Source organism: Ambystoma mexicanum, chromosome 10 (assembly GCF_040938575.1).
Source record: "Ambystoma mexicanum isolate Mex_15411 chromosome 10, UKY_AmexF1_1, whole genome shotgun sequence".
Lineage (NCBI taxonomy): Eukaryota > Metazoa > Chordata > Amphibia > Caudata > Ambystomatidae > Ambystoma > Ambystoma mexicanum.
The window spans coordinates 1,449,472,280-1,450,625,712 of NC_090932.1; the positions used below are offsets into that span (position 1 = coordinate 1,449,472,280).

At 47.6% G+C, this 1,153,433-nt stretch overlaps 1 protein-coding gene across 1 annotated transcript; it reads right to left on the reverse strand.

The window, feature by feature from the left end:
* Nucleotides 1-120,007: 120,007 nt before the first annotated feature.
* On the reverse strand, nucleotides 120,008-862,184 carry ALDH2 (aldehyde dehydrogenase 2 family member). The gene is made up of 13 exons (XM_069619512.1): nucleotides 861,845-862,184; nucleotides 718,486-718,590; nucleotides 708,526-708,666; nucleotides 648,378-648,457; nucleotides 468,758-468,869; nucleotides 411,807-411,935; nucleotides 411,150-411,263; nucleotides 321,365-321,467; nucleotides 301,721-301,905; nucleotides 300,394-300,558; nucleotides 188,104-188,261; nucleotides 160,902-161,016; nucleotides 120,008-120,589 (listed from the first exon to the last, which is right to left on the reverse strand). The coding sequence occupies exons 1-13, from the start codon at nucleotides 861,968-861,970 to the stop codon at nucleotides 120,557-120,559; spliced, it is 1,566 nt and encodes a 521-aa protein (XP_069475613.1). The 5' UTR covers nucleotides 861,971-862,184; the 3' UTR covers nucleotides 120,008-120,556.
* Between the last annotated feature and the right edge of the window lie 291,249 nt (nucleotides 862,185-1,153,433).

Consider the following 1,153,433-nt stretch of genomic DNA (forward strand, 5'->3'; position numbering starts at 1 on the left):
TGCGAAGTACCCTCGACATGAGGGGAATGGGTGGGAAGGCATAGAGGAACTTCCCCGACCAATTCACTGAGAACGCGTCTCCCAGTGATTGGTGCTCCGGGTATCTTGAAGCAAATCTCTTGCATTTTTTGTTGTTCCTGGTGGCAAAAAGGTCGATCTGCGGATGGTCCCATAAGGCAAATATCGGTTGGGTTTCTTTTTCGTCCAGCTCCCACTCGTGGGACGCTGTGTATTCTCTGCTTAGCCTGTCCGCTAGGACATTGTCCACTCCTGGAAGATGCTCTGCCCTGATCTGCACCCCTTAGTGCAAGGCCCATGCCCAAAGCTGTTGGGCTTCTTGCGACAGGATCTGTGACCTCGTGCCTCCCTGCTTGTTTGTATAGTGCATGGAGGTCGTGTTGTCTGTCTGGACTGTAAGAACTTGACCAGCTATCACCGGTAGGAAGGCTTTCAGCGCCAACCTTACGGCCCTGAGCTCTAACACGTTGATGTGGAGCTGGGACTCTTGTGTCGACCAAGAGCCCTTGGTTTGGAGGTCCGCAAGATGAGCGCCCCAACCTGATAAGGAAGCGTCCGTCCTCAGCAGAAGGGTCGATGTCGGTGCTTGAAACGGCATCCCCTGCAGAAGATTCCTCGGAACATTCCACCATCGAAGGGCCTTGTGCAACGTCGATGGAATCTGGACAATGTCTTCCCAGCCTCCGAAAGCTTGTTTCCATTGGTGGTCCAGAGCTTCCTGCACAGGTCTCATGCGAAGCCTGCAGTTCGGTATGAGGAATATGCATGATGACATCATGCCCAATAGGGATTTGTAAGAGCGTACGGATGTTGTCTCTTTCTGTAGGAAGTTCGAAGTTGAGCGTAGAATCGCTGCTATTCTTTCTGCGGATGGCCTCACTCTGGGAATGCTGGTATCGAGTTCGGCTCTCAGGAAGAGAGCTACCTTGCTGGGAACGGGGCAGGACTTTGTCTGGTTTATGGAGAAACCTAACTCTTTTAGGAGCTTGACAGTCCTCGACACTGCCGAGCGAGCCTTTGCAGCGGAACTTGCCTTTACCAGCCAATCGTCCAGGTATGGAAAAACGTCCGTTCCTGCCCTCCTGAGACTTGCCGCTACCGGCGCCAAGCATTTTGTGAAAACTCTCGGAGCCGATTTTAGCCCGAACGGGAGCATTTGAAACTGAAAGTGAAGCTCTCCCACCGTGAACCTGAGGAACTGCCTGTGCGCTGGATGGATCGGTATATGGAAGTATGCGTCCTCCAAGTCTAAAGTGGCTAAGAAGTCGTGCTTGTTTAACCAAGGTAGCACCCCTTGTAAAGCTACCATCTTGAATGTTATGCGCTTGATAAATTTGTTGAGTGCCCTCAGTTCCAAGATGGGTCTCCATTGACCGTTTTTCTTTCTGACGAGGAAGAATCGGGAGTAGAAACCTTTTCCCCTCTGAGAATAAGGAACTGGTTCTACTGCTGCCTTCTGGAGCAGTTTTTGCACTTCGGACATGACCTGTCTTAGCATATGCACTCTGCGAGATGTTGGAGGCAGGGAAGGAGGTTGGTCCAGAAATTCTAAGGTGTGACCCTTTCGGATCACCTGCAACACCCATTTGTCCGATGTAATTGATTGCCAGCGCTGGAATAACTGGCTCACCCTTCCCCCCACCGGGGTGTGGTGGAGGGGAAAGAAATTGGTCGTCAGTTTTGCTTGTCTTGTGACTTCCCTTGGGCGGAGCCACGTCTGCCTCTATGGGCGTATCTGTTGGATGACTGATATTTATTGTCTTGGTACGTGCCGCCTTGTGCTTTTTGACCATACGAGGAACGACCGTATCCTCTGAACTTGGAAGATGAGCCTCTAAAGGGACGAAAAGACCGATGGTCCTTACTTTTGTCCTTTAAAGAACTGATGGCTCTGGCTGTGTCCGTGTCTGTCTTGATTCCCTTCAAATGATCGTCTATCTTCTTTCCAAAGAGATCTTGTCCATCAAACGGCATGTCTAATATCTGCGCCTGGACTTCAGGTCTAAAGTTAGTAGCCTTCATCCAGGCCTGCCTTCTGAGCACTGTGCCGTGCGCCATCTGCCTGAAGCCTGATTCGGCCACATCAACCGCTGTGTCGATCATGTGATCCGATGTTGCTTCACCATCCGCGATTATCGATTTTGCCTCCTCCTGGTGGTAATTGTTTCGCCAATTTAGACATGCAGAGCCAAAGCTCGCGATCAAACCTTGCGGTCATGGCCAGCGCATTGCCCGCTCTGATTGTAAGCGATGCAGAAGATGATACTTTCCTGCCCATGGCTTCCAGTTTACGTCCGTCCTTATCCGGTGGTGCCGACAACGGTGAGGAGGGGTTGGCGAGTTTCTTTCTGGCCGCCACTGTGATAACCGAGTCTGGTTTCGTATGACCTCTCAAACAAAGAGGTGCCGAATCCGGAGCTTTATATTTCTTTTCTGGCCTGGACACCAGCGCCGGAGTCGATAAGGGTGTGGATAGGATCTTGGATCCGGAATCCCAGATGGTATCGAGGAGAGGAATTGTGGTCACTGTCCTCCTTCGTTTGTCCCTGTGCTCATAGAGCACCGATTTCCTTTACTCAGAAGAAACCTGAATTTTAAACAATTCTGCGGCTTTACCTATAGTGGTGTGGAAAGAGACGAGATCATCCGGCGGTGAGGCCTTGCCCGGCGAGTCTCTCCTCCTGGGCTTCTCGACTACGTAGTCATCCCACTCACTGGATGCATCTGGCTCCTGTGTTATTTCTCCTTCTTCTGGTTCCGAGAATTCTCTAAAAGGATCCTCCTGCCAGTCTGATACCGAGATGGTGGACGGTACCATAGTAGGGTCCACATCCGGAGATCGCGGTCTGTGCGATGACTGTGGCGCCGGGACTCTTGTAGGTGAAGCACTGTGGGTGCTGCTCCTTGGTCTTCGAGCAGGTTCCGGTGATCTCATCCGTTTTTGCGGTCTACTCCTGTGAGGAGAACAACCAGATGTGCCTGGAATCGGAGATGACTCTAGGAATAATTCCTGATTCTATGGGATCAATCGGAATTTGCTTCTCCTTTTGCCGCCTGTAAAATTCTTCTACAATCCTCTGCACGGATAACATGAGTATCGGGTCATGAGGGTATTCGGATTCTCCCGTGGACGGTTGCCAAGGAGGGCTGTATTGTTTCGGTAAGGGACCGGTGGACTCTTCCATCACTTCCGCATCAGAGAATTCTTCCTGAAGAATTACATCCGGAAGTTCTGCCATGTGACCCAAAGGTGAAAATTGCTGTACCAGTGGTTCAGTCTCAGTATTCTTCTCAATGACATTGCTTTCAATGACAGGAGTTTCAAATGTGGAAGGCAGCAATTCCTCCGTAACTGCCGAAATTTGTGGTGCCGCTGAAGGTGTTATGGACGATGCTATCTTCGTCGACAAGCATCCCGTATGAGATTTCGTCGACGACTGAGATTTTCCCGTCGACGAGGGCTTCGCCGTCGACGACTGAGGGTTTTCCGTCGACGAGGGCTTCGCCGTCGACGAGAGCTTCGTTGACGAATGTGGACTGCGTTCCGTGGACGACTGCGTCATGGAAGAATGCTTCGTGGACGAGTGGTGTTTCTTGCTCGTCGACGATTGCTTCGCGGTCGACGTGTCAGATGATGATGATCTTATTGTCGACGATGTCTTAAGCGTGGTCCTCGTCGTTGCTGGTTTCGTCGACGGTATGACCGATGACGGGCCTTTACCTTTCCCTTCATTCGTGGGCGGTTTCCCCGCCGACGACTGCCCCCCCCCCCGTTTTTTGCAAACTCCTCCTTACCTCTGGAGGCAGATTTTGCTGACTTTTTCTGGCTTGGTAAGTCAACTGGAGGCAGAAAGGGTATCAATTCCAGCTTCCTCTTTTTGGACTTAGGAGAGGAACTCCTTTCCACTGAAGAGGCCCTTCTCTTTGAAGTTTGTCTCTCAGATGGAGTGCTGGATTGGACAGGAGCTGTTCTAACAGACTCTTCGTCCGAAGATTGATCCCTGGATTCCAGGTAAGAAAGGAGTCTTCTATGCCTGTCATGAAGGGTCTTGGTGGAAAAGGTTCTACAAATCTCGCATTTTTTAATGTCATGTGGGTACAGACAATAAATGCAATGCTCGTGGGGGTCTTTGTTGTAAACCAATTTCTTTTTGCACCTCGTGCAGTCCCTGAACAGGGAAGGCTTCCTGACAGCCTGAGGTGCCTCCATTTCTGAAGAGAAGTTCAGTCGACGATTTTGAGAGGAAAAACAACAAGTTTTGTCTCCCAGGTTAATTGGAAACAAAGCCCCTGAGAAGGGGAACAAAATGGAATATATTTACCAAATATATTCCACACAAAAGTAGAAAGAATTTGAAAAAGCTCAGAGAGCTTGAGGATTCCCTGTGTCTGTTAGACTGCGGTGAAAAATCTAAAGATGGCTGCCGGGGGCGGAGCTTAAGCCCTGCCACCTCATTGGCTGGGGCCATAAAGGACCAAAGTGAGGTGGAGGGACTACACAATGAAATGGCTCATAGGCCATAATGGGCTATGTACATGCACTGCTAGGTAGCAATGTGTGTATATTTAAAAAAAAAAAAAAAAAAAAAAAATATTATTAAATTTATCACCGAGGATTCCCAGTCTGACGACGGGGAATATTCAAGCATCTGAATCTATGAAAGATCCAATGCTGGAGAAAAAATTAAATTGAAAGTTTACAAAGTTATATTTGTTGAAACTGCTGGAGAGTAGAGAATAAAGAAGATGAAAGCTAAATGCTCGCCTCCGTCTTGACATAGAATTACTGGGAGATCCCTCAATGGTGTTGGCCGACCGGTTTCAGTGGTACATGTTGGTGTGACCACTTTCTTTAGGACCTCATATGCTTAAAAGAAGCACCAGTACATCTGGTTATGGATTGCTTGATACTCTGACAAGGATTGTCTGTGTAACTGTGGTGAAACAGGAGGGGAGGGAGGACACCAAATGTTTTATTTACCATTGGCCTCCATATCAAATCTTATCTATAGATATAAGTATCGGCCTCAAGACTGAATGCCCTTACTGTAAGCAACTCATGGTTGCAACGGTATAGACAGACAAGTGATCACAGTTCAAGTGTGTTTATTAAACTGTATAGGTAGGTTGGAAAAACGCCTAATCTAAACCTAAATGTAAGGTGGGAGCAAGCTTCGATCATCAAACAATAAGGCCGTCCTAGTGGTGTCTTTGTCCAATAAAAGGGCACATACTAGTGTAAACCAGCATTTCATGTGGGGTTGTGTGTAAATGGGCCCTGGTTTCATGTTCTGCTTTAAAAAGGGCCTATTTCGCTTTCCATAGCCGGTTCCAGCACAAGACGTCTCAGGAGACTTGGTATGTTTCGCCAACAGGGGGAGCAAACGTGTGGCTGAGGTGTTTTCACCTTTATTCCTGTCAGGAGGCCCTCGCAGTTCAGCAACTGTTGGGCAGTGCAGAGTTTGATAAAGGGTGCCCCGGTGTGGCGCAAAGAGAGAAGGTCCTGGGGAACCAGAGAGGGCAGTCGTGCTCTTGGTTGCTTGAAAGGACATCCCCTGAGGCCGTTCTTGCTTCGGGCTGGTCTGTTTCTCTCCCCAACCCTGGGTCGAGTGTGTGTGGCCGTCGAGAGCAGAGGGAGTAAGGTTGGGCCGTGTGCACCCCACTACTGGCGCTGCTCTGTTAAGGCAGAGCCGGTGCGCTCTCACGCTAAGCCACGCTCTGACTGGCTTTGAGGTAGGAGGGAGAAAGTGAGGGGAAGGAACGTACATTCTCGAATTTTATGGCAGTATGCTTCGCCTATATCGCACAGACATCCTTGATAAAGTGTACATTTTTTGTCAAAGTGAGGGGAAGGAACGTACTTTCTCGAACTGTATGGCGGTATGGTTTGCACCTGCGTCGCACAGATGTGCTTGGTGTACAATTTCTGTCCATGTGAGGAGAGGACCGACCCGACTGGGTTCATTCGTCCCTCCATACGAGCTGAGGGAGAAGTTTACTGAGTCCCACTGAACAGGGCTCCCGTTGGGGTAGTTCAGGTTGGTGAAGAGACCTATGGGATAGGTTTGTTCTTATAAATAAAAAGGATTACATGAGAAAATAATAAGAAAATAGAAAACAAGCAAGGGAAAGTGAGGGGAGCGGTCACAGACACGTTTCCAAGGTTTCCCACAGGCACGCATCTGGAAGTTGTGGTGGTTTTATCACTACACTGTAGTGTTTATTTGCCCCTTTCAAGGGTAAAGGTTGGGGTGCAGATGGTCACAGAGGCCGGGGGAGCCGCTAGCCTAAGCGATCACTCTGGGCTCTCACACCTCCACGCCTGACTACGATTGAACTGTGACATTGACCTTTTTATATAGGGGTCAGCCCTCAGGCGTATTCAAGGGGTATCGAAGGTCTCAACTGTGGGCTTTGTGACCTGCACTGTGTATGAAATTTGGGGCACGTCCCATGTTAGAGTGTTGGGCCTGTGAGAATCTTTGTGTGGTAAGTGTGTCATGTGGTGGACTGCAGCTACCTGGTGATTAGGAGTACAGGGGAGAGATTCAGAGTAAACAAAGCATATACAACAGGAGGGGCCTATACTCTGCCATAACCTATATTAAGAATATTTAATTATTTATTTACCAGAGATGAATTAAGTCACTCCCAGGTGACCCAATTTATGAGATTCAACTATTTATGTACCAAATGTGAACCGACTGGCTTACCAGTGATCCAATTGCTAATATTTGATTATTTACCAGAGGTGAATTGACTCAGTTTAGGTGACCTAATTTATGAGATTCAACTATTTATGTACCATATGTGAACCGACTGGCTTACCAGTGATCCAATTGCTAATATTTGATTATTTACCAGAGGTGAATTGACTCACTCTCAGGTGACCCAATTTATGAGATTCAACTATTTATGTACCAAATGTGAACTGACTGGCGTACCAGAGATCCAATTGCTAATATTTAATAATTTATGTACCAGAGGGGAATTGACTCATTCCCAGGTGACCCAATTTATGATATTCAACTATTTATGTACCAAATGTGAATTGACAAGTGATGCTGTTGGTAACCTTTTAATCGTTTATTTACCAAAAGTGAATTGACCTGCTCACTGATGGCCGTTGATGTTATGTAATTATTTTTATAAATAGTAGAGTAGAGGTGGGCACCATAATATTGTTATTTCTTTAAAAAAATATTTGAATTTCCAATTTCAAATCTTCAATTTTGATTTATAATGGAGGTTTCAACCTGGGGCTGCCAGTCATATATGGTCCTATGGCACAAGGACCCGACAATGCACTACATTGCCTACATATAACAGTACTCTATTTGACACAAAAATTGAACCGTACAAATTGATACGCAAGATGAAAGTCTTTTTCAGTGAACTCTAACTTGAGCAAACTCAGGGTAGAGATGACTCAGGCTTTAAAGAATTTAGAGACAAGAGTAACTTCATTTTACCGATCACGATACCCTCGGTGGATATTTTCCAAAAACAAGTAACGAGAGACCTTGAAAAAATTACATTTAAACACCCTACGAATCGGAATATGAAACCACATGAATTAAAACTGATCAAGGATCTGTATTGTGACGAATCTATCACCATAAAGCCAGCCGACAAAGGAGGTGGCCTAGTGCTTCTTAACACCACAGGATATGAACTAGAATGTGAGAGACAACTGGGTGACACTAACACTTATGCTTTACTTGGGACAGATCCCACAGGAGAAATTAAACACAACCTTACAGAACTCCTAAATAAAGCAGAAGAGCTTAAATGGATCAACCATAATACAAAGAAATTCCTGACTAACACACATCCCAGAATACCACACTTTTACACACTCCCTAAAGTGCACAAAGATCCAGAGAAACCCCCAGGAAGACCAATAGTAGCAGGGATGAATAGCATTTTGGAACCACTTGGAAAATATATAGACTTCTTCCTACAACCTCTGATTAAAAAAACAAGTACTTACATAAAAGATTCAACGCATTTTCTATAATATCTGAATGCTATACCGTTTGATCCCAACAATATATGCTTCACGATAGACGTCAAGAGTCTACACACCTCCATACCTCATAACCTAGGAAGAGAGGCAGTTGAATGGATAGTATTACAGGAAGAAGATACATCAGCACAGAAAGAGTTCATCATGGCACTTTTGGAATTCATAGGCAACAACTCATATTTCCACTACAAGGATAAATACTATTTACAAGTGGCCGGTACTGCAATGGGGGCTACGATGGCCCCTCTTTATGCAAATGCTTTTATGCATAAATTTGAGACAGAACATGTGCTTTTTAACCACTGTTGACAAGGAGATCTAGTCATCTGGATCAGGTATATTGATGAAATTTTTGGAGTATGGAAGAACACAGAGACCCAAATTACTTGAATTCTTCAATTACCTTAACAATATAGACCCAAGGATACAATTTACACATGAATACTCCCGTAACACCATACATTTTTTGGATGTAAAAATAAACATCACAGAGAAAGAGTACCAAACAACCATATTCCGTAAGAGCACGGACCGTAACAATTTACGGCATAAACTTAGCTTCCACCAACCTAGCCTTATTAGAAATTTGCCATACAGTCAGATGCTATGGGTAAAAAGGATAGTAAGTGATTCAACAGATTATCAAAATGAAGTCACAGAAATGGGAAAAGAATTCCTCGATCGAGGATACTCGAGAGAAGAAGTTGCGGCAGCAGAATCACGGGCAGCAACTCAAAATAGAGAAGACTTACTAAAGTCCAAAACCAAGAGAGACATCACACCACCATTAGCCTGTGTCTAAATATTCAAGGCAAAGCAGTCGTATAAAAGCAATCATCAAGCAGAATTGGAACACAGTGACATGTGACCAAAGAGATGAACATTTATTCAGAGAGATCCCTACCTTCGCCTATCAACGGAGCCAGAATCTAAAAGACAGACTGGTAAATACAAAACCTCCACAGAAAAGGAAAACCACTGACCGCATTGGGACATTTCCTTGCTTAAATTGTAGCAATTGTGGTTACATCATCAAAGGAGAATCAGTGAATCACCCCTACACAGGAGAAAAGATCAGACTAAAATGCTTCGCCACCTGTGACACAAATAACAATGTATGCTATTAAATGCCCATGCGGCCTGTATTATGTAGGCCAATCACAAAGAGTGGCCAAGATAAGGTGGAATGAGCACAGATCTTGCATACAGAATCAAAAGGCTAATTCAGCGGTAGCCAGACATTGGCAAGAGAAAAACATAATTTGGCCCAAATTGAATTTGTAATCCTTGAGACCTTACAAAGAGATCAACATGAGAACTTACAAAAACGGCTAGATCAAAGACAAACATTCTGGATTGATCAACTCAGCTCTTTAACACCGAAAGGGTTAAATGAAGAGATAAATGATATGCGCTATCTCTAACCACGAGAGGACTGACATGTAACACAATCGTAGTTATTGGATGACAATATCACATTTAACTTTGTGTTTATGTTTTCACTATTTGACTTGAACAGGCAGTATTTAAGCATTGATTTTGCTATTGAATTCGTTTTTCTTAAACATAGTAGTTAGTCACTGTAACTCTTTTCATTGCCTGACACATCATTAAGTGTTCATGATTAAGAAATAGGACGGTTTATGCTAATTAATATGTGCTATCTCTAATCGGGAGAGGACTGAAATGTAACGACATACCATAGTTATTAGATGATAATCTTACAATGAACTTTGTGTTTATGTTTTCCCTATTTTACTCGAACAGGCAGTATTTAAGTATTGTTTTTGCTATAGAATCTGTTTCTTAAACATAGTATTCCTTATTAGTCACTGTACTCTTTATTGCCTGACACATCACCAAGTGTTCATGATCAAGAAATAGGGTGGTTTATGCTAATTAATATGAGTGCATTTGCATATAAAATTCACTCATACACCATAGCTAGATGGGGTCCGATTAACTTGCAACTGTATAGACGTTATAGAGGGCTTGACACTTGAAAGCTAACTAACTTTCAGCCGATTTGTTTTACAATAATAGCTGGTTGAGATTTCGTAGATTTTACACATGCCGACACAGCGCCTCATTGTAGGACATGCACACAACCCAGTACGCTCCTCGAGGCGTCTACTCGTTGCCATGGAGGCATCCCCGCCCCTCCGTGTTCACACAGGGGGTGGGGCGCGAGGTGTACGTGCTCCGGCAACTCAGCGGGAGAGCGACGCCTCGTACCGTCTCCATGGCAACTAATAAATACACAGAGAGCCGGCGCGCACTCGCGTCTACGTGGCTCTGCCCGGCATTAGCTGGATCTGAAAAAGCTTCCAAGGTCAGTGCGGCTTTTTCAACCAAAGCGCTTTCACCATACAAAAAATAGACACAGGGGTTCATTATCTCTATTTCCCTATAGAAGCGGCTTCCAGTACGTGTGCTGTTCACGTTGGATGACATAGCATTTGAATAGAAGGAGTTAGGATCACACAAGTTATTTATATATTTTGATGGGCAGCACGGGAATGCTATTAAAATTGACTTGCATTCTCTTTCTTTTCCCGTAATCTGCACATTGGAATGACAACCTTAATTGAACTCATTGAATTGGCATAAATTGGTATGTTACTTTTTGAACTTTATCATTTTAAACGCCACAATTATGGCGTGAAATGTTTTGACTGAATGTTGTCTTTAAGGTTTACAAATTACAGCACAAGTGTACAGCCCTGAAGATGTTTTTTTACCGAAATGCATTGGCACATGGATACTTAACGGCCCACTGTCATTATTGTTTTGCCTCTTCATCAAAAGTACACTTTTTAAGAATTGTGAATTAAACAATTCTCGATATATACGTTAAGAGTTCCTTTCATTTCTCTATTAGGACTTGTTTCTATGAGCCCTGAAGGGAACCTTGAGAACAAACTTTAACAAAAACGAATTTTGAGTTACCTAATAAACAGAATAATTAGTTTTTGGACTTACTATTAACTTTGCAGTCCCATTGGGGACTAACTGAGAGTGCCAGTTTTAATAGGGTGATGTAATTATTTTATACTAAGGTTTTAATTGCACCTTTTGTGTCTTATAAAGAAGAAGGCTGTCAAGCTGGTCAAAGGAGCTACGTCTGACTGTTTATTAACCATGGTGCACACTAGTCAAAGTTAGCCACCAGGGCTAACTAGCCTATAGAAGAAGGGCCTTCACTCCCACAGAGCCTACGGTTCACTCTGAGGGCTGACAATGGTCATCATAGGAGAGCCCACTCATTGCCCCCTGGGTTGTCATTTCACGTGTGCGTTAAGGTGTAAGTATCCCATGCTCAGGACTCCTACAGGTTGCTGCACACCTGTCTTTCCAGATTCCTTAGGGGGATACACCTTACACAAAAGGAAGTGTGGGATAATGTTCCTCAGAAAGAAGGAAGTGTTCACAAATAAGTCAGGATGCGGTAGTTGGGGTCTCCATTCCCGATGTTTTAAGCACAGGATAAGGTAGAATTGTGAAGCACTGCACATGCTCAAGCTTTCCCAGCACGAGCCAACAGTTCTGCTCTCAGCAATCAAGGCCTTCGGTGGTTGCTACAAAAAATCTCTTGCCTCCGAGGATCTGATGGGTTTCAAAATAATTCACAAATGTTCCTTTCGGTACACACAATTGGCAATGACTTTTCCACCCCTGGATCTTCCGGGCTCAGACCCTTCTAGAATGTTAGCTTCCTTTCATCGGACTCACTATGGCTTTCAATGCAATTTTGTCTGCGACATTCACAAATCTTAATGTCTTTTTAAACAGTTCACTGTGGACATCCCTTGGCTGGGTTCACTCTTGTCAACACACTGTATATTGGGACTTTAGACTTCGCCTTTGTTTATCGGCATCCCCCCTTCGGGTACACTCTTGCCCACTTTGTCATAATTTTTATGATACAGGATTCACTTCCTTTAGTTTCACAGTCATCTGTCGGTCAAAGACTTTCGACTGTACAGAAGATTTTACTGGACCCCTCTATGACCACTTTGTCCCCCTTTCTCGCCTTTCCCAAGGTCTTCTGGTAATGGTAGTTTCAACAATCGGATAATCGCCCAGTTTCCTGAGTAAGCACCCACGTGATGCCGGACTCCTCGGTTGCTGGTTTCCCCCCTTTTTAGTATCAATAGTTATTTATGCTTTCACAGTTCAATTAGCAGTTTGCTACTTTTTGTTCAACACAGTTCGGTTTCTTATGGGCTCTCCCCTCGACTCAACGGCTGTGATGAACCGCTTGGCTTTTCTTCTCTTTGGAGTCAAGGTTGGTACCACAGGTACAAGTGTCTCTCCCCGGCTTGGTTATCAGCAGAGGAGGGTCCCGTGCACCGTTGAGATCTACTGCAATACATGCGGGACTTGTTCACAGTCTTACGATTCCTTCAGCAGAGGTTTCACGGGGCTTGGTCGGAAAGGGCAAGGCCGCTTCTCTCCTTGTCACCATCTCGGTTTGTGCCGTCTTTCTCCTCCCCTTCAACTGCCATTCTGAGTTAGATCTCTCTCGACGGTCTGCCTTGCTCGTATTGTGCTCTTGTCCTCAACCTTTTATCCCTGTGGGGAAGGGAAAGGAGAGGCAGGTTTGTGTGATTCTGGTCAATTGCCTGACTTTGCCCGACCCTTGTGTTGGGACATATCAGGTAAATGGCTCGGGTGTTAGTACGTTGTCCTTCGTGATATGCAAATGTATTGGAGTCGGAAAAGGGGGGAGGGTAGAGTGTTTGCATGTCCTACATGGTAGGTTGGGGAGAAGGTATCAACAGAAGGGTGATACCGCGTCTCACCCGTTGGTGTCCCACCTCCACTCCCCAAGGACCCCCCCCCCCCGCATCCAGGTCATCCTCCTTCACCGATTCAACCCCAGGAACTGGACCCAATAGCGATGGCCATATCCTGGCCACCTGGATGACAAATCCCCGGGAACTAGTCAAGGAGACACCTTCAGGTTTCTCACATTCTACGGGTATGGGCCACAGGTAGTGCCCAATCCAACTGCAGGGTGGCCACGGTGGTCTTCTTATCAAGACTCTGTAGACACAATCAGACAAATGATACTGTGTCAGGTTTTGTGTGGGTTAAAAATAATATTAGAGAGAGATATTTTGTACAGTGTCCCTTACTTGTAGCAGGGCAAGGAGCCCCAGCAGAGCAAATATATCTGGGGCCCGCTGTGGATCGTGACCTGCATATCCTAGCTTACCTCAGATTAGGGTTCTCAGCGAGAAATCGGGTAAGAAACACTACATGGCTTGATAGTGTGCGGCGTTGCCAGATCTCACCGTTATGACAATTTGTTGCCTAGCAGTTAGAGACACTAGTCTCCTATGCTCATATGTACTGCATCTTGGATAATATTTCTAGTAAGGTGTGTGCCATACAGTAGGTCACTATTTGGTCACCAGTGCTGATCTATAGATAGTTAGACATTTAAAAGGTAATTTCTCTTTTTCGGTCGGTGGCTGCTGTGATTCAGGGGAATATGTTGTCTCTGGGAAACTAGTCATGAATTATGTACTCCTCCTGGTCTGGGGGTACACTATGCACTGGCCACATGAAGCATGTCCAGTGGGACTTGAATGATTCCATAGGGTATTGGGGATTGTGTCCTCTTATTTCCTTGTATGTATGTACGAGTGAATCTCTGAGGTTTCGCCTCAATTTCATAGCAAATCTAGGAGGTCCGATGTTGGATGAGCCACATTCAGGATAGGCCAGAGTTTAGTCACTTCTTCTTAAATCGATTGACCAACAGGGAATAGCTGAAGACTGCCGTGATGGTGCTTGCATTGTCTGTTTTTCTCCCATGCAGTTCAAGAGTGATATCTCCTGGGATGTGCCTGGCACTCTTCTGGGCATGTCGAACTTTCTGCTTCAGGTATCTCCGGTTTCTCAACTTGTTGGCCAGCTTGTGGATTGTTGGTCGTAGTCCCACAGTGCAGTGCAGTTCCTCCAGTACCAAAGGAATTGTCTATAAGGTAGGTTTTCTCATAAACCTCTGGGGTGGTAGCTCTGAAATAGTAGTGAATTTCTGTCGGCCAGTCTAAGATACACTGTGCTCTTGATTGACCCATTTTGTGCACTACCCGTCTCTGAATTTGAAAAAGCCATTCCGTGTGTTGAGCCATGTCATGAACTCAATGAGGTTTCAGTTCGTGTCTCTGAATATCATGAAGATATCGTCTAAATATCTAGTCCATAAAAAGGGTTGTTGATGTCATAAATAGTTGTTTTTTTGAAGTCTGCTGCATAAGTTAGTAAGGTAGGGGCAACAGTTGCCCCCATTGCAATTCCTGATATTTGCTCCTAAAACGTTTTTTATAAAGTAGTTCTTACACAGGACAATTTCCGCTAGTTGCATGATGAAGGTTACATGTCTATTGGAGGTTGTTTTTCCTCTTAGAAATTTGTCAATTACATTAAGTGTCGCTTCCTGTGGAATTGTCGTATAGAGTGATTAAGGTAACCAGGATTTGATTGTTGGGATCAAAAGGGAGCTCCTTAATCAAGCACAGGATAGCTGTGGTGTCCTTCAAGTATAACCTCATTTGATTACTTCAGGTTTTAGAAAATAGTCTACAAATTGTGAAAGGGGTTCCAAAATGGATCCTATGCCTGAGATGATCAGTCTCCCAGGTGGTGGATACAGTCCCTTGTGGATGTATAGCACCTATGGCCATTCAAAACTGTCCGGACCATGTTCCGGTAGTCTACCATGTTCATAATCACTGTTGTTCCCCCTTTGTCCGTATGTTTTATGATACGGTCATCGGAGGTCAATGATTTCAATGCCGACTTGTCTTTGCCAGAGAAGTTGTTAAATCCCTGTATTTGACAATTTTCTAGTTCCTCTAGTTTTTTGGTAAGCGCTTTTTCAAAGGTTATAGACTTAGTTTTGATTCCTCCTGGAGGCGGATAAAAGGTAGATTGTTTTCTTAAGATCTGATGCGCTCTATTTTTCTTCAAAGGATTTGTCCCCAAAGAATTGCTTCAATCTAATCTTCTGCAGTAGTTGAATGCCGGACTCCTGGGTTGAAGGGCATACAGAACTGGTTGGAGACGGAGTCCTTTGTGTATTGCGCTGAGTCTGTGAGTCCGGTACAAGCCTCTCCTGAAGCCACCCTGCCAGTTTCCAAAAAAGGATACCGGCGGAATACTCCCTGGAGACACCGCCAAGGATTGCAGGAAAAATCACAAGAGGGAAGAAAAAAACCTTCAGTTCAAATGTTATTGGTTTGTTTTCTTTGGTTGAGATGAGCAGGGCAGAATCCAGGATCCGATTGGACCATTCAGGAATAATGGATCTAGGTACAGGCAGAAATGAAGCACCAGAACAGAGGGACAAGAGCAAGTCGGAATTCAGCAGAGCAGAGGTAAGGAGGCAGCAGAATGAACCGGCGCAAGGTAGGCACAGAGGGAGCCAGGCAAGAAGTCCAGGGTAGGAGACGGGAAGGTGAGGGGGAAAACAGGCAGGCAAGACTAACAACAAGAACGAGAAAATACCACTGGAGCGCTGAGCTAGATAATTTCCTAGCATTCAGATGCAACGGTGGATTTCACGTGGTGAGAATTTGGCAAACTCAAACAGGAAGCAGGAGTGGAAGTAACACTGACTTTGGGGACGCCAAACCGGTGCATGGCACTTCACACCACCATGTTGGAAGTAGTCACTGAATACCGCAATCGGGAGAGAGGCGCCAGGAAGACCAAACGGTCCACGGACTCCGGATCTTGACACTGGAAAGGGTTGTGTACTGCAAATGGAACAAAGAAAAGGTATTTTTGTAATAGGGATTTCTGGTCTTGGTTTAGTATGATATTCGAAAGGGTCACAATTAAAGAGGATTGGGCAGTCAGATGGGTATCAGTGTCTGCTGTGGCTAGGTTATTCCTCCTCTGGACTATACGTTTTGTGGTCGATTTCACCAATGTCCTCTGCTGCGGGTTACCAGGGGTGACTGGTCTTGTCAACGCTCTTGCCATCTGGCTCTTCCTTTGACTCTCCCTTGGCCACGCTATGAAAAAGTTATCTGATTTCTGTTTTCATTTGTGCTACTTCTATCTTGGAACTGTACATTTCTTCTCTGGTTGGTGTAAAGGTGCTGGTACCATGTTGGAGGTAGTTGGTCCACTGTCATCAGAGCTTGCACTAGAGGAGTTCCAATTCTCGGGTTTTGGACGTGGTCTGTTCACTCGTCTCTTCTGGAGGTAACCTGTGTTGTTCCCATCCATGGTTGTTTGTTCCTCATAATATGTATTAGTAGTGTAAGGATGCACTTTTGTCACGATCCATGCCCCTGACCCCCCTCTGGTATAACAGCCTGCTGGCAGCAGTGTGGCTAAAGCCCTTCAAACGGGCCCCAATGGCCTTAAAACTCCATCAGAAACATACATGGAGTCAGTCCTGGCACCTTTGGCGCCAGGCTCATTATCAGGAATAAAGCAATACCAGTTTTGGACCTTAATCCAACATGGAGGCCTATTACACAGCTCAGTTTTTTTAGAACCAAGCCATGCGGTCTAGTGTTTTGGGTGTGGCTGGGCCTGGAACTACTTGGCCTGGAACTACTTTACCTGGGCTATTTAAACTACACCCAAACAGCAGAACACGCTTTGCGTTATTCTGCACTCCTGCAGCATAACGCTCACCATGTCCAGCTCCTGCTCATCTGTTTCTCTGACGGCCCGATCCTGAAGCCCTAGATCCGGATTCCATTAATATCCTGGAAGAACAAGAACAGCATTAGCGAGCAAGAACACTTACCTGTGAAGTAACCGGTCTTGAGTCCATCCTGCGCTTCGCTTATCTTATCTTGCCCATCTCTGGAGTTCGCCGTAACCTGCAAAGGTAAAGGAACAAGGACAGCATTAATAACAATTCTTACTTGGGCAAGCAGTGAGTCCTGGCAGCACCCGGCACTTCTCTTACCATGCCCATCTCCGGGTTTCACCGCAAACTGCAAGGGAGAAGGAACAAGGTCAGCATTAACAAAGCACTTACCTGGGCAAGCAGCGCTTCGATCGCTCATCACTCCGGAACATCTCTGCAACATGTACAAAGAGAAGAGAACACAGGTTAGTAATTAACACCAATAAACAGCGCAGTGCTCCGCGCATCAATAACTCACCATGGTCTTCGCCATCGGCGCGGTAACTCCGAGATGGCAACCATCCCTGCGAAAACAAAAAGAGACATTGTTAGGGAATAGCGTAGTGGATCAAGACGCCGAGAAGACAGAGAAAACGGAGGGAAAGAGAGAGACAGAATAAAGACGGAGAAGACATTATAACTCACCTGGAAGACAGCAAGCAGAGTCCGAATCACAGCCAGTCTGGACCCGACATAAGGGTACACGGACCAGTGAAGCAACTAGGTCCATGGAATGCCCGAACCAACCACGCGCCCCTGCACAGAGACCAATGTCTGGCACATAACCAAGCAAAGGAGGGTCCGGGATAGCGCTTAGACCTCCATCCAGTATCGTGTGGCGCCCCCGTGGATACCAGGTGAGCGTAACACTTTTTTCTGGTTAAAGGCATCGATCTCCTTTTTGAGTTTAATTATGGAGGCCTTCGAATCCCCCAGGCTTTTCTTATAGTTGGAAATAATTGCTTGAGTCTGTAGCAAGTCTTGTTTGGCTTCACTATCTCGTAGTAGTTTCTCTGAGACAGTTTTGGTGGTATGGATTACCAGGACGAGCCATTCTTTAGTACACTTGTTGGCTATATAGCTCCAGTCCTTGCGGAACTGGAGCTGGTCTAGGAATATGCGTGGCTCTATCCTGATCATTAGTCCCATAGGGGCTGAATGTACCCTGATGTACTTTGTCATCATGTCGTCATGCAGTTCCGTTCTAATCAGTGGTTTCTTCAACACTTCCAGTTGGTTCCATTCGTCTGTTGTGCCCCCTCCTCCTCGTGAGGCATCTGGGCCTTGAATGGCTGGGATTGTTGGGATCCCTTCAACTAGTTCTTCTGCATAAGCTAAATAGTTAGCTTCAGTCATTTTGTCAAGTGCTCAATTCCCAAAGTAAATCTATACGGTGTTGCTATGAGTAAGTAAAGAGTGGACATTGGGGTCTACTCAATGCATCCAATGCAAGAATGTCCACTGCTATAGCCGTTAGGAGGACAATAAACACACAGGGGGACTAGGGATGAGCAACATACACTGTAAAAAATCTCAAATACGTTTTCACATAATCATAGTGCAGGTTAAGTCAGCTGGTTATGATTTACCATATATTTGCATTCAAACTAAATGACCCTCCAACCACACTAACTGTACACTCAGTGTGGTGGATGCCCCTAGTTGCGGCTGGTGAGCCGACTATCTAGGGTGACGGGACAGAGAGGTTGACCCTATTGCTCAAAAAATGATTTTAAAAAGGAACAAAGACACTTCACGCTGTATCCAGTGTACTGAGTTGAAGCAGAAATGTAGGTAACTGTAATTGTCCTTTCTTGAACGACAAAATCTTAAAAGCATTCACTCATAAGAAGGTGCAATGAAACCATGCACATATTGTTGTGTCCCATAATTACGGAGAGATCCCTCAATGGTGTTGGCCGACCGGCTTCAGTGGTACAGGTTGGTGTGACCACTTTCTTCAGGACCTCAGATGCTTAAAAAAGAAAGCCCCAGTGCATCCGTTCATGTATTGCTTGCAACTGACAAAGAGTGTCTATGTCCCTGTGGGGAAACAGGAGGGGAGGATGACACCAAAGGTTTTATTTACTATCGGCTTCCAAATCATATCTATAGATATAAGTATCAGCCCCAAGACGGAATGTCCTGACCCAGGTATGGGTCACAGGGAGGGCCCAATCCAACTGCAGAGTGGCCTCGGTCTTCTTATCAAGACTCCTAAACACAATCAGACAAATTATACTGTGTCGGGTTATGTATGGTTGGTGGTTTAAGAATAATATATTACACTATATTACACGGTCTGAGGTAGCAGCCGTGTAGTTATGGTTAAGTTGCTAAACTAATAGGAAAAGCACTTTTTCGGCGGCTTATAACTTCGCTCTCCCTGGACGAATCCTTACCAAACTTTGCAAAAAAAGTATATGGGCCGCTCCGAATTTATGCGCCAACTTTGGTGAGGTTTCCATAGACTGAATGGGGAAACATTTTGCACATGCCTACAGGCCGAACGGCTGGACGGATTTGCCCGAAATTTGAGGCAGGAGCGGGGGCTTGGGTCAGAAAGCGTGCTTTTGTTCGTTTGGTGGAAATCTGACCAGTACTTTTGATGCAAAGGACTGAAAAGTATGTCCTAAAAAATGTGTGATAACTGGGTCCCCTCTCACAGACCCCTTTCCCTGTTCGCTCCGTGGACCGAAGTCTTATTGGCCTGCGGTATGCTGTGCTGTCAGCGAATAGTGGACGCGGCCAGTGGTTGGCTGTAGGGAAGCGTGCTGTGCCTCAAAGGTTTTGGGAAACACCGCCATGGTGTATCAGAGGATAGTGTTGCAGCATGTGTGGCAAGGCTCTAAGCTATTGTGTGCATGGCTGGGCCTCTTGTATGTAGGAGTGTGCACACTAAAATTTGTCATATTTGGCTTCGGTCCGGCGTCCCATTTCCCTGTTCGCAGCGCAGTCAAAACTTTGATTGCACTGCAGTGTGCGGTGACGGGATGTGTGAAAAGTGTTCCATGACAACGGTATGTTGCATCAGAGGACAATGCGGCGACAAAAAGATCAGAAAAACATATGTACGGCATCTGGTGGTGGGACAAAGGTATGGAAAGGTTTTCGGGAGTGAGTAGAGCTTCACGTGATACATATCATTATACAAGACGACGGTGGTCTGCCAGCGCTATCCGTGCATGCTCTGCCAATGCGCGGATACCTCAACAGGTAACTATCTTGTGTGGTAATTGTAGGCAGCCTTCGTTATTGCATGCGAGCTATAGCAGCAATGTGTTTCTGTCATAAGTGGTGGCAGGGACATTTGCAGAAGGGGAGTGCATTCCACAAGGATTTAAACATAGCGTGTACTATGGTGTGCTGTCTGAGGTAAATCCATAACCCCTTGGATGCATGGTTGCAACCCTATCACAGAAAATGATGTCCAGTGGTTGAAAGTAGGTGCCACATTGTTGCTTACTGTGTCAGTTTGGCTGCAGTGCACACAAAGTTGGTGGCATGGGTGTGGTGATTGATAGAATAACCTACAGTTGTTGGTTTATGGGTGGATATGGTGCAGTGACCAGTCGTGCAGTATGTCCATTGGGTGCATTAACGGAATAGTGTACATATGGAAGAGGTCCCGGTGCAAATGTTTCTTCTATCTGTTTGCGTAGTGCCCATTGCGCAGATTAGTAAGTATTGCAGTGTAGTACGCATCATTGGTTCTATGCACGTAGTGGTATGTTGGGAGCAGGCTCAATGTTGTGAAGATTGTCTTGTTTGGTTGGCATGCTTATAATGTTTTGTGATTGGAAGTGGGTAGTGGTGCCAAACACAGCGACATGTTGCAGCATTACAGTAAGTGGAACATGTGTCCTTGCGTCCCTGCTTTATGGTGTTGCGGTTGTGTGGAAGTGCTGGTGCGTATGTTGCCTTTGTGATTAATGGCACATGCGTACCTGGCCACCTGCATGGCTCTGTTATGTTGTGGCGAGTGAGGCCTTCATCATATCCTCCACAATATGATGCAACAATGCAGTTGTTACTGTGCATGCATTTGGAGTTGATGAGTAGCACACAATGGTTGCGGAGGACTTTGTTTACTTGGTGGAACACAAGTGAGCTCCTGTGCGTACATTACCATATGGTGCACAACATTGGCCCTGTTGCACAATAGGGAACCACAAGTAACCATGTGTGTTTGCTATGGTTTGGCCCTTATAAGACCCTTTCTTGAGGAAGTGTTTTACCACATTGCGTCATGAAAGGAAGTGATCAGCATCAGAAAGTTGCAATATGGACAATGTACATAGCCACTCGCATATCGTTCAGCACAGGCAACACAACGTCTTTGAGCCATGTATGTAAAGATATGGCCAGGGTGAAAGTTGGCAGGCGCACTTGCAGATGGGGCCTGGCTTACACCTGACATCATCAGAAGTCAAACATGGCTTGTACTAGGGTGTGCTGTGTGTGGTGAGGCCCCAGCGGTCAGTGATGGTAGAGCAATGGCAGAAGGGGAGTACAACGGAGACCACATGAAACTTGCAAAGTACACTGGAACTGCTGGTGCATATGTTGCCTTTGTGATTTCTGGCACATGCGTACCTGGTCGCCTGCATGGCTCTGTTATGTTTTGGTGAGTGTGATTTAGGCCTAGACTGTTGGCTGCATGGACGAAGGACGCAGGCCGTAGGCCATGCACCCAACAGCCTAGGTCTTCATCACAGCCTCCACAATATAATGCAGCAATGCAGTTGTTACAGTGCACGCATTTGGAGTAGGTGAGTAGCACACAATGGTTGTGGAGGACATTGTGCACTTGGTGGAACAGCAGAAGTGAGCTTCTATCCATACATTACCATATGCTGTACATCATTGCCCCTGTTGCCCAACAGGGAGCCACGTGTCACCATGTGCGTTTGCTATGGTTAGGCCCTTATAAGACCCTTGCCTGAGGAAGTGTTTTACCACATTGCGCCATGAATGGAAGTCATCAGCATCAGAAAGTTGCAATATGGACAATGTACACAGCCACTCACATACCATTCTGCACAGGCAACGCAATGTAATTGTGCCATGTATGTAAAGATGTGGCCAGGGTGAAAGTTGGCAGGCGCATTTGCAGATGGGGCCTACATTACACATGACAGAAGTAAAACATGGCTTGTACTAGGGTATGCTGTATGTTGTGAGGCCCCAGCGTTCAGTGATAGTAGAGTAATGGCAGAAGGGGAGTACAATGGAGACCACATGAAACTTGCAACCTACACTGGAAGTGCTGGTGCGTATGTTACCTTTGTGATTTCTGGCACATGGGTACTTGGTTGCCTGCATGGCTCTGTTATGTTTTGGTGAGTGTGGCCTAGGCCTAGACTGTTGGGTGCATGGCCCCAACAGCCAAGGCCTTCATCACAGCCTCCACAATATAATGCAGTTGTTACTGTGCATGCATTTGGAGTTCATGAGTACCACATAATGATTGTGGAGGACATTGGGGAACAGCAGAAGTGAGCTGCTATGCGTACATTACCATATGCTGTACATCATTGCCCCTGTTGCATAATAGGGAACCACATGTCACCATGTGCGTTTGCTATGGTTAGGCCCTTATAAGACCCTTGCCTGAGGAAGTGTTTTACCACATTGCGCCATGAATGGAAGTCATCAGCATCAGAAAGTTGCAATATGGACAATGTACACAGCCACCCACATACCATTTTGCACAGGCAACGCAATGTACTTGAACCATGAATGTAAAGATGTGGCCAGGGTGAAAGTTGGCAGGCACATTTGCAGATGAGGCTTGCATTACACATGACATGAGAAGTAAAACATGGGTTGTACTAGGGTGTGTGGGGAGGCCCAGAGGTCTGTGATTGTAGAGCAATGGCAGAAGGGGAGTACAATGGAGAATACATGAAACTTGCAACTTACACTGCAGTACAGTGTGTTGCATGTGCTAAGCCTGTAGGAACTTTGATGAATGGGTAGCAACCTTGCACTGCCAACTATGTGCCGTGGGGCGAAGTAGGTTTTACAATGTTGACTTTGGTGTGTGGTTTGTAATCATTGCATAAAATGTTGCTTTTATGTTTGTGGGGATTGGTTGCAATTCTTATACTGTGTAGTATATGCCTGGACCTGATGGAGTGATGATGACTCTAATGTGTCCTGTGGGAGAAGTGGTGAAGTAGAGGATGCATAGAAGTGGCTAGGGGTGACCTGCATGTACTTGGCCCCTTGTTCACCTGCATAACTCTTATGTTGAGCTGGGTGTGGCCAGGGCCTACAATGTTGGGTGTATGGCAAAAGCCAGTAGCCCTGTCGCCAAAGAGGCTAGGCCTGCTCCATAACATGCCACGGTAACACAGACATGCAGTTTTAAGTATGCATGTCTCAGATGGTGGTGACGTTGAACTAATAGTTGTGCAGGACCTTGTAGACGTGGTTGAACAGCACAAATGACCCGATAGGCACCCGGTACCATATGGACCCATTATGCCAGCACCTTGGACATTAGGGAGCCATGTGGTGCTATTTGTGGTTGCCATGAGTTGCCCTTTGCACCACCCATCATAGGTTACGTTTGTGGATTGTGGTATGTGGGAAATGTTCCCTTTCATGAGGCCATTGTGTTGTGCTGGGTCTAGGTAAGGCCTACAGTACTGGGTGCATGGCCAAGTGCACCCAAGAGCCTATCCCTTGACAACAGCATGCACACCATCCTGCAGCCATGCAGAGTTGCCTCTGTTTCTTTCCGAGGATGCTAACCTTTGAATAATGGGTGCAGAGAGCATTTTACACTTGGTGGAACAACTAAAGTGAGGTGCTATTCGTTTGCGAGCACATGTTGTAGGTATTTGGATGTTTTGCACATTAGGGTGTAATTTTCCAACAGCCAGAGGTCGGGAGGTGTTTTATAAACAGAAGCATGTGTGCCTTTATGTGCAGTGCTGGGATGTTCAGCACTGACTATGACAGCACTAAGGAGCAAGATTTGCAGTGGGTTCAAGGAAATTTCATTTTTTTTACCTTCATTGGCAATGCCGTTTTGTTTGCCACTCTGCACCCAGCATAGCATACAATCCTGTAGAACTGTAAGAGAAGCGTTGACGTTCAGTCCGTACATATGTGAGGAGGAGAAGGGAACAGAAACGCATTGAAAGACAAAAAAACAAAGAAATGTGTAAGCAAGCATGCACATAAAAAAAGGACAAAAAACCCCACAAAAAACCTTTTCTGAGATAGTACTACAGACCCAAGTCTCTATCCTGTTTTACATTCACCCCCCCAACACACTCCCCCTCCTTAGCACGACAACTCAGTGGTTTACGCTGTACTTTCACGCTTACACGTGCCACATCCAGCCATTTTCTGGATGGGAGCCATGGAAAGGAAACAGTGGAGCGAAAGACACTGTTTATAAGGTTGGTTGGTCAGGTGTGTACTCAAACAGTGTGCCAGAAGGTCTCTTTGCAGAAAGAAGTGAGGTAGTGCAGAAAACAAAAAACAACTTTGCAGTGTACACAGTAAGTGGCAGGCATCCTACTGTTGTGCATGCATTGTGTGTATGATAATATATGATGTGCGATTGTATGCTACTGCATTCATAATGCGCCTACACACGTCTAGCAAAGCACAACGAGGCAAAGGAGGGCAAACAGTGGGGATACAGAGACAAAGAACCTACTAGGCCAGGTGTGACTTAGATTGCCCAAGTGAATGGCTGGAGGGAGGGGAAGGTACAGTACATGGGAAGAAGAACAAATGACAATAAGTAAAAATACAGGCTAATTGCGCCAAGTGCACGGATAAGTGTATACACGAGGTGGTGGATGCACTGTTAGGCAAACAGGAAACAGTCCTCAAGTGCGGGGTTTGTTAGAAAGCCAGTGTAGAGGTTCGCCTGGCAGGGGGAGGTGACATGGGTCCGACATCAGAGTCGTCTGGTAAGTAGTGCAGATTCAGTTTACGTCATGCAGTTAGCCCGGGAGATGAGCAGAAACAGCAGACGCTAAGAGAAAGACTTTGAAGTGCTTCCGGAACTGGCGATGGATCCCCTCAAGTGTCAGGGAGGCAGGGAGCCTGTTGCAGAGGGAGCCCCCAGGCGAAAAAGCACATCTACCAACAGGTTTTTTTGCAGAAGCGCATGACTCTGAGGGAGTTGGAGACGGATGAGGGAAGAGCTTGCACACGCAGCTGTATAGGGAGTTAGATTTGAAGGTATTGTGGTCCTAGGGGCCAGAAGGCTTTCTGCATAATGCAGAGTCTTCTCACTTTATTCCTCCCAGCCATTGGGAGCTATTGGCGACATTTCAGTGCAGGTGAGATACCATCCCAAGTCGCGCAATCCTCTTCTGGATGCGCTCCAGAGGGCAGAGAGTAGAAGGGGGCAGATTTAAAAAGAGCCTGCTTTAAAAGTGCAGCCTGCACGCAAGTACAGCTGGGCAGACAATGATATTTTTGAGAGTTGCTTTCCCTTGGTACGATACATTCAATGCTGCTATCGATTTATGTAGGAGGTGGGTTAGTGGGGAAATCATTTCGTAGCATTGTCAGAAGCAAAGCAGGGAGTTCATGTGTCAATATTACACTGTATGATATGGGTCAATGAGAACGTTGCAGGCATATATCACTAACATGCCACTTCGTGGTAGGGGATGGGAAAAAAACAGTATGCTTTTAAAGAACGTAATGGCCGCTCAGTGGCAGATACCATGCACAGAGGCACATATAACACAGTAATACGCATAGTGCAGAAAGAGTTTGCGTACATTAAATTTGTGGAGGTAGGTGCGCAAGTGGATGAATGTGGATGCACACATTTTGCAATCTATTACTGAAATTTGTACTGGACATGCTGGTAAGTGACAGTACACTAGCAGACTGATTTTCTAACTGTACCTATGAAGTGTTGTGTTGTTGTGCAGCACAGACAGTGTTAGATGGTAACGTCTTGGATGTCATTTGTGGAATCGTGTGTGCCCATTTACCCGTACCCAATGAGGTGGTGCGGGACAAAAGGTAGTGGAAAGGGAAGGACTGCTCCTGCTTTACTGGGGTGAGGCCCTCACGGGACTTTGGGCAGCCCACGTGCCACAATCTGGGCTTTTTACGTTGCTGTCCAATGCACATGGGACTTTCGGGATTATCCAGTCAGGTACTGTGGTTCACAGGAAGAGGCGCTCAAACTGCTGTACATTATACTCTCTGTAGTTAGGGTGGCTGATATGGTGAAACCCATTGTGTTGCTTATAGGTTATGCCGTTCTACTAGATCTACACAAGTATGCCCTGGAAAGAAACTGATGGAAATTCCGGGTTGGAAGGAGTAGTCGCATTGTGGAACGATGTCTAGGAGTGCAGTGTCGCCAACATGGATGCACTTTTCAAAGACCTGGCCACTTTCGGTAGAGGCGATGTTATCGTCATCCACTACAGTGGCATGCATATGGGTTACATGTCTTGTTTAGGCTTGTTCCGTCGACTAAAGAGGTTGCTAAAGCTAATGCAAAGGTGTCGTTCTCATCGATAACGCCATGAAGAGTGTGGCCGACTGCTCATGGATGTTGTTACGAGCCGGACGCAGGAAGGTGTCTCATCAACAGAAGCATGAATACTTTTTTTGTCCGCTGCTGGGATGTTAATCTGCAGCAATGACCTCATTAGTTGTGGAAATGCAGAATTTTTCCAACCAGGTGGCATTTCTTTGTCGTCCATTGGTAATGCATTTTTGTTTGGCAGTCTAAAAGATGCGGTGACGAGTTTACTGTAACAATGTCCGCACAAGAAAACACAAAATCAAATAAAAAATGAAAAAAAGGTGTTCCTCTAGAAGAATCTAAAAAAAACAAGGCTCTTTTAAGAGCCGCCCCTTATAACAAACTTCCCATACCCTGGTTGCACGTTACGTCCCCACGCTTGCACGCAGCACAAAAGTCACATCTGGGGATTCTCAGGATGGCAATTGGACTGTGGAGCCACAGGGATTGCGCAACAACATTTCTGGGCATGGTGTGTACGCAGAGGACTGTTGTACAGAACTGATACTGTTACATGGAGAGCTCTTCAATATCATTGGTGGAAGCGTGTGGAACTTTTTAACAGTACGCAATGATAGCGTGCTGCAAAGAAGAAACTGGAAAGGGAAGAAGGAATGTTTCTGCTTCATTGGGACACGGCCCTCGCCGTCCTTCGGGGAAACGCATGCAGGCTTACTGCCCTTTGCCGCTAGCTACCCATGCGATTGGGACAATGGGGAATATCGCAGCTGCGGTTGCGTGTGTCACAGCAAGGTCTGTTCATAATTTTGTCCCTTACTGTGCGTACTCAGCTGACTAACATGGTTGCCATTAGTTGCAGATGCACTGTAGCACCATTACTTACAGGGCAAACCTATGTGGCCTGCTACTTTGTTCAGCAAAGCTGCAAACCGATTGCACAGCACCTCTGGGGTGTGCCCTTTTGTAGGGATGTTGTAGACAACTTTCACCCGGAAAGCAGGACTACATTGTTCCAAACATACATACATGTGCAACGGCACATTGTGGTGTGTCTGTAAGTCTGTATTTTCATAAAAACACTCAATAGTTTGCTCAACCCTGCACTTTCCCACTGTTTGAGGGTCTGGCTCCTGTCCCCGAAATAAGGGTTCATGCTCAGAGTGGGTGCGGTCGCATGGTGACGTTGCCACTGTTCTCCTTTGGGACGGATGTCCGCTGAACGTGTTTTGGGCAGAATACGTTGTGCGCACGTGCATGGATGTCCCATGCACACCGTTGCCTTTCCTCTACTGACTAAAAGTGTGCCAACAATTTAGGGAGACGCTGGGTATTTATAGGGTACAGCAGGTGGGATGTTTATCTGCATAGCTACCTGTAGGACGTTGGTGGACGCCCCAACCTAATTAACCTTCCTTCGCATATGCTGCAAAGTGGCAATGTCCGCATGACACAGAGGAACAGATACACGTGTGTATTTGCACTACGCATAAACGTCCGGGACTACACACATTGATTGGTGGCGCACAATATGCGGACGTGCAGAGAATACTAGCGGCGTACGGATACCTCCAATTTCATTGTGGATAGGCCGGACAGCACTGATTGCAACGAGGACTGTGTGCCGCTAAGTCAGAACTCCATTTCAGGTAAAAAAAAAGATTACTACTCAGTCAGCAACATTCTCATTATCGTTTCCTTGTACACATGCATACACCCCATTTGGAAAGGAAGGGGTAGCAGAAGTACTTATTGTGGGGAAATGGGGATTTGCACAATTTGGTTGTGAGGGGAGGAAGATATTGATGTATTACCGTAACGTCTCCTATTAAACGGTTTTTGAGGGAATGGCAGGCTCCGATATGGGGAAGGAGTACACATGCAGGTGTGCCAGTGCTGTGTTATTTTGCTAAATGATATCCTTGTACGCAACCTTTAAAGCAGCACAATTGTTCAGCAATTTCTCCACTTTGACTTCCACGCTGTCCATTTCCCTATGCACAGAGTTTCTTTCCTTTCCTATGCCCGTATGCTGTTGTGGAAGGGTTGCCGCTTGTACTGCCTTGCTTTCCTTTCCAATATGTTGTCTTATCGAAACGAAAAATGTGTTTGATGTACATGCAGCAATATATATTACATATTGTCCAGTTCACAGCACTGTGTGTACCAATGGGGTTAATATAGAAAGTATTTGCGTCATGAGGGAAATGTTCTTCCTGCCACTGTAAGGTGTTTGCCATTGCTGCATTACACCAAAGACACATTATGATTCCGTACTATTGCATATTGCAGCACCTGTGCAATTATTTTACAAAGTTTAGGGTCCTTACTACATTGTACTGACGTTCAGGTCTTTGCATTTTCCAGTAGTTAACTCTGGCAGTTTATTCTTTGTTCCGCTTTAAAGTAGCAGTGTGGTAAGATTGCTAAAGGCAGACGTCCCTTCTGTTGTTGATGCATTCCGTTATGGTGTACTCGATATGCCTTTGTCCTGTTTGCTTCATAAGTGCAGAATTTGCAAATCTACTCTATATTCCATGCCAATTGTTGCACATGGTGCCGTTTGTCTATGTTATTTGTGTTTGGTGATCGGTACCACTATGTAAGAGAGCACCTGCCTTCCTCAACCGGTTGGATGCCACACAATCTCTGCAAACAGACGCACAGTCTGCGACTCAGTTGCACTGTGTTGCACAGTTCCTCTTTACAAACTAATGGTATCCTGCTAAAAACCAATGCAATTCACTGACAATAAACGTTGTTCAGGGACGCTATGGTTGCAGGTAAAACCGAAAAACCTCAGAAATTCGGCAGTTATGGTAAGCTAAGCAACCATAACTCACACCACCACTGTGCACCGCTAAGACTAACACCCATAACATCAAAGATGACATCACAAATGTCATTGATGACATCACTGATGACATCACATGTACATTTACATTTCATGAAGAACGTCCACAAGGGATTGGAAATGTAATGTTGCCAGGAAACTTTCAGAGGATTGGGAGAACTCTCATGAGATACATAATTAATTACACAATGCATTGCTATAAACACCATTGCAGTCCAAAGTTCTTTCAAGTATAGGAAACAAGTCATGCAGAAACGTACTCATTGTCTGCAGCATGCACCATAGAGGTGCAATAATGAAATTTTTGCCATGTTGGATAGTAAAATGATGAATGCTTTAGTGTCAGAGTTTTGCGTACTGTGAAACATGTAATAAGTAGCTAATAATGCCTCACTTACTACATATTTGTACATAAAGAGACCACAACACACACAAATAAGCCCATATACAGGGAAAGTAAAGGAGGCAAAAAAGCTGCAGTATTACCATAAACTACTTAGGCAATAAGGAATGTTGTGATGTTATATGAAATGTTGATTCCTGAGTGCGAGAATGTATGGGTGAGGGTTCTAGCCAAGGCAGTTGGAAGCCCTCTTGCCTGGGTGAAGGGAGACAGTGCTTTGTCCTATTCATGTAACTTACTTATAATCTATGTAACTGCTTGTGAAGGTATCTTGAGAAGCTGGTAAACCTTACAAGTTAACCTAAGAAGGCTGAAGGTCACTTTGTAACAATGGCGACAAGCTGGTCTTCACAAGAAGAACCTATGCGTCAAACAGAAGGAAAGCTGGTGAACCTGCTGCGGGGGGTGCAGGAAGAAGGAGAAGGACAACACTGCACCCAAAACAAGTAAGGCTAGGGTGGCAAAGGGGGAGGAAGAGAGCCCCAGAATGGGAAGGATAGGCTGTCCATGAGCTGGAGGGAGAGCGGAGTCCAGGGGCTGAAAAGGGAAGAGTCCCATAAGCTGGAGGAGGGAAGAACCTGGAAAAAGGGAAGCTATGCCCAGAAACTAAGGAGGGGAAGCAGTCCTATAAGCTGTTGAAGGTGAAGCTGTGGATTCAGCATATTTGAGCTGGAAGCCACATGATGGTGGAAAACAATATCTTTTGTTGTAATTTAATGGGTATATCTCTTGTGAATGAGTCAAGAGCAACAGTAAGGAGTTCTGTGTAGAACAGACTGACAGCGCAGTAAGGAGTTCTGTGTAGAACAGACTGACAGCGCTTCCAGAGGATCATAACGTTGCCCGGATATATATAGTAGGTTGGGGCTGGTGGTACTCAATGCTATGGTACATAGCATGGCACTGGTTGACGGTTGGGGAAAGCATAGTCCGTGATGGCCCAAGGTCCATTCACAAATGGTGATGTCAGTATGCTATCAAGGGAGATAGTGAAGGCGTGGAATGCCCGCGGATTTCCAGATCCTCTTAGCTGCCATAAGTGAATGCGGTGGGTGCTGCGTTGCTTCAGTAAAGAAAACAGGTACTTTAGAGTAAGGAACCCAAGGATGTCTTCCAACGTGATCAGGAAGTGAAGTCACGTCAGCTTGGGGTGAGTTTGGCTTCAGAATTTGGAGACGCTGGAATAAGCACCTATGTGCAAAGTTTCCTCATAACGGTTGGTTTTCTTCTACGATCAAAGTCATGGAGAGATGTGGAAGGTGTAATGGCGCAGTACGGGTGAGATCATGCTGATGAGATCAGGACGATGTTGGATGACGGATAGAGGACATGCAGATTATTAGCAAATGTTTACCGGATGGGTGACAGCTGCTTCAGCCCGCTTATGGTATCTGGTCGGATGGCAGGCAGGGAGGGAGGGGCGCAGCACATCTGCAACGTGGAACTCTGTGCTCTCCGCATGTTGCAGTCTATGCTTTGTATGTTAGTAATGGCAATGGCTATTTTGTCTTGTGACAAAGGTCATGGTTTACTAAAGTTGGACTATTTTATATACGGTAAGTGAAGAGCGTGATGTGAACGCTAGATGGCAATGGATGGCATATATGGATGCCAATGTGGGAGCGACAGTATGGTGACATGTAGTGTGCAATAAATTATAAGTTACTCACCATAGTGACTAACGTACTCTTAGTCCATAGTCCCCTTTCCTCCATACTGTATTGGCGTCCTTTCAAGGGACGGGAGACAACCTTTTTCACCAGAAAAAACCACCATCCCCTTTAAATGTAGAGGTGCGCGGGGGCGCGGCCCAGGGCGCATGAGCTGCCCTGATTCCGCCCAGGCAGTGCAGCATTCTCTGTGCTTCGTCCTTGGGATCGGGAAAAAACGTAGGAAGGACTATTTCCTCATTCAAGTGGAAAGCAGACGGAACCGTGGGCAGAAATGCCGGGTGTGTTTGCAGGACTACCTTGTCCTTGTGAAAGGTAGTATATGGTTCCGAGGCGACCAGCGCCTGGATTTCGCCGACTCTACGAGCCGAGGTGAGGCCGACTAGTAAGGCCGTCTTGATGGTGACCGGCCTGATGTCCACGGACGCCATTGGCTCGAATGGTTTGTGCGCGAAGGCGTTCAAGACTATGTTGAGGTCCGACACCGGGTGCGGTCTCTTGACGGCCGAGTAGAGCCTTGCGAGTCCCGTCAGATTTTTCTTGACTATAGAGTTGGAGGAGGAGAAAATTCCTTGCTCCGCGTTCTTGTACGTTCCGATGCCTGCAAGGTATGTTGGGCCAGTGTCCACCTGCATGCCAGAGTCCCCTGAAAAGGAGAGCACGAGTGCACACTAGAGGGTCGATTCCTTTGGAGTCTGCCCAGTGGCAGAATCTGGTCCATTTGCTCTTGTACTGGGCCCTGATAGCTTTTCTCCTGGCACCCTGTATGATCTACAGATTGGCCAGTGAGAGACTAAGGTGCCGAAGCGTTACCTGCTCAGGTACCACGCTGTGAGGGCTAGTTTCTCTGGCGCAGGGTGGATGACCTGCCCCCCTGCTGTGCCAGCGGATGTGTTGGGCCCGTTGGGAGGTGAATCGGGGGCACTTCCGAGAGGCTGAGGAGCTCCGAAACCATGGCCTGGCCGATCACCATGGAGCTAATAGAATGATGAGGAGTTGGCGAAACTCCTTGATTTTGCAAATAGGCTTTCATGCCGGTCCACTGGAGGTGAAATGTGTCGCCCAGAGAGCGGGGGCCCTGACCGTGCCAGGATGCGAACTGGAGACCCTTCTTGTTGCGCCAGGTGGCAAAGAGATCCACATGGGGGTGACCCCACCTTTTGAAAATCTCCTGAACAAAGAGGTTGTTTAGCTGCCACTCATAATTGTCTGCTCCCAGTCTGCTGAGCCTGCTGTCCGCTTCCAGGTTAGATTCCCTGGGAGGTGGACTGCCATGAGGTAAATGCCGTTTTCCAGGGCCCACATGCTGATCGCCAGTCTGCACAGGGGAGGGGGATCTGGTGCCTCCCTGCTTGTTGACGTAGTACATGCGGGTCGAGTTGTCCGTCTGGATGAGGACAACCTTGCCCCTGAGAAGGGGTAGCAATGCCTGAGCGATGGCGTTCAGCTCTAGCCAATTGATGTGGTATTCCTGCTCCCGTAGAGCCCAGGTGCTGTGGACAAAGATCATCCAGGCTGGCTCCCCAGCCCTTCGAGCGAGGAATCCGTGGTGATGGTGGCCTGTGGAGAGGGCGGCCGGAAGGGCTTGCCCGACCGTAGGTTGCAGTCTGTGGACCACCAAGTTAGGTCCGAGTGGAGAGATGGAGAAACGTTGATCATCTTTGTTTGAGAGCCCCACTCCTGGTTCCATAAGGCTGAGAAAGTGGGTGGTGGCCCTCTTGATGGCCTAGATTTTGTCCTCCGAAGGGAAGACCTTATCGGAGCACGTGTTCCAGATAAGGCCCAAGAATGTCCGATTTTACGTGGGCTGCAGCTGTGACTTCTTGAGATTGAGCGAGAAGCCCAGATCGTGCAGTGTGTTCATAAGGGCATGGGAAGAGTAGTAAACCGCTTCCGGAGATGTAGCCCTGACGAGCCAGTCATCGAGGTATGGGTAGATGTGGAGGCCCTGCGCTCTGAGGAGGGCTGCCACCGCATTCAGGAATATGGTAAAGACCCTGGGGGCTGGGATGAGTTGAGGCCAAAAGGGAGGACATTGTATTGAAAATGGTAGCCCATGATCCTGAACCATAGGAAAGAACGATGGGGCTGCCAAATCAGGACGTGTAGGTACGTGTCCTTCAGGTCCAGGGAGCACATCCAGTCTCCCCTGTCCAATGTCTTTGCTATAAAAACTGGCGTAACCATCTTGAATTTTTGCCCTGCGCAAATGAAGGGTAGACTGTAGGCCACATACCTGGTTGAGACCAGTCCCACCTTTACACTCGTTCTTCGCCGAATTCGTGGAATGGCGTCCGATGGGTGCCCCATTCTGGCGCGGCAGCCATTTTGTCGAGCTGCCTGCCACGTGCCTGCGACGTGTTGCCCAGCCCGCTGGGCCCGGCCTCATCCAAGACTCTTGCGTGTGGATCACGAGGCCTACTCTTGTGGCCCGGTAGGTGTGGCACCCTTGACCCGGGGGTTGGTAGAGCTGTGTTTAGGCACCCCCTCTGACATATTGCCGGTATTAGGGTGTAGCCCCTCGGACATATTACCGGTGTTAGGGCATAGCCCCTCTGCCATTGTGTCGGTAAAAGTGCATAGCCCCTCGGGTGTAGACCCGGTACAAGAACCTTCCGGTCCCTCGACACTGCGTCCGGGAGAATCCGAGGACCCCTCAACCCGAAGGCCGGTAGCTGTAGCAGCCTCCATGCACATGCATGTAGAAGGACCTGGCTGGTCCCTCCCGCGCGGGGGAGTCCCTGGGAAGGAGTCTCCCTTGCGGGGTGTGCTGGAAAATTTCAACCCTACCTTGGGCCTGGTTCGATGCTTCACAAAGTACTTGAGATCCTCTGGAGACGACCTCTGAAAGAGCTCCCTCCATCTGGCTAGTCTGTTCTTCAGCGTCTTCGAGGACAGCGAGTCACACGCCGAACATGATTGCCAACCGTGGTCTGGGCCAAGGCAACGTAGGCAGAGGGCGTGGGGGTCTGAAGTTGGGAAGAGCCCGTTGCAGGATGGACACCTGCTGAACCCTGTAGAAGTCAGCATGCGCCAGGGAGGAGCGTGCCGCCTGCGGACCGAGTACCAGATTGATAGAAAAGACAAAAAAGACAAAAGTACCCGCGCGTGGAATTACATGCCGAAGCCAAACCCAAACCCAGGAGCGTTGGTGAATTTGGCTCGGTTCTGTAGTCGCGGAAAAGGGGACTAAGGTGTGGGGCCGGAGGGTGGCGTCAGGGCAGCGCATGCTCCCTGGGCCGCGCCCCCGCGTGCCTCTAAATTTAAAGGGGAAGAAGGTTTTTTTCTGGTGAAAAAGGTTCCGTCTCCCGTCTCTTGGAAGGGACGCCCATACAGTATGGAGGAAAGGGGACGGGACGTAAGAGTAATATATAATAATACATATATAAATATAAGATTATGAACAGGGAAGAGTATTGACTTTTGCCAAACGGTTTGACAATCTACGCAAAAACCTTCCCAAACCTACTGTAAGTGCAACTGAAGATTCTCCTACCGATGTTTCCTCCTCGGACGTTGATACCATTGAAAGTGAGGGTGAACAACATCCTTCTAGGAAGCTTAATTTTTTAGAGGAGATGAGACTGTTGGGAATGGAGGGCAGGTTAAACAGTGGAAAGAAATCCAGAGGTCGAGGAAGAGGAAAACCTCCGGGCCCAAGAGACCGAAAAAAACTAGGAGGGGAAGGCGTGGCCTCCACATCCAAAGTGGACAAGCCAGAGCGACTAACACGCTCTGGAACCAAGAAATAACACTTGCAGAAAATAACACGTTAGATATGTCCATTGTAAACCTGTCCACACACTCCCTTACTGCAGATGAAACCAACATACTACAAAAAGGTCTCAACTTTTGTCCCTCATCACGCTACAATTATGCTGAAACCAGGATTGGTTTTGACAAATACATGCGTAAAGTTAGACTAAAGAAATTCTTCGCTATGTATCCACCGAACCCCAACCTCATATCAATCTCCAGGGCGGCACTGATGTTTCTATCCAAGATGCGCTCATCCTCAGAGATTTAGAACATCTATACTCGGACAGCAATCCGGACACTGATGTTTGGGACCATGAATCTGCCTCCATGTACGTTGATACTTCCTGGCCAGGGAAGACCTTGCTTAAAGTGCAGTCACGTTTTAATCCAGTATTTAATCCTGGAGGACATGTTGAGGCTTTTCAGGACTTGGTCATTGATGACCTAAAGAAGATTAGGAAACAACAAGAGACTTACAAATCTAATCTCACAGCACCACAACAAGCCACCATGGAGTGCTTGAGTATGATGATGGATCTTATTATTAAACCATCGGATAAAGGCACAAACATTGTCCTCATGAATCGTGTAGACTATGTCAAAGAGGCACATAGACGATTGTTAAATAAGGATTGTTACGCTATTTTGCCTGGTGATCCATCAGAAAATATGAGTAACACACTAGGTCATCTTTTACAAACTTGGAGGGAGAAGGATTTATTAGACGAGGACATTTGTCTATACTTACATCCCAAATTCCCAGTGATACCGACAATTTACTTTTTGCCAAAAATCCACAAGAGTCTTATCAGGCCTCCTGGTAGACCTATTGTCACACTATGTGGGGCCTTATTAGAACACACCTCTAGGTTTATAGACGAGACTCTGGCATTATTTGTTACCTCTCTGCCCTCCTACGTGAGGGACACCAAAGACTTCTTGAGTCGTATAGATGGCATTCCATGGGAATCTACCTTCCTTCTTACAACACTGGACGTGGTTTCTTTATACACGTCTATAAGACATAGTGAGGGCCTGAAGGCGTGATGATTCTTGAGATGATTAATTTATGCCTAACCAAGAATTGTTTCCTCTTTGACAAACAGTTCTATATGCAACTTCAGGGGACTGCGATGGATTCCACCTTTGCGCCCTCTTATGCCAACTTGCTGATGGGTTGGTGGGAGAAATTCGTAGTTTGGAATCCTAGAAACAGTGAATTCACATCTAAAATTGCCCTTTGGCTTAGATATATTGATGATCTGTTTATAGTCTGGGAGGGTACTAGTGTTGACTGGCTAAAATTTGTCGATGTTCTCAACATTAATGATTTGAATTTACAGTTCACCGAGAGCCACAGCAAGACTGCTATCACGTTTCTTGATATTCTTGTTACTGTGGCCCAGGGTGAACTCATCACTAGCCTATACAGAAAGCCCACCAGCTCTAATATTCCACTACATGCTTTGAGCAATCACCCCACCGCCCTCAAATGGAGTGTCCCCTATGGCGAGTTCATTCGTATACGCAGAAATTGTACAAAGATTGAAACCTTCGATTACGAATGCGCTCTCATAGCTAATAATTTCAAACAACGTGGTTATCCTAAAAAAATTCTGGAGAGATCCTTCCTGAAAGCGAGAATAGCTCACAGCTATTGTTGCAGGAAACTACTGAACATATTACCACCGATTTGAATCAGACACGTCTTATTTTAACATTTGGAGCCAAATCACATAGTATACGTAAAGTCATGCAACGCCATTGGCACATTTTGAAAACTGATGAACATTTAAACACCATTTTGGGCGATCATATTAATATTACTTTTTGACGGTCGATCTCAGTCAAAGACACCTTAGTTCCTAGTTTTATGAAGCCCATTGAGAATGTTACAACCAATGCCTGGTTTAACACTAAACCTTGCGGCTTTTACAAGTGCTCCAAATGTAAAGCATGCACATACGCTGCTAATAAGACCCATTACTCACATCCCATTTTGGGTACAAACACTAAGATCGCATCCAGAATTACTTGCGATACGGATCATGTGGTATATATGTTCTTGATTGTCCTTGCAATAAGTGGTATGTGGGCAGTACTAAAGGCAAATTGAAACTTAGGATACTTCAGCACATTCGGGCCATCAGAAATACTGACTCCAATTATCCGATGGCTTTGCACTTTCAGTCCCAACATGATAATAAACTTGAGGGCTTTTCTTTCTTTGGGATTCTTACGGTGCCTAAGTCGCCAAGAGGAGGCAATCGAGAATTACTGCTAAGGCAAATGGAGACTAAATCTATTTTGGACCTTGAGACCAAGAAACCCAGGGGTCACAACCTGGATGAAGAATGATATACTTTTCTGGGAATCTAAGAGCACACATTGTGATGTATTTTTATTATTTTTTGCATGTATTCCTGCTCTTTTACTGGTTTCCTTGACACAACATTCTCCTTTTGCCCTATGATAATACGATTATTTCATTATTCTACTTTGCCTCGGACACTCCCCTGATACTTTATCTGATACCTTTGTGATACTTTTATGACATTTGTTTGTTGGTGATTTCTTCATTAATTATGAGTGGCCTGCTCTATATTTACATTTCTATCTGGTTTTAACATGCATTTTAGTAGGGAGTATATCTATCTTTTTAGATTGATAACTATGTGTTATATTGACTTTTACACAGTGTTTTTTGGACTCTTTTTAGACACAGTCTACTCATAGTGCATCTGCCTCGTATTGTGAGATCATTTGTTTAGGGTACAATGGATAAAATAGGTACACTGCATTCTCATGAGCAAACGGGCCTATATGATATGTATGCCCTTTTTAGGTGATTTTTAAGCAAGATCAGGAAAGTTATGTGCCCCTTAAATTGGAGCATTTTTATAGTCTGTGCACTTTACTGAGGATCTATATATGTTTTTATCATTCTTTAGCTGTCCATGGCTGCACGTTCTTCTGCCATCTTCCTTGTTTTACATGGGAGGTTAGGCTGGTTTTTTAAAAACTGACTACACGAACCATGCACCCATGGACGTAGAGCACTATGCTCATCATTTTTGCTATATTGAATGAAACCTTGATCCCCATGTATTTCCCTTTCTTTCCTCCTTTTCTCCCTTACCTGTACCCTGTCTACCTCTACCCTCCAGATTACTGCTGCTATGTACTTTGCACTTTATTTTCAGCACTTTGCAGCTCGCACTACTGTGCATGCACTAAGCACTTTATCCTTGGTTTAATATTGCTACACATCAGCGGCAATATTTAAATTTGTAAATCACCATTTATAGCGCAGCATTTTATGTAATGGTTTTATTTCAGACTATTATGGTTAGTATGAGGGAACACTTGGTCACTACAAAATGGCCGTTTGTTTTCTCTCTACTTTTGAGCTATGTGGTGTATGAGACACTCTATACATTGTAACCAGAGAGTTTGTATTGTGTTTATAAGAGTCCTTTTTCTGTGTTTACCCTACTATCGTGAACAAGCGGTCAGTTGATCGCGAAACGCGTCAATGTAAACCTTTTCTCCCTTGCCATGCACCTTTCATGAATAAAGAACATTTGGTGCTATCTGACTCTTGCCGTGCAGCCCCTTATTGCCAAGCCCTGGATTTACTGGACCTGGCTGCTCTTGGGAGTGCATTCCGCTGATTTGGCCCTCTTTTGGGCTTAATTTTCGTTTGAAAATATATATATATATATATATATGAACAGACTGCCTCCCTGATGATTGCAAGCGGCAAGAAAGCGCTAGGAGGAGAAGATCTACTGGACTGTGGAAAGGTACACCTAGCTGGGAACCAGAGTGCGCCCCTCACCCCCTTTCTGTCAAATGTTTTTGGGATTCCCGGGCTCCAGAAGTGGCAGCACCGGGGTGACATATGCCCCTACTAAGGAGAGCCACACTGTTGGTTTCCCCCCTCGCCCCCAATTGGGGATTTACACTGTGTAATTGGAGGGCGAGTTGGTTCCTGGCTATTTGAATTGACTACAGCAACCAGATCTCCTGAGGCCATCATTGGTATTAACTATTAACACCTGAACAGACTGCTTCCCTGATGATTGCAAGAGGCAAGAAAGCGCTAGGAGGAGAAGATCTACTGGATTGTGGAAAGGTACACCTAGCTAGGAACCAGAGTGCGCCCACACCTCCTTTCTGTCAAATATATATATATATTAACGCTCCTAATACCGTACTGCCCCCTCACCTCAACCGCTCCCACCCTGCCTCACCAGAAGCTCCCGCCAGCTCACTAAGGAAAGGCTACTGCCCTTCCTCAAAGGTCCAGCCTTCAGACCACCTTTTGCCTCAGACCCTGAAACACTCGCAACAACCTATGATGCTGCCATCGAAGCAGCCATCAACTCCATTGCCCCTCTCAAACCTCGCAAATCCAAACCCACTACCCACTCCTGGTTCACCCCTGACCTCCTCACACTCTGCAATGAGAAAAAAGCGGCACTCACACAGTGGCAACGTCCCACTCTGACAAAGATAAGATGATCTTTAAAGCCCTATCCACCAAATACACAAAGGCAATCACCCAAGCAAAAGCCAAATCTTTTGAATCCAGAATCTCGGAAGCCCAATCTAGCACAAAAGAAATCTTCGCAATCTTTAGGTAGTTCGAGACACCCACCCACCTCCCCTAGGACTTCACCAAAGACAAAGACTGGTGTGATGAAATACAAACGGCCATGCAAACCAAATTAAGCCTCCTCAAAAACAAAATACTAGCCACTATACAAGCCCTACCCAATAAGCATATCCCTGTCCCACCATCTGTCCCAGACCCCCCCCTACCCTTCTCCTTCAAACCCATTCAGGAAAAAGACATCAACATAATGAAGAACATCAAACCCTCTAACTGCAAAGGTGATGCATGCTCAGCCTCCATTATCAAAGACTGCACAGAAGCGCTAGCTCCCTTCCTAACAGCATTTGTTAATGCCTCCTTTACCACAGGAAAAGTCCCTGCCTCCCTCAAGGAAGCTTGGGTACGCCGTCTTCTAAAAAAGCCAACTCTCGATCCCACCTCCCCTAACTACAGACCCATCACCACTGTACCTTTCCTCCTCAAAATATTAGACAAAGCAGCCTACCTGCAGGTTCAGCACTTCATTGAAGAGAACAAACTCCTTGGACTCCGCCAATCCGGTTTCCACCCCAGACACGGGACCGAAACTGCCCTACTTGACCTGAAAAACCAGATGGACGATGCTAGAGACATGGGTAAACCAGCACTTCTCCGACTCCTTTACCTATCCGCGGGCTTCCACCTCGTTGATCATGGCGTCCTATGCCACCACCTTTCCTCCATGGCCAAATTCCGCCCAGAGGCCACAGCATGGATCACCTCCTTCCTACAAGACAGAACCATGCAAGTATTCTCTGACCTAGCCGCCCCATCACCAACCATCATACTCTGTGGTGTGCCCCAAGGTTCCTGCCTCTCCCCCACCCTATACAACATCTTTACACAATCCCTCTTCCTCATCCTTGACGCTATGGGGATCTCCTACACTAACTACGCCGACGACACTCAGATCCTCCTTACCCTCACAGGTAACTATGGAATGGACTCCCTGACCCTGAACAACCTCTACACCACCATCCAAGCCTGGATGGCAGACAACAGACTATGCCTCAACTCTGACAAGACAGAACTCCTCCTGGTAGGTTCTCCCGACACACTAAAAAATCTAGATGCCCAATTCAGTCACTTCACCATTGACTCCATCAAAATTCCTGTCTCAGATTCTGTCAAAACTCTGGGAGTCTACCTGGATTCCAGCCTATCCATGGATAGACAAGTCAACGCAAAAGCCTCTGCAGCTGCATATCATGCCAAACTTATCACCGCTGTCAGACCCTTTCTCTCCAAAGAGAACTGCACCAATATAGCCAGAGCCATCACCGGCTCTAGGCTAGACTACTGCAACGTACTCTTTCTAGGAACATCCAATAAAAACTTAGAGAGACTACAAGTAATACAGAACAACGCTCTCCGGGCAGCCCAAGGCATTGCTAAAAGAGAACACATTTCTGAGGCCAGAAAACTAGCCCACTGGCTCCCAATAAAGGAAAGGATTGTATACAAAGCCCTGACACTGACCCACAAGTGCATTCACCTCACTGCTCCTGCCTACCTCTCACAAAGGATACACCCTGTCTCCACTACCAGGCCAACCAGATAACCATACACCAACATGCTCTCTGTGCCACTAGTAAAAAAAAGAGTCAGAGCGGGCGGATCCAGCTTCCCTTATCTCGCACCCACTCACTGGAACGCCCTACCTCCCACTATCCGAGGTGAGGCCTCCCTCAGCACCTTCCACAAAACTCTGAAAACTACCCTCCTCACATCCAATGCCGTCATATCCAATGCTGTCATGTAGTCCCCTTGTTTCAATAGGGGATTACTTCCTGTAGCGTTGTCATGCAGAACTTTTGTGGCTTGACATATGTGTTTTCAGGACGCAGGTCCGGGACAGGATGCATTGTAAGGTCTTTCTTTGGCACAAGGAAGTATGTTGAATAGATACCCTTGTTTACCTGGTTTGCCGGGACGGTTTCTATAGTGTCCTTTTCCAGCAGTGCTTTCACCACTTCTAGCAGAATGCGTTCTTCCCGCGTTGTCTTCCTTTCTTGGCCGGTGGTTGGATGGTCTCTGTATAAATTCTATAGAATAGCCCCCCGCCATGGTGGATAGTAACTACTTGTCCGAGATAATCCCATCACATCCATGGGTAAATTGTGAAATGTGACCTGCTACTGGAGAGGCATGGGAGGGGAACTGGAGCGGGTCATCATTGTTTTGGGGGGGGGGTGAGGGGTTGTGGAGCCTAGCCTCTGGCTGCTGAGGCACGGCCTCTACTCCTAGACCTTCTGTGGCCCCTTTGAAAATTCTGAGGGGAGGACTTCCCTTGCGAGGAACCCCAAGATGACATTTGTCCACCCCAACTATAGCTAGAGGAGTGTTGAGAATGTTGTCCTTGAAACCGGCGTGTGTTGAACGTGCCTCTTTGAAGAAAGGGCTTGTTAGTTAGTTGTCAAAGGGACTTTAGTGTGTAATACTCTTCTTTAGCACTTTTAAGTGCCTCCTCGACCGCTTTCCCAAATAAGGTATTTGGTTCAATTGGCATATGGAGTAGGGTGGCTTGAGTTTCCAGCTTAAAGCCAGATTGTCTTAACCAGGCATGAAGTTTAATAAGCGTGCCTCTCAGCCACTATGTTCAAGAGCTGTGATTTCAATGGTTCTGGAAAAGTTTCAATTTGTTGTAGCATTTCGTCTCATTTATGACAGTTACAACTATCCAAGAGAGTGGTGTTATTTGTGATTCTTGCTTGGTATGCACCTGAGGAAGCCACTTTCCTTCCCAGTGTACACATTATTTACTTTCCTTATCAGGGGGGGCCTCAGCAGAGGTTAAAGGCATGCCCACATTCTTTCTTGTGGTGGTAACAACGAGAGATCAGGCTTTAGTTGACCCTGATGTACAAGGGGTCGGAGGAGGCTGGCCTGAACATTTTTGGAAAACGGGGGTTAACTGCCCTCGTAAGGTTGGGGGGAGGGGGAGTAGAGAAGGCTGAATGCGCCTCTGAATGGACTGCAGGAGGGTTATGAACTGTGCTGCAGACATTTTATCCCCAATGAATGTCTTCTACAAAGTCTTTATCTACCCGTGCCTCTTGTTCATCCCTTTTAAAATGTTTGGCAGCTTTAAGGAAGAGCTCATTGTATTGTAGCTGATTAGCCACAGGGGAGTCAGCCACTGGCTGGTCACTATGGTCCGTGGATTGTATGATGTAGTAATCACCATAATACTGGTGAGGATCATATTGGTCCCCTTGTGAACCAGGATCTTGAGAGCCTGAAGTATCAATATAGTAAAGATCCTGAGAATGGTCCTGCGAGGTTGTGGGCGGGACAGTGTCTAATCGTGTTTTTTCGACAGCAGGTTGATCTTTAGCTGTCTCTCCTTGTGAGGACCCTCCAAGGCTGGAAAGTTGATCAGGGCGGCGGTCCCTGGAGAGAGAAGGGTCCTTAGATTTTGAAGTAGAGGATTCAGAGGATAGGGGCATCGAAGATGGAGTTTTTCGATAATTTAGAATTAAGGAGTGTGTCCAGGACATGTTTTTTAATAAGCTCTCATTTTGGAGCTAGTGGAAGTGGCCGTTGGACGTCTTTGGACGCACGTTCTCCGGCACCCGAAAGTTAGTCAGATTTATTTGCAGTTTTGGAAACGGGCTTCAATGTCTGTTTTGGGAGCCTGTCATGCGGCAAACACAAGTGCGATGGCCCTTAGGACAGGACAACTTTGAGGAGCTTCCCTTCAACACCGCGTGTGCCTCAATGGTCAAAGAATCCGTCTTCGAAAGCAGTCAGCAAAGATCTTGCCGTGGTACAGCCGTCAAAAGGAAAGAAAAGAATTCTAAATTTAAACTTCAATAATCAAAGGCGTTAGCCAAAAGAAGGAACTCGGCAACTTGCGTCTGACTATGATGGCAGAAAAAAACAATCTGAGGGACCTTGACACATGAAGGACCATGGGTACAGTGGACGTCACACTAGGGATAATATTACTGACACACCCAGTCGATGTCCCTTTTCGAGTTTCGAAAACAAATAGTGTAATACTCTGCGACTACCACTAGATGTCGGCCTATGCATAGCATGTGATCCAAGCAGGTACACAAGACTCAGAAAAAAATATATATATGCATATATAAATAAAGTACACCAATTCAGCTAAAACTAGCGTTGTACCTCAGAGTGGCTGGTGCTGGGAATACGAATTCAGCCAAATTTGTTAAATATAGCAGTTGTAACACTGCAAAAAACCACATGGATAGCATGTATAAGAGAATCCCAGCACACAAGACCTTGCTACTTTAAAATAACATCTTTATTATAACGCTTTACAGCACATTAATATAACGGAGGCGAAAGGATTCACCCCTCTGACAGCCAATAGGTTGTACAAAAGCACTCACCACATGGGTGGAATGAAGTCACGCATTCTGCCTGAATGCTCAGGCTTCCTCAGACCGATACAATCCAAATGTGCCCGTAACACTTGAATTCATGAGATTTGCGATTTTGCACATTTTCAAATGCTGCTGCTATCAACAGTACTGTATCGGTCATATTTATGACATAGGAATTGCAATTTGCACATGAATAGAGGTTGTTTTCAATAAGGGTAATGTTTTGATGTGATAATTTTTGCTATTTCTACACTTTGTATGAATTAGTTTGACAGGATTGAAATTGCCAATTTGCACATTGTAAGATGCAACTGCTGGTTCTAATCTGCAATGTACCTTAAGTGATACAGACAGATCTGTTTGATTTCATTGTATTATGAAATTAGGGCATTTGCCTGCTTATGAGATGACTGCCGTTTGCGTTCTCTTGGCTTTTAAGCGTTCAGTCTGTGAGGGGGCATATGCCCGATTGCGGCTATTTTAGCTGCGATCAGTCATTGAATTAGAAATAAGCACACGTGTGCATTTTGGTGTACACCGATTTTGGTAGTATGGAAAGATTTTAGCATGGACGGCACGAAACTTCCCGATTTAGTTGCTTACATCGTGGAGGCAACAGACATTATTCTGTTGTCTGTATGAAGTGATAGTGTGAAATTTATTGTTACATTCAGTACCACATTCATAGGTAAATTACCTTTTCAATATGGATGCCACTTTAGATGTCGTGTTTGTAACTACTTCTGATGCGGTCACATGACTATTAGACACGTGATGTAACGCGAATTGGGACGTTCTACAGCCGCTCTTCTTTTTACTCTATGGTGTTACGGGCACATTTGGATTGTATCGGTCTGAGGAAACATGAGCATTCAGGCGGAACGCGTGACTTCATTCCACCCATGGGGTGAGTGCTTTTGTACAACCTATTGGCTGTCACAGAGGTGAATCCTTTTGCCTCGGTTATATTAATGTGCTGTAAAGCGCTATAATAAAGATGTTATTTTAAAATAGCAAGGTCTTGTGTGCTGGGATTCTCTTATACATACTATCCATGTGGTTTTTTGCAGTGTTTCAACCGCTAAGGGGCATGTGTGTTTTTATATATTACATGGCCACAGTAGTGGCCATGTAGTTATGGTTAAGTTGCTGTTTCCATAGGAAGAGCACTTTTTGGGCGGCTTATAACTTCGCTCCCCCTGGACGAATCGTCACCAAACTTTATATGGCTCACTCTGAATTTTTTTTATAGAGTTTGGTGAGGATTCGTCCAGGGGGGGCAAAGTTATAAGGGGGGTCCCAAAACTTTTTTTTCCCCCATAGACTGAATGGGGAAAAAACTTTGGTCACGCCTACAGCCCAAACCGCTGGACGGATTTTCACCAAATATGGACCAGGATTAGCGGCTTGGTCCCGAAAGCGTGCTTTTTCAAATTTGGTGAAAATCCATCCAGTAGTTTTTTTTTTTTAAATGACCAAAAAGTAGGTCACAAAAAATTTGTGATATCTGTGTTCGGTCCGCGGACACACTTCCCTGTTCGCACCGTGGACAGTGTCCTGATTGGCCAATCGGCTTACGTCATGTCCGCGGACATGTGACGTGTTCGCTGATTGGACGGCGTAGAGCGTGAAGCGCGTCGGATTTTCGGTAGCGCCCACCATATTGGATTTGCGGACGTCCGCTGTGAAACATGGTTGAAAAACTGTATTTAGTAGAGTGTGTTGGTGTGTAAGAGTGTTTGGGGAGGGTGGGAGAGTATGAGATGGGTTAAATGTTGTATTTATTTATGTGCTAGGCCCTCTTGTTGTGTTCGATTTGTCTGCGGACAACACGGCTTTTCTCAAATGTTCTAAATAAATTAAATGGGGGTGTTCTGAGGACGCAATGTGTGTCCGTGTTGTTCGCAAGCAAGCTGAAACTGTTCTAACACCACTTGCGGTGTCCTGAAATGTCCTTAAATAAACGAGTTGGGGCTGTCCTGAGGACGCTGTCCGTATTGTTCGCTGGTAAGTTGAAAGTGTTCTAAGAACACTCACGGTGTCCTAAAATGTTGTTAAATAAAATGGGGGTGTCCTGAGAACGCAGTGTCCTGAAATGTTCGTAAATAAATAAAATGATGGTGTCCTGAGAATGGTATGCCCGTCAGTTTTGTTCGCAGATAAGTTGAAACTGTTCTAAGAATATGTCATGTGTTCTGGGATGTTCGTCAATAAACAAAATGGGGGTGTCCCGAGGACGCTGTCCGTATTGTTCGCTGGGAAGTTGAAAGTGTTCTAAGAACACTCGCGGTGTCCTGAAATGTTCGTAAATAAACGAAAAGGGTGTGTCCTGAGGACGCTGTCCGTGTTGTTCGCAAGCAAGCTGAAACTGTTCTAAGAACACTTGCGGTGTCCTGAAATGTCTGTAAATAAAGAAAATGGGGGTGTCCTGAGGACGCTGTCCGTATTGTTCGCTGGCAAGTTGAAAGTGTTCTATGCAAGACTCTATGCCCTGGCCACAACCACCGCAGCATATCACACTCATAGTGGCTTATAACTTTGGGATCCAAAAAACAAATTTATAAGGAACATAGTTATAAGCCATTATGGGTGTATTATTCTGCGATGGTTGTACTTATTAAAATATACTTACTGTTTGGTTTAGTAACTGGAGGACATGTATTTCTTGTTCATTTCTGTGATAAAAGAAAAGATCATGTTAGTATTGGTATTTTGTAATGACTTAAAACATTGAATAATCAACATTTTTTTTTTTTACACTCATATTTAGTAGATTACAAACCAGTGTACTGTGCAATTTGCACAGTTTCTGTGTTTGTTGCTAAAATCATTGGGTCTGTGGGAGAAAAAAAATCCATGTTGGATTTTTAAAAAAAAACTATTTTGTTATGCTACAGTCTATTTGTTTGTTTTCAGTGTTCACTTGTTTCTGGCTAATGCTCTATATATTGGCTTGTTGCAGATTTTTGGAGCAATTAGATATAATTTATTTGTTTGGATATTGTAAAATTTTGGAGCAGTTAGATACCAGTTGGCGTATTCTAACTGTCTATTTTTTTAATGTAATTTAGTGGGATTGATTTATCTGTTTGGATATTGTAAAATTTTGGGTTAGATACCAGTTGGTGTATTCTATCTATTTTTTGCTCTAATTTAGTGGTATTCATTTATCTGATTTGTTGTTGTAGAATCTTTGGGCAGTTAGATACCTGTTGGAATATTGTAACAGTTTATATTTTTTACTACAAGTTTAGTTAAGGTTTAAGTAAGTTTAGTTAATAAATTTTGGTTTTAAGAAAATTAAATAAGCGTTTGAAAGATTTGCTGGTAATCTCTGCTTTAGAGTAATGATACTATCATTACATTCAAACCATCCACATTTCTTTTTTATATATGCAGTGTAGTGACCTGAATTGGTTGTGGCTCCTGCGTGGTAGATTATACCTATTATTGTGAAGGTTTTCTTACTAAGTGATACTTGACCATGTTTGAATCCAGTCAGCTTGCAGTTGTGTTTGATACCATCTGCATTATAACGTAGAAGCATTAGTATTACGTATTTAATATGTGTTTGTATTAGTAAGGTGGAGCGATTATCCGAATTGCAGGTAGTACATAATCTACCATGGTTTGCATTTTGTACAAGTTGCTGAAATGGAATGGATTCACAATTAGGTATTGATATATATATATATACGAAGCGTTCATTGGGGATTTGTTCTTGTGTCACATTGTTGGAGAGTGCATGTATGTTTCCACATGTATGAAATCTGAAAGTCTGTACTGTGTAAGTAAATGTCAACAATTGGTGGTAATTGAAATAGAAAAATCATTGCTACATTTGCGTAGCAACTTACTCCAACTATATTCGAGATTCGAGAGTTTAAATGGACCAGGTAGTTCTGTATCAGATTGTTTTTTTTTTTTAGTCTGTCTTCCTTCTTTGACGAAGTACCCGGTTTACTTTCCCTAACTGGTTCTTTTATGCTTGTGGTACTTGAGGAAGTTTTAGTTTCTTTTACTCTCTTTGGAGGATTTGCAGTGACATCCTGTTGCATTTCTGTTTGATTTAGTTTTCTTTTAAAATGTTTTACTTTTTGTGGAACAGAATATGTGTTTAGATGGGGGGTGTATTGTGAGCGAACTCTATTGTATTCTAAAATGCAAGGAATATCAGCGTTTACTTTACTTGCATCAAAGTTGATTAGAAATAGACCGTCAAGTGTACGTAAGTGTGATAGTGCTACGTAGCTCATGCCTTCTTTAAAGACTGTTACCAATGTCTATCATTGCTTTGTCTAGGGTAAGACCTTGTGATTTATGAATGGTGACTGCGTATGCAAGAGTTAGAGAAAATTGTTTTCTGCGTACATACATGTCTCTGAAGAGAAGGAATCGAGCTGTTGAGCGTCCTATCCTTTTTACTTCTGAAAGTTTGTCAAAGAGAATATTGACAAACTGAATTTTGTTGTCACGTGGGTATGTTTGAAAGCCAACAACTGTACCTAGTGCTCCATTAACTAGTCCTTAGTCCATGCCAAGGTTACGTTTAAGCATTACAATTTAAGGATAATTTTAATATCTTTTCCAACCCAGCTGTGTTGGAGATGGAATTTTCTAAACTATTTAGTCTTGTTGTGGCTTGCTCACACATGGGTAGTGTCATACCATGTACATCTAGTTTGTCTGTGGCGCTAATTTCCATTATTGGTTGTATTTCTTTATTTAACATTATTTCATTGAAATTGAAACAGCTTGCAAGAGTTGGCATTAAGGCCATACAATTGACATTTTTGTGGGCTAATTGTTCGATTACATCTGTAGCACATGCATTATCCCCATAAAGTGCATGAATGTGCTGGGTTTTCAATATTGCTTGTGCTTCTTTAGATAGTATACCAACTCTAATACTTTTTAAGATGTTGGCATAAGTGAGATCTGCAGATTGCTGCATGTTTTCTGTCAATTCTCTGTATTGAAAAGGTTGCCAAAAGTTGACATTTCCAATGCTGCCAACAGTTTTACGGCAGAGTTTGTGTCCCAATGTTTTAAAAATAGGCTCACCTTTTACTGGTGTCAATTGAAGATCTCCGAAAACAATAATGTGTTTTCATGCAAAGAGCTCTTCGTAGTTTGTTTTGAGTACTTCTTGTAATCTGAGGTGAATCAAAGCCAACATTAGGTTGGACACCATGCTCACTTCATCCATTAGTAGCATTTTCATTTGTTTTGATACTCTGCATAGTTCCATTGCAGCTTCTGTAGAAAGTTTGCAATAGTCTAATTTGCTTTGGTGTTCTACTGGCAGGAGTAGTAATCGGTGTAAAGTGACACCACCTATGTTGTAGGCAGCTAAACCTGTGGGGGAAGTGACAACAGCTGACAGTTTGTTGTTTGTCAATTGTTGAAGGAACTTACTGATTTTGATTAAGAATGTTTTGCCAGAACCAGCTTCACCACTGACGTACAGTAGTATAGGTTTGTAATTTTGGCAGGTGCATGCTTTGTTTTCATGTTGCACACCATGTGCAATTTCATTTGTTACTTCTTGAAAAATGCTACATTGTTTAGTTTTGATTGTAGTATAGTTAAGTCTTCTTTATCTTCATACTGACACGTGGTGTTTTCTACTTCTGTCATAGCTAATTCTGCCTCATTTGTTATTAGTGGTTCTCCCAGTGGTTCTTGGCTTCCTGTTACAGAAGGTTGACTACTGTCAGGAGTGTCCTTATCTAGTTGGGCCTGGAGTTCTTCTTCGTGTTGCTGTTCATTGTGCAACATTGTTTTGTAATGTGTAAAGTTTACATCAGTTATAGTGCTTTAATTTGCTTTGAAAGCGTCTTCATATGAGTCATAGTTATCTAGTATTTCTTCTTCTTTTCTCCAAGGTTTAAAGAGTTGTAGCAGGGACATGTAATATAGTTCTTTATGTTGAGGAGTCTTTAATGACAATTTGATAAGATTAATTAAATTTGGTTTGGTGAGTTTTACTAAGCTTCCTTCACAGTTTGTCACTCTGTATTTACCTTTTTTTTCCTCGGGTTTTATATTATTTTTGTATGTGAAGTTTTGGGCTACATGGTATAGACACATGGTTTCTAAAGTATTACTTCTGTTTGGGTAGTATGTGTCCAATAAATTGTTTTTTAAAATGTCTTGGCTGTTGGGATCATGTTTGGCTATTGTTTCTATATCTTCGTATGATTTTAGAACTCTTTTTCTAGATTTAGCAGGACCAAGACTTAGCCATACTATATTTTCAGATTTTCCATACAATGCAGTGCCAGTTAAACGATCTGCTGCTTCATAGGATCCACATTCTCTATGGGAGAGCATTTTTATGCCCAAGCTGTATAATTTCTGAGACACTGTTTTGTCTGATGACAGGTCATTCCAGATTAACATATCGTGCAACTGCAGTGGAATTGTCTGCAATGTACTGCACATCTATGTTTGCATTCCATAAGTGGGCAATGATTGCATTGTAATCATTGATATATTTTTCTTCTTCTGTTCTTTTTTTTAACCAACTTTATTTTCATTTTTTAACTTAAGACAATAGTTGAGCTTTCGTCACAACATATATTAAGAACATTGTTATCAACATGAACCTTTTATTCAACTCCCTTGAACTTTCTTGCAGAGTCTAGTATTGTCTTCATACCCCCCCCTCCGCCCTCTCATCCCCACCTCCCCTTCCTTTTATTAATTGAACCAATCAAAACCATGGTTGTAACCAGAACAGTTCCAAGAGGTAGCCCCTCGCCATATCTTCTGTTGCCTTTATCTGATATGGATGTTTCTAAGAGCCCGGGGTTTAAAGTATTGATTCTCCCGCTCCCCCACATAGTCCTGGAGTGGGTCCCATATGGCTAAGAATTTCAGATATGACCCTGATTTTGTGGCGCAAATGTTTTCCATTGCCATAACTCCCCACACTTTCACCCACCGCCATGGAGTTGTAGGGCCCTCCACTGTCTTCCATCGTTGGGCCACTGTCATCCTTGCTGCAGCCAGAAGGTGGGTTATGAGGGCTGCTCTGTTCCCTGAGGCTGCATAGTTCCCTTCTGCCACTGCCCCCAGCAGAATGACTTTCGGGGACCATGGTAGGTCTGCGCCAGTTATGTCCCTGATCAGGCTCAGTATTTCTTTCCAGTATATTTTTATCCTTGGGCACGACCACCACATATGGAACATGTCTCCTCTTTCTCCACACTGACGCCAGCATTCTGGGGGGTACGTGGGGATCATTCTGTGTATTCTACTTGGGGGTAATTACCAGCGGTAACATAGTTTGTATGCCGATTCTTTGATTACCGTGGATTTGGATAATTTGTGCGCCCTCCTCCAGATTTGACTCCATTCTTCCTGCGTAATCTCCTCTCCTATGTCCCGCTCCCAATCTTTCATGTACTGGAGGGAGTCGTCTGTTTGGGCCTTATCCAGTTGCTTGTATAGTCTAGTGATCCCTTTTTCATGTGTCCCCTCCCGGATTGTTAGTTCTAGGCCCACTGGGGGTCGTAACCCTGCTCTTTTAACCTCTGGGTGTGAGATCCAGTGGCGTAATTGAATATATTTAAATTTGTGGTTTTCAACGAGGCCAAATCTATGTTTACATCCTTCGAAGGTGAGTGGGGCGTCGTCCTGATACATATCTTGTAGGGACAATGTGTCTGCTTCGTTCCAGCCTTCCCAGAATCTTTTGTGAAGGCCAGGTGAGAAATCTGGATTATGCGTGATAGGGGATAGTGGGCCCAGACCTAATTTGACCCCCCTGTTACGGATAGCCTTATCCCAGCTGTGTAGGGTCGTTTTAGTGGCTGCTAATAGGATACCTCCCGTATCTCTTGCTTTTGTTTTAAGGAATGGTAGCTTACCCAAAGGGATATCTGTCGCAGTCTGTTCTATTTTCCCCCAGCCTGGCAGAGGGTCTTTACCCACCCATTTCAATGCTGGTGCTAATTGGGCTGCTAACACGTATCTCCCCATATCCGGGACTCCGAGCCCCCCAAGTAGTGTGGGCCGCATCAGGATCCTTTTTTGGATCCTCGGCTTCTTATTTCCCCAGATGAATTTAAACACTGCCTTTTGGAGTTCGAGGATCTGTTTTGGGGGGATGACCACTGGGGTTGAGCTTACTACATACAGTACTTAGGTAGCAGGGTCATCTTTATCGCCCCTATTCTAGCAAACCAGGACAATTCCTGGGCATCCCATCTCTGCAGGTCTTCCTGCAGGCGCTTCCATAGGGGTGTAATGTTTGCCTTGAGCAGATTCTTGAGGGTTCTAGTGATATGGATTCCTAGGTATTCGAGGGACTGTTTTCCCATTTCAGGGGATAATGTTCCTTCAGGAAAGCTATGTCCCCACTACCTTCGGTTATATTCAGCGCTTTGGATTTTGAATAATTTATTGTGAACCCTGATGTCTTTTCGAACTTCTGAAGTTCTCTGATCATTCTGGGTAATGTGTGTCTTGAGTCTTCCATATAGAGCATGATATCATCTGCGTAGAGGGCTATCTTGTTTTGAATCTCCCCGGTGCGCACCCCTCTAATTCCCGGGTCTTCCCTTATTCTGCAGGCAAATGGTTCCATTGCAAATATGAGCGGGGATAGAGGGCACCCCTGCCGAGTATCCCTCCGGATATTGATTCTTTCTGAGGTGTAGCCATTCACCATTAGTTGCGTAGATGGGTGCTGGTAGAACCATTTTGGTGAATATCGGTCCACAGCCAAAACCCTCCAATATCAGTTTTAGGTACCTCCAATCTATGCTATCGAATGCTCGTGTGGCATCTATGCTATCGAATGCCCCCTGGCCCCCCAGTCTATTATGTCAATTACGCGCCGGACATTATCCTGAGTATGTCTCCCCCTTACGAAGCCTGCCTGGTCTGCGTGTATTATCTCGGGCAGTACTGCTGCCAATCGATTCGCCAGTATTATCGCATACAGTTTTGCATCTGTGTTGAGAGCTATGGGGCGGCAACTGGTGCATTCTACTGGGTCTCTCCCAGGTTTTAGGGGTAATATTGTGGTCGAGTGTCCCATATCCTTTGAAACTGCTCCCCTATCCCTGATTAGATTGAAAAGGCGAGTGAGGGGAGTTGCTAATTGTGTCTGGAATATTTTGTAAAACCCATTGCCTAGTCCGTCGGGGCCTGGTGCCTTTCCCCTGGGTAGTGCTGCTATCGCATCACACACTTCCTGTATTGTGATGGGTTCCCCCAATTTTCCTTTTTGTTGTTCCGATATCTGTGGCAGTTTTACGGCTGACAAATAGGACTCCTGTTCTGCTGCATTCAGGTTTTCGCTAATCAGCAGTTTTTTATGAAAGTGGACCATCGTTTCTAGTTTATCCTCTTCTCCCATCTGCAGTTCGCCTCTACTATTTCTTAGCCTGGTGATATAATTTCGCGCCTTCTGTTTGCGTAGTTTAGCTGCCAAGAATTTGCTTGCTTTCCCCCCGTGTATGTAATATGATTGTTTCGTGTTTAGCAGTGTTTGCGCCGTTCTATCTGCGGTATGGTTTTCTAGTTTGGCTCTAACCTTTTTAAAGTCTCGCCAGGCTCTGGGCGTCTGACGGGTCTTATGGAGCTTTTCAGCGTTTCTAACCTCTTCTTCTAATTTGCGCGTTATAAGGGCTCGCTCCCTATAGTATTGCGTTGCTTGTGCTATGAATTCCCCCCTAATTACTGCTTTCCCCGCATCCCACACCACCCTCCAGTCCACCTCTCCATTGTCATTTTCCAGGAAATAGTTCCCTATGGCTTCTTCCATATGTGCCCTAAGTGCAATATCCCTTAGGATTGTTTCATTTAGCCTCCATTGTGGTCGGGGTCTATGTATTGTCCTTTGCAGTTCTATGCAGGTCACGATTGGGACGTGGTCGGAGAGGTATTGGACTCCGATTTCTATTTTTTTGACATAGGGGATCAATGTAGAGGACACCAGGATCATGTCTATTCTAGAGTAACCCCTGTGCACTGCTGAGTAGTGTGTATATTCTCGGGTGTCTGGGTGGAAAAATCGCCACGTTTCGATCACATCCAAATCTCTGAAAAGCTTTCCAAGGGCCTGTCTGTTTCACTGATCTGCTGTGGTTTGGGGGGGGGGGGGGGCAGGGGGAGTGTTTTGTCCAATTGTGGGTCCATTACACAATTAAAATCCCCTCCTATTATCACTCAGCCTTCGCACCATCCTCCCACCTTCTGGAGTAATTTAGGGATGTACTGGTCCTGTTTTTCATTGGGGGCGTAGAGTGCTAGTAGTGTATACAATTGACCATTAACAGTACCCTTCACCCCCAGGTATCTACCTTCCCGATCCTTCAAGGTTTGTTGTTTGCGAAAGTCTAAGTCTCTGCTACATAGGATTGCCACCCCTTTTGTTTTTGTTTGGCTTGAGGCGAAAAACTGAAGAGGGTATGTTCTGCTCCGCATCCTTTTTTCATCTTTCTGGAGCAGATGCGTCTCCTGTAGGATCGCTATCTTTGATTGCATGGCTTCCAATCTAACTAAAATCGAACGCCTTTTAGCAGGGGAGTTTAACCCCTGGACGTTAATCGAGACAATGTTCACTTCTTCCATTACTCCCTAGTTGGAGATTGTCTGCCTGTGGGTCCCTATGTTCTCGTTCGCTATAGCTTACTCTGCCTGTTCTTGCTTCCGTTTCATACACTTGTGGAGCTGGCTCCTTTTCCTTCCCGGACTTTTGGTTCCCTGCTTTCCTGTCTTTCGTTCCAGTTCCCTCCCTTACCCACCCCCCCAACCCCTCCCAATCCTGCGGGTGTGAGGCCTGGGCTCCCAAGGGGCCCCCGGCTGGTCACCGCGGGCTTAGGGCCTCAGACCCTTCCCCAGTTCACAATAGTCAGGAAGTGTATTACCTGACCCTGTTTCCAAGAGTTATGACCTCCTACCTCCATGCAGGCAGTTCCATTCAGCTGTGCTGTTTTCTCACATTTGGTTAACACTTTACTAGCCATCCGCGTGATGGGCCGATTCTGGATCTTTTGGGCCTCTCCGTTCCCAGTCATGAGCCGCCTGTGAGCTTCCAGGTCTTCCTCTCCTCCCTCGTCTTTGCTTTCGCTCCGTTGACCATTCCCATGGTTTGCTAGATGGGCCGTTCATGTTTGGGCGTGGGCGCACAGATGCCTCTGGCTGCTCATCCTCCAGGTGCAGCAACGCCAGGCCCTCTGCGCAATTCCCGATTCTCCTCTGTTTTCCTTCCCATGTAAACGACAGGCCAAACGGGTACGTCCATCTATAACGGATTTGCTGTGTTTGAAGGGCCTTCGTAACTGGTTGCATAAGCCTTCTTTTGTGGAGAGTAATCAGGGCCAGGTCCTGGTACAACTGTATACGGGACCCATTAATCGTAAGGTCTCCGTTTGTTCTTGCCGATCGTAGCTCCTCCTCTTTCAGACCATACGATGTCATTGCTATCAAGACATCTCTGGGTCTCGACCCTGGTTCATTGCGTATTGGGCCCACGCGGTGTATCCTGTCGAAGCCGATCGTCTCCGGTTGGACATCTGCTAGCAGGCTGCTGAAGCAGAGTTGCATGGTATCTTTTCAGATCCTTGTCCTGTACCGATTCCGTCAGGCCCTTGACCCTAATATTGGATCTCCTTGAACGATTTTCCAAATCCTCCGCCTGGAGTTCTAAGTTGTTTGTTGCGGTCGCCAACTGGTCCAGTAGCAGGATATTTTGGTTTGTTTCTTCCATGACATTCAAGAGGCCCCTTTCGACTATGTCCACTCTTTCACCCATCTCCTCCATTTCTTTATTGACCTCCTGGAGGGATGATTTCAGGTCCTCCCTTAATTGTTCAATTTGATTCTGGAAAGCTTTGGTCATTCTGGCCTCCATGCCTTTCAAGCAATTTAAGAGTTCATCCTTGTCCGTTGCCATTATGCTAGTTGGGAGGTCCTTTACTGCAGGAGTTGGCCCCGGGGGAGGGGATGGTGATTCTGCGTGTTTTTGTCGCCTCTGCCGCCAGCACTTCTCAATTTGCCCTTCCTGAGGTCTCACTGGAGTTTTTGCTCTGGATGTGCCCGTTTTGGATCTGACGCCCGGCATCTGAGTTGCTCTGCATGGATGTTGCTCCTTCGTCGCCGGGTGCCCAGTACCTCGCTCCTATAACTGTATATTGCTGGAATGGGCTGTGTCCTCCCACGTATCCAGAACACAGGGCTCACCCTCCGCTGTTGTGTACCTTGCCTCGGCGAGTTTTATTTCTTGTGTTGCCCTTGCCGTGTCGATGCAGTAGGGGGTTAACCAGGCTTATTATCGTGGATGATCCCACTATCCCAAATCCATCTGCTTTTGTTGTTGCCTTGTGCCAAGCTGTTTTTCGGGGATCGGGCGGCAAACCCTCCTAGCCAGATCCTGTGGTGTACGTTGTTAGGTGTACTGCTCCGTTGTGCCAATGGGGACAGGTGGTTCGGGATAGCAATAATAACGTCGTTTCAGGCGAGTCCCCACCTGCCGCTCACTCCTGGTTGTTTTAGGCGGGCACACGCCCTGGGGGTGAACCCAGGGGCCACCACCTACTTTTCGGGGTAATATACCACTGCCCCTCTGTCTGTCCGTACTGTTTATGTAGGCCCTGTGTCCTCCTGGGCCTTTTGGGGGGGGGGGGGCGGCGCCCCCTCCCAGTCAGGCTCCGTGGTGGAGTTGCGTCCCGTACAGCTCACAGGTGCTGATGACTGTTCGCCGGGCCCCCTCTGACGTGTGCGATGAGCTGGCTGAGGGGGGAGACGGGCCCAGCTTCCCCCGCTCGTCCCTCGGGCTCCGGTGGGTCATGGCTCCACTGGCGGCGTCACGGCCGTGTAGCACTCCAGCACTTCTCCCTATACAGGCCGCGGCACACAATCTCAGCCCTACAGGGGTCCCCGAGCGTCGCTCGTTCGAGCGGGGGAGGCCCTGGGGGGCACCAGCCGATCCCGCTGATTCTGTCCGCCCGGTGGGGGTCAGGGGGGGCTCAAACTCCTTTGCTGTCCTGGCTTTGGCAGAGCTCGGCATACAGGCTGCGCCACTTTTACTGTGCTGGTGAGAGGGCGCAATCGTGCAGACTTTGTTTTCCGCTGCTACCAAGCTGTTTCACCTGGGTCTGTCAGCCCGAGCGGGGCCCCGCGTCCTGCACCACTTTATTGCTGCATCCGTTGGATTGGCTGTGTGGGCCCTTGATGTCTTTCCTCAGGGCTTTGGGGAAAATATGATTTGCGGGCCTCCCGGTCACTGAGTCGCCATGGGGGATCTTACGCTGCCGCCGGAGACGTTAGGCCTCAGGGCCCCTCCAACCCTGCGGGTCAGTGATAGCAGCTTCCACCAGGTATATTACGCACGCCGGAGCGCGGTTGCCAAGCTGTTGGGAACGTGTCCACCATCCACTCCGGGACACCGGTCCGCTGTGGCAGGGCTGTCCAGAGGTGGACCGTAGACACCTGCTCCAAGGGATCGCAGTGCAGGGGGCAGCTGCCGATGTTTCCCCTCACCTCTCCTTCTGCGTCAGCACCGGACTCGGCTGTGGGCCTTGCTCGCAAAGCAGCAACTTTCAACCGATGATTTTGTGCGCATAACTTGTCCGATTTTCTTCAGATTTTTTCCCCTGTGGGGGGGGGGGGGGGTGAGCCTTCATGAAGCGTCGAACTGACTTTCCTCTTGTGGGGGGGTTCAAAAGCGGGGGCTTGTTCCGTTTTTTGGACCTCAATGCAGGAGCTCACTCGGAGGTGTACATCCGCGCGCCCCCTTGCGCCTCTTGTCATTCCAGTGTTGGATGGGCGGAGTACTGTATATGGTTTGGGGCCGTGATGCACCCTCAGTTGTTGCTTGTTTTGGAAATTATGATGGGTTTGATAGGCTGGGGCCAATCCGAGGACCTGTGCAGCTTGACTGGTTATTGGCGGGGTCTGGGTCTCCTCCGGTTATTCTCGCTATGCATTCGCCCCAGGGAACTGCCTTAGGTGCTGCTTCTTAACATCTGTTTGCCTGGGATTTGGATCTCCCTGCTTCGGGACTCAGATACTGTTGTCACAGGTTGTTTTGCTGTCAGACTTGACTTGTGAGTCACTGCACCAGGGTTGTTTCGTTGATGTGACCCCCTCAGTTAGACAGTTAGGCAGACCAATTTGGTTGATTTCGTTGATCACTGGGTCTCAGTTGGGAACGTACTGGGGGCAGAGACCTTTTTTAGTGCGTTATCAGCATGGTTGTGCTCATCATGCCCAGTATTGTGGAGTTTCCAGGTGACTCAGCCCCAGTTTGCAGGTTCGCGCCCACAGCTTAATGTTTCAGGTCCCAGGGGGATTTTACAGGTTGGCTGGGTTGCTACAGCTTCAAGGCACAGTTTGTCTTGATGCCCTCAATGTGCCCGGAATGTTTTTTTTTTTTTTAAGCCTGCCAGGTGTTTGAGTGGTGCGGGCCGGCGTGGAGCGCAGAATATCCTGAGGGGCGGCCGGTCATAGCCTGGCCCCACCGGGGAGACAGAGGTCAGGCAGGCCGCGGCATTATGCCGCCTCCACACATGTTCGGTAGGTCACTGCAATTGTGTGGTGGTGGGCTGATGCCGCTCTCGGTGCGCAGGAGCTCCCCTATCCGCCAGCAGGGGCAGGTACCTTCTCTGAATGGGATCCGTCGGTCTCACCACTTCTTCACATGCTCGGCAGGATGCTGTCTGGTCGGCTCCCGTCCCTTCGCCTGTTCGCACTCCCAGGCCCCCCACACCATCTATTGTCAGGGGCTCGGGGCGGGCTCCAAGAAGCAGGCTGGTTCAGGCGCATGGAGCACACACAGGATTCTTAGCTGCACGCTGCAACTCGGTTCCACTGCTGGTGTCGGGAATCCAGGATTATTCCTTGATTTCCTTCTTTGGTGGCCTGTCAGCTATTGCACACTTCACGCGCGGCTGAGTTCGCTCATGGTGTTCAGAGACCACACATGCTGGCCGGGGCGATCGCGTATCTTGTCAGGCAGGGTTTCACCGCCAGACCCACCTTCTCCTACTCCGCCCTGCGGGTCGCTGTCGGATGGGTCTCTCAGGCTCAATCGTTGCACCCTGCGGTATTAACTCTCCCCGGCTACCAAAATCACCTGCAGTCAACAGCCCGATATGGTGTCCGAGGAGCGGGCAGATTTTGGCGCGCAGACAGATCTTCCAGCCTACTCGGCTCCGCCACAGGAGTTAGGAAGCTCGGTTTCCTTCCGAATTTTCACCAAAGATGTCTGATCAGGTACCGCTCATCACCATGTATTTGGATTTAGCAATTACAGGCCCTACTCTGTAGGATATTGATAACATGATTCTGTGGGTTACGGAGCTCTCAGATCAGGCGGCCATCTTCGTTGGCGCACCCTTCGGTTCTTTTTATGTAATATGTATTTTTAGGTGACTTACCTTTAACACTATGTCTAACTGAAGACATGAGGTTGTTCACTTGACCTGTAATTGTAACCGGTCTAGGGAAACCAAAGCGGCATTTGGTGTAGTATTTCCCTTTGTTTTTGTATTTACGACGACAATATTTGTCACATTTGTGTCTTTGAAATTGTAAAATTTGTGGATTAAGATCACTATTTGTGGCTTCTGATTGAATTTCACAAGTGACATTTTTCAATAAACTGTAAAACAGTGGCATCACTGTCTTGACCAAATTTAGGAGCATCTTTAATCCATAAAAGCATGTGGATATGTGGTGCTCCTCTGGCTTCGTATTCTTTTCTCCAAAAGAAGTGTTGCATTTCCAAGGGGAGGAACAGTTTTATTACAAATAATTTGTAGCATAGCAATGAAGCGATGGTGAAAATATCTTGAAACATTAACAGGATCCAGAGAATAAAGTTCTCCAGGTGTTAGTTTATCTATGTTTGTTTGTTTTTGTTTGAGATGCGTAGGAAATCATGTAAATCTTCCCATGCATATTCTGCACAACTTAATGTAACAAACCAAGTGGGTGGGCCAAGGTTTCTGATCATACAACGTACATCTCCATGACGGCGAAACCAGTACTCTTTAGTACCACACATTTACTAATAGATTTGTAATATTTGATTGTAAAACCTCATCTTTTTGTTGCACTTTTTGTAATAATTGTGTAGCTGACATATTTTGAAAGTGGGATCCTGATTTTAATATGTGTGCAACTCCGTAACATAAAGTTGCTAGTTCACTTTCAAAGAGTAGGTGGAATATGTATTCCACATTTTGTCTAAATCTGGGATCTTCAGAATACATCCGTAATGAGCGGTATTCTGATGCTGATATTTGAATAGGTCTATCGTCGTACCTTCCTCCTTTACCAGTAGGAAAGAGTAGAGGAAAAGCATGTGCTTCTATACTTTTTTCCCATATGCTGATTGGTGATCCTTTTGTTTGACACATTTGGTACGTTTCTAGTGCATCTTCTATGGTGTCATTAGAGTGCAATGGATGAATTGTATAATGGTCTAAAGTATTTGATATTGTAGCAGGATTTAGGAGCTCAAATTGACCAGCTTCTTGTGTCTCTTGAATTATTTCAGTTGTATCCTTCAAGTTTTCTTCAATATTAATTTCTTTGTAGTATTCATTATTCTCTTCAAGATATTGCAAGGTTTGTCTAACTTTATGTAAATCTACCAGCTGTTGCCATATTCTTTTGTCTTTTGTAGGTACTCCATTTACTAAGATAATTAAAGATTGCTCCATTGGACGATGCACTCCTAGAGTGTGCACATTTTCTTTTAGATCTAACGGTAAATACACTACTTTTCCACGAATACCTTTCACTAATTAAGAGGGAGGTAATTTTGCTGTTTTTGGTTGAAGGTGTATTATTGCTTGAAATGGGTGCACTGTTTGAATTATGATGCTCTCATATAAATTAAGTTGTTGTAGGGGTTTTGGTAGTGGATATAATTCCAAATTATTTGTGATAGCACGTGAAGGAGTTTGGTTGTGGTCAAGTTTTGTAGTGCAGTAACTGCACTGCAAAGTATTAAGGGGTCAGTTATTTCGTATTTGTTTTCTGCTATAAGGTAGAGAGCTAATTCAAACCATTTAGAATCTTCATTGTCTTCTATTTTGTATGATAGGTCTTCAGTTTTTGTGTTACTTTTATAAAAAGTTCCGCGGCAACATACACACACATGGTTTGGTACTTCAGCTGATGTACTTTTAAATTTTAGTATTTCTTTTTTGTATGTGTGTAGTAAAAGGTTGCCATGCATAGAATAGTTGCTAATTTGGTTTAAAGCTATTTCATTCTATAAGTGGCTTTCACTTCCAAAATATTTTTTCTGGATATAGTCGATTTCTTCAAGTAGGTCTTTTGCATGTACCATGTTGAAGAATGTTATTTAAATTTGCTAGTGCTAAAGCAGGACCTTTAGCATAGTACAGTTTATAGACTAGATTGCTTATAGTTGAATGATGTGTTGATATCCTTTTGATATCATGGAAGGTGGTTTTGCAAGTAGGTCCTGTAATGTAGGCCAATGAATGTCCTTGTAGTCAGTCCTGTGTACTTGCATACTGCACAGGTATCCATATTTTGCAGTAGTTTAATTTTGATTTTGTCTTTGCCTTTCACATATTGATTGAGGAATTGGCGTAAAGACTTGAAAATTCTTTTGGGAATGTTACACATTGACGTGCATGGCCATTTGTATACTAGACGTTCTGATTCAGTTGAATGGAGAGGTAATTCTAAGTTTTCAGGGCATATTTTTGTAAGCAGTATTTCTTGTTCCATTATGGTATTAACATTTTCATAACCTCGACCACTGCTATGTATGGCAATTGTATTTGTTTGCTTTTGTTTGTATGCTTCTTCATTAAAGTATGGTTCTGTGCTTGTAGTGTGACTCCATTCACCTCCGCAGATATTTAAGAAGTTCTTTCTGTTGACATTTTGTTTATTGAGAAGTCTTTTTTGTAATTTAGTCATTAGTTTTGTTAGTGGTTTCATTTTGTTTAACACTAAAATAAATAACTTTCTTTTGAGACGAATTGCACTATCAACACTTCTAATATTAATATCCTACGATAGGTTTTAAGGGTTGAACCTGGTTTCTCTCCTGTTTTTATAAGATTCTGAAGGACTCTGACAGAACATTTTGGCTAAAATACTTTTTTTGGTATGCTTACTTTGCACTATAACAAGATTTATAGAAGCAGTTTTATCTGTAGTGATAGCTGATTTTCTGGTTTGTTTTACATTTTGATAGAGGAGGCAAAGTTTCTGTACTTGAAACTTCTTTTGTTTCACTAAATGACTATTAGCTGTTTTGTTTCAACTTTTTTTTTTTACAAATTCTGCTAGAGATGGATGCTTATGTTGGACACTAATTTTCATTTGCTCTACTACTGCGTTGCTTTCTACAGACTTGATTTTTGGTAGGCATTCTTTAGGGTCTGTTGAAAAAAATAAAGATGGTATGGGTTGGGGTGTTCTGCAATGTATGTGTGCATGAGTGTTTGAGTAAAACGATAAAGATGTATGTAATGGTGTATGATTGTGCATTGGGTAACTACAACTAGTAGGGATGGGTATTCTTGAATTAATGTGCTACTAAACGGGTTCAGATGAACAGAAAAAAGTAAGCTAGTGGTGTGGAGATAGTAAATCTAATGCTATACAATTAAAACAGTTTGTTCTATAACATCAAAATTCTGGCGGCTGAGTTGGGTCATTTGTGTGTCGAAAAATAGTCCACAGACTTCTAAAAAATACACAGGGCCCTGCTTCATTTATTTTCACTTCTATTTTTTTTAACTGTGAAAGGTGGCTCTGAAAAGAGCCTTATTTTTTTGATTTTTGTTTTTTTTTTTTGGTTTTTTATACAAGACACACTAGGAGAGGAGGGGAAAGGAGGATAAGGGGGGGGGGACACCAACCACGGGGATAAGAAAGGGCGAGCTCAGAGAGGAAGATGTAGAGTGGATTTTATTTGGGTAGTGAGCAGATCATCTCGTGCTCTGAGACTATAGTCTCAAAAGCACTTTGAAGTCGCTCCCCCCTGCAGAGTACTGCGTCGCAGTACATACACACAACTGTGACACTCAAAAGGTAAGGGTCATCGGCATTGTGTATGGCCTGTGAGGCAGCTTGAGGAATACGCTGTCCCACAGGAGTGTTCCTTGGGGTGACAGGATCAGAAACGGAGGATGAAGTAGAGGAAGTCAACCTGCTACGCTCTTCGCAAGGTACAACCTTGCGAATGGCCCCAGTGTGGAATGACTTTAGGTGTCGCTTCATGGTAGTGGTCCCAAAGCTGTACCAACCAAGCCTCCTGCGACTGAGTACCATTTTGCACTCGTTGCAGGTGACTTGGTTCGCACGAGCCTTAGGACCATTCCCATGAATGGTAAATAACCGTCACACCCAAGACTCACGCCGAGTGCGGGTAATAGGGAGTTCAACTATCTCATCCTCGTCATCCTCTTCTTCCTCCTCCTCTGCATCCTCACTCCTGTTCCCCTCTTCAGGCCCTTGGGGAGGTGGTGGTGGAGGGGGTGGTGCTGAGGCAGATGTAGCACCAGGTGGCAGCAGTGCAGCCATGGATGCCATCAGGTTCTCGATGGAAATCTGCAGTTGGCAGTAAAATTTGCTGTGCTCTGTAGGATAGCCAGAAACACAATGAGAATAAGCTCTAGGGCATGGTCTTTTATAGGGGTGCTTGTACGTGGTTCGCAGACATGCGCGCTGTCCGCGGACAGATCTAACACAAAAAAAAGGTTCAAAAAGTTTCAAAAAGCATGTAGAAACTCAGGATTAGTATGTGGGACTTGTGCTTTGGTGAGTTTTCATTGAAAAATATTGTGGATTACTTGAAAATGTACTTTTAAATTGTTTGGGGACACGAACAGTGTCCACATTCAGAACACGCAATCAGCCTGGGCGCGGTCACATGACAGCTTCGGGAACATGTCTGCGAAGGGAGCGGCTGTCCGCAGGACACCAAATGCACGGACAGTGCTTTGTGCATGTGCATTGATGTTCTACGGAGACTGCTCGGGTACGGAAGTAATTAAAAGTGCGTCACACGTCAAACAGTTACGGACAGACGTTTGTTCTTAGAACAGACACAACTTGCTTGCGAACAATACAGACAGACATAGCGCCCTTAGGACACCCCTATTTTGTTTATTTACGAACATTTCAGGACACCGCGTGTGTTCTTAGAACAGTTTCAACTTGCATGCAAACATTACGGAGAGGTATAGTGTTCTAAGGACACCCCTATTTTGTTTATTTACGAACATTTCCGGACACCGCGTGTGTTCTTAGAACAGTTTCAACTTGCTTGCAAACTATACGGACAGGTATAGTGTTCTTCAGGACACCTCCATTTTCGTTTCTTTACGGACATTCCGGACACCCGCGCTGTCTGCGGACACCTAAATTGCTTTTTAAAGAAAAAAATATGAAATGAATTAGAACACAATATAAAAATGCAATGATTAATTTATGACAGAGAAGGTGAGGTAGAAACTGAAACAAAAACAGGAGAATTAGGGGTTTCAACAGGATTTGTATGAGGTGAAGAAGGGATGGAAGTATCATCAAAATGTTTTGGTTCATGGAGAGGGTTTGGGGATAATTGACTGGGATATGGTGAGGGGGGGACAGGTACATGTGGGACAATGGTACGTGGTTTTTTGTTTAAAATGATCTTCCACAAAGTTTTTTAAATTATTAAAATTAGCCAACAGTAGATCCATTTTTGTATGCTGTGAAGAGTCTTATCCATAACAGCTTCTTCTGTAGTACTATTTTGGTATGCTCTGTACAAAAACATTTTTTATATGTTAAATGTATATAAAATAATAAATAAATAGTTTATATTGTAAAGTGTCTACCATTAGATTCACTATCTTCTGACATTTCCTCATGTGGGAAATGCTCCTCTAGCCACTCCAGAGTACTAGACATTTCTGTGAGAAAAAAAACAATTTGTTTTTTTATCTAATACAGAACGTTTATAAATATATGAGTAAAATGCAGTACAATTACTATTTCAGGTAAGGTATGTTCTGAGTGGTCTGTAGATCTGCTGTTCTTGGTTGTGGAGTTTCTGTGAGGTAATCATGTTGGAAGCCTATCTTTCTTGGTATATTCCATTTTAGAACATATTGTATTTAAATGAATGATTAGTGTGTTACATATATGGGTTACACTTCTTATGTATTACTACATATAATGTGTATGTGTGCTGGTTTGTGAATTTGTAAAATGTTCATATGTTATGATATAACAAGTAAACATACCCCTCCAGAGCTTTTGGGTAGTGGTGCTGTTGTCCGAACATGTCCGCGGACATTAAAAGAGTTCACAGACATCAAACTCAGTAGAGGGGGTTCAGTATGTTCAATTTTACAAGTACATAAAATCAGAGTTATTATTATTAAATTGTGCTACTAAAAAGCTATGAAATTCAGTGAAAAAACTTTGTTAAAGGGACGTTATGGTTCCAAGTAAAACCGAAAACCCCCTGAAATTCGCCAGTTATGGTAAGCTAAGCAACCATAACTTGCGCCACCACCGTGCACTGCTAAAACTAACACCCACGACATCAAAGATGACATCACAAATGTCATTGATGACATCACTGATGACATCACATGTCTGGCTCCGTCATTTTTCCTTTACTGACATATCTAGGCCACATGGTTTTCTTCAGTAACAGTCAGGAACTAAAAATTGTAAACATACTATATTTGTAGACCTATCCTTCAAGTAGGTTCTTACAGTAATTCCCTTAGAGTCCAGTCACATCATATGAAACATATACATAGGGGAAGAGACAAGCTTGAAAGACAGCAATCCTTTCTGTGCATAAAGATAATCAATAGAGTTATCAGCACTTTCTGATAGTTCTGTTTTTTATGGCTGTACTTTCCCTGTATATGCTCATATTTGTATACATTGTACTCACACTACTTTCCTTAGGGTCCAATCACATCATGTGATACATATACATAGGGTAAATAGCAGCTTTGAAAAAGAGCAATCATTTATTTGCATGAAAATAATCAGTTAGGTTATGAATTGTTTCTGCTAGTACTTCTGCTTTTTTGCTAACTTCACTTTCCCTGTATAGACCCATATTTGTATGTGTTCTTGTCTCTTTGTGTTTTGTCTGTAGTAATGCAAGTAATACATGGGTTTTATTAGCTACTTATTACATATTTCACAGTACACAAAAAGCTATTAATAAAACAATCATTTCATTATTCAACATATCAACATAATGCATATTATACCTTCATCATGTATGCTGCACACAATGCTATGTTTCTGCATGAGTAGCTTAGTATACTAGATAGAACCCCATAATAGAATGCTATTTATATCAATGCATCGTTCAATGCACTAATTAGGTTATGATATTTATTGCAATGATCCTTGACACTTTTCTCAACATTATAATGAGAATCCCTTGTACACATTTCATGAAAAGTAAAAACACATGTGATGTCATCAGTGATGTCATCAAATGATATTTGTGATGTCATCTTTGATGTCGTGGGTGTTCGTCTTAGCAGTGCACGGTGGTGGCGCGAGTTATGGTTGCTTAGCTTACCATAACTGGCGAATTTCAGCTTAAGGACAGAGAGCTCAGATGGTCCACAGTAGAGAAAGAATGTTTCTCTGTTGTGTGGGCTCTAAGGAAGCAGAGACCCTACCTCTATGGGACCCACTTCACTGTGCAAACGGACCATAAGCCCTTAAAGTAGCTAATGAACATGAAGGGAGAGAATCCAAAGTTGCTTAGGTGGTCCATAAGTCTGCAAGGCTTTGACTTCACTATTGAGCATAGGCCAGGTGTCCAACATAGCAATGCTGATGGGTTGTCCAGTATGTTTAACCGACCTGAAGAAGAAACTCATCCAGGGGTGGATTAGTTCCCCCTGTCCTTAGTCTGGGAGGGGTGAGTGTTAGGAAAGATTTCATAGTTGTATGCAATTTTCCCTCCATGTGTCAACCCCCAAACGTTTTGCTGCTGTTTAGACACCATTGACTGACTTTGCCAGAAAAGCACAAACTTCAGCTGCACTCCTCTGGGCTTTCGCTCACTTTTTATGGGGGAAACTGACATGCCCTTAAGACAGTCGGTACCGGGAAACTGTTTCCCTTAGTCCTTTTCTCATGTTGCAACTTTTGTGCAACATGTAACAAGTGTGCAATGTATCTTACCATACAGCACACTTGGGTCTATAGTCATTGCCAAAGGCCCTAGATTCTCTCGCTGGACTTTTTATGAACTGTGCAGATGTGTCATGGACAGGACTGGTGGCAGGTATCGTTTTGCATTATTTGTAACCCTTTCCTGCCATGTTAACCGCGTTAAACGCGTTTGGCACGAATAGGTGGCCTGGCTCCAGAATGGCCATGCCACGAGGTTCTTTGTCCTGTCCTTTGGCCATCTTGCCCCTTCACCTTCCCCAGGTCGAGTCGACCCAGGCCAGTCCTTATTTGGTCATGCACTTTCCCGCGAATCCTAATGCTTTCGCAGGCTGCTGCATGCCTTGTGTATGTGCCTCCAGGATGTGGGCTGGAATGTCTGGTCCCAATACACATCCTGGCAGCCAGAGAGTCTGGAGTGTCCTGAATGCCTGATACCTCCGTGGTCTGTGATTGGTCCACATATGGAGTGTGTGGTTGTGAGCAGATCTCTCTGTTTCGGCGCGAAGGGAACTTTGGATAAGAGGAGGCTGGAAACACCACAACCATGTTGATTTCCTGAGTTCTCACTGAACAAAGGATAGGATCCAAGTATCCTGCAACTACTAAGCTGAGTCGAGGAACCGCTGTTGACCCGCTGGAAGGTTTGGCACCCTGAGCCCGCTGTCGTCCCGTGGGACCCTTCTGCATCTGGTCGTCCTAGAAGATCTGCGAAGACGCTTCGACCCATTGGAATAGTGGGACCAACTATTCTCGGCACCTTCACCAACACCTGCAAGTAAGCTTTTTCGGAAGTGTCCCTGGGCCAACCAGTGGGCTGACCAGTTTACGGAAGACCTTTGCTCCGTCTCCGCTGTCGTTTCAAGGAGGCCCTCGAAACTTGGTATACAGCTAGCTCTGTGTCCACGGCACCGTCACATTGAATTTCGTACACTTGGCATTCCCAGGTCTGAAGTGAGAAGAGTGTGCCAGGACCGGAGTAAACGCGGTTATCGTGTTGCGCTGCGGCAACGTCCTTTGCAAGTCCACTACATTTGTGACCCTCTTGCCCCTGAAGCCTGCTGCAGTGAAACTGGGCGATTCATCCACCCGGAGTGGAGAAATCGCCACTGTCCCGTTTGGGAATCATTGCTGGATCTCAGGAACTAAAAGGTGCCGAGACGTCCTTTTTGCCGCATTCGAACCTGCAACCGAATTGGACTAACTTGCCGAAGTTTGGGTCTCCTTGCATCAGGGACCGGTGAGTAATCAATACCCCAACCGGTGGCCCCTAGCGCAAGAGCCCATTTGTATGCATGAGTGGCCCCTGGGGGCCCCTCTCCTGTCCACCTCTATTGCGCAATAGCAACTCCATCCCAAACTTCAACCTGCCTCTGCCTTCAAGTGGAGGACCTTCTTGAATGGTGGGAACTTATTCTTCACGCCTCATCCACCTTCCCGAGCTGATGGAGACCCCTGAAGAGTCCCTGTTTTGCCCATTGGAACAACTGCGTGAGTTTGCATTAAATGTACTATTGAGCACAAGGCTCCCCTCTTCTTAGGGCTTGGACTGCCTCTTGGGTGAATAACTGATGTTGAACTGGGCCTAAAGATTAACTGCACTGCCTGTTTCCTTCCCATCTAGGTTGTCGACATATTTCGTGCAGTCACCCCTTTAGACCCCCCTGTTCTTGTATATATATTGTATTGAGTGTGATGTATTGGTTTACTTAATGTTACTGTAATTCTTTGCTATGGTCTATGTTACAAATGCCTTGTAATAAATGTGTCTATATTTTTAATAGAACACCTGTCTGGAATAATTTGTAAGTGTCCTTGCTCTGTGTGCTCATTGAGTTCCTTCAATCACCCTCACCCTTCCTGAGACTTAGTCTCGACCACCTGCCATAGCTACCCTGATTGGTCTGTCTCGTCCAGAGGTTACCCTGTTCCAAGAAACTAGGATGGCCTTCTGAACCTCTGCCCCTCCTGGACAGAGTTCAGAAATCCTTAACATATATTGTCACCCCTCCATAGGCATTTGCTCTTACTCCTGGTCAGAGTTTCTCTGTTGAGCCTGCAGGGTTTCCCATACCTTACAGTCAACGGTATAGTGCGAACCGGAATCTATAAGCATGGGAGCACTTACAACATGGACCATAATTTCGGCGTGGGTTTACCTTTCCTCCCAGTTACAGTGACCACCCACCTTATGGAAAACCTCACTCCCTCACACTCTGGGAGTTACTCTTCATCCCAGTCAACAACTCCTGCCTCCATGAATATTTCCTTAACATTCTTTGTGAAAAGGTTTCACAGCAGTGGGCAAAGTGACCACTCTTATACTTTCTGTATTCAGTACAGAGCCATGTGAAATTTTCGGAACTGCCAAAATAAAAAGTGCTCCCACAACAAACACCTTTTTGTGAGTCCTCCCTTCCTGCCCCAAGGGCAGCAGACTCTCTGCCTTTCCATTCTCATTCCCCAAATGTCATTGCCTTAGGGGAGGATTTGCTTCTTTTATTAGGATTATCCTCCCCTTTGACAGCCATACATTCCCTCTAGCTTCCCTTACTATCTTCCCGCTCCAGTTCTCTCCTACACTTCATCCAAGCTGGGGTCACCCTTTCCCAAAATGTCCTCCCGTGTTGTGTCCTATTTCCATGGACATGTTTTGTTTATAGTTGTTGTAAGTCCCTCTTCCCTGTTCATAAAAGGTTGTGGCGTAGCCACGGGAAAAGGGAAGAGGCGGGGTTACCGCCTCGGACGGCAGTTCAGTCGCAGTGAATAAAGAAAGTGCATTGCAGCACCCCGGCTCCCGCGTATTATTGATTGCCATAATTTTCCACGCCTGATTTAATCATCCTAGCCTCCGAACGAATTCGGAAGCTAACACTGGCGACGAGGATCATTAACCCACGCCCACCAGCAGGCAGCCCCAGCGTCGCGTGTAGGCCGCGTTGCATCGCCACTGCCTCCGGCGTTTGCTGCACGTCGTCGGCCCGCCCACGCTCGCCCGCGGGGCATTCCAGCATCGCGAGGGGGCTGAGAAGCAGCGCCGCAACCGCCGGCTCTGTACACATCAGCTGGCAGACACAGTGTCACGTGTGGCCCATCGACTATAGCTGCTGCCTGGACACGGCAGCCCCTTTCAACTGGCCTAATTCACCAAGAAGGGAACTCTGCAGCCCAGCAGCTGCTGCCTGGACACGGCAGCCCCTTTCAACTTGCCTAATTCACCAAGAAGGGAACTCTGCAGCCCAGCATCCAAGGGCCTCCTCCTGCTCATGACGCCTCCATGCAGCCCAAGTCACCGCTAGCCCCTACGTTCAGTGGGCGAGGCCGGGCTAGTGCAAGAAGTGGCGTAGGACCTTCAGCACACGCCACACCCGTGAGTACAGTGTCACAGCAGAGCAGCCCAGTTACATCATCCACCAACATGTCAACTGACAATATTGACAGTGGCCTACAGAGCCCCCAAGCCAGCTCCACTCCGAGGGCAGCCAATAATGGAGAGGACACTTCCTCTGAATCTTTGCAGCTACAAGCAGTCCCTCACTTTGACATGACGGACACCAACAGCCTGGCACCCAGATGGGCTCGTTGGTTAAAGGAACTCCACATCTATATCGACGCCTCGGGCGTGCGAGAGGAACGCCGTTTGAGGGGCATTCTGCTTCACTCACTGGGCCCGGTCGTGAGAGACATCGTGTTCAAAATGCCCGAGGACAACACTAACTCTTTTCAAGGCATAATTGACTCATTAAATGCATATTTCGCACCTTTACGGAACGTCGACTACGAGAGACACGTGTTCCACACCACGACGCAAGACAAAGATGAAACCATGGACAACTTCATCATGAGACTGAGGAAAAGAGCCAAGTACTGTGATTTTGACAAATATTCTACAGAGGAGGCCCTGAAATCTCAAGCCATAGCAGGGTGCGGCTCTCCTGACTTCCGCAAAAAATTGCTACAAAAGAGCAGAACACTAGAGGAGATCCTCCAAATTGCAAGAGCTGATGCTGCACTAACCCTGCAAACGGAATCTCTAGGCAACATTTCCATCACACATAATGCCAAATCAGCCTCTCTCTGCCCCATCCGTACGCCTGTCAGCCCGTCGGAACAAAAGAAATGCTATCGATGTGGTTTCCGCTTTCCCCATACAGGTCCGTGCCCTGCGATTGGACATCAGTGTGACAAATGCGGGGGGGACAACCATTTCCAGTCCGTCTGCAGGAACATCAAATTCCTTCAAACCGCGGGAAGCAACAGAGAAGGCGGACGCTCGAGAAGGGAAAGCCCGCGCAGAATCTCACATCGAGGCTCCACACATGGAAGGAGGCGCTCTCACAGTTCATCCAAAGAACAAGCGCCCTCGTCAAGGAGGAGAGAAGAAAGGAGAGCGAGAGAGACGTCTACCCACCGAGAGAGCAGACGCCACTCTCCACACCGCAGACCAAGACATAGGATCAGATACATGGATGACTCGCCTCAGGACAGACAGATAATAAGGTCATCCTCATCCAGTGGAGAAAGAAAGCGAGCATACGTATATGCCATTGGAAATGCCACAGCGACTGAATACAGTCCGACCCTACTACTCCAACTGAATGGCCAAAATCTAGAATTCCTGATAGACACAGGCGCCACTGTGAACGTCATCAATGACATAATATACAAATCGTTGGAAATCAAGAAAGACTTGAAGATAGCCGACACGCTAATATACCCCTACGGATCCAACAGGCCGCTAGACTGTATCGGGATGTTCAACGCACGCTGCTGCTACAAGGAGCAGAGCCAGAAAGTAAAGATATATGTAATTAAAGGTGAAGTCCCGGGAGGAAGCATCCTGAGTTTCCGCACAGCGATACAAATGGGCCTCATCAGCATCATGTATCAGATCATGTCTGCATACACCTCCGGCACCAAAGACATGATACAAAAGATATTCCCGTCACTCTTTAAAGGACTAGGGTGCTTAAAGGACAAACAAATCAAACTGCACATTAATCAGCAAGTAAAACCCATCGCTCAACACTACCGGGGCATTCCCCTCAACATACAACGCCAAGTTGAAGATGAGATTCACTCACTCCTCCAACAAGGCATAATTGAACCAGCGTCGGGCCCGACCCCATGGGTTTCACCCATAGTACCAGTGCCCAAGAAAGATGGCACCTCCAAAATACGCATCTGCGTAGACATGCGTGCCCCAAACGTAGCCATTGAAAGAGAACGACACCTGGCTCCACGCATGACTGACATGATACACCTTCTACATGGGGCCACCGTCTTTTCGAAGCTTGATCTAAACAAGGGTTACCACCAACTCGAACTTCACCCGTCTTCTCGATACATAACTACCTTCTCAACTCATCTAGGACTCTTCAGATACAAGAGACTAAGCTTTGGCGTATCATCTGCAGCAGAGATCTTTCAGAATGAGATACATCAGATAATCAAGCACATCCCGCACTGTTTGAATTACAGCAATGACATTCTCATCTTCGGCACCTCCCAAGAAAGCCACGATGACACGCTACGAAGGGTCTGCATGGCGCTAGAAAACGCCAACCTCACGCTCAACCCGGAAAAGTGCGAGATCAACAAGACCACCCTGAAATTCTTTGGCCACATCTTTTCAAACAAAGGCATGCGCCCAGACCCTGAGAAAGTGCAAGCCCTGGTGGATGCCCCCACTCCCATCTCTTCATCCGGCATACGATCATTCCTGGGCATGGCCAGCTATTGCACGAGGTACATTCAAGACTTTGCGTCTGTGAGCACCCCGCTAAGAGCCCTCACCGGGAAGGACCAGGTATTTGAGTGGACAACAGAATGCGAAGCGGCATTTCAGGAAATCAAAAGGCGCATATCCTCAGCGTCATGCATGGCCTACTATGACCCTAATTATGACACGGAACTCACTGTGGACGTCAGTCCTGTAGGTTTAGGGGCCATTCTAGCCCAATCCAGACCGGGAGCGCCACCCAATGCACCCAAGCGCATAGTAGCCTACGCCAGTCGGAGTCTATCAAAGGCAGAGTGCGCATACTCGCAACCCGAAAAGGAGAGTCTTGCCGTTGTATGGGCGTGTGAGCACTACCACCTCTTCCTATATGGCCGCCCATTCACGGTCGTGACCGATCACCAAGCGCTAACAACGATATATGGCAAACCCACGGCCAAAATGCCACCCCGAATCGCCAGATGGGGTCTACGCTTACAGGAATATTCCTTCAAGATCATACATCGCCCGGGAAAAGAGAACAACCCAGCTGACTTTCTCTCCAGATACCCACTACCGGCTCAAGTAGAACGACAATCCATGAAAGCAAACCAATACCTTAACTTTCTAGTCAATAATGCACTCCCCAAACACGTCTCCGTTGCTCAACTCGTGGAAGCCACATCTACTGACAAGATGCTGCCCCTCATAAAAGAGTGTCTGCGAACAGACCGGTGGCATGTCAAAGAACTGACCGAAGCAGAACAGGCTCAACTCCGCGTTTTCAAACTGATACGACACACATTATCCGTGTCCCCGGAAGGTCTGCTGCTCAAAGAGAACCGAATTGTAATACCCTCCAGCCTGCAGAAACAAATACTGGACATAGCCCACGCCGGTCTCCGCGGAATAGTGTCCACCAAGAGACAATTGAGAACAAAGGTCTGGTTCCCCAAACTGGACGAACAGGTAGAACAGATCCTAGGCAAGTGCCTTACCTGCCAAGCGGTGGGTCCCCGAACATTCCCGGCACCCCTACAACCGTCAGAGATGCCTCCGCAAGTGTGGGACCGAGTGGCTGTAGACATGTTTGGACCCCTGGCAAACGGGAAATACGTGCTGGTAATTGTAGACGAAATGTCACGATTCCCGGAGGTGCATCTCATTCACTCAACAAGTGCTCAAGCGGTCATACCCGCCCTGGACAAGACGTTTGCTGACTACGGTATTCCATCGATAGTCAAGTCAGACAATGGCCCCCCATTCAGCGGGCATGATTTCGCAATGTTCGCGGAACACCTTGGTTTCCAACACAGAACAATCACCCCGCTGTGGCCGCAAGCGAACGGAATGGCTGAAAAATTCATGAGCTCTCTCAAGAGAACCCTCCAAGTATGTTCCATCACAAATCGGTCATTCATGCAGGCCATTTGCACCCTCCTACGTGAGTACCGGAACACTCCACATAGCACCACAGGGGTGTGTCCGTCCACGTTAATGTTCGGGCGCATCATACGAACCCAACTGCCCCACAATCCTCATGCCCGTCCGTCACCAACGGCCATTGGTGACGCCATCACAAGAGACACGCGGAGCAAAGAGCTAACAAAGACCTACACTGATCGAAAGAGACAGGCCAAGCCTTGTCACATTCAAGTGGGCGACGTAGTGTTGGTGAGGCAAGAACAAAGCACCAAGGACACTCCGGCATTCAGGCCTGAACCATTAGAAGTGACGCATGTAAATGGCTCCATGATAACAGCAGCCAGCCCCACAGGGACCATTACGAGAAACTCGTCATTCTTCAAGAACTTTAAGGGACACTCTGAACCGATCACTGACCACTCGATGACTGACCAGGAATCCTCAGAAGTGGAGTCGGAGTATCAGATCGAAGTGCGAGATGCGGACGACAGCGACACACCAGTGCGGTGGGAGAAGACACCACGGAAAAGCCCATCCAAAAGGACTATCCGCCGACCCTCTCGGTGGATAGAAGAAATGTAAGAATGTGAGCTCCTCATTTAAGTAGGGGGGAGATGTTGTGTCCTATTTCCATGGACATGTTTTGTTTATAGTTGTTGTAAGTCCTTCTTCCCTGTTCATAAAAGGTTGTGGCGTAGCCACGGGAAAAGGGAAGAGGCGGGGTTACCGCCTCGGACGGCAGTTCAGTCGCAGTGAATAAAGAAAGTGCATTGCAGCACCCCGGCTCCCGCCTATTATTGATTGCCATAATTTTCCACGCCTGATTTAATCATCCTAGCCTCCGAACGAATTCGGAAGCTAACATCCCGTATCTTATGTTCTTAGTCTTGTGTCATTTTGTGTCAGGGTATCTATCTCCTTGGGGTGATTTGAAGCAGAGTTTTTATCCAACTCTGCACGTCCCGCGCACTCGGAAAACTACACTCCCCAGAGGGAGTTGCTCTTTCCACAAAGCTTTACCCTTGAAACCCGGCGCGAACGCCCCAGACGGGTCTAGCCAGCCAGTGCCCAGGAGAGCATTTCCGGTCCCTTTCCCTCATGGGCCTGACTGAAGTCCTTGCTGCTATTAATGCAGAGTGTAACAAATCCCTTTCCCGCTCAGCCCCAACTCTTCTTTAGGATTAAAGGTAGGCTTTCTTCAGCATACTAGCATGCCGCGTAGCAATTCTTCTGTACTTACATGTGCATCGCCACTTCCCCAATGGATGGTTGGGGAAGCCCACAATGCCATTGAGCAGATAGGGACCTCTATTGTTGAAGAGGACACGGCCGAGGCTTGTTCTGACATTGTTCAAGCCTTACCTTTATTGAAAGTTTGTAGGATCCAGTTCCCAGCTACTACATCGAAGGTGCATGAATACACTTCTACAGGTTTATGCAAAAAGCAGGTTATAATAGCCGGCAGGTATTACACACGCAGGTAGCAAAGCCAACTATTGCGTTAAGTTGTATTCTACTAAATACCCTGTCTCTAGTCAAGCACGCCATAGAGATTTCCAACTATATAAAACAGCATAACCTGGATTTATGTGCCTTAACAGAGACCTAGGGATCAAGCGCTGCGGGTCCAACTCTTAAGTTAGCGATCCCCACAGATTATGTTATGATCCGTACGGACAGAGTTGAGGATGGCCTTTATTTTGAAAGAGTCACTTTCAGTATGTGAATCCCCAGGAAATATTTTAGAGGGACTAGACTCCCTGTACATAAAAATAGGGATGAATGCGGAATCTATCACAAATATTCTTCTCATATATCACCCTCCCCTCATTGAAGGTACATTTGGCAGAGGCTGTTAGTAGCTTTGTGTTACCCCTCATGAAACCCGTTTCTCGCTTTATTATTCTTGGTGATATCAATCACTGGTTGGTTGACGGCGACAATCAACTCGCAAGAGAGCTACAACAGTCCTTATCCGACCTAGGTTTTGAACAGCAAGTGGTGACACCTACGCATGTGCTGGGCCATATATTGGACTGGCTGGTGGTCCTTAATATCACTTATGCTTATCACGCCTTGCCCGTGGTCAGACCATTTCTTTGTGCATTTCACTCTTTGTCCCTTTCCCTGTTAAATCTAGGAATTTGCAGAAAGGCTCTAGGTCACATAACTTAAAACACTTCACATCAAATAACATTGAACCTTTGTTAGACAGATCTCAATCTCTCATTGGAAACTTCCCTTCAGGTTATGTCTGCCCGCCTAGCTTCAAATATGTCCAATATTTCAAACATCTTTGCCCTACTGATGTAAAAAAACCAAAACAAGGATGAAATCTGAAGCAAACCCTGGTTCTCGACAGAGCTTCGAAAACAAAACACTTTGACTATGAAGGCGTTTTACGTACTGGAAATTATCCCCAAGCCCAGCTTCCTTAATAGTCTATAAAAACCTATTAAAGGCATACAAATCTGCTATTCTGGACGCAAAAAAAGAATTTCCACAATATTAGAATCGCCAATGCCCAGTCGGATTCGAAGGACATTTTCAAAATCCTGAAAGACAGGAGGTAGTTCCTCCTCCCATGGACCAACTAGTGATAAGGGACAATAACTGTTGTCAACTTATACAAGATGGCCTGCAAAATAAACTGCTTGGAATTAGAACAGAAATGTTAGGGAAAAAAAAGGTGTTTCCTTTATCAGATATTAAAGAGCCCCAGAAATCCTTCCAATATAACCTGCCGGGAGAATAATTTAATTTTCAACCCATCTGAGAGGCGGCTCTGAAGAAAGGGATTGAACAGCTTAAAGCTACTCGCTGTAGGGGGGTGCTTGTTCCTCACTGATCATAAAAACATGTCTGTCCTCCCTAGTAAAAGCAATTTGTAAACACCTCTCTGAAGGAGGGCAAGGTCCCAGATGACCTTAAACTATGGTCCCCCCATTTTGAAGAAACAGGGGCTCCCTAGGGAAAACTCCTTGAACTATCGCCCCATATACAACACCCCATTTTTGCTTAAAATATTGGACAGGGTTGCATATGGTCAGACGGCCGTGCATTTAGACCAGTAGCCCATTTTGAATTCCCATCAATCTAGCTTCAAGAAAAGATTTGGGACAGAGACACCCTCCTTGAGTTGAAGTCAAGATTGTTGGATCTGGTTGATAATGGCACACTCTCTCTTAATATCTTTGGACCAATCAGCAGCATTCGACCTGAAGGAACACTCTATTCTGACTTCCAGATTGGACAAGGTTGCTAACTTCTCCCCCCTGGGCGTCTCCTGGTTTGCCTCTTTTTTGGAGAATAGATGTAGTAGAGTCTGCTTGGAGGTTGCCGAGGCCTCGACTATTCTTGTTCTCTTTGGTGCACCACAGGGGGGCAGTACATCTCCATGTCTGTACAACTTATTCATGGCTCCTTCCTTTTCTATGTTAGAATCAGAGGGAGTCATGTTTCCGAATTACGCTGACGACACACAATTTGTCATCCCTATTTGGGCTGTCATGCGCAGGATGAATTGGAAATAAATGTAGTATTTAATCTCAGAGAAGTGGATGCTTGAAAATAACCCCACTCTAAACAAGGGGAAGACAGAACTCATGATAGTAGGTAGCTCAGCTTCCCTTCGTAAGCTGGACCAGGCTTATAGCTCCTTCATGCTAGGGAACATCATCATCACTCCACTCCCCAAAACAAATATCTTGGGTGTGATCCTCGACCAGACACTCTATGAAAACCCACGTTACTAGTGTGGTTTCTTCCTCGCTCTATTACATTAAGGAACAAGTTACTTAACTGTAACTGTTGTTCTCCAGCATTGGTCTGGCATGGATTCACATGCTCATGAATATTCCCCGTCAGGTCGGGAATCCTCGGTAAAGAAAAAATCAGTATCAGTTTTGTTTCTGATCTGTCTTTCTCAGTAGTAACCAATCACTGGTCTCCGGGTCATACTGCCCCCAACCAATGACTGCCCTCTCTGTAAGCCCCACCTCTGGCAGCCATATTCAGATTTGGTAGCACGCAAAGTGGCAGTATGACCAAGTGAAGAGCCGCAGAGGGGTAGGAGGGAAGGTTCGCATGTGAATCCATGCCAGACCCATACTGGAGAACAACAGTTACAGGTAAGTAACTTGTTCCTTCTCCAGCATGGGGTCTGGCATGGATTCACATGCTCATGAATATAAGAATACATAGCAGTACACACATGCACAACCAACAGGAGGTGGCAAAAACTCCACATTAAGCAATTCTTACCTCCTCACCAGGCTCACCTTAGGCGAACAGGTTGCGCAGCACCGCTTAGCCGACCCTGGACTCCTCCCTGGAATCCCAGTCGATGCAGTAGAATCTCCCGAAGGTGTGCGTCGACCTCCACGTAGCAGCCTTGCAGATGTCCAGCAGGGACACACCAGACAGGAACGCCGTGGTAGCAGCGATAGCTCTGGTCGGACGGCCAGGCAACGGCCGGTTTGCCAACCGATGACAGTGCATGATGCAGCCGGAGAGCCATCTGGAAATGGAAGCCTTCGAGATGCTTCCCTTGGTTCACAGGTCCAAAGTTCTCACAGCTATTTGTGGTCTTCCGAAAACTCTTTGTGCGGTCCACGTAGAACTTCAGCACTCTAGCCACATCCAGCGAGTGCAAAGTCCTCTCGGCCGGTGACGAAGGCGACGGGAAGAAAACAGGTAACACCAAGGGTTCGTTGAGGTGGAAGTCCGACGGCACCTTGGGCATAAAAGAGGGGTGCGTCCTCAGCACCACCCTTGTGTCGTGAAAAGTCAAGTATGGAGGCTTGCAGGATAGGGCCTGGATCTCTCCCACTCGTCGTGCGGAGGTGATGGCCACAAGTAACGCAGTCTTCCATGACAGGAACTTCAACGGTGCCGAATGCAGGGGCTCGAATGGCACCCCCATGAGCCTGGTCAGCACCACGTTGAGCTCCCACGCCGGGGCCTTCACCGGCGGGAACGATCAGAACAGTCCCTTCATAAATTCCTTCACCAGGCGATGGGGCCACAAGGACGCCCGTCGTGTGGTTCTGGTGTATCGGGAGATCGCAGCCAGATGCATCTTGATGGAGGCGTGAGCCAGTCCAGCCTTGGCCAGCGACAGTAGTTACGGCAGCACTTGAGGGGCCGTAATCCGTAGAGGGTTAATCTTCTGTGCACGGCACCAGACAGAGAACCTCTTCTAGTTATGTCCGTAGCACTTGAGAGTGGAGGACGCCCTGGCCTGTGTAAGGGCCTCTCTGCAGTCAGCCGGGATATCATTCCCTCCAAACTCTAGCGCTGAAGACGCCAGGCCTGAAAGTTCAGCGACTCCGGGTCGTGATGAAGTATGGCGCCTCCTTCTCTGGAGAGAAGATCCGCGTCTGTCGGCAGCTTGACTGGTGGGGACGCTGACAAGTCCAGAAGGTCCGGGAACCAGATCTGCCTCGGCCACGCCGGTGCGACTAGGATCTTCCTGCACCGGGACCTCTTGAGCTGGTTGACGAGTCGGAGCAGTAACGGCAACAGAGGGAACGCATATAGGAACAGGCCGTCCCAGGGGAACGAGAAAGCATCGCCCATGCTCCTCGGCTGGGGAAACCTGCTGGCGAACCTCTGGCACTTAGAGTTCGTCGCCGTCACGAACAGGTCGATCTGCGGTTTTCCCCATCGTCGGAAGAGTCGATCCACTTGATCCTGACGTAGTTCCCACTTGTGGCACGAGCGCAGCTCCCTGCTGAGTGAGTTGCCGATGGTGTTCTTTATCCCTGCCAGATGAAAGGGCACCAGAAATATCCCTTGGGTGACGGCCCAATGCCACAGATCCTGGGCTTCCTTGGAGAGGGCTGGGGATCTGGTTCCTCCCTGCTTCCGGATGTAGAAAATTGTGGTGGTGTTGTTGGTGAAGATTCTCACCACCTTGCCCTTGAGGGACGGGAGAAAGGACCTGAGGGCCCAGAACACTGCACGGAGCTCCAGGATGTTGATGTGGAGCGTCTTCTCCTCCGGGAGTCAAAGGCCTCTCGCGTGAAGTTCTCCGGTGTGCGCTCCCCACCCTTCCAGGGAGGCATCTGTCGTCACCGTTATCTGGTGGGATGGGGTCTGAAAGTCTGTGTCTACCGTCAGATGAGCGCGGGTGCCCCACCACCCGATCGCTCGTTGGAAGGTCTCATTGAGTGGGATCCTGTCCTCGAAGCTGCCCGTCGCTTGGATCCAGCGGGCGTCGAGGAACTCTTGCAAAGGGCGCATCCGAAGCCTGCACAGGCGCACGAGATAAATGCAGGAGGACATCATCCCGAGGAGGGACTTGATGGGCCTCACCCTGGCCACGTCCGTGGCCAGCAGATGCTGCACCTTGCCCAGGATGGCCTTCGTCCTTTCCTCCGACGGCGAGGCCAGACGCGCCACTGTGTCACGCTTGGCTCCCAGAAACAGTGCGACTTGCGACGGGACCAGGTGGGATTTGGGAAAGTTGGAGAATCCCAGGTCCGTGAGCAGCTGGACGGTCTTCGCTGTGTGATCTACGGCAAGCTGTCTTGTCCTTGCTCGGATGAACCAGTCGTCCAGGTAGGGGTAGACGTGAATCCCCTGCAGGCGCAGCCGCACCGCCACTGGTGCGAGGCACTTGGTGAACACCCTGGGTGCCGATTTCAATCCGAACGGGAGGGCGTTGAACTGGTAGTGCCGTCCTTGGACCACGAACCTGAGGAACGTTCGGTGTCCTTTTAGAACGGGGATGTGGAAGTACGCATCCTCCAAATCCAACGACAACAGGAAATCGTCCTTCTCCAGCTGTCCCAGCACGTGTTGCAGGGTGACCATCCTGAACTTCTGTGCCTTGATGTACTTGTTCAGTCGTCGCAGGTCCAGGATGGGGCGCCATCCTCCTGTCTTCTTTTTCATGAGGATGTACCTCGAGTATACTCCGGAGCCCCGGAGGCACCTTTTTTGAGCATCACCCTTACCTCCAATAGCAGTTGAGGGACGTGATTTTCCTTCCTGGCCACGGGTGGAATGCGGGGAGACTTTTTTAGAAATTCGAGGGCGTGCCCCTGGGCCAGGGCATCCAGCACCCAACGGTCGGTGGAGATGGACTCCCACACGCTGAGGAACTTTGCCAGCCGGCCTCCCAACGGGGTGCTTCGGTGGGGGCCTGACACCGCTGTCGGTTCAATCTTGCTTGGAGGACGCCTTGCCGCCTTGGCCTCCCTGGCGACGACGGTGGGGTCAACCCGACTTGCCTCGTCCTGCGACGAGGAGCGGGCCGCTTGGTGGTACGTAGAGGAGCCACCGCCGAATCCCTTGGAGGCATCCTGCTTGCCTCCGGTGCTCCGAAAGGACGGCCTTCATTGCCGGAGAACGCCTACGGCTTTAGCTGTCTCCGTGTCTGCCTTGATGGCTTGGAGGGACTCATCCACCGTTTTCCCCAAACAGATTGTTCCCGTCGAACGGCATATCCAAAACCTTGGCTTGTACGTCCTGGCGGAAATCCGTCGCCTTGAGCCACCCTTGTCGTCTAAGGCAAACGCCGTTGCCTAGCTGTCGGAAACCGGTGTCGGCAATGTCTGTTGCCACCGTAATGGCGTGGTCCGACGCCACTTCGCCTTCTTGCAAGATCTCCAGGGCCTCGGCCCACTCGTCATCCGGTAGGATGTCCAACAGGGGGGCGATCTTGTACCATAACTCCCTGTCGTAGCGGGCCACGATCGCGAGGGCGTTGGCCGCCTTAATCGTTGTTGCCGCCGAGATAACTCATCGTCCCATTGCATCCAGCTTCTTTGCTTCGCCGTCCGGTGGGAAGTTGACGTTGAGGCCGATGGGCCCCCCCCCACTTTTTTCCTGGCCGCCACTGAGACGACCGAGTCAGGCGTCGGTTGTGCCCTAAGGCACAAAGGGGCCGCGTCGGGGACCAGGTACTTCTTCTCGTACCGATCCCTCTTGGCAGGCGTCGTAGACGGGTTCTTGAGGAGGGTGAGACCCTGTCCCAGATGTCATCCAGCAGAGGTACGGCGAGGACCGTCTTCCTCTTGGCCTTGCGCCATTGGTAAAGGAAACCTTCCTTCTCTTCGGGACAGAGCTGAAAAAGCTTGGATGCCCTGGCGATCATTGCATGGAAAGATCCGATCTCGTCGGGCGGGGAGGCCCGGGCTGGGGGCGATTGGAGCTCCGTCCCATCGTCACCGCTGTCGTCATCGTCGGTACCCGTCGTGGCCGTGTCCGTTCCCGTGTCATCCCCAGGGACGGGGACGTGGGTAAAGGCTGAGCAGGCCGCAAGGGCTGAAAAGGCAGGGCTGGATGGATCCGTCTTCTCTTGTTCGGGGGGCTTCCCGCCGGGCCTGGCTCCTCCGTCGAGCCTGGTCCCGGATCCACCGTCGGTGGTAAGGGCAATATCGTCCTCATCTCCGAACATAAGGATTGTATCGCCAACAAAATGGCCGCCGCCGGTGCTGCTGTCACTCTCGTTGTCACCTTCGTCGGGATCCCTCCCGTGGGGATGGGCCTCTTTGACGCCCTCCAAGACTTCTACCAGCTCCTCCTCGGATGCTGTGTCCGTGTCCACAATGGCCACCACCCCCCCTCTTTTTCCACCGGGGTCTTTTTGATGGGTTTGAAAGAGGCTTCCCTCCGCGGATGCAGGGAGACTCTGGGCCCCGAGGTCGCCTCCACTGGTGTAGCCTCCACAGACTGCGCCAGGGCCGCCGCGACTTCCTCGTTAGAGGCCTTGGCCGGGTGAATCAAGGCTTTTACCACCTTGTGTGGGCCTGTGGCCTTCACCTTGGGGGGGAGGGTCACCGCCTCACTCCCCCTCGGCCGGATCCTTCGAGCTTGACCAGGGCCTCTCCAGAAGCTTCGCCGGGTACTCGGCCTTCCTCTTCCCTGAGCCAGAGCGTTGGCTCATGGTTGATGGCGCTGGAGAGGCTGCGCCCTGCCTGGCAGCCGAGGAGCCCGACCGTTCGGCGCTCCCGGTGCCCGCGGACTTGCGGTGCTTTGCCTTCTGTTGGGCCCCCGTCGCCGGGGCGCCCTCACAGGACTTAGAAGACCGCTCAGACTTCTTCTCACCTGACGGGCTCTTTCCTTCCAGCCAGTTGGAGAGACGAAGGGGTCAGTCCCTGATGGTCCGTTCCGACATGTTCCTGCAAAACGCAGTCCTTCTCCACGTGCGTTTTGTCCTCATGAAGGCAGTAGACACATTTCGAGTGCTCGTCCTCGAACACATTCTGCAGCTGGCATCCAGGGCAAACCCTGAACAGCTTTCCGGACGTCGAGCTTTCTTTCTCTTGGGCCATGTTCGGGTAGGCCGCAGAAACTTCTGGAATCCTCCAAGAAGCGTAACTCGATGAAATCCTCACCCTTGAGGGGCGTAGAAAAATCCGACACGGATCTCCGTCAATCGGATGTAGAGACGGTGGAGCTTGAGGCTCTATTTGACCAAAAAATGAGAAATTTTCTTTGAAAAAGCGCGAAAACGCAGCAAAAGCTTGAGAGCTAAACATGAGGACTCCCAACACTTGAGCGTGCTGTAAAAATCTGAAGATGGCTGCCAGAGGCAGGGCTTAATGAGAGGGCAGTCATTGTTTGGGGGCAGTATGACCCAGAGACCAGTGATTGGTTACTACTGAGAAAGATCAGAAACAAAACTGATACTGATTTTTTCTTTACCGAGGATTCCCGGCCTGACAACGGGGAATATTCATGAGCATCCAGCAATCCATGCCAGACCCCATGCTGGAGAAACTGCTCTCACATATAAGGCCCTTTATTACTCAGGCAAGCGCTGAAACGATTGCCAGAGCTATAATAGGGGCTAAAATAGATTATTGTTGTAACCTTTTGTCTGGTCTATGCAAGCGGGAGGATGTATACATACACCAGATAGTTCAAAATTGGGCATTCAGAGTCGTGATTGGCCTGTCCCACCAAAATCATGTCTCAAATGCTTGGCATAGTCTTATAGGCTACCCATAGAGGCTCGGGTAAAGTTCAGGGTACTGGTCGTTACCTTTAAGTATAGAATTGGCCAGATGCTTCCCTACCTGCAGATGTTTATCATTGACAAAGTTAATGGTAGGGCTTTGAGGTCTTGCACTCAGAACAATGTGTTCCTTCCCCGGTGCAAAACATCGAACGCAGAGAACAGTGCATTTGTCTTGATAGCGCCTAAGCTCTGGAATCAGTTACTGGCGACAATGAGAGGCCAAAGCTCCTTGCAGGTTTTTAAGAGAAATTTGAAAACCTTGCTATAAATCCTGTCTAGGACTCAACGCCCTGTTCTGCTATAGATTTTAGGCCTTTAAGTCTATCCATATGTGTTTCTCTGTGTCGTCTGTTTAATTGTCTGCACCTTTATGCCTCAGGGTCCATAGTGTGCATTACAAATAAAGTCATGTAATGTTAGACTCGCAACAAACTGATTCCTCACATGTTCTTTTCACGATTCCCCAAAATGACACTTATTAGCAAGCCCACTCAGACATGTGACAATGCCAAAACAGTGTTCTAGAATGAGGCTGGACTTCTTTTCATAGTGCACATTTTTTGGGGAGGGAGGTGAAGTGGGGATAGCCTCATAGGAATTGAGTGGTGGGCTCACATCTTCCCTCTGTCCGCCATTGCTTCATGCTGTGGTCAATTCTGGCAGAAAGTATTCTCCTTCCCTCGAACCCTAGACAATGCATCAAAATGATTCTTCCAGCGTAGGTCTGTGAATGGCCAAAGCATGGTCTTGGGAATCCTACTTTCAACATTATAGGTGGCTTCTCCGGACTTAGCAGAAATTGCAACGGACGGCCGGGCATTATCTTGTTATTTCGCCTTTAAATGCTCCTCCGGATATCTTTCAGTCGATTTCCTTTGTGACACAGTATTAGTGTCCAAGGAGAAAACCTTTTACTTCTTCATTGCAAGATCTCTGCATTAGCGAGAATTTGCTAGACAATTTTTTCGTTCCCACTGATAAGGGAACCACAAATGACTGGTGCAACCCTCTCCGCTAGTCCATCGCTTACCACCACACCTAGGTCACATAGCCCGCTTAATGGCACCCTGCCTTTTGTATGGGGCAAATCCTTATTGCAGGCAGGGCTGGCCTTAGCGGCAGCATGCCTTAGGCAGCGAAACAAAAATGTGGTGATCGCCCAGGCGGCCATGCCCTAAGGCCGGCCCTGACTGCAGGTCATGCTCACCAGCCATATGGATTTACTTCTGTCATCAGATCATACTGGTGCTACCCAAAAGAAGATGCAGTCCCAATGTGTCACCACTTGATGACTATTTCACCACTGTGTGCGCATGCATAGCAATGTTCTGCTTTCCTTAGCACACGCTGAAGCTCACAGGTGTAGACCCTACCGCCGTTTACCTTCACTCCGTCACAGACACCGCTCCGAAGCAGCAATCACACCCTCATACTGACCTGGAAATGAGGACAACAGAGTGCTACACTTCTGGTCCAAAGGCTCTTGTTTTCCTCCATCCACTTCCAGCTGCCTTTCCTCTCCTTCTATAATCTCCCAGTCTTCCAGCAGTAAACATATTCTGCATTCCACCCTAGATACCACCCCCCAGCAACAGCCTGGTCCATACTTGTCTCATTCTAACATTAGTACCCAGCACGGGTCAGATTACAACAATCAAGCTGATTGGCCTTCGCCGGGTCATTACCCTGCAGACAGGGACTTACCCGACTTCGAGGGATGCACTTTCCCATTCTCAGTCTGGCCACCATGGAAACAGAAGTGACTACATGTAGTCCCTTCGCACCAATCCATGGTAGCCATTTTCCTTGTTTATTTTTTTCCTTCACTAATCAATGGCCACCATGGAAAGGGAGAAAGGACTATTCTCCCAGGTGGACATTTCTTTTGCTTTTTTCCCCTCGAATTGAGAAATGGCCAGGATGCCGTCTCCCAAATCGAGAAAAAAAAAATTATGGGTACCCTGGTACTTTTGCTTTAGTAACATCTTAACGGAGCCCTCTGTTGTCATCTGCATGCGCCTGCGCTTTGGAGGTATAGAAGATAAGTACTGCCACACCATGTGTCCTGTGCTCTTCATTTTCTGTTGCTGAAAAAGAAAAAGCCTTTGCTCCAGGTCCCTCTATGTGGCGTCATGTCACTTCGCCTCAATGCCCTGCAGGTAAATGGGAGGGGAACAACATTGTGCCCCAGGTACGTTGCAGTCTGGGCTTCTGTAACTGAAACACCGCCTGTCCTGCATCCAGTGCTCTTGAACTCCTAATAATCACCCTGCTGTGCTCCAGGCCCCTCCCACTGCACAGGTCTGATTCGCTGCTGCCTCACTCGACCACTGCAAGTTACTGAAGAGGTTTGGTGGCAATGCATTCTGCGCATATTAAGAAAACTATTTTCACGTAGATAAAATTACACCCTTAGCTGACATCCATGCCAGGGTTGGTTGTAAGACCAAAGAAAAAAGGGAACTCCACAGTGTACCATAACTTATCTAAAGGACTAAAGCGAGCAGTTTCTGCTTCATAACTGTCAGCTTGTAACAAGGAACCTTAGAAAGCCAGCATCCCTTCTTAGTCTTCTTGTTATCCCAACTACAGATTGCTTTAATCCCATTAACAAACCAGGGAATAAACAGCACAAACTATACTGGATAAAAGATTTCAAACCAACCATATATCTATATGATGGTGAACCCACTGGACGAAAAAGTAGCAGTTCGTCTTGTGCCATCTTCCTAGCATTAAAAGGCTGATTTATGAATCGTGGAAGTGGCACCGATTAATTTGGCAGTAACATCACCAGTCTTACACGTTTGCAGGGCCTCACGAGAGGATGGCAAAAACAGTTTTCCCATCAAAGGGAGGGACAATGGCTGTCATGAAAACCAAAGTGCAAAGGGGATATTTTAAGGTAAGTGGGACTGTGCATATATGCAGAGCTGTAAAGTGTGAGAGGAAGGAATACGTTATTTACCTGTTAACTCCTCTTCTCAAGCATTGGTAGATTTCACAGATTAACATGCTGTGAATATTCCCTGTTATCAGGCTGGGAATCCTCGGTAACAGAGCAGTTTACATTTAAACTTACAACTTCAGTCACTTTAGTGCTCCATTATCGTAATTTCGGGTCACAATGCCCAAAGCCAATAGCAAAGGCTCCCCTAGCTCCACTCCTGCAGGCAATCTTCAGATGTTGGTACTATGCATGTAAAGTGGAAGTATGAGCCAAGAAGAGCCAGCGGGGAAGGAGGGAGGGATGCATGTGAATCTATGAAAGATACCAATGCTGGAGAACAGTAAGATACCAATGCTGGAGAACAGTTGTTCAATTGGTTGGGATCAGTGTCTGTCCCAGTATCAGACAGCCTCTGTGGTACTGACAGATGTTCACCCCTCTGGGGAGGATGGTTTGGGGGTGCTGGGCGAACAGGGCGAGGGATGTCTTCTGCCTACCTGGAGGGCCCAGGGACATCTGCTTGAGGTCACCTAAGAGGCATCAGTGCCAGGGCTGGTGCAGGCAGCCGTTGTAGCAAGGTTGCCACGAGAGTGGTTAAAGTAGATAATATGTCCAGTAGCATGTTTCTCTGTGGAGGCAGCAATGGAGCTGGCTGCATTAAAGGCAAACTGTTCTGTGCCTGAGATGAATGCTGAGGAGGCAAAGGTGGAAGACCAATGTCTTGTGCCTGAGCTGAATGCAGAGGTGCTAACTGTGGTAGTCTGATCAGGTTGGCATTAGCTTTAGACCAGGATCCGTGGCTTATACAGGTGGAGAGGAATAGGAGACTGGGCTGGTGAAATGGCTCCTTTAGCTAGGGGTTTCGGCCCATGCCCCATCCTGTGCATAGACTGGCACACCTACTGCATTGAGGTTATGTTGTTAGAGGAAATGGGAAGACAGGCTATGGAATGTCTTTCAACAGCGCATGCTGGGTGAGTTTCTATTGAGAGATACAGAACTACAAAGTTAGCCTGTTAAAAAGCAAAGACCTTGTCGGGGGGAAATTCTGCCGGGGTCGGCCGGGCCGTCCGTAGACCTCCGGGCAGGGAGGCCCCAACTCCTCCCGTATATCCCAAAAGAGATAGAGTATGAGACACACGCAAGAAGCAAGGTGACTCTGATGTTTATTAGACAAAACGGCAGGGATGGGTCAAGGATCGCACGCGTCCGTCCTGACACACACACTCGTGGGGCTCGCAGGCCCTTTTTACCTTAGTATGACGCGCTACTTGCGTCACCTTAGAAAGTTTAGCAAAAAACCTATTTCCACTCTGGATTGGTTACTCGAGTGGTAGGGTTAGTATAGCATACATATAGAGCGCATTATTAGTGGTTAAGGGTTAGTCAGGTGGTATACTTGGGTTGTCCCTTCAAATTGATACATGAAAATTGTTACATGGAAACCTCTGAGGATTGGTCAATGTTAATGGTGTCAGTGATAAGAGCCCCATGTTCTGATTGGTCCACACACGAGCCTCCCAGTCAGGGACCATCGCTGTTCCCAGCTCGCGGTGCACCTGTCATTTGCAACAATGTTTCACTATGGGTAGGTGTAAACAATGTGAGGATTTATTCATATGTTGGGAGGTCGACTACTCCCACTGCTGCAGATGTCCAATGAGTCTTTTAATTGCATCTGCCTGTGTCTTGAAACGTGGGATTCAGGCGTCTCCTTCCTCCTGGGCTTGGCATCCTGTCAGGTTTGGCTTTGTCACGTGAGGTGGGACCGTGTTTGAGGCAAAATTCAGCACAATTAATATTGTTTTTCCTACTGTGTGTGCCTGGTTTATCTTGCAGGTGCGACCTTGGCGTCGGCTTGCGGCGTGCGAGATTGCAACATCGTGCCCTTGGCGGTGTGCTTTCGCCGGGCTCATTCTGCAGGGTCAGCAACCGAGCTCTTGCTCATTCAATGTTCATGGAAGCTTTTGCTTGCGGCCTACTTGGGCCTGATGCATAGGTGGAACCGTTTGATGCAGAGCGCTTTAGATTACAGTATCATATTGCTCTATCCTCAGTATCGTATCTCCATTATATTCTTCATTATGGTACATGGTTCTTAGAAGAAGCGTGAGCAAGCCTTTTTAGATAAGTTCATTATGCGTCTTGCGTTTCTGCATTTTGAGAGCCCATGTGGAAAATAATAAAGATGCACGTCCGTGGGTATGTCTGTCGCCTACGTCATAGCACTGAGTATGTTCTTCGTGTGGATTGGTGTGGGAGTGTCCGGTGTGCATGTTTGCACAGGTGTGCTGACCGTTGGCTAGGTCGTCATGGCATCTCTAACGACATGTAGGTTTAGTCAAGTTGATCCATGCCGCAGGTGTCGGCATGGACAGGGCGGGCTGCTGGGCAGGTAGGTGGGCACATCCGTATGTTCCTGTACCAGGGTATTTGGTCTGGTAGATAGGCAAACTCCTCTCGTGGCGGGTGTCTAGGCCGTGATCCTCTAGGCCAAGCGCGAGAGGGGAAGGGCGGGAGCCTGTTCTTCCATTCTCCCACTTCAGTCCCCCCTCTGGTCGACTTGTCGACCACAAACGTATCCTTTTCTTTATCTCCTCTTACTCTCCATATTTTAGTTATTCCTCCCAAATGTCCATAGTGGTTAACATGGTCTTCAAATGACCAATACATATATGCACAGGTTCCTCCAGGAGTGCAGTATACCCATTTCCCTATGTAGCTCCTTGGGTTTCTTGGGTTTTCGAGCTTCACAGATGGTGGGTCCAGGTGGTTGGTGATCTGGTTGCGCAACTTCTCTCTTTCCTGTATTATTATGCCCGTGTGTTGACCGTCATCTGCTGGCATCAAGGGGTGCATACCAACCATTTCGATCATCTCGTCAGTGGTTCGTGCCTTCCGGGCCCTCCAAAATCTTACCAAGATCAGTGCAGCTCCAGCCAAAATAATGCATCCAACTATAATCTTCAGTCCATCTGACAGCCAAGATGGCATCCATGACCATAATATTGAAAACCAGCTCTCATCCTTTTTCACACCTTTACTTTCATCCATCATTTTTGAGTGCATCTGGGTCAATTGTAAAACTGCTTCTGTCAGTGTACCATTGTCAGCATCGTTGGCAGGGATGAATGTGCAGCATGATTGTCCTATCTTAGCGCAAACTCCTCCTTCCATTTCTGTGAGGAGGTCCAGTACATATCTGTTCTGAAGTGCTACCATCCTCACAGCTCGCAGTTCCTCTTTTATTGCATTGAATCCATTTACCGTAGAATTAATAGTCATCATTAGTTCCCATCGAGTTATCTGGAGCCATTTTGCGTTTGCGTAAGCCTGTAGTCCTGGATGTATTATTGAGGAGAAGAACATTGCTGCTCTGCTGAATAGTCTGTGCTCTGGTGGAATTGAAGTTAGTGCTGTTTCCGACCTTCCCCATAGGTAATTTCCTGTCAGAGGTTCTCCTTGTCTTTTCTTTCTATTCAGGACAGTATTATTGCCGTCGGTTTTGCTCTCTGGCCCCTTCTGAGGTTGTACAGATCTCTTCTTCCTTTTGTTCCCTTCATCCATTTTGGGGAAGTTCGCCATATTGACATGTTTCTGGGGTACCACTAGTGATGGTACATTAACGTGCACCATTGTGCATATACCATTCCACAGAGGGGGCAGTGTGTGGTATGCCTTTTTTCCACAGGCCCAGTAATGGTCCATTACTACTGCTGTTCCTGCTCCCCCCTCAGGTAACTCCATCACGCTTTCACAGTTGGTGTTGTATCCTACGTCCACCTCCCCTTTATGTTGGTAGCATACCTTAGGCGCAGTTAGCGGCAGTATTGTTATTGGGTCTTCATCCTTCTCCATCCATGTGAGCATGGGTACGTACTTGACCCAAGTCATCCAACATCTATGGTTGTGTCCATCAATAGTTGAAATATTTTCTTTTGTTACCATGTTGCTGCCAACCACTCCTGTGTCCCATCTGTTGTTCATGTACACCTTCCCTGTTATCACCAGTGGTCTTTCCCAACATCCGTTTTTACCAGGGACTTCAGTGGCGTACCAATCACATGGTAGGTACTGTAGTGTTACTTTCTTTGTTTCTCCTTTTTCAGGACCACTTGTTATGTATCTGAATCCTTCAGCATGTAAACTGCTCTTGTGATAACTCAAATAAGTCTTGAGGAAGTTGTTTTCATATGATATGTATCTCGTGTTTTCCACACCAGTTGCACCACTGTCCCTTGAAATCTTCCTTTCGTCTGGAACAGTGCCAGGTATATTATACATCGTGCTATTTTTTCATCTATCTCTGTGGCAACAAATGTTCGAGAAGCGCTCATGGCGTATGGGATTAATGAGCAAACGTAGCAGCTGTCTTCTGTTGTCTGTTTACCTATGTGGGTCATGTGTTGGTACCATATGTTGTTTGAGATGTGTGCTGAATCTTGAATGTAGTTGTCAATACCTTTATTATCTGAGTATGTGCTGCGTTTAACTCTATTTTCATTGTGTGGGATTTTACTAGTATCACCTGACGTAACACCTGTTGCAGCTGGGGGTGGGGGTGTATTAGGTTTGGGTACAGCAATAATATCGATAGCATAGCTGTACTGCCATACAGAGGCAGCCAAGAACCCGGTGATCATTAAAATCCCTATCAATTTTATTACAGATACTAATTTCACCGGCATTTTGCCCTTACCTTGCTGCAGTCCGGCAGCTTATTCTTGCGACGTTACAGTTGCCCGCCTGAAAATTCTTAATATGCTTGTTATTAGTGTTAGTTGTCGTTTTTAAGCTCTCCCTATCAAGTAGTCATTCAGTGCCCAGGCGAAGAGCTGTTCCCACGCCAATCTAAGCGATCTCTCTCTTAGGGCAGGCAAGTATGGTTGGAGGTGGGGCATTGAATGTTCTATGGCCAAGAGGAATGCTGTGTAGTAGACACGTACACTCCTTCTTTTCAGGTACGTTGGCCTTTTTATTTCATATACAAATTGGTGTGACAATTCTTCCAGGTAATTATCGTCTGAGGGTACCATCTACTCCTGGGCAGTGAATTGGTTAGTTATCTACTTTCTTAGTAGTACAATAATACGCTGCACCTGCATGTGCGAGAGAAAAGAAAGAGAACATTCAGGTGTTTACATGTGTATATGTGCAAGACAATGTCCTTCAGTTCAGTTATTACTACAGTGGGTAGGGGGTCAATGGGCAGAGGGTTTGGGGCTCAACTGGCGGAAGTCTCTTTACTCTTTGATCGTGTAACCATGGGGTGGGCGGTATGGGGATCACCCTTTTCTTTTCTAGTAGTTGTCTCTGGGGAATCTGAGGGGTGGCAGGGTATGGGGACACTTAGGCCGTTAGTTGTGGTAGAAGTTTCTTCCTCCGTTGGTGACGCTGTTGTTGTTCTTCCAGTGGCCCTGTCGGTGGCGCTGGGGCGGGTCTGGAGTTTGTAGATCTTTACGTCGTGTAGGTGGTTCCAGGCACGTTTGTCATGTAGCTTTACTGCTCTCGTTGATACCTCCTCTACCAGATGGGGGCCAGTGAAGCGTGGGCTGTTCCACTTTCTGTTGAAATTGCGAAGTAGTACGTGGTCACCTTTAGCAACTTTGCACAGTCTTTCCTTTTCCAATTCTTTATCCGCGTCTCCTTGTTGATCGCTGTTAGACCCGCCCCGCGTGCGCTCGAGCTGTTGACACAAACACTACACTAGTAATCAAAGAAGACACATATTGGTACATTTCATCACCAAGGACATTTGCAGTACTCTCGTGGTCGGTAAATGCTCTTGATGTTGGCGTTAGGGGAAGGCGCATTTGACGTCCGGTAACCACCTCGTGAGGGGTGAGGTGGTGGTCGGAACCTGGTCTATTCCTTAGCTCAAATAGGGCTAGTGGAAGGCAATACAACCAACTCCTCTTTGTTGTTTGCTGTATTTTTGCAATTGCCTCCTTTAATAGGCCATTCACATATACCGTTGGCCTGTGGGTGGTATGCACATGCAAATTTATGCTTGATGTTCAGTAAGGATGTGATGTGCTGGAACATTTCGTTTGCGAAATGCGGGCCATTATCTGACCGCAGTACCTCGCACACTCCCCACCTGGGGAAGACCTCCCTCACTAGGAATTTAGCTGCTCTGAATGCATCTGGGTGTGAACAGGGCCCTGCTTCAATCTACCTCGAGAATGGGCATACTACTACAATCATATACCTATTTCCTTGACATACGTTGATCATATCAACATAGTCAATATGGAGATGTCGGAAGGGTCCCTCTGGCCGGGGTATAGTACCTCTTATCACCTTCAGAGTGTGACCGGCCGTAAACTGTTGACATGTGAGACAATTGCTGATAAAATTTGACACGTGAGAATTTAACTCGGGGCAGAACCAGTCTTTCCTAATTCGTGCTGCAATTACTTCCTTTGTGGGCTAGGTGATGTAGTTGGCTCAGGGCGGTGTTCAATAGCGCCAGTGGTATTACAATCTTTCCAGTGTCACCCTGGCACCATAGTGCGTCAGTTGGTGACATTGTGCATCCTCTTTTTACCCATATTTCTTTTTCTGCCATTGGTGCAGCCGCTTGTAGCTCCATTATCTGTGTGGCTGGGAGATGGGTGTACCCTTCTCTTATCAACATCTCCTTAGCCATTCCCCTCCCTCTCCCTCTCTTTGACTCTGGGGGGTTCCATATCTCACCAAAATATGCAGCATACTTCGCATGTGCGTCTGCTGCTGCATTCCCTTTTGAAATGTGGTCTTCACCATTGGTGTGTGCGGTGCATTTGACCAAAGCTAATTCTTGGGGGTCATTTATTGCTTCAATTAGTTCAGCCAATAGGAGGGCATGTTGCACTGGAGTGGCATCAGCTCTCCTAAACCCTCTTCTTCTCCATTTCGACAGCCCTGAGTGGACAGTGGACGTAACATATGCGCTGTCGGAATATATGGTCACTCGTTTGTCAAAGCTTTCCTTCAACGCCAAGATTAGTGCAATTAATTCTGCTGCTTGAGCGGAATAATGCTGTGGTAGTTGTACACATTTCATTGCCACACACACCGGTACCTCCATCATTTTTACCACTGCTGCCCCAGTCCTCCTTATACCATCCCTTTGGTCGATAGTTGATGACCCATCAATGAACAGGAGCTCACCTCCCTCTAGTGCGATTTCTTCAACCTTTCTAGTACATGAGTACATTTCAGTTATTTGCATACAATCGTGGGCATAATCTCCTTCCTCAATTACTTCTGCTAGGAACCTTGCGGGGTTGACCGTGCTACATCTAACAATTGATAGTTCAGCTCTGGATAAGATGATCTCATAACCTGATGCCCTTTGCGTGGTTAGGGTGGACTTAGGTTTATTCAATATTGCAAATAGTGCATGTTCCACAAACAGTGTAGTTGGGCACCCCATGGTGATTGCTGATGCTTTCTCTACCGCAAAAGCAGCTGCGGCGAGACCTTGTTCGCAAGGGAAATGACCTAACATCACAGGATCTAAGTGGCCGCTGTAAAATGCTACTGTTTGTAGCCCATGCTTGTTTTTTGAGCCAACACTGCTTTCATTACTGCTGAGTCGCAATGTGAAAATATAAAGAATTGTCGCTCATAGTCTGGGGTTGCCAGTACCGGAGCAGTTGATATTGCATCTTTCAGTTCATCAAAAGCCTCTTTCATTTCCATTGTCCACCCCAACTTTTTCTCCCCTTTATTAGCTTCCTTTAACGCCTCAAGCAGGGGTCCTATGTATGAGCTGTAATCAAATACCCATGCTCTACAAAAGTTGCACAGACCCAGGAACTGCTGCAGTTCCCTCACTGTTTGTGGCACTGGCGTTTTTTAAATGGCTTGTGCTCTTTGTGGTGCAATCTTTCTTCCATGTTGGGATATGAGCTGACCAATGTAAAGTACCTGTTCTTGACAGTACTGTAACTTTTCCATGTCTACCTTGTAACCTTTTTCAGCCAATATTGTCAGCATCTTTAATGAGTCCTCTCTGCATGTTCTTTCGTTTGTACTGCAAATTATTATGTCGTCGACATACTGCAACACTGTGCTTTCCACTTCAATGTTACCCAAATCCATCTGTATTACTCTGTTGAAGATTGAGGGTGATTCGCAGTACCCTTGTGGCAATCTGGTGTGTTTCCACTTTGTGTTTCTGTAAGTGAAGCTTGTCAGATCTTGTGAGTCTGGGTGCAATGGTATTGAGAAAAAAGCATTTTTAAGGTTGATCACTGTAAATCGTGATGCTTCTGCTGGAATGCCACACAATATTGTGGCCGGGTTTGCGGCTATGGGGTATTCTGCTTCTACTATGTTGTTCAAGGGCCTGAGATCCTGTATGAAGCGCCAAGACCCCCCTCTAGCCTTGCGCACTGGGTATACAGCCGTGTTACATGGTGATTCTGAGGGGACCAATATGCCATTATCTATAAGGGCCGTTATGGTTTCATATATGCCCTCATCTGCCTCTTTTGATAGTGGGTACTGTTTCACTCTGGGGAGTATTGCACCTTTTTTCAATTTTATCCTTACTCCCCCTATACTTTTTATGCACCCCACGTCATAGGGGCTGGTAGTCCATAATGATGTGGGTACTTTTGTCATATCCTCCTCAAAGAAGGGAACTGGGGTGGATGTGGGTGCCTCAAGTGCCATTTCAATTTTCTGTGCCACTTGTTTGTACGTCACTCTTAGCCATATTTCCACACTCATCATAAACACCATTTCACCTTCCTCCTTTCCTTCTGAGAACAGCTCCTCATCTGACACCTGGGTGAGTCTACATCCTTCTGCTAGTGCTATCACTGCCCTCCATGCTCTTCCTTCTCTGTCTTGGGCATGTACAGCAATGTAATCAGCTGTTGCTAGAATGCTCTCAATGTCCACTGGAACCACCTTTCCTTCTGGTTCATTGACTGGTGTTTCTGATCTGAACAAATAGGCTGCTGGCCTCCTCCAGATCTTTCCCTCTATCCCTGGCATCCATGCAAATGCCATGTCTGTCCCGTACTGGAAGAGTTCGCCATCTACTGGCTCAGCCCTAATCGCTGTCTGTCCGCAGTATGCTTGCATAATCTGTCGTGCGGTGAGCATGTTAATTCCTGGAGTAGAGCAAATTATGCCGTCCTCCGTAAAGGAGATCGTCATATTCAACCTGTTCATGATGTCTCTCCCCAGTATATTTACTGGTGAGGCACTATAATATAAAAGTGGTACTGACATGTCATAATCTCCTATAGATAAGGGAATGTTATCAGTAAAAGGAACCAACCCTCTAGCCCCAGAGAATCCTTGGGTGTTCATGGCTTCGCCCGACATCTTAAATTTACCTTCCCTTATGCAAGACCGGGTCGCCCCGGTGTCAACAAGGAATGATAATTTTTTGTCACCTATCGTTACCTCTATGCGTGGTTCCTCCGCACTATTAGGTGTTACCGACAGGATGGGACACACCAAGGCCATCTGTGGGCTGTCCTATTGAGGGTACAACGATTGACCATTTCCTGTGTAAGGGTTGTGTCCCAGGACCGTCTCCCTACCCAGTTGTGTTTGTTGTGCTTGGGGTTGTTGTGTTATCGCTACCTGTTGTTGTGGCAGTGAATATGTCTGTGGCTGTTGTTGTGTTATTAGTTGTTGCTGTTCATTTCCCTGTTGCAACGTCTGCTGTTGTTGTATGCCCTGCTGTTCCTGTGTGGGCCTTGGTTGTCCCCGTTCGCTCCATGATGGTGTTCCTGGTCTTACTCTACACGTGCGTGACATGTGCCCTACTAATCCACAACTCCAACACACCGGTGGTTCCCTACTCTGCCATGGAAAGCTTCCTGTGTTGTCCTGGTATACTGGTTGCCCGGTGGGGTAGGAATTTCTAAGTCCTCCCACCTGCTGTTGTGTGTTATATCCGTATCCTCTCCCTCTCATAATTCCTCCTCTTCCCCTGTTGTAATTATAATACCCAGCTCCTGGCATTGAGTATCCTCCTCCCATGTTGGTCGTGTGTGGATAAGTGGCGGCACCTGTTGTGTTATAGTCTGTGAGGATGGTATTTGGGAGGGATCTTGTGCAGCCACTACTTGTGTGGGGCTTTGGGTCATTGTTGTAGGTGTAGTTATTAGTGCCCCTTCCATTGTGTATTTAGTAAGTTTTTTCTGTACTAGTTTAGCCTCTTCCGTTTTCCTGTCCTCTTCCTTTTGTTTCATTTTTCCTTGCCATGTCCTGCAATGATGCACTATTGTCAGTTGTATTTCTGGCCATGCTTTTGCTTCCATTCCCACTACTTTCTTCAGTTGTTTCTGAACTCCTTCTGGGAGCCCTTGTACTAGTATATGATAAAATATTGCTGGTGTTTTGTCCCATTGTTCTCTAGTTTCCATGCGCCACTTCTCTTGGATTTCCTGGATATAATCAACAGGATCTTCGTTCTCACGCATCTTGCGTGAGGTAATTGCTCCTATGTCTGATGTGTCTGGCTACTGTACCCTCAGTGCCTGCCATAGTGCATGTCTGCAGTTTGCGAATGGTGCCCCATCGTGCGATGTGTTTGCTATTGTTACCCCAGGGAATCCCGCTCTCTTCCAAATGTTATCCGCTGCATCCCCTAATATCGATATTAGAAGGCCCTTTACATCTCCCACTGCCAGTTTCTGTCCTGCGGTGTGTTTTTCCATTTCATATATCCATTTACCCGCACCTCCACTTAATGATGGGAGCCTGCACTTTATATTCTCTTTGTCTGTATGCTTCCAAGGGACGTACTGTGCTCTAAACCCTCCCCTCTCCAGAAGTGGCATTAAGTTGTGTCTCGTTTTACCCCTTGGGTTCCATAAAATCGAGTCCTCACACCCCTCCTCTTCTTCCCCTTCTCCTACATCGTCAATTTCGTCCGTATTTCCCCTGCTCGTAACTCTTTCTTCTCCATCTTTTCCCCTTCTTCCATCATTTCCTGTATTTAATGTGGGCGTGTGTATTCGTCCTTCCTGCCTGCGTCTAGGGAGGTCTCTAAGTCGACCTGCATAAGGTGTCAGTTCGTTTGTGAAGGGCGCAAGTTTGATTGTACGTAATGAGCGTGAGGTGGTTGAGCATGTAGGGTGGGATGGGAGAGGGTGTGATGGCGACGGTGTGGCTTCATGTGTCGGTCTTTTCGCTATTCCTTGCTCTTCCTCCTCACTTCTCTCCAGTTCATCCTTTCTCCTACAGATCCATGGTGAGTCTGTATTGGTCCGGGTGGTGTATAGCTTATCTAGGCTTTCCCTTTCACTGTTTCTTCCTTCCTTCTCCATTCCTTCTTCTTCCTCACTACAAAAGTCATCCATAAATGGCAGCCCCCACTCTGTCTTTTTCCCCTTGATTGTTACTGTTTTTAAGTCTATTAGGTCCGGTTCTCTCTTTTCTCCTTTACCAACCGCTCCCCTTTGCGCTGATGTTGTTGCTACTTCTGTGTCTCTATATACATACCCCCTTACTTCACTCTCCCTTCTCCTATCTTCTCTTTCCCCTTCATTTCTCTCCTCCATCTCTACCAATTTCCTCCCTTTTCCTTTTTAATTCCTCCATTACTTCACTACTCACCTTTCCCAATATCCTTTCATCCTTTCTTCCTTTTCCATCTCACCCTCTCCCTTTCTAATATACTCTCTATCACCCTCCCTTCTTCGTATTTCTTAGTTGTTTCTGATAGTAATCTCCTCTTCCACATTGCCATTTCTTTTTCTTTCTCTTCTTCTTCCCTTTTCCTCTCTCATAGCACTGCTCTTGATACCCTTTCTGCTGCTGCTTTTACCCTTTCAGCTTCTCTCCTTTGCTCCTCAGTTCTTTCCCTTATTTTTTCCAATTCGTTCTTACCTTCTTTCCTTTCCCTCGCTCTCTCTCTTTCCTCCCTCTCGAGCTGTTTGATCAGTTCATTCTGCTCATCCCTTAACTCTGCTAGTCGTTCCTCCAAAATCTCTTCCTTTTGTCGTAACAGCTCTTCCCCTCTCATTCCACTCTCCCTGGTATTATCCTCGTCTATTTTCCTTACTACCTCCTTCTCTTCTCCTGTTAATGAACCTCGTAATTTTAATAGTATCTGCGCAGCTACCCACTGATCATGTCCTATTTCCACAGTTTGTTCTTCTCCAGTCCTCCCCTCCCCTGCTGGCATCTTCCTATGAGCCACATATGGTGGCGGGCTGTATGCCGGGTTCGAGTACCCCTCGGCCGCCCTTAACTGTCCTCTTTCTATTTCTCCTAATTCTCTTAAAGGGTACAACCCCCCTCCCTCTGCTTTCACTACCTTTGCTAGGGGTATATCGTTGCTCCGTTCCTTTTTTATTTCATTTTCTTTTGAGTTATGATTCTTTTCTCCTCCCTCTTGTCCGTTCCACGTGTTCTTTGGGTCTTCACTCCCTTTTTCCCATTCTCTCCTTCCTCAATCTCTTTTTCTTCCGGTATTTCCCCCATAGTGAACATTCCATTTGGTCCTGGTCGGGACCCCTGGAACATCCTCCATAAGTTAAACACCTCCACGTGGTGTGTCAACTTCTTCCCTTTGTATGTATTATGCAGATGGTTTAATAGTGAATGTTGGGTATATGGATCGAAGCTACCATTAGGCGGCCATGGTGTTATCATTTTGTTGTCTGTCCCCTGTGTCCTTTCTATGCTATACTTGATCAGTTTCTCCCTGTGGGGTGACAGTGTTGTACATATGTGTTGTAGTGGGGTAGTGAGGGTGCTCCCCCACCCTCCCGATCCTGTCCCGTATGACATAGTAGCGCTTCACTTGTTATCCTTCCCCTATTTGGTAGCTATTATCTTACTAACACTTACAATACACAGCCTTATACCTTTACCTGGCCCCGTAAGTTTGGGGACTTGCGATAGTCAACTAAGGAAAATTGTTAAAATATAGTATTTACATTTGTATATTTTCTTCTTTCTTTCTTCCTTTACACAACACCCTTGCGGCCCCCTGCGGCCGAGGCGCACGTAGCCCCCTGCAGCTGCGTACCCCTTGTGACGTTCTTATACAGTCGTCCTATTTTCATTTGCTCCTCCTCCTTCTTCTACACTTGCCGTGGCCGGCGTTCTCCGTGCGCAGCCACGTCCCCCGTTTCGCCTTTCACCGATCAACCCATTACCGTTTATCTCCGTTTCCACTCCCTTACCACAGTTCTCTTCCCCACCACTCTCAGAAAGAAAGATGCCTTGTGCTCGGGATATCCTTTGAAAGCCCTACTGGTGACGTCACCGATCTCTTCGAACTACTGGTAAGTTCTTCATATATTCTTTAAGTCCAAAATACACTTGCAATCTACCCCCGTTAATCCTCACAGCTGTCTTCCTGTCACTCCTGGAACAAGGTAATCAATAATATAATCGGACTGCGCACGCTGCGTCCCCTCGCGTGTGATACGCCCCTCGACAGGAGGGCTTAACCAGCCAATTATCTTCCGTATTGGGCAACTAACTAGCTACCGCCTACAGGGAAACGTCATCTACCTATCGAGTTTCTTGCTCGAACAATAGGGATCCTCATCTACTCATTGATCAATAAATGCCAAATCGTAGGAAACCACACACACACCCTTACACGTAGTCGCGACCTAGGCCAATCAGTGTCTACGAGCGGCAGCACGTGATGTTTTCGTGCTCCACCTCCCTCTCTCGCGCAACGTAGCCGACTGCTCTCGCACTCGTTCGGCTACCATTCATTTCATTGCCTACACTAAATTGTCAAACCTTCGCCGCGCACCTGTACAACACCTCCCACCTCCCGTATTTAATTCCTCCCCCCCCTCCCTCACAATTTCACATTGCTTGTTGTGGGTGGCATGCTCACCAAGTTCTCTTGATGCGGGGCCCCTCGACTGCGTGCACCGCTCCAAGCGGCTCGCCACCTCCCCTCGTCTGGACACTCGCCAACCGCGGGCGGGATACTTCTCAACCGGCTCCCGAAGGCCAATATCCGGATTGCGCTGTCCGGTCTTCTCGCAGTTCCGCGATGGTCCTGTAGTCCTCAGAAGGGGGCAACGGCAGAGGGGGCCGCGCCGCCGGGCCTCCTCGCAACGGGAGTACCTGGAAAAAATAAAAATAAAAAAGCAGATCTTAAACAGATCTCAGCAGTGCCTCCAACTTGTCGGGGGGAAATTCTGCCGGGGTCGGCCGGGCCGTCCGTAGACCTCCGGGCAGGGAGGCCCCAACTCCTCCCGTATATCCCAAAAGAGATAGAGTATGAGACACACGCAAGAAGCAAGGTGACTCTGATGTTTATTAGACAAAACGGCAGGGATGGGTCAAGGATCGCACGCGTCCGTCCTGACACACACACTCGTGGGGCTCGCAGGCCCTTTTTACCTTAGTATGACGCGCTACTTGCGTCACCTTAGAAAGTTTAGCAAAAAACCTATTTCCACTCTGGATTGGTTACTCGAGTGGTAGGGTTAGTATAGCATACATATAGAGCGCATTATTAGTGGTTAAGGGTTAGTCAGGTGGTATACTTGGGTTGTCCCTTCAAATTGATACATGAAAATTGTTACATGGAAACCTCTGAGGATTGGTCAATGTTAATGGCGTCAGTGATAAGAGCCCCATGTTCTGATTGGTCCACACACGAGCCTCCCAGTCAGGGACCATCGCTGTTCCCAGTTCGCGGTGCACCTGTCATTTGCAACAATGTTTCACTATGGGTAGGTGTAAACAATCTGAGGATTTATTCATATGTTGGGAGGTCGACTACTCCCACTGCTGCAGATGTCCAATGAGTCTTTTAATTGTATCTGCCTGTGTCTTGAAACGTGGGATTCAGGCGTCTCCTTCCTCCTGGGCTTGGCATCCTGTCAGGTTTGGCTTTGTCACGTGAGGTGGGACAGTGTTTGAGGCAAAATTCAGCACAATTAATATTGTTTTTCCTACTGTGTGCCTGGTTTATCTTGCAGGTGCGACCTTGGCGTCGGCTTGCGGCGTGCGAGATTGCAACATCGTGCCCTTGGCGGTGTGCTTTCGCCGGGCTCATTCTGCAGGGTCAGCAACCGAGCTCTTGCTCATTCAATGTTCATGGAAGCTTTTGCTTGCGCCCTACTTGGGCCTGGTGCATAGGTGGAACCGTTTGATGCAGAGCGCTTTAGATTACAGTATCATATTGCTCTATCCTCAGCATCGTATCTCCATTATATTCTTCATTATGGTACATGGTTCTTAGAAGAAGCGGGAGCAAGCCTTTTTAGATAAGTTCATTATGCGTCTTGCGTTTCTGCATTTTGAGAGCCTATGTGGAAAATAATAAAGATGCACGTCCGTGGGTATGTCTGTCGCCTACGTCATAGCACTGAGTATGTTCTTCGTGTGGATTGGTGTGGGAGTGTCCGGTGTGCATGTTTGCACAGGTGTGCTGACCGTTGGCTAGGTCGTCATGGCATCTCTAACGACGTGTAGGTTTAGTCGAGTTGATCCATGCCGCAGGTGTCGGCATGGACAGGGCGGGCTGCTGGGCAGGTAGGCGGGCACATCCGTATGTTCCTGTACCAGGGTATTTGGTCGTCTGGTAGATAGGCAAACTCCTCTCGTGGCGGGTGTCTAGGCCGTGATCCTCTAGGCCAAGCGCGAGAGGGGAAGGGCGGGAGCCTGTTCTTCCATTCTCCCACTTCAACCTGATTCCAAGATGGCCGCTCACTGGGGGAAGACGTGCTTGTCATGGCTCATCCCAGGCCCCCTCCTAAAGGTGTATCAAGTGCCATTTTCAGCCCCCCCCCCCGCGCGACCCCAAAAAAGGAGAAACTCGACACATCGGGACTGTGGAAAGCCCCCAACAAGGCGGAAACGGCAGATGCTGCCCTGAACAGCGGATCCAAGCCACTGCAGCAAAGGAGACTGCCAGAGTACTGGAGAGGGCGCAGTGTGCAGCGGCTAATCAGGGCATACGACTCAGCCGAGCCCCGCTGGAAGGGGAGGCAGAGTGCCTCATATCACTGGGGAGCCAACAAGGAGGTCTGCAACAGAGTTTTGAGCCAGCTCGGAGGAGTCGTCTACCTCCGGGCGGAAGAGCCGCAGTGGGGACACTACCATGGGAAGGGCCGGTGACCGGCATCAACAGCGTGGTGCAGGGGGAGCCCCTCCGGCGGCTCAGAAAGGTCGGTGGGGGCCAGGGACTCAATGGGATATCTGAGGCAGCGGGCCCCAGTGGATCACCAGTAGTCTGGATTGGGCGCAGTGTCCACCCTCATCCACAAACGCACCGTCCAAGGCAACGCAGGGGAAGCCAGGAGGAGGACAGTGAAGGGCCCTGGTGTGGCTTAGAGGGGTGCCTGTGTAGAAGTGGCATAAGCTGAAGTTAGAGAAGCAAGGGGGTCCCCTGGCTATCACTATTTTAATAAGAGAAGGTGTACAGAAGGTGGGGCCCTTGCCAGGGTCTGCGGAGCGCTTAGGGACCAACAGCAAGGCGGAAGGCCCTTACCACAGTGAGAACTCTGAAAAGCAGTGGCAGAGACGTACCCAGCGCTCCTTGGTGAGGAGGTTCCATCCAAGGGACGACAAGTGGCACTGTGTAGCAGTGTTGAGAACAGCTCTGCGGGGTGAAGTGTGCAAGAGGTCAAGACAGTGCTGGAGTCCAGGCCCCACCAACAAGAGAACTCCATAAGCCCAATGGGTAGACACTAATCGTCTGCAGGCACTACTAACGCAGACGCAACGTGGACTAGGGCCATCTGTGAGCTGCAAGTCGATGGAGGCAGGGGCTGGCTCACTTCGGCCCCCGGAGGGCTGGACGCATACGCATAGATCTTAAGTTACAGCGAGCTGTTTATCATCAGGAAAGCAATAAGGGCACATTGGCACACCCCATGGCGAACGCTTGTGGGGCAGAGGGCACGATTAGTAGGTGCTGGCAGGCAGAGGCACAGAAAGTTCCAAAAATCACCACAAACAGTAGTTCGCGACGAGGAGACCCCATTGCTCCAGGAAACCATGGCAAAAACTCATGCAGTGCCGAGCGGACCACCAGAAGCGTTTCACAAACCTTTTCAAGAGCAGATCTATCTGAAAACTGACTAGGTGCTGTGCAGGAAATCAAAGGAGAACTATTGAAACTAGTAGAGCGAGCAGACACAAACGAGCAAGCCTTGTGAGAATTGGCTGAAGACTCTCGGAAAAAAGATGAATCTCTGGAGCATTCAGCACGGATGTCGTACAATCTAGAGTTTCAGTGAAATGATCTTGAGAATAGGATTAGGTGCTTGAACATTCGCTTTGAGAACATTCCAGAAGAGGCTGTGGACTAAGCTTAAGAAATCAATCCAGACCCTTTCTGCTGACCTTCCCCTAGAGGTCCCCTGGACGAGATCCATCTAGACAGGAGTCTTTGAGCGGGGCTGACAAGAAAAGAACTGAGGGCCTGACTGAGGGATGTCCTGGCTGCATTTATTTCCTACGGGCAGAAGGAAGGTGGTCTGAGGACAGCACCTGCAGGCACCTCATGGACCATCAATGGCTCAAAAGTACAACTCTTCCAAGATTTGGCATACTCCACTCCACTCAAAAGGAGGCTGGTGGGGCTAGTTGCCAGAATTCTTAACCAGGAGAAGGTCCGATACAAGTGGACTTTTCCGTTCGGCCTGCTATTCTTCTGGAAAGGTAGCCAGGCAAAGTGACAACTTGCGAAGAGGGCCTCAATGTGGTGGCATCCGAGAACAGTGACATGACAGTGGCCCAGAATGATGGGGGCCAAACCATCCAGAAGGGGCGGCAATGGGAGTGGTCCACAGTGATGTGAGAAAACAGAAGATCCCGGGCTCTGCGAGGCTCGGAAAAACAGACACCACATATGGAGGGGTGATGAAGGGGGGTGGGGTCTGGCTCACAGGTGAGGGCAGCGTTATAAGAAATGGGGGCGAGTAATGGCAGTGGGTCGAGGTGGGAGATACGGGACAGTTGGACTGACTGGAATCTTAGGGAGAGGGTTAGTTCCACCTCTCCGCAGTTGGTTGGATCCAGGTAGTTTACCGGTACATGGTTGGGGGATCTCTCCAAAGAGGTCTCTAGGACCCATGGACCTTCCTGGGTTGTTGCAAGGGGTGGGGGCGAGGGAGGAGCTGCTGGGCATGCGAGTTGAAGTGGGTGCGAGAGGCAGGCAAGACGAAAAGAGAGCGACAAAGACACAAATTCGGGTCACTCGCATCTATAGAGGCGAAGGCTTTACTAACACAGGGGGGGGGGGCCCTACAGGGGGCAGGGATAAGAACCATAGGCGAGGGGGGAGGGGTGGAAACTGGCAGGACAGGGACTAACCATGGGTTTTAAAACCACCACTTACAATATCAGAGGGTTAAACTCACTGGTAAAGCCATGTCAGCTGGATTCTTTTTCCAGGCGTGAGAAACCGGACTCTCTCGTGCTCCGAGAAACCCACATATGCAAGAAGGATGCATTGCAAATTTGACTGCAGGGGTACCCACAGATCTTTCAGGCTTATTCGAAAGATAAAGTAGGGGCCCTGATCTCGTTTAAAAACAATCCGGACATGGTGGTTCTAGGCTCAACAAAGGATAAGCTAGGAAGATGACTTTTTGTTAAGCTTTGCATTAAGGCAGACGTATTTACTGAAGGGACAGTGTACATACCTAAATCCGGGTGTCCTCCCGAATGGCGGGGAGCGTCCGAGATGTATCCATGGTCTCGATCGCGCTTTCCGAACACGCACCCCTGGGTGCGATTTTGGACATGAACTATCGGCAGAGGTGGCTCTGGCAGTGGGCCTTACCGGAATGGATCCTAGCGATACATAAAGTATAGTAAAGGATTCAGACCTACGTTAGAGAGAATGAGATGTCCGATACCTCCGGTATATGGTGGGATGCCTTTAAGGCGGTAATTAAGGGGGAAATTATCACACTTAAGGCCTTGAGGGAAAAACAGAGTAGGAAGTTAGAGGAGGACTTGGAGGCACAATTTAAGGATATCATGCCGAAGTTGGGCAATTATCCGACAAGGCACACGATGAAAACCCATAGAGCAATTTGAAGGCAGCTCGAAATACTAAGGGACAGAAAGCATTATTACATGCAGGGGGGGAACAGAGTGGGGAAGCTCCTGGCGTGACAAATGAGACGGAGCGGGGCCGCCCATACGATCTGAAGACTCAGAGAGGAAGCGGCAGAAACAGATGGAATCATAGGGTGTTTGAAACGCTTTTACGGGGTGCTGTATTCTACCGACAAGCATCTGGGAGAGCCGCAGAACACTTATTTGGAAGCTGTAACACTCCCGACGCTGTCGAGCGAAGATAGGGAAGACTTAAAAGAGGATATCACAGAAGAGGACGTTAGAGTGGCTATTGGGAAACTCCCCACACAAGGTCCCGGGTCCCGATGGCTTCATGGCCAATGTCTATAAAAAATACTGGACGGCCCTCATCCAGCACTTAATGGGATTATATAACTCATTTGAAAGAACAGGGGACATTACAGCCTGAATGGAGCAGGCAAAATTGGTGGTTTTTCCAAAACCAGGCAAAGACCCGACACGGTGCAGGTCACATCGCCCAATAGTGCAAATTAATATTGATGCGAAAATGTATACCAAGATTTTGGCTCCTAGATTGGAAGAACCATGACTAGGCAGGAGTCATTAAACAACATTAAACATTTGATAATACAAGAATGGTGTGTCATCTAGTAGACAAGGTTGAGACAAGCGAGGTCCCATATGTTCTCACCCTAGATGCTGAAAAGGCGGGTGGAGTGGTTGTTTCTTTTGACTATGGTATACATGGGGTTTAGGGAGCGCTACCTCCAGAGAAGGAACAAGTTACTTACCTGTAACTGTTGTTCTCCAGCATGGGTCTGGCATGGATTCACATGCTCATGAATATTCCCCGTCAGGCTGGGAATCCTCGGTAAAGAAAAATCAGTATCAGTTTCGTTTCTGATCTGTCTTTCGTAGTAGTAACCAATCACTGATCTCTGCGTCATACTGACCACAGCCAATGACTGCCATCTCCATAAGCCCCGCCTCTGGCAGCCATCCTCAGATTTGGTAGCACGTGAAGTGGCAGTATGACCAAGTGAAGAGCCGCAGAGGGGTAGGCGGGAGGCTTCGTATGTGAATCCATGCCAGACCCATGCTGGAGAACAACGGTTACAGGTAAGTAACTTGTTCCTTCTCCAGCATGGGGTCTGGCATGGATTCACATGCTCATGAATAAAAGAATACATAGCAGTACACACATGCACAACCACGGGAGGTGGCAACAGGCTCAACATTAAGCATCTCTTACCTCCTCACCAGGCTCACCTTAAGCGAACAGGTTGCTCCTCCCTGGAATCCCGGTCGACACAGTAGAATTTCGTGAAGGTGTGCGTCGACCTCCACGTAGCAGCCCTGCAGATATCCAGCAGGGGCACACCAGATAGGAACGCCGTGGTAGCTGCAATCGCTCTGGTGGAATGGGCTCTCGGACGGCCGGCCAGCCGTCGGTTTGCCAACCGATGACAGTACATGATACAGCCGGAGAGCCATCTGGAAATGGAAGCCTTTGAGAGAGCCTTCCCCTGATTGACAGGGCCAAAGTTCACAAAAAGTTGTGACGTCTTCCGAAAACTCTTCGTGCGGTCCACGTAGAACTTCAGCGCTCTAGCCACATCCAGCGGGTGCAAAGTCCTTTCAGCCGGAGACAAAGGCGACGGGAAGAAAACAGGCAACACCAAGGGTTCTTTGAGGTGGAAGTCCGATGGCACCTTGGGCATGAAGGAGGGGTGCGTCCTGAGCACTACCCTTGTGTCGTGAAAAGTCAAGTACGGGGGCTTGCAGGAAAGGGCCTGGATCTCTCCCACCCGTCGTGTGGAGGTGATGGCCACAAGAAACGCTGTTTTCCATGACAAGAACTTCAGCGGAGCTGAGTGCAGAGGCTCGAACGGAGGTCCCATGAGCTTGGTCAGCACCACCTTGAGCTCCCACGCCGGGGCCGGAGCCTTCACCGGCGGGAAAGATCTGAACAGTCCCTTCATGAATTCTTTAACCAGACGATGAGACTGGTTCTGGTGTATCAGGAGATCGCAGCAAGATTAATCTTGATGGAAGGAGCGCCAGTCCGGCCTTGGCCAGCGTCAGTAGGTACGGCAGTACTTGAGGAGCCGTAATCCGTAGAGGGTTAATCTTCTGTGCGTGGCACCAGACAGAGAACCTCTTCCATTTGTGTCCGTAGCATTTAAGAGTTGAGGACGCCCTGGCCTTTGCAAGAACCTCTCTACAGTCGGCCGGTATGTCGTAACCTCCAAACTCTAACGCTGCAGGAGCCAGGCCTGCCAATTCAGCGACTTGGGGTCGTGATGGAGGATGGCGCCTCCTTCCCTGGAGAGAAGATCCGCGTCCACTGGCAGCTTGATTGACAGGGACGCTGATAAATACAGAAGGTCCGGGAACCATATCTGCCTCGGCCACGCAGGTGCGACGAGGATCATCCTGCACCGTGACCTCTTGAGCTAGTTGATGAGCCGGATCAGCAACGGCAATGGAGGGAAAATGTATAGAAACAGGCCCTCCCAGGGGAACGAGAAAGCATTGCCCATGCTCCTCGGCTGGGGAAACCTGCTGGCGAACCTCCGGCACTTGGAGTTCGTCGCCGTCGCGAACAGATCGATCTGGGGTGTGCCCCACCGTCGGAAGAGGCGGTCCACTAGATCCTGTTGTAGTTCCCACTCGTGGCACGAGCGCAGCTCTCTGCTGAGCCAGTCGGCGATGGTGTTTTTTATTCCTGCCAGATGAAACGGCACCAGAAACATCCCTTGGGCGACGGCCCAATGCCACAGATCCTGCGCCTCCTTGGACAGGGCTGGGGATCTGGTACCGCCCTGCTTCCTGATGTAGAACATGGTGGTGGTGTTGTCGGTGAAGATCCTCACCACCTTGCCCTTGAGTGACGGAAGAAAGGACCTGAGGGCCCAAAACACTGCACGGGGCTCCAGGACGTTGATATGGAGGGACTTCTCCGTCGGAAGCCAAAGGCCTCTCGCGTGCAGATTTCCGGTGTGCGCTCCCCACCCTTCTAGGGAGGCATCCGTGGTCACTGTCTTCTGGTGGCCCGGGGTCTGGAAGTCCATGCCCACCGTCAGATGCTCTCGGGTGCCCCACCACCGGATCGCTCGTCGGAAACTGTCGAGTGTGATCCTGTCCTCGAAGCTGCCCGTCGTCTGGATCCAGCGAGCGTCCAGGAACTCCTGTAACGGGCGCATCCGAAGCCTGCACAGGCGGATGAGATAAATGCAAGAAGACATCATTCCGAGGAGGGATTTGATGGACCTCACCCTGGCCGCGTCCGCAACCAGCATCCGCTGCACCTTGCCCAGGATGGCCCTCGTCCTTTCCTCCGACGGCGAGGCCAGAAGCACCACTGTGTTGAGTTTCGCTCCCAGAAACAGTGCGTCTTGCGCGGGCACCAGGTGGGACTTGGCGTAGTTTATGGAGAATCCCAGGTCCGTGAGTAGTTGGACGGTCCTCGCCGTGTGCTCCGCGGCGAGCTCCCTTGGCTTTGCTCGGATGAGCCAGTCGTCCAGGTAGGGGTAGACGTGGATCCCCTCCAGGCGCAGCCGCGCCGCCTCCGGTGCGAGGCACTTGGTGAACACCCTGGGTGCCGACCTCAATCCGAAGGGAAGGGCTCTGAACTTGTAGTAACGCCCTTGGACCACAAATCTGAGAAACCTTCGGTGTCCCTTTAGGATGGGGATATGGAAGTAAGCATCCTCCAGATCCAACGACGACAGGAAGTCGCCCTCCTCCAGCTGACCCAGGACGTGCTGGAGGGTGACCATCCGGAACTTCGGTGCCTTGATGAATTTGTTCAGTCGTCGTAGGTCCAGGATGGGACGCCATCCTCCTGTCTTCTTCACGAGGAAGTATCTTGAGTAAACTCCGGAGCCCCGAAGCCTCTTTGGGACGAGCTCAATGGCGCCTTTCTTGAGCATCGCCTTTACCTCCAAGAGAAGTTGAGGGACGTGATGTTCCTTACTGGCCACGGGGGGAACGCGCGGGCACTTTAGAAACTCGAGCACGTGACCCTGGGCCAGGGCGTCCAGCACCCAAAGGTCGGTGGAGATGGACTTCCACACGCTGACGAAGTTCGCCAGCCGGCCTCCCACCGGGGTGCTTCGGTGGGGGCCCGACCCCACGGCCGGTTCAGTCCTTCTTCGACGAGGCTTTGCCGCCTTGTCCTCCCTGGCGACGACGGCAGGGTCCGCCCGACTTGCCTCGTCCCCTGTAGGCTTCCTGTGACGACGAACGGGCCGCTTGACGGTAGGTGGAATATCCGCCGCCGGAACCTTTGGAGGCACCCTGCTTGCCTCCGGTGCTCCGAAAGGGCGGCCGTTGTTGCTGGAGAACACCAAGAGCCCGGGCCGTCTCGGTGTCCGTCTTGATGGCTTGCAGGGAATCGTCCATTGTTTTCCCAAACAGGTTGCTCCCATCGAACGGCATGTCCAAAACTCTGGTCTGCACGTCCTGCCGGAAGTCCGTTGCCTTGAGCCATCCACGCCATCTAAGGCACACGCCGTTGCCCAACTGGCGAAACCCTGTGTCAGCGATGTCCGTCGCTATCGTAATGGCGTGGTCCGACGCCACTTCTCCTTCCTGCAAGATCTCTAGGGCCTCCGCCCTCTTGTCGTTTGGTAGGAAGTCCAGCAGGGGGGCGATCTTCTACCACAACTCCCTGTCGTAGCGGGCTACGATAGCCAAGGCGTTGGCAGCCTTAATCGTCGTTGCTGCCGATGAGATGACTCTGCGTCCCTTCGTGTCCAATTTCTTTCCCTCGCCGTCCAGGGGGAGGTTGACGTAGAGGCCGATGCGCCCCCCCCCCGCTTTCTTCCTGGCCGCCGCAGAGACAACCGAGTCCGGGGTCGGCTGTGCCCGAAGGCACAAGGGGGCCGCGTCCGGGACCCGGTACTACTTCTTGTACCGATCCCTTCTCGCAGGCGTTGTGGATGGGTTCTTGAGGAGGGCGAGACCCTCATCCCAGATATCGTCCAGTAGAGGTACAGCGAGGACCGTCTTCCTCTTGGTCTCGCGCCGTTGATAAAGGAAACCTTCCTTCTTCTCTTCCGGGCAGAGCTGGAAAAGCTTGGATGCCCTGGCGAACATGGAATGAAACGATCCAATCTCGTCGGGCGGGGAAGCCCGGGGAGGAGGCGACGATGGAAGATCCTCGTCGTAAACTTCGTCGTCTGTACCCGTCGCGGCCGTGTCCGTCCCCGTATCATCCCCACGGGTCGTGGACGGGGAGGAGGGCTGAGCAGGGCGCGATGGTTGAAAAGGAGGTGGAGGATGATGACTCCTTCTCTTAGGAGGAGGGCTCCCAGAAGGGCCTGGCTCCGGGTCCCCCGTCGGGAGCGGTTCCTCTGTTGGTGGTAACGGCAATCTCGTCCTTATCTCCGAGCATAAGGACTGTATAGCCAACAAAATGGCCGCCGAGTTGTCTTGCAGCACTGGTTGAGGGGATTCCGACGGGCGGTCAGGAACCTCGTCGGCACCCTCGACGTTCTCGTCGTCTCCTTTGTCGGGGTCCCTCCCGACGGGCTGGTCTTCTTCCACACCAATGCCGTGGCTTAAGACTTCGATCAGCTCCTCTTCAGAGGTTGAGGCCGAATCCACGATGGCCTCCTGCCCCCCCTTTTTCTTCTCCGTCGGAGGTTTCACGGGGGTCCTGTCGATGGGCTTGAAAGAGGACCCCCTCCGCGGTGGCAGGGAGACTCTGGGCCCCGAGGTCGCCTCCACTGGTGTAGCCTCCACAGGCTGAGCCAGGGCCGCCGCAACTGTCTCGATAGAGGCCTTGGCAGGGTGGATCAAGGCTTTCACCACCTTAGGTGCGCTCATCGCCTTCTCCTTGGGGGGGGGGGGAGGGTCACTGCCTCGCTCCCCCTCCGATGGGGCCTTCGAGCACGACCGGGGCCTCTCCAGAAGCTTCGCCGGGTGCTCGGACTTCCTCTTACCCGAGCCAGAGCGTTGGCTCGTGGTTGATGGCGCCGGGGAGGTTGCGCCCTGCCTGGCAGCCGAAGAGCCCGACCATTCAGCGCTCCCGGTGCCAGCGGACTCGCGGCGTTTGGCCTTCTGTTGGGCCCCCGTCACCAGGGCGCCCTCAAAGGTCTTAGAAGACCGCTCGGACTTCTTTTTCTCGCCTGACAGGCTCTTCCCTTCCAGCCAGTTGGCGAGACGCAGATGGCGGTCCTTCATGGTCCGCTCCGACATGTTCCCGCAAAACGCACAGTCCTTCTCCACGTGCGTCTTGTCCTCATACAGGCAGAGGCAAAGGGAGTGTTCTCGTCCTCCTTGAAGACATTCTGAAGCTGGCATCCAGGGCAGACCCTGAACAGCTTTCCGCACGGCGAGCTTCCCTTCTCCTGGGCCATGTCCGAGATGGGCCTGAGAAACTTCTGGAGTCCTCCAAAAGTGTGGCTCGACGAAATCTTCACCCTTGAGGGGCGTAGACCAATCCGACACGGGTCCCCGTTGATCGGATAAAGAAACGGTGGAGCTTGTGGCTCTTCTGACCGAAAAAAGAGAATTTTCCTATGAAAAAGCACGAAAAAGGCACTAAAGCTCGAGAGCAATAGCACGAGGATCCCAACACTTGAACTTGCGGTAAAAATCTAAGGATGGCTGCCAGAGGCGGGGCTTAGGGAGATGGCAGTCATTGGCTGTGGTCAGTATGACGCAGAGATCAGTGATTGGTTACTACTACGAAAGAGATCAGAAACGAAACTGATACTGATTTTTCTTTACCGAGGATTCCCAGCCCGACGACGGGGAATATTCATGAGCATGTGAATCCATGCCAGACTCCATGCTGGAGAATACAAGCTAACTATCAAACCCCCACTCTGCGCCTATCCATTAGCAGAGAGCTCTCCAGCACATCCGCTTGCAGAGGGGGGCCAAACAGGGGTGTCCATTGTCTTCCCTGCTCTAAGAAATCTTTTTGGAACCCCTTCTGCAACGTCTACGAGAAGCACCGGGAGTGAAAGGTATCCACATTGGGGGGCACAAACATAAAATAATGGCATTTGCTGATGATATGGTGTTGGCTCTCTTGGACCTTGCAGCATCCCTTAGGGCGATGGCCTCGGAGTTAGCATTGTTTGGTGATGTGTCGGGTCTAAAAATAAATACACACAAATCAGAGATACTAAGCCTCACACTACCAAGAGAAACAGTACCGGAGATAATGGGGGTGCAGCCAGTTTCAGTAGGCGGACGAGAGCATCAAATATTTAAGGATTCACATTACGAATTTAATGACAATATACGATGCAAACTACCCCCAATTGCTTAGCACCCTTAAGGCAGACTTGCGACGTTTGAGTCCTCGTTTGAGGAATGTTTATTTTTTTCAAGTCACTCAGTCTGCTCCTATCCGCGTTTATATGGCATAATAAAAGACTGTGGGTGGCCCTGCAAACCTTAATGGTCCCAAGGAACCGGGGGGGACTGGCCATTTCAGACATTACTATCGGGCGGCCCAATTGAGAGTGCTGAAACAATGGCTATCAAGGGGCGATAGTAAATACTGGGTTTCCATGAAAAGAACAGTGGTGGGGGCTCCCATTGATGAAGTATTGTGGCTCGCCAAGAGGGAATGGCCTCCTAGTATGCAGTCATCGCAGATCACGGCACTTGTGGGAGAGGTCTGGGATGAAGTGGCAAAACAGGGGCATATCGCAATGATTCTGGGCCCATTCACACCACTATTTGGGAACCGCCAGTTCACGCCAAGGATGGAGGCAAGAGCCTTTGGGAAATGGAAAAAGGCGAGATGCTTAAGGCTCAAAGATTTGATGCATGGCCAGGAAGTAAGCTCTGTTATTAACAGCTGCGTCACTGGGCTATACACCCCCGCCAATAGACTGGCAGCAGGAAGACAACTCACTGCATTTGAAAAATACATCACATCTCAATCAGGGGATACACGTCTTATTTACGCATTCTATGCACTAATATCTGAAGGGGCCATTCGGGAGAAGTGGACATGCATGGGCATGTGGGAGAGAACCATAGACAAATATCAGGAGGAATGGGAGGTTTTGTGGGGAAATATCCAGAAGCTCACTCGGTCCATCCAATTAAGGGAGATGTGGTATAAAACCCTTACCCAATGGCATTATACCCGGAGAAGCTTAGATCCATGTACCCAGAGGTATCCCCTGATTGCTGGAGAGGATGTAAGGGGAGGGGGGACTGGGTCACTTGGTGGTCTTGCCCAGCTCGGAAACCATTTTGGGGACAGGTGTGCAGGACAAAAAAGGAAGTGGTAGGGGTGGATCCACCCATGGGGATAGGGGAAGGTATTTTGGGCCTTCGGACAAAGGTAACTGCAAAACAAGGAAGGACACACTTTAAGGCATTTATGGTTTTGGTATTGGCAGCATTATTAGCGATTGCTAAACAAGATCTGGCATATATTGGCTATGGAAAGGGTCACGTATAATATACAGGGAGACAACCAAATGTTAAGGGAAGACTGGGGTTTACTGTTGGAATACCTAAAGGATGGTTACCAAATTCAATTGTGTCCGCAAAAACATACGGATTTGGACATTACCTGAGGGCATCAAGTAACTGCCAAAACTAAGGACCCAACTATACAACTTGTATATTGAAAGGGGAGCAGCTCAAGGGATTGAGGGTTGTAGGGGGGGGATAAGGGAGACCAGAAGAGGGGTGGAGGGAGGGGTTGGGGTAATGTTTGTTCTATGTTGCAAAATGGCAATACAAAAAAAAGTAAAGGCCTGTTTCGTTCCCTACCATGCACAGCTTTTGAGGATATGCCCTTTCCATTCCATTGGTTAAACAGTAATTTTTTTTAATGTAGGCTTGCTGAAAGCCTTGCCACCTCTACGCTCTGTGCTATGTTGGTTAAAACCCCAGGATAATCGGTGCATACCATTTGCTACCTTGCTCAATATTCCCACCCCTTCATTTGAACACCTTCTCAATCATTCATCCCCAAACAGGGCTCAGAATTTGCCACTAGCTAGTGAATTGACGCTTGGCGAGTAAGAAATGGTGTCCTGTGATTATGTGTAAAAGAAGGGTGGCAACATACTTTTTATTGCTGGCTAGCAGCTTTACATTTTTATCCCAGGACCAAAATGCTGCACTGAACATCAGTCAGCTCCATGACTAACACCCATACCTTCCTAATGCTTAAGCATTGCACAATTGTAAATCGATCACCCTCATTCATACATATTCAACACTAAAAGATTCCCTCAGTCACTACTCAACTCGCCACCTCTTCAGCAAGTCCTCATTCATGATCACTTACCACATACCCTACACTCACCACACAGCCGTTCACTCACACACTAACCATCATTCAATTCCCCCATCCCATTCACCAGCACTTGGCTCTCCAACCCATTCACTGTAACCATCCTTTAGCCTCCCTGAAACTCAACATCACTTAGCCTAAGACTCTTAGACAGCTACTCAGGTCGGCACATTACCTCCTCTTTCGTCCAGACGCCCCATGGTTCATAGCCAGCTCTGTCACAAGCTTTGACACTCCTCCCTGATGGCTACAAGATCCTCTCCGCACCCAGGTCCAACCGTACCTCAGGGGGTGTAGCCCTGATCTTCCCTGAGTGGATCCCTGTCTGTCATTCCTACGCAGGCCTACTCCTCTTTCAAATGCCTCGTCTGCAGTCTCCCTCTGCTAGTCATTCCCTTACTGTGGCTACCATCTATCAGCCACCTGGTCAGATCTCCTCCTTCCTCTGAGTGGGCGGACCTCTCCTCTTCCCTCCTGGTCTCGACCACTCAACTCCTCCTTCTCTGAGACTTCAATATCCACCTTTATGCTCCATGTTCTTCCTCTGGACTCTTACGCAAACTTTGAAACTCTCACCCTCTATTCTCCCCTCTGGCCAGACTCACTCTACAGGGCACACTCTGGATGTTCTGATCTCCTCAGGCCTCCCCCTTTCTATCTCTCTCACCACTCCTCTCCTGGAGTGATCACTTTCTTCTTTCTTCCCAGCTCACTCTCTCGACCCCTCAGACCAAGCCAACTTCATCACTGCCACTCACCTTCTCGGTCATCCGACCCATGAAGCGCGTGTCAGTTGAGGCTTTCGCCACCACTTTCTCATCCTCCCTCCCCCTTTGGCTGACTCACACCCTGATACAGCCCTTTCCATGTTTCACTCTGCTATATCTGACACACTCGATGTTCTTGCCCCTGTCATGAGGATCCGCCTGAAGCCCAAAGTCAAGTGCAACTCCTCATATGACTCAGACCTTGTCACCCTTAAACGCAAGTGCAGGGTAGCTGAGAGGAAATGGCATGCCTCGTACATCCTCTGACAAACTGACCTGGCCCCTGCTCCAAAGGCAATACCGGCTCTCTGTCCTCACCAAGAAGAGAGCTCACATCCAAGCCCCATCTCTGCGGTATCTAACAACTCGGCTGAACTCTTTAAAATCTGCAAGGAACTGGCCAATCCTGGTTCAGTCTCTACCTCTCCTTTCCCTTCCCAGGCCCACTGCACTGGCTTCTAATTTCATCTGAAACTTAGGACCTCCTGTCCTCTCTCTCCTCCCACCCCTCTACTCCCGGCTCCTCCTCTGGCCACCTCACCCCCCCCTCCTTCTCTGCCTTTGCACTGTTCTCCCCAGATGAGGTCTCTAGACAAGTCTGATCTATGAAAGCCTCATCTAAACAGGTCCACCCGTGTTCCTCCAAAACGATCAAGGACCACATTGACTCCCTGGCATCTGCCCTTGCCGACTTCTGCAACCACTCTTTTGCCACTGGAGTCTTCCCTTCCACCCTGAAGCACTCCCTTATGCACCATCTTCTTAAGAAACCCTCTGCCGACCGCCCAGCCCGGCCAACTATCACCCAATCTCCATCACTTCTTTCCTGGGCAAACTCTTGGAAAAGCTGGCCATCTCCCAGCTCAATCCTCACACTGAACCTGTTGGTTGTCTCCATGATCATCAGTCTGGCTTCAGAGCCGCCAGAAGCATGGAAACTGCTCTCCTGAACATCCGTGAAGACCTGCTCTTTAACCTTGGTTCCAACACCCCCTGTGTCCTCATCTTACTTGATCTCTCTACTGCCTTTGACACGGTCAACCATGCCATCCTGCTCAACCGTCTCCGTGATAACTTGGGGCTCACAGGCCAGGCCCTAGCATGGCCGACCTTTTTCTCTGATCGACCCTCCCAGGTTCAACTTTGGTCCTTCCTCTCCTCTATCTTTATCTCTACCGGTGGTGTTCCCGAGGGGTCTAACCTTAAACCAATACCTGGCACTTCTTGCCAACCGAATTGCCGTGCTCTGCCCCAACTTCCAGTGCTATGCGGATGACACTCAGCTCATTTTCAGGCTACCCTCAGCCACCTCTTCGCTCTCTCATCTCAGACTGCCTGTCCGCCATCCAGGAGTGGTGTGCTGCCAACGATCTCTGCCTTAATGCCAGTAAGACCAAGATTCTCCTTATCGGCGCACCTGCTCCCTCCTGTCCTGTCACTCTCTGGCCGGCTTCTCCTGGCCCTCTTCCTGCTCCCACCTGTGAGGCTAAAAACCTCAGGTCATCGACTCCACACTCTCCTTCTCTCCTCACATCACTGATGTCTCTAAGAAGTCACACTACCAGCTGCACTTCCTCAGAGGTATTCTTCCTTTCCTCTCCTTCCCCCAGAAGCTCACCGTCTCCAGAGCTCTGGTTCTCTCTAGGCTGGACTATTCTAACAGCCTCTTTCTAAATCGGCCTGCTTCTACTCTCCGCCTTCTGCAACTCACCGAGAACAGGACTGCAAGACTTGTCCTTGACCTCAAGCCCAGGGATGATCTCTCCAGGACTGAAATCTCCACACTGGCTCCAAGTGGCTGCGAGGATTAAGTTCAAAACCCTCTGCATTGTCCACAAGGACTTCTGGGGCCTCAATACCTTCAACTCTCTCTTCCTAAATAGCTTCCTTCAAGCTTTTCGCGTGTCCGCCTCCAACACCCTCAGGGTCAGTCGCTTCTCCAAGCAACGAGTTGGTGGTAGATCTTTGTTCGGCTGGGGCCTCCCTCTGGAACAGCCTCCCTGAAACTTGAGGAGAATCATCTCTGGTTGCGGAAGCACCTCAATACCTTTCTCTTTGCTTCCTCTTTTTCTCCTCCTCTCCCCTGCTGAATTGCTGGCTGAAACTGGACTGGTTACCTGGCCACCCTCTGATCTCGGGCCCAGGTCCCATCCCCTGCCAGTAGCACCCCTGCACTGCCTTCCGGGAAACCCCCATACTTGGGGACTGTCTTCTGTATCCTTTCACTCCCACTTCCAGCACTTGATACCCAATATCAGCACTTACCCTTGCACTTGCCACCAGCTGGCCGTACTTTTACCTATTGTTATTTATTCTATTATCCAAGGTACTGCACTGTCCCCTTCCCCCACACTTTTCCCTTCCCCCTTCCCATGCACTTGCGCAATCTGAACACCACCTGGCCTAGTAGGATCATTGTCTTTATCTTCCCTCTGTTCCCCCTCCTTTGTCTCATCGTGCCTTGAAACACTTGTCTATAGGTGTATTATAAATGCCATATATCATGCCAGCATCACTGTTGTATACATCCATTCGGAAAATATATTTTGTAAATTCATCCAAATAACTAGCATAAAATATGATGTTACTGATCATCCTAACACCTTACATTATCGACATGCACCGATTCAGTGTAAGAAAATAGACTGACAAAGATAAAAGAAGGGATATAGTAAGCACTGGGCTTGAAGAGAAAATAGAAAGTGGTCAAATATAAGGGATGCTTTGACACTATTGCTGGATGTATAAGCACCTAACAAATGCACAATAAATAAAAATTAAAAATAAGAACTTAACCAACAGGAAATTGAAAAACCAGTTTAAGACAAAAGATGCAGATCTGCCTATTCAATAATATTTTTTCAAAAGTCACAAATCAAGATACGGCTGGTTGCTTAAATCAGCTAAACCACGATTCTTTCCCCCCAAAAATATCTAGAGACTATAAATCTGGTCACGATTTTAATAAGTGGGGGCAGTTCCACATTTGGAGGGAACAGACAAAATATACCAAAGTGGACGTAATGGGGCCTGGCTTACTTTAAATGTGTAGGCTGCTGCGCCGTGAATATGAGTTTATGTATCACTGAACAAAGTTTGGAGGCGAAAATGCTTCAAGCGCTACAGCCACATCTGCCAGACATTACATTTCCCGAATGAACATTTTATGCCAATATTAAGGCAAACAGTGGGCCCTTAATAAAAGCCTGAAAGTCCTCAAAGGGAAAGCAATGCTTATAGGACTGTGCACCATAAAGTTCCGTAAAAGTGCTCAAATTCAGAAAGAAACACAAATCAAGACGGCAAGCACCTGCCCAAAAACACTTTCGAGGTAGCGCAGATGTTGGGCATGAATAGGCGCATCACATGGAGTTGGGTAATGAGATCAGATGCAATAAACTACCCTTTTATCCTCAAAAGGCACAGCCTCTGATATGCAGCAACGGATGTCCTGAGTAACCATTTGGCTCTGCTGTTCTGTGTTGGCATATTAATTCTAAATCTAGGCGATGAGCACCTTCTGACACATCCGTGATTCTGACATGACATTAATCCCCAGAATTTAAGCAGATGTGACACAAATGCCCTTTAAAGCAATCTATCCACAATGAACATGCAGGAGAACAAAATAAAGTGTAAAATTAACAAGAGCTCATTTGAATAGCCTTTTGGAAATTCCTAAAAGCCCAACTGGATCTTACATTTGGTTAGACATCTCACCCAGCATCAACTTGGTTTCTTATGACCAATTGCACTAAATGTACGACAGACACAAATATGGCAATCAAGCACGTGACACAGACATTTCTCAGAAAAAAGGTTTATTTTGCTATACAATTATGAAAACATACGCTAGTATTGCAGATTGCTTATCATACTTCTGCGAGACGCAAGTGGATGAACACTGGTTTTATTCTAGTTAGCGAGAATTGGATGCGTGCACCTAGTGCCTGAAAACTATGGTCTGCGCAACTAGAAATGGAATATGTTTTGAGCTAGATGAGCGCATCACATTAATAATGACGGTTTGAAGGATTAAGCACGACCAAGCACAAAGCACATCTATAATATACTCCTCCCAAAACTGCATTGGAAATCTCTTGACCAAGCAGTCAACATGTACTCCATGATCATTGTAAACCACATATAAAGATGTTAACCAACGAAGGGCTCTTCATAAAAAAAATAAAAATAAAAATCTAAAACAAAATACTGAAGACCTCAAATAAAATATTATTGCTCCTCAAAGTGTTTTTTGGGTGTGTTCACATATTAAACATTTCTCCATCTTGTTTTAGATCCAGGGCTTCCTGCATCTTCTTATTGAGGATAGGGCATCAGCCAGACTCCCCTTTAGGAATTCTTCTGGAAAACCTTGGTGGTGACCTAGGAAGTGGATAGAAAGTGGAAACAATCATGCATTGCTCTCATTCTCGGTGACAGTTTGAAAGACAAACGACCCCACTGAGAAGGCTAACCTCATTACCACCCGAAAGATAAGACTGAAACAAGTACTAACAAGCGTGCACATTTATAGACTTGACATTTCAGGAGGGGGACCCGGCATTCCGTCTGTATGAACTCTAAGCTGGTTTCATTACAGCATTCATGATCGGATCTGGCCTGTAGGGAATTGCAGATAGTTATACGGTAGGTGTTTGAGGAAGGGTAGCACAAAAACTACTGGCCAGTCCACGCTGATCACCAGTCAAGGACACTCAAAAAGCCAGTCCAGGATGCAAAAAAGAACAGCCAAATGGTCTCTTCAGGTAACATCACATTCACTTCTACATGCTGCTGTTCATTATAGTAGCTGAAAAATCTCACGGCTGTGGGCTCTGAAGCCTCTGCTCGGTGTGGAATGGTCATCACCTATATAATGCCACTGTCAACCTCTTTAATGTTTGTATTTGGAGCTGGCCACATCAAATTTTGTCAAAGCTCTGGCGGAAGTGAAAAACAGTGACTGTTTCCCGGGTTGTCATCGCCAAACCCTGAATTTGAAAGGATGGATATGCCAAAATTCATCTATTTAAAAGACTAAAGAAATTAAGTATGGTGACCGGAAATGCAATTTTTTACTTTTGGATTTGGTGATCATTTGGTGCTTAACCGCCAATTATAATACATTATTGCATTGGAGCAAGCTAGGAGGGAAATGGCATGCGAGTGGGGGACACAGTTTGAGGGCGTTTGGTTATTCACCCCTGCTCATTTCCACCCATTACCTGCCCCTCCCTACCTGTTGGGAATGCAGCAAAAAGAAAACCTTTCTTTCCATAGACATCTATGGAACCTCCCCGCCCCCAACCTTTGCTGTCATTCCAACCTGCCCTAACTTTTGAATGCAAGTAAAGCATTTTAGCTGGGGTGATTATGAAAACATCTCAAAACTGCCTAAAATAAATCATTCAGGAATCTCCGAGCTAGCTCTATCGAGCAATAACATTAACCATTGGCCTGCTAGTATTATTTCCAAGCAGTTTGCTGAAAATTGCTGTATTAATATCAACTGCAAATGTGCTACTGGTATAATAAAACCAAGTGTGCCTTCAACCTCTTGATTCATATGGGTTCCTTGCACTGAAGTGCTGTCAAAAACAAGCATTGCCAAAGTCAACAGTTTTGGCTTGTGTACAGGTATTGGATAGGCTTTGCGAGGCACATATTTGCAAAGGTAATCGCTCCTTTTTTCCAGCTGTTTCCATCTTACAGCAATGTAACATATCAGTGCATGGGAAATGCCGAACCATGGTGACACCAAAGCCAAAACTGTTCACATTATGATGGCGGAAGCAGCTTTTAGAGAGCTATACATTAGTTTGGGGATCAGACGTGCCACATGAGAAGGCTATGTGAATAAAATGCGCTGGAAGATGAGGCAGTAGAGACTTTTCCATAAAGCGGTAATATATTGTAACCTTTAAGTCAAATACAAATATATAGGCATACCGTAATTCAAGCTTCTGGCAGGCAATCACCCATTTGCTTATTAAACCATACTCATTTATGGAAACCCATTTCAAGACAAATTTTGGTTAGCCTTTATAGCCTGGGTGGAGGCAATCAATAGATGGCTGTGCCTCAATCACCTTAAGCTTAATGGTGACGAGAGGTGCCCCTTTGCCACCCATAAAACATAACCTATGGCCTTCAAATGCTTGACTAGTTCGCACAGAATCCCGTTCTAACCCCAGTCTTGGTAATTAAGATCTTGAGTATTAACACAGATGCGGAACCATCATCATTGGCGCCCTTCATCATCAGCCATTGCTCAAGCAGTGTTCTCAAATGACGTGCCACCAGAGAAAATGAAAATATTTTTCTGAAAATGCCCAAATCACGACTAGTCTCATCATGACTCGATTATTGTAATGTTATTTACTTGAAATTACATGGCACTAACATTTACAAACTCTATGGTGTAAAATGTAGCTGCTAGGCCAACTGGACCATATCATTTCAGGTTCTAAACTACTTCATTGGCTGCCTCCGAAGAAAAGGGTAAGCAGAAGGTAGCGTCTTAACTATAATGCATTCTATGGGACACAACTACAAAAATTACCGGTTTGTTCATGTGTAAGGAAAGAAAAGGTCTCTTTTTATCAATGTTCCCCTCCATATTCGATGGACACCCCTCCCCCAAACCTTGTGCTTTTGTTTTTCATCATGCCTTGACTTTTTATAGTAAAGCCTTCAGCTTCACGCCACTGGGCTTTTGCTCACATGTTATGGGGAAACTGACTAGTTCTTCAGGCTGTTAGTACTGGGAAACTAGGTTTCCCTTAGGGCCTCATTACAAGCATTGCGGTCTGGAAATAAGGGTACAGGTAGCAGTGTACTGCCACCCTTTCCGGACCGCCAGAAAAGTATGCCTGCAAGGGCCATTGCTCCCGGCAGGTCTGACCTGCCGGGGGCACTGGCCCGGCAGTCATGGTTTTCACTGAAGTACCAGCGATGTTAGTAACAGTGCCGGTGCTTCCGTGTCCCCATTGCCATGGAGTCCTATGGGACTCCACAGGGATGGGGACTTACATATCCACTGCCTAACACCACGGGGCGCTGGGACTTGTAATGTCCCAGTGGCACTCGGATATCAGGCGGTGGAATGGTGTTACGATTTCAGCAGCAATCCGCCGGTAGCACCGGCAGATTACCGCCAAACTCGTAATGAGGCCATTAGTCTTTTGACCGTTACTTTTTTTGGGGTAACTATCATTGCACAATGCATCTTCCAATGCAGTGCAATGAGGGTTCTTTTGTATGGCCCAGGACTACACTCAAAAGGAGGTTTTGGTTACCTAAGGTGTGCCTAAAAACAAACTGGCGGGAGCAGTTACTTTTCTGTACTTTTTACTGTACTTTATGTAAGCCTTATCACACTTGGCTACTAACAGTGGCTAGTGTCAACATGGCTGTGCCACAAGGTTTTTTGTTTGTTGCTTGAGCATCTTGCCCCTTGGCCTTCCTGCCCTGCCAGGTCAGAAATTTACTTTTATAGTCATGTCCTTGCCCAGGAAAGGCTAAAGTGCAATTTTGGTTAAAAGTAAAAAAAGAAACCTTTAGCACCATCTACAAACAAAATCATTACCAAGTACATTTTTAAATTGAAGTCCTAATTATTTTACAATTCATTATTACTCTCAATATTGCATACATTAATTAAATGTTAATTTCATAATCACTAATTTAATTCAATTCTAATAACCAATTACATTTTACATAAAATCTTCTGTATTATAAAATATTAATTGAAAGCATAATTATTAAAATCTTTCAAGTAATTTCATTATATCCTTCCACACATAATATGCTGCCGTTGTTATAACCAATGACTCCTTTGAGTGAACAAATCTTCGACAATCCAATTTATATTTCTCTATTAAAATTTCACAATTTGTTAAAAGGGGGACGCCTTGTCTCAATATTTTTCTTACAGTGCCTGCACATTGGATCCCCTTTTTTTAAAACTTTCGGCCAAGCCCCTAAATGATCTAATGTAGGCAAGATGTTATGACGCAGATTAGTATAAACCTTCTCACCTCTATTACATATTTTGGACAAATAAGTTGGTGGTTTACCTGGTTGGAAGCCTTGTTTGTTTGCTGTATTCTTGAAGTCTTTTTGGATGACAAAATGTCTACATTTCTAGATATGTCCCAAATAAACCTTTTCTTTTTCAAATTCTTATGAAATACAGGAATACCAGATCTATATTTTCTAAATGTCTTGTGGCTGAATTTTCCCAAATCCAAAAAAAGGTAATTTCTTTCCTTGTTGCTGTTCTTATTTACGAAAATATGTAAGCGTGTTAGTCTTGACCTCGGCCTTCTTAAGTATGACATAGAATCCTTTCTCTGTACTTTCTATAGAGCAAACAAAGATGATACTCCCAATTCACATCAGAGTGCCTCCACAGGCACTGCCGGGGGGACACCCAAGATGGAACATAGGAGTTTAGCCTCAGGACTATCCAGCCAGGTTACCATTTTAGAGGGAAGAACCTGTAAGCCATACATAATGCAGGGAATAATACCAGTTCTGTAAATTGTTTAGTAAGCATTCAACATTAGAGACTCCAAAGTGCTGTTTATTTCCTCATTACTTCACGCATACTTTCCCACATAGGAAAAATCTGGGGTAGAAGTTACCAGGATGCCAAGATAGATATACAAATCCACTACTTCAAGCTTTTCGCCATCTTCCAATCAAATTTCATATTACTGTATTTCCACCTATAGATTACCATAACCTTTGTTTTATCGACATTTATTTTCATATTGTTATTTGCTGCATAATTTACCAGGGCATCTAAAGATCGTTGAAGGCCTACATGTGTCAGATCGAGAAGGATAGGGTCATCCGCATAGGCTAGCCATTGTACTATCGTTTCTCCCACTTCTGGGGGAACATCTCACTGTACTCCATCCATCTCTGCCATGTATATAGATTGTAATGTGTGGGTGACAAAACAACCCTGCTTCCATCCCATATTGTTTTTTATGGGTTCTGTAAGGCGTCCAAACACACCAAGGCAGAATTATTCATGTACAGCAGTCTATATTACAATTCTCCGGTTTGAACCAAAGTAAATGCTAAGTAACTGTCGAAGGCTCGAGAATAATCTACATACAAAGGTATAATTTCCTTCCTCTGCGCCGGTAGATGTTTGCAGTTATATAATTCAGGGCCCAGCGATTTTTCAGAATGAGGCCTGCAAAAATGTTATTGCTAGAATACAGCATAGCTAAAATTCTGTAGGAAACGGAGTTTAGTCCATTTCCTTTTTTAAAAATGTGAATAATAATGGATTTACACCAGCTATAAGGAATCTTTCCAGAGTGGAGAATTTTTGCAAATCAGGCAGTGAAAACCTTTTCCCAGTGCTCACGCTATCCGGGCCGGGAGCTTTAGATCACTTAAGTTTCTTAATGAGGCGATAGGCTAATGTGTATCAACATGGCCGCCATGGAATAGGAAGGCGGGGCTCTGTATGGAGCAGCTAACAGGCAAGTGAAATTGGGAGGGATTACAAAAAAGCAGGGTCTGTTGGGGGTTGGGGGGGGACATGGTGGGCAGGTAAGCTGGCCATCAGGTGCCATAAAACGCAGGCTTTCACTGGTAGTGTAAGACCGCGTTCCCAGCAACTCGATTGGCTGGATGTCCCACCCAGGTTGCGAATTGACAATAATTGCCAACGGGCACGCTCGAGGCTCTTATACAGTGGATGACGTCGGTCTCGCGAGGAGCGCCCTCTGGTGGAGAGAAGAAAAAAAAAATTCCAAAGCAGCAAGCTGAAGGTAAGGATAGATCTAAGATGAGGAATACGTGGGAGGACACAATCCATTCGAAAGGTATTTTCTATAGGTGTGTCAACATTTACGGCAATCATTTGACTTCAACATAATGAATAGAAATTTCCAGTTTGCACGTGAAAGGTTGCTTTTATGATTTCTCAACCAATTTTTATAATTGGTTGTTCACTTACTATTCTATCATGTTTTCCTTTGACTGTTAATACAATGTCTGGTTTTATCATTCAGACTTCTCTTAGTTATTAATATGTCAAAGATGCCCAGTTTTTGTTCTCAACAATTCAATTTGGTACCACCTATGACATCTGGCAATCACTGAATCCGCAAAAGCGTCTAAATTCCACTCATTGTCCTCCAATTGTGTTTCAACGGAGGCCTTAATTTCTATTCTAAATGCATTAAATGTACTCCATATCAATCTAATTCCTTGGGTATTTACTTCAGCTTTTTCGTTAGTTCTATTGAATTTTTCGCCTTGAACAAAAAACATACTTCACTTGAGCATTGCGTGGTCGCTTGATCCCGTTTGGGACATCTTAAAATTGGAAGTTAATTTTCTCTGTAGCACTAGCAAAAATGTAATCTGTGAGGGAGGCATGGTATTACAAGTAGACACTTACACAAGAGCTGCAAGTTTCAAAACCTTTATTAAATGGTTTAAAAAGGGGTTGGAAAACTCCTATCTTGCCCTATAACTAAGATGGGAGTATTCTCGACCACCAAACAAAAGAACATACAGTGCTAGTAAGTCCTTAGTCAAAATAAAAGGGCCTATAGTAATAAACCGAATGCCTGCCCTCTTTCTAATACAATAAACTGTGTAAAGGGTATATGTAACGCAAAAAGTAAAATCAGTGTTGAAAAGGAAAGTCACTATGGCTGCGTAAACTCCCTTCCCCACGTTTGTAGCACGGGGTGAGGTGGCACACTTGGACCTTTCAAGATTACTCTGGATTTGGACACAGGATGCAGTTTGTTTCGTGTACCAGGGCCCATTTGAGCCTTCCACAAAAAACGTCACTAGTTTATCTGCCGGATTTCCGGCTTTCTCTCTCCAGCCCAGGTCACCTTTTAGCCTGCAATACAGTTCAACAAAAGTTTGTTTCTTTCTGGTTACCACAATTCAATACAGACTTCCCTCTGCTGGGCTCAAACCTTTAAATCTTAATGTACAGGGGTTCCCTTCCCCAAGTTTCAATCCCACTTTCATAAGCTACCCTCTGTCGGACTCGAGCCTCTTTTCACTTGCCTTCCGCTGTCGAAGACTTTCGAAACTGCAAGGCTTTTGCTCTTACCTCGGCATGACCACTTTGACCTTAAAACATCACTTTTTCTCTTCCACACCCATGCCTCTTAGAAAATGTAGTTTGAGCACAGTATTTATTTCAAAATTCAATGATATCTCTCACATCCAGGTTTCCCTCTGCTGGGATAAAACCTAACAGTTCAAATCTTGCATCTGAGTTGCTTTCTCTTCCCGCCTCTTCTACGGCATCAGACATTTCAGAGATTTTTTATGGGGCAATCTTCTGTTTCCAGACCACTTTGTTACTTTGTATCTTTACAGTTCTTTACAATGTTTTGCGTTCTCTCATGTCTTATCGGCACACACGCAACCTTCATTCGTCGGGTACTGTTGGTCAAGTTTCATTTAACACACCGGACTCTCACCAGGCTGTGTTAATTTTAGTCTTTCGCTGCTTTGATCCTGAAGTCAAGGCTGGTGCCACAACTGCCACTGCACCTCCCCAACTCTGCCCTTCACCCGGGAGGGTGGCTGGTATCCCTGAGACATAAAAGAGGTTTGTCTCTTCTCTCTGGCTGGGCCTCCTTGCGCAACCTTCAAGGCCTTTCAGTGGCAACAATCTCTCACCGGAGTGCCCAAGGTTTCTCGGTACCTCAGTTCCGTCCCTAGGTCTGCTGCTCTATATGTTCCTGGTCGATACAGATTTCTTTGACAAGGCCCTACAGGGTAATCAAAAATGAACATTCAATCTCAGGACCGGCAGGTTCCCGATTTCAAAATTCTGTATATTGAATTGTTGCACTAACCTCTGTAATTCTTAAACAGAGACCAAATTCGAACCTGTAGGGGTTAATGAATACTGTCAGGCCGAGAGGGCACTTAGATACTTTCTAACATTAACTCAAAGCCAAGGGCAGAGGAAAACTCACCCAGTCTTCAGAGAGCTCATGGGAAGCTGGGCGCAGAGGTAATGCGGTCCAGTGGTACTCTATAGCAAAGATAGAGAGGCAGAAAAAAGTCAAGAAGTGACTAAATTGAGTAGTGTTATGCATCGGTGGTTAGGCAAGAAAACCCCACCTAAGCCCGATACTCAAATCTGGAGCTCAAACAGAGCGGGAACAGCAAGGTCTATAGATGGTGTAGTGCTAACAATTTCATATCGCAATTCGTGAATCTACACATTGTTGCCCAGAACGAGCCGGCACGATGTGTCGCTCCAGAGACCATCTCATGAATAATGCAGCAGCACGGAAAGCCAAAGAAAGTAAGAAAGACAAAACCATAGAAATGGAGCACTGAAAAGGATCAACATTGTGACAGCTGCACCAGTCGCAGAAATTACGCCAACGGTACAGGGATTTTGTTGCTGGCCGCCTGGCCGAAAGCAACACCCCCATCACGTCATCCGGGAGGTCCCAATCCTTATACCTCAACCTGTCAGATACCAAGCGTGAAGGTTGAGAGTTTTGACCACTGGAATGTTGAACTTGACAGTACCTCCCCCACCCCCTCCCCGCTCAGAGCGTCTGCCGCCACATTTTCGTCTTCAGCCAGATGGAATTGCAGAGCGAAATTCCCTGCTGGATGGCCCAGAACCAGAGCTGCATTGCCCCTCTCGACACAAAGGGAGTAACCCTATTCCCCCCCACCCCCACCACCCCTTTTTTGTTGAGCTAATGCATGGCTACTGTGTTGTCAGTCATCATCAGGAAACTCTTCCACCGTACAGAGGGCAGAAAAGCCTTCAGGGCTAGCCCGATAGCCCTCAGTTCTAACAGATTGATGTGGAGTCTCAACTCCGGAGACCAATGGCCGCTGGCAGTGAAGTCGCTGGCATGAGCGCCCCATCCTGTGAGGGAAGCGTCTGTCACTACTGCCACCTTCGGCCACGGTTGCCAAAACAGTAGCTCCCCCCCCCCCGCATCAGGTTCCCTTCATTGGCCCACCACAGAAGATCCTGGGAGACAGAGTGGAATCTGAACGGGATCCGTCATCTTGCCGGAGAACTGCAACCACTGCATCTTGAGAACCCATTGCAGGGATCTCATGCGCAGCCTGGCCTCTGGCACCGGGAAAATGCAAGATGCCATGAGGCCGAAAAATCTTAAGAATTCGAAAGCCGTGAGACTCCGGGCATGTTGAAACTTGTCCATCATCTGCACAATGTGATGAGCCCTCACTATGGGAGGCGAGGACATTAAAGAACGTGCCCAACACAGCCCCGATGTACTGGAGCGGTTGGTAAGGTGTCGATGCGACTTCTTGAAATTCAGGGAGAAGCACAGCCTGTGGAGGGTGCGGCAGGTGAGACTGAGGTGAACCAATGCTTGCTCAGGAGAGCGCTCCCGGATCAACCAGTCCAGCTAGGGGTAGACGTGAATACCCCCCTCTCTTGAGATACGCTGCCACCACCACTATTAGCTTAGTGAAGACCCTCGGGGCGGAGGTAAATCTGAATGGCAGGACCCGAAACTGAATGTGCGACTCACCAGCCGCAAACCTCAGGTACTTTGTGTCATGGATGAAAGTACACAGTTGGCACATGAAAGTAAGCATCCTGTAGGTCCAGAGACACCAACCGATCCTGATGTTGAAGGGCCTGGAGGACATGAGAAAGAGTAACCATCTTGAACTTGTCCTTCCTGAGAAGTTTGTTCAACCAACGCCAAAGTCCATGATGGGTCTCACTTCCCCGTCTTTTTTCAGGATAAAAAAATAAGGGGAATACCATCCTTTGTTCCTCTCTGCTACAGGCACCAGTTCTATGCCGCCTCTCTCCAGCAGGGATTGAATTTCCTACGCAAGGAGCGTATCCGGACTCTTCAAAGAGATTCCCCGGTGGATTGTCCTGAGGCCTCTGCCGGAAAGGAAGACAATAGCCGTGGTTATGATCGCCAGAACCCACACATCTGAAGTAATGGCGCGCCACTCTGCAAGATGCTGCGCCAGCCTTCCCCAACCGGCGAACCATAGCCTCTAGGCCCTTCAACTTCAGGACTGGTTGGTGTCTCTCGACCTCAAGGACGCTTATTTTCATGTGCCGATACATCCAAAGCACAAGAAGTACCTAAGGTTCGCGGTTGGCGACTCGCACTTTCAGTTTCGGGTCCTGCTGTTCGGATTGACCTCTGCCCCGAGGGTCTTCACCAAGCTCATGGTTGTGGTGGCAGTGCACCTCAGGAAAGGGGGGATTCACGTCTACCCCCTACCTGGACGATTGGTTGATCAGGGGGCGCTCTCCCGAGCAAGTCCTGGATCATCTGTCAGTCACCTGACACTCCCTCCACAAGCTGGGATTCTCCCTCAACTTAAAGTCGTCCCATTTGACACCAACTCAGAGGCTCCAGTACATCGGAGCAGTGCTCGATACGTCCCTGGGGCAGTGTTTTACTCCCCAGGTGAGGGCATATCACATTCAGCAGATGGTGCACAGGTTTCAGCTTGCCCAGAGTCTCCCAGCGTTCGAGTTCTTGAGGTTGCTCAGCCTCATGGCATCCTGCATTCATCTGGTGCCAGAAGCCAGGTTGTGGATGAGATCTTTGCAATGGGCACTCAAGCGCCAGTGGTCTCAGTCCTCTGGCAGGATGTCAGACCCCGTTCAGGTGCCGTCCTCGGTCGCCCAGGACCTTCTGTGGTGGGCCGTCGAAGCCAATCTGATGAAGGGGGCTCTGTTTTGGCTACCCTGGCTGGAGGGGACGATTGTGACGGACGCATCCCTCACGGGATGGGGAGCTCATATCAACGAGTTGAAAGTCAGCGGTCGGTCTCCCTTAGAGTCCAGACTCCATATCAATCTGTTGGAGCTGACGGCCGTCAGGCTAGCCCTGAAGGGTTTTCTGCCGACTGTGCAAAGGAAGACTGTCCTGATCCTGACGGACAACACAGTGGCCATGCACTACCTCAACAAAAAGGGGGCGGGCAGAGTCACTTCCTCTGTGCAGGGAGGCGATGCAGCTCTGGTTCTGGGCAATCCAGCAGGAAGTTTCGATCTCGGCAGTTCATCTGGCCAGAGACGAAAACGAGACAGCGGACGCTCGAGCAGGTAGAGTGCGATCTCTCACGAGTGGGAGTTGGCTCAGGAGATTCTCCTGGAGCTCTTCGCCCTTTGGGGGACCCCTCAAGTGGATCTCTTCGCCTCCAGTGTCAACCAGAAGTGCGAGAGGTTCTGCTTGCGGGAATTTCCTCCAAAAGGAGCCTTAGGAGACGCGTTCGTGGTGGAGTGGTCATTCCCACTGCTGTACATGTTTCCTCCAGTCCCAGTCATCCCGCAAGTACTGCGGAGGTTACGGAGGTTCGGTTCCCGGATGATCCTCATTGCTCCGGCGTGGGCCCAGAGGACATGGTACCCGGACCTTCTCGACTTGTCCATCTGCCCTCCATGTCGTCTTCCCAAACGAGACGATCTGCTCTCATGGGAGGGGAGGGGGTAGGGGGGGTCAGGTTCATCATCCAGAGGTCAGATCCCTGAACCTTCACGCTTGGTTTCTAAAAGGTTGAGGTATAAGGATTGGGACCTCCCTGAAGACGTGATGGAGGTGTTGCTCTCGGCCAGCCGGCCCGCAACAAAGTCTCTGTACCGTTGCCCTAACTTCTGCGACTGGTGCAGGGTTCAGAATATGGATCCTTTTGCTTGTGACATTCCCATGGTTCTGTCTTTTCTGCTTTCTTTGGCCCACAGGGGCTTGCAAGTGGGTACCGTAAAAGGTTACCTGGCGGCGCAGTCCATATTTAAGCGCTCGTCTGAAGAGTGTTCCCATTTTAGAATTCCTTTAATTTCTCAGTTTCTGAAAGGGCTCACTAATGTGTTCCCTCCGTCACCTTTCCAGGTGCCCGGTTATGATTTGAACCTGGTTCTTAAGTTTCTGATGGGTGCTCCGTTTGAGCCTTTGCATTCATGCCCTTTGAGACTGCTAACTCTTAAAACTGTATTTTTGGTTGCGGTCACTTCGGCTCGCAGAGTGAGTTACAGGCACTTTCAGTTAAGCCACCCTTCACTGCGTTTCATAAGGACAGAGCTGTCCTTAGAGTTCGTCCTTCCTTTCTTCCGAAGGTGGTGTCGGAATTTCATTTAGGCCAGAAGGTTGTTCCTCTGGCGTTTTATCCTCCTGCACATCCTGGTAAGGAAGAGGAGAGGCTCCATATGCTGGATCCTAGGAGAGCTTTAAGCTTTTATATTTCACGCATGTCCCGGGTCAGAGTGGACGATCAACTCTTCTTTGGTTACGCTGGAAAGCGTTTGGGACAAGCTGTGACGAAACAGACTTTGTCTCGCTGGATTATTTTGGCTATCTGAGTGTTACCGCTTGGCGGGTAAGGACCCACCGGTCGGCTTGCGGGCCCATTCTACCAGGGGTATGGCTGCCTCTACCGCCCTACAGAGGGGTGTTCCTATTCGGAACATCTGTGATGCAGCCACCTGGGCTTCGGTACATACTTTTGTACGTCACCACTCCCTAGATTCCATCCGTGGGCAGGATCTGGCCTTTGGCAAGGCGGTCCTTTTCTCTGCAATTTGATTGGGCATTCTAAATTTCTGTTTTCTGAATTCTTTTTCCCACCTCCTTGCATTGGTACTGCTTTGGGAGCCTGTCATAGATATGGAATACGTCGGAGGACCCAATCCCCTCGAAGAACAAGTTACTCTCTTACCTGGTAACGTTCTTTCGATGGCATGGTCTGACGTATTCCATATCGCTCCCTCCCTGCCTTCCCCGCTACAGAAATTCTTATGTGATTGCAGCTTACATTTCCGCAAGGCTTTGTGCGTCAGACTGGCAGAAGACTGGTGCCGACACGTTCTGGGGAAAAAACTACAACTGAGGCTATGGGTGTCGTGCGTCCTACTTAGAACATCCAGTGACGTGGGGCGTCGGAGGAGGTCGTCGAGGGCAGCGTATCGACGCAGGATGCAGACGCAGAAGATTTTCCGAAGCAGCACAGCTGTGGTGATTACATGTCAGATATGCAATACGTCGTCGGACCATCCCATCGAAAGAACATTACCAGGTAAGAGTAGCTTGTTATTTCCTGCGCAAGGAGCAGATCCGGAAGCTTCAAAGAGTTTCCCTGGTGGATTGTCGAGGCCGCTGAAGGAAGGGAAGGCAGTAGCCGTGGGCAATGGTATCCAGCACCCACGCATCTGAAGTAATGGTTCGCCATTCTTCCAGATGCTGAGATAGTCTGCCCCCAACCGGCAAACCATGGGACATGGCCTCATGACTGCTTGGAAGAGGCTGCAGCAGTGCCTGAAGGCAAAGAGGCAAAGAGGCAGCTGCCTGAGCGGCTCTGGCACCACGATTTCCCCGACCACCACAGGTACTTTTTTCCAGTAGGACTAGTAGTAACGAAAAGAAACTCCCCTCCATTGCTGTCCCCTATGACGAAAAGGCGGAGGTTGACGCACAGCTGGGCGTCAAGATTTAGCTGCAGCTTTTGAGGTCTGCAACCTCTCCAGGCTCTCGTCAGCCTTGCTGCTGAACAAATGTGCGCTATCGAAGGGCATTTGAGCAAAACCAGACTTCCGCAACCACGCAAATCTGCGTACACCGGTGCTCGCAGCCATGGATCAGCTAACACCGTTGGCCATATACAAACCAGATTGAAGGGATTCGCACATGGCATCCTTGCTGTCCTGCATGAGAGCAAGGAACCCATCCCTTTCTCCCCTCCCACCCCCCGGGAATATGCTCAGCCGCTAAAGAAACAGTTCCACAGAGTGTGTGGCACAAGTGGAGTTGGCCGATTTCAATGCCATGCTCCCAGCAGAAAATACCTTCCAGGCCCAACCATCGATGCGCTTGTCATCCCTATCCGGAGGGATGGTAGGGTACGCCGCCTGCCTCGAGGTGGCCGTAGCCGACTGAACCACCAAGCACTTGGGAGTGGGGCGAGTAGATAAATAGCTGGGGGTAGCAGCTGCCATCCTTTTCTGTAGGGTGATATGAAATGGTAAAACCGGGTCAGAGGATGGACCTTGATCTAAGAAGTCCGTTAGATCATCCTGCACAAAGTCTTCAGGAGTACTGGACAGCCCAGATACTCCAAGGCCCTTGCCATGAGCCTCCTGTATGAAGAGACTGCATGAGCCCCAGGCTCAGGTCTACCAAATTCCACTTCCGTGGAAGTGTCCAACCCACTGGCATCATGGAGGGTTGCCTCAACTCCTTCAACTGACTGTCTCCAGATAAAAAGTGGAGCTTCATCAAGTTCACCAGGGTCTTCAAACTCAGACCTTTCCTCCTCTTCATAAATGTTAGCCAGAGGGAGTTGAAACCCAGGTCTGGTGATAGAAGCGGGCGTGGAATCCAAAATAGGCCTCACAGACTTCACCGTAGCCTTCCTAGGAGGATCCACCACATCAGGGTACCCCAAAAGGAAGATTGCGGGCAAAAATACCAGACGGTATCGAGAGTGCCGAAGGCTTGGACGTCGAAACAGTCGACAACCTCGATGTCGGGAACACCACAGGCTTCAGCGTCGACACAGGTGCCGATGGCACCATGGGCTGATACGATGGCAAAGCGTTGATGTCCGAGTCGGTTGCTGCGGTCTCGCTGGGGACGAGGACCGAGACCTAGAAGCACATCTCTTGCAACCTTTCGAATCCTTGTCTGTACGGGACCTCGAAGGCTCCAGATGCGAGTCGCGACGTGGACCTGAACCCGAAGGTTTACGAGCCACAGAACGAGACTGATCCTGGCTGGCCTCGTTAGAAGGCATGACCGGACCCATGCCCTGCGATTGAAAAATCGCTAACATTTGTTCTTTAAACGCAGCCCATTTCTCCAGATTGGAGGACTTCGTCAGGCACGCTACCTTCCTCGAGGCACCATCCTCTGAGGACGGGGAAGGCGACCAGTGACGGCACTTCCTAGAGTGCTGGGACGAGGAAGACGAATGGCGGGAACCACTCCGGGACCGAGATCCGAGACTCCTTCCGAAACGAAGAGTCGTCAGTCAGTGGCAACCCCCTTGGACTTCGATTTGGATTTACGTGACTGGCTTAGAGCCCCTACCTACCTGGAGCTTCCCCTAACGCTCATGCATGGCCTTGGCACTCAGCGACTGGCATTTCGAGCAGTCGTTGGTGTCATGCGACTTGCCCAGGTAACACAAACAAATGCGATGCGGGTCAGTGATTGACGTTTTCGACTTGCAGTCCCGGCAGGTATTTAAGCAAGATCGCAGAGTCGGAGGGGTCAAAGAAAAAGACATTGTAAGGATAATACACACAAGGCGCGCCGAGTCTCACGAAGCAACACGTTTGCGGAAAAAACGGAACTGAGGCTACAAGCGCCAAGCATCCCATTTATAGCATCCAGTGACGTCGCCCTCGACGGATGCCTTCGAGGGACATGGACCCGACGTCATCGACGTAGGACGCCCTCTGCTGAAAAAGTTGCAAATTACCATGTGGATCAGGGGGGTAGGCGGAAAGGAGTAGGCTTTCATGCCGGTCCACTGGAGGTGAAATGCGTCGCCCAGAGAGCCGGGGACCTGACCCTGCCAGGATGCAAACTGGGGACACCTCTTGTTGTGCCAGGTGGCAAAGAGATCCACCTAGGGATGACCCCACCTGTTGAAGATCTCCTGAACAACGGGGTCGTTTAGCTGCCACTCGTAATGGTCTGCTCCCCGCCTGCTAAGCCTGTCCGCTTCAGGTTGGATTGCCCTGGGAGGTGTACTGCCGAAAGGTAAATGTCGTTTTCCAGGGCCCATTCACACATGCTGATCGTCAGACTGCATAGAGGAGGGGATCTTGTGCCTCCCTGCTTGTTGACTTAGTACATGCTGGTCGAGTTGTCTGTCTGGTTGAGGACAATCTTTCCCTTGAGAAGTTGTAGGAATGCTCTGAGCGCTAGCCAGATGGTGTTCAGCTCCAGCCAATTGATGTGGTATGCCTGCTCCTGTCGAGTCCAGGTGCTGTGGACCGAGAGATCGTCCATGGTGGCTCTCCAGCCCTTGTGTAAGGATTCTGTGGTGATGGTGGCCTGAGGAGAGGGCGGCCGAAAGGGCATGCCCGTCCGTAGGTTGCAGTCCATGGACCACCAAGTTAGGTCCGGGTGGAGAGATGGAGGAACGTTGATCATCTCGGATAGTGAGCCCCATGCCTGATTCCATGAGGCTGAGAAGTGCAGCTGAATCCTTCTCATCCTCAGTCTCGTGTGCGGCACGGCTAATAGGACCGCTGCCAGTAGACCCAGGAGATGTTGGTACCACCATGCCGATGTCCCCTCTCTTCCGAGGAAGTGGGCAGTTGCCCTCTTGATGGCCAAGATTTTGTCTCTGAGTGTGTCCCAAATGAGTCCCAGGAAAGTCAGAGTCTGTGTAGGGAGCAGCTGTGACTTCTTGAGGTTGCGCGAGAAGCCCAGGTCGTGCAGTGTATTCATAAGGGCATAGGAAGAGTGGTGAACCGCTTCCGGAGATGTAGCCCTGACGAACCAGTCATCGAGGTATGGGTAGATGTGGGGGCCGAGTTGAGGCCAAATGGAAGGACTTTGTATTGGAAATGGTAGCCCATGATCCTGAACCATAGGAAAGAACGATGGGGCTGCCAAATCGGGATGTGTAGGTACGCGTCCTTCAGGTCCAGGGAACACATCTAGTCTCCCTTGTCCAGTGTCTCCACTATAAAAGCTGGCGTAACCATCTTGAATTTTTGCAGGGGTAAGGGGAGGTTGAGAGTGGAAAGGTCCAGCACAACTCTCAGGCCCACATGGTTCTTCTTCTGAATGGCAAAAATCCTGGAGTAGAAGCCAAAACCGTTGGGAGGCCGGGACTTCCTCCACTGTCTGGCTCTCTACGAGCGACCGGATCTCCGCCAAAAGAGTTGCTGTCCCAACCTGTGGGAGGGGATGAGGGAGGCGAGGCTGGGATAGGAAGGTGGTACCCCGTGGATACTACGGAGAGGATACAGGTGTCCGCGAAATTCTGGCGCCAGAATTGAGCATGGAGAGAAAGCCTGCCCCCCACCGGAGACACGTGGACCCGAAGGGGCGTGTCATGCCTTCTTTCCCTCGAAGGCTAAGGCTGAGGAGGGGGACGGGGGAAAAGCCCTTACACCCCCACCCCCTTTTTGTTGGTTGCGCCGGTTCTTTGACGGTGAGCGGACCGGCTGCCTGGATCGGCGTTCCTGGAAGCTGCGGAACCCTCCATATGTACAACCCTTTTCTGAGCGCTGCTGAGATTGGGTGTACGATTTGGGCATGGTCTTTGTAACAATGGATAAAGACTTTGCCGTTTGTGAGCTGTTCTTTTTGTGAAGCTCTTCGTTCGTAGAGGAGTGGAAGAGGTCCCCCCACCCCCCCACCGAACGGTAGATCTAGAATACGCTCCTGGACATCAGGGTTGAATTTCGTTGCCCGGAGCCAGGCTGTTCTCATGTACGTGGCAATGCAGATGGCACGGCCTGAGGTATCGATATGAGCCACTGTGGTGACATGCGCCACACGCTTGGCTTCCGCTAGCACTGCCTTAAAGTGTGATTGGCATTGGGTGGGGAGTTCCGGGAGGAAGTCGGCAATTTCACGCCATAACCGTTAGTTGGCGGCAGCTAGCATGACGTCTGCGTTGGCCTGACGCAGATGCAAGGAGGCGTTGGAGTAGATCTTCTTGCCATACGCCTCCAAGATCTTCTCCTTGCCTAGCAGCGCCGCAGAGGAGGCGGCTGAGGACGACTGAGGCTTGGAGTATAATGATGCTGCAGCGATCACCGAGGAGCGTGGCTGAGGATGGGTCGAGAGCAAGAGTATCCCCCTCCATCTGCCTGTACTTGTCGTCCAGGCGTCTGTTGACCGGCTGGACTGAGTGGGGCTTGAGCCAACCCTTCTTAGCCAGGGAGACTACATCAGTTTGCAGTGGAATCCCCGTGTTGGCAGAGGGGAGTCTTGTGAGGACTTTAGCCAGAACCCCCTCTGCCGGCTGTTCGACCTCAGGTTGGGGAGGCCCAGGTACACTGCCATGCCAGCAAGACGTTCATGGAAGGCCCTGGCTGAGGATCATGTGTCCGGATCCTCCTCCTTGTCCGTATACTGTGGATCTGGACGATCTTGTGGAGGAGGTGGGGTAGATGGCGTCGGAGGCTGGGGTACAGGGACTGCAGCCAGAGGCTGAGGAGGAGGCGGAGGTGGCGGTGGAGCAGGAGGCGGCGGCTACACCGGGGCTTGGGGGCCTGAAGAAGGCGTCTGTGGTGCCTCCAACATGGCGGTGAGGACTTCCTTGACTGCGTCTTTGATGAGAACCCCCATCTGGGGAGACCTCATGAGGGCGAAAAACATCTCGAAGAGCACCTCCTCACTGGCCAAAGAGGTGGCAGGGGTGCCAACAGGGTAGCGGGGGGCTGCTGGAGCCACTGCGTACCCTGTCCATATGGACGCAAAGGAAAGTTGCCCTGCACAAATGAAGGGTAGACTGTAGGCCACGTACCTGGTTGAGGACAGTCACACCTTAACACTCATTCTTCCCGGAATTCGTGGAATGGCATCGGATGGGTGCCCCTTTCTGGCACGGTGGCCATTTTGTCAAGCTGCCCGCCACGTGCCTGCAACGTGTTGCTCAGCCTGCTGGGCCCGACCCTGCTCCTCGGGCCTCGGCCCAGTAGGTGTAAGATCCTCGACCCGGTAGAGTTGCATTTAGGAACCCCCTCAGACGTATTGCCGGTATTAGGGAGTAGCCCCTCAGCCATTGTGCCGGAAAAAGGGCGTAGCCCCTCGGGTGTAGACCCGGTACAAGAACCTTCTGGTCCCTCAACACTGCGCCTAGGAGGATCTGAGGACCCCTCGACCCGAAGCCCGGTAGCTGTAACAGCCCCGGGGCACATGCTGGTAGAAGGACCTGGCCGGTCCCTCCCGTGCGGGAGAGTCCCTGGGAAGGAGTCTCCCTTGTGGGGTGCGCTGGAAAATATGGACCCCTACCTTGGGCCTGGTTCGATGCTTCACGAAGTTCTTGAGATCCTCTGGAGGCGACCTCTGGAAGAGCTCCCTCCACCTGGCTAGTTTTTTCTTCAGCACCTTCGAGGACAGAGTCACACGCCGAACATGATTGCTAACCGTTGTCTGGGCCAAGGCAACGTAGGCAGAGGGCGTGGGGGTCTGAAGTTGGGAAGAGCCCGTTGCAGGATGGACACCTGCTGAACCCTGTAGAAGTCGACATGCACTGGGGAGGAGCGTGACGCCTCAGGACCGAGTACTTGAACGATAGATAATACAAGAAAAAAAAAGAGAAGTATTCCCGCATGGAATTACATGGCCGAAGCCAAACCCAGGTGCACTGGTGAATTCGGCCCGTTCCTGTCGACGCGGAAAAGGGGACTGGGGTGTGGCAGCGGAGTAAAGGCAGCGCATGCTCCTGGGCCGCGCCTCTAAATTTAAAGGTGAAGAAAGTTTTTTTCTGGTGAAAAAGGTTATGTCTTCCGTCCCTTGGAAGGGACATCCATACAGTATGGAGGAAAGGGGACGGGACGCAAGAGTACAGGCTAATAAGCTATATCGCTGCGATGTAGGCATTTTAGAGGCTTTGGCTTTACTTAATTTCGGGCAAAGTATTTCCACAGGTTTTATTTCTTCATAATGTTTGCAACTTATGAATCGCATTAAAACCTTTATTATGTATATTAAAATATATAAGTACCCAATTCTCTGCACTATCAGTTTTCCGTAATTCCACTCGATTGATATCCATGGAGTTTACACATTTTAAAGCTGGTAGCTCCTTTAAAAAAGTTTAACAAGAAGGTTCTGCTCATAAATGACCTTTCTCCGGTGGGTTTGAGTTCCACCAGCTTCACTCATTTCCCCAACTACTGGTCTAAATGCCTCAATTGCTGCTGGTTAATGCCTTCATTTTTCTATTTTATGAAGGTTATACCTTATTTGATGGACCCTTGATTCCTCTTTGATTTCTCCATTGTCCATTAATACGGACCCATTTATCAACAGGCCCTTAGTTGTAGGAGTTAGTGAATTTTGCATATTAAAGTCATCTTTCTCTAGTGCCGACTCTTTCTTCTAGCTGCTCACTGACTTTACCATTATAGATTTTACAATAGAGGAGTTTGCCCTTTTCTCCCCATTCAGTGCTCGCTTTTGTTTTCTTCGTACTTTGCTGTATTTGCGTTTGCCTTTTTGCATTGTCCAAACCCCCTCTTGTGCATTTAACATTGGCTTGGTTGCGATCTTATTATCTGTTGGACTGGCTTACTCCTCTCTGTTGTGACTTGCTCTGGCAGTGTATCTTCTCCATATACATATTCTACTTGTGAATTAGGAGTCGATAACAGAGATTGACTATCCAATGGTGGGAATCTCTTCTCTCACATGCAGCTTTTCACTGTTGACCAAAATAAGGTCTACAACTCAAGCCAGTATATGCTTGAGGCCTCGTTCCTTAGGCCATTGCAGTCATCAGGGCAAATACTACTTCAATCGTTGCAGCAATGGCATCTAAATGTGCCCCTGCCTCAGTCAGTGGAAGCAGCAATGTCAATGGAAATGGAAATGGAAAATGCAGTGTTTGTTTCTATAGTCTTCAAAGAAAAAAAAAAAAAAACTTATCTTAAACTGGGTTTCAGAAGTAATTACTGGGGCAGTTGGTTTATTATTTTTGTTATTGTTTAGGAACGAAGGATTCTCAGATTGTTTCTCCCCCATAGTCAGACCAGTCTTCACCTTGTTCAGTTTCCTTCTCCTGAGTGTTTGTAACTGTTCTACAGGTTTCATGTTTATTATGAAGATAGAAGTGTATACACAAAAGGCACTCACCAGTAGGGCATCTGCTCTGTGTCACATTCCAATTCCTCTGCCTCCTTGCTGCAACTGCCACAACCGTTATTGCCGTCCTTTGCAGCGCTTTGTGCCAGAAACTTGTAAATGTAGCCTTGCCAAGGTCCTCTTAGTCTTCTCAAGGGTGCCGCGGGTGTAGACGGCGAGGTAGGACCTCCTGTAGTTTTCTGCTCGGAGATGCCACAGTCAAAATTGCTAAGAGCCGTGAGATGCAGGTACAGAGTTTATCGACAGGTTATTCACACGGCAGAGTCTCCTGACACAACGGTCCTTGCCGTACCTTTTAGCTTTTCATTTCATTTGGCTTGCGGTTCGCAGGCGAGCACATTTCATGTGAGTGGGGGTCCCAGAAAGTGGGCTGAGATTGTCTGGTCCCAATCCACATACTGGCGCGCAAGTCTGTTGTGCATGCTTGCCTGAAACCCACAGGTCGCTGATTGGACCACTGCTGGTGTGCATGTGTAGGGCAGATGTTGCCATTGGAGGGCCAAGTCGGATCACTCACCTGACTTTGAGATAAGGTGGTGTCCTGCAGCCCTTCCAGCAGATCTGTAGAGGAGCCAAGTATCCTGTCACAGCTATGAAGACCATGGAAGACCTGCGGACTATCTTGAAGAGATCCAGCAACATAATCTTGCTGGAGTCCCAGTGGACCCTTGTCAGTGCTTCAACCTTCTGGACCGGTACGAACAACTGGTCCTGGCGTTTTCTGGTACCCAAGCAAGTTGAAGTCATCGCAAGTATCCCTGGACCACCCAGTGGACAGACCAGCTCCAGAGTGGGCTACAGCGACATACGTTTCAGCCTGTAACTTCAGGGGTCTTCAGCTCATCCAACAATAGCTCCTCCTGCGAAATTTCAACTCCCTGCTGAGACAGGAGGCTTTCTTTGACACCAACAACCTTGACGCATGGTGTTGCAGTGCAACAGTGACCGTTTCTGTAACCTGCTTGACTGCACCTGGTTGAGTGCCCCGAGGAGTGCTGCAGCAGTGGTTCTTGTATTGTTTGTCGAGAACAGGTTGCACCAAGCTTCCATCACCGACCAGAGCTCTTGCACCCGCAGCTTCTGGGCACCAGCAACCAAAACAAAAAGGCAGGAAAACCTACATCAGGCAACCCTCTGACGACTCGCCAAGTCTGAAGAGAAATCTCCACCCTTGCAAAGTTTGCCTAAGTTGTTTGGCACAACTTGAGCTAAGAGACGTCAAACTGGAGAACCATTTTATTCACTAGAATACTACAATTTAAGCTTTTGGTCCATCTTCACTTCCCTAGGACCCCTCTACTAATGTGTTCCCAAATCCTCAACTACTGGAAAACTGAGAATTTTTGGGCACAACTTAGAGTTGGACTTCTAAAGTTACGAATGCAATTCCTTTAGACAGTTGGTGCTAACCTAATCACTTGCTTTTCTTTACAGGTATTGGGGGTGTGGGATTGTTTTATTTTGCACCAACTACAGTGACTGTATGACAAAAAGCATTTATGATGGTTGTATCTGCTTAGATTCACATTCTGTGCATAGTCTGACATCCAGTGGTCACTGCGGAGTATTGCATCTTGAAAGGGGACGTTGACATAGGCGTGTCTGGTCTGTAACACTATCCCTATAGTGACGTGTAGTGTACCCAAAATCCCTCACGCGTCGAGGTGCCCGTTTCTATTTTTTCTGCCATGAGGGAGCCTTATGATAAACATGAGTGAGTACAGAAAGAGAAAGTAATAAAACGTCTATGTTCCTTCCACCTGAGCAGGGAGGAAGGGTGGGCGCATGTGAATCTAAGCAGAAACCACCATCAGAAATGTTTTTACTGTAAGTAATGCATGTCTTCTGATGTTTGTTAATCTGCTTAGAATCACATGCTGTGCATAGACTAGCGAGCAGTACCCGGAGTTGGAGGTGGGTTGTGAGAAGGAACAGTAGAAAAAAGGTGTCTTAGTACTGCTTGTCCCACCTGGGAATCAGATCTAGAGTGAGCATCTAGACAATAGTGTTTTGTAAAGGTGTGCACAGAACTCCAGGTTGCCGCTTTGCAAATGGACTCTAGGGGAACATTTGCAATGAACGCTATGGATGCCCCAGTGCCTCGAGTAGAGTGCCCACTAGGCTTGAAGGGAAGTTTTCTCTTAGCAAGAGTGTAACAGAGAGTGATGCACTGGACAATCCATCTAGAGACAGTGGATTTGGAGACTGCATCCCCTTCACTTCCTGCTGCCACTGAGACAAAGAACTGATTAGTCTTTCTTAGTGGACGAGTTCTTTCTATATAAAAAACATGACTGCCCTATGTACATCGAGTGTGTGTAGGCTCTTCTCCCCCAAGTTTGAAGTATTTTGAAAGAACGTTGGTAGTTCTATAGACTGGTTGATATGAAACTTTGAAATGAATTTCGTTGCAAACCTAGGGTGTGTGCGTAGAACCACCTTATCTTTGTGAACTGTTACAAAAGGATCTAAGATAGAGAGCGCTTGTAGGTCATTCACTCTCCTAATGGAGGTGATAGCTATCAAGAAAGCAGTCTTCAGAGTGAGATCCTTAAGGGTTGCTTTATGCATGGGCTCTAAGGGGGAGCCCATTAGCCTGGTTAACACAACGTTCAGGTCCCATCTGGGAGCTGGGTTAGAAATAGGAGGGTGAATTCTTTTCACTCCCTTCATGAAGGCTTTAATAACTGGAACCTTCCACCACGACACCTTATGTTAAGACGTAGTGTAGGGGGAGAGTGCAGCTATGTGAACTTTAATAGAATTAAAGACTAAACCTGAGTCCAGCAAGTAAGTCAGGTATAAAACAATGTGTGTGGGAGAGCAGTCAACTGGGTTGATGCTCCTTGAGTTACACCAGATGACGAACAGTTTCCACTTACTAGATTAGCAGTAACAAGTGTTTGGTTTCCTAGCCTCCCTGAGAATGTCCATGCATCTCTGAGGGAGCTGCAAATGTCCAAATTCTATGACCTCAGGAGCCAGGCTGCCAAGTTCAGGGTCTGTGGGCATGGATGCAGTATTCGGCCCCTGTCCTGTGACAACATGTTGTATGGGCAGGGTAGTTTCACTGGAGGAGACAGTGAGATCTCCATCAGATGAGTGAACCAGGGTTGGCGGGCCCACATAGGGGCCACCAGTATCATGGTAACTGGTTCCTGGTGCACTATCTTGTTGAGAAGGGGAGTCGGTGGGGAAAAGCGTAGACAAATTTCCCTGACCAGGTTATCCAGAGGCCGTTCCCCTTGGAGCGGTTCTGGGGGTACTTGGAGGCGTAATCTTGGCATTAGGTGTTCTCCAGAGTTGCGAACAGGTTGATCTCTGGGAAGCCCCATTCTGCGAAAAACGTTGGAGATGATGTCTTCGTGTAATCACCATTCGTACTGTGCGGGCAGAGAGAAGTCTCTGCTGAGTCCGTCTGCCAGAAGATTGAGTTCCCCTGGTACATTTTGAGATAACAGGAACATGTTCTGTTTGAGAGCCCACTCCCAGATCCCAGATGTTCTGGGACAGCCTGGAGAGTGAGTGTCCCCTTGCTTGTTCAGGTAGTACATGGCCCTGGTGCTGTCTGTGAGGATCAGGACAGTCTTCCCTTGTAGGTGTCTCTGGAAAGCCTTCAGTGCTTTGAAGATGAGTCTGTGGTTAGAGTGGCATCCACTGCGGGGGTGGCAAAGGATTTCCCCAACACAAGGTTTTCCTTAGACCACTAGATCGTCCCATTGTCTGCTGGCCTGACAGCACTGGCTGTTGAGCCACTCTTGCATTGGGTGCAGGCACGCGTGAGGCTCCAAATACATACATGACGCCATCATTCCTAGAAATCGCATGGCTTTGCGTACCGTCACCTCTCGACATATTGAGGGATCTGAAACAGCATGTTTTGGACCCTCTCGTTGGAGGGGAAGACTAGGCCGTCCTTTGTTCGAATTAGAGCCCCTAGGAATTGCTTGACTTGGCTGTGGTCTAGACTGGACGACTTCTCGTTGGAGACGCCCAGGTGGAACAAGAGGTATATAGTCTTTTGGGTATTTGAGAAGCATGTTTCGTAAGAATCCCTCGTTATGAGCCAGTCCTCGAGGTAAGGATAGACCGAAATGGACAACCTGCGCAGGTGTGCCGCTGCCACTGCCAGTACCTTCGTAAATACCCTTGGCGCTGAGGCTATGCCGAAGGGTAGCACTTTGAACTGAATGTTTGCCTTCTATCATGAACCTGAGGTTTTTCCTGTGCGCTGGCAACGTTGAAATTTGAAAGTATGCATCTTTCACGTCTAGTGTTGCCATGTAATCCTCCTGTGTGAGCAGGGGGATTACTTCCTGCAAAGTCACCATCCGAAACTACAAATTTGTGCGCTGGGCGCAGATCTAATACAGGGCGCATGGTTAGATCCTTTTTAGGTACAAGGCAGTACACTGAATGAATACCCTCCTTTACCTGTGATAGAGGAACGACCGCTATGGCTCCTTTTTGCAGCAGCGATTCCACTTCCTGAAGGATGAGAAGGTGTTCTGGTGTGCCATTGTTGACAGTACCCAACGGTCTGTGGCAATTCCCTCCCATGCTTACAAAAATGATGTTAACCGGCCCCCGACCGGAGATGCATGTGAGGGGACCCGAATCTTCGGGTCATTTGGTGGTAGCCGGGGAGCCTTTAGTAGTAGGGCCCGACCTCTTCCCTTGCCACGACGTTTTGAAAAGACACCTGGCCTAGTAGGATTGTTATCCGTCTTCCTTCTGTTCCCCCTCCCTTGTCTCATCGCGCCTTGAAACACTTGTGTATAGGCATGTCATAAATGCCATATAATATCATATGTATAAGAAACCATTAACAGGAAGTTAAATTGTGAACATCTTTCTGCCCCAAGCCTGGAAGAACACAATCGAAAACAGTGGACCAGTGGAATGGGATGACGCAACAAATTATTAACTCAAGTACAAATTTTAATAATTCACTACTATAAATTTCACATCATTAGTGCATATATGTTGTAGAATCATAAAATACAATTCATCACTTCCACACTCCTATCTCAAGCATTCATTCTTAATCCCATACTTTCAACACCAACTCATCATCAGTAAAACCACATTAGCATAACCAGATAATGTAAATTATTGTAGTTCCTCTAATCTTCCTATATTTATGACCCAATCTATAGTATCAGGTGTCAGAAACTCTGGCATTACAGTTATTCCAGAGATGCACTGTAGATCGTCGACACGTGTTTCGGTCACAAAGACCTTCTTCAGGACGTAGGGCACCCAATAGTACTACTGCCCTTCTTGGACACGTATGAGTCAGTGTTCATTCTAAAAAACATATACAATCATAAAAACACAGTCATCCCTTTCTATTTCAACAATGACAATATATTGTCAAAAAGTGTCTTGTAACTAGAAACACATCGGCCTACTCACCCCCAGGAATTTATTCAAAGGTATGCAAGTTGGCGCAAGGAAAAAATCCTCCACAGGATTCAGTAACACTTTAGATATCCTGCAGATCAGCAAAAACAAAACGTGCCATTTTAGTTTGATTCTAATCGCCACCACTGTTGCACATTTTTCTTGCTTAGCCCAACTACAATAAAAATAAAAAACAAAAAGATGTGTTTACACATACCACTTCGATCCAGTGTAGATTTATTTAAGGCGTAACTCTGCACGTATTCGGTGCAGTCCCCAACTTTCTTTTCATTGGTAAATCAAGTCCACTGTGATTACTTCCACAGACCCAAATGCGGTCAGTACCACTATATCAAAATATCAAAAGAGAGGACGAACATAGTTGATCACTTGTACCTCCATACCGTGGAGACTCACTAAATACCACCCTATATCACAAACTGGGATATAAAATAAAATACAATACACCCGGCATAATGCCCATGGTGGGGGAATCACCGTGACCCATGGAGGTCCCTTATCCCCTGACTCAACTACCTATCATACGGTCCCACCTCCGTGCTTTCCCGTGTGTCCTCTCATTACATTTCCTCCTTAAGTTTACCGACGCAAGCCAACATCAATACTCATAGCTCACTAATGCGCGGTGTGGTACAGATTCCAAATTACAAGAATGTGATCCCGCAAAACACACATATCGCGTACACCCGTGCGCTTATCACTACAGCCACTCGAGATCACAGTGTACTCGTACTCACCAGCATCAGCTTGTCGGTATAACCTCGAGCAACACGTCTCCTCGCAGTTTGCCAAACACCGTGTCCGGTATGATACCTCCATTTAAACACACGGACGTCACTGCACGGGCCACCGACATAGAAGAGGGACCAACAAACCTCCTCGCAGGGCTGCCAACACAAAAACGGGACTGACAACCAGCCGTTCAACAGTGATCAACACTTACTTCCCTATACCTCTAAATGCATAGGATACTAACCATATTTCCCATATGTTTGTGAACCACTGTCGCAAGCAGCACGCAATTTTTTCTTTTTTATTATTATTTTTTATTTTTCATTTATTCTTTAGTTCGGGGCCAAGTTTTAAAAACAAAAAAATAAACCGTGTGAACCATGTCTGTTTAATTATGACCCTATCTAAAGTACTAGGGATTTTTTATCATAAAACTTGGCCCCGAACTAAAGAATAAATGAAAAATAAAAAATAATAATAAAAAAGAAAAAATTGCGTGCTGCTTGCGACAGTGGTTCACAAACATATGGGAAATATGGTTAGTATCCTATGCATTTAGAGGTATAGGGAAGTAAGTGTCGATCACTGTTGAACGGCTGGTTGTCAGTCCCGTTTTTGTGTTGGCAGCCCTGCGAGGAGGTTTGTTGGTCCCTCTTCTATGTCGGTGGCCCGTGCAGTGACGTCCGTGTGTTTAAATGGAGGTATCATACCGGACACGGTGTTTGGCAAACTGCGAGGAGACGTGTTGCTCGAGGTTATACCGACAAGCTGATGCTGGTGAGTACGAGTACACTGTGATCTCGAGTGGCTGTAGTGATAAGCGCACGGGTGTACGCGATATGTGTGTTTTGCGGGATCACATTCTTGTAATTTGGAATTTGGAATCTGTACCACACCGCGCATTAGTGAGCTATGAGTATTGATGTTGGCTTGCGTCGGTAAACTTAAGGAGGAAATGTAATGAGAGGACACACGGGAAAGCACGGAGGTGGGACCGTATGATAGGTAGTTGAGTCGGGATAAGGGACCTCCATGGGTCACGGTGATTCCCCCACCATGGGCATTATGCCGGGTGTATTGTATTTTATTTTATATCCCAGTTTGTGATATAGGGTGGTATTTAGTGAGTCTCCACGGTATGGAGGTACAAGTGATCAACTATGTTCGTCCTCTCTTTTGATATTTTGATATAGTGGTACTGACCGCATTTGGGTCTGTGGAAGTAATCACAGTGGACTTGATTTACCAATGAAAAGAAAGTTGGGGACTGCACCGAATACGTGCAGAGTTACGCCTTAAATAAATCTACACTGGATCGAAGTGGTATGTGTAAACACATCTTTTTGTTTTTTATTTTTATTGTAGTTGGGCTAAGCAAGAAAAATGTGCAACAGTGGTGGCGATTAGAATCAAACTAAAATGGCACGTTTTGTTTTTGCTGATCTGCAGGATATCTAAAGTGTTACTGAATCCTGTGGAGGATTTTTTCCTTGCGCCAACTTGCATACCTTTGAATAAATTCCTGGGGGTGAGTAGGCCGATGTGTTTCTAGTTACAAGACACTTTTTGACAATATATTGTCATTGTTGAAATAGAAAGGGATGACGGTGTTTTTATGATTGTATATGTTTTTTAGAATGAACACTGACTCATACGTGTCCAAGAAGGGCAGTAGTACTATTGGGTGCCCTACGTCCTGAAGAAGGTCTTTGTGACCGAAACACGTGTCGACGATCTACAGTGCATCTCTGGAATAACTGTAATGCCAGAGTTTCTGACACCTGATACTATAGATTGGGTCATAAATATAGGAAGATTAGAGGAACTACAATAATTTACATTATCTGGTTATGCTAATGTGGTTTTACTGATGATGAGTTGGTGTTGAAAGTATGGGATTAAGAATGAATGCTTGAGATAGGAGTGTGGAAGTGATAAATTGTATTTTATGATTCTACAACATATATGCACTAATGATGTGAAATTTATAGTAGTGAATTATTAAAATTTGTACTTGAGTTAATAATTTGTTGCGTCATCCCATTCCACTGGTCCACTGTTTTCGATTGTGTTGTACTTTGCCTGAAGGACCAGGGATTAAATTGCAGGCATACCCCTTTCATTATTACTACTACCAAGCCTGGAAGAGCCAGAGTTTATAGTTTCAGTGCAAGAGTCCCAGTGTGCCTCCAATTGCTACTCTTTGAAGTTACTGAAGTTGCCATTTGTGGTTCTGGACAAACTGGGCATTATTAGTTGGTGCAATTTCAGAACACTGAATACTTACCTACAGAGGAATTACAGGTCCGTAGTACAGATTTTTGTTGCAAACACAATTTGAGTATGGAACAAGTTACTTACCTGTAACTGTTATTCTCCAGCATGGGTCTGGCATGGATTCACATGCTCATGAATATTCCCCGTCAGGCTGGGAATCCTCGGTAAAGAAAAAAATCAGTATCAGTTTCGTTTCTGATCTGTCTTTCTTAGTAGTAACCAATCACTGGTCTCTGGGTCATACTACCCCCAGCCAATGACTGCCCTCTCCCTAAGCCCCGCCCCTGGCAGCCATCTTCAGATTTGGTAGCACGTAAAGTGGCAGTATGACCAAGTGAAGAGCCGCAGTGGGGTAGGAGGGAGGGTTTGCATGTGAATCCATGCCAGACCCATGCTGGAGAACAACAGTTAAAGATAAGTAACTTGTTCCTTCTCCAGCATGGGGTCTGGCATAGATTCACATGCTCATGAATAAGAGAATACATAGCAGTACATACATGCACAACCACGGGAGGTGGCAAGGCTCAACATTAAGCATCTCTTACCTCCTCACCAGGCTCACATTAAGCGAACAGGTTGCGCAGCACTGCCTGGCCGACTCTGGACTCCTCCCTGGAATCCCTGTCGACGCAGTAGAATCTCGTGAAGGTGTGCTTCGACCTCCATTTAGCAGCTCTGCAGATGTCCAGCAGGGGCCCACCAGACAAGAACGCTCTGGTCGAATGGGCTTTCTGACGGGCAGTCAACGGTTGGTTTGCCAACCGATGACAGTGCATGATGCAGCCAGAGAGCCATCTGGAAATGGAAGCCTTCGAGAGAGCCTTCCCTTGGTTCACAGGTCCAAAGTTCACAAACGGCTGTGATGTCTTCCGAAAACTCTTCGTGCGGTCCACATAGAACTTCAGCACTCTAGCTACATTCAGCGAGTGCAAAGTCCTCTTGGCGACGGGAAAAAGACTGGTAACACCAAGGGCTCGTTGAGATGGAAGTCTGACGGCACCTTGGGCATGAAGGAGGGGTGTGTCCTCAGCACCACCCTTGTCTCGTGGAAAGTCAAGACGGAAAGGAAAGGGCCTGCATCCCTCCCACGCGTCGTGCAGAGGTGATGGCCACAAGGAACGCTGTCTTCTACGACAGGAACTTCAACGGAGCCGAATGCAAGGGCTCGAATGGCGGGCCCATGAGCCTGGTCAGCACCACGTTGAGCTCCTACGCCGGGGCTGGAGCCTTCACCGGCGGGAACGATCGGAACAGTCCTTTCATAAACTCCTTCACCAGGCGATGCGACCACAGGGACGATCGTCCTGCAGCTCTGGTGTATCAGGAAATCGCTGCCAGATATATCTTGATGGAAGCGTGAGCTAGTCCAGCTTTGGCCAGCGATAGCAAGTACGGTAGCACTTGAGGGGCTGTAATCTGCAGAGGGTTAATCTTCTGTGCACGGCACCAGACAGAGAACCTCTTCCACTTGTGTCCGTAGCACTTGAGAGTTGAGGACGCCCTGGCCTTTGCAAGAACCTCTCTGCAGTCAGCCAGGATATCATACCCTCCAAACTCTAGTGCTGCAGGAGCCAGGCCTGCAAGTTCAGCGACTCCGGGTCGTGATGAAGAATGGCGCCTCCTTCTCTGGAGAGAAGATCTGCATCTGTCGACAGTTTGACTGGTGGGGACGCTGACTAGTCCAGAAGGTCCGGGAACCATATCGGTCTCGGCCACCTCGGTTCGACGAGGATCATCCTGCACCGGGAACTCGAGTTGGTTGATGAGCCTGAGCAGCAACGGCGGGAACGCATACAGGAACAGGCCGTCCCAGGGGAACGAGAAAGCATTGCCCATGCTCCTCGGCTGGGGGAACCTGCTGGCGAACCTCTGGCACTTGGAGTTCGTCGCCGTCACAAACAAGTCAATTTGGGCTTTGCCCCATCGCCGGAAGAGTTGATCCACTTGATCCTGGCATAGTTCCCACTCGTGGCACGAGCGCAGCTCCCTGCTGAGTGAGTCGGCGATGGTGTTATTTTTATCCCTGCTAGATGAAAAGGTACCAGAAACATCCCCTGGGCAACGGCCCAGTGCCACAGATCCTGGGCATCCTTGGACAGGGCTAGGGATCCGATTCCACCCTGCTTCCGGATGTAGAACATCGTGGTGGTGTTGTCGGTGAAGAAACTCACCACCTTGCCCTTGTGGGACGGGAGAAATGACTTGAGGGCCCAGAACACTGCTCGGAGCTCCAGTATGTTGATGTGGAGCGGCCTCTCCTCCGGGAGCCACAGGCCTCTCACGTGAAGGTCTCCGGTGTGCGCTCCCCACCCCTCCAGGGAGGCATCCGTCATCACCGTCACCTGGTATGCTGGGGTCTGAAAGTCTGTGCCCGCTGCGAGATGCGCGCGGGTGCCCCACCATTGAATTGCTTGGCGGAATACTTCGTCGATGGAGATCTTGTCCTCGAAGCTGCCCGTCGCTTGCATCCAACGGGCGTCGAGGAACTCCTGCAGAGGACGCATCGGAAGCCTGCACAGGGGCACCAGATAGATGCAAGAGGCCATCATCCCGAGAAGGGACTTGATGGACCTCACTCTGGCCACGTCCGTGGCCAGCAGACGCTGTACCTTGCCCAGGATGGCCTGCGTTCTTTCCTCCGACTGCGAGGCCAATTGCGCTACTGTATCGAGCTTGGTTCCCAGAAACAACACGACCTATGACGGAACCAGGTGGGATTTGGGGAAGTTGATGGAGAATCCCAGGTCCGTGAGCAGCCGGACGGCCTTTGCTGTGTGTTTGTCGGCGAGTTCCCTTGTCCCTGCTCGGATGAGCCAGTCGTCCAGGTAGGGGTAGACGTGGATCCCTGCAGGCGCAGCCGCGCCGCCACTGGTGCCAGGCACTTGGTGAACACCCTGGGCGCCAACTTCAATCCGAATGGGAGGGCCTTGAACTGGTAGTGCCGCCCTTGGACTTTTAGGATGGGGATGTGAAAGTACGCATCCTCCAAATCCAACGACTATAGGAAGTCGCCTTCCTCCAGCTGGCCCAGCACGTGCTGGAGGGTGCCCATCCAGAACTTCTGTGCCTTGATGTATTTGTTTAGCCGATGCAAGTCCAGGATGGGACGCCAACCTCCTGTCTTCTTTCTGACGAGGAAGTATCTTGAGTATACTCCGGAGCCCCAGAGCCTCTTTGGGACGAGCTCGATGGCTCCTTTCTTGAGCATCGCCCTTACCTCTAACAGCAGTTGAGGGACGTGGTTTTCCTTTCTGGCCACGGGAGGAATTCGGGGACACTTTAGAAATTCCAGAGTGTGCCTGTGGGCCAGGGCATCCAGCACCCAACGGTCGGTGGAGATGGACTACCACACGCTGACGAACTTTGTCAGCCGGCCTCCCACCGGGGTGCTTCGGTGGGGGCCCGACGCAGCGGCCGGTTCAGTCTTACTTGGAAGCAGCCTTGCCCTCCCTGGCGACGACGGCCAGATCCACCTGACTTGCCTCTTCCCCTGTAGGCTTCTTGCGACGAGGAGCAGGCCGCCTGACGGTTTGTCGAGGAGCTGCCGCTGAATCCTTTGGAGGCACCTTGCTTGCCTCCGGAGCTCCGTAAGGGGGCCACCAAGGGAAGAGGGCAGGAGCCCTTTCCCCATCGCTGCAACGCCATAACAGCTGGTAAGCTGCAACGAAGGCCTGCCTGGCCTTGTCCAACTTCCTGCCTGACCCCCGCATGCCGGGCGCATCGCGGCGCCACATCGAGGCTAAGCCTCGCTTATCCCGCCCATTACATCCGCCGGCAGGCGGATGCGCCGGCGGCCCTACGAAGGCCATACAAAGGCCTGTTGAGAGCCTGTTGGGCCTCACTACATCGCCCCATCCAAGGGAAGAGGGCAGGAGCCCTTTCCCCATCGCTGCAACGCCATAACAGCTGGTAAGCTGCAACGAAGGCCTGCCTGGCCTTGTCCAACTTCCTGCCTGACCCCCGCATGCCGGGCGCATCGCGGCGCCACATCGAGGCTAAGCCTCGCTTATCCCGCCCATTACATCCGCCGGCAGGCGGATGCGCCGGCGGCCCTACGAAGGCCATACAAAGGCCTGTTGAGAGCCTGTTTGGAGCATCAGGGGCCAGGGGCCACGGACCTTTAAGCTTTTGTGAGTAGTGGGAATACCCTCAGTCTATACTATTGTGCTTTCTGGTATGCCCTCTGCTACTCCGCACTCATAAACATTTGAACTCGGTTTCCTTAACCGTTTGCTACATACGCTCATGCTTCCAACTCCGCCGCCTCTATGCATTACTGCTGCCACCTCTTTAATAGTACAGGCATCCTTAGCCCTTAGTGCTCCATGCCTCATGACTGCTATTGGCCGTGCCCTATGGTCGCTAACGTACCACTGCAACTGTGCTGTGCCCTATGGTCGCCCAGACCCCACTTGCATTGTGTTGTGCCCTATGGTCGCCCAGACCTCATTCGCATTGTGTTGTGCCCTATGGTCGCCTAGACCCCACTTGCATTGTGTTGTGCCCTATGGTCGCCTAGACCCCACTTGCATTGTGTTGTGCCCTATGGTCGCTTAGATCATACTTGCATTGTGTTGTGCCCTATGGTCGCCCAGACCTCATTCGCATTGTGTTGTGCCCTATGGTCGCCTAGACCCCACTTGCATTGTGTTGTGCCCTATGGTCGCTTAGATCATACTTGCATTGTGTTGTGCCCTATGGTCGCCTAGACCCCACTTGCATTGTGTTGTGCCCTATGGTCGCCTAGACCCCACTTGCATTGTGTTGTGCCCTATGGTCGCCCAGACCTCATTCGCATTGTGCTGTGCCCTATGGTCGCCTAGACCCCACTTGCATTGTGTTGTGCCCTATGGTCGCCCAGACCCCACTTGCATTGTGTTGTGCCCTATGGTCGCTTAGACCGTACTTGCATTGTGTTGTGCCCTATGGTCGCCTAGACCCCACTTGCATTGTGTTGTTCCCTATGGTCGCCTAGACCCCACTTGCATTGTGTTGTGCCCTATGGTCGCCCAGACCCCACTTGCATTGTGTTGTGCCCTATGGTCGCTTAGACCATACTTGCATTGTGTGGTGCCCTATGGTCGCCCAGACCCCACTTGCATTGTGTTGTGCCCTATGGTCGCCTAGACCTCATTCGCATTGTGTTGTGCCCTACCTATAATGCCTATGCCCCCTTCACGCCACTCCCCTGTACATTACCTTAGCCCCAGCATGCTACTCTGCCTGACTGCGATCATGTTCCCTTTCTGTGTCATGCAAAGTAACATACCCTGCACTGGCAACAGTTACCTAGCCTATAATAATGGTTTAGTCAGACCCGCCTGCCCAAGACACCACCCGATCACCTGCCCTACACCATTCCTGCCCACCACACCAGCCTTCCCCCCGGATACCAACTCCGCCCTTCCCACCCATAGACATGCACACGTTCCGCATGTCGCAGCTAACACACACCTAGCTGTCTATAAGCAGAACCCCATCAACACGAGAGCATCTTGCCCTACCATTGACTACAACACCTCTACATTAGCTAACCCAACCAACTCCCGTAACACTACCATCATCCCCTCCGATCGGAATTCTAGACTTGGCGCCAGAACCCACCACAGACCTAGCAAAGGCCCTACCAAATTACTCAATAAGATCAACCCTCACACTGTAACACCCATCAACACTATCCATCCCAGTCTTAAAGGAGCTCTCCTAAATGTCAGATCATTAGTCGCCCATGCCACAGAAGTCGCTGACATTATTCTAACAAACAACCTGGACTTCCTTGCGGTAACCGAAAAATGGCTGCACGATGCTGCAGGTCCATCTCTTACCCTAGCCATACCTGATAACTACACCATCCTTAGAGCAGATAGACCGAACGCTCGAGGTGGCGGTGTAGCTATCATCTTTAAGTCCACGCTTGACATCAGACTATCCTCTGCTCCCCCACTCAAATCCTGTGAACACATTACAGTCAAAATTCAAACCTCCCCTAAAAGTACTATTACGCTGCACTTAATTTACCGACCCCCGGGCCCTCCTGACTCATTTGAGGAAGACATCACTTCACTAGTTGCTGAAAGCTCCAAACCATCAGCACAATTGATTATACTCGGAGACTTTAACCTTGGGTTTAACGACCCCCTAGACACCCCAGCCACTGCCCTGGCCATGGCATTAGAGGAGCATGGCCTCCAACAACTTTGCTCCAAACCCACCCACTCGAAAGGCAGAATCCTTGACTGGATAACTACCCTTAACTGCAACATTACTACGAAAGATCCCACACAACTTATCTGGACTGACCACCACCTCCTCCCGTTTGACATTCTTACCAGCAACTCAGCACATAAAAGGCCTATCATTGCACCTGCCTGCCCTACTAGGAAAAAGAGCAATATCACAGCGGAAGCCCTAATACCTCTGGTGATCCCTACTTTAAACACACTACCCGCTACAACGGACTTGAACCAACTGGTCAACGCCTACAATGAGTCCATGGCCAAAGCCATTGACATCATTGCCCCACTGAAACTGCGCAAAGGAATACCCAAAGCGCACCTGAACACATGGTTCACCCCGGAGCTCAAAACCCTGCGTCAACAAAAAAACAAACTTGAAGCACTCTGGAAATCAGTGCCTTCTATAAATAACATAACCAATCTCACCAACATCTCCACCCTCTACAAAAATGAGATTATACGGGCCAAGAAAGAATCTCTCAATACTAGGATCTCCCAGGCAAGCTCCAGTACTAAGGAGCTCTTTAACATACTAAAGGAATTAGAAAACCCCATTACCCCCACTGACTCTTGCACTAAGGATAAACCCTGGTGCACAGGGATCCAGAATGCCCTAGCTAACAAAATCTCAGGGCTCCAAACTAAAATCAACAACAAACGACAACAACTCACTCTCGATCCCACCTCCTTCCCCACGCCCCCTCCACCTACTGCCACTAGTTCAGGCTTCACCTTCAAAAAGGTATCCATATTGGAGGTTCAGAAAATTATAGCATCCCTTAAACCATCGAATTGCAAGGGGGACAGCTGCCCCGCACAGATCATAAAAGATGCAGCTAGGGATCTCTCCCCATTTATCACCAAATTAATAAACCTGTCCTTCGCCAACAACATGGTCCCCAGCAATCTGAAACAGTCCTGGGTCCTACCGCTACTAAAAAAAACTACTCTCAACCCTGACATCCCCACGAATTACAGACCCATTACCACCGTCCCATTCCTACTAAAAATCTTGGATAGAGTGGCTTATTTACAAATCCAGGACTACCTTGAGGCCAATCACCTACTAGGAACTCGCCAATCTGGCTTTCGACCACAACACGGGACAGAAACGGCCCTTGTTGATCTCAAATGCCAGATAGACGAACTCAAAGACAAAAACAAGGCTGCCATCCTTCTACTCCTTGACCTCTCCGCTGCCTTTGACCTGGTCGACCATAAAATCCTGTGCAACCATTTGTCTCTGGCAGCACACTTCTCCCACTCTGCAGTCACATGGATCCAATCTTTCCTGGACAACAGAACCATGCGGGTCTTCTCCCCCCTAGCAGCGGCTGACCCCATCCCCATCACCTGCGGTGTCCCACAAGGATCCTGTGTCTCACCTACCCTTTACAATATTTTCACCAAGCCCTTATTCGACAAGCTGGACAATCTGGGTGTCACCTATACTAACTACGCAGATGACACCCAGATACTCCTCACCCTATCAGGCAACTACAACAAGGACGCCAAATGGATCAATGAAGTCTTTTCCATCATTCAGGCATGGATGGCCACACATGGCCTATGCCTGAATGATGACAAGACTGAATTGCTTCTTGTCGGCTCACCGAACACTATCAGTAAACTCTGTCCCGGCTACACTAGCTTCACTATTGACGGTAACACCATACCCATTGCCAAGAGCGTAAAAACCCTCGGTTTCTACCTAGACACGAACATCAACCTAGCTAAACAAATCAATATGACCGCCTCAGCCACTGCCTACACTGGTAAACTAATCAGAGCCTGCAGACCACTGATCTCCCCTAGCAACTGTCTCATCCTAGCCAGAGCACTCATTCAATCTAAACTGGATTACTGTAATAGCCTCTATGTAGGTGCCAACAAAACAGTAATCAATAAATTGCAAGTTTTACAAAATAACGCACTCCGTGCCGCCCTCAATATTCCTAGAAGGGAACACATCTCCGCCACCAGAACTGCCTGCAAATGGTTGTCCATCCAACAGAAAATTGACTTGAAAACCATATGCCTTACTTACAAAGCCCTCAATCATCTTGCCCCACCCTACCTCTCGAACAAATTTACACTAAGACAGAACACTAGAACCACCAGATCGTCCAACTCATTACAACTAACAGTTCCCAAATACTCCCTCAAAAGAGCTGGAGGATCCAGTTTCCCAACTTTGGCATCACAACTCTGGAATTCCATCCCACTGGATATTAAATCTACACCTACTTTCCAACCTTTCAGAACCAAGGTCATTTCCTGGTTAACCAACAAATAACTGTCCTACCACATATGTATGCACTCCGAATGTCCAATTTTATGTATATTGTTTGAATACTATTATCTATGCCCTATCAATACTGTACTATTGTCTTTTACCTGTAACCTGATGTTCAAAGCGCATATATACCCCCGGGTCAAGAGCGCTATATAAATAAATAAACAAACAAACAAACAAACCATTGCTGCAGAACTCCCAAGGGCCGAGCCGTCTCTGTGTCAGTCTTGATGGCCTGCAGTGACTCATCCACTGTCTTTCCGAACAGATTGTTCCTGTCAAAGGGCATGTCCAACACCTTGGCTTGCACATCTTAGCGGAAATCCGTCGCCTTGAGCCACCCCCGCTGTCGAAGGCAAACGCTGTTGCCCAACTCTCAGAAACCAGTGTCGGCAATGTCCGTGGCCACTGTTATGGCGTGGTCCAATGCCACCTCACCCTCCTGTAGGATCGCCAGGGCTTCTGCCCTCTTGTCGTCCAGGAGGAAGTCCAACAGGGGAGCGATCTTGTACCACAACTGCCTGTCGTAGCGGGCCACAATCGCTGGGGCGTTGGCCGCCTTAATCGTTGTCGCTGCCGACATGACTAGTCCCATGGCATCTAGTTTCTTTCCTTCGCCGTCCGGTGGGGAAGTTGAAGCCGAAGCTTCCCCCTCGCTCTCTTCATGGCCGCTGCCGAGACGACCGAATCCGGGGTCGGTTGTGCCCTAAGGCACAAAGGGGCACCGTCGGGGACCCGGTACTACTTCTCGTACTGGTCCCTTTTGGCAGGCGTCGTGGACGGGTTCTTCAGGAGGGCAAGACCCTTGTCCCAGATGTCATCCAGCAACGGCACCGCAAGGACCGTCTTCCTCTTGGCCTCGCGCCGTTGGTAGAGAAAGCCTTCCTTCTTTTCTTCGGGGCAGAGCTGAAAAAGCTCGGATGCCCTGGCAATCATGATGTGGAAGGAGCCAATTTCGTCGGGAGGAGACGCCCGAGGGATCGGAGACAGGAGGCCAGTCCCGTCGCCGCCGCCGTCATCCGTCCCCGCCGTGTCTGTTCCCGTGTCATCCCTCGGGACCAGTGGGGGCGACAAAGGCTGAGAAGGCCGTGAGGGTTGAAGGGGAGCCGGATGAATTCTCCTCTTGTTCGGAGGGCTTCCCGACGGACCCGGTTCAGCTGGGTCATCCGTTGGGGGTAGGGGCAGTCTCGTCCTCATCTCCGTGCATAAGGCTTGGATTGCCGTCAAAATGGCTGCCGAGTTGTCTTGTGGCTCAGGTTGTGACGGGCGTGCCGGGAGCAACGGTTGTTCCTCCTCCACGGGAACCTCGTCGTCGCCACCCTCGCTCTCGTCGTCCCCCTCGTCAGGATCCCTCCCGTGGGGCCGGGCCTCTTCCAAATTCTCAGTCAGTTCCTCCTCAGAGGTTGTGTCCGTCATGGCTACCGCCCCCCCCCCCTTTTCACGGGGGTCTTCTCGACGGGCTTAAAAGAGGATTACCTCCGCAGAGGCAGGGAAACTCTGGGCCCCGAGGTCGCCTCCACTGGGATAGCCTCCACAGGCTTCACCAGTGCCGCAGCGACTCCCTCAAATCAAGGCCTTGGCCGGGATCAAGGCCTTCGCCACCTTGGGCACGCTTGAGGCCTTCACCTTAGGGGGAGGGTCACCACCTCGCTCCCCTTCGGCCTGATCCTTCGAGATCGACCGGGGCCTCTCCAGAAGCCTAGCCGGGTTGTCGGATTTTCTGTTCCCCGAGCCAGAGCGTTGGCTTGCGGTTGATGGCGTCGGTGAAGGTGCGCCCTGCCTGGCAGCCGAGGAGCCCGACCGTCCGGCGCTCCCGGTGTCCGCGAACTCGCAGTGCTTTGCCTTCTGTTGGGCTCCCGCCGCCAGGGCGCCCTCACAGGACTTAGAAGACCGCTCTGACTTCTCACCTGTTGGGCTCTTGCCTTCCAGCCAGTTGAGAGACTGGTCCGACGATCCAACTGGATCAAGTCCGATCCGACATGTTCATGTAAAACGCACAGCCCTTCACCACGTGCATTTTGTCCTCGTGGAGGCAGTAAAGGCATTTTGAATGCTCGTCCTCGAACACATTTTGTAGGTTGCATCCAGGGCAGATCCTGAACAGTTTGCCGGGAGTCGAGCATCCCGTCTCCTGGGCCATGTTCTTCTCGTCCGCGAGGTAGGCCTCAGAAACTTCCGGAATCCTCCAAGAAGCGTAGCTCGACGAAAATGTCACCCTTAAGGGGTGTAGATAAATTCGAAACGGGTCCCCGTTGATCGAAAGTAGAAACGGTGGAGCTTGAGGCTCGATTAAACCGAAAAAAATTGGATAAATCTCTTTGAAAAAGCGCAAGACGCAGTAAAAGCTCGAGAGCTACAGCAGGAGGACTCCCAACACTTGAACGTGCAGTAAAAAATCTAAGGATGGCTGCCAGGGGCGGGGCTTAGGGAGAGGGCAGTCATTGGCTGGGGGCAGTATGACCCAGAGACCAGTGACTGGTTACTACTAAGAAAGACAGATCAGAAACGAAACTGATACTGATTTTTTCTTTACCGAGGATTCCCAGCCTGACGGGGAATATTCATGAGCATGAGAATCGATGCCACCCCATGCTGGAGAAATATAATATCGTACACAAATTGGGTAGTTCATTTTCTAACAAGTATCCACAAAAGGATTAAGGTCCCAACACCCGAAGGCAGGGGTGCCCACCAGCCAGTTATATAGTCTGTGGTGGACATGCACGCATGTCTTGTTAGCTATTCAGCACGTATCTATGCATTTCCCAACTCAACATCATTCTAGTCACAGTTAAACGGAAGACTGATTCAAATACTGCTACGAGGATGGTAAAGTAAGTTAAGTGTGAACTAGGATATTTGTCAAAAGCAGGAACATTAGTAGAATGGGAAAAGGTGCTTACGGTTTTAACTTCAGTATAGGCCTCCAGGCCATACTCTCCAAGCTCTCGTCCAGATCCAGAAGACTTATACCCACCAAAGGGCGCTTGAGCACCAAGAACGTCGTAACAGTTTATCCTGCACAAATACAAAAAACATAAAACAAAGTTAAACAATATTCCTTTAAGAGAATAGGGAATTTGGGCAGGGTGATGGGTTAGCTCTGCAGGGGTAACTGCCTGCAGTAACCATGTGAAGGTATCTGTGGCATGTCCAGAAAAGAAGTGATGGCACATATGGTTGAAAAAGAACAGAAGACTATTGAGATCACACATTCTTAAGAAAATAGTATATTATGTTTGGCAAGGACCAGTAGCAGTCCTACAACAGATGCATTTAGCAACATGTGTTCCTTCCACAGGTCAAGACTTTGGTTATTTAGCTCAAGATAAAATCTATGATGCCTGCTCCATTACTGTTAATTCACAGCACATGCACACTTATATTTATCACATTATCTTGTGATCAGAGCTACTAAATGCCCCAAGTGTTGGATCAGTACCACCATAATCAGGATAATTAGGACCTGGAAAAGATGTCCATTCGCAATAAAGAAAAAGCAAGGGAATAGAAATGTAGATACAAAATAGCTGCATGGGGATATCACAGGGTCTGTGGTCAAGAGCAACTAGCATATAGTTTGTTTATATAAGTATAATGGACTTTAAAACCCAGCAAGCTGGTCTACTACTGTCCCCATGGGTAAATGTCAATTTCATGGGATGCAACCCGGTAAATGCATCCAGTCTTGACCTGCAAAAAAAAGTGTGCACTATGATTGTGGCACAAATGGTCAGTTTAAAAAAAAAAAAAAGCCAAATCAAAAGTAAGGGCGGGAGACGTTCAAGCAGACATGGTTGCAATCCATTTTTTTTACAAGGTAATGCAGTGTGAGGTACGAACATTAATGAAGCTTGAAATATAATAAGAATCCCATCAAAAAGCTCACTGTATGTGTCCAATATCAGATAGATGCCTTGGAATAGACCCCAGAGCAATTATCTCCTCATTCCGGCCCTCCCTCCACCCCCTCCCAACCAACCATTGGAAATAAGGAACAAGTTACTTACCTGTAACTGTTGTTCTCCAGCATGGGTCTGGCATGGATTCACATGCTCATGAATATTCCCCGTCGTCAGGCTGGGAATCCTCGGTAAAGAAAAAACCAGTATCAGTTTCGTTTCTGATCTGTCTTTCGTAGTAATAACCAATCACTGGTCTCTGCGTCATACTGACCACAGCCAATGACTGCCCTCTACCTAAGCACCGCCTCTGGCAGCCATCTTCAGATTTGGAAGCACGTGAAGTGGCAGTATGACCAAGTGAAGAGCCGCAGAGGGGTAGGCGGGAGGGTTCGCATGTGAATCCATGCCAGACCCATGCTGGAGAACAACAGTTACAGGTAAGTAACTTGTTCCTTCTCCAGCATGGGGTCTGGCATGGATTCACATGCTCATGAATAAAGAATACATAGCAGTACACACATGCACAACCACGGGAGGTGGCAAAGGCTCAACATTAAGCATCACATCAACTCAACATTAAGCATCTTACCTCCTCACCAGGCTCACCTCAGGCGAACAGGTTGCGCAGCACTGCTTGGCCGACCCTGGACTCCTCCCTGGAATCCCGGTCGACGCAGTAGAATTTTGTGAAGGTGTGCGTCGACCTCCACGTAGCAGCCCTGCATATGTCCAGCAGGGGCACACCAGATAGGAACGCCGTGGTAGCTGCGATCGCTCTGGTGGAATGGGCTCTCGGACGGCCAGGCAGCGGTCGGTTTGCCAACCGGTGACAGCACATGATACAGCCGGAGAGCCATCTGGAGATGGAAGCCTTCGAGAGAGCCTTGCCCTGATTGACAGGTCCAAAGTTCACAAAGAGTTGTGACGTCTTCCGAAAACCCTTTGTGCGGTCCACGTAGAACTTCAGCGCTCTAGCTACATCCAGCGAGTGCAAAGTCCTCTCAGCCGGCGACGAAGGCGACGGGAAGAACACAGGTAACACCAAGGGTTCGTTGAGATGGAAGTCCGACGGTACCTTGGGCATGAAGGAGGGGTGCGTCCTGAGCACTACCCTCGTGTCGTGGAAAGTCAAGTACGGGGCCTTGCAGGAAAGGGCCTGGATCTCTCCCACTCGTCGTGCGGAGGTGATGGCCACAAGAAAAGCTGTTTTCCACGATAGAAACTTCAACGGGGCCGAGTGCAGAGGCTCGAACGGAGGTCCCATGAGCTTGGTCAGCACCACGTTGAGCTCCCACGCCGGGGCCGGAGCCTTCACCGGCGGGAACGATCTGAACAGTCCCTTCATGAACTCCTTCACCAGACGATGAGACCACAAGGACGTCCGCCCCGTGGTTCTGGTGTATCGGGAGATCGCAGCAAGATGAATCTTGATGGACGCGTGTGCCAGACCAGCTTTGGCCAGCGTCAGCAGGTACGGCAGTACTTGGGGAGCCGTAATCCGTAGAGGGTTAATCTTCTGTGCGCGGCACCAGACAGAGAACCTCTTCCATTTGTGTCCGTAGCATTTAAGAGTCGAGGACGCCCTGGCCTTTGCAAGAACCTCTCTGCAATCGGCCGGTCTGTCGTATCCTCCAAACTCTAGCGCTGCAGGAGCCAGGCCTGCAAGTTCAGCGACTTCGGGTCGTGGTGGAGGATGGCGCCTCCTTCCCTGGAGAGTAGATCCGCGTCCGCCGGCAGCTTGATCGGCGGGGACGCTGACAAGTCCAGCAAGTCCGGGAACCATATCTGCCTCGGCCACGCAGGTGCGACGAGGATCATCCTGCACCGTGACCTCTTGAGCTGGTTGACGAGCCGGATTAGCAGAGGCAAGGGAGGGAACGCGTAGAGGAACAGGCCCTCCCAGGGGAACGAGAAAGCATCGCCCATGCTCCTCGTCTGGGGAAACCTGCTGGCGAACCTCCGGCACTTGGTGTTCGTCGCCGTCGCGAACAGGTCGATCTGGGGTGTGCCCCACCGTCGGAAGAGGCGATCCACCAGATCCTGCCGTAGTTCCCACTCGTGGCACGAGCGCAGCTCCCTGCTGAGTGAGTCGGCGATGGTGTTTTTTATCCCTGCCAGATGAAACGGCACCAGAAAAATCCCTTGGGCGACGGCCCAATGCCACAGGTCCTGCGCCTCCTTGGACAGCGCTGGGGACCTGGTTCCGCCCTGTTTCCTGATGTAAAACATGGTGGTGGTGTTGTCGGTGAAGATCCTCACCACCTTGCCCTTGAGGGACGGAAGGACCTGAGGGCCCAAAACACTGCACGGAGCTCCAGGACGTTGATATGCAGGGACTTCTCCGTCGGGAGCCAGAGTCCCCTTGCGTGCAGATTTTCGGTGTGCGCTCCCCACCCTTCCAGGGAGGCATCCGTGGTCACAGTCTCCTGGTGGGCTGGGGTCTGGAAGTCGATGCCCGCCGTCAGATGCGCGCGGGTGCCCCACCACCGTATCGCTCGTCGGAAGCTCTCGTCGAGCTTGATCCTTTCCTCGAAGCTGCCCGTCGTCTGGATCCAGCGCGCATCCAGGAATTCTTGCAACGGGCGCATCCGGAGCCTGCACATGGGAATGAGGTAGATGCAGGAAGACATCATCCCGAGGAGGGACTTGATGGACCTCACTTTGGCCGCGTCGGCCACCAACATCCGTTGCACCTTGCCCAAGATGGTCCTGGTCCTCTCCTCCGACGGGGAGGCCAGAAGGGACACTGTGTCGAGCCTCGCTCCCAGAAACAGTGCGACTTGCGCGGGCACCAGGTGGGATTTGGCGTAGTTCACGGAGAATCCCAGGTCCGTGAGGAGTTGGACGGTCCTTGCCGTGTGGACCACGGCGAGCTCCCTCGTCTTGGCGCGGATGAGCCAGTCGTCCAGGTAGGGGTAGACGTGAATCCCCTCGCGGCGCAGCTGCGCCGCCACCGGTGCGAGGCACTTGGTGAATACCCTGGGTGCCGACCGTAGTCCGAAGGGAAGGGCTTTGAACTGGTAATGACGCCCTTGGACCACGAACCTGAGGAATTTTCAGTGCCCCTTTAGGATGGGAATGTGGAAGTAGGCATCCTCCAAATCCAACGACGATAGGAAGTCTCCTTCCTCCAGCTGACCCAGGACGTGCTGGAGGGTGACCATCCGGAACTTCTGCGCCTTGATGAACTTGTTCAGACGTCGCAGGTCTAGGATGGGGCGCCATCCTCCCGTCTTCTTCTTCACGAGGAAGTATCTCGAGTAGACTCCGGAGCCCCGAAGCCTCTTTGGGACGAGTTTGATGGCGCCCTTCCTGAGCATCGCCTTTACCTCCAGGAGAAGTTGAGGGACGTGAAGTTCTTTCCTGGCCACGGGGGGGGACGCGCGGGCACCTTCTTTGAAACTCGAGCGCGTGGCCCCGGGCCAGGGCGTCCAGCACCCAACGGTCGGTGGAGATGGACTCCCACACGCTGACGAAGCCCGCCAGCCGGCCTCCCACCGGGGTGCTTCGGTGGGGGCCCGACCCCACGGCCGGTTCAATCCTGCTTGGACGCGGCCTTGCCGCCTTGACCTCCTTGGCGACGACGGCGGGGTCCGCTAGACTTGCCTCGTCCTCTGTAGGCCTCTTGCGACGACGAGCGGGCCGCTTGACGGTAGGAAGCGAAACCGCCGCCGGAACCTTTGGAGGCGCCCTTGCCTCCGCTGCTCCGAAAGGGCGTCCGTCGTTGCTGCAGAACTCCAAGGGCCCGGGCCGTCTCAGTATCCGCCTTGATGGCCTGAAGGGAATCGTCCACTGTCTTCCCAAACAGGTTGTTCCCGTCGAAGGGCATGTCCAGGACTCTGGTCTGGACGTCCTGCCGGAAGTCCGTAGCTTTGAGCCATCCACGACGTCGAAGGCAAACGCCGTTGCCCAGCTGGCGGAACCCAGCGTCGGCGATGTCCGTCGCCACGGTGATGGCGTGGTCCGAGGCCACCTCACCTTCCTGCAGGATCTCCAGGGCCTCCGCCCTCTTGTCGTCCGGCAGAAAATCCAGCAGGGGAGCTATCTTGTACCAGAGCTCCCTGTCGTAGCGAGCCACGATAGCCAAGGCGTTGGCCGCTTTAATCGTCGTCGCTGCCGACGAGATGACTCTACGTCCCATAGCATCCAATTTCTTTCCCTCGCCGTCCGGCGGGGAAGTCGATGTGGAGGCCGCACCCCCCCCCCCGCTTTCTTCCTGGCTGCCGCGGAGACGACGGAATCCGGGGTAGGCTGCGCCCGGAGGCACAGGGGGGCCGTGTCCGGGACCCGGTACTTTTTCTCGTACCGGTCTCTTCTAGCTGGCGTCGTGGAAGGGTTCTTGAGGAGGGAAAGGCCCTCATCCCAAATGTCGTCCAACAGAGGCACTGCGAGGACCGTCTTCCTCTTGGCCTCGCGCCGCTTATAAAGGAAGCCTTCCTTTTTCTTCTCCTCAGGGCAGAGTTGGAAAAGCTCGGAAGCCCTGGAGATCATGGAGTGGAAAGATCCGATCTCGTCGGGCGGAGAAGCCCTGGCAGGAGGCGACGACGGAATATCCTCGTCGTATGCCTCGTCGTCCGTACCCGTCGCTGCCGTGTCAGTCCCCGTATCATCCCCTCTGGTGGACGGGGAGGAGGGCTGGACGGGGCGCGACGGTTGAAAAGGAGGTGGTGGATGGATCCTTCTTTTCTTGGTAGGGGGAACACCAGAAGGTCCCGGTTCTGGATCCCCCGACGGGAGAGGTTCCTCCGTCGGTAACGGTAGCCTCGTCCTTATCTCGGAGCATAAGGACTGTATGGCCAACAAAATGGCCGCCGAGTTGTCTTGCGGCGCTGGCAGAGGGGAATCCGACGGGCGAGCAGGGGCCCCGTCGGTATCCTCGACGATGTCGTCGTCTTCACCTGCGTCGGGGTCCATTCCGACGGGCTGGCCTTCTTCCACGCCTAGGCCGTGGCTTAAGACCTCGATCAGCTCCTCTTCTGAGGTTGAGGCCGAATCTACGACGACGCCCTGCCCCCCCTTCTTCTTCCCCACGGAGGGTTTCACGGGGGTCCTATCGATGGGCACAAAAGAAGACTCCCTCCGAGGAGGCAGGGAGATTCTGGGCCCCGAGGTCGCCACCACTGGTGCAGCCTCCACAGGCTGAGCCAGGGCCGCCGCGACCGTTTCGATAGAGGGCTTGGTCGGATGGATCAAGGCCTTCGCCACCTTAGGTGCGCTCACCGCCTTATCCTTGAGGGAGGGGGCACTGCCACGCTCCTCCTCTGCCTTAGAGCTCGACCGGGGCCTCTCCAGGAGCTTCGCCGGGTGCTCGGCCTTCCTCTTACCCGACCCAGAGCGTTGGCTCGTGGTTGATGGTGCCGGGGAGGGTGCGCCCTGCCTGGCGCCCGTAGAGCCCGACTGTTCGGCGCTCCCGGTGCCAGCGGACTCGCGGTGCTTAGCCTTATGTTGGGCCCCCGTCGCCGGGGCGCCCTCAAAGGTCTTAGAAGACCGCTCGGATTTCTTCTTCTTCTCGCCAGACGGGCTCTTACCCTCCAGCCAGTTGGCGAGACGTTGATGGCGGTCCTTCATGGTCCGTTCCGACATGTTGCCGCAAAACGCACAGTCCTTCTCCACGTGCGTCTTGTCCTCATGAAGGCAGTAAAGGCAGAAAGAGTGTTCGTCCTCCTTAAAGACGTTCTGCAGCTGGCATCCAGGGCAGACCCTGAACAGCTTTCCGGGCGTCGAGCTTCCCTTCTCCTGGGCCATCTCCGAGACCGGGCCTGAGAAGCTTCTGGAGTCCTCCGAAGTGTAGCTCGACGAATCTTCACCCTTGAGGGGCGCAGACGAATCCGACACGGGTCCCCGTTGATAGGATGTAGGATCGGTGGAGCTTGAGGCTCTTTTGACCGAAAGAATAGAAGTTTTTTGTGAAAAAGCGCGAAAAATAGCACTAACGCTCGAGAGCAATAGCACGAGGATCCCAACACATGAACGTGCAGTAAAAATCTGAAGATGGCTGCCAGAGGCGGTGCTTAGGTAGAGGGCAGTCATTGGCTGTGGTCAGTATGACGCAGAGACCAGTGATTGGTTATTACTACGAAAGACAGATCAGAAACGAAACTGATACTGGTTTTTTCTTTACCGAGGATTCCCAGCCTGACGACGGGGAATATTCATGAGCATGTGAATCCATGCCAGACCCCATGCTGGAGAAACAAATCAACTTCTGACCTCTTTTGCGAGGAATTCTTGAGGGCAGTAGGCATCAATGAGACTGCACACATCTGTTAAAAACATTGGTAGGGTGAGGTCCAAGACACATTGAAAGTGGCACTCGGGCACCCCTGTTGGCACGCTAAAATTACAAGTTCCTGCTAAGTCTTTATGTAGGTAGAAGAAAGTAACAGTTCGGCGTTGGGTGTGGGATGGTCAGGGATGGAGGGGACGACAATTATTCACATACTTTGTAGCGCCAGGTGGGGCATCTTGAAAAAGCAGCCTCTGCCAAGTTCATACTGATAGAGCTATACAAAGTGTGCACAAGCATACTATTTAGTACAGCAAGTAGAGCTGGGCGAGCTTGGCAGGGCTCGGGCCAGCCGGGGTCAAAATGTGGGTTCTGGCCTATGCCTCAGTTTGAGTCAGTGCCTGCCCAAAGTAGGGCCTACCATGAGCCCTGACAGCTGCTACCCTTAAACCCCCCAAAATCACTGAATGATTTCTTTAAAAACAATAAAAATAAAGGTGTGAAAAAATAAAACTCTTCCTGGTATGGGAATACAGAACACTTTGAAAGTCCTCATATTAACATTAGACACTGCTTTGGGCTCTTTTTTGCTCAAAGTTGTTGCAAGCGGATACAAACCCCAACAAGTGGGTCAATAAACGTGGGCTCTCTGCAGGTCAAACGCCACACAGGGGTCTGGGCTGCTGGCAGCCCCTTAACAAGTGAAAGGAATTATTGCAGGCTGTTAATAGCACACCCTGCTCCTGCATATTTTTCATCATATGACATGGATGGTACCTTTATATCTGAAGGAGCCCCTCACAGCTCATTGCCTAGCAAATAGGTGGGCACTTAGACGCCATTTAAGGCAACACAAATGTACCTCAACAAGCAAAAAAGGGGTTGCTTCAAAAGAGATTGGCACATTTTCTTAACATGTATAACAAAGCTGGAAGTTGAGCAATCTTCATCCAAGTGACATTACTACAGTGGTCTAAAAAGAACAGACTTTTCAGGCTTTCTTTATTTTACATTCTGAGACGTCTAGTGACAATAATTCTGGAAAATAAAGCTACAATATTCTTTTGGCTTAACACCTTTTTCTAAGGATTTAAATATTGTAAGGTGCCTGTAATACGAGAAAGAAAACACCACAATTCCAAGGATTCTAAGCAAAAACCAGACTTGTTTGCCTTCCCATGCATAGTCCAGGGAAACATTGGAGCTCTGCTCTATAAGACAGTAGGCCCTGAAATCCCACATTTTAATTTGTGCCAAGTGGAGCATGGCAGAAGTGTTAAAGTGCTTAAACTGTAGAGTGGGTTAAAATCCCAGCTTCACCATTTTAAATGTTGTGGTCCTGAGCAAAAAAATGTAATCTCTCAGAGGACTGACCTCAGCAGATCAAACCTTTTCCCCCCCTATTATTGCCGGTGAACATTGTCCTGCTTATGCTAGGTTATCAAGACTCGTCTGGCACCCAGTCTACCATTTACACGTTTTCTGGGGATTTTAGGATCTGCAAGAGGTGGAGTAGGGTACTAATGTAGGAGCAAGGAAAGGTTCCTTTGTTGCAATGTGTGCATGATTTCAAAAGATAGGGTTCTCTGTAGTGTGTGAGCTTTCTATATTTTGTAAGTTGTTTGGAGCAGAGGTTAATGTAAATTGTTTAGGTGATCGTGGTGTTTACAACGTGTGGCAAGTTGTGTTGGTTTATCTGTGGCAGGTTAGTTTACTACTTAGGCAAATTCAGTGTAGACATCTTCAGGCGGTGTGCGTGAAGATGTGTTGCTGGTAAGGATGGGATGTAGAATGATTTTCAGGCGATTTATATCTTGCTCAAAAGGCAGCCTATTAACCAAGAGAAACCTTTTGCACTTTGGATCACAGTTATTCATATTGGTTTGCTTTAATCAATTAGTTGAGGGGAATCTGTTATAATAACCTAGTCCATGGAATTGTGAATAAAGGAAAGGCATGCATACTGAGGCTGTATTTATAATGAAGCATACAATCATGTACTACCAGATGTAATGTCTGAATTTGTGGCAGAGAGCCTGTGTGATGTCATTAATCCAGGCTGGCCACCGTTACGAATACTATTTTCGTTGTTGAGCTGTAACTGCTTTTAGGGTGGTTCTATGAAAAGTATGTGAAGTAGGTTTTTTGTTAAACATGATCAAACAAATAGATATATTACCGTTTGAGATATAGCCTTGTAAAGGATTGCTACTTCATTGCAAACCTTTGACTATATGCGAACTAAATTAGAAAGTTTGAAGTAATTTACAACTTTCTCGTTGAAATATCATTTATTAAAACTGCAATGCCCATTTACATTTGAAACCGCACTTCAGTTCTGTGCACCTTAGTGACTGAGCTCGGCATTCGCAATACACAGCACACTGTACCAGCTGCATGATTGATTGTGGTACACATGGAAGCGTACACGTAGTAGGAGAACATTATCTGCCTTCTCCCACCCAAATTGTGATGACTCTGGCAGATTTGGGTGTTGATCAGCGTGTCACCACTCCATCACCTGCTAAAGAGTCCTGAAGATGTACAATATTAGAGAGGATCTTGTTGGCGGCAGATTTCGACTTTGCATCTTTTTGTCAACATCCACCAACACAGTAGAACAAGGTCGGAAATCTTTGTTCCTGGTGGGTAGACTTGACAAATGACTTGCTCTATCAGTCGTTCATCTTCCTTCTTAAACTCCTCTAGACATCCATGTCGTCCTAAAGCAGCAAAGATTTATTTTTCTGAAGTCTTGAAACTGTTCCAGAAAGATAGTTTTCCTTTTTTCGTAAAGTATCTGACATCACACCCTGAAAGAGCATGAAGGCCTAGTAATTGTGATGAATCCTACGGAGTCATCACTAAAACCCAGCCTACGCTCCTCCCATGTGGCTAGGGGAGGGCAGCCGCTACCTGATCCTAACCCTGGGGGTGGGAGGATCACATGAAAGGAGAGGACTATCAAGGAGAAGTTGGGACTCCTTCAGGAGGGACGCAAGATTCAAATTCTGAAGGAGTAATATCATTCCCAAATACCTAATGGCATGCTGTCACTGCACAAGTAACTCCCATGTAACAACCCAAAGAACATACTATGAAAAGTCATCTAAACAGCATAAGATTTGTACCTTGGGAATTCAGGTATTAAACCACTATGGACTTGGGGATCCATAATGCATGTGGTACTGGGACGAGGAAGAAGGGCTCAGAGTTAGTAAGGGTCAAAGGTGTTTTTGACCAGAACGTGCAGACTAGTTGTTGTAGAGCTAGACACCTGAGCAGGACATTTAAACTCAGGAATGGGTTGTAGCTGGGGAAGAGAGGCTGAAGGAGGAACAGAAGCAGGAAGTGGAGGCGTGTGACACTGCAGAGTGCACACAGCATGAAGCGGCGTCGGGAAGAGTAGCCCAGCTGAAAGGGAGACGTGCTCCCAACCCGACGTGTGCTGCTTCAGTGTGTGTGAGCACGCTGAGAACCAATGGAGTTGGCAGAGCTCTGGAGAAGAGCAGTTCAGCCCAATGAAGGTATGCAGGATCTGGCAAGGGAGCAGGCAGGACGCAGGAGGTCCGCCACAGCAGCAGACAGTGAAACAGATGCCAAAGACGACCGGTGAGCTGGCCTGAAGCCAAAGATTTGATAGTAAGCAGTACATTTGAATACTGAACAAATAAAGTACAGAGGCAACAAGTGTGCAATTCCCCCTTTATGGGACACCAACTGGAGGATACATGTAACCGGCATTGCCAACAGCTAAGAGGCTTTAAAGTAGTAATGGTGTGATTCCCTTTCTATGGGACACCAACTGGAGGATACATATAACCCATATTGCTAACATCCAAGAGGTTGTAAAGGAGTAGTCAAGAGGTACCTTGGGTGCAATTCTCCTTTCTTCAGTTTTCAGGTTGGGGCAACCTGCAACCCACATAGTCAAGAGACTATAGAAGGAGAACTCCAAACTAAGACCAATTGTAGTGGTAAGAGTTTTCTTCTTGGCAGGCGAGTGGACCAGGAATAAAGATAATTTGAAGCAGTGTGATGGTGGCAGAGAGGTGTGGTGGAAAGAACTTATTCTGACAGACTGTTGCCTCACCAAAGGTAGTTTTTGTGCTATCCTGACAAGAGTATTTCATTGGAAGAAATAAGTGTGATATGCTGGTAGTTGCTTTACACATGCAAAGGTAAACAACTGCCTTGGTTTATGAACTTATTTGTGATAAAGACAGCTGCCTTACCAAGAAGGATACTGTGGAAGACACCAATTGCTTTCATTTTTGAACAAGTGTTTGTGAAAGAGACATTTACTTTACCAAGTGGAAGGACGCAGTGGAGGGAAAAAACATTTTGTGTTGAACTGAACAGAACTGAACCTCATTGAATCTGAACTTTTCCAAGGGTATTGCTGAATTGATCCAAGGGAAGGTAATCCAAACCTGGTCACAATGAATACTTTGAGTTTGAACTTTTACACAGTTTTGTTGAACTGAAGACAACCAAATATTACTTGTATACTTTTGTTGTTTGTATTGGTGTGAGTGAGACTTTTTGGACACTACGTGATCTTTCTTTAGTTTTCTAGGTAGGGACATCCTTGTTAGGATAGGGAAATATAGCCATTTAACCCTTTTTCATTTAATAAATGGCAAACATTGCGAAAACTGTACCTTTGTCTCACATTTTTTACTTCTCGCATAATGCCTGCACTTTTGTAGGCCCTAAGCAGGAGCACACATGCTTGAGATCTATAAATCATCAATTTGTTCCAACTCCTGTGTCAAACATGCTGTCAGATGGGGGGGGGGGGGGGAGAGGGGGAGAGTGACCACCACAGTGAAAGAACAAAAGCATAGGTTATCAAGCGTGGAGGGTAGTAGCATGACGACATGGTGCATAAAGGGATTGAAGAATTATTTTTGGATTGGCCTCCTCATGTGTGCTTTCAATGTCTCCAACGTCATTTCCATCTTAAGAATTGGCTTTATTTCTCCACTGTCTACCAGGCTCGGTTTTATTCTGTGTGCATGCAGATTTTCTTTATTTGAGAGGTAAGTTGTTAACTCATCTTTAGAATGCAACAGGAGGGTTCTCATGGAAAAAAGTAACATTTTTGTAGCATCCATGATTTTGTACTCAACAGGTGTTGCTTTTCCTTTGCATGGAGTTCTTGAGTGAATTTTCTAGGTAGGTATCAAATACTAAATGAGCGTCCTTATACATGTGCAGATAAAGTTCTATTTTGTTGTTGAATTCAATTGCAAGGTCATGCACTGTCTTCACATATGACTGTTTCTGCAGTGCTTGCAATTCTGCCATTCCGTCAAGGACGTCTTCTGAATAGGTACAGATAATCTGTTCTCAGAAACAAATGGAGACCTCAGTCATGTTAGAAACCTCTGTTGTTCCTCTTCCAGTACCTTCAGCAGCTTGTTTTGGTTTGCAGCTAAAATCATTGTACCATCTAAGCTTAACATTGGAAGAGGTACAGCAGAGAAATTAAAGTTACTCACCATAGTGACTAGAGTACTCATAGTCCCCTTTCCTTGTATCCTTGTGGGTGTCCCCCAACATGGGGACGGTACCAGAACCTTTGGCAGAGAATAAATTAGCTTCCCCCTTCAATTTAGTGTAGCGCGCAGGGGCACAGCCTCGGGTGTGGGAACGCCCCGCCAAGGCCCTGCCTTCCAGTATCTCACCTCAGTCCCCTTTGAGCACATCGGCCCATGGCATATTAGCAGGGGAAAGTGGGTGGGACATATGTAGGAAAGGGGTCTATGGACTATGAGTACTCTAGTCAATATGGTGAGTAACTTTAATTACTTCTATGTCCTGTCCCCTTTCCTCCATACTTGTGGGTGATTCCACTGAACAAGAACATAGGGTGGAGCTGTGATAACCTGCCTCATATCTAGGATGAAACAAAAGGGTGCATCACGTCTGGAGGAGGGGTGAAACGGTATAACGGTATACCATTATAGATACCATGAACAGCTTAATTGAACCAGAATAACCGTCACTTTGTTTATACCGGTATACCGGTTTAGGGCCTGTAGCTATTAAGCAAGTTTATCAATCTGATTTGGAAAGCCTGCAGTAAGCAAGTGCTGCGCATTCTGGATCTTGCACTGTGGGATGTAGCGTTTGGCAGACAAGAGCCTAGGGAAAGTGAGGCCACATTAGTAAATGCGGCTTTGATGCTGTGATCGATCTCTTTCTGATCAGTAGAGTCGGGTTATAGATCAGCTGATTTGTAGTTTTCCCACCAATTCGAAAGATGGGGATCTAAACATCCCAGAATTCAAAGGGGGGAATGAATTGGACGCTCTTCTGATGCATGTCCACAAAAAACCTTAGCTTTGTAGACTGTATGAACACTGGGCCTATCAGTGCTTTGTGCTAGTATATAAACTGCCCCCCCCAACCCTCTGTCCTCCGTGTAGATTTACACATTGGCACTAGAGTTGTTGCTTTGCTTGATCCTTCACCTGCCTTCTGCATATGGCACTGGACTCAGGCAGGCAGGCCAGATTCTACATTCAATTTGAAGTATCCAGAGTAATGGAGGTGAGATATTGCTCAGGTCAATCCTCGATTTGTGACACCACCCATGAAAGCAATCCTCTGTCTCAACTCACATGACAAGGATCCTAACACGCTCAGACCTGGGGAAAATGGTAATGATGGGGCTGTGGTGATGTGGTCGTCTAGGCCATATTTGTGCCAATATGCATTTTAACTGTCATTTTCAAAATGTTTGTTGCCATTATCTTTAAGAAGGTAAATGAACATGTATTGCAAGAATCAAGGAAGAAATCAACAGTGCCCACTGAACGCTGTCCTGTTACTATTACATGGTCAGTGGTGACTCCAACATCAGACCTTTATAATACACCAGGCAGAGGATAAACAAGCTATCGTGATTTGATCAATATGCAACCTTTTGGTGAGTGTGTGTGTTGGCTATGACATTTTGACAAAAGAAACACAATGACATGGGCCTTCAGACCTCACGAGTGATTTTTGTCCCTTTATTGGGATAAAGGGATATCAAAACAAATTTATGACTGATCGCAGCGAGGGGTCGTGATGCCCATGCCATGTGGTTCCAAAATATTACAGGTCGAGGCCGATTTTCCAAGCGATGACCTGTGACTGAGCAGCAAGGTCATTTCTCAAAATGTGCATTTCAACACTTTCACTATTCACTCTTTCATTCAAGGCGATCAACGAGTGAGCGCCATGAAAGACCAGATCTGCAGCCGTCTTAGATTCCTGGAGGCTCAGCTAAAAATGTGCAGAGACAAGTTTCAAAATGCTGACAATTTATGACCTTTAAGAAAATATTTAAGATTATTTAACTCCACCTGCTATACCACGATAACCATGATAAAGCATCATTTGGCAAGAAGGTTATCATACCGCCATAAAACCAATACTGTGACACCCCTAGTCTGGGGCTGGTGTCCAATGAATAGTGCTTACAGAAGGCCGGAGTGGCCCAAGTAGCCGACTTGCTGAGGACTTCCCAAGAAGCGTGCCTCTGAAACACGACAGCCGTAGCCTTGGCTCTGACCGCATGATTATGAATCCCCAAGGAACAGGTTTGCCCATGGCCGTATATGCCCCTGAAATTTCATGGACCATCCAACGGGCGATGGAAGTCTTCGAGGCCTGAGAGCCAGAAGAGGGACCGACAAGTCACAAAACGGTGCATCAGACTTCCTGAAGGATTTTGTCTGAGAGAGATATAACTGGAGGACCCTCTTGATTCAGATGAAATGGAGAGGCCACCTTGGACAAGAAGTCTGGGTGAGTGCACAAGATGACCTTGCTGTTGCGAAACGTGGTGAAGGGCTTGCACGCAGACAACGCCTGCAGCTCACTAAACCTGTGCGCAGAGGTGAGAGCCACCAATTAAACAGTCATCAGTGTCACCAAGAAGATGTCCACAGAAGCAATCGGCTCGAAAGGTTTGCGTTGCAAAGCCGCAAGAACCACATTGAGGTCCCCGCCCGGGTGTGGTCTATACAAAGGAAGGAAAAGCCTAGACAACCCCTTAAGGTGGGTCTTAACCACTGGGTTTGGCTGCCGAAAAAAAACACAGGCTCGGGGGATTTCTAGTACGCCCCAATGGCCGCAAAATAAGTGCAGCAAGAACCCACTTGAACTCCATAATGAGCCAGGTGTGCAGAAAAAGCCAGTACGTCACCCAGAGGACAGGTGACAAGGTTCAGCCCCTTGTCGCGAGTCCAATGGGAGAACCTAGTCCACTTGACCGGGTCGAGGGCTTGCTAGCCTGCTGAATGATGTCCCAGTAGTCCTCTAAAAATGGAGCGTGCTGAAGCCTCAACTTATAAGGAACCAAGTCGCCAGGGCCAGTTGTCGGGTCTTCCACTTCCCCGACGTGATGGGTCAGGAAGCCCCTGCTGGGGATTGGAAGATGGACGGGTCCCTAGGAGCACAACTTCAGCAGATCCGAAATGCAGTGTGCGGCAACCAGGATGAGGCTGCAATCCACAGACACCCCAAACTTGCTGAGGGTCCGTTGGAGCAGAGGGGTGCGAGGGAACAACAGCTGCGTCAACAGATCTGGAAGGCATCTCCCAGTGATTTAATCAATGTGTAATTTTCTCTCCTTTTGTGGAACACCCCAACACAAACATTTTGCTTGGCCATCGTATCCTGACTTTTGCTAGTGGAACACAGCCTTCAGCTGCACTCCCCTGGATTTTTGCTCACTTGTTATGGGGAAATGGACACGTCCTTCAGACTTTCCGTACCAGGAAACTAGGTTTCCCTTAGTCTTTGGCTATGTTGCCATTTCTTGGTAACTTTTTAACAGTGCACAATGTACCTTCCAGCACTGTGCGCTGGTATCCCTTCTGTTTATGGCCCTCGCCACCCTAGAAGGATTTTTGATGACTATACGAGTGTGCGCGGAACAAACTGGTGGCAGCAGTTACTTTTTTTTTTTTTTTAATAAGTGTTTTACTTCTATTTACAGGATCACATCGCGTTTACAGCGTTTGGGGCTCAGCCATTTTGAGACCTGGCCACAAGCTTGAACCAAAGTCTTTTGTTCTGTCCCATGGCCATTTTGTCCCTTGCCATTTTGTCCCTTGCCTTCCACAAGGTCAAGTGACCTGGGTTTTCCTTATTTGGGCTTGCAGCCTCCCGTGAAAACCAAGCTTTTTCGCGGGCTTCTGTATGTCACGTGTGTGTGCCCAGGAAGCAGGTTTGGACGTCTGTTCCCAATCCGCGCTACTAGTGCCAGGATGTCTGGAGTGCTTGAATGACTGGGACCACTGTGGGCCGTGATTGGTACACGACTGGGATTCCTGCATGAGAGCAGATCTTCGATTGGAAGTCCTCGATTTTGACGCGAAGCTAATCTTGGATAAGAGAAGGGGTTCTGCATCCATTCCTTGTCAATCACCTAAGTTCTCCCAGAACTACAGAAGGAGCCAAGTATCCTGCAACGAAGAAACAGATTTGTGGAACTGCCGGAGATGCTTTGGAAGTTTTGCCACTCCCGTCGGACCCCCGTTTTTTTCATTGATCAAGAAGGCATGCAATGGCGATTCGACCCTTTGGAGTAGTGTGAACTATTCTCGGCGCCCCCTGCATGCCCACCGAACAAGCCCCTTCGGAAGTGTTCCTAGGCTATCCAGTGAACTGTCTAGCTTTACCTCAGGGTATCCTGCAGAATCGTCGCTGTCTCGAGTTGAAACCCGAGACTTGGGACATAGCTCACTTGTGGTCCTCTGCCCTCTCCCAATTCCGTAGGCCTAGCTCCTCTGGGTCCCAAATTAGGAGAGAGTGCAACGCGGCACACATCTGTGAGTCGCACGTCACTACCTGTTGGTGACAGTCGCTGTAGTTGTCTAGCTGACCTGCTCTCCTATGCCCTGAAGCCTGCTGCACCAGAATCATCTTTGCATCTCCTTCGGAAGCTGAGAAAAGCCAACTGTTCTGTCACGCACAATCATTCTAGCCCGCAGCCGCTCAGAGCCAGAGCACCGCAAAACTGCAGGACTCCAACCTACAAGCGACCTTGACTAAAAAGGCAAAGTTTGGTCCGGACTGTGCCAAGGGTCAGTGAGTACTTGCATCACTTAACGGAGGCCCCCTGGTACAACCAATCTCTTTTACGCATGAATATCCCTAAAAAGGTATTAGCTTTTGGCTGGGTTAGCCTGCGCCACCTCGCTATTCTCACCTTTTGAAAACTGCTCTACCTCCAAGGGCAGACCCTACCCGAATAGTGGGAACCAATTCTTCATCGCCTCAAGCCCCTTCCCGAATTGCTACAGCTCTCCCAAGACGACCCGCTTTTTGTCCTGCCTGCGCAGACATGCGTTTTTATATGCACAACTGCACTGTTGAGCACAAGGCTCCCCACTTCTTAGGGCTGGGCTCGAAAGTTAGGGAACGACTCAGAAGAATGGACTAATGCTCCTAGTGGGTCACTCCTTCATTCCCCACCCTGACACCCCCCTCTTCACCTTTTTCTCTCTCCATCTAGTACCCCCATCATACTTCTCTTTATCTTCCCCGTCTCTCCTAAGATTTCCTCTCTTCCTAACACTCACTTTACTCCCTCATCTCTCTCCGTTTTCCTCACCCCCTTTTCTCCTCATATGCAAATTAATCTACATACTGTTTTTCTGGTTTGATTCATGTTCCATGTTTGATGTATTCTTGTTGAACTGTAAAGCACTTTGGATTAAAGCGCTATATACAAACAAATAAAATCCAACAATTCGCCCTTCTCTTTACAGGTTGTGGCTGCGTTTTATTCCTTTGTCGCATTAGGAAACATTGCATATATATTATCTAGGATAGTATTTGTGTGGTAACTTTTTTATATAACTGAAGTTTACTTGTGTCAATTGGTCCCACCAATAATAAATGTATAGATATTTTTCATACACACTTGTTGAGGAGTAATTTGTGGTTTGTTACTGTGTGTGCTCATTGTGGGCTTCCTATCACTCTCACCCTTCCTGAGACTTAGTCTTGACCACCTGTCAAGCTACCTAGATTGTTCTGGCTTGTCCAGAAGGTTCCCCTGTTAAATTAAACTAGGGTGACCTCCTAAACCTCTGCTCACCAGGTCAGAGTTTAGAAATCTAACAAATTGGTGTACAGCGGTGGGATAAGATCAGAGGTACCCGGTGTTGCACACTGGTAAGGTACCCGGGTTACACTTACACAGGAGACACAGTGTCCTTAGGTTAAAGTTAACTGTAAGCCACCTGCCTTTATAGTATGGACGCAATTACGAACATTGCTCGGTTCCATGTGTTAATATCCCTGCAAAAATATTGCGATACAAAAGTATCACCATGTTTTTGCGGCGATGGACCCATGGACCCTGCGGGTGACCCCCCCGCAACATTTTAAAATGTGCAGGGGACACCCGCGCTCCCACAAATTATCCCCCCCAAAAATAGACTATGGCGAGACAAATGGCCATATGTAAGGCGATATTTTTGGTGGAGATATTTTGTAGGGATACCCATTGCTCTGTGTGCCTCAAAATCTGAGACTAAAAAGGTGTACCGAAAGGGACCTGGCAGCCACTGGTACCAAATCCGAAACGATCCAGAGGATCATAGATTTGCAGGAAGTTAGAATTGAGGCTTTGCACTCCTATGAAGGAGCAGAAGGTAGTGGGGCAATCCCAAGTACCAGTAATGTAGTAACTAGTGCCATTATAGAAAGGGACGACGATGATGATGTGTTTTATACTTCACTGACCGGTTCTGAGGCTATGCTGGAATTCAAGAAGCAAGAGCTGCCGTTTAAGCAGAGGGATTTTGAATTCTGCATGGCTAAGCTAGAACTGGAGAGGTCACAGATGCAGAAGGACAGGGATCACCAGTAGGAGCTGGTTAGGCAGAAACCTCTGCAGTTCCCTTAGGGACCACTGCAAAAGATTTAGGCCTACAGGTGGTTGGCAGTAAACCCAATTGGTAGCAGTCTGTACCACCCAGACTTACCTGGTAGCTGTGGCTGAGCAGTCAGACTTCTCTCAAGATGAGTTAGGCAGTATATACAATAGGTACACTCCGCAGCTTCCACTAGATGTCGGCCTATGCACAGCATGTGATCTAAGCAGATTCCACAAGCCTCAGAAATCTATATATCTCTATCTATAGATATATATATATATATATATATATATATATATATATACACAACCCTAATTACTTATTAGACAAGTCTTAATGAGAAACACCACTTATTTTCAGACAGAGGTGAGCGTTTTACATAAAATGGCACTCTAATAAGTTATTAAAAAGGGAGGGAAAAAGACAGTTATGAAAGCACACACATTTCAATACTTTTCAAAGAACCACAGTGAGGCAGGTTAGGCAAAGTCTACTGGAGAGCAAGGAAGTTCAAATGCCAGGCCCACTCTTGGAGAGAGCAAGCGAAATGTGTCCAGGATCACACAGTGGGGTTATCCCCAAAGAGTCTTTGTAGAAAGTTCACAAAAAGATTGAGATCAAGTCAGGAAAAGTTAGTTAACAGGTCCCAGGTTAGCCCAGGTTAGCAAGTTGAGGATTTACTGTCACCCCGAACGATCTGTCGCAAGGGATGCCAGGCGGGACACAGTACCTGAAAGTGGGAAGAACGCTCCAGCGGGGGCAGTTGTTCCTGGCAGCGGGTGCAAGTCGGTGTTTCGTCCAGAGGAAGAGGAGGGTTCGACGTGGAGGAAAGCTGAAGGTCGTTGCGCAGCCAGGGTAGAAACCAGCCGCAGAGTTTCCCGGTTACAAGGTAGCACCCTTTTCTTTGCGCTAGTGGTAAACCGTGGTATTCTGGTTGCCGGGGTGCTTGGCACGAGCAAGGCGGCCACGAGATGTTCCAGGAAGGCGAAACGACAGGCAAACTGATTATCCCCACCAGTCAAAGGAAGACGACTCTCCGGGCTGGAGATCTCCTCGGTCGTCAGGAAAAGTGGTGAGACGGTTCAGCAGGGCTCCACTGGTGGTGTCGTCGTTGCAGGTCGGCTCAGCTTCTCCCTCCTCGAATTCTTTAGGTCCTGTGGCGACTTCTGAAGTTCCAGTCCCCAAAGTCCTGCTTTTATGCAGCATACCCCCATTCACTCAGCCTAGCTGGCAATCAAACATGCTAAGTGGTGGGCCAATCACACAAGAGTGCGACTTGAGTTACCAAGGTAACTCAGTCCAGGGTGCCTAAACCCCCTCCCACACCCCCTGTGGTACCCAGAGTGGCACCACTTTTGGAGGCTTCTGTGGAGAAGCCCACCAAAAAGTGGAAGAAAGGGCTCGACTTGGGTTGGAGTCACAGAAGAGAACACAGACGCCATTTTAGAATCGAGTCCTGGCAAAAAATACCAACCGGCAAATTAATATTAATTAAATAAACCGCCGGTATGTTCGAGGCTATGAGAATTAAATAATTAAAGTTGGTAGCCTCGAACAATGGGAAAATCCCATAGGGAAATATATAGTCGAATATAAAAAGTAGTATCCACTGCCACCAGCCAAAACTCGATCAGGGGGGACGGAGACGTGCCCCCTCGACTAACAGACCCCGGGGCAATCAAATTGCCCCGACCAGTACATCCACAATGATGGTTTGTACTGGTTTCTGTTAATAATTTGGGACTAGTAAAGCCTAGTAAAGCCAATGGTGACTTTACATGCCCTGGGAGACAGTAGTCAGTCCCAGGGTATGGAGTCTATGGTGGGGTGTCACTATGACACCCCTGTGTTACTGCACGGAGGGTGCTGTGTAACACACATACTAAAAACACATGACATCCTATGGAGTAAGGACCCCATAGCCCATAAAACACATTAACAGTTAAAGGAACACCATAAAGCATGTCCAAGAGTGGGAGAAAAAGAGTCTCACTCTTGGCAGGAGAAAAAAAAACTCCAGAAATACAGCAAAGCTGCTGGGGGACACACTAGGTTAGGAAATTCAGCCTAAAGAGAGAATTCTCCCTAACAGTAATACTTGGGTTTCTTTTGTAGCCGATTCCTTTAAAAACTTGACTGGTTGGGTGGAAAGTTAGAAGGTCACCACCTTTGAGGGGTATGATGTATTTGGTCATGCGTGAACATATTTTTGCTTCTTGTTCCTGAGCTTAAGCAGCACTTGACTGACTCCAAGGAGATAGATCCTAAGAAGTTAGCCATTGCAGCAGAATTTTTGCCCGTGTCCAATAAGGACAAGCCTGCCTCTAGTAAGCAGGAGGAGAGGAAAAAGCACAAAGATAAGGAGGGAGGGGGGGATCTGAAAAATAATATCTTCCTCTCAAAAGGGCCACACAAGGTTTAACAAGAGTAAGACCCATGAGAACAGTCAGAGTTACAATAAGCCTCCCCATGTACACAGACCAAGTCGATTTTGTGGAGCAAGTGGCCATGTGAAGGGGACCCCAGTTATAAGGTCAAAACATTGGGGTGCATTCTGAGTCTGGCTTTCCCCCTCCTATGAGGAAAAAAATCATAGGGACATCCTTCTCTTAAGATTCCTTCCTCCATGGGAACAAATCGGAAGTAGTCTTAGTTTCCCTGGGTTCCTGGGAGTCAAGAGTTTCAGAAGCTTATGCTAGGATACAAGACAACACCAAGCACTACTTTAAAGACAGTGTACCGATCAATGGAGTAGACACTCCTGCCCGTCAGGATAGTGGAGCCAGCAGACTGGTGGTGGATGCAACACTGTTCAACTAGGAGGAGCTTGCCAGAGCTCCCCTGATGCCCACCAAGTTAGCTGATGCCCCACTCCCCCCTTAAAGTTCCCAGGAATGCCTGTAAGTCTAACTATAAATGGTACAGTAGTGAGGATTCCTGCAAGCATACAGAGGAAAGTCCCCGGAAAGGTCCTGCTGGGAAATTACCTCAGAGACGTAGGTCGTGTGGGGGAATACAGTAGAGAGATCCTGCATAAGGTCACAAACAAGAGCTGCCCTGGCCAAATCCAAGGCTGAGCTAAAGCCAAAAGGGGAAACCCACGGCAAAGGGAGTCAGAAAACCAAAAAGGAGGGAAAGAACATTCCCTCAAACTCACCTACCACTGAGGTCGAGGCAGTTAGCTGAACACCTGAACCGGACGAGGAAGAGGTGCTGCCTGAAATACTCAAACCACATGACCATCCTAAACGCCAAAGTTTATTGGTTGAAGGTGGTCCTAATGGGGAAGAGTTCAGTAAGGTCCAATGCGAGTGCAAATCCTTAGAAGGCCTAAGGAGACAGGCCTGCTCCCAGCTTGATGGTGAACCACCTGGGAAACATAGGATTTATTGGGATGGTGGGCTCTTGTACAGTGAGCCCACAGAGTCTACTGAAGGTAACCATAGGAGGTTGGTGGTCCCCCTTCAAGTCAGACCCTTTCTCCTACAATTGGCACATGAAGTCCCACTTGCTGGTCACTTTGGGATCCACAGAACCAAGCAAAGGTTATCCATGTATTTCTACCGGCCCAAGATGGGGGTACAGGGAGAAGGCCATTTGTTTCACTTGCCAGATCTCTGGTAAAAGTGGCTCAACAATTCAAACTCTATTGGTGCCACTCCCTGTTGTGGGAGTGCCCTGTGAGAGGGTAGGGACTGACATTGTTGGTACCCTTGATCCTCAGACATCCTCTGGCAATAGGTTTATCTCGGTGCTGGTCGACCATGTCACAAGATATCCTGAAGTCATCCCATTGAAGACGGTGACTGCCAAGTCAGTTGCTAAAGCTTTGCTTGGCATATTTACACTAGGGTTTGTTTCCCAGAATAAGTTGTCTGACAGAGGTAGCAACTTGATGTCTAAGTATATGCAAGCCACGTGGAAGGAGTGTGGGGTCACTTATAAGTTTCCATCCGTTTATCATCCACAAACAAATGACTTAGTTGAGAGGTTTAATGGAACTCTCAAGAGCATGATTGGGGCTCTAGAAGACCCCCAAATGTTACCATGCTTACTCTTTGCCTACAGAGGGGGTTGGCCTCAGCCCCTTTGAGCTTCTTTTTGGTCATCCTGTCAGGGGACCACTGGCCATAGTCAAGGAAGGGTGGGAGCTCCCCACTTCTCCTGCAACTACCAATGTAGTGGTCTATGTGCTGGGGGGCTAAGGAGGAGAATGGTCCGCCTGATAGCTCGGGCCAGTGACAAGTTGAAGGCTGGTCAAGCATTGGTCACACAAGGCTTCCCTTGTAGTGGAGCAACTGGGTACGGTCACCTATTTTGTGGACATCGGAAGGCCCGGACAGGCCCCAAAGTGTTTCACATAAATAGGCTGAAGGCATTCATCCCTAGGGTTGAAAAAGCTGCACTGCTACTGGTATCAGATATGGAAGAGGGGGAATCAGAACCTCTCCCTGACTTATTACAGAATGGTCCTTCAGATAGCTCCTTTGAGGGTTTCAAAGTAACCCCTCACCTGACTTCTGACTAACAAGAGGAAGTAAGAACTTTGCTGAGGCAGTTCTCCTCCTTGTTCTCACTAACTCTAGGTTTGACACCTTGGTGCAAACAAGATATAGACACTAGGGGTAGTGTACCTACCAACAGTAGGGGCTACAGCTTGTCGGATAAGATGAGATCCTACATAGAGGTCAACAAGATGTTGGATCTTGGGGTGATGGAGTCTTCCAGTAGTCCATGGTCCAGTCCTGTAGTTCTAGTGCCTAAAGCTGGCACTTCTGAACTTGGTTATGTGTGGATTATAGGGATATAAATGCTGTCACCAAGACAGATGCTCACCCCCTACCTAGAATTGATGAGCAAGTGGATACCAAGGGTGCCTCCAAGTACCTCAGCACATTTGACCTCACTGCAGGGTATTGGCAAATAGCCCTAGCAGAGCATGCCAAGGAGAATACAGCATTTTCAACTCCAGAAGGTCTTTACCAGTTCAGGGTAATACCCTTTGGGTTGAAAAATGCACCTGCCACTTTTCAGAGGCTTGTTAACCATGTTCTAAACTGGATGGACAAATTTTGCTTAGCATATCTGGATGGTGTAGCAGTCTTCAGTTCATTCCTGGGAGGAATGTGTGGAGCACCTTAGAATTGTGTTACAGGCTCACTTAACCATAAAGGCCAGCAAGTGCCAGATTGGTCAAGGATCTGTGGTCTACTTTGGGCATAAAGTAGGTGGGAGGATTCAGCCTCTACCCAGTAAAGTACACGTAGTACAAGACTGGCCTACCCCCCACTACCCAAACTCAGATGAGAGCCTCTTAGGTCTCACTGGGTACTACCAAACCTATGGTAGACTATGGCACCATAGCTGCCCCTCGGACTGCTCAATTCCAAAGAAGCCTAAGAAGGTGTCTTGGTCTGAGGCCTGTGAGAAGGCCATAAATGGCTTAAAGGACTCCCTGTGCCAGGCCCCTGTCCTCAGGGCTCTGGGCTACAAACATTTTATTGTGCAGAGAGATGCCCCTGACACTGGTATAGGTGTTGTACTATCACAGATAGATGAGAAAGGCAAGGAACACCCGATTGGATTAATCAGTCGCCAGTTTAAGGACAGAGAGCTCAGGTGGTCCACTGTGGAGAAAGAAAGTTGCTCTGTCGTGTGGGCCCCAAGAAAGCTGAGGCCCTACATCTATGGGACCCACTTCTCTGTGCAAACTGACCATAAGGTGTTTGACTTCACCATTGAACACAAGCCAGGTGTCCAACATAGCGATGCTGATGGGTCGTCCAGAATGTTTAACCGACCTGCACATGAGGCCCATGCAGAGGTGGCTTAGTTCCCCCCTCTCCTTTGTCTGGGAGGGGCAAGTGTTAGGAAACAATTCATCAATGTAATTTTCCGTCCATTTGTGGACCCCCCCTTTTGTTTGGGTATCCTAACCTGACGTTTGCCAGTGGAACACAGCCTTGAGCTGCGCTACCCTGGGCTTTTGCTCACTTGTAATGGGGAAACTGACACACACTTCAGACTGTCAGTACAGGGAAACTAAGTTTCCCTTAGTCTTCGACCATGTTGCCATTTCTTGGTAACTTTTTAACAGGGCACAATGTACCTTCCAACACCTTGGCTGGGGTCCTTTTTGTTTATGGCCCTAGACACCCTCGAAGGATTTTTTGGTGATTGTGCGAGTGTGCCTGGGACGAACTGGAGGCAGCAGTGTTTTACTTGTTTTTACAGTTTCGCATCACATTTACCACGTTTGGTTCAAGACTGTGGCTAAGCCCAAAAATGGCCGAGCCATAAAGTATTTTGTTCTGTCCCATGGCCATTTTGTCCCTTGCCTTCCCCCAGGTTGGGCGACCCAGGTTTTCCTTATTTGGGCATGCAGCCTCCCGCGAAAACCAATCTCTTTCGCAAACTTCTGTATGTCATGTGTGTGTACCCAGGAAGCGGGTTGGGACGGTCTGGTCCCAATCCACACTACTGGTGCCAGGATGTCTGGAGTGCCTAAATGACTGGGACCACTGTGGGCCGCGATTGGTCCACGACTGGGATGCCTACATGAGAGCAGATCTTCGATTGGAAGTCTCGATTTGGGAACAAAGCTTATCTTGGGTAAGATGTGGCTCTCCGTCCATTCCAGGTCGAACATCGAGTTCTCCCCAACTACAGAAGGAGCCAAGTATCCTGCAATGAAGAAACAGACTTGTGAAAAACACCGTAGATGCTTTAGAAGGTTTGCCACCCATCGCCCTCTGCTGTCCTGTCAGACTCCGGTTTTCTTCATCGAGCAAGAAGGCCTGCAAGGGTGCTTGGCCCCTCTGGAGTAGTGGGAACAACTACTCTCAGCGCCCCCTGCCTAGCCACCGAACTAGCCCCTTCGAAGTGTACCTGGGCCATCCAGTGAACTGTCCAGCTCTACCTCAGGGTATCCTGTAGAATCACTGTTGTCTCTAGTTGAAACCCGCGACTTGGGACATCGCTTGCTTGTGGTCCCGTTCCCTCTCCAGACAAATTTCATAGGCCTAGCTCCTCTGGGTCCCGAATTAGGAGAGTGCGTAATGCTGCACACATCTGCGATTCCCGTGTCACTACCTGTTGGTGACTGTCGCTGTAGGTGTCTTGCTGACCTGCGCTCATGTGCCCTGAAGCCTGCTGCACCAGAATTTTCTCTTCATCACCTTTGGAAGCTAAGAAAAGCAACTGCCCCGTCACAGACAATCGTTCTATCCCGCAGCCGCTGAGAGCCAAAGCACTGCAAAACTGCAGGACTATAACCTACTAGCGACCAAGACTATACTAGCAAAGTTTTGTCCGGACTGTGCCGAGGGTCAGTGAGTACTTGCATCACTTAACGGTGGCCCAATGGCACACCCGATCACTTTTATGCACAAATATCCCTAAAAAGGTATTCGCTTTTAGCTGGGTTAGCCTGCGCTCCCTAGCTATTCTCACCTTTTGAAAACTGCTCTGCCGCCAAGGGCAGACTCTACTGGAATAGTGGGAATTAATTCCTCATCGCCTCAAGCCCCTTCCGGACTTGCTCTCCCAAGAAGACCCGCTTTTTGTTCTGCCCGAGTCAATTTTCTGGTGGGTCACAACTACATTTCCCCACAGACTTCCATTTGGGTGCCTGCTGTGCTGCATGTTCTAGGGCTGCTAGTTCTCAAATCTGCCTGTAGGGTATTCTGCCCACAGAGCTGCACCTGGGGGTGGGGTGTGTTTTGAAGGAGGGTTGGGGGTGGGGGAGGGTTAAACTGAGAGCTACCTTTCTTTACACACACAGATTGGCCTAGTGAGGGTCTCGTTGACTTCTATGGGGAACATTTTACTCCCCTGAATCCAGTTTGTGTCCAATGTGTTTTAGGCCAAAGACTAGAATTTTAGCTTGCACCTGTGATTTTATATGCATTTTTAAAGTCTTGTTTCCCATTTCAGTCAATGTGAATGCAGATTTCAATGCAACTATTACTAGTAACACTACATTTACTTTAGTGTAATGATCTGGTGCAGTCTTTTGTTAGCCTCTATATGTAGTGATCTGGAATGCAATTTTCTGTGTACAACTTGTGCCTTTTCTTACCATACAGTTCCAGCTCTCACTCCATTTGCAATATAGTTGGCTTTATCAAGGTCTTTCGTGAAGACAGCAGCCGCCAGGCCATATATGCTGTTGTTTGCCCTTTTGATAACTTCCTCAATGGATTTAAACTTCAAGATTGACATCACAGGTCCAAATATCTATTGGATAATAAAATGTACATGTAAAGGTTTGATTCTATAAATGACATTGGTGCTTTCACAATTATCGTTTTGTACTAGTTTTATTAGGCATTTAAACATTTTATTGGCATCAGATCACATCTCTATGAACAATATGGGGGTCACAAATACAAGTTTCAAGCTACTTAGCCAGCCATAAAAAGTCACTCGCAACCCCAATGCAATACATACATCCAGCACACCATTTCATACTCACCAAGAGTCAATTATCACTATCCGATGGCTAGTAGCAAGTGCACATTTTACACCCTGAACAATGAATACACTTTTCTATATGATAAAAATGCAGTAGCTTTACCAGAAACAGATTAACAAACCAATTCTCAAAAACAAAAAATGTTTAGCTGCATGAAAGAAAGTAGTTAACACAATGGGAATGTTGAAAAGATAAAAACATCAGTAGCAAAACCATCTTTAGTAATGCCACCCTTGCCATGACTGAAATCGGGAGCTTCACCTAGCATGCGACTCTTGCACATCTGTAGAAGTAAAGAGGCATGGTAATGTTGGAAAAGCTCAGTGGACTGGAGTTCTCTGCTTATTCCCAGCTACCCGACTACAGTTTGATACCATCGGAATTCCAGAGCATTGCCCGCATCTCTCGACAGCAGTCGATGGGAAGAGCTCACACTTCGACCAGTTTATCTTTAGGCCTGATCTTGGTCCAAAAACTATTTACCTGCTCAACTATCAGACCCAAATTAGTTCTGGGTCTTTCACATAAAGCAGTTTAAGGACGAGAGGAACGTTTGTGAATATAGCGTAAAGCCCCGGTTCAATGTTTTCTCAAAAGGAGCATGCCAAGGGTTCCATTAGGAGTGTAAAAGGATGGATGGGGCACAGAGGGCACCCCTGCCTTGTATATCAGGCAAGAGGGAATTGGCTTGTCAGCATTAAGTTGGTAAACAATGTTGCCTTGGACTCCTGGTATAGCATCATTATCCAGGACAAATAGGATCTCAAAATCCCATCCTTTTGAGGACTTGATGCATATAGGGCCTCTTGATTGATTTGAATGCCTTCTCTGCATATAGGAGAATCGCTGTCTCTTGGACTACTGGATGTAAAAGCTCCATAAGTTTAAATAAGGGGTGGATATTAAGTTGCGTAGGTTTTCCAAGGATGCATCCAAACTGGTCTGGTGTCAGTACTCACCAAGGATTAAGGTGATGTAACTACCATTCTATTCAGTACTCATGCGCACACCCAAGCCTAAAAGGCAGGGTCTCCTCAATGAGGGTGACCTTCCTTTTGATACACCTCTCTGTTAATTCAAATACACACAAACAAAGGTGTTGTTCAAATGAAAGGGCAAAAGATGCCACCAGGTATCCGCCAGGCTACAGAAATGAGGATAGGTCTTAATACTGACACGCTGCTGTACATCTGAAAAGCAAGGAATAAGGTCAGCACTAACCTGGTGAAGCTTGGGGTTCAGCCGGTTATTCAAGGGGTCATCTGGTGTCAAAAAGACTTGGTTCTCTTTCTAGATAGAAAGAGCACAGATGCATGAACTAACTGCACTGATTTACGAAGGTTGAGTATAGTTCCTAAGGAGTGTATGCCTTACATAGGTAAAGTGTGAAGTCCTGTAACTGTTTAGTGACCAGAGTAGCAGTCCCAGGGCAATCCCTAGGAAAGACTAGCACAGAGAAGAGGGAAGAAGGGAAATTAGTAGGGACGTACCCCTGGGCGGCACAAGGACGTACCAACAACGGGATGGTGCACAGAATTAGTCAAAACAGAAGAGCGTCCTTAGTCCAGTGCACAACACAGCCCTCCAGGGTTCAGCAATCAACTATTGTCCACAATACCACAGACTCAAAGAGCAAGAAACCACAGTAAACATGGAACAATCTAGAGAGCATTCCAATAAACATCAACCATGTGTTACTAGGTAATCAGCAAAAACAGAAGGACCAAATCGGAATCCAAAGCAGTTGGTATTGCATAAACAGGGTCAAAGGAAGTTCAAGACAAGAGGCACAAACCACGATGCATGGGTACTACTTCAATCAGAAGCACTAGCGTCATTGTGAGGCTGTTCTTTATGGTCCTGGGGAAGAGGATGCAGCGTGCTGACGTTGCGCCTTGTGTCGGGTAACCATGGTGATACTATTACCCCTGACGCGAGAGCGCGGCAGCAGCGATACAGCACCTACGTGCATGGTGTCTGCTTAAGCGCCTTGGTAACTGCCAAAGCCATAGGAAAGGAGATACGCTGTTTGCATATTGGACGCATGTTATGGCGCAGGTTCATGACAGTTTCCTCCACCAAACAAGACAACCCTCAGGAAGCATGGAACCAAGCCAACAACAACAGGGCATGAACATTTACAGGCGGCTCCCATGTTTCATCATCAGGGACATAACCTTTCCAGTCTATAAAGTAATAACGAATACAGTCACATACTTTCAGGTCTAATATAGCATTGACTTCATATTCCTCGTTCCTTTGCACCTTAACAGGAGATGGAAGAGGCTGCAACCGGGTAGTAGGGCAGCAAGATTTGAGAAAGGGGAGACATGATAAACAGATTTATACGCCAACTTGAGGGGAGTTCCAGGCGTACTGTGATCGGATTCATGACACGAGTTATAATATAGCGAGGCAGGAGCTTCCTTTTGCCAGCTATCTTAAGGTTTTTGGTTGATAATCATGCTTTCATTCCCGCGAGCAGGGGTATGATGGGAATTCGACAAACTTTTTGTCCGACTCTGTGCTTGATCGAGATGGTCTGACTTTATTGTGCAACAAAGTTAGATCGCACACCCAAGTATGAGCTGCCAGATTTTCAGCTGGCAGAGATGGATCCAAGGGGATGGATCTAGGATGTTGGCCATAGAAAGCATAAAAAGGAGAAGAACTGGTAGAAGAGTGTAATTAATTTTTATAGGCAAATTTGGTGGTAAACAGGTCTGACAACCAGTTGTCCTGGTGTTGTAGACAAAGGCAGCAAAGATACTGCTCCAGACTGGCATTCAATCTCTCACTCGGCCTGTCGGTTTGGAGATGGTAGGCACTAGAATACCGGTCTTCAATATTGAAAGACAAAGCCTTCAAGAAATGAGACGTAAACCGAGTACTTCTATTGGAAACAATAATTGAAGGCAGTCCAAAGAAACGAAAATGGCTAGAAAGAGATCAGCCCAAACAGGCAGAAGGAACACCGTGACGGGACGAAGAGGGCCATTATGATGAAGTAATCATTGACTACCCATATGGTGTCAAGGTTCTGTATCGGCGGTAGCTCTACCATGAAGTGCATGTATAACATGTGCCAAGGCTTATGAGGGACTGGAAGAGGATGTAACAAACCCACGTGTTTACAATTGCTAGTTTTACACTGTGCACAGATAGCGCATGCAGCACTATACTCCACCACATCACCTGACAGAGGGCCAGCCGCACCATCTACGTAAGAGTTCCATAGTTATCCTTCTCCCAGGATGGGTGGCAATGAGGGAGTCATGACACCATTGTAAGGCACTCGGACGTGTTTCTTCCGTGGGTATGTAGATCTTCTCCTTAATGTAGGGTAAGCCATTAATCAAGTCAGTGTTCAAGTCCAAGTCCAATAACTCAGCAGGATTCTGAGAAACCCATCCTTGTATTGACTCTCCAAGAGTTGCTTGTGCGATACAACCACAGGCTACTTGATGGGGTAGTAGAAGTGGTTGCTCCTCCTTCCCAAAAGGCGAAGGCTCGCCCAATCGAGAAAGCATCCGCCTTGAAATGCAGCAGAGCGGGTCGGTAAGTGATGGCAAAGTCCAACAAAGAAAAGAAGAATGCCAACGTGCTTGTCGGGCCGTCACGCATTTGACAGCCAAAAGATTGCGATGGTCAGTGTATCCAGTGATTGAATGATGGACACTCAACAGGGGATTCCTCCATTCAGTGAATGCATCCTTAATGGCCAAGAGTTTACATTTTGTGATTGTTTAATTCCTCTCGGAGGGAGTGAGTTTGATGGCATAGAATGCAACAGGAGTTTTGCCAGTACCGGGGGAACCTTTGCCACAAGATTGCCCCAACTGCCACACCTCTACTATAAACAGCCGTTGAGGGTCTGGGTGTTGCAGTACTGGTGCAGATGTAAAAGCGAGTTTAAGTGTTTTGAATGCCTTCTGTGTGGCAGCATTCCACTTAAACAGCAGTTTGGTACTGGCGAGTTCCGTCAAAGGCGGGGCGATAGAAGAGAACGAATGCACAAATCTTTTATAGAAATTGGTGAAACCAAGGAATGACTGCAAAGATTTTACTGAATTTGGAACAGGCCAGTTCAATACAGCCTTTATCTTCGACAGATTCATTTTGACTCCTTTGTCAGTTAGGTCATATCCCAAAAACTCTACCTCAGTCGTGTTGAAAACACATTTCTTGGCTTTCGCGAAAAAGGTGCTGTTCTCTCAGTCTCTGTAAAACAGAGCGGACATGTACCAAATGCTGGTCATAGGAAGGCGAGTAAATCTAAATAGACAGCGACATACTGGTCCAACATGTCCTGGAAGACATCATTCATAAAATACTGAAATGTTGATGTGGCGTTACACAGTCCAAAAGGCATTACAAGATACTCCAACAGCCCGCAACGGGTTTTAAATGCGGTTTTCACTCATCTCAGTCTCAAACAGGCTGTACGCCCCCATAGATCCAGCTTTGTGAATATCACAGAAGAACCTAACTGGTCTAACAGGACGGAGATGAGCGACAACGGGTACCGGTTACTGATGGTAATGGCGTTGAGCCCTGTAATCTATACATGCTCTCAAGTCGCCTGTGATTACGAAGGACTTATGAATCAGGTTACTTAGGCCTTCTCTAAATATTCCTTTAATACCTAGTCGTCCTTGATGGTCAGTAAATATATTCGAACACTGGGGATCTTAGACCCAGGAATTATTAGGGCAGATAGGGAGGTGGTAGTTCCGCCTTCCCTTCAACAAAAACAACTGCGTATGATTGATAAACATACACCAACATCTGGTTTTGAGATAACGCCCCCAATAAAAGGCGCAGTCTCAAGAATGGCTTTACAAGGGGTGGGTCTCATTTCAGTATCAGGATCCATGCAATGTACATCGCAGTACTCGGACGGAAAAGATACCTCATGTTTTCCCAATCTATCTGTGGGTTGTGTGTCTGTAACCAAGGTAAACCAAGAATTACTTGGTATTGTGGTGATGAAATCTAATCAAAAGAGATGGGTTCATGATGTCCCGTATCAGTGGGTATTCGTATATAGTTGTCCGTTACCCGTCCTGAAACGTGAGCCGTTCCGTCTACCGCGTTTACAACTTCAGGTTGTTTTTTGAAACGTCTTGCTTGTCTGGCATACTGGATATCCACGCAATTTCCTGTAGCACCCAAGTCTATCACGGCATGGGCTTGTAAGGATACTTCATTAGGCAAAAAGAACAAAACGGACAGATATTCCGGAGAGACGTGGGTACGGTTTGGAAGTCCAAGGGGCCACCACTCGGCTGAGGGACTCCTCCTTTTAAGTTTCCTTGTTTTTGGATGGGCCTTTTTGGGCAATTGTTCCAAAAATATCTACGGAACCACAATACATGCAGATGATAGAGGGCTATGGACAGCCCCTATTTGCATAGGGTTGGTGTCTGTGGTGTTCACTAGAACTTAATCAGACTTTGTGCTTGAGGGAGTTAGTGGCCTCCTTTCACCCTTTCTCTGCCTTTCAAGCATCAGTCTGCAGAACCAGGTCCAAGAGTTCAGGAAAAACCCACAGTTAATAACTTGCAAGAATATCTTACATATCTGACATGCCCTTACAGAAGACAGCTGTTTTTTTTTGTCCTCTGGCCGACTGGTTTCAGCTGCTAACTGATTAAATCTGGCAGGATATGAAAGCAATCGTGTATCACCTTGCTTAGGTTAAAACATTCGAAATCTATAGCTTGTGTCTTATAACAAGTATCAAAAGACAGGATTCATTGCTGTGATTAAGGCGTCACAATCAGAGTACATAACTGTTAGTTTCTAGTAGTGGATTAGCTCAGGCGGCAGCAGCATCTCCAAGGTATGAAAGCACAAAAGCCGCCTTTGTGGTGGAGTCAGGAAATGATGCAGGACAACACAGAAAATGCAATTTGCATTGGTTTATATAAGTTTCATATGCCTTTGGGTCACCATTGAATCTCTCTGGTGGTGCTAACGGAAACAGAGTAGACATCAATACCGGTACTGGATTTTGTCTGGGCATGGGAAATGCTGGGCCTGCTGTGGTGGCTCCAGCCTGTCCATCTACCTGTGGCTGAGGTTGCGCTAAATACAGTAAAGACTCCATCCAGAGATGTATTGCTTCATGAGCGGCAGTCATGTTGTTACGCAGGACGGATGCTAGCTGCATAAGGGCGGCAAGTGTATCAGCCGCATCCATCTTTGGCTTCAGATTCTGTCAGTACTCACCAAGGATGAAGGTGATGGAACTACCGTTCATTTCGGTACTCTTGCAAACCCAAGCCTAAAAGGCATGGTCTCGTCAATGAGGGCGACCTTCCTTTTGATACACTCCTCTATGCATTCAAATGAACACAAACAAAGGTGTAGTTCAAGTGAAAGAGCAACAAATACCACCAGTTATGCGCCAGGCTGTGGAAATAAGGATAGGTTCTAATACCGACACTTTATATGTGAAATGCAAGGAATAAGGTCAGCACTAACATGGTGAATGAAGTTTGGGGCTCAGCCGGTTATTCAAGGAGCCATCTGGTGGCAAAAAGGCTCTGTTCTCTCTAGACAGAAAGAGCGCAGAATCTAACTAACTGGACTGACTCACGAAGGTTGAGTATAGTTCCTAAAGAGTGTATGCCTTACCTAGATAAGACAGAGTGAAGTCCTATGACTGAGTGACCAGAGTAGCAGTTACAGGGCAACCCACAGAAAAGATGAGCACTGAAAACAGGGGAGGATAATTAGTAGGAACCTACCCCCTTAACCACCGTGAGAGCACGGCAGCTGCAATATGACGCCTACGTGCATGGCGTCGGCTTAAGTGCTATGGCAACCGCCAAACCATAGGAAAGGAGATGCCGAGATATGTGGTTTGCGTATATGGGACTTATGTTATGGTTGAAATTGATGACATCTGGCAGAAGGAGGATGTTTACCAACACTTTGGCTAGGATTTTATTGTCGAGATTAACCAACGATACGGGATGGTAGGTCTAGCACCTAGTCGCCTCACTACCAGGTTTTAGGAAGACAGTTATAGGAGTCTTGTGTCGTGGGTGGGAGCTATCTCCTCCAAAAGGGAAGTGTTGTAAAGTGATTTGTAGGCATGGGGCGAGAGCATCTGTGAAATCCTTCTAAAATGTGTCCAAAAAGCCACCTGGGTTCTTACTAGATACCAGTTCTGGATTTCTGCAAGTTCTACAGGAGAACCCACCGGGTCACGATGCACTGGCTTCTAGCCAGCCCATGGCGGCATGCTCAAAATATCCATCTATCTCTTAGTCGGTGGCTCTAAGTTGGGAAATGTACAGAGTTGAGTAGCCTGTGTGACCTCCCTATAACCTCAAGCTAGATCGCCATTGCCCATATCAATTTCCCACACTACCTGTTAGTTTCCTGACGAATCTCCCACATGACCAGCTTCTCCGGTTTGACAATTTCCCCATACCGTCTGGCCATCTCCCGAGGGGTGAGATTTTACCTCATGCCAAAACTGCTCATACTTCTTGTGGATGAGAGACATGGTGGCACTGTCTTGTGTGATTGCATTCCAGGACCCAGTTCCCTTTCCAGCCGTTGAAAAGTGGCCCCTATTGCTTTTAGCACTCCAGCCTCTTTGCCAATACATAGTCACTGCATATAGACCTTGAAGGACACCCATGACATTCAAAGGTCCTCCATCGAATCAACATTGGTGTCGAAGAAGAATTTGATCTCCTTCGATAGGTTTTCCCTGAATACCATATCTGTCTGTGCATGTGCTTTGATTTTCCAGGGCTGTGTAAGTGGGGTGTGTTATGGAAAGTCTAAAAGGACAGTTGTACCGGGGAGTGTTCAGGGTAGAATCTGTCACCCAGCGGTCGCCCCAAACAGTGTCCACGAAAAGTATGCATAGGAGATGTGGAAGCAGGAGTAGAAGGTGTACGCATTGGTTTTGGGGAAGAGTACACAACAGACGTTTACCAGAGAAAGTGGCTAATCCCTCCCCCAGGGCTCCAGTCCGGCTTGACTGTGAATTAAGCAATGTGTCCATGAGAAATGACGCCCCCACAAATTCTAGCTATTTGGAGAATATCTGTTTGAAGAATTTGCGATTGTCGCAGTTAGGGCTTATATTTTGAGCATTGTTATACGTAGACCTTTCATGGTGCCGCTGACTATCACCCAGCACCCATCGCATCAGTGATTGATTTTTGGTGGCAGAACCCCAAATCTCTATGCATTAGCATTAGAACACCCCAGGAGTGGGCTGTGAAACTGGAGTACCATTTATTGTTTCCCCACTTCCTAGCAAAATGTTGATGGCCTGTGCCTGATCTATGGGTCTCTTGCAACAGTTCACTTTTAGCCAGTGTTGTGAAGATACTCTAGGACCCTTCAGCCTTTGACATCGTTATTAAGTCCCCAGACATTCAAATAACCACCTCAACTATCTGCTGACTCCGTTACCTGTGTCCGAGGGTGGGTCATGGACTTTCCACCACTTCAGGATTGGGCGTCCCCTTAGAGTCCATATGTTAAACCCTTATTTGTGCATTTTACATGACTTGTCATCCCACTTCTGGTGGTGTTAACCTCCGCTGTCCCCTTCCGCACTGGCATTGCCTCAACTTCCAGTAAAAATTCCTGCCAACGCCCCCAAGCAACTAAACAACCAAAAAAAAAAAAAAAAGGTTTGTTAGCACGCATGAGGGCAGCTTACATGTGTACATCCACCACAAGACAGAGGATCTAGGCGAGATTTCCACTCCTGTATCAGTTTGGGTTTCTCTATTCTTGATGTTACCATTCATTTGAAGGGCGTTCCCTGTGACCCCAAAGCGCTCTTGGGTAGCGTTGTTCTGATGAAGTCATCTGCATCAGCTGGGGATAAAGACATGGGATCTTCCTCTGTAGATTATCTTAAATTTCACTGGGAACACCATAGTGTAGCGGATTCCCCGGTCACGAAGAGTTTGGTGCACTTGGTCAAATGTGCGTCTAGTTGCCTGTACTTATGGGGTATAGTCTGAGAAGTTCATTATCTTGGCCCGATACTGGAGCGCCCTTTTTGCCTGCATCACCTTTAGAATAAGATCTTGGTCATGATAGTGGAATAGACAAGCAATAATCATTTGCAGCAGTAGACCTGGAGCCGGCCGCAAACCCAGAGATCGGTCTGCCCGTTTGATGTGGAAATGCTGTTACAGGACCAGGTTGCCCACCAAGTTGGGCAGCATTTCCACTAACAAAGTCTTAAGCAGTAGTCTCAGAGATCCCAGAATTCGGATATTATTGCGGCGTGGGCGATTTTCCATATCCTCCTGTTTAAGCTTGACCTGATGTAGCTTGTCGATCATCAACAGGACAGCATGTTGTGCCGAATGTAGACCATCCTCCACTGTGCAGATGCTTTGCTGATTGCAAAGTTGACCCAGTTTAGGGTGTGAGGCTTCTGCCTTGGTGTCTAGCGCATTCCAGTTTTTGGTCCATGGTTGACAGCGCAGCCTGAAGTTGTTGCAGGATCTGCATAATTTGATTGTCAGACTTGGCACTCCCATTCAAGTCCACAGCCTTGTCCGGCGCAGAGGCAGATTGAGCTGGGGGCGGCACATTGTGCTTCCTGGTGAACCCTTCAAGTTTGGACAATATCTTGCTCCCACCGGTCAGGTTCTAAACGGAGCTGCAGGCCCTGTCTCCACAGCAACCCACATGGAGTGCCTGCCCCAGGCTGGTTTCCAGCTGCACAACTGCTCTCCTGTGCTCACGTCCCCCATCTGGCACCAAGCTGCACTCCTCTGATGTGTGCAATGCCCCTCCTGCTGTGTTGGCCGGGCTCCAATCCCCAGCGTTGCATCAGGGGAACTGGGCAGCCAGACCCCATCTGAGTCGACCATGCCAGGCCTGCTCTTCCCCCACACCCACACCTGGTACTTTCACCTATGCTATGTGGTCTGTGAGGGGTCAGAAATGTGAGGCGGATAACTTGGTGAAGGTTTTGCAAAAGGTTGGATAAACGCCTCACTATCCCTACAGTGAAGAGGATTTTCTTGTCTAAAATAAACTAAAGGACACACCAACAACAAGTTTGGCCCTCAAACTTATGTACACAAAGCAAGAAGGAAATATATGGCAGTTCAACAACAACAAATATAACAAAATAATTTACAACATCATAGCTGCTTCTTCCAATAGAATAACTCCTTTTCCCCAGATTCAAGCAGGCTTTTCTTTAAATGCTCACAAAGAATAAAGACATTCTGTATTATAACAAAATGGTCCACTTCAGTTCTTAGGCAACACAAAGCTCCAATTTGGATTCCAAAGGTAATTCACAATTATTAACAAAGTTGTTCTCCTTCCGCTTGCATTCCATGCCATGAGACAGCTTCTTGTCATTAACAATGGATACTTCAAAGATCTTGAAACAGTTTGTCATCAACAAAGAATATTTCAGAACTTCATTAGTTTCAAAACAAATGACTGTCAGTATACTTTGGCACCACTTCAGCTTCAGTACTACTTCACCAAAACACTTTAGTGATTCTCCAATCGTTTACCCCAACACAGTCCTTCATGAGTTGTCACCTGGTTTACTCCCATGCCAGGTTTACTACTACTACAACAACACTCACGAGCCAAGACAAACGTCTGCAGTTCTGTGTTCGGGTATACTCCCCTGCCCGACAGAACCAATTGGTACAACATTCCATGACCTAGTGCACTCCCTTGCCAGGCCAAGCCATCAACTCTTAATACTTCTGTGGTATGGTCAACCCCAAAGTTTTTTAACAAGGTCTTCTGCTTCATTCGGTTTGAGTAAGTCTTCAAGGCAAACGAGAATTACACTGGTGCTATTTACTACACCCAGGTTTTTGCCACATGCAAGATAGGCAATGCTTCCTTCCTACTCAACCTCTTATCAGAAGGGCAGCCCTCATGCCAATCTTGTTCCACCTTTACATTGCTAGCCAAATGCTGAAAATAGCTCCCTTCACACCTCTTTGGCTTTGGTATTTGTGATGCTGAAAATGCATTGGAGGGACGTGGCCTCCTTGTCCTGTACTCCTTTTTTATTGGTTGTTCTACGTTTTCCGCACAGGAGTCCATGTGGGACTCCTGGCAGTGCATCTCTTCCTCATTTTGGTCGTGGTGAACAGACCCTTGGGATACCCTTATGGCACCCATGAGTGGGGGTAAAACCCTGTACCCCTAGTGTATGTTTTTGGGAACCTGTCTGGCCAACAGAGCAGGGTATGGGCTGGTGGCAGCTCATTGCTGAATTCGACAGGTGCTCTGAGTATCCTTAACTTTGGGATACACAGGCCCTGCCATTGGAATCAGTTGATTCCCGATAGGAGACAAGATGAACCCTGTGGCTTCTTGCTTTCTATCATCCGTTACATTGTTTTCCCAAAGTCCTGGGAAGCCCTGCCTCTGTCCCTTCATCTGACTGGCTGTTGGGTGGAAATTCCATATATGGTATTGTGGGGAAGTTCAGGCCAGACAGGCTGGAGCCTTCCCAATGAGTATGTTGTGGGTACACCCTTGGGGTGGGACCTGGGTGAATGGAGTGTGTGACCAATATACATTTCCTGTTATGGGTGTCTGGTGTGCAACACAATGAATGAGACAGCCCTGCCCGAAACTGGTATGAATGCAGTGTGGTGTGCTGAAAGGCTGGGCGCTTGCACCAATCCACATTCCTTGTTAATTGTCTGGATGGAGAATGGCCTGAATGCACTGTGAGCCTGATTGGCTGCCTGCCTGCCGAATGCCCTTCTGAATGATTGGCTGCCTGAGACGGTCTCAGCAGTGTGACTGAGAGACAGACGAGTGTATGTGGGGTCCTCTCACTTACTAGAATTGTTCAGAAGCTGAACTCGAAACTTGATGCTTACCTGGAAGGCCAGCTAGAAGAAGGGTTTGCTGCTGCTTTCCTTCGACGCAATCTGAAAGCGGTCGTGTCACCAAGAACTGATCCAAGAGAGGACCTGGCTAGGAGACCTCTTCCCGAGCTACGAGGGACCATCGTGCACCAGATTATCTTCACCAGGGCTCCCTGGAAGTCAGTCCTCGAAAGGCTGCTGACCGGAGACTGGGACTGCCGAGGAATCCTGAAGTAAAGGGCCAGGACATCAAGGCCATTGACGACCATCACCATTGACTGAGGTTCGGGGGACAGCTGTAACCTCGTTGACCAGAGCCACAACGCTCCATTGCCTAAGACACCTTGAAATCAAGGACTTCCTTGCTCATCACCGCCAACCACTTTGTCCCGCCGGAGAAAGTCAAGGTCGCTGTCGAACAGTGGTATCCACCAGTGGGTTTTTCCCGCCACTCTAAGTCCACAAAGTCGCTGACGAAGATCCGAAAGCCAGCTGTGGACGAGTCCCGATCGTCAACGTCAACGCAGACAACCAGACGCCCTTGCCAGGCCTACGGTCTACACTGACTCAGCTTTGCGGAAGCGTACTCTTGCCATCGAGGAGCACCGCACGCCTCTTCTTCGAAGGATGTCCACGACTGATCGTCGACGAGCACCGCAAACGCCAAAGCTGCTGCCTCAACGACATTGCTCACCTTTTCGTCGAGGAATCGCGACGATAGCCGTGGCTCCTGCCTTAAAGGGAATTCACTCAAGAGCGATCCATCGACGACCCATTGAAGACCTCTGCTAAACCAGGTACTTTGGGGGAATAGAACCTTTTTAGAAGGAACCGATACTATCTTTTTTTTTAACCAACTTTATTTTCATTTTTAACTTAAGACAATGGTTGGGATTTTGTCACAACATGTGTTAAGAACATTGTTATCAACATGAACCTTTTATTCAACACCCTTGAACTTTCTTGTAGAGTCTAGTATTGTCTTCATACTTTTCCCCACCCCTACCCCCCTCTTACCCCCACCCGCCCCCCCTTCTTTTTATTAATTGAACCAATCAAAACCATGGTTGTAACCAGAACAATTCCAAGAGGCAACCCCTCGCCATATCTTCTGCTGCCTTTATCTGATATGGATGTTTCTAAGAGCCTGGGGTTTAAAATATTGATTCTCCCGCTCCCCCACATAGTCCTGAAGTGGGCCCCATATGGCCAAGAATTTCAGATATGACCCTGATTTTGTGGCGCAGATGTTTTCCATTGCCATAACTCCCCACACTTTCACCCACCACCATGGAGTTGTAGGGCCCTCCACTGTCTTCCATCGTTGGGCCACTGTCATCCTTGCTGCAGTCAGAAGGTGGGTTATGAGGGCCGCTCTGTTTCCTGAGGCTGCATAGTTCCCTTCTGCCACTGCCCCCAGCAGAATGACTTTCGGGGACCATGGTAGGTCTGCGCCAGTTATGTCCCTGATCAGGCTCAGTATTTCTTTCCAGAATATTTTTATCCTTGGGCATGACCACCACATATGGAACATGTCTCCTATCTCCACACTGACGCCAGCATTTTGGGTGGTACATGGGGATCATTCTGTGTATTCTACTCGGGGGTAAATTCCAGCGGTAACAGTTTGTATGCCGATTCTTTAATTGCTGTGGATTTGGATAATTTGTGCGCCCTCCTCCAGATTTGACGCCATTCTTCCTGCGTAATCTCCTCTCCTATGTCCCGCTCCCAATCTTTCATGTACTGGAGGGAGTCGTCTGTTTGCGCCTTATCCAGTAGCTTGTATAGTCTAGTGATCCCTTTTTCATGTGTCCCCTCCTGTATTGTTAGTTCTAGGCCTACCGGGGGTCGCAACCCTGCTCTTTTAACCTCTGGGTGTGAGATCCAGTGACGCAATTGAATATATTTGAATCTGCGGTTTTCGACAAGGCCGAATCTATGTTTACATCCTTCGAAGGTGAGTGGGGCGTCGTCCTGATACATATCTTGTAGGGACAATGTGTCTGCTTCGTTCCAGCCTTCCCAGAATCTTTTGTGAAGGCCAGGTGAGAAATCTGGATTATGCGCGATAGGGGATAGTGGGCCCAGACCTAGTTTAACCGCCCCCCTGTAGGGTCGTTTTAGTGGCTGCTAATAGGATACCTCCTGTATCTCTTGCTTTTGTTTTTAGGAATGGTAGCTTACTCAAAGGGATATCTGTCGCAGTCTGTTCTATTTTCCCCCCAACCTGGAAGAGGGTCTTTACCCGCCCATTTCAATGCTGGTGCTAATTGAGCTGCGAACACGTATCTCCCCATATCCGGGACTCTCAGCCGGCCGCCCCGGCCCCCCCCCCCCCAATTGTGTCTGGAATTATTTTGTAAAACCCATTCCCTAGTCCGTCGGGGCCTCATGCCTTTCCCCTGGGTAGTGCTGCTATCGCATCACACACTTCCTGTATTGTGATAGGGTCCCCCAATTTTTCTTTTTGTTGTTCCGATGTGTGGCAATTTTACGGCTGACAAATATGATTCTTGTTCTGCTGCATTCAGGTTCTCGCTTATCAGCAGTTTATGAAAGTGGACCATCGTTTCTAGTTTATTCTCTTCTCCCGTCTGCAGTTCCCCTCTACTATTTCTTAGCCGGGTGATATAATTACGCGCCTTCTGTTTGCGTAGTTTGGCTGCCAAGAATTTGCTTCCTCCCCCCCCCCCGTGTATGTAATATGATTGTTTCGTGTTTAGCAGTATCTGCGCTGTTCTATCTGCGATATGGTTTTCTAGTTTGGCTCTGGCCTTTTTAAGGTCTCGCCAGGCTCTGGGCGTCTGACGGGTCTTATGGAGCTTTTCACCATTTCTAACCTCTTCTTCCAATTTGCGCGTTATAAGGGCTCACTCCCTATAGTATTGTGTTGCTTGTGCTATGAATTCACCCCTAATTACTGCTTTCCCCGCATCCCACACCACCCTCCAGTCCACCTCTCCATTGTCATTTTCAAGGAAATAGTTCCCTATGGCTTCTTCCATATGTGCCCCAAGTACAATATCTCTCAGGATTGTTTCATTTAGTCTCCATTGTGGTCGGGGTCTATGTATTGTCCCTTGCAGTTCTATGCAGGTCACGACTGGGGCGTGGTCGGAGAGGTATTGGACTCCGATTTCTATTTTTTTTGACATAGGGGATCAATGTAGAGGACACCAGAATCAGGTCTATTCTAGAGTAACCCCTGTGCACTGCTGAGTAGTGTGTGTATTCTCGGGTGTCCGGGTGGAAAAATCGCCACGTTTCTATCACATCCAAATCTCTGAAAAGCTTTCCAAGGGCCGGTCTCTTTCGCTGATCTGCTGCGGTTGGGGGGGGGGGGGGGGGGAGTGTTTTATCGAATTGCGGGTCCATTACACAATTAAAATCCCCTCCTATTATCACTCGGCCTTCGCACCATCCTCCCACCTTCTGGAGTAATTTAGGGATGTACTGGTCCTGTTTTTCATTGGGGCGTAGAGTGCTAGTATTGTATACAATGTACCATTAACAGTACCCTTTACCCCCAGGTTTCTGCCTTCCTGATCCTTCAGTGTTTGTTGTTTGCGAAAGTCTAAGTCTCTGCTACATAGGATTGCCACCCCCTTTTGTTTTTTTTTTTGTTTGGCTTGAGGCGAAAAACTGAAGAGGGTATGTTCTGCTCCGCATCCTTTTTTCATCTTTCTGGAGGAGATGGGTCTCCTGTAGGATCGCTATCTTTGATTGCATGGCTTCCAATCTACCTAAAATCGAACGCCTTAGCGGGGGAGTTTAAACCCTGGACATTAATTGAGACAATGTTCACTTCTTCCATTACTCCCTAGGTGGAGATTGTCTGCCTGTGGGTCCCTATGTTCTCGTTCGCTATAGCTTATTCTGCCTGTTCTTGCTTCCGTTTCATGCAATCGTGGAGCTGGCTCCTTTTTCTTCCCGGACTTTTGGTTCCCTGCTTTCCTGTCCTTCGTGCCAGTTCCATCCCTTACCCACCTCCCTCCCCCTTCCCAATCCTGGGGATGCATGAGGCCTGGGCTCCAAAGGGCCCCCCCCGCTGGTCGCCACGGGCTTAGGGCCTCCGACCCTTCCCCAGTTCACAATAGTCAGGAATTGTATTACCTAACCCTGCTTCCAAGAGTTATGACCTCTTACCTTCATGCGGGCGGTTCCATTCAGCTGTGCTGTTTTCTCATATTTGATTAGCACTTTACTCGTTATCCGTGTAATGGGCCGAGTCTGGATCTGTTGGGTCTCTCCGTTCCCGGTAATGAGCCGGCTGTGAGCTTCCCGGTCTTCCTCTCCTCCCTCGTCTTTGCTTTCACTCCGATGACCATTCCCATGGTTTGCTAGACGGCCCGTTCATGTTTGGGTGTGGGCGCACAGGCGCCTCTGGTTGCTCATCCTCCAGGTGCAGCAATGCCAGGCCCTCTGCGCAATTCCCGATTCTCCTTTGTTTTCCTTCCCATGTAAACGACAGGCCAAACGGGTACGTCCATCTAGATCGGATTTTATGTGTTTGAAGGGCCTTTGTAACCGTTTGCATGAACCTTCTTTTGTGGAGAGTAATCAGGGCCAGGTCCTGGTACAACTGTATACGGGACCCATTAATTGTAAGGTCTCCGTTTGTTCTTGCCGCGCGTAGCACCTCCTCTTTCAGAGCATACGATGTCATTGCTATCAGGACATCTCTGGGTCTCGAACCCGGTTCGTTGCGTATTGGGGCCCACGCGGTGTATCCTGTCGAAGCCGATCGTCTCCGGTTGGACATCTGCTAGCAGGCTGCTGAAGCAGAGTTGCATGGTATCGTTTAGATCCTTGTCCTGCACCGATTCCGCCAGGCCCTTTACCCTAATATTGGATCTCCTTGAGTGATTTTCCAGATCCTCCGCCTGGAGTTCTAAGTTGTTTGTTGCGGTCGCCAACTGGTCCAGTAGCAGGCTATTTTGGTTTGTTTCTTCCGTGACATTCGAGAGGCCCCTTTCGACTATGTCCACTCTTTCATCCATCTCCGCCATTTCTTTATTGACCTCCTGGAGGGATGATTTCAGGTCTTCCCTTAATTGTTCCATTTGACTCTAGAAAGCTTTGGTCATTCTGGCCTCCATGCCTTTCAAGCAGTTTAAGAGTTCGTCCTTGTCTGTTGCCATTATGCTAGTTGGGAGGTCCTTTACTGCAGGGGTCGGCCCCAGAGGAGGGGATGGTGATTCTGCATGTGTTTGTCACCTCTGCCGCCAGCACTTCTCAATTTGCCCTTCCTGGGGTCTCACTGGGGTTTTTGCTCTGGATGTGCCCGTTTTGGATCCGACGCCCGGCATCTGAGTTGCTCTGCATGGATGTTGCTCCTGCGTTGCCGGGTGCCCAGTACCTCGCTCCTATAACTGTATATTGCTGGAATGTGCTGTGTCTTCCCACGTATCTAGAACACGGGGCTTGCCCTCCGCCTTTGTGTACCTTGCCTCGGCGAGTTTTATTTCTTGTGTTGCCCTTGCCGTGTCGTTGCAATAGGGGGTTAACCAGGCCCATTATCGTGGATGATCCCACTATCACAAGTCCATCTGCATTTGTTGTTGCCTTGTGCCAAGCCGTTTTCGGGGATCGTGCGGCAGACACCTCAGGCAATATCCTGTGGTGTACGTTGTTAGTTGTACTGCTCCGTTATGCCAATGGGGACGGGTGGTTCGGGATAGCAATAATATCGTCGTTTCATGCGAGTCCCCACCTGCCGCTCACTCCTGGTTGTTTTTAGGCGGGCACACGCCCTGGGAGTGAACCCAGGGGCCACCACCTACTTTTTGGGGTAATATGCCACTGCCCCTCTGTCTGTCCGTACTGTTTATGCAGGCCCTGTGTAGTAGTAGTTCTCTTCTGGGTGCTTATTGCTAGGCGGAATCCTGATGGCACACACTGTTGGCAGACAGGCTAGTAGAGATGGGGCAGATTATCGCAGGTGCAAGGTGTGCAGTGCTAAGTTTCTTTTGCCTGCCGTGACTCTGGCCTTCCTCCTAGACCCCCAACGGCTTGGGAGTACTCAGGGGAGCGTGGTATGGGCGTAGTATATCCGCTGAGCAAAACGCGTCGCCTGATGGGCTGATTAGCTTCTTAACCCCCACCAATTGAGCATTAACAGTTCCTCCTCCCCCCTGGGGAGTGTCTAATCCTGCCGTACTTCCAACTAACCAGCCCAGCTGGTAGAGGCCCCCGTAGGAGTGGGTAAGAAAGAGGGCGGGTGAGCACCTCTCACCTTGTGAGATAGGCTGGTTGCGGTGAGTGGATCTCCAGCATGCGATCAACTGCTCCTCAGCAGCGTTGCTCCATTGCCCTCCACGAGGGCTAGCGTGGAGGGGCGTGCGGGTTCCATCTCTGAATATCCTGGCTTACACTGATATCTCGCAAGAGACTCCCTCCAACTCGTAGGGTTCCACGCTCCCCAGATCGCTACGACTTCTCCGTGTGCCCTATGATGACCTCTTGGTGTCAAGCTTTGTTAGCCTGCCACTTCGTAGTCCGGCTATACAGATCTGTGAGGGACGGGTCTGTGGGGTATTGCGGGCACGTTCTGGGGGAGCAACAGTCCCTGGTCCCAATCTAACAGGGTGCTTCTTTAGTCTCCCCCCCCCCAAGTTGAGTGCCAGTGGTGTAGTACTCGTGGGTCAGTACCCTGGGGGCAAGCAAGTAACCTCCTTGACAGTCCACACAGGAGCCCAGGTGGTCTGTTTGTTGGTGCCACAGAAACTGGAGTCAAGGTTCTCTGCCTTGGTCTAGACCACTCTGCACGTCCTCCCTGTGCCTCCCCAATGTGGTAAGGGAGGAGATTATATCAAGGGGGCCGTGTGTAACACCCCCCCCAGGCACTAGGCACCACTTCCAGTAAAGTTCCAGTGAGTATAGAGGTTAGGGTGGAGGGGGCTGCTGAGCTGGGGGCACGCCGCATGCTCACCTGGATTCAGTTGTGCAGGAGGGCTGCCCAGGCAGCCCCCCCGGCGATGTGGCAGGGAGGTGCAGTCCGGGCTACTTGCTTTTTTTTTTGGGGGGATCCTGTTGCGAGCCTGTGGTGCAGGGTTGGGGGCCTGTGGTCGCTTCCTCTGTGGAGCGGGTTGTTTGGCTGCTCAACACTTGGTAGTGAAGGGGAGAGCCCGGGCGCGCTCCAGCGTCGGCCCAAGCCTGCTGTAGGGACCATTGGGGGGGAGAGCGGTCACCCTGAGGGCTCTGATGCCACCTCCGCCTCACCGCCGCCACCCCTCACCAGATCTTCCAGGGTGGGCCCCACCGCCGCCGTGTATGCCGGACAGAGGGGAAAAAACGAGGGGCCCGGGCGCGCTCCAGCGTCGGCACGGGCTGGCAGGTAGGACCTCGGGTGAAGGCGGGGGAGCGAGGGAAGCCCCTCCGGCGGCTACAACTCCGAACAGGTTCCTGGACCGGCGGCGGGCTGCACCGCATCCCCGCCAAAGTCAGCACCGCCTCACAGTACTTTTCACCCCCTGCAGAGAAGGGCCCTGACCGCAGGGCCTTCTGGGATCGGAGGCCCACGGCGAGAAGGGGCTCCAATCCACTGCAGGGCGCCGGGGGTCTTCTCCAGTGGCCAAGGAGGCAGCGTAGAAGCGCCGGCCTCCTCCCCCAGTGGGGCAGCTGGCTGCGCCGCGGTCCTCAGGCTGCAAGCGTTTCAGGGCCGTTTGGGGGAGGGGAAGCTCTGTGGTCCACGCGCTGGTATCTTCCCGTTGGGGACACCCCCGGGGGTCGCTCGAAAGCCTGTAGGCACCCCAGCAGGTCCCCCCACCAAGTATTGTGGGCTGGGGCGGGTCCCGTTCCTTTAGGTGGGTATACGATGATTTCCCGGGCCTCTGAGGAGCATATAAATCAGGCTGCCATCTTGCCTGCGCCCCCTCAGAACCAATACTATCTTAAACAATATATGGACTGAACTGGGCTTGTTGATGCACTTTATTTACAGGTTGCCCAGGTGGGTATTGGGTCCTCACACAACTCTCTAGTGGTAGGGACCCAGTATTCTGCCATTTGTTTAACCCAACTTGTCTTCCTTCCTAGGTCTACTGTGGATTCACTTTACTATTTCATTTGTATGCCATTGAGACTGTCAGCAGTTGGTGCATTTTAAAGGAGTCAAGATTTACCTGTGGTACCACAGACACTGTACATATTTATCATGTTAATATTGCCAAAGCACAAAGTGTGTTATTGATTGTGTATAAATGCTGTACCTTATTTATATAAGGAACACGTTACTTACCTGTAACTGTTCTCCAGCATGGGTCTGGCATGGATTCACATGCTCATGAATATTCTGTCAGGCTGGGAATCCTCGGTAAAGAAAAAAATCAGTTTCAGTTTTGTTTCTCAACTGTCTTTCTCCTAACAACCAATCACTGGATGCTGGGTCATACTGCCCCCAGCCCATGACTGCCCTCTACCTAAACCCCTCCACTGGCAGCCATCTTCAGATTTGGTAGCACGTAAAGTGGCAGGAGGACCAAGAGGAGATCCGCAGAGGGGTAGGCGGGAGGGTTTGCATGTGAATCCATGCCAGACCCATGCTGGAGAACAACAGTTACTGGTATGCAACTTGTTCCTTCTCCAGCATGGGGTCTGGCATGGATTCACATGCTCATGAATAAAGAATACATAGCAGTACATACATATGCACAACCATGGGAGGTGGCAAAGCTCAACATTAAGCATCTCTTAACTCCTCACCAGGCTCACCTTCAAGCGAACAGGTTGCGGAGCACTGCTTGGCTGACTCCAGACTCCTCCCTGGAATCCCGGTCGAAGCAGTAGAATTTCATGAAGGTGTGTGTCGACCTCCATGTAGCAGCCCTGCAGATGTCCAGCAGGGGAACACCAGACAGGAACGACATAGTTGCAGTGATTGCTTTGGTCGAATGGGCTCTCTGACAGCCAGGCAACGGTCGGTTTGCCAACCGGTGACAATGGGTGATACAGCCGGAGAGCCACCTGGAAATGGAAGCCTTGGTGAGGGCATTCTCTTGGTTCACAGGGCCAAAGTTAACAAACAGCTGTGATGTCTTCCGAAAACTCTTCGTGCAGTCCACGTAGAACTTCAGTGATCTAGCCACATCCAGCGAGTGCAAAGTCCTCTCAACCGGCAGCTAAGCCGATGGGAAGAAAACAGGGTACGTTGAGATGGAAGACCGACGGCATCTTGGGCATGAAGGAGGGGTGTGTCCATAGCAAGTCATAGTGTCATTAAGGTGGTTTACAAGAGAGGGCCTGGATCTCTCCCACTCGTCGTGCGGAGGTAATGGCCACCAGAAACACTGTCTTCCACGATAAAAACCTCAGCGGTGCTGAATGCATAGGCTTGAATGGGGGGCCCCATGAGCCTAGTGAGCACCACATTGAGCTCCCACGCCAGGGCCGGAGCATTCACCGGTGGGAACAAACGGAAGAGTCGTTTAATAAATTCCTTGACCAGGCGTGTGACCACAACGACAACCTCCCCGTAGTTCTGGTGTAGCGCGAGATCGCCGCCAGATGAACCTTGATGGAAGCATTGGACAACCCTGTAAAAAAAAAAAATAAACCCTGCCTTGGGCAGCGACCGCAAATACGACAGCACCTGCGGGGCTGTAATCCGTAGAAGGTCAAGTTGCTGTGCACAGCACCAGACGGCGAACCGCTTCCACTTATGGCTGTAGCATTTCAGTGTAGACGAAGCCCTGGCCTTGGCAAGCACCTCCTTGCAGTCCACCGGGAGATCGTATCCACCAAACTCTAGTGCTGCAGGAGCCAAGCCTGCAAGTTCAGCGACCCTAGGTCGTGGTGCAGAATCGCACCTCCTTCCCTGGCGAGAAGATCTGCGTCTGCCGGAAGCTTGATTGGAGGGGACGCCAACATGTCCAAAAGGTCTGGGTACCATATCTGCCGTGGCCACGCCGGTGCAATGAGGATCATCCTGCACCGGGACCGTCTGAGTTGATTGATGTCATAAAAGCCACGGCAACGGGGGAAACACATAGAGGAACAGGCCGTCCCAGGGGAAGGAGAATGCATCCCCCATGCTCCTCGGCTGGGGAAACCTGCTGGCGAACCTCCGGCACTTGGCGTTCGTCGCAAACAGATCGATCTGGGGATTGCCCCATTGTCGAAACAGTAGGTCCACCTGATCCTGCCGAACTCCCACTCATGGCAAGAGCGCAGCTCCCTGCTGAGTGAGTCGGCGACAGTGTTCTTCACTCTTGCCAGATGAAAGGGTACCAGGAACATCCTCTGGGCGATGGCCCGGTGCCATAGATTCTGTGCTTCCTTGGAGAGGGCCGGGAATCTGGTGCCCACCCCCCCCGCTTCTGAATGTAGAACATCATGGTGGTGTTGTCGTGAAGACTCGCACCACCTTGCCCTTGAGAGACAGAAGGAATGATTTGAGGACCCAAAACACGGCCCGGAGCTTCAGGACATTGATGTGCAACGACTTCTCCTCCAGCAGCCAAAGGCCTCTTGCGTGGAAATTTCCAGTGAGCGCGCCCCATCCCTCCAGGAAGGAGTCTGTCGTCACAGTCTCCTGATGTGCTGGTGTCTGGAAGTCCATGCCTGCCGCTATATGAGCGCCAACTCCCCACCACCGAATTGCTCGATGGAATGTCTTGCTGAGGGCACTCTTGTCCTCGAAGCTTCCCGATACTTGGCTTCAATGGGCGTCGAACTCTTGCCGCATCCGCAGCCTGCACAGCTGAACGAGGTAGATGCATGACATCATGCTGAGCAGGGACTTGATGGACCTCACCCTGGCAACTTCCATGGTCAACAGCCGTTGTACCTTGCCCAGGATGGCCTTTATCCTGTCCTCCGACAGCAAAGCCAGGCGCGACACTGTGTTGAGCCTGGATCCCAGAAACTGAGCGTCCTGCAATGGCACCAAGCAGGACTTTGCATGGTTTATAGAGAACCCCAGTTCCGTGAGCAGGAGGACGGTTCTCGCTGTGTGCTCGACGGCGAGTTCCCTTGACTTCGCCTGTATGGGCCAATCATCCTGGTAGGGGTAGACGTGGACTCCCTGCAGGCGCAGCAACCGGCGCCAGGCACTTGAAGACCCTTAGCACCCACTTCAAACCGAAGGGAAGGTTCTTGAATTGATAGTGCTGCCTCTGGACCACGAAGCGTAGAAACCTTTGATGCCCCTTGGGGATGGGGATGTGAAAATAAGCATCCTCCAGGTCCAGCGACGACAGGAAATCCCCTTCCTCTAGTTGTCCCAGCATGTGACCAATCCGAAACTTCTGGGACTTGATATATTTGTTGAGGTGGCTGAGTTCCAGGATGGGCCGCCAACTGCCGGTCTTCTTTCTGATGAGGAAGTACCGCAGGAACACTCCAGAGCCCCAGAGCCTCTTCGGGGTGAGCTCTATCGTGCCCTTTTTCAGCATCGCTCGTACCTCTAGAAGCAGTTGTGGGACATTGGTTTTCTTGCCTGGCCACTGGTGGAATGCAGGGACACTTCCTTTGGAACTCCAGGGTGTGTCCGTGGGCCAGGGCGTCCAGCACCCAACGGTCGGTGGAGATTGACTTCCACATGCCAACGAAGTTCTCCAGCCGGCCTCCCACCACGGTGCTCGCGTGGGGGCCAGACGTCATGGCCGGCCTGCTTCGCCGAGGATGTCCCACCTTGGTGACTATGATTTCCTCCGGCTTGGCTGCTGCCCCTGTAGGCTTCCTGGGCCAAAGAACGGGGTGGTTGACGGTACGAAGAGAAGTTGCCACCAAATCCTTTGGAGGCACCATGGGACTTGCCTCCGGAAGCCCGAAAGGACGGCTGTTGGTGTGTGCCCAAGGCCACGAGCCGTCTCGATGGCTTGCAGAGATTCGTCCACCGTCTTGCCAAACAAGTTGTCCCTGTCGAAGGGCATGTCCAATACCCTTGTCTGGCCATCCTAATGAAAATTGGTGGCATTCAGCCAACGCAGGTAAACGCTGTTGCCCATCTGCCGTAAGCTGGTGTCGGCGATGTCCGTGGCCACTGTGATGGCATGGTCCGATGCCACCTCACCTTCTTGTAGGATTTCAAGGGCCTCCACCCTCTTGTTGTCTGGAAGGAAGCCCAGGAGAGGGGCGATTTTAAACGAAAGCTCCCAATCGTAGCGGGCACCGATGGCGAGAGCGTTGGCCGCCTTAATCGTCGTCGCTGCTGACGAGATGACCCCGTCGTCCCATGGCGTCCATCTTCTTTCCCTCGCCGTCCGATAGGGAAGTGGAAGTCGATGCCGCCAACCTTGCAGATTTCTTCCTGGCCGCCGAAACCACAGAGTATGGGGACGGCTGAGATCTGAGACACTTTGTTGCAGAGTCTGGCACCCTGTATTTCTTCTCGTACCGGTCTCTCTTCGCCGGGGCTGAGGAGAGGTTCTTCAGGAGGGACCAAATGTCATCCAACAGCGGGATCGAGAGCATTGTCTTCCTCTTGGCACTGATAAAAGAATCCCTCCTTTTCCTTGGGGTTCAGTTGAAATATCGCTTGAGGCCCTAGAGATCATGGCATGGAACTAACCGATTTCATCAGGTGGAGAAGCCCCAGCGACGGGAGGTCTGTTCCGTCACCATCGTCCGTACCCGTCGTCGCCTTCTCTGTCTCGACCCTCGGCAGAGTGGATGGAGGTGAAGGATGGCAGGGTGGAGTCGGGTGGACTCTTCTCCTTTTAGGTGGCGGGTCCCTGATGCTCTAGGCGCCGCCGGATCACCCATCGCAGGCACGGGCATCCTTGTCTGTATCTCTGAGCACAGGGTGTGCAGAGCTTGTAGGATGTCTGCCGACATGTCTGTCGGCGGCGGCGGTTGCGACAGCAGTGGTGTGGTGTCCTCCGGTTCCTCACGGCCCTGCCGTCCGTCGCCGGTTCCCTTGTCGCTCTCCACGTCTGCCTCGTCGGGGTCCTTCCGTAGGACCTGGCCTCTACAAACTTCTTGTCAAGCACGGTCTTCAGGCCAGAGAGCTCCTCCTCGGAGGAGATATCAAGAGTCTGGCAGGACTACCGTGCCCCCCCCCCTTTCTTCCCGACCAGGGGCGACGGCCTCGGGGAGATCAGCATGGTCTTCACGGGAATCTTCTCAATGAGCAGGAGAGATGATTCCCTCCGAGCTGGCAGGGAAACTCTCGTCTTGGGGGGGGGGGGGGGGAGGGTCGTCTCCACTGGGACTGCATCTGCGTCCACTGGGACAACACTCCCTCAATAGATGCCTTTGCTTGGTGAACCTGGGCCTTCATGACCTTGGATGCGCCTGAGGCCTTCACCGTGAGGCGAGGGTCAACACCCTGCTCCCCCTTGGCTTTCTCCTTCAGAGTCGACCGGGCCTTCTCCAGAAGCTTACCCGGGTGGTCTGCCTTCCTTTTCTTCACTGAGCCGGAGCGTTGGCTCGTGGTTGACAGCATCAGCGATGCTGCGCCTGGCCTGGCCGCTGCAGAGCCCGTACCAACTACGCTCATGGTGCCCAAAGACTCGCAGTGCTTTGCCTTATATTGGGACCCCATTGCTGGAGCGCCCTCAAAGGTCTTAGAAGATCGCTCAGATTTCCTCTTGGGAGCAGCATGCTGCTGAGGCTCACCCGAGTCTTAGTCTGAAGCCACTCAGTGAGCAGCTTGCGATGGTCCTTCATGGTGCGTGGCACCATGTCCTTACAGAATGCACAGGCCTCCTCCATGTGCGAGTGGTATGAATGTAGGCAATAAAGGCACAGGAAGTGCCCATCGTCCAGGAAGACGTTCCGCAGCCCGCATCCTGGGCAGATCCTGAATAGAGGCGTCCAGTCTCCTTTATCCTCAGCCATGTCCACACAGTGTAGGCCTCAAGAATATTTTAGAATCCTCCAAGAAGGGAACTTGACGAAATATCGCCCTTCAGGGGCGTAGAAGGTTCCGAAAACAGGTCCCAGTTAGTCAGCTGATGGGTCGTTGGAGCTTGAGGCTCGATTGACCTAAAAATAGAGCAAAACTCTTTAGAAAAATCGCAAACCGCAGTAAAAGTTTGAGAACTATAGCACGAGGACTCCCGACACTTGAACGTGCTGTAAAAATCTGAAGATGGCTGACAGAGGAGGGGCTTAGGTAGAGGGCAGTTATTGGCTGGGGCAGTATGACCCAGAGACCAGTGATGGTTGTTAGTAGAAAGACAGTTCAGAAACTAAACAGATTTTTTCTTTACCGAGGATTCCCAGCCTGACCACGGGGAATATTCATGAGCATGTGAATCCATGCCAGACCCCAAACTGGAGAAAGAACTGTGCTATCACATAACAGTCTGTGGACCTTCCCTTATGGGGGCTTGGGGACTACACTGTACTTAAGAACCAAGCTGCATCACCTCCCGAGAGCTTAAGTCTTGATTGCTTGTCCATAGCTACCCTATGGAGAATCTTGGCTGGGGTGCTCTGTGCTTTTACTCCGCTATATAGAGGGCAGGAGTACAGAAACCACCTCCCGTCTTTACAGTATTCTCTACACCTGGGCAATATTCTTTACACAGTATGTTATACTTAGTTGTCTTCGTTTGGTTTAGGAAACCCAGGTGGTTTATCAATTGCCTTAGTGTGTGCCCCTTTTTATCTCTTTGGCAAAAGTGGTTGGGGTTCCCTTCTTTTAAATGTTTTTTTTTTATTTTTGCATTTGAAGTTTACAAAAAAAGCACACAAAAAAAGTAAAAAAATAAATCAGGATAAATCAGCGGAGACTATAAACTACAACAAAAACAAAAAAAAAAAGATAGCTGCAGAGACTATTTAGTTATCACCATAATTCATAAAACCACGCATCAAATTTACAATTCATTCAAAAAGGTATTAAGAAATGTATTCAAAGCTAATATTAAAGAAACATAAATCCCCCATATTAATCTACACCAAAACAAATTCATAGATGCTTCAGAGCCGTTAGCACTTGCATGCTTAAAACAGGAAAACCGAGTATTAGCAAAGTGTAGACACGTAATGACCAAATGTTTCAGTGTTACTGCTGTATCCATAATACCACAGAAGAATAAGTTATTCTCTTACCTGGTAACGTTCTTTTGATGGGATGGTCCGACGACATATTCCATATCTATGACAGTAATCACCGCAGCACAGCTGCGGTGATTACTGTCATAGATATGGAATATGTCGGAGGACCCAATGCCCTCGAATCTTCCGTTTAGGGAAGAGTTTGAGTTCAATGAATAATCTTTCCAATACTTAAACCTCTCACCTGTATGGAACCGATTCAACCTCAAACGCATATAAATCGCACGTATTTTATCACATGGAAAGTGTTGCAAGTAGATTGTGATGCATTCTCTCGAGTTTATAAATGTGAGTAATCTACATAGGTGACAATTTCCAATAGTCTCCATGGTCTCCACCCAGTCTGCCCTAAAGACACTTTTTGACAACTCCCGGACGTTGCATGAGATCAAAGTCACCCAAATTGCACCGAGTACACCTTTCATCCTCAGACTGAAGGAATGAAGAGAAGAAACAAACTCAACATGGCTTTATTCAAAGCCTTGTATAGCGAATTCTCAGGGTGATCAAAAATGTTCTTAACTGTAGACAGTTGTTTGCACGTATATCGAGCCTTCAGAGAGATGAGGCAAAGTTCATGTTTAATAACAGCATTGGGAATTGCCAAAGATAGTCCAAGTACCACCTTACACAGCTTGCGTTGGATGGTATTAAGCAAGTTGCCCAGATCATGTACAGACATATCAAGGCCGTATAGGATCACATTTTCTATCTCAGCTAGATAAAATCAACGTATCGGTAACGTAGAAAATGTACACCTTCTATTCTGCAAAAATTTAAATTGCGAGACCGATATATTCGCCCTAGCATAAAGACTAGTTTTCCAAGATTCTGCTGTGGCCTTGTTGGTGAGGTTATATCCCAGATATGTCACTGGCAAAACCTGTTCAACTCTCAGGTCCCATGGCCCAAGATCTTATTTTAGGATTAGTACCCCTGGAAAACAGCAGCATCTTTGATTTGGAATCATTCAGTAAGAGATTATTAGCCAATGCATAATCAAAGAATAATTTCATCCTGCATCAGAGGCCTCTAGGAATTCTGTCGAACAGTATAAAATCGGCGGCAAAAGCCAACCAGTTGAGTTTAACATTACTCAGCCGGGCTGACGAAATCGAAGGCCCCTGCCAGAGTCCCTCAACATCACACAAATACAAGTTGAAAAGTATTGGTGCCAAGGTGCATCCCTGTGTTACCCCTACGTGTGAGTGTATTGCTCTCGAAAGTGACCCTTCTTTAGTCAAGTGTATACAAAGATTTGTGTTAATATGGAGGAGAGCCAGAAGCTGGACCGAATTTCTTGGAACTTTCTGGACATGTCTAAGGAAGCCATGAATATTTCCCCCACTTGGGAGTGTTGCATGTGACGTCTTAGATATGCCAAGGCAGTGGCATTAAGGGTGGTACCCAAGTCCTGCCTAAATCCTACCTGGAATTGACTCAGGAGTTTAGATCTCTTAACTACCTGGTTAAGGTCCCTCAAGAGAAGTATAGCGAAGATCTTGCTGGTAGCGTCAATTAAAGCAATCAGCCTATAATTATTGGGGTCTTGTACCTCTCCCTTTTTAAAAATGGGAATAATAGATTGGGCCCAGAAAGCTGGAATAACATGAGTAAAAAAAAAAAGTGGTCAAACATAGGTTTCAATAACTCAGACCAAAGCTGCAGCACTTTCAGGACAAACGGCGGAATGCCGTCAGGACCCAGGGCACGAGACGGCTTAAGTTTACTAATAGCCCAGATGCTATCTACTCTATCCCAAGGGCAAGTACCCTCAACAACGGGTCCCAACTCAGCGGCATCCGTGTCTTGAAAGCTTTCTGGCAGAGAGTATTTCTTCACATAATATTCAACCCATGTTTGTTCCTGGATATGGATATCCATGCCCTTATCTTTTAGACCCTTTTAGACCCAAGGTCCGATTAACAATAGACCAGAATGTAGTTTCCTTATCAATGCAGAGGTAATCAAGCGCGAGATGTCACCAGATTTCTGTGTGATTGATGGATTTTTGCTTTATCAGCTGAATAGTCTGACACACCAAAACACTGCTTTTCTAGATCAGTCAATTTCTTGCGTTTAAGACTCTTTGACTGGGAAATTCTATTATCCCAAGAATAACTCATTTTCTCACGAGGAGCAGAAGAACATTCTTGACCTACTCCTTTGACACAAGCCATAATGGTCTGGTAGGGTAAATTGGTATAGACTTCACCCACACCCCAGTAAAAGGGGTTAGAAAGCAAATTGAACAAGGACTCAGACAAAAGCGGTCCCAATTGTGCGACCATCCTTCTGTTCCGTTTAAGTGCCCGCCCTCCCTTAGTCTCACTAACCCCACCAAATCAGGTCTACATTAGAAATAGGGAAATGAGAGTAAATGATCCCCTAGAGCACTATTAATGCGATTCAAATGAGCACAACTAAACCTCAAGTCATTTGAGATATAAAAATAGTTAATCCTAGACGTTCTGTATTTCCATGTAAACTGGGGAAAAGTGAAAAGAACAATCCAGTAGACACAAGTCCCATTGGTGGAGAAAAAGGTCCAAATGCATACCCTGATGTACATTATAATGTAAATTAGTGGGGGTAGCCTTGGCATCAATCCAAAATTAACCCTGCACACAATAGGAATTAAATCAACCCCTAGAATTATTCTATTTACGTATCCCTTCGTGAACCAAGCTTGGAAAGTCTCAGTCAAACAGTCCTGTATTGTCTCAAGCAAAACGCTCAAGGGATTCCAATACAAATTAACCAGAAGTAGGGGCTGCTGTCCTGGGCCCAAGTCTAGCTTGATCACCAACAGCCATTCATTGCAAAAGATCACTACCCATTTAATCCCAAGATTCCATGCAATAGCTACTGTAAGGCCCACCTCTAGGTCGTCCCAATGCCCCTCTTACCGCTGGACTCGTAATTGTATGGAAGCCCTCAAGTTCAAAAGGAGTCAGAAGCATAGTTTTCTGAAAGATAGATCCGAGGCAGTGCTCCCACAATGGGTCTGGCCATAACTTTGGATAAATTCTCACTGCCACACGCATTCCATGAAATCACCTCAACCTTAATTTTGTCATGGATGCCCCGATCCTTGTCTGATCTCAAATGTTTTCAGGGCCGGTTGTATCCATGACCAGCCCTGTCCATTACCAAAAACATCTGCAATTAGTCACATCACCTCCCCCGGAGCCCTCGTTACAATGTCAGTGGGCATGCTAGATACCTCTTTAGGGCACAATTCTACTGCTTTAAAGGCCAAGAAAGTTTTTGCATCTACAATACTTTTCAATCCAACTAATTCGTACCCCAAAAACAATAGATTCTCCCTCTGGCCCCACACTATATTCGCCACAATTTCCAAATGAAAGTAACTGACCATACGCTGGTTATCTAAGATGGGCAGTGAAATGGCGTCAGTATCATATGTTGTAATAGACCTCAGGGGAGGGATCTTTTTGAAGATTGCTAGTACACTGGATCTATTAAAAGGAATAGTTCGTTCAGAAATATTATTGGCCAATAAGATGGGCAATAATAAAACAAATATCTAAAATATATATTTTTTTAAGTCCCTATGGAAAGTTTCGAGCAAATGAAGCTCACACTTTAAAATTGCAAGCACTAGGGGGCATCCATTTTGTGAAATGGATGCCGCCTGTGCTTGCCTTTGCGGCACTAATGAAGCAAAAGCCAGCCAGCTGTAGTAAACAAAAGCTACCACTGGGTGAGAAAATAAAAACCGAAGCGTTTTTGAAACACAGCCGCGTTGTGTTTCTGCCTGCCTATCACTTTGGGTCTCCGGTGCTCCCATGGGGGACCATTGGAGACCCAAAGTAAAAGCCAAGGCAGGCAGAAACACAACACGGTTGTGTTTCCATGCCGCAGTGTTTCTGCCTACAGCGGCTTTCACTTTGGAGCTCCCTGTGGGGAGCCCGAGAGCTCCAAAGTGAAAGCCGCTGCAGGCAGAAAAACAACGCGGGTGTTTAGAAATGCTGCGGTGTTTCTGCTTACAGCAGCTCTAAAGTGAAAGCTGCTGCAGGCAGAAACACAAAGCGGGTGTTTAGAAATCTTGCAGTGTTTCTGCTTACAGCAGCTCTAAAGTGAAAGCTGCTGCAGGCAGAAACACAAAGCGGGTGTTTAGAAATCTTGCGGTGTTTCTGCTTACATCAGCTCCAAAGTGAAAGCTGCTGTAGGCAGAAACACAATGTGGGTGTTTAGAAATGCTGCAGTGCTTCTCACTGTGGCAGCTTTCGCGTGGAGTCTCCTGGACTCCCCCCAACCCTGGGGGAGTGCAGGAGACTCCAAGCGAAAGCTGCCGCAGTGAGAAATACGTGTTTGGATTTGTAAATGCTGCAGTATTTACAAATACAAAAACGTTATTCTGAATGCGGCAGCTTTTGCTGGGAGCCTCCTGGACTCCCTCAGGGTTGGGGGGAGTCCAGGACACTCCATGCGAAAAGCTGCCACTGTCAGAATAACAACATTGTTATATTTGTGATTGCAGTGGTTTTCCAACCACAGCAATCACAAACACAACAATGTTATATTTTGAATTGGTGTGCCTTGGCTTTTTGCCTTCATTTTACATTTTCTGTGCTTCCCTGGGCTTGGGGAGCACAGAAAACGTAAAATGAAAGTGAAGGCAGCCTCCTCAGCTCTGCTCAGGCTGCAGTAAGCAGAAGCTCCCATTAGGGTGCTTTTGCTGCTTGTTTAGTGCCGCAAATGCAAAGCCGAGGAGGCTGCCTGCAATCACAAAATGGATGCCCCCTAGTGATTGTAATTTTAAAGTTTGAGCTTCATTTGCTCGAAACTTTCCATAGGGACTTAAAACTTTTTTTAAAATTTTAGATATTTGTTTTATTATTGCCCATCTTTAGGCCAATAATATTTTCTGACCGAACCATTCCTTTAAGCCTTGTTTGTTTGTTTGATGCATTATTAATAACCCACCCTACTATTTTAGAGGCACTTGCGATAGGTTCCCCTTTGGTTTGGTGGTAGAGGTTGTATGGGTACTGCAGAATCAACCTGTCAAGCCGTTTTGCTGTATGCGACTCCTGGTTGACCGACATCTCCACAGAATTTGGGGGGCCATCAACAATAACTAGTGTAATTGGCAATGGAGCAGATATAATTTCCCCCCCCGATTAGAAAGGGACCCACATCCACCACCATTAGCAGTCAAATTCACTGTAATCTGTGAGCCTGTTGAAACACAAGCATGAGTAGGCTTGTGATCTTACCAAAGGAGGTGATCTTAGTTTGCTTAGTCTGCATTAGGCGTGGCTTCACTCCCAACTACAGAGCCTGTAGACAATGCTATTTGTTTATCATGAACATCAATTTGGTAGTTCGGTCTCGCTACACAATCTTCTTGGGTGGAGGTAGTAAGGATACACTCCCTTTTACCTGATCCTCTTGAAGATCCAAATCAGTCAATTTGTCTCTCCCTGATACTTGATGAATAACTTAAATATGATTTACGCCCTTTCAGCCTAGCATAGGGCACATTTTTACTTTAAAAAAAAAAAAATAGGATTCTGCTTACTCTTACGTTTTTTACCCCTAGATGGATGTCTTCACAATTAGATGTTGAGGGAGTTGCATCTGCCAAAGAAACATCCAAGCAGTTTCGGGTCTGCAACTTTTCCAGATGCACCACAGCCTCCACTAGTGCCGAGCGACTGTCCGTTGTGTATCCACAGGATGCAAATCATGCAAAGTGTCAACACTAGAAACCTCACCTAATTGAATGGGGGAAGCCATTACATTAAAAGCCAGGGCCTCAATTGGCTCCTCAGGAGTATCACGCTGGATGATCTCCCGCGTAGATAGCGTTTTTAAAATTAGAGACCTTACTATAAAGGTTTACAAGTCTTTCGGTGTTCTCATTCAGAATTTCCTTATCTTGCCTGGTTTGCACACTTTTGGGTGCCAGACCCCCAACTAATCCCTCCAAGAATGCCATGCGATTCGTAAGTTCATTAAAGGCTGTCTTTCGACCAGTTATCACCCCACCCAAATTGTCCTGCGTGTCAGACTGTTTTTAGTTCAAGATTAAGACTAATGTGTAGGTTAGATAGTAAAGGGGATAGTATATCTTGGGTTAGGACCCCCAAAGAGCAACTGTAAGAGGTAGGGTCTGAGTTTAACTGGAGATTGGGTCCCTCCCTAGAAGTACGAATCACACTCCTGGTAGGTACATTTAGGGCTCTATGCTCATTGGTAGACTGAAACTGAACATGGGAAACATTTAAGCAGCCCTCCCTCAGCTCACATGTGCTCTGAGAGATGGTGGTCGCTGGCTGTTTCACCATAGTTTCCAGCGCCACCTTACATGGTTCAGCCAGTCCGAGATCGTGAGCTATGGGTACCAGACAAGCATGCAGTCTGTTACCTTCACCCATGTAGTCCCCCAAGTTAGGCAATCCTGTGCTGGTTGTGTCAGTCCTAGGTCCCTTGGCCTGCCCTCCCAAAGCATTACCAATATTGGACCCTACAGGAGCACAAGCACTAGACAACATACGTTCTCTTGTTGTACCTGAATCATCCAAAAGGAGGCTATGTCTAACTCTATAATGTTCCTCAAGAGCTCCCTAGTTGCAACTAGATGAAACGAGTGCTCCATAATATAACACTCTTGCTCCAACTCCTGGGTCACTCCCTCCTCAACCACCCTCCCCACCCCTCACTACTAGGGGGGGGGGACAACAATAGGCCCCCCAGTATCAGGCTGTTTTTGATGTCCAGACTTTACCAAAGATTCTTCACATGATTTGCCAAATACAAAAACCTTGGGGAAGCAGGATGTGGAAGCATGGGGCGATCCTGAAGATTCACCAGGTAACTTACAAGACTCCTCCCCCCGAAGTGAAAGCAAACAGTGGTTAGGGCCTAAAGATCCAATTTCTTTATTAGGCTGGCCTGGAATTTGAAATCTTATCACCTTCCTGGTAGAGCCAGGTGGAGCAGATGAGCATTCCTGCAAACACTCTCCGTCAGACAAATCTTTTACAGCCCCATTAGTGCAAGTGATCTCCAAAATTGGCAGATAGATTGTGGGCGGGAATGCAGAACACTGGGTACCTCATTGTGTCTGTTGGTAGTTGACATATGGGTTGAAGTCAACCCCCCCCGACCCCCTTAACGGGACACCCTGCCCAGACCAAATCAGCCCCTTAGAGTCAGCATTTGACATGCATTACTCACCGTAAAAGCATTTCTGATGATTGTATGTGCTTGAATTCACATGCGCCCACCCTTCCTCCCCGCTCGGGTGGAAGGAACATAGACGTCTTACTACTTTCTCTCTTCTGTACTCACGTTAGCCTAGGGCTCCCTCATGGCAGTAATGCATATCTTCTGATGCTTGTTAATCTGCTTAGAATAACAGGCTGTGCATAGACTAGCGAGCAGTACCCGGAGTTGGAGGTGGATTGTGAGAAGGAACAGTAGCGAAAATATGTCTTAGTTCTGCTTGTCCCACCTGAGAATCAGATCTAGAATGAGTGCCTAGGCAATCGTGTTTTGTAAAGGTGTGTACAGAACTCCAGGTTGCCGCTTTGCAAATGGACTCTAGGGAAACATTTGCAATTAATGCTATGGAACCCCCAGTGCCTCGAGTAGAATGTGCTCTAGGCTTGAATGGCAGTTCTCTCTTAGCAAGAGTGTAACAAAGGGTGATGCATTTGACTATCCACCTTGAGATAGCCGACTCAGCCAGGATCCCCTTCTCTGCCAGCTGCCACTGGAACGAAAAATTGGTTTGTTTTCCTCAGTGGTTTTGTTCTTTCCAGGTAAAACACGACTGCCCTGCGCACATCTAACATGCATAGGCTCCTTTCGGCTAGGTTAGTGGGGTTCTGTAAGAGAGTGGGCAGTTCTATTGTTTGGTTCACGTGGAACTTGGAAATATATTTGGGCGCAAATAGAGGGTGAGTGCGCAGAACCACCTTATCTCTGAACAGTAACGCAAGGGTCTAGCACTGAAAGCGCCTGTAGTTCACCAACGCTTCTAATAGAAGCGATAGCCAGTAGGAAGGCTGTTTTATAGGTAACGTCTTTTAGACTTGCCTTATGCATAGGCTCAAAGGGGGACCCCAGGAGTCTAGTCAGAACCACATAACCCTTCCAGTCTACGAGATAGTATAGTTTGGATCGGACCATCTTGGAGTCTAAGATAGCACTGACTTCAAATTCAGGTTCTCCTTCCACAATAATTGGACCTGGTGGAGTATCGATCCGTGTACCTGGTTGCATTGGCTTTAGAAGAGAAACATGGAACACGGCTGGATCCACATATGGGAGGGCAATTCTAGTTTCATAGCAGCTGGGTTGATTACCACCGTGATGGTGAAAGGTCTTAGGTATCTGGGACGAAATGCCCATGGCCCCTTCAGGGGAAGATATTTATTTAGATGACAACCACACTGTCCCCAACTTGATAGTCAGGGGCCTTCCTTCTGTGTTGATCCGCAAAATGTTTTTGTCTTTCCTTAGTCCTTGTTAACTGTTCTGTCGCTTCTTTAAAGACCCGATTGATAGTCTTATGTAGAGTGGTCATTACAGGCATTGCCAATAATGCAGGTGGGTCAAAATCAGATGTCCTTGGTTGTCGGCCGTACATAATATAGAACAGGCTCTGACATGTACTGGTGTGAGTAGAGTGGTTATATGCGTATTCTGCAATCCAGAGTATGTCTTTCCAGGTGTTTTGTTTGTTGCAAAATACACTGCATGTATTGCTCCGAAGTTTGGTTGGTTCATTCCGTCTGGCCATCCGTTTGAGGATGATGGCTCGTGGACAGACGAAGAGCAATTTTGGAGATCTTAAAGTATCTCCTCCAAAAGGCGGAAATGAACAGAGTTCCTCGGTCCAAAATCAGCACGGATGGAAACCCATGTAGCTGGACGACATGTTCCAGTAATACGGTAGCCAGAGCGGATGCAGTGGGAAGACCTTTCAGAGGAATAAAATGGGCCATTTACGAAAATAGGTCTATGATAACTAAAATGGTGTTGTAAGCGTTGCAGGAAGGAAAGTCTGCAATAAAGTCCATTGATGGAGTGTGCCATGGTACTGGCCGTACCGCCAGAGGATGTAGGAGGCCTGCAGGTCGTCGTTTTTGGGCTTTGTTTTGTGCACAAATACCACAGGTTGCAATGAAATGGGATACGTCCTTCCGCCAGGTTGGCCACCAGTAGTTTCTTATTTTGGCCATGGTCTTGGCTATTCCAGGATGGCCTTCCACTAATGCGTTGTGATAACTTGTCTTGATTTGATTCTGTCCTTCCTTATCCAGGTCGTATAGTCGTCCTTGATAGTACGGTTTTGTCCACGATAGTATGCTAGTCTCCCTTGTTTAACCATTTTTGCTGTGTTCATGGAGCCAAAAGGTGTTGCAGGTCGGATTTCAAATTATCCAGCATGGTGGTTGCGGCAATTGCACTCAGTATTCGCTCTTCTGGTATGATGACCACTGGGTTGGGCGTGGCAAACGCATTTTCGTCCTCACTCATTCGAGAAAGAGCATCTGCTTTTCCATTACAAACCCCAGGTCTGTAGGTGAGAGCGAAATCATATTCAGCAACAAAAAAATAATAAATGAAAAAAAGAGCCCAGCGTAGTTGGCGTGAGGATTGAGTCTTGGCAGTTTTCAGGTATTGCAGGTTGCGGTGGTCTGATTACGGTGACAGTGCGTCTTGCTCCTAGAAGGTAATGTCGCCATGCTTTAAATGCCGCCTTGATTGCCAGTAGTTCTTTACCTGAGATTACGTAGTTTAGTTCGGGCGGAGAACTTGCGTGACCAGAAGGCTCTGGGATGTAATTGCCCAGTGTCAGGATCCCGTTGTGACAGAACCGCTCCCATTGCTACGTTGGAGGCACTGGTTTCAACCACATACTGTAGTTCTGGTCGGGGGTGTCACAGAATTGGCGCTGTAGTGAATGCTGCTTTCAGGTTTTGGAAAGCTTCTTCAGCCTCTGTAGACCAGTTGAACGGTTTATTCTTCAGCAGTGAGGAGATGGGGTGGATGATTTGAGAGAACCCTGGATGAAACGGCAAACAAAAATTGGCGAACCCGAGTACACGCTGGACCCCTTTCGTGGAAGTTGGCGAAGGCCAGTTGAGGATGGCATCCACCTTGTGAGGGTACATAGGTACACCGCAAGAGGAAAGCACAAAATCAAGGCATTCTACTTCAGTTACATGGAAAAATCATTTTTCCAACTTGGCGTATAGCCGATGTTGCCGAAGTTTCTGCAGGACTGCTCGGACGTGCGTAACATGGCCTTTTTTTGTTGCAGAGTAAATAGGATGCCATCAATGTAGACTAGTGCACAGACGTCCAATAGCTCACGGAGCACGTCATTCATAAAAAATTGAAATGGCGCAGGGGCACTACAGAGCCCAAAGGGCATTACCTGGTATTCATACAGGCCATATTTTGTACAGAAAGCGGTCTTCCATTCATCCCCTTTTTAGCTCGTACTAAATGATAGGCCCCTCGTAGGTCCAGCTTTGTGTAGATTTGGGCGTCTTTAACTTGATCCAGAAGTTCCGGAATGAGTGGCAAAGGATACCGGTTCTTCACCGTGATTTGGTTGAGTGAGTGATAATCAACACAAGTTCTCAAGTCTCACTTTTTCCTTCGGTACAAAGAAGAGGGGAGAGGATGCAGGAGACTTGGATGGGCGTATAAAGCAGTTTGCCAAGTATTGGTCACGGTAGGTTCGTAGATGTTGATTCTCTTGTTCCGTTAAGGCATATATCAGACTACAGGGGACTTGTGCTCCGGGTACTAGGTCTATCTGGCAGTCGTATGGCCTGTGTTGGGGTAGAGTGTTCGCCTGTTCCTTCTGGAAGACATCCAGGTAGTACATGTATTCAGGTGGTAGGGAGCCGGTTAAGCCCTGTATGGTCCTTTCCTTCGATCCTGGTTTCATTAAACCTTGCAGAGGGGATTCCTTGCTGTAACAGGTGCTGGCACAATCTTGTGGGAAGGTTAGAACTCGTGCACGCCAGTCAATCTTAGGATTGTGGGTCTCTAACCAGGGCATCCCCAATATCATTTGGAATTGAGGGGCGCTGATGAGGTCAAAGGTAAGATCCTCCCGGTGGCCGTCTTGACACAGAAGCGTGATTTTCTCGGTGTAGTGTGTCACTGGACCTGAGGATAACTGGGACCCATCCACTGCTGTGACATGTTCCGACATCTGCTTCTGTCGAAGAGGAAGACCAATCTGGTTGGCTAGATCTTGGTCGAAATAGTTGCCCACAGCTCCACTGTATGTACGCCGCTAAGGCATGCATCTTTGACGGTTGCTTGTCATTAACCAAAAGCACAGGTCTAAGTGCGAGGTCTGTAAAGGTTCTTTTGTACCGCTCGACAAGTGGACCCCTACGCTTGTCGGGCGTTTTGAGTTTTCCGAGTGTTGCACTTCTTCAGCTTTATCGGTCGCCCAGACTGTTTTTCTGGGTGTTTTCACCGGGCAATCCCGGAGAAAATGTCCAGCCTTGCCACAGTATAGACACAGTCGTTGCTGCCTCCTTTTCGGCCTTGGTGAGAGGACTCTGCAGCCCTCCGATCTGCATGGGTTCCGGCTGATCATGTGATTTAGTTTGTGTTTGTGGGCCGTATGTAGACCGACCGCTTTCCGATCTTGTAGTTTCTGGTCTAACTGCACTGTTAGGTCGATGTATTCTGCACATCTCTCTGGAGGGGGGGGGGAATACAACTTGGGCTAACATCTTTTAGTTCTCCTCGCAAGCCCCAGTAGAATAGCATCGTCCTCTTCTCCTCCGGCCAATTTGCTTCAGCTATAAGGCAGTTGAAAGAGGCAATGTATGTCAATAGGTCTTGATTACCCTACTGGAGTGACAATAGCGGATAGGAGGCATTGATTGCGAAGGGCCGAGTTTCTTCACTGGTCCTTGGATAAGTAGCAATATTTTAGTTTTGGTCTTCTATATTGTCCGGCTACTGATTAGCTTTCTCGTAGCAATGTTCATTTTGTTGTATGTTGTTCGCCTTCATCTTACCCCATTCTTTAGTCTCTTTCTTGCAGGGCGGCGATGCGGACCCGTGGAGCTGCCGAGGTCGAGGCGACTGCCGGAGCAGCGAAGGAGAACGGGACCCGCAACCACTTGCGGATGGTAAGTTGTCTCGCTGGGCAGCGCGCGTGCTAAAAATGCAACGCGGTCTTCTCAGAAATGTCCTAACCTTGTCTTTGTTCTTTTTGCAGCGGTCGAAGATGCCAGGAAAAGGATCACTGCCAGAAATGAGTGATGCAGATTCCAAAGGTAACTAGCAGCAAGAGGACTGTAGTAGAGATAAATCAGGAGCAGGATCGCCGGATCAAAAGGTGAGTGTCGGAAGGTTCACGCGGCGGTGAGCGTCTTTGTGCATCAGAGTGCAAAGTAACGCGAGGCATGAGCCTCGTGATCAGAGCAGCTTATATAGCTGGACTTCTGGGCCCCGCCCAACAGCCTGGCCTACCTGCCACACCTAGTAGCCTGCACGTGGGGCTGGCCCAAGGATAACCAGCCCCAAATGTAAATAAAGTACTCCCTCTTCTGCATAAGAACCCGGCGCCAGGATGGAGTCCAGCCTGGCCCCCTGAGTAGATTTGCTCTGAAAGGGCTTACATGACCCGATTTAGGTTAATAACTCACGGCACCCATTAACTGTGGGTGCGGCACCTGTGTCCTTGGGCCAGTCGTCGTGACAAAACCAGGCCTGAATCCAGTAAGTGGGTCAGGTACAATACAATGTGAGTAGCAGAGCAGTCAATGGGACTAACGCCCTTGGCATTACACCGGATAACAAAGTTTCCATTTACTGCAATAGCAGTATCAGGTGTTGGGTTTTCTCGCTTCCCTGAGTATGTCCATCCATCTTTGAGGGAGTTGAAGGTGTCTGAACACTATGACCTCAGGAGCCAGGCTGCAAAATTCACAGTTTCCCGGCATGGGTGCAGTGTTTCTCCCCTGTCCTGACAATATATTATAAGGGCAGGGCCGTTTCATAGGAGGGGACAGGGACATCTCATCAGATGAGAACCAGGGTTGGCGGGCCCACATGGGGGCCCCCCAATATCATAGTGACTGTCTCCTGGTGCATCTTGTGCACAATCTTGTTGAATAGGGAAGTCAGGGGTGGGGGGGGGGGGGGCATAAACAAATGTCCCTGCCCATGCTATCCAGAGTCCGCTCCCCTTGGAGCGGTTCTGTGGGTACCTAGAGGTGTAATCTTGTCATTGAGCGTTCCCCAGAGTTACGAACAAGTCCATCTCTGGGAAGCCCCGTTCTGCGAAAATGTTCGAGACGATGTCTTCGTGTAGTCGTCATTCGTACTCTATGGGCAGTGGGAAATCTCTGCTGAGCACGTCTGCCAGAAGATTGAGATCCTCTGGAATGTGTTGAGACAACAAACATCCCGTGTTTGAGAGCCCATATCCAAATGTTTTGGGACAGCTTGGATAGCCCTGGAGAGGGTGCCCCCTTGTTTGTTCAGGTAGTACATGGCTGTGGTGCTGTCTGTCAAGATCAGGACTGTTTTCCCCTATAACGGTGTTTGAAAAGCTTTCAGTGCTTTGAATACCGCTAATAGTTCCAACAGATTTATGTGGTTAGATGCTACTTATGGACCACATGCCGTGCGCAGACTACTGAAGTAGGTAAGTCCCTCCCCCCGCCCCTGTGAGATAAGTCCGTCGTGAGAGTGGCTTCTACTGCAGGGGTGTTAAAGGTTTTCCCCTTCAAGAGGTTTTTCCTTGACTACCACTGGAGAGAGAACAAAGGTTGGCGAGACAACTACCAGATCTTCCCATTGTCCACTGTCCTGACACCACTGGCTGTTGAGCCACTCTTGCATGGACTGATTGCGCAGACGCGCGTGAGGAACTAAGTAAATGCAGGACGCCATCATTCCTAACAGACGCATGGCCTTGCGTACCGAAACTTCCCGACTGGCTACAAACTGAGGGATCTGAAACAGCATGTTTTGAACCCTCTCGTGGGAGGGGAAGACGAGACCGTCTTTTGTCTGAATTAGAGCCCCTAGAAACTGTGACTTGACTGGGGTCTAGGCTGGATTTCTTCTCGGTGATGGAGAATCCCAGACTGAATAACAGGTCTATAGTCTTCTGAGTGTTCAATAGGCATGTCTCGTAGGACTCCCCTGTTATGAGCCAGTCATCGAGGTAAGGGTAAACCGGGATGGATAGTCTGTGCAGGTGTGCTGCCACTACTGTCAGTATCTTTGTAAACACCCTTGGCGCCGAGGGAGTACCTAGAACTGATAGTGGTTGTCCTCTGTCATGGACCTTCGGTATTTTCTGTGTGCTGGCAACATCGAAATATGAAAGTATGTATCTTTCATATCCAGTGTTGCCATGTAATCCCCCCCATTTCAACAGTGGGATTACTTCCTGTAAAGTGACCATAGGTTCGACAAACTTGTTCGCTGGGCGCAAGTATAGCACAGGGCGCATGGCGAGATCCTTTTTGGGTACAAGTACACTGAATAAATACCCTCATTTACCTGTACAGTGGGGACAACATCTATGGCATCCTTTTCTAGAAGGATCTGCACCTCTTGTAGTAAGATTTGGAGATGGTCCGGTGTCAGGCGTCTTGAGCTTGGTGGTCTGAATTGGGGTTGTCTGGTAAATTCCATACAGTACTCGTTGGCGACCGTCTTGAGTACCCATTGGTCGGTGTTATCCCCTCCCATGCAGTAAGGAAAGATGTTTTACACCCCCTGACCAGGGTGGCATGGGAGGGGACTTGGATCCGCAGGTCATTTCGGACCAGAGGCCGCAGCGCCTCTGGGGTTGGAAACTCATCCTCTACCTTTCCACCACCGCTGTCCTCTGGGTGGATAAGTGGTGGAGGTATTAGACCCTTGTCCCGAATTCCAGTTGTTTCCTGCATTATACTGGTTCTGGGAAAAACGAGATTGTCCACCAAAGGACTGGCGGGAGCCGCTTTCTCTCTGGGGAGAGGGTTTCTGGGTAATTTGTTGAAGGGACGAGTGTTTCATGTTCTTTCTTGGCTGTTTCAAGAGCATCGTCCACTGCCTTGCCAAACAGGTTGGTCTCCTCAACGGGTTTCAGTGCTGCTTGGGTCTCTGGCTTGAAACTGGAGTTCCTCAGCCATGCACGTCTCTTGAGCAAGGTACCTTGTGCCAGGGTTCTTCCCGCTGTCTCGGCAGTGTCCAGAGTGTTTTTGAGCACATCATGGTTCACGTGCTTGCCTTCGGAAATGATGGTGAGCAACTTGATCCATGTAGGTTCTGGCACTTCTTGAAGGCCTTCTTGCAGAATGTTCCACTGGACGTCTACATAGCTGGCCAACAGGGTGGTGTTATTGGCTATACGGGTGGAAAACGCAGCAGTAGTTACCCTTTTTCCCAGTTCATAAAGTCTCTTGGACTCCTTATCGGCTGGTGCCTCTTCTGTAGACAGGGGAACACCAGCCTGTTTTCTAGTAGTGGTAACCTCTAAAGAATCTGGAGTGGTATGATCCTTGATGTAGACAGGGTTGGTCGGAGAAGGCTGAAACAGCTTCTCCACCCTAGGGTTCACCGTCCTGGTCTGGGCTGGCGTCAACAAGGAAGGTGCCAATCTCCTCTTGATTGCGTTCAAGAAAGGTATGGCCTTGCTTCGTTGTGGTCGAGGGGAAGACAGTTGTTGCACCGAGCATGCTAGTCTTTCCATGGATATTTGGCCCTGCATGAGGGACAAAAGCTAAATGGCATCTTTTCCATAGCGAAAGACAATTACAGCGATGACAAACCCCAGGTAGCAGAGAGGGTGAAAGACGAAAGGCATACTTGTAAAGAATATGTCCACCCCGACCCCACTCTCCCTACTGTGTAGGCCAGCCAGAAGGCCCAGCCACGTGGACGGCAGCGCTGCCGGGATCAACAGGCGTCAAAAGTCTGCAGCAGTCTTCAGCGTCGTTTCACAGGATTCAACTGTCGAATGACTTAACAGGAATAACGACAAAGTCAATAATAATGACAATAACACTATCTCTATGTAAGAGCTCTGCATTACGGCGACCAGTAATCTGGGTGGAAAACACACAATCTGAGGGACCTCAGAGCGTGAGGGATTTTGGGTTCACTACACCTCACGGTAGGGATAGTGTTACAGGCACACCTATGACGACATCTCCTTTCGATCCTCAAAAGACAAGATGCAATACTCTGCGGTTACCACTGGATGTCGGACCATATGCACAGCATGTGATTCTATTCTAAGCAGATTAACAAGCATCAGAATCTAAATTATAAATGGACACCCAGGGAACGGTAAAAAATATCCAACAACAAGCCATGTAAAAACAAACGGTAAATAGAGAACCTCAAAGAGGACTTGCTTGTCTTAGACACTAGAGTGTTAGTATATTGAAAGAGGAAAGAACACACCCCAAAAACTTGCAAACCCCCAGCAGTTCCAAGGCAAAAAAAAGCCTGCAGTCACAAACCAGAGTCAGATTACAAGAAACAAAACCTTATGCTCAGTCCCAGCAGCTCAAAGGCAGAAAGCCTGCAGTCGCTGCCCAGATAGATCTCAGATGAGGCAGGGAAAAGATACACAATCACATGTAATATGATCTATTGGTGTTCAAAAACAAACAACTGTAATCCAAAACGAGACAATTGAACCCAATTAAACCCAAACAAACTGCCCATATCCGTAAAAAAAAATAAAACGGAGTTGAGTTGAAGTGAAGGAACCATTGGACTAGTCCAATTGGAATAGAAAACCTTCCTTCAGTCTTCGACAATGTCTAGGTGTCTAAGCACTTGGTCGTCTCAAAGGCAAAAAGCCTGCAGTCTCCGCCCTTGTAGAAATCGGATTACGCTGGGTACATGTGGCAGGACAAATACGGCATAGTCAATGTACTTTTCGGCGGCAAGTGAATCTGCAGTGCGGTTTCTTCCTATATTTCCTAGGAAGAAATCAAGCGGCATCGGGTTTTAAGCGAAGAAGTCGCTCTGATGCACGAGTTGCAAATAATCTGCCCCGTCCGTTGAGCATGCGAGCTAATACCAGAAAGCCAGCATTACATGAAACGGCAACCAAAGTACCAGTTTACGTGAAGCAGTCACAGGCAGCAAAATTACTTGCACTGTCAGTCTCAAAGTCGAAGTTTATGCCGCCGTAGAATAAGGCAAGAGGCATCCAGCATGTATAGAATTGCACAGACAGCTTTCAATATCCAACTCCACCAACTCTGCTCCGTGGTCCTGGGCAGTTAAGTTGTGAAGCTCCATCAGTAAACATAAAAAATACACGCTCTGACTGCACAGACTGATTTCAATATCCAACTCACCCTTCTCAATATATTGCCCCTTTCTGGGGTTGGCCGTTATTGCCCACTATATAACAAGCACCACCTTCAAGTGCGGTCTTTAAAGTCTTTTTGCCAACTGTTTTGGTTTATATCAGTTTGACAAAATTATCAATTTGTTTTGCATCAGTTTGATATTCAAAAGGGAGCCTGGATTCAAGCAACTGGTATTCACAGAGCATTCTGGTGTCACAAATAAAGAGTGAACTCACTTGGTTTGGCGTGCACATCCGTATACCACCCTGCTTCCAGCTCATCTGCTTCAGTTCTCCTGTGTGGCCCGGTAGTCTCTCCTGCACGGCTTCTCGTGCCTGCAACCGTCAAAGCCCTCGTGGCTCCCCCAGCGATCCAGTGGTTGCCTGATACCGCTGAATGCTCGACAATGGTAAAAGTAACAGAAAGATGCGTCTTCCACTGCGCGACCTCTGCACCTGAAATCCCAAACCCACACAACACTCTGGACCAGCATTAATTTTTCTCTCCACTCTGATCCCAGGATCCTGGCCCTTACGCGATTCCTTCCTCTGCTGCTTCGTGGGGATTTCAAAACTTCTCCACACACTACTACCCTCGTGTAGCTGTATCAGCTTCCTCGCCTTCTTCCGGCTGGATCTCATGGCCTGCAACCAAGGGGCCCTTTTATACCTCTCAGCCACCCTCAGATGTGAGTCATCAACCTTAATTGGCTGCACGCTAAACCATTGTGCCTCTGCGGCCCTCATTTTATTTTACCAGTGCTCTGCGAATTCATTCTGGGACTTGAAGTCCACAACACAAGAGTGAGTTTTCTCAATAATGGTTCCCCCACAAAGTTTTTTTTCTTCTTAAACATTTTCTTTTAAGGAGCCTCATAAGGACTAAAAGATAGATTTGGTTTTACAGAACATTGAGGATTACCCTGATTTAATTTGGTATTTTTTAAAGACCTGTCTGCATGCTTTGCCTGGGACCTATAGGATTTCTTATTTTTAATACATGACCTTTTAGAATTGCCTTCACTCATACTGTTATAGTTAACTTTAGGAAGTGTAAAGGCATCATAATGAGATAATGCACTGAAAGGTGGGAGTTCCCTACATAAATAGAACTAAGCATAGTCTGTATCAAGAAGTCCAAAGCAAACGTCAGTGTCCAAAACCTATACTTGCCCCCACATTTATTTGTACACAATGTGTAGGGATGTCAGCCTCAAAATGATAAGTGTTCAAATAAAAGCTCAGAGCATCGCCCAGCGCTAGGTCAAAAGGTTTCCCTTAGCCAAGGTTGAAATAGTACACAGCACAAAAAGTGGTTCCCTTCCCTAAGATCTCAAGTCTTTCAACAGTTCTAACAACTCAATTCCTTGGGATCCTACCCAGCTCGTCTCTCTCGTTTATCTTCACCAATTTCATAGAGTTCAACTCCTTACTTTCAAATCACACAAGGTTTCCTTTTAGAATCAATCACAAGCTTCTTTGTGGTGCTTTATGTGGCTCTTCCAAAAAGGGTTGTACTCAATCTAGGCGCAGTTGTTGGACCACACGGTCTAACCATTACATGTCACACAACTGACATACCTTACTTGCTCCTTCATAGGCACGTTGCACGTTCTCATGTCTACTGCTATGTTTTGACTTCTCATTCCCCATTACCATTGCTTGTTTACCACCATTCGTTTGTTGCACTTTCACATACTCTCATGGCTCTTGCCAAGGTTTCTTTCAAGCTCTGCAGTTCGCAATGATATCCTTATGGCTCCTGCCAATGTTTGCAGTGTTCCTTTAACTTGTGTGATTCCACAAAACAACTTTCATTTATAAGGGTAATCAACCGTGCTCGCTTTCATTTAAATTAGTATTCAAAGTACAAAGCACTTGCTTTCAGGTAAATCAGTATTCAACATACTAATTTTTATCAAAATGCTTGCTTTCGTTTAAATCAGTATTCAATAACTTTCTCATCAGTCTTACGTCCCTTTGTCCTTCTCTAGGCTGACTCGCCGGTAGGTGCTTATGGCGTTCCAGTGAGGCTTACGGCTGTCATAAACGGTCTCTCGTGTGCAGCTCCTTGCTTCTTCTCCACCACAGCTCTCTGGCTTTGCTCCCACCAACAATGCGTCTCTCGCAGCTCAAGACTCATTCGGCAGCTTCTCCTGCTCACGCCAGTTCCTCTTTGGTACTCTGCCACTGGCCTCCGGCTTCAGTTAGCCGCACTTCAAGCTGTAAACAATTTGCACCGTCTCTGGTTCCTCGAGCACTCCAGCTGCCATGCCGCCTTCTTGGAAAGGTTTGCTCTTGCACACCAGTTTGGATCCCTGTTTCCACAGCTACCTCCATCTTCTTCAATCTTTCTGCTTTTAAACCTCACACCAGGCTTGTTGGTCAAAAAAAAGATTAGACCGCTCATTGCTGGTTTGGGAGTTCTGTATTGCTCTTGGTTTCCTCCTCCTCACCTCAGTACCTAACTAGTGTTCGTATGTATCAAAGAGAAGTTGTGTGTTCCTAGTTGGTCTCTTCCTCGCCCCACTATAGAACTGGTGTTTTAAGGGAATGATTTACAGGAAAATTAGGGACGGGATTGACAACAGCCTATAAAGGCTTGGGTGACACTTGACTCCTAGTGAAAGGGAAATGGGGGATACTAAGGGTGCCTCATCCCCACTCGCCAAGTCTCCTCCACCCGGAGGATCCGCCCTCGCATATGCACCCCCAGGGTCAGGATACGATAGCAACTGCCGTTCTCTGGCCACCTGGGGAAGGATGTATTGGGCAAAGTAAGGAGGCCCTCAGATACCTAACAAAACACAGAAATACACTTGCACACCAGATTGTCAGTAAAATTTAACAAGAATTATTTTTTGACTCATATTCGATGGAATACTTAAACAAAATTTTGAGGTGCAGGGGAGAAAGACTCAGCCTTGGTATCTAGGCTGGAATATACTAGAGAACAAAGAAATCCAAATTTTGGAAAGCTACGTCCCCTGCACACTTTCCATAAGGCAGTAAGCCTAAAAGATATAATGACAGGTCTGTCTGGTTTAGGAAAGACTTTAAAACACAGTGTTTCAACTTTAAAGTGACAGTGTTCTGTAATCCAATACATTCAAAAAAATGACATCTTTTCCCCTAAACTAACTGAATTATTGTATGTCTTCTCCTTTTTATTATTTTCAGGTTGGCCCAACGCGTTTCGAGATTCATATTCTCTTCATCAGGGGCATATATTTTCAAAACCTCTTTCACATTGATCTACAAGAAATTAATCAGCCATTTATTGATGTTTTGAAGGTCAGAAAAGAATCAAATAAAGTTAAATCACTTTTTTATAACCAAAAATCAAAAAGAATTTATATAGAAGGGCATACTATTGCAAGTACCTCTACCCGACTTTGCTAGGGTACAATTGTTAAAAAAGGGTAACAATGCATGTTGTACATTAGTAACTTGTTATTATGTCACACTGCATGATGTATGACCAAGAATGAAAGCTTTAGAGATTTCAACACATTAAAAACCTTTGATTTGATGGATATAATGTCTTGAGACAACAATGCCTAAATTTGAAATAAGGAAAAGGAGGGGAGAAGAACTTACCCTTCTTCCAGTTCGATAGTGGAATGGTATTCAAAGTGAGGGCAGCGGTTTCTGGTGGTGGTGTGGGTAGGTAGCTCCGTTCTCCTATGGGAGAATAGGAGCATAAGTACCTGTAACGTGTGTAGGCTAAGAGGTAGCCCAATAGTGTAAAGGGAAACTTACTTGCAAAGAAATAACAGAAGATACAACAGTCCACGGCAGGGATGCGGTCAGAAAGCACTGCTCTCCGACCGCATCCGCCGCGGCTTGTTTATTTATGCTGAAAGATGGAGCTGTGACGTCACCCGCGCATACGCGAGCGGCATCACAAAACCATGACGTCAATCGCGCACGCGTGAGCGGCGCAATGTGGGAATATGTCAAGATAAATGCACGTAATCAATAAAGGAAGCGGAAGAGAATGTGAAACAAGCAGAAGCAGCCCACCTAAACCAAGACAGTGCTGACACAAACAGAGCACTAACCCTGGCACCGAAAAAAATTACAAAACGTTGCACTGGACAATGCAAAACAAGCACACAATGCTATTAAAGCCAGAACCTATGAGACAGGCGATAAGGCAGGAAAAATGCTTGCTTGGCTTGAGCGAAGGGACGAGGGCCACAACCAAGTAAGAACCTTGCCTGACAGATGCGCAAATAGCACAAGAATTTGCTAAGTACTACGAGAAATTGTACGAGAAGCCGTCATCCCCCCTGAGACCACGGTGTTGGAAGGTATCTCTCCCTCACCGTTAAATGCCGAACAAAATGCTGTCCTAGAAAAGGAAATCACCGAGGATGAAATCACAACTGCCATGATGCAGCTCCAATCTGGGAAAACACCAGGGCCAAACGGCTTCCCTGTTGAAGCCTGGAAGAAGATAGAAGGTAATGAACTGTCTCCCCACCTGCTTAAAATGTTCCAACAAGCCCGGACCATCGGCACCCTTCCGGCGGACCTGCGGAAAGCCACAATAATTGTAATTCCCAAAGCCAACAAACCCCGGAACTTTGTAGCTCATATAGGCCAATTTCCCTTATTAACACTGAGGCAAAAATTCTGGCCAAACTATTAGCGACGCGCTTACAACAGGTCATACCGACTCTGATCCACCCAGACCAGTGCGGCTTTATGCCGGGCAGGTCTACAAGAATGAATATTCAACGCTTGCACCTGGCCATCGAACGCGCCCAGACCCTGAATGCTCCCCTGGGAATTCTGGCAATAGACTTTGAAAAAGCGTTCGACTCTGTCCTGTGGGAGGGACTCTGGGAGATCATGCGCAAAATGGGGTTTCGTGAACAGTTTCTATCCTGGGTTCAATTGTTGTACAACGCACCGATGGCCAAGGTTAGAGTGAATGGTTGGACGTCTCGAACATTTCCCTTGGGAAAGGGGACGCGACAGGGCTGCCCCCTGTCGGCTCTCCTTTTTGCATTGGCTATGGAACCACTTGCCCAGCTGTTGAGAGATGCACCCACATGGAGAGGGATCCCAGGGGGAATAGACTGGGAAGACAAAGTGTCATTGTACGCAGACGACCTGCTGATATACATGCGCGACCCCAGGTCAGCCTGCGCGGAAGTAACACAACTGCTTCAGAAATATGAGGCCTTCAGTGGCTTGAGAGTAAACTGGTCCAAATCGACGATATTTGCATTAAACCAGCTGGGCACAAAACCCCTAGAGCCCTGCCCCTATAAAATAGCCCCCGACTGCTTTCAATATCTGGGTATCCAGATCACAAGGAACCTGCATGACTACACAGCTAATAACCTCCAACCCATTACAGATCGATTCAGAAGAGATGTGCAACATTGGAAATCCCTGCCACTGACACTACTAAGCCGCGCAGCACTGTTTAAGATGTTGACACTTCCTCGATACCTGTACATACTTCAGAATGCCCCACTGTATATACCGGTGAAGGTGTTCCAAAAAATAGATGGCATACTCCGGAAACTTCTGTGGGGAGGGGGACGATCGAGGATAGCCCTCCGAACGCTCCAAAGATCGATATGGGAAGGCGGTATCGGCCTCCCGAGGCTACAATCCTACTACTGGGCTGGTCAAATGTCAGTAATAAATGATGCGCTCCATGCAGAACCTACATTGCCACATGTACGGGCGTCAGCACCCCTGAAGATATATGCTGTAACATCCAGAGCAGACCCCAGCACAATGGTAACACAGACAACTCGCATCTGGAGGGAAGCGCATGCTTTCATGGGTTGGGAAGACAAGGTCACACCAGTATAACCCCTATGGAACAATAGGAACCTTCCCGAGGTGTCCAAACTCCCAAAATGGCCCACTTGGGTAAGATGTGACATAAGAAAAGTGAGCGATGTCATAGAAAACGACAATATCAAGTCCTATGAGGAGCTGACTCTGTCCTTTGACCTACCGGAGTCGGAACGATACCACTATACACAGCTTCGACATGCACTACAACAACATCTCACCGCCCTCTCGAGCATGCCAGACAGTACCCCACTGGAACGTAATGTCATCACAGATCATATCCAGGTGAAGGTTACCACAGTGATGTACAATGTTATAACTTCCTTTGCCACACCGGAGTTGACACAGCTGAAAACAAAATGGGAGAGAGAGAGGTCGGGGAGATCCTTCCAGAGGACTGGGTCCAAATCCTGATGTACCCCCGTGAAACCGCCATCTCGACTAGACTAAGGCTCGTCCAGCTTAAAATGCTGCATAGAATCTACTACCCGAGAGTGGCTCTATACCGCTGGGGCACAATAACAGAACCCAACTGTTTGCGCTGTCGGGCAGAGGAAGGAACCTTCTTCCATATATTGTGGGAGTGTCCACCTATAAGACATTTCTGGCAACAATGCTGTGATATCCTTAAGGAAGTCTTGCGGCAGACAATTCCCAGGGACCCTAAACTACACCCTTCCGTTTTGGGTTAGACAACCTGTACAGGTGTTTCTGATCTGTTTTTATGTAAAGTTTTGACATACAAATTTTCTGGTCGTTAATTGGGTGGTTATTATTGGGACACAACAATGCCCCCTAGTATACTATGTTTTGTTACATCCAAATAACAAAATCCTTATTTGTTTTTTCCTTAATGCATCTTTTAAGAATGGCTCTTTAGCCGGCTACACAACTATTTTGAAGTAATAGGCTGTTGGTACACGACTTGCAACATACCTTTGGACTACTTTGTCTTTTTCACCGTAGGCACACGGTCGCCAGTGAGCCTTTAGATTAACTCACACTTATAAACCTTTACAGCGCGCATTGCGTGCACGCACAACAGTGACGTTCCGTCACTCTTTTCTTTTACCACACATCCTTCCATCCTGTATCATTTAGCATTACCCTTCTGGAACTTTTCGTTTTTACCATTCTACTCTTTGCGCAGTGGCGGGAGACGTGGTTTGCTATGACGTTGCCCGCACACGCGCATTTATCTTGACATATTCCCACATTACGCCGCTCGCGCATGCGCAGGAGACATCACAGCTCCATCTTTCACCATAAATAAACAAGCCGCGGCGGATGCGGTCGGAGAGCAGTGCTTCCTGAACGCATCCCTGCCGTGGACTGTTGTATCTTCTGTTATTTCTTTGCAAGTAAGTTTCCCTTTACACTATTGGGCTACCTCTTAGCCTACACACGTTACAGGTACTTATGCTCTTATTCTCCCATAGGAGAACGGAGCTACCTACCCACACCACCACCAGAAACCGCTGCCCTCACTTTGAATCCCATTCCACTATCGAACTGGAAGAAGGGTGAGTTCTTCTCCCCTCCTTTTCCTTATTTCAAATTTAAGCATTGTTGTGTCTCAAGACATATCCATCAAATCAAAGGTTTTTAATGTGTTGAAATCTCTAAAGCTTTCATTCTTGGTCATACAGCATGCAGTGTGACATAATAACAAGTTACCAATGTACAACATGCATTAAGTTACCCCCTTTTTTTCTTTTTTTTTTTAACAATTGTACCCTAGCAAAGTCAGGTTCATAGAGGTACTTGCAATAGGATGCCCTTCTATATAAATTCTTTTAGATTTTTGGTTATAAAAAAGTGATTTCACTTTGTTATTTGATTCTTTTCTGACCTTCAAAACATCAATAAATGTCCGATTAATTTCTTGTAGATCAATGTGAAAGAATTTTTGAAAATATATGCCCCTGATGAAGAGAATATGAATCTCGAAACGCGTTGGGCCAACCTGAAAATAATAAAAAGGAGAAGACATCTTTTCCCCTAAACTAACTGAATTATTGTATGTCATTTTTTGAATGCATTGGATTACAGAACACTGTCACTTTAAAGTTGAAACACTGAATGTGTTTTAAAAAAAAGTCTTTCCTAAACCAGACAGACCTGCCATTATATCTTTTAGGCTTACTGCCTTATGGAAAGTGTGCAGGGGACGTAGCTTTCCAAAATTTGGATTTCTTTGTTCTCTGGCCCTCATATACCTCACAGAAGTAACATTTCTCTTTACCAAACATGCTATTATATTTGCTGGCATTAATGAGATTCGCAAAGAGGTAGACAAGTACTGTGTCTCATCCCATGAAGTAGTCCTGTTTCCTGGGGCCCCCCCCCTTCTCCTCCCAGGTAATCCTCCAGGCCAACAATGCCCCCAGGTTAAGGAAGCGACTGCCTTTCTCTGGCCACCTGAGAGGAGACTTTAGGCAGTTTTCGTGAGGACTCCATAGGATTCATCACAGGGCCCCTGCGGGGAGATCAATCCTCCGAGAGCAGACCTCCACTGCCACCTCCCCGCTCAGGTGCTCACCTGGGGCATACGCCTTTGCAGCAATCTCAGCAGAGAGGCCTAGAGACTGTAGCACTTTGGGGTCACCGATCCGCAAGCCTGCACACCTAGATTATACTGGGCCCCTGTCTCTCTGCACCCACCTTTGTTGTGTGCAAGGCCCCACAGCTACAGGGCGACAGTTGCAGTTTCCATGTGTGCAGGTCAACCCAGTTCGGTCCAGCAGTTCGCCAACAGTCACCAGTCTCCTGCGTTGCAAAATCACATTGTTTCTCTTCGTTCTGGAATATGTATGCATGATAATATATGACCTTTCGCCGGGAGATCTAGGTTAATCAGCCATCTTGGTCGGGAGCTCTAGCGCCACCGCCACCTCAGTCATTTTCAACACTTCAGTAGCAGGGAACAATTCTGGACATTTGAAAAGACGGGCATTTTATCTTTTGCTTTAGTATCTTCGTGTAGGAAAAATGTCCTTTTTGATGCTTTCACCACATAGACCTCTATGGGACACCATTTATTTTTGCTTAGTTTTGACTGACCTGACTTTCTGGAGCCAAGTACAGTCTTCTGCTTTACTTTCCTTGCTTTCAGCTCATTTGTAGGGGGTAACTGCAGTCCATAAGACTTTCAGTGCTGAAAGACTAGGTCTCTTTATGGATTTCTAAGATTTGTACAACTGCACACTTCTCCCTACAGTGAAGTGCAGTTAGGACACTTGTTATCTTTATAACTTTAGGGTTACAAATGAAATATATCCAGCATGGGGTGGTGGCAGAGGATATTTTCCTATTGTGTTTTATACATTTTGTACTCCTGCACTTTTGAATTTACTGCAAATGGCTAGCACTCCTTTGGCCATATTTTCCTTGGGCCTCCTTCCTGCACCCTCAGGGTCGGAATTGCAATCTACGGAATTCCCTTTCCTGGAAAAAGCTGCTGCTTTGTGGGTAAAGTGTCAGTCTGTGTGTACGACAGGAGATGGGGCCTGGGACTGTCTGGTCCCAGTTCACAGCCTGGTGTCTGAATGCGTGTTGGTGGGCAGATTGTGTGGCCATACACAATTTGATAGCCACTTCCTGTTCAAATGGTACATATCCTTATTGGTGGTCCTGGACAAGCTTCCAGGCCCAAATCTTGGATAAAAGGAGGACGCCCACAACCATTCCACAGATCATCCTTGGACCCAAGACCTCTATGAAGAAGTGCAACTGCTGACAACCAGAGGACGACCTTTGCAGCTGACCAGCATCAACTTCGGTGATGTCCCGGGGGAGCCCTGCTCTGCCTGATCTCAAGAAGACCGGTGTTGGTGCTTAGACCCCTGGACCAGTGGTAACAACTAGTCTCAACCCCTGCTATCGGATCTGTTACTGCTGTGCGTTCAGAAGTGTCCCGGGACCAACCGTTAGACTGAACTGCATCTTTGGAACTTGGAGGATCTTTAGCTTGTACTACATCACGCCTGATCCAGCATTTTGAGCTTTCTAACAGATGGAAGCCGTGCTGACCCTGCTTCTGTGTTGGTCCATTGAAGATCGCCTGTCACTGCCTGATCATGGCGACTGCCTTTGCAATTAGTTTTCTTCGCTCCCTGGCGGTATTCCGAGACCACCTGCTATGCAGAAGTCTTCTTCATTACATCCCAAGCATGTTCAACTGGAAGGTTCCTGGAACAAAGGTTCAAACACTATGAGCGACAAACAAATTCCTGAGTCAGAAACTGACCTCTGCACCTCCAACCACATGGGCCCCTCCCCCCCTTGTCTGGATCACGCAGAGGAATGTGTCCAAAGGTATTCCAAAACATCAGCAGTAGTCTCTGGAGAAATCAGTTTAAGGGGGCTAAGTTAACACACCGAATCCCTACCCCGCCCCCTCCATCGGCTATAGGGTTATCTAGGCATAAAGTCCTTTCCCCATCTCCCACTTTGCTGACCTAGATCAGTGGTGATCTGGTCAAGGATCTGCTCATGGTCTATCCTAGAGTAGCCGAATTGAGAGAGTTACTTACCTGAACATTTGGGTACCGAGTCGGCACCACTGGCATTGTCCAATCAAATAGTAAACCTACCTGAAAAGTATACATTTGGAACTGATGAGGACACTAGGCCACAATCCATCTTAAGGCTGGACTTTAAGTGTGAGGGAACTGTTTTAGTTTTGCATCTACTGCCTTTTAAATATCCGACTACTTAACTGTATTGCACTGGTTTTGAATCTTATGCTTTAACTACTCATAAGAGTAAATGTATATACAGATTTTATTATGAGTTTCAATACTTGCTTACAGGATTCACTGCTTAGTGTGCATTTTAAAGGCCTAATAGATCATTGTATATTTTTGTACTTACCGGCCTAACTAGAATTATTGGTGTTGCTCCGTGTGGAATTGTTGTAGCCCTAGACCACTCTCACAACCCCCTTCTAAGTTTAAGCCTTACTGCTCTGTTACCTACCTTGATTGAGTTTGGCTAGACTTTAGCGTCATTCCCGATCACCATAATAGGTTGGCCTCCCAAAATACACACACGGTTGATTCTGGAAATCAATCTCAAGACCGTGCATGGGTATCAAGAGTTGGGCAGGAGGGTGATTTGGTTTTAAAAGCCGATTGCCTATTCATTTGTGTCCTCATTGGCTTCAAATTATACTTACAAAAGGCTCTGCACTAGCAGGCAAAACTCACTCCCATCATAGGAAGATAAACCAGCAGTCAGCCATTTTCCAGACAAATGGAACCCCATTATGTTTCCTGATTAAAGGAGGGAGGATGGGACAGATGAGATCAATGTGCACCCAAGTAGCCCCCAAGTTAATAAAGAAAAAACAAAGCACCAGTCTTGTATGACTAGGCTATGTCTTTCCCTGGAACCTATTTGAGACCTTAACAGTGAAAGTAATCTCTTAATTGAAATAGGAGCATCTGCGTCAAGCTCAGGATGGGGAGACCAACAACTGCTTGGTGGTGGGAGGAGCCTGACTGCTTAGAGAGAACAGATGAATGCAGTCCCACTGAAAATATTTTTCCCATGTGCAAGTAAAGTTATTGTTTTAAGCGCAAATGTACCAGCAATTTTTGCTACACCCACATACTTAAACACCTTTATAATACATTTAATAAAAATTAAAAAAAATCCCTAACACTTTAGTAAAGAAGACCACTGAAAGCTAGGGAGAGATCTTGCTGTATTGCACCTGGTAAGCAATGCAAGTACATACAAAGCCTGTCAGTAAAGGATGCTACAAATTGACGGAAGTCAACCCTCCTGTCCTCAGTGCATTTGTGAGTCAAGGTTTTTGGCCCTCCATAGCTGCTGAGTTAACCAAATTCTCTAAAACTTTGAACATCCACAAGTTCATCAAACTTTGAAAATAGATGCATGTAAACCATCTTATTACGGTCAATCCATACTACTAACAGTAGGAGAAACCATTGCATCGAAATCCTGAACATATTTGACAAACATTACATACCTGTTACTTCTTTTTGTTGCTTACATCTGCTTGGCTTCACATGTTTTGCATAGGCCGACATAGTGGTTGGTGCGGAGTAATGCATGACTTGTTTTCGAATTTCGAAAACGGGACATCGACCGGGTGTGTCTAATACTATCCCTAGTGTGACGTCTACTATACTCATGGTGCTTCACACATCGAGGTCCTCAGATTGTTTTGTTTCTGACATGAGGGAACATGAAGTGTGTATGAGAGTACATGAAGATTAAGATAAAGGCAGTTATTTTATTTTTACATTTATAAAATGAACAAGAAGCCAATAGGCATCAGGGCGCTGTTACAGCGGAAGGCGGCTTAGTTACATGACATACTGTACAGCATATATTGCAGGCAAAATAACCATTTGTGGTTAGACAAAATAGCCACGTTTTGAGACCTTTGCGGAAGGCAGGGTGTGAGTGTTCAGGCCAGAGTTCCAATGCCTAGCCGTAATGTGCGTGAAGCTTGCCCCTGCAAGCCCTGGCTCGTTTTACTCTAGGGACCGTCAGTTGGTTAGAGTACGGTGTTCTGGTGGGTCTTGAGGTGCTTCTTCTGTTAATTCTCATGGAGAGGTAGGGTGGTGCTGAGTGGTTGATGCACTTGTGGGTGATGGCTCTGGTTTTAAAGATGACACGTTCTTAAATGGAGAGCCAGTGGGCCTATTTTGAATAATTTTAAGTTTCCTTAAATTCATCTTTGAGGTATCCGCAAAGAGGACGTTCCAGTAGTCCAGTCTAGAGCCAATTATAGCTTGGGCGATAGAGAGGCAGCTCATGGTCCTGAGATAGGGTCTGACCAGTTTGGTAAAGTATGCTGCAGAGGAGGCGATGGTAGAGGTTTGTCCAGCCATTGAGAGGGTGGCGTCTACGTAGACTTCTAGGTTTTTTACCAAATGAGATTTGGATTTTGTTGACAGTGAAGGCTGAGTATTTGATGTTGAGATTGTTCAAGGTTTCTTTGGGTCCTACCAGTAGGAGTTCCGTTTTGTCTCCGTTGAGACAGCCAATTTTCTGCCATCCATGTCTGGATGGGGGAGTAGGCTGAGTTGAAGGACTTACAAAAAGGAGTAGTACTGCTACTCAAAGTCTCTAGCCAATTTTTGTCAGTAAATGAAACAAAACAATTAAGTTACATTGGGGAGTCTTTACCAGTAATACTAATGGGTTATATCTCAGTTTATGGGCCCGTGAAATTGTCCAGAAAGAAAAAAACACTCACTCAAAACTCCGGGGCTGGGAGTATAAATTGTGTGTATTGGGACAAAACAAAAACCAAAAATGTACTTGTGAGCACTTACATATTTAACAAACTTTCAAATTATAAACAAAAGCATATAGTGAAGTCACACAAACTAACAGTGCGAACAGTTCCTTACGTTGCAAATACCAGCAGTCTTAGGTTTGCCTATTCTATTCTAATAGATTCTGCTGGAACTAAGGAATTTCTTTTTTTTTTATTTTCTTGTATAATTATATGCCAACGTGGCAGGGGGTGGGAGAACATAGCAGGGGTAGATATTTAAAATCATAGTCAAATATGTTAACTACACAAACCGTATTCATCAAGAAACCCCCAAATGGTATGTTCATTCTTCCCCCTTGCATGAATTTGACGTTTTCGGCGGCAGAGGAATATCCGACTTCGAGCTGCATCAGAGGGATATGTATTTTTACGTGATGGCCACCTTCATCAGGGCAATTAGACGGCCCCTGTAGTAACAAGACCAAGAGAAAAAAGAAACACGAGAAATAATAAATCTAGAGTCCTCTTGGTAGTGTTGTGTTTCCTTACTGGACATTTCTGGGCAAATTAGTAACAATTGCTTTATGTATAGGAAAATTAATACCAGAAAAACTAAGTAAAAATCCTAGGCTTTTGTCAAGACTGGGTAGAAAAATGTATTATAACGTCTCTGGTGTGCTATGATGGGTGTATTGAATAACTTTCTCACCACAGAAACCTTGTAAAAGAAACTCTCAGTGGGGCAGGCTCTCCAATCGGGAATCTGCAGTCAACAGGACTGGTTCCAAAATCAGAGATTATTCCTTCACCAAAATGATTTTTTTTTATAGACACTTGCTGATGTACGTTTAGACTACAAACATGTCCGTACTTCTGGGAATCACCTTTTCTGTTAGCCCTTTGTACGCAACTGCCCGCCCCTCTGGCTTCGCTACATGTCTGAGCTTCCGCATTACATTACAGGTTTCCCATTGGCTGGCTAGCACACACCTTTCCTACATGCCCGGGCAGTTTCAGAGCGTTCATAACTCACGGCACTGCCGACGCTTTTCCTCATGGCTCCCCAGCGCTGACAAACACTGCGGGCACAATTGGCACTATGCTGTATTAGAAAACCACCAGCACGGCCCGTAGGCAGCATCGATGGAGGCCAGTTTCTGGGACAAACACCCCTGCGTTTTCACAGGTACAAGGAGGGGCTAAAACTATGCAGTAGCATTAAAATCATCCCCCTTTTCTCGTGTTTCAGTGAATGCACTGGAAACAACCGGTTCCTTTGCTTTCTTATTTAGTTCTCCTCTCTCCCCATTTTTCCATAGGGGGCTACAGATGCTGAGTCTCTTGGACACTATTTTCCAGTCCTCCCATACAGATATCCAGATTTCAGTTGAGGACCGTCCCGATTTCCACCATTGAGGGACTTCAGGAATATCCATGAGAGGACCCACTGCAGGCCAGGTATCCTCTTAAGTTCCTAATTCCATTCTTTCATCCTCATTTTATTGCATTGAAATTGCTCCGGTCCCATTTTCAGAAAATATGGCTTCTTTTTCTTTTTTTAGTCCTGGAGGTGGCAACGCCACAAGACATGGGACCTCAGCTCCCCCTCCCTGATATAGAGCCATTTCTTCTTTTTTCAGATTCACAGTACTCGGAATCTATCCATGAACCCGCGCTTCGATACCCAGACCAGCACATTCATTCAATCTCTGATTCTGGAACCAGTCCAGTTGACTGCGGATTCCCGACCGGAGAGCCTGCCCCACTGAGAGTTTCTTTTACAAGGTTTCTGTGTTGAGAAAGTTATTCAATACACCCACCATAGCACACCAGAGACGTTATCACCATTTTTCTACCCAGTCTTGACAAAAGCCTAGGATTTTTCCTTAGTTTTTCTGGTATTAATTTCCCTATACATAAAGCAATTGTTACTAATTTGCCCAGAAATGTCCAGTAAGGAAACAACACTACCAAGAGGACTCTAGATTTATTATTTCTCTGGTTTCTTTTTTCTCTTAGTCTTGTTACTACAGGGGCCGTCTAATCTCCCTGATGAAGGTGGCCATCACGTAAAAATACATATCCCTCTGATGCAGCTCTAAGTCGGATGGATATTCCTTTGCCGCAGAAACGTCAAATTCATGCAAGGGGGAAGAATGAACATACCATTTGGGGGTTTCTTGATGAATAGTGTTTAAGTGTAGTTAACATATTTGACTATGATTTTAAATATCTACCCCCTGCCACGTTGGCATATGATTATACAAGGAAGAAAAGAAAAAATTCCTTATTTCCAGCAGAATCTATTAGAATAGAATAGGCAAACCTAAAACTGCTGGTATTTGCAACGTAAGGAACTGTTCACACTGTGTTAGTTTGTGTGACTTCACTATATGCTTTTGTTTATAATTTGAAAGTTTGTTATATATGTAAGTGTTCATTCATTTTGTGTGACTTTATTACATATTTTTGTTTATAATTTGAAAGTTCGTTAAATATGTAAGTGCGGATGACCACCAGGGGGCGTCGAGATGTGCTGAAGCATCTCTGTCGAGCTCTTCCCCAGGGCACCGAAAAAGAGTCTGAGCCCCTCTTATTTCCCCTGGAGAGGAGATTTGACCCCCCCAGGCTTTGTGCGGACCCCCCAGGCACTCCGTGAGTACAATCCTGGTTGCTGGTGGAGCCGGGACAGCGGAGAGCGAGGCTCGCCTCACGTGCCGGGGACACGGAGTGTGGCCCGCTTCCCGACGGCAGTTCCGCGGTGACGGAGGAGTCGTCCCGGTGGGGGAGGGCTTGAGGGCCTTCCCGCGTTCGCGATCTTCCGCGGCGGCCGCTCCCCCCCCCTCGGAGCCGGGTGCCGAACGCTGGTGCTGCGGGCCCATTCATTCCTCTGGGTCTGCTTCGGACCTCAGGTTGCGTCGCTCTGAGGGAACCAGCCCTCGTAGTCTGTCGGCAGCGGTGGGAGGAGCAGTTGCCTGACCACTCGCTGGCTCGGCGGCGTGGCCGCCTTGTCTGGGTCTGGGGCGAGTGGCAACGGTGGGCAGTCCTTGGCGGATGGTGCTGTGCTGGTGAGCCCCGGCCGACGCTGGAACCCGGCTGGAGGGCGCTTATGGTCCGCTGGCGAGAAGGTTTGGCGGTGCCTCAGGTGTCGGTGATCCCTCTCCTCCGGGGGGTGGCCCCTTTCCCCGCTCTCTTGAAGGTTGGCTGAGGTGGAAGAGGGGGGCCGGTCCTTGTGACGGGGCCCTACGGCAGGGCGTGGAGGGGTCTGGATGGATTTGGCCTCCCCGCGCCTCTGGGGAGTGAGTGCTGTCTGCGAGGGAGCGGGCTGCTGAGCCCTGCAAAGAGTTTTGCCGTTTTACCCCCCTTGGAGCAGTCACCTGGTGGGAGAGCTGGTGCGGTGCCTTGGCCCAATCGTCTGCGGCGTGGCTTGAGGATCTATTCGGGGTGTGAGCAGGGGGCTTGTGGGGCCTGTCAGGCCCTCCTGCTGTGCGGGAGCGGTGCCGTGCTGCCGGAGGGCTCATCCCGGGCCACGGCACTGAACGGAGAAGTGGCTAGCCGGGCCTACGCATCTTGGAGCCGGTTTGGAGAGCGTGGTGGCCGCTCTATGTGGAGGACTGAGGGGGGTGACCGGTCCTACCTTCAAGAACTTGGTTGGGCTGGTGCTGTGGGGACGCTCTGAACCGGAGGAGCTACGTTTTCTGAACCCTGGGTGCTTTGGTGGAGCTGCTGAGGGTGTGCAGTGGTGAGACCGGTGTGGCCGGTCCGCGGGCCTCAGCCTTGTGTCTCTCAGGGGACTGCTGTTCTCTGGTGGGAGTGCCTTCCTGCTCCCTCCTGCATGGACTGGGTGCTGGCCTTGCAAAGATTCCGGAGAGTCGAGGTGGAGGAGGGGAGGGAGGCTGTCATGGAGGCAGGGGCTCAGGCGGAGGCGTCGGAGGCCTTGTCGATGAGCCGCAACATGGCGGTCCTGCTGGAGGAGATAAGAGGGTTTCGAGTGGATGTCAACAGGCGTCTGGACTCCTTGGATAAGAAGGTGGACGATGTGGAAGATCGGGTTCAGGCGCTGGAGGCCAATAAGTCCTCGGCGGATCTTTTTGAGATACAATTTGACATGAGGTTGGCGGAGCTTGAGAGGCGGGAGGAGAGGGTCACTCAAGTTGGATGACTTAGAAAATAGAGAGCGTCGCTCCTCCAACCTATGTTTTTTTGGTATGCCTGAGCGGGAGGGGGAGTCCCAGGCAGACATTGTGAAGGGAGTGAAGGCAATTGTGAGCAGTCTTTTCGATGGTGAGAATACCAGCGAGCCCACCATTGATAGAGCCCATAGGGCTGGGGGGCGTGTGGGTGAACCCCGTACGGTCCTTGTGAAATTCCATTATTATGCTGAAAAAGTCAAGATCCTGGATTTAGCGCGTAAAAAGGGTTCTATAGACTGGAATGGGGCCCAAATCAAGGTGAATCAAGACCTCTCGGCGCTTACCCTGGCTCGACGGCGCCTCTGCGGTCCACTGACGAAGTGGCTGCAGACTAAGGGGTTTCGTTACAGATGGGGTCATCCCTTCTCCCTTGCCTTCGAGCTGGATGGTGATAAGGAACAAGTTACTTACCTGTAACTGTTGTTCTCCAGCATGGGTCTGGCATGGATTCACATGCTCATGAATATTCCCCGTCGTCAGGCTGGGAATCCTCGGTAAAGAAAAAACCAGTATCAGTTTCGTTTCTGATCTGTCTTTCGTAGTAGTAACCAATCACTGGTCTCTGCGTCATACTGACCACAGCCAATGACTGCCCTCTACCTAAGCCCCACCTCTGGCAGCCATCTTCAGATTTGGAAGCACGTGAAGTGGCAGTATGACCAAGTGAAGAGCCGCAGAGGGGTAAGTAACTTGTTCCTTCTCCAGCATGGGGTCTGGCATGGATTCACATGCTCATGAATAAAGAATACATAGCAGTACCCACATGCACAACCACGGGAGGTGGCAAAGGCTCAACATTAAGCATCACATCAAACTCAACATTAAGCAATCTTACCTCCTCACCAGGCTCACCTCAGGCGAACAGGTTGCGCAGCACTGCTTGGCCGACCCTGGACTCCTCCCTGGAATCCCGATCGACGCAGTAGAATTTCGTGAAGGTGTGCGTCGACCTCCACGTAGCAGCCCTGCAAATGTCCAGCAGGGGCACACCAGATAGGAACGCCGTGGTAGCTGCGATCGCTCTGGTGGAATGTGCTCTCGGACGGCCAGGCAGCGGTCGGTTTGCCAACCGGTGACAGTACATGATACAGCCGGAGAGCCATCTGGAAATGGAAGCCTTCGAGAGAGCCTTCCCCTGATTGACAGGTCCAAAGTTCACAAAGAGTTGTGACGTCTTCCGAAAACACTTCGTGCGATCCACGTAGAACTTCAGCACTCTAGCCACATCCAGCGAGTGCAAAGTCCGCTCAGCCGGCGACAAAAGGCGACGGGAAAAACACAGGCAACACCAATGGTTCGTTGAGATGGAAGTCCGACGGCACCTTGGGCATGAAGGAGGGGTGCGTCCTGAGCACCACCCTCATGTCGTGAAAAGTCAAGTACGGGGCCTTGCAGGAAAGGGCCTGGATCTCTCCCACCCGTCGTGCGGAGGTGATGGCCACAAGAAACGCTGTTTTCCACGACAGGAACTTCAACGGGGTCGAGTGCAGAGGCTCGAACGGAGGTCCCATGAGCTTGGTCAGCACCACGTTGAGCTCCCACGCCGGGGCCGGAGCCTTCACCGGCGGGAACGATCTGAACAGTCCCTTCATGAACTCCTTCACCAGACGATGAGACCACAAGGACGTCCGCCCCGTGGTTTTAGTGTATCGGGAGATCGCAGCAAGATGAATCTTGATGGACGCGTGTGCCAGTCCAGCTTTGGCCAGCGTCAACAGGTACAGCAGTACTTGGGGAGCCGTAATCCTTAGAGGGTTAATCTTCTGTGCGTGGCACCAGACAGAGAACCTCTTCCATTTGTGTCTGTAGCATTTAAGATTCGAGGAGGCCCTGGCCTTTGCAAGAACCTCTCTGCAGTCGGCCGGTATGTCGTATCCTCCAAACTCTAGCGCTGCAGGAGCCAGGCCTGCAGGTTCAGCGACTTCGGGTCGTGGTGGAGGATGGCGCCTCCTTCCCTGGAGAGCAGATCCGCGTCCACTGGCAGCTTGATTGACGGGGACGCTGACAAGTCCAGAAGGTCCGGGAACCATATCTGCCTCGGCCACGCAGGTGCGACGAGGATCATCCTGCACCGTGACCTCTTGAGCTGGTTGATGAGCCGGATCAGTAGTGGCAATGGAGGGAACGCGTATAGGAACAGGCCCGCCCAGGGGAACGAGAAAGCATCGCCCATGCTCCTCGGCTGGGGAAACCTGCTGGCGAACCTCCGGCACTTGGAGTTCGTCGCCATCGCGAACAGGTCGATCTGGGGTGTGCCCCACCGTCGGAAGAGGGGATCCACTAGATCCTGCCGTAGTTCCCACTCGTGGCACGAGCGCAGCTCCCTGCTGAGTGAGTCGGCGATGGTGTTTTTTATCCCTGCCAGATGAAACGGCACCAGAAACATCCTTTGGGCGACGGCCTAATGCCACAGGTCCTGCGCCTCCTTGGACAGTGCTGGGGACCTGGTTCCGCCCGGTTTCCTGATGTAAAACATGGTGGTGGTGTTGTCGGTGAAGATCCTCACCACCTTGCCCTTGAGGGACGGAAGGAAGGACCCGAGGGCCCAGAACACTGCACGGAGCTCCAGGACGTTTGCTATGGAGGGACTTCTCCGTCGGGAGCCAAAGGCCTCTCGCGTGCAGATTTTCGGTGTGCGCTCCCCACCCTTCCAGGGAGGCATCCGTGGTCACTGTCTCCTGGTGGTCTGGGGTCTGGAAGTCCATGCCCGCCGTCAGATGCGCGCGGGTGCCCCACCACCGGACCGCTCGACGGAAACTCTCGTCGAGTGTGATCCTCTCCTCGAAGCCGCCCGTCGTTTGGATCCAGCGCGCCTCCAGGAACTCCTGCAACGGGCGCATCCGGAGCCTGCACATGGGAATGAGGTAGATGCAAGAAGACATCATTCCGAGGAGGGACTTGATGGACCTCACCTTGGCCGCGTCGGAAACCAACATCCGCTGTACCTTGCCCAGGATGGACCTGGTCCTTTCCTCCGACGGGGAGGCCAGAAGGGACACTGTCGAGCTCCGCTCCCAGAAACAGTGCGTTTTGCGCGGGTACCAGGTGGGACTTGGCGTAGTTCACGGAGAATCCCAGGTCCGTGAGAAGTTGGACGGTCCTTGCCGTGTGCTCCACGGCGAGCTCCCTCGTCTTGGCTCGGATGAGCCAGTCGTCCAGGTAGGGGTAGACGTGGATCCCCTCTCGGCGCAGCTGCACCGCCACTGGTGCAAGGCACTTGGTGAATACCCTGGGTGCCGACCGTAGACCGAAGGGAAGGGCTCTGAACTGGTAGTGACGCCCTTGGACCACGAACCTCAGGAAGTCGCCCTCCTCCAGCTGACCCAGGACGTGCTGGAGGGTAACCATCCGGAACTTCTGAGCCTTGATGAACTTGTTCAGCCGTCGTAGGTCTAGGATGGGGCGCCATCCTCCCGTCTTCTTCACGAGGAAGTATCTTGAGTAAACTCCGGAGCCCCGAAGCCTCCTTGGGACGAGTTCGATGGCGCCCTTCCTTAGCATCGCCCTTACCTCCCGGAGAAGCTGAGGGACGTGAAGCTCTTTCCTGGCCACAGGGGGGACGCGCGGGCACCTTCTTTGAAACTCGAGCGCGTGGCCCTGGGCTAGGGCGTCCAGCACCCAACGGTCGGTGGAGATGGACTCCTACACGCTGACGAAGCTCGCCAGCCGGCCTCCCACCGGGGTGCTTCGGTGGGGGCCCGACCCCACGGCCGGTTCAATCCTGCTTAGACGAGGCTTTGCCGCCTTGACCTCCTTGGCGACGACGGCGGGGTCCGCCTGACTTGCCTCGTCCCCTGTAAGCTTCTTGAGACGACGAACGGGCCGCTTGACGGTAGGTGGAAAATCCGCCGCAGGAACCTTTGGAGGCGCCCTTGCCTCCGCCGCTCCGAAAGGGCGGCCGCCGTTGCTGGAGAACCCCGAGAGCCCGGGCTGTCTCCGTGTCCGCTTTAATGGCTTGAAGGGAATCGTCCACTGTTTTCCCAAACAGGTTGTTTCCATCGAACGGCATGTCCAGGACTCTGGTCTGTACGTCTTGACGGAAGTCAGTAGCCTTGAGCCATCCACGCCGCCTAAGGCACACGCCGTTGCCCAGCTGGCGAAATCCGTTGCAATAGTGATGGCATGGTCCGACGCCACCTCACCTTCCTGTAAGATCTCCAGGGCATCCGCCCTCTTGTCGTCCGGTAGGAAGTCCAGCAGGGGAGCCAGCTTGTACCACAGCTCCCTGTCGTACCGGGCTACGATAGCCAAGGCGTTAGCCGCCTTAATCGTCGTCGCTGCAGACGAGATGACCCTGCGCCCCATCGTGTCCAATTTCTTTCCCTCGCCGTCCGGCGGGGAAGTCGACGTGGAGGCCGCGACCCCCCCCCCCGCTTTCTTCCTGGCCGCCGCGGAGACGACGGAGTCCGGGGTAGGCTGCGCCCGGAGGCACAAGGGGGCCGCGTCCGGGACCCAGTACTTCTTCTCGTACCGGTCTCTTCTAGCCGGCGTTGTGGATGGGTTCTTGAGGAGGGCGAGGCCCTCATCCCAAATATCGTCCAGTAGAGGTACTGCGAGGACCGTCTTCCTCCTGGCCTCGCGCCGCTGATAAAGGAAACCTTCCTTTTTCTTCTCCTCAGGGCAGAGCTGGAAGAGCTCGGATGCCCTGGCGATCATGGAGTGAAAAGATCCAATCTCGTCGGGCGGGGAAGCCCGGGTGGGAGGAGACGACGGCAGGTCCTCGTCGTACACCTAGTCGTCCGTACCCGTTGCGGCCCTATCAGTCCCCGTATCATCCCCTCGAGTCGTGGACGGGGAGGAGGGCTGAATGGGGCGCGACGGCTGGAAAGGAGGTGGAGGGTGAATCCTTCTTTTCTTAGGAGGGGGGCTGCCCGAAGGGCCTGGTTCCGGGTCCCCCGACGGGAGTGGTTCCTCCACTGGTAACGGCAGTCTCGTCCTTATCTCTGAGCATAAGGACTGTATAGCCAACAAAATGGCCGCCGAGTTGTCTTGCGGCACTGGCAGAGGGGAATCCGACAGGCGGTCAGGGGCCCCGTCGGTACCCTCGACGATGTCGTCGTCACCTGCGTCGGGATCCCTCCCGACGGGCTGGTCTTCTTCCACGCCAACGCCGTGGCTTAAGACCTCGATCAGTTCTTCCTCAGAGGTTGAGGCCGAATCCACGGCGACCTCCTGCCCCCCCTTTTTCTTCTCCGTCGGAGGTTTCACGGGGGTCCTGTCGATGGGCATAAAAGAGGACTCCCTCCGCGGTGGCAGGGAGACTGAGCCCCGAGGTCGCCACCACCGGCGTAGCCTCCACAGGCTGAGCCAGGGCCGCTGCGACTGTCTCGATAGAGGCCTTGGCCGGATGGATTAAGGCTTTCACCACCCTTGGTGCGCTCACCGCCTTCTCCTTGAGGGGGGGGACACTGCCTCGCTCCCCCTCCGCCTTCGAGCTCGACCGGGGTCTCTCCAGGAGCTTCGCCGGGTGCTCGGCCTTCCTCTTACCCGACCCAGAGCGTTGGCTCATGGTTGATGGTGCCGGGGAGGGTGCGCCCTGCCTGGTGTCCGTAGAGCCCGACCGTTCGGCGCTCCCGGTGCCAGCGGACTTGCGGTGCTTGGCCTTATGTTGGACCCCCGTCGCCGGGGCGTCCTCAAAGGTCTTAGAAGACCGCTCGGATTTCTTCTTCTTCTTCTCGCCGGACGGGCTCTTCCCTTCCAGCCAGTTGGCGAGACGTTGATGGCGGTCCTTCATGGTCCGCTCCGACATGTTGCGCAAAACGCACATTCCTTCTCCACGTGCGTCTTGTCTTCATGTAGGCAGTAAAGACAAAAGGAGTGTTCGTCTTCCTTAAAAACATTCTGCAGCTGGCATCCAGGGCAGACCCTGAACAGCTTTCCGGGCGTCGAGCTTCCCTTCTCCTGGGCCATGACCGAGATGGGCCTGAGAAACTTCTGGAGTCCTCCAAAAGTGTAGCTCGACGAATCTTCACCCTTGAGGGGCGTAGACCAATCCGACACAGGTCCCCGTTGATCGGATGGAGAGTCGGTGGAGCTTGAGGCTCTTTTGACCGAAAAAAACGAAGTTTTTGAGAAAAAACGTGAAAAAAATAGCACTAACGCTCGAGAGCAATAGCACGAGGATCCTAACACATGAACGTGCGGTAAAAATCTGAAGATGGCTGCCAGAGGTGGGGCTTAGGTAGAGGGCAGTCATTGGCTGTGGTCAGTATGACGCAGAGACCAGTGATTGGTTACTACTACGAAAGACAGATCAGAAACGAAACTGATACTGGTTTTTTCTTTACCGAGGATTCCCAGCCTGACGACGGGGAATATTCATGAGCATGTGAATCCATGCCAGACCCCATGCTGGAGAAGTACTCCCTTTCTTCAGAGGCAGACATTCAATGTGTCACCCGTGAACTGTTGGGGGACCCCCCGTCGAGGGTGTAGGGTGGGGGGGAATGATCTGGGTGGGAACCGGCCCATCAGGATTTGCGGGTCGGCGGCGAGTGCGGGGGCACAGGAAATTCAGAAAAGTGGCACCCCCCTCTCTGGAGCAGCCTCCTCCATGATTTAACTAGGTCTTTTGGGTTTTGGCTCCCGGAGGTGGTCCTGGGGGGCAATGTGGTCGGCTTCACCAGGGGTGTGTCGGTTCCTTAAGTTGGTTGTTTAATTCTTTGTTCCCTGGGTTGGTTGAGGCTTATGGGAGGGGGGGTAGCTTTAGGGGGTGGTGCTTTGGGGGGGGGTTATTTTTTGAAAGGGGGCTCATAATGTCAGTTGCTTTAAGGTGTGGGTGGTGCCCTGGTGGGGGGCGATTTCTGGTGGCCTGGTGTTGTGGCTGGGAGATGCCGCAGTCCGCCCAGGCGCTCAGGGATGGGGGGGGGGGGGGGGGGTTTCAGGGTGTTGGGGGTGGGGTTAGGGTGGGCAGGGGAGGTTTGCAATTTGTTATTGTGGTTCTGGGAATGTTTTTAAGGTTGTCTTGGTCTCAGAGGGGTAGGGATTCTGGGGATACCTTTTTGATTTCTTCAGGTGCAGGTGAGCGAGGAGGGCGGGTCTTCCAGAGCGGTTGTTACCCAATTGGGATTGTATTATATGGCCAGGTTAATGGATGACTCTCTGCAAAAGTTGCTGGTGGGGTCCCTGAATGTGCAGGGGTTGAACTCCCCAACAAAATGGTCCTTGGTGGTGAGGGAACTTTCTAGGCTTAAGTTGCATGTTCTGTTTGTGCAGGAAACCCACTGGGTTAAGGGAAAGGAACCAGCGTTGCGTTCTAAAGCATTTCAGTCATTGTTCCAGTCTCCTTACAGGGCTAAGAAAAGGGGTGTTGCAGTCTTGATCTCCCCCATGGCTCTCTTTATCCCTAAGGCCCATCAATCTGATCCGGAGGGTCGTTACATAATGGTTAAGGGATCGGTGAAGGGTCGTTTGTTGACCCTGGTGGGGGTTTATGCTCCGAACGAGGCACAAGATCTTTTCTGAGAGAGAGTGGGGGAGAGAATTCGGGGCTTTGCGGAAGGGGCGTTGATAGTCGGGGGGGGGGGGGGTGGGGGGGACTTCAACATGGTTCCCTATCCGGATAAGGACAGGAAGTCCTTTTCCCCCGTGTCCTGACCAGAGGGTTCAGAGAGAGTTGGCGGCTTCGTTTAGGCGAACTAATGACATGCTGGGTTTGGCAGACGTGCATGTTGTAAAGGAAGGTTGCGACCCCCTGTTCACTTTTTATTCACAAGGCGTTCAAGGATTGATCTTGTCCTGGTGGACTCTATATTGAGGGATAGTGTCTTAGGATTTGGTGTGGAGGCAGTTCCGTGGTCGGATAACGACTTGGTTTGGGTCACGGTGGGGGTTCCCGGGGCGATTCCGGCTAGGGCGCGGTGGGTGTGTAACGATAGTCTTTTGCTGGATAAGGATCTTAAAGAAGCTTTACTTGGTTCTATTGGGGAATACTTCCTTCTTAACGACACAGGGGAAGTGAGTGTCCAGGAGTTGAGGAAGCAAATTGCGGGCATCCAGCCGGGAGGAAAGTTGAGATCGCAGATGGCTCCGGGCAAATGGGACGAGCTTCAGAATCTTACAGCTCAATTGTCGGCCTTACTTGTGGGGCAGACGGAGAGAAAGTTGGCCTTTTTGAAACAGCGGTATATGGAGCGGGGGGAGAAGGCGGACCGGATTCTGGCGTGGCGTTTGCGGGAGCTTCGGAATAGTAGAAGGGTGAATCGGATTAGGGGTCGTACGGGGGAAGGAGTTGTGCAAGAGGACAGGATCGCAGCAGAGTTTGGGCGGTATTATGAGGACCTGTACGCATCGGAATACTCTGGGGATGGGAGCGACGTGGACTTATTTTTGGAGTTGTTGCAGATCCCTCGACTTTGTGCGGAGGGGCTTGCCAGGTTGGAATTGCCTATCTCCTCCCAGGAGGTGATGGACACCATTGCCTCCCTGAAGAGCGGTACGGCTCTGGGGGATGATGGCTTTACGGTCCATTTTTACAAGATCTTTCGCTCCGCAGTGGCCCCCTTTCAGGCTAAAGTATTCAATGCTGCCCTGGACTCGGGCTCTCTGCCCGCCTCTATGATGTCAGCTCTCATAGTGGTGTTGCCGAAGGAGGGGAAAGATCCCGAGCACTGTCAATCCTATAGGCCCATCTCGCTGCTTAATGTGGATGTTAAGATTTTGGCTAAGCTCTTGGCGAACAGACTCGCTAGTTATCTTCCCTCTCTGGTTCATGGTTATCAGGTCGGCTTCGTCCCTGGGCGGCAGGTGTCGGACAATGTGAGGAAAACCTTGGGGTTAATGTATGAGTCGTCGAAGCAGGATCTGGAGGCCTATCTTTTGTCGATAGACTCTGAAAAGGCCTTCGATCGGGTCGAGTGGCTATACATGGGGAGTGTGTTGAGGAAAATGGGCTTTGGGGACAATTTTTGTAAGTGGGTGGCTGCACTATACAATGGTCCCTCGGCAAGGGTTTTGGTCAATGGTTGTACGTCACTGGTTTTCTCGCTCTCTCGGGGTACGCGTCAGGGGTGTCCCCACTCTCCCTTGTTGTATGTATGTAAAGTGAATCTGTCCAAGTCTTGTATAATGCCGATGGGAGGGCTGGATCTGAAGCTTGAGGGAAGAAAGGAAGTATATGGGGTGCGGGTGGAGCGGGATTCCATCAAATACTTGGGTGTCACCATCCCCAGAGACCTTGGTGGGGTATTTGAGCTTAACTTCCCTCCCATCCTTACCAAGATCCAGAGTGACCTACGGAGATGGGCTCCCCTGACTCTTTCCTGGTTTGGTCGGATGGTAGTGATTAAAATGAATTTTCTCCCGCGGCTTCTCTACCTCTTTTTGTCGCTCCCATGCATAGTGCCGGACTCGTTCTTTGCCTCCTTGCACTCTCACGTTCTTCGTTTTATATGGAATGGGAGGCGGCCTAGGGTTGGGTTTCCTACCCTGATGCTCCCAAAGTCCCTGGGTGGTTTCCGCTTGCCAGACTTTAGAGGGTATTATAAGGCAGCTCACAGTTACGGGTTTTGCTGGAACACTTGAGGGATGATCTGCGCACATATTGGACGTATGTGGAAGATGTTCAGGTCCATCCTAGAAAGGTTAGGGACTTCCTGTGGGCTCCCAAGAATTCTATTCCAGGGCTTGTTAAGTCCCAGCCTACACTCGCAGTGCTGTGGATGGTTTGGAAGCCTTCTAAGGACAACAGGCTTCTCTCCACCTGGCCCTCTCCTTTGTCGTCTTTGTGGGGTCCTCCGGTTGATCTGGACAGGAAGGGGTTCCGAGAAACAGTCCTGGTCTGACCAGGGGTTGGAAAGGGCGGCGCAATTGTTCAGGGATGGGTCCTTCCTGGAATATGATCAATTGGTGAACCTGTTCGAGGCTAAGCCCCCAACGGTTTTTGAGTATTTGAGGCTGAAGGGAATCCTAACTCAGACGCGTTGGTGTGCCGACCTGTCGCGCCCCCTTACCCTGTTTGAGAGGCTTTTTGTGGAAGCCACAACTAGGAAGGGATCCCTTTCCAAGATATATAAAGTGCTCATCTCTTCCAATCTGGTGGGTAGGCAGCCTTTCAAACGTATTTGGGAGGAGCGGATGGGCTTCTCTTTGGACGATCAATTGTGGCAGTCTGTATTCAAGGCAGTGTCTTCGGGCGAGCTAGATACAGCGGCGGCGGAGCATAATTTTAAGGTGTTACACTCCTGGCATTCTTCTCCAACGGCCCTCTCTAAGATGTTTAGGGAAGTTTTCCCTTGGTGCCCTAGGCAGTGTGCCAATAAAGGTACCTGGTTTCACATGTGGTGGGAATGCCCGGTTATTTGCCGCTATTGGACAGAGGTCCTTAGTTGGATAAAAGACATTCTGGGGACTTGCCCTTCCATGCATCCTTTGGAGGTTCTTCTGGGCACTCCTTTGCCTGATAAAGAGGTGGGTTCCTTCTCGAAGGCGATGGGGGCCATGCTGAGGGCGGAACGATTGGCTCTGGCTCAGAAGTGGAAAAGCCCTATAGCGCCTTCTAAGTCGGAGTGGTTCACTAAGCTTATTTCCATTTCCATACGAGAAACTTGCTGCCATGGTCAATGATTCTATGCCCTCCTTTCTGCAGGAATGGACTGTGGTTATTCTGAATGCAGATTGTGAAGCCTTGAAATTGTGATTTGCTTTGTGATTATTTGTATGGCCACTGAGGAGGGGAAATTGTGGCACTTTTGGAGAACCCCGGTCTTAGAAAATGTGGGGCCCCTGTTACCAGCTGGACCTTCTGTACTACTGTGTTTTTGTGTTTCGACCGCGCTCATTGCTCTTTGCACTGCTGTTTTTTGGAGGCCTGGACATCCTGGGGTGTGGGGGGGGGGGGGGGGATTGTGGGCGGGGGGGTGGTGTGGGTGGGAGACGGGGGGGGGGGGGGGGGAATAGTTTCTTTTAGGTGAAATTCGTTTTGTTCCTGTTTTTGCTCTCCATGGGAGAATTAGTTCATCTCTTGTTGAAAATTTTCAATAAAAATAAAGTGGAAAAAATAAAATAATATGTAAGTGCTCACATGTAAATTTTTGTTTTTTGTTTTTTCCCAATACAGACAATTTATACTCCCAGCCCCGGAGTTTTGAGTGCATGTTTTTTCTTTCTGGACAATTTCACGGGCCCATAAACTTTGAGATATAGCCCATTAGTATTACTGGTAAAGGCTCCCCAATATAACTTAATTGTTTTGTTTCATTTACTGACAAAAATTGGCTGGAGACTTTTTGAGTCCTTCCTATATGCCCGAATCTGCTACCTCTCACCACGGGCATACCGTATCCTTAGGTGTGGATTTTGAGTTGAGGGACTTGGCATCTGTCTCAATCGCCGGAGAGGGGGAGGAGGACATGGGGTATGCTATGCCTAGGCAATCCAGGTTGTCAAACAGAGGGCTGGTAAAGATGTTATAGAGCGTGGGGGAGATGCAGGAGCCTTGTGGAATGCTGCAGTGAATGGTAGCTGGGGAGGCACAGGCCTGGGTCGGAGAACACTCTCATAGCTCTGCCTTCAAGGAAGGAAGAGATCCAGGCTGTCGCTATGGGAGAGAAGTGAGCCGAGTATGTAAGATGGTGACAGTATTTTGTGTTCCACAAAGTCAAAAGCTGCCGATGGGTCAAGGAGAAGGAGCAGGGCAGGTTTGTATGTGTCCTTGATGTCGTCCAGCTGTTTTTTTTTTTTTTTTTTTTTTTTTTTTAAGATCAAGCAAGGCAGATTCCGTGCCTTGGTCCGGGCCGAAGCCAGACCGTCTTAGGCCTAGGATTCGGTTAGATTCTAGGAATTGTTGTACCTGTGGGTAGGCTGCTTTGTCTAAGATTTTCTATCAGGAAAGGGACTGTGTTTATGTGTCTAATTATTAGGGGCTGGTGGGTGAAGAGAGTTTATTTTTTTAGAAGGGGGCGTACCCAAGCTTCCTTGAGGCTGGAGGGAACGATCACTGTGGAGAAAGAGGCATTAATGAATGCTGTAAGGAATGGCGCATGAGTGGCTGCACAGTCTCTAATGATTATGGCAGGGCATATGTCGTCTTTACAGTACAAGGGTTTGATACTTTTCATTAGAGTGAGCACTTCCGGTTCAGTGATATCCTTGAAGGAGAAGAGTGGTGTGTTGTGAGTGTTGTGATTGGAAGTGTTTGTGGAGGGCTGATGGGGTCAAGGTTAGTATGGAATATTAGTAAGATGAATTAGTACTTTATAGGTTGTCTATGTACCTTCAACTCCAACTCAGGGGGTGGGGGGAGGGCACATTTGAATATAAGCAGATACAAGCATCAGAAAGAGGATTACAAGTATGTAATATTCATCTTCTGAGGCTTGTGAATCTGCTTAGAATCACATGCATTGCATAGACTAGCGAGCAGTACCAGGAGAAGGAGGACGGTTGTTAGAATGTACAGAGATAAAAAGATTATCTTAACACTGCCTGTCTAACCTGAGAATCACTAAGTAATATGGAGTGAATGTGTGAACTGAACTCCATTTTGCTGCTTTATCAACAGCCACCATTTGCGATGAATGCTAGGGTTACAGCGGTACCCTGAGTTGAGAGTGCTCTGTGTGTAAACGGTAGTGTTTTATTAGATGTGTAGCATTGAGTACAGTTTACAATCCTCTTTGAAATTGCTGCTTTGGAAACTGGGTCCCCTTCTGTAACCACAGCTAGTGAAACAAAGAATTGATCCGTCTTACTTAATGGTTTGGTTTTGTCTAAATACTACATTTGCACCTCGGGAAGGGCACTCAGCCAATCAGGTGGCTAGAACAGCTGGTGAGAATACACAATCCCTGCCCACTGTCCAAGCCAACCGAGGCCCTTTCACAGGTGGTGCTTTTTAAAATAATGTTTTTTCAAAGCAGCTAGGAAACAGGGAGTCCTTTCCCTGTTGCCTCCCCACCCCTCCACTTACCTGTGGAGCCAAAGCACTACACTCCGGTCCCGGAGCTCCTCCCGTCTGGCCGCCATAGACATGGAAAAGGGATTTGGTGCCTTTTCCATATGGCGGAGGGCATCTTTATTTTTTCCTTTTTCATCTGGAGATCCATGCTGGTAGCGCAGCTGATCTCCCGATGAAAAATTGTGAAAGCCATTCGCACCCCCACGAATCCCGGGGTGTGAATGGCTTTCATGCCAAGCCAGGAGGCTAGACATGGCCTTTAACGGCCCACAGACCAAGCTGCCTTAGCGCGGGCTGGCAGGCTGTGAAAGGCCATGTCCGCCCTCCTGGAAGGGTATAAAAAGCCATATCACTGCTCTCCTGACATCTAGTGTATGGAGGGCTCTTTCTACAGAATTCTGTGGGGTTTCAAAGAAAGCTGGAAGTTCTGTTGAATGATTGACACGAAATTTTGAAATTAATTTTGGTTAGAAGCGTGGATATGTTCTTCAGACAACTTTTTCTCTATGTGAGGTGACAAACGGATCTGCAATAGATAGTGCTTGAAGTTCACCAACTCGTCTTATACAGGTGATGGTTATAAGAAAAGCAGTTTTGTAGGTAGGTTCTGTAAGGCTTGCTTTATCCATGGGCTCAAAATGAAGACATTTAAATCCCACCCAGGTGGGGGGGAGTTGAAATTGCGGGATAAATCCTTTTAACCCCTCCCATGAAGGCTTTAACTACTGGAACCTTCCACCAAGAAACTTTGCTTTCTGAGGTAGTGTAAGCTGAAAGGGCTGCAAGATGGACTTTAAGCAAATTGAACACTAGACACAAGCCCAAAAGTGTAGCAGGTAGTGCACAAGGTTAGAAGGTGAACAGTCAATAGGATTTATAGTCTTTCTACACCATATTACAAAACGCTTCAATTTATAGAAGTAACAGTGCCTTATGTTTGCCATGTATCGCTCAGGTAAATTGAGGTGCCCAAATTCTAACCTCAGGAGCCAAGCTGCTGATATGATATGGCATTTATAACGCGCCTATACACAAGTGTTTCAAGGCGCGACGAGGCAAGGGAGGGGAAAACAATGGAAGACAGACAACGATCCTACTAGGCCAGGTGTCATTCAGATCGTGCAAGTGCGAGGGGAGGGAGAAATGGAAGAGTGCAAGGGGAAGGGAAAGGGGAAAGTGCAGTGCAGTACATGGGAAAGAAGAATAAATACGATAAATAAAACCGCATGATGGTGGCAAGTGCAAGGTAAGAGCAGACATAAGTGCTGGTAAGGGGACTGGGAGGGATTTCAGAACCAGTCCCCAAGTGCAGGGGGTTGCCAGGGAGGCAGGGCAGGTGAGCAAAAGGCGGGACCTGGCCCCAAGATCAGAAAAGGTGGCCTGGTAACCGGTGCAGAATCGGCAGGGAATTTCAGCAGGGGAGAGAGGCAGAGAAAGCAGAAGCAAAGAGGAAGGTTTTGAGGTGTTTCCGGAAGCGGAGACGGTTCTCCTCGAGTTTCAGGAGGCAGGAAGGCTGTTCCAGAGGGAGGCCCCAGCCGAGGAGAGAGATCGACCACCAACTCGTTGCTTGGAGAAGCGGCTAAGCCTGAGGGAGTTGGAGGCAGATGAGCAAAGAGCCCGAGAAGGAAGGTATTTAGGAAGAGAATTGAAGGTAATGAGGTCCCATGCCCCAGAAGGCCTTGTGGATAATGCAGAGGATTTTGAAATTAATCCTTGCAGCCACTGGGAGCCAGTGCAGAGATTTCAGTCCTGTAGAGATACAATCCGTGGGCTTGAGGCCAAGGACAAGTCTTGCAGTCCTGTTTTGGATAAGTTGCAGAGGGCGGAGAGTAGAGGCAGGCAGATTTAGATAGAGGCTGTTGCAATAGTCCAGCTTAGAGAGAACCAGGGCTCTGGAGACGGTGAGCTTCTGGGGGAAGGAGAGGAAAGGAAGAATACCTCTGAGGAGGTGCAGCTGGTAGTGTGACTTCTTAGAGACGTTGGAGATGTGAGGAGAGAAGGAGAGTGTGGAGTCTAAGATGACCCCGAGGTTTTTAGCCTTGCAGGTGGGAGCAGGAAGAGGGCCAAGAAAGGCCGGCCAGAGAGCTGAAGGGAAGGAGGGAGAGGGTGTGCCGATGAGTAGAATCTCGGTCTTAATGGCATTAAGGCAGAGGTCGTTGGCGGCACACCACTCCTGTATAGCAGACAGTCAGAGATGAGGGAAGGAGAGGCGGCGGCCGAGGGTAGCCTGAAAGTGAGCTGGGTATCATCCGCATAGCACTGAAAATTGGGGCAGAGGGTGGCGATGCGGTGGGCAAGGAGTGCCAGGTATTGGTTGAACGGCCAAGGAGAGGGGTTAGAGCCCTGGTGGACGCCACAGGTAGAGAAAAAGATATTGGAGCGGAAGGACCAAAGTTGGACCTGGGAGGGTCAGTCGGAGAGGAAAGAAGTCAGCCACGACAGAGCCTGTCTAGTGATACCCAGGTTATCACTGAGACGGTTGAGCAGGATGGCGTGGTTGACAGTGTCAAAGGCAGAATAGAGATCAAGCAGGAAAAGGACACGGGGTGTTGGAGTCAAGGTTGGAGAGAAGGTCTTCACGGATGTTCAGGAGAGCAGTTTCCGTGCTTCTGGCAGCCCTGAAGCACGACTGATGGTCATGGAGACAACCAACAGATTCGGTGTGGAGATTAAGATCGGAGATGGCCAGTTTCTCCAGGAGCTTGCCGTGGAAGGGAGTGATGGGCGATAGTTAGCCGGACAGGAGGGGTCAGCAGAGGGTCTCTTAAGAAGAGGGTGCACAATGGAGTGGTTCAGGGGGGGATGGGAAGACTCCAGTGGCGAAGGAGTGGTTGCAGAAGAAAGCCAGGGCAGGAGCCAGGGAGTCAATGTGGTCCTTGATAGTTTTGGAGGAACAGGGGTGAACCTGTTTTGACGAGACTTTCATAGATCGGACTTGTCGAGAAACCTTGTCTGCGGAAAAAAGGGGAAAGGAAGAGAGGGAGGAGGGGGGGTTGTTAGCCAAAGGGCCAGAGGAAGAGCACGGGATAGAGGGAGGGAGTTGATAGGCGGAGAGTGAGGACAGGATGTCCTGAGTTTTGGAAATTAAGTGAGAAGCCAATGCCATGCAGGGGGCCTGGGGAGGGGACAGGAGAGGTAGAGACTGCAGCAGGATTGGGCAGTTCCTTGCAGATTTTAAAGAGTTCAGCCGAGTTGTTAGATGCCGCAGAGATCCGGGCTTGGACAGGGGCTCTCTTCTTGGTGAGAGCGGAGAGCTGGTATTGCCGTTGCAGCAGGCCAGTTTGTCAGAGGATGCACATGAAGCACGCCATTTCCTCTCGGCCACCCTGCACTTGCTTTTAAGGGTGACGAGATCGGAGTCACACCACGAGTTACACTTGGCTTTGGGCTTCAGGCGGTATCTCATGACAGGGGCAAGGATATCGAGAGTATCAGATATAGCAGAGTGGAGCATGGAGAGGGCTGTGTCAGGGTGAGAGTCAGCCAAAGGGGGACGAGGGGGTGAGAAGGTGGCGGCAAAAGCCTCAACTGACACGCGCTCCATGGGTCGGATGACCACAAAGGTGGGTGGCAGTGATGAAGGTGGCTTGGCCTGAGGGGTAGGGAGGGTGAGGTGGGAGGATAGGAGAAAGTGATCACTCCAGTTGAGTGAGGATGTGGGTGGAAGGTGGCACCCTGATGTTGGTGCATGTATAGGCTTGGTAGTTTGATTGGTAGGCAGACTGACATTTTGAGAAGGTGCGAGAACCAGGTCTGGCGTGCCCACATTGGAGCCATTATGATCATAGTGAAATAATACTGATGCATGTTGTGGATAATTTTGTGTAGCATTGGCTTTGGAGGAAAAGCGTATGCAAACTTCCCTGACCAATACAACCACAGTGCGTTCCCCTGGGACACTGTTTGGGGAAATCTGCATGTGTAAGCATGGCATTTTGCGTTCTCTTATGTTGCAAAGAGATCTATGTGTGGATGCCTTCATTGTTTGAAGATGTGGTTTACAATGTCTGTGCAATTCCCACTTGTGCTAAGCAAAAACAGAGCTTTCCACAGAACATATCTGCCAGACAGTTGAGTTCCCCTGGAACGTGTTGGGACAGAGCCCACGTCCATATTGTCCGTCGGTGCTAGTTTGGACAGACTGAACATGGCAGTCGTGCTGTCTGTGAGGACTGGAACGGTCTTGCCCAATAAGTGGTGTTGAAAAGCTTGTAAGGCTTTGAACACTGCTAGTAGTTCTAGGATATTGGTGTGTTTCTTGGAGAGAGACTGTGCCCACATGCCATGTGCTGTTAGAGAGAATGTGCTCCGCATCCTGAAATCGATGAGTGTTAGAGTGGCTTCCACTGCAGGTTTGTTAAATGCATTTCCCTTCCATTAGGAAGCCCTTTGTCCACCACCTCAGTGACTTCGCTACAGCGTGCAAAATGACCACTATATCGTCCCAGTGACAATCTGCTTGAGACCATTGGTTCGTCAGCCACTGTTGTATTCGACCCATGCGCAACCTTGCGTGTGGCACCACAAAAATGCAGAAAGCCATTATATTCTGGAAAGGCGCATAACCTTTCGAACAGTTATAAGACGACTGGCTGTGCAGAACAGAACTTGAAGCAGCATTTTTTTTGTACCCTCTCGTTGGAGGAAGGGGGATTGTGGGGGGACACTAAAGCATCTTCAGTTCGAATCATTGCACCCACAAATCTGATTGGGAACTGGACTTGATTTTTTCTTGTTGGAAAAGCCTAACTGAACCAGGAGGTGGATTTTCTTTCTTAGGTGTGCTGCCGACACATCTGTGGTTCATCTCCTGTTATGAGCCAATCATTTAGATAAGGGCTCACTGGGATGTATTGCCTGCATATGTCGGCTGCCACCTCTAGCAGTACTTTTGTGAATACCCAAGGGGCTGAAGCAGTGACGAAGGGTAGCACCTTAAACTGGAAGGGAGCGGATCTTACTTTGAACATCAAGTACTTTCGGTGAGCTGGCAACATTGAAATATGAAAGTATGAATCTTTCATGTCCAGCATCGCCATGTAGTCCCCCTTCTTGTAGAGTTGTCATCCTGACATTTTGAAGCTTGACATAGGTGTTGGCAGGTCTAAGGTTTAATACTGGACGTTTTGGCTCACCTTTCTTTGGAACAAGGAAGTACACAGAATACCTTTGTTTACCTCTTCCAATGGGACGAGTTATATTGCTCCTTTCTCAAGGAGTGACTGGATTTCTGCATCAAGTATGAGCTGATAAGCATTCTTCTGGACCTGGGCGGATGATCGTGCAGTATTTCCAGGAACTCTATGCAGTAGCCCTGCAACATGGTTGACAGCACCCTAGGGTTTGAAATTGAGGGGAGCTATTTAGTTCCTGGTTCTAGCACAGTAGAGCCTGGTTAGTTTGAAACCAAATCTACCAGGAGCTACATTTGGCTCCTAGGGCCAACTGGTGCCTTCCAAACATGTAAATGTGACATTAACTAAGTATTTTAGAATGTGGCTCCTTGAAACACCATTTGTTGTATAGGCGCTTTACAAATACATGTTAACAAAGAAGAATTAGAACACAGCTAATACACATTTAAACCCAATGGTTCATACAAAATGGACAAAAAGTTAAAGGAGCATCTCTGGTAGCTCCTGGTTCCCTTGCAATAGTTCCTGCCCACAGGTGGATGCCCGACACCCAGGAGCTGGTTTTAGCTCCTTCTCATCGAATCTCAATTTTGAACCCTGGCACCCATTTGTCAGTTATTCCCTCATGTGTGCGTGAATTGTGAAACGTGATGCCTACGGCGGAAGGAAGGCGAGGGAAGCCGTATGCGCTTGATATTGTTCTGCGGGGGCGGCTGAAGCATTAGCGGCTAGACCTCTGCCCCGACCACATCCTCTTCTAAAAGTCCTTTGAAAAGAGGATTGCAAACAGGAGGGCGGAGTTTGGCTGGAATACCAAGGTGAGGAAGATGCACCTAGTTTAAAGGTGGGCAGAGATGCTCTAGCATATCTGGAGTACGAAAAGTGTGACGGGCACTAAATAATGCCTGTTGCATGAAGGGTTTATAGCCAAAAGGTCTTTAGAGTCTTGTGTTCCTTTTTGCAGTTTCCAGTGCATTGTCCACCGCTTCACCAAACACCAAATTCTCAACTAGCATGTTAATTAAAGTCACCGGTGTTTCTGGCTTGAAACCGAGTTGCAGAGCCAGGAGTGGCGCTTAGTTTCCTCAGCAACTAACCTGCCTGCTGTGTCTGCCTGCTGTGTCTGCCTGCTGTGTGAAGGCACACAGACAACAGATTCAAAGTTCAAACAAAAATGATCAATTACAATCAAATGTCAGGATGGTAGAAGGCCTACTTTGCCCTATTATAAGGTGGGATTTCTCTACCTGAATGAAACTAAGGAACGTCTGAGTCAAAGAGTTCAACTTAAAAGTCTGTGTCCAAAACTTATTCTTGCACTCACAACTAAATCTAAACAATGTGTAGGGAGTTCAGCAACCAAAGAAATGGTGATCAAAACAAAGTTCTATGCTTCTTCCAGCGTTTTGCTTTCTTTTCAGCTCCCCTTCCCGAAATTCAAGAAAGTTCCACAAAAACCTCTCTCAAAGTTCAAAGCAATACAGTTCCACACAATCCTCAGGGTTCCCGTCCCCAAGTTCAATGCAACACAGTTAAAAAAAGAAAAAAGGTCTCGAGGCTCTGTCCTCAAAACAGCATCTATAATTCCTTGAGTCTCAGGGATCCCTGCCCTTTCTTGGTGTATTTCACACCGTCTTTGGTTTTCAATTTAGGGTTCCCTGGTCTTGGTGCAGCTGTCAGACTGCACAGATCAGCCCCCACAGTATATGCAGCTTCACACTCTTGGTTTCTCCTGGACAGCCTCTTGGCTTTGCCATGAAGGGGTTGCATGCGTTATACCAGTCTTTGGCTTTGCCACACTCTCCATTCATATAGTTCACTTTGCGGTGGTCTTCTCCAATCTCCCATCCCTGTTGCACTCTTTCAAACGTGTGCCTTTTTTTGGCAGGTTCCCTTTTGACTTTCAGCAGTGAACAGTTTTGCCTGCAAAGTGTCACTCAACTCGGTATTCAATGCGTGCTATTTAGTTTTCCTGTGGATTTTTTATCGAGTTTCTCATGTTCCCTTCAATTCGCTAAAAACCACTTTCAATGAACAGGGATACAAAGACCCGGTCTCCCAGTTCCGACAATTCTCAAATGCAATTTGCCTTTTAATTGCGGTATGAAGTGGCTGGGTTGCAGAGCAAGCATCGAAGCAAACTGTTGCCTCTTCTGGCTTCCCACTGGGGCTTCAGACTGCCCCTTTTCACATTTCACTGCTTCTGCTGTCCAACCTCTGCCACACGGGAGTACAAGCTGTTTGGCCATTCACGGAAGAGGATTTACACGTACAAGATCCCTCCTTCCTGGCATGCTCTGCTCCCAGCAGCTTACTTGGTCTGCCACAGCCCTCATGGCTACCACGCCTTTTCTGCTTCAGATTGTTCACACCTGCTGCTGAAAGGAACAGTCTTCGCTCAGCCCTCACACAGGGCTCCTGGTTTCCGCCTTGTTGCTCCTTTAGTCTCCTTTTGTACACCTGCAACCACTTAACAGGTCGCAGGTGGAAGCTACCAATTGAACTTGCCTGACCATAGTTAAAGGGATATGCCTGAACTTCACAGTACTTTACAGGCATATTCCTTGTTCCAGTACTGGAGTGGTGAAAAGAGATAGTGTTAATTACTCCTAGTTGCCTCTTCTGCATCCCAGTACTGTCATAGGTAAAGTGTGGGAAAAGTGAGGGGAGATATTGTACAATAGTCTATAAAGGCTGGGGGAGGATTAGGTTGGTCTTCAATAGGAAAAGGGGGAATACCATGTTTCGCTTGTGGGTACCACTCTCAATCCCCAAGGACACCCCCCCCCGCCCCCACCCAGGTGATGCTCCTTTGCTTCTCCACCCCCAAGGTCAGGATCCGAAAGCGATGGCCTTTCTTTGAGAAGAATATCCAGGGGGCATAGGAGTGAGGATACCCTCAGGTTTCTCAAACCACCCGTTTTCTCTCCAACAGTCATTAGAATATGTGTTTTAAGAGGTTCTGGGACCAAGTCTAATTGTTCTTCAATTAAGGCCCATTGGGTCCTATTCCAGCTTGCCATTAAAGATGTATTATTAGCAATTCTGATCTGAAAAGCTGAAGCAAGCTACCCCTTTGCCTAAACCATAAATCGTTCACTCTCCTTATCTGGAGGAGACTCTGCGGTAGCTAGAGGAGAGCCTGCCCTCCTACGGGTTGTAGTGACCACCAGGAACTCTGACTTTAAATGGCACCTGATATATAAAGGTCAGTTGGAGCGGTTTTAAAATCGCTCTTCTATTCAAGGGTTAAGAGGCTTTGTGAGAGAGGGTGTGGAGAGACTGCAGGAAGCTTTTAATGGACTGCAACAATGGAATGGGATACATTACTCACCGTAATCGTATTTCTGATGCTTGTATCTGCTTAGATTCACATGCTGTGCATAGGCCGACATCTAGTGGAAGCTGCGGAGTATTACAGTTTGTTTTTCGAAACTCGAAAATGGGCGTCGACACAGGGCGTGCCAGTAATACTATCCCTAGTGTGACGTCCACTGTACCCAAGATTCCTCACGCGTCTAGGATCCTCAGATTGTATTTTTTCTGACATGAGGTAGCATGAGGAGTAGCGTGAGTACAGATAATCCAAGCAGATAGACAGAAGGTAAGACTACAAGCAATCATGCGCCTTCTCTCGGAGGGGAGGAAGGGTGGGTCGCATGTGAATCTAAGCAGATACAAGCATCAGAAATACGATTACAGTGAGTAATGTATCCCTTCTGAGGCTTGTGGAATCTGCTTAGATCACATGTTGTGCATAGATTAGCGAGCAGTACCAGAAGAAGGAGGTGGGATGTGATAAGGGTCATGAGCAAACAGGTGTCTTAGAACCGCTTGTCCCACTTGTGTATCTGCCTTGGAATGGGTGTCAATGCAGTAATGCTGAGTAAAAGTGTGAATAGAGCTCCAAGTAGCTGCTTTGCAAATGGTGTCAAGGGGTACATTTGCAATGAAAGCCAGAGTGGCCCCAATGCCTCTAGTAGAGTGGGCCCTTTGCATAAAAGGCAGAGTCTTTTCAGAGAGTGAGTAACACAGCTGGATACAGTTAATAATCCACTTCGAGATGGCACCTTTAGAGACGCGATCCCCCTCTCTGCCTGTAGCTACGGAGACAAACAGTTGATCTGTTTTCCTTAGCGGTCTGGTTTTATTTACATAGTAGAGGACCGCCCTACGCACATCTAGGGTGTGTAGTTTCACCTCAGCCGAGCTTTGCGGGTTCTGGAAGAAAGCCGGAAGCTCGATGGACTGGTTTACATGGAATTTTGATATAAATTTAGGCGAGAACCTAGGGTGTGTGCGTAAAACCAGTTTGTCTTTATGGATAGTAAAGAAGGGATCCTGCACTGACAGAGCCTGAATTTCACTGACCCTTCTTATAGAAGTAATAGCTACTAAGAAGGCCGTTTTATAAGTCAGGTGTTTGAGACTGCTTTTATGCATGGGTTCGAAAGGGGGGCCCATGAGCTTGGCTAGCACCACATTAAGGTCCCACCCTGGTGGTGGGTTTGAAATAGGAGGGTGAAGTCTCTTTACTCCTTCCATGAAGGCTTTAACTACTGGTACTTTCCACCACAAAACCTTGCTATGGGAAGTGGTGTAAGCCGAGAGGGCTGCCAGGTGTACAAAACCAATCCTGCATCTAGCAGGTGGAGCATGTATGTAACAATAGTGGAAGGAGCGCAATCAACTGGGTTGATTTGTCTACTCTGGCACCAGATAACGAACCTCTTCCACTTATCAAAGTAACAGTGCCTTGTCTACTCTGGCACCAGATAACGAACTTCTTCCACTTGTCAAAGTAACAGTGCCTTGTGTTTGGTTTCCTAGATTCCTTTAGGATGTCCATACACCTCTGTGGCAAATTGAGATGTCCAAACTCTATGACCTCAGGAGCCATGCTGCCAGGTTCATTGAGTTGGGTTGCTGGTGCACTGTTTGACCTTGGTGCTGGAACAGTAGATTGTACCAGGCTGGAAGTTTGATGGGCTCGCACACCGCCATCCTGTGTAGGTGTGGGAACCACGGTTGTCTTGCCCACATGGGAGCAACTAGGACGAGCGTCATCGACTCCCTGTTCATCTTGTTCACCACCTTCCTGATGAGGAGTTGGTGGAAAAGCGTACGCAAACATCCCTGACCAGTTCATCCACAGGGCGTTCCCCTGGGAGTCTGGTTAGGGGAACCTGGATGCAAATCCAGGGCATTGTCTGTTTTCGCTTGTGGCAAATAAACCCCACTGAGAGAAGAGATCTTCTACGACCTCTCTGTGAAGAACCCATTCGTGTTCCTCTGGGAAGGAGTCTCTGCTCAGAGCATCCGCTAGGGAATTGAGCTCCCCTGGAACATGTTGTGATGACAGGAAGATGTTCCGTCTGAGTGCCCATATCCAGATTTTCTGGGCAAGCTTAGACAGATTTGGCGAGCGAGTCCCTCCTTGCTTGTTCAGGTAGAACATGGCTGTAGTGCTGTCCGTCCGGATTTGCACTGACAGGTTTAGTAGGTGGGGCTTGAACGCCTGAAGCGCTCTGAATACTGCCAGAAGCTCTAGCAGGTTGATGTGGTTCTTGGCCACTGAGTGAGACCAGAGACCCTGAGCTGTGTGGTGGAGATGGTGAGCTCCCCACCCCGTCAGACATGCATCGGTAGTGACTACTGCCTGTACTTCGGGATCGTAAAAGGGTTTCCCCTGTGCGAGATTCTCTCTTGTCCACCAGTAAAGGCTTAGTACCAGTGTTGGCGAAACGACCACTAGATCGTCCCACTGACCACTTGCCTGAGACCACTGTTTCGCCAACCATTCTTGCATGGGACGCAGGCGCGCGTGGGGGACCAGGTAAATGCATGACGCCATCATGCCCAGTAAACGCATTGCTTTGCGTACCGTTTTTTGTTGACCGGACTGATGATGCGGAATTTGCAGTAGTATATTCCGAATTCTTTCTTCTGAAGGAAAGGTTAACCCCTCCTGGGTATCCAGGATTGCTCCTAGGAATTGTTTTGAGGTGCTTGGCACCAGGCTTGACTTCTTCTCGTTGATTGAGAAGCCTAACTCGTGGAGGAGGTCGATAGTCCTTTGAATGTTTGTCCTGCAAATTCCTGGGGTTTCCCCCGTTATGAGCCAGTCATCCAGATAAGGGTACACTGGGATTGCCTACCTGCGTAGGTGTGCAGCCGCCACCGCCAGTACCTTGGTGAATACCCTTGGTGCAGAAGCTATCCCAAAGGGCAGTACCTTGAATTGGTAGTGCCGACTGTCCACCTTGAAGCGCAAGTACTTTCTGTGCGCTGGGAACATGGAAATATGAAAATAAGCATTTTTCATATCCAAGGTTGCCATGTAATCCCCTTTTTTAGGAGGGGGATTACCTCTTGTAGCGTGGTCATACGAAATTTTTGGGGCTTGACATACTTGTTGGCAGGCCGTAAGTCCAATACTGGGCGCATTGTCAAGTTTTTCTTTGGCACAAGGAAGTAAGTTGAATAAATACCCTTGTTTACCCGGTGTCCCGGGACGAGTTCTATCGCGTCCTTTTGTAGAAGAATGGCGATCTCCGAGGAGAATCTTCTGATGTTCTAAGGAGTGTACTCTTTGTCGTGGAGGATGGTTCCGGGGACGCTGCAGTAGCTCTATATAATATCCCGTGGATACTGTTGACAGCACCCATCTGTCTGATGTGATCCCTTCCCAAGCCTGGGTGAAGTTTGAAATGCGTCCCCCTACTGGGGTTGCGTGAGAAGGGACCCTGAACTGAGCGTCACTGCTTTGGTGGAGGCGTGCCGCCTCCCTTGCTGGAGCTGCCTCTGCCTTTACCACAACCTCTCCTATTACCTCTGCCGTAACCCTGGGTAGACTGTTGGTTGTTGTTCCACTGTGTACCCTGCCCCTGGGAATAGTTAGATCCTCTCTGGGAATTTTGGCCGCGTGGGCGACGAAAATTACTATTCCCTCTCTGGTTAGGGGGTTTATTGGTTAACTGACCAAGGGATTTGAGTGTCTCGTATTCGTCCTTGGCATTTTTCAGTGCGTCTTCGACCGCCTTACCAAACAACAGATCGGCTTCCACCGGTTTGTCTAACAATGATGCCTGTGTTTCTGCCTTAAAACCAGACTGCCGTAACCATGCATGTCTCTTGATAACAGTACCTTCTGCTATCAATCTGCCTGCGTTGTCCGCGGCGTCGAAGGTTGCTTTCAAAATGCAACCAGACACGGCTCTACCCTCTGCGGAAATCCGAGCTAATTGGCCCTTTAACGGTTCAGGAGCAGAGGCTATGAGAGCCGCGACTTCTTCCCACTGAAGGCGCCCTCCGCTGCCATGGCCGCCTGCCTGGCGTGGTGGGCCCAACGCTTCGTCGAATGGTCCTTAAGTGTCTTAGGTTTAAACCCACTACACGCTTTGCAGTTCGCTTCGGGGTGGTCCCTCGGCAAGCAGAGATTGCACGTGGCGTGCCTGTCGACCCAAGGGTATTTGCGATTGCACTTGGGGCAGAATTGAAAAGGGGTACCCTCCATACGCACCTTGAGGCAGCGGGCTGTTAAGTGTAGGAAATGTATAAGGTGTACCTATATACCAAGAGTGTAGAGTATGTACCACCCCCCACTCTCCCTACTTGCAGGGCCGAGGCCAGCGGCCTACCAGGCCCGGGCCGAGGCCAGCGGCCTTCCGAGGCCCAAATCCGTTGTGCAGCAGCCGACGGTCGATTTCTTCTCCAGCCGGCGTCGAGTGTCGAAGTTCGACATTGGGGTGGGAAAGGATGTCAATAGATTATTATTTTAAATTCTAGCAAAAGTATGGCTAAGGCCAGGGGACTCCGCAAAATGCTTCCGACCAGTATGGCGGAAAAAAACAATCTGAGGATCCTAGACGCGTGAGGAATCTTGGGTACAGTGGACGTCACACTAGGGATAGTATTACTGGCACGCTCTGTGTCGACGCCCATTTTCGAGTTTCGAAAAACAAACTAATACTCCGCAGCTTCCACTAGATGTCGGCCTATGCACAGCATGTGATCTAAGCAGATTCCACAAGCCTCAGAAATATATATTATATGTTACCCACTGTAGTGACCAACGTACTCCTAGTCCATAGTCCCCTTTCCTCCATAATATATAGGGGCGTCCCTCGCTAGGGATGGGAAATGGAACCTTTTTCAGCATAAAAAATGGTCTTCCCTTTAAATTTAGATGTGCGCAGGGGTGCAGCCCGGAGAGCATGCACTCCCCTGACTCCGCCCACCGGCGCCACTCAGTCCCCTTTGATACGTCGGCTATTACAATTGCCAAATGACACAGGTTTATAACAGGGCAGGATGGTGGGACGTATGGAGGAAAGGTAACTATGGCCTAGGAGTACGTTAGTCACTACGGTGAGAACATAAATACTCCTACGTCCCGTCGCCATTCCTCCATACTGTATGGACGATTACAAATGAACGCAGCCCTGGGAGGAGAGTTGCCCCTCTTAAGAAAACAATTTCATCAAAACTGCCGGGCCAAATGCTGTGTCAGATCTAGTGCTGGCGTCCAAGCAGTAGTGTTTGCAAAAGGCTGATTATGAAGCCCAAGTAGCCGCCTAGCTGATAGTCTGCCATGGAATGTGTCTTTGGAAGGCCACGGCCGTGGCCTTGGCTCTGATGTCGTGGGTGTGCACATTTGCTGGCAAAGATCTGTGCTGCCCCTCATATGCCTCCTTGATGGCCATGACCATCCAGCTAGCTATTGAAGCCTTGGAGGTGTGACAACCTGGTTTTGACCCCAGCAAAAGTGATTAACAAGGCATCCAATTTACGGAAGCTCTTCGTCCTGTCCATTTAAAATCTTAGCACACGTCTGACATCCAGACAGTGCAATACTCTGTGCCTCATCTTTTGGACCTCATCATTAAGGTGAAACAATGACATGACCTTAGGGAGAAATGAAGGGTGTGTCCTAACCACCACCTTGTCCCAGTGAAATGTGGTATATGGCTCTGAAGCAACCAGCGCCTTTATCTCATTGATCCTGCACGCTGATGTAAGGCCAACCAGTAGGGCAGGCTTTATAGTAACCAGCCTGATATCTGCGGACACCACAGGCTCCAAAGGCTTGTGGGCCAGGGCGCCCAGCAGCACGTTAAGTTCCCAGAACGGATGTGGCGCTTGACCAGGGGATACAATCTTGTCAGGCCTACCAAGTGCTTTTTGACCACCGTATTGGAGGAGATGATGTTATCTCCGGAGTTCTTGTAGGACCCTATGGCTGCCAGATAGGTACGACAGGTGTCTAACTGCACACCAGAGTGAGCCAGATGCGCAAAGAAGGAGAACATGTCATCCAGTGAGCATGCCAGAGGATCCATCTTGTTTGCCTTGGCCCAGTGACAGGACCTGGTCCATTTGCTTCTATACTGCCTCCTTGTGGAGTCGCTTCTTGCCCCCTGAATGATAGCCAGGTTGTCCTGTGACAGGTGCAGATGTTTCAGGGTGACCTGTTCAGGAACCATTTTGCCAGGGCTAACTTCTGCGGAGCGGGTTGAACCGCTGTGCCCCCCCGGCTGGAATAGTAGTGGGGCTGGACCCAATGGGAGGGGGCCAGAGGCTGATCAGACAGTCGGAGGAGTTCTGAGAACCAAGGTCTGCCTGGCCACTACAGTGCTATCAAGAGGAGTCAACGTCTGCTTGACTACTTTACCTTGCAGATGACCCTGTGAATCAACGGAGTTGGGGGTGGGGGGGAGGCGCTAGCGTATGCACCCTTGTCATTCCACTAAACATACAACACATCTACAGAGAGCCCATGCCCTGCCTCATCCTGGACGCAAACTGGTGTCATCTCTTGTTGCTCTTGGTGGCAAATAGATCCCCACCTGAATCTCTCAGTCAGGCCATCCTCATTAAAACTGCCACTCGCAACTGTTGACACCCTCCCCACACCCCAGCCTGCTGAGTCTGTCTGCCTCAAGCTGGATTCCCCCTAGAGGTGAACTGCCGATAAGACTGTTCGCCAGTGTCCACCCCCATATGTCGATCGACAGCCTGCAAAGCAGAGGAGACCTGGTACCTCCCTACTTGTTGACGTAATACAGGCATGTGGAGCTGTCTGAATGCAAACTGACTTGCTGCGGACCACGGGGAGGAACGAGAGCAAGCCAGATGGCCATCATCTCGAGCCAGTTGATGAGTTCCAGTTCTTTCTGCTGGGACCAGACTCCATGGACACTGCTCGTCAAGGGTAGCACCCGCCCCATCCCTCTAGGGAGGAGGCTGTGGCAAAGGTGACCTCCTGGCGCGGCCACCTGAACGACTTGCTCACTAACAGGTTGGCGTGTCTGCCGTCCACCACAAGGGGGCCCAGTGAAGGTGTTGTGGTACGCTGACTGGAGTTGCTTGGGAACACATCTCCCGATTCCACAAGGCTGATAAATGCAGCTGCAGCCACCTCATCTTGAGCCTTGTGTTTGGCACCGCCAAGAGTCAAGCCGCCATTATTCCGAGCAGATGCTGGTACCACCATGCCGAAGTTATTGGTCTGCTGCCCCATGGTCTTCTTGATGGCTGCGATCTTGTCCACCGAGGGGGGGAAGGGGGGGGGGCTGGGGGCGGTGGTGTAAGAGATCTTTTCCACCCTTGTATCCCAGATTAGTCCCAGGAATGGTGAGGACTGCTTGGGAACTAACTGCGACTTCCTGAGGTTGATGGAGCACCCCAAATCATATAGCATGTGCCTAAGTGTGGCAGCGGGGTGAGCATGAGGGAACGACAGAAACCATGGGTCCGTAAACCTTGCCTGCCAGGAATGAATGTGAAGGGCAAGCCTGCCCCCAGCAGAGAACTGTGGCTCGGATGGTACTGTCACGGTTTCTTTCCTTTTGAGGCCCAGTTCAGCGGCCACACAAATAGCCCTACCTGCAGTGTTTATGTGTGCCACTGTCGACACCATGATATCTTGCCCCGCTATCTTCGCCTCTGCCATACCCACCTTGAATCTTGCCCGATGTGCCGGAAGCTCAGGGAGGAAGCCCGCCATTTGATTAACCGCATGGCGTCTGCATTGGCCTGTCTCAGGTGGAGCATACCAATTGAATAGATCTTCTTCCCAAATGCTTCCAGGAGCTTTTCTTCCTTTCCTAGGAAGGCTGATGTAGGGCAGATGTGGAGGCTTGAGGCTTAGAATACATAGAGGCTGCCGCAATATTCAGGAATGCAGGTGCACCGACAAAACGAGAGCATCCCCTCAGCCTGCCTATACTTGGCAACAGCTTCAACATCCTTCTGCAAAGGGATACCAGTTCTTGTGGTTGAGCGGATGGTTAGCACCTCTGCCAATAGGTATTCAACCTGCAGCTGTGGGATCCCCAGATATTCTGCGGCGCCATCCAGTCTCTCATGGAAGGCCCTAGCTGAGGAGGACGTGTCCTCGTCCTCAGTCGTCCATGTCCCCTGATGTGTTCTGCAGTCAGGTGCTGCTGGTAGAGTCCTGGGGGTGCTACAGGGAGCTGAGTGGTGCTGACAAGCAGTGCCGCTGGTTGCGGCAGGTTCTGCACCGGGAGCTGAGCCACCGTGACTATATGCAGCTGGGGTGGTGGGGGAACCTGGGACTGCACCGGTACTGGGGCCATGACAGGAGGTTGATGCGGTGCAGGGGGAAGCATGTCTTGAATTACACCCCCCCCCCCCCACCGATTATGGTGGACATTTGTGGCAATCTCATGAGGAACTTTTTCCAAGCACTTGTCCTCAAAAACTGGGGAGTAGCCTACTGGCGTGGGAGCGAGTCCTTGGACCTGTTGCTGTGCTCTTGCCGCACCTTTCCTGGCATAGCTAGGGTCTGTGGATTTAAAGGGGAAGACAATTTTTTCTGGTGAAAAAAGGTTCTGTTTCACATCCATAGTGAGGGACGCTCCTTTACAGTATGGAGTAAAGGGGTAGGAGAGAGTATGGCCCACAGACTATTTTTCATAAAAAATATCCACAAAATCAATATCTTCTTCCAATTTGTGGGATTCTATTTTAAAGGGATCTGCAGCTTTCCTTAATAGATCATGAAAAAAGTAGCGGATTGTCAATGGGCAAATTAGCTACAGGCTCATCTGGGACATCAGGTGATTGGATGAAGTAATCTGGATCGTCCTAATCCGTACCTGGATCATTAGTAAAAGCGTAGTCTCCCCGATACTCATCTTTACTAGTGACAGCTTGAGGAACAGTGTCTGACCGCTTCTCTATTATAGGCGCTTTTGCAGGAGGTCCCCCCTCACCCTGAAAATGATTGATAGGGTGTTTTTCAAGAAAATTAACAAATGCACCCCTTATGCATAGTGGCCTCAACCCGTTGTTTAGTCCTAGAGCCTGTAGATCGGTGGTCTTCAAACTTGTTATGCCAAGCCCCCCCTGAGCAAATAAATAATTGCCCAGGAACCCCTGCCCTACCCCTCTGCGCCAGTGTTAGTCAGAGACTGGTTCAGTCCCTTTAGACGGCAGTGTCAGCATTTGTGTGGGAGTTTGTAAAGTAGACACCTGCTTGGATGGTAATTTCAGCACATGTGTTTGTAAAGACTAATGCCAATATTTAAGTGCGATAGTTGACACTGCTCGGTGGCTGACGTTTTATGCGCAGAGTCAGTTACCATAGCAGTGCCTTTCTGTACCGCAGACCCACTTTTCAGTGTGTTTAACAAGGTGTGGCTGGGGGGCATTCATTTGTTTACCGTGTGCCCATGTGTGTGCCCATGTTTTTTTGTGCTCTTGTCGTCAGAGGTCACTTCCACAGCAGTGTTTGACACCTGCCCTATGGAGTCTGGGACGAGCATGTGGGTCCACTGACTTCCGCATTGTGTCCTCTGCATCACGGGCGCCAAAACTGCCTTGTTCTTCCTCGGACTCCTCCGTGCCAGTGGGGGTAGTCCGAGGAGGCCTCAGCCTACATGGCGTGGGCTGCTCAACGTTTTGATCCTTAAGGGTCTTTGGATGGAAAAGTTAGCACACCTTACAGTGACTTTTCAAACTATCTCCTGGGAGACAATGGATTCACATAGGGTGAGTGTCTTTCCACAGAAACGTTGCTACACTTTGAGCAAAATGTAAATAGAGTTTTTTCAATGACAAATTGTAAAGACTGAAAGGGGGTAGCTGTACTTCTGCCCTCTATATGCAAGGGTAAAGGTAAAGAACATCCCAGCCAATGATCTCAATGGATAGAAATTGACAAGCAAATCAAGGCTTAAGCTTCAGGAGGAGATGCAGGCTGGTTCTTAAGTACAATGAGTCCCCAAGGCCCACAAAGGAATGTCGACACACTGTTAGGTGATAAGTTTCTTTATATAAAATAAGGTTCAGAGATTATATATATATATATTTAAATAACACTTTGGCAATACTTATTCAAAGAATGGCAAATATGTACACTATGTGGTACCACACAATACTTCAATTTATTAAGAAATGCACTAACTGCAGACAGTTTTAAATGGGCATGTGAATTCTCAAGTGAGGTGTAACAGAATACAATAGGGAAGAAAGGCAGGTTAAGTTATAAACAGTGGATGCGTTCTTTAAACTAGATAAGTAATTCTGAGTGATGAACCCCAACCCTCCCCCCAACCTTAACCTGGGCAGCCTGTAATGGAAACGTTAGGGAGTAACTTGTCTTTTACAGCCCAGTCCAACAATGTTCAACACCAAAGCACTCAAGAGGTCATCTGAGACCCCTGGACTATTCCTGAGGCTAGAAGATGCTCTTCCTCGTCACAGTACCTTAGGGTGCCTTGGGAGGCAAAGTGGCAGAGTTTCTCGGTTTTACTCGACGATTCCCTCGGAGGATGGGACCCCCTTTGGAAGAAGGAGCCACTGGGATGCTGAGTCAAAGATGAAAAATGGAACCACAATCTTTCTGAAGTGCAGCAATTTGGCTCTTTCCGGTGCACTGCTTTGGTCGACAAATTCTCTGACTGAAGAAATCTGGGAAAATGAAACTTGTTGTAGGCTCCTTAAAGATTTGGCAGATGAGAGTAAGACCCCTGGGACACTCCTATGACTTCTGGCGGCAACGGGCGCATAGGTCACTTTTGGTGTTGGGTTTCGGAATTACACTGTTAAACTTTCAGTTCTTTGGTGCTGCAGCCGCAGCACAGCCCTCAGGACAGCTTCTGGCAACGTGGACTCGACCATTGGAGTGGGCCTCACATCTTCAAAAAGTTTGGACCCTGGGGATGTTTTTGTTAGCCTCTGGTGGCGGGAAACCCACCTACGGCCCTTACTCGAGAAAAAGTTGTCAATGATGATGGCAAGAATGTCCTTTGAAATGTTCTTAGGCAGGTGGGAACGTTCGCAAGCCCGGGTGTCCAGCAGCACTATGCCAGGGTACCCCCTATCCTAGGCAGTATACAGCAACGGCTTCCAGCGGTCACAAAACGCACCTCTGGACCCTGGGTGACACCAATGGACTTCGACTCAAGATGTCTGGGCACTTCAGAACTCACAAAGACCCCTTTTCCAGACGGCAGGCACACAGGACTGACTTCCAGGGCACTTCGGATGAAGAGTAGCAGGTTGTACAATGGTTCCTCGTAGCTCGCAGAGAGATTTCCTTCGCAGGTCCTTTCTGGATCAGTCCTTGGAAGAACACGGCAGCTTTCAGATCTTGTGAAGAAATTGCAGCAGAAGACTTCTCCAGTTGGGCTTCAAAGAACAGCTTCAGTTTCCACTTCAGCTTCTGAAAAAATTGGTAAGTGGTGTCCCCAGATATACACACTGTTCCCATTCACTGTGGCTGAACAAGGCTCAGTTAACCAATCACACAGAAGGGCATTCATGCAGGCAGGCAACCAATCAGGCTCACAGGCATTGAAGCCATTCGCTCCACCCATAAAAAAGAATGGATTGGGGTAAGCACCAAGCCTTTCAGCACTCTACACTGCATTTATGCCAGTTTCAGGCAGGGCAGTCTCAGGCATTTACACACGCACAGGAGTTCACTTCAGACTCCATTCACACTGGTCTCACCCCTAGGCTGTACCCTCAGCACACAGCACCTGGGAAGGCTCCAGTCAGTCTGACAGGAGGCAACCTCAGAGGCATATGACATGCATTACCTAACGTAAAAGCATTTCTGATGCTTGTATCTGCTTAGATTCACATGCTGTGCATAGTCCAACATCCAGTGCTAAACGCAGAGTATTGCATCTTGCCTTTCGAGAATCGAAAGGTGGAAGTCGACATGGGCGTGCCTGTAACACTATCCCTAATGTGACGTGTAGTGTACCCAAGATTCTTCACGCGTCAAGGTCCCTCTAATTGTATTTTTGCTGCCAAGAGGCAGCCTTATGACTATCATGATTGAGTACAGAAAAGAGAGAAAGTAGTAAGACGTCTATGGTCCTTCCGTCCGAGCGGGGAGGAAGGATGGGCGCATGTGAATCGAAGCAGATACAACCATCAGAAATGCTTTTATGGTAAGTAATGCATGTCTTCTGATGTTTGTTAATCTGTTTAGAATCACATGCTGTGCACAGACTAGCGAGCAGTACCCAGAGTTGGAGGTGGGTTGTGAGAAGGAACAGTAGTGAAAAGATGTCTTAATACTGCCTGGCCCACCTGAGAATCAGATCTAGAATGAGTGTCTAGGCTATAGTGTTTTGTAAAGGTGTGTACAGAACCCCAGGTTGCCACTTTGCAAATGGACTCAAGGGGAACATTTACAATGAATGCTATGGATGCCCCAGTGACTCGAGTGGAATGTGCTCTAGGCTTGAAGGGCAGTTCTCTCTTAGCAAGATTGTAGCAGAGTGTAATGCATTTGAAAATCCATCTAGAAATAGTGGATTTGAAGAATGCGTCTCCTTCTGTTCCTGTGGCCACTGAAATGAAAAACAGATTAGTTTTCCTTCATGGTCGAGTTCTTTCCATATAGAACATGACAGCTCTGCAAACATCCAGTGTGTGCAGGGTTCTTTCTCCCAGGCTTGAAGGATTTTAAAAGAACGTTGGTAGCTCTATTGACTGGTTCACATGGAACTTGGAAATTAATTTAGGCGCAAATCTAGGGTGAGTGCACAAAACCACTTTATCTTTGTGAACTGTTACAAAGGGATCTAGAATAGAGAGTGCCTGTAGTTCACTTACCCTCCTGATGGAGGTAATAGCTATTAAAAAAGCAGTCTTGAGGGTGAGGTCTTTAAGACTTGCTTTGTCCATGGGCTCGAAAGGAGCTCCCATAAGCCTAGTTAACACCACGTTTAGGTCCCATCCGGGAGCCGGGTTAGAAATGGGAGGGTAAATTCTTTTCACTCCTTCCATGAAAGCCTTAATAACTGGTATTTTCCAACATGACACCTTCTGTTGTGATGTGGTGTATGCTGAAAGTGTAGCCTTTATTGAGTTGAAGACTAGGCCTGACTCAAGTAAGAGTTAGGTATAAAACAATGTGAGTGGCAGAGAAGTTGATCAGATTAATGCTCTTTGAGTTAAACCAGAGGACAAACCGTTTCCATTTACTAGAATAACAATATCTAGTGTTTGGTTTTCTTGCTTCCCTGAGAATGTCCATACATCTTTGAGGGAGCTGCAGGTGGCCAAACTATGACCTCAGGAGCCTGGTCGCTAAGTTCAGCATCTTGGGGCATGGGTGAAGTGTCTCCCTTCTGTCTTGTGACACCATGTTGTACGGGCAAGGCAGTTTGACTGGAGGAGATAGGGACTTCTCCATTAGATGAGCGAACCAGGGTTGGCGGACCCACATGGGGGCCACCAATATCATCGCGACTGGTTCCTGGTGCATCTTGTGCACGATCTTGTTGAGAAGGGGAGTCCAGGGAAAAGCGGAGACAAATTTCCCTGACCACGTTACCCAGAGTCTGCTCCCTTTGGAGTGGTTCTGGGGATACCTGGAGGCGTAATCTTGGCATTGAGCATCGTCCAGAGTTGCGAACAAATCGATCTCTGGAAAGCCCCATTGTGCAAAACGTTTGAGACGATATCTCTGTGTAATCGCCATTCATACTCCCTGGGCAACGGAAAGTCTCTGTTGAGTACGTCTGCCAGAAGATTGAGTTCCCCTGGAACATGTGATAACAAGAACAGTTTGCGTTTGAGAGCCCACTTCCAAATGTTCTGGGACAGTTTGGACAGCCCTGGAGAATGAGCGCCCCCTTGTTTGTTCAGATAGTACATTGCCGGGGTGCCGTCTGAGGATCAGGATCGTCTTTCCCTGCAGTTGTGTTTGGAAAGCTTTCAGTGCTTTGAACAATGCCAGCAGTTCCAGAAGGTTTATGTGGTTGGACACTATGTCTAACGACCAAACTCTGTTTGCTGAAGCAGGTGGGCTCCCCACCCTGTGAGGGCGGTGAAGGATTTCCCTTTCAAGAGGTTTTCCCCTCGATCACCACCGCAGCGAGAGAACGAGGGCCGGCGAGACCACTACTAAATCCTCTCACTGTTCGTTGGCCTGACACCACTGGCTGCTTAGCCACTCATGCATTGGGCGCAGGCATGCATGAGGAACCAAGTAGATACATGACACCATCATTCCTAGCAGACGCATAGCTTTGCGTACTGTTACCTCTCAACTGGCTACATAGTGAGGGATTTGAAATAACATGTTTTGAACCCTCTCGGAGGGGAAGACGAGGCCGTCCTTTGTTCGAATTAGAGCCCCTAGGAATTGTTCGACTTGACTGCGGTCTAAGCTGGATTTTTTCTCGTCGATAAAGAATCCCAGACGGAATAAAAGATCTATCGTCTTTTGGATATTTGACAGACACGTTTCGTAAGAGTCCTCCGTTATGAGCCAGTCGTCGAGGTAAGGATATACTGGAATGGATTGCCTGCGCAGGTGTGCTACAGCTAGTACCTTTGTAAATACCCTTGGTGCAGATGCTATGCCGAAGGGTAGTACCTTGAACTGATAGTGCAGGGTGACCATGCAGAACTTTGTGGGCGCAGCTCTAGAACAGGGCGCATGGTTCGATCCTTTTTGGGGTACAAGGAAGTACACTGAATAAATACCTTATTTTACCTGTGATAGAGGTACGATTTCTATGGCTCCTTTTTGTAACAGTATCTCGACTTCTTGAAGAAGTATGCAAAGATGTTCTGGTGTTAGTCGTTGTTGTGGAGGTCTGAATTTTGGGGACCGGTTGAACTCTATACAGTACCTGTGGGCTATGGTTTTTAGCACCCACTGGCCTGTAGTTATTCCCTCCCATGCCTAAAGGAACGATATAAGCCGGTCCCCGACCGGGGAGGAATGGGTGGGGACCTGAATCCTCGGGTCATTTGGAACCCCTTCCTTTACCACAGCGCGAGTGTTAGTTCCCTGTGGAGAGTTCCAGTTGGATCCTGAAGAATATTGTTGATGAGGGAAGCGTTGGCCACGAAAAAACCTTCCGTTTCAGAATCCTCGTCTTATGGAAGGTCTCTGTGTAATTTGGTACAGACTTTTTAGGGTGTCATGCTTCTTTTTTGCGGTCTCTAGGGCCTCGTCGACCGCCTTCCCAAACAAGTTGGATTCCTCCACAGGTTTGTTTATAAGTGACGCTTGCGACTCAGGTTTAAATCCAGAGTTCCACAGCCGTGCATGTCTTTTCAGGAGTATGCCCTGAGCCAGGGCTCGACTGGCCGTCTCGGCAGAATCTAAAGTGTTCTTTAAAATGCTCTGGTTAACTTGCCTACCCCTCAGAGACTGTGGTGAGGAGATGGGTTTGTAGAGGTTCTGGAGCCTCTTGTAGGCCTTCTTGTATTAAAGCCCATTGCGCAACTGGCCAATAAAGTTGCGTTATTGGCAATACGCATAGAGTACGCTGCTGCTGTGCTAACCCTCTTCCCAAGGGCGTGAAGACTTTTCCCTTCTTTGTCAGGGGGGTGCCTCGCTGGTTGAAAATGGGACCCCTGATCTTTTTCTTGTGGTAGTCACTACCAAAGAACCGGGGGTGGAATGACCTCGAATATATAGAGGATCTGAGAAAAAGGGCAAAAGAGTTTTTCAATTCTTGGGTTTACACTTCTTGTGAAAGCAGGTGTTGCTAAGGAGGGAGCCGGGAGTTTTTTTTAATCGACTTGGGAGAGGGATAGCCTGGCTGGCTGGCGGCTTCTCTGAGTATAGCTTCAACGAAGTCGGCTTCAAGGGCTGCCTCTTCAGTGGCAATTTCAAAGTGTTCAGCTGCCTTACGTAACATTACGATAAACATCAACTGATCATCAATTCGAGAGGGATTCCTTATAGGGGTGGCTTGAGGGGAGTCCAAAGCCAGAACATCTGGATCAGGATCTTGTGGACTGCCATGGATGAGGGTCACCCAGATCTGGGTCCTCCGCCCAGCCCTCAATGAGATCATGTTGCTCTTCCTTAGAGAATTGATCCTCATCTCCAGTAACTGGTGGAATGCCTTCTTCAGTAAGGATATATATATACATGATACATTACTCACAGTAATCCTATTTCTGATGCTTGTATCTGCTTAGATTCACATGCTGTGCATAGGCCGACATCTAGTGGAAGCTGCAGAGTATTACAGTTTGTTTTTCGAAACTCGAAAATGGGCGTCGACACAGGGCGTGCCAGTAATACTATCCCTAGTGTTACGTCCACTGTACCCAAGATCCCTCACGCGTCTAGGATCCTCAGATTGTATTTTTTCTGACATGAGCTAGCATGAGGAGTAGCGCGAGTACAGATAATCCAAGCAGATAGAAAGGTAAGACTACAAGCAACCATGCGCCTTCTCTCAGAGGGGAGGAAGGGTGGGTCGCATGTGAATCTAAGCAGATACAAGCATCAGAAATACGATTATGGTGAGTAATGTATCCCTTCTGAGGCTTGTGGAATCTGCTTAGATCACATGCTGTGCATAGATTAGCGAGCAGTACCTGAAGGAGGTGGGATGTGAGAAGGGTCATGAGAAAATAAGTGTCTTAGAACCGCTTGTCCCACTTGTGTATCTGCCTTGGAATGGGTGTCAATGCAGTAATGCTGAGTAAAAGTGTGAATAGAGCTCCAAGTAGCTGCTTTGCAAATGGTGTCAAGGGGTACATTTGCAATGAAAGCCAGAGTGGCCCCAATGCCTCTAGTAGAGTGGGCTCTTCAGAGAGTGAGTAACAGCTGGATACAGTTAATAATCCACTTCGAGATGGCACCTTTAGAGACACGATCCCCCTCTCTGCTTGTATCTACGGAGACAAACAGTTGTTCTGTTTTCCTTAGCGGTCTGGTTTTATTTACGTAGTAGAGGACCGCCCTACGCACATCTAGGGTGTGTAGTTTCACCTCAGCCGAGCTTTGAGGGTCCTGGAAGAAAGCCGGAAGCTCGATGGACTGGTTTACGTGGAATTTAGATATAAACTTAGGTGAGAACCCAGGGTGTGTGCGTAAAACCAGTTTGTCTTTATGGACAGTGAAGAAGGGATCCTGCACTGACAGAGCCTGAATTTCACTGACCCTTCTTATAGAAGTAATAGCTACTAAGAAGGCCGTTTTATAAGTCGGGTGTTTGAGACTGCTTTTATGCATGGGCTCGAAAGGGGGGCCCATGAGCGTAGATAACACCACATTAAGGTCCCACCCTGGTGGTGGGTTTGAAATAGGAGGGTGAAGTCTCTTTACTCCTTCCATGAAGGCTTTAACTACTGGTACTTTCCACCACAAGACCTTGTTATGGGAAGTGGTGTATGCCGACAGGGCTGCCAGGTGTACTTTCAGTGAGTTAAAAACCAATCCTGCATCCAGCAGGTGGAGCATGTATGTAACAATAGTGGACGGAGTGCAATCAACTGGGTTGATTTGTCTACTCTGGCACCAGATAACAAATCTCTTCCACTTGTCAAAGTAACAGTGCCTTGTGTTAGGTTTCCTAGATTCCTTTAGGATGTCCATACACCTCTGTGGTAAATTGAGGTGTCCAAACTCTATGACCTCAGGAGCCATGCTGCCAGGTTCATTGAGTTAGGTTGTTGATGCACTGTTTGACCTTGGTGCTGGGACAGTAGGTTGTACCATGCTGGAAGTTTGATGGGCTCGCACACCGCCATCCTGCATAGGTGTGGGAACCACGGTTGTCTTGCCCACATCGGAGCAACTAGGACAAGCGTCATCGACTCTGTTCATCTTGTTGACCACCTTCCTGATGAGGAGTTGGTGGAAAAGCGTATGCAAACATCCCTGGCCAGTTCATCCACAGGGCGTTCCCCTGGGAGTCTGGTTGGGGGAACCTGGATGCAAATCCTGGGCATTGTCTGTTTTCGCTTGTGGCGAATAAGTCTATAGTGGGGAAACTGAGAGAAGATATCTTCTACGACCTCTCTGTGTAGAACCCATTCGTGTTCTTCTGGGAGGGAGTCTCTGCTCAGAGCATCCGCTAGGGAATTGAGATCCCCTGGAACATGTTGTGATGACAGGAAGATGTTCCGTCTGAGTGCCCATATCCAGATTTCCTGGGCAAGCTTGGACAGATTTGGCGAACAAGTCCCTCCTTGCTTGTTCAGGTAGAACATGCTGTTGTGCTGTCCGTCCGGATTTGCACTGACAGGTTTAGTAGGTGGGGCTCGAATGCTTGAAGCGCTCTGAATACTGCCAGAAGCTCTAGCAGGTTGATGTGGTTCTTGGCCACTGAGGTAGACCAGAGAACTGAGCTGTGTGGTGGAGAAGGTGAGCTCCCCACCCCGTCACACATGCATCGGTAGTGACTACTGCCTGTACTTCGGGATCGTAAAAGGGTTTTCCCTGTGCAAGATTCTCTCTTGTCCACCAGTGAAGGCTTTGTACTAGTGTTGGCGAAACGACCACTAGATCGTCCCACTGACCAATTGCCTGAGACCACTGTTTCGCCAACCATTCCTGCATGGGACGCATGCGCAGGCGCGCGTGGGGGACCAGGTAAATGCATGACGCCATCATGCCCAGCAAACGCATTGCTTTGCGTACCGTTATTTGGTGACCGGACTGATATTGCGGAATTTGCAGTAGTATATTCCGAATTCTTTCCTCTGAAGGATAAGTCAACCCCTCTTGAGTATCTAGGATTGCTCCTAGGAACTGTTTTGAGGTGCTTGGCACCAGGCTTGACTTTTTCTCGTTGATTGAGAAGCCTAATTCGTGGAGGAGGTCGATAGTCCTTTGAATGTTTGTTCTGCAAATTACTGTGGTTTCCCCCGTTATGAGCCAGTCGTCCAGATAAGGGTACACTGGGATTGCCTCCCTGCGTAGGTGTGCAGCCGCCACCGCCAGTACCTTGGTGAATACCCTTGGTGCCGAAGCTATCCCGAAGGGGCGTACCTTGAACTGGTAGTGCCGACTGTCCACCTTGAAGCGCAAGTACCTTCTGTGCGCTGGGAACATGGAAATATGAAAATAGGCATCTTTCATATCCAAGGTTGCCATGTAATCCTTTTTTTTTAGGAGGGGGATTACCTCTTGTAGCGTAGTCATATGAAACTTTTGGGGCTTGACATACTTGTTGGCAGGCCGTAAATCCAATACTGGGCGCATTGTCAAATCTTTTTTTAGCACAAGGAAGTAAGTTGAATAAATACCCTTGTTTACCTGGTGTCCCGGGACGAGTTCTATCGCGTCCTTTGCTAGCAGATTGGCGATCTCCTCGAGGAGAATCTTCTGATGTTCTAAAGAGTGTACTCTTTGTCGTGGAGGATGGTTCCGGGGACGCTGCAGTAGTTCTATACAGTACCCTGCGGATACTGTTGACAGCACCCATCTGTCTGATGTTATCCCTTACCAAGCCTGGGTGAAGTTGGAAATGCGTCCCCCTACTGGGGTTGCGTGAGAAGGGACCCTGAACTGAGCGTCACAGCTTTGGTGGAGGCGTGCCGCCTCCTTTACTGGGGCTGCCTCTGCCTTTACCACGTCCTCTCCTATTACCCCTGCTGTAACCCTGGGTAGACTGTTGGCTGTTGTTGTTCCACTGTGTACCCTGCCCCTGGGAATAGTTTGATCCTCTCTGGGAATTTTGGCCGCGTGGGCGACGAAAATTACTATTCCCTCTCTGGTTAGGGGGTTTATTGGTTAACTGGCCAAGGGACTTTATTGTCTCGTATTCGTCCTTGGCATTCTTCAGCCCGTCCTCGACCGCCTTACCAAACAACAGATCAGCTTCCACCGGTTTGTCCAACAATGATGCCTGGGTTTCTGCCTTAAAACCAGACTGCCGTAACCACGCATGTCTCTTGATAACAGTACCTTCTGCTATCAATCTGCCTGCGTTGTCCGCGGCGTCAAAAGTTGCTTTTAAAAATGCAACCAGACACGGCTCTACCCTCTGCGGAAATTCGTGCTAACTGGCCCTTTAAGGGTTCTGGTGCAGGGGCTATGAGTGCCGCGATTTCTTCCCACTGATGGCAGTTGTAGCTGGCCAACAGGGTGGTGGAGTTTGCAATCCTTGCCTGATCGGCAGGAAAGTAGCCTCAACGTCCGCCTAAACCATATAGTTTTTTGCTCTCCTTGTCTGGAGGAGCTTCGGACGATGACAAGGGTGTTCCAGCCCTCTTACGAGTGTTAGTGACAACTAGGGAGTCTGGCTTCAGATGTCCTCTTATATAGAGAGGGTCAGACTGGGCTGCCCTGAAAAGTTTTTCAACTCTGGGATTGACTGCTCTGGTGAGGTTCGGGTTCACCAGGGACGGGTCTATTCTCCGCTGAATAGACTTAAGGATAGGGATGGTCTGGGCAACAGGCCTCCTTTCTCCCACTAACTCCTCGGCGAAGTCCCTCTCTTCCCGGACACCGTGGGTGTCAATATGGAAATGTTCTGCTGCTCGTGCGAGAACCTCGTTCAGGAGGGGTTGGTTATCAACAGGGGAGTCGGTAACCGGGGCTTCCTTCTCTACCGGGGAATCTACTCTGTAGGTTTCAGGGTCTTCCTCTTCCTCTTCTTGGTCCTCATCATCCCCATAGTAGCCCGTCCCGGTTTGCTCTTCTACCATGCCAAAATCTTGGTCCTCACCAAAGGAAGTCTCTCCTTGATAAAGTGAGTATGGCCGTGAGTATGGTTGTACCTCGAAGGGGTCTGTAGACCTCATCGGTGTCTCAAACCGGGGCTTCTTACTCAGGGGGGATAGGATCATTAGAGCCTGAGGGTGTAGCCCCTTGTGGATTATATGAAAGGAAATGGTCTGGATTTTTATCGTAAAAGTCTGCGAAAGAAGACATCCTTGACATGACCCTATCTATGTCATCACTCGACCATTTTTTGGAACTGGGAATGACTTTCAGAAAGTCTAGGAAATTTATCTTGAGTAGATTTACTGGTTTTAGAAATATCAGCAGACCTGGTCTTGTCTGTCTGCTTAGGAGGAGTGGAGTGTATCACAGGTGTGGAAGAGTGCAGAGGCTGCTTCTGCTGTTTTCCCCCCTCCCCGGAGTGGAAAAGTGTTTTCCCTGTCCCTTTGTGGCTCCGGAGGTTTTCGACGCCTGGCGTCGAGGATCGGGGGTAGAGTCTCTGTCCTTCGAACGTGGGCCCTCGCGGATCTCGTCTGCGGGCTCCGACTCCTGGAGAGCGGCCCGGGGGTGGAAGTCGTCTTCGTCCTCCGACGATCGAACTTCTGTTAGTCTAGGGAGCGAGGCACTCTTGGCAAGAGTGGATGCTTGCCTGGAGTCATGCGGCGATCTCGATCGAGAATGCCCAGAGGACACCGATTCCGACCGTTCTGTTTGTGCCTCTTTCCGAGAACTCGACGTTGTCGAGTCTCGGTTGGACTTCATGTGTTTTGTGTGAGTGGTGTGTGAAGCGCTTGTGTCGCCGGGGGTCTTCCCCATAGCCGCCCTGTCGGACGACCTTCCGAGGTCAGGGACCTGCGCTCGGCTGTCTTTCGAAGCCGTAATGCCCTCGCCGTCCGAAAGCACGGCGTCACTGCCATCGCTGAAGGCGCCCTCCGCTGCCAGGGCCGCCTGCCTGGCGTGGTGGGCCCAACGCTTCGTCGAACGGTCCTTAAGTGTCTTAGGTTTAAACCTACTACACGCTCTGCAGTTCGCTTCGGGGTGGTCCCTCGGCAAGCAGAGATTGCACGTGGCGTGCCGGTCGACCCAAGGGTATTTGTTTGTTTGTTTGTTTGTTTATTTATTTATATTGCGCACCAGACCCTTAGGTTACCGGGCGCAGCAACAAGTATATGCGAAGCTTACAATGTTACAATGTTATATAAATGAATTTACAATATTACACCATATTGCACAAATTACAAGAATGTACAGATAAAGATTTGCCGTATTTACATGAATGTACAGTTAGCAACATACAAGATTTGCGGTAATAAGCATAAAGGTTGATGTCACGTCAGGGTGCATTGGGTCGGACTACACTTGTGAGTGTTCGGGTGTTAAGTCGTTGTTGGCGATAATGTGTTTGATAAGGTTCCTTCTGAAATGGGGGAAGGGTTGGTCAGCTCTTAGGTTAGGTGGCAGGGCGTTCCACAGGTTAGCAGCTTTCACAGGGAAGCAGGCGCCACCAATTTTGGCGAGTCTGAATCTAGGTACTGCCAAACAATTGGAATTGGCGATTCTCATGGGTCTATTAGAAGTTTTTCTTTTTATTTTGTCCATTAAGTAGCTGGGAGCTGCATTATTTAAGGCCTTATGGGTTAATGAGATCATTTTTAGCTGGATTTTATTCTCCGTAGAGAGCCATTTATGTTGCCGCCTAGTCGAGGAGATATGCTCCCTCTTTTTTATTCCTAATGCAGCTCTGAGAGCATTATTTTGTAGAATTTGAAGTCTTAGGGTAGTGGCTTTATTGGCGCTACTGTATAGGGCATTACAGTAGTCTAGTCGGGAAAGAATTAAGGCTCTAGCCAGGATTAGGCAGCTGGTATTGGACAGGAAGGGCTTGCCTGCTCTGATCAATTTACAAGTGTAGGCAGTAGTGGAGGCTAGGGAGTTTACCTGTTTAGTGAAGGACAGGGTAGAGTCGAGATAGAAACCAAGTGTTTTTACTTCCCTCGAGACTTTAATGGCATTTCCGTCTATGCTGAAGGCTGAGTAATCCGGGCCCAATTTGTTAATATTAGCTTGTGTGCCCAGAATGATCAACTCTGTCTTATCATCATTCAGGCAAAGACCGTGAGTGGCCATCCATGCCTGAATGATGAGATACACTCTATTCACCAACTCCCCATCCCTGCTGTGATCCCCAGAAAGTGGGAAGAGAATCTGTGTATCATCTGCATAGTTAGTGTAGGTGATACCGAGATTGTCCAGATCGTCGAACAGAGGTTTGGTGAATATATTGTAGAGGGTCGGAGAGACGCAGGATCCCTGAGGGACTCCACAAGTAATAGGTATAGGGTCAGCTGCTGCCGAAGGGGAAAAGACTCTCATAGTTCTCTCACTTAGAAAGGATTCTATCCAACTGATGGCTTGGGTGGAGAAGTGAGCGGCAACGTCCAGGTGTTTGCAGAGGACTTTGTGGTCCACAAGATCAAACGCAGCTGAGAGATCTAGTAGGAGGAGGAGGGCCGTCTTGCCCTGATCTCTCAGTTCGTCTATTTGGGCCTTTAAGTCAATCAGGGCTGTTTCCGTTCCGTGTAGTGGGCGGAAGCCAGATTGTCTAGTTCCTAGTAGTTTGTGCAGTTCAAGGTAGTTTTGAATCTGTATATAGGCCACTTTGTCCAGGATCTTTAGCAGAAACGGAACTGTAGTGATTGGGCGGTAATTGGTGGGGATAAGAGGATCTAGAGTTTGCTTTTTAAGCAACGGGAGCACCCAGGATTGTTTTAGATTAGCTGGGATGATGCCTGTAGAGAAGGATGCATTGACCAGTTTGGAGATAAATGGTGATAGGTCTCTGGCAGCGTCTTTTATTAGCTGTGCTGGGCAGATGTCACCTTTGCAGTTGGATGGTTTGAGGGTGAGGATAATTTTTTCAATCTCAAGTGTGGAAGTTTTGGTGAAGGAAAATTTGGTATGTTGAGGCATGTGGATCGCCTTAGGTGGTGACAGTGTAGGGAGTTTAAGCGAGTCTTTTTTCAGTTGAATTTTGTTTTGGAGGGTAGTGATTTTATTAGATAGAGCATATTGGATGTCAGAACACCAGGTCTGATCTTTAGTGCAAGTGTCTGGTATGGCAATAGGTGACTCAAGTTCCTTTAGGATGGAGAAGAGTTCCTTCGTGCTTGATTTAGAATTGGCGATACGATCGTTGTATGAGTTTTTCTTAGCCAGACAGACTGCGTTTTTGTATTGACGGGAGATAGATATTAGGTTAGCCTTGTTCTCAGCAGTTGCACATATTTTCCAGTTGGATTCATATTTTCTCTTGGTGAGGCGTAAGGCCTTGAGTTCGGGCGTGAACCATTTATTTAGATGGGCTTTGGGTTTACTTGTGCGCATTTTAAGTGGGGCAATTTTGTCCAAGGTATCAGTCATAATTTTGTTATACTCGTGAACTAAAGTGCCGGGGTCTAAATTGTCAGGCAAGGCGTTTAAGGTTGGAAGAATAGCAGGTATAACATTATCTATTGTCATAATCTTTTTGTTTCTTGTGGGGCATGAAGGTGCCATGGGGACGACTGTAGCGGATGGTTGGGAGGTTAGGAGGTCAAAGGACACTAATGAGTGGTCAGACCATGATAAAGCCGAGATAGAGGAGATGACTGTAGTACAGTTAGAGTCAGCGATCCAGTCTAATATTCTACCTTTCGTATGGGTAGGGTTGTTGACTTTTTGGGAGAAGCCTAGGGAATTAATAGCTTGGGCGATGGTCGCGGCATGCACATCTGTTTTGTCGTTAAATCCTAAGTTAAAATCCCCTAATACCAGCAATTGAGAGGTGGTTTTAGCATTGAGGGTTAGTAACTTGTGTAGATCCTCTTCGAAGGTCCCAAGCGGGCCTGGAGGTCTATAGATTAGGTGAATAGTTAGGGATTGATTATTATTTATAAGGAGTTTAGCAGTGAGGGCTTCACAGGATTGTAGCGTTAGTGCAGGGGCTAGTCTTAGTGAGAGGCTTGATTTAGAGATAATGGCAATTCCGCCTCCGCGGGTGCCCTCTCGGTCTTGTCTGCATATAGTGTAGCCGTCAGGTATGGCTAACATAAGTGATGGGCCTGCTGCCTGGTGTAGCCAGGTTTCAGTTATAGCAATGAAGTCCAGGTTATTCTCAGTGATTAGATCAGCTATCTCAAGGGCATGTGCAACTAGTGACCTGGCATTGAGAAGTGCTCCTTTATAGGAATGGTCCTTAGTTTCCTCTTTGGTAAGTGTAGGATTAGGAGTGTTTTTAGCACTGGATTTAGTCTTGGGCACAGGTATTTGGGTGAGCGTTGAAGCTCGGGTGCGGTTGGAGGCGTAGCCTGTATTGCCAATTTGGTGTTTCATATCAGAATTTGTAAGAAGGAGGAGTCGTCTGGGTGTATCATGGAGTTTGTTAAGTCTAGCGCGTAGTTTGCTATTTCTATCGCGGGTGGACCTAGGCTTGGAAGTGTAAGCTAGAGGTTCTGGCAGAGCTTGGTGTTTGGAGTCAGTATATGCATACGTGTTAGTCATAATATCTGGTGATATATGTAATAGAGGTGCATGTGAGTGTAGTGGGGTCTCTGTGTAGCTGCCCAGCTTGCTGGTAGCAGGAAGTGTAGCAATAGCCATGATGCAGTAGAAGCTTAGTAGGCTGGACATTGTGCGTAGCTAGTACTTGGTTTGGTGGGTAGGTGGTTTACAACACAATGGTCTCTGGGCGACCATAAGGCACTACACAGTATCACAGTGGTCGCTGGGTGACCATAAGGCACTACACAGTAATAAAATGGTCTCTGGGCGACCATAAGGCGCTACATAATATCACAAAGGTCTCTGGGCGACCATAAGGCACTACACAGTATCACAGTGGTCTCTGGGTGACCATAAGGCACTACACAGTAATACAATGGTCTCTGGGCGACCATAAGGCACTACACAAAATTACGATGGTCTCTGGGTGACCATAAGGCACTACACAGTATTACAGGGGTCTCTAGGCAACCATAAGGCACTACACAGTATCACAGTGGTCGCTGGGTGACCATAAGGCACTACACAGTAATACAATGGTCTCTGGGCGACCATAAGGCACTACACAAAATTACGATGGTCTCTGGGTGACCATAAGGCAATACACAGTATTACAGTGGTCTCTAGGCGACCATAAGGCACTACACAGTATTACAGTGGTCTCTAGGCGACCATAAGGCACTACACAAAATTACAGTGGTCTCTAGGCGACCATAAGGCACTACACAAAATTACAGTGGTCTCTAGGCGACCATAAGGCACTACACAGTGGATTGTGCATTAAATGTTTTGTTGCAGTTCAGGAGCACAACGGTGCATGTGAGACCTTGGGCGTAGCAATGTAGGGAGGTGCTAGGTCAGGGCTCTAGCTCGATGGTCGGGAGTGGATATTGGAAGAGGGGGGCAGTATGCTTACCCTGTAGGTGGACGGCAGGGGTCCTGGCTCTAGGCTCGACGGTGCACTCCGCCTGGAGCAGCACGGGCAGAGTTTGTGGCCCCTGGCTCCAGATGCTCCAAACAGGCTCTCAACAGGCCTTAGGGTGGCCTTTGCGCTGGCCGCCGGCGTGATCCGCCTGCCGGCGGTTACAGCTGATTCTAACGAGGCTCAGCCTCGGTTTCAGCCCGCGCTGCGCCCGGCATGCGTGAGTCAGGCGGCGTGTGGGGACAGGGTCAGGCAGGCCCTGTCCGTGTTCCTCGTGGTCTCGTGGTTTCTCTGCTGGGCTGGGGTGCTGGGGGGGCTCCTGCCCTCGCCCCACGGTGATGAAGAGTGAATGAGGGGGTGAGCAGGCTCTCAACAGGCCTTAGGGTGGCCTTTGCGCTGGCCGCCGGCGTGATCCGCCTGCCGGCGGTTACAGCTGATTCTAACGAGGCTCAGCCTCGGTTTCAGCCCGCGCTGCGCCCGGCATGCGTGAGTCAGGCGGCGTGTGGGGACAGGGTCAGGCAGGCCCTGTCCGTGTTCCTCGTGGTCTCGTGGTTTCTCTGCTGGGCTGGGGTGCTGGGGGGGCTCCTGCCCTCGCCCCACGGTGATGAAGAGTGAATGAGGGGGTGAGCAGGCTCTCAACAGGCCTTAGGGTGGCCTTTGCGCTGGCCGCCGGCGTGATCCGCCTGCCGGCGGTTACAGCTGATTCTAACGAGGCTCAGCCTCGGTTTCAGCCCGCGCTGCGCCCGGCATGCGTGAGTCAGGCGGCGTGTGGGGACAGGGTCAGGCAGGCCCTGTCCGTGTTCCTCGTGGTCTCGTGGTTTCTCTGCTGGGCTGGGGTGCTGGGGGGGCTCCTGCCCTCGCCCCACGGTGATGAAGAGTGAATATTTGTGATTGCACTTGGGGCAGAATTGAAAAGGGGTACCCTCCATACGCACCTTGAGGCAGCGGGCTGGTAAGTGTAGGAAATGTATAAGGTGTACCTATATACCAAGAGTGTAGAGTATGTCCAACCCCCCACACTCCCTACTTGCAGGGCCGAGACCAGAGGCCTTCCAAGGCCCGGGCCGAAGCCAGAGGCCTTCCGAGGCCCAAATCCGTTGTGCAGCAGCCGACGGTCAATTTCTTCTCCAAGCCGGCGTCGAGTGTCGAAGTTCGACGTTGGGATGGGGAAAGGATGTAAATTAATCAATATTTTAGCAAAAGTATGGCTAAGGCCAGGGGACTCCGCAAAATGCTTCCAACCAGTATGGCGGAAAAAAACAATCTGAGGATCCTAGACGCGTGAGGGATCTTGGGTACAGTGGACGTCACACTAGGGATAGTATACTGGCACGCCCTGTGTCGACGCCCATTTTCGAAAAACAAACTAATACTCCGCAGCTTCCACTAGATGTCGGCCTCCAGTTCAGAGGTCTGATGGTCACTCTCGCCGCCGTCACATTCAGTGGTTGCGGCAGTGGGTGAAATTTCGGCTTTGGACATACCGTAGGCCGCTCACTGTTTTACCCTAGGCTCCTTTAAGGTCTTGGGGAGGGTGGGCAGGAGCTTACAAGCCACACTCCCTCCTCTTTGTGATCGAGGGGCAAGCATCGGTTACACCGTCTGTGCTTATCCTTCCATGGGAATTTTCTCTAACAAATAGGGCAAAATCTAAAGGAGTCCTCGCCATAGCTGTGGATACACAGAGTGACTAAGACCAAACGGGAAAGAGGAAGGAAAGGGAAAGGCATTTTCCATTTGAAAAGAAAATTTCCACCCTGAACAAACACTCCCTACTGACAGGATCACCGTCCGTCGAAGTTCTCGCAGGTCTTCGGCAGAGATTGGAACAGCCGTCAAGATAAGGGACGGAAAGGGGGATCTTAACTATTTTATAGAATTATTCGACCAAAGGTCGAGTGGACAATAGCAATGTTCTTTACGAACTCTGCATGAAGGCGACCACTAAACTGGGCGGAACAAACTGAGGGACCTCGACGCGTAGGGATCTTGGGTACACTACACATTAGGGATAGTGTTACAGGCACGCCAATGTCGACGTCCCCCTTTTGATTCTCGAAAGACAAGATGCAATACTCTGCAGTTACCATTGGATGTCGGACTATGGATGTCTGACTATGCACAGCATGTGATTCTAAGCAGATTAACAAACATCAGAAATGGTATTTACACCCAACAATCAGTCAGGAGGAAGGGACAGAGTCAGGGCTTCTCAGAACTTTGGGAAACAAGGTAAAAGGCAATAGAAACCAAGAGGCCACAGGCGCCATCTTGCCTTCCATTGATCCTATGGCAGGAAGGGTGTTCCCCCACCGATGGGTGCCATAAGGGTATCCAATGGGTGTTGTTCACTGAAAGGAAAACATGAGGAGCTGCAATGCCAGAGGTCCAGGCTGGACCTCAGTGGCAGAAAACACACAGAAGTGTTAGAACAAGGAATAGGAGGCCCTGTCCCACCTAAAGCGTTTCCAGCATCACACAAATTATAAAAGGCAGCTAGACAATGGGTACAAAAATAAAGGAGCCTTTCTCTAAATGTAAAGTAATATGTCTCCCCCCCCCCGCTCTCCTTACTGTGAAGGCCACCAGGGTTCCTTCAACAAACCGCCAAAAGCAGTGTAGTCGAGCATCATATAGTCGGTTTGCAGCAGCAATATTATGAAATGTTTATATCACGCTAGCCAAAACCTACGAACTCTGAAATGCGACCAACTCTGATGGCGGAAAAAACATTGAGGACTGATGCATGAAGGACAGTACACATCATACTAGGAATAGTATTAAACACACGTCCCGTCAACGTACCTTTACAACATTTGAAAACAAGTCATGCAATACTCTGCACACGTACCACTAGATGTTGGCCCATCCACTAGCTTCAGAAAGGTTACAATATCTAAACTACTGCACAAAAAAAACAAAAAAACCCCACACAATTTACGGTTGGAAGTATTAATGCAAAAGCAAACTCTGCCCTTACCTCTTCTGAAGCGATGGTCATGTCATCCTTCACATCTCCAAACACTGTGGGCTGGATAAAATATCCCCTGTCAGCAGCCACGCCTCCACCATGCAACAACTGGGCACCTTCCTTCTTCCCAGCACTGATGTAACCCAGGATCTTCTTAAATTGCTCTTCGTCTACCTGCAAAGGACAAAAAAAAGAAGGAATTGCTGAGAGGTATGGCAGAAGCCAGTTCAGCACCACCCGAACCCTTACTGTACATCCACCTAAGAAAAGGACAAACAAGAGCGAGCACAAACTAGTAAAAAGGCCACAGTCCCAGGAAGGACAGCATTTATGAGAACATTAACAGCTTCAAGCAACAAAGACATCAAAAGATAAAGAGGAGTTGATGGCAACTATAGTCATAAAATAATTAAATGAAAACTACATTTGTTTTTGGTTGGTGTCCTATGATATTTGGTCTGGTCTTCCATCAGTACGCAAGGGCCAATGGACTAATACATTTTAGATCGCCTCTGTCTATTCCATACACCAGAGATGAGAAAAGTAAGGGGAAAGGTTTTGCCACTGGAAAAGAGTTATAAATAATTGTGTTTACCAAGCTCGACCAAAGAGATTTGTTTCCATTCATTTCTTCAAATGACTGATATCTAAATAAAGTAAATGATCATAAGCAGACAGTCAGTCGGCATCATTCAAACGTTTAAACCAATGAAGTGCTGCACAGGCATCTAAATCGCTGGACCCTAGGTGTCTTTGTTAAAAGTTAGGTAAGTGAGATCTCAATTTGCTGAATGTACATTATAATTGCCTCAGATGGTCTTGTAGATCATTCCACTGCCTGAAGCAATGAATCCTCATAGGATTGTGTCCATTTGTATTGTATTACACGGAAGATGCTGTCCACAATGGATCCAATTGGTTAGGCAAACAAATATCAACATGACTTGGGTAGAGCACCTTACGTACTAATAACCCCTTCAAGGGTATCCAGGTTTTGACTGAACCCCATATCAACTTTTTCAGCACAGGAGTAAGAATCTATTTTGGGACGCTGGCCAATAAGCATGACTGAGCTGTGGCACAGGCAGTTTTATTTTGCATTTTATAATGCTCCTGCTAATTAAAACAGTATCATCTGCTGGTGAAAAACTGGTTCCTTCCACAACTTTACCCAGTAGTTGCATCTCTCAAATACAATGTGTGGCGCTCCCATCTAATCTAGCGGGTACAGGGCATTTAGAACTAGAGGGAAAAACCAATCTTGACAAATGGAAGAAAAGGAACATCCTCCTCATCGATTAAGAACAATGAAGGGCATGTGCCCCTTGACACAAACCTGAGGCCCTTGCTCCGTTTTGAAGTCAAATGGATTTCCAACCACTCTTTGTTTGGCTCGTTCAATGCTTCTGTCCACAAACTCCCGATAGATGTCTTCCTGGACGAAGGTTCGAGAACCAGCACAACAGCACTGCCCCTGGTTGAAAAACAGGGCAAAGTGGGATTGCTCCACAGCCAGCTCCACTTAAAAGCAATGGATATAAAACAAAAATTAAATGCAATTCCAATTGCAGAAATTTTAAAGTAATCAATGTTAGTACTTTGATTTTGTGCCCACCATTAAATGTGGCTATTCAAATAAGTTGAACATGGATGGTCTAATTGAGATTGCTTTCTTTAGCAGCGAGGTGCAGACATGGTCAGCACACCACTGCAAAGAAGGCTGGTAACCAAGACACCCGATTTAGTGCACAAAGTGCTAACTGAAGGTGTACCCCAAAAGGTGCACAGGTAACTTATTAATAATATGGACAATTTATTTATTGCATTTGATTACACGCCCAAACCCTTCGGTGTCACGGTGTAGGTTACATATATTGTAGCATCTTAAGAAGTTACATATATCTCGTGAATCTTAGGCAGTTACATACTTCTTAGGCGTCTTGAGCAACTCAAACCAATCTTAGGCGTATTAGGCAGTTACATAAGTATGAAGAGGACAGGTGGGTTCCACAAATAAACGAGAGGAACATGCAGATTTGGCAGTATACAGATTTAGGAAACAAACTGTTGCACTTGCGTTGTTAGTATTCGTTAAACAACCATGTTTTTAATTGTTTCTTGAAAGTTGGGAAGGAAGTTTTGTTGCTAACGTGGGTAGGAAGTGAGTTCCAAATGCGAGGAGCAGCTATGGGGAAGCTGGCGTTACCTGCTCTGGATGTTGAGGTGCGTATTGGCGCTGGAGCCGAGTTTTCTGGTTGCAATTTTGCGAGAAATGCTTCGACTGAGATAGATAGGGTGTTGCCAGAGATGCATTTGTGGGTGATGTTGAGAGTTTTGTGGAGAATTCTCGCTTGTATTGGAAGCCAGTGCGCATCTCTTCTGACTTGAGAAATATGCTCTTCTGTTAATGCCCCAAGCTGCTATAAGGGCTTTGTTTTGGAGGAATTGCAGTTTGTTTAAATTCCTTTTTGAGGTACCTAGCAGTAGAACATTGCAGTAGTCCATCTTTGTTAGGATAAGGGCTCTGGCAAGTGTCAGGCAGTTTTCAGCAGAGAGGAGAGGCCTGCTTAGTGTGATGAGTTTGGCTTTATATTGCATGGAGGAGGCGAGAGCGCTGATTATTGGTGGTTATTCATGGTGTGACTGGAGTCGAGGTGAACTCCTTGGGTTTTTACTTTGAGATATAGTGATGGGGGTGCCATCTATCACTATGGCTGTGTAGTCGGGGTGGTGTTTGCAGAGTCTGGCTGGGGAGCCGACTATCAGGATCGCTGTCTTTTCTCCTTTGAGGCAGAAAATATTGTTAGCCATCATCCAATTTTGGGCGAGGGAGTAGATTTGGTTAATGCAAGCCAGGTCTTGTTCGAGGTTACCTCTGATGGGTATACGTATTTGTGTGTCACCGGCGGAGTTTGTATAAATTACTCCCATAGCATCTACTGCTGCGAAGAGTAATTTTGTGTAGGCATTGTAAAGCGTAGGGCAGAGACAGGATCCTTGCGGTACTCCCAGAGGTACGGGGATGGATCAGCTGCTTCTTCCCCTAGGGATGCTCTTGAGGTGCGGTCAGAGGAAAGATTTTATCCAAGTAGTGGCTTTCTTAGAAAAGTGAAAGTTGGTGGCTAGGGTTTGGCATAATTTGTCATAGTCGACTAAATCAAAGGCCGCAGAGAGGTCTAGCATTACTAAGATACAGTTTGCCAGCGTCCCTGATAGAGTCCATCTGTTTTTTTTAATCTAGAAGGGCGGTCTCAGTACTGTGGTTAGGACGGAATCCTGAACGTCTATCCTCTAGCAAGTGGTTCTGTTCTAGGTGGGTTTGTACTTGGGTATATGCTATTTTGTCAATGATTTTGAGGAGAAATGGCACTGTTGTGATTGGCCTGTAATTCGTGGGGATTGCTGGGTCTAATGTGGGTTTGAGTAGGGGCGTGACCCATGCTACTTTAATGGATGCTGGTATTTCACTAGAATTGAAGGACTCATTAACAAATTCGGTAATGATGGGTGCTAGTGTGGTGGCGCAATCTTTGACTACTTTAGCAGGAAAACTATCGCCTTTACCGTTAGAAGGCTTAAGAGGTGCTATTGTTTTAAGGACCCGATCATTGGTAACTTGAACAAAGTGGAATTCAGGTACATCAGACCTTATGATGGTATCTGAAGGGTGAGATGGATTGGCTGTGAGCTCTAGGAGCTTTTCTTGAGAGGCTATTTTGCTTTTGAGTGTATTCACTTTAGAGGCCAGAGCATCCTGAATGATGGTGCACCAAGCTTTGCTAGTATTAATTGGGCTGGTGGGTAGGATGGGGGATTCTAGTTCTCTGAAAATAGTGAATAGTTATTTTGTGTGGGAGGCCACGTTAGAGATATGTTCATTAAACGATTCAGGTTTATGAGAGAGTACACAAGTTTATAAGCTTTGGATAGTTGTTGCAGTTTGATTGGAGTTCTGGGGAATGTTTTTTTTCTTGATAAATGTTCCAAGGCTCTTTTTTCCCCTTCTGAGTTCTATGAGTTCATCATTGAACCAAGGGTAACTGTGTTGGGCTTAGGCAATTTGGTTTTGAGAGGGGCTACTTCATCTATCGCATTTTTCAGACATTGGTGGTAGTGATCCGAGATGCTCTCTTTATTAATATAGTCTTGCGGTTTGGCATTTAGCAGGTAGTGGAGTAGTAGATTTAGGTTCTCGGGCGAGTTTGCATGAATTTCTGATCTGAATGGGTGCTGGGCTACATGTTTTAGCTATTGGGTCTGTGTCTAGGTTTATGTAAAATTTGATTAAGCAGTGGTCTGTCCATTGCATCTTGAGGATGTCTACTATGGTTACTGCGGTATTCAAAGTGAGTATCCAATCAAGAATTCTGCCTTAGGAGTAGGTGGGGTATTCACAATTTGAATTGCATCTCTTGGAAAGCATTGTGGCAGGCTCTTGCTTGGCTATCCATGGGGTCATTATAACCTAGATTAAGGTCTCCTAGGAGGATGTACTTGGTTATGAAAAAGGGTGTAATTAAAAGAGGCAAGTCTATGGATTGTTTGAGGCACTTGGTGCTCTGTATACCATTAGGAAGTTTAATTGGTACCTTGGGGCTGATGGCTAGCTTAAGAGCGAGGACTTCATAGCCAGTGAGTGATTCCATTTTACATTCCCTGAATTGTAGTGAGGGTTTGTGGATAATGGCCACTCCACCACCTATGGCATCTGAACGATCTGTTCCAAGGAGGGTGTACTCGGAGCGGGTGGCTAGTGTGATCTGTGGGCCGGAGGCTGTATGTAGCCATGTTTCAATGAGCACTAATAGGTCAAGCTTGAATTCTAATATACAATTGTGTATATCGATTGCATGGGCCCCGAGGGACCTGACATTTAGTAGGGCTCCTGACCGAGGTTGAGTGCTTTTGGGCGAGCTCGAGGGCAGGGTTAGATTGGTCTGAGGGCGGGTCGCTGTGGTGTTAAGTAAATTTTATGGGGTCTCAGAGGTGGCAGTCACTGAGGGCTGATGTTGGGGTTCTCCTGAGTCACATGAGGTTTAGGCATTGTAGTGAGGTTGGCACAAGGAGGGGTGTGCTGGTTTATAATGCGAGGGTGTTGGTGATAGGTGTGTGCTGAGAGTGTCATTTCTTTTAGGTGTGGTAATGGGTCTCGTTTGGGATATATTGTGTGTAGCTCTGGAAGAAAGGCATGTACGGCATGTTCTGCCTGTAAGCAGCAGGGTTTGGATGTGGGCTTGTAGGCTGGCCGGGAAGGCTGGAGTGCTGGGAAGGAATGGTGTGGGGCAGGGCATGGGATGGTGTCTGGGGCAGTATAGCTGGGCCAGGCCTGCCTTGAGGAAGATAAATGCGCCTTTAGAACAAACTGTATTGTTGATGGGCATAACTGCTGGGTGACCAGGAGTAGTAACGCAGGGTCTGGTGTTGATGGCGCCGACGATTTTGTGAAATGAGGCACTATGTAATAGGAGTAGGTAACTGAGGATAGAGACGATTGTATAGCCTGAGGTTGGGACTCTAGGGTGACGGTGCCCAGACCTATTGCTAATTGGCTCCTTAGCCAGGGGGGTTGTACACCAACGCAGGGCAAGGCGTGTTTGCATTAGGGAGGGCGCTCTTGCGGGGTGCATGGTGTGCTGTAGAGACACAATGATAGCCCAGAGTAGTTGCTGGGGCAGCAGAGGGCTACCAGTATAGGCGTTAGGCCAGAGAGTAAATTAAACCGTGGGCCAATGAGCACTTTTGCATGCGAGTAGACTAATTAAAGTTTGAGCAGCTAAGCATACATATTAGGTTATTCAAAATTAAGCGTTATTACTACAAAAGGGAGAAGTGGATGCTAAGCGCATGCATATGCAACTAGTTTTGTGATCGGTGCGGGTTGGGCAGTAAAGACGATAGTCATGTAGGGAGGTAAATATAACATCCTAGTGGCGTGTTAGGCAACTTAAGTGGGTCTGCATTGAATAATAATTCATAACAACGATGTCAGACCGTATGCAGTGGCCAGGGAAATGGTAATGGTGGGTGGATCATGGGCCTGGCAGTATTAATTACTACAGCTAAGGCAACAAGCTGAGCTGGGGGACAAAGTTCAGAAGGGCAAGGTTATGCGGCGTAGCTAGCAGATAACAATATCAACAGTGATGGACGAAGGTTGACAAAATGGGTCGGTGTTTTAGCAAACAAAGTATCTCCAGGCATTATTTGCAAGAAGCGAGTCGTGCTGGAGGTCATGATCAGCCTATGATCCCCGGGAGTAGCTTGTGTTATAGCCCTTTCACTTCTTGCAGTTCCTATACCACTGAGTTGGTGGTATCTCTCTCTCCTCGGCTGGCGCTTCCCTCTGGAACAGCCTCCCTGCCTCCCTTAAACTTGAGAACCATCTCCAGTTCCTGAAAGACCTCAAAACCCATCTCTTTGCTTCCGTCTTCTCTCCTCTGCTGACCTCCTGGCTGAAACCGGTATTCACTGGCTACCTGGACACCCTTCTGATCCCTGGCCCAGGACCCTCTACCGCCAGCGTCACGCACCTGCACTGCCCACCTGGCAACCCCTGCACTCGGGGACTGTTTCTGTATCCCTACAGTCCCCGCCACCAGGCCTCAATAGCTGATGTCCTCAATTACCCTTGCACTTGCCGGCCGCTATTTATTTTTATTACCATCTACTCCCATGTACTGAACCCCCCCCGTTCCCATGCACTTGCGTGATCTGAATGACACCTGGCCTAGTAGGATCGTTTTTGTCCCGTTCCCCTCTCTTGCCTCGCCTTGAAACACTTGTGTATAGGCACGTTATAAATGCCATATCTTATCATACGTACACAGGTATGAACCAGTTACTGTTCTTTGCAAAATAATAAAATGTCCCGTCTCAATCTTTTCAGTGCACAACTAAGGATTAACTTTCACCACTTACTCAGAGCTTATTCCACTGGTTAGTGTCAAGACTCCAGCTTCACCATAGCCAGAATGTAATTTGCCTGGAATTAAATTGGGGGAGTGTGCCCAAGCGGGAACTGCAAGGAGAGAGCCACACCAGCAATGCTAGGCAAACACCCAATGTAAGGTAAAGTGGTCTTGCATAGCAGCCATCTGCTAATAATGTTGGGCTTGCTGCAATATGTACAAGGTTTTGTAAAGGTAGGCCAGTTGAGATGGATGCAGCCCAAACTTTACACAAGTCGGGGTCAAGTACGTGGGTGCATAATTCAAGTGCTTTGCATGGGTAGGCCAAGCTGGTGATCGTTTTTAGTTTTCTAACCTGTTAATTAAGAGGGGTGTTCATTGTGCAGATTTTTCATTGACCAGGAATCTCTAACTGTTCACTGGTAGGCCTGAGGCTGCATTTCAGAGTCTGGCCTGTACAAGGTGGATGTTTTTCAATGTTGGGTAAAAAAAGGAAATCCACAAAGGAGTTTTATGGGATTGTGGGGTGAAGGTGCTACCGTGGGCATGTGTTCGACCCGTGGATTTAGGAGGTGAGGCAGAGTATAGGTTTTACACAGCAAGTCCGTTTTATAGTTTTTGCATGAGTGGGGATGGAGGAAGAGCACCAGTTACATTGGTTTATGAAAAATGGTGTCAGTTATGCCTCATGTGGTTTGGAAGGCTTCATTTAGGCTTTCATTGGAGTAGGTCCTGCAGAAAGTGCAGCAATGGCAAGCTCATTACTAAAATGGAATAAAAAATTGATTTTTCTATTTCAGTTGCTGCATAACAACCAAGAATTGTTTTTCTTCCGGGCTAGGGTATTAAATTCTGGACAAGTTAAATGTTTAACCAATATGCTGCGCTGCCCCATTGAGCAGGAAACAAGTGAGAGGGTTTATCACTAGTGCTCTTGAATGTTGTCAAAGTACCACTTGCCAAGGGCTTTGAATTTCTCAACCGGATGCAAACAACTAGGGACGAGGGCATACATAGAGCACAGATGACATCCAAACAAATCAAAGCAGGAATGCCATCTATATCTCAGATAAAACATTTCTGGACCTCTGCGGGCACACAACGCAAGGCCTGCCTGACCTGGTCTCCACGGAGTGCCTGACCCAGTAATGCCGGGCGCATCGCGGCGCCACAACGAGGCCGCACTTTCCTTTTTTTGATCCGGCATCCGCCGGCAGGCGGAAACGCCGGCCACAACGAAGGCCATACAAAGGCCTGTTTTGGGTCCAAGACCCCCATTCCACCATCCTGCAGCAAGGGTAGAGGGCAGGAGCCCCCACACACCCCCCCACCCCCCCGAGAAGCCAGATTCCAGCTCCAGGAGTGCGGGCACACGGAGCAAGGCCGGCCTGACCTGGTCTCTACGGAGTGCTTGACCCAGTAATGCCGGGCGCATCGCGGCGCCACAACGAGGCCGCACTTTCCTTTTTTTGATCCGGCATCGGCTGGCAGGCGGAAATGCCGGCCACAACGAAGGCCATACAAAGGCCTGTTCTTCGCCTGCTCCGAGCGTCCTGAGCCTGGGCCAGAGACGCTGCCCCTCACCAGTGCCATCCTGAAAACCATCTGAACAATCTTACCACAACCATATAACTGCCCAGGGCATCCGTTACATCCTGCATCTACCGATGAGGCGCCACTGATGATCCATCACAACCATGCACCTGTATATCCATTTGGCCATGTGAGTAAACTGTCAAACCTAGGCGTCACTTAATGCACGATGCACTATTCTGGACCTAGATGCTGCCACACTGCATCATGTGCTGCACTTGATTTGTGTTGTGCCCTATGGTCGCTAATAGACCTCATTTGATCTGTGTTGTGCCTTACCTGTAGTCACTACTGCACTCTTGCTAAAAACCCATGAACTTCACTGCCCCCATCATCAGAGCCAAGCCACTTACAATGGCCACACTTAGAGGCGCCACTCTAACTATGGCTACCCTCCTTCCGTTGCTCCACGTCCACACAACCACACCTCTTTACCCAGACCTACTATCTCCAATAGAATGGATAAACAGATTCGCCCGCCCACCTTCACCATGCATACCCTGTCCCACACCCCTTAGAAATACAAGACTAGGTTCTCGCCTTGTTGTACCCACTACCACATGCCTGAACGCAGCCCCACTGACCATGACTAGAAACGATAGACTCAGCTATCGTACTAATCTTGTCACAAAATTCACTAGAATGCTCACCAATCAGACTACGAACCCCAAGCAGCCTACCTCACTTTCTGAACTCCCACCCAGTCATAACCCTACTATACCGCACTCGCCACCACACACGAAAGCTAACCCTCCACTGACTTCTATCAAGGGAGCCCTCATTAACGCTCGCTCATTGGTTGCCCACGCGACTGATGTCGCCGACATTATCTCCACTAACCACCTAGACTTTATCGCCATCACGGAGACATGGCTCCACCCAGCAGCCGGTCCCACAATAGCTCTAGCCACTAATGACAACTACAACATCATCCGAGCTGATAGGAAAAGTGGAATAGGCGGAGGAATAGCAATTATTGCAAAATCCACCCTTAACATCAGAGAAGTAACTAGCACAACCCTACCTTCAGCCGAACTTCTATCTGTCAAACTCCCATTATCTGACACACAAACCATCCTGCTCCATATTATATACAGACCCCCAGGACCCCCCTCTACCTTTGAAGAGGATCTCTCTCCTACTCACTAGCAATTTGAAACCGAAATCCCAAATCATTCTGGGAGATTTCAACCTGGGACTCAATGACCCCAATGACAACCAACCCACTTCCCTAAATGACACGATTACTCATCTAGGCTTCACCCAACACATTAATCAACCTACACACACAAAAGGAAGATCCTTGGATTGGCTTGCAGATGCCAATTGCAACCTTTCACTGACATCACTCCCTGTGCTTGGACTGACCATCATCTCATTACCTTCTCCTTACCCAGATCCCTACCATCTACCACACGACTCACAAAGTTACCCCAAATAATCTCCAGAAACAAACGCAACATCACTATAGAGAACCTCAAACCCCTTCTCGTGCCTATCAGTATAGCTAATCTACCCACGCAAACAAAACAACCCAGCAGCCATAGTAGACCTATATAACAATACTTTAGAACTAGCCCTCAACCAGATAGCTCCTCTCAAACAACGAAAAGCCAAACCTATTGCCCATTCCAAGAAATGGTTCTCAGCAGAATTAAAAGCTCTCTGCAATATTAAAAGAACTGCAGAAACCAGCTGGAGAAAAGCCCCTTCTCTCTCCACTAAAGACAAATTTGCTTCAGCTGCCTCCACCTACAAATCCGCCATCCTAAATGCTAAGAAAGAGACCTATAATTTGAGAATACAAAATGCCAAATCTGGCACCAAAGAACTCTTCTCTATACTAAGAGAACTTGAATCACCACTGCCCCCTACAGAGGACTGCATCAAAGACGAGGCCTGGTGTAACAAGACAAGAGCCTTGCCTCTAAGCAGAACCCCAGCAGCAAAATTAACCACACTACCCCCCATCTGCCCATCTTTCCACTTCTCACCAGTCACAGAAGAGGAAGTAATCAAGATAATCGCCAGCCTCAAACCATCCAACTGCAAAGGTGACATTTGCCCAGCATCCGTCATCAAAGATGGTGCTAACGAGTTAGCCCCTCTCATCACCTCTCTGATCAACTCCCCCTTCAAAAACTCAGTGGTCCCCAACAACCTTAAAGAAGCGTGGGTCCTACCCTTGCTCAAAAAACCTAACCTAGATCCCAACATCCCCCACAAATTACAGGCCCATCACCACAGTCCCATTTCTTCTCAAAATCTTGGACAGGGTAGCCTATCTCCAAATACAACAACATTTGGAAGAAAACAACCTCCTAGGCCTGCGACAATCCGGCGTCAGACCAAGGCACGGGACTGAAACTGCCCTCATGGATCTAAAAATCCAAATGGATGACGCCAAAGACAAGGGCAAACTGGCCACCTTGCTCTTGTTGGATCTCTCTGCTGCCTTTGATCTGGTTGACCATCAGATTCTCACTCAACACCTCTCCTCGGCTGCTGCATTCTCTCAGAATGCCACTAAGTGGATCCAGTCATTTCTGTCTGACAGGACGACTAGAGTCTTCGCCCCCACTGCGGCTGCGGACCCTATCCCAATCACATGTGGAGTGCCACAAGGTTCCTGCATTTCCCCCATACTTTACAACATCTTCACAAAGCTCCTATTTGACCGTGTTGACGATCTGGGTGTCAGCTACACTAATTATGCTGATGACACCCAGGTCCTCATCACTCTCACTGGTAGATATGAGGAAGATGCTGCAAAGCTTAATGATATCTACTTAGAAATCCAAGCCTGGATGGCCACACACAGTCTTTGCCTTAACGACGGTAAGACAGAATTGCTTATCGTAGGCTCCCAGGCTCGCCTCAACAAACTGGACCAAAGGTACCATTCCTTTACCATTGATGGCAACATCATAAAAGTATCCAAAGAGGTTAAAACACTAGGTGTATACCTCGACTCTACCCGATCACTAAAGAAACAAATAAACTCTACCATCTCAGCTACCTCATACACCAATAAATTGATCAATGCCTGTAGGCCTTTTCTCTCCACCTCTAGCTGCCTCACCCTATCTAGAGTGCTGATATTGTCTAAATTAGACTATTGCAACACACTCTACTTAGGCACCACCACTAAAAACGTGAATAGACTCCAGATCCTGCAAAAAAATGCACTAAGATGTGCCCTCAACCTCCCGCGCAAGGTGCACATATCCACGGCTAGAAAAGAAGTCCACTGGCTCCCGATCCGTGACGGAATTAAGCTAAGAACACTGGTCATCACCCACAAGTGCCTATCACACACTGCCCCACGGTACCTTTCTGACAAATTATCTAGACACTGCCCCATTAGACCCACCAGAACACCTTACCTACACCAACTAAAGATCCCTAATTATAACCTAAAAACAGCAGGGGGCTCCAGTTTTCCAGTGCTCGCAGCACATGTTGGAACACCCTCCCCACTACAATTAGATCGGAAGCCACATTCTGGCCATTCAGAGCCATGGTAAAATCATGGCTACTAGCAGCCTAAGGAACAAGTTACTTACCTGTAACTGTTGTTCTCCAGCATGGGTCTGGCATGGATTCACATGCTCATGAATATTCCCCGTCGTCAGGCTGGGAATCCTCGGTAAAGAAAAAACCAGTATCAGTTTCGTTTCTGATCTGTCTTTCGTAGTAATAACCAATCACTGGTCTCTGCGTCATACTGACCACAGCCAATGACTGCCCTCTACCTAAGCACCGCCTCTGGCAGCCATCTTCAGATTTGGAAGCACGTGAAGTGGCAGTATGACCAAGTGAAGAGCCGCAGAGGGGTAGGCGGGAGGGTTCGCATGTGAATCCATGCCAGACCCATGCTGGAGAACAACAGTTACAGGTAAGTAACTTGTTCCTTCTCCAGCATGGGGTCTGGCATGGATTCACATGCTCATGAATAAAGAATACATAGCAGTACACACATGCACAACCACGGGAGGTGGCAAAGGCTCAACATTAAGCATCACATCAACTCAACATTAAGCATCTTAACTCCTCACCAGGCTCACCTCAGGCGAACAGGTTGCGCAGCACTGCTTGGCCGACCCTGGACTCCTCCCTGGAATCCCGGTCGACGCAGTAGAATTTCGTGAAGGTGTGCGTCGACCTCCACGTAGCAGCCCTGCATATGTCCAGCAGGGGCACACCAGATAGGAACGCCGTGGTAGCTGCGATCGCTCTGGTGGAATGGGCTCTCGGACGGCCAGGCAGCGGTCGGTTTGCCAACCGGTGACAGTACATGATACAGCCGGAGAGCCATCTGGAGATGGAAGCCTTCGAGAGAGCCTTCCCCTGACTGACAGGTCCAAAGTTCACAAAGAGTTGTGACGTCTTCCGAAAACCTTTCGTGCGGTCCACGTAGAACTTCAGCGCTCTAGCTACATCCAGCGAGTGCAAAGTCCTCTCAGCCGGCGACGAAGGCGACGGGAAGAACACAGGTAACACCAAGGGTTCGTTGAGATGAAAGTCCGACGGTACCTTGGGCATGAAGGAGGGGTGCGTCCTGAGCACTACCCTCGTGTCGTGGAAAGTCAAGTACGGGGCCTTGCAGGAAAGGGCCTGGATCTCTCCCACTCGTCGTGCGGAGGTGATGGCCAGGAGAAAAGCTGTTTTCCACGATAGAAACTTCAACGGGGCCGAGTGCAGAGGCTCGAACGGAGGTCCCATGAGTTTGGTCAGTACCACGTTGAGCTCCCACGCCGGGGCCGGAGCCTTCACCGGCGGGAGCGATCTGAACAGTCCCTTCATGAACTCTTTCACCAGACGATGAGACCACAAGGACGTCCGGCCCGTGGTTCTGGTGTATCGGGAGATCGCAGCAAGATGAATCTTGATGGACGCGTGTGCCAGACCAGCTTTGGCCAGCGTCAGCAGGTACGGCAGCACTTGGGGAGCCGTAATCCGTAGAGGGTTAATCTTCTGTGCGTAGCACCAGACAGAGAACCTCTTCCATTTGTGTCCGTAGCATTTAAGAGTCGAGGACGCCCTGGCCTTTGCAAGAACCTCTCTGCAATCGGCCGGTATGTCGTATCCTCCAAACTCTAGCGCTGCAGGAGCCAGGCCTGCAAGTTCAGCGACTTCGGGTCGTGGTGGAGGATGGCGCCTCCTTCCCTGGAGAGTAGATCCGCGTCCGCCGGCAGCTTGATTGGCGGGGACGCCGACAAGTCCAGAAGGTCCGGGAACCATATCTGCCTCGGCCACGCAGGTGCGACGAGGATCATCCTGCACCGTGACCTCTTGAGCTGGTTGACGAGCCGGATTAGCAGAGGCAAGGGAGGGAACGCGTAGAGGAACAGGCCCTCCCAGGGGAACGAGAAAGCATCGCCCATGCTCCTCGTCTGGGGAAACCTGCTGGCGAACCTCCGGCACTTGGTGTTCGTCGCCGTCGCGAACAGGTCGATCTGGGGTGTGCCCCACCGTCGGAAGAGGCGATCCACCAGATCCTGCCGTAGTTCCCACTCGTGGCACGAGCGCAGCTCCCTGCTGAGTGAGTCGGCGATGGTGTTTTTTATCCCTGCCAGATGAAACGGCACCAGAAGAATCCCTTGGGCGACGGCCCAATGCCACAGGTCCTGCGCCTCCTTGGACAGCGCTGGGGACCTGGTTCCGCCCTGTTTCCTGATGTAAAACATGGTGGTGGTGTTGTCGGTGAAGATCCTCACCACCTTGCCCTTGAGGGACGGAAGGAAGGACCTGAGGGCCCAAAACACTGCACGGAGCTCCAGGACGTTGATATGCAGGGACTTCTCCGTCGGGAGCCAGAGTCCCCTTGCGTGCAGATTTTCGGTGTGCGCTCCCCACCCTTCTAGGGAGGCATCCGTGGTCACAGTCACCTGGTGGGCTGGGGTCTGGAAGTCCATGCCCGCCGTCAGATGCGCGCGGGTGCCCCACCACCGTATCGCTCGTCGGAAACTCTCGTCGAGCTTGATCCTTTCCTCGAAGCTGCCCGTCGTCTGGATCCAGCGCGCATCCAGGAACTCTTGCAACGGGCGCATCCGGAGCCTGCACATGGGAATGAGGTAGATGCAGGAAGACATCATCCCGAGGAGGGACTTGATGGACCTCACCTTGGCCGCGTCGGCCACCAACATCCGTTGCACCTTGCCCAAGATGGTCCTGGTCCTCTCCTCCGACGGGGAGGCCAGAAGGGACACTGTGTCGAGCCTCGCTCCCAGAAACAGTGCGACTTGCGCGGGCACCAGGTGGGATTTGGCGTAGTTCACGGAGAATCCCAGGTCCGTGAGGAGTTGGACGGTCCTTGCCGTGTGGACCACGGCGAGCTCCCTCGTCTTGGCGCGGATGAGCCAGTCGTCCAGGTAGGGGTAGACGTGAATCCCCTCGCGGCGCAGCTGCGCCGCCACCGGTGCGAGGCACTTGGTGAAAACCCTGGGTGCCGACCGCAGTCCGAAGGGAAGGGCTTTGAACTGGTAATGACGCCCTTGGACCACGAATCTGAGGAATTTTCGGTGCCCCTTTAGGATGGGAATGTGGAAGTAGGCATCCTCCAAATCCAACGACGATAGGAAGTCTCCTTCCTCCAGCTGACCCAGGACGTGCTGGAGGGTGACCATCCGGAACTTCTGCGCCTTGATGAACTTGTTCAGGCGTCGCAGGTCCAGGATGGGGCGCCATCCTCCCGTCTTCTTCTTCACGAGGAGGTAACGCGAGTAGACTCCGGAGCCCCGAAGCCTCTTTGGGACGAGTTCGATGGCGCCCTTTCTGAGCATCGCCTTTACCTCCAGGAGAAGTTGAGGGACGTGAAGTTCTTTCCTGGCCACGGGGGGGACGCGCGGGCACCTTCTTTGAAACTCGAGCGCGTGGCCCCGGGCCAGGGCGTCCAGCACCCAACGGTCGGTGGAGATGGACTCCCACACGCTGACGAAGCCCGCCAGCCGGCCTCCCACCGGGGTGCTTCGGTGGGGGCCCGACCCCACGGCCGGTTCAATCCTGCTTGGACGCGGCCTTGCCGCCTTGGCCTCCTTGGCGACGACGGCGGGGGCCGCCAGACTTGCCTCGTCCTCTGTAGGCCTCTTGCGACGACGAGCGGGCCGCTTGACGGTAGGAAGCGAAACCGCCGCCGGAACCTTTGGAGGCGCCCTTGCCTCCGCCGCTCCGAAAGGGCGTCCGCCGTTGCTGCAGTACTCCAAGGGCCCGGGCCGTCTCAGTATCCGCCTTGATGGCCTGAAGGGAATCGTCCACTGTCTTCCCAAACAGGTTGTTCCCGTCGAAGGGCATGTCCAGGACCCTGGTCTGGACGTCCTGCCGAAAGTCCGTAGCCTTGAGCCATCCGCGACGTCGAAGGCAAACGCCGTTGCCCATCTGGCGGAACCCAGTGTCGGCGATGTCCGTCGCCACGGTGATGGCGTGGTCCGAGGCCACCTCACCTTCCTGCAGGATCTCAAGGGCCTCCGCCCTCTTGTCGTCCGGCAGAAAATCCAGCAGGGGAGCTATCTTGTACCAGAGTTCCCTGTCGTAGCGGGCCACGATAGCCAAGGCGTTGGCCGCTTTAATCGTCGTCGCCGCCGACGAGATGACTCTGCGTCCCATGGCATCCAATTTCTTTCCCTCGCCGTCCGGCGGGGAAGTCGACGTGGAGGCCGCACCCCCCCCCGCTTTCTTCCTGGCTGCCGCGGAGACGACGGAGTCCGGGGTAGGCTGCGCCCGGAGGCATAGGGGGGCCGAGTCCGGGACCCGGTACTTTTTCTCGTACCGGTCTCTTTTCGCTGGCGTCGTGGAAGGGTTCTTGAGGAGGGAAAGGCCCTCATCCCAAATGTCGTCCAACAGAGGCACTGCGAGGACCGTCTTCCTCTTGGTCTCGCGCCGTTGGTAAAGGAAGCCTTCCTTTTTCTTCTCCTCAGGGCAGAGTTGGAAAAGCTCGGATGCCCTGGCGATCATTGAGTGGAACGATCCAATCTCGTCGGGCGGAGAAGCCCTGGTGGGAGGAGACGACGGAAAATCCTCGTCGTATGCCTCGTCGTCCGTACCCGTCGCTGCCGTGTCAGTCCCCGTATCATCCCCTCGGGTGGACGGGGAGGAGGGCTGGACGGGGCGCGACGGTTGAAAAGGAGGCGGTGGATGGATCCTTCTTTTCTTGGTAGGGGGAACACCAGAAGGTCCCGGTTCTGGATCCCCCGACGGGAGAGGTTCCTCCGTCGGTAACGGTAGTCTCGTCCTTATCTCGGAGCATAAGGACTGTATAGCCAACAAAATGGCCGCTGAGTTGTCTTGCGGCGCTGGCAGAGGGGAATCCGACGGGCGAGCAGGGGCCCCGTCGGTATCCTCGACGATGTCGTCGTCGTCACCCGCGTCGGGGCCCATTCCGACGGGCTGGTCTTGTTCCACGCCTAGGCCGTGGCTTAAGACCTCGATCAGTTCCTCTTCTGAGGTTGAGGCCGAATCTACGACGACGCCCTGCCCCCCCTTCTTCCCCACGGAGGGTTTCACGGGGGTCCTATCGATGGGCACGAAAGAAGACTCCCTCCGAGGAGGCAGGGAGATTCTGGGCCCCGAGGCCGCCACCACTGGTGCAGCCTCCACAGGCTGGGCCAGGGCCGCCGCGACCGTTTCGATAGAGGGCTTGGTCGAATGGATCAAGGCCTTCACCACCTTAGGTGCGCTCACCGCCTTATCCTTGAGGGAGGGGGCACTGCCACGCTCCTCCTCTGCCTTAGAGCTCGACCGGGGTCTCTCCAGGAGCTTCGCCGGGTGCTCGGCCTTCCTCTTACCCGACCCAGAGCGTTGGCTCGTGGTTGATGGTGTCGGGGAGGGTGCGCCCTGCCTGGCGCCCGTAGAGCCCGACCGTTCGGCGCTCCCGGTGCCAGCGGACTCGCGGTGCTTGGCCTTATGTTGGGCCCCCGTCGCCGGGGCGCCCTCAAAGGTCTTAGAAGACCGCTCAGATTTCTTCTTCTTCTCGCCAGACGGGCTCTTACCCTCCAGCCAGCTGGCGAGACGTTGATGGCGGTCCTTCATGGTCCGTTCCGACATGTTGCCGCAAAACGCACAGTCCTTCTCCACGTGCGTCTTGTCCCCATGAAGGCAGTAAAGGCAGAAAGAGTGTTCGTCCTCCTTGAAGACGTTCTGCAGCTGGCATCCAGGGCAGGCCCTGAACAGCTTTCCGGGCGTCGAGCTTCCCTTCTCCTGGGCCATCTCCGAGACCGGGCCTGAGAAGCTTCTGGAGTCCTCCGAAGTGTAGCTCGACGAAATCTTCACCCTTGAGGGGCACAGATGAATCCGACACGGGTCCCCGTTGATCGGATGTAGGATCGGTGGAGCTTGAGGCTCTTTTGACCGAAAGAATCGAAGTTTTTGTGAAAAAGCGCGAAAAAATAGCACTAACGCTCGAGAGCAATAGCACGAGGATCCCAACACATGAACGTGCGGTAAAAATCTGAAGATGGCTGCCAGAGGCGGTGCTTAGGTAGAGGGCAGTCATTGGCTGTGGTCAGTATGACGCAGAGACCAGTGATTGGTTATTACTACGAAAGACAGATCAGAAACGAAACTGATACTGGTTTTTTCTTTACCGAGGATTCCCAGCCTGACGACGGGGAATATTCATGAGCATGTGAATCCATGCCAGACCCCATGCTGGAGAAACATCCAGACTCTCACCGTCATGACCTGCTAGCCGCCGCTCTCCACCTGTAGTAATGTTCACTCTACCTACAGCATAGTCAGGACCAACCTGTAACCCGGTCCGCATTAGCCACTGTAACTTTTTTTTTCTCTTTGCATATTCCCTGTACATACTGTTCTCGGTATATTTTACTCTTGTATGTAAATATTCAGAGCTTGGACCAATGTACGCTCTGTCTGTTGTACTATGATGTGTGTGCAACGATATGTAACCCTGCTGTACACATGATTATGCGCCCAGTTACCTGAGGGTTCAGATGCGCTTTATAAATAAACAAACTAAACTAAACATTAGGAGAATTGAGTCGTGAAACACAAGGGCATGTTGTGGTAACCTTAGAATTGAGCTCTGGAAGGCATCCAGCCTGGAGAGAAAATCTGCAGCGCAAATGAAGCTCTTTTTGAAGAAAGAAAACTAAATCTAGATCTAGCAAAGAAGCTTGCTAACTATTTGACCACCTTTTCAATGTTAATGAAAATGTCAAAGGTCGCAAATTGCTTGTAAACTGAGGTGTACAGAATAGTGCGTACCTGTGTTACCAGTACATCTCATTTCTCCACAGACAATGGGGGAGACATTTCATACTTGTTCCCAAGACATACAAAACCACGCAACACCAGAATAGTCCATGAAGATATGGGCTGATTGCCTTTGTTGCTCACTTACATCAAGTCTTTGCTGCTGACAAAAGGGACAATGAGAACATTTCCAAGGTACAGGTTTAAGAGTGCACTAAACAAGTCGCAAACTTTACCACATGCTCATTGAGGGTTGGGACCAATTGAGCAGCACCTTATTCAGTGCCTCAAAGCCCAATCGGACTACGAGAATGTATTGGTGCACAGTCTTGAAGGCTCAAGACACAAGGTCAAGCATTGCAGGCCCATCTCCAGGAATGGAGGTCGGGGCAATACGTTCTTAGCCAGTTTGTGAACTGCTCAACTAGGAGACGTGAGACAAAGTCCCCCACCAACCTACGTGACCATGATTTGTGATCCAGGATAAGTCATTATCGGTGTGCCAATGTTCCTTTATCAGCCATGAATTGGTGAGAAACAGGCTAATGTAGAGTATTAAAGACAACAAAAGTGGTAATTTACATATCCTACAAGATGCGTTTCTAAATGACATCCGGGGTATAAACGGAGCCGTTACACATCTCACAAACCCAGTAACAACCTATTACGCAAGTAAGCACCAAACAGAACGTCTTCCCAGCCCACAGAAAGTGATGGAGCTCAAAGAATAAGAAGCGACAGTAGGACAGAAGCACCAAAGGAGATTAGCTCATGCTTCAAAGCACTGGTGCAATGGCTGATGCATATCATCCAGACCAAGATCAGCAGTAACCAGACAGACTAGTGACCCACAGAGCCTGAATGCAATCTGCATATGATCTGCATACATTTCAAAGGTGAAGTATGTAGCATGCTGAGATAGTTTACCTATTTAAAATATGTATTTTCAGATAGTTTTCCCTGTGGTCCTCTTCTATAGTTTATGGTTTCTACTATTTCTACTTTTATGTGATTGTAATGTTTCAAATGCATCTTTTATTGTTATTTTTTGTTTGCTATTTGTATGTATGTGACAAGTTCAAATTTGAAAACGAGTCGCATTACAGGGATACAAAAATATGTATTAAAAGACGTGGGGAATCCTTGAGTAACCACAGCTTTGCTTGGTAGGTTTGAAAACAAAGGAGGCAGACCCGAACTGATGCTTCTGTTGGAAAGGTAGGAGATCCACTTTAACGCAGAACCAGAGACACCAAACAAAGTTTCAAGAAGGCAAAGGAGGGTCAAATGCTTGCAAGTCTAGGAGTACCATTATGGAAGGGGAGATGACATGTAATAGTTTCGGAATCTCAAACACGATGAAAATAAGGCATATCCTGCCCCTCAGACTGGTAACCAATTGGTGGTCATAAAGGAGGCAGGTTTCACTGTGAGAAGCTGCAGAGACGCAAATTATGGGGTATCGGCAAAAGCGTGGTCATTTGTTAGGATCGTCATGGACTTTTTGAGAGAGGCAAGAAGAGTTTAATTAAAATGGTGTGGGAGAATTTATCTGTCAGAGCTATTGGCTACAGTGGTCAGAGCAGGTCAAAAGGTGAGGATGTTGTCCTAGGTGGTATTGGCAGGATAGGGGCCCATCTACACCAATCAAATGGGAGGATTTCAGTTTGAGAGATGAGGGCAAACACAGGAGACAGCATCTCTTCTAATGTCATGTATGTTTGAAGCAGGTGACCTGCTAGAGATGGAAATTAATTGACAGAGCAGGAAATAAGGAAGGTTGAGAGAGAGAGTTGAAGGGCAGGATACATTTTTCAGACAACAGACCCACTCCAGTGGGTAACCGTCCAGTGTAGATTTGAAAATTCTCTGCACAGGGGGTTGGAGGTCATGATGAATATCTCCCTCCCCCCCCCTCTCTCCCCCCCTCTCTCCCCCCACTGAATGGCAGCATACAAACCTTTTTGATGAATGCATATGCATGCCTTTTGTCACCAGGGTTTGTGGTTTGGCATCAGTGGTGTTAAAGGGCTCCATTTTTCCTCTTTATAAAGGGGTCAGGGGCCAAAAAATAGATCAGTAGGAATTTGACATGAGTAAGTTGTAGCACAAGTAATACCAATTAGAAAAAAATAAGAATTACCAAAATGCAAACTTTTCACTGGCAAACTAGGCACTGGAAAATGAAGTGGAGTAACTATGCTACCCCATCTCCACTCCACATCAGTGAGTATAGACAAACGTAATGGAGGAAGAAAATCGCTTACTGTCTGCATCAGATAGGATTATGTTCGGGCTCTTTCCACCGAGCTCCAGAGTCACTTTCTTCAGATTGCTGCTTCCTGCAGCCTGCTGGATCAGCATACCAACCTGCACAAAAACAAAGAAAGAAGCACTACTTAGCATTACCTGAATTATATAAGAAATTATGTATTTGTAATAGTTCGACAAAACTAGAGGGAAACCATTTATGTACAATGCGCAGCTGCATGATCATGTTTGTCATCACTTGGTTTCTGCAAACGGAATGACTTGGTGGAAAGAACATCTTCAGGAAAGGGTGCAACAGTAAACCACCGGCCATAAATAAAGAGCACCCAACCCACCATTTGTAATAAAATAGTGGTTCATGGAGCAAGCACACGAAAACTTCAGCAGTGCACATGTATGGCACTTGCACCAATCAGCACAAAATGATGACAATCCAGTAGTGTAAACCTTTGCCACCCTAGGCAAAGAAAAATAAGGCTCTCCACATATGTTCTTCACCCACCCACTTTACAGTACTACCCGCCATTCACATATCCTTCTGTCTTAAGCCCCTTGAGATTCCAACTGCCAGTGATTCAAATACAGCAGAAGCAAAAGCAATTGGACAATGACTTAAAAAAGAACTCTTCATTTTAATAACCGTTCCAAAACAATATAGTTTCTGTCCTTGAAAGATAGTAGTGGATACACAAATAAGATTTATTATCATAGGTCACACAGCTTGATAGCCTCAAGTAGGATGGAAAGAAGCACATCAGGCCATAGAAAAGTGGATATTTATTTTTATTTATTTATTTGGATTTGTAAAGCGCATTAACACCCCGAAGGGCATCAAGGCACAGTTGCATGAAATTGTCTTAGCAGGAAGGTGTTTTAGTTACATTGAACGTTAATTGCTCCTGGTTACATTTAGCTTGCATACAGAACAATTCCTCTCACAAGAGATTGAGATTACAATAGGAGGAAAGAAACGTAAATGGATACGACTTTCAGTATATTGTTAAGATACATTCTACATCACCTGGAGGCAAGAGAGGAACGTTGTGTTTGCTTGGGTAGAAAGGCCTAGAATTAGTTTAGTTAAACAGCATCGTTTTTAGTGCTTTCCTGAAGGCAGTGTGTGACTCCATACACCTCATGTGAGGTGGAAGAGCGTTCCAGTGCGATGCTGCCAGTACTGGGAAGCTGGACCCCACCAGCCCGCATTCTCTGATTTGGGCATAGAGATCCTGTTAGGTAGGCAGATCTTGTAGGTCTGGTTGAGGTGGGTTTGACAACTCTCGTATACAGGTGCTAGTTTGTGGACACATTTGTGTGTCAGAGCGAGGGTTTTAAAGATAATATTTTCTTTAATGGGGAGTCAGTGCACCTGCTTTCTAGTTTCAGATATGCCCAGCTCCCACATGCCCTGCAACAGAAAATATGGCCATCTACCCCATGCATAGCAACAATAGTGCCACATGCCCAGAAACAGATCAAGACAGCACCCACATGCCAAAACACCACTAGATGTGGCCATTGACCACAGCTACATAGCTGTGAATGCTTCCACATACATAAAAGTGTAATAGAATAAGGGAGAGAAAGAAGGGGGAGGGGAGAAGGAAGGGCAACAAGAGTACAGCAGAAAGCTAGTGAGAATGTGGAGACAGAGTGAGAAAAAAGGGAGGGTGAAATGGGAGAGAAGAACAGGAGCATGCACGTGAAACAAAGGAGAGGGTTATTTAAATCAGGTTAGGAAAAGGATCGAACAGGAAAGTGATGTATAAAGGATGAAGAGTTTGTAAAATAGATTGCACGTTGTCTTTCATACCACATTTCTGCGATGCAATATGCAGGTTTTCCCCTAAAAAAGTACTTGAGCATCAATCTGGTGTAAAGACTGTAGGGAGCCACATGTACTTCTGTCCTCTATATGGTAGGGTAAAGGCAAAGGACAGCCAAGATTTGAAATGGGTCGAAACAGATGAGCAATCAAGGCTTAAGCTTTCAGGAGGTGATGCAGGCTGGTTCATAAATACAGTGAGTACCCAGGCCCCACAAAAGGAATGTCCACACACTATGTTAGGTGATAACACAGCTTTGTTATATAAAATAAGATATCCATATATCTATATGATACATTACTCACCGTAATTGTATTTCTGATGCTTATATCTGCTTATAGTCACATGCTGTGCATAGGCCGACATAGTGGAAGCTGCAGAGTATTACAGTTTGTTTTTCGAAACTCGAAAATCGGTGTCAACCTAGGGCGTGCCAGTAATACTATCCCTAGTGTGACGTCCACTGTACCCAAGATCCCTCACGAGTGTAGGACCCTCAGATTGTATTTTTTCTGACATGCGGTAGCATGAGGAGTAGCGCGAGTGCAGATTATCCAAGCAGATAGATAGATAAGACTACAAGCATCCATGCGCCTTTTCTCAGAGGGGAGGGAGGGCGCTCGCATGTGAATCTAAGCAGATACAAGCATCAGAAATACGGTTACAGTGAGTAATGTATCCCTTCTGAGGCTTGTGGAATCTGCTTAGATCACATGCTGTGCATAGATTAGCAAGCAGTGTTAGAAGGAGGTGGGATGCGAGAAGAGTCATGAGCAAATAAATGTCTTAGAACCGCTTGTCCCGCTTGAGTATCTGTCTTGGAATGAGTGTCAAGGCAGTAGTGCTGAGTAAAGGTGTGAATAGAGCTCCATGTAGCCGCTTTGCACATGGTGTCAAGGGGTACATTTGCAATGAAAGCCAGAGTGGCCCCAGTGCCTCTTGTAAAGTGGGCCCTTGGCATAAATGGCAGAGTTTCATCTGAAAGGGAGTAACAGCTGGATACATTTGACTATCCATTTTGAGATGGCACCTTTAGAGACGCAATCTCCTTCTCTGCTTGTAGCTACGGAGACAAACAGTTGATCTGTCTTTCTTAGCGGTCTGGTCTTGTCTACGTAGTAGTACCACTCTTCGCACATCTAGTGCGTGTAGTTTCACCTCAGCAGTGCACTTGGGTTCTTGGAAGAAAGCCGGTAGCTCAATGGACAGGTTAACATGGAATTTTGAAATGAACTTCGGTGAGAACCTAGGGTGAGTTCGTAGAACAAGTTTATCCTTGTGAAGAGTAAAGAAAGGATCCTGCACCGACAGCCTGAATTTCGCGGACCCTTGTTATGGATGTAATGGCTACTAAGAAGGCAGTTTTATAAGTCAGGTGTTTGAGACTATCTTTATGCATGGGTTCAAAGGGGGGGCCCCATGAGTTTAGCAAGCACCACATTAAGGTCCCATCCTGGTGGTGGGTTTGAAAATGGAGGGTGGAGTCTCTTTACCCCTTCCATAAAGGCTTTAACCACTGGTACTTTCCACCACAACACCTTGTTATGTGAGGTGGTGTAGGCTGGCAGCGCTGCCAGGTGTACCTTGAGTGAATTAAATACCAACCCTGTGTCTAGCAGGTGGAGCATGTAGGTGACAATATTGGAAAGGGTGCAATCAACAGGGATGATTTCTTTATTCTGGCACCAAATAACGAATCTCTTCCATTTATCAAAGTAACAGTGTCTTGTGTTTGGTTTCCTTGATTCTTTTAGGATATCCATACATCTCTGTTTTAGGTTGAGATGGCCAAACTGACTTCAGGAGCCATGCTGCCAAGTTCATAGAGCTGGGTTGAGGATACACTGTTTGTCCTTCGTGCTGGGATAGTAGGTTGTGCCAGCACAGTAGTCATAGGTTTGCACATTGCCATCTTGCGCAGTTGCGGAAACCACAGTCATCTCGCCCACATAGGAGCAACTAGGATGAGCGTCATCGATTCACTGTGCATCTTGTTGACCACCTTCCTCAACAGAGGGGTTGGTGGAAAAGCGTAGGCAAACATCCCCGACCAGTTCATCCATAGAGCGTTCCCCATGGAGTCTGGCTGGGGGAACCTGGATGCAAATCCTGGGCATTGACTGTTTTCGCTTGTGGCGAATAGGTCTATAGTGGGGAAACCCCACCGTGAGAAGAGGTCTCCTACGACTTCTTCGTCTAGACACCATTCGTGTTCTTCCAGGAGGGGGTCCCTGCACAAAGCGTCTGCTAGTGAATTGAGATCCCCTGGAACATGTTGAGATGACAGGTAAATGTTCTGTCTGAATGCCCCTATCCAAATTCTCTGGGCAAGCCTGGACAGATTTGGCGAACGAGTGCCCCCCTGTTTGTTTATGTAAAACATTGCAGTCGTGCTGTTAGGATCTGCACTGACAGGTTCGACAGGTGGGGTTCGAACGCCCGAAGCGCTCTGAAGGCTGCCAGAAGCTCTAGCAGATTGATGCGATTCTTGTCCACTGCGTGAGACCAGAGACCCTTAGCTGTGTCGTGAAGGCGGTGTGCTCCCCACCCTGACGGGGACGTGTCCGTAGTGACCACCTCCTGTATCTCTGGATCGTAAAAGCGTTTCCCCTTTGTCAGGTACTCTCTTGTCCACCAGTGAAGACTTTGTACCAGTGTTGGCAAAACGACCACTAGATCGTCCCACTGACCACTTGCCCGAGACCACTGTTTCGCCAACCATTCCTGCATGGGTTGGATGTGCAGGCCCGCGTGGGGAACCAGGTAAATACAACTCATCGCTTTGCGCACCCTTATCTGGCAACCGGACTGATATTGAGGAATTTGCAGTAGTATGTTCCAAATTCTTTCCTCTGATCGAAAGGCCAACCCCTCTTGAGTGTTTAAGATAGCTCCTAGGAACTGTTTGGAGGTGCTTGGCACAGGCTTGATTTTTTCTCGTTGACTGAGAAACCCAATTCGAAGAGGTTGATCGTTCTTTGGATCTGCAAATTACTGGGGTCTCCCCCGTGATGAGCCAATCATCCAGGTAAGGGTACACTGGGATTGCCTCCCTGCGTAGGTGTGCCGCCGCCACCGCCAGTACCTTGGTGAATACCCTTGGAGCCGAGGCTATACCGAAGGGCAGCACCTTGAACTGGTAGTGCCGACTGTCCACCTTGAAGCGCAAGAATCTTCTGTGTGCTGGGAACATGGAAATATGAAAATAGGCATCTTTCATGTCCAATGTTGCCATGTAATCTCTTTTTAGGAGGGGGATTACCTCTGGAGTCTAGTCATGTGAAATTTTTGGGGCTTAACATACTTGTTTGCAGGGCGTAAGTCCAAGACTGGGCGCATTGTCAGATCTTTTTTTGGCACAAGGAAGTTAGTTGAATAAATACCCTTGTTTACCTGGTTGCCCGGGACGAGTTTGATCGCGCCCTTTGCAAGAAGATTTGACTATTTCCTTGAGGAGGATCTTTTGGTGGTCCAGGGAGTGTATTTTTTGTCTTGGAGGGTGGTTATGGGGAAGCTCCAACAGTTCGATGCAGTATCCCGCGGACACTGGACAGCACCCATCTGTCCGAAGTGATGCCTTCCCATGCCTGGGTGAAGGTGGAAATGCGCCCCCCTACTGGGGATGCATGGGAAGGGACCCTGAGCAGAGCGTCACTGTTTGCTGGGAGGCGTACCGCCTCTACCTGGGCTGCTTCTCCCGCTACCACGGCCCTGCTTGTTACCTCTAGTGTAACTTTGGGTAGTCTGTTGGTTCCCACCCCACGATGTACCCTGCTCCTTTGAGTAATTAGAACCCCTCTGGGAATTCTGGCCGCGTGAGCAACGAAAATTATTATTCCCTCTTTGGTTTGTGGGCTTGTTAGTTAATTGTCCCAGGGACCTTAGGGTATCGTATTCTTCTTTGGCAGTTTTGAGTGCCTCCTCTACTGCTTTCCCAAACAAGACATTCGGTTCCTCTGGCATGTCGATAAGAGTAGCCTGGGTCTCGGGTTTGAATCCCGACTGTCTCAGCCAAGCGTGTCTCTTGATGACAGTGCTCTCTGCAATGAGCCGGCCTGCATTGTCTGCTGCGTCAAAAGTCGCTTTCAGAATGCACCCGGACACCGGTCTACCCTCCGACGCAATCTGGGCTAACTGGGCCTTTAGTGGTTCTGGTGCGGAGGCAATGAGGGCAGCTACTTGCTCCCATTGGTGACAATTATAACTTGCCAACAGAGTTGCGGTATTCGCGATTCTTGCCTGGTAAGCGGAACTGGAAGCCACTTTCCTTCCTAGACCATATATCCTCTTGCTCTCGTTGTCTGCGGGAGCTTCAGATGATGCTAGAGGTGTCCCCGCTGTTTTCTCGGTGGTAGTAACTACCAATGAGTCGGGCTTAAGCTGACCCCTTATGTAAAGTGGGTCGGAAGGGGCGGCCCTGAATAATTTTTCAATTCTGGGGTTGACTGCCCGGGTGAGATTAGGGGACAGGAGGGAGGGGTTAATTCAGAGTTGGATAGACTTCAGAATTGGTATGGCTTGGGCAATGGACTTCTTGTCCCCCATGATTTCCTCTGCAAAGTCCCTTTCCTCTTGAGCCCCTTGAGTGTCAATCTGAAAGTGCTGTGCAGCTCTAGCTAAGACCTCATTTAGTAGTGGCTGATTATCCACAGGCAAGTCATTTACCGGTGGCTCTTTAGGGATAGGCGAGTCTGGATTATATGGCCCTGCCTTGTCTTCCTCCTCCTCATCCTGGTCCTTGTCGTATCCGTAATAAATCGACCCCTGCTTGGTCGTCCAGTATCTGTATGTCTGGATCTTCAGCATACTGATGGTAAGGTAGGATAGAGAGTGGGTCTGAAATCGGGCCCTGGGCTGGAGTTCCATTATGAGGTCTCTTATTAGGAGGCTGAGGGTCCTTGGATCGTGAAGGAGTAGAGGTGTCAGGGGTATTCTGATAGCTCAGAAAATAATCAGGGTTCTCATAGAAATTAGCTAGAGAAGACATTCTTGTCATCGCCCTGTCAATGTCATCAGAGCTCCATTCCCTGGAACTGGGGATGACCACTTCTTGTTGAGGTTCCTCTTCATGTCATGTGGAATGGGAGGGGTAAATTTAGGTCTAGTGACAGGGTCAGGGGTCTTAGATTTATCCTTATCTGAAGATCTATGCTTGTCCTTCTGGAACTGGAGTACAGATGTTTTATCTGATGACTTTCTGCTGTTTGTCCCCTTTTCCATGAGTAGAGGAATGTTTGGCCTTCTCAGAATCTTTCGACGCCTGGCGCCGAGATTCGGTGTGTTGGGAAGGTTCTGAAGCTTTCAAGGGCGAGCATCGAGACTCAGAGGCAGACATGGAAGAAACTGCCGTAGCCGACTGTGCATGCTGCTTGGGAATAGAGGTTGGTTTCATCTTCAGATGCCCATACCTCTAACTTTGGGGAGCGAGGCACCCTTGGCAATCATGGACGGTTGCAGTATGTCATGAGGCGATCTCGACCTGGAAGGCCCAGAGGACACCGTTTCTGTGGACCGCTCTTTGTGCCTCTTTCTTCCAATTACTCGACACACGTGTCGAGTCTCGACTGGGGTTAGTGTGCTTAGGTGCAGTAGTGTGTGTAGACGCTCATGTCACCGGGTGTGGTCCCCATAACTTGCCCGCCGGACAATCCTCTGAGGCCAGGGACTCACGCTTCGTTGTCCATCGACGCACCTGTGCCCTCACCGTCCGATACGGCGGCGTTGCTGCCATCACTGAAGGAACCCACCGCCTCCATGGCCTCGAGCTGCATGGCATAGTGGGCCCAACGTTTAGTGGAGGGGTCCTTTAGTGTTTTAGCCTTAAAGAGCTTACACGCTCTGCAGTTAGCTTCGGGGTGATCCCTAGGCAGACAGAGATTACAAGTGTTATGCTTATCCACCCAAGGAAACTTGCGGTTGCACTTGGGGCAGAATTTAAATGGAGTACTCTCCATATGTTATTCTATGGCAGCGGGCGAGTGTATGTAGGAAATAAACGTGTGAGTATGTCCACCCCCCCCACTCTCCCTACTTGCAGGGCCGAGGCCAGAGGCCTTCCGGGGCCCGGGCCGAGGCCAGAGGCCTTCCGGGGCCCAAAGTCTGTCATGCAGTCTCGACAGCTGTTCCTTCTTCGGACCGGCGTCAATCTTTGGGATCTCGACGTGGGATTTAAAGAACGGGGAATATTAGATGAATTATGATAAAAAAGGCTGAAAGCAAGGGAACTCCAACTATGCTTCAGATAAGTATGGCGGAAAAAAACAATCTGAGGGTCCTACACGTGTGAGGGATCATGGATAGAGTGAACGTCACACTAGGGATAGTATTACTGGCACGCCCTAGGTCGACGCCCATTTTCGAGTTTCGAAAAACTGCAATACTCTGCAGCTTCCACTAGATGTCGACCTATGCACATCATGTGATCTAAGCAGATTCCACAAGCCTCAGAAATAAATATATATATTTAAATAACACTTTGTACTTTGGCAATAGTTATTCAAAGAATGGCAAATATATACACTATGTGGTACCACACAATACTTAAAATTCAATAATAGATGCACCAACTACAGACAGTTTTAATTAGGCATGTGAATTCTTAAGTTGATTGTAACAGTATAGAATAGGGAAGAAAGGCAGGTTAGTTGTGAACAGTGGCAGAATGCTTTCTTTAGACAAGACATGTAATTTTGAGTCAGGATCCCCCCCACCCACCTGAGAAACCTGTAATGGAAATGTTGGGGAGTAACTTATCTTGTCTTTTACAGCCCAGTCCAATAATGTTCCATAACCTTGTACTTTCTTTTAAAAGGCTTTACAACCCCAAAGTACCTGAGAGGCAACAGGAGAAAACGATACAAGACAATTCTGGGACCCCTGGACAACTACTGAGGTTAAAAGATGCTCTTCCTCGTCACAGTACCTTTGGTGCCTTGGCAGGCGAAGTGGCAGAATTTCTATGTTTCACTCAACAATTCTCTCCGAGGATGGACCCCCCCCCTTGGAAGAAGGAGCCACTGGGATGCTGAGTTTCGTATTTACGCTGTTCGACTTTCGGTGCTTCGGCACTGCAGCCACAGCACGGTCTATGGATGGCTTCTGGCGTCCTGGACTCGATCACTCGAGTGGGCCTCAGACCCTCACCAAGTCTGGACCCTCGGGACATCTTTGTTACCGTCTGGTGGCGGGAAACCCACCGGCAGAACTTCCTCTGCACCCCAGCGACTCTGGACGCTCTCCAGCGGGTAAAAGTGGTCAATGGTGATGGCAAGGATGTCCTTTGAAAAGTTCTTAGGCACTTGGGAACATTTGCAGTTCTGGGTGTCCAGCAGCACTATGCCAGGGTACCCCTCTTCTGGGCAGTAGAGAGCAACGGCTTCCAGCGGTCACGAAACGTACCTCTGGACCCTGGGTGACACAAATTGACCTTTCACTCGAGATGTCTGGGCACGCCTATTCATGACTCACGAAGACACCCCCCTTCTCAAGATGGCAGGCACACAGGACTGGCTTCTAGGGCACTTTGGATGAATAATAGCAGGTTGCACGATGGTCCCTCATAGCTTGGGGAGAGGTCTCCTTCGCAGGTCCTCTTTGGATCAGTCCTTGGATGAACACAGCAGCTTTTGTATTACACAAAGAAAATGGAGCAGCAGCCGCCTCCAGGTGGGCTTCAATGAATAGTTTCAGCTTCTGAACAAATTGGTAAGTGAAGGTCCCAAGATATACACATCTGTTCCCTATTCACTTTGGCTGAGCCAGGCTCAGTCAACCAATCACGCAGAAGTGCATTCATGCAGACAGGTAGCCAATCAGGCTCAGATGCATTCACTTCACCCAGACACCCATAACAAAAAATGCGGTTTGGGGTCAGCACCCAGCCTTTCAGCACTGTACACTGCATTTGTGGCAGTTTCATTCAGGGCAGTCTCAGGCATTGTGTCACACACACCACACCCAGAAACGCATAACAGAACGTGAGTTTACTTCAGACTCACCTCATACAGGTCCCACCCCTAGGGTGTACCCACAACACACAGCCTCAGGGAAGACTCCAGTCAGTCTGATGGGAGGCAGCCTCAGAGCCATATATGGTATTTCCATCAAACAGGCAGTCAGGAGGAAGGGATAGAGTCAAGGCTTCCAAGGACTTTGGGAAATAAAGTAAAAGGCAATAGAAACCTGGAGGTCACAGGGGCCATCTTGCTTTCCATCAGGAATCCATTGATTCCTATGGCAGGGCCTTGGTGTCCCAGAAATGGAGGACACTCAGAGCCACTGTCAAGTCAGCATGTAATTGCCTCCATCCCATATGCTGCTCTGTGGGCAAAACACAAGGGGTATAAGGGTGTATCTCCACCCATGGGTGCCATAAGGGTATTTCATGGGTGTTTTTCACTAAAAGGAAAACATGAAGAGCTACACTGCCAGAGGTCCAGGCTGGACCTCAGTGGTAGAAAACAGAGAAAACACACAGAGTACTCGTAGGACAAGGACCTTCCTGGCTTTAGGTGGCCCTGTCCCTCCTAAAGCATTTTCAGCATCACAGTTGTAAAAATTACTGTTTCACCGAAGGGTGTGTTCTGTTAACCTATGGCAGGTTATGATAGGTTATTTATAACACGCTTAATACCCAGAGGTTTCTAAGCGCGGACCCGGGGATCGAACCTGTGTTGCTCCGTGTCGTCTTGCTTCCAAGGCGAGCACGTTACGCCCTAAGCTATCCTCCCGAGACAAATCCTCTGCAATCCTTATATTTAGCAAAAATGGAATTAATCTATAGCACTCACCGGTGTGGCTTCTGTCAGCACTAGTTGAGGTTTGCAGGGGGAGGCAAGCGGGGTGGGGGGGAGAGGAGGGGGTGGAGTTCCCATACTAATTTGTTTCCATTTCCAGCACTGCCAAAGGGTAGATTAATCAAGGGTGCGCTATTGAGCTCCCTCTCATAAGCGGCTGGAATGTCACATTAAGGTTCCGATAGAAATGAATTTGCAAATGCTCTCACCATGCAGGAATGTGACACACTGGTAGAGTAAAGCCCTGGGGGTGGCCACTATCACAATCAGTGCTTTAAAATGGGCTAGCACTAGCCAATTCACACAACTACTCCCGGCACTTCTCTTTACTAAAAGAAGAGTGGTCCACAGAGTGAGGAAATTATTCATGCACATCTGTCCCAGTGGTGGAAGGTCGCAATTGAGGTGGATGACACAGCCAGGAAAATGGCTTATGAAGATCTACATTTTAAAATGTATGTAGCTCATCCAGTGCACGTCAGCCTTCAGCTACTCTTCACACCATTTCTAAAAGGTGTGCCCACACTTCAAGACACTTATTTTATTTTTTATTGTATATGATTTTATTCAAACATTTAAAAAAATAGAAACAACTTCAAATTCATGCTCAATAAAACATCTAACACTAACAAACAATTTTATTACCATCACATTTCCTATTAACATATCCAGTTCCTGCATTAAAATCTTACTATCTTTCAATTCCCGAATCAACAGTCACATTTTGGAAGAAGGGAATTGATATTAAGGCCGAGCCTTAATTTCCAAATCCACACTCTTTCAGAAGGTGTATAACTGAATATCAAAATAGTTTCATGACCAGATATAACTCTATACTAACAAGACAGAAATTAAGCATGGCATGCTCTCAACAGTGCATTTCGAGTTACATATTAGACTTTAGATGAATGCACTCGCCCGTGCCGACAAGTGAAAATTTACCAGTGCTTTCTGCAAAACAGTGCAGGTCACAATTAGCTCACTTCATTTTTGGCCTACTGTTTCCACTCATAGACCAGACAGTTTGTTTGCAGTAAATGGCAAAGCCAATGTTCAAACATCCCTGTACTCACCATGTAAATTCTACATTCCCTTCATAAAAATCGCCTTGACTATGCAGGCAGATTTTGCAAGCCCTGCTAGACTTCAGTGGCCAGTGGTGAGGGCCACCCTGCCTCAGCCTACCACTTTAAGGTCGAATTTTGCTTCCCATTTCTATGTCTAGAACCTTGCAAGGGCCTAGGCCAGATCTGATAGGTTCAATATTGTGCGTTTGGCACTGGCCAACTAAACAGATCTTCCAATATGTGTGCCTTTGATCTGCATGAAAAGCACAGCACGGCAGGCACTGTTGTGTGGTAGGATGCGAATAGCCGCTTTCAGATGTTCACAGGGTGTTTCATTTGGTGCACGGGGAGGTGGGGCCAGAAGTGAATTATAGGAGAAGAGCCGGGCTTCCCCTTTATCAGGTGAACTGGGAAAACACTGAACTGAAAATGGGAGGAACGCAGAAAGGATTGGGGAGTGAGGAATGGGCAACAGGCTAATTCAACTTGCCATCTGAATGTTTGGCAAGGACTCGGAGGAAAATATTTTTCATAAAAAATAAAGGGAAAATAAGTCATATGCAATTAATAGGTGTCACTGTTTGAATAACCTTTGTGAGAATGTGTGGGGGGTTGGCAGGCACACAGATCTTACAAGATAGACTGATCTATGTTCAGGATTAAAATCCAAACATAGACCAGAGCTCCTATGAAATAGGGGATCCTACTTAAAGTTCCCATTGAAATTGTAGTGGTTGGAAATGCCAAGACGTGGAATTATTATGTATGCATTAATTGTAGCTGGAGTGGGATGTTGGTAGAATACATTTTACGAGAGGATGTGCTCGTCTTGAATATTTTTAATGGATTCTGTGTTATAATGCAGGATTGTACAGTAGCTGAAGGTTGTAACATGTAAATTCAGTACCTGGATTATAATTATTTTTTGGCATTTGTGTGTCGTTAACACATTTATAAAAAAACATAAAATCACATACAATAAAAACCACAAAAGAAAACCAAATGTAACCATAATCAAAAGAAGTCATTAAAACAATCATTCCATAGCAAAAACAATTATTCATCCCAATTCCAATAAACAGTTTCACCGACCAACATATGAATATGCTTCAAGAATCTTACTAAGGCAAATATCAAGGCAGATATTAAATAGAATGCCACAGAAAGCACAAAACCTCAGTATTTTGGAAGAGCTACGAGAGTTTATCGAAGAGACAAGATTACGTTAAATATCTGTACCAAGGAGAAAAGACCAGGGGAAGAAAGACATGCTCTTGGCCCATTTCTTTGCTATAAATAGTTGTAGGGTCAGGTGAGTTATTTTGGATGGTACACATTTTTACTTTGGACTACCTGGCAACTGTTGAGTACCTATAGTTCCTTTAGATAGGCAGCAGGGCATTCCCTATTGGAATACGGAAACATAGGTTTTATTTCTATAATTTCATTAATGATAATTCAGAATGTCCTCAATGTGTCCGACTCCTTCTGACCCACCACGGCCCCCATTTCAAACACTTATCGCAATAGGGCTACGTCTTCACCACCACACTTCTGCCTTCCTAGCATGCGCTCCCGACTCTGCCCACTAGCACCACTCCTCAGTCCCTTTAGACGCATTGACAGACAATATTAACATTGACTAATGACACCAGTTTCATTAGGGGTGGGGATGCTGGGACATATGGAGGAAAGGGGACTAGGAGTACATTAGTCACTACGTTGAATAGCTAACAATTACTCCTATGTCCCGTCCCCTTTTTCCTCCATACTGTATGGGCAAGTGCAACTAAATGTAGCCCCAGGGTGGAGCGGTGCTCTTAGGAAAACAAGTTCCTTAACCAAATGTGGTGTCTGACCTGGAGCCGGCATCCAAGCAGTAGTGCTTGCAGATGGCCGAGGGCACAGCCCATTTAGCTGCCTTTCCGATAACCTGCCACAGGACACGTCTTTGGAACGCAAGAGCCGTGGCTTTGCCTCTGATTGCGTGGGCATGCATATTTGCTGGAAGCGGCTGTTGCTGCCCCTCTTACGCTTCCTTGATAGTCGTGACCATCCACCTTGTTATGGAAGCCTTGGAGGCTTGACAGCTAGGCTTTGACCTACCGAAGGAGACAAATAGAGCGTCCGATTTGCAGAAGCTCTTGGTCCTGTCCAGGTAGTATCTCAGCGCACATCTAGCCAGTGCAACACCCTCTGATTGTCATCCTTGGGGTCTGCGAAGAAAGCTGGTAACACCATCTCTTTGTTTAGGTGAAACGAGGAGACCACCTTAGGTAGGACTGTAGGGTGAGTTCCAAGCACCACCCTGTCCTTGTGGAAAGTAATATAAGACTCTGAAGCCAACAGCGCCTGGATTTCATTGATCCGGTGTGCTGAGGTAAGGCCCAAAAGGAGGGCTGTCAAAATGGAGACTAGTCTGATGTCCGCGGACGCCATAAGCTCGCTTGGTTTATGCGCCAGGGTGCCCAAGACCACATTGAGGTCCCACACTGGGTGTGGCTTCTTGATAGGCGGTGAGCCTGGTACGGCATGCCAAATGTCTTAACCACTTGTACTGGCTCCTTGTAGCATCGCTCCTAGTCCCCTGTATAATGTCCAAGTTGGCTTGTGACAGATGCAGATGCCTCAGTGTGACCTTTTCAGGAACCACGCTGCAAGAGCCAACTTCTGGCAGGGCTAGGTGGATGACAGTGCCCACCGGCTGTGAAGTGTGCTGGGCCCAGCGGAAAGTGCACCGGGGCCTGATCGGACAGGTTGAGTAGTTCCAAGAACCATGTCCTTGCTGGCCACCACAGAGCTATCAGGATGATAGAGGTGCTGGGCCTTCCTTATCTTGCAGATTATCCTGTGGACCAGGGGAGCGGGAGGGAAGGCATAGCGCTCATGTTCCAATCCATCTGCATTGCGTCACCCAGAGAGCCCCAGCCCTGTCTGTGCCAGGACACAAACTGGGGGCACCTCCTGTTGGACCACGTGGTGAAGAGATCCACTCAAGGATGACCCCCCCCCCCCACCTGTTGAAGATCTCCTGAAGCACCTGTTCATTCAACTGCCATTCGTAGTTGCCCACAACCAGCCGGATGAGCCTGTCCACCTCCAGGTTGGCCTCCCCCGGGAAGTGGATTACCATCAGGCGCATGTTGTTCTCCAGAGCCCACCCCCAAATCTTGACTGCCAGGGTGCAGAGGGGGGGATGTTGATGTAATACATGCTGGTGGAGCTGTCCGTTCAAATGCGAATGGCCCTGCCGCTGATCATCGGGAGGAAGGCTTTGAGAGCGAGCCAGATGGCCCTCAACTCGACCCAGTTGATGTGGGCCTCCTGCTCCAGGTGGGACCGTACCCCATGGATACTGTGGCTGTCCAAAGTAGCTCCCCATCTCTCTAGGGAGGAATGCGTGGTGATAGTGACCCGAGGTGCTGGTTGACGGAAGGGCCAGTCTATCCATAGGTTGCTGTCCGTGCTCCACCAGACTAGGTCCTGGCAGAGATGTGGGATGGAGATCTGCTCCACTTGGGGACCCTTCTTCTGACTCCTGGAGGCTGTGAAGTGCAGCTTCAGCCTCCTCATCTTTCACCTTGTATGTGGAGCTGCCAGAAGAAATGCCGCCATGACGCCCAGGAGGTGGTGGTGGTGGTGCCACCATGCCTAAGTCACAGCTCTGCTGAGAAAATGCCCTGTGGCCTTCTTGATGGCTGCGATCTTGTGCGCTGAGGGGAAAATCCTCTCGGAGCTCGTATGCCAGATAAGGCACAGGACGGTTGGGCTCTGCGTGGGCGCCAGCTGCGACTTGTTGAGATTGATGGAAAATCCCAGCTCTTTTGGTATACTCATAAGGCCGGATGCAGTGTATTGTACTGCTTCCGGAGACCTTACCCTGACTAGCCAGTCGTCTAGATATGGGTAGATGTGGTGACCCTGCGCCCTGAGTAGGGCTGCCACCGCATTCATCAGTCTTGTAAAAACCCTGGGAGCCGATTTGAGGCCAAAGGGTAGAACCTTGTTTTGGAAATGAAAACCCACGATCCTTAACGTCAGAAAGGACCGATGGGGCTGCCAGATCAGGATGTGAAGGTAAGCATCCTTCAGATCCACTGAGCACATCCAGTCTCCCGCACCGAGTGTCTCCGGCATTATGACTGGAGTAACCATCTTGAACTTGGAGGGGAGGTAAAGGTTCAAGGTGTAAAGGTCCAACACAACTCTCAGGCCCGCCTGGTTCTTTGTGTATGGCAAAAATCCATGACTAGAAGCCCAGGCCTCGTTGTGCATCTGGGACTTGCTCCACTGACTGCCTTGCTAAGAGCGAGCAAATTTCTGCCAACAGAGTTGCTGTACCAATCTGTGGGAGCAGAGGGGAGAGGAGAAGTAGGGTTAGGTAGCTGGAAGCCAGTGGGTACTACAGATAGGATCCATGGGTCCATGAACCTTGTCGGAAGCAGTGAACATGAAGGGCGAGCCTGCCCTCCACTGGAGACTCGTGGATCTGGATGGGTGGGTCATGCTTTCTTACCCTCCGAGGCTGGGGCTGAGGAGGGGGACTGAAAAAAAAAAAAGAAAAGCGCTTGTGCGCCGCCTTATGCTGCTTGCACCTATGCGGACTTGGGGATCTGTCCCGTTGTCTGGACCGTCTCTCCTGGAAGCCCCTGAAGCCCCAGATGGGCCAACCTTTGAGCACTAGGGCGCCTGGCTATATGCGTTGGGGGTGGACATAGTGAAGATCGATAAGGATTTCGCAGTCTGTGAGCTATTCTTATAGAGTTCTTCGTCTATGATGGAATGGAACAGATCGCTCGCCCCCCCCACCTCAAAAGGAAGGTCCAGAAAACGCTCCTGGACGTCAGGGTTGAACTTAGTGGCCCTGAGCCAGGCCATCATCCTCATGTCGGTCGCAATACAGATGGCCCCAACCTGATGCATCAATGTGAGCCACCGTGGACTCCATTATGGCTCTGCACAGGGAGTACAGGTAGAAAGTCAGTGATCTCTCGCCAGAGCCTCTGGTTGAACGCTGCAAGCATGGCATCCGCATTGGACTGGCGTAAATGGAGATTAGCGTTGGCATGACATGCATTACTTATCGTAAAAGCATTTCTGATGTTTGTATCTGCTTAGATTCACATGCTGCGCGTATAGTCCGACATCCAGTGGCCACCGGGGAGTAATGCATCTTGTCTTTCGAGAGTCGAAAGGGGACGTCGGCATAGGCGTGTCTGTAACACTATCCCTATAGTGACGTGCAGTGTAGCCAAAATCCCTCACGCGTCGAAGTCCCTCTGATTGTATTTTTACTGCCATGAGGGAGCCTTATGACTAACGTGAGTGAGTACAGAAAAGAGAGAAAAGTAATAGGACGTCTATGTTCCTTCCATCCAAGCGGGGAGGAAGGGTGGGTGCATGTGAATCTAATCAGATACAGCCATCACAAATGCTTTTACGGTAAGTAATGCATGTCTTTTGATGCTCGTTAATCTGCTTAGAATCACATGCTGTGCATAGACTAGCGAGCAGTACCCGGAGTTGGAGGTGGGTTGTGAGAAGGCACAGTAGAGAAAATATGTTTTAGTACTGCTGGTCCCACCTGGGAATCAGATCAGAGTGAGCATCTAGACAATAGTGTTTTTTAAAGGTGTGTACAGAACTCCAGGTTGCCGCTTTGCAAATGGACTCAATGGGAACATTTGCAATGAATGCTATGGATGCCCCAGTGCCTCGAGTAGAATGTGCTCTAGGCTTGAAGGGCAGTTCTCTCTTAGCAAGATAGATAGTGGATTTGGAAACTGCATCATCTCTTCTTCCTGCCGCCATTGAGACAAAGAACTGATTAGTCTTTCTTATTGGGCGAGTTCTTTCCATATAAAAACATGACCGCCCTGCGCTCATCAAGTGTGTGCAGGATCTTCTGTCCCAAGTCTGATGGGTTCTGAAACAACGTTGGCAGTTCTATGGACTGGTTGACATGACACTTTGAAATTAATTTAGGTGCAAACCTAGGGTGTGTGCGTAGAACCACCTTACGTTTGTGAACTGCTACAAAGGGGTCTAAGATAGAGAGCGCTTGTAGTTCACTCACTCTCCTTATGAAGGTGATAGCTATTAAGAAAGCAGTCTTAAGAGTGAGATCCTTAAGGCTCGCTCTATGCATGGGCTCGAAGGGGGGCCTCCCATTAGTATGGTTAACACGACGTTCAGGTCCCATCCTGGAGCTGGGTTAGATATAGGAAGGTGAATTATTTTCACTCCCTCCATGAAGGCTTTAATAACGGGAACCTTCCACCATGAAACCACATGTTGTGATGTAGTGTAGGCGGATAGTGCAGCTAAGTGAACTTTAATGGAATTAAAGACTAAACCTGAGTCAAGTAAGTGAGTCAGGTATAAAACAATGTGTGGAAGAGCAGGCAACCTGGTTGATGCGCTTTGTGTTTCACCAGATGACAAACCGTTTCCACGTACTGGAGTAGCAGTAACAAGTGCTCTGTTTCCTTGCCTCCCTGAGAATGTCCATGCATCTCTGAGGTAGCTGCAGATGTCCAAATTCTATGACCTCAGGAGCCAGGCCGCCAAGTTCAGGGTCTGCGGGCATCGGTGCAGCATCAGGCCCCTGTCCTGCGACAACATGTTGTAAGGGCATGGAAGTTTCACTGGAGGAGATAGAGACATCTCCATTAGGTGAGCGAACCAGGGTTGGCAGGTCCACATGGGGGCCACCAGTATCATTGTAACTGGTTCCTGGTGCATCTTGTAGTCTATCTTGTCGAGAAGGATTTGGGGGGTGGGGGGCAGCGTAGACAAATTTCCCTGACTATGTTACCCAGAGTCCGTTTCCCTTGGAGCGGTTCTGGGGGTACCTGGAGGCGTAATCTTGGCATTGGGTGCTCCAGAGTTGCGAACAAGTCGATCTCTGGGAAACGCCATTCTGTGAAAACGTTGGAGACTGTCTCCATGTAATCGCCATTCGTACTCTGTGGGTAGAGGGAAGTGTCTGCTGAGTCCGTCTGCCAGAAGATTAAGTTCCCCTGGAACATGTTGTGATAACAGGAACATGTGTTTGAGAGCCCACTTCCAGATGTTTTGGGACAGCTTGGACAGACCTGGAAAGTGAGTGCCCCCCTGCTTGTTCAGGTAGTACATGGCCGTGGTGCTGTTTGTGAGGATTAGCATGGTCTTTCCTTGTAGATGTGTTTGGAAGGCCTTTAGTGCTTTGAACACCGCTAACAATTCCAGCAGGTTTATATGGTTGGATGCCATACTTGAAGTCCAAACTCCGTGCGCGGTCTGAAGGGACAGGTGAGCCCCCCCCTCATCCTGTGAGGGATGAGTCTGTGGTCAGAGTGGCCTCCACTGCGGGGGTGGTGAAGGATTTCCCTTTCACGAGGTTCTCCCTTGACCACCACCAGAGCGAGAGAACCAGGGCTTGCGAGACAACCACTAGATTGTCCCATTGTCCGCTGGCCTGACACCAATGGCCTGACACCAATGGCTGTTGAGCCACTCTTGCATTGGGCGCAGGCGCGCGTGAGGAACCAAGTAAATACAGGACGCCATCATACCTAGCAACCGTATGGCCTTGCGTACCGTCACCTCTCGACCGGCTACATACTGAGGGATCTGAAACAGCATGTTCTGAACCCTCTCATTGGAGGGGAAGACGAGGCCGTCCCTTGTTCGAATTAGAGCCTCTAGGAATTGCTTGACCTGGCTGGGGACTAGACTGGACTTTTTCTCGTTGATGGAGAAGCCCAGGTGGAACAAGAGGTCTATAGTCTTTTGGGTATTTGAGAAGCAGGTTTCATAAGAATCCCCTGTTATGAGCCAGTCGTCGAGGTAAGGCTAAACCGGAATGGACAACCTGCACAGATGTGCTGCCGCCACTGCCAGTACCTTCGTGAATACCCTTGGCGCTGAGGCTGCCGAAGGGTAGTACTTTTAACTGATAGTGTTTGCCTTCTATCATGAACCTCAGGTATTTCCTGTGCGCTGGCAACATTGAAATATGAAACTATGCATCTTTCATGTCTAGTGTTGCCATGTAATCCTCCTGTGTGAGGATTACTTCCTGCAAAGTCACCATACAAAATTTGAGGTTTTACAAATTTGTTCGCTGGGCGCAGATCTAAAACAGGGTGCATGGTTAGATCCTTTTTGGGTACAAGGAAGTACACTGAATAAATACCCTCCTTTACCTGTGACAGAGGCACAACCTCTATGGCTCCTTTTTCCAACAGCGATTCTACTTCCTGAAGAATGAGAAGATGATCTAATGTGAGACTTCTTCCCTTTGGAGGTCTGAATGTCGGGGACCGGCTGAACTCGATGCCGTAACCGTGGGCTTTTGTTGACAGTACCCAACCGCCTGGTGGTAATCCTCTCCCATGCCTGGAGAAAAGAGGTTAACCGACCCCCGACTGGGGAGGCATGGGAGGGGATCCGAATCTTCGGGTCATTTAGCGACGGCGGCCAGGGAGCCTCTAGGAGTAGTGCCCCCAACCCCTTCCTTTGCCACGACGGTGGCCTCTTGGGGGATACGATGTGTTGTAACCACTGGTTTCTTGAGGGGAGGAACAGTTGCTGCCTGAGGCATACTGCTGCTGAGGGAAACGTCCACGAAAAGGGCGCCTATTGCCAGATCCGCGCCTGTTGGAGGGTTTTGTGCTCTGGTCAAAGGTTTTCAAGGTGTCATGCTCCTTTTTCACCGTTTCCAGGGGGGTCATCAACCGCCTTTCCAAACAAGTTGGAATCCTCTAGGGGCTTGTTAATGAGGGACGCCCGAGTCTCTGGCTTGAATCCCGAATTCCTAAGCCATGCATGCCTTTTGAGGATTACGCCCTGGACTAAGGAACGGCCAGCCGTTTCTGCAGCATCTAAAGTATTTTTAATGATGCTCTGGTTCACTCGAGTGCCCTCAGTAACCGTGGCCAAGAGACGGGAGCGAAGAGGCTCCAGAACCTCCTGTAGGCCTTCGCGCAACGAGGCCCACTGAGCATCCGCATAACTAGCCAACAGGGTGGTATTGTTGGCAATACGTGTAGTGAAAGCCGCCAAAGCCGTAAACCTCTTTCCACATGCATAGAGCCTCTTCCCTTCCTTATCAGGGGGTGCTTCGCCGGTGGACAGAGGAACCCCCAACCTCTTCCACGTGGTGGTCACCACCAGAGAGTCTGTGATGGAATGACCGCTAATATATAGAGGATCTGAGGGGGGGGGGGGGGGGGGGGGAGGAAGGAGGGCTAAAGAGCTTCTGAATCCGTGGGTTGACACCCCTGACTAAGGCTGGTGCAGCCAAAGAGGGAGTGAGGTGCCTTTTGATGGAGGGGAGGAGAGGAATGGCTTTGCCCGCCAGTGGCTTTTCCTTGATTTGCTCTACAAAATCAACCTCGGGGGCAGTTTCCCCCGTAACGATCTAAATGTGTGCTGCCGCTTTGCGTAGCATGGCATTAAACATGGGCTGATCGTCCACAGTGGAAGGCTCCCTAACAGGTGTAGTCTGTGGAGAGGCCAAATCTAAAGCATCAGGGTCAGGTGATGACCCAGGGGACTGCCATGGCTGTGGGTCACACATGTGAGGGTCTGCCCCAAAGCCCCCTATAGGATCTTGCAGGTCCTCAGGATCCATGAATCGATCATCGTCCCGAGTGTCCACATGAAGGTCATCTTCAGTGAGGTCATATGTGTACAGTCAGTTCCTCTTCCTGGGGGTCAAAAAGTCTTGGAACCTTGTCTTGCAGGCTTTCATCCCTTGGTCTTTTAGGTGTAGTCTGCTCAGAAAGGGAAACAAACATATCCAACCTGTTCATACAGGTCTCAAATCTCTCCCTGGTCCAATGGGAAGACCCAGAAATGGTCTAGGGGCAGAAAGGCTTGTTCCTCCGCCTCCAGGAGTCGAGATTTCTCACACAAAGTGGAGGAAATCCCCCGTTGCCCTCCGAGAAGCCACCCCATGGGCCAGACGGTGGAGGAGTGCCTCTGAGTCTCCTTTGACCTAGGGGAGGGTTCCGGCGCTCCTGTCGCACCTTTGCTAGGTCTCGGCGTCTCCTTGACTTTTTCCGCAGGCCTTGGCGATTCTTTCGCCAGCCGTTTCTGAGCGTCGTTGGAGATGATCCTCGCGATTCTCTGGCGACCATCTTCCAGGCGGGAGCTGATCGTGTGGAGCTGTTTTCGGCGGAGCCGGAACCTTGCCGTCAACGGACACCTTCTTGCGATGTGCCTCGACGGGTGATACTTTAGGGGTAGCACCCTTTGTATTCAATGGGTCGGTCGCTTGGAGCGCTGCCAACCCTTATGGTCGGTGGGGACCGCCAGCTGTGTCGGCATACCCATTGGCACAGAGGCCTTCTTCGACTTAGTCGCCGAATGGCCGTGGGGTTGTGTGCTTTGTGATGTGTAATTGTCCGTCAGTGTCGCCGGGGTGTACATCCCCCAACGCAGGGCCAGAGCCGTGCCTGGTGGGGCCGGGGACAGACGCCACGGAGCGAGAACGCTCCGTTGAGAGGTCAACAACCTCCGCTACGGAGGTCAAGTCATCACTATCACCCTTTTCACATTCAGCGGCCGCCACCGCGGGCAAGGAATCAGCCTTCAACATCCCGTAGGCTGCCCACATTTTCACCCTTCGTTCCTTCAGAGTTTTAGGACGAAGGAGCTTGCAGACCGTGCAACCAGCTTCATCATGCTCGAGGGGCAAGCAGTGGTTGCACCGCCTGTGCACGTCCTTCCACAGGAATTTGCCTTTACATATGGGGCAAAATCTAAATGAGTCCTCTCCTTAGCTGAGGACTAACAAGTGACAACGACCCGAAAGGAAAGGGGGGAGAAAGGGAAAGGCATTCTAGTTTGAGACAGAAATGTCCACCTGACCCCCCCACTCTCCCTATTGTGTAGGCCGGCGAAGGCCAGGCCACGTGGTCGGGAGCGCTGGTAAGATCACCGTTCGTCGAAGTTCACCGTCCGAAGGTCTGGTCTCAGCGGAGATGTGGAGCGGCTGTCGAAACGAGGGCTGGAGGTGATCTTAATTACCAATTAAACAAAATCGACCAAGGGTCGAGGGGGCAATGGCAATGTCTCTTCACGAGGCGACCAGTATTCTGGGTGGAAAAAACAACCTGAGGGACCTCGACGCGTGAGGGATTTTGGTTACACTGCACGTCACTATAAGGGATAGTGTTGGACACGCCTATGCCAAAGTCACCTTTTGACTCTCGAAAGACGAGATGCAATACTCCGGTGACCACTGTATGTCGGACTATATGCACAGCATGTGATTCTAAGCAGATTAACAAACATCAGAAAGATCTTTCCGAATGCCTCCAGAATCTTCTTGCCCAGGAGTGCAGAGGGTGATGTAGCCAAGGACAATTGCGGCTTAGAGTATAGAGATGAAGCAATCACTGAGGCGTGTGGTTGGGGGTGTGCCAACAGTAAAAGGGGGTAGAATGAGGCTTGAGCCAACCTTTCTTTTTAGCAAGGGCTACCACATCCTTTTGCATTGGGATTCCCGTTCTAGCCATGGGGCTTAGAGTGAGGACTTCTGCCAATACATGGGGCTTAGAGTGAGGACTTCTGCCAATACCTCTGCCTCTGGTTGTTCCATCTGTAGCTGTGGGAGGCCCAAATATTCAGCCAGACTAGCCAACTGTTCGTGAAAGTTTTAGGCTGATGAGGGGGTGTCGGGGCCTTCCTCCTCATCTGTGTCAACCCTTGTGTCATGCTGGTTAGGAGCAGCCAGAGGAGTGCTGGCCGCAGGAAGCTGTGGCGTCCGGATGATCAGCGTCAGAAGCTGCTACGGCAGTATAGATGGGGCTGCTGTGACCGAGACGGGCATGGGAGCCAGTGTAGTATGGACTGGCACGGGTAGCGGAGGCTGCATTGGGCCCAGAGGACTGTCCCCAAGGGTTGCATGACCGTGGGAGCAAGCAGCTGTACCGGGCAGAGCATGTCCCCGATGAAGTCTTCGAGGATGTTGCCAATCTGACGGGACCTCATAAGCGTGAAAAATTTCCCAAAAAACCTGTCTTCATAGGCTGGTGGGGTGTCTGACAGAACCGGTGTAGGGCCCATTGGCTGCTGAGGCCAGGGCGTGCCCTGTCTCATTGTACGGGCCATGGTATACCTGCCCTGCGAAGTAGAAGGGTACGCTGTGGGCCAAGTGCCAGGCGTTGACCAGTCCCACCTGGAGACTTGTTCCCCAAATGGTCGTGTGAGCCATTTTGTCTGGCCCGGTGCCCATCTGGTCTAGCTACATGCCACGTGCCTGCCTCCTGGTACTCGCTGCACAAGGCCCAGATTCCTCCTCCAGTACGTGGAGCGATGGATGTTGGGGCCCACCCTGCACCTCAAGATGGGGTCGGGTAGGCAGAGTGCCCTCCGCTGTAGCACCGGTAGTCAGACAACAGTCCTGTGTTAGGGCGTAGCCCCTCGGGTCGAGGCCCGGTAACAGAACCTTGCAGTCCCTCAACAAAGTCACCATTAGGATCTCACGACTCCCTCTGTCTGGAGGCCGGTAGCTGAAGCGGCCGCGGTACTCATGCTGGTACTAGGACCTGCTAGGTCCCCCCCGCTCGTGCACTTGCTGGGGAAGGAGTCACCTTTGCAGGGTGCGGAGGAGAACAAGGCACCTACCTGGGGCCTGGTCTTCTGCTTGACAAAATTCTTTAGGTCCTCTGGAGGTGACCTACCATAGAGCTCTCTCCACCTAGCTAACCTATTCTTGAGTGCACGCGGTACAGCCTTCCCAGCCGTGGTTCGTGCCAAGGCGGCAGAGGGTGTGTGGGTCGGATGTCGGCAAGAGACCCTCGCAGGCTGGAAACCTGCTGAAGCCCGATGACGTGGACATGTGCCGGGGAGGAGCGTGGCGCCAGAGGACAGAGTGGTACCAGATTGAAAAAAGGAGAAAGACGAAGGTACTTCTCTGGGTAAGTGCACGTAGAAATACTAGGCCGGAGGCCTAATCCAGGAGCACTTGTGAAAGCAGTCTGTTCCTGTCGACGCGGAAAAGAGGACTGAAGAGTGGCACCGGTGGGTGGAGTCAGTGGAGCGCATGCTCCCGGGGGCGTGACCCTGCACGCATCTAAATTTAAAGTGGAAGATGATTTTCCTGGTGAAAAAGTTTCCGTCCCCATGGCGAGGGACGCCCATACAGTATGGAGGAAAGGGGATGGAGTGTAGGAGTATGCCCAGTTCTTAGGGCTGCAGGAGCCAGGCCCTGAGGTTCAGCGATGCTGGGTCATTGTGCAGAAACGGTCCTCCCTCCCTGGCAGAAGGTCCAGAAGTAGTGGCAGCTTGATGGATGGAACTGCTGACAGACGTAGCAGGTCTGGATACCAGATTTGCCGGGGCAATGCCAGAGCCACCAGCATCATCCTGCAGTGAAACCGAGTGTTGATCACTCGTAGCAGTCGCAGGAACGGAGGAAAAGCGTATAGGAACAGTCCTTCCCACAGGAACCAGAATTTGTTTTGTATAAACAACTTGTATGTACTGTTTTACTTTCTTTAGGCTATTCCATTGTCTACCACTAGGGGACGTGTTCTTTTCAACTTGGACTGCGGCATTGACATCAAAAAGGGCCTTTTGTCCTTCCCTTGCCTCCCAATACAACCACTTGCTAATGGTGGATGGTACCGTGCGTTTCCTTTCGCTTAGACTGCTGGGATTTCTTTCCCCTTTAAAAACCTGAGCACAGCCAATATGTCGTTCTGCAGGGATTGGTATCTTTGCACGCCCGTATTTTCACTTTGCAAGCGGACTCCTTCTAGGGATGCTGGCCCCCTTTTGACCTGCTCAAGACGTCCGACTGATTTATTTTACGAGTGCGAGCAAGGGCGAGTGTGCCTCTCTTTCTCTTTCTAATGCGGCACAGGAAATCGCTTTGAAAGCACTTTTTGCTGTGATGTGAACCCCGTACATAGAGTGATAACTGCTTTTCCTAATCTGGTTGCTTATTATATTTCTTCTAGTGCACTGCAGCCATTCTGCTGTAGTGCTGCTTCTTACAGGCATTCGAAAGCATATTGCACATGCCCCCATCACAACGCCCAGCTAACTTTGTCAATATTCTGCAGCTGCAGTCATTCGTTTACAGGGCTCCTGGTGAGTTTTATCTTTGTTTCTTCTCCCCCCTATAACACTTGTGTGTCTAGCTATTTCAGATCCAGGATAATTTGGGGACACACTTTTTCACATTTTGTGTCTAGTGCTGAATTTTGACTTCACTCTGTGTCCTTGGGAGGGTGTTCCTTTCCCTTTACTAACATCCCAACTAGTTTTTGTTCATTGTTTTGCAAGATGAGGTTTAACATTTTGGCACATGCCCTAAATGGGATGCATAGGCACATGTGAACAGATGGTTTTTTAGCGGCTCTACATGAGTAGTGTTTTTTTGATTGATTCAATCTATAGCTATTTTTTTCAGATAGTGGGAATTATGAAAAATGCATTAACTTCTTGAAGTTGGAATTTATTCTAGCCTTCTCCTGTATCACTACCACTCTGATGCTAGGCAATAGAAGTATTTATTTTTTCTTCGCTTATACAGATTGAATCTGTTTCTGCTGTAGTGAATATCTAGACTCACACGTTTGACGGAATAACAAAAAATCCTCCTGAAGAAAGTTCGAATGAAAATAAATGAACTGAAACATGTCGAGGCATTAAACCAGCTATTAGAACATCTTGTTTGTGTATCTGGGTCTCCATTGACCATAAAGTTTTTCCTCTCCTGTACATGTCATATGAAGTTGTACCACAGGAGTTGCGCTCTAGTCTAGCCAAAGACTGATGTTTAACTGTCACAATTGATTTGTTACCATTGAGTTTGTGTCACTTGCACTTTATATATGCATTTTTTAAAACTTTAACATCTGTGTTTTTATGTTTTTTAATGATGATTAATTAAATGTGTATTTTGTGATAACATGTTGGTGTAGCGGATTACATTTTTCTCTACCTTTGCTATTTGTATTTTTGCATCCCCCATGCTCCTTAGCTGTGGGAACCTGCTGGCGAAACTCTTACACTTGAAATTTGCTGCCATCGTAAAGGTCGTCGATCTGGGGTTGACCCCATTCGTGGAATAGAAGATCCACCTGGTCCTGCGTGAAGCTCCTACTCGTGGCAAGTAGTTCCCTGGAGAGTCTGCAATGGTATTCTTGGTGCATCCCAGGTGAAAGGGGACGAGAAACATGGCCTGACGAATGGCTTAGTGCCACAGATCCTAGGCCTCTCTGGAGAGCGTGTACCGCCCTGCTTCCAGTTAAGAACATGGTGGCGATGGTGTCTGGATATCCTCACCACCTTGCCCCTCATCGATGACAGCAAAGACTTGAAGGCCCAGAACAGCCTGAAGCTCCAGGACTTTTATCTGAAGGGTCTTTCCTACTGGCATGCAACTGTGCGGTATTACATGGAAGCATCTGTGGCGACTGTCTCCCGGTAAGGAGGGACTTGGAATGAGGCCCCTTGCATGAGATGAGTGCATGCCCCACCACTGCATTGCCTGTCGGAACTCCTTGTTGTGGGGTGGGGGGAATTTTGTCTGCAGCCATTTCACATCCAGAAACTCCTGGAGATGCCTCATCTGTAGTCTGCAAAGGCGGACCAGGTTGATGCAGGAAGACATCATGCCCAACAGCAACTTGACAGCTCCACTGTAGCCGACTGCGCCGACAGGCGCTGCACCTTTCCTAGGATAGCTACCACCCTCTCTTCAGAGCGAGCCGTCAGGCAAGCCACTGTGTTGAGTCATGCCCCCAGAAACAGAGCGTTCTGCGATGGCTCCAAGCAGGACTTTAGATTTATGGAGAATCCCAGCTCCTGTTAGCAGAAGCATGGTCCTTGTGTGCTGGATCGCCAGAGCATGGAGCGTGATCGAACTAGCTAATCGACGTGGATACCCTTGAAATGAAGAGGCACCGCCACCGGAGCTAAGCACTTCGTGAAGACCTTTGGGGCCAAATTCAAGTCAAAGGGAAGTGCCTTGAACTAATAGTGCCACCCCTGGACCACAAACCACAGGAACTTGCAGGGCTTCCGATGGATGGGGATGCAGAAGTAGGCACAGGTCCAGAGACGCCAGGAAGTAGTCTCATCCAGTTGGCTGAGCACATGCAGTAATGTATTAAGCATGAACCTCTGGTACTTCAGGTACTTGTTGAGGTGTTGCAAGGCCTCTCATGCAGCAGCTGCTCCACGTGCTGTTCTTAACAAGCTACAGGGGGAATATGAGGACACCTGCGTAGAAACTCCAAGGTGTGCCCCTGTCCGAGAGCAACAGGCACCCATGTCGGTGGTGATGGTCTTCCACATGCTGACAGCCTACCATTGGGGTGCAGTAGTGGGGGCCCCAAGTCCATGGCCGATTCAGGCCTTCTTGGGTGCCAGGGCCATGCCCTGCAGGCAGCGCCAGTGCTGTCCTCCACTGCCGTATGCCTGCGAGTGGCCGATAATGGGTGGTGTAGCCTTTGGAAGAACGGCCATGTTTTTCCCTTGAGGAATGAAAGGACGACAACCAAGGTTGCTGCAGGGGGCCCAGCAAATGTGCTCTCTCAGTGTCAGTCTTCAGGACTTGCAAAGAGACTTGTCGACCGCCTTGGCAAACAGGTTTTCTCCATCAAATGGCATGTCGAACACCTTAGACTGAACGTCTGGCCTGAAGTTGGTGGCTTTCAGCCATCCCTGCCAACGAAGAGACAAATTTCCCATCTGACTGAAACCGGTGTCCGCAATGTCCGCTGTCACTGTGATGGCGTGGTCCAAGGTCACCTCCCCCTCCGGGAACAGCTCAAGAGCTTCTGACTTCTTGTCAGGTAGGAAGTGAAGACTAGGGCCCAGTTTATGCCAGAGCACCCGGTTGTAGTGGGACAACATTTCCAGTGCATTAGCAGCCGTATAGATAATCCTCTTCCCCTTAGTATTCATGTTCTTCCCCTCTTGCTCCGGGGGTACCATCAACGGGGATGACTGTTTCGCAGTGTTTCCTGGCAGCGGTTGAGTCAGGTGAAGGCTGGGACCTCAGGCACGTGTGGGACTCCATTTCTTCTCAAACCTGTCCTGCCTGGGTGGGACGGTGCTTGGATTCAACAGTACTAGGCCTTCATCCCAGATATTTTCTAACAGAGGAATGGACATGATGGTCCTCCACCTGGACTTGCGACGTTGATAAAGGATCCCTTCCTTTTTCGTCTCCTCATGCACCAGTTGAAGAAATTGGAGGCCCTGGACATAATTGAATGAAAGGAACCAACCTCATCCGGTGGAGAGGCCCTGTGCGGGTCATCCACGCCTGCTGGCTCCACATCCGCTGGAATGAAGTCATCTGCCTCAACGGTGTCCGTCGCCATATCTGTGTGTATTTGGCCGGATTCCACCGTGGGGGTCAAATTCTGAGGTGGAGGAGGCAGCGGCGGTGGTGGTGGTGGTGGTGGTGGTGGTAGTGTCGGTTGGCGCCCTTGACCAGTAGAGTTCTTTGACTTTGCGCTTGCGCCTAGAAGAACTTATGGAAAGCGGTCTTGGCAGACTCACAGACTGAGCAGGGCCCGGTGTGGGCAGCAGCCTTTGCTGAATTTCTGATACCAGAGTGTGCAGCGTGGTCAAAATGTCGAACAAAATGTCCCTCGGCTGAGGTGTAGAAGAAATGAGAGGGGGAGGCTCTGGGCTGGTATGCTTCTTCTGGAAAGGTACGCGATATTCAACCCACACTAACCCACCTTCCCACAATGGTCCCTGGCCCCCTTGTGGTCTGAATAGTAGCCCTCTGACAGTTTGTCAACTGCAGTATAAACATGTCCTGGCACACACTGTTCAGCTCCTAGTTCTGTACCCCTCCTAGCGGTCTTCAGAGCCCAACCCCCTGCCCTTTCATGAGGCTTGGGGGGGGGGTAGAGGGGAAAGGGGAAGAGGCTGCCGTCGCCTTTCCGCGGGGTGTCGCCGCAGTCGTGGTAGTTACCTAGCGCCATTTCAGTAAGGACACCCGTGGAGTAGCCGTCGCTGTGACTGTGGGCAACACCTTTGTGGTCTGCCCTCCGTTCAAAGAAGTAGTGGTTGTCGACAGGGTCGCCAAAGGGGTGGCAACAGCAGTCGATGTGGCTGACCCATTTGAAGACGGTGTTGTCTTGGCTAGTTGAGACGTTGATGGAGGCAGAGAAGGCCCCACCTTGGACTACTCGGTTGTCTTGTCCACCAATGGCGCGCAGAGTTTCGAAGGGGTCAAAAACGTTTTCTTTGAGTGTGTCTCGCCAGCAGGCTCACCGTGGATGTGGTCGGTGATGGCAACCTTGTCCTTCTCGAGCCAGGACCAGCAGCAGCAAACCCAGTGGGATCCGTGGCATGCCGCCTTGCCTTCTTTTGGACCACTGCGGACAAAAGGTCCTCAAAGGACCTCGACCACTTATCCGAGGAAGTTCAATCGTGAGACTGGCCGGCCCTGCGGGAAGCCTGATCATGACCAGAGGCTGAGGCAGGCCTTGCCCAATTTTTTAACCATGCTGCCAGCCTGCTGTAGCGGCCCTTCTATGTCTTTTTTGAAAAACCACGACAGACCTTGCATCCCTCCTCATCATGGTCTGGATGCAGGCAGTAAAGCAGTTTGTGGTGTCAATCCTCCACAAAAACGTTCCTTAGTCCACATTTTGCAGAAAGATTGAAGAGGCATCTCTTCTACTCAGTCATGGCGAAAATGCACGAAGTAGGCCCAAGCATGGGCCTTCCCGATGAACGATCCTCAATCTTCACCGACAGCGGATCCCTGCTGAACTATAAATTCATAAATTGGCCAAAAACTTTAAATTACTACCAAAATACGAAATATTAGGAATAAAGCTCGGAGAACACTAAGAGGACTCCCCACACTGAAACGTGCGGGAAAAGTCTAAAGATGGCCACCATGGATGGAGCTTAGGCAGAGTACTGTTGTTGGAGGACCCAGAGGACAGTGATTGGTTTAGAGGAGTAATACATTTTTAAAGTGAAACTTTTTTTCTTTTACAGAGGATTCCCAGCCCGACAACAGGGAATATTCATGAGCATGTGAAACCATGCCAGACCCCATGCTGAAGAAGAAGTCTAGAAAGGGTATGAGAGAACGAGACTCATGTGTGCTGCTACCTATCGAATTTGTTGTGAACAGTAGCTGCATTCTGTTAGAGACGTGCTTTGTGTTTTAGTCTGGTGTATGTGGGTGAATGCCTGTGGCTGTGCCTGTGCCTGATGTTCCATAAGCATGGATTGCAACAGGTTTAAATATGATGGCTATAATACTCAACAAATGACTTTGTTTCGTCCCAAAATACATCTAAGTGTGACACATTGCCCACACCACAATTCATCCAAGTGTAACGCATTGCTCACCTCTAAATCCATCCAAATTCACTTTAGCAGCACTATGAAAACACCATGGCAGTGCAGGTATACAATGCTGGTGTTTTGCGCTAGAATGGGGCTGTCCATGCCCTATGCAAATCATTGGCATCCAAGTACTCAGTTAAGGGCTTAAAATGAAGTACAGAAACCCAGGTCCTTACAACAGAGCATTAGGTAGTGGGATTATTTATTTTCCAAACATTTAATTTTGAGGGGTGTTGGGTCATTTCGATGGAATAAACTCCCTTTTTTAAAAACACAACACTTCAACAAATGTTAACATAAAACTGACACTAACACGTAGGTTAGTACCCAAGGCTTAAATTTATGAATTTACATAACGCGGTTTTGAATTTGAAAAAGGTGTACGGAAAGACCATGATCCTAATCTGGCACACATTTATAAAAGCTTACTGGCCACACCCAATAGAAAATTGCATGAATACGTATTTCCATGAATTTATCTGGTCTGTACCATCTATGTCCAAGTCTGCCCCCCGAAAAATGTAAAGTCTGGCCTTTACTGCTAGGCCACTGCAGACAACCGGCAAGTCCAGGTACATTAGCCGCAATTGTGAAAAACAGGTAGGGCAAGGCTACATTTTTTGAGACATGATTAGACTGATTTGCATATGGTGGGACCGACTGAGCAATGGAGCAGACAATGGGGCATTTTTTTTATCCCAGACAGTGACGGGGGCAACATTTGGTGCCAGCAGGGCAGGTCCTGAGTGTGCATCAGGATATTAAATGATTCAAGGTCAGTCATGGCTGGTGAATATTTTCAGTGAGTGGGCCCAAATATACATTGCCAAAGTGCTGCTAGCGACCAAGCCCAAAATAATGTAAATGTGGTAGGGAGGGATTTCTCCACCCACCCCTTCAAGAACTGTTTTAGAGTGTTGAAATGGTACATTATCCCAAAAGATATTTTAAAAGAATGGAGTAAAACCCATACAATGTACAACTGGTTCTCTAGGGTAATATGAAAATTAAGTAAATACCTAGTCACCAACAGCACAAAGAAGAACCTTTTACATTTTCAGGAAGATAAAGCCAAAATCTATACTAGTCATGGAAGACTTAGTGACCGTTGCTGGCATAGATTATGGCTGTAGGCGTATGCATGCAATAATTCGTGGCCAACTGTAGCCTGTAAACCACTTTCATGAAGATGGGACCAGAGTCTGCACCCTAAGCCAGTAATGGCTTCTGTAAATTACGTTCGTAACTCAGCTGAGGCAACAATTTGCCAGTACGAGTATTTGCCAGTCTGACTTTAAGTCGGAGAAAAAACATGCAACTCACATCTGTTCTGGCTGCTGCTACAGTGCTCACTTCAGGCAAAGAGCGATCGAGCAGTAACAAATCCTAGCAGTGCTGGTGTTCACCGGGCACTCTCCTGGCAACTGGCTTGCTCAGCAACCCGTGAAGCCCAGTGGGGCCACACACGGATATATGCATACTTTATTTTTAAAGAAAAATGTAACTAAGTCCATCCGCCCTGTGGGAGCACACTGGACAGTGCGTCAGACCAGGGGTGACCACACTGTTCTCAGATGTTAGAGCGGATGTGTGCTGTGCTAGAGTACTAGACAAACGATCAGAAGACTAGTCTCATTCAACCCACAACTAAAAAGGTCCTCCTTTGAAAGTTGCATTTTTGTACAACTATAGTTGCAGAGAATCTTGAAAACATTTTAATATTTCATTTAATGGGGTATTCAAAAAGGTAAAGTACTGAGTGTGACAGGGTCAGTAACCCGAGTTCCCTCTCAACCATGGTAGGACTCCCACCCCTGCCTGAATCTAGAGCCATTCCTACCCACATTTGGGAAGATGGCAGTTGGGAAGGCCCCGATTCCTGTCCTCCCTCCAAGTACCTATAAGTCTATGGGCAGTACCATTGACAACACCATACGTCTTGTAAACGATGCTGGCCAGTGTTTTTTTATTGTTTCAGAGAACATGCAATCAGCCGCCCTGGTGGATCACCTGTGACAAGGCAACCCATTGGAGTCTTCAGCATGAACCTCAGGTCAGCATACCCCCTACTGGTACCAGAGAGAAAACAGTGTGATACGGCAGCAACACTATTGAGTGAAGCAATGGATAATTACATGCCACCTGCCGACAGACTAATGTACTTCAACAACGTACTTGCAGTGCGTGTCGGAGCGGCTCGCCTGGATTAGGGAGGGACTTGCCATCTCTAGATGATAAAGGACAGCCCCCTAGAACCGTTCACACGATAGTAACAAAAACCCATGAATAGTCTTTGAAAGTTGGTGTGTTACTGAGGCCATCTTTGAAATTAGGGACTGAGAACATCTCATAGTACACAATGCTCCTGTAATATTGGGGGTGTGGGAGAGCAAATTGCCTTGCTGCATCCCTCAACCTAAAATAAGAATGTCCTTAATGATCACAGCCTATACAAAACCGTTCTAGAGTGGAGTCAATGAGGATGATCTAAAAAGGTCTATAATTGCCTTTCTTTGTTATTTCCCCTATGAAGCGTTTACATTGGTGCTTTGACAATTAATAAACTTTAAACTGTTGTTCGATAAAGGAGAATTGGTCTGAATTTCAGGAAGGCTGAATAGATCTCATTTCCAAATTACCCTTTTAGATTCTACTCTGCCTGGCATAGGCTCACCTCTTCCCTCCCATTTCTCCCACCCTTTCCAATCCCATGAGCCCCCCCCTAGACCTCTTTATAAACCCTGTTTCCTACCACCATTCACATCTGATCCTGTACTCCGTTTCTAATATTGTATTTAAAAAGTTAATGCAAGACACATTCAGGCTTCAACACAAAGCACACTCCAACAGATCGCAGATGTATACAGAAGTACTAGCTCCCCAGGTACCTTCCAGGATTTAACTCCATTTAAAAAACTTATCACCATCCAATATGTTCCTTCAAAGCAGCTCATTTATATTTGGGTAGCCATCGATGCGTGAAATCTTATTGCAACTGTTACAAAAGTTCTCTTCTTAGAAACTTTCCCTCCATTTCTATGGAGCGGAAAAAATTATAAATTATTCACCCTAGTGACTAACTTACTCTTAGTCCATAGTCCCCTTTCCTCCATACTGCATGGCGTCCCTCACGAGGGACGGGAGACGGAACCTTTTTCACCAGAAAAATCTTCTTCCCCTTTAAATTTAGAGGTGCGGCCCTTGGAGTATGTGCTGCCTTGACTCCGCCTTCCTGCGCCACACTTCAGTCCCCAAAGACGCATCGACAATAGATTTACCATTGCCTAATGACACCAGATTATTAGGGGGGTGGATGGTGGAACGCATGGAGGAAAGGGGACTATGGACTAAGTACGTTAGTCACTACGGTGAGTAACATATTATCCTTACATCCCGTACCCTTTCCTCCATACTGCATGGGTGATTACAACTGAATGCAGCCCCAGGGTGGAGAGGAGACCCTCCTTAAGCAAACAGGTCCCAGAGAACTGCCTGTCCAAAAGCTGCATCTGACCTGGAGATTGCATCTAAACAGTAATGCTTTCAGAAAGCCGATGGAATGTCCCATGTGGCCGCCCTGCTTATGACCTGCCAGGGGACATGGTGGTGAAAGGCGATGGCCGTTGCCTTGGCCCTGACTGGGCATGCATGTTCGCCGGAGGGGTCTATGCCGACCCTCGTACACTTCCTTGATGTCGGAGACCATCCAGTGGGAAATGGAGGCTTTGGAGGCCAGATAGCCTGGCCTGGCACTTCCGAAGGTCATGAACAGGGCATCCAACTTGCGGAAGCCCCTGGTCCTGTCCAAGTAGAATTTCAGGGCACGCCTGACATCTAGGCAGTGCAGAACTCTGAGGCTCGTCCTTCGGGTTGCAAAGAATGTAGGAAGGATGAGCTCCTAATTTAAGTGAAAGGCTGAAGACACTTTAGGTAGAAATGCTGGATGTGTCCGCAGGACCACCTTATCCTTGTGAATGGTAGTGTACGGCTCTGATGCGACAAGAGCCTGGATCTCGCTGACCCTGCGCGCTGAAGTGAAGCAGACCCCCTCCTTCGAGTTCCTGTAAGACCCAATGGCTGAGAGGTATGTGCGGCAGGTGTCCACCTGCACACTGGTGTTGGCGAGGTGCGCTGAGAATGACAGAACGTCGCCCAATGAACAGGCCAGGGGGTCGATCTCCTTGGAGCGCACCCAGTGGCAGAACCGGATTCATTTACTTGTATATTGGGCTCCGGTAGCCTTGCTCCTAGCCCCCTGTATGATATCCAGATTGGTTTGGGATAGGTTGAGGTGTCTGAGCATCACCTGCTCAGGAACCACGCTGTGACGGACAGCTTCTGAGGGGCGGGGTGGACTACCTTGCCCCCTTGCTGTGTCAAAAGATGTGCTGGGCCCGTCGGGAGGTGGATTGGAGGGACCTCCGAGAGGCTGAGCAGCTCCGAGAACCATGGCCTGGCTGGCCACCATGTAGCTATCACAATGAGGTTGCATGGCGAGACTCCTTGATCTTGCAAAGCACTCTGAATCAGTGGAGTGGGTGGGAAGGCGTATGCCGACATGCTGTTGCACTGAACCCATAAGGCGTTGCCCAGGGAGCCCCGGCCCTGCCAGAAGGCAAACTGGGGGCACTTCCTGTTGTGCCTGGTGGCAAAGAGATCCACCTGGGGGGGGGTCCCCCCATCTGTGGAAGATTCAGTGCAACAAGGTCGTTTAGCTGCCGCTCGTAGTTGTCCACTCCCAACCTGCTGAGCCTGTCGACTTCCAGGTTTGATTCCCCTATTCCCACATGTTGATTGCCAGTCTGCACAGAGCGGGGGGGGGGGGATCTGGCCCCCCCCCCTGCTTGTTGATGTAGTACATACTGGTCGAGTTGTCCGTCTGGATGAGTGAGGACCCTTACCATGAGCCGTGGGAGGAAGGCTCTCATCGCTTACCAGATGGCGTTCAGTTCCAGCCAATTGATGTGGTACTCTTGTTCTTGACGGGTCCATGTGCCGTGGACCAATAGATCCTCCAGGGTGGCTCCCCATCCTTTGAGGGAGGAGTCCGTGGTAATGATCACCTGTGGGGGTGGGGAGCCTGAAGGGCTTGCCCGTCCGCAGGTTTTAGTCCTCGGACCACCATGTGAGGTCCGGGTGGAGAGAAGTGGGGATCTTGAGGATTTTGGCCTGCAATCCCTTCTACTGGTTCCACAAGACTGAGAAGTGGAGTTGGATCCTCCTCATCCTGAGTCTGGTGTAAGGTATGGCCAACAGTACCGCTGCAAAAAGCCCCAGGATATGTTGATACCACCAAGCCGAAGTGGAGCTTCGGCTGAGAAAGTGGGACGTGGCCTTCCTGATGGCCGAGATCTTGTCCTCCGAGGGGAAGACCCTCTCGGAGTGCGTGTCCCAGATGAGGCCCAGGAAGGTTAAAGACTGCGTGGGTTGCAGCTGTGACTTCCTGAGATTGAGAGAAAAGCCCAGGTCGTGTAGCATGTTCATTAGTGCCTGGGAGGAGTGGTGAACTGCTTCCGGAGATGTAGCCCTGACGAGCCAGTCTTTTAGGTATGGGTATATGGGGAGGCCCTGAGCCCGTAGGAGGGCTGCTACCGCTTTCATGAGTCTGGTAAAGACCCTGGGTGCCAAATTGAGGCCAAAAGGGAGGACCTTGTACTGAAAATGGCAGCCCATGATCCTGAACCGGAGGAAAGAATGATGGGGTTGCCAGACCAGGACGTGCAGATAAGCGTCCTTCAGATCCAGGGAGCACATCCAGTATCCCCTGCACAATATCTCTGCAATGAAGGCTGGCATAACCATCTTGAATCTCTGTAGAGGTAAGGAGCAGTTGAGGGTGGAAAGGTCCAGTACAACTCTCAGGCCAGCCTGGTTCTTCTGAATGGTGAAAATCCTGGAGTAAAAGCCCGAACCTCTTTGGGAGGCTGGGACTTCCTCCACAGCCTGGCAAAGGATGAGCGACCGAATCTCCGCCAAAAGAGTTGCTATCCCTACTTGATGGAGAGGAAGAGAGGAGGGAGCAGAGGCGGTAATAGGTAGACTGTACCCCGAGGAGACTGACAGGATCCAGGGGTCCGCAAGGTTCTGTCGCCAATAGTGTGTGTGAAGAGCAAGCCTGCCCCTCACTGGTGACTCGTGGACCTGGAGGGGTGTGTCGAAACTTTTTTCCCGCGGCGGAGGGGGGGGGGGGACTGGAAAAAGCCCTTGCCCCCCCTTTTTTTATGCTTGTGCAGACTAGGGATCAGCGAGCGTTCTGGCTGCCAGGACCTCCGTTCCTGGAAGCTGCACAAGCCTCCGATAAGCTACCCTTATCCGAGCGTTGCTGAGATTGGGAGTACGCTTTGGGCGTGGCCTTTGTCAGAATGGACACTTAGCCGTCTGAGCTATTCTTCTTGTCCGGCTCTTAGTCTGTGCTGGAGTGGAAGAGGTCATTGCCCTCAAAGGGCAGATCTAGAATATGTTCCTGAACATCCGGGTTGAACTTGGTTGCCCGGAGCCAGGCCATCCTTCTCATGTCCGTGGCAATACAGATGGCACGTCCAAAGGTATTGATGTGTGCTAGAGTGGACTCCATGATATCCTGCGCCACGAGCTTGGCCTCGGCTATCCCCGACTTGAAACGTGAGGGCTGTGGGAGGGGATTTCCGGGAGGAAGTCAGCAATTTCCCGCCATAATCTCTGGTTAGCGGCCGACAGCATGGCAAATGCGTTGGCCTGTCGCAGGTGCAAGGAAGCGTTGGCAGTGCTCCAGATAAGATTTTGAGGTGGGAGTATTTTACGCATGATTTTTCAAATTAGAGCGTAAATGCAATTTCAAGAGAGTAAAAAATAGTTTTCTCCTCTGCAAGAGAGTAAAACTTATCCAACACATACGTTATGGGTATGAACACATTTTAAAAGGGTGCATGCTTTATTGTGTTGCTCGCTTAGCTGTCACAGATTTGGTCTTTCAGTTGGAAATTCACCACCATGCATAAGAAGGCTATGCTGCTGACAAAAGAAATGCTACATTGCCATCTAGTGGTGGAAAGTATGTTTTTTTAATGAATAAATCAAAGCGTACACGGTACGCAGTACAAAATTAAATGGTCCGTATTTGCCATATTTACATGCGTAAAAGGGCAAGATACGCACGTTAACTGGTAGGCTGAGCGTTGGAACACAGCTTCTTACTGAATGCCTCCAAGGTTTTCTCCTCCTTGCTTAACAGCACCGTCGATGATGACGAAGCTTTAGTACAGTGATGCCGCAGCGACCACCAAGGAGTGTGGCTGAGGATGGGAGGAGAGCAAGAGTGTATCCCCCTCCATCTGCCTGTACTTGGCGTCCATGCAGTGTGGTTTGAGCCAACCCTTCTTGACGAGGGAGACTACATCAGTTTGCAGTGGAATTCCCGTTCTGGCAGAAGGGCGCCTTGTCAGGACCGCAGCGAGGATGCCTTCTGCCGGATGTTGAACCTGGGGCTGTGGGAGGCCCAGGTTTTCCACCAGGACCGCGATACGTTCGTGGAAGGCCCTGGCCAATTATGGCGTGTCAGGATCCTCCACCTCATCAGTATCCTGAGGGTCTGGGGGATCCTGTGGAGCAGGAGTATCTGGAGCTGGAGGCAGGGGCACAGGGACCACCACCATAGGCTGAGGAGGCTGGTATGGAACCGCCTGTGGAGTAGGCTGAGGAGCCGGCTGCACCGGAGGCATCTGTGGTGCCGCTAACATAGCAGGGAGGACTTCCCAGACTGCGTCCTGGATGATAGCCCCCATATCTGGAGACTTCATGAGGCTGAGGAACCTCTCCAAGATCCAATCCTCACTGGCCGAAGAGGAGGAGGGCACTGAAGGGGTTACTAGAGGCAACTGAGGCCGCTGCGTCCGCTGCTGACCCTGTACATATGGACGCAAGGGAAAGCAGCCCTGCGCATAAGGGTAGGCCATAGGCCACGTACCTGGTTGATGCCAGTCCCACCTCTATACTCGTTCTTCGCTGAAGTCTTGCAGAGGTGTCGAACGGGTATCCTTTTCTGGCCAGTCAGCCATTTTGTTGAGCTGCCGACCATGTGACTGCGACGTGTTGCTCGGCTCATTGATGCAGTCCTCTGCCAAGTCTCATGTGTGAGGCGTGCGACTTGCCCTGCTCCTCGGGCAAGTGCCCGATAGGTGTGTCCACCTCGACCTGGGGGTCGTTCGAGCTGCGTTCAGGTGCCCCCTCGGACGTACTGCCGGTAACCGGGCATAGCCCCTCAGCCATGATGTCGGTACAAGGGCAGAGCCCCTCGGGTGCAAGCTCAGTAAAAGAACCTGGCATCCTCTCAACCCTGGCTCCGGGAGGATCCGAGGATCCCTCAGCCCGAAGGCCGAGCTGAGACAGCCTCGGTGCTCGAGTTGGTAAAAGGACCTGACCGGTCCCTCCCACGGAGGGGAGTCCCTGGGACGGAGTCTCCCTTGCAAGGTGCAGATGAAAATATAGGCCCTACCCCTGGCCTGGAACGTCTCACGAAACTCTTGAGGTCCTCAGAATGAGACCGTTGGAAAAGCTTCCTCCACCTGGCTAGTCTGTTCTTCAGCGCTTTCGTGGACAGCGAGCCGCACGCCAAACAGGCTTACCAACTGCAGTCTGGGCCAAGGCAACGTAGACAGAGGGCGTGGGGGTCTGAATATGGAAAAGGCCTGTTGCAGGATGCGCACCTGCTGAACCCTGTCAGAGTCAACATGCGCCGGGGAGGAACTGTGGCGTCTGAGGACCCAGTACCTGTTGAACAAAAAGACAAATGAAGATAGAGGAATAATCCGCGAGTGGAACAACATGGCTGAAGCCAAACCCAGGAGCGCTGGTGAATTCGGCCCTTCCCGTCGGTGTGGAAAAGGGGACTGGGGTGTGGCACCAGAGGGCGGAGTCAAGGCGGCGCATGCTCCCAGGGCCGCGCCTCTGCGCACCTCTAAAGAGGGGAAGATGATTTTTCTGGTGAAAAAGGTTCCGTCTCCCGTCTCTCAAGAGGGACGCCCATGCAGTATGGAGGAAAGGGGACGGGACGCGAGAGTAACATTTTGCTTTTGTACTTGGTGCTGACTTTTCCAGGAAAGTGAAGCCTTCACTCCAATGCACGTTTGCTCTTTGTTATGGGGAAACTCATCTGTGCTTCAGACTGTCATTACTTTTCTTTTTAGATGTTAACTATTTTTTTTTTGGATAACGTTTTATCATTGCAATGGGGTTTTATTTTTATGACCCTAGACTACACTCACTGATTTTTTTTTTTTATTACCTTGTGTGCCTAAGGACAAATTGGTGGCAGCAGTTACTTTTTGATGATTTTTACTATACTTTGTTAGCCTTACTGCATTTGGCTACTAACAGTGCCTAATGGCTCAACATGGCCGTGCCACAAGTTTCTTCCTTGGCCGTCTTGCCCTGTTAACGTATCCCTGACTTGCCAGGTCAGGAAATTCCTTTTATGGTCATGCACGGACCAGGAAAACCATGCCTTTCGCAGGGTAGTGTGTTTGTGTGTATGATCCCAGGAAGTTGGTTGGGACTGTCTGGGTAACTGGATGTCTAGAGAGTACGTATGAGCTTTACCATTAGTGGTCCTGGTTGGACCACTGCTGGGGTATGTGCGAGGGGCATATCTTCCATTGCGTGGGCTGAATTTCTGTATAAGAGGAGTCCTGCAGCCATTCCCAAGATGTCCTGCAAGGAGCCAAGTTTCCTGACCAGCTGTTATGATGTTGACAGTCTTAAGAAGGCCTGGGCATCAACTTTTGCTGCAGTCCTGGTGCAGCCGCATCTGGCTGGTGATCTTTAGAACTCATTGGTGGAGCTTTGACCCTTGGAGTGGTGGAACCAACCATTCCAGACATCTGGTGTCGTCGTAGGTGTCCCTGGACCATCTTGTGGGCTGACCAACTCCAGTTTGGGCTAAGGCGGCGTAGATCTATGCTTTCGTTCAAAACTTTGGAGACCCTTATGGTGTTCTACAAGAGTCCATCCTGCAGGATTTCGGCATTCCAGCATCAATGGGACCTGAGATAGTAGGCAGACTGACCACGACAGTTGTATCCCCCTCCCGTCGCTGTGCATTGGTGACTATCGTTGAAACCAGCCTTCCCGCAACTGGTCAAGTGCCTAGAGGAGTGTTGCATCAGTGTAGTCTGCATTCATCAACTGGAACAGGTTGCATCAGCTCCTGGGCCAACTTGGAACTTCGTCTTGCACTTGCTGGGCTCCTTGGACCGGAATCAACACAACCCTTCAATGACCTGCCAAGTCGGAGGGGTGAAACCGGAGTACAGGGGTTGGGTTACAGCAATACTTACCTGCACCCTCCAACTCCACCTGTAAATGTTTTAAATACTTTAAATGTTTTACAATTGTTTGGCGTTGGTAAAACTTGTTGCCGAAAGATCGGAACAGTCTTATTCGCTAGAATATGTCTGACTTTTGGAACAGTTTCCCAATCCACAGGAGCCTCCTCCTACTAACCATTTCCCCAGCTCCCAAAACTACTCAACACTTTGTGAACTTTTTGTACACAAGGCCTCTTCAGTCAATTTAGGGATAGATTTTCTAAAGCTAGGGTTGTATTCTTGTGGATTGCCATTGCAAATGATAGCCACTGCCTTCCCTTTCATTATTGCGGGGTGGGGAATGTGATTTTATTGCACTGGCCGCAGGGGCTGTATATATGTATTTTATAAGTGTTGCGACAGAGCATTACTCGCCTATGGACATTTTTTTATAGAGTGTGCTTGGTCACAAATATAGTATCTGTCCAAGTCTAATCCTTGATTACTTGCTGTGTGGACTCACTGTGGACACTATACCAGGCTCACCCTTCCTGAGGTTTCGACTTGACCACTCTATATGCTACGTTGATTGGTTTGGCTACAGCTTCCAGAGTTTTCACAGGTCACCAACTGGGTTGGCCTCCTACATATCTGTCCACCAGGCCAGAGTGTAGAAATCCAGTCTAACAAGCTTTAGACATGCACCAGAACATGCTGCTGTAAACGGCAACCCCTGTGTGTTGTGTACATATTTGCACCTTTGATATCTGTTCACACCCAATATCAAACTATTAACATTGAACACAGTTGCTTTATAATGCCCCAAATGAAAAGGCAGAAAGGATAGTCTGAACCTTTGAAGTCTTCGAATATTCAGCAGCAGTTACGTGTCAGAGGTGACACACATGTCCTTCTATAAATTCAGGTGGCCAGTAAGTGAGACAAAACCTGGTTACAACTGCCTGTGGGACCAGCTAAATGCGGTGAGCCAAAAGGGTTAGAACAGCTAGTATAAGTCAAGCCCTTCAAGCCTACCGATTAGGAGCAGAATAGGGCTTGAAAAGACTAGCTGTTTGCAGAACAGTAAGTGGTTGTCCAGAGTGCTCAGAAATGCGATCCACAAGGATGTACCTGCAGGGTTCAGTACCTTTCCTCCAAATAGGAAGAAGAGAACTGGAGAAGGAACATGCCCGTCTTATCACCCTGTATGGGGCAGAGTGTGAGGCTTTTGTTGGATATTGACAAAATCAACGCCCATTAGGCCAGGTGGATAGCAGGCCTTTAAGAAAACCGTAGTCCAGGCATGAGAATACTAGAGCCCTGGAGACCGTCATGTTGAGGTCCAGCAGGTGGCACATCAGGATGTGGTAACGGAATGGACACTTCTTTGAGATACTCTAAACATTAAAATGGGTGCGGGGGAAGAAGACCACCTCATCAAATGCAGACTAAGAAATCCTGGGTTATGGGGGCTCAGAGATTATTTTTCTGGGATGTGCTGAAGCACAGACCATGGTCAAGCAGCCATTCGTTAATGTTGGACACACATGCAGATATTATTATTATTATCTTTATTGGTTTTGTTTTTTTTACAAACCTTTACAAATTTGTTCTTAAGAATCAATCAATTACAAACTTCTAAAACAACATTTTTAAATCAATACAAACAATTATATGTACATTTGAAACCTAAAATATATCTTAAAATCTATTCCAAGATTAAAACTGTTTATACAATTCATAATTTATTTCTTATACTTTTAAAACTTCATAAAATAAACATTTACAATGATATCCAGCAATTATCAGTAATTTGTGACGTTATTATAATAGACTGGAGCAAATTCAAACCTCAAGATACATCACATACAATCCTCAAGAATTCATTAATGCGTATTTTCAATATCGTTGAATTTCCATGCATCATCTCATACCATAAATTTTCCCTGTTTACATTTGAGGTATCATTAACAAACTTCGAAAAATATTCTATTCATTGTTTCAATAATCTAGGACAGATCAATAACAAATGTATTAAGGTTTCTTTTGTTCCTGATATGTTACAATGTCTACATGCTTTAAGAGTCACATCATTTTTCGCTCTGATACTCTGTATTTCGTAGGTGTTCAGAACATTGAAACGGAATCTCATTGTTGAGTTGCGGAAAGAGCTAGAGGGAGATTTCATTATGTATTTCTCCGGAACTGCATACCATTTCCAGAAGGAAATCACTTGATAATACAGGGCGGAATTTAATATAACCACGTTATTCTCTAGCCAATCATAGGCTTTTATTAATTCTTTTACCTTCCGCGGATTTGTTAGTAAAGTCTTGTTTGTAAGGCCTAAATCCAGTAATTTCTTATCACATCTGTTTTAGTTCTTTCATGAACTCTCTCTAAATCATTTCCTAGACATTGATACATTGTGTTCTTTTTTATCAATGAGACATTTACGCATTAATAGAAGCTTTTTCCGGTATACAATACTTTTCAGTGATGTTAAACCTAATTCATATTTTATTGTTTCTATGGGTAAACATTTTGGTAGATGTCTTAGGACTTTACGCCATTGCAAGCTTCAATCATTTTCAAATATGGTAACAGATTATTTGAACAGAGTTCGAGGCCATAGGTCAATCTTGGTATGGCTTTGGTTCGATAAAAGATGATACATGCACTTAATGTAAACTTGCCATATTATTTTTCAATTACCATCATTTGGTTAGCGATACACAAGGCCTTCCTTTTAAGTTCCTTTATCATGTAACTAAGTGCGTATGTATTGGTATAGGTATATCCTAAATATCTAAGTACGGAATGAATTTTTATTTTTACACCATCACAAAACATTACCAAAGAATCTTGTTTTAATGGTTTTAAACCCGTGTGGAAAATCGCAGTTTTGTTTGGATTTACCAACAGTTTTCTCTCATTTATAAAATTTACAAATGAGTTAATCATTCTCTGTAGACCTACTTTCGTCCCGTCAAATAGAAGAAAGTCGTCTGCATATGCTATCCACTTCATAATAGACTTAACTATCTTTGGTGAAACTAAGCCACTTACATCCAAAGTTTTTCCTAGCTGAGATACGTAGAGATTAAAAAGAGTGGCTGCTAACCTACATCCCTGCCTCAAACCATTATTTGCTTTAATTTGTTCTGAAAGTGAGCCCCCGTTACTTAAGCGCACTCATTACAGTGTCTGAATATAGCTTTATTATGAGTTCTAATGGACCTTTATCCATTCCCAGGTTGTCTAAGGTTCTCCATAACATACCTCTATCTACTTTATCAAAAGCCATGGAGAGGTCCATTGAAGCTATATAGTGTGTGGTTGCCTTTCACTTTAGCCTTCACCTGTAGACTTGCAACTATCAAGCCTCCTATTTCTGTTCCCATGGCTTGCCTAAATCCCATTTGTCTCGGGTCCAGTATATCATTATTATCAATCCAAATATTTATTTCTTCTAATACTATTGCAGTAAATATTTATGATTCCACATCTGATATCATTAGGGGTCGATAATTTAAAGGACTTAAGCGGTTACCTTTTTTAAATATTAAAATTACGTATGCCATCTTCCAAGGAGTCGGAATTTGTTTAGTTGTTATAATCTCTTTAAATAAGCAGTGCAAAATGTTAGCCCATAGCTCGATGGTATGCTTTAATGTGATATTGGATAAGTTATTTGGACCTGGTGTAGTTGAGGATTTGACCTTTTTGATATACATCCAAATCTTCTTTATGGAAATATCCAGCAACCAAGCCTGATCACAATTATAGTTATTCAACATTTGCACCTCTGAGCTCTTATATAATTCTTCGAAATAGTTCACCCATATGTCTCCCGCTATAGGGTTCAAAGAAAGTTGCAGTTGCGTAGTTTCAGTGCCATTGATCAAAGACCATGTTTTACGTGTATTACTATCCTTCATGGCTGCAAGCATAGCTTCACCGTCTCTTTGTGCCATATGGGCACGATGTGATATGATCCAATTTTTATATATTTGTTTACAGTGCTTAATTTTTTTGTGTGATTAAACTAAATTGCCCTTCGACTTGTTCAGACTACGCACCTCTTTACGCAGTAGCGCCTTGCTTTTTTTAACATCAATGTCAAATACATGAATGTTTTTAGTTACAGGTACATGGTCGTATGTTTTCTTTACATTACATTTGTCTAGCGTTTCTTGCATGTAATCTTTAAAGACCCAGCCAGTGTATGTAGACATTTTCCATTCAATTGGAAAGGACATATAGTCCTGTAACAAAGAGTTTACCTTTTCACAGTTATACGGTGTCCATTTCACTCTATTGCCTGCTGCATTTATTTCTGTACGTATATCACATAACTCTTCCATCGCTTTTTGTTTGTTCCAAGGAAACTGTATTGATATCATTGCATGATCACTTTCCTTACAGCTTTGCACTTTCATATTGCAGCTATCTAAGAAAAAATGGTTGCTGACTATTATGTAATCTAAGATAGAGCTCAATCCTCTGGCTTGCCAAGTGGGACTTGTGTTGTACAAAGGTTGTAAACCCCAACTCGATGTAAATTCCATCCATAGACTACCTCTGTATCATTTTCTAAATGCTGCTGCAGAATTAGGATTTATGGATGTTAGTGTCCATGAGATATCTGAATGCCCTAAATCACAATCTGCATTTAAGTCTCCTGCCAATACAAGTGCGCCCATAGGGTATTGCTCTAACCAGGCCGTAATTCTGTTATTCAATAACTCCAATACACCAACCAGCTGATCGTTTGAGTGAAGGGCTGCATTTCAGTATATGTTTATTATCATGATGTATATTATCATTTGTGTAGTTCGTATTTTGAATGTACCAATTATTACACATTCCAATAGTTGCTAATTAGTTAACTTGGTAATATTTACATCCGATTTGTATGCCATAAACATCCCTCCACTAGGTCGACCAATTGTTCCTTTAATCGCTTTCAGGTTTATGATTCCATAACAATCCCATAGCAGGTTGTTAGTTGCCCATGTTTCCTGTATTAACACAAAGTCATTCTTCAAGTAAACTCACAATTTTTTTGTTCGCCACAATATGCGAGTATCCCCTTGTGTTCCAGGAAACGAGACTAAATGGGATCACTTTGTCAGTGATATTTTTGCAGATTTCAGATTCTCTATGGAGTCTCGCAATGACATATCAAGTGACCTCCATTCCTGCATATCAATCAGCTGGGACCTGACGTCTATTACTGATCTATCTTGCAGCTTAGTGGTTGTTACCTGGGATGGAAGTCTATCAGTGCTATGTCCCGTTACTTCTTGAATGTTATATTCTTGTTTTCTTAAACCATCTTCCCTTTGCGTAAATTCTTGATATTTTTGTACATCAAAGCCTCTCTTCTGTAGGGCACCCGCCTCCTTCAGTATCAGAGCCTTTACCAGTGGAGATGTTAGGATTAGTCTAACATAGTCATACCTCTCATTGTGTATGAAGTCCACAAGTTGAATTTCTGTTATTTAGCTTAATTTGGGTATTTCCCCAAATAAGGATAGAAGGTAGTGTCTATTGAGAAATCGCGGACCACCCTCATCAAACACGTGATAAATTATAAGGCTTGGCCAGCTTTTCCAAATGAACCTTCTTAAATTTTGCATAACTGATCTCTTGGCCTCTTTATTCCATTGATTCGATTCATACAAAGCACCTAATAAAAACCCATCCTTTTTTTGATCCAAGTACTGGTGGGTTGTATGATTCATCTGTAGATCATTACCTTGCATTACATCATCAGCTTTTGGTAGTTGGCGTTTGGTTTCATTGAGTTTCTGATATATTAATTCTTCTACGAGCGTGCTCAAGTCTGCTCTATTTACCTGGGGGGGCCTTGTTTGTATCATAGGTGGCGTCCTCTAGATCAGTAATTGTTTTTTTCTGTATTTCTGTCAAACTCACTTGTTCTCAGGCAGTTATGTTATGCTCATCTATTACTCCGCCTTCAAGTTGTAGATTACTTCCATTATTCATACTTTGATCATTTCCATTTGGCAATGTATTTAAGACATGCAGCGAGCTATTTGGATCTTTATACTTAGGTTTCAGTAGATTTTAAATTAGCAGGCTTATTGCTTCACTACCCAATTGTGTGTCTTTCAGCACTTGCCCATTGGACTCATTTAAGGATTCCTTTGATTGTTTAATCACCTGTGACTCTTTAGGGTGAACTAATGAGTCTAATGCCTCTTTAGTTCCTTGCAGTGTACTCTTTACAGTAGTAGTAGTAGAACTTAGCTGTGACTTACTGATTGCAGGCTCAAGGTGGACCATTGAAACAGGTGTATTTGGCCTTGAAGGAGCATCTGGATTTTTAAAAATGTCGAAAATATCTTGAACTCCTCTTTCTAAGGCTCGAAGATTGCTGTCAATTCTTTCAGATGTTACTTTATTTTTCAGAACCTCTGAGAGCATGGAAGAGCCTTCACTGTAACTAGATCTATCAATACAACCATTGCCAGCATTACTGTCAATCTCTATTTCGTTGACTATCTCATTGTTTGTATCATCACTAGATTTATTTTGTTCTTGATCTTTCTTACTTTTGTCGACAACCTGACAGTCAGGCCATGCCTTACGTATATCTACATTTCTCAGAAATTTTCTTGAGGATGTATTACTCGCTTTAGCCATTTTTGCCTGTTTCTTCCTTTGTTTTTTCACTTTCCTTTTAGAGATTTTTTCAACAAACAGGGAATCCTCATCATCACTTATTACAGTCACTGCGGCAATTTTATTATTATCCGCTTCAATATTTGCCATAGTTTCTACCAGAATTGGATACGTATTTGTCTCTGGCATATTGCAGTTTTGTACATTTACCAAAGGTATCTTGATAGGCAACACATTAGATTTTGCAACCTCACTATTCAATTCATTATCATGTATTGGCTCTCCGTCTATAACATCAATCCTAGTGTATGCTCCTTTATGAGCAGGCACAGAACTTTGCATATTTGGTATTGTCTCGTTCTGTGTCCTGTTCATCAGGTCTTTAATAAAATCTGGTAATGCTATAAATGCTATCACCATTTCTTTTAATAGATTCGACTGAGATATCAGTTCTGATAGTATTAGTAATTGTGTCTCATTACTTGTGGTCTCTGATATGTGTATTCTATCAGCATGATGCTCCAATTCATCCGGCATGTTCTTATCCAAGTGCTGTGACAACACCAGCAGCGAACTATCAACAGTATGAAAGACTTGGGGAGTGTCAGCATTCTCACTGCTCACACTAATCACTTTTTCCATGTTATTTTCTAGGTCAACAATCTGATTTAACTCATTTAGGTCCCCGTCTTTTGCAAACAATGATTGTGAACTTTCAATCAGCTCCGCATTAGACCCAGCCTCTTGGGCTATCTCTTCCATTCTCTGCTCTAATGAACAATGATTAGCACATTCAATAAGGTCCTCGGTTAAATATGGGGAGCCTGGATGACACGCAGCAGCGCGAGCTACGCTCATCCTAGTAGCCATTTGTTTAGTAAACGGCACTATAGCCAACTGATGCTTGCTTATAACAGATTTCTTTTACACTAATTTTTCCTCTAGCCACTTCTTAAATTCAACTAAACGGTGACTATATTCGTTCGCAAGCGCCTATCACAGTGCTTACAGACAGTAGGGAATCAAACGTATAGAAATAAAACTTCCTACCTATCCCACTAGACCCACAGGCGAAACAGGCCACTGGCTGAGGCGCGCAGCCTCGTATTTTTATGGATACTCCCCCTTACTGGGCGTGACCTATGGTAACAAGATAATATTATGTTATTATTACATCTATATCAGGTTTGTATATATCCCGTATCATATATATATATATATATATATATATATATATATATATATATATATATATATATATATATATATATATATATATATATATATATATATATATACACACACATACACACACACACACATACATAAAATCACCAAGTCTCTCAAGTGATCCAGGAAATGCAGGACGAGTTGAAGTTGCCGCGCTGTAAGACGCTGGGAACAGACGCAGAGTCCACAGGCGAAACAGGCCTCTTGAGAGGCCACTTGCTGAGGCTCGCGCAGATATAGATGCTGCATTATGTGAAGGAGTCTTCAGCATGACTGCTTGGGTGTCAGTCATAGGTTTGAAATGATGCAGAGTAGGAAATTACAAGGTTAGTCAATGGTTTGGCTAAGCTTTGAAGAGCCAAAGAGACAGGGCAGATCCTTAGGACACACAATCGCTCAATGGTGGACTGGAAAGAAAGGGGCCTGATGCCACCGGTAGATCCCCATTTGAGGAAGGAGTGACCCATTGAAGTGTCAGATCTTAGATGTCCAAGAGGCTCTTTAAGAGATTTAGTGGAGTGGTGTTTCAATGTCAACGGCAGCTGATTGCTGGGGTGGTATTGAAGTTAATTCCTCAAAGAAGGGATGATATTTCTGTCCCTCTATTATGCTGTAAACCCACAATTGTCTGGAGGCGGCGTGCCCCACAAGCACCACAAGTTGTCCCTCTAAAAAAGGGAGCACCAGCCTGGGTGGAGAGAAGAGTGACAAGGGTCACGTGGGCCAAAGGACACTAGGTGCCATATCTGCCCCCAGGGCTACCATCTGGGGCACAGGTGCGTTACAGGACCAAGGACAGGCAGGCCTCACAAGAAAACTGGATGGGAACTGCTGTTCGTGGGGTGCCAAGCACCACCACAACACCAGCACAGGAACCACCCTTGGGAAAGGTGCATCTGAGTGCTGAAGCAGCACTTGCGCTCGAGACAGTCTCAGCAGCGGTCGCATGTCTCCAGCACTCCTCTGGGGTACTTACGGGCAGCCTATGCACGCAGCTGCACCCATTCCCTCTTACTTCTCCAAGGCCTGCGGCCCCTCAGTAACGTACTGTGGCTCAGAGTCACTGCATTGAAACACTGTTGAGTTTCTATACAGTGCTATTAGGCGCACTGTATCTTAGCACCTAGCACAGTGGTGGGCGTAAAGAGAACAAAAGCATAGGCGTTGCGAAAGCATTTGGACTATGCCACAGTAGGCACTGACATTCTCTTTCTCCTTCTCAGAGCATGCTCGCAAAACCCCCCAAAAAACAACAAAAAACACAGATTTCGCAATGAGAGGGACTTCAGCACAAAACCACCGAAAAGCAAAACGGAGCGAAGTACAAAATGAGTCGCATGATTGTGCTACAACGTAAAAACATGCATGAAGTAGCGAATGAGTTGTTTAGAACCAGACTTGTCAATGTCATTGCACACTATGTTACTGTGCCCAAAATGTGGTATTGCCTAAAATATGCATAGAATGTTGGTTGGTTTTGGGCCGGACTATCTGTGTATTTGGTCATGCATGCTGAATACCCAAAGCCACCAAAGTGTGATTGAGGAGTTCTGGTGACATTTGTGCGCATGAGTAAAAACTGCTGCAGTTGAGACCTGCCAAAAGTCACAAACGAGTCGAGGAGCATTCTGCCCCCATTGTCACTACCTATCCACAACCTCTTCCCAACCCTTTTTCTGGTTACTCTGCAACTGTGAATAAATGTTTGAATCTATTTGCAAACAATCACTATCTAGGCGAGTTTTATTGCCAAGTTAAATACCCCTGTTGCTTGACTAAAAATTAACTGTCGTGTTTGCCCAGCAGTATGAGTACATCTGTAAATTACAATCTTTAGATTTCATGCTAAGAGATTTGTTTGAAAGCTTTTTAAATTTTTACATTTTCAAAACTGTCCAGTGTCCAAATTTTGATTATCATATATTGTCCTATGCCGATACCATACACATTTTATAGCAAGGTACCTTGTTCATATTTTACAAGCTCTGTACCCAGTGTCCAAATTGTGACTGTCATATTGCCTTGTGCTTTTTCATACAGTTCTTTGTGTAATCCCAAAAATGTTTTCCTAAAGTTCCTTATTCTAACACATCAAACTTTAATGCTTTTCAGAGGGTCTAGTGGAAGGACCTGGTCTATAACTTCAGACATCCAACCCAGTAGGTCCTGCCAGGAAGATTGGCCTCACGGGCAATGACACCACATGTGTGCTCGAGAACCTATCAAGCCACATCCCCTAGAACATAATAGAGAAGACCCAGCAAACATTCTGGATATTCTCAGGGGGTCGCTATTCCACCATTGCAGGACCTTGAAGTTGTGTTCCATGGCTGCCGTGAACAGATTCCCATGAAACATAATTTTATACATCTTCCCCCAGACCTCTTCCGAGGTTACCGCTCCCTCCTCGTTCCATTATTTTTTAAGGGTTTGCCCATCCTACTATGGTTGGTGAGGCTCCCCTTCAGTCTTAGGTATTTGAATATGGATATCTTACCACCATCAAGCACTTCTGCTGCCGCTCCATAGTCCAGGAATGCCTCATCCTTAACCAGCTGTCCAGCCTTCTCCAGACCCCACTCAGACCATGCTTGCATGTTGCAAAATCCCTTGCTTCCCAACCAGATAACTGGGCCCCACACCAAGGTCATCGGAGGGCAAAGAGGACAGACTCAGTGCTTCTCCCGTCTCTCCACAGAGACCATAGCACCCCACAGCCTGTTCGGTATATACCTTTAGGGTGCCCCAAGTCCCTCACTTTGGCCGGGCGATTAGCCATGTCTTCTAGGTATGCCCAATATTTCCCTAGGTCGTCCCTCACATGTTCTAGGATCACTTGTAGTTGGGCAGCTTTGTAGTAAAGAGCAAAGCCTGGAAAGCCAAAGCCTCCCTCTTCACTTGGAAGAGGGAGGGTGGGTCTTTTAATCCTCAGGGTCTTATTCTGCCAGACAAACCTCTGCACGCTACAGTGTAGGTCCCTAAAATAGCCTTCCGGAATCTTCATGGGTAGGGCTGTGAATAGTTACAGGAGGCGCGGGAGAAAGTTAATTTTTACCGCTGTCATACGCCCATACCAAGACATTTGGGAGCCCCAACGGTTCAGGTCAGTTTTTATGGCCGCCAGAAGAGGTTCAAAGTTGACTGACAGTGCTGATAGGTTTCTGGCGAGCCGGACCCCAGGTATGAAATCTGATTGTTCTATTCTTACCCCTAGCATGTGGTTCCTTTGGTCTAGGTCTGTGGCGCAGATCAGCATTATTACAGATTCGGATTTGTTCATTCACGGCCTAGAGAAGGCCCCAAATTTTTCAATGACAGCGAATAGTGCGAGGAGGGAGGCCCACTAGGTACCCCAGTACATCGTTGGCGAATAGGGAAAGTTTGAACTCAACTTCTCTTCGAATACCCTGTATTCCCTGGTGTTTTCTTACTGCTATCGCCAGGGGCTCCACAGTGAGCGCAAATAGTAAAGGGGATAAGGGGCACCCCTTTCTCATGCCTCTGGTTAGCTGAAAATGTGCCTATAGGTCCCCATTAACGTGCATCCGGGCGCTCAGCATCCTGTATAGTGCTCTAACCCATTTCAGGATGTACACCCCTATTCCCATTTTTTCCAGGAGGAAAGTCATCCATTTCCACTCCATCCTATCAAAGGCTTTCTCAGAGTCTAGTGAGAGGAGGCATGCATCGAGGTTGACCTCCAAATCATAATGCATTAGATTGAGTGTCTTCCGAATATTGTCTTGAGCCTTGGCGCCCTCTGAGGAAGCAGACTTGGTCACCGCGGACTAGAGATGGCATAACTCATTCAAGTCTCTTTCCTAGCACCTGCACCAGGACTTTTACATCTGTGTTGAGTAGGGGGATTGGTCGGTAGGACGAACACTGCGTCGGGTCCTTACCCTCTTTTGGGATCACCACTATGATGGCCCCCATCATTGACTCTGGCAAATTCCCCCCTCCAGAACTGCGTTTGACTCTCGTCGGGTACGGGCCAGAGTGAACAGATCTATCTTGAAGAATTTAACAGAGATCCCGTCTTCGCCTGGTGTTGTGCCCCCTTTCATTGATTTGATCACCTGGACAAACTCTTCCTTCGTTATTGGAGCGTCCAACTCGAAGTTGGTTTCCCTCGGTATGTATTGGATGGGTAGTTGTGCCAAGAATTCAACTATGTGCGATTCATCACTGTCAAATTCCTACTTATATGTCCGTTCGTAATACTGTCTAAAAGCCACCTCTATGCAAACACTTGTGTACGAGCGCGATACAAATAAAATATCAATGCTAGTGGAATCATGGTGTGTGTGGTCCCGTCGGTTTTCACAGCCCTAACCATCTTACTTTTCTGGGTGCCCCTCAATTTCCAGGCTAGTATCTTATCCGCCTTGTCGTAATTTCTGTTTAACAGCAGTTTCTTCTGCGACTTGCTCAGAAGGTCTTTTAGCTGCGCTGTAGAAGTCTCCAGTGATCTCGTCTGATCCAGGGAGTTGGAAACTCCCGGGACCCGTCCCAGTTGGAGCTTTGCAATTCCCCCCCCCCCCCAAAAGAGGTCCTCCTGTCTCTTCCTCTCACTTTTCTTTTGGGATCCTATCCGAATGAAGACTCTGCGGATTGTGGCTTTGAATGCGTCCCACAAGGTGTGGACCAACCTCCCAGTTATCATTGGGCTCAAAATTTTCTGTTATGTCTGCAAGCAATGCGTAGGCAATCTCCCTATCTTTCAGAAGAGAATCATTACATGTCCACCTTCTTGGGCGTGGATACCCCTAGCCCTCTCCCATAGTTATGCTCATTAGGTCGGGATCGGACCCCGGTTCTGGGTCCACCTGGGAGTTGCTCATTCTTTTCCTGTCTGTAGAGGGGTCCAATACCATATTAAAGTCCCCCCTACCACAAGGGAGCCCCCTACAAAGAGTTGCAGCTTGTCCCCAACTTTTCCCCAAAAGGATATCTGGCCCTTGTTCGGGCAGTAGATCACTCCCAGTGTCCATGGGTTCCCCCTAATACCTCCTTCAACAGATGGTGGCCTTCTGGATCCCTCATGGTAGCTTCCACCTCGAAAGCCAGACTGTTTGACATGCTAATGTCCACCCCTCTCTTTTTTGATGTGAACGAGGCCCGGTGGACTTCCCCTCTCCTAACCCTGCAGAGTGCTGGTTCCTTTTCACTCAACTAAGCATTTGCTGGAGAAAGAGCAGGTGAAGCTTAGCTCGGGTGAATTCTCGGACCAGGAGCGATCGTTTGACAGTGGACTGCGCTAGCGTTTAGAGAGGCCACCACCAGGGCTGGCAATGTGCTAGCCATTAGGGCTTAGGAAACAAAATTCTTTTGTATACATGTTGAGACTTGGGATGTCCACTACTGCTTGCAGGCCTGAATATGAACTTTGCCAAAAGCATAAAACCACCAAAACTATAAACCCCAACACCCCTGGACCACATAACTGAACCCTACCTCCCATTCCTTGGGACCATCCACCCCCTTCTTCCCCACCCCCCCCCATGTTAAGCTAGAGCCCAGGCTCACTAACCCCCTAACCACCCTACTGCCCCCCCCCCATTGGTTTCCCCTGCCCCCGGCGTCCAGTCAGGTTCCTTACCAGTTTCTGATACCTGACCAAATCACCACGTCACCCGGTCACCCCAGGCCAATCCTCAGAAGTGCTCCATTTGTTCAGCACCCCCCACCCCACCCCCACAGGTCAATGTTTATCAACCTCCTCACCCCCTTCACTCAAATCATCTCTCCCATTGGCAGAAGGGTCACACCCCTCTCTGTGGCGCTCCCTAAGGTTTGTCACAACCGGTATACTCTTACGTTTGGTCTTCCCTGTGTCAGAATCAAATGCCACAGCGGAGCCGCGGGCTGTTCAATTTCTTACATTTCCTCGAGCTGTGGACCCTTCTCTTGTCCCTAGAGGACCCTCTCTCGGCTCCCCCTTTAGCAGCTTCCCAGGGGGGGTAAAGGGGGGGCGTCTTTGTCCACTCAGCCTTTCCATATGTTCCTGGATTGTCCTTGAATATCTTCTTCGGATCTTCGGAAATCAAATTGGCTTGCTGGCCCGTGTATTCAAAAGTCAGTGAGAAAGGGACGCCCCATCAATCCCGTATCCCTTTCTCCTTTAGCCATTATGTCACCGGGCCACACAACCGCCTTCTCGGCATGGTGAATGAGGAGAGGTCCTGGAAGATTGAAATCACTGCGTTGTAGGTGATGGGGGACTTCCTGGCTTCCTCCAAGACCTTCACATTTTCTGCATAGTAATGGAAGCAAACAAGGCCGGAGTGCAGTCCTCCAGCTCTACCACCGTTCTTTCTATGGTGGGTTCATCACTGAACAGTAAGCAGACTCTTTGAAGGCTCAGCAGATGTCTCCATCAGTATCTGGAAGACCGAAAAACCTGATGTTCTTCCGCTCCCTGTTCTCAAAATCGTCCATTTTGAGGGCTTCTCATCCCTTCTCTTGAAGGACGACAGACTGGTGTCAAACTATGCTTCCAGTATATCCACTGAGGATTGACTCCAAGTCTTGGATTCTGTCCTCCAACTTGTCCACTCGCTGGTCCATCTTATCCAGTCAATGCCCTATGTCGGCCGACATTTCTCAAATTTCTTGTATCAACACTGCAATGTCTTTTCGTAGACACAAGTCGTCTGCCCGTTTCACCATCTCCAGAGTGGTCGCATCTACTGGTTGCGCCGGGTGTTCCCGATAGTGAAATTTATATAGAGCCTCCCGCTAGCTCATCCAGGCCGGCCAGATGTGTAGTGGAAGCCAATCCCCACCGTGCAGGGGGCTGTGTGTGGGCCCTCCTGGGCTCTCGGGTTGCTAGAGTTTTATGGCAGCCTAGGTTCGTGCGACAGGGGGCTGCTCATCTGGCTAGTGCAGTTGTACAATTGGACTACTTCACCCACCCGTTGATGCCGCGGGGTGTGCTCACATGGTCACTGGTGGGTCGCCACTGTTGGAGGCCTCAGGCAGGGGTGACGGGGTCTTTTCCTAGGGTCAGGTGCAAATGAAGCGACTGACAGCCCTCTCCTTGCTTCCCCCTCAGTCTCGGTGGTCAAGTACTGCTTGTGTTTTTCCCCCAGGCCCACTTCCTTCTGTGGTCCCTCTTCCCCACCATGGGATCACGTCCCCTCTTCTGCCTATAGGGAGCCAAGGTGTGTGGTCCCAACTCAGTGGACATTTCTGGGCTCTGTCCAGGCTCCATTCTGATGGCTTGCCAGAGTTGGCTGGTTAGTCTGTGAAAGGGTGGGTTTTCCCAGGACGTCTCTGCGGGCCACCCTTGTTGCGGGTCTGTTCTGGGATGTCCTTTCCTTGCCCTGGGTGGGGCAGGGTCCAAAAGCATTCCCTCACCTTACTTCAGGCCGGGGGACCTGGGTTCCCTTCCGTAACCCTCCGGCGTTGCGCAGAGAGTGCATCGTACGCCGCTCCCCTGAGTGTCTCCCCCACCCAGTCCACCGCCTCAGAATCTCAGGTAGGGCGGTGTGGTCAGGCATGTGGGCTCCCCAGGGTTGAGACCAGGGGACCTCCAACGGGCCTCGTCAGGATGGGGCGAGGGCTGGTCAATCACTGCCAACTGGAGCCGAGATACTGCTCTGAGAAGCTGGCGTCTCCGGGCTTGCAGACTGTCTGGTATAACTTCAGCATTCCAGAGTTTACAGATGTGAAACTTCACACAAGTGTGCTTCAGGTGTTGTGGCACCGGATGGGGTCATCAGTCTGGGTGGCGGCATATAGGGAGGGCACAGGACCCTTATATTCCCGACGGTGACAGAGCAGCACAGAGAAGTTAGCTCATCTCTGCGCTCCCTTGTTGTCAACAATCATCAAGAACATTTTAATGAGCAAACTCTGCTAATCAATTTTTTTAAAACGAATTTATGCCTTGCGCAGATAGAATATACAATTGGTGATAAATTGAGACTGAGCTTTATTTCCGTACCAAACGACGACTTTAAGAACTCCCAATTCTTGAGAGAACCAAGGGGTGGACGTTTGGAATGAGTGTGACTAATTACCACATGGGCAAAAAGAATCTGCTGCATCTACCATAGCTTTAGCGAGACCACCGGCTGGGTCACAATTCTCCATTGTTACAAAACTGTCAGTACTCGTCAAGAGATGGCTTGTCAAAGAATTGGGACAAACCCTACTCCAGCGGTGATGGGAGGCGGCGAAACTTGGGATGGAAGGAAAAGCTGACGGTAAAGAGTTAATCAAAGTGATCAGATCAAATAACTGTTAAGTGTTTAAAAAAGGTACCCATCCAACCAACAGACCCTAGCCCTCTTTCGCCATGGGCTTCGCAGTCCCCTCTGTGTGTAAACTAGTACGGGTGCCAAGACTCCTGAGGGGTGGAAGGAATCCATGCTACTCCTGCGCTAGATGGCCGAAGCAGCCTTCAAACCCTTTCTCCAACTGATGGTTGTGTAGAAAGGTAGTGGCTTCACGGTAGCAGATCAGCTGTTGTATGACTATTTGTTCCACAATTTTGCGCCCAGGAATGGAATGTTGGTGATAGGGTGATCACTGACCTGAAAGGTTCGAGTCTGCTTCTTCAGAAAGGGGTAACACATTTTCTTTAGAGCCTTTACTGAAGGAACTGTTAACTAACTTATCCAAGCTGAGAGCTACAGATTCTATTTTCTTTGATGGTAAGGTTTTTTAGCCAGAGGCACATGGGTGACTAAAGGTGGAATCAGGATTTAAAAGGCATCTGTAATCAGTTGAGCAAAGGCGGGTGGCTGTTACTCACCACACTGGCCGGGGCGTTGGAGACAGTGCCTCAAGACGACAGGAGGAAGGAAGAAGGACAACAATTCCGTGGGTCTCCAACCAAGAGCTGGGTTCTTCCAGAACCTGTGCTTCCTCAACTTGAGGGAAACTCTTTACTATGATACGCCCCTCTGCTGGAGGGTATGGGCAGACAGAGGAGTAGATCAAATTAAAGAGCGGGGAACACATGCACGGCAAATCCAATGCTGCAGGGAAAAAATAAATCACAGGTGCGAACCGAAGAATTGGAGGACAAATTACCTCTAATACCTCTCTAACCATACCTTAAGAGGAGGGCTGTAAGGCCCGGGTTGACTATGGTCCTCTGGAAAGAGAAACTAAATTACCACTTGCTATCAGGCAAGAAGAGTATGTAAGAAAAAAGGTCAATACAGGTTAGCAGGGGTAGTAGTATTCCCTGAACAAAATAAAGAGTCCAAAAACAACAGGACAAAATAACAGGAGGTTAGTACAGGTAACTAACCCTGAGCGGCACGAGAGTCGCACAAGTTCCGGGTTGGTGCACTGTCTGCAAAGTGGCGTGGTATTCTTATATCTAAGTAATGGATGGTATTAGGGGCGTGGCTAACCACCATGTAGGAAAGTCGCACTCACGGCCAGCTCCACTCGATGTGACCAGAATAAGCTGCTAAAAAGCTGTTTAAAGACGTCAGAAGTATTCAAGAGTTGCTGCAAGCACCGTGGAGGATCTCTGGTGGCTCCATCCAAAGTTTTGAGAACCAGCGTGCCCTAACCAGCACGGAACACAGCGGACCGTGGTGCCTTGGAGCCGAGTGGAAAATGGCGGCCAACAGTCGGTGGACTCGAGTGACCCAAGCCAAAAGCAGCCTGGAAGAACCTAAGAGTGGAGCGAGAGGCCCCGCACACAGCACAGAAGTGTGGAGAAATGCAGCTGCTGTCGCGAAGGGGAAGCATCGGAAGGAGAGCTTGGAGGCTCTGGTTGCCCTGCGCCCTTGGAACGTCGCCGAGGGGCAATCCTCAGGTGAGGCCGGCCAGGCTGCAAGAGGAACAGAGGCACCGCTAAAATAGAGGCCCCTGGGGCGGCGCAGAAACATCGGTGCTGCCGGGAGGAGAGAGAACACCGCCCCCGGAGGAGCGGGGGGGGCCCAGAAGCTGAGTGGCCTGCAGCGGAGTGCGGAGCATGGGCCCGGAGGACGTGGAAAGCGCCGCAGGCGGAGAATCTCACAAGGTGGGGAGATAAAAAGGGGAGGGGAGGCCCAACTGGACTACTGCACCTTGCACCCCGAGAACTGGGCGGCCTTCCCCCCCCCCACTGGGTCTCGCCCTCATAGGAGAACACATTGCGACGCGGGAGCATTGCATGCGCCCTACGCCCACATACACTGCAGTTGGGAGACTGGAGACCGGGGAGGCCGGAGCAGAACAGGCAGAGCAAAGATTAGCGCCGGGCTGTTGTAGACAGTCTCACGACGCTGCGCGAGCAGGGAGACCAGCACAGATCGGGCCCAGCCTGGGGAGGGGTGGGGTCAGAAGAGCGCAGCCCCACTCAACAGCCATAAGCACCACGGACACCCAGGAGTGCGCGCATTAACAAGCGCTCCAACAAAGCAGGGAGCCCGGACATTGGTGGGACCCTCTACCCTGCTATCGCACGATAGAGGGGTGGAGAGAAAGGAAAATAGGAAGGAAACCACGCAGGAACGAGCGGCCCACAAAGGCTCCACAGGTCACAGACGATGCCAAACTCACCCCAGAGGGAGCACATGTGAAAAAACCCGGCGCCACGAAATAGTGACCCACGGAGTGGTGCCCCTACCAAAAGACACCAGCAACGTGTGCAAAATAAACACGCTTCCTCTTGGCTGCGTGGCTTCTGCAAGGGGAACAGCGCCCCGCCTGAGAATTGGCCCAACCCCTCAGCCCTCGGTGTAATGTTCTCCAAGAGGGTGAGATCCAAACAAAAATAAACCAACATGGAGACATACGCTGCAGGAGGACCACCAAAACCAGCACCCAGGGCACCACACCAACGACGCCCGGATCCTCAGACGTGGCGGCAGAACCAGGCAATTCACAGATCCTGGAAGCCATCATGACGCTTCAAACGAAAATGGAGAGCAAAACTGATGCAGTAGCCATAGATCTGGGCCTACTGCAACAGGATGTCCACGCCATTGCGGGCAGGACCGAAGAGCTCGAAACCCAAGTTCGAGAAAACACCGAAGCCAAAACGCAGCTTCTGAAAGATGTGGATGTGCTAGTGCAAAAATTAAAACACTGGAAGACAGGGCTGAAGAAGGGGTAGGCACGCCGCAACATCAGAATTCTAGGCCTGCCAGAAGGTACCGACCTTACAAACTATGTTGAGAACCTCTTAATACAGGAGATAGGAGCCGAGAAACTTTCACAGGGCTTCACCATCGAAAGAGCTAATCGATCCCTCACCAAAAGGCTGCCTCCGGGGTTCCGCCCAGGTCACTGATAGATAAAGTGCTCAATTATGAAGACAGAGACAATCCTAGCATTTTCAAGATCGGGAGACCAAATCCAAAGGGACTCCGAGAAGATAGCCATATACCCCGATTACACATTTCAGGTCCAAATGAAGACAGCACAATTCATCTACACAAAAGTGAGATTGAAAAAAGCAGGCCTACGGTATATGCTCTTGTACCCAGCAAGATTGAAAGTGCTAGACAACAAAAAAAACATTCTGTTTGAAACGCCGGCCGAAGATGGAGAATGGATGGATGGAGAACAGATTCAGGACCTTGAAGTAAAAGGGCGCAAACCACGCTGAGCCACAAGAGGAGCAGCCGTAAGAAAAGACCAGCTCTCAAAACAGAGCACATAAAAAGCTGACTGAATACCTAAATAAGCGCAGCGAGATTGATTCACCACAGGAGCCGTACCAGAGATGGACTACATCCACCGAAGAACAGACTAAGCAGATTCCTTCTGCCCCCAGAAGTTTTCTTTTTTCTTGAAGTTGGGGAATTTTTCCCCAGGTACAGACAAGACCACTTAGATCATTAAGAATCGCCAATGCCAGAAGAGAAGCCCCCGGAGGTGCCACCCTTGCGTTTATTTGGACACCCAAATCTCATGGCTGACAAGGTCAGAAGTGTCATGGAACGTCAGGGGAATTAATAGCTTTGTCAAACAACGCTGCATCCACGCCCTAGTCAAAAGGATTTTTATAAAGCGTACGAGGACGTTTTGGCACATCTTCTTGCCCGAGTGTTCAATGAAGCGTAATAAGTAGGCACCCTTCCAGACACCATTTGAGAGGCCATAATCATCCCTCTATTGAAACCTGGCAAGGATGGGGAAGAGTGTGGCTCATACAGGCCCCTGTTGAACTCAGATAACAAAAGTCTAACGGCACTATTGGGAAGAAGACTGCGTAGGGTATTCCCTCTTCTGATCCATCAGGAGCAGACGGGCTATGTGCCCGGGCGATCCATCACTGAGAACCTACGTAGATTGCACCATGTTATTAATACACTTATTCATTATATATGTGTATATATAACACCAATAGCAGACCCGAGAAATGCGCAGTGGCGTCTTTAGATGCCACCAAGGCTTTTGCGTCGCTCAGGTGGGATTGGCTATATGCCACCATGACTAAAATGGGGATAGGCCCGGCCTTCCTAAAGTAGACCAAACTCATATACACAGACCCCACGGGCAGAGTGCGCATAAACAATACATTCTCCGACAAATGGCACCTCCACAGGGGCACACGGCAGGGCTGTCCACTCTCCCCCATGCTGTATATCTTAGCAATCGAAACTGTAGGGGCATATCTGCGCCAGGAGTACGGTGATGGGGGCATAGTGATTGATGGGGTGACGCACCTGGTGTCGATGTATGCTGACGACACACTCCTGTACCTAAACAACCCCATATTCCGTATATCCTGGAGACACTCGAGGGGTTTCATAGATACACGGGGATCCAAATAAACTATGAAAAATCATGCCTCTACCCACTGGCCGCCCTGAGTAGGGACGATACCGACAGACTCCCTTCAATGGCCTTCCAGTGGATGACTACATCTTTCAAATATTTAGGGATTACTATTCTTCGGGACCCCAAAACTGAACACTCTTTAAACACAGTAAAAGCCAAGGAAAACCTAGAAAAATCAATGGCCTTTTGGGGAAAATTGCCGCTCTCTATGGCGGGAAGAGCCGGACTTCTAAAAATGGTGGCTCTCCCCCGACTCTTGCATCATTTTACCAATGTCCCATTCAACATCCCCCAATGCTTCTTCGCAGACCTAAACAAACTCTGCAGGCTATTCCTTTGGCAGGGAGGCAGACAGTCGCGCTGGAAGTGCTACAAAGGCCCTACAAAAGGGGAGGTCTGAAAATCCTCAATTTTGAACTGTACTACTTAGCAGGCCAATTAAAACATGTTATACAAACGATGGCAGATGAGACCACATTCGATACCAAACATCTGCAACCGGCTGTCTCCCAGACGCTACTCAAGAGACTTATTCTGGGTCACAGCAGATGTGATCCGGAACAGCCCTTACCTGGTGAAGCTGGGGTTAATGATCTGGAAACAGACCTGCAAGGTAGCGAAGATGGGAGACACATACTACCCGCAGATCCCTATAGCGGCCATCATGGCTGGAAGGCCCTGGGGACAGAAAGAAATAAGGCAAAGGTGGGTGCCCAGCGGAGTGGCCACCCTAGGGGACCTGGTGGACGACCAATGGCTCCTAACATTCGACGAGCTGCAGGCAACCTCAGGGCTGCCAACGGGACAGTTCCAACTCCATGGAGCGGTGGTGCGTAGGCTCATGGACTGGTGGCCGGAAGCAGAGAACTTGTAAACCGGGCACAAGACCATCGAAAATATGCTGACTGCAGCCGAAGGAGGACACGAAACCTCAAGGCTTCATGACACATTACTGAACAGCACAACCAATCTAGGTCTCAAGAGCAGAGCTAAATGGGAACATGAAATGGGCTTGGAATTTGAGTTATCTGATGAAGAGCACCACATGAAAACTAAAACGTGGTTCCCCGGTGCGCTAAGGAGATATGTACAGTGCGTATACAGTGAACAGATGAAAGGCACACAAACGCACAAAAATGAAGGCTTTCTGGAGGCATTGCAATGCTGAGAAAAATGCCAAGCAGATCCCTTTGTGCGCTGAACAAAAGCAGGATGCACGGTCAGATGAATCCCGGGGACAGGTTGGGGTCGATAACTGGAGGATCAGAGTTAATGCAAGACGACAGGCAGAGGAAGTCCAAGAACAGTCCGGGTCGATAACTAGAGTCTGAGGAGCCAAGACATTTAGAAAGGAGTCCGTTGTGCAAGCTGTAGTCGATAATCAGGAAACAAGATCAAGGAAGGGAATTGCAAGAGTAATGCCACAAATAGAAGCAGCGTTATGAAAGGGAACCCCTGATTTAAGCGATTTGTAGATCCTCCAAGCTTGCAGGGAAAGTCAGCTGACTAGTCACGTGACGCAGTCTTCGGGTCTGCACAGCGGAGAGAGCCGCTGCAGCTTGTCGCCATGGCAAGCGCCAATGCTGCAAAAAGGGGCGTGGCCATGTGTCGAAATAACATGAATGGATTCCGCTTAGCATGACTAACATTAGGGGGCCATTGCCTGCTGCTGGATGGAACGCGGCAATATTCGATTGAAAAGGCTTCACTTTCTCAAAAAAGAATGACCGGCTGTCAAGCAAGGTCACAAGACGCTGAAGTGGTGAAGAAGGGGCAAAGAAGCTTCTGATGGAAAAGAATCCACACCTTGCAGATCTTAACACTTCAGCTGAAGTGTTTACCAGTTTCATTTGTCAGGGGTTTCTTACTCTAGAAGATGGGGGCCAGGAGGTTGTGATCTTATTCTCTTTGTTGAGGCAAAACCTCTCTACTGGGGAACTTGGCACAACGGCTGTTCTTGAGGCTTCAGCAAAGCAAGAAGTGGTCACATACTTCCTGCCCACACTTGAGACTCAAGCCTGCTGGGCCTAGAGACCCAAGCTACACCACACGGATGACAACCAATGAGGCCGAAACAGTTGTGGGGTTTCTTGTAGTCATGTGCAGAATGGATGTGACCAAGCATTTTGGGCTGCACGTCCCCTTTTGGGGTGGTAATCATGCCTGATTTGCATATAGACTTTCCCCTTTCTGTAATGGCTTGGCAGGTTTAGTAAAGATGGCCTAGAGGGTTGCCCAGGGCAATGCCCTTGGTTAGGATTAGGTCTAAACCTTTTAGACATCATCTCTTGCTTTGTTTGCACATGCTACATTGTTCAAACTTGCAAAAAATGCAGTGGTCAAAGCATAGGTGGGCACAGGAGGTTTACGATACAGACTTGGGAAGCCTGTTGGTCGGAAGGTGGCAACTGTCCAACCAAGCCACTATAAAAGTGGAAGTGTGGATGCTCAGTTTATTTTACAGTTTCATTAGGTCATTGATAGGTCATTTAAAAAGACTGGGGAACAGAGCACAAAACAGATTTAAACCACAAAAATAATGAGGTCCTTCATCTTGTAACCATGGATCTTGCTGAACTTTTTGGACAATCCCTCAATTTTTATAGTCTATGGTTTTGTAAACTTTCCTCACACCAAATAGGTTTTGACCACACATCCTTTCTTAATCCATATATACCCCACATTTACATACTGTCACTTTTAACATGGTTTATTCATACCGCAGAATCATACAGAGATCAACAGTAATTCAATTACATTTCATCATAATCATACAATTCCTTTAACACCTTGTGTAAAGTCTCTGCAGGGCTTTTAAACTTTCAAATTCCCAACCCAGTCGTCATCACTCCCCCTCCCTCCACTCAAAGTGCAACAGTTCTTAGTTCTTCCTATAGCCAAAGCTTGCAGGTTTCGTAGTTATTCCGATTTGTCCTCATTCAGGCCTTTAGAAAATGTTAGCTTTCTCAAGTATCCTGGGTCTATAATAGTGAGGTTCTCTGTCTTTTACCATTTCCCGAAAAGGCTCCCACACTGCCAGGAATTTTAAATATCTACCAGACTGTAGCGCGCAGATCTTTTCCATTGCCATAATTCCCCATATTTTTATCCACCACCAAGCAATTATTGGTCCCTGCACCGTTTTCTATCCCTGAGCCAGCGTTAATTCTGCGGCTGATAATCGATTTGTGATGAGCGCTGCCTTGTTTCCTGATGTTGCATATGCATTTTCAGCTACCGTTCCCAGCAAGATGACTTTGGGATCGTACGACATGGTCAGTCCCATCGCCTGTTTTATACGCCCCAGCACCTCTTTCTAGAATATCACCGCTTTGGGACAAGTCCACCACATATGGTATAAGTCTCCCCTTCCCCCACATTCTCTCCAGCAGTGCGGCAGATATTTAGGGTTTATCTTGTGTAGTCTATAGGGGGACATGTACCATCGGTAGCAAACTTTGGAGGCTGATTCCTTGATTGCTGTGCATTTTAAGTTTTATGCGCTCTTCTCCATATCTGCCCCCATTCCTCTGTCGCAATTCTTTCCCCTGGATCTTTATCCCAGCTAGTCTTATACTGTAAGCTATCTCCCGTTGGGCTTTGTCTAATAATTTGTAGATTCTAGAGATTACTTTCCTAGTTGATCCTTCCTGCATGGTTAGTTCAAGGCCTATCTGGGCTCTATTAGCTGCTCTTCTAACTATCGGGTGTGTGATCCAATGTCTAATCTGGGTATATCTATCTTTCTTCTTCTCCAATGCCGAATTTACTTTTGCATTCCTCAAAGGATAATGTCTCCCCCCCGCACTCCCTGGAACATGTCCGCTAAGGTTAGGCTGTCTGCAGCTGCCCATCCTATTCAGAATTTTGCTTGTCGTCCTGGAGTGAACTCAGGATTGTGTGCTATTGGGGAGTGTGGATCCAGTCCGCAGTGAATGTTTTTCTTCTTTATCACTTTGTCCCAGTCATTAAGAGCCACTTTAGTGGCTTTGAGTAGTTTTCCCCCTCCCTGGCGTTTGTGGGGTGCGACGGTACGCAGTAGTTTCAAGGGGAGCGTTGTGACCACCTGTTCTAATTGAACCCAGCCCAGACTCCTGACCTGTTCTGCCCATCGTAGCATAGGTGCTATGTGTGCCGCCCAAATATATCTTTCCATGTCTGGTATTCCCAGGCCCCCAAAAAGGGGGGATTGCATCGTAATCTTCCTCTGAACCCTGGGCTTTTTGCCCTGCCACACACAGGCAGATACTGCTGATTGCAAAGCTTTAGACGCACGCATCTCTAATGGGAGTGAGCTGGCTGCGTAGAGCATACGGGGAGTAGTGTCATCTTTACCGCTGCAATTCTGGCAAACCAAGAGAGTTCCTGGCTATCCCATTTGCGCAGGTCCTCTTGCACCCGTTTCCACAGGGGTTTAAAGTTTACCTCGTAAAGGTCACTGATCTTTCACATTAGGCGAACTCCTAAATATTCTAGTGATTCGTTTTCCCAGAGTAGCAGGAGTGACGACTTGATTTTGACAATAACTTACTGCTCCTCTGTTATGCTCAAAGCTTTTGATTTCTCATAATTTATGTGGAACCCGAAACATCAGCGAACTCTTGCAGTTTTTGTATAGCTCTGGGCAGCACGTCTCAGGTATTTGACATGAATAGCATGAGATCATCTGCATACAATGCAATTGTATGGCTGGCGTCTCCGCATTTTACCCCTGCAATGTTTGGGTCTCGTCTGATTTGCGCTGCAAGTGGCTCTATTGCCATTGCAAATATTAAGGGGGAGAGGGGACACCCCTGCTGCGTGCCCCTCTGAATGCTGATCTGGCCCGAAGTGTGCCCGTTAACCAGAAAGTTCATAGATGGACTTTGATAATTTGCCAAGATCATCTTAGTGAAGGTCGGCCCACATCTAAACCTTTTCAATACCATTCTCAGATATTCCCAATCCAAGCTGTAAAACGCTCTCCTGGCGTCTAACGCCGACACCGAAAAACGCTGACCTGTTCTGGTGCCCAGTTCATTGACGTTTAAGGCTTTTCTCACATTATCCAGGGTAGATCTGCCTGTAATGAACCCCGTCTGGTCTACGTGTATAATTCGAGGGAGAACCTTCCCCAGCTTGTTCGCCACTATCTTGGCATAAAGCTTAGCGTCCGTATTTAGAAGCGCTATGGTCTGATAATTAGCACATTCCGTAGGGACCCACCCCGGTTTTGGTATAAGTAGGGTCGTGGATCTACTCATATCTGGAATGACTGAACCCTCTCCCCTGATGACATTAAAGAATTTTACCAACGGCGCCAGTAGATGTGTTCGGAAAATTTTGTAAAAGCCACTACTGAACCCATCAGGCCCTGGGGTTTTGTCGGTAGACTAGTTATTGCATCGCTGACTTCCTGTGCCGTTCTCACTTTCCAATACTTCATTTTCCTCTTCTGTAATTTGGGTGAGGGATGTCCCACACAGATCCATTTGTTGGCGGTGGGGATCTAATTCTTCTCGTCTTAATAGTTTTTCATGAAATTCAACCATTATATCCACCTTATCCTTTTCCCCTGAGCGCAATTTGCCCGGATTGTCTTTGAGCTGTGTTATTTAGTTGCGGGATTTCTGTTTCTGCAGTTTAGCCACTAGGAATGTGTTGGCTTTACATAATAAGATTGTTTAGTACGTAGAAGTGTTTGTGCTATCCTATCGGCCATGTGGGCTTCCAGCTGTGCTCTAATTTTTTTTTAAGAGCTCCAAGTGTCTTTTGTGTTTGCCTAAGCTTGTGTTGGGTTTCAGGTTCTTTTAGGTCTTTCTCAAGTTTTTGCGTTATTAGTGCCCTCTCCCTCTTGTATAGTGCCGCCTGTGAGATGAATTCCCCCCATATGACCGCTTTCCTTGCATCCCAGAGAGTTCTAAAGTCAACCTCTCCATTGACATTTTTCCGGAAGTAATTAAATATTGTCTCTTCTATACACACTCTGAGCGCGGTCTTTCAGAATCCGCTCATTGAGGGTCCACCGTTTTGGCCTGTTCTCTTTTACCTCATCTATATCGATGTGAATGACGACTGGTGCATGATCCGTAAGGTATTGGACCCCTATATTCACCTTTGTTACCTGAGGGATCAATGTTGCAGATACCATGATCATGTCAATCCTAGAGTACCCTCTATGGACTGGCGAGAAGTGTGTGTATTCCCTGTCCTGTTTGTGAAAAACCTCCAGGTTTCAATCACATCCAGGTCCTGAAAGAGTTCACCCAGTGCTTGCTCATTTCTCCCGTCTGCCATGGTTGCCAGTAGTGTTTTGTCCATGGAGGGGTCCATAACGCAGTTAAAGTCAACCCCCATTATTGTTTGGCCTTCATACCATCCTCCCAATTTATGCAAGAGCTCCCCGATGTATATATCCTGCTTTTCGTTACGGACATACAGTGAAATAATGGTATATTTCTTCCCTCTGATCCAGCCCTTAAGGCCTAAGCATCTCCCCTCCGGGTCACTAAGGAGTTGCGCCGGAATCTCAGTTCTCTATTTATCAAGATTGCTTCCGGGGGGAAGAAAACGAAGGGAGTGGCAAAGTATTGCTGTGGGAACATTCTGTGCGACATTCTGTAGGATCCCCACTGACACCCAGAGTTCTATTAGCCTCTCTAAGATTGCGTGATGTTTCATCGGGGAGTTCAGTCCCTGCACATTTAGCGTTACAATCACTGCCTCATCCATTTGACCTGTCCTGTGGAGCGTGCAGGTCCTGTTTCCTACCTCCAAGCCTCTTTAACGCTTTCTTTGGTGGGGTGGTGCTTCCCATGCTCCAATCATTAACTCGTAACTGTATTCTACGTTCTACCGTTCCCCAACTTCTCCCTTTGCCTCCCTCCCTCCGACCTTCCTGCCTCCCTCCTCCCCCCGATTTCTCTCCCTGCTCCCATCCCTATGTGGCCAGGATCCCACCGGACTCACGCCGATTTCCCAATCAGGGCGTTGGGCCACCTCCTTTCCACATATTCCCCTCTGCCTGAACTTTGTCATATCCATACCACAATTCCAAGATGCGTTTCCCCCCGCCTCCGTCCCGCTGTGCAGTTAACTTTTGCAATCTTGTTACCTCCCCCTCCCCCATCGCCAGCTTGTCGTTGTACCCATCCCTGCTTTGCTCCTTTCAGTTTGTCTTCGTAGAGGGACCCGACGGGCCCACGCCCGATCCTTCCTTCCTTCCTGCTTTCTCGGTCGTCAATTCCCACTGATTGGCTGCGGGCTTCCCAGGAGTTCGGCGCAGAGTAGCATCTGTCTGGTTTAAGTCTTTGTGAATGTTCAATAAAGACAGGCCCTCCTCGCATGTGCTGATCCAGCGAGCCTTACCTTCCCATGTAAAGAGTAGGCTGAAAGGGTGAGTCCATTGGTATCTTATACGTTTGTTCATCAAGGCTTTTGTCACTGGGCGCATTAGCCTCCTCTTATGCAGGGTCGAGAGGGTCAGGTCTTGATAAAGTTGGACCTGGCTTCTGTTGATTTAGTTCCGTTTGAGATCTGGCCCGTCTCAGGATTTCTTCTTTTTGAGCAAATGAGGTACAGGCCACGAGTACATCTCTGTCTGGCTCCCGGCTCATTTCTTTTCGGGCCTACTTGATGTATTCTATCAAAACGTATCTCTTCAGGTTGGACATCATTAATTCGACTGCTCAAGCATTGCTGCATGGTGGCCTGCAGGTCCGCATCCAACACTGTCTCTGCCAAGCCCTTGACAATGATATTTGATCTATGAGACCTATTTTCTAAGTCTCCAGACTGTAGTTCCAAATTAATCGTTGCTCTGGCCATCTGCTCCAACAGAATGCTATTTTGCTTGGCGTCTTCAGCCACACAGGAGAGGCCATTTTCCACCACATCGACTCTCTCCAATCTCGTTCACCTCTTGCGTGATATCTTGTAGCGCCATTTTCAGCTCTTCTTTCAGTTGTCCCATTTGGAGTTGGAACATATTTGTCATTCTCGCCTCCATTCCTTTCAGGCATGTCAGTAATTCTTTATCTGACCACAAAAGTGATGGGTGGAAGGTTTCGAATGAATCTAAACCACTGGCAATTGCTCTGGGCAACCTTCCACACCACCGTTTTTTAGCCCGTCTGCGCCATTGCAAAAGGGGACCAGCCATGTGCAAATCAGTCAGCAGCTGCTGCCACGTTAGGTAGCAGCCCAGCCCGAACTGCTAGGCCAGGTCCCCTCTGCACAGAAAACCAAGCAACCCCAGACATGTTTCGGCCTTGTTGGACCTCCTCAGTGAGGTGCAGCCTGGTTCCCTGTGGCGCAGCGAGCAAGGGAACCACGTCTGGGCATACTCTCTCTCACAAGGAGAAACAAACTGACCACAAAAGTGATGGGTGGAAGGTTTCGAAGAATCTAAACCACTGGCAATTGCTCTGGAGTCTGAAGTCATGACCTCTGGGGTCTCGATAGATCCCAGTCCTGTGCTGTCCTGTCGGTGAGTCGTTATCTCGTCTCCCTCTGGCTGTTTGACTCTCCAACACTTCTCAATTTGGCTCTCCAAGCGTCTGCGAGCCCCCTTGGCTTTCCCTGAGGTTCTTCCGGATTTTACCCCTGGCATCAGAGTTCTCCGGTCTGGAATTGCTAATGAGGCTGCTCCGGTTCTGGACTCTGCGCCCCGGCAGCCTTGTAGAAATGCCAAGGTGGGGGGAGTTGTGGCCCCCTGTGCTGGGATCGGGTGCTTGCTGGGGTGGGTTTCCCCCCGGACAGCGACAGTCCGCTTTTCGTGTCTTTCTCCTCTCCATCTCCTCCGTCCGTTTACCGCCTCACCACAATTGTGGTCCGTTGGGATGTCCCCCAATACCAGTCTTCGTGGGAGTTCGGCGTGGGAGGGCCGTGTTATTGTCTTGCCTATCCTGGTCTTGGCCCGGGTCCCCCAGCTGGGCCCCCAGCTGGGCCTCACAGTGCTCTTATTCAGGGAGAGTCATCCTTTTCTCTGTTGTCCACTATGTGTGGATGAGCTGATGTATCGCTTCTGCCTCAGGGCGTTGGAGTCTGCCTTTGCCTCAGTATTCTGACTTTTGTATGGGGGTGGCCCCTGGGATTGCCCCAGCGCTTATATGCCCCTCTAGTCAGGCTTCACCAAGTTAGTTTCCCTGGGGAGTTTCCAGATGTAATTCCTCAGTGGACCCCCAGTGTCAGGGCCCTCCCTCAGGGTTCCAGGAACTGTGATGTGTCTGCCTTACACTTGCTGCACAGTCGTCCGCCTGCCGGGGAGCAGCCTCCAGCTGAGATGCTCGTTCAGAGTCTTATCTCGAAATCCAGCAGAGGCACTGTGGGGCCAGGCATGCAGTTCTTTTTTCCTGCACCCAATACGTAGGTCTGCCTACAATTACGGGCCGCTCTGCCTACCAGGGGAACCATGTGTTGCTTCCCCAGCCCAGCCCCACCTTGCATGCGCGGGGCTGGAGATCCGCTCCCCCGCCCGCTTCCAATGCGCTGCACTCTCTCCAGGTGTCGGGTGGCTGAAGTCCCTCGGCGTTCTATTCCTCTCTGGCTCTGGGGCTTCACTCTCTCTTCACTCTCTCTTCGGGGCTCAGCAGATTTATCTTCCACCAGAATCCGGATCACAGCGCATTCAACGCCTTTCGTATACTTTTGCTCCGGCAGAGGCGAGTGGAGCGCATCTTGGAATGCATACTATCACTTTTAAACTTCACATTCAAAACGTACACCCGACATTAATGTGCAAAATAAGTGTTCAAAATTTCAAATTTTTGTGAAAACAGGTGAAGTTATACTTTTGTAGCAGGCCCATGGGATGTTGAACTGTTGCTGGTAAAGTTATGCTTGTATTATGTTCACAACTGTAAGAAATGTACACCAAAGCCTTCACAAATTACTGAGTAGTACATCTTTTCATCATCATCCTTCAGGCACAGATCGGTTTACAAATTAATTATAATTTACACAAATTACTTTTTCCCCAGAATTAAGATTATGCTCCTTGAAAATGCTCCCCCCGCCCCACCCATCCCCACCACCTGAGTAAGTTCACAGAACTCCCCATTCAAAGCTGTGTGTAATGCAAAGCACTAGGGTTGTCCAGCCATTACGAGATCTGCCTGCAGGAGGAGGAAAAGGAAGAGGAATCTGGCTGGCTCACTGTCCCCAAAGAACTAATCTACCCTCATGGGTATTCCAATGTCCTTTCCGACAGATAAATCCCCATCTACCAGAATGCAGTATCAGAGCACAAGTTGATCCCCAGACTGAAACATGGAACAAACAATGACCTGCAGTGTGTGGGCTTGCGGCTCTCGCAAAACAGTTTGCGTTGACTTGGCCTCATCAAGAAACAGGGGAGACTGCTTGTCGAGCTAGCATTTCAGTCCCCCATCTCTGCACCCAGTAAAGGAGATCGTGGAACAGAGCAGTTCATCCCAATGAAAGAATTTCCAAGACGGCGCCACATGCCACAGACCTGTATGAAAGCGTACAGTTCTTAATGACATCTAATTAGGACCATTACTTTGCAAGCTAATCCTTGAACTTGACTAAGAAGACTATATAAAAGAAAATAGACCCTTAAGGCTACAGAGTAATAGCAAATCCTTTGTAGGGATAGAAGAATGGAAGGAGGCTGGCTTTGGAACAGGCCGCACAGCAGGAACCAAAAACAGGCCAGGGACAAGTAACTCTGGCTTGTGCCTGGATGAAACCTATGTGTTTCCAAATACTTTGACACATGGGAAGACCCCCTAAAGGAGAAGCTTGTAAGAACCCTGCCTGGCAGGATGTAGCACCAAAGAAAACGAGAGAGGAAAGCAACCCCCTGGAGGAAGGCACAGCATGCTGTGGAAGCTTGGAGAGAGCAGATAAAGGCTGGCCCTAGTTGAAAGCCTTTCAGAGGGAGGATAAGCAATCCAATTGGAGAACAATGGAAAAATCTCTGGGGAACTGGAAACTCAAGAGTCTGGACTTCCCACCAGCAACCTCAAGGGGAAGAGAAGCGTAAGGAGCAGACACACTGCAAACGAGTTACAATATAGTCTGCCTGACAAGCACCCACAGTGTGGGGTGCTAGAGAGAGAAGTGGGGAAACACCCTTTCACAAACAGGAAGAAGCAGAGGAGGGGTGTGGTGAACCAGAGAATGGTGAAAGACTGAAGACAGAACCAAAATGTAATAGTATCCTACAAGCGAGGGGGCAGGGGTTTCCTGAAGGAAAGTTCCATTTGTGTTGATAGATTATGGCCAGGCTTGTAAAAGGTAGAATTTGTGAACGTTTGTTGGCCATTCTTTAAAAACAAGTGTTGTAGCTTAGGGGAACCTGTAGGCTCATGATTTGAGAACATGCATTACATTTTCTTTTGGCACTTTCTACAATGGAGTGTCCAACGAGGGGCAAGGGCTTTCAGAAAAGGATTAAGAATTATAGATTTACACGCTGCCTGCATATCAAGTTATCAAATTGCCTATCACTTTATTGTCTAAACCTGAAACAAATTTGACTGAGTGCCCTTAATTATTTCTAGTTTCAACCCTAGTTCATATAGGTTATAAACCACCCCTTACCGTTAAAGAACCGGATAGAAGTTTCTAAAGTAACCCTGAAATGTGGGTGGTCATGTGAATCACTGAAAAGACTATAGCCCCCATTACTTTAAGGATCACAGTGGGTCCTATTCCCTCAGCCCAATAGATTTTCTGAGGGCAATATCCATCCCTACATTTCACAGCTGCCAATAAAGGCAGGGCATGCAATTCATATAACAATGGGCTCAAAAGTATCCCTTTTTCCAAAGTGATCCTACATCAAAAGGAAAGGTTTAATAAAAATAAAAAAAGGTTTAAAGTTAAACTATTCTCCAGCATGGGTCTGGCCGAGGTTATCGTCACGTTGAAAACAGACTTCCACGACAGAAACCTGAGCGGGACCTGATGCATCGGCTCAAAGGGCACCCCCATGAGCTTACTTAAGACCACATTGAGCTCTGAAGCCAGGGCAAGAGCCTTCAGTGGTGGATAATGTCTGAAGAGTCCCTTAAACTCTGTGCAACCACAGAGCAGGCTTACCCAGTACCCTGGTGTAACGGGATATGGCGGCCAGGTGCACCTTGATGGAGGCATGAGCCAGTGCAACCGTGACCAAGGAAAGGGGGCATGGTAGGTGCGGGGCTTTGACACGCAGAGGGGCAATCTTCTGAGCTTGGCACCTCACAGATTAACACTTCCACTAACGGTTGTAGCAAGTCAACATTGAAGAGGCCTTTGCCTTCGCGAGGAGGTCCTTACACTCTGCAGGTAAAGCATAATTTCCAAACTCTAGGGCTGCAGAAGTCAGGCCATGATGTTCAGCTCCCTCCTATCTGGAGGGAAGGTCCGGAAGTAGTGCAACTTGACGCGACGGAACCGCCAACAGACGTAGCAGGTCTGGAAACCAGATTTGTCATGGCCACGCAGTGACATCTTGTCATCTTGCAGTGACATTGTCTGAGTGTGTTGATCACTCATAGCAAGAGTTGGAACGGAGGCAAAGCGTATGTGACAGTCCTTCCCAAGGGAACAAGAATGCATCCCCCGATGCTCCCTGGCTGTGGGAACCTGCTGACCAACTTCTGACACTTGGAATTTGTTGCGGTCAAAAATAACAATCTGGGGTTCACCCCATTTGAGGAAAAGAAGATCCACCTGGTCCTAGCAAAGCTCCCACTCATGGAAAGAACACAGGTCCCCGCTGAGCGAATCTGCAAGGGCGTTCTTGGTGCCCACCAGGTAAAAGGGGACGAGAAACATGTCCTCACGAATAGCCCAGTGCCACAGATCCTGGACCTCTGGAGAGTGCCAGAGAGCGCCTACAGCCCCGCTTCTGGATGTAGAATATTGTGGTGGCGTTGCCCGTGAAGATACTCACCATCTTGCACCATATCGACAGCAGGGAAGGCTTTAGGTCCCAGAAGACAGCCCGAAGCTCCAGGACGTTGATGTGAAGGGTCTTTTCTTCCAATAGCCAGAGGCCTCTGGCGTGCAACTGTCCGGTATGCACTCCCCATCCTTCCAGGGAAGCATCTGTGGTGACTATCCCCTCGTACAGAGGGGCTTGGAATGGAGCTCCCTGCGTGAGATGAGAGCGTACACCCCACCACAGTATCGCCCGTCGGACCTCCTCATTGAGGGGGGATTTTGTCTGTCCAGGACCCCGAGACTTGCAGCCATTTCGCATCCAGAAAGTCCTGGAGAGGCCTCTTCTATAGTGTGCAAAGGCAGACGAGGTTGATGCTGGAAGACATCAAGCCCAGCAGTGACTTGACGGCCCGCACCATAGCCGATTGTGCCGACAGGTGCTTCACCTACCCTAGGATGGCTACCACGCTCTCTTCTGAGGGAGCTGCCAGTCAAGCCACTGTGCCGAGTCATGCCCCCAGAAACAGAGCGTTCTGCAATGGCTCCAAGCAGGACATTGGATAACTTCTGGAGAATCCAAGATCCGTCAGCAGAGGCACATTCCTTGAGGTGTGCTGGCTCACCAGAGAACTGGAGCAGGATTGAACCAGCTAATCGCCCAAGTACAGGTATACGTGGATGCCCTCGAGACAAAGATGTGCCGCCAGCGGCGCCAAACACTTCGAGAAGACCCTTGGGGCCGATCTCAGGCAGAAGGGAAGTGCCTTGAACTCATAGTGCCGCCTCTGGACCACGAACCACAGGAACTTGCGGTGCTTCGGATGGATAGGGATGTGGAAGTAGGAGTCCTTCAGGTACAGCGACACCAGGAAGTCGCCTTCCTCTAGTTGCCGAGGACATGAAGCAACGTGCCCATCATGAACTTCTGGGACTTAAGATATTTGTTGACAGGTTGCAGGTCCAGGATCAGCCTCTTGTCTTCTTTCGGACCAGAAAGTATCTGGAATACACTCCAGAGCCCCAGAGGTGCTGGGGGACTGGTTCCATTGCCCCCTTTTTTTTATCATGGCTTGGACCTGCAGCAGCTGTGCCCTGTACTGCGCTGGACTAGCTACAGGGGAGATATAGGGAGACCTGCGTTGAAACGTCAAGGTGTTCCCCTGTCCAAGAGCCTCCAGCAATCATCTGTTGGTGATGATCTTGCACACGATGACTAACCTTGTCAGCAGGTCTCCCACCGGGGTGCAAAAGTGGGGGCTCAGAATCAAATCAGGCCTGCTTCGGCGCCGGGTCCTACCCTGTGGGTGGTGCCGGCGCTGTCCTCTGATGCCGTATGCCTGCGAGCAGCCTCTATATGCTCCCAGCATTGTGGAACTGGAAGGCGGTGTAGCCCTTGGAAGGACGAAAGGGTGACAGACGTTGCTGCAGGGTGCCAAGTGAACGTGCCGTCTGTCTTGATGAGCTGAAGAGACTCGTCGATTGCCTTGCCAAAAAGGTTCTACCCGTCAAATGGTAAGGTCAACACCTTAGACTGAAAGTCCTGCCTTCAACCATCCCTGCTGATGGAGACGCTCAGTTTCCCATCTGACGAAACCCAGTGTCCGCGATGTCCACCGCCACTGTGATGGCGTGGTCCGAGGCCGCCTCCCCAACCTGTAATAACTCGAGAGCTTCTGCCTTCTTATCAGGTAGGAAGTGAAGGATCTGGTCCAGCTCATACCAGAAGTCCGGTTGTAGCGTAACAAAATGGCCAGAGCATTAGCAGCTTTAATGGTGCTGGCAGCCATATAAATAATTATTTTCCCCATAGCGTTCAGTTTCTTCCACTCCTGCTCCGGTGGCACCAAGGATGAGGATGACTGATTTGCAGAGCGTTTTCTAGCTAAGACTGAGTCCGGTACTCTATTTCTTCTCAAGCCTGTCCCATTTGGTGGTGCTTTGATTCTTCAACAGCACTAGACCATCATCCCAGATATCATCCAACAAAGTAACGGACATGATGGTCCCCCGCCTGGATTCACACTGTTGATAAAGGAACCCTTCCTTTTTCGTCTCCTCAGGCACCAGTAGATTGTCCTAGAGGGACTTCCTGGAAACTGCCTTGGATGACTCCCAGACGGAGCAGAGCCCATTATAAGCGTCAGTCTTTGCTAAATTTCTGTTACCAGCGTGTGTAGCGTGGTTAGAATGTCCAACTAAACATCCCTGGGTTGCGGTGTAGAAAGAATGGGATGTGTAGGTCCCGTGATGGTACACCTCTTCTGCAAAGGTATGCAATAGGGTTCACCCCGCAGAGACCCACTTTCCAACAAGGGTCACTGGCCCCCTTCATGGTCCGAATAGTAGCCTTTGGGTAGGTTGTCCTCATTGGAGCTAGTAAAAATGTGCCCTCGCACACTTAGTTCTGCTTTGGTTCCATACCCCTCCTAGGGGTCGTCCGAGCCCTACTCCCCAATCCCCCCACAGTCTTCTGGGGGAAGTGCATGCTATCCCATTTCCAGAGGGCTTCGCCGCAAACGTGGCATTAACCTGCCACCGTGCCGGCAAGGACACCCAGAGTAGCCACCGCTGAGACTGGGCACCACCTTTGTGGTTTTGCCCTCCCGTTAAAGAAGTAGTAATCATTGAGGTCGTCGATGGGGCAACAGCAGTCGTCGAGGTAGCCGTTGATGACACACTGGATGATTGTGTTGTCTTGGCTGATTGAGATGTCGATGGCAGCAGAGAAGGGCCCACCTTGCATTTCTCCTTGGTTGCCTTATCCGCCGATGGCACGCAGAGTTTTGAAGGGGTCAATGACTTTCTCTTCGAGTGCGTGACTCTTGCTGGTAGGCTCACCATGGATCTAGCCAGTGATTGGGACCTCGTCCCCCGCAGCCGGGACCCACAACAGCAAACCCAGTGGGATCTGTGTCCTGTGGCCTTGCCTTCTTTTGGACCCCTGCAGGCAGGGTGTCCTCAAAGGACCTCTACCTCTTTTCAGGGGAGTTGATTGTGGGACCAGTTGGCCCTGGGGGAAGCCTGGTCTTGCCGAGAGGCAGAGTCAGTGGCATTAAAAGACTTCAACCACGCCGCCAGCATGCTGTAGCAGTACTTCTTGGTAATTTTTGAGAAAACATGGCAGACCCTGCATCCCTCCTCATTATAGTCCGGATGCAGGCAGTAAACACATTTGTGGTGTCGATCCTCCTCAGAAACGTTTTAGTCTACATTTCACGTAGAGTAAAGAGGCATCTCTTCTCCTCGGTCATGGTGAAAAGGAGCGAAGTAGGCCCAAGACCGGCTTATCCATTGAAGATCCTCGAAGTGGTCTGAACGATAATACTCAAAAATCGTTCAAAAACTTATATTAGGAAAAAAGCTCAGTGAGCATAAAGTCTAAGGACACGTACATTGTACAGCGGGGTAGGCTGGGAGGAACGTTACCACGGGTAAGTAACTCTTTCTTTGAATGGACTGTGGCCTCCCAAGTAGTACTCATTTTATGATAGACTCCCAAAGCAGTAATAATTTGGAGGTGGGAGTACCAATTAAATTTAGATCTAATCATGGACTGAATGAAGTACTTTTGCAAATTGTCCTCCCTGAATGGAAGATGAATCCAGGCAGTAATGTCTTACGTAGGTATGGATAGACAACCAAGTGGCAGCTGAACAAATATAATTGGTTGGGACACCTCTTTGAAGAGCAGCAGAGCTTGCCATGCCCCTTGTGGATTGTGTCCTTAGGCCTTCCGGCAGGTCCTTGCCCACTAATCTGTAGCATTCATCAATAGCCAGGATGATCCATCTGGATATAGTTTGTTTAGTAACCGCAAGACCCAATTTGGGACCAGTATAGTCAATGATTATTTCGTCATCTTGGCGAAATTTTGCCATTCTGAATATATAAAAACTGAGAGCCATTTTTGGGTAGAGTCTATGCAACCTTTCCTGGGTGAGAAGGTGGATAGAAAGTTGGTAAGGTCATTCTTTGTGACAAGTGGAAGTCGGAGACCACCTTTGGTAAAAAAGAAGGCTTTACCTTGAGAATGACCTTGGTCCTCATTACGACACTGGTGGACAGCGGTGCCTGTAATACAGGCACAGCTGCCGCCAGAGTCGGTTTTTTCCCAGCACCCTGGAATGGGCAATTACCGGGGTCTTACAACCGCGGCAGACCCGTGAATTAGCCATTCTAGGGCACCGGAAAAAAATGTTCCCCATTTGAGCCCAATAGGGCTCAATGGGAATGGGGACCGGCACCATTCGTGAATGGTGCCGGTGCATGCAGCATGCTGTGCTCGCGGGGTGATGCTCTGCCCGCCAAACAAAACTCGTAGTTTGCCGGTCCAGGAACTACGGTACAATAGTTCCCATACCGGCAAACTTGTAATGAGGCTCCTCGTCTTTATGGAATACTGTATGTGGAGATTTGAAGGAAAGGGCCTGCAACTCGTTGCGGGCTGACGTTCTTGCAATAAGCAAAACGGTTTTTAATGTCAAGAGTCTTAAAGGGCATGAGTGTAAAGGCTCAAAGGGAATGCATGTACTAGATTGAGATTCCATACAGGGATATTGCATGGAACTGGTGGATATACATTAGTAAGGTCTTTCAAGAATTGAACAATCAGAGGAATCTTAAAATATGAATCCAACGAGCGCTTGAAAATGGAGCCCCAGATTTGCCAAATGTAACAAAATGGAAAGAACCATAGGTGAGTCACATAGAAAGGGATCCACATTCTGATCCCTGCACCAGTTGCTGAACGTGTTCCAACGATAATGATACAAAGATTGTATTGCTGGCCTTCTGGCCGAAAGCAAGATCTCCATTTCATCATCTGGGAGATCCCAATCCTATCTCAGCCTTTCATAAACCATGCGCGAAGGCTGAGTATCTTCACCTCTGGATGGAGAACCTGACCTTCCTCTAGCGAGAGAAGACCCTCTCTTTGTGGAAGACGTATTACAGGACAGACGGACATGTCCAGAAGGTCCAGGTACCACGTCCTCCTGGCCAAATTTCGGGTCCTAATTGCCCCGAACTTTCTCAACCTCCTAGTCACGTGAGGATTAACGGGGATTGGAGGAAACTCGTAAAGGAGTGGAATCTCACAGTCCACCACAAACACGTCCCCTAGGACTCCTCTTGGAGGAAAATCCCTGTAGCAAAACAGTTTGCACTTCCGGTTGACACTGGTCGCAAACAGATCCACTTGAGGGGTTCCCCAAATGGTGAAGATCTCTTGATGGACTTCCTGAGTTAATTCCCACTCGTGGGAGACTGTGCTCTGCCTGATCAGAGCGTCCGCTGCAGTATTCTGCTCCCCGGCTAGGTGAACTGCCAATAGAGATATTCTTGTATTGCCCAGAACCAGAGCTGCATTGCCTCTTGTTGAGGTAGTGCATGGCCACCGTGTTGACCGTCATTATCAGGACATTCTTTCCCTGTACAGATGGCAGGAAGGCCTTTAGCACTAGTCCGATTGCCCTCAGCGCCAAAAGGTTGATGTGTAGTTTGGACTCCGATGGAGACCAACAACAACTGATTGTCAGATAGTTTGTGTGGGCTCACCACACTGAGTGAGGCGTCCATCTCTACAGTTATTCTCCGTCCATGGCTGCCAAAAAGAGTCTCACTCGAGAATGTTGTCTTTGCATGACCACCACAGAATGTGCTAAGCAACTTTGTTCGGAACATGCAGGTGGTCTGACATTCTGCCTGAGAACTGAGACCACCGAGTCCTGAGCCCATTGGAGGGATCTCCTTCTCAGGCGAGGCTCTGGCACCAGGAAAATGCAGGATGCCATGAGACAGAGCAACCTCAGAAAATAAAAGGCAGGAAGTTGCTGGGCACTCTGGAATTTGATAACCATCAGTAGAATGGGTTGAACTCTCCCTGCAGGTGGCAAGGCTTTCACTGAGGAGGTATCCAGGATTGCCCCAATAAATTGGAGTATATGGGATGGTATCAAGTGAATCCCCCCCACTCCTGAGACTCGCCGCCACCACCATCAACTTGGTGAAAACCCTTGGCTGTAAGTCAGCCCAAATGGCAGAACTCAAAACTGATGAGAACCACAAACCTCAGGTACTTTCTGTGCTCGAGATGGATAGGCACACGAAAGTAAGCATACTGAAGGTCCAATACCACCATCCGGAGTTGGAGAGCCTGCCTGAAGGATCTGAGATAGGGTAACCATCTTGAACATGTCCTTCCTGAGGAACTTGTTCAAGCTTCTTAAGTCCAAGATGGGTCTAAATCCTCTGTCCTTTTTGGGAATCAGAAAAAGTATGGGGAATACAAACCCTTGTTCCTTTCCACTACAAGTACATGTTCTATTACACCTTTCTCTAACATGGTCAATATATGACCCTGTTAGAGATACAACCATCAGAAATGCTTTTACGGTAAGTAATGCATTGTCTTCTGATGTTTGTTAATCTGCTTAGAATCAAATGCTGTGCATAGACTAGCGAGCAGTACCCGGAGTTGGAGGTGGGTTGTGAGAAGGAACAGTAGAGAAAAGAGGTCTTAATACTGCTTGTCCCACCTGAGAATCAGATCTAGAGTGAGCATCTAGACAGTAGTGTTTTGTAAAGGTATGTACAGAACTCCAGGTTGCCGCTTTGCAAATGGACTCAAGGGGAACGTTTGCAATGAATGCTATGGATGCCCCAGTGCCTCGAGTAGTGTGCTCTTGGCTTGAAGGATAGTTCTCTCTTAGCAAGAGAGAAACAGAGTGATGCATTGAACAATCCATCTAGATATAGTGGACTTTGAGACTGCATCCCCTTCTCTTCCTGCTGCCACAGAGACAAATAACTGATTAGTCTTTCTCAGTGGCCTAGTTCTTTCCATATAAAACATGACAGCTCTGCGCACATCTAGTGTAGGCAGGCTCTTTTCTCCCAAATTGGAAGGGTTTTGAAAAAACGTTGGTAGTTCTATTGACTGGTTGACATGGAATTTCAATATGAATTTCAGTGCAAACATGGGGTGTGTGCGTAGAACCACCTTATCTTTGAGAACTGTTACGAAGGGGTCTAGAATAGAAAGAGCCTGTAGTTCACTTACTCTCCTAATGGAGGTGATAAGTATTAGGAAAGCAGTCTTACGGGTGAGGTCCTTAAGAGTTGCCTTGTGCATGGGTTCAAAGGGTGAGCCCATGAGCCTGGTAAGTACCACATTAAGGTTCCAGCCGGGAGCTAGGTTTGCTATCGGAGGGTGTATTCTCTTTACCCCCTCCATGAAGGCTTTGATAACTGGGACTTTCCACCATGACACCTTAAGTTGAGAGGTGGTGTATGCAGAAAGTGCCGCTAGATGGACTTTAATAGAATTGAACACTAGACCCGAGTCCAGTAAATGGGTCAGGCAAAGGACAATTTGTGTGGGAGAGCAGTGGACTGGGTTGATGCCCTTACCTCTACACCAGATGACAAATCTCTTCCACTTGCTAGAATAGCAGTGGCGAGTGTTGGGTTTTCTAGTTTCTTTGGGAATGTCCATGCATCTCTGAGGGAGTTGTAAATGGCCAAATTCTATGACCTAAGGAGCCAGGCTGCTAAATTCATGTTCTGTGGGCATGGGTGTAGTGTCTTGCCCTTGTCCTGTGACAGCAAGTTGTACGGGCAGGGCAGTTTCACTGGTGGGGACAGGGACATCTCCATCAGGTGCGCAAACCATGGTTGGCGGGCCCACATCGGGGCCATCAGTATCATGGTGACTGGTTTCTGGTGCATCTTGTGCACTATCTTGTTCAGCAGGGGAGTCGGGGGGAAAAGCATAAACAAATTTCCCTGACCATGGTATCCAGAGACCGTTCCCCTTGGAGCGGTTCTGTGGGTATCTGGAGGCGTAATCTAGGCATTGTGAGTTCTCCAGAGTTGCGTACAGGTCTATTTCTGGGAAGCCCCATTGGTTGAAGACGTCGAAGACGATGTCTTCGTGTAACTGCCATTCGTACTCTGAGGGCAGAGGGAAGTCTCTGCTGAGTTTGTCTGCTAGCAGATTGAGTTCCCCTGGTACATGTTGTGACAATAGGAACATGTGTCCGAGAGCCCACTTCCAGATGTTCTGGGACAGCTTGGACAGTCCTGGAGAGGGAGTGCCCCCTTGCTTGTTGAGGTAGTACATGGCTGTGGTGCTGTCCGTGAGGACCATCAATGTCTTCCCTTGTAGGTGTGTCTGGAAGGCTTTTAGTGCCTTGAACACTGCAAGTAGCTCTAATAAGTTTATGTGCTTGGAAGCTACGCTCGGAGTTCAGACTCCGCGAGCAGTCTGATGGGATAGGTGAGCCCCCCCATCCTGTGAGGGATGAGTCTGTGGTTAGAGTGGCTTCCACTGCGGGGGTGGCGAATGGTTTCCCTATTACCAGGTTTTCCTTCGACCACCACCGTAGCGAGAGAACCAAGGCCTGCGAGACCACCACTAGATCGTCCCATTGTCCGCTGGCCTGACACCACTGGCTGTTGAGCCACTCTTGCATTGGGCGCATGCGCAGGCGCGCGTGAGGTACCAAATAAATATATGACGCCATCATTCCTAGCAAGCGCATTGCTTTGCGTACTGTCACCTCTCAACCGGCCACATATTGAGGGATCTGAAACAGAATATTTTTGACCCTCTCGTTGGAGGGGAAGACGAGGGCGTCCTTTGTTCGGATTAGAGCCCCTAGGAATTGTTTGATTTGGCTGGGGTTTAAGCTGGACTTCTTCTCGTTGATGGAGAAGCCCAGTTAGAACAAAAGGTCTACTGCCTTCTGGGTGTTTGAGAAGCATGTCTCGTAGGACTCCCCTGTTATGAGCCAATCGTCGAGGTAAGGGTATACCGGTATGGACAACCTGCGCAGGTGGGCCGCTGCCACTGCCAGTACCTTCGTGAATACCCTCGGTGCAGACGCTATGCCGAAGGGTAGCACTCTCAACTGGTAGTGTTTGCCCTTTATCATGAACCTGAGGTATTTTCTGTGCGCTGGCAACATCAAAATATGAAAGTATGCATCTTTCATGTCTAGTGTTGTCATATAGTCCCCCTGAGATAGCAGGGGAATTACTTCCTGTAATGTTACCATACGAAATTTTTGTGGTTTTACAAATTTGTTCGCCGGGTGCAGATCTAGTACAGGGCGCATGGTTAAGTCCTTTTTGGGTACAAGGAAGTACACTGAATAAATACCTTCCATTACCTGAGATAGGGGCACAACCTCTACTGCTCCTTTCTGAAGCAGCTGTTCTACTTCTTGCAGGAGGACGACGAGGTGTTCTGGTGACAGGCATCGTCCCCTTGGAGGTCTGTAGGTGGGGGACCGATTGAACTCTATACAGTACCCGTGGGCTACGGTTGACAATACCCACCGGTCTGATGTTATTCCCTCCCATGCTGAATGGAAAGATGTTATCCGGCCCCCAACCGGAGACACATGGGAGGGGACCCGAACCTTCGGGTCATTTGGTGTTACTTGCCGGGGTGCCTCTGGGGCTGGAGCCCCGGCCTCTGCCCTTGCCACGGCGTTGTCCTCTTTGGTTATACTGGTTACTGGTACCCCGATTAGAGGGCCAGTTGCCCGCAGTGTAATGCTGTTGCTGCTGCTGTTGGCGTTGGCCACGAAAAAAGCGCTTGTTCCCAAATCCCCACCTGTTTGGAGGCTTTGAGATTTGGTCTAAGGTCTTTATGGTGTCTAATTCTTTCTTCGCATTTTCCAGTGCATCGTCCACTGCCCTTCCAAAGAGATTTGACTCTTCTATTGGCTTATTAATGAGTGACGCCTGCGTTTCTGCCTTGAAACCGGAATTGCGAAACCAGACGTGACGCTTCAGCAGAATTCCCTGCACCAAAGAACGGCCAGCAGTTTTTGCCAGATCAAGAGTGTTCTTAATGATGCTCTGGTTGACCAGAGCTCTTCTGTAACTGTAGCCAATAAACGAGTTCTTAGAGGTTCAGGGGCTTCTTCGATGTCCTGCTTAAGCTTTCCCCATTGAGCATCAGCATAGCTTGCCAACAATGCCAATTATTATTGGCAATCCTAATTGAAAACGCTGCCGAGGCGGAAATTCTTTTGCTCAAGGCATAAAGCTTTTTCCCTTCTTTATATGGGGGTGCCCCGCTGGTTGACAGTGGAACCCCAGCCCTCTTCCTTGTGTTAGTCACCACTAAGGAGTCCGGGACTGAGTGACCCCTGATATATAATGGGTCTGACTGAGAGGGTGAGAACAATTAATCGATTCTTGGGTGGACATTGATGGGGTGAGTCGTCTCTTAACCGAGGCGAGGATAGGAATAGTTTGACTAGTGGGAGGTTTTTCTTTAATAATCCTTTTGACGAAATCAGTATCTGGGGTGACCTCCCCAGTTTTAACTTCAAAATGCGCTGCTGCCTTCCTCAGTAGCGCATTGAAGGTGGGCTGATCGTCTACTGGAGATGGGTTCCTGACCGGTGTGGTCTGAGGAGAAGAAATGTCTATAATGTCGGGGTCTGTAGACCCTGATGGCGACTGCCAGGGCTGTAAGCCACCTTCACCTGGTCCTCCTCGTAGCCCTCCTCACCTATGTTAGTGTCATCATGAAAACCTTCTCCCGCTTGTTGGTCTTCATTATTCACAAACTCATCCTCTTCCTGGAAGTGAGAGTCCTCTTCAGTGAGGTCATAAGAGTTCATGTTTTCCTGTAGGGGGTTAAAGAGCTTCGAGTATTTAGCCCATGGCCCCTCCTGGAGTACCTCCCTTGGCCTCTTGGGTGTCCTATTTTCTGGGATGGCCATGAACCTGTCTAGCTTGTCCATACATGACTGGAACCTCTCTGCAGTCCAGTAAGGTAGGCCAGAGCGGTCTGGGAGTGAAAAGGGAGTTGCCTCTCCCTGTAGTTGCTTAGTTCTGTCCCATAGCGTCGAAGATAGTCCCTTCGCCTTCTGAGAAACCCTCTCGCTGGCTAGGGTCTTCTGTCGACGGTCGGAGCTGTCCGAGCCTACCCTCCGGCGTCCTCAGCGTTTCTTTGGCCTTGTGAGCGGTTTTCAACGTGTCACCCGTCGTCCGTCTCTGGCCGTCTTTAGAAGCTATACGAGCGAGGCTATCAGCGATCAGCTTCTCCTTCGAGGGATCGCTCGCCGTCGCGCTAGGCAGTACAGAGTCTTTACTGGCAACGTCGCCTGAGGATTTGGGGTTAGCGCCCTTATTTACAGAAAGCCCAGTCGCCGGTCGCGGAAGGGGTGGCGGGGAGGGCTTGCGACCCTTACGGTCGGCGGAAGACGCCGGTGGGCCCGACGCCTCCGTTGACGCTATGGCGGCCTTCGTCTTCGACGAATGCGTGCCGTGGGGTATGTGCTTATGTGTTTTCCTGTGTTCGTCCTTGTCGCCGGGGTGTTCATCCCCATAAGCGGGGCGAGAGCCGGCTTGTCGGGGCCGGGGACGGGCGAGGAGCAGGAGCGCTCCTTCGAGAGGTCTACCACCTCCATTGCGGAGGCCGTGTAATCACTGTCCTCGTCACATTCGGCGGCGGCGGCAGCTGGCGAGGAGTCAGACCTAGACATCGCATAGGCTGCCCACCTTTTGACCCTGCGGTCCTTTAAAGTTTTGGGTTTAAGTAATTTACAGGCCGCACAGCCGTCCTCTTTGTGAGAGAGGGGCAAGCAACGGTTACACCGTTTGTGCTTGTCCTGCCAGGTAAACTTGCCCTTGCAACGCGGGCAAAACCTAAAGGGCGTCCTCTCCATAGCTGAGGGCATGAAATGTGATTAGGACCTCGAAAGAGGGAGGGGAAAGAGAAAGGCATTCTCAGAGTGTTAACAAAGAAATGACCAACAACCCCACTCTCCCTACTGTGTTAGGCCGGCGAGGCCCGGCCACGTGTTCGGCAGCGCCGAAGGATCTCTTCCGCTCGTCCCTCCGTCGAAGATCTTGCTCGGCGGAGAACAGCTTGGCAGCTACGTCGAGGGAAGGATCTATGTGTTATAGTTAATAGTAATAAACGACCAAGGGTCGAGGAAATGATTTCGCAATGTCTCTCGAGGAGCTCCGCATAAAGGCGACCAATAACTGGGCGGAAAAAAACAATCAGAGGGACCTCGACGCGTTAGGGATTGTGGGTACACTGCACGTCACTATAGGGCTAGTGTTACAGACACGCCTTGTCGACGTCCCCTTTTTCGACTACGAAAAACAAAATGCAATACTCTGCGGTGACCACTGGATGTCGGACTATGCACAGCATGCGATTCTAAGCAGATTAACAAACATCAGAAATCCCTGATTCAAGATGTCTGTCATGTCCTCCTGCTCAAAAGAAAGAGTAGGCTTACTCCAGCCTAAAAACTCAACCTTTCCCATACGTTTTCTGTATGAGGAGTCAGCATGCTCAGTTGGGTCTGGTTTGCCAAACTAACTCTGGCGAGTTATCCAACCCACTTGAAGGTTATCATATAAATCTCTTAGCCTGGGCTCATCAAATATTAGTTTGTCTGGCACATTAGGGGTGAACAACTGTAGTCCGAAAGTGTATTCTCATCAGAAGGCGGAGCCGCCTCATATATGGCTGACAAAATATTACAATATTAAAAGGTGTGTAAACCTTTTACTGTACCACTACTGGCTTTGACAATGTTGACGTAGACATCGACAATGGCTTCGAAATCTGTGCCGATTTAGTCGGCGTAGACTTATCGGCGTGAATGGCTCCAACAGAGTCGAAGTTGTAGATTTAAAGTGCTTCTTCGACAGAACTCTAGATCAGCTAGGTTCCTGACTGGGCAAAGCCCCCAATGATTTTCCGTCGGATCAAGAACTTTCTAGATGCAAAACCGGCTTCAAGCTCGGTTTCGAAGATTTTGTCTTCGACTTCCCTTTGTCATCCTTATGCGGAGCGACTGGGGCATGGCTTTTCTGCTTGTCCTTTGAGGGGGTCGAGGCCGCATTCTCGAATTTTGGAAGCATCTCTACAAAATGCATCCCATTTAGCAGGGGAATCTATTTCGTAGGACACCCGATTACCGCCGTAGAGGAATACCTGGAGGCCGAAGGTGACATGATTCCTCTTCTTGCCCATTCTTCAAATGCGCAATCGACTTCTCGATCGAGACAGTTTGGATTTTTTGCATCAGGAATAATTCCTCGACTCATCAGGTTTTTTTTTTACATCTTCGAAGGTGACTTCGAAGGTAACCTTCCCACTGCCAATTTACCTTTACGCTCCCCGAGAGCCTTCTCGTTCATCGCCTCACATGAGCCACAGTCTGGTACGGTGCCCGGAACCCAGACACCACAGACCTACATGGTGGGGGTCGGTGATCGACATCTTCGACTCGCAGTCTTGGGCATCAATGATGAAGACATTTTCCAAACGGAAATCACTATTTTCACTGAAGAACCGAAGTGTGCTGTATTTCTCTAGAAGCATTAGCTCTGAAAAACTGAACTATAGCCAATGGGCGCTGCGTGCACTACTTATACTGATGACGTAGACTGTCGAATGGAGGCCCTCGAGGGACATCGACAACACTGCACACAGCACCCTCTGTCGAAAAGAAATTCCTTAGTAGCTGAAGCTGGAGAGATAATTATCATAAAATGAGGAATATGTGGGAGGACAATCCATTGGAAATACAGTTTTAAACTGAAACTTTTACCAAGGATTCCCAGCATGACGACAGGGAATATTCCTGAGCATGTGAATCCATGCCAGACACAATGCTTGAGAATTAGCCTAGAGAGGGTATGCAAGAACAGGAGCTGCATTCTGATAGCAGAGATGTGCTTTCGGTTTTAGTCTGGTGTATGTGTGTGAATGCGTGCGGCTGTGCCTGCGGCTAAAGTTCCATAAGCATGGAGTTTAACAGGTTTAAATATAATGGCTATAATACACAAATGACTTTGTTCCGCCCAAATTCCATCTAAGTGACTCTTCCAGCTCGTGTCAAAACATTCGCTGGATGACACGCTGTGTGAAAACTGCAGCCAACACAACATGCACATGAGCATCTTGTCTCCCCACACCACTTTTGAACAAACTCTCCATGCAACAGCCTACTCCACGACTGATGTGTCTTCAAATGCTCCCTACAGTATTCTTACACAATACACTATCACAATCTCTAAAGCATATGAAACAAAGTGCAGAGAGTTCCTCTTATTCCATTTTGAATTTGCAGTACAATTTTACTCAATTGCAAGGTCAATCAATGGATTCAGGATAGCTGTGTGGGGCAGTTTCCTCATCACAACAATTACAAACATAAGGAACAGACAAAGAAATGTGTTTGCAGCTTTGGCAAAAAATAGCCTGGCGAAAGAGTGCAGTGTTGCAAGGTAGCAATCGCTTGGGAAGGAAAGCCTTGCTGAGGAGGTTTTCCTGTGCCAAGACTTTAGCAGTGATGGGTCTTCTATTACCATTTACTTTTACTGTTGCAGTACAGCCACGTTCCAAGAGTAGCCTGGTAAAAACAGCAATTCAGAGTGCTTCCTGCAACAATCAATCATACGCCACCCCGCTTGTACACTAATAACTGTCCTATTTCATAGTCAATATTACTATGCAGCTTAAATTAATCACAAATGAGCATTAGGAACTATTGTGCTACCAATTGAAATATTAATAGGACACCTCATCACCCCTTTGCAGTTCTGGGATTCTTCTACAAATCAAGCACTCAATTCCAATGTGTTAAAGTGAAGCAGCAATTTGTTTAAGTAAAGCAAGACAACTCCCAGAATGTGTTAGAAGTCCAATGATGGAAAAAAGAAGCATTAATTCGATGTCATATGGTCACCTTAAGGTTGCAGTATTAGTAGAAATTGCATTCCACATGGTCAATTTCTCAAGATTCTCCGATAAGAGTTGCACAAAAGCTCTTCAAGTATTTGAAAAATCACATTTACAAATGAACTCGGTTTTCCCACAGGTTAAAAGCAGCAATTCATCATACTTTAAAACAGGTGTATATTGTCCTGAAGTGATGAAATGTATCATGGATCCATATTCAACAGGTGAACATACCTCTGTGGAGCCGGTGAAGGCAACCTTATCCACAAGCATATGACTTGAAATGGCAGCGCCTGCAGTGGGCCCCATGCCGGGAATGATGTTCACAACACCTGGAGGGAACCCTGCCTGGAATGAAAGAAGTATGTAAAGATCAGGGTTTTAAATGTTCAAATATACAAGTGTTCAGCTCCCCTTAAACAACATCCTCCTGCTGATGTTCCCATGATCTGGCCACCAAACGAAAACTATGTCACAAAATTAGAAGGCCCTAGTAGATCTGTACTTTAATGTCTTGGCCAAGGAGACATCAACAGAAGCAATTTTTTAAAAATGTTTTAGATAAACTAAAGACACACTCATCCAAAATTAATATTTGCCAGAAGGACGCTTTGTGAAATTCATTGGCCCTTAACAATATGCTGCTGTCCACACAGAGCACCGTACACATAACTGATAAGGGAGGCTTAAGAGAGCACATACTCTTATCAGAATAGACTATATTCTTTATTTTCCGAGGAGGAATTCCACATGACCCATGTTTGTACCTCTAGACTGGGAGAGGTCACATATCACATTGTACCGCAATCACTTTCAGGAGGATGCACAGGATGCCATGCTACTCTTACTTGCCAATTAACGCATTACGCACAGAGAACACTGGGTTCCTACCTCTTTTATAAGGCTGGCCACATGTAGCGCACTCAGGGGTGTTTGTTCTGCCACCTTCATAACAACCACATTGCCAGTGGCTAAAGCGGGTCCAAGTTTCCAAGCTTGCATTAATAATGGGAAGTTCCACTGCAAAAAGAATGAGAACACTTTTTTAAACCACATAAGAGTAGCAGTATGGATCAACTTTTATACCTCGCACAAGCCAAGGTATCCTTGATTGTTTTCTTTGAGCTACACAAGACTTAATTCCATTTTCTGTTACCACTTCTACCATAAAAAACTTCCATGAAGAAAACATTGATATCAAGTTTTAGCTTAAATATTGCTGCCGGAGACTTAACTTTCTAGTAATATACACATTGATTTAATTTATGTATAGTATGATATTGGTAATAGCAAACATTTCATACTTTGAATGATAGGACATTAAAATTAATTTCAAGTCACCACAAGTATAAAAATAATCATTTCAAAACAATGATCACAAGCATAAAAACTATTTCAAAACACAATTTTCACCTACAAATAAAAAGGCAAGAAATTCATAGCAGCAATACACAATGAAGTAGATGTGTTAGATGAACATTGCCATATGTAGATGAAAACTTTGTCTTCACTTTTGGTATTTCGATGGTCAAACTTGTGGCATCTAGTAATCCCATGTTCCAAAGTCTCAACCTTGTTGCCGCACAATCGACAGTCTTTCTGCTTTGAGCACCTTTCTTCTTGACCCAAAGATATCCAGTGTCGGAAATAAATTCAGCTTCATTTTAATGATTATATTCCAATAGGATCTCGATGGGTGCATCATTAAAAAAGATTGCATACCATTCAGAGCTGTCAAAATACACTGAAAATGGGCTGAGATTTTATATGCCATTAAATTATCCTTGTTCAAGATACAGTCAGTAAGGAACACATTTTTCTTAACTTTTAGGGGGGAGCAAAGCAATTCATTAGCTGATGAACCCACTTCATTCAGAGCCCTTGAACACTTGGGGGGCGCTGGGTGTATAAGGCAGCAAGAGGCTGAGTTCAGAGTATTCGCCAAGATGCCAAAAAAAAAAAAAAAATTCTCTGGAGGAACAATAAAACAATGCAACTAACTCAAACGAGCCCAACCTATCCTTGAGGCCAAGGAGGACGTGCCCAGGATGTGGCGAATTGCTGAAGAGGGACACCATTTGGGAAGCCCAGAAACCTTCCCCATAGGTTTCCCCTCGACCAGAGCCCAGTTTCCCACAACCAAATATGCCTCGGCTCCAATGATCAGTTTCAGGACTAGTTTCTGATGGTAATAAGAGTAAAGTTGAGATAAGGAGAATATTCCAAATTTACAATCTGGGCAGTGCATTTGGGTAATTCCAGAGAGAACAAAAGACTCTGCCGGTTTAGAATTTGACTGAAGGCCAGGATTAGAGGCTAGTGTTATACCAAGTTATTTAAACTTGTATACCCTTTCCTGTTTTTTTCCCTGAAATATACCATTGGAGGCTTTGCATAGTCGACTTCAATTTTTGACATTGCTTTTTGACATTGCTTTTCATTAACCACCAGAATCTTTGACTTCTCGGTATTCAAGGTCAAGTCTAGCTTCTGGCAGTAATCTTTATCAGCACTAAGTGCACTCTGTAGGCCCATCAGGGTATAGTCAATAGGAACAATGTCGTCTGCAAACAAAAGATATTTAAAAGACACAGATCCCAATTTATGTGGGTTAACTCTGCCATCTTTAAGTGCCAGGTTAAAATCAGAAATGTACAGACTAAAGGGAAAAAGTGCTCCACAATTAACAGGAACCCACTCAGAGTAGGATCCTGCCTGATCCAGACGTACCCTCAACCTATTTTTAGAATGGATAGCCATCAGTAAATTAAGCAGGCCCCTCGGGCATCCCCGATCAGAATTTATTTTTTCTTCCATAGAATATTTCTACAGGACGCAAACAAAAGCCTTAAAGCTGTCCTATTTGAATCTTGAGCCTGCTTAAAATGCAGGTGCAGAATAAGTCCATTAGAGGCAGTGTTGACACCTATTTTAAAACCAGATTGAAAAGAATCAATGATGTTCACTGCTTTTGTCCAAGTCTTGAGTTCAAAAAGCCACAGAAAATGTTATAAGAACTGTCAAAGTGAAATCGCCTTATAATTGTTAGGATCTAACCGATTTACTTTTAAAAAAATCAGGACAATTGTAGCTTCCTTCCATTTCATGGAATAAAGTGCAAGTGCATCACCTTTAAAACAAGTCATAAAATATTTGCCCATAGATCTGGATTCAATTTAAAAGTAGCATTAGCCAAGCCATCCGGCCCAGGAGCTTGACGATTTAGCAGAGCATATAGCAATCCTAACTGATAGGTGATCAATAGACAAGCCGTCCAAACTTATGAAATCATCCCTGCCAGAACACACACTGAAAACATTCATTTGCAGGAATAGGCTGAAGCTGCAAGGAGGTCGAAATCAAAGGATTCTTCATCAATGACCACCAAAAATCTGTCACAAACCTTCGTACCATAATACCAATCATTTTCTCAGCATTACCTGTCACTTTGATTATTTTATGTGCCTTACACCAATTTCTATATTGTTGCTAGAGTTTCCTAATAGGGATACTTTGTGCGCCATCCTTTAATAGTCTAACAGCTTTTCGCAAAACATTCTTATTCCAAGTCTATCAAACGTGTGAGTATAAGGCTTACTCAAGAGTATTACATTGGTTGATGAGTGTTGAAAACCCTTTCAAAATTATTTGCCAAAAGACAGCATAATCATCAGGATGCAGTGACACAAACCCATCTCGAATAGGTTTGTTTTCCATGGCATTATTAAATCTTATTGCTAAGGATGTCTTCCAGAGAAGAGCATGATTCCGCTCCACCACCTCTACACGAAGAGGAGGGGGCAGGGGGGCAAGATCTAACAGACCTAAATCCTAATGCATGGTCAAAATAAAGGTCTGTGGTCAACCTGCATTGAAACACGAGTAAAAAGATCTTGGGAAATAAAAATATAATCCAAGGTGGAAAAACTAACACCATAGACCACGTTGGGGTTGGCGGGAGGTGACCAAGTATTCTTACTGTTGACCAACGTAAGACTCCAATCACTCAAAGCCTCCCTAACCTTTAAGTCACTAGACTTAGCTTCAGATAGGTGCTTGTTCCTACTATTGGAGCTTTCTATGTTAGAGTCAAGACAGTCACTGTTAAAATGACCCATAATAATATGCGCAGTGTCAGACATGACATTTACAAGCAGCAAGCATAGATCATAGATAAAAAGCATCTACATCATGTCCCGAAGGATTAAAATACACATTAACAATCACAAGGTATCTATAACTTTGATGTATATGGTCTCTCCACTTGAATTTCACCAGCAAAATATTCTGATCGTCATCTAACAAGGTATCAAAAGTTACATCTTTGTGGATCTTAATTTCACATAGTAGGCCCCCGCTGGCCAATCCTTTTACCCCCTAATCGCAGGGACGTAGTAAACTTCAAAACCATCCAGAAAAGGTTTTCAATGATCCTTGTTTCCTGGAGACAAATTGCATCAAATGTTGACGATAGGTAATTTTTATTTAGCAACTGCTGAAAACCTCTGGAGTTCCATGAAAAAACCTTTAAGGGTCTAGACGTATCATTTCAATATTGTACCAAGTTTTTATTTTTATTTTAAAGGGTACCTTACCATGGAGGCCCAGTCATAAGATACCACCCTTTAGGTTGCTCCAACGCACTTACCCATCAAAGTCAGTTGGTGGTCCTGGGACTTTTTACCATCAACTATTATTAAGGGTTCCCTAATAATCGAAAGTTGTGTTTAAGGAGATACTACTGGTCTAGCCTCGCCCTGCCCCACCTCTGCAGCCTCTTGCAAGTCATAGCCCAGCATCTTAAATTGTAAGATCACGTTTAACACAATTTTATGCATCATCCTAGATGAAAACCCAACTTTAACCCTATCAATACTTCCATTATCCACAAATTCAATATATAAAATATCAGAGGACGTGATCAATGAGAGGTTAGGTAATTCTTTGACGAGAGCCAGGATATATTGTCGGATCAAAGGAAAAAGACTTGCAGACTACATTTACACTCCAATATCAGACCCAGGACATTATTTCTCGGGTCCAACTTGGTATTTACTAGGGGCGATAGCTGGGTTGATTCAATGATATCCGTCGTTTGGGCAGCACAAGAGGCACCTTTTTCTCTGCCTGCATTTGTTTCCTAGACAGGTTTTGACTCAAGGTTTTGGCAGAGTTATTTTATTAAGCATCTGATGTCTTTCTTCGAAAGTTTGAAAAATTGGAAAAACGTCTATGTTTCGGGATCGTTACGGTGCTCTTTGAGGCCACCAATGAACTAACCAAGTTGAAGGGCACCGCCATTGGTAGTCGACAAGATGTCATGTCACCCTCGAAGACCCTCCCAGTCACACCCTCGCTCTTGTTACCACTCTTGGTTTTTACCTATGCTATTCCTAACCTTGCAAATGCTGGTTTCCAACTCCGTATTCAATACACTCATCTAGATCAGAGCTAGAGTGTTGTCAAAATACTAATATTAAAAGGAGCTTTCAGGTCGTATGTCAAGTTTGGTTAAATAATTAGTTATACTACCTTGGTTATTTACCAACATCTGACGTTTGCTACTAGTTTCTTTTTTTACCAGTCTTCAGGGGATTACTATTCAGACCAGGTGCCTGAATTCCAACTCTGATTTGCTAATCTTCAAGTGCAACTTTATCCAATTGTGGCTCAATCGCACTTTCATTGGCCAGTTGTTTTCCGAAAATGAATATGAGGGCATCACTGTTTTAATATACGTAAAAATGTACATGAACCCTTAGAGCAATACTTACTTGAGTTCTTTTGATTTTTTTGGTTTATTTTTCTTTTGCCGTTTTCAAGTCTTTGCTTCTTGAAAGACTTTAACTGGAAGATTCATACCCGAGCCAGAAGGACCCGGTAACCCAGTTAGTCCTTCTTCGGAAATTGAAACCTTCTCAATCTCCTTGCCAATATTAAAGGAATGGGGTTTTTCTTGATCTTGCCTTCACCCATTCCATTCAGCTTAGAATCACATTTAAGCACATGGATAGCTTCCGGCAAGTAGTAACCCTATTAGGAGAGACCACTTTGCTCGTAAGCATACCAGGTGCAGGCACATTTAAAGGCCTTGCAGTTGCCATAATAAAGCCTTCTATAAAAAGGACATTTTTCCCTGACACTTCCTACAATACGTGCCGTATTTCCCACATTTCATAATGCAACATAAGTTCCCTTGTCCATAGAGTCTAAGCCTAGATAGAACTGGGAAAGAAAAATATGAATGGGGCGCCTTATCAGTGGGGACATTTGCTTGGTCAAGTTGGTGAAAACCAAATTGGGTTCAAAGTTACTGGATAATGAGCCAAGGTTTTGTAAGTAGCAGGCTTAGTGTTCAGACATGTCAAAAGAACCCTCCAACAGAACCCCCATAGGAGACTATTAGTTTGCTGGGGTCTTCGGCGTGGGGCACAAAACTAGCACTTTCCCTCCGGTCATTAGCTGGCAGGCAGAAAGCTGCTGAATCTAAAGATCCACACACGTTTTGCCAGTTCCAGTGACACAACCGCAGCCAAAAGTGAAGTGTCAGATTACGTTCTTGTGTTGGGAGAGGACAAACTCCTCCACATCTATGTGCTCTAAGGAACGTGAGTCCTCAGTAAGGACAGCCAACAGTAACAAATTGCCCGATACTGGGTCAGATTTTGTTGACAAGCTAAAGCCACAGTCAAGCCTCAGTCCCTACTACCATGCGTGGGGAAATGGGCTGTAATTTGGGGGCATCCCAAGTTTTAATCGTCACCAAATAACATTCAAATTTAGTTCAGAGTCTGCAGCAGATGGCACCGACATAGCCCTATTTGGATTAACGGAAACATAGACATAGTAGCCAAACATTTTTTCACCAACAACTGGCTACAGTTTAGCATCCCCAAACAAAATGTATAAGCCATTTTACAGGAGGGAATGAGGTAGGTCTGAAAATTAGTGGCTCCAAAACAGTCGACTCTGAGAGCAGTCATCGACCGTTGCACAGTGGAGGAAAAAGAAAAGAAGGGCAAGTTTCACCTATGCTGTCTCTCTAAATATTCGAACAGTCCAATTTGCCACCAACACATGCAGTTAAAACTCAAAGCCGCCACCTTAGTTCTTTATTTATTGAATTGCTTTATAGTGTACAAATAAAACTTTTAGCAAAACCAAACCCAAAATGCTATTCATGGTTCTCCTGCATGATCCTCAAGAAGAAATCCTCAGCGCATTGAATCCTTAATTTAATTAATTTAATAGTCCAAAGTTAATCAGCATTGGTTCTTCAGTGACAACGCTTTTTCCAGTACCTGTCTGTAGAAATTGGTCATAGCCGCCACCTTAGTATTACACACCGGGATTACACGTCACATTGTCACATTGCAAAGATTCTCTTGGAGCTTCGGAAGCGGCCTCTCGGTGGAGACGTGCAGATCGTCAGTACGTCTTGCGTATCACGTGAGGTGCGGCTTGAGGCTGGAGACTGGGTCCTTTACTCTGACAACTCTCGGACGTGGATGTTGGCGAGCCGAGCCGTGCTGAGTGACTCTGTGGCGAGATAGCCAGAGTGTGCTGTGGAAAACATAGGGGTGCTTGTGTGCAGGGATTCTGCGCCCATCCCTTTTTTTTTTTGTTTTTTTTTTTTTTTTTTTTTTGTGGGCCCCGTTTCCACCAAGTGCTGTGGCTCGGCGAGAAGTGAGTGAGGCTGGCCGCCTTGAGTCGGAGGAAGAAGAGGCGGTCCCCCGATACCGGATTTGCTGCTTGGAGTGATCACGAGCGGCTTAGTGCCTGTGGGAGGCTCCCAGGTTGGTCGTCGATTCTGTAAGTAAAAGCCTCCAGCGCCAAAGCCTCGGTGCCGCGTAACGCAACATTGCTGTCGCTATTGGTGAATTGACCGCTTAATAGCGACTGTGCATCGCGAGCAGCGAAGGTGCGCTGTGATTGCTGGTGAATCTGGCTATCAATTAGTGGAGGCGCTTTGAATCGACTTCTGGTGCATTACCATCAAGCTCTTGGGAGAATGTTTGGGTGAACCCAGTGTTGGTGGTGTTAATGTGAGAATTGGATACTTCTCTAACTGTGGCTTGCTGCCTCCATTGATCTCAGCGACTGTGGTGACCAGCCTGATTGTAAAAAATTCGAGCACATTGGGCGCACCAGTGACTATTGTCATCTTAATCTTTTGTGACCTTCTTCCTATATACTTTAAACTTAGTTTGACGTTGGATTCGGGAGTTTTCCATTAACCCCGTAGTTAAATTAATTTAGACTGTTGGCTCTTGAACAGAGCGGATGGCTCCCCCTAAAAAATCTGCTACATCCAAATATAATTTAAGGAAGAAACAACAGGAACCAGCTATGATGCCCATAATGGAAGAATCCAAAAGTAAGAGGAATAAAAGCAAGAAGGCTATCCCCATAGATCAAGGAAAGATTACAGGCTTTTTTCCTTTAAACATACCAGCTGAAATTAATTCAACTGCCCTTGAGACACCTTTGGAACCAGCGATCAATACTTCTCATTTGGGCAGCTCGATTAATTATGAAGACATTGACAATAATTCCCTATTGGATTTATGTTTAAACATACAGAGGGGTATGACTCCTCAGACAGTAGGCCCCACGGAGAATACTGATCTTTCTGTGACAGAGAGCCAGGCCAAAGTCAGTGATAAAATATTCCACCAAGTTGGGTCACTGGAGAGACTATCTACATCACCCAATCTACTCATCGATACATCCTCGGATAGGGAAGCACAGAAAGCTAGTAGGAATTACCCGGACTCGCCAGAAATTGCCGAAATACAAGCCTCTGTGGCATCCCTGCAGTTTGCACTAAAAATACTATTGCAGATGTCGGGCCGCATATTGTCAAATACAAATACACTGATGAGTGCCAATGAGCAGAGACGGAATTTGACTGAAGAGGCGGATGGCAACTTATCTGAAGCCATCTTAATAGCAAATGAATTGCATGAACACCAACTCCCTGATCCCAATACCGTCATATCAGCAAACATACCATCCACTTGCAAGCAGCATAAGGTGGCTAAGCAAGTAACTGGTGGGGTTAGATCAAGTAGCCATGGGTCTCCCACATCAGTGACGGATAAGCCTACCCATCGCTCCAAAAAAGCAAAAAAAGAGCCGCTCGGGCGAAGAAACGAAGGGCTGCAGGAAATGGTTGTTTAACAAGTTGGCTGATTGCAGAGAATGTAGAAGCCCCTGTTGGGGCAATGGAACTTGAAAATTCTATTACGGAGACCATACCTGATGATGATGTGATCACAGAGAAGGCGCCTAAATTAGCGAGTGACCATGGTAGTCCCCATAATTCAGTTTTTTTTTATACAGATATTATAAAAGAGAACGATGTAGCATGGGGAAATCGTACTTGCATTATCAAAAATCTATATCAAACTGACGAAGGTGCCTGGCTCTCACGCTCCGAATTTTTGAAGAGATTGCAAAACTCTCAATTGAGGAACAGCGAACAATCAGAAGACTTTCAATTTCTTGAGCCCTTGTCAGGATCATATCCTAAGGTTTCAGCCCTGCACTGTAAATTCATATCTACTGCTCAATTATTAAGGACATATAAAAAAGAACTGAAAACAGTAGATATTGAGGTTGATGCTGAACTGAAATATAATGAGTCCCGTTGCCCAAAGACTGCAAATGTAACAGACAGCCTAGCAAATGCCTGTCCCAATCTGCAAATTGGAAAAAAGATGGACAAGATCGAGATCCAATCTGTTTTGAAATGGCTGACGGAGGCCTTGTCGAAGGTTGAACACGACCATTGAAAATTATCGTTGGCATCATGGAATTGCAGGGGTTTTTCCCATCTCTTAAATGAAACGGGTTCAATTGCTCAACTATCTCGTTACAACTGTATTTGTCTACAAGAAACATTTGCAATGAACCCCTTATTTCTGGATGGTTACAAGGGATACCAGGTTTTTGCTAAACGAGGTGATAGGGGACGGCCCTTTGGGGGGCTATGGATCGGTGTAGCTAATTGGCTTGGGTCGACGAGGATTGACGGGAGGCAAGATGATCAAATGGTGGCCGTTGAGATAGTATATAAAGACAGGAAGCCTATTGAAAAGTATCTGGTTGTGTGCTTATATAATCCACCGGGGGCAGCGTGTCGAGAGTCCCTACAGGAAGCGTTACATGAGCTATTGGCCAGTTGGGCAACTATTGAAGGGAATGTAGATATCTGTGTAGTTGGAGATTTCAACACCCATATGGTAGGGGGAGAATGGAAAACGGCCAACCCAAAGCTGTTTGAAAAATGTGTTATGGAACATAACAAAATAGAGGGGGAGGGCCTAGAATGGGAGCACTTTTTTTATAACTGGGATTTTGTGATGGTAAACGGCCGCACTAAAAGTGATCATCCTGGCAGACATACATGGAGTAATGGTTCCGTGAGCAGTACTCTAGATTATATTTTTGTTTCACCTAGTATGATCCTACTAGTGGATGATATGATAGTAATACCAAACAGTTGGAGTAACCACGCTATTATGGCAACCTAAAAGTTAATCACGCCGGGACATGCATTCGATGGTCAGATAAGAATGTGCTATGTGCTGTTGAAGCCATACATAAAAACAGCTACCCCAATCTGGAAGAATTTAAGATGATGTCCATTGATGGAGTCGAGAATTGGATTTACCGATTCTCTGACAAGTATGCTATTACTCCGGCTAGTACTATGATTAGCGAACAAGAAAAATTGCCCATTTACGATAGATTCATCCGCGATGCTAAAAGAACATTGAGGGCTGAATTAAGAAGAGCTAAGATCTCTAGCACAACTTGGGACAATTATAAAACTATTTCTAAGAAATTAAAGAACAGATACAGGACCATTATCAAGGCAAAAAGAAGTTCCGATAGAAATAAATCCTGGCAAAGGTTAGTGCAGACTATCTGCTCTCGTAAAACTCGAAGCATTTGGGCACTTCTTAACGAAGCCAGAGGGAATAAAATTCGGCAAACAGTTAACCCTATTTCCAGTGATGAATGGACCAGGTTCCTGAAAATTCGTAATCTAGTGCTTAGTAACGAGGAGACTATTCCACTGGGCAATATTCCAACTGAGCCCACGATAGATATCTCCTACGATTCCATCTTTTCTACAATTAAATCACTGAAATCTTCCAGGGCACCCGGACCAAACGGGCTGGCCAATGTCGTAATTAAGAGCAATCCGGACTTCTGGGCCACCCTATTGAACATATTGTTTTCGAAGATTTTGAGGGAAGGGAAAGTCCCGCGCTCTTGGCAATCAGCCATTTTAATACCTATATATAAAAAAGGTAATCGAATGGACCCTAACAATTATAGATTACTTTCTATGCTGGATAGTACAAGTAAAATTTTCGCCTCTCTCTTATTGAAAAAACTTCAGCTTTGGGTTGATCGGGCCAATATCCTATGTAAGTTCCAATGTGGCTTTAGGCAAGATTATTCTACTTCCCATAATCTTTTGGTTATGGATTATATGCGTACTAGAGCCTTACAAAGTGGACAACCACCCCTATATGCACTATACATAGACTTTAAAGCAGCTTTTGATTCTATTCCCCGAGAAAAACTTTGGCTGAAGCTACAAAAACTCGGTTGCCCAGATGACCTATTATACTACCTTCGATTGTTACACCAGAATACCAAGGCGAAATTAAAATTAGACCACGGAGGCCATATGTCGAATGAAGTTGAACAGAATAGAGGGGTTAAACAGGGATGTGTGACTGCCCCCCATAGTATTTAACTTATACGTACATGACATCCCTGCTATTATAGCCCTGGTAAAGAACTGCCCTCCCAGTATTGGCAAAACCCCCTGCTCTGTGCTGGCATATGCTGACGACCTGGTGATCTTTGACCACACAATTAGTGGCTTACGTCGATCAGCCACAGCCCTCTGGGATTACTCTGAACAAAATGGGCTCACTATCAATGTCGAGAAAACACATGTGATGAGATACAAAAGTAAGAGATCTGCTCGTGTCTCTCTCCGCATCGATAGTGTTGTAATCACCTATGTCCCGGAATACAAATATCTAGGGATAGAATTCGAACCCAGAGGTGACTATTATATTTGCAAATGCAATCGAAAAATAAGAGCAGCACAAATTACGGCTCTATTTAAAAGTTTTACAACTAAACAGGGCAGTTTTACCTTATGGGGCACACGGCATCTCTATATACAAGTTTTAGTGCCCATGATGATATACGGCCTGGAATCCCTGACTAAGATGGACTTAAATTGGTTACAAATCATTGAGGGAACATTTTGGAGAAAGATATTGGGACTTCCGGCATGTATCCCTATGTCTCTGTTAAGACTAGAGCTGGGGCTAATATCATTAAAAGCACAGATACTAAGGAAGAGAGCCGGGATTTACCTAAAAATGATGAACGATACGGGCAATGCTCTATTAACGACATTTGCCCTGCGTAATAATGAAGATCGTACCATTAGTGAATTCAAAAATCAAATGGACCAATTGCTTAGTGAAATCTGTTGGAAACAACGTGAAGGGATTTATACGGAGGCTATGCAGTCTTGTATGGGGAGACGGGTAGAGCTCTGGGACTGGCTTGAGAACTATGAACATCTTCGCAAATTAAAAAGGTATAAATTTGTGCAAAACAGATTATTTACGTTTAAGAAACCACAGAAATATTTGATGATCTGTCCGTCCCATAGGCTCAGGAGGTTTATATTATTATTGAGAATAGAATACCTCCCTACAATGATGACTACGGGTGTAATAGATAAGACACCCAGAGAACAACGCCACTGCCGTCTTTGTAAGAACCAGGAATTCCCCGAGACAGCCAAGCACGTCCTCACTGAATGCCAGGTTATGAATGATGATATAAAATTGCACTTGGGAAAGTTTGTGCATAATCAGGAAACCATAGGGAAGATGCTGTTTTGGAACTACTGTGTTAACACCAATAGTATGCGTTTGCTAACTGCATTATATTCTATCTGGCTAAGAGTGGAAGTCAAATTGGGCATATCTATATGAGGAAAGCTAGTCTTCGGCTAGACCCGGGCTCCATAGGAAATTGAGTCAGTGTCAAGGAGGCCAGACCGCGCAATTTAAAGTGTTATGCTTATTGGATTAGAAAGAATAGTATGTGTATCTTACACTGTTAATAACATAAGAGATAATGAACGATATATTTGAATATAACTATACTGTATTGACTTATATGTAGGGTTTTTAAATTCTTTTTATACTGTTTTGGACAATGTTCTTCTTTTTAATTGCATTGTACTGTATATTTTAGATTGTATGCTATCAAAATGTATATGTGTAAAGTTTATTATTTAAACTAAAACACATTAAAGATATTATTATTATTATTACACACCGGGAAGGACAGCACTGGTCTTACTGCAGTCTTTTACTCTTCGCCACTTCTCCTAGAACGCTCCGGGTAACGGCGACAAAGCTAAATCCACCATGCAGCAAGCACTCACTGCAAGACTGCTACTAGTCACTACACTACGCCGATCCGCCGGCAATTGGTATTTCAAATGCGAAAAGCTCCTCCTCCACACAAAATGGCCAGCAAAGACAGACTGGTAGGTAGGGCTGACTGCAATACTGCTACTCGATGCTACTCAGCGGGCAATGCGTATTTTGAATGCAATAAGCTCCTCCTCCAATATATACATTATGTTCTTGAAATGTACACCCATTTGCAAACCTACCTGAATGCAGTGTGGAGGCCAAGGAATGAATGGCACACAGGAAAAGGGCAAATCTTCCAAAGGATATACAGTTACATGGTCCTTATGTGTAAGATTTCGGTCAGGCCAAAAAGAGTCAAAATGACCTTGAAGGCAGATGTTCAATAGAATAAACAGTGGAGCGGCTCCCACGAAAACAGAAGCAGGATCACCAGGAAGAAACACCAGAAGTCAGACAGACTTGGGGTCACTGTAGGTGTGAACTCAGTCTGCTGCAGGTGCTGTCCCCTAAGAGTTTAACAGTTTTGAATTATTTTGCATTTCTAAATTGTTATAAAGCACTAAAATGTGCATATTACAAAAGTGACACATTACTTGGTCTAGCTCACTCAATCCCTCCATAGTGCTACCAAACACAGGAAAGTCAGATCTCTTTAAAGAGGATCTGAAGAATCATTGTGAGTGGTTAGAAAAACTGCAGGAGTCATGGGGCCCTGAGGCACAAACGCGAGTAAACAGCAGACTCCCCAAAAACAGAATCCAGGCAGAGTTGGAAGCATCAGGAATTAACCTCGGTTTAAGAAAGCATTTCCCTAATGGAGTTTTAGGCTCTTCTGAACTTGGTTATTGGGCTCCAGTCTTACTTCAAAGGGTAGGTTGTTCAGAGGTTGGCCCTGAAACTTCTGAACATTTACCAAACATGTCAATTTTGTAGGCCCCAGAGATCAGACTACTGAAAGTGGTACCATCTAAGTCTTCTAGATGGGGACATGTTTGACTAGGTGATTCAATAGGTATTTGGGACCTAAATCCCACACTGCACTCCTAGTGAGAAAGATGACCTTTGAAGTCTATTCTGTATAATGAGGCCAGTGAAGGGTCTTCAGCGCTCCAGAGACTTATGTTTTGAAGCAGAGGAATAGCTACGTGGATCTACTTTGGATGCCGCTGCTGGCCCCTAAACGCATAGCAAGATTAGTCTTCACTAGACACTGGCAGTGCTGGCCTTTGTTCATCCCAGATTAGACTGCACATAGGCATGCTGCCAGGTCAACAAAGTTTAGCTGGGATGGGGTGGGTGCAGATGGATTCCGAGCTGTGCGCCATATGTTCAAAGCAATGGTCAACTGATCTAGTGTGTCCATAAGAAGGCACCTGTATGCAGGTATAGGGAGTGGGAGGAGTGCAGCAATCTGCCTGTCAGAATGTGAGGTGCCGGAGTGGAATGCATGGATGGAATGTTAGTGTAGAATGCTAGTTAAGCTCTGGAGGAGTGTTCTTAGAATGACCACATGAGCTGCTTATGTCCAGTGGTTTGTGTAAAGATCTATCCAACTAGTGTGCCTAAGTGACTTACCTGTCGAACTGGAAATAAAGTACTTGTGTACAGCAGTAGTACGGCATAGTATTTCCATCAGGAACCAGGCTACCACATTTTGTCAACAAGGTAGTCTTTCGTGGATCAAGACTAACAAGGCAGCTGTTGGGGGAGTAGCGAACATTGTACAACCAGATTTCGGCCACACCCAACGTGGCACTTAACTGAACCCAAACCATCTCCAGTACAATTGTAATTCTCCTTCCTTACTTTGCCAAACTCTTATCTACACCATACATTTGCTCCCACGCCATGTTCCTTCCATCATCTTGCTTGTTACACACTGCACCCACTTGTTGATTTCAATACACCAACTGATGCTCGCTCTCCCGCGGACCCATCTTCCGAGGATGCTCCATGCTCCGCTTCTCTGCACCTGTGTTATGTGCCATCTCTTCCTAAAAGGTCTCAACGCTGTTCTCGTTGCTAAGCAACCCAGACCCGCTGTGTTGAAATGTGTGACACAGCAACATGGCTGTTATGTTGATGTAATATACAATGTGGTATTGTAGCTTCATGTTGTTCTTGAATCCCGATAGGATTGAGGAAAGAGGATGTTTGCGATCGGATGAGAGGGTGCACCCACCCGGGGGACTCTCGATAATAAATTCTCCAAATATGTATTAAATCTTGTTACGTGTCATTTTGCAAAGAGATAACAATTGGCTATGAGGATCCTAACGAGAGCCCCCAGCCCGAGATTTTAGTGGACAGAGCAGACGCGTGTTCTAGCTCCAGGGTGCTATATCAGAGGAAGAAACTCAAACCGAACAGTGACATGACGGTCAAGGTACTGTTGCGAGTGAATGAAGTTATCAATTTAATACCAGCAGAGGATTTAAACAGAAAGCAGAACTGCCTGGAGCTGCAATTAACTTACTGCAGCATTTTATAAAAGCTGAGTGACGCAGGCAGGCAACGATCCACTCTGACTAGAGTAAGGGACCCAAATAAACGCCCCCGACATGGTAGCCATTTTTGTTTACCAGAAGGGTGCCATAGCAACTGAACTACGGCAGCTCGCATCATAAAGGGAAAAGAAACCAAAGGATTTCGGAAGGGCAAAGTTGAACGTTGTCACATCGTGACATTGAAGTAATAAATAAACCGCAACGAACAAGCTTTCATGTTATGGCAATAAGCAATATATTATGGCTCAGACTTTATTATAGAATTAATTGGACAGTAATACGGTATCCAATTTATCAAAGGTCTTCAGTTAGATATTGAAACACAAGAAACAGTGCAAGTCAACCAAGCAGTACCCAAGATTATTATTATACAGCAAGTTTAAAAAAATTAAAAAACATTTTTTTTAAAAGAATTACACTACAAGCAAGAAACAGGAAATAAGTAATTTCATGACTGCAACCCAATAGACCACGCAGTTACATAAAACCAAAATAAAAGCCTAAATATTTAAGGGCCACGACGAAGGGTGTCCAATAACTTACCTCCCAACATGCAACACACCCCAACACCAGCTCAATGTCTGCCAAACCCAGGATATCCCACTAGTCCGTGGGAACAATGGGTAGATGTTTTTCAAGTGTATTTGAGGGCAATAGGTGGTACAAAATTTAGGGAGGGCTTGACAGAAGCCACACTGCTAAATTGGATTGGTGCAGAAGCACTTAGGATTTTCCTCACACTGCCTGATCAGAGTGATTCTGATTGGGGTTCAGGAGACTCAGCCGGGGTAAGTGGCAAAAGGCAGTATGAAAGTGCCATTAATAAATTATCCAGACATTTCAGAAACGAAACAAACATCTTTCTTGAAAGGTATATTTTTTTCTCTAGGCGTCAAAACAAGGGTGAATTAGTAGACACATACATGGCAGTATTAAGAGGCTTGACATCAACATGCAAGTTTACAGGAGTGGCTGAAGAATATTTGAGAGACCAACTTGTGTTGCATGTTGCAGATCCTCACATACAGCAGGAGGCTATGGCAAGCAAAGGATCCAACTTTAGAGCAAGCAATGGAGATAGCAAGAACAATGGAGTTAGGTGAAAAATGCATGAGAGTGGTGCAAGGTAGGCAGGAGAGTAAGGAGATCAAACCTATCCAAGATGAAAAAGAAGAAAATAATGAAGAAGCATTGATAGCACTAGTAAAGAAGATATCGACGAGCAATCCCAGATTAAAGCCCAGGAGGGAAGGAGAACCTTTTAACAAAACTCGAGGACGCCGTTACAAGTGTGGTCGAAGCAGCCATGTAAATGTGGATACAGAATGTCCAGCATAATCTGCCGAATGTTTTCGATGTGGCAGCCTTGGCCATTTTGGAAAGGTCTGTAGGAACGTCAGAGGAAGGATAGGTTCATATGCAGGCAGCAGATTACAAGGAGAGGACAATCGCTTTACAGGCACAAGTAGTACAAGCATCAAATCATTGGAAGAAATTGGAGGTCCAAGTAGCCTGTTGTCGATTGTGAATCATAAAGAAGTTGTTCAGATTTTAACTCTCACATCGGAAGGAAAAAAAGGACCATGGGTACACATGCGCATCAATAAGGTCCCATTGCAGGGAATGGTAGACACAGGCTCACCATATACCATTGTGGATGTGGAGACCTATGTTCGAGAACTAAAAGGCAAGTGCGAAGAACTACAGAATACAAGAGAGCCACGGGATATGGAAAAAGTCCAATTAACATCATTGGATACAGTTGGGTCCATTTATGTTTTAAAGGAAGAGACATTGCAAATTATATGTCGCAGAAAATGGCTCACCAGTTGTGGGATGGTGGGAAGCAGCAGCACTACAGCTAAGAATACATCCTGGAGAGAGTGTTCCCATTCGGAGTAGATCAACAGAAAGCTGCGACACAAGTGAAAACTTAGCCAAGAGTTTTCCACAAGTGTTCAATGATAATATTGGAGTATTAAAGGGTTTCAAGCACAGGATTGTATAAAAGAAAGGTGCCGAACCAGTTGCGCACATGGTCAGGAACATCCCAATAGGCACAAGAGAGGCCTCGCAGAAAGAACTGATGAAGTTGTGAGAGCAAGGTATTATTGAACCGATTGAAAGTACAGAATGGCTTTCTGTTATTGTAATTGTGCGAAAACCGGACGATTCAATTAGAATGTGCGTGGGTTTGAGAGACTTTAATGCGAACATATGGATTGACAGGCATCCACTACCAAACAAACATTGGGGAGATGTTAACAACTATGAAGCCAGCAAGATATTTTACCACCGTCGATCTATCTTCGGCATATATCGTCAGGTACTTTTGGATGAAGAATCAAAACATCTCGCGTCATTTGTTAAGTCTTTGGGAGCCTTAAGATACATGAGAATGCCGTTTGGTTTGGCATCAGCTGCTGCCGTGTTCCAAAGATTGATTTATCAGCTGTTTGGAGGTCTCAAGGGTGTTTATTATTTTCAAGATGACATCTTAATTGCAGTACAGACAGAGGAAGAGCATAATGCCAAACTCTTGGGCTGTTACAGGTCATACAAGAAAGAGGCCTTAATTTAAAGATAGAGAAATGTCAGATCAAAATGGAGGAGGTAAAATATTTAAGCCATATTATAAATTCAGAGGGGATAAATCCAAGGAAGAGCTTGGTGGACACCATACGGAATATTTTGGTACCAACCAACAAGGAACAGTTACAAAGCTTTCTTGGCCCAACTAAGTACTATTCGAAGTTTATATCATTTTACAGATAAAACGATAAACATGAGACCTGATGAAAAATAATCAGAGATTTTCATGGTCCGATGAGTACAAAGCTGAATTTGAATGCATAAAAAAGTTGTACAAACAGAGCACCAACATTAAAAATCTTTGATTGCAACTCTCGAAATAGAATTTCAGTGGATGCCAGCAATGTTGGTCTAGGGCAAGTTCTGGAAAAAATCCAGGGAGGCAGAGCAGTACCCATTGCGTTTGCTTCAAAAATATTAAGGGGTGCAGACCGAAAGTATTCCACCATTGAAAGAAGCACTTGGAATAAGATGGATCTTAGAACATTTTAGGAGCCTGATTTGGGGTTTGCCAACTGAATTAAGGACAGATCACAAGCCCTTGATCCACGTGTTGGATTCCAAGAGTCCGTAATTAGCCTCACCCAGGATACAGAGAGGGAGATGGACTTTGGACATTATGCAATATAATGTGTGATATATATACCGCAGGCAGATCCAATGTGGTAGCTGATTGCTTATCAAGATTGCCCTGGAATGATCATGAACTAATAGATGTCTACTGTGATGGGAGGGATAAAGAATGCATCATTGCACATATTAAATCAAGCATATTAAAGGAAGAATTGATTAAAGCAGCGGCAGATGATGGTGAACCAAGTATTTTGAGACAAGCGATACAAGATGCATGGAGAAAGGGAGAAAGGTTGAACAGAGTCTGAAAGATTATATTCAGATAAATGAAATTTCGGTGGATGCCACATGTGTGTACAGGGGTGATCGCATCATTCCATCAGTGTCATTGAGGAAAAGGATAACAGATTTGGCGCATGAAGGGCATTTAGGCAGAAACCTCACTATTTTTTTTTTTAATTTTTTTATTATTGGTTGGTTGATAATCAACCTTTCAATTTAATATATAACGTAATTAATCACAAAAAAAATAAAACATTTTTTTTAAACAAAATAGAATCAAACTCAAAATCAATATACAGCACAAACCCTACAACCCCACTACTTCAACATTCAATTATTTCTCATCAACAGCAAAAAGTAATAAAATCACAATTCATATATATACATCATCTGAGTTTTCATCTAAAAAATCAATCCAAAATAGGTTCAAATTTCACATCGTTAAAACCACTAATAATCCACCAATAAAGGGGTGTTAGTTACATAACACATGTCATCTATTTAGGGAAAGTTTAAGCTATACATTCAATTATCTCAAGATTTAGGGCTAACAGAAATTGGACTGTGGCTATACGAACAGCTTGAAGAGGTGAAGAGAATATTCTAAACCAAAGTACATCTTTAGTTAGACAGTTATAATTTTCATACAATTTTTTAAAAAATTTACAGCGTAAATCCTTTAGTGAGGAGCAACCTACTATCAAATGTTTTAAAGTTTCCTCGCACTCTGGTAATTGACAAAACCGACAATTATTTTCTTGTTTTGTTATTTGACCTCTTCGAGCTAAAATTTCTCTAGTGGGCCATAAATTAAGTCTAAATCGAAGATAGTTGTTTCTAAAATGGTGGGAGGGAAATTTAAGTAAATAAGAGGCTGCAGCTCTCATTCTTTTCGTACCAAAAGGCAGACCACAGTAATCTTTATACTGCGAGCAAAGCTCTAAAGTGCAGATCCAGTCATGCCGATAGTTTTCTCTGGGCACGATTGGGATTAGTTAAAAGCAGTTCAATAGTTATATCGGCCTCTACTAAAAGATTGGTAACAAAATTTCTCCACTTGTTGGGAAAAAAATGTGTAGATTTCAACATATATATGGCCAGTATATAAGATAGATCTGAACAATTTGTGCACAGCAGAAGTTTCCTCATTAGTGAACACAGTTTCCATGCATAAAATACAAACAATGAAAGAGCACCCAACTCCGATCGTATCAAAGGCCCTGGAGTTGAATTCGGTAACTTAAACACTGACCGCCAAAATTTTGCCTCCAATCGAACCCAAAACACACGGTCTCTTGGTAATTTAGTTTCTGAGCCGTATGTTATTATTGGTAAAACTTTTTGCGCATAATATAACAATACCTGAGAACATGTAAATTTACCAAATTTTTGTAAAAGGACTTTAGCTTGGCATGTTAATGTTTGCAATTTTTGTTTTATATCCTGTACATAGGGGATATCACACTTCTGATTGTTAATAATCACTCCTAAATATTTGTATTGTGGGGTGATGGAAATAAGCTCTTCCTGAAAAGTCCAAACGGACGATTTTAGGGGACGACATTTTTTTTTATTATTATAGCATTGCATGATCTGTGTTTTGCTTAAATTAATAGCCATATGATTTCTTTGAACATACAATGAAAGCCCTTGTATCAGCCGCTGTAAACCAGCCGGCGTTTTAGAGATTAAAATAAGATCATCCGCATATAATAACCATGCAATTTGATGAGACCCAAGTTTTGGGGCATCTGAGTTGATATCAATAAAATTCTTAGCCATGTCCAATATAAACAGGTTAAAAATAGTAGCCGCCAGAATACAGCCCTGTTTCAGACCTCTTGCTGTCGGAATTTTAGTAGTTAGATGCCCAGCTAAAGTGGTTCTTATCTGAATTGCAGTATTTGTATGAAGCAGTGCAATCAATTTAATTAGTGAACCAGGACAGCCCATTTTAATCAATTTGCTAATTAGCAGATGTCTATCGATTGAATCAAAGGCCTCTTTAAAATCTACGAAAGCTAGAAACAAGGGCTGGTTGAGATATTCACACTTAGCTTTAATCGCATTGATTGCTGTAATATTTATTGCCGTGCCTTTTCCTGCAACAAATCCGGTTTGAAATACATCAGCATTACCAGATGTTTCAATCCATGCTCGCAAGTCTCTAAGAATCAACCGGGCAAAAATCTTGCCCGGTGTATCAAGAAGGGCAATCGGTCTATAATTTGAAGGGTCTTGTCTATTACCCTTCTTGAACACCGGGACAATAATAGAGAGAGACCATGACTTAGGCAATTGTTGAGTACGCATGATTGTGGTGTAAAGTTGATACAGAATCCTTGCCCATAGGTTCGAATCTTGTTTCATCATATAGTTGGATATCCCATCTGGACCAGGGGCACGCGAGCTACTAGATTTGGTAATAAAAAAATAAGATGTCTGCCACTGAGAATTGCAAAGTAAAAACTCCTGGATCACACTGACTAAGTGGTGAAGTTGTAGTCTCAGGACAGGCATACAAATTTGCGTAATGTTCAACCCATTGGGCCTCTGCCACATCATTGATTTGTAATGAAATCTGCGTATTAGGGTTGGTCGTATTAATTAGAGCCCATATTTGCGCAGAGTTTTTTGATCCCATCTTTTGGAGCATCTGTTCTCCATCAGTTTGGTAAAGAATAGCTCGATGGGCCTTCATCCAATTTTTATGTTTTGTTTTCAATGATTTAAGGACTTGCCATTTTATTTGGGAAGGCAAAGACAAAACTACCTTTTTTTCTCTTCTAAACCAGGACTTTTGTAGCTGTACTTCCTTGTTAAAAGAATGCAAGGGAAAGTACTTTGTCTTCACCTTATTTGTTGTAGCAAATGTATGCAATAAGTCACTATACTCAAGTGACTTGTTAGATCCTAATGTCTTTTCATACACAATTGTTTGTTCGAAGACCCTGGCAAATTTTGCCAAATTGTATTCAGTCCAGTGTAGTCTATTCATACCTTTATTTACTAATAGAGGATGGTATGTATTATATATCTCCACTTTTCCCTGTGGAGCCGTGCAGTGCCATTTCACATTCAATATGTTGTGATCACTGTCCTCAGTAGAGATCACACAAAACAACTTAATATCAAAGAATAGTTCACGATTAACATAAATAAAGTCAATAATTGCACCGGAGTGACCTCTTTTCCACGTATACTGTGGCGGGCTATCGGCCGGACATGAACCATTTAACATAACCAAGTTTTTCGACTCAATAAAGGTGTTCCATAAGACCAGTCTGCTATCACTGCGATTATGGGGAGCATCCAGACAGTGCAAATTTAAGTCGCCTGCCAGAATAACATGCGGGTATATAGGGAGTTTAATAATCTCTGACCATAACTCTTCCAGATCTTTAATAAATGTTTTGGTGGACATTGCAACTGGATTCCAATATATATTTACAATCGCGTATTTTTGTTCTCTTATTGTGATAATTATCAATTGAGTATATCGATTTGGCGCAGACTGGTGTTCTAGAACAACTTCTGAGGACTTTAGGGCCACAAGGAGACCGGACATGGGCCGACCTTTCATAGATCGTATTGCTGGATTAAAAACTATTTCAAAGTTATCCCACACTGGCCGCTCCGTAAGCCAAGTTTCTTGAAATAAAATAATATCATGCTGCGATAACTCATTGGAACCATTCCTCAATAAATGCCCATGTCCTCGAGTATTCCAGCTTATCATAGACAAAAATGGTGGGGGATGTTGCATGGTAAGTTATGACTGCTTTGATACAGATTGAAACATTGGATAGTAATTTTGATTGCTCGACTGAGCGCATAAGCCCTGTCTCTGATTAGAAATGTAAGTCTGCAATGATGAATTTTGCACCGCAGGAATAGGAACTTGATTTGTCACATCAGTGAGAAGCTCAAACCCTAATTCATATATTTCTCGTTTAGCAAGCCACAAAATGTTTAACACAACTCGTGAGAACACCCAAAACCGCGCAACAGAGAGATCATTATCGCAGATAAATTCCACCAGATCAATATCGGAGGATTGCAGATCGTCTAACGCAAGGATTTCAGCTAGGATTGCAAGTATACTGGAACGATTTAAGTCATACTTCGCATAAGGTGGATCTCTGCATCGAATAATCAATGGATATAACGGTTGTTTGGATGATATTTTCGAATTTTTTGATGGTAAAGTCTGAAACTTGTCAGAGTGCGGCCAGCTTATACCCAGTGAGTGGTTTTGTCGTTGAGGATGTATATCAACCCTTGCAACAGGGCCAGCCGGATAACGGCTCAGATCTTTTGATTGTGAATGCATGATGTGCTGGTCAACCTCTAACTTCGTAAGTAATGTAGCATTTTTGTTTAAGTTAGTCATATATTCTTCCACTGCGGTTTTAATAACTTGTTGTATTGGTAATTCGGATACATCAAAGGAGGGTTGTTTGAAAGTAGATGTATCAGCTGAATTAGTAGTAATTTTGAGGGGAGCAAACATTTTCTTTAAAGGAGAGGGCCCAGGGATCAAGGGCGTAATGAGTGATTGTGCCACATGATTCTTTTCTGTATGAACTGTTATGTGGGGTCTCTCTTGAATGTTAGGGTCTTTCAGCATCTCTACTTGGGCATTTGAGGGTCGTTGTTTGGTCATGTAGTGATCAATCTCCTTTCTAATTTCGTTCCGTCTGGCTTCAACATTCTTATCTATGATCGACTCAGGAGAAGGAAGTGATGGAGCTACAAGGGTAGCACCCTCTTTTACTTGTACCACTGGACATTGGGGTACTAAGGGAGGTGAAGCTTGTGTGTTTATCGCCTTATCATGTTCGGCAGCCTCGACCAGAGCGTCTAATGGGTCATAGGCTACTATCTGGGCCGGGCCTGCCGTGAGCTGTGTACTAGTTTTCTTACCATTAGCCAAGGCGCTATATTTTTTTTGTACTGCTTCCGCGGCCATGATGGTATGTTTCCTAGGCAAGGATAGAGCTTTAATGAAGGCTTTAGTTGCTGAGGTTGTCATTTTAGTTATGTCTTTAACATTTTTTGTTTTTTTACAACTCTGGTTCTTTTTTGGTTTAGATGTAATTTCGGGTGGCTTAGGTTCATTAAGTGTGAATATGTTAAACATTTGTTTGTCTCCAGGAACTATCGGGTCTAAAAGTGGTTTGTCTTTAGGTTTTTCAATTTTTTGGGGCAATGAGAAATCGTCGTGAATTATATTGGGAAAGGCAGGTAAGGGCGTTAACTTCATAGGTTGTGTTTGTGTAATGGGATCTGTAGGAGATTTATCAGAAATCAATGATTTCTCAGAATTTAATTTGAGTTTTTTTCGGGTATTCATTTCAATACTATGTTTAAGCGTTGCCTGCCAATGTGATAATTTCTCAATCTGTTTATCGTGTACCTGCAGTTTTCGGTCGAGTGTTTCAAACAACTTAAAAAGAGAGGAAATGGCCAAATTCATGGCATGTAACGTGGTCTCAATCAAAATAGACGGGGAAATAACTGGAAGCAAAATAGGGTCATCAGATGGTCTGACTGAAACGTCAGGAATACGTCTGGGCGTGGGAACAGCAAATGAAGCAACTAAACTATGTGCTGTGTCTGAATATATGAAAGAGACTTCAGGTAGCTCTAATGAATTCCGACAATCATCTCCTTCCAAAAGGGAAGAATTTGAACTCAGTTCAATTACTGCAGGTTGAGAATCCGATAAACCAACGGAGCTTTTAATCAGGGGGAGGGGCGGGGGAACATGACAATCGTGTGGTAATGTACTCCCATCCCGGTCCCCCCCGGCAGAACCTAAATAGTTCAGACATGGTGTTTGAGGCTCTTGGTTTCTATTGGAATTGATGATGGACCTTGGGGATCCAAGTGCTTCACATATTACAGGCATAGAATGAAGCTCTTTTAAAAGGGGGATAACGCCCTCTTTAATTAGAGTGTTATCAGAAACTCCCAAGGAATTGTTTACATTAGAGCCTTGGGCGTTCGTAGTAAACTTAAAACAGGGATCAATTGATTTCCCAGTGAAGTCACAGGATAAGGGTTTTGTCTCAAAGAAGTAGCGTTTTATATCAGCTGGAGATGTGTGCCTATTAAGGTTAGAGGCACTAGCAGGGTGATGCCTCCGGGGCGTACTACCCATTAATTTTCGTTTATGGGTTTCTACATTTTCCTGAACCAATATTGGGCCATTCATCTTTGTACTTCTTAAAGTACGCATATCACCTTATAATAGTACTATCACCAAATAAAATATACAGTTAGGTTAAAATTATGATTAAACAAGTAGTTGTAAAAACAGGGTAAGTAGGTACTGCTTAAAAGAGGTGATCCAATAATAAGATAAAAACTTTAAAAATAGAGAGTTGAGCTGGAATCTTAAAAATACTCCAAACAGTACCTTAGTTATTTGCTTGGTCAGAATTTGCATATATATCTTCGCCATCTAGGGAACGCCCGATGGCTTAAGGAGCAGCCTTAGTCCGTCTCTCCTCCCCAAAGACCGGCTTCATTAATAGTTAAATGTAAATTTCTAGGTAGAAGTTATATGAATCGTGAAGACAATACTTTCCGCTAACGGTGAAATATATCACGGCCAACCATGCCGAACAGCCAAACAGCACCAGCCCTTCTGCCACCACGGCTTCCGCCGCAAGGGTGGCTTCGCGGCAGATTTGTAGCTCTTCTGGCAGTCACGTGAGCCAGTCACGTGATCCTCGGCGGCTCCGCCTCCTTGTGGACAGCAAGAGCCCTGTGCTCGCAGTGCTGTTCGGAGGGGGATCGGCTGGATATTCAATAAACAAATAAAGATACGTGGACCAACGTCCTGCAGCTCCAACACACAGGCAATTAAATGCCTTCAGTCAACCTCACTATAAGGAGAGTGAGGGAAAACTACTGGTGGCCAGGAATGTGGAGAGAAATTGAATAATTAGTGAAAGACTGTACGGCATGTGCAGTTAGCGACAAAAGGTAAAAGTGTGATTGTCACACCACTACAGCCGATTGAAATTCCACATTTGGTATGGTCAAAATTGGCCATTGCGATCACAGGGCCTTTTGAAACTTTAGACGCCCAGAATATTTACATTCTAGTATTGTTAGACTACTGTCATGGAAGGAACTTTTACAGCAAAGAACATGGCGAGGTTCATGGAGGATGTGTTTAATAGAGAGGGAGACCCGCAGGAGATTGTGTCGGACAATGGTGTCCAGTTTATGTCTGAGGAAGTTCAAGCTTTTATGAGGGACAGAGCAATTGATCATAAAGTAACTTTGTTGTATCATTCCATGGTCAATGGTTTGGTTGATAGAATGAATGGTTTCATAAAAAGTATCATACAGTTTTCAATTGCCAATTCATTACCTTGGAAAGATACGTTAAAAGAAGCATTAAATGCTTACAGAATGACTCCACATTCAGTCACAGAGGAAGAGCCTTTCACAATGAGGGAGAGAACGGCATCTAATAGACAGACCAGCTTGGTTAGTCTCAAAGAGTCACACTGATTGACATGGAAGACGTGGTAAGGAGAGTGACAGAAAGACAGGCAAAATATAAAGAATAGTATGATACCAGTAAACATGTGATGAAAGTAACAAAGAAGGTGATTGGCTCCGCGTGAGGGAACCCAGGAAAATGTTGAAAGGATTATCCAGATTCAGAGAACCACAAAGAGTTGTAAAAACCTCAGGAAAATCAGTGGTGATGGAAGATGGAAAGCAATGGTCGTGCGATGATGTGGTGTTGTCAGAGAAGAGCAAAGATACGAGTGTGCTGCAGCCACCACCGGGTGATTACCAAGATCAGGAAAACATACAGGTGGTCATCAAGACGTTGAAGGACGCCAGTGATGGAAATCGCAGGTCATCAAAGAGCAGAAGTATTCTGCAGAATTTCAAGAAAGACTATGTATATTAGAATTAAACCTTTGTCCACCATCCTGAAGCTTTGACTCAAGAAACCTCAGACTCAGCAGCAGAGATCGAGCTTGACAATATTATATCTATTGATATATTTAAAATGTATACCCCTCCCTATTCTTTCCAAATTTCCCCCTTTCGTTTTCCTCCCTGATGGCTCTGTCTTTTCATCTCATCCCCCACTCCTTATCCTGTGTTATGTTGGGGGGAGATGCGATGTTGATCTACTAGACTACGTGGTATTGTAGCTTTATGTTGTTCTCGAATCCTGGTGGGTTCGAGAAGGATTGTGGGAAATGGACTTTGGCGAGTGGAGAGTTTGCACCCACCCGGGGGCTCTCGATACTAGAAATATATATTAAATCTTGTTACGTTCCATTCTGCAAAGACATTACGCTGCAAGTTGTTTACTTTGAAAGGGCCTCAGTGCTTCTCCAACTGAGATTATCCTAAATTCCATTCACTCTCGTGCCCGTCTTAGCAACCCTACTGCGATCAGCCAAACTCAGCGGATCCTTGTGCTATGCTCAGCAAATGTGCGGCCCTTTACTTCACTGAGCACTGCCAACGCCCCAAACCTTTCCTTACTTTATTTCGGTTTGGCACACTGTCGTTCCCAGTGGGCCCTTCGCGGCTATGCTTCCTCCTGTGTGGTATTTCCATCAGGAACCAGGCTTCCACAAAGAGCCCTGTGAAATTACACAAGGTAACCCAAAAGGGTGATGTGACTCCCATCTCACAAATCAGACTGACTTCGCATGTTCTCAGGAATAAAATAATCCATGCCAAGGAAGGTTCTTCTTGCAGATGCCCATGTACCATTTCAGTTCCTTATTATAGTGGCTGTAAAGTCACACAGAAAGCAATTTTACAAGAAAGAAATTTGAAAAGCTTTAAAGAGGTGCTGCAGTGGCAGCTGGAATTCTGCTACGTGCTGGCTCAAGCTGCTATCATTGGGAGGTCATAACTGCAGCATAACTGGCTACAGAGCAGTATTGATGTCATTTTTTATTACAGGTCACAACTGATGTCACAACTAGTCTAATATACAGACGTTTATACGTGTATTGCAGGCTGCCATGTTATTTTATACCGCTTTAACCAAAGCACTACACAGATAAAATGGTCACCCAAATGAAAATGGTACTCCTTTTGGGGCCGCAGGACGAAAGCCTGAGTTGGTCTTGCCAGGATTTGAAAATGCGAACTCCAAATCACACAATGCGCAGCAGCAAAGGCTTAACCCACCAACTTATCTTACTGGCTTTTGTCACTATACTGCCGTTTCAATTATTTCACTCTTAAAAATGTTATAAAGAAAGCAGAGATTCTTTAATTTCCATGTTCTTTTGCATCTTGCTTTTTGTCGTTATTCGGGAATGAACATTAAACATTGGTGTCACCCCAATTGTTAGTGTGCCAATAGCATCATAATTTCTTATGCACAAGTCCAATACTGCACACATTGGTTTGTCTCCTAAAAGTGAAACAGGGCTTTATTTTATTAGTCATTTTGTCCTGTTTGGATACATTGTTTCTGAATAAAAACAGCCGCATAATCAATCCAGCTCAGAGGATGACAAGTTGGTTTAACGTCAGACATGGGTGAATAAAATCATTAACTGTATTAATCCAAAGTGTCTATTGTCTTCTTTGAATTAGTGTGCCATTTTGTCACATGACAAAGATCAATCAAGCTATTCCAGTCAGTCAGTGATCTGCTGCAGTCAGTATCAGAGATCAAATCACCCAGATTTTCAAGTAGACCAGCAGCAAGGTTTACAAAGACTGATCATGGGCACAGGTAAGCTTAAAGGCCAGAAAGTTGCATCTGCACGGGGGAAACACTGAAGGAGATTGGGGCGGGTGATTAAAAAAAGTAATATAATCATACCAATTCTCACAGGTGTGATAACAGAACACGCACACAGCAAATATGTTTAAACGCCTATATTCCTTCCAGCACATCACAAAAGATAAAACAACTTGGTATTTGATCTCTACTCCACAAGTCAAGCTCTCAAAGTGGCCAATCCGCACCACGGCATGCATCATCACTGACTCTAGGACATTTGACCACATCTTTCTCACCTTGTTCCAAAAGGACTGGCTCCCTCATCTCGATTAGCATCTGGTTTAAAGCGGTGTGCCTCACCTACAAGGTAACCACCACCAGTCTGATGGATCTGAAGGGCAAACTAAAAAATAAAATCAGGCAGCACAAGGACAACTTAAAGTAAAGCCCATAACCAGAATGGAGACTAGATCATCTCACAAGGTGAAAACTAGAAAACTCCTTTTCCTGCAATGCTCTGGTCCTCTCCAACTCCATTTCTGAGAATTTCATACTACTCCAATTCTCCTTCAGGTTAGTAAAACGGAAGATCTGGCTCTTACAACACCAATGTAATCTAGATTCTGCCAATCCTGTGCACCCTCCACCCCCATCTGTTTATTGTACTGTGATAATTATTACTAAGGCTTACTTGATGTTTTGTTAAATGATCTACCAATGTTTTGCTTAATGGCTTTTATAGCGTTCTGTTGCTCCAGACCTAGGTCTAACCAATTAAAATACAGGATACTTTACAGGGACTTTGCAGGATGGGGTTGCAGGGTGGTATACGTGAGGGTTATCAAACCAACGGGAGAATCTTGTCAAAACAGTGAAGGAAAGGAAGAAGAAAGTACACAGCGTCCAAAGGGTTAAGGAATAATGTACTTACCTGAAATTCTCCAGCATTGCTATCTTTCATAGATTCACATGCTGTTTGAATATTCCCAGTCATGCTGGGAATCCTCAGTATAGTAACGCAGTTCAATAGAGCACTAAAGAGACAGCATTTTTTAAATTTTAAAAGTCATTTTGGGTCATATTGCCCACAGCCAATTGACAAGTATCCCCTAACTCCACTCTCAGAGGATATCTTGATGGATTAGTTTGCCCGTGTCCCGTATTTCGGTTTCTGTTGGGTCATCCACCCATGTTAGGTGTTTGTTGGTTAATGCACATTCGCTGGATGCACATGCTGCTGTAATTTATGACCTGCTCTCTGAACATAATCATGATTTTGTGTTTGTTAGAGAGACTTGGCTGAATGAAGCTTCGGACCCCAGTTTGGTTCTTGCCTTCCACTCGGATTATAGCATATTGAGGATGGATAGGCCTCCTCCCCAATCCGGTGGACTCGGGATCGGACTCTGTTTTCTTGTGCATCTCCATCTTTTACCCACAATCTTAATATTGAGGCACTTCTTTTGCGTGTCATTTCTCCTTCTTGAGTAATTGATTTATGTTTAGTGTACCATCCCCCGTTTATGATTCCTCTCTTGTCCTGGCAGTTTGTAGGTAATTACTGACTTAATTTTGTATTTCTCTGACCTTATTCTCGGTAATTTTAACCTGCATCCAAATGATCCATTAGATCTGCAGGCAGCCCACATGACCTCAACTCTATTTGATCTTGAACTTCCGCAGCTGATGGTTCTTCTAACCCACGATCAGGGCAACACTGTGGACTTTATATGTGCATCTTCAGTTGGGTCACTATTCCCCCCCCCCCCAGTTTGGTCTGAACATGTTAACATTTCTTTTTGCTATTAATACCCCCTTCTCTGTTTCTTCAGTTCCTCCTTGCCCACCTTATCAGAACTGGCGGCCTCTCTCAGACATTGCAGCCAATATCTCTGCGGTGTGTCCCTCTTCCAACATTGTGGATTTATCTTCTCTCTCTATAGCCATTTCCTCAACGGCTGACTCGCTGGCTCCTCCAATATAAAAAATAAAAAAGGAAACCTCGTAGGCTTCCACCCAAGCCTGGGTTTTCTGCTGAGTTGGCTAGACTTTGCCTCCTTCGCAGGTATGTAAAGCGCAAATGGTGTATTTTTTACTGCCCATCTGGCTTGCGAAAAGCCAGCACTATCTTTGATGCCAGACACTCCCATTTCTCAGTGCAGCTTCAATCCGCTGTTATACAGCCTAGGGAATTGTTTAAGCTTGTTCACTCTCAGTCCTCTGCCTCTTCTGCTAACATTGTTCCTTCCCAATTTATTTTTGGATAAGATTGTTACTTTTTGCCAGAAATGTGTCAAATCCTGGATCTCAGCTTTCTCCATCTGTTTGACTATTAGCTCTTCCCATTCCTGGGCGGTATTCCCACTTTTTGATGCTTCCGATGGGGCCCGAAATGGTCCGCTTCTCCTTCAGATTCCATTCAGTTGTCCATTTTCAAAGAGATAATGCCTCTTGTTGCTCCTCTGGTGTCATCTGAGAATAACTCATCTTTTTCCTTCTCTTGATTCTTCTCCCAAATTTCCAGCCTATTTCCCTTCTTCCTTTTTTTTTTAATGAAGTTACTTGAATCCTTGGTTATGCCTCTTCTTCACTCTTTCCTGAAAGACACTGGCTCTCTCAATCCCTTCAAATCTGGTTTCTTGCTTGATCACGGTAGTGAGTCAGTGTTGGTGTCAGCTGTGGACGACTTGGATCGTTTGGTGGATCACAGTGGTGTTTGAGTGCTGATTTTGTTAGACCGGTCGTCTGACACCATAGACCATTCCATCTAGTTTGACAGGTTGTCCTAGACGGGAATCACCAGCTTGGTCCTCACCTGGTTACATTCTTTTCTACTTGATCAATCTCAATCTCTTCTGCCTTCTCCTTTTGTTTCTCCCCCAGTATCTCATGTGGTGTTGCACAAGGTTCTGCGCTTTCTCGTCTTTTCAATATTTATATCCAGCCTTTAGTTAAGCTTATTCACTCTTTTGGTTTTCGTTATTATTCTTATGCGGATGACATCCAGATCCTGGTTTGTTTAGACCTTATGCAGCAGGCTACTGCTGCACGCGGTCACGCTGGTCTTCACTCGGTTAATGCCTGGATGAGCGACAATTGGTATCGCTTTAATGGAGATAAAACTGAGGTCCTTATAGTTGGTCCTGGTAGTTGGTCCTTTATTGAGCGCCTCCCTCTGGACATCGGATTTTAGGCCTTGTACTCCTGGCACTCTTCCTAAGCCAATAGATGTTAAAAATCTTGGATTTAAGCCGCCCTCTTTGTCTTTGGAGCCACAGGTGCTCCGACAGTTTTTTTTCCAAGTTAACATTTTTGCATAAAATATATTTTTTTGCCTGGGAATCTTTGCCCTTTGGTGGTATCTTCTATTGTTTCGGGAGCCCTTGATTATTGTAACTATTTTTATTTGGGCCAACTTACATATCTTTTACACCGTCTCCAAATCCTGCAGAACACTGCAGCTACAGCTGCCACTGGTGCGCCTTTTTGGGTCTCCATTTCTCCCATTCTTGTTTCTCTTCATTGGCTCCCTGTTTCGAAGCACATTAAATGCAAAGCGCTATGTACTGTGCCTTCTATGGCACTGGTCCGGAGTACTGTGAAGTTTAGTCCCCATGTTCCATCTCGCCACTTGCATTCTGCCTCCTCACTCTGTATTCAGGGTCCATGTTTTCAGTGCTCTATGATAGGGGGCGGGCGCTTGGGTAAGGAGGTAAGGGGGGGGGGAAGAGAGTCGCACCTTTTTGGTTGCAGCTGCTCAGCTCAGGAATTCTATTCCTTTTGCTCTCCACGCCACTCAGGACCATCTTTTTATCCGTCACGCTCTGCAGACTCTTATTTTAGGTTCTGCTGCTTTTTGTTTTTCTCTCCAGTCAGCCCCATGATGCCCTTGCTGGTGAAGCTGTACTTTACAAAAATGCTTAACATAACACAACATATTTTCAGATTTTGGCAAGTGCATGTGAACGTGAACGTGGCAGTATGAGCCAAGAAGAGTCATAATAGGGACAGGCCGGAGGGTCACATGTAAATCTATGACAAATACCAATGTTGGAGAACAGGCTTTACAGGAAAGTAATTTTCCTGCTGCAGCATTGAATCTTTCATGGATGTACATGCTGTTTAACTAGATTACAAAGAAGAACACACACGGGTGAAGGTAAAGCTCACCTGAAGGAAACACTCACCTCAGAAAAACTCACCTCATCCAAACAGGTTTGTCTAGCACTGCCTGGCTGACCCTTGACACCTCTGTGGAATCCCTGTCGACACAGTAAACAGATCTCTACCTGGCAGCCCTGCAAATATCCAGCAGAGGAACAATGGAGAAGAAAGTCATTGCCGCCACAGCGCTGGTGGAATGGGATCTGTGCCCGCCTGGAAGAGGCCTGCTGCCCTGTTGATGGAAGGAAATGCAGCAGCCAGCGAGCAATAGAGGCTTTGGAAAGAGCATTGCCCATGCCCACCTGCCAAAAGCCACAAACGGTTGTGAAGATTTGCAGAGAGCTTATATGTTGGAAACTTAGGGCTTACTGCGCCCAGGAGTGCAACAACCGTTCCACAGGAGAGGACCGAGAGCCAAAGAAAACTGGTAGCACCACAGGCTCGTTTAGGTGGAATGTAGATGGAACCTTGGACATAAAAGGTTGGGTTAGCACGAAGGATCACTTTGGATTTGAGGAAAGTCAAATCTTGGGCGACTTGGATGAGAGAGTCTCGATATCCTCCCACATGTCTTGTGGAGGTGATGGCAACCAACAGAGCAGTCTTACAGGACAAAAACTTTAGAAAGTCCTTGTGTAGAGGCTCGAAAGCAGATGCCATGAGCTTCGAGAAGCCAACGTTCAACTCCCACACTAGAGCAGGTGCTACGACAGGAGGGAATGAGTGGAACAGACTTTGAAGGAATTCTTCAATGAGCCCTCGAGACCAGAGGAAAGGCATCCCAGGTGGAACACATGAACCTGGAAATAGGAGCTAGGTGAACCTTGATGCAAGAGTGAGCCAGTCCGGCTTGCACCAAGTATAACAGGTAAGGCAGGATGTCTAGAGGCTGCATACGGAAGGGGTCAAGGCCCTGCCCCGAACACGAAGTGGAGAAATGCTTCTAATTACTCAACTAGCAGGAAACTGGAGGAAGCCCTGGCTTGCACCAGAGTATCACGACAGTCCCGAGGCAACGGTACAATCCCAAAATTTATGACAGTAGGAGCCAGGCCGTCAGCCTGAGGAAGGCTGGGTCATGGTCCAGCTCCGCTATCCTTCACCTCTGGACAGAAGATTGACAAGCACCCAAAGCCAGATGGGGGGTGCCTCGGACAGGGTGAGAAGCTCCAAGAAAAGCATTGCCTCAGCCAAGCTGGAGCCACCAATATCCGTTTGCACTGAAGCCATCTGAACACGTCGATTACTCAGGGAACAAGATGAAGCAGAGGAACACATACAGGAACATGCCGTTCTATGGAATGTCCATACCCGATAAGGCGTGAGCGGCTTTAGATACATAAATTGAATAAAGTGGCCGCTAACTTGCAGCCTTGTCTTAGACCATTAGCGATAGAAATTTCTGAGGAAAGTCGCCCTGCTGAGTTAAGCCTTACCTTGATCTTAGTGTCAGAATATAAATCGATAATCATCTCTAATAGATGTCTGGCGTTTAACTTTGCTTGGAAGCATATAGCCTCGAGGATCTTTCTACAGGGCAAATCGTTTTTGGAAAGGCTGCACTGCGAGCATCTGCTCTTGCTGCCACAGCCACAGCCCCTTACAGAGCGTCGTGAGCGGGGAGGAGCTACACACTGTCACGGGACGGATCACGTGACTTGAAAGGAAGTATTTCTTCCGGCCACGAACACCCTCGCGGCGTAAGCCCTGTAGGCAGAAGGGCTGGAGCCGCTGTTATGCTGTTTGGCTGTGACCTGTGAGTAACCTGATTCGAGGCCTGCAGCTGCTAATTGTACTCGCAGGTATCTTACTAGTTCTCAGGGTTTGGGGTGGAGAGTCGGACTCTGGCAGCTCCACAAGCTGTCGGGCGTTCCCTTCCCTGAAAACAGAACAGTTGCCTTCTGATGAATGTGATCACTTCTAAAAAAATGATTTATTTAATTGTGTATTGATCAAGAATACTATCAATTCAAGTTTTTAATATATTTGTTTTTAGTCTGTGCAGCAACCTGCGTGCGGCGCAAAAGTCCCCCTCTTTGTTTGTTTTCTATCTTTTAAAAAAAAAAAAAAACCATTATCAAATTTACCCTTTTTAAGTGGAATCAAATTTAAGTGTCTTCTGGTTGGCGCATTAAATGCGCCGACGCTTTTATTATCTGAGATCAAGCAAGCTGGCGACAGTTCCATCCTCCCCACCTCTTGCCCCTCAGAAAAGGAAAGTAATGGGTAGCACGCCGCGTCCGCATACGGCTTCAGCTTCCCGAGTCCCTAAAATTGCAAGATTTAAAGCAACGGTAGCATCGCGCGATATACAAGAGATGATCTCCACTATGGGTAAAGACAAAAGGGCATGTAATAATGACCTGCCCTGTAATTCTGCTGCTACTGATATTCCATCTGTCATAATTCCGCCCAAATCCATGTGTTCCATCTCAGATATAACAATGCTGAAGGATAGCGAAATTCCAATACAACCGGTTCTTTTGCCGGATTCCAATATTGATCTGAGAAAATTACCATGTGATAAAGATATACAGGCTATAAAAGAAGTGGTTGCACCGCTGCCGCGGACAGATAATCTTATGTCTACTAGCAAGCCTTCTGTCATATCTGGGTCAAATTGCTTAGTAACTCCTGCTGCTTCGTGTGTTGCATCTGTGTTTGGTACATCTTTTAATCCTACGGCTATAGCTTTGGTTGATGAGTCTATAAAGGATCAAGGTGAACTTGATCACTGTTCTAACTCATCTTTTATTGATAATGATGTGGCGCCTGAGACAAACTATGAGCTACCTGAAATTTCTCACATCTATTCTGATGATGAGAAACCTATGTCAGTATCCTCGTATATAGCGCCTACTCCCAGACGGTCTTATATTACACCGAAACCCATCCCTCTTCCTTCCATGCCCCTTCTTCCTTTGCCACTTCCACCTGCTGCATGTCTGTCTTCCACAATACTAGTCGAAACCACTCTGCATGCTATGAATTTGGCTATATCATCGCTGTTTAAATTATTCGAGACCTTGGATGAAAAACTTAAAATCCAGGATAAACAACTTGCTAAATTACTTAGATGGCAATCGCAGTTACGTTTACAACAGTTGAAACCATTAAATGGAATTACTCTCATTTCTCCTAAAAAAACAAAGTTATCTCCTGTTACATTACTACAGCAGAAAACAACCAAGGACTCTCCTTTTAATCAATTGGAGAAACCTAAATTGATCATAGAAAATGTGACTGAACCTACATTGTTTGCTCTGCCTTTATTTCCACAAATTATTCGAGAACTTCATTCCCCTGTTCAGAATTGCGCTCCTGTAGGCCCATTAGCTAATACTATGTTGCCTTCAGCATCAGTGAATGAATTGCAATCTTCTAAAGAACTATTTGCAATTTTTTCGGGTGCTGCTCCTTCTAAACAGATTCATACAAGCCCCTTAAAAAAGAAAACCAAAAATCGGCCAAAGCAGCATATTCCCTCCTCTATTGCTAAATCATTTTTGAAAGGACTAAAGCTACCTGCCAAAAATAAAATAACCATGGCTGCTAAAGTAGTACGGGATAAATATGCAAAAATCGCTGCCGAGAAAAGCCTAAAAGGGCTTGTAAATGAAAAACTTTGTCGAACACTCGCCCTTAAATAATATTGTGGCTCTGATTGACAATGAATCTGTTTTATTGGATAATCACCCGAAATCAATCACGGTTCCAAGAGTGAAAGATCTATCGGATGCTGAATTATGTTTAAAACGTGCAGAACTGCGCAAAGAAATAGACCTTTATCTAGACGTTAAAAGTATGAAACTTCCTCTGGCTGAAACTAACGTCACTGTTGGATCTAAACTTAAAGATAGTTCTCTTTCTCAAATTGAAGCAAATAATTTATCTCAACCTAGATTACCCTCTAGCCTAAATCCTACACCGCAGCTGCCATCCCTCCCTTCTTTGGCGGTTGCGAATAAAATGGATCAACGTAACTTATCCTCCGTGCCTCCAACTGTAGATTGTGTCATAGCGTCAGCTATTGAACAATACATGTTAAAATATCTTCAGACTTATGGTAATAGTGCTGTTACGTGCAATGAAGGTTGGCAGAAACTACCTTCATCTATTGCTACTTCTAACCTAAAACAAACTATATCTGCTCCCCCGTCTGGACTCACTGAACAGGTGAGCTCTCATGCTATACCCATTATGAATTTGGAGAGTACTCAAAACAGACAGAAAAAACCTGATGTAAAAAAAAATCTCCATTCACTAATTATTAAATGTAGGCCCTTGCCGTTTCATTCTTATGATTTGAATCGAGCTAGCCTTTTAGCTATTTTTGGTGACATATATGCTTTGGAGGATATTAATTCGGGTGACATTGAACAAGTTGAATTTCTAAATAATAATGACCTGTCTTCAGTGCGGCTTTGGCTCCGCTCAAGAGTGGTTTTAAATACTCTTTGGGCCGCCCGCTCAGCCTTGTGGGATTTGGGTTTCGATCTGACAATTGACCATCAAAGAAGCTTTGCTACTTCAGTCTCATGTAAAGATGAGCAAGTAACATTGGGCGACTCTATTAAAGCGGATCCTAGCGGTCAACAATGCAAACAACAATGTAAATGTCGGTGCTCTGCCTCCTAAGCTTAACGCTCTCCTTGGTAAGCAACTCATTATTAAGCTGGAATACTAGAGGCTTCAAACATCTTTTCTCTGATGCTGCTATTAAACTAAGAGTATGATTTTTTACTGCTACAGGAAACATGGCTATCAAATTGCCCGTCTTGGGATGGTTATTACCCCATTTTAAATCCTGCTATTTCTGCTATTAAGGGTCGCCCAATGTCTGGTCTACTGATGTTGAAAACAACTCCAACCATGAGTGTTATTTCACATGAAACCCTGACCCCGTATAATCAGTTAGTCCAATTATCTATTGACGATTGTCAGTATTTCCTTATTAATACATATTGGAACCCAGTTGCTCTCTCTACTGATTCCTATTTGCGCTCTTTTGAGCGTTTATGGGAAAATATATATCAATATAAGAAACAATCGCATATAATCTTAGCGGGAGATTTAAATCTCCATTGTTTAAATAATAGTAAAGCATTATCTGACGATCGACTGCGAAGTTGGAATGCGTTTATACAGTCGAAAGATATGTTTATGGTGAATGGTTCATTTCCTGAGGATTCTCCTCCTCACCCGACATGGAAAAGGGGTAGATCTGTGGCTACCATTGACTTCATTTATGTTAGCCGTTCATTGTTCCATCTTTTGAAGGGGTTTCAGGTTTTGCCATCTTCGGCTAGTGATCATAATATGTTGCATCTCCAATGGTCACTGAACTCTGGTAACCAAGGAATTACTCCGCTTGTGTCTTCTATAACAATGGAGGGTACTTTTGCTGTAAATACTGGTCGAAACCGTTTACGATGGTCCAGTACCAAACTATTGCATTTTACGGATCGCCTTAGAATATCATGTAAAAGCTTGCTAAATGATTGGAATTCCGATTTTGATTACACAAAACTAATGTATCAATTTGCTGGTCTTAATAAGATAACAAGATCCTCAGCTGTCTCACATTCTTACAATCAAAATATGCAGAAAGTGAAAGCTTTATTTCGAAAAAATAAGAAATCGGTCCAATCTCTACAAGTTGATCAGCGCTGGGCTGCTCTTAAAGCAATTAAGACTAAACATAGGAATTGGAGAAGATCTTATCGTTCGCTATTATATCAAAAAGATGGTGAGGCAATGTTGGTTAAAGTCTTAGCAAAAAACTCTGCAGGATGTTGGTCATTAATAACAGACACATATAACACCACCCAATGTCAAATGCAGATTAATGATGTTGCTTCCTCCGCATGGCTCTCTCATTTTTCTGGTCTTTATGCTCTTCACCCTCCTACCAACGGCATACCTTCTGTAAAACTTAAAGGACCTTTCTCAATAGCTTTCACAATAGACGATATTCTTTATTTTATTCACAAAGCTAGTAGATCCCGTGCTCCAGGCCCTGATGGGCTTTCTAATGCCATGCTGAAAGAATTTCTGGATTTATGGGCTCCTATCCTGTTTGAAATCTTCTCTCAAGTTGTAATTACTCAAACGATCCCTAAATCGTGGTGTACCTCATTGATTGTACCCATTTATAAAAAAGGCGATAGACAAAATCCTGCAAATTATAGGCCAATCGCCTTATTAGACGTTCCAGGGAAAATCTTTGCTTCATTAATTTTAAGAGATCTCCAACAATGGATTAACTCATCGAACATGAGAGATAGGTTTCAGACAGGATTTGTGGCTGGTAAGGGAACGGCTATAAATATCGTCTCCTTGACTGCAATCAAGGCTCTCTGCTGTCAGCAAAGGCAACCGTTATTCGTTGCCTTTGTAGACTTCAAGGAAGCATTTGATTCTATAGACCGCAATCTAATGCTGCATAAACTGCTGTTATTGGGTTGCCCTTATTCACTGGTTAAGCTGATTTCTATCTTTCATGAAAACACATCAGTTCATATCCGCCTTACTCGCGATGGGATGTTAACTCCTCCCATCTTAACATATCGAGGAGTGAAGCAAGGATGCATCCTGGCGGCTACCATATTTAACCTATTTATTCTTGATATGGGTGAAAAATTCCAGAATGTTAACTCTGACGCCCCCAAACTAGACCAAAAACAGATACCATGGATCCTTTATGCAGACGATCTTGTTTTATTGTCAAAAACTCCAGCAGGTTTGCAACGTTTGATTAACGGGTTATCGGAGTATACCGTAGAAAATGCTATGACCATAAACTTAACGAAAACACAAATTATGATGTGCCAAAATCGTAAAATGACAAAATACTCTCAATTCAAGTGGTATATAAAAAAGGAGCAAATTCTCTCAACCTCAATATATAGATACTTAGGTATTATGATTAGCCAGGGTAACAATGATAAAGTGTTCCAAAAAGAACTTGAACTGAAACTGCAAACCCTAATCTCCCAATCTAAGGTTATATTATATAAGTTTGGAAAGTTTACATGCAATCATATAATATCATTTTATTCCATGAAAGTCAAACCCATTATTTCATATGGGTCTGAAGCTGAGTCGATGTTGCCCCGCTTAGTATGGGATCGATTGGAGGGTAAATACTGGCGCTCAATTTTTAACTTGCCTACTTGTGTCCCCATTGCAATGATTCGTTTTGAATTAGGGCTGCTATCGCTATACAGTACTATTGCATGGAAATTGATAGCTCTATTGAGGAAATGTATTCTGTCACTACAATGTGTAGACATATCTTGTATCTTAGGCAAATATTTACTATATTCAGATGATCAATATCCCAAACGCTGTTTAAACACAGCTATAAATATTCTTTCTGATGCGGACATCTCCTTAGATACTTTAATCCACAATCCAACTCAAGCCAAAATTAAACTGTATCAGCAAGATTGGATATATACTTTGGAAAAATGCTCCTACTCTAAAGACTGGAACATCGCCCAGTTTGGTCACAAAAAATTCAGAGTTACAGAATCTTACATCCTAAAATATCCGTCTCCAAAATTTAGAGATGATTATATTCATTTTCGTTTAAATTTGTGGCATACAAAAGATATACTATTTAGGCGAAAACTAATAGACGTCAGTGAGAATATCTGTCGATTTTGTAAGGAACCTGATGCCATAGAAACCTTGAAACATGTCATCGCTTACTGTCCTGCATTATATGCTATACGTCGTAAATATTATTTTCATTGTTTTAAAGCGCAAATGATAACCGATATGGAAGAATTATGGCTGCTGATCTTTGGTGCAAAGAGAATGTCAATTAGATTAGCAACAACAGGTTTTTTAAATGAATTATACCCAAAGTAATTGTGAATGATCTTATGAGGGGAAGGTGATAAAAAAAAAAATAAAATGCTGCTATTAAGTTGTACATACATTGGTTTTATCAATTGTGAGATGTTATAGACTGATGAATTGATTTGTAATATGTTTATATGTTTTTATTCATTTTTTTATTGTAATTATTGAAAGGTTGTTTTATACAGCCGAACAATAAATAAAAAAAATGTCTGGGTATCAAAAGATCAGTTAGGATTGACCATAAAATGTGTATCTACAAGATCAAATGCTTTAGAAAGGTCCATGGAGGCCACAAAGATCACATAACCCAAGTTCTTAGCTGTTTTGGATTGGAGGCTTTTTAAAATAAGGCCTCCGCAGTCCGTCCCTACGTTCTTTCTGAATCTAATTTGTTTTACATCTATTATGTTATTGGTGGTCACCCATGCGTCTAGTTCTTCTAGTATAATGGACGTGAAAATTTTGTTCTCAGGATCGGAAATTGCAATTGGTCTATAGCTTTCAGGAGCAGATCTAGGCCCGTGTTTAAAGATTGGAATTAATATTGCTAATCTCCATGAATATGGTATAAGGGTAGTTGCTAGGATATTTTTAAACAACATGTGCAGAATATCCCCCCATAGCTGTGGATTAGTTTTTAGGGTTTGGTTAGATAGGTTGTTGGGACCTGGTGCTGCCGATTTCTTAGATTTACTAATAATATTAGTGATATTTTTAGGAGAGATATCCAGTGTCCATGTGGATTTTTTTATGTGATGATGGCTGCAGCTGTCAGTATCATCACCGTACATTTTTGCAAAGTGAATTTTCCATTTGCGTTCGCTGATCGAAGTCAACAAAATCTTTTTTTGTGAAATCTGAGTCGCGTTAATTATCTGCCAAAAGGTAGAGATATCTTTACCCTTAAGTATTGCAAGCATGTTTTCGCCGTCCGTTTGATCTCTAGCCACTCTATTAGCAATTAACCAGTTCTTGTATTGCTGCTTAATGCTTCTTAATTTCTTTTCTCTTTCCACTCCCTTATCTGTTGTTTATAATGCCTCGTAAGTCTCTTCTTAGCTGTTTTTTACGGTTTAGAATATCAATGTTAAAAGAGTGTACATGATTAGGGGGAATCTTAGTCATTTTTTTTTACCACATGCAGAAACCATCACTTCACTAATATAGTTCGAGAAAAATGCAGGTGTCAAATAGTATTGATATTCATCATGAGTCATATTCTCTTGATTTTTTTTGTAGAAGTGATGTAAATCTTAGTATTGGAGTATGACCAGCGTATACGGGTGTCACTAGGATTAGCAATCAAACCCGGCTTGTAAAAATCATCGTCTTCATGTTCATTCGTGTGCGTTATGTAGGTCGACAGGAGATTATGATCGCTGGATTTCATTTCAATTACCATTAGATTCGATATATATGCATCTAAACCGTAAGAAACAAACACATAATCTAGAATTGAACTGCAACCTCTCGCGTGCCAAGTATGGGTTTGGTTAGATAATAGTACTAGACCCAACACTTCTGCGAAGTTCAGCCAAATAGCTCCACGCAATTTAGCATTATCATTCAGGACTTTGGATTGATTACTAGTCGCTTTTAGAGTACACATTAAAGAGTCAATTTCCATGATATTTATGTTGCAGTCTGCATTTAAATCCCCAGCCATCATAACCAACCCATTGAACTTCACATCGCGCCAGGCATCAAGTTTTGTCGATACTTCAGCTAGTTCTTTGATTAGGTGTGACACATTATATTTCAACGGATTCCAATATATGTTAATAAGACATATGTCAACCTGGGTGCTTCCTACTTTGATTGTACATGTAACTACAAGAAAAAATGTCAGTTCAGACCATATCTCGGCGTTTCTGGCTTCAAGTGTATATTTACATGCGATTAGCAAGCCTCCCATAGGCCTCCCTTTGGGTCCTTTTTTCGCAGTTATTTGCCAGATTTCATGATCTTCCCAGGTAAACTCCGTTATGGCCCATGTTTCTTGCAAAAAGAATCAGCTCTTATGATGCTAAAAGATCTGTTACTGCCGAATCATTTAGTAAATGCGCGTGGCCTCTAGAGTTCCAAGAAGCAATAGAGGTTCGAGTGGATGTGCTAAAGAGGTTTTGCCAACGCTTGTAGAGAAGTGATAGCGTCTCTAAGTGCTAAAGTGAGACCTCTCCACTCTTGCTTTTCAGTACCAAAGCCTTCTGTGTCTTCTACGTGTGTTTTGGGATATAAATTACTAGTATTACTCCCTACATACTTAGATACTATGGGTATTCCTTGTTTGTGAGAGTATGGATAGATATTAAAACCTTTACATTGCAGGGTTTCAGCTTCTTTCAACAATGTATCTCTGACCAGCAGTGACGGAATTACTAACCGCACATAGTCCAATCTTTGTTTGTGTAAAAAATCTATCAGGACTATGTCCTGTGAGGAAACCAGTGTCAAGGAGGGGATCGTGGCAAATAGAGAGAGAATGTAAGGATGATTCAGAGAAATTTGTTTACCTTCAGGAAACAGTAGTCATTATTAGGCTAGGTATCTCACACAAGGCTGGATTCTTTAACTCTTGGCTGTTTTTTACCCAGTCAACATTTTCCTCTGCTTTTGTGTTTGCATTCTAGCCTCACCATGTACTTTGTTTCCAAGAGAGAAGTGTTTGTTATTATTAAGTTGGTCATCTAGAATTTTTTTACAATCATTGCAATTTCTGCTTGTTTGTCCACACATTCGTGCTCCATTTCTTTACAGTTCACATGAGTGCCCTGTGCCGCTTTATCGGACAGGATATTAAAACCATTTTCAGCATTTGGCACATGATCATAACACAAGCCTTCAGTCTTTTCTGCTTCACAAATAGGACCATCAGATAAGGGTGGGTGAACTTTATTACCCAGTTCATTAGAGGTATGGGAGATATCAGAATTTTTATTATTATCTTTCGATACAAATTGCATAACCTCTTCCTGAAGAGTGATACCGGGTGGCAAGAGTTGTTTTAATTGCAAGGTAGTTGGATCACCTGGTGTTTTTACCGGGATCAGTTTGGAATTAGAGTTATTTACCTTCTGTTTCTTAGATGTTATTTCCCCAATTTTCATTTTATTTTCGTTACATATGCCTGCAGCATTTGCTTTGAAAATTTCAAATATGTCGACTAGACCAGTTTTTAATGAAGATAATTGTGAAGCAATATCCACAATTTCTAGTTTATTTTTCATGGTCTCTGAGATTGATTTTTCGGCTGCACTGTAGCCGTCTTGAATTGTCGATTTTACTAAAACTCTTCCATTCTCGCATCTAGACTCTTCATTGGGTCTACCTTTCACCATCTCAATATTTGTCTCATTGGTATCCACCCAGTCTTGACATTCTTCATCTATTATGTTTTTAAAGTTGACATCTCTTAAATATTTCCGCGATGTTTTGTTTTGATTTTTCTTTTGATTTTTCAGTTGCATTTGTTGTTTTTTTTTCTCCTTTTTAGATATTTTTACCTTAGGTGGTAGAGTTATAGGTCTGGGCAATAAGTTTGACTCGTTGTCCAGAGTGGTTTTCGCCACTGATTCAGGTTTAGACATTACTTTCAGTCTGTGAATCTTCTATGGTGATTGACTCTATAAATGGTGCTTTTGCTGAGTCGACAGTGATGTCTATTTCAATAGTTTCGACTCTAGACTTGTCGTTAACATCATTGTTTGGTGTTAATGATATTTTGTAGGTATCCTTATGTATTAACGAGTTAAGGTTCAAGGGGACCTGGAACATAGACATATTTATTTGGGTCAATATTTCGGTATGTTTTCTTAGTTCGCTCAACATTAATCTATTGAAAATTCCCATTAGTGTACATAAGTCAGTGTTTTTAGAATTATCCATTGTGATTCCCCTCAGCAGTCGGATGTTCCCCTTTCTCAGTACCATCAATATTTTCTTGAATTTCAAATATATCCACATTCGCAGTTTTAAAAATATTAGGGGTGTCGTCCATTGACTGGTTAGCCAAGTCAGGTTCCAACTGAGTTGTTGATATTTCACCCCAAAAGGCTTTCAAGCTGTCCTTCTGTGGGTGAATTACCACGTCTTCGGCGAAAAGGGATTGTGAGGTTTCAATAGTTTGGCAGACGTTATTTTCAGGTTCTTTGTTTGCCTTGAGCTGATTTGAGCATGCCTGTGCACATAGCAGTAGCTCGTCCTCGCATGGAGGAGGAAGAGGAAGAGCGGCCGCACGCGCAAGGCTGGCCCTCCGGGTTGAGACTGCAGTAAAAAATTCAGCTTGCGGGTCTTTCAACATATTGACAGACTTCATTTATTTGCATTTCATCTTAATATCGCTAATATTCCTAATCAACTTTTGTATCCCAGTTTAAGTTATGTAGGATGTCAAGGTGTCTCAGTAAAAATTCTTACATCCCTGTGGTATGGATTTTTAGAAGACCAATGCGCTATCAGTGCGGGTGTGTCAGTTACCGCACAACATATAAGTCGCCCGTGTCACGCACCGTGCACTGTTCACAGTTAAGCAGTTAACAGTAAACAGTGCTTGCTGGTGCTTACTCGGTGCGCGCGCTGTCCGTGATATTTAAAGTCCGTGTGAACTACAAAGTCTTAGCATGGGAGAGGGTAGGCTTGTGTCTCAAACATTCACCTTCAGGCAACTAGTGTTGCAGTGAAAGACGTCCTCCTGCTCGATTTCGAGATCGCAGGCTTACAGGTTGCAGCAGCATACGGGGACGTTTCCAAACGGCTCCAGACCACTTGTCAGCATCTATGCACAGTAAACAGTGCTTGCTGGTGCTTACTCGATGCGCTGCAGTATGGGTAATTATAGAGAGAGGGCAGGAGGGGGCGGATCCAATGATGCTTACTTCAGGCAACTAGTGTTGCAGTGAAAGACGTCCTCCTGCTCGATTTCGAGAGCGCAGGCTTACAGGTTGCAGCAGCATACGGGGACGTTTCCAAACGGCTCCAGACCACTTGTCAGCATCTGTGCACAGTAAACAGTGCTTGCTGGTGCTTACTCGGTACGCTTGCGGTGCAAGTATTAAACAATAGGCCTGTGTATGAACATGAAACTCCTTTGATGCGATTAATGACTCCTACTTTACAGGTTCAACCCAATTCAGTCAGAGAAACACTATTGTACTGGGAAATTACTCCAGGTTCTTTAGCTCCCTATCAAGCAACTCCAGAGTCAGCAGGGGTAGACTTGCATTCCCATGAAGAAATCATATTAGATCCAAGAGGAATAGTTGTAATTGAAACAGGAATTGGAGTACAGATTCCCCCAGAGCATATGGGATGGATTGCCCCTAGATCTGGCCTAGCATTGAAAGGAGTTCAAGTGTTGGGAGGGGTAATTGATGCTGATTACCAGGGTGAGATTAAAGTCATCCTAATGAATAGTGGTGTTCAATTGTTATCAATCCACAAGGGTGATCGAGTAGCCCAATTGATAGTCATTCCCATTAAGTTGTCCATGATTAAGAAGGGGGAGCCTCCTACAGTGTTAACTACCCGCGGGGATCGCGGTTTTGGCTCTTCAGACAGTATGGTACCGGGTGCAAAGGTGTGGGTGGAAAAGCCAAGTGGCCCACCAGTGCCCGCAGATGTCATTGCATCAGGCATAGATCAAGTAGTTTTAGTTATGCAGCTTGGTAGAAAGAAATGGCAATATGTACCCGCAGACAAATGTTACCTGAGAGAGTGATGTGCAACACTGATATCTCTTTTCTGGGTTTGCTTTGTAGATCCTGTGTCTGGTTGGTCTAACTGGGGCACTAAATGGACTCCATTTGGGAGAGTTACACAGTCTGCTACTACCAACGAAAAATGTCACATCTGTGCCAGTGATCAAGGGGATTCTGATAGTGATGAATAATGTTGTCCCCAAGCAGCCTTATGCCAGTGCCGAAAAGCCAACCAGACCGAAGACATGGATTCGTGAAATGCGACAAACGCATCAGGAGCCAGTGAAAACAACCTTGATACCAGTCGTGCAAGACACGTTCGTAGGAAGGCGGAAACACTCTCCTATGATTACGCAAGAGGAGAATATGTGGATATATCTGGCACAGCAAGTACTGAACATATCACACTTTTGTCTTACTGATGAATCCAATGCTGAAGCTTTATTGACTATGTGTTTAGTAGCGGTGCCGACACCTGTTCCGGTTTTAAAGCATATCTTCGGCGTCACACACAATGATTCTTTAGTTCAAGACTCCGATTTTAGACAATCTTTTTCAGTTTATGAATACTTGTCGGTTCTGCCAAGAGACTGACCGTAAATGGAGAAATTTGACACGCGTTATTACCTACAATATAACCCAAGGTGATGTAGGTTACGTTATGACCTGCGATGCACAAGAAATTGGCAAATGCCGACAAATAGAGTTGACCAATCAGCGCAATCATACTATGTTAGAGAGGCGACTGTGTTCGCGAGTGTCACGCAAATGCACCAGTGTAAATAACACTATGTCCTGCAATCATACAGTGATCAACTGCTAGTCATTTGAATCATGTGAAACTTCCAACAGGATGGCTCTTTTCATGTGGTAACATTACATATACTTGTATTCCAGCTAACATTTCTGGAGGTCCATGTGCTTTAACTCGATTAGGACTAATGATGTTTCCTTTACACCCAGCGATAACTCGAGGTAAAAGGTCAACTTTTGAATCTGTAGGTCTATCTCCTGACTGTGATTCACATGTACATTTGTTATCAGAAGCTGAGATTCTAGCATTAACCCTTTCATTAGTGGGAGTCTGGGGTTTAGCTGCTGGAGGTTACAAACCTTTGATGAAATTAGCATGTTTAGTAGTTAAAAGCCTTAATCATACTTCGCAGGCTTTAGAAGAATTACTCCTTGATAGTCAAGTTATTAGAAAAGCAACTTTGCAGAACAGAGCTGCTGTGGATTATCTATTGCTAAAACATAATTTAGGGTGTAACGCATTCGAAGGTATGTTTTATTTCAATTTAAGTGACCATTCACGATCTATTGAAAGTCATATTCCAGGTTTGAGGGATCTCATTTCTCAAGTGTCTCAAGATCGAAATTGGTGGGATTGGTTATTTTCATGGATACCTGATATTGGGGTACATTATATTATCGATCATAATTGCTTGATGTTGTTGCATTCAATGTATTCCCAATTTAGTTTTAACATTTCGTAGGTTTCAGAGACCGGTTCCTGTGCCACCAGGCTATGGAAGGTAAATATCCAAGGGTGGAATTGTTATGCTTGATCTAAAATGGCGCTGTGAGCAAGGCATTCTGGGAGCGCTCTGAGCCATGATGGATATTTACTTCATGCCGCAGTGAAAAGCTGCACACATTTTGCTGAGTGTTAGATTCACGGTGTTGAGAAAAACATGCTTTCCAAACCTGGTATACGGTCAAGTACATTTCTGCTGGGAAAGCTAACTTTGTTATGGTTTGCTACTGTTTTCTGTGGAGCATGTTTTTAGAGAAGGGAGGCCCTGCGCTTCTTGGGGGGAGCTCTCGATTGACCCAGCTGGCAACCGACGGCTGTTCCTCAACTGCGCAAGTGCAATTTCCAGAAGGTTCGAGAATTGACTCCCCTTTGTGGAGTGTGTATATATGCGGAAGCCCGGAGGTGGTCAGGTGAGACTTCAGCCGGAGAAGGACGCTTACGTCCGGCCCTCCTGTGAGCTGTGGTGCTCTCGGCCTGGCTGTTCCCGGGGTCTTCCAGCCGCTTCTGGACGAGATGAGGAATCCTGTTACGCTCAAGGTGATGTATTTCCTTTTGACTTCTTTACTTCTTCTGTGATCTATGTCCATATTATTTTTTGTGAGTTATTTCTATGTACTTCTAAGATTTGAATAAATAGCCGTATAAGAGCTGATTATCTTCTAAGAGTGCGTGGCTGTGAGTTATTGTGTCTGTCTACGTTCAAAGTATTTGCTCTATAATTGCATTGATGCTTTATGGTTGTTCCGTGCACTTTTGGGGAAGAGCAATACAATAGTCCATTTGTCTGACCAACGTCCCCGACTCTGGGACCATCGGTCTGCCAGAAATTCTTGAATTGGTCTCATGAAGAGACGACAGTTGTTTACTAAGGGGATACACAACGCCATGGCCCCTAGTAGTGACATATTTCCTTACCGACATCCGGGTGTTGACTTTACACTCCTTTGCCTGGGGCCTAACTGCGTCTCGAACTCCCCACCCAAAAACACCAAGTTCTTTGAGGGAGTTAAGGAGGACTTCTCGAAGTTGATCGCAAAGCCTAACTGTTGCAGAAGTTGCATAGTGGCCTTTAGACTTGCTTGCGCTATTATTGGAGACGACCCCCTTACCAACCAATCGTCCAGATAAGGGTAAACATGATGACCTTGTCTTCTTAAACGAGCTGCTACTGGAGCCAAACACTTTGTGAACGTCCTGGGAGATGACTTTAGTCCGAATGGAAGTACTTTGAATTGATAGTGGGTTCGTCCGATTACGAACATCAGAAATGTTCTGTGTCGTCGACGCATTGGTATATGAAAGTATGCGCCCTGCAGGTCTAACAACGCCAGAAAATCCCCCGGCTGGATAGATCGGATAACTTCCTGAAGTTTAAGCATCTTGAACTTCAGATTTTTTTTTTAGTGTTTTGTTGATATCTCGGAGATCTAGAATGGGGCACCACTTGCCGTTGGGTTTTTTGGCCACAAAGTACCGGGAGTAAACTCCCTGACCCCTCTCGGCCACCGGGATCAATTCTATAGCCCCTTTTTGTAGCATAAGCACCACTTCTTGTTGTAATATTTGAAGATGGGGTTGCGGCGAAAAAATGTGGAATGTGCGGTGGCATGCTTTTGAACTGCAAAGAGTGGCCTAGATACACTGTGTCTAATACCCACCGGTCTGATGTTATTTTCTCCCACTCGTCGACACGGCGAGACACTCTGCCTCCCAGGACGTCCTGAAGCTTGTCATTGTTGGGTCTTTGCTGGTCTTTCGTGGACGATTAATAACCTCCTCTTCTTCTTGAAGCTTAATAGTCTTGTCCTCTTCGAGCCGTTTGGGGAGCTCGCCTATAGCCTTGAGAAGAGTATGATGGCCTATTCAAGCTCTGGTCCCTGGATGACACAAAATCGGGAATTTCCTGATGCCCCTCTAAAAGGGACGAAAAGAACGAAAACTTCTGCCACTCTGAAGGGCTCCAAGAGAGCGTGCTGTGTCCGAGTCTTCTTTCATGCTTTTTTGTAACGCTCACCCGATTCCCACGGAGGCGCCGGTCTTGGCAGGATGGTGTCTGGGACTCGAAAAGTGAAGTGCAGGACTCGATTGGCTTCCGGGGCTGATCCTCTTCTTACTGTGTGTCTAACTCGAAGAGAGAGATATCTGCAGGTGAAAGAATATGGGGTTAATGATCTGGGGTTGTCGGATATCTCTCTCCCTTTCCCTTCCTCGCTTTTCCATGGAGCCCCAAGGTCAACATGCTCACCTTAGATAGGTGAATGTTGGACTCTCCATCTGCGTCTGGTGCAGGGTGCCGTTGCCAGTTCCTTCACTGGATGAAACGTAGGCCTCTTGACATCAGAGGATTTCTACCGTCGTTAACTGCACGAGCGGTGAGTTTCCGGACACCTTTTAAGTCCTTACAGTCTTTAGGTGCGTGGGCACGTTAATGTGGAACAGGGTTCTGTATAATGCTTTTTTCTATTTGTCTTGCAGGGCTCTTGAGGTAGAAGATGGTGTGAAGAAAGCCGAAGTTCGAGCCAGAGTCTTGAATTGACGCGCTTGGAAATGCGTAAGTAAAGGCCGGAGTATTTGCAGGCGCCCTATGGTGGCGGGCGCGTTGGCGCGTAAGTAAAATACCTGTCTAATGTCTCTTCTTTTGTCTTTCAGGTGCAGGATTGCAGCGCTGAAGAAAACCGGAATTCCCGGAGTGCAGGCGGAGGAGCAGCGTGAAGAGATGGTAGCTGCCGATGGATCCAGGTAAGGAAAACGCTGCGCAAGAAGGTTGCCGTGCTAACCTGTTGCTTCTTGTCTTTACAGGTGCTACTGAAGGCTGGATACAGGAATGGTAAGTGTTTGTTCTTGCAGGTTCAGGATCGGAAAGAAGAAAACTGGAACAGACACGGTGAGCGTTCTGCTGCAGATGCAGAATAACGCGAAGCACGTTTCATCAATCGGGTGTGGTTTAAATAGCCTTGGAGTGATGAGGCGTCTTCCTCCACGGCCTCGCCCTAGTAAGAAAAGAGTTCCTGTTCCAGAAGAGTTCCAGTGTTGTATCCAGGGAGTGGAGCTTGCCCCACCCAGGTAAGAAAGTAGTCCCGGCTCACAGAGGATTTCTATGTGGCTGGTGAGTAAGCAGCATGGTCTGCTGCAGGTAAGTCCACCCAAGCATCTTTATACAAATTATGAGCCCGGCGCTTCCAGTGCCGGGACCAGTGACTCTGATGAGCCTGGTGCCACCGGCGCCAGGACAAGGTCCAAAAGGTCCCAGTGGGGACCGGCTGGTGCCTAGGATGAAGGTTAGGGGCCTGCTTCCAAGGACGTTGGGCTGGTCCTAGCTCCTTGGAAGCAGTGATCATGACATTTTTAAGGCCTCGTCCATTTTCTCCCCAAATAATTGTTCCCCTTCAAACGGCATATCAAGCACTTTATATTGTACTTCTGGTCGAAACTCCGTACATTTGAGCCAAGCTTGCCTCCTCAAAACCACTCCATTGTTTATTTGTTTAAAACCTGATTCCGCTTGGTCTACGGTGATGTTAATTGAGTGGTTTGACGCCTCTTCCCCCTTACGCACCAGCAATATAGCAGATTTTTTGTGCTAGTCCGGTAGATGTTCCAGTATGGGGGCTAAACGATGCCACATCTCTGTTGTATCTCGCCATAATAGCCAGAGAGTTGGCTGCCTTTACCGTCGTTGCTCCTATCGACAATACCTTCTTGCCAAAGGCATCTTGCCTCCTGGCCTAGTTGTCCGGGGGGGTGGGGAGGGGTTGTACATTTATGTTGTGATCTCACCTTTCTTGCAGCAGCTGCCGATACCACCGATTCCGGAGAAGGTTGAGAAGACAAACATTTTGGAGTAGACTCCTGAGCTTCAAATTTCTTTTCCAGTCAACCTTTAACCGCAGGCTCTGAGAAAGGACGGCGCATGGTTCGTAACCCTTCTTGCCAGACGTGGTCTAAAATGGGGACCGAAAACACTGACTTCCTCCTCTTCCCCATATGATCAAACAAGAAGCAGTCTTTCTTTTCCTCCTCCTGGGCCATTCCAAACTCAGTACATGCCTTATTCATCATTGTATGGAAGGAACCAATGTCATCCGTAATATTCAGACGGTCAGCGGGTGCTGGCCTGAATAGTATCTATATTCTGGGATTAACCACCCTTGTGAGATTGGGCACAATTAGAGAGGGCTGTATATGTCTTTCACAGACTGTACCAGCGGGATAAACTGAGTGGCAGACTTTCTGTCTCCCAGAATCTCCTCAACAAAGTCCTTGTCTACTTGTGCCTCTTCGGTGTTAATATAGTGTTGGGCAGCCTTCAGCAGTAGTTAATTATATTGTAGTTGGTTGTCAACGGGAGAATCTGCTACAGGCATGTCTTGGTGGTCAGGCGACTGGATCGCATAAATATCGTCATAGTCGTCGTAGTATGGATCACGACTATAAAGGTACCCCTCAGAGCCAAGGTCTTGTGACCCTACGAGATCCACATCATACATATCCTCAGAGGGGTCTTGGTAGGTCGAAGCCTGGGGGCTTAGCGCTGAGGTGCTAGGCTGTGGCTCAAGGCAAGGTTATTTGGCAGGGGGTTGGTGCGATGGTTGCGCCGGACTTCTTGGAGCTTCTATCTCAGCCTCCGCCTCACATGTCGGGTCTCTTGAAGGGGATGATGGGTCTGAAAAAGACTCTCATCGTTCCGACTCAGACTCTGGCAGTTCTCTTTCCTCCGGGTGTGAGCGTGGAGGATCTTCATTAACTGGAAGGGCTGTTGGTACCCTGGTCATTGACCGGGGGGCTGGACCTGGCTCGTCGTCGGCTGGCGTAGTCTGTACCACTGCCGGAGCACGAACATGAGGCAACTTCGCGTCCAACCGACTCAATAGTCTCTGCAATGTGGACAATACCTCCAAGGACAACACCGCCTGGGGATTCAGTAAAGGCGTTTAACTGGGATACTTCGCCCACTCGAGACCGTCAATGAGTTGACCTCCTGTAATCCAAGCTCCATTGGACCAACCACCGGTTCACGGTCATCTTCTACGGATGATATGGAAAAGGCCGCCCACTGTTGTAACAGGGTCTCTGGTAAGATCGGATCGTACACCTCCAGGTGCCAGCCCTCCGGAGGGGCCACTGTCGACGATGCCAACTTCTCAACAGTCGTCGTCTGGATCGACAGAGCTACTGCAAGAATATCCTGCGTTGTTGGCAATGAGGGTGTCGACGATCGAACTCCCGTCAACAACGGTGGTTGTGGCGCAGAATCCTGAGGCTTTCCCGCCTTTTTTGAGCTTGACTTATGCTTCGACAAATCGACTCGAGGATGACCTATGATGGTCACCTGAGGAGGTCTAACAGATCTCTCCCTTTTTGACGAGGAGGAAGAAGACAAAGCTTTTCCTTTTGATGATTCCCTCGTAGAATGTTTCTCAGGAGAATTTTTCTCTGTCGAACGTGGCTTCTTCGCCAGCAGCTCTGCAGATACAGAGCGGTGGGGGACCACCGGAGATTTAACTCTCGGAGCCAAACTATGTGTAGAGCCTACCTCCGAGGGAGGGTACGTTCCCACACCTTCATTCAGCCACGTCACCAGACGTCTATTTCGGTCTTTCAGGGTCTTCTGTGAGAAGCCTTTACAAATTTCACAACTTTCCGCCGAATGATGAGGATGGAGACAATACAGGCAGTCCATATGCCCATCTCCTTCATAAACCTTTTTTAATCCGCATGTAGCACACAGACAGAATAACGCCTTCCCAGACATTGGGAAAGAACAACGAAAAAAAAAAATCAACCTTGTAGCAGATGACATGAGGTGATCCCATTACTTTGGAAGACGGTTGAAATCTGAAGGGAGCCGCGGGGGCGGGGATATTTATACTGCTATGTCCTATTGGGGCAGGCGTAAGCGGGCCAGAACGACGTAGATAGAACACAAAAGTGTCAAAATGTTTTCCTATGGAAAACATCTTTATAAATGTACCGAGGGTTCCCAGCCTGACGACGGGGAATATTCTAAGCATGTGAATCCATGAAAGATCCAATGCAGGAGAAGTGTAGGTTCTTAAGTAAACAAAACCCAGTGTGGAGATAGTATGAATGACCCTAAGTTAGTCACATAAAATATAAAACAAAGATTAAATGGGATAGAGGATAGGTTGCATAAACCCTACTTTTAGACAGTTGTGTGCAACTAAATCGAGGAAAAACAATTAAACAATGATAATCACAAAGTTATACTCTTAACATTTTGTCAGAAGCAGAAAGGATTGTAATTTCCATTTTGCAGTGTAATATTCAACACCAATTTTTCAGTCTTGTAATAAAGTGAAAAATCAATCAAAATCAAATTGAAAATGGTAGCCCATGATTCTGAACCGTAGGAAAGAATGATGGGGACGCCAAATCGGGACGTGTAGGTACGCGTCCTTCAGATCCAGGGAGCACATCCAGTCTCCCTTGCCCAATGTCTGCTATAAAAGCTGGCGTAACCATCTTTAATTTTTTCAGGGGTAAGGTGAGGTTGAGGGTGGAAAGGTCCAGCACAACTCAGGCCCGCCTGGTTCTTTTTCTGAATGGCGAAAATCCTGGAGTAAAAGCCAAAGCCTCGGTGGGAGGCTGGGACTTCCTCCACTGCCTGGCTCTCTACGAGCGACCGGATCTCCGCCAAAAGAGTTGCTGTCCCAACCTGTGGGAGTGGCGGGGAGGAAGGAGGAGAGGCTGAGATAGGGAGGCAGTACCTGGTGGATACTACGGAGAGGATCCAGGTGGTCTACGAAATTCTGGTGCCATAAATGTGCATGGAGAGCAAGCCTGCCCCCCACCGGAGACACGTGGGCGTGTCATGCCTTCTTTCCCATGGAGGCTGTCACGGAGAAGGAGGTGGAGGAGGAGGACTGGAAAAAGCCCTTAACCCCCCCCCCCACCCCTTTTTGTTGCTGCCGGTTCTGGCTGCCTGTCGGAGCGCTGCTGAGAATGGGTGTATGATTTGGGCGCGGTCTTTGTAAGGATGGATAAAGACTTGGCCATTTGTGAGCGGTTTTCTTTTTGTCCAGCTCTTTTTCCGTGGAGGAGAAGAAAAGCCCCCCCCCCACACCCCCGAACGGTAGATCTAATATGCGTTCCTGGACATCAGGGTTGAATTTTGTTGCCAGGAGCCAGGCCGTCCTCATGTCCAACACAGATGGCACGGCCAGAGGTGTCAATATGGGCCACGGTGGATCCCATGAGGTCCTGCACCACCAACTTGGCCTTGGCTAGTCCCACCTTAGATCATGATTGGCTCTGAGCGGGGAGTTCCGGGAGGAAGTACACAATTTTGGCGTTGGCCTGACGAAAATGCAGGGACGCGTTGGAATAGAGCTTCTAGCCATACGCCTCCAAGATCTTCTCCTCCTTGCCTAGCACACTGCAGAAGAGGCTGAGGACGACCGAGGCTTGGAGTAGAAGGATGCCTCAGCGATCACTGAGGAGTGTGGCTAAGGATGGACCGAGAGCAAGAGTGTATCCCCCTCCACCTGCCTGTACTTGACATCCAGGCGTCGATTGACCAGCTGGGCAGAGTGGGGTTTGAGCCAGCTGTTCTTGGCCAGGGAGTCTACATCGGTTTGCAGAGGAATCCCCGATTCGGCAGAGGGGCGTCGCATGAGGACTTCCGCCAGGACCCCCTCTGCCGGTTGCTCAACCTCGGGCTGGGGTAGGCCCAGATAATCCGCCAGCCCAGCAAGACGTTCGTGGAAGGCCCTGGCTGAGGAGGGCCTGTCCGGATCCTCCTAGTCCGTATCCTGCGTATCAGGGGGATTCTGTGGAGGAGGAGTAGATGGCGCCGGAGGCTGGGGTACAGGGACGGCGGTCGGAGAAGGAGAAGGAGGCTGGTACAGAACCCGCTGAGCCGGGGCTTGCAGCGCCAGCGTAGGCAGTGCCGCTAGCATTGCGGGGAGGACTTCCTGACTGCGTCTTTGAGGATAACCCCCATCCGAGGTGACTTCATGAGGCTGAGGAACCTCTCGAAGAAAGCCTCTTCACTGGCCGAGGAGGTGGCAGGGAAGTACTGACGGGGTAGCGGGGAGCTGCTGGAGCCGCCGCTTCCCCTGCCCATATGGACGCAAGGAAAGCTGCCCTGCACAAAAAGGGGGTTAGACCGTAGGCCACATACCTGGTCCAGGCCAGTCCCACCTTGACACTCGCTCTTCGCCGAATTCCTGGAATGGCGGACGGGTGCCTCTGTCTAGTGCGGCGGCAATTTTGTCGAGCTGCCTGCCACATGTTGCTCGGCCTCCTCCAAGACTCTTGCGTGTGAATCTACCCTGCTCCTTGGGTTCGGCCCGGTAGGTGCGACACCCTCGACCTGGGGGTCTGTAGAGCTGCATTTGGGTGCCCCTCGGACGTATTGACGGTAGTAGGGAGTAGCCCCTTGGCCATGATGCCGGTACAAGGGCGGAGCCCCTTGGGTGAAGGCTCAGTAAAAGCCTTCCGGTCCCTCAACACTCACTGGGAGGATCGGAGGATCCCTCGGCCCGAAGGCCGTTAGCTGTAGCAGCCTCGGTGCACATGCTGGTAGAAGAGCGGGAGAGTCCCTGGGAAGGAGTCTTCCTTGCGGAGTGCGATGGAGAATATCGCCCCTACCTTGGGCTTGGTTGGATGTTTGACGAATTTCTTGGAGGTCCTCTGGGGGCGACTTCTGGAAGAGCTCCATCCACCTGGCTAGTCTGTTCCTCAGCGCTTTCAAGGACAGCGAGCCGCACGCTGAACAAGCTTGCCAACCATGGTCTGGGCCAAGGCAACGTAGGCAGAGGGCGTGGGGGTCTGAAGTTGGGAAGAGCCCGTTGCAGGATGGACACCGGCTGAATCCTGATCAAGTCAACATGCGCCGCAGAGGAGCGTGACGCCTGAGGACCGAGTACCTAAATGATAAAAAACAAAAAACACAAAGAAGTATCCACGCGTGGAATTACATGGCCGAAGCCAAACCCAGGAGTGCTGGTGAATTCGGCCTGTTCCCGTCGACGCGTAAAAGGGGACTGAGGTGTGGCGCCGGAGGGCAGAGGCAGGGCAGCGCATGTTCCCTGGGCAGCAACCCTGCGCGCCGCTAAATTTAAAGGGGAAGAAGATTTCTTCTGGTGAAAAAGGTTCCGTCTCCCATCCCTTGGAAGGGATGCCCATGCAGTATAGAGGAAAGGGGACGGACATAGGAGTATAATGTTTATGCATTCATTTGTATGCCCTCTAAAATCACTTATTTTACCACATGACAAAAACTGAAATTCTACATTTCAGTAGAAAAAAAAAAATCTAGTTTACTATTTGCCAACAGATCGTTCATTCAGGTGCAGTGCAATGACTCAGTCATATAAATGTACAATACGCTAGACAACAGTTTAGTCTTACCGGAATGATCTGTCCGCATACTCCCACTGGTTCATGTCTTGTGTAGCAAAAGTAGTCTCCGTCTATCGGAATTGTTTTCCCATGGCACTTGTCTGCCCAGCCAGCATAGTACCTAAACAAAATGCAAACCTCTTTAGTCTTCGAGAACACAATGGAGAAAATCCAACAGCACACTTGTGCTCAGCAATAGCATCCTTTGGCCACAGGCAACCAGACCAACAAGTTTGAAGTAGCCTAGTTCCGAATTTGTACATTTTTCTAAATGCTTCAACTTTATTACATTGCTTAAGTATTTTAAACTATACTTGCAGCCTAGGACTGCACAATGAAATTGAAAAAAAGAGTCCAAAACAAAACACCAACAACTCTGGTAACATGTAGTGTGTTATTTTCTATTTAAATATACAAACTGATCCAAAGTCCGACAGCCCCCAAACAAGACAAAGCCACCTGTTGTCATTTTATTTTTCATAGATGAAGAGGAGAATGGAAAGGGAGTTAAGCAGTTCCTTTCTAGGAACTTGCAGGTCATGAACAGTGATAAGGCACTACTATTACAATAGTATGGTTACACAGGGCTGTGTGAACACGAAAGGCACCAACTGGGGTTGGGTTGGCATAAAATTTAAAGAATTCTGCAACCCTCACATGGCTCCCGGCTAGTGTTCTGCAAATTAATGTTCAGGGGTATGTGGCTTGTGGGAGGAAGAAAGCCATAAGTCAAAACAAGCAAAATCTAAATATGCTCCAGGTGGTATCACAACCCCCAACATCTTAATTCAGTTTGAAATCAGAGTCTAGGTGACTTTCCCCAATATAAACCCCCAGACTTCACCTTTGAGTTGACTAGGGACTAAAGCAGAAATCAACTAGCCAAAGAAGTGAAAGAAAGGAAATCGACCCTTTGAATATTTGCTGAGATTTTAGCAAGCCATTTGGATAAACCTTCGAGTCTTTGTCCACCATGATAAAATAAGGCTTCAGAGCTGGCAGAGAAACGTCATAAGAAAAAGGAAAGCCTTTCCCATTATAGATACTGCCATTCCGTTTAGCATGAAAATGGGGAATAAGATGGCAAATGAGGTGTAGGAAGGTGGTCTTAGAAGGCGCTTGCCTCTGCTGCTCCAGGATATGAGACTCAGATAGGCCCTTGCCTGCCCCCACCCCATGTGCATAAAACTGATCCTCCCTATAACATGAATTTCTGATTGTGTGCAGCTTTGAGGTCCTGGGTCTTTGAATAATGGCAGTCGTCGGTCTGGAGTGGAAAACCAAGATGGCATTTCCACCCACACCAGGGAAATGTGTGATTGGAGCAAGAGGGGTGCAGCCTTAGCCTTGCTCAGGCACTCTGCTGGTCTGATGAACGACCCATGCGGTGCGGAGGTGCTGTTAAGGCAGAACTACATTTTTGGTTTTATTTTTTGGGGTCCCCCTACTCCTTTTGGTCTGCCCCCTTTATTATTGGGGGTTTCTGGTTTATTGTAGTAGTCAGGAGGCGTACAAGGGGAAGCACCCATGTTTGCCCCATGTTGATTTTACCACCCTACATTGGTTTTATGGGGTAGGCTGGTTGCAGCTAATGAACAAATTACTTACTTCCCGGTAATGTTCTTTATTTTATTTATTGTGCATTTGTAAGGCGCTTACACATCAAGAAATTGTGTTTCAAAGCGCCCACAGGGCAAATGGGAGGGAACATGGGAACAAAGGCAAATAGAATAAGCTGATGAACAGGAAAGGGGCAGTCCTACTAGGCCTTGTGAGCATTCACAACGTGCAAGTGCAGGAAGAGAGAGAACGGACAGGGATAGGGATAGAGTTAAGTGCTAGGAGCTGCACAGAGGGAAGTTCCAATGAGTCAGTTGTGTGCAACAGTAAGTGCCTGGCAGAGATTGCTCGGTGCAGAGTGATCACCTTTCAATAACACAAGCCGTGTAGGTGCCAGCAGGCAAGTGGAGATTGGGCGGAAAGGCAGGGATCCAGAAGGACAAGTTCCGAGACTACTAATCTCAGTAACTGTGGGGTATTAGCACGGGAGTGAGTGGGGGAAAGGGGAGGTGAAGAGGAAAGTCTTGAAGAGCTTCAGGAATTTGAGGAAATCTGGCTCAAGACCGAGAGAAAGGAGCCAGCCAAGGAGAGAGATCTGCCACCAGCTCGATGCTTCGAAAAGTGCCTGACATGGAGAGAGATGGAGCCCGAGGAGCGTAATGATCTGGAAGCAAAGTATTTGGTGTGAGCAACTTGTAGGTAGATTGGTCCTTGGCCCCAGATAGCCTTATGGATGATGAAAAGGGATTTGAATTTGCAGCAAACAGGAGCCAGTGGAGGGATTTTAGGGCTGGAGAGATACAGTCTGTGGGTTTGAGGCCAAGGATAAGTCTTGCAGCCCTATTCAGAACAAGTTGGAGGGGGCGGAGAGAGGAAGAGAGTAGATTGAAGAAGAAGCTGTTGCAGTAGTGCAGCCTAGAAAGTACCAGAGCTCTAGAGATATTGAGCTTTTGGGGAAAGGTGAGGTAAGGAAGGATACCTCGGAGGAGGTGGAGTTGAAAAATGGGCCTTCTTGGCAAGGTCCAAGATGTGAGGGAGGAAAGAGTAATAGAAGATGACTCCAAGGTTTCTTGCTTCAGATGCATGAGAGAGACCATGGAGGGCGGCCAGAGTAAAGGGAGGAAAGAGGGAGTGGAATCTCAGTCTTGCTGGCATTGAGGTAGAGATCATTGGAGGCACACCAGGACTGGATAGGCAGTCGGGAATGGTAAAGGAAGTAGGGAGAGTATCAGTTTGAAGAAGAGTTGGGTGTCATCTGCATAACACTGGAAGTGAGGGGAGAGACCGGAGATAAGGAGCGCATCTGATGGATGTTCCACCCACGGATTCGTAATCTACGATATCTATCTCCCAGCGCCAGCTGCTCTTCAGCAACTTTTTCTGCCCCAGGGTCAAGTAAATACAGAGGCGCTCTGCCCCGTGACCTCAGTTCTACCCTTTGCCCCTAGTACTCTGATAAGGTTAGCAATTTGCTCTTCAATCAAGACTCCCAAAGCACTACAACTCAACCTCTCTGCAGCATTTGACCTTGCAGATCAGGATGTCATATGCCACCACCTCTCCACCACAGCCAGATTCTCCCCAGACGCCACAACCTGGATCACCTCCTTCCTGCAAGACAGAACGATGCAAGTATTCTCCGACTTAGCATGAATGTGGGTGAGGCGGAGGCCATGTGGAGTACCACAAGGCTCCTGCCTCTCTCCTAACCTTTACAACATCTTTACTCGCCCACTCTCTCTCATCCTTGACGCTTTGGGTATCTCGTACAAAAACTATGCGGACGATACCCAAATCCTCCTCCCCCTCACTGGCAACTACGCCGCCGACTCCACCATGCTTAACGACATCTACAACACTATCCAGGCTTGGATGGCAGCTAACGGACAATGCCTCAACTCTGACAAGACTGAACTCCTCCTGGTAGGCTCCCCTGACACACTAAAAAACCTTGACACACAGTTCAGCTACTTCACTATCGACTCCATTAAAATCCCAGTATAAGACACAGTCAAAACCCTCAGAGTCTACCTGGACTCTAACCTGTCCATGAACAGACATGCCAGTGTTATCGCCTCCTCGGCAGCCTACCATGCCAAATTAATTAACGCAGCTAGGCCATTTCTCTCCAAAGCCAGAGCCATCACACACTCAAGGCTAGACTACTGCAATGTACTCTTCCTAGGAACCTCCACTAAAAACCTGGATAGACTAAGTCATCCAGAACAACACTCTCTACGCAGCTCAAGACATCTCCAAAAGAGCACGACTGCCACCAGGAAAGCAGTCCACTGGCTTCCAATAAAAGAAAGGATCTTATTCAAAACCCTGACCCTGACCCACAAGTGCATCCACCTCACTGCTCAAGAATACCCCTCACAAAGGATCCACCCCTCCACTTCCACAAGGCGAACCAGAACACTCTACACCAACATGCTTTGTGTGCCCATGGTAAGAAGAACCAGAGCAGGTGGCTCCAGCTTCCCCTACCTCGCACCCTCACATTGGAATGCCCTACCTCCTACCCTCCGAGGTGAGACATCCCTCATGGAATTTCGCAAAGCCATGAAAACTGCGCTCTTCACCTCTGGGGGAGGGAGCCCCAAGAGCCCCAGGGACATCCTTGCCAGCTCGATCATAGCATTCCAAGATGCAGAATGATCCATCGAGACAGGGTCTGTTTCTTAACAGCTCTACATGCCCGGGCACCCGTGTAACCAACCAAATGCTGGCCATCAGTCCTGTTCTCCCACGTCCATAGTGTAGAACTTAAAGGTCTCCATCAGATCTAACCAATGGAACCATTCCTCTGCCTTGGAAGGGTGAAGGAGAGGAAAGAAGACTGGTAGATGGATCTTTTGAGCATGATGGAAATCAGACCACCTTTGGAAGGAAGGAGGGTCTAACTCAACGTCACATTCTCCTTGGACAAAACCAAGTAGGGAGGATTAACAGAGCCTGGAGCTCATTCACCCATCTAGTGGAAGTAATGGTAACAAAGAAAATCACCTTGATGGTGAGCAGTCTTAAAGAACAAGAATGCATGAGCTCAATTGGAGCTCCCATTCAAAATGCCAACACTAAATTTAAGTCCCATGCAGGAGCAAACTGGTGGGAGGGGGGAGAGTGGGTGGAGGGGACATATTGGAAAGACCACTCGTGAACTGAATAAATGTGAGGGATCTGCTCTGGGGTCCTCTTGAAGACAGAAATGACCTCAAGATAGCCCTTTATTGTACCAATTGGTAGGCCCATCCGGGCCAAAGACAGGAGACATTTCAACATAAGAAATGGAGCAAGTAAAAGGGTCCAGATCCCTCTTCCAGAAACAAACAAAAACGGCTGCCCAGGGCATAAATTAGATTTGCAAAGTTGATTAGTCAAGACTGCTAACTACAAACATATTGATTAGTAATTCAAAGTATATGATTAGCAAATGTGTATATCCTTACTTTCAATCGGGGCCAGTGCTAGACATGTGCCCCCTCTACGGCCGCAGAGGGCCTAGGAACATCTCAGCTGGTTTGGTCACTGGTGCTATGAGGATGCCTTGAATTGGACATGTGACCAAACACGGCTACCCTTGCAAATTCAACAGGGCTTCCCACTAGTGCCTCGCAAATAGTTAACACTCCGATATCCTTACAGCATTTAAAAAGGCAAGCTCATTATTAGCGGTGGTTCATTGATGAACCATTATTTCTGACAAGTGTTCACTTCACTTTCCCTTCACGTGGTATGTAATAGCGAGTATGATTCTGTCAAACAAGGACTACAAGAAGTTAACATTATCATACAATACCTCTTAATGTTTGTCTAAGTCTTAAACATACATTTCTCAAACTCCTAGGATGTTTTGTTAGCTTTGCATTATTTTGCGTTTCTGTAGTTTTCCTTTCAAGAATGGGTAAATAAAGCTACGACCATAATATTTGTTCTTAACATTTCTATGTGGATCTATATATTTTTCAGCTTGGGTGATGATTTTTTGCAAGTTTCAAAACATTACTACAAAACAGTATTCTTTAAGACCAAAGAGCTATTTCTACCACAGGGCTTGCAAAATCTACTAGTCCAATCGCATTGGCAAGGACATTTTTTGAAGGGCGAGTACCATTTGCAGGGAACATAATCTTGCTGGCGAGTATGGAGTAACTGTTTGCAGTAAATGGCAAATAAAGGTTTCACTGTGCATGACTAGCCTTTGGGTGGCCGCATTGCACCGAATGTGAAGTGTGCTTTTGGTGACAAGCAACGTTTCATAGAAACCACAGCTAAATATTTTGTCACCTGATACCATGGGCCAATTGAATTTCTCTTAGATCGAGTATGTCTCTTAAGGAACTTGTCCTGTAGGTCTAGTGGGATTTTTAAGAATTTGCAAGGCCAGTACCAATGAAAGCTGGGAAGATATTTGGTTAAGGGCCTTACGTTGCAGACTGGTCCCAAATCTCAGGTTCACAAATGACTTAAGCGTGTGATCCTTGGAAATAATTCTCTCGCACTGTGCGTTATCTGCCAAAATTATAAGTGCACACAAGCCATTCAGTTGACATGTGTACGCTACCCAAAAATGCTCACTCAAGGTACTGCTTCATATATAATAATAACGGCGCTTGTTAGTCTGCACATCAAAGTTATTGGTCTGTTGGCTTACTTCTAGAAACGTTTTGTTATGTAACTTACCATCACCCCATTGAGTATCTAAAACTACATACAATGTCAGTTTCTGTGGCATCACTTCCAGCAATGTCAATGCATATGGAAATTAGGGGAGGCTTTGTGTATTTTATCGCGCAGCCAAGCAAATTATAAATCTGGCAACTTTCAATGGAAAGCAAAGTTAACGTTTAGCATGAAAGTTGGATGTCAGCATGCACATCAAGTTGACATCATATGGCATGTGCATTAATTAAAAAAAAAAGAGTAGCATACGCTTCGCACACTTGGTGCGGACTAAAGAAACTGCCAATAGATGGGTTAACCATAATCCTAGCTTTTTGTGGTGTCCAAATGGTAACATGTACAATACCTGCAGCAAACCCCACCATTGCACTGCAGATTTGCACAAGCACACAGGCCCCAGTCTTACATGTGCACACTTAGCCTTTCACATGTAGCATAGCTTTTCATGCACACAAACCTAAGACTTTCACATGCATGCACACCACAAATTCACATGTGCGCCCTCAAGTCTTTCACGTACATGCACTCCACAGCCTTTCAGGCGCATGCATACAATAGCCTTTTGCATGCACACATGAAAGCTCATGATATTTAATGCCACTGCCGTCTGAATTAAATATAGAGCTCAGCAAAGGTGGGCGACGAAGAGGTCATTAGAAGACAATTGAGGAAGCAAGAGGTGCGCGAAAGGAATAGATGAAAGAATAGCCTCTGAGAAGAGATGAGGAGATGGACAAGAGAAAGTTATAGGATCTGGTGGATAAATGAGAAAAAAGTGAGAAAACAAAAGGGTAGTCAATTAAGGGTGCACAAGTGAGCAAACGAGTAATGAAACAGAAAAATGTTGGGAACAGAGTAGTAAGGAATGACAGATGAAAGAAGGGCTAACTCATTTAGTACCCTCCTGACTCCATCCCAATACTTACAGCCAAGAACGAGACAAGCTTCCACACAGAAGTCGCTCTTATCTGCAGTTTCAATCTGCCAAAGTGTTAGGCAGAAAACTGTGCAGTTCCCTTAGTGACCACTGCAAAAGATTTAAGACTACAGGTGGTTGGCAGTAAACCCAATTGGTAGCAGTCTGTACCACCCACATTTACCTGGTAGCTGTGGCTGAGCAGTCAGACTTCTCTCAAGATGAGTTAGGCAGTATATAGAGTATACACAATAGGTACAGAGATACAGTAGCACAAGCAAACACTGACCAGAGCTTTGGTGTAAAAGTATATAATTATTTATTTAAAGCCACACTTGTAAATTACACTAGCACACAAAGAGGTAAGTAAATTCAACACACAGTCACTATTATATATACAACCATAATTACTTATTAGACAAGTCTTAGTGAGAAACGCCACTTATTTTCAGACAGAGGTGAGCGCTTAACATAAGATGGCACTCTAATAAGTTATTTAAAAAGGGAGGGAAAAAGCAAAGTTATGGAAGCAGACAATTTCAATACCTTTCAAAGAACCACAGTGAGGCAGGTTAGGCAAAGTCTACTGGAGAGCAAGGAAGTTCAAATGCCAGGCCCACTCTTAGAGAGAGCAAGCGAAATGTGTCCAGGATCACACAGTGGGGTTATGCCCAAAGAGTCTTTGTAGATAGTTCACAAAAGATTGATATCAAATCAGGAAAGTTAGTTAACAGGCCCCAGGCTAACCCAGGTTAGAAAGTCGAGGATTTACTGTCACCCCGAACGATCTGTCGCAAGGGAAGCCAGGCGGGACACAGTACCTGAAAATGGGAAGAACGCTCCAGCGGGGGCAGTTGTTCCTGGCAGCGGGTGCAAGTCGGTGTTTCGTCCTGAGGAAGAGGAGGTCTCGACGTGGAGGAAAGCTGAAGGTCGTTGCACTTCCAGGGAAGAAACCGGCAGCAGAGTTTCCCGGTTACAAGGTACCACCCTTTTCTTTGCGGTAGTGGTAAACCATGGTATTCCGGTTGCCGGGGTGCTTGGCATGGGCAAGACGGCCACAAGATGGTCCAGGAAGGCGAAAAGACGGGCAAACTGGTTATCCCCACCAGTCAAAGGAAGAAGACTCTCTGGGCGGGAGATCCCCTCCGTCGTCGGGAAAAGTGGCGAGACGGTTCAGCAGGGCTCCACCGGTGGTGTCGTCGTTGCAGGTCGGCTCGGCTTCTCCCTCCTCGGATTCTTTAGGTCCTGTGGCGAGATCTGAAGTTCCAGTCCCCAAAGCCCTGCTTTTTTGCAGAAAACCTCCATTCATTCAGCCTAGCTGTCACTCAAACATGCTAAGTGGTGAGCCGGGCGGCTCACCACTTGGGCCAATCACACAAGAGTGCGACTTGAGTTGCCGAGGCAACTCAGTCCAGGGTGCCTAAACCCCCTCCCACACCCCCTGTGGTACCCAGACAGAGTGGCACCACTTTTGGAGGCTTCTGTGGAGAAGCCAGCCAAAAGTGGAACAAAGGGCTCGACTTGGGTTGGAGTCAGAGGCGAACACAAACGCCATTTTGGAACCAAGTTTCGGCAAAAAATACCAACTGGTGAATTTATATTTATTTAATAAACCGGAGGTATGTTCGAGGCTATATTAAAAAGTGGTAGCCTCGAACAATGGGAAAATCCCATAGGAATATATTTGCGGTCGAATATAAAAAGTAGTATCCACTGCCACCAGCCAAAACTCGGTCGGGGGGGACTGGATAGTGCCCCCTTGAACAACAGACCCCGGGGCAATCGAATTGCCCCGACCAGTATGTGCACAATATGATGGTTTGTACTGGTTCTGTTCCCGATTTAAGACTAGTAAAGCCAATGGTGACTTTACATGCCCTGGGAGACAGTAGTCCGTCCCAGGGTATGGAGTCTATGGTGGGGGGTCGCTACGACACCCCTGGGTTACGGCACGGAGGGTGCTGTGTAACCCACATACCAAAAACACATGAAGCCCTATGGAGTAAAGGACCCCATAGCCCATAAAACACATACAAAATCAAATGAACACCTCAAATCATGTCTAAGAGTGGGAGGAAAAGAGTCTCACTCTTAGCAGGAGAAGAAATAAACCCCAAAAATCCAGCAAAGCTGCTGGGGGACTCACTAAGTTTGGGAAATTAGCCTTTACAGAGAATTCTCCCCAACACAAAATGCTCATTAAAAGTAAACGCATTCAGCGTGCATTCTGGATCTCCGCTTTCCTTTGTATAGGCGCCGTGCTGTCTTGGAGCACAGAATAATAAATGTGCTCATCATCTCTGAAATCACATCGCAGTTAGTGTAACATAATATATAAAATCAAAAGCAATTAATCATTGCATCGTGAATTGCGATGCCTGCCATACTGGTTATTTTATGCCTAGTCTTCCACCTGCAGGCATAAATGGACTTGGTGGCGGCAGATAGGAGTACGTCCATAAGGTCCTCCAACAAGTCCCACTGCCCATACCTCAGCCTTTCAGCAGCCAGGCATGAAGGTTCAGGCTGCAGAGGTTTGGGGGTAGGATTCTCCCCTCCAAATAGCAGAGGAGGTCCATCCTCTGTCGAAGACGCCAGGGAGGGCAGATGGCGATGTGCAGCAACTCCAGGTACACGTTATACGGACCCACTCCAGAGAGAACAAGACTGTGGCCTTTAACAGACGCAGTCTCCGAAAAACCAACAGGGTGACGGGATCGGCAGTAACACAGAGCAGGTCAAAGTCCCATTTGACAGTCAATGTGTCCCGCCCATAGCTTTGAAGCACTTCACTTCTGTATAATCGCTTTATAAATAAACAATGACCAAGACAAGGAAATTACCTAGAAAAGAACTACCTGCACTTTACTGGAAACAAAGAGTCCCACCTGAGGTGTACTCCACTCCAAAGGGTGAAAATCGCCTTTAGAACGTCCTGGCAGAACTCCCACTTGTGGGAGGTGTAATACGGTCTGCTCAGTGCGTCCGCTAGAGTGGTCTCCTTTCTAGTCAGAGACATGATGTTCTCCAGAGCCCAGGGCCACAACCGCATTGCTTTTCTGCACAGCAGCAAGGAGCCTATGCCACCGCTCTTGAGGTAATGCATGGCTACAGTATTGTCCCCCAAGACAGTACTGTCTTGCCCCTTACAGAGGGGAGGAAAGAGACCAGGGCCAGCCTGACTGCCAACAGCTGCAGCAAAATGATGTGCTCCTGGCATCTGATGGGGAGAAAAGTCTGCTCACAGTCAAGATATTGCAGGTGAGCGCCCCAGCATGCATCCGTGACTAGGGTAATTTGTGGCCAGGGTCACTGTAGTTCTCCGTAAACTCTGCGACCCGAAGAATGTCTGAAGTCTGTCCCTGAAGCCAGTGATGGCTCAGGAGCCACGTTAGTGACCTCATGCGCAGACAGACCTCTGGTACCACCATGACGACATAAGAACCAGCAAGCGCAGGAAAGCAGAGCCTGGTACTGTCGCCCAAGGTTGGAAAAACTCGACCATTGAGGTTAGTCACTCTGTCCTCGGGTGGGAAACCTCCAACCTGGGCAAGGGTCCAAGACCACTGATAAATCGATGGGACAGGGACGGCGATACTTGAGACTTCTTGAGATTCAGGGAGAAGCCCAAGCCTGCGCAACAGGCTGCACATGCGGTACAGTATGTGCCGATGCTAGATCTGGTGAACAGGCTCTGATGAGCCTGTCGCCCAGGCAGGGAAAGACATGAACGCCTTCCCTCATGAGGCGAGACGCCACTACTGCTAGCAGCTTGGTGGAAACCCTAGGTGCCAAAGAAAGCCATACAAACGACTTTGAACTGGAAATGACAGTTCCCCACTTTGAATCTCAGGTACTTCCTGTGCGTCTTGTGGATAGCCACAAAGTAAGCATCCTGGAGATCCATAGAAACTAGCCCGTCACATCGAGGGTCTGGAGGATTTGAGTGACCATCTTGAACTTGTCCCTGCGCATGCACAAGTTCAGGAGCCGCAGATCAAGGGTGGGTCTCAGTCCTTCATCCTTCTTTGACACCAGAAATGTGGAGTAACAACCCCTTCCATGTTCCGAGCATGTTACCATCTCTATGGACCCTTTTGCCAGAAGCTGCTGGATCTCCTACAGCATAAAAGGTTCTGTTGGAAAGGGGTGTTTTGGAGGGCAAGAAGCAAAGGGGAGGGGATGACTGGCAGAAGGGAGTAGTTTTTTACCTGTAACTCTATTTCTCCAGCGTTGGTATCTTTCATGGATTCACATGCTTGGAATATTCCCTGTCGTCAGGCCGGGAACCCTTGGTATTTTTTTTTTTTTTTTAAAGCGTTTTCCATTGGAAAACTCATTTTGTGTCTTACCAATGCCCTTTTGGGACCATACGCATGACGCAACAGCACGTAAGGTATAAATAGCCCCACCCCCCTTCAGATTTTAACCTCCAAAGTAGAGGCAATATCAGGTTTGCATTCAGGGGAGGCCGGCGGGCGCATGTGAATCCATGAAAGATACAACGCTGGAGGAATGGAGCTACAGCTAAGAAGCTACTCCCTTCTCCAGCATTGGATCTTTCATGGATTCACATGCTTAGAATAGATTACATAGCAGTATCCTTCTACATGGAGGCGTGTAATGCAAACCAATACAATAGGAGTGCAAACATACAATCAGCAAGAAAAGCAACAACCATGGTACATTGAAACGGGTACCCCACTCTGTGGGGGCTTAACTTACTGAAACAGGTGGTGCAGGACTGCACGTCCCATCTGCACATCTGCTCCACGCAATAATGCCAAGTAAATGTATGCGGCACCGACCAGGAGGCCGCCTGACAGATGTCCACCAGCAGATCCCCAACCATAATGCCGCTGGTGACGGGGTGGATCTTGTCGAGTGTGCCTTTGGACGCCTTTCCAGAGGCTGCCCCGCCTTAGAGTGACAGAAGGCAATAGCTGACGAAACCAAGTGGAATAGCCCTTGTTTGGAGAGTGGTCATCCCTTTACTGAGGGTCCATAAGCCACAGACAGTTGTCTCGTACGCCTGAATTCTTGAGTACAACTCAGATAAAACTTAAATGCTCTTTTGACTTCCAATGTATGGAGAGCCTCATCTGCCAATGAGGAAGCCGCAGCGAAGAATACTGGTGGCACAATAGAAGAGTTTATGGAACGTAGTTGGCACTTTCTGAATAAAATGAGGGTTAGCCGCTAACACCACCATGTCCTTGAAGAAACGTAAGTATGGGGTTCAATCAGAGCTTGCAGCTCCTACATTCTTCTTGCTGATGTAATGGCCACTAAAAAGGTCATTTTCCATGACAAATTTCAGGGGCGACAACATAGGCTCGAACGGAGCCTTCATTAGTCCTGATGGGACCAGATTGAAACTCCAACCAGGAGGAACTTCTAGGCCGGAGGAAAAGTCAGAAATAGAGCTCTCAGAAAATGTTTGACTAGTCGATCACTGAACAACGGAGTCAAGTGCCTCTTTTGAGTAAACCTAGAAATGGCCGCCAGGTGAACTTTTATGGAAGAGAAAGACAAACCTCTTCTCGTCAAGTGTAGTAAATAAGGCAGAATTTGCTCTGATGAAATGTTTAAAGGGTCCACCCCCGGCTCATCTTTACACCACACACAGAACCTTTACCACTTGTATGCGTATGAGACATTCGTGGACGGAGCCCTCGCCTTCTCTAAAATGCGGCAACAATCTCTAGAATGTTCAACGAACCAAACTGAGAAGTCAGGAGCCAAGCAGTCAGGCTGAGGGAGCCTGGGTCGTGATGCCAAACTGCCCCTTTGTCTTGAAACGGAAGGTCTGGCGTCACTTGAAATCTCACTGGTTCTGCCATGGATAGATGGAGCAGGTCCGAAAAAACCACGGCTGCCTGGCCCAGTGAGGGGCAATCAGAATCACACGGCTTGGATATTTCTAAATCCACTGGAGGGTCTGTCGAATGAGCGGATTCGGCTGTGGCCATTAGATGGCGAACTACTTGCACTTTTTGTTCTCCCGGGTTGCAAAGAGATCCAGCGGAGGACGATCCCATTTCCTGAAGATGCTCAACACTTGCTGATCCTTCAGCTGCCACTCGTGGAGTTGGTTCATCTCCCTGCTGAGAGAGTCTGCCTGTACATTCATCACCCCTGGTAGGTGAAACGTCACGATGCTGATGTCTTGTTTCGAGGGCCCAATGCCATAGTTCCTGAGCCTCGCTCGAGAGCGTTCTGGAATGATTGCCCCCTTGTTTTCTGAGTTAGAACATCGTGGTCGTATTGTCCGTTAACACTCTCACAACTGATCCTTGTATGCGCAGCAAAAACTATTTCAGAGCCCAACGAACCACTCTTAGTTCCAGTACATTGATGTGAAGGCTCGATTATCCTGGGGACCACCAACCTTGAACTTGTAAGGACCCCAGATGAGCTCCCCATCCTGTTTGAGAGGCACCCATCACAATTGTAGATTGAAATTCCAGATCTAGCAGAGGCATTTCTCTTGTCAGATTGAGAGTTGCCACCACCAAAGCGCTTCTAGTAGATCGCCGTTGATCATCACTTTGTCGGACCACAATCCGCAACTTTGAGACCACTGGTCTGCCAGAAATTCTTGTATTGGCCTCATGAAGAGACGACAGTTCTTCACTAACAGAATACATGACGCCACGGCTCCTAGAAGCAACATGTAGCTTCTGACTGACACTCTGGTTCCAGCTCTCCACTCCTCCGCTTTCTGCTTGAGTTTTTGAACTCCCTCTATAGAAGGTTTCACCAGTCCGGACTGAGGCTGGAATTCCGCGGCCAGAAACACCAAGCTCCTGGAGGGAGACAAAGAATTTCGCGAAGTTGACTGGTAACGTCGAGGCTTGCCTGCGCTACTGCTGGCGACAAGCCCCGTATTAGCCAATCGTCCAGGTAAGGGTAGACGTAATGACCTTCTCGTCGTAGCCATGCCGCCACTGGAGCCAAACACTTCGTAAACGTCCTGGGAGACGATTTTACATTGAATGGGAGCACTTTGAATTGGTAATGACTCTGACCCACCACGAACCTCAGGAATTTTCTGTGTCGCTGATGCATGGGTATGTGGAAATATGCGTCTTACAAGTCCAACGACGCCAGAAAATTCCCCGGTTGTATCGACCGGATGACCACCTGAAGTGTAAGCATCTTGAACTTCAGGCATTGCAGAGTCTTGTGAGAGCTCGAAGGTCGAGAATGGGTCGCCACTTGCTGTTGGGTTTTTTGATCACGAAGTAATGAGTAGACCCCCAGGCCTCTCTCGGCCACCGGAACCAATTCTATAGCCCCTTTTTGCAGCATAAGCACAACCTCCTGCTTTAAAATGTGAAGATGGGGTTGCGCTGAATACATGGGAGGAATGGGAGATGGCGTGATCTTGAATTGTAAAGAGTGGCCTAATCTCACCGTGTCCAACACCCAACGGTCCGATGTAATTCTTTCCCATTCTCGACGGGCCACTCTGCCTCCCAGGACGTCTTGAAGATTGTCACTGCTGAGAGTTCAATTGCTTACTCTTGGTAGACGAAGGCTGTCCTCTCCTTCTAGAAGTTAGAAAATCCCAGCTTCTCCGTGTCACCTAGACAAATCGCCTGTATCCTTGGGAGAAGTATGGCGATCTAATGAAATTCCGGTCTCTGGATGTGGCAAATCAAGAATTCCCCGAGGCGAAGGGGGCGAAACGCTCGTCCACTTTGTAATGCCCCCAGTGATCTTGCCGTATCTGAATCCTCCTTCATGCCCTTGAGGGCTTCGTTTATTCTTTTCCCCAAATAACTGCTCACCTTCACAGGGCATGTCTAGCACTTTATAATGGACTTCCAGCATAAAGTCTGTACACTTCAACCAGGCCTGTCTCCTTAGTACCACCCGATTATTTATCTGCTTGAACCCTGACTCCGCCAAATCTACAGTGATGTTGATACTGTGATTTGATGCCTCCTCACCTTCACGCACCAGTCGCATGGCTGTCTTTCGGTGTTCTTCGGGCAGGTGTTCCAAGATGGGCTCCTGGTCGTAGCGTGCCAACACATTTCCCGGTCGTAGCGTGCCATAATAGCTAACGAGTTGACCGTTGTCGCTCCCACTGTTAAACCTTTCTTTCCAAAGGCATCCTGACTTCTAGCTTCACTGTCCGGAGGTGTTGTGCACTTGTGTTGTGATCTAGCTTTTCGGCTACCTGCCGCTGCCACCACTGATTCAGGAGAGGGCTGTGCAGTCGAACACTTAGGTGTAGAGTCCGGAGCCTTAAATTTTTTTTTTCTAACCTGCCCTTGATTGCAGGCTCTGAAAATGGATGGCGCATGGTACGTAAGCCTTCCTGCCAAATGTGGTCCATAATTGGAACCGAGAGGATTGACTTCCTTCTCTTCCCCATATGGTCAAATAAGCATTCCTTCCGTTCTTCCGTGGGGTCACACCAAACTCAATACAGGCTTTCGCCATCATCGCATGAAAGGCCCAAATGTCATCTAGAGGCGACGGTTGCGCCAGACTCCTAGGAGTTTCTATTTCTCCATCGGATTCCCATGTAGGGTATCTTGACGGCGACGATGAAATGTCCGAGATGGAGTGTCTGGGACCTTGATCCGACTCAGTCCTGTAGTTCACCCTCTTCCGGGTGTGAACAACAGGGGGAAGGGGTTCTTCACTGACCGGATGGGAGACCGGTAACTCAGCCGTTGATGTTGAACGGGGCCTGCCGCATCAAGGACGGGTGTCACCGGAGGCGTACCCATGGGAGGCAGCCTTGCATCCAACTGGCTTAAGAGGGACTGCAGCGTAGATAAAACTTGTAAAGACAACATCGACTGCGGATTTAGCAGAGAAGACGTAGGTGTAACATTATGAATCCCCGACGTCTTCGACAGGCTAACGCCCTGTAAGCCGAGATCTGTTGGACGAACAGGTTCCCGCTCCTTCTCCATCAACGACACCGAGAGAGCCAACTCCCGCTGCAATAAGGTGTCCGGTAGAACTGTGTCACACACCGCAGGTTGCCAAGCCTCTGGAAGATTCACCGTCGACTACGAAAACCTCTGAGTTTCTACTTCTCCCTCGTCGATCGCCGCCACTGGGGTCGACGACACCACTGCAGGGATTGACAGTGCGGACGGCGCTGGTAGTTGTGGCGCAGACATTTTAGGCAATCCCACCTTTACCGAGTCTCTAAGCCAGTGTTTTGAAGATTCTCTACTCGAAGACCACCTATGATGGTTTCTGTTAGGGAGAATTCTCTTATAAGGCTAATTTCCCCAACCTAGTGAGTCCCCCAGCAGCTTTGCTGTTTTTTTTTCCCTTTTTCTCCTGCTAAGAGTGAGACTCTTTGTTCCCACTCTTAGGCCTGATTTGAGGTAGGTCTTTGACTTGGTATGGGCTATGGGGCCTTTTACTCCATAGGGTATCATCTGTTTTGGTATATGTGTGTTACACCGCACCCTCAGTGCAGTAACACAGGGGTGTCATAGTGACCCCCAAACAGACTCCATACCCTGGGACTGACTACTGCCTCCCAGGGCATATAAAGTCACCATTGGCTTTATTAGTCCAAAATTGTGAACAGAACCAGTACAAACCATCATAATGTGGAAGTACTGGAAGGGGTTAATTAGATTGCCCCGGGGTCTGTTTCCAAGGGGGCACTGTCCAGTCCCCCCTTGTCGAGTTTCTGGCTGGTGGCAGTGGTTACCACGCAAAATATTCCACCAGAATATTTCCTATGGGATTTTCCCATTGATTTTAAACACACCACTTTTTTGGTGCATTGTAAAGATACCACTGGTTTATTTAATTAATATAAAATCACTGGTTGGGTCTTTTCGCCAGAACTCTTGTACAAAATGGCGTATGTGTCCGTCTCTGTAACTCCAACCAAGGTCGGGCCCTTTGTTCCACTTTTTGGCTGGCTTCTCCACAGAAGCCCTCCAACTGGTGCCACTCTGTCTGGGATTCACAGGATGTGTGGGAGGGGGAATTGGCACCCTGGACTGCGTTGCCTTAGCAACCCAAGTCGCACTCTGTCCTGATTGGCCCAGTGGTGAGCCGCCCGGCTCACCACTTAGCGTGTATGAGTGACAGCTAGGCTTTTGAATGGGGGTTTTTCTGCATAAAAGCAGGGCTTTTGGGACTGGAACTTCAGAAGTCGCCACTGGACCTGAGAAATCTAAAGAGGGGAGAAGCTGAGCCATCTGCAACGACACCACCGGTGGAGCCCTGCTGCAACAACCTGACCACTTCCCAGACGACAAGAGAAGATCTTCTGCTGCAAGAATGTTCTCCCTCTGAGCTGGTGGGAACAACCAGTTCGACATTCGCCTTCCAGGACGTCCCTTGGTCGAATCACCAGTGCCAAGCAGCCGGATAGCCAACCTTCAGTTCAATGGGACCGCAAATAAAAGGAACGCACCTTTTAACCGATCGAGCAACTCCGCGGCTGGTTTCATCCCTGGGCAGTGCAACGACTCCAAGTTTCCTCCTCAACGAGATCTTCTCCTTCCCTGGTCGAAACCACGAACTGCACCTGCTGCCAGGAACAACTACCATCGCTAGAGCTTCCTCACTTTTAAAAAGGTACTGTGTTCCACCTGGCCTCCCTTTCCACGGATTGCTAAAGTTGACCCTTAAATCCTTGGCTTTCCAAATGGGTTGGCCCCAGACCGAACTTCACCTTTTGCATCAAACCAACCTCTTTTGAACATTTAGCAAAGACTTGAATGCATTTTTAAACTGTGATCTTGGGCACATTTCGTCTTGCTCCATTTAAAGTGGCCCTGGCCTATGAACTTTGGATCTACAGTAGACTCTGCCTTCACTAGCTTGCTGTGGTTTTAGGTCATGAAAATAAAACGGGTCCCAACACTTTTCTGTCTTTTTCTCTCCCTCTAACTAAATTGTTGGAGTGCCATCTGAGTTAAGCGCTCGTATCCGTTTTACAAATAGTGGTGTTTTGACCTAGACTTGTCTAACAATTAAGGGAGGTGTGTATACTTTTTCTGATTGTGTTTGAACTTGCTTTGATCTACAGTGCTTAGTGTATTCCCTAAAGTGCGTTTTAAAATAAATAATTATATACTTTGACACCAAGCTCTGCTCAGTGTTTGTTTGCTCCACAGTATTATTGGCCCTATTGTGTATGCCCTGAATACTGCCCTACTCATCTTGCGAGAGGTCTGACTGCTCAGCCACAGCTACCAGGTAAATCTTGGTGGTGCAGACTGCCACCAATTGGGTTTACTGCTTAATCCTGTAGTCTTAATCTTTTTGCAGTGTTCCCCAAGGGAACCGCACAGGATTCTGCCTAACAGTTTCCTGAGGAGGAGCGCCTTAAAGGGTCTTTCCCATCCTTTTATGAAGTAGAGGAAGACTAAGAGTGTTCTGCCTTACGGGCCTGGTCCAAATGACCATGTTTTGACGATGGAGTTCTTTTTGCTAGATGTTTCCCCAAAGAGGAATGACTCTTTTCCGTATGACGTGGCTTCTTTGCCGGAGGCTCAGCTGACACCGACCTGCGAGGAACTACAGGGGACTTAGGTCTGTTCGATGCCAGACTGCGCACCGATCCTACCTCAGATGGAGGGTAGGCCCCTAAATTCAGCCACGATATCAGACGCCTATTACGGTCCCTCAACGTTTTTACGAGAACCCCTTGCAGATATCCCAGGTGTCCACAGGGTGATTAGGGTAGAGACAACAAAGGCAGTCCATGTGCCCGCCCCCTTCATAAACTTTCTTCATTCCACACGTGGCACACGGGCGGAACAACGCTTTCCCGGACATTGGGAAAGATAGTACAACCTAACAAAGTTTAGAAAACACGAGATGATCCCGACTACTTTGGAGACGGTTGAAATCTGAAGGGAGCCGCGCGGCAGGGCTATTTATACCTTACGTCCTGTTGGGTCATGCGTAAGCGTCCCAAAAGGACATCGGTAGGACACAAGTGTGTCGAGTTTTCCAATGGAAAACGCTTTAAAAAATAAAAAAAAAAGATAGCAAGGGTTCCCAGCCTGACGACGGGGAATATTCTAAGCATGTGAATCCATGAAAGATCCAATGCTGGAGAAGTAGGCTTCATAGATGATTTACACCAGAGATTGCAGAGGGCACCGAGGAGGAGGAAGCACCGCTGCCTGGTCCACCGGGTCCCTACCCCTTTAAGGACAGCATTGTCCATGCCTGACTAAGGAATTCTGACCTCGATCCATCTGGGCGTAAGAGGTGAAGGGACAAACACCTGACCGCCGGGCTAGCGGATGCTGCTGTTGCACCGCCGGCCCCAATACCTTGGCAGTCGCCTTAGAGGCTTGGAAATTCTGGAGTGACCCTCAGCCTTCGTACTGAACAAGTTAATTCCATTAAAGGGCAACTCCTCAAGACAGTACTGGTAGCCATTGTCCTAGCAACGCAGACTGCTGTATCCAGGCCAGACTGCAAAATTTGATGGGAGGCCTCCTTGCAGTCTTTAATAAATGGCATGAAAGCTGTCCCGCATCTCCCCTTCTGGGATGTGCTCCACTGCCTCAGTTATCACTGACCACAGGCCAAAGGAGAATTTGGCTAGAGCACAAGAGGCGGTGACTCACCAGAAACCTAGGCTTGATGGGTCAAAAAATCTTCCTGCCCCACATATCCAACAGTTTGCTCTTCCTATCTGGGGCAATGATGAAAATGAGGTGGTCTGGAGGTTCACTGTAGCAGCCTGCACCAAACTGTCCAGAGAAGCGTGGGCATAGAGAAATAAGGGGTCCGAAGGGCTTGGCCCGTCCTTGGCCAGGTCACAGTACACTGAGGATTGACGCCAACTTGGCCCACAGTTTCACTATGGGCCCTCCACCGCTTAATGGAAAAGCAGCAAGGTCTCCTTAGGACCTGTTATGACCGGCTCTTGGTCATAGGGTTCACTCCAAGGGACACTCAGGATACACAGGCCAGGTACTCTTAGCGGTTACTTTATTATCTTCTTAGGTTACAGGATCAGATGTCAACAAGTCATTAGGAGATAAAGAGGAAAGGGACAGGAGCCCACTGGCTCCCACCACCCAGGCTCACATAATCTAACTGCCTGGGTTAGAACCCATTCAACCCCAAACATTCTAATCTCACACTCCAGACTCACAGCCTACATTCTAATGGTGACATCAAACCTGGCTCAGCACACATGCAAGTATAAGAGCCAACCCTAACACCTCCTTCCTACAACAAACAAACACACCTCAAACACACACTTAGAGAAAGCAACCCTAACACCTCCTCCTCTTGCATAAAGAACAACACACACTTTCACAACAGCAAGACACACCTCACTCTCAGCGGAGTTCCGCTAACCCCAGAGATTGAACAAACAGGCGTAACTAACATCCTATGACAGTCCCAGCCGCCACAACTAACATTCCTAACCAATCAAAACATCACAAATCACCTTCCGTTCCCGCCTGCCACAAAGGAACCTCGAACTGCCACTTTCGAGCACTAACCGCCCACCTCGGCAAACAAACCACAACACTACCAAGACCAACCAAACACAAAGCTCCTTCCGTTCCTCTCTGCCACAAAGGGACCTCGGACTGCCACTTCCGAGTACTAACTCCCAAAACCGGGAAAAACCAGGTACTGTCATAACTGTGCAAGATACTTACTAACAACCCAACAATCTACCTGGGTCACCAAGAAACCACAGTCACAACTCATGCCGCTGTCAAATCCATTCCAAAATTCAAGCAACACAGACACACCTAATCACCAGTCACTCACCTCATCACACCAATAAAGAAACGCAACCAGCTGTCACTAAATAACCACCACCAGCATAACGCTACAAATGTTGGCCAGACAAATGAGCCCTTCAAAACCAAATAAACACCCCAAAGTGAACACAGCTGCAGATGAAACGTTGCCAGGCTTCTGAAATTAATCAAGAGCAGACTCAAGAACAATTCCAAAAGTCACCTGAAGTTAAAAGAAAACACTAAATGCAATGTAACTTGCATCTCCAGAATTCCAAGCAATCCCTGGACCTTAACAACTCCAGGGTCACCAAAAACATCAAAGCTTCACACAGCTTTAAGTAAACTCCGCAGAGCTACACACCTTCAAAAACAACATAGAAGCTTCACACAGCTTCAGGCACTAGTCCCCTGCTAGATGCCTCTGGACTGCTCCGCAGAGCCACAAACCAAAACAACATAAAAGCTTCATTAGGTTTCATGTGAACTCCTCAGAGCCACCAATCATCACAACAACACAGCTTCGCAAAGCTTATGGTACTAGTCTCCTACTAGATACCTCTGGACCCCTCAGAGTCACTAACCAATTCATCAAAGTTCCAACTAGCTTCTATACTAGCCTACCACTGGTAACATCACTGACCCCACAGGGCCTCAAGACACCAAACATCTCCAACTCCGCAGAGTCCCCTGACCAACCCTGGTCATGTACTATTATCTTCTTAGGTACTGTCATAACTCCGAGGTCCCTTTGTGGCAGAGAGGAACGGAAGGAGCTTTGTGTTTGGTTGGTCTTGGTAGTGTTGTGGTTTGTTTGCCGAGGTGGGCGGTTAGTGCTCGAAAGTGGCAGTTCGAGGTTCCTTTGTGGCAGGCGGGAACGGAAGGTGATTTGTGATGTTTTGATTGGTTAGGAATGTTAGTTGTGGCGGCTGGGACTGTCATAGGATGTTAGTTACGCCTGTTTGTTCAATCTCTGGGGTTAGCGGAACTCCGCTGAGAGTGAGGTGTGTCTTGCTGTTGTGAAAGTGTGTGTTGTTCTTTATGCAAGAGGAGGAGGTGTTAGGGTTGCTTTCTCTAAGTGTGTGTTTGAGGTGTGTTTGTTTGTTGTAGGAAAGGAGGTGTTAGGGTTGGCTCTTATACTTGCATGTGTGCTGAGCCAGGTTTGATGTCACCATTAGAATGTAGGCTGTGAGTCTGGAGTGTGAGATTAGAATGTTTGGGGTTGAATGGGTTCTAACCCAGGCAGTTAGATTATGTGAGCCTGGGTGGTGGGAGCCAGTGGGCTCCTGTCCCTTTCCTCTTTATCTCCTAATGACTTGTTGACATCTGATCCTGTAACCTAAGAAGATAATAAAGTAACCGCTAAGAGTACCTGGCCTGTGTATCCTGAGTGTCCCTTGGAGTGAACCCTATGACCAAGAGCCAGTCATAACAGGACCCTTGTCCAAAATGTTGCACAAGTCATACTGCACCTCAGGCTATGAGGAGGGAGATAGCCCAGGGGGTGTTGACCACCTTTGCCATCAGAGGCTTGCCAGGGGTGGCAGCAGGCATCAGGTTAACCTTTGGCGAGACGTCCAAGCCCCTTGCCTCCTGCAAGTCGGCTGCTAGGTCCACCAAGTCACCCTGTAAAACTCCTCTGGGAAGGCTCACCTCCCTAGGGTGGAATGGCTTTAGTCAGAAAGGGACATCACACCCTTCTCGCCATAAATGTCCTGCAAATGTGACATGTATGCCCTTTTTTAGGAGTGGAAGAAACTCTTTAGCGACTGCAGTACTGTTGGACTGCCACCATATGCGAGAGGGGGGTGGGGGCAGACATTTGAAGATTGAATGATCTTGTTACATTGCACTACGAACTACCTGCCGGCTCCTCCGCGTGTGGTCTGACCCGTCGGCTCGAGACCTTGGAAAAGATGTCCAACATCTTCAAATGGAAATCCTCACATTCCTCTGTGAAAAGGACTTGGTCAGAAGAGGTTGCCTGCAGGCCTCTTCCTCCTTCCCTTTGAGTGGTGGCACCTCTTGAGGGCGAACACGGGTGGTGCCCTGAAGAACCGCTGGGCGACTTCGACAGCTTGCAGTGGCGCCCAGCAACCCTCTAGCAGGTCTACTTATCCCATCTCTCCTTGTGAACAAAGGTGAACAGTTTGGGTGCATCAACTGGCATGACGTGCAGTCCTGAAGGTTGTGGCCTTCACCAAGGCAGTAATGGCATATACAGTGCGGGTCCAACGTGGACATTTGGTGCCCGCAATCCATGCATGGATGCTGTGCCTCTATATATAGTGGCCCGGACATTACCATCTTGGAGCACGTACCCCCTGTGGGTGGACCTGCGCTGCACCCGCTGGCAGCAAAAACCGAAGAGCAGCTGATGCTTGAGGAATCTGTGGGGGAAAGGAGTTCATTAGAAATTTAGTTTTGGCTTCACTAGTGATGCAAGACAATTTACAGCTTTAGTAGCCGAATGTACCTTCAAGGTAGCCATTGCGGTACTAATGTTTTAAGTCCTACTCTTACCCATTTTGCCCACATGTATGCCCAAGACATCAGCCTCCAAGGCAGTTTGGACTGGTTCAGAGAAGTTCATGCACCTGGCCAGGCCATGGTGTGCATGCAGGCCTCAGTGTTTGGTGGTTTTTGAGGTAAACTCAATTGGCTGCCTAAACCTTTGTTGTAAGTGCCCTATTGGGATTGGTGGGTTGGCATAAGCCAGCCACTGCGAGTGAAAGGATATACAGGGGAAACCCTGTTCTGAGCTCAGTTCCACTGTATTTTTGGAAGGTAAGCACTTCTTACCTGCCTGAGGATTTTCGGCCGTTTCTCAACATTGCTGCATTTTTAGGCCCCGTGGGCTAGTTGGTGGTTTGGGTGTAGCTCTGGTTTGGATCTCTGGCTGTTTGGGGTCTTTCCCGATATGTCCTCGTCCTGCTCGTCTGCTGGGGCCAAGTTTTCCATCCTGGGGCAGTTTTCAGGACAGTTTTACTTAATTTTACTGCCATTTTCAACTAGGGCATTCAGACTTGATTTTGGAAGCCGTCATAGTGGAGACTCCCACAACCATCCAAATCTTCTTGCCTTGGTTGTCTGATTTCCACCATCGTTGTCCTGCTGTACAGACCATTTTTTGCTAGTGTGCTGAGCACATTTGCCTGGTGAGCTGCCTGGGTCGGCCGTGTGCAGGTTCCTCCGTCCTCCTGAATTCATCTCCATTGTGAATCCCACTTCTGGATGGTGGGTTCCACTCCTTTGAAAGTGAATTGCTCTTCTTTTGGGCCATTGGGATCATAGCTGGTTCAGAATTGGCCAGATTTTACATGTCACCAGGTTTGTTTGCCTTCTCAGACCTGACTTTCTCGAAGCAAAAAATAAGTATCTACGACTTGACTGGTGGGTTGTTCAGATACTCCCACTCAGGGGTCCCCTTTGTCTGTGGTAATTGGGTTCTGCATGTGCCTTTCTACAGCATTTACCTAGTGGAAAAGAATGGGGGATGAATCCTATGCACTTTATTGCCCCTGGGGCTGCTGGGTCTCGAACCCTTCACTGGATCTCTTCTTCTGGGTCTTCACTGGTGTCTCCAGAGGCTGACTGCTTTCTTCTGGGTACCTTTGGGAAGAAGAAACAAATAGACTTCCTGGCTTGTCTCATTGTTTCCTATAGGGCAATGTCCTCAACACTGGAATACCTGCAAGTGACACTGCAAGGTACTTACCGGCACTGTGGCATTTTTCTAGGGACTCTGGTTATACTCACCGAGCCCTGGATCTTCAGAGACTTAAATCTGTACATTACACTTCTGTTTAGGATATACATTGTTTCACTGTGTTGCTGCCGTTTCCCTCCTTGGTGTGTAATACGGTATCCAGTGATTTTAAAAAAGAACATCATTTTAACAAATCAAAAAAAAAAAAAACGTCTACCCAAACAATATCCTGGACTTGGGTAGCCTTCTTGGCGGTGTTGGACATTGTGTTCCTCTGTGCACTAAGTGATATAACTTATATAACTTGGGTAGAAATTTTATTTGGAATGTAATAGGAAACCTCTGCTAAGCTGCATTTGGTACTCATGTATCCTGAACATGATCACTGCTGTGCGCAATGCGATACTGTCTAGGGGTCTTTTTAACTTCTGTCTGAACGCTTATATGTATAGTGTATTCCACTAGGTATGGGGCCTACACATTTTAGGTTATGGAATGAGTTGGGTCTTTACTGGCCATTTAATTTTTATTTGTATGTACACTATGGGATGCATTACTCACTGTAATCGTATTTCTGATGCTTGCATCCGCTTAGATTCACATGCTGTGCATAGGCCGACATCTAGTGGAAGCTGCGGAGTATTACAGTTTGTTTTTCGAAACTCGAAAAAGGGCGCTGACACAGGGCGTGCCAGTAATACTATAAATGTACCACCCTACCAGCCAGTCTCCCTCCTAATGTTAAGCCTGACTGCTAAGCTACAGCTACCATTGGAGAATCTGGTCTTTGCTTTTGGGTGACACACTTCCACCATAAGTTAGATTATTACGCAGCCCTCACAAAAGAGTTGTTCAAAAATTCCTCCAACAGATGTGCACCAGTCAACCCCCCACAACACTGCGGGAGAGCAGAAGGGAGCATGTGTGTAGCTTTGTAGCCAGCTGGATGGTGAGCTCTGCTGCACTCTGAGTTAAGAGCTTGGACGCCCAAGCCGACCTGGACCTCAAGTTGAGTGCATGGGTCATTGGAAAATAAAATGCACTTCTCCCTCTATCTTGGTTGGGCAGAAAGGACATAGGTGTAGATAAAAAGGTCTCGTCCCATTTAGCACTAAATTGGCAAGATTCCCAAGCAAAACTTGTTGAGAATGGTTTTCAACTTCATACTTGCGTGGTAATCAAGATACAGTTGCGGCCCCCTATTTGTCTTAAGTAGCAAGTAGTTAAATGACAGCCTTCATTTATTTGAAGTATCAATTATCTGTCTCCAGACCCAGATTTCGAAGATGTTCTTGACACTGTAATTGTACTTTTACCAAGTTTAGTGGGAGCTTCCCATAGATCTTTGAGCCCAATATGTTTTTCACGTGCCTAAACCACAGCAACTGCTTTGCTGCCACTGTGCAACGCCTCCAGTTCATCTCTGTACAACGGCAGCGCAACACAGTTCCAAATTCTAAGCCAATACAAAACTGGTTGGAACATGATAGAATATTTGATTTCAGTTAGGCCAACCTCGCAGGCTACCAGAACCAAGGGTGCGCTTGATGGCAGACCAAGTAAACACTTATAAGAATGTACTCTTTCCTGTTTGGATAGAGGGGCTAGAGGTATAGTCCCAAAGACCAGCACCATATACAACTGGAATTGGACATTACCGTACAAGCGCGATTCCAGACAATTAAACCACTGTGCCACAAGTATGTATGTCCTAGTGCTCTTTTCCATTTGTCTGGCCCATTTCAGATTAGTGGAAAAAGTCAGGCAGATATATACGTGTATGAGTCTACCAATTCTAAAAAGTGACTGCCGAAGCACACAAAATAAGGAACAAGTTACTTACCTGTAACTGTTGTTCTCCAGCATGGGTCTGGCATGGATTCACATGCTCATGAATATTCCCCATCGTCAGGCCGGGAATCCTCGGTATAGAAAAAAATCAGTATCAGTTTAGTTTCTGATCTGTCTTTCTTAGTAGTAACCAATCACTGATCTCTGGGTCATACTGCCCACAGCCAATGACTGCCCTCTCCCTAAGCCCCGCCTCTGGCAGCCATCCTCAGATTTGGTAGCACGTAAAGTGGCAGTATGACCAAGTGAAGAGCCGCAGAGGGGTAGGCGGGAGGGTTCGCATGTGAATCCATGCCAGACCCATGCTGGAGAACAACAGTTACAGGTAAGTAACTTGTTCCTTCTCCAGCATGGGTCTGGCATAGATTCACATGCTCATGAATAAGAGAATACATAGCAGTACACACATGCACAACCACGGGAGGTGGCAACAGGCTCAACATTAAGCAATACAACAACTCAACATTAAGCAACTCTGATCTCCTCACCAGGCTCACCTTACGCGAACAGGTTGCGCAGCACTGCTTGGCCGACCCTTGACTCCTCGCTGGAGTCAAGATCGACGCAGTAGAATGTTGTGAAGGTGTGCGTCGACCTCCACGTCGCACCCCTGCAGATGTCCAGCAGGGGCACACCAGACAGGAACGCCGTGGTAGCAGCGATCGCTCTGGTCGAATGGACTCTCGGACGGCCGGGCAGCGGTCGGTTTGCCAACCGGTGACAGTGCATGATGCAGCCGGAGAGCCATCTGGAAATGGACGTCTTTGAGAGAGCCTTCCCTTAATTCAAAGTCCCAAAGTTCACAAACAATTGTGATGTCTTCCGAAAACTCTTTGTGCAGTCCACGTAGAACTTCAGCGCTCTAGCTATGTCCAGCGAGTGCAGAGTCCTTTCAACAGGCGACGAATGAGACGGGCAGAAAACTGGAAACACCAAGGGTTCGGTGAGATGGAAGTCTGACGGCGCCTTGGGCATGAAGGAGGGGTGCGTCCTCAGCACCACCCTCGTGTCGTGAAACGTCAAGTGGCGGCTTGCAAGATAGGGCCTGGATCTCTCCCACTCGTCGTGCGGAGGGGATGGCCACGAGAAACGCGGTCTTCCGCGACAAACTGCAACAGTGCCGAATGCATAGGCTCAAATGGCCCCCCCCCCTCCCATGAGCCTGGTTAGCACCACATTGAGCTCCCACGCCGGGGCAGGGGCCTTCACCGGCGGGAAAGCTCGGAACAATCCTTTCATAAATTCCTTCTCCAGTCGATGAGACCACAAGGACGCCCGTCCCGTAGTTCTGGTGTATCGTGAGATGGCGGCCAGATGTACCTTGATGGAAGCGTGAGCTAGTCCAGCCTTGGCCAATGACAGTAGATCCGGCAATACTTGAGGGGCCGTAATCCGCAGAGGGCTAATCTTCTGTGCACGGCACCAGACAGAGAACCTCTTCCATTTATGTCCGTAGCACTTGAGAGTTGAGGACGCCCTGACCTTTGCAAGAACCTCTCTGCAGTCGGCCGGGATATCGTACCCTCCAAACTCCTGTGCTGCAGGAGCCAGGCCTGCAAGTTCAGCGACTCCAGGTTGTGGTGAAGAATGGCGCCTCCTTCTCTGGAGAGAAGATCTGCGTCCGTCGGCAGCTTGACTGGTGTGGACGTTGACAAGTCCAGAAGGTCCGGGAACAAGATCTGTCTCGGCCACGCCGGTCCGACAAGGATCATCTTGCACCGGGACCTCTTGAGCTGGTTGATGAGCCGGAGCAGCAACGGCAGCGGAGGGAACACAAAGAAATAGGCCGTCCCAGGGGAACGAGAAAGCATCGCCCATGCTCCTCGGCTGGGGGAACCTGCTGGCGAACCTCCGGCACTAGGAATTGGTCGCCGTCGCGAAGAGATCGATCTGGGGTTCGCCCCATCGACGGAAGAGTCGATCCACTTGATCCTGGCGTAGTTCCCACTCGTGGCACGAGCGCAGCTCTCTGATGAGTGAGTCGGCGATGGTGGTTTTTATTCCTGCCAGATGAAAAGGCACCAGAAACATCCCTTGGGCGACGGCCCAATGCCACAGATCCTGGGCTTCCTTGGATAGGGCTGGGGATCTGGTTCCGCCCTGCTTCCGGATGTAGAACATCGTGGTGGTGTTGTCGGTGAAGATCCTCACCACCTTGCCCTTGAGGGACGGAAGAAAACACCGGAGGGCCCAGAACACTGCACGGAGCTCCAAGATGTTGATGTGGAGTGACTTCTCCTCTGGGAGCCAAAGGCCTCTCGAATGAAGATCTCTGGAGTGCGCTCCCCAACCTTCCAGGGAGGCATCCGTCGTCACCATCACCTGGTGAGCTGGGGTCTGAAAGTCCGTGCCCGCCGACAGATGGGAGCGGGTACCCCACCACCAGATCGCCTGACGGAACGTCTCATTGAGAGGGATCCTGTCCTCGAAGCTGCCTGTCGACTGAACCCAGCGGGCGTCGAGGAACTCTTGTAAGGGGCGCATCCGAAGCCTGCAAAGGCGCACCAGATAAATGCAGAAGGACATCATCCCGAGGAGGGACTTGATAATCTTACCCTGGCCATGTCTGTGGCCAGTAGACGCTGCACCTTACCCAGAATGGTCCTGGTCCTTTCCTCCGACGGCGAGGCCAGCCGTGCCACTGTCGAGCTTGGCTCCCAGAAACAGGACGGCTTGCGACGGAACCAGGTGGAATTTTGGAAAGTTGGAGAATCCCAGGTCCGTGAGCAGCTGGACAAACTTCGCCGTGTTCTCCACGGCGAGCTCCCTTGTCCTTGCACAGATGAGCCAGTCGTCCAGGTAGGGGTAGACGTGGATCCCCTGTAGGTGCAGCCGCGCCGCCACCGGTGCAAGGCACTTGGTGAACACCCTGGGTGCCGACTTCAATCCGAACGGGAGGGCCTTGAACTGGTAGTGCTGCCCTTGGACCACGAAGTTGAGGAACTTTCGGTGTCTTTTTATAATGGGGATGTGGAAGTACGCATCCTCCAAGTCCAACGACGACAGGAAATCGCCCTCCTCCAGCTGTCCCAGCACGTGCTGGAGGGTGACCATCCCGAACTTCTGTGCCTTGATGTACTTGTTCAGTCGTCGCAGGTCCAGGATGGGGCGCCATCCTCCTGTCTTTTTTTTTTTACGAGGAAGTACCTTGAGTAAAATCCAGAGCCCCGAAGCCTCTTTGGGACGAGCTCGATGGCACCTTTGAGCATCGCCCTTACTTCCAACAGTAGTTGAGGGGCGTGATTTTTCCTTCCTGGCCACGGGTGGAACGCGAGGGCACTTCTTCTGAAACTCGAGGGCGAGCCCTTGGGCCAGGGCGTCCAGCACCCAATGGTCGGTGGAGATGGACTCCCACATGCTGACGAACCTCGCCAGCCGGCCTCCCACTGTGGTGCTTTGGCGGGGGCCCGACCCGACGGTCGGTTCAATCTTGTTCGGAGGCCGCCTTGCCTCCTGGACCTCCCTGTCGACGACGGGCACCACCTGACTTGTCACGTCCCCTGTAGGCTTCCTAGGACGAAGATCTTGCCGCTTGACGGTACGTGGAGGAGCCACTTCCGGATTCCTTGGAGGCACCTTGTCTGCCTCCAGAGCTCTGAAAGGTCGGCCGTCTTCGTTGGAGTACTCCCAGTGCCCGGCCAGTCTCCGTGTCTGTCTTGATGGCCTGAAGGGACTCATCAACTGCCTTCCCAAACAGGTTGTTCCCGTCGAAGGGCATGTCCAAAACCTTGGTTTGTACGTCCTGGCGGAAATCCGTCGCCTTGAGCCATCCTCGTCGTCTCAGGCAAACGCCGTTGCCCAGCTGACCGAAACCGGTGTCGGCGATGTCCGTTGCCACCGTGATGGCGTGGTCCGAAGCAATCTCACCTTCCTGTAGGATTTCAAGGGGCTCAGCCCTTTTGGCATCCGGAAGGAAGTCCAACAGAGGGGCGATTTTGAACCACAATTCACTGTCGTAGCGGGCTACGATAGCCAGGGCGTTGGCCGCCTTGATAGTCGTCGCTGCGGATGAGATGACCCGTCGTTCCATCGTGTCCAGCTTCCTGCCCTCGCCGTCCGGCGGGGAAGTTGATGTCGAGGCCGATGCCCCCCCCCCCAGCTTTCTTCTTTGCCGCCGCCGAGACGACCGAATCCGGGGTAGGTTGCGCCCAAAGGCACAAGAGGGCAGCGTCGGGGACCCGGTACTTCATCTCGTACCGGTCCCTTTTTGCCGGCGCCGTGGCAGGGTTCTTGAGGAGGGCGAGTCCCTCATCCCAGATGTCATCAATAAGTGGTACGGCGAGGACCGTCTTCCTTTTAGCCTCGCGCCGTCGGTAAAGGAACCCTTCCTTCTCTTCTGGGCAGAGCTGGAAGAGCTCGGATGCCCTGGAAATCATGGCATGAAAGGATCCAATCTCGTCAGGCGGGGACGCCCGAGCAGGGGACGAAAGGGGACACGTCCTGCGTCGCGTCCGTCATCTCTACCTGTCGTAGCCGTGTCCGTGCCTGTATCATCCCCGTGGGTAGTGGACCGGGGGGAAGGCAGAGCAGGCCGCAGAGGTGGCGTAGGATGCGTTGTCCTCTTATGCGGTGGACTTTCAGAAGGTCCCGGCTCCGGTTCCCCCATCGGTTCTGGCTCAGGTACCTCCGTCAGGGGGAGGGGCAACTTTCTCCTCATCTCCGAGCATAAGGACTGAATCGCTGACAAAATGGCCACCGAAGTGTCCTGCGGCACCGGAAACGAAGGGCGCGAGGGCTCTTGAGGAACCTCGTCGGCGACACCGTCGCTCTCGTCGTCGCATCCCTCCCGATGGGCTGGGCCTCTTCCACGACTTCGATGAGCTCTTCTTCAGAGGTCGTGTTCGTATCCACGATGGCCACCTGCCCCTCCCTCACCTTTTCCAACGAGGACTTCGTGGGGGTCTTCTCAACGGGCCTGAAAGACGACTCCCTCCACGGTGGCAGGGAGACTGGGTCCTGAGGTCGCCTCCACTGGCATAGCCTCCACAGGCTGAGCCAGGGCCGCTGCGACATCCTCAATCGAGGTCCTAGCAGGGTGAATTAAGGCCATTGTCACCTTCTGTACGCCTGGGGCCTTCACCTTGGGGGGAGGGTCCGTGCCTCGCTCCCGCTCTGCCGGAATCTTCGAGATCGACCGGGGCCTCTCCAGAAGCTTTGCCGGGTTCTCGGACTTCCTCTTACCCGAGCCAGAGCGTTGGCTCGTGGTAGATGGCGCCGGGGAGGATGCGCCCTGCCTGGCAGCCAAAGAGCCCGACCGTTCAGCGCTCCCGGTGCCCGCGGACTCACAGTGTTTGGCCTTTTGTGGGGCCCCCCGTCGCTGGGGCACCCTCACAGGACTTAGAAGACCGCTTGGACTCCATTTTCTTCTTCTCGCCTGACGGGCTCTTCCCTTCCAGCCAGTTGGCGAGACAGAGGTGGCGATCCTTCATGGTCCGCTCCGACATGTTCCCACAAAAGGCACAGTCCTTCTCCGTGTGCGTCTTGTCCTCATGGAGACAGTAGAGGCATAACGAATGCTCGTCCTCCTTGAAAACATTCTGAAGCTGGCATCCAGGGCAGGTCCTGAACAGCTTCCCAGGCGTCGAGCTTCCTTTCTCCTGGGCCATGTCCGGGGTAGGCCTCGGAACTTCTGGAATCCTCCAAAAGCGTAACTCTACGAAATCTTCACCCTTGAGGGGCGTAGAAAATTCCGAAACGGATCCCCGTTGATCGGATGTATAAACGGTGGAGCTTGAGGCTCTGCTTAACCGAAAAATGAGAAATAATCTCCTGAAAAAGCACAAAAACGCAGCAAAAGCTCGAGAGCTACAGCACAAGGACTCCCAACATTTGAACGTGCGGTAACAATCTGAGGATGGCTGCCAGAGGCGGGGCTTAGGGAGAGGGCAGTCATTGGCTGGGGGCAGTATGACCCAGAGACCAGTGATTGGTTACTACTAAGAAAGACAGATCAAAAACAAAACTGATACTGATTTTTTTCTATACCAAGGATTCCCGGCCTGACGACGGGGAATATTCATGAGCATGTGAATCCATGCCAGACCCCATGCTGGAGAACCTTAGTTTTGGATTCTTTGATGCGCAGGCCTTTGGTGCAACAATCTCTCAGAAGTATTGAGTTGATGTTGCAACCCGGCTGGTGTTTTAGCCAGCAGAATTGCATCATCTGCAAATAAAAGAACACTACATTTATGGCTTCCCAGGCTGGAGGCTTCCTTTGCCACAGTGTGTATTGCCGATGACATACCATTAATATGAAATAAAAATAGTAACAGGGCCAGGACACAACCCTGCCTCCCTTCAAAGTTAATGGGTACTGTGTCTGTTTTGCCATGCATCCCCCAGCGTATGCAAGCACTATTCCTATGATACAAGGATTTCCTTGCATTGGAGATACTTACAAGAATTCCCAAGTACGATACTTACTTGAGTTCCCAAGTCATCCAAAGTTACCCAGCGGAGGTTCTGGGCCACATGTCAAAGGAGGTTTGGGGGATCTATGAACGCCAAGTATACATACTGGCAGTTCAACTGCACATATTTTTATAAAATGAGGTCCTACCTCACCACTTCATCGATTGTCGAGACCCCTGGCCTGAAACCAGCATGGACATGAGAGAGGATATCTGACTCAGCTATCCAATCCTCCAAGCGATGTAAAATAATCAGTAGAGTTTTGCCAGGGAATCCATCAGTGAGATAGGCCTGTAGTTCGATGGTTCATCCTCATCTCCCATCTTATAAATGGGAATAATGACTGCCTCCCTCCAACTTTGTCATTAGAAACTTTGGAAGATAGGGACTCCTGACAGCAGGTTCATTTTTCAACAAATCAGGTGAAAAAACAACCTGGACTTGAGCTGGCTCTACCACTTTGCTGCCCGAGTATTGCAGCTTTACTCTCAACGACGTGATGGAACTAATTATAGCATCTCTAAACAGGGTTATCTCTAGCATTTTTATCAGACTTGTAGGCTCCCCTCTTAAAGGACAGGCAATCCTGGGAGTAGCTATAAATAAAAGAAATCTTACTGACCAGATGAGGAGCTTTATTTCATGTTGATGAGCATGAAAAGGACTAAACTCCCTGCTCCCTCCACGGACATGAGCTCTCGTCTCCATAACTCTTGCTCTCTTCTATCCACTCTCTGCCCACCTATTCAAATGGTAACTCGCTTGACCTTATTCTCATATCCTTTCAACTCTCTGCCTCCAATATCGCCAACCGTCCTTCTCCCTCTGATCATTCTATCTTTGCCTCAATCGCCACTCCTACTTCAACTCCACTCTCTCCAGCTACCACTTCCACTACCAAGTGCAAGTTTCCCGCCTCCAAAATTCCACATCTACATCTATGACCTACACCTCCTGCTCTCTCCCCATTGCAAAATTCACTGTTCCATCCACTGATTTAGTCTTCATTAACTTTAACGCTGCTCTTAACGCTCCAGTCTTCCGTTGAACGCCCACCCCTCCCTTCTCCCACGGCCTGGATTACACACCTACCATCCATACTGTGAAAACAATGAGGGGGAACGGTCACACTTGGCAAAGATCTAGACACTCCTGTGATCTCCAAATCTACCCGACTGTTCTTCAAAACAACTCCAATACGCTTGACTGCCAAACTTGATTTACACCTCCCTCATTTCATCTCAATCTGCTGAATCTGCTCAATCTAGACGCCTCCAAAAAATCTCTCGCCTCTTAAACCCTCCATCTCCTCTACTCTTTCTGTTAAATGAACTAGCTCTCTACTTTGTTTCAGAAATTTGCAACATTCAAAATAGCCTTGAAAATAACCTTGTATCCCCTCAATTCTACCCTCTCCTGCAACACTGTCTTGCTTTGCCCAAACTAACCCGGAGGGGGATGTTTGGCCTTCCCTTTGGGGTTAAACCTTCAAGTGCCTCCATCGTTCCTCTAACCCCACATTTAGTGAAATCCACAACTCCCAGGTTTGCTCCACATCTTACTTCCCTCGTCAATGCCTCGCTTGACAGGGACTTTGTTCATCATTCCACATGTCGGTGGCCATCCACATTCTTACCAAACCAGGCCTAGATCCCAACGGTCGTGCCAACTTTCGTCATGAATCTCTTGTACCTCACTATTCCGAAATCCTAGAGGGTGCAGTTTTCAACCGACTCACGAGTTCCTTGACACACACAATCTCTGGCATGCTCTTCAATCTGACTTCCGACCTCTGCACGCTGAGTCAGCTCTCCTCAAGGTCAGCAACTACATCTCTTTTGCAGGTCATGTTAACCATTAATCTATTCTTATTCTTCTCAACCTCTCTGCAGTCTTCGCTACCGCCAACCATTTTGACCTTTTTCAACACTATCTCGCCTAGGCATTAGGGACAAGGCCATTGCTTGGCTTGCTTCATATCTCGCCCCCCAGATACTTCGATGTGTCCTGAACAGCCTTACCTCTCCGCTCAGACTCCATACTGGTACCTTGATCTCCTCCTATGGCTTCTCATGAACAAGTTACTTTCTTACCTGGTAACGTTCTTTAGATGGGATGTTCCTCCAACGTATTCCACATCTTTGACATTGATTACCACAGCTGTGCTGCTTCGGCAAACTTTTTCGGCGTAGGCGTCCTGCGTCGATAACGTTGGTACGCTCCTTCGAGGACCTCCTCCTCCGACGGTCGACGTCACCGGATTTTATATGTAGGAAGCACTACGCCCTTAGCCTCAGTTTTTTTCCCCCAGAACGTGTGGCACCAATCTTCTGCTAGTTTTACTACAGAAAGCCTTGCGGAAACAGAAGCTGCAATCGCATAAGAAATTCTGTAGCGGGGCAGGTAGGGAGGGTACGATGTGGAATACGTCGGAGGAACATCCCATCTAAATAACGTTACCAGGTAAAAAAGTAACTTGTTCTATGATGGGGATTGTGTTCTCCGACGTATTCCACATCTTTGACAAACTCCCAAAGCAGTACCAGCGCAATGAGGCGGGGAAAGGATTTAGAATTTCTTTAATTATTTTTTAGAATGCCCAATCAAATTGCAGAATAGAGAACTGTCTTGCCAAAGGCCAAATCTTGACCATGGATAGAGTCCAGGGAATAATGTTTCACAAATGTATTAACAGAGGCCCATGTGGATGCTTCGCAAATATTGTGAATCGGAACACCCATCTGTAGTGCAGTGGAGGCAGTCATACCCCTAGCAGAATGAGCCTGTAAGCCTACTGGAGGGTCCTTTCCCGCCAACCGATAACACTCAGATCGTCAAAATGATCCATCTAGACAAGGTCTGCTTCGAAACAACCTGACCTAAACGCCTGCCAGCGTGACCAATAAAGACCTGATCGTCCACTCCGACTCGGGACATCCGTGAAAGATAGAAACTCAAAGCTCTCCTAGGGTCCAACCTATGGAGCCTCTCCTCTTCCTTACCAGGATGTAGAGGAGGATAGAATGCCGGAAAAATTACCTTCTGGCTCAGATGGAATTCCGACACAACCTTTGTAAGAAAAGAATGCCGTACCCTAAGGACAACCTTGTCCTTATGGAACACAGTGAAGGGTGGTTTGGCGGAAAGTGCCTGGAACTCACTCACTCTGCATGTGGAAGTAACCGCAACTAAAAATACAGTTTTAAAGGACAAAAGTCTCAATGGACAAGAATGTAAGGACTCAAACCCTTTGAGAAACTGAGATATCAAAAAGGGATTTTAAAATAAAAACATTCCTCAGACAAGCGCTTAAATATGGACAGCGCCGCCAGGTAACCTTAATGGTACCCACATGCAGGCCCCTTGTGGGCTAAAGAAAGCAAAAAAGACAAAACCAAAGGAATGGAACATTGGAAAGGATCCACATTCTGTACCCTGCACCAGTCGCAGAACTTCCTCCAACGGTACAGGGATTTCGTTGCGGGCCTACTGGCCGAAAGCAACTCCTCCATCACATCTTCGAGGAGGTCACAATCCTTATACCTCAACCTTTCGGATACCAAGCATGAAGGCTGAGAGACTTGACCTCTGGATGGAGAACCCGACCCCCCCTCCCGTGAGAACAGATCGTCTCGGTAGGGAAGACGGCGTGGAGGGCAGATGGACATGTCTAGAAGGTCAGGGTACCACGCTCTCCTGGCCCATGCCGGAGCAATGAGGATCATTCCGGAAGCAAACCTCCGTAATACTTGCAGAATGACAGGGACTGGGGGAAACTCGTACAGCAGTGGGAAGGACCACTCCACTACGAATGCGTCCCCTAAGGCTCCTCTTGGAGGAAATTCCTGCGAGCATAATCTTTTGCACTTCTGGTTGACACTGGTGGCGAAGAGATCTACTTGTGGGGTTCCCCAAAGGGCAAAGATCCCCAAAAGAACTTCCTGAGCCAGCTCCCATTCGTGAGAGACCGTGCTCTGCCTGCTCAGAGCATCCACCACCGCGTTTTCATCTGACCAGATAAACTGCCGAGATCGAAACTTCCTGCTGGATGGCCCAGAACCAGAGCTGCATCGCCTCCCTACACAACGGGAGTGACCCTGCCCCCCCACCTTTATTGTTGAGGTAGTGCATGGCCACTGTATTGTCCATCATAATCAGGACATTCTTCCTCTGCACAGACAGCAGAAAAGCCTTCAGGGCTAGCCTGGCGGCCTTCAGCTCTAACAGATTGATGTGGAATCTGGACTCCGACGGAGACCAACGTCCGCTGACTGTCAACTCTGTGGCATGAGCGCCCCAACCTATGAGGGATGCTTCCGTCACGATCGTGACCTCCGGCCAAAATAGTAACTTCATCAGATTGCCTTCGACAGCCCACCATAGAAGATCATGGGCAACCAAGGTTGGAATCTGAACGGGATCCGACATCCTGCCGGAGAACGGCGACCACTGCATCTTGAGAGCCCACTGCAGGGATCTCATATGCAGCCTGGCACCAGGAAAATGCAGGATGCCATGAGGCCGAGCAACCTCAAGAATTCAAACGCCAGGAGACTCTGGGCACGTTGAAACTTGTCCACCATCTGCAGAATGTGATGAGCCCTCACCTGGGGAGGCGAACACTACCCCAGGGATGTGTCGAGCACTGCTCCGATGTATTGGAGCTGCTGTGTAGGTGTCAAATGTGACTTCTTTAAATTGAGGGTGAAGCCCAGCTTGTGAAGGGAGTGGCAGATGACAGACAGATGATCCAGGGCTTGCTCGGGAGAGTGCGCCCTGATCAACCAATCGTCCAGGTAGGGGTAGACGTTAATCCCCCCCTTTCCTGAGATACGCTACCACCACCACCACCATCAGCTTGTTGAAGACCCTCGGGGTGGAGGTCAATCCGAATGGCTGGACCTGAAACTGAAAGTGCGAGTGGCCAACCGCGAACCTCAGGTACTTCCTGTGCTTGGGATGAATCGGCACACGAAAGTAAGCATCCTTGAGGTCTAGAGACACCAACCAATCCTGAAGTTAAAGGGCCTGGAGGACTTGAGGTGACCCCTTTGACTGGCAGCTCCTCTTGATCTACCAAAGGAAGAGTAGCACCGAAAGGAAACTCCCCTCCATTGCTGTACCCTAAGACGAAAAGGCAGAGGTTGGCGAACTGCAGCGCCCAACGGCTTTGCTGCATCTTTGGAGGTCTGCAACCTCTCAAGGCTCTCGTCATCCTTGCAGCCAAACAGATGAACGCCATCAAAGGGCATGTTCAGAAGACGGGATTGCACATCAGGAGCAAACCTGGACTTCCGCAACCACGCAAACCTGCGCATCACGGTGCTCGCAGCCATGGACAGGCTGACACAGTCTTCCATGTCCAAACCCGACTGAACGGACTCACACATGGCATCCTTGCCATCTTGCATGAGGGCTAGAAAACCATCCCGTTCCTCCCCTTTGGGAATATGCTCAGCTGCCAAAGACGCACAGTTCCACAGAGTGTGTAAATCTCGCTAAGGCACAAGTGGAGTTGTCCCTCTTCAACACCATACCACCCAGCCGAAAACCCCTTCCTCGCCCAACCATCAAAGCGCTTATCGTCCCTATCAGGGGGGATGGTAGGGTACGCAGCCTGCTTCGAGGAGGCTGTAGCCGCCTGCACCACCAAACTCTCCGGTGTAGGGTGCGTCGATAGTAGAAGGGTTCACTACTGGATGGGTGGTATTTTTTCAGAAGCGACTTATTAACTGCCGGTAGACTCTCCAGAGCCATCCAAGCCACTGCAACCCTCCTTTGCAATACCATGTGAAAAAGCAATACCGGGTCAGTTGGTGGACCTTGATCCAGGATGTCCGTCAAATCATCCTGGGTAAAATCAACAGGTGGAGCAGACCACCAAGTATTCTGTCACCCTTGACAGAAGACGCCGATGGGAGGAATCGGCATGCGACCCAGCCTCAGGTCGGCCAAACTCCACCTCCGGAGAGGTGTCAAGGCCACTAGCGTCATGCAATGACTGACGAGTTCCTCCATCTGACTATGCCCAGACAAAAGATCATCAGGGACATCAGGAGGCACAAACATATCAGACAGTTCCTCAACCTCTGAAATATCTTGCAAAGGTTGGAAAAACTCCAATCTAGGAGGAGAAACAGAATAGGGCTCAAAAACAGGCCTCACAGACTTCCTGAAAGACTTCCTTCGAGGTTCCACAGCCCTCCGGGGCACCTCCAGCAAATCCTCCACAAACGGCGTTGAGGGTGCAGAGGGAATCAGCCTTGACCAAGGCGCCGACAACTTCCTTGAGGGCAGAGCCCAGAGAGTGTCCCTCGACACCGATGCCTTATTCGAAGGCTTCACAGGTTCCCACAGTCTCGATGACGTCGAGGAACGGGACCTGGAACTGGCACGGCTATGGCGATCTCCCTTATCCGAACGGGACCTCGACGGCTCCAGTTGATCGCGCCGACCGCCCAAGCCCAAAGGCGTGCGAGTGGTGGACCAAGCCCGTTCCTTGACGGCTTCTTTCGGAGATGCGGACGGAACTGTGCCTTGCGACTCGAAAATCGCTAACATCTGCCAGCGGAATGAATCCCATTCGGCCGGCGACGAAGACTTGGTGGGACAAGTCAACCGTCTGTCAGAGTCCTCCTCCGATGAGGACGGAGAAGGCGACCAATGACGGCTCTTCCTAGAATACCTCGACGAGGCAGAGGAATGGCAGTAACCACTCCTAGACCGAGACCCCCTGGATTTTTGCCAACACAGAGGGTCGCCCCTCTAGTCATCAGTCGAAAGCCCAGCGGACTTCGATTTATGGGCCTTAGACACCCTACCTACCTTCAATTTCTTCTTACGTTCCCGCAAGGCCTTAGATGTCAGACACTGGCAATCCTCGCAGTCGTCGGTGGCGTGGCTTTCGCCGAGGCACCAGAGGCAGATGTCGTGTGGTTCTGTGATGGACATCTTCGAAATGCAGTCCCGGCCTTTTTTAAAGCCCGACTTCGGGGTAACAGAAGATGAAGACATCACTTTCGAAGAGAAGAATCGAGCGCGCCGAGATTCCGAAGGAAACAAGTTTGCGAAAAAAACAGAACTGAGGCTACGTGCGCAGAGCGTCCTATATATAACATCCAGTGACATCGACCCTCGACGAAGGCCCTGGAGGGACAACAGATCGATGCAGGACGCCCTCTGCCGAAAATGTTTCCGAAGCAGCACAGCTGTGGACATTACCTGTCATACATGTGGAATACGTCGTAGGACACAATCCCTTTGAAAAGACTTTTAGAACGCAATGACACACTTTTCATGCATCGCCCCAAGAAGTGCTGGCAGAAATGGAAGTACACCTAACATGGTGTTTCTGTGTTCCATTGTATCATTCTAGTCTATTTCCAAGATGGCCACCGTATGTGTATCTATGGAGAATTTGATACAATCATTGCGTTGTATCGCCTATGGTTCCCACTCAGAGTTTCTGTAGTTCGTGACTTTCTCTGTAGTGCAACGCTCCGCTATATTCCTCTTCCCGTGCAGTTCCCTGTACGTTCTGTAGTGTATTCTGCACTCAGGTGACTATTCCTTTCCTTAAGTTACTGGGGTTGTTTATTTCTTCCCATTTCCTTTCTTCACAACTCTCCTCCTTTCTTACCTCGTATTGCTTGCCTACTTGCATTTCTCCTGTCTCCGCACGTTTCGTCGTCAGAGTTCTATTTCTTTTCCCTTTGTACGGCGCCTCCTCTCTGCCGCACGGGTGAGTTGCTACTCGCGACGCCGTATCCCATTTTTTCCTTGCCCACCGACTTGCGTGAGTTAGCCAGCCTTACCTTTTAGTTTTGTTTCCTTTTTCTTCTGGATTCGGCTTCCCTCCTCCCTTCGACGGCTCTGCTTCTGCCTTTCAGTCTTCCTTCCGATTTTTCATGATAACCTTTTCTCCTCTACACCACTTACCTCTGCCGTACTATACTTACCTTCTACTTCCCTTTGAACTGCACTATCGTCAGCACTATTTGTGCTTCTATTTCTGTGAAGACACACTCAGGTTGAACCTTTGGGGAACTACGAATCCTAGAGTTCCTTTCAGCAGTAACGGAGTATTGTCAGCTGACTTCCCGTTTCCTCCGGAACTACAATTCCCAGAGTTCATCGTACTACCAAGATCCGGCTCACCAAGATACAGTCAACTCCATTGGAAGACAATATTTGATTCCAACAACCATACTTCACCTAGCAGGGTTTTTTCAGCCAGGAGGCTTTTTCCCTGATACTTTGGGTCTTGCTCCCTAGGTTCACCTGGTCTGGTTACCACTCCCAGTCAAGGTGGCCTCCGAGAGAGCACGTCCTTATCTTCATCAGAAGAAAGAAAAGAAACCTATAGGACAGAGGAAACCGCGACGGAGGAAGACTTCAGAAGCGTTGGACAGTTCCATAGAGGAAACAGGTGAGGAGGAGTGTGGGGAAGATCTTCGGGAGCCTGACAACACTATTTTAGAAGAAAGGAGCAAAAACTAATCTAGGGACATGCAAATATGCTTTCATGGCAGTGTTAATGGACAGGAACATCTCTCTCTAGTAAAAAGAAACCCCCCTGTACGCTCCAGAAACTGACAATTAGGAGGGCAATTGAATATGTTAAAAACCAAAGCAGAAGCTCCCCCCTCCTTAAAGGTAAGCATAGATTGTTCTTTAACATGGACAGAAGGCGATACTATCTCAGCAACTTCAGGCAATAACCAATCTGCCTCACATGTAAGGTTACAACATACTAGATGGTTATCCAATAAAATAGAGAATTTTGGTCTCTTTACCAAATTATATTCTCTCAACATAATGATCGGACAGCCAACAAATAACTGGAGGTATCTGTTCCAACTATCGCCTGCACAGAGGAAAGTCAGAGTCGAATCACAGAAGAAGAGGTTCTTACAGCAACCGAGTCTTACAACTCGTAAATGTCCAGCTGGATTTAACAAAATCAATGGAGGAAATCCACATATCTCTCTCCCAAATCTGACAAGGATGGATCCTTCCGTTCATTAGAACCAATTGAGACAATTAGGATGGCAGGCTTTTTTCCAAGTATTCTTCCAGACATAATTAGCAAATACTATCCTTCGGTAGCAGACTCCAATACATTTGAGTTCATCCCTCAAAGAAATACCTTTGACAATATTGAAAAATGTATCTAATTGCCAAAACCCATAGATGCAAAGTCAAAGACAGCCTTCTTGCCTTAAGATGCTGCAAAAGCATTTGACCAGGCAAACTGGGGTTACTTCTAAAAAGTATTCAAAAATATTTAGATGAGACTAGAAAATTATCCCAAAGATACTGATTAACTATGAACAACCCTATAGCTAAATTCATATTAATGGAACCCTTGCAGAATCTTTCCAGTTGCCAAGAGAGACATTCAGAAGGGCCTCCATGCTCCTATTATTAACACTTTCCATGGAACCCTTTGCAGCCCACACGAGGGACAATCTACTCACCACAGTAGTTTCATGGGCTAAAAAACAAACTCAACTAAAGACTACCACCATATAATTATGACAAATATGACATACATGTAATAGTCCGATTCTTGTATTTGCTTAGATTCACATGCTTTACATAGGCCGACATCTAGTGGTTGGCTTTGAGTATCGCACGACTTGTGAATTTTGAAAAGGGACGTCGACAGGGCGTTATGTTATCTGCATTTTGCAAAGCGCAAAGGCATCATGGCGCTGAGGAGGACGACTGATCAGGTAGGGGAGAGCCACAGAGTAGAGAGCTAGAAGAGGACAGTATTAAGTGCTCTTCTAAACGCAAGGTGGTTGGGGATTTTCCTCATTGCAGAGGGGAGACCGCTCCAGAGGTTGGTCGCAGCTATGGAAAAGGCCCTACCACCGACCCTAGTGCAAAGACATCTGGGAGATAGCGAGAAAATTTGGCCTGTAGAAACTCGGACCCTTGGCCATGGATAGCCCGGTGAACTATGCACAGGAACTTGAAATGGACACGCTGGCCACCTGGGAGCCAATGGAGTGAAACGCAGCACTGGGGAGATGTGAGCTCCATACGGGGTGCCCGTAGCCAGTCTAGTCGCCAGATTCTGTATGCGCTGTAACCACTGTGTCAAGCCGATAGGCTGCGACAGGTACAGCAAATTGCAATAATCCAAGCGAGAGAGAACTAGCGCTGCGACTACAGGAGGGTACATAGGTTCAGGTGTCATAGGTAGAACCTTCTTCAAAACCCTAAGTTGGAAATCGCCGGCTTGGCACACAGCCGTCACTTGATTTGACATGGAGAGGGAGGCAGAGAGAATGACACACAGGTTTACCTTACTAACTGTACTGGGGAGAAGGCCCAAAGAAGCGGGCCAGAAGGTGGTGGCCCAGAGTGAGGGATCTGGGGGACAGCCCACCACCAATACCTCGGTCTTGTCACCGTTGAGCTTCAGCCAGCTTGGGTCCATCTAGTCGCCAACAGTACTCAAACAGTCGAAGGATCAGGACTTTGGTGTCGTCGGTATACGACTAACAGTTGAGGCCGTGGGCACGGATGAGGCATACAAGTGCCCAAATATAAAAGTTGAACAGGATTAGGGATAGTGAAGAACCCTGCGGGACACCACAAGTGAGAAGGCAGGAGGAATGGAGGTATAGCGAGAGTCCGAGTGTGGTCTGATAGAAAAGAGGTGAATCTGTGCCAGGCTTGACAACAGGATGGGGTGGTCGACCGTATCAAACAAGGCCGAGAGGTCAGCAAGATCAGTGCACCAACCCCACCTGAGTCAACCAACCTGTACATGTCATCCTGTACGGATACAAGCACGCTTTCAGTACCTCTCCCTGGTCTGAACCCTGCCTGTGCAGGATTAAAGACCTTTGAGGATCCAAAAAGGAGGATAGAAGGGGGGTGATAAGAGATTCCAATAATTTGGAGAGGAAAGGGAGCAAAGAGATAGGGCAAAAATTAGCCCGGACCATGGGATCGAGTGAGGGCTTTTTAAGAAGAGGAACAACCCTCGTGGATTTCAACTCTGGGGGGACAAGTCCCGATTTACAAGAATTATTTATTGTCAAAGTAAGTTCTACCAACAGATATGGAGCGATCTTTATGGTTTCAATAGGGATAGCATCCTCTGGAGAGGATGATTTAATTCTTTGAATAGCAGATAGAACTTTTGCCTCAGAAAAAAGAGGGAAGTTCGACCAGTTAGCGAGGGGTTCAGTGGGGAGAGCAGGCGGCAACTTGACAGCATTAGGAGTCAATGTAGCTAGGGAATTAGCAATATTAGTGCGGATGACTTCAATTTTATTAAGAAAGAAAAGAGAAAGATTGTCGCACAGTTTTTGAGAGGGTTTAACCCTGGATGTGAGGGTTTCAGAGGAAGCTAGTGACTTCACGATAGAGAAGAGAGTTTTTGGTTAAGGCCTTTTCAATCTTCTGGGAGAAAAAGGTGGCTTTAGCCGTTTTAATATCAGCCAAATAGATTGAGAGACGGGACTTGTATGATTCTCTGAGTTCAAGATCATAGTTTTTGCACCATTTACGTTCCGTCTGCCTTCAGGCAGGCAGTTTTAAGTTGTTCAGAGAACCAGGCTTGAGAGGGTAACCTACGACCCTGAACCAATGGTGTGTCTAATACTATGCCTAGTGTTTACCCATGGTCCCTCGCACGTTGAGGTCTTCAGATAATTTTCTTCTGCCATCCGAGTTGGTCGCTTTTCGTAGAGTGGTTAGCAATATACAAAATTGCATAAAGCGCCAGGTAGTAAGGATAGGGAGAGAGAGAGAAAGGGGAGCTCCTTCAGTAACAAATTCAAGCCGAGCTTTGAAGAGATCCACAGTTGGGCTGGCTTGGATTGTGATGGGCAGTGGGTCCAAGTGGAGCAGGACATGCAGGGAGAAAAAGCGTAGAGGAGGGAAAGGGTGGGCATGGGAAAGGTAGGCTGAGTGCAGAGGGCGATCGGAGAAACGAGATAATGGAGTAAACAAAGATCCAACCGGACAAGCACTGAGGAGCAAGAACATTGATCGCTTTGTAGACAAGAAGGAACTTGAAAAGTGGCAGATGTGCATAGCAAGCCAACCAGCATGTTGTCAGTAGTTAGAAGTGCAGAAGGTGTAGCATGCGTTTAGCAAAGTCTTTGTCTAGAGGAAGGAGTGGAGAGGAAGGCCAAGGAGTAGTAGTCAATTTTTGTGAGCATGCGAGAGGAGATTAGAGTTTTTGCAGAGTGGTTAGTAAGAAAAGAGTGACTTGTGAATGTTGAGGAAGTGAATACGAGCAGCAGATGCAGTACTAGTTATTAACTTCCTTTAAACACAGAACGCCGCGTTCTTATGCAATATTGTGGGATACCGGAGGTCAATAGCCCCTTTTGAAATCATTTAAGAACAGTCAGATTATTTGAGCTACTTTGCAACATCACAATCTATTACTGATGTGATCAACCCTGAACCTGGGAGGTCACATTACGACAAAGAAACAATATTGGATGGCACTCATCAATACTGAGCATTTTAGGTCTTCTATATAGGGCATCTTGGGAACAACTTTTTCCTCTATATATTTTTTGGCTGGTTTGAGCTTGCTAATGTAAGCGGAAGGTTGAATGTAAACAATTGCTTTTCCTCAATACAAGAAAGCCCTCATGAAGACCTGCTGTTAAGGGGTTGAAACACGTGTTGGCTACTCATGCTACTTGTTAAAATGAACACTAGTACTAACTAGTTCCGATTTGATGAATTTTCCGATTTCATGTGTATATGAAAGAACCTTTACATTGCTTATGTAATCATTTTCTTGTCTAAAGCTTGAGGAATAGGAGACCAGCCCTCTGGTCACACCTCCTGGTGTGTCTAGTTATTAATTGTTGAAATCGGAGGTCACCACCAGAGGATCCCAAGATTGCAAGCCTTGGACAATGGTCAGGTGTAAAAAGATGGGAGACAGTAGATAATCGCATTGGAAGCTGAGAAAAAGAAGACTTCCTTTTTTTGAAGAGTTCAGCCTAAGGCAGCAGAGAGCCAGCCAGTGACAAATTGCAGTGACAGTTTGTAATCTGATCCATGGTGGCTGGGGTGAAGGAAGGAGGCAAAGGAGAGAATATTTGAGTGTCATCAGGAAAAACGTGAATATGAAAGCGAAAGGACGAGATAAGTCTTCCTGTGGCACAGTGATAGAGGGTGATGAGTAGAGGTCGAAGGATCCCAACAGGGAGAGGGATGAGGTGAGAGGTTTGAGAGTTCTAGGCAGGAGGAGATTTGCAAAACCAAAGGACCTGGAGAGAAGAGTGGTTGACTCGGTCAAAAGCAGCACAGAGGCCCAAAAGCCTGAGTTTAGATGAGAGTTTGGAGTGGGAGCAGCAGAGAAATTTGGAGACATGCATGAGTGCAGTCTCAGTGGAGCTTTTGCTACGGACGCCAGATTGAAGTGGACATCCAAGGCCATTATCCTCAATATAGTGATCTGGTAAAAGACCACCCGCTTAAGGACCTTTGAATAATGGAGAAGGAGAGAAACTGGATGACAAACATTTGAATCAGAAGAAGGTTTCTTCATAAGAGTTGCAGATTTGAAGGGAAGAGTCCAGCAAAGAGGTTAAAGAGCTCAGAGAGATGAGGGCAAGTGATTAAGACAATGTTTGTAACTATCTGGGGAGCAAAACAGGCCGATGGGAACTCAAGGTGGGTTGGCGCTGTTAAGAAATGGGTGCAAAGTCTAGAGCAGAGGCGAGACTGATTGATTTTAGAGGCAGAGTAGTGAGCAAATTCCTTAGCAAAAAGAGAGAAGGGGATGGCTATTGGCTTGGGAGGTGTGGGCAACGTTTGGGGTCGATGAAAGTTTGCAGAGTGCTTGCAAAGGGAGGTGATTTGATTTGTGAAGTAGAAGGATGGGTCAGAATAGAGTGCAGAGGCGAGGGTAGCAAAGGAATAGGTTTAGGCTAGCAGTAGGGTACAGGTCCGTAATTTGTGCCAGCCTTGCAGGTTATGGTGCAGGTTTGTTTTGAGGGTCTGCATTTCAGAGTTGATCAAAGGCGGAGGACAGGAAAGTTTGAGAATGTGTGAGCAGGACATTGTTGGTCAAACGGCGTCATAGTGAAAGTTAGGAAAAACCACGGTCCATGGAAGAGGCATGAATTGGGAGAGACAGGTCCACACATCAAGGTAAGGGGCAACAGTCTCCTGCCGGAATTTGAGACAGAGAAAGAGAGGGAGAGATCAATGAGAAGTCAGAGGAGGAGAGTGAATTTGCTACAAAAACAAGGCCTAGAGAGTGCCCACTTGAGTGAATAGGCTGGTCATGGGGGGAGCTGTCAGATAGGTGCGAGTTAAGTTCAAGGCAGTTGTCTGCAGATGGATTGGGAATGTTAATGTCCTCCAACAGGACATTGGCGGTGTTGGTAGGAAGAAGGCGGAGGTTTAGATCAGAGAAGATGTTGCGAGGACCAGGGGAGTTAATGGAGAGCCAGAACAGTGAGAGGAGAAGGAGGGAAGAGTTGAATAGTGGCATATTGAAAAAGGGGATTTGGCAACGTCAGATGGGGGAACCTCACACAACCACCATTCTAACAGGTCAGACGAGTGGGAGAAGGTAGCAGACTCTGTGCAGAGTACTGCTTGTGTAGCAGGGTCATGATGGGAGATCATAGTCAAAGTGGTCAGTGATACAGGAATACTTATTGCAGAGGGTTTGTTCATTCAGAGGCCAAGTGAAAGTGTGATAGGAGGTTGAGGGGGGGTGGGGTCGACTATGTTATAGATTCTGGGAGACTGAAACATCTTATCCGAAGGTGTGTGGGTGCAGTGGCAAGGGGGGGGGGGGCGCTGGGAGGCCGGAGATTGATGCAGATGCTAGAGTGTGTGTAGGTTGAAGGCTTGCAGTGAAGGAAGTGCGAGTAGAAGGGGGAATGGAGCAAAGTCTAGGTGCATGATGAAAAGTAGAATAAATAGGCAAGGGAAAACAAATGGTGCAGTACACGAGAGTGATTGTAGGTGTGAGTGGAAAGGGAAGGGGTGGATGGGTGACAGAGCAAGCAGGTTTATGTTCTGAGTTGAGTTGGGATAGAATGTGGCTATGGGCAGTCAAAAGACAGTTGACTGTCCCAAAAAGGGAATGCTCCTTGATCGTGGTAGGTAATCGAAGCACTGCGATAAATGGATATTCAAATGGGTGGAAGAATTCCTGAGTGTGGAAGCAGGAGTCGGGTAAAGGGTGAGCTTATTGGAGTCCTCACTGCAGGAAGGGTTCCTGCCCTAGGCTCTTTCTAGCCTTACAAGGACCAAACAGGGAATTGCCAATTGCTGCTTTTGGCCCTTAGCTACTGATGTATGGGCTGGAGCCCAGGGGAGACTGAATGAGGGCGATAGTTAGTCACATGACCCTCTGGGAGCCAATCACAGTGCTCCAGATGGATTTCAGTCTTGCAGTCAGGGTCCTGGGTGTTGTAATCGTCAAATGGCCACAACAGCTGGAAACGACCTCTCAACAGGCAAAAGAAAAAAGGCAGCACAAATACCAACAAGGGCCCCAGGCAGTCACTGGTGCCATGCTGTCAGAGCAGGAGAGGAACCTGGCCTGGGAGCAAAATACAAGTACCTTTATACAAACAAAAAATGTACAAAAGGGTTGTGAACGTGCAACACAATAAGAATGTGTGCAGGAGGCGATTGGGGTAAAGATAAACTGACAAAACCGGGATACTCAACAAGGCAAAGGAGCCCCCATCACCCATATAATGTGTCAAATGTGTTATCATACTATACGTAAAAACTGACTTGGCTTGAATCTGGCTGAAGCTACAGTTGCTGCACACATGGCACATGGACAGCTCTTTAATATGTAGACATAGCCCCTGCCCTAGTCCCAAGAGCTATCTTTAGCACCTTATTAACTCTTCAATTTGGTTCCAGAGAATGGATTGGGAGGGGCAAATCATATATGCCACATCTAGTAAAGCTACCTTTAGTTTAACTGGGGCACAGCAATCTGTTAAAGCATAGCTTTTCGAGTACCTATGTAAAACAATTAAGCTTTTCAAAAAATGTATCATTACTGTCAAGAGGGGCCGGGAGATAGGCGTTTGTGTGGGGAAAGGGGGGTCGGGGGAGGTTGAGATTAAATTCATGCATTTCACGAAGATTTTAAGCGTATGGATCATCTGCCCTGCCCCAATCATAAGTATCACAGGATACTACACTCTGCTTCATTGGCTACATGTGGTGAGCTATTATCTGTACATTAGAACCAAACTTGGTATCCAAGAAACTCAAAATGCTAATGGGGAAAAAAGAAATCAGATAACCAGTATGAATGAATCATTTTAATGTTTATGGCATTAAAACACATACAAAATACTTTATCTACACAGGTCAGGATATGTCACAACAAGCCACTTGGGTTGCCCTGCAGAACATGGAGGAATGGGGTGAGGAACAACCCTTAGATAGGTACATATAAATCCATTGGAAAGAGTTTTACAGAGTGAAAAGTTTCACCATTGTAGCCAGAGGATTAGAATGTGGTTTAATTTAGTGGAGAAAACTCCCTTATTGTGGCGCACTATACTATTCCAAGATACTATATTGGAGGCAGAGGAAAAGCTTGAATACTGATAGTTCATGTGTTTTACCTAGTGTATGCATACATAATATTTTTGTCATCTTACTGAATAAAAGGTAAAATAAAGGCATTTGCATAGTAAAGTTAAGATTCTTGCAACATAAACAATCGTGTACAATAAGTTAATTTCTGAGGTCATCCCAAAACTATTTGTAAAAATTAACTAACATCTCCAGCTGGTCTGAACGGCACAGTGATCGCCAAAGAAAATATGAGCTTTCTTCCAAAATCAACAAGCAATGAGCAACTAAATAGCGCCTCACAAATCAGAGAGAAGTGCTATACAAACACACTGAAAAACAAGGAGACCAAGAAGCCTGTAGAGAAAAACAACCTCCAGGACACAGCGAGCCCAAAATCTCATGGCAACCGCAAGAAGAAGCTGGAAAGGAAAGACTGGCTGCAAGACATACACGACTGCACAATAGACAGCAGTTCACTGTGGCAAACCTCAGCAGTACACCACCAGAGATTATGGGACAGGGAGACAAGGACAGGAGGCTGGGGAATTGCTAGCCCAGAGACTTACCTGTAAGCGCCACAGCAGCTGAACCCCTCCATACGACCTTGGACTCTAGCCATGCAAAACCGCCATGGCAGTTCCACAACACGTGGGACTTAGCCCATGATTTATGGTTTTCTCACTCATACACACCCTCTGGGGAAAAGACAGGGAAGCATTGTGAAGGGTAAGAAGACCAGTCCCTACGGAGGAGGGACAGTAGAAGATTTGGGGGGGGGGGGGTGTGATTTGTGAGTCGTTTGGGTGAGATCAGAGGAGGAGGAGGAGGAAGCAGGGAGTTGTGGAGGCTATGTCAAAAAGGTGAGGTGTTCAGGGAGATTTATAACGCAGGACTAATTTTCGGCAAAGCTGGGTGACAATCGCATTAAAACCTTGCAGTACTTCCAGATGAGGGCAGCCACAGATGGCCATCGTTCCCCAGGAGCCAGAATCCCACGAATGCATTTATGCGATAATGTCAAGCCGAGATCATAGGAGACTGGTGTCCAGACTATACAAATTAGTACAGGCTAGCCAACTACTCTTGAATACAGCGTAATCAAAATGAGAACAGGAGCTGGTCGTGGAAATTGAGGACACAAAGTGGCATAGATACTGTCGCCTAACAAGAGGTCTCGTGCAATGCAAGATTTCGACTCATACAATTGAAGGTACTAAATCAGTTATGTTATATGCCAGCGCGACAAGGTTTATCCCGGTTGTGGCTGGTTAAATGTGTGAAATGCGGCAAAGCAGGGGCCGACTCACTACATATGTTTTGGAACTGCCCGATGATTATGTGGTTTTGGCAGTAGATCGCAAATGTAATGCATGACTTGGTCAACATCTCCCTTGCACTCCCACCCCCAAATATCTGTTAGGCGACATTGGCAAGGCTCCTATACAGACTTGCAGATTTTTCAACATGGATTGCATAGTCGTAAAAAAAAAAAAAAAAATTAAAAAAAAATTGAAAAAAAAGCAGTGGAAATCGAATACTGCTCCATCATGTCTGGAGTATGCAAATGACAGGGAGGGAGATATGTGGCAACGCTCAAAGTAACATGTAGGCCGAAAGATATATAGGGGCCATTTCGAGACTTCCTTACACGTACACAACGCGATGACTAACTGCATTAAAAGTGATAAACTGTTGTGACCCGACCAGAGGACCACGTGCTGTCGTCTACAACTTGTCTGCATGTTCCTAAGATGTGTTTTTTAAATTAAAAAAAGGTGATGTGTATGTTTAGAGTGTGCCAGGGTAGTGCAGTGTAAGTGAGCGTGAATGCGGAGAGAGGTTTGTTTATTAGCACAAGGAGTGTCTGGGAAGTGGTTGCGTGAATGAAGGGAATAGTTTCTTACCTGTAACTCCATTTCTCCAGCATTGGTATCTTTCATGGATTCACATGCTTAGAATATTCCGTCAACAGACTGGGAACCCTCGGTACACTTATAAAGCCGTTTCCCATAGGAAAACTTCCGACACTTGTGTCCTATCTATGTCGTTTTTGGGGCCGCCCACGCATGCTCCACTAGGACGCAGCGGTATAAATGCCCCACCCCCGCGGCGCCCTTCAGATTTCGACCCCTCCAAAGCAGAATGGGGTGAAAACCTAGTTATACAAGCAGATTGCATTCCGGGGAGGCCGGCGGGCGCATGTGAATCCATGAAAGATACCAATGCTGGAGAAATGGAGTTACAGGTAAGAAACTATTCCCTTCTCCAGCATTGGATCTTTCATGGATTCATATTATAAGAATAAAATATACAGCAGTGATCCTGAAAAGGGGAGGTGTGAATGCAATCCGGCACCCTCCTAAGCATACGTATACCGAACCATGCTTACGTAAAAACTGCCAACTTGTAAACACGCAAAAGTACATGCACATATCTAAATATGTATACATCTATATAACTATATACATACACATACATACACACCTATATACGTCCATATATACATATGCTAAAATAAGTACAGACCCTTCCTGACAAGGGCTTACCTTATTGAAACAGATGGCGTAAGACTGCTCTTCCCATTTGTATCTTGTTCGCATGCTGCCGTTCGAGGCAGTAATGGCGGGTAAACGTGTGAGGCACTGACCATGCCGCTGCCTGGAAAATGTCTGCCAGCGGGATTCCTGCCCACAAAGCCGTCGAAGACAAAGTTGCCCTCGTGGAATGAGCTCTCGGACACCCTTGTAGCGGTTTTCCCGCTTTGGAATGACAGAAGGCAATCGTCAACGAGACCCATCGGGCCAGTCCCTGCTTTGAAACTGCTTTTCCTCTCGCTGATGGACCATATAGATCTAAGTTGTCAAGTCCGATGAAGGTAAAACTTTAGAGCTCTCTTCACATCCAAAGTATGGAGGACTTTTTCCACAGCCGATGAGGGGGTCGCGAAAAAGGTAGGCAGGACAATGGACGAGTGTTTATGATAAGCCGTAGGAACTTTTGGAATGAAATGAGGATTAGTTGACAGAACAACTTTGTCCTTAAAGAACCTTAGGTACGACGGGTCTACGATCAATGCTTGCAATTCTGAGAGCCGCCTAGCTGATGTTATAGCTATTAGAAAAGCCAATTTCCATGACAAGAACTTCATCGACGACGTGGCCATTGGTTCAAAGGTTGTTTTCATTAACCCTGCTAGCACCACATTAAGACTCCACGTTGGTGGAAAACGTTTAACCGGCGGGAATGTTCAGAACAGACCCCTCATGAAGTGTTTCACCAGCCTGTCACTAAACAAGGGAGACGACTGCCTCCTCCTCGTGAACCTAGAGATGGCCGCCAGGTGTATCTTTATTAAAAAAAAAGATAATCCGCTCTTCGCCAAGTGTAGCAGATATGGTAGAAGTTGCTCCGGAGTTACCCTTCGATGTTGCGCTCCCGGCTGTCCTTGACACCACGTAGGGTTTTTAAGGAAGCCACTATGTAAATAGTTTATTCAAATCCACAGATTTCAAACATTGTATGGCTAGATCCGTTTTCATGTTTCAGTGGAACACTTTTTTCCACGGAATAGGACTCTGGGCCACTTTTTCCTTGCATTCGCCACTCCTCACCAGTTGCCTCTGCCCATCACCATCCACTGCCCATCTGTGCCTTTCTGCTCCCTCCTGCACTAGGACCGTGCACTTGCACCCTCTTTTGGACACCACAGGTTTCCCCTTCCGCAGACCCATGCCTTGATGTAGAACCCCTTTAGTTGCTCATCCTCCAGGTGACCCCCCCCCCCCCTTTTTGGAGAGGGGTCTGTGCTCTCGTCCCCTGCTTTCTTCCATGCCCTCTATGCAACCTTATATTATGGTCCTGCCCAGCTCCCGTACAGAAAGGTTGTCTGCAGAATTGTAGTCTTGAAAAGATGACCCGGTACTGTGTGGATATCCTGAAACAATGGAGTAGGTTGTTCTATCTAGTAATGGACTCGGAGACCCCTGATCTACAAATAGCTCACAAACCATTCCAACATCAACTGCTTTAACTGTTAAGTCACATTTAAAAAAAAAAAAGTTTAAGTGTATTTCAAACAGTACCAAATGTTGTGCTTCTTAATGTGTTGCATTAAAACTTTTAATTATTTTATTTTTGCACTCAATATGACTGCATACTTTAGTCTTGACAGATTTCTATAACTCCATTTAAAACATACATGATGGACCAGCCTTTGTTTCTTGAGTTCGATATGGGTTAATCGTAGCGACTGAAATACTTGAGAAACGTTGCCTTGTTTAATTTGGATAGAGTTGGAAGAGGTGGGCCTGTCTCGTGTCCATTCACTTTAGGCTGCAGTTCATTATGGTGGGATTCACATTTTGAGGAGGTCATCAGAAATAAAAAGAAACGAACAATTTATTGGTCTGCAAACTGAACTCCATTCTCACTAAAGAAAATGGTCTGATGTACCAGTTGGTAACCAGAGCACCACAACTGTTTAATCTACCTAGCAAAAGAGAGCAGGGTAATTGCTGGAATTCACATGCCAGCGTACTTCGGAATTACTCTACCTTGTAAAGACCACGTTTGTATGCGACATGTCCCTAATATCAGTGATGCAACCCTTTTTGAACTTACAGTGACAATAGTAGATGGCGAAACACTAGCTAAATTTAGACATCAACAAACTGGTGTTGGGGTAGCAGCTGGAACTACTCAATGCCCTCCTGGGTGTCAGTTGGTTCCAGCAGTAGCTACCCATCTCCGGGAAGGCCGCCCAGGTGACCATCTTCAAGGGAGTGGCCGAGTGAGATTCCTTTTTTATTTTCCTGATGTAGTACCAAAATACAACAACGTGGTTTCAAAGTGCAGGATGTGTGCACACAGCCAGCCCTCAAAGAGAAGCAAACGTATGGAGCAATAAACTGACCGAATTGCTCGCCATCACTACTAGGCAGAGAAGAAATTGCTTGGGGTAGCAGGCCTTCCTCACAGACAGAGGGGAAGCATGCATCTGCAGTTTGAACTATCTTGGGCTAGTGTGCGTGCCAGGACCACCTCCCCCCCCTATGTAGGCCCCCATCCTCATGAAAGGAGGCATCTCCACTAGGTCTAGCACCATGGGGTGGGGCAGGTGTTTTCACCTCTCCACTGACAGCAAATGAGCCACCAGTAGGCCAGTGGCTGCAATCTGGAAGGCTTGTGTTGCCATTTTTGGCTTGATCTGGGGAAAGATGCATGTCCCGCAGCAAAAAAGAAAAAAAAAAAACTCAACCAGGCTGCTTACAAAGATCTAAGGAAGAAGCTGTGTTGCATTTTTGCTTACAAACTTTCTCAAAGTGAAAACCACCAGTTGATCGCTAATTTAATACAGATTTCATTTTTATCGGAATGGGGATCCATACCCTGTTCACCTCATGCATGAATATACAAAACTAAGAGGTGATTATACACTTACATATAACGCAGATTGAAGCCATTTCACATCAGGTCAGGTTTATAATATCCTCAATCAGGCCGATCCCATGCATGCTGGTAATTGTATTCCAACATTTATAATGGAAAGTACAAATGCAATACAAGAAAACCGAATGGAACAAGTTAAAACGGTATTTCCAAAGCATACCCAGGAGTACAAGAGCTTTTAAAATAAAGCGTATTCACATTCATCATCAAAAACACACCAAAGCAGTGGCTTAATCCTTAGTTTCCATTGCTACACAGGGTATTGGGATAAGTGGGACTAACAAAAGAGGGACGCATAGGAGGGACCAATCTGAAATCTCAGTCCAGTTTTCACTTACCCTTGCATGTTAGGGCAGATCAGCCTTTATTATGAATGTCACTTCAGGGTAAATCAATTCTGCTGAACTTTAAGGATGAAGCACCCCCCCTCGCCCCCCCTAACCCACATCAAACAGAACATCTAGAAGTTGGCACGCATGCACAGAGTGCTGTAACGCTTGCCAAACTAAATATTCAAACAACATTCTATGTAGTTGCAACACGAAAGATTTAATGGCGAAATAGGTTATCTAACGAAACCACAATTGCAAACTCTGCAATCATAAAACCTGGCCCCACAGACCGGCGTCGCAACTTGAACAATTTATGTGATCCTGGACAAATCGCTCCCTAAATCAGTCTAATTTCCTACAGCTGTCAAAATTGGTAACATAAAATTGGGTGTGCTCTGCACAAAATGTCTCACTCGTGCATAGTAGAAAAACTCTGGCTGGTTCCTTCTAGAATATTGATAAGTGAGTCATGGTTTTCTATTAGCACGTAAAATAAGGAACAAGTTGCTTACCTGTCATGGATTCACATGCTTTTGAATATTTCCCGTCGTCATGCTGGGAATACTCTAACATTAAAGCAGTTTACCTTCACATTTTTTAAACTGCTCGTCAGTTTAGTGCTCTAGTACAGTCATGCTGCCCACAGCAAACTATAGAGGTCCCCATAGCTCCACCCCTGGTGGCCATCTTCAGATTTGGCAGCCCATGTAATGTGGCAGAATGAGCCACGAAGAGCCAGAGAGGTGGGGGAGAGGGGGGGGCGTAATTATTTATTTTGATTTTTACAAAGCACCAACTCACCCAAAGGCCTCAGAGCGCTACAACACACAACGTAACAAAAGAAAGCACAGGACAGAGATTAAACTAATACAGAGGCAATCCAAAAACATGGACTGCTCAATTATAATTCTCAGACTCGTAGAGGGTGACAAACTTACCAATTTATTGCAGCGACTCAGAAAGATTGAGATTGCTGCAACCACAGCCGACGACAATACAGTCTATCATTCGTCAAGGCACAATCCTTGATTTGAACAGAGGTCGTGGGTTCGAATACAACTCCCCCCAACATTAGATTGCAACCAAGCCAAAACTTTATTCTGAAGGGCTTCACTCGGCTCAGTTCTTTCCTGCTTATTCACATTTGTAACAATGTTTCTTCGATCCAAAACCAGACTACTTAAACATGGGTCCATGATATCTGGCATTATGTAGGTCTCTCCCAGAGGAGGGGATAACAAGTTTATCTATAGTGGTCCTGGGTACCAGCAGATTTGTAGGATTAAGGGACACACTACAGAGGGAGTATGCCCAGATGGCGGGACTGAGCTTGAGGGCTCAGTACCACGGTTCAGTATGGCCTTTAGAAAGTACATCATTAGCAGCCATTGAGCTACTGGTTACCGCTGGGTCGGTTTTACAGCTTGTCTCCACCCTACTGGCGACTGCCTGTATTATAAGTCGTCTGTTTGACAACCTCTGTCCATCCTATCTGAGGTATTATCTTCTCAAAAGAGTCTACCCAAGTGTGGCAATCCATGGTTCAAATCCCAGATAATCCCCTCCTTAATAGCCTACCATTTTCTGATAGCATTCATTCCCTTCTTTCCCACATAGGAGTTTGAACGAGCCTCCATGAGGACGTTATCCATGCTCTTTGATGGAGACTGCATTGCCTTACTCACTGTCAGCGATCACATTTCGAGACTACCCACCTCAAACTGAATTCAGTGGTCCATTTGGAGCAACTCCAGCAGTCTTCCAAGGTCATTTAGTTGTTCCATTGGGGTCTCCTTCTCTCAAGTCATGTGTAACAGACTGAGAATCGATAAGGAGGTAATATTCATCATTCGTTAATTCCCTTCTCTTTTTGAAGCCACTGTTTGCTTCGGGTACTTCTGGACAGAACACCTGACATACGACTATCGCCCGGCATTGATGGCCCACTGGCCTGTTCCCGAAAGACCTGTACTGGGGATATTGCTTTAATGGCATGTCTTGGTGCCTTAATTGCCCCATGATTAACAGGTTTGGGGTGCAAGGGGACAAACATCTACAAATCCCAATATAGTTTTGGCCTTTCGCGCTCTGTTAACAGGCATACTGAAAAGTGTTTTTGTATTTGAGATTTATATAGTGCCTTAATCCAAAGTGTTGTATTTAACAAAATAAAATCAGTACAATTTTATAAAGATGAGCAAAGTAAGCCTATGATGAACCCTGCTGGAGTAGATGGGATGTCAGCGATTTACGAAAGAGTAGACTGAAATAGAGGATAGAGAAAGATGAAGAGCGTTGCAGTGCAAGTAAGCAAGATGAGAAAATGTACGAAAACGTGATCGTGCACAGGGAGGAAGTGGCACTACGAGCGAAATTGAGAGATAGAGAGAACGAGTAGGGATAAAGAACGAAACCATCAAGGAGAGATCGCCAGGAGCAAGACCATAAAAAGATTTAAAGACAAGACACAAAAAGTAAAACTTGAAAGGAGAGCCAGCCAAGAGTAAGAATAGCAGAAGAAATGTAATCACGTGAGGTCAGACAGAAGAGTAAACAAACAGAAGCATTGAAAACAGATTTCAAAAGGGACAAGTCGGGTAAATGGAAGACCAAACACTGTAGAGAAACAGTAGAATAAGCGTGAACAAATTAAGGAGGATAGCAGTACCTCGGTAGCATCAAAGGTGAAGAAGGAGCAGTCTTTGGATGTTAAATCGATGATTGCAACAGGCGCGTGAGGAGACAGATATGGTGGTTAAAGGATAGGACAATAAATTAAAGTCCCGAATTATGGCCAATGGATGAGATGGGAAGCTGGAAGGGGGGGAATATTACTTCAGTTTTAGTAGTATTAAGTGTGAGATAGTGAGCGGACATCCAGGATTTTATAGTCAGTAAGCAAGAGGATAGTTGATTGTGTATATCAGCAGAGAAAGAGGAAAAAAAAACAGAAAAAGCCGAGTATCATCAGCATAGAAATGATGTGATAGACCAGATGAAGTAATAACTAAAGGGGAAGTGTAAATAGAAAAAAGGAAAGGACCAAGAACCGATCCTTGCGGTACACCGTGGTCAAGAGATTATAAATTACTCACAGTAGTGATTAATATACTCCTAGTCCATAGTCCCCTTTCCTCCATACTGTATGGGGGTCCCTCACTAGGGACAGGAGACGGAACCTTTGACCTGAAAAAAAAAACCTTCCCCTTTAAATTTAGAGACGCGTGGACACAGCACTGGGAGCATGCGCACCCATGACTCCGCCGACCGGTGGGACTCCTCAGTCCCCATCGACATGTTGCGTGGACAAGATTACCATTGCCTAATGACACCAGTTTTATTGGGGGGGGGTGTTGAGTTGAGGGGGGTGGGGGGGATGGTGGGACGTATGGAGGAAAGGGGACTATGGATTAGGAGTATGTTAGTCACTATGGTGAGTAACTTATAATTATTCCTACATCCCGTCCCCTTTCCTTCATATTGTATGGGCGATGATTACTGAATGTAGCCCAAGGGTGGAGAGGTGACCCACCTTAAGAAAATAAGTTCCTTAATACTGCCTGTCTGAATGCGGCGTATGACCTGGAGCCAGCATCCAAACCGTGCTTGCAGAAGGCCGAAGGAGTGGCGCACGTGGCCATCCTGCTGATGACCTGCCATGGAAGGGTGCCTATGGAACGCAACTGCCGTGGCGTTGGCTCCAACAGCGCGGGCATGCATGTTCACTGGAAGTGGTTTGCGCTGCCCTTCATAGGCCTCCTTGATGGCCGTAACCATCTACCTTGCTATAGAGGCCTTGGACGCCTGATAACCCGGCCTTGACCCCACCCCCCGAAGGTAACAGAGCGTCCGACTTGCAGAAGCTCTTGGTCCTGTCCATACAGAATTTCAGAGCGCGCCTGATATCCAGACAGTGCAAGACCCTTTGAGCATCGTCCTTAGGATCCACAAAGAAAGTAGGTAACACCATCTCCTCGTTTAGATGGAGAGAAGAGACCACTTTAAGCAAGAATGCAGGATGCGTTCTAAGGACCAGTAGTGTACGGTTCTGACGCCACCAGTGCCTGAATTTCGCCAACTACGTGCGGACATAAAACCCACCAAGAGAGCAGTTTTAATGGTGACCTGCATGATATCTGCGGACGCCATTGGTTCGAAAGGTTTGTGTGTCAGGGTGCCCAACACTACGTTGAGGTACCACACAGGGTGTGGCTTCTTGATAGGCGGGTAAAGCCTGTTGAGGTCAGCCAGATGTCGCTTAGCCACCGGGTTGGAGGAAGAGAAAATGTCCTCCTCCGAGTTCCGGTAGGCTCCTATGGCCGCCAGCTAGGTACAGCATGTGTCTATTTGCACTCCTGATTGTGCGAGGTGTGCAGAGAATGATAGCACATCGTCCAACGTGCAAGTACGCGGGTCAATCTCCTTTGATTCCACCCAGTGGAAAAACCTAGTCCATTTGCTTTTGTACTGGCTCCTAGAAGCATTGCTCCTAGCGCCCTGAATGATGTCTAGGCTAGCCTGTGACAGCCCTAGATGCTTTAGTGTGACCTGCTCAGGGACCATGCTGCGAGGGCCAACTTTTGCAGGGCGGGGTGGTTGACCCTGCCCCCCTGCTGTGATAGGTGAGCTGGGCCCAATGGCAGGTGAATGGGAGAATTGTCCGAGAGGCTGAGCAGCTCCGAGAAACATGGTCTCGCCAGCCACCACAAAGCTATCAGAATGATGCTGAGGTGACCTGATTCTCTTATCTTGCAGATCACCCTGTGAACCAGGGGGGGGGGTGGGAGGAAATGCATATGCTGTCATGCTGTTCCACTGCATCTGGAAAGCATCGCCCAGGGAGCCGGGGCCTGCCCCTGCCAAGACGCAAACTGAGGGCACTTCTTGTTGTACCAGGTGGCAAAAAGATCCACCTGCGGATGCCCCCATCTGAAGATCCCCAACAGGACCTGATTGTTCAAATGCCATTCGCAGTTGTCCGGTCCCAGTCTGCTGCGCCTGTCCGCCTCCAGGTTAGACTCCCCCGGGAGGTGGATTGCACTCAAGTAGATATTGTCCTCCAGGGCCCACTCCTGTATGCTGACCACTAGGCTGCAAAGAGGGGGGCCTGGTGAATTGTCAGTTTGAATGAGGATAGTCTTGCCCCCAATAAGTGGCAGGAAGGCTTTGGTAGCGAGCCAGGCAGCTTTCAGCTCCAGCCAATTGTCATGGACATCCTGCTCCTGGAGGGACCAGACTCCATGGACGATGTGGTTGTCCAGCGTAGCGCCCCATCCTTCCAGGGAGTAATCCGTGGTGATGGGGACTTGCAGTGCTGCTTGCCGGAAAGGCCCGACTGTCTGCAGGTTGCAGTCCGTGGACCACAGACGAGGTCCTGATGGAGAAAGGAGGAAGGCTGACAAGCTCCGCTTGGGAGCCCCACTCCAGATTCTATGAGGCTGCGAAGTGCAGCTGCAATCTCCTCATCTTGAGCTTCGTGCAAGGTACTGCCCTTAGGAAAGCAACCATGATACCCCAATAGACGCTGGTACCAACATGCTGAGGTCGCCTCTCTGCTGAGAAAATGACCTCTGGCCCTCTTGATGGCCGTGATCTTGCCCTCGAAGGGGAAACCTCTCAGCTTGTGTCCCAGATGAGGCTGGAAAAGTCAGTCTCTGCGTAGGCTGTAGCTGAGACTTCTTGAGATTGAGGGGAAATCCCAGTTTGTGGAGTGTTTTCATAAGGGTGGAGGTGTGAAGAACCGCCTCCGGGGATCTTGCCCCGATGAGCCAGTCGTCCAGGTAGACATGGTGACCTTGGGCCCTGAGAAAGGATGCCACTGCATTCATAGGTCTGGTAAAGACCCTGGGGTGAGTTGAGGACAAAGGGTAGAACCTTGTATTGCAAGTGGAAGCCCATGATCCTGAACCGTAGAAAGGACCGATGAGGCTGCCAAATTGGGACGTTTAGGTAAGCGGCCTTCAGATCCACGGAGCACATCCAGTCTCTCCTACAGAGGGTCTCAGCAATCACTGGTGTAACCATCTTGAATTTTTGAAGAGGGAGCTAGAGGGTCGGGGTGGAAAGATCCAACAACTCTCTGGCTAGCCTGGTTCTTCTTTTGTATGGTGAAAATCCTGGAGAAGAAGCCAAAGGGTAGCTGGGAGGCTGGCACTTCTTCCACTGCCGGGCTCTCGACAAGCGATCGAATTTCCACCAACAGAGTTGTTGTCCCAATCTGTGGGAATGGAGGAGAGGGAGGAATCGGTAGACAGTAACCTGTGGATAGTACTTATTGGATCCAGGGGTCTGCAAACCTTTGACGCCAGGACTGAGTGTAGGGCAAGCTTGCCCCCAACCGGAGACACATGGAGCCGAATGGGCGCCTCATGCCTTCTGTCCCACTGAGGCTGGGGCAGAGAAGGGGGGACTGAAATAAGCCCTTTCTCCCCCCTTCTGCCGTTTGCACCGGTGCCGACTCAGAACGGTCAGGCTGTCTCGAACTCCGTTGCTGGAAGCCCCGGAACCTGCCAACGGCATGCCCCCTGTCGGAGCATTGGTGCGACTGGGTGTATGCCTTGAGCGTGGCCTTCATGAGGATAAAGACTTTGCAGTTTGGGAATTGTTTTTCTTCTTATATAGGACCTCATCGGTGGTGGAATGAAAGAGGCCGCCACCCTCGAATGGTCCAATAAGTGCTCCTGGACGTCCGGATTGAACTTGGTAGCTCGTAGCCAGACAGTCCTCATGCCCGTGGCGATGCAGATGGCACAGTTTGAGGGGTCAATGTGTGCCATGGTGGATTCCATGATGTCCTGAGCCCCATTTTAGCTTCTGCCAGCCGCGCTTTGGCTGGCTCTACACTGGAAGTTCTGGAAGGAAGTCAGCCATTTCCCGCCAAAGCCTCTGATTAACAGCTGCCAGCATGGCATCTCCGTTGGATTGATGAAGGTGCAGTGAGGCGTTCGCATAAACTTGCTTTCCATAAGCCTCCAAGATCTTCTCCTCCTTGCATAGAAGCGCCGAAGCCGAGGTGGTCGATGACAACTGAGGCTTGAAGTAGAATGACGCTGTAGCGATCACCGAAGAGTGCGGTTGAGGGTGTCCGACAGCAAGCGTGGATCCCCCCTCCAATTGCCTATACTTGGCACTGAGGCGCCGGCCGAATGGGGCTTAAGCCATCCCTTTTTGTCCAAGGCGACAACGTCCTTCTGCATTGAGATCCTTGTTCCAGCCGCGAGGCGTAGAGTGAGGACCTCACCCAGGGCCCCCGCCTACGGCTGTTCGACCTCAGGTTTAGGAAGCCCCAAGTATTCCCCCAAACCTGAGAGCCGTTCATGAAAGGACTTGGCTAAGGATGGCATCTGGGTCCTCCTCGTGTCCACCAGAGTATCCAGCTGGTCTGGTGCAGGAGGAGGAGGAGTGCTGGGCGCCAAAGGCTGGCGTGTAGGAACTGGAGCCGGTGGCTACTGCGGAGGCTGGTGAGGAACCACCTCAACTGTAGGAGGCAGGGAAGTCGGAATCTAAGGACCCCGCTTGGTCAGCAGGTGCTGCCTGAGGCGCTGGAGCCATGGGAGGAATGACTATAGGTGCTGGCGGTGGGACCAGCGGGAATATGTCCCTGATCACATCCCGAAAGATGGACCCCATCTGAGGAGACCTCACATGAGCATGAGTAACTTTAAAAAAAAAAAAAAACTGTCCTTGCAGGCTGCTGGGGTGGTATTGACGGAGTAGCAGGCGGCTGCTGGGGTCTGTGTGTATTCTGCCTTGCTGGTTGTGGGGTAAATCTGCCCTGCAATGCTGATGGATAAGCTATAGGCCACGGTTGAGACCAGTCCCACCTTGAAATTGTTCTCCCACCTGCTCCACACCAGGGAGCGGTATTAGACAAGCGGCGATCTTGTCCAGCGCGGCAGCCATTTTATCTGGCTGCATGCCAAAGTCGTGGTGCTTGCCTCACTGGGCCCGGCCTCCTCCAAGACTCTTGGCGGTCGAGCTGGAGACCTACCCTGCACCTCAGGATGGGGCCTGGCAGGCGTGTTGCTCTCTGCTGAGTCGCCGTTAGTGCTGCTTACAGGCGCCCCCTCAGAGATCTGTCCCGTACTAGGGTGTAGCCCCTCAGATGAAAACCCAGTAAAAGAACCTTGCGGTCTCTCAGCACTGTCCCCGGAAGGATCTAATGACCCCTCAGCCTGGCAGCCGGTAGCTGAAGTAGCCTCGGTACCTGTGCTGGTGCGAGAACCCGACTGGGTCCTCCCGTTCAGGAATTTCCTTGGGAAGGAGTCGCCCCTGCGGGGTACAATGGAAAGAAGCGGCCCTACCTTGGGCCTTGACTTGTGTCTGACGAAGTCCTTCAACTCCTCTGGAAGAGACTTCTCGAAGAGCTCCCTCCACTGAGCAAACCGGTTCTTCAAAGCGCGCACTGTAAGTGAGTCACACGGAACAACCCTTGCAGCCGTGATCTGCGCCAAGGCAGCAGAGACAAAGAGCATGGGGGTCGGACATAGGGAAGAGCCCTTCGCAAGCTGGACACCTGCTTAAGCCCTCTGACGTCGACATGTGCTGGGGAGGAGCGTGGCGCCAGAGGAACGAGTACCTGATTAAGTCCAAAAAAGATGACAAAAGACAGCAATATCCAGGGAAGAACGTGTGAAATTACAAGCCGAAGCCAAACCCAAGAGCGCGGGGAAAGCGGTCCGTTCCAGTCGACGCGGGAAAGGGGACTGGGGAGTGGCGCCAGTGGGCGGAGTCGGGGGAGCACATGCTCCCAGGGCCGCACGCCTCAAAATTTAAAGGCGAAGAAAGTTTTTTCTGGTGAAAAAGGCTCCATCTCCCATCCCTAGCGAGGGATGTCCATGCAGTATGGAGGAAAGGGGATGTAGGAGTAAAAAGGAGGCTGAGGTTGTCCTTCCCCAATGAAACAGAATGTCCATTGGGAGATGTCGGATCTAAACCAAGAAAGAACAGAGTCAGACAGACCAAAAGATGAACGAGAAGCTAGTAAGAGTGACTGATCAACAGTGTCAAATGCGGCAGAAAGATCTAATAAAATAAAGAAAGAGGAGTGCTTAGAGTGGCGTTCTAGGAGTAAGGAATTTAAGACGGGCAGAAGAGCGGTTTCAATTGAGTGCATGGGACGGAAATCGGATTGAAACCGAGGAGGAATCGAACTATTCGAGACTAATGTGGAGATGTGAGAATAGACAAGGTGCTCAAGTAATTTAGAAAGTTAAGGTAGAATAGAAATAGGGCGAAAGTTTGAAGCGAGAGAAGGGCCATGAGAAGTCTTCTTAGAATGGGAATAATAGAAGCATGTTTAGAAGGGAAAGTGGAGGTCAATAGACTAATGTTGAAGAAAGATGCAAGGTAGGAATTGAGAGCAGGATAGACTTTAAAGATACGAACAGACTGAATAGGGTCAGTTGGTGCAGCCGAAGATTGAGCTCGGAGCCAACAGAAGAGAGATATGCCCTCGTTAGTAATAGGAGAACAGTGAGAAATGGAAGTAGCAGAGGACGGGATAGGAGGAAAATGTATCATCTGTGTAGAGGAAGAGACGGAATCCACTGCGATGGGGAGAGGCCATCCTGGAGGAAAAAAATGAAGCTAAATCAGAAGCTGATCGAGAAGAGTTAAGTGAGTGATCAAAAGTAAGAGTACAGGAGTACAATAGTAACCTGAATACAACAGCGAGAAAGCCTGATCGAGAGCACCTGCTCACTGAGCCTGTATGGCTAGTAATGGCAAGAATATGGCAATAATATGGCAATAATATTAAAATCAATAAGCCCCCAGATCAACAGGACTCCACTCTACATTTGCTACTTTATTGCAACAAACTTCACCTCATCGCAAGAAACCTGAGGCAACACGGCAAGACCACCATGAACATCAGCAATACAGCAATTGGCCCGGGCAGGACACATGGCGCAACCAAATTCCATGGTACTCTTAGCCCACAAACCACCTCATATGACACAGCAAGAAGCTCTGCACAGTGACCTTCTTCCCTATATTAAGGTGCAGATGCCATGTGCACTTCCTACATATGATACCGGCACCAGGGACTCACTGAGCCACACAGCTCTGCTCGGCTCTCTCTGCGTTAAACAACCTTTCCAACCACAGACAGTGTTTCAGCTGGAATCAAGTGTCTGGCCGTGCCCGTCTGGTGCTTTCCAGTGCTCTCAAGGTGCTACTCTCTCGTGAATGTTAGAGAAAGGGATCCAAGCCCGTCAAGCTGCACTGTCCAGAGGCCGCCTTCGACAATTTCTCTCCTTCACAAAGATAAGCTTTTATGGTTTGCTATGCTTTTCTTTTTTTTTTTAAGCCCGTTTGCTCAGTACCCTAGGGAGGTTTGCAGGAGAGGGCTTGCATGTGAATCCATGAAAGATACCAGTGCTGGAGAAAAAGGAGTTACAAGCAAGTACATTGTACCATCAAGGAGTTGTATGCTTTTGAATGGGATTATACAGCAATACATACACACAACCAACAACCAGCGGAGGCACAGCTCAACAAAAGAAACCTCACTCGTCTCATGCAAACAGGTTGCGAAGCACTGCCTGGCTGACTCAGGACTCCTCCCTGGAATCCTTATCGATGCAGCAGAACCATGTGATGGTATGGATAGACCTCCACGTGGCTGAAGCATGAGCTCGAATGGGTGGAAAAGTGTGAAACAATCCCTTGAGGAAATCATTAACCAACCTGTGAGACCAGAGTGAAGGTGTAACTGTGGCACGTATGTGAGATGGCTGCTAAATGCACCTTGATGGAATAGTGTGCTAGCCCAGCTTCTGCCAGAAACATGATGTATGGTAGGACTTGTGCCACTTGAACGTTTAACAGATTCAGTTGCTGAGTTGTACACTATATGGTAAAGCGTTTCCATATGCTTTTGTAGCAGTACAATGTAGAGGTTTCTCTTGTCTTGGCAAGGATCCTCTTGCATTCTGGGGGTAGCGCAATGCCCCCAAACTCCAAGGCTGCATGAGCCAGGTCATCAAGTTGAGGGATGCTGGGTCGTGGTGTAGCACTGAGCCGCCATCTCTGAGAGTAGGTCTGGGAGAGCGGCTAATCCAATCTAGCCACCGATGGGCGAAGCAATTCAGAGTACCAAATTTGCCGCATGCTGGCTGGGGCCACAATAGGATCATAGTAAAGCAGCTCTGTTACGATTATACTGAGAACTCGAGGTAGGAGAGAGATCGGAGGGAAAGCGTAAAGGAACAGTCCTTCCCATTAGAATGAGAATGCATCCCCATGCTCCCTTTATGGTGAAACTGGCTCGCAAACCTGTTGCATTTGTTGTTGGTTGTGAACAGGTCAATCTTTGGCCATCCCCACTTGTAGAAGAAGCAGAGACCTAGGCTAGGGTGAAGTTCCCATTTGTGGCTGAACCAGAGATCCTTGCAGAGCAAATCTGCAGTTGTATTGTAGATCCCTGGTTGATGTAAAGGAATCCGAAACATGTGCATGAGCCCCCATTTCCACAGCACCTGCACTGCTGTAAACTGAATTGGAGAGCGGGTCCCACCATGCTTGCGCATATAGAATATGGCGGTGGTACATCTGTGGCCTGAAGGATTTTAGGGCCCAAAACACTTCCCTTAAAGCGAGGACATTGATGTGTAGAACCTTTGCCTTTGGTAGCTTAAGATATCTGGGCGTGGAATTATCCAGTGTGGGCTCCCAAACCCTCTAATGAGGCATCCATGCTCACTGTGGCTTGACGCACTAGAACATGAAAGGGTGCTCCCTGAGTGGGATTGTGTCAATGGTTCCACCATTGGAGAGGTAAGCGGAAAGCTGGTGTGAGGCAAATCTGGTCTTCCCAAGACCCAGATATCTACTGGGGTGCTGAATATGGGGGTGGGTTGATGGCCTAGTCAGGCCTGTTTTGGGACTGGAGCTCCGATGGAGGGTTCTGGTCTTTGCTGGCTTCCTCTCTAGGCTGGATTGTTCTTTATAACCCTCTTGGGCAGTGCCTGTGCGCAAGTGAGTTTGCCACCTTGATGGTTGTTGAGGCGGTCATGATGACTCTCTTGCCAAAAGGATTCCAACTGTTTTCTCTCCTTGTCTGGAGGCACCATACAGGGAGAGAAGGGATTGGCTGAACGCTTAGGGCTGCTGCAGAAACTACTCCAGGTACGGCTGTGTGCGTACGCATTTGGGTACTGAATCTGGGACCTTGATTTTCTCAAAACGACCCTTTTAAAGGGGGCGCAGAGAATAGGTTTCTCATGACAAGGAGGCGGTCCTCCAAGATATCTTCCAGTACTGCAATGGACAACAATCCTGGACACCTCGGGTAGAAGGTCAAAAAGTCAATTTAGTCTGGGGCGAACCTCTTGGCGATAGGTCTGCTGGTTCATAAGTCACCTGGTGCCAGATCTTAAAAACTAGTCTGTGGAGTGAGTGCCTGGAGAACCATACGGTAGTCGCCGGGTGTCATACCTGTGAGGGTGACTGGTGGTAAAGGAGGAACACCTGGAAGTCCCAAAGGTGGAGCAGCTACTCCAACCCTTGTATAGAAATTCACAAGGTTGGAAGAAGGAATGGTGCAGTCGGATGCAGATTCAGGATCTCTGAAACTAGTGTCTGTAGTGTGTTTAGTATATCCATTGACACATCGTGGTACGTCCCTTGGCACAGAGGGCCTTGGAGAAGGATGGGACGCTACTGGAGGAGTGGAAGTGGGCCCTTGAGGTAGAGGAAGGCTTTTTTTGATGGACCTGGTGGAGGCATGTGGACAACAGCTTACACTCTTTCGTTGTCTGGGGGCACCATCTCTGGAGCCTCTATGCCCGAATCATCCCCTTACTCTAGTAGTTGTGCAGGAGGGGCCATAGATTGACACGGAATTGGAGGAGGTACATAAGGAGCCAATAAGAACAGTGGCTGAGCCAGAGTTGGCCTGTAAAGGTCGGACAATGCGGACGTGACATCCTTGTCCACCGAAACTCCCTTTAGGAATGCAATTGTAAATTTGTAAAGCGCTTGTACACAGGTGAAGTGCTTTGAGGCGGGAAGAGAACAAGTGAATAAAGTCATCATTCTTAGGCCTTGAAGATTCCAAATTATCTTAAACTAGCCTACTAGGCTATAGGCATTTCAACTAGTGCAAGTACCTGACAGGAAGGAATGAAGAATGGGGCGGGAGAAGAGCTTACAATCAATAAACTACCATACTATGACAAAGTCTTGTCAGAGCATGCAAGTGCATGGCAAAGTGGGGCGAGGACATACAGAGCAATAAGCTACTGTACTAGGCCTGGCGACAATTCAGACTGATTGGTAGTTGTCATTACTAATAAGCCTATGCTCAAGTATCTCAGGTACAACCAGGCAAGTGAGGGGAGACAGAGGGAGGTCAGGACAGAAACTTGCTAGGCCTACTACGTTCAAGGCTGTGCAAGTACACAGACAGGAAGTGCAAGGTAGGGGAGAGTTGGGGGTGTGGGGGTGGCAAGTGCGCCCAGTCCTGCAAGGGCCTGGGTTCAGAGTAGAGTGGTTGCCCCTCTTGTGGAGCGTATTCTAAGTGCAATCGTGCCAAGCAGAGTGCAGAGGACCGGAGGCAAGTGCAGGACTGGAGGGGGAGCCTGGGACCTGTGAGGCTCTAGATGTGCACTAGGCGACCAGCCGGCAAACTGAGTGAGATATGAGAAAGGAAGGAAGCAAGAAGAGAAAGGAGGTTAGCAGGGGAGAAGGCGAGAGAAAAAGGAAAAGAGGAAGGACTTCAGGAGCTTGTGGAACTTGAGGTTCAGCTCAAGACAGAAAGAGGCAGGGCGGCTGTTCCAGAAGGAGGCACCTGCAAAGGATAAGGATCTACCCCCAAAATCTCTGTTTGGAAAAACGGGTCAACCGCAGAGAGTTGAAGAAGGCAGAGCAGAGGGCTCTATAAGGAGAGTATTTAGGAAGAAAGCGTTGTAGATAGTATGGGCACCAGCCCCAGCAGCAGGTCTAGAACTTAATCCTTGCAGCCACTGGGAGCCAGTGGAGAGATTTAAGCGCCGGAGAGATGGTCCCTGGGCTAGAAGCCAAGGATAAGTCTTGCGGTTCTGTTCTGGATAAGTTGAAGAGGTCAGACAGTAGCAGTAGGAAGATTGAGAAAGACTGTTGCAGAAGTCCAGTCTGGAGAGAACCAGGGCTCTGAAGAGACAGCCTCTGGGGTGGAAGGTGAGAAAAGGTCAAGTGCCTTTGAGGGGGTGCAGTTGATAGTGGGACTTTTTGGCAATGAGAGAAGGAGAGAGAGTTGAAGATGACCCCCAGATTTCTTGCTTCATTGCTTCACTGGTGGGTGAGAGCGCAGGACCAAGAGAGACCGGCCAGAGTGAAAGAGGGAAAGCGGGAGCAGGGGTCCCACAGTGGACGATCTCTGTTTTACTGGCATGAAAGCAGAGATCGCCAGCAGCACACCAGGGCTGTATTGCGATCAGTCATGAATGAGCGAGGAGGAGGAGGCCGATGGGTAATACCCTCCTTCAGGCTATTACCCAAATTGATCGTTTACAATTGTTCGAATGAACAATTCACCGACTTTAAAGGGTCACAATTGACCTTTTCACAATTGACCGAATTGTGAAGGTCAATTGTAACATATATGCGGGGGGAAAGAAACCCCCTGACCCCCCACCCAACCCAAACCCGCCCAAATCAAAGTTGGAGGTGAGGCAGAGATCTTGTTGGCTAAAGGGGCCATGTAGACATTGAAAAACCAAGGGGATAGATTAGATCCCTGGGGAACACCACAAGCGGAGAGAGCGAGGACCCAAGATCCACCTGGGAAGGACGGTCAGAGAGAAAGGACGCTAGCCACGCCAAGGCCTGGTCTGTGATGCCCAGGATAGCACAGAGACGGGAGATCAGGATGTGTTATTGCATGTTCTAACTCGGAAGGCACACACCTAGTAGTATCCCAACTCCTGCGACATTTTGTTTTGTTTCTGGACTAAAATGTTATGCCTGCATGAATGCCTTTTCTGCGATGTGAAGCTTGGGAAGGCAATGAAACATCTGGTCGAATTAAAAATGCATAAAATTGAAGACCAATGCCAAGTGAATGTGAAACCCACCGTTATGCCTTATTTCTAGGGCCCAGCTAGAGCAATCAAAGAATAATCTCCCCATCTTGGTTTTTCAGATTTAACCTGACTCTCCCAAGATGTAATAGGGTAACAGCACTCGCAACTCTCCAGAAGGCAAGGCATGGTCTACAGGGACACTAAAAATGTTTGATAAGCACACAATAAAGGTCTGTCACAATAATTCTGCAAAATATATTTTTATGATAATAACTGAAATACTATTTAACAATACATTCTCAGAGTTAAGGTACAAACAGGACAACACAGTCCTAAAATGATCAAGTAAGACCAACTGGACTTTCAGCTGGCATCACAGAGATGTTAGAACATGAAATCACCGATGGTATATTCATGGCTCAACTACCCACTTATTTAATGGAGGCAAGTTAATGGTCTCACACAGGGTTCAGTGGGACAGTGGAGTTCAGAGAAGACCCAGTAGCGGATTAGGAGACCCCGAAGGAGTAGGCCTGGTCTTTGAGACAACTCCCAAAACTGAAGGATGATGGTTGGATTGTTTTGAACGAAATGCACTGGGCAACACTTCAGGCCATTGTTTTTCACTCTGCCATGCCATTACAGAAGAACGTTTGCAAATTAGGCTTGGTGTCCAACCATGAGGAGCAGCTCAGCCCAAACTGCAAGTCACATCTCTTCTACACAAGACCTCATGCAACCCCAGACATGTTTCAACTAACTGTGCATCACAAAGGCCAATTTGCATAGGACTGGTTGCTTTCCCAAAAGCAGAGACCGGAAACTTGTGAAACTGGTGCTTGATTCTATTTTGCAATTCTGATAATTACAGCATTTGCCGAGGCTGGTGTTTGTAGGGTTGAGTTAGTTTATCATTTGGGAAAGATCAGCATTCTATTACACGCTGCATTCCATGATTTTTTAAAAATCTCCTCAAATTATTTTATTTTCTCAGTTTTGATGGTGAGCCAAGCTTCTGGTCTTTTGAATAGGGATGTGTGAACCGAGAGCGGCAAGTTGATTGGAAAATTGACTGCCTCTAAGAGGGGCTTCCCTGCCTCAACAAAACTAGTTAATGAAACAACCTGTGTCAGAATGTCTAATGTTTGCAGTCCAGTGTCCAAATCCTAATCTATCCTCACAGGCTAAACTTAATATAACGTCTTTTGTCGGACGACCTGCAGCCCAGCTTTGCAGTTCAAAACAAAACTTCCAACTAGCGGTAGAAAAGCAAACAAAATGTCCACAAGACTCAAGGGGTTGCTTCCCTTTCCCCAGCAACTTGATGCAAATTATTTCTGTCTCTTCAATGCTTAAGACATGTCCTTATCTATGTTAGGCAGACCTGCCTCCCACACCCTGCGACAAGGAAAAATGGCATCGATACCTGCCCTTTGAGTAGGCCCAGCTCACCGGGTGCTGCAACAAGGAATAATATCCTGGCTCTGTGCTGAGGGTCTCTGACCCCATTTGATCAGTACCCCCTTCTTTGTCCACTCTCCTGCCAAGTGGGATGTTAAACGATCTTGTTCTCACTGTCCTCTCTGGTTTCACTTCCACTCACAGCCTTGGTTTACTCTCGTACCAAGATCTCTGTGCGTCACTTTTGCATGTAAGCTTTGTATTTCTCTTTGTCACTGGTCGTGGTGCACCTCGCCAGCATGAGTCTGAGACGCCCTTTGCTTGTACAGACTCACTGTTCTCTCTATCCAATGTCTCTTGAAGCCACAGCCTTGGTTTACTCCCCTGCCTGTGAGTGTCAACTGTAAATGGAAAGTTCATATTTCCTCTTAAAGCTCTTTGGGATATGTTTTCCCAATATGGGTCCCAGACCCATTTACTGTGCTACTGTGCGGTGGCAAATGTTTGCATATGTTAGTACTTATTTCACTTAGTGTTTATCACCTTCTCTAGGTCTCTGCAAACCCGCCCACCATAGTACCCGCAGGGTGCTGGCGGTCACTCTCTGGTTGTGTTCGAGTCTCCCACGGCCTTCTATGGCTTCTACTGCTACCCAAAAGCCTTCTCCGGTGTCCCGCGAGCGTCTCTAGCAGCTCAACTGAGTTTCCAGTGCTCCGTCAATCCCTGCTCCCAGCAAGCATACTCTCCCCTCCCCCTCCACCCTCAGCTTGCAGGAAGCTTCATGGGATCCTTGCGGATGCGTTTTAGCAGACTTAATCTGCTTCATTGGTCTGACCTTCGCATAGCCTGCCGAGTTCCCGGTCCATCATGAGAGGTAGAAGACGCCATTGCATCGTTCCCTCTCCTGTTTTGAATGACAGCTGGCTAATCGGTTGATTCGAACGACTAAACCACGTGTCTTGGTTCTCAGCATTGATCTTCATTGCTCTTGTCCTCTCTCTCCTCCCACTGCTGCCATCGGATAACTTATGGGTGTTGTACTTGCCAGTGGTCTCTACCTGAGGTGTGGTAAACGTGCATTGGGGCACCTGGAGGAGGTGTAAGAAGGTTTTTGAGGGAAAGTGGGTGGCCGAACAGGATACTGCTACTCTCAATCGGGTCCTCCCTCCCCAGGAGATTCTCCCGCTGAGGACCATTGGGTAGCAGCCTTACCTCCCTGGCTTCATAGAAAGGGGCTTCCCCATCTAAAGTAGTTATGACAACTCAAGATTCATCAGTGAATAAAGCCCACATCTTCACAAGAGGATTCATGTCAAATAGAAGGGACCCTAGTATGTTCCCCTTACTGCATATCTCCTCTTCAGATTCCATCCCCCTCACCCGATCCTCTGCAGAGGAGTACGTTTCTTCTAATCCCTTATCCTGCAAGGCTGAAGGCGGGGGTGCAGCGCCAACAAATAGGTTGATTGCACTCAGTTTGGGCTCCAAAGCTGAGAGGGAATGCATGTGATAGAAGAACAAGTTACTTTCTTACCTGGCAACGTTCTTCCGATGGGATGCTCCTCCGACGTATTCCACATCTATGACAGTAATCACCACAGCTGTGCTGCTTGGGAAATCATTTTGGCGTCTGCGTCGATGAGGTCGATACGCCCCTTCGAGGACCTCCTCCGACGGCCGACGTCACTGAATGTTATATATAGGATGCACGACGCCTCTAGCCTCAGTTGTAGTTTTTTCCCCAGAACGTGTGGAACCAATCTTCTGCCAGGATGACTACAGAAAGCCTTGAGGAAACGTAAGCTGCAATTGCATAAGAAATTCTGTAGAGGGGCAGGCTGGGAGGGTGCGATGTGGAATACATCGGAGGAACATCCCATCGAAAGAACGTTACCAGGGAAGAAAGTACCTTGTTCTTCGAAGGGATTGTGTCCTCCGACGTATTCCACATCTATGACAGACTCCCAAAGCAATACCAAGGTATGGAGGTGGGAAAATAATTTTGAATTTTAGAATGCCCAAACAAATTGCAGAATAGAGGACCGCCTTACCAAAGGCTAAATCTTGCCCATCGATAGAATCCAGGGAGTATTGTCTTACAAAAGTATGGACAGAGGCCCATGTGGCTGCTTCACAGATATTACGAATGGGAACACCCCTCTGCAGAGCAATAGAGGCAGCCACACCCCTAGTAGAATGGGCCCGTAAGGCTACCGGAGGGTCCTTACCCGCCAGATGGTAGCATTCAGAGATTGTCAAGATGATCCAACGGGACAAGTTCTGCTTAGAAACAGCATGAGCTAAACGCCTTCCAGCGTATCCAACAAAGAGTTGATCGTCCACTCTGACCCGGAACATCCGTGAGATGTAGAAACTTAAAGCTCTCCTAGGATTCAACGTATGGAGCCTCTCCTCTTCCATGCCAGGATGCAGAGGAGGATAAAACGCCGGAAAGAATCACCTTCTGGGTCAAATGAAATTCCGACACAACCTTCGGAAGAAAAGAAGGAAGAAAAGAAGGACGAACCCTAAGGACAACCCTGTCCTTATGGAACAACGTGAAAGGTGGCTTGGCGGAAAGTGCCTGCAACTCACTCACTCACTCTGCAAGCGGAAGTAACCGCAACTAAAAATACAGTCTTGAAGGACAACAGTCTCAATGGACAAGAATGTAAGGGCTCAAACGGAGCTCCTATTAGGAACTTTAGAACCAAGTTCAAATCCCATCCCGGCACCTGGAAAGATGTTGGTGGAAACACATTAGTTAGCCCTTTTAGAAACTGAGAAATCAAAGGAATCTTAAAATAAGAACACTCCTCAGACGAGCGCTTAAATATTGACAGCACCACCAGGTAACCCTTAATGGTAACCACTTGCAGGCCCTTGTGGGCTAACGAAAGCAAAAAAAGAGAACCACAGGAATGGCACATGAAAAAGGATCCACATTCTTTACCCTGCACCAGTCGCAGAACTTTCCCCAACAGCAACAGTACAGGAACTTTGTTGCGGGCCTTCTAGCGTAAAACAAAATCTCCATCACATCTTCAGGGAGGACCCAATCCTTATACCTCAACCTTTCAGATACCAAGCATGAAGGCCGAGAGACTTGATCTCTGGCTGGAGAACCCGACCCCCCCCCTCCCGTGAGAGCAGATTGTCTCGGTAGGGAAGACGGTATGGAGGGCAGATGGACATGTCGAGAAGGTCCAGGTACCACACTCTCCTGGCCCATGCCGGAGCAATGACGATCACTCGGGAACCGAACCCCCGCAACATTTGCAGAATGACGGGGACTGGAGGAAACACGTACAGCAGTGGGAAGGACCACTCCACTACGAACGCGTCCCCCAAGGCTCCTCTTGGAGGAAATTCCCGTGAGCAGAATCTTTCGCACTTCCGGTTGACACTGGTGGCAAAGAGATCCACTTGTGGGGTCCCCCAAAGGGCGAATATCTCCAAGAGAACTTCCTGAGCCAGCTCCCACTCCTGAGAGACTGTGCTCTGCCTGCTCAGAGCGTCAGTCGCCGTCTCTGGCCAGATGAACTGCCGAGATGGAAATTTCCTGCTGGATGGTCCAGAACCAGAGCTGCATCGCCTCCCTGCACAGTGTGAGAGACCCTGCCGCCCCCCCTTTTGTTGAGGTAGTGCATGGCCACTGTATTGACCGTCATAATCGGGACACTCTTCCCCCGCACAGATGGCAGAAAAGCCTTCAGAGCTAACCTGATGGCCCTCAGCTCCAACAGATTGATATGGAGTCTAGACTCCGGAGACCAACGACCGCTGACTGTCAACTCGTTGGCATGAGCTCCCCATCCCGTGAGGGATGCGTCCGTCACGATTGTTGCCTCCGGCCAGGGTAGCCAAAATGGAGCCCCCTTCATCAGATTGCCTTCAACGGCCCACCACAGAAGATCCTGGGCGACCGAGGACGGCACCTGAATGTGATTCGACATCCTGCTTGAGGACTGCGACCATTGTATCTTGAGAGCCCACTGCAGAGATCTCATCCGCAACCTGGATTCTGGCACCAGTAGAATGCATGCTGCCATGAGGCCGAGCAACCTCAAGAACTTGAAAGCTGGGAGACACTGGGGATGTTGAAACTTGTCCACCATCTGCAGAATGTGATGAGCCCTCACCTGGGGAGGCGAACACTGCCCCAGGGATGTGTCGAGCACTGTTCCGATGTACTGGAGCCGGTGGGTAGGTGTCAAATGGTACTTCTTTAAGTTGAGGGAGAAGCCCAGCTTGTGAAGGGAGTGGCAGATGACGAACAGATGATCCAGGGCTTGCTCGGGAGAGCGCGCCCTGATCAACCAATCGTCTTTCCTGAGATACGCTGCCACCACCACCATTAGCTTGGTGAAGACCCTCAGGGCGGATGTCAATCCGAACGGCAGGACCTCAAACTGAAAATGCGAGTCGCCAACCGCGAACCTCAGGTACTTCCTGTGCTTTGGATGGATCGGCACATGAAAATAAGCGTCCTTGAGGTCGAGAGATACCAACCAGTCCTGAAGTTGAAGGGCCTGGAGGACTTGAGAGAGAGTAACCATCTTGAACTTTTCCTTCCTGAGGAGCTTGTTCAAACCACGCAAGCCCATGATGGGTCTCAATCCCCAGTCTTATTTTGGGATAAAAAAATATGGGGAATACCATCCATTGTTCCTCTCCGCTACAGGCACCAGTTCTATGGCGCCTTTCTCCAGCAGGGATTTGATTTCCTGCGCAAGGAACGGATCCGGACTCTTCAAAGAGCTTCCCCGGTGGATTGTCGTGAGGCCTCTGCCGGAAAGTAAGATAGTAGCCGTGGGCTATGATCTCCAGAATCCACACATCTGAAGTAATGGCACGCCATTCTACAAGATGCTGCGCCAGCCTTCCCCCAACCGGCGGACCATGGGACATGGCCTCATGACTGAGCTGAAGCGGCTGCGGCAGTGCTTAAGGGCAAAGAGGCATCTGCCTGAGCGTTTTTGGCACCTCAAGTACCTTGTTTTCCAACTCTGGTACTCCTACGTTGGCCCCTTTGACTGGTAGCTCCCCTCGATCTACAAAAGGAAGAGTAGTATTGAAAAGAACCTCCCCTCCATTGCTGTCCCCTAGGACAAAGGCGGAGGTTGACGTACTGCAGCGCTCAACAACTTCGCTGCAGCTTTGGAGGTCTGCAACCTCTCAAGGCTCTCGTCAGCCTTGCTGCCAAAAAGATGGTCACCATCAAAGGGTATGTTGAGAAGCCGGGACTGCACATCAGGAGCAAACCCCCGACTTCCGCAACAACGCAAACCTGCGCATCACGGTGCTCGCCGCCATGGACCTGCTGACACAGTCTGCCACGTCCAGGCCCGACTGAACGGATTCACACATGGCATCCTTGCCATCCTGAAAGAGGGCAAGAAAACCATCCTGTTCCTCCCCTTCGGGAATATGTTCAGCTGCCAAAGATACACAATTCCACAGAGTCTGAGTGAATCTTGCCAGGGCACAAACTGAGTTTGCTGCCTTTAAAGTCATACCCCCAGATGAAAACACTTTCCTAGCCCAACCGTCAAAGTGCTTGTCGTCCCTATCCGGAGGGATGGTAGGGTACGCAGCCTGCTTTGGTGGGGCCGTAGCCGCCTGCACCACCAAAACCTCCGGACACTCTCCGGAGCAGTCCAAGCCGCCGCCGCCACCACCCTTCTTTGTAAGGCCATATGAAATGGGAGCACCGGTTCAGTGGGTGGAACTTGGGCCAAAATATCTGTCAAGTCATCCTGAGAAAATCCACAGGTGGAGCAGACCACCCCAAGTACTCCGTCACCCTCGACATGAGATGCCTGTACGACGACTCGGCATGTGTACCAGGCTCAGGACTGCCAAACTCAACCTCCGGAAAGGTGTCCAGACCACTGGTGTCATGTAAGGATTGACACAGGTCTTCCAGCTGGCTATGACCCGAAAACAGGTCATCAGGAACCTCAGGAGGAACAAACCCCTCCACATCTGACCCTTCATCCACCTCGGATATGTAATCCAAAGGCTGGAAGAAATCCCTGGATGAGGGTACAGTAAAAGGCTCAAACACAGGCCTCACTGATTTATTCAGGGCCTTCCTCGGAGTTTCCACCGTGCTCCGGGTCAACTCTGACAAAGCCTCCTCAAAAGGCGTTGAGGGAATCAGCGTCGAGCGAGGTGCCGATGCCTTCGACAACGGCTTTGAGGCCGGAGCCCCGAGCGTGTCCTTCGACTGCCTCGGCGCCGATGGCGTCAACAACTTCCTCGGAGGTAGAGCCTCAAGACAGTCCCTCGACGCACATGGCGTTGATGCCTTCTTTAAAGGCCTCACAGGCTCCAGCGGTCTCGAGGGCGACGAGGACCGGGACCTGGAGCAGGCACGGCTAGAGCAATCTACCTTGTCCGACCGGGACCTCGACGGCTCCCGATGATCGTGCCGACCGCCCGAGCCCAAAGGCATGAGAGTGGTGGTCCTAGCGCATTCCTTGCCAGCTTCTCTGGCGCGGACGGAATAGAGCCCTGCGATTCAAAAATCGCCATCATCTCCTTACGAAATGCGTCCCATTCTGCCGGAGATGAATGCTTGTTGGGACAAGCTACCCACAGTCTGGCGGAGTCCTCGGACGAGGAAGGAGACCGGTGACAGCGCTTCCGCGACTGCCTAGAAGAGGCAGAGTAATGGCGGGAACCACTCTGGGATCGAGACCCCCCCCTGGACTTACACCGACGCAGAGAGTCGCCCCTCGAATCGTCGGTCGAAAGCCCAGCGGATTTTGATTTACAGGGTTTGGAAACCCTACCTACCGACAGCTTCTTCCGCTCCTGCAAGGCCTTTGACGTCAAAGGCTGGCATTCATGGCAGTCATCGGTAACGTGACTCTCGCCGAGGAACCACAGGCAGACGTCATGCGGGTCCGTAAGCAACATCTTAGAGCCGCAGTCTCGGCACTTCTTGAAACCCGACCGCGGGGTAGAAGAAGACAAAGACATTTCACAAACAACCAAGTTCAAAGAACCGATTCAACAGGAAAAGAACCGAGGTGCGCCGTGATTCCGAAGCAAACGCGTTTGTGGAAAAAAACGGAATGGAGGCTAGAGGCGTTGTGCATCCTATGTATAACATCCGGTGTCGTCGGCCGTCAGAGGAGGTCCCCGAAAGGCGTATTGACGCAGGCGCCAAAGATTTTTCCGAAGCAGCACAGCTCTGGTGATTACTGTCAGATGTGGAATACGGAGGACACAATCCCTTCGAATTGATCGTTTTTTGCTTTTGGCTACACAGGAAAATAGTTTACAGAGTTTGTGGCTTGTTCGTGTTGGTGCCCTGCTCCTGTAAAGGAAGGTTCCAACTGTAGATTTCTGGAGCATCTACATGTGCAAACGGGGACATTAGAGGTATCCTATAGGGAATTTGTAAAGCTCATATGTTATCTCTAATACAGCTACAGCAAGTGGAAACTATTTTGTGTGTCTCCCTAATTAAAAACAGCAGCACCCGGGGCTGTAGATACTGCATTGTTTCCATGATTACTCTTATGTTTGATGTGAACTATTGTAAGAGTGCGGCGAGTGCGTTGGCAGTGTTGGTACCTTGGAGGAGCTGCAGCTACAGAGTCTGTTTTCATCTATCTCTCATCCACAAACACATTTGCATCACAGACGCTGCAAATTTGCATTTGAACAGCAATCAACGAATGATATGCAGATTGAACCCTTTGAGGATACAATGTGAGCTCACTCCTTCGCCGAGGAGCGTACTTGCGAATAAGTTTTCTGCAATTAGGGACATTGTGTTTTACTCTCTGGAGGCTGCGCTTCACGAACGAAGCTTTTGGAATTGCTCTTACTGCAGCGCGAGCTCCGGCTGCTTTCCCGGCTTCCTGGAGGAGGCGGGGCCCATCGCGCACACGTGAGCGGTCACGTGACTTTTACCCAGCATTAATTGCCGGCATATCCACCCTTGCGGCGTTAAGCCCTGGAGGCAGTAAGGGCTGGAGACGCTGTTTTGCTGTTTTCGTTGTGTTCGTGTGCAGTGTGCACTCCAGTTCAGAGGTAGCCACATAACCTTTTCACTGCCATAAGGGTAAGGGGGGAGAGACGGACTCTGGCAGCTCCCTAAGCTGTCGGGCGTTCCTTACCCTCTGGCCGGACAAACTGTGAATTAATACATGATTTTAGAGACCTTAATCACTATTATCTTTTATTCTACACTAATCGGACAACTGCGTTTTGATTATTGTGATACTATCAAACGAGCAAAAGAGAAAAACGCTGAGCGATCATTCGCCCATCTGCTTTACCAACGGACCCTATCTCGGACCCCAACACAACGAGCCAAAGAGATACAGACCACGCTATTTGAACTCCACCACGAGAAAGACAACCATATTTCAAGAGCCCGTACGGTTTATTTTACTTGATCATCTAGCAGTGAGAGACCGAAAGGAACTCTTCCTTGGATCTCACTAGTAGATTCTTAAATCGGAAGAGACAAGTATTATACATCAGTGAGAGACCGCAAAGAACCCTCCTCTGGATTTCACCAGTAGTCACTATAATCAGAAGATACATACAGAGGACGGGTGACAAAAAATAAAAAAAAATAAAAAAAAAACCCTGAGAGACAATGTCGACAAACAGAACCAAGCAACCTCCAACTGCACGACCAAAAACGAGACTGAGAACAAAACTCAATACAGCAGCCCCTATCACCCAAGACTCATCACAACTCACCCTGGAGCAATCACTCTTGCGAAGACAACTACCAAACATCAAATCGAATCAACACATACAGAAAATGGTCAATGATACTGAGTACCACCATATCTCTGATAACTCTTCTGCATCTGAAAGTGACATTAAAGATCAAGGAAATGACTGCCCGGTTCCTCAAAGCACACCTAATACTCAAACCTATCTAAACAATAACTCTGAAATAGTTGAATACATAAGGGGAAAATTTTGCGTGAACACCATCGAAGAAAAACAGAAAACTGTAAATCCGCAAATTGTCCTGGAAAAATTCCCATTTAACATCCAGCACCACCGAAATCAGGATTCCCCCACATCACCCAGAAAACCAGAACCATCCGTAATAGAAGAAAGACAAAAAGCGAATCTGACAATACCTCAACCGTATGAGCACCAACGAGCTATTGAAAGCTCACAAATACCAGGAGAAACTACACAAGGCCCAATAGAAGACATCAAACTTGGATGCCCTACAATAGACAACCAACCCGAGCGACAAAGACCCAGTGAACCTCAACAAAATATAACTGAAAACAACGACATAACGGATCTTGCCATTAAGTTCACCGGTATCTACCACCAGAATGAAGAACACCTGCCTCCTAATGATCCAGGATCTATCACGCACGATCTCATCAAACCACTGACGGAAGAACCACGTACCCATACATCACAATGCGAGACAGTAACCGACACACTACAGCATACGATCAACGGAAAATTAAATAATCTTAGCCCATCTAGAACCTATCCAAACAACTAAGAACAACTATATCCCAAAGAAACAAGATCCAATACTCACGATCCTATCAAACCGCTGGTAGATGAGCTACAAACTCCAAATTTACCACAAGATGCAGCAAACCACACACAACACCAAAGAAAGAAAAGGCAAGACTAGCCAAAATCGCATGGCTGAAAACCCATAACCCACTCAAACTTCCTCAGACAATAGAATCCATAAACAATCAAGAACTACTAAAAGCAAAAAGACTATCAATGGACATAACTGAAATTGAATCTATTATGTCAAGCATCGACAAACGAAAGGAACCTCTTAGTACAAAGGATCACATCCATCTCGGATGACATCAACCCCGTGTTTATTTCAGGAGCCTGGAAAAAGAATTATCAAGACAGAACACGCTATGAGACACCAACTGGGACATCCCATCCCAAACTGCTTTACCTATGACACAGATAACTCTTTTTACACACCAGATAACTTCAACAAAAACGATCCCCCATCGCACTTAACAAACTTCACAGAACAGAAATCCCCTGCCTTAACGGATCTCAAACTTGAACAACATGAAAACACTAACCCAAGAATTCCCACCACTATGCTGGACTTGCAAAACATGATGATCGCAGTACTAGCGCAAACCATGATACCGTTCATCAAGCTACATGAAACAATGAATGATAATATTAAAGCCCAAGGAACCTTATTAGCAATGATCCATTCTAAACAGATTTACATTGAAAAATTTTTGAACACAACGGAGGCTCGTCTCAATTCAGAAGCAGAGCAATCAAACCGCTGGCAACAACGTCTAGCAGAAATGGCTAGATGTGATCAACAATAAAAAACAAACCTAAATAAAGAACTATTGAATCTGCTCAAAATACAACAACAACATCAATTAAATCAAAAACCAGCCTTGAAGATTACTCAACCCTTCCTACCACAATGTTCAAATGTTCAACAACTAACCACACAATCAGAACTTTCTGCAGAAAACACTGTACAACAACCATCAACGCCAGCAGCCTGCTCTTACTCGGATACACAAGATCATAACACACTGCAGGCAACTAAAACAGAACACTTCAAGATTTTCTCAAAAGAAAAACCAAATATCACTCCAAAACCTGGATAGACAAAACCTCCCAAGAAAAGACAAACAGGATCTAGAGCCTTCCTAAGAACTATAAAAAACAACGGACAACTCGTACAAGACGTAAAAGAGAAGACGAGACAGTGCCACTTAACATCAGCGACTCAAATAAGACTTTCAGCTCCAACATCCACGACGCTACAACATCATACTCCACCTACCTCAAGCACCATACTGTTACAATTCCTGTCACAATCTCCTCCTCACGACGAAGAACTATTAAATTGCTCAACTCATGAAGATCAGGAAACAGACGACACATCACCAGCCACATGTCCCACAACGTCATCAAGCTACATAATACTTGACGAATACTTAAATAACCGTGAACCACAATCTTTACACCAGTATGAACACGTTGCCAATCAATCACCACAAGATGTCGCAAATACGTCCCTCAACAACCCCAGTTCCACCATTTCATCAACAGACCTTTATGACCAAATTACAGACGACTCCTTTGAATCACAAAACATGTCTACAAGCGAATGCACCTCGCCATCTTTCATAAATCCACTAGAACAAAACCAAATCTATCAAATTCATATCGAAAACCAAATAAAAAGATCAAAACCTCTAATACTGAATAGAACAAATATTCTCCGTATTTTTGGAGCAATACCACAACTAAAACATATCACAACCAATAAGCTCGATTTGATCACCTTTAAGGACGATAAACATCTTGACAAAATTGTCGCAGAATTATCTGATCCAGAAGACCAGGATTTAATTATATCAAAACGTGAACACCTTCTCAAACTTGGCTTCAACTGTTGGCCTACTACAATGTCAAGAAACAATGCTGAGAGAAAACAGAACTATACCTGTAGCAACAATCAAGTAACGAAGATTTCAAAGTGGAACTCTCCGTCAATAGCGGCAAGAGCAACCAACCAAGAACAACCAATCAAAAGAATTTACGACCTAGAAACGTCAAGGTCAGAAACCATATACTCAAGAAGTTCAAGCTACTCCTATTCATAACAACCAATCAATACAAGCATAACATGGTCACTTTGTTCATGGAACACAAGAGGAAACCTGCACTTATACACCCAACCCTGTTCTAATCTCGAGAATTATCTAATCATTTGCCTACAAGAGACCTGGATCATTGATACGCCAGCTTGCAACGGTTTTCTCGCATTCTTAAACCCTGCCTTAAAAAAACAACAAGGCAGACCCGCATCAGGACTACTCACACTTATCAAAATAACTCCGAAATGGAAAGTGCTAACAAATGAAAATATAAACCCCTGGATTCAATTGACCATAATAGCAACTACATCAGATAAACAACAAAAAAGTAGTCACGAAACAAAAATCGCCATTCTGAACCTCTACTGGAATCCTGCGGCCATCACAAATGAGGCATTCATGGACGGCGTATTCATGACTATAGACAATCTACTTCAGAGTTATCAATACATCGAATTAATATTGTGCGGTGAGCTCAACATAAATCTAATGACATCAAATGGTATTCCACGCACGCTGGACCAACTAACTCCTAAAGCAGCAACATGGATGAAAGAAATAACAACACGAAATCTGATACTACTAAATCATGCAAAAGATAACTCGACTCCCTTTGTCCCAACATGGACCAGAGGACAAACAGAAGCGACCATCGACTACATATTTCTTTCACAAACGCTGCAAGAATCTGTCAAGGTAGCTAAAACGATAACCTCCGAAAATAGTGACCACAACATGCTAACCGTCACCTCACAGCTAATGACGAATGAACCAGTACCACCGGAGGCGACAATACTAGAACTTGCAAGTTCAGCAACAAGACTAAGCATATCACAATCAGCGATATCACTTCTTCCAAGGAAATTCGAAGACTCATCAAAATCAGAATTGGAAAAACTGAATTACGGGTGGCTTCTTCTTCCCTTTCAACAAACAGCAAAAAACTCCCATCAAACTTCACACGCACACATCTATAACCGGGAAATAGCAGAAAGAAAAAAGAATTGGCCAAACAAAGAAGACAACTCAACAAAAACAAAACAGAAAACCGGATAAAGATCACAAGACTAAAACAAGCTTACAACAACTGGAGGAAATCACATCAATCGATACTACTCCAGATGGATGCAGAATCAATAATGAAGACTCTAAAGACCAACAACACACGTGAACTATGGAACCTATTGAATGGAAACCATTTGAAACATAAGCTCACAGCTAATGTACCACAACAGACATGGATTACTCATTTCTCGACCCTGTACGGAACACAGCACACTTATCCAGAAGAAATACCGAATCAAAGAAGTACAAAATGGACAATGCACACTTCCCAAGAAGACTTCCTACACATGATAAAAAGTCTCAATTCATCAAGAGCCCCAGGACCGGACGGCCTTTCGAACGCCGTCCTTAAACAAAATCCCACAGCATGGGCACAGTTCATGATACAGATCCTGGATATTGTTGGAGTGACTTGTGAGATGCGAGTGAAGAATGTCCTCCATAGTGTTTTCTCTTCTGTGTGCTGCAGCCCAAGTATGATGTCATGGAATGTTGATGAGTGTTCCTTGTTGAAGTATAATAAATGTTCTAAGGTTGTCAGTTGGAGAAAGAGCTGAAGGAGAGGAGTCTCTAAATGTTGGGGGGTCTTCTTATGCTGTTATATACTAAATAAAACTTAAGAATCACTTACCTGTCTGCGCCAGCCTCTTCATAACAATGGCGACGAGGATGGGATGTCCAGGCCACAGCGGATAGGTGAGAGGAGACCCCCAGCAGCCAGCCACACCTGTTTAGCTCCGGAAGGCCGCTGAGGACCCGCGGAGGAACGGTCTGCACCGCCCCAGAGCCCGGGTGAAGAGGAGCGGCGGCCCCATCCCAGTCAGTTGGAGCCGCGGTTCGCCGGGGGGCTGCTCCGCACCATCTGTGCGTTGAGCGGGCCCCAGCGCGAACGACAGGACGACCGCTGAGGTCCATCGGCGTGAAGAGACTCCCAGTACGACCTGTACCGCCCCAGAACCCCGGTGAAGAGAGGTGGTGCCCCCCCCCCAGTCAGCAGGAGCCGCGAGTTGCCATGGGCTGCTCCGCATCGCATGTGCGTTGAGCGGCCCGTCGCGAGTCGCCGTGGGTTGCTCCGCGTCGCTTGCGCGTTGAGCGGCCCTCCAGTGTGAAAGACGGGACGGCCGTCTGGAGCCTCACCAGTCCCACAAGGAACTGATCCACCTCGACTGGAGCAGGCGTGGCGGTAAAGTGGGGGCGAGCGGGCCCTGACAGGACCAGAGGCGCAAGGGAGGTTGCTCCGCCCCACTCCTGCGTCGAGCGGCCGCCCACCCTCGCAGGTGTAGTCTGCCGTTGTGCCCCTGGTGTTGAGCGCCCACCGTACACCTGCATCTTTGCCAAGTAAGTGCAAGTTTTGTTTCCGCCGCGGATCCTGCACGGGACCCCTCCCCACGGTTGTTCGACCTGAACGAGAAGGAACCCTGTTCGAGCGAATTTAAGGTATTCCTCAGAATAGAGGGTCAAGTTACATCAGGAGGGTGCCAAGACATTACCGTAACAGATGTAAAAGGGGGTAAATCAAGACTAATTCAGCATTCTTCTGTGTAAAATGCTACTGCAAGTTCTTTGAGGGGGCGGTAACCGAACTGTTGCAGCAAAGAGGGGTTTACAGTGACAGCAAAGGTGGTCCCAGCATCAGATTATCCCAGCATCAGATAGGAAAATCCTTTTGTGTCGACCCAGCAGAGAAGAGTTTTTTTTGTTACAACAAGTACATAAGGTCCTTAAATACAAGTGCAACAAAAGAAAAGAAAAAAACTCTCTGAACTAGAATTGCAACTGAAGACATGGCAGCTTTACCCGGCATATCTGGACCACCCATATTTATGCCTACGCCAGGGGCGGCAAAAATTGCCTGGCCCCAATGGCGCAAGGGTTTTATGCATTATATGAAGGCGGCTGGGGGAACGGCATATTCCAGCGAAAGGAAGTTAGCGTTATTGCTTCATTTTTTAGGTTACGAAGGCCAAAGAATTTTTGAGACTCTCCCTCATTTAGCAAGTGATGGAAGCGGGGATGAATTGAATGATTTCGAGTCGGCTCTGATGAGACTAGACAAACATTTCAACCCAAAAAGAAGCACGATTTTAGAACGTTACAATTTCCGCATGCGTGTACAAACCCATGGGGAGTCTGTTGAGGATTATGTGACTGCCCTCCGTCATCTGGCTCGAACGTGTAAGTTTCAGGGAAGTTTTGACGAGCACATCCGTGATCAATTCATGACACATTGTAGGTCAAATAAGATACGCGAGGAACTGTGGTTGAAGGACGAGCCAAACTTGGACGAGGTATTGGACTTAGCCAAACGAGTAGAACATTCGCTGGCATGTGTCGCCAAGTTATCAAAGGCCGAAGGAGGAGACTCTAAAGAAGCCAAGCCGGAAGTATTGAAGGTGAATGAAGGGAAGAACAAGAGGAAGGGACGAAACAAACAAAAGGAGAGGAATAATGCAGAAGAAGGAAGAACTCAAGAGTCGACGCAAAGAGAAGATAAAAAGGATGAGAGATTGTGTTATAGATGTGCCAGTGCGACACATTTTGCTTCTTCAGTAGTTTGTCCAGGGCGGAAGGCGATATGCAAAAAATGCAAGAGGAGAGGACACTTTGGGACGTGCTGCAAGAACTATCAGTTTGGGCAAATGAATCAGAGAAAAGTTCTATACGTGAATTAAGAGGAGGAAGGGAGGTCATCAGAAGATGACACCGTACTGGCATTGCAAAATGTTATTGTGAACACTGTCAATGTTGTTGGTAGGGATGATGTCCTGGATGATTGTGAGCGTCCATATACTGTTTTGACCGTGAATGGGTGTAAGGTGTCGATGATGGCTGATTCGGGGTCAAAGATCACTCTGATATCCAAATCAGCATTTGAGGATGAAATGAAGGGGGCAGTGTCGGCATTGTCGATGCCAGACATTTGTCCAGGGGGGTACAACCAAGATAAAATTGAATTGCTGGGGTATGTATGGAGTATGTTTGAATTTAAAGGACGATGCTGTGAAGGGAAGGTGTATGTGACAAAGAAAGGTCAATCCTTGCTAGGATGGAGAGAGCAAAAGAATTTGGGAATCAGATTGGATCCCAACCATCCTGATCAAGTATTACAAGTGTCAGAAGTGTGTTCGTCACATAGCAAGTATGTGAGAGCATGGGAAGGTATTTGACGAGACATTGGGAAGAGTGAAGGGTTTTCAGCACCAGATATTGTTGAAAAGAGGCAGTGTTCCCACCGTGGCGAAACTCAGGCCCGTCCCTTTTGTGTTAAGGGACAGAGTAAAGAAGGAATTGGAGAAACTTCTTAAGTCAGGTGTGATTGAAACAGCTGGGGGAGTCGAGTGGGTTTCCCCGGTCGTCATTGTGAAGAAAAGTTCAGGGGATCTGAGGCTGTGTGTTGATATGCGCGAGTTGAATAAGTGTGTGTTGGTGGATAGACACCCACTACCCAACATGGGTGAATTGTTAACCATGGTGGGTGGAGGGAAGTACTTTTCTAAACTGGATATGACGTCAGCATATCATCAGGTGGAGTTGGAGGAGGGATGTAGGAAAGTGACGGCATTTGTGACACATGAAGGAGTGTTTCAATTTAGGAGGATGCCCTTCGGGTTAGCCTCTGCTTCCTCAGTGTTCCAGAAAATCATGGATCGCTTGTTGAAGGGGGTGAGGGGTGTGTTCTGTTTTCAGGACGATGTGTTGGTCAGCGGATTGACATTGGAGGAGCATGACAGGAATTTGTGTAAGGTGTTGAAGATATTCGTGGAAAGAGGAATCACTCTTAAGGAAGAAAAATGCAAATTTGCTGTGACTAAAGTGGACTATTTGGGACATGAGGTATCGGGAAATGGTATCCGACCCAAGGAAGAGATGGTGAATGCCATAAAGAGAATAGAAAGACCTATTGATAAGAGTGAACTACGCTCTTTTTTAGGAATGACAGAGTTTTATCAGAAATTTGTGATAAATTATGCCGATAAAGTACATGAAATGAGAAAGATTTTAAGGAAGGGTGCTGAATTTGTGTGGAATAGTCAGTGTGAGGCGGAATTCAATGGTATAAAAGAAGAGATAAACTTAGCCCAACCCTTAGGTTGTTTGACACAAGAAAGCCATCCATCATCACAGTGGATGCGAGTGAATGTGGTTTAGGTGCAGTGTTATCTCAGAGACAAGACGACGGGTCCGAGGAAGTGATAGCTCATGCCTCGAGGGGTCTCAAGGGAGCGGAAGTGAGGTATTCCGTTCTCGAGAAGGAGGCGTTGGCATGTTTCTGGGCGGTGGAGCGATTCAAAAACTTTGTGTGGGGTGTAGAGTTCGTAGTTCGGACTGATCATAAACCGCTTAAGGCCATATTCGAGAACAAGGGCCTTGATAAGGTTTCCCGCAGGGTGGCAGGATGGGTCACCAGAATGCAAACGCATTGTTTCAAGATGGAGGTTATTCCTGGGAAGGAAAATGTATTGGCTGACAATTTATCAAGGATGAGAGTAATTGATTCTGATGTTGTGGAAGATGAAGAGTTGGAATTAGTGTTCGTTAACACAGATGGTATAGTGTCCAAGCAGGAGTGGTTGGACGGGATGAGGAGTGATGAGAATATAAATAAAATAATTCCGTATGTTGTTTCCGCCGCATGGCCTAACAAAGTGGAAGTGGCAGAGGGCGCGAGGCCGTATTGGGAAGTGAAGGATGAATTGTCGGTCATCGGTGGAGTATTGTTCAGATGGGGAAGGGCTGTGGTTCCAGTTGGACTGAGGAAGAGAGTGATAGAGCTGGCACACAGTGGTCACATAGGAGTTACAAAAACCAAAGGGGTGTTAAGGGAAGACTATTGGTGGCCGGGCTTTGACAGGGAAATAGAAAATTGTTTAGAAAATTGTCAATTTTGTGTCAAGAGTGGGAAGGGATCAGTGGCTAAGAAGCAACCATTTGTGGACGTGGGTCTTCCGTCCAGGATATGGAGTGATCTCGCCATGGATATCCTGGGTCCTGTGGAATTGGGGTATGGGCGTGGAAAGTTCATAGTCCTGGTGGTGGATCTGTTCTCCAGGTGGGTGAGTTATAAAATTGTGAGAGATGTCACTGGAGAAACCATGATAAAGACTTTGCAGGAGATATTTTCCAATGAAGGTCTGCCGGAGAGTTTGTTGACGGACAATGGTCCCCAATTTGTAGGGGGGGGAGTTCATCAGCTATTTAAGGAAATGTGGAGTGCATCACAAAGGGACTTCATTATATCATCCCGAATCCAACGGTGTGGTTGAAAGGATGAATAGATGCGTGATGGAGAGTATTCGCATGGGGGAAGAATGTGGATTGGATAAGTTGGCTGTAATACAGAATAGGATCTGGGCCCTAAGAATGGCGCCTCATTCAACGACAGGGCTGTGCCCGTTTGAGCTTATGAGGGGCAGGAAGCCATATTCCATGGCGTGTCCGCCGTGGCTGGGTAGGAGTAGGGAAACTGATTTGGTTATCGATGAGGTGAGAAAGTCGTTGGTGAGGAAGAAGTCTGAATGGGTGGCACGTGAAAACCTGAAGAGAGGTAAGAAAGAGTTGCGCGTAGAGTGTGGGGATTGGGTTAGGATCAAGAAAGGAATTGTGAAAAGGAAAGGAGATTCTCTTTATTCGGATCCAGTCAGAGTCGTGGCGGTCATGAAAGGGGCCGTGCGGGTGACTGGAGGGCAAGTGTGGAATAAAGATAGAATTGCTACGGTCAAGAGAGGGCATATGTAGTATGTGTCGAGTACTGGACAAGTTTAAGTGAGTTATTGAGGTCATCAACATGAGATCTTTAGATTATTTTGTGTTATTTCGTGTTATCGGTTTTTGGATTATATAAGTGAAGTTAAAAAAAGGGGGGAGATGTGTTGGAGTGACTTGTGAGATGTGAGTGAAGAATGTCCTCCATAGTGTTTTCTCTTCTGTGTGCTGCAGCCCAAGTATGATGTCATGGAATGTTGATGACAGTGTTCCTTGTTGAAGTATAATAAATGTTCTAAGGTTGTCAGTTGGAGAAAGAGCTGAAGGAGAGGAGTCTCTAAATGTTGGGGGTCTTCTTATGCTGTTATATACTAAATAAAACTTAAGAATCACTTACCTGTCTGCGCCAGCCTCTTCATAACAGATATCATAAACAAAACTAATCGAATCCCAACCACTTGGAGAACAGCAACAATAGTTCCGATACATAAACAAGGACCACGCAACCTCCCGGAGAACTTTCGTCCAATTGCTCTACTGGACCCCTTGGGAAAATTCTTTGCAACAGCTCTCTTAAGGCAGCTCACTGCATGGGCCACCACCAATGGACGCTTCTCCCCGCGTCAAACAGGTTTCACGCGCAACGTGGGGACCAATATAAATCTTCTACTACTGCACTTAATCAAACATGAAGCCATAAATAACAAGAGCATGATCTACACGGCATTCATTGATTTAAAGATGGCTTTTGATGCTATACCTCGACACAAGCTATGGGCAAAATTGTATGCATGGAAATGCCCAGCGAACATTCTCGAACCCATCATCCTTCTGTATTCTGACACTTCAATAAAAGTCAGACTCTCAAAACAAGGACAGACATCTGCCTCCATCGTGACAAGGAACGGCCTAAAACAAGGATGCCCTCTGGCAGCGACGCTTTACAACCTTTTTACGTCAGACATTGATCAACATCTGGCAAATCCCCAAACAAATCCCCCTAAAATAAACTCGATACCGGTCCCGATAATGGCCTATGCAGATGACATCATTTTGCTCGATAGAACCCCATCTGGACTACAACTTTCGCTCACAGCACTAAGCAACTACATGAAACAAAATGACTTAGTCATCAATATTGCGAAGACAAAGACCATGCTGTTGACGAAACCACAAACATCAAAATACCAACCGAACTTCAACATTAATGGAATAAGAATAGAAAATGTCACAACATTTAGATATTTAGGAATTACGCTCAATCAATCAAAAACAGAAGCGGACTGGCTGGACAAAATAGAACAGAAAGCCCAAGCATTGGCGCGTCAGGGGTGCATCCTGCACAAATAATATGGAAAATTCTCATATAAACCGATCATGTACTACAGGCAAAAATACGTTCCCATAATAACATATGGATCTGAAACTATGTTGAATACCGAACATGCAAACTGGGTAAAACTTGAGGCAATATTTTGGCGCAAGATCTTAAATTTTCCTCAATCATATCCCATGCCCAGAATCCGCTATGAGATAGCAACCCAATCCATCGGATCCATGGTACGATGGAAAAGAATGGACCTCTATCGGAAAATAATAGCGGACGATATCACTCCTGCAATTCAAATTTTGAAAACCAATCGCAACGCTCTAAACAATACAATCTTAGAAAATTGGAAAAGATTAATCAACAAAGAAATGGAGAAAGAAGAGATCTCCGAAGAACTTTTACTCAACCGGCCGCAACATGCCAAAATCAAACTCCTCCAGAATGATTGGATTCAAACCATTGAACAGAAAAACAGCTACAAACGGACGCTGCACTGTAACGTAGACAACAGAAAACTTCATGAACCACAGCAATACCTGTTGAAGTTTCCTGACCCAAAGATCAGAGCAACTTTTTTACGACTTCGGCTAAATATTTTACCGACGAATGACTATTTAGCTGAAACAAGACAAATCCCAAAAGACCAAAATCACTGTCGGTTCTGTAAACTTAAGACGGTACCAGAAACCATATTCCATCTCGTGATGGAATGCCCCTCTCTTGCCATCCAACGGGAAAAATTTGGGGGATATTTTGACATTCGATCCCAACGAATGACTACAGATAAAAGATGGGCGACAATTCTCAGCGGAAAGAACAACAAACATACATATACAGTATCTCTCTACCTACAAAATATCCTTGTCCTCACGAAAAAGAAATCTTAAAAAGCAACGACCTTCCGCAGTTCCTTTGCCTCTTGTCTCTGATGTCTATATCTCCAGCTACATGGCCATATACGCTTTCTCTCATTCTTTTACGAATTAAAATGATGGAAAAGTTTGACACCAAACTAAAACCATCAACAAAAAAAATAAAAAATAAATTAGGGACATTCGTCTGAATGATGCCAAAGAGTCAAATCCGGCACAAACTAATGCAACTGTAATTCAAATTCACTCTACCGTTTCAAAAAATAACATCAATGATCGAGGCTACTCACTTTGACGTCCCTGTTTTGCGGAAGCAGCCGGTCCTGCAGTAGTCGGTGGAGGTATTTGCGGGGTGCGACCTCGGCGAGGCAGCAGTGTGTCTGGGCGCGGAGGCGGCCGAGACACTGCCTGTTCCGATCCGGGGGGCCGCCCCTGCTTCACTTCATGTGGCCACGGGGGGGAGGTTGGTGATGGCGCGGCCTCTCCCCACGACGTTCGGGCAGATGTGGGTTGCCCCGTGAGTGGGGGTTCAGCTGGAGGACGGATGTTGTTGGGGGCGATGCCTGGAGTCCCCACGGGAGAGCAAGATGCGGAGATCGTGGTTGAGGCGGAGCCTCCCCTCTTTCGAGGAATGGACCATAGAGGGGGAACTGGGAGAAGAGTAACCAGTATCGGAAATGGCTCCGTGACGGAAATCTTACAGATTGGAGCCCATATACAAAGAGAGCCCGGCTCGTCTCTGAGCAACGTGTTAGTGCCGCAAAACTGCACTATATGCGATATTTGTAACCCCAACAATGACAACAGTGTGACTCCAGCAATGAAAAAGATTAACGTGAAAGAAACTGGACAAATTATAGGGAATGATGTGCTTTTAAAACCAATAGCAAACCAAATGGACTTGGATCAGTCGGGTATTGCGCAAGACTTTCCCAGAATCAGTAATGACCTCCTTGGCCTCAACTAACATTTCTGTCCATTAAAGGATGTCATAGAAAATGGAACATTACACGAAACCATGCCCCAAGTGAATCAAAGATCTTCATTGGCCGTGGCAGATCAATTAATAATGGATCTACACTAAACAAGAGACTACAGTTTGAAAAAATGACTAGAAACTTGGTTACTAACAGTGAGAGTAAAAGCGAACATAACTCGAGAGAGAGAAGGGGATAAAAAATTCTAAGATACACTTGACCCCACAATTGAAGGGAAGTGTGAAAGATCCAATAAACGGTACAGCTGAGAGGAGAAGAGTCAAACTGAGTCTGCAACCGGACATCTTAAGTTCGCAGAAAGGAATGAATAAGGGTTGTCAATATTCAGACAAGGAGGGGAATCAAATCACCTCTTCTAACTCATACTGTAGACAACATGATGAAATGGAGTCATCTGATGAAAATTCGTCTGACTCTTCCTTTGTAGAAAGACCATTTCCAAAAATCAGTAGAGGACGAAACCAAATACCCATATAAACTGGCAACTAATGCATCACTGGAGAAACTTTGTTCCGAACTGGTGCCAAAAATATCGCTTGCGGTTACCATAGCGACAGCCCCTTTCTCCAAAATGTATGAGCAATTCAATGAGAGCTACAGAGAACAAAACACCCTGCTAGCTATGCTAAACACAAAAATGGCAAATACTGATCTCGAAATCCGAGAAATGAAGTTCCAGGCACACAAAGATATGCTCTCTAGAATCATACAATTCCATATTGAAGGAACATCTACAGAGCTCAGTTGAAGATAAAAGATTGCTCGCTGAGGTTGCTCGAGAAGCCTTACAAATCCTTAAACATACTAACTCCAATGGTGGTGCAAGTAAGCACATTTCTGAAAATCTGAAGTCGGTGGTACAGGCCTGTTGCTGCCAAAACGCATTTCCGAAAAATGTAGATCAAATTGGAAGCAACAATGAGGTAAATTGCGAGGCGTTAAATATAGTCAAACATGGACAACCTAGCACTTCTGGAATGATTCCAGAAATGTTTAATGCCACAAGGGATAAAGATCAAATTATAAAACAGAGCTTGGACATGTCCGATAAGCAGGCACTAAGAACTATGAGACCAGTTGCTTCATCTAATCATCATCATCTAGAAAAAAGTCAAACACCTACAGTTGAAATTACAAAAACAAAGACAGTGGAAAAGATAAACATTGTGGATGGAGTTCCTTTAGACGGTAATGCCACTTTACAAACCAACAGCAACACAAATGCAGGCAGAGATCTCCAAACTTCGAAGGAAGTGCCTGTGAAACTTGTTGGAAGTTATCCAATATTTGAAAAGAAAAGAGCGTTACCAGCTAAAAATGTTGCATCTCCAAAACCAAAACAAGAGAAGTGTAAAAAGAAAATGACTAATCACAAGAAAATAAATGAAAAATGGCTCGAGAAAATTTCTTAGAAATCTACAATCGTTAAATATGACAACCATGACGACTATCGGGAAAAGAGACCCAAACCGCTGTAAGAGTGGGATCAGCATCAACTGAGGAATATGAAAAAGAAAGTCTCTCCACTTCGGATGCCACGGACTAATCCTCAATTGATCTAATGATGTATCAACCTACAAAATAAGTGATGAAAAAATAAGTGATATCGAGGTGACAAGAGATGAATAAAGAAGACCTGAATAAGAAAATCGAGGCCAGCTCCAATTTAAAGTCAACAGGAAATACACAAAAAGGATGTTAACAAAGAACAGTGGTTCTGGTTACTTGCCCAAAGAAGGACTGTAGAGATCCAGCAAATGAAGGACCAAGAGACTCTGGTGGATTTCAAACATTGGAAGAAAGATGGAAAAGAATGTACGGTAAAGAACAGGAGGTCGCTATCCAAAAGGCGAATGAAGAAATGGTTAAACAAGATGCATAGAACACAATTTAGGGCAAGAAACATAATTGAAAAGAGAAATGAGAACGCACAGCCAAATTTCAGAAAAAAAAAAATCAGTATCTTGGCACTCTGAGGTAAATGTGAGTGAAATGCTGCAAAATGCAAGGTCAATTAAGATAACAATACCAGCGGAGGAAAATTAAAACCAACAAATAAATCCAAATAAGATGACTCCTCACTCCGATGATTGGAGCTGGATCGCAAGTGCACTAAACTGTAAAAAAAAATGTCATGTCTAAAGGAGGAACAAAAGGGCATGCTCGAAATTGGATCCTGGAATACAAGGGTTTTTTTTTCATTTACTTCAAGAACAGCCACTGGAGGTCACAGAAGTGGACATATTGTACCTACAAGAAACATGGCCATCTGACCTTCCAGTGGTCGATGAGTATGAAATTGCAATGAATACAGCTATAAGACCCCTGAAAGGGAGACCAATATCTGGGTTGCTTACTCTGGTGCATAGAAGAAGTGGATATCGAATCACAGAGTCTGAACAAGTCACCTTACATCCAGATCTCAATTTTGGACCGAATGGAAAAAGATAGTAGTCTTGATCGAAGACTACACATAATTAATATATATTGGCAACCAAAAGCAACTGGGACCTGGGCTTTTGCAGACTGGTTATGCGATGAAATTGTTAACATATCGGAAACTGAAAGTCCTAACAGAATTGTGTGCGGAGACTGGAATATTAATCTTATAGCCACACTTGACCCAGTAGTAGGTTTGCGTTAATGATCAAAATCTACTACAAAAGCAAAATTAGCGACACATATACAAGAGGAGCTGAATAGCCGAGGACTACAGATTAAATGGACATATACAAGGTTGACATACCACCAAATCCAACCTGGTCAAGGAATAACCAAAGAGCAGTGTTGGACTATATCTTTGTCACAAGTGGACTACGAAAAGATAGCATACTTAAGGTTCATAAAACACAAAATAGTGATCACGAACTTGTAAAGTTTGGGTTGGGAGACCAACTGCTATATAAGAGTCAAGGAAAATATGCTCAGGAGTTTGAGTTAGTCCCAGGTCGGAATCGTTTGAGACTAAATACCTCCAAAATACTGGAATTGACCAAAAATGGTTGAAGATAACAGTATTATGAATTACCCACCATTGTTGGAATAATACAGAAAAATGATAATGTTTAATGGGAAAACCAAATATAAACCCTGTCACACTTTCGATCAAGAAACCATGAAGAAAAAACGAGAATTACGACAAAAGATCCGTTTTTTAAAACGCAAACCAACGGATAGACGTGACGAATTAACAAAAATTAAAAGATCATATAAATGGATTAAAAACAAAAAAAAAAAAAAATCACAGAAGCATAATGCTTCAGAAGGATGCAGAGGCAATGGAACTTTGTTTAAGGAAGAAAACTAGAGACTTTTGGACCATAATAAATAACATGGAAGCTCCACAAAAGGTAATAGTAAGCAATATGGTAAGTGAAGCTGTCTGGATCCAACACTATTCAGAACTATACAAGAGCGAGGGGCGAACAAAAACTAATTTTTGATGAGGCCAAACCATGGGATTTAACCATTGACGAATCAGACATCTTAGCCAACAGAAAAAGATTAAGCTTGTCGCAAGCATGTGGACCGGACGGTCTCACAAACCACATGCTGAAACAAAATCCAGACGAGTGGGCAAGCTTCTGTAAAACTGTCTTTAATATAGTCATCGAAAAAAAAACAAATTCTATCAACTTGGAAGAGTGCCATAATCGTTCCAATCAATAAAAAGGGATCCGTTCAGATCCGAAAAATTACAGACCTATTGCACTCCTTGATGTTGTGGGAAAGATCTTTGCGACACAACTCCAGCAACAGTTATCAACATGGATCAGAAATTCAGGAGCATATGACATAAGGCAATCAGGATTTATTAGAGGTGTCGGCTGCAACCTGAAATCTGTTCATGATTAATGTACTGAAAATGGAGGCGATGAGAAAAAAAAAAACATATTTGCAGCGTTTGTAGATCTTGCGCATGAGTTTGATGCAATAGACCGTAATCTACTGTGGGAAAAACTAAAAAATAAAAAAACTGTCCAGAGGTCTTGATCCGTGCAATAAAACAACTGTACACGAACACGAATATAAGAATTCGTCTGGATAGAAGCGGCTCACTATCAAGATCCATAAGTACAGAACGGGGAGTGAAACAGGGATGTCCACTGGGAGAAGTCCTGTTTAACTTCTTTATTGCTGATTTAGGAATATCGTTTGATGAAATAAGATAATTTTCTCCCAAAATTAACATGAAAATTGAGTGGATGCTGTACACAGACGACATTGTTCTCTTGGACTTAACCGAGATTGGTTTACAACGTAAACTAACGGCATTACACCCTTATATTGTCGAGAATGGAATGGTAATTAACAGCAAAGAGACAGATTATTGAACTGAAGAACCTACAAGGCCGAAGAAGAACTAGGAAAGTGAAGTTGCAATGGAAGATTGAATCTAACATCTTAAAGAAGACAAGCCAAATAAGATCTCAGAGCCACAAAAAGTGCAAACATCAACGACGAACTAATGATGAGAGTAATAAAAAGGTAAAAAGCAAACAACTGACAGCTTAAGGCTTACTTATCAATAAAAAAATGTGGCAAATTTAGCCTAAAACCAGCAATGGATTTTTACAAGATGAAAGTGGTGCCCTCACTAATTTACGCCGCAGAGACATCATTTGGATGTGCTTATAAGGTGTGGGAAACCTGTGAACATCTTTTCTGAACAAAAATGCTACATCTTGGAGTAGGAGTGCCGAAAGCCTGCATTAGATATGAGTTAGGATTAACATCGATTGCAGCATTGGTAAAATAACAAATCCACATTGTGCCCCACAATTCCAAATACTTTAATCACATCCTGAAACTAATGAACAATCGATACAAAAGTTGTGGACGATAAATTGTAAATTGATTCTGGAAATGCTCAGTATGCCGGAAGAAATGCTGTGGTGGAATCCGAACAAGATCAAAACTAGGCTATGGCAATGGGATTGGATGGTAACTTGCCAACAAAGGTCACAACATAAATGCATGGAACTTGTTCCATTTGAAGCAAAACCATATAACAAATTATCAAGCTATTTGGTCAAGTTTCCTAACAAAAATCTTTGTGATGTGTTTCTAAGATTCCGGTTGATTCACCTTGAGGATAAGGATACATTAAGACTGAGGAATAAAATATCATCCAATTACCTAATGTGCAGGTTCTGTAATAATGCTGTAGAAACCTTAAAACACCTTGTGGCTTTTTGTCCTGCTTTATGTGAAAAAAGATCCTTATTCTTTGGAGAAGAAATCGGAAAACGAGCCACTTGGAACTGTGAAGATTGGTGGTCTGCACTATTTGAAGGATCTAAAAACAAATTGACATTTGCTCTGATCTATTTTTTAAGTTACATTAGAAATGCCCCATGAATAGAGGACCAAGGCTTATAATATGGAATTAAGTAACGCTGACTAGTCCCACACTTGATGCCGTTCTATGATTAATTGCTTAAATAAATCGATATACCATAAATAGATGGCTACTAAATGAAAAGAAATGATGCTGTGAAATTTTAAATTAGGTTGTTCTCGTTTCAGATCTGTATGATTCAAGTCATGGATGGATATTATTTTTGATGAGTTTTTGTTCCTTCTCTTTTAAAAGTTTGTAATAAACTGTATAAAAATAAAAAATAAACTATTGTGAAGTGCATAGTTTGTATCACAAAAGTTCATATCGTGGCCTACGCGCATCCTCGCAGAAATGATCTCTGAAAGTAGGTATTTGACTATGGAAAACCTCACTGAAATAAACATAAAATTACACTAATATCCAGCAGAATGAGGCGGGCCTTGTTTAAGATCACGTTGCATAGCTTGTCAACCGCTATCTCCTCTCGCATGCCCCCTTGCTGACCGGATGCGAGACAAACCCTGTGGATGCCACTGAATTTTCTAAATTTGGCATTAACCGCTTATGCATAAGAGAAAAACATTGATCAATGGTTTCAAATGTCTAAAAGCCCCATTTTTGTTGAACTCTCCAATTTATTAGAATTATTACCAACAAATTCCAATTAGGTTTATAACTGCAGAGGCGCAATACAACTCCCTTAATGAAAACAAACTTAACGCGTTACAAGTTGACATTCAAAGAATGAAGGGTAAATCTATTGCTTCAAACTTTGAGACGCATTGAGTTGCACTAAAACAAGCACCACATATGCATGCATACACTCTTACCGCACTTTTTTTACTCCAGAAAGGCATGCCCAGACTAAAGGAACCCCACATTTCGAGTTGGCAGCACAAAACCTGGTGCTTTTTAGAGGATGGAAATGTATTGAGCTGCTCCCCGTAAACCACACTGCAACTGATCAATTGGTAAACAGATTCTAGTAATGACTGGTGTTTGGCTAAAAGCGGAATGCGTTTTATTTTTAGCACATCGACAGCATTGATGAAGATTTAGGCCACGCATCTTGATACACAAGGGAACATAACCGTGACCACAAGGTAGTAAAATCTTAACACGGATGTTCTGGCCTTTGAAAGAAGTTTATGTATTTGCTCTATATTTGATAAACAAGTCAAGGATGTCTTTTCAGTTTAAACAGTGACCAGGAAACAAAGCATACACTGCATTTACGGGATAACGGCCACACACATACAGCCCAATAAGGGTACCTACTGCGACAATTGCAGGTTCTGGGCACTGCTATCTGGTATGGATTTCATCAATGCTGCAGGAATGAAATCCACGCAAGTTTTCCAATCAGAATACAATGTAAAAGGACTAGTTCACCTTTATGAACATGCGAGAAAAACTATGTAGAGGGAAGAAATCTTTTAAGTAATGTCAAAGGACTATTTATTAGCAAGGCAAACTTCTAACTACAATTTTTTTTCCAAAAATTTTTTTAGTTTTAGAAAAATAAACAATCCACAACAGAAGCACAAATAGTCGTATCGTCAAGATTTAAAAAAGGTGTGAAGCAGGAGTCACCAAATTTAACAAGGTTGAACATCCCAGATGTCGCATTACATCCTTTACCAGTGGTGTGGCAACCGCCCGTTACAGTAGTGATCTGATCAAACAGCATTCGCCCATACAGCCCATATCTTCCCGCATTTTTCGGGGCAGTCCCTGTCCCTGTATACCCTTTCCTCCATGGTCATGCATCTGGCCATGTCCAGAATCCATTTGGACACGTTAGGGGTCTCCCTCATTCCCCAGTTCATGGAAATGGTCCTCTTTGCAATTATAAAGGAGTTTGAGATGAAGGATCTTTGGTATCTTGAATACCCTGTATTTCCCCCCCCCACCCCCCAGATCCCGCAGCAACAATTTCAGTTCCATTGGAAACGGTTCAGATGGGGAGGGGGTGGGGGGCGTGGCTTGGCACCGAGCATGATGGCAGGCTAATCTCTCGCCTCTGCTCTCAAAAAGATAAAACCTAAAGTTTAATTAATTGGTTTCACCTGCTGCATTTATGGGTGCACTGGAGGAGAACAGGAACACGGCTATAGTGTTCTAAGACCCGAGGTGCCGGCGGTCTGAAGTGCATGGAAGGAGGTGACTCAAGGCCGTAAAGCAGTGCGTTTGTATGGACAGCGTCGCTGAAATTCCTGTCAGCTGCTCAGCAGACGTTGCGCGTGTGTTCGGCCTGGTGGCCTGGAAGGAGAAACTTTTTTCTCAACACGGCCAATCTTAAAGGCACAGACGAGCATAGAAAAAGAATTATACCGAGGTTTTATGGCACTCCAGGTATTTTAAGATTTTTAATACTACCCTTTTGTCATCAAGGTAAATAAGGCTATTTTTGTGCATCACCTATTGCAAACTGGAGGGATATACCCTTCTATTCTGTTTCCCTACAAGCTTGCCCAACATTACATCCTCCCAGGTATTAAATGATCCTTTTTATTAAATGCTGTTGCTTTAATTCCCATTGAACTATTTAAGGCTCAACAGCATCCAACATCACACTATTCAAGTTTTCACCTGTTCCTAATAATTATGGCTGCGACCAAGAAAAACAAAGCAAAGATTCTGCCTTAACATCAGCCGCCACATTAAAAATACAAAAAAGTGGCAGGGTCGTGGCCTGAAGCGCCATTGATGAGGCTGCTCCACTAATGGCCTCTGTGCGAAGCCCGCCTTTACAATGACAATGTTCCTGCTTATGCTTTCGACCGATGAAAGTGTCCAGAATACTTGAAGCATGAATGGTGATGAGTTGAGCCCTTAACACGCTCACGTTCGCCTGAATGCAGCCGGTTTCCAGTGAGCCCAGCAACGGAGCATCTCATAACCTCTGCATTTGTCCATTTGCCCTCTTTGCCAATTAGCCCTCTTTCGCTCGTTCATTCGCTAAACCTTGTTACTTCACAAGTAATGAATTGGCATGAGACAGTATTTTCAAATGGCAAACTTGGCCTCAGTTTTATTTCCATAACAGAATTATTGCACACATTTTGTGAACTCCAGTCTGTAAGTGTGGCGCTTGCTCCGTGTCGGATCTCACCTGCTTCCCCCTATACCTTTGTATAGTTACCATAGTAGGCCCCCCAACTCCCCCAACCCTTTGTGCCTGAGCCTATCCTGCCCATGCAGGTGTCCGTGGGTGGGGAGAGCGCCATTTCTTTTTTGGGGGAAGCTGAGCCTTAGTTGTTACCACCAGACGCCCCTGCCGTTAGGCCCCACCAAGAGGCGCTGGTCCGGAAGAGCGAAGACCCATTCCGGTTTCCTTCTGGCTCATCCGGAGTCCATCATTTGTGCTGGGTCGCCCAAACACCGCCTTACACCATCCTGACCGTCCTGTGACAGCGACGTCCAGGTGTCCCCTTCCTTCACTGCCCTTTCGTGGGTGGGTGGAAAACGAAATCCTTCCTCACGGCACGGCGTGTCTGCAGGGTCCTACTGCAGGAGCTGGACTACTCTGCTGTAGGACCCTGCTGGTTATAAAGGGGCTTGCCCCGAACCTTTCCTTTGTTTTGCCCTTTGCGGGCTTCGGCGTGTTTTGGTGCCGTTCCGCCCCCCGCACCCTCCCCTTTCCCCGGGGGAGGGGAACAAGTTGGGAGAGGACCCTGCAGCGGTTAACATGCTGCTTCCTCCAATTTCTTTGTGTTTTTCTGTCGACAGCAGCAAAATGGCGGGTGATCCTTACGGAAAGAGGAGGAGGCGTAGCTTCGACCCCAGCTAAACAGAAGAACTCTAATAAAGTAACCACTATGCATACCTGGCCTGTGTATCCCGAGTGTCCCTTGGAGTGAACCCTATGACCAAGAGCCGGCGCGGAGTGGACGTGGCCCCCCCAGATGCAATTACCTGGGTCCATTTCCATACAACTAAGGAAGCGTTTATGGCGACAAGTCGCTCCAGGGACGAATTAACCTTCCAGGGGTCCCCCCTCCAGACCTTTCAAGAACTAGCAGTGGCTACTATTCAGAAGCAGAGGGCCCCGAGGCCTTTGACACTATCCCTTCGAGACCAACACATTAGCCATCGGTGGATGTTCCCTACTGCACAATTCTCTTACAAAGGGGTTCCGTGGACGATTTTTGACCTGGAAGACGCAGAGTCGATCCTGCGTCCCAACTTGTCTGAACAGAAGGTTGAACCTCACCTGCATCACTGGAGGCTGGCTCTGAGGCCATCCTCCCTTAAACCAAAGAAGCGCATGATCTGGAATTCCAGCTGGGATTCACATACTAAGGACAAATGGTAGCCAAGGCCCTGATGACGCCCCCCCCCTCCCAATCGGAGAATCCCAATCAGTCGGTCCAAAGGACACCGAAATGCTCTGGAACTCGTGAACACGGCCCATGCCCGACTCTGAGGTGAACGTCTTGTGAACGCCCTTGGAGTGAAACACAGACAGTTTTACCCCAGGTGGCTAGGGAAATCGCTGACAACGAAGAGTCAGCATCCCATAAGGTTATAGTTACGGCTTCATGTTGGAAGCACAAGTTAAAACCGCGGTTGCATGGTGTGTGCAGGGGGAGCAGGAGACCTAGATGGCGACCGAGTCTCGCCCGGGCTACTCATCCGCAGGATGTTGACGCCCCAGAGAATCTGAACTTTATCTAGCTGATTATAAAAGACTTGAACTACCCCTTCAAACGCTAATCAACACTGTCACGACCCTCTCCCATACACCATGAAAAACAATGTGCTTGGGAACTACTTTATTGTATTGTCAGCCAACATGGAGGCATCCACATAGCTTGGTTCCTAAGAACTAAGCTATGCGGTCTAGTATTTTGGGTGTGGTAGCCTAGGGACTACTTTACCTGGACTATTTTGTTGGGGCTATTTAAACCACACCCGAGCAAGACAACACGCTTCGCGTTACTTTGCAGCGTGCAACGTGACGCTCACCGTGTCCAGCTATTCCCTCGAACCTCGGAGAAGCAGAACCTTAAAGGAGACAAAAGGAACATCATTAGCAGCAGCATCTTACCTGCAGTCTTCATCTTTAAACACTTGCAGCTACTGAGAACAGCTTCCTCGAATCTGTACGCCTCCCGGACCGAACGACCTAAAAGAGGAAGATAGAGGCAACATTAAAGAAAGCAGTAGAGACATTTACAAATTACGAACTGCTCAAAAGGCTTACCTGGCTGGTCGCCTCTCGGCTGGCACCACTCCTGACATTCCACTCGCACTGAAGAACACTGCGACCTACAAGGAAGGAAAACACAGGTTAGCAAAGGCAAGACTTTGCAGCGTTGCGCACAGCGCTTACTTACCGCATCATAGCGCTCTTAATGCGCCATCATTTACCAGCGGGGCTCAACCAAGCCAGTTCGCCACGCTGAAGCCCTGCATACCTAAGGGAGAAAAAAAGACATTTAAAACAAAGAAAGGCATGCAGGATAGCAACAAAACTAAAGAACAGCAATAAGACCTACCTGAACAATATCAAACGGGCCGGCGTCCGTGAAGTAACTGGACCGCACTCGCCCATGAAAGAAAATGCGCCCCTACAAAGAAAGCAGGACGGAGAGCACGCCTAATTCTACCAAAAGGTGAGAAGAGGGCGCCAGAGGGACTGAAATCATACGGGGTGGAGGGAGGATACTTACCCCAGTCGGTCAGTCTTGACCACAGTCCTCCTGTATTTTCAGGCAGAACCTTCCCCGCAGACCACATCAGGGCAAAGCTGAGAAGCATACCAGCGAGTAACCCGGCTGGGTGGTGTCCCTGTGGATACCAGGTGAGCGTAACACATTGAAAGGGCTCCAGGATATGGAAGGCTCAGTGGTCTTCCTACAAGAAACATTTGCTGCCCTCAGATTTCACGCGCCTCCACAATAGACACTTCCTGCTGCAGTATCTGGTTTCTAATGGGACCAAGAAGAACAAGTTACTTACCTACTGTAACTTTCTTTCGAGTGGATATTCCTCCCACGTATTCCTCATCTTAGATATTCGGATCTTCCAGCTTGCTGCTTTGGAAAAAAAAAAACATTTCACCAGAGGGTGCTGTGCTCGAGGCTGCAGTGTCGATGTCCCTCAAAGGCCACTGTCGAGCGTCAACGTCATCCGCAGTATAAAGGGCTTGAGCCGCGCCCGTTAGCCTCAGTTCTGTTTTTACAATATGAGTAACTGCATCAGTTGACCGGCCTTTGACCTTTGGCTCGTAAGGAACTTGAAGTGCAACTGGCGTAAACTGTATGGCGGGTTAGGTTGGGAGGAACATCCAGTCGAAAGAACGTTACAGTTGATAAGTAACTTGTTCTTCGAATGGATTGTGTCCTCCCACGTATTCCTCATCTTAGATATTCTCCCAAAGCAGTAAGAATTTGGAGGAGGGAGAATCAGGGAATTGTGTGAAGGTCAGCTTTTGCAAAGAGGCCGCCTGATAAGATGTTGAATCCAAGCAATGTTTCATGAATGTGTGCCTTGACGACCAGGTGGCCGCTGCACAAATATCCTGCACCAGAACACCCCTCTGAAGAGCCGTTGAAGTTGCCATACCCCTGGTTGAGTGAGCTCTTGATCCATCCAGAGGCTCTTTTCCAGCCAATGTGTAGCACCGCACTCCATAATTGCCAAAATTATCCATCTGGATAGTGTTTGTTTTGATACTCCTAAACCCCATCTGTATCCAGTATACCCGACAAACAGTTGGTCACTTTGTCAGAATTTTATCTGGAAATGTAGCAGCTGAGAGCCCTCTTTGGGTCCGGTCTGTGTAGTCTTTCTTCCTCTTTACTCACATGCATAGGAGGACAGAAAGAAGGTAACGTAATGTTCTATGGCAGGTGGAAATCAGACTATTTTCAGTAATAACGAGGGTCTAACCGTACGAGTTACTTTGTCTCTATGGACGACGGTGTGAGGAGGCTTACAAGAGAGTGCCTGCAACTTACTCACTGTGCGGGCTGATGTAATTTCCACTAGCAAAGGGAGGAGCCTTAATGGACAAGAATGTAAAGGCTCAAACGGGGTACCTGTGAGAAATTTTAGAACTAAATTTAAATCCCAAATAGGTACTTGGAAGGGAGTTGGAGGGTACACATTTGTCAGTTCCTTTAGAAATTGGATAACCACGGGCATTTTAAAATAAGAAACTTCTTCAGACGAGCGCTTGAAAATAGATAGCGCTGCCAAGTATATTTTTATGGTGCCAACTTGGAGCCCAATTGGCCAAATGTGGAAGAAAAGAGAACCATAGGTGTGTTGCATTGGAATGGATCCATATAGTTGTCATTGCACCAGTTACTGAACTTACTCCAACGACACTGGTACAAGGATTTTGTTGCTGGTCTTCTAGCCAAAAGCAAAATCGCCATTATGTCATCCGGTAGGTCCCAATCCTTTTATCTCAGCCACTCAGAAGCCATCCTTGAAGGCTGAGAGTTTGGACCTCTGGATGGAGAACCTGACCTTCCTCTTGCGAGAGGAGATCCTCTCTTTGTGGAAGACGTATTGGAGGGCAGATGGACATGAGGTCCAGGTACCACGTTCTCTTGGCCCAATCCGGGGCAATTAGGATCATGGTTTTCCTGACCTTTAACCTCCTGATTATGAGAGTAATCACAGGGACTGGAGGAAACCCATACAGCAGAGTAAATTCCCATTCCACCACGAACGAGTCTCCTAGAGCTCCTCTTGTGGGAAATTCCCTTGAGCAGTACTGATCGCATTTCTGACTGACCCTGGTCGCGAACAGATCCACTTGAGGGGTTCCCCAAAGGATGAAGATCTCTTGAAAGACTTAGTGAGCTAGTTCCCATTTGTGAGACACTGCTCTGCCTGCTCAGAACGTCCACCGCCGTGTTCTTCTCTCCAGCTAGTTGAAGTGCGGATAGAGAGATTCTTTCCTGTATTGCTCAGAACCAGAGCTGCATTGCCTCTCTGCACAGTGATAGTGAGGCTACACCACCACTTTTGTTGAAGTAGTACATGGCCACTGTGCTGTCCGTCATTATCAGGACATTTTTTCCCTGTACAGAGGGCAGAAAGGCTTTCAGCGCTAATCTGATTGCCCTCAGCCCCAACAGGTTGATGTGTAGTTTGGACTCCGATGGAGACCAACGACCGCCGAGTGACAGATTGCTGGTGTGGGCTCCTCACCACGTGAGTGAGGCGTCCGTCACTACTGTTATTTCCGGCCAAGGTTGCCAAAAAGGTTACCCATTGAGGATATTGTCCCTGCAAGCCCACCATAGCAGATCTTGAGCCCCTCTGGTTGGAACCCGCAAAAGATCGGGCATATCTCCCGAAAATTGGGACCATTGAGTTCTGTGGGCCCATTGAACGGATCGCATTCTCAATCTGGCCTCTGGCACCACAAAAATGCAGGATGCCATAAGGCAGAGCAACCTGAAGAAATCGAAGGCTGGCAGATGCTGGGCATTCTGAAACTTCGTTACCATCTGCAGGATGTGGTGAGCTTTCTCCTCAGGAGCCGAGGCTTTGCCCGAGGACGTATCCAGTATTGCTCCGATGAATATCATTTGAGACTTCTTGTAATTGAGGGAAAACCCCAGTGTGTGTAAGAAGTGGCAGGTCACGGTCAGATGTTGCTGAGATCTTTCGTGTGAACTCGCCCTGATTAACCAGTTGTCCAGGTAGAGGTAGACTTGAATCCCCCCTGCTCCGGAGACTCGCTGCCACCACAGACATCAGCTTGCGAAAACCCTCGGGCGGAGGTCAGCCCGAAAGGCAGAACTCGAAATTGATAGTGAGAACCGCCAATCGCGAACCTCAGGTTCTTCCTGTCCTCGAGATTGATTGGCACATGAAAGTAAGCATCCTGAAGGGCCAATGATACCAACCAGTCTTGGAGTTGGGAGAGCCTGAAGGATCTGAGGAAGGGTTACCATCTTGAACTTGTCCTTCCTGAGGAACTTGTTCAAGTTTCTGAAGTCCAAGATGAGTCTCAATCCTCCGTCCTTCTTTGGGATGAGAAAATAAGTACCAACCCTTGTTCCTCTCTGCTACAGGCACATGTTCTAATGCACCTTTCTCTAGCAGGGTTAAAATCTTCTGCTCGAGGAGCGGGTCTGGAGTTTTGGTAGAGGCGGCTCCCGGTGGATGATCTTGAGGCCTTTGTCGAAAAGGAAGGCAGTAACCATGGGTCACTATTTCCAGTGCCCAGGCATCTGAAGTAATGCCTTGCCATTTGTTCAGATACCGAGTGATCCTGCCTCCCACCCGAGTATTGTGGGTCAAGGCCTCAGAGTGGCTTTGCAGTAGCGGCGGAGAGGACAGTTGCCGCTGCTCGGGTTGATCCTGCACCATTTCCTCTTCCAATACAAGGACTTTTTTTTGTTGGCCTTTTTGATTGGCCTGTCCCTTCCAACTCCCAAATGAGGAGTAGAATCGAAAGGGACGGTTCCCCCAGGAAGATGACCTTGAGGAGGAGTGTTGTTGAGGTTGTTTTATAGAGGCGCTAAGTGATTTAGCCGCCGCTTTTGAGGTCTGCAGCTTCTCCAAACTCTAGTCCACCTTGCTGCCAAACAACCTCAAGCCATCAAAAGGCATATTGAGCAATCTGGATTGCACATCCAGTGCAAAGCCCGATTTCCTCAGCCTTGCAAATCTGTGTAGGACCGTGCTAGACCCCACAGACTTGCTAATGCCATCAGCAGTGTGCTGTCCCGACTGGAGGCATTCCTCCATAGCCTCTTTTCCATCTTGGACTATTGCCAGGAAACCATCCTGTTCCTCGCCCTCAGGGATGTGTTCAGCTGCTGTTGTCATACAGTCCCAAAGGGTGTGTGTGTGAACCTTGCCAGGGTGCAAGTCACATTTCTGGAATTTAGGGTCATGCTGCCCGAGAAAGACTTTGGGGGGCCCATGCGTCAATTTTTTTGTTATCCCTATCAGGGAGAATGGAAGGGTAAACTGAATGCCTAATAGAAATTGCTGCCTGCACCACTAAGCTTTCAGGCGAGGGATGCTTTGAAAGGTATTCTGGGTCAGATGAGGAAGGCCTGCATTTCCCCACAAATTTCTCATTTGTAGCTGGGCCAGAATCTGGGGTTTCCCATATGGCTGTGACCCTTTTTTATAATGCTTTGTGAAAAGGGAGAACAGGGTCCTTTTGAGGGCCTTTATTAAGGATATCCGTCATATCATCTTGGTAAAAATTAGGGGAATTTGACGTCCATCCCATAAACTCAATAACATTGTTCAATGACCTTCTGTACCCAGAGTCTGCATGATCTGCGGGGTCGGGTCTGTCAAAATCTACCTCAGGGGAAGTATCCAGGCCACTGGCTGTCTGAAAACATTCATACAGATTACTTAATTTGGAGATAGGGTCAACCAATTCCTCAGTGTTAGGCAGAATCCTATGCAGTGCCCTTAGGGACCACTGCACAGAGTTAAGACTACAAGTGGTAATCCAAGTTCACCTTTGGTACAAGCTTGTATTATACAGAGAGAGGTAGCAGTGACTGAGCAGCCAGACTTAGCTCAAGAGCAAATGAACAGTAGTAGAGATTACACAAAGGACTACAATTACTGTGACTCAAGGTTTCTGGTTAAAAAATATAAGTACATTTATTTTTAAACCATCTGTTCACAAAACACTAAACTTCTAGTAAAATAAAAACTACACATCAAATACACTACACACAACCAATTCCCCTTGTGCAGAACAACTCAAGGTAAGTACCATAGGATTTGACAGACCGGTGTTATGAAACAAAAGACGTTTCTGGGAATACATTTGCGATCACTTTTTGACAGTAATGACAGTTCGGTTTTACTAAAGATACGCGTACCCGCGGGAAGAAATGTTACCGGAGTAAAAACCCACTTAGCACCCGAGTTAACACAAGAGAGTTGGGGACAAAAATCACAGACAATACTTTTGTCAAGGCAGACAGAATCAGAGAACACTTTCTAACGAGCAGATAAAAGTCAATAGGTCTGCGCCAATGTTAAGTGGAACAGGGTTCCTGTTGTCGAAGATCACACAGTCGGATAGTCCACGATTCAAAGTTGCCATGAGTACTTCGATATTGTCAGAGGAGGCAAAAGTTATAAGAGGGAAGGAAGAAAAGGACAAGCCTTTAACAAGGAGAAAAGGGTTCACACTAGTTCCTCGAAGTCGGACACAGTACCTTATTCTTTGAAGAAGCTGGTGCCAAGGCAGTTGTTCCTGGTAGTTATCTGCAGACTCACGGTTCCTGGAGCTTCAGTTGTGGACACAAGGAGGAGGATCTGGAGCGATCTTCACTACCCAGGGATGAGGCCAGCAGCAGCGACGGTGAATAAAAGGTGCGCTCCTTTAAAACAGGAGAGGCTCTTCAGATGGCTATCCGGACCACTACAGCAAGGTGCAGCGATTTCGATCACGAATAGGGTCCTCTGGCTGTGGAAGAGGAGCTGGTTGACCCCCACCAGGCTCAAGGGAAGAAAACTCCAGACTGGATCTTCTCTGGTTGTTGAAGGGTAGATAGATCAGGACTGCAGCAGGGCTTCACCGGGACTCAAGGTTGCAGCAGCCGTCTTCTTCTCCACTTCTCTTTGGTTCCTTGCAGTTCCAGTGGAGACTCCGACTTCCAGCCCAAGAGTCCTGCCTTTTATGAGAAAATCCCTCATTCACACAGCCTGGCTGTCACTCAGCAGAGGGGTTGCACGGCCCAGACAACCACCTCAGCCAATCAACACAAAGTGCGACTCTGGTCTCCATGGAGACCCTGTGCAGGGGGTGACTACACGCTTCCCTCACATTCAGCCCACCTAGACACCCAGGCGCCAAGAGGAGGGCTTCTCTGCAGAAGCCCACCAAAAGACGGTGAACAAAGAAGGAAAACCTGGTTTGCCGCGCAAAGTAAGACATTTAACAAAAAGAAATGGCGCCTAAACCCCACCACAGCCAAAATAAAAAGTATTTGGGCAAGCGGGTTTAAGTTAGAGGCTACCACAATAGCCTGGAACAGTACCACGTTTATATAGTATAATCGCAGTAGGAAAGTTAGGGTAGATACCACTGCCACCAGCCAAGTCAAAATGTTAAAAGAGCAAAACAAAGCTCAGAGAGGCACAGACAAAGGGGTAGGAATTAGCCCTTTCCAATACTCCATGTAAGATGGGGTGTACTGGGTCTGTAGTTTTAAAATTACTACATAAAGTTAATGGCAACTTTACCTGTTTCTGGGGGACAGTAGTCAGCCCCAGAAAAATGGAGTCAGTGGGAAGTCTAAAAGACAACCCTGTGTCACTGCACTGAAGGTGCTGTGTAACACAAAAAGTGGAGCTCATGGAGTGGTGTTCTCCAGAGCCCAAAAATCACAAACAGTAAAAACACACATGACAAAACACATGTAAGAGTGGGGAAAAGGCTCACACTTACCAGGTGGAAAAAATAAACCCCAGAAATCCAGCAAAGCTGCTGAGGGACTCACTAGGTGACGGAAATTAGCCATAAATGAGAATTCTCCCTAACACTCAGGGACATCATAGTCCCAAATTTTACTCCAGCAGGAGTAATTTCCTCTTCAGAGGATTGCTCCTCGAAAATAGAGAACATAGACCTGAAAAAGAATCTTGTCTAGGTTGTCGTTGGTATAGCTTTCTGGGTGAAACAACCGGTTCTGATCTCTGCAGCGACAAAGGTGTCGATTTTGGCGCCGGAATTAAAGATGGCCTAGACAATAGCGTTGAAGGTGTCGATGCAATCAACTTTGGCTCCGATAGCGTCAAAGGAGGCTTTGAAACCGTTGAAGGCATTGACGCCATCTTAGAGGGTGCATCAAGGACGCCTTTGATGGATGCATTGACGTGATCGACAGCTTTGACAACGGGTGTCTTCCTGGCGCCATTTTGTCAGCCTTCCCTTCCGATTTATGAACCGGTAGGTTTGATTTATTTTACTAGGCATCAGGGAATTTTCCTACGACGACACCCTCGGCAACTTGTCGCCTGATCAAGCGTATCTGGACGTTGACCTCCCTCTTGTCACCTTTGGAGTGATCTGGGGTATGGTCTTCACGCTGCTTTTTCGAGGGGGTCTGGGCCGCGTTCTTGAAAATGGTTAACATTGAGGCTCTGAAGGCCTCCCATTTTTTGGGTGATTCGTGTTTTGAAGGGTAAGAGATGACCCATGTGTCAGCCGACGAGGAAGAGGAAGAAGGAGATCGAGGTCTTTTTGTTTTGAGGAGGAGGAGGAGGATTTCCTCGATCGACTTCTTGGTCACGAGTTCCTTGACCCATGTCGAGATTTCCCACTCGATTCTCTCGAATCCTTCTGTTTTCTCAAAGATTGAGGATTCCTCCCCCACCGCTAGTTTACCTTTCCGTTCCTTACGAGCCTCGTTAGACATAGCCTGACAGGAACCGCATTTGTCAACCCGATGGTCAGGGCCTAAACACCAGAGGCAAACTCGATGGAGATCGGTGATAGACATCTTTTTCCTGCACTTTTGACATTTCTTAAAACGGGTCTTGTGTGTGGAAAGAGTCGAAGAAGAGGAAATTTTCATCAAAAACTGAAGCGCAGCTTGTGTCACACAAAGAAAAGCCATTAGAAAAACGGAACTGAGGCTAACGGGTGCGGCTCGAGCCCTTTATACCGAGTATGATGTGGATGCATCCCTCGAGGGACATAGACACCGTGGCTTTGAACACAGCACCCACTGGTTAAAATCTTTTTTCCAAAAGAAAGCAAGCTGGAAGATAAGAATATCTAAGATGAGGAATACGTGGGAGGACAATCCATTCAAAAGGGGGTACAGCCATCCTTTTTGCTATAAATGTCCATGTTGAGGTACTGGACACCCTACTGTGCCCGGAAGGACGTTACTTGGCAGTCAAAGGCTTTGTAAACGGACAACTATTCTTTCATCTCGGTTTACGCCCCCAATGAAGGACAGGAAGCATTTTACGAGGCTCTGGGCGAGACCCCCTCCCCTTCGTTACAGGCCAAATAATCATAGGGGGAGACTTCAATGGGGTCCTGGACTCCTCATGGGATAATCACATGGGATAATCACATCTGCCGGTCCCCAGAGACTTCAAGCTTGCCACAAGCCTTCACCTGTTCCGAACTCTGGGGGTGGTAGACACATGAAGAGTGCTTCACCCCGGCAAAAAAGACCTTTCTTCTCACATGTACATAGGACCTCCTCCCGAATAGATCTTATGCTGACCTCCCCACAAGTCCTCGCCTTTGTCGACGAAGTGGCCATAGGAACTAAGGTTCTCTCAGACCCTTGCCCCGATCACACTGACCCTCTGAGCCCACAACCCTGACCAGACGCCGCTGGAACCTATCCGATCCCATTCTCAATGAAATGCTGTTAAGGGATTCCATTGCCACAGTGATTTAGAACTTCTTCTGGGAAAATCTGACAGAAGACACTGACCCAGCCAACACGTGGGATGCCATGAAAGCAATAGTACGGGGAGAATTGATTGCACACAGGGCGGCATTCCATAAAAGAAAACGACAGACCCGCATGGAACTTGAGGAAGTCCGAGAAGACGAGGCCCATCATAAGCGAAAAGGCTGGTCGCCGAGGACCCAGCGCGCCCTACAGACAGCCCGGAAGAAGTTGGTGGCCCATTACGCTGAGGAAACAGCTCACTTACTGGCCAAATCCAAGCAAGGCTACTATGCTACAAACAATAAAGCAAACAAACTTCTAGTCGGGAAATTGGCTAAGACGAAAAGGAAGAACACTATATGCTGACCAAGATAAGCTACGACTGGCAGCGACCCATCTCTCTGAAACCATGCCAGCGTCACCCTGAGACCAAGCAGAACAGCTGCAGTACCTGCAGGGTGCCGCCCTTCCACAGCTCTAAGAACCCGACAGAGGGACTGGACACCCCGATCACAGGTGAGGAGGTGGAGGCTGCCATCAAGTCCCTAAAGCCTAGAGCCCCAGACCCAGATGGGTTCATGACAAGGTTCTATAAAGTGTTTCGCCCCCAAATGGTGGCCCAGCTAACAGCCCTCTAACTCATTTGGTGTCTCGGGCGCCATCACTCCATCAATGCAGGAATCCATAACCGTGCTGTTGCTTAAAACTGGCAAAAATCCCAGGGACAACAGCTCATACAGGGCCATCTCTTGACTAAACATTGATGCTAACATTTATTTTCAGGAAATCAGAAGCCCTGGGGGTAGGCCTGGGACCCGGGGAATGGGGAGATCTTGGAACCCCCTGAGCCCAATCCAATGGAGCGAGAAATCTATTCCCTTCCTGGGTGTCCAGATTCCTGCCCGCCCTAAAGACGTATATCTATTGAATTTCCCCATGCTCTTTAAAGAGTTAGAGAGATCTTGAATGATGGACCACACAGGAGATCTCTTATGGGCCAGATCACCACTTGCAAGATTAATCTCCTTCCACGGTTGCTCTATACTATCTCCTCTCTGCCGACTACGATCCCACTGCCCCCCCCCCCCCCCTCCTGCAGATGCAGAGGAAAATGCTTTGGTTTATAAGGAAAGGTAGGAAGACGAGGATGGAAAGGTAGGAAGGTGAGGATATCCCAAAAGGCCATGATGGGCAGTTCCTGGTTGGGAGGCTTTGTGGTCCTCGACCTATGTAAATACCAAGTAGCAGCACAACTGGCACATGTTCAGGCGTGGGTCGTGGCCACCGGAGCAGTCCCGCCTCACATTCACCCTTCGCTTTCTCTCACACATTCCGCTCCCATTATGGAAGGCCTGGGTTAGGATCTTGGCCTCTAGTACACACACCCTTAAAACATGGGACTGGGTGTTAAAACACAAGGGTATCCTGCGTGGCTCAGGCCCTTCCTCCCTGATCTTTCACAACCCAACCTTTTCTCCTGGGTTCCACCCACAAAACTTCAAAAACTGGACTACAGGGGGGAGGGGAGGGGGTTTAATCCCTGGGACAACTCTTCGAGAATGGCCAACCCCGCTCCTTTGAACAATGCCAATCAGCCTTCTGACTAACTGAAACAGACAGGTCCTCTTATTCGCAACTTCGACACTGGTGTGCTCATCCCCAGACCAAACAAGTAGCTACGCGTACCCCCGGCCCTCTTGAACTTACCTTGAAGGATCTGCTAATGAGGGGGAAGTCTCCACTCTTTACAAACTATTACAGGAGGAGACACTTGTCACCAGAGCCCCCTATATGTCACAATGGGAGGTGGCTTTGGGTCACCCTCTGGAAGACCAAACATGGGTGGACATATGGTCTAGAACCCACTTCTTCCTTCTGCATCACTAATCGAGAATGTGCCCATAAACTGCTTCTGCGCCGGTACTACACCCAGACTTGCTTGCATCATTTCAATCAATCCCTTAACCCCCACAATGCTGGCGCAAATGTGGACTGTCCGGATCATACTTTCATATGTGGTGGCCTTGCCCTACTGTACAATCCTGCTGGAACCAATGTGTTTCTGCTATAGAAGACATCACTCATGTGGTGATCAACAGGGAGCCGGAAACTATATTACTAGGCGCACCAGTACCGGGGGCTTACCCCGAGATCGGGGAGAACAGCCAACCTCCTTACGCAACTCTACTGGCGGCGAAAATCACAATTGCCCGTAACTGGAAGACTATCGAGGGCCCCTCCATGACCTTTTGGTGGATCAAACTCTGGGACACCTTAGTCACAGAGAAAGTTACGGCAGCCAGGTCACGCCTCAAGCACCGGTTTGCATACATATGGGCCCCTCTCCTGGACTACGACCAAAACTTCCCGGCGCTGTCCCACAAATCCCGATTAGCCCGATGAGCCCTACAATCGGGCACTGAATTAAATCAATTAATCACGGATGATCCCGCCGGGCGGAGACTTGAACAGGAGGATGGGGGAGAGGGGAGGGTAGCTTCGGGGACCCAGAATTGTGCTTACTTAGTCTTACGTAACTAGAATTTGAGATCACGCTGTAGGTTATATATGCCTGTACTGTTCCACTTGTGCAATCAGTTCCATCAGTCATATGAATCCTTAGCCCTACATAAACAGTCACACCAAAGAAATCTTTCTCCAAATTATTATTTTCCTTAGATATTCTTGCTGCGAGGGCTGAAAAAAGAGAGCTGAACGCCATTGACGTAAAAACCCCTCTAATGTCTCCCTTAATATATACAAGGCATCTGTAAAAAAACTAAGAATCTTTTGCTGAAAGTCAAAGAAACAAAATTGAGTCAGCCAAATCTAGGCCAAGGGAACTGTTCAAGGTGCTTGCAGAATTAAAGGGCAGTCCTGCGGATATTCTTCCTGAAGCAGATAATGTATGGTGCCAATATATTCACGATTTCTTTGCCCAGAAAATTACAGTGCATCAACAAAACATCAGATCAACTTGATCTTCTGCGACCTCATGATCAAGATACACTCCTGCTATGTTTCCCTCATGACTCAGCTCTTTCTGGTTTTTCTTTTCATGAGGTGTCAGAAGGAACAAGTTACTTACCTGTAACTGTTGTTCTCCAGCATGGGTCTGGCATGGATTCACAAGCTCATGAATATTCCCCGTCGTCCGGCTGGGAATCCTCGGTAAAGAAAAAAAATCAGTATCAGTTTTGTTTCTGATCCGTCTTTCTTAGTAGTAACCAATCACTGATCTCTGGGTCATAGTGCCCCCAGCCAATGACTGCCCTCTCCCTAAGCCCCGCCTCTGGCAGCCATCCTCAGATTTGGTAGCACGCAAAGTGGCAGTATGACCAAGTGAAGAGCCGCAGAGGGGTAGGTGGGAGGGTTCGCATGGGAATCCATGCTAGAGAACAACAGTTACAGGTAAGTAACTTGTTCCTTCTCCAGCATGGGGTCTGGCATGGATTCACATGCTCATGAATAAAAGAATACATAGCAGTATTCACATGCACAACCACGGGAGGTGGCAAAGGCTCAACATTAAGCATTACATCCAAAACTCAACATTAAGCAATTCTTACCTCCTCACCAGGCTCACCTTTAGGCGAACAGTTTGCGCAGCACTGCTTGGCCGACCCTGGACTCCTCCCTGGAGTCCCGATCGACGCAGTAGAATCTCGTGAAGGTGTGCATAGACCTCCACGTAGCAGCCCTGCAGATGTCCAGCAGGGGCACACCAGACAGGATTGCCGTAGTAGCAGCGATCGCTCTGGTCGAATGGGCTCTCGGACAGCCGGGCAGCGGTCAGTTTGCCAACCGGTGACAGTGCATGATGCAGCCGGAGAGCCATCTGGAAATGGAAATCATCGAGAGAGCCTTCCCTTGATTCACAGACCCAAAGTTCACAAACAGTTGTGACATCTTCCGAAAACTTTGTGCGGTCCACGTAGAACTTCAGCGCTCTAGCTACATCCAGCGAGTGCAAAGTCCTCTCGGCCGCCGTCGAGGGCGACGGAAAGAAAACTGGTAACACCAAGGGCTCGTTGAGGTGGAAGTCTGACGGCACCTTGGGCATGAAGGAGGGGTGCGTCCTCAGCACCACCCTCGTGTCATGAAAAGTCAAGTATGGAGGCTTGCAAGATAGGGCCTGAATCTCTCCCACTCGTCGTGCAGAGGTGATAGCCACAAGGAACGCTGTCTTCCATGACAGGAACTTCAAAGGTGCCGAATGCATAGGCTCGAATGGGGCCCCCCCATGAGCCTGGTCAGCACCACATTAAGTTCCCACGCCGGGGCAGGAGCCTTCACCGGCGGGAATGATCGGAATAGTCCCTTCATGAATTCCTTTACCAGGCGATGAGACCACAGCGATGAGGCGGAGCAGCAACGGCAATGGAGGGAACGCGTATAGAAACAGGCCGTCCCAAGGGAACGAGAAAGCATCGCCCATGCTCCTCGGCTGGGGGAACCTGCTGGCGAACCTCTTGCACTTGGAGTTAGTCGCCGTCGCAAACAAATCAATCTGGGGTTTGCCCCATCGTCGGAAGAGTCGATCCACTTGATCCTGGCGCAGTTCCCACTCGTGGCACGAGCGTAGCTCCCTGCTGAGTGAGTCGGCGATGTTTTTTATTCCTGCCAGGTGGAAGGGAACCAGAAACATCCCCTGGGCGACAGCCCAGTCTCACAGATCCTGGGCCTCCTTAGATAGGGCTGGGGATCTGGTGCCCCCCCTGCTTCCATATGTAGAACATCGTGGTGGTGTTGTCAGTGAGGATCCTCACCACTTTGTCCTTGAGGGACGGGAGGAACGACTTGAGCACCCAGAACACTGCACGGAGCTCCAAGATGTTGATGTGAAGAGACCTCTCCTCCGGTAGCCAAAGGCCTCTTGCATGGAGCTCTCCGGTGTGGGCCCCCCAACCCTCCAGAGAGGTCCGTGCCCGTCGTGAGGTGAGCCCGGGTGCCCCACCATAGGATCGCCCGACAGAACTCCTCGTCGAGGGGGATCCTGTCCTCGAAGCAGCCCCCTGCCTGAAACCAGCGGGCGTCAAGGAACTCCTGCAGCGGACGCATCCGAAGTCTGCAAAGGGGTACAAGGTAGATGCATGAGGACATCATCCCGAGAAGGGACTTGATGGACCTCACCCTGGCCATGTCCATGGCTAACAGTCGCCGTACCTTGCCCAAGATGGTTTTGGTCCTCTCCTCTGAAGGGGAGGCCAATTGCTCCACTGTATCAAGCTTCGCCCCCAAAAACAGTGCTACTTGCGACGGAACCAGGTGGGATTTGGGGTAGATGGAGAACCCCAGCTCCGTGAGCAACCGGACGGTCCTCGCCGTATGATCGACGGCGAGTTCCCCAGTCGTCCAGGTAGGCGCGCCGCCACTGGTGCCAGGCACTTGGTGAAAACCCTGGGTGCCGACTTTCATCCGAACAGTAGGGCTCCAAATTGGTAGTGGCGTCCTTGAACCACGAACCTGAGGAACTTCCTGTGCCTCCTTAGAATGGAGATGTGGAAGTAAGCATCCTCCAAGTCCAGCGACGATAGGAAGTCGCCTTCCTCCAGCCTGTCCCAGCACGTGCTGGAGGGTGACCATCCTGAATTTCTGCGCCTTGATGTACTTGTTTAAGCGGCGCAGGTCCAGGATGGGGCGCCAACCGCCTGTCTTCTTCCAGATGAGGAAGTACCTTGAGTACACTCCGGAGTCCCGGAGCCTTCTGGGGACGAGCTCAATGGCACCTTTCTTGAGCATCGCCCTTACCTCCAACAGCAGTTGAGGGACGTGATTTTCATTTCTGGCCATGGGAGGAATGCGAGGGCACTTCTTTTGGAATTCCAGCGAGTGCCCGTTGGCCAGGGTGTCCAACACCCAACGGTCAGTGGAGATGGACTCCCACACGCCGACGAACTTCGTCAGCCGGCCTCCCACACAAAGGGCGGAGCAGTATGGACTCTCCTCCGCTTGTTCAGAGGGCTTCCCGACGGGCCTGGTTCTGGCTCCTCCGTCGGGGTGCGTGGTAATCTCGTCCTTATCTCGGTACATAAGGATTGGATTGCCAACAAAATGGCCGCCGAGCTATCCTGGGGATCGGGCAATGGCTGCAACGGGATGGCCGCTCCCGTGGGCCCTGTTCTTTGTCCTCGTCGCTATCATCGATCACGTCAGTAGGGACCGTCCCCTGGGATCGAACCTTCTCGAACCTCTCGTTGAGGTTTATGAACCTTGCGTTGAGGCCCCTCTCGGTCTCCACCAGTTCCCCCTCAGAGGCTGATTCTGAGTCTGTAACGGCCACCGCCCCCCCCCCTATTTTTCAGCCGGGGGCTTCACGGGGGTCTTAGCGATGGGCTGGAAAGAGGATTCCCTCTGCGGCGGCAGGGATACTCTGGGCCCAGAGGCTGTTTCCATTGGCGTAGTCTCAGCCGGCTCTGCCGGGGTCACAGAGACCACTTCGGCAGAGGCCTTAGCCAGGTGGATCAAGGCCCTCACCACCTTAGGTGCGTCCTGGGCATTAGCCTTGGGGGGAGGGTCAACGCCTCGCTCCCCCCCTTCAAGATCGACCGGGTCCGCTCCAGCGGCCTACCCGGGTTCTGGGACTTCCTCTTCCCCGACCCAGAGCGCTGGCTCGTGGTCAAACGTGCCGGGGAAGTAGCACCCTGCTTGGCAACCGAAGAGCCGGACCTTTTGGCGCTCCCGGAGCCCGCGGACTCGCGGTGCTCGGCCTTCTGTTGGGCCCCCGTCGCTGGGGCGCCCTCAAAGGACTTAGAAGCCCGCTCAGACTTCTTTGCCTTCTCACTTGCTGTGCCCTTCTCCAGCCAGGTGGCGAGGCGGGAACAACGATCTTGTTTGGTCCATTCCGAAAGGTTCTTGCAGAACGCACAGTCCTTCTCCACGTGCGTCTTGTCCCCATGGTGGCAGTAGAGACATCGCAAATGCTCGTCCTCCTTGAAAACGTTATATAATCCGCATCCAGGGCAGTTCCTGAACAGCTTGGATCCGGGCGTCGAGCTCCCTTTGTCCTGGGCCATGTCTTGAGGTAGGCCGCAGATCTTCCGGAATCTTCCAAGAAGTGTAAACTCGACGAAAACTTCACCCTTGAGGGGAGTAGAAGAATTCCGAAACGGGTACCCTTTATTGGAAATAGAAACTGTGGAGCTTGAGGCTCGATTAAACCGGAAAAATTAGAAATTCTCCTGAAAAAACATGAAAACGCAGTAAAAAAACTCGAGAGCTAAACACGAGGACTCCCAACACTTGAGCGTGCGGTAAAAATCTGAGGATGGCTGCCAGGGGCGGGGCTTAGGGAGAGGGCAGTCATTGGCTTGGGACAGTATGACCCATAGATCAGTGATTGGTTACTACTAAGAAAGACAGATCAGAAATGAAACTGATACTGATTTTTTTTTTCTTTACCGAGGATTCCCTGCCTGACGGGGAATATTCATGAGCATGTGAATCCATGCCAGACCCCATGCTGGAGAATTGCCGTTCCTGGGCGCCGGAAGAAAAACTCCTCTGGCGGCAACTGTGCCGGTTTTACCGGCACTGCTACCGCCAGAGTCATAATGAGGCCCAATGTCTCAGATTCTATTTTTTGTAAACATCTCAAAGAACATTTGCTTCGCTCAAATATTCAAAACCTTATTGTATGTGAGGATTGTAATGAAATTATAGACCCATTCCTAAACAAAGTCAAAAATTACTTTCAAAAACTCAGTGTCCCAAAATCAATTCCTAGAGTTTATTTTCGGATTAAGCCTTGCGATTACAGCATCCATCAGACAAGGAATTCACCTTTCATTCCATTCCTCACGATTCCGTTTCCAGAATTGACTAGATTTTCCTGGCCAACACTCGAACTACTAAAATAATAGACTCCAATATAGATTGTATATCCGTATCTGATCATGTCCCTGTCCATATTAAACAAAATAATATCAATACTGCTATCAAATCAAATAGATGGAGATTCAATTCGGTTTTACTAAAGGATGAAAAATGTACCTCTTTTCTAATAAATGCCCATAATAATTATTTTGAGACTAATAAAACTGAAGATAATTCTATTTCTAACAATTGGGATTGTTATAAAGCAGAGATTGTCGCCTCAAAAATAAACAAACAAATAAATAGGTAGGTAGGTAGATATGAAACAAGAATCTGAGGAGATATTAAGAACATTTAAAAATTCTTGAACTATATAATCCTTCTCAGGAAACTTAATATTACAGCTAAGAATTAAATATAACAAACTTACCTCTGAGTACTCTTGTAACAATCTACTGAAATATAAACAAAATCTACCAACTGGATTCCAAGATGGCCAACGACACAAGGTAGATGTGCAGGCGGCTGCTCTCTAGCCCAAGCCCAGCAGTAGGCGGTTCCATCGCAGGTGACATGGCGAGGAAACAGTGCAGACCCCCCAGAGAGGGCTGAGCGCTGCGTGAGGTCTGAGAAATCTATGAGGCAGGCTCTGCCAGCGAAAAGGGGGAGAAGGCTTGGTGGCGGTGTGAGACATCGTGGCTGAGAGAGCGAGGAGCGCTCAAATGGGGGAGTTGAAGGAAAACCAAGGGAGGACGCCGCAGAAGCCAGAAAGAGGAGCCTGTGACCCGCCCCAGTGAAGGGAGGTGAGGTTGGAGGTCTCCATGCAGCAAGTAAACGGCAGGCCGGTGATGGCAGCTCCAGGGGACGTGCTGCAGCAGCAGTGAGGAGTACGAAGCAGCCCGGCGGTCCTGCCCCCCACAGAGAGAGAGAGGGCAAGGCGTTTGTTCATACCAGCAGCCAAGTTAGAAGGGCCAACACGGCAGAGCGGGAGAGCAGGCCTGAAGGAGCAGAGACCACACGGAAGGATGAGGAGCCCCAGAACAAGTGACATTGTGGTAAACCAGGGGGCCAGCCTCCGGGGGCGCTCCAGGGGTACACGAGGTGAATCATCCTTTGGTAGAGGGGCGGGTGAGGCATGCCGGTGCCTCCAGACCGGCCACTGCATGCACCCCAGTGGGGGTTGGGGGGGGAAATCGTCACAGCAAAGGAGGCTGAGGCCCCAGGGACAGGGGTCTGGGCTAGGCGTAGGCCCCGGCACTGAAGGCCTTAATGGGCAGCGTGGAGGAAGGGGAGCCCCACCCACCTACGCCCTAAGCAAAGAACCCCTGAAAAGGGGCAGAAAGCATATATTGGGACCCCGTGCCCGCCCACAGGCACTGAGGAACGAGGTTGAGCCCAGACAAGGAGAGTTTACCGACCAGGGGTAAATTAGGCCAGGGCCAGGACGCAAGAGGCCCGCAGGCCCTAGAGGAGAGGGAGAAACCAGGGATCATCACGCACCAGGCGGGGTCACCAAGGACCATTACGAAAGGCAACCCAGATAGAGGACGGATGAGGAGGGCCCGCATAAGAAGGGGGAGAAGGCCCTGTCCCGGAGTACTGCTCTGATTAGCAGCAGAGTGTACAACCATATCCAAAAGGAAAGCACAAGGCGGAAGGGGCAATGCCGGGAGACATAAATAACTTCAAAGGCTAAGGGCAGAGCCACGAAACCCGCTCCCTCCACTGGGGACATGCCTGGAACCTTACTAACAATGTGGCCTGCCCTTGAGCCTAGGGGCCAGGGGAAGTCAGACCCAGACCGCTCGATGGAGTGTAAGGAACTCGGATCAGATGAATTCTCGGCATCAATGTCCAGACACGACTCGGGGAGAAATGCAGTCCCTCCAAGCGACCCTACCCAAGACCTGCCAAGAACAATTTCAGCTAATGAGATCCGACCTCAACTCAGCACTGGTCGAAATGAGGCAGGAGGTGCGACAGCTAGGGGAAAGAACAGACCTACTCGAAAGGGGCTTGTAGGAGGTGGACAAAGTGGCCAAGGCAAACAGCGAGGCCATAGAACGCCTGAATGTGGCAACACAGCACCTGGAGCTACAGCTGAAAGACTTGGAAAACAGGTCACAGAGAATTAATATCAGAATAAAGCAACTCCTGGAGATGGTAAAGGACGAAGTCTTGAAAGTGAAGGCACAATGGATCTTAGCAGACCTGCTGGGAGGAACAGATCCGGAGATGATAGAGCTGGATCGGATCCACAGGGAAGGCCGGCAAACCAAAAGCCCCAGGCGGCATTTGCGAGGTACAACCAAAAAAAAAGCAGTGCCGAGGGCAGCCAAGAAACAGGAGCCAGTGGTATACAAGGGCTAACAGATCTCATAAGAACCTGGCAAGTAGTACCCTTACCAAACAACGACACATGGGCCAATCGTGAAGGATTTGAGCAAAAGAAGAATTAAGTACAAGTGGACTTTTCAGTTTGGTCTGGTATTCGAGTGGGATGGGGTCCAAAAGCGAGTGGCCACCCCACAGGAGGCAGCAGACGCATTACACCTTGACTTGGGAAATGAGCAGCTGAGGGAGGGCCCTCCCCGCCTCAGGAGAAAAGGCCAAGACCCAGACCGTGGAAGTGGTCGATGGCTGGGGAAGGTGGAAAAGAAGGGTGCCCCCTAAGGTGCACACACCCAAAAGGGGGAGAAATGGGTGCCGGCGCAGGGGCGAGGGGGGGGGTACCGAGCAGAGATATGGCAGAGCCTATAGGCTCCAGCAGAAATGGGGGTGGTGGACAAAAAGGGGAGACAAATGGCACAGGGATGTAGGCAGTGTAAACATGTTGGAACTAGAAAGGAAAGACAAGCCAGGGGTGAAGTGCGGGGGGAGGAGAGTGGACCGAGGGGAGGAGAAGGAGGAGGAGTGGGAATCATCTCGAAGTTGGGGCCTGGGATGAAGGGAAGGGGGATGGGGAGGAGAGAGGGGGGGGGGTTGTAGGCAGGCAGCGGGGAGAGGGGGAAAGCCAGGCGGTAGAATAGCGAGAGGGAGGCAACGGTAAAACAAAGGAAAATGACCAGTGGTCGAAGTGTACAAAAAGAAGTAGTGGAACTATGTTCCCTGCTGACCTGCACCCACAAACCCCATCGCCACGCCCTCTGCCAAACACAACAAAAGCCCCCAAACACTTACACCTGCTGTTTAAGGGAACGTTCAGTGCACTGAATGTGCAAGCTGCAACGTCTTCCTACGCTTTTATTTTAAAACAAAGCCATTCTGGAACGCTTCTTTTTCAAAAAAGTATAGGAGCTGTAAAACGTAATTTCAAAAAGTAGAGGAGCACCGCTCCCGCTCACTTCGAGCATTGGGCATGATGGCAGGGATTCAAAGGTATAGGAGCAATAGGGAAGGGCTAAGGATGCTGAGATTGGGGAGGAAGCCATGAGCAAGAAACGAGCAGCCGCGTTTTCAAGTGGATGACCCATACTGTGAGAGGGCTTAACACGCCTCTCAAACTGAGATATACTAGAGCAACGGAACCAGATGTCTTGGCACTACAGGAAACCCATCTCCTAAAAAAGGATCAGGAGCGGCTCAAACTCAGAGGCTTGTCCCAGATATTCTTTGCTTCAGCACAGATGAGATCAAGAGGGGTAGAATTGACCATTAAATCTAACATGGACTTCAGAGTCTCAAAGATCCAGAGGGACAAGGACGGAAGATATGTCTTAGTAAGAGGAGAATACAAAGGAATACCCTACACTATGGCATCAGTATACGCACCCAACACAGGGCAAGAACTCGAGGGGTCTCCTGTGGGCACTGGAGGTTTTTGCAAAGGGACAATTCTGATGGGGTATCTCAACATGGCGTGGCGAAAGACATGGGACAGGACTGCCCAGGGAGGTTCGGGAGGCGGAGCAGTAGGGTCCACCCCCCCGCCCCCCGCCCAACTGCAGGAGAGATTTGAGAGCGCGGGGCTGAGGGATATCTGGAGAACACTGAAGGAGGCAAAAGAGGGCTATACTTTTCTCTCAGGGGTCCATGGCTCACAATCAAGAATTGACTATATATGGGTATCAGCGAACGCACTGGGGCAAGTGGAGGAGGTAGAGGTAGGTGCCGTGGGGATAGCAGACCATAAAATAGTGTCGATGAAAATTAACCTGCAGGGGCACACATCAGGGATCTGGAGATGGAAGATCCCAGGGAGTTACTTAGGGATACAGTGGTACGGGAGGAGCTGGGGGATAAGATCAAGGTATTGAGTTGAATAAAAGGTCAGATACGGGAGAGAGCACCCAGTGGGATGCATGCAAAGCAACTATTAGGGGCAAATTCATAGCGGCAAGGGCTAATGGATAAACAGATGGAAGGCCTTGGAGACAAATGGAAAGAGGTGGAGGAAGCGAGGCACACAGCGGGCAAGGCCCCCACAAGGAAAACGCTTAAGGCATAAAGGAGCGCAGTAGGGCAATTATGAGTCCTCAGAACTAAGAAAGCAGAGGGGGCACTACTATTTGTCAGGCAAAAATACTGCACCAAAGCCAATAAGGCTGACGAACTGCTAGCACATCTACTGAGGGGAGCAGAGGGCCGGAACATGATCAAAACAAAAAAGGATGAAAAGGGACACTGTCACACTCGGACAGAGGAAATCCAGGAGTACCTGGCCAGGTATTATGAATCCCTGTATGAATCCCAAAACCCACGGATTCAGTTGCAAACAGACTTCCTGGGGAATATAAACATGCCCAAAGCGTACCCAGGTACACAGGAGATATTGGGACGTGAGATTACGGAGGAGGAAATGAGGAGAACCATTGCCAAATTCCCCCCGAATAAAGCCCCAGGACGGGACAGCTATACATCCGCCTTTTATAAAATGTATGTGCCTCTACTGGTCCCCCCACCCCCTCCTATCACAGCTACTTAACACATTAATGACGGGCCGCATCGCACCTTCCAAGGGGAAAGCCAAGATCGCTCATACAAAAAACCAATAAGGACCCTACGGCATGCACCTCCTATAGGCCCAGAGCGCTCAAATCTACACCAAAATATTGGCAAATAGGTTAGAGGCCACCTACCGTCACTGATCCATCAGGACCAGACAGGTTTTAACCTGGAGAAACACAGCAGACATCAGAAGGGTGGTGCACCTAGTTGAGAAAGCCCACAAGACGGCAACCCCATTGGTCCCGTTGTCAGTGTATGCAGAGAAAGCACTCTACCGAGTGGAGTGATTGTTTGTTTCAGGTAATGGAGAAGGTTTGGGGGGCGAATGGGGGCGGGACATCGGGGGGGCGAAGACTTCCTGAAAATGGTCCAAGCGAACTACAACACTCTAACGCGACTGGCAGTAAATGGCTCCATGTTGCGTCCAATCCATCTGAAAAGGGGAACCAAGCAGGGGTGTACACTCTCCCCATTGCTGTATGTATTATATCTAGAACCTCTCTTACAAGCAATACAGGAGGCAGAGGAGATCCAGGGCATTCCTTTTGGGGGCAAGCAACATAAGGTTGCAGCATTTGCTGACGATCTGCTCTGGTCACTCACCAGACCCAGGGAGTCAGAAGCGTGCAGAGAAGATTCAGAGAAGTTTCAATCTTGGGGTTTAACCTTAATATGTCATTACTGTTTAACTTAACGGTGGGTAAGGAGGATATGTCGAGTTAAAAGCTTCCTCTATCTTCATACAGAGTCCAGGCGGGATCAAATACCTGGGGGTTTACATTAACACCAACACTGTTGGGGTGGTATGGGTCTAGCTACCTACCCATACTAAAGGCAATAAAGAATGACTTCGAAAAGTGGAGGAATCTTAGAGTATCCTAGATAGGAAGGGAGGCAACGGTCAAAATGGTTACACTTCCCCGGCTGCTCTACTCCGTTCTTTTTTTTTTACAAACAATTTATTGCTCAGGAGCACAAGTTACAAGCATCATTCCTTGGTTTCGTTGCATAAGTTACGAGTATAACTGTTATAACATCCCCCTCCCCAACCCCCCCCCCTTTCTGCCGTTTAACTTCCAACTTTGATTAAGGCAACACAACAATGTCCAGTATGAAAGGTGCGTAGTATCCCAATTCATGTCATTAATGCACAGCGTTCACAGGATGGAGATCTTACGGAGGTGATTAGACTTAAAGTACATTTGTTCCCTATCTTCCATAAACTTGTGGAACAGCAGCCATGTGTGCTGGTATTTCGGGTGCGACCCATATATGTCAGTGGCATTACCTTTTCCATGGCCATCACTCCGCACAGTCTCACCCAACATTTGGCCACTACCAGCCCCTGCTTGTTTTTCCATATTTGTGCCAGGTTAATTCTAGCTGAGTTCAGTATGTGGATGATGAGGGCAGCTCTATACACGGTGCTCGCCTAGCATCCCTCAGCCACCTTTCCCAGCAGGATTACCATTGGATCTAGGGGGAGTTGTACGCCCACCACCTCTTTGATGTGGCTTAGGATTTCCTTCCAATATGTCTCTGCCACTGGGCAGGCCCACCACACATGGATTAAGTCTGCTACTTGCCCGCAGCCTCTCCAGCATGTTGGGGCGGTATTCCGTGTTAATGGAATGCAACCGCTGCGGAGTCATGTACCACCTCAGGTGCATTTCGTACACCGCCTCTCTGAGGCGCACTTGGAACTTTTCATGGCCCGTCGCCATATTTGACTCAATACCTCCCCGGGTACCAGCTCCCCCACATCCTGCTCCTATTTCTGCATATGCGGTAGGCTCTCCTCAGGGTCAGCTCCACTCATCAGTTTATTGAGTCTTGACACCCCTTTCTCCAGCGTCCCCTCCTTTATGGCAAATTCTAGACCTACTGGATCCCGGATAGCCCCTTCCTTTGTTTTAGAATGACAGACTTGAGTGTAGCAAAAGCATTCCCCCTCTGGGATTTGTAATTTGTCCCTGCATCCTTCAAATTTCAAGGGTGTCCCCTCCATGTACAAGTCCCCCAGTGTCAAGGGTTGCCCTCCTCCCCAGTGTGTCCAAAAGCCAGATTGCAATCCCGGCGTGAAGCCCGGGTTATGTTGCCACTGGCGCAAGTGTGCCTCCTCCTATTCTTATCCTCTTTCCCGCAGCACCTTGTCCCAATACCATAGTGTGGCTTTGGTTATTTCCAGGAGTGTTCCTCCATTAACTCTATGCCTAACTGGCAGAAATCCCAGGTTCTCCAGAGGGACCTTAGTTACCTCCCTCTCCACCGTTGTCCACCTATTTTGGTTTTCTTCAGGCGCCCATTGCAGCATCGGTGCCACTTGTGCTGCCGATAGGTACCTGCAGAGTTCTGATACCTCCAGCCCCCCTAGTATCTGTGGTTGATACAAAACCTTCTTATGAACCCAGGGCTTTTTCTTTTTCCATATGAAAATCATCACTTCCTTTTGTAGGTTCCTAATCTCTGGGCTCGGGATAAATATTGGGAGCGCCCCCACAACGTGCAGGAACCTAGGGATAAGGGACATCTTCACTGCCGTAATACGAGCAAGCCAGGATAACTCCTGCATGTCCCATTGCCTGAGGTCCGCAATCAACGTTTTCAATAATTCTAGGATATTTGCCCCATAAAGCCACCTATAATCAGATGCCAAGTGTATCCCCAGATATCTAGTAGATTTCTGTTCCCATTTCAGTGCATAACGGCTTTCCCATTCCGACACTCGGTCTGGGTTTTCAGTAATATTGAAGGCCTTGGATTTGGGGTAATTAATGTGGAACCCGGATACCTTGGCGAAGTTGTCAAACAGTTCAATGGTCGCAGGGAGAGAGTGGGTTGTGTCTTTCAAGAACATCAAGACATTATCTGCATAAAGCGCGATTTTCTGGGGTCCCTTGGTTTCCCACCTCCACCCCTCAAATTTCCTGATCATTGCAGGCTTTCTGTGCCAGGTGCTCCATGGCCACAGCAAAAAACAGTGGCGACAATGGGCACCATTGCCTTGTCCCTTTACTAAATCGGTATGCTGTTTGCAAGTTGGCCATCAACCGTTAGCCGCGTGGTAGGGTTCCTGTAGTTGACTAGGATCATTCAAGTGAAAATTGGACCGCACCCAAATTTCTCAAGAGTCAGTCGTAAATACTCCCAGTTTAGGCTGTCAAAGGCCCTAGAAGCGTCTAGGGCCAACACTAAGAACCGCTGTCCAGTCCTTTGCCCCAATTTGATGGTGTTTATGGCCCTACGGATGTTATCATAAGTGTGGCGCCCCTTCACAAAACCTACCTGATGCGGATGGAGAATTTTGGGGAGAACGCTTGCCAATCTCTGGGCCAGAATCATGGGATACATTTTTGCATGCCAATTCATTAATGTGATGGGGCGATAGCTTATCCTGGTATGTCCACCCCGAGTCTTACATAATTGAACAATTGCGCTAAGGGGCCTACCAGAGCGGTCCTGAACGTTTTGTAGTATGCGTTACAGAACCTGTCCGGGCCTGAGGATTTATGTCCTTTCAAAGCACCCATTACCCTTCCCACTTCTTCCTCCGTTATAGACTCTCCCAACGTTTGCCTATCCACCTCTGATCTGCGGCAGCTCCACCTGTCTCAGGAATGCTTCTTGCGCCTCCCAGTCTAATCCATCCCCCTTCAGATTTTGCATGTAGTAGGAGTGCATTATTTCCCTCATCTCCTTTTCCCCCCCTCAGTAGGCTGCCATCATGGTGTCTAAGCCGAGTTATGCGGTTCCTATTTTTCTGCTTTCTTAACTTAGCTACAAGAAACAGATTGGCCTTATCCCAGTGTATATAGTACGACTGTTTGGTTAGTAGGAGTTGAGCAGACTCGTCTGCTAGGTGTGCTTCTAGGGCCGCCTTGGCTTTGAGTGCCCCCATGCCCTCTGTGACCCGTTATTCTCAGAGTGACTGCGTCCCTTATTTCAGCTTCCAGTTCCTGCCTCACCCTCTTTCCTCTGGACATAATGTGCCATATGTGCGATGAGCTCGCCCCTTACCACCGCTTTACTTGCGTCCCAAATGGTTCCCCAGTCGACCCCTTGTGTGGTGTTTTCTTGGAAATAATTATTTAGGGTTCGTTCTATGTCCGCTCTCAGCACCAAATCTTAAGATCATCTCATTTAGCCACGAAGGCCTTCAGGCTTTCGGCAGACGATTAAGTACTTCCACCATCAGAGGGACGGGCGCATGGTTGGTTAAGCAGTGCACCCCTAGATCTATCCCTGTAACCTGTGGGATCATGGTATCCAGAACTAATACCACATCGATCCACGAGAAGCCTCTATGTGCAGCAGAATAGTGGGTGGAGGCTTTGTCCTGGGGAAGAACCACCACCAGGTTTCAATCAGATGTAATTCTCTGAGGAATCGGGCTAGGGAAAGTCTGTAAGTGCTGTCATTGGAGGTGGCCGGGAGGGTTTTAATCAATCAAGGCGTCCATTACGCCATTGAAATCTCCCCCTACCAAGATCTGCCCTTTCCCCCACTCTGCAATCTTGGGCAACAGCCCTAATAGAAACTGGTCTTGTCCGTCATTGGGAGCGTAGATTGCCACCAAGGTAACCTGCTGGTCCATCAACATCCCGCCCACCACCAGGTATCTGCCCTCTGGGTCCCTTTTTACAAAAGGTCTCTCAAACCAACTTTAGGTCAGCCATGATTGAGGTGCAGATGAGCCCCTTCTTGCATATTATTGGGTCCATCCACCCCCTTGTGATCGTCGCCTGAGCTGTGCGTGCCTTTAACCAAATTACTATATTAATGTCTTTCACTCCTAACTACCAAACTTGTAACCACCCCCCAAACTTTAACAGTCACTTCCACTATAACTGGAGCACGATTATATCATCCCCGCAAACTTAGCATCCCCCCCACTCATAATTCCAGGTTGACCCTTTATCTTTGGGGGATAGTCTTCTGGCTGCCCCATCAGCAAGTGGCTTTCATGTAGGGTCCACAGGCTTGGGTGCTTTGTAGCGGCCCTTCGGCCGTGCTAGTCTCCATCGCTCCCTCTCCGGTGCCACCGCTCTTTCCTTGTTTGCAGGCAAGGTTCCATCTTTATCCCCGATATTGGCTTCATTTCCTTCCCTCATGAGCTCATCCATATCTTCCTCCTTTGTAATTGTAGATCGCTGCCCCTTCCACTCAAAGCGGAGCCCGGCTGGAAATGCCCACCAATATCGAACATTTCTGGTTCTGAGCCAATCCACGACGCGGCTACCTTCAGCTTCGCTGACTGTTTGGACATAGTGGTCTACATAGCTATTGCCCGTGCCTCTGCTTTATTCGTGCCTTCAGTAGTCAGGGCCTGTCCCGCGTCGGCAGCCTCAAATTTGCTGCCGGCCCGCCGTTGCCTCAACCATGCAGAAATGCAGATGTGCAGCTCGTTGCAGTCTCGGATGCCCCCCCTATTTTACTGCCTCAATTGCGTTTCCTGTGTTAGGCTCACCATTTCTCCGTTATGCAGTGTGGCGTCAGGAATCCATTCATGCTGTGGGTGCCCATTGACCCGTGCTGAAAGGACGAAGAGGCTCTCAATATACAGAGCTTGTGAGTCACAGTTCACAGAGGGGGGACCTTATCTTGTTTGCATTCGCAGCTGGGCCCTTTGTTTCCCCTGTCATGCAGTCCTAAGGATTCCTGTTTAGCCTATAAGGAGGGGCTGCCAACATGAGCCAGTGTCCATTCCCAGGCTCAGTGTTCCATTTCGCCCCACGGGGGGCTCCAGGCTGTCTGATCAGGTGCTGAGGTGTCCAGAGTCAGCCTCTAACCGCGATGCACCAATGATGGTCCCGAATGGCCCAACGCTCCAGGGAGTGCCTGGCTTTCTCCGCCTCCCTCTGCGTTTCCGGCTCGCACAGCGCCTCCTTATTTGAATGGGCACCTCGCTGCCCGCCGCCATTTCGGCCTCCCCGCAGTCAGTCTTCCCGCCGGAGGCACAGGGTAGGGGCATCAAGCCACCATACGGGGCTAATTTTCCAGGCTAGAAGGGTTAACCGACCCCACTCCTATCCGTCTGCACGACGCGCAGCCCACAGCAAGCCTCCGCTGCAATTCTTGACCTCCGGCGAGCTTCATTCAGGGCTCCCCCGGGGCTCTGTTCCGCAGCCCCTTGAGGCACTGGCTGCCATCTTGGCGATAGGCGCAGCCCGCGCAGTGGCAATTCGTTCCCAGCTCTGGCTGATGTCAGGCATCCCAACGCAGCAAACTCTCTCAGTGGGTGCCCCAGGCGTTCAGACACCCCTGGGGACCATCGTTGGGGGAACAAAACTTGCCAGAGGGGAATCTGGGGCCCAGGGCCAGCAGGGAGCATGGCCTCACAGAGGAGGCATCCGTCAGTGTCCTCAGTTGTCCACGCCCCCTGCTCTACTTATTTCAAACGATTCCATTGGCAATACCCACAAGCTATTTCAGGGAACTGGAGAAAGTAAAAAGCAATTCCATCTGGGAGGGGAAAAAGATACGAATCAGTCACCACCTGTTGAGGGCCCCAAAAAGGGGGGTGAGGGGAGGGGGGGGGGGGATTGGCTCTTCCCAACTTTCAACAATACTATGACACGGCACAACTGCCAGTGATAACAGAATGGTTCCGCGGGGAGGAAGGGAAGCAATGGGTTAAGATTGATAGAGCCCTTGCACAAGAAGATTTGAGGGATGTCCTATGGCTGCCAAGACAGTTCAGGTCAAAACACCTGTTGTACAAGCGCATCATAACCAAATTGTTGGAAGATACATGGGACAGATTGGCGAAGAAGCAGGGCATCACCACTTTCCTGTCCCCATTTACACAGATTTTTAACAATAAGGACCCACCCCCCAGAAGGAATGGAACAGGGGGCGTTTGAGAAATGGCAGGAGGGGGGCTGCAGGAGGATACAGCATATGTATCAGGATCCAAGGGGCTGCTCCTTTCTGGAGTGCAAACAGGACTTCAGGATAGAGGAAGGGGAGAGACACAGGTACTTTCAAATAAAGGCACTGGATACTGAATGGGGAAATTAGGGCAGCGGCGACTCACCAAGTAACCCCATTCGAAAGGTTCCTGGTGACACATGAACCATCAAAAAGGACTTATTTCAAATTTGTATAGACTATTGGACAACCTCGACCCCCCCCCCCACCCCCACCCCTTGGATTAAACTGGCCCTACATGGCTCGCTGGGAGCAATTGACGGGGCAGGTAATGGCAAAGAGGAGTGGGAAAAGCTCTGGAGAAGAGTACCCAAAGTAGCTAGGGTGGTACAACTCCAAGAAACATGGTATACGGTACTGTACGGATAGCACTACACGCCCACTCGCCTGCATAGCATGTACCCAAGCTCATCTAAAGAATGTTGGAGGGGATGTTGGGGGGGGGGGGGCGAGGAAGAGGGCACGGCACACATGGTGGAAATGCCCCAGGATGAAGCCGTTCTGGAGGGAGGCATTACAGGCTCAGGCATTTGGGGAAAGGGCATGACAGAGCCAGGGGGAAGAGGGTGACAATATGCCGGGAAAAGGCTAGGATGGTACTGACACTGGCAGCAATGACCCTCATCGCCCAAAAATGAAAGGGAACCGACGTACCAAGAGTGGCTTCGCAAGGTCTGGGAGCTGGTGGCGCTAAAATGGGCCACGTACGCTATAAACCACCACCAGAGTAAATTTGCAACCGACTGGTGAGAGACTCTGGTCTTTCTGAAAGAACTATATAGCCCAATGGTTCCCCCAAAGGTTGGGGAGACCATTAGGGGGCGCGGAAGGCAATGGCTGCCTGAACCTCAGCTCTGCTCACTGAGGAAACAAAAGAGGAGAGTAAGCTAATCCAGGACTGGGTATAATGTTTGAATCCCAAGGCTGAAACGGTGAAACGTTGGTGAAGGTAGGGGTGATAAGAACGGGTCCCCGAATTGAGGAAGAACCGGTGCGAGGTGCCCATCCCCCCGGCAGGGCCTCCACACAAATGACCCACTGAAGGCACCAAGCTGAGAAGCAATTGAGCGGCGGGACGTATACCCCAAAGACACTTAAGGCAATTGCGAGGAAGGAGGACGACTGAATGTCCCACCCGGTGCCGCGACGTAAACAGTGGGAAGCAAAAGCCCACGTGAACCTAACCAAGACCGGAGTGGAGGAGACTCCAAACACCCAGCTTGAACGTAGCATGGCCCGTGGCAGGAAGCAGAGGCCTGCGCGGCTGTCCCCCGGATTGCCATTGCAGCAGAAACTCCACCCGGTGCTCCAGCCAGAGTGAGGAGGAAAACAACGATACTCCAGAGGCGCGACATCACCAGCGCCCCGGGGAAGAGGACAGCTCACACGGACCCTGGAGGAGCGACGCCCAAGGAGAGCTCCGCCGACAGCAACGAGGAGCGATTACAGCAGGTGAGAGCCCCCCCCCCCCCTCCGCCACCAGAGACACAGAAGCACACAGCGAAATAAGTGGGAATCACCTGCAACCCTGCTGAGCCCCACCATGTAGCTGCAGCGCAGTAAGGTGATTCAGAGACTTAGGAGGCGGAGGACCCCCCACCACTGGTACAATGGGGTCCCTGCCCCTCTAGGGGGCCCAGACACCTAGCGGGAAGGAAACCTGCCTGGGATAGGTGGGTGGGAACAGACAGGCCCATACCAAACAGGGGGACAAATATAATTATACAGCAAGGGGGAAACAACCCCCACCAGGACATAAGTGCGACACAACAGGGATCCAGGTGTGCCCAAAATGTGGGGAAGGGAATGCAGACCTAGTGCATATGTTTTGGGCGTGCATAGAAATCAGCAGATTCTGGAGGGAAGTGGCACAATTGTTGGCAATCGGAAATCATGCTAGATGTAGAGTCTCCTACGGCCTGCCTGTTAAGAGGGTTCCCGAGACCCAAGCAAGCTAAACACATGAGTAAACTGAAAGATTTGGTGTATATTCTGGCTAAACAGAATAGCGATGGGGTGGAAAGCACAAACCAGACCCGTTGCTCAGGTGTAGTGGAAGGACTTGTTAAAATGGGCTAACGCAGAGACCAGTGTGGCAAGAGGCATCCAGCAGAGATGAAGAACAAGGGGAAAGAGGGGTACAAGTATGGAGATTGCACATAGCAGAATTTACAGCCTCGGAACGCAAGTCACAAGAACTGATGGAGAGCCCGGAAAATGAAACTACTGTAGGACATGTACAGTGAAAGGTGTAAAAAGTGGGGTGTAGGCCTAAGATAAGGAGGGGGTTGGGGGTAGGGAAGTGAAATTGTGAAGTTGATGATTAAGTGTGAATTGTTGTTTATGTTGTAAAATAAAAATGTTTTTTAAAAAAAAGTGCGACACACCGGCCCCGTCACCTAAGCTCTGTGCAAGTGGCTGAAGAGACACCCCTTAAAGGATTCAGACACAGCGAGGACTCCCCACTACTCTAAAGAGAAAAGACTAATTAAAGGGGCAAATAGGAGAGAACAGCGAAAGGCCCCCAAATGACCTTGGGACCCCCCACGCAATTGCTCATACCAGAGTGAAACTGCACAAATTACAGGAAAAGCAATACCTCTAGTCCATCTGAATAGAAAGATCCCCCAATACAGGAGGGAAAGACTCCACTAGAAGAACAAGTTACTCTCTTACCTGGTAACGTTCTTTCGATGGGATGGTCCGACGACGTATTCCATATCTATGACAGTAATCACCACAGCTGTGCTGCTTCAGAAAATCTTTCGGCGTCTGCGTCCATGACTTCGATACTCCGCCCTCAAGGACCTCCTCCGACAGCCGACGTCACTGGATGTTATAAGTAGGATGCACGACGCCCGTAGCCTCAGTTGTAGTTTTTTCCCAGAACGTGTGGCACCAGTCTTCTGCCAGTCTGACCACACAAAGCCTTGCGGAAATGTAAGCTAAATCGCATAAGAAATTCTGTAGCGGGGAAGGCAGGGAGGGAGCGATATGGAATACGTTGTCGGACCATCCCATCGAAAGAACGTTCCCAGGTAAGAGAGTAACTTGTTCTTCGAGGGGATTGGGTCCTCCGACGTATTCCATATCTATGACATATCTATGACAGACTCCCAAAGCAGTACCAATGCAAAGAGGTGGGAAAAGAATTTAGAATACAGAAATTTAGAATGCCCAATCAAATTGTAAAGGACCGCCTTGCCAAAGGCCAGATCCTGCCCACGGATAGAATCGAGGGAGTAGTGACGTACAAAAGTATGGACCGAAGCCACAGAAGTTACGAATAGGAACACCCCTTTTTAGGGAAGTAGAGGCAGCCATACGCCTGGTAGAATGGGCCCGCAAGCTGACCGGTGGGTCCTTACCCGCCAAGCGGTAACATTCAGAAATTGCCAGAATAATCCAGCGAGACAAAGTCTGCTTAGTAACAGCGCGAAATATAAAAGCTTAAAGCTCTCCTAGGATCCAGCATATGGAGCCTCTCCTCTTCCTTACCAGGATGGGGAGGAGGATAAAATGCAGGAAGAATAACCTCCTGGCCTAAATGAAATTCCGACACCACCTTCGGAAGAAAGGAAGGACTAACTCTAAGGACAACCCTGTCCTTATTAAATACAGTGAAGGGTGGCTTACCTGAAAGTGCCTGTAACTCACTCACTCTGCGAGCGGAAGTGACCGCAACCAAAAATACAGTTTTAAGAGTTAACAGTCTCAAAGGGCACGAATGCAAAGGCTCAAACGGAGCACCCATCAGAAACTTGAGCACAAGGTTCAAATCCCAACCGGGCACCTGGAAAGGTGACGAGGGAACACATTAGTGAGCCCTTTTAGAAACTGAGAAAATAAAAAGGTATTTTAAAATAAGAACACTCTTCAGACGAGCGCTTAAATATGGACAGCGCCGCCAGGTAACCTTTAACGGTACCCACTTGCAAGCCCGTGGGCTAAAGAAAGCAAAAAAAGACAGAACCACAGGAATGTCACATGAAAACATATCCACATTCTTAACCCTGCACCAGTCGCAGAACCTTTTCCAACGGCAACAGTACAAGGACTTGGTTAAGGGCCTTCTGGCCGAAAGCAACACCTCCATCATGTCTTCAGGTAGGTCCCAATCCTTATACCTCAACCTTTACGAAACCAAGCGTCAAGGTTGAGGGATCTGACCTCTGGATGGAAAACCTGACCCCACTCCCGTGAGAGCAGATCGTCTCGGTAGGGAAGACGACGTGGAGGGCAGATGGACAAGTCTAGAAGGTCCGGGTACCACGTCCTCTGGGCCCACGCCGGAGCAATGAGGATCATCCGGGAACGTAACCTCCGCAACACTTGCGGGATGACGGGGACTGGAGGAAACGCGTACAGCAGTGGGAATGACCACTCCACCACGAACGCGTCTCCTAAGGCTCCTTTTGGAGAAAATTCCCGCAAGCAGAACCTCTCGCACTTCCGGTTGACACTGGAGGCGAAGATATCCACTTGAGGGGTCCTCCAAAGGACGAAGATCTCCAGGAGAATCTCCTGAGCCAACTCCCATTCATGAGAGATTGCGCTCTGCCTGCTCAGAGCATCCGTCGTCTCGTTTTCGTCTCCGGCCAGAGGAACTGCCGAGATCGAAACTTCCTGCTGGATTGCCCAGAACCAGAACTGCATCGCCTCCCTGCACGGAGGAAGTGACCCTGCCCCCATTTTTGTTGAGGTTGTGCATGGCCACTGTGTTGTCCGTCAGGATCAGGACATTCTTTCCTCGCACAGTCGGCAGAAAAGCCTTCAGGGCAAGCCTGACGGCCCTCAGCACCAACAGATTGATATGGAGTCTGGATGGGTCCGTCACGATCGTCACCTCAGGCCATGGTAGCCAAAATGGAGTCCCCTTCATCAGATTGCCTTCGAAGGCCCACCACAGAAGGTCCTGGGCGACAGAGGATGGCACCTGAACGGGGTCCGACATCCTGCCGGAGGACTGAGACCACTGGAGCTTGAGTGCCCATTGCAAAGATCTCATCCGCAACCTGGCCTCTGGCACCAGAAGAATGCAGGATTCCATGAGGCCGAGCAATCTCAAGACCTCGAATGCTGGGAGTCTCTGGGCATGCTGAAACTTGTGCACCATCTGCTGAATGTGATGAGCTTACCTGGGGAGGAAAACACTGCCCCAGGGACGTGTCGAGCACTGCTCCGATGTACTGGAGCCTTTGAGTTGGCGTCAAGTGGGAATTCTTTAAATTGAGGGAATAGCCATGCTTGTGGAGGGAGTGGCAGGTGACGGACAGATGATCCAGGACTTGCTCGGGAGAGCGCGCCCTGATCAACCAATCGTCCAGGTAGGGGTAGACGTGAATCCCCCATTTCCTGAGATGCGCTGCCACCACTACCATGAGCTTGGTGAAGACCCTCGGGGCGGAGGTCAATCCGAACGGCAGGACCCGAAACTGAAAGTGCGAGTCGCCAACCGCAAACCTCAGGTACTTCTTGTGCTTTGGATGGATCGGCACATGAAAATAAGCATCCTTGAGGTTGAGAGACACCAACCAGTCCTGAAGTTGAAGGGCCTGGAGGACTTGAGAGAGAGTAACCATCTTGAACTTCCTTCCTGAGGAGTTTGTTCAAACCGCGCAAGTCCATGATGGGTCTCAATCCCCCGTCTTTCTTGGAAATCAAAAAATAAGGGGAATACCATCCCTTGTTCCTCTCCGCTACAGGCACCACCAGTTCTATGGCGCCTTTCTCCAGCAGGGCTTGAACCTCCTGCACAAGGAGCGGCTCTGGGCTCTGCAACGAGAGATTCCCCGCTGGATTGTCGCGAGGTCTCTGCCGAAAGGGAAGACAGTAGCCGTGGGCTATGATCTCCAGAACCCACACATCTGAAGTAATGGCACGCCATTCGACAAGATGCTGCGCCAGCCTTCCCGCAACCGGCGAACCATGGGACATGGCCTCATGGCTGAGCTGAAGCGGCTGCGGCGTTGCCTGAGGGCGAAGAGGCAAATGCCCGAGCGGCCTTGGCACCTCGAGTACCTTGCTTTCCACCTCTGGCACTCCTTTTGCGACCCCTTTGACTGGCAGTTCCTCTCCCTTTACCAAAGGATAAGTAATAACGAAAGGAACCTCCCCTCCATTGCTGTCCCCTAGGACGAAAAGGCAGAGGTTGTGTTAGGCAGAAACCTGTGCAGTTTCCTTAGGGAACACTGCAAAAGATTTAAGGCTACAGGTGTTGGCAGTAAACCCACTTGGTAGCAGTCTGTACCACCCAGATTTACCTGGTAGCTGTGGCTGAGCAGTCAGACTTCCCTCAAGAAGAGTTAGGCAGTATGCGAAGTATACTCAATAGGCACTCAGATACAATAATACAAACACTGACCAGAGCTTTGGTATCAAAGTATATAATTATTTATTTATAACCACACAGTTGAAACACTCCAGCACTCTTATTGTAAAATATTCTAAACACAGTTACTATTATGATATATACACCCCTTTTTCCCTTTTTAGAAAATCACAGTAAGACACCACTTATTTTCAAACAGAGGTGAGCGCTTAACTAGATTGCACTCTACTAAGGTTGTGAAAAAGGGAGGGGAAAAAGACAGAATATGCAGGGTTACACCACTCTACGATTCAGGAACACTATTAGCAAGGCAGAGAGCAAAAAGTCACTGGTGAGCCAAAGTCCAAAGGCTGGGCCCACTCTTAGAGAGAGCAGAGCACAAATGCGGCCAAGATCACACAGGGTCACTAGGCTTAGAAAGTCTTGCAGAGGGTTCAGAAAAGAGTTTAGAGAGGCTTAGAAAAGTTTAGCCAAGGTGTCCCAGGCTAACCCAGGTTCGAAAGCCGGGGGCTATATCTACCCCGTACAGTCGGTTGCAAGGGAAGCCAGGTGGGACACGGTACCTTAAGTGGGAAGGATCCTCCAGCGGTGGCAGTTGTTCCTGGTAGTGGTTGCAAGTTGTGTCGTCGTCCAGGGGAAGAGAAGATCTCGACGTGGAGAAATGATGCAGGTCGTTGGGCTACCAGGGCAGAAACCAGCCGCAGAGATTTCCGGTAAAAGGTGGTACCTTTATCTCGCGGTCGTGGTAAAACGTGGTATCCCGGTTGCCGGGTTGCTTAGCACGGGCAAGGCGGCCACGAGATACGTCGGGAAAGCGAAAAGAAGGTGAAACTGGTTATCCCCACCAGTCAACGGAAGACCCTCCGGCGGGAGATCTCCTCTGTCGTTGGGAAAAGTGGTGAGACGGTCCAGCAGGGCTCCACCGGTCGTGGTGTCTTGGCAGGTCGGCTCAGCTTCTCCCTCGTCGGATTCTTAGGTCCTGTGGCGACTTCTGAAGTTCCAGTCCCCAAAGCTCTGATTTTATGCAGCAAACCCCCATTCACTCAGCCTAGCTGTCACTCAAACATGCTAAGTGGTGAGCCGGCCGGCTCACCACTTGGGCCAATCAGGACGGAGTGCGACTTGAGTTGCCTAGACAACTCAGTCCAGGGTACCTAAATTCCCCTCCACCCTTCCTAAGTACCCCAGACATAGTGGCACCACTTTGGAGGGCTTCTGTGGAGAAGCCCGCCAAAAAGTGGAACAAAGGGCTCGACTTGGGTTGGAGTCACAGAAGAAAACACAAACGCCATTTTAGAATCAAGTTTTGGCAAAAAATACCAACCGGAGAATTAATATTCATTAAATAAACCGGCGGTATGTTCGAGGCTACCTTAAATAATTAAATAAAGATAGTAGCCTAAAGCAATGGGAAATCCCATAGGAAAATATTCGCGGTTGAATATAAAAAGTAGTATCCACCGCCACCAGCCAAAACTCGATCAGGGGGGACGGAGACGTGCCCCCTCGACTAACAGACCCTGGGGCAATCGAATTGCCCCAGCCAGTACGTCCACAATATGATGGTTTGTACTGGTTCTGTTCAGAATTTAAGACTAGTAAAGTCAATGGTGACTTTACATGCCCTGGGAGACAGTAGTCAGTCCCAGGGTATGGAGTCTATACTGGGGGGGTCACTATGACACCCCTGTGTTACTGCACGGAGGATGCTGTGTAACACATATCACAAAAACACATGAAACCCTATGGAGTAAAAGACCCCATAGCCCATTAAACACATCTAGATTCAAAGAAACGCACTCAAATCATGTCCAATAGTGAGGGTAAAAGAGTCTCACTCTTGGCAGGAGAAAATAAAACCCAAAAATCCAGCAAAGCTGCTGGGGGACTCACTAGGTTAGGAAATTCAGCCTAAACAGACAATTCTCCCTAACAGGTTGGCAAACTGCAGTGCCCAACGACTTCGCTGCAGCTTTGGATGTCTGCAACCTCTCAAGGCCCTCGTCAGCCTTGCTGCCAAAAAGATGGACACCATCAAAGGGCATGTTGAGGAGCCGGGCCTGCACATCAGGAGCAAACCCCGACTTCCGCAACCACGCAAACCTGCGTATTACGGTGCTCGCCGCCATGGACCGGCTGACGCAATCTGCCATGTCCATACCCGACTGAACGGCATCACACATGGCATCCTTGCCATCCAGGACCATAGCAAGAAAACCATCCCGTTCGTTCCCTTCGGGAATATGTTCAGCCGCTAAGGAAACAGTTCCACAGAGTGTGCATGAAACGTGACAAGGCACATACGGAGTAGGCCGCCCGAAGAGCCATACCCCCCCTGAAGAAAACACTTTCGTCGCCCAACCATCAAAACGCTTGTCGTCCCCATCAGGAGGGATGGTAGGATACGACGCCCGCTTTGCTGGGGCCGTAGCCGCCTGCACCACCAAACTCTCCGGAGTGGGGTGCTTGGTCAAGTAGCAGGGGTCACTACTGGCTGGGCGGTATTTTCATGGCAAAGACTTGCCCACTGCCGGGAGACTCTCCGGAGCAGTTCAAGCCGTCGCCACCCTCCTCTGTAGAGCCATATGGAACGGCAGTACCGGGTCAGTTGGTGGACCTTGGTCGAGGATATCCATGAGGTCATCCTGAAGAAAATCCCCTGGGGGAGCAGACCACCCCTAGTACTCGGTGACCCTAGACATAAGGCGCCCGAGGAGTCGGCATGGGTGCCAGGCTCAGGCCTACAAACTCCACCTCCGGAGAGGTGTCCAGACCACTGGCGTTGTGCAGGGACTGACACAGGTCCTCAATCTGGCTATGGCCCGAGAGAATCTCATCTGGCACCGTATCAGGAACCATGCCATCATCAGAGCCCTCATTCACCTCCGAAATGTACTCAAGATGGTGGAAAGTGGGCGCAGAATGGGGAACAGAGCCATTCTTGGCCTTGGCCAGAGCCTTTCTTGGGGGTTCCACCGGGCCCCGGGGTACCCCCGTCGAACCAGCCTCGAAAGGCATCGAGTGAATCGGCGTCATTGCCGAACGCAGCGCTGACAGCATCAACGGCATCGACACAGGCCTCGAGGGCGGAGCCCCGAGCGTGTCCCTCGACAGCCTGGGCGCCGAAGACTTCCTCGGAGGCGGAGCCTCGAGAGAGTCCCTCGACGACCTCACGCCACAGGCGTCGACATCTTCCTCGAAGACATCACAGGTGCACACGGCCTGGAGCACGTCGAGGACCGAGACCTGGAACGGGCATGACTAGAACGATTCCCCTTGTCCGAGCGGGACCGTTCCCGCAAATCGTGCCGACCACCCGAGCCCGAAGGCGTACGAGCAGTGTCTAGTCCGATCACGACCGACCCCACTCGGAGGCGCGGACGGACCAGAGCCCTGCGATTCGAGAATCACTAGCATTTTCTTAACGAAGGAAGCCCATTCCTCCGGAGTCGCATGCTTGGTGGGATAAGCGACCCGCCGACGGGCGTAGTCCTCGGATGAGGACGGGGAAGGCAACCGATGACGGCGCTTCTGGGAGTGCCTCGAAGAGGCAGAGGAGTGGCGGGACCCACTCCGGGACCGCGACCCACTGGACTTCCGACAACGATGCGGAGAGTCGCCCCTCGAAATGTCTGTCGAAAGCCCCGTGGACTTCCGGGGCTTGAACACCTTACCGACCGAGTCTTCTTGCGCTCCCGCAAGGATTTGGACGTAAGTGACTGGCAGTCAACAATCATCCATGTCATGGGCCTCCCCGAGGCACCAGAGGCAGGCGTTGTGCGCGTTCGTCACCGATATCTTGTACCCACAGTCCGCACACTTCTTGAAGCCCGGACGCGGGGTGGAAGAAGAGGTAGACATCTCGAAGAACTTTTTCTTCACAAACGAACAGGTTCGAAGAACCGAAAGAACAAACTCCAAAGAGTCGAGGCACGCCGAGATCTCTGAAGCGAACACGTTCACGGAAAAAACGGAACTGAGGCTACGGGCGTGGTGCATCCTACTTATAACATCCAGTGACGTCTGCCGTCAGAGGAGGTCCTCAAGGGCGGCGTATCGACGTCATCGACGCAGACGCCGAAAGATTTGCCGAAGCAGCACAGCTTCGGGTGATTACTGTCATAGATATGGAATACGTCGGAGGACACAATCCCCTCGAAAACCTCCCACCAGAGTGCTGCTAAAGAAAAACCAGCAATACCTGCCGACCCCAGGAAAAAAATAGAACAAAAGCTAAGGAAAAGACTGGAAAGCAAGTAAAAAAACTGCAGGGGATTCTCCCCCCAACATTACAATTGAGCCACCACAAGGGGAAAGGTTCTTACTGCGGACCCCCAACCCCACAAGAGGCCAGGATAAACTCCAACAATACAGAAGAGAGAAGGTGTTCAAAGCGGAGGCCACCCCCAAAATGAGACTTCCACCAAAGAGGACATTGCGAGGCTGATTGTCGGAGATCAGGGCCCTACACTCTGATATAAAAACCTCCATATCGGAATTAAGAGAGAAAGTTGAAATGATAGAAGGAAAAGTAGAAGATCTGGAAAACAACCAGGTCAATATGGACCTGGTGGAAATTAAACACAAGAATGAATGAAGTTTCAAGAGAAGAAGAAATCACCCTCAAAATGGAGGCCATGGAGAACAGAGAAAGGATATTGAATATCAGAATAATCGGTCTGTAAGAAACAGACGGGGCGACACCCACCTCAGATTGAGATCACAGTACAGGACAGTCAACCTTTTATTCAAGGCGGAGGGAGGTAAAATGGTACAAATGGACAGAGCACATAGAGGAGGAAGGCCATTTGGAGGAGGCTCACGCTCAGTAATTGCGAAATTATTACACCACAAAGAAAAATCTGAGGTTCTCCTCGGGGCGAAGCAGGTAGAAGGTAACTAGTACAAAGGCTTGAAAATTAAGATATACCAGGACAATGCAGACCCCATACCACTTGGCTCACCGAGCAGGGAATCCGGTATAGCTGGGGCTATCCCTTTGCAGTGACATTCAAAGCCAAAGGAAAAGACTATGGAATCACCACGCAAGAGGAAGCAAAGCAAGTATTGAAACATCTAATGGAGACCATGGACACCAGAGGCCCATCAGGCCCCCGAGGGACCCACTCGCCAAGATCCCACCACACAGAATCACAACCCCAAAGGCGAAAGAGAAGTAAGGTGGGAAGAAAATATGTTAAACTGGCGTCCCCACCGACTTCACAGCAGCCCTGAACCGTGAAAGGGGAGGCCTGGCAAAATAACAAAGAAGCCTGGCAAAATAACAAAGAAGCTTCGCAAGGTACAGAGAGAAGGGCAAGGGATTACTCAAGGGCTTCCCCGGTGAGGGGTGAGCTCAAAATCTAGAGGCCCTCAGTTTTGAGACAGCGTCTCAACCTCGGGGACTTCAGACTGTGGTCGAGACTGTGGTCACATTCGTTTAGTTATGTTTACAGTTCCAACAAAGGGGGTGAGGGGGGAAATGGAGGTAAAGCAAAATAGAATACACGGGACAGGGCCACATGCAAGTAAAGTAGATGAACGAGGAAGAGGAGGACCGGAGAGGGGGACCCCCAACATAGGAATGGAAGGGTACTCCAGATCATGGCCAGGGACTACCACCTTAAAGTGGGCACACTGAACGTCAAGGGGCTGAACTCTCCCACCAAAAGGCCACTAGGCATGAGGGAGTTCGAAAGAGCCATACTCTACGTTCTCTTCATTCAAGAGACCAGACTTAAAGCAGGATAATAAAGGCTGATGAGGGGTGTTGGGGGGCTGGGGGGGGGGGGAGGTCAAACATATTGGGCCTCCACCGAGGGGGGGGGGGGGCTTAATACTACAAAAGCAAATTAAACTGACAAACCCAGAGGTGCACGCATTGATCGGAGGTAGGCTCCTACTGGTCCAGGGAGAATGGGACGGCACCCAGATCACATTAGCAGGATTATATACACACCAAACCAGGGACAATGCGATTTTAATGATGAGGCCCTGGCCACCATTGTGGGTAGGTGCGATGGCCCCATAGTCATACAAGGGGACTTTAATACATGGGCGGAACCACAAATAGACAACCCACACGGGTGGAACCCAAGGGACTCCCAAACGCCATATGAGATAGATTTAGGAAAAATTTGAGAGAGGGAGGTATTGTGGATGCATGGAGATCACAGAACCCAAGAAGGGACACATTTAGGTCTAGCGTCCATGAAACTTTCACAAGAATTGACTACTTGCTGGCCGATAAGTAACTCCACCCAAGAATCAGGAGAAGTGCCATCTGACCAGTGGCCTGGTCGGATCACACTATGGTTACCGCTACTCTAGACATGGAGGGATTGGGCTGGGACCCCAAGTGGCGCTGCAATGAGCTCCTGTGGCAAGACAAACTCTTTGCTCAGGAACTAAAGGCCGCAATTGAGGAATATTTCAAAATAAACGACAACTGGGCGGTGGGAATCACAACAGTATGGGAAGAAGGGAAGGCCACATGGAGGGAACTACTGATGAGGGAGGGGGCTAGGAAGAAAAGGGTAATGGAGGCTCCAGGAGGAGAAGCAGGCAAAGGAAATATCGAGTCTGGAAGACATGCGGAATGCCCAGGGGACTTACCGAAGGAACACCTAGAAACACAAACAAAAAAAAAAGGGAGGAAGTAAAAGTGCTGGGGATTGAGGACAATGCGAAAATTGAAATTCTTAAAGCAAAAAATTCTATGAAAAGGGGAATAAGGCGGATAAGATGTTAGCGGCTAGACGGAGAGCTCAGAGGGCCGAGAGATGGGTTGGAAGGATTAGGACACAAGAAAGAGGCCGTGCCACAATGCCAGAGGAAATAGCTAACCAATTTGCTCAATATTATAAGGACCTTTACTCTACGGAGGGCACTGGGACAGAGAGAGATGCAAGATTACATTACCAGGGCGAAGCTAACACCTGTTTAAGACAGAACAGGCTCTTCTCGAATCTCCCATATGCACCGAAGAAACAAAGGCAGCAATAAAGTGTCTCCCGCAGGGAGTAGCACCAGGGAAACATGGATATACCATGGGCTTCTACAAACAATTCTCAGACATCCTGGCCCCACACATGGCCAAACTATTTAACCACATACAAGTTACGGGTCAGGCCCCACCATCCTTTACACAAGCTCACATAATATGTATCCCCAAAGCTGGAAAAGACCCTGCATGCTGCAAGTCATACCGTCCAATATCACAGTTAAATACGGACGTGAAAATATACACAAGGATCCTTGCTTCCCGCATGGAAGACATCATGCCCCGCCTGATTCACCCAGACGCCACACGCAAGACGCTGGATATCATGGACACACTGAGGGGATGGATGGGAAGCAAGCACTACTTAGCCTAGACTCACAGAAAGCATTCAATCGAGTGGAGTGGGGGTTTCTCTGCGTTGTACTCCAGAACATGGGCTTCGGAGAGTGATTTATAAGAGGAATCCAGGCAATATACAAAAACACCCAGGGGAAGAGTGATGGTAAATGGCAAACTATTGCAGGAGTTCAACCTATCTAGAGGAACCAGACATGGGTGTCCCCTCCCTCCCCTCCTATATGTCCCATCAATAGAACCCATGGGAAATGCAATCAGAAATGATGGGACTATAGAAGGGATCAAGGTGGGGAGCAACAAATACTAACTTGCCATGTACGCTGACTATATCCTCCTATACTTTGCAGATCCCCCGACTTCAATACCCAAAGTTTTCCACACTATACAAGAATCCGGCACATGGGCAGGCCTAAAAGTAAACCGAGAAATCCACTCTTTTCCCTTAAAACGCCCCAGATAACCATGCGGCAGTGAACCAAAACACAGGTGGAATATCAATAGCTCGGCAGAAGCTCAAATACCCAGATATCAATTTCACAAGAAAAAGGAAGGAACTCTACAAGGCAAACCTCCCTCCTCTAATGTCAGAACTAACAACAGACCAAGACAGATGGGAAAAACTGACAATATCATGGCTTTGCCACCTCAACGCAATCAAAATGGTGATCCTCCCCAAGGTCCTATATCAGTATCAGATGCTTCCCATAGACATCCTGGGAAAGCACTTCAAGGAACTGAAAGCCAAACTCCTAAAATTTCAGTGGCAGGGGAAGAGGCAGGGAATAGCTTACAACACGGTGTAAGGAGAAAGGGGGAACTGGACTCCCAGACTGCTACACATACTACCAAGCTGCCCAAATCAGGGCCCTGGCGCCACACCCGAGAGGTGACAAAAACAAGCAATGATAAGATACGATATGGCATTTATAACGCGCCTATACACAAGTGTTTCAAGGAGCGACGAGGCAAGGTACGGGAACAGAAGGAACACAAACAGCAATCCTACTAAGCCTGGTGGCATTGAGATCGCGCAAGTGCAGGGAGGGAAGGGGAGTGAAAAAGTGCAGTACATAGGATGACAATAAGATAAGACAATAAAAGTGCAGCGAGCTGGTGGAACGTGCAAGGATAAGTGCAGACATCAAGTGTCAAGTGCTAGTAGGGGCTGTAGAGATACAGAAAAACAGCCCCTGAGTGCAAGGGGAGGGGGCAGGGGAGGGGCAGTGCAAGGGGGGGCAGGGGAGGGGCAGTGCAAGGGGGGGCAGGGGAGGGGCAGTGCAGGTGTGCAACTGGCAGGGGGGGCTGTGCCAGAGATCAGAGGGTAGCCAGGTAACCAGTGCAATATCAGATTCAGCCAGGAGATCAGCAGGGGAGAGAAAGCGAGAAAGCAGAAGCAAAGAGAAAGGGTCTTGAGGTGCTTCCGGAAGCGGAGATGGTTCTCCTCAAGTTTCAGCGATGCATGGAGGCTGTTCCAGAGGCAGGCCCCAGCAGACGAGCGATCTGCCACCAACTCGCTGCTTGTAGAAGCGACTAACCCTGTGGGAGTTGGAGGCGGATGAGCGAAGAGCTTGAGAAGGAAGATATTTAGGAAGAGAGAGTTAAAGGTATTGAGAGGAAAGGAAGAATACCTCTGAGGAGGTCCAGCTGGCAGTGTGACTTCTTAGAGACATTAGAAATGTGAGGAGAGAAGGTGAGTGTAGTCGAAGATGGCCCAAGGGGTTTAACCATCTATTAAGGCCAGTAGCACTAGGGGAATGGCTATGGACCCCAAAATCATCATTCCCAACCAAAGTAATTAACCACTATGCAGTAGGATCTCTCCTAGAAATCTGGTGGAACAAAAGAGAAATGAAGGGACACACGACATGGCCCCCACCCATGAGCCGCGTATCTCGACCCCTCTGAGCCCCCAATTCAGAAATGAAATCCAGGTGCCACAACGCTTCCAGAAATGGTTTGAAGCGGGTCTGGAAAGGGTAGGACAGATGATAAAAGGAGACATATGCTTTTCCCATTAATAAATGGAAACTAGCCTACAACTCTGGACCATTCCTATTCCTACAACCGAGGGGAGCCTGACAGCCCCCAAATGGAAGGATGAACTGCAAAGAGAACGCACACCTCTGGAAAAAATACTAAGTGAAGCCTCCTCTACCAAAGGCTTCATCTCCCAGCTGTACAAGACCCTCCTATGCAGCCGGAGTCCTCAGAAAAAGAGGGGAGAAAGATCTGGCCCCAAAATGAATGACCACTTGTGTAAACAAATGTATAAAATAAGCCCACAAAACCTCCATCTCAGCGCTATACAAACTGCATGGCCTAAAACTATTACATAGATGGCACTATGATCCAAGATGGCTAGCTAGAAAGTTCAATCAAGCTAGCCCTCAATGCTGGAGGGAATGCAGCAACCAAGCACAGACTACTGGCACATGTGGTGGGCCTGGCCGAAAGTTCAGGCATTCTGGAAAGAGGTTTTGGCATGGATGAAAAGGATTGACAGGGTGGGAAGGGAGTTCGACCCTCTACTAGTCCCATTTGGTCTGGAAGAACAGGAAGGCAGATGGATGAGGCTCCGCCACACTTTACTGTTAGCAGCCAGGGTTTGCATTACGATACACTGGAAATAACTCTCACTACCGACAGACAGCTTGGGCGCGGAAAGCCAGAGAAATATACGGGATTGAGATCATCACTGGGGCACTCTACAAGATCTCCGCAAGCAGAGAAATGGAATGGGCTCCCTTCCTCAACATCTATAAATAACCAACGAACACGTCAGGGGCACGACACCCCACTGAAATGCAGGAAACCCAAACTCTATAAATGCTAATTGCGACTCCTCTAGTCTCGTCACGGTGGGTGGGGGGGGGGGGGGGGTTGTGGTGGGCTAGGGATTGTTCATGTTTGAACAGAAGCTCAAGACAATGTTTGAGACAGACTATGAGAATGTAAAATTGGTGAGTTGTTTATTAACAAAATGCATAATAAAAAAAATATATATATTTTTAAAACTCTTGGACCTGAACTAACCGAACCCTATAGGAGAGGACAAGCGAGAAAGGTTGCCGATGCCTCAAGAGTGGAAGGAAAGGGGGGAGGCTGTTCAATACGTTTAATATGTTGTAAAAACCAATAAAGAGAGTTTTGAAAAAAATATAATTTACCAATTCTCTAATAAAATAGGCAAATCTTTAGCTTTTGTCAAAACAAAAAGTAAAATTACAGCAATAAAAGATTGGAATGGTAATAGAAAATTAATAGATAAAAGATATCAATGTATTCAATATATTTAATCATCAATTATACTCTTCTGATTCTACGCCCAATAATCCAAACATTGCTGCCTTCCTACAAAATGTTACATGGACAAATTAAACAATTATTAATGTTGAATCACTTTTGAAATTATTAAAGCTATTCATGAACTTAAAAAATGTGAAGGACCAGGATAAAATGGATTCATCATCAATTTCTACGCTCATTTTAAATCATCAGTCACCCCTATACTATATTAACTCCATTAAGGATCCGGAATTATCACAAAGTTACAGACCAATCTGCCTAATCAATACAGATGGTAAAATCTAAACCAAAATCTTAGCAAACCGCCTTATTATGCCCAACTGAATTACACAAGATCAGGTAGGTTATGTCAAAGGAAGCCTCTCAGCACCCAACATTAGAATTATTTTAGATGTCCTGAAAGTTGCAAACCTCTCAAAATTATCCTTATGCAGCTGTTGCCTTAGATGCTAAAAAGCATTTGATAGAGTGGAATGGGACTACTTGTTTGACGCGCTGCAAAGGCATTTCTTCATGAAACCTTCATATTGATGTTAAGAGTTCTTTACTCTAAGCCTAAAACCTCTATCTTCATGAATGGTCAGATGTCACCCTTCTTCTCTTTAGGTAGAGGTACACGACAAGGATGTCCTCTTTCTCCTTTGTTATTTATTTTAGCTCTACAACCGTTTCTAGAAACTATTAAGACTACATCTGCTATCCAAGGAATAACCTTCGGTAAATTACATGTTAAATTGGCAGCCTATGCAGACGATATTCTATCCCATAAGAATCCTGCAAAAAGTTTGAGAATATGCTAGACTATATATCATGTTTTTCACTAGCACCAGGTTACAAATTGATGGATAAATTGGAAATTCTACCTCTAAATATTTGTTGTACTAAATATTTGGTTCAACCATATGATATGAAATGGTGCCCTAAGAAGATCAAATATCTAGGACTACAAATGTTTTCGTCAGCTAAAGACATTATTAAAGAAAATATCAATATTGTATTAACCAAAAATGTGTTTGTTAATTCCTGGTTCCCGTTATACTTGTCTTGGTGGCGGCGACTTCAATCTATTAAAATTATGATTTCTCCAATCATTTTCTACTTTATTTATGCTTTCGATCCCAATTCCCAGCAAATTAATGATGTTGATTCATGTCTTCCCAAATTTTTGTGGGAGAAGAAAAGCATACGATTTCACTTAGTAAACTTAAAAGAAAAGTCATGTGTGGAGGAGTAGGCTTCCCAGATTTCATTAAGTATCATTCTGCCTTTATTTCAAAGCAAGCACAGAATTGGTTTTGCCAAGCTGAATATTTCTTCAACCATACTTGGGTTGGTGCGGAAAGAAGTATTGTCAGGCCTTTGTCTCTGATTGCTATGAATTAGATACAAAATAATAGATACATGTAAAAATGTCCAATTTACAGCCAAACAGATTAGAATGTATTTTACCTCTACCTATTCAGCCAGATACATACCATCGTTCATATGGTTTAATAAGCTTATACGGATTAATGGCTGACTTAATTTAGAGAGAAATTCTCCACTCCTAAATCCTTTCACCAATATTCTCTTTTAATAGATGCCATCAGAGAAAATCTGCAACCCCTAACTGAATCTACAGGCCTACCATGTACATCCAGACTAAATCAGCTGTACAAGAGCCAGCTTTCGCCCTCCCTCTTCTATAACGAGCGCACCAAAGCTGAAATGGATACTACCCAGTGGAAAAAACAGCAAGAATGGCAACAGGACTGTTCTATAATTCTAGAAGATTACGGCCATCATTTTGGAAAAAAAACCTCTCAAATTCAACAATGTCGGCCAATCTAATCCAAACCCTTTTCTTTTCCGACACAGAATTTGTGTTACCCCTACTATGCTATTTATGCCATTTAAGTGTAAAATTTCCCTAGATAACAAATGCTGGAATTGTCAAGCATCGGAAGGATCTTACAAACATATGTTCATGGAATGTAATTCTATTGAACATTTTGACAAATATATGGCGCATCATTAAATGTATTTTTAAAGTAGATGAACCTATTAATTTTGAGATGTTATATCGGGGGAGCACTCTCAATACAGTCTAGACAGACATTTATTTGATCTTTTCATTCTGATTGCCCTTCAGGTTATCACAACTAATTGGAAGAAATCTGGCCAGATTAATCATCGGATATGGTGTAACTCCATATGTAATGTACAAAGAATTGAGGGATGTATTGCTTCAACCCCGTTATTACAGCACAGATATGAATTGGAAAGGAAAATGTTTTCTGATTTCCTAACATCAAATGACTTAAATACGATCTCTAGTTTGGGTTAGAAAACAGTATCCTCAGGTTATCTTTCTCTCCCTGACCCCTCCCACTACCTCACCTTCTCACTTGTAACGTATGTTATATGTTCCCGCCACCTCCAACTATATATAAAAGGCAAATCTTACTATTTTCGCTCTAACTCCTGCAGGGTCCAAACCTAATGAGTCTTACCTTCCATCAGTAATCGCGGTTACCAAGATGGATTATTATATTATGTTTGAGCTTTGTTATTTTACTCTGGACTATGCTGTATTTGTACTGCTTGATGCATTTAATAAAACCCGGAAACGGTTCGGATATCACGGCAGCCACCTTCCCTACAATCATTGGCCAGAAGGACTTGATTTGCAGACATGCACAGATAACGTGGTAAAGTGACCCCTGGGCCATGCAACAGCATAAACAGGTAGGGACAGTTGTGCAGCCCGACCTTAACAGTGTCTCCCACATATAGTACATTCTATACAAGATCTTTCATTGTATCAATCTAAGTCTAGATGGTATGGCTACTTCGCGAGGCGTTATGAGGGTTTCTTGCCATTCCTCTGTTTTCAAGGTGCCTGTGTCCATTTCCCCACAAGATTTTAAGGCCCGAAAGAGGTTGTCTGGTAAAACTGCAGAGTGTTTGGTAGAAGCTGGAGACCTCCTTCCCAGAAGTTCAGCAGTAACGTTAGCCTCCAGTAGGGACTGCCCCAGACAATCGATATTCCTGCAAAGTTGTGCCCACATGGCATGCCTAAACCGGACATAATATAGGTCTTAAGCTTTGCCTTAATTCCTGAAATGAATGGCTGTGACACTCACCAACACATCCACCATTACCCGAATGCCTTTGCCGTAGTGCCGTACCATTGAGAAGGGAATGGCAGTTTTGCCAACGAGGGCAGATCGCGGTTGTGCCATAATAGGGCTTGCAACGGTATAACCCTTTTCCAACCCATTTTGATCCAAGCTTTGTCCCAGATCCTCACCACTTGTTGCGATAGAAGTAGGTCAGCCCTGGTCATCCTCCCATGAAGGGACTAATGGGTCCACGTAGGACAGTACGGCACATACCAGCCCGATGTGTGCATTATATCTGTCCCCATGCCGCAACCCATTACTCAACGCTAGTTGCGAGACCCAGTAGTATTTCTTAAGGTCCAGGAGCACTATCCCACCAACCCCACAAAGTTGCACAAATTGCTTAAGGCTATACTAGGTTGCAAGTCCCTCCATAGCAGCTTCCACAATGCAGATTCAATAAGATGAAATTGTCGGCCCGGAACATAACCGGGGTGTTTTGCAAAATGTAAAGGAACCTGGGCAACGCCATCATCTTAAACATCGCTGTTCTCCCCAACATAGTTAGGAGAAGAGCCGACCAGAATCGGGCACCTGCCACAAATCTCGCAGTTACTGATTCCAGAAATGTGGCAGGATGTAGGCCCATCTGAACTCCCAGATACTTGAAGGACCCCAACACTATCCGAAAGGTGTTCATCTGGGATTGCCACCCATCTGCAATTCACCAGGAGGAGGACCGATTTTGACCAATTGACCCGAAGACCACCATGCCTCCCATAAATCGCAAGAATGTCAGTTATCCTCGCGAGCGACTTCTGTGGTTTACCAACATATAACAGATTATCTGCATATAAGGAGAGACGGTCCTCCTGGCCCAACAGTCATACAAAGCCTCTGACAAGAGGGTCGCCTCTAAACCACGTCACCAGGGATTCCATAGTCAGGAAAAGTAGTGCCGGGGAGAGGGGGCAGCCCTGACGCGTGCCTCTCTCTAGCTAAATATTTTGTACCAAGACTTGCATGTTGTGCTTAGTAACTGAAAACTAGAAGCGTTGAGAAAATTCAAACTAAATGGCTCCATTTGTCCTTTATTAGAGTCACAAGTTCATGAAATGGTGGGCTGTAGCTGGTTCCTAAGGAGACAACTTGACACTGTAGCTCAATTAATGGCCACACCTGTGGGTGACAAATGTTGGTTCAGGGTAGTAGGGGTGGGAAAGAATTTTGCCCTGCATATTATGGGAGAAGAATTTGATCAGAGGAGAATTTGGAGGTGGAATTAAGATGCTACAATGTTCATTTGGTCCTTGGTGCCACTGGCATGACCTCCCCTAGAAATTGCACTGCGTGGTCTTTATTACCCCTCTCAAATGGGGGACGTTTTGGACAGCCAGGCTTCCACCAAATATTGTACCAGCGCTTGTGTGGGAGTAAAAACCCTTTCCCGGTGAGGAGCAGAGCCCTTCCTTGCCCAGTCACCCATGCCTCAGAGGGGGTGACGGGGATGGGAGGAAGACAATCCCACGACTGCCATAAGGATTGTAGTGCTTCCCAATTTACATATGTAGTAACATCCCAGAAATTGACATCACAGATAAGCCTGGATGAATGATTGGTCAGAATCTCGAATTTACTGTATTTGGGATTTATTAAGGTAGCCTACTTCAGACATGCAAGATCAGCCTGGATGCTTATAGGGAAGCTGCTGGAGCTCTAATAAGTCGCTGGGAACCTTTCAGAGCAATGAGGGTGCTGTGGGCCTGTGTGTGCACGCTGAAGCATTTATCCATTTTCCAGGAAAACCTTTTTGGGCTTGTGCATTTAATATATTTATAGGGAGAGTGAACAGGAGGAACATTCAGAAGGATATGAAATCTTTAGGTGTGTTGCTGTGTGAGAGCTGGAGAATTTTACTCATTTTTAGGTAGGTATTTTTGGAATTTGAAACAAAAAACACCCTTGCACGTTGTGCATCTGTTACAGGAGAGAACTTGGGTAGGGTGATTTTAGCCAGTGCTCAACATGAATTTTTATTTTTGTAAACACCACCAGCAATTTACATTTTGCAGAAAGGGGCAAGAAAAGGTATTAAGGAGGTTTCACTTTGTCTGCCTAGTACCTCTGCAATTTACTTTGCATATATGCAATGGGGCAGCTTAAACATGCATTTGCGCAAAAGCAGCTACATTGAAATTTGCCAAAGTTTTAGGAGGAATAGAAAACAAAATTGGGGGTGCAGGAAAAAAAAACAATCTGACAAAGTGGTGGGCAATTAGTGGCAGGTTCATTGGCTGCGTAAAGCAATTCACCACCTGCTTCACCAGTAGGACATATGAAGTATTTCTGTAGGGCCAGCTTGTTTTAATAGGAGTACTCAAACAAATGAAGTAGAATTGTTTTGACTTGAAGGCTCGGGGGAGGGTTCAGGGCTTAGAGATTTTGGGGGGCTCAACAAATTGTTAGTATGCCATGGTGGTTGGTAATCACAGGTGGTTGGCACATAACACTACCTCCTATTGAAAAAGGGGCTGCAAGTGTCTGGTGTTTGAAGGAAACTGCAGCAGATGAATACATCCTCAGAGCTAAAAGGAAAAAAGGGGGAGGGGGTGGGGATGCTGCTGCATGCTTCACTGCCGAGTAGTAGTTCCAATTGCTGGGAATGCACAGATCTTGGGTAGGAGTAGTACAATGTCAAACAACCACCAATTGGATAACGGTTACTGCTATAACAAGTACTCCAAGCAATCACATTCTGGTGGGGTTGGGGGTGGCAACTTGTCGCTTCAACATTCTCTGTGGCTTAGCTATTCGGCCACTTCAGCGCTGACCGCCCAAACACCAAGAACCCCGATATCAGAGTCTGGCACAAGTGGGGATGAATTCCATGCTCTCTTGTTGCAACAGACCAGCAAACATTCCATTTTGGCAGAGGTCTGTTAAGGTTTCAGCTGAAGCTCCCCTGTTCTCTCTTCAGTCTCCAGCTCGCCGCCCGCCCTTTTTCTCTTTCGACCATTTCCTTTCATCCTTTTCTTTTCCTCTCCCTAACTCTCCTTACACCCCCTCTGCCATTTCCCGTTGACCTTTTACGTTGAGATCTTAGAACATTTAATAGCTCCTCCTTCTCTACTGCTCACTTCTTACATTTGCGTCTGTCAGTTGATATTGCTACACTTCTTTTGACCACTTGTCGGACGAGCACCCTTGATCTTCTTTATCCATCGGTGCCCTTCCCGTAAACCATCACAACCCTGGATGAGCCTCTAAGTTCAGCTCGTCAACTTTTCCGGCGTGCCAGTCAGTGTTGGCTTAAGTCCAGGACTGCCACTGACCTGGACTCCATGTCTACTCTTCATTCAACCAACCTAAAAAACACTCTCCTCTGCAATCATCCCTGTTTCTTGAAGCATGCTTCAATCAGATTCTTAAAAAACCTGCTCCTGACCCCTCCCTTCCTTCTAATTTTCACCCTATTTCTCCCTTACCGTTCTCATTTTGGAACATTGTCCATTCCCAAGATTCCTCCTTTGTCGGTCTAAACTCTTAGTCATCTTCAATCTGGGTTTCGTCCTCATCATTCTACCTGGACTGCTCTCTTTGGCAGTCTCAGTCTCTACTCTCGCTATGTGAAACACTCCTCTCTTTTGGTACTCATTGATCCATCTGCAGCCTTGCATACCCTTGACCACTCAATTTTTCTTTGTCACTTTGGTGTAGAGAGTTCTGTTTTGCACTGGTTTCAATCTTGTGTAACCAATTCACCTTCTCTGTCTCTTGGGCTGGTCTTTCCCCTCATGTCCTCCCTCTTTCCTATGGTGTGCCCCAAGGGGCTGTGTCCTTGGCCTTCTATTTTGGCTCTGCACTTTCCCCATAGGTTCTATTATCACTTCATTTGGTTTCCCTTACAACCTTTATGCGGACCACTTGCAGATCTTTCTTTCCTTTCATTTATTTATTTATTTGAATCTATAAAGTGCAAAAGCAGCCCTGGGGCATCGTGGCGCTGTTACAATAGAGCTTACTTAGGTAAAATGGTTAGAGAGAAATGACATACAGTAGGGGCGTTCTCAACAGAAAAAAAAGATACAGAGCAACACTAATGACATTTACAAGCCATTAAGTTACACGAAAACCAGCTGATCTTTTGTTTATGAGGGCAGGACTAGTTGAAAAGATTGTTTTTGAGAGCTCTACGGAAGGCTGTGAGGGAGGTCTCATTCCTAAGGGAGGTGGGTAGAGCGTTCCAATATTTAGGTGCTAGGAAAGGAAAGCCGATACCTAAGAATTTGGCTCGTTTAGCGGTAGGGACGAGGAGCCAATTGGAATGTTGGGCCCGGTTGGGTCTATTATAGGTGGCACAGTAGATTTTTTTTCCTGATAGGTAAGGGGGTGCTGTGAGGGAGAGGCACATGTGTGTGATGGCGAGGGTTTTAAAGAGTATACGCTCTGACTGTGAGCCAATGGGCTCCACGTCTAGCCTGGGAGATGTGCTCCCTTTTAGGAATGCTTAACGCTGCTCCAAGGGCATTACTTTGGGTGATTTGTAATTTGTTAAGATTATTTTCTGAGGTGCCTAATAACAGAATGATACAATAGTAAAGCTTGGCCCCAATGGTGGCTCTAGCTATGGTGAGGCAGTTTTTGGAGGAGAGGTACGGTTTGACAGAGTTTAATGATTTTGATAGTAAGTGCTGCTGCGGATATGGCGCTGACTTGACGTGTCATTGAGAGGGTAGAGTCAAGGAAGACTCCCAATGTTTTGACTGCTACGGCAGCAGTGATTATGGTATTCTCAATGCTGAAGGATCTGTATTGACTAAGTTTATTGACAATTTACTTTGTGCAAACCAGAATGATTTCTGTTTTGTGCCCATTGAGAGAGAAATCCATTGGGCACCATCCAAGCCTGGATATGGGCATATGTTTTACTGAGTCCAGTTCGTAGGATACAGAAAGAGGGAGGAGAACTTGAGTATCATCAGCATAGTTAGTATATGCTATGCCGTGATTGTCCAAGTCATTAAGAAGAGGTAGAGTAAAAATGTTGTACAATGTAGGTGAGGTGCAGGAGCCCTGTGGGACTTCGCACTGAATAGGGGTGGGAGCAGCACAAGCCTGGTCAGAAAACACAGTCTTCCTTCGAGGAAGGAGGGGGATCCAGGATGTGGCTTCCTGGGAGAATTGGTCAGCATCCCCGAGATGTCTACAGAGGGTCTTATGATCTACAAGAACAAACGCTGCAGACAAATCAAGGAGCAGGAGCGGCGTTGGCTTGCCTTTGTCCATAATTTCCCCCAATTGGTTCTTAAGTTCGAGTAGGGCAGCCTTTGTTCCGTGTCGTGACCGGAAGCCTGATTGCCTCCTACCAAGGATATTGTTGATTTCCATGAATTGTTGAATTTGTAGATAAGCAGATTTGTCTAGTATTAACCAAAATGGCACAGTAGTTATAGGTCTGCAATTATTCAGCAAATCCAGACCCAGGGAAGGTTTTCTTAGAGGGCGAACCAGCGACTCCTTCAGGGAAGGGGGGGCAATGCCCAAGGCGAATGAGGCATTGATGCACGCTGTGAGAAATGGGGCTAGTGAGTCTGCAGAGTCTTTTATAAGGTTGGGGGGCAGATATCCCTCTTGAAGAAAGATGGTTTGATTTGTTTCATGTAATACTACTTTCTCAGTTACTTCTCGGAAACAGAAAAAAACGTTGTCATTGTCAGGATTAATGACTGGTGCAGTGGGCAGGCTGGCTTTGGGCAGGGCATTATAGTGCGAGTTGATTTTTTCCTGGAAGAGGTTTAAGTTATTCAGCATGGCAGTTTGGATATTGGTGCGCCAGACTTCATCTTTCACGTTTTCTTGGGTGTTGGTGAATGGTGCAGCCAATTCCTTGAATACTGCAGCAAACAACTCTTGACTCGGATTTGGCATTTGAAATTCTGGCATTGTGGGATGAGGATTTCGCTAGAGTGATGGCTTTTTTGTATTGTGTGGCCAGTGTTTTGTAAGCCTCTAATGTGGAATTGTGAGGGGAGGCTTGCCATTTGGTAAGCGCAAAGCGCTTCTGGGAGCGCAGTTCTAGTAACTCTTGAGTGAACCATGAATTAGCATGTTTTTTTCACTTTAACTTTTCCCGGTAAGGGTGCAATGGCGTCTACAGCTGCTTTGATTGTGGTGTTATAGAGTTCTACAAGTGCCAACAGGTCATTGAAAAAAGGGGGCTTCAGGGCTGAAGCCTCTAGGAGTGGAAGGATCCTATCTTTGTTAAGGAGCCGTGAAGATCTAGCTAATGCTGAGGGGGCGGACTCTATCGATTCCTCCCTTTCAGTCTGCTAGCTACCCAATCTTGGGATGTCCTCCCACTCTACACCTTAATCTATCAAAAACCGAGGTTCTCTTTCCTGTTGCCACCATTCCTCCTCCATCCCTTTTCCTCCTTCTGTACTCCCCATTTCTGCCTCGGCTCGTAACCTTCGAGTGGTATCGCAACTGTTAAATATTCGTAAAGCCCGCCGGTTAACTTTTCATGGGTCCAAAATAATAATTTTGGCTTTAGTTTTCTTCTGTTTATTCTATTGTCTTTGTCTTCTACTTAGTCTTCCTGTTTGTTGTCTTGCCCTACTCCTCTAGATTTATCACTCTTCGATCCGCGTTCTTTGCATTTTCTCCTCACGATTCCATCACTTCTGCTTTGCATTCTCTTCGGTGGCTGACCTTCGAAGCATGCCTCCCATTTCTCTGCTTCGTATTTAAAAGTCCTTACGGTTTTGCTCACCCCATCTCTTGTCATTAGTCTGTTCCCTGCCCCTTTGCTCCCAATCTCTTTCTGCTGGTTGTTCCTCATCCTCCTTGTGTCTCATCTCGATTCCACTCCTCTCCCTCCCAACACCCACGCCCCCCCCCCCCAGCACTGTAATGCCCTCCCTCTTTCTTTCCGATCTCAGACGTCATTTTCTCTTTGAAAATCTCAACTAAAAAAGCACCTGTTTGCTAACTGATTTGTCATTTCCTATTGTACAGTTTGTGACCTCTGAAGCAGTTAGGTGTTGAGCAATGTATAAATTAAAATAAAAACAAGAGACACCCGTGGAAGCAGTTTAAAAATGGAGCAGATGTTCTTGAGGGGACTTTGGATATCCAGTTCTCACAGTAGTTTAGGAGCAGCAGGGCCATGCACAAGTTAGAGGACCAGGTGGTTTCTCAGCCTAGCACCCCCATTGCATCTCCTACTCTTCCACGCCTTTGGCCTTGAATTTAAAAAATCATCATGGACCTGAACAGGCATATTCTCTGGACAACCAGCGGTCTGACCGCGATCGGTGGGAAATCCCGCTATACCATCAAAGCCTCCCCCAGAGTTCCCAGTCAGAGAAATTCCCTGGAGCAAAACCGCTTACACTTCCTATTCACCCTGGAAGCAAAGAGAGTCACTTGTGGAATACCCTTCATGTGAACACCTCCTCCAGAACTTGCACTCATGGGAGGCTGAAGACGGTCTGCTCAAGGCATCCGTAATAATGTTCTCCCTGCCAGCCAGATGAGCTACGCCAAAGACATTCTCCAGATCCCAGAACTAGAGTTGCACAGCTTCTCTGCAAAGCAGCAAGGAACCCACACCACCCAGTTTGAGGGAGTGCAAGGCAACTGTGCTGTCCATCAGGAACAGCCTAGTCTTGACCAGTTACAAAGGGAGGAAGGCAACAGGGTCCAGTCTGATCGCTTTCAACTCAAGCAAACTCTTCACAGCATTCTGACAGACTGCTGGTCGCACAGGAGCAACCCAACCTTTCAGTTAAGACGCCTGTGACTATGGTCAGTTGGGGCCAGTGTTGCGAAAACAAAGCTCCTTTCAGTAGGTTGTCTCTTGGGGGACATCATTCCAGATCTCTGGATACTTTTGCTGGAACATGAAGATGTGAGGCGAGTCCACCCCACTGAGACTACCGAAAACTGAGAAGCCGCTGTAGTGACCTCATAAGTAGCCAGGCATTGGGCACTGCAAGAATGCAGGATGCCATAATACCCAGCAAGCGCAGGAAGGCAGCCGCTGGAACTGTTGCCTGCAATTGGGGACATGGATTATGTTGGAGATGTTCACTGCTCGTTCCTTGTGCACAAAAGCCTTGCCCAGGCTAGTGTCCAAGACCACTGAGATGAGGGACCGGACTGTCAAAACTTGAAACCTCTTAAGAGTTCAGGGAGAAGCCCAAGATGTTCAACAGGCAGCGTGTTTGATACAAGTGTGCAGAAGAACAAGTTACTTACCCATTGGTAACATTCTTTCGATTGGATGTTCCTCCAACATATTCCACATCTTTGACATGTAATATCCACAGCTGCGCAGTTCAGAAACTTTTTTGGCAGAGGGCGTCCTGTCAGGACTGCACATAGCCTTGCGGAAACGCATGCTGCAATCGCATAGGAAATTCTCCAGAGGGGCAGGCTGGGAGAATGATGTGGAATACGTTGGAGGAACAACCAATCGAAAGAACGTTACCAGTTGGTAAGTAACTTGTTCTTCGAATTAAATGTGTCCTCCAATGTATTCCACATCTTTGACAGACTCCCAAAGCAGTACCAGAAAAATGGAGGAGGGAAAGGAATTTAGAATATCCAATCAGACGGCTGAATAAATTACTGCCTCACCAAAGGCCATATCTTGGCCATGGATCGTATCCAGGGAGTAATGTTTAACAAAGGGGTGGATAGAAGCCCATGTGGCTGCATCACAAATATTCCTAATAGGAACTCCCCGTTGGAGGGCGGTGGAAGTAGCCACGCCCCTAGTGTAATGAGTTCGCAACCCTTCAGGAAGGTCCTTATCCGCCAATCGGTAACGCTCAGTAATGGTGAGGAGAATCCACCTGGACAAGGTCTGTTTGGCGACAGCCTGGCCCAATCAGTGTCCAGCATATCATACAAAAAGTTGATCGTCCACTCTTACTGTGGACATCCTAGAAATATAAAAGCTCAAAGCTCTCCTCGGATCCAACCTATAGAGTCGCTCCTCTTCCTTACCAGGATGAGAAGGATAGAAAGAAGGAAGAACCACTTTCTGGCTCAAATGAAATTCAGAAACTACCTTCGGTAGAAAGGAAGGACGTACCCGTAGTACAACCTTGTCCTTGTGGAACACAGCAAAGGGCAGCTTAGATGAAAGTGCCTGCAATTCACTCACTCTGCGAGCGCAAGTAAACGCAACCCAAAACACTGTCTTGAAGGACAATCTCAAAGGACAAGAGTGCAAAGGTTCAAATGGAGCACCCATTAGAAATTTAAAAACCAAATTCAAATCCCAAACCAGCACCTGGAAAGGGGACGGCGGGAACACAGTCAGTCCTTTAAGAAATCAAAAGGGAGTAAGAATATTCTTCAGACAAGCGCAGAAATATAGAGAGCGCCGCCAGGTAATCTTTAATGGTACCAACACAAATGCTCCTGTGGGCCAAAGTAAGTAAAAGACAAAACCATAGGAATGGAACACTGAAAAGGATCAACATTTTGTCCTCTGCACCAGTCACAAAACATACGCCAACGGTACAGGGATTTCGTTTCTGGCCTTCTTGCCAAAAGCAACAACTCCATCACATCATCCGGGAGGTCCCAACCCTTGTATCTCAACCTTTCAGATACCAAGCTTGAAGGTTGAGAGTCCTGACCTCTAGATGAAGAACCTGGCCCACCTCTCACAAGAGCAGATCCTCTTGGTAGGGAAGGCGGTATGGAGGGCAGATGGACATTTCTAGAATGTCCGGGTACCACGCTCTTAGCCAAATCCAGAGCAATGAGGATCATGTGGGACACGGACCTCTGTAACACTTGAGAAATGACAGGGACTGGAGGAAACACTTACAGCAGTGGGAATGACCAGTCCACCACGAACATGTCTCCTAAGGCTCCTCTCAGAGGAAATTCCCTTGAGCAAAATCCCTCGCACTTCTGGTTGGCACTGGTGGCGAAGAGATCCACTTGTGGGGTTCCCCAAAGAGCGAAGATCTCCAGAAGGACTTCCTGAGCCAACTCCCACTTGTGAGAGATCGTGCTCTGCCTGCTCAGAGCATCCGCTGCTGCATTTTCGTCTCCGGCCAGATGAACTGCTGAGAGCGAAATTCCCTGCTGGATGGCCCAGAACCAGTGCTGCATTGCCTCTGCACAATGGGAGTCACCCAACCCCCCCTCCTTTTTATGTTGAGGTAGTGCATGGCCACTGTGTTGTCCGTCATGATCAGGACACTTTACCCTCGCACAGACAGCAGAAAAGCCTTCAGGGCCTGCCTGATGGCCCTCAGCTCTAACAGATTGATGCGGAGTTTGGACTCTGACAGAGACCAACGACCGCTGGTGGTCAAGGCGTTGGCATGAGCATCCCGTCCTGTGAGGGAAGCATCCGTCACTAAAGTCACCTCCGGCCATGGATGCCAAAAAGGCTCCCCCTTCATCAGGTTCCCTTCATTGGCCCACCACAGAAGATCCTTGGAGATCTTGCCTGAGAACTGCGACCAATGCATCTTGAGGACCCATTGCAGGGATCTCATCATCAGCCTGGCCTCTAGCATCAGAAAAATGCAGGATGCCATGAGGCCGAGCAGCCTTAAGAATTCGAAAGCCGGGAGACGCTGGCCATGTTGAAACTTGTCCACCATCTGCACAATGTGATGAGCCTTCACCTTGGGAGGCAAGCACTTCCAAGGACGTGTCTAACACAGCCCCGATGTACTGGAGTTGCTGAGAAGGTGTCAGATGTGACTTCTTGAAATTGAGGGAGAATCCCATGCTTGTGGAGGGAGCGGCAGCTGAGACCAAGGTGAGCCAATGCTTGCTCGGGAGAGCGTGCACAGATCAGCCAGTCGTCCAGGTAAGGGTAGACTTGATCCCCCCACCCCCCTTGCCTGAGATACGCTGCCACCACCACCACCATTAGCTTGGTGAAGACCCTCGGGCAGAGGTCAATCTGAATGGCAGGACCCGAAACTGAAAGTGCGAGTCGCCAGCCACAAACCTCGGGTACTCTGTGCTTGGGATGTATCGGCACATGAAAGGAAGTCTCCTGTAGGTCCAGAGACGCCAACCAATCCAGAAGTTGAAGGGCCTGGAGGACTTGAGAAACAGTGACCATCTTGAACATGTCCTTCCTGAGAAGTTTATTCAACCAACGCAAGTCCAGGATGTGTCTCAATCCTCAGTCTTTCTTTGGGATCAAAAAATAAGGGGACTACCAACCCTTGTTCCTCTCCGCTACAGGCACCAGTTCTATACCGCTTTTCTCTAGCAGGGTCACAATCTCCTGCACAAGGAGCAGGTCCAGAAGCTTCAAAGAGAGATTCCCCGGTGGATTGTCATGAGGCCGCTTTAGGAAGGGAAGGCAGTAGCCGTGGGCGATTGTATCCAGAACCCACGCTTCTGAAGTAATGCTTGCCACTCTTCGAAATGCTGAGACAGTCTGCCCCCAACCGGTGAACCATGGGACATTGCCTCATGACTGTATTGGAGCGGCTGAGACAGCGCCTGAAGGCAAAGAGGCAGCTGTCTGAGCGGCTTTGGCACCTCCATTTCCCTGACCACCACGGGTACTTTTATGCTGACCCCTTTGACTGGCGGCTCCTCTCGTTCTACCAAAGGAGGAGTAGTAACGAAAAGGATCTCCCCGCCACTGCTGTCGCCTAGGACAAAAAGGCGGAGGTTGACACACGGCTGCGCTTAAAGAATTTGTCGCAGCTTTTGAGGTCTGTAACCTCTCAAGGCTCTCCAAACAAATGCGCGCCATCAAAGGGCATGTTCAAAAGAGGGGCTTGCACTTCCGGAGCAAACTCGGACTTCTGCAACCACGCAAATCTGCGTATAACGGTGCTCACAGCCATGGACCGGTTAACACGGTCAGCCGTGTCCAAACCTGACTGAAGGGCCTCAGACATGGCATCCTTGCCATCTTACACGAGAGCAAGGAACCCACCAGTTTCTTCCCCTTCGGGAATATGCTCAGCCGCAAGAGAAACAGTTCCACAGAGTGTGTGAAAATCTTGCAAAAGGCACAAGTGAAGTTGGCTGATTTCAGCGCCATACTCCCTGCAGAAAACACCTTGCGTGCACAACCGTCTAAGCGTTTGTCGTCCCTATCAGGAGGGAGGGTTGGGTACGCCGTCTGCCTTGAAGTGGCCATAGCCGTCTGAACCACCACATCGGAAGTGGGCTGAGTGGATAGGTAGCTGGGGTTGCTACCGGAAGCGCAGTATTTCTTCGTTAACGATTTGTTAACAGTCAGAAGTGATTCCGGTGACTGCCAAACAGCCACCACCCTTTTCTTTAAGGTTAGATGAAAAGGTAACACCGGGTCAGAGGACGGACCTTGATGCAAAATTTCAGTGAGATCATCTTGCACAAAATCTTCAGGAGGACTGGACCAGCCCAGATACTCTGAGACCCTAGCCATGAGTCTCCTGTAGGACGAGTCAGCATGAGCCCCAGGCTCAGGCCTGCCAAATTCCACTTCCGGAGAAGGTCCAGGCCACTAGCGTCATGAAGAGTTTGACTCAACTTTTCCAGTTGGCTATCCCCTGAAAAGTCAGGAGCCCCAGCAGGCTCACCAGGGTCAAGATCAAAATCTGACTCCTCCTCCTCCTCCTCCTCCTCCTCCTCCTCCTCCTCCTCCGCCTGCTCCTCCTCCTCGATGTCATCCAGAGGGAGGAAAAAGTCCTGTCTCGGAACAGCCGAGGGCCTGGAGTCCATAACAGGCCTCACAAACTTGTAAGTAGCCTTGCTAGGAGGATCCACAACAGTAGGGATCCCAGGCGGTAAATTTCAGCCAAAAGGCCTCGAAGTAGTCGATGGCTTCTGCGTCGACGGTTTTGGCGTCTACACAGGCACCAACGGCGCCGTGGGCTGATACAAAGGCAAAACTTTGATGTCTGTATCTGACAGACAGCGCAGACCTCGAGCCCTTACCAGGTTTCTGCGGTCTCGCGGTCTCGCTGGGGACGAGGACCGAGACCTGGAGGCACATCTCTTGCGACCATCCTGAGCCTTGTCCGAACAGGACCTCGAAGGTGCCCGATGAGGATGGAGCCGAGGACCCAAGCCCAAAGGCGTGCGAGCCACGGATCAAGACTGTTCCTTGCCAGCTTTGTCAGAAGGCGCGGATGGAACTGTGCCCTGCGATTGAAAAATCGCCAACATCTGCTCCTGAAAAGCACCCCATTCCTCCAGGGTCGAGGACTTAGTCGGGCAAGCCACTTTCCTCGCGGCGCCATCCTCTGAGGAGGACGGGGAAGGCGACCAGTGACGGCACGTCCTCGCACACCCAGATGAGGACGACGAATGGCGGGATCCACTCCGGAATCGAGACCCCCGGGACTCCTCCCGACGCGGAGAGTCACCCCTCGAATAGTCGGTGGACATACCCTTGGACTTGGATTTACGAGACTTACTGGGTTTTGAACCCCTACCTACCTGAAGCTTCCCCTTATGTTCCCGCAAGGCCTTAGCAGTCAGCAACTGGCATTTGGAACAGTCGTCAACGTTGTGACTCTCGCCCAAGCACCACAAACAAATGCGATGTGGGTCAGTGATCGACATTTTAGACTTGCAGTCCCGGCAGGTCTTGAAGCCAGACTGCAGAGTCGGAGGTGTCGAAGATGAAGACATTCTCACGAAGAATACACAAGGCGCGCCGAGTTCTCGAAGCAAACACGTTTGTGGAAAAAACAAAACAGAGGCTACAGGGGCCGTGCGTCATATTTATAACATCCGGTGATGACGTCCTCGACGGAGGCCTTCGAGGGACATCAACCAGACGCCATCAATGCAGGATGCCCTCTGCCGAAAAAGTTTCAGAAGTGCACAGCTGTGGACATTACATGTCAAAGATGTGGAATACATTGGAGGGCACAATCCATTCGAAGCCCCAGTTCTCCTTCGGCACCAGAAAATAGTTGAATGACAACACTTGCTGAGTTGAGCACTGGGTATAGGACGTCCTTTTCCAAAGTGGGCAAAACTCGTCCAACAGGAGGGAGTCCAGAGGCAAGCATCAATTGGTTGGTGGGTGTTAAGAAAAGGGGCCTCCCTGATGACCGACATGCAGGGTCCAGGCGTGAAATAATTACCCAAACCTCACTGGACCGGAAACTCCTGCCTCCCACTGAAGTTTGATTCACAGGGGCTTCACACATGGGGTGAAGGAGGGCACAATGGTGGTGTGGAGGGAGCACAATGGAAGCAGGTGCCTCATCTCTTGAACCTGTGCCCCATCCCCTAGCTGGGCAGCGCTGCATCTGTTTGCCAGAGGGAAATTTCACTCTGCCTCTGTGGGAATAGGAGGTGAAGGGGTAAAAATCCCTACGCCCCCCTCCACCACACCCCAAAGCCGTGGGCTGTTGGACCCCTTGGCCCAGAGATTTAGCCAACGCCTTGTACGACTGACATTTTTGTAGACTCATCCGCTTTTGCCCCAAACAAACTGCAATCAATTATGAGCTTAGCCTGGACATCAGGGGCAAAACCAGAGGTCCTCAGCCATGAATAACTCTTCAACACAGTCCATGTGACCATCTTACGAGCTACACAGTCTGCCGTATTCAGGCCCGACCAGCATTTGCCAGAACGCCTCCTTGCCATACTTGAATCAGGCTTCAAAGCCCTCTCATCTCTCACAGAGATGTTCTGCAACTCCTGAGACAGCCAAACAAAGGCTGAACGAGAATTTGGCCATGGCACAAGATGAGGACGGGTTGATGGCTGTAAGACACAGGCTACCTAAGAAAAGATTTTCCTCCCCCAGACCTCAAGTCTCTTACTCTTCCAGTTGGGGGTTAAATCAAGGCAAAGACAATCTTCAGATATGCAGTGGTGGCCTGGACCACCATTCTTTCAGGCAAGGTGCACGCAGACAGGAAATATGGTCAGAAAGTGTCACCCTTTGCTTTTTTTGCCAGATTATGGTCCACAGCCAACAACGTAGCAGGTTTTGGCTGCAACGCTAGGATTGGGGCCTCGAATGCTGGGTTTAAGTGCAGGAGGGTCTCCCTCTGCGGACCTTCATCAAGAATGTCTGTCAGCCCAAATTGCAGCCTGGCTCTTGAAAGTGCAGACAACCTTACGGTGTCTAACACCTTGGCCATCAGGCATTGACATGAAGCCAGAGGCACGACTCGTGGGGTAGCACTTACAATTCTGGAGAAGTAGCCATACAACTTGCTTTTTGCAGATCAGCAGCAAGTCTCTCCCTTCCCCCATAAAATTCCTGAAGGAGTCCGAACTTCTCTGGGGCACAAGGGTACCAGGCCAAAAGGAAGATCATCTTCTTCGTAAATTTCATCACATGACAAAATGCAAACCTAACGAGCGGCACACATGCCTGAGGAGCTGCGGTACCAAGCAGGGAGGAGTTGACACAAGAAGGGGGAAGATGAGTGGTGCTCTGTAAAGACTGGTCCTCACCCGTGGGAGACACCCGTGACAGGGCATGGACATCTGCTCTTGCAGGGTGTCTGCCGGCTTGAGTGCGGTGGGCCTAGAAGGCGCAGAGGCAGTTGGCCCCAGTGCCTTAGCTAAGATGTCAAGCATCTTCAGCCAAAAGGCCTCCCCATTTCTCAGGCGAACTGCATACCTAAAGAATGTCTCCTACTTTGAGACTTCAGGTTCCAAGCATCCAATGGCAGGGTCTGGCCCTGGGGCAGACAAAGTGCCTCTGCTGCAAGATTGAATTATGTGATAACGGTAGCACTCATTTACAGAGCAAGTCTAGAGCTAGTCCGAGTAGGCAATTTCATGGGTCTTTGGAATGTTTACAAAAAACACAATGTGTAGGAGCAAGTAAAAAGCTCTCCAGTATCTAGGCCAGAAACCCATCTACCCGCTTCCCTGGATCTGGTAAGTCAAAGATGATCCAACTTGCCCTCTCCTCCTTCCCCCTCCTCACCCACATGTTTGACTGTCAACAAGTCTTTGTTCATGGAGTGGACTTAAATAGGGTACGTGCCCAACTAGTAGCGCCAACGCATTGCAGACCTATTGCTGCATTTTCCAAAGCATTTTTAAGGGGTGTGTGTGTGTGTTAGGTATATTTTTCATTTTGGAGACATAAAAGGGATATCGAGGTCTAACAATACATCCCCCCCCCCCCTTCACCCCAGTCCTCCAGGAAAACAGCAGCTATGACCTGCCCATCTAAGAGTTGTACTAGATCCCTTTAAAAAGTTTGTAAAATCATAATAAACCACTTTCACAAATATACACATCTTTCGAGAAATATAATATTGAATGAACATTACAAATGCCAGAATGCAGTTCAATGTCATGCTACATAATGGACTGCCGGTTCTGTAAATATACTTTGAAAACTTAGATTAACATCACAAGATACATTGTCAAAAGGTGACCTGGTTTTTCATCGTTTGACAAACTTATGCTTCAAATATAATGTGAGGAAAATGTAACATTTTCGAAAACATTTATATTTGGCATGTGAATTAAGCATGCATGAAAAGGAGGGTAATAAAACTGTTGCATACAAATGGTATTGAACGAAGGCATAGGTTTAGGTAGGTAACTCAAGCTGTGTGAGTTTTCAGAATACAAATTCCCCCTGTTGCAGTTCTTATCACCTAAAGGGTGGTTACTGAAGTACAACATCACTTAAATAGCCTCCCATTTAAATGCTCTGCCAGAAATAAGAAAGAGTGAGCAAACTGGTTCCAACATGTTCCGAGTTTAGGCCCACAACAATATTGCAGTGCAATATTAAACCTGTTTGGGGATTAGGGAAGTGTTTTCTCTTGCACCAGATGCCCACATCTAACTCTTGTCAAGGGTCTCGCCTCGGAGAGAGCATTCCCTGCCACACAACCACCCTCATCCACGGGTGGGCATTTTGACTCTTGGCAGGAGCTTAGGTCAGTCAGGATGCAACAATCCAGGTTGCATGCTTCTAGCCCGCCATAAAAGGTCACTTGACACCTCAATGTTGCACATACAAAGCACACCATTTCCTACTTGCCAAAAGCCAAATATTATCCAATGGCTAGTGCAGATTTTGCACCCTGGTTCAGCTGTGGCAAGACTGGCATGATGAAAATCTTGACAATCACAAATGAGAACATAAGTGGCTGCAATCACACTAGTTAGGCACCCAAGAGACCAGTACCGGCATCTCATCTATAGCCATTGGCATCCTTTAAGCTCTTCACCACACCAGAAAGTTGCACTTGCATGGCATCCATTGCCGACGTACAGCATACTGTCAACATGTGGCAAACAGAACAAGGATGACCATACAGATCTGGAGTCTGCAATGTACAGTTATCCAGATGTTTGGACTAGGACTTCCATGATCCCACGCCATTGACTAAGATGCCTAGGTTCAACAGGAGTTGTAGTCGGAGTCAAGTATTGTAGACCCTTTATATATAGAAGCTATCCATCTCCGAGTCATTCCTCCCTCTCCTCACCACCTTCTAGAAATCGGATTGCCAAATGTTGGTGCCGCATGGTGTACAATTTAAATAAATGAACTGGTTTTATTGTTTCCAGTTTGTAACACTCAGTGAAGCAACTAAAACAGAACATCTAAAACATTCCGTCAATCAAGGAATGGAAGGCCAAATGGGTCAAGTAAAAGCAGCATGGGAAGACAACCTAGTCCCCATAAGGGAGTAGTTTCTTACCTGTAACTTAATTTCTCGAGCGTTGGTATCTTTCATGGATTCACATGCTGTGAATATTTCCCGTCGTCAGGCTGGGAAACCTCAGTAACTAACTTCGGGTTTTCCTATGGAAAACTACAACACTTGAGTGTCCCATCAGTGTTCTTTTTGGGTGCCGCAGGATTCACCAATAGGACGTCTGATATAAATTGCCTCGCCCCCGCAGCTTCCCTTCAGATTTTAACCTCCAAATAGAGGAACCCCTAACGAAGGTTTGCCTGCAAGGGCGGCCGGCGGGTGCATGTGAATCCATGAAAGATACCAAAGCTGGAGAAGTGGAGTTACAGGTAAGAAACTACTCCCTTCTCCAGCATTGGATCTTTCATGGATTCACATGCTGTGAATAGATTATATAGCACTATGAAGGTGCATGGCAGGCAAACCACACCACAAGCCTTAAGACAGGACAATGAACCCCACAAATGATATGTAACTACAGGCAGGATAACAAAAACAGTTAAAGCAAAAAACAACAGAACATCCCCTGAAGCTGCGGGTCCTACCTTACTGAAACAGGCGTTGGAGGACTGGCCGTCCCACCTGCACACCTTCCACATGTTGCCGCAGGCAGTAGAGCCTGGTGAAGGTATGCAGCACTGCCCAGGAAGCCGCCTCCCAAATGTCCACGAGCGGCATACAAGACGACAGCGCCGACGACGCTGTGGATCGTGTAGAATGAGCCCTAGGAGTGCCCCTCAAAGGCTTGCCAGCTTTTGTGTGACAAAATGTAATTGTAGAGGAGACCCAACAGGAAAATCCCTGTTTGGAAATAGATAGCCCCTTGTTGGAGGCACCAAATGCCACAAACAGCTGCGTCTACCTCCGGAAACCCAGACAACGGTTCAAATAAAACTTCAATACCCTCTTAACGACCAGAGAATGTAGGGCCTTTTCTGCCGGCGTGGTCGCATTAGCAAAATAATGCGGGTAAGGCAATGGAAGCAAGTTTGTGAAATGCTGATGCCACTTTCGGTATAAAGTGCGGATTAGTAGCTAGGAGAACCCCGTCCCTCAAATCTCAGATACGGCGGGTCGAATACCAGTGCCTGCAATTCTGACGCCCTACTGGCTGACGTGATCGCAACCAGAAATGCGACTTCCACGAGAGGACCCTCAAGGAAGCAGTAGACATGGGTTCAAAATGTGGTTTCATCAGAGCAGAGGGAACCACATTAAGGCTCCACACCGGTGCAAACCTCTTTGCCGGGGGAAATGTCTGAAACAGACCTTTCAATAAATGCATAACCAACCGATCACTAAAGAGGGGAGTAGGGTGTCGCCGCCTTGTGAACCTAGAAAATCGCCACCATATGCACCTTGATCGATGTCAACGCCAGGCCCTCTTGTGCAAGCTGTAACAAGTACGCGAGAATCTGGGCCGGAGAGATGTCCAAAGGCTGCACTGCTGGATGCCCCTACCACCAGGCACAGAGCCTTGCCCATTTACAACCATACGATACATTGGTAGAAGGGGTTCATGCTGCCTCCAGGATCCGCTGACATTCCTGAGAGATACCTAGATGACCGAACTTGGTGTGGGGTCAGGAGCCACGCAGACAGGCTAAGAGATGCCGGATCGTGATGCCACACTGCCTTCGTCCTGCGGCAGGAGATCACAGTCCGTTCCAAGACTAAACTGCTCTTCCACAGCCAGATGAAGTAGATCTCAGAACCATGTCTGACTGGGCCAGAACAGGGCTACTAATATCACTCTGCACTGGTACTTGCACACCCACTGGATCGTTCTCCGAATCAGTGGAAACTGGGGAACGCATACGCAAAGAGGCCTGTCCACAGGAAAAGGAACGCGTCCCGCATCGACTCTGGATGAGCCACTCTGCTGGCAAACCACAGACACCGCTTGTTTTCTTGAGCGGTGAACAAATCCAGCGGGGGAGACCCCCATTTTCAGAAGAGTTTTGCAACTTGCACCTTCTTCAGCCGCCACTCGTGCAGCTGACTGGTGTGTCTGCTGACCGTGTCGGCCTGAACATTCTGAACCCCCGACAGATGTAAAGCCACAATATGGATCCTCCGAGCCAGAGATCGATGCCAGACCTCCTGAACCTCCTTGGACAGGATCCAGGAATGTGTGCCGCCCTGCTTCCTCAAATAGAACACCGTAGTGGTATTGTCCGTCAACACCCGCACCACTGTACCTTGAATGAGAGGTAGAAACTACTTCAGAGCCCAGTGCACCGCTCTCAACTCTAGCACGTTGATATGCAACACTGTCTCCTCCGAGACCATAGACCCCGTACCTGTGACTTGTTGAGGTACGCCCCCCCACCCCACCTGAGAAGCATCTTCCACGATTGTAAACTGAAACTCTTGTTCCAGCAGGTGCATGCCCCGTACGAGATGGTCTGTGCAAGTCCACCACCGCAAGGCTTCCACCAGCCCCCGGGCAACGACCACTTTGTCCAACCACAGCCCTCGACTCTGCGAGTAATTCCTGCATTGGTCTCATGAACAGACAGCAATTTACAACAAGCGGAATGCATGATGCCATGGCTTCAGCAACGAAATGCAATTTCAGACCGAGACCACCGTACCATGGTTCCACTCGCCTGTCTTGGACCACAACTTCACCACTCTTTCGCTGGAAGGTTTCACCAGATTGTCCTGGGTAAGAAACTGAGCCCCCAGAAACACCAACTCCTTGGACGGCATCAGATAGGATTTTTAGAAGTTGACTGCGAATCCCAGCCATTGCAACAGGTCCATGGTCGCCATGAAAGACTCCAACATCAGATCCGGCGACAGACCCCTTACCAACCAATCGTCCAGTTAGGGGTACACAGGATGGCCTTCCCTGCGGAGAAAAGCAGCCACCGGGGCCAGGCACTTTGTGAATGTCCTGGGAGACGACTTCAGGGCAAACGGGAGGACACGAAACTGGTAAAGCTCTTCCCCGACCACAAAATGCAGGAACTTGCAGTGTTTCTGCCTCATCGGGATGTGAAAGTAGGTGTCTTGCAGTTCCAACGACGCCAGGAACTCTCCCCGTTGCGCAGAGCAGACATCATCCTGAAGTGTGAGCATCTTGGACTTCAGGCATTGCAGATTCCCGTTTAGTTGCCGAAGATCTAGAATAGGCCTCCACTTGCCATTGGGCTTTTTTATGACAAAATAACGGGAGTACATCCCCCATACCCCACTTCGAGACTGGAACTGGTTCTATTTCGCTAGCATGAGGGCCACCTCCTGCCATAAGACAGGAAGATGCGGTTGCGCCACATACATGGGCGGAATGGGTACTGGAGGATGCCGAAACTCTTGAGTGGCCGAGACATATCGTATTCAGCACCCAGCAGTCTGACGTGATAAATTGCCACTCTGCCCCCAGCAGACTGCCCACATGGCAGTCATTGTTGAGATTTTGACTGCCTCCCTTTAGCAGCCAGGGCATGTGCACCCTTTTTACGCTGTGCTTAAAAGTCTCTGCTCTTTTAAGCCAACTGGAACGAGCGCCTGTAGTCATGAGACGAATAGCTGGAGCGTCTGTAACCTCCATCTCGGGAAGCAGCAAACCAGGCTGCGATACAAGACATTTGGGGGTCGATTCAGGAGCCTTGAACTTCTTTTCTAGATGCTCCTTCACTGCAGGTTCAGAAAACGGGTGCCGCATAGTGTGCAGACCCTCCGACCACACGGGGTCCAGAATTGGAACTGAGAAGACCGCCTTCTGTCGCTTTCCCATATGGTCGAATAGAAAGCAGTCTTTTCGTTCTTCTTCAAAAGCCAGGCCAAACTCCTGACACGCCTCGATGTGGAAAGCCCCAACATCTAGCAGAGACAGTTGAGGGGGGGGGGGGGGGGGGGAGGTTACTAGGCTGTTCCACCCCAGGATCTGTATCCCATGCATCGTCCCTCATTGCAGATGAAGACACTTGTCAAGGTATCGCGCGGAGCACTCTCCTGATCCGAATCTGGCAACTCCCCTTCTTCAGGAGGACTTCTGGGACGGTCCAACCCAACCGGCAATGGCAACCGCACTGGAGTGGACCTCCTAGGGGCCACACCAGGCACACTCTCGATCACCGGAGCCACCAGTGGGTAAAGGGGCGGCCAATCTCCCACCCCACTCGACGTAGACGGGCACTTTGCAGACCCAGAGCCGATGGATCGAAAGTCAGCTGCTGTTCCTCCTCCATTCCTGAGGAAACAGTACACAGCCGGTTCCTGTTGCAGAATGTCCACTGGAAGCATGGGCCCAAAGCCGGCAGATTGCCACGGTCCACCCGCCGGCAACAAGCCCTCCGAATCAATCTGCACTGAACACACCACCAGGCCACTGTCAGTAACAGATCAATACAATTGAAGTCACAGGGGTATTCGGATTCTGTCTCCTTCCCCATTTAGGTTAACACATCAAGAGCAGAATCAATTATGTCACTTTTAAATATTTAAACCTTCCGCTTTAGTCCCTACAGATAGCTAAATGTCACTATACAGAGGAAAAACTCACTGTCCCTGGGTATATACTATCCCTAGTATGGCGCTGGTGTTGTCGCCTGTCGGGGGGAAAAGGCGACAGTTGAGAAAGCACTCCCTAGCCTGGCTCACTACTTTCCTAATACTAAAAGGTGCACATTAGGGGCAGTCAACAATCAATTTTAATGGCACTGCTGTCTGTTCATGTGACTTATCTTAAAATACGTTGGAGCACCCACCGTGTAGTGGAAATTTCCACTAGGTTTTGATAAGATTATATGTGTCCTATATTCCAGTTCACTTTATGGTTATCGTGAGTCTGGTGGGTTGGATTAGCTGCCTAGTCCAACCAATGTCGACCGGTTTCAGCGGGGTAACTTGTTTGCCGCTTTCTTCAGGACACTATATTGTGCCCCATGTGGACACTTGTTCATAAAAAGGACAGTTCTTAATATGGCTGTTTTCTAATTTCTTTTGCTGGTGCGGGCATCCTCCACATGATTGGGAAATTTCATCCTTGCGTCCACTCCCTAGAAGGGAAAATACATACAAATCCGGGGACTGGAATCTTCATGACTACCATTTACTATACTTTAGTATCCTTAATGTCTTACCGAAAACTCGTAACCTGGTGGTATAGGTGTGAATCCGGTCTCTATGGCGCATCTGTTGTGCCCCTGTAGGGTAAGTGACCACCAATCAGTTTGTATCCTGCTGTATTGGTACAGATATTGGCCCTCATTCCGAGTTAGGACTACACCATGGAGTAAATAGCTCCATGGTTGGCAACCATGGAGCTATTTACTCCATGGAATGCCGGCATGGTGAATGGAGTAATTAACGGTACATTCCAAGGTTGGATGGACCGGTAATTCCCCATTCACCATAGCCCTTCCCCATCCCCATTTCTGCCCCTATAGGGCTCAATGGGAATGGGGAAGGAGGCAATTACGGCACCGTAAATTACGGTGCCGTAATTTACTCCAAGGTCACTTTGCGGGTCCCGTAATTTACTCCTGCTAAAAGCAGGAGGTAAAGAGGGACCCGCAAAGGGAACTCGGAATACGGAGGTAAGGGATTACTGCCATCGGTGCCCTTACAGGCGCCGGTAATCCCTTACCTCCAACCTCGGAATGACCCCCATTATCTTAAAGTCTCTTTATTGAAAGGTAACAAGACACTTACCCTATTGGTTCAGAATAGAATTCCTTGTTGCGTGAGGGATATTGTATCCTTTTTCTGGTAGGCCGTCATATAAAGTAAGTAGACTGTGCCTAGAACAAAAGATAGTCAGTTGGAGTATTTTTTGCTTGGGCGGAGCATTTTATAGGAGTACATCTCGTGACTAGTAAGTGCGTTAGGGCTAATTGCTCTCTTATGGCTGGGTGGATTAATGCCAATATGTGTGTGGTCTTCCTGTCCTTCATATGGTCATTCTCTTTCATAATATCTGTACTATTTCACAGTGCGGTATCCAATGATATTATTGCCGCATTGATATGCGGCTTCGCGGTTTTTTAATCTACCGTTTAGCAATTTAGAGGTAACATATATTCAGGTTGAGTCATACATACAAGGTCTGTATCTACATTGCACAATATGGTATCTAGTGCTGTTTGTTACCGCGGTGCTGTACGGCTCTGTGGTATTTCAATCTAGTATTCCGCAATTTGAGGGTTACAATTAGTGGAGGTGGCCCAAAGATGGGGAGCTGCATTTACCTCATGTTCGGATGGCGTCTTGTTGTGTTCGTCTCCTGCTTGCTTCCATGTAGTTTGCGATCGCCATGTTGGGAGGATTACTCCTTTATACTTGTGCGGTGTTCCACAGTTGCTTTTTAATTTCTATTAGAGACTTTTTAATGATTGCACTCGCGCAATGTCACATATATATAGGCGCATTATCTAAATGTGCCATCGTTGTCTGTACACTGATTTACTACAGATCAACATGGAAAACTGTACTAATATATTTTTGTTATTCGGCATTGCGGGTATTTTCATTTATACTTACCTCGGAATTCAGTTGTCCTTGTTCAGTTTTAATTAGAGATGACGTACACGTAATTCGTACAGATTACACAGGTACGTTATCTGTGTGTATCATTATATGTACATTAATTTATCATGAAGAGGCTGCTCTGCACGAGTATATTCTGTCCTTCAATATTGATGGTTAATTCAAATCATGTTGCAAAGCCCAATACAGTTATAGTACATTTGCCATTCATGAAGATGTGATCATTCGAACTGGGTAAACATGTTAGACAAACAATGACACTGTCGTTGATGTAATACCATGGTTAGGGTTGGAATCTGTTTGTCATTTGTACAGATGTGCTTAATGTAGGTGTAATTGGGGCACTCGGACTATGTAAACAGTGTGGCAATCATTGTGTGTGAAAGTGCCATCATTGATCTGATGCCATACTTTGAGTCTTGTACATATAGCGATCCCTCTATTAATGTGTATAAAACCGCTAAGGCTTGCCAACAGATTGCTTCATTCAGGCCAGTCAGGTGGCACTTAAGTCTGAAAATCCATGCTTGTTCTCGTTTTAGGAGCATTGCTCCTAGGTTTCCACCTCTTTTTGGTTGTAGTATCTTTTCCAATATCGTCCAGCTCACATCGTTCTCTGTGTGTTTCATCAGTAGGTAATGTTCGGCTAGAGGAGCAGTGGTCCTCTTCATTCTTATGTTCGACCTGTGCTCCCCAATCCGCACTTTTATTGGTCTAGTGGTCATCCCTACATACATCTTGTTGCAAGGGCATTTGAGCAAGTAGACCACATTAGAGGTGTTGCAATATAGGGTCCTGAAGAAAGCAGCAAACAAGTTACCCCGCTGAAAACAGTCGACATTGGTTGGACTAGGCAGCTAATCCAACCCACCAGACTCACGAGAACCATAAAGTGAACTGGAATATAGGACACAATCTTTTATCAAAACCTAGTGGAAATTTCTACTACACAGTGGGTGTTCCACTGTATTTTAAGATAAGTCACATGAACGGACAGCAATGCCATTAAAGTGGATTGTTGACTACCCCTAATGTGCACATTTTAGTATTAGGAAAGTAGTAAGCCAGGCTAGGGAGTGCTTTCTCAACTGTCCCCTTTCCCCCCGCACCCCCGACAGGCGACACACCAGCGCCACACTAGGGATATTATACACCTAGGGACAGTGAGTCTTTCCTCTGTATAGGGACATTTAGCAATCTGTAGGGACTAAATATTTTAAAAGTGACATTTGATTCTGCTCTTGATGTGTTAACCCACTGTCAGCAACAGCCGTGGACGAGGCCGACGACACTACCATCGGTGACGGAAGAGCAAATTGTACCGCCACAGTCGACGAGGGAACATCAGTTGATGATACTCTGGTCATCGGAACTGAGGGCTCCACAGGCTTCGATTTCTCAAGTGATGCAACTTCTTGGAAGAAGAGCCGGAACAGTGCTTCGACGAGTTCCAGCTGGATGAAGATCTATGATGGTCCTTAGACGACGAGTGCTTCGAGGAGGAAGACTCCCTCAGCTTCACTTGTCCTCTGTCAGACGCCTTTGACTTCTCGGGCCTACCACCAGGAACCTTCGACTTGTCCAGCCGATCCGACTTGGGCAGCGAGGAGCCACTCGCCCCTTTCGAGTGATGCGACCTGGACGTAGAGGACCTGCTACCTCTCCCAACCTCTGACAAAGGCAACTCAGTATGTTGCTTCTTAGCAGGGGTTCCGCCGACGCCGCCCGCCGGTGCACAGGGGCGTTCCCCACCGTCACCGAAGACTGGCTCCCCCATGCCGAACCCACCTTCCAAGCAGGGTAAGTGTCCTCGTTCAGCCAACAGATGAACCGGCAGTTGCGGTCCTTCAAAGTCTTCTGCGAAAACCCTTGGCATATCTCGCAAGCATCCACCAATTGATGGGGGTATAGACAGACAATCCGTATGACTATCCCCTTCGAACACCTTTAGGCAACAGGTAGCACAAGGCCAAACAAGCAACTTTTTCTGGGTCACAGATGACATGCTGGCCGGATACGAAAGCATGTGAAAACCACGAAGAGAAACACGAGGTGATTAGAACAGTTTGGAACTGTTGAAATCTGAAGGGAAGCCGTGGGGGCGGGATTATTTATATCAGACGTCCTAGTGGTGTAGCCTGCGGCACCCAAAAAGAATGCTGATAGGACACTGAAGTGTTGTAGTTTTCCATAGGAAAAACGCCAAGTTAAAGTTGCCGAGGTTTACCAGCCTGACAGGAAATCTTCACAGCATGTGAATCCATGATTGATTAAATGCCGGAGAATTGCTGAAACCGAAGGCTGAAAAAATACTGGTGGTTGTTTTTCTGAGAAATGCTTTTAATTAGATGGGTATTTCTTCAACAGTAACAAACAAAGGGAAAGCCAATCTGCAAGACCCACCAAGCAACACATCTGCTGGAAAGACCACTGCATGGGTTCATGTGGCAACTGGGAGAATTTTATTTTGTCCAAACAGACCACCATCTGAGCGAGGAGTCACTGCAGAGTGACCATCACAGAGCAACAGTCTAAAGGATAGCAATTTGACATTGCAAGGAAATCTATCCTTGGTATTTTGTGGTAAGCTAACAGTAATTTCTGCGCTATCAAAGCCATTAACATTTGCAAGTGTCCTTTTCTGGCAGGCCCATAACAAGCAGCAGCAAAAAAAAAAGTAAACAGACGTATAACCTTTTCTCACCAATAAATGACACAAAGACAAGTCACATACCTTAAACATTTTATTGTTAAGTCCAGGTCCACTGCATAAGCTACTGTGTAAGGTTTCCCATTATCCAGAGTTTCGAGAGTCTAGAAAAACAAATTTAGTTGACAACATGATAAAGGTATATTTCAGAATTGCCTTGAAAAATAGTTGGCAGAAAGCAATTACTAAAAAAGGGAAAGGTGTCCCCCAACATCCACAATTGCTTTCTCTACCACTCAGATCCTTGAAAATAAAAGCAATAATAAACCATTTTAATAGCCTTACACATTTCTGGAGGTCATTTAAGAAGCAGAACCACACACACACACACACAATCACCCACATAGCTACCACCTGTATGCCATTTCCACACTTTAATCATGGGACTAATTCTCGAGATCCAATAGGAAAACAATGGTTTGGATTCAGCCCTCCATTGGTCTGCTGAGAATGAACACTTCATAAAGGCCATAAAAGAGTCCACTCCATATTTACTGATACCCCAGGTGTGAATACTCCTAGGTAATGTAGGGGAAACACTGGAGATGTGTAGGGAAAGATAATGGAGATGTAGTAACACTGTATGAAAGACAGCAAATGGAAATGCACTTTAAGCACGTTTAAAATGATCCATTTTATGGTGACTGGGCCATCGGTCCAGTTTGCACTGAATACATAGGTTAACCTAATTTAATCAACACCTTATCATTAAATAACACTCCCCAGTAATGAATAATTTGCCCTTTAACAAAGCAGTGCAAAATGCTCCAAATGACAGATTTTGTTTTTGTTCAGTGGAAGTTTAAACATGCAAGCAAAATGCATTGGTTGTGCATTTCATTCAGATGGAGCTATTGTGCTCCAGGAAGAAATGGATACAAACATACTTGGCAGGTGGTTTTCGGACAGAACAAATGCCATGCTTCTAGAAAAATCAGCTGGGGTGGTATGAGATGTCAGGAGAAAGGGCAGGATCTAGTATGAGTGACACAGCTAATCTATAAATGTAGGAGGCAGAAGAGGTGGGTCAGTCTTTTTGCTTTCCGCCTGGTGGAGAACGGGAGAGTGGCAGGCAGAGAGCAGAGCAGCCAAGGCCTTTGTATGAAGCTGGAGATGTGAGCTGACCTTCGTGGGTGGAAATCTGTGACACTCGCGCTTGCAGATAAATCGACTTCAGAGAGGGCTTTCCTGATAATAGTGCAGAAGTTTCACAGTTGAATCTAAGTATCTGTGAAATTGAGGAGCGTGCGGAAAACAGTGTTTATCTTTTCTGTTATTCAATCAGGATTAGTCTGTTATTTTTTAACAGTTTATTTCTTTCGTATTTGTAATTAAGAAACACTGAAGTGTAACGGGAAAAAAGTTGGCTGCTGCGGTGCTATTTGCTTTTGTCTTTTCTTTTAGATGGTACATTTTACCAACTGTCTCGGGGTTCAAGGTCTGGGCAAGAAATGAAAAGTGAATGTTTTATTAGGAACATAGGCTTGTTATGTATCTACAGAAGAAATGTTAATTTGTATCAATATGTGTACCGCATAACCGGTTTTCAAACAATAGCGTGTGTAAAAAGAAAAGCATTTTTAAAACCGAATCAGTGGAGTCGCGTTTTCTGTGCCTATGTGTATTCACTAACAAAGAGGGGAAATCACAGAGAAGCGCCCCAGTGTATCAAAACAATATTTGACCAAATGGGGTAAAGTTGGAGGTAAAATTTGGGAATTAGCTAGCAAGTTAGAAAACGTATGATGCATGTGTGGATTGTTAATCATTGCTCATAATGAAAAATGTTATGAATAATCCGTCAAAGATAGTCCTGTCGTGTAGATAAGCAATTTTTGGAATTAGTTAGTGCTGTCGGTTCCTGCAAGTACTAAGTCCGCTATCTTGCACTTACAGTTAAACCTAAAGAGAATACAAGGTGCAGAGGGCAGTTTTGTCACCTTACATATGGCATCATCATAGACACATTGTCACCATGGTTCCACCATTTTTACCACAGTACTGAAATACCACCAAATTATGTAATAGCCCTCTCTGACAAAATCCCTAACATATTTTGGTGCGTTGATCTTGTGGGAACAAACTAAAGCAGTTACTGGGCGTGGCAAGTGTGTTTAGCACAGTCCTTTGGTGCACTTAAAAGGGAACTAATTATGTGAGGTGATAGTTTGGCGCTGAGCACAGTGTCATTATGTCCCAAATTGCACCGAATTTTTCTGAGCTGGTGAACTACCTGGAGGCAAAGCTATTTGCCCATGGGGTGTGGTCATCAGAAAATGGTTTATGGCGAGATTGCATATGTGGGAAGGTGCAAAAAGAGCCATTAAATTACATTTTTGAAGAAGGCAGCATTGCCCAGGTCTGCCTTTTGAAACTTTTTAGAGCTTCAGACACAAATGCCGAAAAAGATTGCTTGATAAGGCTAGGTGTGAAGCTTTGATTTCTCTTAAATCGATATTTAAGACTACAGGAGAATGATGTTTAAGTTATTAATAAGTTACAGAACAGTTTGGATGAGGCAAGTGAGCAGGCAAATACTTTAAAATTGGAATTAGGGTCATGTAACAGAGATGCAGTCTAAATGCAGCGAGTTGGACAAACAGCTGTCTCTGAGATAAAGTCAGTTTGAGGAGAGTGAGCAGGACCTGAAACAATTAAAAGGAGTCAGACACAATCAGGCAGCACAAGGATTACACTATATTGGAGATGCAAACGCTTCAAAAGAATAACATGGAGAGGGAAAACAAATTTCATAATATTGAACAAGAAATGGCCAAAATGCTAGATGACAATGACAAGAAGGATAGAGAGTTTGATCAATGTCAAATACAAACAAATGAAAAGCAAGACGTGATTAGTAAGATTAAATGGTGATAACTCTAACCTTTGTCAGGAGATCGACTTCAAAAAAGTTACAAAGGTTTGGAACAGCAAATATCTAGTTTTAAATCTCAGGAAAAACAACAAGGCACCACATTTAATGGGATTGAGATTATTCCCTCGGGCAGAGTTGGGACTAATGTACCAATGGCTATAACTGAGGCCTGATTGTAGCCCATTTGGGTGGTTACCATCAATCCTATCCACCTGAGAAAAGGGATGAGCGACAGAATAACGCATTCCGAATATTGCGCCAATTAAGCCCATTAAAATAATGAAATCAAGACTTTGAGCAAACCGTTCAAAAAGGGAGGCGACTGTTGTATAGAAGACCACTTGGAATCAGTGCATGTTATATTTAAAGCCCTTCAAATACCTAGGGAACAGTATAGACAATACTTTCATCCAACACTTGATTCTGCTACTGCTAGCATCATTAGAGGTCTTAATGAACAGGAAGACCTATCATGGGCAGACTTTGAGAAAGAGGTTAGACATCACTTCTCACCATACCAGTCGATGCAAGACGTCAAGAAAGCAGCGTATACAATGACAGCAAGGCCAGATATGTCACCTCGCCGGTTCTCCAAGATTTAAAAAGAGCATTTACCCGTTTTGATGCGTCTTTTGATCCTAATTTTGTAGAATTTAGGACTGCATATTTTTATGGTCTTCACAAATAAGACATATCACAGTTAATTTGCGAATTTGATAGAGAAAAATCTCTAGAGGGGATTGTTGAACAGGGGACTAAATTAAATGAGGTAATATATAGTACTAGAGAGACAAAATCAAAATCTAAAGATTCCACACCAACAATAATGGAGATAAAAAGTCTGCCAAAATGCAACTTAAATCAGCCCAAAAATAAGGAACAATATGACACCTGATCAAAAAGGGTGCGCCACCACAGAGGACGCCACCCCAAACACCTATGTTCCAATCACATGACCGTAATAGAGAAAATTACAGCCTAGTTCCGAGCAAATGAAAGACAAAATATGAACTATGCCCCGCGCCATTATAATCAGTCACCACCACCAGTCGACCACAGCCAAAGGATGGTCACACTGCGTTCTCCACCTCCAATGAACCAAGAGTTCAGAAATAACTCAAATAGGAATCAATCTCTGAGAGATGCCAAAACAGATCCCACAAGGGTGAATTTAACCAATACCGGGCTAGGCCGCAAAGAGGAATTCCAGGAAATTGACAGATTTCAATGCCTTGAGGTCCAAGTTAAAAAAGCTGTGAGCATATAGGAAAACTCTGCAGTCCAAAAACAACAGCCAAGCGAGGGTGCAGAATGTCACGAGTGATCTTGCACATTCTGCCAAAAGTGACTATGTAATAGCCACTGCGATGATAAAGGTACAGAATCCCATGAACCAGTTGTGGAACGGTCCTGAATTGCTTGCTGATTCAAACATAAAAACACCTACCAAGGAAAGTGAAACAAGCAGTACACACCTAAAAAGGGAGCGTGGTTTAATTTAGAGTTCAATCAAACTATCGAGGTGTGTGCAGATGAAAGACAAAAAGAAGAAAATTAAAAACCTAAATAACAGAGGGACAAATTTAAAAACGATGTCTTATGTGACAAAACATCTGATAAAGAAGGAGGAATAGTTGTAAAAATATCCTCCCTTGATAATCAGAATACCGATGACAGGAAAAATGGTTGCTAAAAAGGAGGGTACAGACAGATCAGATCGCATGAAGAGTATTTTGAGCCACACATTTCAAGAGATTGAAAAGTCTGATACCATGCAAGATGTAAATGGGTGTTCTGAGCCAGAAAATGACACGCTACCACGTGATTTGTGTGAGGATGTTCAGTCAACAAACTGTAGTGTGAACACTGATGCTCCCTGATCAGAGGGGCGGATGGTGGCTACACTCCAGATGGGTTCTGAACATGAGAAAATAGACAAATATTCCACAAATAAATTAAATGGACAAAAAGGAGGTAAAGATATCATTCCACCTGCCCATGTGTTTGGGAAAAAGTGAAAAGGGGCTGAGAAAGTGGAGTCCTGAAATCAGTAAAAATTCACACTGTGTGCTGGAAGAAGTTGAGGACCGGTATTATGCTCCCATCACTCTGGAAGAGAAATGCAATGCATTTGCAATGATCGACACAGGTGCACAGGCCACGATTATGTCTGACGAGCTAGTGAAAAGTATCAATGAAGGAATATCCCCACAAATAAGATTAAAGTGAGACAAAATGAAGGCTTGTGCACAATTTCAATGGGGAAGAGATACCTACTGAAGGTGTTACTGAGGTTGACATAAAGATAGGAAAACACAGGAAGTGTTGATCACATCCCACAGTGAAATTCCGTTTCCGATGGGGACAGATTGCCTGAACAGGTTGTCGCCCCCTCATTGATGGGGTTTTATGGTCCCTAGCCAAAAAGCCATTGAGGCCTAAGAAGGTAAGGTCACAAAATAACAGTATAACAGAATGCCATACTGTGGCTAAATCAGATGATGCAGTGGCAGTGCATCTTCAGAATGGCTGTGTGCCTAGTGTCACTGTCATTCTAATAAGTCAGGGTGAAATGCGAGGTGAAGAAGAGAAACAGTCTCTAGAGATTTATTTGGACCCAAGAAAAAATGGCAAACAGATGGGTGAAAACACATTTCACTTTTTCTTAAAAGAAAAATGCAAGCCACCTGTCATTTCAGAGATGAACACAGAGAAACACATTTCAACACTTTCTGAAATACAAATGGGAGATGGGCAGCCATGGATCCCTATACATTAAAATGGTCATTCTGAAATAAGTAAGGCCACTTTAGCACTTGAGCAGGAAAGAAGTTTCATTAATGAGAAAATACTCCAGCGAATAATTGACAGGGAGGAGATCCCAAAATTCAGAATAAAAAACCAACACGTTTTTGGATTGGATGAATATTCAGCAAAACACACAGACTCTAACTCAACAGTCCAGGAAGAGAGCGAAGCGGAAGAGGTTGAAGCTGGCATGGAGGTGAAAGACCTTGAACTGGTGATGTCGCAAGCAAATGTCTCGAGAGCGAAGGCTGTCCATGCCCTTAGGAACAACAGTAACAACATAGTGAATGCTATTATGGAGTTGACGATGTAATCAAGGTGTCCCCCCCCCCCTTTTTTTGGGTGAGCTGGTGGAGAGTGGATGAGCTGAATTTGTACTATTTCTATGGATTTAATAAAGTCGTGGCTTATTGTTGGTGATGTTAGGAGGACCTGCATCTGAGTTTGAAGACAAGAGACCGGCTTATCATCGTGCACAGTTGGTACCATATGCAATTGAGATACAGGTGAAGGAGGTTACCATTCCTGCATTCACCAGACCTCAACATTAAAATAACAGAAAGGGACAGCAGATGAAGGATTATGATGCATTTGTCTCCCTAAATTAATGCATGAAGCAGCAAGGGCTAGAATGTGAATATACGCCACTGGTAGAGATTGGGGATGGGCCCATCAAAATCATGTTGGATAATAAAGGATGTCAGGATATTCGTTTAGAAGGGAATTCATCATTAGGAATGGCAATACAAAAATCTCATACTGCAGATTTCAGTAATGCAGTGATTGGAACTATCCCTGAAAGATATGTGAATGCGCAGGGGGAGTGGCCAGAATTTTTGGACTCCGAACCTAAAGGAATTTTCAAAATTCAGTCTGTGTATCCTTATGAATCAAGTGAGAGTATGCGGTCACCAAGAAAATTGCATATTATTTGATTTAACTGAAAATAAGATGGATAAGAAGCATGTTGAAATGTAAATCAATATTCCAAAATATTTAAATGTGTCTACTCTCCAAAGAGATACAGCCACATGGTTAGAGGAGAGCACAGAGGTTCCTCCATTGGAGGATTTCCCAGAATTTTCAAAAATGGTAGCGCAACAGGTTCAGATGCCACTCTAAGATGGCTGCTCCGCCTGGCCTTGTCTGCAGCCTGCCTGGCTCCCACCTCACATTGGTTGCCCTGGCTGTTATTAGCCAATGAGAGCAACCGGGAGGCGGGAGCCGGCCCAAATCACCCAAGGCCCTGTCTACTCCGTGTTCGCTTCCAAGACGCGCCAGGGCGAGTATCACGCTGCTATACTGCACTTACCTGGTGTTCCTCTACTCTCGCATCTGTGTGTCATTGCTGCCTTGTAAGGGGCAGGCACCTTGTTTATGCTCCCTGAATTGACTTTGCATCTGCGTGCGCTGCCACCCTGCAACAGGGGGTAGGCTATGCTCCCTGAAATGAAGCCGGCATCTGTGTGCAGTTGCCACCGTGTAACATGAGGATGGCACCATGTATTTGCCCACTATAATTCATTAATACTGTAACGTGAAGCACTTAATGTAACCATATTCTTAAGTTAAAGCACCTTGCTACCTCAGGGTTTTGGTGTGCTATATAAAAATCTAAATAAATAAATGCACCAATGAAGAGGATAGGAATGAGTTGAGAAAAATAGGTGGAGTTTAAAGAAGTTTTTGCCAAAGTGCCATATGATTGCGCCCTAACCGACCTGCTTGTTGCCATATTGTGTCATGACCACTGTGAGGGGGCACAAGTTGTGCCACAAGCAGGCTCCCACCAGAACCCTGAGGGCCTTAAAACCACTGCAAAAGGGCTCCTGGAGCCAGTCCTGGCACCTTTTGCACAAGGCTCTTATGTAGAAAGGAAGGGCTGTTCAAACTAGGTCCCATTTATGTACATGGGCCTTTAAATCCAACATGGAATCACTCACACAGTCTAGTTCTAATAACCAAGCCATGCAGTCTAGTGTTTTGGGTGTGGCAGGCCTGGAACTACTTTCCCTGGTACTACTTTCCCTGGTACTACTTTACCTGGGCTATATAAACTACACCCTGACTGCAGAACACGCTTTGTGTTATTCTGAAACCCGCAGTGTGAAGCTCGCTGTGTCCAGCTCCTGGTCTTCAGCATCTTCCTGTAATCCTGCAAGAACAAGATTATTCAGTCTTACCTGAGAAAACACCATCCAGCACTCAGCATCTCAATTGGGCTGCAATATGTGGAAACCGAGAGAAGAAGAAACATCACTCACCTGTGAGTACTAGCTTAAGGACTTCCGGCGAACCGCTACCACAGCTGCTGTTCGAACATTGCGACCTGCAATAACGAGAAAGGGAAAAATATTAGAACGCGCACTTCCAAAACATCGAATTCCGTCAGTCTTACCTGAATTCCATCACGCTACGCCACGCTTCCATCCGGAGCACCACAGCAACATCTGCAAAGGAAAAGAGACATATTCAGGTTAGCTTTCAATATTAAACAACCGCACAGCGCTGTACTTCTAGTAACGGATTCTGGGGGCCTGTTTTTCATCGCGCTCTCATCCACTCGCAGCACCACAGCGGCCTGTGAGGAGAAGAAGAAAACACAGGTTAGCTTTAAAAGACAAATGCGCTGCGCGCTTTCTCTTACCTAGAAAACATGCCTCTCCATCCGGCACGCCAGCATCAAGACCTTTGCACCTGAAAAGACAGAGAAAAAGACATTAACGAATTCCCACCATAAACAGAACAAAGACTTAAAATTAACAAACCTACCTGCCTACCAGCAGATTCGGGGTCACAGCAGGGCTGAGCCCAAGGAAGGCGTACTGCACCATTGAAGCAACTCAGGCAGCTCGCCAACAAACATCAAGCGCCCCTGCACAAGAAACCTAGGACGGACAGCTCACCCTACAAATAACTAAGGTGAGAAAAGAACCCAGTGGGAGGGAATCGGTCAGAGGGAGGTGGGAGATTCACCCATTAGAGACAGTTATCACAAATCCACCTTTCTGCAATTGCAGATTCATTATTCAGCACTGGGCAACTACGCATCCAGGGTTCCAGATCCCAGAGCCTTCCAGACGCCCCTGGGGATATCAGGTGAGCGTAACATATTGCCAGAGGGACATGGTAGGGAACCAGTATTTGTGCGTCAATAGCGGTTGGCACTGGCATATTTGGAATCATTAGCGGAGATAATTAAATGCAAACTGGACAGATGGCCCATTCACCATAACATGGATCATTTTAAACGCGCTTAAAGTGCATTTCCATTTGCTGTCTTTCATACACAGTGTTACTAAATCTCCATTACCTTTCCCTACACATCTCCAGTGTTCCCCCTACAGTAAGAAAACATTTGACAAATCACTGAACATGGTGTGGGAGGAGGGAGCTGAAGAGTTTGCAGGGCAATTCAAGTAGAAGAGTTACCATGCAGAATGAGGGGTTGTAATTGGTTATTTATAACGCGCTTAATACCCAGAGGTTTATAAATGCAGACTGGGGGAATTGAATCTGTGTTGCTAAGCGTCGTCTTGATTCCAAAGCGAACATGTTAGCCGCGAGCTATCCCTCCCGGCCCTTGTCTGCCAGAAAAACCCCAATGTACCCTCTAACATTTTCAATATTCATTTTCATGAAATGGATTCTGGTGGCACCAAGAATGAGAAGGAGCACAGCAAGAATTTAATTGGCGATTACATACATGTGGCAGAGGTCAGGCGCCATCATCTAATGCCCTTTGTGCTAGCACTCATCAAAGTGACTTGAAATACATCCTATTTTGGTCAGTGATCAAAGAATGTTGTGCTGAGGCAACACGTTTCCCGAAAGCCAAATCAGTCAACCATTCTTACTGCACACTAAACAGAACAGTCACCAAAAGAGAGCACTCCCAGTATCATGCAGGGTTTTTTACAGGTTATATAGCATTAATTTCTGCATCTAGAGAATCATTTCCAAAGATCTGTATGTGCCAATTTCAATGGTTTTATTTATATCAAGATTTCCAATTTGGCCATAGTGATGGCAACAGTAACCAAAATAATCCTGGCCCAGGTTATTTACACATGACAGGGACTTCAGAATGTTGTCGAGAAGTGGGAACATGAAAATGAGCGACAGGATATACAACAGTATGGTGATTTACAGTAAGCACATTTACTCGCTAACCGAAGTTGGCAGCAACATATTTTTAGGGTGTAAAAATATCCTTGCCAAAAGGGGGTACTTATAAAAGGCAAGAAAAAATAAATGTTCACTCCACAACAGGTAATATATTGTAATACATACATTTTAGCACATGATCACGCAAATTAAAAGCTGCACTTTTACCTTAAAGTAACTGCTCAGGCAAGGCATCAATATTCAATCTAATTCCTGTGGCAGTGCCCCCGATACCACTCATTTCATGTAGATGTGTGGGTGGAAGCAGACTACTATATGTCCATTGCTTCCAATTTTGCCTGTATTTTTAGAGTAAATGTGGCTGCTATACCACATCACTAGAGCTAAGTGCAGATGCCCCTTCAAGGGTGAAGGTGTTTTTTGAAGACAGATTTGAAAGCTAACAAAAATTATTTTTTAAATAGAACTACTTGTTTTCATTTCATTTGAAACATTGATCCAACACAACCCTGTCGATGAGGCAATTCCAGCTCCCCTTCCAACCCTATTTTCAATAATCTTTTTGATGCGAATGGCAGAGATTTACATGGGAAATTAACAGTGCACTTAAGAAGCATCTACAGCACCCTTACACAGCCCCCCCCCCTCCACCAGCCAGCCCCCCCCTCCAATTGAAAAATGTCCACTGTGAAATGTCACCTTTCGTCACAATCAGCCGACTTGTCCCAGACTTGATCCAACTTCTGTGAGCATCACCTATTTTTTATATAGGACTTATCCCATTCCATTATACTGTCTATGCCCCTTCATCCGTGGACAGGGGCTTCTCCCCCAATGCACAGCCAGGTCTTTCTGCTCTACAATAAAAAGGTATTACCTAGTAACTGTAGAATGCCTCAAGACCAATTTCTACCATATAACAAGAAACACCATCTTTGGATCTGCCACCAAGAGTCATCTCATATATCAGATAATTTCAGGAGGGTGCTAGACAGCCCAGCACAGATGTGCAAAGACTTGGGAGCTGCTGAGCAGCCCCAGAAAAAATCCTGCTGATAACCGATCTGCCACAGCCACCATAACTGCCTGACAAAAAGTCAGAGTAGGTGGGGGATGCCCACAGAAACTTAGACAGCCCCAGGTGCCCTCCTAACAGCAACAAACGACGAGTGGCCCCCATCTGTGCACGGTGGGCGCAGGACCGCGGCCTACCGGCAGATACAAGGAGCAGGGGCTGCGCGGCGGAAGCCGAAGACAGGTGACCGACCTGTGCCTCCCCCGGCGCAGGCGCAAAGGTGGTGGAGGAAGCAGTGCCCAGCGTACGAGTACCGTGGGACACAGGATCCCGACCTGGCACTAAATGCAAAGGGGGTGATCGATGCGTGAACAACAATAATGAGGGAAGTAGATTGCCAGCCCACAATTCGGAAGCACCCCACGGCGGTGATGCTGCAAGGGGCGAGCCGCGAGATCTTCGTCCACGCAGAGACCTTGGGAGACCCAGCGCAGCATCCGTTCCCGACAGTGATGTGGAGGACTCGCAGGGCCTGAGGGGGTGGGGGGGGGGGGGGGGGGATTCATAGGTCGGAGGGGGGCATGGAAGGGGGGCCGCAGAGCACAGACTTCCAAAGAGCCATACACGCAAGGACACAAACGGCACCTAAAGGTACTGAATAGGAGGGGAGAACTCTTCCAGTCAAGGATCACACCCAGTCACGATGTGCCTCCCGGCACATTCACCAGTGCCCCCAATCACAGCAAGATTCTGGGCGCTCCTACCCAAGTCTCTCCCTTTCGCAGATGGACATGACGGGGGAGCATGGCGAAGTTGCTGGGCTCGGACCACAGTAAACAAGGAACGACACAACGGGGCTACCCCACTCGTCTTGTAAAACCCAGACAAGCGTAGAATAAAGACACGCTGCTGGCACAACCACTAAGGAGAGAGGGGAACTGTACACACCAAGAACAGCTCATAAAAGGCACAAAAAGGACACCATAGGGAAGGGGAGAAAACCAAGGTCAATTTAAAAACACCATGTCGAAATCGCAGAAATCGGGTGAACCACCATCAAAATTGCACTTTGAGAATGCTGTGTCGACCAAACCTCTAACCACCCTCTAACGCCCCCCCCCCCCCGAGATAATTTGCCGCCCTCCGTGGTGGATCCAGGGGGAGCACTCCGTAACATCAAGATGATGCTGGGACAAGTGCAGGCTAGCATACAGTCACTGGACGCCTGGACCAACACAGCTAACGCCTGGACGACGCTGAGGGCATAGTGTCAGCTGTCGAGGATAAATCCTGCACTGCTACGAGGGACCTTACCTCGATAAAGTGAGCTGTTAAGAAACTAACAGACAAACAGGATAACTTTGAATCTAGGTCTTGCAGGAACAACCTGAGAATCATTGAGGTGACTGAAGCAGTGGCCCAACGCAACATGGAAACAATGGGGGAGTACCTGCTGAGAGAAGCCCTCGGAAACAAAGAGGTCTGATGTTTCCATTGTGGAAAGAGCCCACTGCATCCAATGGGAAATGCCGGGGGCTCCGGTCAGCCCGGCCTAGAATAGCCCGGCTATTGAATTATCGAGATAGGGACCGGGCCCTCAGGAAAGAGAGAAAAGGGATCCCCGACATACCAAAACGCACCGATTCACCTCTTCCCTGACTTCTCGGACAAAGTGCAGTAATCCAGGAGGCCTTTCACAGATGTAAAGAAAAGACTGAGAAAGGGAAAATCAGATACGCTATGCTATTCCCTGTCAAACGCTATGCTATTCCCTGTCAAACTCGTTTGGGCAGTTGCTGCCCAGGGCACCGCGCAGCAGGGAGAACAATGGACAAGGGGTGCCCCCCCCATCCCCCATAGAGCAAAAACCAGGACAGATGTGGCAGTTAGAAAATTAGAAAATGAAGATTACCCAGCACTCGGCAATGAGAGCCATGTATGCTAAATGGGGCAGCCTGGGTGGCTGGGCCCTGGCGTACCCTCATGCGTGAGCATATGTTTGTTATGGGGGTAGGTGGGAGAGAAGTTGAAAGAATGTAGTGGTTTCCTGGGTCGCCTCATCTGCCCGGTCAACCGGGCGGAGCACCGTTGCAATTCACACAATAGGAGAATGCTGGCTCTACCAAAAGATTATCACCTCCAGCTGGCGAACACACTTCAGTGCATGAACTGGAACGTCCAGGGTCTGAACTGTCCATCCAATTGCCGCAAGGTTATACTATGCATGCAACTTCACCATGTACACATTGCGTTCCTTCAGGAAACGCACCAAAATTTGGGCGGGGATGGGTTGGCCATCATTATTTTTCTTCATACTCGCCCTATTCCAGAGGGGTGATCATACTGCTGCGGAACACAGTGGTGGTCCGACTGATCTCCCAGGTTGAGGGATCAGGAGGGGTGAACCATGATGGTGCACGGGACAATACATGGGCGAATGTACACCCTGATCGATTTCGAAGTGCCTAACCAGGACTCAGTGGAAACCCTGGGGTGGATATCGAGACAACTAGAGAATACCCCCACCCCCCACACCCCCCGGGGAAATCAGGGGATTTCAATGCAGTGATGAATCCTGATCTTGACAAGACGGGCAGGACCCACAGACCAACGTCCAAAGTGACGAATAGACTGCAAGACATGTGCTGGTCATCGGAGGTGAGCGACATTTGGAGAACAAGGCACCCAGGGGGAGGTGGGTACACATTTCATTCCTCAGTCCATGGCTAGACGACTTCCTGGTCTCTCATACAATTGTTGGCCGGGTAGTCGATGTCACTGTCCTAGCGTCAGATCAGGCATGCCTAACAATCAATACTATCACAATCCACATCATCTACAGGCCTCCAGGCCCTCCCGGGTCCTTCGAAGAAGACATTACATCTCTAGCAGCGGACACTACTAAACCTTTGGCGCAAAACATCATTCTAGGCGATTTCAACCTTGGTTATGACGACACCAGTGACCTACACGCCACTTCTTTAGTCATCACACTAACAGAACAAGGCTACACCCAAATAAGGACCAAACCCACCCATGAGAAGGGCAGGCTACTTGATTGGGTAGCAGATCTTAATTGCAACATCTCCTTAATGGATTCTACACCACTCGTGTGGGCCGACCACTACCTCATCTCCCTAGAAATCAATGTTAATAACTAGGAGAGAACAAAAGACCACTTTTGCACCTCCTTGTCTCACCAGGAACAAACGCAATATCACAGCAGAGACCCTATTACCCTTGGTAGTCCCGATACTCAATGCTCTACCGGACACTAATAATCCCAACTTGCTTATCGACATTTATAATGGCTGCATGGCCAAAGCCATTTACCCTATTGCCTGCTTAAAGCTGCGCAAAAGCAAACCAAAAGCCCACTTGAACTACTGGTTTACTCTGGAACTAAAAGCACTACGTACAGAAGAGAAAATTGGAAACACTCTGGAAATCTACTCCCACTCCTGAAAATAAAACAAATCTATCCATCCTCACTGCCACCTACAACAATTAGATAATCTGCACTAAATAAGAAACCTTCCATGACAGAATAAGCCAAGCAGGTTCCAGTACAAAAGAATTATTTAACATCCTAAGAGAATTAGAAAACCCCACCAGCTGATACTTGCACTAAGAACAAACCCTGGTGCACCAGCATACAAAACGCCCCATCTAACAAAATTAACGGGCTCCAGACCAAAATAGCTGACAATTTACCACTTGTAACCCTACTACTCCGACACCACCCTCTACCTTATACAACAATTCAGGCTTCAAATGTAATAAGGTTTCCATACCTGAAGTTCAAAAAAACATTGCATCTCTTAAACCTTCTAACTGTAAAGGTGACAGTTGCCCTGCTCAAGTTATAAAAGATGCAACTGGAGATCTAGCCCCATTCGTCTCAAAACGTATAAACTCCTCCCTCGCCAGTAATTCCGTCCCAAGTAATTTGAAACAGTGCTGGGTTCTCCCACTACATAAGTAACAGACACTAGACCCGGCTATACCTACCGATTATAACAGTCCCCTTCTTATTTAAAATCTTGGATAGAATTGCATACCTACAAATTCAAAACTAACTAGAATCTAACCAATTACTTGGAACCCGCCAATCTGGCTTCAGACCTCAGTATGGAACGGAAACTGCCCTTGTTGATCTCAAAAGCCAGATCAACAAACTGAAAGACAAAGGCAAAGTGACCATTTTACTCCTCCTAGACCCATCAGCTGCCTTTGATTTGGTAGACCATTAAATATTATGTGATCACCTCATCAGCAGCTCACTTCTCTAGCTCTGCAGACACCTGGATCCAATCTTTCCTTGCAAATAGAACAGTGCGTGTTTTCTCACCTATGGCTGCGGCTGACCCTATCCCCATCACCTGCAGAGTCCCACAAGGATCATGCGTCTCACCCACTTTGTACAATATTTTTACAAAGCCACTATTCGACAAATTGGACCGTCTGATTGTCCCCTACACTAATTATGCAGATGACACCCAGATACTCCTACCACCATCAGGAACCTACGATACAGATCTCGCCCGGATTAACAAAGTATACACCATCATTCAGACATGGATGGCCCCACACGGTCTCCAACTGAATGAGGATAAGACTGAATGACTACTAGTTGGCTCACCTAACAACCTTCTTAAACTGAGCCCTAACTACACAAGTATCCTCACTGATGGGAATATACCCATAGCCAAAATGTAAAAACCATAAGTTTTTACCTTGATGCCCACTCTAATCTAACCAAACAGGTAAACATGACTTGGCAAGCTGATCAGGGCCTTTAGACCCCTACTGTGACCCACCAGCTGCCTCACACTGGCCAGAGCACTCCTACAATCCAAACTGGACTATTGCAACAGCCTTTACCTAGGCACTAATAAATCCATTACAAATAAATTGCAGATTCTGCAAAATAAAGCACTAAGAGCAGCATTAAAAAATCCCCAGACGAGAGCACATCACAGCAACCAGAAAGCAACACAAATGGCTTTCCATACAAGAAACAATTGACCTAAAAACAATCTGCCTTACTCATAAGGCGCTCAACCACCAAGCCCCTCCTTATCTCACAGACAAATTCACATGGAAACTGCTCAATAGAATCACTAGATCTTCCAATACACCTTGCCTGGTGGTGCCTATGTACAACCTAAAAAGAGCTGGCCGTGCCAGTTTCCCGGTTCTAGCCGCAGAGTTATGGAACACTCTCCCGCAGGACATTAAAACCATTCAAGCATTTGACAAATTCCGAAGCCACGTTATCACATGGATACTCAACAAAACCTAAATGTTACATTCTACTGCTCCCGCCGTTATGACCTACCCATTATCCCTGTATATTGACTATTCTAAAAATCTGAATGTAATTATATCCTGACTGTATAAATTGCATTATGCCTGTATAAAATGTATATACTGTACCATGTAACCATTACCTCGTACAAGCGCCCAGATACCCTTGGGTCAGGTGTGCTTTATAAATATAACAAACGCCCCAGTAACCCTCACGCTCCAGTAACCATGGCCTTAACAGTTCCCGATAGAATGGAGGGAAGACCCCCCCCCCTGCCACCTGGTCTTTTAAGAGTGATGCATTTTCAAACAGGATATTTCGAGATGGGCTGTCCAAGACCATCTAGGATTTCTTCGAACTAAATATGGGGTCGGTGAGGCCATACGCGTCTGTGGGAAACTTTTAAATGTTTTGTCCGGGGGGAATGCATCTCAAAGGAAGCAGGGATACTAAAACAAATCTGACAACTAGCGGATGCAAGAGTCAGATAAAGCGATTACAGGCAGAGGCACCAGGGGTGGACGCAGCCAAGCACGCCGAGATCAAGAAATAATTGCAGCTATTCGAGGGGCTGCAAGATTAGAGACACAGAAGGGCCGGGTCTCCTATCAAGAACGCACAGGGGGGGGGACTGAAATTCAGGGACGCTGACATTGTTCAGGAATTCTGTGCTTTTTACAGCCGGTTGTACTCTCAAGTTCAAGTAACGCAAGCGGAGTGACGCAACGCGAGTGGAGTGACTACCTAGTCCAGGTAGTGCTGTACTGGTGCACAGCAGAGGAAAGAACGCCTCCCCATATCCCTAAGGAGGTCCTGTCAGTGTCGAAGTCACTGCCGTCAGGCAAGGTACCGGGCCCAGATGGCTACACAGCTGAATTTTATAAATGTTTTGCCATATTCGCCCCACATCTGCTAGAAGTGTATCAGCAAAGTCTGAGGAAAGGACAGCTATCAAAGTCGCTGAGAGAAGTAGTAGTGGTACTCCTGAAGCCGGATAAAGCAGCAGATGATTGCTCCTCCTACTGCCCTATATCCCTTATAAACATGGACAATAAGGTTCTGGGCAAAATATTTGCATCCAGACTGGCCCTGCTGATGCATAGATGTTTTAAGGCTGACCAGTCCGGATTCATACTGGGTCGCTCCACTTCTTACGGATTGTGCAGGATATTTGGGCCGTTGTCAGCTGCACAAAAAGACGAGTCGATCGTGGCAGCGCTTCTAGACGCCACGAAAATGTTACTCAGTAGAATGGCCTTTTCTGTTCATGGTGCTCCGCGGGGTGGGGAGGAATGTATTGCCTTGGTCCTGTTTTACACCTGGCCCAGCACCAATGTCCAGGTGAACTGCCAATTCACATCTGTTGTACCGTTGGAAAGAAGCAGACAACAAGGGTGCCCTCTCAACGTTAATGTTCGCACTGGTGATTGAACCCCTGGCACAAGGGATTAGAGAACTACACATCCATAGAAGAACAAGTTACTTCTTACCTTGTAACGTTCTTTCGACGGGATGTTCCTCCGACGTATTCCTCATCTTAGATATCTCCTTCCAGCTCTGCTGGCCTTGGAAAAAAATTTCTCTAGAGGGCGCTGCGCGTCGACGTCCTCCGAGTCGATGTCCCTCGACAGCCGCCGTATCGACGTTCGACGTCATCCTGCCTATAAAGGCCGCGCGCAGCGTCCGTTGCTCAGTTCCGTTTTGTAGCCCACAGTATTACTGTCTGGACTAGACTAATCACCCTGAAGGAGCGTAAGCTGCAACAACAAGGGAAGTAGAACTGCGGGGATGGATGGGAGGGTCGATGAGGAATACGTCGGAGGAACATCCCGTCGAAAGAACGTTACAAGGTAAGAAGTAACTTGTTCTTCGAAGGGATTGTGTCCTCCGACGTATTCCTCATCTTAGATAGGCTCCCATAGCAGTATTCTATATTCGGAGGAGGGAGTACTGACTTCACGCTGTCTTCTATTGATGAATAGAATGCAGTACAGCCCTTCCAAACCTAGTCTCTTGACTGGAGGAGGAATCCAGATTGTAAAAACGTGTAAAGGTATGGACAGACGACAATGTAGCGGCCGCACATATGTCTTTAACCGGCACGCCTCTTTTGAGGGCCGATGAAGCTGCAATACCTCTGGTCGAATGAGCCCTAAGGTTTTGAGGGGGCTCTTTCCCTGCCAGTTTATAACATTCCAGAATGGCTAGAATGATCCATCTGGAAATGGTCTGCTTAGTTATTGGTAACCCCAGCTTGTGACCTGTGTAACCTACAAACAGCTGGTCTGCCTGTCTTATCCTGGCTAGTCTACTAATGTAAAAACTTAAAACCCTCCTAGGGTCTAGTCTGTGTAACCTCTCTTCCTCTTTCCCCGGGTGAGGAGGAGGATAGAAAGATGGTAGGGTAATCTTCTGAGTGATATGGAATTCAGAAACCACCTTTGGGAGGAAATTAGGCTTCACTTGCAGGACAACTTTGTCTTTGTGAAAGATTGTATGAGGGGGTTTACAAGAAAGAGCTTGTAATTCGCTCACCCTTCTAGCAGATGTAAGTGCTATTAATAAAACAGTTTTAAGGGTAAGGAATTTTAACGAACAAGAATGGAGAGGTTCGAAAGGTGTACCCATCAGGAAAGTTAGTACTAAGTTTAAATCCCATAGGGGAACTTGGAATGGTCTTGGGGGATAAACATTGGTTAACCCCTTTAGAAACTGTATTACCAAGGGTAATTTGAAATAGGATGGTTCTTCCGCAGTACGCTTAAAGATGGATAGCGCTGCGAGATAGCCCTTAATGGTGCCAATTTGAAGGCCTGAATCTGCCAAATATAGTAGGAAGGACAAAACCATTGGTGTACCACATGAAAATGGGTCGATATTCTGTTCTCTACACCAGCTGCAAAATCTGTTCCAACGGCAGCGGTATAAAGACTTTGTTGCTGGCCTCCTTGCCGAAAGCAACACCTCCATAACATCATCAGGGAGGTCCCAATCCTTGTACCTCAGCCGTTCAGAAGCCAAGCGTGAAGGTTGAGGGTTTTGATGTCTGGATGGAGAACCTGACCTCCCTTCTGTGAGAGTAGGTTCTCTCTGAGTGGAAGTCGAATTGGAGGGCAGATGGACAAGTCTAGAAGGTCCGGGTACCACGTTCTCCTGGCCCAATCCGGGGCAATTAGGATCATGGTTCGCCGGAATCTTCTCAACCTCCTGATCATTTAAGGAATGACAGGGACCGGTGGGAACGCGTACAGAAGCGGAAACTCCCAGTCCACTATGAACGCGTCTCCCAGAGCTCCTCTCGGAGGAAATTCCCTTGAGCAGAACAGGTCGCATTTCCTGTTTAGGCTGGTGGCGAACAGATCTACCTGAGGGGTTCCCCAAAGGGCGAAGATCTCTTGAAGGACTTCCTGAGCTAGCTCCCACTCGCGGGAGACTGTTCTGCCTGCTCAGAGCGTCCGCTGTCAAGTTCTTCTCTCCGGCTAGGTGAACTGCCGATAGAGAGATTCCTTCTTGGATTGCCCAAAACCAGAGCTGCATCGCCTCTCTGCACAGGGGTAGTGATCCTACGCCTCCTCTTTTGTTGAGGTAATGCATGGCCACCGTGTTGTCCGTCATTACCAGGACGTTCTTCCCTTGTACAGCTGGCAGGAAAGCCTTCAGCGCAAGTCTGATGGCTCTCAGCTCTAACAGGTTGATGTGTAGTCTGGACTCCGATGGAGACCAACGACCGCTGATGGTCAAGTCGTTGGCGTGAGCTCCCCACCCCGTGAGTGAGGCATCCGTGACTACTGTTATCTCCGGCCAGGGTTGCCAAAACTGTTCTTCTTTCAGAATGTTCTCCTGACAGGCCCACCACTGAAGGTCTCGAGCCACCCTGCCGGGAACCTGAAGAAGATCTGTCATTCTCCCTGAGAATTGTGACCACTGAGTCCTCAGTGCCCACTGGAGGGATCTCATTCTCAGGCGAGCCTCTGGCACAAGGAAAATGCAGGATGCCATGAGGCCTAGCAACCTCAAAAAGTCGAAGGCTGGGCGACGTTGGGCATGCTGGAACTTGGTAACCATCTGTAGAATATCTTGAGCCCTCACCTCTGGTGGCGAGGCTTTTCCCAGGGAAGTATCCAGGATCGCTCCTATGAACTGGAGTCTCTGCGATGGTATCATTTGTGACTTCTTTAAATTGAGGGAGAAACCCAGTCTGTGAAGGAAGTGGCACACGTGATTTAGCTGGATCTGAGCTTGTTCCGGAGAAACAGCCCTGATCAGCCAATCGTCCAGGTAGGGGTAGACGTGAATCCCTTCCCTCCTTAGACTTGCAGCCACTACCGACATTAACTTGGTGAAGACCCTCGGGGCGGAGGTCAGCCCAAATGGCAGCACTCGAAATTGATAGTGAGAGTTGCCAATTGCGAACCTTAGGTATTTCCTGTGTTTGAGATGGATAGGCACATGGAAATAAGCGTCCTGAAGGTCCAGAGATACCAACCAGTCCTGGAACTGAAGGGCCTGGAGGATCTGAGAAAGTGTGACCATCTTGAATTTGTCTTTTCTGAGGAATTTGTTCAATTCTCGCAAGTCCAAGATGGGTCTCAGTCCTCCGTCTTTCTTCGGAATGAGAAAGTAAGGGGAGTACCAGCCCTTGTTCCTCTCCGCTACAGGTACCGGTTCTATGGCACCTTTCTCTAGCAGGTCCAAAATTTCCTGCAAGAGGAGCGGATCTGGAGCTTTCTGAGAGCTGATCCCCGGTGGATGACTGAGGTATACGTAGGAAAGGCAGGCAGTAACCTTGGCCGACTGTTTCCAATGCCCAAGCATCTGACGTGATAGCCTGCCATACCGTCAGATGTTGAGTCAACCTGCCTCCTACAGGTGTCCTGTGAGGGGAGTCCTCAGAGTGGTTTTGGGGCGGCTGATGCAGATGCCGATGGTAAAGAGGCACCTGCTGTTGCTGCGGCTTTAGAATATCTACCCCGTCCACCTCGGGTAGTTCTTCTTTGACCCCTTTGAGCCGGTCGTCCTCTACCTCTTCCGAATGCGGAGTAGAAGCGAAAGGACTTGCCCCTCGCAGAGGTTCCAGTGGGACGAAAAGGAGTCTGACGAATTGCAGCTCCTAGGGATTTTGCTGCAGCTTTTGAAGTTTGCAGTTTCTCTAAACTGTCATCCGCCTTTTTCCCGAACAAAGAAGAGCCATCGAATGGCATGTTCAAGAGCCTGGCTTGCACATCTGGGGCAAAACCCGACTTTCTCAACCAAGCGAATCTCCCGGTTGATGTACTTGCCGCCATTGCTCTGCTGATACTGTCAGCCGAATCAATGCCCGTCTGGAGGGATTCGCACATAGCGTCTTTACCATCCTGTATAATATTCAGGAACGCATCCCTTTCTTCTCCCTCCGGGAGGCAGTCGGCCGCTGTAGAAGCACACTCCCAAAGTGTATGGCTGAACCTAGCAAGGGTGCAAGTAGCATTAACAGACTTTAACGCCATGCTACATGCTGAAAAGACTTTCTTTGCCATAGCATTATATTTTTTATCGTCCCTGTCCTGTTGGACTGTAGGATAAGCCGTCTTGACATCGGTAGAGGATGCTGCTTGTACCACCAGACTTTCTGGGGATGGGTGTTTAGACAAAAACTCTGGGTCTGTGGAAGATACCCTGTACTTTGTAGACAGTTTTTTATTTACTGCTGGTATTACATCTGGGGTTTCCCAGTTTGTCATGATCTTTCTCTGAAGAGCTTTATGAAAGGGCACCACAGGATCCTCTTGTGGGCCTTTGTCAAGAATATCCGTGAGGTCATCTTGTTGGAAAGATTGTGAAGGTGCAGACCACCCCATGAACTCTGTAATCCTGGCCATTAAGGCTCTGTAGGGGGTTTCAGCATGCTCCCCCGGGTCTGGCTTAGCAAACTCCACCTCAGGGGAAGTGTCTAACCCACTTGCCTCATGTAAAGAATCATGAAGATCCTTTAATCTGCGCTCTTCAGAGGAAAATTCCTCTCTAACTGGGGTTACAGGTCCCTGTAAGTCAAATGTGTCTTGTTCAGACAAATCACCCTCTTCTAAAATTGAGGATATAGTTCTCAATTGTTCTGAACTCATAAAGGGAGTAAATCCCATTTCCAAGGCAGAGGGTGCCGAACTTGTCATTATTGGCCTTGAAAGCGTCGATGTCGCCGACGTCGAAGGCTTCGAGCGTGGCGTCGAAAACAGAGGTGGAGGCCTCGAGGACCTCGACAGAATTGGAATTCTACTCGACAATATCGAAGCCGTCGAGGGCCTGGGGATAGTCACTGGATGTGTGGTAACCGTGACTTTTCTTGGCGTCGACGCCGGTGTCGAGTCGACAGACCCGTGTGTCGAAGGTCCCCTCGACAACGGCATCGAAGACATCGACCTCGACGTCGACGGGACCTTCGTCGACGGAATCTTCGAGGAAGGTTTGGAGGTCATAGTCCTGCTCGAGGGTTCGAAACGCGCTCGAGAGGTTTTTCGCCGGGTACTGCGACTCGCGGCGTTTTTGACCTTCGGGTCTTTCGACCAGAGCATCGCTCTCGGCAGTCTTCGAGGGGGTCGAGGCCGCTTTCTCGAAGACACTCATCATATTCTTTCGGAATTCCTCCCATTCAGCCCGGGAACTATGTTTCGTGGGGCAAGGGATTCTTTTTGGCGAAACAGAGGAAGAGGAAGACGGAGAAGGGGAAGGGGATCTTCGACGTCTCCTCTTCGAGTGCTTCGATCTCGAGGAGTGATGAGACCCACTCCGAGACCTGGAGCGCGAATGGTGACGAGGAGACGAATGTCTCGACTTCGTCGACGAAGAAGAAGCTTTAAAAGTCTTACCTTTCTCCAGCTTCCCCCTACGCTCCTTCAGGGCCTTAGCTGTCATGGACATACAGTCCTCGCATTCCGAACAATGGTGTTCAGCTCCCAAGCACCACAGACAAATTCTGTGAGGATCGGTCAACGACATCTTTTTCCCACAATCTCGATATTTTTTGAAGCCGGATCGAGGAGTTGTCGGTTCCGACGAGGAAGCCATCGAGTACGGATCGAATAACTCGAGGTAAATAGGATTAATCTGACTAAGAACTGAGCAACGGTATTCCGAGGCACTGAGTAAGCGCGGAAAAACGGAACTGAGCAACGGACGCTGCGCGCGGCCTTTATAGGCAGGATGACATCGAACGTCGATACGGCGGCTGTCGAGGGACATCGACTCGGAGGACGTCGACGCGCAGCGCCCTCTAGAGAAAAATTTTTCCGAGGCCAGCAGAGCTGGAAGGAGATATCTAAGATGAGGAATACGTCGGAGGACACAATCCCTTCGAAAGATACAGTTGTACATGCATAAGGTAGTTATCTCTGTACGCGGATGACATGGTGCTCCAAGTTAAACACTGAACCACAATTTGGGCCCTGTTATGGCAGAAGTGCTGATATTTGGGGATTGCTCTGGGCTAAAATACAATGTCACAAAATCGGTACTATTCCCACTCACAGCAGGCACTAAACTGCTTCGACGATAAGACATGCATTAGCTACCGTAAAAGCATTTCTGATGGTTGTATCTGTTTAGATTCACATGTTGTACATAGTCCGACATCCAGTGGTTACTGCGGAGTACTGCATCTCGTTTTGCGAAAGTCGAAAAGGGGACGTCGACATAGGCGTGTCTGTAATACTATCCCTATAGTGACGTGTAGTGTACCCAAAATCCCTTACGCGTCGAGGTCCCTCTGTTTGTATTTTTTCTGCCATGAGGGAGCCTTATGACTAACGTGAGTGAGTGCAGAAAAGTGAGAAAGTAATAAGACGTCTATGTTCCTTCCATCCGAGCGGGGAGGAAGGGTGGGCGCATGTGAATCTAAGCAGATACAACCATCAGAAATGCTTTTATGGTAAGTAATGCATGTCTTCTGATGTTGGTTAACCTGCTTAGAATCGCATGCTGTGCATAGACTAGCGAGCAGTACCTGGAGTTGGAGGTGGGTTGTGAGAAGGAACAGTAGAGAAAAGAGGTCTCAGTACTGCTTGTCCCACCTGGGAATCAGATCTAGAATGGGCGTCTAGACAATAGTGTTTTGTAAAGGTGTGTATAGAACTCTAGGTTGCCGCCTTGCAAATGGACTCAAGGGGAACATTTGCAATGAATGCTATGGATGCCCCAATGCCTCGAGTAGAATGTGCTCTAGGCTTGAAGGGCAGTTCTGTCTTAGCAAGAGTGTAACAGAGTGATGCATTAGACAATCCATCAGATAGAGTGGATTTGGAAACTGCATCTCCTTCTCTTCCTGCCGCCACTAAGACAAAGAATTGATTATTTTTTCTCAGTTGTCTAGTTCTTTCCACATAAAACATGACCGCTCTGTGCACATCAAGTGTGTGTAGGCTCTTTTCTCCCAAGTTTGATGGGTTTTGAAAGAACGTTGGTAGTTCTATAGACTGGTTGACATGGAATTTTTAAATGAACTTCGGTGCAAAGCACTACCTTATCTTTGTGAACTGTTACAAAGGGATCTAGTATAGAGAGCGCTTTAGTTCACTCACTCTCCTAATGGAGGTGATAGCCATCAAGAAAGCAGTCTTAAGAGTGAGATACTTAAGGGTTGCTTTATGCATGGGTTCGAAGGGGGAGCCCATTAGCCTGGTTAGTACAATATTCAGGTCCCATCCCGGAGAGCTGGGTTAGATATAGGAGGGTGAATCCTATTCACTCCCTCCATGAAGGCATTAATAACTGGAACTTTCCACCATGACACCTTATGGTAGTGTAGGCGGAGAGTGCAGCTAGGTGAACTAATTAAAGACTAAACCTGAGTCCAACAAGTGAGTCAGGTATAGAACAATCTGTGTGGGAGAGCAGTCAACAGGGTTGATGCTTTTTGCCTTACACCAGATGACGAACCGTTTCCACTTGCTAGAGTAGCAGTAACGAGTGTTCGGTTTCCTTGCTTCTCTGAGGATGTCCATGCATCTCTGAGGGAGCTGCAAATGACCAAATTCTATGACCTCAGGAGCCAGGCTGCCAAATTCAGGGTCTGTGGGCATGGGTGCAGCGGCTGGCCCCTATCCTTTGACAGCATGTTGAACGGGCAGAGTAGTTTCACTGGAGGAGACAGTGACATCTCCATCAAATAAGCAAACCAGGGTTGGCGGGCCCACATGGGGGCCACCAGTATCATGGTAACTGGTTCCTACTATCTTGTTGAGAAGTGGTGCCGGGGGAAAAGCGTAGACAAATTTCCCTGACCATGTTATCCAGAGACCGTTCCCCTTGGAGCAGTTCTGGGGGTACCTGGAGGAGTAATCTTGGCATTGGGTGTTCTCCAGAGTTGCAAACAGGTCGATCTCTGGGAAGCCCCTTTCTGCGAAAACATTGGAGACGATGTCTTCGTGTAGTCGCCATTCGTACTCTGCGGGCAGAGGGAAGTCTCTGCTGAGTTCGTCTGCCAGAAGATTGAGTTCCCCTGGTCCATGTTGAGATAACAGGAACATGTGTTTGAGAGCCCACTTCCAGATGTTTTGGGACAGCTTGGACAGTCCTGGAGAGCGAGTGCCTCCTTGATTGTTCAGGTAGTACATGACCATGGTGCTGTCTGTGAGGATCAGCACCGTCTTCCCTTGGAGGTGTGTCTGGAAAGCCATCAGTGCTTTGAAGGCCGCCAGCAGTTCCAGCAAGTTTGTGTTTGGACGCCACACTGAGTCCAAACTCTATGTGCAGTCTGATGGGATAGGTGAGCCCCCCATCCTGTGAGAGATGCGTCTGTGGTTTTAGAGTGGCTTCCACTGCGGGGGTTACGAAAGGTTTCCCCAACACAAGGTTTTCTTTCGACCACCATCGCAGCGAGAGAACCAAGGCCTGCGAGACCACCACTAGATCGTCCCATTGTCCGCTGGCCTGACATCACTGGCTGTTGAGCCACTCTTGCATTGGGCGCATGCGCAGGCGTGCATGAGGGACCAAATAAATACATGGCGCCATCATTCCTAGCAACCGCATGGCCTTGCGTACCGTCACCTCCCGACCGGCTACATATTGAGGGATCTGAAACAGCATGTTTTGGACCCTCTCGGAGGGGAAGACGAGGCCGTCCTTTGTTCGAATAAGAGCCCCTAGGAATTGCTCTACTTGGCTGGGGTCTAGACTGGACTTCTTCTCGTTGATGGAGAAGCCCAGGTAGAACAAAAAGTCTACAGTCTTTTGGGTATTTGAGAAGCATGTTTCGTAAGAATCCCCCGTTATGAGTCAGTCGGGGTTTGTTGATGAGGGACGCCTGTGTTCCTGGCTTGAAACCCGAGTTTCTGAGCCAAGCATGACTCTTAAGAAGTACACCCTGGACTAGTGACCGGCCGGCCGTTTCCGCAGTATCGAAGGTGTTCTTGATGCTTTGGTTTACCCGAGTGCCTTCCGTCACAATGGCTAACAAGCGGGTTCTCAAGGGCTCAGGGGCTTCTTGTAGGCCTTCCCGCAACATCCCCCCCCATTGGGCATCAGCGTAGCTTGCCAACAAAGTTGTGTTGTTGGCAATCCGCGTGGAAAAAGCTGCCAAGGATGTAATCCTTTTTCCCCCAAGGCATAAAGCTTCTTCCCCTCTTTGTCTGGGGGGTGCTTCGCTAGTAGATAGCGAAACCCCCACCCTTTTCCCCCGTGGTGGTTACTACTAGGGAATCAGGTATGGAGTGACCCCTAATATATAAGGGATCCGAAGGTGAGGGGCTAAAAAGCTTCTCTATTCTTGGGTTGACCCCTCTAACCAATGCAGGTGTAGATAAAGAGGAAACGAGGCGTCTCTTGACTGAGGCAAGAAGGGGTATGGCTTGGCTAGTAGGCGGCTTTTCCTTAATTATTTTCTCCACAAAATCGACTTCTGGGATAATTTCCCCTCTGTCAATTTCAAAATGTGCTGCATTGAAGTTGGGTTGATCATCCACAGGTGAAGGGTCCCTGACCGATGTGGTCTGAGGAGAGTGCAGATCTAACACATCAGGGTCTGTAGATGCCCCTGGTGACTGCCAGGGCTGTGGTTCACATATGTCTGGGTCCTACAGGGTCTTGTAGATCCTCAGTATTTAGGAATTCTTAATCTTCCTGAAAATATGGATCCTCTTCAGTGAGGTCATATGTATCAATTTCTTCCTCAATAGGGTCGAAAAGTCTTGGACATTTGGCCCTAGGGTCTTCCGGGAGCACCTCCCTTGGCCTCCTGGGTGTGATGTGTTCAGAAGTGGACACAAACCCATCTAATCTGTCCATACATGATTCAAATCTTTCCCTAGGCCACTGGCGAGCCTTACGGTCGGTGAAGGCTGCCGGTTGCTTCAGCGTCTTCGTTGGCACGGAGGTCCTCTTCGATTTCGAAGAATGGCTGTGTGTCGTGTGCTTTGTGTTTTTTCTGTGCGCGTCAGCGTCGCTGGGGTGTACATACCCATAAGTAGGGCCGGAGCCGAGCTTTTCGGGGCTGTGGACAGATGCGGTAGAGCGGGAGCGCTCCATAGAGAGGTCGACAACCTCCGTTGCAGAGGTAGTGTTATCACTATCCCCCTCGTCACACTCGGCGGCGGCCGCCGCTGGTGAGGAATCAGCCCTCGACATGCCGTAGGCTGCCCACCTTTTGAACCTGCGTTCCTTCAAGATTTTTGGGCGAAGGAGTTTGCAGGCCACACAGCCAGCCTCGTTGTGGTCGAGGGGTAAGCAGTGGTTACACCGCTTATGCTTGTCCTTCCAAGGGAATTTGCCGTTACGAGGGCAAAATCTAAAAGGAGTCCTCTCCATAGCTGAGGATATAATAAGTGATAACGACCCCGAAGGAAAGGGGGGAGAAAAGGAAAGGCATTTTAGAAGAAACAGAAATGTCCACAACAACCCCTACTCTCCCTACTGTGTAGGCCGGCGAGGCCGGGCAACGTGTTCGGCAGCGCCAATAGGATTGCCTCCGTCGAAACCACAGCCATCAAAGATCTTAACTCGGCAGGGAAGTTGAATATGGCTGTAAGAGGGCTGGAGGCGGTTGGATTAAACAATAACTGACAAATCGACCAAGGGTCGAATAAATGGTAATGGCAATGTCTCTTACGAGCTCCGCATAAGGCGACCAGTATACTGGGTGGAAAAAAAAAAACTGAGGGACCTCGACGCGCGAGGGATTTTGGGTACACTACACGTCAATATAGGGATAGTAATACAGACATGCTTATGTCAACGTCCCCTTTTCGACATTCGAAAAACAAGATGCAATACTCTACAGTGACCACTGGATGTCGGACTATGCACAGCATGTGATTCTAAGCAGATAAACATCAGAAATACAGATTTCAATGGCACGAGACCCACACTCGGTACCTGGGAATAAAAGGTCACATGATCCGCGGTGGAACTATACTAACGGAACCATGGCAGGGTGCTGGAGCAAACAAAGTCATCGTTGAACAGGTGGATGTATATACCACTCAATCAATACGGGAGGCCATCACTGGTTAAAATGGTTTTCCTCCCGGGCTTTTCATGCGTTTCTTAATCTGCCGCCGTCGCCCCCTCCTTCCCCCAGGGAATACTTCCGAAAGTTGCACTCCGAGATCCTGTGGTTTATATGGGCGGGGAAGCATCCTGGGTGAAACTAGTGGCCCCATTAGATAGTGGGGGGTGAGGGGGGTCTAGCATTAACGGACCTTGAAACATACTACGAAGCTGCACAGGCAGTATGTTTGTCCCTTCTACCTTTCGCCCCCGCACTGCTCTTAAATATTGTGTTTTTAATGCATTTGCCACCCTTGCTCCCTCCCTGCCCTGTGTGTGCTTTGAAACAGTATTTTCTTATTGTATAAGCACCTAAAAAGCAAAGAAAATAAATAAAAAATAACTTGCAAGTGTTTCAATGCATGTCCAAACATTGTATTTCTTGGTATAAAACTACTGTTCATATTCCATTCAGGTATCAGCCTTTCGATCAGAGCCTATCCACTGTTCCGTTTGATTTGTGCTCACCCAGCTGTAATAAACCACATTGCTTGTTGCCCCGCATTTGCTCTACCTTTTGAGTATGTGGTTCTTTAATTGTGCTCAAATTGCTGGTCCCCTGACTATACTAGTTTGGTTAAGGTCGTTAGGAGAGAAATCAATGGTGTGTTCTGAGAAAAGGAGAGGAGATGCGAAAGGAGAGGTGCTTACCAAGAGAGAAAGTTAACAGGGTGATACAAGAACAGTTTTTCGGGACTCCACTAGGTTAGAGGTGGAATTGGAGGAGTGCAAGCCTGATGGGTGGAAGGAGCGATCAGGGAATGGGAGGAATGGGAAGAATTCTTGATATAGACAATATATGGAGGAGAGCAGGGCAACTGTTGGCGAGGGATCGATACAAAAGAAGTAGGAAGAGTCCAGTGATTAGCATCTGAAATAAAGTTGGAAACTTAGGTCATTGGCCATTTATGTGGGGTGTCCATTGAGAAAGCCACATTTCAAGCAGTCAATTTCCAATCCCAGAAAATGGTAATCCAGATAAGGACAAGTGCCAGAACCTTGGTGTAGTGTGGGTAAAAAAAAAGACATGGCTGTAATGGAAGGGAGGTTATGTTCAGCAGTAGGATGGATCATCCACTCACTAATATGAAACAGTTGAGGAAGGATACAATGGAAAGAAGTTGGAAGAATGCGAGTTGGGAGCAGATAAAAAGGTGCAAATTCCTTGTTTGTGGCATGATATGATAAGGCATTTATAACACGCCTAATGGGGTCCACATGAGGACAATGCCACTGTCTGACCAGAGGATTTGTGCTAGCTCAGCTGAGTGGCAGTGGGGGAATGAGTTAAGGCAGGAGAATTTAAGGATGATGTGGGGGTGCAGAGAAAGAAAACGAAGTGGGCAAAGAATGGCCATTAGGGTCCATCTAATTCTATGTTGCAGAAACTAAAGAGGGAGGGGGCATGCTCTATGAGGTAACAGTATCGTGTGAAGGCTAGCAGAGTTTTTAACAGGCCAGATGAGGAGAAGGGTATATTTTAAGTGGAAGAATATCCTGGCCCGTTACAGAAGGATAGTCACTGGTTCACAGTGTATGTGTTGGACATATATTGCAATCAAATTATCTAACATACCAGCCCCTGTATCCCATGCTTTAGAGAGGAAGGCAATAGCAAAGTTCCAAAACGGAATTTCATTAAAAGGGTTCTGGCAAAAGGGTGATCAATCAGGTCGATGTATCTTTCTCTCCAAGGATTTGGCTTGTGGAAGGGACCAATATTTGCTTACCAGCAGTGAAATTGTGCCAACGGGCAACATTCTACTAATGAGTATTTCATCATAAGTCAACTTTGCTTCTGTATCAATAGTGTCCCTATTGGATCACATGGGGATAGTGGTAGTTTAGAAATGTGAGCACCATGACATTAATGCCCCCCACTTGTGCTAACAGGTCCTCAACTGCCTCCCTATATTTAAGCAAATGAGGGGAGGACCACAGCCAAATCCAGTATAATGTGTGTTTGAGACATCATCCATTAAGCTCCAGTTACCTAGCGTTAGTAACAAATTGAGGTATTAGATGGTAACGGCAATCCTCCATTTAAAATGTTTTGTTCGTCTGGGAGGGTGTTGGTAGCCCCAGAGCTGTGTACTGCATACTTAAGTTGCTACATCTGATTTCTTTTTTGCCCACTGGCGTTCCAAGTGCTGCCCCATTCACCCCCCTGGCAACATACCATTAGTAGAAACCCGGCTCTCCTCTTTTTGTTCCCGTCACTACTTCCATATCTCTTAAGCCTAATGATAGAGGAACCTTCACAAACTGTCCAAACTACTGCTCCTCCTCACCTTTATCATCTTTAACCAAGTCAATGTTAACTTATAAAGCATACCTACCCAATGTCCTACCTTTACGGCCACTAGCCATACTGCCATTTTACTTGGTGTTTGTATGCCTTACGCAAAGCCTCATTAACTTGATTAGTTATCCACACTAAAAACACATGGCCACCTTACTGGATCATAGCCTAGTCACTACTAGTCTAACTATGACAACTAATCTCCCACTCTCATCACATCCCACCATCGACATTTCTGCCACCCTGCCTTAATTCGGACCTGCACCATCCACAGAGGCTACCATCACTCTTCGTCAATTCTGTTCATAATGACTCTCAACCCAAAATAATTTTGTCGCATGCCACAATAACTAAATCTCACATCACCACAACCCTAGTGAACACTAAGGTCCAGCGACTCCAACCTGCACACAACCCTATACCGTGGACCTCCACCTCCTGCCCTACACCGCTCAGAAATGATAGACTAGGCTCCAAATCCTATCGCCAATACCCCACACGGGATAAAGATCGTGCTACAGCTACCATATCTACTGTCAATACTACCACGCCACCCACCAAAACGACTAAATCAAAAGATATTGACACCTACATCCAGTAATCCCACTACCACCATCAAAGCAAGCCTTACCAATGCTAGATCTCTCCAAGCTCATGCTCTGGACAAAGCAGAAATCATAACACTTCATGACCTTGATTTCATTGCCATTACGGAAACTTGGTTAAATCTAGCTCTGGCGATACCAAACAATTACTCTATCATACGCTCAGATAGAGATGACAATACTTCGAAAAGAGGAGGCAATGCATTCATCTAAAAAACAGCTTTAGATCTAAGAATGAGCAATAAACAACCGCTACCGTCTGCGGAACTATTAACTATCAAACCATCTACATCCACTACAACTACTATTACCATGCATCCGATTTACAGACCCCCCCAGGTCCAACTTCTACCTTTGAAAACGACGTATCACACCTGTTATCGGTCAACACTAAAAGTAACTCAAGTCATTATCATGGGAGATTTCAACTTAGGCTTCCAAGATCCAAAAGATACAAAAGCTTCCTCCCTCAAGACACCATCTCCGAACTAGGATTAACATTACAAAACCGACCCTACCCATAACAAAGGAACGATGCAGGACTGGCTAGCAGACCTCAACTGCAGCATCAATATACTATCCAACACCCCTTGCGCATGGACTGACCATCTAATCACGTTCACCATAACAAGGCCTTACCCCCCCCCTTCCACACAAACCAAAGCACCAGCCATGATGACCAGAAGTAAACGCAATCTCATATTAGAGAAGCTAACACCCCTAATATGACCAATTACTCACCCAAATAAACTGTACTTTGACCAGACAGTACTAGTTGACCTATACAATGAAACCATGTTTAAGGCCATCAATAGTATAGCACCCCTTAAACTACAGAAAGCCAAACCACATGCTCACATCAACAAGTGGTACACTCCTCACCTTAAATCTCTCAGGAAAGTAAAAAGAACAGCGGAAGCCACATGGAAAAATACCCCATCTGATTACAACAAGAACTTTACTGTAGCCTCATTCAATTACAAAGTAGCCATTGTTCAAGCAAAAAAAAAAACTTTAATGATCGTATATCCAAAGCCAACTCCAATACGAAAGAATTATTTAACATCCTGAAAGAACTGGAATCCCCTACCCCGGCACCAGATACCTGTATGAAAGACACCTTATGGCGTACTAACATACAGATTGCCTTCCAAGACAAAATTACCATGCTTCTAAACAAAATAAACCAAGAAAAACCTTATTGACACTTCTATCCCACAGGACCTACCCCCCACCAAAACAAAACACGCCTCAATTCAACGTCAAAACTTCTCTGCATCAAAGAGGTATAGATGATCATACTTAAACTCAAACCATCTCATTGCCAGGGTGATACCTGCCCTGCTTCGCTTGTCAAGGAGGCGGCTAACGAACTTGCCCCCTTTATTACATCCTTCATAAATGCTTAATTTGACTCAAACACTGTACCTAATAATCTAAAAGATGCCTGGGTACTCCCGTTACTAAAAAAAAAAAAACACTGTAGACCCCAACAATCCATCCAATTACAGACCCATTACTACAGTTCCCTTCTTGTTAGAAATACTGGACCGAGCATCTTACCTTCAGATACAGCATTACCTGGAAGTAAATAACCTGCTAGGACTCAATCAGGATTTCGACCGAGACACGGGACAGAGGCGGCACTCCTAGCCCTGAAGACTCAAACTCAAACCTTAAGAGATAAGGGCAAATCTTCCCTACTCCTTTTACTTGACCCATCTGCGGCATTTGACCTAGTGAACCATAAAATATTATGCCAACACCTGTCATCAGCCACACACTTCTCGGACCAAGCAAACGCATGGATTGAATCATTCCCGAGCAATAGATCCATGCGGGTCATTGCACCTTCAGCATCAGCCCCTACCAACGCCAGTGACCAGTGGGGTCCCACAAGGATCCTGCGTTTCCCCAACTCTCTACAATGTGTTCACCAAGCTTCTCTTTGATATATTTGATTGTCTGGGTATCACATATACCAGCTATGCGGACGATACCCAGATACTCATCCTTATCACCGGTGACTACATTATAGACAGCAAGACTCAACGACATCTACAGTACCGTACAAATCTGGATGGCACAGCACGGGCTATGTCTTGACGACAAAAAGACCGAACTACTCCTCCTTGGCTCAACACAAACTGAATAAACTAGGGACCCCATTCACCTCTTTAAATATCAACAGTAATAATGTTAAAGTAGCAAACTATGTGAAAACACTAGGAATCTATATTGACTCTGCACTCACACTAGCGAAGCAAACTAATGTCCTAGCCAACTCTACAGCCTATACATGCAAGCTTATTACTGCCTGACGCTCCTATCTGTCAACTACTAACTTTATCTCAGTAGCGAGAGCATTAGTATTATTGAAGCTTGATTATTGCAATGCGCTTTACTTGGGCACATCACAAAATATCAACAAAATGCAAGCCAAGCAGGAAACAGCACATTACGGCAACCAGACAGACCATAAAATGGTTTAATATCAAGCAAATAGACCGGAAGTCACTCACTCACCCACAAATGCCTCTATAACCAAGCACCTACTTACCGGACTGACACCTTCTAACGTCATACCTCTACCCGACCAACGCGAACTGCACAGTCGCACTGCGTTACAATTACTTGTTTTAATCTACAGCGTGCAGGCAGCGTCAGTTTCCCAGTCCTCGCTGCCAAGAAATGGAATGCCCTCCCCATCTCAATAAGAGGAACCATCCTTCACCAGTTTCCGCAAGAAGGTTAAAGATCAGCTCTTTGATTAGGACCTCAACCCGTCCACTTTATAAACTGAATCTCACACAGAATATTTAGACGATTCTTTCTATTCAAGGGTGCCATGTCTGTGGTAAACTCATTTACTTCTGTCCTTGAGATTAGTTCTCTTGTACACATGTATCATTTGCAAATAATTGTATTATAATTTGTGTACCTTTCTTGACCATACGTTATGCCTGTATTTTCATGCCTGTTGTAACTCGCAAAATTAGCGCCCAGTTGCCTCAGAGCTCGGCTGAGCTTTACAAATAAAATACAAATACTTAATGTGGAGGTTGTAGAAGTCTACAGCGGGTGAAAAACCACCACAGCCACAAATGGCATGGCAATGAACCATCGCATTACAACCATGGTCAATTTTGGGCCGGCTTATTCAATATGCATAGTCCACACAGACACTCGAGAAAGCAATACCCAGGTAGGTAAAGTTTTACAATTGCCTGATGGCATTACCATCATTTCGATGTTTAAAGCAGGCATTTTCTTCCTGCGACTGGAACAGGAGAACATGCTCTTGGTTTTCTCAAAGTTGTGAGAGACGAAGCGCCTTACAACTCTCATGAATGAAGTGTCGTCGTTTTTTCAGTCCCAAAGGGGTCCATGAAATACGGATTGCACTATCTGCATAGAGGAGAGCAGATATTCTTTCAGAACACAGATTAGGTACCTCAGTGGCAGTTGCACAAAGCTGGGTAACAATTCTGTTCACCAGTATATAGAAAAGAGTCAATTGATCTTTCATTCTTCTATTGGTCCAATTTGATACGCAACAGTGTTTGGCAGTGCATAACAAGCACAAATATGCAGCACGAAGCAACACTTCTAACAAACGTTCTTTTATAAGAAAGTGAATGCCAATGTATTGCAGGAGAAGCTAGAACGCCATCCTCGCCGGACCACGGACGCTGCAGGAGCAGCTTGTCCCTGCTAGGATCGGAGCGGAATCGCGCACTCCCACAGCTGATGCTGTGATCTTAAACATCCTGCACATTGCAAGACTATCCCACGCCTGAGGTGAGCTCTCCCTATCCAGCCACCCTTACCCGCATGGAGCTGCTGCTTCTGTACACCCATTCTTGGCAGCCGCAAGTTTTGTATTTGGTTTACTTACGGTTGCTAAGCAACCGCTCCAGGCCTGCTTATATAGGCCGCCTGTTTCACCGGAACGTGCTAGTCGGGCCACCCCCTCACCCAAGGCCCCACGAATATAAGGCCCAACTGTCCGTACCGCTACGGCCGCTCGCCACGGTGCTTGGCCCTTCCCTCCTTTTAGTTATGCTCCCATCATTACGCTCAATTGTAAGCATCACTTGCGCACAGCTCTCCCGGCCTCCTCTCCGCACCTAACCAGTTTGTATATCGAACAACCCGACGAGGACTTTGAGAACGAGTCTCCATGGAAACTGTTTCATGCGTTAAGGATTGTTAATATCAAACGCCACTCTTGTTTGCTATATAGCACGTCTCATCTGAGGCTTTGCTGTGCAACATGTTCTCCGCAACGCATCTAAGGATTATCAGCAACGCATCACGCTAGCACGTTACAGCGTAGCTTTTATGAGTTACAGCCATTACTCGGTCTCTAGCAAATGTTGTCTACCATAATAGTTCCACTGACAGCTATTACGGCCCCCACAGTGTAATCGCATTATCATTGCTCCTAAAGAACTCTCCTTTGTTAGTCTGATGTAGGGAAGCCTGCGTTTCATGTCCACTAAAGCTTACTCTCGCTTGATTTTTGCTTAGAATCTTCCTCACCCCAAAAATACCTAACATACACATGGGGCCTCGTTGATCTGCACAGCGCGGCGATTATTGTTTAGCCTCGTATCTATATATTGGGCCAACTGCCTTTACCCGATGCCTTTTTTGTACCCTTGACTGTACCCTTCAGTATGTTAGATTAGCTGACTGTAATTTATTGATTTCTATTATCCACGTATATTTATGTCCTCTGCCTGCTGGCTCAGCCGCACCCAGACTGTTGTACACATTGTATCTCACACATTGTTGCCCATTGTACTTTGTTTATATTGAATACTGTACCTAGGGGCACCCCTACTGCTGCACACCTCTACCATATTTCCAAACCCCTCACTGTACCCTCCAGTATCACGCCCCCCACCCCTCATGAGTCAGGGTAGATTAGTACTCCCGCCCCCTATGTCCCACGCACCTATGGCATTAACCCACCACGGCAATGTTACACTACCTTCCTTATTACCTATGGTTTCTCATTGACGACTCTTTAGTTTGCTTTAATGTTTCAACCATAATTTCCCTAGGATTCACCTCCACCACCACCTCCTCCTCCTCCTCCTCCTCCTACAATATTAGTCAGAAATACACGAAAGCTCACACCAGAAAACTGGACTCCTATCCTTAATGAACTACTTGAGGCACAGCCCAAACTGAACTCTAGCCCGGATAGTATTTCCCAGTTCTACCACTCTTGCTTAAATACCAGCATCGACAAAATAGCCCCATTTAAATTCAGACTGCTTAGACCTAAACACAGCAACACATGGTTTAATACTGAAATCAGAAGAAACAAAAGAAGATTAGAACACTAGGAAAAAAACCTCCACGGAGTCCAAAAAAAGAGCTCCAGTACTCTCACAAAAATCTAAGCTAGCGGTTATTACACATAAAGCTAATACCTTGAACCTACGCATCTCCAATGCTTCTTCCAATAGCAAAGAACTGTTCTCAATTCTCAGATAACTGGAAACTCCCATCCCTCCCCCTAGTCCAGCTTTTGCCAGCAAAGAATGGTGCACCACTATACAAGGATGCACTAGCTACTAAAATCAAATCCATCCAAGACAAATTCACCATGAAAAGAAAGACACTGGTCCACAGGGCAGACACCACACCAAGTGTCATGACGAATATTACAGATGCTATCAAATTTAACCTCTCCCCAGTTACCCAAGACCAAGTACTGAAGACCATCTCCTTCCTTAAACCCTCATATTGCATTAGCTTCCCCGCTAAGTTCGTTAAGGCATGTACTCCAACTCTGGCTCCCATCATAAGCAATTGTATTAATGCATCGTTCAGTACCAACTCTGCCCGATATATTAAAGAATCCTGGTTTACACCCCTACTGAAAAAAACCCACCTTGGATCCCACAATCCCCACCAACTACAGACCCATTACTGCAGTCCCCTTTCTTCTCAAAATAAAATCGACAAAATTGCATATACACAAGTACAAACACACTTAGGAAACAACCGTCATCTAGGCGATAGACAATCTGGCTTTCGCCCCAAACAGTACAGAGACTGCACTACTAGATCTCAAGAATCAGATGGATGCCATCAGAGATTATGGTAACCTATGTATCCTCCTATTACTTGACTTGTCTTCTGCATTTGATTTAGTGGACCATGATAAACTATGCCTAACTATCTAAAAACTTTCAATTCTCACATAACGCAACCACCTGGATCAAATCGTTCTTCCCTGAACGCACTTCCAGAGTAGTCATAGGGGAGGAAGCGGCAGATCCCATAACAGTACCTATAGGCGTACCGCAAGGTTCATGCCTTTCACCTACCCTCGATAATGCAAAACTCCTTGTTGCATCATTAGATGTAATTGGAGGTATCTATACCAGCTTTGCGGATGATAAACAGATACTCATTCCAATTTCTGTCAATCAAGAACAGGACACCATACTCATACTCATTAACATCTACACCCTTATGCAGAAGTGGATGGCAACAAATAGTCTCTGCCTTAATGGAGAAAAGACAGATCCTTATGGTAGGGTCCCCAGCCCTCTTGAAAAAATTACCCCAAGAGTACACCTCTATCAACATTGATGGTACTCCCATCCCCATTTCTAACCAAGTCAAAACCTAAAGGGTTTACCTAGACTCTAGCCTCAATAGGAGTACACATCAACTCCCTCGCCTCCTCCACAGCCTATACAGCCAAAATAATTTCACTTAGTTGTCAATTTCTTTCCATTTATAACTGTCACCCTAACAAGAGCGCTCATCTTGTCTAAAATTATTGGAACATACTCTTGCTAGGCACCACAAAGATAAATCTAGCCAAATTATCATTATTACAAAATAAAGCTCTTAGAGCAGCATTGGGCATCAAAAAATGGACCACATCTCAGTTCAGAAGAGCGGTACATTGGCTTCCTATACAAGCGAGAATACTGCATAAAACTCTCACCATCACACACGTGCATTTCCCATAACACTCCCACCTACTTGAGTGATTGCATCACATGGAAAACCTCAGCCAGAACCCTTAAATCTAACACGAACACTCATTTACTCATTCACTGCTTTAAGAACTCCAGAACAGGGCATTCCGCTTCCCTGTAGCAGCCCCCTGAACATGGAATCTACTTCCCAAAAATATAAGCAATGAACCATCTCAGAACCACTTTAAGAAACTTCTAAAAACCTAGCTATTTAACAAATTTTAACCTAACGCAGCCTACATTTGGTGCTTAACCCCATGGCTCTGAACATGACTTGTAACTATTAATGTAAACAATGTTAACCTTTCTTGCTGTAACCACATTGTAATTGTCTTTGTCCTTATCACATGATGTTCTTATCCTGTAACCAGTAGGTTTGTTCCACAACTCTAACCTACGCTGTGATACCTCTGTGTTTGGGTGTACAATCAAATGCAATACATTAATTGCTGTGAAGCCTGGCAAAGGGGGGGGGGGGCGGGGAGGGGGTTCTTTACTTCTGCCGACTATATTTATTCAATGTGATATAGTGTATATACATGAACATAAATTTCTAGAGCATATACATAAAACATACTCACATTAAATTCAAAATTGATACTGACTGGTACAAAAATAGGATTTAAAACATTAACATCAGAAAACTGCTAATGGTCATCACAGGGTTAAAAATGACCATTAAAAGGAAATTATTAAAATCATGCATAATATGTCATTTATATTTCCGTATTTACCTTAACGTAGGGTTGTTTCCTTATTTCATTAGAGGGTAATCCCCACCGTTAATAATATTCCTAGAAGTAGCTGCATTGCCAAAATCTTGCAGTGCCAATCTCAATGTGGATAATATACATATACATATTTGTATTTTGTATGTTGTGTTTATATAGCGCCTTAATCCAAAGCGCTTTACATTATAACAAGATACAAAGAAATTACAAAGAAATTCTAACAGTAGAAGCAATTTACAAGACATGAATCAAACGATTAAAACAGCAATTAGAGCAATTAACCTGTGAGGGTAGGTAAGGGAAGGAGGAGGGTGAGGAAGGGAAGTAGGAGGGAAACAGAGGGTGTTAGGATGAAGAAGGAGGGAGAGGTAAGGTTGAGGGGGAAAAGGAGCAGGTAGGGAGAGGTAAATAGGGGAAGACATGAGGGATGAGAGGGATGAGGGGGGTAAAGGGTATCAGGGTGGGGAATGGAGAAGGAGAGATTTCAAGGAACAGAAGCTCGGAAGGAGGAAAAGGTGGGGATGGAGAGGATAGAGAGGTAGGGAGTTCTAGTGTAGGGGGGCTAGGAGCAGATACAGGAGGAGGCACATGGGGAAGGGAGGACGGTGAGAAGGAAGATATCAGCAGATCGAAGGTAGCAGGAAGGGGTGTAGAAAGGTGAGAGGAGAGATAAGGGGGCACGAGATCATGGAGAGATTTAAAAACAAGACAGAGGAAATGAAATTTAAGTTGGGAGTGAAAGGGAAGCCAACCAAGGTAAGAAAGCGAACAGGAAATGGAGTCTTGAGGACCAAGGAGACAGAGGGTGCGGATGGCTGAGTGGTAGAGGGATTTCAGGAGGGCGAGATGAGATGCAGGAAGTCCAAAGAAGATGGAACAAGTTACTTACCTGTAACTGTTGTTCTCCAGCATGGGTCTGGCATGGATTCACATGCTCATGAATATAAGAATACATAGCAGTATACACGTGCACAACCACGGGAGGTGGCAAAAGGCTCAATATCAAGCAATATAACTCAACATTAAGCAACTCTTACCTCCTCACCAGGCCCACCTTAGGCGAACGGGTTGCGCAGCACTGCCTGGCCGACTCTGGACTCCTCCCTGGAATCCCGGTCGACGCAGTAGAATCTCGTGAAGCTGTGCGTCGACCTCCACATAGCAGCCCTGCAGATGTCGAGCAGCGGCATACCAGACAGGAACGTCGTAGTAGCAGCGATCCTCTGTTCGAATGGGCCCTCGGACGGCCTGCCAACGGTCGGTTTGCCAACCGGTGACAGTGCATGATGCAGCCGGAGAGCCATCTGGAAATGGAAGTCTTCGAGAGAGCCTTCCCCTGATTAACAGGTCCAAAGTTCACAAACAGCTGTGATGTCTTCCGAAAACTCTTCGTGCGGTCCACATAGAACTTCAGCGCTCTAGCTACATCCAGCGAGTGCAGATTCCTCTCAGCCGGCGACGAAGGCGACGGGAAGAAAACTGGCAACACCAAGGGCTCGTTGAGGTGGAAGTCCGACGGCACTTGGGCATGAAGGAGGGGTGCGTCCTCAGCACCACCCTCGTGTCGTGAAAAGTCAAGTATGGAGGCTTGCAAGACAGGGCCTGGATCTCTCCCACTCGTCGTGCAGAGGTGATGGCCACGAGGAATGCTGTCTTCCACGACAGAAACTTCCAACAGCACTGAATGCATAGGCTCGAATGGGGCCCCCATGAGCCTAGTCAGCACCACGTTGAGCTCCCACGCCGGGGCAGGGGCCTTCACCGGCGGGAATGATCGGAACAGTCCTTTCATAAATTCCTTCACCAGTCGATGAGACCACAAGGACGCCGGTCCTGTAGTTCTGGTGTAACGTCAGACGGCAGCCAGATGTACCTTGATGGAAGCGTGAGATAGGACAGCCTTGGCCAAAGACAATAGGTACGGCAATACTTGAGGGGCCGTCATCCGCAGAGGGTTAATCTTCTGTGCACGGCACCAGACAGAGAACCTCTTCCATTTGTGTCCGTAGCACTTGAGAGTTGAGGATGCCCTGGCCTTCTCAAGAACCTCTCTGGAGTCAGCCGGGATGTCGTATCCTCCAAACTCTAGTGCTGCAGGAGCCAGGCCTTTAAGTTCAGCGATTCTGGTTCGTGATGAAGAATGGCGCCTCCTTCTCTGGAGAGAAGATCCGCGTCCGTCGGTAGCTTGACTGGTGTGGACGCTGACAAGTCCAGAAGGTCCGGGAACCAGATCTGCCTCGGCCACGCCGGTGCGACGAGGATCATCCTGCACCAGGACCTCTTGAGCTGGTTGACGAGCCGGAGTAGCAACAGCAACGGTGGGAACGCATAAAGGAACAGGCCGTCCCAGGGCAACGAGCGCATCGCCCATGCTCCTCGGTTGGGGAAACCTGCTGGCGAACCTCCGGCACTTGGAGATCGCCGCCGTCGCAAAGAGATCGATCTGGGGTTCGCCCCATCGTCGGAAGAGTCAGTCCACTTGATCCTGGCGCAGTTCCCACTCGTGGCACGAGCGCAGCTCTCTGCTGAGTGAGTCGGCGATGGTGTTTTTTATCCCTGCCAGATGAAAGGGTACCAGAAACATCCCTTGGGCGACGGCCCAATGCCACAGATCCTGAGCTTCCTTGGAGAGGGCAGGGGATCTGGTTCCGCCCTGCTTCCGAATGTAAAACATCGTGGTGGTGTGGTCGGTGAAGATCCTCACCACCTTGCCCTTGAGGGACGGAAGGAAGTATCTGAGGGCCCAGAACACTGCACGGAGCTCCAAGATGTTGATGTGGAGAGTCTTCTACTCCGGGAGCAAAAGGCCTCTCACGTGGAGACCCCCGGTGTGCGCTCCCCAACCTTCCAGGGAGGCATCCGTCGTCACGGTCGCCTGGTGGGCCGGGGCTAGGAAACCTGTTCCCGCCGTAAGATGAGAGCGGACACCCCACCATCGTATCGCCTGACGGAACGCTTAGTCGAGCAGGATCCTGTCCTCGAAGCTGCCCGTCTGGATCCAGTGGGCGTCGAGGAATTCTTGCAAGGGCCGCATCCGAAGTCTGCAGTGGCGCACCAGATAAATGCAGGAGGACATCATTCCGAGGAGGGACTTGATAGACCTCACTCTGACCACGTCCGTGGCTAGCAGACGTTGCACCTTTCCCAGGATGGTCCTTATCCTTTCCTCCGATGGTGAGGCCCGCCGCGCCACTGTCGAGCTGTGCTCCCAGAAACAGGGCGACTTGCGACGGGACCAGGTGGGATTTTGGAAAGTTGATGGAGAACCCCAAGTCCGTGAGCAGCTGGATGGTCTTCGCAGTGTGTTCCACTGCGAGCTCCCTTGTCCTTGCCCGTATGAGCCAGTCGTCCAGGTAGGGGTAGACGTGGATCCCCTGCAGGCGCAGCCGCGCCGCCACCGGTGCTAGGCACTTGGTGAACACCCTGGGCGCCGATTTTAATCCGAATGGGAGGGCCTTGAACTGGTAGTGCCGCCCTTTGACTACGAACCTGAGGAACTTTCGGTGTCTCTTTAGAATAGGGATGTGGAAGTATGCATCCTCCAAGTCCGACGCCAGGAAATCGCCCTCCTCCAGCTGTCCCAGCACGTGCTGGAGGGAGACCATCCGGAACTTCTGTGCCTTGATGTATTTGTTCAGTTGTCGCAGGTCCAGGATGGGACGCCATCCTCCTGTCTTCTTTACGAGGAAGTATCTTGAGTAAACTCCGGAGCCCCGAAGCCTCTTTGGAACGAGCTTGATGGCTCCTTTCCTGAGCATCGCCCTTACTTCCAACAGCAGTGGAGGGGTGTGATTTTCCTTCCTGGCCACGGGAAGAATGCGGGGGCACTTCTGGAACTCGAGGGCGTGCCCCGGGGACAGGGCGTCCAGCACCCAACGGTCGGTGGAGATGGACTCCCACACGCCGACGAACGTCAGCCGGCCTCCCACCGGGGTGCTTCGGCGGGGGCCCGACCCGACGGTCGGTTTAATCTTGCTTGGAGGCCGCTTTGCCTCCTTGACCACCTTGGCGACGACGGCAGGATCCACCTGACTTGCCGCGTCCCATGTAGGCCTCCTGCGACGAAGATCTTGCCGCTTGACGGTACGTAGAGGAGTTGCCGCCGGCTCCCTTGGAGGCACCCTGTCTGCTTCCGGAGCTCCGAAAGGACGGCCGTCGCTGTTGGAGCACACCCAGTGCACGGGCCGTCTCCGTGTCCGACTTGATCGCCTGAAGGGACTCATCAACCGCCTGGCCAAAAAGGTTGTTCCCATCGAAAGGCATGTCCAAAACCTTGGTCTGTACGTCCTGGCGGAAATCCGTCGTCTCGGGCAAACGCCGCTGCCCAACTGACGGAAACTGGTGTCGGCGATGTCCGTAGCCACCGTAATAGCGTCGTCTGAGGCAATCTCACCTTCCTGTAAGATTTCCAGGGCCTCAGCCCTCTTGGCGTCTGGAAGGAAGTCCAACAGAGGGGCGATCTTGAACCACAACTCCCTGTCGTAGCGGGCTACGATGGCCAGGGCGTTGGCCGCCTTGATGGTCGTCGCTGCAGATGAGATGACTCGTCCCATCGCATCCAGCTTCCTACCCTCGCCGTCCGGCGGGGAGGTTGAAGTCGAGGCCGATGCCCCCCGCTTTCTTCTTGGCCGCTGCCGAAACGACCGAATCCGGGGTAGGTTGCGCCCTAAGGCACAAGGGGGCAGCGTCGGGGACCTGGTACTTCTTCTCGTACCGGTCCCTCTTCGCAGGAGCCGTGGCAGGGTTCTTGAGAAGGGCGAGCCCCTCATCCCAGATGTCATCAAGAAGCGGTACGGCGAGGACAGTCTTCCTTTTAGCCTCGCGCTGTTGGTAAAGGAACCCTTCCTTTTCTTCGGGGCAGAGCTGGAAGAGCTCAGATGACCTAGAAATCATAGCATGGAAGGATCCAATCTCGTCGGGCGGGGACGCCCGGGCAGGGGGCGACGGGGGGACACGTCCCGTCGTCGCCTCCGTCGTCATCCGTACCCGTCGTAGTCGTGTCCATGCCTGTATCATCACCGTGGGTAGTGGACCGGGGGGGGGGGGGGAGGGAGGGAGGGGAGGCAGAGAAGGCAGCAGAGGCGGGAGAGGAGGCCTAGCATGCGTCGTCCTCCTCTTAAGTGGTGGGCTCTCCGAAGGTCCTGGCTCCGGTTCCCCCGTCGGGTCTGGCTCAGGTACCTCCGTCGGGGGAAGGGGTAACCTTGTCCTTATCTCCGAGCATAAGGACTGGGTGGTTGACAAAATGGCCGCTGAGGTGTCCTGCGGCGCCGGAAACGACGGGAGCGAGGGCTCTTGAGGAGCCTCGTCTGCGACACCGTCGCCCTTGTCGTCGCCCTCATCGGGATCCCTCCCGATGGGCTGGGCCTCCTCCACGACTTGGATGAGCTCCTCTTCAGAGGTCGTGTCCGTATCCACGATGGCCACCAGCCCCTCCGCCACCCGTTCCAACGAGGACTTCGTGGGGGTCTTCTCGATGGGCCTGAAAGACGACTCCCTCTGCGGTGGCAGGGAGACTCTGGTACCTGAGGGCGCCTCCACTGGTGTAGCCTCGACAGGATGAGCCAGGGCTGCGGCGACATCCTCAATCGAGGTCTTAGCAGGGTGAATTAAGGCCAACGTCACCTTCTGTACGTCTGGGGCCTTCACCTTGGGGGGAGGGTCCGAGCCTCGCTCCCCCTCTGCCGGAATCTTCGAGATCGACCGGGGCCTCTCCAGAAGCTTCGCCGGGTTCTCGGACTTCCTCTTACCCGAGCCAGAGCGTTGGCTCGTGGTTGATGGCGCCGGGGAGAATGCGCCCTGCCTGGCAGCCAAGGAGCCCGACCGATAGGCGCTCCCGGTGCCCGCGGACTCGTGGTGCTTAGCCTTTTGTTGGGCCCCCGTCGCCGGGGCACCCTCACAGGACTTAGAAGACCGCTCGGACTTCTTTTTCTTCTTCTCGCCTGACGGACTCTTACCTTTCAGCCAGTTGGCGAGACGGAGGTTGCGATCCTTCATGGTCCGCTCCGACATGTTCCCACAAAACGCGCAATCCTTTTCCTTGTGCGTCTTGTCCTCATGGAGACAGAGGCATAACGAATGCTCGTCCTCCTTGAAAACGTTCTGATGCTGGCATCCAGGGCAGGTCCTGAACAGCTTCCCGGGTGTCGAGCTCCCCTTCTCCTGGGCCATGTCCGGGGTAGGCCTCAGAACTCCTGGAATCCTCCAAAAGCGTAACTCGACGAAATCTTCACCCTAGAGGGGCGTAGAAACTCCAAAACGGATCCCCGTTGATCGGATGTAGAAACGGCGCTTGAGGCTCTATTTAACCGAAAAAATGAGAAAATCTCCTGAAAAAAGCACAAAAACGCAGCAAAAGCTCGAGAGCTACAGCACGAGGACTCCCAACACTTGAACGTGCGGTAAAAATCTGAGGATGGCTGCCAGGGGCGGGGCTTAGGGAGAGGGCAGTCATTGGCTGGGGGCAGTATGACCCAGAGACCAGTGATTGGTTACTACTGAGAAAGACAGATCAGAAACGAAACTGATACTGATTTTTTTCTATACTGAGGATTCCCGGCCTGAAGACGGGGAATATTCATGAGCATGTGAATCCATGCCAGACCCCATGCTGGAGAAAGAAGAGGCGTAAGAAGAGGAGGGAGGATACTAAAAGTTTAGTGGAGTGGAAGGTGAGAGAGGAGCGAACTTTGCGAATGTTGAAAAGGTGATAGCGGCAGGCACGAGAGGTAAGAGAAATATGGTGGGAAAGGGAGGAGTCAAAGTGAATGCCTAGATATCAAGCGTGGGCAGAGATGGGAAGATTAGAAGGGGGAAGTGAATAAAAGGTGGAGGAGGGGGAAGAGTGTTGGAGGGGAAGAATAAGACTTCAGTCTTATCAGTGTTGAGGGGAAGAAAATGGGATGACATCCAGTTATTAATGGCAGTAAGACGGGAGAGTTTAAGGTGGAGATCAGGAGAGAAGGAAAGGAAGAGTTGGGTGTCATCAGCATATTTCACTAGAACAAACCCTATAAGAGCCAGGAGTAAACAAAGAGCAGGAGAAGGAGTGGAAACAATGAGTATAAAAAAACAAAAAAAATCTAAGGCCATAGAATCAATCCAAAGGACCCTTAAACTATGTAATTGGTACATTTTGTCATGATATTCAAAGGGTTAATTGTGCAGCAGGATAATTACCGTGCATGGTGTAATAATAAAGTAGTGAAGCTAAAATCTCATCATAACCCGCATATTTACATAGTACTTATTTTATTCTGTCCCAGGCATACACTTTCTGCCACCTTCCATTTTCTGCTACCTTCCATATCCTATGTAGAGATATAAGAAGACTTAAATTTGTATTAATACATTGTTACCAAAATAAAGGATCCCATATTGTGTCGAGCTGATGGACAAATCTACTTAGGTGGGCTATATAGACTTTACCCAGCAAGGTACATTCAGTCCGAACATGCTTCGCCGTCTCAGGCTGCTCTTTGTTGAGACAAATACAGCAGGAGCACGCTTGTTCTACCACTGATCAGGCCACACTGGCAACAGCCAGTACTGGTAGATGGTTAATACGCAGCAGGAGAATAAATCTAATGAGACAGAGGGATGGACATAAATTCAAATAGGGCTGGGCTTTCTTAAACGTATATAAAAATGTCAGATACATATGTGTAACTTTTCAATTGGCCCTGATGGAGAAAGTTTTCATTCCAATCCCAGAGATCGATAGGTTTCCCCAAGGAAAACTTCATGCTAGTATAATCATCCCCCAATTCGGGGTCCCGCCTAAATCGTCAAACAGGGAATGCATACTCTTGCTCAGAAGGGATTTCTCCTGATGCCTACGATCCTCTTTACCCATGCTTATCACATGCGGATTCGAAGGCACATTCACCTTAATATTCAGTTGCACTCTTTCAGGACCTGAGATTTCAACGACATAATACCCCGTTACAAACTGAGGATTGCCATAGGTACACAGCTAGGCAGACCTAGCAACTTTCTCCAAAATCTTCCCTCAACTTGTTGTACCCATTTCAGCTCAAACCCCACAATGTGTACCCTCTTCTTTTGGAGAATGGAAACATTAATGCAGTCAACTGGGCCGCCTTCGTAGTATGCTTCTCAATACAGGTATTATACCCTCTACCTGAGTCAAATTCGACACCAAGATTTTTATAATGTGGGGCATAAGCAATCTCAGCGGCCTGGATATAGAGACGGGGGTCTAGCAATCGTTTTGCCTGCAAATAGCAACAATATAGTTGTATCTCTATTGATAATAAGGCCGCTCGAATCTGCAGAGGCCCACAGTGCCTCAGCCGGTCGCTGGATACCTCAAAAAGTGTGATCCAGCATCACTAAGTCGTGGGCAGAGACCAAAACTGAACAATGTGTAGTGCCGATTTTTGGGGGTGGAGTAGGAGCAATTCTGGACTAAAGCTAAAAAAGCATTTTAGTTGGGGTAGAAGCACGGAGCACCCCAGCCAAGGTTCTCCAATTGTAGCTATTGACAAGCAACCATGACTTAGACTCAAAGGAGGTAATGCAAGCTGGTTCTTAGGAAGAGTAAATCACCAAGCACCCCACAATTGAATTTCCACTCACTTATGTTAGGGGATAACAGTCCTTTACTAAAAGGATAAACGTCAGGTAGATCTAAACAAATACTTTGTACTAGAAATCTAAACAGGTAACTTAATCTATACAGTTCTATATAGTAACATTGGTTCCCTTTAAATGTATGTGTAATGCACTAACTGCTGACAGTTATTAAAAAAGCATTTAAATTAGTAGGCAAGGGTAAAATCATAAAACATTACTGTACGAAGGAAGGCAATCATTGGACCATAGGCATGGAACATATGCTTTAATAGGATAAAAATGCAACACTGTCAGAATAGGCCAAGCCCTCCACCCCAGGCTCCCTGTAATGCCCTTGCCTCTCCATTTAACCACTCTACCCCCCCCACCGTCCTCTTCCTTTCCGATTTTCTCCCCTGATGAGGTCGCTAGACAAGTCCAATCGATGAAAGCCTTGTCGAAAAAGGTTCATCCCTGTTCCTCTAAAACCATCAAGGACCACATTTACACCCTTGCTCCGGCCCTTGCCGATTTTTGCAACCACTCCTTTGCCTCAGGATCCTTCCCCTCCCACCTGAAGCACTCCCTTGTGCATCCTCTTCTCAAGAAACCCACAGCTGGTCCTTCCTGTCCAGCTAACTATCGCCCAATTTCCATTACCCCCTTTCTGGGCAAACTCCTGGAAAAGCTGGCCATCCCTCAGCTTAACCTTCATTCAGATTCTGTTGGCTGTCTCCATGACCACCAGTCTGGCTTAGAGCGGCCAGCAGCACGGAAATTGCTCTCCTGAACATCCATGAAGATCTGCTCTCAAACCTTGACTCTAACATTCCCTGTGTCTTCATCCTACTCTATCTCTCCTCTGACTTCGACACGGTCAACCGCACCATCCTGCTCAATCGGCTCTGTGATAACCTGGGTATCACTGATCAGGCTCTGGCCTGGCTGACCTCTTTTCTCTCTGATCGGACCTCCCAATACCAACTCGGTCCTTCCTATCATCCATCTTCAACTATACCTGTGGGGTATCCCAGGGGTCTAACCTCTCACCCTGGCTTTTCAACCAATACCTGCCAACTTTTGCCCACTGCATTGCCATTTTCTGCTCAAATTTCCAGTGCTATACTGATGACGCTCCACTCATTTTCCGGCTGCCCCCAGCCATCTCCTCCCCCTCTCATCTCATGACAGCCTACCTGCCATTCAATATTGGTGTGCCGCCAATGAACTTTGTCTAAATGCCAGCAAGACTGAGATCCTCCTCATCGGCACACCATCTCCATCCTTTTCCCTCACGCTCTGGCCTACCTCCCTTGGCCCGCTCCCTACCCCTAACTGTGAGGCTAAGAACCTTAGGGTCATCTTTGACTCCACACTTTCCTTCTCCGCTCATACCTCCGAGGTCTCTAAAAAGTCAAACTTCCTACTGCACCTCCTCACAGGTACTTTGCCTTTCCTCTCCTTCCCACGTCTCTCAAGCTCTGATTGTCTCTAGGTTGGACTATTGGAACAGCCCCTTTCTAAATTTAAATCTACCTGCCTCTACTCTCCGCCCTCTGCAACTGATCGACTGCGAGACTTGTCCTTGGCCTCAAGCCCTGGTATCGCATCTCTCCAGCTCTGAAATCTCTCCATTGGCACAAAGTGAAAGCAAGGATAAAATTCAAAACCCTCTGCATTGTCCACAAAGCTTTCTGGGGCCTGGGTCCAAAATACCTTCAGCTATCCCTCCGCAAATACCTCCCCTCTCGAGCTCTTCGCTCCTCTACCTCCAACTCCCTCCGGGGTTAATCGTTTTTCAAAGAAACTAGCTGGGGTAGATCTCCATCTTCAGCTGCGGCCTCCCTGTCACTCTAAAACTTGAGGAGAACCATCTCCGGTTCCGGAAGCACCTCAAGACCTTCCTCTTTGCTTCTGCCTGCTCTCCCCTGCTGACCAGCTCTCATGGCATTGTGCACCTGGCCACCCTCTTTCCCCTGGGTCCAAGTACCTGCTCACCCTGCCGCCCTCCTGCACTGCCTCCCGGCCACCCCTGGCACTGGATGAACTGTATCTGTACACATACAGCCCCCCCCCAGCCCATTTTCTTCTTTTCTGCACTTATCAGACTTACCCAGTCTGTCACCATAAACCCAGCACTTGCTGGCTGCACTATCACCGTTTATTGCCGCCATTCTATTTTTATTTATCTACTCTCCCACTCCCATGTACCCCCTCCCCCCCACTTTTCCCCCTTCCCATGCACTTGCGCGTTCTCAATGTCACTGGGCCTAGTAAAATCGTTGTTTTGTGTTCTCCCCAGTTACCCCTCCCTTGCCTAGTCGTGCTCTGAAACACCTGTGTACAAGCACGATACAAATAAAATATATTATATCATACCCCTACCCCACCTAGCCAACCTGTTAGGAAAATGTAAGGTCTACTTTATGTTGTATATTGCAGCCTAGTCCAAATATGTTCAATAATAGTCTGTTTCTATATCTACAGATCCCACTATGCCAAAGTACCTGAAAAGCCACAGGAGAACAGAATCCAAACCGAATCTGGGACCACTGGATGAATCTTGAGGATGCAAGATGATCTTCCTCGTTACAGTACCTTGGGTGCCTTGGCAGGCGAAGTGGTGGAGTTTATTGGTTTTACTCGACGAGACCCCCTCGAGGATGGACCCCCCCTTCGAAGGAGTCGTTGCTGGAACATCTTTGTCGAGAAGAAGGAAACCAAGGTCAGAAAGACAGCACTGCATGTCTTGCACAATGGTCTCCAATGTCGGGTTGCTACACTAGATGTGGATGTCCCATGAAGATGAAACTTGCTGTGGACCTCGAAAAGGTTTCATTAAATAAGACAAGACATGTGGCGGCCTTTGATGACTCTGTGGCGACGGGTGAAGTGGCAGAAGTATGTGTCGGGTTTCGGTATTTTGCAGTTTACCACGTTTCGGGTCTTAAGTGCTGCAGACGCAGTACGGGACTCAGGATGGCTTCCAGCAGCCTTGACATGATCACTGGGGTGCGGACCCTCCCCAAGTTTGAACCCTCGGGACATCTTTGGATTTTGGTGGCGGGAAACTTGATGGCGGACACTCCTCTGCAGACAGCGACCTTGGATCTTCTCCGGCGTGTAAAGGTTATGTCCCTTTAAGATTTCTTTGGATGGGTGGAACTTTGGCAGCTCTTGGTGTCTGGCAGCACTATGTCATGGTACTCCCCTCTTCCGGGTGGTACTCGGCAGCTTGGCTTCCAGTGATCATAAAGAACAAGTTACTTACCTGTAACTATTGTTCTCCAGCATGGGTCTGACATGGATTCACATGCTCATGAATATTCCCCGTCAGGCTGGGAATCACCGGTAAAGAAAAAATCAGTATCAGTTTCGTTTCTGATCTGTCTTTCTTAGTAGTAACCAATCACTGATCTCTGGGTCATACTGCCCCCAGCCAATGACTGCCCTCTCTCTAAGCCCCGCCTCTGGCAGCCATCCTCAGATTTGGTAGCACGCAAAGTGGCAGTATGACCAAGTGAAGAGCCGCAGAGGGTATGTGAATCCATGCCAGACCCATGCTGGAGAACAACAGTTACAGGTAAGTAACTTGTTCCTTCTCCAGCATGGGTCTGGCATGGATTCACATGCTCATGAATATAAGAATACATAGCAGTATACACATGCACAACCACGGGAGGTGGCAAAGGCTCAACATTAAGCATTACATCCAAAACTCAACATCAAGCAATTCTTACCTCCTCACCAGGCTCACCTTAGGCGAACAGGTTGCGCAGCACTGCTTGGCTGACCCTGGCCTCCTCCCTGGAATCCCGATCGACGCAGAAGAATCTTGTGAAGGTGTACGTAGACCTCCACGTAGCAGCCCTGCAGATGTCCAGCAGCGGCACACCAGACAGGAACGCCGTAGTAGCAGCAATCGCTCTGGTCGAATGGGCTCTCGGACAGCCGGGCAGCAGTCGGTTTGCCAACCGGTGACAGTGCATGATGCAGCCGGAGAGCCATCTGGAAATGGAAGTCTTCGAGAGAGCCTTCCCTTGATTCACAGACCCAAAGTTCACAAACAGTTGCGACGTCTTCCGAAAACTCTTCATGCGGTCCACGTAGAACTTCAGCGCTCTAGCTACATCCAGCGAGTGCAAAGTCCTCTCGGCTGGCATCGAAGGCGACGGGAAGAAAACTGGTAACACCAAGGGCTCGTTGAGGTGGAAGTCCGATGGCACCTTGGGCATGAAGTAGTGGAGCGTCCTCAGCACCACCCTCGTGTCATGAAAAGTCAAGTATGCAGGCTTGCAAGAAAGGGCCTGGATCTCTCCCACTCGTCGTGCGGAGGTGATGGCCACGAGGAACGCTGTCTTCCATGACAGGAACTTCAAAGGCACCGAAAGCATATGCTCGAATGGGCCCCCCCCTTCCCCCCTCCCTGCCCCGTAGTCCTGGTATATCGGGAGATGGCACCCAGATGTATTTTGATGGAGGCGTGAGCCAGTCCAGCGACAGTAGGTACGGCAGTACTTGAGGGGCCGTAATCCGCAGAGGATTAATCTTCTGTGCACGGCACCAGACCGAGAACCTCTTCCGTTTATGACCGTAACACTAAAGAGTTGAGGACGCCCTGGCTTTTGCAAGAACCTCTCTGCAGTCAGCCGGGATATCGTACCCTCCAAACTCTAGTGCTGCAGGAGCCAGGCCTGCAAGTTCAGCGACTGTGGGTCGTGATGGAGAATGGCGCCCCCTTCTCTGGAGAGAAGATCCGCGTCCGCCGGCACCTTGACTGGTGGGGATGTTGACAAGTCCAGAAGGTCCGGGAACCAAATCTGCCTCGGCCACGCCGGTGCGACGAGGATCATTCTGCACCTGGACTTCTTGAGCTGGTTGAGGAGGCGGAGCAGCAACGGCAACAGAGGAAATTCGTATAGAAACAGGCCGTCCCAAGGGAACGAGAAAGCATCGCCCATGCTCCTCGGCTGCGGGAACCTGCTGGCGAACCTCTGGCACTTGGAGTTCGTCGCGAAAAGATCGATCCGGGGTTTGCCCCATCGTCGAAAGAGCCGATCCACCTGGTCCCGACGTAGTTCCCACTCGTGGCACGAGCGCAGCTCCCTGCTGAGTGAGTCGGCGATGGTGTTTTTTTATTCCTGCCAAGTGGAAGGGAACCAGAAACATCCCCTGGGTGACGGCCCAGTGCCACAGATCCTGGGCCTCCTTGGATAGGGCTGCGGATCTGGTGCCCCCTGCTTCCGTATGTAGAAAATTGTGGTGGTGTTGTCGGTGAAGATCCTCACCACTTTGTCCTTGAGGGACAAAAGGAACGACTTGAGCGCCCAGAACACTGCTCGGAGCTCCAGAAAGTTGATGTGAAGAGACCTCTTCTCCGGGAGCCAAAGGCCTCTTGCGTGGAGATCTCCGGTGTGGGCCCCCCAAACCCTCCAGAGAGGCGTCCGTCGTCACCGTCTCCTGAAACGCTGGGGTTTGAAAGTCCGTGCCTGTAGTGATGCGAGCACGGGTACCCCACCATAGGATCGCCCGATGGAACTCCTCGTCGAGAGGGATCCTGTCCTCGAAGCAGCCCGTCACCAGAAACCAGCGGGCGTCGAGGAACTCATGTAGCGGACGCATCCGAAGTCTGCAAAGGGGTACAAGATAGATGCATGAGGACATCATCCCGAGGAGGGACTTGATGGACCTCACCCTGGCCACGTCCGTGGCTAGCAGGCGCCGCACCTTGCCCAGGATGGTCTTGGTCCTCTCCTCTGACGGGGAGGCCAATTGCCCCACTGTATCGAGCTTCGCTCCCAGAAACAGTGCTACTTGCGACGGAACCAGGTGGGATTTGGGGTAGTTAATGGCGAACCCCAGTTCCGTGAGCAGCCGGACGGTCCTCGCTGTGTGTTCGACGGCGAGTTCCCTTGTCCTTGCCCGGATTAGCCAGTCGTACAGGTAGGGGTAGACGTGGATCCCCTGCAGGCACAGCCGCACCGCCACTGGTGCCAGGCACTTGGTGAATACCCTGGGTGCCGACTTTAGTCCGAACGGTAGGGCTCTGAATTGGTAGTGGCGTCCCTGAACCACGAACCTGAGAAACTTCCTGTGCCCTTTTAGAATGGGGATGTGGAAGTAAGCATCCTCCAGGTCCAACGACGATAGGAAGTCGCCCTCCTCCAGCTGTCCCAGCACGTGCTGGAGGGTGACCATCCTGAATTTCTGCGCCTTGATGTATTTGTTTAACCGACGCAGGTCCAGGATGGGGCGCCAACAGCCTGTCTTCTTTCTGACGAGGAAGTACCTTGAGTACACTCCGGAGCCCCGGAGCCTCCTGGGGACGAGCTCGATGGCACCTTTGAGCATCGCCCTTACCTCCAACAGCAGTTGAGGGACGGGAGTCTCCTTCCTGGCCACGGGAGGAATGCGAGGGCACTTACTTTTGGAATTCCAGCGAGTGCCCGTTGGCCAGGGTGTCCAGCACCCAACGGTCGGTGGAGATGGACTCCCACACGCTGACGAACTTCGTCAGCCAGCCTCCCACTGGGGTGCTTCGGTGGGGGCCCCGACGACACTCAGTCTTGCTTGGAGGCAGCCTTGCCGCCCTGGCGACGACCTTGCCGCCTTGGCGACGACGGCGGATCCCCCTTGCTTGCTGCAACCTCTGTAGGCCTCCTGGGAAGAGGAGCGGGCCGCCTGGCGGTATGTGGAGGAGCCACCGCTGGATCCTTTGGAGGCACCCTGTCTGCCTCCAGAGCTCCGTAAGCGCTGTAGTTGTTTAAGTACCCCTAGTGCCCGGGCCGTATCCGAGTCGGTCTTGATGGCCTGGAGAGACTCGTCCACCGCCTTACCAAAAAGGTTGTTGCCGTCGAACGGCATATCCAACACTCTGGTCTGGACGTCCTGGCGAAAATCTGTCGCCTTGAGCCATCCTCGTCGTCGGAGGCAAACTCTGTTGCCCAGTTGGCGAAATCCGGTATCGGCAATGTCCGTTGCCACCATTATGGCGTGATCCGACGCCACCTCACCTTCCTGCAGAATTTGTAGGGCCTCCGCCCTCTTGTCGTCAGGTAGGAAGTCTAGCAGGGGAGCCATCTTGAACCAGAGCTCCCAGTCGTAGCGGGCCACGATCGCCAAGGCATTGGCCGCCTTAATCGTCGTTGCCGCCGACATGACGACTCGTCGTCCCATGGAGTCCAACTTCGTGCCCTCGCTGTCCGGCGGGAAAGTGGAAGTTGAAGCCGCCGCACCCGCTGCTTTCTTCTTAGCCGCTGCCGAGACGACAGAGTCCGGCGTGGGCTGGGTCCTGAGGCACAAGGGGGCGGCATCGGGGACTTGGTACTTCTTCTCGTCCCAGATGTCGTCGAGCAAAGGCACCGCGAGGACCGTCTTCCTCTTGGCCTCTTGTTGTTGATAAAGAAACCCTTCCTTTTTTTTGTTCTTCAGGGCAGAGCTGGAAGAGCTTGGATGCCCTGGTTATCATGGCATGAAAGGAGCCAATTTCGGCGGCTGGAGAAGCCCGAGGGCGGGGTGATGATGGGATGTCTGCTGCGTCATCACCGCCATCGTTGTCCGTCCCAGTCGATGTATCCGTCGCCGTATCCTCTCGAGGGTCCGGCGAGGGGTTGAGAGGTCCACAGGCCTCGCGGGCACGAGGGGTGGACTCTCCTCCGCTTGTTCGGAGGGTTTCCCCGACGGGCCTGGTTCTGGATCCTCCGTCAGGGTCCGTGGTAATCTCGTCCTCATCTCGGTACATAATGATTGGATCGCCAACAAAATGGCCGCCGAGCTATCCTGGGGCTCGGGTAATGGCTGCGACGGACGGGATGGCCGCTCCACTGAGCCCTCTTCATCGCCATCATTGCTATCTTCGATCACGTCAGCGGGGACCGCCCCCTGGGATCAAACCTTCTCGAACCTCTTGTTGAGGCCTATGAACCTCTCGTTGAGGCCCTTCTCGGTTTCCACCAGCTCCTCCTCAGAGGCGGATTCCGAGTCTGTAATGGCCACCGCCCACCCCCCTCTTTTTCCGCCAGGGACTTCCCGGGGGTCTTAACAAAAGGCTGGAAAGAGGATTCCCTCCGCGGTGGCAGGGATACTCTGGGCCCAGAGGCAGTTTCCACTGGCGTAGTCTCAGCCGGCTTCGCCAGGGTTGCAGCGACCACTTCGATAGAGGCCTTTACCGGCTGGATCAAAGCCCTCACCACCTTAGGTGCGTCCTGGGCCTTCGCCTGGGAGGGGGGGGGGGGGCAAGGGGGAGGGTCAGCGCCTCGCTCCCCCTTTCGAGATCGACCGGGGCTGCTCCAGCAGCTTCCTCTTCCCCGAACCAGAGCACTGGCTCGTGGTTGAACGTGCCAGGGAAGTCGCGCCCTGCCTGGCAGCCGAAGAGCCTGACTTTTCGGCGCTCCCGGTGTCCGCGGACTCGCGGTGCTTGGCCTTCTGTTGGGCCCCCGTCGCCGGGGCGCCCTCACAGGACTTAGAAGCCCGCTCAGACTTTTTCTTCACCTTCTCATCTGCTGTGCCCTTCTCCAGCCAGGCGGCGAGGCGGTAACGACGATCTTGTTTGGTCCTTTCTGAAAGGTTCTTGCAGAACGCACAGTCCTTCTCAACGTGCGTCTTGTCCTCATGAAGGCAGTAGAGACATTGCGAATGCTCGTCCTCCTTGAAAACGTTTTGTAATCCGCATCCAGGGCAGCGAGCTTCCCTTGTCCTGGGCCATGTCCGTTGAGGTAGGCCGCAGATCTTCCGGAATCCTCCAAGAAGCGTAAACTCGACGAAAACTTCAACCTTGAGGGGCGTAGAAGAATTCCGAAACAGGCCCCCGTTATCGGAAGTAGAAACGGTGGAGCTTGAGGCTCGATTAAACCAAAAAAATGAGAAAATCTCCTGAAAAAGTGCGAAAACGGAGCAAAAACTCGAGCTAAAGCACAGGGACTCCCAACACTTGAGCGTGCGGTAAAAATCTGAGGATGGCTGCCAGAGGTGGGGCTTAGGGAAAGGGCAGTCATTGGCTGGGCGCAGTATGACCCAGAGATCAGTGATTGGTTAACTACTAAGAAAGACAGATCAAACAAAACTGATACTGATTTTTTCTTTACCGAGGATTCCCAGCCTGACGACGGGGAATACTCATGAGGATGTGAATCCATGCCAGACCCCATGCTGGAGAAACACTCCTCCGGACCCTGGGCAACACAGACGACTTCTTGGCTTCAAGATATCCATGCACTCCTCTTCTGGGACCCAGAGAGATCCGGACGGCAGGCACGCAAAACTGGATTCCAGGACACTTTGGGTGAAGAGCAGCAGTTGGACAATGTTCGCTCGTAGCTATGGGACGACGTCGCCTATCCAGGTCCTCTCTGGTTCAGTCCTTGAATCAGCACGGCAGCTTTCGGATTAAATGAAGAGATGCAGCCGCAGACTTCTTCCTCCAGCTGGATTACAGGATGCAAGCTTAAGCTGACTTCAGCTTCGGTTTCAGGTTTCTTGTTACAGCTTCTGACAAAGAGGCACTTGTGAGACCGCCCATTATACAAAACACTCCCCATTCACTGAGGCTCAGACAGCCAATCACACGCAAGTGCATTAATGATATGATACGATATAAGATATAAGGCATTTATAATGCGCCTATACACAAGTGTTTCAAGGCACGACGAGGCAAGTGCGTGGGAAGGGGGCAGGGACAGTGCAGTACATGGGAATAGATAACATGTAAGTAGGGGGACTGTAGGGATGCAGCAACAGTCCCTAAGTGCGGGGGTTGCCAGGTGGGCACAGCAGGTGTGCGACGCTGGAGGCAGAGGGACTTGGGCCCGATATCAGAGGGTGTCCAGGTAGCCAGTGCAGTTCAAGTTACAGCCAGGAGGTCAGCAGAGCAGAGGAGGAGAAAGAGCAGAAGCAAATAAAGGTTTTGAGGTGCTCCCGGAACCGGAGATGGTTCTCCTCAAGTGTAAGGGAGTTAGGGAGGCTGTTCCAGTGGGAGGAACCAGTCGAAGAAAGATATAGCACCAACTCTATGCTTGGAGAAGCGACTGACCCTGAGGGAGTTGGAGGCAGATGAGCGAAGAGCTTGAGAGGGAAGATATTTAGGAAGAGAGTTGAAGGTATTGAGGCCCTAGAAGGCCTTGTGGACGATGCAGAGGGTTTTGAACTTAATCCTCGCAGCCACTGGGAGCCAGTGCAGAGATTTCAGTCCTGTAGAGATACGATCCCTGGGCTTCAGGCCAAGGAAGTCTTGCAGTCCTGTTCTTGATAAGTTGCAGAGGGTGGAGAGTAGAAGCAGGCAGATTTAGAAACAGGCTGTTGCAATAGTCCAGCCTAGAGAGAACCAGAGCTCTGGAGACAGTGAGCTTCTGGGGGAAGGAGAGGAAAGTAAGAATACCTCTGAGGAGGTGCAGCTGGTAGTGTGACTTCTTAGAGATGTCAGATGTGAGGAGAGAAGGAAAGTGTGGAGTCGAAGATGACCCCGAGGTTTTTAGCCTTGCAGGTGGGAGCAGGAAGAGGGCCAAGAGAAGCCGGCCAGAGAGCTACAGGAAAGGAGGGAGCGGGTGTGCCAATGAGGAGAATCTCAGTCTTACTGGCTTTAAGGCAGAGGTCATTGGTGAACGACTCCTGGATAGCAGACAGTGAGTCAGAGATGAGAGAAGGAGAGGAGGCGGACAAGGGTAGCCTGAAAATGAGATCAGCGTCATCTGCATAGCACTGAAAGTTGGGGCAGAGAGCAGCGATGCAGTGGGCAAGGAGTGTCAGGTATTGGTTGAACAGCCAGGGAGAGAGGTTAGACCCCTGTGGGACACCACAATTAGAGGAAAGAGAGGAAGGACCCAAGTTGGACCTGGGAGGGTTGGTCAGAGAGGAAAGAAGTCAGCCAAACCAGAGCCTGACCAGTGATACCCAGATTATCACGGAGATGGTGGAGCAGGATGGCATGTTTGACAGGGTCAGAAGAGAGATCAAGCAGTAGAGGACACAGGGGGCGTTCGAGTCAAGGTTGGAGAACAGGTCTTCACAGATGTTCAGGAGAGCAGTTTCCATGCTTCTGGCAGCTCTGAAGCCAGACTGATTGTCATGAAGACAACCAACAGATTCAGTGAGGAGATTAAGCTGGGAGATGGCCAGTTTCTCCAGGAGCTTGCCCAGGAAGGGAGTAATGGAGATTGTGCGATAGTTAGCCGGGAAGGAGTGGTCGGCAGAGGGTTTCTTAAGAAGAGGGTGCACAAGAGAGTGCTTGGGGGATGGGAAGACTCCCGTTGCGAAGGAGTGGTTGCAGAAATCAGCCAGGGCAGGAGCCAGGGATTCGATGTGGTCCTGGATAGTTGGAGGAACAGGGGTGAACTTGTTTCAACGAGACTTTCATAGATCGGACTTGTCTAGAAACCCAGTCTACGGAGAACACGGGAAAGGAAGAGAAGGAGGGAGAAGGGGTGGCTGCAGAAGGACCAGAGGAAGAGCAGGGAGTAGGGAGGGGATAGGAGGAGAAGGAGGACATGATGTCCTGAGTTTTAGAGATCAAGTGAGAAACCAGTGCCGTGCAGAGGTCCTGGGAAGGGACAGGAGAGATAGAGACTGCAGCAGGATTGGCCAGGCAGCACCGAATCAGGCTCAAAGGCATTCAGGCTATTCACCAGAAACCAGATACCCACAAAACAGAATGCAAATCTACTAATCCCCCCCATTCATGCAGGCTCCACCCCAAGGATGTACCCACAACAAGCTGTCCCGGTGAAGGCTCCAGCCAGTCTGGCAGGAGGCAGCCCATAGCCATATATGGTCCTTCCACCCAACAGCCATACAGGGGAAGGGGACAGAGCAAGGCAAAGGACGCCAAGATGTCACCAGTGGCCATCTTGCTTTTGTGTAGGAATCCATCGATTCCCATGGCAGGGCCTGGGTATCCCAAAAGTGAAGGATATCCATAGCCACTGTCGAATTAGCATGTAGCTGCCACCAGCTCATACCCTGCTCTGTGTGAAACACACATGTGCCCAAAAACATCCACTAACGGTACAAGGGTGTACCCCTATCGATGGGTGCCCAAAGGGTATCCCATTGGTACTGTTCACTAAAAGTTAAAAATGAAGAGCTGCACTGCCAGGGGTTTAAACTGGACTCCAGTGCAGAACACATAGAAAACACCAACAGAGAAGTGGTAGGACAAGGAAAAGGAGGCCATGTCCCTACAAAAGCATTTCGAGCATCACAATTGAAAAATGCACAAAGACTACTTGCCTAATAAATTACCTTGTTTGGAGCTCAAATAAAGGCCTTCACTACTGAGCCCAGGACAAAAACAATACTTACTGCTAAGTGCATTCGGTCCCTTTCCATCAAGTCAGCCAAGCGGTTCATTAGCACACCACGATGAGAGGCATCCATTCTTCTCCATGGGGAGCCCAGCTCAAAGGCTTGCCTTGCAGCCTTCACTGCCTTGTCTACATCTGCCTGAAATTACAAAGAAAAAAATTGAAACCAATCTGTTGTATTAATGCAAACCCCCAAACCCTGAAAATTTGATGTAGCGCCAAAGTAGAATGCATGCGTGCAAAGGAGAGGACTTGTGAGGTGTTTCAGACCATGTTGTAAAATACCTATGCACAGATTAGGTTAGATGCACTTGATTCAATGGTCCCGAAACAGCCTTAATGATGTCCCAGATTCATCAAAAAAACACAGCAGAGGCACTTCCATTGTGGGCTTCATATATAGCAAGACATGCTTTTACAGACGCTCAGATAGAACAAGTTACTTACCAACTGTTAACGTTCTTTGGACTGAATGTTCCTCCAATGCATTCCACATCTTTGACATGTAATGTCCACAGCTGTGCACTTAGGAAACTTTCGACAGAGGGCGTCCTGCGTCGATGGCGTCAGGTCCATGCCCCTCGAAGGCCTCCGTCGAGGACGTCGTCACAGGAGTGTTATAAATAGGACGCACGGCGCCCGTAGTCTCAGTTTAAGTTTTTTTCCCCAGAACATGCAACACAAGTCTGATGCCTGCTGGACTGCATTTTGCCTTGCGAAAACGGAAGCTGCAATCGCATAGGAAATTCTCCTGAGGGGCAGGCTGGGAGGGAGATGTGGAATGCGTTGGAGGAACATCCAGTCGAAAGAACGTTACCATTTGCTAAGTAACTTGTTCTTTGAATAGATTGGGTCCTCCAACGCATTCCACATCTTTGAAAGACCCCCAAAGCAGTACTAGTAAATAGAGGAGGGAAAAGAATTAAGAAGACCCAATTAGATTGCGGAATAAAGAACTGCGTTCCCAAATGCCATATCCTGACTATGGATTGTATCCAGTGAATGACATGCATTACTTACCGTAAAAGCATTTCTGATGATTGTATCTGCTTAGATTCACATGCTGTGCATAGTCCGACATCCGGTGGTCACTGCGGAGCATTGCATTTTGTTTTTCGTAGTCGAAAAGGGGACGTCGACATAGGCGTGTCTGTAATACTATCTCTATACTGATGTGTAGTGTACCCAAAATCCCTCACGCGTCGAGGTCCCTCTGTATTTGTTCTGCCCTGAGGGAGCCTTCTTAGTACGCGAGTGAGTACAGTAAAGAGAAAGTAATAAGAACTTTATGTTCCTTCCATCCGAGCGGGTAAGAAGGGTGGGCACATGTGAATCTAAGCAGATACAATCATCAGAAATACTTTTACGGTAAGTAATGCATGTCTTCTGATGTTTGTTAATCTGCTTAGAATCACATGCTGTGCATAGACTAGCGAGCAGTACCCGGAGTTGGAGGTGGGTTGTGAGAAGGAACAGTAGAGAAAAGATGTCTTAGTACTGCTTGTCCCACCTGGGAATCAGATCTAGAATGAGAATCTAGGCAGTAGTGTTTTGTAAAGGTGTGTACAGAACTCCAGGTTGCCGCTTTGCAAATGGACTCAAGAGGTACATTTGCAATGAATGCCCCAGTGCCTCGAGTAAAATGTGCTCTAGGCTTGAAGGGCAGTTCTCTCTTAGCAAGAGTCTAACAGAGTGATGCATTGGACAATCCATCTAGATATAGTGGATTTAGAAACTAAATCACCTTCTCTTCCTGCCGCCACTGAGACAAAGAACTGATTAATTTTTCCTAGTGGTGTAGTTCTTTCCATATAAAACATGACTGCCCTGCGCACATCGAATGTGTGTAGTCTCTTTTCTCCCAAGTTTGATGGGTTTTGAAAGAACGTTGGTAGCTCTATAGACTGGTTGACATCGAATTTTGAAATTAATTTCGGTGCAAACCTAGGGTGTGTGCGTAGAACCACCTTATCTTTGTGAACTGTAAAGGGATCTTGTATAGAGAGCGCTTGTAGTTCACTCACTATCCTAATTGAGGTGATAGCGATTAAGAAAGCAGTTTTCAGAGTGAGATTCTTAAGGGTTGCTTTGTGCATGGGTTTGAAGGGGGAGCCCATTAGCCTGGTTAGGACAACATTTAGGTCCCATCCGGGAGCTGGGTTAGATATAGGGTGGTGGATCCTTTTCACTCCCTCCATGAAGGCTTTGATAACTGGAACTTTCCACCACAACACCTTATGTTGAGACATAGTGTATGCAGAGAGTGCAGCTAGGTGAACTTTAATAGAATTAAAAGACTAATCCTGAGTCTAACAAGTGAGTCAGGTATAGAACAATTTGTGTGGGAAAGCAGTCAACTGGGTTGACGCTGTTAGCCCTACACCAGATGACGAACCGTTTCCACTTGCTAGAGTAGCAGTAACGAGTGTTTGGTTTCCTTGCTTCTCCGAGGATGTCCATGCATCTCTGTGGGAGCTGTAAATGTCCAAATCCTATGACCTCAGGAGCCAGGCTGCTAAGTTCAGGGTCTGTGGGCATGGGTGCAGCGTTCTGCCCCTGTCCTGTGACAGCATGTTGTACGGGCAGGGTAGTTTCACCGGTGGAGAAAGACAGGGGTGTGGGGGGCGGGTAGCATAAACAAATTTCCCTGACCATGAAATCCAGAGACCGTTCCCCTTGAAGCGGTTCTGGGGGTATCTGGAGGCATAATCTTGGCATTGGGTGTTCTCCAGAGTCGCGAACAGATCTATTTCTGGGAAGCCCCATTCTGCGAAAACGTTGGAGACAATGTCTTCTTGTAATCGCCATTCGTACTCTATGGGCAGAGGGAAGTCTCTGCTGAGTTTGTCTGCCAGAAGATTGAGTTCCCCTGGTACATGTTGGGATAACAGGAACATGTGTCTGAGAGCCCACTTCCATATGTTCTGGGACAGCTTGGACAGTCCTGGAGTGTGAGTGCCCCCCTGCTTGTTCAGGTAGTACATGGCCGTGGTGCTGTCCGAGGACCAGCACCGTCTTCCCTTGAAGGTGTGTCTGGAAAGCCTTCAGTGCTTTGAAGACTGCCAGTAGTTCCAGCAAGCTTATGTGTTTGAACGCCACACTCTGAGTCCAAACTCTGTGTGCAGTCTGGGAAAGGTGAGCACCCCATTCTGTGAGGGATGCGTCTCTAGTTAGAGTGGCTTCCACTGTGGGGGGTGGCACATGGTTTCCCTATTACGAGGTTTTCCTTCGACCAACACCGCAGCGAGAGAACCAGGACCTGCGAGGCCACCACTAGATCGTCCCATTGTCCGCTGGCCTGACACCATTGGCTGTTGAGCCACTCCTGCATTGGACGCATGCGCAGTTGCACGTGAGGTACCGAATAAATACAGGACGCCATAATTCCTAGCAATTGCATGGCTTTGCGTACGGTCACCTCTCTACCGACTACATATTGAGGGATCTGAAACGGCATATTTTGGACCCTCTCGTTGGAGGGGAAGACGAGGCCGTCCTTTGTTCGAATTAGAGCCCCTAGGAATTGCTTGACTTGGCTGGGGTCTAGACTGGACTTCTTCTCGTTGATGGAGAAGCCCAGTTGGAACAAAAGGTCTACAGTCTTTTGGGTATTTGAAAAGCATGTCTCGTAAGAATCCCGTTATGAGCCAATCATCGAGGTAAGGGTATACTGGAATGGACAGCCTGCGCAGGTGGGCCGCTGCCACTGCCAGTACTTTCGCGAATACCCTCGGCGCTGACGCTATGCCGAAGGGTAGCACTTTGAGCTGGTAGCGTTTGTCCTCCATCATAAAACAGAGGTATTTTCTGTGCGCTGGCAACATAGAAATCTGAAAGTATGCATCTTTCACGTCCAGTGTTGCCATGTAATCCGCCTGAGATAGCAGGGGAATTACCTCCTGCAAAGTCGCTGTACGAAATTTTTGAGGTTTGACAAATTTGTTCGCAGGGCGAAGTTCTAGTACAGGGCGCATTGTTAAATCCTTTTTTGGGTACAAGGAAGTACAAGGAAGTACACTGAAAAAAAAAAAATCCTTTTTCTAGTAGCAGTTTGACTTCTTGAAGAAGGATGGCGAGGTGCTCCGGTGATGGGCGTCTTCCCCTTGGTGGTCTGAATGTAGGGGACCGACTGAATTCGATGCAGTAACCGCGGGCTATGGTTGACAGTACCCAGCCGTCTGTGGTTATTCCCTCCCATGCTGGTAGAAATGATGTTAACCCGCCCCCGACCGGAGATGCATGGGAGGGGACCCGAACCTTTGGGTCATTTGGTGTTGGTAGCCGGGGAGCCTCTAGGAGTGGGGCCCCGACCTCTTCCCTTGCCACAACGTTGTCCTCTCGGAGCATATTGTGCGCTGGTTCCTTCGGTGGAGGACCAGTTGCCTGCTGAGTAGTACTGTTGTTGGTTTTGTCGTTGGCCACGAAAAAAGCGTCTGTTGCCGTAACCCCGCTTGTTAAGAGGTCTTCTGATCTGGTCTAGAGTCTTACGGGTATCAAATTCCTTCTTAGCTGTCTCCAGTGCGTCGCCCACTGCCTTACCCAACAGGTTTGAGTCCTCAATTGGTTTGTTGATGAGGGACGCCTGGGTTTCTGGCTTAAAACCTGAGTTTCTGAGCCAGACATGACGCTTGAGAAGTATCCCTTGGACTAATGACCGGCCAGCCGTCTCTGCAGCATCTACCGTATTTTTAATGATGCTCTGGTTTAACAGAGTACCCTCTGTTACAGTGAATAACTGATGGGTTCGTTAGGGCTCAGGGACTTCGAGGCCTTCACGTAACTTTCCCCATTGGGCATCAGCGCAGCTTTCCAGCAAGCTATTGTTATTGGCAATTCTGGTGGAGAAAGCTGCTGAGAAAGTAATTTCTTTTTCCCAAGGCATAAAGCTTCTTTCCCTCCTTGTCTGGGGGTGCTTCGCTAGTAGATAGCGGAACCCCTGCCCTCTTCCTTGTGGTGGTTACTACCAAGGAATCAGGTATAGAGTGATCCTTAATATATAATGGGTCCGACGGTGAGGAACTGAAAAGTTTCTCAATTCTTGGGTTGACCCCTCTAACCAATGCCGGTGTCGATAAAGATGGTATGAGCCGTCTGGACTGAGGTGAGAAGGGGAATGGCCTGACTAGTAGGAGGTTTCTCCTTAATTATTTTCCCCACAAAGTCTATATCGGGAGTAATTTTCCCCTGTATCAATTTCAAATGTGCTGCTGCCCTACGTAGCAGAGCATTGAAAGTGGACTGGTCATCCACAGGTGACGGGTTTCTGACTGGTGTGGTCTGAGGAGAGGACAGATCTAGAACGTCGGGTCTGTTGACGCCCCTGGATACTGCCAAGGCTGTGAGCCTTCTATGTCTGGGTCTTCTTTGAAGCCCTTTTCACCCATGTCTGGGTATTCTTCAAAACCCTCTGCAGGGTCTTGTAGATCCTCATTTAGGAATTCTTCATCCTCTTGAAAGTGAGGTGCCATGGTGATGGGGCAGAAATTGGTAGGGACATTAGGGTCGGGACATTAGGGTCTACTGTTTGAGTAGGGGTAGGACCCAGCAGTTTTGAGAACGCTCTGTACTGTATTCGAGGCGAATTAACTGTTGATGAGGCTGGTGATAAAAAAGTGCAAATTCTGCTGCACATTCATTTACAAGAGTTGCTGGGCAAATGTCACCTTTGCATTTGGATGGTTTTAGGCTTTTGAGGATATCAACGGTATCCGAGATGGAGAGTGGAGAGAGTGAGAATTTATTAGTCTCCTTCAGTGGCGGTGATAAAGTCGGAGTTTGGTTGAGGCACAATTTCGATTTTTTTAGTTCTATCTGAAGTAGAGATATTTTGTCTGCTAGGGCATTTTGAATATTACAGCACCATTGTTTGTCTGAGTCTATGATCTGGGATAGATGCTGGGGATTTAGTTCACAGAAGGGTGAATAACTCTCTCGTGTTGGATTGAGCATTAGCTATTCTCCTATTGTAGATTTCGCTTTTGGCTGAGAGGACTTTTTTTTTTTTAATAATCATTGGCCAAGGTCTGAAAAGGGCTCTTGTTAGCCGTAGTTGGCAATTTGCGCCAATTATTTTCAGCAGATTTTTTTGGCCACGCATTGTTCCGAGTTCTGGGGTGAACCAGAAGTTGATGTGTGCTGCTCGTTTAGGTTTTTATTTTTTGGGGTGCAACACTTTCTATGATTTCTGACATGACTGTTGTATTGACAAATCATGATTGATGCAGTGAGTCTGGGAAGGGAGTTAGGAAAAGTAACATGTTGTCTTTGTTCATATTCTTAAAGTTTCTAGAGGGAGCTGGGAGTGCTGGTGGCAGCAGGTTCCGATTTCTAGTAGTAATGGTAGAGGTCAAAATTATACTGTTGATCCGACCAGGGCGTAGGGTTGTTAGATTGTATGAGGGTGGTGCAGTTATCGTCGGCTAACCACTCTAAGGTACAACCTTTTTCATGTGTGGGGCAGTTATCCCTTGTGTGAACCCTTGGGCTTCCATAGTTTTAGCTAGGAGGTCCACATGGGTGTCAGAAGGGTCATTCAAACCAAGATTGAAGTTGCCCATTATAATTACTTTAGAGTGACGTTTCATGTTGCGAGACAGGAGGGTCGTAATGTCGCCTTCGAATGTGGAGGTGGCACCAGGGAGTCGGTAGACGACATGAAGAGGGAGTGTGCAGGAGGGTGTCAGGGATATTTTTAAAGGCAATGACTTCACCTGTGCTGAATGGAAGGTCAGAAGAGATCCTTATATTTAAGGCATCCTTGGCTAGCTACTCCGCCTCCTCTTGATTTAACTCTACCCTTTCTATAGATGTATACCCCTCTGGGATAGCCAGTGAAAAGTAACTGGGGGCCTGAGGCAGTGTGTAGCCAGGGTTCTGTAGCTGCTAGGAGGTCTAGATCATTAGTTTTGATCATGTCTGCAATATCCAGGGCGTGTGCAGCGATAAATCTAGTGTTTATGAGTGCACCTTTTAGGGCGATTGCATTCATAGTGGCAGAGGCCTTGCTAGAGGCGACTTTATAGGTTTTGGAATCGTTGGGTGAGGGAGGGAGTGGTGCAGTGGTGTTGTTGGTAGTGATGGGAGATTTAAGTAATCATAAATGAGAGTGTGAGGATAATCTATATGTTCTCAGCAGTCCCAAGATGGGGCTTGAGTGGTGGCTTGAGAGTCAGCAGGCACAGATTTCGGAGTATGATGATGTGTAGAGACATCAAAGGCGTAACTCAGCCCTGTTCTTGCGGTGAGATGGTAGAGTCGTGTGTTCATCTGGTGGTAGTGCTATTAGCGGGAGGTCATTGATGTGGGATTGATGTTTGGTCGTGTCTTTGATGGGAGTGCATATTGGGGGGGGGGTAGGGAAAGGCGCAGTTTGTGAAGGGAGTGGGGATGTGGATGGATGGTGGTGGGTGCAGCGAAGACATGCTAGGCTGTTTCCTAGTTGGATATACGTGCCTGCGGTGCAGAGCATATCCATTATGGGAGGAAGTTGTGGAAATGTTTCCCAGTAATTATAGACTAATAGTAGCAGAATAGAGAATGCAGGTAAGCAGGATGGTGGCTGACATAACACTCGGAGTGGGCTAGCTATGCTTAGGATACGTCTAGTAGCACAGCGGCTAAAGGTGGCCAGGGTCTCACTGGGCTGGTTATACAATAGTTAGCAGAGGCAATTGGTGCAGTGGCCATATAGTACGTAATACAGTGGCTAGCAATAGACAGTGTGGCAATAATCTAGGAGCACAGTGACTAGCAGTGGTGTATAACACAATTGACTGGTAGCTAGCAATGGGGAGCAAAGCAATAGGCTAGGAGCACAGTGACTAGCAGTGGCATATAACACAGTAGGCTAATGTCATAATAGGCGGTATTGCAGTGGGTAGCGCGAAGAGCTGCAGTGGCAGATACAGTAGGCTGGTGACATTTAGCATGGATGATGTTGCCCGTGGCTAGTAACATAAGAGGTAATGCGTAACAATGGGTCGCTTGATGTGCAATTAAGGGCGTTCGAGAACAGATAGAGTGTCACCAAGGTTGAGTATCGCTGTGAGAGAGGATACTGGGTAGTGTAGCGGTGGAATGTTATTGACTGTCGGGAGACCGGCTTAGAAAGCTTGCTCGCTCCAAACCTCTGTAGCTGGGGGTCACGTGGCGGCTGTTCGGCAGCTGATGGGCGCCATGTCACTGGCAGTTGGCCTGGTGCTGGCGGTATGGGATGAGCGACGGACGGGCTTTCAGGAGTAATGCACAGCGAGCACTTTGATGAAATCGATGCAGGTTAGGCGCGCAGGCAGGATCAGTGAGAGCCAGTGGACGGTGCGTAAATAGATACGTACAAGCATTGGTAGAAGGATGAATGTGGTGGCACAATTGAAATAGTGCAAGTGAAGTGAAAGGTAGCAGCAGCTCACCTTATTTAATCCGGGTGCAGGGCAGGTTGCGGGTCACTGCAACAAAAACGGCCTCATCTTCGTGAGCCTTTGCACAAGTGGACCGGCTTCCGCCTGCCGGCAGAACTGCTGCTTACAGTACAAAAGCTATGTTCGTTGCCTATCAATGTAGCTCCTGCCTCAATTCCAGTGCTCTAAATTCAAACTGGACGGCCATCTTGTGATCAGGCAGCAGATCTCCTGGATGAGGGTAGCTATGCACCAAAAGGGCTGGATAAGTAACTTCATTATTGTTACACGGAGAAGATGCATCAGATTGTGGACGATCTCACCTTCCAGGCACAGTGTGGCTCGGGCTGCCCCTGCATCACGTGTGCAAGGTCGTGGAGGCAGGGATGTCCGTCGAGAGGTGGGGGGGAGGCGCCTGCCCTCTCTGCTTGCAACGAGGAATGTTGACGCACAGCACACCTTCCCTCCAGCCAACTACCGGCTGCATGCAAAGTTCTCCGACAGCATGCCGTTCTGCAAGCCAATGACACTTCTGTCCGCGGAGCGAACAGGGAAATGGGTCTGCGTAGTGGACCCAGATATCACTAATTTTTTAGGGACAAAAATGTCAGTTTGCAACAAATGTACTGATCGGATTCCCACCAAACACACAAAAGCACGCTTTCTGATCCAAGCCCCTGCTCCTGCTGCAAATTTGGGTGAAATCCACCCAGCCGTTCGGGCTGTAGCCACGCACAAAGTTTTTGCCCATTCAGTCTATGGAAAAATAAATAAATAAAAAATATATATGACCCCGTATAACTTTGCCCCCCCTGCACAGAACCTCACCCAACTTGGCGAAAACATTCAGAGCGGGCCATATACTTGTTTTGCAAAGTTTGGTGAGGATTCCTCCAGGGGGGGGCAAAGTTATAAACTGCTGAAAAAGTGCTCCTCCTTTAACAGCCGACGCTGGGTAGCAGATATTGAAGATGAGGAATACATGAGAGGTCACAATCCATTTGAATAATTATTTTCAGTGTCATCCCTCAGTAGTTCAATTAAATGTTGAACTTACCCAAAACTTTAAAAAGATACTTAGCTTAAAGGCATTGGTCACCACTACTTTTACTACATAGGATATTCAAAGTGTTAGCTTTCACAGGCACTTACAGCCCCACAATACTTAGCTTTAACAATGATTGTGCCAAATTCCAATGCGCTGCACAGTAATTCAATTAATGTTCATGAACAGCAAAGAACCCCCCGCCCCCCGGTCATCAGCAGCTGGGAGCAATTGGGACCAGAATATTCAAGATTGACCTGCATATGGGGAGACAGGCCACAATATTCTTTAGTAACTTGCTACTACTGCTATGTGGTACTACCTGGTACAGAGATCAACTTCCAAATTGTCAGATATAGATGGTACTCTAGCCAGGTAGCCATTTATGAACTAAATAGTCCCACGTACCCCACTCCTGGCTCCCTTTGACCCCCACACATTAGACAAGGGGTGTGGTGTGGGGCAGGGACTGAAAAGAAAAAAATAGATCAGTTTTCATTTCATTGGGTCCACTTACTTTATCTCCCTCTGCAACTTGACAGATAATTTCTCCAGTGGCCGGGTTGATTGTCGGGAAGGTTCTTTTGCTCACTGCATCATGCCATTCGTTATTTATGAAAAGCTATGAAAATAAAATAAATGATTAAGAAATCTGGAAAGATGGCAGTATCATAATACCATTTTAGATGCAAGACCTGCACTGGTGGGGTTACAACACATGCTCTGCTTCAAAGAACTCAATAATGACAGCATCAATAGTACTTGCTTACTTACTGGGACAAGGCCACAAACCACCAAGGGTAGCACTGTGCAGCAAATAAACAGGATACATGCCAAAGTCTGGCTGAACAGGTCAACTCAACAAAGCCCGTTTTGCTAGAGTGTGCACTAATGGACCTTTCCTTATCCCTTCATTGTTGAAGGTTAGCAAACATTCTGTCACCAGAGCTCAACCTCACCCCACCCTCTCCAACTGCTGATAACTACTCATTAAACATAAGGTGCTTCTGCCAGTCAGTCCCCCACCAACCAACACCCTCTACAGGTTACTCTTTCTTGCTCATGGATCCCTTCTACCATACCCGGTCTCTTACCGTGGCTCTTTCAAGTCAGAAGTCATCAAATGTTTACCCGAAGAGCTTATTCCCCAATGCGTAGTGCTACCTCACAAACCCAAAAGTGCCATAAACTGCTGCTGCCACCTTGTTTGCTGGAACTTAAACCGCCCCTTAACGTTTTCCATAAAATGATTCTTTGTTCTCTTTTCTGCAGAGAGTAATTGCACATCTCTTTCCTCGTTTCAATCATCTTGCCACCTGTGTTTCGAAAATCCACAATTCTCTGCAGATTAGATAACCGGCACAAGCCAAGTGGCTATGCCTTCTTAATTACTGTTATAGGACCATTGTTTAGAGAATCTTCTAAACATGTACCAATGGTTCTATGTGATATTTCTGCATTTTGAAGGCTGTACACAAGAAAGACCGATTTCCTGCAAGCCCCTATCTTCAAATCCGGTTGCATCATCTACAAGGCCATCATCCACAAGTCACCAATCTGCCTCACTGAGAAACTCAGCATCGCCGGAGGCCTGCGATCCACCAGAAGCAAGGAAAAGTGCAGCCTTGAATTAAGAATGTGCAGGAAGGAAAAAAACAGAAAACAGGCAATCCCCGTCTACGCTCCAAGACTGTGGAACCTCCTCCCCGTCAGCATCAGACTTGCCCAATCACTTCTATAGTTCAGGAAAACTGAAGACCTTCTGTTTCAAGGAATAGCTGCTCCTTAACACCAGGGTCCACACACCCTGCACTCCTCACTCTACCCGAGACTCAGTGATCTGCTCCCCACCGCCCCACCTCCCTCAGTTGCTTGTAGATCCCTTGCTGCCAATTGTCCACCCTCACGCTCCCTGGTTAGCTACCTGCTCCTTTTTTCTCCACTTCCGTCACTGTGTTCTTCCCCCTATGATAAGCTGCGTTGCTTCCGAACTAGGTCTGTGCTCAACAAATAACCTAATTCACACATGACTTACGTTACGTGAAAAAAAACCATGGAAATTGATCTTTGCAAGAATTAGTCATTTGTAACCAGGGTTGTTAATGCACTAACTCAGACATTTGCACAAAAGCAGCTTTCACAAAAAGGTAAATACTTCCACGTCCTTGATTATTTCATAGGTTAATGCTTAAGTGTTTCCTGTATATTGAGTGCTCTTGCCAACTTGTCTATGCCAAGGTTGAACCTTTCTCTGCGACTGCTTTTTGAGTGGTGTGACGAAGCGAGGGAATTTGTCCCTTCTCCCCAAGGGGGGAGCCCCTTCCTGTGAGGCGAGCCTGCTCCACAAAACCCTTCCTAGGGGTAGAGGCAAGAGGGACCTCACCGGTAGCGACTCCCCCCTTAGGGAACCAAGACTCATATTCCTGAGAGGAACTCCCTAAAGCTGTACACATCATGGCCAACATCAGACGCTCTTAAATACCAGAAACCTCTTTACATCAAGACTGGGGTGAAGAAACTCTGCAGGGATGCCGTTATTTTACAGAAAAGGACTATGTCCCTTTATATGAAAATAGCCAATTGACTGAGAAGAGTACGTCAATTAACGTAACCACTATGAGGAGTAAGAGAGGAAGCATACGCTGGCTCAGGAAGACCTCTAGTGCAGAGACACCTGCAAGCAGCAGGAACCTGAGTTTCAAACTTGCTCTACCCCAGAGAGCAGAACGCTAGGCGTGTGGCATAGCAGCAACGCTATAATCCAGCAGGGCAAGTGCTGAGAACAGATGGCGACAGGACCATGGAAGTATCCGTGGTGAACCGCTGGTCCAACCAACTTCGCTGGGAGAAGCCTGAAGGCGCCCGGTTCCTCATTCCAACACCGGAGAACCAAGAGGTGGCGAGAAACCAAGAGGAGACGAGAGACTGAGAGAAAACAAACTGACAAGAGAAAGGCAGCGGAGTTCAAACAAGAAGTATTCTGAGGAACCCGACTCCAGGTGACATTCTCCCTCGAAGAAAAATCTAACCAAGTAAGGGAGTCGCGTGTGGCCTCAAAGAGGGCATTTTGTTTTGTCATCTTTTTATTAGTTATCAAGCAACATTCTGCAAATCGAACAATGGGATTAGCAGCATTCCGATATCCTCAATATCACATAACCAAGACATATGATAAACGTAAACATGAACAGAAACTAAAAACAAAGTAAAAAACAGCCTTTTACATTACCAAGGAATATATATAGATCACCAGATTTATGTGGGGCTCGCCTTTCACCACGAGCCGTTCATTTTCAATAGCATCAGGAACTATTTTGTTTACGTATCAAAACAATGCTGCAATCCTTTTCTGTGGCCAATCACCCAGTATACAGATATGAATAGTAACTTCCATCTAGTAGAATTTAGGGTCCAGAGAGGTTTGTCACCAGAGGTGCAGAACAAGGCTTGTAGAAGGGCATTCCACACCTTTATATTATCAGTGACCGCCTGGCCTCCTCTCTGTAATGCTCTGTACCACTCCATTGTCTCAGCCGAGGACCATCTTTTCATAGCCTCCCACCACATTGAAAACAGTGGACGTGCTTTCTTCTTCTATGACAGAACTATTATGCACTTAATCAGAAAACATGCCAGGTCAATCAAATTTACTCCATTTTTTGTTTTTCTTTTGTCTGGGATAGATTCCAAGCAGACCTGCCTCCAGAGTTCATTTAAATGTAGTCACAGCAGCCTTTCCCAATGCCTGCTTGATCCCCAAAGGTTATGCGTCACTTGGCATTTACAAAAGCAAGTGTAAAAGATCTGCTACATCTGATCCACACCACGGGCAATAAGGTAATGCCCGCTTATTAAATTTCACCAGTTTGTGTGGTGTTCTATATGTCCTAGGGAGGACATTTACCTGAACTAACCGATGTCTGCCATTTCTGGAGACTTCACATACACCAATGCAATAATCCCACCCCTTCTTCTCTATTCCTATTTTATATCCCACAACTGTTTCACCGCAAGTGGTGTACCACACACACACACACACACAATCCAATTATTTACCATATAAATGTGATACTCGTTTCTGACCATCCTCCAGATTTTTTTTATTGTGCATTAGCCAACAGAAAATCTTGATTTTTTTTTTTTTTTTTTTTTTTACAAATCTGAATATTTCCATTACATAAAAGCAAATCATTAAAAAGAAATAAAAGAAAAAAGAATTTTCCAAATTACAATCAGTAGAAAGAAGATTAAAATAACAGAACTATACAAGAAGGAAAAAAACCCAGGTAAAGATTGACCAGAAACTCAGGAACTATTCATGACCCAAGACCAACTCCCTTTTTCCTATTAAGGAAATTCTTTAAGGGAACGTACCACCTCTATCATGAGGAAAGTTTAATTTCCTGAAGAAAGTCTTTGCCAAAACGTGAGTGATTCCAATAATAGAGCATCGTGTGTACATCTCAAGAATCTTTGAACTCTCCTATTTAAAGTCCCTGTGCATTCAGACAATAGATGAAAAATGTACCGTTTTCATTTCATCACACCCGTCACATATATTCGATGGATAATTTTAATTATCTTTAATGTGCTGTACTTCCAAAATAGGTAAGATATTAAATATAAATCTCAAGAAATTTCATCGCATAGGAGGGATCACGGAATTTCTTCAAGTATGCTGGTAATGAGGACCTAGATTTATCAGTTAAAGGGACAAGGATAATTTAGCCATTCTCATTTCCTCTATGGTCCTGATCCAGTCCACACGTTTCATTCCCTCCTTTACCTTTAGTAGATTTTGTAACAGTATTTGAATAGAACTGTGATTCAGATAGTGTATCCTCACATTTTGCCCTTACCTTGTTTAGAAACAAAATGATCCGAGTTATACATGGAGGTTTTCAACTACTCACATAGGGGTGATTTTGGAGGGTCTAGGATTGACCTATACACAGAGACCCATTTCCTCTCCATCCATGCTAGCAGTGAGGTGAGATCCATCTCGTACCTTATGCAGGCAATAGGAAGGCAATTTGAGAGTGCAAGAGTTCCACGCCAAATCTTGCTTTCAGCTTTCCCCCAGTCAATCTTAAGTTTGTAGATTTGATTCCATACCAAACATAATACTCAGAACTACCTTTCCGATATAGAATTTCACCACTGGAAGAATTGAGAATTTGCAGTTCATACATCAGAGCCACTGCTACCATTTCATCTGTCTTGGGTTCCTCCGGTAAACACCATCCCTTTTCCTTTGCGATTCCCTCCTGTCTCAGAGAGCAAAAATTGTCCCGGGTGTAATCCATATTCTTCAGCCACTACTGTGAATCCCAAGAACACTCCATCCTTAAAAGCATCCGCCCGCCCACCCAACCAACCCAAGTGGTGGGTCCCACATCCACCCACATTCTTATAATCTGAATATCACCTCCATTTCTGCATATATTTGCTAACAGTATATGTGGCCAGTATGGATCTTTTATCCCAAAGCAACCTCAATACCATAGTCCAAATCTTCCTACCAAGCAATAACAAAGAAGGCCTACACAGCAACCCATTTTCCGGTATCCATATAGCTTCCTTCAACATAACCGGTTCAAGAACTGTCTGCATCAAATCCAGATCCAATGTCATCTCATCTGACATCCACCATGTTAGGTATTGTAGTTGGGCCGGTAGATGAAAGAATTAAAACCAGAGGAGTTGTACACTACCTCTCTCAAGCAGTCTAAACATGGTCCTCATTGCCATCTTAAGTCTCCTAGTTCCCCATAGAAACCCCTCTCACTTTGGAGTCCAGGGTTTTAAAAAATGTCTTAGGAATATTGAACGGGACGTTCACAAAATTATATAGAAGCCGGGGCAAGACTATCGTCTTAACCAATGCCACACATTCTATTACTGACAACGGCAGTTTGCTATAGAGCCTCATTGAGTTTACAATCCCATCAAATAGTCTGGGCGTGTTTCATGTGTGCAGATCATAGTATATATTTATCCCCTAATATCTAAACTAATCCATTGACCATCTAATGCCCAACTCTGGTAAATCTGCAACTTCTTCCTTATGCAACGCAGCCAACAGGATTTATCCTTACTTATCGAGATTCCAGAATGCTTAGCAAAATGATCTTATACTACTATAATCAACGGCAAATTGCGAGAAGGTTTCTGCAAGTATACATACAAGCAGATCTGAATACAAGAGGTCTCGTCCCATCCACCATTATTCCAGCTGCATCAAATTCGGCTCGCAAATACACTAACGGCTACTGTGTGACTATGAACAGCGTTAGTGACTGGACAGTCTTGTCTAATTCCCCTCTGTAATTTCAAAGGCTCCAATATGTTGTTACCCGTTTTCACTTTAGGTTTGTTATATATCAGTTGCACCCATCTTAAAAAAATTGTTTTAAAAATCACTAATCCCAAATCTACGTAAGGCAGCATCCATCCATGTCCAAAACACTGAATCAAAAGCCTTAATCCCATCCAACAAAACCACGGTGTACATAACTTCATGTGACACTGTTCTATTAATGACAGAGGAGCCTTTGCGGATTTAAGGAAGCATTCCTCCCAGGTACAAACCCTGATTGGTCTTGGTGTAGTGTATCCGATGACCAGTCTTACCCTCCCAGCCAGGAGAGCAGTCAAAATCTTTATATCCGATTCTGCATGCACAGAGGCCTATAAAATTTGAGACCCAATACAATTACGGATTCTGCATACTTTGATAGTTCCCCTTCCTGCACCTCTTGAAACACACAGTAATTTGGAACGAAAATACCACTCTAGATGCCCCTCAAAATTCCATCTCTGTCAAATGGGGCATCCAGCAGCTCACTTGTGTTAATTTAGGCAGGTATATCTGGGATAATGTAAAAGCAATCGCCTCCATCTTCACATCCCCATATTGCAAACTGTAGTATCTATTGAAGGTTTCATTAATCCCTGCCTGAGAACTCCATTGTTCACCACATTCATCTGTAACAAAACAAAAGAAATTAACAGAGATAATCACAAAACAGGGATTCTCCACACGGCAAAGCCACGCAAGGAACCTACCAATTGCATCTCCTTCTCCATGCATTTTTCTTGTGTAAAAACTAAAATCCACAGTCTTTCATATGAGAGAACACATTGTTTGCCGAAGAGCAACTACATCAATCTCCTTGGATTCATTCAGGTGCGCTAAGCTCACCAGTACTTAGATCTTCCCCTCAATCTCATCTAACTCCTTCGTCAGCGATTTCTTAATGCCCCCAGCCATGGTACTTCTCCTCTCATCACCACTTAAACGCCTTGAAGAGGGTCCCCCACTCATCCACACTTCATAATTCTCAAAGAAGTCAATAAGATATCCCAGGAAATCCTTACATCCATCATCAGTCAAGGCTTCAGCTTGCATGTACCACATTGACACTGTCCCCCTCATACTGCATGTAACCATTAGTGGCAAGTGATCCGATATCGACCTGCCCCTATAATCCATATCTACAAACTCACACAGGTTACTTCCCAGAAAACAAATAATCAATGATAGTATTCACTCCGATGGGCAGCATAATAGGAATAGCTGTAGCCATTCACCTTGCTAGCCCTCCAGATGTCTGCCAAACCTAGATGCTTCAATATGTTATAAAGTCTTAGCCGACGCAGATAGTACCATAGGTTTGTCATCAGCAAACAGCCTCTACCTCGGAATACCAGAATACCTCCTGAAGAAACTGCAACGGATCCAAAATGCAGCAGCAAGACTACTCCTCAAACTATCCAGAAGAGACCACATCACTCCAGCCCTAAAAACACTATGCTGGCTCCCAGTAAAACATTGCATCACCTTCAAAACAATGTGCATAACGCACAGGGCAATCAGCGGACAAGGAGCAGAATTCCTACAAAAGAAAATAACTGTCTACAAACCAACGAGACCCCTCCGATCGAGCAACGAAATCCGCCTGGAACTCAAACCATACCTTAAGAAAAAACTTGGAGGCACCTCCTTCTACCACTTAGCCGCAAAAAACCTGGAGCAACATCCCAAAGGAAATAAGAAACACTGAAGATCACCTAAAATTCAGGAAATCACTAAAAACCTGGCTCTACAACACCACAGACTAAACCTGGAAACCGAAACTGGAAAAAGGATAACTAAACCGAAAAGACACTGACATCCCTGACCCGGGAGAGTAAAAGCCCACGGCAGCTGGACGGGTGACACCGGATAGACAGGAACACAGGCGGCACGCACGGAGACTGAGTCAACTAACCCAGACAATCCCACCAACATTTTCGCCCGCCCCTTAACTTAATTACCGCCAGGTACCACATTGGAGTGGAATTATCGAGATATTGGCGATCACCCCACTACCTGAGAGGTGGTCACTGGCAGGTGCACTGGAGTATGAATGGAGGATAAGGGGAGCTATGAGAGAGCATGTTAGAGGCTGGGGCTAGAGGAGTAAGGAACCTGTATGCCAGTCGGATCCAGATCAGGGCAGAGCCGCAACAGGGGAGACTACGCAAGCCAAGCGCTTCAATTCAACCCTACTAACAATTTCCCTTTCTCTTTACACCCCTCAAACTCCAAACCAAATACAACCGAAATCTACAGCACAACAAACCGCACAAACTTCACTACACTGCAACAACAAAACAAAAACACACAGCCTTGCACAATAGTACACGACGACTACCGGCCGCAAACACCATAGGCCCAGCCGACGGACCCACCGGGCTGAGGCCGCCAACAGCACATCACTGCTCTCTTGCACTTTTACTGCTTCCTCCCACTAACTCAACCTCCCCTCCTCTTTCAGAGCTGCCAGAGTGCCAAGGGACCACTCCGGTGGTGATAGTGCACGGTACAAATGTCCTTTAACATTAACATCAGATCTATCTAATAGTGGATTCAATGTGCAATGAATGTCTTCTACCCAGATCCAAAATGCATCATTTGCATGTGCCAATTTACTGTACAGTGAGAGGTAAAAACTTGAGGCAGCGCGATTAGGGGAATATGTATTAACAATGCATGCCTCTCCATTTTCAATATATCCATGCACCATCACCAGTCTACCTTCATCTTATGAACATAAAGCTATCAATTTAAAGGGAACCGAATTAGCAATCCAGAACACCCCTAGCATATGAAGAGTAACAGGAACCATATCCCCACCCCCACACCATTTTGCTATAATATTATTTTGTCTAGTCTGCAAAAGGTGTTTCCTGCAATAATCCATTTCCACTCCCTTCCCCATGTACGTGGGAGCACACCCTGCTACGTTTAAGGAAACTATTCAGTCCACGGACATTCCAAGACAAAACCTTAATGCATACCATTTCTATCTAACGCACTTAGATTCCGTCTGCGCTATCGTTCTTCAATTCACATCCCTACTTCTTCAGGTGTTGCACACATCTGGGACATCCCAAGCTGTTCAATAATCCTCAACCCGACCCCCCACCATTTGTATAGCTCATAGCATCGAGGGAGTAAACCCATCTGAAAAAAGTAAACTGTCACAATTAGGGTATCCATTCCAACTAGAAAAATCAAACTCAAAAAGAAAACCGCATAGTGCCCAGTTATACCATTCAAGCTAACCTGCCCTTTCAGTTCAATATAGAGCTGAATTCCTAGCAGGTAACAAGATACCCAAAACGTAGGTATCTCGCTAGAAATTAAAAAGGTTGAGTCTTAGTTGCTGCCATAAAGCAATGTCAACTAGACCTCTGCTTGTGCAAACTGTCAAGTGTGTCTGGGTGTATTTGCAGAAGATGTGTCGTTTCCCACTGCATAATACAGCAAATGCCCAGCCAGTCTCATGCATGTGGCCTAGTCACTGGGGTTTACCTGCCTCTCGACTCTCAGATCTTTCGCAATTGGGACTACAGTGTAGCTCAGCCATTCAGTTATTGTCCAGCCACTTGTTTGCGTCATCTTACCCGGGACAATTTCTTGAAATAACAGGTTCTCAATGTAGTCCGTTGGGTCCCGCCTCGCCTAACCTTGCGGAGGTCCCATGATGCAGACATTATTGCGCCTCAACCTCCCCTCAGCATTCTTAATTTTGTATTCAAGAGCCTTACTCTTAGAGCTATGCTCTTCCAGTGCCATTTTCACTGTCTCCTGCGTGCCCATAGTAATCAGATAACTTCCCTTCTGTATCTGTCACTCTGTCAGCCAATGCCTGGACATCTTGTCGTAGGAGGTTGACAGCAACCTCACTTCGTCAATTTTAGCCTCAATCGACATGCGCTGCGACGCAATGGCTTCTAGAATCCTATCAGTTGACGGCTGTGTTCAGCATCCAGCAGTTCCATTTGTGTCACTTGGACCCCTCAACACATAATTTGATGCAAAGGATTTCAATTTGGCCGTTTCTACCCTTCTTTAGCTTTACGCCTTGACATAAATATATACAGATCTTATTTCGTCCTAGTATCTGTATCAGTTTCAGAAGCCTTAGCTGTTACCCAACACAAGGGCTCATCTTGTATTTCTACTTCTCTCTAATGCAGTGCTACTCAATGTCCCCTCCACTACAGTGATCTATGAAAGAGGGTAATGTACTTGCATTAGACACAGAGAGCCACTTTCTATTTCAAGGGCATCAGTCCTGTCTCAGCAGAGGCACCACCTCATGGACAGCCAATGTAATATATTACCATGGGTAAAACGAAGTTAATCTTGAAAAAATCTAAAGAGTAAGAACACAAAAGAGGAAGCTATTGCAAAGCTGAATAAACAGAAGGACCCACGACTACTATACCCTGGGAAAATAGAAAAGAGTAATGTAAATTGAAAGTGTAATAACCCGAAAGTACAAACTATTGAAAGCTTGAATGAAGCGATAGAAAAAGGCAGTCATAGTAATACCTTGGGTACCAGAAGTGCAACTGATACAAGGTTGGAGAGACCAAAGTGAACTGAAAATCAATATAACCTTTATTCGGCTCAAGGACATTAACCCTTTAAGTGCCAAGGGCGAGGTATCTCGTCCTTGACAGTGCACACGCAGTGCCAAGGACGAGATAGCTTGTCCTTTTCGGCACCTCGTTTTGAGCGATCCCTGCAAAACTGTAATCCAACCCCTGGGCTATGTGAGGGGGAGGTCCACCCTCACTGCCAGGGGGCTGGATTACCTTCAGTTTCACGTCGGCTGAAAGTAAATCCACCGCAGCAGCCATTTTCGGCTGCTGCGGTGGATAAAGAAGGCGAGTTCCCTTCTTTGTCAGCCTCGATCTCCGGCTGTATTTCAAGCCGGAGATCGAGGTAGGTATCGTTGGAAAGGGAAGATTCTCCCCTTTCCAACGATACCAATTGTGTGGCATTGCTGCCTGCGGATCAGGCGCAGGGCGCCTCGATCCGCGGGCAGCAACGTCACGGATCAAATGAAGATCCGTTTGTGACGCAGGGGGAGGGGGGCCACCCCCCGAATGATGTACTGCAACGGAGGGATATCAGCCCCACCCACCCCAAATGGAGGACCCCACCTCATGCAAGCCTCCCTGGGGGCTGATATCTGCTCCTAGGAAGGGGCATCTGACCCCAGGGAGGGTTGCATGAGGTGGGGCCCTCCATTTGGGGTGGGGGGGGGGCTGAGGGCCACCCCCCGTTGCAGTACATCACTCGCTGCCAATTTAGGGTGCCCCTCAGCCCCCCCTAAAAAGCAGCCTATGAATTTGTATTATTTTTTTTGTTTACACAACTTCGCTTGGTGCAGATGGCCACATTAGTGTGGCAATCTGCCCCCAGGGTGCCCAAACCCTACTGCCCCATCTATTGGGGGTCCTGCCCCACCTTTTGTGGTGGCCCTCTCCCCCCCACCCCAAATGGAGGTGGGCTGTACCTCACGCAGCTGTTTGTAGGAGGCCCGGGGAGGCCTGCATGAGGTGCCCCTGCCAGCCATTTGGGGTCAGGGGGGAGAGGGCCCCCAAAAATGGTGGGACAGGCCCCCCCAGTGGGTGGGGCAGTAAGGTTTGGGCACCCCGGCACCAGATTGGCACACCAATGTGACCCTCTGCACCAAGGGGAGTTGGGTTACCAAAGGAAAAAAATGAAAATGGTGGAACGCTTTTTAGGGGGGGGGGGCGGTGGGGCACCCCAAAGGGTCAGGGAATTTTCTAATGGGATGGGGCGTTGACCCCCTCCCCTCCCACCCGCAATAGAGTGGGTGCCAAGTCATGCAGCCCTCCCTGGGACCAGTTATCTGCTCCTAGTAACGGACGCCCGAGCCCAGGGAGGAGTGCAGGACAGCCCCCCCCCTTATCTGCCCCCGGGGAGGGCTACATTTTGCTGGTGTGACCGTAGGTAACATGTTTTGTTTTGTTTACAGCTTTTTCTACCCGAGCAGCTGCAACGTTATGCGAGTACTGTTTTTTATTATTCTATGGTTAGGGCCCACTGTGAGACTGGGGCTGGATTGTTGGCGGTGTGGGTGGGAATGGCCCGTCTGGGCAGATCACCTCCAACTGTCCTGGAGTTGCGGCTGGGCTGCATTACAGCTTTTCCCTTCGGGGAGGTATTGGCACACTGCCGAGACTCCTTGGTGGGGAGAAGCTGTAACGCAGGGCAGCCAGGGCTCCAGCAAAGTCGGCGGTAATATCCCTGGCCGTGGGCACCCTTCTCCCATGTGGGTCTTTGCTGGTGGTTCTGGGTATAACATTCTGGGCCGCTTCGCGTAAGTCAGACCTCTGTGCATTCCCACGAGTGTCCTCTTTTGGGAAATGCATGGGGTTCCCCGTTTTCCTTGCCAGCTTCGACACCCTAGGCCCAAATCTGTAGGTTGCCAACATGAACAAAATGGGCAGTGGCGAAAGGCTTGGGGTTCCCAGTGGGTTACCCTTTTCCTTTTGCGCCCCCGGTAGGTGCACCCACACATGTGAGGTACCGTTTTCATCGAGACACATGTGGGGATGCGGGAAGGTAAGCCACGTGTTGTTGGCGGTGTGTTTCGGTGGGTGGCCAGAGCGAAATGTCTGAGAATTGTCTTCATTTCCGGCCAATTACAGAGACATTTCCCTGTGTCCACTCACCGAAACATGTCGCCAACAGCAGATGTCATACCTTCTCGTGTTCCCACAGGTGTCCCGACGAAAAAGGTACCTCGCATGTGTGGGTGCACCTACCGGGGGCGCAAAAGGAAAAGGGTAACCCGCTGGTAACCCCAAGCCTTTCGCCACAGCACAATTTGTTCATGTGGGCAACCTACAGATTTGGGCCTAGGGTGTCGAAGCCAGCAAGGAAAACAGGGAACCCCATGCATTTCCCAAAAGAGGACACCCGTGGGAATGCACAGAGGTCTGATTTGCGCGAAGCGGCCCAGAATTTATTACCCAGAACCCCAGACAAAGTGAACATTGTGTTTTTTCCCCACCAAATATCACACTTTGTCGGGGATTGCGGCTAATAAAAACTGGGGCAATTTGCGCAAGGCAGACCTCTGTGGATTCCCACCAGTGTCCTCTTTTGGGAAATGCATGGGGTTCCCCGTTTCCCTTGCTGGCTTCGACACCCTAGGCCCAAATCTGTAGCTTGCCCACATGAACAAAATGGGCAGTGGCGAATGGCTTGGGGTTCCCAGTGGGTTACCCTTTTCCTTTTGCGCCCCCGGTAGGTGCACCCACACATGTGAGTTACCGTTTTCATCGAGACACATGTGGGGATGCGGGAAGGTAAGCCACGTGTTGTTGGCGGTGTGTTTCGGTGGGTGGCCAGAGCGAAATGTCTGAGAATTGTCTTCATTTCCGGCCAATTTCAGAGACATTTCCCTGTGTCCACTCACCGAAACACGTCGCCAACAGCAGATGTCATACCTTCTCGTATTCCCACAGGTGTCCCGACGAAAAAGGTACCTCGCAAGTGTGGGGTGCACCTACCTGGCTGGCAAGGGGCAAGCCGAAAACGAAAGCAACCCCCAGTCTGTTTGCAGAGGGGAATCTCAGCCATTCTGCCGACCGGCACAACATACAGATATGGGCCTCGGGTGTCCAAGCCAGCAAGGAAAACAGGGAACCCCATGCATTTCCGAAAAGAGGACACCCGTGGGAATCCGCAGAGGTATGATTTGCGCACATCGCCCCAGAATTTATTACCCAGACACCCCCGCAAAGTCCGGGGCACATTTCGGACTTTGCGGGGGTGTCTGGGTAATAAATTCTGGGGCGATGTGCGCAAATCATACCTCTGCGGATTCCCACGGGTGTCCTCTTTTCGGAAATGCATGGGGGTTCCTGTTTTTCTTGGTGGCTGAAGCAACCCAGGCCTAAATCTGTCGGTTGCCTCCCCAAACCCTTTGGGGGGGATAGCAGCATTTTAGGCTTTCCCCTTGGCGGCCAGGTAGGTGCACCCACACATGTGAGGTACCGTTTTCATCGGGACACCTGTGGGAACGTGTGACGGTAGGCCATGTGTTGTTGGGGGCGTGTTTCGATGGGTGCGTCGAGCGAAATGTGCAGAAAAGGCGTTTTCCCGACATTTCGGACTTTGCGGGGCTGTCTGGGTAATAAAATCTGGGGGGATGTGCGCAAATCATACCTCTGCGGATTCCCAGGGGTGTCCTCTTTTCGGAAATGCATGGGGTTCCCAGTTTTCCTCGGTGGCTTGGACACCCGAGGCCCATATCTGTACGTTGTGCCGGTCGGCAGAATGGCTGAGATTTCGCTCTGAAAACAGACTTGGGGTTACTTGCGTTTTAGGCTTTCCCCTTGGCAGCCAGGTAGGTGCACCCACACATGTGGGGTACCGTTTTCATCGGGACACCTGTGGGAATGCGGGACGGTAGGCCATGTGTTGTGTTTGTGTGGTTTTCATAACGTTTTGACCCATTTGCTGGTGCCCTTTGTCTCACAACCCTTTCTATTCCCAAATGTGACCTACATTTAGTCGCTGCTTTAGCCACCATACACTTTTGTAACCTGCACAAGTCACCTACCCTTGAAAAGGTCTGCCTGTGCTCTTTCAAAAAATGTATGGCTGCCGTGCCTCACCACATTGGTTTTCCCAATTTACACATGCTAAGTGCGTCTGGTCAGGCCGTGAGCGTAAAACTCCTGTGTACCATGGCTCAGTGTTTGGCTTGTGGTATTGCTTGTTTTGTAAAAACACTACAAAAATTGTATGCTCTCCTAACTGCAAGAGTCGGGGGAATGTAGCTGAGCATTGCTTTTCTCAAAATTCATAGAAGCCATTGCCGTACCAACCCAACCATGTCCAACACATACCTTTTTTTTCAGTCATTTTCCCGCTTTTCCGCCATTCGATGGCAGTTTCCCCTACCTAGTTGTTGCCTGACCTATGCAAATCACCCCTTCCTAAACTTGGAATTTTGTCTACTTTTCAGAAATATATGCCTTTCTGTGCTCCAATTTGGCTTTCCTGCCCTTTTCTTCCATTCCGTCCATGCATGTCCAATTGGCAAAAATGGCAAAAATCGCCTACCTCTCACAAAACGGTTGATAACCACATCAAAATAATTTTTTTCCATTTCCACTCAACCTGTTCCTGAAAGCCACGAAATTGGGGAACTCAGCACAGCAAACCATTTGTTCCTAGCTCTTACAAGGAAAAAACCACAGGCTTCTTTGTACATCATTTTATTGGCATTTTTTGAAAAAACCCAAAATTCTCGCACTTTTTCCTTATTTTCTCTCACCCCCCTACAGCAACCTGGGATTCCTGGGTAGTGTTACGACCGCCTACATGTGGGAAAAAAAAGGAGCCAAATTTGGCTGAGATATCTCATGTAACAAAAAAGTTACAAGCCATTGAATGGCCACATACCAAAATCACCAAAAAAGGCCCTGGCACTGGGGAGAAATACCCATGGCACTTAGAGGGTTAAAGGAAATCATCAGAATACATTTCAAAACAGCACACAAGGATACCAAAATATAAAAACAAGAAATAAGAACAAATACAAATCGCAAGAAGCATATGGATTAGTTTAGTTTATTCATTTATATTGCACGCCAGACCCGAAGGTATGAGGGCGCAGGAGCAGTAAGGTTATTCTCAGCTTGGTTCATTAAAATCGACCTGACAGAACAATCACATTAAAAAGGGTGTGAGAAATAAAATCTATTTAGTCGCAGCCCTCTTTTTCAAGCAGTATAAAATAAAGATGTTCAACCTAAAAACATAAAAGTTGGTCTAAATACCCACACTTATGTTTTTGGCCTAAGGAGCCAAGCAAAATGTATACATTTTGCCATCTATAGACTCTTCGAAGATCATCAGAATTTTTGCACAACTACAAGGCATCTCTAACAGTTCGTACACCCGAGGATTTTAAGAAGGGCTTCAAGTATAGTAGTCTAAGGCTAAGAGTTACAGAACAAAAGAAAAATGGATCACAGATTCTTCAGAATTATTGCATAAAGGGCCAAAGCAAGAGTTCCCCCGGGCCCATGACATAGTCAACTTTGCCAACTTCAGTATCAACCATAAAGTTTATGTACAAGGTTCGAGCATACGGGGGAAGTACTTAAGCGCAAATATTTTTTCAAAGTCAAAATTAGGCTTTATTTTCACACATTCCAGTGTGAACGTTAGCATCCTACGGGCAACCACCATTTTCTCTTTGCAGAAAGCATCTTGTAATTTCATCTTAATACTATTAGACTGTGCCTTGTTGATCATTTTAGGGTTTTTCCAAACATCCTGCTCATTCCGATCACAAAGCCCTTTCCTGACAAATGCCACCCATGCAAACCTGCCCTCAAGCTTTAACAAATATTTCAGGTCATCCCTAAAGATGCTGAACTGTAATATATACAGGTGTATAATAGCCCCAAGCCACGAATATATATATATATATATATATATATATATATATATATATATATATATATATATATATATATATATATATATATATATATATATATATGATTCATACACAAGATTGGACTTTTCTAATGGATACCCTGCTCGATGGGATAACCGATATAGGCATCCAGGAGAGGAACATTTCAGATCATGCAAGTGTTCGTTTGAGGATTATCAAAAAATGTAACCAAGGATACAGAAGATGAAGCCTTAACACCCAAATCCTGAAAGATTAAGCCATTACTCAGGGTCTGTGGAGCTTTATTGATGGATATTTCATTGATAATGTGGATACAGTAGACACAAATATAGTATGGGTTTGTCTGTAGGGCACAGTAGGGGTGGAGGGCTCATAAGCCAAACTGCTCACCTCAAGAAACAAGGTGTGGCAGAGATCAGATTATTGGAGTCTGAGTTGGCGAAAGTACAGAGTTATGCAATTGTAAAGAATGAGACAAACTTGATTTGAATGGGTTAAAAGGAACTGCATAAATTGTATGCCACACAGGCTTTTTGGCAGAATGGGGGGCAAGCTTTTGACCAAGAAACTCAAAGGTTACTCCAATCGGTCAATTATAAAGGAATACAGTGAGAGATTATGTTTCTTCGGTTTAAACTAATGAGATCTACAAGTGCATGGAATAATATTATGGGTTCCTTTATTTGGAAAATATAGCTCCCACATACGAGGAATTGGACTAATTTTCTGTATGATCTGAGGTTCATAATTTGAAACTGGAAAAAGGGATCTCTGAGGGGAAGTCTATGGTTATTAATCAAATACAAGTAGATGGGTCACCAGGCTAAAATGGATTACCTGTCTAGTTCCATTAGTACTTCTCAAGCCAGCTTTCCCAGATACTGTGTAATGTTCATAACTTTTTACTGGCCCAATGGGAATTGTGTTCACTGATGAAAGCTTTAATTCTGTTAATTCCTAAGCCCGGCAAAGACCATACAAAATGTGAAAATTAAGCAACCAATCTTCTTACTCAATGTTGATATGAAAAAAAAATTGCCAAACATATATGCAAATAGGTTTGGCAGCTGCATGGGTGGAGGGCGATTCATGACTCCATCGGGGTTTATTAGTCAATGGTATGGTTATATCAGGACTCTTATTAATGTGATTGGTCACAAATGTTACTGCAATTCAAAAGTTGCCCCGATTTTTTTGATGGGGATGTGGAGAACTGAAATGTACCTTATTTAAAATGGGATTTGGTGAAGCCTTTTTAAATATGGTAGATCATTTACACAGTGATGCCTCATCCAGGATTTGAGTTAATGGTACTATGTTGGAGGCATTCAAGCTGTATAGAGAAACAAGACACGGCTATCACTATCACCTTTCCTTTTTAATATTGCACTAGAGCCACCGATTGCGCTTAGCCGTCAGAATATGGATCTTGTAGGATTGATGGTTGCACTCAAATCCTCATGTGTGCTGCCCGCTTCTGAAGAGTATTTTTGATAAGCATGGGATATTATCTGGCCACAAGATTAACTGGACAAAAAGTGAAATCTTTGTTAACTTGCGGCGGCTCTATGAATGATTTTGAAGGTTGGAATTGCAAGTGGTCCAATGAAAGGGTTAAATACTTAGGAAGCAAAACTTAAAAAAGATTGTTGAAGTTAATGTAGAGAAAGTGATTTCTAATATAAGGAAAACTCTTAATAAATGGAAGACTGGCCGCCATTACAGGTTTGCCAGTATTTTGCCAGTGATTCGGTGGATACGGTGGCACCGTTTCCAACAACCAACCACGGAATCACCGGCACATCACAACATTGCAGGAGTGCACATTACGGAAACGGTGCACAACCGGCATTACGGAAACATAGTAATTGCCTACCAGCGGCACCGCCAGCATCAATGCTGGTCGCAGAGTTTACGGCATGTCACTCACGGAAACAACCGGCAACGGAAACATGGTCACCATCGGAACTGGAAGTTAGCAACGCCCATTTTGGAAAACACAATACACTTAAAATCACCCAGTTCCTGTCGCCATCCAGACATGCAGAAACCGGCATTGCACCAGCAGGCATGGCATCTACAATCCCAGAAAGACAGCATGTCTTGCTTTGATGATTGATTTGCATGCATCATCAATTATGATGCATGCATCATTCACGTGCTGCTGCAGCATGCAGCCAACTTTGCACCAGACCTGCAGATGAACTTAACTGGTCTGCTGTTAAATCTCAGTTACCAGTTTAATGATATCCACTACAGAATAATTGCTGATTTTACTATAGCCAGTACGATAGCTCAGTGGGTTGAGCGCTCGCTGATGCAAGAGATCTGCAGTTTGCCGGTTCGAATCCCAGCAAGGCCATCTCAGACTTTCCTACTTATGAGGTCGATAAATTAGTACCAACACACGTTGGGTGATATTATGTGCATATTTGTTCTATAATTTTTTTTTTTTTGTAAATACGCATTTTAGGTGCCAGTGCTATACAATAACATTATCATTTGCCCTTGGACATCCACTTGCATTCACGTTAATTTGGCTATATGTATCTATACACACAGATATTAATAATACATATGCTGATCCATTCTTGTATGAAATGTAAATCAGATTAGTGAAATCATAACCATATTTTTCATAGTGTACTTAGGAACGATGCCATTTGATGCCATTTCCCGTTTTGTCAAGGGATGAAAGGTTGTGTTTCATCGCTTCCCAGGATGTCACTTTCAGGTGGAGTCAAATGACATCACTTCCGGTGATGTCAGAGGTCCAGGGTTATGAGGCGTGGGCCAGGCCACTTTTTCTTGGGTGTCCGGGCCTATTTCTTGTCCCAGTCCGACACTGCACCCCTCCCCTTACCTCACCCACCCTCAGAAGCCCAATGTCACCAGAGCAGTTTTCCACTAGGCTTGACAACATTAACAGCCTCTTCCTCAATCTACCCCTTACCTCCCTTCACCCCCTCAAACAGAGCCAGAATAGTGCTGCATAAATCAACCTAGGCCTCAATCCCTGGGTCCACTCCCCTCCAGCACTGGATTCATTCGACTAGCTCCCTGTGACCACAAGGATCAATTCAAAGACCCTCTGTCACATACACAAGGCTGTCTGGGGCCTGGTCACCCATGAGTCACACTGGTGCAAGTCCATCCTTGTCCAGTCACCCCCAGCATCCCTTACCAGCACTGGCATACGGCCACCCTTCCATGGGCTCGCCAGACTCTAGACCACCTCATCCCTCGCACTACTTCTCCACCCACCCACCCACTTTCACCTGCCCCTGTGGCTCCCATCAATACATTCTCAGCCCTCACTACCTGCACTAGACCCCCCCTCCCCCTCCCATCGTGGTCCCCCCAACAGCTCCCTCCTCTGTACGACATTCAACATTGCACTTGAACGGTGACAATGACAAGCCTCTGTAATGGCCGAATCTCCTATTTTGTCCACCTATGTCCATCACCATCTTACTGGCTGCGACTGGAAACACTTGTGGATTCTGTTTGAACACAAGGGTCCGGGAGAGGAACAAGGCAATCTCGGCACTAGCAAGTTCCCTCGCCCTTTCCCTGCAGGCGGCACTGGAGTGCAGAACTTGCCAGGGTAAAACCCACTGTCAGCCATCACCACGCCTACCAGCTCTCAACGGAGCTGCTCCAGACGCAGGTCCCTGCGTCGGTCAGGCTCACCCCAGAAAGGCCGGTCCAGTGTCAAGAAGCCATGGAAGTGAGCCATTGGCAGACATCAAGTGACACTGATGCTACCTAGGCAGTGTTTTTGGGAAAATGTGCTTTGGGAGGGTTAGTCGAAGAGGGGAGGTGGGGGGCAAATTAGGAAGGGGGTGGTGGCTCACACGTTTCTGGTTGTCCATGCAATAATACACATGGTTCTGCAGATGAATTCATGTCTGGACATTCCATTTGTGTAGTGGAGTGCTTTATTTTTGTGCTGCATCACATGCAGTGGGTACCATGGGTCGTTGTAGTTCTGTACGAGTTACTGGCAGGCTGCACGCCCACCTTCATCATCCGAGTGATGGTGTATTTGAATGTCCACAGCTGCATCCACCGGGAGCAGGGGAAATGTTCCGCCAGATGCACATATTGTGCAACATGGCACAGGCCAGGACTATCTTCCCCACTTTCACAGGCCTGTACATCAGTGCCCCACCGGAACGGTGAAGGCAACAAAACTGTGCCTTTAACAGTCGGATGGTCTGCTCAATTGTTTCCCTTGTTCTGATGTGTGCACAATTGTACACCATCTCCTGGTCGGTATATGGAGGTTTCACAGGGGTCATCAGCCATGGTAGTAAGGGGTAGCCGGAGTCACCTGCATGGAAAGGGACACAAGGAGGGCCACATTAGTGAGGTGACTGGGCTGTGCATGCATGCTGGGATGTGTATGTGCAACACATGCATCTGGGCCTGTGCTCTTGCTGGCTGTCAATCACCTTGCTGCACCCTGTGACACGTAATGCCTGTCAGGACAGGTGTAGTATCTGGCTCCCAAGGATGGGTTAGTGGTGGTGGGTGGGGCATAGTGAGGATATGCAGTGCTTTGCGACATGGGATTGATGCATTCTGGTACATTACATGTGCCTGTACATCCCTGCCGATTGTGCTGGTGTGTCTTTCCGTACACTCATGTGGTACATGCCAGTCATGGCCACCCACTCCTGCGTGCAGAATGTGTGCCTGCATTTGCATGGTGCCATGCACTGGTGACAGTGATCATCCCCCCCCCATGCCCTGGTGCATATGCAATGTGGTGTGTGTTGATCCTTTGACTCACCCAGTAGCCAGGTTCACTGTCCACCGTAACACGCCAAGTACCCACGCAGCATGCTATTGCGCAGGACCATGGAGTCATGTGTTGATGCCGGAAAGCATGCACAGCAATGTATGATCGCCACCTCCTCTGTGGCGTGGGCAGCCAGTGGCTCTATGTGTGTGCAGTCCACTGCTCCCAATACATTAGCTATGCCCACAAGGACATGGAAGCAGACCTTGCTGGTATTCGCCTGTGTCATTGGTAGGGCGATGTGCTGGGACACGACACAGGAGGGCATCCAGGACCTGCACAATTGAAAATGTTTGCTGGGAGATGGCATTCAGCTCCTCAACTGGGTTTTGGAATGTGCCTGTGGCAAGAAAATGCAGCACAGATACCACCTTAAACAAGGGGCCGGGGAGGGCAGTCTGGATGCCAATGACACCAATGGCGCTTTGAAACAGTACTTTCTTATCGTATAAGTGCCCAACAAGCAAACAAAACAAATAAATGTCGTCCTGGATGAGGTCCACTATTGCAAGGATGGTCTCCCTGTTCAGGCGGTGAAGTGTGTGGATCTGCCTGTCAGTCAGGGACCAAGGTGTGGCCCTGGTGCGGGGTAGAGGTACACCCCTCCGGTACACAACTTGCTGCCCCTTGTTCCTCTCCATTCTCGTTCTCATTCTCCACACTTGGGCCTGCTTACCGCCTGCTCCACAGTGTTAGTGTTTCCAGCACTGTTTTCCCAGTGGCACCGGCACTTATGTGCCATTGTTTCAGGAAAATCTGCTGTTGTACTGCTGCAGTTAGCACTGATTCACGAGGGTCCCATGGTCCCGCAGATTTAGTTACCTATGCTACCGGCACACAGTGCACGCAGTTACCAGCAACAAGTTACCGTAATTCCCTCTCGTAGTGCTGCCGGTAATCAGAATGTTTCCAGACCACCACACTTGTAATGAGGGCCTATGTCTTTAAATATATGGGGCATAATGAATGCTATAAAGACGTCCTTATTACCAAAGAAATTCTACATTATTCAGTCACTACCTCTGCCTTTCTCTAAGAAATTGCCAAATACAAGTTTAAGGATTTTTTTTTGGGGGGGGGGGGGGATAAAATGACAAAATGTTTTACTCATTATATCCTGGCTCGTGATGTTAGACAGGGGGGGCGGGCGTTGGGTATCCGAACCTCGGTAGATATTCTAGAAGTTTTGTTCTTAAGAAGGTAGCATTGTAATTTGCACAAAATGAAGCAGGTTTACCAGTCTGGTTGGGCATGGAAGTCTCGGCTATATCACCTTTCCGGCTTGCAAATGTTTATTCTATATCGAAGATGCCGCAACTCAATGTATTATATATTTTACGTGAACTACTGGTAACACATTAGTTGAATGGCGAAAAGTGAATGAGCAGGTCGCCTGGTTGTACAAGGAGGCTTTCTTGTGGAATAATCAAGCTCAACAGCTGCTTAACAAAATGATCTTTGGGAAAAGCTGGGTTGTGAAAGGTATATTGTGTAGAGAGGACCTTTTTGAAGAGGATCAGGATTGTTAGTTTGATATATTACGGGATAAACATATTATCTGGGAGGGACAGACTAAAATTTGTGAATTTAAGAACTTTGTTGTGAGAAGATTTGTAGGATTGACCGACACCTTGCTGGCCGATCGACCTGGACTCCTTAAAATCTAAATATATTTCTCCTCCGATGCTGTTGAATTTCCTTTGACCTATGCCGGTTGGGTCTGAGATTACGGATGGTTGGGATTATTTGTGGTCAAAGTGAGTTCTTGCACTGCGAGTGGGAAAATGCCACAAATGAGGCGACCTTGATCAAGTTAAATCTGAAGTTATGATTGATACAACAAAAAAAAAATCTAGGTAGATTATACTGGCTCTCAGACAAAATGTGTTTGTTAGGTCTTCAAGGCAATGATTGTAGTTGGGGATGTGGAGTTAGATGGGAACACTGTTGCAGAGTTTTAGTGTTTTGAAGACAAGTCCTTGACCATATTGAGTTAGTTGTGAATACTGTTTCAAGGTGTCCCAAACACACATTACTGTGGTTGGGTGGGTGGAGCGTGGGGGAAAATGTTTACTTGAAAATGTGGACTGTCAGAGTGCAGGTTTAATTGCTCAGAAGAAAAATTCTAAAAGTAGGCAAAACCACGAAAAAAAACAAATAGATACTTGGCTAAATGATTTCATCATACTGCTTATGCTTATGAGAAAGTGATGCATAAGAAAAAAAAATATTGCACCAATACATATGCTGATGTGTGGATGTCCTTTACCTATAAAGGTGGTTTTTCTGACTTGGTGGGGATAATTGTGATGCTGGGTTTTACTTATCTGGTTGTGCACAAATAGTGATGGATAGATACTGTGCGTTTGTGTTTGCTGGTTAATGGTTAGCTAGTTACTTTAGTTGAGTTACTATGTATGCTTTAGATTTGGAATGAAGTATACACTTGACGTTTGCTGTATAGTTGAAAATGTACATTTATTTAATTATTCTCTAATATTTGATCGCTCTAATTGACCGGTTGCTCTCAATATATTTTATGCTACGATCTGAATTGTTTTGCAGAGACCAACATTGTACTCAACTTGCTGTTTGTACAATGTTACTGTGTATTTGAAAATTATAAATGGTCTAAAAAAAAATGTATATTTGTTTCTTTGTATATCCATTTAATATTTGCCTGAAATCCATTGCCATTGTGCCCCAACGGCCTTACTCTAGATCTTCAATTGAAAGCTTTGTAAGCACCTAATAAGTGCTCAATTTGTGCTAGTTTTAGGCGGTGTTCAGCCCGAAAAATGAGGGGCGGAGCACCAGCACTTCTGCAGTGTTGCAAGGCATGAAATATTCACAGTAACTGGTCTACTGGATGCAGTAATTATCTGCTTGAGGCACCCATGCAAGCAGCACACCCGCTTTCCATAAATCCATATCTACCCCGTCAGATCGGGTAGGCCACTGTGTATTTAGTAAATTTCCAAAACTGCGCAGAGTTTGAAGCATACGCAATCCAGTTTTGGAACATGAAGTGTATTTGCAAGCAAGGGTTACTCCTAGGTGAGCGCAATATGCAAGGCGCCTGCTATTCCAGTCCATTCCTTATGCAATAAACATGATACAAACTGGTTAATTTGCATGCTGCAAAGTACTAGAAGCCTGCTCCTAAACAGACGGATATTCGGGGGGGAAAAATAAATAAATAAATAAATAAATAAAAGACAGAAGCTCATGAATTCTTTTCCGGACTAAAGACCGCATAATATGGATTTCACTTGCTGGTAGGTTCCGTATTTCAGTTCAGGAGGGGGTGGGGAAGAAACATGCAATGTATGAAGGGGAAGAGAGGAGCAAGGAAGCAGTGTAGCTAAAGTAACCATGACATGAACAGGGAAGACACAGGGAGAGAAGAGGGACATAAAAAAAAATCAGAGTGCAGGATGAACCAGGGAGCGAGAAAAGGAGCGAGTGTGGTCAGGGAGAGAAACTGTTGCAGATGTCCACCAGGAAACAACTATGGGTGAAAATGCCAAAAGACAGGCACTACAGAAATCTACAGCTATATATAATTTTGCGTTAGGTGTTTTCTTAACGCTCGCCCGACTGCAAAAGCTTTAGCAGGCATGGCCATGGGGACAGGGAAGGAGGTTGAATGGAGTAGAGGTTGAATGGAGCAGGGCAGGAGCGATATGTTCGCAAAGAGTACATTATTTTTTAAGACAGTCTGCAAGGGTTTATGCGAGACAGAAAATGTTGTGCCAAACGTGATGAGATTTCCTGCAAGATCGCTGTGCTGTGTGCAAGCAGGAAGAGGGATGGACAGTGTGGTGTATTCCCAACGGGCCCAGTCACAGGGACAGGGGATACCAGAGTCACGTGATGTGGGTGGGGTAATAAAGTAAGCTGGGGACTACGTCAGTCCGAGGCTGGAAGTTAAATCGAGTGGTTGCTGTCCTTTATTGTGCGCACTGTATGCTCGTGTCCTGCTGCTGCACAGGCCTATGAATGAGACGCGTGCCCATCTCAGATCCAGGCACACTCACTTTAACAAAACACTGGCGACAAAGACATTGGACACCAGTGTATCTCACAGAATACACAAATAGAACTGGAGCTGCAGAACACGGACACCGCAGCGGAATAGGCGACGGTGCACACGTGTGGTCCACAAACGGAAAGAGGACCAATATGACACGTTTGCAACTCGTGTCGGAATGGAAATCGAAGAACGTTCCGCCCGACTTCCCAAGATGCGCCGCTAAGTGCTGCTCCACATTCCAAATCGGGATATTTTCACCGCCTAATTCCAACGGCAATGCTGCAAAGACTTGCTTCATTATCTATATGCCCAGCCCACCCGGCCTCTCAGAACACGCCTTAAACACTTTTTTCTTCACAATTTATCACATCCTGAAAACCTGCAGCCCTAACTCCATGAACCCATCCGTTTTGGACCACAGTGCTGAACATACACACCCACTACTGTAGAGAAAGGACAGTGCTAAGCATGCCCACTGCCCTCCACAGTGAACCTTAAATCCGCCTGAACACGTGGGCGCAAGAGGAAAAAACTTTCAGGCAGTTTCACGCCACCTGGTGGTTCCTAAATGACAGTAAGCATGTCAAGCACAAATGCCAGTCAGTCCAGAGACGAGAGGAGTCCTGCAGACAGGAGGATCATATTCAATGTAGACAACCAGGAGACATCCAAGACAACCCTCATGCGGCCATTCGACCTGTACACCACAGGCACAGCACTCCGGTGAGGGTATGGCTGCAGCAATTTGAATTGCATCTGGAAGCAAGAGACATTACTGAAGACAAGCGAAAATGCGGGCTCCTCCTACTGAATGTTGGCGCTGCAACACTGCATTTATTCAACACCCTTCCCAACAACGGTGAGGCAAATGACTACAAGGCAGCCAAAGTGGCACTAACTAACAAGTTCAAGCCACAACTCAACCCAGACTATGAAAGGTTCCACTTCTGTATGACCCAGCAAAGGGAAAAGGAGGCGATCAATGATTTCTACACCAGGCTGAGGGAGCTAGCGGTGAGGTGTGCATTCCCAGACAAGGACTTTGCAATCCGCCTAAAAATCATTAATGGCCTCTCGTCCGAAAAGCTCTGGAGAGCCATTTTAATCAGAGAAAAATGTTCCACGGACACGCATTCTAGAAATGGGAAGGCTCTGGGAACGAACAGACGATCAGATTGCAGTAATGGAGGCTGCAATTCAACGGTTGCTGCTAGACAGCCCCAGGAAAGATGAGGAAGTCACAGCCATAAAGAGGGGTCCAGACAACCGACCGCGGGAGGAGAGGCGCCCCGACTACACGAAGCATGGGCGGCCCCAAGGACGTAGCAATACCTGTAAGTGGTGTGGCGGCCCATGGAACCGAGGCAAACTGTGCCCTGCATGGGGTGCAGCGTGCAGAAAATGCAAATGATTGAACCATTTTACAGAAGTAGGTTTGAACCCATCAAACCGAGGAAGATAAACCAACCACAAGAACGCCAGAGGGACCCCAACCAACGCAAATATTCTCATCAATCAAGAGGGAGAGCAAGAGCAGTTGACAGATCACAGAGGTCACCTAGACCAAAGAATCATCCGACGAGAGTAGGTCCCCCTGACAGACGAAAGAAAGGCAGAGAAAGCCGAGCATGAAAAGCCACCAAATACACATGATCTCAGCCATAAAGCCATTGAGAACAAAACATGGAAAGAGACGGCAGAGCAATCGTTCATCCCGCACAATCCTGGCAGATGAGCGCCCCACCAAGGTAGTCATCGACATGGGAGCGACGTCAACATCGTGCCAACCCACACATAGAACAAACTTGACCCAAAGCCAGCACTTCAAGACAGGCGTGTGGAACTTCGCATATGGCAGCCAAAAGCCACTACCCATTCAGGGGTCATTCCAGTCGAGTGACTTATGACGGAAACTCTTGCCGGGCAAGAATCTTCGTGGTGAACGCTGGCCTGGAGACACTCCTGAGTTGCCAAACAGCAGAGAAACTGCGCCCGATACAGTTTGCGTTCAGCATGAATCCAACAGAAATGGACAACCTTCTCAGAAAACACTGAGTATTCCAAGGCATTGGGTGCCTCCGATGCAGAACAATTAAACTACATATCGATCCAACGATAGAGCCAAAAGCAGTACGGCACTGACGCATTCCATTTCACATGAGGGAAGCCACTGAGAGAGCTAAAAAAACTGGAGCAGCTAGGGATCATTGAAATGACCTCGGACCCACCCCATGGGCATCACAGATGGTGGTTTCTCAAAAACCAAAGCAGCCAGGTGCCGTAAGAATATATATATATATATATATATATATATATATATATATATATATATATATATATATATATACATATATATATATATATATATATAGATAGAGAGAGAGATAGATATGAGGCTGCCCAACTGGGCAATCTGACGAGAATGCCACGTCACACCAACTATTGATGAACTAAATCATGAACCTGACTGGAGCGAAGGTTTTTAGCAAGCTAGACCTCGCGTCAGGGTATCATCAACTGTGGCTGGCTAAAGAATCAAGGTACATAACGACGTTCTTGTCCCAGATATAAATGTCTAAACTTTGGCATAAACTCCACAGCGGAGGGGTTTCAAAATGAAATTAGGAGAGTTCTGCATGACCTCAGAGGAACCACTAACATAAGCGACGACATACTTGAACACAACAAACGACTTGCAGCAGTCTTACAACGCCTAGAGGAGGCCGGGCTCACCCTGAATTCAGATACATTTGAGTTCAACAAGGAGGAACTCCGCTTCTTCGGATAGGTCTTCAACTCCAACGGAGTATAACCGCACCCAGCCATAGTGAGTGACATTAAGCGTGCCAAAGCCCCAAAATCAGCCACGGAAGTGAGAAACTTCCTGGGCATGGCAACCTACTGCGCCAGATTATACCTGACCTCGCCAACACTGCAGCGCCCATAAGAACTAACAAAGAAGGACACACAGTGGGAATGGACAACACAGCACCAGCAAGCATTCCAACAAACAAAGGAATCACTGTCCATCTCCACAAGAAAGGCACTCAATGTAGAGCGGAGAACCAAGCTCCTGGTGGACGCCAGCTCGGTGGGGCCAAGTGCAGTCCTGACCCAAGTAGACAAGGACGGTAGCGTACACCCAATCGCGTTCGCCAGCCGAGCACTGACAAAAACAGAGCAGAGCTATGCGCACATCGAGAAGGAGAGACACTAGCAATCCTCTGGGGGTGCCGCCACTTCCGAGTATGCCTCCTGGGCCAACCGGCTAAAGTGTTCACAGATCGTAAGCCGCTGATCCCCCATCTTCAAGGGGTCAGCGCCGCATCCCCCAGCAAGGCTAGAAAAGTGGATGTTGCAACTGCAACCATTCGACAGATGTAGAATACAGGGCCGGAGTCGACAATCAGGCAGAGTACCTCTCCCGCCACCCACGTACTACCACGAAGAGAGGACCAACATGCAGCAGAAACAGACGAGCACATATGCCATGTTGTCGCATGTGCAAGGCCACGAGCACTCACGCTACAAGAGATAGCAGACAAAACAAACAGGGGACTGGAAGAACTACCCGATAGTGTCCCAGCGCACACCAACTGCCCAGGAAAAACTACAACCCCCATTTGGGATCCACCACAAACTCACACTGTCAGGGGAAGGCGCGATGCTGAAAGGACACAGGATCATCCTACCAAGCACGCCCGAAGGAAGAGCTTTGAAGCTGGCACATGGAGGCCACCAAGGCATTGTAAAGACTCAGTCCTACCTAAAATCCAGAAAGTGGAATGCCGCAAAATGCACCAATGCGTGATAAAGCTAATTGAATTGTGCGCTGCATGTCACTAACGCTCACCTAATATCCACGGGGACGCCACTCATCCTGATTGGACCACTTGAGATCTCTAACCTCTCCCTTGGACTCTGTTCAGCCGAGGATCGGGCCTGAAATACAGGAATTCAGGTTTAATCTTACTGTCTCTTGTTGCTTGGATCCCACCTCCCTTGTGGACCCAACTTTCCACTTGGTTCTCTCCTCACCTTGCTTTGTGTGATGCGCTCTCCATCCTGTCTCTCGATGCAGGGGTGTGTCGTTGATGTGTGCGCGCCGCAACCTAGTTACTTCACTGGTGCGGGCCCCAAGAGTCCAGACTTGCTGTGACTCCAGTCCGTCAAGGTAGGTTTGCTGGTTTTTACAGTTTGTCCTTTTCTTTCCAATTGCCCCGGTTGATGTCTCTCTTTCTTCCTCCAGGTGCAGGAAGAGCTCATTAGTGATGTTGTGCTGCTTGGGGCTAAGCACGAGATGGTAAGTGAAAGCGCGATGCGCGGCGCCATCTCACTTTTCTTGTGCTGACCTGTCTTTCTCTTTTCTTGCAGGCCGCTGCAATGTCCCAGAATGGATGCCGGCTGAGAGAGTAGTAAGCGGTGAGTAATGCGTAGCATGTAACGCCTTCTTGACTGTGCTCATTTGTGTTTCCTCTATTTTGCAGGTCATTGCTATGGCCGGAATGGATGTTGACCAAGAGCGACTCAAACCCAAGTAAGCGTGCAATTGTTTTAGCTATTTTCGGAACTGGAATATAAACGCTTATTAATGCTGTTTCGTTATCTTCTCAGGTTGCGCCGTTTTCGAAGATAGAGGGGACATCGCCGAGATGATGTGTTCTCTGGACCAAAGGAACGATGGATGGCGAGCAGGATTCACTCACAGATCAGAGTTATTCTGATGGTGTTCTTGTTCTTTCAGGTAGGCGGCTCGGGGAAGGCAGGCGAAGATCCGAGCAGAATGTGGCGAGCGTCACGCTGCAGAGCAAAGAGTAACGCAAAGCGCGTTTCTCTGCCCGGGCATGGTTTATATAGCCCCCAGGTATCCCAGGTATCCCAGGTATCCCTAGGCCGGACTACACCTAAAACACTAGACCACATAGCACGGTTCATTGAACTGAGCTATGCGGGGGCATCCATGTTGTACAAAAGTTCATTATCAAGTCCAGTTCTCAAGTCTTCCTTATGTATACATCAGCCTGGCGCCAAAGGCACCAGGACTGACTCCAGGAGAGTCTTGGGTGAGATGGCAAGGCCTTTGAGGCCATGATGGAGGGTCGTAGCCTAGCCCAATGCCTTGCTTATTAGGGCCAGGGGTCATGACTCGGCAATGCTAGCACCACCTGAGCCCATCAGCGCTCCGCGAAGCCACACCAGGTGGGAGGCAGTAAGCATGAACTTCTGCACCACTGGTGGAGAGGGCTATCTCCTAGTCCTAGTCTATGAATTCAGCCGCTACCCAGAGGTAGAACATGTGAGGTCTGCAAGCACAGAGATAGTGATCACCGCACTCTAAAATATATTTGCAGTGCATGGAATACCCACGAAACTGAAGAGCGACAAGGGCCCACCATTTACGAGTCAAGACATAAAACAATTCCTCCAAGACCTGAGCATCAAACACCAGAAGATCACCCCATACTGGCCGCAGGCCAATGGTGACGCAGAACGCGGTTCATGGGGTCTCTGAACAAGGTTATACGGATTGCCAAGGGTCATCACTAACCTTGGCTTACAGCAGTGTACAGATTCCCTCGAACCCATCAGCAAACACCCCATGTGTCAACAAGAGTGAGCCCAGCAGCACTCATGTTCAGGGTACCAATTCAGACAGACTCCCTGTGAACGAGTTGGGTGAGCCCTGATCCTGACATACCCCCAATTGAAGAGAGACTAGTAAGGAGGAATCATCAAGAGAGCCGAGCACGCCATGCTTGCCACAGGGAATTTCAACCGGGAGACCCAGTGCTGTTAAAGAACAGAGCACCCCCCCGCCCCAAGGAAAATGGCAATGAACTGAGTCACACCCGTGGGTCATACAGGACACAAACCACAGCATGATAACCGCGACACAAGGAACTGAGGTAGGGACACAGAACGTGTCTCACTTCCGGAAAGTCCCAAAAATAATGTGGCAGGAATAACCGGAACACCAGCCAAGTAACGCAAGCTCTCTACCACGACAGAGACCCCAGGACAGGCAGAAGACTATTCCACACCTCACATACCGAATGAACAATTCTCCCAGCAAGATGCTACACCTCCAGGTCCCAGCGGGCAACAGAGCCAGAAAGAGCCCATCCCCGATATCAACTGAGTGAGAGACCAAAACCATCATCCCGTCTCCACGGATACGTGCTACGGGGGGGGGGGGGGGGGGCGGACGGGGGGGTCTACCGCCGGAGAAGCAAAGCGGGAGAACAGCCGTAAGAAACTGTTGCCTGAAAGTTATATCATTTAGCATTCCAAGTTTGGGAGGAGTGTGGTGTATTCCCAATGGGTCCAGTCACGTGTATAAGGGGAGACCAGTCTCACATGATGTGGGCAGGGTAATAAAGTTAGCCGGGGACTACGTCAGTCTGAGGCTGGAAGTTAAATCGAGTGGTTGATGTCCTTTATTGTGCGCACTGTATGCTGGAGGTCTGAGTAGGCCTATGAATGAAACATGTGCCCATCTCAGATCCACTAATGGGGTAGAAGACTTAACCTTTGGGCGGATAAGGAAAATATGCATACATGGATTTCAGACTGTACAAGGAGAAGGTAAAACAAAGGGTTGGCAGTGAACACGAAAACTAACAAAAAAGTGTCCAGTTAATGCCACTTAATCCCAGCACACAATTCAAAGCAATAAGGGTGGCATCCCAGCACACAATTCAAAGCAATAAGGGTGGCGTCCCAGCACACAATTCAAAGCATTAAGGGTGGCATCCCAGCACACAATTCAAAGCATTAAGGGTGGCATCCCAGCACACAATTCAAAGCAATAGGGGTGGCACCAGGAGTGCAAAGGATGTGCGGCCCGGTTCAGCTCCCGGGTTGATAATGCAGCCAGCCAGGGTCTGGTGTGTGTACAAGGCCGTGACTACTTCTGTGAAAACCACCATTTTGTTTTACTTTGTGGGAGGGTCAAAGAAGGCCAGCCTGTTGGTTGCCAACATGGAGCACACTGGTATAGAGGACACCTCCGCGGCTCTGTCCGTAACTATCAAAATTGCTAATGCGTAGTATTTGTCTAATAAGGATCTGTCAGAGACACAGCTGTGAGGTTGGAGCTTGACGGCTGCCGGATCTAGGCACCCAGGGTGCCATGCTTAAAGCCTGGGCTGCAATTGTGTTCCATCTCGTCATGATTTGTTTTCAGGCAGATTTGCTCAGCTTGTCTTTACACATGCACAATACACATTAGCCATTGTTTGTTGTGACACAAAAGTAGTTGGAATTAGAATGTACATTGGGACCCTCAACGACACGGCTTAGATTGTCCTGAGGATTGGTCAGTAGTAAAGGAAAGGCACCAGTTGACCGTTTCATATATATCTGCACTCAAGGAGAAAAGCTGTACGCAAATAAGCTTTTTAAAACTCGCAGTGTCATGTCCGTCGCATCTTCTGGTTAGTGGCATACATTTTTCTGTTCTGGTAAACTGCACATTTCATCTTATCAGGTATAACGAGGTGCATCCCTGTGTTAAATAAGGACTAAACAGTGACTATACCACAGGCTCTTTTAAAGTGCGTCTTGAAGTAGGAGAGTTTACAGGAATCACAGTCACATGCAAGGTGTTAATATACACTAACGCTACTTGCTGTGGTGTTAATGTGGGTTCTTTAGGTCAATTGGTCCATACTATTTCAAGGCTGTGTTACATTGGCTTTTCCAGAAGTTAGCAAGATTTATATTACGCAAAAGGACAATTGGTCTTGCATTTGTTTCACATTTATTTCAAGTGAACAAAGGCATTAAGGAGGAAAGGCTTTTTGCCTCCCCCACCCACTTTTGGCACGTTTCTTTGATAGATCCCTTCCACTCCCATTAAACGCCCTTTACAGCACATACATATGAGGGGTCCGGCGGGGGTGGGGGTTGGTGGGAGGATGCCCCCCACACCTCCCCGCAGCCTTCCACATATTACTATTATATCATATACATGTGTAAGGAGTAGGTATAAAAAAAAAAAAAAAAAAAAGTCGGAATTTCATTCGTCGCAATTATGAGGACGACATTTTGGGCCATTACCATTTTACACCTGTGCATCAGTGCAATATTGTATTGTAACGTTTAAATGTGTGGACTCATGTAGGAGACATTTTACGTCCACTACAATATGTAGAAGCAGCAAGTTGGAGTGAAGAAAAAAGGAGATAGCTGGGCTGCTGTTCTGATGCAGTGACAAAAGTCATGGCTGACGGTCAGGAATGATTTGTGCTCTCAAGAGCACTGGACAGCATGTAGAGTTCTGTGTGTTTTTTAAACTGGCTGCTTAATCGCCACAGCATATGGGACTGTATTTTGTTTGTATTGCGTTAGTCAACAAATGAAGACTTTTCACAAAGAAATACAATTTAAGACAATACAATTGTAACACTTTCAATGATCTCGTTTCCATTATCAGCAGTTTGCCCTAACCTAAATCCATTCTCTTTCAAGATTAGTACTGTTCACATAAAATACACTTAAAATACTACATAAAATGTAGCTTTGTCAGCGATTTCACAATTTTGCAGTAGTAAGATTGAACTCTTAGAACTTTCACAATTCCCATGGTCAGGAGTGTTTTTCCTGACCCGACACCAGTCTCTCCAAGAGTGTTAACCAACAGACGTGATCGACAAATTGACAATTTAATAACTCTCCTTTCCAATGTCCCAACAGTCGATTAAAAGAGGCCTCAAAGTCTGGACTCTGGTTCCACCACATATTGGGCAAAGATTGTCCCCACACCACTCCTCATGCCTAATGTGTGAGATTTCTCTAGTGGGCAACAAATTGAGCCGGAAACTCAAGAAATCTGATCTACTATAGGGATCTGGAAATCTAAGATACATTGCCTGCCACGCTCGCAGTTTGCCCACACTTTACAATGACTGGGACAAAGTCGGCATCCGCATCAGAGCAATCGTCCCGATCCAATCCGCTCTGTAACATTCATGGCATTTTGGATCAGGTTGGTTTATGTGCGATGACAGCTCGTGAGATTTTCAAGCAATTGAGCTTTGAAGTCAATCGGTAGATTTCCCCCCCCCCCACTCCCAAGTGCACATCCTACATCTTCATATAACAATCTCTTTGGGGGAGCCAGGATCAACCTATAGAAGACACCAACCTCCAACAACCTCCACTCCAGTGATCTCAAAGACTGAAGGCCCAATTCGTACTTCAAACTACCAATTGGGACACAATTCGGCAGATCTAATACACATTTCTGCAATTTGCCCTCCAATCTTTGCCAGTCGATTACCCTAGACAGTGGATTCGCATCCAGGCCATAACAGCAAGGATGGAATAACCTGGCCAATATAGTACTTTATGACCGGAGATGGAGAAAATTTAAAGTACAGATTTTCACTTGCGATCCAAACTGCGATATTTCCCCCTCCAGGATTGTTGCTAAATGTGCTTAGTTGGAAAAGATTGCACTGTTGACCCCAGATATGTAACCTCTTTAGCAACTGGGATAATGTGATCATCTAGACGCCACACAAATAAGTGGACAGACTTGAGTGGACACCTGAATATCACAATTTTGGCCTTTAGTGGGTTTATCTTCAAATCATTTAACCTGGCATACTCCTCTAGAGCGCTCAACAGGCATTGCAGACCGATCATAGCATAGTCCAGAAACACAATGTCGTCCGCGTAGGCAATCCAATTCTCTCCTTTCCAATTCTAGGACTTGCCAACACGGACCCTTCCAAACTCTTAGTGAGATCCAACATGTAGAGGTTAAAAAGGATAGGTGCCACAATGCACCCCTGCCTTCCGCCCCCATTTTGGTCTTAATTGCACTAGAGAGCTTCCCCGTTTTGTCCAACCTTACCTGTAGTTGTCAAGCATTATGCATCTACACTATAATTGCTAGCAAGGTTTCTGGTAACGCCCAACTCCTCGGTTTGCCCCACAAATGCTCCCCATTTACAGCAAAGCTTTGGATGAATCAAGTCAAGCCCCATAGAGCATCGTGCCACCCATTTGAAATGACCCACTGCATACAGTGCATGATGTGGGGAGACCACTTCGAAAGCCAACCTGATGTTTCGATAAGATTCCACTCCATTATGTCCACTTTTCCAACTCTTAATACTATACCTGCAAAAATCTTACCATCTGCATCCAAAAGCGAGATTGGACAGTCATTTATAGGGTCCGCCCAATTCCCCTTTTTGCAGACTGGGATGATAATGGCTCTCCTCCAAGACTCATGTCTGGTATTCACTACTTCAGTAAACAGCATAGAACACGCATAGAACACGCATAGAACACACACTTTGGTTGGCCAGATCATTTTGGTCCTGCAACTCGAGAGGAAGAGGATTTTTTAAATCAGTTCTTCTATCACATCCTGTGTGATGTTCAGTTCATAAATTACTCCCTTTAGGGGATGTTAACCTAGGGACCGACTGATTTCCCATAGAGCTTTAACAAAGGTTCCCGCCAAACATCTTCCTATATAACACTACTTTGTAGGTTAGTCCGATCTGCCATAGTGGAGTTAATCAATGGCCAAAGGTTTCTCAAGTTGGTCTGACCCACAACCCTTAGCATCATCTCCCCATCACACTGCATGCATAGGTATTTATTAGATTGACCAATTTCCTATACCCATTTCTCAATGATTTTACTTCACTCAAACACTTGTCATCTCCCTCATTCTTCAATTTTAACGCCCGCACTGCTTTTCTCAATTCTAAGTCAAGACCGGAGGCTCCCATTATGCTTCTTTTTCTTTTATTCAACAATAAAGAAAAGAGCTCCGCAGCAAGATATTTGTGCACCAAAAGTGAATGTGCCATGAGTAATGTGCAGAAAACAGGTGCACCAAATATAATAAACATAGCAATATAACAGTAATATTTTAACATAAAAGGTAAGAGTCTCTGAAGAAAACTACATTTCCCAGGGAGCTTGACTCCAGTTCATTTTGAGGCCATCAACACGTGACCTAGTCCACCAATAGTAGTTCAGATCCCCTGCATAAACTGTCCTAAACATGACACTTCCTCTTTCTTTGTTGCTCACAGCAAGAGATAAGTACTTCATGTTCAGCACTGCTTACGTCATGATTTTATAGTTTAAAAGATACCGTTGCAAAATGTCATAATATGTTTACTGCATAGTTATATAGACATACGAATTTTACTTTCAATATTTCAAAAAAAAAAAAAATTATATATATATATATATATATATATATTTTTTTTTTGTACTTTTATGTTGGGCTCCGACGTCAGTCCTCTGACCTCGGAGACCGCTTCACACGGTCACAACTGATCAGTTATTTATTCCACTCGTCAAGCGGATTCTCCGACGGCTCGCGCCGGCTTCGCCGCAACTTCGTTGCGCTCCTGAGGTACTGGGGATCCAGCGCGGCCTAGTCGGACCACGCTGCACCGCATGCAGGCCGTCAGGGGAGCTCCTGCTCTCCCGGAGCTTTAATCTACATTCCGGCGCTCGAGCGCGCATGCCCGTTATAACGGTTCTTGCAGCTCGAGCGCCGGAATCTTTACTCAGACAAGAGCGACCGTTTCTTCTCGCTGGTTTTTCACCGCGCACATATCAAAGAAATTTTCTATTCAGCATTTAAGAACAATTACAAAGCTGAGCTGAAATAACATTACTGGGCAGTGAGAGAAGGCTAATAGTTTACAGAAGGTTCTGGGATCCTCTCTGGAGACCAGTGTTAAGAAAGCTGTAACGGATATGCTCATTCCCATACAAAATCGTCTAGACACTATGGAGGAGCATTTCAGAGGGACCTCCCCTCCTGGGAGGAAGAGAACACAGAAAAGGAAGCACCTTACCGAAGGGGGATGTATACCAGCTCGCAAGAGTAAAAGCTCTACGAACCCCCCCCCCCCCCCCCCCCCCCCCCGAGCCAGCCATCTAATGCCACAGCTGCCGTAACGGACGCCTTCTCGAGGCTGAAACAAGCCTTCATGAATAGGAAGGTAACCCTTTCCCATCTACCCTCTTATCCCGAGGAGGAAACCAGAGGAACTAGACCCTCAAGCCCGGAGGGACATGGACAGGGCTCTGAAGAAGAAGATCATAACAAAAACGTCTACGACGCTGATCTTTCTCACTCCTCTTCAGAGGAGGAATTTCAATTCGAGGATTCAAGACCCTCTGCGGCAGACCCCATCCCTAATGACACAACCGGGACCAAACCTTCTACTGAAGGTACATTTACCCCAGAAGACTTAATACTCCCCAGGTCCACCGACTGGGAACCATCTTCCAAGACATCGAGTTACATCCACTTTAGGCTGCGCAAGCCGCTTGATAAAGAAGTTTGCGCCAGACTACGTGCTGAATGTCCACGACCAGACATTGCGGATAAAGTAGCTCTGACTCCAGAGTTCAATTCCAAAATGATTACCTTTTTGGGTAAAAAGGTTAAAGACCCCAGGAAGGGTATTGATCGCACCTGGAAAGTCTGCCAGGATAAAGTATTGGACATAGCAGGTCCACTAGCAAAAATCTACGATCTTGCGAATGCAGCCATCTCCTCATCGGACCCCATCGACCCAGTGATACTGTCCGGTTGGGTCCAGAGGGCGTTTTGCCTCTTGGGCAACGCCAGTTGCACCATCTCAACAGAGCGACGGAAAGGCATCCTATACAAGATAGATGCCAAATTAACCAAACTGGCAGACACAGAATCCGGCCCAACGGCGCAAGGCCAGCTTTTCGGGGACCCTTTCATGAAGGAGATGACAAAATTTGTCAGGACATTCAGCGTTGGACAAAGCACATGATTCAATAAAAAGAGTATCTGCAACCAAGGTTTTCTCCAGGGCCGGACGAGGAAGGTCGCTCTACCGGCCGTTACTTCTTCGACAAGAGACCTCAACAATCTCGAGGTCAGCATAATTCCTGGCAAGAACGCCCCGACACTTTCTTCCCCTCGAGAGGTCGTGGAAGAGGGCGTCCCTGGAGGAGAGCGGCCAGATACCAAGCCTAGCAACAACCCACAGGTCAGTGTACTGATAACTGCGCCAGCACCACTAACACCTATAGGTGGGAGATTAAGGATGTTTGCAAATGCTTGGGATACCTTATCGGGAGATGCCTGGGTCAGGGACACAGCTCGGGGTCTACACCTAGAGTTATTTTTGTATTTTTTTTTTTTTTAACACAGCCCGTTCAGACATTTCGCCCCACTCCCATAGTAATGTCTCTATCAGACCAAACCGCCTTAGACAGCAAAATACTCAGTCTCCATCAGAAGCAAGCGATTCGCCCCTGCTCGAGTCAGGGAGGCTTCTTCAGTCCCATTTTTCTGTTACGCATGAAGCGAAAAGTGCGCCCAGTCATAAACCTCAGAGAGCTCAACGAGTTCATCCTTTACCGCCATTTCAAAATGGAAGGTATACACATGCTCAGAGATCTTCTCAGACCGAACGACTGGCTTATGCGCCTTGACTTAAAAGACGCTTACCTCGCAGTACCGATTCATCAAACACACATCAGTTACCTCAGATTCTCCTGGAGAAACCGAGATTGGGAATTCACAAGTCTCCCATTCGGACTCTCTTCGGCGCCCTGGGTATTCACCAAACTCTTAAGACCTGTAGTAGCTCGATTAAGAGAGCAAGGTGTCCGTCTCATAATTTATCTAGACGACATTTTCATGGCCCAATCACAGGAGTTAGTTCAGAAACAAACCGAAGCAATAAACTTGCTACACAGCCTAGGTTTTCTTATAAACTGGGAGAAGTCAGTTCTACTTCCATCGAAAAATATGGAATTTCTAGGATTCATAGTGGATACACAGAATTCGCAGCTTCAACGCCCATCAGCCAAGATTCACTCTACCGAAAGAGAAATAGTCAGACTCTTACAGAAGAACATGTTCTCCCTTCGAGAACTAGCAAGAGTGATGGGGCTACTTTCATCTTCCATTCAAGCAATATTTCCCGGCCCGCTTCACTATCGAGAGCTGCAACGACTAAAAGGCCAACACCTAAGGAGAAACCTTTCTTATTCTCAACTCCTGACACTGTCTCCTCAAGCGAGGACAGAGCTCAACTGGTGGCTCTCTCACATGGAAGCCCGGAACAGCAGAGCCATCTTCGGCTCCGCTCCAGATATTATCGAGTCGGATGCCAGTCGCTCCGGTTGGGGAGCGAGATGCGGTCCCATAGCCACGGGAGGGACTTGGTCCCCACAGAGGCTGGACCTTCATATCAATTGTCTAGAGCTTCTTGCAGGTTCCTTTGCAGTGCGCTCTTTTGCCAAAGACAAAGCGAGTTGCTGTATTTTACTAAAGATGGACAACATCTCAGCGGTAAGATACATCAACCATCTGGGCGGCACCAAGTCGAGACCCCTAGCAGAATTAGCCAAAGACTTCTGGCATTTGTCTGGATCACCAGATTTCAGTTACAGCGGATTACCTTCCCGGCCTCTCAAATGCAGTAACGGACTGGTACTCACGCCACTCGACAGATTACAGCGATTGGAGAATCAACAGAGATTTTCCTCCGCCTTCAGGAGATCTGGGGTCCGATGTCCATAGACCTCTTTGCTTCCAGACTCAACTCCCAACTACCAGCTTTCTACAGCTGGAGGCCGGACCCAGCAGCAGCTGCATCAGACGCATTCCTACAGTCATGGTCCCAGGGACTACTGTATGCCTTTCCTCCTTTCACTATGATAGCGAGGACCCTGGCGAAGGCCCGTCAGGAGCATGCGAATCTGATCCTAATAGCACCAGTCTGCACAACTCAGACTTGGTATCCAGTTCTTCTGGAACTTTCTACGGATGCTCCAATCCTACTACCCCAGTTTCTGTATCTCCTATTAGATCCATCAGGTCAATGTCATCCTCTCCTCCTCAACAGATCTCTGACCTTAGCAGCGTGGAGGATTTCAGGTCAAGATGGAGAGTGCCAGGCATGTCTCACAAAGCGATCAACCTTATCGAAGAGAGCTGGGCTCCTAGTACCCGGAAGAGATATTCCAACTCTTGGAGCATCTGGAGCTCCTGGTGTCGTGAGAAAGGATTACATCCGATTTCAGCACCTGTAGAAGAGATTTTGAATTTTCTAGCATCCCTAGCGGAAAAAGGGCTCGCCTACAGGTCTGTGAACGCCTACCGTTCAGCAATTTCCGCAGGTCATGACCTTATCCAAGGAGTACCAGCAGGAGAACACAACCTCGTCTGCAGTTTACTCAAGGGTGTAAGGCTTACCGTCCCACCTCCAGCTCGCTATGACAAGCTTTGGGACGTTAATAAAGTACTGAACCTTTTTCTGGCATGGCCTAGTAACGAAGAACTATCGCGTACAGCCCGATCTGGCAAACTCACTACTCTACTCTGCTTGGTCTCCTGCAGGAGAGTCTCAGACATCAGAGCCCTAGATCTAGCAGGCAGAACCTTTTCTCCTGATGGCATTGTATTCCATATTCATAGAAGAACAAAGTGCACTTCCAGGGTGATTTCCTATCCCGCCTTTAGAGATCAACCGAAGCTCTGCTTGGTTAAATGCTTGAAAGTCTACGAAGAAAAGACGGCGCCACTCAGAACCTCCCCTAACGGGCAGCTACCGATCGCTCTGCGTAAACCGCACAAAGCAGTATTAGCACCGACCTTAGCACGTTGGGTCCGGTGGACGCTAGCTCAAGCAGGGATAGACATCAAGCATTTCAGAGCCCACTCAGTTAGAGGAGCCATGGCCTCCAAAGCCTTTCTGGCAGGAGTTCGCCTAGAAGATATCATGAGGATGGCAGACTGGGCTAGTGAATCAGTTTTCAAACAATTCTACCTAAAGCCAGTAGAGCAGCCGGCATCTATTGTGGTAAGTAAGCTTTAAACAAGCATAATGGGAGCCTCCGGTCTTGACATAGAATAAAGATTTTCCATAAAACTTTCTAGAAAGTCTTAATTCTATTAAAGACTCGGAGGCGAGCATTATCCCACCCGGCGAGAAAATAACAGCATGTTACCTGATGTTAATTAAAGATGTAATGAAAAGATTAATGTTCTGAAATTTACATGTACCCTATCGGAATAACCAAGATCTTCTCCCACCCTGATAAGGGATCTAGGGTTGTCATATACAAGAGACTAAAATTTTCCTTTTTTCTTGACAGCGCCTGCAGACAAGTCCACCTGATCACGGCCCGACACAAGTTCTTCTTCTTCAAGTTAGCTACAATTATCTCCTACTATGGACAGCCAAGTTCGCAGCCAGAAAGAGGAAGTGTCATCATGTTTAGGACTGTTTATGCAGGGGATCTGAACTACTATTGGTGGACTAGGTCACGTGTTGATGGCCTCAAAATGAACTGGAGTCAAGCACCCTGGGAAATGTAGTTTTCTTCAAAGACTCTTACCTTTTATGTTAAGATACTACTGTTATATTACTGTTATATTGCTAGGTTTATTATATGTATTTGGTGCACCTGTTTTCTGCACATTACTCATGGCACATTCACTTTTGGTGCACAAATATCTTGCTGCTGAGCTCTTTTCTTTATTGTCGAATAAAAGAAAGAAGCATAATGCTCGCCTCCAAGTCTTTAATAGAATTAAGACTTTCTAGTAAGTTATTATGGAACATCTTTATTCTCTTTTCTTTTCCCAAGTTCCATCGTCAAATTGATGTTTGGGCTGGCATTTAGTTTGATTACCCAACCTATCAGGCAGGCTGATGCCACACAGAATATTTACAAAGCTTTTTGGGTTACAGATTGCAGCCAATTCATTATCGCACATGTTATTCAATCAATTCATTATATCAGCTCCGTCGCTCTTAAATTTCACAACTCTATTTTTCCCATTGCTTATATTGAATTAATCTAACTAATACCCCACCCAATTTTCATTTTGATGGGAGAGAGTACCTTCTAGCATTTCTTTGTCACTTGAGCCCCCTTTTTTCCCCACACAGAAATGCCTACGTTTCTCAAACAAATCCTTAGAGAGAAAAAGATAATCTATAGTTGAATGCCACATGCCTCTCTTCCAAGTAGCTGCTGGACGAATGTCCCCCTCAATATTCCCATTTGCCATTAGTAGGTTCCCCTCGGTCAAGTAACGATACCAACTCTTCCCATTTACCATTGGCTCTTGGTGCAGATACACTGGGAGTTCAGGTCCCCCATTAAAATTATACTGACAGGAAAACTGTACTTCAATTTTCAAAAGTAAATCTGACCGACTGTTGGAAATCAAATGGGGAGGAGCAGGAGGGGATTCAGTATGGATTACTATCCATACTCCAGTTTTCCAACCAGAACACCTGTTTCTACCGCAAAAATACCCAGTGTTGCATTGCATTGCATAATAGTTCTGAAGACCCAAAAAAAAAAACTTACATTTCTACAAGCAATCAATGGGCCTTAGATGGCCATCCCTCCCCCCTAACCCTTGGTCAGCTGCCGGAAAACTGAAAACTCATCCACCTTAAGGCTGGATTTTAACCATGTCGCCTGGAAAACGATTATATCAAACTGGTTAATCACTTATTCCCTGGTCACTGTGTTTTTAAAAGGAACTGGAACCCCTTGTATTACAACCAAACAGTTTAAAATCTTGTTTCACAAGAGAGACTTTTCAGGCAATCCCAGTTTCTGAAACGTCTGTCAGAATATCTGGCATTATAGCCCATATTGTGGCTTTCGTGTCAATTTCTTGAGACTCCTTTCCATTTGTTTTACCATCTTTAGCAGCACAATTTTTGTATACTTTACCCTCCGCACCATCCATATCTATGGTTGCATTTCGTGTTACCATTTTACTGTTTACATAAAGCATTTCAGGGGATATCTCATAGCCTTTCCCCCAGCAGCTCTGCACTTGCTGCTAGAATAGCACTTACCCCGAGCCTTTTATTTTATACCCATTTCCACAATATCTGTGCATTTAGCATCTGGAAACCAGATATACTCAATATCTGAAGATGAATAGGATCATGCTATGGTTAAGGGGCCTTGGCCTTATCTTTGTCTCGACCACACGTTTCACCTAACAGAGTACCATGCAAACTCCTTTGATGATTTCTTGTCTTTTCTAATTAACTGACCATTTGCAATGCTTTATGCTTTGCTTCAAAACTGTCCGAGCTTGAAACAGAGTACAAGTCCTTACTCTTCGTTTCCTCAGTTTGGGTGTGGATGGCTGTACCATTTTTTATGCTGCCCTTCTTGTCTAGATTTTTCATTCTCCTTGCCAACCTCTGCATGATTGTTAACTACTTTGTTTTCGTCACACACCCCTTTTGGTTCACCATGACTGAGAAACCAAGTTATTATCCATAAAAGCCCAAGGGTTTGTTTTTCTTCTAATGGCCGCCAACTTTTTTGTCTCTTCTGTTTGGACTCCCACTGCGATTGCCCTTAGTTCCAATTCCTTATCCATGTTTTTTCCTGCTGCTAACTTAACCACTGATCTTTTTGCCCGTTTGGTGCTTTTATTAGATAGTTCTAGGTTTTCCCCCCACCCTCTTCAGCTCCTTTGATCTTTGCCACACACTTGCAGCAATTCTATTTTACAGACAACTTAAGTTTCCGACTTCTGGGGCTTTTTGCTTCTTTGATGTTTTTCAGCATGCTCGGCAGACAACCGACTCTGCTGTCTTTTCCATCTCCTCTTGGTTTTCCCCACTCAACTTGGTACTTATCTCTGCTGAGTCTTTCCTTGGCTGATTTTCCACTGGACATGAGGATACAATTTTCAGATTCTGTTGGTAGTCCTCTTCGGATATCTGCGCCAGGCGCACAAATTCCTCCAACGTCGACTGAGAGTGGTGTATCATCCAAGAGTTGATCCATTTCCTCCCGGATTATTTTATCTACTCCAAGTCTACACTTGTTCTGGTGTAGACAGTCAATCTCCTGTTTCAAGTCTTTCACCATTTCGTTCAATGTTCACAATTCACCATTCACACCCTGTCAATTTCCCTGCAAAGTCGGCAATAGTTCAGATTATTGCTTTGTTTCGGATTTGAGAATTACCAGGGCGTCCTCAATGGTTGAACGTATTACAGTTTTTAAGCCCACTAAAGTGCTTTCACTTTCCTCCATGACTCTTAGCTCCATGAGACTTTGTGTGCTGCTGAACCTCACTTCTCAGTGATTCAAAGACGTTCACTAGAGAATATAGTACGAAGTTGAGCGCAGACAGTGTGGGGGCATGATCTACATTAGAGCTCACCTGCAAGAATTCTTTACATCCATTGATCAATTTTTTTCTCCTCTCCTAATATTCTTTTGGACTTTGATCTAGGTCAGCGGAGTCAGTCCTTGAAACTGAGATGGCATTCAGCTCAAGACGTATTGAGGGTCGTCTGTGAAACAGCCTGCCCTCCCACCTCTCCATTCCAAGGCTTGGCTACATTATCTTTATTAATACCTTCAACATGGCCTCCTCAGTTCCGTTAGCTCACCAATTTCAACATGGACAACATTGATTAGTCTACAGCTTTTCCGAATTGGAAAGAAGTCCAATATGGTCTTCTTTAACATAGTTGCTGGGAGAGTGTATTCAGTGTTTGTAGCTTGAGCTTTGTCCGAAGTTAAGTGATTCGGTGTGGAAAAGATCATTACTTCACTTTCCACCTGGCCATTTAAGCCCGAGGAAACTGGTTTCCTTGTGAGGTTAACGTTCTAGACTGCACACAAGCCATAGGCTTAAAAATTGACTTTAAGCGTTTCTTCGGTCTGATCTCACATGAATTCATCAATTTCCGGGGCTCTCAAGTCATCCCCATTGCCCCACTTCTTAGGTTGAAGATGTGCATCATACTCATTTAGGGAAGAGGCCAAAGCTAGCACGCACCATTCGAAAGCCTTCAAGAGTCGAACTACTTTCGAAAAGCAAATTTGCGTCTGCTTTGAAAAGTCTGTAGGGGCGGACTAGCACGACACACCAAACACGTTACAATAATTACAGTCTCAGTAAGGCAGTCACTCAAATAAAATGGTAAATGTAACTTTGCGCAATAGAGTAATGACTGAGTGGTATAGGACTAATCCCATGACCTTTTCCCACGGCAGACTACTCTTTGCTTCGCTCATCATGCATGCTTAGCAGTTTGAATCGCTTCCTTGCAGCTGGAAACACGCTCCGCCTCTGGCAAGCAAGGACTGGAGAAGACTCAAGCAAAAATCTCCAGCACAACAGCAGCCACGGCAGACCAATCCGCTTTGCTCTCCACACTGTATGTCGACGACGTTTATGCTTCAGCTGTTAGTCACATTGTTCAGTGAAAGTTTGCCACATGTTTGTGATGCAATATTTTAAAAAGTTGGCAATTGTCATGGGAACGCGAAAGCCGTTAAAACCTAGTGGCACACACTGAGGTCAGAGTGCAAAGAAGAACAATACAACAAGCATCATGTTTACGGGCTACCTTTGGCCATCGTTAGCTCAGAGCGTTTCATTCAGCTTTTTTAGATCATTGTCAAACGTGTACAGTAATGGTAAATCTGGCAGTTGAGATAAGCGTCCTTTCATTTTAAAATGTTCCTGGGAATTAAAATTCCTTCCTACTCCCATAGTCATCCATCCAGTATACCTCTACTCTGCAGTGTTAATGATGAAGATGGCCGTAGGGGTTGGCACAGAAGGTGGCATCAAGGTCCACCAGCGATGACAATGGGTGGCACGAGCCGTGCCTGTATGGGTAATGATGGTAGACTCTCAATCAACATTTTTTTGTTGTTGAAGAAATACACAGCTTACATCTAGTACATCAATATCCATTTAAAACAGATCAGCACAAAAAACCCACATCCTGCGTCATTCAACCTACATCCCCAACCCCACTTCTAATATGATAGGTTATTTATAACACGCTTAATACCCAAAGATTGCCAAGCACTGACCCGAGGATCGAACCTGTGGTGCTCCGTGTCATCTTGCTTCCAAGGCGTGCACGCTGCCCCGGAGCTATCCTCCCAAGACAAATAATACCCCTCTCCTTATCAACATAAAAGACGGATGGCTCATTTTCACCCTCCTTATCCACCTTTGAGGGATCATTGTTCTCATGGACAAGTGCCAATTACAGTTGTGTATGGTACCATGACTGAATTACTCAGGGTGTCATACTCCATCCCAAAAAGACGCACAAGTACTCTTCACCCATGTTGAATGCATTTACCACAAAAATCTGACCATTCTATTTCAACAAAGCCCAAGTCACCATGGATTGCCGCCTTTAAGCGTTCCATAAAATATACTTTTCGGGCTGTGCTGATCCACTCTCTTTCCAGGCGTCAACTCTTTTCTAGTGTGCAGCCAGGCACGCCCTCCCTGCAAGAAGTAGGCCATGACCAATTTTTTTGGCAACCGCATACATTCCCCCTCGTGTTCTTGTAAACCAAACAGTATCAACATCAGTGTTTTTCCTCTCATGATCCCATCCAGGTCCCTAATCCAGCTTGGGACCTCATCCCAATAAGACTGTACCCCTTCACATCCCCACCACATATGCCAGTAATCGGCCTTCGATCCATGTACTTTGTACTGGTAGTTTGTACTGGCAGGAAATTGATGTCTGGAAGGCGCCCCAGCACATTCTTTGCCATGTCTGGGGGTGCAGTTACATCATCAGGTCTCCCTCCATCGCGGTCTCAGCCTGACCGAAGATCTCCTTCTCGTCTCCGCTAGGGCCCTATATAGTAAACTGTTCAGCCCCTTGGAACCAGTTGCATTGTCTAAGATCTTCTCGAAGGGTGTAAGCTCCCTCTGCATCCTCTCTTTCCAAACCCCCCCTCCCCCCTTGTCAATACCCTCTTCAATTGTAAATAAGAAAAGACGGAGAGTGTGCCCAATCCCAGGGCCTCTTCCAACTCCAATATTGAAATGAAGCTGCCGTCTTTTTACATTTGTCCAACCCTTTCTAGTCCCGCCTCGAACCCTGTTTGAAACCTTTCCAGATTCGGAATGGCGTCCCTGACCCCCCGGAACTCAGAGATGTCCCAATGGCGACAGCCATGTTGTAACGCCACCCAATCACGCTCCTCGTCACCAAACGCTCCAGATGGTTCCAAGAACGGGGTGTACCCTTATCCTACACTAACTTCAATCTAGGAAACCACCGGTGTCCGGTCAATTGGTCGACAACAAATATGTGTTTTGTGGGTTTTCGTGTGGGGGGGAAAAAAAAAAAAAAAAAAAAAAAGAAAATTCGACCATTTGGCATTCGACCAAATGGTGACCAATTGTCCTGTCGACCAAATGTTTTCGACCAATTGACTGGTAACCGAAACCACCACCATTCCCTTTCCGTCATTGTCCAGACCCATCCATTGCAAGTCGTCCCGTCATCTGAGATGCAGAATCAGAATCCAAAGCAGAGTGGCCTTATAGTACAGGTGTATGTCTGGGAGTCCCACAACCCCATCCTTGGAAAGATGCAGGACCTCCCTAAAAACCCTGGGCGTCTTCCCCTGCCAGAGAAAAATCACAGGAGAGTACCCTTGGTTACTTTAAAATAGGAGTTCGGGATCTGAATTGGGAGCATCTGGAACAGGTAAAGGATCTTGGGGAGAAGTACCCTTTTAATCGCGTTCAACCGTCTCATCCAGGAGATAATCTGCTTATTCTATTTCTCTAGTGCTTTCTCCATCAGGGAGGGGACTTTTGCTTCATACAGACCCGTAAGGATGTGTCCTCAAGCTAACTGTCATGCCTAGGGATGAGAAGTCCCTGCTTTTGTCCAAGGGGAAAATGACTGATTTGACCAGATTTATTTTGAACCCTGCCATGCAACCATATTCTTCTATCAGACTAAACGCAGCAGGCACAGAAGTCAGCAGGTTCACCACGGGCAGGAGCAAGTCATCCGCGTACAAGCCCACTTTATAATTCATCCCTCCCACCTTGAACTCTACACCAGAGGGTCCTGTCGCAGTCTTTGGGCCAGTGGCTCCAGTGAGTACGAATAGAGCCAGGCAAAGAGGCCAACCCTGCCTCGTCCCTCTACCCAGGTCAAACTACCACGAGTAGCCACCATTCACTGCAACGCATGCCCTTGGGGAGGAGTAGATCGCCATTAAACCACTAACAAGTCTCCTGCCAATTCCGAATTTGGTGAGCACAACCTCTAGGAAGTCTCACTCCACCCTGTCGAAGGCCTTCTCAGCATCATCCGAGAGAAGAGTGGGGTGACCCTGCATGCCCTGAGCCTTGTTTATCAAATCCAGAGTCTTGATCATAGTGTATGCTCCCGGACGCCCTCCGACAAATCCCACTTGGTTGGAGTGAACCAGTTTCGATATATGTACCTCCAGCCTTGCCGCCAGGACCCTAGCATAAATCTTGGTGTCTATGTTTAGTATTTAAATTGGGCAATACGAGACACATGACCGAGGGTCCCTGCCCTCCTTGGGTATCACTGTAACGAGGGACTGGACAAATTAATCTGGGGCACTGCCCGTCTCCATTATAGCGTTGAAAAGCAGTGTCAAGAAGGGAAGCAAGACCGGCGAGGTGGTTTTGTAAAATCCTGAGGTGAAGTCATACTCTCCCAGCGCTTTCCCCAGCTGGAGGTGCCCTAAAGCATTCTTCATTTCCTCACCAGTGATCGGGGCTTTCAAGGCATCAGATTCATCATTTGTCAAGAACGGGAGGGCTGACCCTTCCAGATATTCATCAACCTCTCCCATAGCAGCCGTCCCCTCGCTCTTGTATAAAACTTCATAAAACAAGGAACATGCCTCCTGAATTCATTCAACTGAGCCCTCCATTTTCTCTCCTTCCCTCCATCTCCATGACCCATCTCTTAGCCCGTTGTCCCCCTTAATCTCGAGGCCAGAACAGAATCAGCCTCATCTCCTATTCCATAACATTTCTGTTACAGAACCTGAGGATTGAAGACCATCTTCCCTTCTTCCAACAATTTCAACTCCTCGTTCAGGCCCCTAGCCTCCAAAATGCGTTCCTCCCAGTCTCTAGTGGACGACTGGGCCAGCCTTTCCAAGGCTCCTATTTTGGCCGTCAGTCCTTTCTCTATGAGATGAGCATACGTTCTCTTCTTGCGGGCCCCCTCTCTGATCAACATTCCTCTCCGTGTGGCCTACCCTGCATCCCATGCAATCCCCTTCTAACCCCCGCCCGTGTCATTGATAATGAAGAATTCTTTAATTTTATTCTCCATTTCTTCTTTGAACACCGGGTCTTTCCACAGAGACTCACTCGGAGCTCCACGTCACCTTGTTTGAGACACCTGTTCCCCCAAACGTTCAGCCTGCCTATCCAGACTTGCATCCATCCAAACATTAAGATCCCCACCAAGTATGAGATGCCCCTGTCCCTCGTTCATTATTTGCTCAAAAATTCTTTGCAGGAATCTCTTCTGACCCCGATTCAGGGCATACATTGTTGCAAACATAAACCTTAATTTCTTGATCAGGCCTGAGATCAACACAGCCCGCCCCTCCACACCTGACCACATCTTTGTAACTTCCATTCAGAGTCCTCTATAGACCAGAATCCCAACATCTGCCTTTCTAGATATTCCTGACCACCATATTCACCACCAATGAGACCACAGGGGATCCTACATTTGTTGCCCCTCCGATACCTAGTCTACTGAAGGAATAAGTATAAGCAGAAAAACTTGACCGACAGCAAGAGGATGGTATGCAACAATTTTGGCAAATTTCAAAAAATATATATTCATTTTCATACACTGTAAATATTCAGTACTGGTAAACAGACCAGTACATTAAAAGCCAATTTACAAAAATTGTCCTTAATGGCTCAATCTACTCCTTCAAGCGTACTCATTCATACATACATTTGCAATATTCATTCACTGTATATTTCATATCGGCCCTGTGACATACATGGGCTCTTTACACTTCACACATTTTCCTACACCACCATATGTATACTGGTGTGTCTCTGTTATGCAACAAATGTCAGATGTTGTCGACACATGTTTCAGTCGGAATCGGCGGGCCTTGATGCTATAGCCCTTAATTTTGTCCAACCTTCTTCAGGACGGAAATGGATACCTTGCTGTGCACCACTTCTACGCTTATGGAGTTGAAAACCAAATCCCCAGAAGAATCTGGATAGAATTTCTTAACCGTCGGAACGATCCCCAATGTTCACGCAACTAGATCACTTCTGGCAGAGCTCTACTATTCAATTGCAACAATCAGGTAGAATGTGGTCCCTGTAGCTTCCTTTTCGCGGACCATGGATGCCAACTGACACCTCAGTTGGATAGTTGCTCTCAGTGACGCCAAAGGACACAGCACTGCAGTTCTGAGACTGCATGAGAAAGGGAAGCAAAAGACATTACACAGGGTACCCAGCGGTCTGGAGTGCAACTATCCAACAGGGGTATCATCCTCTGCATTTCTTCAAGTAGTGAGGAGACGTCCTTTTTCATCGCCATCAAATCCTCACCTCCAGCTGCCATTGCATTCCCAGTGTTTTGTCTAGGCCTTCCAACCTACCCAGGTATGCAAATTCAGCCAGCCAAGATCTGGGTTTCAAAGGACACCGGGCCCAGGTGGCGCCACCGCTTGTAGCAGGTCGCCCTGTGCACTCCTCCCCTTCGGAGTGAAGGCTCTCTGAGAGTATGTCGGAATTGACACCCAAAGCAGTACTCCCCTCAACCCGCAGTTTGTGTGCAAGGTGGGGGGGGGGGGGCGGGCTTCTATTTCACCCGGCATCAGGCTCCCAGGGGCTCCTTCAGGATTTCTGGGACGAGATGCTCTACAACTATGTCCTCTCCCTGCGGACTGCACTCTGTCAGCCCACCCCCTTACCACTTCTGCGGGCTCTGGCAGGTTTATCCTCAGGCCTCACGTGTCAGGGCCAAACCGGGCTGGAGGTCCACCTCTGCTTTCCAGGCTTAACCAGTGCAGAGATCACAGCGGAGGGCAGAGCACCGTTCCGAGCCCCGTGTGTCACAGTGGCACACAGGGCTTCCCCGCAACTTGTAGCCTCCCCGTTCCGGGAAAAAGGATCCTCCTCTACAACTGCAGTCTCTGGAGCGCTTCCTCCAATGCCCTCATGCCGATGTCACATGGGCCCAGTCCGCTTCTGAAGCACTTTCGGTGTATCACTTCCCCTGTAGCAGGCTGGTTCTCAGCTAATATTGGACCAATTCACTCTGGGATGTACCCATTTAGGTCAGCAACCCAAATCCATCCATGGTCCCCAATCCTTGGGGGCAGTAAGTGGGGGCACACTTCCCTCTCAGGGGCCTGGGCAACGGAGGAGCACTATCAGGAGGCTCCCATCAGCACACCCGCTGGTGGCCCTCCCTGAATCAACATTTTGAGCACTGGCACACTTCTTTTTTTAAAAGACACGAAGCACTGACCCAAGACAATTATCAAATATGCAGGCTTGGTCTCTTTTGCACACCCGATAGGTTTCTAGCACTATGAGTATGTTCAAGTGTGCTCCTGCCTTTGACACTGACCATTTGGTCTAGGTGAGAACAGTTAAGACAATGTTTGCCTTAGCCTGCCAGCTATTGGATTACTGTAACCTTTGAGTCAGTGTTCAAAGAGAACTAGGGAGGTGTCGACTGCAAGCTTACCCAGTGCTTTACTGGTTTTAAAGATAAATTTGGTTATAGATTCTAAAGTCAAACACTATCTGGGGAATCTAGGAAAAGGCTAAAAAAGAAATGAAATAGGGGGAGGGGGCAAAAGGGGGACCCTAGACACCCAATCAATCTTTTAAAAGCTGCAATGTGCCCATCTGGACCAGGGAACCTCTTGTCGGGCAAAGGGTGAACTGCTCGTGTAGTGACCTCACCGTCAATTATTTTCAAGGAACCCATGATAATGGCCTCACATTTTTGTACTCGGTATGAACTGCATTTATTTCCACTGATGATGACATCAGCCTAGGTGGCAAATGGTGCCTTATTGTAGTATGAGTCATAACTAGTTTGGCCTTGTCAGTTCTTCCATGAAATTCTAAGCGTAGGTCTACACAAATGTTTCAATTTGCACTTATATAAGCCATGTTATACAAGAACCTAGCAGTTTGCATGATGGACAAAGTCAAAATAAATAGAGTTGTAATTGGCTTTTGCAATATTACAACAGCATTTCTGGTTTTGCATTCACACCAAATTTGGCTTAATTCAGCGGGAGTTAAAGGTGTCCGAACTCTAGGACCTTAGGAGCCAAGCCGCCAAGTTCAGAGTTTGCGAGCATGGGTGCAGTGTTTCTCCCCTGTCCTGAGTTAACACATTGTACAGGCAGGGCGGTTTCATAGGAGGGGAGAGGGACATCTCCATCAGATGAGAACCAGAGTTGGCGGACCCACATGGGGGCCACCAGTATCATGGTGATTGGTTTCTGGTGCGTCTTGTGCACAATCTTGTTGAGTAGGGGAGTAGGGGGTGGGGGGCGGGGGGCGGTGGGAGGGTAACAAAAAAAAAAAGTCCCCGATCATGCTATCCAGATCCAGTTCCCATTGGAGCAGTTCTGTGGGTACCTGGAGGAGTAATCTTGGCATTGAGCCTTCTCCAGAGTTGCGAACTCTACAGGCAGTGGAAAATCTCTGCTCAGCAGGTCTGCCAGAAGATTGCGTTCCCCTGGAACGTGTTCGGACAACAGGAACATCCGGAGTTTGAGAGCCCATATCGTACAGCTTGGATAGCCCTGGAGAGTGTGTGCATCCTTGTTTGTTCAGGTAGTACATGGCTGTGGTGCTGTCTATCAAGATCTGGACTGTCTTCCCCTGTAACTGTTTGAAATGCTTTCAGTGCTTTGAATACCACGGCGCTAATAGCTCCAACAGATTCATGTGGTTGGATGCTACTTGTGGGGACCACACACCATGCGCCATCTGCTGAAGCAGGTGAGGGCCCCCCCCCCCCACCCTGTGAGAGCCGCGGTCATGAGAGTGGCTTCTACTGCGGGGGTGGTAAAGGACTTCCCCTTCAGGAGGTTTTCCCCTCGACCACCACTGCAGAGAGACCCAAGGCTGGCAAGACAACTACCAGATCTTCCCTTTGTCTGCTGGCCTGACACCAGGGGCCGTTGAGCCACTCTTGCATGGGACGCATGCGCAGACATGCGTGAGGAACTAAATAAATGCAGGACGCCATCATTCCTAACAGTCGCATGGCTTTGCGTATCACCACTTCAAGACTGGCTACATACTGAGGGAATCTGAAACAGCATGTTTTGAACCCTCTCGTTGGAGGGGGAAGACAAGGCTGTCTTTCGTTCGAATTAGAGCCCCTAGAAACTGTTTGACTTGACTCGGGTCCAGGCTGGATTTCTTCTTGTTGATGGAGAATCCCAGACTGAATAAGAGGTCTATTGTCTTCTGCGTGTTCAATAGGCATGTTTCGTAGGAGTCCCCTGTTAGGAGCCAGTCGTGGAGGTAAGGGTAAACCAAGACGGATAGTCTGCGCAAGTGTGCTGCCGCTACTGCCAGTACCTTTGTAAACACCCTCAGTGCCAAGGCAATGCCGAAGGGGAGTAGCCTGAACTGATAGTGCTTGTCCTCTATCATGAACCTTAGGCATTTTCTGTTTGCTGGCAACATTGAAATATGAAAGTATGCATCTTTCATGTCCAGTGTTGCCATGTAATCCCCCTGTTTCAACAGCGGGATTACTTCCTGTAAAAGGACCATACGAAACTTTTGAGGTTTGACAAACTTGTTCGCTGGGCGCAAGTCTAGCACAGGGCACATGGTGAGATCTTTTCGGTACAAGCAACTACAAGCAACTACACTGAATAAATACCTGTTTACCTGTAGAATAGGGAGAATTTATATGGCGTCCTGTCCTAGAAGGGTCTCCACCTGTTGCAGTAGGATCCGGAGATGGTCTGGCATCAGGCGTCTTGATTTTGGTTGTCTAAATTGGGGTGGTCGGGCATATCCTATGCAGTACCCGTGGGCGACCATAACAGAGTACCCACTGTTAACCCTTCGCATGCAGTAAGGAAAGAGGTTACAACCCCGCCCCCCCCCCCCCCCCGACAGGGGTGGCCTGGGAGGAGACCTGGATCTGAAGATCATTTCTGACCAGAGGCCGGCGCGCCTCTGGGTTTGGAACCTCATCCTCTACGTGGCTAAGTGGTGGAGGTATTAGACCATTGTCCCAAATTCCAGTGGTTTCCTGCATTATACTGGTTCTGGGGAAAATGAGATTGCCCACTAAAGGACCGGCAGGAGCCGCTTCCCCTCTGAGAGTGTTTGTGGGCAATCTGTTGAAGGGACTTGAGTGTTTCATGTTCTTTCTTGGCTGTTTCCAGTGCATCCTCCACTGCCTTGCCAAACAGGTTGGTCTCCTCAACGGGTTTGTTTATAACGGCTGCTTGGGTCTCCGGCATGGCACCGGAGTTCCTCAGCCATGCATGTCCCTTGAGCAAGGTACCTTGTGCCAGGGTTCTTCCCGCTGTCTCTGCAGCGTCCAGAGTGTTCTTGAGCACATTCTGGTTGACTTGCTTTCCTTCCAAAACGATGGCGAGCAACTTGGTCCGTGTAGGTTCTGGCACTTCCTGAAGGCCTTCTTGCAGAAGGTTCCACTGGACGTCTGCATAGCTGGCCAATAGTGTGGTGTTATTAGCTATTTGTGTGGAAAACGCAGCAGCAGTTGTAACCCTCTTTCCCAGTGCATATAGTCTCTTGGACTCATTATCGGGTGGTGCCTCGCCTGTAGACAGGGGAACACCAGCCTGTTTTCTAATAGTGGTAACCACTAAGGAATCTGGAGTGGCAGGTCCCTTGATGTAGGCAGGGTCGGTCGGAGAAGGACGAAATACCTTCTCCACCTTAGGGTTCACCACCCTGGTTTGGGCTGGTGTCAAAAAGGAAGGTGCCAATCTCCTCTCAATAGAGTTAAACAAAGAGATGGCCTGGGAGGCCGGAAGTTTCTTTAAATATATCCTCCACGAAATCAGAATCTGGTAAAGATTCTTCAGTGGCGATCTTCAAGATGGCGTTAAACACCATTTGGTCGTCCACTGGGGAAACTTGGCAGGCCGCAGTGGATGGAGTGGGGGGGGGGGCATCTATGCACAGGGCATTGGGGTCCTGGGTGGGAGAAGGGGACCTCCAAGGTTCAGCATCAACCCGATTGCTGTCTTCCCAACTGTCTATAAGATCTGCCTGGTCATCCAGAAAGGTGACATCCTCATCCAGATCGTATGTGTCCATAACCTCATCATCATCATCATCATCATCATCATCATCATCATCATCATCTGTGTGAGGACACAGGTATACTCCTCATGTAGATCTTCCAAGGTCCTTTGAAACTTGGATACAGGCGTAGAAGGAAGGTCATCTCGAGGTCTTTTAGGAGCAAGTTTCTCAGAATAAGAGACATTTTTCTAATCTGTCCATACATCCCTCAAATTTCTCCCTGGTCCATGAGGATGAACCAAAGGGGCCCAGGGGAGGAAATGGTTCATCTTCTTCCCAGTCATGTCGAGATTTGTCCCCTAATGTACTTGACAAAGGCACAGGACTCATAGTCCTTGCAGGGTTCGGGGCACTGTGGCATGTCTTTCGGCACGTCTCTAGGCCGTTCTTTGTGTTTCGCTGCCTCCTTCGACCATTCCTTCAGTCTAACTGCCGAGGCAATCCTTGGGATGCTCGGGAAAGCCGGTCGATCTAACGGCTGAACCGGAGGCCGAGCGGTGGATTTCGGCGCCACCAGGGCCTGGGCGTTTGGGAGTCCTCCTGGACCGCCTCGACGGACTTATGTGTTTTAGTGTTAGCGTCCTTTACTTTGGATTGCCCAGTTGCAGGGTACGGCTGCCGATCAGAGAATCCTGTCAAAGTTGGAAAGTTCCGTTGGCGCTTGTTAGGGAGAATTCTCTGTTAAGGCTAATTTCCCAAACCTAGTGAGTGCCCCAGCAGCTTTGCTGGATTTTTGGGGTTTATTTTTTTCTCCTGCTAAGAGTGAGACTTTTTCTCCCACTCTTAGACACGATTTGAGATATCCTTTGACTTTGAAATGTGTTTTATGGGCTATGGGGTCTTTTACTCCATAGGGCTTCATGTGTTTTTGGTATGTGTGTTACACAGCACCCTCCGTGCCGTAACACAGGGGTGTCATAGTGACCCCCAAACATAGACTCCATACCCTGGGACTGACTACTGTCTCCCAGGGCATGTAAAGTCACCATTGGCTTTACTAGTCCTAAATTGTGACCAGAACCAGTACAAGCCATCATATTGTGGGCGTACTGGTAGGGGCAATTCGATTGCCCCTGGGTCTGTTGTTCGAGGGGGTACTGTCCAGTGCCCCCTGAGCGAGTTTTGGCTGGTGGCAGTGGATATTACTTTTTATATTCGACCGCAAATATATTCCTATGGGATTTTCCCATTGTTTGAGGCTAATACTTTTTAACATAGCCTCAAACATACCGTCGGTTTATTTAATATTAATTCACCGGTTGGTATTTTTTGCCAGAACTCGGTTCGAAAATGGCGTTTGTGTTCGCTTCTGTGACTCCAACCCGAAGTTGAGCCCTTTGTTCCACTTTTGGCGGGCTTCTGCACAGAAGCCCTCCAAAGTGGTGCCACTCTGTCTGGGTACCACAGGGGGTGTGGGAGGGGGGTTTAGGCAACCTGGACGGAGTTGCCTCGGCAACTCAAGTCGCACTCGTGTGATTGGCCCAGTGGTGCGCCGCCCGGCTCACCACTTAGCATGTTTGAGTGACAGCTAAGACTGATGAATGGGGGTTTTCTGCATAAAAGCAGGGCTTTGGGGACTGGGACTTCAGACGTCACCACAGGACCAAAGAATCCGAAGAGGGAGAAGCTGAGCCGACCTGCAACGACGACACCACCGGTGGAGCTCTGCTGAACCGACTCGCCACTTCTTCCAACGACAGAGGAGATCTTCATCCCGAAGAGTCTTCTTCCTTTGACTGGTGGGGATAACCAGGTTGCCCGCCTTTTCGCCTTCCCGGATCATCTCGTGGCTGCCTTGCCTGTGCCAAGCACCCCGGCAACCAGGATACCATGTTTTACCACTACCGCGAATAAAAAAGGTAGTACCTTTTAACCGGACAACTCCACGGCTGGGGCTGGTTTCTTCCCTGGCAGTGCAACGACCTCCAGCTTTCCTCCACGTCGAGATCTTCTCTTCCTCTGGACGATGCCGCGACTTGCATCAACTGCCAGGAACAACTGCCCCCGCTGGAGGATTATCTCCACTTTCAAGGTACTGTGTCCGCCTGGCCTCCCTCGCAACGGTCTGTGTGGGGTGTCTCGTAAATCCTCAATTTACCACTTGGGTTGGCCCTAGGCTGGCTAACTGAACTTTTCTGAGCTGAACTGATTCCTTTTTAAACTCTCTGCAAGACTTTCCAAGCCTTTTAAACTGTGATCTTGGGCGCATTGGTGTTCTACTCTCTCCAAGAGGGAGCCTGGCCTCTGAACTTTTTTGCTCACAAGTAGACGGACTTTCCTGCCTTGCTGAGTGCTTCTAAAGTATTGTGTTTTGTGCTGTTCCTAATTTCTGCCTTTTCCCTCCCTTTTTCTTAAACTTATTGGAGTGCCATCTTTAGTTAAGCACTCACCTCTGTCTGGAAATAAGTGGTGTTAACTAAGTCTTGTCTAATAAGGAATAAGGGATGTGTATATTAATAGTGACTGTTTTTGAACTTGCTTGCAATAATAGTGCTAGAGTGTTTAAAATTATATACTTGATACCAAAGCTCTGGTCAGCGTTTGCTTGTGCTACTGTATTGTGGTACCCATCTTGCATACTCTATATACTGTCTAACTCTTCTTGAGAGAAGTCTGGCTGCTCATCCACAGCTAGCAGGTAAATCTGGGTGGTACAGACTGCTACCAATTGGGTTTACTGCCAAAACCTGTAGTCTTAAGCCTTTTGCAGTGGTCCCTAAGGGAACTGCACAGGTTTCTGCCCAACAGCGCTTTGGTACGCTTTAACAGTGCCGCTGAAGCAGGGGGCGTGGCCTGGAGCTCATGGTGGTAGGAAGCTAAGGCGCCGAGCTCCGGCCGAGACGCCGCGTTACGATCCTCGTCGGACCGCTTGCAGCTTGCCCCCGAGCCACAAACTCGGACAAAATACGGCGGAATCTGCCGCCGAGCAGCGACAGCAACCCCGAGTAAAATCGGAGCCGGGAAACCTTGATTCTGCCCTCCACGCACCTTCCCCCTCTCTGCCCTAGCCTGCACCCAAGATGGCGGCCCCTGCGTTGCTTTAACACTACCGAGCGGGCCGCGGCCGAGAACTCCAGCACACGGAGGTGCGATTCGTCTGCGGCCGAGACCCTGGGGTATATACTCCCACACAGCCCCGACTCGCACTCAGCACCCGCGGCCCCTCCGACACACAGGACGCTGCGGACGAAAGCTCCTGGACCTGCTCCTGCTGTCCGGGCGGGAACATCCTGATTGCCGCCGAGACCGCCGTCGACACGCCGGCAGCGGAGACTGCTGCCCAGGAGGTGAGGAGACAGGGGGGGCCCCGCTTGACATCGCCGCGGCTCCAGCGCCCGCCGCCGCTCTGAGACCTGAGCCCGGAGCCCAGCGGCGCCCAACCCCCCTCATCCTCCCACCGCTAACACCATCAACCCACCCCACACTGCCTGCCTGGCGGATTGAAACACCCCCGCAAGACTTGAGAGCAGCGCACCATCAGGGCATCGTCACCCGGCCCTCAGGCCCGCCATGTCTGCTAGAGGCAAATCAAAACCTCCTACGATGGACAGCTACGTCTCCACAAAGGCCAGAACCTCGGCCGACCCACGCCCCCCCAGCCCCGATCCTCCAAAACCGAAAAATGCAGATCCCACCGAGAACCAAGCACAAGTGCTGGAGGCCATAGCATCCCTGCGCACCTTCATTGATACCAAAATCGACGAATTCAGGTCAGACATTCAGCTTGTGAGACAGGATGCCAGGAATTTAACGGATAGGGTCGCCACCTCTGAGACGACCATTAAAGAGACCACTGAAACCACTGTGGAGCTGAGGTCCAAGGTGACGGACCTCGAAAGGAAGGTGGCCTTTCTCGAGGCGAGGGCTGAGGAGGCCGAGGGACGTGCCAGAAGGGGCAACATCAGGATACTTGGAATCCCTGAAGGCGACGAGGGCCCGAACCCGACTGCTTACATAGAGACCCTACTACAACAAGAGGTGGGCGCAGGCAAACTCACGCAAGGCTTTGCTGTTGAGAGGGCACACAGGTCCCTCCAAAAGAAACCCCCTCTGGGCTCCCACCCTCGCCCAATAATAGCCAAAATACTTAATTTCCAGGACAGAGAAGTCATCCTCAGACACTCCAGGGAGACCGGCCCACTCGTACGCGGCAACACAAAAATATCCGTCTACCCAGATTACACCCCAAAAGTGCAAAGGGAGAGAAACTCGTTTGTGCCAATCAAAGCCAGGTTGCGACACCTAAACTTAAAGTATATGCTGCTCTATCCCTCTAGACTAAAAGTCATCTACAAGGGCCGCTCGATTTTCCTGGAAACCCCGGAGGCAGCCAACATGTGGATGGAGGACAACAACTTAGCCCAAGGCGCTGACACTCACCCCAAAGACTAACGACTGAAACTAAGCACCTGACCGCATGCTCAACCGCCGACGCAAGACCCCGCAAAAAACACATGCACTCTGCAGTGCGGAAGCAATCAACACTACAGTTCGCCAAACTAACGCGGCTCTCGCTTGGCCCCACACCGGACTCAGGACTTCGCCCCCGCGAACAGACCAGGACAGGCCAGTTGCCTGACCGACCCCACTCGAACCCGACGCCCGGATGGGTCCCGACGGTGCGAGAGCACCTGAGCGCAGCGAAATGAACGCAGTCGCTAGGCGCACAAGTTACAGTTACGTTATTTGTTATGTTATAAGCACAGTCACTACATCTTCACGCCCGAGTGGACAACAGGACACGCCGACACAGCACTCCAATTTAGGCGAGTACGAGGGCCGAATGCTAAATCGCCCTATCAGGAACCCAAACCCTCTGGGCAGACCCTCTGAGGAGGAGATAAAAAAGAACACCCACACACCCAAATGACATCACAACTAAAGATACTAACGTGGAATGTGCGCGGGATGAACTCCTACCTGAGAAGAAATCGCATTCATTCCTATCTCCGCAGGCAGAAGGTCTCTATAGCTATGCTCCAGGAAACCCACCTGACGGCGGAATCCTCCTCCAAACTAGCAGAGAGATGGGGTGGCACTGGAAAGGGAGCAGCGTACTCCAAGTACGCACGGGGAGTCTTCACATGGGTGAACCCAAGCGTCCCGTTTCGCCTACAGGGGTCGGAAGCAGACAAAGAGGGCAGATACCTGATACTTTGGGGGACCATTGAAAATACCGCAATCTGCCTGGTCAACTCCTACTTCCCGCAGCACGGGATACCATCGCACATCGCATTGCTGTGCCCCAAAATAGCCCACCACAGGGAGGGCACCCTTATTTGGGGAGGTGACTTCAACTGCACCAGTAATGGCGAGATGGACAGGTCGGTGCCTCTACTACAATCACGCAATGCCGCCACCACGGCCCTTAACAACGCTCTGGAACACCTAGACCTGGTGGACATATGGAGAGCGCGACACCCAAACGAAAGGAGCTACTCATACTATTCTGCCCCCCATAAGGTTCACACAAGGATCGACTACCTCTTCACCGACAGGGAACAAGTTGCCCTGGTAGAGGACGTCACATACCTAGGCAGATCGATATCTGACCATTCCCCGCTGGTCATGCAGTGGGGATTGACTGGCCCCAGACCTCCGATTCCGACATGGAGACTGTCCCCTATGGCACTCACTGATCAAGAGTTCAAGGAAGACCTTGGCATTAAACTCGAAGATTACATAGACAATAACAAGGGCTTTGTATCGAGCTGGAGCACGCTATGGGAGGCGATGAAAGTGGTAACACGGGGCGAAGCCATCTCTGGAGCGGGAGGTATCCGGAGACGCCTGAAAGAGACACTAGAAGAACATGAAGCGGAAATAACACGCCTCGAGTCCCAATCGGACACCACTACTGAAGGGGAAGAGACCCTGCGGGGACTTCGAGAAGACTGCCGAATGGCATGGGACAGACTGGCGAAATTCGACTTTGCAACCAACACTACCAAGATACACAAAGAGGCCGACAAACCAGGCAGACTACTCGCATGGTTGTGCAATCGAGAACACCCGAGGCATTACATCACCGAGATCCAGGATGAACGTGGAGTCTCACACAAATCGCAACCTGACATCAACACCACTTTTGCAGAATTCTACTCCGAGCTCTACTCCCACGACAAGCAAATACCCAGAGAAGACATCAGAGCCACCCTGGAAGAGATCGAACTCCCTAAACTAGCCGAAGATCAGCGCGCAGCACTCGACACTGAGATCACCGCCGACGACATCAAGGATGCGATCAGATCTCTAGCCACCAGCAAATCTCCGGGGAGCGATGGACTCCCCCCAGAGTTCTACAAAACCTACGAAGACATCATCACTCCAATACTATTGGGAGTCTACACGGAAGCATACGAAGAAGGAATTCTTCCCAGCACCATGAAGGAAACCATCATAATCCCTATGCTCAAACCAAACAAGCCACCCGAACGCTGCGACTCCTACCGCCCGCTAGCGATGCTGAATTACGACGCCAAGATCTTAACCACCATTCTGGCTAAGAGGCTCGAGAGGGTGATTGGGTCTATTGTACACGAGGACCAGAATGGGTTCATCCCGGGACGCAACACCTCGGCCAACCTGAGGAGGCTACAACACGTCATAGCCGAAACTCATGAAAGCCCTGAGGATCTGGCGGTGCTCTCACTCGATGCGGTCAAAGCCTTCGACTCCATCTTCTGGGAGTGGTTAATCGAGGTGCTGATTGAGTTTGGGTTTGGAGAAGGCTTTGTGAGATGGGTCAGGGTCCTTTATAGTTCACCCACTGCCAGAGTGAAGACCGGGCGAATAATATCGGAAGCCTGGGCGATACAAAGAGGCACTAGGCAGGGCCGTCCGCTATCACCCATGTTGTACGTTTTGGGACTGGAACCGATCGCCATCTACTGCAGAAGACAGTTCTTTGATGCAGGCATAAAACTAGGTAACAGACACTTCATAATTTCCTTATATGCAGACGACGTTCTCTTATACCTACAGGACCCACAAGTGAATGCACAAGTCCTACTTGATGTCCTGGACAACTACGCCCACTATTCAGGAATCAAATTTAGCAGATCTAAATCTTGCGCATTCCCACTAGCCAGACTCAACAAGATAAGCATGGAAGAATTGCCGGAGGTGGGGATAAAATGGCAACCAAAGATGTTCCGCTACCTAGGAATCAACATAACACATACCCCAGAACTTACCCACGAACACAACACTGAAAGAGCAACAAAGGCACTCCGTAACTCCATGAAGTTCTGGTCTAAGCTGCCACTTGCCATGATGGGCAGGGCAGCGATTGTGAAAATGATCATCCTACCCAGATTCCTCTACTACTTCACGAATGTCTGCCACTACATCCCTATACCCTTCTTTAAAAAACTTGATTCGCTCATTAGAGACTTCCTGTGGGGCCCAGCTAGGCACAAGCTACCTCTGAAGATCCTCACGCTGCGACACAAGGAGGGGGGGAATACAACTCCCAGACCTACACATGTATTACTTAGCAGCCCAACTCAGCCACGTCACAAGGTGGCTCCACGATGACCCAAACGCTGAATCAGGCCTCCTAAGACTAACATCTTCCAACCTGTTTCCCAAGGAATCACTCTGGAACCCACTTAAACAAAAACTAGGGGTCCCTATGATTGTGCAGCTGGGCAGACAAATCTGGACTAGAACCTGCTCTACCCACCAAATCACTCACCCGTACTCTCCCGACACCCCCCATCCTTGTGGACGCCTGCCAATCCATATCAGAACTCAAAGTGGCAAGAAAATGGGAGAGCGCTGGGATTTACACCTGGGGCGACATATACGAAGACGCCAAATTCAGAGAATTCGAAGCGATCCTAGAATCAGAGGAACTAAGCAGAGGCCAATTCCTGTGGTACCATCGTCTCAGACAGATTGCAAAGACGAAATGGCCTGAATGGCCAGAAGAACCCAACCCCAACCCCCTCCTTAACGAGATGCATGAACTCTCAGACGGCTGGAAACCAATAACCCGCCTCTACGGCCGACTAATAGACAGACCCAACCCTAAAAGCGCAGCACTAAAAGAGAGATGGGAACTCGACCTCCGGGTCACGCTCACGGACACTGAATGGGAGAGAGTGCTACTATACCCCAGTGAGGTCTCCAGGAACATCAGATTCCGACAAATCCAACTCAACGTTCTCTACAGAACATACATGACCCCGAAGAGAGTCTCCAGCTTTAACAATAAGACAACATCAAACTGCCCTTGGTGCGACACCATCCCAGCAGACCTTCTGCACATGTTCTGGTCTTGTAACAGGGTGTCGCAATTCTGGTCCAAAATAAAGCAAACCTGCACGGAAGCTGGCATCACCAGATACAACTGGGACCCCCAGGAATGCCTCCTCGGAACTTACCCCAGACTGAGCAAGATCAAACACGTGGTCAAGCTGATGGACATCTCCTGCATCCTAGCCAAAAGAACCATAGCTATGGCTTGGAAATCTAAGCGAGGCCCGAGATACCAACACTGGCTTAGAGAACTAGAGCGTTGGACCACAGCCGAGACCAGGGCCTGGCAAGATGGAGCCACCACTGGAACAACCGACGTAAACAACACCCTCGAAGCGTGGAAGGCTCTCCTCCGCGACATACCCTTCTCTGCTGACCACAAGCCCCCCTGAGGTGCCTGCCCACCCTAACACTGAACAACCACGGACCCACCTAGTATCTGAACCTCGAACATTCGCAAGCCCCGGAACCCTGCCTTCACACTCCTTTCCTCCAGAATACCTGCTGAACGAAGACATCCTCACAAAAAGACTGTGCATGTTTGTTGTTAATTTTTATTGTTACCTGTTTCTTTTATACCTCACTTGGCTAACGGACACCTTTACTAAGCGCAGCCTTGAAATGTAACCTTACCAAAAATGCCAATAAAAAGTTTTTCAAAAAAACAGTGCCGCTGAAGCAGAACCTTGGGTTGTGTTTTGATCGTGTGCGCCCCTGACGCCGGCCGTTTTCCCCATAGCGTGACTCGCGTCAGGCCTGGTGGGGTCGGGCGTCGCGGACCGAGAGCTGTGCGCCATTAGGTCAATGGCTTCCGACACGGAGGCCCGGTCATCGCTGGTGCCCCCCATCCCCATCACTTTCTGCGGTTGTGGCGGCAGGGGAAGAACATTCAGCCTGCGACATGCCGTAGGAATCCCACCACTTCAGGCGGCGCTCCTTAAGCGCAGGAGTTTACAGGCTGCGTAACCAGCTTCATTGTGGTCGAGGGGAAGACAATTGTTGCACCGAGTGCTCGTCTTTCCACGGATATTTGGCCCTACACAAGGGACAAAATCTAAATGCCGTTTTTTCCATAGCGAAAGACAGCTACAGCGATGACAAAACCCATGGAGCAGAGAGGGTGAAAGAGGAAAGGCATACTTGTAAAGAATATGGCCACCCTGACCCCATTCTCCCTAGGCCCGGCCACGTGGACGGCAGCGCTGCTTGGATCAACAGGCATCGAAAGTCTGCAGTAGTCTTCAGCGTTGTTTTATAGGATTCAACTGTCGAAGTGACTTAACGGGAATAACGACAAAGTCGATAACTATAACAATAATGCTATCTCTATGTAAGAGCTCCGCATTAGTGCGAACAGTAATCTGGGTGAAAAAAAAAACCTATCTGAGGGACCTCTGCGCATGAGGAATTTTGGGTACATAAAGTCACGTTTGGGATAGTGTTACAGACACGCCTATGCCGACGTCCCCTTTCGATCCTCGAAAGACCAGATACAATACTCTGCGGTTACCACTGGATGTCGGACCACATGCACAGCATGTGATTCCAAGCAGATGTTACGCTCACCTGACTCCCACGGAGGCGCTGGCCTGGTTCGCGCTGCTGTGACCTCTTCTAAGGTGATGCGCAGGGTTCGGAAGACGGACTGGACCGGGCCCCCAAATCTGGCTTGTCTGGCTCGCAGAAGTATCCTTCTGTAGGCGAAAATAGGGGATTAACTGTCTGCGCGGTAATGCAATCGGCCTCGCACTTTCCCCTCTCACCCTCCTTGAAACCCTTCTGTGATTTCTCGTAGCGTCTCACCTTAGGGTCTGGAAGGACGAGCTCTCCATCCTGCTTCTGATGCAGGGGCGATTTGGTATCCCGTTACTTCACTGGATTTTCGGATTGGTGAGAACCAAACTTGCTTGGCTTCCAGGTAAGTTTTTTGATAAGAGGTTCCCCTTGTGTCCTGCATTAATGTACTAATGCTAGTGTCTTTTCCGGGGTACGGGGTACGGAATGCTGGGGAACAGGCACCGACCCGAGATGAGAGGTGAAATCCTTGTAGAAATCAGGTAAGTCTTTAATGAGTGTTTTTTGGTAATGTCTTTTCATTCGCTCATTAACGCTGATGTCTCTTTTCCCCTTAAGGGCCGGGGTCCGGAAATGCCAGCATGCGGCGCGGACCCGAAATGAAGAGGGAATGAATCAACAGGTAAGTCTTAACATGGAGATTTAGCTTTCCTTATTCCCTTCTCTCTCACCTTTTGTTCTGGTCTTTTTCTCCCTAGGCGCTGGGGCGTGACTGCGAATCCGGATGATCGCTGCTGAACATGGAGGCGCCCTGTAAAGGTGAGTGGAATGCGGCGCTGCAGCGATCGACGCGATGAGCTTTTAAATTAAAGTCTTCCTTTTCAGGATTATCGGCGAGATGTCTCCGGGATGCGGAATTTAGCAGGTAAGGACTTTTCCTTCTTCTGTTCTCTTCTCTTCCTTTGCAGGTGATCCAGGATGCTGGCAGGCGTGGCAGAAGTCAGGATGCAGGAGCAGACACGGTGAGCGTCCAGCTGCTAGATGCAGAACAACGCGAAGCACGTGTGGCTGTTCGGGTGGGGTTTAAATAGCCTTGGAAGAAGTTCCAGGTATGTATCCTTCCGCCAATCAGGTATGTATCCTTCCCCGACCACGCCCGGATGGTAAATTAGTCCCACAGGTAAAGTAGTTCCTTTCAGGCCTCAAGGAGGCCAGGATCCTGCAGCATGGTCTGCATCAGGTAAGTGCACCCAAGCATTCCCACAATGAGCCTGGCGCCAGGACACTGTCCAGAGGGCCCCTATATGGGGTTGCTGGGTCCTTCCTTGGGGACTGGATGTCCGCTTTCGGGGACGCCGGGCTTGAACCGGCTCCCCGGGAGCGGGCATCATGACAGCAGATTAACAAGCATCAGAAACGGGGGGGGGGGGGTTTCGTGCAATAAAATGATACAAGGAAACCTGGAGAGTTTACAATTATCGCTTAAGAAAGCATTGCTTGGCACGTTTTTGCTTCAACTCACATTGGCCCATCTCCAGGATTTAAAGCCAGTTATGTGATATGTAAGACAGATTTAAAAACAGCATTTGGCGTTTACTGCTGTTCTTTGCATTATGCATGTGTAGGCACCAGGGTGCAAAGAGGAGAGTGCAAAGTTTTGAAGGAGGATGCGATAAGGGATATGCAGGGATGCAAAAGAATGAGAAGGGCATCAGAGCAAGGAAGGAAGTCCTTGATAGAAGGTTCCATCAATGATGAGCATGAGGAAATATGAGCGAGAAAGGGTGAGAGTGAGTAAGAAATAAAGCTGGAGAGGAACAAAGAGGGCAAGGGAGGTGGGGTATAGGTTGGGTGGGGCTAGAGAGATAGAAGGGATAGGTCTGGGTGGGAAGGTAGAGTACAGAGTGGGGATGGGATGGTTGGAAGTAGAAAGGGGATAGGGAGGGAGGGGATAGAGGTGTGCTAGAGTGGGTGGATGGTGGTAGAGAGGGTATGGTGGGTTGGTGTAGTTAGTGTGGGTGGGAGTAGAGTTGGTGGGGTAGAGAGTGGTGGTAGGTTGGGGAAGAGAGTTGGTATGGTGGTTGGGGGGTAGAGAGTGGGTTAGTGTGAGCGAGAAAGGTTACAACTGACAATTAGGTACTAGTAACCATCTGAACTAATAGCAGGCAAAGTAGGCCTTCAGTCGGTTCTGCTGGTTCTCTGGGATTTACAAAGCGCACACAAACACCTTGAGAAGTTAGTTAAGACAACTCACAAACGGTACAGGCCCCAGTATGTAGTTATTTGTTGCCAACTTTGCCGGTAGTATAGCAGGAAAAAGGCACTTGTGTGCCAGTGTCTAGCCCGCCCCGACATCGTCCAGGCCATGACATGCTCCTGTGATGGCCTGGGCCGGAGAATGCTGCAGTGGTGCGAGGGTTGCTTCCTCGCCTCTTTACTTGCTAGGTGCGCTTGGCAACGTTATGAGCAGCAAGGTCCATCGCTGCTAGGGGGGGGGGAGGGGGGAAGTGGGGGCTATATTATCTCCACGTAGGTCCTGGGGCTGGGACGGAGCTTAAAACTCAGACAGCCATCTTGCCTGCGCCCCCCGTCACCGTTTTTAAAAAGTGTATGCGTGTATTTTTACACCACTGTGCTGGTTTTATCTGGAGTGCATCATAAAAGGAACAAGACAAAGATCCCATTCTAAGTATACGTGTGCGTTTTACACAAGAAACACACAGGACGTATGCTCTTCAAATACGCCTTTAAAATGTTGACAGCTGTGGACAGTGCCAAGACTGCAAAGCCTTGCAATAACTCATGGGGGAATGCATTAGCAGCAGACAAACCATCCTAATCGGCCTTCCCCACTGCTGCAGTCTCTCAAAAAAGAGATCACTGCGCGGAAACATAGTCCGACAGGAGTTCAACTGCCAAAAAGGATTGGTGCATACAAAAAAAAAAAATATAACACGCATCTAGTTTTGTGCATTGATTTTGCTCCTACTTCAGAGTAGGCAAAGCTCCCGGGTAACAGTAGCAGGCTGGCAGACATAAGCGAAAGTGTCAAGGCTTGGCTGGTGCTTCTGCAATTTCGACGCCAAGCGCCGGCAAGTGTCCATGACAATACCTTTCTACTCGCAAACAACTTGTATTCATTTTTTTATTTACAGTAACAATGTTTGGGCGATAGGTGGCTTACGCCACCAAAACCAAAAGGGTAATCATTTACGGTTCGGATTCTGTCGGATGTTATCCGGTGAGGCATCTTCTGCAAACACATCCAAAAAAAGCAACCAGCCTTATTACATTATATGCAAAATATATTTCAATGCACGCCTAGTTAACAAACCTGTCTTGATGTATACCTGTACACCTTCTTTCTTCATTTATTCCAAGCTGAGCCAGCCATTTTGGTAAACGCCCTGTGTCTTCATCGACATCCGACTTAAGTGTTTCCTGTTCCAAGAGCCCCAAGTTGATGCTGTCTTTTTGGCAAACAATTAAGTTTTATCTTTAAAACCGTTCCATATTTTCTAAACATTTGCCAGCTGAACTGTAAACAAATCGAGCTTCGTGCGGCTGCATGCTCTTTTTCACACAGTAGCCGAGTTTCAGCCCCAAGCTACCAGATGGGGTGTTATGATCCAAAGGCACCATTTAAGAGCTACCATGTGATTTGTAACTCAAGCAATTAACACTGTAAACCGGTCACATGCCTTCACCCTTTCTGTCTCTGAAGAAGCATGTCAATAGAACACTCACCCCCAACTCCTCCCATCTGCAGTCTTTCAACTACTCTTTCGCAAAATGATTTCACTCGGCGGGAAATCCCTTATGCCTCCATGCTCCCCTCGTTCAACTTTACAAGCTCCAAATCGGCTTACTTTGTGCCTCTGTCAAGGTCCTCTTCACTTTGTAAACTCAATAAACCTCCATGTATTCCGGTAAAGCGACTCCCAGAACCCCCTGTTTTGCATATTAAAAGTAACTGAGCGCCTTGAAACACTTGTGTATAGGCGCGTTATAAATCCCATATCATATCACCCTAAGTCACTAGGGTAAGCCAGACGTTGACCCCTTGCTTACTGTTCTTAGAGAGGCCCAGCCAGGCCGAAACACGGGTCTGGGGTTGCTGTTGGTACTCTTGTTCAGAAGAGAATTGCCTAGCATTTCGGTACTGGACTGCCCGTGGGCAGGACAAAGACTGATATGTTGTGCATATTTCTCTTCTGTGAAAGAGATAGTGAGCTAAAAATAAATCTGGTTGAGGCTCCCCGCGAATGAGGCCGGTAAAGAGACTCCCAGAACCCCGTTTTGCATATTAAAAGTAACTTTGGGTCTCACCCCAAGTTACTAGGCTAATCCAGATGTGGACCCCTTGCTCACTGTTCTTAGAGAGGCACAGCCAGGCCGAAGCACGTGTCTGGGGCTGCTGTCGGGTGCTCTTGAGAATTGCCTAGCATTTCTGTGATGAACTGTCCGTGAGCAGGACAAAGACTGATGTGTTGTGGAGATTTCTCTTCTGTGAAAGGGGTAGTGTGCTAAGAAATCTGGTTGAGACTCCCCCGCGACTAAGGCCGCTAAAGAGATTACCAGAACCCCCCGTTTTACACTGAATTCCTTCCAGAACATCTGGGAGGAAAGTGGCATGTCGGGTGGGACCAACTTGTTTTTTTTACCATTGATCAGACCTGCAACACCCTTCCCTCCCGTTGTACATTACAATGTCCACTGCTCATGTTTACACAGGGGTGCGGTTCTCCACCACAGAACAATCATTGTTTCTAGCACCACTAGCAGGTTGTAAAAACACAGGCCCTACAAGCCGTAGGATGAATAGCATGGACCGAATCCTTGGAGATCGAAAGGCACAATTTAGGAGAATAGGAGGAGGTTAGGGACATATTGAGTGCCAAGCGAGAGTCAAGAGTACCCTGTATAATCGGGTCAATCATTTTTAACATATATGTATTGGCTACAGGCACCATGTAATTTACTTGACTAAATAAGTAGATAGTGAGGTCACATGATCTCCAATATCATACACAGCAAACTAAGGATCGAAAATATGGATTTCAGCGTTTGGGGTGGACCACAGTTTCGATCTACAGTACTTGGATGTACTTTAAACATCAGCGCAAGATGGCAGCCGTGCTAAAGTGTTGCTGTCTCAGAAGCTTGCAACCATAGTAACGGCCATATACAAAAGCAGACGCGAGGCACCTGGCAGGTTGCTGCGGGTAGATTCCTTGCATTCCATGATTTTCCTCGAATACAGCAAGTTAAGGAATCAGGAGAGCATCAGTTTTAAATACAGACTCAGGACCAATAGGCATTTCACTTTAAGGCCTTAGAAAGAACTGATGGGATTAATTGGTTCCCATAGATACACGAGCCATAGAAGATACGGACATGCTGAGGGAACATCACGGAAGATGAAGGTCTATCAACCTGCAATCGGGTAAGTGTGGACATGACTGCTTGAGCGAGAGAAATGTTTGAGTTAACTGAGGGGGATGCATAATCTGGGTCGGATAGCTAAAACGTTTTCAATTTTTCTTTTTTAGATTGTAGACTACCGCTGTAAAATCAACAAACTAGATGCGGGCGAGATGAATATTAAAAATAAACATAATATGAGGAACATACGATTCTACCGACACGTATCGGAGATAGAACATATGTTGTGCTTATTTTTCTTAGAACATATGACAGAGTAAAACGAGAACACATCAGATTAGCCCTGGAAGAAGGATAGATATCTGAAACGCGTCAGCAATATTTGAAAGCAAACAGGATTGTTCTGTTTCTGTACTATGATGTGTGACAACAGTTGAACATCTACACTGTGAACATAACAATGAGTAATGGTGTATAATTTGAGCAAATGTACATGTGTTGGAAATACAGATCCTTTGATTTTAATAAGTGTAATCATGACTGTGTATGAACTTTAATGTTTGGTGAAATAAGTTCAAGGATGTTGAAATTCCCTGAAATATTTCCTGACAATTTGATTTTGTAAGAGTGAAAGATGAAGAGAAAATAGAACAAATTTGTAAATGGTTCATTGGGGAAGTCCTCAAATAGGAGTGCACTGGGGCCACCTGTTGGCGACAACGGGTTCTTTTTGTCAGATTGTTGGGTATATCCCTGAAGTGTTTTTATGAAACTGACAAGTTACAACCTAAGGCCATCCGTCTGGCTTCCAAATGCAATTGTATTCCTAGTATAGGCTCTCTGTTCTCCATTACCCTCCTCGAGAAAGCTGCTGTCATAGGACAATCCCAGGTTAGGTGTATTATGGCGACAGCAGGTGACATGAGGGACACAGCAAGGGTTGTAGCGGTAGCGTTAATTGGAGTGCACGCGATGGGAGGGCAATATCTGACCTGAAATGTATTCTACAGTCCATCAGTCAACCCCATCTGCTAGTACTGCCAAACCATTTATATTTTTCTTTTTCTTGGCCTAGTTCCTCTGCCCAATCTTTACTCCTTCCATCTTACTCTGTAATTCCCATGCAGATTTTGAGAACAGCCTTGCATGTTACTCCCACTTGCATCACGTACAGTAGCAGGGAATGGTTTTTCTAATGCCACTGGAATCCCATCTCCCACACCCCGTGATCTCGGACCACTTGCTTCTCCAGTCCTTAGGTCATCACTCCACTGCTGTCATAACTCCAAGAATCTCTTTCCTGGAGTGACATCTTCCTTCCACGTATAGGTCCCCACTGCTTCTCTACATTTGTTTTGCCATGCAACACATTTTCAGTTCCCTGCCCCTTGTGGCCCCAGGTTCCCCCTGACAGCAGAATATGGGGCCCATCTGACTTTTTCTGCCCTGCTGCATCACAGCCCACCCCCCCCCCCCAGGCCTGCCAAGTGGCTTCATTTCGACCCCAGAGCTCCTCCCGTTCAAGGCCCCCCTTGGATCTCATTTGTGCTGCTACATCACCTCCCAGCTCCTACTCTTTCGATGACCATCTGGGCCTCAGTGGCGTGAGTTCTCCAGATTGTACTGAGAACTGGTCGCACAGCCAGGCAGTACTGCTATAGAAACTCTGCAACCGTAGACCCATTCCCTCATATATTAGGACACATTATGTTGCAAGCAGTGCTTGGCACTTTCCCTGTCCAAACTAGGTGGTTGAGAAGTGCTCCAATCCTTTTGAAGAACAGAGGGAAGTGTATAGCCTATACTCACAAATAGCTATAGTGGTTTTGAAACGATTACCATCTTAGCAAAAACAAGCTTCCCTTTGCCCTGCTCCACCCTCATAGCCAATGGCAAGGATATCCATTTTCAACCTCAAATGCACTGGTGCCAATTCTGTATTCTGATGGGAGGTATCCTCCACATTCCTGCATATTCACGATACCACCTCTTCAACCAGGTGCCCTTCCACACACTGTCCCACATCGATCTTGCTTCCCAAGTGGCTCCATTGTCAGCACAAACTAGAATGATTGATTGATATTTTATTTCTATCGCGCTCGTACACAAGTGTTTCAGAGCGTGACAAGGCAAGGGAGGGGAACAGGGGAGAACAAAACAGTGATCTTACTAGGCCCAGTGACATTGAGAACGCACAAGTGCATGGGAGAGGGGGAGAGGGGGAGGGCAAAAGTGCATGGAGGGAGGGAGAAATGGAAAGTACGAAGCAGAGGAAAAAGAGAAACCATAAAGGCAACAAACAGTGGTAATGCAGCCAGCAATTTGCAAGTGCTAGGTTTAAGGCAGCAGACAGGCTAGGTCTGATAAGTGCAGGAAGAAAGGGGAGGGCTGTATGGGTACAGATACAAACCCCAGTGCAAGGGGTGGCCCGGAGGCAGTGTGGGAGGGTGGCAGGGTGAGCAGGTACGTGGGCCCGAAGGACAGAGGGTGGCCAAGTGCACAGTGCCAAGAGAGAACAGATCAGCAGGGGAGAGGGGGAGCGAAGGCAGAAGAAAAGAGGAAGGTCTTGAGGTGCTTCCGGAACCGTAGATGTTTCTCCTCAAGTTTTAGAGTGGCAGGGAGGCTGTTCCAGAGGGAGGCCCCAGCTCGTTTCTTTGAAAAACGACTGACCTTGAGGGAGTTGGAGGTAGAAGAGCGAAGAGCTCGAGAGGGGAGGTATGTGCACCAGTGGTGGCAGTGGGCACCCTTAAAATCCATGCCGTTGAAGCTGAAATGGCTTTAAGGTTACACTGCACAATTCACTAGGACCCTGGCCCTCAGCAAGGCACAAAGAAGACCAATCAACTGCAGCAGATGCCCTGAATCTCAGGTGTCACATGTGCCTCCAAAGGTAAACCCATATTAAAGTCAATTCTCTGCGTTAAAAGCCACTCCCATGATGTTCATGGGAGTAGTCCAGAGAAGGATTAACACCAATTGGTCAGGGTATATCAATGTCTTCATTAGACTGCTGCCCAGTCACAATAGGTTTAGCTAGGAGCTTGGAATAAACATCGATCCACGATCCACGAAAGCAGCCAGCAAGACCCACGCAAGTCTCCTTATCAAGCTTTAAGTAGACCAATATACTGGTAATTCTCCATGCTAGCCAGTATCCACCTCTTATGAATGGCCTCTTCACATATTTTGTGAGTTAGATAACATCTGAACACCTTATAAAATCCCACCCCAACGACGTGTCCAATCTAGATGTACTACAGGAGATTAGATTCATAATTTCCTACCCAATTACATCTGGGGTTATGACCTTTTCAAGTGCCTGCACCACCACCTCACTCAGTTTTAGTCTTGTCAAGTAGGTGTCCAGCAGTGGCCTCTACAGGAATCCTTGGAGCGAATAATTCCTAGCCGAAGTCCCTGAAGGTCTCATATTTCCTAGTACCTCCCTGTGTAGCCATGCAGATCTTTTATACCAGATATGAGTCACACCCCTCCCATTTGCGATTATTCATGCCAGCAGCCTACCTGGCATCACTCTCCTCTCCCAGGACACTTCAATCTCACTCTTGTCTGCCTGCCAGGGTGTTTCCTTCCCCTGGCACCTACCACGTAGTGTTTGCTTGTACATTTCAAAACAGCTCTCAAGTTTCCTCATGAGCGACTCTTCACAAATGTTATCGGTTAATGTACCAGACATGAATCTACAGCCTGTCACACCCCTGCTAGGAGGCAAATTAACATCAATACCAGGGATTAGTCTGGGGCAGAGTCTCGGCTCTGGATCCAGCCAAGAGGGTTCTACTAGCCAGTAACGTGTATATACACACGTGGATGTATCATGTACAAAGGACCAAAAGGTATACTGCCCATCTCCAGGGCGCAACACTATGCACACACCTATTCGGTCAAGGAACCGCATGTTATTCAGTATTATGAGTGATGCATTGAGGGTGCTGTTTTAGGAAGACTGCTCCGTTTTACCAATAATCTAAAGACTCTAGGTAAGTCTCGTAACCAGGACTAATGTCTGGCAGAGGGACTCCCAGGACTCACCCCCCCCCCGTTAATTACCAATAATCTTAACATCTAGAAGACACCAGCTATAATCAACTCACACCCTAATACCAACTAAAAGTAAACATCTATGCAACAATGCAGAGTTCACACTAGGACCATACACATTAATACATGTTCGACTTCAGCCTCTCCAGTGGGCCCCTAATCAATACACACCTAGTCCTCCCACTGTTGACCAGCTATTCTGGCAGCAAAGTCGGAGTTTTGTTCATAAGGGTATATGGAGAATAGTTCTTATTTTGGGTAGCTCATATTAGAGTCAATCTGTCACAATAATTCTATCCCTACATAGAATTACACCCTGTCCCTAATAGAGGGTGCTCACCCTAGGACACCGCTGGTGCGCCGCCTATCTAATAGAAAAGAAAGGGGAAGCTTTCCCCATCTATATACAACATTGTCCTATAAAACCACTAAAAACAAGGTGGTTACCAAACAAAACCTCAATGCCAGTACAATGTGAATTTCATAGCATCTTGTACATTTTTAGAGGGGTCTAATTCCATTGCAATTATGCATAATTTATTCACCCACACTGGAGTATTTATAACCACGGTTATAACATTTTTTTATGAAAATGCTGTGTCAGCCCACAGCCACATGCTATTACAAAAACCTGCTTCTGAATCAATGGGCAGGTATAACACAGTTGTGTGCCGTATTGTAATCCCTTAATAGATATCAGCACATCACAAAAAGGGTTGACAGGTTTTGATGATTTCTCATTGGTGTCATCTTCTTCAGGACCAGCAATTTGGACCAGTGGACTAGATCACAGTCATCCCTCATTGTTCCTGGACAGTTTATAGCTATTGCGCACAATCCTCTTAGGGTATTGTGTGTCAGTTATTTCTTCAATATGCCGGCCTGCATACAATAGTCACTGGCACGGGAGTAATTGTCCAAACATTACATTATCTGAGCGCCTGGGGGTGGTAGCTGGAATATGCCAACAGTGAGTTGCGATCAGTTTCTTTTTTATTATACACTTGAGTGGTCAGTTCCCCCTCCTGTGCCAAAACATGCAAGTCCAGAACATGAGTCTTAGATTGATTTGACTCGAAGCTAAACTTTAAGTGTGAGTTGCGGCTATTCACCTAAATGTGGAACTGTGTAAGTTCTTCTGCGGTGCCCTCAAAGATTACCAGAATGTCATCTATGTATCGCAGCCATAGCACAATCTGTGATTTAAACGGGTTGGTTTCCGGTATGTGTGTTCAACTTCAGAATTATGTACATAAATGTTTACCAAGCTAGGGGCCAACGTGGCGCACATTGCGGTTCCTGAGATTTGTTGGTAATAATTTTCTGCATGTAGAAAGACATTTTGGGTGGGGGCAATCACTGCCAACTGTCTGATAAAAGAGGCATGTCCCATGTCTAGTCCAATGTCTGCATCCAACAGCAGTCGTACGGCTTCCAGTGTGTCCATTTGTGGAATCTTGGTGTAAAGTGTCCTTGGTCACTAGCCATTGAATTTCAACATTGAATGTTATGGTCTGTAATAAGTTCAGTATTGCTGTGGAATCCTTGACAAAAGATTGCATCTTGGAAATTTCATCTCTGATGAATATGTTGACTTATTGTGACAAATGTTCCAATAGAGAATTGATCCCGGACACAATGGGTCATACAGGTGGAACGACGATACCCTATTGAATCGTCGGGAGAGCATAAAAAGCCGGTAGCCTTGGATGCATGGGAGTCAGAAAGGCTGCTTCCCTTTCACCGATATAGCCTTCTGCTATTGCTTCTTCGATGATCAGAACTATTTGGGCTCTAATTGCAGGTGTAGGGTTGGAGGCTAGTAATTTGTAACTACTGTCCCCTTGCAATAGCTTCTTAACCATTTTGTTGTAGTTTGCAGTGTCCATAATCACCGTCTTTGTCAGCGGGTTTGATGAAAATGTTTGTTCTTTGATAGTTCATTCAGAGCTGCCAATTGTTCTCTAGAACAGTTATTATATGGGAGATGCATTTCAAAAGCACCGATTTCTGCACGGCGTACAGTTGTAGACAAACACATAAGTACACGACATGACAGGCATGTACAGAGTTGGAGGTCAAACTCCCATCTACAAAATGCAGCCTTGGTAATACCCTGACAGCAGCCTGTTCTTTTGCGCCCTGTTTTCTCTAGTGAGACAAGACACGGGCAGAAGCGGCTCACCAGGCTAACAAGTTCGTACCATTTTGCCCATGAATATTTCATCAGGGTCTTGAGGTACGCTGGTCTAATTTGTTCCCAATATGTTCCAACACTAGAACCCTGATCAAAAGCAAGCACCTGTACCAGGAGGTGGTGCAGAGACCCTATAACAAAAACTGAAAGAAAAATAGCTATGTTGACATTTGGCAGCATGGAGTGAGATTTTAATATAGCATGTTACAGCTAGTCAGAAAGAAATACAAGTTTACATTGCTACCCCCACGTCAATAAAGTCATAAAATGTCCTCTCTAGGTCACACTTTGGCTGCCTGATCAACAAAGAGGGATGACTGATCTAGTCCAGTGGTCCAAATTGGTGGTCCTAAAGAAAATGACACCAATGAGATAAGTCATTGAAACAGGTCGACCCTTTTTTGGATGTGCTGATATCTAGTAAGGGATTACAATACAGGAAAAAACAACTTCTGTATTATACCTGCCCATTGATTCTGAAGCAGGTTTTTGTAATTACATGTGGCTGTGGGCTGACAGCATTTTTTTTTTATAAAAACGTTTTTAACAGTGGTTTACCTCTGCTTCGCATCAGATGCATATACTCCAGTGTGGTTGAATAAATTAGGCATAATTGCAATGGAAATGGACCCCTCTAAAATGAACAAGATTCTATGAAATTCACATTCTACTGCCAATCGAGGTTTTGTTTGGTAACCACCTTGTTTTTAGTGGTTTTATAGGACAATATGTTGTACAGAGATAGGGAAAGCTTCCCCTTTCTTTTCTATTAGATAGGCGGCGCCCGAGCAGTGTCCTAGGGTGAGCACCCTCCGTTAGGGACAGGCGTTCTATGTAGGGATAGTATTATTGTGACAACAGATACTCTGATATGAGCTACTCACAACAAAATCAAAATACTCTCCATATAACCTTTTCTTTTGTGTTAACGAATCTTTGCCTTTGAAGGATGGAGCCAATACCCAGAGCGGTATACTAAAATAGGTTAAGTCCCTGGCTGTGAATGTGGTTATTTTGTGCTTAGGTAACATATTCCCATGCCCCTGTTGTAAAGGAATTGGGGTACCTCTATGATCGCTGTTGCTTCAAAAATGCTGGCTTCCTCACACCTCAGAAGTGCCTCTCTTGTAGTAGTAACGCTTTTGCCCTGTGTCGTGCCATGTATGTAATTATATTTCTTGGTTTCATTCGGTGGTCAGGCCCTTCATCGTCCATGTTAGAGTGACCTTGTAATCCTGCCTCAATACCCTTCATCCACTCAATATAGCATGCATAGTTTCTACTGTTATGACTGGTTTTCCCGTTTCTTCTCTGCTACCTGAATGCTGGTCTGAGTGAGGTCATAAGTGGAATGTTCTGAGTGTGTCTGGAATGCTGGTGGATGACTGAGTGTTCCAACCCAGGCAGTGGAAATATGTAGCCTGGGTGGTGGGAGCCAGTGGGCTCTCTGCTAACTCTTATTGAGCCTATGTACCGGATGACATAAGTAACAGAATAAAGACACACAGAACGTTCATGCTGCCTCCAGAGTGATTTTTCTTTGTAACATCTACTCTGTATGCTCACTTTAAATCTTCTTTCAATACCTCAGGATTAGATATTCGTTCCCCTCAACGTTATCTCTCAATGTGAGGAATTTGAATATCCGCACAGGGAGAGAGTGCTTGCCTAGGCTTTTTTGATAAATGAAAATTAATGATGGGAGACCAACCTCCGAGAAAAGTGTGGGGCCATTCTTCACACATTTTATCTGCTTCCCGCACAAAACACAGTCACGTGTCCTCCGGGAAGAAGGCCTACAAGCGCAGTGTTCCCCTGTCATATTCACCTGGAATGTGACAGCCATGTGTACATCAAAGCATCTCAAGAAGGGGTCAGGCACACCTTCCTCCAGCCATGGGCAGCCTAATCAAAATATCAAAGGCCCCATGGATCTGCTTTCCCTTAATCTAATCCAGCTGGTGACAGTGCATACTAATGAGGAATAATTAAGGCAAGCCTGGAGAAGAGGCTCGGTTGCCGGACGAGACATTGGGAAGACGGGGCTAACACCCCTTTGGTATATGTGTCAGGTGGAAGCTAGTTCCCACCTCTGTATGAAATGCAGTGAATGGCCTGTCTGGGTCCATCAGTTACCGCAGGTGTCCCTGCAGAGCGGACCCCTTTCAGAGGGACAAAGGATGTGATTTAGGGGAGACAGGAAGTCTGCTCCCATCACAATCTTCAAGGGAGACGTGCGCTTTAATCAAGAGTCACAGACGGCTCAGTTAACCAGAGAGACACTTTGATCTACAACAGATAGGAAGATGGGTGTGACTTGGGTATATGTTGTCACCCCTAGTCTGTCCTGTTGCAGTGCACTCTGGTCCTGACCTATATAACAATAAGATTGTTGGTGTGGACCCAGGATTGGTTCATTAAGGTGGGCTTAGCCTGCACCAATCACTGGGGCCCATTTGGCTTTAAGAGGAGGGCTGAACCCTCACTTGGCAGATCATCTGACGACTTCGAAAGGAGTAAGAAGGACTAATTTGGACCCGGGCTGAAGGTACAGTCTACCTTAAACCTTCCGCCAGTGAAAGAAGGCCAGGTGTTCCAAGAGGGAAGCAAGACCCCTCCTCTAAAGATCTCCCAGGGAAAAAGAGGGAGATACTGGACTCAGGAGGACCCGTCCAGCAGCTCCAGATCCGGTATCCAGCCAGCAAACAGCATGCCCCGCTAGGTTTCTGCCAGTGTTACGCTCACTTAGTATCCACGGGGGCGCCACACGATACTGGATGGAGGTCTAAGCGCTATCCCGGACCCCTCTCTGCTTGGTTATGTGCCAGACGTTGGGTAGCACCTTAGGTTTTTGTATGTTGAACTCTCCGTCCTGCATCTCTGTGCAGGGGCGCGTGGTTGGTGCGGGCGTTCCATGGACCTAGTTGCTTCACTGGTCCGTGTGCCCTTATGTCGGGTCCAGACCGGCTGTAATTCCGACTCTGCTTGCTATCTTCCAGGTGAGTTATAATGTCTTTTCCGTCTTATTCTGTCTTTCTTTCCCTCCGTTTTCTCTGTCTTCACAGCGTCTTGCTCCACTATGCTGGTCCCCAACAATATCTCTTTTTTTCACAGGGATGGTTGCGATCTCGGAGTTGCTGCGCCGATGGCGAAGACCACGGTGAGTTATTGATGCGGAGCGCTGCGCATTGGTGTAATTTCTAACCTGTGTTCTCATCTCTTCTTTGTACAGGTGGTGGTGATGTTCGAGTGATGGGCAATCGAAGCACTGCTTGCCCAGGTAAGTGCTTTGTTAATGCTGACCTTGTTCCTTCTCCCTTGCAGGTTGCGGTGAAATCCGGGATAGGCGAGGTAAGAAGTGCAGGGTGCTGCCAGGACTCGCTGCTTGCCCAGGTAAGAATTGTTATTAATGCTGTCCTTGTTTCTTTACCATTGCAGGTTGCGGCGAACTCGGGAGATGGGCGAGGTAAGCGAAGCGCAGGATAGATTCAAGGCTGGTTACTTCACAGGTAAGTGTTCTTGCTTGCTAATGCTGTTCTTGTTCTTCCAGGTTATTAATGGAATCTGGATCTAGGGCTTCAGGATCGGGCCACAGGAGAAGCAGATGAGCAGGAGCTGGACACGGTGAGCGTTATGCTGCAGGAGTGCAGAATAACTCGAAGCGTGTTCTGCTGTTTGGGTGTGGTTTAAATAGCCCAAGTAAAGTAGTTTCAGGCCAAGTAGTTCCAGGCCCAGCCACACCCAAAACACTAGACCGCATGGCTTGGTTCTAAAGAACTGAGTTGTGTAATAGGCCTCCATGTCGGATTAAGGTCCAAAACTGGTATTACATTATTTCTGATAATGAGCCTGGCGCCAAAGGTGCCAGGAATGATTCCATGTATGTTTCTGATGGAGTTTTAAGGCCCTTGGGGCCAGTGTGAAGGGCTTCAGCCCCATTGCTGCCAGGGGATTGTTATACCTGAGGGGGTCAGGGGGATGGATCATGACAGCTAGCAAGCTTTGTATGTAGGAAAAGCCAGAGTGTATCTGAACAAAAGGACAAAGCCATTGCCTGCAATCACTCTCCTGAAATTTGGGCCGTCCGCCTTGAAAGGACGACACGCGCCCTGTCAAGAGGCTACGAGGAGGCCACACAAGCATCAACCAGCATCCCTCTTTTAAGGACATTTCAGACAGGCATCCGTCTGCACCGCTGACTGTTGTCACGCTGCAGCCACCAGAGCCGTCCGAGACGCCTCAACCAGCATTCCAGATCTGTCAACCAGCACAGAGAACGATTCTGGGCCCCAGCTGCCGCACCGGCCAGCCTGCAGACATCCATCCAGCCTTGCTTGCCGAACTACCTGCCGCCTGATACCCTCAGCTGTCTCCCACCACCAACTCTGTCTGAAGGGATGCAAAGCACCATGGAATCACTTTGATGCCGTCGAGCACCAAGAACTTCTTCAGCACCCGATACATTGTAGTTCTGCCTCCCCTGGTCCTTCTCCGAAGGCCCCTAGAGACAGTTACAACCCTTTGCCCCCTTGGTCCTAGAACCAAATAACCTTGAACAGTAAGACCGATTACTTTACCAACTACTCTCCTGTCAGTATCATGAGTGCATCTCTTTCCTTCGTGAAACTGTTGGTGGGTTGTATTTTGTAGTGTGCTGGAACGGTCTGATGTAGTAATAATAAAGTAGATTTTATACAACCATGACTGGACAGTCCCTTTTATCATTGGGTAATATTGTATTTTCGCTGTGTTGCAACTAACCCAACAATCCACGACCTTGCGGAGATGAACCTGCCGTTCCGTCCACTTTACCAAAATTGGACAAGAAGGTCTTATAATTCATTTGTATTCCAATCTGTTTGGATCCTTTCTGGTATACTGGAGGTGTGGGGTTAATTGATGGTTGAGAAAGCCGATATTCATCCCTGGGCCACTGGTGTCCCGGGAGTTGATTCGTCACGCTCACTCCCGGCAGCTCCTCCGTCCACCACATCCCCTTTATCCTTGTGTTGAAATGTCCAGAACATGCAACATTTCACCCTCGCTCCAACTCTCCTATGACGGGCATCATGACATCCCCGGTCTTGATCTGGGAACATCAAGTAGGTCGGCCAAGAGGGATAAGGGTATCTGGTCCACTGCATGGCCCCCACTATACACTAGTTTGGGCCAGCACCCTCTTGATCATCTCTGCCCTGAAACTAGGTTTCATATGATGCCAACCAGGACAGGATACCTTTAAAGGGGCACAAAACCTGCAATTGGGAAGCAGATTCCACATGAGATCAGGGAAATCAGTTTCAACCCAACAGCAAAGCAGTGCTTTTGGTTCCACTGTAGCTGGCAACTCTGTAGCTACTGACTCTAGGGGGGTTGGGAGGAGGAGGAGGACTCTACAGTCAACCAACCAGCCATTTCTCATCCAAGGCCCTCACCGTCATACAATTAAAGCATGGCGCCCATCAAAGGGTCAGCAGTACAGCGTGCAATCAGAGAAAAGGCCATCCAAAAAGAATGACAAACCAGCCCAAAGTCCCATATCTGAACTGGAAGCCATCCTCAAGGATGGCACCCACCAGCCAAGCCCTACACCAACTAGTGGAACAGATATACCAGAGTTGCCATACCTAAAAAAAAAAAAAAAAAGGCTGAAGGTAGGGCCAGTGTGTGACATACAGCAACTGGTCCAACAATGGAAAGAAACAACCCAATCTGAAGTCACATCAGGAGCACAAAGCCAATCTCCATCCCCAATGACACACGCAAGTCTAATTTCAACAGAGGCGGGGAAGCACAAATGAAACCCAGAGGCCAAGTCCAGGAAGGGGAAACTGGAGCTGGAGACCAAAGACCAGTGATTTTGGAAAAGGCTGGAGTAGAGGTCCAGAAAGTTGCGACACACTGGAGCCTGAAGGTGCAACAACCAAGTTGAAGGGCCAAGAGAACTGTAGCTACCGGTAAAGAGTGAGGGGTAATTGTGGCCAAATGTAGTAAAGGTGGCCGGTAGTAAAATTGTGCACAAAGGAGTGAATGAGAAACACAGCTGTACCCAAGGTGGGGGATCAAAAGAGGGCACAAATACATACACTGATGAGGTGGTGAGAAGAAGATATTCTGGAACAGAGGCCAGCATGAGAGTTGGTAGAAAGTCTGAATTTAGAGATTGAAAGTGTAAACAGGGTATCAAGGGCAGGTGCAGCCCAAGACCCTACAGTAGCGGTAGGGAAGCAGGACACAGCCAAGCCCAATTGGATGAAGGCTGCGTTTCTAGTGAGTGTAGCTAGCCATCACAACCCACCAAACTTCCCTTGCTCACATTCCAGATGCTAGGAAGTGTCTCTGATCACCCAGGGCCCTGCGTCCTCTGCTAAGCGAGTGCAAGGACTACCCAGAGGAACATTACATTCATAAAACACAGAGGGGGAATCACTGCTGAGCCTCTCCCAATGCACTGCAGACCAGCAAGGAGGTGGTATGAAAAACATCCCTGTGAAACTCACGACAGCGGGAAAACGTTTCTCATTGCACCCTTTTCCCTTGCCTTCCCTATGGGGACCCCCAGATACCATCCGAGAGAGCGTGAAGTTGAATGTACATCAAATTCAAGTTAGAAACCACAGACCCATCCTGCCACATCTAGGTGTCCCCGCACCCAAAAAGGAATTTCTTTTAAGTCAGCTTCATGCAAGATGTGCAAACGTGCCCCATTACCATATTGCTCCAACAATCGGGAGAGGTTGAGATGGCCATCTGGTTTAAATAGTATGGGGCATTATACCAGCTCTATAAAACTTTGCAACATAATTCCCATATTTGGAAGGTTCTACTGGACTTGGCTGTCTGAGACCACACAGAGACCCATTCCCGCCAAGCTTTCCCCCTCCCTGCACATTTCCTCTCCTACGAAAGACCAATTATGCTGGATAGGAGCAGCTACATGTATCAATTTGTAAAACTCCCAAATCACAAACCCAGTTAGGCAGACGTGCCAGAGTACAAATAGGTTAGGTGGTTCAGGCACCCAGTTCCTTCATCTCTCAGCTCAACATCCACCGGTTGACTTGCATGCATCGAAACCTGTCCACGTCATCTACACAAATTCAATTTCCATTCTTGAAAAGATTTACTAGAATGAAGTGATAAAAGTGGAAACCTTTTGGTTCCTTCATTACCCCCACCAAAGAAAATCCCTTTGTTATTAGCAGAAGCAAACCATGGGTTTCTTGAAAAATCGGTGTGCAAGGATTTGGTAAGGAAGTTCGACCCATTTAAATAACTTTTGGATCCCAAATCTCAAGTGACATTTTCGTAATGCGTTTCTGATAGAGGGTTGTGTGGTCTAAGGAACTGTAACACAAAGCAGAACAGGATATCCTACATATGGAACTTCTTAGGCCACCATTAATCAGGAGGCCCTCTGCCACGCAAATATGAACTTAAGTTGGGCACTCCAATACTTGTCAACCCCCTCAAATCCCTTCTTTTCTGGGCTGAAAAGGACCCAGCTAGGTGATTGAACACTTTTCCCTGCCCATCTATATGACTAAATATCGTTTGGTAATGCTTGTAATATCCGTTTTGAGACCTCGATGGTGAGCTTGAAATATAGTAATTTAGGAAAAATTGTCATTTTTCTGCGGCCAGCCTACCCATCCAGGATATGGCTGTAAATTGTCATTTTTTGGGTCTCGTCATAATGCATGTAACAAGGTTTGCTGCCACAAGATTGTTAAAGAATGTCACAGTGCTAGAGCTAAGGAAGCTCACCGGGGTTATCAATCGATTGTGGATTTGCAATTCCTCCTTGGTTATGCTTATTTAATTGGCTTTTTATAATACGCCCAATACCGTACCCGAGTTCAGTCTCTAAGCGAGGATCCGAACCTCTTTTGCTCTGCATGGTCTTGATTCCAAGACCAGTGTGATGCCCCTGTGCTATCTTCCGACTTCAAGAGATTAAATTAACATCTCAAACCTCTTATACTTGCCCAGGGACGCGAGGTAGAGGGCTGGTTTTGTAAACATTCTCCCTTCTGTATCATGACTAAACCCAATAGAAGCACCCAGCAGCTCAATAACAACAAATAGTAATAACGACACAGAATACAACCCTTTACTGGTCAAAAACTCTGAACACTAAAATAAGAAATCGGGCCCGTTTGGCTTGCCAATTGAAGGCTAGCGGAGAGATACACAGCAGACCGTGCAATGTCAATTTGCTGGGCTCTTCTGCACAGCAAACCAGTTGGCCATATCCTGAGAGTTTGGACCTGGCATTACAGACCTACGATGGCCAGATCATTGTAGCTTCAACAGTAAGGGATGCTCTTCAGGGGTGAATGAAACTGAAGCATCTGCAAATGGGATATCAGTCGCCATCCTACAAAGCCAATTATTCCAACAATCTGTCAGCCTAATGTGATGAATCTGATAAAATCATAACCGAAACCCCGGTATTGGACTCCTCTCATGTGGCCAGGAGAAGGAAGCCTCTATCTGTTCCAGACCCTGGGGGTAGTATTATGAGGGAGGATCATGTGAGAGGGGACCCATATCGAGGGTAAATAAAACTAACTCCCGATTCTTCCATTTCCCCTAAAATAGTGATGGCATATTGTAAAGTGGAACCAAGTAATGTAAATACAAAAACTATTAAGGACTACAAACCCCAGAATGCCTATGGTACTGGGACGAGTAAGAAGAACACAGTAGATACTAATCAAAAGTGCCAAGAAGAACACTCAGTCTAGTTGTTATTTCCATCAAACAAGCAGGACATTTAAAGCTGGAGATTATCTGCAGGTGAGAGAAGCAGGAGTTGAAGGGGAGCTTGTGAGGCGCTGCAGGAGTACACAGAGCGGGAAGCAGAATTGTAGAAGATGGCAGGAAGAAGTCCAGCTGAAGGGAAGAGGTACTCCCAGTGGCAGAGGGGCGCTCTGAAGAGTCAGAGTGTCAGGTGACCCGACAGAGCCAGGAAAGCTCCAGGCATGGGCGGCGCAGACGAAGGCAGCCGCATTAAAGTGGTCAACGACACTGCCATCCCGAAGAGCAGCAACCTTACCAGCAGAGAGGTAGCAGGCCGACCGGGGAGTTGGAGAAGGGCTTGACAGTGTTCCCACGTCCCAACTGCAGTAGCTCTGCACCGCGGCAGCCAGACACAATATGGAAACGCCAGGAAAAGCTGGCGAGTTGGCCTAACAGCAAAAGGTCATTGCGGGGCGCTCCGAAGGTTGTCAACTGAAACAAAAAGCTGATTTTGAATACCGAAGTATAGCAGAAGGGCAAAAGGAGAGCAATTCTCCTATAGTGAGATATCAGTTTGGAGAAACCTGTAACCCGCATTGCCATCAGTCAAATGTCTATATGACAGGCAAACATTGTACAAATATTCTCCCATGAGATTTGGAGAAGCTTGGAACAAACGTTGCAACTAGCAGAAGTGAAATCCTGGCACGTAGGCGAGTAAACCAGGAGAAGGAACAACATAGTGTGAAATAGGAATTAATCCTGGTAGTAAAGGAACAGTTGATTTAAAGCAAGAGGCTTGGTTGTGTTGAAAAAAAAGTTGGTGAAAACAAAATGTACTTTTAATTCTAAGAAAAAGACATTTGCTGTGCTAGCCAGACAAAAATATTCCACAGAAAGAATGCTCGTTATATGCAACTAAACCATTTTGTATCTTGGGGAAGATTTTATGGAAGAAACAGTTGCTTTGATTTTTGAACAAGTATTGTGTGAAAGACATTTTCTTTATTCTTTGAAAGACGTGCTGAAAGACATTTCATCTTTGAAAGAATAGAACATTGTTGAAACTAAAAACAATTTCAAAAGTCTTCCTGAACTAACCACCACGGGGCACAGAGAAAGATGCCGGCTTAGAGCAGTGCTCCCACCTGCCTTCAAAAATTAATCCATCTAGCCCAGGATCGGGGAAGAGTAGTTTTGTGCATACAGTCACTGGAGCATGGGGACTTTAATCTGGTGCGTTGAGAGCCCAGCATACCTACCAAGGACACGGCTTGTGCAGCCAGACTGACGACAGGCAGCAACGAGGAGGTAGACGGAGGCCCGATGGCAGGTACCAGCCACGGCAGACCCTCGGACTGCCAGCACCCCAGGAAGGCGTACCAGTGGAAAGCGTCCCCCCCCCCCTTTCTTTAGCCGTCCCATCTGGGCTGAAAGTAGTGGAGTGAGCCGGTGAACACTGTGGTGGGGGCGCAGTGACATTACACAGCCCTGGTGCTGTGAGCAAGAAAGAGTGCAATGAGTGTGGCAACACGGAGGAAAGTAGCTGTGGGGCGGACCCAGTGCAGCCACCACAGGGGGAGGCGGCAGCGGTGAGGCCCCAGTCTGTGCTGATGAGGAAACGTTTGGCACAGGGGGCACAAGAGACCCGAGAGACTTTGAGAAAGCTCTGCTCCCATGCTGAAAAGTCACAGGTGCCTGAGCTCCCAACAGTGTAAACCCTCAGAATAGACTTTGACTTGGCCTCTTGAGTCCACCCAGGAGGGAGAGGGGGGACACTGCCTGTGCCCCTCCAATACCCTGGCCTACAGGGTACAGCACAGAGGATCAGCAGTGGTATTCCCAGAGCCACCTCGGATGGCAAACACGGCAGCCGTCCTATCGGATTGAAGGTGGCCACCCCAGAGTACTTTTGGAAACAGTGAGCGGTGGCCTGTAACCGATTGCTTCCCCCCCCCCTCACCCCGACTTTTGAGACTGTAAGGAGGCATCTGAAGACACGGTCCAGCGGCGGGGTGGTGAGTGAGGGGGGGTGGGGGCCTCCAGCCTGGGACGCAGCTATGAGGGAGTCATAGTACTGCTGGAGATCTGGTGTGAAGGGGGTGCGGTCTCAGGAGCCCCCCCCTTGCAGAAAGGAGGTGTGGGATGAAAGGCACGATCTGGGACAGTGCTCTTGGGACTTACCCTGGTGGGTAAGGAAGGTGCCAGGCACGATCATAGGGAAGGAAAATACCACTAAGGCAACAAAGAGCAAAATGGAGTGCTACACGTCTGGAGCGGCAAGCTTGCCGAATTCAAGCCACAGTGCAGAGGAGCACCCTGCTGGCAGTGAGAAGAAGCCCACGATGGCACAGGTCTAACAAGCAGTGATGGACTCCAGGGCCAGCATGGAGAGTAAAATCGGGTAAGTGGGTGTCGGAGCTTCAAGGGCAGTCTCGGAGAGTGGGCAAAGCCAAAGAGAGAATCAGACAGTTGTAGGACATGGTGAAATCGCTGCAACAAATCTGCATGGTGTTCAACCAAATCCAGGGCATTGGACGAAAGGGCAGAAGATGAAGGGAAGGTCAAACATCAGGATTGTGGTCCTTCCAGAGAGGATCGAGGGTCCCGGCCACGGATCTTTACTTGGAGAAGCAGATAAGGGAATGGCTGAAACCAAGGGCTTGACTGAACTGAGAGGGCGCACCAAGTCCCGGAAAGATCGGGCCCTCCCCACTGCCCGGAGGCAAGAGGTGGCCAAGCTGTTCAATTACAGGGAGACATTCCTCAGGCATCCTGCAATAAAGGGTCAATTCGAAGCTAATGATCTTTTCCAGACTGTACCTTGGCAAGTCCAAAGGGCAAGGAGATAATTTGAAGAAGCCAAGAGAATTCAGCAGAACAGAGTAAGGTACGTGCATATGTTGCCGGCAAGTTGAGTGTTGGTGGGGAAGAGGGGGAGAGGTCGTGGGTGTTCCAGAGCCAGCGTAAAGTATGGGACTGGATAGAAAGTGAAGGACTGTCAGTTACAGCCCTGACGGAGAGGAAGACAGAATGGCAACATAACCATGGCAGCAGTGGAGGAGCTGGATCGGGCAGGGAGGTGAGGGATGAACTGTCACAGCAGGAGCGAGGAGAAGAGTTCAGAATTCAGGTGGCGACTGATGGAACGCTTTGCAGAGTTATGCCGACCTTACCCTGACAAGAGCGGAGCTTGGACACCGCACCCCCCCCCCCCACCTCTTGCTGGGAGGGAGGAAGGAATCCCGGGAGACAGACTAGATGTGTAAAGATGGCAGTGAGCTCAGAGGGTGTGACATCTGGGGACATACTCCGCTGTCAATAATTGTAGGTAGGGTCAGGGGGCGTTGGGTACGAATCAGACTGCGAGGATACAGGGGGCATGGTAATGAGATATGAGGGTGGGTGATCCTAAGCGTGAGACACGGGAAGAGCAGGTGTTTGGTAAATTACAGGGGTTCAGTTCTTAAGGGCAACAGATACTTGACGGTTGGGGGAGAAAAGGGGAGCATAAATGGGGTGGAGAGGGCATCAGAGGAAAGGTCGGAGTGGGTTTAGCCAACAGTTGGAACGGGTCTGGTGTGAATTGTTTAAAGATACTAATGGAGCATAAAGGACAGAATGCATGTCCTGGAATGTGAATGGAATGAACTACAAATTTAAGAGAAGTGTGGTATTTCAATACCCGAGGCGTTGCTTCAAGGGACACCAGTCGTATCCTGGTGAGAGGGCAGTGCAGATATGCCCACGCTGGGTTCACAAAGGGACTCCAGAGGGGTGGGGACCCTTCAAGAAATTGCTGCCTTTTCAAGTCCCACTGGAACTTGGCTGGAAACTGAAGGAAGACATCTCAGGCCGTTGTGGGAAAGGCTTCAGGAGAGTAAGGAAAAAAGGTGCGCTCCCAGCAGATCTCAGACACCATAATAGTAGTGATACCTAAAGAGCGGAAGCCAAAATGAGTGCTGTGGGTCATACAGACCAATATCCCTGATAAACAGAGCAAAATCCTAGCAAAGGTATTGGCGAACGACTGGGTACAATCATAGCGGATATAGTGAGGGGATACCAATGTGGATTCATCCCGAGTAGGTCTACTCAGGCGTCCAGATTAGCGTTGTACCAGGCCTTTTTACACATTTCAAAAAACAAAAAAAAAAAGGAGCAAATACGACCAATTTTCTCTTTTTGTGCGTATTTATTTACACACTATTGAAGAGCAGAGGGCAGGTCATTAGACAGAAACCACAGCATCTTGTTATCTACCTGGATAAAATCGCAGGCCAGTAGGGAAGCAGTCTGAAAACAAGACATATGCTCTTAGCTGTGTGCAGCAAGCTTTTCTGAAGGACACAGCAAACTGAAGAAACAAATGGTTCCTTTCGTTTAAGTTCTGGTGTGTTTTGCGTTCAGATGAAACATGCTTGTATGTTGGGGTCCTGTCAGTGATAAAAATGGAAAAAACAACAATTGGGAAGTGTCCTTTGTAACAAAGAATTACTTTAGTGAATACTCACGCTTGCATTGCACAAAAGTATTTGTGAGTTACTGCGTTGTGTGCATTGATCATCAGGCTGCATCTCGATGGTGTTTTCATACACAGTGTGTAGGAGAAGGCTTTCCACAAATGAGTGATTATGGAATGTCCAATTTAAGTTCTCCAGTCAAAGGACCGAAAACAAAAGAATCGAATGCCTTTTGTTCTATACCAAAAGGACCGAAAAAAAGGGCTGTGTATATATATGAGAATGCATTACTTACCGTAAAGGCATTTCTGATGGTTGTATCTGCTTAGATTCACACGCTGTGCATAGGTCCGACATCCAGTGGTCACTGCGGAGTATTGCATTTTGTTTTTCGTAGTCGAAAAGGGGACGTCGACAAGGCGTGTCTGAAACACTATCCCTATAGTGACGTGCGTTGTACCCACAATCCCTCACGCGTCGAGGTCCCTCTGTTTGTATTTTTCTGCCCTGAGGGAGCCTTCTAGACGTGAGTGAGTACAGAAAAGAGAGATATATAAAGGAAGTCTATGTTCCTTCCATCTGAGCGGGGAGGAAGGGTGGGCGCATGTGAATCTAAGCAGATACAACCATCAGAAATGCCTTTACGGTAAGTAATGCATTCTCTTCTGATGTTTGTTAATCTGCTTAGAATCACATGCTGTGCATAGACTAGCGAGCAGTACCCGGAGTTGGCGGTGGGTTATGAGAAGGAACAGTAGAGAAAAGGTGTCGTAATACTGCCTGTCCCACCTGGGAGTCAGATCTAGAGTGTGTATCTAGACAGTAGTGTTTTGTAAAGGTGTGCACAGAACTCCAGGTAGCCGCTTTGCAGATGGACTCAAGGGGAACATTTGCAATGAATGCTATGGATGCCCCCGTGCCTCGAGTAGAGTGTGCTCTTGGCCTAAAGGGCAGTTCTCTCTTAGCAAGAGTATAGCAGAGAGTGATGCATTGAACAATCCATCTAGAAATAGTGGATTTTGAAACCGCATCTCCTTCTCTTCCTGCTGCCACTGAGACGAAGAACTGATTAGTCTTCCTCAGTGGTCTGGTTCTTTCCATGTAGAACATGACCGCTCTGCGTACATCTAGTGTGTGCAGAGTCCTTTCTCCCAAATTGGAAGGATTTTGAAAGAACATTGGTAGTTCTATAGATTGGTTTACGTGGAATTTAGAAATAAATTTCGGAGCAAACCTAGGGTGAGTGCGTAGAACCACTTTATCTTTGTGAACTGTAACGAAGGGGTCTAGAATAGAAAGAGCCTGAAGTTCACTTACTCTCCTGATGGAGGTGATAGCTATTAAAAAAGCAGTCTTAAGCGTGAGGTGTTTAAGAGATGCTTTGTGCATGGGTTCGAATGGAGAGCCCATGAGTCTGGTAAGTACCACATTAAGGTCCCATCCGGGAGCTGGGTCAGCTATCGGGGGGTGTATTCTCTTTACTCCCTCCATGAAGGCCTTTATAACAGGGATCCTCCACCACGACACTTTGAGTTGGGAAGTGGTGTATGCAGAAAGTGCAGCTAGGTGGACTTTAATGGAGTTAAACACTAGACCTGAATCCAATAGGTGGGTCAGGTATAGGACCACATGTGTGGGAGAGCAGTCAGTAGGGTTGATGCTTTTACTCCTGCACCAGATGACAAATCTTTTCCACTTGCTAGAATAGCAGTGGCGAGTGTTCGGTTTTCTGGCTTCCCTGAGGATGTCCATGCATCTTTGCGGGAGTTGTAGATGTCCGAACTCTATGATCTCAGGAGCCAAGCTGCTAAGTTCATGTTTTGGGGGCATGGATGCAGAGTCCTGCCTTTGTCCTGAGACAGCATGTTGTACGGGCAGGGGAGTTTTACTGGGGGGGATAGAGACATCTCCATCAAGTGAGCGAACCATGGTTGTCGTGCCCACATTGGGGCCACTAGTATCATGGTCACTTGTTCCTGGTGCATCTTGTGCACCACTCTGTTGAGAAGGGGAGTCGGAGGGAAAAGCGTAAACAAATTTCCCTGACCATTGCATCGACAGACCGTTCCCCTTGGATTGGTTCTGGGGGTACCTGGAGGCGTAACTTAGGCATTGTGAGTTTTCCAGGGTTGCGAACAGGTCTATTTCTGGGAATCCCCATTGTGTGAAGACGTCGAAGACGATGTCTTCGTGCAGGCGGCATTCGTACTCTTCGGGCAGGGGGAAATCTCTGCTGAGACTGTCTGCCAGCAGATTGAGTTCGCCGGGTACATGTAGTGATAGTAGGAACATGTCCTGTTTGAGAGCCCACTTCCATATATTCTGGGCCAGCTTGGACAGGCCTGGAGAGTGGGTGCCCCCTTGCTTGTTGATGTAGTACATGGCTGTGGTGCTGTCTGTAAGGACCATTACTGTTTTGCCTTGTAGGTGTTCCTGGAAGGCTCTTAGCGCCTTGAACACAGCTAGTAGCTCCAGTAGATTTATGTGTTTGGATGCTACGTTCGGAGTCCACACTCCGTGAGCAGTCTGATGGGATAGGTGCGCCCCCCATCCTGTGAGGGATGCGTCTGTGGTTAGAGTGGCTTCCGCCGCGGGTGTGGCAAAGGGTTTCCCTTTTTCCATGTTTTCCTTTGTCCACCACCGTAGCGAGAGAACCAAGGCTTGCGAGACCACAACTAGATCCTCCCATAGTCCGCTGGCCTGACACCACTGGCTGTTGAGCCACTCTTGCATTGGGCGCATGCGCAGGCGCGCGTGAGGTACCAAATAAATACACGACGCCATCATTCCTAGCAAGCGCATTGCTTTGCGTACCGTCACCTCTCGACCGGTCACATATTGAGGGATTTGAAACAGCATGTTTTGGACCCTCTCTTTGGAGGGGAAGACGAGGCCGTCCTTTGTTTGAATTAGAGCCCCTAGGAATTGCTTGATTTGACTGGGGTCTAAACTGGACTTCTTTTCGTTGATGGAGAAGCCCAACTGGAACAAAAGGTCTACTGTCTTTTGGGTATTGGAGAAGCATGTTTCGTAAGAATCCCCTGTTATGAGCCAGTCGTCGAGGTAAGGGTAAACTGGGATGGACAACCTGCGCAGGTGGGCCGCTGCCACTGCCAGCACCTTCGTGAATACCCTTGGTGCTGATGCTATGCCGAAGGGTAGCACTTTGAACTGGTAGTGTTTGCCCTCTATCATTAACCTGAGGTATTTTCTGTGCGCTGGCAACATTAAAATATGAAAGTATGCATCTTTCATGTCCAATGTTGTCATGTAATCTCCCTGAGAAAGCAGTGGGATTACTTCCTGTAAGGTTACCATACGAAACTTTTGGGGTTTGATAAACTTGTTCGCTGGGCGCAGATCTAATACAGGGCGCATGGTTAGATCCTTTTTGGGTACAAGGAAGTACACTGAATAAATACCTTCCGTTACCTGAGATAGAGGCACGACCTCTATGGCTCCTTTTTCCAGCAGTTGTTGTACTTCTTGGAGAAGGATGGCAAGATGTTCCGGTGTCATGCGACGTCCCCTCGGGGGTCTGTAGGATGGGGAACTGTTGAATTCGATACAGTATCCGTGGGCTACGGTGGAAAGTACCCAACGGTCTGACGTTATCTCCTCCCATGCAGGAAGAAAGGATGTTATCCGGCCCCCGACCGGTGTTGCATGGGAGGGGACGCGAATCTTCGCGTCACTTGGAGTTGTTGGGGGCTTGGGAGCCTCTGGGGGTGGATCCCCGACCTCTCCCTTTACCCCGGCGTTGGCCTCTTTGGCTGTACTGCCCACTATTGGTCTGGTAATTGGTGGCAGGGTATTGTTGATGCTGACGTTGTTGTTGTTGGCGTTGGCCACGAAAAAAGCGTTTGTTGCCATAGCCGCGTCTGGCAGTGGGTTTAGAGATTTGGTCAAGAGTCTTGATAGTATCGAACTCTTTTTTAGCCATCTCTAGAGCTTCATCCACCGCTTTTCCGAAGAGGTTAGAGTCTTCCACAGGTTTATTTATTAAAGACGCCTGTGTCTCCGGTTTAAACCCTGAGTTGCGCAGCCATACATGGCGTTTTAGGAGTATTCCCTGCACCAGGGAACGTCCCGCTGTTTCTGCCGCGTCCAGAGAGTTCTTTACAATGCTCTGGTTCACCTGGGTTCCTTCGCCAATAGTTGAAAGTAGGCGTGTACGTAAAGGCTCCGGTGCTTCCTCGGCATCCTTGCGCAGTTTGGCCCACTGCGCGTCTGCATAGCTAGCAAGCAAAGAATTGTTGTTCGCAATTCTTGCTGAGAAGGCAGCCGAGGAAGTTCCTCTTTTTGCAAGGGCATATAGCCTTTTGCCCTCCTTGTCAGGGGGTGCCTCACTGGTGGAAAGTGGTACCCCTGCCCTCTTTCTAGTATTAGATACTACTAGGGAATCCGGAATGGAATGTCCCCTAATGTAGAGCGGGTCTGAGGGAGAAGGAGTGAAAAGTTTTTCAATTCTCGGATTGACCCCTCTGATCAATGCGGGAGTGGCCAGCGAAGGGATGATTCTTCTCTTCACTGAAGCTAGGAGGGGAATGGTTTGGCTGACCGGGGGTTTCTCTTTAATTACTTTTTCCACAAAGTCTAATTCTGGAGAGAGCTCCCCAGTGTCCAGTTCGAAATGTGCTGCTGCTCTGCGCAACAGTGCATTGAAAGTGGGCTGATCGTCAATTGGAGACGTGTTCCTAACCGGTGAATTGTCAGGAGGATTTAGGTTTAGGACATCAGTGTCGGAATATACTGATGGGGATTGCCAGGGGTGCGAAGGTCCTTCTTCAGTGTCTTCTCGGAAGCCTTCTTCTAGAATGTCTGGCCTGTCTCCCAGACATTCCTCCTGGTTCTGTCCTTCTTCCTCGTCCATGAAATCATCCTCCTCCTCCAAGTATTCTTCCTCCCCAGTGAGGTCGTATACGTTATGGAAGTCTGAGGCTGTGTCCACCTGGGGATCGACTAGCCTCGGATTTTTGGCCCTGGGGTCCTCCTGAGGCCCTTCTCTAGTCCTCTTGGGAGTTTGAGAGGTCTGGGTATTCATAAACCTTTCCATCCTCTCCATACAGAGGTGAAGTCTTTCCATGGTTTCATGGGGTACCCCAGAGCGGTCTGGCGGGGGAAAAAAATAGTCATCTAGCTGGAAACGGCTCGACCTCTCCCAAAGCGTCGAGGAAAGTGTCCAGTCGCCCTCCGAAAAACCTTCAGGTGTGCTGGGTGACCCCCCCGACTGAAGGGGGTAGTCCCTGCCTTTCTTCGGGCTTTTTCGGCGTGTCTTTCGACTTATGCGTAGCGCTCGACGTGTTCTTCGGCGTACGCTTCTGGGCGTCGGCTACAGCGATCCTCGCCAAGCTTTCGGCGACTCGTTTGTCGGCGACTCGATTGTCGGCGGAAGCTTGCGTTCGACGCTATGGGTGTCGAACGCTCTACGGCGGTATGCGCCTTCTGTTGATGCGCGCCGGCCGATGGTTTGGGGGCGGCGGCCTTATTTGCCGAAAGCCCAGTCGCTGGTCGCGGCTGCGGTTGCGAGAGGGGCTTCGAACCCGAACGGTCCTCGGAGGCCGCCGGTGGAACCTGCGTCTCCTTGGGCGCCGAAGCTCTTTTCGTCTTAGACGAAGAAGAGCCGTGGGTTGTGTGCTTATGTGAGTCTTTGTGTGCGTCAGTGTCGCCGGGGTGTTCATCCCCATAAGCAGGGCGTGAGCCGAGCCCGTCGGGGCCGGGGACAGACGACGAAGCGCGCAAGCGCTCCTTAGAGGGGGTTTCGACTTCCGTAGCGGAGGTCGTGTTATCGCGTTCCTCGTCACTGTCGGTGGTAGCAGCGGCGGGTGAACCTTCGGCCTTCGACATCGCGTAGGCCGCCCACCTTTTAACCCTACGGTCTTTTAGAGTTTTAGGCTTAAGAAGCCGACAAGCCGCGCAACCTTCCTCCTTGTGATCGAGGGGCAAGCAGCGGTTACACCGTGAATGCTTGTCCTTCCAAGTGAATTTGCCTTTGCAAAGCGGGCAAAACCTAAAGGGTGTCCTCTCCATAGCCGAGGCAATAAATCGCGATAAGCACCCCAAGGGAAAGCAAGGGGAAAGGGAAAGGCATTCTCAGAAAAGACCCAGAGATGTCCCACGACCCCACTCTCCCTACTGTATATGGCCTGCGAGGCCAGGCCACGTGTTCGGCAGCGCCGAAGGATTTCCTCCGCTCGACCCTCCGTCGAAGATTTTGCTCGGCGGAGAACAGCTTACAACTGCGTCGAGGGAGGGATTATTAATATTATGTGAAAAAACGACCAAAGGTCGAGGAGTTGCAATGTCTCTCGAGGAGCTCCGCGTGAAGGCGACCAGAAGCTGGGCGGAAAAAAACAATCTGAGGGACCTCGACGCGTGAGGGATTGTTGGTACAACGCACGTCACTATAGGGATAGTGTTTCAGACACGCCTTGTCGACGTCCCCTTTTCGACTACGAAAAACAAAATGCAATACTCCGCAGTGACCACTGGATGTCGGACCTATGCACAGCATGTGATTCTAAGCAGATTAACAAACATCAGAAATATATATATTTTTTTTTTTTTTGTTTGGTATGCATAAAAAAAAAAGTTAAGAAAACAGGGGGTTGGGAGAGAACCCCCCCCCCCACCCAAAACCCTGACCCTTTTTTTCGGTTCTTTTGGTTTCGAAAAAATCCCCCCGCCCCCCTCTCGATCCTTTCGCCTACAACCCCAATTTAAACATCCACCAACCTTAACTTGGAGCCAATGTGGTAAATGTGTTAGAAATGGTCAACAGCCAGAGGGCCCTTGCTCAAGTTTGATCGATTGCCATTACACCAATCACAGGATTCACAGGCTCCTTCATAACTTCAAGACCACAATTCAAACATTCAAACCCTGACTCTACAACCTGTGCAAGCGCTGTGTGACAAACAAAAAATTATATATTGGTTACATTTCTAACTGGAATAAAACTAAGCCAGACATGTCCCAGTAAAGGTAATCCAGGCAGGCATTTAACTTTATGTAGTGGTTCATGCAGTCTTACTGACTTCTAAGCACTGCGATTATTATTGCCTCAGTCAATAATTTACCGACCTCTGAAAGGTGCAAGGTTAACTGCCCAGCCAGCATTTGACCATGAGATTCGTTACTTGCAAGGGACGCTCCGAGTGTTAGTTCTCATCTTTTCGACTGGTGAGAGGGTGCTTGTGCTGCTGCACTCTGTACTTTATCTATTAATTCTGAGCAAAACCAGCTTTTCGGTCAGTGTGGATTGTTACTGCGCGAGAATGACTGCATCCAGTTAACATTTTGCAGGTGTCAACTGGATGACACCTATTTTACTCACTTGCAAACACATTTTTACTCCCTTAATATTGCATTTACGAGGACTCCAATATGGCCGCCAAGACTGGGTAGACGGGTCAGCAGCCTCTCTCTAAGCCCTGAGCATAAGTACGCATTCCCCCACCCAGTTCAGTGAAATGTCACCAGGCAAGAGTGGCACAAAGCAGGGGGAAGAACTAAAACCCCCAGCTGAAGTACAACCGAGAGGCCGGCTGGAGAATCAGCAGAGTACACAGAGAGAAGGGGGCCCGCAATACCCAGTCTCCAGGCCTGCAGTGCCACAGAGGCACAGGCGCCGCAGGGGAAACAGCAGTCGGCCTGTAGCGGTGAGCGGACCTTAGCGGGTCCCAGGTGAACAGCATACGGATACCTCTCCCCTCCCAAGCTTGGGAAGAGGAGGCGAGGTGAGCGAGGAACCCCTCCGTAGAGAGGGAAAGAAGGAGCACTGAACTCCCCGTGACGTGGAGCAACTGTGTAGGGAGGCGGGCCCAACGATGCAGAGCGCCGAAGCAGCTCGTTACCCTACTGTCCGGAGAAGCGCAGGCAAAGCATGGCCTCTGGGCCAGTGCAGGAAGACCCCTGATCAAGAGAGCCGAGGGCCCTGGAGCTGTAGTGATCCGGCTTGGCAGCAGATCGAAGGGCCCTGGGGGAGGGGTCCCCATTCAATGAGGGAGCCTCAAGGGCATTGGCAGGGGCACGGGAAGGAGCCTGGTCTCCCGCGGGTGCCAGCTCGTGAGAGCATAACCCGTGTGAAGGTGTGGGACAGCAGGCCACCGGACATTGACAGACCCATAGCAGAGATGGTGGCAGCTACCCCCGCTCCCAGCGGGGATGAGGGCCGCCCACCCCTGCAGGAGAAACATCAGAGCCCCACACCAGCGGGGAGCACCCCAGCGAAGTAAGGGGAAACTGGCCCAGCGGAGGGGGTAGAAGGTACATGGAAACCAGGACAGATACCTTGAAGCAGTAAGACACATCCCACTCCCCCACCCGCCCAGGCCCAGCACGAAATAGGAAGAACACCACTTGCACGCATCAACCTCAAGAGCCCAGAAAGGGAGAGATTGAAGGACTGCAGACGGACGGGGAGGAGAGGTCTGGATCCCACAGCAGAAGAACTAGTCGGAAGGGGCAACTTGAAGGCAGTGGTTATTCAGAAAGTGAGAACAGCTAATAGTCCTCACTGAAACTGCACGGATTCTGCAACTGGACCACTCTTAACGGCCTCGGTCCTGGGCCCAGCCACTCCTCACTTGCACTGATGCCTTGGAACCCCTCTGCACTGCGGGACTGTCTCTGTATCCCTACAGCCCCCCCCCCTTTCCCAGCACTTGTTCTGCACCTACCTTGCACTTGCCACCAGCTGGCCCTATTTATTTATTACTTTACGCCACTTACCTTGTACTGCACTTCCCCCCCTCCCCTTCCCCTTGCACTTTTTCCCCCTCCCCCACCCCTGCACTTGCGCGATCTGAATGACACCTGGCCTAGTAGGATCGTTGTCTGTCTCCCCTTGTTCCTCCCCTCCCTGCCTCGTCGCGCCTTGAAACACCTGTGTATATGCGCGTTACAAATGCCATATCATACTTGGCACCAGGGGGAGAAGGGGGTAAAGGGACTCACTCAGCGAGGCGTGGCTTCACAAGAACCCACTTACAAGTGAAGGCGAGGAGTGTGACCTCAGGGACAGTACAAGGAGGCACGACTGGGAGGAACCAGGAGGGCGAAGAGGCCCATGGGGTCAGGGTGGAAGAAGAGGAGGAGCGACCCCTGGTGAAAAGGATAGGAGTGCGGGCCCCCCGCATGACAGTCTCAGAGCACAGGAGGGTGGTGGAACTATAAATGGTGTCCCCAGCTCCTGGTCAGGGGAGGGGCCCCCCAGTGATTCCCCTTGCCCATGATACTCCCCGGAGGTGTGGACCCCGGAGCAGAGGGATGGATGTCAAAGGCAAAAGCGAGATCCTCGTGGCAAGTCTAGGCAACCACAGAATCGGCGTGCACCATCCCCACCCTATGGGCAGTGCCAGGAGGGGAGAGTGGTACAACGAAGAGACCCAAAACATGGAACAAAGGAGCTCAGGAGGGGCTGCAATGGCCGAGCCTACCTCACAACAAGATCTCCACACAGACCTGCTAACACTCCAAACCTTGCTCACGAAGGCCTTTCAAGAGCAGTTTCAATTTATGAGGTCGGATCTTAACTTAGCCCTAGCCAAAATGAAGACAGGTGGGCCAACTAGGGGAGAGGACAGCCCTTATCGAGCGGGGCCTTCACAAGGTTGATAAGGACATCACAGCAAATTGTGAGGCTATTGAGCAGCTAAATGTGGCCACCTTGAACTTGTAACGGCAGATGGAAGACATGGAAAATTGATCTCAGAGGATCAATATAAGAATTAGGAACCTGCCAGAGACAGTAGTGGATAAGGACTTGAAAGGAGAAGTCAGGAAGATCTTTGCGGATATATTGGGGACACAGGACCAGCGGAAATCAAATTGGATAGAATCCACAGAACAGGCCGAAAGTCAAAGAGCCAGCGCTAGTCCGAGGGGCGTCTTGGCAGCTTTCACACGCTAAGCTCAGAAGGAAAACGGTCCGAAGGGCAGCAATGGCAAAACAACTGGTGCACTACCATCAAACCGAGATCTCCCCGTTTCAATATCTGGCAAGCAGTGCACTGCTCAGGAGACGGCAGATGGGCCCAGTGCTGAGGAAATTAGCCAGCAGGGGAATGCGCTACAAACCGACATTCCCCTTTGGACTGGTCTTTGACAGGGAGGGAGGGAGGGAAGGAGGGAGGGAGGGAGAGAGGCCAAAAGCGATTAACATCAGTTTAGTGGGAGGTTGGGGGATTGGGGAACGAGGGGGAACAGGGGTCGACCTTCTGCAACTGAACCAAGCCAATGCCTTCAGGAAGATCACCATTGCCAGCAGTGGACTCTTGTAAAAGGCCCAGACCATGGGAATGGATGCCGGCAGGAGGAAGGCCACCCAGAGGGGCCAGAGATCAAAGGAAGGAGGAGGGCGGCTCACAAGGAGTGGATTAGCAGTGAGGCAACTAGCATGTAAATACATAATCGCCTGGGGTGGTGGAATAGATTTGAGGGAAATTGGGCTCGAAGAGAGCGGAAGGACACTCCATCTTGGTTTCAGTAAGAGCAAATAGGCTCACAGGCGGAGGAGGAAGGTGGGGACAAAAGGGGAAGTTGGGGGTGGGGGTGTGTAGGGAGCTAGGAAGGGGGGCTGAGGGGATATGGGGGGTGGGGACATCCCAGAGTTGGGGATTGGGATGGAGAGGAGCAGGGGGGACTGGGCTCATGGAGATCTGGGAGGAGGCTGGTTGAAAGAGAGGGCAGTGGAAACTGCAGTAGCTAGAGGCGAGATGCAGAGACGCAGGAAGCAGAAGAGTAGGAGGGAGAGATGAACAGACAGCACGGGAGAAAGAGGGAAAGGCGAGCAGGGGAGATATACTCAAACAGGTGGGCAACACATAACGTGAGAGGGTTTACTAAGAGAACAGTCCCGGATGCCCTGGCAATACAGGATACACATCTCTTGAAGAGGAACCAGACAAGGCTCAAATTGCAGGGCTATTCAAAAATCTTTCATGCCTTCATGCCTCAGGCCCTATCAAGCCAAGCCGTGTGGCATCGGCGATTCAAAATGGAACTCAAACTTAAAAAAGATACTAAAGCAAATAAAGGGGGAAGATACATCATCGTAGTGGGTGGAACACGGGCAGTCGGTCTATACTCTGGCCTCAGTCTACGCACCCAAAGCAGGGTATGAGGCATTCTTGAGGGATTTTCTGGCAACAATAATGGGTTTCGCGAAAGCCCACATAATTATTATGTGCGACTTCAACTTAGAATGGACCCGGGAGGTGGATAGGTCATCAGCAGGGAATATTCAAGGGGGGGCAGCAGCCTCAACCGCACTTAAGGACAAGTTTGATGAGATGGGATTACGGGATGGAGGGGAGTGAAGGGGGGGGGGCGCAGCAGGATAAACAGTCCTGTCCAGCGTCCACAGTACACAATCCTGCATTGATTATATATGGGTTTCAGCCAGCTTGCTGGGATCAGTAGAGGGCATAGAGGTGGGGCCCCTAGATATAGCAGACCACGAAGTAGTAATGAAGCTGCCTCTACCCAGACATAGGGCAAGGATTTGAGGCTGGAAGGTTCAAGGGGAATTGACCAGAGATAGTTATTAGACGAGCTGGAGGGGAAAATCAGGGACTTTATGCTGAACAACGCTGCAGATACGGGAGAAAGCGTCCGATGGGACGCCTTCAAAGCCACAATAAGAGGGAATGTATTGCTGCTAAGGCACAAAGGGATAGGCAACTGAAAGAGACCCAGCTAGAGAGAGAGGTGGAGGAGGCAAGGCATTGAGCAGGGGAAGACACCCCCCAAAAGAAAAGAATGAAGGAATACAGACAGGAGTTAGGCCAACTTAACATACTTGGGACTAAAAGAGCGGAGGGATCATTATTTTCACGGCACTAGTCTTATGCAAAAGCCAATAAGGCGGACGAACTTCTCACGCGACCTGGGCGCTGCAGGGGACAATACAATTGTAGCCGCAATGGACGAATAGGGGGAAACGCCACTTCAATACAGAGAAAATCCAGGAATGCTTCGCTACCCATTACACAGACCTATACGAGCCCATCCGAGACAGCGCCAAATAACATTTCTGGTGTGCATTCAACTTTCCTCAGTGGGAGGGGAGGTAAGGGAAATACTTGGAAGGGAGGTCACGCAGGAAGGGGTTCAAAAGTTAACAGTAGGCTTCCCCCAAACAAACAAGGCACCTGGACCGGATGGCTTAGAAAACATACAAGGGTGTCCTGGCCCCACATTTATCCAGTTTATTTAATCACTTTCGGGAGACAGAGAATCTCGGCCTCTATGGAGGAAGAAAAACTAACTCTAATCCCTAAGCCCAATAAATACCACACCAGATGCTTGTCCTGCAGACCAACAGCATTGATAAATGTTGATGCTGAAACATACACTAAAAATACTGTCCAACAGATAAGAGGCATATCTCCCAAGCCTGATCCACCATGATCAATCAGGATTTGGACTCTGGCAGCAGACATTTGATAACATCAGGCTTGTTGCACACTTACTAGAGATGGCCCACAAGACAGGGTACACTCGAACTCCCTATCCCTGGATGCCGAGAAGGCTTTTGACAGGGTGGCGTGGACTTTGTTTAGAGTAATGGAAAGGATAGGGGTAGGAGAGGATTTCCTACGAATGGTAGAGGCCAATTACAAGACATCCAAGGCTTGCTTCATTATCAATACTACCACGCCCTGGGTCATTCTATTAAGTAGGAACAAAGGAGGGATAAGCCCCCCCCATTACCCTGCTTTATGTGCAATATTTAGAACCGCTACTGCAGACCCTGAGGGAATCTGGGGAGGTACACGGGGTACCTTTGGCGGGGTCCATCATAAAGTAGCTGTCTTTGTAGACAACATGCTTTTAACTAACAAAGCCAAGGAAGTTGCTGAGGGCATGCAGGGGGCTACTAGAGAGCTTTGGGGAGGCCTCTGGTCTTAAAATCAACATTGAGAAGACTGGATTGCTCAATATCACAGTAAGGGGAAGTGAGGTAGTGGAGGTGAAAGCATCCTCACTTTTCATGTGGAAGTCAGAAGGGATCAAATATCTGGGAGTTGACACCATGCCACTGTTATCAGGATGGTATGCAGCCAACTACCCATCCATGCTCTCAGCGATAAAATGCTAAAATAGAAGCATCTCAGGGTCTCATGGGTGGGTAGAATAACAGAAATTAAGATGGTGACGCTCCCAAGGTTACCATATCTGTTCCAAGCAATACAGACAGCGGTCCGGAATAGCTTCAAGGAACTGGGAAGGTTGAAGAGCGATTTCTGATGGGAGGAGGAAGAGGCAGAGGTTGAGCCAGGTCTTTTTGGCAGCCCAGAGGAGGAAGCGAGGGATGGTGCTCCCCGTCTTTCGGCTACATTATGAGGCATGCCAGGTGTGCATTATAAAAGGACTGGTTTTCCTAGCAAGAAGGAAAACGGTGGGTAACCATGGACCGAGCGGTAGCTAGACATGAGCTGAAGGAGGTATTCTGGCTGCCACGCCAACACAGACCAAAGCACAGGTACCAGAGTGCGCAGAAGATTGATAGAGACACCTGGGATGGGCTTGACAGAAAATATGGGATCACGAATTTCCCCATCTCCTGTTACCCCAATTTCTGGGAACACGGAATTCACGCCAGGAAGGGAGCATTCGGCCAATGGCGGAAGGAGGGTGCCAGGTGCATGTTTCAACGTGCATAGGTCAGGACATTTATAGAATGCAAGGAAAGCGTTGGAGTGGGGGGGAAAATGAGAGACTGCGCTACTTTGAACTACGGCACTAGTTACAAAACACAGGGGTAAAAGCAGCAGCCACCCGACAACTCCCCCATTCGAGCAGTTCCTCACAACACATGACAGGGCTAGAGGCATGGTGTCGAAACCATAATAGAATCTTGAGCCAAGCTAACTCGTCCCCCCCTACCCCTTCTCCCCTCAACCCCACCCCCTAGCCCCCTGCCCCCTAACATGCCTCCCGAGAGGAATGGCCCTATATGAGTCGCTGGGAGAGGGTGATGGGAAATTACTAGGGAGGAATGGGAGAGACTGTGGAAATTGATCCACGGAGGGCCAGGGCCTCCCAATTGCAAGATTGTAGGCATAAAATATTCTTGGGATGGCATTACCTGGACGCACCTTCATAAGCTCTTCCCTGGGGTTGCACCCGACTGCTGGAACGGTTGTGCGGGAGTAGGAACAGGATCCCCACATATGGTGGAGGTGCCCCAAGATCAGATCATTCTGGAGGGGGGTGCAGGACTCACAAGCCCAGGTGTTTGGGAAAGGGGAGAGGGCCCCCCCCCCAGAGGATGTTTTATTGGGGGCAGACAGGGAGGGCACAGAAGAATGAACACGGGGTGGAGGTGGAAGGACAAAGGCTAGGGTTCTACTTACCTTGGCTACAATGTTGCTCATAGCCCAGCGAGGAAAAGGAGAGGCAATCCTCACTATTCAGGACTGGTATACGCCCAAAAAAAAAAAAAAAAAAAAAAAAAAAAAAAAAAAAAAAAGGAGACTGGAATGTGCAACATCCCCATGAATAACCACCTACCACAATTCACAAGTGACTGGGGCGAGGTTCTGGCATTCCTAAGGGAGGATTATAGAGCCCAATGGTGCCCCCATTGATTAAGTCTTTTGGACTTGAACTAACTGGGAGGGCACAGATAGTTTCTGAATGGGTCAATAGGTTCCATTGATCCCAAGGGGATGGGGATGGGGTGGAGGGGGAGAAGAGAATGAGGAATATTTGAGAATGGGGAATATTGTGCATCTTTAAAAAATAAGGTTATAAAAAAAATTTTAAAAAAATTGCATTTACTCTTACATTTTAAAAATAGGGAGTAAAATACTCCCACCTCAAAATCTTATCTGAGCACTGGGTCAACTAGATTGAACATTAGACATTTCCACCTTACCTTGGAGGGAGCAAAGAGACTGCAGTGCTCGGTAGACTGCATTGGACGCTCAAAAAGCCTTTGACTCTATTGAGAGGGTGTACCTGATCACAGTGTTACAAAGGACGGGCTATGGGGAAAGCTTAATAAGGTGGATTTGAGTGTTGTATAACAGGTTGACAGTACGGGTGAATAATACGATCTTGTACAGAATTACAGTACAGAAAGGCACTAGGCAGGGGTGCCCGCTGTCCTCCATGCTTTTCGTTCTGGTCCTCGAGCCGTTGGCAGAGGGCATCAGGCGGGACCCGGGTTTGTCTGGGTTCACGTGGCCGGGGGTAGCGAAGAACGTATTTTGATATACGAGGACAACATCTTGTTACATGTGACCAACCCGAATGTCTCCTTACCAAGGATAATGGACATCCTAGAGGAATTTGGAACGTACTGCAGTTTCACAATTGGGATCAATCCATACATTACATGTTGGACTGCATTAGGAAATAGAGTTGGATACCCACCGCTGAAGATTGCAGTAGACAGGTTTAGGTACCTGGGGTTTGTTTGTCCAGAGAGACGAGACACGATTCGAGGAATTGAACCTCAGCCTGGCGAGAAGACGATTTAAAACAGGATGCCAACCAGTGGGCGACCCTCCCGACCTGTTTGATGGGGCGTGGCGGCAGTCAACCCCTCCCAGGCTACTATATTAAGTACAACATGCCCCCTGATGGGCATGCAAGCAAAAGAGTTTGATAGGGTTAGCCGAATCTTGAGAGAATTCCTCTGGCAGAGGAAGATGCCTAGAATCAAGCTGGAGACGCTGCACAACTCCCTTGGGGAGATGAGGGAAGCTAGGCCTCCCAGATTTTAGATTGTACTATTGGGCAACACAATTAGCCACAGCGAATGGGTGGGCATTTTGGGCAGGTAGGGAACAGTCTGGTGGATATAGAGTTGGAGTTGATGGGTAGGAATGGATTGGGGGGAGGGGGTGTGGTCCTGTACGTGAGACCCTAAAGGGTGGAAGGCCTGCCACTCACAGCAGAGGTGGTCATGGTTTGGGCTCAGACACAGAGGTACATGGGATAGGAGAGTAAGCCAATGCTAGCGGCTAGGATTTGGAGGAATGTGTGCATTGAAGAGACTTAAAACCTGGAGATAGGGTAGGCAGTGGAAGGCCTAATGGACACAGGCGATGGGGGAACTGGTGACTGCCGAGGAAGTTGGATCCTTTCAGGAGTTAAGGGAGAAGAGGGGGCTGCCCAGGCATGACCATTACACATACTTGCAGCTCAGGCACGCTCTGACACCACACATAAATCAGGTCTCTCCACACAAACAGAACGTGTTGGGAAGGGGAGATCAAGGTGAAGCAGGTCTCAACCCCCTACAAGGCCTTGATTTTTAACCACATGTCTGGACAAGTTGAGGGGGAGATGGGCAAGGGACTGAGAAGGAGGAGTGGGGCGAGGCCCTGCAATGCCCCATGGAGGTGGCCATCACAGCCCGACTAAGTATCTTCTATTCCAGAGACCAGCTGGAAAGGGTGGGCAAAGGGGAGCCTGGCCCAAATGCAGGGTCCAGGAGGGTGCTTTATCCACATGGTGTGAAACTACCAGATGAGAAATAGAAGGGCTCCGAGAGAAGCCGATACACTGGGAGCCCAAAAGGATATTGCTGGGTATCTGGGAGGTCGAGCAGGAAGAAATGGCTAGACATGACAGGGGATTCATGAACATAGCATAGCATGTATAGTGGCAAAACGGGCAACAGCAAAAAAAATGGATGAGCCTGGATGCCTCAATCGGTGCATGGTGGACGGGGATGGATGTAATAAAAAGATGGGAACAGGTAGTCTACAAACACAGGTGATGTCCACAGAAACATGAACAAAGTTGGGGACAATAGAGTTGAGGATGTAGCTGGTGGAGAGGGCGGGGGTCTGAGAAAGACAACCCATGACTAGGAATGTTCAAATTGATGTATTTATGAACACTCCAGGTTGTGGCCCTTCTATAAAAGTTATGCAAAACGTAAAAAAAAATAAAAAGTCCAAAACAAAAGAAAAACAGTTTTCCTGAACTGATTCAGAGTATAGGAATCAAACCCTTGATGCAAGGATTACTTTGTGGGAATTCGAAGTCTGAACTTTTACATGTGTTGGTTTAACTAGCACATTTGCCTTATGTATTTTGGTGCGAGGGTAAGATACATTTGGACACAAGGTCATTTTTCTTTAGTTTTAGTTTGCTAGGTAGGAACATTCTTGTTAGCATAGGGACGGATAGATGTTTCTCTCACCCCCATTTAATTTCAATAAATATGGCAAACCTTGAGAAAACTTCAACTGGGTCTGTCTCTCATTTCGGACCCCTGACACTACATGTTGTGGCAGATTGTTGGAAGCCCATTCATCCTTGAAACAATAGTCTTTGTTGGAGGCTACCCACTCCTCCAATTGGTAGGTATTGAAGGCAGTCAGTGATTGGAGGCTTTCCACAAAACGTATAAAGCAACCATGTCCACAAAATATGACCTGAATCAACAAGGGGCTAAGACATTCAAGGCACTCTTGCATAGAGGATTGGCAATTGGATAGAGAACCACTTTGTGACTTCAGGCAGTATGTCTTCCAGAAAAGAGCGATCCTCTGGCGGATCATCGGAAGAAGGCATTTGTCTCCTCCAGATCATATGGAACATTTCAGCTATTCCAGAGGATCTCTCAACTTCAGTCCCCCGTGGACCGATCTCTTTTCCTCATAGAAAGATTTGATGCTACCCAGATATTTTTTGTGGCTCCAGATCTAGGAGCTTTGGCAACAAATGCAGACTCTCCCTTATGTGGCCACAGCACATTACGGTTTGCTTTTCCTCCTACTGCTCTTCCCGGTGTGGAAACAAATAGAGGATCACATTTATTGCACCTTTATGAAATGGGGTGATCCGATTGGCTCAACTATGCACGATGACAACTCTGGATCTAATCCAGCTGTGTCCTCTTGACTGCCTCAGTTTACCTCTGGTGGCTCCTCAGGGTCTGCACATCCCAGCCCGAAACTTGAATGCAGTCACAAGGGATTCCCAGAAAGGTGGCATTGAAAATCAACCATCTTCGGAGGGCTCCATCATACAAGACACTGAAAGAGTGCTACAGGAAGGACTGTTCCCCGGTGATGCAACCTGCTTGGAATTCTGCAAGTTCTATAAGTATTGCACTACGAATTCAGGGTATCTGCCTTCCAGGCTCAGATGCTCTTGGAACAGTATTCAACCTGTGGAACAACTGGATAAGTGGCTATTATATGTCTTAAAAACACAAGAGACCCAAGAGGAGACGTTTGCTTTGCTTCTGGGGCCTCACACTGGCATTGGATTTACTTAAAGCCCTAAATCGGACCATTGCAATCAATCGATGCCTTGAAAATGCCTTTCACAAACGCAGTCTAGCAGTCATTAATTCAGCATGATAGCTGGAAGCGTTTAGATCCCTTGTGGTGGATTCCTTGGTATTTCAAGGAGGAATGCCAATAAGTGTCCAGACTTTCTTTCGAAGGTCCCTCCCAGCCTTCTATCTAAATTAGAACATGGGGATACCAGTCTTAACAAGCCAGACAAGAAGTGGCAGACTTCTTCACAGGCAATCAAGGTCTATAAAAATGGCAATAAATTAATGCATTCAGCTGGTCAATAAACCGATTTAACCATCAACAACTTCGTGCAGTAGATGGATTCAGTACACTATTCACGACGCCTACAATAAGGAACCAGTAAGGACATTGCAGAAGACCGATCTACCTGGGCATTGACCATTTCCTTGGCAGCAAAAATAGGAGCATCCTCGATAGCTTAAACACAGTCCACACCTTCAATCACTGCAAGTTTATGCAGGGGGAAAGGGGGTTGGGGGTGTTCTGTAACAGATTAGTTTCAAATGGCCCTGATCTAAACTTGATTCACAACGCCATTAAATCACTGCATTTCAGTGTGCTTTTGAGGTATATGGTTCCAGCCTCTCACACATTAACAAGAGGTTGGTTTTAAAAGTTTCTTGCTGGAGTATCTCCTCATAAAGTAAAACCTTGCACAAGCATAAAGGGACACAGGATGTGGGGCGGATGATTACGTATCTGGTACTCCTCATCACACACACACACACACACACACACACACACACACACACACACACACACACACACACACACACACACACACACACACACACACACACACACACACACACACACACACACACACACACACACACACACACACACACACACACACACACACACACACACACACACACACACACACACACACACACACACACACACACACACACACACACACACACACACACACACACACACACACACACACACACACACACACACACACACACACACACACACACACACACACACACACACACACACACACACACACACACACACACACACACACACACACACACACACACACGTGCCCTCCCTGTGTCAAGGCTCGAGCCACCAGCCCTCCAACGTTATACCTGGTCCTGAATCACTGGCCTACTTCGAGGGAACCAGGACGCGGCCCGCCATGCCAGGGACGGTGGCTCCCCCCCACGCACCGCCAACTCTTATCCGAAGGCCAGGCCGCAGCGGCGCCTCAAAGGATGACACATGCCGGGACTACCCTGGGCACACTCACTTGCCCCCCCCGCCAAAATTGCCTGCCAGGACACCGTCGGGCCGGGGGTCCCATGGAGGGACTCCCCTCCTCCTCTACCTCTGGTCGGCCATATGTTTCTGCAGCAACTGGGTGCTCGGGCGCAGCATTGGTGATGCTGCAGCTGCTCCAGCTCAGGGTGAGGGGCGGAATTGAGAGACTGCCGAGGTCACCGTTGCAGAAACAGCATGGCAGCCAACAGAGCCAGTGCCTCCAAACACGGCGAGTCAGCACTGCAGGGGCCTCCTGGGGTGGGGGGGGGGCATTGGCACACCATCCCCTACCCCCGCCCCTAGAGTACTCGATGGCCAGGCAACAGCTTCCATAATTCCCTGCAGTACAATCACACTCCACCCTGCCCGGGACTATTAAAACCAATAGCGGCGCTACCTTGCGGGGGCCTGCACTGCCATTAGGCCCCAGTGCCAATCTAAGTGCCCATTAGCCTGGCAGGCTGGTGGTGGGGGTTATCGTGTGGCACTGGGGCAACGTGGCCACCACCCGGAATGTACAACACTGGCTGAGTGCCATGAGTACCATCTCTGACTGGTGGTGCATATGAACTAAACCCAGGGGTCGCAAATCAACAACACCATGATGATGCTGAGAGGGGTGCAACTGGGAACAACCAAACCCCCCCCACCCCCCGATTAAATGCGGAGGGGATATGTATATTGCCTTTCACTGCATGTGTGCAAATAAGAAAGGGAAAAGCGCTGCTCTGCTCCACATCACTGTTCCGACTCAAGACCGGTGCGCATGGGGTTCGGCACCGCATAGGGGACGAGCCTGGACCCAGGCCCTACGGGGCCCTACAGCTGAACTACACGTACCCATGGCACTAGACCCGACATCAATCATTATTAGCAGGATCTCCCTCCAAGCACAAACAGCCCACGCGGAACCCCAGAACCCTGCTACAGGGGGGCTCCTTCATCAGACAGAGTCCCGGGTGCAGGCTCCCCCCAAGAGAGTGTCCCCCTCTGGTCACGCCCCAGGGCCCAATATATAAAACACACAAACGGCCAACTGCCGTAAGCCCTACAGCAGGGGCGCCGCTGTCCCGAAGTGGAAGAACGAGCCGCAAGCTAGGCGGCACCAGAGTGGCAAGTGTTCCTGCAGGATATCCCAGCGACTACTAGCGGCAACGCCCACAGAATGGGCAATCCTAAGAAACAATCAAAGATGGAACAGTTCACCAGGACGGACTGGGACCATCCCACCTCGATCTCAGTCCTGAATCGAATGCTTCTAGCACTAAAGAGCAGTACAGACAAATCTCAGAGCTAAATAGACGTTCTAACCTGGAAGGTCGACGTCTTCCTGATTCAGATTGACAAACTATGTGGCAGGACGATGGAGGCAGAACAGAGGATCAGGTATTGGGAGGATAAAATTGCAGTGCTCCAGTGCGAAGTAGCCACCGTGCAACAAATTGAGATAGTGGTGTCAAAAATCGACAATCTCGAATAGAGATCCAGAAAGAACAACATCCGTATTATAGGAGTGGCAGAAAGCACACCCATAGACAACATGGAGCCATTTGTTGAAAACTTGCTCAAGGAGGTCCTCTATAACCCACCAGTTACAGGTTTATGGTCGAGCGAGGACACCGTTCATTGGTGTCTAGGCTTTCCCAGGAGCTCCCGAGAGGGCCACCATAGCACAAATCTTCAATTATAGCGACCAAGACACCAAGTCATTCTATTCTGTGCAGTGAGGGAGGAGAAAAAAAAAACGAAAAAAAAAACACCCCTGCAGTGGAGGATCTGGGACCATACGCCTGTTACCGGACTTTAGTCAACAGGTGCAACATCAAAGAAAGACCTTTCAAAATGCTAAAAACATTCTGAGAAAGAAGGAGATATGGATTCAATGACATTGCCTGCCAAGATCAGGGTGGTGCATGATTGCAGGGTCTCATTCTTCACATCACCGGAAGCGGCAGAGCAGTTTGCTACAGAGCTTCCCGATCCAAGGGCCTCACCTTGCAGATCCCCATGATACTCGCTCAAATTGCCACAAGGCTTTCATTCATTTAATCTACAAGTAGCACACTGCTGCCGGAGTTGTCCCTATGCTGCTTAATCCCAGATATGCCCATCATTGGATATGGAACAGCATGCAACAAATATGGTAGTGAGCCTCCCGACACAGAGGCGCAACAGCCGTGGTACCTCCTGCACCCAGTAAACCGGTTTGGGGTAGTTGTTCAGGATGGTCCGGGGGGGGGGGGGTGGTATGTATCCAATGGCCAGTAGGTTGGAATTTCTGGCGTGGGAGAGGGGAGGGATGTTGGGACGTTCAAGTCCTGTTACATTATGGGGTTTGGGAGGTCGGGGGGGGGGAATTCACTCTTCCAAAGGCATACAGAACACCAAGCATCCGAGACTTGCTAGGCATAGCTCCCACACACCAAGGCCACCAAGGCTGCGTCCCCTGGTCACAGAATTCAGCCCAGACGTAACACGATGGGTACCCAAGGAAGGAGGAATCGTACGGGTGGTGACATCACTTTACTAACGTGGAACATGCAGGGTTCACTAATGGGAGACTCAGTGAAAGAACATAAGCTCCCCAACCTTGGGGGATGGGGCATTTATAGATGCAGATCACCTTACATCACACACTCATGGTGTGGGGGGGCGATATACATACATCGTTCCTCGGAATTCAAACTTCACGATTGCCGACACAGAGGGCCGGTTTATCCTGGTGGCCGGGGAAATAGCAGGGTGATCTATTCTTTTCATCAATATATATGGCCCCAATTTTGACTGCCCAGATTTTTTTTCCAAAGCTGTGCAGACCATCTACGCACCTTCCCGAACTACGAGGCGGTATGGGCTGGGAACTTCAATATGGCCTTCTCACTAGATATGGACAGATCCTCATCCACCCAGACCACCCTTCTACGGGCCGCCCAAAAATGGAAATCCATCGCATCAAGCCACGGTTTTGTCGATTCCTGGTGTCTCCTTTACCCCACTAGCCGGGAATACACCTACTCTGGGGTCCACAGAAGCTCCTCCAGAATAGATTATGTTCAACTGTTCCCAGAGCTGGCTCACGCAACCCAAAGAGCACAGATCCTGCCTCGGACTCCATCCGATCACTCCCTGGTGTTGGTACAGTTTATATACCCTAGCAGCCCACCTAGACAGCGCCTCTGGAGATTTAGAGCTCGAGCACTGGAAGACACGGTCTTCTGGGAAGAAATTTGCCAGGATTTCTGTGTTCTTCCAAATAAACGCAGGCTCCGTCCTGCAAACCAGGGTGGCATCGGAAAACTTTAACTTTAAAGTATGTATCCGGGGCTGTTGTATGTCAAAAGAAAGGTGGGCCAAGGGGGGGGGTAGGGGGAGTCTTGCCCCAGCAGAACTAGCCTGGGCAATCAAGCCGGGACTGGATCCCATAATGGAGGTCGGGGAGGGCAACAGGGTGTATACCAGGGACAACGGGAGGATTAATGAGACATTCTGGGAATACTATGCATGGTTATACACCACCGTGACCACCGCAGGCCACAATGAAATTACAAAGTACCTACTAGCTTTGGGGGTGGCTGGACCCTGAGCAGAGAGCTTTGCTGAACCACCCTCCCACGGACGAAGAGTTCCTCAAAGTGATTGCTTACTTCCTAATGGTAAGGACCCTGGTACCGATGGAATCACAGCTGAACTATATAAGGCCTGCCCTCATCCGCTTATTGCCCACATGCGCAGTATGTTCAAGGCAACCAGTGCAGCAGGCACACTCCCAGATTCCACCAGGACTGCCCTGGTGACAGTACTGCTAAAACCTGATAAAGACCCCAGTAAGTGCTCCTCCTATAGGCCTCGTTCCTTGATAAACACTGACAACAAGATCCTAACCAAGCTCTTAGTGGATAGACTTCTCCCATTCATGTCTAGCCTGGTCCTTCCTGACCAGGCAGGGTTCATCCCCTGCCACTCTACACAATAATCTACAGAGACTATCTGCGTTGATGCACAACGTGAATCCAGAAATCCTGATGAGGCGGCCACCCTAGACGCTGAAAGAGCATTCCACTCGGTCGAACGGCCGTTCTTGTTTGAGGTTCTCTGCCGGGTGGGCCTTTTTTTACAATGGATATGCCTACTATTCCCAGCCCCCAAGGCGCTGGTGTATACCAAACGGATACAGTCAGAGGCAATATTACTGTCTCATGGCACCAAATAGGTTTGCCCCTTTTCCCCTATATTATTTGCTTTGGCAATCGAACCCCTAGTGTGTGCACTGTGCGAGTATCATGCCCACAGAGGAGTGAGAATTCACTCCCATAATTCCATAATCTCCCTATACGCGGATGACATGTTGATATATGTTAAACACCCAAAACCGAACTTACCCTCTGTGGTGGAGGAGATCACTGACTTTGGGACACTCAGGCCTGGCGATCAATTGGTCTAAATCGGAGGTTCTCCCACTTACCACCTGTGTAACCCAATCAGATATCAGGGATGCCTTTCGCCTTGCGCACACAGGGAATTTGCTACCTGGGCATTCGGGTATCCACACCCCCAGGCACACTATATGAAGAAAATTATATGGCGGCACTAGAGAGCCTAGAGCAGAAAGTAGACACATGGATACACCTACCCATCTCCCAGGCGGCCAGGATCTCATCATCCAAGATAGTGGGTTCACCTAAACTTTTATACATTTTTAACAATGTCCCAATATGGTAACCCGCGGGATTCAAGGCTCGGCAGGCTAATTTGGGCCGGCGGGTATCTATCGACACTATGTCGCCCATGTTCACAAGAAGGGCTAGATATACCTGACCTCCCTTTATATTTCTTGATAGCACAGGGCCAATACGCCATCTGGTGGTGGAGCCCTTCCCCTGCCCCCCCATGGGCAACCCATCACATAAAATATTAGAAAAGGCAACATTACAGCCCAACAGGGTGAAGGGACTGCTGTGGGGCACCCGGGAGAAGCACGTTAAATCTGATGTACAGCACATGGAGGTTACAACTCAAGGCATGGGATTGCTTGTCACAAGGAGTCGGCTTGGAGCAGTGGTAGTCCCACCTTATGGCTATCGCGTTAGGGGTATCCCACTTACTCACAAGGAAATCGTCAACACTTGCAAAATTACACATCAACACCCTGGGAGACAAAGCCCCAGACAGCAGGTTTGTCTCATGGGCAGAACTGAAGGAAAAGGGAGAGTGGACCCCCTTAACTATGCTTCTGTATTTTAAGATATTACGCTCCAGGTGGCCGAATTTTCCAAGCACCTCCATAATGGCGTAAGTCACTGTACCGCCAACCATGGGTAAATTAGTCTCCTCTTTATATAAAATCATTCGGTCACACCGGACCACCCAGGCGAGCCCCTACAGGGACAAATGGGAGGACAATCTGGGGAAGACATTGACTGAAGATCAGTGGGACATAATATGTACACAAACTAGAAAAATATCCATAAATAACAAGTTCCGTCTGATTCATTTTAAATTTCTATACCAAATACATTACTCCCCACTCCGCATGAATAGGCTTTATCCATATAGGTCCCTGAACTGCAAAAGATGCGGCCGGAACCCAGCAGATTTCCACCACATGGCATGGTCATGTCCCCAGGTACAGTCTCTCTGGAACAAAATTGTAGAGGCAGTCTCCGAGATGATGGGCACCCAGGTACTGCAATCCCCAGAAATATGGCTGTTGGTTTACCAAACCGAGAAATGCCTCATGGGATTGGCCTCCGTAGTTGCTAGATCACTTACCGCAAAAACATGGGGGGGGGCAAACAGTGCTCCCGGTTCCCAGGAATTGCTCAATACCATGTCACGGTGCAAGGCGAGGGAAACGCAATATAATCAGACAATCCCATCCAGTGGCAGACCCAAGGCCTTCTGGTCTCCATTAAAACTACATTGCTGAGAGAGCAGAGGCCTCGCTCCCCCCCCCCCCAACCCCACAAGATCTGATCCAAAGGCGATTGTCCCATTTCCCCCCCGTTTTGCATCTCTTGATTTATAATGCCTGTGAGATGTCCTAGGGTTACTTAGCAAATGTTATGTGTGCTAGCTATACACTCATGTTACAGGATGGGCCATATCAATAAGGTTGAGCTTTGGAATCTTGGACAGTTTAATGTGCTCAGTATACCCAGGTTTCCAATTTACCTGCATACTCTCAAAATATCCTACAAAGGTTTGGAAGGAAAGGTGGGAGGGGGTTCAGGGCACACGGACCTTGTTCATGATTATCACTTGTTTGTTTTGCAAAAATGCCAATAAAAAGAAAGAAAAAAAAAATAGTGCCTTCCACTTTATTTATAAATTGTACCAGGATGGCAATAGAGAAGTAATAATGGATGGGATACCTGCACCTAATGCAGGGGCACCATAGAAGCACTGCTGAGGTTATTCATTGCCGTTGCTTTAAGAATATTTTTTCAAAAAAAAAAAAAAGGGTACATATGCTGCATATTCACTTTGGCGCCAGAGAAAAGATTTACTTCTTAGACGCGATGACAAATTTAAACATGCAGTTACAACAAGGGCCCAGTCAAGGGTGGAAAAACAATGTATACTAAACACTGATCTGGATTGGTCAGCATTTTAATGGCATGGAATTGGGCTGGCTCTTGACATGTACATTGGCTACCATTTTCCTGGCTTCAAAAAACAGGTCAGGAAGGTCCAAGCAACCACCCAGCAACATGCATGCATGACATTAACTTTGGGGATTTGAGAATGCTACTATTGAAGAATTAGGACACACATTGTGCACGTTTAAACATTATGTACAAAACGTTAAAGTATACATCTTAGGTGCAAGTTAGATTTGCGGCGAGTTGGGCACTCGCTCCTGGTTCCCCAGCAGTAGTAGTTCCAGCCTAATTGGTGTTGTCTGACACCCAGGAGCTGGTTTAAGCTCTGGCTCAGATTTTATATTTCAAACCCTGGGTTTCATTAATAATTAGGATTACATTCCAAGATGCCCGCCAACGTGTGAGGACATGTTACACCATCCTTTGTCTGGGCCCTCAGAAACGGGCCTACGGGCTGACAATCTAAGGTGTTGTGTTGGTCCTGAATTGACTCTCACTGACCTGAGAAGCAGGATACTTGTGAGCAGACACCTGTTCGGCGGGAAAATGAAGGCCGTACCCTATAGCTTAACTGACCAGTGACCCGAAAGAGAGAAGTTTCCCCTTCGGCTTGGAAAGTACCTGCTGCTGACTAGGAGGGACGATCCTGGTGTGTGCCGTAGAGGACCTGCAGCAGCGATGAGTCCAACGTGGCAGTGGAAGCGGGTGCTGCGAACTGGGAGAGACTTGCCAGAGCCGGTGTCCGAGAGGTCAATTGTTAGGGATAAAAGAGTTGCTGCTCCGATACCCGTAATTGTGAAGAGAGGAGATCTGCTCCCCTATTCTGCGAGGATCTGAGTGTGGGAGGGGTGGGCAAAGGAGTGATGGGAGCACCCTTAGGGCCGGTGTTATAGCCTTAACACCTGTGTTGCGGTGAAGCCCCTTGGCGCCCTCTCACTCCCACAATGTATAGAGAGAATGGATTGTGTTATATCGTGCTTGTGTGTTTGCATTGCGTATTAGTAAAGGAAAGATGTGTTATGTCATGACTGCCTGTGGATGCTATGAGCTGGGGTTGTCATGTGGAGTTTTGCCTTGTAAATGTTAGAATGTTTACCCAAGGGTTCCACATCCAGGCAGTTGGAGCTCCCCAGCCTGGGTGATGGGAGCCAGTGTTATGTCCTGTCGACTTATGTATATATCTTCTTGTAACTGTGACTTAAGTACTTGTAATAAACCCTATATGTAACCCTAAGAAGCCTGAAAGTCACTTTGTAACATTGGCGACGAGTTGGTCTTAAAAAGGAGAAGCTGCGTGCAAGAAATATAAGAAGACTGAATAAGCCTGCTGTGGGGGGGGGGTGGGGAGGTTTGCAGGAAAAAGGGGGACAAGAAGAAGGACAACACTGCCCCCAAGACAAGCAAGACCCATCACCCAGGGCTCCAAGGGAGGGGGGGGGGGGGGGGGGGGGGAGAGAAACCGCCAAAACAGGAGGGATCACCAGCCCAGAAGGTGGAGGGAGAGCTGGGTCCAGGGGGCTGAAGAGAGAAGCAGGGCCATGAAATGAAAGGAGGCTCAGGAAGAGAGCCAGGCCCTTAAGGTGAAGCGGTCTCCTCAGTGAGAGAGCTGGGACCTTGGAATGAAGAAGGGATACCATCCCATTTTGTTGAAGATAATATTCCCCCATCATCCCATAAGCCGAAAGAAGTTCAAGTTTAAATGGAAGCCGAAAGAAGTTCAAGTTTAAATGGAAGCAAAGTGAAGTGATGCTTCTTAAGTGAAGAGAAGCCCCATAAGCAAAACAATGAAGTGAAGCTGCTTAAGTGCTGGGACTGTTTGTGGAAGAAATGTGTCCCTGGGGTATGGCGTGCTGGGCGAAGTATGTCGAAGTACTGAATTCTTCTCCCAAGACATTAAACAGCACCGAGTGACTTGAAACGAATGCTGTATAGGAGAGTTAAAGCATTTGGGTGGCACATGAGGATGTAGCTACGTTCGGCGAAGAGCAAACCTTTTAAAGCATGTGCGGTTGTGCTTTAAAGAAGAAGAAAACACTGCTACAGTACCGAATTAGTAAATGGTGCGAATGGTGACCGTTGGTCAGCAGGAGCTCTGCCAAGCTCTGTTTTACATTTGTGACGGATGATGTCGCAGCAGAAGCTGAGGGGGATGACGAAGCACAGGAGCGCAGAGCCATCAATGATCTGTCAAGAGTACTGGCGGTGTGTTCGGGAAGCAGATGAAAGACTTTGAGCGAGCCCCGCAATACAGGAAGCAGTGAAGTGTATTTATTTATAATAATTTATAGAGCGCAGCCACTGACCCCAGGGCTTAAAGGCGCCAACAAAAACAACAAACAGTTCCAGTGTATATGTGTGAGAGAGAGAGAGAGAGAGAGAGAGAGAGAGAGAGAGAGAGAGAGAGAGAGAGAGAGAGAGAGAGAGAGAACGAGAGAGAGAGAGCAAGTGAGAGTTAACTCACATACCAGCGTCAGAAAAGATGGGTTTTTAAACCCTTTCTGAATATTCCGTTAGACGTTTCTTCTCTAAACTTGCCAGGCAAATTGTTCCAAGCACTGGGAGCTATAAAGTAGAAGGCTCCGCATTTGACTTGTGAAAGTCTGCAAACAGGAGTGGTTAGTAAACAGCTGTTATTAGATCTAAAACTATATTTTATAGTCTTAATCACCAGTTCATCCTTAAGATAGCCAGGCCCAGAATTTTTCAGGCAGTTAAAAGATATCGACAATAGTCGAAATAAATTTCTTTCCCCAATGGGAAGCCAATGTAGTTCCCTTCTGGCCTCTGAGATGTGATCTGATCTCCTCAGGTCTAAGACGACTGACTGCATTATTTTGCAGTACTTGCAATCTATTCAGATCACAGTTGGGTATACCAATCAAAAGACTACTGCAAAGCCCTTCCTAGTGTTTCCATTACTGGTTTGAGATAGGAAGGGACAGGCATGGGACAGTAATTTAATGTAGTATGTCAACGAGGCCAGCAGACTGTTGACCTGCACCTTCATATTAAAGGAGAGTTCCGGGACTTTTTTTTTTATTGTCCCTACGGTTCGGCCATGTGTTTTTAAGCATAACTCGGTAGATCGTAGAAAACTTTCCTATGGACCTTACCCGACTTTTCGTCCATTAACGCACTCGAAATCAGCCGCCATTTTCTGATAATCCTATCATTTCCCCCCCATCGCCCTGGCTCACCTGCTTTTGCGGCACTAAATCAAATCCCCCGCCCCTGAGCCTGACATCAGCAGACGCGTACCGCCCATTTCCCAACGCCAAAGCACGTTTCGTGTCAACAATCGCTGCGCCTCAGCTAATGAACTGTCGCCATGGAAATGGCAGGACGCCTCTTTCCTCAATAAGTATAACACACCGTTTCACAACACACAGCAGCAGATTTTCGATTCCATTACTCTCTGTGTGTTACTTTTAAAACCCAGTTGCACTGTCCTAGCTATGAAATAATTTCCCGACCAAATATATAAAATGAATAATTTTAATAAAGATCTGATGGTGAGACTAATTTCATTGTTTATGTTTTTCAAACAGGTACATCATGCATTACTGCATGTGTCACGAGTACCAGACACCGGCGGACGGCTTTTTTAACCGCCAGTTGCTTCTCCGCGTGAACAACGTTACCACCCTGACCATTTTATGGGACGATCGCCAAGTACAAGTATGCCCTTACGCGGTACTAACGGCTAGATGCAACATACAGACCGTTGTGGTGGCCTAGTGCCTCGTTGTTGGAACAGCCATGCGATTATCAGTGCGACCGAAGAGCTTATTTTATCGTAAACCAACACCCTGTTTACTGCACACGAACATCGCTTGCCTCAAGACGAACTATTTTGGATCGAGAGCAAATAAAAATGAAAATCGCTGAATATTCTCTAAACATTTGATGTCAAATAAATGTACTTTACCAAATTTACAATCTTGCGGTTTGATTTAAAAGTACAGTTTCATATTGCGAATTGTGGCGCGCTGTGTTGTGTGAGCTGATCTGTGTTGATTTCCGGGTTCTGTGTGGAGTCGCGTAGAAGACGCCTGGGCGCGTTTGCCTACGCAGCACAGTCACGTCACGGATAGAGGCGGGGAATATGAATGTTTTGATAAAGTCTGTTTCAGGGGCGGGGGATTTGATTTAGTGCCGCAAAAGCAGGTGAGCCAGGGCGATGCGGCAAGTGATAGGATTATCAGAAAATGGCGGCTGATTTCGAGTGCGTTAATGGACGAAAAGTCGGGTAAGGTCCATAGGAAAGTTTTCTACGATCTACCGAGTTATGCTTAAAAACACATGGCCGAACCGTAGGGACAATTTTAAGTCCCGGAACTCTCCTTTAAGATTAGAGTCCAGATAGACTCCCAGTGTCTTCACCTTTTCTTTTTTATCTCAATGGGACAATCACTGATTAGATGTTTCGTGTACTTGGCTTCAAGCTTCCGAATTTTATGACTGGTACCTACAAGCATAAGTTCGGTTTTACTAGCATTTAATGGCAAGCCATTGAGGCACATTCAAATTGGGATTAGATCATATATCCTATTAAGGTTTATTTCATTGGTACAGAAAGCGCCTGTGATAGGGATGATACATGTCATCGGCATAGTTTGTAAATTCTATGCCGTTGAAGTCCATGAAATCTAGAAAAGCCACCGTAAAGATGTTATAAAAGATAGGGTAAAGACAGGCTCCCTGTGTCAGTTCCAGGGCATTAGCATCTGCCATACCACTGCTCACTCTCCAAGGAAGGATTTAACCCAACAGGCAGCTGACTGAGAAACCTACCACATCCCACAACCTGGAGACCAAAACCGTATGGTCTACCAGGTAGAAGGCAGCGTATAGATCCATCAGCATGCTGGTGTTCCCTTGATCCTTGTGGCAGAGAAGTCTAGATTTTAAATAATCCAGTAAAGCAGTCTACGTTCCATGCTTTTTTCTGAAGCCAGATTGTCTTTGATTAAGGATGTCAGTGTCTCTCTCCGGTGAGCTAGCACCTGGATATAAGCAACCCTGTCAAGAATCTTAAGAAGAAAGAGAGAGTTAGAGATAGGACGATAATTCAAGGGGTCATCAGGAGGGAGGCCTGGCTTTAATAAAAAAAAGGCATGACCCAAGAGTGCTTTATACATGTTGAAACAGAACAATCTCTAAAGGAAGCATTAACAAATCTACAAAGGGTAGAGATCATAGAAGCGGAGAATGCATTGATGGCTAGAGCAGGACAAACGTCCCTTACAATTGGCAGGTTTAAGGTTTTGTATTACTGTGAGGTCAGCTTCCGAGGTGGCTTTAAGAGGAAAGCTTGTCAACCTTCCAAGATTTGGTAGGCGGGATGATACCAGTATGCACATTTTGACCAATGGTTTCTCGCTTTTAAAATATTCTTACTAATTTTGGACAGCTTAGCTTCCATTGCATCTTGCACCTGGTTGCACCACTTGGCATCTCTAAGAATAGTATCCCGATTGTTCTTTTTCGTTTCCAGTTCTTTAAAAACCTTGAAAAGCTCCTTGGGTTGTGACTGGGCTTTAGTGATCCGATCATCCAGGTATACTTTCTTAGAAATTACAAAAAGGCTGTTATTTTGGCTAACATGTGTATTATAAATATCTGTCATCAGCCAGTAACAACTTTTTCCCGGTGTAAAGGGCTTTAATTTTGGTGCTTTTAATTTTTTGCAGGTCACTGGAGAACCATGTATTGGATTCTCCAAGTGCTTTTTGTTGGGCAGGGGAGCTAGGGAGTCGACTGCCTTACGCAAGGTATCCCGATACATAATAGCGATATCCTCCACCGATGACTCATTAGTAATTTAACTATTTATAGCTGTGACCCAAGGACCTAGAGCTTCCAGAGTTTTTTTGAGGCCTCTACAAAGGAGGGTAGTAAGGGGCAGTTTTATTTAATTGATGACATTTTCAGCAGTGATCTCAAAGTGGACGAAACAATGGTCCAACCAAGGCCATGGACTTACATCCAGGCTGGAGGGCGTGATGTTAAGAGCGCCCAACCAGTCAAGAGTATGACCCTTGTCATGACCAAGTATGTCAATGAATTGGGAGAACCCCAAATGTGACAGGGGCAAATCTTGTGAGTTGGCTTGGGAGTCAGTTTTGTCACCCAACCAGTAATTAAAATCGCCCAGAAGGAGGACTTTAGAACAGGGTTTTAAAAAGGTTAAGAGAAGATCGGATATCTGGGTGCTAAAATACTTCATGGGAACCAGGGGACGATCGGTAAGAATAATATTCACTGTTTTCGGCATGCAGTCGTATTTTAACATGAAGAATATCATATCCATCTATATCAAGAACGTCCATTTTCCAGACATCAAGAGAATCTTTGAAGATTAGGGCCCTTCCTTCCTTCCTGTCTGTCCTGGCAGAAAATATTATACTCGTTAGGTATAGCCAAGATAAGGGAAGGACCTGAGGCTGGGTGGTTCCATGTCTCTGTATTAGCACATACATCTATTTCATGGTTCAATATGTATTAAGAGACCTCTAATGCATGTTTTACAAGTGAACGAGTATTGAGAAGTAAACATTTCAATCAAGTTCAGGGCGATATGAGGAAAGGACCGCCTTGTATCAGACGCAGCGTAAGAAACAGGAAGCAAAGTCCAACACTCAATGAAGGCTGCGTAATACGTCCGGCGATTTGTGTTTAGATGCATCGGACAGTGAACGACTTAACGGGGAGTGCACGAAAGCGTTGTGCAAGGGGAAGTGGAATATGAGAAGATAAAGTGTCACACTGCAACGTGAAACAAAGTGCCACCAACATAGAACCGGCACTGGATGTGTCCAGGGAACCATGAATGTAGAAACAGCATTGTGAGTGCCCAAAGAAGTGGCATTGTAAGTGCCCGGAGAGGTGGCAGAAAGTATATCCTTTCAAGGTGTACATGGTATGGCACTAGGGCTAATGTAGAAGGCGTCAAGCAAGGATAAGATATGGATGCATGGTGTGTATGTCGTGCACATCTTATGAAGTTAGTCATATAGAGATGACTCCATTTGAGGATTTTTAGGAAATTATGGACTTCCATGGACGCTTTAAGATGAAATGAGAGGGTTTACATGGCCACGAGAGTGTGTGTTGGAAATAATTCTTTTGAGGAATTTGCGGGTTAGAGCCAAGGAATGGCTATGGACCTGTAGGAATACCTAGGTCAGGATATTAGGTTGCTCAAATGCAACATGGACTATCAGGAATTCGTAGGAGTGTTATTAAACCCGTGTTACGCATTAATAGTTCTAGAGTTATGAGTTTGCATGTAGGATGTTGTAATTCAAAACAAAACTTTAAATGACTCATTTAGGATAGTGTATTGGGTGCACATGGGTTAACGTGAAGTTTGGTGTGAGTCAAGGAAGTTGGGAGATGGGTAGCGCCCAGAGTGTATACTGTATGTGGGCGAGTGCCACAATGGTTTTTGGGAGGTAGCACCTCTGGCATTAGTGTGAAGTTTGGCATGTATTGTATGTGGGTGTATGCCACGCCACAAAGGTTATTGAAGGTAGCGCTTCCGTCGGCATTTTGAAGTTAGAATGTGGGGGTGGGGGGGTGTGTCACAAGGGTTACTGGGAGGTAGTGCCTCCATGTTATAGTTTGAGAGTTGTGTGTGTGCCACAGAGGTAATGGAGGTAGCCCCCCCTAAGTAGAACATTGAGATTTTTGTGAGTGCACATCTCTCTCTTAAAAATAAAGGGGGGGGAGAGAAATTGTACCGGTTTCCTCGTTTTACTAATGAGAAGTTGTGTGTGCAGAGTGGGAAATCTGTCTAGAATATCAGTTCCCACTAGAAAGGGAGATTTGGGATTTTTAGCATCACGTGATGTACATGGAAGAGGAGTATTAGTTGGTGGAAGGTGTTTTCTCCCTTTGCATGCGGATAAGGGCATATGGCTCCCACTTGGTCTTGTTCTGTGCAGAGATGTTTGCACTGCCCCACCTCTATATGCACATTTTTGGTGTTGTCAGTGTGCGGAGATCAGTAGGGGGCATATATATATATATATATATATATATATATATATATATATATGATACATTACTCACCGTAATCGTATTTCTGATGCTTGTATCTGCTTAGATTCACATGCTGTGCATAGGCCGACATCTAGTGGAAGCTGCGGAGTATTACAGTTTGTTTTTCGAAACTCGAAAATGGGCGTCGACACAGGCGTGCCAGTAATACTATCCCTAGTGTGACGTCCACTGTACCCAAGATCCCTCACGCGTCTAGGATCCTCAGATTGTATTTTTTCTGACATGAGGAAGCATGAGGAGTAGCTTGAGTACTGATAATCCAAGCAGATAGACAGAAAGGTAAGACTACCAGCAATCATGCGCCTTCTCTCGGAGGGGAGGAAGGGTGGGTCGCATGTGAATCTAAGCAGATACAAGCATCAGAAATACGATTACGGTGAGTAATGTATCCCTTCTGAGGCTTGTGGAATCTGCTTAGATCACATGCTGTGCATAGATTAGCGAGCAGTACCTGAAGGAGGTGGGATGTGAGAAGGGTCATGAGCAAACAGGTGTCTCAGAACCGCTTGTCCCACTTGTGTATCTGTCTTGGAATGAGTGTCAATGCAGTAATGCTGAGTAAAAGTGTGAATAGAGCTCCAAGTAGCTGCTTTGCAAATGGTGTCGAGGGGAACATTTGCAATGAAAGCCAGAGTGGCCCCAATGCCTCTAGTAGAGTGGGCTCTTGGCGTAAAAGGCAGAGTTTTTTCAGAAAGAGAGTAACACAGCTGTATACAGTTGATAATCCACTTCGAGATAGCGCCTTTAGAGACGCGATCTCCCTCTCTGCCTGTAGCTACGGAGACAAACAGTTGATCTGTTTTCCTTAGCGGTCTGGTTGTGTTTACATAGTAGAGGACCGCCCTACGCACATCTAGGGTGTGTAGTTTCACCTCAGCCGAGCTTTGCGGGTTCTGGAAGAAAGCCGGAAGCTCGATGGACTGGTTTACATGGAATTTAGATATAAATTTAGGTGAGAACCTAGGGTGTGTCCGTAAAACCAGTTTGTCTTTGTGGATAGTAAAGAAAGGATCCTGCACTGACAGAGCCTGAATTTCACTGACCCTTCTTATAGAGGTAATGGCTACTAAGAAGGCCGTTTTATAAGTCAGGTGTTTGAGACTACTTTTATGCATGGGTTCGAAAGGGGGGCCCATGAGCTTAGTTAGCACCACATTGAGGTCCCATCCTTGCGGTGGGTTCGAAATAGGAGGGTGAAGTCTCTTTACTCCTTCCATGAAGGCTTTAACTACTGGTACTTTCCACCACGATACCTTGTTATGGGATGTGGTGTAAGCCGAGAGGGCTGCCAGGTGTACTTTCAGAGAGTTAAAAACCAAACCTGCGTCCAGCAGGTGGAGCATGTATGTTACAACGTTGGAAGGAGTGCAATCAACTGGGTTGATTGGTTTATTCTGGCACCAAATAACGAATCTCTTCCACTTGTCAAAGTAACAGTGCCTTGTGTTTGGTTTCCTGGATTGTTTTAGGATGTCCATACACCTCTGTGGTAAATTGAGATGCCCAAACTCTATGACTTCAGGAGCCATGCTGCCAGGTTCATTGAGTTGGGTTCCTGGTGCACTGTTTGACCTTGTTGCTGGGACAGTAGGTTGTACCAGGCTGGGAGTTTGATGGGCTCGCACACCGCCATCCTGCGTAGGTGTGGAAACCATGGTTGTCTCACCCACATGGGAGCAACTAGGATGAGCGTCATCGATTCCTTGTTCATCTTGTACACCACCTTCCTGATGAGGAGTTGGTGGAAAAGCGTACGCAAACATCCCTGACCAGTTCATCCACAGGGCGTTCCCTTGGGAGTCTGGCTGGGGGAACCTGGATGCAAATCCTGGGCATTGTTTGTTTTCGCTTGTGGCGAATAGGTCTATAGTGGGGAAACCCCACTGAGAGAAGAGATCCTCTACGATATCTCTGTGAAGGACCCATTCGTGTTCTTCTGGGAGGGAGTCTCTGCTTAGGGCATCCGCTAGGGAATTGAGCTCCCCTGGAACATGTTGTGATGACAGGAAGATGTTCCGTGAGTGCCCATATCCAGATTTTCTGGGCAAGCTTGGACAGATTTGGCGAACGAGTCCCTCCTTGTTTGTTCAGATAGAACATGGCTGTCGTGCTGTCCGTCCGGATCTGCACCGACAAGTTTAGCAGATGGGGCTCGAACGCCCGAAGCGCTCGGAATACTGCCAGAAGCTCCAGCAGGTTGATGTGGTTCTTGGCTACTGAGTGAGACCAGAGACCCTGAGCTGTGTGGTGGAGATGGTGAGCTCCCCACCCAGTCAGGCATGCATCTGTAGTCACCACTGCTTGTACTTCGGGATCGTAAAAGGGTTTTCCCCTTGCGAGATTCTCTCTTGTCCACCAGTGTAAGCTCTGTACGAGTGTTGGCGAAACGACCACTAGATCGTCCCACTGACCACTTGCCTGAGACCACTGTTTCGCCAACCATTCCTGCATGGGACGCATGCGCAGACGCGCGTGGGGGACCAGGTAAATGCATGACGCCATCATGCCCAGTAACCGCATTGCTTTGCGTACCGTTATTTGTTGACCTGACTGATAATGTGGAATCTGCAGTAGTATATTCCGAATTCTCTCTTCCGAAGGGAAGGTCAACCCTTTCTGAGTATCTAGGATTGCTCCTAGGAACTGTTTTGAGGTGCTTGGCACCAGACTTGACTTCTTCTCGTTGATAGAGAAGCCTAATTCGTGGAGGAGGTCGATAGTCCTCTGAATGTTTGACCTGCAAATTCCTGGGGTTTCCCCCGTTATGAGCCAGTCGTCCAGATAAGGGTACACTGGGATTGCCTCCCTGCGTAGGTGTGCAGCTGCCACCGCCAGTATCTTGGTGAATACCCTTGGTGCTGAAGCTATCCCGAAGGGCAGTACCTTGAATTGGTAGTGGCGACTGTCTACCTTGAAGCGCAAGTATTTTCTGTGGGCTGGGAGCATGGAAATATGAAAATAAGCATCTTTCATATCCAAGGTTGCCATGTACTCCCCCTTTTTTAGGAGGGGGATTACCTCTTGTAGCGTGGTCATACGGAATTTTTGGGGCTTGACATACTTGTTGGCAGGCTGTAAGTCCAATACTGGGCGCATTGTCAAATCTTTCTTTGGCACAAGGAAGTAAGTTGAATAAATACCCTTGTTTACCTGGTGTCCTGGGACGAGTTCTATCGCGTCCTTTTCTAGCAGAATGGCGATCTCCTCGAGAAGGATCTTCTGATGTTCTAAGGAGTGTATTCTTTGTCGTGGAGGGTGGTTCCGGGGGCGCTGCAGTAATTCTATACAATATCCTGTGGACACTGTTGACAGCACCCATCTGTCTGAGGTGATCCCTTCCCAAGCCTGGGTGAAGTTAGAAATGCGTCCCCCTACTGGGGTTGCCTGAGAAGGGACCCTGAACTGAGCGTCACTGCTTTGGTGGAGGCGTGCCCCCTCCCTTGTTGGGGCTGCCTCTTCCACAACCTCTCTTGTTACCCCTGCCGTAACTTTGGGTAGACTGCTGGTTGTTGTTCCATTGTGTACCCTGTCCTTGGGCATAGTTGCCTCTTTGTGAATTTTGGCCGCGTGGGCGACGAAAATTACTGTTCCCCCTCTGGTTAGGGGGTTTGTTGGTAAGCTGGCCAAGGGATTTGAGAGTCTCGTACTCGTCCTTGGCATTCTTAAGTGCGTCTTCGACCGCTTTCCCAAACAATAGATCGGGTTCCACCGGCTTGTCTATTAATGAAGCCTGGGTTTCTGTTTTGAACCCCGACTGCCGTAACCACGCATGTCTCTTGATAACAGTACCTTCTGCTATCAATCTTCCTGCGTTGTCCGCGGCGTCGAAAGTTGCTTTTAATATGCAACCAGACACGGCTCTCCCTTCTGCCGAGATCCGAGCCAACTGGCCCTTTAACGGTTCAGGAGCAGAGGCTATGAGCGCCGCGACCTCTTCCCATTGATGGCAGTTGTAACTTGCCAACAGGGTGGTGGAGTTTGCGATCCTTGCTTGGTAGGCGGACGTTGAGGCTACCTTCCTGCCAAACCCGTACAGTCTTTTGCTCTCCTTGTCGGGAAGAGCTTCTGACGACGATAAGGGTGTCCCAGCCCTCTTCCGAGTGTTGGTAACCACTAGGGAGTCTGGTTTAAGATGTCCTCTTATATAAAGAGGGTCAGACTGGGCTGCCCGAAAAAGTTTTTCGTCTCTGGGGTTGACGGCTCTGGTGAGGTTAGGATTCACCAGGGATGGATCTATTCTACGTTGGATGGATTTAAGGATAGGGATGGTCTGAGCGACCGGCCTCCTCTCTCCCACCAACTCTTCTGCGAAGTCCCTTTCCTCCTGTACACCGTGGGTGTCGATGTGAAAATGTTCTGCTGCGCGAGCGAGAACTTCATTAAGGAGGGGCTGGTTATCAACTGGCGAGTCGGTAACTGGGGCTTCGCTCTCTACCGGGGAATCTACTCTGTAAATTTCCTGCTCATCTTCTACCTCCTCCAGGTCCTCATCATCCGCATAGTATTCAGTCCCGGTTTGTTCCTCCATAATTGTAAACTCCTGGTCCCCTTCAGGGAAAGGCTGTCCTTGGTATCTGGGGTGTGGAGTAGAGTATGGAGTAGAGTAAGGCTGCACCTCGAAGGGTTCAGGTCTTTCGAACCGGGCCTTTTTACTTAGGGGGATAGGATCAGAGGAGCCTGAGGGTGTGGCCCCTTGAGGGTCATACGAAAGGAAATGTTCTGGGTTTTTGTCATAAAAATCAGCTAAGGAAGACATCCTTGACATGACCCTGTCTATGTCTTCACTGGACCATTCTTTGGAACAGGGTATGACTTTAGTAGGCAACTTAGAGGACTTATCAAGGGTACCCTTGCTGGATGTCGATGTCCCAGTAGATTTATGTGTGTCTGTCTGCTTAGGGTGGAAGGATGGTCTTACAAGAGTGGAAGGCTGTGCTTTCCGCTGTTTCCCCCCCTCCCTGTGCGTGGAAAAATGTTTTCCCTGCCCCTTGGAGGCCCCAGAGACTTTCGACGCCTGGCGTCGAGGGTCGGGAGAGGTATCTTGTTTCGAGCGTGGGGCCTCGCTGGTGTTAACTGCGGCCTCGGTCTCCTGGAGCGCGGCCTGGGGGTGGAAGTCGTCTTCGTCTTCCGACGATCGAACTTCCGTTAATCTAGGGAGCGAGGCACTCTTGGCAAGAGTGGATGATTGCCTTGCGTCATGAGGCGATCTCGATCGAGAGCGCCCAGAGGACACCGAGTCGGACCGTTCTATCTGTGCCTCTTTCCGAGAAGTCGACGTCGTCGAGGTTCGGTTGGGCTTAGTGTGTTTAGTGTGTGTAGGGTGTGTAGCGCTTGCGTCGCCGGGGGTCTTCCCCATAGCCGCCCTGCCGGACAACCTTCCGAGGTCGGGGACCTGCGCTCGGCAGTCTTTCGACGCCGTAATGCCCTCGACGTCCGAAAGTACGGCGTCGCTGCCATCGCTGAAGGCGCCCTCCGCTGCCATGGCCGCCTGCCTGGCGTGGTGGGCCCAACGCTTTGTCGAACGGTCCTTAAGTGTCTTAGGCTTAAACCTACTACACGCTCTGCAGTTCGCTTCGGGGTGGTCCCTTGGCAAGCAGAGATTGCACGTGGCGTGCCTGTCGACCCAAGGGTATTTGCCGTTGCACTTGGGGCAGAATTGGAAAGGGGTACCCTCCATACGCACCTTGAGGCAGCGGGCTGGTAAGTGTAGGAAATATATAAGGTGTACCTATATACCAAGAGTGAAGAGTATGTACCACCCCCCACTCTCCCTACTTGCAGGGCCGAGGCCAGCGGCCTACTAGGCCCGGGCCGAGGCCAGCGGCCTTCCGAGGCCCAGATCCGTCGTGCAGCAGCCGACGGTCGATGTCTTCTCCAGCCGTCGTCGAGTGTCGAGGGTCGACGTTGGGGTGGGGAAGGATGTCAATAAATAATTTTAAACTTCAATAATTAGCAAAAGTATGGCTAAGGCCAGGGGACTCCGCAAGATGCTTCCGACCAGTATGGCGGAAAAAAACAATCTGAGGATCCTAGACGCGCGAGGGATCTTGGGTACAGTGGACGTCACACTAGGGATAGTATTACTGGCACACCTGTGTCGACGCCCATTTTCGAGTTTCGAAAAACAAACTGTAATACTCCGCAGCTTCCACTAGATGTCGGCCTATGCACAGCATGTGATCTAAGCAGATTCCACAAGCCTCAGAAATATATGTATATATATATATATATATATATATATATATATATATATATATATATATATATATATATATATATATATATATATATATATATATATATATACACAAATATACACCTTTTCCTCTGTGTGTTGATTTTTCCAAAAGAGGGAGACGGGTTGTGTTGTTCCTCTTGGTGTGTCCACAATGTGTTGTATAGTGCCCGGGTGTTTGCATCATGTATTACTAAAGGAAGGAGAGGTGCTATATCGTGGATGCTGTGAGCTGGGGATGTCATGTGGAGTGTTGCCTTGTAAATGTTAGAATGTTTACCCAAGGGTTCCACATCCAGGCAGTTAGAGCTCCCCAGCCTGGGTGATGGGAGCTAGTGTTATGTCCTGTTCACTAATGTATATATCTTCTTCTAACTGTGACTTAGGTACTTGTAATAAACCCTATGAGTAACCCTAAGAAGCCTGAAAGTCACTTTGTAAAAGATTGATTGTGCGGAGGAGGAGGGGAGAGGGACGTGACTTTGGATGAATCCCTCTCTTTGTGGCATCGGTGACTCTGTGTAAGGGGTGATCTGACCCCCAACTGACAATTGGCAGTAGCATTTTTGAAAGCAGGGAGGACGTAGAGGGGGCAATATGAAGAGTGGTATGTGAACTATGTGGCTCAGTGAAGGGGCAAGTAGAAATAGGGTGAGAAGTAAGGGTGCTTCTGTTTGGCCTTCTGCTATTAGTAGCTACGTACTTCAGGAAAGTGCTCTTTGGCCCAGATCAGAGGCTCCGATAGGTTTGTCTGGCTTGGAAGTCGCATGAGAGTTGAGGAAATTAGCCCTGTGACAGCAGAGCATACAGTGTGTAACACCTCACCCATCACGATTAGAGATGCTATGAGGGCCGCTGTGGTTTGTCTGTATTGAAGTGGTACCTGGCTGCGGCACTGCACATTTCCTAGAGGTTTCAGTCTAGTCATTTGACTGGAAGAAAAACATTGTGACTTTTTGAGGGACAGAGCGATCAATCTAAAACAGTTTAAGTGTCCCACCCCTCTCCGCCCTGACACATTGAGGTACCACTGACTTACATCTCTGAGGGAGGCAAGCCAAGGAGAAGGGAAACACGAAAGACCTACAAGGGCGCGACTATAAAAGGCATAACAGCAAGGGGGAAATAATTTGGTGGACCGATCCCCACAGATGCCAGGGGCCAAGGTGATGAACTGTCCCGGCCAAAAATAAAGGGTCCACTGATCCACAAGGGGGACAGCTGGAACAGGGCTGCCGTTAACATCTGGAAGAGGCACCAGCGGCAGGCTCAGGGAAACAAACAGAGTGAACCTAAGGAAGGACAACCACACACCATGGCCCTGAATAAAGAAGATCTACAGAAGGGTCTTAAAAGCACAGAGGGCAGAATGATGAATTCTCTCAAAGACCAATTAGCCAAAGTCGACATAACCGACAGGGGTTGTCAGAAGTAGCAGAGGAGGTCAAACAGAATCTCTTGGAGCAACTAGCTATGGTTACCCATAACCTCGAGTTGCAAGCAGAAGATTAGGAAAATGATTCCTGCAGGTCGAACATTCGAGTGAAAGGTATGAGTGAGGCAATTCTCGACACTGACCCGAAGGACACTATGCAACAATGTTTTGGAAGCCTCTTAACTGAGACACAACCAGAAGGTAAGAGTATAGACCCGGTGCATAGGGTGGGCCCCAAGAGACAGGGTCCTGGGACAAGGCCAAGAGATATCCTGGTGGCCCTGGCATCATATACAATGAGGGAAGATATACACTGTTCAGCAAGGGTCCATCCAGGAATAACAATTAACGGGTTCCCAATCCATCTTTATCGGGACTGGGCACGAACCACACTTCAGAAAAGGAAACCCAGTGCCCAAACGCTTAATAGCGAAGAATATTTAATTTCCGTTTGGGCTCCTTTTTATGTGGGAAAGCCGGCAGCAGCGAGTCACGACGTATGAAGAAGGGCTGTCAGTAATGTGAAGGAAGAAGAAAGGCAACCATTGCAAACCTCTACATCCTCATCCCCTTAAGGAGACATCAAACCCTGGAAATGGTTTGGAGGGCAGGGAAGGAGAGGCAACAGAGGCATGAAACTGAAAGGTCCTTTGGCCAAAGAAGGGATATGAGCCCCACGGAAGGAACATGACAATGTACAAGGGTCTCGGATTGTAATTCCTCAGCCACACCGTTACTTTGAGCAATGTAGGAGGTTGAACATGGGGGTGCTGTGTTCGAGATACAATGATATGGTGGGCGAAATGGGCAGTGATGAAGGGAGAGAAATCATGGAATCAGACAGGGGGTGTAGTTCGTCCCCTCAGGGGAGGATCCCGGTGTTGTACCAGGTGCAATGCCCCAGGATAGCATCTGGGGTAGTTCTTGGAGACACTGGCCCCAACAGGGAAATGGGAGGTGGTGGGGGTCGTTTGAGGTTGAAGGGTTGGGGAGGGGAAAAGTCCCTCAGCAAAAAGGGGGGCGGGTGACCCATGCTTGCACAACAATTTCAGAACACTAAGGTTCTGGTAATGATACGAAAGAGAGGAAAGGCCCAGGACATGTACAATGTCACTTACGATTACATCATATAATGCACAGGGATTTAATTCCCCTGAAAAACATAAAAGGGTTGAAGGGCAAATAAGACTATTTGGCAGATATTATAATGCTCCAGGAGACAAAGAAAACTGATAAATCAATTCCCTGCTTTCACCAATTTACACAACTCTACCAAGCAAACTCACAGGGGAGAACAACAGGGTATTGATAGCCATTAAGAGCTCAGTTCAAGAGAAGGTTCTACGAACGCTAGAAGATAAGCAGGGGAGGTTTCTATTTTTGCAAGTGCAATTGGGGCATAGGAGAATGTGCCAAATACAGGAAAAGAAGGTTTCCTACAAGAAGTAATATTGAAATTGGAAGGGTTTTCAATAGGGGATATTGTCCTCTCTGTCGACTTCAACCTGGCATGGGACCCTATTAGAGACAAAAGTTCTGGGAGCAGTCACGGGGGTGGCCGAGGGGCTGAAGAAAGGGGAGGATTAACTTGTTTCTCACATGGTTTACCACATTTTGTCTAGAATCAATTATGTGTGGATGTCAGCAGCTCTCCTAGGGGAAGTAGAGGATGTAAACTCGGGAGCGATTTCATTATCGGACCATGCACCTCTGACGATCACTATAAAGAGATGGGAACCACGTAGAGGGCTGTGGACTGAGAGATTGTCAGACGAAATTGTGGTGGAGAGGCTCTAATAGTGCAGCAAGGGTGCTGCATATCTGTAGTTCCAAAGGACGTGTGGAGTATCGCATAACTTTATAGAGACTTTTCTAAGGTCTAAGAGGACAGGCAGAAGGGTGGCCTAGTGGCCTTGATTTGTTTTCAAGCCCTGCTTATCACTACCTTGCTTTTGTTTAAGCCTGTACTGTATGTTTATCAAATAAGTTTCCAACATATGAAAACAATTTATGTACCGTGTTGAGTCACTCAGGACTCTTTGTTGAACACAAAATATTGCACTTTTTTGTTTTTTGATTTGCACCTTGTATTATGCTAAATGACCCACAAAATGTCAGACTGAAACCCCAAAAAAAAGTTTATATTGGTATTAAAAAAAAATTAAAAAAGTGTATCAGCAGCTAAATAATAAAAGCTGTGTGAACAGAGATTAGTTCAAAAGTGGTTTGTCTACTTTTCGCCTAAATTTCAAGCAAGGCAAAGATTGTCTTGTCTATGTGATACATGTTAAAGTGCATAAAATGTATGTAAATATTGATAGTAGGACACCCCCCCTTGTTTCAATTCGTTTTTCAGCCCATAGTCCCACCAGTTTGAAGGATGTCCCTTCAGTTACCATTAATCTAATATCTATTAGGCAAAATCTAGATATACAGGAGAAGAGGAGCATCAAATAGCGGCCTTTGCTGACGATATGTTGACCCGGACACAACCAGAAACCTCAATACCGGCACTGCTAATAAAACTCTCCAATATGGAGAAAGTCGCTGGGCTAAAAGTCAATATGGCCAAATCTCAATTGCTAAGTTTGGGGCTTACTAAAAATCAGGTGATAAATCTGCCAAAGTTATCCCTCATTAAAATGGCTGACAACACTATTGCTTACCTAGGGGTAAGCCTAACGGACTCCGTCTCAAGCATATATTTGGGCCAATAAATCCAGGGCTGCTCTCCAAGATGGCAGATTTAAATAGATGGACCCCTATGCGTATATCATGGTTGTGGAGGATAGCCACAATAAAAATGATCCACAATAAAAATGATTGTGCTTCCTACACTACTTTACCACTTCCAGGTGCTCCCTGTTAAAGGTTCCACAATCGTACTTTCAGGCAATCAACAAGTTAGTATCACAGTTTATATGGCAGAACAAACACCCTAGAATAGCTCTGGAGACTTTGATGGCTCCTAGATTGAAGGGGGGGGGGGGTTCAAATCTCCCGAACTTAGCCAAATATTATGCAGCTGCCCAACTGCAGGTTTTACGAGAATGGCTCTCCAATTACATGCCTGGGGCTAGGATAGACTAGGCAGTAGCAGGGACCTTTGGTTAAATAAGCAAGATAGGCCCATGAATGTAGGTTTCAGCCAGATATTGGTGGTAGTCTGCTATCTATGGGATTGCTTGCTTACAAGGGGTCACCTGTTCACACATCCATCTCAAGTTTTACCCCATTGTTTGGAAATCCAGTTATCCCCGGGAACGTGTCAGGGTTCCTTTGCAAAATGGCATACAGAAAGGTGGGAGATATGATGGAGGCAGTAGAGGTCAGGTCCCTTGAGGATTGTAAACAGTTTGGGCTGACAGAAAAAAAAGATAGGCTGGAATATGATCAGTCGAGATACTGATTGAAACAACCAGATTTACAACGTGCAGGGCTAAGAGATCTGACTCCATTTGAGAAGTTTATTACAACACACATGGGGGACAAACAGTTGGTGTCACAACTATATGCGATCCTACAGGGGGAGAGCCCAGACCGTACATGGACATGATGCGATGGCAAAGGACACGGGGGGGGGTGGAGTAAACACCTATAAAACACTGGGAAACCCATTGGGAACAAATCTCGAAATTAACTATATCCATCCAAACCAGGGTAGCATTGTACAAGATATGGTACAGTGGCACCATACTCCAGAAAGATTTCACTCGATGTATTAAGGGGTAATGCAAGAATGCTGGAGGGATGCTCAGGGAGGGGTGTTTGGAGACATGTATGGTGGGACTGCCCAATACTGAAAGTCTTTTGGGAGGATGTCCGTGGTCAGATACAGAAGATGTGTGTGGCCCGCCAACCTACTCCCTGAGGGAATGGGTGTGCAGTCTTTTGGCGTTCCAAATTCCAACTAAACCTGAGCGCAAAGCGCTTACGATGCCATTAATAGCGGCATGGTTCCTTTTGGCAAGAAAATGGAAGCAAAAAGCATCTCCCGCGAACAATGAATGGCTCTATAAGGTGGGGAATGATATTTGACTACCTCAGGGGAGATGCATGTTGCAATGGGGGCCCCAAAACCTGAGAATATTAGATAAATGTAGACACTCTGCCTCATTTTGAAGTGACAGTGTATGTAGCATTAACTGATCAAAAACGTCGGGCATGGGGAGGGGGAAAAGGCACAATGGGTTGTTTTATTGTTGCTATATGAAAATAATGATACATATGTATAAATACGGATGAGAAGTTGTCTTTCTGGTGGTTTGTGAGGACCTGTCTCTGTGCCATTTTAAAGAACGCTTGTACTTTAAAATCGATGATGCTCTCCGACCGTTAAGCACAACGTAAGATCCACCTGCTGTCTGCACGCATTTGCTTTCGGAGCTGTGACATTTAGACTACCATTTTCATTCATTACCTAAATTGAACCAACTAAATTGGCATAATAGCTACCAGAAGCTCTTTGAAATTGACATTCTCTCGTATTAACTACCTGCTGGATCGAAAGCTAAACTGTATCTCTCCGTTCCCAGCCTTCAGGCACAGCAGCATACAAGCACATTGAAGCTCTGTGAAACTGACTTTGCCTACTTAATTTTTGGGAAATGGGGCAGCAAGGCTTTTTCTTTGTTGCACTTCAATGAGCCTACCATAGCTCTGCACAACCGACTGCTTTTGTTAACCCTTTCAATTCCAGAATGGTGTGCCTCCAATGATCTGTGCCTTAATGCCAGTAAGACGGAGATCCTCCTCATTGGGACATCTGCTCCCTCCTTTCCTCGCCCCCTCTGGGCAATATTCCTGCTCCTTCCTGTGAGGGTAAGAACATTGGTGTCATCTTCGGCTCCACCCACTCCTTCTCACTTCACATCTCCGACATCTCTAAGAAGTCAAACTATCAGCTGCACCTCCTCAGAGGTATTTTTCCTTCTTACTTTCCCTCAGTAGCTCACTGTCTAGAGCTATGTTCCCCTCTAGTCTGCCTTACTGCAACAGCCTCTTTCTAAATCGTCCTGCCTCTACTCGTCGACCTTTACAACTTATTCAGAACAGGACTGCAAGACTTGTCCTTGGCCTCAAGCCCAGAGATCGTACCTCTCCAGCTCAGAAGTCTCTTCACTGGCTCCCCCGTGGCTGCAAGGATCAAGTTCAAGACCCTCTGCATCGTCCATAAGGCTTTCTGGGGCCTAGGACCGCCCTACCTCCAGCTTTCTCTTCCAAAACCTTTTCCTTCTCGAACGCTCAACCACCCCCAACTCTGAGGGTCAGACGCTTCTACAAGCAGAAAGTTGGGGGCAGATCCATCTCCTCAGCTGGGGCCTTCCTCTGGAACAGCCACCCTGCATCCCTCAAACTTGATCAGAACCACTTCTGGTTCCGGAAGCAACTCAAGACCTTCCTTTTCGCTTCCACTTTCTCTCTTCCTCTCCCCTACAAAGGCACCCCGACAGTTCCGCGCTCCGGTCACCCTCTGAACTCAGGCCCAGGCGCCTGGATGTCAAGTTACCCTCACAGTGCCTCTGGGCTCCCCAGCAACCCTACAATCCTTTCTCTCTGAACTTATGAGCCGCCCGCTGGCTGCACTTGTGAGTTAACCACATACAAGCTTGCTAAAAGAGGCTAGCAGCACAGGGTTTCCCCCCCCCTCGTATCAGCTGCTGCTTATTATCTAGTGCAATTAATCAATTATCTATCAACATGCCCTCATGAAGTCCCATAAAATCTTCTGTTTCATTGCCAGGTTAGGGGGCCAGCCCTACAGTATTGACAGTAGAGTTTGCTTCAGAGGACGTGCTGGCTTTCGGTGGTGCGACTCGCAGCTTGGTAACTGGATTGTGGTCTAAAGGACACAATATATCCTTGGTGTGTGCACTGTTACGCATTAATAATTTAATAATCTAAAAGACGACGTAAAAGGCACCTGCTGCTTAAAAACACTCATGCTCAAGTCAAGCGTAAAGTAATATCCGCCAAAGGCAAAGCTGAACTTGAAATCCCCTGCAAATGCAGGAGTAAGGCTCAGCAACCTGTCAACAAAACAATGGTTACCAGGGTCCTGGGGGATGGAAGGGTGTGTCAGGTAACTCTGCATGGCCCAATGGATAGATGGTTACAGTGTAGACCAGAAGGCCCGACTACTAATGCACAAGGGACAGCTTCCGCTGTAAGCCGAAAGAGGACTTACCATACTACACGAAATATGCTGCCCACACAAATTCCCCTTTCATCCATACCATGCTCCAATTCGCACACAGCAAGTTCTCAGTCTCCTTTCATACCTAGCACTACTGTATTTTGGCCTTCTCATACAGGTCCTATTCCTCTGGATCATGGACCGACGGGATGGCTGTTGCAAATGGCAGGAGGTTTTGCCTCTGGGGAAGTGAGCAAAACCTGAAGAGAAACTGGCTCTCCGCAGTGGGATTTATGAACCGTGGCTACCGATTGAACTTATGGCATAACCTGCCCAGGTAGGCAATAAATGGCTCTGAAGATTTAATCCATGGTGTCCAGTCAAAGGATCTAAAACAGAAGGATTGAATACAATAGGGTCGAGTCAATAGGACCGAAAAAAAGGGGAGGGTCGAATGCCTTTTTTTTGTTTTAAGTTTATTTTTTGGGGGGGAAAGAAAAAGTGGTTTTTACAGCAAAGACAGGGGTTTAGTGGCCCCCCCAAAAAATGTTTAATAAAAAATAATATTCGACCCTTTTGTTTTTGGTCCTTTTGATTCACCCCTATTGCATTTCGATCCTTTTGATTCGATCCGTTGACCTGTAACCTTATTCCATGTGGCGCTCCCTGATCTTGATAGCCCTACAAATTGGGTTTTGATTGAATTAATTTCTCCTGTTGTGGTGTGCCTTCTGAGTTAGAGTACTTCAGAACTAAAAGGCACTGGGATACCAACTGACAGTCTGCTGCAAGCAAATAATCAGTGTGCCAAAAACTCAGGACTCTTTGCCTTTGTCCCCTCAATGAAACTATCCACATTGAGTGACCTTACTACGGAAAAATCTAACCTATTTACTTATTTTGTTAGACTTATACATGCCAGTAGGGGCCTGAAAGAGGTGCCTCGGTGGATCCCGAACACACTGGCTGTACATGTAATTGAGGCCCCAAACATATTGATAGAAAGAAATAGCTTTGCTTTAACACACGAGGACACCACTGATCCTCTGGGTTACACTATTCTCACTTCTAGTCATGTTTTTCATTTTGGGAAACCTAGGCAACAAAAGCCTTTAGCACTGATGGCTTTAGTATTCCATGTCGTGTGGCAACTCAAAAAGACAGAGGGCGTCCGATGAGGTATTGGAGGTGCTTGCCATAGGAGTTAGGGCACAGTATAATCTGAAGTTGTTCATAGTCTGATCCAGGTCCCCTTATGTATAATCTACAATACTGGAAGACATCTTCCTGCTTGAGGAATTCCGATTATGAATTTATATGCTCCCCCAGGTGGATCTGCCACCAGAGGCATACAAACAAATTATTGAAAGAACATTAAGGTGGTAGTATGACAATCACTCGGATGGTATGGTCGTCATTACTGGTGATTATAACACCCAGACTCATTCCCATTACATTTACCCACAGGTAGATAATGGATATTACGATGAGCCCTGTGAAAATAATGAGGAAACTTAATAGGGATTATGGCTGGGGCAATTTGTAAATATCTTTGATTTGATGCGTTTGAATAATTAGAGCCAAAACTGTTCAAGCCCTCGAAACAAACGGGAAAGTATCTTCGTGTCTTGATTACGTATACCCAGATAACGAGCAATGGAAGCACTGTAGCTCACTTTCCATTTGACCCTCCTCTTGACTCATTCCCATGAGATTAAACAAATTAGTCCGAATAGATGTGTGAATGCCGAGGGCAACAGCGTTATCTGGTCGGAAGCCAATATAAAACAAATTAATTTATTAATCTGCTCGGACCATTTGCAATTAGAACATTGGCAGGTCGGTCGATAATGATTTCATATCTTCGTGGCATGACAGAAAATCTTATAGGATGATTACATATGAACCCTAAGGGGCAATCTTATTGTAAGTCTAATAAGAGGCCATTTTATATTCTAATACACCAGCTGGGAAAAACCTACTGCAAAACCAAGGCCTCTATTAAGGGGAAACCTTTGTTGTCAAACGTAGACACAGCAGCACAATTGGCCTCTCTCTCCATTCACTGTAAACACTGGCTGCGACAGAATAAGCACTCCATAGGTAGCGCCAATTGGAAATTTCATTTCGGCCTAGTTATAGGAAATGTCTTTCTGCCAATGACCGTCAGCAGCTTAATCCGATCCCGAGAAAACTTAGACTAAGACCATCTCCAAACTTTATTATGATAATAAAATACCTGGAACAGAGCATTCGATCTGTAGCCAAAAGGGTGCAACGATGCCTGGATTTCAAAGCAGTGATCCTAGAAGTCATAAAAAAAAATTGAAAAAGTTCTCGGGCACCTGGACCTGACTGCATCTCTGACATAGTTATAAAAATGAACCCAACTGTTTGGGCGTCCATACTAGAGAAGCTCTTTCAACAGATTTTAGTAAGCGGGGCCATCCCTGCTAGCTGGAGGGAGTCAATTCTGATCACTGTGTTTAAAAGGGGGCACAGGCTTGATACCTCCAATTACAGGCTCCTGGCTAAGCTTGAAACCAGTTTAAAAAGCTTTTCCTCTATTATTCTGAAAAAAAAAAACAATTAAATGGGCAGAAGGAAATGGCATATTAAAATAATTCCAGACAAAATTCAGAAAAGAATACAGCACCATGAGTAACATCTGTGCACGTCTCTACGTTATGGCAGCATTTCTGAATCGATCCTTTGTTGCTCCATTTTATAAAATCCATGCACATGGACACCTTGTTGCAATACGTGTGAATCAGGACGGTGCACCCAGCCCACTGTCACGAATCAGCAATTTGAAACAGGGGTGCATACTCGCACCCGTTATTTAATTTATACATCTCCAATATGGATGAGGAAAAAAGGTCTGCTACGTTACCCCTCAATGGGAGGAGATTCTGTTCCCTGGGTAGGCTACGCTGATAGTTTTGCTTGATTACACCCCCATAGGCATACAGCACTCCATTGATGCACTCTCCACCTATACTTCCGCCAATAATATGAAAATCAATCATTCTAAAACTAAAATGGTACTTGTAGGTGGCAGAACCTTTAAATAAAAAAATCCCATTCAAATGGAAAATAGATGGTGTGGCCCTTCAAATCGTAGATCTAGTCCTACAGTCATTTTATATGGGGACTTTTTAATTCCTAAAGTTCTTAAAAAGTGGCTTAAAAAAAATTAAAAAAAAAATGAAGGGTTGTAGCCAATAAAAGTGGATATAACGTGGAGGGTCTTATTAGCATTTATCATACCAGCATCATTCCTGGATTGCTCTATGGTCTGGTGGCACTCATCACGAAAAGTATCAAGGCTGGAAAAAAACGGAATGAAAGATATTGCGCTCTATGTTGGGCGTTCCAAGTGCAGTGCCAGTAGAGGCATTGAGGTGCGAACTTGACCTGCTCTAGATTTGCTCCTTGTGGCTGCTTCCGCGTTGCAAGCTGTTTCTTACCTTACAATCTCTACCGCATGCACCACACATTGTATTGGGGCTTGTTGCTTCTCACCACTCTAAGGAGGGCTTTAATCCCCTTCTCCGAGAACTGCAACTGACAGCTTTGCCCCATATGAGCAATATAAGCGTATCATTGGAATAGTCTCTGCACTCTCCTAATGCACATTTATACTTAAAAAATTAACAAGAGCTTGGAACAGAGTTGATAACAGATAAATTATCGGCTAAGAAAAGAGATAAGGAATACTGCGCAGCTGAATATTCTCTGCCCCTATTTAACCAAATTATGTCAGATCAGAAGATTTTTCACCCCTTTTCGATTTAATATCCTCCCCACAAGAGAATAAATTGGAAGCTGGTCGAACCACCCATATAAATAAAAGAGTATATTTGTTGACTATGCAAGATATTGGTTGAGACCAGGCACCATGCCCTCGCTTTATGCCCAGATTTGAAAGTCTAATACCTAAAGGGCTATCATAATTTTGCAAGCAAGGAGGAATTCATTTTTTGCGTGAGCAATTTTGAAGTAAACTATAGGGGGCTGAATCTTTGGTAAATACGGCAGCTGCAGTAATATCTGGAGGGAGGCACTGAGAATCTTTGCACTTGCACTTCAATTTAATCTATAATCAAATATAAACTGGGTGAAAGGGATCCTGTTGGCTGCTCATTTTGGGGGAAGGTGATAGTCCTTTTATAATCTATGCATTCTAGTATTGATAAGCTTTCTTGTTCTTTTCTACTACTGTTTTAGATGAATAGTTGTAGTAATTGTATGTTTGTATCATATTTTTTCTTTTTTTTTAGAGCTAAAATTGACGTTTCCTTTTTTAATATACAAGGATAGCATGTGGTTTGAACTGCAATTTAATGTAATTAATTTTGATGGAGTATTAATTGTTTAATATGTGCTAAAGGTTGATTTTATAACCAAATGCACAATTTAAAAAAAGTATTAATACAACAATGTGGAACCCATTCACTACAAACAATTGTAGTCCTGCGATAATCGATAGAACTACTAGAAACTGCAGAATTTACTGAAGTTGCAATACATTATATCTACTTGTTTCTACAAATTATTGCAGTTTAGATGCGAACACTTTCTTACAGCTACTGCAGTGCAAAAAGTGTAATACAGTATTTACCCAAAAACGGTGTATGATTACTTTTATGGGAACTAATTTTTCAGGGTAGGTTATTCTACTTACACATTGTAATGCAGTGTGTATTTTAGTTATCTATATTAACAAGAAGTGGTCTATGGGAACATGTATTCTTGGTTGGCAGGTGGAATGGTGGTGGGGGGGGGGGACTGGGTTGGCATATTCTCCTAGTGAATGGTGTACTTCTGGTGACGCATTGTCCTGCGGGGACTACCGGGATCGGAATCTCATCAAAATATGACAGTGACGTTTTATGCTACTGAACATTTTGAAAGCCTGAACTAAACTCTTTAGTTCATTCACACTATTTAAAAACAAAAATGGATAAGTACGCACGGTTCGTTCGAGGGTTGGTGAGGCGAAGGTCACCAACATGCAACATCCCCTGCATACCATGTCATTTAGAGTATTTGCCTCTGCACGGTGAGAGAAATATTGATCTCAGCAGAGCTCCAGGACGGACTTTGTGACCGCGCCCCTGCACAGCGAATCCTCGCGAGGGGTAACCCGCCTTGATAACCCACAACGCAGCTATCTCCGGCAGCTGTTCCACCCCAATACGACTAGAGCTCCGACCCCTAGGCAAACGCGGCTCACGGAAGCCCGCCTCATCATCGAGAGATGCGTCCTGTGCAGCTTTGGGGAAGAGGGGCCGTTGCGTACTGCACGCAGATACCTTGGAATAGTCCCTAGAAGTCCTACCGCACCAGCCTTGAGTTCGCTGGAAAAGCCCATCGTGGCTCACCTTGTTGTACAGTATGTCGGGCTCCTGGTTGGGCACCGGGATGGCCGCTGTCGCCGATAAGCCGCGGGTCCGAAGGAGCAGACATGGCAACCTGGAGCAGAAACCTCCAACCGCTATACGGAACATAACTAGAGCTGTGCAACGTCTCAGACTGCACTGACAGAAACAAATGCCTGAGTAAAGCACGAACTTTGGAACGTCAAGACCAATGGGCGGGGCAGCTGCACGTCACGGGGTGAGAGAAGGTGACCAATGAGTGGATACCCAATCATAGGACAGAGGCCCGGACGCAGGCGGGAAGTAGGGCCCTGGGGGTATGCAACAGCCTTGCACTGAGTTTGGCAGCCAATAGGAACGAGCAGACTGTTATAGCATATTGAGTAAGACCAATGGGGTCGAGTACTAGTTTCGCAAAACTCCGGTAAAATCCGGCAAGAAGCCAAGCCGCCCTTTCCCCCAGTAACGGCCACATCAGAATTAGCAATGTCAAAACAGGTAGTGGCAGCGCTCCGAGCACATGGAATACATTATATCGTTTTGGCTATGAGGTGGCGCAGCGCCAGTATAGCCGAAACGATTGCATTATAATCAGCAGTATTCAAACAGTGGGGCACAGCCACCCAGGGGTCTACGGGTGCATCCCTGGGGGGCCCTGAGAGCTCAGCATGAAATGTAAAAAAAAATGTTTTTTTTTTTTTTAGATTGGAAGAAATGGATGGGCAGGGGTGGCTCACATGGTCAGCATGAAACTGTCTCAGGCAACAATGAAAAAGTGCCCCTCAGTTGTTAATGGATATTCATTCCTTTAGACACACAGCTTGTAGGTGTTTGGTTATTTACCCACCCATTGGTTGTCCATGGCCATACTAATCCCTATAGCTGTTTCCACACACTTCATCCCATTCCCCACCCAATACACATCCTCCTGGGATCTATTTGAGCTAACCTGATCAAGCCTTACCACCAAACGTTGTGCTGGAAGTGCCTGCTAGTGTTTTTCAAAGCAGTCTGACAGTTAATGACTCAATTGGAGCTATAAATGGTGCCACTGGTGTAATGGCAAATGTCAACTAGGTCTACCGTGCCACTCGATTTTTATAAGCGCTATGCATGTCCTTTATTGAAGTTCTGTTAAAACAAGCATTGGCAAAGCCATCAGTTTTGGCTTGTGTATAAGTATTGGGCATTTGCCAGGCACTGCTATTATAGGTCCATCTACTCACAACATTTTCATCTGCTACTATCAATGGCCAGTTAATACCACTAGGGCAGTGCCTGGCAAATGCCTTTCCCATGCCTACACACAAGCCAAAACTGTTGGCATTGCAATGCTTGTTCATTTTTACTGTTGCTTTATTTGCTCATAGCAGGCATACATTAAGACCCACAGCCACTGCTGGACATGGACAAATACTAGAAGCAATAAAGGCATTAGACTGGGGATGGAGTTGTGGCAATCAAGTGATATGCTTCCAAAAAGTGAAAAAAACAGGACTAAAAGAAAACTTGCATTTGTATAAATCATTTGAGGCCTTAAAAAAACACATAATACATCAACCTGACAATATAAAAATAGCTATAATAACATTGAGTAAAAAGTGTATAATTTTAGATACATTTTCCCCTTCCTGAATGGGAGCCTACATTTACCAGCATACAAAGTAACATGAGCGTAAACAATCTCTGTATGATGCATTTTCTTTTAATATGTTTCTGTCACTCTTGATAGCACATATGTCAAATAATCACTTGAGTGTAGCCATTGTTATACACAGCATTCAACTTTATGCACTCTCCCCCTTTATACTACCCACCCTTCACATCCCTTAAGAAACATAAAACAGCCACTTCCCACTGAAGGCGATGTCTACAGCCATCTAAAGTTAATTGTGCTTAAATGTAAAAAAAGACACACCTGAGCAGGGCTCTTTGAGCTCAAACGTTAAGTGTTCGATTACTGGGGAAAGCTGTAAGTGCAGTACTATACAGCAGCTCGAGCATGGGCTTTTGGTTTCCCCGAATTTGGGAATATGGAGAGACAATTCTTGGTGGATTCGAATCTGAAGAAATTTGCCAACTTCCGCCACTGCCCACAGCAGAGAAAGCAGGGCATACTTGGATCATCAAAAGTGAGATGGGGAATGCATGTTTAACGCGTGCCAACTGTCATACATGGCAACGTGCATCGTGGTATTCGGGAGAGAGAGTTTGAGCATTGCTTTGGTGAACTGCTTTTATCTGTGTTGGAGGGTAAAGTGTTGCTGTCTCATTTTGGGGGTGCTAACTGTGTATCTGTATGTATAGATAGGAATGTTTTGTAGTGTTTAGTACACTTACGGTTTACCTGCATGTGTTTTAAGGCCTAGCAAATAGTACATCAGTAGGATGGAGCTGTGCATCTCTAAGAATAGTGAGCTTGGGGTCCATGTCTGGATTCCCCTAGTAACTTAGGGTGAGACCCAAAGTTACTTAAATATGCAAATTAACAAGGGGGGTCCTGGGAGTCCCTCTGCCAGACAGTCCTGGTTATGAGAGACTTACTCAGAGACTTTAGCTCACTATCTTTCACAGAGAAGAAATATCCCAAACATATCAGTCTTTGTCCTGCCCTGGGTAAATCCAGCACCGAAATGCTAGGCAATTCTCCTCTGAACAAGAGTACCAACAGCAACCCCAGACACGTGTTTGGGTAAGACTGGGTAAGTCTTTCGTAACCAGGACTAATGTCTGGCAGAGGGATTCCCAGGACCCCCCTTGTTAATTTGTAATTTTAATAGAATTATGACTTTCTGTAACGTTAGTATGGAAAATATGAATTATACTCCATGCTATATATTATTTTTAATTGAACAGAAACAAAAAAAATATATATGTACTTTTTGCTAGGCCTTAAAACACATGCAGGTAAACCGTAAGTGTACTAAACACTCCAAAACATTCCTATCTATACGTACAGATACACAGTTAGCCATAGGCGCCAGGCTCATAGGTGCACACTTACCTGATGCAGACCATGCTGCAAGAAGATCCAAGCCCATGTGAGGCCTGGAAGGGACTACTTTACCTTATGGACTATTTTGTTACTCGGGTGTGGTTGGGGAGGAATACCTACCTGGGACTACTTTGGAGGCTATTTAAACCACGCCTGAAGAGCAGCACACGCTTCGCATTATTCTGCATCCAGCAGCGTAACGTTCACCGTGCCAGCAGCAGCATCCAGCCTTCTGCCAAGCCCGGCTCGAACCTGGAGCACCTAGAAAGAAGGAAAGAAGCAAAGGTTAGAACAAGAGTATTACCTGATTTCTTACCTGATTCCGGATTCATTGCATCTTCAAACCAGAGGAAAGACTTTGTTTTAAACGCGTCGCATCGCCAGCAGCAGCGCCGCGCCATACTCACCGTTCCACGCAGCATCTCTTCGATCCGGCGCTGTCTCCATCTTTACATCACTGAATCCCGGCACCTAAGGGGGACAAGAAACAACAAGGTGAGCAGAGAGAACAGACAGAGACAATCTCTTTAGCCCCCATATGCTTACCTGAGTTTACCGCTGGAGGTATTATTCATCAGCACACCACATCTTCTTATGCCGCAGCTGTAAGAAAAGGAGAAAGCAGCAAGTTTAACCCTTGGCATTATTTACCGGACAGTGTTGGGTAACACAGACTTTTACCGGAGCGCTTTCAGCTGTCAATCTTCTTATTGGGTCAAAGCTGCAAGATAAAAAGAGGAATTGGACAGGAGTGAATTCCAGACATTTTGAACTCTTACGAACTATATACTTACAGCTCATCGCCAGGACCTTTTGGAGTCAGGATTCGTCTACCACTCTTCCAATATCTTCAAGCCAGTGAAGTAACTGGTCATCAATGCGCCCCTGCGTGCTTCGCAGGATGGAGGGCTCATCCTTCAAGAATATAAGGTGAGATTGCTGAGAGGGCACTTCAGAGGTGATTAGTGGGGAGGACAGTGGGGGTGCTATCACTTAAATCCACTAGTGGCTAAAACCATCTCTCCACTTGTAGGAGAATATTTCTACGGGTCAAGCAGACAAGATTAGGAGGGCAGAGCCAGTCAGTCATCGCTGCACTACGCATCACGTGGGTGGAGGCCGCAGCAGTCCGGGTCCGACCGATGCCCCTGTGGGAGCCAGGTGAGCGTAACATGAAACCCAAGCAATACTATTCTCGCTGGATGCAGAAAAAGCATTCGACCATGTAGAATGGTCCCTCCTGTTCCGCACCCTGGAAAATATGGGATTCGGGGAGCCTTTTATCAAAATGGTGCAAGCTAATTACAATACCCCGGGTATCCGCATAGCCCTGAATGGAATTGTAACTGATAGAGTAACATTAGGACGGGGTACAAAACAAGGGTGCCCTCTATCACTGTGTTGCTTTACGTAATCTATTTAGAACCCCTACTAATTAAAATTCAGGACTCTGAGCACCTTAGGCACATAGAAATGGCGGGAGTCTCCCATAAAGTAGTAGCATATGCAGACAATTTGATGATGGCTCCGACGGATCCAGAGCGATCACTCCCGGTGCTTATGCAGGAATTGAAGGAGTAGAGGAAAATATCAGGCTTAAAAAATTAACAAGCTGAAATCAGAAATTCTGATGCTAGTGGATGATCAGGAAGAGATACACAGGCTAGCCACAAATATGCGATTAAAGGTAGCAGAGAAAGGGGTTACATATCTAGGTATAACCCTCACAATAATGATTGAGCAACTATATGGAGCTAATTATCCACAAATATTGGCAAGAATTAAACAAGATCTTAAGAGATAGAATCCTCTTACGATATCATGGTGGGGTAGGATGACCTCGAAAAAAATGAATAATTTACTGAAATTATTTTACCACTTCCAGGCACTGCCGATCAGAGTAGGTTGTATGTGAAGGTGCACTCTATTTACATGGGTAAGTCAAAGTACGTTTTTCAATATGTGTTAGATAACTCTCAGGTGCTCTTTGTTAAGTCTGTGCTACCAGGCTGACAACTGAACAAGAAAAAGGTCCACCGTATTTAACGGGCGGCAAACAAGGGCACTCTTCAACTCAATGAATTAGTAAATATTCAAACAATCAAATTTCAATATTTCCAAAATATATATTTGCATTTATATGTAAATGTAAAAAAACAAGAATTCATTTTTCTCACTAAAGTCATCACAGGTTCAATCAATTGTTTTTCTCAATAATTTTCAATACAGTAATGATAAATAATGTTGTAATTCAACTTCATTACAAGTTTCTGCCATCGATATTCAGTTCATTGGTACATTAGTAAAAAAATTCCAGTGCTATCTTGGTTCAGATATCTTAAGTATTTTTTGTCTGGGTGTTCTAATCCAGTTGGAAATTCTTGTATGGACACCTCCTAATTCTCACTACGCGTTTCGGGCTTCGATGACCCCTTCTTCAGGTGAAGATATCTGGACTTTAATCAATTCTTCCTAAAGGTAAGTGATACATGGAACTAGTTTAGTATCCAATTCACAATATCTTTTCATCAGTAATGTTCTTTTAATATGTAGTAAGTCACTGCACACTCTCTTACTAACCTGTAAAATACTGTGTCTTTCTTGGAGTTGTACCAATGAAAGAACAATTTGGAAACTACAGTTTTCACAAAACCTACAGACAGGAAGAGTTTATTACTAGCCTCAAGCTTTCACCCCGCAAAAAACTATTGAGAGCATCCCACTGAGTCAGTTTCTCAGATACAGAAGGATTTTTTCAAAGGAAGAAGAATATGATGAAAACGCATTAGAACTAACCAGAAAATTCCTAAAGAGAGGTTACAAAGAAGAATCATTGTTGAAACATGCTGTTAAAGTGAAGAACACAGCAAGATCATAAGCTCTGAAACCGAGTATAAAAACCAAGGAGACTGAACTGGTATATGTGACGACATATTCACAACAAAGCAACAGTGTTAAGAAGATAATAAAAAAGAATTGGAAATTATTAAGCCTTGGTCCAACATTAGCTGCACTTTTTCCGAAGCCACCGCTGTTTGCGTATAATAAAAGTAGATCAATACGGGATTGTCTGATCAAATCCAATTTTAGTCAGAGGAAAGTAAATAACAAATCCTACAGGCTTCTCGGCCCTGCTGGTTGTAAACGTAAAAATGAATAAACAAATATTAACAAAAAAAAAAATCCTTCAGGGGAATAATCCCTTGCAACAATTGTAATTGTTGTAATAATGTAATCAAGGGTAATCATATCAATCATCCAAGAAAAGGACATCCTATCTCACTGACACACACTTCAACATTTGATACCACCAATGTGATATATGGGATCAAATGCCCCTGCGGACTATTCTATGTAGGTCTAACAAGCAGGAAAGCAAAGACAAGGTGGGGAGAGCACAAATCCAACATCAGACAGCAATCAGTTAAATCACCAGCAGCACAACATTTTAAGGAGCAAAAACATACAGTGGCACAGATCCAATTTGTGATTCTTGAACATGTTACCTTACCAAGAAGAGGTGGCAACTTATCCAAAAGAAAGGACAAATAGAAATTGCTTGGATAGAGAAACTAGACAGTATGTACCCCCATGGGATGAATTTGGAATGGGATTTGAGTTGTTTTTTATGAATGGACAATTAAGCTATTGACATTGAAGGAAAAGGAGCAGTATATTTTGCAATAATCTGTGATTGACTAGAAATAAGACGTGTTATCATGAAGTAGACATGACATGAACTTTAGGACATGTCATGAACGAACTGAATCACCTTGGTATTGATTGTGACAGACATGTAATCATTATTGTGATGAAAATGAATATAAGAGGGAACTTCTCAATTGTACTCAATAACAATTTTTAATTAGAATGAAGTGAATGTCAATTTATGGTATATCTTGAAATTAAGCATGCAAATGACTATATTTGGAGAAAGAACGTTTTTTCATGATGTATGTATCAGAACGAACTTAGATGAAAACTGTATTATTGCGAGTAAATACTGAGGATTCCACAAACACAGCAGTAGCCACAACCGTGCCGGCAACAATCAGTAAGCGGATAGTTTGGAAACACTATAGTCAACATAAATTCAAATATTCCCAATAGATTAATATGGAATTACAAGTGCACTTTGGGCACCGAGCAAGTCAGGAACCAGGATAAATACACTAGTTCCACTCACCCAACATAGTGGACGGCTACGCATGAGTGGCATAATGGCTAAGGACATAAATAACGGACAGGATACAGAGTCGCTTAGAAACCACCCGATGCGACTGCAGAGGGAGTTCCAGGCGGTTGAATGTACGCGTCCCGATTAGAACGCTAAGTCTGATTACAGGTAAAGTGCGAACCGATAAGCTAGTTAAATAAACCTGGGGGGCTGTCCTGGGACAGTAGCTCATTTTAGGCACATATGTCTCCACAGAAATTATAACAAGGAAAATCGTACGACACAAGTCAACAACTCATCTCGTACGCGCTATTCTGAAACAATACAGATTGTTCTCACTAATACAGCGAAGCAGGTAGGTTGTACCTGCCTGTCTCAGAGATACATAATTGATGCCATAATTCTATTGAGATATACATACTTACGGATTGACAGTAGACCCCTGTAATTATTCACAACAGGGATCGTGAGTACTGCGGGAAAGAACAGTAGGAAGCCTTCATCCAACACGTGTATGGACACAAAAAAAAACAATGTGAGTGTAGTGAACTGAACACAGATGCACAAGTCTATCTGGGTGTGGCCCCATGTGGCACCCAGCGCCTATAAAGCGACTGATCCCACAGGGTGCCACGGTAGATTAGACACCAGGAGAGCGAGTCAAGCCAGTAGCCAATATTGAATCCTAAAAATAAAAAAAATGCCCTTTCATTACAGACGGGACACGTGAATCTGTATATAAATGTGGGACAGAAAGCATGAGATGACCCCGACTTTTGTGAAAACTCCAAGGAAGACACTGGGGGTCATTACGAGTTGGGCGGTAGCATGGTGCTATTAGCCCCATGGCTGCCTCCCATACCGGGTCCGGGTCTTGTGTGCCTGAATAGGGACTTACCAGGTCATTCCGACCCTGGAGGACCCGGTAAATTCCCATTCAACCAACCATTCCCCATTCCCATTTGAGCCCCGATAGGGCTCAATGGGAATGGGGAAGGCGCTAATAACGGGCCCGCGAATAGCAGGCCCGTTATTAACGCCCTGGTCCCTTAGCGGGACCCGTAAAAGACGTGTGGTCAGACCACACATCCTTTACGGTTCCCGCTAAGGGACCTTGGAATTGGGCGGTAAGGGATTACCGGCTCCGGTCTCCTTACCGGCGCCCGGTATCCCTTACCGCCCAACTCGGAATGACCCCCACAGTATCTTACATGTTGCACTACATATTGAGAGAACATTATTGATGAAAAGATATTGTGAATTGGTTACTAAACTAGTTCCATGTATCACTTACCTTTAGAAAGAATTGATTTAAGTCCAGATAACCTGAAGAAGGGCTCATCGAAGCCCGAAACGCGTAGTGAGAATTAGGAGGTGTCCATATAAGAATTTCCAACTGTATTAGAACACCCAGACAAGAACTAATTAAGATATCTGAACGAAGATAGCACTGGAATCCTTTTACTAATGTACCAATGAACTGAATATCAATGGCAGAAACTTGTAATGAAGTTGAATTACAACGTTATTTATCGTTACTGTATTGAAAATTATTGAGAAAAACAATTGATTGAACCAGTGAGAAAAATTAATTCATGTTTTTTACATTTACATATAAATACAAATATATATTTTTGAAATATTGAAATTCGATTGTTTGAATATTCACTCATTCATTAATTTGAAGTGTGCACTCGTTTGCCGCCCGTTAAATACGGGGGACCTTTTTTTGTTCAACTGCCGATCAGAGTTCCAAAAATATTCTTTAAATGCCTTAATAAGGCTCTTTCATCATATATTTGGAAAAAAAGACCCCCCCAGAGTAGCAAGAACAAATAAAGGCGGTCTGGCCCTTCCACATTTTCACAGATATTTTGAGGCGTCAAAACTATGAGCAATAAGGGAGTGATTAGCGGAAGAGACACACAAGATATGGGCCAGGCAGGATAGAGCGATAGCAGGAACGGAACCTTACGCGATTGCTGTGGGGAAAAAACTAATATAGGCATCCCAATCTTAAGATAAGCGAAGTGATGTGGGTGGGTTTGGAAGTGTGGGACGAAGCAATAAAAAAAGGGGTACTAACGGAAGAACCCCCTCCATTTAGTCCAATGTTTGGGTACCCCGACTTTCATCCGGGGATGGAAAAGGAGGCATATAAGAAATGGGAAGAAGCTGGTTGCATAAAGGTTTGCGATATGTATCAGGGCCAAACAATTAGATCCTTTGAGGAGTGTACAAAGGTACTTGACCTGACAGGCAAAGATAGGTTTAAATGCGAACAATTGAAATACACCAAGCATTAAACGGGCTGCGACGAGAGTATTAACACCATTTGAATCCTATATAACGACCCATTCAGGATCAAAGAAACTTGTCTCAGACATGTACAAATACATAAATACTCAAGACGAAGAAATTCAACGGAATTACAACTTTTGGCGATGTATCATAATGAGAAACTAATAAAAATATATTTTTTTAAAAAGTGCTGGGTTAGGGCGCTCATTCCAGGCCAATCAGCCATGATTGTTCCATGGATATTGCATAGCGCCCAGTCAACAGGCTGTTGAATGACACCTTCCCGGCCTCCGTTTACGTCCTCCTAGCAAGCACCAAGCAAGTTGAAGAAAATGGAAATTCACGGATTATAGATTGTGTGGCAGCCGATCACTATTATTACATATAGTAAGAAAATGCGTGCCGTTTAAGTTAACAATGCAAGGCTTGACGAACGTAGGCCGTTTGAAGCAGCATCAGCCAAGGGTCAAGTTGCACTGACACAAGTGAGCCGTCAGGGAAAGGAGTTGTTATGCTATTTGAATTTATTTGAGCTCATGCAAAGGGTAGCTATAGTTTTATTCTGCAGCAGGTCGGGATGGATCTTGTTCAAAGCAATGTTAAATATCGCACTGAGCTACATCAATGGGTTCACATCAAAAGATGTTCTAGTAGTTAGGCCAGGGGCTGCTGGGTTGTCCAAATGGAGGACAAGAGATGGCGAGAGCTCGACCGGGATGGCTCATTGATCGCACTCGCAGTTAAAGTGCTGAGGGTTAGGGTGCTCAGCTCATTCTAGGTCAAGCCATTTTTCCATGAATATTGCATTGCCCAGTCACAAGCAGAGGCTGGTGAATTACACCTTCCAGGCCTCCAGCGCTTTATGTCCTAGCAAGGACCAAGCAAGTTGAAGAAACTGGGAATTCACAGACACAGTGGATTATACATTGTGTGGCAGCAGATAACTATTATTACATATGATGAGCAAATGTGTGCCTTTTTAAGTTAACAATGCAAGGCTTGTAGAGCGTAGGCTGTTTGAAGCAGCAGCCGCAAAGGGTCAGGTTTGTGCTCCCACAAGGGAGGCTGTGGTGGGAAAAGAGTTGTTGTTAAGGGGTGGTGGTGTGTGGGCCCGCCCCTTGCCTTGCCCGTTTCAACATTTGGGGAGGAGTGTGCTCCTGGGAAAGCAATTAGAGAAGCTGGAGGAGTCGGGCATAAACTAAATCACTGTTTTAATAACCCATTAGATGAATACAATTGTCAATTTGTGTGTGGCGGGTGGCAGGGAAGAGACACACATGCCATATTTCTACCGCCCCTTGCCTGCCTGCCTCTCTGTCAGTGGATTATGGGTCTGGGAACTTTTCTTGCGAATTGTCACAGCAATGACCCCCACTGTGACGGGCTGGTCTCTCCCTCCTTCTCACTGTTCCTGGTGTTGCTCTGCTCCAGTAACCTCCCAGCCACACCAGCCTGAGCTACTGACTGTGACTGTACACCGAATTGCTCTGCTGCTGTGCTCAGCCTCAGCTCAGCCTGCCTGTCAGAGACAGTGCCGTGCTGTTCGCTGTACTGGCACAATCACCATCTCTCCCACCAGAGCACCAGTTTGGACCAGGAGCTCTGTCCTGTCTCGGGGCTCTCGCTACTGGTTCACTCACTAGCTAGCAGCTCTGTGGTTGAGGTGGGACTAGGAGAGAGCACCTTGGGAAGGGTGTATTAAACCGATGCAATCTGTAGCTGTCCCCAGGGAGTGGGAAGAATGGCAATTTATTCCTTTTGTGAAATACTGTTTGAGTAGTACCCAAGGGGAAAGGTTTTGCTAAAATGTGATGCAAATTATGAAGATGAAAGAATATTTATTTATAGTCATATATATACTGGTCAAAACTACTACCCGTGTGAGTGCCTAACTTCGACTTTGACCCAAAAAACTGTCCCGCGCTGGCTTTTTTGTGTTTTTGGTTCGGGCATTGCCATACTGCCCTAATGACCGATGGCCCACCCCACAACAAACTAACATTGTCTAGAGTTTGTTGTGTCCCTTATTTGCCATCTAAATAGAATTGAAATCCATAAAATACATTAGCATGGAACATGAAAGATCATGTCTGCCCCCACAACTCAAATTATGAATTTAGCATTGTGTTTAGCTCATCACTTTTTTCGAGAGAGAAATCTTGTTTCAATTCAACTTGAATCATTGGTAAGTTAGCTAGCTGTGTAAACCTAATTAAATCATGCACTAATCTCTGTTGCTTTCATTCTCTTTCTGCAGAAGTAGAGAATAGAGCAGCATCATGAATCCAGAGTCATAAACCAGACCAAACATTTCTGGTGCCACAAGACAAAAACAGGTCAGCAAACTTGCAGTGGGAATGTAAAAATGCGGGTCACACTTGACATGCAGCAAGAATAACCAACAGATCCCTACCTCTTTCAGAGCAGGGCACTTCTTGCAGCTCGTCCATGTCAACCTGGACTAAAAGATGGCTATAAAAAATGTCCATATGACGCCAATGTTGGAAGACTTAGCCCAGATTGGTATAAAAAAGGTAGAAGGTGGATTCTCTGTAGTAAGGCAGTGGTTAGTATATTCTCCTAGAAGTAACTGGGCCTCATTACGAGTCCGGCGGTAACCGAGCTGGAAAAACCGGCAGGTTACCGCCAGACTCGTATTACTATTCCGCCTCTGTGATTCCCGGAATTACCTGGGCATTACGACCCCAGTGACCTGGGAATTCTGGAGGCGGAATTGTGTAAATCCCCATTCCTATGAAGTCTAATAGGACTCCATGGGGATGGGGACAATGGAAACACTGGTTCCGTCTATGACAGAGCCAGTGTTTCCATTTCCGCCTGCAGGCGGTGGTGTTAAACCCGCCAGGTCATACCTGACGGGAGCGACACCCCCCGCCTGCAGGACCCGGAATCAGCCAGTCCGGAAAGAACAGTGGTGGCGGATTTACCACCACCCTTCTTTCCAGACCGGCTGACTCGTAATGAGGCCCACTGTCTTTTTTGTTTTGCATGTTGGCTATTTGCTGATGCATAAAATTAGCACTTTTCAAAGGTTTGGTATGCTCCTAGCTCTGGTTTTTCCAATTTAAAAATAGGAACAGAACAAATTGTAATACATGAACATTCCAAGATACAGTATTGTAAGGGAGGCATGGTATCACAAGTCTGACACTGATACAAAAGGTACAATATGTAAAACATTTATTTAAGTTTTCAATGGGGTTGAAGAAACTCCTACTTTGTCCTATAGCTATGATGGGAGTAGTTTCTACCATCAAATAATAAATAAAACAGTTCTAGTTGAGTTTGTCAAATCAAAATGGCCTATACTAACAAAACCTAATGTCCGACCTATCTATCTCTTGTACAAAAAGTGTGTAAAGGAGAATATGTATTCAAAAGAAAATCAGTGTTCAAATATAAAGAATAAAGGTGGCTGAGTCAGATCGCCTCCCCACGTTAGACAGGACGCAGTAAGTTGGTCACCGTAGGCAGGATGAAACACTCTGGCTCAAGTTCTTAACACAAAGGCAGTTCAAAACATGGCCCGCGAGACCTTCCACGTTTAAGTGTCCCTTTCCAGCTTTCAAAACAGATTTCAACAAAAAGTTCACACTGGTCCCCCTCTGCCGGGCTCAGACCTCTCAAAGCAAAAGTTCACGTCAGTCCCCAACCAGCGGGCTCAGCCCTTTCAAAGCACAACACTTGCAGGGGTTCCTTTCCCCAAGCTTAATTCACATCCTTTAGGGGTTCCCTTCCCCTAATTTATCACACTTCCGGTCTCCCTCAGTCGGGCTAAGACCTTTTCCTTGAAAACTTTCAAATGTGTGTGGCTTTTTACTATAGCCCCCCGCAGGACCACTTTGACTTTCCCTTTTAAATCACACTCTTGCATTATTTGCCCCAGTGTCTCTTGGTCTAGGTAGTTTGATGTCATAAGCACCAAAGTTCAACGTTCACCTTTTACTCTCCCCTTTTCTAAGGGTTAACTTTGATCACGTTGCTTTTACAGTTCATTCACTTTACCGCTACAAACATTTCACCTTTCACTGAGACTTTCGAGTGGGCTACTTCCTTTCGCCGGACCACTCCATTACTCTGTATCACTGGTTTCACAGCTATCGGTACTTCAAAGTTTATTTACAGGTCTGCCTTTCTTCACGTCACATCCACACTTCTGCAGTCTTTTGTGTCACAAGTCTCTCCCCTTCTCACCTGTTTCTGTTGTGTACTTGCAACCTTCTGGGATTTCTTCTTCTTTACGGTCCGGGATTTGTATAGACCCGAACGCCGATCTTCCAGCGTTAGAGTAGCGGTTCAGTTTCCAGGAGCGTTCAAAAGGTCCAGGGTAATTCCAGGAAGTAAATAAGGTACGCTAGGAGGCACAAAGGACCGTGACTCGAGCGCGGAAGGTTTTCCAGGAGATTGGAGAAGGAAGGGAACAGGAGGGGATTCAAGGAACTGTGAACAAGGAATCAAGCGAGAGCCCCGATCGAACTCCGGCTAAGCACGTCCGACTACAGGTAGCGGTAGCGTTGAGACACGCAGAGCCGCGGGGCGTGTCTCTTTTGTAGGATGAGCAGCGTGGAACGCATAGACTGATCCGGAGCATTCCGTTCCGGGCGGCCATGTTGGAAGGATAACTGCATGCAATCCCCTGCGAGTCAGGGACCATGAGGTCCAGAAAGGACGTAGACGACGGTTCATGACATTTTGTTTGATATATTGTTGCCACTTCAATTTTTCCTTAAAACACACCGGTCTTTCATGTTGCTTGCCAACTCACCGGCTGTGTGCATTTCTTTCTTGTCAGTGCAAATTTTCACGAGTCAAGGTTAATACCACAGACTTGGCCTCGCCTCCCAACTCTGCCCTTCACCCGGGGGGTCGTTAGCGTCCTTGAAACACAGGACTTCTCCACGCGTCTTTCGCTGCCTTTTGGAAGCAACCACCTCCTGCAGGGAACTCCTGGAGTTCTCTACCCGTTTCTCTCATCCCTCAGTCTGTTGCTCTGCTCCAGTAGGTTTGTCTTCACCCCAGAAGTTCTGCTCTTGCTCCACCTTGCTCAGAATGCATCTCTATGTTCAGCTGTTAGAAGAACTCCTAGAAGCCTATGGAGACACTGGAAGTTACATCAACCACGATATACTCAGTGGAATCCAAGATGGTGGCTCCTTGACAACATCTCTATCCACTAACAATACAGGTCTAGTCTTTTTCTTTCACTTTGTCCGTCCTCTCTTTCTACCAATTGTTCGTACTTATTCCCCGCGAACAAACTGGTAACTGCGTTGCTTCTCTGTTTGCATTGCTCCCTTGTTGTTGCTCGCTCGTTTCTTTTGGTACCTGCTCCCACTCAGACCTCCTTCTGAGTCCTCCCTCTTCCCTCCTCCTTTTTCCCTTCCTTCGTCTTTACCGTTTCTTCGGTTTTTTCCATTATCTTTTTCTCCCGCTCCCGACTATTCCGCTCGGAGCCTGTCGCCTATTAGCCGTCCTCGGCACTGTTTTCTGCTCTCTGTCTTTTCCGCCGCCCTTGGCATCCTTTCCCTCCGTTTCCTTTTTCGCCGTCGCGTGTGGCCTCTGTTTTTTCCAGCTGTTCGCGGCTATTTCTAGCGCTTACCTTTCCTGCCGCCCTCGGCATTTATTTTCCTCGGCTTCGGTAGCCTGCGCTTGCAGCTTCTGTTTTCAGCCGCTCGCGGCTTTTTTCTGCGCTTACCTTTCCTCTATCTCCGCCTTGACGTACCTATACATTTTTCTTCACGACTCCAGCTGTCCTTCTCTCTCTCCTTTCATTCTTCTGTCTTTCCTCTGTCTCTTTATTCTGCTGCCCCATTCTTTTCCTTCTTGCTACAGCCATCCAAGTGTTCTACTGCATTCAAGAATCTTCAGTCATTTTGCACTGACTGGATTGAAATCTTCTTCATCCTTCTACCTGACACTAAGGACATTGTTCATCTGATCCTCCTCTACATCTGCATAGTCTGGGTTTTCTTCCCCAAGAGGGTTTCCCAGGGAGCGGCCCCCTGGGGAGCACAGAGCACAGATTATCTGGCCTCTGGACCTCCGGGGGGACGCTTCTTACCTCTTCACGTCAGATCTTGGATTCCGAAGAGCCGTGAGTACCCCGTCTGAGTACCAAAGTTGTAAGAGGTTGTAAGAGATAGCAACGCCTTAAAAATAGAAGCATGGATCAACAAATCCAGCAGTTGATGGCTGCGGTGCAGACTTTAAATACAGAAATGCAGGGATTACGGAATGAAAACAGCCTGCTCCCCCAAATGGCAAATACAAGGACTGAATTACCTCCAGGACCCTTACCTATGGGAACATTTGAAGGCAACCCCAGGGAGCTTAAAGAATTTATAGATTCTTGTACAGTACAATTTACGCTGAAACCGGGATTTTTTCCTCCAGAACGGTCCAAGGTTAGTTTTAATATATCTAACCTCTCTGGTAGTGCTCTAGCTTGGGCTACTCCCTTAGTCACCACTAACAATCAACTCTTAGACTCTTTGGCAGGGTTTCTCAATAGTCTACACGCCATGTTTGGACGCAGAGAATTAGTGGTTACAGCCCAGGAAAACCTTCTTGATTTAAAGCAAGGAACCATGGAACTAATGTCTTTTATAACACAATTGAAGCACTTGGCTAACGAGACAGCATGGTCCGATGATGCCCTCTTAACCATATTCAGAAGAAATGTTAACGAGGAATTAAAGGACGAGTTATCTCGTGTTCCCCGCCCACATAATCTTGCTGAGATGATCACTGTTGTTCTTCAAATGGATTATCGCATCCAAGAACGAAATGCGGAGAGAAGGAAAGGAAAGGCAAAAGGAATACCATCTTCTCTTAGAAGCGATACACTCAAGACATCCCGTTCCACCGAAGATGAACCTATGCAAATAGGCACTACTCGAGGCCCTCTTACAACTGAAGAGAGGAACAGGAGACGTACTCTGGGGTTGTGCATGTATTGCGGATCCGACAAACATGTACTTGAAGACTGTAACCTGGTTCCTCCACGGCGCTCGGGAAACGCATCCACCCGTTCATAAGGGGAACCGTGAACGGGTCCATTTTGAAGCGTTCCCTCAACTGCGTAACTAATGCCCCGCAAATGGTAGTGTTACGGTTAACCATCCAATTCCAGGACACTATAATCGAAAAGGTACCAGCACTGGTGGATTGTGGTGCGGCAGGTCTTTTTATGGACATTGATTGGGCATACAAACATAAGATACCCCATCTATACAAGACCACCGCTATACCAGTGGAAGGAGTAGATGGAGAACCACTGTCCTCAGGCTTCATCAAAGAAAATACTTCGGTCCTTACGATGAAGATAAACACACATCAAGAAGAGGTGATCTTTGACCTTATCAAGGCCGCACATTATCCTATTATCCTAGGAATTCCTTGGTTATCAAAACATAACCCCTATATCAACTGGAAGGCCGGAACTATGTTTTTGGGATCTGAGTACTGCATTGCAACATGCTTACCCCACTGTGACACTGGCCTACATATCTCCCAAGCTCAAGCGGCACCACAGAATTCCTCTTCTGTAGTACTGAATCTAAATCTGCTGCCTGAGAGCTATCATAAATTTCACAGAGTCTTTTCCAACGAGGAATTCAAGGAGTTGCCTCCCCACAGACGAGATGACTGCGCCATTGAGTTGTTACCAGATGCTCAAATTCCATTTGGAAGAATGTATACTCTTTCTAACCCAGAAAAGGAAGCCTTAAGGGAATATTTACAAACTAATATACGCAATGGATTGATAACCGAATCCAAAAGTCCAGCAGGGGCTTCTCTATTCTTTATACCAAAGAAGGATTGCAAAGAACTTCGACCCTGTATAGACTATAGAGGTTTAAACAAGGTCACTTACAGAGACAGATACCCCTTACCTCTTATCCAAGACATCCTCGAAGCAGTCAGGGGTGCTTCAGTCTTTTCGAAACTGGATTTACGTGGTGCGTACCATTTGATTCGGATAAAAAGCGGAGACGAATGGAAAACCGCGTTCCGCACACCATTTGGCCACTACGAGTATCGTGTGATGCCATTTGGATTAGCGAACGCTCCTTCAGTTTTTCAGAGGTTCCTTGACCATTTGTTTTCTGATCTACTCCTCCATTCCTTAATCGTCTACTTAGACGATATATTGATATTTTCCAAAAATCTACAAGAACATGTAGGCCATGTGTCCGAGGTACTCCACCGTTTACAGGACAATCACCTGTTTGCTAAATTGGAGAAATGTTCGTTTAATCAAACTAGTATCCCCTATTTGGGTTTTATCCTCTCTGCTGAAGGGGCTTCCATGGATCCACGAAAAGTACATGCCATACTGCAATGGAAGGCTCCTCAAGTGGTAAAGGAGCTCCAAAGATTCCTGGGATTCTCGAACTTTTATCGTAGATATATCCCTAACTTCTCAAAAACCATCAAACCTTTGACCACTCTTCTTCAAAAGGGCAAGAAATATATATGGACTACCGAGACACAACAAGCCTTCGACAAACTTAAGACTGCCTTTTCTACTGCACCTATCCTGAGATTACCAGATCAAACAAGACCATTTGTTCTCGAAACTGATGCCTCACATTCAGCTATTGGGGGAGTGTTAAAACAGGCCTCCTTGTCGGGCTTCGAACACCCCATAGCATACATGTCAAAGACCTTACTTCCTTCGGAACAAAACTACACAGTCCTTGAGAAGGAACTACTCGGTATTAAGAAGGCATGCCAAGAGTGGAGACATCTCTTAATAGGAGCAAGACATCCTATCACCATCAGAACAGACCATAGTAATCTGAAGGTACTCCAAAACTTTGAATGTCAGAACAGTCGCCAAGCCTGCTGGGCCTACTTCTTTTCCTCCTTTGACTTCATCATTACTCACATTCCTGGAACCAACAATCAATTGGTGGATGCCTTATCCCGGAGTCTACAAACAGAAGAAACCCACATTCAAGAGAAGATATTACCTCAAGCCACTTTTATCTTTTTGGTATCCACCTTTCTGCAGGACATCCGCAAACAGCTCCATGGAATCGATGAAATGGATATCCAAAAGTACCAACTCCAGGAAGAACAAGGATTGTACTACCACAACACAGAGCTTTACGTGCCTACTGAGTCCCTCAGAAAACAGGTTTTATACATGTGTCACGACCACAAAATCGCAGGACATAGGGGAATAGCCAACACCCTCGAACTGGTAAATCGACATTTCTGGTGGCCATCTGTTTCTTCAGACGTAAGAGACTACGTTACAGCATGTCCTGTATGTCTTCAAGAAAAGACACCAAGAAGACTACCGATAGGGAAGTTAGTTCAACCTCCCATTCCTAATCAACCTTGGGAAAGGATTTCGACTGACTTTATTGTGGAATTGACTCCTTCCAATCGCAACACCACCATTATGGTGACCATTGATTCACTGACTAAAATGGCACATTTCATTCCCATGGTTAAACTTCCAACGGCTGCCCAGATGGCATCATGCTTCCTACAGACTATCTTTCGTTTACATGGCCTACCAAAGAACATCATCTCTGACAGAGGGCCACAATACATTTCCGCCTTTTGGAAGAATCTTTGCCAAGCTTTAGGCATACACCGGAATCTTACCTCAGGTTACCATCCGCAAGCCAATGGTCAAACTGAAAGATTAAATCAATCATTAGAACAATATCTCAGATGCTTTGTATCCGCTACACAGGATAACTGGAATGAGCTGTTACCGTATGCTGAAATTGCTTACAACAATTCTCAACATTCCGCCATCAAGATGTCCCCATTCTACTGTAACTATGGGTTCCATCCTGTGGTTGTACCCATCAGAGCCTCTCGGATAACAAACTCCCCCTATGTAGAGGAGTGGTTGGCACACATTCAATCTGGACATAACATCGCTCGTACCATCCTGAAAGACACTCAACAGAGAACCAAGGTCCAAGCGGATAAAAGAAGATCCCAAGAACCAACGTACAAACAAGGGGATCTCGTATGGTTGTCATCTTGTTATTTACCTAAAAGATTGATACCCTCCAAACTATCTCCCAAATTCTTTGGTCCTTTTCAGGTACTCAAGGCTATTGGAAAGGTATCATATCAGATACAATTACCACCTTCTTGGTCACGGATACACAATGTATTCCATGTCTCCCAACTAAAGACTCATGTATCTGACAGATTCTGCAGACAAGGAGTGATAGCACCCCCTCCTATTGATACACCAGAAGGGCCGGAATATGAAGTTTCCGCCATAGCTGATTCCAGGTATCACAGAGGTACCCTACAATACTTGGTTGATTGGAAGGGGTACGGTCCATCTGATAGAACCTGGGAACCAGCATCCGCAGTTCATGCACCTGCTTTGGTGAGGAAATTCCATTGATTCCATCCCTGGAAACCCGGTCCTTTCCCCCCCACCGGGGAGGGCATACTGTTAGAAGAACTCCTAGAAGCCTATGGAGACACTGGAAGTTACATCAACCACGATTATACTCAGTGGAATCCAAGATGGCGGCTCCTTGACAACATCTCTATCCACTAACAATACAGGTCTAGTCTTTTTATTTTCACTTTGTCCATCCTCTCTTTCTACCAATTGTTCGTACTTATTCCCCGCAAACAAACTGGTAACTGCGTTGCTTCTCTGTTCGCATTGCTCCCTTGTTGTTGCTCGCTCGTATCTTTTGGTACCTGCTCCCACTCAGACCTCCTTCTGAGTCCTCCCTCTTCCCTCCTCCTTTTTCCCTTCCTTCGTCTTTACCGTTTCTTCGTTTTTTTCCATTTCCTTTATTCCCGCTCCCGACTATTCCACTCGGAGCCTGTCGCCTATTAGCCGTCCTCGGCACTGTTTTCTGCTCTCTGTCTTTTCCGCTGCCCTTGGCATCCATTCCCTCTGTTTCCTTTTTCGCCGTCGCTTGTGACCTCTGTTTTTTCCAGCCGTTCGCGGCTATTTCTAGCGCTTACCTTTTCTGCCGCCCTCGGCATTTCTTTTCCTCGGCTTCGGTAGCCTGCGCTTGCAGCTTCTGTTTTCAGCCGCTCGCGGCTTTTTTCTGCGCTTACCTTTCCTCTATCTCCGCCTTGACGTACCTATACATTCTTCTTCACGACTCCAGCTGTCCTTCTCTCTCTCCTTTCATTCTTCTGTCTTTCCTCTGTCTCTTTATTCTGCTGCCCCATTCTTTTCCTTCTTGCTACAGCCATCCAAGTGTTCTACTGCATTCAAGAATCTGCAGTCATTTTGCACCGATTGGATTGGAATCTTCTTCATCCTTCTACCTGACACTACGGACATTGTGCATCTGATCCTCCTCTACATCTGCATAGTCTGGGTTTTCTTCCCCGAGAAGGTTTCCCAGGGGGCGGCCCCCTGGGGAGCACAGAGCACAGATTATCTGGCCTCTGGACCTCCGGGGGGACGCTTCTTACCTCTTCACATCAGATCTTGGATTCCGAAGAGCCGTGAGTACCCCGTCTGAGTACCAAAGTTGTAAGAGGTTGTAAGATCAGCCTTTTATCTGTGTGAGGAGTGCTAATTGGTATCAGATGTATGTACTTAAAGTCAAGTGCCCAACTTTGCCTGACCCGATAAGCGAGACATGTCCAATGAGATATGCAAGGGTTAGCCTCTCTACTCTCTGTCGCCCTCTTCCGCGGCCCAGTGTTTGTGTAAAAAGGGGGGGAAGTTGGGATATCGGAGAATCTTATGAGATAGGATGGGTCATGGGTATTGGAAAGGGGGGAATACTGCATTTTACTATCGGTCGCCTCACCCCCAAACCCCGAAGACCAATCACCCAGGTGATCCTCCCGCACTGCTCCACCCCCAGGAACTGGATGCAAAAGCGAAGGCTGTGTCCTGGCCACCTGGATGACAAGTCCTCAAGGACTAGCGAGTGAGACACCCTTTGGTTTTTCACACTATGAAGCTGAAAAACAGCTACAAATAGCCAAATTTAGAATTAGCCAAGCTAGAACTATTGTTTCTGAGCTAATAAAAGCTGAAATGGAAAATATAGAGAAAAACCGTGGTATTCTTTTTTTTTACAATTTAAACTTTATTAAGCATATTGTCATCATACACCATTGACCCATGCATTGCACTTTTGTTCAAATCAGTAGTCAGAGATCATTATTTTACGGTACATCAATATTACAAATGAAGAATCTTAGTCAACAAGTATCAGAAATCTTTGCTGTGCATGAGTCGTAATCAGGGCTGGATGAGAAACTACTTTGGAAAATAATCCTAAATCAAACAAAAATCAATAACAAAATTAAAATGTTCAAACATACATACCGTATCATCATCAATAGTGGCTTCAGTGACCTTGGGTGGGCTCTGCCTACTCTTTACATTATATATCCTGGGCCATAGTAATGAGAATTATGCCATGTCATGAGGATTATGATGTATACCAGGGTTATCGTGTTCGCTGACATATGCGATTAGCGGAGACCAGTCTGCAAGGTATTGTGGCATTCGCCCCTGCATTGCTCCATCAATCTTGCTCATGGCGGCCACATACCAGACCTGAGCCCACCACTCCCTGATGTCTGGACCATCCTTGCTCTTCCAATGCTTATCTATGACCAGTCTTGCCGCCACCAGGAAATGGGTGATCAATCGTGAATCCTCATTGCACAATAGCATCACCAGCGGGTAAAGTTCAAGTTCAAACCCACAAGTCTCCTTAATTCGGGCGACCACCTTCTTCCAAAACCCCTGTATCTGAGAGCACTTCCACCACATGTGAATAAAGGCGCCTGGGGAGGAGCCACACTGCCAGCACTGGGGGGAGAGCTGCAGGTTCATTTTGTGCAGTCTTTCTGGGGTCAGGGACCACCTACACAGTATTTTCAGGTCATTTTCCTTAAATTGGACTGCCTGGGACGCCTTGCCCACCCTTGTCCAGATGTTGTACCAGGTTAAATCATCTATGGGTCTGCCCAGATCCCCCTCCCACTTAGACATTACCAGTGCTGGGCCTTAAACCTCTTGTTGGAGTTCAGTACCTTGTACAGGGATGCTAGTTTTGCTGTTGGAGGGTCTCATATGAATAAGTCCTCAAAGGTGGCCGTGGCCCATTTCCCCTGGGTTGTTACGCTAGCTTGGGGCGTCCAGTGTCTCAGTTGAATATATCCATAGCTATCTGTGTCCCTTAGTTGAAATAATTGCTTGCATTGGTGAAATGTGAGAGGGAGATTATCCTGAAACAATTGCCCCAACCTGTGCAAGCCACCCTCGGACCTGCGAAAGAGTTGCCCCCTCCTTAACCCCGGGGGAAGTCGATATTAGCCCAAATCCCTGTCATCTGCGAGGGGAACCTGGTGGTAACATACCGCCGTACAGCCTTGTTCCATTACTCCAGTGTAGTGCTTGTTGTTAGAAGTCCTCTCCTACCCGATCTTCTACCTTTGGGGAGAGCCAGCACCATTGATGTATGGGGGAACCCAAGGCTTTCTGCTCGATCGCGACCTGGTGCTTCAGTTTTCCCCCGCTGCCTGACTCTCTAGGACCAATGCAATTTGAGCCGCAAAGAGATAGCTCTCAATATCCAGCTCTGCGAAATCCCCCGCTATTCTCGATGTCATCAGTGTACGTCTAGCTAGCCTAAGGAACGTTTTGGACCAAATGAATTTAAATACCTCCTCATTGTATCAGATCCTGTTTGGCTCATGCTAGTAGTGGTGGGATGTTTGATGCATAAAGGTCGGTATATCTCGCCGTGAGATAGACTCCTAAGTATTTCAGTGAAAGTGGGGCCCAGGAGAACAGAAAGTTAGATTTCAGGCGCTCCACTGTCTCCCTTGATTCCGTAACATTAAGGATTGTGGATTTTGAGTTATTGATCTTGAAGCCTGATACCTCCCGCAACCTGTCCAGCAGAGAGATGTGGGTGGCCAGGAGGTTAGGGAATCCTGCATATAAAACATCAGGTTGTCGGCATAGATAGCCAACTTTATATGTTATCCTGCTACCTCAACCCCTTTAATATCTCTCGAGGAGCGCACTAGGCAGGCCAACGGTTCCATCACCAAGACGAAAAGGAGGGGGACAATGGACACCCCTCACGTGTTCCTATGCGCAGGGCCACCAGGCCTGTCAAGACCCTGTTCAGCTTAATTCGGGTGGAGGGGAGAACAAAATTGGCCAATATCAGCTTACTAAATCGCGTACCAAACCCAAACCTTGTGAGGACCTTGGACAGATACCCCCAGTCTACACGGTCAAACGCTTTTTCAGCGTCGATTGAAAGAAGAACTAGTGCTTGTTTGTGCTGCCGCGCCCAGGCTGTAAGATCCACCGTACGGCGGATGTTGTCAAATGTCTGCTGGCCGGGGACAAACCCTGTCTGGTCTGTTGCTACTATTGCCAGGAACACCCTCCCTAACCGTGTAGCTAATATTTTTTTAAATATTCGGGCGTCATAGTTTAGAACTGCTATCGGCCGGTATAACGAGCATTACGTGGGGTCTTTCCCCGGTTTAGCTATCAACGTAAGCGTCGATTCTCCCATTGATGGGGTAATTGTCCCACTCTCGAGAAAGGAATTGAACACTGCAGCTATGTGGGGGGCAAGGACTCTAGGGATTTCTTTTATAAAACAGGGCTGTGAACCCATCAGGTCTGGGAGCTTTATTCATGGGGAGGGCCCGGATAGCTTGTGTGACCTCCTCCGTTGATATGGGCGATTCCAATGCCTGTTTGTGTGTGTGTTAGATATTTGGGGGGGGGGTCTAGTAAAAACTTGTCCTGCGTCAGGCCTTGGAGAGGCTCCGCTGCATACAGCTCGGTGTAGAACTGGGTCAGTAAGTCAATTTTAGCCGATTCCCCATCCTGCAGTTGGCCCTGAGTGTCTTTCAACCCACTAATAGTTGTACTGTTCCTCTTGGCCTGAAGTTTATAGGCTCATACTCGGGATGCCCTGTTCGAGGTGCTGTAATAGAAATGCTTGGTCTTCAGTAGTTTATGGGAGATATCGTCGGCCCATAGAGCTTTTAATTCCGCTCTCGCCACCTGCAACTGCCTATATGTCCTCTGTGCCCCATCTAATTTATATTGGGCTTCCCAATCCTTAACTGAGCCTTTCGGCTCACACCCGTTGGGCTGTGAGAACCCGCTTCTGGGCCGAGGCTAAGCTCATCAGTTCACCCCTCAATGTTGGCTTCAATGCCTCCCACACCGCGGGTAGGCCTACCTCCCTGGTAAAATTCTCAGAAAAGTATTGAGTTATCCTCTCTGTTATGTTGGTGCAAAATGCCTGATAAGTTAATAGGGAGTTGTTTAGCTTCCAACCCATAGACCTCCTACCTCCCATCCCGTATCCATCAAGCGTCAGGGTTATGGGGGAATAATCAGATACCAAAGCTACCTCTATGGTGACCAACGTTATTCCCGGGAGGAGAGGGCCGGATACCAAGAAGAAATCAATCTTGGAGTAGCTACGATGGACATATGAGTAGTGCGTGTAATCCCTCTGTTTGGAGTGTAAGCGTCTCCATACATCTACTAGTCCGATGTCTCCCATTGCCTTTTTGAGAGTAGTCGCTTTAGCCACTTCCGTGGGGGAGATTGGGCCTGTTCTGTCTTCCGCCCCCTCCAACACCACATTGAAATCCACTCCCATTACCAGTTCTCCCCTTTGAAATTGCGCTATGCGTGGGAATAAGTGGGTGTAAAACTGGTCCTGGTGTTGGTTAGAGCCGTATATCGATATTAATATTAAATACCTGTCCGCCACTCGTAGTGTCAGCCCAATATATCTGCCCAGAGGGACCTTTAGGACCTTCCCCCTCCCGTCAAAATGAAGGGAGCCTGTTATAAGAATTGCCACCTCTCCCTGTTTTTCTGGGTGGACAACGCAAAGTATTGGTGGAAAAACCAACGCGATCTCAATCACGGCCAATCTCGCTGCAACAGGTGGGTCTCTTGGATCAGGGCTATGTCCCCTTTCAGGTCAACTAGTTTGGACAACACACTCTTCCTTTTCCGTGGCGAGATCAGCCCTGGAACATTCAGGGACACAACCTTCACATCTGCCATCCCTGTATAACCTTGAATGTGCAGCCTATACCATCCACATCTGAGCCCTTCATTATTCTTATCTCCCGTTTCCATGCATCTCCCACGTTACCCTGGTCGGCCTCACCCATGACCGGCCCCCCGTTGCCCCCAAGGCCATTCATTGAAATGTCTTCCACTGAACTGCACCATAACCAAAAATAAAAATAATAAACAACATAAACTGAGAACGAGTAATTCTGAAACATAACTACCCTGTATGGGGTGAATCTCAGACGCCTTGCCTGAAATAAGGCATGCGCTCCTAGTGTCCTTTTAGTCATTCAAGAATGTTACAATGTCAGCTAAACACAGCCTATGCACTTAAGCGCTTCTTGGTTGAAACGCCTATCCAGTCGGGATGACGCCTCAAGACGGGGCTTCTATGTTCGGCCTCCTCTCGTGTCTGTCCATAGAGGGCCGGCGACAGTCGTTCCTCCTGCTTTTCCTCGACTGGGACTGGGTCCAACCAGATGTAGATGTAGTAGTAGAGGGGCCCTGGGAGCTGTCCTCTGGTAAGTGCAGATCTACTTCCTTTAACTTAAGAGTCTCGACCGCCGCTCGAAGGGATGTCAATTGATGTTGGGTGCCATCCAGCTGAAACATGATGCAGAAGGGGTACCCCCATCTCTAGAAAACCCCTTTATCCCCTACCCAGGTGATGAACAGTCACATAAGCCTTCTCCTTTGAACTGTCCCTTGTGAGAGGTCCTGGAACAGTTGAAGGGATGCTCCCTTGTATTCTAGGCTGCGTTGTTCCCTAGTTTTTTGAAAGATCAGGTCCTTGGTTCTGAAAAAGTGGTCTCTCGTCAGGACGTCTGGCAAAAGATTTTGTCGAGTTTGAAAGTTCGAGTATACTCTGTGCGTGTGGTCTAGCGTGAGGTCGGCTCCCTCGTCCCCCATTATCTCTTGGAACAGTCCCTTGACATAGTCCTCTAGCTCTTGCTCCTTGATCTCACTAGGCACTCCTCTGAATCGTATGTTTTTCCTACGGGAACGGTTTTCCATATCCTCCTGCTTTTCTTCTGCATTTTGTTTGTAGGCCTCCAACGATGCTACCCTCTGTTCCAGGTGGTCCCAGGTGGTCCTATGCATTCGCCTGGTTCCAGGAGGCTGTCTCCAGCTACCCCCAGTTTAGTTTAATTCTACAACACATTGCAGGATAAATCTTGAAAGGAGCTTTTCAGTTCCTGCATAGTGGGCCTGGACGCATAGTGGACGCCATTTCCTTTTGTATGGACCGGTGCGTGATATCTCCTCTTGTGGCAGGCTGAGTCTCATCATCCATAGCCAGGGGTGAGTCAGTCGTCTACCTAGCCTGCTGGAGCATTTCTTTAATAGATGGGGCCGGGTTGTCCTTGGCCTTTCCCGGCTTTATCTGGTGTATGGATGTGTAGGGGTGGAGGGGTGGTATGAGGGATTCCGTTTCAACCCAAGGGGCAAAGCACCATCTGGCTCTTCTGCTTGGGAGTGGCTCAGATTCTCCATTACTCCTCCAGCAACGGCACGTTGGCCCCATTGCTGCTTTCGCGTCTGCTCAGTTAGTATGAGTAGTATATCACCTAAAGGAGGTGCACTCTTGTCCAGGGACCCTTGGGTGAGTCGGTTCACTGGGGTTACCGCCTGCTATAAGGGTGTGCCTCAAGTGCTGGTCCCCTCACATCTGCTGGGCACTTCTTTCCACCAGGACTGCCTTGTCAATGAGCCCCTTGTGCTTAATGGAGCTATTCATACACCCTGCCTGTGCCGTTGTCTGAAGCAGAATCTGCATGTGTGTTGAACTATCTGGGACCCCCTCGTAGCTGCTGCCTATCCTGCATGTTCTGATTGTCACTCGCCGCTCAGCTCATGCGGCTGCCGTTGTTCTGACCCCGCGTCGTTCCTTTCCTGCTCCCATGTAGCTGCGGTTTGATAACATTGCCCGCTGGGTGTTTGTGCTGTGAGCGGGGACGCCCGAGGTCTTGTTGCTGTTTGTTGCTGCGGTGAATTAGACTGCTGCTTCACCCCCTCTCTGCCGCCCACCGCAAGCTCAGGAGGGGTGGGGGGACCAACAGGGCTCTTCGAACACTGAGGGACTTTAAGTCCTGTCATCCGGGGCCAGGGCGCTGCTTGCCAGAAGAATAGCAAGTGCGCATTGGGGACTGGCTGGTTCCCACGGGCTGCCTCGGCTCTTCAGCTGGGGGGGGGGGCATCCTTACCTCTGCCCGGAGCAGCTCCGAACTTGCCTCTGCTTCCACCCGACTGTCCCGGGCAGCGCCAGCTTCCCTATTGCCTCCAGTCCATCGTCTCTGGGGGTGCCCCGGCAGCGGTCTCGGCAGCTCCCCATATGCGCCCACTGGCGCGGTCACCATTTTCCCTCCTCACCAGGGCCGGCCCTCGGGTTGCGAATCCGGTATCCCTCCAGGGTTACTCTGCTGTTAAACACCTCCAAACTTCGCCTCCACGTTCACTGTATGTTCATTGGTGCAGCGTTGGTGTCTCGCTGCAAAACGGTATAGGCTAAGGGCTGATTTAGCTGTTTTCGCTTCGTTGGGGTGCTGGAGCTGACAGGCTTACACCTCCATCGGCCACCAGCTAGGCCACACCCAAAATGTGGTATTCTAAGGCGACTGCTTGATGCTATAATGTATCTCGCCAAGCAAGGAATGCCTCTCCATGGATACAGAAAACATGTGGGATTGGGAAGTATATCCAATAAAGGAGGTTTTTTGGAGTTATTCAAGATGAGGTCCAAGTATGACAATGTTTTAGCACAGCATATTGCTCATGGTAAGCGGAATGAAATCTACTTGAGCCATGACATTCAGAATTATTTAATTAGTGCAGTAGTGAAAGAGACAATGCGCGTTATCCTTGAAGATGTTAAAATGCCCAAATTCTATAGTGTCATTGTTGACACTACTGTAGGTGTCAGCAGAGTTGATCAATTCTTCTCTATCTCTTAGATATGTTAAATCATCTAGTCATGCAGCTGAACATTTTGTAGCATTTGCTGAACTTCCTGGAGCAGGATCGGCAGACTTTTATAAACTAATGGCATTGTCTTTAGTGTCCCTGGAACTTGATGTTTCCTTAATCCGTTGGCAGGAGTATGATGGTGCAAGCACTATGTCCGTATGTATTGCTGGAGTGCATGCACTTGTGAAAGACGTCTCACCCAGAGCTATATATGCTCAGTGTTGTGTGCACAATTTAAACCTTTTGCTGATTTATGCAGCACACTCATGTATAAAAGGAAAGTAATGTTTTGGTACACTTGAGGCACTGTACACTTTTCTTACAAGGAGTCTGCCTTGCTTGAAAGTTCTGCAGGAAGAGCAACAGGAGCATGACCTACAGGAAATAGCCCTGACATTAAAAAATCTATCTGACACTAAATGGGCTAGTCGTAAAAGGGCAGTAGACTCTGGGAAATTAAACATTTTACCAATTAGCACAGCATTGCACAGAATATCCAGTGGGTGCACCCATAATGCAAATTAAAACGCACTTTGGGATGCAAAGGGGCTCTTGAACACAATTGAAACCTTAGAATTTAATTTCTTAATATGTTTTTGGCACAAAGTACTGCAAACTGTGCATATACTGTCAACATATTTGCAAAGTAAGTAGTAGTAACTGCAGAAAGCATGGTTGTGACATGCTGTAAGGAAGTAGAGAAGCTTTGGTCACATGATATATTTCATCGGTTTAAAACAGGTTCTAGAAACATGGCTGAAGAGTGTGGGACATTAACACACTTTCAAGAAAAAAGGAAGAGGGCTAGGAAAGGCTTTCATGATGAAGCAGCTGGTGATAATCCTTTAGAGAGTGGGAGGAAGGCATTCAAAGTAGAAACCTTCTATGTTCTTCTTGATACCTTTGTTCCTCAGAAGTCAGTGAGGTTTCAAGATTTTTGAAATACTGTGCATAAATTCGAATTACTGAATCTTACAAATTTTACTAGCTCAGATAATTCTGACGCATTGAAAGAGTTAGCTACAAATTATGCAGGGTAGGTCTCTGTGCCCGACGCTGTGGAAGAGTATTCTCCTTTTTGTGCACTGTATGGGGAAATATTCTCTGACAACAAGCAGTTAATAATAAAAAATGTGCAGCCTTTCTTGATAGCCAATTATATGCACAGTGTTTACCCAAACCTTTTAAATTTGTACAGAATATTTCTCACTTTGCCTGTAAGTAGTGCTGCCGCAGAACAATGTTTTAGCAATCTGAAGTTGATCAAAAGTTACTTACGGTCAACAATGGGTGAAGAGAGACTTTCAAATTTAGCCTTCCTAATTATTGAAAGAGACCTGACTGACTCTGTGGACTTTGATAAATTAATGCAGACATTTGGTTCAAGGAAACTATGCAGAAAGCCTTTGTAGCACAGATGCTCCATAGGTTTTTTGCTGCGGCAAAGGGTTTTTTGGTCCTAATCTGTCACGGTAAAACATCCAAGCACATTAGTCTTCCGTAGCCTACCACCGCATGGGGCACAATCTCATTTTCACCCTGCATTTGAAGGAACAGTTTCATCCTCATTACATGTATATGTTTGTGAGTATTTATTGAGTCATTGTTATGCAACAATCATTTGATATCAGGGATATTTATTTTCAGCTCAAATGTTTGGCCACATTGTGGCTTTTTGGTACTAAGAAATGTTTACAAAAGATATTGCACTGATGCACTCAGAGAATAATGACAATTACATTGACAGATGTATACAATTGTACTTAAGTTGCTTGCTAATGGTTAGCTTTGTTTCAAGAGGATCCATATGTCTTTTGCTGGGACAAAAGGTTATTTTTGGTCCCACTCCCAATCTGGTGTTATATTGGTATTTATATTATCCGGTTATTCTATGTTAAACTGAAATGTCTGGACAAATGGCTTGTTTGCGCCAGGCAGACAACCTTGTGTCAGAGAATCTAAGGAAATGATTAAAACATTTTTCCATTGCAGTCTGTGGGTTTGCATTGTTTGGCCTGGTTACCACCAACACAGTATGGTATATTGCTTGCTTGTGAATTTTAAGTGAATTGTTCTTTTTTAGGGTATTGTCACTCCTCAACTCCTTGGATCCTCTGCCGAGGTGGCCAGGGAAAGGCCATCGCTATTGGATCCTGACCCAGGAGGGCAGAGAAGCGAGGGAGGATCACCTGGGTGGAGTGTCCTTGGGGACTAAGAGTGAGGTACCCTTAGGTGAGACCTGGTATCCCCCTTTTCCTAGTAACAACCAACCTAACTCTGCTCCAACCTTTATGGGCTATTATAAGTCAGTTCCCCTCCTTTCTCCACCATTGACACTTGACAATACTGGGACGAAGAAGAGGCAACTAAGAGCAATGAAGACTATGCTGTTTTACCACTCTTGTACTGCGAAGAGGAAGATGCTATCTAAGAATAGTAAAGGTCAGGCATGTCCCTTTATTGAGAGTCAGGAAGGGCTGAATAATCATCCACACCTGCAGCGTGTCAAGGGGCTGCAGCTGTATAAATGGAGTCCAACCTAGTGGCAGAGGAAATTGACAGGAGCAGGACGAGGAGGTTGGTGCAGGCAGCTGAGGACCAAACCACATGGCATGAGAGTGGAGACTCCTTGTAGCAGACTATGAAAGTCGAAAGGAGCCGTGCATGAAGGCTGCCCTGTTCCTTTCCATTCAATGTGCTTGTTCCCCTGAGGTGGAGGACAACCCCAGAAGTATCTGAGGGGCAGGAACTAAATCCTCGACACAGAAGGCAGAAAGCCGTGTGAGCCGTGCTGCAGCACAAGCATTAAAAGCGACCAGTGAGTTTATCATGCTTGAGAAACCTGGTGCATGTGTGTGAACTGAAGTGTTTCCTGAAATACATTGTATTAGAGTGGTCGCGTGTAGCATGAAACACGCTTTCAAAGGTCTCCAATCACAGTGAGTTGCTCAATTAAAGGGAACCTAACAACTATATCTGTTAACAATACAGCAAAGGGAAATACTTTTTATCAGACTGGTCGTCTGTAAAAGGAACATGTTTTCAAAAGTCTCTGAACAACGAACTAGTCAATTAAAGTACAACACAAAGTTACATTTGTTCAATATTCAATAATAGGGAGCATCTTGCAGTGCAGTGGTCGTGTGTGGCAAGACACACATTTTTTCAAAGGTCTCTGCACATTAAGCTGTGTTTTTAAAGGGAAACACACAATTATTAAACACTGAATGAATTGAGACAATGGGCCTCATCACGAGTTTGGCCTGGGCCCTTAAATTCGGCAGTAACGGTATTACCACTGCATTTAATGGCTGACCAAATCACGAGTCAAGTGGAAAAGGGCATTTTTCGGGCTGTTTTCGGCACTATTACTGCTGGCGGTAATAGCCCTCCCCAACCCAACCAGGAATGGTGATTTGCTGCCCCCCGCAACACTTGATTGGCGCAAATTGCACCGGACCGAGTTGTGGTAGCGCTATTAGCGTTGAGCAGTATCCCAGTGGTATTAACGTCGGGATACCGCCCATCTCGTGATGAGGCCCTTTGCTGTTAAACAGAACTAAGACTTTGCTACTAAACAGAATTAAACAGGAGAAATCTAAAGTAGGAAAGACAGTTTAAATCAATATAAACCATCATACATTGAAGTACTAAAATGAATATTATTATAAACCAGGGAAACAAAGGATACTGAATTTACAGTGACATTTTCAACATGTGGGAAAGCTACAAAATTGTCTGAACTGTACATTTGAAAACACAATCCCACTATGCTTTGGAAATCAAGGACATTTTTGTGTTTCTTTTGGAACTGTGACATTTGGAACTTGGGGAAGGGAACCCCGAGTCCTGACTAGAAGTCTTTCATTTCAATGTCATTTAAATTGTGTGAATTGAAACTTCGGGAAGGGAAACCCGAGTCCTAACTTGGGGAAGCAAACACCAAAACTTGAAAATACTATTACATTCTAATTCTCAGAAAAGGAACTTTAAGACTTTACTTTGTTGAACCGTTTTATACTTGGGGAAGGGAGCTGAAGAAAACTGCGAGCTGGAAGAAGCTCAGGACTTTGTGTTAAACACTGGTTTTCTTTTTGGTTGCTGACATCCCTACACATTGTACAGTTATAGTTGTGAGGGCAAGCCTAGGTTTTGGACAGAGACAGATTCCTAAGTTGAACTCTAAGACTCAGACTTTCCTTAGTTTTATTTAGGAAGGGAAATCCCACCTTGTTATAGGGAAAGTTAGGTCTTTCTCCAGCCTGACATTTAAGTTAATAAAGTTGATTGTTTTGAATCTAGAATCTGTTGTCTGTGTGCTGCTTCATGATGCCTTAACAATTGTCAAATTGAAATAACATTTTAATTGGGCGTTCCCTGCAAAACAAATGTGCAGTGGGTAACTGATAATAGATGTGGCTTGTAGAAGTGTACGGTTTTATAAATTAAACGTATATCGGGTAAAAAACCCTGCCAGTTTTTCCTTCAATATTAAGCGTCAACAGTTCCTAGTTATACGTGCAAAATGAAGGAAATGGTAGTGACCACCCACCCGACCCCGACCCCTCCCTGAACTGACAGGCACGCTGCGTCAGGCGCGGCGCCACCCTCTGCCCCCAACCAGCACTTCGCCCCTCCTGGCATCAAAACCTGGCTCCGCCACTGCTAGGAGGACATAAACGCAGGCCGGGAATGTGTAATTCACCAGTCAGTGACTGGGTGCAACGCAATGTCCATGGAACAATCATGGCTGTTTAGCCTGCATGAGCGCCCTAATCTAGCACTTTATCTGCGATGGAGTGCAATGAGCCAGCCCGGCCCTCGCCTTCTCTTGCCCTCCATTTGATCGACCCCAACAGCCTCCAGCCTAACTACTAGAAAATTCGTCGATGCAAGCAGCAAACCCAGTGCTGCAGCTCAGCGCGATATTTAACATTGCTTTGAACAAGATCATCCATCCCGTCCTGCTGCAGAATATAAATATGGATAATAGCTACCTGTGCTACTTTACCCTTTGCATGAGCTCAAATTCAAATAGCATACTGTCTGTTGCCAATGTAATCACACCCTCAGTCGCCCCTCATCAACTGCTGCAGCACCAAGTTCTGTTCAGTGACCCAATTATAGTATACCACAGTGACAGTGTTGCCAGGCCTGCCCCAGCCCACCACTCGTAATACTCAGCCAGCTAGAATATCTGAACACTCTACAGTCAGCTAATATCTTCCTTGTACATGTACACTAGATGGACGTAGAGACCGACCAAGGTCCTCTGTGAGCCAGAAAGAGTTGACGGAAACATTAATATCAAGCAAGCAAAACCCCATTAAGAGAGCCATTTGGAGGCTTAATGGATGGAATCTGAAGCTATAATCTCTGTGTCCTGCACTCTGCACAAACACACACACTCTTGACAGAATACTTACTTCTTTGAGCCTAGTGAGTCTCTCGCCTCCTCTCCCAAGTCCTCCTGTCCAGTCCAAGAATGTCTGTCCGGCGACTACTCCAACTCCCAGTCCCTCTAATCGATTGTCACGCTGGGCGCAGGCCAGGGCGGGGCAGCCGTACACTGCCGCAGCAGGCAGCCGGTGCATGGCGCGTCAGTGTATCGGTCCAGTCCGACAATCACCTTACTGCAGGGCAGCGAAGCGGCCTGAGAGTGAAGAAGCAGAAGCACGCGGCAGGCAGGCCAGCCCAGCTAGCACCCCAGCAGGAGCAGTCAATCAGTGCAGTGGCACTGACACAGGTCAGGCGGGAACAACGGCAGGCTGGGGCGCTGAGTGCGCAGTGGCGATGTGCGTGCTGGACATGACTGGTCCTAGAAGGCAGTGAAGGCACAAGGCATGTGGCACTGCCTCCAGAGTTCAGTTGTTTGTGGGAAGGTCATTTGCTACATTGTCTCGGGAGGATAGCTCAGGGGCAACGTGCTTGCCTTGGAAAAAAGACGACATGGAGCAACAAAGGTTCGATCCCCGGGTCCGCGCTTAGAAACCTCTGGGTATTAAGAAGGCTATAAATAATCAAGCATATCATATAATTTATAGCAAATGTGGTTTGAGCACTGTGCGTTGGCTCCAGATAGTCAGGCGGCTCTCCAGGCAGGGCTGGGTCAGGCTCAGTAGCAGTGTGTCATAATCATATAGCACCCTAGTGCAAATGGCATTGCATGAGCATTGAGGCTAGGAGCAGGCTGCAGGCAAGGCAATGCATCAGCACCTCTGCACCCAGCCTCCATGGTTTACTTCCACCTGAGGGCAAACTCTGTGTCTTTCTCACCTTCACGATAAACTGTACCGTCCACTGGCTGCTAAGTTACTGTTACTGTGTGTGCACACTCGGTCGGACGGACGGTGAGGTGTCAAAATGAAATCACAATACTGAAGTGAATACTTTAAATTTAAATTTTAACTGCAACTCAGTGCCCATTGACTGCCACAGGCCACGCTCCCCACATCAACTCTCGACTGTAAATATGTGCCTGCACATTCTGCCTTGATTCGGTCTGCCGTGCCATTTATCAATTTTTTTTAAAGTATTTATTATTATTTGGATTAAAATAAACCTTTTACCATTATCATCATTATGTATTTCTACAACCACATAAAAAAGAAACATCACATACTCCAACAATAAGTTAATACACACTACCTTTATCAAATACACAGTCAACATAAAAATCACAATCCATAAATTAATCTAATAATATGAATATTTCTTTTTAAAAATTCAACAACGCTAAAATCAGCGACACTCTTTCTCCCCGCATAAAAGCCAGCCTCCATTGTTTAGCAGACCACAAGCTTTGATCACTGATGAATTTCCCCAGTATTCTTGATCTTAATTCTGTTATTGTCATACAGAAAAGTACAAGGTCTTGCAGAGTTTCTTTATAATACTCATTCTTACACAATCTACATTTTACATCCAATTGATCCACTCTGCTTCGTGTAGCCAAAATCTCTCTCATGGGATATGGGTTTAGTCTGAAACGCATATACTGTGCTCGTAAGTAGTTGTTTGGAAATGTTATCAAATATTTGGGCAAATTGTTATATCGCCGAGCCTCTGAAACCAATTGTGCATACAATTTATAACACTGTCTTTGTTGTTGAGTCACTATCCAGTATTTAGTTCATAATTTATACTTGACAGAAACTACTAGACAGAAAATAGATATCAAAACGTGTTCAGCAACATTCAGATCTGCCAGGATTGCACAACAAGTTCTCTTCCATTCTATTAATGTTGACTCAGACTCTGTAATTATCGCACCATTTATCACATTGGAACCTCTTACTGGATTTGGCAATATACATTTCCTATACAGTGCTAAACTTTTCCACACCACCATTGCATACATTGATATCAGATCCAACTCCATCCTTACTACTTGTATCAGAACACAATTTGATATATTCAGTACCCTTTTCCAGAATAAGTCCCCGAGCACTGCCTACACTCTTGCTGGTCAAGGAAAGCAAAGCATGAAGCAAGGCAAGCCAAGCACTAGCACTGGCGGCCCGGTGCGGTGTGCCCAGGCGGCGCGCGACCACTAGCAGCTCACTCCCTGTATCCTGCTGACTGGCCCATGCCCAGCAGGTGCAAGGGGGGCACACCGGGCACCAGGTTGAAGCCACAGGGGTGGGGGCGAGCTCCTCCCTTGCCCCCTGCCTCCGCCACTGCTAACAATTGGTGGGACACGAGTGATAGACTCAGTGTAGCCTCAGGGAGTGGTCACAGTGCTTTTTCACAAAAGCCTAATGTAGTATACACTGCAAGAGCGCATACAAATGGAAGTGTACACTGCAGAAACCCTGACCAAGAACAAATTAGAACAGTTGAAGGCTTTGTGTCTTGAGAAGGAATTGGGTGTCTCAGGCACCAAAATGAGTTACTCCAAAGACTTATAGATCATTTGATAATGATAATGATGTTGCTGCATGGCCCAGTAAAGTGGACTCTGTTGTTCACCCTTCTATATCTGCCTCTTCACCTACCATGCCCATCTCCACCTCTGAGGCAGATACCCTCTTATGTTTGGAGAAGGACATCTTAGAGTCAAGGAAATGGAGCTCAAGCTCATATTTACTCAAGTTGAAGGTAATGGGATTGAGAAGAACAAGCAGAAATGCAGATGAGAGAAACAGAAAGTTGTAGTTAGAAATGCTTAGGATGGCTAATGACTTAGCTAGATTAACTGGGACAAAAGGCCCCAGTGGGGGCTTCAGTGAAGGTTCTGGCCCCTTCTCTCAACCAAGATTCCCCAAAGTACTGTTGAATTTCCTTGATGTTAAGGATGGTATAATTGAGCAGTTGGCTACGTTTTGAAATCATTTTTTTATTGTGATTTGGTTTTATGAATTTAAGCCTGACACAAAAAATATTTATACATAAAAAAGAAATAAACTATATACAAATGTATACATAATCACTATCAACAATCCCTTAAAATACATAGATCGAAAGAATCTGAAAGAAGAACAAGTTACTTACCTCTGGTAACTTTCTTTCGACTGGATGTTCCTCCCACATATTCCTCATATTTGATATTCGATACCCAGCTTCAACTGCTTCGGAAAAAGAAATTAGGAAGAGGGCGCTGTTTGTTGATGCAGTCGACTTGATGTCCCTCGAGGGCCTCCGTCTCGAGGATGATGTCATCGAAAGCATATATAGCACAGCCAGTTCCCATTGGCTTCAGTTCTTTTTTTTCTTACAGTAGAAAGTACCTGCATAACCACGGGTTTGACCGTACTAAACTTTGAAGGAGCGAAAGCTGTAATAGCATGGTAAATTCTACTGTGGGGTAGGCTGGGAGGGCGATGAGGAACATCTAGTCGAAAGAACGTTACCAGGGGTAAGTAACTTGTTCTTCGAATGGATTGTGCCCTCCCATGTATTCCTCATCTTGGATAGACTCCCAAAGCAGTGTTTGATTTGGTGGAGGGAGTAAGAATTTGGTTTTCACTGGTTTTCATGAACCGAATGGAGGACAGCTTTTCCAAAGCTTTCATCCTGACTAAGGGAAGACTCAAGGAAGTAATGCTTTGTGAACGTGTGAACAGTACACCACAAATATTTTTAATTGGTACACCCCTTTGCATGGGTGTAGAGGTAGCCATGCCCCTGGTGGAATGGACCCTTAATCCTTCCGGAGGATCCTTGCCTACTAGTCTGTAGCATTCCAAACTTGCCAGAATGATTCACCTGGATAAGTTCTGTTTTGTCACAGCTTGACCGAGTTTGTGACCTGTATAGCCTATAAAAAGCTGATCGTTAATACTGATAGCCTACATGTATAAAAACCCAGAGCTCTGCGTGGATCCAATCTATGTAATCTCTTCTCCTCTTTTCCAGGATGAGGTGGAGGATAGAAAGTGGGCAATACAATTTTCTGCCCTACATGAAAATCAGGAATTATTTTGGGTAAAAATGAAGGGTTAACGCTTAGAATAACCCTATCCTTGTGGAAAATGGTAAAGAGTGGCTTGGATGAAAGGGTCTGCAATTCACTGACTCTACAGGCTGAGGTTAATGATACCAAGAGTATGGTTTTAAATGTTAACAACCTTAACGGACATGAATGTAAATGTTCAACGGGTGCACACATTAGAAATTTTAGAACCAGATTAAGGTCCAAAACTGGAACCTGGAAAGAAGATGGGGCTACCACATTGGTAAGCCCGTTTAGAAATTGTGTCACCAGTGGGCTTTCAAAATATGAACATTCTTCTGACGAGCGCTTAAAGATGGATACCTCTGCCAAATAGTCCTTAATAGTTCCAACCTGGAGCCCCAGATTGGCTAAGGATAATAGAAAAGATAACACTTCCGGTGTTTTGCATAGAAAAGGGTCTACATTCTTGTCTTTGCACCAGCTACAGAATTTGTTCCAACAGCAACGGTACAAGGACTTTGTTGCTGGTCTTCTGGCCGAAATCAAAATCTCCATTACGTCATCCGGGACGTCCCAATACTTGTATTACAACCTTTCAGAAACCATGAGTGAAGGCTGGGTGAAACCATGAGTGAAGGCTGAGTGTCTTGACCTCTGGATGGAGAACCTGACCCTCCTCTCACGAGAGAAGGTCCTCTTTTACTGGAAGACGTATTGGAGGGCAGATGGACATGTCCAGAAGCTCAGGGCACCACGTCCTCCTGACCCAATCTGAGGCAATTAGGATCATGTGTTTCCCAAACCTTCTCAACCCCCTGATCATATGAGGAATGACGGGGACTGGAGGAAGCACATACAGGAGTGGAAACTCCCAGTCCACTACGAATGCGTCCCCTAGTGCTCCTCTTGGACGAAATTCCATGGAGGAGTACAGTTTGCACTTCCGGTTGACACTGGTTGTGAACAGATCCACTTGAGGGGTTCCACAAAGTGTGAAGAACACTTGAAGGACTTCCTGAGCTAATTCCCACTCCTGGGATACTGGGCTCTGCCTACTCAGAGCATCCGTCACCGTGTTGTCTTCTCCGGCTAGGTGAACTGCCGAAAGAGAGATTATTTCTTGAATTGCCCAGTGAGCTGCATTGCCTCTCTGCACTGTGGTAGTGACCCTAAACATCCTCTCTTGTTGAGGTAGTACATGGCCACTGTGCTGTCCGTCATTATCCGGACATTCTTTCCCGTACAGAGGGCCGAAAGGCCTACAGCGCAAGTCTGATTCCCCTAAGCTCTAAAAGATTGATATGTAGTTTGGACTGAGATGGAGACCAAAGACAGCCGGTTGTCAGATTGTAGGTGTGGGCTCCCCACCCCATGAGTGAGGCATCCGTCACTACTGTTATCTCTGGCCATGGTTGCCAAAAAGGTTCTCCCTTCAGAATGTTGTCCTTGAAGGTCGACCACAGGAGATCCTGTGCGACCCTGCTTGGAACCTGAAGTAGGTCTGACATTTTTCCTGAGAACTGGGACCATTGTATCCTGAGGGCCCATTGAAGGGATTTATTTCTCAGGTGAGCCTCTGGCACCAGAAAAATGCAGGATGCCATGAGACTGAGCAACCTCAAAAAATCAAAGGCCGGAGACGCTGGGCACGTTGAAATCTGGAGACCATCTGTAGAATGTCTTGGGTGGTGAGCTCTTTCCCAAGGATGTATCCAGTACAGCTCTGATGAACTGAATGTCACATTCCAATACAACTGCTGGTCATGGTGGCGCCGTGGCCGATTTTGATATGCTTGTGCCCGTGCCCTTTTTCCTCATTATTCTGGTTCTCTGACTTCCCCCAAGATGGCGGCCGAGGGGCGCCAGTCTGGAATTGCTAATCTACCAGCTCCAGGGTACGGGATCACTCCGCTTCCTTGCAGTCATGTGACTGCTTATGGACGACTGAAGCTGGTGCTCCTGTGCGTCGCTACTCTCTGTTCTGACGCTCAGTAAACTAGTAGAAGTATTGTCTGAACTCTTGTTTACTTTCTGCTAAACTTTCCTTTCCCTTATAGGATTAATCCCTCTGCGGTCACTCCTGCTTCCGGATATCGCATGCTTCTTCCACCCGTCACATCTCGTAGTGTTTTCCCTCCAGTCTCTATTCTTGGCTCTCGTTACGTTCTACACCAAGAAAGCCTACGAGTCAAGGTAGGGAATACTCAGTTGTCTGCTTAACCGTCCTGATACTAATGAGAACTGTCTAATAAAATCTTGTATCTCTTCAGTTCCATCCTAGGAACAGATGCGCCCCCATTTGGAGACGTCCGATCGCCTTTCTCAGGAAACGTATGCGTCTATCAGCATAAAAGACCAAGTAGGTTTGAAGGGAAGGGTGAAACATTACTGGGGTAGCAGGGAATTCTGTACTTATTGTTTCTTTCCTACCTGCGTAGGAGATACGCTACATTCTGGGGAAACCTTACGAATCGCATGTGCTTCAGCTACTGCTGTTGTTACGACCTGAGTGTACCCATTAGAGGTACAGATCCTTACATTCTGTCTATCTATATCACTTTCTTTCTCTGATACATTACTTACCCGATCTTTTGTCTTAATAGACAAACTTCTGACACTTGAAATCGAAGAGGTCCAGAGTCAGCTTCCGAAGATCCAGGATCGGTTGATATCATCGCTCCCAAGTCCTGCACAGGATTTTCTGCCCCAGAGTGTCAGGGCTGGGCATGTTAATTGTATTATGTGTCCTATGCAAACCCTTCAGAGACACCTTGGTGCTGCTGACCCTTTGCACAATCCCTCTACATGTTACATAATGAGGCTATTCCATCCTTATGCAGAATGCCCAGAGACAGAGGCACACCAGGAAACTACATTTCCCAGCAGGCCGTGTGCTTCACGAGCCTGCCAGCATGGGAAAAGCCACGCCCGACGATCTGCGCATGCGCGGGCCGGGCCCGTGTGCTCCTGCTTGCTATTCCGTCTTCAGAAGGGAACAGACGTGTTTTCCAGCGCTCCACCCAGGGCAAGCCTACGGGGGGCATCGACCTGCCCGCACACTCCACAGGCCCCACGCCTATATACAGATAAGTGCCTAGCTTACTAGATCTTCGTGTGAGGAACAGAACTAATCATTTTGGGGGCATGTTTATTACGATTATGCAGTAAAGACTGCAGCGCATGGCAGACACTAATCCGCATGCAGAATGCATTCTCTGGAGTGACTGTGCTTAATGAACATTCTACAATATTTACTACGTTCTGGGTGACGGCAACCTGAAACATATTGTCTCCGAAGCCTCAAACGGAGAACTGCTGAAAACACGCGTGTGGAGCCTCGGGTGACATTAACCCCGGGCCATGCTCTCATCTCGCTCATGATTGCCCATTACTTTGGGTAAAAAGCAAAGTGCTATAAACACTGAAGTTAGCTCGGCACTCGCTTATTGTTATTTTTGGTAATTTCCAGTGGAGCTTCATCACAGAACATTTGGGACTTCTTGTGCAGCACTAAAGGACCTAGAACTATGATCCGCAGCGAAGTGCATTTTCTTTGTTTTAGTCGCTACTTGAAAACCTATAAACTCACATGGTGTAATGTGTTAGATTGCAGTGTGAACACGTAGATTCTTATCTGCATTAAAGCAATGCAGTAAGCAGTACAGTAGCATACTCAATGAATGCCAAGGTGCAGTAAAAATAGAAGGCATTGGTTAGAGCTCCAGGCAAAAGCTCAAACAGTGTGGTTAGAGGCTCCACTACAAAGGCTTCCTAAAACAGCTGGGCAAGTTCTATGTGTGTGTGTAGAGAGAGTATGACCGGAAAGGGCGGAGAGCACACCGCAAGCTGAACCAGTTAAACCAACGGCAGGAGCCGAGGAGCATCTTACCATAATTACCCCAACCCACACACAACCTCTCCCTAACCCTCTTTCCGGTTACCCTGCAACCCTCTACCCATCCAACTTACGGACTCTAACCCTCTTTCCTCGGCGGGTCACGGTTGCCTGTGGTTCATACCAGTTCCAGGTGCCAAGACCTTACGGGGAGTCAGGATTTTGTGCTGCCTCTGCGCCAGAAAAGATCGTAGCAGTCGTTACAGAATAGCATGCCCACGTATATTCAGGCGCCCAGGCAGCACGACCAGCCATGGCGGATGTGTTTGCTTTGCTGCAGGAGCTCAAGCATGAGCTCGCTGCAGCTAGACAGGAATATTTGGCCCTGGCAGGCCAGTTGCATACCCTAACAGTCCAGAACCAAGCCCAAGCAACTCCCTTACCCTGAGACCCCCCATCACCAGTTCAGGTGCAGGTATATACTGAGCCCTCTCTCCCATTGGCAGCCCCAGAACGATATCAGGGGACCCTAAAAAATATAACCAGTTTGTCATGCAGTGTCAATTATATTTTCTGACTAAACCCACAGTGTTTCGAACAGATCAAGCCTGCACTGCTTTTGTAATATCCTCCTTGAGTGGGGATGCAGCATCCTGGGCTACGCCTCTGGTTCGCAAGGATGATGCCCTTTTGTATTCCTGGGAGGACTTCCTGGAGGAGTTTGGCAGGATTTTCAATCGGCGATTGGCCTCTTTACTCAAAGACAGGGAACTGTTGACTCTCCGGCAAGGGAGTAAGGAGTTGGTCACCTACGTGACATCTTTCAACAGGTTGGCGGTGGAAACGGATTGGCCCCAAGACAAACGAATGGTGTTTTTCTACCAAGGCCTTTGAGAAGGCCTTAAGGACCTGATTGCTCAAGTAGACCCGCTACCTAATGACTGTTCTACCATGATTGACTTAGCATTACGCTTGGATCAGCGCCAAAATGAACGACGTCAAGACCGGCGGAAGTGGGAAGCCAAGCCAATGGTACAATTAGACCAACAGAAATCCATTGGGCCACTAGAGAAAAGCATGGAAGAGCCTATGCAGATTGGGACAGTCCGAGGACCACTGTCCAAAGAAGAAAAAGAAAAGAGAAGACGGGATAAAATCTGTCTATACTGCGGCAAAACAGGGCATTTTATTCGGGAATGTCCCACAAAACCATCAAAAGGAATTCTGTCCGGAAACGCCACCGCTCGCCAGTGAGGGTGGCCCAGGCGAGCACAGCTAAAGACACCCCAAAGAGTCTGGCTAATACGTACCACAGGCAGGCAGCACATGTGATGCTGGAGGGCCAGCTGAGTTGGCGAAACAAATGTATTCCCGTGACACTTATGATTGATTTGGGAGCTACAGGAAATTTTGTCGACTCACAATTGGCACAAAGTTTAGGTCTTCCTTTAGTCAAGAAGGCGCAGGAAGAAGAAGTCAAAGCATTGGACGGGTCCCAGTTATCATCAGGACCTATCACACAGCAAACCCAACACCTTTGGTTGGACTGTGGAGAACATCATCAAGAATATTTGCAGTTCAACATTATTGCGGCCCCGCAGTTCGGATTCATTCTGGGTTTGTCTTGGCTACGAGCGCATAATCCTAGTGTGTGGACTGGTATTCAGGCTTGGTTCAGTTTTCATCGGGTTATTGTAAGAAGCATTGTGGAATGCCAAACATCATGCAGATCATCGGAAGTACAGACACAGTTTTATCGGAAGACTATACCGAGTACAGGGATGTCTTTAGCAAGACAGCTGCCGAGACTTTGCCCCCGCACCGACCCTTCGACTGCCAAATAGACCTGGAAGCCGGGGCCATATAACCATGCAGTAGGATCTACGCCCTCACAGAGGCAGAAAATGAACACCTAAAAATATATATCGACACGAACATAGCGAACGGATTCATTAGGCATTCTACATCACCGGTCTCCTCCCCCTTATTCTTCGTCCCTAAAAAGACAGGGGATTTACAAACTTGTATTGACTATAGAACAATAAATCGGATCACCATCAAAAACTGTTATCCACTCCCCTTGATACCGGTGTTGCTAGACCAGGTACGCGGTTCCACAGTATGTACAAAATTGGATTTACGCGGGGCACATCATCTTGTCTGCGTAAAACAAGGAGACGAATGGAAGACAGCGTTCCGGACAAAGTTTGGCATATATGAGTATCTGGTGATGACCTTTGGGCTCTGCAATGCTCCAGCTGCGTTACTAACATTTCCTAGATGAAGTTCTACAGGGGTACCTGGATGTATTTGCTGTCCTATACATAGACGACATATTGAGATACTCGCAAAACATGGAGGAACAACGGGATCACGTTCACATGAAGGCCGTCTTGCAAAGGTTGAGAGAACACCAGTTATATGCAAAGCTTGAGAAATGTGAATTTCATCGGTCAACTGTGGAATTTCTGGGTTTTATTTTATCACCCCAGGGGGTCACCATGGATAAACGAAAGGTACAAGCCATCATAGATTGGCCATCCCCAACCTCAGTAAAAGAAATACAAATGGTTTTAGGGTTCGCCAACTTCTACAGACGTTTTACAGACGGTTTTACCCAAAAGGTACATTCAATCAATCGTCTCCTCAAAAAAGGAGTGCCATTCAAGTGGGATGTAGCAGCAGAAGTAAGTTTTCAGGCGCTCAAAAGGGCATTCACTACAGCACCGGTGCTACTGCACCCAGACCCAGCCAAACCCTTCATCGTGGAAACCGACGCATCCAGTTACGCTATTGGGGCTGTCCTTTCACAGCGTGATAACCACAGGCAACTGAACCCAGTAGCCTATTATTCAAGAACTTTATTGCCTGCTGAACAAAATGACATTATAGCTGACCGGGAACTACTGGCAATCAAGGCTGCGTTTAGTGAATGGTGTCACTACTTAATGGGAGCCAGGCATACAATCACAATATTCACTGATCACCGGAATTTGCAATTCTTAAAGACAGCTAAGGCGTGAAGTCCTCGACAGTTGAGATGGGCAATGTATTTTGCTGAATTTGACTTTGTGGTCACATATCAGCCTGGCGCAAAAAATAAGAAAGCAGACATCTTGTCTCGTTATGCAGAATCGACTGTGGTACATACTGAGGACCCAAGAGAAGCAAGACCCATAGTAGATCCAGTACGTGTAATTGGGAGTATAGTGGCAGATGACATGTTCCAAGACATCAGAAATGCCATGACGGCACAAGAACTGGTACGATGGAAGTCACAAGACAAGGATCAGACCGTGAAAGAAGGATTACCATTCTACAAAACGTGTTTATATCTCCCAAAGACTCGGTTGCGACAAAAAGCCATTAGTTGGTGTCACAATTCACCGTTCGTGGGGCATCCAGGAGCAGCCAAGACTCTTGAACTTCTCAATAGACACTTATGGTGACCTCATATGACCAATGATGTTCGATTGTACTTAACCCACTGTGAGAATTGTCTACGGAATAAGACGGATCATCAAAGACCAGCGGGCATGCTTCCGTCATTACCAACGCCTCCAAGACCTTGGCATACAATCTCCCTTGATCTGATCGTTGAGCCTCCGATGAGTCTAGGGTTCACATCAATTCTAATGGTCGTAGATCATCTAACCAAGATGGGACATTTCATACCACGTAGAGGCACACCATCAGCTGGCAGTCTAGCTGATTTATTCTTATAAAACATAGTCCGTTTACATGGAATCCCTCAAGGATTATCTCAGACAGGGGCCCACAGTTCACCTCTGGTTTCTGGAGTGCCTTTTGTAAGACAGTAGGAATTGAAATGTGTTCATCCACAAGTTACCTCCCGGAGACGGATGGGCAGACTGAACGTCTGAACCAAACCTTGGAGCAATACTTACATTGTATGGTCCACAATCAGGAAAAATCTTGGGCCGAGGTAATTTGGCTAGCAGAATTCGCCTACAACAACGCAATTCATTCGTCAACTAAGACGACGCCTTTTCTTTGGTACATACGGATATCATCCACGTGCCTCAGACGGACCTTCCCCCAATGGCCCCAGCAGTTGAAGAATGAAAAAAACAACTCATAGATGCTTGGCAAGTTATTCAAAGCAATCTATCTGAAGCAAAGCAGAAATACAAAAAATACGCTGACAAGAAGCGTCGACCAAGTTCGCCATATCACGTTGGTGATACAGTATGGCTTTCCACCCGCAATTTACACCTACAGTGGGCGAGAAAATTCCAACCCAGGTACATTGGTCCGTTTCCAATAGAAGCTGTAGTCAACCCAGTGGCAGTACAATTGACGCTACCAAAACATATGCACATTCATCCGGTATTTCATGTAGCTCTAATGAAAGTGGCCCCTCTGTCCATGAAACCTAAAAAAAACTCACCCCTTATCATTAAAGGTCACCCCGAATGCAAAGTTAAAGCCATCTTAGACTCACGTATCAAACAACATGAATTATGGTACTTAATTGACTGGAAAGGGTACGGCCAGGAAGAACAATCATGGGAACCTGCATCTAACTTGCATGCTCCTCAGCTCCTCCGTCAGTTCCACGGCAATAACCCTACTAAACCGGGACTTGCGAGAGGGAGGGGAGTACTGTCAAAGCTGGGCATGTAAATTGTATTATGTGTCCTATGCAAACCCTCCAGAGACACCTTGGTGCTGCTGACCACTTGCACAAACCCTCTACATATTACATAAGGAGGCTATTCCATCCTTATTGCAGGCAGAATGCCCATGGACAGAGGAACACCAGGAAACTACATTTCCCAGCAGGCCGTGTGTTTCACGAGCTTGCCAGCATGGGAAAAGCCACGCCCAATGAATTGCACATGCGCGGGCCGTGCCAGCGCGCTCCTGCTTGCTATTCCGGCTTCAGAAGGGAACAGATGTGTTTTCCAGCGCTCCGCCCAGGGCAAGCCTACGGGGGGCATCGACCCACCTGAACACTCCACAGGCCCTGTGCCTATATACAGATAAGTGCCTAGCTTACTAGATCTTCGTGTGAGGAACAGAACTATTCCTTTTGGGGGCATGAGTACACCACAAGCTGTACCAGTCAAACCAACGACAGGAGCTGAGGAGCATCTTACTCTAATTACCCCTACCCACCCACAACCTCTTGCTAACCCTCTTTCCGGTTATCCTGCAATCCTCTACCCATCCAATCTATGGACCCTAACCCTCTTTCCCCGGCGGGTCACAGTTGCTTGTGGTTCATACCAGTTCCAGGTGCCAAGACCTTACGGGAAGGCAGGAGTTCGTGCTGCCTCTGCGCCAGACAAGATCGTAGCAGTCGTGACACAGAGGGTTTCCCTGGGGATTTTACCTCACTCTGTTTCCTGGTCCAGTCAGGTGGTGAGTGGTAAGGTTCACAGGGGGGTTTTCCTGACGTGTAAGGGATTGCCTACTGTTCAGGTTAGTGGCTTTCTGCACATCATTGTACACAGTTGTAATAGTTAGCGACGCCACAGTGCAGAAGCCATGGAACAGCAGATGCAGCAGCTAATGTCTGCTATGCAATCCCTGTCACATGAGGTACAAATCCTCAAACAGGAAAATGCACATCTTCGCCAACAGGTAGCACAAACTAACCCCGAATTGCTGCCCTCTTCATTGACCACTGGCAAATATGACGGCAGCCCACACAAGCTAAAAGAATTTCTAGACAGCTGTACTGTGCAGTTTACTTTCAAGGCAACATATTTTCCAACTGAGAAAGATAAGGTGGAGTTTCTTTTTTCCCATCTCACAGGAGCAGCCCTTGCCTGTGCTACCCCATTAGTGACCACGATTAACGCAATCCTAGACTCCTATTGTCATGATGCCTGCCCCCGGACATCAGGATCAAGACCATCTGCCCAGGAAACAGGCATCCAAGCACCCACTGGGTTTCCCACAATCCCAGTTGGGGGCTATATGGGTGCGGTCCTGGCGCCATAGGCGCCAGGCTCATATTGTTAAACTTACCTCATGCAGACCATGCTGCAAGGAACTTAAGCATAGGCCATCGTGAGGCCTGGAACGGATTACTTTTTTTTAGGGACTATTTTTTGCTTGGGTGTGGTTTTGGGACTTCTTACCTGGGACTACTTTGAAGGCTATTTAAACCACGCCCGATAAACAGCACACGCTTCGCGTTATTCTGACTTCTGCAGAGTAACGCTCACCGTGCCTGCAAGCCAAGCATCCTGTCTTCAGCCACGCCCGCCTCGACTCCGGACCAGATCCTAGAAAGAAGGGAAAGAAGAGGGAAAGGTTAGAACAAGGACATTACCTTTTGATCATCAGCAGTTCTCGGAGCTGCCGCACCATCGAATAGAGAAAAAGACTTAAAATTCAAGCGCATCGCCAGCTGCAGCGCCGCGCCATACTCACCAGTCTTCACAGCATCTCCACGACCCGGCGCAGCCCCCATCGCCTCGTCGCCGAAATCCTGGCATCTGAAAAGACAAAACAAATAACAAGGTGAGCCGAATGCCAACAAGGACAATCTTCTTTCACCGCAAGATACTTACTTGAGTTCATCGCCCGAGGCATTCTTCTTATGCACACCGTTTCTTCTTACGCCGCACCGGTAGGGAGACAGAAGGTAGTCAGTTAAATACATTTGGACCATTATTTTTCGCCGGACAGTTTGGGTAATACAGACTCTTACCTAAGCGCTTCTGCTTCCAATGAGGTGATCATCCCTCGGCTCAAGCTGCAAGAAAAAGGGGAGAAAAGAGGGCAAGAGTGAATAACCGACATTTTGAACTCTAAAGAACTATATGCTACTTACCTCAGAGCCTTCAGTTGTCTGGAACTCGCCCAACTCCTTCAGACCAGTGAAGTAACTGGTTTTCTACGTGCCCCTGCATTCCGCGCAGGATGGAGAGCTCATCTTTTCAAACAATAAGGTGAGACCAGTGAAAGGGAATACAGTAGGTATTCAGTGGGGAACAATTGAGTGCATGTATCCTCTCGCCCACGGGTGGCTAATTCCCTTTTCCTACCTTTAGGAGATTATTCTTACGGGTCAAGCAGACGAAACTAGGAGGGCCAGTCCAGTCAGCCATCACCGCACTACGAGTCACGCTGGTGGAGTCTGTAGCAGTCCAGTTCCGTTTGACGCCCCTGTGGGGTCCAGGTGAGCGTAACACCTATCCTGCATTTGTTAATGGTCTGAAGGCCATGTTCAGCAGACAGGAGATATCCATTTCGTCTCAAGAGAGATTTCTAGACCTCCAACAAGGAAACCAAGAATTAATGGCCTACATCACAAGAGTCAAACAACTGTCGTCAGAAACCAAATGGCCAGACGGTGCTCTATTGACATTGTTCCGCAGAGGGTTGACTGAGGATTTGAAAGATGAAATTTCCCGAGTTCTCAGGCCAGCCAGTCTGGCTGATATGATTACTTTAGCTCTACAAATGGAGTTCCGTCTCCAAGAACAGCAGATGGAACGCAAGAAGGGTCACTCGTCCCGACCTCGTACTGAAACCCAATATCTGCCACCGAAGTCGCAGTCCACAGAAGAACTCATGCAACTAGGAACAGCCAGGGGTCCTTTATCATCCGAAGAGAGAGACCGCAGACGTACACGGGGATTGTGCATGTACTGCGGTTCATCAACCCATCTAGTCAGTGACTGTCCAGTGGCCCCTCCACGGCATTGGGAGACCAAGAAGTCGGGAAACTCTCTCACCCAGCCGTAAGGGGAACCTCGGCTCGGGTGAATCCGGACAGTTCCCCAGATTCTCTGGTTGTTTTTCAAAACACTGGAAACTCTGATAACTCCACAGCGATCAACCTATTACATTTATTGTTCGAGGACAAGAAGATTTGTAATGTCCCGGCTCTTGTAGATTGCGGGGCAGCTGGCATTTTTATTGACGATCAATGGGCCAGGGGCAAAGGAATAGGGAGAGTCCCTAAGACTGTCTCAGGTCCCATACAGGGGGTGGACGGAAGTCCATTGGTTTCAGGTCCGATCAAAGAACAAACATTGCCTCTCACATGCCATATTTCTTCTCATCAGGAGAAATTATGCTTTGATTTGATCAAGGCTGCCCATTTTCCCATTATTTTAGTGCTGCCTTGGTTAAGGCTGTATAACCTGTATATTAACTGGACCGCAGGAACTTTATTTTTGGGGTCTGAGTTTTGTGTGGCCCATTGTTTATCCAGCAACTTGGTCGGGGTTCACACTACTCCTTCCAAACAACCCACAGGAGCTGTTACCACGGTTAGTCATGTGGCCAACATCCCAGATTGCTACAGCCAATTTGCTCCGGTTTTTCAAACCCACAGTTCTCTTCTCTCCCTCCGCATTGCAGGGATGATTGCCATATTGAGCTGTTGCCCGACCAACCCATTCCCTTTGGTCGCATGTATATGCTTTCTCAGAAAGAAAAAGCAGTACTCAAGGAATACCTTCATACGTATTTACGAAATGGACTTGTAGTCAAATCTACATCTACAGCAGGAGCCTCATTATTTTTTATTCCAAAAAAGAATTAAGACGAATTACGTCCTTGTATTGATTATAGGGGTCTAAACAAGATAACCATACCGGACAAATATCTGATGCCCTGATACCTGATATTCTTGAAGTGGTGTCTGGTGCACCAATCTACACCAAATTGGACCTCCGAGGTGCTACCATCTCATCCAAATAGCCCCGGCAGACGAATGGAAAACCGCATTCCGAATGCCCTTTGGGCACTTCAAGTATCATGTGATGCCTTTCGGTCTTTCTAATGCGCCATGAGTGTCCCAGCGCTTTATGGACCATTTGTTCGCAGATGTGCTGCTACATTTCGTAGTGGTTTGCTCAGACGACATCCTGATTTATTCCGCAAATGCGACCCAACATACACACCATGTCAAGCTTGTATTAGATCATCGTCAAGCCAATCAACTATACTGTAAAGCAGAAAAATGTGAGTTTCATTGTTCTCATGTCACGTATTTGGGATTCGTGTTATCATCTCAGGGGATATCTATGGACCCTCAAAAGGTGACTGCTGTAGTAAATTGGCCGTCTCCATCCAACATAAAGGGGATCCAAAGATTTATTGGATTTGCTTACTTCTACTGGAAGTTTATCCCCCGATTCTCTGAGATCATACTTTCTTTTACTAATTTGATGCATCACATTACGCTCTTGGCGCTGTATTACTTCAAGAAACAGGTGCACACACATAATCCCCAGTAGCCTACCTCTCCAAGACCTTCATTCCCTCAGAAATCAATTATTCCATCCTTGAGAAGGAACTGTTGGCAATAAAACAATCATTTGAGGAATGGAGACATCTATTACTGGGATCCCAACACCCTATTGAAGTTGGGACAGACCACCAAAACCTTAGGGTACTTCAATGCGCACAGACCACAAATAGTTGTCAAGCCCGCTGGGCCCATTTTCTTCCCCTTATAGGATCCGTTTCACTTTTCTTCCTGGACAACAGAATCTCTGAGCTAGTGCTTTGTCTCGCAAGGACCAACCCTCAGCCAGATTTCACACGAATATTTCCTAAAGCCATTTTCATTCATGTTGTTACAGACTTTCTTCAAAGGATCAAACAAGCTACACTGGAACACCAGGACTCTTGCCAGGATCTATTATTGACTCATAAACTCACCAGATATCAAGGGTATTATTTCCATGGGCAAAGAGTACTGATACCCTCTAAGGATCTGCAAAAGGAGGTTCTTCACATGTGTTACGACTCCCGTGCTGCCGGTCATCGTGTTATTAATAACACTCTGGATCTCATACAGAAACATTTTTGGTGGCCATCCTTACCAACTGATGTCCGGGATTATGTTTCGGCTTGTTTGGTTTGTCTACAATCCAAGACTTCTCGTCGTTTCCCAATTGGTCTACACACACGAGTGCCTATCCGCACCAAACCATGGCAAGTGATATCTAATGATTTTGTTGTGGATCTTCCCCCTTCCGATGATCACACTGCCATTATGGTCACCATCGACTATTCTACGAAGATGGCTCACTTTTCTTCCCTACCTGGAGTCCCTTCGGCATCTCGGATGTCCAGAATCTTTATATCAGATATTTTCTCCCGCCATGAGTTACCAGAGACTATTGTATCAGACAGAGGCCCTCAACACACTTCCAACTTGTGGCAGAAAGTCTGTGCTATTCTTCACATTCAAAGAGCTCTAAGTTCGGGATTCCACCCACAGACTAACGGCCAAATGGAGTGTTTGAACCAAACATTAGAATGGTACTTATGATGTTTCGTTTCGGCCGCCCAAGATGATTGGGTAGAACTAGTTGTCATGCCTGCGCCATTGGGCGCATACATTGGCGATCAATATGGACCTTATTTCCCATTTGCGACACTTTGGTGCTTTTCTATTTTTCCCAACAAACTACACTTACCACAATGCACTTGGCTATAACCATCTATTCCTGGCCATTCCTATTCATCATCTTCGGAACTACAATCCCCAGAAGCCCTAGGGATCAGCTCTGCTTTCACCAGATCAGGAACAGAGAGGGAGGAGGCAGATTGTATGCAAGTGTGCTGATCCAGGTGCGTCCAATTAGCCTGCCTCTGTGCTGGGCAGTGCAGTATAAAAGCTGCTGCCTGCAGGGGCTCAGTCTCTTGCATTAAGAGTCCTTCCAGCACCTTTTTGCTTCGAGCTACGGATCTTGTATGCGGTTCCTCCTTACTCCGGCTTTGGATCCAGTGCCCTGCCGGGCTCTCTGCTTTGCAGCCGATCACGCTCTGCTGCTTTCCAGCCTCCTCCAGTGCCGTGCCGGGCTCTCTACATTGCAGCCGATCACGCTCTGCTGCTTTTCAGCCTCCGCCTTTGCCCTTCCGGGCTTCTGCCTTGCAGCCGATCACGCTCCGCTGCCTTCAACCTACAGCCTTTGTCCGCTGGACTTCCAATCTAGCAGCCCTCTACAGTCCTCTGCAGCCTGCTACAGTCATCGACCCTGCTCCTCTGAGCTTACTCCTTGCTGCCCAGTCCTTCTGGCTCCTTGCCGCGCAGCCTGCTTCTCTTCGCTGCCAACAGCCCTTGTCCTCGGGGCTTCCTACCTTGCAGCCGATCACGCTCCGCTGCTTGCTACCTACAGCCTTTGTCCGCTGGGTTCTCAGCCTAGCAGCACTCTACAGTCCTCTGCCGCCTTCTACGGTCAGCGGCCCTGCCCCCCCAGGGCTCACTCCTTGCTGCCCGGCCCTTGTGGGCTCTTTGCCGTGCAGCCTGCTTTACTCCGCTGTCCTAAGCCCTTTCCCTCTGGGCTTCCTAACTTACAGCCCTGCTCCTGTGGGCTTGCTCATTGCTTTCCTGCTCCTCTGAGCTCTCAACCTTGTTCTCTACCGTCCTCTGCTATCCAATCCTGTTATACAACTTTCCCTCCATTTCCTTCTGCTAGTTTGCTATCGACTTCCTTTTCCTGGATTTGTCTGTTAGTATCTTCTCTTGTACTGTTTGTAGACCCTTTTGTACAGAGCTTGTCTGTTGGTTTCCGTCAGGCAACCTCTGCCCCTTCCCTTGTCTCGTTTCTACGTTACAGACACCCATAGCTGTTGTTCCAAGCCATGAGCAAACAGCGTGGGCCTCTGTTATAGCAAACTGTGCAGAAGGCTAGAGTTTTCCTAAGGTCCGTGGAATACTCTTTTCGTTTATCTGCATACACCCCTAGAGGGAATCCATTCTGTTGTACTTTATTCCTTGCTACACTTGTTTACTCTTCGTTCTCATTGCTTTCAGCTGTGTGTGTACTTATCTGTCCACCTTACTTCGGTACAACTACCCAAAACCCTTCCTGGGTGTCCTGTGCCACTCTTTCCAGAGTGCCACCCGTGACATTAGAGCCCCTTGCAGAGTTTGCCTACAATAATGCCACCCACACTGCCTTGCGATCCAGCCCTTGCTACTGTTCATATGGGTATCATCCATCCTTTCTTCCTACTGTGGTTCCTTTGTCATCTCGATTTCCAGGAGTGGACGCCCTGGTTGCTGATATCCATCGGGGTCAGAGGGGGCCCCGGTTGGCCTCACTGGATGCACAAGAGCATATATGCTGACCGAAAGCATGTCCTTGGTGTGGGTGACACTGTATGGCTGTTTTCCAAATACTTACCTCGACAAATGGTTGGTGAAGCAGCAGTACGTCTTCAGCTTCCTCCATCCTGGTCCCGGATTCATCCTGTTTTCCATTTGTCCCAGATTAAGGTGGATGTTCTGGACCGGTTTTCGAGAGGGTCCGCACTGCGTCCCCCTCCTGTCCTCACTTCTTCGGGTACTGAATTTGAGGTGCCTGGGATTTGCAATTCCCGTTATTGCAGAGACAGATTGCAGTTTCTGGTCGATTGGAAAGGTTACTCCCCGGCTGACCGTTCCTGGGAACCTGCTTCCGGGGTTCAATTCTATCGGCTTCACCCGGGTAATCCGGGTTGTTCGCCACTGAGACGGGGGCATACATTCACATCCCACTACAACTGCTGTTCATGGTGGCGCTGTGGCCGATTTTGATATGCTGGCGCCCGTGCCCTTGTTCCTCGTTATTCTGGTTCTCTGACTTCCTCCAAGATGGTGGCAGAGGGGTACCAGTCTGGCATTGCTAATCTACCAGCTCCAGTGTACGGTATCACTCTGCCTCCTTGCAGTCATGTGACTGCTTATGGACGACTGAATCCGGTGCTCCTATGCGTCGCTACTCTCTGTTCTGACGCAAGGTAAGTTCGCAAACTAGGAGAAGCATTGTCCGAACTCTTGTTTACTTTCTGCTAAACGTTCCTTTCCCTTATAGAATTAATCCCTCCGCGGTCACTCCCGCTTCCAGATCTCGTATGCTTCTTTCACCCATCACGTCTCGTAGTGTTTTCCCTCCAGTCACTATTCTTGTCTCTCGTTACATTCTACACCCAGAAGACTCTGAGTCACGGTAGGGAATACTCAGTTGTCTGCTTAACTGTCCCGATACTAATGAGAACGGTCTAGTAAAATCTTGTATCTCTTCAGTTCCATCATAGGAACGGATTCGCCCCCATTTGGAGATGTCTAATCGCCTTTTTCAGGGAACGTATGCATCTATCAGCATACGAGGCCAAGTAGGTTCGAAGGGAAGGGTGAAACATTACTGGGATAGCAGGGAATTCTGTACTTATTATTTATTTCCTACCTGCATAGGAGATACGCTACATTCTGGGGAAACCTTCCAAATCTGTGCTTCAGCTACTGCTGTTGTTAGGACCTGAGTATACCCATTCCAGATACAGATCTTTACATTCTGTCTGTCTATATCTGTTTCTTTCTCTGATACATTACTTACCCAATCTTTTGTCTTAATAGAGAAACGTCCAACACTTGCAATCGAAGAGGTCCAGAGTCAGCTTCCGAATATCCAGGATCCGTTGATATCATCACTCCCAAGTCCTGCACAGGCTTTTCTGCCCTAGAGGGTTTCCCTGGGGATTTTGCCTCACTCCCTTTCCTGTTCCAGTCAGGGGGAGAGTGGTAAGGTGCACAGGGGGGGGGGTTTCCAGACGTACAGGGATTGCCTACTGTTAATGTTAGTGGCTTTCTGCACATCATTGTACATAGTTGTAATACTGGAGCTTTTGAGAAGGTGTCATATGGGACTTCTTGTAATTGAGGGAGAAGCCCAGTCTGTGAAGAGAGTGGCAGGTGACGTTGAGATGATCCAGGACTTGTTCGGGAGAATGCGCCCTGATCAGCCAATCGTCCAGGTAGGGGTAAGCATGAATCCCCCCTCTCCTGAGACTAGCTGCCACCAACGCCATCAGTTCAGTGAAAACCCTCAGGCGGAGTGTAGCCTGAATGGCAGAACTCGAAACTGATAATGAGAACCGGCAACTGTGAACCTCAGGTATTATCTGTGCTTGAGATATATTGTCACATGAAAATAAGTATCCTGAAGGTTCAATGACACCATCCAATCCTAGAGTTGGAGGTCCTGAAGGATTTGAGAAAGTGTGACCATCTTGAACTTATCCTTCCTGAGGAACTTGTTCAAGTATCTCAAGTTCAAGATGGGTTTCAGTCCTCCGTCCTTCTTGGGTATTAGGAAATATGGAGAGTACCATCCCGTGTTACTCTCTGCTACAGGTACTGGTACTATAGCGCCTTTCTCTAGCAGGGTCAACATTTCCTGCACAAGGAGCGGATCTGGAATCCTCAAAGAGTGACTCCCCGGTGAATGGTTCTGAGGTCTTTGAATGAAAGGAAGGCAGTATTATTATAAAAATGATTATTATAAAATGTATAGAGCACGAACTAAGGCCCAAAGGCATCTAGGTGCTGAGGAGGGCAGCAAGCCCAGAGCAATCAATTACCTCAACTTTAGCTAAGAGGAAGAAAGAGACTAAACAGATGGGTCTTCAGTGCTCTCCTGAACGGAAAATAGTGAACAAGTGTTCTCAAGTATAGCGGAAGAGCATTACACAAGTTACGGGCTAGGACTGAAAAAGAGTGACAACCCAGATGCTTTCGATGATATTTAGGAATCTTGAAAAGCAAATGAGATTCAGAACGCAAGTTTCTCGCTGGGCAGTACCTTTCCAATTTCTTTTTACGGTAGTGAGGGCCCACATTATGCATGGCGCAATGATCAACACAAAGAATCTTAAACTCAATACCCGCCGCCACCGGCAGCCAGTGCAGACGGTGTAGAAGGGCTAATGAGGGAGTAAAACGAGGCACATTAAGAGCCAGTCGCGCTGCTGAGTTCTGAAGGACTTGCAACCACTGAATCTCGTACTTCGGCTGTCCCAGATAGATACCATTGCAGTAGTCCATAGAGCGCATTATGGTGGATGTCACTAATGTTATGCGATTTTCCAAGGGAAGCAGGGGGAGAATTATCCTCAAGGCCTTCTGTCTTCCAAAACCAGCACTACAAATAGCAGAAATCTGAGCCTCTCGTGATCCATTTGGAAAGAGTTTAACTCTGAGACTTTTTACTGAGGTGCAGGGGGGCAGACACGGGCCAATTGACTCATGCCAGTACTGTGAGTTCCAGAGGTGATCCCTCCCCTGGGACCCGACCACCAAAACATCTATTTTGCTTCCATTTAATTGCAGCCAATTGGCCAGTGGGGTATGGTTTCCAATGCCCAAGCATCCGAAGTAATGTCTTGCCATTCTTTCAGATGCTGAGAAAGCCTGCATCCCACTGGTGTTTTGTGACTCAAGACCTCAGAGACATTTTGAGGCGGCTGATGCAGTGGCTCTTGGTAAGGATGCCCCTGCTTGAGTTGATTTAGCACCTCTCCCTCGTCCACCACAAGGCAATCTTCTTTGTCTCTTTGACCAGCCATTCCTCTCGCTCTTGCAACTGAGGAGTAGTAACAAAAAGATCTACCCCTCCAAGGCTGTCCACTGGGGCGAATAAGCTGAGGCTGCTGTCGTAACTTGACTCGTCGTGAAGAATATATGGGCCTCTGTCCCCAAGTTCCACATAGAGAGAAAGAAAACTACTCCCTGTGCCTGCCTTGAGGCCACAGGTGGTTGTTGTTGTTTCGCAGGACCAGACGCTACCGAGGACCCCAGAGCTGTGAATGAATTAGGTATTAGTACAAACAAGCACAGTACTATAAACAATATAACTGTTATTGAAATAGGGCTTACCCAAGGGTGATATTCTAACTGCCAGGAACTCTGAGGCTGTGGTGCAGGGAAGCGTCAGTAATCCTTCAAAGCCAAGGCGCCAGAAACTCAGCGCTGGCTACCACCTAATGATTCTTGGATGTATTCTTTGCACTGTGGTAACGTAGCAGTTCGAGGAATTCTGTAGAGCGTAGAATACTTGACAAAGCAGATAAGGGTAATCCAAACAATCCGTGAAACTTTAGCTAAAGTCCAGAGTCCGTAAATCCAAGCAGAAACCAAACGCCAAATCCAAGGAACAAGAAAAACCAGTCCGTAATCCGTAAGCTTGAGATCTATAACCAAATGAATCCAACGTGAATCGAAAACGCCAAACAGTGTCGCGAAACAGCTGTGAAGCGGCGAGTGATTCAAAATGCGCTGCTTTATACCTGCCTACTCCTGATCATGTGAGCGGAGCTCAGGGCACGTGACCGAGAGTTCGGCCCGGAACCAGGAAGTAGTTGTCGCCGATTACTCCTGCTCAGCCCTCTCGCAGTCTCCATGGCAGTTGCCAGTGGAAACGAGGGAACAAATAATATCGCCCTCTGACAGAGCCTGGAAGTTGGTGACGCTTCCCTCGCACCACAGGTAGCATGATCATGTGAAGGGCTGACTGTGACTTGGAGATTTTTGCTGTGTTATGTGTCAGGGAATCCCCGAGGGTATGAGTGTTCTGTAAGGTGGTGTGCCTGGTGTGCCTGACCTTCCTACTGCGCATGACAGCTGCCTTATAGCGCCATGTAAGGATTTGGCTGCCGCCTTTGAGGTCTGCGTTTTACAAAAGTGGCCTCCCAACATGCATGGGCATGTTCCATATTGGGAATATGCATAAGACAAACACATAAACGTGGTGGAGAAGCAGAGGGCCTTCAACACTTGTGTGAGAAGAACCTGTAATTATGTCTAAATTGTTAAATATGTGAAAAAAATTAAACAACTACCATGGAGTAACAGATTATCTTTGGGGCTTTGTAGCTAGGAAAACATACAACCTTCAATATTGCAATGTGTACTTAAAAGTGGATGTTATTATTTAATCAAAACATTTTCCACATTGGTGTGATATCTAACATAAAAGGTACAGAAACATCTCAATTAAAACAAAGAGCAAATAAACATTGACAAATTTAAACAAATCCAACAAAGCGTAATAATGTGCACCCTGTATTTGAAAATCTGGTGCAATTCTTCTAGGATGTTGAGAATATGCAGTGAGTGGTTCAAGGGACCACTGTCTGTCTAGCTCAACAATGAAATCAATGTAATTGCAGGTCTACGCCAACAAACATAGGTTATTGCCGTTTCATTGTCTACGGCATAATGGTATTTGATCCATATCACTGACGCTGTGCGGTGTAGCAGGCTGCCAATCTGTTGGGTTAGTTAGACGTTTTGGCAAATGTCTCTTGTGATTTGACTGTTGCCTTCTTCAGGACCCAAATCAATTGCTTTGCAAGGCATAAAATAAGCAGTGTCGTTTCGCAATTTGCTATACAATTCTGTAGATTTGCTAATTAAATCGACACTTGAGTAGCACAGATAGCTATTTAAGTTACCTTGCACAATGAAAGCACAGCACACCATGCATTCCTGTCTTGCCCTCAGACCTCTCTCAACCCTTTTTCCTCTATTCACTGCAGTAATCATCTCCTCCACTCTGACAAAGGCCTGTGTGGGAGTGCTAGTCAAGAATTGTTTTTCTTCAAATAATTAAAAGTCAGAAGTCAGAAGTAATCGGGATGACACTTTAATTAAGCCAACTATATCCTATCTGGCAAAGACCAGTATGTGATAACTTTATAGTTTTTAAAAGACAGTCATGCAAGTCCATTCCTTACGTAATGCATAATTGCATTATTGCCACTGTAAAACACTGCAGTGTCTCCATGCTTTACAGTAAAATTTAGGTTAGTATATCTAAATCTCACTGTGAGCTAGATTTCATTTTATTGGGAAAGCTGCATCACATAGACAAATTAACACTTTTGAAAATGTACATGATTACACAGCAAAATACTTTTGATGGCAAATCTAGTTCTGTGACCTACATACATCTGCAAAAGGTGCTCAATCCATGAGCTTAACCCACACTCCTGTACATTCTATCTTATTACCCTGTTGCTTTATACGAGCTACCCTAAAAGTGAGACGCCCACAAACTACAATTTTCCAGCTGGTTCATCCACTCTGCTTAGTCTCTTACTTTCCTTCCTCTTACATAATGAATACACAAAACTAACTAGATATGTATGCAAAATAGTGATCAATAGTTCCATCCAGTCTGCACATCTACAGATCTGCTGCAATACCATTTACCATATTTGTCCTCCACAGCTCACTTTGCTCTATGATTATGATTCCCTTCTATAATAGCACAAACATGAGAGAGGTGGCCAAACGGTTTTCAGAGCCTTGTTATCGTATTGATTTGTGTCTATTCATGGAGCTAACCTTTTACAGCCACTCATCCAGGGCACGCAAAGTCTACTTGCCCACTCACATGTTCGAGTAGATTGTATGAAGGGCGAGTACCATTGCACGTTTGAAACTTATTTAATATTTACTTTGTTTGCAGTAAATGTGAAATAAAATGTTCACTTGGCATGGCTGGCCTCTGGGTGACAGCAGTGTGCCAAACAAAGTGGGTTTTTGTTGACTTGCACCATTTTACAGAATGCGGTTTACATTTTTTGTCATCTGTTGTCAAGGGTCGAGTGCATTTCTCTTAGATCGAGTAGGTAAACTAAGTTACTAGACCTGCAGGTCTAGCAGAATTTAAAAGAATTTGCAAGGCCTGACTCTTTTTCACTTACTTCAGCTGTACACAAAAATGCTGTATTGTTGCTTGAATTATGTCTTGGGTACAAACAACTTCTGGTAACATTAAAAATAGTAGTTTAGCATTGCTAATCAAATGGATTTGTTTGCTAATCAAGAAACGCTAAATTAGCAAACTCTGCTAATCAATTTTTGAAAACGAATTCATGCCTTGCTTTGAGGGAACCCTGCGTGTAAACATAAACCACTAGTGAATATGTATACCATAATTAAAAGGGAGAATGCAATAAAAAGGCAAATGAAGGACTGGGGCACAGCCAGGTCAAATGAACATTGGGCATAAAGCTGGGGAAAGAGCTTGACTAACCTCTTCATAGGACATAGCTGATGCGGCTATGTTGGCCTGAATGGATATTTCTGTCTCGGTGGTATGGAACTTGTCCCAACCGCAGATGCTGGGACTGCAAGAAAGTGCGAGAGAAGAAAGAAAGAATGTCTACTTAAGACATAGGGCAAAGGTGGAGACCAATGTCATAATACTCATAATTGCAGGCGATGTGTGTAACTACATGGTCTATAGAAGGGAATGTTAAAGATATGGGTAGAAGGCGTGATTCACTGTGCCAAATTCAAGAGGGTCAGACAGCAGAGAAATGCTTGGGTTGCAAGGCAGATGTCGTCTCCTCCTGTCCTGAATGAGAATTGTAGCTGGCCAAATGGCTCAAGTGCCTGGCAGGGCATAGCAGAGCTTTAATAAATCTGGTGGTGGTAGGGCCTATTTACGTCTGGAGCCGGTGGTCTGTAAGCATGACCATGGGGGGCTTGGCCACATAAAAGTCTGGAGTGTGCTGAAGGTGGTCAAAGGACCACAAAGACAGTGGAAAACATATGAAGGGAAAATGGATTTTAGAATAAATTATTGCGGTGACTGGGAACGTGTCTGTGCACAAGGTTAAGTCACCTACTAAAGCGTTATTGCATACGGAAGTCTGGGTGTTGCTTACCGTCTGTCCCTGGCTCTGTAGTCTGTGTCTATCATAGCACTCGTTTACTGCCAGGTATTACGAGTTCCGCGTTCAAGTGCAACTTCTCAAGGCTTTCGTCCGCCTTGTTGCCAACAAGGTGAGACCCGTCAAAAGGCATGTTGAGAAGCCTAGATTGCACATCCGGTGCAAAACCCGACTACCTCAACCATGCAAATCTGCGTATTACGGTGCTAGTTGCCATGGCTCTGCTAATACTGTCAGCAGAATCCAGACCCGATTGAAGAGACTCCCACATGGCTTCCTTGCCATCTCTAACAATAGCCAAGAACCTGTCTCTTTCCTCCCTCTCGGGAGTGTACTCTGCCGCCATGGAAATACAGTCCCATAGAGTGAATGAGAATTTTGCAAGGGCACATGTGGAGTTGGCTGATTTAAGAGCAATGCTCCCTGCAGAAAATGCTTTTCTTGCCCATCCATCTACTCTCTTGTCATCCCTATCTGGAGGTATAGTTGGATAAGCTGCCTGCTTAGAAGTTGCAGTAGCTGCCTGTACCACCAGACTCTCTGGAGTGGGGTGTTAAGACAGTTAGTCAGGATCACTAGTGGAAGGGCGGTATTTTTTGTTAGATTCTTGTTTACTACCGGATTAGTCTATGGCGTCTCCCAATTTGCTGCCACCCTTTTTTGGAGAGCAACATGAAATAGTAAAATAGGATCCATTTGCGGACCCTTATCCAGGATCATCCTGTGAAAATGGGAGGATAGGCCTACTCCACCCAATATAGTCTACAGCTATAGACATTAGCTGTCTATATGAAGCATCTGCATTCTCACCAGCTTCAGATCTACCAAAATCGAGCTCTGGTGAGGTGTCTACCCCACTGGCCGTCTGTAGATTATCATAAAGCTCTTTCAATCAGACTCTTCCGAGATAAAGCTCTCCGGTACATTTGGTGTGCCAAATTCAAGACCAAAAGATGCATCATTGTCTTATGGTTCATTTTCCTCATAAATTGAGGTGAGGGATCTGAAATAATCCTTCCTTGGCAAAGGAATATAGGTCTTGTCAGGAATAGGCATCGAAGGCTTAATAAATTGTGAACTCGACGCTCAAGGAGTCATCGAAATCTTTTTCAGCTTCGATGGCTCCATTGGTTTAGATGGTTAGATGCACCATCTAACTTGACGGTACAGCTGGCGTCAAGGGCACAGCTGGTGCGAAGAACAAAGGAAGCGTGCCGTAGTTTCTCAAAGCGATAGCTTATGCTGAAAAACAGAACTTAAGCCAAAGTGCTAAATATGCCTTCAGATTGCCGGGTTAATTAGCAGGATCAACCAGAGTGGCCGTGGTGCCTTGTTGGAGTTCAGTGCTGCTGATGGAAAGGATTATGCTAAGTTCAAGAAAGCTCCCCCCTCAAGTTTGAAAAGACACCTTTCCGATGCTTAAATACATTCAGAGATCATAGAAAGGACAACAGTGTGACCTGGGAAGCTTTTGTGAATGCTTCCCTCTAAAATATGAGTGGGTGGGTAGATGGTCATAAGGTTTCTACATTTATTTTTTGATTTTATTTTGGATTGGATTTATAGAGCGCACTAGAGCCCAAAGGCATCGAGGCGCTATGAAGGAATGTAAGAAGGCTTGATTCAGGGTTACAGGAATGTGGCCCAACAGGAATTACTTGCTACGATTTGCTTCCTTGCATATACAGAGAAACATTCAGGGTTCGAAGAATGCCACCCAGCATGGATAGCTTGGTACAGGACAGTTAGTAGCATAAATAAAGATAAAACAGATAGTACATGTGAACTGTCAAACAAAGAGCCTGTTTTTGATGGCTTTCCTGAAGGCTGCATGAGAGTCAATCAACCTCATCTGAGGAGGGAGGGAGTTCCAGAAAGTGGCAGCCATAGTTGGGAAGCTAGTACCGCCCGCACGCAATCTGCGGCTTATGGGTACAGTGATTCTGTTGGAATATGCCACTCTCGAAGGTCTGGATGGAGTGTGTAGGGCAACCCTTTGAGCTATGTAGGGAGGAGCCAGGCCGTGGAGACATTTGTGCGTCATGCCTAGGGTTTTGAAAACAATCCTTTCCTTGACGGGGAGCCAGTGGACCTTCCTTCTGACCTCAGAAATATGGTCCTTTCGTGAGATGCCAGTTGCAGCCCCCCAGGCATTATTTTGGGCTGGTTGAAGTTTGGCCAGATTCTTGCGGGAGGTCCCTACAAAGATGGCATTACAGTAGTTCGGCCTTGACCCAATTATCACCCTAGCAATGGTGAGGCAATTCCGTTGGGATAGGAAAGGTCTGGCTGCATTAAGCAGTTTGGAATGGCATGCTGACGAGGTAGCTATCGCATTGCCCTGTCTATTTATGGTCAAGTCAGGTTCAAAATAAACGCCCACCGTCATAATGACTTGGGAGACATCAATGGGGATGTTATCAACGGTAAAGGAGCAGTATTTCTTGTCCAATTTACCCAAGGTGGACGGGGATCCAATTAACAGAAGTTTGGTCTTCTCACTGTTGAGGCATAACCAGTTTTCTGCCATCCAAGATTGGATCATTGAGTAGATGGAGTTGAGGGTGTTCAGGTCAGACAAATAATCACCTGAGAGGGGGATGAGCACCTGTGTGTCATCTGCATAGTTTGTGTATGAGATACGCAGGACGTCCAAGATTTTGAACAGAGGCCTCGTGAAAAGGTTGTTGTAGAGGGTGGGAGCTATGCAAGAACCCTGTCGGACCCCACATTTAATGAGACTAGGATTGGCACAAGAAGATTCAGCGAATACCTTCATCACTCTTTCCGGTAAGAAGGAAGTTATCAATGCACAAGCCCTCGCTGAGAAGTTTGCTGCGGTGGAAAGGTGATGGCATAGGGTTTTGTGATCCACCAGATCAAAGGCAGTGGAGAGGTCCAGGAGAAGAAGGAACGCAGCTAAGCCTGCATCTCTGAGGTCGTCGATTTGAATTTTTAGGTCAAGCAGATCTGTTTCGGTGCCATGCCGTGGCCGGAAACCGGACTGCCGTAGACCAAGAAGATGGTTATCTTCAATACATTTTTCAACTTGCAGGTAAGCTGCTTTGTCCAGGATTTTTAGGACAAACGGGACAGTAGGAATAGGCCTGTAGTTCCAAGGGACCGATGGGTCGAGGGAGTTTTTCTTTAGAAGCAGTCAGACCCACGCTTCCTTGAGTCCAGTCGGGACATGGCCAGATTGGAAGGATGAGTTGATGAAGGCAGTGATACATGGGGCAAGGGAGGAGGCACAATCCTTAATAACCTGAGCCCGGCAAGAGTCCCCTTTACAATTAGACGGTTTGATGGATTTGAGGAGGGCAGTGACTTCAAGTTCACTCATATCCTTGAATTCAAACACGGGGGATTGGCCGGAGTAGGTTACTGGGGAGGTGGTAGTGTGACAGTTGGCTAGTAGGTTGGAAAGGGCCTTTTGGTGAGCTAAGATTTTGGTGTGCAGGATTTCCAGTTTATCAAACATGGCAGATTGAATTTTGTTGCACCATGTCTCGTCCTTCAAGAGGGTAGGAGGTGGGGGTGTGGGAGTCTCCAGCTCTCTAAAAATGGCACAGATTTCCTTTGTCCCAGATTTGGCAATTTCAATCCTGGTGTTGAATGAGGCGGCTTTAGCCTGAATGATGGCAGTTTTATAGTCTTTGGAGACAGCCTTAAAGGCTGGTTTAGAAGCGTCATTGGGGTGGTTTTTCCAGGTAGCAAGCGCAGCCCTTTTTTTGAAGCGAAATTCCAGGAGCTCCTGAGTGAACCAGGCATTAGAATGCTTTGCTTTCTCAGCTTTTTTAAAGGTGAGCAGAGAAACGTTATCGACAGCTTGGGTAATGACCCGATTAAATGCTATTGCCAGAAGCTCTGGGTCATTGGGAAAAGAGGGCATGAGGGCCGACACCAAAAGGTAGGGGGAGATTTTCTCCTTTGTGAGCTTACGTGAGCTTCTCGAGAATGCAGCAGGGAGGAAGATAGACTTAGGAGGCCCCTTGGATGTGATGAAGTCAAATTTAATGCAGTAGTGGTCAGACCAAGGAATGGGAGAAATATCAGAGACCAGGAGGGAGCAATTGTGATGGGACACCCAGTCGAGCATGCAACCTTTAGAATGGGTAGGCTGAGAGATGGCTTGGGTAAACCGTAGGGTAGATAGAGCTTTTTGCAGGGCAGAGGCGTTTGCATTTGGGGTCATTGAGACCTTTATTGAGATCGCCCAAGAGCATGATTTTGGATGAGTTTTTGATGTTATCTGATAGTGCGTGGATTTTGGGAATCATGGAAGTCGGAGGTAGGGCCAGGAGGACGGTAGACGACATGGAAGGCAATGGTGCAGTTGGGGGAGAGCTTCAGTTTAAGTAAGAGGTAGTCAGAGTTCTGACCCAGTTCCCCATTGATTTGAAGGCATGATTTAGCAGGTCATGCTGCAACCTATTTTTGATTCTTGTTCTCCTGAGCTGAAGAAACCTCTGGCTGACTCCAGGGAGCCAGACCCCAAGGTATTGGCAGTGACTGCTGACTTATGGTTATCTCATAGGGAATCCCAGTAATGTGAGGAGGGTAAGAAGCAGAAAGTAAAGGAAGGTGGTATCCATAATAGAAATGCTTCCCATAAGGCCTACAAAAAGCATAACAGGGTAAAACACCATGGACATTGTAGTGTAGTGACATCCAACTGCAGTCAGAGTAAGCTTCCATTCTTTAAGTCCTTTGGGGCTGTGACAAGGTGCTCTATGTGTCAAAAGAGAAAATCACTAGGGACGCTGTTGCGCACGAGGAGACATGGAGCAGAGGGGCCTGCCAACGTACCGAAGGTTGCGGGCCCTCCGGTCTCTGTTGAGCGCCTGCTGACCCAGAACACATACCCATCCCGGTGGGGGTGACCGCGCAGCCAAAGACCCGAAGACCCGCGAGGGGACCGGTAAGGAGGAGGGGGGTCCACACATCTCAACTAATCCCACGCCCCCCACGGCGGGCCGCCCCCATCCCCACCGCAGTGAGGGGGTTCGAGGAGGAATATTGCGAGGCCCGGACATTGCTCTACACCGAGGGCACGAGGCTGCATTTGGCCCGCGCCCGACAACATTTCACAGCCGCAGCACCACCAACGAAGAGGCCCCTCCGCCCGCGGCTCACATTTCAGGCCCCACCACCAGGAATCCAGGCTCCCTTGTAGGACATTAGCGAGATAACAGCATAAATGCTCAACATCACAACAATTGCAGCAGCCTGATACTCTCATCCGTGAACCCAGCCACACTGCAGGCAACTCAGTGCTCAGAGTCCACGAAACAGAGAGACCCTCCATATCCCAGAGACAAGGCATACTGGAACCTGATGTCTGCTCTACCCCAAAGCATACCAGGAAGAAAACGCCCATCCAGTGTTGTGACTGGGACAAATCAGACCAGCTTCTGCTGACCCGGACTACAGCAGTGAGACACTGAAGCCCCCCCCACTGGGCTGCCCCACTTCAAGACAGTCATAACCAGGGGCACCAAGAAACACTTACAGGATAGGCTACAACAACGGTGGGAGGGGGCGCATTAAGGCACAGTTCTCCTAAACCGGAGGTGGTGAGCTCTCCTCATACTGTGGGGCGGAACCCACCCACTGCTAAGCTGGGAGGCTCCAAAACCGAACAACATAGAGCAGTGTACACAACAAGGAAAACACAACGCCCCCTCTGTGTCAACTGGACATCATATTTAGGCGTGACTACTTACATTTTCAGGACAGATCACGGTGTGTAGGGAAGAAGCACGCCCGCGCACAATCCACCATCGCTCTGACCTCAGGGCACTATTCCCCCCATGCTACCATCAAACTCGACTTGTGATACCTGGTGAAGCCTGGGTGGAGAATACACAGGGCACACACAATCCGCAACTCTCCACGAGACCCACAAACCATCTACCCACTGCCCACAATGCAACGGAGGCATTAATAAAACCGCTGGGAAACGTCGGACAGAGGCGGTGGACAACCCTATAAGTCTACACAGCGAAACTCATACGAGCAGTCACGACGGGCAGGCAAGGCCCGTCTCCATTACAAGCTACGAGATCTAAAGTGAACACCACGACCCTGGTGAAATGCACAGAACCATCCAACGCAAATACCAGCAGAAACTAACTCCGGAAGGGATAAATACGATGCCCAAGGGCTTTGGACCCAAGAAAGGGAAATGAGCCATAGAAAAATACACAACAAGGACGAGAAAAGAGATAGAAACCACGATGCCCAAAGAAACACCACCGCAAACTCAACCAGACGCGCCTGCCCCAATGATGGACCCACAGGTGGTCTTCCTGGCCAAGCAACAAGGATTCTCCGCCCTAAATGAAAAACTAGACGGGATGCAGCCAATGTCGCCTCCATTAAGAAGCAACTCGACAAGACGATAACAAGAATCACAGAAGCCGAAACACGAATTTCTAGCACAGAGGACGCGTTGGAGGCATTAACATCCACAGTGTCAACAATGGCAATAGAATTGGGAACGATAAAAACCAAGTGCAAGGATTTAGAAGCCAGGTCATGATAGAACAACATCCGTATAATCGGCATGCCGGAAGAAGCCCTAAAAGGACCCATGGAGCAAGCAGTGGAAAATCTTCTGTGCAATCTTCTAGGAGATCCAGGATGGTCAGCCATGTTCATTGTGGAGCGTGTACACAGATCCCTTGCACCAAAACCTAAGCCCCGAGCATACCCGAGGCCCATCATAACAAGCATCAAGAACTACAGGGACAGAGACTTGGTGCTGAAAACCGCCAGAGAAAAACAAGAACTGAGATGGGAAGCCAATACTATACGCATTTTCCCAGACTTCACACTGGCGGTGCAACAAGAAAGACGACTCTTCACTGGGGTCAAAAAACTACTACGCGAGCAACATGTTCCCTATGCCATGCTATACCCGGCCAGGCTAAAGATACAACATCAGAACAAAACCTACTTCTTCACGTTTCCTGAGGAGATGGCAAACTTCGTGGAAACTCACATTCCAATACCGACTCCCCCTCCTGGAACTGAAGAGGACTCCTGAGGTGAGGGGACTTCATAACAGTGAATACACAAGGATAACGAACTATGAAATGGAAATGGATGCCTCGCCCTGGGAGGCCCCATAGAAAGATTAAATCTGAGTTGGTTTACAAGTGTAATGATGAGAATCCCCCTTTAAGGTTCAAATGAGAAAGAGCAACAGCATACGGAACTAGCCACACTGGAAAATAAAAGAGAACATAAACATAGGTGGCCCAGGATGTCGCTACAGACCCCTGTAGCAGGTGCATTATAAGTTAACAGGTTGGGGTGGGGAAGGGCATGCGGGCATAGTTGAAGTTCGGGGAACTATGAGGGAGGGGGGATCGGGGCAAGTTTGTTGGGATATAGTTTTAGAGAGAAAGGTAATATAACAAAAAGCACACAGATGATGGGCACCATCGCGGAAAATACCATAGTAAAAATGGAACATAATAAACACAATTACATCCACATCCGAGACGATGGCTAATGCAGGTACCGAGGGTATTAACATGCTGAGCTCGAATGTTCGTGGGCTGGGATCCCAGATCAAGAAAAGGAAAGTATTAGCGTACATTAACAGACTGGGCCCCAAGATAGTTTGCCTGCAGGAAACACATATAGGACACCAACAAACAGGGCAGCTCACCCCGAGCTGGGGAACACATCAATATTACACGACATACTCCAGTCGGGCAAGGGGGACGGCGACCTTGGTACATAAAACTCTACCATTCACTTGTCTCAACTCCGAGTGCGACTCTGGGGGAAGATATGTGCTGGTCCATGGCACCCTTCACGACAAGGAGGTGGTACTGCGGTACTGCTGAATATATACGGCCCGAATATAGATGACCCAGGCTTCTATTCCTCTATATTTGGAAAGCTTGCAAAATTCCCCACGGCTCATCTGATATGTGGCGGTGACCTCACGTCGAACCAACCGAGAGCGCTTTCCAAGTCTACCCAAATAATACTCACCCACGTGGCTGACTTAAATCTAAGAGACGCATGGCGCTCATTGAATGCCACCAAAAGAGAATACACGTATTACTCCACCGTGCATGATATCCACTCCAGAATAGATATATGGCTGGTCACCAGTGATGCATTAAGCTGGGTAACTGATGCTCATGTCTACCCCAGGGCAAACTCGGACCACTCGCCAATACAGCTGACGATAAGAATCCCCGAAATAAAAATAAACAGGCCACCATGGAGATTTAAATCAGCTGCCCTCCAAGATATGGTTTACAAGACAGCATTAGCTCAGCACATACAGTAATACTTTAACATAAATGAGGGCTATTTTTCCAGCCAAGCAATACTATGGCAAGCATTTAAAGTCTGCATTAAAGTCAATGCGATGTCCACTGAATTCGGAGTCCTCAAAGACATACGTAGAAACTTAGCACGCCAAGAAACAGAAATTGCTAATAGACAATCCCAGTATGCACAATCCCCGTCCCCACAACTACGGCTGTATATTAAAACTAAAATAGACAAATTCAAAGAAGCAGTGGATCGGGAGATCCGCTACTTTGATAAACCCGCAGCAGCGCCACGGTACGGGGAGAGCGAGGGCCCGGGGAGACTTCTAGCCAGGGCGGTGCGAGGCGATCGAGGCCCGACTGCTATCCCATGCATAGAATTGTCAAACGGCAAAATGACCACGGCCATGGACAGTACAGAGGTTAGTGGGGCATTCTATGAGTTTTACAAGCAGCTATACTCCCCCCAAAGCAGCGCCACTGATGAGGAAATAGATCAATATCTCACCAGCATACCAACGACACTAATAGCTGACACCACTAGGGAAAACTTTGAAAACCCAATCACTGAGGCCGAGATATCAGAAGCTATAAAAGCACTACCCAATGGGAAAGCTCCGGGCACAGACGGCTTAGGAGTGGAATTCTATAAAGAGTTCAGTTCACTTCTTGTACCTAAGCTGCACGCAGTATGGACAGAGGCCCTAGAAAAAGGGGACCTACACGAAACCACCAGAGAAGCAGTCATCACGCTGTTACTTAAACCCGGGAAACCCCCGGATGAATGCGACTCCTACAGACCGCTTTCATTAATAAACACTGACATGAAAATCTTTGCCAAAATATTGGCGGCCCGGCTAACCCCACTGATGCCCTACATGGTCCATGAAGACCAGGCAGGCTTTGTAGCAGGTAGGTCCACGGCAACAAATATCAGACGGTGCCACAAGATCCTGGCAACAATACCCAAAGAAACTCAAGCAGTGGCAGTGTCTCTAGACATGCAGAAAGCATTCGATACAGTGTACTGGCCCTTCCTATTTAGAGTACTACAGAACTACGGGTTTGGTCCTAATTTCATCAAATGGATCAAAATACTATACACACGCCCCTATGCCAAGATAAGTATTAATGGCTCCTTATCCGACACACTGGAACTCCTCGGAGGCACCCGACAAGGCTGCCCATTGTCACCGCTACTATTCGTATTGGTGATAGAGCCCCTGGCGGACATACTTAGGACCCGCTATAGTACATATGGCCTACGGCTAGAAGGTAAACTGGAAATGATCACATTATATGCGGATGACATTTTGTGCTACTTAAAGAACCCAGATTGCACGCTTGGCAGAGTCCTGACGGAAGTGAAGAAGTTCGGCGACTTCTCCGGTTTAAGACTCAATGCTAACAAATCTAAAATGTTCCCACTCACAAAAACAACAGTAGCACCCCACAAACTTCACTGACTTATTTGGGGCCCTAAACATATTCAATATCTAGGAACATACGTGGCTAGGACTGCCCAATTATCCCGCGCTCTAAATTACAACATCTTGGCCGACGCATTGTGCGCGAAAATGGCACGTTGGAGTTCCCTACCTATTTCAATGATGGGGATGATCTCCCTGATTAAAATGATAATTCTTCCAAAACTCTTCTACCTATTCAATACAGTTCTGGTGTGGCCTGGTCGAGCGCTGTTCACCAAAATAAAAAGTGCCTGCATTATATTCACATGGGGGACATTCCAGATTGAGTTGGAGGACATTAACAGGCCCATTCCCACAAGGAGGCCTAGCGGCACCTGATTTTGAACTCTACTGTTTAGCAGCGCAAGCGCAAGCGCACTACGCTGCCAAGTGGGCTACTAACTTCCTCAACCCTAAGGGTACACCACATGAACATCACACACCGGAACCTTCCACACTGCTTCACAATATGACAAGGTCACGGCCCAAACATCAAAATCCATTGACCCTGCGCAAGTGACTGCTACAGCCTCGGCCAGAATTACCGACATTTACGGCACAGATGAGTTGTACCACCCGAGCATGCCGATCTGGGGCGACCCCCATATACCACCCACTTTAGACAAGGACGCTGCTACATATTGGGCCACCAGGGGTATCGTACAATGGAGTCAAATGTTCCCAGACAAACGTTTTGTGACCTGGGAGAACCTTAAAGAAATAGTAGGAGACGCGCCCAAACACAAACTGCACTATATGCGCATAAAAGCATCAATTAGGAACCTATGGCCAGATGTTCCGGAAGAACCAGTGATAAACCTAGCATTGGGATACATGTTCACTGAAGGTGCAGGGAAAATCACGGCATCCACACTCTATAAGACTATTGCTCAAACTCGCCCAACAGAAGAACATAATGCCAAAGTTAAATGGGAACAAGACCTGGGGCATCAAATAGAGGACCACCAATGGCTGCAGATATGCACATTGACAAAACACTTATCATGTAATGCCAGGTACAAACTTATGCACTATAAGATAGTCCATAGGACACATTACACCCCTGCTATCAGGGCCATCTTAAGCACTTTTGGGGCCCTGGGCACGGTCATCTTTGGGGGCCCCCTCCACCAAACCAAAAGAATTAAGTGATCAAGAATATCTGCGTTGCCCCCCCCTGCTGCGATCTCAACCCATAGGTTGATATGCTGCCTCACAGCATTACAAATAAGCATGTTTACTCCCTTTAAGTCCCCTTACCCTCTCCATTCTTGCTCTAATTAGAATGATAAACAACTACCATTTGAAGGCCAACATTATCAGTCTACGAAGAGGTTAGTTCTGTTCTAGCATAGATACAGGAGACTTTTTATCAGTAGTATCCAGGAAGGTATGCAGCCTGTAGTATTAATGCAGGACTGTATATAAAAGGTACATGTGACCCAGAATAGACAGATAACTCCAATGTGCTGCCTCACAGAATGCAAATATGCTCAAGCATGGATAGGGGAGACCAATTGGGAGGAAGAAGAAAACTACACATACCATAGCAAGGATAGTGGATGCAGATTAGGCGCTACCAGGAAGGTGTCTGTATCCAGACAGCCTGGGATTATAAGTGGGACATGGTTTTGTCATCAGAGATCAAAGGAATAAGTTGCTGTGGTATGCAATACATCAATACTATCATAGTGACGGCAACACTATAACCAGTGAAACCATGAGTGGGGCTGTTTTGAAGATCACCTCCTGAGAAGGAAATCACTTTGAAGGGCTGACAATTTTGAAAGGTTTAGTGGCTGTCAATTTCGAGAGGCTAGGCAATACAAGATAAAATTGGCTGCCCAGCATTACACACACTGTTTAAGGGGTGAATCTGGGATTTGTGCCAACTCTGCAATTTCTGCATTTGAACACTTTAATTTCCAGGATTTACCATGAACTAAAATAATCTCATTTTATAAAACTGACTTGGAAAGTACACCAATCACGTTACCAAACATGACCATTTTTAAAAATAAAATATTGTAGGAAGGTCTAACACAGAATTATTCTAGCTTCATTCTCTCCATCATCAAGAGAAGTATATAGGTACCAGCATACCAATCAGTGTGATTTAACCGATTTAATCTGGGTTTGTCTTTTGTATTCATAAACTTGCAGAAAAACCTTTGAATTTTACATAAATGCAAAGCGTTTTTTTGTGTCCAACAAGCAGACTTTAAAATATGCTTGCCCGAGTCCTGCACCATCTAGTCCGCCCCCTTCTGTCTATCACCCCTTCCACTCAAATGGCCTACATAAGAAGAAAGATCAGTTAATGGGCTAAACGATGCCACCAGCATGCGAGAAGGCAAACTTCACAGAAGACAGTACAGTACAGCAATGTCCGAGATATTAGATGATTAGACCCGGATCACGCAAGAATGTTTTGGTTCCAAATCATCTCTTGGACTAACAGTTTATACTCATCGTTGTAGGTGAATGGATAGGTTTTACAACACCCCATCTGAACAAACCAATTTCTAGACCATCACCAGAAGGATGACATGTTCATTTTTATTACAACCCCTATCTGGTGCAGGTACATTGCTGAAAATAGCACCTGTTGTGCTGCAAGACCAAGTACATATGCAGGCAGGTTTATAAAACATCAGACATAGGAAAGGCTCAGCCAGCCTTAGATGAATCTGCTATTGTTATATTGCATAGGAACACATATCTCTGTAACAAGTGCTTAATATACTGAGCTAACTTCTGAGCCATTGTGGCACTCAATTTACCAACATGCATTTCAAATTTGGCTATTGCACATGATCAACATAATTCTCACAGGAAGGAAAGAATGCTACAGGATTTGTGCTGCAAGGAACACACACATTATATATACCACAGTGAACACAGAAAGCATTACATGATGAATTGATTGATGCAGAATGTACTTGCCAAAACAGACAGGCAATAGGTTTAGAGCCTCAGCACCATGCCATAAAATATCATGATGTGTGCTATTTAAGTCTGGTGAACAAAGGAATCTTGCTTCTTTAGATCAGGCAGCCTTGTGGGGCCCCCTCCAAGGTGGAAAGTGCCCCTTTTGCCCTCCCATAAAAATGTCCCTGCCTGCTAGGCTCAAATTCATCTACCCCACAGCAGTGAATACATGCCCGAGATGTCAATCTGAAGAAGCAGACATTAAAAGAATACTGGGCAGAGATCTGTACAGCGCTAGACGAAAGGGCGGATCAGCCCATTGAGTGGTCACCGCAGTTGTGTCTCCTGGGGGCTGCGGGTAAGATGAACCCAACATGGCGGAATCTCCTGAACCTGAGTTTACTGATAGCTAAGAAGGCAATACTGCTGAAGTGGAAAAGCAATACACCGCCCACGAAGGCGGATTGGGAAAGGGACATGATATGGACAAATGATACCGAGGAACTGTATATAGACTCAGTACAACCCACTTCCAGACCCAGAAATATACAGGCCAGATACAAACAATACCTGTCAGACAAAGCAGAAGCTGAAGACCTAGATTAACACAGAATGTAAACACGTGTGATGTTATGTTTTGAATTCTTAACAATGTATGTATGCCCTAACTGTGTGCGGTTATAATTAAAGGTTATAACATTTTTTTTTAAAAAAAGAGAAATCACTAACGTTTCCAGTTTTTATTATAAAAAATATGTTTTTCAAGTACATGCAATATGAGGCTTGCATTCTAGTTGGGATTCATATATACAGTTTCTTCAGGAGGAGGGGGATCTCAACTCCCTTGCCCAGTCTCCCTACTTCCAGTGGTTGTACTGCAGCACCAATTTTACTAGAGCCAGGGTACCTATACTATTTGGTAGATCCCTATACCAAGAGAGAGTCTAAAGGTTGCAGCCTTAACTGTCTGACTCCCCGAGAGACTGCCGTCGGACCTAGGGGTAGTCTGTTTGTCCTGGTGCAAGTCCCCTCTCAATGGTTGTCTCTTAACCTTTTCCAAACTCACCTTTTCCCCTCCTCCTCATCGTCCTCTCTGTCTCGCTCTCTCTCTCACCCCATACTCCACCCCCTGTCCTTATCGCTCTCTCTACCTTCTCCTGTCTCCCCCCTCCAACTGATCTCACCCCTCACTTTATACTCCGTTTCCTGGTCTTATTGCTATCTACAGCTACTGTCTCAACCCTCCAACTGATCTCTCCTGGTCTCTCCCCATCAAACTCAGTTTCCTGGTTTTAGCTCTCTCTCTTCTATCCCCATCCGCCAGCTCCCTTCTGATCGTATCCGCTTGCTTCCAAATCTCACTTCATCCAACATTACCCCGCCTTTACTCGTCTTCCCAATTCTCCCCTCACTTGCCCCTTCTCTTTCACCTACGCTTAACACGCCTCTTACTAGCCCTCCAAAATTATCTCCATTCTGTCACTCACACCCAATTGGTACCTCTTTCTCACTGCAACATCTTACCTCCTCTCTCTGTAAACACTCAACATTCTCATGCAAGTCTTCCTCCAGCTGCTACACCCTCCTCTGTTCTGTTGGTCCTAATACACCTTCTCTCTGACCTCACCCGTACACCTCTCACCATCAACTGACTGCTGCCTTTTTGTACCCGCCCCCCTCTTCCTGCCTAGAAGCCTCCCTTTGCTCTAATTGGCAACTCAAATCAGCTGATTCCCTGGGCCAATCACTGTCTAAGCTATCCCCTTAAGGGCTGGGACTTCCCTAGGAAGTCGCCAAAAGGACCTCTAGCCCAGACTCCTTTTCAGCTGTCATCTTTCCAGGAGGTCCAGGTGGTCACTGGGGTCTTTTGTTTGCTGTTGTCCTCCTAGATCAAGTAAATCCTTGCCTACAGAGGTTTTGGAGAAGGTTCCCTTGTCTTCATTAGTGCTGAGCAGGGCCCTGCTAGTTCCAGCTCCTCTGCTCCTGCCCCACGTCTACCCCATAGCAAGTTGAGATGTTTTGGAATAGGCATTTGGTCTCCTTTTCACCTTCTGAAGAGGAAAACCTAGTCTTTATCCATTTTGGTAACCAGTGCGTTGCTACTCTTCCAGACAGGGTCTTGTCCGTTTGGACCAGGTGCATTGTGGAACTTGCTGTTCCAGTTGCACTTTATGTTGTGCTGCTTCCCAGGATCCATGATCAATGCCAGGTTAGGTATCTGAGCAGTCTGATGCATGCGGCTCCATGCATACAGAGGAGCCGGGGACAGGGGTCCCTGTCAAGCCCCCCCACACTGTCTCTGAGGTATGTCTGCCTCTGGTATTGCCCTGGCAGGCCCCTTACCCTGGTTGCGAGGGTTCCTTGCCCCCTTAACAGGGTCTTATGCATGAACCTGTTATAGGACTTACATGACTTGTGAAGTATCTGATCATGTGACGGGGAACCCCAGATGTAAGGTCAAGACTTTGGGTGTTCAATGTGGGCTTCTGGCCTTCTCTCAAGAGGAGGGAAGTGCACTCACATGGGCATCCTCTTCAGATTCAATACCCACAGATGTTGGAGATGAAGTTGTACTTGTATCCCTTTGGCCCTGGGAGCAACATATAGCAGGTATCTACGCCTCTATCAGTGATGACCCTAACTGCCATTTCAAGGATAGTGTTCCCATAGATGTTCTTGAGTACACTGGCATCTGAGGCACTGGGGCCAGTAGAACAGTAGTGGATTCTAACTTGGTAAATGCAGAGGAGATTGCCAGAGTTCCCCTACAACCAACATGCCAGGACCTTCTTTTTTTTGTTTTTTTGTTTTTTTATTTAAAATGATATAGTTTTGTTACAAAACTTTTCATTTATACTTTAACAACATGGTTTACACTTACTATACAGAGAAACTAGAAAAGGAAGAGACAAGAAAAAAAAGAAAAGAGAAAGGTAAATTCCAAAAAGAAAACACAATGAAATGAAAGACTTGAGCAGCAAAAATTTAATTTCATTCAAAAAATGGCAGAAATTATTAATTTCCAGTTATATTGTTCCAAAAGTGGATAATAGTGATTATCGAGTTTTTGTTGGCACCTGCCAAAATCTGGGCCCAACGCTCGTGTGGTGTTCTATGAGACACATGAATAGGTTTCTTTTCTCAGTAAGTTTAGGACACTCCATGATGATGTGGAATAAGTTTTCAACAGTGTCCTCTTGTTCAAAAAAGCGGCAAAATTCCATTGTTTTCGGCAGTTGTCTGGATGTGGTGAGAGCTTCACGTGTGGGTAAGAGATTCAGACGGAATCTGAGAAAGCGATCTCTGATGTTTCGATCAGGGAAGATAGCTAAATATGAGGGAAGCTGGTTAATGGCTCTGATGTCTATATCGCAGTTGATATTCATTTTGTATTTGTTTTTAAAGGCAAAAGTCTTTATCCAGTCATTCTGTACCAATAGTTTTTTTGCTGATTGTGGACGATTGACTAAACACTCCACGGTTATGTCGTTGTCCCTCGTTAACTGCTCTATGGAACTTTTCCATGCCTTGAGCACAGTATCAGCTGTCAAGTTCTCTCTGAGGCGGAGAATGTCAAGTGCCGGAATATCGTCGTTGTTTATGATTTTTCTATATAGGTCGAGTTTTTTCCAGGTGACAATGGAGCCGAGGGAGCCAGGACCTTCAATCAAAGGGAGATTGACGCTTGGAGAACAGTGGCAAAACCCCTCCTGAATCTTCCTCGGAACTTGTCAGTACCTTTGATCAAAGGGAGGTTGCAGCTTGGAGAACAGTGACAAAACCCCTCCTGAATCTCCTGCTGCAACTCCACGGATCCAGTCGTGTATGCTTCAGGCAGAATGTATAACTGGTTTCTGTGGCAGAGAACTGGTTAGTGCGGGAAGAAACACTCCTACTGCTATACACCCTCCTTCCCAACTTACCTCCACAACGGGAACCTAGGTTAGTAGAGGGGTAGACTAGGAAAGTAATGGGGTGGGAGCGTGCCATGTGCAAACTGGAGATGGTCCGAGGAACTGGAGCCCACAACTCAGTACCTCAGCATAAGGCAACGCAGGTAGGGAGCTCACTCATAACAAACCTTGATTCAGGGACTGAGGTGGGGAAGACACAGAGGGGAGAGAAACAAAGCCATCAGGGAAAAGAGGCACATGGAGGGAAGCAGCATACCACCTGTGGGAATCTTTATCTTTTATAGTCATACTTCAGACTCCTTCCCTTCTTTTTCCCTACACTGTCTCTTTCTTGACTGCCATCCTACAATATAGGTGACTCTATGGAATTCTATTGTCAATTAGTGATGAACACCCTGGTTGCCAGTCAGTATTGTCCTATGTGCCTTCTCCCTTCGCTCCTATGCCTGACACCATTAAACTGGTTAATGGTCCCCCTCAGATGTTCCCTATGCCTGTAGTCCTATCAGTAAAATTGGTTACAGGTCAAAGGCTCGAAAAAAAAGGGTCGAATGACAAAAGGGTCGAGTCAATTCGACAGAAAAAAAGGATCTAATTTGTTTTTTTTTGTTTTTTTTGGGGGGGGTCTGCCCCAGAAACCCCCGTTTTTGCGGTAAAAAAAACCCTTTTATAGCTACACTAGAGCAAAAAAATATATATATTTTGAAAAATTTTTTCGATCCTTTGGTTTTCGGTCAAATGCACCCAACCCTTTTGCATTCGACCCTTTTGCTTTCGAGCCTTTAACTGGACACCTGAGAGATAACTACCCTGAAGACTTAGCATAGGACTGTGCTCCTCTCCTCATCTCCACCACCACACGGCCAGATAATACCCTGGGCCATGGTGATGGAGCTTTCCTGGATTAGGGGCCTGCAGTGGTCTACTCAGCTACACAGGGGCATCGGCTCCTGTTCCAAGATGGCGGACTTGGCGTCCGCATTGTTGAAAGGACTTGCTACAGCCCTATTTCCTGCATTCAATGCCTCTGATATGCTGCCTCCTGAATATGTCCTGCTATTGGTGGGGAGCCGGCAGGCGAAGCCAGCTCCCCCTGGAAGGATCCTGGGAAAGGACATCTTCCCTGTCCGGGCCAGATCCTCCTCCACTACCCTGAAGACCAAGCACAGGACTGTGCTGCTCTCCTCGGCTCCACCACCACACGGCCTGATAATACCCTGGGCCATGGTGGTGGCGCTGTCCTAGATTGAGGGCCTGCAGTGGCCTACTCGGCTACAGTGGAGCATCAGATCCTGTTGTAAGATGGCAGATGCGGCGTCCACATTGTTGAAAAAGCTTGCTACAGCCCTATTTCCCACCTGCAATGCCTCTGATAGACTGCCTCCTGAATATGTCCTGTTATTGGTGGGAAGGCGGCAGCCGAAGCTGGCCCCCATGGAAGGACCCGGGGAAAGGACATGTTCCCTGTCTGGGCCCGATCCCTATCCACTACCCTGAAAACCTAGCACATGACTGTGCTCCTCTCCTCAGCTCCACCAACACACGTTTATGTGGGCCATGGTGGTGGAGCTGTCCTGGATTGAGGGCCTGCAGTGGCCTACTCAGCTACAGTGGAGCATCGGCTCCTGGTCCAAATTTGCGGACAAAGCATCCGCATTGTTGAAAGGGCTTGCTACAGCCCTATTTCCTGCCTACAATGCCTCTGATAGTCTGCCTCCTGAATATGTCCTGCAATTGGTGGGCAGCCAGCAGGCCAAGCCGGCCCCGTGGAAGAACATCTTCCTTGTCTAGGCCTGTCCGGGTATGGAGAGGCCCTGCCCTTTCTAATCAGCTACTGCCAATCCCAGGAGTTTGCTCACTTTGCCAATTATTTCTGCCAAGGCTGCTACTTACCTTTACTCCCCCCCCCCCTGAGTCCTGCCCTTGTCTCCCTTGCCTTCTCTCCTGTGTTGGTTGCGTTTAACCTCCAATCGCTTGTTGCTGCATCTGCATCCTGACACACACCATGCCCTGCGCCTTGTTATCTGTCATACTGACTGAGGAGGACACACTGTGACTTTTGGGTCTTTCTGACACGCTCACTCCACCCATTATGGATAACGCAGCCCTCTGCCTTGCAAATCAGGATCTTACCGGCCAGCGCCTGCCCAACTTCAATGCTATGCCTTCTCACTGCTCGCTGTAATTCACCTGCCTTCCCCGTTAATGGGTTCTATGAGAGACCTAGAGGTGTCTCACTTGCTAGTCCCCGGGGATTGGTCATCCAGGTCGCCAGGACATGACCATCATTATTCAATACAGTTCCTGGGGGTGAACCAGTGCGGGAGGATCACCTGGATGGAGGGTCCTCGGGGAGTGGAAGTGGGACACCAACGGGTGAGATGCAGTATTCCCCTTCTTATAACACCTTTTCCCCCATCCTACTACGTAGGATTCTCAGAAACTCTAACCCCCCACGTCCCTTTTCCGACATAAACACGCCCACCATAAAAGACATGTACCAACACGAGGGTCAGGCAAAGTCAACCAATTGACCAGAATCACACACTCCTGACAGCCCTTTCCCTTCCCCACAGGTATAAAAGTTGGAGCACAAGAGCACCCTACGAGCAAGGCAGACAGCATGACGAGACGGCTATCCCAGTATGGCAGTTCAAGAGGAGGAGAAAGGCGGCGAGAACCGAGGGGGCAACAAGGAGAGAAGCAACCTTGCCCTTTCCGACCCAGACCCGCGAAGCCTCCGTGAAAGGAATCATAAAACTGCAAACAATAGCCAGTGTGTGTTGCAGCAGATGTCAACGGAGCCCTCCTACACTGATATCAGGGCAGGAAGAGACAAGTGCTACTGTGATAGCGTCCTTGACTCAAAAGTCAAGAAAAGCCAAGTGTTTCATCACAGCCGGTGAGTCGAAAGGAAAACCGATAAGAAACCGAACTGTGTTGAATAAAAGTTGCAAATGGCAAATACCAGATCGGTGCTCACTCGGGAGACTCTGCTTAATTCCCATACTGTTGAAACTACCAAAAGCAGAAGGCTATAGGAGAGCCGGAAGGAGACGGTCAAAGTGGTCATACATTGGTCTAGCAAAAACCCCTGTACAGTCGAAAGTCTTTGACCGGAACTTAACTGAAAAGCTAAGGGAGATGAATCGTGCATAGTGAGAAAGGAGAAGGAACTGTGTGGTTGGCAAGAGTGAACCCGACGGAGGGATGCCGACAGAAGTGGGCTAAACATGATGCCCCAATGAACATTGTGGTGACAAGAGTGAACCCGACAAAGGGATGTCCACAGTGGATTATTTAAAAAGACATTAACACTAGTAAACACGAAAGTATCTTTGAATATAGGCCATAGTAAACCCGACGGAGGGAAGCTGAAATTCAAAAGTAAAAGCAGTAGTGAACCAGACAGAGGGAGGCAAACAGTTGAGAAGGGTCTGAGCCCAGAAGAGGGGCATCCAGGGGTGAAAAGCCATCACCCAATGACACGTGAATGCAGAAAATGAGATCTTTTGAATACAAGCCATAATGAACCCGACGAAGGGAGGCTGACATACGAGAGGGGTCTGAACCTGGAAGAGGGGGACCCAGGAGAGAAGAATCATAACCCTAAATGCAATCAGAAAGGAACTTTTGTGTGTAATTGTGAACATATCAGGGCCTTGGAAGCAAGAAACTTAACCACGAAGGTCCTGATATGACTGGGAACTTTTGTGGCTCTGAGCCGGAAGAGGGGGATCAAAGGGTGAAAAGTCATCACCCGAAGTACATACGGAAAGGAAACTTTTGTTTGTTATTTTGAACATATCAAATCTTCAGAATGCACTCTGGCGTGATTGGCCAGCTGACTGCCTGGCAAGGACAGCCACCCTGCTGGGTGAGTGACAGCCAGGCTGAAATGAATGGGGGAAAACTGTTTAAAAGCAGGCCTCTGGGACTTGGAAAGCAGAGTAGACCACTGGAACGAGAGAACTGAAGATGAGCTGAAGGAAGACGACTGCTGCAACTCCTGGTTCCCCGGTGAAGACCTGCTGCAAGTCAAATTGCCTGAAACTCCCTCGACAGAGAAGCCCTTCAAGGACAACTTCTTCCCTTGAGTTTGGTGGGAACAACCAACTCGCAAGTCACCTGGACACCGTCTCTAAACTGGTCGAATTTTCTTCAGAGTGCTGTTGAAAACTGGATAGCCAGTGAGAAGGATACCAGTTTGTGGTTTTTAAGGCACTCACACCTTAAACCAAGCTTGTGGCCTCTTCCCTGGGCAGTGCAGGAACCTCCCGACAGCCTCCTTCTTGTCCCCACGACTGAAGCTCAGAAACAGCGAGATCTGCAAGAACTGCCAGAAACAACTGCCTCAGCTACAGTTCATCTTCATTCAAAAGGTACTGTGTAAGTGCGGTCAGGAAATCCTTTCTGCTGCAGTGAAAGTTTGTGAAACTTTCCCAACTTTGAAGGCTTGCCCTTCCCTAAACCGACATATAACTTTTCGTCTGACCAACTAATTCTAAAAACCGTGGCAAAGTCTTAATCGTTTACTACCAGAACTGTGCTATCCTATCCAAGACTCTGAACCATTGACTTTGGCCCAGGCCTATAGAATTGAATTGCTGGTTGTAGTGAACTGAAACTATTTGCCCTACCTCTGAATGTATTGGTGCTTTGATTCTTTTAACCTTGTCTTTTTACCCCTTTATAAAGTAACTGATGTGCCATTTTGCTCCCATTTTAGGGGAGCTGAACTTGTTCAGAAACTGATTCGTTGTGTATTGTAGTATATTAGATTGTTATATTGAGCTGCTCTTACTAGTGGAATGTTTTCCAACTGACTGTGTAAATAAAAGTATATTCTTTTACCAAGAACCCTTGAGTAAGTGTTTGTTTGAACCACTGTGATTGCTGGCCCTTTGTGTAACCTCGTGTACTGCTCACTTTACTCTTAAGATAAGTCTGGCTGCTCAGCCACTGCTACCACATTACTGTGTAGTGCGGGCTTGTACCAAAGGTGAAATTGTACTTACACTTGTAGTCCTAATTGTGTGTGGTGTTCCTATAGGGTACTGCATGTGATTCTGCCTAACACTGGTGTACAGTGGTGAGGATAAAGTATAATTGTTACATTGAGAGTGCTGCTCTTACCTTTGTTCAAATAACCCTCACAAGGCTAAGCACCACTAGAGAAGCAATTGTTTTATCATGCCTCATATGGATAGCTACAGACCGGAGACCCTAGCCACTTTAATAGTTGATCAATTGAGAGAAATGTGTAAAGCTAGGAACCTCACTGTAAAAGGCAAAAATGTTGAATTCATAGAAAAGTTGTTGAATATCAAAGTCTGAGGAGTGGGTCTGAAATACCTACACCTGCAGCAAATGTGGAAAATTATGATGAGGGTGATAATGTTTCAGAGTCCAACTCAAATGTTATTGATAAGTTAGATGAGACAGAAGAGTCTCAAGATGTAGGCCCTGTTTTACCTCTACCTGCTCGTAGGCCTCAACCTTTGGCCACAGGGACCCCATCAGGTCCAACACTAAGTTCTGAATTTGTCTCTCTTGAAAGGATGAGACTTGAGTTGGAATTCAAAAGAATCCAAGCCCAAACTGAACTTAAGCTCAGAGAAATGGAGTTGAATCATGCACTTGAAATGAAAAAGTTGTCTCTTGAGAATGGTTCTCTCCCAGAGTCTTCTATGTCTTCCAGTCCTAAGAGGCCTCACATGCCCAAAGATGCAGTAAGTATGTATGAGGTTAAGCTTGATATTTTGGATTGGCTGGCAAAATTAAATATAACCATGGGATTCAGAACATTACAGGGAAGAAGCTGATTCCTTGGCTCTTTTCTAGGCTACCCCAGTTGCATCTGATGTTGTAATGGAAATGGGAGATGTGGACAGAATGGAGTATGAAAGTCTGAAACTAGCTTTGATAGCTAGGTTTGGGAAGACCCCTTCCCAGTATTCTAAGAGGTTTAGAACCCTCAAAAAGCATGATGGAGCCCCTTGGGCTACCTGGGTGTGTGAATGTTTGAAAAACTTAGATGGTTGGGTTAAGGGTTACAGAGTTAACACTTATGAAGGTATGAGAAATCTGTTTATGTTGAAAACTATTTATGATGCCTGCTCTCCTGAGCTGAGACAGCACTTGGCTGACTCAAATGAGATAGATCCCAAAAAGTCGGCAAGAGCAGCTGACTCATGGGCGGCCAACAGGGCCACTCATAAGGATTCTGAGGTTACTCATAAAAAGGATGAGGGGAAGCAGCTAAAAGGTGAAACTACAGATAACTCTAAATCCATCCAACCAGAAAAGGCCCCCAAACAACAGAAGGGTAGACCCCATGGGAAACTGAATCAGGCTAGTGTACCTCCTGGTGCCCAACCAGAGGGAGGTCAGCAGCAGAAATCCCCATTCCTGAGAGCATTTGGTAAATGCTATGTTTGTGGGTCAACTGACCATGTGAAAGGAGATCCCAGTAGTAAGGGTAAATCTGCAGGGGTCAGCACTGCCTCTTTAGCCTTTTCCCCAGAGGAAGAAATACAAATGGCCAGTGCCCACTTTCAACTATTTGCTGAAGCACCCTTAGGTCTTCAGGCAACTGTATCGTTAGAGTACATGGGTGTGGGTAGGAAACAGAATATGGGTGTGTATGACTCCATTACAGAAAACTCCAAAGGGTATTATATGGACACTGTTCTTGTAAATGGCCAGGACTCCCCTGCCATGAGAGACACTGGGGCCAGCAGAACAATTGTGGATGAAAGCTTTTTCAAGCCTGAGGATGTTGCTAAGGCACCCAAGGCTCCCACTAAATTCACTGGAGGCCCTGTCCAGTTGGATCCAATTCTACCAGCTCTCATTCTGTTAGGGAATGATTTAAAAACTCTAGGAGTAGTATCCAGTACCCCCAGGCCTCCCAGTGAGAGAGAACATAACCAAACCAAATTGGCTAGAGAGGCAACATTAAGAGACCACTCTGAGCCTGTGGGTGTCAGGTTTCAGCAGCGTTCTACAGTTATTGGGCACAAGAAATGCCGAACATTTAATAAGCATTCTCATGCCTGCAATAGAATACATGGCTCTGGTCCTTTAAGGCCTTTGATGCCGGGTGCTTGGAAGCTGGCATGGAAACGCTGGCGTCCTGCCGGTACTTTCTGGTCCCGCTTCGTGCGCTGAGTGATGCTTTGCTTTCATCATGTGACCTGCCTTCTTAAGCTCCTCCTTTTCAGTATGCCGGCGCTTCTGAATCTAGTATTCTAGTGGCGCTTTCTTTTGAATCCTTGTTCCTTGCTCTTGCTCCCTACCCCCCAGTTTTGATCTACAGTGTATTTCTGGACCTGGGTTGCTTGCTTGGTACTGTTTCTCTGCTCATCCTATTTGACCCGCTTGCCAATTGACCACGGACCGCATTACGACCTGCTCTGCTAGACTCCTTTGTACCTCGCTGCCAGCTCCTGTTCTTCGATCACGGACTGCTTACCGACCTGCTGTGCAAACTCCTCTGTACTTCGCTGCCCGCTTTTGCACTTCGACCACGGACCTCCTACGGATTTGCCTCTGCCTACGCCTTTGCTCCAGTGACTTTTTCTCATCACACACAGATCTTGTCCTCGTTCGGAATTTTGTTTACTCCTGGAAATCTTTACAACACATACATGGACTAGAGACTGCCTAGTGTACGTGTAGGCATCCTCGTGCCGTCGGCTTAGGGTTTTGGACTTGTGAGCATTCTTCAGTTTTTTGGATCAACCAATCCTCTTCACAAACATTCTCTTGGATCTGTTGTCCATCATAAGGACTGCCAATACGGTAAGCCTCTTATACTCTACCCTCTTCTTTAACCATTCCATTAGACGCCTCTTTGACCCTGTCTTCGGCTATTCTGGTTGTTAGCCTTATCAACCAGTTTGGTATATTGGCAGGAAGAACTCCACGGCTACACTACGTGTGCAAGAGCGGCTCTGACATATTCAGAAGCCTTATATAATGGATGCCAACGAATCATTGGCGGCTATCATGCAAGTGATGGCAGAGCTGTGTAGCGAGATGGCAACCGCTCACGCCGCCACCGAAAGATGCATCGATGAGCTGCACGCAGGGTTTCAGTCCACTGGTGTAGGGGCGTCCTCCCCCGCAGTTGCATCGGGGTCTGGATTGTCCCCTTCATGACGTGATACCAGACCGGTGTACATGATCGCCCAGTTTCCGCTAGCCCCGCCGGAGCAGTTTACTGGAGACCCCAAAACCTACAGAACATTTCTGAACCAATGCAGGCCTGCTTCGTTTCCAGATTCGACCACCAAGGCGGCCTTTTTGTTGTCGCATTTGGGCGGTACGGCCGCTGCATGGGCTAACTCATTGCTCGAGGAGGGCAGTCATCTACTGTATAATTGTGACGCCTTGATAGATGCTATGAGCCGGGTCTTGGATACACGGTACGCCATGCAAGCCACCGATTTAGAATTGCTGAGTTTACAACAGGGGAATATGGCCCTTTTGGCCTACTTGGCCAAGTTTAATCAGTTGGTGGCAGAGACCAACTGGCCTGAGGAGAAGAAGGCTTCCTTGTTTTACAAGGTATTATATGATTCCCTTAAAGGTACTCTTTCCACGGTGCCTGTGATACCCACAGCCTTTCCAGAACTCCTTGATCTGGTCTTGCAGATTGATTCTAGACAGGCAGAGAGGAAAGGGGAACAGAGGCCAGTTCCTCCGGCTTCAACCGCTACTGCAATCCCTGTATCTGGATCCTCGGAACCCATGCAAATAGGGGCTGTGCGGGGTCCATTGTCGGCCGAAACCAGGGGACACCAAAGGAAGAACGGTCTACGTTTCTATTGCGGAGCATCAGATCACTTGCTGCGGGTCTGCCCTAAGAAACATACAAAGAAGCAGGGAAACACTAGAGCCCGGCAATAGAGGGGGCCCAGTTGCTGGGTGGCCCTTGTAGTGACTCCCTAATGTGCAGTCCTTACTGTTTGTCTGTTACTCCTTGAGCAAACAGGTGGTTCCGGTCATCTTGGACTCAGGAGGTACGGGCAATTATGTGGACGGCTCTTATGCCTGGGAATTGGGACTACCTATCGTCTCCCAATCTTTCCCGCAGGTCGTGAATGCAGTTGATGGCTCGACACTCGTGTCTGGCCTAGTGACTGAACGCACAACCAAGCTAACCATGACAACTGAATGCGGGCACAAAGAAACCATCACTTTCAATCCTATTACTGCCCCGCAGTTCATGATCATTCTTGGGCTTCCATGGTTGAATCAACACAATGATTGACTAGCACTCCGGGGAATTGAGTTTCTTCTCAGATCATTATGAAAGATACTGTTTGAAGGCCGGACAGGATCTTACAAGTCCATGTCATGCACTTATGGACTCAGCCTCCACTATCGGTGCTATTATCAACACTCGGATTCCCACGGAATATCTGGAGTATCAGGATGTTTTTGACGCAGGTGGGGTGGAAGTGCTTCCCCCACATAGGCCCTATGATTGTCCCATTGAACTGGTACATGGTGCCAAGATACCGTCGGGCCGTGTCTACTCATTGACACCCAAGGAAGACGCAATCCTGAAAGAATATATCGATAAGTCGTTAAAGTCAGGGTTCATCCACCATTCACGCTCCCCTGTAGCGTCTCCTTTGTTTTTCGTCCCCAAGAAAGAGGGCGACCTCCGTCCCTGCATTGATTATCGGGCCTTAAATGCTGTCACAGTCCCGAATCAGTATCCAATCCCTCTGATATCAGTCTTGCTTGACCAGCTTGGCTCTGCCAAGGTATTCACGAAATTGGATCTGAGGAGGGCATACAATCTAGTACGCATACAAGAGGGAGACGAATGGAAGACCGCTTTCAAGACTAAGTATGGCCTTTTTAAATAGAGGGTTATGCCTTTTGGTCTATGCAACGCCCCGGCTACCTTCCAGTACTTCATCAATGAGATTTTTTACGATATGCTGGACCAATACCTAGTTGTCTATCTGGACGACATTCTGATTTACTCCCTTTCCTACGATACCCATGTTGTTCATGAAACCAGTGTGTTACGACACCTAAGAGAAAACCACCTATATGCCAAACTAGAAAAGTGCATGTTCCATGTGCAAGAGGTGGAGTTCCTCGGATAAAATATTACCAGCAAAGGCGTCCAAATGAGCCGGTCCAAGGTATCTGCTATTCTGGATTGGCCGTTTCCTGTTAGTCTGAAAGCATTGCAATCCTTCCTCGGGTTTGCAAACTTTTATCTGCGCTTCATTTGAAACTTTTCTGCCATTGTTTGTCCACTCACTGCTTTGATCAGTTCCAAAAAGACCTTCAAGTGGATCCAGGAAGCCCAACATGCTTTTGAGGCTCTGAAATCAGGCTTCACGTCTGCACCGCTGCTCCAACATTCTAACCCAACCCAACCATTCATCATCGAAGCAGATGCTTCCGACGTCGCTTTGGGGACAATTCTGTCTCAACATTGCCCGGATGCCAGTGGGCTGCATCCTGTGGCCTTTCATTCAAGGAAGCTCATGCCCTATGAAAGGAACTATATGATCACAGAGCGTGAATTGTTGGCAGTCAGGGATGCATTCTTAGTATGGAGACACCACTTGCTGGGCACTCAAGTCCCGGTTCAGGTATTCACTGATTACAGAAATCTATTGGCTCTCCAATCAGTGAAGTGCACTACTGCACGTCATGCACATTGGCATGAGTTTTTTTCAATGTTTAATTTCACTGTTTCTTGTTGCCCTGGTTCCCTGAATTCTAAGGCGGATGCTCTCTCTCGCCTCCACAGACCTTCAGAGTCCTCCCACATCACTGGGACTCTATTGTTGCCTATCCAGGTGGTGTGTGGGTGCACTTTGCGTCCCTCGCTTAAAGCCATGGTCCAGAGATGGGTAGAGACTGGTTCTCCGGAATTGGCTCATTACGAACTGGAGATTGTGCATTCATTGCCCTATAAGCAGGGGAAAATCTATTTGCCAGATTCAGCCACTCGACGCATTGCTATGCAGTGGTGCCATGATTCCTCTCTAGCTGCTCATCCTGGTTCAGGAAAACTACGGATCTCCTAAAGAGATAGTGTGGGTGGCCATCCTTGGTAAGGATGTCGCAGATTACATAGCCACATGTTCTATCTGCGCTCAGTGCAAACCGCCACATAGCAAACCTGTTGGTCTATTGCAACCCATGCCGATACCAGAACCTCCTTGGTTGTGCATTTCCATGGACTTCGTTGTTGAGCTGCCCCTGGTAAATGGTTTCGACACGATTGGGTTGTCATCGATTATTTCACAAAGAGGGCAATATTTGTGCCTTGCCAGGGCATTCCTACAGCCCCCAAGTTGGCAGACCTCTTCTTGAAAAATATATTCAGGGTGTTTGGTCTCTCCTCTATTGTCGTTTCTGATCGCGGTCCGCAATTCTCCTCTCGTTTTTGGAGGGTCTTGACCACTTCATTTGGTATCAGCGGTAGATACTCTAGTGCCTATCATCCTCAAACAGACAGCCAGACAGAGCATCTAAACGCCAGGATGGAGCAGTACTTACGTTGTCTCACTTTTCAGCGGCAGGATAATTGGGTTTCAGTTCTGGCACTGGCTGAATTTGCCTACAATAATTCACTCCACACGGTGACTCAGGTGTCTCCTTTCTATGTCCTTTTCGGCCAACATCCGTGTTCCTTGCCTCTTGCTCCGGACCTGCCCTTGCATAATCCTGCGACTCTCGCTTGCATAAGAGATTTGTCTTGCACCCACAGTCAAGTCAGGAGGCATTTATTAGAGGCTCAAAATCAGACCAAAACATATGCTGATCTCTGTCGTACACCGGCTTCTGTTTACCACCCTGGTATGAGGGTCTGGTTGTCGACACGGAACTTGCAGTTGCCAGGTCGGAAACCATTGCTTCCTCGGTTTGTGGGTCGGTACAAGATCTCTCAGGTCATCAATCCCGCAGTTGTCTGCCTGGTTCTCCCAGCTTCATGGAAAGTACATCCGGTTTTTCATGTGTCTCTGATAAAACCATAGTGTACTGAAAGAATGTCCAGAGCATGTTTATTACTTAAAGTATCAACTTTTATTTACTATGATACATTATTTGTAAAGAATGAGTTTATCATAAATAAATCAACACATTAAATTTCCTAAATGTTGCAGGTGTCACGATTCGCTTCCTTCGCTCCCGTTCCCACCACTTGGGGGCATGATTTGGGGTTTATTCCCTACTGGACTTTCCTTCCGAACCTTATGCTACAGTGCTGTGATGAATTGGGAGCGCTAAATCCTTATTTTCCAAGTTACTTCCCTTCCGTATCCATTCCAGGTTTTTGGCAGAAAGTATGCTGCTTTAATCAAATGACTATGCTTCCCAGAATGCCTGGCCCACAGCTTCTTCTTCTTCTTCTTAATTATCGGAAGCGTGGGCGGACCCACGCAGGCGCTTCCCCATCCTATAGGATGATGTGCACCGTACCCATTAATTATTATTTGGCTCCATTTAAGCTCACAACTCCTCCCACCTCCCCGTCTGCCTCACAAAATCCAACATCACACTACTCCTCCTCCTGCCTCTCTCCCCATCACCTCCCAGTATAGTCCTCTCACTCAGCTCAGCCACACCCAACGCAGTCAACCGAACCCTCATCAATTCTCTCTCTGCAACATGTCTTTCACACCTAATCAAAAAATGTCCCACCGTTTCAGGCACCCCACACACCGCACAGTCCCTTGATTCACGCTTCCCTATTCAAAATAGACAGTCATTCAGCCCCACATGACCTATCCTCAACCGATTCAGCATCACCTCCTCCCCCCTCCTCCATTCTGAACTCCCTGCATCCACCTTCACCGACACTTTCCCACGAACACCGAACATCCACCTGCCCTTCACCCCATTCACCCACCTCTCCTGCCACTCATCCGGACCCGTCTCACCATCACAGCCTTCACCTCATCCACACTCAAAGGCAACCTCACATCAATCGCTCCCCTCCTCATACCCTCACCCGCCGCCAGATCCACCAACTCCTTTCCCAAAATGCCACTGTGACTGGGAACCCACGCCAACTCCAAATCCATACCCCCGCGCACACACCGATCAATCTTCATCCTAATGTCCAAAATCACATCCTTCCTATCACCATCCCCTGCCACAATCGCCTGTAACCCACTCAATGAATCTGAGAACACAACCACTTTCTCATACCCCAACTCACACACCCTATCAATCACCAATGCAATCGCCACCAACTCTGCTGTACAAATAGACACATCATTCGTCAGTCGTCCTATTTTATACTCCCCAATGCTTTCTAGATAATACGCCATTCCCACTCTCCCAGACATAGGATCCTTTGAACCATCCGTAAACACCTTGTATCCTTCCTTTCCTGCCACATACTCCTGACCCAAAGCTTTGATCTCACCCCGCATACCTCTCTTCTTCGATACCACATTTGCCAACTCCAAACACACCTTTGGAGATCTCATCATCCACCTCGGCCTTCTCTCCAAATCCGTATCTGTCACAATCATCAAATCACCCACACCCCACTGCACTCCCTTCTCCCACATGTGAAATCCAAAAGTGCCCCCCTTCCTCCTCCACCGATCCCTGTAATAGTCAAACCTCCAATTATACTTCAAACATTCACGCACCGGATGAGCCACCATCTTGGCACTACGCTTCACCCACCATCTCATATTTAACGCATCCCTCCTCAACCCCAATGGCATCTCTCCCACAAGCACCTGAACCGCATTCACTGGGGAGGACCTCATCACACCCGAACACACTCTCAATGCCCTCGCCTGTACTCTATCTAACCGCAACTTCTGACTCGACGTATAACCCACTGACACCTGACACCCAAAATCCATCACACGCAAAATCAACCCCTTATACAACATTCGTAAACACTTCTGTTGCGCACCCCATTCTTTCCCAGTCACCGTCCGCAACAAATTCAGCCTGCGTTTACACTTATCCACCACACCATCCACTTGCACATTCCAATTCAACTTTCTATCCAGAATCACCCCCAAGTACCGAAACTCTTCCACGCTCTTCACCCTCACACCTTTCAAAACCAAATTCAACTCCTGCTGCACTCTTTTCCTTGAGAACACCATACTCACACTCTTATCCACAGACACCGAGAAACCCCATTTCCCACACCACTCCTCCATGCGTACTATGGCAGCTTGCAACCGTCTCTGTACCAACAACAAACACCGCCCTCTTACCCAGACCACACCATCATCCGCGAAGAAATCCACCTGACACCCAATTCCCGCCAAAGCTCGAATCAACCCATCCACCATCGCATTAAACAGCATCGCACTAATCACACTCCCCTGCGGCGTCCCATTCTCCATCTTCCAAACTTCAGACAGCACCCCCCTCACTCTCACCAGAAATGTCCTATCCGCCAAGAATGCCTTGATCCACCGAAACATTCTTCCCTTCACACCCATCTCCAACAGTCTCACTAACAACCCTCCCTTCCACACCATATCATACGCCTTCTCCAAATCCAAAAAGAACGCTCCCACCAACTCTCCATCACATAATGCCTCCTCCACCCCAGTCACTAATCTCACTAATGGATCAGCCACCGACCGATTCCTCCTGAACCCACTCTGAAAGTCACTCAAACATCCATTCGACTCCAAATAAAACCCCAATCGCTCAAACACCACCCGTTCCATAACCTTACACAACACAACAGTCAACGCAATCGGTCTAAATGACTTACACTCTGTAGGAACCTTGCCACCCTTCAAAATCGCCACTACAATCGCTTTTTTCCACAACTTTGGCAAAACTCCATTCTTCCAGATCTCATTGAACAACGCTAATACCTCTAACTTACATTCCTCAGGCAACTTCTCCAAAAATACATACATAATTCCATCCTCCCCAGGGCTAGACCACTTCCCCTTCCGAATCGCTCCATTCAACTCTACCATCGAAAATGAAACCTCATATTGCTCCTCCCAAGGCCCAACATTCGCCACCACCTCTTGCGTTTCATCCTCTACCACACCCATTCGTATCCTCACCTCTTCTGGGAAGTTCCTCGAACTGTGAACCCCCGCAAAATATTCCCCCAACAAATTCGCCTTATCCCCATCCTCACTAATCACCTCTTCTCCTTTCAACAACACAGACATACCACCCTGCGACCTCATTAATCCGGACATACGCTTGAACTGTTTCCAAACCTCACTCACACCAGAATCACTCCCCAGGGACCCACAATAGCCCCTCCAATATCCTCTCTTTCTTTCCCTAATCACCCTCTGCGCCACCACCTTAGCCTTCTTATATGCCACCAAATCCACCAACATTCCCGTTCTCACCGCTCTTGCTCTAGTCTTCTTTCGTGCCGCCACTGCTCTTGAACATTCCACCGACCACCAAGGAACCTCGATCTTCCCACCCTTCCCCTTCTCAACCTCCGGAATTGCTGCCACAGACGCTGCTCTCATTCCCTGCACCAGATGCTCATTCCATTCATCCAACCCCCCCTCTCTTCCCCTTGGAACAATCAAATCCCGACACACTCCTTTGTACACCTCCCAATCAGCCTTCCTAAAATTCAACCGACTCCCAGTCATACGTGACCTGATCCCTACCTCACCCCTCACAGTTACCAAAATAGCAGAATGATCACTCCCCATGTCTCCATCCTCACGCACCTTCCAATCACATTCACCTGCAATTGCAGCAGTCACCCAGGTCAAATCCAAGCATGACAGCTTCCCAGTCCTCAAATCCAACCTCGTACCCGATCCATCATTCAGCAATACCAGACTCAATTCATCCGCCATGTCTTCCAACAGTTCTCCATTCATATCTGTCCTATCACTACCCCACAACGTGTTGGCACTGTTAAAATCGGCACACAAAACACACGGTCCCACATGTCCTCTTATCACTCCAGTCAACACACCCACTTCCACCACCTCACACGGATTATAATAATTCAGCACCAATACTTCCGATCCTCCTACCCGAATCCCTGCCCCAATCGCCTCTACTGCTCCATCCACCACAATCTCCCTTGCAATCAACCCCTTTCGAACTGCTAAAGCCACACCCCCTCCTCTCCCCTCCAACCTATCCTTACGAAACAACTCAAAACCTGTTATCATAAATCTCAAATCACCCCTCAACCACGTCTCCTGAATACAAACCACGTCAACATTCAATTCCTCAAACAACACGGCTTTCAACTCCTGTCCATTCTTCAACAAACTCCTCGCATTCCACTGCAAAATCCTCATGCCGGCACCCCACTCAGCTTCCGCACTTTAGCAACCGTCTTAAACACATCTTCTTCTGATACATCTACAACATTCAAAAACCTCCTCCCAGCTTCCACCACTCCTTTCGTAAGATCTGATGAACTGATAGACGTATTCCCCTGAACCAGATCCAGCACATTCACTATAAAGCACAAAAACTCAGTTTTCGGAACAACCACCATTTCTACACCTTTCACTTCACCCACCACTTTCTTTCTTCCCACAACCTCATCCACCACCAACTTTTTCTCACTCACCTCACTCACTACCCGTACTGGTTTCACCTTTGCAACAGCCTGCGCATAAGACAGACCTTCCGTCGCCCTCACCTGTACCACTTCTCTCGCCACCCTGTAAACTCTCACATCCCCTAAACGCGGAAGAATGCTCCCCCCCACAATTCACACATTTCTCCGGAGTTCCCACCTTACATTCCTTTATATCATGCTCTCCACCACACCTCCCACAATGTCTCTCATTCCTGCATGCTCTCGCCACATGTCCAAATCGTTGACATTTATAACACCTTAATGGCATTGCCACATATGCTTTCACACGATACCTCTGATAAGCCATCTCCACCACCTCCGGACACTCCGTTCTCTCAAATCTCACTGCCACAGTTGTAGACACCACATCCCCATGTGCATCCCTCCTCCCCAACCTCCACGCCTCCACCACCCCCACTCCCGCCAGTTGCTCCTCCACCTCAGACATACTCATAACCACTGGCACTCCATACAGCACCCCCTTACAAGACACTACACTTTGATCAAACACTCTTACCGCATGCCTACCCAGACAATGCACCTCCAGAATCTTTGCTTTGCTATCAGCATCTGACCCCTCCACCAACAACCGACCCCCAGCCACCACTTGTACTAGGGAAACATCTTCCACTGCTGCCTTCAACCATCTAGCAATCTCCGTCGGATTCACCCCCCAAAAACGTCTTGTCACGATTTTCAGGTTTCAACACTACCTTCCACACACTATCAGACTGCATTTTCTCTTCAGACATACTGCTCACTGAGGCTTCCAGCCCCTCCAAAGCGCATTTTTCTGGAGTCCCCGACCCTGAGATGTCCCGGACCAGCCCCCCTTCATCATCCCTCTGAGGGGATCTGCTGCAATGCCGTCCCTCACTTCCCCCCTTGCTCCCCTCCACAGGTGTAAATTTCACAGATGATGTCTTCCCCCTCTTTGCCTCCTCCTCCTCCTCCACCCCCCCTTTCTTTCCAACCTTCCCTTTCCCCTTACCCATTCTTACCGCCTCCTCTGAGCACTCTCACTCCTTGCATCCGACTCCAGAGACCGCTCCTCCTCCTCGAACCCAGCACCCTCCACCTAGTCACTGCTCCGCCCTGCATGGGTCCGCCTTTTCTGAGAGTCTCCTCTCCTCTGCAACAGAGCCACCGTCCCTAGTTCCTGTTAGAGGAACGGGCCTCTGCTAGCGTCCCTCCACCACTTCCTGTGGCTGTCACTAGTTCAAACCAGCCCTCGTTTCACGTTCCACATGCTACTGTAGCCACTTGAGCAAAAGCTCTCGCTCTTGCTGTCTTTCCCAACGGCAATACGGAGGAACAGCGTTGCGCCTCGTAAGACTGTGTCTACCGAGCAGAGGCAGGGAATCACCACGCTCACTCACGCCAGACCGAGCGGGCTCTGGACCTAAACCTTTCCTCACAGCTACCGAAAACTCCACTCCTCAGCGTCTACCAGGCGATGAACTCGGGGAAAGAGAATCGGGTAGCGCCACCATTACTTAGTGTTCTGCGCATGCCCAGAGCAGGAGTTACACCTCGGCCCACAGCTTCATCTCCACCCTTGCAGGACAAGGCTGGGTGGAGGATAGGCAACACCTGTGGCTGCAGGTGCAAAAAGCAGCACACCTGCGGCGTGTGCTCCTTAAGCAGGTTTACAAAGCCTCAGTTTGCTTCAGTCCAGCGCAGGTCATTGATGCAGTGTTCCTGTTTGTGACTGGTCCCTTGTTCCTGGTTCTTAGCCTTGTACCTAGTTCCAAGTTTCTATTCCTTGTTCCTTATCCTTGGATTTCGAATTTATGTGCTTAATTGATTTCTGCTTCCCAGATTCCCTTTCTGTCTTCCTCTGTTAGAAGGCAGCTTTTCTCAGTGCCTTCCCTTTTGGTGCAGCCCAGTTTGCCTGTGTTCTATATTTCTTTGACTTTGTCCTTTGCTGTTGTAAACCTTGATACTTTAGTCTTTCCCCTTTATAGATTAGCTTCCTGCCCTTTTCCTTGGATGGGTGTGGGAAGTTTGCCCTTGTAATTTCGTTTTCCCTGCTCCTGTTCCTTTATTTTCTCTTGGAATCCATTCCATGTTTTCCCTTGTACCTTTGCATATATTTCCCACTGATTATTAGGTGTGGTGCGTGGTTGTAGCTAGCTCCTGTGTGAATGCCTATGCTTTCCTCACTATTCTGCCATCACTATTTCTACTTGCCCCTTGTCTTGAGTCTTATGTATTTAGTTATCCTTCCATTGCTGTTACAGCCTTTCGGGGTCCCTGTTTGATCAACAGGGTTCGTGGGGTTGCTGACATTCAAGTGGTATTTCTCGTCCTCGTGAGTATTGTTTTTAAGTTTCCTTATTTAATTCCATCAAGGGTGTTAGATCACAGATCCTGTTGTTGCTTGCCCTCTACGTGGGCTTAGCGCTGTCAGCAACTGTAATAGCAATGTGGGTAAGGAGCTTGCCGACTTTCCTTGCAGTCATAAGGAGCATCTAAGTGCTTACCCTACATCCCTTTTCATATATTTGTATTGTTGTCACACTCTGTTTGCACTCCTGGGTTTTAGTATACATGAGTCTTGGTTCCTGTGTGCATGTTGTTTGACTCAAAGCTATTCACTGTGTGATTTTGTGCACATTTCCCTTGCCATATTTACTGCCTTTGTCCTTACCTGACAGCAGGAGAGCATGGAAATACATAAAAGGCCATAAAAAAGCCATACAATTTCAATCCATTCAAAGTGAACCATTCATTCATTAAATCTCATACAGTGTCAAACATTCATCCACAAATCAATAAAAACTAATCCAAAATTGATTCCACATCTGTGTAGTGAAGCAACCTAGTTGTCCCTACACAATTTTACTATTTCATACACATTCAATGTTCCTAGTCACAATAATTATACAATATGTGATCTATTGACAGGGTGGATCCAATCGACAAAATCCAACTGACATCCCCGAGTATTCTTCTCAACTGGTTTCGACGTATAAAGATAATTGGATCAACGTCTTCATCAGGAGAAACATTGATGCACTACCAAAAACTGGAAAAAGTGCAAAAGTGCACAGCATTATTGCACTATTCTATAACAACATTTGCGAACCCAAACCTACAACATACAATTATTTAAAATGTTACTAGCAAGATGGCATATCTACATTGTAGGGAAACACATCGAAGAAAAAATCACAAAGTGTCCCTAATTTCCCAGAGCGAAAGGGTTTGTGAAGCCCGAAAACAGGGGAGACAATTTGAGTCCAGGGATGGAGCAGAACTAACACCACAGCTGATAAAGGAAACCATTTCCAAGTAACCCAGACAGTGCTGAAGAAAAGCCGAAATGCACAGACCTGGCAAGTATGGTCATATGCTCTCGAAGCACTTCATTATTAGCGCCACTTGGTTGCAATCCAAGAAATGTCAAGGTCTAAAGAAAGACACATAGTGATTAGAATTACTACTACTGGAACTGTTGAACACAAACACTCTCAATTAACAAATGAAGGAATAAACAAAAAGATGAACAATATGGTGTTGGACCATTATTCCTCACCCCAAACTATAAATGATGTAACACTATTGACCTCCAAAGGTGGAACTGCAGACGAAACAGGAGGAAGCTTGACTACTTGGTAAATCCGTCCATCAATTCAACATGTCTGTATTTAAACAAACCAATATGTAAATAGCAACTCCAAAGTGGCAAATTATCTGTCATTGAACATTCGGCATTATGAAGTTAATATATCTTTATAATTGCCCACTGGCCGCTACCACATCCAGTTTAAATCAAAATGACATGTGTTCGCAAATCGGTATAAACAAATGGATTGATGGTAACAATTAATAGATTATACGCCATTCCTAAGTACTTTCCTAGACCAATACCACTACCATGGCTCCACAGTCTTATAAATATCACAAAGATCCGCGTTCGTGTACACGAACATTGGAAAAGATAACAATATCAAAAATGGTAATTACTTATCAACAAAGACCATTATGCACACTTACTGTTAGTGAGCTGCTCGCTGCTAATGCGGTCCATGTCACGGTCTACCGCCGACTGACGCCGTAAACAAACGCACGTCATTCCGGATAAAGCCTTAAGTACACATACGCTGCAGCAGTATGTGCAAGCGTACTGCTGTCACATATCTAAGTCCCGCCTCTCAGGCCTCCATCTAAGGAGCATCTACGCATGTTATATGATTGTGCTGCAGTGTATAACTAAACTGCCGCCATGGGCATGCGCACATCATTAACAAAGCATATCCCCGTTGTGTATCAAAGAGCGCCTCTCAAGCCATCGTCTGGGGAGCGTCTCAAAAGGGTTAAACAATCAAGCTTAGAACAAACTACGTGTATCATAAGCAAGTTTATTTACAGTTGCAAAAAAATGATCTAGCATAATGGTACACCCAATTTGTTGCTCTTTTAAAGTGCATCGACAAAATACGTGGCAAGAAGAAAGCACATAAACTTGTGCTATAATTAAAGTCACACATGTTGGGATTCCAAGATGGCCGCCACCCTGTGAGGACGCTCCTCCGCCCAAACGGGGAAACATAAAGGAGGAAAACCGCAGAAAACAGCCACAAACTCTGAGACAGCAGCAAGATCCAGTCACCTTACTCACCAAAGTACGCCAAAAGCACGAATTCAGAGGCATCCCACCCTCCATAATTCACCAGACTATCAGCGCGGCAAAACCCCGAATGGAGCCGAGAGCCCTCTACAGCCGACGGCACAGAAGAATCCAGCGGCGCACGCCAGGTCGGCATAACTGATGCGAACAGTGGGTGGGGGACACGTACCAGGCCCGCAACCCCCAACGGAAGGCGAAAGCCCCCCGAAGATCCCCCTGCTGAGTGCGTAAGAACGCGGGAAAGGGAGAAGAATCGGACCGGGACCCGGAAACACCCCAGCAGCGGGAAACCGGAGAAAGCCGAGGGGACACCCAGACAGGGGAAAACAGCTGCTACCCACCGTAACACCATACTGAAATCTGACCCGCACCCCCCTTGAAAGAACCGTCAGCCCTACAAACACCTGACGGCAGCCCCTGCATCGCGACGCCCTCGCAGAAGAGCGAAGGGGGGAAAAGCGGAGGGAACCGGGCGGGCAGACCCAGGGGGAACCCAGCACTCAACAAAGGATTTGGATAGTTCCAATACGAACGGCATAAATGCGGCGAACAGCGGGGGGAACAAGTAGCAGGCCTGCAGCCCCCAAGGAACAGTGAAACCCCCCCCTGGACACCCCTTCGCTGAGCGCAGAAGATCCCGTCCGAGGCCCGAAAGCACCCCGGCAACTTGAAACACCGAACCAGAGACAGCCGCGAGGACAGCTGCACACGCTGGGCGCAGCACACCCCTGGAAGGTACGTGAACTAGTCGCAGGGGGATATATAAGACAAATATGGAAGGCAACGGACACACACTGTACCTGGAACGCCCTGAGGTGGAAACTGAACCCCCTAGCATATTCTCCGCGCTGACCAACACACTAGGGGAGAAGAAATCGTCCCCGGACCTCCAAACAGAGACCCACCTTCAGGAACCTGCGGCCCCTCAGCAGAACCAGAGGAACCCTTCTCACCCCCATCTCCATCGTTGAGACCCGAGCACGGGAAGGGGAGGACCCCCACCAACACGATTGTAACCACTGCGGTTGCGGGCAAAAGGAACAAGGACAAGAGCCCCTGAAAGGCCCGAAAGCAGGATCAGAACCCACCTAATCCCAAAAGGATAACGCCCCATGGAATGGTCAACTTGTGAGGAGTGACTCTCCGGGACGCCATAAAGCCAAGACCACACACACCGGCCACAGATACCGCGGGACAACAAGGAACCATACTACTACCCACACAACAGACGCACAATACAGATGGCAGGCACCAAACCAAAGAACACCAAGCAAGAACCAGATCCACAGCAGATCCACAGCAAAAGGGCTAAACGGACAGCTGGAACTATACTGGAAACATCCCCAGGAGGGTAAACAACACAGAAGCAAGACAGAAGACTCAAACACTGAAACGGAAATAGCAGATACCGACCCCAAGGCGCTAAATAAAGGGGACCTAGAGGAATGCCTGAGAGGCATGGAGAACATAATGATGGAATCCCTCCAGACCCAACTGGGCATTATTCGACTAAATTCCTCCCTACAGGAGGTGAGGAAAGACATCGTGGAGCTGGGGGATAGAGTGGACACCACAGAGAAAGGCCTCTCAGAGACAACAGAAGACGTAAAACAGAACAGCATCCTCCTAGAACAGATCTCCAGAGCCACACACAACCTAGAACTGCAAGCGGAGGACCATGAGAACCGCTCACGAAGGTCCAACATACGAGTCAAAGGCCTGGACGAAACGATTGGGGACAAAGACCTTTGCGACACATTCCAGCAGTGCTTCAGCAGCATGCTCAACGACACTCCACCAGAAAACATATCCATCGACAGGATACATAGAGTGAGGCCCAAACGAAATGACCCAGGAACCAGACCAAGAGACATACTCATGGCAATGACGTTATATCTAATGAAGGAGGAAATATTACGAGCAGTCCGCACACAACAGACAGTCACCATCAACGGCAGCCAGATCCAACTCTTTCAGGACTATCCACGCTGCACAAAAGAAGACTGATGCAACCAGTCACGAGAGCACTGAAAGCCAAAAACAGCATATACAGATGGGCATATCCCTTTGGACTACAATTTACGTGGGAAGGCAAACCACAGAGGATCTCCACATGTGAAGAAGGGATAGCCCTGTTGCAGCTAGAGGAGGAAGAGGAACCCTAGAAAAATTTGCAAACACGCCAACCGAGAAAGGGGGGGGACCCAGATGTTGGGAATGGTCCCTTGACACCAGGTGACGCCAAGAAAGAGAACCCGCACCAAAGGGCTCCAAACCACGATAAACTTTAAGGGAACAGACACCACATAGTAACAATGAGCAAAGCACCAAAGAACCCGGAGACAGAACGGAGGAGAAACCAACGACCGGGGAAAAGAACACAACGAAAAGGTAAATCAGAGAGGAGATTGAACTAAGCATGGGTGGAGAGGGGGGGGGGGAAATCTTGGAACCCACAACAAACCCAGATACGCCATGGTGAATGCGTCGCTGGGGGAATCAAGGGACCGAACGCTCCGGGGTGAACCCGGAGGAGGCGCAAAGACTCCTTGATCCCACCACCATGAGGGTGAAACAAGTTTGCAAGTTTATAACGGTTATGATTTGGTTATGTTATGTTGAGATTCATTCGAGGCATGGTCCGCAACTACACACTGCACACCACTTATCACTGGAAAAGGGCACACAGATGTTGAAGAATCTCCCATACAAGAATCATGCCTTAGGTAACGGTCATGACCCTGAATGTACAGGGCCTAAATTCGCTGGTGAAACGACGCAGTATATTAACACGCTTGATGGAACTCCAAGCTGCAATAATATTCCTACAAGAAACACACCTGCTCACGATAGATGAGAAACGGATGACCCATAAGGTCTTCCCCAAACAATACTTCGCCTCCAGAATGGGGGGGGAACTAGAGGAGTCGCAATCCTACTAAACGCTAACTTACCATTCATGAAAAAGGCCGTATATAGAGACACACAGGGTAGGTACCTGTTACTTAAGGTGACCCTGCACGAACAAACATATACCCTAATAGCACTATACGCCCCAAATGATAGACCAGACACCTTCCTTGGCGAAATCCTGCGGAACCAGGGCAGCCGGTGCGAGGGACAAATTATAATAGGGGCAGACTTTAACTGCGTAATGGACCCTACTCTAGGCAAACCAGCAACCCCATCCCCCTCCCCCCCCCCCCACCGTGGCAGACGGCAGGAACAGACAAGCACTAGGCAAACTGTTCAGGGACCTAGGGGTAATAGAGACATGGAGATTCTTTCATGGTACAGAAACGGAATTCACCCATTACTCACCCGTACAGAGGGGATATTCGAGGATAGACATGATCCTGACCTCATCCACCCTCATCCCACGAATAGAAGACGTACAAATAGGAGTACAATACCTCACCGACCATGCCCCAGTCATACTAAAAATGATCCCCATAAAAGAGACACCTGGAAACTGAACGAGATCATACTCAGAGACGTCGCTCTTAGAGCCCACATGGAAACAACGTTGTACAATTACTTCCAGGAAAACGCCAACGAAGACGCAGGGAAAGTAGTAATCTGGGGGGGGAATTTATATCACAAATCACAGCATATACACGGGAGAGAAAGCTACTTAAACAGAAACTTGAGCTGGAACTGAAGGAAGCAGAGACACAACATAAGGCATAACATAAGACATAACAAAAGTGAGAGCCCAATTAGAAACCCACATGGCAGACCACGCCGCACAATCCATACTACGCACTAAACAGTCTTACTACGCACACAGAGGTAAAGCTAACAAATTCCTAGCAGCTAAACTCAACAAATAAAAAACCTGCAACTACATAGTGAATTTTAAGAACCCAAAAGGGGGGATAAGTACATCGGAGGATGAAAAATTAGACATCATGGAAAAGTTCCACCTAGACCTCCTCAAAAGAAAGAAACTATCCCCTCAACTCCAGCTAGATTACATGGCCAAAATAGCCCTCCCCAAGATAACGGAAGAAGACAACTTGAATCTTCAAGCCCCCATAACGGCCCAAGAAATAAGCAATGCCATAACACACCTCCCACATAACAAGAAACCTGGGCCGGACGGGTTCGGGAACGGGTACTACAAAACCAGCTACTGGGCCCACTAACGAATCTTTTCAACCACATCAGAGAAACCGGGGCAGTCACGCCAGACATGGGGAAATCGACCACAGTCCTAATCCTTAAACCAGGGAAAGACCCCACAGACTGCGCAAGTTACAGGCCAATATCATTACTTAACAGCAACGCCAAGTTATATGCAAAGATCCTGGCAAACTGGCCGGCGAAGGTCTTACCCCAAATAATCCATGAAGATCAAGCGGGATTTATCATAGGGAGACACACACAGGACAACATCAGGCGGGCGGTAGACATTATAGAAATAGGGAACAAAACAAAACAGAAATTTTCCATAGCAGCCTTGGACGCACGCAGGGCTTTCGATAGTTTAGACTGGGCGTACCTGAACCTAACCCTGAAGAAATATGGCTGCGACCCCACCTTCATAAGGATGGTCTTGGCAAATTACAAACTCCCCTCAACAACACTCATAATTAATGACAGACCCACTACAACAATACAAATTCAAAGAGGCACGCGGCAGGGCTGCCCACTACCCCCCCTTATATTCGCTATGGCAATGGAACCAGTGGCACAAACCATAAAACAGGACCCAGAAAAAAAGGGGTATTAGCAGGAGGGATAGAGCACAAAATAGAACTATACGCGGACGATATGCTACTGTTCCTGAGAGACACCGCCAAATCGCTACCCAAAACCCTAGAAAGATTACAGGAATTTGCTAGGGTATCAGGGTTCACTATTAACTACGCAAAATCAAAAGCCCTAAACATAACCGAAGAGGAGAAGATACCCCAAAAAATGGTGGCACAGCATCCACTAACCTGGGAACCTAAGGCCATAGACTACCTATGTGTCCAACTGACATGGGAATATAGACACCTATACGGGGAGAACATAGTGCTGCTGTGGAAACAATTAAAGGAGGACCTCTTGAGATGGGACGCCAAGGAACTTTCATGGTTCCCACGTATAACCACACTCAAGATGACCCTCCTACCCCGCCTCCTATATGTAATTAGCTCCCTCCCGATAGAGATCCCCCCCAAAATGTGCAGAAAACTACAAAAGGATCTGATATCCTTCGTATGGAATGGGAAGAAACCAAGAATCCAAAAAGGAATCTTAACCAGGCACCTTTATTGGGGGGACTGGGACTCCCCGACGTGGAAAGATACACACTGGCAGACAAGATAGCCCCTATGCTAAAATGGATAGGAGGGAACCCACATAAGGGATGGGTGAGAATAGAACAGGGGGAAACCAGAATTCCACTAGGAACTTTGCAAGCCCTACGGGCAGGGGCCAGAGGGGTGGAAGGACAGTTATTAGAATCCACCCGCACTTCACTAAAAGCATGGGACGCAGCACTCAGAAAACACCATATAGCCCCGGGAATAGGTCCCTTTACACCAATGGCAAACAATCAGGACTTCACTCCGGGTAAACGGGACAGATTTTGGGAAAACTGGGGGAGACCACACCCGATCCCCCTGAAGGAATTCTACCACGAAGGAACCCAACTACAATTCGAGGAATGCAAACAGAAATTCGGTATAGGGGAAAAGGAGAGGTACAAGTATATACAAATCAGGCACTGGATTTCCCAGGAAGGGGTTAAAAAGGCAGCCACCAGGACTCCCATAGGACTGAAACTCACCCTACAGGAAGGCCAGACCCACAAAGTGATAACAAGAATATATAAGCTGCTAGACAACGCACAAATTGAAGATCAAATCTCATATAGAAACAATTGGGAGAAAGATCTCGGAACCCCTATCATGGAGCAAGAATGGGGACAAATTTGGAAGAGGGCTTAGAAGGCATCTAAATGCACCACAATTAAAGGGACCTCATATAAACTATACACAAGGTGGTACCTAACCCCACACAGATTAAACAAAATGAACCCAGCCTACCCCCCCAACTACTGGAGACAATGTGGCATCAGAGGGGACCTATACCACATGTGGTGGACCTGCCCTAAAGCTGAAATATACTGGAAAGCAATACTGGGACATATAAGAGAAATCACAGGGCGACAACTCCCACACGACCCAAAGGTAATACTGCTGGGAACTGCAGTTGAAGGGGTCTACGCAGAGACAGGCAATAACACAACGCTGATCACGCACCTACTAAACGCGGCAAAAATAACCCTGGCCCAAGGATGGAAAAACCCTGAAAGCCCAGTGGTCGCGTGCTGGTGGGTTAAAATATGGCACATACTGGCAATGGAAAAGGTAGGGGCCATAAAAGACAATAAATACTTTAAATTCAAGGACGGTGGGACCCATTTATAGACTACGTTGTGGATAGGGAAGCCTACTTCCACAGACCAAACTTGATGAGAAGGATCCTGAACTAAAGCCCCCTAACAAGACGGAAGCTCGAAAGGGCCCACAACAACTGCTAACACAGGCAGACAACGCCCGAACGGCATCCGCACTGGCTAATTGTGTAGAAAAGCAGAACCAGCCCAGTAAGGGGGGGGGAGGGTTGAAAGGGGATAAATGTTATTTGCATTACTGTAGACAAAGGAGGGGGGAGTTATACATGTTAAAACTCATGGACTTCCTGTAGACTGGAAAAGAGAATGGAAAAGAAGAGCAACGATAAGATTCTGTATACTGTTCCTCACATGTATGCCTGTAACTTGAGTCGATGAGAAGAAAATAAAGTTGGTAAAAAAAAAAAGTCACACATGTTGTATAACTGGGTAACAATATGTAGCCAATCCGTAAGGAACCGTCAGATGTAAATGAACTGTTCCCAACATGGACCTTAATCACAAGCTCTTAAATATCTCAGCGGGCACGAAAATGACCCCAACAGAGTATCCAACAAATAATATCAAAATTGATATTGAGAGCAGAGATACATGCTTTAAGGTGAATGGAAATCCCAAGGTACCAATGTGTTGAGACCCTTATCCAATGTTTTAAGGTTAAAGATCAACAGTTGTTCCTTATATGTCAGCTTATTGGTGGTTTGAACAGAACTACTAGTGACAATTTTCTCCACACAAAACCATGATAGTTGTACCACACTATGGTCCATCTCAACGAAATGGAGAACCGTAGGTGCATTCAAGCTACGAGTTCTAATTTTGGAACGATGCTCATTGATAAGAACATGAACCTCTCTTGAGGTTTTGCCAATATAGAACATTTTGCATGGGCATTGTACCGCGTATATCACATTTTTACTTTTAAAAGTTGTAAAAGTATGTAGATCCCAAGTTTTTCCTTCACACAGAAAGGTGGTGATTTTCTTTGAGTGCTTACAGGCCACACATGACGTGCATGGGTAATGGCCCACTACTGAATTCAAATTTGTATCTCTGATGGATTTGCACTTTAAAGGAAGTCTACTTGCACGAGTTAATCTCTGTCTCAAGTTTTTACCTTTTTTTAAAGCAAACAATGGTTTTTGTAATTTAATCCCTGTTGAATTAAGGATTCTCCAATTTTTTAGGATAATTCCTTTAATGGTGTTGCTATGCTGACAAAAGTCGAGACACAAACCAATTGGTCTTGATCAGAAGACCTAGCTCTGCTAAAACCATATCACCCCTCAACCTGGCTTCCTTCTCGTCTCCCACCGGTGAAGGTGCGGGGCTTTGAGGAGTATGAGGTGTGTGCAATTCTGGATACCAAGGTGCGAAACGGCAGGAGATATTACTACGTTGACTGGAAGGGTTACGGTCCGGAGGGCCGCACCTGTGAACCTGCTGGGAATATTCATGCTTCTGTGCTTTTGTCTCGTTTCTGGTCCTCTCGGAGGGTGAGGGCCTCTTTGGGGGGAGGATACTGTCAGGTTTCGGCTGCATTCTACAGTTATTGGGCACAAGAAATGCCGAACATTCAATAAGCATTCTCATGTCTGCAATAGAATACATGGCTCTGGCCCTTTAAGGCGTTTGATGTCGGGTGCTTGGAAGTTGGCATGGAAACACTGGCGTTCTGCTGGTACTTCCTGGCCCCGCTTCGTGCGCTGAGTGACGCTTTGCTTTCATCATGTGACCTGCCTTCTTAAGCTGCTCCTTTTCAGTATGCCAGCGCTCTGAATCTAGTATTCTAGTAGCGCTTTCCTTTGAATCCTTGTTCCTTGCTCCTGCTCCTTACCCCCCGGTATCGATCTACAGTGTATTTCTGGACCCGGATTGCTTGTTTGGTACTGTTTCTCTGCTCATCCTGTCTGCTATTTGACCCGCTTGCCAATTGACCATGGGCCACATTACAACCTGCTCTGCTAGACTCCTCTGTACCTCGCTGCCAGCTCCTGTTCTTCGATCACAGACTGCTTACCAGCCTGCTCTGCAAACTCCTCTGTACTTCGCTGCCTGCTCTTGCACTTCGACCACGCACCTCCTACGGACTTGCCTCTGCATACGCCTTTGCTCCAGTGACTTTTTCTCATCACACACAGATCTTGTTCTCGTTCGGAATTTTGTTTACTCCTGGAACTCTTTACAGAACGTACACGGACTAGAGACCGCCTAACGTACGTGTAGGCGTCCTCGTGCCGTCGTGTTAGGGTTTTGGATTTGTGGGCATTCTTCAGTTTTGTGGATCAACCAATCCTCTTCACGACCACTCTCCTGGATCTGTTGTCCATCATAAGGACTGCCAATACAGTAAGCCTCTATACTCTACCCTCCTCTTTAACCATTCCATTAGATGCCTCTTTGACCCTGTCTTGGGTTTTGTTTCTGATACACCCCAGCTGCCTGAATCTTGTATATAATACCTGTGAGGTGTGAATTAGTCCCGAGTTAGTGATTATTAAGTGGGGTTATTGCCCATTTCTGCCATGGATTGCATTATACTTACCATTGCTTTCCTTACAGAAGGTGTGGGTCCCCGCCTGTGCTTCTGGGACGCTTCCTGTGACATCTATCCGCTTCCTGCTGTTCCAGGGTTTTCGTTTGGCATCCTATCTTTCCGCCAATCGGCTATTCTGGTTGTTAGCCTTATCAACCAGTTTGGTATATTGGCAGGAAGAACTCCACGGCTACACTACGTGTGCAAGAGCGGCTCTGACAGTGGGAACCTCTACAGAGACTCCCACTGTAAGCCCTTGGGTTAGTAAAGTGACCTCTAACCAAGGCAAATCTGAGGCTAGTATAGTAGGGAAATGGGAGCCCCAACCAAGCTCCATCATTGCCCATTCAATTGTAAAGTCTTTGACCCCCCTACTTCCGTGGAAGAGGTGGATAGAAAAGTTGACCCCTCTCTAGGCCTGTGAGAACTGGTAATTCTCAAAGCTGGGGGAAAACCTGGAACAATAGGTCTAAGGCTAAACACATTAAGACTGTTGGATCTTCTACTGAAGACTCCAGTGTAAATCCTAGTGTTAGGTGGGAAACTTCTAAGGCAGGTAAAACCATACCTCAGAGGAAGTGGAAGCATGTACCTTGCTTGACCACAGCCCCTCCAACCAAGATACCCGAGACCCAACCTGCTCTTGAGAGAGAAGTGGTGAGGAATCATGGAGGGCCCTCTAGATCTAAGGGATTCCTTTCTAAGGACCCCTTGAAAAAGCCTATGGTAGGTTCAGAGGTTGGCACAACTTCTGAGGGACTGATAGATCAGATCCCATATACCGTAAAAAAGAGGGATGTACCACAACAGGTTTGTAAGTCATATTGCTTACAAATGAAAACCACTAATAAGAAGTGCCATAGCAAGGGTTACAAAAGGTTGCTGGTGTACTCAGCAGGCCATTTAACTGACTTGCAACAGGAGATCCATCCTGGTGGGGATTAAATCCTCCTGTCCCTTAGTCTGGGGGGGACGAGTGTTAGGGAGAATTCTCACCCAAGTGGTAAATTCCCTCTACCTTAGAGTCAGCCAGCTCTTTTGCTATATTTTGGGACTTTGAACTTTTCATTTTGATGTGTGTTTTACTTTTGTGCTGTTTAGATATGGAGTTTTAAAACAACTCCATAGGCATCATCTTGTTCTTGTGTGTCACACAGCACCTTCAGTGCAGTGGCACAGGGATGTTTTTCAGACTTCCCAAGGTTTAAAAACTTTCTTTGGGACTGACTACTGCCTCCCAGAGCATGTAAAGTTAAATTGACTTTACTAGTCTTTTTAAAGTTACAGACCCAGCACACACTATCTTTCTATAGAGTGCTGGAGGGGTTGCCTAGCATCCCCTGAGTCTAAACACTCATGTAAAAGTCAACTGTTACCCTTTCCCTCTTCAAATGGCTGGTGGCAGTGGTTTAGAACAAACTACCATGATTTTTCCCGACCGCGAACACCGGTAGCTAAAAATCGAATCAGCCATGTTTTTCAATATGGCACCCAAAACCTATCTGTAAAAACAGACTCTGGTCATCTTTTTTTGCCATTTATTTTAGGAAAGGTCCTTCTTGTGTTTAACTCTGCACACCAAACCAAGTTTCGTCCCTTTGTTTGTTGGCCTTTGGCGGCCTTCAGTGCTGAACCCCTCCTCTGGTGCCTGAGTGTCTGGAGTGGACAGGATGTGAGGGAGGTTGGACAGCCACCCTGCTGGGTGAGTGACAGCCAGGCTGGAATGAATGGGGGTAAAACTGTTTAAAAGCAGGCCTCTGGGACTTGGAAAGCATGGTCGACCACTGGAACGAGAGAACCGAAGACGAGCTGCAGGAAGACGACGGCTGCAACTCCTGGTCCCCCGGTGAAGCCCTGCTGCAGGTCCGAATTGCCTGAAACTCCCTCGACAGAGAAGCCCTTCAATGAGGACTTCTTCCCTTGAGTTTGGTGGGAACAACACAACTCGCAAGTCACCTGGACACCGTCTCTATACTGGTCGAATTGTCTTCAGAGTGCTGTTGAAAACTGGATAGCCAGTTAGAAGGATACCAGTGTGTGGTCTTTAAGGCACTCACACCTTAAACCGACTTTTTGCCAAGCTTGTGGCCTCTTCCCTGGGCAGTGCAGGAACCTCCCGACATCCTCCTTCTTGTCCCCACAACTGAAGCTCAGGAACAGCGAGATCTGCAGGAACTGCCAATTACAACTGCCTCAGCTACAGCTCTTCTTCATTCAAAAGGTACTATGCAAGTGCATTCAGGAAATCCTTTCTGCCGCGGTGAAAGTTTGTGAAACTTTCCCAACTTTGAAGGCTTGTCTAAACCGACATATAACTTTTCATCTGACCAACTAATTCTAAAAACCGCGAAAAAGACTTAACCGTTTACTACCAGAACTGTGCTATCCTATCCAAGACTCTGAACCATTGACTTTGGCCCAGGCCTATTGAATTGAATTGCTGGTTAGAGTGAACTGAAATTATTTGCCCTACCTCTGAATGTATTGGTGCTTTGATTCTTTTTTAAAAGTATTCAAGACTTTATTTATTAATTTAATACCTTACATAAACAATAAAAACAATACAATAATACAAATGTACAAGGTCATACTCATTCAGATACAAATTGGTAGATTAGTGCGTTGAATCTTTTAACCTTGTCTTTTTACCCCTTTTTAAAGTAACTGAAGTGCCATTTTGCTCCCACTTCAGGGGAGCTGAACTTGTTCAGAAACTGATTGGTTGTGTATTGTAGTATATTAGATTGTGATATTGAGCTGCTCTTACTAGAGGAATGTTTTCCAACTGACTGTGTAAATAAATGTATATTCTTTTACCAAGAAACCTTGAGTAAGTGTTTGTTTGAACCACTGTGATTGCTGCCCCTTCGTGTAACCTCTTGTACTGCTCACTTTACTCTTGAGATAAGTACTGTGTAGTACGGGCTTGTACCAGAGGTGAAATTGTACTTACACTTGTAGTCTTAATTGTGTGTAGTGTTCCCAAAGGGTACTGCATGTGATTCTGCCTAACAGTCAGGAAAACTGATCAGAAGGCTAAGGATGAAAGTAGAAAGGAGGAGTTAAAAGGAAGCAGACCACCTCCTTTGGTCTGTTTTTCCTGAAGAGAACCAGGGCATCTAGCTAGACACTGTGCAAAGAATATAAAAGACGAACCTATGGAAATAGGCTGTTTGAGGGGCTAAGAATGGGAAGAAGCCGAGGAAGAGCTAGAGACCTTCAGTATTTGTTTGTGCCAAACCCAAACTCCTACTGAGGTAACATATGAAAAGGCTTGGGTGAATGGGAGGCAAGTAAGGGCTCTGACTGACTCAGGCAGTAAGCAAACCGCTATACAGGCCAATTTAGTTATAGCAAAAGACCTAGATAGCACAGCTCTAGTTAGAGTGACATGTGTACATGGAGACAATGAGGTATACCCTAAGGTACCAGTCCATTGAGATCTGAGGCGAATCATGTGAAATACCATCAGCCATAATTCCCGGGCTCCCCGAAGACGTTATTCTGGGGCGGGACTTCCCCATCTTCTCTACTCTCTTATAGGAATCCCCAGCCCCCTTCAGAGATTTTCTATCCCAGAGATCCTGACAGGCAAACTACTACTACCAAAATTCCCAAATATGGGACTGGGAAAATTCAGAAACAATGAAACCCGAGACTACCCTTGAAATCCAACTCATAGGTTACTGTAGTGAGACAGGTAAAACTACTTCACCTCTACCTGCCCGATCAAAATCAATCAGTGCAATATGCGAGCGTTCCTGGACATCTCTCGTCCCTGTTCTCTTCCAAGTTTTAACAACAAGGACCCTGGAAGAAGTACAGGGATATCCACCATGCATAGGGTAAGGGTATGTGAGCAATCTAGAGGTGTCTCGCTTGCTAGTTTCTGGGGATCAGTCATCCAGGTGGCCAGGACACAGCCATCACTATTGGATCCAGTTCCTGGGGATGGACCAGTGCGAGAGGATCACCTAGATGGGGGTCCTCGGGGAGTGGAAGTGGGACACCGACGGTTGACATGCAGTATTCCCCTTCTTATAATACTGTTTCCCCATCCTATCACGTAGGATACTCAGAAACTCTAACCCCCCCCTTTCCCGTCACAAACACTTTCACCCACCATGAAACACAACGGACTAACACTAGAGCCTTTTACCTGACATGTCCAAACACAAGGGTCAGACAAAGTCAGGCAATTGACCAGAATCACACACACCTGACGGCCCTTTCCCTTACCCACAGGGATAAAAGGTGGAGCACGAGAGCACACTATGAGCAAGGCAGACCGCACGACGAGACAGCTATCCCAGTACGGCAGTTCAAGAGGAGGAGAAAGGCGGCGAGAACAGAGGGGGCGACAAGGAGAGAAGCGACCTTGCCCTTTCCAACCCAGACCTGCAAAGCCTCCATGAAAGGAATCATAAGACCGCGAACAAGCCAGCGTGTGGTGCAGCAGATGTCAACAGTATACAGAGCCCCCCTACACTGATAATCAGAGAAGGAAGAGACGCGTGCTACCATGGTACCGTCCTTTACTCCAAAGACAAGAAAAGGCAAGCGGGTCATCGCAGCTGGTGAGTCGAAAGGAAAACCGATAAGAAACCAAACTGTGTTGAACGAAAGTTGCGAATGGCAAATAAAAGGAAATCAAATGACTGTTAACTCAAGAGGAAAACTAGCAGCAGAGGGGTCCGGCACCATGTGGGTGCTCACTCGAGAGACTCTGCTTAATTGCCCTACTGTTGAAACTACCAAAACCAGCAGGCTGTAGGAGAGACGGAAGGAGACAGTCAAAGTGGTCATACATTGGTCTAGCAAAACCCCCTCTACAGTCGAAAGTCTTTGACCGGCACGTAATTGAAAAGCTAAGGGAGACGAATCCTGCATAGTGAGAAAGGAGAAGGAACTGTGGGGTTGGCAAGAGTGAACCCAATGGAGGGATGCCGACAGAAGGGGGCGAAGCATGATGACTCAATGAACATTGTGTTGATAAGAGTGAACCCGACAAAGGGATGTCCACAGTGGATTGTTTAATAAGAAATAAAGACTAGTGAATGCTAAAAGTGAAAGTATCTTTGAATACTGGCCATAGTGAACCTGACAGAGGGAGCCTGACATTCGAGGGTAAAAGCCCTAGTGAACCCGACGGAGGGAGGCAAACAGTTGAGAAGGGTCTGAGCCCAGAAGAGGGGGATCCTGGGGTGAAAAGCCATTACCCAATGACACGTGAATGCAACAAATGAGATATTTTGAATACAAGCCATTGTGTACCCGACAAAGGGAGGCTGACATTCGAGAGCGGTCTTAACCCCGGAAGAGGGGGACCCAGGGGTGAAGAATCATCACCCTAAGTGCAATCAGAAAGGTACTTTTGTTTGTAATTTTGAACATATCAGGCCTTCGGAAGTAAGAAACGTAACCACCAAACGTCCTGATATTGGTAGAAAATTTGTGGATCTGAGCCCAGAAGAGGGGGATCCAGGGGTGAAAAATCATCACCCAACATACATATGGAAAGAAACTTTCTGTTTGTTATTTTGAACATATCAAATCCTCTGAGGCAAGAGACTTTTTGTAGAAAAGAGACTTACCCACCGAAGGTCCTGACACCTGAGAACAGAACTGTAGTCTAGTGCTGGGAAAGCTTGAGCGTTTGCTGTGCTCAGGAGTCCTGCCTTGTCCCGTGCTCAAACCGTGGGGAAGGGAGACCCCCGGCTAGCACATCCTGACTTAATCTTTTTGTGAACACTGCTTTCTTTCTTATGAACCCTATCCCACACTCTTTTTGTATCAAGTTGTAAGGATTGGCAATAGGTTTTTGTTACTATAGGCCCTTTTATTTGACAAGACGCCACTAGGACTGCCTTATTATTATTTGATGGTCATAGCTTGTTTCCATCTTAGATTTAGGTTTAGATTAGGTGTTTTTCCAACCTACCTATACAGTTTAATAAACATCCTTGAACTGTGATCACTTTTTTTGTGTCTGTCTTTACTGTTGCCACCATGAGTCCCTTACAGTTCCTAACAGGTGGTGATTGGAACTTCCTTACATCTAACTGGCCTACTGTTTTCAATCCTTGCATTCGCTATCCGACAACGGATCTTTTCGTACCGACCTGCAACTAGTGTTTTGTCTTTATTTTATGCCTAGTGCTGCCTCTTCATTCTACCCAACTGTAACTACTGATTTATTTCTGCACTCAGCCCTCTGCTTCATTCGTTCCCTGCATGCCTGTAACTACAGATTTGGACTCTGCTTTCAGCCCTGTGCTACATTTGTATTTCACTTGCCTGTAACCAATGAGTTTGACTCCACTTTTAACCTTGTGCTGCCTTTGTTTTCTACTAATTTACAACTCATACCTACTTGTCACACTGTCTATACCTACCTATACCTGCATATTTGATGTAGCCACTTGTACTATGAGGTGTGGCTTTCCCAATTTGTGCGCACCACTTCAATGTTTAATTTTACCTACTTATGCCTGCATATTGATGTAGCCACCTGCACTATGTGAGACAATCATGGTATCAAGAGATGACACAGACCACAGATTTCAAATCAATAATCGAGTATTAAATATAAGAATTCCTAACCTGCCCTATAACTATGGTGGGAATGTCCCTACCTAAAGAAAAAGGAAGTCTGGGAACATAAGTCCAAATCAAAAGGTCTGTCTGTGTCAAAACCTATCCGAAAGTGATTTGCCCTTCCCTGGCCACGTGAGCAGAGGATCCCAGAGGAAGAGTTGTGAGAGTGCTTTCAGGTTTCTCACATACCCTTCCCCTGGGTGGGTTGGACTGTGATGCTTCGGAGGGGAACCAGGAGAGAAAGTCCACACTCCCTTGCTCTCTTCCTTTCCGATGTTCCACTGAGAAGCAGCATTGTTGTTGGTCCAGAACCCACTGCATAAACCTAGGATTTGACTCTTTCCTCTGGCAAATCCAGACTTATGGAGAGTGATCTGTAATAAGTCTGAATTTTCAACCCAGTAAGTAGTAATTCAGATGTAATATCGACCATTTTATGGCTAGTGCTTCCAGTTCAATAACTGAGTAATTTTTCTCCCTGGGGAACAGTTTCCGACTGATGTACAGAAGAACAAGTTACTTACCAACTGTAACGTTTTTTCGACTGGATGTTCCTCCCACGTATTCCTCATCTTATGAGAATTCGTTATCGCGAAGCTGGCGATAACGAATTATCATAAGATGAGGAATACGTCGGAGGACACAATCCATTCGAAGAACAAGTTACTTACCAACTGTAACGTTCTTTCGACTGGATGCTCCTCCCACGTATTCCTCATTTTATGATAATTTGTTATCGAAGCTGGCGATAACAAATTATGAGAAGATGAGGAATACGTGGGAGGAGACAATCCATTTGAATCAGATGTTCCAGGTCATCATGATTTTGTGATAATACGGCACCTAGTCCTGTCAGGGAAGCATCAGTTTGTAAAATCAACTCTTTGATAAAATCAGCCACTTTTAAAATGGGGCTCTGACATAAGGTTTGTTTTAACAAATGATAGCAGATTTCATTTTCCTCATCCCATTTGACTCTTTGTAGCTCTGCACTTTTTAATTTATCCGTAAGCCTAAAGGTCTTGCCAGAAACATGTTGGATAAACCTGTGGTAATAACCTATTAGCCCCAAAAAGGCTTGTAGATCCCTTTTACTTTCTGATGTAGGGGTTTCAAGGAAAGCTCTTAATTTTTCTTGTTGGGGTTGTACTCTACCATTGCCCACAAAAATCCAAGATATTTAACAGCAAACTCGGCTAGTTAAAATTTCTTTGGGTTGGCAGTTAATCCGGCTTTCCTTAGAGCTCTCATGACTGTATATAGATGGTACAGGTGGTCTTCCCTTGTTCTACTGTGGATTACTATGTCGTCAATGTATGCTCCGCAGAAGTCTGAGTAGGGTTGTAAAATTCGATCCATCAGTCTCTGGAATGTTGCAGGAGCACCATCTAATCCAAAGGGCAGGATATCAAAATGGAATAGTCCTATGGTGGTGGGAAATGCTATTTTCTCTTGGTCAGGTCCAAATAGTGGAACCTGTCAATACCCTTTAGTGAGATCCAAGGTTGACAAGCAAACAGCATTACCCAATCAATCTATAAGATCGTAAATACGTGGCATTGGCTAAGCGCCAAAAGCTGAGATCGTATTCACTCTCCTAAAATCTATGCAAAATCTCCAGTTACAGTCAGGTTTTGCCACCAGCATTATGGGAGAGGACATGGGGCTATTTGAAGGCTCTATTATATTGGCTTTGAGCATTTGTTCTATCTCTTTAATGATGATATCTTTTCGAGACTTGCATAGTCGATAGGGTTTTAAATGTACTACCTTGCCTGGGGGAGTGCAGATGTGGTTGTATTTACCTTTTACTCGCCCTGGCTCTTCACAAAATACATCCGGAAATTGTTCCACCAGGTCAATAAGGTCTTGTTTTTGATTATTCATGAGGTCAGAAGGAATTAAGGTGGTAGTCTCTTTTTCTTCTGGTACCAAACAGGACAGTATCGTAGCATTGGCCTCAGAGGGGCTCTCCTTCCACTCTTTGAGTACGTTTATATGATAAACATGGGTTTTTAGGCGGTGATCAGGTTGGGAGATCTTGTAATTGCAGGGTCCTATAGGGTATAAGTCATTTATAACGCGCCTGTGCAGAAGTGTTTGTAGGCGCTGTGAAGGAGGCATGGTATCACAAGTAGACACTGACACAAGAGCTGCAAGTTTCAAAACCTTTATTGATGGTTTAAAAGGGGTTGGGAAACTCCTATCTTGCCCTATAAGTATTGATAAGATGTGAGTATTCGCGACCATCAAACAAAAAGAAAATATAGTCCTAGTCAGTCCTTGGTCAAAATAAAATGAGCTATACCCGCTAGCCCCCGGCATCTCTCTATCAGGTGGCCAGGGCACAGCCATCGCCTTTGGATCCAGAACCTGGGTGTGGACCAGTGCGTAAGGAACACCTGAGTGAGGGGTCTTCGGGGAGTGGGGGTGAGCCAGCTGATGGTGAGATGCAGTATTCCCCCCTTTTTTGTTCATCTAACCCATCATATTTTTTAGGATTCTCTGAGGTCCCACCTACCTCTCCCTTTTTACACAAACACTGAGCCGAGGAAGAGAGTGACTGAGAGTAACACAACTAACTCTCACACATTGTACTGGATATGTCCTGTTAATCGGGTCAGGCTAAATCAGGCACTTGACTTTAAGTGCATATTCCTGATACCAATTAACTCTACTCGCACAGATAAAAGGCAGAACCTAGAGACACACTCTGAGCAAGGCGGTACGCGAGTATGAGCAGAACATCCGGGGTGAAGGCAAACCTATTGGAGCAGAGTGACGGACCAAGGGACGAGAGCAGTGGGTCGAAAACCCCAAGAGTTCCCTACTCGAGGTTGTTGTCTCAAACAGGCCACAAAGACACTTGGAGAAGGCCAGATCCCACATCAGAAGGCTGCATTTTGTTTCAGGGATGCCAGCGACCCTTCCGGTGAACGGTAGAGTTGGCGAGGTGAGGCCAAGCCTGTCGTACTAACCTTGATTGATGAATTGGAAATAGTAAAACCAAGAAAGAAATGCACACAGCCGATGAGTTGGCATGATGAAGTGGCAATATTCAGTGGTCTAAGTGAGCAGGAGCGGTCGGGAGCGGTGTTCCTCTACTTTTTTTAATTAACTTTTACAGTTCCGGAATGGTTTCGTTTTAAAATAAAAGTGTAGGAAGACGTTGCAGCTTGCACTTTCAGTGCACTGCACTGAACGTTCCCTTAAACAGCAGGTGAAAGGGTCTGGTTGTGTGTATTGTGTGTGGGAGGGGGCACAGCGATGGGGTTTGTGGATAGTGGGTGCAGGCCAGCAGGGAACATAGTTCCACTACTTCTTTTGGTACACTTCGACCACTGGCAACATTATATTGCAAGTGAAGGCTGCACATATGTGGATGAGATGCGAAGAAAGGCAGACCTGTGAACGAATTTTGAAGTAAAGACAGCTGTGAAATCAGCAATACTGAGTAATGGAGTGGTCCGGCGAAAGGCAGTAGCCCACTCGAAAGTCTCTGTGAAAGGTGCATTGTTTGTAATGATAAAGCAAATAAACTGCAAAAGCGAAGTAAGCAAAATTAACTCCTAGAGAAGGGGAGAATGAAAGATGAACCTTGAACTTTTAGTAGTAGTTGTCCTGCAGGGGTCTGTAAAGAAAGCCACGCACATTGAAAAGTCTTCGACATCCGAAAGTGGTCTGAGCCCGACAGAGGGGGGGCCTAAGTGAACTTTTTGTTGAAACATCATATGGAAGTCTGGAAAGAGAGACTTTAACGTGGAAGCCAGGCGGGCCTCGATCCATGTTTTGAAACTGTTTATTGTGTTGAAAACCCTATCCAGAGTGCATCATCCTGTCTACAGGGACTGCCTTACTCCGTGTGGTTTAATGTGAGGAGGAGAGCTAATTCAGCCAAATGTATTCTTTTGAACACTGATTTTTCCTTTACATACATTTCTCCTTCATACACCTTTTGTACAAGAGATAGGGCAGGCATTAGGTTTTGTTAGCATAGGCCATTTTGAATTGACGGACTCCACTAGGATTTGTTTATCGTTTGATGGTCAAGACTACTCCCATCTTAGTTATAGGGCAAAGTAGGAGTTTTTCCAACCCCAGAAACTTCAATAAAGGTTTCACAAATCGTACCCATTATGTCATTGTCATACATGTGATACCATGCCTCCCCTAACATATGGTGTCAGGTATGGGATGCAACTCAATTGAGACAAATTGGGGGACCTTAAAATTCCAGAAACATAGTCACAGAGCTTCAAACCCTTCTATCGCCACAAAAGAATCCATAGGCTTTGATATTTGTAGCAGCAGAGAAGCCACTTTACCACCCAGGAAAAGAGGGATGATTCCCACGGACCTAGTCCTAATAGCCCCTGCAAGTTCTTTTATAAGATTGGCCTCAAAATCTGGCCCGTCCTGGAGGTTTGGCCTAGATCTCCTATGAGGCGTTATAGATCTAGACTTTTGAGGAGACAAAGTTTCTCCAACAGAACCATGGCGAAACGCTGTTTGAAATACACTGTGGGGACAAAATTGCACAGAGAATTCTTGTGCATGTTCTATTTCCCTGTTTTGAGGAAGAAAGTGAACCAGAGGAAATTGAGAGCGGTAGCTTAGACTTTGGAGAGGCCGATGAGACACGTATCACTGAGGCAAAAAGGCAAGAAGAGCCTACCATCCTTCCTGATCTAGCCTTTGCCCAGAAAAATGATCCAGTACTCGCAGAGGTTTTCTTACAACTGATTACTGAGGGAGAAGGACAAGAAAGGCGGAGCCCCTTTTTTCATGAAACATGGATTACTATATAGATGGGAAATCTCCAGAGAAGGCCTAAGTAAAATTCAGTAATACCCAAAACCCATTGCAAGATTGTGCTAGAGATTGCACACTCTCATTTGACAGGGGGACTTTTGGGACAGTCTAAAACCCAAGCTAACATCAGTGGGAATTTCTACTGGCCAGGTATCCGTGCTGACATAAAGAACTTCTTTCAGACATGTGAAATACGCCAGAAAACCAGCTCACATATTCACTTACCTGCCCCTCTATACCCATTAGTAATAATAGAAGTCCCTTTCTCCCGAAATGGGATGGATATCATTGGACCGTTGAAACTTCTAGACTGGATAATAAATATGTTCTCGTAATCGTTGATTACGCTACCCGGTACCCAGAAGCCTTCCCCATGCGGAACAACACAACCCATAAAATTATAAAACACCTATTACCATTCTTTTCTAGGGTTGGTTTCCCAAAGGAAATTCTGACAGATAGGGATCCAATTTCATGAGTAAGCTTATGGGGGAAATCAAACAACTACTACAAATTACCACCTTAAGACCTCAGTTTACCACCCCCAAACAGACACATTGGTAGAGAGATTTAACAAAACCCTTAAAATGATTCTGAAGAGATTGATTGATGATGATGATGGGAAGGACTGGGATCACATGATCGCATGGGTCTTATTTGCAGTAAGAATGACCCCTCAGGCATCCACTGGAGTCTCCTCTTTTGAGTTACTCTACGGTAAAGAACCAAGAGATGTCTTAGACAGGCTCCAGGAGACCTAGGAAGAGAGAGAAGAGGAACCTATGTCCCTGTCACAGTCAGCTACCCAATTGCGAGAACACATCAAACTCGTCCGGAGTCTAGTCCACACTCATATGGAGATAGCTCAAGCCCAACAGAAGTCCACCTATGACAAGAAGGTGAATTTAAGTTCTTTTTCAGTAGGAAAGAAGCTATTAGTCATCTTACCTACCTCTGAAAATAAACTTGTCTTAAAGTGGCATGGGCCCTATGAGGTGCTAGAGCAAACAGGAAGGGCCATATGTGGTGCTAGAGCAAACAGGAACCTGAGCCTATCAAACAGCCCAACCTGATGGAAAGCAAAAGACCCACCTCTACCATGTAAATCTCCTAAAGGAGTGGAAAGAAAATCCTTCTGCCGCCACCTCCTTTATATTGTCTTGTTTTGTACCCGCAGAGATAGATAACTCTGAACTTATTCCCCAAGAACTATCTAAACAGAAGCAAGACGATTAGAACAACCTTATTATGGCATTCCCCAATGTTATCTGCAAGCAACCATGGAGAGTACATGGTACTTATCATTATATCAGAACTCCAAAGGGAAAAGTGGTCCATTTGAAACGACATAGGCTCATAGAAGCACGAAAACATATAGTAGTTGTGGAAGTTAAAAAAATGCTGAAGGCAAACATTATCGAGCCCTCTTCGAGTCCATGGTCCTCCCCTATTGTGTTGTTAACTAAACCCGATCATTCAGGCAGGTTAATGCCATCTCCGTCTTTGATGCTTATCCTCTGCCATGCATCAATTAGTTAATAGATAAACCTGGAAATGCTGCATTCCTGTCCATCCTAGATTTAACCAAGGGATACTGGCAGGTCCCAGTACATGGACCTGATAAGGAAAAGACAACTTTCCCAACACCAATGGGACTATTCCAATTCAAAGTCCTCTCTTCTGAACTGCATGGGGCCCCAGCCACTTCCCAACGACTTATAGACAGGATATTACAACTTTACTCCGATTTCTGTGGGGCCTATATTGACGACATAGTCATTTATAGTAAAACCTGGGAAGACCATCTTTTTCATCTTTCTACTATTATGAGATCCCTCAGAGAGGCCGGCTTAACTGCCAATCCATCCAAATGTAAACTGGCTCAATCATCTGTGAAATACCTAGACTTATTTGTAGGGAATGGCAGTGTCCAGCCCCAGCAAGAAAAAGTGAAATCCGTCCTACATATCCCCACACCCAAGAACAAGAGAGACCTCGGGGCATCCCTAGGATTTATTGGTTATTACCGTAGGTTTATCCCATAGTTTTCAGATAGAACAGCAAGATTAACAACAAGCTAAGAAATGCTGAACCTCAGAAGATTCATTGGACTGATGAGGATGATGCATGTTACAACAACCTAAAACAAACCTTGTGTCAGATTTCCCCATCACAGGATTAGGTTATCAGGAGCCCGTGAAGGAGCACCCAAGAGTTCTTAGCCGGCCACCTCCCCAGCCCTACCCGTGACGACATCCCACCCTTCAAATTTCAACCCATCAGCAACACCGACCTCGCAAACATCATCGTTGGACTTAAACTATCTCTATGCAAGGGAGATGCACTCTCTGCCTCCATGGTCAAAGATTGTGCAGCGGGCCTACAACCACTCATCGCCGCCATCATCAACTCCTCCTTCTCATCCTGATCCGTCTGCCTTGCACTTAAGGAATCCTGGATTGCACCGCTCCTGAAAAAACTCACCGCGACCCAGCTATCCCCACCAACTATCGCCCCATCACCACAGTCCTCTTCCTCCTAAAAATAATGTACAGAGTCGCCTACACACAAATACAGACCTTCCTAGAGCACTACCACATCCTACGCTCCCGCCAATCAGGCTTCCGCCCTAAGCATGGGACAGATACAGCACTCCTTGACCTAAATAAATAACTTGATCTTGCCAATGATAGAGACTCTTTATCACTGCTCCTCCTTCTGGACCTCTCTGCGGCATTCAACCTTGTTCATCATCATGAAATCCTGTGCAAAGTCCTCACTTCTGCGGCCCACTTCTCCCCTGAAGCCACCAACTGGATCGCCTCCTTTTTGTCAAACAGATCCTTCAGAGTATTCTCGGGCGAAGCCTCCGCCACATCAACACCCACCACTTTTGGGGTCCCCCAAGGCTCCTGCATCTCACCCACGTTGTACAATGTCTACACCAAACCACCATTCGACCTTCTTGACGCCGTGGGAATTCTGTATACTAACTACACAGATGATACTCAAAACCTCATCCCCCTATTTGGCGACCACTTAAAGACACCATTAGGATAATTGAAATCTACTAAACCATTCAATCCTAGATGGCGGCACACAGCCTCTGTCTGAACAATGAAAAAACGGAGCTTCTCCTTGTCGGGCCCCCGTCGCGTCTGAAGAATCTCCTCCAGGAATACACCTCCTTCATTATCGATGGGCATAAAATCTATGTCACCCCATCGGTTAAGACCCTGTGTTAAGACCTTGACTCTTCTCTCTCCATGTCACGCCACGTCAATCACATTGCCTCTACAGCAGGCTATGCGATTAAACTTATCAACGCCAGCAAACCTTTCCTCACTACCACAAACCGTCTGGAAGTTGCACGTGCTTTCATATGCTCAAAACATGACTACTGCAAATCCTTGTTTTGCGGCACCTCTGAAAAAAACCTTTGCAAACTACAAACAACCCAGAACAATGCGCTCAGAGTCGCCCTTGACATTGGCAAACTTGACCATATCTCAGATGCAAGAACAACAGCCCACTGGCTCCCTGTTAAGGATAGAATCACCTTTAAAATTCTCTCTCTCACCCACTGCTGTCTCTCGAACGATGCCCCAGGTTACCTAGCCGACAATCTGAAAAAACACGCCTCAGTAAGACCGACCAGAGCTGTCTACAGTCACCGGCTTGTCACACCACATTTCAAACGTTTTGCACATTTCAGCACGAGCCAAAGCAGGTGGCTCCAGCTTCCCTGTCCGGGCTCCATCTTTGTGATATAAGTTATCTCCACACCTATGGGGAGAACCGTCCTACGATGTCTTCACAAAACACCTAAAAACCCTCTTTTTCAACTGACACCCCCCCCTTCAGATCTTATTTCTGCTTTGCAACTAGCACCTAGATGGCCGTGGGCTATGCACGCTGCTAAAACTGTACAGATAAATACAAAATATATATTGTTGCATGACTGTTGTGAAAAGTTCATTTTCTTTGAACTATAACACAATTGAATACATTTAAAAAAATAACTCTGGCAAGCATCAGGGGTGTACGGCATTGGGTGCAGTACCAAGCTCAGCAAGCAGGGCACACAGAGGTGGTTCAGGAACTTGGGCCCTCCTAACTCTATTAACCAGTTTCAGGGGTAGTATTGTCTCTGAAAAGCACCATGGTAGGCCTCTTACCACAGGTTGCGAGGGGTCCTTGTCCCCGCTTGACAGGGTCAAGTCTTTCACCCTGCCACACTGGGCCCTACTATATGTTTACAACATTTAAGTTCTAAAATTGTTTTTTTCACATAGATTAAATACATAGGGGTTATTTGAAATTAAATGGTAATTGCATGCAGGTAGACAACCTACATGTGCTCTTATGTCTTGCTAGCCCCTTCCCTGCAATTTTCAATACTCAAAGCTGAATGGCAACGTAAGAGTAAAGCAAGGCTAAAACACCTTTTCTCTTTACTTTTACCCTCTGCTTCGAGAGCAATAAAACACCACTTGCTCATTAGCAGGTGCTAACTAACGGGAGACATATTCCATTCGAATTCATTTGTTTTACACCTGCATGAAGATCTAATGTGGGGGTAAAATGAAGTGCTCTTCACTTTACTGGCCACATACAGTTCAGGACCACAGGCGTAGACAGGGTAGGGCAAGAGCGGCCCACCAAAAAAACTGTAAATGCCCACTCAGCAGTTCTGTGTGGGTATTTGCAGATTTTAATGTCACTGTGGTGGGCCCAACTACATTAGCATCAGCCCCCACTTGTTAGACAATCCTCTGTTCAGGACAACTGTAAAATGGAGTGGAGTATAAAAGGAAAGAGTAAACCTCTTTTACGCTTCCCTTACATGCTTCGTTTCAGTAAAAAATGACTTCCATAGAAGCTAATTTTATTAAAATTAGTAATTTGGAGGCGGATAGCCATTATCTGTTGACATATACGTAGGCGGCTCTCCGTCACTAAATATTTGTCATTTGCATGACAGAGTGCAATTGTGCAGGGCAAAAGGAGGCGCACACTTTTGCGCTGCACTTTTGCACTCCGCCTTACAAATTGAGTAAACGCTGCCAGGCATGCTCACAGGCCAGGCAGCGTTTACTTTTAATTGTATTGTTGTTTTTTTTTTTTTTTTTTTATTTTTTTTAATTAAAGTGCTTTTGGTTAATTAAAACCTTATACACTACAGAATTTTAACATTAACCATACATAATTACATATTTCACATAGAAAATCATTAAAATCATTAGTCAACACATTTTTATAATTAATTCTTGTTTACAGACTATTTACAAAATACCTCCCATTACACGCTTCCAAATATAAAAGGCTGCCCCAATAAAAACCTTAATTTCTCCATCATAAATAACTGACCAAAATTGGTCTGATTCAATTCTTTGCATGTCCCCTACTAAATTTGAGTACCCTTTAGTGTAGTATTCTTTTAAGTTTGGGCAGAGAGTTAGAATATGTCTTACTGTCTCCACCTCGATATTACAGTATCTACACAGTCTTTCTGCTCGAGGAGTTTTTGTTCTTGCCCCGATAATTTCATTACACGGGAGAATATTCAACCGTAATTGTAGTATGAATCTTCTCATAGCTTTATTTCCCGTGTTAAGCAGATACTGTCTTGGTGTAGCAGGCTTGAGGCCTTGGAGAGCATAAGAGGAATATCTAGACTTTTTGTGTAAATAGGACTGATTTTCGCATAAATCCCAGATAAAAGCCTTATCTTTAAGGCTTTTCTTGATGTACATAGTGTTATCTTTTCCCATGTGTACATTATATCTTAGGGCTTCTAGAAATGTTAATACTATTTTTTGTAAATTTAACAAATAGGGATTCTTAAATCTGCCTTCACTTTTATTTTTACCTATAAGGTTGAGCAGGTTACCTTCATCCCCATACCCCAAAATTATTCTTAAATAAAGTTAACAACATTCTATTTTCCATAGGGTCGAGAGGGATATTAGCCCCAATTCGCATCTTATCGCTTGTATTGGTACCGAATTTGGGAGTCCTAAAGCTGGTCTCCAAATCTTCCCTTCAAGTAGATGTAGTTTACTCAGATATTTGCTTTCTACAGTTTCCAGTGCATACAAAATTCCAGGAATAATACAAATTTTATATATCTCGAGTAGACCTTCAACAGAGTGACCTCCTTTACTGGTGTATATTTTCTTATAACTTTCCATTTCTTTACTATTTTAGTACTCACCGCCTCTTGGAAAAAATGTATGCAGGGATTGCTCAGAATAGGCATCCCCAAATAAGGGTAGGCCTCCACTACCTCCAGTTTTATCGAATTTATCTGCCACCTAGAAATAAGCTTTTTCTTTTCGAGCCTGGTGGCTCCAAATACCATAACCTTAGTTTTGTTTATATTGATACTTAGGTTATTCTTTTCGGAGTACAATAATAGTCCATTCAACATTCTTTGCAACCCTACTGGAGTTTTATCCAAGAGGACGGTATCATCCGCATACATCAGGCCACAAATGGGTTTTCCCGCTACTATTGGTGGAAAGTTATTTATAGTCGAGAAACTTTCCCACATATCTGAGACATACAAATTGTACAGTATGGGAGATGTCACACATCCCTGCTTTAGACCGGTGTTAGTTGCAATCTCTGGAGATATCGTCCCTCCTTTGCCCAAACAGATGGAAACAGTGGTTTCCCTATACATTTCCCTCAGAAAGTGTAAAGTTTTGGGACAGATATTTTTCTCACTTAGTTTCTTCCACAGCAACCCCCTATTGACACTATCAAAAGCTTTCGAATAATCTACAAAGCACACATACAGTTTTTCCCCCTTATCCTTTGACCCTGCTATGATGTAATTCAGCATTGTTAGGTTATCAATGGTACTGTACCCTTTCCGAAAGCCAGTTTGAAGAGTAGATAGGAGTCCCTTTTCCTCTATCCAAATGTTTAGCCTCTCCACTAAAAGGGAGCAGAAGATCTTACAACTGCTGTCTGCCATAGCCAGCAATCTATAGTTATCGGGCAGTTTTCTATCTCCCTTTTTAAAAATAGGGACCACTATGGCTTTCCTCCAGCTATCCGGTATGCGGCCTGTTTCCCATATACCAGTAAACAGCTGGAGCAAAATCATTGCCCATTTCTTAGGATTTTGTTTTATGACAGCATTTGCAAGGCCATCCGGGCCTGGGGCACGTGAGGATTTCATTTTAGAGATCACTTTCAAAATATCTAGGATACCAAAGGGGATAATGTCTTGGTCATATGAATTTATCCCATTGAGATTAGCAGACATGTCACTAGTCTTGAAATAGAGGTCAGTAATATATTGCTTCCATGCATCTTGGCTCACATTAGTACTTTCCCTACAATCCTCATCCATCAGGTACTGTCTATATATGTACCAACATTTTTTTGAGTCATGGGTTTTATTGTGAGTGCCACTTGCCATCCGCACTTGGTAAGCAGTGTTCACAATTACAATTAAACGCTTTCTGACATGTGAGCATGTCAGGCAACGTTTAATTGTAAGTGTACTTGCTGCCTGCCATTCTTGCATGGCAGGCAACGTATCCAATGGATCCCAATGGGGACCTCCTGCTTTATTTGGGTGCATACAGCAGGCAGACTCCATACAGATCTCCAGCATCTGCGTCAGCATGAAAGTCCATGCCAGTGCAAATGCTGAAGAATTTGTATGGCAGAGAGGAAGGGAGCTGGCGGAAAAGCAAGTTGCATTCTGAACCCTCCTCTCCTCTATATAAATGATTGAAAATAAGCTGTCGCGTGAATGGAAGGTGTTAAAGCCTTACTCAAGGCTTTTTGTGCCTTCCATTTACGTCACGGCTCATTGGAACATGAGCTCCATAGTGCTTTAATTGTTAATGTGTCCCTTTTGATAACTCAACAACTACAACTTGTATATGCAATTTATATTGTTTTCAGGTATTACTATTGTGAGCAAACATTTTGGTATACACAAGCCTGTATGCTTACATGTGCCCGAAGATGGTCAAAAGTGAAACAGCCAAAAAACCGAAGAATTGCATGAAACACGCGTCAGCATTTTGGGCCTGATCACGAGTTGGGCGGTATCCTAAGGATACCGCCCAAGATACCGCCCAACTCGTGATCAGGCCCTTTGTATGTACCAAACCTTTGCACTATTTACATATTTGTTTGACTGTTTCATTTTGTATATACCGAATGTAAAAAATAAACAATTTTAGAACTTACATGTTGTAAATATGCAGCAGGAGTACATGAAGGCTGGACATTTGTGCTTTAGAATTATGGAGGTGTAGATGGTCACCCCATCCCAACGCACATGTCCCGCTTTCCTTTTTGACCCACCCTGCTACTCATATAACTTAGAGCAGCACAGCACTGCTCATCTCTCTCCCTGACGGTTTAACGGAAGTACACGTGACTTGCAGCGTGGGAAAGCAATGACTAATCCCCCACACTAACGTGAGATGGGGGTTTAGATTCTATTAAAGACAAGGAGGCGATTATTATGCATTACAATCTTTACTCTGAAACCACAGCAGCAAAGAAAAAACTTTTACAAACAAAAAAGTTTCAACAACAGAACTAGATAAAGTTCAATGTCAATGCATGGGGAACTCCCCAAACCATCATGGAGGATAGGTCATACCCTGCAGGGGACCAATGAGCAGGGACCCTCCTTTATATATGTCCATTACTCTAACCCCAACCCCTCTTTCTGCAGCTGACTCGCACCAGACGCCCAATGGAACGGTTGAACTGTGTAGCGCAGAGAAAAAGGATCCAGCGAAACCGGAGATCTCAACCTTTCCGCAGCCTGAAGCAATGAAGAAGTTCTTCTGGATAGGACTTCTCACCCGAAATCACGCACTCCACAACTTGTAACTGCGATCCACACTCCTGAGCAGAACCTCAACTCGTACCTGTAAGAACAACAAGCAAGAAGGGTGGGTGGTTGGGAAGAACAACAACCAAAGAATGTTCTCACTTGAACCAACTGTGTACATGCGTATCACAATTGTCATATCATATCATATCCAGGGTGGGTGGGAGGGATAATAATCGCCTCCTTGTCTTTAATAGAATCTAAACCCCCATCTCACGTTAGTGTGGGGGATTAGTCATTCTATGACAAGACAGGAGGCTCATATTATGCAAGTTCAAAGCCCTTGCATCTCATTAGTACGTACAAAATGATCCAATATAATAGATAATATAATAAAATAATAGGAAAGGAAACATTTTTTAAATGCTTTCATTAAATCAATCTGTTGACCAATCAGAGAATTGCCCAAGACTAGGTTGCCCGAAAAGCTGTCTTATAAGGCAAAGTCAAATCCACTGCAAGAAAAACAGGCAATGTGCCAATTCCAGCGTTCCTTACAGGCCACCAAAACCAACTGGTTAAAAGAGGGGAAAACATTGAACAAAGTTTTCCTATACTAATAGGTTAGGACAAAACCATCTGAAATAAACACCTATGTTGTTCAATCAAATATTCAAAACACTTAAATTCGTACCATTTTTGGGGACCTAGAAAGCAAACCAATGAAAACAAACACCTAGCTCTCCTGGAGATAAAGAAAAGTACCCCGTAGGGGTGAAAGTCTTATAGGTTCCATCCCATGCATTAAAGGAAGATATCGCATTAGAAACAGGGCATGTCACAGAACTACACTGGGGAACCAAGAGGGAAAGACAAATCTTCAAAAGGGTAAAATGGGAGTAAAAAATCATTTTTATAAATTTTGTAATAGGACAATCCATCCTGAGCGGAGCTGAAAAGCAATAGAATTAATCTACAATTGTCTTCAGACATATGTGTATACTAAGGAGGGAAGCAGAATGGAAGAGAGGGCCCCACCTGAGAAGCTAAACCCGTCAAACCGCCAACACGGAGACCCTCAGACCTCCCGAACTCTTGAAGAAGGACTCTGCTACCATGACAAAAGGCAGATATTATAAACCTGATCCTTAAGAGGCCAAACTTGGCAAGAAGAAAAAATGTATCCGACATCCAATCACTACCATTATAGTGATATCTAAACTCCTTTGTAGGTATGCCCGGTGCTTGAACCTTGATCCCTCCTCCCTGGTGATAAATCCCCTAGCGGATCAAAAGTAACCGAAGGAGGACACCAAATTTCCAAAATCTTAGCAAGACTCTAAACTGCAAAGAACTGATCACTAAACGGTTAAACTGAAGGTGTACACCAGAAGAGGTCCAACCTATATTTTAGCCAATTTGCAGATCTTTGAAGCTCACAGCACCCTGAGCTGGCACCTTACTGCACACAAACTCTTGTGAAAACCCCAAAGGTCCACCTGCCATGCAGGTGACTATGATAATCAAGTCATCAACCAAATATATATCCCAGCACTCTGGTAATCGTAGCGGCAGACACCGTCTGAAAGTTAATGTATAGACTCTGGAACGCATCGTGATAGAGGGTCATAACGTGGATGGGGGATAGTATCACTCCCAGACCCCTCTATCCCACCAAGGGATATTGAGCCTTCCCAAAAGAGGAGAAACCTCCCCCACTTATCCAAAGGAAAAACCTTGCAATCCAGAAAGAAAACTACCCTGAGGACCACATTAAAGCCCCGCTTTACACCGTTAAGAAAAATAAATACCCACTAGCGCCTCTAACCAATCCCCTGACTGTGAACAGACTCCGGTTAACTTATTGAAATACCAGAGATTAGCACAAAGGAAAGTAACAGACGGGAGGGAAATGCTCAGTGCGAGTCTGCACTGGTCACCCGCCAGAACTCCTGTAAAAAGGAAAAAACTGAAACCATTGGATACTCCCAGAGGTGTAATATTATGATGCAATCTCCCCCAAGGATGGCAGGACGGGGAATGAGGGGGAAAGAACTCTGGATAATTATCAATGCCCCGTAAATGCAAGGTTGAGAAGAAATCTGGGACCACTGTCCCCTCAAACCCTGAGGTCTGAGTCACTGTATTCATGTGAGGCTGACTGGCCACTAAGGGAATCAGGGGAAGGAAAAAGTAAGCACATTGTCCATAGCAAAACAGTACTTATACAGTACTACGAACCCTCAGGTATATGAGTGGTGCTTATCACTACTACGAGCGTTGTGTGGTGTGAGGTGTTCACTTATCGATCTCAGCAGGATAAAAGACTGATGTAGACCTTTCCAAAATTAGGAACCTGTATCAGAAGGGTCAGCACGGATATGAAAACAGCACTCTAAAGAGGTTAAGCAACGCTCATGAGGGTACAGAAGCCTGCGTGTACTCCTCGAGCAGAGGAGAAGTTGCAACACACTGTTAGACGGTTAGCTGAACCATAGGCCAAGCTTTGGGAGGAAAAACATGAGGCAGGCGCCAGCAAGTTATTATTTGGCAACTCGTCTAACTGATACCATCAAGTGTTTCCAAACACTCCATCCAAGTAAAACATGGTTGCTCAACTTGTCATGTAAAAAACTGAACGGTTACCCTCGAGCTGACCCTGTCTCCACCAGAAACCAAAAGAATAAGGAATGTCCAATGGGACAAAAGTAGGGGAGAACAAACGTCCCCACTAAAGAGAGCCTTAAGCCCTACAGACCTCAATAGAGGCATAACGCATCATCTTTATTCTTCCTCATGTTGAGAGAAAATACTGTAGCTTAATCAGCACGGGTATTGGGTGGAGCAATTGAGGTCGGGAATCAAAACCTAAGGAAAGGACTGAGTTGTCCTGAAACTAACTAAGGTAAAGGGTGACAGAATTTTTAACTAAAAGATGAATGATAACTCCAGAGAGATGGTTAGAGAGGAAGGTACAACCCCATATGGGTCTGTTTACAACCACTTCCACACTCTTTTCTTTAAAGCACTTAATAAATAAAGAATATATAATATATGAAATATATATAAAATATCCAAAGAAGAGGGGTTACGCCCTCACAGGGGACCGAATCCCCGGCCCTTATATAAGCTGATACTCACTGAGCTTTCTGGGCCACTGACAATTCTGAAAAAACGCAAATGTGTTCCAGTCAACACTTAAACATATTGTTTATCAAAGCGTACACTGAGCAAGTGCACCTCAACTGCTCACCCCAGCAGGGTGAGGCAACCAATAGTACACGAGGGAGCACCTCGCAATAGGAACAAGGCGAAGCCTGAAACCGAGCAGGTTACTGCATGCCTACAAGACCAAACAATGGCGTCAGCCATATGCAGCACCTAAACAAAGCTGCCGACCTTAAGGAAGGAATACACTGAGCAAGTGCACCTCCAACTGCTCGCCCGAGCAGGGCGTGATAATCAGCAGTACACGAGGGGGTAACCTCACATTAGAACTCAGGCAGAGCCTGAAACCGAGCAGGTTATGGTGCATGCCAGTTAAGGTAATTACCCAAGTTGCCGACTTTAAGGGAGGAAACACTGAGCAAGTGTACCTCAACTGCTCACCCTAGCAGGGTGTGGACACAGCCGTATACAAGGGGACCCCTCGCAGAAACCCCAGGAAACCTTGCCACCGAGCAGGTGACTGCACCTTTCCAGGGAAGATAACCCAAACAAAAGAAAACTGTCAAGTTGAAGGTAGGATACACTGAGCAAGTGCACCTCCAACTGCTCGCCCGAGCAGGGTGTGATAATCAGCAGCACACGAGGGGGTAACCTCGCAATAGAATCAGGCTGAACCTGAAACCGAACAGGTTATGGCACCTACAGTGAAGGCAAAGCACATAATTTAAGAAATAAGTAAATGAATAAATAAACAAAGAAAATAAAATAAAACTGCAGACTGGCAGTGCATCGGGCTCTTGCGCTGGATGGTCAGACTTTGACCTAACAAACCCACAGTCTATCAGTATACATTCTTTCTTTCCAGCACTAAAGGTAAGGAAATGTGTTGTGTCACCAGGGATACGAAATTACAAACATTTAACAAAACCACATTTTTACTATTAAAATGTTTGTGCTATAATCTTTCTGAAGAAGTCATGAACCAACCAAATGCCCATTAGGAAATCCCTGCTCAACTGAGCAAAAAAGGTGATAATCAAATACCTCCACTGTAAAATACAATTATTTAAAATATAATAATTAAAATATCTAATCTTAAAATATACAAATAAACATGCGCTGGTCGGCCGCGAACCCAGGTCTTCCTGCATGGGAGACCTGCAGCTCTATATTTGAGCTAACTTGGCTCTGTACTGAAACAGAGGCTTTTGTTACAAACATAAGCCACAGCGGCAGGCCGAACCCAAAGCCTGCAGCACCTGGAATCCCCAGGTGACCATAAATCTGTCAAGGGGCACAAATTCAAACAAGAGCCCCGTACACGCCGGGTGTCAAGCAACAGCTTCTTTCTTTTCTGACCGGCGCACAACAGGAGCCTAAAGGGTGTCACGCCCAATAAACCATTACACCTGGAATTCACAGGCGAAATGAAGAGGGAACAGTGTAAACAACACTGCTCTTGCGCACGCCGGGAGCGAGTTGATTAATGCACTAGAAACACCTGAGTTTACAAGCGCAAGAAACTTTTAAAGAAGAAATAAATTAGAGAGCTCCCTCGAACTCACAACCTCATGGACTGTAGTCCGAAATTCAACCATTGCACCACTGCTTCAGCTGAAACATGATGTATAAGCATAATACATATTTTCTTTTTGAAAGACACCAAAATGAAACCAACGGCCGCACGTGGCTATCCAGATACAATGTATCAAATACACAAATTCCTTTATAATAAAAGGTAATTAACACATATTTACCATATATGCCATATTCAAACTAATAAAGCCTACTACTGACAAACAATGTAAGACACAACTGAAAGGGGTGACTTAGCTCTGTGGTGTCAGCAGCAAAGAAAGAGGAGTTGGGGTTAGAGTAATGGACATATATAAAGGAGGGTCCCTGCTCATTGGTCCCCTGCAGGGTATGACCTATCCTCCATGATGGTTTGGGGAGTTCCCCATGCATTGACATTGAACTTTATCTAGTTCTGTTGTTGAAACTTTTTTGTTTGTAAAAGTTTTTTCTTTGCTGCTGTGGTTTCAGAGTAAAGATTGTAATGCATAATATGAGCCTCCTGTCTTGTCATAGAATTAGCAACCACTTGGCAGCCTCCACCCTCCAGGCCACAATGCACATGTGTTTCTTAACCGGTGCTGTGGCTGAAGATCGAAAGCGTATAAGCAAGACTGTGTGTGCTGTTCTTGAGCATCTCAGCTGAACCCTGTGCGGCATTAACCCTAAACCAATCAGAGCAACACGTGTCCGCCCCACTGTCTTCAGCTGCACGTTATTACTTCCCTTCGACGTCACAGAGCAAGGTTGTCAGACGTATAGAGGGAGGACAACTTTGCTCGTTTTATCAAAACGTTTTACAACACTTTAGGGCATGTGGGTCTCATTTCCGATGGAGGCTGATTGATGTTAGAAATGATGTGTGTTGGAGCTTTGGAGGGCCCCAAACACTCACGCATCCAATGAGTTCACACGGAGCCACTGGCTTATTCAACCGTCTTTATTCCTTACAAAGCTGCAACATCCCAGCGTAGCGTCCTGTACGCGCGGACAGCAACGGCGGTCCGCCCACATAAAGATGTGGAGCTTGCTGACATCTCCCCCCTTTTTAACGTGTGAGTCCACTCTCACTTCTTACCCCATTTCTTCTATGAGGCGTAGCAGTTTCATGCGGCACCGTTGTGGTCGTCTTACCCGGCTTGGGGTTGCCTCCTCGACGTCCTGCATCATGGTGTTCCGCTCACCCTCTGACTCTTCCCCATCACCCAGATAGGGTTCATCCCGTGTTCTGTCTTCTTCACTGTCCCGGTTCCTTTACCACCCTTCTCCCTGGTTAGACGTCACACGTTTGAAGTGCGATATGTTTCGGGTCACGGTCGAGCTGTCCTGTCTCTGGGCCGTCACCATCGTGTCTTTCTTGTGCATCACCACCAGTGAGGTGGGTGCATACGTAGCTTCTTCCTTGCGAGTCTTTGGTTGTCGGAACCATACCTCATCTCCAGGCTGTATGAGGTTTTCACGGGCTCGTCGCTTACGGTCGGAGACTTCTTTCATTTTCGCTTTCCTTTCGTCATGGTTAGCCCTTGCCTCCTGCTCAAGTGCCGTCGGTTCTCGTGGCCAGGGGTCTTCCGGTAGTCTCGTTGCGATTGGTCTCCTGAACATGAGGTCCGCAGGTATATTCCTGTCGTACTATGTGGTGTGTGCCTGTATTCTCTGAGCAGTTGATTGAGGGCCTGCTCGAATGGCTTGTTTTGGACGTGGGCGATTTGGAGGGTCCTTTTGATGCTGGCCATGAACCTTTCGATCATGCCATTTGCCTGTGGCCCTCGTGGGGTTATCTTGCGATGTTGGAAACCCATATACTTGGCGATGTTCTGGAAGTCGTGGCTTGCGAATGAGGGACCGTTGTCTGACTTTATGATCTTGGGGATCCCGTATGCCGACAGCATTTGGTCAAGCGCCGGGATGATGCTCGACGTTGAGCTGCTTTCTACTATCTGTGCGTCTGGGAACCGTGAGTGCTCATCCATGAGTACTATTACGTGTGTGCCATCGCTCAGTGGTCCAAATAGGTCTACAGCGAGTTCTTCCCACACTTGCTTTGGTAACGGTGATGTTTGCAGTGGGTTTGGGTGTGGTGGTGGTGATACCTATGCACAGATGTGACAGCCACCTACTATGTTTTCCACCAGTCTGTCAAGCTGTGGGAACTATACCTTCTGCCTGAGAAGGTGCTTCGTCGCGACCACCCCTCTGTGGCCTTCATGCGCTAGGTGTACCGTTTTGTCCCTGAGCGTTCTCGGAATAATCACCTTGCATCCTTTCAGTAGTATGTGGTCTTCCACCATCTCGCACTTGATCGAGCCATTTGACATCTTCTTGTGTGGTTTCGGCCACCGACCTTGCTTGTTGTCTCATAAGTGTCTTCTTGTTCTTCTGTAGGCAGTGTCACACGATTTGGAGGGCTGGGTCACAATCAGATTGAGTGGCGAGCTCTGTCCACCCCACCGGGACATGTTGAAGGTGGTGAACTATGTAATTTATGTACGCATCTGCGATGGAGGGTCGTGTTTCGGTGGATGCTGTGGAATGGTGAGACAAGTAGTCTGCCGGATTTTCGTCCTTTCCAGGGCGATGTCTCACTGTGAATTTATAGTCCTGTAGGCGTAGACCCCACCTGGCGATTCTTGGCGGCATCCTAGCTTTTGGGTCACCATATATGGTGAGCAGTGCCTGATGGTCTGTGATTATCGTGAATTCCTTGCCAAACAGGAACAGATGAAAATACTCACAGGCCCACACTACGGCCAAGCTCTCCTTTTCCGCCTGTGAGTATGCCCGTTCTGTGGCCGTGAGACTCCTGCTGGCGTATGCCACTATATATATGATGTGTGGGTCTGCCGGGTCCTTTTGGGTGAGTATGGCGCCCAGTCCTACCGGGCTGGCATCGACAATTACTTCAGTGTCTCGACAAGCATCAAAATATGCCATGTCTCCTGCTTGTGAGATGGCATTTCGAATAGTTTCAAAAGCCTTCTGACACTCCGGCGACCAAGTGAATGGTGTGTCTTTGCATGTGAGCAGGCGTAGGGGGTTGCTCACGGTCGCATAGTCCTTCAGATATCTTGCACAGTAACTGGCTAACCCTAGGAACAAGTGCAGGTCTATGACATTTTCAGGTGGCGTGGCCGAGTTGAGTGCTTTGACTTTGTCTGGGTCTGGTCTCATCCCGTTTTCCGAAAAATTGTGACCGAAGAATCTTAGGGACCCTTTTGAGAATTCACATTTCGTCTTATTAAGGGTGAGTCCTGCTTCTTGTAGGGCTTGGCACACTCTATGCAGTGCTAGGTCATGCTCTTCTTGTGTTTTCCCATATACTAACACATCATCCGAGTAGTTCAGACAGTTTGGAACATGGCGGATTACTTTGTGTATTTCCTCCTGGAATATTTCGGCGGTGGATGAGATGGCGAAGCTGAGTCTTTTGTACTGAAAAAGGCCAAGATGGGTAACAAATGTAGTGATATATCGAGACTGCGGTGAGATTTCTATCTGATGGTATCCTTTTGTTAAATCCAATTTTGAGAACATTTTTGCCCCATGAAGGAGGTGAATCATGTCTGTGATTCTGGATGCCTGGGGCTTGTCCCTCTCAATGGCAACATTGGCCCTGCGCATGTCGACGCACAGGTGTATGGATCCATCCAGGAATTTCTTGGGGACGGGGACAATGGGTGACACCCAGGGCATGGGGCCTGAAACTGGTTCGATGACATTCATTTTGATCATTTTGTCCAGCTCGTCCTCCACCTGTCTTTGTATATTGATAGGGATGCCTCGATAGTGTTGTGCCACTGGTTTGATGAGTGGGTTGATGTGGAGACGAACCTTTTTCCCTTCTAGTTTTCCGAGTCCGCGGAATAGATTTGGGATTGATTGTTCAATGGCATCTGGTTTGGAAAAATATTTGTGGGCCATCAGGTGGCATAAGATATGTACGAGGCCCATGTCCATTGCCGTTCAAAAACTGAGTATGCATCCAGTGTTGGCCTCGGTCTTCAAGATAAGTAGGGGAATCTTGGCTGCATGTTCTTTGTGAGTGCACCATGCTGTGATCGTGCCTATGCAGGGTAGGGGTGTTGTGGCGCTGTATGGGCATATGTCCACCGTGGCTGGTTTCATCTTGGGCATTGGTGTGAGCGACTGAAGTTCCTGTTCACTGATAATGTTGACCATCGCTGCAGTGTCTATCAGAAATTTCATCGGGGTGTTATTGATGTGTAGGATGAGGGTGGGGCTGTGCTGAGTAGCCTCAGTGTTATTGTTGAGGGCCCACACATAACCCTTTTTCCTCAGATCTTCCTCCGACGAGGGAGATTTGCTGCTGGACGGGGACCGCATTGCGATATATCTGACGAAACGTTGTCTTTGAGGGCGTCTCGCCTCTTCTTGGGGTTGTCTATCTTTGCGCGTATAAGTGTTTCTCTGGTCTTTTTCCTCCATCTTGTAGGCTGTGCGGTCAGAGTCCCCTCAGGGTCTTGTTGGGCTTTGACAGGTGTATTTGCGCCTTTCTTGAGGTCGATGTCTATTTGGGGCTGGTCCTGGTGCATTTTTACACATGGCCCTGTAATGATCCATACCCCCGCAGGCGGCGCATTGTTGTCCTAGCGCCGGGCAGTCCCCCACGTGCGGGTATTCATAGCTGCACTTGTAACACGTGGCGTCACAGCGCTTATTTCCTTGGGCGGGGTTCGCATATAGTTTGTTAATGGTGTCAACATTTTCTGTGTGTTGTTGTATGGAGACTTTCCCCAGATTGTCTAATTACGAGTCCACTGCAGCCTCCATGCGGGTCAGCGCCAGGATTTCTTCGAGGGATCTCTGCTTTTGCAGCAGTTGTTTCTGAAATGGTTGAGAGAGACAGCCTGCAATGACTTGCGATCTGAGCGCCTCTTCATTCGAGTATTTGTGGAATTCGCAGTGTTTGAGTTTGATGCGAACGCATGACGAAATTGTCAATGGATTCTCCCTTTTCTTGTCTGGTCGTGTGGAAGATATGGCGTTCATAATCGACGTTTGTGTGTGGGGCAAAGTATTCCGACAGTTTGGCGTGGAGTGCTTGATATGTTACAGTGTCCACGTCCAACAGTTCACCTGCAATGTCCCTTACTGCCGGCCCCACTGCCATGAAAAGTGTGTTCTTGAGTCTCTCATCGTCAGTTAAACCAATGGCTCCAGCATAAAATTTGAAGTCCCGAAGCCATGTGGTCCAACGCAGTCCTAAGTTAGAGGTGTCCCGTATTTCAAACGGGTTCAGCATGTGCATTACTTGTGATGAGCCACCGGTGGCCTGTGGTTGTTGTTGGTCATTTCCTTGAGGGTTGTCTGCCCCTCCCGAGGATGACGCAGTCGGAAGCGCTGGGTCTGACATGATTGCGTGTCAGAAGTGTGTATTTTCACTGTGTGAGGAAACAGGGGCCCCTTTTGGGTGTTTTGGCCGTAGGAGATTGGCACTGAGTATCTGCTTTGTCTGACTTGTGGGCCCCTGTGACTCACGTGCGTGGGGCTCCCTCATGAGCGTCTTGCTGAGATTATCTTCAATGTGTCTTGAACCGCTGAATTGAGAAAACGGGAGGTTTCAGGCCTACCGGGTGCTTCCGTAGAATTGTAGTCTGCCAGCTGACTCTGCGTTTCTGGATGAAGATTTTCCCGCAGGCCCGTCACGCCTGCATATGACGGGAGTCCCGATTTCTGTAATATGCCTGGGGAGATGCGCGCGTGTAGTACATGCGACGTCGCGCTTCGGTCTGGGACCCCTCGTAATGAGCATCGGGAGGATCTTGCGGGCTTCTGTGGAAACAGGCTCGAGTTTCAGTCTGAGCCGCAACGCGTGGCGGAACTCCTTCTTTGACCGGGGCGCGCCGGCACGCTTCACTGCCCGGCGGCAGGCCCCGAGATCAGGTAAGTGGAGGGTGTTCCCCTCGTCGCTATTGTTGGAGTTTTGGAGGGCCCCAAACACTCACGCGTACAATGAGTTCACGCTGAGCCACTAGCTTATTCAATCGTCTTTATTCCTTAAAAAGCGGCAACTGCCGCACCCATGGTCCCACCCCCCCCACACCCCAGCGTAGCGTCCTGTACACGCGGACCGCAACGGCGGTCCGCCCACATAACGATGTGGAGCTTGCTGACAATGTGCTGTTTCTTCAGAGAATAAGAATGGAGTGAGGAAGAGGGACACAGAAGTAACAATGTAAGCACACAGGGTAATCTCCATCCCTCTTTGCACTGGTCTTCCTCATCACATCGCTTAAGACCATCACCTTCCCATTCCACAGTTTAAAGTGGATAGGAACTGCAGGGCATGGCGATCCTTGACTTTCCCCCCAAAAAAGCCATTGTTCCCTCACTTTTTTCTTCCGGATGGTGGGTGAGGGGCACTTTTATTGTGCTGCTTTTGCTTTTACTGGCGCTGGCTTTCCTTAACTGGTGCAGGTGTGCTGGTGGCCAGGGGTCATGAGCGCAGACGTGTGCTCTCGTGATTCTCAGGGTAGGCTAGAGGTGGGCCTTTTTCCATGGCCCGACATCGGCCCTTCTCCAGAGGGTATTCATGGAAACATAATACAAAACATCATTATTTCGCATACAGCCAAGGGCAGACGCACTGAAATAGTATTGAAACTAGGTAATATCGCGTTGGAAACAGGGCCCTCCAATATTGGACCTCTGCCTGCATCATTCACATGTTAAGTCAGTTGCAACATTTCAGCATTGATTAACGACAACTTTAGGTCTGCAGCGTTTGAACTCTCCCTTATCAAGCAATGAACTCTGCAACCACACTCTCTGCTGCTTGACCTGAACGAGTACCATGAGCAAGTCCTGCACAAGACCCAAGGTCTTAACCTTTCGCCTTTCATAAAAAATATTATTAGAATCTGTAAAGACATCCTCCCTGAGTTGCCTGCTCGCAGCTCTTCTAACCAACTAATATGGCCATTAAAATAAAGTTCAAGAGAATAGGTTTGCCTTTTCTAGTCTGCTCTGTCCATGTTTAAAAGTTTTCCAGGCCCGCCTCTGACCACACCCCCACACACATTTTTCCTATCAAATTCCACAGCTCCACTGCTTGATGTTTTAAACCTCTACCACTGCATTCCTCCCCTCCCCCCGCAATGTGTATGGATCATCAATTAGACTTGTGTCGGCTTTGGTATGGACAATAGCGTTGTTGGAAGAGAGCTCTTTTAAGTATTGTGGGGCATTAAAAGTTTAAGACTGACGAGGAGAGGGGGTGAAGGCAGATGTAAGCACGCTACTTGGTGTGCCTTTGAGATGCAGGATATCCTCAAAACGTAAGCAATGGGATGCGGACGAGTAGAGCTTGGAAAAATGATGATTACCTTATGTAATCAAATGGCTATTGCACAGGAGAGAGGATGGGTCTATACATTAACGAATGGAGACTTGATTCTAAGACAGTGTTACTAAATAAGGTTGTAGGGTCAAACCCACATGATAATCCTGAATGATAAAAGCACATGGATATATTCAAGCTTGCAAATGAAAGTCAACAGACTCCTGACCTCTGTTCCCTGATCAGGGCAGCGAGGCTTCCAACTTGACTGATATTACCAGTGTGCATCTTTCACACATTCCTGACCTGGTATAGTGGTTCAGAAGGGAATGTGACAGTGGAGACAAGCCACAGCACTTCTTCGTACAAAAATCGCTGTAACCTTAAATTGCTTCTTTGTTAATGCATGTACAAAAGGGACTACTGGGGGCGCAAGGCAGACAAATTAAGATGAGCGATGCAGCCAACTACATGTGGCGGGTTGACCTTGGAGAGTGGGACCTGTGGTACTTCAAAGCATGGCGGAGTATGCCGGAGAGTCTTTGACAAGTGACCCTGTTCCAGCAACCTTCAGCGTCAGAGAAAGTGTGCAGATGCATAGTACTCTTTTTCCTATCACAGTATAAGAACTGTTTGAAGCTGCGGAGCGACTGCGGAGCGGCCGCGGGGTCTGCCGGAGAGTCTTTGGGTCTTCGGACTCTCTGGGCTCTGAGGACTCCTCGGCTCGCCTGGCGACATCAGCCGTCTAACACCCGAAAGTGATCTTGCTCAAGGCGTGACCACAGGAAGAGTGAAGCAGTTTAAGAAGTCGCCATCGGAGGAGTGAACTGGTAAGACTGTGTGGACTGGGTGGACAGGGAGCATATGAATGGCATTTTGAAATAACGCCAAGAAGTAACACTCCCCTCCCCCACTGAGGTCTTACTGCCTGCGTATGAGATTGGATCGCCGAATGAGCACATCAACGACAAATTGACCGGATCCCTGTGGTTCTCCAAATGCTTCATGGTTAGGAGCAGATGTCAACGGCAAATTGACTAATCCCTTTTTTGTGACGGGCACCGAAGAACAGGCGTTTACATAGTCTTAGCCACAGTTACACGCATAAGTAAAGCATAATTAAAGCAGAATTACCTCTGCGTTTTTACACTTCGCCCGCCCACTACCTTTCCAGACTGAAGAGACAAAACACCTTGTAAATATTGTATTCCGGGACAAATCGCATCTAGATCTCAAAACATAGTACATCTCACCTCGGTTTCAGGAAGCCCAAAAGTGCTATCTTTAGAGAGGACTTGATATGAAAGAACTTGTGGGCATACCATACCCAGAAAACACTCACAATGAAGCTGTGCAGCAAGGGTCTCGTGGATGACTACAGAAGCCCTGAGTGGGACAGATCTTATGTGGAAGTAATGGCCACACATCGCGACTCAGCGTCGCAATGGGCTTCAATTACTTTGCCATCCATTCCACCTGTTCAGACTAGAGCGCGAGTCCACGTACAACAGCCCCAAGAAATGCCCCGTGGAGGACTAATTGGCAAAGAGGGCGCTGTAAAAATAACTAATCTATGGAAACGTGGCTTAGAGATCACTACAAAAAAGATACAGAAAAAGATTGACGACTGTTTCAGCAACAAAAGGACCAAGAGCCTGAATGACCTGGAGGGTGAATTAGATCAACTCACCCCCCAGGAACCCTCTCCCTCCAATGGGGTGCCGGCACAAGATCCGCTAAGAGACGGGACGTCCCGGATCATTGACATAGTAGAAAAAGAGGTGCCTCAAAACAACGCCCCTCGAAAGGAAAACTCAATCATCCAGGAAGAGTCTGGACTTAAATACGCAAGGAGAGAGACATATCAAAGGGAGCCAAAGAGCCCATTGATTGCTGTGGAACAGATGGCGACCCTCAACCAAATGCGGCTACACTTTCGGCATTAAACCTTGTCCTGAACTCCCTGGTTACAGTCTTTGAGCACCTTAAAACAGAGGTGCAAACTCAGGCAAGGATCCTCCTTGAACTTACCAAGGAGACAGCGAACTGTGAGTCATCGTTAGTAGGGATCACCAATATAATCAATTCAACCTTGATCCCTACTAAAAGTCAAGGCTGGAGATAGCTAAATAGGGGTTGGATCTTTCGGCAATCCAAGTCACCCTTAGTAGAAAGAAGAAGAAAGAAGAAGAGGATCATAACGATCTACTACAAGAACTCTTGAAGCACTTGAAATCCTCAATACCACACGGGGAAAGATTAAGGGAAGAGGCGAATAATGAAGAGCTGACAAATCCTTTTGATGACACCCCCCTCTCCGAATCAATTCTTGAGGAATTTAGAAGACTTGCAAATGTGGCAGAAGGAGTGGTAGAAGGGGGAGAAATTCTCCTGCTAAATCTACCAAACAAGCCCCCTCGGGCACAGGAAGACTCCATCCCAGAGTGGACAGAGGTGGGATTACCGCACTGTTGAGGAAGAAGAAAAACCACGAAAAGAGCTGCAAGGCAGAAGTGCTCGACCACATTTCCGATATTTCTCAGGACAAAACAGAAAAAACTAAAAATCAGAAAAACTCAAAACTAAAAAAATCTGAAACAAATTCCCTTTTAAATCTATACTGAAACCACCCCAGGAGGTTAAGGCAGTTGGAAAGGACAAAGTAAGACCAGCAGGAAAGACCAAGAGGGACTCAGGAGATGCCTCCCCAACATGAAAACTGGAGGGGAAGCATGGCAAACAGCAAAACCTAGCAAAGACCACTTCTAGGAACAACCTGCAACACACAGTCGAGATTCTCAGCGTGAGCGTGGGGCTGCAAATGGACCTACAAGAAAAACACAATGAAAGCTCGTCCATGTTGAGTGAAAGAAATAACAAGGACTCCAATATATCAAACAAGGGTTCAACAAAAGAAACGGCACATATGATTCAGCCAGCCCTTTTGGCGACAGGGTCGCCATGGCCACCACTATTTCTGAAGGGAAAAAACTCCACGTGAACAAAGAAGGCAGCCACTACTTCAGGAGACACTACTACACATTTGAAAATAGCCCCAATATTCCTAAAACATCTGGGCGGGGAGCAAGTGAAAGCCCCCGTGATGGAGAAAGTTATGACCGGGCAGGAGAAGTTTTCTGCTCTTCCTGGAAATGCCAATGGCATTGGGCAATCATCATCACTCATGGTACTCGAGATGAAAGCAAGTCCAGTCCAAAACAACTTGGGGAATTACACTGAGCCCTGTGAATACTCTGAAGTAGGAGCATCCACCTACGCAATCCCGAAAGTATGGTTAAAATTAGTAGGAAAGAACCCTCAGAACAATTCTCTCTGCAGAAGTGTGATTTTATCATACTTTAAAAGAGTGCCAAATCTTTACCTTTTTGATTCAAAAGATATGGATTTTGTAAAATTTCCTGACATACATAACCCACAGATAGTGGAAGCTGGTTTAACATCAAGAAAAGCACATACTGCCATCTCGATTGCAACAAGTGAACTGGAGAGACAAAATGTAATTGTTTTCTCTTCATTACCAGCAGAAGGCAGCAAAGGAAACCAATTGGACCAGCGTTATTTGAAGAAGACATCAACTGGCCCAAAGGGAAACCTGAAGGCGGCAGAAACTTCTGTAGTCAAAAAGGACTGTAGTCAAGATCCTCAAATTAACACACTTACCCTTCTTCCAGAAATGTTAACTCAAATCTTACAGAAATTGGGACTGGGGTCACAATCTCTTTAGGCATAACAATCTCAGCCTTATAAGCTGGAACATGCGGGGTCCCAAAACATTTACATCAAAAACAATGAAGGATCTTCTATTCAGCAGTACTGACATTGTACTACTTCAGGAAACCTGGCTAGTGAACCTAATAGCGATAGAAGGCTTTTCAGTGTACACACTACCTGCTCAACAGAAGGCCAAAGGAAGGCCCTCAGGGGGCTTACTGATGGCCTTTAAAAATTCATTATGCAGGGATTTAACTTTCATTTTTAATGATACCAAAGGCATCCACGCCGGCAAATTTACGCTGGGTTTTCACAAGCCAGATCTCCAGGTAATAGTTATTAACACATACTGGAACCCCGCCTGGATAAACCCCCAGGCCTTTCTTTGTATTTTGTCATCACTGCTTGAAAAGATCAAACTCTTGACAACACCACTGTGGGTTACAACATCTCTTAAACAAGCTGATTGACTTCACTAAGGAGAATGGGCCCACTATAAACCCGAGGAAATCTAAAGTAGTGGTGCATTCATAATTCTAAACTATGGGGGTGCATTCATAATTCTAGCAGGGGACTTGAATGCACAGTGTATTCATTTGCAAAAGCAAAAGGAGGGCTCAATCTGTGCTGGAACCTCAATAAAAGGAAAACACTGGGTGGAGTTCCTGGAGCCTTAGAGTCTGAAAATTATAAATGGGGCAGTCTCGGGGGATATCCCTCCAGCAACGACCTGGGCATGAGGAAGTTCTACTTCCATATTAGATTATATATTTGTATCGGAAGGTCTACTGTCACGAAGTCTGTCTCTGAAGATCAACTCAAAGGGGGGAGCGATCATTCAAGGTTAGAGCTTTTAGTTTCAAACATCTGCACCACTGTGGTAGACAAACAATCGCAGGATTTGGTAATTAGCAAGGGAAGAGCATGTCTTGCTAAGTATAGGAGGGAAGGTAGAACCTTGAACAACAACTTACTAGCTGTCCTAACAAATATACAACAGGAAAATTGTCAGCCAGATACATTTGTTAAGTTCATTTGGTCCATCAACCCCCCTAGTTCAGGAGGTGCAGGGAGGAGCCCCCGCTACTATCACACATTTGACGAGTGAACCTGGCTTCACAAAAAGGCACTCAGACAGAAACTGAGAAAGCTAAGAAAATCAAATCTCGGCTTAGAAGTACACAAACAAGAAGCCAAAAAACATACCTCCGCATACAAGCAATGGTCAATAGGCAGAAGGATATTGTGCCTCAAAAAAGATGGAGAAACGGTGTTGAAGGGCTGTTATCAATGCTAAGAGAGCTGCACAGGGACAGCACTCTGAGAGTCCATTTGGACGAGGAAAGACATCTGTCGGACTCTATAAGAGAGGAAAGGGGAGTCAGACGGGGTGCTTAGGAGCACCATTCTTTTTTAATTTGTATTTGGAAGATCTGTGTCCCTATCTGCAGTCGTCAGCAATGGCCAGCCCTAAAATCAGTGTGACTAAGTGACTAAGGTTCACTGACTGGCCTATGCTGACAATATTGTTCTGGTGGACAACACCACTCTGGGTTACAACATCTCTTAAACAAGCTGATTGACTTCGCTAAGGAGAAGAGAATGGGCCCACTATAAACCCGAGGAAATCTAAAGTAGTGGTATCTAGGCACTCGCGTAAACAGGTCAACTTCTCCCAATGGGTGCTAGATGGTCAGGTCATCCCCAGAGTGGAAGAGGTGATGTATTTGGGCTACACAATTTATGCTTCTCCCTCGATAATCAAGGTGGAACATGACATACAGAAAACAATTGATCAGCTGGTACCACAAATGAAAAGGATTTTCTACAAATTTTGTACATTTTCAATTCTATCACGAACACAATTTTATACAGCGAATGTTACCCCAGTTATTCTGTATGGGCTGGAAGCGAAACCTCTACTTTGGGACACCAACTGGAAAAAATTAGAGGGCTCAGTTTGGAAGAGAGCTCTTGGCCTTCCAATGAGTCTTTCAAAACATAGCCTTAGAGTCGAATTGGGCATGAAATCATTGAAAACTCTGGCTGACTGGAGACTGGTGTCCCTTTTTCGACTCATTATTACAGTCCAAAAAAAAACCTAGCTATATGAGGATATCAAAGCCCATTGGGAACATTGTAAATCAAAAACACTGTCCCATTTAGCCCAAAAAGTAAATGAAATTCTTGTAAAAGCTGACACTGACACTGAAACCCTAATCTCTAATCCGATGGAAGTAAAAAACGCCCTCGAAATGAGAGACTGGATAGAGACAATTGAGAACATGGTAGCCCCTTTGAACAGATTTCTGTTCTGGTAGTAGAAAAAAACGAGGGATTCTGCCAAGATACCTGGTGAAGTTCCCGGATTGTAATATTAGGAAGAACTTTTTGAGAATTCGCCTCAACCTTGTCCATGCTGGGGACATTGTTGTCAAAAGGGGGCAGGAGGAGGCAGCTATCAAATTTTGTAGTATATACACTACCCCGGATAACCAAAGTTTGAAGCATCTCTTGATGGAATGTGAGAGAACCTGGCAATGGAGATTGACTCATTTTGGCAGATTCACGGCTACAGAAGAGGGTATAGTATCAGAAATGTTCTGGGACAGAATGATAGCTGGTTATGATACAGCATTGACTATAGCCGTAGTTCAGGGGTCAGATTCTGGAAAGAAGTAATCTAATGAGCTAATAGCATCCTCAGTATATACCAACGGCCGCTTTGGGATATACACACTGCCTCCATCTAATCTTCAGAAGCCTCTGAAATTTTAAGAAGCCCTCACGTAACTTATGACTGCTGTTTTCATTACCATTCGTAGAAAGACAAGAAGGGATGAAAGAGAAAAAGAGTCTGAAATGTTTTTTCCTGGATTGCAAGATCGTGGTTTTTAATGTTTGTTACTTCATTTTATTTTTTCTACCTTTGCTTTTATTTATTTTTCTTCTCTTTTTCTTTTCTTTGTTCTTTTATCTCTTCTTTTTCTTTTTCCTTTTTCTTTCTGCTTTTCCTCTTTTACTTTTTATTATTCGATTATTTAGCAATTTGAATTACTAATAGTTGCCATTTTGTAAAAGGTTTTGTATAACCAAATACAAATACAAAAAATAAAAAGAAAAAGGTACTTCAAAGTGTAGAACCCCCTAAAACACTCAGCCGTGTTGTCTGGGTTATTGTTCTGGGAGGGTGATTAAGCCTTTGAATTGCATAAATGAGTGGGGGAATGCTGGTTGGGGCATCTCGGATCGGCAGATATTTTCAGGTTAAGAGCAGGAGGTAACAGGGAACCAAGGTGGCCAGCAAGCCATGCGTGTGGGGTGAAGAAACCTGGGGAGCCGGTAGAGGCGGCCAGGATGCTGCTGGCAGCTCTAAAATCCCTTGTAGAGGAGGAGTGGAGCTCCTTTGTTGGGCTGTGTAGCAATTGGCAGGCAGTGAAAGACTGGTGGACGCCCATATGGGAAAAGGGCAGTGAATAGCTAGGTTTAGAAGTGCAGCTGAGAGTCAGTGCCGAGCCGTATTAACAGGGCGAGGAGCAGGGTTTCATAGGTTGTTGTCTACAGTGTGTTTTTTATACCGCAGAGACTCTATCAGTCAAGGTGGGTTGGAGGGTGTGCCAGCCTCTCCAGAATGCTGTTAATGCTGAGATATAGCAGGGGGTGGGTTTGCTACCCACACCCCCTTATGCAGCAGATTGGGAGTAGGGAGGATGTTGGAGGGGGTTTCAGTTCGGCACTTGCTACTTGGTGCTGGGGCTTATGAGGTAGGCTCCTGGGCAATGTTCCCTCTAAATATTTTTCTCTATGTGCGCAACTGGTTTGCTGTTGTGCGCACATTATTTTCCATGTGCGCAACTGACTAATGAGGTAAGCCACTTTGTGACCATGCGTATTTAGTGAGCTACTGTCGCAGAAGAGAGTTTGGAAAGGAATGTCCTCTTCCCAGCCACTGCAGTTCTTGACAAATCTTACAACACGTTTCCCAAACACAAAGGCTAAAATAAAATGTCATATGTGATTAACAACAGAATACTCATCAACCAGTCCAAGTCTTCAACATCTGCCACAGTACCTCGCAAATGTTTTATGCCACTGGAAAATCACTAATATGTACTACAAAACACAAATATATGTGGCTGTCAAGAAATTCTCACAGAATAAATTTGCCAATGAATTAATGGCAATTAAAAGCAATGTGTCAATAAACATACTGATAGGAGTTCAAGTGCCACTTTAATTAAGTAATTCAAGGGCCAGGAGAACATGCTTCTAATAATGTGTGTAAGGATGATTATTGCATCAGAATAACTGCACCTCAGAATATGATGATAAAAAATGTCTGTGCCCTTGCTTACTATCCACATTACGTGTCCTGTGGGTATTGATAAAACCAGCCTTACAGCTAAGAGACATATACACCATCCATTTTTACTCCCTAAAAAACAAAATGTGCCCAACAAAAACGAGAAACCATGAAAATGTTGTTGCTTCGACCCACAACGTTCCACTGATCTTTTTTCGAATTAGTGACCAGTAGAGCAGTGGCATAGGAAGGACCTCTAATAATATTAACGCCTGATCTCAACTGAAATTCTAAGGGGAAGAACATCTTTTATTAAGCAGAAAGTATACCTATTGGCAAAGCGAATTACTTTTTGACTCCCTGAAAAATCGTTTGATTCCAAGTAGGGAGCAAAATCTGATTAGAGACCTGCTTATACCCCTGACGTAAGAAGTTAAATGACAAGGCACATAATAAAGTCTATAGTTTTGCCCATTCTTCCACACCACAGCCTAGATAAAATTAAATAAGTGCCTTACTGAGGTTTATTATGGAGCCCTGCTGAAGAAAGTCACATATATATGCCTTTTAAGTTAATAGCATCAATTCATCAGAGATACAACTGATTGAGTGCCTTCTTCTATAACTATGGATCCCTCTTCTGTAATTCTTTGTTATCAGTTAAATAAGATGCAGGGAGATGCTGGAGACACTACATACAGGGCACATGGTTATAATGAAAAGCCCTCAGCCACTGATCATAGACAGAAAAAGAAGGAGCTTTTGTCTAGACGGGTACTAGAATGTCCTATCCTTTAGCAAACAAGCAACACATTTCCTTCAGTGTACTGCCGAAACGTTTGATTTGGTTTTTGAAATGGGCTGCTTTGTTCATCACCCGCAAGGAGTGATGACCTGCACTCTTCCACCCATACCCTTCCCCGGCGCTAGCCTCCAATACTAGTTGATAGAGCACTGTAGAAAGTGAGGGATTGTAGCAGTAAACACTCACTGGGATATTTGCAGACCCACAATACTTTGCAAGCAAGGCATATTTAATGCCTCAACATATTATGCGCATTTTAAGAATGTCATGACTCTGCATGTACGCAATTCTTTTGCAGCGCATACAAGATATCATTGTGTAGGATTACACAGTGCTTCATGAAACCGTTTTTGTATAGCAGCGAGTTACCATAGAATGTGTGAAGGTCTATGCCCAAAGGAACTCTGAACACTTGGAAACGAGGCAGATTGTGTGAAAAGCATTCCCCTGTCTGAATATCCAGTGCCCTGATACTATGGACGAGCCATCCCAGGCATAGTCCATACCCATAAGTAAATTATATTGCAATGTTGTTCTCCATGTATAGGGTAATGTTAGTAATGCAACAGTAGGAGACAATGAGCATCACATGTGTCTTCTCAAAATCCTTACAGGGCAAATTCATGTGAGTTTTATAATGTGTTAACTTGCAAGGGGGCCGCTTCAAAAAACTTGCGTGACATATGTACAAAGAAGAGGAAGTATGGGATAAGGTTATACATCCAGGTAGCCTGCTTACCTACAGTCATTATCCGATATTAGAGCAAGTAGTTTGAGTGTATTGTATGGTTGATGCTTTTTGTAATGCACAATGAGTAATAGAAATTCTGGCATGTGAATGTTATTCATATTATTCATATTACAACAAACATAAAACAAGAGGATGTAGGTACACATCGGCTAATCTTTCGCAGAGCCAAGAGAGGAAGAGTCAAGGTTGTCTGGTACCATCTTAATGTGTTCTGCTGCAGAAGTTAGAGTCATATGGTAAAAATGTGGTAGAATCAAGCTTAGGAGTCATGGGTGGGGAGGGAACATTATCAGGTTAATGTGTACAGGAATATCTTGGGTAGATACTTCTGTTCATGGAGCCAGTTTTTCATATTCGTTTTTAACCTCTTATGTGTGTATTTTGCTGTCAGGAATTTTGGGTGTTTACAGTCTCTCTTGCATAGTAGTGTAATGCAAATGAGCAGAATATCAAGACTAGTTGCTTATTTTAAGAGAAAGAAAATTTCAAGTAATTGCTGTGACTTGTGCCTTATTAAATGTTTTCTTAATAGGTGAAAATTGTCTGTGTGCGCTGCTAAAAATCTTCTGAGCGGCACCCAAAAGGATGCTGGGCAAGCGCACTTGCGCACAGCTTAGAGGGAACACTGCTCCTGGGTGTCTCATAGGGGGTGCCTCCAGAGGGGATGCAGTAGTTCTATGGGGAGGATCTTAAAGTGCAAGATAGCGGGAATGATGGATGGGTTGGGAGCAAAAGGATTGCTCACATCATGGCACAGGGTCTCAGTGCAGAGGCACGCAATGGTAGGCCGTCACAGCAGAGCACATTTGGGAGGGTTGACAGCAGCAGTATTGGGGTGCTCCCCACTCCACTTGAGGAGGAGAGGGGAGTATAAGAGGGTGGCCCTGCATTATCTTTCCCAGACCAAGCCCTTTCGGCTCACTGACCATCTCTTGGTCACCTTTGGGTCAGGGGGCTGTGGCCACAGAGCTTCCACTCCTACTAACAGCCGGTGGATTAAGTCAGTGATTCTCCCTGCCTATGATTCTGTGGGAATCTGCCCGGCAGGGCGGGTCCTGGGTAGGTCCACTAGTGGGGTGGCCACCTCCTGGTCTAACTCGTGGGGGGTGACCTTACTGGACATTTGCTGGGCGGCCACCTAGGCTACACCTAACAACTTCATTCGTCATTACCTGCTCAACGTGGAGGGGTCTCGTTCCACTGCCTTTGGTGGGGTTCTGGGGGCCATGTCTGGTTGACATAGTGGCAACGGTCTTTGTCTTCCTGCTGTTTTTCTTCCTTGAATACATTGGCGTTGGCTTGGTTTAGCATTATCCTTGCTGTCTGTGTCTTTTGTGGAGTGCATGGGCATCCTTCCTGTTTTGCTTCGGTACGACTCAAAGGTAAGTACTGGGACGAGGAAGAGGGACATGAAGGTAATGCCCGGATTACTTACCAGTGATCTTCATTACTCCTGTTCATACTCTTCCTCGTCACAGTACGGACTAACCTTCTCTCCAACCCGTCTGTGGAAGTTGCCCATCCAAAGCCAATAAATGGGCAACTTCCGCCAATGGGCAGAAGGGAAGGGTAGTCCGTACTGGGACAAGTAAGAGTAGGACTAGGAGTAATACATATTACCAGTAAGTAATCTGGGCCTCTTTTAGCACCTGCCACCTGTTGTGTACGTGGTACACATAATGCGCATGCGCGGCCCACGAGCCGGCGCATGCGCACGAGTTTAATAAAGGCGGCGCCCGGCGGCAGTTGGAGCCGGAGCGCCGGAGCAAGCGGACGTCTCCGTTGTCTGTTCTTGCGCAGCGCCGCTACGCGCAGGGCCCAGATATAGGAGGGGCCCGCACTCCACCACCGTGGGCCCCCCAATCACCACACTGGCGACGAGGTGGAGCCACGGCCCACTTCCGTGCCCGGCAGCAACGGAGTGACTGAGTCCGCCGTGTCACGGACCGACGGAGCACCGGCGGCCATTTTCTTTACCCGCTCCCCGTCACACGTGGCGACCGTGGTTGCGGCCCAACAGGGTGCTCGTGCGCCACTCGCCAACGGCGTCGGAAGACCTGAAAAAAAAAAAAAGCAATTTTTGGAACGCCCACAGTCTTGCTGGCGCAGGACTGTGGCAACAAAGAAGAAAGAAGGGGATTTCGCTCCCAACACTACCGCAGGGTCGAGACAGCCACCCGTGAGTACCCAGCACTAAAATGGGTGACGGTGCTGACGATGAGGGTGCCGCAGCCCCGATCCCCCGCAGAGCCCGCAGCTCCCTAGCCCCCATGCGCGAATTCGATGCCACTGGGCCCCCTTCCAAGCTAGGCCCGAAGTGGCTATTGTGGGTCAAAAGACTAGACATGTTCTTCAGGGCGGCTGGGGTTAACGATGATGACGAGAAGATTGCAACCATGATCTATTCGGCAGGCGCAGAAGTCCACAAGATCTACGACTCCCTTGTCATCCCCGTGGTCACATACGACGCGGTCAAGCAGGCACTCAAAGACCACTTCTTACCCATGGCCAATGTGGATTTTGACAGGTTTGTCATGGGCGCTGAGAAACAATTGGACGATGAACCCCTAGACAAATTCTGCGCCCGCCTGAGACACCTGGCGACCTCTTGCAGATGGGCCGACGAAGAGGAAATGGTCCGCAACCAACTACTGCAGGGGTGCAGCTCCGGAAAACTTCGGAGGCAAGTGTTGAGGGAGCCTGGCCTGACCCTCCAGCAGATTCTAGACCTAGGCAGAGCACATGAGCTAGCAGAGGCCAGAGGCGCGAAAATGGACGCTGCCTCGCGACCAGGACACAACGAAGACGCGTTTGCAGTAGGACGGTCAGCTGCGAGTAGGTCGAGATGGGCGCCGAGAAGGCCTGACACTGCGCCCACTCCAAGCAACGCCCCATCGTGCTCGAACTGTGGGTATGACCTCCCACACAGCGGTGACTGCCCGGCGAAGTCAAGGACATGCGCTCGGTGCGGTACACCAGGTCATTTTGCCAGAATGTGCCGTGCGGCTGTCCCTGTTACAACAGCGAGAGGACCAGAGAGAGTGGGGCGAGGCGGCACTCGCAGAGTGAGAGGCATCTCATCGATTGATCAAGGCCTGCTAGACCTAGACCTCGCGGAAGAAGAAGAAGATGAGGAGGAAGAAGTCTTCTTCATCTCCAGCATCGCGAAAAGTTCCAGCACGAAGCGCCAACCCAAGTGCACCGTCAACATCAAAGGCACCCCCACCCCCATCCTTATTGACACCTGAGCCTCAGTCTGCGTGCTAGCCACCAAGCACTACGTAGCCCTGCCAGGCCCACCAGAACTGTCAACATCAACGGCTAGGATATACGCATTCGGTGGAGACTCCCCCATCCAGGGTGCGTTTGTCGCCCCAGTATCTCATGGACAGAACTCCATCAAGGCAAGATTCTTCGTCACCGACGTCAGCCCCCATTCTCTGCTGAGCTGTGCTGCGTCAGAAGCGCTTGACATTGTCAATTTCACATTTGGGGTGTACCACGCAGATCTGAAATGCATGCTACACAAGTTCGAGAGTCTCTTCAAGGGTATCGGCAAACTGAACGCAGACCCTATTCGCTTGCACATCGACAAGTCCGTAAGGCCGACAGCCCTCAAACACCGCCGAATTCCATTTCACCTGAGGGCACAAGTGGAGGACGAGTTGCAACTGCTAATGGACCGAGACATCATCGAACGGGTAGAAGGTCCCACTCCTTGGGTTTCGCCCATCGTAGTAGCCCCGAAGCCGAAACAACCAGGGGCCGTGCGCATCTGCGTGGACATGAGACTCCCTAATGCCGCCATCAAAAGAGAGCGCCACCTCACGCCCACCCTGGATGATATTGTCGGTGAACTCCAAGGCGCCAAGGTCTTCTCCAAACTGGACCTCAGATCCGGCTACCATCAACTGGAACTGCACCCCGAGTCGAGGTACATTACTACGTTCACGACGCACGAAGGATTGTACCAATACAAGAGACTTAACTTCGGGATCTCATCCGCGGCTGAAGTCTTCCAGAACGCCATAAGAGGAGCGTTATCCGGCCTGAGGGGTGTCATTAACATGTCCGACGACATTTTGGTCTTCGCCAAGTCAGAGAGCGAACACCTTAAAAGGCTGGAACGCACGTTTGAGAGGCTCCAGGCGGTAGGTCTAACACTGCACCAAGAAAAGTGCGAATTCCTCAAAGATGGGCTGGAATTCTTCGGGTTCACCTTTCACGCGAACGGCATTTCACCTGATCCTGGCAAAGTGAAAGATATAAGAGATGCACCTCCACCCACATCTCCAGCAGAAGTTCGGAGCTTCTTGGGGATGGTCAATTACTGCGGCCGATTCATCAAAGACCTGGCCTCCCTATCAGAACCACTGAGAGCACTTACCAGGAATGACATACCGTGGCAATGGACGGCGACGGAACAAAGATCGTTCAATGCCATCAAAGAGGCCCTGTCAGAGCAGGAGACAATGGCCTACTTCCACCCCAGCCGGGAATCAGAGATCGTCGTTGACACCAGCCCTGTAGGACTAGGGGCAGTCCTCATGCAGGCCGATGAACTGGGTGCCATGAGACCCATAGCATACGCTAGCAAGGCCCTCACCGACACGGAAAGGCGCTACTCACAAATCGAGAGAGAGGCCCTTGCCATCCTATGGGGATGCAAACACTTCAGGATATATATCCTCGGCAAGCCTGTCGTCGTGGTCACAGACCATAAACCCCTGATTCCCATCCTGTCTGGCACTTCTTCCAAGCTGCCTCCCCGTATCGAAAGATGGATGCTATCGCTCATCGAATACAGCGTCAGGTTGGTGTACCGCCCAGGCACCCACAACCCCGCAGACTACCTGTCCCGCCACCCAGGCACGAGGGACGCCCAGAACCCGGTGGAGCTGTCTGACGCTGGGGACGCTGTGCATCTCGTCGTTGAATCAGCCCTACCAGTGGCCCTGTCGAGGAAGGACATTGCAGATGACTCGAACTCTGACGAGGCATTCTTGCGAGTGAAAAGAGCGGTAGCCACGGGGGAATGGCGAGACGTCCTCCTGAACAACGCCAGAAGAAACCCGGAGGTGCAGAGAGACCTACAATCATTGTGGAAGGCTCGACACGAGCTCTCGGTGTCCACGGACGGCCTGCTACTGCGGGGAGAACAGATCGTGATCCCCAGGTCCCTGGTCACGAGGGTTCTCCAGCTAGCCCACACAGGACATCAAGGCATGGCTAAGATGAAGGCGCGCCTAAGGCTCAAAGTCTGGTTCCCCGACCTGGAACACCGAGTGACCGAATTCGTAAAGGCCTGCATCCCCTGCCAAGCCGCGAGTCCGGCAGATAAGAGCCCGCCCATTCAAGCCATGACACGGAGCGACGTGCCGTGGGGTACCGTCCACGCAGACTTCGGCTCGACCGGCAGAGGCCTATACTTCTTAGTAGTGACAGACCAGTGGTCGAGGTACCCAGAGGTGGAACTCGTGGAATCCACCGCCAGCGATCACACCATCCTGGCCATGGACAAAATTTTCGCCACCCACGGCTTCCCGCTCGAGATCTGCTCAGACAATGGCGCCCCGTTCCAAGGGCAGCGTTTTGCCAGGTACTGCGCAGAACGAGGAATCAAGCACCGCAAAGTGACTCCACTGTGGCCGAGGGCCAATGGAGAAGTCGAGCGTTTCATGCGGACACTTAACAAAATTTTTCGCATCTCTGTCAATGGAGGGGAAGACCTGCGCCATAACCTGATCGAATTCCTCCGTGAGTACCGATCCACCCCACATCAGTCCACCGGAATCGCGCCCGCCGAGGCACTGTTCAAGCGAATACCCAGAGGATTGATACCGGAAACTGGAGAACGACGCCCAGGGGTGATTGATGACGCACAGGTGGCAGCGGACAGGGCCGCGAGAAACGAGAAGGAGACAATGAGGCGGAGGCTACCGGAAAAGGAGATAGCAGTAGGAGACACCGTCCTGGTCCGAAACAGGAAGCCGGAGGGGAAACTCTCAATGACGTATGAAACACACCCGATGGGAGTTACCCACGTCAAGGGATCCATGATCACGGCGGCGAACGCGCGTGGGACAGTGACCAGATATGTGTCTTTCTTCAAACGCATAGGACCAGCAACATCTGAAGGAGAACCGGATCCTGGCCAAAGGCAGGCGGCAGAAGCGCCACCGGAGAACGTTGTACCGCCCGGAGACCCTGAGGAGCCAGAGAACCTCGAAAGGGGCCCGCCAAGGTATCCCCGCAGGGAAGGGCGCCGCCCCCCACAAAGATTCCAAGACTTCATTATGGACTCAGCGACCTGAGCAACAAAGTCTGTTAAGTATAAAATGTTTTGAGCCACGTTGGCCCCCATGTTTAATGTTTTGTTGTTTGAGGGGAAAAAGGAGGGATGTTGTGTACGTGGTACACATAATGCGCATTCGCGGCCCACGAGCCGGCGCATGCGCACGAGTTTAATAAAGGCGGCGCCCGGCGGCAGTTGGAGCCGGAGCGCCGGAGCAAGCGGACGTCTCCGTTGTCTGTTCTTGCGCAGCGCCGCTACGCGCAGGGCCCAGATATAGGAGGGGCCCGCACTCCACCACCGTGGGCCCCCCAATCACCACACCACCCATGCCCGTACATGGCTGGGAGCATTTATGATTGTTTTCCAATAGGTGAAAGGAGGGAGGACTTAAATCAGTAACAGCCTGCTGCATAATCAAATCTAAACAATCGTCAAGGTAACATAGGCAGCAGTGCCCACGGAAACGATACAAATGCCCTAAAACCAATTGTAAATAGTCAAAAGTAATCGATTCTGTGAGGTTCACATCGTGTCTCTTAATTTAAAAAGTAATTTACATAACTTGAAAAAAATGTATTGTCAATTTGTATGCTTTAATACAATGGATGGGTGTAGATACTGTTAACCGTAGTAAAATTATAGTCTTACATTCTTTTCATAGGAGAGCAAAAAGGGTTACAGAGTGTTTTGCAAGACAAATGCACAGCATCCTAGCATTAGCCCATTCCCGACCCAACTAACCCACTCGACACCCACCTCATGAGTTCGTTTATGCATCTGCACAACTGACCCCATGACTTGAAAAGCACTTACCAGGCTTCCGGGTATATTATTTCTGCCTTTTCTAAAAAAACAATGTGGGTGCCCTGCATCAGGAGATTGGCCCTTTCTTTATGCCCATGCCCATGGGCCATTACCCGACTAACCAGTTTCGGGTATACATGGCGTGATGATGCGTTTCGAGGGGCGTCGGTCTCTCCGCCCCTAGGACCACTTCCATTACAGGTGAAGGCTTCTTTGTGTAAGCCAGTTTAGATTTCTGAAATCTATTGCCATCGAGCTGATGGCCTTGCTCCAGTGGGCCTGATTCAGAGCCTCAGCTAAGTATAGTGGAAAGCCGACCTTCTCCCCTCCGCTAAAAGCTGCTAAAATCTATATTTGCAGGCGAACCATGTGCTCCAAATGTCTTAGTGAGCGTTTTTCAAAAGACTGCCACTTTTCATTGAACTAGAAAAGTGGGGTTGTAGTCTGAGAAATGCTATATACATATTTTATTTGTAATTGTTATTTTATTGTGCATTTGTAAGGCGCTTACAGCAAGTAAATTGTGTTTCATAATGGGAGAATGGGTGCTGTAGGGTGTAACAGCACCTCCAAGGGTACCGGTAATGTCCACATCTTTTGGCTGGAAGGGTGTTCTGGCCTCTGAATGCAGTCCGTGGCAGCCCCTCCCATGTGAGGTGGTTGGCAAGGCTGTTGCCATGCTGTAAATCACGGCTTTACAGGAGTGGCAGGCTTTATTTATTTCCGCCACTCCCTTGATACATTGGAGTGCATGTCTTCATGGAAAAGTGTCTCACGGCACCTTTCCATTCTAACATGCACCTCTGAGTCAGGCCCCACTAACGGGAAGTAGGCTGAAAATTCAGTGTCAACAATTTTATTGCGTCTGCGCAGTTCGATATGGTAACAGGTTTGACCTCTTGGCAATACAACACTACCCAGAGTCTGCTGATATTTGAAAAAAAATAACACTGGGACTATCGGGAAGATGGCATGGCAAGGTGTAAAAAAAATGTCCTCTCCGGTTTTCTTTTGTCAAGGAAGTCCTCTACGATCTCGATCTCGCCCCGCTCCTGCTGCACAACCCCTCCCTAAATCCCAGTTTAATTGCTATTTTGTTATTGTGCCTGACTCATAGCTATCAACCATTTAATGTCCTCTCCGGTTTTCTTTTGTCAAGGAAGTCCTCTACGATCTCGATCTCGCCCCGCTCCTGCTGCACAACCCCTCCCTAAATCCCAGTTTAATTGCTATTTTGTTATTGGCCCTCATTACGACCCTGGCGGAAATCGAAAAACGATGGCGGAAATGCAATACCGCCATCGAATAGCGCTCGGTGCGATTATGACCCGTCACCGTAAAGTACGATGCCATTAGCGACACCGTAGTGAACGCCAACGCTAACTGCACCAAGTACGCGCACGCGCGCCATGCCAAACCGTAATTACCACCATGGCGCAACAGTACCCGAATTCCGACCCTAGCGGACATGTACCTAACGCCATCAAGCATGGCGGAAAGTACCATTCCGCCATGGTGAGAAGTACGGCATCGCGAATCAACCGTAAACGGCCCTACTGAGTGCCTGTACACCACTCCCTGGCCACATTGCACAACTCCTCGTAGGTGCAATGAAGTCACACAATGCAACCAGTGAAATTTACAAGTCACCCATGCATGCCAACGAACAAATGAATCCAGGGGCTCCAAGTGCCTTGTGAGTGGGCATCCATATCTGCCATGGCACCATTGCCGCACTGAAGCAGCACAGGCATGTGAAGGTCCAAGTACAGCAACATGAGCAGAAAAATGAGACAAACAAAAACAGAATAGAAATTTACTGCACCACAAAACCACCAAGGGCCATACAGCCATTAGGTCATGACTCCAAAATACATTCCAGTATTGTGGGCTGCATCCGCAATAAATGACCAGCTTCTTCTTGTGTGACGCCCTGTTCCTTCATGGTACACAGGGGCTACATTCACGTCCAAAAAGGCAACACGGAAGCGCCTAGAACCGCAGGGCCGTCCCATTAGGTAGGCACTAGTCCAGCAGAAAGGACGATATGTTGCTCCTAGCCACTAGCACTGCGTAAGGGCATGTGGCCCATTGGCGATCGTCCCATAAGATCGTAATGGTGCTCCACTGATTGACACGAAGCAGCAGGTGTCGGGAGTAAAAGCCATCTGCAGGAGTGGCGTACAGATGGCAGCGGCAAAAGGGGAGGAGATACCTGTCACCCAAATGAAATGAAAAAGAATAGTATGGCCATCAGAACTACATTTGTATAACTCACTTCAATGATCACACTAAATCCACAGCCATATGCATGCTAGCCCACTCAAAAGGATTATACCCACCCAAAAATCACTTGCGAATCACAACCATAAAAATCGAGGTGAAAACACCATTACAAACGAGTGTTTGTGTGCATGCGTCTGTGAAGACAGAATCCATTAGATGGGATTAGTAACGTGCATAGACACAAGTGCCTGAAGGGGCGTCGAGACAGGGAGGGTTCAACAAGGGCAGAAAGACGATGGTCCCACTATGGCAGCTCTGCATGACATAGCGCAGGGGAGGTGGATAGATTCCAAAAAGCCCTGTACATGGCAAACTCTCCATCAAATCATCTGTCCATGCATCCATGCATCCATACATCATTCCCTCATCCCGGTATGAAAACGCCTGATTATTTACTCACATCACATTCGAAACTTCCATGGAGTCTGTGCGTAATGCAGTCTGCAAAATCCACTGTTCTCCAGCCCGGAATTCTAGTGTTGTGAAGTAACATGTATTTGGGAACGTCCTGCCTTTTTGTCCACTACGCTATTGCGCATCCCATACTATTCATATCAATCATAGCATTCTCGCCATGGCCCCTGTCCCAAGGACATTAAACAATAGAACGTTATATTTGCAGTCAGACCTGTGGGCGTCTCCTCGCCGCTAGCTGAAAACCGAAAGCGCTGTCCTTCGAATTCCACATTTGCAACATCACGTCGAAAAGGCATCTGTGACCGCTTGAAATCACAAAATCATCCATGTAGTGCGGCAGTGTGTGAAAATGGCAACTGGCTTCACTCACAAATGGGACGCCCCGCCCGTCGGTGAACCTCGGTACGGTGCTCGCCCAAAGGGGATTGCAGCTGGCACAGGTGGAATGAATCACCACAGGTGGAGGCTATACAGCCTGAAAACACATAAATTGCACACCCAACCCCCTCCCACAACCACACCCACTCCAAAATGCTACCGGCAGGACTAGCGATGTTGGCCCTGGGGGACCTGATAGCACTGCAAGTACTCCAACTTCAAGAAGAAGACGAACACCAACTACTACAACAACCGGCCGCACAGAGGAGATGCAGGAGGAGGAGGAGGGCAAGGCAGGGCCAGCAAGGCCCACCAGCACAGCCACTACCACCACGCAGGCAGCCCGCAATCCCACGCCTCCGAGCTCATCCGTTCAACCTCACTGATGAGCAGATCCACACCCTCTACCGTTTGGACCGGGACACCATAACCGCCATTGTGGACATGACACAGGCTGACCTTGTCAGCATGATAGATAGCCCAACCGCCATCCCACCCCTACTGAAGGTGGTGTCTGTACTCCACTTCCTGGCCACAGGCACCTACCAGCACACAGTCGGACAGTTGCATGGCATTTCACAGCCAGTGTTCTCACGGACACTATTGCAAGTGCTCGATGCCCTCCTGAAGCACGCAGACAACTACATCTCTCTACCACGCTCGGAGCAGGAAATTACGAACACAAAAGTGGGATTCCATGCACTTGGCGGCATACCGGGTTGCATTGGTGCCATCGACTGCACCCATGTGGAATTGGTCGTCCCACATGCCATGGAGGCCCAGTACCGCAACCGAAAACAATATCATTCTCTTAATGTACAAATGGTGTGTGACTCCAACAGGATCATTACACATTGTTGTGCCCGATTTCCTGGATCAACCCATGATTCTATGGTCTTGAGGAACTCTACAATACCACGCTACATGGAGCGACACGCAGGGAACAGATCCTGGCTACTCGGTGAGTCTCATTTCATGCATGATAATGTGGGGTATGTGATGCGGCAATGACCTGGCAGGAAGGGGGGGGGGGGGTGCGTACGTAGCAATGTCATTCCACAAACATCCTTTATTGTCCACATACAGGTGATGCCGGGTATCCACTGAAGAGATGGCTCCTTACACCACTCCGGAACCCACAGAACCAGCATGAGGAGGACTACAACCATGCCCACTCACGTACCCGTGTAGTCATAGAACAGGCATTCGGCCTACTGAAGACTTGTTTCCGCTGCCTCAGCAGGTCTGGCGGGGCACTCCTGTACCGCCATGTGAAGGTGGCCAAGATGGTCATGGCATGTGTCATGCTACACAACATGTGCGTACGTAGAAATGTGCCCATGCCCCCTGACGCAGAACTGCAAGCACCTGAAGATGGTCATGATGAGGGTGGGGATGTGGCAGCACCTCAAGGAGTCCGCGAGGCACAGGAGGGCCGTGAAATTCGTCAGAATCTCATAGATGCATGCTTCTAGCACTCACGCCTGGTGGCTGTTACATGGACACAGGACTTGTGGCACTGTGTGTGTCTGGAACATGCACAATATGGACTGTACGCCTATAAAGGCCTCGTACACAAAGATCAATGTCCACACATCTCATTGGATGATTGTGCATTGTTTATAGCATATGTGAAATTATGTTACACACCCCATCGACCCGCCACCCAAGTGAGCCCAACACCCCCACTCCACCCTCCTACCTCCCCCCCGAACACCAGTGTCCAAAGATGCTCATTGTCAGTGGGCAGACGCTATTGCAAGCCCCCTCTCCGGGTATCAGGGGCACCCCTGCCTGTGGAGCGCAGGTTCCTCCCAGATCTACGTTGGGGGCTGCCCTGGACGGAACTTGCAACGGATGATGTCTCTGCCTGCTCACGTCCATGCATGTCCCTAAGGGTTTGTGAGAGCTCAGTGAGCACACGGCGCACAGCGGCAAGTTCAGCACATACGTCTTTGGACGTCGCATGCAGTTCTCCCCTCAGGCTCTCGGTGCTTCTCTCCATTTGTACTCTCAGGCTCTCGGTGCTTCTCTCCATTTCTGCCCTAAGCGTCTCAGTTGCTGTTTCTATGGCTGCCTTAGTACCCCCACATTCATCAGCATGGTCCTTGAGGAGAGTGGCCAGTTGCTGCTGTTGCACGATGACCTGGTCGAGGGACTTTTGCCTCTGCTGTGCCATGGCCATTTGCGGTGGTGTCACAGAGGGGCTGGTCACCTCATGTTGCCTTGCCACAGGGCTTGTGGGGGATGGCCAGTCGTCGTCTTGTGGGTGCCCCTGCGTGGTATCCTCATGGTGTACGGGATGAAACAAACAGGGGGATTGAGACAGGTCATGGATGGATCTTACTTCGACATCCCCGTCTTCTGTGTCGGAGCATGCTGCCATTAATGGAGTGTCACCTATGGTGCTGCTGCCACCAGAGGCAGTGCCTTCTGTGGCATCCATTGGGGGGACCTGTGGTGGTGCTGTTGTGGGCATGCTGGCTGCTGGGGTGCCTGTTGATGTTCCCTCCTGTGTGCTGCCACTTGATTTGTGCTGCTGCCGTGTCTTGATGCGTGCAGCTGAGGTGGAGGGTCTTTGGCCGTTGGTCTTGGCCCTCTTTGCAGGTGTGCTGGTAGGGGTGTCCTGGAGCTCGTCGTTTGAATCGGACCCTGTGGTGGAGTAAAGGAGGGCGAGCGTTATTAATGGGTCTGTTGAAATTGGAATGGCAATGTATCACATGCATTGGGGTGGTACCTGAGGGTGATTTGGGTCGGGGCCTTGGAGGTGGTTCCATTTTTGTGTGGATTGAGGATGCAGTTGTTTTGCAGCCTGCAGTTAGGGTGTGCCTGCTGCACGTGTAGAGGGTGTTTTTAGGGTTTTTAATTATTTATGTATTTAATGTGAGTTTTAAAGTGCGCTGTCAGGCCAATTTATGTGGACGTTCTCCTGGACATGTGTTACTGTTGCACTATGTGGACACATGGTACTTCACATGATTGGACATTGTGGATTTGGCATTGTATTAGTTGGCCCACCTACCGGATTCTTCGGATGTCTGCACTCCTTTCTCCATCCATCCGACTCCCTCTATACTCTCCATTCCAATGGTGGAGGCACAGATTTCTTCCCAGGGGGTCAACTTGATGGGTGATTCCGATCCTCCCCCGGTAGCTGTGGCAATGTTGCGATTGGCGGATAGTATGCTCCGTACGCGTATCCGCAGGTCGTCCCATCGCTTTCTGCATTGCTGTGGGTTGCGGGGTGCGGTCCCCACCGCACTTACCCGCTGTGCCACCAGGGCCCATATGGCCTTCTTGTTCGCAAGTGCCGTCCTGGTCATTTGCGTGGAGAAGACGACGGCAGCATTCTCCTGGAGGGTCTCTGTAAGCACGGTGAGTTCCTCACGGGAGAAGTGGACCTGCCGCTTGCGGTCGCACGCTTTTTTCGCTACTTTTCCCATTTCTATTGCTTTCACTGGGGTGGATGACGGGTTGGGATGTGTCTCAGGGTAGTATTTTTAATGGTTGTGTGGGAATTCTGATTTTATAGGTGTACGGCGTGCTGTTTCCCGTTTCGGGCCCATGTTTTTACTTCCGTTTCCGTATGTTTACGGTCACCGTACTTTCCGGTTGCCGCTCATTACGGTGACCGCTAAGATGGGTGGCGGAATTGCACCTAGGGCGCCGTACGACAGCGGTGAGGGGCGTTTTGGGGACATTTCCGCCATCGCGGACTTTGCACTTCCGCCATGGCGTAGTGCTCGTGCCCGATGGGTCGGAATTGGCCGCACTTTGCTCCGTCGTGCGATGGCGGAAACGCTATTTACGCTATGGCGTTCAGGTCAGTCACTCCGCCAGGGTCGTAATGAGGGCCATTGTGCCTGACTCATAGCTCTCAACCATTTGTGTCGCAAAGGAGGGTGAAAACATACGATTTTATTTTTGGCGGGTGACACGCGCCCATTGGAATGAATGGGCGTGCAGGAAGCTTGGGGGTGAGTCAGCCCTTTACAAGGCGGGTGACACCCGCCAAAAGCGTGTGAGTTGAGAGCTATGCGAGGTCTGCGGCCTTCCACAGACCCCTCTTTTGAGCTTCCTGCGCATACAATTACTTTTCAACTGTCACATTTTCATTTACAAGGGTAGTTCGATTTTTAGGAGCTGAGCCATAACTTACCGGCTTTTAATGTTCCTCTAATGTATTCAATCTACGCCTTGTTTAAGCTTCATCAGCGCTGTATGTTTCTTTTCTCTTGATTTAGACTTTTAGTAAATGGTTCGGTTTATCTTCCAGCGCATCTTTCTAATCACTGTAGTTTTCTTTCTATTGCAGAGCATCAACAGCAGGAAATGAGAACTGCCAATAGGAAGACAAATGGGGTTATACAAACAGTGGAAGTGTACTTCCTTATTAGTTGCATATAGAATATCACTAGGCAAACATGGCTGTACGGTGATCTGCCTCAAGGGCTATCTACTGTTCAATAAAGACTACTTCTAACACCTGCAAGCTCTTCTGAATATCAGTACTTTTCTTGACTTCGGGTATAACCTTTTCTAGCTCCTGAAACTTTGTAGGTACTATCTTAGGCTGTCCCTTCAAGAGTTATACCTGAACACGTACAGACCTTCGGGGGTTATACAGGTGCAGAGGTGAGGTATCGAGATGAGTTGCCAGATGGCTTCACTTCCCTGAGTGTCACCCAATCCCAATTGCTTCCAATCCACAGACCTGGTATGCTCTTCCTGGTAGAGTCCCAGGTGCCTTTCATTGGCCCCTTGGCAGTGAAGGTGCACTGCCATCGTCCACAGGTCCAGCTGCTGTACTGCCAGAAGTCCTGCCAGGGCCATAGACCTTCAGGCACACTGGAGTCATTTCACAGGATCCTCTGCCAGATGTTACGTTGAACATCTTCATGGATGCTTATGAGTTCAGGTTTGGGGGTGGTGAGAACAATGTAAATTGTACTCGATGTTTCGGGTAGATAAAAGCGATTTCATCACATTGTTCCCTGATCGCTGTTGATGCTAGCTGACATCCCATATCTGGGCACAAAGTCACTCACAAGTATCTTCATATTCACTACAGTTACTGCATCTGCCTTTCTGCAGGGGTATGCCTCCACCCACCCAAAACACACCCAAAATTACAAGAGGGTAATGGCAGTTGTTACAGTGGGGGAACCTGGAGGAAGTCTATTTGGAGGCATACAAATGGGCTATAAGGGGGAGGATGTGCTCCCTGTGTGGCTGGTAAAGCTGTCTGCATCGTTTTGAAGGCAGATATTTTTGTGTCATAATCATTCCTCCCTCGTCCCCCTCCTTAGCCATGGTAAATCCTAACGAGATGTGAAAGGAGTATTTTGGGTACCACTAATTGACCATGGGGATCTCGCCACAGCGAGTCATCATGTAATCGGCAGCCTTGTTGTATCCAATTGTCATTTTCAATGGGAGGGGCATTTTCTTGCATTAAGGCCAACTCCTAGAGCGTCTTATACCATACAGGGAGGGAAGAGGGCTAGTTTTTACTGGGAAGACATTACTGTCCTTAGTTTCCATCTCTGCAGCCTTCTTAATGGTTCAATCTGCAAAATCGTAACCACAACTAATTTGGTCATCTTGGGGTTGATGGGCGGCAGGCACTCTTGATGATGACAACTTTTTCAGGCAGCATTTTTTAACGTCCCTTCTCACTGATCAAGTCATTTAATTCTGGAAGTATGACATGACTGTGACTGAAGATTGTTATAAGACTGCTCAATCTGTGTGACGATGTTGCATTCGTAGGACCTTTTTTGTACCAGGGAATTGTGATGGGCTTTTTCCAGGGACTCAGAAAATGTACCGTTAGAAGCACAGAGAGAAAGATAATTTTGATGAGTTTGACCCACCACCCTTTTGCATACTGAAATAGTTGGGCCGGGATCATATTGGGCTGAGGCACCTTTCCTCTGCTCATGTGATTGATATCCTCACTAATGTATTGTGAAGGGAAAATAGTGTCCCTAAAATAGGGATCAATCGCTGACGGTAGATCAATCACCTCAACTTTTAAATTTCATATTGTTAACTTTGTTGTTGGTAGACATTTGCTTTTAGGATAAGATACCTGCTTGTCCGATTAGTTTTAATCTTTTATTTACATTTTGCACAAGAAATGTACATTTCAAATATAAGAACAACCACCATGAAGCAAATAAATATAAAAAATAACGGTATAAAAACTATATACAAGCACAGTAAAACATAGGTAATTTCAGGAACCCCTACCCCCCTTCACACCCACAAAAAGAAAAGAAAAAACAAAACACATAATGAGACTAGTACACATCTGAAAACTTCCCCCAGATTTCATCATAACGTTTCATTCTTCTGCCCATCCTGAAAATTGTCTTTTCCATATCTGCAAGTTTATTCATTTCGTCAATCCATTCATCAATCGACGGAGCAACCTTGGATTTCCATCCCCCTAGAATCAATCTTTTGCCAACCATAGCGCCTCTAAAAAGCCATTTCATTTGTGAAATAGTCAGGACATCCAACAACTCATCCCCACCTAGGATCATTGTTTTAAAATCAAAATCAATGCTCTAACCAAGCACACTCACACAAATCCCACACACTTCCATCCAGAAATCACAAACGCTAGTACAGTTCCATAGCATATGTTCTAGGGTACCAACCTGATGCACACAGCTCCAACATTCATCAGAATCTGAAAGACCACGCTTCTTCAAACGTTCAGGGCTCCAGTAAACTCTATTTAAAATCTTAATCTGCCTGGATCTCTCCCCAAGATTAAGTGAGCAAAGAATTACATTCTTGCACATACTCTGCCGGTCTTCAGAGGAAATATTGCAATCTAATCTTCTACCCCATTCCTCCCGCAAATTGTCGTTTCCCTTGTAATTTCCAACTATCCGCTTGTAGATTCTGCTAGCCAGTCCCCCTTCTCCCTGTTTAGGAAGTCTAAGTCATTAGCCCAATCAACCTCCCCAACTGCCCTTTTCAAACGCCTATAATCTGTCTTCGAAAAGCCTGAAATGTCCCATTTCATTTTAACTTCATCAACTGAAAGCCACCTTCCCTCTCTCCCAAAGTCACTATCCATTTCACCCCACCAAGAAACCACTCAGGCCAGAACAGTGTCTTTCCGTTGTCTCTTATCATCGGATTGAACCAAATGGAGGCATTTGGTGATTTCAGGGCATCAACTCCCAGTAGTTCAAGCAGGTTTTTCCAAGTTTCCCGCAGAAATTCTGTAGTAGGCAATTTCTTACCTCCCGAATTTGTCTTTGTAGTCAAGGGCGCTCTCGGGCTCAGAAGGACCAGATAAACCAGCCTCTGCAATTGTCCATTCATCAGGATCGTTATTAAGAAATGGGACAAATGACTGGGCAGAGAACGCCAAGTGGTATGTGCAAAAATGAGGGACCCCAAGCCCGCCCTTGTTTACAGGTAATTGGAATTTCCAAAGTTTGAGTCTGGGAGGCTTGCAATCCCAAATAAAGTCCTGCATTAATATGTCCAGATCCTTCCAATGGTGCGGGCTGATCTTCAAAGGCAACATGCCAAGAACATAATTCACTTTTGGAGCTGAGGTCATCTTAAGCGCATTAACCTTTCCCCATAGTGATAGGTTTAATAATGTACATCTCTGCAAGTCCATTTTGAAGTCCTTACAAGCTTCCTTTAAGTTCTCATCCACCATGTCATCAACCGAAGGGGTCAACCAGATGCCCACATAGCGTATTCATTTATCACACCATCTAAAACTCAGGGACGTGACCAAATACTTATTACACGTATAAGTTAAAGGCATAATTTCAGATTTTATCCAGTTTATTTTATATCCAGAAACTTAGTTAAATTTGGTTAGAAGTTGCATCAATCCGATTAGTTTTAAATGGTATAAGTTTGTATGCGCTCACACACGGCACTTGCACGTTATTGGGTTTTTTTTTTATCAAATATTTTAGCATTTTGTTAAAAATTGCATTGGTTGAATTTGTAGACACTATTATTCTGTAAGTCCAGTGATTCTAGGAATGAAACAAGGCTTCTTTACCTCGTTTTGCTGCTATACTGGTCGGGAGCACTGTACCAAGGTTACATCTCCCAGTAGCCTTTGCCGTTCTGTGCCTTATTTACCTTGTTTTTGGTGTGTCAGCGCCGGCGTGTCAGGGGCAAGCTAGTCTACGCTAGTCCACACTGATCGTGCCGGCGCTGACTGCCTCTATATCTCTGCTCCAAGTCACAGATACGCAGCAACTTACAGTGGTGTTTCTTTAAGAACTTGAAATAATACGAATTGTAGTACAACATGCCTTTGATGTCCGGTTCTGGGCCTGATGTATTCCGGAGTGCTGAAGGTAATTACAAAACTGTAAAAACTGTCTTGCTAAATACTAGATCCTTGGACAAACATGCATTAGATGTCAAGGATCACATACTGGCTCACAATATAGACATTATGGGCCTCATTACGAGCATGGCGGTCCGGGAACTACCGTACCGGTAAGCATGCCGGTACCGTAGTTCCCGGACCACCATACTATGAGCTCTGCTCGCGGGTGCTGTCTCACCCGCCAGAACGGCACCCGCGAGCAGCGCACGTCGGATGCACCGGCAGAACTCTGAATGTGCCGGTGCATCCGACGTCCCCATCCCCATTCAGCCTTATGGGGGCAGAATGGGGATCGGGAAGCCCTTGATTCCAGTGGATGCAAATGGGCAATTACCGGGTCCGCTGGGCTCGGCATGACCCGGTTCTTGCCCATTTGCGGGTGCCGGAAAAAATGCAACTCCGGCGGCAGCCGTGCTGTTTTTAACCCTCCCCCTGGATATATACTTTTCTCTAATAATAGGGAGATTGCGAGGGGTGGAGTAGTGACCTGTATGGTACGAGAGGATCTGCATTTTTTCAAGTACCTATTATGTGTTCAGGTTGCAACCGCTGGGCTCAGCATGACCCGGTTCTTGCCCATTTGCGGGTGCCGGAAAAAATGCAATTCCGGCGGCAGCCGTGCTGTTTTTAACCCTCCCCCTGGATATATACTTTTCTCTAATAATAGGGAGATTGCGAGGGGTGGAGTAGTGACCTGTATGGTACGAGAGGATCTGCATTTTTTCAAGTACCTATTATGTGTTCAGGTTGCAAAATTATTCTCCTGAAGACCACATCTACTCCAAATAACCGTGTGAACGTGGTACTACTTTACCGCCCCCCGTTTGATACACCCTTATTTTATGAGGAAATCTCAAACATTTTAGCTTCCCTTCATAAGCCAAATAACTCTACGTTGGTACTGGGGGATTTGAACAGATGGCTGAACAATCCATACGATACTGAAGCTCTCCACTTGCAGCAACTTTTCATGATCACTCATTATGTATTCCTTAGCAGGGACCCAACCCATAACTTAAGAAACACTTTAGACTGGGTCATTGCTAGGAACTTGACGCTCAGTTTTACATGATATTATATGATATGGCATTTATAACGCGCCTATACACAAATGTTTCAAGGCGTGACGAGGTAAGGGAGGGGGAACAGATGGAAGAAAGAGACAATGATCTTACTAGACCCGGTGACATTGAGATTGCGCAAGTGCGGGGGAGGGGGCAGGGCAGTACATGGGAATGACAGTAAAATAAATAGAACAAATAAAGCAACAAGTAAAAGTGCGGCCAGCTGGTGGCAAGTGCAAGGGTAAGTGCAGACATCAGGTGTCAAGTGCTGGTAAGGGGGTATAGGGATACAGAAAACAGTCCCCAAGTGCAGGGGATGCAAGGGAGGCAGTGCATGGGTGCAACTGGCAGGGGACGGGACCTGGGCCCTAGATCAGGGGGTAGCCAGGTGACCAGTGCAGTTTCAGCAAAGAGTTCACTAGGGGAGAGGAGGAGGGAAAGCAGAAGCAAGGAGGAAGGTTTTGAGGTGCTTCGGGAACCAGAGATGATTCTCATCATGTTTCAGGGAGTCAGGGATGCCATTCCAGAGGGAGGTCCCAGCCGAAGAAAGAGATCTACCACCAACTCGTTGCTTGGCGAAGCGACTGACCCTATCACAACCCTCGCCCAAAACCCCCTCTGGCAAACCCATTGGCCAGGTGGAGTCAGGACTCAGGCCTCTAGAGCCTGGCATCCTCTTCAAAAGCCCTCATGGGGCCAGCCCTGGCACCTATGGCGCCAGGCTCATACACCATGAAAAACAATGTGCTTGGGAACTACTTTATTGTACTGTCAGCCAACATGGAGGCATCCACATAGTTTGGTTCCTAGGAACCAAGCTATGCAGTCTAGTGTTTTGGGTGTGGTAGCTTAGGGACTACTTTACCTGGACTATTTTGTTGGGGCTATTTAAACCACACCCGAGCAAGACAACACGCTTTGCGCTACTTTGCAGCTTGCAATGTGATGCTCACCGTGTCCAGCTATTCCCCCCCGAACCTCGGAGAAGCAGAACCTGCAAGGAGACAAAAGGAACATCATTAGCAGCATCATCTTACCTGTAGTCTTCATCTTTAGCCACTTGCAGCTCCTGAGAACAGATTCCTCGAATCTGCACGCCTCCCAGACAGAACGACCTGAAAGAGGAAGATAGAAGCAACATTAAAGAAAGCAGTAGAGACATTTGCAAATTACGACCTGCTCAAAAGGCTTACCTGGCTGGTCGCCTCTCGGCTGGCACCACTCCGGACATTCCACTCGCGCTGAAGAACACTGTGACCTACAAGGAAGGAAAACACAGGTTAGCAAAGGCAAGACTTTGCAGCGCTGCGCATAACGCTTACTTACTGCATCATAGCGCTCTTAATGCTCCATCATTTATCAGCGGGGCTCAACCAAGCCAGTTCGCCAGGCTGAAGTTCCGCATACCTAAGGGAGAAAAAGAGACATTTTAAACAAACAAAGGCATGCAGGATAGCAACAATACTAAAGAACAGCAATAAGACCTACCTGGACAATATCAAATGGGCCGGCGTCAGTGAAGTAACTGGACCGCACACACCCACGAAAGACAATGCTCTCCTGCAAAGAAGGCAGGACGGAGAGCACGTCTAACTCTACCACAAGGTGAGGGGAGGGCCCCGGAGGGGCTGAAATCATACAGGGGTGGAGGGAGGATACTTACCGCGGTCGGTCAGTCTTGACCACAGTCCTCCTGTATTTTCAGGCAGAACCTTCCCCGCAGACCACATCTGGGCAAAGCTGAGAAGTGTACCAGCGAGTAACCCGGCTGAGTGGCGTCCCTGTGGATACCAGGTGAGCGTAACAGAATGCGAAGCCTACCATAACAAATCCACCTGGGCGCCATGGAGTCATCAGAAATGGACCAATTGGCTCAATTACTAGGAGAGCCTCGTGCTGAGGTTGATTCTGCCCGACAAGAGACTAATGCCCTCTGGAGAGACCTAATAGTGACCAAAGAACGCACTGAAGAGATTAGCAGGCAATACTTGCAATCATAGGCAGGACAGACGCCTCTACCTGGAAGCAATCCAACGATGCAAAACCCCACCATACAATCCTCTACCTCCACTCCGGTACAGATCACGTTACCTGGAACAGTTCCCCTGGCACCACCAGAAAGGTTCTCGGGCAACCCACGGAAGTATGCGGCATTCATCAATCAGTGTCGCCTTCATTTTCTTTGTAGGCCTGGAGCATTCCCAAACGACCAACCTCGGGTAGCTTTTGTCTTATCATACCTGAGTGGTAGTGCAGCAGATTGGTCGGTGCCGTTGGTGACCCATGACGATTCTCTATTACAGGACTTTGGGGGGTTCCAGAGAGAAATGGAAAAATATTTTGCTCGCCATACCCAGGAACAAGCAGTAGACAATGAACTCTTATCCCTCCGACAGGGGAATCAGGACTTATTAACATACATTGCTACCTTCAACAGACTGGTTGCCGAAGCTAGGTGGCCAGAAAACAAAATAACCACGTTATTCCATCGAGGCTTATGAGGCGAATTAAAGGACGTCTTAGCCCAGGTGGTGATCCGCCTAGATACTGTGCCGAATTCATAAATCCGGTCGTGCAGCTAGACCACCGGTTGCAGGACCGAAAAGCAGATCGGTTTAAGGTGGACCCTCGGACCCTGTATGTTCGACCAAGGGAAAACACATCGCGTATACCTGAGAATGTTGTAGAACCCATGCAGATTGGAGGGATACGGCCTCCATTAACAAAACAAGAGCGGGACAAAAGAAGACAACAACAACTTTTTTGTATTGTGGGAAACCAGGACATTTCCTGAAAGACTGTCCAGTAAAACCCCCAAGAAGAACAGTCGGGCCACAGAGAAGGATGAAGCTAAGGAATTGGAAAACTACCAAGCTCGTCAAACGTAGAGGTCAGTTTGACGAGTGAGAGGAAAGTGTTGCTGACCTCGCACTTTGCAATACCAGTGATCTTAATCAACCACCAACGGTCGTCAAGAATGCATGTCGTTGAAGCATACATCGACAGCGGAGCAGTTGGAAATTATATTGATCAAGAACTGGCAGCAGAGATGGGGCTTCCTTTTTGTTCTAAGCCAACTATGGACAAGGTAACCACAGTGGATGGGACAGAAATCACTTCCGGACCAGTAACCCAGTGCACAGCCAGGGTAACCTTGCTGTGCCAGGACAGACATCGGGAGTCTATTTCGTTTGATCTCATCAGGGCACCTCAGTTCAGGCTAATACTAGGGATGCCATGGTTGGTTGCTCACAACCCTTTGATAGACTGGCGGGCACGAAAATTCATCTTCCCCGATGACTGATCCCCTGCCTGCTATTATCAAGAGGAGAAACCTGACGTCTGTATGCCCATGACTCCCGGAGCGACAGTATCAACCCTGGGAGTAACTAATACCTTGCCAAGTGAGTACCATGATTTCCAAGATGTATTCCGAAAGGACGAAGCCAATACATTGCCGCCGCACAGGCCCTATGATTGTCAGATCAAACTTGTTCCTGGTGCACAAATCCATTGTGGCAGGATCTACGCTCTCACATAACCAGAAAACCTTAATTTGAAATCCTATTTAGACCAGTAACTTGTAAATGGATTTATCCGTCCTTCGAAGTCCCCCGCAGCCAGTCCTTTGTTCTTCGTACCGAAAAAGGAAGGGGACTTGAGAACCTGTATTGACTACTGCGCATTGAACCAGATCACCGTGAAGAACCGCTACGCCTTGCCACTTATCCCTGAGATGCTAGACCAAGTTAAATATGCCCAGATTTATACTAAATTGGACCTTCGAGGAGCGTACCTTCTGGTCCGAGTCAGAAACGGAGATGAATGGAAAACCTCCTTCCGTACTAAGTACGGCCTGTTTGAATATCAAGTCATGCCCTTTGGGTTATGCAACGCTCCTGCAGCATTCCAATATTTCATGAATGACGTCTTGAGGGAGTTAATTGATGTGTGCGCCTTAGTGTACATAGACGACATCTTAATATACTCAGCCTCGAAACAAGATCATGTCAGGCACGTTCGTTCCGTCCTCACCAAGCTCTGTCAACATTGCTTGTTTGCAAAGCTTGAAAAATGCTTTTTTCACGTTACCGAAGTAGAGGTTCTTGGTTTTATCCTTACTCCAGGAGGCATCAGAATGGACGTGCACAAGGAAGAGGCCATTCTGAAATGGCCTTCAACAACGTCTCTGAAAGGGGTACAAAGCATGCTGGGCTTTGAGAACTTCTACCGCCGGTTCATCCCAGATTTCTCTCAGGTTGTGCACCCAATCACAGTACTGTTACGAAAAAACAATAAAAAGTTTGCTTGGACCAAAGAAGCAGAAGAAGCCTTTCAGGAACTTAAACAAAGGTTTACCTCCGCTCCAATCCTGCGACACCCTCGTCCAGACCTCCCTTATGTCGTTGAAACTGATGCGTCCAGTCTCGCAATGGGGGCAGTCCTTTCACAGAGAGACCCGGAAACCGGGCAACTACATCCTGTGGCCTTCTGGTCAAAAAAGTTCTCACTTCAGAGATTAATTAAGTCATCACGGACAAGGAACTCCTGGCTATTAAATCCGCCTTTGAAGCCTGGAGGCACTGCCTTCTGGGGGCCAGACACACCATTACAGTCATCACAGACCACGGAAACCTGCAATATCTCAAAACAGCCAAAGCCCAGTCTTTGCGCCAATTACGGTGGACCCTTTTCTTCGCTGAATATGATTACGTAATCACGTTTCGACCAGGGGTCAGAAACAGAAAGGCGGATGCCTTATCTCGCATGGCCATAGATGAAATGGTATATACAACTCCAGATCCAGTACCTATTATACCTGAAGACAAACTCTTGGTTATCACGACAGCCTTAACACAGGCAGAACTACGAAAAGAAATTCAACGGACAATGAATCCTGATGTTTTCCTCGGATGGCAAACTCAAGGAGACCAATATACCATCAAGGACCATCTACCCTTTTTTAGGGCTCGCCTATATGTACCCAAGAAGGAATTACAACCGCATATTATTTCAAATTATCACGATTTACTGATTGAAGGGCATCCTGGAATCGCCAAAACCCTAGCTAAGGTGAAAGAGAACTTTTGGTGGCCTACCTGGCGTAAGGACATCATTCAGTATATTCAGTCCTGTGGTGTCTGCGCACAAAATAAATCACAGAAATAAAAACCATCTGGTCTCCTACAACCATTGGACATTCCTCCAGTTCCATGGCACACTCTTTCCCTTGACTTCATCACTGATTTACCTCCCAGCCAAAGGTTCAACACCATCCTTGTAGTTGTGGACTTATTCTCAAAAATGGCACATTTTATTCCTCTCCAAGCCTTCCCAGACGCAGCCACTTTAGCAAAAGTATTCCTAGAGGGCGGTTCTGGTCTCTGATCGAGGCAGCCAGTTTGTTTCTAACTTCTGGAAGAAATGTTGTGCTATGGCGCAGATCGGCGTTCGGCTATCTACCAGTCACCATCCCCAAACAGACGGCCAAACCGAGAGAACTAATCAGACGCTCGAGCAATATTTACAGTGCATGCTGCACCATGAACAAAGGAATTGGAAAGACTTACTATGGATAGCCGAATGTGCATATAACAATTCCTTGCATTCAAGCACGGGACAAACGCCCTTCTATACCCTTTATGGCAGACATCCACGTACCTCTGAACTAGAAGACCTTCCAGCCAGCTTGGAAATGCCAGCGGTAAAGACTCTACACACAACCATTACTCAGGCTTTCAAGAAGGCGAAGGAACATCTTATTCATGCCAAAGAAAAACAAAAGAGATTCGCCGACCAACACCGGAAAAAGGCCCCTGATTATCAAGTAGGAGACAAAGTTTGGTTAGCCGCTAAATTCGTACCCATCAAGGGAACCCGGACCTTTCATCCCAGATACTTACGACCCTATACCATTAAGGCAATTATCAAACCAGTAGCCGTGAAACTGGATTTACCACCTAATCTACAAATCCACCCGGTATTTCATGTGTCCCTCTTGAAACCAATGCAACCCGGGACACGGATTGGGACACCACCTAAACCCATACTTGTTGACGGAGAACCAGAATTCGAAGTCAAAGATATCTTGGACTCTAAATACTCTAGGTCCAAGCTATATTATCTCGTCGATTGGAAAGGATTTAGACCACAACATAGATCCTGGGAGCCCAGTGAGAACATCCACGCACTGCGTCTAATCAGGAAATTCCATCGGATTTCCCAACTAAACCTGGGCCAGACAGAAGGAACACCGTGAGAGGGGCCTTAGGGGGGAGTGCTGTCACGACCCTCGCCCAAAACCCCCTCTGGCAAACCCATTGGCCAGGTGGAGTCAGGACTCGGGCCTCTAGAGCCTGGCATCCTCTTCAAAAGCCCTCATGGGGCCAGTCCTGGCACCTATGGCGCCAGGCTCATAGACCATGAAAAACAATGTGCTTGGGAACTACTTTATTGTACTGTCAGCCAACATGGAGGCATCCACATAGTTTGGTTCCTAGGAACCAAGCTATGCAGTCTAGTGTTTTGGGTGTGGTAGCTTAGGGACTACTTTAGCTGGACTATTTTGTTGGGGCTATTTAAACCACACCCGAGCAAGACAACACGCTTTGCGTTACTTTGCAGCTTGCAATGTGACGCTCACCGTGTCCAGCTATTCCCCCCTAACCTCGGAGAAGCAGAACCTGCAAGGAGACAAAAGGAACATCATTAGCAGCAGCATCTTACCTGTAGTCTTCATCTTTAGCCACTCGCAGCTCCTGAGAACAGATTCCTCGAATCCGCATGCCTCCCAGACAGAACGACCTGAAAGAGGAAGATAGAGGCAACATTAAAGAAAGCAGTAGAGACATTTGCAAATTACGACCTGCTCAAAAGGCTTACCTGGCTGGTCGCCTCTCGGCTGACACCACTCCGGACATTCCACTCGCGCTGAAGAACACCGCGACCTACAAGGAAGGAAAACACAGGTTAGCAAAGGCAAGACTTTGCAGCGCTGCACATAGCGCTTACTTACTGCATCATAGTGCTCTTAATGCTCCATCATTTATCAGCGGGGCTCAACCAAGCCAGTTCGCCACGCTGAAGTTCCGCATACCTAAGGGAGAAAAAGAGACATTTTAAACAAAGAAAGGCATGCAGGATAGCAACAATACTAAAGAACAGCAATAAGACCTACCTGGACAATATCAAACGGGCCGGCGTCAGTGAAGTAACTGGACCGCACACGCCCACGAAAGACAACGCTCCCCTGCAAAGAAGGCAGGACGGAGAGCACGCCTAACTCTATCACAAGTTGAGGGGGGGGCCCGGAGGGGCTGAAATCATACGGGGTGGAGGGAGGATACTTACCCGGTCGGTCAGTCTTGAACACAGTCCTCCTGTATTTTCAGGCAGAACCTTCCCCGCAGACCACATCTGGGCAAAGATGAGAAGTATACCAGCGAGTAACCCGGCTCTGTGGCGTCCCTGTGGATACCAGGTGAGCGTAACAGACCCTGAGGGAGTTGGAGGCGGATGAGCAAAGAGCTCGAGAAGGAAGATATTTAGGAAGAAAGAGTTGAAGGTAATGAGGCCCCAGGCCCCAGAAGGCCTTTTGGACAATGCAGAGGGTTCTGAACTTAACCCCCGCAGCCACTCGGAGCCAGTGCAGAGATTTCAGTCCTGGAGAGATACTATCCCTGGGCTTGAGGCCAAGAACAAGTCTTGCAGTCCTGTTCTGGATGAGTTGCAGAGGGCGGAGACTAGAAGCAGGCAGATTTAGAAAGAGGCTTTTGCAGTAGTCCAGCCTAGAGAGAACCAGTGCTCTGGAGACAGTGAGGTTCTGGGGGAGAGGAACTGAAGAATACCTCTGAGGAGGTGCAGCTGGTAGTGTGACTTCTTAGAGATGTCAGAGATGTGAGGAGAGAAGGAGAGTGTGGAGTCGAAGAGGACCCTGAGGTTTTTAGGAGTACAAAGGGGGCCAAGAGAGGCCAGCCAGAGAGTGACAGGAAAGGTGGGAGCAGGTGTTCCAATGAGGAGAATCTTGGTCTTACTGGCAATAAGGCAGAGATCATTGGTGGCACACCACTCCTGGATAGCAGACAGTCAGAGATGAGAAGAAGTGGCGGAAGGGAGCCTGAAAATGAGTTGAGTGTCATCCGCATAGCACTGAAAGTTGGGGAAGAGAGCGGCAATGCGGTGGGCAAGAAGTGCCAGGTATTGGTTGAACAGCCAGGGAGAGAGGTTAGACCCCTTGGGAACACCACAGGTCGAGATAGAGATAGAGGATAGGAAGGACTCAATTTGGACCTGGTAACTTTGTTATTCAGAACCAGCTAGTAAACACCGTTTCAAAGGTTAAGACCTTGGGAGTTGTACTTGTGGCCTCATTAAACTCAGATGCCCAAACCCAGCATACCATCAACAAGGCTCAATACTTCTTAAGATTACTGAGGTTAGTCAAACCTTTTGTATCATAGGCCAATTGTGCCACCATAGTTAGGGCATTGATTATGCCACGTTTTGATTATTGCAGGGTGTTACTGGCTGGTGCTGGTAAGGGCTGTATACAAAGGCTCCAATCTTGCAGAATGATGCCATGCGCATCATCAAAGGGGTCTCCAGAAGAGAACACATCACAGAGCATCATAGAGGCTTGCAATTGCTTTCGGTAGATGCCAGTATTTGTTTCAAAGTATGTATTGTAGTGCATAAATGTCTCTACGGTCAGGCACCAAGTTACCTTCAGGACTCTGTAAGGGTTGCTTACCCTAAGAGAATAACTAGATCTAGCGATTTAGTTTGTCTTGCCATCCTAAAGACTAGACGGGTGAAGGGTCTGGGAAGATGTTCCAGGTACAGGCGGCACATCTGTGGAATAATCTCCCAAAAGATTTATCTGCAGAAAGAAATCATTTATCCTTCAGGAAACGACTAAAGACAGTTCTTTTTGATAAACTTCTCTGTCTTTCAGGTTGATTTCTTTTGCTCTGTCTTTTGCACCCTGATGCCTGCGGGCTACCGGGCTACCGGGCTTATAAATATAAAAATAAAATAAATAGGAGACCACCAGGGGGCGCAGACGCGATGGTTGCTTGAACCACCGTCTCTCTCTTCAAGCCCGATAAAACCGCCTTTTCGAGCAGTGCAGGGGAAACAAATGCTCGGAAAAACCAGCAGACGAAGAAGATAAGGCGTCCTGGCACCTACCCAGCCATAACCCAGGTGACGAGGCTGCGAGGAAAAGCAGAAATCAGCCTCCGATCGGAAGCCCCCGGGCAGCACAGAAGGCCCGTACTCCAAAAAGCGAGGAGAGGGGAGGAAAAAAAAAAAATGGCCGCCGTCGTCTGAGATACGCGCCGTGCGCGTAAGAAGAAACCCGACAAGGACTGAACCAGCCCGCCAGTAGCATCCTGCGCCCAGCGAACGGGAGAACTCCAGCCCTACAACGAGGTGCGGCAGCTACAAGAACAGCCACAGCGGACCGTAGCGCCCGGCTTATCGGAGGAGGTTAAGCGACTGGCCAGGCAGGCAACAACCGGAGTGAGCGGCCCGGTGCGGGTAAGCAGTGCCCCAAGCGGGCCTTTCCGCTTGGGAGCCAGCCCCCCCCCCCCCCACTCATCGGAGCCAACTCCTAAGACTCTGCACACCCTACGGCGCGAACCGCAAGCGAGGGTCATATCCCTCCACCCACGCCTCGCCTCAACACTTGCACGTTCGGGCCACGCCGCACCTCCGCTCGGCAACCCCCGTGGGCCCAGGCACACGGCCACTATAAGTTCTCTCCTAAGGGGCCGCACACGGTAGTAGGCTACAGACACCAAGCCGCCTGCGGAAGGAGGCCCGTGTTTCCTCCGCCCGACCGAGGCTCCCCCCTCATCACCAAGCATCAAGAGCGCAGAGCGGCCATCCCCATAATCCCAACCATAGAGGGACCACAGAGTCTACCCCAACAGCTCCGATCCGCCGCTCCCACATCACGGACCCCCACGAGTACCATACCACTAGCGGAGCCTCACAGCCAACCTAAGGACCATCAAGGGCCCTCCACGCACCCAGCGGGGAGCAGAGACAGCCGTATAGTGAGGCACCCGATTCACCTGAGCAGTGCTTTTGGGGGGTGGGGGCGATACTCAGTCCGCTCCGGAGTCACTTAGGGCAAAATCGCAGGCAACGTGCCACGAAATCCAGGGCAGCCCACCACGGAGCTGAGAGAGTCTCCACCAGAAGAACCAACCAACCACAGAAACACGATCGTGGGTATAAGCACACCTCGGCTCAGCAGTCCTTGCTCACTGCAACAATAGCCTAGAGCCTCCATAGGTATCAAAGCTGGATCCACGAACCTTGGCAACCCTGAGAAAGTTTAGACGCAACAACGCAACCATGGAAGCGAAAGAAGCCCAAAGCACCTCAGATATTCCAGGCAATGATGGCGACAGCGCAACAAAGTCGGACATCCGTCTGCTGCTTGGGGAGATTAGATCAATGAGAAATAACCTAACTGAAATAGTATCAGACCTACAAACGAAAGTGGCCAAAGTTGAGGACCGCCTGGAAGCGGTTGAAAATAACCAACAATCAGGAGACATCGCCACTATGCAATACGAGGCTAGACTTCTAGATCTTGAGCAGAAGGAAAGGGACATGGAATCAAAAGTGGACGACCTCGAAAATCGGGAGCGACGCTCCAACATCCGCATAATTGGTCTGGAGGAAGAGCGAGGAGAGACACAGTCAAGCCTGGAGAGCACGGTGAAATCCCTAATCTTGACTCTCTATGAAGAATCCGCCCCCCCGACCCTCGAGTTCGACAGGGTGCATAGGGCAGGGGGCTCGGCGAGAGGCCCTCGATCGGTCCTAATCAAATGTCATTATTACATGCAAAGGCAGGACATCCTACAAAAGGCAAGAATGAAGGACACGATCAACTTCCGTGGCTCAACAGTCAAGATATACCAAGACCTCTCAGCAATGACCCTCGCAAAAAGAAGAGGGTTCCGTCCCCTCACGATCTGGCTCCGAGAGAAAGGCGTAAAGTACCGATGGGGCCACCCATTCTCCCTCACATTTGAGTTCGACAGCGAAGAATATAGGCTTACCTCGGTGGAAGAGGCAGAACGAGCTCGTTGCCACCTACAAGGCCCAGCAAGAGACTCAGACGCAGAGGGCCGTAGAGAACCAAAGGGCCCGTACCGAGATCCAACTGACAAGCCCTCGAGGAGAGGCCGTGCGCAACAGAAATGGAAATTCAAACGTTTAAACACTCCTTGATCTACCTACACTGCACCTTGTGTCTGTACACTGTTTAGGGGCTCTAACTCGGGCCGAAATGGTCGCCATGGAGCTCCACTGAAGTCTTTTCTCTTTAAAGTTTGTTTGCCTAGACGTGGTTAGGGGCTGGGAGACACTCTAGGTCTTTATCCACCAATACGGTCTCCTATGCATTCCGTCCCTGCACAAAGAACAAAGTTATAACCAGGGCTCGAAGAGGGGCTCTCCTAAAGTGGCCCTCTGTGGACGAGGGCGTCTCTTTTCTTTTTTCTTTATTCTCTTCCCTTCCCGTGTGGTGAGGATGTCCAGTATAGCACTCCGCACTAGGGAAGGAGCGGAAGGGATGGGGGGGATCCAATTAACCACTCGACAAAGCAAGCTCGTGAAGCACAAAGAACCAACTCAAAAGTACCACAACACAGGGCAGTTTTTCACTAACTCTAATATGGAACAAAGGGCTCAAGCAAGCCACAATACGAAAAAAGCTATCCAAACCCTAGAATATGGCTAACTCACAGGGCATAGTCTTCGGCTCCCTCAATGTCAAGGGCTTAAATTCCCCGCAAAAGAGATCAATGTTAGCGAGACAGTTCGCGCAATCCAAATTAGACGTTCTCTTCATACAAGAAACAAAATACATTAAAGGTGGAGAAAGAAAGATCCTAGGGAGAGACATAGGGGAAGCATTCTGGGCATCTGGACCGGAGAAGAAGGGGGGTGTGGGCATTTTGCTGCGTAGGTCCCTGGGAATGCAGGTTCTTCATACACACAGAGACACGCACGGGAGATACGTCGCACTTAAGGGGACACTGAGAACACGTACCATCACACTGTGTGCAGTCTACGCCCCCAACCAGGGGCAGGCGAGCTTCACTGACCCCCTGTTCGATTTCATTGAGGAATGGAGGGAGGGTTCACTAATTTGCGGGGGTGACTTTAACGTAGCTATAGATCGTGAATGCGACTGGTACTCAGCTCGACCAAATTCCCTTCCCCCAAGCACGCTCCAGGGCGACAGACTCGCAATTCAGCTTAGGGAACATCACTTAATAGATACCTGGCGTGTAACTCATCCAGGGGAAAAAGCCTTTACTTTTTATTCTCCACCACATCACTCCTTCTCCAGGATTGATTACCTATTACTGGGGGCGGAAAACGAGGGTGACATCTTAAATACATCCATCCAAATTGTAGCCTGGTCAGACCACGACCTGTGCGGCCTAGAATTAGACCTGGGCCCACTCCCAGCCCTGGACCGCCGGTGGCGATGTAACGACCTGTTATGCAGAGACCCAATTTTCAAGGGCTTCCTTTCGGAAGCCATTACAGAATATTTCGACATCAACGACACTGACGGTATGTCACTGAACACAGTGTGGGAAGCAGGTAAAGCCACATTAAGGGGCATTCTTATATCAGAGGGGGCCGCCAAAAAAAGACTCCGGCTACTCAGGGAGAAAAAACTTAAGGAAGAGATCACCCGACTAGAACGCTCCCTTAGGGAGCTCCCCACTAGCGATATTGAAACAGAAATGAGAATTAGGAAAATGAGAGAGGAATTAAAAGATATATGGAAAGGCAAAGCCCTCACTCAGATTAAATACCTCAAACAGAAGTTCTATGAAAAAGGGGACAAAGCGCACACCATGCTAGCGAACAGACTCCGCAAACAGAGGGCAGATAGAGCAGTTCACAAAGTAAACAATGAACAGGGCATCCCACTCACAAATCCCCAAGACATAGTGTCTCGCTTCTCCAATTTCTATGCAGACCTATACGCTGCTGAGACTGATGGCACCTCCCCCGACATCAAAGAATACCTAACCAATATGTCACGCCCACCCATCACGGAAGAACACCTAGAAATGCTAAATGCCCCAATCTCCGCAACAGAGGTGCAGGGGGCGATCTCAGCCCTCAAGGTAGGCTCAGCCCCGGGACAGGATGGTTTCACGCCGGCCTTTTATAAGAGAAACGCCGGCACACTTGCGCCATTCCTCGCCAAACTATTTACTTCCATCTTAGAATCAGGTCGAGCTCCCGACTCCTTCACTGAATCTATTATTATTGTAATCCCCAAAGAAGGTAAAGACCCCATAGAGTGTTCATCATACCGGCCAATTTCGCTCATAAATGTAGATGCAAAAATTTACTCCAGCATATTGGCCGCCCGCCTAGCCCAGATTCTCCCGCAACAAATCCACACTGACCAGGTAGGATACGTAAGAGGCCGGCAAGGGGCAGATAACGTTAGAAAAACCCTAGACCTCATGGCAACTCTTCGAGAGGACGGCGAGGACCACCTCTTGTTATCAGTAGACGCCGAAAAGGCTTTTGATCGTGTAGAGTGGTCCTTCTTGAGAGCTGTTCTAGAGTGGGTGGGGTTGGGAGCTGCATGGACACAAGGAGCGAAAGCACTATACCGATCTGCCAGGGCCAAAGTATCGATCAATGGTATCTCATCGCGAACCTTCAACCTTACTCGAGGTACAAGACAAGGCTGTCCGCTCTCCCCTCTCATTTATGCCCTGGTCATTGAACCCTTCGCCCAAGCCATCAGGTCCAACCCGAACATCAGAGGAATCCCGCGAGGCGGTAGGGAGTACAAACTGGCGATGTTTGCCGACGATATCCTCTTATACCTGACCGAACCCTCTACTTCTATCCCCGCTTTTTTCCAAGAGTTGTCGCGATACGGTCCCCTATCAGGCTTCCGGGTCAATCTACAAAAAACCATAGCTGTCCCCTTGAAAGACAACACTGACCTAGCACTACGTTTAGAGACAGTTTGGAATTTCAAGGTGCAAACCGACTTGGTCCGCTACCTATGGGTTAATATAATGGTCTCCCTGCCAGACCTTTTCGAAGCCAACTACACACCACTGTGGGTAGCCATCCAAAATGACATCTCCAGATGGCGCAAACTCTCCATGTCATGGGCGGCGCGTTTTACTGCCATCAAAATGAACATTCTCCCACGATTTCTATTTTTATTTCAGTCCCTCCCAGTCATTGTTCCCGAGTCCTTCTTAGTAGAGGTAAAGCGCATACTATTAAGATTTCTATGGGCAGACAAACGAGCAAGGATCCCATACTCCACACTGATCCAACCTAAAGAGATGGGGGGCATGAGCTTCCCAGACCTGGGAGAATATTATAGAGCGTCACAACTCCGCATACTCCCGGACCATTTGTGGGAAAACCCAGAGAAACAGTGGGTGGCAATAGAGAACGACATCTTTGACCCGGTCACCCTGGGAGAGTGGTTGTGGGTCCCGAGATCAGCCATGACACAAAGGATTAAACAACACCCCATTCTGAAGGTATTATGGTCCCTCTGGCGTCCATCCCGGGCCATGCAGGGAATCACAACATGGCCCTCTCCTTTGAGTTGCATCTGGTCCCCACCTATTCAAAACTCACTGAGAGCAGTCCAGCAGTCACAGTCATGGTACGAGGCGGGTCTAAGTCGGGCGGGACAGCTCTGGAAAAATGAGGTGTTTACAACCCGGGAGGAATTACAGGCTGACTTGCAGGGCACAAGTGTCTCCCCTTTGTCCTTCCTTCAGCTGCGAAGTGCCATGCACGACCCAAGGTGGGGCAACTCGTTAAAGCGCCCTTTGACACCATTCGAGCAAATCTTAAGCTCCCCCCAAGCATCGAGAGGCCTCGTATCAAAGTTGTACAGCACACTAGTCACGAGGGGTCACAGTCCACGCCCACCTTCAGAAGTGAAATGGGAAACCGACCTATCCATAGAAACCCAAGGGGAGGTATGGAAAGGAATATATAGAGCGGTATGGTCATCATCGGTCTCCATGCAATACAAAATGCACAATGTGCGATTACTGATGAGATGGCACTACACACCCCTTCGCCTATCCAAAATGTTCCCCCGGACATCTCCCTACTGCTGGAGGGGTTGTGGAGAGCAATGTGACTACTGGCACCAATGGTGGGGTTGTGACAGAGTCCAGGTGTACTGGCGGGAAGTGCTGGGCTGGATTCGAGACATAGATGGGGTCCCCAGAAACTCAACGCCCACACTAGTTTTGTTTGGAGTAGAGTCGGAAGATGACGAAACATACGAATCTCTAATGTACCTACCACGCAATCTTCTATTAGCAGCCCGAGTGTGCCTGACCATAAAATGGAAATCGATGGTCTTACCATCGAAGAAAGAATGGTTAATAAAGGCCCACGCAATATCCGAAATGGAAAGCCTAACGGCAGCGATAAATGAATCTCGCAGAAATATCGAAATGATCTGGTTGCCCTTTCTAGAATACTACACGACATATTGGGAGCCCACAGACTAAGAACACTTGCTTACCATCTCAGCCAACCAAAGGAATCAGGGCAACGCCCTATGCTGCTGGACGATTGCTAACCCCAAGCCCTGTGAGGGCTTTTTCCTTTCTTGCAGTAGCTACTTGCAGAGCACTTGCAATGCTGTAATGCCCAAAGTGGTGTTGAACTTTTATTTAGAGTTGTGTACAAAGCGACCGAGTCGAGTGGAGGGGGTGTGGGGGGAGGCTGGGGAGGGGGAGGGAGGGAAGTCAGAAACACAGGACTAAAGTTCATCATTGCTTTGCACTTCTCCCCTCTCTATGTTCTTTATATATACGTTACATGAAAATAATACAGGGGATTTTTGTTGAAGTAACCAACACTGCAATTGTCTTGATGTTGAAAATGCAAATAAAAACATATTTAAAAAAAAAAAAAAATAAAATAAATAAATACATTTTTGGTGTACACTGCAGTGTCATGTAGTTAGAGTGTTCCTCTGTATCGTTTGAACTAATCATTCCACAGTGTTGGTATCTTTCATGGAGTCACATGCTTTTGAATATTCCCTGTTGTTAGGCTGGGAATGTTCGGTAAAATTAAAGCAGTTTACCTTTACATTTTTTAAACTGTTTGTAGTGACACCTTCCGCCTGCAGAACTCGAGATAAGCCGGTCCGGAAACAACGGTGGCGGCGGGTTTACTGCCACCGTTATTTCCGGACCGGCTGACTCGTAATGAGGCCCAAAGATTCGGAAATTCTGAATGTGTGGTTGATAAGAAAATAAGGAAAAAAAGAAAAAAGAAAAAATTATTTGTGCATCAACTTTTTTTACCAACTCTTTGATTTTGCTGTAAATTGTATTCAACATTAACCTTGTGCCTGAATTACAAATATAAAATGTATTGCACCATTCTTGTAATGGAATCAATTGCTGTTTGTTAATGTTGTCTGAGGTGACATTGTGCTTGCACTTCATTTCACTTAAGGGGTGTGCTAGGGAGACACACCATTTGTTTGTCTTCAGTGTGACTCACATTATTCTCATATTAACTCCCACCCGCAACGCAGTTGACTGGGTCACTCCCAAACATTGGGCCTCATTACAAGTATGCCGGGCCGGAAATAACGGTGCCGGGCACACTGTACTGGAACCCTTTTCCGGACATGCGCACTACTGTCACAACTCGCTGGTCCTTGTGGCAGCACTTGCGCCGGGGAAATAGATTCATCCTTGTTCTGCATGGAACCCAACGCACGAGTGTGCCGCTACGTTCTAGTCACAGTGGTCTAGTCTACCCAAAAGTTGGCCGCCGCCGGTATTCGGATTCAAAAGAGGAGCGGTTCATGCTGCGGATGCGTTGCAACCCTTCTGCTACCTAGCCCTCGGGTAAGACGCTGTTCCCCGCTGTTTTGTATCCTGCCTCTCGTTCCTCTTTAGGACGTCCTCTGTTGCCTCTCTCTGCGGCCCGGCCGCTCTCTCCACGTCTTTGCCTGAGATCTGCATCTCGCTGCATTCGTCCCAGCGCTGGCTGCTTTCTATTTAGCAGCGACTAGCACCCCTGATTTCCTGAGGTCCTGCTCTTGTTTGCGCCAGAGTGATTCTTTTCTTGCATTGGGTCCACTCTCTCCTGTACCTTCCTATTGCACCTGCTTCATGGAGTAACAGTGCTTTCCATTTCCTCTCCACAACACTTACCTGCCAAGAAGATCAATACCTACCAAGAAGAGAATATTTAGAACTGAACTCTGAAGTTTATCTTGCTTCTACAACTGGTTCTGCTTCATCAACAGAGGGTTTTTATGCCTTTTCGGCTTTTCCCTCAAATATTGCAAGAAACTTCCGGCCTAGTCACCCCCTGTGTCCTTCTCCATTGGTATCATAGGAGGTCATTGCTGCGGTTGGGTAGGATAGGCCCTATCTTTTCAAGGAGCGCCTGAGAGACAAGTCCAAGAACAAACTAAGGAAGGAGAAGAAGAAGATGTGCCGCAAGGACTCCAGTTCTTCAGACACAGGTGAGGAGTTTGAGCTGCCGGAAACTACATACCCGCAAACATGACTCACAGTGGTACCGTTGCTGGCAGCACCGTGAACGCCAACAGCGGCATCCCCCGAAGGCCATGCTAAATAAACCGGCACAACAGTAGTACTGCATCATTCCTACTTTTATCAACATGGAAACACTGGCATAAAAATGCTGGTGCCACTGTGAAACCCGTGCCGGAAACACCAGTCTTGCACAGCAGGCGTTAAGCAGTCTCAGGTGTGCAGCAACAGGCCACAGGTAGCCATAATCAGCCTAGCTGCACACTATGAGCACTGTGCATTCTCAAAAGAAGTACAGCCACACCCCACACACCTTCCAACACAACCATGCTGGCTGCAGTAGCAGTCATGGAGCTGGGGGCCCTGCATGCAAGGCTCCAATTTGGGCTGGAATTGGAAGAGGCAGACAGGCAGAGGAGGCGGCAGAGGCACAGGAGGAGAAGGAGGGAGGATGATGGCCATGCAGATGAACAATGGCCAGCAGGTAGCACCCAGCCGGCAGCCACCCAAACCCTGCATAAGGGCCACACCATGGAACCTCACTGATACACAGAGCCACACCCTGTATCGGCCGGGCCGGGCGATCATAACCACCATAGTCGACCTAATCCAGGACGACATCCAGGGCCTAATTGGCATCCGGACCTCCATACCCCCCTTGCTCAAGGCAGTATCAGTGCTGCATTTCCTGGCCACCGGCACCTATCAACACACTGTGGGAGAGCTGCACGGGATATCGCAGCCCTGTTTTTCAAAGATGCTAGTCCAGGTTTTGTATGCCCTCCTGCATCATGTGTCTGACCACATTGCCCTGCCCAGAACACTGGACCAGATTAATGCCGCAAAAGTAGGCTTTAATGTCATGGCAGGCACACTGAATATGATAGGTGCGCTGGACTACACGCACGTTGAGCTGGTGGTCAAACATTCAAATGAGGAAGTCTACCGCGACCGGAACATGTACCACTCGTTGAATGTCCAGGTTGTGTGTGATGCAGACCTCCTAATAACCTACTGCAGTGCACGTTTCCCTGGATCCACGCACGACCCCAGGGTGCTGCATAACTCCATGCTCCCAGGGTACATGGCACGATACAGCGGAGAGCGGACCTGGCTGTTGGGTGAGTGAAAGTACCTACACATAGCATGTGCACTGTGGAAGGGGGGTTGTCCATCGTCACCAGTGCATTTGTGTTATGCAACAGTATGTACACAGATTGCATGCATGAGCGGGAGGGCATGTTTGGCATGTGGGGCATGAGAAAATCGTAGGAGATGGACAGGCACATCACATGCATTACAGGTACCAGAATTCATTGGCCCCATGCTACCTGCTCCAGCATGTACACACTGTGAACATCCCCCACCGCCTGCATCACTGTCACGTTTGATGGGAGCAAGCGGATTATCTTCCAAGTCTGATAAATCAATGTCCACCTCCCCTTTCTCCTCACCTGTCTCTTCCGGAACGAGTTCTCGTCTGGAGGTCTTGTTCTTGGGTCTTTTCTTCTTTGTGAAGAGATACGGCCGTCCGCGGGAAGAAGCCACCCTGATTCCCTGATAAGCAGGGAAGCAGCCGGCCCCCGTCCCGCAGGAACCAATATGAGAGGAAAAAAGCAGCCGCTTAAAAAAAACCTCTCTACGGATGTAGCTGGTACTGATGCTGTCCAGGAAGTGATGACCAATAACGTCCGGGATTGCAGGAAAGAGCAGGAGCAGTAGATATGAAGGTAAGTTTCTCGATGCCGCAGAAAACCGGAGAGTCCGGATTGCGGAGATGCTGGTACTGAGCAAGGAGCAGTGCGAGGGACTGGAAAGGAAGCACCGGCAGGAACCAGGAACGCGGTCCGGGAGAAAAGAAGGAGAGGAGAGACCCAATACGGTGAGGGAACCATAAGGACGGGAAAACAGGGAAGAGGAAGGGAGGAGGAGAAAGCTAGGAGGGAAGAATCCGCGTGAGAAACAGCGGAAAAACAACATGTACGAAGCAAGGTACGAAGTAGCACGGCAACAAGGCAAAAGGAAACAAAGTTGCAACGCAGAGAGACCAGAGAAGGGCGTGGCTAAATACAGAAACAAGAGAAAAGACTAGACCGTCAAACCAGGAAGTGAAAGGAAAAAACACGGGACAGTCTAATGGCGCCGCCAACGCCAAGCCTTCCATAGCCGCCAGCGACCACCAAAAGACGGCGGCATGACAGTATGCCCCCCCCAAGGGACACCCCCCCGGCTTACCCGGGAACAGACGGTGAAATCGATGAACCAACGACGGAGCGTGCACATGAGACACCGGTTCCCAGGAGTCCTCCGAGTGAGGATACCCTTTCCAGTGGATCAAATACTCCAAGCGACCCCGCCGATAGCGGGAGTCACGAACGGAGGCCACCTCATACTCATCGGAAGGAATCACCGTGGGGACCGGATCCCGTGGCAAAGGGCGATGATAGGGATCTCCTTTGCATTCCCTCAGAAGAGAGGAATGGAAAACAGGATGGAGACGGTGCATGTGCTTGGGCAACAGGAGGCGGAAAGCCACCGGGTTGATCTGGCGTAGTATAGGAAAAGGACCCAGGTACCGGGGAGACAGTTTGGAGGGGTGAAGCCAGCGAGGCAGAAACCTAGTAGACAACCAGACCTTTGTGCCCCTCCGCCATGCTGGAACGGGCAGGCGCTTAAGATTGCAGTACGATCGATACCGAAGACTGCTTGCCCGCAAACAACCCACGGCTGACTTGTGAGCTTCCGAGATACTGGTAAGTAGGGCATCCACAGATGGAGTGGTGGAAGGGGGAAAGGAGAGAGAAGGAGTAAAGCTGGGATGGAAACCATAGGAACAAAAAAAAGGACTGAGACCAGTGGCACTGTGCTCGGCATTGTTATAAGCAAATTCCGCGGTGACCAACAGACTAACCCAATTATCCTGTTGGGCATTCGCGAAGCACCTAAGATACTGCTCCAGTGTGGCATTGGTTCTTTCAGTCTGCCCGTTAGTCTGCGGGTGGAAGCCAGACGATAAGGCACGTTCAATTCCCAGTCTATCACAAAGCTCCTTCCAGAACCTTGAAGTATACTGAGAACCTCTGTCAGAAATAATCTTGTCCAGAGTACCATGCAAACGAAATATTTCTCTGGCAAATACAGCCGCCATTTCGGCGGCAGTGGGAAGACCAGCCAAGGGAGTGAAATGTGCCATCTTGGTGAAGCAGTCGACAGTTACCATGATGCGTGAACAACCTTCCGAGGGTGGCAGATCCACAATAAAATCTGTGGAAATAAGGCTCCAAGGTCTCTTAGGAAGATCCTGCTGTTGGAGAAAACCAATCGACTTCTGAGTGCAATGTTTGGATCGACAGCATACAGGACATGACTTGACGTAGGTTGAAACTTCTTTGGCCATACCGGGCCACCAAAACCTGCGATGAAGCAATTCCAGAGTGTTCTTAACACCTCTGTGACCTGCCGTTGGATCATCGTGACACCACTTTAAAGCCGAATAACGGGTGAATCTGTCTGGCAGGAATAATCGCTGTTGCTTAAAACATAAGCCATCTTGAATGGATATGTCCTTTGAGAGAGGGGAGCCAGAAAACATGTTGGTGGACTGTGTGGCCTTGCGAACCCTTTCCAAGAAAGACTCCACCGAACAGATTACCTTGACTTCAGGAAGCATGAGACTAGGGTATTCCTTCTGAGACATGTCTGGATAAGGCCTTCTAGAAAGGGCATCAGCTAGGATGTTCTTGGATCCTGGCAAGTAGGTCAATGTGAAATCATATTGGGAGAAAAAATGTGCCCAACGGGCCTGACGGGAGTTGACACATTCCATCTTTTGCAGAATTTTAAGATTCTTGTGGTCAGTTCTGATTTCAAAGGGGTGGTTAGCCCCTTGTAGGAGATGTCTCCATTCTTCGCATGCCGATTTCATGGCCAGGAGTTCTTTTTCTATTACCGAATAGTGTGTCTGGCTGTCATTCAATGTCTTGGACATGTAGGCAACAGGATATTCCAAACCTTCATGTTCCTGTAGAAGAGCTGCACCAATCGCAGCGGAGGAGGCGTCAGTTTCCACAATGAATCTTAGATTTTGATCTGGTTGATGAAGTACCGGGGCAGAGCAGAATTCCTCCTTAAGTCGTTGGAAAGCTAAGCTTGCCTCAGAAGACCAGACAAAGGGCATTGAAGACTTCTTTAACAGCTTTGTAATGGGAAGAACTCGATCCGAGAAACCTTGAATGAATTTGTGGTAAAAATTAGTTAGCCCTAGAAACCTTTGAACGTCTTTGATGGAATGGGGTGTAGGCCATTGCAGTATGGCGTCGATTTTAGCGGGATCCATGCGGATTCCTTCCGAAGACAGGATGAAGCCAAGATAGCTTACCTCAGATGCTTGAAAGACGCACTTATCAGCATTGACCTTAAGTAGGTTGTCTTGCAGTCTTTGAAGAACTTGGTGAAGGTGATTAGAATGGAGTTGGGCGTCTTTAGAATAAACCAGGATGTCGTCAAGATAGACGACGGCACAATGAAAAAGCAGATCAAAAAAGATGCGGTCCATGAATCTTTGAAATATCGATGGAGCGTTGACTAGACCAAAGGGCATGACACAATACTCGTAGTGTCCGAAAGGAGTGCGAAAAGCAGTTTTCCATTCGTCACCTGATCGTATCCGCAAAAGGTGGTAGGATCTTCTTAAATCGATCTTAGAAAAGATTTTCGCCCCTTGAACTGCTTCCAGAATGTCTCCGATCAGCGGCATGGGATACCTATCCCTAAGCGTGACTTGGTTTAGGCCCCTATAATCGATACAAGGACGAAGTTCATTGGAACCTTTCTTTGGAACAAAAAAAAGTGAAGCCCCAGCGGGGGAGAATGAAGGTCGGATCAGGCCATGATGTGAATTAGAATCCAGATATTCCTTGAGAGCCTTCTTTTCCTTGAGGGAAAGAGAAAACATTCCCCCAAAAGGAACAACCGCATTGGGCTGGAGAATGATTTGACAATCTTCTGGTCTATGAGGAGGCAACTCCTGAGGGCCATCGTCCGTAAACACCTCCTGATAGCGGAGATATTCTTTGGGGATGCTATTTACCTTCAACACATCTGATCTGGAGGTTAAATCTGGAATAATGTGAACAGAAGTATGCAGGGTCTGCGAAGAACATGACTGACGACAAAATGTTGAAGTAAATGACAGCTGATTCTTTGTCCAATCAATGATCGAGTTATGCTTCGGAAGCCAAGAGACCCCCAGGATCACTGGAAAATGTGCTGCTCGGATCAGGTCGAATTGAATGGTTTCGTTGTGATGGAGGATCTTCATCTGCATAGGAGGCGTGGTATGGGTAATGAGACCCGAGCTCAGGGGTTTACCATCAACTCCTTCCACCTTTTGGTCCTCGTCTTTCTGCAAACGGCGAATGCCGACCTTGTCAGCCCAAACCAAGTCCATAAAGCAACCTGCAGCGCCGCAGTCCAGTAGCGCCAGAACCTCATAGGACTGCTGAGAGATGAATAACTCAACTCCAACTACCATAAGACGGTTGTCTTCTGTGGTAATCATTGGTGTTACTGATGAAGAAACAAAGGGACCAGGAAATCCCCCTCGGTAACTTGTCCCTACTAGCTCCGAGGAATGGCGTTTCCCGATCGTCTTGGTGGTACATTAGGACAGTCTCTAAGAATGTGCTGGTTGGATCCACAATACATACACAGGTTGTTCTCCCTGCGTCTTCTTCTTTCTTCCGAGGTAAGTGGCCCTCGAGTAGTCCCAATCTGCATTGGCTCCTCTTTCGACAGACAGGTAGGAGAGGGAGAGGTAATCCCAGGATCAGCCGTAGCAGGAAATCCACGCTGCTTTCGACGTTCAGACCGCCGTTCTGAAAGGCGGAAATCCAGCTGTACCACTGTAGACCACAAGTCGGTTAAAGTAGCGGGTCTGGTTACCCTCGCCAATTTGTCCTTAAGGTCTTCCCTCAATCCTCGACGAAAAATGGTGTACTGGGCGTTCTGTTGCAAGCCTGCGTCTGCAGCCACCCGTTTAAAGCGGGAGATGTAGGACAGAAGATCTGAATTTCCCTGTCGAATATCAAGTAACTGTACCGCAGTCTCTTGCCTTTCAAAGGCCAATTTGAACTGGGCGGTGAACCCGGCGTAATCGTTTAGTAACGGGCTGGCACTGGTCACAAGCGGAGTAGCCCAGGAAAGAGCGTTGCCCGTAAGATTAGAAATCAGAAAACCTATGCGGGCTGTATCTGAGGCATAGGTCTGAGGTCTGAAGGTGAAATAGATTATGCAAGCCTCCATGAATTCTTTAAATCTAGTAGGTGAACCATCATATTTACCGCAGGCTAAAGGCATGGGAGGTAGATTACTCCGGGACTGTTCGAAATGGTCAACTCGCTGTCTCAGAGCAGTGTTTTCGGCCTTCACAGCCTGTAATTCTAATGTCACATTCTGCATTGCTGTAAGCAGCTCTTGGACCTGTTCCGGGGTAGTCATTGATATCTCCTTTGGGCGTTGCAAACTGTCACGTTTGATGGGAGCAAGCGGATTATCTTCCAAGTCTGATAAATCAATGTCCACCTCCCCTTTCTCCTCACCTGTCTCTTCCGGAACGAGTTCTCGTCTGGAGGTCTTGTTCTTGGGTCTTTTCTTCTTTGTGAAGAGATACGGCCGTCCGCGGGAAGAAGCCACCCTGATTCCCTGATAAACAGGGAAGCAGCCGGCCCCCGTCCCGCAGGAACCAATATGAGAGGAAAAAAGCAGCCGCTTAAAAAAAACCTCTCTACGGATGTAGCTGGTACTGATGCTGTTCAGGAAGTGATGACCAATAACGTCCTGGATTGCAGGAAAGAGCAGGAGCAGTAGATATGAAGGTAAGTTTCTCGATGCCGCAGAAAACCGGAGAGTCCGGATTGCGGAGATGCTGGTACTGAGCAAGGAGCAGTGCGAGGGACTGGAAAGGAAGCACCGGCAGGAACCAGGAACGCGGTCCGGGAGAAAAGAAGGAGAGGAGAGACCCAATACGGTGAGGGAACCGTAAGGACGGGAAAACAGGGAAGAGGAAGGGAGGAGGAGAAAGCTAGGAGGGAAGAATCCGCGTGAGAAACAGCGGAAAAACAACAGGTACGAAGCAAGGTACGAAGTAGCACGGCAACAAGGCAAAAGGAAACAAAGTTGCAACGCACAGAGCCCAGAGAAGGGCGTGGCTAAATACAGAAACAAGAGAAAAGACTAGACCGTCAAACCAGGAAGTGAAAGGAAAAAACACGGGACAGTCTAATGGCGCCGCCAACGCCAAGCCTTCCATAGCCGCCAGCGACCACCAAAAGACGGCGGCATGACAATCACAGCCATGCCGGACACATTTGACCTACTTCCGCTCCAGCAGTGTATCCCACAGGATGAAGCAGGTGACTTACTTGTCACAAGCGCACATACCCATATGCATGTAACGTGAATCTGAACAATAGAGGAACACACAATAATGAATGGGAGGGTTGACCGATGTACAACATGCAAACACAAATAAACATGGAACACATCATAGACCATGTAGAAGCATATGCCGACATAAGGGTAATGGCCAAGGTGGGTGTCTAACTAGGATCATCTGTGCCATTCTCTACATCGTGCAGCAATCCCATGTGACACAGACTCACATCCAAACATGGCTGCATTGACACTACCACCACAATGACTGTGCCCCCCTTGTGTCCCTCCCACGCAGGTGATTCTGGATACCCCTTGCTGCCATGGCTCATGACACCTATCAGGGACCCACAAAATCAGCATTAACATGCCTACAACCGTGACCATATCTGGACATGGTGCACCATCGAGCAAATATTTGAACTCTTGAAGGCAAGGTACCAGTGCCTAAGTAGATCTGGGGGTGCCCTGATGTACAGTCCCGTGAAAGTGGGCAACATCGTCCTGGCCTGTGCCATGTTACATAACATGTGCGTCAGGCGCAACATTCCTCCACCCACAGATATGGACATGCCTCCAGTGGAGGGGGACAACTGCAGTGACAGTGAGGCTGAGATGCCATTTCCCCATCGCTGGGATGACATGGACGGATGTGAGGCCCGCTATCAACTCATCACCAACTACTTTTAGACAGAGAGAACATGCACATGGCCTAGGCCATACACCACAATTAACACTGTACAGTAAATAAATCACACTTTCACGAAAAGAATGAATGTCCAGTCATGATTTGCAATGCAACACCCAGTGTATTAAAAAGGAATGAGAAAACATGAACTGGTGGATCAACACCCCCTCCCCAACTATCCCTCCCCACAGCCCCTCCCCAACTTGTGGCACAATGTCAATATGTCAGTCCGAGACACACCCATGTCACATGTTTGTCCAGGGCCTATTTATGTGGCCGCTTGCCACCTGGGCCGCCCTTGTGCTGTGTAGCAGACAGGCGCATAAACCTGTGCCTCGGGCTGCTCTGGAGTGAACAAGCGGGCGTGGTTGCTGATGGTGGCAGTGTATACATGCAGCCATGGGCATTGTTTCATGTGTGCCATGTGCCTCCACGGGTGGCTGGACTGAGGTTTCATCCACAGGGGCTGGTGCTATCCCCGGAACAATGTGGATGCTGGCACTGGGAATGTGGTGTGTGTTGGGCACGCACTCCACTGTGGCAAGGGGGGGTGGCTGCCTGGCAGTCAGGTGTGCTGTTGATATTGGGGCTTCATGTAATCACCACCCTCAATGGGTATCCCGGCTCCGGCCTCCTTCAATTCCCTCCATGTGCAGCACACTGCTGCATTTCTCCTCCCAGGGCAGGAGCCGGATCGGGGAGGAGGTTCCACCACCTGTTGCCATGCACTGTCTGCGGTGTACAGACAGGAGGTTCCTAACCCTCAGGTGGAGGTAGTCCCACCGCTTGTAGCAGTCCTTCACTGTGCGTGGGGCCGTCCCCACCGCGGACACCTTTTGTGCCACTTCCTGCCAGATTCCCTTCTTCCACTGCTGGGTTCGGCGGCGCTGGTCTGTTGAAAACAGCTTCCCGTCAGAAGGTATATCAACTACAGTCATGAGCACTACTCCCGAGGAGCCAGGACTGGCCCAGCGCCCCCGGAAGCAGACCCTTCTTCCACATCTCCGGACCCAGCAGACCCCTACAGGGGGCCCTTTAGACCGTGTCCTGGCGCCTTTGGCGCCAGGCTCATAAAGGACATCAGTCCCGGCGCCATAGGCGCCGGGCTCATATTGATAAACTGTGTAATAATGCTTGGGTGGACTTACCTGAGGCAGACCATGCTGCATACTTACCCAGAACAATCCAGTCTGGCTGAAGTCCCCAGCCATCAGGGCTGGGAGGAACTATTTCCTCTATTCAGGAACTCTTTTCTTACCTGGGTGGGGCCGGTGGAAGAACACACACCTGAAGCACTTCTCTGCTATTTAAACCACGCCCGATGGAATACACGTGCTTCGCGTTATTCTGCATCAGCAGCAGGATGCTCACCGAGTCGGCTCCTGCATCCTGGCTCCTCACACGCCCGCCAGCACCTGGAACACCTGCAAACAGACAAGAAAAGAGAAGGCGAGCATTAGAAATTATAATTACCGGAATCCGGCCTCAGCAATCCTACCTCCGACGATCCTGCAAAGGAAAGGTACAAGATTAGCAGCGCTCTCAAACGCTCGCAGCCGCGCCGCCTTGCCTTACCCATCCGTGACCTCGCCGAACTCCACCGCGGCCACGACGCCGGCAGCATCTCGGCACCTGAAAAACAGAAAAAGACAGTCATTAGAGGTGCCCGCTCTAAAGCGGCCACATTTCTTCCACTTACTTACGTGCCTCATCACGCGCGACAGCGGCTGTGTCGCCGGCAGCATCTCGGCAACTGTAAGCAGAAAAAGACAATCATTAGAAGTAAGCAGTCGCTTTTCTTTCACTTACCTTCCTCCACCGCGGCCACAACGCCAGCTATATCCCAGCACCTGCATAAGAGGAATACATGGTGAGCACTAACTAAGCATGGAGAACAAATACTCACCAAGAGACTTACCTGCTTTAGGTTTCTGGGCCCCGGCTCCTGTGGAGAAAAGACACTCATACTTACGGCTACCGCAGGAGAGACGAAAGGACACAGTGTCCGCAACTATTTCCCATCCAGTGACGTAACTGGATTCTACGCACCCCTGCACCTGAAGCAGGATGGAGAGCTCATCTTTACAATACCTAAGGTGAGAGCGCGCAGAAACCAAGTTGGGGGTCAAGAAGAGTGAGAAACGGGAGATTGGTGGGAACACATATCCACCCCAGCTGGTAAATCAATCCCTTTTCTTCCACCTGCAGAAAACTTACCCTACAAGCCAGGCAATCCAAATTCGGAGGCCCCGTCCAGAGCATCTTCCGGGCCCTGTGCCTCACGATAGAAGAAACAATAGCAGTCCAGTTCGGGTCAGCGTCTCCGTGGGAATCAGGTGAGCGTTACAGAACGCGAAGCCTACCAATAATCTCCTACCCAGGCGCTATGGAAACTTCTGATACAGATCAACTGGCCCAGCTACTGGGGGAATTAAGGGCTGAAGTTCATGCTGCTCGCCAGGAGACGAACGCCCTCAGGAGAGAGCTAATAGTGTCAAAGGAACAAACTGATGACCTTGCCAGACAGTTATTACAGAGGCAAGCGGGGCAAACCCCTCTGCCCAATCCAGGGGGGAATTTTACCCCAGTTACTTCAACCAATCCCGTTCAAATCAACCTACCTGGAAATGTGCCACTGGCACCACCTGAACGTTTTGCTGGAGACCCTAAAAGATTTGCAGTGTTCATAAATCAATGCCGATTGCACTTTCTCTGCAGGCCCGCGGCCTTCCCGAATGACCAGACCAAGGTAGCATTTGTACTTTCGTATCTTAGCGGCAGTGCCGCCGATTGGTCAATTCCACTGGTTACACAACATGATCCAATCCTACGGAATTTCCAAGCCTTCCAGACGAGTATGGAAAGACTTTTTGCAAGGCATTCCCAGGGGCAGGCCCTGGACAATGAACTCCTTTCCCTACGACAGGGCAACCAGGAACTCTTAGCCTACATTGCATCCTTCAATAGGTTAGTTGTGGAAACTGGATGGCCCGAGGAGAAAAGAATCACGCTATTTCACTGAGGTCTACGTGGCGAACTCAAAGACGTCCTGGCCCAGGTCGTAAATCCACCTCAAGACTGTTCGGATTATATTGATTTGGTGGTCCAATTAGATCACAGGCTTCAAAACAGGAAGGCGGATCGATCCAGGTTTGAAACCCGAATCTTCACTAAGACTCAGAGCAACTCCAAAAGTGTCGATGGCACCGAACCTATGCAGATTGGGGTTGTAAAGGGCCCCTTAACCCAGAAAGAGCGTGACATAAGACGGCAAATACAACTGTGTCTCTATTGTGGGAACTCGGGACATTTCCTTCGAGACTGCCCTGTAAAACCACCTAAGAAGACCGTAGGAGCTTCCGACAAGAATTCCGAAAAGTCTGAGCCGGGAAACGACCTTGCTCGACAAGCGTAGCGGTCCGCTTGCCGAGCTTAAAAACCAGTTCTTTGACCTTGCACTTCATTATGCCAATGGTCCTCGTAAATCCGAAGCAGCCAGAAAGATTGCATGCAATTAAGGCATACGTGGACAGTGGAGCTATAGGAAATTACGTGGACCGCGAGTTGGCTTCCAGGTAGGATGATGTTACCTCTTTGCCCAAAAGCTGTTAAAGATGTCATCACCACTGTGGATGGGACTGAGATCGCCTCCGGGCCGGTAACCCATACCACTACTGAAGTGACATTACTAGGCCAAGACGGGCATCAGGAGGTAATAGTGTTCGACGTGATCAAGGCTCTGCAATTTCAAATAATTCTGGGAATCCCTTGGTTGAAAAAACACAATCCTCAGATTGATTGGCGAGCAAAGAGGATAATGTTCCCAGAGTTTGCACAAACCTGCTATCTACGATCAGACATTGGCCTAGCGTCAGTAACGGTCGACAGTTTGCAATTACCGCTAGAGTATCGAGAGTTTCAAGATGTTTTCCAAAAGGAACAGGCTAACACCTTACCGCCCCACAGGTCATACGATTGCCAGATAGATCTACTACCCGGTGCAACTCCTCCTTGCAGCAGGATCTACGCCCTTACCGAGCCCGAGAACCTTCACCTGCGACAGTACCTGGACCAGTACTTGGCCAATGGTTTTATTCGTCCATCGAAGTCCCCTGCATCCTCGGCTCTGTTCTTCGTGCCAAAAAAAGAAGGTGACCTCAGAACCTGTATAGACTACCGCGCTCTGAATCAGATAACGGTAAATAACAGATACCCTTTACCTCTGATCCCGGAACTCCTTGACCAGGTGAAGGATGCTTGCATATATACAAAACTAGACCTACGGGGGGCTTATCACTTGGTACGGATCAAGGAAGGCGATGAATGGAAGACGGCGTTTCGCACTAAATATGGGTTATTTGAGTACCAAGTGATGCCTTTCGGACTATGTAATGCACCGGCCGCCTTCCAATATTTTATGAATAATGTCCTCAGGGTGCTCATTGACGTCTGTGTTGTCGTCTACATAGATGACATTCTTGTTTACTCCTCTTCGGAAGCAGATCACTGAAATCATGTTAGAACAGTACTTGAAAAACTTCGCCAACACAAACTATTTGCCAAACTTGAAAAATGTGTTTTCCATGCCACTGAAGTCGAATTTCTGGGTTTTATCCTGACACCCAAAGGCGTCCACATGGACTCGCGAAAGGTGGACGCTATTCTCAAATGGCCATCACCTACTTCTGTAAAAGGCGTTCAGAGCATGTTAGGCTTTGCCAATTTTTAACGCAGATTCATTCCGGAGTTTTCACGAGTGGTACAACCCATCACGGCTCTCTTAAGAAAGAATAAACCTTTTGAGTGGTCTGAAGAAGCTGAACAAGCCTTCCAAGAGCTAAAAGCCAAGTTTACTTCTGCGCCAATACTGAAGCACCCACGCCCAGATCTCCCTTATATCGTCGAAACCGACGCATCCAGCTTAGCAATGGGAGCGGTCCTCTCACAAAGAGACCCAGAGACTAACCAATTACATCCCGTGGCGTTCTGGTCTCGAAAATTCTCGGCGCCTGAGGTTAACTGCGCCATCATAGACAAGGAACTGTTAGCTATTAAATCCGCCTTTAAGGCCTGGCGTCATTATCTCCTTGGGGCCAGACACACCATCACGGTGATCACCGATCATCGGAATTTACAGTATCTGAAAACCGCCAAGGCTCAATCCTCTCGACAGCTCCGCTGGGCCCTGTTCTTTGCCGAATTTGACTTTGTGATCACTTACCGCCCCGGCAGCAAAAATGGCAAAGCAGATGCTCTTTCCCGGATTGGAATGGGAGACACCATTGTCAACCCAGAGCCTGTACCAATAATTCCTGAACAAAGGATCTTGGGCCTGATTTCTTCACAATCCATCGAGGACATTGAGGCAAAAGTTAAACAATTTCTGAACCCAACAGACTTGCAGAACTGGCTACAAAAAGGAATGGATTTCACTTTAAACAATGACTCGCCTTATTTCCGAGGACGATTATTCCTACCACACGCCGATTTGCCAAAGCAAGTAATCTCCTGCTATCACGATTCATTGATAGAGGGCCACCCTGGCATTGCCAAAACAGAAGAGAAAGTGAGAAGACAATTCTGGTGGCCTTCGTGGAAAAAAGACATAAAAGAATTCGTAATGTCCTGTGGTGTGTGCGCTCAAAACAAGGGTCAAAAGAAAAGACCGGCTGGTCTTCTCCAACCCTTAGACATTCCACCGTCTCCCTGGCACACCCTTTCTATGGATTTTATCACAGACTTACCCTCCTGCTCCGGGTACAACACTATTCTCGTTATTGTGGATTTGTTTTCCAAGATGGCCCACTTCATTCCGTTAAAAGGCTTACCCTCAGCTTCGGTACTAGCCAGAGAATTCCTTGAAAACATTGTCCGGTTACACGGATTCCCATCAGTACTAATCTCAGATAGAGGAAGCCAGTTTATTTCCCATTTTTGGCGTAGTTGCTGTCAATTGGCTCAAATCGATGTAAGACTCTCAACCAGCCATCACCCCCAGACCGATGGTCAAACTGAAAGAACTAACCAGACTCTCGAACAATATTTACGATGCAAGCTACAACAGTCAGAGAGCAACTGGAAGGACATCCTTTGGATAGCTGAGTATGCATACAATAATTCCGTTCACTCTGGAACCGGGCAAAGCACCTTCTACACTTTGTATGGAATTCATCCTCGAACTTCCAACCTCGATCCACCTCAAGATCTTGGAACACCCGCCGTGGATCAGTTACACACTGCTATTACCAAAGCCTTCAAAGAAGCTGCTGCACATTTACAACAAGCTAAAGAAAGGTACAAGAGAGGAGCAGATCAACACCGAAACGAGGCCCCTCAATACCAGATTGGGGACCAGGTCTGGTTGTCCACCAAACACTTATCACTCAAAGGACCTCGCACTTTTAATCCCAAATATCTGGGGCCATATCCAGTTACGGCCATAATAAACCCAGTGGCCGTTAAACTAGGATTGCCAGCTCATATGCGAATACATCCTGTTTTTCACGTATCGCTTTTGAAACCCATGCAATCTGGAACCAGACTAACCAAACCTCCAGAACCAGTTCGAGTGAATGGAGAACCTGAATTCGAGATTAAAAACATTTTGGACTCTAAGATCATCAAATCAAAGCTGTTCTACCTGATTGACTGGAAGGGTTACGGGCCTCAAGAGAGGTCATGGGAACCCTATGACCACGTCCATGCTCCTCGTCTAATCAAGAAATTTCACCGAACCTTTCCGGATAAACTAAAACCCCCGGGGAAGACAATTTTGGGAGGGGCCTTGAGGGGGGGTGCTGTCATGAGCACTACTCCCGAGGAGCCAGGATTGGCCCAGCGCCCCCGGAAGCAGACCCTTCTTCCACATCTCCGGACCCAGCAGACCCCTACAGGGGCCCTTTGGACCGTGTCCTGGCGCCTTTGGCGCCAGGCTCGTAAAGGACTTCAGTCCCGGCGCCATAGGCGCCGGGCTCATATTGATAAACTGTGTAATAATGCTTGGGTGGACTTACCTGAGGCAGACCATGCTGCATACTTACCCAGAACAATCCAGTCTGGCTGAAGTCCCCAGCCATCAAGGCTGGGAGGAACTATTTCCTCTATTCAGGAACTCTTTTCTTACCTGGGTGGGGCCGGTGGAAGAACACACACCTGAAGCACTTCTCTGCTATTTAAACCACGGCCAATGGAATACACGTGCTTCGCGTTATTCTGCATCAGCAGCAGGACGCTCACCGAGTCGGCTCCTGCATCCTGGCTCCTGACACGCCCGCCAACACCCAGAACACCTGCAAACAGACAAGAAAAGAGAAGGGGAGCATTAGAAATTATACTTACCGGAATCCGGCCTCAGCAATCCTACCTCCGACGATCCTGCAAAGGAAAGGTACAAGATTAGCAGCGCTCTCAAACGCTCGCAGCTGCGCCGCCTTGACTTACCGATCCGTGACCTCGGCGAACTCCACCGCGGCCACGACGCCGGCAGCATCTCCTGAAAAACAGAAAAAGACAGTCATTAGAGGTGCCCGCTCTAAAGCGGCCACATTTCTTCCACTTACTTACGTGCCTCATCACGCGCGACAGCGGCTGTGTCGCCGGCAGCATCTCGGCACCTGTAAGCAGAAAAAGACAATCATTAGAAGTAAGCAGTCGCTTTTCTTTCACTTACCTTCCTCCACCGCGGCCACAACGCCAGCTACATCCCAGCACCTGCATAAGTGGAATACATGGTGAGCACTAACTAAGCACGGAGAACAAATACTCACCAAGAGACTTACCTGCTTTCGGTTTCTGGGCCCCGGCTCCTGTGGAGAAAAGACACTCATACTTACGGCTACCGCAGGAGAGACGAAAGGACACAGTGGGCCTCATTACGACCCTGGCGGAAATCGAAAAACGATGGCGGAAATGCAATACCGCCATCGAATAGCGCTCGGTGCGATCATGACCCGTCACCGCAAAGTACGATGCCATTAGCGACACCGTAGTGAACGCCAACGCTAACTGCACCAAGTACGCGCGCGCGCGCCATGCCAAACCGTAATTACCACCATGGCGCAACGGTACGCGAATTCTGACCCTAGCGGACATGCACCTAACGCCATCAAGCACGGCGGAAAGTACCATTCCGCCATGGTGAGAAGTACGGCATCGCGAACCAACCGTAAACGGCCCTACTGAGTGCCTGTACACCGCTCCCTGGCCACATTGTACAACTCCCCGTAGGTGCAATGAAGTCACACAATGCAACCAGTGAAATGTACTAGTCATCCATGCCTGCCAACGAACAAATGAATCTCAAGAGGGGCCAATGGGAGCTGCAGGGCACAGATGGCACGAATACAGAATCTATACAAATGGACATGACCTCAGTCTCCCACCAAGAAACGCACGCAAACACAGGCACCTGTGACCAGCCATATTCCGATAATCACATCATTCCACCAATCCAACTGGCTGACCGGCATCTGTTACACAAAAGCTAATCCCCCACCCCTGAGCATGACATCATCAAAACAGTCATATTGGCAGCCCTTATCCCTGACCTCACTGGGCTTCGTAGGCAAACGCGCCCAGCACAGTACCACGCAACTATACACCGAAGCTGGAACCCAATGCAGATCTCCTCACAATACATCGCTCCCCAAATAGGAATATGCCACATCACTTGCAAAGAAGAACGCTACACGGTTCATATCAGAATAGAAATTTAATGCACAACAAATTCACCAAGCCCATACAGCCATTAGGCCATGAACTCCAAAACACATTTCACCATTGTGGGCTGCATCCGCAATAAATGACCAGCTACTTCTTGTGTGACGCCCTGTCCCTTCATGGTACACAGGGGCTACATTCTCGTACGAAAAGGCAACATGGAAGCGCCTAGAACCGCAGGGCCGTCCCAATAGGGAGGCACTAGTCCAGCTGAAAGGCCGAAATGTTGCTCCTAGCCACTAGTACTGCGTAAGGGCATGTGGCCCATTGGCGATCGTCCCATAAGATCGTAATGCTGCTCCACTGATTAACACGAAGCAGCAGGTGTCGGGAGTAAAATCCATCTGCAGGAGTGGCATACAGATGGCAGTGGCAAAAGGGGAGGAGATACCTGTCAACCAAATGAAATGAAAAAGAATAGCATGGCCATCAGAACTACATTTGAATTACTCACTTCAATGATCACACCAAATCCACAGCCATATGCATGCTAGCCCACTCCAAAGGATCATCACCACCCAAAAACCACTTGCGAATCATAACTATCTATATCGAGGTGAAAACACTATCACAAACGAGTGTACCTGTGCATGCGTCTGTTAAAACAGAATCCATCAGATGGGATTGGTAACGTGCATAGACACAAGTGTCTGAAGGCGCGTCGAGACAGGGAGGGCTCAACAAGGCCAGATAGACGATGGTCCCACTATGGCAGCCCTGCATCACATAGCGCAGGGGAGGCGGATAGATTCCAAGAAGCCCTGTACATGGCAAACTCTGTATCAAATCATCTGTCCATGCATCCATACATCATTCCCTCATGCCGTAATGAAAACGCCTGTTTCCATACTCACATAACATGTGAAATTTCCATTGAGTCTGTGCGTTATGCAGCCTGCAAAATCCACTGTGCCCCAGCCCGTAATTCCAGTGTTGTGAAGTAACATGTATTTGGAACGTCCGGCCTTATCGCCCACTTCGCTATTGCGCATCCCAAACTATTCATATCAATCATTGCATCCTCGCCATGGCCCCTGTCCCAAGGACATTGAACAATAGAACGTTATATTTGCAGTCAGACCTGTGGGCATCTCCTCGCCGCTAGCTGAAAACCGAAAGCGCCGCCCTTCGAATTCCTCATTTGCAACATCACGTCGAAAAGGCATCTGTGGCCGCTTGAAATCACAAATTAATCCATCTAGTGCGGTTGTGTGTGAAAATGGCAACTGCCTTCACTCACAAATGGGACGCCCCGCCCGTCGGTGAACCTCGGTACAGTGTTGCATGAGGGTCCACCGTTACTCGAGTACTACGTTCCACTGACCCTTCACAAGTCTGTTCGCGACTGCAAAGATAGTATGTGAAACAATGGGACCATAGCCGAATGAACATATCAACCAATGTTACACTGCCATCGGGTACAAATACATGATTGTAATAGCAAGATGCCATTCGTCGAATTGCAGCGTTGTGTGCGGGACGTGCTCGCCCAAAGGGGAGAGCAGCTTGCACAGGTGGAATGAATCACCACAGGTGGAGGCCATACAGCCTGAAAACACATAAATTGCACACCCAGTCTCCTCCCACAACCACACCCACTCCGAAATGCTACCGGCAGGACTAGCTATGTTGGCCCTGGGGGACCTGATAGCACTGCAAGTACTCCAACTTCAAGAAGAAGACGAACACCAACTACAACCGGCCGCACGGAGGAGACGCAGGAGGAGGAGGAGGGCAAGGCAGGGCCAGCAAGGGCCGCCAGCACAGCCACTACCACCACGCAGGCAGCCCGCAATCCCACGCCTCCGAGCACATCCGTTCAACCTCACTGATGAGCAGATCCACACCCTCTACCGTTTGGACCGGGACACCATAACCGCCATTCTGGACATGACACAGGCTGACCTTGTCAGCATGATAGATAGCCCAACCGCCATCCCACCCCTACTGAAGGTGGTGTCTGTACTCCACTTCCTGGCCACAGGCACCTACCAGCACACAGTCGGACAGTTGCATGGCATATCACAGCCACTGTTCTCACGGACACTATTGCAAGTGCTCGATGCCCTCCTGCAGCACGCAGACGACTACATCTCTCTACCACGCTCGGAGCAGGAAATTACCAACACAAAAGTGGGATTCCATGCACTTGCCGGCATACCGGGTTGCATTGGTGCCATCGACTGCACCCATGTGGAATTGGTCGTCCCGCATGCCATGGAGGCCCAGTACCGCAACCGAAAACAATTTCATTCTCTGAATGTACAAATGGTGTGTGACTCCAACAGGATCATTACACATTGTTGTGCCCGATTCCCTGGATCAACCCATGATTCTATGGTCTTGAGGAACTCTACAATACCACGCTACATGGAGCGACACGCAGGGAACAGATCCTGGCTACTCGGTGAGTCTCATTTCATGCATGATGATGTGGGGTATGTGATGCGGCAATGACCTGGCAGGAAGGGGGGGGTGCGTACGTAGCAATGGCATTCCTCAAAATTCGTTTATTGTCCACATACAGGTGATGCCGGGTATCCACTGAAGAGATGGCTCCTCACACCAGTCCGGAACCCACGGGACCAGCATGAGGAGGACTACAACCATGCCCACTCACGTACCCGTGTAGTCATAGAACAGGCATTCGGCCTACTGAAGACTCGTTTCCGCTGCCTCAGCAGGTCTGGCGGGGCACTCCTGTACCGCCATGTGAAGGTTGCAAAGATGGTGATGGCATGTGTCATGCTCCACAACATGTGCGTACGTAGAAATGTGCCCATGCCCCCTGACGCAGAACTGCAAGCACCTGAAGATGGTCATGATGAGGGTGGGGATGTGGCAGCACCTCAAGGAGTCTGCGAGGCACAGGAGGGCCGTGACATTCGTCAGCATCTCATAGATGCATGCTTCTAGCACTCACGCCTGGTGGCTGATACATGGACACGGGACTCGTGGCACTGTGTGTGTGTCTGGAACATGCACAATATGGACTGTACGCCTATAATGGCCTCGTACACAAAGATCAATGTCCACACATCTCATTGGATGATCGTGCATTGTTTATGGCATATGTGATATCATGTTAAACACCCTATCGACCCGCCACCCAAGTGAGCCCAACACACCCCCTCCACCCTCCTACCTCCCCCCCGAACACCAGTGTCCAAAGATGCTCATTGTCAGTGGGCAGTCGCTATTGCAAGCCCCCTCTGCGGGTATCAGGGGCACCCCTGCCTGTGGAGGGCAGGTTCCTCCCAGATCTACGTTGGGGGCTGCCCTGGGCGGAACTTGCAACGGATGATGTCTCTGCCTGCTCACGTCCATGCATGTCCCTAAGGGTTTGAGAGAGCTCAGTGAGCACACGGCGCACTGCGGCAAGTTCGGCACATACGTCTTTGGACGTCGCATGCAGTTCCCCCCTCAGGCTCTCGGTGCTTCTCTCCATTTGTACTCTCAGGCTCTCGGTGCTTCTCTCCATTTCTACTCTCAGGCTCTCGGTGCTACTCTCCATTTGTGCCCTTAGTGTCTCTGTACTTCTCTCCATTTCTGCCCTAAGTGTCTCAGTTGATGTTTCTATGTCTGCCTTAGTGCCCCCACATTCATCGGCATGGTCCTTGAGGAGCGTGGCCAGTTGCTGCTGTTGCACGATTACCTGGTCGAGGGACTGTTGCCTCTGCTGGGCCATGGCCATTTGCGGTGGTGTCACAGAGTGGCTGATCACCTCATGTTGCCTTGCCACAGGGCTTGTGGGGGATGGCCAGTCGTCGTCTTGTGGGTGCCCCTGCGTGGTATCCTCATGGTGTACGGGATGGAACAGACAGGGGGATTGAGACAGGTCATGGATGGATCTAACTTCGACATCCCCGTTTTCTGTGTCGGAGCATGCTGCCATTAATGCAGTGTCACCTATGGTGCTGCTGCCACCAGAAGCAGTGCCTACTCTGGCATCCATTGGGGGGACCTGTGGTGGTGTTGTTGTGGGCATGCTGGCTGCTGGGGTGCCTGTTGGAGTTCCCTCCTCTGTGCTGCCACTTGATTTGTGCTGCTTCCGTGTCTTGATGCGTGCAGCTGAGGTGGAGGGTCTTTGGCCGTTGGTCTTGGCCCTCTTTGCAGGTGTGCTGGTAGGGGTGTCCTGGAGCTCGTCGTTTGGATCGGACCCTGTGGTGGAACTATGAAAAATTGACAAAAATCATCGAAATTTTAGAAGAGAGAATTCTCGAGAACTCGCAACACTTAACGTGTGGTAACAAATCTGAAGCTGGCCACCAGCAGTGGAGCTAAGGGGACCGGTCTAATTGTGTGTGGGCAGTATGACCCAAAATGACTGTAATAGAGCACTAAAGTAACAAGCAGTTTAAAGAATGTTAAGGTAAACTTCATTGATCTTACCGAAGATTCCCAGCCTGTTGACGGTGAATATTCAAAAGCATGTGAATCCATGAAAGATCCAATGCTGGAGAAATATATTACATTGGAAGGAGCACTGAATGATCAGGTCGATACATTTCAATATCGGGGCTTAACTCTATCCACCAATCCTTCCTGGAAACCTCACTTCTCTTAGACAATAAAATGCATTTTGTAACAGTAAGAGCATTCACAAGTTTTATCTTGTCTGGAAGAATAATAACAAGGTCGTTCCTGAGGTGGATGCCGTTTTCCGTGCCACATAGGGCAGCACTGTATCTTTATAGAGCCGAGCTATGGGGCCTTCATAACAATGCTGAGAAAGTCTCAATCAGTGAAAGGAAATTTCGTAAACATCTATTGTATCTGCTGCAGAGGTTCCCTAGCTCAGTTCTAGCTGCAGGCATTAGCTTCATTTCCCAACATGCATGAGTCAGGAACAGTCCTGCAGGATATGTAAGTAAAAGAGCTACATTGTAAATGCAAATGTGGCCAATAAAGCATGGAAGGAGAAATTTGCATAGCCAACTGGCTCAAGATATTTAAAGCAGCTACAAAATGAATTAAATAGGCAGAAGCATACTGACATTTTTGATCCTTTCCACCAAAATTCATTGTCACATAGGGATCTGCTAAAATAATTAGAAATGAAAACTGAACGATATAAACAGCTGGAAAAGTAAAACCACACATGCTGGGCAGACGTCTATTCAGATGCAACCTGTCAACAACAGTATTTGAAAACTTTGACAAAATGGTAGTGAGAGGCAACAAATTATCTCTTGGCAAACACCAAAAAAGAACTGTAGAAACAGCTCACTTTGCACATTCTGCTAAGCAAAGGAAGAGAACCTCGCGCACTTTCTCTTAGGTTGTCCTGGCTACATCCAGTTCAGGATCAAGCACATTGTTCCATATCTGCAAAGAGAAGGGCGTCTAGAAAACAGTACCGTTGCCATGAGTCTTCTTCTAGGGGACACTGAGGAGAGTGTTCCTAGAGTTATGGCTGCTTTTAGGGCCGCAGTGTGGAAAATACGGGAGAAGAAGTGTCCCAGTAAACCCAGAAATAGAAAGAGAATGCAGACCTTTGCCAGGCAGTCTTTCACTTTCTTTAGTGTGGGTTGTAATGATTGTAAGGGCTGCAAGTGAAACCTAGTGACTGGAGTTCCTCTCCCTTTTAATTTATTTTTTAAAAATAATAACTATGTTTAGTGCATGTTGATGTGTGGTCATTTGATTTCAGTCATGTTTTAAAATGTACTATATCACTTTCTATCACGAAAGTCTCCTGAAGCTGAACGTGCAAATAAACAAACACTGCTAACTATTGAAGGGCTAGTGTCTCTTTAAAGAAGAGACAGAGTCACGTGGGCCAGACCACGTGGGTCATGTTACACATATTGGCCGTTGGTCACTTTGGCATCGCAGTCACCTATGTGGATTGATTAGAGTTAGTGCATCCAAGATGGAGGGCGGCCGTATTGACTGGGCGGATTGCAGCGGTACAGCTTTTTCACGTCCGCAAGAGACGCCGGTGATCGCTCACGTGATTCCATATACGGAACAGGGATCAGCTTTCCTACGCGTCGCTACTGTTGATACTGGCGCTTTGTGAGTTTGCTTCTAGTTGTCCTTCGTACTCTTACCTTTTCTCCTTGGACTTTCTTCAGCTTGTTACCTTCACTCTGTGTTTCTCTTCCATCCAGGTCCTCGCAGCGGATCCCTCTCTTCGCCCATATTTCTCTGTTGCTTTCCGCAATCGGCCAGAAATCTATCCTGCCCTTCTATTTAACCTCGCTCTCTTTGACGTGGTATAACCATGTCCGTGAACATTCTGAAGTGAGTTCCATTGTCCGATCTCTAGAGAATCCTACTTATTCCCGGAATCATACTTTCCCCAGAGTAATTATCTCTCTGTCTATTATAGGAATCCTTTCATCCAAACTCCTCCGGTTTCGGTCTACCCAATTCCTGGGTCCGGGACTTGCCCCAACTTCTTGATTAGAGTCATCTACTTTCAATAGGTGAGGACTTCCTTTCTTAGTTCACTGGTAATTCAGTCCTATTTCCCTTTCTCTATTGTGAAGTATCCTCACTACTCTTTGTTTCTTCATTCTTAGAGGAAGCTTTCCCGCAACCAGCTCCACCTCAGTCCACTGTGAAAACCATCTTCAAGACCCAATCCAGAATCTTCAGCACCTACCTCAACACAGGGTTTTCTTCCCCAGAGGGTTTCCCTGACTGTCGTGTCCTTTCTCCCTGGTCTATACCTTCCGGGTGAGGAGGGATAGGTTGGTCCGGGGGGTTCTCAACTGCTGCATCTGTTTTTCCATTGGAAAGTCAGCTGTCTGCCAAGGTGAGAGTTCACTTGAATCTAAATCCTATTGTCAAGAGGCTGTTGGTAGATATATATATATATATATATCACTTTAGTACATTAACTGATATGGATAACAGATAGCAACGCCAGATTGCAGACAGCGGGTCCAATGGAACAGCAAATGCAGCAATTGCAGTCCCTTAAGCAGGATAATGCTCAGTTGCGGCAACAAGTTGCCCGGGCATTTTCGGAAACACACCTATCTACGTTACACACTGGCAAGTTTGATAGGGACGCTCACAAACTGAAAGAGTTCTTAGATAGGTGCACTGTCCAATTTACATTCAAATCCAGCTTTTTTCCTACCGATAAGGATAAAGTGGGTTTCGTGATATCTCATCTATCCGGGCCAGTTTTAGCCTGGGCCACTCCATTAGTCACCTCTAGCAATGCTATTCTTGATTCCTACGCTGCCTTTACGAATAGCTTAAAATCAATGTTTAGCAGACAAGAAATTTCAGTAGCAACTCAAGAGAGACTCCTCGACCTTAAACAGGGCAGCAAGGAACTTCTATCCTATATTACCCAATTCAAACAGTTATCTTCCGAGACTGGTTGGCCGGATGATGAGCTCCTTACGTTGTTCAGACGAGGACTGTCTGATGAGCTCAAGGACGAGGTCTCTAAGGTCCCTCATCCTGCAAATCTAGCAGACATGATAACCCTTACTATGCAGATAGAATATCGCTTACAAGAACGCTCACGTGAGAAAAAAGGAAGGGTAAAGGGATCCGATCACATACAGAATGTCCTCCAATAACTAGCAAGCAGATCTCTGCCGAAGAACCCATGCAAATAAGATCTGTGAGAGGTCCACTGTCTGCAAATGAGAGAGAAAGACGCAAATCACTAGGTTTGTGCATGTATTGTGGATCATCCTCTCATATATTATGGGATTGCCCTATTGTTCCTCCACGACAAGCTCGAATTCCAGGGTCGGGGACCTCCAAGACCCTACCATAGGGGGAATCACGGTAGGAGTACACAGACCAGGTTCCCCACATAGAATGGGTATGACCCTAGAAGTCGCTTCAGCTACTCAGACCATGGTTATTCTAACATTAACGATAATGTTACCTGATCAAGTCCTACAGTGTATCCCCGCTTTAATAGATTGCAGTGCCGCTGGGAATTACGATAACTGGGCCACAGATCATGGGATTGCTCGAATCCCTAAAACAGTTATAACTCCCATTCAAGGAGTAGACGGTAGTCCTTTAAGCTCCGGCCCCATTCGAGAACAGACTAGACCAGTCACTTGTATGATTGCTGCACACAAAGAGACCCTAGTTTTTGACCTTATAAAGGCCGCCCACTTCCCGGTAATTTTGGGCCTTTCTTGGTTACGGGTCCACAACCCATTTATAAACTGGACAGCTGGGACTCTTTTCCTAGGGTCTGAATATTGTGTACACCATTGTCTGTCCCATGAGTCTGTAGGTATACAGATTCCAACTGAGATCTCCAATCCTTCCGCAGTACCAACCATCAGCCAGCTAGAGACCATTCCAGAATGCCATCAACAATTCCAGTCTGTGTTCATGACACCTAAGTTCCCTACTTTACCCCCTCAAAGGAGAGACGATTGCCGTATTGATCTACTTCCAGATCAACCAATTTCTTTTGGACGTATGTATGTACTCTCTCAGCGTGAAAAGACTGCTCTCAAGGAATATCTCCAAGCCAACATACAGAATGGTCTCATTACTGAATCAGTCTCCCCTGCGGGCGCTTCCCTATTTTTCATTCCCAAGAAGGATTCTGATGAACTCAGACCATGTATTGATTATTGGGGCCTTAGCAAAATCACCATAGTGGACAAGTATCCGATGCCCTTGATACCTGATATCCTAGAAGCAGTCCGGGGGGCCTCTATCTATACTAAATTGGATCTCCGAGGAGCTTATCATCTCATCCACATCGCCCCCAGCGATGAATGGAAAACAGCCTTTAGAACACTGTTTGGACATTACGAGTACCATGTAAAGCCTTTTGGTTTGGTGAACGCGCCAGCTGTTTTTCAACGGTTCATGGACCATCTGTTTGCGGATATCCTTTTACACTTCGTCGTCATATACTTAGATGACATTCTGGTGTTTCTACTGACAGAGAAGAACATATCAAACATGTGAACATCGTCCTTAATCATCTCCAGTCCAACATCTGTATTGCAAAGCAACGAAATGTGAATTTCACCAAGATCAAGTAACCTATTTGGGCTTTGTACTGTCTGCTCAGGGCATATCTATAGATCCCAAGAAAGTATCTGCAGTGTTAGATTGGCCTACCCCATCTAGCATCAAGGAAATCCAACGATTCTTGGGGTTCGCAAATTTTTATCGTAAATTCATTCATGCTTCTCGGAGATCATTTTACCTATTACCCGACTCTTGAAAAAAGGGGTCCCATTCTCCTGGGATGAACCAGCACAAAGTGCGTTCGAGACTTTGAAGAAAATGTTCACATCCGCTTCCATCTTGACCACTCCAGACCAGTCCAAGCAATTTATTGTGGAGACAGATGCCTCCCACCATGCTTTAGATGCCGGTCTGTTACAACTATCGGACGAGGGGGAAGAAAGATCAGTGGCGTACCTCTCAAGAACCTTCAATTCATCAGAAGAGAAATATTCAGTTCTCGAGAAAGAACTGTTAGCCATAAAGAGAGCTTTCGAGGAATGGAGTCATTTACTATTGGGTTCACCGCTTCCTGTGGAGGTCCGTACAGACCATCAAAATCTCAGAGTACTGCAACATGCCCATACTACCAACAGCCGACAAGCCCATTGAGCACATTTTTTACTACCTTTTCAGATAGAATTCACTTTCCTTCCTGGGAAACAAAATGTAAGGGCGGATGCCCTTTCCCGCAAAGATTCTCCTACTACCAGATTCTGCCCAGAAAAGTTGTTTCTTAACGCAGAATTTAACGCTGTGATAACCGACTTCCTTCAAGAGCTTCAATTAGCTACCTTTCAACACAAGCAACTATGCGAAGAAATCGCCTCTACTCATCACCTCATCAGGGAAGGCGACTACTTCATTCACGGGAAACAAGTCCTGGTTCCAACCCCTTTGTTACAGCAAGAAGTCCTGCGAATGTGCCACGACTCCCGAGCAGCAGGTCATTAAGGCTTTCAATCTACTTTGGATCTAATTCTACGCCATTTCTGGTGGGCCGACCTAAGATTTGATGTTCAAGATTATGTATCAGCGTGTATGGTGTGTTTACAATCCAAGATTCCACGACTACCACCTTTGGGATTATTAACTCGGATGCCTAATCCTGATAGACCATGGCAAGTTATCTCTACAGACTTTATTGTAGACCTTCCTCCTTCTTGTAAACATACCACCATCATGGTCACCATAGACTATTTCACCAAATTGGCCTGTTTTACCCCATTACTCAAGATACCCGGAGCTGCACAGATGGCCAAAATATTCCTTTCTGAAATATTTTCCCGACACGGTCTCCCGGACACTATAGTATCAGACAGGTGTCCTCAATACACCTCACTCTTTTGGCAAAAGGTCTGTCATGTTTTAGGGATTAGTCAAGCCCTTAGTTCAGGATATCATCCCCAGACTAATGGGCAGACAGAACGTCTTAACCAAACCTTGGAGGGTTACTTACGATGTTTTGTTTCAGCAGACCAAGACAACTGGGTAGAATTACTACCATTGGCGGAGTTTGCTTATAATAATGCCAGACACTCAGCCCTGCAAACCAGTCCTTTTCATTGCTCATATGGATATCACCCTTCATTTGTTCCCTCAGTTACTACTCCCTCTTCCAGCTGTCTTGGGGTGGCAGTCTTATAACAGACATACAAGAAGGTCAAAGACCTGCCAGACTGTCACTGCAAATGGCTCAAGACCGTGCCAAGAGGTATGCAGATCGTCACCGCCAAGACATCCCCGCTCTAGCTTTAGGAGATTCAGTTTGGTTGGTTCCTGGTTCCTGCCTGGTCATTTAGTTCCATCTAAGCTCTCTCCTAGATTCTTCGGACCCTTCAAGGTGGTGTCTCTGGTGGGCACAGCAGCAGTTAAACTTGCATTGCCCTATTCATGGTCACGTGTACATCCAGTGTTTCATCTTTCCCAGATCAAGTTGGCAGTACGAGATTGTTTTCAACGATTGGTTACGGCTCAGCCACCTCCGGTGTTGACGGAGACAGGTCCTGAGTTTGAGGTAGCCAACATCTGTAATTCCCGATATCGGAGGGGTCGACTTCAATTTCTCGTGGATTGGAAAGGGTATTCCCCTGCTGAAAGGTCATGGGAACCAGCTTCTGGGGTTCACGCACCCTGTTTGGTACAGAGTTTTTTACGGCTACATCCGGGGAAGCCGGGGTCACCGCCCATGAAGAGGGGGCATACTGTTACACATATTGGCCGTTGGTCACTTTGGTATCGCAGTCGCCTATGTGGATTGACTAGAGTTAGTACATCCAAGATGTAAGGCGACCCTATAGACTGGGCGGATTGCAGCGGTACAGCTTTTTCACATCCGCAAGAGACGCCGTTGATCGCTTGTGTGATTCCATATACGAAACAGGGATCGGCTTTCCTACGCGTTGCTACTGTTGATACTGGTGCTCCGTGAGTTCGCTTCTAGTTGTCCTTCGTATTCTTACCTTTTCTCCTTGGACTTTCTTCAGCTTGTTACCTTAACTCTGTGTTGCGGTCACGACCCTCGCCCAAAACCCCCTCTGGCAAATCCATTGGCCAGGTGGAGTCAGGAATCGGGCCTCTAGAGCCTGGCATCCTCTTCAAAAGCCCTCATGGGGCCAGTCCTGGTGCCTATGGTGCCAGGCTCATACACCATGAAAAACAATGTGCTTGGGAACTACTTTATTGTATTGTCACGCAACATGGAGGCATCCAAATAGCTTGGTTCCTAAGAACCAAGCTATGCGGTCTAGTGTTTTGGGTGTGGCAGCCTAGGGACTACTTTACCTGGACTATTTTGTTGGGGCTATTTAAACCACACCCGAGCAAGACAACATGCTTTGCATTACTTTGCAGCTTGCAATGTGACGCTCACCGTGTCCAGCTATTCCCTCGAACCTCGGAGAAGCAGAACCTGCAAGGAGACAAAAGGAACATCATTAGCAGCAGCATCTTACCTGCAGTCTTCATCTTTAAACACTCGCAGCTACTGAGAACAGCTTTCTCGAATCTGCACGCCTCCCGGACAGAACGACCTGAAAGAGGAAGATAGAGGCAACATTAAAGAAAGCAGTAGAGACATTTACAAATTACAAACTGCTCAAAAGGCTTACCTGGCTGGTCGCCTCGCGGCTGGCACCTCTCCGGACATTCCACTCGCGCTGAAGAACACTGCGACCCACAAGGAAGGAAAACACAGATTAGCAAAGGCAAGACTTTGCAGCGCTGCGCATAGCGCTTACTTACCGCATCATAGCGCCCTTAATGCGCCATCATTTACCAGCGGGGCTCAACCAAGCCAGTTCGCCGCGCTGAAGCTCCGCATACCTAAGGGAGAAAAAAGAGACATTTTAAACAAAGAAAGGCATGCAGGATAGCAAAAAAACTAAAGAACAGCAATAAGACCTACCTTTACAATATCAAACGGACTGGCGTCAGTGAAGTAACTGGACCGCACTCGCCCATGAAAGACAACACGCCCCTGCGAAGAAGGCAGGACGGAGAGCACGCCTAATTCTACCACAAGGTGAGTAGAGGGCGCCAGAGGGACTGAAATCATACGGGGGTGGAGGGAGGATACCTACCCCAGTCGGTCAGTCTTGAACACAGTCCTCCTGTATTTTCAGGCAGAACCTTCCCCACAGACCACATCAGGGCAAAGCTGGGAAGCATACCAGTGAGTAACCCGGCTGGGTGGCGTCCCTGTGGATACCAGGTGAGCGTAACAGTTTCTCTTACGTCCAGGTCCTCGCAGCGGATCCCTCCCTTCGCCCATACTTCTCTGTTGCTTTCCGCAATCAGCCGGAAATCTATCCTGCCCTTCTATTTAACCTCCCTCTCTTTGGCATGCTATAACCCTGTCCGTGAACATTCTGAAGTGAGTTCCATTGTCCGATCTCTAGAGAATCCTACTTATTCCCGGAATCATACTTTCCCCAGAGTAATTATCTCTCTGTCTATTATAGGAATTCTTTCATCCAAACTCCTCCGGTTTCAGTCTACCCAATTCCTGGGTCTGGGACTTGCCCCTACTTCTTGATTAGAGTCACCTACTTTCAATAGGTGAGGACTTCCTTTCTTAGTTCACTGGTAATTCAGTCCTATTTCCCTTTCTCTATTGTGAAGTATCCTCACTACTCTTGGTTTCTTCATTCTTAGAGGAAGCTTTCCCGCAAGCAGCTCCACCTCAGTCCACTGTGAAAACCATCTTTAAGACCCAATCCAGAATCTTCAGCACCTACCTCAACAGAGGGTTTTCTTCCCCAAAGGGTTTCCCTGATTGTTGTGTCCTTTCTCCCTGGTCTAAATCTTCCGGGTGAGGAGGGATAGGTCGGTCCGGGGGGTTCTCAACTGCTGCATCGGTTTTTCCATTGGAAAGTCAGCTGTCTGCCAAGGTGAGAATTCACTTGAATCTAAATCCTATTGTCAAGAGGCTGTCGGTAGATATATATATATATATCAATTTAGTACATTAACTGATACGGATAACATGTCATGACGTGAGGGCGAGGGAGGAGGAAGAGAGGATCAGGCACTTCCTTTTTGTAATTTGAATAAAGGAGACATACACACATACTCAGCGTGTCTTCCTTCTTTCGTTAGGCCCTATCGGTCTAACAACTGGCAACGAGTCTGCTCCCAGACCGCCGAGTTCCTCCTCCTCCTCCTTTCCACATGAGCGATCCCGCTCCAGTGCGTCCAGCCAGCTGTCCCAGCCAGCTCTGACGAGTGCCCGATCCCGGGCCCCGCCTCCATCCTCCTTCTCCCGCGGCCGTGAACAGCCCGCGGGTGCCGGTGGGGGCTGCAGCAACAAGCTGCCAACCTCCTTCCCTGCTAAAAGTGTGCACACGTGGAGTGCGCCACACAAACACTGCACGGCAACTTGCCAGTGGTTACAACGGATGCCTGCAGTCAAGGCAGTCATGGACGGAACAGAATAAAGAAAAAAAAAGGAACTCAGGTGGGTGGCGCAGTATTTCTCCCACTGCTACACAGCACCAGTAATCAAGGAAATAGTATAATTAGAGCCTCCACAGAGCCAAAAGACATATGAAGAGTGCATTAAGGCCCAAAAGTGGGGCCTCATTACACGGTAGGCTGTAAGGGTTTATCGGTACCAGTAAGGGCACCGGTACCGGTAAACCCTTACCGCCTTACTACGAGGTCCCTTTGTGGGACCCAACCTTAACGACTGGTTTTACTAGCCATTAAGGAACGGGCCCGCAAAGGGACCTTGGTGCTAATTACGGTACCACAATTTGCGGTACCGTAATTACCTCCTTCCCCATTCCCATTGAGCCCTATAGGGGCAAACATGGTAATGGGGAAGTGCCTTGGTGAATGGGGAATTACTGCCCCCGCTCACCTTGGAATAGGCCGTGTAAAGAAGCCCTTAGAGTGACCACCGAAAAACCCAGCCACCATGAGCTTTCCACCAGAGCAACAAGCTCCAACTCCTCTGGGCCCCACAGAGAACACTACTGTCACCGCCTGGCGCCTGCCACCCCCTTTCTCCATGACGCCACAGACCGACAAAGGTCCGAGGTGGGTCAAATTGCTGGAAGACTTTAACACCTTCATTGCAGCTGCAGGCAAAGAGAACTCACCAAGATTACGCAGCATGTTCCTCAATCTAGTGGGGAACAAATGGTGAAGGATTAGCAGTACGGCATTGGGATTGCTAGACAGGTGAACGAGCGGCAGTGCGCGGACGGCGGCTGCTCATGATTGAGGTTGTGTGCCGGACTACGGCAGCTCTGGTGAAGGTGGGGCAGTACAAGAATACGCTGTGTAAGGTGCAGGGCCACGGAGGCTTGTAGACAATAAAAGGAAAACTGCATTGTATAATACAGTACATTTTTTTACCACTGTGGTGACAACAGAGAATCGAAATCCTTGACTAGAGGTCAGGTAAAATACAAGAGTGCTATGTACTACCACAGAGTGGTGGGGGAACAACACATAGTGGATCAGGGACAATGGTAATGCCCATACAACACCTCTGCAAGACATTGCCTCCCTATAAAGACAAAATCGTAAAATATAGCATACAATTGTCCAAAAGTATGGAAGGAAAGATAGCAAGACCATGGCCGCCTAACGGCAGTTTCTCCAAGGATGTGTTGCAATCACTACTGACCCACTTGCAGAACACATACAAAGGGAAGAAATTAGCTATTGGAGATGTTTGAACTGTGGCATATGTTCCAAGAGGATATGCTCTGAATGATGAGTTTGAGGGGGTGAAGGAGGAAGGAGTGGACTCCAGCGCTCCGCCTCTCGCACCGCCTCCCGCACTGGCTAGCCGCACCTCCGATGACATAGAGGAGGAAGAGGAGCAGGGCTTATACCCATTACGGGAGCTAAAGAAAGCAGGGGAATCATGAGAATTAAAGTTGCAGAAGGATACTCAAACACCACATATAAGCCGCCATCATAAGCCCCAAAAGGTTATGCCCCGAACGGCCAACAACATGGGATGTGGGAGGAGGGCGACAGCCCAGGCCTCGACGAGGAAGGGCTGCAGCGTGCAAAAAACGAGTTTGCAGGAATAGGTTCAGACAAACGGGTGGCGACACAGGTACTTTTGAAACTACAAGGGATCACAGCAGGGGAGGCAGAAGGGGCGACGAGGGCAATAGAAGAGTTGGAGCTGGGACAGGGGTGTAGAGGAAGGACAACGCATGTGGCAAGGAAAGAGCAACTATGGGGTGATAAAGGGGCGAAATTGGAAGAGGAGGTAAGGGAGCGGAAGAGAGAGAAAGCAAGGGCACTAGAGCTGCAGGCGCAGGAACGGAAGGTACGTTTGGCATTATTTGAAGGGGAACGGAGAGACGTAATAAAGAGAAACACAAAGGGAGCAAGGCAAGTTGTGGGGATGGAAAAAGGAAGGAAAGAAATAGAGGAAAAGGGAGAGGAAGAGACAGGGAGGGAAATAGCATTTTGGAGAAAGAAAATACTGTTGCAACAAACGCGTAAGTATGAAGAGGGGAGATTGAAGGAGTTAAGGTTGGCGAGGATGGCGAGAGAACGTGATCAGAGGGACGAGGACAAGATGGCACTCAAAAGGGTGAGCGAAACAATAAAGGAAGAGCTAGATAGGAAAAGACGCGATGAAGAGCAACGGGGAGGGCAACAGAATGGAAATGCCCCTAACGGATGCACAGTGGGCAGCACGAATTCGCCTAAGGTGGAAGAGAACACATGTGGAGTCACGAACATTGATCTTGACACAGTAACTGTACGCTATTCCCCTGCCACTCATATTGACCTTCTCTAACGGATTCTGTAGCGATGTGGAGGAAGAGTGGATGAAGAAAGTAAAATCATAACACAAACGGGCGGCGGGATGTCATGGGAGTGCAGAACGCAGAAGAGAGGGGCGGGGGACATGACAGTGACAACAAAACTTGAGGCGTAACAGAAGGGGCGGCCCTGCAAACACCTTACACCAACAGACTCTGAGACCTCCCAGGACGCAGGAGGGAAGGGGCAGCAATCATACAAATTACAGGACACTCGTGCCCACGAGATAGACACACCGGGGCACAGGACACTCTGCATCTGTCAAATGCAGTAGAACTGACAGACATAGGTACAGTGCGAGGACGAGAGGGAGCCTATTCAGATACAACAGTATAGACGGAAACCCGAAAAAAGGGCAGCGTACTCGCAGATACCCTTATTAGAAAGAGGAGGGACAAGACCAGAGTATGTGCCATGGAAACACACTGACAAAGAAAACATTAAATGTAGATTGCCATCCTTGAGTGGGGGAGTGGGAAAATGGATTTAAGAGATGGAGAAGAGAAGTTGACAGCGGGACACAGATTGGCAGTGGGTGACGTCAAGTGGGCGGTGCTTTCAGGAGCGCGATGCTTACACGTCCTGCATGCTCCGCGCCAGTGTGTGGATGATCTGCTGGTATGTAGTGAAAATGAACAACCGTGCAGGAGGGATTCTGTTGCATTATTGCAAATGCTGGCTCACAAAGGGTACAAGGTAGATAAAAAGAAGCTTCATTACTGCCAACAGGAGGCACTATACTTGGGTCAACTAATTTTTGTAAATGGGAAAACAAAATTGCCAGATTGGGCGGCGGCAGTACGCGCCACCCCAGACCCATTACTGTCAGAGAAATGCAGCAGTTAATGGGCTTATTTAATTATTACAGGGCATGGATCCTATACTACGCAGCCTACACAAGGGCGCTGTTACAAAGTCTCAGAGGGACAGAAAGCAAAACATGGTAAATTAGAATAGAATAAAGAAATGAACAGACAATTTGACCACTTGAAAGAAGCTATTTGCACAGCCCCTTTTAGCAACTCCGGATTATACACAGGAGTTTTATTTATTTTCCCACTAGATGGACGGCTCATGACAGCAGTATTGACCCAAAAGAGCACAATGGGCCACAAGCCATTGGCCTATTATAGTGGGACGCTCAATTCAGTCATGCAGGGACAGTTTTCTTGCGAACAAGCACTCGCAGCAGCTGCCTTCACGATAGAGAAAAGTTCCACGATTGTAATGGGGTGCTCCGTTACCTTGTTTGTGGAACATTCACTATTTGCCATTTTGGAAAGATCTAAATCGACCTCGACAACTCAGAGATCCTCTGCATATGAGATAATAATACCAAAACCTCATATTCATATAGTCAGATGTAAGATGGTGAATCCCACCACATTTTTGACAGAGGCATCAACTGATGACGACCTGAAAATGCATGACTGTGCTAATTACGAGGGTGATGAGGAGGGTAAATCTGAAGCTAGAGACGGTGCATTAACAGAGGGAGAGACACTATATGTTGATGGGTCATCAACAATTGACCAGAGACGGGACAGAGGCACGCAGGCGGCAGTGGTACGCAGTAAAGAGGGTGAGGGGGGTATGATGTTCTGATCATGAAGAAATTACCTATGCATTATTCAGCTCAGGCAGCAGAACTTTTCGCTCTCATGTTGCTCGCATTGAGAGCCTCTCAAGGGCAATGAGTCACCATCTACTCAGACTCTGCATATGTCACGACAATAGTGCATGTGGGTCTGTCTCGGTGGAAGAGGAGAGGGTTTTGGAGGGCAGATGGCTCCCCAGTGCAGCATGCAAGGCTGTTGGAAGAACCTATTAAAGCTTTATCATGGCCCTCTGCTGTGGCAGTTGTCAAATACGCTGGCCATACTAATGTCACGGATGAAATCTCTAAGGGCAATGCAGCTACAGACCAGGCAGCCAAGTTGGCAGCCTATCCCCCAGATACAATGTTAACAGAATGTGCAGTGACCACCCCGGCAGAGAGAGAGACCACAGTTCCATACACAGCATTGCCTATATCACAGATTATAGAGTTACAAGGGAAAGCACCAGAGGGGGAAAAGGAGCTATGGTTGTGGAGGGGATGCAAACAGTCTCCCACTGATCTATTGTGGAGACAGGAGAGCTCTGGGAAGGTGGTGATACCCCAAGAATTAGTCTCTTTGGCATTTGAGCAACTCCATTTCCCCTCCCACAGCTGGTCTCTATTTTAGGTGACGCAGCAGATGACATCTGGAAGAGCCAGTACAGAGACAGTTGAAAAAATTGGTAGGGATGGAGGCTAAAGCGTGGTCATAAATACAACTCACTATAGTACACCATTGTACAACAACTGACTCAGTTGCAGGACCAGTTGTCACAACCCATGGTTCCAAGAAAAGATGACACAAAAAGCCGAAGACAGAAAGGCAGATGAAGCAAAGTTAGTCCAAAAGATATTATCCAAATATGCACTAGAAGGAGCGCTCAGAAAAGCCCAGCCCCGCAAGCGCAGATGGCAGTATCGCAACCCCAACCTCAACTCCAACCACAGCAGCAATACACATCACAAATGGGAGGAGGGTATATGTGAATCAGTGGTTACCAGAATAACAGTAGAGGAAGGGGGTGTTCCAACTAGAGTGGGGCTTCGGACCACAATCACATCACCGAGGAGAGGGATTCAGGGGATACCCACAACAGATGCAACAAGGACAGAGTGAGGGAGGAGGAGGATTTCTATGGCAAACACGTGAGCCACCCCAGTGTGGGCAGCTAGGCCACATTTCCCGCACATGTAGGAGCAGAAGGATGCAACAAGGGTGGGGTAAACAAGGGAAACAGAGCTACCAGCATGGGCGTAGAGGCCACTATGCGCCGAACCTTCAGACAGGGCAACAACAGACTATGCCACCGAAACCCATGCATCCAGCACAGACCCAACAACAGACAATGCCAATGACGCAACAAATGCCGGCACCCCAACAACCAACACAACAGATTGCAGCACAATTACCCCAACAGTTACAAACAGCACAACAACTGACACAGTTGCAGGACCACTCGTCACAACCCATGGAAATGACACCAATGGTGCCAGTGACAAGAATGATAGGAGTAACCATAGTGGGACATAACCCCTACACAGGCAATGGACAGTCATTGTATCCCCAATAGGACAGCCCACAGACAAACTTGTTGTGTCCCATCCTGTTGGTCCCACCTAATCCTGCGGAGGAACCTCGCATAAAGCTGGCGATAGGTGACAAAACATTTTTCTTTCTCGTTGACACTGGGGCGACTAGGTCATGCATACAGGAGGGGAAATATACATTGTCAGGCGATGCCATGAACACTCAAGGATTATCTGGGGCTCGACAAGTGGTTCCTTTCACTGATAACATCTCCTTATCTATAGGAGATCAAGACTTATCGTTACCTCTACTTTACTCTAAGCAAGCACCTGTAAACACATTGGGCCTCATTACAAGTTTGGCAGTAATCTTGCCGGTAAAACCGGCAGGCTGCCGCCAAACTTGCAAAATGTTTCCGTCACCCGATGCTGGACCCGGTAATTGCCCATTCGCGGGCACCATAAAATATTCTTCTCCATTCCCATTTGAGCCCAGTAGGGCACAAATGGGAATGGGGAAGCCGGATGCAGCAGCACCATTCGTGAATGGTGCCGGTGCATCTGACATGCTCTGCTTGCGGGTGCCGGTACGCCCGCCAGGTCAGACCTGGCGGGCGGGAATGCACTCCCAAGCAGAACTCGTAGTTTGCCGGTCCGGTAACTACGGTATCGGCAAGCTTACTGGTACCGTAGTCACGGGAATGACAAACTTGTAATGAGGCCCATTGGGACGCGACATAATGAGCAGACTAAACATGACCATCTCATTCACAGACAAAGGCATAGTATGCTCCACACCAGGAATTCATATGCTCACTGCCAGGCAAATACTACAAGCATATTGTGGGAAGAGTGTGCAGAGGGGAGAGTCAGTTGACCAAGAAAATTTCCAAATACGGGACAGACATGGCACTCGCATGGCGGCCTGGAATCGCTGGAAAGGTTTGGAGAAGACCAGGTGAGTACCTCTTTAGGCCAGAGACACCAGCAGATGAGAAAGAGGCAGCATTTGTATCAACTGACATTGAGGGGATTGTGGCAAGAGAGGATTGAGTTGCTGTACACACCCTAGATGACGAGGGAAAGGCATGGAGGGCAATAATTGAATGGCGTCGATTAACACAAGTATCTGATGAGGAACTCTTCTCACAAGAGAAAGGGGAAAGCGAGATGATGTTGGGAATGAGCATGTACTTCTGGTTGCGCATAACATACAGAGAAGTGGCACAGAAAATGGCAATGGCATTAGATGCACAACCTCCCTTCTATGAAGAGCATCTAGCAAAGGTACCCGACACACTATGGACAACAAGTCTGTATGATGTAGGGTGCATAAAAAGCATAGGGGGAGTACAGATAAAGTTGAAACAAGGAGCTATCCTGCCAAGGGTTAGGCAGTACCTACTGACAAAGGAAGCAGATGAAGGCATTTACGAGACAATCAGTGCCCTCATCGATAGAGGCATTTTAGTGCCATCAGAATCTCCATGCAACACTGCAGTGTACCCTGTTCGCAAGGCGAATGGGGAGATGTGGCATTTTATCCAGGATTTGCAGCCTCTTAAGCACATTGTAGAAGCAGAGTACCCTGTGGCAGCTAACCCTGCCACAATCATATGTGGCATCCCGGCCGAAGCAACATGTTTCACCATTATTGATCTCAAAAACGCATTTTTCGCAATCCCATTGCACCCAGATTTACAAGATTTGACAAGCTTCACGTACCGTAACAAGAAATGGAAGCACACTAGATTACCACAAGGTTACTGAAAATCTCCATCTATCTTTAACAGAGTAATACAGATGGATTTGGCTAATGCCCAAACAGAAAGCACAGTTACAATACATAGATGACATGCAGCACCACTGAAGAAGAATGCAGGAAGGACTCAGTACACATGCTTACTGTACTGGCAGAAAAAGGGTACAAGGTAGACAAGACAAAACTCAAGTACTGTCAAAGGGAGGTACAGTATATTGGGCAACTAATTTCTCAAAATGGCAGGCACATAGCACCAAAAAGAGCACAAGCAATACTTGACATGCCCCAACCAGAAACGATACGGGAACTGCAACTATTCCTCGGGATATGTAAATTATTGCAGAGTATGGGCCTTTGATTATAGCACCTACACATGCCCTCGTCTCACAGCACTCAAGGAAGCCCAGAGGGAAAGGAAGCAGCTAGGTTGGACTAGGGAGATGACAGAGGCATTTAACAAGCTAAAGGAAGCAATATCTACGGCTCCAGTTCTAGGGACCCCAGACTACAAAAGGGAATTCTTCTTATTCTCACACTCTGATGGTTTGGTTATGAAAGCAGTACTGACACAGAAGACAAGCATGGGTCACAAGCCAATTGCCTACTACTGCAATTAGATCCGGTGATGAAAGGACACTTCCCGTGCGAACAACCCTTGGCTGCTTCAGCTTTCACAGTAGAAAAAGCATCATCAATAACTATGGAATGCTCCACCACGCTATATGTGTAGCACGTCCTCTTTGTGATTCTGCATAAACCAAAAAGCACACTGACAACACAACGAGCAATAGGGTACAAGATATTATTATCCCGGCCTGAATTAAAGATAGCAAGCTGCAAAAATGTAAATTCAGCACAATTCCTGACAGAAGAATACGAGATAGGAGAATATGCTCATGATTGAACAAAAAATATTGAGTTTTACACAAAAACACAGAAAGTAGAGGAAGACGAGCTTGAGGGGGAGAGGTGCTGTACATTGATGGGTCTTCAACAATTGATCAAAGCGATGGCATTAGAACAGGGGCAGCGGTGGTCAGAATGAAGAAGGACTGGACAGGTGAAGTAGTGAAGTGTGTTTGATTACCTCCACAGTATTCAGCACAGGCAGCAGAATTAGTGGCACTGATACTAGCCCTCATGGAATATAAAGGGAAGAGGGTTAGCATTTACTCCTACAGTGCTTACGTAACATCAACAGTACACTCAGCACGATGGCTGAGAAGAGGGTTCATGAGAGCAGATGGTACACTTGTACAACACGCATTACTGTTGGGAGAATTAATAGAGGTTGTTACATATCCAGTGGAACTAGCATTAGTAAAGTGCAAGCTCATACTAATGGAGAGGATCCAATCTCAAAGGGGAACGAAGCAGCAGACTACCACAAATTTGTGCATCATATTTTGGAGAAATGTGAGATTTGAAAGAAAAAGAAATGGAGAGTGGAGGGGTAAGAAACATGATAATGAAAGAGGGGTACAACCGCTTACCAGAAACTCAAATCATGGAACTACAGGCAACCACACCCATGAATGAAAAGGAACTCTGGGTAAAAAGAGGGTGTTAAATGTCTCCTACTGACGCCTTGTGGCACCAAAATAATACAGGGAAGGTAGTGATGCCCCTGGCTTTACTGAAAACAGCACTAACACAACTACATCATCCCACACGTACAGGGAAAGAAGTCATTGCATCACGCATTGCAGAATCATGGTTCCGTCACGATTTAAAAGCCCATGTTGCTAACTTCATCAGCAATTGACTTACGTGTCAAAAGAACAAGTTACTTTCCTACCTGGTAACGTTCTTTCGACGGGATGTTCCTCCGACGTATTCCTTATCTTTGATATACTTTTCCAGCTTGCTGGCCTCGGAAATTTTTTCTGTAGAGGGCGCTACGTGTCGATGTCCGCCGAGTCGATGTCCCTCGACGGCCACCGTATCGGTGCCGACGTCACCATGCCCATAAATAGACACGCGCTGCGTCCGTTGCTCAGTTCCGTTTTGTAGTATAAGAAAAACATGCCTGAATTGGTTAGTAACCTTGAAGGAGCGAAAGCTGCAACCACAAGGGAAGTTATCACTGCGGGGATGGATGGGAGGGGCGATAAGGAATACGTCGGAGGAACATCCCGTCGAAAGAACGTTACCAGGTAGGAAAGTAACTTGTTCTTCGAAGGGATTTTGTCCTCCGACGTATTCCTTATCTTTGATAGACTCCCATAGCAGTGGTATGTAATTGGAGGAGGGAGTGATAGTGTTATGTATCCCTTTAGGGATGGACCGAGTGTAATACGGCTTTGCCAAATCTGGTCTCTTGAGCAGTGGAGGAATCCAGTTTGTAAAATTTTGTGAATGTATGTGCGGACGACCATGTGGCAGCCGCACATATGTCCCAGACCGGTAGCCCTCTCTGGAGAGCCGAAGAAGCTGCGATACCCCTGGTTGAATGAGCCCTGAGGTGTTGGGGTGGCTCTTTCCCTGCTAGTCTATAACATTCCAGGATGGCCAAAATAATCCACCTGGAGATGGTTTGTTTTGTTATGGGTAGTCCCAACTTGTGACCTGAGTATCCTACAAACAGCTGGTCTGCTTGCCTGATTCTAGCCATTCTGCTGATGTAAAAGCTGAGAGCTCGCCTAGGGTCCAGCCTGTGTAGCCTTTCCTCCTCTTTCCCCGGATGGGGAGGAGGGTAGAATGAAGGCAAGGTAATTTTCTGAGTAATATGGAATTCAGAAACCACCTTTGGGAGAAAATCAGGCTTCACCTGGAGGACAACCTTGTCATTGTGGAAGATTGTATGTGGGGGTTTACAGGAGAGAGCTTGTAGCTCACTCACCCTCCTAGCCGATGTTAGTGCTACAAGTAGGACAGTTTTAAATGTGAGAAATCTTAATGCGCAAGAGTGAAGTGGCTCGAATGGAGTGCCCATTAAGAAGTTTAAGACTAAATTTAAGTCCCATAATCGAACCTGGAATGGTTTTGGAGGGTAAACATTAGTCAGACCCTTGAGAAATTGTACCACTAGAGGAATTTTGAAATATGATGGTTCCTCCGCAGTGCGCTTGAAGATAGAAAGCGCTGCAAGATAGCCTTTTACAGTGCCAACTTGAAGGCCTGAGTTTGCCAAGTAGAGTAGAAACAATAGCACCGTTGGTGTATCACATGAAAAAGGGTCGATATTCTCTTCCCTACACCAGCTGCAAAACTTGTTCCAACGGCAGCGGTATAAAGACTTTGTTGCTGGTCTTCTGGCCGAAAGCAACACCTCCATGACGTCATCAGGGAGATCCCAATCCTTGTACCTCAACCTTTCAGAAGCCAAGCGTGAAAGTTGAGGGTTCTGATGTCTGGATGGAGAACCTGACCTTCCTTCTGCAAGAGAAGATTCTCTTTGAGTGGAAGACGGATTGGAGGACAGATGGACATATCTAGAAGGTCCGGGTACCACGTTCTCCTGGCCCAGTCCGGGGCAATTAGGATCATGGTTTTCCGGAATCTTCTCAACCTCCTGATCATTTGAGGAATAACAGGGACTGGTGGAAACGCGTAGAGGAGTGGAAACTCCCAGTCCACTACGAACGCGTCTCCCAGAGCTCCTCTCAGGGGAAATTCCCTTGAACAGAACTGATCGCACTTCCTGTTGGTGCTTGTGGCGAACAGATCCACCTGAGGGGTTCCCCAAAGGGCGAAGATCTCTTGAAGGACTTCCTGAGCTAGCTCCTATTCGTGGGAGACTGTGCTCTGCCTACTCACAGCGTCCGCTGTCAAATTCTTCTCTCCGGCTAGATGGACTGCCGATAGAGTGATTCCTTCCCGAATTGCCCAAAACCAGAGCTGCATTGCCTCTCTGCACAGTGGCAGTGATCCTACGCCTCCTCTTTTGTTGAGGCAGTGCATGGCCACTGTGTTGTCCGTCATTATCAGGACATTTCTCCCCTGTACTGATGGCAGGAAAGCTTTCAGCGCTAGTCTGATTGCTCTGAGCTCTAATAGGTTGACATGTAGTCTGGATTCCGATGGAGACCAACGACCGCTGATGGTCAAGTCGTTGGCATGGGCTCCCCACCCTGTGAGCGAGGCGTCTGTGACTACTGTTATCTCCGACCATGGTTGCCAAAACAGTTCTCCTTTCAAGATGTTCTCTGAATAGGCCCACCATTGAAGGTCGTGGGCTACCTTGTCCGGAATCCGGAGGAGGTCTGACATTCTCCCTGAGAATTGTGACCACTGACTTCTCAGTGCCCACTGAAGAGATCTCATTCTCAGGCGAGCCTCTGGCACAAGGAAGATGCAGGATGCCATGAGGCCTAGCAGCCTCAAAAAGTCGAAGGCTGGGAGACGTTGGGCATTTTGAAACTTGGTGACCATTTGTAGAATATCTTGAGCCCTCACCTCTGGTGGCGAGGCTTTTCCCAGGGAAGTGTCCAGGACCGCTCCAATGAATTGGAGTCACTGAGATGGTATCATCTGTGACTTCTTTAAATTGAGGGAGAAGCCCAGTCTGTGAAGGAAGAGGCAGACATAATCTAGCTGGGCCCGGGCCTGTTCCGAAGATACGTGTCATGATCTCTGCTTCCAAAAGGTCAGGGTTTTCCCAACTCCCTTGGAAGCAGATCCATAACCCAGGTTCCGAGTGCCAACCAGTCCCAATTGGGACCTTTTGGACCCAGTCCTGGCGCCAGTGGCACCAGGCTCATAAATATGCCCAGTCCCAGCGCTGGAAGCGCCGGGCTCATAATGCTTGGGTGGACTTACCTGCAGCAGACCATGCTGCTTACTTGCCTGCCAGTTGAGCCTCTGATCCCCTTCTGTTTGGAACTACTTTTCCTGTTGGGTGGGGCTGGAGCCACTCCCTAGATTCAGAACACTGGAACTCTTCTGGAAAGCAGGAACTCTTTTCTTACCTAGGCGTGGCTGTGGAAGGAGACACCGAAGCACTACAGGAGGCTATTTAAACCACACCCGGTGGATGAATCTTGCTTTGTGTTATTCTGCAACCTCTGCAGCAGAACGCTCATCGTGTCTTCTGCATCCGGTCCTTGGCCTAAGGAAAAAGGCTTACCATCCTGAATCCAGTCTTCAGCAACACCTATAAAGACAAGAAAGAACAGGTTAGCATTCCGGCATCTGAAAGGCAAAGGCTTACCATCCTGAATCCAGTCTTCAGCAACACCTATAAAGACAAGAAAGAACAGGTTAGCATTCCGGCATCTGAAAGGCAAAGGCTTACCTACTCTTCGTGCGCTCCGGAGGTCTTCACACTGCATTCCGGCATCTGAAAGACAAAAGCTTACCAACTCTTTGCACGCTCCGGAGGCCTTCGGCGCTGCATCCCGCATCTGAAAGACAAAACAAGGTGCGTTTAAAGACATTGGGGAACTTTAATACTCACGTGCCATTACTCCTTTCCACATCTAATCCAGTGGGTATTCCGGCACCCTGCAGCCGCTCCGAACTCGTACCTGCAAAATAAAAAGACAGTTAGAGCGCATCGTGAAGCAGGCAACAAGCGCTTACTTACGTGCTTACAGGCGCTTCTATTCATCACACGGGCTCCATCTTCAACTCACTTCAGCCCGTCATCCGCCATCGCCGGAACCCTGCAAAACAAGAGACATCATTACTAAAGACTTTAAAGACATTTGAATGACTCGAAACTTACCGTTCGTGCAGTAAACGACGGACAGCAGTCCTCTGAAGTCAAGAGGCCTGCGCTACCTATCCAGTGAAGAAACTGGTTACAGCACCCTGCCCCGAGGCAGATGGAGAGCTCGGCATTCACTTACCTAAGGTGAGAGCGTTAACCTTTGGGGGTCTACAGGAGAGGAGAAGAGGAAAGAGATAGGGACACCCCAATAACCCCAGTTCATTAACCCCATATTTTCTATCTGCAGACATCTTACTCTACACGTCAGGCATACAGTGCACAGAGGTCCAGCCCAAGAGCCAACCGGGTGAAGAGTCAAGACCGGCGCCTCTGCGAGAATCAGGTGAGCGATACAGAACGCAAAGCCCACTGCAAAACTCTCGCCCAGGCGCTATGGAAACCTCGGATACTGACCCCCTAGCCCGGTTACTTGGGGAACTAAGGACAGAAGTGCATGCAGCTCGTCAGGAAACGAATGCTCTAAGAAGGGAACTAATTATTTCCAAGGAGAGAACAGACAATCTTGCTAGACAAGTGCTACAGTCACAAGCCGGACAGACCCCGTTACCCGCATCAGGGGCAAATCTTCCTTCAACATCCTCTATGAATCCAGTGCAGGTCAACCTACCTGGGAATGTACCTCTGGCTCCGCCCGAACGATTTTCTGGTGACCCAAAGAGGTTTGCAGTATTTATTAATCAGTGCCGGTTGCACTTCTTATGCCGGCCAGCAGCCTTTCCAACTGATCAAGCAAAAGTAGCTTTTGTACTTTCGTACCTTAGTGGCAATGCGGCAGACTGGTCGATCCCTCTAGTTAATCAAGATGATCCGGTTCTCCATGATTTTCAAGCCTTTCAGCTTAGTATGGAAAAACTGTTCGCAAGACATTCACAGGGGCAGGCCTTGGACAATGAGCTTCTTTCGTTGCGACAGGGTAATCAAGACCTTTTGGCTTATATTGCATCTTTCAATAGACTAATAGTGGAAACTCAATGGCCTGAGGACAAAAGGATTACGCTGTTTTATAGAGGTCTACGTGGAGAGCTCAAAGACGTTTTAGCCCAAGTAGTGAATCCCCCACAAGACTGTTCGGATTATATAGACTTGGTCGTTCAAATAGATCACAGGCTGCAGAACAGGAAGGCCGATCGTTCCAAGTTTGATGCTCGAGTATTTTCCAAACCGCCAACTCCTTCCAAAGGAGTAGACTCCGGGAAACCCATGCAAATAGGGGGTCTGAAAGGTCCTCTAACACAAAGGGAGCGGGAAAGGAGGAAACAGTTGCAATTATGCCTATATTGCGGAAACTCAGGGCACTTTCTTCGAGACTGTCCGGTGAAACCTGCCAAGAAGGCAGTAGGAGCTGCAGTTACCAAAGTTACAAACTCTGAGCAGGGAAACAACCTCGCCCGACAAGAATAGAGGTCCTCTTGCCGAGCGTGAAAACCAGTTCCGTGACCTCGCATTTCGTGATACCTATGGTCCTCATTAGCCCTGATAACCCGGATCGATTACATGCAATTGAAGCTTACGTCGACAGCGGTGCCATCGGCAATTATGTGGATCATGAAATGGTTTTGAGGATGAATCTAACTCTTTGTCCCAAGGCTGTAAAGGACGTCATTACTACGGTGGATGGTACGGAGATAGCCTCCGGGCCAGTAACGCATACCACTCAAGAGGTGACGCTAGTAAGTCAAGATGGACACCATGAGAAGATCGTGTTCGATGTGATCAAGGCCCTTCAGTTTCAGATTATTCTAGGAATACCTTGGTTAGAGAAACACAATCCTCTGATCGATTGGCGAGCAAGAACGGTCCAGTTTCCAGAATGTGTCTCTACTTGTCACCCTCGACCTGGTGTTGCACTGGCCGCAATTTCTTCAGAGACTCCCCAGTTACCTCCCGAATACCTAGAATACCAAGATGTTTTCCGGAAGGATCAGGCTAACTCTCTACCTCCTCATAGGTCTTATGACTGCCAGATAGACCTGATACCTGGATCTACTCCTCCTTGTAGTAGAATTTATGCCCTCACCGAGCCTGAGAACCTTCACCTTCGACAATACCTGGATCAATACCTGGCAAATGGGTTTTTTTCGTCCTTCCAAGTCCCCCGCTTCTTTAGCTTTGTTCTTCGTTCGAAAAAAGGCAGGAGACCTTAGCACTTGTATCGATTATCTCTCCCTGAACATTGATCACCGTTAAGAATAGATATCCGTTACCTTTGATCCCTGAACTCCTGGACCAAGTCAGAAAAGCATGCATATATACAAAGCTGGATCTTAGAGGAGCTTACCACTTGGTACGAGTAAAAGAGGGCGATGAATGGAAGACGGCCTTCCGCACCAAGTATGGGCTATTTGAATATCAGGTCATGCCCTTCGGACTTTGCAATGCCCCGGCCGCCTTTCAATATTTTATGAACGATGTCCTCAGAGAGCTCATAGATGTATGTGTTGTTGTTTACATTGACGACATCCTCGTTTATTCTTCATCGGAATCTGAACATCGGAAACACGTGAAAATGGTCCTCGAAAGATTGCGTCAACACAAACTTTTCGCTAAGTTGGAAAAATGTGTTTTCAACGTGACTGAAGTTGAATTCTTGGGATTCATATTATCACCTGGCGGAGTGCGTATGGATTCGAAGAAGGTCGATGCAGTTCTCAAATGGCCATCACCATCCTCCGTAAAAGGTGTGCAAAGCATGTTAGGCTTCGCTAACTTTTACCGCAGGTTTATCCCCGAATTCTCTAGAATAGTCCAGCCCATCACTGCCTTGTTAAAGAAAAACAAACGTTTTGAATGGTCTACCGAGGCGGAACAAGCTTTCCAGGATTTGAAGACTAAATTTATCTCTGCACCAATCTTAAAACACCCTCGCCCCGAACTCCCCTACATCGTGGAAACTGATGCTTCAAGCCTTGCCATGGGGGCAGTTCTATCACAAAAGGACCCGGTAACCAATCAGTTGCATCCCGTGGCATTTTGGTCCCGCAAATTCTCGCCTCCTGAAATCAATTACACGATTACTGACAAGGAACTTCTGGCTATCAAGTCTGCCTTTAAGGCTTGGCGGCATTACCTGCTGGGGGCCCGACACACCGTTACTGTGATTACGGATCACCGAAACCTGCAATATTTGAAAACCGCAAAAGCCCAATCCTCTAGACAACTCCGTTGGGCATTATTCTTTGCCGAGTTTGACTTCATAATTACCTATCGACCTGGTACAAAGAACGGTAAAGCTGATGCCCTTTCTCGGATGGGAGTGGAAGAACACTTGATCAACCCCAAACCTGTACCAATCATTCCCGAACAAAGAATTCTGGGTGTAATCGCCACCGAATCCATAGAGGAAGTTAAGGATAAAGCCAGGCAACTTGTAACTCCAGCAGACATACAGAATTGGCATCTGCAGGGAAAGGACTTTGCAGTAAAGGACAACTTATTGTATTTCCAAGAACGATTATACCTACCCAGCACAGATTTACAGAAAAAAGTAATCTCTTGTTATCACGACTCTTTAATGGAAGGTCATCCCGGTATGGCCAAGACCTCAGAAAAGATCAAGCGCTACTTCTGGTGGCCGTCTTGGAAGAAAGATATCAGAGACTTTATAATGTCCTGTGGAGTATGCGCCCAAAACAAGATTCAAAAGGAAAGACCAGCAGGCCTCTTACGCCCTATTGACATCCCACCTCGCCCTTGGCATACGCTTTCTATGGACTTCATCACCGATCTACCTCCATGCTCCGGATACAATACGATTCTAGTAATCGTGGACTTATTCTCCAAGATGGCGCATTTCATTCCGCTCAAAGGCTTGCCAACAGCAGCAACTCTGGCCCGAGAATTTCTCGAAAACATCGTCCGACTGCACGGTTTTCCTTCGGTTCTAATTTCGGATCGAGGTAGTCAATTTATTTCTCATTTTTGGCGAAGTTGCTGTCGGTCGGCTCAAATTGATGTGAGACTATCGACCAGTCACCACCCTCAGACCGACGGACAAACCGAGAGGACCAATCAAACTCTGGAACAGTATTTACGCTGCATGCTGCAACAAACTGAAAAAACTTGGAAAGATATCCTTTGGATAGCCGAATATGCCTACAATAACTCTGTCCATTCGGGAACTGGGAAAACCCCGTTTTTTCTTTTGTACGGCAGTCACCCTCGAACCTCGGAGTTGGATCCCCTCCAAGATCTTGAAACACCAGCAGTAGACTACCTGCATTCTACAATCACCCAAGCCTTTAAGGAAGCTGTTTCTCACCTTCAAAGGGCTAAAGAACAATAAAAGAAAGGAGCAGATCAACATCGGAAGGAAGCCCCTCACTATCAAGTAGGGGATCAAGTCTGGTTATCCACCAAATATCTATCTCTAAAAGGGCCATGCACATTCAACCCAAGATACCTTGGTCCCTATTCCATCACTACCATAGTAAACCCAGTAGGGGTCAAGTTGGACTTGCCCCCGCACATGAAGATACATCCGGTCTTCCACGTCTCTCTATTAAAACCCGTGCAACCTCAAACCCGACTAACCAAATCTCCAAAACCTATCCTAGTTGATGGAGAACTCGAGTTTGAAGTTAAAAGCATTCTGGACTCCAAGATCTCCAAATCTAAACTATTCTACCTAATTGACTGGAAAGGCTACGGCCCCCAAGAGAGATCCTGGGAACCTGCTGAATATGTCCACGCTCCTCGCCTAATCAAAAGATTTCACCGAACATTTCCTGACAAGCCAAAACCCCCGGAGAAGACCGGTTTGGGAGGGGCCTTGAGGGGGGGTACAGTCATGATCTCTGCTTCCAAAAGGTCAGGGTTTTCCCAACTCCCTTGGAAGCAGATCCATAACCCAGGTTCCGAGTGCCAACCAGTCCCAATTGGGACCTTTTGGACCCAGTCCTGGCGCCAGTGGCACCAGGCTCATAAATATGCCCAGTCCCAGCGCTGGAAGCGCCGGGCTCATAATGCTTGGGTGGACTTACCTGCAGCAGACCATGCTGCTTACTTGCCTGCCAGTTGAGCCTCTGATCCCCTTCTGTTTGGAACTACTTTTCCTGTTGGGTGGGGCTGGAGCCACTCCCTAGATTCAGAACACTGGAACTCTTCTGGAAAGCAGGAACTCTTTTCTTACCTAGGCGTGGCTGTGGAAGGAGACACCGAAGCACTAAAGGAGGCTATTTAAACCACACCCGGTGGATGAATCTTGCTTTGCGTTATTCTGCAACCTCTGCAGCAGAACGCTCATCGTGTCTTCTGCATCCGGTCCTTGGCCTAAGGAAAAAGGCTTACCATCCTGAATCCAGTCTTCAGCAACACCTATAAAGACAAGAAAGAACAGGTTAGCATTCCGGCATCTGAAAGGCAAAGGCTTACCATCCTGAATCCAGTCTTCAGCAACACCTATAAAGACAAGCAAGAACAGGTTAGCATTCCGGCATCTGAAAGGCAAAGGCTTACCTACTCTTCGTGCGCTCCGGAGGTCTTCACACTGCATTCCGGCATCTGAAAGACAAAAGCTTACCAACTCTTTGCACGCTCCGGAGGCCTTCGGCGCTGCATCCCGCATCTGAAAGACAAAACAAGGTGCGTTTAAAGACATTGGGGAACTTTAATACTCACGTGCCATTACTCCTTTCCACATCTAATCCAGTGGGTATTCCGGCACCCTGCAGCCGCTCCGAACTCGTACCTGCAAAATAAAAAGACAGTTAGAGCGCATCGTGAAGCAGGCAACAAGCGCTTACTTACGTGCTTCCAGGCGCTTCTATTCATCACACGGGCTCCATCTTCAACTCACTTCAGCCCGTCATCCGCCATCGCCGGAACCCTGCAAAACAAGAGACATCATTACTAAAGACTTTAAAGACATTTGAATGACTCGAAACTTACCGTTCGTGCAGTAAACGACGGACAGCAGTCCTCTGAAGTCAAGAGGCCTGCGCTACCTATCCAGTGAAGAAACTGGTTACAGCACCCTGCCCCGAGGCAGATGGAGAGCTCGGCATTCACTTACCTAAGGTGAGAGCGTTAACCTTTGGGGGTCTACAGGAGAGGAGAAGAGGAAAGACATAGGGACACCCCAATAACCCCAGTTCATTAATCCCATATTTTCTATCTGCAGACATCTTACTCTACACGTCAGGCATACAGTGCACAGAGGTCCAGCCCAAGAGCCAACCGGGTGCTACACATCACCTTTGGAGATACGGTAGTCGCCCAGTCAAGACCGGCGCCTCTGCGAGAATCAGGTGAGCGTTACAATACGGCCCTGATCAGCCAATCGTCCAGGTAGGGATAGACGTGGATCCCTTCCCTCCTTAGACTCGCCGCCACTACCGATATCAGCTTGGTGAAGACCCTCGGGGCGGAGGTCAGCCCAAATGGCAGAACTCGAAATTGATAATGAGAGTTGCCAATTGCGAACCTAAGATATTTCCTGTGCTTGAGATGGATTGGCACATGGAAATAAGCATCGTGAAGGTCCAGAGATACCAGCCAGTCCTGGAGCTGGAGGGCCTGAAGGATCTGAGAGAGAGTTACCATCTTGAACTTGTCCTTCCTGAGGAACTTGTTCAATTCTCTTAAGTCCAGGATGGGTCTCAGTCCTCCGTCCTTCTTTGGTATGAGAAAGTAGGGGGAGTACCAGCCCTTGTTCCTGTCCGCTACAGGTACCGGTTCTATGGCACCTTTCTCTAGCAGGTCCATAATTTCCTGCAAGAGGAGCGGATCTGGAACTTTTCGGGAGCTGTTCCCCGGTGGATGACTCTGAGGGATGTGTAGAAAGGGTAGGCAGTAACCTTGGGCAACTGTCTCCAACGCCCAAGCATCTGACGTTATAGCCTGCCATTCCGTCAGATGGTGAGTTAACCTGCCCCCTACAGGCGTCTTGTGTGCGAAGGCCTCAGAGTGGTTTGGGGGTGGCTGATGCAGATGCTGAGGGTAAAGAGGCACCTGCTGCTGCTGCGGTCTTAGTACCTTTGACCCGTCCACCTCGGGTGGATCTTCTTTGGCCTCTTTGAGCCGCTGTCCTCTGCCTTTTCCGAATGCGGAATAATAGCGAAAGGACTTTCCTCTCCCAGAGGTTCCTGAGGGGCGAAAAGGAGTTTGGCGGATAGCAGCTCCTAAGGATTTTGCTGCTGCTTTAGAAGTCTGTAACTTTTCCAGACTGTCATCAGCCTTTTTTCCGAATAACGAAGAACCGTCAAAGGGCATATTCAAAGGTCTGGCCTGTACATCTGGAGCAAAGACAGACTTTCGCAACCACGCATGCCTGCGGATTGTTGTACTAGCCGCCATGGCCATGCTGATACTGTCAGCGGAATCCATGCCAGTTTGAAGAGACTCGCACATGGCATCTTTGCCATCTTGAATGATGTTAAGGAAGGCTGCCTTCTCCTCTCCATCGGGTATGCAGTCAGCCGCTGATGAAGCACACTCCCATAATGTGTGACTGAACCTGGCGAGCGTACAGGTGGCGTTGATAGACTTCAACGCCATACTACAGGCAGAGAAGACTTTCTTTGCCATAGAGTCATACCTCTTGTCATCCCTGTCCTGTGGGACAGCAGGGTAAGCAGGGGTCGGGTGTTTTGACAGGTATTCAGGGTCAGTAGCCGCTACCCTATACTTTGTCGACAGTCTTTTATTGACTGCTGGGATGACTTCGGGAGTCTCCCATTTGGATGCAATTTTTCTTTGTAGGGCTGCATGGAAGAGGACCACCAGGTCCTCCTGTGGGCCTTTGTCCAATATATCCGTTAGATCATCCTGTTGGAAAACAGGTGAAGGCGCAGACCAACCCATAAACTCAATTATTCTTGCCATCAGGGTTCTATATGGTGTTTCAGCATGTTCCCCTGGGTCTGGCTTTATAAATTCCACTTCTCGGGAAGTGTCAAGTCCCCTGGCCTCATGAAGTGAGTCCTGTAGTTCCTTCAACCTCCTTTCTTCAGAGGTGAAATCCTCTGCAGCAGGCAGTGAGGATCTCTGTAAACCAAAAGTTTCTTGGTCAGAGTCTTCTCTTTCTTCATAAATTGAAGAAAGACCAGGGTATTCTGATCTCTGAAACGGAGTAAAGCCCATCTCTAGGGCTGAAGGAGCCAAACTTGTCGTTATTGGACGAGAAAATGTCGAAGTCGTCGACGCCGATGTAACTGGCCTCGAAGGCGCCGAAAATGGTGTCGACAAAACTGGAAGGGGCCTCGAACAATTCGAGAGGATCGGGATCCTACTCGAGGGCATCGACGACGGTCTCGGCGTCGTGCCGGAGGCCCTTGAAAACACCGTTGGTTGTGGAGCCTTGGTCCTCTCTTTCATCGGCGTTGGCGTCGACGATGGCGTCGAGTCGATCGACCGATGCGTCGAGGAACCCTTCGACAACAGCGTCGATGGCGCCGACCCGTGCGTCGAAGGAATCCTCGACGACAGCGTCGAAGGAACCCTCGACGACGGTGTCAAAGACGGTGCCTTCTTACCCGATGGCTCATGGCGCTCTCGGGTGGAATGTTTCGCCAGGTGCTGCGACTCGCGGCGTTTTGATTTTTTGGGTTTTTCACCCAGGGTTTCACCCTCAGCTGTCTTCGAGTGGGTCGAGGCCGCGTTCTCGAAGACGCTTAACATTTTCTTTCTGAATTCCTCCCACTCAGCTTGAGAACTGTGTTTGGTGGGACAGGAAACTCTTTCTGGGGACACCGAAGACGACGAGGAATGGGACCTTCGACGTCTCTTTTTTGAGTGTCTAGATCTCGACGAATGGTGGGAGCTGCTTCGAGATCTAGAATGGGAGTGTTTTCGACGGCGAGGAGACGAATGCCTCGACTCGGCCGACGAAACCTTCGAGGAGGATTTGGCTGACTTACCTCTCTCGAGCTTCCCCTTTCGCTCCTTCATGGCTTTCGCCGTCATGGACATGCAGTCCTCACACTCCGAACAATGGTGCTCAGACCCCAAGCACCATAAACAGACCCTGTGTGGATCCGTTATTGACATTTTTTTACCGCAGTCTCGACATTTCTTGAAGCCGGATCGCGGCGTCGTCGGTTCTGATGAAGAAGACATCGAGAACGATAAGGAATATTCGTCGAAATAGATTTAGATAAACCTGACTGAACTGAGCAACGACGTTCCGAGGCCCCACGAAGTGCGGAAAAACAGAACTGAGCAACGGACGCAGCGCGTGTCTATTTATGGGCATGGTGACGTCGGCGCCGATACGGTGGCCGTCGAGGGACATCGACTCGGCGGACGTCGACGCGCAGCGCCCTCTACAGAAAAAATGTCCAAGGCCAGCAAGCTGGAAACGTATATCAAAGATAAGGAATACGTCAGAGGACACAATCCCTTCGAAATGTACTGCTGGACACACACTAAGATTGATAAGAGGAGCAATTCCTCATCCTGAAGGCCCATTTTTACATCTCCATATTGACTACGTGGATATGATTACGTATGTCAAGGCTACCGATACATGATCGTGGTGGTCTGCCCCTTTTCAAGGTGGATAGAGGCTGGCCCATGCCGACGCCATTAGGGCAGCAAAATTCCTTGTCCGAGAAGTATTCCCAAGATGGGGCGTCTGTGAGGTCTTGCGGTCTGACAACGGCCCTCACTTCGCCAATGACATGTTCCAGCACATAACTGCCCTGTTAGGGATAAAACATACGTTCGCATGTGCATATCAGCCTCAAGCAAATGGCATATGTGAACGTCTCAATGGACTATTGAAAGAAAGCATAGCTAAGACCCAGCAAAGCATCAATAAAATTGGTTACACTGTTTGCCCTTGGCACTGTTCGAATTATGAAACAAACACACGTCCGTCCGACCACCACTTGACACCTCACAAAGTGGTGACAGGATGCTGTATGCACCTCCCACTACCTCCACACACAAGGGCTCCAAGGGATTGTGAGGGGGGCTCAGAGATTTTTGGTAACTAAATGTTTGAATATGTGAATTCACTTTCTAGCGCCTCTTTTATTTCTCGTCAGATACAACAGGTAAAGGGTAGGTTGGTTGACAACGTGCAAGAAGCCGACAACATCTCTGAAGAACAAAAGGAACTGCCCATTAAAATAGGAGACAAAATTCTCCTAAAAATGTTAAGAGGCGCTGGAATGCACCTCGGTTCACAAGCCCACACACTGTCAAGGCAGTAACAGAAAGAGCCGTTAAACTTGAAGGGCGGTCCACCTGGCATTACACACTAGACATCAAGCCCTACAAAACATTGGCATCGCCCCAACACGCCTCGACAGAAATCGTCAAGGCCAACGCTACAGCAGCAAGAAAAGTGTCAGACAGTATTAGTGCCCCAATCCCAAACACTCCAGAACTTGATGATTCCCTAACTATAAGTGAACAAGAGTGAACTGGCCATTCTATGGTCAGACGCTCCCAAGTCCCTGATATCCCCACTGCAACCTTAGTGCAGATTGACCAATAAAAAGAACGTCGTCCTCACACCTAGAACAAACAGCATCCGAAAGCAATATAATGATATATCTTGTACAATATCTATTCTATTACCTCAAATGAAATATCGTAACAAATTGCTGCACTCTAAGTGAATCTGATCATTCTGCACGCACAATCTCACAGGTCACTACACTGTGTTAAAACTGTCTTAACATTCTTCTTATTCGCACATGCAAGGTTCTGCAGTGTTCATTGTACATGTATAAACGTTTATAGGCGTAGGTATTAGGATCTAATTTAAATGTTGCCTCCTATTGACCACCCTGAAGCACTGTCTCATCAATTCATCGATGCTATAAGGCGCGCACATTTCAGACCATGGCCACCATGAATTTATTACTACGCATTCCTTCAGTATCTAGCACAAACACACCCAAAAATTGAGCAGGATGCGTACCCTGTCCTGCCTACACTTAGACATAGATCAATACAGAAAATATGGGAAGAATTGTTTGCATGGGCATTAATTGATTATCTAGTAAACAAAGCTTGAAGGTGCTTACAAATACTAAAACAATAACTCTTTTTATCACGATTTTTAGGCGTGCAACTTTATCACATCATCAACCGCAACAGCGGTGTAAGTAAGGGGAAACAATGGTTCTGTTAATAAAAGTTATTATGACAGCTGTGTGGTTACTATTGTCAACTGGCCTTGTAGCAACTGTTCTCTGGCAACTGTATCTGGCTTGGCATGTCTCTGCTTTGTCCAATACTAACATTCCTCCAACCCAAGCTGCAAGGACTACTGTGTCAGGTGGTACAGACGACATTGCTGATAAGGTAAGGAGAGGTAAGCGTAGCGTTGGTACAGACATTAATGGAGTTGACACATTCCTCACTGGCACTGCACACATAAACAACATGTGGTATAAACACATGTCATTAATTGGCAAAGATACAACTCAGGAGAGCTCTTATGTCTGCTCACTGATCCCATATGCCATGAGTGCCTCCAGGACATTTGTAGCAACAGAAGTACCAGTAGCAACAGCACAATGCCTCTTGTACCTTGCAATGTTCCAAACACAAGGAAGATTCCAAGGGAAAATGGCAACTCTAAGGTGGAGGTCCAAAGCAATCTTTCCTTACGAAGGCAATTTTATCAAGAAACTACTGATGATGAACAACTACTGGCAACACACTGAAGCTCTACGATACATAACTGATGGTCCAGAGAAGGGTGAAACAAAACAAGTGACATTGGAATACTTACCCTGTAAATGGAGAGCAAGGGAAATAGGAGGAGAACCCGGCTTCTGGGAAGGACCACAGATTTTGATATATGGGAAAGTATATACGAAGGACGGATGGGAGGATGTAGTAGTGGGGAGCAAGGCACTGACGTTGGCCAAAGCAGCAGTGAACAAGGTCCAAGAAGAAAATGACAAATGCCTTAAGGAATGGGATAAAAGTCCAAGCCTACTGACTTGGGTGGAGAAGGAAGATGGGCCACTCACAATAATCCCCTTGACGACACCTGCCCTGTGTTACCAGCATGATGGCGATGATGAAGAAAGCGAAAATTAAGGCTATAAAAGAACAGAAAAGATCTCAAAAATGGGAACAGGAACTCCGGTACTGATGGACCACTATTGGGCCTGTGGGTCCAAAGCAAATGACAAACTCCCACCAAACTGGGGAGGAATATGCTCCATGGCACATGTCAACATACCCTTGTTGGTAGTACCCAAGAAACTTGTCAAAATAGACGACTTTCCCAAAATGGAACAAGACAATAATAGGAAGAAGAGATCACTACTATCAACACAGCACCATCAGAGTAATGCCACGATCCAGAAGGGGACGCTGAGAAGAGTAAAAGGAGAAGGAAATTACCTTTGGGGACGATCGGAGACGGCACTCAATGAGGTACCATCATCTCACAGGCTATTCAGCAGGACAGCCATGTTTTTCTCAGCACTGATACACCCCGGATTCCAAACTTATGCCAACGCCAAATGGCTTCAGATAACGCGTTGGGAACTGAGGATGACTATAACCTCAACAGTAAACGGGTTCAACGCAATTAAAGAAGAGCTTAGAGCAATACGACTGGTGGCACTACAGAACAGATACATCCTGGATCTCCTCACGACTATGGAAGGAGGTGTTTGCACCAAAATAGGAAGTTCCTGCTGCACATTCATACCGGAAAATGACGAGGATAACAGAACATTGTCAGAAGCAGTAGCACAATTGGCACAGATGCACGCTAAAATGGAATAAGAATCTAAGGGTATGAAAAAAGGACGGGAGCTGTTTCTCGTACATCTGGTCCTGGATGCTATCCTGGCTATCAGATGGTCTGAAGGTGTTAGGAGGAGGTCTTGGTCCCCCACAGGCACGTCATCGGACAGCGATGACCAGGCCCCCAGGGAGGATGCCGCAACACCACACAAGAAAGCCAGGGGCATGCAGGGAGAAAGCCGTCCCTCTACATCAAGGGGAAGAGGGCAACCTGGACCACAGCTGAAGGGCAAGACAACCCGAGAAGCCACAGCACCAATGTGCACTACAGCCCCCACCACAGCACCCACAACAGCCACCAACACACTGGAGCCAGTGGCAGAAGGCGCTATATCGGCTGCCAGTAGTACTGTGGGGGAGACAGCTGCCACAGCAGCCGTGACCGATGACGAGGCAGATATATTGCTACAAGGCACAACCACTACTATAGGCCCCCCACATTCACCACACCTCACCCCATCCAGCATACACAACAGCAACAGCCATGAGCCGTCTCCTGGGGACTCATGGCCCGGTAGTTCCAGCCCCACGCCAACCGTGCATGATGAACCTACCATGTCGGTGGCACCTCATACATCCCCCAGTGTCGTGAACAGCCAAGAGGGGATCAGGGCTATCCAGAAGCGGCAACAGGGCTGTTGACACAGCATATTACGGAATGTGGCCGGGCAAGGGATGAGATGTGGGAATGTGCCTCATCCCTCAAATCTTCAATTGAGACCTCCTCAAAAGACATCTGCAGTGAATTGGCAGCAGTGCGTCAGGTCCTCTCACAAATGGTGGCAGCAATGGAGGCCATGCGTCCGGCACAGGTGGCAGACCAACCTGGGACATCCTCCAATGCCAGCTCCACTAAGTCCAGCCCCCTGCGTAGGTCTGGCCGGAACCTGCGCAGGTCGGACAGGGGTCCACCTGCTTCCAGAAGAGGAGAAGGGCTGTAGGTTCAGCCAGGCATTCTGGTCACATGCGGACTGAAGTTGAGGGGGGGAGAGGGAGAGGGTGTGTGGGGAAGTTGAGGGAGGAGGGGGAAGAGGGTGTGTGGGGAAGTTGAGGGGGGAAGGGGAGGAGGGAGAGGGTGTGTGGGAAAGTTGAGAGGGGTGGGGGAGGAGGGAGAGGGTGTGTGGGGAAGTTGAGGGGGGAGTGGGAGGGGGAGAGGGTGTGTTGGGTGGAGGGCTTGTGCACCTGTTAGTTACATATTCTGAATACACCTGTTATGAAATCTGAATTCACATGTGAGGACATTGCTTATTGTGTACGTGTGCTTTATTGGTGAACAGTCTACAGTGTCCATGTCCCTGACACACCCATTGCCCTGAGTTCCACCTCCATGTCACACTCCCCATCCATGTGTGCTAGAAACAATGGCCAATCAGAGTCTGACGCATGGCACGTCCCTCCTGTGCATCGCTGCCTCCCTGAAGTGCAGCCCCATCTCCACCCTCCTCATCCTCATCGTCAGGTGGTTGCAGTTCAGCATCAGGGGGCAGGGGCACATTCTGTCTGATGCACATATTGTGTAGCATGACACATGCCATGACGATCCTGGCCACCTTGTCATGGCCGTACAGGAGTGCCCCACCAGACCGGGTACGTGTATGTGCACGATTGTAGTCCTCCTCGTGCCTGTTCTGCGGATTCCGGACTGGGGTAAGGAGCCACCTCTTCAAGGGATAGCCTGCATCACCTGCATGTGGACAACAATGATTATGTATAAGTCCTCACATCACATGGGACCCGTATCAATGACACCATAGCATGCATTAATTTCCTGTATGCACCCACAGATCCATGCATGAATAGAGACACATGATGTGACTGCTATGTGTGTATTCCTCTTATAGGCAGGTGTGCGTGTCATCGTCTATTGGACGCAGGGGGGAGCAATTCCTTGTGGTTGCTCATGCACTGTGGTAGTCCACCATGGTTGTTCCCATGATCTGGGTGATGTGCAGTGATATATATGCTACCATCCTGTCAACGTTGATGGCAGCGTCATGATGATCTCACTTTGTACGACAAATGGTGACATGCTGTTTTGGTGGACCTCTGTGTTGGTGTAGGGGTGTGTTCTTGTATCTTGCCCTCATGTGGCTCCTTTGTACGCAGTAATGGAGACCTGTACTTTTTGATGATGGTATTTGGCGCTGTGCATTGGCCATCCTCATTGCTTGTTGCTGCATTGTGCTGTGGGGTCAAGTCTGGCCTGCTTTGGTGTATGAGCATGGTACATCCTCTCAGGTATTCTCAGCCAGGTGAAGTATGCATCTCCCCCCCCCATCTCAGCCAGGTGAAGTATGCATCTCTCCCCCCATCTCAGCCAGGTGAAGTATGCATCTCCCCCCATCTCAGCCAGGTGAAGTATGCATCTCTCCCCCCCATCTCAGCCAGGTGAAGTATGCATCTCCCCCCCCATCTCAGCCAGGTGAAGTATGCATCTCCCCCCCCATCTCAGCCAGGTGAAGTATGCATCTCTCCCCCAATTACCTACCCACATCGCATTTCCAAGAGCCTGACATGCAACTCACCGAGAAGCCAGGATCTCTGCCCTGTATGTCGTTTCCATGTAGCGCAGTATCGTGGAGTTCTGCAACACCATTGAATCATGGGTTGATCCGGGGAATCGGGCACAACAATGTGTGATGATCTTGTTTGAGTCACATACCATTTGCAGGTTGGTGGAGTGGTATAACTTACGGTTGCGGTACACTACCTCCATGGCATGTGGGACCACCAATTCGACATGGGTGCAGTCGATGGCGCCAATGCAGCCAGGGATGCCGGCCAGTGAATGGAAACCAACTTTGGTGTTGGAGATCTCCTGGGCTGTCCGTGGTAGGAAAATGTGGTCGCCTGTGTGCTTCAGGAGGGCATCAAGCACTTTGTTCAGCGTACGTGAGAATAATGGTTGGGATATGCCATGTATGTGCCCCACTGTGTGCTGGTAGGTGCCTGTGGCCAGGAAGTGGAGCACTGACACTACCTTCAGTAGAGGTGGGATTGCGGTGCGTATTTCAACCAGGCTGACGATGTCGTTATGCATCATGTCCACAATGGTGGTGATGGTGTCCCGGTCCAGACGGTACAGGGTGTGGATCTGCTCAGGGGTTATGTTGAATGGACTGGCTCGGATGCGAGGGATTGGGGGATGCCTGCTTGGTACCACTGGCTGCGCTGGTGGGGCATGCTGGCCCTGCCTCACCCTCCTTCTCATCCTGTGTCCCCTCTGTGCTGCCTGTTGTTGTTGTTGTTGCAGCAGTTCCACTGCAATCATGTCCTCCAGCCCCAGCATTGCTAGTAGTATTGGATCATTTTGGTGTGTGCTCCTTTTGTGCTGGCCCTGTCTATATTGCCTCCACCTATGCTGATTGTGTGCACCTGTGGCAGTTGGGAACACTGCACATGGCCGTTTACGGGTGGTCCGTGATGCCGGTATTTACTCCATGCCGGTAAGGTACTTTTCGGGCTTCAGTAGGCCGTTATTTGCATGTCCGCCTGACTTGTGATGGCGTCCTATTTACACCATGGCGGTATTTCCGGCATGAAGGGTTGCGTGCCCACGCCCATGCCGCTATTTGAGGCTGCGTTAGTTAAGGTGCCGCTAATAGCGGGTTGGTGGGTCGTAATGGCCCAGAGCGGTAAACGATGCCGGTAATCGTTTACCGGCATCGTTTATCCCTTACTGCCCAACTCGTAATGACCCCCCCATGCCAACTACTACAGACACTTGGCAGGAATTACAAAGCTATGGCATTTGGTGGACGACAGAAGAAATCATAATGATGGTGTGGTTGACAAGTCGACCAGAGGGGGGACTGAAGAGGGAAAACCCGAATATGCCTTCAGTCCCGGAAGATCCCCTAACCAAAAGAAGCACCAGCGACAATATGGCCACCAATCCTATGAGCTTGTACGAATCCCCACTGCGCCCACCTTGGAAAACGATCATGAAAGGTACACTACCAGCCAACCATACAATCCAGCAGTAATATGAACTCTGCCTAGAGTGTAAGAAGAGACACAAGACAGAGCTGGAAACAACCGCATGGACAGACTTGACTAAAAGCACCAAGAGTCCATGCTTCAAGTCGTTAGAGACATCACAACGACATAGCTATGTTAGACAGGAAGCACACGTGCAATCCGCACATTGGGGACACTCACACACGATCTACACGAAGAAGACGTGTACAGCTCTATGAGGTAGAGGATGGTGATTTTTACATACTGTCTGCATGTTATTATTTTGCCATTAGGCTTGCTACAGCAATGCAGAAACGCAACAAGCAAGAAGAGTTTGTGTACCTGCTTGCAGATGCTTACATGCAACTAACCCTATGGAAGAACAGGAGCACTCGAGGGACCTGATCAACCATGATACACACTAAAAGTATGAACACTATTGAGAACACATAATAGATGTCAGAAGCAGGCCTCAGGAAAGGTACAATAGGCCATGATCGTCTCGTAGAAATCTCAAGCCACAAGATGCTGTGCAAGCAGAACAGCTATGGCCAGGGCTAAGGCAGCCAAGGCCACGATGACTCCGAACAGCATTCCACACAACGAGCCAAGGTACACTGGCTGCAACAAAGAATATTCCCTGCAAAATACAAGCTAATGTGAAGCCATTGAGCCTGCACGAGTGGTCTCAAACCACGTGACTCGGCCGAGCTGATATTGGGCCAAGAGTTGGAGGCTGTGAAAGAACAGCCATCCCACGACTAGACATCGGTTTGCAACATATTTGCTACTCTCCAGTTACCTTGCATGATGGGAAAGGAATGCTCTCATGACATTTGTCTTCTACACACTATTGTATAACGCAGACACATAGTTGCACCTCACTGACACATAATATACATGTAACCAAAATAGGTGTCTGGCGTGCTGGGAACAGAGTTTGTCCCAGGCATGGGGGCCCGCGGCCTGACCAATCAGGACACTGGGGTCTGCGGGCAGATGGTGGGGGCTATCGACCAATCACAGGGTTTACCTAATGTAACACTTTTGGAGTCGCAATTTTTTCGGGAATACACCACCTGTCACGGAAGCATCCACTAACATCGTTTTGCTATAGGTTCCTATACTGGAACAACCACTCAGTGACCAATGCTGAGTACTGTTAGGTGTGGGGAGGGAGCCTGCAGAGTGACGAGGACTATGACATCACATGTCTACAAAACTGGCCTGCGAGTCAGAATGCAGCGAGATGTGCATGGACTTCCCTCTGTGCATATGACTCCTCTGTGTTTTGTATAATGAAACCACGGTAAACTCTTTGCTTCTTGCGTGGACCTTGACTTCTTTGGGACAAGGAAAGGAGTTAGGGCCTTCCGTGAGCTGGGAGCCCACGGACCCTTAGCATGGCCTTGCCTGCCCAGAAAGTCCCCTAACACCTGCACAATGTCTATGAGGAAGGCACGTGCCAGAGGATACCCACAGTGTATGTGGATGGGTGCCCCTACCATGTTGACAAAAATGGGAAAAAAGAACTGGTGGCTGGCGGTGGGAATGCCTGGATGAATGATGCCCCGGAGCCCTCCACTGGGTAAAAGATCAGTCCCCGAAGTATTCAGGTGGCAGAGTTGATGGCGGTCCATCAAGCCATCCTCACTGCCGTGCAACACCAACTCCATGAACTGGTCATAATCACTGACTCATATTATGTCAGGAATGGGTTTGTGGAGCACCTGATTAATTGGAAAAACCGAGGCATGCCGTCAGCAAACAACAAACCACTCAAGCATGGTAAGTTAATACAAGCCATTGATGATCTGATCACCTCTAATGAGATGACCATCTACTGGGAAAAGATTATGGGTCACTCCAGAATAGAGGGACCAGACAAAACCGGAAATGGCTTGGCTGACCAGTTGGCCAAAACCAGAGCCATCCACAGGGATCTCATAGAGATCGAGTTCCTGTTGGGGGAAATCCGGGTCGCTGCTGTCACCAGGTCCCAAACACTTGCCCAAAATGACCTCTCAACTGCCGAGTGGATTAAGGAAACACCAGATGCTGATTTGATTACGGCACAAAAAGGGGATCCGATTATTGGGAAATGTTATCAACACATTGAAGACCCAGTTAATTTTCCTCTGACCAAATACGATTACATCGGGAAAGAGGATCTCCGGGTGTTGATGAAGTTTTCCAAAATGTTCTTAATCCAAGACGGTTTGTTGGTATGCAGATCCATCTCTGGATGTGACCAGTGGGTGGTCCCTACCTCATTCTGGAGCCTGATGTTAAGTCACGTCCATGATGCGGCCACAGCCAGTCATAGGGGAGTTCATACAACTTTGGAAATCTTGCGAGAGGTTGCATACTGGCCACACATGGGTCAGGACCTCGACCAATACTTGAAAGGGTGTCTTGTGTGTGCGCAATTTCAGCCAAGTTTCCTCACACACAGAGCTCCCCTACAGAAAAGGGGAATGACACTGCCTTGGTCAGATTTGCAAGTATATTTCATCGGGCCTGTGATTCGCTCCTCTAGAGGAAACAAGTACATGTTAACCGTGACATGCTTGTTTACCAAGTGGGCGGAATGTCTTCCGGCCCCAAATTGCAAGGCAGAAACAGCAGCTGCCCTGATGATCAATCACATTTTCTCACATTTCGGCCTTCCCCAAAGGATTGAGTCAGACCGAGGAAGTCACTTTAGCAGTGAGGTGATGACAAAGATGTGGTGGATACTCGGGGTAAAGAAAAAACTCCACATTGCCTACCACCCAGCCTCATGTGGGGGAGAGAGGTACAAGAAAACAATTGTGGGCATCCTAAAGAAGTTTGTTGTAGACTCTGGGCCTAGTTGCGACATCTGGCTACCGCTTGTTCTGATGGCCATCAGGTCTACACCATCTTCTGTCTCCATTCAAGCTCATGACTGGACAAAAAATGGTGCTACCTCAGCATCTGCTCTATAGAATTCAAGCGAAAATGGTAGTCAATAGGTGCACACCTAGTTTTCTGTCAATAGGTGAAAAAGTTACATAGACAATTTCAAATGATTCAGGGTGCTGGGGAGGAATACAAGCCCTGACACTGGAGCCTGAATAAAACATGAACTAAACAAAGTGTCTAAATTTAAAGACACTCCCGTCCCCTGCACACCATTAAAGCTGAAAAAATCAGTCGATACAATGCTTAAATTTTCAAAAGATATGTAATTGAATATTAGATACATGAACAAAAGTTGAAAACATCAATGTTTGTTAATTAAACCTTAAAAAGTACATAAATATAAATGATTTTCACATATGGCCATCGTAAAAAACAAAATGAAACAAAGAGCAACCACAGTGTTCTTATGTTGCGATGTGATTTCCAACTCTACGCGTTTCGGGGAAACTCCCCTTCTTCAGGAGTAAAAGAAATCTGCAATTACACATATACATACAATTAATAATCACCTTTACATATGTTAAACACAAAATTACAGTGAACAAATCATTATCAATCATCACTCTAAACCAGCTACAAAGCAACCTAGCTCATACTATATAGGGTCATTATCATTTTCTTCATAATCAGTAAACCAAAATTGAATACTGGTGTGACTCAAAAGCATGAAATTAGAAGCAAAATAATGGAAAGAATTACCTTTAGTATGTCTTTCTATGTGGTCTTGCACAATACATGAATATTAATCGGGTCAATACGCTTCAACTGCTGAATCAGATCAAAAGGGAACCATAGAGTTCCAGATTTAAAGGGAAGGTCATAATAGTAAAGGGAAAAAAGCTCAATTCTTACCCAGAGTTTAGAAGGGAGTAGGAATACACTCTAAATCCACAATGAAGAGACCACCGGACAACGGGACCTCTGGTGTGTATCAAGATGAAGTATATAGGAAGTAGTGAAGATCCTAGAGCAAACCATAAGACCAGTGATTAGAGTTGTAGTATCGGTATCTGCCTTAATAAGAACAACATTGAGGCCTCTCAATGGGTGTGTCTAATTATTTCTGCGTCACGTTCTTTGGTCATGTGACACGGCCATGTGACGGTGTAATGACGGTACTTACCATTGGGTTTACATCTGGGATCCCAGTTTATATAGATCGAGGTACTATATACACCCATTATTATTCTCACTCCGGCAATACTAACATCTCGGTGGAATAGATTCTGTTCTTTTCGAGTCGCTTGAATTTGTTTCGCCTTTAATTTCCGGATCACATGACTCTGTCATGTGACCGCGTCTCTTCCTGTTTTCATTTTAACCGGCAGATATTGCTCATTCCGAATGCGGACACCGTACGTGTGGTGCACATTAGACAGCAACCCCAAGATCCTGTCTATAAAGACGATTAGCCTTTCGAATTCTAAGTACATAGATTATTACTGTTTCTATAAATACTTGGAATACTCGAGCCTAAAGATGGAGTGACTCACCCATCCTTGTGGCTTACTTCTGTCTCTCTTTTCAGTACGCAATATAAGGAGGCTAAAATAGTCTTTTGAACATCGGTGCCATCTTTTCATGACGAGTGCAGTAGGAGATATTGATAGTCTTTGGGAATACAGTACTAATAAAGGACCGTTTGTTTTCACTATTGAGGTAAAGATAGTCCACAAATGGATATTGTTGTTCTTAATAAGGCAGATACCGATACTACAACTCTAATCACTGGTCTTATGGTTTGCTCTTGGATCTTCACTACTTCCTATATACTTCATCTTGATACACACCAAAGGTCCCGTTGTCCGGTGGTCTCTTCATTGTGGATTTAGAGTGTATTCCTACTCCCTTCTAAACTCTGGGTAAGAATTGAGCTTTTTTCACTTTACTATTATGACCTTCCCTTTAAATCCGGAACTCTATGGTTCCCTTTTGATCTGATTCAGCAGTTGAAGCGTATTGACCCGATTAATATTCGTGTATTGTGCAAGACCACATAGAAAGACATACTAGAGGTCATTCTTTCCATTATTTTGCTTCTAATTTCATGCTTTGGAGTCACACCAGTATACAATTTTGGTTTACTGATTATGAAGAAAATGATAATGACCCTATATAGTATGAGCTAGGTTGCTTTGTAGCTGGTTTAGAGTGATGATTGATAATGATTTGTTCACTATAGATTCAAGAGCAGACCCTGATCAATGCGTCCAGAACACAGGAATACATTGAGAATTTGCAAAAACACCTTCAGCATGCTTTTGTATACGCTCAGCAAAATCTTGAAAAGTCATCAGAGGGGATGAAAACCCACTACGATTTAAAGACCAGAGTACCAAGCAGGAGACAGGGTCTACTTGTACAATTTTCAAAGGAACCAGACCAGAGTGGAAGTTCCTACCCTCCTGGCGCGGCGCCTTTGAAATTGTAGATACAATCTCACCTGTCACCTCTGAGGAGAACTGAGAGAAAAAAAATGGGTCCACAACAATCATTTGAAAAGCTGTCATCCCAGATATGCTTTACGACTGATTGATGAGCCAAATGAAAGTCGAGCAGAGGAACATCTGAAGAATGAAAAGGAAGGATGAAAAATCAGATGGAAATATATATATGTATATATATATATATATATTGCATGGCCTGCGGTAGCGGCCATGTAGTTATGGTTAAGTGGCTAAACTCATAGGAAGAGCACTTTTTCGGTGGCTTATAATTTCGCTCCCCCTGGAGGAATCCTCACCAATCTTTGCAAAATAAATGTATGGGCGGCATTGAATTTCTGCGCCAAGTTGGGTGAGGTTTCGTGTAGGGGGGGCAACGTTATAGGGGGTCCCACATTTTTTTCCCTATAGGCTGAATGGGGAAAAACTTTGCGCACGGCTACAGCCTGAACGGCTGGACGGATTTTCACCAAATTTGCAGCAGGAGCGTGGGCTTGGGTCAGGAAAAGATCTCTTGTGTTTTTGTTTGGAAATTCGACAAGTACTTTTGTTTCAAATTACTGAAATGTACGTCCCAAAAAATTAGTGATATCTGGATGTTCTCCGCTGACCCATTTCAATGTTTGCGCCGCGGACCGAAGTGTCATTGGCCTGCAGTACGCTGTGATGTCGGCGATCGTTGGACACGGCCGGTGGTTGGCTGGAGGGAAGCGTGCTGTGCGTCAATGTTTTTGGGAAATGCTGCCATGGTGTATCGGAGGACAGTGCGGCAGCAGAAGGTTCTGGAAAATGTACCATATGACATGTGTTGGTAGCAAGAAGGGAGGGAGCGGGTGGGGGAGTGAGAAGTGGTTCATGTGACATATGTAGGTAGGTGGAAGAAGATGGAGGAGGTGATTGGAGGCAGGTGCCGTAATGGCCCGATAGCTTCTGCGATGACCTGTTTGCGGCAACCTCTTTCCGTGGTGAGTGGTGGCAGGACAATTTTAGAAGGGAAATCAATTGCACATGACATAGGTTGGGTGGGAGTGCGGGTGGCTGTGCTATGCGGATGGAATGCGGTATTTGGGCACATGGTGGCATGCATGGATAAAGGAAGTTGCGTTGGGTCTGTGGAAGGATCAAACTATTGGGTGCATGGGCGAAGGCCGTAGATCGTAGGGCATGCACTGAAGAGCGTATGGCTTTAGCATACCCACCGCAGTAATGCAAGTGTGGGTGTGCATCCGGTACAGGGTGGGGCTTGCATAATGCGGTGTGTGTGCATTGGTTGCAGTAGGCCAGTGTTGCAAACCGAATGTGGGTAGTTTAGAAGTGGCACAATAGTTTGGGAATGGAAGTCGAGATGGCCATAGTATGTGAATGAAAGTGTACAGGGGTGCAGGAGAGAGTTTTCTTTCTACATTATGGCAACTGGTGCAATTTGTTTCTGCATAGTTCCATGGTGGTGCGCAGGTTGGGTAGTAGTGCTGGTGGTAGTCCTGTGTATGTCGATAATCGAAGTTGTTGACATGATGAAATGGATGGTGCCATTATGTAGCAGTGAGAGTGTTGAAGGCCTACACTGTTGGGTGCATGGCGGAAGGCCGTAGGCCATGCACTCAAGAGGCTAGGACTTTAGGGCACACACAGCAGTAATGCATTTTGGATTCTGCAGCAGTTAGAGGGTGGTGACCTGTAAAGAATGGATGTGGAGCACATTTCAGACACAATAGAGCAGGAGAAGTGAGCTGCCATGCGTGCATGTTTGGTTTTGCAGATGAGGACACTGTTACAACATGGTACATTTTGATGTGTACTTGGTGATGGTGCTGTCAAAAGTCATGCAGTGTGGGCACTGAGTGCTGGGTTTGCATACTGTTTGTATGGAAGAGGATATGGTAGAAGTGCACCTTGATTGTGCTTGGTTACTGTGCTGTGTGCTGAATTGTTGAAGTAGGGCCAATGTTGTGAAAAAGTTGTGGTTAGGTTGGTAGTGACACAATACTTTGTGAATGGGTGTGGAAAGGGGTGGTGGAGGCTGTGGTATGTTTGTGGATTCTGCTGATAGCGACCTGTTTTCGTGAATGGGTACAATGCAGAGGTTCAGTATGTGATTGGTGGGTGTGTGTGTAGGTTGGGTAGGAGTCCTGGTGGCAGCGTGTATGTGGATTGGCGTAGTTGGTGATATGGTGAAATGCATGGTGCTGTTACGTTGTAGGTAGTTTGGTGGTAGTGCTGTGTATGTGGATAGTCGAAGTTGGTGACATGGTGAAATGGATGATGCCATTATGTAGCAGTGAGAGTTTTGAAGGCCTAGACTGTTGGGTGCATAGCCGAAGGCCGTAGGCCATGCACTCAAGGGGCTAGGACTTTAGGACACACACAGCAGTAATGCATTTTGGATTCTGAAGCAGTTAGAGCGTGGTGACCTGTAAAGAAACATTTTGGAGCACATTTCAGATGCAGTAGAGCAGGAGATATGAGCTGCCATGTGTGCATGTTTGGTTTTGCAGGTGAGGACACTGTTAAAACATGGTAAAGTTTCTGATGTGAACTTGCCGATGGTGCTGTGAAAAGTCATGCAGTGTGAGCACCGGGTGCTGGGTTTGCATACTGTCAGTATGGAAGAGGCTATGGTAGAAGTGCACCTTAAATGTGCTTGGTTACTATGCTGTGTGCTGATTTTTTGAAGCAGGGCCAATGTTGTGAAAAGGTTGTGGGTAGGTTGGTAGTGAGACAATACTTTGTGAATGGGTATGTGTAGGGGTGGTGGAGGCTCTGGTATGTTTGTGGATTCTGCTGATAGCTACCTGTTTTCATGAATGGGTGCAATGCAGAGTTTCAATATGTGATTGGTGGATGCATGTACAGGTTGGGTAGGAGTGCTGGTGGCAGTGGTGTGTGTGTGGATTGGCGTAGTTGATGATATGGTCACATGCATGGTGGCATTATGTAGCAGTGCCTGTGTTCAAGGCCTAGCCTATTGGGTGCATGGTCGAAGGTCGTAGGCCGTAGGCCATGCATTGAAGAGCCTAGGACTTGAGGAAACCCACGCCACTAATAGAATTTTGACTGTGCATCTGGTAGAGGGTGGTGACCTGTAAAGAATGGTTGTGGAGTACATTTCAGACGCCATAGAGCAATAGAAGTGAGCTGGCAGGTGTGTATGTTTGGTTCTGCAGGTGAGGTTGTTGGGAGAACATGGTAAAGTTTTGGATGTATGATTGGAGATGGTGCAGTGAAAAGTCACGCAGTGAGGGTACTGGGTGCAGTGTGTGCATACTGGCAGTAAGGCAGAGGGTATGGTTGAAGTGCAGCTTCTATGGGTTCTTTACTATGCTGTGTGCAGATTTGTTGAAGTTGGGCCAATGTTGTGAAAATGTTGAGGTTAGGTTGGTAGTGACACAATACTTTGTGAATGGCAGTGGGTAGGGGTGATGAAGGCTATGGTATGTTTGTGGATGCTGCTAATTGTGACCTGTTTTTGTGAATGTGTGCTTTATGATGTGAGGGAATTGGGTTGAAGTGCCGCTGCGTATGTTACGTTTGTGCACAATGTTATCTGCCCACATGGACGCATGCATGGAATCATAGTGTTGTGCTGGGTGTGGGCAAGGGTGGACTGTTGTGTGCATGGCGAAAGGTGTGCTGGGTGCGCCGCAGGATCATTGTGGATGCTGAAATAGGGCATCCTGTAGGAAAGGTTTCTGGTGGAGGGGCTTTGGAAGCAAAGGGAACGTGTTCTCAGAATGTTTAGCCGGAAATATGGAGTTGTGTACAGAATTGATAGTGTGCAATGCCGAGGTTCAGAATGTGATTGGTGCAGGTGTTTTTGAAAATTGCATAATCACCAATAGGCGCCACTAAGGAAGTGTTGGAAAATTCGAGTGCAAAGGGAAGAAGTATTTTGTCTGCTTTACTGGGTTGTGGCCCTAGCTGTAGCTGGGAAAGCGCACGTGCCACATCATGGCCTTCTGAGCATGGAGCCTTCCCAAATGGAACTGTGGGGATGCTCCAATGAGGATTCGAGGGTGTGGTTCACTGGAAGGGGCAGTGACATATTTACCCAAAGTTCGATGCAGTGAGGTTGGCAAAGATGGACAGACGGCGAGTGCTTATAGTCGGTGATACCTTTGTGCATGATCTGCACAGGTATGCCGTGGAAAGAGGCTCCGATACTGACTTTCAGTTGGAAGGAGTGCAGGCTTTTTGGGGCACAGTTCATGAGTGGGGTTTCGGGTGCATGGATCTTTTTTGCAAATGTGTGGCCTCTGTTGGTACTGTAGATGTGGTGGTCGTGCATTTTGGAGGACTACATTTGGGGCACATGTCCTGCTCACGTTTGTTTGCTTGCTTACTTAAAGAAGTTGATGACAGCTGTGAAGCAGATATTTCCTACTGCAAAGGTGATTTTCTCATCGATGACAGCAAGAGGACAATGGGAGCATGCTGGTGTAATTTGTCCACAGCCAGAGGTCGGGAGATGTTGGATAAACAGAAGCATGTGCGACTTTATATACATATATAACAGGGAGTAATTTACTTGGTGTTATTTTACAAATAAAGAAAATGAAATACATTTTTAAAAAACAAAAACATTATTTATGAAACAGAAATGTCATGTTATAACTGTAGGTTGTTGTTGTAAATTCTTTGTAAATATTACAGAAGAAATGTGTGTAAAAAGTACTGAAACTTTAAAAAAATCTTTTATTAGAGAACTAACCTACTTAACTTCCAGCCTGGAGGTGAGAGCGGAGTCTGATGAGAACCCCATGGGACCTGGAAGAGAAGGAAGAAAGGGGGTGCCATGCCACACCCTCCAACCCAAAGATGGCAGGGGAGGCTGGAGTGCCCACTCCCGAAAGAAGGAGGAAAATGGGGTGCCATGCCATACGGCCGAACCCAGAGACAGAAGGGGACACTGGAATGCCCACTCCCTGATGAAAGAAAATTCCGCCCAAGGAAACCCCACTCTGTCCTGCTCTTCCCCAACAAAGAGTCATGGAAGAACAGGGGGGTAATGTGGGGTGCATTTAAAGGCCCAAAACAGAAGTCCCTTTCACATGAATGGCAGGCATTTAAACCATGCAACAAAAACGGCCTGGCTTTTGCTTTCGTTTTTTCACATAAAGTTAAAGAGCAATGTGGAAAGGGGCCTCCCTGTCATTACCAATCAACAAACAGCAGTTTAATTTACAAAATAAGGAGGAATCAAAGAATCCTGTGACATGCAAAACAGGATTTTTAAACACTGAAAGCAAAAATGGCCTTCAGAAGTGTTTGCAAATAAAAACGGCTTTAGAAAGCCAAAATGGGAAAAAATATCACTGCTCACAGAAAAATGTCAGGAAAAAAAATGATGTATGGGTTGACAAAAGCAATGTATCTTATGTTTCACACACAAAACTCAAGTGACATTTGAAGAGACACTTAGTCTTCAGGAAAAACCTGTTTCTGGCTGCGGGAAAAACCTCACAAAGGAAAACCCCACTTCCAGTCCTGGATGTCACATCTCCCATCTAATGACCTCCCGCAACAGAATTTTGTGCTGAAGGTCTGGAAAGCCCATTGTTCCCCAGACTCGCTGGCCCTGAAGGCAGTTAAAGCAGGGACTTCAATGGAAAGTCATCCTTGGCTGGAGCATGACTAAAAGGCGTGAAGACTTGCAGCTCCTACTTCAAAGAGCACACTGCCAACTTCAAAGAGACTCATAAAAAAACCTATGGTCACAGGCTGGCCCAGAGAGACAGATGGCTGTGCTGGATGAATCAAACCTCCCATTTGCTGAAAAAGAACACTCCGAATTAATTTAAAAGACTATCATCATTTAGGCACTTTTCTCAGCAACCATACTGTAGATTGATTTAATTTTATACAATTTTTAATGTAATTTCCAGGCAGTTTTGGGGATATAAAATGCATCTACCTGTGACTCTGGGAACTGCAATGGCCAGTTAGACTATGTTTCAGGCTCATCTGAACATGTTCCAAATGTGAGAGTTGGTAAAAAGGTGGAAAATGTAATTAGGGATATGCTTATTAACATACATCTTCAAAACTGTTGTGCATTTTATGGAAACAACAAAAATGTGCCACATGGCAATGCTACATCGTACGAATTTGGGGGTCGGCTTATCTAATTCCCCATGATCAGCTAAAACAGAAAATATGTTTAGTATGGCAGTTGCTAGTACAATTCTGAAGTTGTGATACATAACTAGTTTTTGCCAAAAAGTTGAAAGGAGAACTAAGAATGATGACAAATGGAAATAGACAGATGTTGCTCCAAACCCCTAAACCAATCCTGACTGGGGGCGGAGAGAGAGAGGGTAACTGTCCAATCCTAGTGGCAGGGCTTATTACAGGGTACTTCCCCAAGATTGTAAAATTGGTGATGTCATTTCTGCTATACAAGGGGGACTGCACTAGGACAGGAGACACACAGTCTTACACACAGAAACTGGCGAGACAGAAAAAGGAGAAAGACAGGAAGGGTGCAGAAACATACCATCTGACAGCTGTAAGGAGACATCAGAGGAGATTGCTGTGAGTGCATCTCGGTGGAGCTGTCTATTTCTAGGAAGGCCTCAAGCTGATTGGGTCCTGTGGTGGGGAGCGGGAGGCCATCTATGAGAGTGGAGTGGCCAGACCCCTGCCCTATCTTTCAGGAGTGCCCTGAGATGCCGGTGGATTTCCTGAACTTAAACAGAGGCTTGCTATGTAAGTAGAACTAAGCCCTGGAAAACCAAAAGGTGGGGGGAGTCTGCTTGCCTTGAATCCATTCCCTTTATAGTGGGTGGGGGAGGGGGTAAAACTGTGTAGATTCTTGGACTATGTAACCAAAAATATTAATTTAATTAATTCCCCATTTGGCAGAACACTACGGGGTGAATTTTTTAAAAATTCAAAATTAATAAAGCTCACTTCCCAGTGTGCGTTAAAAACTATAGCCTATAATTTAATTAGGTAATCCTCGTTGCCCAGCTGACCCCGACTTTTTTAAGGAAGAGGGGTGTCTTTGTTCTTAAATCAGTCCAACCCTTTTTATCCAGCTTACCCAACACAGGTCTTTCAGTAAGGGGGTTCTGAAATCCAAAATTCCCCTAGGCATTCCAATTTTTGTGTCTGACTTCCCAACCTAGACCGAAGCAAGGGGGGGTCTGAAAAACAAAGTGAGAAATCACCCTGTGTTTATTTTAAACCAAAAGTGTGGGCGAAATTATAATTGCCATATATATATTTACCAATCTTGAAATCCTACTGCTAGCTTTTCAAGCATGCAGGAAAATCAAAATCACACATTACATGAGAGCCTTCCTTATTGATCAGTGTAATTATTTAGTGAAGTCAAATTTACAGAAGGAATTGTGTCTGTGTTCTTTTGAACCCACTTTTGTGATTGATTTGTGCTGAGAGAAATTGATTGTGTGTGCCACGGATAAAGTGGTTTTTTTGACATTTTCATGCTAATTTCTATTATTTTAAATTTTCAATAAATACCAATTTATTTCTTGTACACCAGCCTGGTTCTTGGCTTATTGTTAGCTTAGAGGTGAGGGATCCAAGGGGCATGATATGTGTCTGAGATAGGGCTAAAAAAAGAATCTGTTAAACAGTTTGTTGAACAACCACTTGAGTGCAGAGGGAAGGGACTCCCTGTGTTAAGGGTGGCTTCTCAATAAACCATTACAACAGTACTACGTTTATCTTCCTGTACAGGTAGCACTGTTAATTCCTGCACAACTTCACCACTGTCTAAACGCACACGAGCTGCATTGCAGCATATTTACTAGAATTGTTCTGTGCCCAAATGGACCAGTAGCAGTTACTACGGTGGGTGGCGAGAGAATCATCTTTGTTGGTGTGTGATGTACCACAGGACTTACTGACTGCAACTTTTCTCTCATATGCCAGGCCATGGAAAGTCACCATATGTAATGTGAGTTGCTCAGGGAAGGTCTTGTGCAACTAAGACTTATGTGCACTCTTGTGCCATGTCCACCCTGATGTTGCCCCCCAACACTTATCAAGTCTACAGTTAGAGGGCAGCCCCACCATCACCAACTTCTCAGTATGGGCTCTTGTCCTTTGGCCTGGGGCAAACACTTCTACTGCTGTTCTAGACCAGGCTCCTATCCCAGCATTTACACCATGGCTCTCCAGGTCCATTACCATCTGCTGGCCTTCCAGAACCCCATCTCAAAATTGGGGTCACCATACTCTGCTTGTAGGGTTACTCTGCCTGTCTTGTTTGCCACACCATTGTTGCCAGCATGAGAGTCTGGGGAAAATAGCCACTACACCCGCCTGCAGATTATCTCTAGCGAGGTGCTAACCCTAACGGCGAAAGTGACTTCCAAGCTTGGGCAGATTAGGCACAATTCATGTTGCAGGACTGGCAGGCCTCGATCAAGAGGCACCACCTGATTGAATCGCTTCGTGGTCATGCACTTAAGGTGGTGTAGTCGCTGTGGGCCACTCCGCCTCACCCCACACCATCCGAGGTCCACCGCACCATTGAACAGGCCTTTGAGGCCAAAGACTCTGGAGCAGAAATCATGGTGTGCTTTTAAAACACCCACCTAGGACCACAGGAGAAACTCTCACAGTATCTGTTCAAGCTTTAGAAACTACTGCAACTGGCCTTGTACAAAGGATGTTTAGTCAGGGTATCACCCCTAATGCTTGTGATGAATCACAGGTGATCATCCCACCGACCCTAGCCTGGGACCCTTTTCATGTGGCCAAGGAAAAGCAGGCACTTCCTGATCCTGACCCTGGAGGTGGTGTTTTGCGGGAAGATCACATGGGAGGGGATTCAGGTCAGGAGAATTGGGAGAATCATCTAGACAATTTGCCTACTGACCTTGCAGTCTTAATGGCATATTGCAAAACCAAAATATGTGCTGAAATGAAGAATGAGAATGTTGGGAACTTCAAGTCCCATAATGCCATATGCAATGCGCAGTCTACTGTTTCTAAAAATCTACACCTGAGCATGAATTTGGACTATTTAAATTCCCCTTAGGTGCACATGCGAGGGAGTAGCAGTAGTAGCAGCAGTAGAAGAAGTTATTCGTGGCCATGTATGTAGCAGGGGCAGAACGAAGATGCCGGGACCACATCTGTGCCATTGGCGGTTAATGGTGCAGAGAGAGTCATGTGCAGGAGAAGCCCAAACTGCAGAGGTCACACCGCGGGAAGCAATGTGGTTGCAGGTTGCTTTGTGGGAGTGAAGAGCTCTCTGCACGTTGTGTCTGTCGCCGGTGGCTGGCGAGCACCGAGACCAGAAAGGATCAACATTAGCTCCTTTGGCGGAAGACGCGAAGCACAGAGCTGCAACCGGAGCTGTCAGACGCTCTGCACCTGGCGAGAAAAGAAGAAGTCGCAACAGCAGTGGCAAATGCAGACGCGCAGTGAGAGACCGGTGAGTTTACCTTGGACAGGTGACCCCGAGACCCTCTGTCTTAAATCACTAGCTGCAAATAGACTTTTTGATTCCCAAATTAATGACAGAAAATATTTTTGGCTTAACAAACATGCTGAGAGAAAATGAAACAAGAATGTTTATAACTATCACTATCCAAGTAAAGAAAGAGTGATATTTAACGATGGCTGTAATTACCATTGCCCAAGGAAGGCGGGGGGGGGCAGTATTAAACCCTCGGAGTGACCACCATTGGAAAAATTAAGAGGATGCAGTATTATGACAAAACTGTAAACAGTATTGTCCAAGCAAAGAGGAGGCCCTAATGAATCAAATAGCAACTACATTGCCTAAGACAAGACAAGGTCATTATAAGGACAAGGGGAAACAGCTTTCTCGGAGAGAGAAACTTGAATTAACAGTTACCTGATGTGATGTTAGAAAGCTAGAGTTGGCGGGAATGTTACCCTCATTGGGGAGAGTGTCAAGGGGGAGAGGAACATAACCTGCATTGTACGTGGCCAATCAATCATTGGAACAAACAGCATCAATGGGGGTTGCATCTTTAAGGAAGAAGTTGTGAATTGTATTCTTACTGAAAGTCAAAGATTTGACTGATGTTTTAACCACACCGCAGATTACTTGTAGTAGTGTTGGGAGATTCATCCTGGCAGGAGAGTACACCAGGAAAGGGATTGTTAGTGGTAGTCTTGGCAAGTTAGTGAACCAGGAAGAAGACATTGAAGTACTGCATTGTGGTGAAAATTTGTGGTGGAAAGAAAGTGTAAATGCCACTAATGCAGGGATCTCCAACCTTTACGTTATCTAGAGCTACGTGTAGTGGAGGCCAACAGTGGAGAGCAACTAGCGGGCGATATCAGGCTGGGGATGTTTATAAATCTCTGAATTTGCTACCAATATTTTTTGGGCCCGATTATTTCCCCTATATAAATAGATGGAATATTATATGCCTTCACGATTATATTAAGAACTTCAAAAACCTATTTGTTGCAGTATTATTTATTAGTAGCTGTCTCATAAAAAGACAGATATTTGTTGGACTACCACACAAATATCCTGTAATTTTTGTGCCCCTTCCTTTGTGTTTTAAGCAGGCTTTCTACATGCGGGGCACACTATTGTTTTCCAAATATGTATTTCACACTTCCATAAAAAAGCAAAAGTAATTTCCAAACTGAAAAATGCTGCTTACGTTCACTAGTTTTCTTTGAAATGTTTTTGTCAGACACCACACATACTCTGTTATTTGTGTGCCCCTCAGTGTTTTAGCACAGGTTATATTTATAAAGATGGTATATGCTTGTCAAACTAGTTAATCACAAATAAATGCTTCTGTTATGCTGACAGCAGTTTTTAGGAAATTAAACAGTGGGTTCATGGGTTTCAACTTTTTATTTTCACTACAGGTGCAGAAATATCTGCACCTCCGCCCTGAATATAAGCAAGCAACCAGCCCAACCCATCCACTGGCCAACCACCACTGGCAATTTGCCCTTAATGTTTCCAAAAAAGTAAATGGTGGGGGAGATGGGCGCAAATAAACACATGGAAACTCAGCGCACCTCATACAGCTTCTGATGTGCCTCCGCTTTAACTCAGGCTGAAACCAAAAAAACATATGCACTGCACAACTTCTGCCTTTACCTTAAATCTGGGGTGAGCTCTTCATAATGTACTTCTGAATGTAGGCTGTGTAGTGCGTAGGCTGCAGTGTATCTTTTCTTCCGCATAATTGCCAAAGAATGATTGCTTTATAAATCAGACACTTTTACTCGGAACGCCATTGTCATTACACCTTTCAGGAACACATAGGCTAATTTGCACATTCAAACGCTGTTGATGAATGATGACAAAACAGCGGTTCAAGACGCCTCGTGTATTTAGTTGTGTTCCTGACTATAGGAGCAAAGTCTGTGCTTCTAATCTCGTCATGACTTGTTCAATATGTACTTAGATGTCTCTAATTAACTCATCACCTTTCCCTCCTTACCCCACTCCTCGAAACACTTCGCCCCCACCTTTTCCTCAGGCACTTGAACCAGTGCACATAATAGATGACTGGCATGTTAATGAGCTTCACTCGTCTCACCGTAACCTTGTGGACTGCAGTGATTTGCAGCCCCTCTGCCGTGCAAGCAAAAAAGCAATGTTCACAGTGTTTGTTTCCCCTCAGGCTTTCTGATTCCTGGCTGAATCGGACATGCCAAGAACGCGATCCCCAGGTTCATCCGGCTCCTGAGCAGTACATGAACCCACCAAAAACCAAACACAATTAAAATGCAGGAGCATCAGGATTTCATATATCGATTGCTCGTATAATGCACCAGAACATGTACAGTGATATTTTCATCGCTTGGCACACACTGATCCTGATCCTTCCCCAGCCCCTCTGACATCTCCGGCAAACAAGAGTGAGCTTGCTCAAGAAAGACAGTGTCGTGGGGTGCACAAGGCCATCGTGGTACTACAGGAGGCCGCATAAGCAGATTGTGATACTGACATCTGTCAGTATATTTACAAGCGGCTCCGCATGGCACAGCAGCCAAGCTCCCCGCCTGCAAGCGGAAGGGTTCGGATCCTGAACACAGACAGTAGCAGCAAACCACACCAGTAGACAAATTTGGATCAGAAAGTATTTATTTTTCAGTATCTCCAGCGAGGGTGACTGAAGAGGTTCGGGCGAGACTGTTTGGCAACCTCTGCACTAATTTGTTCGATGAACGGTGACAAAATCATCCCGATGAAAACATTGTTGTGTATAAAGAAGAAACTTCACATCCAAGACTCAGGACATCCTGAACTAGTCTCCTCCTCACTCTCCTCCACCCCATCTCCCCTCCTAGGACTTCTCCCTTGACCCCCCTCCTTCCGCCCTCTCACTCTCCACCTTACTGCCCATAGCACCGGATGATGTCTCTAAAGTGGCCCACTCTATGAAGCCCTCCTCCAGACAGTTGCTCCCTTGCTCTTCCAGAACCAGTAAGGACAACATCTCCTCTCTCGCCCCGGCTCTTGCTGACTTCTGTAATCACCCCTTCACCACTGGCTCTTTCCCTCTTTCCGTCAAGCACTCCCTTGTGCACCCTCTCTTAAAAAGCTGTATGCTGACCCCTCCTGCCCGGCTAATTATCGCCCTATCTCTACTACCCTCCCTTTCTGGGTAAACTACTGGAAAAGTTGGTACTCCCCCAACTGACACTCCACACTGACCTTGTTGGTTGCCTTCATGACCACCAATCTGGATTCTGGGCATCCAGAGGCACATAAACTGCTCTCCCGAACACCCGTGAAGCAATGCTCGCAAACCTGTACTCCAACTCTCCTGCTGTTCACATTCTCCTCGATCTATCCTCTGCTTTTGACACGGTCAAACATTCCATCCTCATAAAATGATTCAGTGACACCCTCAGCGTCACTGACGGGCACAGGATTGTCTGACCTCTTTCCTCACTAACCGCCCTTCCAGCTGCTACTGGGCCTTTTCTCCTCCACCACCACACTACTCTCTAGCTGTGGCGTCCCAAGGGTTATATACTATCACCATGGATCTTCAATATCTACCGCGCCCCCCCTTACCCACCTGATCTCCTCCTTCTCTCCTCATTTCCAATGTTATGCCGATGACACACAGCTTTCCTCCAAACTTCCCTCTACTTCCCGCACTTCATCCTTTCTCATCCCTGACTGTCGGTCTGCTATTCAGGGATGGTGTGCAGCAAATGATCTCTGTCTCAATGCCAGTAAGACGGAGATCCTCCTCACTGGGACACCTGTGCACCCTTTTCCTTCTACCCTCTGGCCACCCTCTTTTGGGCCCCTTAACCCTTCCATCCTGTGAGGCCAAAAGCCCCTGGGCCATCTTGCACTGTGCTCTCCCCTTCCCCCCTCACATCATAGACCTTACTAAGAAGTCCCACTTCCAGCTCCACCCTCCTCAGAGGTATTCTTCCTTTTCTCACCTTCCCCCAGAAGCTCAATGTCTCCGTGGCTCTAGTCCTCTCCAGGCTGCACTACTGCAACAGCCTCTTTCTCAACCTCCCTCTTTCCTCCCTTTGACCCCTCCGGCTAATCCAGAATAGGGCTACAAGACTTATCTTTGGCCTCAAGCCCAGGAACTGTATCTCTACAGCCCTAAAATCTCTCCACTGGCTCCTGGGGGCTGCAAGAATCAAATTTAAGACCCTTTGCATCATCCACAAAGCCGTCCGGGACCTGTGACCACGGTATCTTCATCTTTCCCTCCCTAAAACTCCCCTGCTAGAGCCCTACGCTCCTCTAATTCCAATTCCCTGACTGTCAAATGCTTCTTAAAGTTCTGTTGCTCATGAATCTTCCCTGATCCCAGGCCTTTCCTCCTGGTCAATACCAGCACCCCTGCCCTCAATGCACTGCCCGACTGGCCCCTGCTTGGTGCCTCCACATACCACCCTTGAGACACCTATACTAGCACTTAGCCTGAAGATTTCCTCCTTAGCTCCCCTTAACATTACTCTCCCAGGCCCTCCTCCAGCACTTGTGCACTCCTCTGCTCCCCTCCCATTCCGTTCCCCTGCACTTCTCTTCAATGCACGTGCAGGGCCGAAATGCCACAAGGCCTAGTAGGACAATGATTGTACATTACTGTTTTTGAAATTTGTATTATTTCTCCTGTTCCTCTCCCATTTAGCTTTGTGGGGCTTTGAAACACAATTCTGTTGTATAAAGCGCATTACAAATGCTCAATAAAATAAAATAGTAGTCGTCATTCTCAAGAGAAGAGAAATCCTATTGAAATATTCATTGGAAGAATGATGAACTTTGTTGGGTTATAACACAATCACGAGGACAGATGAAGCCCTCCAAAAGTGAAGGAACGTTGTGTTGGAAACAGAATTTGGATATTAGGAGAAACCTTTATGTGTTGTCTTTTGAAGTAGAATATGACTATCGGGATGAACTTTATTCATTGGAATTTTTATTTGGAAATTCTTCTTTAATCCTGGGGAAGGGGATCCGACCCCGGTTTACAAGAATACTTGGTTCTAATTAATATTTTGTTGAAGTTGAACAGCCATATGAACACCTGAAATGCTTTTGTTGTATTTATATGTGTGAGGGACATACATCCCTGTGTATTAGAATGTTTTTCTTTAGTTTTAGTCTCATAGGCAGGGAAACCCACGTTAGGTTAAAGAAAGCGAGGCGTTTATTACCTTTTAAGTTAATAAAATGGCTTCTTGTAAAAACCCTTTATCAAGTTGACTGCCTTGCATTTCTGACCACTCACATGCTCCTACAGCTGAGACTCAGAGACAGGATTTACTCAGAGAGACCTGCACTCTTGAGGGAGAACTTGCCAACTCAGGTACCCATGCCGTGGCATGTATGGTATCTATGCCTCCACCTAACTCCTAAAGAACCAAGTGGCAGAGCACCTTTCAACACCTCCAGGTCCAGCTCTCTGCATCCGCTTAACTCACTCTCAGTCTTGCACGCAGACTTCCTCCACTACGCTCTCTGAGACACCACTAAAAGCTGAATGTATCCCTGAGCGCAGGGTACTGCACTAACAAACTGTCTCCCTCGAACCCTGGCAATTCTGTCACTGATGCAGAGGAGGGTGGGGGGTCACACCTTTAGGATGTGCAGTAAACAAGAGGACTTTGGGAAGGTCACAGAAAGGATCGTGGCACTCAGGCCCTTTGCACAAAGCCAGTTGGAAACATCAGCAAGGGGCTACCAACGGCGTCACCGGCACGCCAGTAACCTCCAACTCCAGTGACAAGCCAGTGGCTGCTGCTAATCTGTACCTCCTGTTGCTCCCGCTACACCTAGGGTTGGTGCCATGCTCAAGACTGTGGACAAGGCTTGGTCTGCTGCCTCATCAGTGTTGTCTGTGTCACCCTCATCAGCACCACCAGAGACTTTTGCCACTAATGCTGTGCCCCACAAAGACTCTAGTTCCAGTTCGAGAGGTTTCAGAAGACTGTGCCACCTGCAAGAGATATTGCTGCTTCAGCACCTGTTGCCATCCGTGGTGCAGAAATGCTGGCAAGCATTAAAGACTTTCCTCTTTAGCTACCATCTAAACCTCTGTGACTGAGCGTGTAGTGCAGACCAAAGACTCTCTGCCCCCAGTCTCCACTGACACATGGGTGGCAGGGCCCGTCAAGAAAGCAATCATCCTAGGCTCTTCGTCTCCACCTGCCACTCTGAAGGCTTAGAAAGTGTCTCAGGCATGTACTGCAGACAGCCAGGTGGTCCAGACAAGGGTTTATACTGAGCAGATTAAAATCTCCAGGACCATCAACACCGAGGGGCTCATGTTTGTCAATGGCGTAAAGTGATTGAAAGTCGTAAAAGCCTGGAGTAACACTTTACCACCGTTCAATCATGCCACACCACATTTTCATTCATTTGTATGGTGGAGAGGAGGGGCGGAACGCAACTTGCGCTTCCACCACCCCCTTCCTCTCCACCATACCAATGCTCCGGCATTTTCGCCGGCGTGGATTCTCATGCTGGCACAAATGCTGGAGATCTCTATGGGGTCTGCCTGCTTTATGTGTCGAATCTTGGTAATTCGTCCCTTCTCTCCAAGGGACAGCACACCCTGTGAGGCTAGGGAGGTGAACCCGCTTCGCAACACCCTGCCTAGGGGTCAAGGCAAGTGGGACCCCCCCGGGAGAGACTCACTCTTTAGGGATAAGGACTCCTGTTCCTATGAGGAACTCCCTAAGAAATCATCTAACAGTACCCCTTCTAATACATCCAGTAAAGAAAGTTATGAAGAAACCACCAAAATGTGTTATTGTTCAGAAACTCTGACCACTCCAATTAAAGAAAATCCCCCTTTCACTGAGATCAAGATTTGTGGAGGAACAGAGAATGTAGATCAAACAGAGAAGAAGGAAAATGGGATTCCAACGGGTACGTCATAAAGAGAAGGGGAGGAGACTGGAGAGACAAAACTATTTGCTGGCTTATACAAAGGCGAGTGTGGACCCGTGGTCGAGAGAGAGCAAACTGCAGAACTGGACGCCTGGCGTCAGGAAACCAGAAAAACAAGAGAACCGAATGCAGACTTAAGGCGTCCTCATAAAGAGGGAGAACCGAGAGGTGGCGTGACCACAACAGAACTGTGGTAGACCAGGGGTCCCTTGAATAACACTGACAATAACGCTGATACCACGCTGCTGAACCTAAAGCCAAATCTACCCGTGAATGAGAAACCAGAAAGCTTGCTCATGCAGCGAGGTGAAAGAAAAGCGACAGGAGTCACGAAAAGCAATTCTGACAAACTAGAGCGAAGGTCCCACGCAAACTATAAGCCTGGTGACGCTATCCCTGAACACTGAAGGTAACAGGGAAAACGGGAGACCCGAGAGAGGGACAACGCATCATTACTGGAACTCTCATACTCATCATAGTCGAGACAAAACAGTGATATTGTGAAAGAGAATCAGCATTTGAACGCTCATACTCATCCCAGGCAAGAAGAAAATCTTGATTCCCTGCAAAATAAGAGGTAACAAAGCCCGAATGTTCACCTGGAGATTAAACCAGACAAAGAAGATTTAAGTAAAGAAAAGAGATATCATAAGAGTGGAAAACTTGAAGGGATGCTGGAAATATGATATGATATGGCATTTGTAACGCGTCTATACACAAGTGTTTCAAGGCATGACGAGGCAAGGAAGGGGGAACAGAGGGAAGACAGAGACAACAATCTTACTTGGCCAATTGACATTGAGATTGCGCAAGTGCAGGGGACGGGGGAGGGAAAAATGCCAGGGGAAAGGGGAGGGGGCAGTACTGTACATGGGATCAAAACAATAACAAGAAGTGTGGCCAACAGGTGGCAAGTGTAAGTGCAGACAGCAGGTGTCCAAAAGTGCAGGTAAGGGGGGACTGTAGGGTTACAGATACAGACCCAAGTGCAAGGGTTGCCGGGAAGCAGTGCGGGTGTGCAACTGGGTGGGCAGGGACCTGGGCCCGAAATCAGAGGGTAGCCAGGTGACTGGTACAGTATCAGACAGGAAATCAGCACGGGAGAGGAAGAGAGAAGGTAGAAGCAAAGAGGAAGGTCTTGAGGTGTTCCCGGAGATGGTTTTCTTCAAGTTTCAGAGAGGCAGGGAGGCTGTTCCAGAGGGAGGCCCCAGCCGAAGAAAGAGATCTACCACCAAATAGAGAAAAAGGAGTCAAATCCTAAGAGAAACTAGGCACTGCGAAATGCGTGTCAAAGGGGAGAGCACTATGTATTGGATAAAGTTACCTTGGAAAATACAAGGATAAATACAAGTAAGACAGGTCAATTAAAGAGCAAGAGAGAAACAGAGAATAGCTACTTGAAAGAGAAGAATCTGAAAATGAACAACCCTGTAAACAGAATTATATGAACTGATAAAAACAGTTACCAAGAACTACTTAAGGATAATGTATTAAACTGAACTGTGTGAAAATCTCAGTATTCAGAAGGGAGACATTCTACACTTTTTGGTTATTAGAATAGTGCTAGGATTAGGATAGGCTAGTGTGGGCATTGGACAGATTCTATTTTTGCACTCTCACTGACGAGCCCCTCAGTTAGTTTTATTAGGTAGGAAAACCCCATAGCATAGGGAAAAATAGGCATTCATTCTTTACTTTATCAGTGAGAACGAAAATCAGTCCTTCTTCTGACCTTCCACAACTAGCATAAAGCAGGCGGACCCAATAGGGTCCATTGTACATGCTGCTTGCCATGCTCGCACGGCAGGCAGCGTGTACAATTACAATTAAGCCCTTCCCGACATGTCGGGGAGGGATTTGTTTTAATAAGGAACACTGCTTACCATGCATGCATGGTAAGCAGTGTTTTCAGTTGAAATTAAATCCTGCCTGATATACGAGCATGTCGGGGAGGATTTAATTGTAATTGCACATGCTTGCATGCCAAGCGGCGCTCACAGTTACAATTAACTTTCAATTGGGAACACTGCTTGCCATGCTGTACCCCAGACATCTGCTTCAGGTACTGCTCCCACTGAACAGGAACTCTGGCAAGACACCTGCATAGCCACTTCACCCCATCAGTGTTGTGGCTAGCCAGACCATCCTGATCAGGTACATGTGGCTGATACTGTATCCAGCAGCCAGGTTGATCCAATCCAGCTACCAGACTCCCTGGCTCACTCATCTACCAAGTACCAGCATCCAAATTTGGCCTAGCGGAGTGGCCGTGATTGGCCCATCCCAATCCAATCCCTGAAGGGTTGATTAGCTCTCAGGCCACAGTGGCTGTAGCTCTTGAGGGGAGGGGGGCCAGAGCTCTTGTGGAGAGTGGGTCACAGGTAGGAATCTTCAACTCGCACTATTAACTGCAAAACCTGCGTCACACCTCCCTGAAACCAATGTCAGGGATATCGCGCCCTGAAACACTTGTGTATGGGTGCGATATAAATAAAATATCGTATCATAGCATATCACCTGATTGCCCTGAGGGACTGTGAAGGTCAGTCCTCTGGGTTGTTTTCTGATCTAAATAAGACTGCCACAGGACATTGTTGATGTTGAGACCACTCTTCACACTCTGGCCCTAGTCTGTAGACTCTACAACACCAATATGAACCCACCAATAGTATTTGGCACAAACTCGTGAATGTTTGATGATATGGCCAACCTTTGCCACTGTCTTACTTAGCCATGAGATGCCAGCAACCTAGCCATCCACCCACTGTGAAAGGAGACCTACCTCTGCAAGGTACTACAATGCAGGTCTCCGCCTGGTGTCCAAGTGGGGTATCCCCTGCTATGGACAAATGACTGTGCCCCCCAAAACGAGTCAGACCTTTATGCCGTCCTGGTGACGAGTGTTACCAGAGCCGGCATCATATTGGTGTGGCAAAAATACATGGATTTGTATTAGGGAAGGGCGAGGTCACCTTGATTTTAAAAAACGGTCGGTCCTCAGGTATTGCGACTATGGCTGCAGTGGATTAAATGCTGATTATATGCACTGGGTTTGCCTTAAACGAATAAGGGGTGTCCTGTTTCATCTGAGGACAAGCCGTATAATGTCATTGGTCACCCATCAGACAGGAAACAACATTCTGGAACGGAACATTCAATGTTTCTGCAATGTTATTTTATTTGATGACCTGGTTCATCTATTGTTCTTTTGCCCACTTTTCCATAATCCCAGGTCAACATTTTTAATTTCATTACTAAGGAAATGCAAATGTTGCAGCTAGATTTATATTCTATTGTATTTTGTTTTTATATTTATCAATAGTTGCATAATCGGATGTGCGTATATCACATTCATTTTGTATGTTGTCTTTTATGAAGTTTTGATACTTGGAAATAAAGATTTTACACACACAGTCATGGTACCCAAACAGGCTTTGCTTGCCACCAGTCTCAAACTACTCAAGCTGGTGATGGTGGAGGACCCGGAGAGTCACTTCAAGGGAGACTGCTTTCCAACGCACCTTCCGCTCAGAATCAGACACTGACATGAAGAACAATAAGGGCAGCCATCATCAACATCATTAACAATGCCATATGCATTCCTGGGATCTTAGTCTTCGCTCATTTCCATCTGGTCACAGCGACAGCTCAAGCCAGCACCACACATCAAGCTGTCCCAGTCTTTGATCCCAGGAGAACAGATTTTGAAGATTCACAGCTCGCTGATCATGAGAAGAACTAGTTGCAGAAACTGGCCCAGAAAGCTGACATGTTTTCCACTTGCAGCTGAGACAGCCGAGAGGGCCATGGCATATAACATCAGATCCATGTATTGGATGGCACACCATTACGAGAGCGGGCCTGCCTACTGGCACCCGGGGACGCTGAGGACGTTAGAGCACACCTTGATGTACTGTTACAGGCAGAGATCATTCAAGAGCCAAGGAGACCCTCCGCCTCCCTGACCATGGTGGCTTGAAAAAAAACATAGAGATCTGTATGTACATTGAGTATCAGAAACTCAACAACAGAACATTGCCGGCCACTGTCTCACAGGGAGCCAATGATTCAGTGTATTGGATCTTTGCAGCTGGTACAGATACTGATGCACCCAGATAACTGGGAAAAGCATTTGTATCTGCTCTTTGGGGTTTTAGCAGTTTTTCCATATGCCTCAGAGCATGTGAGGAGCTCCTGCCACCCTCGAGAGACTCATGGAAAAGACTGTTGGAGAAATTGTTCTCCTCGAGAAACCTCAAGGAGCATGACCAGGCCTGCAGGTCCTGGACAGACTGCAAGACAAAGAACTCAATATATTCTTAGACAAATGCCACTTCTGCAGAAAGAGTGTGAAGCACATCGGCCACGTCATCTTTGAGAATGACCGAGGTTCTTCATAGAGGGCCACGTCCAGACCACCTGAAAGACTTGCAGAGATTTTTAGGCTTCTATAATAATTAAAGAAGCTTTGCGACAGGCTTTGCAAAGATCCGCAGGTCTCAGGTAAAGCTGGCCAAGGAGTGCCCTTCTACAAAGCAGATGTACCGTTATAGACTACAGAGTTTGGGACCTCTCTACTGCGTTCAGGATTCTTTTGTTGACCTTTGGACCGAGGCATGTCAACAGACATTTGAGACACGCATCAAAGCTCTGATAGAGGCTCCAGTGGTGGTATATGCGGCCCCTGAAATCCTACACCCTTCATGTGGACGCCTGCCAGGACGGCATTGGAGCTGTCCTGTATCAGGAAGAAAATGGCGACTTACGACCAGTTGCATATGCCAGGCTGGAACTGCAACCATTTCAAAAGAACTACATAGTCCACAAGCTGGAATTCCAAGCTCTTGGGCGGTAACTGAAAAATGGCATGATTACCTGTACACAGCCCTGGCGCATTATCTGCACTGTCAGCCGTTTTTACATTACTGACAGTGCTCATATTTGCATATCTCACCTTTGGACGACTGTGCATTAGCTTCTCTCAGGGAAGTCTGGCTTTACCAAGTGCAGTCGCCTCAAGTGAGCAGCAATTTAAATAGAAATATGTCATAGTAAAATGTAAGTATACCAATGTTTGTCACAAAAAAACAAGGAGATAAAAGGTTTGCACACACTACAGTACATTACTAGTGATAGATACACTTACTGGGCCCATGCTAATCTAAGGCAGCTCATCCGATGGCGCTCGTTATCCAATTGCAAGCTGAAATCAGATCAGCAAACATTTTTGTTGGCAGTATAAAACCAGAAGTGTTCCCTCTTTTTTTCGCTCCTACTCGAACAAACACTCCTGCCTTTTTTTCATTTCCTGGAACCGAGAAGAACAAATAACGCCTCTGATTATGACTCCTAGAGCCAGAGGCATAATCGTGTAATCTGCCTCCACAATTGTTTTGTTCAGTGGCTTCTGGGAGAAAGTGAACAACAAACAAGGCGTTGGTTGCACAGGTCAGTTCTAGGCCACCGTACAGAAGAATGCATTAAAGGGCCAGCAGCCTTTGCTCTGTTTTTGCAGACTTCAGCGTTCATTATCTTGTTGCCAATTACTTGTTTGAAGAAACGAGATATTTATCACGTGCTTTTCTCTGCATCTGGCACAAGGGCCATTGTAAAAGACCTCTGCTAAAAGTCAAAAATTACTTTAATTAATGAAACAACTACCTGGCAACTGAAGTTTACCAGAGGTGATACAGAGCAATGCATTCGTAAAGCTTCAAATTCGCACACCCCTGGTCCTAATGGACTGACCGATTTCATTTGTAAATCTGATATAGTACTATGGTCAAATATTTTGCATGTGCTGTTTTTGTATATATTGACAATGAGGAAAACCCAGAGCACTTGGAAATCAGGTATTATCATCGAAACCTATGAATTATCAGCCGATCGCTTTCTTAGATGCCGATGGCAACATTTTTGCAGCTATCGGGTTACTAGAACTTAATGATTGGACCTGCTCATCTTGGAGAATAAAAAAAACAGCAGACTGGCTCCAGGAAAGCTACAGGGACTACTCTGAATGGCTTCATGGTAAATTTCCTACAAGAACTGGCATTGGCCGCTATTTATGCGGCTACAATGGATTTCTCCCTAGCCTTCGATATTGTTAAGAGAGAAAGGCCATGGGCGAAATGAGTGAAGTGGGGGATTCCGACCAGTTTCTTGCCAATCTTAAGGTATCTTCATGATGAGATCAGGCTGCAGGTTAGTTTAAACAGGCAGGGCAGCCCGACAAAGGAGTTTACATCTCGCAGGGGCCAGAGATGTGTGTCGCCGCCCTGCCTGTTTAACCTTTACCTTTCTGACTTGGGAAAAAACATATCGTCATCAGCTCTGGTTTGTCTGAGAAAGTAATCTTTGGCAGTAACCTGGTTAGCCTACGCAGATGATGTGGTTTGTGTGGACCGCACACCGCGTGGTTTACAGTGTTTGATAAATGCCACAGCTAGCATTGCCTCTGAAAATGAATTGATTATCAATGGTGCAAAAACGAACATTATACGTTTTACAAAAAAATAAGAACAAGCCCTATAGGTATTCCTGGAAAATAGGTCAGACAATCTTGACCCCAGTAACACAGGCAACCTATTTGGGCTTTGAGGTGTATGCGGCTCCTAATGAAAAGCAAGCACTGTTGAGAATAAAACAAAAGGCCAATCAACTAGCTACTCAAAGTTCTCAATAGTTACTGTAGGTTTTCGCTTCTGCCATTGGTTGATTTTTATAAACTGAAGGTGGTCCCTACCATTCTCTATGGTCTGGAAAAGACACACACAGCGAGAAATTGGAACTGGATGTGTATTGAGGGTTGAATCTGGAAAAAGGCACTGAATTCTAGCAACTTTTAAAACCTTTGAATAAGAGAGTTGGTGGATCGCCCTAGACAGCAGTACAAACACGCGGTGGGTGATTGGCGTGGCCCTATTCTTCAAAGAGCTTGACTTGGACCAACTCGAAGATCCTTCACTAACAAACTAGGACTCATGGCCCCCCAATTTTGAAAACTTTTGATAGAAGTGTGGAGTATGTGGACTCCTTTATTCCACGCCGCTTTTTCATCTCTCGTCTTTTGTAAAAAATTGTATTACAACAAAATTTCAAATAAAAAAAAAAATAAGGCACTGAACCTTCCCTCAGGGCTACCGATAACGTTTCCAGCTGGAAAGTGCTCTCATTATCTAGAGACATGTTAGACCCCCCATTGAACTCTTTGTATGCTGATTTTAAAAACATACTAATCTCTACATCGCATTGGCCAGTGGCCACCTTTCGGGCATATGCGAAGGAGATCTTCAAAAACAGTCAACAAAACCCTGAAGTGCTTTATACAAAGCCGGTTTTACCTAAACAATTGTTATTTAAACAAGACTGGATGGCTACCATTGACAGAATGTGTGGTTATGCCTTATATAAGAGTTTTCCTTCAGGTGATAATCCACTAGGGGTCGTTCCAACTTCTTTGAGCAAATTTCCAATTGCATATGAGGCACATGTTTTTACGTTTTAGATTAAACATACTCCCCACTTGTGAAGTGCTAGCTGTTCAGGCAACTGGGGTAGAGACATCAGCCCCCTGCTCTATATGTAATTCGGGGGGCAGGGGGATTTAAAACTTAAAACATTTGTTAATTAGTTGCTGTTCTTTGAACAACTGAACACAGCTTCTGTTGAGCAGATTTACACACGACCCACAATGGATGTCTACAGATGAATTTTGGGAAAGACTGGCGAGTGGCCATGAGATCCTTTAAACTATAGCAGTGTTGATATTCCTAATGCGTATATAATTAATCAAAATCCGATGGTAAGGAGAGCAGCTTGTTTGACATTTTAATTATGTGTGTTCATTCTGTTTTGTTTTCTTTTTAACATAATTGTACTTTATGTGGATTTGTACATTTATGTATTTTTTTTCTATTGTATTTTATAAAAAATGAAATCATAACATGCTTTTTAGAGTGACCTTTTTTAAAACTTGTGATTGTGTGTTATACGTAAGGTTAACTTGCTTAACCACATTATATAAAATAAAAAAGAGGGGAAATAAAGTCAAAACAACTGGAACTGGTCTTGGGAATCATAGTGTGTGACTGTGCAGACCTGCTCTAGAACAGAGATCTGTTTGGTGGGCATCTCACTTCTTCCCTTTACTCCTACTCCGTACTCCTCACTCATCACACAATGTGCATTTTGGACATTGTCATTCATTCTCCTCACACGTCAGCCCTTAATGCTCCTCCTCACAAGTCATGCATCAGACGTGACTACTCCACTATAGCTATTACTCTGCCTGCACAACCATCCTTCCTATCACACAACCATCCTTCCTATCGCGCAGCCATCCTTCTGACTCTTGTCTTTATTACTACTCCTGACTGATCATTTGCCATCCTCATACCTTAATACTCATCTTCACAACTCATGTAAGGCTTCCAATGATGTAAAGTATGAAGCACAAGTCACTCTCTGAATTTATTGTGAACAATATGCACTGGATAACATCATAATATTTGAGTTACATTAATAAATATAATGTGTTGTGATGAATCTCAAGGTGTTGTCACTGCTTTATTTCTTTTTTAGTATATGTGCTGCCGACGCGAGCTGTCACTGCTTTAGATGGGGGAGCCCCTTCCCACCAGGCCAAGGAGGTGAGGCTGCTACCCGATATTCCCCCTGGGGGTGGTGCTCAGTGGGAGGAGCACATGGGGGGGGATCCCATTGACAGTAGTGACCAACCTGGGAGAACACAATATCCCTTTTCCTCTCCCACCTTCTCTGAAACCCATCCTTCTCCACATTACCTGATACCCCCATGTATTGTTGTAATACATCCCAGGTAATAACTACTGGGATGAGGAAGAGGCAGAGAGTAATGATGATTACTAACACAACGCCAGTACGCGCTCTAGCCTTTGCAAGAACCTGATTGGTCCGCTGTCAGTCAAAGCCAGAGAGTGAACTGCAGGACGGCGTCTTAATTCTGGGTCCGAGGCGGACAACAAGAGGTTACAGGTATGCAGAGGCTGGCCAGAGGGAGAAGAACATTGCATCCTGGAGAGAACTGCACTTGCAGCACGGGAAGTAGACCGGAGCGAAGGAAAGCTGCTTACCAGTAACTGGAGCTGCAAGAGTGAAGGGATATGGACGCCAAACAGCAGAAGATGCACGCAGAAGGTTGGCAAGGATGCCGGAAAGCTAGGAAGCTGCTGAAGCCCATGGAAGAATCATGAGCAACCAGAGATGTACCAGCATGGCTGATCCCAAGATTAGGTAGACCCAGAGGGGGCAGGAGGCTGGAGGCAAGTCGTATGAGACACCATAAAGGCAGAATAATCACACAAAGGGGGACTGGGATCCATGGTGGGGAGATGAACACTGAACAGTGAGAAATATGAATTTTTCATATTTAAGCAACACCCACAGACCTTGGCAAGAGAGTAAAGCAAGGGTGTGGTCTATAAATAAGGAGAACTGTAAGAACATCCGAGTGAAGGTGGTCTGGGATCCATGCTGGGCAAATAACCCCCAACCAATAACAAAGAGGAATATAAACTTTACACATGCAAGAGAGATTCACAGACCTTGGCAGGAGAGTGAATCAAGGCTGTGGCTTGAAGAAAGAAAGAGCTGGGAAGCTAACCAAGTAAAGGAGGTTTGGGACACATACAGAGGACAAATAACCAAAACCATAAAACCAACGAATACCACCCTTGGATATTCAAGGGACACTCGGAGACCTTGGCAGGAAAGTAGACCAAGGAGAAGGGCTACTGAGAAAAGGAGCCATGCCCTGGAGTCTTGTGGCACCTTCATTTGTTTCCATGTGCTGGACAAACCCTGGGGAAAGGGAATCAACCCCTTGAGTCTTGTGGAACTTTTGCTTAATTTTCCTACAGCTTTTGGAACTTGTATGTTTGATCTATAAGGTCGGGCTGTAGGTCGGCAGTCAAAAGACATTTACCCTTGCACATTATATTGATTTTAGCTTGTGAGGGATAGGTTGGGATTTTGACACAGGTCAACGAATCTTACTTTGGAGATTCTGACAGACAGTTTCATTAGCTAGTTTTGTTGAGGGAGGGAAACCCCTCTTAGATATAGGGCTAGTAAGGTTTTCCTCCAATTCCCCTAATTTTTGGTTGGTAATAAAAGTCTTTGCCAATCAACACGCCACCTTAGTGCCCATCTCTTACTCCTAGGCCCTGACATATAGTGTCAGGAATGGGATGCTCATCTGGTTGATACTAACTGGGGATCCCCGAGATTATAGAATACACAAATTTGATGACCAGGAGATAGCTCTGATTAAAAGGACATTTTCTTTTCCCTCTTCTCTATGTTAAATACCATTAAGGATACTGCAGGGGAGAAAATACATTTCGAGGCCTCCCAAACCAAATCGTTTGTTGACATTAAACAGTTACTTCATACAAGGTGGACAATCTCTATAATTCACCACAGACTAAAAGGGAAGGCCACTGCTCGATGGGTCGAGATTGTCTGATCAAGCAAAAGAGCCCAAACAAAACCTAGGTTTGTAAACAGGTATGTCAGTGGACTGAGGTTCGTGCTACACAGTCACCATTCAGCAGAGTGCCCAGGCCCAACAAACCCTCCCCCGACAAAGATGGAGGGCTCAGCCAAGGGCACGTTAGAACTGTCCTTTATTTTCCATAACAGACATGGATCATACGGGAAACCAACATATCTCCAGAAATTACATCTCCTGAGCCCTTGTCAGTGGTTTGTGTTAGCAAATGTCGTCACAACTTAGAACCTTTCCCCAAAAACCTACTAGACTTTTCTATTGGGTGTCTGGGGTGGTAGTGCCTATAGAAGGCACCTATATGTGTTAGCTAACTGGTCCTATCATGTCAGGTGATCTTGCTCGAGACTTCCCTAAACACGATCTATTGTACATTGTTGCAAGACTACCATTGGCCCTTGCCCATTACCCTCCACCCTAGAATTTGTCCTCCCTTATTGGCTTTAGCAGGTCTCCTCAGGCCTGGAACCCTGCTCTGTTCTCAGCGCTCCGTGTACCTTCTCAAGGTGATGAGAAAGACTGTGTCCCCCAATTGTTGCCACTGGTATATCCACCTAGCCCCAGAGAGTGCCTGGGCAACACATGTATCAGTTCTTGTCTGCTTTGCTGAGAACAGCTTCTCTTCCCACCATGGGTAAATGGCTATCTTTCGGCTCGGCTGCATCACGTTAGTTAGGACCGCAAAACTGAGCTTTTTGGTCTGCAATTAGTGAGGATTTATTCTGCTTTTTTGCAGGTGGCTCCTTGCCCCTGGAGCAAGGAATGTCCCAACCGCCTTTGTCCTTGGCTGCGAGCACTGGCCCTTCGCTTTGTGTTGGAGAGTCTGCACGTCTTCGATCCTTACAGTACAGTGAGCAAAAAGCGAAGGCTGCAGACTCAAAAAAGCAAAGGCTACAGACTCTCAAAGTGTTCTTTCTAGAGAGGGGTGCCTGCTACCCTTTTTTATTCCTTTTTCTGAGGCCTTTGGCTTCGTGCACTTTCACTACAGTTGTTCTATGGTTCCTCTATGTCTATATATGTATTATTGTATTGCTTTCTCTTGAGGTTAGTAGTATTCGGTTCTTCCAGGTTCCTTATGGTTAGCCACAATAAGGGGCAGCAAGCTTGTCTTGTGTGACTCTTACTCTCTTGCATTTCTGCATTTGGCTAATGAAAGAAAATAAGAACGACTTTTGACAGTATGTGCATGTATCTATCCTCTATCTATAGCACTGTGTATGCATGTTTTTCATGTGTGCACGTGTGTGTCCATGTAACTTGCGCAGGGATGCGAGTTTGCTTCGTGGCTAACGGTACTATATCGTGGTGTCTCTAATGATGTCAGAACAGCTGGATATTATATCGTTAGTCAACCTGGTCCAGCATTGAGGCACCTATATCCGCAAAGATGTCAGCTGCATAGGGTTTGAATGGTTATCAAGAGACTATCTGCTCACATAAGTAGAATTTGCTGGCCCTCCTGGAGGCCTGACCAAACAGCGCCTGGCATTTCTCATTCCTCAGCCTTCGGGCTGTCATGTGTATAGGGGTCACGAGGGCCATTCCAGGGACCCTCTCTTCAGGTTTGTGATCAAACCCACTAAACAATCTTCCCCCAATAGGGAGTCTGGGGATAACACCTAGTCTAGGAAAATCTAGGGTGAGACCTACCGCCCCCGGTTGTCATGTGAGATACGTAGAGAAAAAAAAACAGAGGAAGACTCCCTAGTCCTTTCCGACACACCCTTGAAAAGGGAAGAAGAGACCCAGAGGTTTGTAAGAGGACACGTTTCTAATTGAATCAGCCACCTTTTCCTCTTCCTCTCCCAGTTCTCCAGTAGACAAAGAACTAACCCTGCTACAATTGACAAACAAAGTCCCTTACACTTTAATCGGCAACATTAGTACCTTGGAGGCTTTGCTAGAACGCCTGGTGTCCCACCAGGTAGAGTCAGAAGCCCGGTATCAAGACAGCATTGCTAAAATAGTAGCCGCTCAGCAAAGGCCTAGACTTCTTTATTGAGTCCTGCAACCCTACAGGGAAGGGGAGGATATCTTAATTTGTTTTTCAACTTTGAGTGACTAGCCTAACAGTTCCACTGGGAAAATGAGTTGAAAACCTGCTAATTAGCACAGTTGTTAAGGGGAGACCTCCAGACGTAATATCAAACTCTCAACTTCCTAGGGGTTACAGTTTATGACAAAATCAAACAAGGTCTATTGCTCCGAGTTGGGCAAACAGAAAACTTCCATCAAAATAAGCTATGGGAGCTTAGGTTAAACCCAGGGGAAACTCTTGCGGAGCTGGGGCTAGAATTCAAAATACTTTGTCCCTCTGGCTCAGGGAAAAATGCTATCCGACAAGTATTAGAAACATTGGCCCTAAAAGAACTGGTTAGTAGCTTACAATTTTAGCTCCAAAGGCCCATCCTACAGTTGAGCAAACCTGCCATGACTCTGGTGGTAGAAGTGATCCAGAGTCATGCTGAAGCCAGTAAACAGCTAAGGCTTCTACACAAGACAGAAGAGGAAAAGAAGAAAATTAAAACAGGACTCTGCAACTCTTCTCCCCGCCCCCACCGAGTGAAAGATCCTGAGGAGAGAAAAGACCAAGGAGGGACTACCCAAACCCAATAAAATAGGAACCCAGGAGTTATGGAGAGAAGAGAATAGAACCCCAAAATCACAAGATAAAATACCTCTGAAATCAGAAAAGGTTAAAACACCAAAACACCTTTATACTGTTTATTTTTCTTGTGGGGGGAGGGAGCATTTAGTCAGACAACACCTCAAAAGAAGAACCCATGGAAATAGGCTACATAACAGATGAAGAATGGGGTGATCTAGAAATTGCCGAGCTCATTAATTCCCATGACTTAGATATATTACTGATCACTGAAACATGGTTTTCAGATGCCTCCCCAAGTTCATTTCATGAGTTAGTCCCAGATGACTACTTAATTAAACACATTAATAGAACAGTTAAAAAGGCGGGGCTTTAGCAGTTAATCACAAAGCTGCTTTACCCATTTCACACTTACATGTCCTGCCTGGACTGGGGAGATGATGCGCACGTGGGAATAATTACTCTTCAGATTTCCCCTAAAACCACCATTCACTTGGTGCTGGCCTATAGACCTCCTGGCCCTTGTTCTCCAAGAAAATTCTTGGAGAACTTAGATGCCTTCCTCACTGGCGAGGGGAGCAAATATAAGAATCTGCTCCTAGCTGGTGACTGGAATATCTGGCTAGATGACCAGATAAAACCAGATTCAAAAGAATTATGGGACGTAATGAATACCCATGATCTTTATCCACTAGAAATACAACTCTCACATACTAAAAGGGACTGCCTAGATGTTATAATAGCAAGAGGTGAACAGGCTACCATGAATGATATTGTGCCAGTTTACTGGTCTAATCACTTTGTAAAGTTTTTCTCACTTACTTTTTCTGTGCAGACTAAAACTAAGAGAGATTCACAGAGCATGGCAGGAGAGTGAACAAAGGCTGTTGCTTGAAGAAAGAGAGAGCTGAGAAGCTAACCAAGTGAAGGAGGTCTAGGAGCTCTACGGGTGACAAATACCCTAAACCATTATACCAACGAATACAAAGCTTGCAGAGGACATTGGTAGGAGAGTAAACCAAGGCTGTGGGTTAATGAGAAGGTTGTGTACACTACTTGGCAGGAGAGTAGACCAAGGAGGGGGTACTGAGAAAAGGAGCCAAGCCCCTGAGTCTTGTGGAACTTTTGCTTCATTTTCCTTCACCTATTAGAACTTTCATGTTTGGTCTACAATAATGGGTCAAAAGACATTTACCCTTGCACATTATATTGCGTTTAGCTTGTGAGGGATGGTTTAGGATTTGGACAGAGGACTGTAAACCTTACTGTGGACATTCTGACACAGGCAGTCTCAGTAGCTACTTTTGATGACGCAGGGAATCCCCTGTTAGAGGTAGGGCTAGTTAGGATTTCCTCAAATTTCCCCTATTTTTGGTTGTTAATAAAAGTCTTTGCCAATCACCAGGCCACCTTTGTGTCCGTATTTTACTCCTAGACTCTCACAGTACATAGCTGCAGGAATTTAGTAAACTAATGCAAAGCACTTTAGTAGAATTAAGTTTGATGAGTAAGGACGATGTCTGAGGCAGTGGGAGGAGGAGGAGTAATGAAGATTTCCTACAGCAGACAAAATGGTGTGTCTGCTGTAGGACAGCCTCATTTCTCCTCACTCAACAGACATCCTCATTATTCATCAATTTCTATTCCTATTTCTAACATACAAAGGAGTGTTTGGAATAAGAACGAAAACTGATATGTGAGGAGAGTAACATATCTTGGAGGGAGACCCTGTGCTGCAGCCATATCATTTTACATCAACAACATTTGGTGTTAACAGCTTAACCATCTGTGGTAACCAATTGGCTATGGATGAAGCCATGTCTGGTACAATGGTTTGAACCAAGAAGCAATATCTGAGCAGGAGGACAACCACCTGCCCAAGCAAAGGCAGGGTTTGTTACTCAGATGAAGTGTACTTGCCCATTCTGGCATAAGCATCATTCTGTATTATGCATGATTGAGAACTGTGTCTCACGTTTTACATGCAGCTTTTGTGGGACAGGGAAAACAGGATGTAGGTGATTTGAACGAATCCATGTTTTCGAAAGAGTGAAGTGACCACATTTTATTTATTTTTTATTGCAGGGGGTGACCCCCACAAGTCCTCCTCCTTCCCCCTACCTTTAGTAATATCCCTTATATCCCTTACCGCAACCCCACATATATTTTATTAAACCATATTTTTTCGGTAAAAAAAATTAAAAAAACATCCGGTCACTTCTTCCTCCAAAACAATGGATTCGGTCACTTCTACGGTATTGGGGAAAACATCTGCTTGACAGGAATGGGAGCATTTATTTTGTCCTCTGCATTCTTGATGGAGTAGGGCGGCCATCTTGATGACATCAGATGTTACGTGCATGTTTGTACATCGCTGCCATCTTGAATGAAGACTGGTCCACGGATAACGCTTCTGGCTGGGATTCCCTTGTCGGGGTCCTGCTGAGAAGGAAGGCAATCACCACCAGTGCTGACAAGAATACCCTGAGATTTTTTTCATTTTTATTAATAAAATTATGTAGGAAGATCTGTCTTTGAAAGTGAGATCTAATCAGACCCTATTTCCATTCAAGGCCATGCTGAAAAGTATAGTGCATGCAGACAATTCTGCTGGGCTGTCTACAGACACCTCTTCATAGCTGCCTTTTAGTGTGGCACCATTGAAACACAAAGTGACAGGTTTATTCCTGCCAACACACTGATACAACACAAAGCTCTAGCAGCCATGATCTGCCTTTAACTAGGTGCTGGCCTGTTCCTGACTTAAATCCTATGATTGTGTGCTCCTACTACTTGGTGGCAGATGATAAGTCTAAATGTAAGCCACCTCAGGTTATGACAATGATCTCTGGGAATCCATAATTGCACTGCCCAAAACTGTTTGGTGTTAATTTATTATTAGCTTTGTTTACAATTACCTTCCTGTCAGGGCCTTCTATGTATTCACTGTCTGGGACTGGGTTTCACCCGAAACAGACCATTGGGGCTCTGTAGTAAAGTCTCTTTGGTGTCACTCAGCTCAGCACTGATACACAGACCTGCTGTGGAGTCTCAGATTGGTCCAGGTAGAGCTTTATTATACAGTATGTACAGTATGTACATAATGTAGTTACTCTTGAGTATATACAGTCACAAATGGAACAGGACAGCAACATGGATGGGTAATAACAGTACATACAGAGGAGTAGACCCGCCAGCCATACTACCATACCCAGCTCAGGCCCCAACTGACACTCCTAGAACATTCACTCACAGATCCACACAACATTCTACTGAGCTGCTCATTCATACATCAACATTCCGATAGCAAGCAATCCAGGCCAGTGACAAGACAAGAATACAATATAACATCTCCCTTTCATATCAGATTCAACCACAACATATAGCATCTCCCTTTCATACCAGATCCAACCACAACATCTCCCTTTGACACAAAAGCCTTCCCACCACAACTAACAACCTTCCATCTGCACCCGCCGCATCCAGACACAGAGCCCGCCACACTCTGGCCTACAACCAAAACAACCAAAGGAACATCATCCATACAAACAGGTGGGGAACAGGAAGGGGGGACCACGGATTGCACTGCGACGGACCCGGTTACCACCACAACCGTGAAGCGGTACCCAACGGAAACCTTTGTCCGTGAAAGTCCAGCAAGCTAACAAACAGAGAGGTGTTTCACATGCCCAGGACAACATTTGCAGAAGGGTTACGCTGATCACACTTCTTCCGCTCTCACGCTAATATCTCATTCAACCACAACCGCTCCCACTTATCTCCCTATAGACATCCCACAGGATACAACCATTGAACAAACTTGGCAATCACCAACCAAACGTCAAGCAACCTCCAACCAAGCTTCAAGTAAACACCCAAACATCACTCGCACCACGCATTCGGTGTTCACATAACTACAGGGGGATGGTGGAGCGAGGCGGCATACACACAGCAGCTAGTCCTCTCAACAACAGAAGGCAAATCATTCCCAACTGTGCCATGTGCATCCATACCCATACACCCATGCAAGCGTCACACAACCCAAACACTACCAGAATCATGCACATAAAACAACACATAACAAATAATGTGCTCCTGGTAGCACAAAACATTTTAAATAAACATAACTATCTCAACTTGCAACTATGACAATACTTAAAACTATCCACATAAACCTTTACAACCTAGGTGTCTCATTTGGCCATATACTCTGCATATCACATTTCTCATTTACCTCTAATTTGAGTTCCTATTAATATTATTTTTCAAATACTACTACAATAGCACCATTTCATCTCCTTTTTATACTTAATATATGTGCAAAATCCATTTCGATTGTTACGCCATCCAACTTCAGCTGGTTGAATGTCCCCACACTTCAAACATGACACTAACCACCCCCACAACACATACAGTGTGGTTACCCAAAATAATTCATTATAAGCAATCAACCTAATTTAGTTGAAAACATTGTCATGTCGAAAAGAACTTCTGACGTCAACCATTTTAAGTTGACAAATATGATTTTCACATTACCTTTCACAGTAGTCAACTAATATAATTAGTCACCCTATTTTCCAATTTTTCTTTCCGCTCAGAACAGTCAACTACTCTTTAGTTGACACATACATGACTGACTAATACATTACTCAATAAACCACAAACTGCACCATAATATACACTTGGGCCACAACACAGACAACCACAAGACAACAGCCCAAACACACTCCAGGGTCTTCAATATATCAAAATCTACACATCACATTTTAACAAATAATGTGTCCCCTGGACCAATAATTGAGCTTTTAAACTTCCCTAAATACCAAAATGGGTATTTCTATAACCCAACTCTAAATTCCCATATTCAAAACTTCAGCACTAGAAACACTTTTAGATAACACATTAAAATTGCCTTACAACCTTCAAAATGTAAGATAAAAATACCTTGCATCATTTAGTATGACTTCGAGTTCCACATTCAGCCCCCTAAATGTCTTTGTTTAGCCGGCAATCGAACCGCTCGCAGCATTCCTTTCTGCTTACAGCGAGGCAACTTCCGAAAGTAAGACGACGACCACATTTCATCTTTATAGAAAGCGTATGGTTGCTTGTCTAACACAAGCATCAAACAGGCGAATTCACACACAATTGCTTTCTTTTGACTTAGTGCCATCACAAACTCTATCCAAGAGACAATTTTGCTCACTCCAACTGGGGATCCTTTATATTTACGAACCGATTTATAGATTAAACATGTAAGTTACAACCCCCGTTTTTTCTTTCTCCCCACTGTTGATATTGCCCTTGATTTATACTTTGTTCTCAAAAGCCAACCATCTGTTAATAATTTTTTTTAAAAACAGTCCTGAAGGTCTCATTCTAGGTCTCTCAATAATTTCAAGTTCCTTATCTATTTTCATTTTGTCCCAACAGGAAACAAATGTTTAAATGGTGATTAGGAATTATGGGAACAATGTTTATCATTTTGTGATACTTATCAGCTATTAAACGCCTGAGGAACCGCCAGGAAGTAGGCGGGGAAACACGTGTCGGGAACGGGCTGGACATTATAAAGTATAATTTTGTTACAATACTATTCAACCTTTGGGAACGGATTGGACACTAAATATAAGTCTGTTACAAAATACTAATTTCTCATTCGATCAAGAATTTTATTGATGTATAAATTTGAATGACTCTATAATTCAAATTGAAGATATTATTTCAAACAAGAAAACCAATAAATCAAGGCTAAGAAAACCAAACAAACTGTCCTATCTAACAGTGATTTTGCACCAATTGCTTACACACAAAACAAGGCATCCTTTGAAAGTTTTTTTTGTTTAAGCGCGGACTACATTAAGGTGTAGTTCAAGTTTTTTTAGTTTTTGTTCTCTCTACAGTCTGAGAGGTATAGACCTTTAGCCTGCGGCTTTTACACGTCCAACTATCTCACAAGAGCAGCGCCGGAATCAGCTAAAGACTGTACACGTTCACTTTCTTCAATAGAACATACTGCATTATATTATATATTTCAAACACATTATTAAGTTTCATTTCTTATATCTGCACCCTCCAGTCCAAATGCAACATCACATATGTAACCTGTAAAATAAAACAATTTGTAAATAAACCATTATCAAGTTTCCACCATCTGTAAATAATAATAACCTCCAGTCAACAAATGCAGCACAATGTGCATTTGCAATACCTCATGTTCTTTGATATGGTAAGTACTTTTCACCTTTCAATCCGAGCACTAAAATGCTGAAAACATCCCTTGTAGTTGCTACAAGCCACCATCATTAGAGAAATTTGCGGAGGTACAGTTTAAACCATAACAACTAGATCCCATCCTCGTCGCTAATTGTAGTAAAGTCTCTTTGGTGTCACTCAGCTCAGCACTCATACAGAGATCTGCTGTGGAGTCTCAGATTGGTCCAGGTAGAGCTTATTTTTTAATTATTGTTGCATTTACAGTTTAGAAAAAACCTTACACAACATAAATGCATTAAAAGAAAAATAAACGAATAAGATTACACATTTCAGAAATCACATCTTATATAACAATAATTAAAACACAGACCAATCAATACATTATTGATAAAATAGAATCAATTTAAAATTTCCAGTTCTAGATTTTCTTATCCAATTCAGAGCTAAGAAATGTGAGAAAGAGATTCAGTGCTAGGACCAAAGAAATAGCAGTACCCCACATGAAACAACACCAAAACAGATTCCTGGACTCCTCTGAACTACCAATGAACTTATTCTTGAATAACTTGCTACGTTCCTTATCAAAGAACTTACACACAACCAACAAGTGTTTCAAGGTTGCACTAGTATTGCTTACACCACCGAACCTACATTCCCTCTCAGGTGCATGCAAATCAGCCGAGGTATTCGAACTACTCCAATGCCTAATTTTCTCATAAACAGGCAGTTTATGGAGCCTGAAATGCATATAGTTCGTACGTATTACGGGGCAAGGGAATTTATGAAGGTACAGCGGTAGCCATTCCCTTGCATGTACACACTGTGAGTATTCGTGAAAACTGGCATAAGAGTAGATACAATCCGCTGTCTCAGCCCAGTCTAGCCTAAACAAAATCTTTTTAATGTGCCCTGGTCTTAGAACCAGATCGTCTTCAGAGGCACTAATGCACACCAGCACTGAACACATCCGATCACAAGACACAGCTCGTGTCTGATAATCGCATTCGGAATAGGCATAGAAAGGCCAAGAACGTCCTTCCAGAGCCTTCCCTGAATAGTATTCAGAATATCGCCCATATTGTGGGAGCATAGGTCAAGAGCATACAAGATAATAGCTTCAAAATTTGCTAATAAATAGCGCCTCAAGGGCAACATAGAGAATTTACACACTTTCTGCTTTAAAAACTTCATTTGGGCAGTAAGTTTCTTCGCTTTATCATACAGGATGGTTTTCCAGTATTCAATACTGGCCCTGTTAGCCAAGTGATATCCCAAATAGATGAGTGTCTTGACCTGCTCCACACTATCAGGTCCCATGGTCCAAGCATATTGCATGTCCTTGCTTCTACGAGAGAGCACCAAGACCTCGGATGCATTGGGCAACAGATTATTTTCGTGGGCATATTAAAAAAAAAGCTGCATTTTAGCTCTGAGACCTCGCGGGTTCTGTCGAACAGTATGAAATCGTCTGCGTAAGCCATCCACCCCAACCTAACACTCCCCAACCTTTGTGGTGCGATGGAGGGACCCTGCCACAGTCCCTCAACATCGCACGTATAAAGGTTGAAGAGTGTAGGAGCCAAGGTACACTCCTGTTTCACTCCTGTAAAGGTAGGTATCTCTGAAGAGAGCACACCATCCTCAGACAAGCGAACACAGACAGAAGTGTTAGAGTGCAGTAGAGCAATCAACTGAGCCAATTTACGAGGAATATTCAGAGAGAGCATTTTGTGCCAGAGCCTGGATCTTATCACACCATCGAAAGCACTAGTCATATCTAACGAAGCTAGATAAACTTTATTATACAGTATGTACATAATCCAGTTATCCCGGAGCATATGCAGTCACAAATGGAAGAGGACAGGAACATGAATGGGTAATAACAGAACATACAGAGGAGTAGACCCACCGACCATCACACCATACCCAGCTCTGGCCCCAACTGACACTCCTAGTACATTCACTGACAGATTCACACAACATTCTACTGAGCTGCTCATTCCTACATCAACATTCTGATAGCAAGCAATCCAGGCCAGTGACAAGACAAGACTACAATATAACAGGCTCCCCCCTAGCAAAAACCTTTGTCTTACTTGGGGAAGATTTGTCTCTGAGTGGGTGGGTGATTGGCAACTAAATTAACACTTTTGAATAAGTGTTTCATTTTATGGCATGTGAGCATATCCTATAGAATTCTGTGTAATGTGGGCATCTGGACATCCTAGAGGATTCATTCTCACTAGGCCAGGGAGTAGCCAAATCTTCCATAGTGACTCTTATAGGAAAGGTACTGGGTCCTCAGAGGAGGGCCCAATTGCAACAAATACTCAGATCATTTTGGATCATGTCATAATTAATGGGAACAAAGCTCCCTTGCTACGTGACACAGCTGCTAGTGTCACAGCTGTTAGGCAACAGCGGGTGCAAGAAAGGTAGATAATCCAGGGCCCAAACAGGATAAACAGGGGATTTGATGGCCTCAGACAATGCCCCATAGCAATAGTAGAGTTTAGCTGGAAGGCAGAAGCACTGTGAGCATTTTAGGACTCCATTTGTGTAGCATGTGTGTAGGGTATTAAATTACTGTCTCTGAAATAATAGCAGCGGTCACTAGAGCGAGAGTGCAGGAAGCAGCCAGAGAAGCAGTACATGAGGCCATGGGTACGAGGCTCTTCCTGCTGGAGATTGCAAGAGACCAGAGAACGCAGTAGTGCCTGGTCTAGATCTTAAGATCATTCAGGTTCTTGCTCCTGTGAGAGAAAGCACAGTGGCCACTAATGTACCTATTGTGGTAGTGATATGTAATTCTAGTTTTAGCCATGCTAAGGGCATGATGGTTGCGCAAAATCTCAAGCCGTGTAGCCTTTGGGGAACAAATGGTGAAATGTATTGAAATATATTCAGGCGATGTGCAAATATTAGCAAAAAGAAAGAAGATTAATAATCGATGGAAGAACAAGATTAAGGCACAACAAGCTGCCCTGTACCAGACAGATGGAGAAAGTATTTGTTGTGCCTTGAAAGATAACATGTCAAGAACC

Coding starts and splice junctions, on each gene's coding strand:
- ALDH2 (XM_069619512.1), bottom strand. CDS start 861,970: ATGTTCCGTATAGCGGTTGGAGGTTTCTGCTCCAGGTTGCCATGTCTG. Junction 321,468..411,149: donor CCTTCACCGGCTCCACAGAG/GTATGTTCACCT, acceptor GTTTTTGTGCAG/GTTGGTATGCTGATCCAGCA. Junction 301,906..321,364: donor AATCCTATCTGATGCAGACA/GTAAGCGATTTT, acceptor ATTGCTTTTAAG/TGGAGCTGGCTGTGGAGCAA.